The following is a 1,018,274-nucleotide window of genomic DNA, read 5'->3' as shown; positions in this document are numbered from 1 at the left end:
CACTCAAATTATTTTGTTAATGGTGCCATCTCCTGGTAGCAATTTGCCAAGCTAATCTTTGCCCCCGCAAAATTGTTAAATACTTGTACTTTTCATTTTAAGACCATAGCACTTAAGAGAGGTAACAAAATAATTTAGATTGCTTTGTCTGCTAGTTTTGTTTTTAGTAGTAAATAGGGCATTTTCAGATAAGAAACAAGCTCCTATTAAACAGTGATGCATTTTAGAAATTGCAGCATACAGACCCAGTGCTTTTTGAAAAGTTTACATCTTTTCCCACTCAAATTGTTTTCACTTCTGGCTTTCAAAAATATCAAACAATACAAAACTGAGTCAGAGTAGATGATACTCACAGACAGTGATGGATCTGCATAGCAGCACAGATCCTAAATCAGCAAATTTAGGGAAAAAGCATAGTTGAGTTGAGGGTGGGTTCATGAATGAAAAAGGAGCTGTGCACTGGAAAAGACAGGTGGTGTGGTTAAGTCAAAAAGAAATCTGTCTTCAGATTTGGAATGGGACAACTGATGTCTGAATGCCATGTTCAGAACCCTGCAAGGGCTCACTTTTCAGAAGATCTGAGAAATAAAGTGCTGTTGAATTTGGAAATACTAAGACATTGCAGTAGAACAAGTAAAATATCCAAGTAATTGACCTAATTACCTGTAATTACATGGAGGAAAAATGTTTTCCTGAACTTATATAACAATTTCTTTCACTGATACAAAAAGATTAGTAGCTTGGTATTAGGCCTCCCTTGTGGCAAATATTTTCTGGAGCTCTAATACTGTTTCTGCCACAGACATTGTTGCTACTGTGAATAAATTACTGAGCTGAGATATATCTCAATGGTTTTTTTTTTGTTTGTTTTTATAGACAGAGAGGATTTATGACAGGAGTGACAGCAGATTGTCCTTTATAAAACTTCGGTAAATATCAATAAAAAGTTTGCAAAGTATATCTATCTAGTATATAGTACATCGTATATATACTGTATACTTCATTTACAAGCAGGGATGGACATGTACTCTTCCTGCTAGTGATTTTGTTGGTCTGGATTCCATTTTGATGCAGTGTTTGTTTTTGTACACATTGCTAGCCTTGGAAACCAACACAAAACTACTCTACTCTACTCTGCACTTGAACAATGTCATCATATCCTAAAGTTTAATCATCTGTACATCTCTGTACATTCCCATGTGTGTCTCTTTGGCCAGCTGAAAGCAGTCTTGTATTTGCATTTGCAACCTATTTCTATACTTTTCCATGCTCATCCTGTTGCTATGTAATATTTTCTCAGTCTTCCCAGCTAACAAGAAGAAGGAGATACAAAACTAATCCAAACTGACCACTTCAGCAGTGCAGCTGTTTTGCCATCACATTTCAGGAGCCTGTAGCAGAAAGGCTGTGTTGGAAATAGGGTGCATTAAATAAATACATAAAGGAGCCCTACCATGGCCAGTTTGGGTAGAGCCCATACAGGAATTGTGTAAGAAGATATTATAGGGGAAGAGATCATTTCGGTTCACATATGATTCTTGATGTGCAGACAAACTGAAATGGTAGCAAGGAAAATATTACTACATGTAGTAAGAATGTGAGGGCTACAGCACTGGCTACCTTGTCAGAAGCCGACAAAGGCTGGGAAAAGAAATTTCCACAGAAATGGAAAATCTTTAGTAATTATTCAAAATTCAAACTAAAAACAACAATGAGCTATACTTGCAATCTGTTACACAGATTGACCTGCACATCTACTGGAAATAGAATATTTGCTTGGCAAATTGTATTGGTGGATATACATGAGCTACACACTGAATTATTCAGTAGAGTTGGGTATCCATTTTTTTTTGTGCTGAAGATGGACTTGAGAAACACAGAATTAGGAGGCGATTGCAATCACAATGGTGAATAATAAAGCAAACCTTCAAAGTTTTCAGAATATATGAGGCCAGATACTAAACAGCTTGAAACCAAAAGAGTAGTATGACAGAACAGGAGGACTATCTAGAAGTAAGTAGAAAGAAACCTAGAGAAGTCACTTAATAACATTGCATTTGACTTCTGTGGATATAAGTACACGAGATTCATTTTTACTTGTGTGAGAATATTTTCTCTTTGACCAAGCTTTCTAAATAAATTTCAGGATCTTAATTATATTCAAATTTTTAAACGTTTTTGTGCAAGCTAATCTTTCTATTTCATAGAGACTCTTTGCATTATATGTTAATTATCAATTAAAGGGCTAATCATTTCAGTGAGTGTACTTGAGTTATATGTTTTACTATTGTCTTGATGACTAATGTTCTTGGGGCATTCAGCACTCTTCCAAACAGTATTCTGTGCAGCATTATTTCAAAATTTGTCTGGAAGCGTTGTTCTGTAAGCACTGCTCTGTAAACTCTGCTGACGAGGAGCTACCAGAAGTGCTATATTGATTCCTAGCTGTTGGGCATCTGCTTCTATATTTAAAAAGATGTTATTGCTTTGTTATGGAAATTGAAGGCAGAGGGGAACCTTATTGTTTTAAAACACATGGTAATTAGCAGTGGCAGTGAAAACTGTGAAACATTCTGAAATCAGACTGGAAGAGACTTAGCATGAATCTTACCACAAATTATCGTATTTTCATATGTAAAATGTCATTGAAGACTGGCGCTTTACATACATCGTGTATTCCTACGGCTTTGCAAAACCGGAGTGATTAGTGATTAATTTGGAGAAAAGCCTGAGGCCTCGGTATCGATCTCAGGCGTGCAGCATCCTTGCCGGCCGGTAGGTGGCAAGGTACGCAAGCTCAGCCTGCAAGGGCTACGACGGCACTGGCATCTGCACGGCGCTGGGCTGCCCGGCAGGCTGTTGGCATTGCCAGTTTTCTCTGAGGGTGATTCCTTACTGAATAAATATATATATATATATTCTATGATTAAAATGATATACAGAATGAGGTCTTCGCTATGTTGGAAGTATGAACTCGTTAATAAGTATCTTCTACCAAAAAATAAATAAATAAATAAAATAAAAATAAAAAGGTATGAAAAGAGATGGGGAATGGAAGAAAATCACACAGTCCCTTATTTCACAGTTATCATGCAAATCAGACAAGGTCTGGTTACTGGATGGCTCAGAAAATTGGCAATATCCTGACATTTTTGTCTTTGATCACTGGTTTGAGTTTAATCTAGGATGGTAATAGTTACTCCCTTGGCTCCAATGAGATAGTTTGGTGGTTTCAGGCCAACACACAATTGTCCACATCATAAAATGATGACAGCTACTTGGCAAAACAATTTGAAGAGGGAGGCTAAGGCTTTGTTTGAACAGTGAAGTTGTGCTACTTGTGTGGATTTAGTTAAACTGATATTATTGTCTGTATCTTGTATAACTCTTTCTGTATGAATAGGGATTTAACGTCCATATCTGTAAGATGCTTTTGTGCCCATATAAGTATGTCTGCTCTAGAAGCTGTGCTGATATAATTTTATTGGTAAAAGGCTACAACTTAGCCAATAAGGGAGAAGAAACATTGAGAGAGGATTAAATAATAAATGACATGGAAATTAATAATTCTGTGACATTTAAGGCTATGGATATATGAATATGTCAATATAAAGCACAGTTGACTTGGTACATTTAGTCCATGATTTTAAATATCAGTGATAGCAGAAATATTCAGCATGAAAAATACTGTGGTATTTGTGATACTAGTTCTGCACTCTCTGCCTTACCCAATCTTCCCAGTCTGTTGTCTAGTTCTTCAGAGCCAAAGAGGGATTATCTTCATAGGCTCTCTGCTATCACAATGGAAAGATTGGTAGGCTGTCCTCTCCTTCTGTCCAAAAGGAAATGGTGGAAGTCCATGAAATGCAAAAGGAACTGGGTGGTTGCAAGGGGCTGTGGAAGGGCAAACAGAGGACAGGAAGTGCCCTTGCACCAGGCACTGGAAATTCATCCACAAGGTGCTTCCAGGGGCAGGCAAGGTCAGCATAGTTACAAGGATGGAAAAGAAAAAGAAACGTCAGTCCTAGCACAGTCACTAACTCTTCTAACCCCTTGATCAAAGAGTATATTATGTCATGCAATCATGTTTTTTTTTGTTGTTTTTTTTTTTTTTTTTTTTTCACATAGTATTCCTAAGGTTTTAAGTGATATCAGCCATCAGTGACACACTAGCCTATTTGTGCATATATCCTTATTACACTGAGCTGCAAGATGTTTTCTCAATATTCATTGAGAGCTGCTCCGCATTTTGCATGGGATTAGGCAATACACAGATGCTGTTTAATCTAACATGCTATGAAACTATATCCTTCTTTATGATAGTAATTTTGATAGAAATTATGATAGAATGTGGTCCAAAACACATGGATCTGTTATTCTTGTTATGAGGCCTTCAAGGATTGTGCATTTAGCTTGTGCACACTGTGATCTCTGAGATGGCTGTGGTTGCAGTCAGTATGTTTACAAGTTCTTTGAATGTCTAATAGATGGAGCTTATAAAAAGACTTCTTTGTACATGGATTCTAATTCCCACTTCATGCATATAGTATAGCCTGTACCTCCCACAGAACATCTCATCTAAGAATGCATGTTCTTTGGGCACATCCAAGTTGACCTGCAAGGGTGAGAAACATCACCCAGCATGCCCACCACTTCTTGGCTTTGAGTTCCAGATTACTGCTCCCAAGTCATTCATTTACTTTCTTTGTCACTTTGCCATCTACAAATAGAGTTAAATATAGAAATGTAATGAGGGGTTGACTGAGATTATTGTACATTCCTGCATATTTTTGAATGTTGTATTTTCCAAGTGTCATTAGTTCCATAAGAAAACCAAGATATAAGTCCATAAGAAAACTATGATATAAATTGAGGTAACATCTGACTGTGAAAGTAATCTTATTCTGAGGCTGCTTTTCAGAGGTTTTTGTTTTTGTTTTTGTTTTTGTTTTTTTCCTCATGTGAACTTGTTTAGGGAAGCTAGTTTATGTGTTTAAACCTGTAACCCCAGCTGTGAAGCATGAAGAGTGGAATTTGTCTAACTACTCATAGATAGGCTAATATTCTTAAATGTTTAGAAAAGGTAAAAATATTATACATCTCAGTAATTTTAGAAAGGGAAGCAGAATTCTAAATTTCTAGCAGTTTTGCTTTGTGCTCTTCAGTTTTTAGCATTGAATATTCATCCTAATCCTACAACTTCCTCTTTGAATTTCCTGAAGTGTTGTGACCTTGAAAATCAACAGTCTGTGAAATTTTTCCTTGCTGTTTTACCAGGTTCTTGAACAAGAAGGGATATTTCAAGTTTAAATATACAATCCTTTCTGATGATGCTTTCCTTGTTTAACAGGAACTCTTCCAGCTTTCCATTCATGGGTATGCATGCACATACATATGCATTTTGGGGGGTAAAGAAGCTTGTTTCAGGCCACAGTGGGGACACGCACACACACAAGACATTACCAGGCTCACAACAGTTAATCTTGAACTGGCCGATTTCCTGGATGGAATTTTGGTGTACAAACCTTCCCATTAGGATTAAGGTAATGTTGAGCTCATCCCAGGAGCATAAAAAGTACTCCTCATTAACTGCTCCTTATTTCCTTTTGAGAGATTGCAGTCGTAGTGTTTCTACTAGTAGGTCTCATTTTGCCTGTTACAGCTTTTCTGGTCTGGGACCATGAACTCAAAGCCTGCTCTGACCTTTCACAACTTTGTGCCATGAATATACTTCATTGTATATGTTTCTGTACATCCTTTTGACTGATTACAGTATAAAGCCTGTGGATATATGATACATTTTACATGAGCGTAGGGTTTTAGCTTCACTTTAATTATTGTTTTTATTAAGATTCATATTAATAACACCTGTAGTGATCATCTGTAGTGAGCACATGCAGAGGTACAATGCCCTTATCAAAAGTGTCAGGGCTAAAACCCTCAGCAGACCTTAGTTACTCACTTTACATTCTATTAAAGAACAAATCAGGAAGCCTGAGACGCCTAGAAACCCCTAAAGACTAAAGCTTGCAAGCTTCTGATTCACTTTCAAGAAATGCAATTAAAGACTCTGACAGATGAATTCTGGCAAATCCAGCTACAGTAGTTTTATACATTGCTGCCCTCACTCTCCATCATGCCCATTTTCTAGTTGTCTCCCTATGGCAGAGTCAGTAGAATGGAGCATCACAGCTTGAACTCACAATCAGGCATATTAGGTTAAACTCTAAGACAAAAATAATGCTCAGGTGCTTTTGAGTGTGAAATAAGAAAGTTGAAGCATTCTGTTTTCACTCTAAGGCCAGTAACAAGCAGCTGGGGCTAAGACACAAACATCTTAAATGGCTGCAGCTGTTTACTTGGCAAATGTGAGCCAGGTCCCTTAAGTCAATTTTTATTTTTTCTTAAGAATATGTCAGTATACTTTCCACTTATTAAATGTGGTGATCTAACTGCCTCAAAATTAACTCATGCTTTTTTATGCCTAAGTCAACAGTGGAACCAAACTGAAATACTTGCCTTCCAAAGGGTAGTTATTGGGACTTTCTGAAAAATCAGTCTCCATTAAAAGTGCAAGGGGTCATCACTGATAAGTTACTATTCATTTTGAGAGTTATATTGGTTAAAACTATTTAAGTTATATTTGGCAATGTATCATAAATTCATATTGGAAAATAGTTTTTCAAGAATAGAAATACTGCATCAGAATCTGCCAATTTTTTGTCAATCTTTGGCAGCATTCACATGCTTGCAGATTTTGGTATTTGCCTTAAAGGCACATCTTCATCATGCCTATTTTTCTTGTAGCTCCCCTGGTTGGCATTTTGACTGGCAGACATTTGCAGGATGGGGCCTCAGGCCTTCCAGACTCTCAGTAGAGCTAGACACTAGACACCCTTGGGTGTAGGACCATAAAGTATGGATTCCCAAGGAAAACATCTAATTTAATGGGACCTTTCAAAATAGTAACTTTTCAGTCTGAAGTGTAAGTAGATTTTTCTTATATTCCTATTTGTGAACAGCCGATGTTCAGGTTTGTAGATGTGCCTGGTAAGGTAGCAAAATAGTTTACAATTCTTCTATATGTGCTCCCTGTTCCTCATCTAAGCTAAGCAAAAATTCAGGAAGGAGAAAATACAGATATCAGTTCACACAGTAGACGCACACGTGCCTGGTTTGCAGCATTCACTTGCTCCAGTTGTTAGGAATAACCTGAGCAAAAACCAAGGTAAAACTCCTGGATGAACATCCCATTGGGGTGCCAAATTTTCTGTCACTAAAAGGAGCCTGATCTAACAAGATAGCTCCTCTAGATTATAATTGATTTGACTGAGCTCTTTCCTGTACAGCACATGCACAGTAAACCAAAGAACTTGAGAGCTTCAGTTCAGGTGCAGAGATTATGCAGGATGTCAACATTTTGGTAGGCCTATCTCAATAATATTGTACCATAATTAATAGTTACAGAAGTATGATCATTTTCTGTATGTTTTGTGGGCTGAAATATTATATGAGGGTATATGGTGTCTACTGATTCACTTTAAAAAAAAAAAAAAAAAGCAATAAATATTTGCACAATATGTACCTTAAAAGTGATGAAGAAAGAGGAAAGGGGGAAAAAAAGTATGATATGCCTCTAGTTTCTTTGAAAGGAGTTTCTTTTAAGAGTTTCTTTGAAATCATATTTAGGGGTTAGCCAGAATGTGTCTTAGAGTAGTAATTTATTTGCACTTTTGCTCTGCTCTATTGGCGAACATTTATTCATAACATTATTATCATAAATGCTCTGTGAGATTAAGTATACTTTTATCAGCATAGGCTTGTGCTTAGCAAACTCTTGTGCATGATAGGCATTTTTATGACAGAAGTCAGCAGATGATGGGGTTTAGTTTAAGTACTCAGTGATGTGTTTTCTTCATGAGACGTGGTACTGGTTCTACTTTTGTCACCCAACTTCTTAGAGGTGCCATTGCAATCAATACTAGTGTCAATACTCAAGAAAAGTGTTGGTATACTATTTGATATTTTTGAGAATTTAACTGTGTTGTTCAAGATTACCTTTGCTCAAGGGTTGGTGCACTAACAGTAAATAAAAATAAGCCACTAATAAAATCCTGACTCACAAGAATTAATCAACATGAAAGCAGAAATCTAAATCTTTGTTACTGGTTAACACAGAATGAGACAACAAAATTAAGTGACTTTGTGATAATTCCTTATGAACTGTCGTGGTATCAGCATCTGAACAAAGTCTATAAGATTCTGATAATTTTCTTCAATTTCCTTTTAGAAAAGTTAGTTAACATGGCTTGACTCCTGGAATAAATAAGCAAGAGTATGTAGACATTATGCAATTATTATGAAATCATGAATCCACCACTGTACCTCTAGATGAACTTGCTTTTAAACATACACATACAAATATATACACACATTCTGTCTTTTAGTGTCAGGAAATTGATAATCAGCCTGAGTCTATTTTTATGTTTATTTTACAGTTAACTTAAGATTGAGTCTGAATGAAAAATAAAACTCCACAGTGGCCAGTAATGCACAGTGTTTCAAAATCAGGGTCTTTGCATTGGGTTAATTCAAACAGGTTATGCTGATTCTGACTTGGAAAGCTAGTCAACATCTGACTGATGGTCATTTCCTGGATAATTACTTTTTTATTTTTTTATTTTTTTACATTTGTTGTCATGCACTGAGGTGAATTAGCTATATATGTTTAGTCAGTACACATAATTACACTGAAGACTGACTGAAATAGAACCCAAAACATGCCCACTCATATGTTGTTGGTTGTCTTTTATCATCATATTTGTCTTATGGCATGGTTAAGTACAGAAATGTAATTGGCCAGACTGACGAGTGCCCTCCATAATAATTATGAGCCTTTATGAAACACTTCTATTCTAAAAGCACAGTTGCATCTGGATCTAGTTTTGTCAGTCTCCTGTCACTTTGTCTAGATGTTCCCAGAAGAGAACAGACCTTCCTCTAGAACTTTCCAGAGTGCTCGCTAGCTTTGTATGGACAGCAATACAACATTTACACAAAACCAGGACTCTAACCCTTACCAGTTGTATGGCCAAGGCATAAACAGTAAGGTGGACTTTCACAATCTTCTGCAAAACTCATAAGTACACTGCTGGTCAATAGTGCCAACTGGATAATGTTGGAAATTCAGTAATTACTAAAAGTATCTTAAACAAAAATGCTGGAATTGCAGAAGGGTGATTAAACTGGCTAATAATACCGACCTGCATTGGAAGGCCTGCACCAGTATTGATTTTCCATTGCTGAAATTTTTACTCTTGATGAAAAAGGGTACTTAAGTCAATTTTAGACAAGATCTGTAAAACAGATGGGCCTATAAAGAAAAGCTCTGACTTTGTTTTGCTTTTCCCTCCTCTTCAGTAAAATAGAAAATGGATGTCCTGCTATGGTAAGACTAGTTGCTGGAAAGGAACAGATAAGAAACGATGGAATAAGCAATTAGTCTTGAGAAGCAGGATTTAAATTAGTTAGTCTTGTGGTAGTTGCTTAAGGAGTGGCTGCCAATTTGTACAGTTCACATGAGATGGTATTGTGCTTTTCTTGTATTGTCACAGAAATAAATAAATAAATAAATAAATAGTCCCAGATAGCACCTGAGAAATTTCCTCTATGGACACTAAAAATTTAACCTTTTAGTAAATTGTGAATAAAAATGTAGGCATTGCAGTATGGCAGAAAGTTCAACACATTTGAGCTCTGCCCAGCCAGAATTGTTTCAGAAAATATTACAGGGCTAGTGTTAGCAGAGAGCTTGCTTGAGGGTCCCATTGAAGTGATCAAGGATTTATGAACTTGATTTGTTATCTTTCTTTTCTAGCAGCGGGAGTAGGGCAAAAAAAATGGAGCTGAAGAAGAGATTTATAAGCCATTTTTCACACTAATTTCAATTTGTTAAATATATTTTTTTCTGGTTTGACTTAAGGTGATTTATCTTTATTTCTTCTACAGTACATAATGTCTGTCCAGCTGAGGCCCAAAATGCTTAAGAAAAAATCTGCTGGCTTTAGTCATGCTACGTATCTGGCATAAACTTCTGGGCAGAGCTCTTCTGGGAGGAAAGAATGGATTTATCCATTGATGAAAAGCTCACAACTGTAATATAAAGCCAGGATTTGATTAGTAGAGGTTCAGGGGATGTAGTTGTTAGCTCTTCGTATACTTCTGCCTCACATCCCATGCATATTTTTTTTCTGTTTTTAGTCTTCCTCTTTAATACCTGTATATTAACATTTTTGTTTGTTTGTTTGTTTGTTTGCTTTTCTGCTGGTTTTTGGTGATGGTGATGTTTGTTTGTTTGTTTCCCAGAGACAGCCAGTAGCAGAGTAATTTTCAGCTCATCGCTGTTACTCTGGCATATCAAAGTTAAGGCTAAATGGGTTACAGTTAGAAGACTATATGTAACTGTTAGAAAATGCACTGCAGAAGCAGTGCATTCTTCTAAAAACTAAATCTGCATAAATTTCACTGATACAAAATCAATGTCCTCAACTTCCCTTCCCAATTCCCACCCAAGTATGTTTCAAAACTGACGGAATTCATATTATAAAGCCATTTCAAGCAGATTCTTTAGAAAGTGTTTTAGAGGTACACAGGTTAGCTGGCAGCATTTTCCTACCTACCTCCAGATGGGTTCCTTAATGATGAACTTTAGTGAAAGCAGCCCAGAGGAGAAGGACCTGGAGGTGTTGGATGACAAGAAGCTCAACATGAGCCAGAAATGTGTGCTTGAAGCCTAGAAAGCCAACCGTATCCTGGGCTGCATCAAAAGAAGCATGGCCAGTAGGTTGAGAGAGGTGATTGCTCCTCTGCTCCTGTGAGACCCCACCTGGGGCACCCAGCACAAGAAGGACACGAATGTACTAAAACAAGTCCAGAGGAGGGCTATGAGGATGACCTAGAGGACTGGAGCACCTCTCCTGTGAAGACACACTGAGGGAGTTGGGGTTGTTCAGCTAAAAGAAAAGAAGACTGGAGAGACCTTACAGCAGCATTCCAGTACCTAAAGGAGGCTTACAGGAAAGCTGGGGAGTGACTCTTTTGTTAGGGAGTGTAGACTAGGAGGAGTAGTGGGTTTAAACTAGAAGAGTGTAGGTTTAGATCAGATATAAGGAAGAAATTCTTTACTATGAGGGTGATGAGGCACTGGAGCAGCTTGCCCAGAGAAGCTGTGGATGCCCCATCCCTGGCGTTGTTCAAGGCCAGGCTGGATGGGGCTTTGGGCAACCTGGTCTGGTGTGAGGTGTCCCTGCCCATGGCAGGGGTAGGGGTGGTGAGTTAGATGAACTTTGAGGTCCCTTCCAACCCAAACAATTCTATGGTTTTATGAATATAACTTATCCCACCTAATTCTGATGCCATTCCAGGGATATTTTAAGCAGGAAGATTACTCCAATGAACCTATTTTAACAAGACTTTTATTGAAAACATACACAAAGTCAACATGTTATTTAGGTTCTGAATGTACATATTAGAGAATATTCATATTAGAGAAGAATATTTGAATATTTTAAGAAAAAGGGAAACACAACTGGCATATACTGCAGTTTACATTACTAAGGCATTTAGGCTTAAGAGCAGGTTGTACCGTGTGTGTGTGTCTATCTATATACACAAACACACAAACACATACACGCAAGTTATCTGATTTTAAACTGTACAGTGCTATGCAATTTTTTATTTTTTTTTTTAATTTTTATGACACTAATTTTTTTTTATCCAAATAGTAGAAGTTGTTCACAGAACAGCAGTAATGATCTACTCTTCAAGAGTTTGCTTACAATTACAATACTAAAGATGCAAAAAAAAAAAATCTTCATGGGGAAGTTCTCTCTTACCAAATTGAGGCTCAAGTAAGAAAAACACTAGTTTGCAAAGGCACCGTGGAGACAGGTTTTAATACATTAAATACAACATGAATCATTCACAATAACAAGTTTAGTGTTTCTGGGAACTTTTTGTAAATACAACACAGTTGGTCACACGAAAATGTTTCTGTTGATTTGTCTTGGCAACTCAGATGCATCAACAGTGTAACAGCATAACAGCTTTGTTCCCATCTGACAGAAAATAATGGCAGTTCTGCAAGGCAAACGTTAAACCTGACCGTATGTATTTATTAAATCCACAGTGTTTTGACAGATTATAGGGGATGCAACTTAAAGGATGCTGACACGCTCACTGAGGGCTTTCATTTCTGTTTCTTCTAGCTTGGTGTTTTCATTATGGTTAGCACTTGGACTGATAAGGTGTGCTGGATACTGCAATCCATGTTCTCCTGAATACTGTTCCCATCGGGAGTCATCACTTTCATGGGTAATGTAACGTTCCTCCATTTTACATTCAAGTTCCCTTAAATCTAACCAGGTTTGATAGTCCTGAAATAAAGTAATAGTATTTGTTTTAACATTTCTAAAATAAATGGCATTCTCTTCTACTACCAATCGTATACAAAATGCTACTAAGTTGGCAATTTGAGTATCATGCATCCCTATTTCCCCAGAACAGAAAAACCATATAATCAATAAATATGAAATCTGCCTACAGAAATAGGTATCATATTAAGAGCACTGTCTGTTAAATTAATTTTATTAAACTCTGTTATAAGTATAGTATGGAGATATTACAGATTGTTTTGCAGGATGTATGAACAGTCTACAGATTTCTGTGATATGGCATGGGTGGTAAAACAATTCCTTGCACTAATCATAAGACTTACGGGGAAGAAGAAAACATCTTTAAATCAGACTTCTACATCCACATGATCAGTATAAGATAGTCAAGAAAGTTGCTCTATCTCAGTATAATGGTGCAGGATATAAATTCAGCTGGAGCTAGAAAAAATCTGCTTTTCCAAACTTAGGCAAGTAGTGGTGTGCTCATATAAATGCATACATATAAATATCAAAGCTACATTGGAACTCTGTTTTGACAGTCAATGGTAAGGTTGCAAACACATTTGGTTCTCTTTAACATGCTCTGCAACCTCTGATCTGCCCAAAGCATATCTCAAGTTCAATAATTACTTTTCTTATTCCCACCCAAAGCATCCATCTAGCTACAGTAATAAAGCCAATCCTAGCAACACAGCCTAACCTCTGCCCACAACTCTGTACCCAGTTTTATTTTTTTCTCACCCACTTTGTCATTACTTAAGAGACAACCCTGGTCACCAAACCAAAGCATCAGAAAGCCCACACCCTGTAAATGCACAAAAGACTTCACGCTTCATTTCTTGCATCTTTAGGCCCACTTCTTACACAGATTTCCTCTCAGAAACCATCTCTACCTCTCACTCCCTTGCTCCACTGTTATCTTTCCTTCACCCACAAGCTTGGGCTTTTCTGGAAGGACAACTCATCCATGGTGCTAGAGCTGCTGCTGTACTGCCTTGCCTTGGTTTACCTCCATTCACAAGGAACAAAAGTGAACGTAGAGAGGTGAAGGATGCTGTCCCATCACATGAGACAGCCAGCAGCTGTGCTGCAGGACTTAGCTCAGATCACCTTTCTGGTCCCCAGAGATCCTGACAAATGCATTCTGTAATGGTTGGTAGAGAGAACACAGTCTTGGAGGAAAAGACTAGAGGGTGACAGGAAATCTGCGAGGAAGAATGCAAGCCCAGGAGAAATGTCCCTGGGGAAGGCAGGGGTGTGGTGGGAGGTTGCAGTCCTTTTCCCCCTGTTCCAGCAGGTCACCCTCCACTTTGAGAAACATTGCTCATGTGTAAGGACCCAGGTCTTAGTTCAGATAAAGATTCCTTTGGGACTGTAGACTATGCATCTGATCTGTGCCATGCTTGTGCATGATTAGTTTCCTATGCACATATATGTATTCCTTGGAGGATCCTAGGGGTTGGAGCCTCTTTAAGGTCACTTCCAACCCAAGCCATTATATGATATGATTCTATGATATATTGGGGTAGACCCCAGGCAATTTGATAATGCAAGTTGAATGACTTTATAGACTATCTATCTCTCTATATATGTTCTTAGCAGACAAACTAAATACACTTCTTTAGTGTACTTTGAAAACATGAGAGAGTTTAGTAGTGGAATCTCATACTTCAAAAATTAATTAGAATATATACATAAATTGGTAAAGGAATATGAGGTTCTCAGGATCAGAAAACATCTCTGTGTTTGTAGATTTGCTTAGATTCTATTGCACTTAAAGATGAAAATTTTTATATGCTTAAGAGAATAAATACTCAGGAAAAAAAAAAACAAACAACATGGAGTTTGCAGCAATACCTGTAACCATGGATGGCTTAATGTTTTGTCCACACTGTAGCGCTTTCTCATTTTCACTTGCAACAAATTATTTATGAGATCGATAGCTGAAAAGGAATAATATTAGAACATATCAGTTAAAATATATTTTTTATATATAAACAGAGACAGACAGACACGATAGTAGTAAAAAGGGCAATTTTTCCTCCATGCTCCAGATTTTTCAAACTGTATTCAATGTTGATATCCCTGAAAGTAATATTTTACTAAATAGTTGCCTGCTAGCTAGTATATTGTCTACCTCTTTGTGTCCATTTGCAGGCATGTAGCAAAGACTGATGAAACTTCTCAGCTTCTGCTCAAGTGAAAAAAAAAAAACAAAAAACACCGCATGTAAGTGAGGGCTACAGTATACTTCAGGTTCTACAGCAGTTTACAGGAAACAGGTAGAGGGGTACCTTTACCAGGTAGGCTTTTCTGTGTGTTTCTGCCCCAAGAGGACGGGGTAAACTGTTTATAACTCCTGAGTACCTGACTTGCCATGCTTTTCATTCAGCCAGCGTGGAAGCAACAACTCTGTGTCCCTGACTATAGGTTTCACTACTATATCCAGGAAAATGGAAATTTGCACAACAGTCTGTTGGACATGTGCAGTAAATCTGACAGACAAAGCTATTCTTAGCAATAACTGACTGCCATTAAAGTAGCCCCAGGTCCCTGGTGATGAATATTATCTTGGAAATCAAAGCAATCGTGGGAATAAGATCAAACAAATCTCAGGAATTCTGGCAAAGAAGGCACTGCCAGAGATTCTGAGCCACACTGCTCTTGGAAGCAGATGGTCCTAATTTTGTTTTCTCTGTTGTGGACGAACAGATTTTTAGCTATCATCTCTTTTAGTGTACAATTCATGCTAAATTCTCTAACATGTTTGTTTTGTTCCCTTTCAAAATGTCTGAGAAGCAGATGTGGGATCAGAAAGCCAGTGGTCCAACAGGACCACTACTGATAGATGGCAGCACTCTGAAAACTTACTTGTTTTCCAAAACAACAGGGTTAATCTTTTTCATGGGCAACACCATTGGCAATGGGCAACTGGATTATAACTAAAGTATGAGTGTAGCTTATTTTGCTTATTTCCTTCTCAAATATTTCACCTATTTTGAAAGACAGGCATCTATGGCGTGAACTTCATAAAAGATGTCACGTGGATCTCCCTGGCTGAATTCTTTAGGCCATGTTTTTATTGTTCTTAGTGAAAACATTTCTTAAAATGATTTGAAAATCAGTTGTCATCAAAATGAATGCCAAGATGACTGCTAAGCCTCAAAAATGAGAGAACTAGGCCTTTAAGAGGCATATAACTATGCTTTAAGATACTCCTGGGATTTGCATGACAGTGACAGCCTGGAGAGCTGCCCACTTTTCCTTTTGGATAGAATGAAATAAAACACACCAAAGAATAAAAAGTTATTAACATCACAAGAAGAGGTAGGGTTTCCTCAGAGAAGGGGATAATTAGTTTATGATGTTCTTACAGGTTTGAGTAGCTTATATCAGCTCTCTGTCTAGCATTCTCATGGATTATAGGATAGATGTTCATAACCCTGGACGGGAAAGCAACAGACACTGCTCTGTAGAGGACATCAGTAGCACTTGAAATAGAGGACCAGCTTGATGCAAGCTTCTGCTGCTTTTAGGGACTGGAACCATCAGCTTATCATAATGATCCAGTTTTACTGAATGTAGAGCTTCAGATTTCTTGTTTTCTCTCTTTCCTCAAACAGTGAGACTCAGGAGGTTAACTTGAGCTCCAGCCTCAAAGTTAACACAGTTTACACAGATGATCTGCTTGTTTCACCACTGGAATATTGCTCTCTGTATAAAGTTTCTGATTGTGTGTTTCTGATTCTTCACCTAAAGTTGTTTTCTCCAGGAAAGTTTTGAATTATCACTTGTCCCTTAGTTAGCAATATAAATAAGCACAAATGCAAATGTAAGAATTATGAGAATTTATCTTCCAAACTATCATATATGATTCGATCTCTTTAATACTCTTAAGTTTTCAAATGTAAGTGAAGAATGAGATCAAACATGAGCTTCAACAGCAAAAAGCATTTGCTATTTTTACCAGAAAATCATGCAATCAAAGCAGAGCTCCTTCTCAAGCATAAGAGTGCTAAGTACCAGTTAGGAGTCAACATGCAGCTGCCACATACTGACAGCAAAAGGACAGTGCTGCGTAAAAGAAAGCAGAAGCAATACAGATAGCCAGAGTGATTAAACTGAAGGATTAAAGGATTTTCTGAGGGATCTGGAATAGTCAATTACTGAGAGAATTCTGACTTTAACTGGTGTTAGACAAATTAGAGAGGTTCAGACACTGATATGTGTCACTAGCTATAGGAAATGAGGAAAGATCCTGATTACTTCCTCCTTCAGCTTACAAAAAAAACCATGAGCTGTCCTTATAGCCACCACCTAAAATAACCTGGTCTGGCTACATCACATAAAATGTGCCTACAGTAAGACACATTTTGACTCAATATCAGAATTTGAAAAAAAAAAAAAAAAGCATATAAATAATAATTTTATGTTTACTTTACAAATTGTACTGCTTAAAAACACTGGATATAAAAATGTATAAGCTGTTAACAATCAGTTTAGACATACAACTCAAATGTGATTCACATGAGTCACTCAGGAGACCAAACTAGGCCATCATAACTTAGGAAAAAAAAAATTCAGTCTAGAAAGAAAAAGTAGTTTTGAAGAAAGTGGGGCAACTGCACTCTATTTTAAAGTACATTTTATGAAATAAAGACTGAATTTAAAAACAAACAAAAAACCAACCAACCAAACAAACAACAGGTTTTAAAATAATCCTTGTCACGCATTTTTAGAATTTTATAGTTTGACAATATTCCTCTGCAAAAACATTGTACAACATTATACACAGTTATTAATAAATGTAGAAGGTTCAGAAAGACCACCTATGGTCTGAACATCTTTTATGGAATCCAGCAGGTATTGTCAAGGAAGTAACTGGTATAAAAGTTCTAAGAGGAAAAAGTTCTAAGAGGTATAGCTTTTCCAAACACCTTTATGGGCTCCTGTTTATTTCCCCTGATTAAGGTAGGGCCACCTGAGGGCTTATCAAGTTTCAGGAGCTGCAGACTTTGCTGAACAGGATAAACCAGCCAGCTGTTCCTCCTAGCTTCCAAACAACATGACTACTCATCATTTAGATAGCTGAACATTCATCAGAATCACAAATGTTTTAAAAAACTGTAATTGTTTTTCAGTTGCATTTTATTGGAAGAACTTACTGAATCAGGAAGTTCTAAACTACTTATGTCAGTTTGTTAGTATAGCAAAAAATTAGTTATAGTAAAGACACAGCAAAAAGGTCTACATGAAGTATTAAGTTAACAAATTACAGTTTTCATAGAAATGATTGTTTTAACTCAATTAGGATGTAACACATACATTAACACAAAAGTTAGCAAAATATCTGAAAAACCCGTCTTACCTGAATTTACTATCCATTTAGTCCTATGATACAGACTTTTGCTTTTCATTTAATTTGTAAGAAACATATCACCTTAAGAGTACTACGAAAAGCAGTGCTAAATTAAAAATTATACTTGATCCAGAATTTTTAAAGTACACACATAATATCAACTACTCGAGCAGCCATCACTTGTGAAAATTTAAGCTGCAGACATTAATATAAAACTTAGGAGTTCCCAGACCCTGTATCCTTCTGAGTATAGCTCTGTTATCACTGGTATAACTTTTTCATACACTTACCCACTGCTTCCCTATTGCTGCTCAATACAGCTTTGTTGACAATGCGCACATGCAGTTATTTTGGCAAAAAATAATCTTCAGCTGGCAAAGCTTATTATTTTCTGTGAAATGGATTCAGCTGTACTATCAAAAGAAGTCCTTGGCAATTACAAGTTGCACCTCCACAACAGAGGTTAAAATACCATTTTATTCTGGCAAACACATGTAAGTATGGCCAAGACCTTAGTTTAAACAGCTAGTTAAACATTTACAGAGGTAGAGACATCTTTGAGCTATAATATGTATGTGACCTCCTTGTACTTAATACTTATTCATGTGATTTTCTCATTAATGCATGAAACAGTTTCTATTCACATATGCTGAAACAAGTCTATGTTGACACAAAGACAGCTGTAGTATTTATTTCTGACTCAAAACAAAAAAAAAAAAGTAAAAGGCACACCATGATCAAATTTAATACATGAAAGAAATTGCATTGTTTCTTCCTAAATCCTTTAATAATACAAAGTAATATGAAGCACCTAACCAGCAGTATGTACCTCACATAGCTTTATCAGGGTAGCAGTAATAGCTGCGTTGGTAGCTGATAAAAACAAACAAAAATAATTCTGAATGCAATGATTTACAAAAAAAAATCCACAGCAGAATGAAACATGCCATGAATAATCTAAAATTTGACATAGCACATTTTGGGCCCATTCAGTTCAAAAGAACAGCCACCACAGAAAAAATACATTAGGTAAAATATATTAACAAGCAGAGGTACAGCATTTTTCAGGGAATTTTGTCCTTAAATCCAATAGCATTTATTTTTTGTAACCTGCAGCTAAGTCAAAATAATCTTTTTGAAACAATGCAGATTTGGTGGACAGAAAGTTCAAAGGTGGAAACAACCAGTAACACTGTTGAAAACACACTCCATGTTTGACAGATATGAAATTTACATCTGTAAGTAAGAAATTTGCAAGAAGATTCTTCTGTATATCTAGCAAAATTCCACAGAGAGGTCTGAGCGAAGCTAAAATTCTAACATAGCAGTTCAGTGAATTCAGAAATATAAACTGGCTTGTCAATAATTGGAGCCAAAGAGAACAGAAATAGCAGATTGGACAATGGAATGCTGAATGGCTGTGACAAAACCTGTTTTAATACAGAGATTACCACAGAAATTGCCTCTACAGTAATGTCTTCCAATTCTATTTTGACATACAAATACATTCTCAGTTTTCAGGGAGTATTCTTTCAAATGAGAGAAAAAGGTGGGGAAAATGCAGCTGCTTGGTACAGATGGAAATCAGAATTCTCTAAAGAGGATTCTGTGATTGACAGATAGATAGATACAGAGGTAGACAGATAGGTAGACAGACACATTCTCTGAAGAAAAAAAAAAAAGAAAATGAAAAGCAATTGGATTTGGTGAAGTTAGAGAAGGGATTTCATGGATGAGCTTGGGAAATGATGCTCACAAAAGTTTTGAATGGATAAACGGGGAAAAAATACATTTGTCAGAGGCATAAAAGTTGAAAAGCCTTAACTTTTACAGGCTAATTTTAATGGCAGAAAAGGACAGATAAAGCCTGTTCATCCATGATCACTGTCTGTTACAGTTCTGAAGTAAATTGGCACGCACAAATTGGAGTTAATATTAATTCTCTTAGACAGTTGGATGTGGCTTTGAGCAAACCGGTCAAGTGGAAGGCCCCCATGACATTGGGGTTGGAACTAGGTGATTCTTAAGGGTCCCCCTTCCAACCCAAATTATGATTAGCCTAACTCTAAGTTCACTGTATTCTCGATTTATGCCTGTCATTACTGAGACATGTAATATAGTCTCTGTAATAAGTTACCACTTTTAAAATCCAGCTGTAATGTACAATTTATAGAGTCCATTGTTAAAGAGTGTTTGGATCCAGCATTGCCTTTTGGATGTATGAGAGTAAAGCACCAAGTAATGGAGAATAATATTTACATAAGTTTTACTTATGGTAATCATTTGCCAAATGGCTCCTAGTTTTTCAAATTCTGACAGCATAACATTTCTAAAAAGATCCTTCTCATGTGCATTAAAGATAGTATTAATTTTGTATTTCCTTTATCTTTGACAAGGACGCTCATCTAATCAAATGAAGTTTGAATTTTTTAATGAATAGCAGTGAAGCAAAATTTGGGTTGAAGGCTTCTGTGAGGGATATGGTTGTTCATTATGTGTTAAATTTCTCCTAAATATTTGCACATGCCAATTAAGTAAATAAATAGGACTAATTGCTGAGTCTTCAATGGTTTTAATTCTTACATGTAAGAGTAGCTTAAAAAGCTTTCTTTTAATTTTAAAATAATAATATAACATCATGCAAGAAAACATCTGTGTAGATCCTTCAAGACAAAAAAAAAAAAAAAGAAAGAAATAGGTTCATCAATGTTTTTTTATGGTAATTAGATACTGAGATATCTAGATAGAATATCTCTAGACAGAGATATTGTTTGAACTCAACTTGTAGTTCTAAAAGTCACTAGTAGTACTTTAGATAGAGGTCTAGATTCCCGTGCTTGTTTCTAGAGTCATCTTTAATAGACTTCATTTACCTTCTTTAAAGATGCTCATAGTAAAATATTAGCTTTTGTTTGTTTGTTTGTTTTTTACTATTAAAAATTTTTCAGGACCCTGAACAGAAATCTAGTTTCTGAAATCTTATTGGATCAGCTCCCAGCTCTCATCTCCCAGCTTTTTTTTCCCCTCACCCTTGCAGAAAGTCTCTTCTGACATTTCTCACACTGTTTTTGAAATCTCATCTGTTTGGAATTGTTCAGTATCTTCTTTATCTTCTCCACAGAAAGACTCTCAGGTTAGAGCATAAAACTGAATGAAAACCAAATTACTGGCAAAAGTAGAATATGAAAAGGACTGAAGAAGTGCTAGGGCCAAAAGAAGTACAGAAGTAAATAGATGTAACATGAATTCTAACAGCTGAGGTCCTCCACAAGATTCTATAGCAATCAAATCTGTAGGTGGCTATATGCATCCTTCAACACCTGATGAGATCTCACACTACAGGATTATGCAGTCTATACAGGCTCTGCAGGAAATGTCTACAGTTAATACTACAAAACGGAGACATTACATTATGGTACATTACTGAAATTTCAAAAAATAAATGTATCCCTGGTATGTAGAGAGAAAAACAAAATATACAAGCAAAATACTACACTGTTTTAGCATTCAAATAAAACATCCACTGACAATTATTACCTTCATGAGAAATTTCTTTCCATGGATTAGGTGGATACATGAAAGCAGCATTCTGGATTTGGTCATGTATGTCCTCATCTTCATTGAATGGGAAGGTACCACTAAGGCTTACATAAATAATAACACCCACAGACCACATATCCAGAGATCTGTTATAGCCTTTGTTTCTCAGCACTTCTGGAGCAAGGTAGGCTGGTGTTCCTACAACTGAACGCCTAAAGGATTTCTCCCCAATGATTCGAGCAAAGCCAAAATCACAAAGTTTTACCTGTTTAAAGAAAATTGCTAGAGTAAATAAGGGTTTGTTTTTATTATCAAATACATAGTTGATGTACTATTATCATGGTATAGTTGTAAAATGCATCTCTATTGCATTTTATTTATATATCCTTGCATCTCAAGGATACTTTTTTTTTAAACTTCTCTTTGAGAGGAATCCCGTTATTCCACCACAGTATTAGACTAGATTACCAAGCCATTGTATTCCTTCATGCTGTAAATAAACTGTAGTGAAAGTAATAACACAGAACTGCTTTGAATGAAAGAATTTATATTTTTGAAGGGCCTAACAGCTTAGGTTTCTGGTGAAAGTAGTAATACAAAATAATATCTATTCATTCATAGCATAAAAACACAGCAAGAAGAAAAATGGTTTTACCTGTGACTTTTTCCTGAATCAATAGTTGTCAAAAGTTAGTTCTTGATCTACCACTTTCAGTTTGTTGGGGACCTAGTTATACCCTACCTCTCAGCAAATTTCCTTGTTGGATTTCTTCACTGGGTCAGATTTTGCTGCTTTAAAATTGTTACTTACAGTCTCAATATTGTCCCTTCCTTTCAAATTATTAATATTATTTACAAAATTACAGGGAAATTAGAAAATATGTTCTTTTGACTGTAAGCAGTTGGAAGAGCTTACATATGAATTCTGCAGATTAAAGGCAACAGGAACTGACTGATGTATATACCTCTTAATGAGAAGTACAATAAGTCAGAAAGTATATTTACACCATCTGCAAGCTACCTGGCATTTAAATTCATAACATTAAAGAAGAAGCTGTTGTTCTTCGTGAACCATTCCTTAATTAAAAAAAAAAAAAAAAAAAAGTCTTTACTGTTTCTGCTTTCAAATTGTCATTTATCTGGACCAGATTAACCAACTAAGTAATTTGTGCTGTAATGGTGAGCAAATTAGAAACAAGTGCGCAAGTTGCCCTATCATACTTGAAAATCTTGTTGAATATTTTAGGTAAATGACAAAAAACAAGGATTTTTAAAAATACCCTTTTTTGGATACTCATATCTACAATTTTATGTAGTTCCTGGAACTGATACAGGCAGGTCAATAACCACTTGTTTGTTCATAAAATAATCATTGCTAGCACTTCCTAATGTGAACAATCTATCTTAACACAGGGCATTTCCTACTTGCCTGTGGAAAAGGATCAGCTGATGCCAATAATACATTTTCTGGTTTGAGGTCACAATGAACGATATTTTTGAAATGGAGATGTCTTAAAGCAACAAGGATCTGTCAAGAAAAAAAAAATCAGAAAGAATTTCAGTTTTAAATGTTGTATATTTATTTGGCTTTACATTGTTCTGACAGTAACAGTGACTAGAGAATTGAGGAATGGTGCAAAAAGAAACAATCCAACAAGACTGTACCTTTTAAAACAATGTCCACAATGTAAGAAGCAAAAATGTCAGCTATTATTTGTTGCACCTCAAGTTTTCTTAATGTTTCACTGTACAGAATACAATTGTTCCTTCTCCAAAGACCTCATATTGAAAACATTTTTAGAAAATGCATTCTAAATATTTGTTTAATCTATTGTGAAGTCTTTAACACAGAAACATTTGCAAAGTGACCTTCCAGATCTAAATTATTCACTCAAAAATTTTCACAGAAATATTCTGTGATCCAATTTAAGCATATCTTTGAGGTGATAAAGCATAAAGAGTCTTGCATGTATTTTTATGCCATTACATACATAAGAACATACAAACTGAGTATAACAGCTATACCTCCTGTCCCTATGCAAAGAGAGTACATGTATAACAGATCCTGTTCCTGTGGCTTTAACTCATTCTTTGTGTCTTGTCAGAGGCTGATACTGACTTTCCTACTGTATTAGAGCAGGTAATGGCTAGAGGCTAAAGATAAGGTAAGAAACCAAATTCTAAAGCTGATGGCAGTTTTGCCCATGAAAGCCTGAAAGCTAGAGAACCTACTATGTTCCTCTAATAAACTTCCACTGTAACAGTGGAGTTTCTTTTTCTTGCCTTAACACAAAAAACAGGCTGCTGCTATAACTCCGAGGTGGCTCACTACTCAATTGTGTATCTAAATTTAAACCAGTATGATGGCAGCCAAAGAAACAGTATGATAATATGACAACAGGAAGAACAAAACCACCACCATCAAAAAACAAAACAAAACAAAACAAAAAAAAAAAACAACAAAAAAAAACAGATCATATCGTTAACAGAAGTCATACAGGAAACCAGATTCTTTTAATCAGATCCAATCTCAGCATAGAAAAGAGGCACATAAGTGCATATCATGAACTGTAATGGGTACTGGGAAATTCAGAAGGCTCACATTTCCTTCTGCAGGTTTGCTAAATTTCCTTCTTTGACGGTTTGCTATCTGTGTTTTGCAACCCCTTCTTGTGCTTAATCCTTCAAGCATAAGAGAACCTGTAACTTGATGGCTTTCCATCCAGCAGCCAGGCAACTGCACGTTTATCTATTTCTAGGTCCTCTTAATGGTTTACTACAGATCACATAATGTACACAAAGATGTCTGTACCATCTCTGATAATATAATCCAAGCTTTCATAAATCAAAGAGGTAAATTATGTCAAAAGCAAAACATAAGAAACAGTGGTAACAATTGACCTCAAATCTCTTTCTAGGTTTATAATCAATTTCTTACCTGAGTAATTAAAAACTTTGTTATTCTCTCCGGCAATCTGCCATTTTCACTTGATAAGATCATCTCCAGCATATCTCCATGGAGTTTTTCCATAACAACAAACACTCTTTCTGGTGTCTCAAACATGCACTCCAAATTTACAACCCCAGGATGATGAAGATTCTATTAAGGGTAAATACAGCACTTGAACAACATAGATTTCCCAACTTGATTAGAAGGTTTTCTCATTACATAGCCAATCTTCAGACCCTCCTAAACCAGACAACATTTCAGTTTTTCATAACATAAACCACATGCTTCATTTTTAAGCAGCAGGCACGAAATTTCTAGGGATGGTATAAGAGAAGGGATGCACTTAAAATCACTTTAACAAACATACATTATTGTGCTTGGTGCTTTAAACTGCAGAGATAATTCCTAACATAACATTCCCAACACGTTTGGTTTTGAATATTTATGCAGATTAGGCAGTAAAAATACTAATATTTTCTGCAAAAACAGTAGTGATTACCAACTGGAATAATTATATTATCTGGTATTTCTAGTAATGTATAGAGTGACTACAGTGAAAATAATAGAAAAATACCTGTAAAATTGCAACCTCATTACGAAGTTGACTTTCCTGTTTGGTTGGAAACCTTAGTTTGTCAATTATTTTAATGGCAACATCTCTTCCTGTTTTGCGATGTTTTCCTGCATTAAAAACAAACAAACAGATCAAAACAAAAACAGAAGGCGTCCATCAATTAATGCGATTAATTCTGAAAAATGTTCCACTTTCACTTGATGGTACCAATGATCACAGCTAAATATCAATTATCACAGAATCACAGAATCACAGAATTTCTAGGTTGGAAGAGACCTCAAGATCATCGAGTCCAACCTCTGACCTAACGCTAACAGTCCCCACTAAACCATATCCCTAAGCTCTACATCTAAACGTCTTTTAAAGACTTCCAGGGATGGTGACTCCACCATTTCCCTGGGCAGCCTGTTCCAATGTCTAACAACCCTTTCGGTAAAGAAGTTCTTCCTAACATCCAACCTTTATGTACAACTATGTCCAAGTAAGTAAATCCCAGTGAAGGTATGCAGTAACTTAAATAAAAGTTTTCTGTTATTTCCCTTTTTTCTTCCCTTTGACTAGTGAATTTTTCTCTTTGTCACCTGACAAAGCTGTTGTAACACCTAAGAAACACATAAGCACATAAGAAAGTCAGCTCTGCCTTTCAACAATATAAATGTAAAGTTATCCTTCTCATATACTTTTTCTTTTTCATATACTTTTACTAAATTCTCTGCAACTGGCAGGTTACAGGCTTAATCCTTCCAGACTAGCAAATAACGAAATAGTTGATCTCCTTCAAGCATGTGAGTGTACATCTCAGGCTTATCAGGCGCCCGTAGAAATTCTTCGGAAAAGAGAAAAAAAGAGAGGAAAAAAAGATAAAAGATAATAATAAAAAAAGAAACAATTCAAACAAACTGGTAAAAAGAAAGAAAAAAAAAATCACAAAATCATGCCAAGAAAAATAGTAGCAAGAAATAATGTTTTCCTTCTTTTGTTATAGTTCTTTAAGAGAACAGGTTTCTGCGCTTCAGGGTTTGTACTACCAGAGCTCTTAATATACACTGATCCTCTACTGGCAGAAAAGTTCAAAAAAAAAAAAAAAAGACTGTCAACAATAAATGGTGTTTAATGAACACTACTTAAACACCTGTTAGCTAATTTCTGTTAGAAAGCATTTCAGAGTCCAAATACTTTCATAATTCCAGATTTTTTCTTCCTTTAGCATAACTGTACAACACACCAACACCGTACCTCCATAAACAATTCCAAACTGTCCTGATCCCAACACCTCATCTGGGAAGATTTGGTATACAGTACTGATATCCTGTTCATATAAACATAAGAAACATTAAGCATTGAGATATGGAAACAAAATTTGTATTTGATCTGCTTTTTCTAATGGGAAGCAGCATGCATTTACTACAGTACATTTCAAAACATATTATCTGCTAGAAACATTCACATGAGTTTTCTTAAAAGCAGCAATAACTGCAATTGTAATATCTTCTTTGTACGACAAAGAAGATATTACAATTTTGCGTCATCTCAGCAATGACACAAAAGGTATATTTCTCAAGGCTTGTGATAAGCCTTACTAAATTCAACAGACAGAACTTCCATGAACTAATAACATCTAGTGCTCACTTCTCCTTTAGCTAATTAACATCTTGCAAGGATAAGTAGTTAAATTCTATGTTAAGCTAAACCACACGTATGCAATTCTTGTGTCTCAAGGAAAAGGTGCCACAAAGATGACTTTTCTCAAAAGTTAACAAAGCTAATTGTTTGTTAATTTCTACAGGATAGGTGAAAAAACAGCTGATGGAAACTCCTCTCTAACATACCTCTTTGCAAAACAGATCAATGACTTCACAAGCTTAATCATACCATGTCTAGCACAAGCATTCAGAGAACACTCACCACATTTTCTTGAACTTGGCAGTTTGACACAGAAATACTGATGGAAATATCCCCTGGGGAAGAAAGTAAAATATACTTTAGATTGCTGTGCTTTTAGTTGAAACATGTAATAATAGGAAATGACATTTACATTACATCAATATCTTCTGACAGCTGTAGAAATTGGACCAATTAGGTCAGCTTGTTCATCTACCAGCTAATATAAAATTACACCAACCCACAAATATGTGACTCGAACAGCAGACTTTTGTAGTATATCGTAACGAACAGGATTATACATTTCATTACCCTTTTTTTTTTTTTAATACTAGAATCTCATATTTCGCACTGATTAGCTTACTACTTACTACATTATTCTGTTCTATTTTGGGGCTTTATACCTTATGCAAGTAACACAACAGCAACTAGTGTAAATTGCTTTTATTTAGTGCATTTCAAAGTAATCTTTTATTTCTAGTGTCACCTACAATGTACTTGATGCTATTCAGACTAAGGCCTATACTTAATTGTATTGGTATGTGTACTGTTAAAAGTAATAGACATTTCAACTGGCATAAGAGACATTAAAACAAGTAATGGAAGTAAAAATTTGCACATGTGCTTTAACACAACAAATATCAGATCCAACTTCTAAACATTCAAAGCTTAGGATGTTACCAGAACTTTTTTGAATGGCAAACCCACTAAGAAGCTCAATAAAACTGGAGAATATTTTTACTGCTACTTTACTAAACAAAGACGCCATTTTGGGGAGGGGTTCTTTGGAGCACTGATGCGTCTATCTCCTGTCTCTGCCTAGAATCCCATTCAAGCTGACTTTTCATTTTTTTTGGTCCATACCAAGATTTCAGTGTCTTTGAAACCAGTGTCCTCTTCTATAAAGCCTGTATTACACATAGAAGAAACTTACTAGTACCGATCAGTATCTTTTATGAGTAACTTCTGCTCCTTGTTATTTATCCCCTTGTCATCTCCTTAGGAATATATTGGTTTTGGAAGGGGAAATTTTGGTTTCATGGAGTCTTTTTATTGTTGTTGATTTGTCTTCAAATGTATGTGATACTTTGTACTTACATGAAAAATAACATGGACATGCCCCCCTAAAGGAAACTTGCAAGAAAGCTGGAGAGGGACTCTTTATCAGGGGTTGTAGTGACAGGGTAAGGGGTTATCTTTAAACTAAAATAGGGTAGGTTTAGATTAGATGTAAGGAAGAAATTCTTTACTATGAGGGTGGTGAGGCACTGGAACAGGTTGCCCCATCCCTGGAATTTTTGAAGACCAGGTAGGATGGAGCTTTGAGCAACCTGGTCTAGGGTCAGGTGACCCTGCCCATAGCAGGGGGCCTGGAACTGGTCTTTAAGGTCCCTTCCAACTCAAACCATTCTATGATTCTATGTGTGTTACTCAGAGCAGAAGACAGAACATTGCTACCATTCTTAGTCCCCATGAAAGCTTGTTCTAAAGGTCTCAGGTGACCTTAATTTTTGCACAGAAAAAAAAAAAAAAAAGCAGGGAGGGATAACTGCTAACTCAGAAAGAAAATTTTCAAGCTTCCCAAGAGGCAGAGACAGCTGTCAGTCCCAGTCCAGCATTTTAGGTGATTTGTTTAGCTGCACTGGACTCAAACCAGGGGTACACAGCAACTAACCTGACTGAAATGACATCCAGAATTTGACGCTATTTTATGCAGGAACCTAGTCAAGAAAGCATAGGACAGAAATGATGTGAGCTGCTGTGCCTGGAGACAGGTACAATTTGTTGTATTACTGTGTTTCTGAAGGGCTTGTTGTCTTGTTAGTATTTCACGCTGCATTAACAGCATCCAGATGTCAAGTGCTAAAGCAAGTGTATATATACTGTAACAAAAGGTCTAAACCAGCTTGTGTAGACGTATCCAAATTTGCTTTACACTGAGTAGGCTCAGTACAATTAGCAAATCAACCACAGCAGCACATACCTGGTATTGGTGAATTATTTGGTCTGTGCTGCTTTGTTATCATGTTTGGTTTACATAATCAGTCATCTTCGGTACAGAGTTACCCAAAGGTATGTAAATTGGAGACAAAGATATATTCAGTTCTTTTGGTCCTGGGTTGTTATCCATGCCTTGTTGTGCTTAGAACAGCTGTTCTTCACACAAATTCATTTCATCTCAGCATGGACAATGTTTGTGGCAGTTGTACAGATAAATGTAATGGAAAAGAGGATAACATCTATGCTGCAGTGACCTAAAGAGTGAATTGCTGCTTCTGCAGATAGCTAGAAACATAAATTACAGTCATGATGGGAAACATCTATCCGTTCCTAACTGGAGCTCAGAAAACTTCACACCTCTGCACAAAGAAGCTATCATTCATGTCAGCAACACAAATATGGATGAGACGCCATAGAAATAGAACAACTATTTGCTCACTAGCAAATCTGCACATTGTATGTTAACACAGATGACCTAGTATTACCTGGAAACACATGGATGAGAAATTGTAGCTTTTAAAATAATACACAGACAGCTGATGAGCTGATGAGCTGTGCAATATTTCTGTACAGAAGATTGAGCAATGTAATTTGTTATATGACTGTATTTATCTGAAGCAGAGAAAATAAATAAACTTACTGTGTAGGTTGGGTCCCGACCCAGCAGATGCCCCTTTAGGGATGACAGGCATCAGGGCATGCTGTATTGCCATCTCCCACATTCTTGCCACATCTAAGCCAATACCACTGGTGAGAACACTGTTATTCAGTGGAACACTTGAGAGGTTTTCTATGTTTTCTCCAACATAATAGACTATATTTGCTGTGCTTATTTCAAAACAATGAGGATTGGCTCCTTGAGGCAGTAAAGTGAAAGTTTTTGCAGGTTCCAGTGAGAAAATTTCAGACAATGGAATTTCCTAAAATGAAAAAATATATATGTATATTTATTTTCTGTGTAAAGATCATCAACACATAAAACTAAAAAATGACTAATTTATGATATTAGCTATTACTTCTAACCACATGCTTCTTGTGCAAACAAAAAGGCTCTTGTAACCTGAAACTCTTTGAAACAGAGGCCTGTTGCTGGCAAAACACCAAACATTTCTTTCCAAGACCAAACATAACTTCAATTATTTAAACTTCGCAAAGACAGGAGTGAGGTGCCATCAGAAAAGACCACCAATAGAACTCCACTAGAAAATTGAACCCTGCTTCTTTCTATATAAAATATAAAATATTTTAATATCATAAATTTCTAAATAAATTTTTATTTGCAAATAAATCTATTAAGAAAAGCAGAATAAATCTATTCTAACATTAAGACTGCAAATCCACCTTTCACATAGGCATTAACTTAATTGTTTCATCTTGAATAAGACTTAAGGACCTATTTTACTAACATATTTCTCTGAGAGGAAGCCACATGAAAGAAATATTTTGCATTATCAAAAACTACTGCAGTAGCACCTAAGGAGTTTAACTGCCTCAGGTAAAAGTACATGAGCATTAAAATAATCTTTTACAATTTGAATCACAACATTATGCCCAAAGGGCTGAATTAAAATAGTATGTACTACACCTAATTGTTTGGAAAGAATTTCTATAATGAATGACAGAATATCAGATGAGTTTCTTGGCAGAATTTGTCGCTGGCACTGAATTGTCCCTGTATAAAAACCTTACATTTCCATAGCATGTGTTTTATCCGTCATTGTTAGCTGACACCTTTTTGATCTGAGACTTGTTTGTGAAATGCAAAATAGATGTAAGTAATGAAAACAAACATAGTTCGAAGTTATACTGCTAATGTACTTTTAGTATTTATTAATTCAGCAATTCACTCTAATCATTAAACATTAGAAAAGTAGATTGAAAACCATGCCTTACCTTGTAATATTTGCTTCCAGTATCATTTTGAAAAAGTGTAATGCATTTGCTATCCAGTCTCCAGTAGTGCCGCTTCCTCTGCAATGAAAAACAGGGGGAAAATCTTTCTAAAAGTTTTCAAGAAAACTAAAGAAATGCTAATTTCTCAAAAGAATCACTTCCAAAACATTTCATTTATGTCTGAAGGGATGAATTGTAAAGGATAAAGTTTCCTGATTTTTATGATGACTTTAGACTTAAGATTTATAGGTACACCTTTTGTTGTTTTAATAATAATGTAGCTATGTTCAAGTCATCCAAGTTTTGAAAACTTAACATGTCACTTTAATGTCTGGGTTACACTACACACAATTTGCTACAGGTGTGTTTCTAAAATAATTCAACTTTTTTTTTTTATCAGTCATAACACTCTGTCTCACCTTAGAAGGCTACATATTAACACTTTGACTCTTGTTTTAGCATAAAATAACTGTTTTTTAATGATATGTTTATTTTACAAAAGCCTAATTTCACATAACAGTAAGATATCTAGGAGACTGCAGTTGGAAGATAAAGATACTTTCCAGAACCTCTACGGTGTTAAGATCTTGTTCTTTCTTCAGAATGTCTTTACATATGGCCTACATTAATGCAACTGACAGATGCAGATACTTTTTTGTGTTTTAACTGTCTCCTGGTACGATAAAGTGACTGCTTCTTACAAGCATTGCCAGTCCTCAATTATGGGAATTAGGACTTCAGGAATCACAAATAGTGTAACAATGCCTTATGTGAGTGACTTTAAATTATCAAAGTATTGTTAGGATCTGATTGAGTACTATCATATAGTATGTAGTGTAAGACAGGCCTTCCTTAACATTTCTTACCAGTGTATCTTTGCTTGTATAGTGAACCATCCAACCCTCCTTCATTACTGTGCTACTTCTCCTTTTTGTGTGCTTCACAGATTGTACCACTCGCATTAATGGAATGTTGTTGCTGGTTGAAGGGCTTAAGAATAAATCAATAAAGGCTTTTTAAAAAGAAGACAATTTTAGACAAAGAGAGAAAAAAATTGTCCAATTCAGAATGAATATATATATATATGATAACCACATTTACCATTATAGTCACTAACAGACATGACAAATTTTTTTGTCATTCCACTATCTCAAGACTACAAAGAAAAAAAACTTGTAATGCCACAATACAAGAAGGCTTACACACACAACACACATAAAATATTCTGAAAGATGAGCTAAGATGATGGGCAAATGACTAGGGCCTCAACTAGGGTGTGGGAGACATAGCTCAAGTCTGTGCTATGCATGATTCAGACCTGCACTTGATCTTGAATATATCATAACCTAAGTAAACATTGTCCATCAGATTACCACCCTGTGATCTTTCTTGGGTTCAAACACAGTGGACTTATGACAGTTTAGAGTAGAAAATGTGTCAGCTGACTAGCTGTGTATACACTGGCAGGGCATAGTAGAGACTCTGGTGGAACCTCTCAGAGAAAGAGGTTTAAGACAACAATGTTGTTGTTGAGGATTAAAGCAAAGTCCCACTGCCCTGCACTTGGGTATGCACCCTGAAAACTTCCAGTGCTCAGCACAGTAACTCAGGAAGGCATGGGAACTTGACAGTATGCCTGATAGTAAAAGCAGATAAATAGTGGAATATCTAGTTGGAGAGGTTTAAGCAGTAGCCAAGCCCATATTCCCACTTTTCTTGATGTTGGAGTTAACCATTCCAAGAGCAAAATGGATCATCTGCTTCAATCATCTGCTTTAATCCTAAACTTAAATGCTTAGTCATTTCCAGCAGAAATTCAAACTGAGATGCTGCATCCTACATGAAAGCAGAGCACTGAGAGCACATGCAGGCCCTGCTGGCAGAGCCACTGGTGCAACAATTCCAGCAAAAAAAGAGCAGAAACCCCCCAGGAAAAGAATATCTTAGGCTTCCACAACTCATCTGATTGTGAATATTTGCAGATTGACCCCCTTCACTGTAATGAATCCTGGAAATATGAAGCATTTTATGAATCCTCAGTTTCCAATCAAAATGCAAAGTGTCCTGTCTTAAAGTTTCATTAAGACTCTAATTAACATACCTTTTTGCCTAAAAATGATCAAATGAAATGCAGTCCCTGTATAACTATTCTTGTCTCTACTCTTGTCTACTTTTTGGCTTTTACAGATCCCTTAAAAATAATCCATGGACATGGAGACTACCCTTACAAATAATTTTTGGAAAGTATTACTGGAAGTACAGGGATGCCCCTCAAGTAAGGAAAACAATGTACCTTGGTCATCAATTTTTTAATTATTTATAATTCAGTATCTATATTTCAGAGAACCTTCAATGTTGTCCATTTAATATAACTTAGACAATTCAAAATTATCTGTAACACTGACTTCAAGAAATAAGCATAGACATATTCAGGTGATTCAATTTGTCTATATACATAGTATCTATGCAGATGAATATGACAGTAGGAATAACAGTTCAATGCTGTTGATAAGGGCTTTAAACTAAATGAGTTTAGCTACGTTAAGTTAAACTTAAGTTCCAGCTTTCCAAACTTTCCTTCTTTCTAAAGATACCTAAAAATGCAAACAATATACTTAGAGTCAATTATAACAGTCACTTATACAAGGTTATTAATTATTTTATTTTATTTAAGTGACCAAGTATTGCACTTCTAGTTGGGGAAAATAAAAACATTTTATTTTTTTCTCTATTGCTCATGTACAAATAAAGTTTCACAACTTAATTTTCACAAGAGAAACAAACACTTGTGTATCACAGAATCACAGAATCATCTAGGTTGGAAGAGACCTCCAAGATCATGACCTCTGACCTAACACTAATAAGTCTTCCCATAAACCATATCACTAAGCTCTAAATCTAACATCTTTTCAGTTACTACTTCAACTCAACAATAATGTTTAAGTTCTTTTTAAAATCCTAACGCATATATTCAGAAAAGTAATGTCATTGTAATTTCAGATCCATCACATATCACTAGCTCTGTCATTGTTGAAGGAGGAAGAACAGGGTCCATTTAGATTTCCCTTTGAGTCCTAGACTCAAATACATATATTAATCCTATAGTCCTATATAGTCCTAGACTCAAATATATATTTATTTATAAATAAATACAGAAGAAGATGGAAGGTTCACCTGATCATCCTGCTAGACTCATCATGATCTGGATCAGGATCCTGCATTTCTCCATTGTCACTATGGCATCCTGTCATTGATATCTCAGAATCATGAGCCATAGATTCTTCCATGTCATCTATAAAACTGCTGTTTCTTTCACTGTCATTGTCGTCACTCCCTTCTTCCATGACCACGTCAGACTCAGCCCCAGGACTAAGGAGATCTGGAATATTATATCTGAAATTAATATCTAAAAACATACAATATTCCAACTGCAACAATCTAACACTTCTCAAGCTTCCAGAAAAATCAGGTTCTCTTCGGAACTCCATTGCCTGGGCCTCTCTCTACTCAGTGTGTACTGGCAAAGCATGGTCTTTAACCAGCAGTTTAGAAAATCGCTGCAGAAAAATGGAAACACATCAAACTGGAGTATTTTCAGAAATACAACTTTTTGTTAAAAACATAAAAAAGTTAAAAAGTCAAAATCATCAGTCCTGTCAGACAGGAAACAAAGCATTATTTTTTCTGGGATGCTTACAGTGTTTCAGGACCCACTCAGTTCAAAGTAAGATGAAATCACATGGAAAACACGAAATGTTTTCACTGACAAACCTTCACCTAATTCTGTGGAGGAAGGTTTCTTGATAGACCATATTGAGGATGCCCCAAAAGAAAAAGAACAGTGAAATGGTTAGCAGAAAAATGTTTTGAACTGATGGTATTTCACTAGAATTGGAAGTGCATGACTAAAACATTTTAGTCTGAACATGTTTAGATATAAGTTACTAATGTGTGACTAAGACACATTAGACTTCATTTCTAGCTGAAACAGTCATCCAGTCATGAATGACACTTTACAGTTCTGGGCTCTCTTTTTGCTAATCCTACAGCATGGTTTTTATCTCTACTTTTAATAAACCCACAGTCAGTTAAAAATAACCTCCCACATTTAGTGTTTAATGTTAATTAATGAGACCATACTTGGAATTTTATTGCTTCAGCTCTTCCTTCACTTACTATTTTGGGGAAGATGCATCACACAGCAGATGGACAGAGTGACAGCTACTTTATTTTATTTATTAAGATGGAAATTAATGTGAACCAAATTTCTGAAAAAATAGAAATGAGATACCAGGATGAAATTGCCTCTAACAATCCTGATGACCCCATATCAGTCATTTATACACACAATTACAAGTTACACTATAGCACCATGGATACCATATTAGATACATCATTTGATTAGGAAAAGCCAAATTATATAAATTTTTAGATGTAGAGTTCCAAGGGCCTAAGTACTAATTCTGCAGAACTGCACAAAAGAAAGCTTAACACTTTCTAAAATACTGCTTGGAGTAAGTGTTCTCACCCCAAGTGGCTTTAAACAAGCTTTCCTCACTCAGCTCTTCCTCAAAGAAACCACTACTTTTCATCAGACCGTCATCAGATTCATAGGTAGGAGACAAGAAAACAAAAGCAGCATGTTACTCGTGGGGCAGACAGGGAGAGGGTAAAGAGGGTGTGTTGGAGGGATAAAGTACAGCTGCCTGAGATGAAAGGTAGGCAGCTTTTTTCTGTTTCACTAAGGACTGAAACAGAAACAAATGTAAATTTTGTTCATTTAGTTTGGCTGTCCAGAAATAAGTCTTGCCTTTCCATCTTAACACTGTTGATCAATCCTGTTTTGCACTGCTCTCAGACTGCACCTCAAATGTATGCAGTAGAAATTTTATCATTTATAAACAGACTTAGTGACTTTCTTTGACTGAAAATCTCTGTGCATACAATTATTTGCAAAGTCAAAAAATAGAGATTGGGTTGGAAAATGTATTAAAATGATTTTTTTAACCTTCTTAAGATTTCTATGGTCCATACTGTCATCAATGAATTTAACATATCTTGGTATATTTTTAGTTCTTGGATTTGAAAGTCAGTCTACATCCTTCCATAAACTTGCACTTGCACTCCTGAAGAAACAGTTACGTATGGACAGATATAAATGGCGTAAAACATGCTGTATGAGTGCCATACCAACCTTTCAGAAAATTACGCACCTTATCATGTTTCAAGTTGGGATACTTGGTATCTAAAATGTTTTTGCCTATGCTAATTGTCATTAAACAGAAAAACTTTGTAATAATATTGTCACGCACTACAAAAAAACATTAATTATCACTCCTAATTTTGTAAATTCTTTATATATTTTCAGTAAAATAGATAACTGATTTAAAGTTTGAAAAATTATATCTAATAAAGCAATATTTCATTAACCTTAGAAGCAGTTTAGGCTGACAATATGTGGTAATATGAATTAGACACTGAACAGTTTACCACACTTCTAATTCCCTTATCACATAGAAAAGTGACATTTCCAAGGCAATCAACATCTCACCTACAACCACCTTTTTTTTTCTCCAGTACCGTCTGTCAAACCTAGCCATACATTCCTATACTTGACACAAAACTGACAGCACATGTATTGGAAATTCAGCAGATAATCAAGTTTTCATTTCTAGCAACTGATAAAGGCTTTACCCCAACAGCAAGCAGTGGATTTTTATCATGGAGGGCTTTCCCAGTTCCTCCAAGTATGCATTTCCTTCTCAGGAACATTATCCTAAAACAAACATTTTTTCCCTTCCCAGATTAAAAAAAAAACAATGTGTTTGTATCTGCCAGGTAAATGCCAATGTCTAATGCACATTCCTTTTTTTTGGTTTACTTTGGCATTCTGCAGGCCATGATCACCCAGACATTTTGCTGCTGAAGCCACCTCTGTGGCACAGCTGAACCTGCCTTTCAGTGCGATATATTTTGAAGATACATGCTCCAAGTTGATGATGTATGAAACATTAATAGGGTTCCTCTCATACTTCATCTTCAATATACAATAGAAATGTCGCAGAGGAAAGGCCACTCCCAAGCAATGGAAAAACATGTCTTTGTACACGTCAGTTTTACACTTCTCTTTTATTTTGCTGGTGGCTTAAACAATGACAGAAATAATTCTTAAGGTGACTTACCTCCATTAATGGCAACTTCCCCCAGGCAGTTATTTGGCACTTTAGGAGCACAGCGCTTGTGACAGTTGAACCGACAGTCTTGCAAGAAAAAAAAAAAAAAAAAAAAAAAAAAAAAGAATACAGCAAAATTATTTCTCATTTTCGGTGCCACTATTACAATTTTTTCCTGCTATCCAACCTATAAATGTCAAGCCTTATTATTTCACTAACATAAAGTTAACTTAATGCGTCCAGAGAGCACTAGCCTGGCTGCATGCCATTTGCCAGTGGAACCAACAGCATAAACATGCCAGCAGCTTCCCTGTGGGAAAAGGAAAGCAGCACTCACAGCAATGGGCGGAGGCCTTCACTGCACTAAGTGCATGCTACGCTCATCTCAGGGAGCAAGTTGGAGACCTGTGCACTTGGCTCAAAAGCCAGAGTTGCTTTTCCAGTACAAGAAGCAGATCAGGCTACAGCATATCAACTGCAGCTCAGAAGTTTGACTATGTATCAAAGACTGAAGGCTGACAATTGAAGCAGCAGAATCCTAAGCAACAATCATAAGCCAGAAATATTTGTTTGCATTGCAAAGCAAATTCTAAACAGCTTTAAGTGGAGGGTTCCTTTAATACCTCCCTTATTTTCCAGATATTTTAACTTTACTCTACTTTTCTTTTTTTCACATCTGTAAATGGCACTTTACTAGATGTCATTTCAACTATTTTCTTTTGGCTTATGGAACACATTTTACTTAAACTAAGAGCTGTAACTTATTAACACAGCTGGAAAAGCAAAGTCAGGAAGGAAGAAATATACTAGGGATGTCTATATCCTTGTAATTATTTAACTTCAGATTGATTCAAAAACCAACTGAGGTACAACAGTGCCAAACTCTTGGCAAATATATGCATTTTTAAATCAGGTTAATATTTGCTTATGTCACTGAGATTCAAAACAAACTGAAACAGGTGATGCCTTTATACAGATTTTGCTTGAGTTAAATCACATCAGAATCACTTAAATGAAATGAATTTAACTTTGAACTTTTGCAGGGTGTTCAAGGAAGCAACACAAACTGTATTGACTCATTTTATGAAAGTTATTGCTTATTTTAATAGAGGGAAGGTGATTTTAAGGATCTGTTGATCAACAATATTTAACACTGTAGTATACAAAATGCTTTGTATTTGCGGGCACTCTCGTTGGTTAAGGTGAGCCAGTAGTCTAGGCTACAATCCAAATGTCCTGATTCACTTTGGCACCTGCTAAGGTATAGCTACATGAGACTCGAGAGCATGTAGGTAAGAATGCATTAAAAAAAATGTTCTTAAGTTCTCATATAAGCTCATCTTGTTTAATTTCCCTTAGAACTCCCTCTAAACTTTGAGTTGCTAAGACTCATGCACATTCTTCAATTCAAGCATAAAATCTTGCAGATTGAAAACAACGAAGATTGAGAATACAGTACTATGTATTAACTATTCAGCTGTCACTGCCTGTGAACACACTCTCACCAAGTGCCAAGACAATCCACACCTGAATGACAAGGATGCGAGCTACCTCAGCTATACCACAGGGTAATAATGAATAGACAATGAATAGGCATGCAGCCAGCTCCTGTAGAACAATTATTGCAATTCTGATCCTAGCTTAATCCAATATAATTGCTCATTTGCCTACACCTAGACAGTTTGGTGAAAAATTCCTGAGTATGGCTATATAGCAACTACTCAAATGCTAACTTACTAATTTTATTATGCTTAGCTTTTATGTTCCTTAAGGGAGTTTACTTACCTTTGCACTGCAAACCCTGTCTAAAAAGCCCTTTGAGAAGCTTCTTACAGTACTGGCAAACTGTTGGCCGTGTGTAAGAGTGAATGACAAAAGTGTGAGGCACTTTAACCTTGGAAAGTAAGATCTTGTCAAGCTGAATAGGTCGTCCAATGTAGGACTGTGAATTTGATCTCTTCTCTCTCCCAGTGAATGATTCTGATGGTGTCTTTTGCTGTGAAATACATAAAAAGGATATTTCAAATAATCATGATTTATTAATTGTTAAAAGAATATCATACTCACATGTGCCTCAAAAATGGTATGTCATCTGTCATAAAAAGCAATGTAATTACTTTTAAACACTAATAGAACATGCAATATACCCCTCTCTTTAAGACTGCTTTTGAAAAATTGGAACGGTATCAAACAATATTTTTGCTAACACTAGTGCCATGCATTTCACAATGTGGATGAAACAGTTCTAATTTATATTTTTAATTTAAAAACAGATTTTGATCAAAATGAAAACAGATTCATTAAAAAATTCTCAGAAAAGCATTTTGTGTTCTGATAAAAGCAAGAGGCATTTCTTTCCCTCTCTTATTTTCTGTTTTATATCAAAGCCAACTTTGAAAGGATGTACTTTTGTACAAACATTAAGAAAATTATTATCTTGATCTATGTGCATGCAGGTTTTTGATAGAAAGCAGGTTAGTATTTTCCATCACCTTTATTTATAATGTTTGTTATCACTAACCTTACCACATTCAAACCATGCACAATAGATCAGAACAGGTATTTAGATGGCACTATATAGATATGTATGAAGGGAGACACATTGTGTCGAAGGAATGGAATCAATGTAATTCCTGAAAGAAATGAGTTATCTTATTTTCTCTGCTAAATTCATTTAGATGTAAATATGGCAATTACCCCAGAAAATAACTGACCCAGAAAACTACTTTCTCCCAAGAATTGTCCTTGAGAAACAGACTACACCCACATGGAAAAGAAAAAAAAAAGTGACAAGATGCAACTTGATCATTTAAAACTTAGTATCTTCTTTCCGCCATATGCAAATAATCTTGTAACTGAAGGGTAGGAAATGAGTCATTCTCTGTTGAGCCTCCACTGTTCAAAGGTTGTATTAGCTGAAGCTAATTGGCCTAACTTGAAAAACTGTTTTTAAAACTAAGAACTATAGGAAAGCTATAGGAAATTCTGCATCTAAAGGGACTGATTGAATATTATTTCCTGGTCACCAACATATAAAAAGACATTTCTTTATGCTTCTGTCTGAGAATCTTGAAGTAAAGAGAAATTTGAAGGTCCTTTTAATGGTAGAAGAACTTAAGGAGCAATTCTAGGCTTGCCTTCATAGTGTATTTGTCATAGAAATAAATAAATAAAGAAAGAAGTTTCTTCCTTCCAAAAACTAGACAGAGTTTAAAAGACAATTCTTTTTCTTTTGGCTATGCTTCAGAACTACCTGTCTAGTATATGCAATAGACTTATTGAACATTAGAGCTTCCTTGCTAATTGATAACAATGCCAACATCACATGCTTATTCAGTGTATAAATGCAGGCCTGTCAAGTCAAGGAGAAATATGTAAAATACATTCTATGAGCCACATACATGTGATCACTGTAAACAAGTTAGTTTGCAACAAGTATAAGAAAGCATGTATCTTTTCTTTACTACAAATAAAAATGGAAAAACACAAGTACATGTTTTGATATTAAGTGTTTACTTTCAGAGTTTTAGATCTTTTGCTGTAAAGCAGCTGTGCATATGAAAAAACTAGACTCATTTTAGGATTAAAACTATTTAGTATTGATCAGTGAGTAATATCATTTGCCTAATGCTTTCAAGGCAGATTGCATTAAGTCATATGAAGGCAACGTGAACAGGGCTTTGGGAGGGAGAGGAAGGAGGAGGGAGGAAGAAGCCCAACAGGAAGGAAATGGGCCCACCTGCACAGCACAACCTACAACGCTTGGCTTGTGTAAACCACCTGCAAATGACAGCCCTCAGAATGTGTGGATGGGACAGAGCCCACAAGAAGATCTCCATCCTCTCAATATTTGTATGTAAGGACAAATAGGACAGTTTTGGTACAGACTGATCCCACTTCAGTCTTAGTGCAGTGCCATACCACTGGCAACATAAGCAGCAAGGGAATGGAAGCTGGGGGGCAGTCAACACATGGGACACTCCACACCCCAGGGTGACTGACCAGTTAGGAGGAGAACTGTGTCCTCCAATTTGTCAATGGTGAGCTTCTCCTCCCATTACTTTCCAAAACTCCTGTCAATATGCCTTAATTTTAAGTTACAGCGCTCCCAGCATCAGGCAGACGCCATAAGTTAAAATCCCTGAAAGAACAGAAAACAGGAACTACACCATTTTCACCAAAAAAGCAAGAATCTCTTGAACAGAGCACCTTCTTTTTCAACTGGTGTGCCTGGTTTGTTAGAAAGATAAATTAGTTTTTCCTGGTAGCCAGCCAGACTACTGACTCAGCAACTCTGGAAACTTCCCAGGAAATGATTGCTTAACTGGATTACACCATGGAAACTAACAGCCTGCACTGCTCCAAACACTAGGCAGTCCTTCTAACAATCATCTTAGCAAGGTAATTTTAACAGATCAGAATATTAGTTTCAAAGTTACAACAAACACAAAGGAACATATGCAGATATTTAACTCTATGGATGTCCAATCAAGCCACTGAAACTGATCATATCCAGAGACTTACATTTAATTATGCCTTAAATAATGAGAATATCAAATAGAATCCAGTGCTTGCTGATTACTCTGAGGTGAGGGGGGAAGAAGAACCTTTTCAAGAAATAAGAGGTGCCAAGCTGTTCCCCAACCAACACGGGGCATTCTACATATCCCTTACTTTTATTAGCTGATGCCTCACCCCTCAATCTTGTTCTATTTCTTCAGATTTTTGAAACGTACTCGTGGTTTATTTGCTGGGCTTTGTTAAAACCTACTAAGTACACAACTATTTGCCTACAGTAGGCAGAAGCCCACTGTCATTGTGCAGAATCATGTCATCACAGGAAGGAGACAATTCTCCACGTATCTCCTACCCTAAAAGTAAAATGCACTCAGCAGGAAATCCTGCCTGCCTGTCTTTTTACTTTGTCCAAATCTGCTGCAAAATCCAATTAAGAAACTGGAATAAATACCAGTTTTCTGCCAAAGCATTCCACTGTTGTCCACCTGGGTGAGTCCAATTGTCTTCTAGCACCACTTCTAGCACCCCTCTCAGGCACAGAAATCACAGAAATGTTGGGGAGTTTTGAAGGGACTAATGGGAAGCAATCAAGCTGACTGCAGAACTGGCCTATAGGGAGCAAAGACAAGGAACAGCCCTGTAATCCAACTGTGCAGAGCAGCCTAAACATAAAAGAGACTGCTGTTTTCCTGACTTATTTTAAAAAGTTTCAACAGTCCTACTAAAAAAAACAAACAAACAAACAAAAAAACTATTTTTGACATTTGATCACCTTTTTAAATTACGCTCATGGAAAGACATTCGAATAAGTAAACTTCACCTGAAACAAATTTTTCAAAACTATTCTCATAGAAATTCTAATTTTTTGCAGGCTCAGTATCTAAAAAGCATTGTGACATTATCCCTGTATATAACACTGAGATGGTCAACAAAAACTACACAGGTATTTCTATAATGTGTTTGCCTTAAGAAAAGAAAAAAAATGCCTAGTTTATTTATATATCTGGACAACTGAGAAAAGTGATGTGTACTATAACAAAACCAAAAAAAATTACAAGTGGCCTCACAAAGTTTCATTTTCTGTGTTGAAGTATACTTGCTGAAAAATGCATTTCCTTCCTGTATTGAAGGCAGAAGATAAAGACTTAATATGTTCGTATATAAATTTTTCACAGGAAACTACTGTCTTATGAGGTGCTGTCTATGTCACCGCAGGAACTGCTTTTGCTGCAAAGCAAATGTTGACTTTAACAAATTAAACTATGTGACTGTAATTAAGTAAATTCAAGGAAACAAATCTTCAATTAAATATACTGAAATACCACACTTAGAATGCAATCAACTGTGTTGTCTTTTGAGGCTTCTTGCACTCTTCTCTTTAACTCAAGTGTATGATTTAATTCTACAAGCATCACAGTTAGATAGTTATGGTCTGAAAAACACTTCAACATTAAATGTGTAAACACATCAAAGAACTGACTTCAGTACAAACTGTTAATATTAAAGTACCCACAGATGAAATTATTATGTATCCTGTTCCTCCTGCTCAGACATCAACACCAGCAAACAGTGGTTTGTAACCTGCCTTATTTTGTGAAGTAACAAAAAAAAAGATTATTGGGTTTCAGCAGTAGTTATCAGACTATACTAACTTTTCAGACTTGGGCATAAGGATCTTGTACCATTTCAGAAGATCCAGTGCCAACATGTGGAATAGTTCAGAGATGCTAGGAAAGTAAAATGTGTGCTGCAGGGTTTGCCTTTTTGCCTTTTTTTTTAATAATTTTAGATATGTGTGAACCCTTGTGTTAGTACTTACAAATTATGAAAAACTAACTTTGAGTGTATGTTTGCTTACGCATACCATATGCTTCTCACAAATTCCTACTGCCACAGCATTTACAAGTCCTCACTTTAAGCTGTGGAGACTTACATGAAGTCTGACAAGCTGACAACTATCAGCCCAAGCTCCCAAGGGTAGGTTCTGGACCCTGTTCAGATTCCTCAGGCTTAAAGCACTCTGCACTCAGCAGCTGGGTCTGCTCCCAGCAGTGGGTGAGCTGCCAGCACAGGAGGAGGGGGAGATGGACAAAGCTTCACTAAATCTTTAAAAGTTCAGAGCTGTCCCAAGATCTGCATGTCTTTCCTAAAAACAAAAGAGGGGATTTAAGAACAAGTGGTAGTTCTCTGAGGACAAGAACAACCTGAACCTCTAACCTCTTCCAAGCTGAAGAATCCCATAAAACTTTTCCAATGGATCACAAAAGGTTGCATTCAAAAACATCACCAACATATGGCACACATGAAATTTCAGGAAATGCATAACTTAAGCTGTTTACTATTTTTGCTTCTAGCTATTTTTCTGAAAATATGGCAAATACTAGCTGCAAAAATGATGCAATATATAACACTTCCCTACATATACAACTTTTAACTTAAAATAATTGGCTCAGTCCTCACTTAGATCTCATCTAGCTGTCATGAACTACAAAAACAACCATATTTGGGCAAATTAGCCCTTAAAAAGTTCTAATGTAGTCTGAATTAGTGACAAGAAATTCAGCCTTAGAGTATTTAATGCATAGCAGCTAGAACACTGACCTTATTCATTATTTCATGGCACAGCAGTGTAGGAATGGTAGGTCATTCCAAATTTACTTTCTGTATCCTACGTTTTAATTCAGGGTTCAACTGGACTTTGAATTTCATAGACACACAATTCTTTAAAATAAAAGGGAGCTACTTTTTTAATAGCTTTTGTTGGGTTATTTTTTACATTTAATACATTATTTTAGTTTACATAGTTGTACAAAATTCCTTTTTAAATATTTATATTTCATTGTCAGATTCATTGAGATTCTCAATTCTGTCCAGTGCACGAACTTAGAACAGTGTGGTGAATACGGCAATAAATCAATGTAAACATTATTTATTTTGCAGGCTATATTTTGCACTTTTATTAATTTAAAATTAATCTAGATTTTGTACATTAAAAAAAAAAAAACAACACACCTTACAGGAGCATTCCCCAAAATAACATAGGGACTTTTATTAAACAAATAAGCACACTGAAATTATAGAATAATATACTAATTTACATTACTATAGGACTGACAGAAACGTGCAGTGTACATGTCCTGGTTTTGGCTGGGATAGAGCTAATTTTCTTCATGTTAGCTGGTATGGTGCTGTGTTTTGGGTTTAGGATGAGAATAATGCTGACAACCTATGATTGTTTAGTTGTTGCAGACACTTTCCAGCCTCTCATCAGTACTGCCCTGCCAGCGGGAAGGCTGGGGGTGCACCAGGAGCTGGGAGGGGACAGAAGAAGGACAGCTGACAGACTGGGATCAGCCACAGGGATGTCCCATACCTTAGGGCCTCATGTGGAACAATAAACCGGGGAAGTTGGCCAGGGGGGCTGCTGCTGCGCAGGGAGTGGCTGCACATCATTTGGCTGGAAGTGAGCAATTGCATGGTGTACCACTTGTTTTGTATATTCTTTTTATTATTATTGTTGCATGCTTTCCTTCCTTTTTCTTTCCCTCATTCTTATTAAACTGTCCTTATCTCAACCAACACGTTCTTGCACTTTTCCTTTCAATTTTCTCCCCATCCCACTGCAAAGGGAGTGAGCAAACAGCTGTGTGGTGGTTAGCTGTCTGCAGGTTAAACCATGATAGTACATCACTGCAGAATAACCTGGGTTGACAAGAATAGAAATAACTGTGAGTGGTATTAATTCAGAGTTAACTTGAGTGTCTTTCTTCAAGAGGAAGTACTAATTTTGCCCCTGAGGATCTTCTATCTAATGAACTCCACTCTATCCATCAGAGAAGGACTCCTACTAATTATAGCTGGCTTAAGGCACAAAGCTGCTCTCAGCTGCAACACTCCAGGCCTTCTTTAACCCATCCCTCAAGGGCTCCTTTTTTCCAGTCCAGTGAGTTGGTGGGGGAGTTATAGGGACTGGAACTGACAAAAGGAGACATCTTCTACCTGAGTGTGGAAAAGGAAGGCTTTGTAAAGTGGGAATTTTTGACTCACTGGATTCCTTATTTTAAAGGAGCAAGAGAAAAAGACAGCTGTGTTAGGAGCTGAGAACAAGGGAAGAAAGAGAAAATGCCTATCTATAACTGAAGACAATTCCCTCCCATAGACCCTACTGTCCTACTTCTTCAAAATCACTCTTCTGTATACAGATCAGCATTCTCAAGCCACCTCTGCTTATAATAAATCTATACAGGAAGGCAACACCTGGTGCTTTGTATTCTGTCAGTGATACACAAATAGTCTTTTTAACTAAAATGAAGTAAACTATTGTGCAAAAAAAAATTCCTGATTTTCCATTAAAAAGCAATAAGTAACTCTGTAATAATCCGCTTAACTGTGCCCCATAAGACACAACATTCCTATTTTAAATGCAAAACTCAGCTAGGCTTTTTCTGAGAAATCACGGCCAATATATCTACCAAATTACCTCAACATCAAAATTCATCACTTCTAGAAGGATGAATAAAGCTTACCAAAATAATGGAAACATAAATAACATAGACATAGAATTCTGTTGTGTCATATAAATGTACTTTAAAGTAAAAACACAGAAGGTTAACATATTTTTTCCTTTTGTAAAAAGAAAAACATTTTTCTTTTTTTTTTCTTTCCCAAATAATATCTTTATGTTTTTTCTTTACTACTTTTAATTACTGTTATTTGAGGATGATCTAACACCATATGGATTGATGGATAATTTTTTAGATAGCACATAAAATAAAATTTTTATATATTAGTAAAACTCTGTTCTATATGTGTTGGTATTGTTTTGAGTATTTTGTGGAACAGCACTTCCAGGGCACACTATAATACTTAGGCACGCTAGAATAAAAATACTCGTGTTTGAGAAAAAAAATACAGTAATTTCTTTTAAAAAGATAAAATGTTTGGCCACGATAATCTATATTTCATTGCAACAAACTATTCCTCAGATTAACTAGGTAGTAATTCTAAAAAAGAAAACATTTTCACTCAGCTTTATAGCTCTTCTACAGCTGTATCTCAAATATATGTCACATGGGAAAGATGCCAAAATTTCATAGTTCCAAACTCTTTTGAAACTTACTACATTTAAAGAGCTTCTTTGGGAAATCAATACCAAAAGCCAAAGAGGACAAATTTTGACATGAAGTATGCATTAAAAATATCAAAATATTGTTCTCTCATTAAGGTAGACTTCATACTATGTGTATTTATAGCTGTAACTTAGCTGTACACTTTTTTTTGTTTATTTGTTTTGTTTGTTTTTTAATATTATTTCCAGGGAAATACAGAATCTTTGACTGTTTTTTCAAATGCAACTATATTCTGAAAAAAAGCTACCACCCTGCATTATGGTATTAGAAGTTTGCTGTTGAACACTTAAAGGTCAGGTTTGTTTAGCTTAAAAGGTCTATTTTCTACATTATTCCAGCAAATTCCCAGTGTTCTGAAAGTGAAATTAAAATTTTCTTCCCATGTATTACTACCAGTAAAGAAAGGCTGTAGTCCAACCATTATGTCACTTTCATATAAAAATATTTTAATGCCAGGGTGTTTTAGCTAATTTTACTGTTTAATATAAGCAGAATCGTGATCTTTACTTTGGAATCCCAACTTTAAAGTTTTTTATCAGACATACTCTTTCCAAAAGAAAAAAAAAATGCTCTTTAGTTCTGAAGATCACATAAGGCCATCATAATCTGAATAACTCCATGCATTATTTCACACTGATGCTGATAGTCAGTGAAGAATGCTCCTGACAGTATGGTAGGGAGTAGAGTATATTTAGTACATACCTCATAGCCAGGGCTGACAGGAGACTGAGACAGGAAGTTGGAAAGAAGAATTAAAAAAAAAAAAAAAAAAAAAAGAACAGAGAAATATGGGAAAAAAAAGACAGAAAATAATGTTACTTTAGAAGCAAGCATGGATGTGCTATTATTTTATACTTTCATTCTGTGTTATAGAATGGAATGCAAAAGAATTGCATTTGAGCTATGATAGATAAAAACACGAGTAACAAAACATTCTCCTAGTCCTACATAATTTTAACATTTCCATTTGAAGTGTTGTACACTACGAAGTCAAGAATCAAAAAAGGTTATTGCCCAGACTTTATTCTTTGGAAGTAGATTTTTAAAGCTGCATTTAACTATAGTCCTCAGTTAATTTTCAGCTCAAATGAAATGCTTTATTGGCAAATGAAGACATATCTATACCCAAGCTGAAACTGCCTGCATGTGGTGGTTCCCTAGGAAAGGATAATTAAAGTACCCTTTGAAAGATTCCACATTACCATGTCTGAAAGATTTTTCAAATGCCACAATTTCGTAAGTTAGGGCTAAACTTCTTAAGTTCCTATGTGGCATGTTTCCAGCAGCCAGACTTACAAGTTAAATTTAACAGTATGAGCTAAAGTTGGCTTCTTACTGGTTCATACATTGTCAACAAAGAAAGATTCTCAAATCATGACTCCGATAATAATTCCACCTATGAAAGGTCTCCAGAAGCTCATACTCTCTCAACTGCTCTCACACCACATAGTAAATAGGGGTAAAAATAATATTTATTTTAATCCCGTTAAAGTAACCAGCAGATCTCTGAATTCACTGGTCTCAAATAGAGACTATATTTTACTATCAGTGATTCAAGTACCATACCAATACTAATAACAATAATGAATGATAAATTTTGTGAATGAGGATGATGTCTCAGTATATTCACACAGACTGTAGAAGAATGAAACACATTCCAAAGTGCATGCTTTGATTGATACCACATTATAAACAGCCATAAAACTTATCTCATGAGTACTGCAGAAGAATGTAGTCCAAAGGACAGATCTGATATAGGAAAACTGACAAAGCTTATGCACATTCAGAAAAAAAAAAGGGGGGAAGGGGGAATTTGAACATATTCAATGCAAAAAAAAAGAAACGAAAACAAAACAAAAGACGTAGTAGTATGTGAGATCATCTGAAAATCTGGTGAATGATACTGTGACTTCCTGAAATAAAAGTGAAATTGGAAAGCTATCTATTTCATTTCCCTAGGCTTATGCCCATCCCTGCTACTTCCTTTAAATATATTTTCTTTGTGCATGCATGTGTGCGTGCACGTGCTCGCACACATGCATGTGTGATGTTCTGAATCATCAGCTTGGGTACTCTGAGGATTACAAGGTCCTAGAGAAGTAGTCTTCGGTACGTATGACACAATGTATTTATTTTAATTTTAATATTTTCAACAGATTTAAACCTTTAAACAGATTTAAAGCTTTGCAAAACAGGTATTTCATTTAAGAGTATATTAGCAACCAAGAGAGCCACATAATTAAAAGCATTTTCAAACTTAATTTTTTTATTGATATCTTGTAACTGAATTCAGTGCACATACAGAGCATATACTAGAACTCTAACCCATACAGCATTTTAAAACCAAATTCCAGACACAATTCAGAATTAGGGTCAGCCTTCCTCTAAATTTCATCTGTATTGGTCTGAATAAGTCAGCATTTTGAAACAACCTACTGAGAATTACAAATAATCTATAAAGATCTGGTGCTGCAGTTTTTGCAGAACTTAAGCACCTTACTCATTTATGCAGCTTTTCAATTAAAAATACAGATTCATAATGTTAACCATAATTTCCAAGTAGCTTTAGGCTAATGATAATCAGCAGCATAAGTACATAATTATGGCTCATAGATGGCACTGCATATAACACCAGGTCTACATCATTTGCAATAGTGTCCTTTAAGTATGTCAAGTTTAATAAGTTTAATATTCTAATTGAGAGGAAAACACGATAATTGTTGTGTGTGCTTATAAATTCTTTCCTCTCTTTCAAACCTTAAAGTTTTCAAAACTTTCACTTAGGAGTGGAGTCATTTACACACAGTGTAAATTCTTAACTATTACAGTATATTATGACCATTAATGTTAAAAAGAACAAATATTGCAAAGATTAAAAATACATATTCTAACTTATTTCAGTCGTTGCATTTAGTTCTCAGATGTCTTGTTTTCATGACAGAAAAGTACTGTATTAATGTATACACAAATATGCTGTATATGTATGTGTGCAGGTGTGTATCTTGTACATCTACATCTACACACATATGCACAGATAAGTACACACATTCCATATATACTACATTCACCACAAAGACTTGTTTAGGGAAATAAAGAAGATTTTTCTTTCTTCTGAACACTAAGAAATACGTTAAACATACAGGCTGAAGTGAATTAACTATAGCCTTGACTGTTAAAAATACTGTGTTTGATGCAGTGGTATTTGGCTCAGTATTTTGAGGCCCCTTCTTCCCTATATCATGAATTACTGGACACAATCATCTGCTGCAGAAGAAATTTAACTCCTAGTTCCAGGGAAAACATCCTCCAAGATACAGCTTCTCTCTTCACTATAGGTGGCAGTTTCAGACCTTCAACATAACCTAATTCTTCACAAAGGTAAGAGACTACTGGGAGTATCAGAAGTGACACATACCTCAATCTCACATACCTTAAGCTGGTGACCTCCCTTTTACGTCAAGATGCCTTTTCCCACAGCATAGCTTTATAATTTGCATACTACCCCCTCCTCTGTAGTCTACAACAAGCAAAAACAGATCCTATAGCACTAAATGTCATTGCTTAATAGCAACATCTGTGCCCTCCATAGCTAAGGAATTGCGTACCAGAAGGACTTCATCCGGCATACTGGGTGAAGGTTCTGCAGAAACTGTACGAACAGAGCTGAGTCCTGTTAAGGAAACATTTGACAGGCGCCTTTTCCGTACGCCACTGCAGTTGTTAGGAATTTTAAATGCACATCTCTTATGGTAATTTAGGCCACATCCTGTAAAGAGAAGTTTACAACTATTTGATTACAGTTTATTACTGGAAAGAGAAAAGAACACTTTTTATTATTATTTAGTAAATACAAATGACACATTAATTTTGACTGAACGTTTTTCCTTTACTCTGCTTGTTTAGTTCCTATATTTTACAAATTTTTAGAGAGAGTAAGTTACAAGCTCTGGAAAGCTTTTATCTATAATCAATGTTGTTTCTTTCATTTTTCAAAAATCAATGTTCTGAAAGAGCAGGAAAGTTCTGTGACAACTATTTGGGAAGTAAGGAAGTCTTTCACTGGACATAGTATATTCCATTGCATACACAGTCTGGCAGGGGTCAAATAGTTCTGGTTAAATGAGAAAAGACAGCTATTACAACTTCATATGGACTGATAGTAATTTCACTTTAATGAACTGAATTCATGTGATATAGAATTAGGAAATAGGCTCAGACTCATTGAGAAGTCAGGAGAGTTCTCTTGAACGGGAAGTGGGGAGGGAGGTGCCGGTCTCTTCTCCCTAGTAACCGATGACAGGACCCAAGGGAATAGCATAATGCTGTGTCACATTCAGAGTGGACATTAGAAAAACATACTTTGTGGTGAAGGTGTGGAACACTTTTTGTGGAACAAGATTTCCCTGACAGGTAGTTGATGCCCCATGCCTGTTTGTGTTCAAGAGGCATTTGGACAATGCCCTCATTAATAGACTTTAACTTTTAGTTAGCCCTGAAGTGATCAGGCAGCTGGACTAGATGATCTTTTAAGGTCCCTTCCAACTGGACTATTCTATTCTAAATAAAATACAGATAACCTTTCCTTAAAAATATTTATACACTATAAATATAAAATATTTATACACTTTTTTTTTTTTTTTCACATGTCCACATGATCACTATCTAGGAGACCTCAGAGGATTCAAAAAGATCAGTTCCTTAATCAGTTAGTTTATTATTACGACAGTTTGTTCTTAATGTCTCTACCAACTGTATAATTCTTTTGATACCAAGCAACTTTAAAAGTAGCACCAGAAACAACATTCATAAATGGAATGGAAGACTCCCTTCCTGAGTCTGAAAAGCCTACTTCACTGCACCTTACCTTCACATTTGAGTCCCTGACGCACAAGTCCCCACAGCATTTCTCCGCAATGGTCACAAAAGGCTGGTGCTCGATAAGAATGAACAAAAAGAGCATGGGGCCGGATTTGAAAGTCTTCAAATGTAGCAGAAGCTGAAACAACGAGATTATTCCAAAACATGGTAAAATTAGTAATGTAACTAAAACACCTTTTGGTCACTATTGTTATGCCTTTCCTTGTTGCTCATGCAGAGCAAGCTGTAAAAGTAGGTAATGTACTTTGAATTTTTTAATAGGTATATTATACATAGGTAAATATACTGTTTTTTGAACATAAAAGAATTGACTTTTCATCACACTACACAAAACACTGGAAAATAAAATGGCCTTTAAAAATATACAACAAACCTTTATGATCTTATTTTACGTAAATTCAGAACAAAGCTAATAACTTGCTGCAGCTGTATGAATTATGTTCTTTAACTTGAATAATGGATGTCTTTCTTAATACAAGGTCGTTGTTTACATTATCTGTTACTAATTGGATAACACCTAAAACCTAACCAAAGATATAAAAAGATACACAAATGTACACAGCAACACAGATAGAAAAACAGTCCAATTCTAAAGAATTCATAGAGAACAAGGAGTAAAAGGGACTAAGTGAAAGGGAACTAAGGATAGGATTTCAATAGATAGAAAAAGGAGAAAAGGTATTCATCCACTCCAAGTCTCTGGGGAGGGCTGTTCTTCACCAGTCAATAGAGTATGGATGACTATTAAAAAGATTACTGCTAAAATTAGATGACATGAAGCCTGAATAAAACAGCCAACAAACTAAAGGAAACAGAAAAAAAATGTAAAATTTAGCAGTGTTAGGCCAGGAGTTTTTTTCCACCCTCAAAGGCTTCCAATCACATAAGGACACTTGTTTGTTATTTTTCTATTTTTTTCCAGACTAAAGCTGTGAAGTTCACTGTTAATGCAACACTTGAACAAGTGTTGTAATGGCAATACTGTCCTTGGAATACCAGAAAACACATAGTAATCAGAAGGCATTTTAGATGTTTATCAGAATTCTTGTGATTTTACTTTGTTTACCTCAAGTCAACTGTCTTTTGTGTGTATACAGACAGATGATCTTCTTACAATTCTGACTGAATCAAAGAGGAATCATACATTGGATGATCAAGCACTCAAACTTTAAAATTATAATATATAAAACATATAATATATAATATATAATACACGATATATAATATATAACATATAACATAACATGTAAGATAGTTCTGTAGTTATGTAGATATATAGTAGTTTTAAAGTTTATATATACATATATAGTTTATATATAGTATACATTATATAGTATATACGTGATACTATATAGTATATATATAGTATATATAGTATTTATATATACTATATATTATATAGTATATATATACTATATATTTAGTATATAATTAATATACTAATATTACATAAAATATAAAAATATAAATTTGTTCTTTATCTGTACACATCAAAGCAAAGTACTGGCATATGAACTTTCCTATTTAATTTCATATCTAAGATATATCATAGGAACTAGGACAACAGATCCCCAGTAGGGTGTGTAGTTCGAGAATGATTAATTTCTGTGGTCTTCTAGGTCACCAGCATGCAGCTACTAGAAGAAAAAGGTGGCACATAGTCAAGCAATGTGCATCTCTATGGTCTATGCATGGTCTACTACACATGAATGGCAGCTCTGCTACTGTCCAGCAGTTGGATGAGATCAAATTATAGATTAAAATCATACTGAACCTACAACTTCTCAGGTTGCCAGGAGAAGTTGTAGATTGAACCTGGAGGTGTTCACAGTCAGGCTGGATGGGGCCTTCATCTAGTGGGCGACATCCCTGCCCACTCCATCCCTGCAGGGGGGTTGGAGTTAGATTTCTTTAAGTTACTTTCCAACCCGAGCCATTCTATGATTCTATGAAAAGCTGCACTAGAGAAGAGGAGCAAGGGAAATTTTTCAGTTCACAGACCTGCTCTAATCTTTCTGCAAAGAAAACACAGCACTAGCATTTGCACTATTTGGCTCATAGGTTAGGAGCTTGAATTCTCCTCATTGTCTCATATAGACTCATATAGCATCTGACTGGTATTTTCTGTCATCTCTTGTTCCCTTAGATGCTACCCAGGAGTCATTTTGGGTATTGGTAGTTCACACCTTCCTCTTTTCTCCTCTTGCCTGGTCTGTGACTGTGATATATACATGAAGACATGGTCTTCTGCAGTTTGGGAACTCCACTCATACAGTGCGATATAACATACCACCTTCAGCAATATGGACTCCTGAAAGCACATCACTCTGTATCTGTTTCCTTCACAGCAAGTTTGGAACCCCACACCTTTCTGTTCAAGGCTTTCTGTTCTAGCCTTTTCACAGCATACCCACTTACAGCTTTAGGAATAATACAGTGATCAACTTCTCAATTTTTTCACATAATAAAATGAGCACAGAAAACCTGTGAGTTTTCTCAAAGATAAGCGCCAAAACTAGAACAAAACGCCCCATTTAGTTCCAACACAACTGCAAAGTGTAGTTCCTTCATTTTGTTTCTCTAGTTTAAATTTGCACTTAACATAAAAATAAAAAGAGGCTCAAACCAGACAGTCATAGAGTATGTATTTCTCCTCAAGGGAGTAAAAAAACAAACAAACAAAAAAAAAAAGAAAATGAATGAATTTTTATAACATATATGTGGTTTTCAGAGATGCGAACTTTTTATTTCTAAAAACATACATACAACAATCAAAGCACTATTAAAACAGGAATTATGTTTAAAATAAAAATAGTGCAAGACTCAATCTAGCAAGGAATCTAAGTATATATATATATAATCTATATATATATTAGATATATAATCTATATCTATCTATATATTATATATATAATCTATATATATTATCTAAGTATATATATACATGCTTATACCTATTTCCTTGAATACTTATCTAAATCTATGCAAGTATTTAAATCCTATTCTGAGTAAAGGAAGTTTGTTATATTGGAAGATTGGAGAGAAACTTTATATGGATTTACTGGGTGTTTTTTCAAATAGTATGACCAGTGCAATAAAAACAAAATGAAAAAGAAAAAGCATTAACTTCAATTTAGCTTAATAATTTAGATAATGCGTTTAAAATATTTTACTCTACCTTTAATAATTAAACCGCTACTTTCTGTCAAATGCAAATACCAATACCTCTGTAGAATCTGATTTGAATTTAAAACCTTCCACAAGCAGTTTTGCCTTAGGGATTTCATCATTTGGCTCTCTTCCTGTGTCCTAAATTGAGTTCCATCTGAAGCTGTTAAGTGGATGGAAAGTGTTTTGTCATGGAGTCTTATTCTCCCTTAACTCCATTTTTATTGTACTCAACTCTTTTTTTTTTTATCCCCTCACAAAGAAATCATTTATATCCTTTTCATTAAAGCTGTAACCAAACCTTCTGGTCTCTCTGCAAATTAATTAATGTGTTATCATGGCCAATGCTCTTGTAATAAAAAACTGTTTCTACACCAAAGGCAAAAAAAAGTAATTTAGAAATGACTTTATTATACCTTTTTTTTTAGTTCATATTAGCGATAAAGGTGATACTAAATAAATACCACATTTTTAACAGTAGTACTGTAAATGCAATTGTAGGGAGACAAAATCCAAAGTAAAGAAACATCCCAAAGTGCCAAACTTGAAGTTGTTGCAGTGGCCATTATAAACACACATACGGTATTACGTACATATATTTAATTTAATTATATATATTTAATTTAATGTCTTTTGAAAGTTGAAAAGGTAACTGGGGAAAGTTCTGGGATACTTCTTACATTATGAGAAGATACCAATGGTAAAGATGAGCAGCGATGAATACGATTCTCGCTCTACGTTTTAACTGTCCTGACTGAATAACCAGAACTTTTAACTTATCATTTTATACTGAAATAATAAATTTCTCAAAAATGAAAGGCAGGGAGGATATTTATATTATTCTAAGAAAGCTTTAAATTTGGCAAGTACTGCAGAATATAGAAATGAGAAGAAAACACACCAACATATTTTTTTCTTCATTTGAACCTTTGGCAATGTTCTACTGTGTTTAAAGAAATGAAAGCATTTGGGGGTTTAAATTTAAAGGTAAAAATAGTATTTTTCTAGGCTTCAGATTTATGTATTCTCATCAGCCTCTGCAGAGAGCATTCTGTTTTCTTGCCACATGAAATGATGCTATTTCAGAGCACTATTGTGTGAAACTAGTCATACTAGTAGAAACTAGTGTTTGTTTAGAACTTGCTTTAGAAGAACTATGTTAACTAGCAAGTTACACAGATCCTTAATATGTATATAGATAATTCATATTTATTGTTCTGCCACATGGCTTCAATATGGCATAGTCAACTTTCTATGGTTAAACTTAGAAACTTATCTTTTCAGAGTATGAAACAGCAGAACTAGTAATATATGAATTACATTCTTTTAAGCTGCTTCTGTCGTTTTTCCATTTGTAACTTTTTGAAATTACATGTCTAGAAACACTTTCATATAACCACTAACAAAGTTTTAACTTTCAGAATATGCCTGTGTTATTCACTGAAAAAATAAAAGCCCTGCTGACAAAGAGGGCTTTTTACATGTACAGATATGTACATGTACATATTTTTAAACATGTACAGATATGTACATGTTTCATATTAAATGGAGACTTTCTTATTAACAAAAGAAAGCTTCTGTAATGTCAGGTTATTCTCTCACTTTGACAGAACACTGATGTTATGAAGGTAATTTTCAGGCAGTACATAAAACTGTGTACTAAAAAAAAGAATGGGCTCTAAATATTTTGGATTATTACCATTACAATTATTACCGTTATATACCGGTAATACAATTATTACCGTTATCCTGAAAGACCAACTACTCTGCAGAGAACTTTACAATATTATGTTCTTAATTGTTATGCTATTATTATATTATATTAATATCTTATTACATTAATACATTATATTATATTATTATATTACATTATTATATTACATTATATTATACTATTTTACATTAATATATCTAATAATATATTATAATATATTATAACAATATAATATATTATAATGATATAATAAATTATATGTTTTATCATTACATAAATATATAATATAATATAAATAATATTTTATTATATCATTATATTATATGCTATCATTATATATTTATTATTCATATTGTTATGCTATTAAGTCTCAGACTAACTTGTCATCATCAATTTAAGCATTCCTAGTATCACCAAAACACAGACACTGAAACTACAACAGTTTTGACAAGTCTATTTCATCAAGTCTGTTAATGACTCGGCTATTAATGGCTAGTGTTCCTTGTTCTGGGCTCAGGAGCAGATCTGTCAGTCAGCACAGCTGGAAATGAGAACAAGAAGCCATTGCAACTCACAGAGGCAAGGTTCGGCTTTCAGAAAGAGGCAAATGATTTACCAATCATTTTGAGTTCCAAGTTCAAAAGGGCTTGAACTATTAGCAAAGGCAAGATCCTGCTGTTTCAAGCAACAGGGTTTCACGTAACGGGAACTGTCGCCTAGCACCACCCCTGTCACAGCATAAGCAAACATCAACTACATGATCAATAATACCATGCAACTATGCAAAGCAGACACTCCCTTGCTACACACTTCCATTTGGAATGCCTTCAAAATAATATATCCCACTGAATTCCCACAGGTACTCTTAATCCAGTCTTTTGCTATGAGAACTGCTGACATTCACAACTTGAAAAACAAATATAATATGCCGATATACATTATTCCACTTCAAACATTTCTTAAACCATCGCAAGTAATTGCTCTGTCTAGAACTTCACTGGGCTAAGAGACAGGAGATTATGTTCTTTTTAATGTTCCCTTTTGGCAATCAATGCCAAAAAATCTAAGTTTTCAGAGTTCCACCACAGTCAGCAGAGTTATGGCAGTTCATACAAGACAAAGATTTGATCTCTGATCTCCACCTTAATATCTGGTTTAAAAATGAAACTTAACAGGACTCCAATGCATAACAGAAATTAAAACTTCCTAAAAACTAGACATATATAGATTTAGAATCACTCAGTTTATTTTAGTTTATTTTTTCTGCTCAGAGATAAGGATAGTTGGATAAGAAAAAGTTGGATGTAATATACTTCCTAGTATGTCAACATTCTAAATTTTACATTCAGGAAAATTCTTAAATACTGGTAAGGTTTTTTTTTGTTGTTTTCGTTTTTTTTTCTGTGTTTTGTTTTGTTTTGTTTTGTTTTTGTTTTTTGTTTTTTTGTTTTGTTTTTTTGTTTGTTTGTTTTGTTTTCCCTTTTCCTACCTACTATTGTTTTTATGCCAACGTTTTAGATTAAAAATAAAAAGCGGAATTATGAATGCTAACCATTGAAAGGTATTTGACTGTATTTGACTGTAGTGGTGACAATGAAGAGGGAGATAAATGTTCAGAATTTAATTTTGAGCTCTTAAGCAAAAGTCCACTACTTGCTAGCTGCAACTCGTATAAGGTGGTTGCAAATTTTTATATCATCAAGCAAAAGCGAAAATGGCACAACCTGAATCTAAAGCGACAGGAAACTGAGTCACTAAATATAAGGTTGATTACATGCTCGACTTCTGCATATGGGCTATCTAGATTGGAAACAATCTGAGCTTGGTGTTCCAGCAGAAAGAGAAGGTAGCAGAGGAAGGTCTGCAAAAAGAAGAATTGATCTCAGGAAGAAATGGACCTGGAAAGAAGAGCGTGAGTATTCTGCCTAGAAGTAAAATTCTGGAAGTAGGGCAAGATCAGGAAGATGGAGGCCATCTTCCTGATGTCCATGCATTCTGGATGGTGATGCCCAAGACTGACAGCTGCAAGCAGTGGTACAGCAGGAACCAACACAACTTTATGCCCAGTCTTCCCAGGCCAGCAGCTACCTGCCTGCTGGGAGGGGCAGTAGGGAACTAATGAACAGAAGCCTGGGAGGAGAGCCAGTGAGCAAGCCTGGGAGACATCCAAGTGAGGCAAAAGCTCTCATCTCCTTGGCTATTAAACAAACACTGGTAGCCAGATTCACTATGGGTTGCTGTGTACACGGTCTCACCCATGACTTGAGATATAAGCAATATATCCTAAGAGCTAGTAAACCATTTGGAATCATTTGTCCAATGCTAGCTCAGACTTATATGGAAAGTTTTAATAAAAAAAAATAACATTTATGAGTCAACATGCTTTATTCATCTTTACATTCTCAATTTTAAAAGTTCAATTTTAACATGCTTTTGTTTATTTGAAAATTATTCCACACTTTTAAACCTACAAACTCTACAGCACAGTAGGGTTAACATTTGAAATCTCAGCATTGGATCCTTTCTTTATGAATTTACCCATTTTTCACCCAAGTGGAAAAATATCTTAGCTCATGCATTCAGGCCATGTTAATCATAAAATTATACTACAGAGGTATTAATTTAGCACAGGAAATCAAAATGAAATAATGCACGAGTTTACTGAAGCTATTGATGCAGTGCTCAAAATGAACTCTGGCTACTGGCAAAAAGAAACAGCTGCAAATTAAAAACAAAACAAAACAAAAAACAGCCTCTTGCTCCTTTTGTATGCTTGGATTGATTTAATTTAATATCATGAAGTAATTACTATGAGTCTTTTACATCTTCATTTCCTCTGACTTGCAAAAGTGAACTTTTTTTGAAAGGCTTATGAAAAAAAAATCAAGTGATGGATTACATAGCTGCTGTCAGGACTATATATCTCAAAAAGAAGAGGTCTCCCAAAGGAATTAGTAGCACTTGTGTAATTCCTTCAAATTTGCTTCATAAAAGGTTAAGAGAATACTTGTTATACAGTGAATAAATGCTGATGGCTAAAAGTATAAATATCAGGAATCAAAAATAAAATCTTATGCTGAACTCTCCACGGAAACTCTGTGTACATTAAACTATTTTAAACTCACTTTAATGGGAACAATCTGCAAAAGTTTAGTTATCTACAAAAACTACCCTAAGAATTCATAAATATATATCATTATATAAAGAATATACTATTTTATTTTTTTGCAGAGTATCATCAGATGTCCATGAGTCCTTATGGGATGCACCTATGATTAGGGAGTTGGCAGATATCATTGCAAGGCCACTTCTGATAATCTTTGAACTCTCACAGACACTGAGAGAAATGCCAAAAAAAATGGAGGAAACCAAATGTCACTCCTATCTTCAACAAGGGCAAGAAGGAGGACTCAGCAAACTACTGGCCAGTCAGCCTCACCTTGACTCCCGATGGAGAAGTTAATCCTGTAAATCAGTTCCAGGCACATAAATGACAAGAAAGTCATGAGAAGTCAACATGGATTCACCAAGGGGAAGTCATGCCAACAAGATAAACTTCTGCAATGAAATGACTGGCTTGGTAGACAAAGAAAGGACAGTTGTCTAATTCAACTTCAGTAAGGCTTTCAACACTGTTTCCCATAATTTGCTCATAGAGAAGTTGTTGATGTCTACTGAATGAGTAGACAGTGTGGTAGATTGAAAACTGGCTGAACAGATGGGTCAAGAGGATGGCGATCAGGTGTATGATGCCTAGTTACAGACCACTAACTAGCAGTGTACCCCAGGAGTCAATATGCTCTAATGTCTGCCTGACTAACAGTCTTTCAAAGACCCGAGACCACCAGAGACAAGGAACCAAAGCATGACTGTAATTAACCATTGTGTTTTTTCATCCTTACTTTAATCTTTTCTAGGATAAGACTAAAAAAGGAAGAACCAAACTGAACCATGCTAAGTAAATAGACAATTTGCAAACAAAATATTCAAGATGACATAACCTGGAAAACAAATAAATGAAGTATTGCTATAAATTGTAGTTTTTGTTGTTGTTTTTTTTTTTTTTTTTTTTTTTTTTTTTTAACAGTTTACTACAATTCAAGAATGATTCAGATAATGGAAACATCTGCAGTACCTGGCCAGGAGATCTGGAGGTCAAAAACATAAGCACGATGTTTAGAACATAAGCAAAACATAAGCAAAACATTCAGTGCACCATCACTGCACTGAAAATTAAAGTGTTGCTACTGTCTTACTGGGCTTACCCAGGATTTCACCCATGCACAAAATTAAATGGGATTGAAATAAGCATTGGGAAATGGTGATAACAGTATTCCTCATTTGATGTTCTGTGTGTAGTCTCTGAGAGATCAACCTAAAAAGAACTATGGTAAGAGAGAAGAACTGACAAAAGAGAAAAAACACTGTAGGCATGAAAGAGCCTTACATATAAGGAGAGATTAAAAGACTGGATTTGTGTCATTTGGACAGGAAATGATTAAGAGTGTACCGGACTCAAGAAGAGGGGGAAGCCAAAACCAACAAAACTAGGAAACAAAAAACCCATGTAGTGTCATAGAAAAACCTTTTGCACCAACAAAACAAACTGAGGTGACTCTTCATGTCCTAAGAGACAGGAAAGCTCTCTAACCATCTCTTAGGCAGCAAGTCACACACTTAAGCAGGTTAACAGAAACATTCTTGAGGCCTCTTTTAGAGTGAGATAGATTTCACAGTCAGAATGACTCCAAGCTTGAGTCACACTACCATCCAGGTATAAAAACCAGCAGTTCACAACCTGTGGCAGAATCTCTTCCTCAGTTTCTGCTTCCAGTTGTTATATTCCTCAAGGGAAAAAAGGGTTGCTTGTTTGTGCTCAGATCTGCTTTAGCTACAAACCTCAGGTAGTTCCTGAAAGAAGTCAAAAAACTACCACAAAAGGCTGCAAATATAATTCACTGGAAATAAATATTAGATTGTGTATTCCCATTTGCCCTCTCAAAATATAAAACCAGCAGTCAGCCAAGGAAACTAAATTCAGTGAGTTAAGTAATGATAATGAAAGATGTATTTTTTACATAAGCTATATTTAACTTGAAACCTACTAGAGCAATGAACTATTGAGACCATGAATTCAGAAACTGAAAAAGTAGAAATATTCTCCAAACAGTACTTTTTTCCTGACATACCCAAGCAGCTCAAAATGCCCTGTTGACAGGTTAACAACACAGCTCTTCTGATGGGCATGTTATTCCAAGTGGATTACCTTTTTTAAAAAAAAAATATTATTAGACTCCCTTAGAATCATTTACAGCTAGTCTCCCTTCAAGATTTGCAACTATTGATTAAAAATACACTGATATAAATGTTTGGTCAAGCATCTACTGGCCAAAGTAATTGTTAAACAAATGTATCAAATAATAATAAAAAAATATGATTAATGATTTTTTTGTTGTTGTTCTGAGCATAAAATTGTGTTTTTCCCAACTACATGTTTTAGCTAGTGGAAATGAAGTGAAAATAAATAAATATGTATATATTGGAAATGTGCTCAAAAAAATTAGAGATAGGGACGTGAAATAGAAGTATTCTTTACAAGCCTTTGCTTAAAAAACACTTGGGTGTTTTCATTAAACAGCACACAAATAAGCTGAAAATTTATCATCTCTCAAAACCTGACATTTAAAGGTGTACAATGTAGGATGTCTGATATATTAGCTAGCAGTAGAACATCAACCTCTCATAAACAGGTACTGTCTTGAGAGAAGGATTTGTGTGTAGTTGTAGTTTCTTGCAAGGAAAATTTATCTTCTCTACCAACAGTGTTTTTTCTAAAATTTAATTTTTGATGAACACAAAAATGCATTGTTTATGATTACCAACTAATCAAGCTCTAAAATGACATCTAAAAGCTTAACGTATATAAGAAACTAGTAATTCAAAAAGGTTCCTTAAAAATGTAATGTTCATTTTCTTCCTGTGAAGAAATGAAGGCACTGCCTGCTTTACTGCAAGAAGTGTTATCAAAATCTCACAACTCTTTTTCTGTTTCTGAAATAATCATTAAATATGAAAAACATACAGAAAGACCTAAGGAAGAACAACTAGCACAGCCTGTACGAACACTAGAAGCAAAGCTGACACATTAACTGCTTCCCTATTAGTTTTTGCCTATCACATATTATTTTACTCAGTGTGTTCTATAGAGGATGCAGAAGGTAACTAGTGTAAGGAGATGATGTTGACAGGATATTATTTCTTCATCCTATTTTTACCTACTCCCTCCTGTAGCAGAAAGGAAAGAATGGTACGGCAAGATAGGAGAGGGAATTCAGAAAGATGCAGCTGATACAGAAGTATGAAACTTGAAGTCTGTATCTATTGTAATTGGTATATTGGTAATTCCTCGGATTCTACTTATAAGCCGAGGAAAAGACAATGAAGAAAAACAAACAAAGAAGCAAAAAGTCTTTTAGTTCTAAGAGCTTTAAATAGAGGCATCTGTGTGAAATTCATGACTCAAGAATGATGTACACTAGTGAACAGTAAGGGACAGAAAATCAGATCTACTTTAACCTAATCAGTAATGAGCCGTACCCACAGTATTAAGAAAAATGATGACAGCTAGAGATCATTGAAAGGGCACAGAGGAAGAATTATAAGAAATGTGACCTTGGACTGGATATTTGTATTTTCCAAAGACACCAGGGCCTTAAAATAGCCATGGAGATAGCAAAAGAACCCTGGCTTTCAATTACAAAGAAAGTCACAAACCACGACCAAGTATGTAACTACTACAAAGTGATGTGCAAAGATGTAACATCATAATATTTATCTCAAGGATTTGGCAGTCAAACTAGTATTACAATCCAGTTATATGTTGATATATGGCATTTACTATAATTGCATAGTTACCCACAGCTTTTATTCATATACAAGACAGTATAAAATATACTGAAACCAAATAAAATGTCAGCAACTAATGATCTGATGGTATATTGTCTATGTGATATTAAACCAGAAATGGCTTCTTAACAAAAGTAGTGGATCAATTCCTGCCTTTGTCAGCTCAGCAAGGGAATGTAAAAGAGCTGCTATTTGATTTTATTGCTTCAGGAATCCTGCCAACTTGAGCATGACTGCTCACAGCAAGCAGATGAAGTACATTCTGCTAATTCTCACAAGATGCTAATGTTTCATCGTCTGCCTTCCAGTGGCTGGCAAAGATCTCTTACATGCCAGTGTAATTTTGCCCCAGTAAAAATAGGCAGACTTTTTACCATCAAATTCATATTAAAACTTCAAAATTGTTTTTTTGCTCTATGTAACACGAAACAACTTGGCAAATTTACACAGCAGTTTTTAATGAACCTTCCTGAAAAAGGTATAGGATAGGACATAAATTATGCTGGCAAGAAGAAAAGTCTGAAGGCATCTAAAATAATAGTTTCCTTGCAGGACTTGAAAAACAGAGATCAAACAGAGTCAGAAGTACAGCAACTGTCACTTGCCAGCTTTTTCTATAGAGGCTGTGCTTCCATTTAAGGGAAATACAGCTCATCTGAAAAAGGTCACAAATACACAGGCAAAGTGGTGTTGGTTGCATCTATAGAGAGCTTGAAATAACTTTGATACATGCACTGCAACCCCCATTTTAGAAACAAGTTTATTCATCTACAATCCACATCTCCTTATATCTTAACTTACATTAATTAATTATTGTAAAAACTTGATACAACATTTTAACTACTTAACAACTCCAGAAAGAAAGGATCTTAAAGTCTGTACCTCTCAATAATTAATATCTTGTAATATCATTAATAAATGGCAGTTGAAATATATAATTGTTAAAGTCTACTCAGAAGAGTAGCAAAATGCTTCAATTAGGAGTAAAGCTTAAAGAACCCAGAAATCAGAGAAAGCTTATTCCATTCCATTCAAATCTAATGTATATTTTACTTTATTTTAGTGTCTGACATTTACATCCTTTATTTTATGGGTGGAACATGAATGATACCTTTCTATTGATCCCTGCTTGTCGCAGGGATGCAGCCCATCAGATCAGGTTGCCCACAGCCTTGTTCAACCTGGTCTTGAACACCTCTGGGGATGGGGCATCCACAGCTTCTCTGGGCAACCTGTTCCAGTGCCTCACCACCCCCTGAGTAAATAATTTCTTCTTAATATCTAATCTCCCCTCTGGTTTAATGGTTTAAAACCATTCCCCCTTGCCCTGTGTAAAAAGTCACTAAAATCACCTTACATGAAACTTACTTCCTTTTCTTGAGCAGACAGGAAGAGTGCATTTTAGAGAAAGAGAGTGCACAAGTTACAGCCTGTGGTTCCTCTTCCTTTCAGTGTTTCTGAATGAATGACTGCTCATTTCCATCCACCTTTGATTATAACTTTGATATAATCATTCCTGGTTTGGTCTGCTTGCTAATTTTCTGGAGTATTTTAGTCAAAAGAAATCCTTCCTACAAATAGAGCTCTACAAAATCCTTTCTACAAAGATTTTGCTCCTTTTTCAGTCTGTGATGTAATTTAACAGATAGGTAAATGGGTTCAGCGAACACATCGGTGGAGATTTCCCCAACACTTTAAGTAAGGGGCCTTCCTCTTTTGTGCATCAGGAGACTAAACGTACTTTTCTAACACTTTGAAGAAGAAATTGAATATAAAATGCATAGCAAAGAAAACATGAGCATGGCAACTGATACATCACTAATAGAATGGTATTAGTGATAATGGATAGATAATGGATAATAGTGGATTAGTGATTATTGATTAGTTCAATGCACATTCATGAGTGTAGCCTAATAAACTAACTTGGTTGAACAAACAAATTCATGGTTTTAATTCATTTCTGATATGCCCCCCATCTATTTTACAAACACTGTCAGAATCCCATACTGTTAACTGAAATAAAGCATTAGAGCAGATCATATTTTTAAAATACAGAAAACAAAAGGAAGATAACCATATATGAGGTAAAAATAAAACTGTACTTATGAGGACTTCTAATGTTCATAATGTAAAGTTCCTTTTTCTTCCTTTAATGTGTAGGTGACAGTCTGTAACTCAATATACTCTCATAATAATATCTGACATTTCACCTCCAAAATGCTAGAATCTATTCTGGCACTGAACAGCAGTTCGGCTAGCTGATCCTAACAGTCTGTGTTTATCTCCTGTGGGCCAGTCAGCAGACAGACACACACCAGTTGTTCAGTAAGTTACGTGATTCTTACACTCCACTAAAATCCCACTGGATAAAGCACCAATTGAAAATGCAGATCACAGTGTTAATTTTAAATATAAAAGCACAAGAAGTGCTGCATTCTGAGCTGATTAAATCTCACATGTTCCACCAGAAACCTCTAGCTCTTCTACAACCTGTTTCAGTTATATTATATGACATCTGCAGGTACAATTCTCTTCCTAAATTGGATTAAAGTGCTTCAGCTGCACTCTTCTCAACTACAAATTTTTCTAGGTAACTTATCTCTCTCAAGAACCTGTAATATAAGGTCTAAACCAGAATATGATTTTATTTATTATTCCTTAAACTGTTAAGAACGTAAATAGAATATGAAAAAAATAAATAAATAAAAAGAAAAAAAAATCACAGGTTGTCCAGCCCTTATAAAATACCTTGAAATTACATAAATTATTAGTAAAATTAGATAATGCATAGCATTAGGATATGAATTGATTGTATAATACCATAGTATTAGGAGTGATAGTTCAGCTTTTTCTCCACTGGCTAGTATCGACATGTGCAATAAAAAATGAATGCAGTGGATCAGTATAGCTTTTGACATCAGATATCTGCACCTCAGGGGATGTTTACCCACAGTGTGCACAGTTTCCAGCAGCAAAGCTGTGGCAGTAACATTCTATTGCCTCCTTCAGGAATGTTATTCAAAAATAATTGCCAAAATATAACTTGAATTTACTGATCTTTGGAATGTAGATTCTGTTTAGGTATGGTATTTCTAGTGTAGGCTAGAAAATACTTTGACGATCAAACATAGGAAGAGGTAGCCAGAGAGGTTGTGTACTCTTTGTGTTTGGAGACATTGAAAACCCAATGAGACAAGCCCTTTCAGCGATCTGCTCTAGTTCATCAAATGTAAACTTAAAATACATTTCATGGATTTCATGTATGTCAAATAGGATCAAGCTTCCTATTCAGAAAGCTTTGAACACAATGCTGCATGCTCTCTCTGCTGCTGAAATTCAGGTTATGACTTCCCAGAGGCAGAAAATGCTCTCTTTTTGTTTGTTCACAGGGACACACTATGTGCCCCAAAGTGAGTAACAGCAACACTCAAGAGATAGACAAATTCATTGTAGTCCTTGGACATCCCAGACTATAAATATTTTCAACTGGTGACTGTCACATGCTAAAGCGTTCTTGGTAACAGCTTCCTGGGCCTCTCTGAGGTGCTTTCTTTCCCCTAGTTCTCTGATTAACTTTTACTACAGTAATTGTCACCCTATCTTATAAAACTCAAGTTAAGTTCATGCAACACAGAATGTACTGGTATTGAAATACCCATCTAACATACCTGTGCACCAATAACAAATTTTTAAAAAATAAATGAAGATCAAATATTTTCAGACTGAAAAATAAAAGCACTGGAACTGTGAATGAAAAGATCGTTTCTCTTTTTATCAGTAGAATCTCACCATTTTGTTACTACATCTGTAATAGGAAGAATAATGAAAAACAGAATATGAAAGTCATCCATGATTTTGAGAATGCCATGACAAATAATTTCCTACTGAAAATTTTTACCAATTTCTCCAAAACAAACAATTACAGAAGACCTTTCAAAACAGGTTTCCTTTCTTGCACTGAAAATACACTGCCTAAGACTGTTTCTCACTTCCATTCTGCAAAAAGAGTTATTGCTCTCAGGTTTTTTTGGGGGAATATATTAAAGGGAGGGGAAGGGAAAGGAATCAGTGCTTTTTTGTTTGTTCTGTGTTGGTTTTGGCTCTTTTGTTTGTTTGTTTAACTTAATTTCCAAGCCACATCCTAATTTAGGTTACAATTTTAAAAGCTGTGCAGAATATATTAAATCCCAATTTGAAAAAAAAAAAAAAAAGTTTAAATATCTGAAAAAAATGTAGTTTATATTTAAATACAACTTGCAAATACTTACATCTAAATATATCTTTTAAATTTACTTGCAATCTATCTGTTCTAAGTAAATATTGCAATAAATGACTAAGACAAATGACAATTTACAAATCTATAATAGTATGAACTAAATAATAATCTAAATAAGTCATAATCTTAAAAAGATGTAATTTGACATCTTTTCCATGGGGTCTGAGCACATTCCTAATATGGACCATCAAATGTATTGGATAAACACTGTGAGTGCTTTATAGGAATATCATTACTAATGGCATCACTTTTTAATGTACTCTGTACTGGTCCAGCTCTGACGTTATTTTAAAAATAAATTCTTTTAAAAAAGAATAATTTATCAGCTTTGACAATATGAAATACTATAAATGCATGTGTTTATTTTCTTAAGAACTAGAGAACAATTTTTCTTTGTAAGGTTCAAAGAAGACTAGTTCAATTGCTCAATAAAAATATGGAAACAAAATTTGTATAGTCTTTGGGCTATACAGAATTAAGAAATGAGTATATCTTGACAATGAGTCCTAAGATTCCTCAACCCTGACTTACAAGTAAAAAAAAAAAAAAAAAGGACAAGTCCTCTTAACACCTAACAGCACCCCCAGACTTCCTTTACTTCCCAGTCACATAATTGCTGAATTACTTCAGTTAGAGTAATATGGTTACTTTATGGTTACTTTGCTGGCCAAATCCTTAAATCCATTTGTCATTTTGTTGTCTCCAAAATGTGGCCTTTCACTCATCCTACATCTCTTCTTACAACCCTTCACCTGCTAAACACCTTCAGACTATAGCTTCTGTTCCCTGGCTTTTCACCGTCTTACTGTCTCCTTGTATTTCCTAGGCCCTAAATATTTATCTTTTGTTCTGCTTTTTTCCATGCAATCATTTATATATAGTCCTTTACAAGAAGTATCCAGCACTCCTCTTGGACTGCTAGAAAATAATATATATTTACTATCCCAACTAAAATTAAAATTTTTCTCTTACTTTTCTAAATACGTGTTTGTTTGTTTTTTTTTAAACACATAAGGAATCAAAGCAGCCTGAACAGGCATTGTTATGAAAGGCTGTGAAAAAAAATACTCTATTTCCAGTAGACATTTTAGCTTTTAGCTTATATGAAGTGCCAAAAAAATCCTTTTTTAATAAAGGAAACAGGTCACTACTAGCAAGAATGGCTTTGATAATTCCTCCTCAGATAATTATGAACAAATAACGCTGCTTAATAGGCTAGCAGAAAAATTTATAGTCTATTAATTTAAATATTAAACTATTGATACATCATGCAAAATATGTTAAAACCAATTCTAATTTTTAAGCTACTCTATTAATGAAGTACATGCTAAAATGTTAATACAGATATTGCATTTTGTTGTTACTTGTTACATTTTGTTTCCACTGTGCTTCTTTGAAAAGGGTTGTACTGCCCACTGATTTACCTCTAAAAATGCAGAATACACATTTTTCAAATTGTTCATTAAAATTAACCTGTTGCTTAACTAGCAATATGAACATAGGCTGTCAAAAAGTAAGCTGTACAACAGGAAAAAAAATAATTCAAAAATTAATGTATGGCACATATGTACTCGAGAAGATTTTGATCCAGTATAGATGAAAGTTCATACATACAAAATTTCCTTTTCCTGGGACAAAACTGTGGATGTCTTCACATGCAAAAGTATGACAGTTGTCATGCTGTTAGTTCCTTTTTTTTTTTTTTTTCCTTTTAGTTACCTGACAAGACAACTTCAACTAGGTCTCCTTCTTGGATATCTGCAGCTGATTTCACCAACTGGAGAATGTTTTCAGAGGTAGGGTCATGGCGGAAGAGCAGAATTTTGTCATACATTCCATAGAAACCACATTCAGGAAACTGTAAATACAAACCCATAAGAAATTACTACATTGTAAAAATACATAACTGTAAAATACAATTAATATAATTAATTTTGAGGGCAGAGTAGATGCTTGCTCACATTAGTACCAAACTAAATATTTTTCCATACACGGCAATATTTATCATGGTATTCTAAAAATAGCTTTTCCGCAACTCAAGTAAACTCATTTGCTTTTATTTTGTTTGCAAGTAATGCGGTGTCCAATAGTAAATGAGAGAGAAATAAGTACATCCCTTACTCACTGCTGATGTCTTTTCAAAGACAAGTTCCCAAGCAACTTGATTAGATCCTTCTGGAGAAAGTGGTTGGCCTAGAGGACCTCTGGAAGTTCCAGCCAACCTACATTATTCTATGATTACGGTACTCATGGCAAAATGATGCCTGGAGGCCAGCAGAAATATTTTTCAGCTCTGCCTAAGATACAACTCTTAAGTGATAGGTCATTAGCTAATACTTATTTCTTGAGACTGAAGTGTATCACTTAAAGCCCTCATAATATTCACAACTTCATACTTAGAGAAGAAAAATGAAAAGTTACCAACAATCTTTCTTTACAAAAATCACACCCTACATAAGATTTCTTTTACAGTGTCAAAAAAGATCATTTTCAAGTGCAACAAGATATCATATAATAGGATTTTTATTTTCTGGGGTATACTTTAAAATACTGAAATATAAAACAATGTTTCCAAACTTAACCATAATAACCTGTTTCTATTCAAAGGTGTTGGAGCTTTGAAACTGTTCTATAGGAATACAGAGCAAGTCCGTGTAAGTCTAAAGTAGAAAGCATTTCAAAAAACTCTGCAGCTGTACACTGAATGTGAGATTATTATATAAGCAAAACTTTTTCACTCATTTTTGCTGCAGCATAAAAATGTGAGTTTTTACATGTTCCTAGCTTAAAAGAACCAAACTTTTGCTTTGAAAACATAGCCAAGAAACCCTTTTTATGATACAGAAAATTCAATCCAATTTTCCACTGTTGAACTACTCCATGTATTATCTGGGAGCTTTACCAACATGCAGTGAAAGAAACCCAACGATAAGCACAGAGAGAAAAAGTGACAGGTTTTGAAGGACAAATTAGTTTGAAAAGAATAAAGAATAAAACAATACATTCATTACTGATTACTAGCAGCTTCAGGATCAATCAAAGCACTCCAAGAAAGTTATGCTTCATAGCTTTAAAGCATACACTCTAAAATAGAGACAAAATAGTCATATCCCTGCTTCAAATGAAATGCATCAAAGTCTCTGAAGTCAGGTCAGTCCTATTCCAGATTAATTCTTAAGGCATGATTGTTTCAAAATCTCATTAATGTGCCAAAACTAGTTCAATAATATGCCAAATTCATGGCTTAAATGTGAAATAATTACTCTTGTTTTTAAAGAAATTTGCTTTACAAAACTTTCCAGGGGCAGACGTAATCTGAACTGCAACTACTCTCTTTGTCAATATACTCTATTATCTAGGTTAAGGTAAGCTTAGATAATAAAAAAAACAGATGATACAGGTGCTAGGAGACACCCAAGCATCTTACAAAGCTGTTCAACACCTGACCCAGCAGCACTGAGCTGAAACTAAAAGCCTGATGGAGCTGCCCAGGCCTTGTGCCATGGTGCTCAGTGGATGGAGCAGCTCTGCTTTGCACACCCCAGCACGGGAGCTGGCAGCAGGCAGACTCATGCTCCTCAGAGCATAAGAAAGTAATCACAAGGAAATTTAGTTATACCTACCTTACTACAGGATACAAGCCTGATGGATTGTATTGAGGGATTTTTTTATTATTTGGATGCAGTGTAAAATTAAAAATACCTCTCAAAATGGAAACTGCTGTCCCCTTAAAACACTGACAGAATCTTCTCATTTCACTGGATTGCAGAGATAAAACAGGCATTTCCCTCTAAATTCATTATGACTTAAATTGCTTGTTGTCTCTTTATTTTCCCACTCCATTTGCTCTTTTTATGTTATTTCAATTTGTTCTACCTATAAAAAGTATTTGTTATATTACATGTATTATCTATGTGTGTATAAACATTTTGAGGTATCACTACGTTCTGAAGAGATAAAAAATTCAATCATGATTTGTTGTTCAATCCTATACAAGAATTATCTGCTGGGTTCAAGCGAGTTTTCCCCACATGAGCTACTCTCACGCCAAGAAAGCCATTTTGATGGTGTGATTCTCCAAAGAAAACATTGTGTAAGGACCAACTGTTGCAACAGTGACAAAAATATTCCCTCAGCTAAGCTTATTCCTGCCAACAATAATGTTGATATGCACAAACAAAAGTAAACAAAAAGCCGACACATTGCTTGGTACTACAACACTATAAATAGCATTTATTTTTGCCAAATACAGAGCAAAATAGGAAATGCATACATGTCAAGCTACCTAAAAGCTAACTAGAGCTAAGCTAACTGAAAACTAACTACAAATGGTGGTATTAGACCTGAACTCCCAACACTAATAAAAAGCCATTATATTATATTTCATTATATTAGCTGCTGTAAGTGGCTATTACCAGGAATAAAATAGTCGCAGAAAACGCTATAATGTGGAAATGGAGTATTTCCTAAAGATTCAAAAACAGAAATTAACAAAAGAAACTGTGTTACATATCCACAGGCTTTGTTCGTTACTGTACTAAATCAAAGATAACTGGTACAAGAAGAAATTCTGAAAAATTAAAATATAAGCTATCCGCTGAAAATGTACCAGATTTACACTTTGCTATAAGAGCTTTTAATTTTGCCCAACCTTGCTATGCAGATGTCATTCATTATTGCTAAAAATATATTTATGTCGGTTCAGTAGACTTACAGGGGAAGCACTGTATGCATTCCCTCATTCTATATCACTGGTAAGCAGTTCAATGTGTCCTATGGGAAAACTGTTGTAAAGGTAATATTGCATATACACAGCTACTCTTCTCAGAGCAGATTATAATCTGTTAATATGCTCCTCTGTAAAAATAAATGAATAATTAAAAAAAATATTAGTTTCCATAATCCTGCCAATGACATGTCAAAAATGAATCGCTGTCAAGAAGAAATAGAAAATAAGGTGTTTAATGGGCTTAAGACTTCAAGGAAGACCTAAAGCTGCACTGAACTGACTTAATATGACTACTACTGGTCAATGTAACTATTTGTAAAACACACATAAAAGTTTGCAGGAGAGATGTTTTCAGCCATTAGTCCAAAATAGCATTCATAGAGATAAATAATTATGTCACAGTAGAGTCAAATTGATTTCAGACAGCTTGAGAAGGAGAAGTTGTAATTTAGAGATGATCTGCATTTAAAAATCAGCTTCCATGGATGGCAGAGGGTGACTGAAATTTAAGCTATCCTGAGAACACAATGTCCCTGGATTAAGCTGCAAATTATTTCCTACATGTCCACTTCAAAATGGAAAATGAAATATTAACAAGTTGCTTTTCATTATTGTTGCTTGTAGTGATCACAAACATATTACAATTCTGAATACAAAGCATTTAGTATTGAATAATGGGGATTTTAATTCTGTTTATTAGATTTTGAATTATTAATACCTACTGAATGCAGAAGCAGTGATCATTCACTGACTGTGAATGCTACTTTAGTAATACTTTAATTACATCCCCTCAAGAAATAAAATGTACATGCAAGTATTGTATAGTACCTCATGAGCTACAAATAGCCTAAAAAAAATTACTTATAAAAATTTCCAACAAAGACTTAAATGTCATTTTTCAGAATTCCCATTCTTGACTTTTCAGCGATGCTTTTCTCATATTATGCCAATAATTTCTCCTTACAAGTACTGCAATGTTACCACAATAGGAGTGTATTATTTGGGAAAAGCATAATAGTTTGTTGTTGTTTGGTTTTTGTTTTTACATGTAGCCTTAAAAACTCTTGTCTAAACAGTTACATAAAACTTATTTTATATCATATTGTAGTAGCTCTTAAGGTAAAAAACAGGAAACAACACTTGCATCTGAAATCACCCATAAGCAGCCTGAAGTCATGTGCTTCTTTCATTTCCTGATAGTATCATTTAACTTTTCTCTGACTGTGGGACTTCAAAAAAAAAAAAGCAAATATATTTTTCAGATGGAAGAAAAACCCTTTCGGTTAGCATTTTAAGTAATAATTGGATGTTGCACAGATTATGTGTACTATGGCAGCAGATTATCCATAAAACACAGTGCAAGAAGAAGCTCAACACCAACCTTTCCTCAGCACATACCAAAGTGGAAGCAATCATTGAAGTGTTTTTACCCTTAGCAACAGTAAACATCTACAGAAAATCCACCAAAAGACTTTACCAATAGGAAGTCAAATGATTATCCAAATTCCAGCTTTTAATTTAAAAAGACTTCAAGTAATACTACAAAAAATTGCAGACATTAAATTTCAATAACTAAGGCCTCACATTTTAAGTATTTGGTAATTCACATAATCCATTACATATTTCATCAGTCAATAATTTCAAAGTCATACATCCATACACATGCCAACACAGGTTGAACTATGCACTTCCATGAATATGCTGTCTTATCAATGACTGTTCTCAACACAAAGATCAAAAATAAACTCATGAAAAAAATACATGACTTAAAACTCTGTCCAACTGCTGTGACAATCAAATTGTTTTACTGTTGAAGACAGAACTTTCGAAGACCTAATATACCTAAACATTAACATATTTCCAACATGTATTAGGAAACTTTCAATACTTATAATTAAATATCTACATGGTTATTTGAATAGAGAATGTATTCAGCCTTCCTTTTTGCTGTAGTAAAGGACATTTTTAATAGAAATTAATTAAAAGGAAAGGTGAAACTGTCTAATGGAAGCAGAGCTCTCTCATCAGTTACGTTCAATAATTACAGATGTTGAAGGTTTGCACACTAGCTCAAAAGAAACCCCAAATGAAAAACTGATGAGAAATAAAGTTCTTTTGGTGGAAGAAATGTATCTGAAAATCTGGAAACAATGTACTCTAAATATCGATGCTGTTTCCAGTGTAACTACTAATGGAATCCAATAGTTGAAAAAATAGGTCACTGTGATCATTTTACTACAGTTTTGCACATTGACACATAAGGTATAGTGTCTGCTGTTTTATTCCAGGAATTACTAAGTCTTTTTATTTTTTTTTAGTCTACATTGACCTTCTTTTTTAAAACTTTTTTTTTTTTTTTAGCTATAGCCATTTTTTTCCTCTTAAATTGGTCAGATTTTCACAAATCTTCCTCTTATATAAGTACTTAGTGAATACTGTAAAACCAACAAGAACTTTGATAAAACCTGGAAGTCTCACACAGCACAAAGATAATGGTCCAGAACGCATAAGGACTGTGCACTAAACAATGTCTTCACTGCATATGGAGAAGTTGAGTCATGCTGAATGTGTGTTGACATAACCTAACTTGCTAAAACAGAAATAAAATAGTTAGGTAAACCCAACAAAAAACAAGTTTGTGGAACCTAACCTTAATGTTGAAAATAATAATAACAAAAAGTCTTACCTTGACTCATTTTTTTAAAATAAATATATTAATGATAGAATTTTTAAAACAATCATATTAACTAAACTGAAACATTCTTTGGCATTCTTAAAATAACAATGCATTGTATTTTTAGAATTCAGGATTTCCTTTCTTTACAGAGGTTGCAGCACTGTAAATACATGACACTAAAAAGCAGAAAACTTTTGGCCAAGAGATTTGCCTAAAATGTTGCCTAATTGTGGCAGTCACTGTTAGCTTCCTTAAGAAATTCAAGAGATTTTTTAAAGGCTCTATTTTTCCAACTCAAAACCATGAAACCTTGGAAGGTTTAAGAAGTATTAGAAGGGAGAGGCCCTGAGCAAGGAAAATACACTTAGGCCAGAGGCAGAAAAGATTTGAATAAAGGAAATATAGAAAGATGACACAAAGAATTACAAGAGCCTTGAGGACATTAGCAAGGAGACAGTTTTACAAGGGTTCAAGTGGTGAATGGGAAGAGCACCGTAAGTCCTTGCTTCCTTTTTGCCTCTGTGATCCCCAAAAAGGTTTGCTTCTGATTTAATCACCCAGTGAATCATAAGTTTCTAAGATTACATCCACTAAACCAGGCAGGAACCATTCTCTAGTGATGAGGCTGAGTGGCACATGGCTCGCTGCCATGAAGCTGAACTCTCTTTCCCAGAAGCAGGGAGGCTGCATACCCACTGCCTACTTGAAACAGATCCTGGGCCATGCCTGGACGCAAACCTTGTCTGGGCATCATCTGAAAGAGTGTGATTCGACACGGTTCAAACTATATCAGGATGCGTGCAATTAAACAACTGAACAGCTTACATAATTTTGGAGCAATGCCAGTGTTCTCATTTTGGTTTATTTAGAAGTACCAGTAAAACTTCAGAGAGCCATTGCCATTTGGACTTTTCCTAACATCAGTTAAGCTGCTTTACCAAATGTTTTAATGTGGACAGCATCACTCCCTATTTGCAGTATAGTTTTATTCTTCTTTTTTATTATTTTTTTTACTACAAACTTATGTTCTATAAAGTGTAAAGAGATACATGCAGCAGAGAAGTTAAGCCTTTTCCAAGTAGACTATCAGGAAGGAGCAAACTTTGTATCATTACCTGACATAAACAATATTTTAAATAACGCACACATACAAATACTTCTCTAATTCTGTTTGCTGCAGTGATTTGCTGCAGGAATCAGACTTCTTCATATATCACAGATCAAAACCAGAGTCCTTAGCCCACATGTACTGACTGGATTTGGCCCCAAACTTCCAACTTTTTTCCCCGCTGCCATCTGTGGAATTGCCAGCAGCAATGACCGCAGAGGAAAAACACAACTGAGCTCCCTCACGGAAATATCTGTGAAACAGATGAAACATGGCTCTGGAGAAACATAGAAAGACAGCTGTTTTGCAAAGAGCCTGACCTCTGAGGGACCTTTTAGTCAGCCTCTTCCAGAACAGGTTGTTCCCTGCGGTCATCCAGGGAAGGAGTTGCTTCCTTTGCATGATATTTCCAAACAAACACACTCTAATGCTACCTATGCCTCCTGCTGCTGTACGGCTGCTTGCCTTCCGCCACTCAAATTATTCACTGCCAAAAATACAGAGTACACACTGCATTACTCAAGCTACTAGTATGCAGACTTTAAAAACTCCCACTTTTCCCAATGGCAAGAAGATAAACAAAATAAGGCCTTCTTAACAGGGCATTTTTTGTCAAATCTAGATTCTTTTACTTGACAACAAACAGAAAGCTATGTGGACATATCAGAAACATGTCTCAGAAAGGTCATAAAATTTTACTTGTGTGATTGCAGTTGAAAACTTCAGTAAAATCACAATGACTGTGTAGATCCTGATGCTTGGCATTGTTGCTTTAGTGATTTTAAAAAATCTGAAGGAAAAGTTTTCTCCCTTTGCTCCTGAACTGCATCTGGGAAGTGCAAGATCTTTCATCACTCATAATATTAATTCTATATTCCAGTAAGAGCATTTGAACTGAATTTGATAGAATTGTGTTGGTGTCACTTTTAATACTAATTACTAGCTTGTTCCTTGGTCAGTTGTCCATTTTGGTTCCATTTATTAATAACTAGGATCCTTATTAATAAAAGATGAAGACACAAAATCAAGAAACAGGTTTACTGGGATCATTAACCCTATAATGAATATAATCTCTATTAAATGGGAAAGAAGGCTGAGGGTAGACATAAATAAGTTCAGCATGTGCACACATACCTAGAACCAGGGCCATGAGGGGAGTCAAAAGACAACCTCCTAGCTTAAAAAAAAAAAAAAAAGGGGGGGGGGAAATTGTCCAGAACACATAACAAACACAACTAGGACAGAAATGTCTCTAAAATATTCTTTTATGCAAATTTAGCATTTCTTTGAAGATCTGACTACAACATGCTATGTGACATTTGGGATTCATTGTCCACAACAGCCAAAAGGATTTTCATTGCCAAACCTTACCTTTTAACCACATCGGTAACTGCATGGTCTTATATTTTAAAAAGAAAAAAAAGTTACACCTTTTATGTAAAGATACCATTCATGCACGCACACGCGCACGCACACACATATATATACACTATACATATATACACTTCTAGATGAGTCACTCAGGAAGGGGCATGTTAGGTTTGTAGGACTTCTTACCTGAGAGTTTCAAAGTCAGATTGTACAGCTTTAGAAGAGCATCTTACTCAAGGGACAAGATCACTAAGGAAACCAAAACTACTGAAAGATGAATGGGATCACAAACAGATCACAACAAAGTTTGTCTTGGTGCTGGGCACTCAATAGAAACTGGACAGTTAAGAAACTTTATTTTATTCTTAAATTGTCTTGAAAGCAAAGACCTAAACTAAGATTGCGCTCTCCAAAGATCTTGCCAGGAATACTGTTTCTTAATAAAAATGCTTGTGGCTGCTGTGTTTCAATTTGCATGCACCTTTTTATAACAAGTATAGACAGCAAGGAAAATCTCTCAGGACTCTCAGGCACAGAGATTAAATCTTTAAGTCTTCTGTCATTTTTAAGTCTTAAGATGTTTAAGTCTTAATGTCTTTATGTTTAAGACGTTTAAGTCTTCTGTCACTAGGGACACTTTCACAGGACTGAAAACAGAGAGCAAACGAGGAAAATCATTCAAACAGAAGCCCATGAATAAGCCTTAAGTTTAATTTTTCATGGTTTGCACTAAACAACACAGACATTGGCAGGCTGCAAAAGGAGCTATCTTACATACACAGACATATAATGTTCAAAACAGAAAGTTGATAGCAATAGATATAAATAGAAACTTAAAAGTTGTACAAAACCACTACAAGAAGAAGATGTACAGAAATAGCACTGTCAGCTTACTTAAGGCACATTAAAAGTTTTGCTAGCAGTTTTGGAACAAAAAGAATCACACTAATTCTACCATCCCTAAATATCCATCACTTCCCTTTTTTAATTCAACATTTTGGGAAAATGCAGTATTATGCATTAATACCTTAGAATGATGAAACACTTCCTATTCTAACATCTGTTGATATGGATGCTGAAGAGGACTCCCTGAAGCTGCACACCCAATAGGCAATAGGCAAATCCAGAAAAAAATCAAAGAAAAATTTAAACAGCTGTAATGGCAAAGATTGTCTTTTGGAACAACTGAGGTGGAAAACTAATGTTGTGTGGGTTATTAAAAAGGGAAACAAAACAACCTGTAGAATTGTAGACTTCTCAAAGTAATGGAAGAAAAGATAAATAGTTCAACAAATAAAAACATAAAGGAAAATACAATAATTAGAGTACCATCTTGGCTTATGGAAAAAAACAGATAACTTCATAATTTAATGAGAAGGCTGCATAAGCAGTCCATTAACAGCAATACAAAGTCAGACTTTGCAAAATACTATGTCAGGCCTCTGAAAACACTGGATGCAAACTATTCTAATATGGGCTCTATTCTGAAAAGCAATGATGAAATTTAGCTAATGGATTGGGTAACCAAATGAACATGAACTCTCAGTAAATTGGTTATGCCATGAACTGGGGAATATCAAAAGAAGCATGCAGATTTATTACCTCTGCTTTTGGCACTGATACGACTGCAACTTGAACTCTGTATCCATACCTGACATTTAAAATTCAAAAAGCTAGGACACTTGAGAATAAGTGTGGGGAAGTGTAATCAAATAATTACAGAATTGAAAGACATGCTCTCCTGAATGTGGTAACGGGAGTTTGAACAGTTAAATTTCTAAAGAAAAGTTAGAATGTGATTTGATCTTTTTTGATAAGCATCAGTATGAGAAAGTGAAATCTGAATATCTATTGATTCATCTGCCTTGCAAAGAAACAGCAAGTTCCAATTTCTGACAGCTGATTGTATGTAGAATTAGACTACACAACAATTATTTTGCTAGTGACATTTTTTTTCTTTATTTTTGCTTCTTATTTGAAGTAGTTAAAACAAGTGCTTGCTTGAAAACAAATACAGTGGCTTTATTTCTACATTATTGGACTTCATTTCTAAAAGAGATGCTCTGTTTGAAAAGGAATTAATTCAGACAACTCCTATGGTCTTTCTTACACCAAAGCATTGGGCCAGATTACCATAATGTCATACTTTCTATGCAGCAGTCCCAGTCAAGCTAGCTGGAGAAAGCTAACACTTTTCTTGGGACTCTTTTCAGAACCACTTTTCTTTTTGTTGTTTTTGTTTGTTTGTTTGTTTTTGATCTCAGGATGAAAAAAAAAACAAACAGGTATCTAATACACCAGATAATCCTGCCACTCATTTTGGCATTGATAAGTCTTCTAATGTCTGTCTAGTACTGGGTGCCTAGAGACAGGTAACAGCACCAAAAACAGTTCCTATAAAATGTAACAGAAAAGGAAAGGCTTACAAAACTAAGATGTGTTCCGTTAGTTAGATAGTAAGGGGTTTTCACAAAGGGGATTTAAGTTAAATATTAAGAATTAAGAATAGTTTAAAACTGGCAATGACTTTTGAGGGAGGCTGTGGAATCTGGAATCTGTCATTGCAGGTTATCAGACCAGGTTAGGCAAGCAAGAATGGTGCAGTTACAGCTGACCCTCATTCACAACAGGCAGAAGGCCTTCTGGGTCTTTCTATCCATGTATCTACAACTCTTCTGAAAGACATAAGAAAAAAAAAATTACTTTCAGTTCAGAGTAAGAAAAATAAACCAAATACCAAGATTCCTACAATTTTTATGTTCCTTCCTCTAAGTCACTTTCCTGGGACTTTCCTTTCTGATTATCTAAAATTCCCATTCTAAATTCAACTAGATAAATACTCCCTTTTTTTTTTTTTATATCCTGAACTGTTGTGTGCAGCTCCTCTGTAACATTACACAGTTGCCACATTTCACAAGGGAGGTTTTTGCATCTCAGTGTGGGTGAATACACGTCCACCCCCATCCAACCAGTACTGACAGATTATTTGACAGTTTAATTTCAGTCAGACCTATCTCCCTTAAGAATATTTTTAAACATCAAGACAAAAGTTGCCTAAGGGTTTAATATGTCTGGGATATGCATCTTAGAAATAATTTAACAGATGAACAACACGCTATCATCCCTCAATTCCTACACAGGTATACCACTGCCGATAGCTAGTTGTTCTCAACTTCCAATACTTAAGTATTTAATACTTCCAATTAGAGAATTTCACACTCACTAAATCCCACTTCTCATACAATGGGATTGATGCTTGACAGAATTGCTCTCAGGAGTCAGTAAATGACTGAAACTTTTCTCAGGGTTCTGCCCCTCTGACTTTAAATAAGTTTCCCACTGTTTTTTGATGGGATTGAAACCCTCCCTATATATATATATATATGAAATTGCTTTTGTGAATACTGTTTGATTTAATCATGACTCTGAATATTTAATTTCAAGTGCTGGCTCCTGGCTTCTTGCAAAAACAGCATCACTCAGTGTATTTGAAAAAAAATCTTTTTTTTTTTCACTGTGCAGTGCTATAATCTTCAGCTAAAGAACCACAATCCAGAATTGATGCTGGAATTTTTAAAAACAAGGGGTTTTAGGGTCATTTTCTTAACAATAGTTTAAAGAAAGCCATAAAATGAAGACAAAAGTTTATGATTTTTTTCTTAAAGTTGGAGCCTAACATATAAATATTGCAGAAAGGAAACTGACAAGAAGAACAACAACAATTTTTTACTTTACAAAAAGTAAATCAGCCACTGTTTCATAGGGTAATTTCCTACAGAATACCATATTAAAAATATATTGCTTACAGCAAAGAAATTATGGCTTAATGACTTTACTAGAGAACTTTGGCACAAACCGCAATGTTTTGAAGAACATTACAAGCAAAGTTGAAATTCTTCTCCTGCCAGGGGAAAGGCAGCAGTCACGTTGAACTAAGAAAGTCTTCAGACCTTCATCTAAAATGTAAAGAAACCCTTTTCGGTTCTAGTAACAAACGAGTCATTGTAAAATAATCTCATTTATGTGAAGTCTCAGCCAGGTGGCACCCAGCCAGCTGGGGGTGAGGAGCCAGACACTTAATACAAGAAGTTCCTAGCAACCAGAGGTCTGCAGGAAGGATGAGGTTTTATTACCAGCAGCTAAATGAAGATCTAAGATATTACAATACTTTGAATTACATTTTCGTATTCCTTCTCAGTCTTCCGTGACAGATCAGAAGCAAGAAGATAGGCAGCAAGGCTCATAACCAAAGGGGGCAGGAAAAACATGTTAAATAAGTGGTTTGAACCTGTCAATCTGGAGTAAAAATATTAGGAGACAAACTTCCAGTGAAAGCAAAATTGAGAGAACAACATGGACAGCCTCATTCAATTAAACTGTTTGAATTTTCTGTGTATACATTAGACAGTCATCTTTTCTAGCAGGACCAAAAAAATATATATTTTGGTTTTGGAGTTTTTATATTGCCATTTTTTGCCTATCTTTTCTTACAAAGCATAATAAAGTTGCAAGTAAAATGACAACTAAGAGTGCAATTCATTATTTTTTTTTGGCTCAAAAATAGTGGTTAATCATTTGGCTCAGACAAAATTCATTTTTCATGTGTTGCAGAGGACCACAGGCTATCAGCACCCTGCACAAGCAGCAGAACCTGGGCTACTGCAGTATGCAGAGAACATGCCAGAGCTCAGTCCAAACCAAACTAGCCATAGCCAGGCACTTCTCTAAACCTTTTATGCATGATATCTAGCATTTCCCATGCCCAGTGTTGAACACTCAAGCAGCTCCACACACAAACATCTGCTGCTGCATACTCACTCCACACATGCCACCTAAAAGCCTTCACTACTCTCAGCTCCTGGGACCACTCATGAAGCATTGAAGAGGTCATTGTGGTCATAAAAACATTTACTGATCATTTAGAAACATAAAAATAAATATTTTCCCATGATATGTTCAACTGTGTTGATTCCCTAGAAGTGGCAGCATTCTTACTATGGCTTACAATAGTAAGCCTTGAAATAATGGATAGATGTATTATCAAGATAATGACACAGCCCTTTCACTTTATCAGATCCTGTGTAACTGCAAAGAGAAAACTTTTTCTCCTTGCAGTGTTTATAGAAGTACTTTAGAGATAATGTATTTGTGCTTCTTGAAGGGCTTCTCTTTTTTCCTCAAAGCAACAAATACTTTTACTCAACTAATGATGTGTTACCAGCAGGTGATTTCATCTCAATTATTTCTTGCCTCTAAAACCATTGAGTGTGTGAGAAAAAAAGTTATGAACATTACAAATACGCGCTAATCTGCATGCTATGCTGGTGATCCAGCATGCTATCTTGAGCTGCCAACATGTATGGCTTCAATAACAAGTAACAACATTTCAGAAGCCTAAAGCAATCACCACATAACGTTTCATGGGTTTTGTCACCCTTGATTCACTTTAAGCAATGCTCCATTACAAGGATACATTGATAATTAATTGTTACACTTCGGCAAGGTAAATAAGCACTTGAAACAGGATATAAAGCACTGCAAGACCAGTCTGACTTACATGGATTTTCAACAGAGTTAAATGACCAAGGCTGTGATTTTCAGAAGCACCTGGTAAATGCTCTTAAGCAAAAGTTAAAGCTGTGTTTTAAGAACTAGACTTTCTCAGACCATATTCATTTCTCATTGTTGTGCTGATTATTTGTAACCTGTATCACTGTAACACCTACAATGTAATAAGAAAGGTTAAAAAAAAAAGTCAAATAGAAAGGATCAAATCTATAACTGTCTGTTAATATAATGCATGCAATAGTTCCGTTCTGTACTATCAATCATATTTTCCTGACCAAAACATTCACCAGCAGCAGCATTCCCACCACTGTGTTACCTACACACAAAGGAGAAAGGAATTTTTTTCATTAGTCACCAATAAACTCCAAATACAATAAAATTAGAAGAAAAATCAAAAGGGAGAAAAAAAGAAAGCTTAATAAAGTTGAAAAAATGTCTGTATTATCACAGAGAGCCAAATCTGAATATAGAGCAAATGACTGGGGCCAGAAGCAATTTTGCATGCACAGATGTGGATTTCACATCCACAGACAGGTGCACATTCAAATTACGTGCAAGCATGCATTGTGCTTGTTGGTTTCTGACCATTCCCTCCATCCTGCCCACTGGTTCTTCTTTGGAACTATCTGATTAGAGACTACAGATCATCTTAGACCACAACCACAGACCTGTTTGTAGCAAGAACCTCTGTTTACCAGCCTACAGAAGTCTGTGAAGATAATCTTCTCCAGAAAGCCACAATACTCTCTACTCAGAAAAAGTTACATTTTAGAAAAACTGTAAGAAGTGATATTTTCTCACAATACAGCACAAAATGCAGGAATCTAGGGTGGGAATTCTATTTTTAACTACTTAAAAGATAATTTAAAGAGGAGTAGTACAAATTTCTTTGTAATTGTTTATTTTCTTGTACAGGGAATAAGACAAAGTGTTTAATGTTTTTAATGCAATGATAATACACATAACCATTCCTTGACATCAGTCAAAATTATTCCAACTCCCCAACTGGCCTACTTTGTGTTAAATCTCATCTCTTAAATAGAGACCAGTTCCTTTTTTGATCTGAAGTCTTTAGATCCAAAAATGTGAAAGAAAAACACCCCTTTGAAGTGGTTCTCTGAGAAAAAAAAAGCCTGGGCGAGGACAAATCACCAGTACCTTGGTCTGCCTTCTGGATGTGAGAAGCAAGGAGTCCATGCCAACCTTTCCAAGCCACATCAGTCTCCTCCTCTCCTCCCACTGAACTACAGCTGCGTTTGAGAAGAAATCACTTGTTTTCACCCAAAAGCCCACACAACGAAAACAATGGAATCATCTCATCCTGAAAGAAACTGGTTGTATTTATGAAAAAGATGAAGGAAAAAAAGAACAAGCTGTACTGTTAAGAGGAATTTTTAAACAGAAAGTCTTCATATTGGTATTATAAAAAAATAATTCTGCCAGTGATTACTTCTGCCAAACTGGAAAAAATCCTTCTGGTTTAAATGAAATATGCATAAATACACGGGAGTGACAAAAGACTATTTTTTTTTGCTTTCAGAGCACTATAATTTTACTTAAATGGTAGGTGTTCTTTCTAAACAGAATGGCATTTCAAAGAGACATCCAATCCTGTATTTCAAATGCAGCAGTCATCTCTGAAACACAGTCTTTAAGAAAATTTCAAAATACCAAGAAGCAAATTAGTGAAAAAAATTATCAACTGTATTTTGAATAAAAACATAATCATCAGGAAACAAATGCACCTATAGAGCCTCCCCTCTCCCTATCCGCTTTCTCCTTCCTTCAAGGTCTGCGCCTGCACAAAGATATAAGAAGCCACTAAACCACAAAGTCCCACGCCTCCCAACCACAATGGCTAAATAACTCACCAGGCATCAGCACTATGTTATATCAATGCCTTCCCTTGAGATTTGTAAACAAATAAAAAGGCGTAAAGTGGTTGCTCAAATTAAATGATCCTTTTTAAAAAATCTAGTTCATTTAGCAATTACTTATTATTTTCTGGAAAAGTTGAGTTTATGAGTTTATACTAGTTTATGTCTTTAAACTAGCATTTCTGACAGTGAGATGAATAAAGCATCAGGTCAGAGGGCTTTTTTCCCTCTAATAATAAAAATAACAAACTTGCTGTGTGGATCATTTTTACCAATTTGATTCAAATTGTTTACTCTTCACACAACTAATAGGGAGATGAATAAGGAGGGAATATAGGAATTTAAATAAGAAGAAAAGCAATGCCAGCAAATGACTGAAATGAGAGAATAGGGCACAAAATTCCTTCAACGTCATTTCCAGAATTACAGTGTAGGACCATCTAAGTCTCATACCCAGACACTAATCTAATCTCTCCTACTCCTAGAAAAAAGCTGAGGGGAGCATTTTAGACTGTCTCCCAGCCAGGGTTCTTTGCAGGGCCAGAGAGTTAAAAAAAGACTTCACATTTCGATCCACAATTATAGTACATCAAGAGCACTTCATATTCAAACACTTCTTAGTTATTACTTTTATTTAGCCATTTCACCTGTGTCATACTTGCTCTTCTACATACCAGTTGCTTCTTTTATCCGTTGCTACCTAGTAAAACAGATAATATGCCCCTTCAGCATTAAAAGACAAAAATATTATTTTTTTTTTAATAGGGTGAAAAAATCTTTTTTTCACACTACAGCGAAGATATTTGTTGCAAATATCCTTCCAGAACAGGTGAAACAGAAAAGTGGAAAATCTAATGGTGCCACAGAATTGCTCAAAAGAAAAGAAAACAATAGCCTAGAAAACAGGGCAGGCACAGAATAAATGTGAAAACAGGACAGCCATATGTATAGAATTAACCCAAAGACTTCTAGCACCTGCATCCTGATGTCTGATAAAAGCCATCTAAAACTATTCTTTCTACTACTAAGATTTTTTTTATTGTTATAAAATGCAGTGGAAAATTATGTTTCACTAGTCTGTTATTATCTAAACACTTCACACGCATGACCAATACAACTCCTAGCCTTCAATCATAAGTTATAAAATACTGATGGCAATTTATTTAGAATGGGAACTCAGATAAGAAGGAGTTGAGTACCCCTTTTCACCCTCTCTTTAATTCACCACAAACTTTTTCAAAAACAATTTTTGTACTTACAATTACTCACTAAATTAGACACTTTGTCTCATCACATCCTGCAGAAGCCATTCCACATCATTATACATGGGTTCTCTGATCTGACATGCAACAGAAGCTGTATCATAATAGGAAGTTTGGACTAGATTTCATAAGTAAATCAACAAAGATGATCTACTGGAATCAAAAGATTTGTGCTAGTTTATAGCAAAGCAGAGAGCAGATAGAGCAGATAGAAACTTCTTCAAGACACGGCCTATAATGATACAAGGTCAGATTTTAACTTTGATATTGTAATTCACAGACTTTTACCAAAAAGTACAACATCTCATTTAGTCTTAACCAAGTATAAAATGTAAGCATAACATGGATGTGTGTCCCTAAAGAAAACCCACAAACCTACACTTGAGGTTCTAGGCATATTCAACAGAGAAGAGGAATCTATTTGTGCCATGGTGCAAAGCACTGGTACAGTGCACAATCCCTATACTCCACAGTCAGTCAATAAATAAATAGGGTGGAAAGAAGGTAAAACTAATATGACGAGGGAAATATGTATTGTATCATATAGGAAGAGACTAAGCACTGTTTGGTTGACCTGACTAAATGATCCTGAAGAGAAAGAAAAGAATGATCAAAACCAAGACACAGCCCAGCAGAAGTGTGTATCAGCTGCCTAGGAACAAAGTCGGCTGCATAAAGAGGATTCTTCAGCTTCAAAGAAATTTATCTTTTGGATAGTTTTTCTAACTAAAGTCCCAGGGGCAGAATGCCAAATCTTTAAAAGTCAAGTTTGGCAAATTTATAACACAAGATGAATGACCTGTCTGTCTGCAAAAGCAGACAATAACACAGATCCTTTTCAGTCCTAGAATCGTATTTGAATGTAAAGGAAATACCAGGTCCATTCTGCTACTAATCTTACCAAAATACTGATTTATTACTAATCTGTTAATCCGTTTTATCCTCTTACAAGTAGGCATAATGAATATGCTGCAGAAGCAATGCAAAAATCTTTTGAACCAAGTCAGTATTAAAGCTGAGATTTTCCAGAGATGTTTTCACAAATTTTTTACAATCATGTTATAAATAATGTAGTAAGCATTAATTTTCACTAATGTGCAAATATTTTAATACATAGGGTAAATAAAATAATTTAAATAATACAAAGATTTTCCTCCAGAAAGTTCTTAAAGATTAACAGAAATATGAACCCAAATTCACCGATTCTATTTTCATCATCCCAGGTATTTTCTCCTACTGAGCCAAGCATTTTTTGTAACCTCTTCATGTAACATGAACACATTAACCTGTGTTACTATAATGGCTTTCTGTTGCTACCTCTCTATGTATTATTAACATTTAGTTTAGAAATTTTTATAACACACTACCTCTGTTGATGTTAACTGTCCAAGTGAGTGTTTCTGTACATGGATGATTTACTTCTGAGGTCCTGCAGTTCTTGGAGGTACACTGCCTGAATTACTCTAAAGTGACCTATCGAAAAAAAAAAAAAAAAAAAAAAAAAACACTGCTGCTGGCTAAAAGGGAAAAAATATAGTATTGCTGCAGATGTGACAATGTAATAACATAAACGGTCCTCAGCACTGCACAAGCAATGGCTATCTGTTTTCACTGAAACTGTAATACGTTTTAACAAAAGTAAGAAAAGTTCAAAACATGTTTTTCAGCTGTACTTAGCTATGGAGCCACTATTGAGCAACCACTTCTATGTTAGCCCCTGAGAAGGACTGAGGACTGGCGTGGTTTTTTTGCAAGCATATCAGAAAATGCAAAAGTTCTTCTTGCAACAGAAGTCATAGTCCAGAGTTTTAAAAATGTTCTGTCTTGTTTTTGAAATTTTTAATGAAACTGAACATAAATCTTTCATCATGCATTGTACTTCTTTTAATTGAACATTACACTTTCTTCCATTCTTCCCAAAGCCACCTTACAACAGAGCCTAACTTCACCTGCCTTCAGTATTTCTTTCCAATAAATTTTCACTGCTTTCATTGCCTTCCATACCTTCTGTGGTGCTTCAAGGAGCTTTCCGATTACCATTATCTCCTGCTTTTAATTTTACCCTCTCCTAGTCTGACAGCTTTGTGTTATGGCTTTTTCAATGTGGCTTGGGCTGGATATTGTAATTCACCATACCTATGTGCAAGCGCTACAGTATTTTTTTCTGATTAATGCTTTCTTCCTTCCTCTGCATTCTTCATAGGAGAAGTGATTTCACCTGCTTATATGCTTTTAAAATTTTTTGTTATTTTATTTATAATTGTAATAATTTATTTCACTTTAAATTGTTTATATTGAAATATTTTCACAATTTCATATCTTGTACCTCCAATAAGTCCTCTGGCAACTCCTCCCATATACTTATTAACTTTAATCTAAAAAGACTCAAAGTAAAAAACTAATACAAAGCAATTTCCTTGGAATTAAGGGCTGATAGGGCTGCCCACACTTGGTCTGACTGCCCACCCAAGAGCTGACCCCCCTTTGTCATAATTATTTGCAGAATCAGGTTTTAATTTGTTTACTTGAAAAATGGCCACACTGTTAAAAAATAATCTAGCATTTACTCTTAAAAATACAGCAATCTGCATTAATGTATCTGTCACCGTCTTCTAAGATAGTCATACCAAAGTTTTAGAAAGAGATCACAATAGCACTAACACTTCCTGCATTTACACCACAACCAATGCAAATACAAGTGCTTAATAATACCAGTGCATGGAAGCAAGCAGAATTTTGTCACAATCTTTTTCCCATTTTTAACTTCCTTATGTGAAATTCAGTTAATACTCTTTTTTAAAGTGCCTCAAGCTAGGGGTTGGAGTAGCATCACAAAGCTTTAGATTGCCTTCTAATTTAACAGTATTTGCCTGCTAAATCTGTGACAGAATACCCAATCACTTGTTGCCAGAAATTCTTTCCCATGGGAACTTCAGTTTTTAAGCAAGCAAAAGGCAAAGCAGTGATGCATTTAAGCCTAAGAAAATGAAAAAAATACCAACGCTTTAATTTCTATAGTCAAATTTCCCATTTCTCTTCTAAATTAATATGATCTCTAGGCACATCAGTGGTACAATTTAATGAATACTAGTTTTGTGTTGGCATTGGTATGTATTGGCACCACCAGGAGAAAACAACCCAAGCTGAAACCACTGTCGTGCAAGTCCTCCCTCTTCCTGTTTCCTGCTCCTCAGAACAAACTTAGTACAGCAACAAGTGAACAGAGCAATTAATACGATCCATGCATACTGTCATAGAAAGGTGTCATTATAACTAGTCAGTTAAATATCAGCAAAGAGCTTTAGGAAAAGTAAAAATCATTTATTCAGAACTTTAGCTCAGTGACTACCCACCTTTCCCTTATAGACCTAAATACCCAGCAGGTGTTCCACACACAGTTACTCTTGGCTATTCAACAGCAAACATTCCAAGCAGAATATTTGCTCTAAGTTTTAATATCACTCTCTTCAGCTCTCTCTTGAGGTTGAGAAAACATAAGTGTATGTGTGTATACATAGTGTATGCGTATATATACATATACGCATACAGCGTGCATCTGTGTTTGTATGTATGTATCTATTTATGTCTATATGCATGTATACACAATAAACTAATGCTTCATATTTGTAAGCAAAGTGAGGGACAAATTAAGGAGATTACAGTATTAAAGGGCTAATACTTTCCTTTAGTAAAACATCACACATACCGAATGTTAATTCATTACTGCACCTGAAATGTGCAGTACTGTGAAGAATTCACATTTGTTATCCAAATTAAGACAAGTGCAAGTGAAATACAAACATTTTTCCACAGAAAAGAAAATGTACCTATGAACTTTCTTCATTAGTAATCCATAACATATCAACCAAACTGTGGCTGGAATCACTATGCTAAGAGGGAAAGTAGAGTATTTAAAGACTAAGGAGCTTCGAAGACCTTAATAATCACAAATCACACATGATATTTGCACCTGATTGACCAGTACTACCACAATACTGCCTGAAAATATTTTTCCTTGTTTTGTTTCACTGACTTCACTGTATTGCACTACAGCAATACAGGACACTAAATAATGACTGTATGTATCAGTTTGCTGAGGTACTCTGTTATACTCTGTGACTACATAGATACCCAAATTTCTCTTTCTAAAGGAAAAAAAAAAAAAAAAAAAAAGGAAAGCATAAACACTCCTTGTATATTCCCAGCTTCATCCACTTACTTTCCCCAAATCCCATATTAACTATGCTTTCTATCATACATTTCTACATCCATCATTTCTCTGCCTAATCTTATCAGTGAAGACTCCTAACAACTTTCTTCACATGGAAGGCATATTTAGTTTCTAAACTTTTTATAGAAAAACACCAGACAAGACTGAGCAGAAAGTGAATTTCAGTTAGGCAGTACTCACAAACAAAATCATTATTGATGTTTATTTCAAATTTTAATATTGAAGAGAATTAATATTCTTAGATTGCAATTCTTGGAAGTTTTCATTTCTGCAGATTTGAAAAATTCAACTAAGTAAGGGATTATCTACTTCTACAGATGAGGAAACAATTGGAGAAAGGTAAGAACATGAAGTGAGTCTCCTAACCAGAACTGTCCTAGGAGAACAAGTCATCAGTTTGAACTACTGTCTTCAAACCTGGAATACACATGCTGGAGTGCCTAGCATGTGAAATGGGTTTGCCCAGTCCAACCTCCCCGAGACAGCTGCATCTCAAGACCCCATCTGCAACCTGTTATGCTGACTGATGCCTAGGTCCATTATTTCACAGGACTGCAACATAAACAAATTTCCATTCAATGAAAATGTAAATGCCAAAGACTTTGTGCAGGAAGGCTGAAACAAGTTGCCATATGAGCAGAAGGATAGAGCAGTGGCAGGGTCTTGCCTAGGAGACTTGTGCAGCCCCACTGCAACTTGCCACTTAGACATGATGAGAAGGAAGAGAGGGTAAGGGTCCTTCAACCACAGGACACTGGAGGAAAGGACTATCTCCTGTTGCTCTGTTTCTGCTGTGTGAAAGTACATCACACTGATGGCATTTCCTGTTGTCTTTTGCTTGCCACATCTTTGTAACCAAACCATCCTCTGCATTGTACAGCCCACACCTGATGCCATACCAGTGATCAGTGGGAAGAAGAAAGGCAAAGTTCTTGGAAAAGCACTGTTGTTATCTGGGAACACTATTTTGCTCATGACTCATCTACCAGCTTCCAGAGTCCACAATATCAGCCAACATCTTGTAAATCCAGTCCTTTTTCACCTGTCCCACCCACCAAAGGAACAGCCCACATAAAAACACTAAAGCTATGCTTCCACAAATACCAAACACTTACAGAGCTAGATCACCTTTATATCATACTATTACATCCATAAAACTATTCCAGCTCTAAAACCATATAAAAGCCTAAAACCATATAAAAGTCTAAGCCTATACTGTCCACAGATGCATGTCTTGTCCTTCTATAATATAGAAATAAATCACTACAGTGATTTGTGCTGCTTGACAATTACTTGAGTCATCTATTAGCTGCACCACTGAGACAAAATGAGCACACTAAGGCCTTCTGGGACCCCTTTGGAAGGCTGGACTATGCTGAGGGCATCTGATAAAGAAGGATCGCATTCATGCTGGATTTCAGTGTCACCTCTACCTATTAGCTATACTTTTCACCTGCTCTCCTAAGGGAGCTATTTTTAGTGTGGACAGTCAGTGAGAGAGGACCACAGCATGAAGCATGAAGCATGGAAAACACCAACCCAGAATTGTTCAAGTTGGAAGAGAATTTGGAAGCCCATCTAGTCCAACGTCCTGCTCAAAGTGTGATGGTATTGACACACCCTTGAATTACCACCCCTGGTCCAAAACCAATGCAATAAAACTATTACCATGCATTCAGAGGCTTTTAACATAAAAATCTAGCATCTTTTTAACATGCATTTTGTTAAGACAACGACATATTTACACAGTAACAGATCTCTAAGCCATTGTTCCATTATTAAACATTTCTGTTTGCATAGGTAGCTCTGTAATGCATTTCTTACACCTTTTAAGATTTATGTTGATGAAATAGCTTACATATCACAGCTGAAAAAAAAAAAAAAAAAAAAAACCACACAGAAAACCTTTTTAGCAACAAATTGCTAAAATATTAATGAAGCAGCACTGTGGAAAATGTTAAGTAACTTGGAAAGTTTTAATAAATATTCATATTGGACAATCCCCTGCCACAACAAAAAAAAAAGAAAAAAAAAAAAAAACCATAAATATGCTTTCAGCATAAAACAATCATTAATTTCAAGAGGTACTTAATTAGTGAGTCTGGAACAAATTTACATAAATCCTCATTACAACATACAGCACGTGTATTTCAACCTTTTAAGTAAAACTAACAGTGGGTAAATTCAAGGCTTGACCATCCTGTGTTAGCCTACAGGTAAATGCTTTATTTCCTCTTTTCTGAAGTTTGAGTCTTCTTATAGCGTATCATCTGCAAAGACTCACAATCCTTTCTGGCAAAACCAGCTACAGAGTAGCAGAAAATTGCAAGTGGATTAAACACCTTTTAACAATGCATGATGATTATTTTACTTGCAATATTCACAAAGTTCACATTTAAAAAGCTGCTGTCATGCTATGGAATTCCCAAGTGCTACTCCCTCACCCAGGATAGTTTACCACGATGGGTTTGGATTTATGGCCATGCAGCACAATGTTCAAGTTTGTATTTACTAGTGTTACTAGACAGTAAGTCACAGACATGCCCCATGTTCTAATATCTTACACATTTTATTACACAATGTTCACATTAATTTTGTGATAGGAAACCTGTGTCTTGCCTTCCCATTTCTGTACCTACTGTGGCTGCAGCATCAGGCCATTATTTCCACCTTCCCCAGTGTTTTCCCTCTTACTAGACCACTTCCAATTCATTAACAATTAGATAGAGCTGCTCCTGGCTAATTTAACATCACATGCTGCATTGTAATGCAGTTCACCAGAATAGCACCTATCTCCATAGCTTACATCATATGATGTCCACATCTTTGTCCCTGCAGGGATCCTATAGGATCCTGTCTTAGAATACTGCTACTACATTCTTCAACCAAGTATTCTACCAGGCAGTTGCTGTACTGTATTCTGAAGACAATATATGCCCATGTGATAAATACCACTAAGCTCTATTTCTCAGTTTCCAGATGCTTCATTTTGAGTTATCTTTATATTTTATGAATATCATTGGATTATTTCAGGAGGAGGCAGACTAATATTAAATGGTAGCATCTTTCCAAATGCAAACAGAGAGAAGAAGCACTAAAACCCACACCACAGATCCATATCCAGCAAAGGTCCAGCTGGGGCTAATAACAAACAGTTGGCTATATAATAAACTGCCTGTAAGTTGGCATGTAACCGAAGTTGCACTTACTTTAACTCCAGCATTGCAAGTGGCATAATGCTACACTTGTTTTGGATGCCCTTAACATATTGTTCCAAGACAACATTATTTTACATAAGACTCTTACATATGAAGTAAGAAGAACTTATTGCATTTATTACTATTTTGAAGTATATGTATTGCTAATTACTTAAATAATCCATTTATTACAACCAAGAAAAAATTTAAATTTTTATCTTTAGTGAAGAAACCTTCACCATGGGGAAAAAACAACAGTACAAAACAACTAAATATACCCACACATACACATAAAGAAAGACAGACAGACAGACAGACAGACAGAAAGAAAGAAAGAAAGAATATAAATATTTACATTTTATAAAATTGTTTGGGATTTTTTACTTGCTTCATTTTCTTCTTCTAGTGTGTCAAGACAGCAAAGCTTTAAAATAAAACCAAAGCTTTGATGAAAAGCAGGGCCCACCATGAAAAGAACAAAAAAAAAAGAAAGCCTCTGAAGGTGACTGATAATTTAGCAACATGTTCTACTTCAGTGATTAATATAAATTTTCTAACTTACTGTAAGATCTCCCTGGGTGAGTGGCTAGTTCATTGCCTGTACTTTGTCCGATTATAAACTGACTCAAAATTTTGTCATTTGTTTCCTCATAAATTTTTCCATTTCTCAACTGGCACCAAGGACAGCCCAAAATTTCATGAACTGTTTTGCCAGATTTTGTACACAAAATCCCATCTTCACTGACATAGGTTTATATTGACTTATTTTCACCTCCTGTACAGCTATGCAGATTCAGCTATAAATGTAAATGTATCTTGTGACAGTTTTACACTTTGGCAGACTGCAAATGCTGACAGATTAAAGTTGGTGTCTTTAATAAAGTAAATAAACTATATGGAATAACTCCACTACAGGAAATGGTAGTGGGTATGAATGCCCACATTAGTACTTGATGCTGAAGTTCTCTGCAGCTGAACATTCATGCCTAAAGGCTAGGTGTTGCTGCTCATCAGATTATGATTCTGTTTTACACAAAGCAGTGACATTATTTGACTTTTGCTTTTATCCCTTTTTTAGTGCCTGTACAAAGGCTCCAGTAGTTCCCTGTCAGATATGTAAAACAGACAGGGGTGGGGAGTATAAAAACTTCCATGCACCATGCACACAAGGGCAGGAAGCAGTACTAGGATCATAAGCAAGCTATTCTGGAGCAAATTATTATTTCTTTTAATGCCAAACATATCGTTAACCCATAGCTGAAGCTCTGAGATTACTCTTGCAACCTGGCAAATTTTGTATCATTTCAGATTCTAGTTAAGATTTGGACAGAAATATGTATAGCAATACACAGGAGGTAATGCAATCTCCTATGACTAACAAAGTACTACCAAAGTACTTTGTACAAAGTACAAAAGTACTATCTTTTCAATGGACTAAAAGAAAGCAAAAGAAAAACCAAACAAACAAAAAAATAACAACACAAAACGAAGAAATATGTGTATGCGTATACATATATATAAATGCCAAACATCTTTGGTGACAGTTTTGTATTATACATTTAATTAATTGCAGGGACAGTTGTATGCAACCACTTCAAGTCAGTGCTTAAATGTGGGTGTTATGGACATGTTTCACATACTTACAATTGATACCTTTAATTTTTACCTTCAGCAAATGCTGAGGAAATCCCCTAGAATTAATTGGGAGTAAGCAAATCTGCAGATGTAGAGCATGGACATGTGTAGTGTATTCAGAAATTAATTTCCTATACTTGATAATTGCAGAAATGGTTGGTCAGGCACATAGCTGTGCCTGAGGAGTGAACCATATAAGAAACTTTAGACCAGCAACTATCCAAGAAAATAACCTCAGGAAAAAAAAAAAAAAAAAAAAAAAAAAAAAAAAAAAGGAGAGTTGTGAGCACATGGGGTATAAAGGGAAGGTGAAGAATTCAGTACTTCTCAATGGTTTGCCTTCATGCCTCTTATCTCCCTCTACATCTGTTTTGTTTTGTTTTGTTTTCTAACACTTCATATAGCTTGTATCTCAGATAAAAATAAAACATTTACTGTCAGAGCTCTTTTTGTACTTCAGATATCTCTATACTAACTTAGCATTTCTTACCATCTTATTCTCATTCCTGCACAGCTCTCTTCCTTTCTGTTTCTACTTCTCAGATTTCTTTCAAACTGTTGCCCTCCTTGACCTGGTTCCTATCATTTTACCTCACTTAGTGTCTCTTGAGATCATTTTTCACCTGTTTTCCACAAAAGTCTAGGGCAGAAGAAACAGACAAGCCGCAAACATTTTTGTAACATAAGACAATTGCAAATGGTGCAGTTTTTAAACAGTTGCCAAACAATACCACTTCACTGAAACAAAAAGCAGTTTTCATAATAGAGCCACTCTACCCTAACATACACCTCTCTACAAATCGCAATTATTTTCTATACCACAAACATCTGGCTACTGCCATTTTTAAGCAAGGAATAGGAAATCTAATTTTGTTTAAAAAAATATATGGTTTAATGTTCTGAGAAAATCAGATGAGATGATATCAAATTAGAGATAAATCTACATTTGGACCAGACACTAGTCTATACACCTAGGAAAACCAGATGTGACCTGTATGAAAACATTAACTTTCTAAGAATGTCATTTTAATGTCAGTGTTCAGATAGAGATACAATTACCATCAACATTAATTCACTCCAAAAGTGAACTGGAGAGGAGGGAAGAACTGGATGAAGTCACTTTAACAGAAGACTCTGTCATTGATTTAACCAAATAAGCTCTCCAATAGAATTAGAAAGAAATCAGATTTTACTCTATTCAGCTCTATGAATTCTGAAATGTTTTCCCCTTCTGCTGCAGAAAGAATAAACCAAAGATCTTGCAGTTTTACAGTATGTACCCTTCAGCATACTTTCCTGCAGTACAATAGCCCATATTTCCTTCCCAGTGCTCAAATTACAAATTTCAATGTATTACTGTATTCCCACAATTATTCTGCATAATCATTCTTGTTGTTGGGGACAATATAATTCCTGCCTATTTTCTCTTTAAAAAATAAAGAAATAAATAAAAAATTAAATACACAAAAACAAAACACACAAAAAAACAGACACCCTCCCTCCCCCCCCCCCAAAAAAAAAACAGGCACACACACTAAAAACACCCAACAACCCACCACTCTGTCTAAATCAGTGTAAAAATATCCTTAAAAACAGATATTAGAGTGAAAAACCATCTGTCAATTATGACACAATAACAGTTTGTATTGATAACTGCAAATAACAGTTCTGCTTTTGGGTCATTTTTCACACATTTTGATGGCTTCTATCACACACACTGGCAGGCTCGAAAGTTGAAAGGTATGATAGCAAAGCTTCAGTGAAAGCAGAACCATCTTTCATTCTGCGGTTTTAGGCCCACTAGAAAAAATAATAAATCTCCACTAGGTTGCTCTACTAAGCATAAAATTGCAAACAATTTTAATCAGATCCTACTGGCCTCAAACTCATTTTAGGTACAAAAATGTTAAGCAAGTGTGAATATGAGAGAAGAGGCATGGAGTTTTGTTTTCATTGGTAACTTCATTCGTGGCTTAATTTCATTAAGAAGAAGGCTTACCTATACTGCCATCCATTTGCTAGCAAAAGGGTTGGCAAAGCAGTTCTTGAATGGAATGTAACACTAATATTACTTATTTTAACTTCAATATTAAATTTCATGGGTAAGTCAAAATGGTCATGGAACAGTTACTAGATTTTAAATTATGTTTACTGTAACATGCTGTAACAACACTGAAAACTTTATTTACATGTAAACAAAAAATGTCAGTAAGAAATCTTTCATGCTTCAAAATGGTGACACTAGCCAATAGCTAAATTTTTGTAACCAGAAAGCCTATTCATCTTGCAAATAATCATTCTTCGCAGTCTAAAATTCAAAATATGTATGTACTATATGTACTATAGTACATACATACTATAAAAAGGAAATTCTGAACTAGACACAAACTACATATAATAAATGAATAACTCGTCTTCTTCACCCACAACTCAGTATAGTAATCCCTATTTATACAAAATGGTGATACTAGTAATCAGTAATTGTGAACCAGTGCTCAAAAACAACTCAGTGAATCCAATTCTTTCATTATTTCTGATACCTCCTTGACACTATGCCCACCAGCATTTAGCTCCTATTACCACAGAAAGTGATCTACTTTTCTGGATGAAAGATTTGAATAAATAATGCAGAGTTGTTTTACACAAAGTATTCATTACACTCATGATAAAGAGCTCAGCAAGATCAAATTCAGTAACTTCAACTATTAACAGAATGGCTTTATTAGCAACATCTTCTTACCCCTGTAAATTTAAGGGTGTGATCTAATATTGTACCCTGACAGATATCTGTCCAACTTATATACCGCTCACGTAAGTGGCACTTTAATAGGAAAATAATAATCAAATCAATAATGCAATTCCTTCTGAAATTTTCAGTTTCAATGAAATAATTAATTTTAAAAATAACTGATGTTACAGCAGAACTGCTGTGACACTGACAATCCTTCAGTAAACAAGTAAGAGTGCAAATAAGATCACTTGTAGATACAGTAATGCCCTATCTCACAAAAATTACCCTGAGTAGGCAAAAGCGAGGAAAAAAAATAGCCATTACAAAATTCAGTACTGAATAGTGTTACAGTTAGATAGTTATTTTTATAGAGAATTTTGCACTATTACCTATGCAGTAATGCCATTTTTTTTTCCTTTTCTTTCAAAAGCCATTTGAACCTGAAAACACTAAGCACATTTCTCTCTCCTAACACTTGTTACAGGATTAATATGGAGCAGTGCAATACCAAATTTCTCACTGTTCTCCACGAGCAAACTTCCCAGTGTACCCTGCACACAATAATCAGAACATGCACAGTTGGAAGTCAGTGCTCAAGGCACTTCAGCAGTTTAATCAATCCATGTGCATTTTAAGTGAGTTATCTGCAACACGAATGGTGGTATATTCACAGCGGTGGTTACCATGTTATTCTAAGCAAACAATACAGAGCAAAAAATGTTTTCATATTAGGGAAATGTGAGGTATGGAAAAAATAACACAATTTATTTTTTTTTAATATTATTTACACAGTTATCAGAGGTCCACTGACACTTCATTGTCTCCAGCTTCTCCATGCATTTAAATTTTACTCGTGTTCTAGGCTGGATGGGAGGTTTTAGCCATCAAAAGCCTGTAGCTTCTATAAGTTATTAAGACATTTGGTTTAGAGGTTGATGGTACAAACTTGATATATCAGTTCCAATATCTGCAGCCATTAAAATGCTGGACTGTGAAACAAAAGGAGCATCTTAGCTTTCTAATATTACATAATCTAAATTAGAAACAGTGCACACACAAAAAAAATGCATGTTCACTTTTTTCATTTTTTTTGTTCAGAGATTTTTTTTTTTAATATTTTGTAATGTTTCAGATACCTAGGTGACAATCCTCCTAAGAAATTAATACAGGCAAAAAAATAGGAATAGGAATATTTGATAGGAATAAGAGGAATAATTTCATATTCCTATTCCTATTTCATACTAAAATCTTGCCATCAGAAAATAAAAGAACATATATAAAATTGTATGAGCAATGATAGCAAAAAATCAGCAACGATTTTAAAATCATATGATCAGTTAAATCAAATGAGCAAATAAAGCAATTTTTCCTATTTTCTTTGTCACTAGAGCAGGACAAAATTTTAATGTAATACTATTATCTGATGACTCTTTTGGGTTTACATACACTGGCTCTTTTCTGCCTATGTCTGCTCTATGACATGCAGCAAAAAAGGTCAGTAGGCAAAAAAGTGTTGGCACAAAAACAGTTAGTGCCAAGACTTTTAAGACTTACAAATCTCTTAAGAGAAGTCTATTCTCTGAAAATGAAACTGATTAATATCCTGAACCTGCTCTGTCATGTATCTTTTCTCTTTTGTTCATGTAAGTGTACACATTTGAATAATGTCTACAAAACTGAACAAATCTGGCCTAATTTTCACAATCTTCTTATTGTAATTAAAAAAAAACAAACAAACAAACAAATAAACAAAACAGCTAAAAACGGTCACCTTTGGAACCCATTATTTTTCTTGAAAAACAAAAGTCACTTCCACTAAAAACAGTGGGAAGGTACTCCAGGGAAATCTTCATCAAGGGCCTTAAAAGATCCATGAGAATGCACCCAACCAATTTTAACACCTGACCACATAGCAGTGTCCAGTCCACATTAGGACAGACAATTCTTCCTTAGAATAGCTTGAAGAACTCACTCCTACAGCCACTACAGCCATAGCTGAAAGGAGACATTTTTAAATACTGGGTCTAGAAGGCTCTGTTTCAAGGAGCTCAGTTTCAAGCTGTACTGTCAGGGATCCTGTTTGCTACATAAGTTCTTGAATTATGCAGTCAAGTCCAGTGTGCTCGATGACAGTATAGGGGATACAGCTTTGGCAATTTTCACACCAACTAGCTGCTTTTCTAGACACCCATCATTCCAGGACTGTACCTTCTTCAGAGGTCATTCAGAGCAAAGCCTAACCGAAGTAGGTTAGCCTAAATTAACCTAAATTGCGCTCTATTTAAGGCTAGCTCCTTCCCATCATTATACAAAGAGCCTAGAATATAAGTTTAAGTATCTTAGATAATGCAACCCATATCTGTATTTTCTGTTTACAAGCTACATTTTAGAATACAATTTTCAAATATGAGCAGAGGAATGCCTCCTTTCTTGGATATCTTCCAAAGCAGCTGTATAAATGTCACCTTGGGCTTATTATTTGACATAATTGACACAGTAAAATACAAGATCCTCCATCAATTTGAAGCACACGAGAACCATCATGTTCTGTAGGACCCCTCTCAATGTCTACTCTTATTCAGCAAGGCTGTAATAATGTAATGACATAATGCAGACTCTTGACCATTTATGATGAAGGAGAGGTTCCCCAAAACGTAGTTCACTAAGTCAGAAAATTAAAATATTACTGAATGATCTCTCATTCTTTTTTTTTTTTTTTTCTTCATTATTTTGTAACTTAATTGCAGTACAGATAGGTCCTACAATGAGAGTAAGGTCTGTATCACTTTGGACTGTCAGTAGTACCTTAGACAAGCCACAAAAAAGCTGGGTTTGGTTAGCTTCAACCTGTGGCTAGAACTTATTTGAACACTTTCTTGATTTCTCATTGAAGTATTTGTGCAACTTACTTATCTGGTTAGAGGCAAATGCCTTTCATCACAAAAGCCATTTAATAAACCTAACTATTACATCAAACTAAGTATTAGAAAAAGAAAAGCACACAGCTTAGAAATAAATTTGCTTCAAGCTAGCTAAATCAAGTAACACAGCAAGACACAGACCATGTAAGTATAGTTTATAAAATAAGAAAAACATTTTAATGTAACAATTTAAAATTAAAATAAACATACTTTATTTTTAAATACTTGCAATTACATGTTACAAATTATTCAATAAAAATATATTTTTGTGAAAGTTACAATTACTAAATTAAAGTAAATTAAAATACTGTTCCAATTGGCAATGAAGCAACCTATCTGCCAAAATTGTAAAATTTTGAGTATCTAAACAAACAGAAAGAAGTTCTACTTAAAATTTAACTATGTGCATTATTGTCCAAAATTTGCTAATCAGTCCTTGGTGATAACAACTTGTACTGCCCTCCTAGCTAAACAAACAAACAAAAAAGGCCTCTGATTTAGATGCTCTTTGTTGACAGAATTCACATAAAGCTTTTATTTATAGACACACACACACATATGTATATAAAATATTAATGAAGTAACAGCGTTACATGCAGACTTGCCTACTTTGTCTCTTTCACTTGTAAATACATTTTAAATTAGCTAATTGAGACAAGACATTTGCAACTGCTGTTGCTTTTTCTCCAGCTTTTATTCACAATTCAAATCTTAAAATAGCTAATCTACAGCATTCTAGGGATAATCTATGGATACTGTACTTAAAGTGCATTGTTTGAGCATCTGGAAAGCTAAAAATCTACTAATAGCCAATCCTCTAAACATATGATTAGAGAATAAAAATCTGTCTTGTATCTGTTCACATAAATGGCTTTAAACAATATATAATATATTCCAAATTGTACTTATTTCTGCTGAACATGTTTTTTTAAAAAGTGTTGATTTTACTTGTTCTTAATTGAAATCTGGCCTGGAAAAGGATATCTATCTACCTCATCAAATTAACTTACTGAAATTTTAAATTACTCCTGTCAATAAACTATTTAAGAAAAGTGATTTTTAAATATTAATTTAGTTCCTGGAGATTGCATGATATCAGTCTGTCTTGGTAACGTCTTTGTGAAACACTTGAATTAGATGCCATTTGAGAAGCCCCAAAATATTAATTTCCAAGTATTAGCCTATAGCCAAGACTACTTTTAAGCACCATTATTATTATAATAACAACACATTATGGACAGCTTGTTTTAAGGTTTGTGGTTTGTTTGTTTTGTTTTTTGTTTGTTTTTTAGAAAAAATGTATAATTTAATGTCTTATTCATTTCTATGTAACATTCCTGAAATTGTTATGAAGAATTAGGTTAACACTGGAATACAGTTGGACAGAAAATATGTTCAGAGTTCATAATGACAAGTTGACATAAATTTTATTTAAATTGTGCTCACTGGGTTAGCCTCATGAGATGCATACCTCATTTAAATGAGGACATTTGGATGACAATTGCAAGATTTGACTATGAAATGTAATGACTAAGCACTAAATTACCTAAACTTTCAAACATAATTATTCAACGTGTAAGAAAATGACGTGAGAGGATACATTAATCTACTTTAAATACAATGATAGTGTGATACAAATGATATTCAGCAAGTGCTATAAGTAATGTTCTGCAAACACTACAGACTGAACTGCTTTATGGTCTACTATTTGCTGCAGTATTTCTCAACATTCAAAAGAGTTCCTATGCACTTGATACAATTCAACCCCACCACCACTTTAGAGGGCATTTGGTGAACTCTTAAGTTAGGTACTCTAAATTGCACTGTTCTTGAGCTTATTTCCCTCCCATCCCATCTAGAAGAGCCATTACATACCTGTCCTTGGTATCCCCCCAACTCCATATTCCTCCTCCTCCCTGCCTTTGTGCGTTTCCAAACAATGTTAAGATATATTACTTTTTTTCCCAGGTGCTGCTTAATATGTAAAGTATACAGTCGTTTAAAAAATCTCAAAGTATATACAAACTATACAAGTAAAAGTAAGACAGAAAACAAACAAGAAATACTCTTCTCTAGATTTAAATCGTATTAGTGGATTATAACACCAGTAGATAATCCATTTTTAAAAATAAAAGTTTAAAATTTCACAGACCAATGTAATGCTTATACATGAATATTTTTTTTCAAATTTTCAGTTTTTCATATAGAGCTTTTTACTTTCACACTGTCAGTTCTGGCTACTCCAAAATCCTGAGGACAACCCTTCTGAAGAGATGTTCGCTTTTTTATTGAAAAATAAAAATAATAATAATAAAAAACCAGCAGCTTGCATGGTAATATCTAGAACAGAAAGTAAATTGTTTTACAAAATCCTATGCCACTTTTTTCAAATTAATATTACCATTATTTGTTCCCCCATCGACAAAGGTGGCTAAAGTAGTGCATAAAGAACATTCCTCTCACAATTATTACAATAAATATATTTAATACTTTATTCAATGACTTAATTCAACATTATACTTCTATTAACTATATTTTCTCCCAGAAGATGGTTAAAAAAAAGCCACCCCTAACTCATCTCTAAGCTGTGCATGACTCTTCTTCTTATAAGGAATCACTAGAAGAATTCTCAAAGTTCTATACAGTGTTATTGATGTTTTCATTTTTTACAATTTAATCATACCAGCCGAATTTATAAATTCTAGAGTTTCATCTGTATTGATCTGCATTTATGTCTTTGCCTTAAAAAGAGAAGAAGGGAAAAAAAAACATATGCTTCCTATAGTATTTCGGAAGTTTCATTGGATAACTCCTCGCTCTTATTAAGTAAGAGGAAAAAGATGAAAAAAGATGATCAAACAAGACAAAGGGCTTGACATGGTTTATAGTCTTTTTATTCTCCTTAAACAGAATCCTTACTGAGCTACTGTACAGAGAACCACTTATAAAATTTGTTAACAGAAACAAGAACTTGGACAGAGACATTTTATTTGTTAATTTATGGACTGATTAAAAAAATCATCACTTTCTGTAAAACAGGCAGCATCATCTGGTTATAAACAACTCATGGGCTGTGCTAACCTGTAAGGTAGCCACACAGTCTATGCTAGTACTATTAACTAATCAAAAATACTAGTTTTGCTTCTTCCAGCACTACTCAGAAAGGGAAAAAAAAAAAAAAAAAAGCAGACTAATTGGTTTCTATTTCACCTTCTCTGTGAAGTAAGAAAAGTGTTCTGCAATCTTACTAGCAAGAGAAACCCCTAAAGCACTGCAAAGAAATAAATAAAGTAAGGATATGTTACTACAGCTTGTAGTAACATGGATGTAGCAGCAGCAATGACTAGTACACAATTTCCAAGTCTACTGACAACCTCCCACTGACCTGCTTAGAGAGCTACATTTCTATGCCACTGGGATAGGTAATCTGTTAATTGTAATTATATGTATTTTAGCTTATTGCAATTTGACATTACAATATGATCTCTGAAGATATGAAAGGAATTAACTTCACATTTGAAAAAAAATAAAATTAAACCAGCCTCAGAAGGGCAGCTATAGCTTGGAAACCCTTAGAAACTCTTTTTTGTCTTTTCCTACGTATTGGGATTCCAAAACAATGGTTCTTGGCTTTCATTACACCAATTCCATATTAAAAGAAAGCACCAAGGTCCTTCTCCATCTAATCATAATTGAAGGTAGAGGGGCTACCAATACTTAAGTGTACAAACACACTTTTAAAGAAAGGATACAAAACAATTAGAAGACATGCTAACCAACTTGCTGATTGAAAGTTTGTTTGACATTTTACATAAACCAGGTGGTAAATGGAGTCAACCAATCTCTTAATTTATGACTGAACTTTCCTTCAAATTCAGTGGCAGCTGGTTATATTCCATCTGGAGATGAAGCACCTGAAACAGACATGATTTTCAAGTTGACCTGTAGTATAATTGTGGAGACCAAAGCTGCAGTTTACTTCATTTCTTTTTAAACACATAAATATGCTCGTGATTAAGGTTATCTGCTAAGAAGCTGTGAAATTAGCATATTTAGTTTCCACTGGAAACATTAATATGCAAATTTGATGAATATCAAATGAGAAAAATAATAGAGTTCACCTTTGTGTAATCAAACATTCCGGGAAAGACATTCTTTTTCTCCTCAAAAATGGAAAAAAGGAAAGACAACATACGAAAAAGGCTACCATCAGTCTGTCAATACAAGGGAAAAAAAAATAGGCGTTACTAATGATTACCTTTAATTTTGTGTTATTTTCAAATCATATTAAAAAATGTACAAAATTTGAATTCTGTGAAATGCCTTTAATTTTCATGGTAAAATCCTAAAGGAGATGAAAAAAATCAGATCAGATTTCGAGTAACAGACTCAAAATGCAGTATATTTACAAGGAAACTTGTCAGTAAATGGTATACTCAATTGTTTCTAGTCCAAATGTAGCAGAACAAGTGTTATAAGTGAAATCTAAGTTAAATACTTAGATCTTTCCACAAACACTCAGTGGACTTTTGAGATTCTCTCCAAGGTAAGGTGTGCCCATTAGTGTGCCATCCAAAAATAGACCTGCACAAAAATTACTCTGCACATTTATTCCGTGTGTTTAAGCTTAAGCAACTCAACAGACAAGTTCTTGCACTGATACATTAATTCCTTTACTTAAATTCAATAAGAGACTAGGACTCTAGGACTCCAAGGTACTTGGTTCCTTATCCTTTACTATTCCTCCCTCAAGTAAATTTACTACAGAATTCAGCTTGCTGCATACAAATGTAAAAAAGTCACACATTCTATAAATTACAGGTACAGGAAATCTTGTCCATCTCAAAAATATGTAACATGTAAAGGCTTTTCTGTAATGTTGTGCTATTGGACTTTTCCTCTTCAGCAATCTAAATGGTGAGTTGATAGGCCTTCAGCAATACCTGAAATCGATACTCAATTCACCAGTGCTTTGTTGTACAGTTACAACAGTTACAATATAATAGCTTTGCAAATTATTGAAAAACAGTGTTCCAAAACAAGTTTCCAAGGTGAATAGAGCCCAGCAAGAGCAAAAGCATACTAATGAATCACTGTTTCAAAAAAAAAAAAAAAAAAGATAAATAACTTTTGCCAAAAAAAAAAAAAAGCTGGCAATGTCATCAATATTTAAGTAATGAAACTGAAGAACATCCAAAATCCCCACTACCTCCCGCATCTTCTATCATTCATAGGGTATGAACTAAAAATACTGTTTTGCCTGACAAGCTAATACTCACCTTTCAAACTTGTGTCACTTGTTAGGGAAGAGGGGGGCTGGAGGGGGACAGGAAAGGGAGATGAAATGAAAGCAAACACTGTCGTTCATACACATGTTACTTAGCAATACACCATATGAAACTAGCAGAAATGGTGACACTAGCCCCCAGATGAATTTACATAAACACTAAACGTGCGTCACTGAAAGAGGTGTGAATGCAAAGTGTCAGGTATGTAACCTATAGCTACAATAGACACAGTAGCACACAGATATGTGTTAACATTCTAAAATCTGAACAGAAATTTCACTTCTTCCTTATAGTATAGAAATGTTTAAAGCAGTCTTTCCCTTTTGTAATTATTTGGAAGCTTACACGAACTGAAATTCATAATAATTCTCTTTTCCTGATAAGCACCATAATAAGAGGAATTCATTTTATTCCTATAACAATGATTAAATATATATCTTTAAAACATGCATTTCCCACATGCTTTGCCCTTGTGGCAATAGTTTGTTGTATACACTTTACTAATCACCTATTCATATTCTGAACAGAAATTAAGTTTTAAAGTAGTAAATACACAATCAAATGCTACCACTATTACCAGTAACACTACCACTACTTATGAGAACATTTTAGCCACTGATCTCAAAGTACAGAATCTTAGAACAAGCTAAATATACTTTTTAAAGGTGAAAAAGTAAAAGCATAGAATGATGTAATGACTCAATCACTTCTGTGAAAGTGTCAGAGTAAAACTTTGACAACAGAGACAAAATATTGTAAGTAGTAGTAAATTAATGTCATCACTTTCATACCACATTTCACACCATATATAAGTGATTCTATCTATATCAGTATGCCAAAACACAGAGATCAAAGACTTGGGGAAAAATTCCTTGTGTTTTAAAATTTGTATAAATTTTAGACACACTTCTAAATACCTTACCCATGCACATATAAAGCAAGCATTTGCATATTTCCTTCTCTAATAAAATGATTTTTTTAGAAAAGTTGAGGAAATTCCTTAAGCAGTAACAGTACATAATATATAAAATAAAAAGAAATATTTATTTTAAATAAATATGAAAGCCAAGAAAAATATCAAGAACCATCTATTTCCATTTATTGGTTTTCATATTCATAGCAATTAGTTAAACAGATGAAAATCACAAAACATGCCAGTTTGTCCTTTTTAGCAGTGGTTCCATGCTTGTAAGGCATGCACCACTAAGTATTCGGTTTGATAAGACAGACTCAGTGATTACTGGTTGTCTTTTTTTGGAAGTGGGGACAAAGAGAAAAGCATAAAAATCTTCCTGACATTCTGCCCAGTACCATTTTGAATGGAGTACTCTAAAGCAACAGTCATCCTATCACCCTCTGAGCACACACAGGGTATCCTCACCAGCCAGAAGACAAATCCTTGCAGAAGAGTAACCATATCCTTTCCTTATTTCTTTACCTAGCTGCAGTTGTCCAAGTTACTCTCCATTTCGATACCTTATTGACTGAGTTGGCAATACGCTGTAAATTTGAAATACAGTAGGATATAGAACACTGTGTAAATTGTTACATTCTAAAATTTTTCATCTTGAGCAATTTGGTCTATATTCTACACATATACTAATGAACAACTTGTAAGCAATATTTTTTTTCTAGTGTATATATTCAGGTGAACCGATTACTTCATCTGAATTTGGATGTCCCAAGAGAAGGATAATAAAATCCCAAAATATTGAGAAATGTTTCACTTACATAGAACACCTAGAGGAAATACAAAGCAAAGGGAAGACTGTATTACCAGGTTCAATATACTGAAATAATCTCAGGAAAAAACAAAAACAAACAAAAAACCACGTTACACATGGTATAATGTTGCTTTCCTATATGACAGATACTCCCAGTTGTCCAAAAACACAAAGAGAGTTTTCATGTTTGGTTCTTCTGAAAGAAAAAAAAAAGTTACAGTATATGTGAAGGAGGCTTTTATAGAGGTTATCAAAATGAAGCATTCCAACAACTGAGTATTTCAAGCTTCCTTAAAAGAATTCTGCAAAAACTATTACTCTTGTAGTATTTAATTCAGGTCCAAACAACTCAAGTCATGGTGAATTTTTGATTGATAGATGACCAAATTAAATGTTTACTTCAGTAAAGAGTTTATTGTTTGCATATGATGGATGTTTACATTATATCTTAAACAACATTTCACTTTGTAATTGAGATGGACTAAAAATACACTCAGGGATCAGTTGCAGCATAAAACTTAATTGAGAACATTTAACCATGCTGTACTTTCTGTCCATGCTCCAGCTAGCTCATACTAAATCATACTTAGGCAGACTTAGAGTAAGAAGTATCTAATACCCAGATACATATGACCATCATCTTGTCCTACCAGTAGTGTCCATCATGAAGCAGAAAATGGCTGCATTTTTCCCCCACAGGAAAACCATACACCACTGAGCAAGGCTCTCAGAGAGGATGCAAGGCAGAACTACAATCTGCCAGAACAATCCGTTTGATTGTGCCTGCCACTTACTTTATTCAGAGCAATAGTTCCCAAACCTCTAGCTTAAAGTGCAGTAGCCACTGATGAGGAAAAAAAAAAAAAAAGACAACAACATGATGGCCATTACAACAAAGGGTGCTGAGATCAATGAACAGTATATCACTTTAACGTGAAACACTGACATTCACTTGGGATGACTGTTCATCAACCTCACAAGTGCTGGGTGTCACCTTGGTCTCCAAATCTTCAGCACAATGCAGCAGTTACAAAAGGCACAGAGAACTTCTAAAGGGTTGGAAGTGCTGCTTTCCAAGGCTAGTTTCTTAAATTTGATGAGGAGAAAGCTGAGAACCACAGTAACATATGGTTAATGTCTACAACATTGTGAAGGCAAGAGGGAAGACAAATGAGAAATACTACAGATCTAACTGTGCAAAAATCAAATTAGGAGATACTTGCTCATTGCAAGCAGCAGCAGAACAAAAAAAAAAAATTCTTTATTTTTAAAGTAACATATAATGATCTTCTGGAATTTGTGGCAGGATGGAAGCAGAAGTATCCACATCAAAGAGGCAACAAATAAATAAATGGAAAACACCTCCAAAACAGTCCCCCATGTCAGAATGGATGTGACTTCTAAAAGCCCTAATTTGGAGCTGTGAGGTGCGAAATGAGTTCACAAGAGGTGCCAGGCTTGAGTTATTTGGTGAAAAGCTTCTAACTACTGCTGCTGAAGACTGGAGAACCGGGCTAGATAAACAACTGGTCTGCCTCATGAGAGTATTTTTGATGTGCTGAAGTCCTTATGCCCAAGAGACTAAGTGAAGCAAATGGAAATGTGGGAGGTAGAAAGGGGACGGATAAAAAATACTATTTTATACAATTAAAATAATAAAAAAAAGTATTTATAATGCAGGTGTGGTTGGTTTTTGTGTTTGATTTTTTTTTTTAAGTAGAAGAATGTCAGTAATGGCATGCACATTGTGTGTCCTTCATGAGGCAGGTGATTTTTCAAGCTTTCTGCCCCGTACAGAAAGTACTTGCCTCAGGGGATCCAAATTAGAGAAACTTGAAGTCCTGAACATATTTGCAGAAGGGACAACGCATTTAGTTGCCTAAAAGAAGTCAAGTTAATTGCACCATTAAATTCCAGCTCATTGGGTTGGAAGAGTGATGAATGGACTTGATGTGAGATTATGGGGTTGAATTCAATTTACTAGGCAGCTCATTAGCATTAGTTACCATATGTAATTTGTTCCCATATATAAAATGTATTTAATATATTAGTACTCTTAACTCTAATGCATACAATGTATTTTAACTTGGAGGATCTGAGTGCAAATTAAAACAAGTCCTGAATGTGAATGATTCACATAAAAATGTAAAAAATTTAAAAAATATATATGATTCAATAGCAAAATCTTTGTTCTGGCAGTGATTCTTCTCCCATACTCTTCAAGATGTGACCCATGAAAACAGGAACAGGAATTTGGATCACCTGAACTACATATACAAAACCAGTTTGACAAAACTATTTAATTACAGCACCATCTGAGAATATTTCAATATGTGAAGTGTTTACAGGTATTTTATAAACATGCAATATTTCATTACTGAATGTAATGACATGGCAAGATGCAAGATGAAAACAGAAACATTAAATATATGTCTGCTTTATTAGGTCAATTGGCAAAACTTGTAAGGAGGATTTCCAAGCCTAATAATGAAGCACACAAACATCAGTATACATAATTTCCATTCCTCTTGTATGTTTTTCAAAGTGTATTATGGATCTGAACATACACCTAGATTTTTAAGTTTGCAGAGGTTTTAAAATTCAGGAGTGCAAAAATTAAGGCTACCTGTGAAAACCCCATCTGCTCTGCAGGCACAGAGTAATTTATTTTAATACACTGATTTTTTTTTAATTAATGTTTTAATAAATATTCTTGGTTGTTTTTCTATGATACTCATTGCTATACTATATTAATCTTTCCAAAAGTCATATGAAACAAGAAATATTATTATATCTGTTCGAATGATCAGGAACCTTTGAACGAAAGGAATATTAAACAGAAAGCTGTTGTCTTTGCCCACTTTGAACTTACATGCATGTTTGTTTTGTTGTTGTTTGTTTTTTTATTTCCTCCTAAGTATTTCCCATTACTTGTGGCCAATATTTATAATGCAAAGCCAGAAATGAAGGTGGCACAGCCTCTGTGTTCCAAAATGCAAGAGGGGCTGTGGCTAGAGCCACAGACTGAATAGAATCAGAAAAGGCCTTCACAGCACAAGTTAGAGTGATGAAGGGTAGTTGAGAATATAAAGCCAGAGTAGTTTCCTCCCTCTTATTCCTTTCCTACACCCCCCAAAAATCTGTTCCACAATGTTCAATTCATCCAAAATGAAGCTCTTGGTGTAGTTGCAGCTGTGAGTTCCTATGCTACTTCAAGGCAGGTCTCAATGGTCTGAGATTGATACACAGACATTGATGGTGCAGTACTAGTGAGAAGTTACTTGACTTGCTCCACAAAACAATTTAGCAGCAGGTGTACAGATGAATACATACCCCCAAGATAGCATCCAACTTTAAAACTGTACCATTATTCCTTCTCCTTTTCCACTTTCTTGTCTCATTCATCACATAATGCTTCAAAATTTGCAACAAATGAAGACTTCCCGCTCGCAACCGACTCCTTCACTACTCAAGCCCAGTTCAACTCTGAAACTACAGACTAAGAGTTCAACTGGAGATGTATTGTCCCGGACGCACTCTAAGTTTCAGTTTAATTGAGTAGAGAGGAATGTGATACTCATCTTCTAAAGACATGTTACCCATTGAAATCATTAGAAAACAAAAAATGGGAAATGCTTTATTTTACCCATGGAACAGCTGGCATGGACTCATTGGCTTCAGATCTACTAGATGCACCACGTCAGGGTGTATGTGCGGTGAACTGTACAAACATGATTTCCTGCTCTACTATTGCAAGTGAATTCAGACGTGGCATTTAGGTGGTTCCAGATACAGTGATTGCATAGACAGTTTTACAGCTCCACCCTATTTGTGGTTTCTACTTTTGTCAAAGTCAATCTCAGGTTGTACATTTAATAGAATTTCTCAGCATTAGATTTAAAAAAAAAAAAAATTCTTAAAAAAATATAAAGCCTATATTTTTTCATTCTTGATTTCAGTCAGTATATTCCATATGCTCTTGTTCCAGAGGCTTCCTTCAAAAAACCCTGATCATTCTTCAGATTCTGGGGAAAGGTGATGGTTTGTTAGCAATGGAGCCTCTGAAAATGTGTTTCTTCCCATGGTTGTCTTGCAGCTATATGAGGACAGGCAGCAACTAGTAAAAGCTTACTCCCAAGTTGCTTGTGTTGCCTACAACTGCTTGTCTATGTACCATTTATTTTCGTCTCAGAAAGAACCACTGGTCTTCCTTGAAAAGTAACCTAAGGGTGGAAGAAACATCAGGAAAACATCAGGTTCCCCAGAAAACAGATTCCTTTTGTAGATACACAAGCTGAAGTGCCCTCAAGTGCTGGCTGACATTCAGGGAGCTATGCAAGCAGCATGCACGTGCAAGCACAGCATACAGCTGATGGAAAAACAAACACAGGACAGCCAAACATTGAGAGTGCATAGCAAATCAAAAAGTTCATGGACAACTATTTCTCCAGTCCTGGAGATCAGATCTAAATGACCACTTCCATCCGGTTTCAAGTATTTATTTTATTGTTGCTTAACTTATTTTAAGGAACGCAGGAGACTGTCCTCATCCTGACAGAAATGTAGAAAATCTGCGTCAGTTACATAGAGCAATAAGGAAGTTAGTTACCTTGTTTATAATCAGTAAAAGAATTGTTCTAAAAATAATTATGTACTTAAGACATACGGTCAAGCCACTGAAAGGTTTTGTTTTACAGCTTCAAACTGTAACTAAACTAGAGGTACAGCATTTTCTAAATCAGCCTAAACCAAATTTGCTTTCTATGCAATGAAGATTAAAATACAATATACATAAAAATTATGTGCAGCATTTTCTTACACAGTTCTTAGCATATTATTTCTGAGTTTAATTATATCTTGTATCTTTTGAGGGAATCCTCAAAAAGTATTTAGTCATGTAAAGCAAAATTACAATTTACTATTACATAATTTTTAAAAAGTTATGAGTAAAAATGCAACTGATATTCTTTTTCTATGCTCCACAGTTCGAGTTTTAAACATTTCTTGACCTAAACTGATTTAATAAAGTGAACCTTTAATTTTGTTGCATAATTTTTCTTCTACAATCCCTTCTTCATAAACACTACAATATAAACAAAACAGTAACCTACAGAAACCTACATCTAAACTAGATCTGCATTTCTGTAGTTTAAAAATTGCCCTTCTTCTCAGTTACATTAAGAAATTCCCCAAACATAATACATTCCCAGTTATTTTTCCCCATCCAACTCCCTACTTCTTCCTGTAAGTTACCTATTTCAACTGTATCAGTCACTCAACTGACTGATTTCTCCTTCCATGGCTGCACAGCTTCTGCTTCACTATTACTCCAAGGTCACAGCAAGTTGTAACTCTTTTTAATTGGAGTGAGAAAAAAAAGAAGAAAAAAAGGGTGCAATCAGAAATGATTAGAACCCTAGTTCAGATTCCCTCCACATTTCATAAGACAAAGACAGACCAAATTAGGTTTAGTATATGATGAGCAAAAGCACACCCCTTCAGCTGCAGCTCTTTTTCACAAGCACTCATGCATACTAATATCATAAAAAGGAAATGCTAGAGCTGAAGAGAACTTCAGAGTATCTTTTTTTTTTTTTTCAAACATTTACTATTATGAGAGCAAGTAACATGACACAGTCTTAAATTTACATTCCACTACTGTAACAGTAACTGTCCCATATATTGGAACATGAACTAATTTGTCCTGTTAAAGCACTGCAATTTTCTGCACAATTTTAGACATGCCAATCAAGTTGGATCAGAAGACACTGGCAAACCATTCCATCTCACTGATTTAAACCAGAAGTATTTTCCAACCTTTGAAAAGGCAACCTCACAAATACTGACAATTTAATTATTTATTTTTAACTGAAATGCAGTATCTCTTCTAATGTGCAGTATCATTGTACCTTCTGCTTTAATGCTAAACTTAACCCAACAAGACTTGCTTAAGTTGAAGACTTCATAATTAACTCCATAAAAATCATGGCTATGCTTTTCTAACTTTTGTCAGAAAATGAGGAAAATGAGACCACTCAGGATCATAGAGAGAACGATTTGACAACTTTAGGATGTAGATGTCAAGCTGTATTGTTCCCAAACCATCCCCTTGTTTACTTAACAATTCACATAGAGAATATTATTGATGGGTTAGAAGTCATCACACAAACTTCTTCATGTGGTATAGAAATCAATAGGTTACTAAAAATTACACTTTTTGATTTTGGTTAGGAAGGATCAATTTTATATATATATACACATACATACATACATACACACATACACTTACAGAAAAAAAAATATATATATAAATATATATTTTCCAGATCTACCTATGGATTTCTGCTGGTAAATCCTTATTATGCTTATGAGAGTGAAAGAGAGAGAATGAGAGAGATCTCTTTATACAGTTTGTAGAAACTACCACTGCAAAAATATGCTAAATTCACTTATTTTTATGTTTAGTTATTTTTGGTACAGACATCCCCCAGGGAAACTACAATTGATTGCTACTTGAAGCATGAAAGTTAATCTACTAATCTAGTCTTTTTGATGATCCATAGTTTCACTCACATCCATAACGTAGTGGAAACTTATGTGGACAAATGTTCACATAAATGTTCATCATCTTCATCTTTCTTAAGTTTTTAGACTTTTTTTCTTGATCAATATTTTCTTGATCAATTAGGGTTAAAACATAGCTTTTTAGTTTTCTTTTATTAAAGAGAGGGGTCAGCGAGGCCACAATGAGGGTTTATAAACTGTAACATATATTCAGTAGTAAAAATAATGCAAGATAAACAGCTCATTTATTTTCTACCAGTAACAATCTAATACGTAAGAAAGGAAAGTACATCTGTAATTTTCAAATCTTGAAGTGGAGCCAGGAAAATGGAAAACAAGAGAAAAAATCATTTTTGAAGTTATAATGCAACATAACTATATAAATACATTTAAATTCATCATTTGAATTTTTAAGACATAGTTGATGGCTCCAACATAACTACACCCGAGATGCCTTCAGATCTGTGATTCACTTGTAGCAATACATTATAAAAATGGTTGGAGAATGAATTGATTCACTGTAGGAACTTTTAACAAAAATACAGCAGAGCACAAATTTTCTAAGCTTTATGCTTTTTTACATAGTGTTCACTTACATTTCAAATATTCTTCTAGTCTCTGGATAAAATCATTACATGCAGATCACGTATTCATTCCCCCCAGAAACAGTCTGATTAATTTTTAAAGCACCATTTTGTCATTAGTTATGGATTTGACAGAAGCAAAGACAGCTGAGGCATGTTACTGTAGTTTCAGAAAGCAGTGGGTGGAAGACAAACAGTCTGAAACTCTGGGACATAAGTCAGTCTGCACACATGGAAGCAGAAATTTGAAAATAAATACAGGTAAAGCGTTAGAAAGAGATATTCACTTTTTTTTTCCCCCGAAGAAAAATATAACAAATATCCACAAAGTCAAATAACCCCTTCCAAATCATGCTCTTGCTTCTACAGCTTCTAGTTGAAATTAGTATTTGTACTATCAGTAGTAGCTCACCTACCTGGCTGTACTACAAACTGGCACATACTTGAAGATGTAGAGTAAATTCCGTGAATTTCCCTTCTTGTATTTAACTAATATTAGTTGATCATTACCTAGGAACATGGGCAACAGTTGCCAACATGCTGTTCACTTTTAGTAACACTGCTAATCAAGGAAGTCTCCAATAACCATTTAGCTTTTTCCATGCAATTGCTGCCTGCAGCCTTCCTGGTCTGACAACACTGGATCCCATTTGCATTTGGAAGCCCAGGACCCAGCTAGTACTTTGAAAACTACACAGGAATCCTTCACATCATATGTAACCCAAATAATCAAAATTTGATAGCAAATACGCTACTAGTGGAAAAACATATAAAAGTAGGCTCCCTCTTCTTTTAATCTTCTGTTCAATTTGTTATTATCATTTTATATACATTGATAAGATGATAAGCCTTCTGTTTTGCAAGCTGAGGGTGGTCAAACACTGCAACAGGCTTCAGAGAGATGGCGGATGTTCTGTGCCTGCCCACATTGAAGAGGCATTTGCATAATGCTCTCAATAATATGATTTAACTTTTGGTTGGCCCTGAAGCGGTCAGGTAGTTGGACTAGTTGACCTTTGAGGGTCCACCCAGACGAAGTATTCTATTCCAAACAGCTCCAGCTTTCTCAACCTGTCCTCAGAGGAAAGATGCTCCAGTCCCTCAATCATCTTATTGGCTCTTCACTGGATCTCTGCAGTAGCTCCAGGTCTCTCTTGTATTGAGGAGCACAGAACTGGTGTGGCCTCACCAGTACTGAACAGAGGGGAAGGATCACCTGCTTGACTTGTTGACAACACTCCTCCTAATGCAGCCCAGGAGACTACCAAGTTGTTTTGCAGTGAGGGGACATTGCTGGCTCATCACCACTTAACAATGTGAGGAGGTACTGACAAAACTCCACAGTAAAGATTAAACACACAGCAATATGTACAAAATCCTAAGGATAGAGAGATGGCTTACTCATTACAGGAGGAAAACAGTTTGGAGAGCTCACAAAACAGCTTAATACACTGTTAATATACCAGAGAATAAACTAAAGGATGTGGATATTTTAATGGGAAATTAAGACTTAATTAGCTTGTAAAATGGCTTACATGACTGTTAAAAATTAGCTGTATAAGTTTTTTTAAATAGCCGGCAGAGTAATTCAAAGCACAGAACTTTGATCTCGTAGGGATTTGTAGAAGTACAGCAGGACCCAAAAAGACACATCTAGATTAGTTGCTTGGTGTACTAAAGGTATTCTTTCAGGTAAAAATGTGCCCTGCATCCACTGTTGGGGTTACACACAATACACTGAAATACATCACTGGTACATTCTGCACAGCTTCCCCTTCAGTGGAACCAAAGCTGAACTCCTGCACAGGAGCACTTCATTTGCAAGGCACACAGAAATATCTACCCCAGAAAGAAAGAGCATCTTCTCAATGTCCTCCGAGCAGTATGCTCCCTTTGCACGCACACAAGTCTGTCTGCACAGAAGTCTGCTCTGCATAACTCACAGACACGTGATACACACCTAAGACTGACACCTGGTGCAAATTTCCCACAGGTGATAAATATGCAATGTAAACATCTACTACTAGAACTGTAACAGACTGCACAAAAAAATCCCATTTCATTTTCTTTTTGAATTATACTAGTCACACTAAGGCACAAAATTGTCCCTCAAGTTCTTAGAATGAATTGGTAAATATTTTTAGAAGGTGAAGAAAGTATTAAAAGGTTCTTCAAATTCTGAACACAACCAATACAAAGGAAAATACTGGGAATAAGAAGGTGAAAAGCTCTTTGACTAAGAGCAACCACAGCATGATAAAATTCATATTCCTCAGCAAAGACAAGAACGAGAAGAACAAAATGAAAGCAACGGTCCTGCAGACCTCAGTAATCTCAAAGTTGTAAAAGGTCTCAGAAGGAACCCAGACTGGCAGTTCATTAAAAAGTAACAAAACAGGCAGAAGAGAAGGATTATGAAAATTCTGAACTGGGCAAATCATGTGTTTTTGATTTACCTCAATCATGAAAGCTTTCAGAAGTGGAAACTTAAAGCACAAGAGACTGCATTAGTAAAAAGTGTCAACAATAACAAGTAATAATTTCACTACAATTGTAGTCTTAAAACACACAACAAAAGTTTGCCTGCTACATGTTGCGGAGATCAATGATATGAAACACGTTAAACTTTCAAATGCTTTTCTTCATCAAGCTTCATTAAAAACACCACCAGAGAACAAAGATGACTAACCCAGACCGGACAAAAAGAAATCAGAGTACTCACACTGATGTTTTCAACAAAAACCAACTCTAAAGAACTTCATCTAGTGTATTTTAAAACAATTCAAAACAATTCTGGCATTTTCAAATTGCACTTGAAAACTCATGGATGAATGCAGTAAAGGGAGGACTTGAATGAAAGCCTATTATATAAAAAATCAGGGGAAAAGAAAGGAATGTGGGAATTATAGACTGGTCAGCTAAACTTTCATCCTAATGGTATTGTCTCTTAATTATTAGGCATTCTTCAGAGCAAAATTGGTATTACTTGGCTGAAATTGTCTTAAAATGAAGACAAAACTGATTGGATAACTAGACCCATACTCAAGGAATGATTAGCACTGTCAGAAAGCACAAACATGCTGAACGTCCCGGGCACGTTCCAAAGGAGAGCCTTGTCTCAGTCCACTTCTTTATAATGATGTCATTGATTATCTGGATAATAAAAAAATCTTACAAGACTTTCATTACTATATGAAACTGAGACAGACAGCACATGCATGAGACACAGGGCTGAAATTCAAAAACATCTCAAAAAAAAAATAAAGAGAAGCAACCTGAAGAAAGGACGATGAAGTTTTACAGGCATGTGCTACTGGAGACAGGGTTTGGGAAAAGTAAGCACGGAGAACAACCAGTTAACTAACACTTTTCAGAAAAGGATTCAGGGGTTATATGCTGAATATGAATGAATGCAAAGTTTGAAAAGATCAGGAATAATGGTAGGAAAACTGATACTGCTCTAAAAACCATTTCTTGACATCTCATGCCATCTCTAAAAGAATCATTAAAGAAATAGATGCAAGCTCATGTCTGGAGGACAACTATTATGTTAGCTTATTCACATAGGCTTGTTAAACAAAGATCTTAATCCCATACTCAGTGGCAGACTGGCAAACCAAATTACACAAATGAGAATTTTTGCATGGAAACAGGTACCTCCAGAAATCTATTAAGTACCGCTTGGCAGTTCATAGCTCATAAAGTCAGATGATTCCATCTCGATTTTGGCCTTTACCTGCCAAGTATGAAAGGTTATTTGGTTAGTTCACTGAGTGGGGCTGGGGGAGCCAGGGAAGGTTATCACTGACTCTGTAATCTATTTGATTTATTCAACACATGGGCCAACTGATAAACTCTTTGTCTCTGAACATTTGTTTCCAAGTTAAAAGGAAAAATGAACATACCACCCAAACTGGCAGTGGAAAATGCTGTATATACAAAAGATCTTTACAGTTGTGATGTTTGGAGAAGTCTCTACTTCTTTGCACAGACTTGTGAAGAAAAAGCACTGCTATCACAGCAAACTTCATATGTTAAGGATTTTACAACCTGAGAAAGCAATACTTGCTGTTAAAGTGGAAGACATTGCATTGAACTTGTTAAAAAAAAAAAAAAAAAAGGCACAAATCTCTTGCACTACTGATTTGAGGTCTTGAGGTCTGCAAGACCATGATCTTGAGGTCTGCAAAAAACTCTAAGTTTGATGGTAAAAAATATACATTGGTATATATAAATGGTATGCCATTCATACCATACATTAACACAAAAAACATCCAGGAAATTTTGACTTTGGTCAGAACTTTTATTATTTAAAAATTGAAACCAAAAAACATGGTTGACTTTTTAGATTTCTTTATTTTCTGTATGCTCAAAGCTCATTTTCCACCATATAAGAAAGTTCAATTCCACACAACACCGTAAATCTCTCCTTCTCTCTCTCACCTTTCAACAGTTCCAGCTCACAGTTGCTACAGTGCATATCAGTACATACTAGGAAGACAGAAATATATTCATGCTTATATCATTCTTTTAAAATGACATTTTTCTGAGCTCATACCTAACACATCACATCACATCACTAGCCAAACCCCCTTCCCACAGGCATATTTTCTTGTGAATGCTAAAGTATTAGGAAGAAATTAGGCCTACAAGTTAAATGTTAAAGATTTTTTTTTTTAAAAAAAAGGACGGAGCACAGTCTGAGGGTCCTCCTCCCACTGGAGTTCAAGACTGTCATATAGGACATTTTTCTTGGCATCTGTCTTATCTCTTACTACATGAAAGGCATCTATCCAATGGAAGAGGCAAGTACCAACTAGCAATCATAAAAAAAAAATCTCATCTCAAAAGATGATATGTCAGCTAAAGTCATGTCCAATCTCAACATGATAGTGTGATTCTGTGATGTCTTAAAAAAAAAAAAAAAAAAGTAAAAGGATTTTTCTTAAGACTTAAAAAAAAAAAAAAGTATTTGGCATCAACACAAATGAAACTGTACTATTAAAAACATAAACTAAGCAACAAGGTGGAACTGCTAACAACAACTAAACCTTGTTGCAGCTATACCATTAGGCTAAAACTGTCATCTAGAAGTGTAGACAGACTTGTAAAAATGTAAAAAACTAAAACTGATGTCCTTACTTTTTGCATTTTTAACAAATTTCCATGAGCAAATAAAGCACAAGAAGGACAGAAATATAGTTGTGCTTATTTTTCCTTTATCAAATGAAGTTTCTAGAAAGAATTTTTAAAAGTGTCCTCTAACCATAAGAAATTGATTCTGCTGGGTCTTCTATACAGTTTTGGATGTTAGTGAAAAGTTCCAAAGCCAAATGTTCCAAAAGCAAAAGACAGCAAAGCAGCTTCATTTTCAGGCTGAGACATCTCAAATTCATTCTCTCAGTGCCAGCAGTCCCCTTTTCATTGAGCTGCTTTAAGGTAATAGACATTATGGCCAATCCATACTGCTAGGCAGGAGTGCTCCAAGTTGCACAAGGGTCATCTTAGAGCACAGCCCACATCCCCAGGCCTTCAGGACAGACAGAGAACCCCCCTGCATCTGAAGTTAGGAAGGATTACAAGTCTAGCACAGAAGAAACCAAAGCTTTTACAACCTCCATATAACATCAGCTGCAAGTTATACACTTTCAATATACACTAAAATGTTTTCCACATGCAGTTCAACCATTTTCTGCCCCTTGTTCTCTCCCTAACAACATTTAGCCAGTCTGCGTGAAGCAATATTATGCAATGCAAATTTAGGAAAATAGTAAGAAGTTACTGGCATTTTGTTTTAGCAATCTGACATAATGTAATTGCTCATCTTTATTTACGCAATATTGTTTACCTCAATCAAAATGTTTTAGAGGGTACTGTCATTAGTCATTTTGATTGACTACTCTGAAAAGTCACACTAACTTTGAAAAAACATGCACCAGCAATCTCTAGGAACCTACATTTTCTGTTTTCATTAACATAAGTGTTTTATACTAATGTAAAAGTAATGTGTGTTTTATACTAATGACCATTCAGGTAAAAGAATACAGCAACTGCAGCACATGCTTTAGACCATGTTTTTGTTATTATAAGGATTTCAAAACAAAATACATGTATATTCAGACCATAATACATTGTACACAGATAACTTGGATATGGTTTCAATTAGCTGCCCTTCACTTACTGTCCAGCTTCCCCCTCCAAAGTCATTAGGCACTTTCAGTACCTAGTTTCCAGAAAAATATCTGCTTGCATTTTTCCTTCATCTACTGAGTAAAAAAAAAAAAAAAAAAAAAAAAAGAAAGTTGCCAGTATCTCAATTACATGAATTTGCAAGAACAGAAATTGGACCTTTCACTATGAATACTCTTCTGCATGAATATTGAAAGGTTCCTTTTTCAGTATTATAGCCCTCCATCTGCCTACATTCCCATTATGTAAACCCCATTTTCCAAGCAATAAGAGAAAATGAATTCCAGAATGGAATCTAAAAGAAAAAAAAAATCCTCACTTAAACATTGTATTTCAAAAACATTTCAATTAATTTATTAGAAGAAATATAGAAGAATCCACCTAGTTAGTATTTTGCATATCTGAGTTTCCCTATGAATTTCAGTATACATGATTTTTTTCCACAATATCCACTATAGACCAAGTGTGTAAGTGTATAATGTATATACTTGTACAGTTGTCCTCATATATAAATAACACTGCACAAAATAGAAAACTACCACTTTACAAAATAAGATAATTAAAAATGAGGGGGAGTGCTCTATTGTTCTGTACACCAGCTGAAGTATCTCTCCCCAACATGAATTCTCTGCAATTTAATAACACGTGAGCTCACAGACAGCCTACCTTCAGTCAGGTTACTTGGCTTCTTATTCTACCCAGATGTTGGTCTCTAAAAAATATAAGGCCTTTGATATTCTTTGATATTTCTAGTCTTCCATCAAATGCAACTTAATCCAGACAATAGAAAAAAAGTATTTCAGAGGCGACAGAGAAATGAACATGTAAAGAGACAGAAAACCAAGATCTAGTTTCCTTCAACAGCACCCACTCTGTCTGCCCATCATTTGATCCCATTCTCTCCCTCACTGACCTTTCAGAGCAGCTGTGCCCTGTGATCAGATATCGGATACAGGAAAAATTAAACGCATACTAAGTGCTATGGGTGTACCATTCCCTTCAAAAGAGAAACCATGTTCTGAGCACCCAAACATTAACAAGCTGAGCAATTATTCTAATCGCTTATTTGTGAAATAATAAAAAAAATGAAAAATTGAAGAAAAATGAATGAGAAACTGAATCATGCTTGAATCAGATTGCTTGAAAAGATTGTCCACAGTACATATAGTTAAATGGAAGCTCTGACTTAAACGGGACAATCTTTGCTTTTGCATTTTTAAATACCAAAAATGGAAAGCAGTACAGAACACGACGGTAACCTCTGGGAACGGAATTATCTCACAAATAAAAGATTACTTATTTTTTTACTCTTTTGTTTAACTTCTTGTCCTCCTCATGTTATATTAAAACACAAGCAAGAAGATACAAATAACTTACTTAACAGCAATTTTATTTCTAGCCTTTCCCTTGAGAATTAGAAGATAAAATTTTAGAAGCATCCATACATTTGAATGAAATGACCACAATTAAGTGAAAAAACACCATTTGCCTTCCAAATAAGAAAGAAGAATGAAACGACATAATAAAATAAAGCACACAAAGCAGACTGCCACTATTTGCAGCTTAATGGAACATCAATATAAAGTAGATGAAAGACTCTGATGTGAATCTGCAAGCTATGGTCCTTGTTGTTAACACCTAAGAAATCCCAGAGGAGGAGTGAATTTATGCTAAGCAGAGAACATAAATTGTACTTAATAATAGAAGAAGCTTTTTTCAATTTTCACCACATGGAACTGCAGAATCATTGATGTTGCAAGAGACCTTGGGAAGCCAAGTCAGAGTAGGGTCAGTACTGAATTTAGATCAATTAAAAAGCTCTAAATTAGAAAACTAAAGCTGTCTAGGTCCAAAGAACTCATAAATGTATTTGTAATTATCATGAGGTTCAGACTTTGTTTTTTAAAAAACACTCTCATCCCATTGTGTATTGGTACTCATGTAAGTGACATTCAAACATTCAATGTTCATTTTTGATTGAAGCACATTGGGGAAAAAATGGAGCAATGATCATGCCACATTAATGAAAGATTTTGAGGCACTCCTATTCAAAAGATAGAAATTAGGCTTCACAAAGGGCAAGTCAAAGCTTTTCTCATTACATAATTTTTGTTGTTTTCAGAACCTCCCTTTTGTACTACTAAATAAGAAATCAGGTTTTTGACTATTAATGTTACCAGCTTTTTCCTCTAATAACAAAAAAAAAAAATAATAAAAAAAATCTTCCTAAATCAAAGGAAGCATGCAGGTTCACCATCAACACCGGATGAGAATGAGACACACCAAGTATTTTAGGAAGAGTCTTAAGGGTGTATTTCCCTCAAATCTTTTCTAGAGGCATCTCCAAACGCACATCCTAAGAAATTTTTACATATTGTTTATTTACCTCTCAAATATAGAAACAAACACTTGCAGGCTTTTTAAGCTGAATGTGTGAAGTTTTTTGCTCTTGTTTTTTGAAACAAGAAATTCTTGTTTCACTGTTTAGTCTTCAAGGGGGGGTTCCATCCTTATTCTCTTACCTAGGTTATATCCAAAAATTAAGCTTACCCAACTCAGTAAAGCTGACTTTTTTTTTTTCTTTTGTGCATCAAGCACTTATTTCTGGGTAAACCAGGATATTAAACAAAATTACGTGACCACAGTTTGGAACGTGAACTGTATGCTACATTGAATGTTACCAAAATATTAATATTCTTACATTTAAGTATTCAATTGCACATACAGTTATGTGAAATCTGTGAACGCACAGCATTTTTAAGATACATTAAACAATCAGCAGCCAAATTTTAGCTTAGACTGTATGCCCTTAGTTTACTCAATAGATGTCTATCAGTCCAGGATATTAACTTTAGATGCCTAAATTACATAGTGTGACCATTCGATAAGAACCTGTTACGAAGCATAGGAAATATGAAGAAAGGTGGGAAAAGGAACAAGAAGTTACACAAAAAAGTACTCAGTAGCTTTAGTTTTGATTTCACTTCTAAGCCTGAATGGCAAGGTAGTGTCTAAATAATGCTTCTTTTTCCTGTGGAACATCTCTGACACGTACACGTCCTCCCTGCAAAGACGGATAAATCAAGTATGTCCTCTGTCCGTTCATTTTCCAAGTGGAATAACCTTTCTTTCTTGAAAAATTACACATTGTTCCTCTTAAAAACAATCTTTGCAGCAGATGAGTGTATTATTTCATTCTATCATTGCTTCCTCTGCACAGACAACCTTCACCACTCCACGAGGACAGATAACCCAAGCAGGACCCTCCCCTACATAATACTGTCAGGTTTTGTTGTTGTTTCTAACCCGTAAGATTTGAGGTCTTTATTTCATTTTGAAAAGGCTGACGTTTTACCAACCATTGCTGCTAATCACAGTTTTCCATGAGGAACTTCTGTGCTTTTGCTGACAGCCTAGGATGAATTTATCCCAGCGCTGTCTTCAGAGATACTGCTGATAAGCTGCGGCTTTTAATGTTGAGACATCATTCCACGTGGTCTAAGATGTGGCCTTTTAATCAGCTGTCTAGTGCACCTTGACTGCAAAGTACAGATGGCAGGGACTGTATCCTGTGTAATAACAATACAGCAAATAATAAGGCTCTAATATACTAATCTAATAAAGCTACTTAGCATCAATATTAGGTATCAATACAACAAGTGTACACACACAAGCTTAAGGATTGAAAAGCACTGTTAGAAATATTTTCCAGCTGCTTTCTACCTTGTCTTTTGTATGTATATTTAACTATCAGCCTCAACTTCCCATTTTGCCCTATGCTTCCCTTTTTAAATACACCAGGTGATACAAAACAGCACGGTGACCACGCCTTAATGTACCTCCTTAATAGCTATATTCTCAAAAATCCTTATTACCTGTTACTGTCTTATAAGCACACTACTATCAGAATTTATGTTTTTCGTTTTTGAATATTCCAATCAAACAAGAGACCACAGATACAGCACAAAGAAAAAAAAAAAAAAAAAAGCAGCCTTATTAAGCCACATATAAGCTGGAACAGCTCCTTAATAAACTTTATCTGTGTCTTCAGCTGTGGCGGGGGAATGCTGCCACATTAATTTGAATATTCGTTTAATTATTGATTGTGGTGAGCTGCATACTCTCAAAACCACAGAAACATTGCAACCTTCAGGAGCCACCTCGTCTGACTTCCCACTTACAGCAGGACTATCTCCAACGCAAGGTTTTGTTTACCGAAGTCCAAAAAAGAAGGATAATGTTTCCACATTCTTTCTGGGTACCTGCTCTAGTCCTCCACTCTTTCAAACCTTAATTTGCAGTCATTGGCCTTTGTTTCACCCTCTGCCAAAAAAATTTAAAAATTTATAAAAATAACTAAAAATTATCACCTGTGTAACTCTCCTTGAAGTGCTTATGCAGTTTCCTCCAAGAACAACTTCACCACTCGGAACCCCTGAGGTACTGTGATAGTTGCCAAATAACATAAAACAAATGGAAGGAAGGAGGTGAAGGTTTACATTAGATGGTCAGTTAAACACTGGCATTAGTTGATAGGTCTGAAACTGTGTCATTCTGTGGGTAAGATTCAGACGGCATGAAAACAAAATGCATGATCAGATCATAAACATGGGTTAAAGACAGACTAGACATTGTTTCTAGGTATAGAGACAAATATTTGTTTTCCAAATTGTTTGATTTTCCCAGACTGGAAACTGTGTCAGTAAACCATACTGTCCTCCTTATCAGTTGAGTTCCCTTCATACCACACACGGTCATCCCATGGATCAACACCACTATTTAAGAAGTTTAGATCATATAAACAACCCTCTGTGGCCCACAGATTCTACAGGGTTTTCAGGACTGTTTCAGTATGAATATAGATTCTAGCCTACCATTCATAAATTGCATAAGGACATAGGTTACATACTTTTTGGAGCCTCAGATTATTGCACGCTTTTACCAGTATGGTCTACACACATACAAACAGAAATGACTAACATAACAGGATTTCTTAGGTGGTAGGAAAAAAGATAAAGCAATATAACCACTGAAGTTGCTGTTTTTAAGGATACATGTATTTTAGAGAAATTGCCTCTTAGCCAGAATGTTGCTCCCTGTCACAGCTTTTGCGACTGACAAGATGCTAACAAACGCTATTTCTAACGCTCAAGAAAAAAATATTCTCAAGGTTGACCTTTTTTTTTTAAAAAAAAAAAAAATCTTGGAAAAAACAGAACATGCTTTCAGACTGCACAGGACACGTTCAGACATGGTTCTTTTGAAGCATAGAAGATAAAGGCTTATAACTGGCAACTGTGGTCATGGCTTGCACCTTCAATTCATGTACCTCATGCTTAAAATTAAGTGGAAAGACCAAGGTTTTATGCCAACCACTAATGAAAGCCTCTAGAAGCTTCTTTATTCCTCTGAGGAAGCAGCCAAGATCCAGATTAGATGCAGTACATTCAGGTTTCCTCCTTTAAGAAAAAAAACCAGTACTGATCAAATTAATATGCGATGTTCTAGCTTTAATGTCATTGCAGTTTCTGAGCTCATTCTGACTGTGGCATAGGCGCAGACAGCTGACTGTCTCTACAAGGAGACACTATGACAATACACTATACCATGGTGCAAGAAGTGAAAGTTTACATCTTGACTAAGTTTTCCCCAGTTGAAGAAGAAAACGGAATTACAAGGAACAATCTAAAGGAAGCCACAAATTCATGGAGGAAGAGAAAGTAAAAAAACAATGTTATACACTGAAATGTATGTCTACCTTCATGAGTATGCATATATCCCTGTAATATGTTCAGATTCATTTCTGGATTATAACATAATACACTATGCTACCTTTCTAAATTTTTGCATGGTTTTCCAGCAGGTAAAACTACAGAATTTAAAAGAAAAAATGTGCCTCATGAAATAGCTGACTTGAAGCACACACTTCAAGGTTTTGTTCTTAACAAAATTTAAAAACAGATGTGTACAAATTATTTTAATCCTACACATTATTTTTTGAGTGACATGAAATTTGTCATTATTTCAGACTGTTGCGTGAATAGGAATATTTAAAAGGAAAGAAAAGTCCTAAAAAAGCAAGAGATCATACAGTGGTACTAAAAGTCCTTTACTAGAAAAAAGAAGGGTGGAAGAAAGCCTTTGAAAGAAACCTGTTTTGGTTTCCAATATCCTGGACGTTCACAGGGACTCCAAAAGCCAGAAGGATGCAAACGAAGGCAAGGTCCAGGCAGAGCACTGCCAACATTCATGCAGGATATCCATGCTCAGCCTGGTGAGGGCCCCGCCAGCCAAGAAGAGCAAGGCACTGTATCGAAAGCCTCCTCACACAACACTGTGCAGCACACTGAGCATATCAGGCACAGAAAGCCAAATCACCGCCAAAGATGATGTAAAAGGCATCTCAGAGAAGCATGGTTTTTATTCTCATGTAGCTCAAATACTTTTAGAGCTGACAAGACAGGATAGCTAAACTCTGCAGAGGTTCTGCTGGAAAGCTACGATCAAGCCTGTGTAGAAGACATTCAAGTCTGATGCTGAAAATGAAACAGGTACTGTACTGGAACACACCCTAAGGCAGATGTCAGTTCCATCCCAAAACAGACAACCTGGTATCATGCAAGAAGCACATCAGAGCTCCAAAAGACAGATTGAAAGAGCAGCTCTCCTCCAAGCAGCAAGAGCCAAATACAAGTCAAACGCCTGCACTGACCCCACTGAAGATGCCAGACAATACAGCCAAACCGCTGTATGAGGAGGATTAATCAAAAAGGCAGAAACAAGATGTTTTCCAACAAGTGCAGAGCATTTAGAAGAGATGTCTGCACAGGGTAGCTAAAATGAATTCACCCAGGCTTTGGATAAATACTTGGGATGAGATTTAATTTATATACTTAATTGCACCTGTGTAACTCTAGCTACGTTACATAATGTCAACATAAACCTGCCAGATGTCCAGCAGACACTGAAGTCAAGAAGTTAATGATGACCTACAATATGTACAAAAGTAATTAGAAAAACTACAAATAAGGCATGTACTTGTCACGGGTTGCTTGAAATAGATTATTAAAGTCTTGGTCTCGCTGTACTTAATATTATCTTATCAGCTATATTTTTTAATTACACATAGCCCTATCTTAAAAATTCCATGGATGTCCTTAAAATAATTCCTATCACTAAATAATAATAATAATAAAGCTAATGTAAATTGGCAAAAGTTTTTAATCAAAATAGATTCATATACAGGAAAACATTAAGAAACTAAAAGTAATAATATGCAGATTTCAGGAAGTCTGCTCACTTCCTTGCAGGTAACCACTGTGTAACACACGTGGTAACCATACAGCCAGATTTCTCCCAACAGGGGAAAAAAAAATTGACAAGAACAACTAGTTTTGGATGTTTATGAGGCATTTCCAGAAATTATGGAAAAATACCCATGGACAAAGTATGCACATGGACTTGGCACATACTGATGCATACTGCACAGCACAGATAACCTGCACATAAGCAGTAACTCCTCTGCATCTTCAGGATGTAGTGGGCATTCACAGGTAATCCATGTGGCTTGTGCCCAGTAAGCCTGGTATCAGACCGACCAACCGACCTCCGGTACTTCACGTTCACTGAGCACATGATACAGCGTATGCACCTCTGTCTGGAAAATGCTGCAACTTCATGAATAAATTCTGTTCTTTCTCTGGCAATTGAGCTTCATCTCATCAGCAATGAGAAGCATCTCATCTGCTTTACTCATCTTAATATTTTTTAAAATTATTATGGAAATTATGTGTTTCCTGGAGGAAGCATCATTAGGACTACCACAACAGCAACACAGAACTCCTTTTATAATTCCTTTAAAAATGAAAATGTCAACTGCTTTGGTTACAAGCCAGTGTTCTGTCCAAAGCTCCATCTTATTTCTTATTCTATGAGAATTCATTTGATAGCCTTTAATCTTTGGCAAGGAATTTCTCAAACGGTCTAGATAACTCAGTGGCATTAGACCAACTTTCCTCATCCAAATCCCTGACATGTTAGATAACAAAGTTAGCATTTTTTTTTTTTTTTTTAAAAAAAAAAAAAGGGTTTCTTTAAACAAATTCAGACTGATTCCCTTTCATCAGTTATCCTTTTCCTGGCATTTTCTCACACATTCTCCAAATGTAATTCTAATGAATCTACAAACTAACATTGCGTACACTGACTTACAGTTTCCAGGGTGGAGAATAATAAATGTAAAGTCAATAGAAGATTGAGCAGCAAACATCAAAAGTCTCACTTGAGTTTATAAGGGTGAGATTAGAAAAGTACTTTCACTTTGAAATATGTTTACATGCATAATGACAAGGCACCGCACATTCCTGAAATGAAATTAACAACTTTGTTTCTTTGCAGTCAGAAAGAAGCATTCAGTTTAGAGAAATCACAAGAAGTTGAACATTTTGTTATCAGTGTACATCAGGCAAAAATTCCTAGAGAATGTAGCTTTAACAGATAAACACGTATCTGTACTAACTGTCCCCAGACATACGAATGATGTGACTACAGCCAAACGTGTCGTGAATATACAAAATGTCTACATGTGTGTGTTGAATCAACAGCATACGAGTTCTGGTCAGAGTGGGAAAAAACCTTTCACAGTTCCTCTGTTTATCCTGAAGGGAAAAATCTTTCTTTCTTTCTATGATACTATTTATTGCGAGTCCCCAACCTGCTCCAAAGGGAATTATTTTATTACTATCAGGCCCTTGTTTATTTCAAGAGAGTTTGTAAACTTGGGGGGAAAAACAACAACAAAAACCTTCATCCATATAAACAAAATCCATATGTTTTTCATGGCTGTTTGAAACCCTTGCAGAAAAGGTTAAGAATATTTTCAAAACAATCTTCAGAAAAGCTCTTTTCTTCACTAAGACCACAGGTTTAGAGATTCTGGCTGGGTGGGGACAAAAAAAAATATATATATATATATAAAACATACACCTAAGCTTACATTTGTTTTCCTGTTTTATTTATTTCAGAATAAGTTGGATTTCCTTTATCAAGGTCAACCAGGAGCACAAACATATATGTACCTGTTCCCAAATGTAAATGTTTGATTTCAATTCTTCATAGGACAATATAAAAGCTCTTCGCTTGACATCTGACTATCCTCTTACTTTAAATACTGAATACCTTATGTGATGATGAATCTGGGTACAGTATTCCATTCGCTGTATACCACTTGAACCATCCTTTTATTTTTCTTTTTGTCCTTCCCCATTCCTGAAATGGCCTACTTTACTATTACTGTTTTTATTTGTTGTAAAGTTTCAGAACTAACCAAACCAGGGAACCATGTACAACAGTACTTTTATAAACAGTCTGAAACATGCACAGCCAATGATCAAATTTTGTTTCCATTTCAGATCAAATTGTTTTCTCTGTGTTTGTTTTAAGAGAAAACACACACAAAAACCAGAAGAATACTTATACCGGCCTAGCTGTGTCCATATTCAAACTGCCTCAAGTTTCTAAAGCTTATAAGGTAGCAACCCACAGACCATCAGCCATGCAGACCTCAAAAAAAAAAAAAAAAAAAAAAAAAAAAGAAGAAACGTTTGCTACTTTCAGCAATTTCTCTGACTTCATATGCTGAAGGCCTACAATATCTGGTCATCTGGTCTAAGGGATATATTATAAAACACGTATTTCCATGCCAAACAACTTTGTAGCACATATTTACTTAAGAAATCAAAGTTTTCAAAACTTGGCAATGCCACTACAGTAACCCAACACATTGCATGTGAGTCACCGAAGGTGACAAAGAATTTCAGCAAACAGAAAATACAAACTTTACTCTTTGTATAGTGTAGGAAATTTTATGCAAGTTCTTTTCTCTTTTGCTAATAACTTTAAATAAAAAAAAGTCTTTGATAACATGACCATTCTGGACAACTACAAATATGCTGTGCTCCTACGTCGTGTGCTTTGCCCTGGATAAGTGGCTCTATTGTGTGCAGTTAACCCAAGAAGGGCAATAATTCAAACTATTTATCTTCAGAAAACAAAGATTGTATTTTACAATATTCTCCTACTGATCCTGTGGGGGAGTCAGCCTAGAAGTCGAACACTGACACACATTTTTTATTTTATTCTCGTTTCTTGTTAGCCACATTTTTAAATGTTAAAAATTCCCTCTCGGCCGAAGAACAAGTAACCCTACATGAACAAGTCTCAAGGTTTTCACATCACTGATTCTAAGAAAGACAAACAAACACAGACTCAAAGGAACAAAATGTAATTTAGCTGTCTTTAAACAAATTTCAATGTGTTTGGATTTATGCCTGAAGCTAGCACATACCATTTCATCTTTAGAATTTCTATGAAAATTTCTATATAACTATCTCAGGGTGATAGGTACAATTTCCTCCTGAAGGAATGTGGCTTATGGATAACAGAAGAAAAACAGACTCTTTGTTCGTTCCATTTTTCAGACTATGTATTAGATAATAAATATAATTATATTCTCTACCAAAAGTAGCAAGCTGAACCTTTGTACTCCAGATGCTGTTTCAAGTCCACTAGTGTAAATGTATGCAAAAAAAAATGTTTATTTCAAAATATAAACATACATTATACATAGCAAAACCTATATTTGTGCACACATGTACAGTATATATTATTTATATATAAAACCACCATATAGATGTATCTACGTATGGTGGTTTTCTACATATTTACATACACATGCATACATCAACCCATATAAACACACACACCCTACAAATTCACACCCCACTTAAGCTTACGTATGCTCCACTATGCACGCTCTGAGAAGCTTAGGTCAATTTCATATAAATTCCACACACTAAGCACTAAGTTCACTTAGCTGATAAATCTGTGCAGAGTAAGGGTCATAAATATCTTCACTCAGGTATACCCACATTACCATGGGAGAGGCTCTCTATAAACAGATCATCTGACACTGATACTGAAGGGAAGCTGGCACAATCCTATAAATAAAGTTGCATGCAAAAGGACTGCTTAAATGTTTAACAGTATAACCACAGAGACAGAGCTGATATTAGCAGTCTAACAGGAAAGCTAAAGAGAAAAAACAAAGTCACTTCTTCTCATCTTGATACACTGCTTAAACAGTCCAGACTAAACAGTGACTTTGGGACAAAATAGGTACCTGCCAGGCACCACCTACTTACTTTACAGACCCAAGGAAACTTGGAAATAGCGTGAGATTTCACTGAGATCTCACACTATTAATGGTATTGTCTCCTGCTTAACTGTGATAAGCAAATCAATCTTTCCCGTAAGATCATGAGCAAGCAGTGCTTCAAATAAGTTCAAGGAAAGGAAAAAAAATCACGAATCTCTAACACACAGAAAGAGTTACCTCATAAAAAATACGTGGTATCTAGAAGTGTTTTTCTTTTTAAGAAGGCCCTCTCTTCCAATTTTCCCTTTCTTTGAGTCACTTTCTTCTCACCAGCCTTGCGAAAGCAGTAATTTGAGCTCTGAGAAACTGTGCCTAGAAGAAAGTTCCTCGTTCAGGTGTGTTCCACAGAAAAACAGCTAAATGATTTTCTCTTTTTTATTGTCAGTACACAAATAAAAATGTCGAACGCGTTAATGTCAGTACTTACTCAGATAAGCCTGACTCTTGGAAGAAAAGCCAACGCATTTAGTTTTCTTTAAACAATACCACATTGTTAGGAAATTAGGAAATTGTTAGGAAGTATGAAAGATTAGACTCAAGCTTACTGTAAGTCCATGAAATGAATAAACCACTCAAGCACAAATACATAAACAATGCATGCAACAATCTTGATATGTTTTCATTATTGCTAGCATAGTAACAAGCGAATGGCAAAATATTAACAGCATTTAAGTTGTGCCTGAGGTATATGACCAAGCAACAAGTTCTGGCCTAGCTCTAAAAGCAAACATGGTGGTGTTAAAAAAAAAAAAAAAAAAAAAAAGTATGTCGTTCTTCAGAATTTAATTTAGCAAAGCAGGTAACCAACCACCTCAACCAGCAACTGACACATAAAATTTAGAAGTTAAGATGTGTATTGTGTACTTTTTTTGAATATATGTAATTAGTTGCTCTTCAAAATAGGGAAAATTGACTTTTTAGTGAAGTTCAGGGGACGGGCTCTCTACAAACAAACCTAAAACTTTTAAAAATAAAATATCCTGTTTGGATTTATTTTACAGTAGTGAAAACAAAGAGGAGGAACAAAACAAACAAACAAACAAAAAAAAAAAAAAACACAACACACTTTTTCCATTGTAACTATCCAGGATATCTAGCTTTCGGTTGGTCGGGGGTTTTTTGGTTTTGTTTTCTTTTGTAACACTTCCTTCGGTCCCTCGCATGAAGAGAGTAAAACTTCAACGCGCATCGCGCCTGTTAACACAGAGAAGCGGGGAACGCCCGAGGCCAGCGGAGGCTCGGGGCAGATGCCAGCCTCCGGCCCAGAGAAGCAGCACCAAGTGCCTGCCTCCCTCCCTGCCTCCGCTCCCCGCCTCCCCCGGAGCGACCCCGCCGCAGTGTGGCGCGCCCCGGCCTCCCGCGGCGCGGCGGCCACCTGCCAGCACCGGCTCCCCGCGGCGCCGGCCTCTACCGGAGACCACGGCCCCGTCCCGCTGCTGCCCCCGCCCGGAGCGGGGAGCGGCGCGCGGGGCTGCTCGCCGCTCTGGACGCTAGGCTGTTTTTTCCTTGTTGGGGTTGGGTTGTTGTTTTCTCTTTCTTTCTTTCTCTCTTTCTGTTTTTTATTTATTTATTTTTTTTAATTTGAGTGGAAAGTCTCCTCTTCCAGCAGAGGCTGGGACGAGGCGCAAGGCGCCCTCGCAGCTGACAGGTTTGTGCCCCCCCCCCTGCCGCCGGCGGGGGGCTGTTGTGAGCCGCAGCCCCGAGCGCGGCGACAAGCGGCGCCACCGACACGGGCGCCGAGCATCCCGCCCGGCACCGGGGGCCGAGGGGGCAGAGCGGGGGCCGGGCATGGAGCCGGGCAGGCGGCGGCGGAGGAGGAGGAGACGCCGAGAAGTTGCCGCGAGTGCCCCGGAGCCGAGCCCAGCCCCGCCGGCAGAGGAAAGTTCGCAGCCACCAGCGGCGCCCGGGGGATGGCGGGCGGGGGCTCCCCTCGGGGCTCTCTCCTTACCTTCTGGTCGACGATGGAGCAAGCCATTTCCCGGACGTGGGCGAGGCTGAAGTCGCCCGAGGAGTCCTGCAGCAGCAGCACCGGCTCCCGACTCAGCCCGATCTGGAGGTGGAAGGCGACGCCACCGGCGCCGGCAGCAGCAGCCCCCGGCGGCGGCAGCGGGCTGGGCGGCCGGAGCAGCGGAGGGGCGCTCATCGGGAACTGCCCGCCGGAGGAGCCGGAGCCGGAGATGGAGCTGGAGGAGCCCGAGGAAGGAGGGCAGAGAGGCGGGCGCCGCGGCGAAAACTTTGGCGGCCGCCCCGGAGGCGCCGCTCGAGTTCCCCCGCGAAGTTTCAGGGAAGTCCCCGCCGCCTTGCCGCTCCTGGGCGAAAATGGCGGGGGGTGGGGGGCGGGGGGCCGGAGAGGATGCAGACAGGAAAAGGCGGCGAGAGAGGCGCGCAGGGCGAGGGGGGAGCCGGGCCCAGCGCCGCCACCGCCGCCGAGGTGGTGCCGCCGCTCCGGCTGCTGGCGCTGTGCGCGGCGCGGGGGCGGGACGGGCCGCGCCCTCCGCCGGGACGGGCAGAGCCGAGCCGGGTCGGGGCGAGCCCGGCCCCGCCGCCACACGGCGGCCGCGTCCCGACAGGCAGCGGGCCCCGCTCCGCAGCCCCCGCCGGCAGCCGGCGAGTGCCCCCGCGTCGCCTCGGGCCCCCGAGCCCGGGCTCCCCGCCCGCCCCCGACAGTGGGGAGCGTCCCCTGCCCCGCTCGCCCCTTCGGATAAAAGCTTAAAGCCGCCCGAGGAGCCCCTCGGGGCTCCCCCGGCGTGGAGGCAGCACGGGGGCTCTGGGGGCAGGACGGGGGCAGCATCGGGGCAGCAGAGCCCCCACAGGGCAGGAAGGGGGGACGAATTGCCCCCTCTCTTCCTTGACATCGCTCCCAGGTTCAGCTGCTGTCAGGGCTGAGGGGCTCCCTGACACCACAACCCGGGACGAGTCCTTCCTTCAGCCTTCACAGTAGGTCCCGTCCGTTTGCAGAAGTAGTACGGGTGTCAGGCAACATTTAATCTTAAAAAATATCCCTAATCTCTTGGAAGTCAGTTGTCTATGGGAACATGAGCTGTAAATATTTTAGGTACTAAAGGAGAAACTACAGCTATTCATATGGCACCTGTAAGGATGGCTGTGCCGACCGAAGGAAGGTCTGAAGGTCACAGGGGTTGATGGAATTTACCACCTGTTTCTTTTCAAACTGCTTTTCTGACCAAATGTACAGCTGCAACGTTTTTTTCATTTTGATTAGCTGTTTTTAGGACACGTTTTACTGTAGTCAGCTTATTTCCCAGCTGGCATTTGCACAGACAATACCTTACCGTCAATATTTTTGAATCCGTTTATCCTTCAGCAAATTTTCTTATTAAAATTGTTGCATTTTAATCTGTATCCTCTGCAAACTACCAAACCTGATGAAAACGTCAGCACTCTAGATTAAGATGATTACTACTTCCACTTAGTGACTTTTTCTTGTCATGTCAGGAGTTATAATCATCTTCAACCATATCCTTTGGCATTGCTGTTGAAAACCATACTTAACATTGCTGTTGCCTGGAGTATTCCTGTAGCATTGGGTCAGTTTCAGTGCAGTACTGTACCCCAGCTGTGCTGTTGACCGTTGTGACAGACTGTTTCCTAGGAGTTTTCCATGTACTGGCCATTTTCATGCTTGGATGTTTTGGGGTTTATACTCATTTATACTCTCATGTCAAAGACTGCTGAGGCATTTTGACTACAGTAAGCTTCCCATTACCCCATATCCCAGCCAGCTATGCTATACAGAAGTAGCACAGGAGGACTGTGAGATTCTTGTGTAAATCTATAGCAGGAAGAGTGTGTGAGGTCAGAATGCCATCCCCAAATGACTGTCAGAAGTTCAAATGCAAACGTAAGGCCAGAGCCATACCAGGTGGCTGGTGTGCGATTTTTCCTGAGCACTTTAGTTCCCACTTCGCAGTCCACTTCTCCACTATTGAAAGCAGCATACTCAAAGATCCCACAGCATTGCTTCATTGTCCAGGTGATCCTTGAAGGCAGTGAAGTGTCATAAGTGTCATCAACTACTACTATCAGAGTGCCTCTTCCTTACAGCTCACTGTGGAGAAAGCAGACATGGCTCTCTGATGGCAATAGGGGTGGTGAGTTGTCTGCCTCTCTCCTGGCCTTGCCATATTTAATTATGGGGTCACCTAACTGAGCATTTCACAACATGAGTCACATGATGGCATCTGCTTTCAAAGGAAAGAGTAGAAAAATGACAGCTGTACATGCACTTAGCTACTGTGCACAGCTTTTCTGCACCTCTTAAAATAACTACAGAGGAGAGGTAGTATAGTGCTGAACATCAGCCAGAGTGGGCAAGTCAACAGCATCATAACTAACATCAGAAAATCATTACAAAGTAGAAATGCTGTGAATTATATGCCCATATTTTTATTATCCATGTGAAATCTAGCAATATAGCTCTTTGGTCACTACCCACAGATCCACGTCCTCTGTGCAGACATGGTTGTGAGGTTTTCTTCAAAAGGAAAGATCATGGTGTTTGTTGAAAGTTTCAGGTTGCTGACTTGCTTGATTGGTATATCTGCCCTGTTGAGTACACCTTTGTAATCAGAGTAGAAGAGGGCAGGACTTATTCTACACTGTCAGCCAGTCATATTCAAATACTATTTATAAAGGGATTTAGTGAAATCACATGACATGATCCTGAGTACAACCTGGCCTGTTGTACTGACTGAAATGTCATCTATTTCACGCGCTTTCCAGATGGGAGAATTATTGCACTGGTGCTAGGGGAGGGGAAAGACCATCCACAACAGTCTGTTCTCTTCCCTGTGACGTGATGCTGTGTGCACACCTGGTTGACGCAATCTGTACCGGCAAAAAACTCTGGATGTTTAGATTTCACTGTGCTTGTACCAATCAACTTATCAGGATGTGAACTTACAAGGGAAAAAAAAGTTTGCATCACATGGCTACACAATTTGTGCATCTAGCTACACACAGGAAGAGGTGTAGAAAAGATTGTCGCTGTAAAATCAAATTACGAAAACCTTCCCCAGCTGCCCCCAAGGTACAGAGTACAGTACCTGTTTGTAGCATATGCTCGACAAGATGTCAGTATTTGAAATAGGATTGCTTTTATTGGACGTGTGTATCGCACAAATACCAAAATAGGATTTAATTCCAAGCTGTTTAATACTACTTCTAATTACTCTGAATTACTACAGTGTGAAGGGTGGATAGTGATCTTTGTATATCCACATAAACTGTATACTTGACCCCCCACTTACATCCCTTTCTTCAACTGTCTTCTTTCAGCATTGTATAGACAGAATTCTGTTCTATTCTTTGGGAATAAGAATCATCCCCTTTTTTTGCTTTTCTTTATCTGTGATGTAACTGGTCTGTATCTGTGATGTAACTTTTTGAACAGTGAGATATCTGTTTATCTATCTTTCTTAACACAATTATTTGGTGCATATGTTTTAATTTTTACAGCTTTTTAAAAATCTGAACCCAAACACCTAGGAAAGAATAATGCAGGATATGCCTCTGAAGAATAAGGCAGCTTCTTTGACATAGACAATGTTCTTGTTCAGGTCAAAATAGTTGACCTAAAATTAAGTCCTGATGTATTTACACAGTTGATTACTATCAGATGATTACTACTGACATTGTTAGACAAATTGTAGAATATGATATCCAGCTCTGGGATCAGTATTTTGGAAATATGTTCCTTGACAGTACATTCAATAGTATAGTGCATCTTGTCAAGGAGAAAAAAAGCAGAGCTAAAGCAGAAAATGAAGTAAAAGAAGCAATCTCTAGATGCTGGATGGAAAGTGAGATGGGAAATAAAGCTCAAATTTTAACTGTCAGAATGAATAAGTGAAGGAAGTGACAAATATTCTATTTTAATATTTTCAAATTCAGACTGAGAGTTTACTCAAGCACAAGCTTTTGGGCTCAGTACACTGGTAACTTTTTTGTTTTACAAGATCAGAGTGGAAGATAGTGGCCTTTGGCCTTCTGTTATGTTCTTAATAACATCCAAAAAAGGCAGGCAGGTTTTGTTTCCTGTGACAGCACACATGAATTCAAAGATGTAGAGATAGTCATCTTTCTTCCTCTCTTAAAATAAGTGTATCTTTTCTACCTCAGAAGGAAGGCACCATCTGTCCAGGAAGAAAGTGAGCTAGCATAAACCCTTTGTTCCTTACGTCACTTCCACTTGTTTGGCCCTGCTGTACTCCATCAGCTGTCCCAGGCTGAGCAGGAGCTCTCCTTTTATCTTCAAAAGCTTACCTCCTCAACCTGCAACAACAGATCTAATGTTAAAGGGAACAACGACTTTTTTTTTGGCTGAATCAGACTGATCCCACTTTCACATTCTACCACTGCCATGTTTCTGTTTCCAGGCCTTCCTTCATCTCACATATTCGTGGACCACACGCCTCTAGGCTTAAAGCTTTGATCAGACATCCTGCTGCTATATTTTTCCATCAGTCCAGCTTCTTGACATATTGACTTGTATCGAGAGGGTGGTCTATTAGAAGCTCAACATCTGTCCATGCTAAGTAATTGTTTTATTCCTATTTCTGCATGTCTGCAGTTGATTATTGCTGCACAAACATTCTACACTGCATGTATCTGTGTAGAAGCCCATCACATTTTTCCAGGCCATTACAATAATTTGTCAAGTTCATTCAACTTTGAATCACAAGTGCTTCTGCAGCATTTGCAGTCTGTCTGCTTTCTTTATAATCCATGACTTTAATGGAGTTCATTATTCAGGTCATAAGTAAGGGATTGAATAAACCTTTATGAAAGACAGATTCCTGTGGAAATCCATTGACCATATCTTTCATTTTGACACAATCATACTCTTTGGGTGCTATTATCCAACCAAGGAAGAGAGAGAAAAACAGACTGCTACATACAATGACATGAAATTTGGGAAGAAGTGTGGAGACTGTGATGGAAGATAAAAAGACATGAGAGTTGGAAAGGCAAATGTCACTGGATCTGGGATCATTATCATGTTAGGGGCTGAACTGATACATAGAGCTGATACCTGAAATAGTGGCCAAAATGGTTTTATAAATAAGCTCATGGGTATTCATTGGATGAGAAGAAGCAGAAGTTAGCTGTAGAACTAGAACCTTCTGATAAGCCATTTATTTCCAAGAGAAGATTATAGCATTTTAAGATCTGTATGGTTGATGTGAAAATTGTTGGTAAATCTCTCAAATTAATTTTCATTTAGGCTTGGTTGTTTGGTTGAGTTGCTTTTTTATAAAAAAAAAAAATGTTTCCAATTGGTGAAATTGCTTCAGCATTTCTAAAAGGAAAATCTTGAAGTATTATCCTCCATGTCTTTCTGCTAAATGTTTTAGATAATTAGGAAAAAACATCTAAAATACTTTAAATCAAAACTCAAATTTTCAAGATCTAAGCCAATTCAGCTTAGATTTTTTTTTTTTTTTTAAGGTATCATAAAAAAAATCAGATTTTTGAATTTTGGAGTATCTTGGACACAGAAGTTAAATCTATCTGATTTCGGCAGACAGCACTGTTTTCTGGCTATGCAAACTTATCTCTGGGCAAACTAACCATGGAAATACAAGGTAAGTTAATGTTAAAATAGGGTCTGAAAGACTGCAGTATAAAGCTCTCATGCCAAACTTCCACATACTCTGTTTCTTTTGCTTCAGCAAAAAAGTGTGCTGATTTTTTGCTGTTTTCTTTTTCTTTTTTTCCCTATGATCCGAACTGACCTAACCATACTTGAAAGATTCCATGATAGAACAGGCTCCATTTATCCCAGAGTATTCCTTGAGGATGTTTGTTATGGCTCAATGATAGAATAACTGATGCATTCAGATAAATATGAGTACATTGGCTTTGCTTGCGCATATTTGTGCAAATTGTCCTCACTAGCTCGCTGGTTCTTAGGAGCCCAGTACTTCTGGAACAAAGCAGACATTGCTGCGTAAAACTGCTCTCTCAGAGATATGCTTCCAGTTCCGAGGACACTGAAACTGCCATTGTTCCTTAAATGAAGACACAAGATAGATTTTATTCAGATTTTTTTTATTACTACTTCCTATGATTTCTGAACAGTGCATTCTATGTGAAGGACACTTTTTTGTCACTTAAATAGTGACAAAATACTGACTGTTTCACTAAGCAGTCTTCTGGATGTCACTGCAATGTATTGTTCAACAGCATTTTGGGCTGCAGTGACCTGAAATTTCTAGGTCTGAGAGTGAGACTTTGTAATAGTACATAACAGCTGCTTCCTTTTCAAAAATGATATTCACAATTATATATGATATTCACAATATATGATATTCACAATTTAGCTGGGGATAATGTTTGGTGTATTTTGATAATTTACTTTTTAACTGCACTGATAATTCTGTTAGGAAAATATGTATGTTATTGAAAACCAGTTGTATCATATTTTAATTAAATGTGTTTTTTATTATAACAAAGTTCTTGAAGTACTGTTCATTTATTAATACATGCAAACATAACCAATTTACCAAACTTTGTTCTTTTACACATCAGCAACCTGTTATATTGTTACTTAACACTAATATTTTTTGTGGCTGCAGTCCAGGCCTTTGTGTCATTTCCACTGACACTGGCGGTTCAGTAAATAACCCAGATACTGGGAATGCAAGTACTGTCCTTGCAGAATCAGGTATGTACATTGTAATTTGTGCATGATGTTGACCTGTAGGAATGGTTGTCATGCTATTTCTGTGAACAGATAGAGTACAAAGGAAGAGGTATAAGCTGCCAGCTGTCTATCAACAGTTCTCATCAATGCTTATGGGACATGTCAAAGTAGAGGACATGCAGTGTGGCCAAGGATGGCAGATTCTTACTTATGATCTAAACCACGTCTGATAGCATGGAAAGGGTACAGTTTTATAGGCAAATTTAAAATTGAGATAGAAATTTATCTAGGAGCTAGATAACTCAAAAATGACTACTGACTTTCTGCTCTGGTGTTTACAAAGATGCTAATTGAGCTTTGTCAGACTGGTTAGTCCCACTGCAACTAATATTACCATAATTTTATGTGGTTTGTTGTTTTTATCCACAAAATTTAGTGTACAATGTAATTTGAATAAATTAAACTATAGTTAACGTAATGATTGCTGCATGAATACTAGGACTATGGCCAGGTACCGGTAATATCTGGGTAGAATTATTGAGACAAAAGCTATAAAACAGTTGATAAACAGTGTTCCTCTATTCTTTTGTGTGGTTTTCCCTACTTGTAATGATTTAATGAGATAAGAGAGTAGGAACAGGGATCCCATAGGAACAGGGATCAATAGATTTCTTACCTAAATTGCCATTGATCTTTTAATGTTTATTGGAGTTGGTTACCACTGCTGCTTTGGTTTCACTGCATGAAACTGAAAAGTGAGAGCTAAGAATAGCATTGGGGGGAACCTAGTATTTTACACCAGAGGGCAGAGGTTAAAGGAAGGGAATGGTGCAGGGGAACCCAAGGAGCCTGCGGGAGAGAGAAGGGTAAAAATAAAGAGAGGGAAGATTCATAGGAAAGGAGAAGAGAGGAAAGGGTTTCCTATTCATTACTGGGAGTAATTGCATGTCACAATTTTTTACTTGAAAATGTTTGGATCTTAAAATTTAGCATTAACTCATCATTTCAGCAGGTTGGGTTTTCAAACAATTAGAACTGTACTCTCCTTTCATTTACAATCACTTCCTGCACATAAAAAAATACTTAATTGCTCCATATTTCTTTCAGTAATAAAAGCAAATACCTTTCATTTAAATTACAATTTGGTCTTAACCCAGAAAAAAAGAAGTGAAACATTTCCTTGCCATAGTAGACAAACATCTCAACATGAAGCCCTGTACAATGTGCAGCTTTGTCATCCCTGGTGATATAAACAAGGAAATTGTAAGACAGAGTAGGAAGACATTTTAAAGAGATTAACTGTGTTTGATTCTACTTAAATTTAATGGATCTTGACACAATGAAGCATGCAAAGAGAATCTTAAAAATAACTTCATTAGAATAATGTTTTTCAGGGATATAAGAGAATATAAAAATGTGAGATTAGACAAAAACAGATAGACAAACAGGAGAACATAATTATAAGTAATCTGCTCTTGATCATGCTACATATTGTTAAGAGTAAATGATTTTTAGGAAAACAAAATGACAAAAAACTGAAATTTGAAATTAAACAAAGAAAAGAGGTACATTTTTTCATCTTGTCTCTTGGAATGTTTCAAAGAAAGTTCAGTGATTCATATGTGGCTATCTTCCAACCTCAGGTGGATGACTTTCTCAAAGATGTATATTTTGCACTACAGTATTAGGTTCAGCATATCAGGTAACATTTTGGGTCTATGTTGTAAAGATAGGATAATATACTTCTCTCTGAAAGCTCTATTTTACAGGTCTATAAGGCAGATTTGTTAATTATATCTTAATTATCTCATTTCTTAATTTTATCAACCATTTTCTACTAACTTCTGAACTTGTAAAGAAAACTAGACAATTTTAAATTGTCTTGTTTGCATCAAACTATTGGAAATGTATATCTTTCTAGCCACCCATAGCCTATTTTGTTTCTTAAATGCTATGTATAAATATGTGTATTTTAATATTCCAAGTGTTGAGCCCAGTCCTTTAATTTGCTTTGTATGGGTAGCAAGAGAAGCAAAGAGTTTCACTGGATTCTTTGTGAGCACAAATAGCACAATATCATATGGGTTGACAATGCTTTGAGGATTACAACTTTGAGTGAAGGATGCAAAAAAGGAGTCTCAGAGAATGAAGATTTTTCGAAGTAATCTTAAAGTGAGACAGAGTAAAAAGTTTAATCTGAATCTGATTCCAAGAGGTGCTTTGTAAGGGTCACATAAATCATTTGTCACCCACATTTCGAGAAGTATTTTATGACACCTACATGTTTTCCAGAAAGAGAAATCCTAAAGTGACACTCACCAGCTGTAACATGCATTGATGAAAAATGTCGTGCACAGCCATGTATCTGATGCCATCACATCTCTCAAACCTCTGGTGTTCATCAGTGACCAACTCCAGCTGTATGCTGTATTCACTCCCCTACATTCCTTCCTTTCCTTCACTTTTTCCTAATATTTGTACCAGTGTTGATAGGGTATCCACAGCCTCTGCACCACAGAGACAGAGAAGAGCAGAATAAGACCGGCCATTGCTAGGCTATAAAATATACTCCAAGCTACAGAGATGCCATTGCCAAGTGAATCGAGGCAAGAGTACCATTTTGAGTATGCAGTCTATCCTCAAAGGCAAATTTGCTCTGTGTTCTTCATGTAACAGTTGCTGAAATAACTTCAATCTTCACCTAGAGGTTCATCAAATAAGGCAAAGAAGGTGAGATTGGTGAGATTCTGTGGAATACTGGGGCGCATATATACAGAAAAAGCAATGACAAAGCTTTAGCTCCTGATCCAGGCTGCTCTATTCTTACTTCTAGAGGATATCACCCTGAATTAGGCAGTTACCTTTCCACAGGTTGTAGGAGCTAGAACTTAGTGTGTGAATGTCTATGGACAATCAGAAAATATGGTCTTCAGGCTGACTAATGTCACTTGATAGTTTAATCACATCTATGTAAGAAGATGTTAGAGATGAAGAAAAGGTTGCTATACATTTCACTTTAGGATCTTACATTTCATTGTTCAATTTTAACTTGATTCTGAAAAATTTTGGTTTAAAAATTCTCCTTAGTGACTTAAAAAAAAAAAATGAAAAAAAAACTACCACCAGCCAACAGATGAGAACTGATGGTACACCTGAATCAACAAGTGCATGACTGTAAATACAGTTCTCTAATACTAAAGACACAATGAAGCACTGCTGCACTTTCAGAGAGTTGATGCTATGATCAAGAGGGGCCTGTTGCATTGACACAAGAAAATACCGTTTATTAAATGTTATTTGTTTCAAAGGGCAAACTGTAACCAATTTGGGGGTATACATCACAAAGAAAGACTTAGTTTATTCCTATATCACTGATCCTGACTAATGAGACACTACACATTTTTAAACGCTACACATTTTTTTAAATATTTTTTGTCCCCTCGTCATCGCACTGTTTTCATATTGTGATTATGGCTCAGAGTAAGGACATTTTAACATTTATAAATTTTATTTTTTTTAAATTCACTTTTCTTTATGCTCTTCTGGCCTACTTTGAAGGCAAATCTTTACTAAGGACACAAGTCAGTGGACGTTCTCTGCCTACACTGCAGATATCAGAGTAGCAATGTGTTTTAGATTTTTTTTAATTGTTCATCCCATGCTATCTGAATACCTCACTGTTTTCTAATTATTTTTTTTAATGACAGCTTTGTAGAACAGAACAGAACAGAACTATTAAAGGTCACAGAATGAAGCACAACTGTAATTCACAATACTTTGTGAAAACAAAGATGCGTGGCCTTGCTTTAAAACGGTACAAATATAATCTTTGTACTTCACAGCCTGCTGCATGGACAAATTAATTTATTTAAAGTTTATTTCATACCAGCACACTATGCTTTACAGTTGAGACAGTTTCTCATAAATTACAGAACACATTTAATAGAGCAGGGAATTGAATTAAGGTGTCCCCGGTACCATATTAATTCAGTCATCACTTGCCCCCACCTGCCTCCAGCCAAGAAAGAATAGGTATGCTCTTCTCTGAGGATGAAACTGTGCATGTCTCTGTGTGTGCACGTGCACACAAATGTTGGTGGAAAAATCCAGGTGCTTCTTTCAGTTCAGACTTGAACACAAATCATTGTGGAGAGCTCTTTATAGACATCCAGATAATTATGTTCCAAGTCTTTCCTAAATCTAATTTGTTGGAAGAAATTTGATGAAATAATATTTTTATGGAATTTCATATATTCTTCTCTTAAGACACTGAGAAGTGAAAGTCCTCACAGATGCAGAAAAGAGCAGGCATTTATGTAGAGCTTGACTCATTAAAATCCTAGGTGGTCTTGTGTGGCTGGTCTATATTAATTGCAGCAATGACAGTTGGGGTCAGGGGATCATGGAACAGCCGGTCTGTATTACTTTGACCTAATCTCAGGTGATATGGTCTAGGAAATAGTTAATTGCATTTATCAGCACTCCAGTGAGTCACATCTTTAATATTAGGGTGATCGATCTTTATACTTTGTAGATCCTTGCACCTGGTCCTCATTGTATTCTTCCTTCTTGGTATTTGCTAGAACAGTCAGTTAAGTTTCATAATTTTCACATGATTCTTTAACCAGAAATACTGTATCTTAAAGTGAACAAATGAAAATCTTACTGATAGAAAACTATACTAGATGCACATCAGAGACTGTGGAGGGAAGAGAGGGGAACAAATGGTCAGAAAATGCTTTTTGTCTGATTTCAACTGATGCCTCTTTCCTAGGGGATATCAGGTAAAGTTTTGAGCATGTTACCTTTTTAGATATTTTGCAATAGACAAAACATACAAGTGATGAACTGAAAATATCAACTATCAGTATATTTAAAGATTTGAAGTAGATTTAGAATACAGCACTTCATTAAACTGTATCAGTAGTTACTAGATTACATACATGCTTTCCAGTGAAGAATCATCTGTTTTTCCAAAAGCCAAAACAGTTCAGAATGGAATGCCAAATATTATATTCATTGCAAATATTTATGTTAAATCAAGAGGATGTGGACAGTGTGCATAAGTCAGGAAACTGAATTTTGTGTTTTTCACAGCAGCTGTCACTTAACTCCGTTGTAATCACAGTGGCATATTCTCACAGCATTGTTCTAATACAATTTTACATCTCTAAAAAGGGACTGAATGCCAGCCACTGTGAGAACCTGCATTTTGAATTTCCTGAATCTGGCATATTTGAATTTTCATTCTTAACACTAGATTAAATTAAATCTTTATGTTGAATATATGGTAAGAAGCTGGATTAAGCTCTGAATTCTGTAGTTAACACTCGCACAGTGCTTCCTGAAATAAGATCACTTACATCTTTTCTCCTGTATACCATTCATGAAGATAGATGTTCAACATTTCCTCCAGGACTCTTTGTCAAATGTTTATTCTGCCTGGGAGAAAGTTCAGCTGTTGTAACTGCAGTGTTTCCTGGCAAAGGTCTGCGCCCACTTTGCTTGTCTGAGACTGCTTCCCTTATTCCTTTCAGGAATACAATAACACATACTTGCAGGGTTAGGAATCCCAGGACATTCATGAACATTATCCTACAGATTGCTATTAGCAGAAGGGAGACAGGGATTTATAATATTTTGAAAATGTATTTTCAAAGCACTTGCTGGGTCTACAAAATTGTTTTGCTGTTTGCATTTGATGACTGTTTTTAAGTCTGTCTTCAATGTATTATAACTTTGAAAGCTCTACCTAAATATTTGAAAGGCATTTCAAAAATATTTCTAAAATATATTTTAAACTTTAAATGAATAAATTTTCACTCAATGCTTACATATCCTGATTTTTTCCCTCGGTGCTATGTATTTTAATGACAAAAATTTTCAGAGGAAATCAATAAACTTCAACAATCACAGTTGAAGTTCATGTAATATAAAATTACAATAAATTAATCCAATTAGGATTTATGTCAATTATAACACCTAAGCAAGAGGTTTAAATAGCAAATTTTAGTATCTGTATAAGCAATCATTTAAAACAAGTAAAAACAAAGTAAAAAGTAAAAACAAGTACTTGAAAAGAATCACTGGGTGATCTTGGTTAAAGAATGGATTGGAGTTAGCTGTCATCTGCTTAAAGACATTTCCACTGATAGAAAGCTTTCTGCAAAGAAAAAAAAAAGTAATTTCAAAAATTTCAGTTTATTTTTCTGAATGAATAAGAAAAAAGGGCTTTGAGGTCTTGTAAATATTTAACATTTGAAAATGGCAGGTTTTATACCAACATGTTGATTCTTTAATGAATTTCTTGTACTTATGAACATTGTACAGCTTTACTTTTGATACTAAAAAAATTCTAAAACCTTTTTTCGGTATGCAATTGGTCTTTTTTCAATCTCAGATATATTGCAAAGATCAAGGTACTCAGGGTAGCATTTATCTGGCAATTTATCCTCCTTTAGAGTCACTGCTTGATTTGTAGTGAGTTAAATGTTAGAGATACAGAAAAACAGGAAGATCCACCATGATTCCTGATTAAAGTCTGATACAAAGGTTGCATTACATCAAAAACCTTCATAATGCTGGTATAGTTTTGTCTTGGGGAAAGCAGTGGTGTTTAGGAATAAGCAGACATGATAATGAAGGCCAGTCAGTCATCTGTTTGAGAACAGGCCATTGGCACACTTAGTTCTTTATCACTCTTTATTAATTAACAGGCTGGGGACTTTTTTATTCTTCCTGTATATGACCTGACCAAAACAGGATATGAACTGTGATCTGGCCCAGTTCTGGCAGCTAATTAAAATATCAGCATTAAAATATTGATTCACATATCGTATTAGAAATATTCAACTATGTCACAGCTCAGCCTGCCTCTCACAGCCAAGATTCTAATAGAAAGAGTAGAATTTGATAGAATGCTTTATTTCAAGAATTAGCTTAATTTAAAACAAGACATGATATAACTATCCTGGAAAAAAAATGTGAATTAAATTAGTCACAGTGAGGTGAAGAAAAAATAATAGATAAATTTATTTGCAAAACCTGAATTCCAGGTTTATGTCAGAGTACTATGACCTACATGCAACCTATTAGACAATAAGGTTGTAACAAGATGATGTAACGAGAGACATACTCTTTTTTCCTTTATTTTAAAAGCAATTAATTTAAAATTTAGTCATCTTTTTAGAATTTTCTGTGTTGTAAGAAAGATTAACAGTAACTTCAGGAACAATTGGGTTAATAAAATCCATGTTATTGCACATTAAGCTAGTTTGTTTTGTTTTGGTGTTCCTTCTCTGTTGCAGGACTATAGAAAAGTCATCAAAAATCCTTTATCTGGAACACATGAATGCTCCCTGAATTTTTGTGTATGTGCAACTAGAGATCCTGTTGTCCTTTAGATCCAGATGTGTTCCATGTGTCTTAAAGCCTGAAGTATTTATAGGAGTAGAGGCTCCTATAAAAGAAGTATTTGAGGTTCCCTAAGAACTACTCAGTGGTGAGGGATATGCACCTGTGCTTGCTGTATGATCTGAATCACTGTCCAGAGCTGCTTGTCTCTCTCCATTGTCTACGCAGGGACTCTGAAATAAATATGTTCTCCAGATCTATATGCAACTTTAATTATTGTAGGAATTTGTGCCAGTAGCAAGGCTTTTAAAAAGTTTTGATAGTATTTTCAAAATGATTGTGCTAGTCCAGCCACACTCTCAAGTTCAGTGAGAGAGGGCTGCTGTATTTCAAATAATGATACTGAAAATTCCAATAAACGTCTACTTCAAGCTTTTTTCCCCTCATAGTTCAGTGACTTAATTTCCTAAGACTAATGGCTCCCACTTCCATGCATGTGTTGGTGATTAGATTTTTGGACTAAACCTCCAGAGAACAGGAAACTTGCTTTTGACATGTACAAGTAAACAAGAAGGCCTGGGCCACTCGAGAGCCCCAGAGGTGGGAACATTCCCTGCCTGTGTTTGTCGTTGAGCGAGGAGGAAAGCTGAGCAGGCCAGGCCTCGCTCCCCGTGCACGTATTCCGCATCTCGTAGCGTTTTGGTTAAAGCTGATCTTGTCTGGAGGAAAAAGATAAAAGTTACTATTCTCTGCTGACAGAACAGGTGATGAAACAAGAATGAACTGAGTATGCCAGAGGCAAGAAGGCAGTATATCTGTTTGTACAGCTTCTAAGTAAACCGAGTCAAAACCCTGACAACCATGATTTGGGGAAATTTGGGGTTTGGATCTGTTTTGTTGTTGTTGTTTTTCTGCCTAGGCTGTTTATAATACAGGACAATTTTCCAGTGCAGTCTGTAGAAGGTACACAAGAAACATGTTTTCTATTTGATTTTTTTTTTCCAGTTTTCAGGTACTTTGTATTAGTATAATGATATTTAAATAATTTCATCTGATTTTTTTTTTTTTTTTTACTGATTATTCTGCATAACAAGATATTTACACTGAACACGAAGTACACAGGATATTCAATATTCTCCTGAAGTCAGATACCCTTGTTCATCTCTTTTGCATCAATCTGTGTCATATGTTACTATGAATCCTTTTTGAGGCCTGCTGCTTTATATATCAGTGGCATATTTTTAGGATTTGCTTTCTAGGATTTTTTTTTTTTCTCTGTAGTGGTCCTGCTACAATGTAAAACTAAATAAAAATCTGCTATGGAAATTAATTCCTCAAGAATGCTCCCCAGTAGATTGTAGCAAATAAAATCAGAATATTTGTGATACAGTCACTGCTACAATGCTGCAGGAAAGGTGTAAAAAAAGTTATTGTTGTGTAGCGTTGTCCCTAAATACACATTCAGAGTTTTAGTACTAAATTGGTTTGACATATTTGGAGCATGTGACAAGAGCTTCAGAAATCTTCCACTTTCTCAACCAGCCTTCAACACTTATGAAATAAACTGACTACAGAGTGCCATGTTACAACTCCATTCTCTCTTCCCCGTCTTTTTTTTTTAACAGGAATATATTCACAGGGAATAGATTCAGGACTCTGGACTGAATCAGGCTGACAAAGTCTTGCAATAACGCTAAGTAGTGAATATTGTTTATTTTGGCCTACTTCCTGAATTCCTTTAGTCTTTCATAGCTTACCTTTTTTCTGTATTCTCAGGGAAAGATTATTTTTCCCATGTGAAAAGAAGTGACCAAAAATATGGAGGATGGCTGAAGTTAATAGTGCTACTCAGTGGTAATGAAAGATGACTATTCATCAGCATTAACCATTCTTTATTATCCTGAAATATAGTCATCCTTTTCACATTTCTATGGTGCTATTTGCCTGTCTTGCATAACATGTATGTAACGTATGCAAACTCAACTTTTTAGTCCAAAGAAGTTCCACAGTTAAAAATCCCTAAATATTAGTGACACCGTCCTTATTTCTACAGTGAAATTGACTACAGGCAAAAGACTTTAAATAGTTCAGGTTACCTATAATTACTGTCTCTGTTTTTTTATAGGAGGCTTATAACTGTAGGAAACCTCTCAACATTTTTAATAAAAATGTGTCTAAAGGTGGATGAATTAAGAGATTGTATTGCAAGTGTTTGAGAGGAAAACAGCAAAAAAAAATACTACAAAGAATGAAATGCTGCAGAATTCAAAAAACAAAAACAAAAAACAGTAACACTTGGAACATGATCCCCAAGGAACAAATAAATAAATAAAATAAATAAATAAATAAATAGATTCTTGTGAGCAGCTTTTTGTTCTGGTTGCTAACTGAGGCATGGCAACATGTGCAGGTATCTCCTATTTTATTCTTCCTCTGTTTGAAAAGAGATTTTTTTACTCTCTTGATAAATAAATAAGATTGCATTAAATAAATAGTTGGCCTCACAAGAAATTCCACTTCCTACTCAGACCAAACCAGCGCTCATGAGCCAACTTGTACTGAGTGCAGTGGCCAAAGCAAGGTAATACCACCTGCTAACAATGGAAATGGGCAGAGTACAGACAAAACACTGGAAAAGGTATGAAAAAATTTTTTTATGTGTAGCTATTGTTACCACAAGTGCTTTGTATGAACACAGTGAAGTGCAGAGCTGGTATCACCACCTCTTATTAAAATTTCCTGTTTTTTTTTTTTTTTTTTTTTTTTCAGGTTATTTTTCTATTTTCTGTTGTTTACTACTTTATTTAATTTATCCATTTGTTTGATATCCTTCATGTTTGGCACTTGCATGAGAATTTTGTACAATTTTATTTTATTTTTTAATTTAGCCAAAACTAATTGTATAACTTCTAGTAATGAAACGAGAGAAATATATTATAATGTAAAAAACTTCCTTGCTCTTTTCCTCAAAAAACTACAAATCATGTATTCACAAATTAGGTTTGACAGCTTTTTTTTTTTCATATGGAAGTCTTCCCATTGCCTTAAAATGCCAAAATTTGTTTAAGTAACAGACCTTCAGAATGCAGTTTGTACATGCTCAGTAGGTGCTTCATAATTTTCAGTGTTGATTCCATCACTGTTTGCATTTCTTGCACCTCTTATTTCAGACAAGTTTACTCTTTTGCCATCTTCACAGTGGGACACAGCAGGCAAACTGTAGAGTATGTGACAAAAGTGAGGCTTCCTCACAGGAGCTTCTCCATTGAGAGAGAGCCAATATTAGGCACTAGACTGAAAAAGTATTCATAATCATTTGTCAGTCTTTTTTTGTGATGTGAGATAATATTTCGTTTTGTGGTTTCTGCACAACATAAAAAGGAAGGTATCTCATTCAAGGCCAGCGTCTTAGAACTGGGGGTGAAGAACTGGGGAATGACTGATCATAGCACGCAAGCCTAGGAGAAGGTAGAAGGAGTCAGGTGTCTAAACTGAACTGTTGAAGACGGACAATGAAATGCTGGTAAAACAAACAAACAAACAAAACTGAATGCATAAAAAAGATTGGAACAGGATAAAAGTTTGCAGGGAAAATCAGTGGCCCTCCACTATTGTACATGTATATGCCCAGGAGCTGCAGAGAAAGATTTGACCTGACGTGGAATGTGGAGCAAGCAGCAAAATAGTCTGCCAGGTAGATTGACATGAGAAGCCAGGGAGATGAGGAAAGGAGAAGGAAAGAAAACAAAAAAGGAAAACTGATTAACACCAATACTGGTTAAAGGACATAAATGTTACCTAAGGACAAAGATAAACCATCTGGAATTTAATGAGAGGTCGTTGGAGGGATATGAGCTGCAAGCCAGGAAATGAGTGGAATAATTATGAGTGGAGCAGATCCTCCTGAGAGTCATCACGCAGCATTTGCAGGGCAAGCAGGCGATCAGGCCCAGTCAGCATGGGTTTATGAAAGGCAGATCCTGCTTGACGAACCTGATCTCCTTCTATGACAAAGTGATGCGCTGGGTGGACGAGGGAAAGGCTGTGGATGTGGTCTACCTTGACTTCAGCAAGGCTTTTGACACCGTCTCCCACAGCATTCTCCTCAAGAAACTGGCTGCTCTTGGCTTGGACTGGCGCACGCTTCGTTGGGTTAGAAACTGGCTGGATAGCCGGGCCCAAAGAGTCGTGGTGAATGGAGTCAAGTCCAGTTGGAGGCCAGTCACTAGTGGCGTCCCCCAGGGCTCGGTGCTGGGGCCAGTCCTCTTTAATATCTTCATCGATGATCTGGACGAGGGCATCAAGTGCACCCTCAGTAAGTTCGCAGATGACACCAAGTTAGGTGCGTGTGTCGATCTGCTTGAGGGTAGGAAGGCTCTGCAGGAGGATCTGGATAGGCTGCACTGATGGGCTGAGGTCAACTGCATGAAGTTCAACAAGGCCAAGTGCCGGGTCCTGCACCTGGGGCGCAATAACCCCAAGCAGAGCTACAGGCTGGGAGAGGAATGGTTGGAGAGCTGCCAGGCAGAGAAGGACCTGGGAGTATTGGTGGATAGTCAGCTGAATATGAGCCAGCAGTGTGCTCAGGTGGCCAAGAAGGCCAACGGCATCCTGGCTTGTATCAGAAACAGTGTGACCAGCAGGGCTAGGGAGGTGATCTTCCCCCTGTACTCGGCTCTGGTGAGGCCGCACCTCGAGTACTGTGTTCAGTTTTGGGCCCCTCGCTACAAGAAGGACATCGAGGTGCTTGAGTGGGTGCAGAGAAGGGCGACAAAGCTGGTGAGGGGCCTGGAGAACAAGTCTTACGAGGAGCGGCTGAGGGAACTGGGCTTGTTCAGCCTGGAGAAGAGGAGGCTCAGGGGCGACCTTATCGCTCTCTATAGGTACCTTAAAGGAGGCTGTAGCGAGGTGGGGGTTGGTCTGTTCTCCCACGTGCCTGGTGACAGGACGAGGGGGAATGGGCTAAAGTTGCACCAGGGGAGTTTTAGGTTAGATGTTAGGAAGAACTTCTTTACTGAAGGGTTGTTAGGCATTGGAACAGGCTGCCCAGGGAAGTGGTGGAGTCACCATCCCTGGAAGTCTTCAAAAGACGTTTAGATGTAGAGCTTAGGGATATGGTTTAGTGGGGACTGTTAGCGTTAGGTCAGAGGTTGGACTGGATGATCTTGAGGTCTCTTCCAACCTAGAAATTCTGTGATTCTGTGATTCTGTAATTAGCATTTGTATCGTGAGTTTGAGTAGAAAAAAAAACAAGAACAGTGAACATGCCTGTGGGATGACTCTGCCAACGTAATTCAATACTGTACAACTGTATAGTGCATGTCTAGGGACACCAACTAGAAAGCAGGTGCTAATTTGTTTTCTGCAGAAGCTGGCATAAGGCATGGGATGGAAAGCACAGAAGACAAGGTTTCAAGATGATGACCGTGGAAAACTGCCCGAACCATTGTATTTAGATGGTGATTGTACATGTCAGTTCCTGTGTGATGTTAATGATTTCCTTCAAAACACCTGTCTCAGATATTGTCACTGCGTGAAATTGTCATTTTTTGTATTAAACTTTCACCCATGACTGAAATTAAAATTTACATATATATATATATATATTCTATTCTGAACAAGTTCAGAATTTCTTGAATATGCCCAGGGGTTTGAGCTCAGTTTCATTGACAGCTTTACTGCTGTAAGCTCTGAATTTGTAAATGATTCACCGTCATTACATGGTTCTTAATTTTTCAGTGAAATGTAACAGAAAATTGAAAGTTTCTTTATGGAAAATATATATATATATCGCTTGCCTTAGAAAGAAGACAGATTTATGGAAAAAAATACGTTTCTTATTTTAAATTTCTATTTTATTTTTATCATTTGTGATTTCTATTTTATGTTGAATATTTTTCCTGATCATTCCAGTTCTCTGGGAGTGTTGTTCAGTGTGTTCTTTCTTTTCCTATTACTTTATAATTTATTTTTAGTTTTTAATATGTTTCTATTAAACATTCTTTTCATCTTTGTATGTTTTCTTTAAATTTCTTAAGTGTAAAAATGTATGCATATCGAAATAATATATTATTATTAAAAAAATCACAGATAATAGCATCTTATTGTTTTTAAGAAAATAAAAGAAATTAAGAAAATAGAGTTTTGTTGAGTTTTAAAAAATTTTAAGTACTGTACCTGCCATCTACTGGAAGTACAAGGACAGTGCACTTAAATTGTGTTAACTGTTCAGCCTGCTATAACATCCTAGTACTTTATTACTTAACCTTTTCCTATTAAAAAAATAATAATAATAATAATTAACCTGTATTATTTCGTATATAGCTTTATTAAAAGTGAAAGTCTTACAATTTAACTCAACAACTTTTCAAATCTTCAGCTTTCAACCCGAACCAGTACTAAGAATCCAGCGTAAGACCATTTCCCTGGTCTTCTACCCCATTCCACATTTGTTGGATCTGTACAACTTGTAGTTGGAGTGGTGTGTGAAATCTATATGAACAAAGAGGTTCTAGAAACTAAGTTATAGACTTCCTTTAAAAATAATAGATATGGTATTTTTTAAAAGACAACTGATATAATTAAGTTTTGTTTTTAGAATGGGGCACAGTTTTAAGGGACAGGTAAATTGTGTTAGGTCCACTTTCATCTCTTACTGACTTCTGGTTCTGGTCCCATAAACCACAGTAATTTCATTGCAGCGTGGTAACTTGGGCTGATTAAAAAACAAAGTGATATAAAACAGAGTTAGTCCATTATTATGCTGCTACTTGATTCGGGACAGTCTGACTTAGGTATTATTTGATTTTGTGTAGTAATCCAAAAGTTCTTGGCAACAGAGAGAAAAGAAATTAATGATTAGTTATGGCTGCTACGTGATGTGAATGCCTAAGTTTGCATTCAATGCAATATGCATACCACTTTGGTATGAGAAACTGTATTTTCCCTACATATTAACAGCAAAAGCTAATGTAGATTATTTGATAAACTAGATTTCATCACAGCAAACTGTGTACAGGAAGAGAAAGAAATGCATATTTACCATTTAAAAGCTAGAGCTAACCAAATCAAGGCAGGGCTAAAAGAAAAACAAAGGAAGTCAGCAGTTGTCATCAGGGAAGTATTGCTGAATTCCTAGGAGACTATTGTGGAAATAAACCTTTTCAGCCCTAAGAAAGCTCAATTACAAGATTGTAATTTTGGATACCTTTTACTATTAGATACTACTTGGCATCATTTTTAGTGTCCATTATTAGACACTCTCAGAGTATTACGTTCTGAGTAAAGTATGACTAAAACTGCTGTACTTTACTAGAACTGTTGCTAAGCAAGACATTATAATTTTTTTCTCTGTTTTCTATCAGTTTGTTAACATCTATTAGGACATATTGTCACTTCCTTAGACGAAAAGAGATTGGGCACTGAAATTCATTTTCACTTTTCAGAATTTCTTGGTTCTCAGACAGGAATTTAAAATCTGTATGTCAAAAACAGACAACCTTGGACAAGAGTTGCTTTCAGTGGAAAATATAAATGCTTTAGGCAAAGAAGCTGTTGAACTTTTGCCTTCTATTTGAACTATATATAAGCTAGTTTGATTATGGAAGGGTACAGAATGTCTGGATTCTATAAAGTTTAATTTAAAATTGATTTACTATGGTAGGTATATTATGCTGGCATTTTCCCATCTTTCTAGCTGATCAAATGTCAAGTCCACAAGAACATTTCTGGAAACTTTTTAAAGCAGAATTAAAAAAAAAAAAAAAAAAAAAAAAAAAAAAAAGAGAGAGAGAGAAAGACAGAATTCCTTTTCCTCCAAGAGATTTTACTGAAAACTTTAAATATAGGAACAGTTATTTGCTTAGCAAAAACTTATTCATTATGAATGACAAGTAGATTTTATTAGTGCCACTTACTAATAAAATACTTTTAAATAAAATACTTATTAAAATCACTTTTGAGTAAAGGCAAATTCACTTAACATGGGAGATGGAGTTGGCACCATGCTTTGGTTGGGATTCGTCTGTGCACAGCTAGACACCTAGACATCTTAAAAATTCTAAGATGCCTTTTTCAGAAATGCTTTGTACATGATTCCCTGACAACCTCTAGCTGACTGTGAGCTATTCCTGGTTTCCAAGCATTTTAATACAGGTAGACTACTAGGCTTTCGGTATGAGCTGAAAGCTTACTTTCTTTCTCTGTACATTCTGGGTAAAAGATATTTCACATAAACAGTCTACATGTTTTCTTTTTTTTTTTTTTTTTTTTTTTTCCCCCTCTCTCTTTGACTGTAGAGAAGAAAGCATTAGAGAGATGGAGGGGAAGAGTGGGGTATTTATGGATATTTTTTCCTAGATCTGCATTGCTCTAGGCCAGACATGGTTAACCATTAACAGTTTAAATTAAACACTTCATATGCATAATAAAAACCAGGTCTCTTATGTTGTTGCTGAAGCAGAATGGCTCTTTTTATTTGATATGTGCTTTGATAGTATTCCAGATTTTTTTTTTTTTTTTTGCATTTAGATAGGTTAAGTGGTGCCTGAAGGATGACTCGCAAATTATTACAAACAGCGTAGCAGATAGTCCACAGCAAAAGAGGAAACATTAAAAGATGTTTTTCTTTTTTAAGAAAAATGTCATCCAAAGTTTAGTATCCATGTGGAGCAGACATATGCTCATTCTATATTTCCCCATCAGAATTGCTCTTTTACTTTACGTCAGATAAACTTCTGTGTCTTCTGTGGTTCTGTTGGCTTCTCCACAGATGTTCATCTGCTGCCACCTGAGAGAAAAAAAATCTCACCAATTTCTACCCAATCAATTCTTCCCAAATGTTACTTTAATCTCTATGCCCTCTGAAGTTGCTTTTTTTGCATGAATTTCATCTCATCTACTATGTGAGACGTTCCAAAGCAGACAAGAGCCTTAACAGATTTTATTAGAAGAGATGCAAAACAAAATGAGAATCCATTATCTTAAAGCAGCAAGATTTATTTCTCCCAACTTAAACTAACAAACTATATGTCTGTTTTCATTTAGTGAATATTTTTTTCCCTTCCCTTCCCTTTCCCTTTCAGGTTTTCTTCTTCGATAAGTTTGGATTTAGATTCTAGGGAAAAAAAAAAAAAAAAGATTAAAAAATGCACAGTAAGAAATCAGCATTCTGTATGTATGCTGCCTCGCGTTCACACTGTAATTGTATAAATAAGATTTGCTAAGTTACCGTACCCCTGACTTTAAATAAAAGCACAATTTCTTGAGGTTGCTTTTATCGTGGAGGGAATTTTTTTTTTTAGATTTCTTTTTAATTTTGGTCATTGTCTAACAGCACTTAATAAATCAATGTTATGAATACTTAAATTAAAATGAATTAATTTTGAAGTGAAACTTAAAGTGAATGAATTTTGGGCAGGGAAACAGGACTTTCCCTTAATCATTTCAATTAGTGATAATGCACTTCTGTTGGTTTTTTCATGTTGTTTTTTGGTGGTTGTTTTTGTTTGTTTTGTATTTCTCATGGATTACATACATTAAAGTTTTGTGAGGACTCAGAGGAGCAATTGAAGCGTGATTTATTTGTCCAGCTTTCCTACTAGAAGGAACTATGCATTTTCTGGAATGTAAGATCTCAAAATTTTTATAATCTGAAATGCTTGAAAGAGCCTTAAGAGCAAACTGCTGATGTCTTGGCTACCTGCACTGCATGACCTGTTTCCTCATCCTTGACTGAATTGCTGAAGACCTAAGACTGCTTACTTGATTAAAAAAGTAAAAGAAAAATCATCTATGGAAACACCGATTTTCAAGTATTCCCTAAAGAATTAGGTTAGAAAGTCATAAATTCGTGAGAAGCTTGCGTATAACAGAAGTGAGAAATAGATCAAAGTAATTGTTACCTTAAATCAGACTTTGGCCTGTTAGTTATGCCTATAGAACAAGCATTCTGGACTGACTCCAGAAGTAAAGATTTCTTCCTGAGGGGACCAATAGGAAACGATCAGACTTTTCTTTGATGAATATACCATTCTTTCCCTTTTTGAGGCCACCCAGTCTAATGCTGGGGCTTGCATGTTTTCTGGTATGTGAAAGAAATCTGTAAGATGATAAAAAGAGGAAAAAATATTAATTCCATGTACACATTTCACCAGCTTGAGTTGATGATAAAGGATGTAAGAAAATGAATGAAACACTAAGCTATTTTTGGAACTAGCAATGACATGCTGGAACAGCTGCATTTACCTGGTTAACAAAAGGGCATAAGGAGAGAAGCAGGAAGAAGGAAGACTGGTTGTGTTTTGATTACAGCATGAAGCCTGTATACCAAAACTGAATTTTTAGATCTCCCACACTTTTTTGTGTGACTTTGAATATGGCATTTAATATTTCTTATGCTCCAGTTCTTTGCCATTCACGATGGTGGTATTTTTCCTGACTCCCAGGCATTCCTGGGGAACTTTGCAGTAAGTTCTATATAGGAATGGCAAAGCAAATTAAACAATTGCTTCAAGGCTTTAGCCAAATGAGAATTAGTGCTCTTTTGTCATACAGATTTTGTGTAAGTCTAAACTATTTTGAAAAGATAGGAATAAAAATACTGCCTGGATAATATTGTTTTGAATGAACCTTTTATTTGTCTATTCTGTAATTAATCACCATCTTAATAGGTACTCAAAATTAATATTTAATTTTAGTTGATTTATTCACTTAAGATTCATTCGTCTAGCAATGTGGGTTACTCACTATAAAAATTATCAAAAAGAAACCTAATATTTTTCTCCAAGTTGCATCTGATCTCCTAGAAAACCATTTCCTACTTTCAAGCAGCTTTCATACAGTAATAAGATTTCTTTCAGCATTAGTGTATCCAGGATAAATGACACTTTCTACCTCTGTATTTTGTTGGGGGCCTAGAAATAATGTAGACAGCTAGCATCTGTACTACACATGAGCTCTTACTGAGAATATCCCAAACAGAGTGAAAAGATCATTAATAGCCCAGATTTCAATCTTCTTTATGCAGCTCAGGTATCAAATGAGTAATTTGCTGTCCATAGCTTTGAGAAGCTCAAATATAAAAGCTACAAGAGACAGGATAATGGTATCTTTGTGATTACACTGTTTTTCTAACTACTTTCAAGGCTTTTGCTTTCAGTTCTGCCTTAACGAAAAGATAAGCCTGAAAACGAGCCAGGTCCTTATTAAAAGCATAGCATATGTCTAGAAAAAAAAAAACAAGTCTTGCTGTTCAGATTTATGTCTTTTGGCAGATTTATAAGGTGTTTCCATATAGTAGATTTGATTCCATGGACAAGTGCTGAAGGCTTTATGCTTAATTTCATAAATGTTTAAAAATTCTGATTATAAGATGTTCTTGATAATAGGATTTATTCACAGTAATTACCCTTTTCTGGACCAGTGGTGATGCTTGTACCTTTTTATAATAAACATGTTTCACAACCATAGTTGAAAGGGCCAAACAATAAGGAAAAGATGAGTTACACTCTGCATCTGTCCAAACTTTTACATACTTTTGCTCTAACTAACATACATTTTATAACCATCATTTATTCAGCCATGTGCTCTGCAGGTAATGGAGTAAGATGATGAATTCCATACATGTGCATCTTATAACTAAGTTTGTTATTAAATCTCTGCTTATAACAAGTCTTTACCAAAATGTTTTTAGATCATACTAATTAAACCAGAATCAACAGTAAGCATTTGTTTTCCAGATAGCTTTAGCTGAGAACAATACTTCAGGGGTTTATATCCCAATCATGTATACTTAGAATATCAGAAAGTACATGTGTGTTTAAGTGAAGTAATTCAAAAAGGGAGAGCATGTGAAATGTATTAATACTCTAAGGTACTGCATTTGGTTGCTTGCCATAGGGAACTGTAACACTAGCATCTTTGTAAAGGTTGTGGAAATATAGGCTCAGTCACATGGTTAAATTTTTGCTTGTGACAAAGGATACTTGAATGACATGTTAAAAAGGATATAACGTATCTTCCACTGAAGGTTTGATATAGCTCTAAATTGCTGGGTTAGTATTTTTCAGGAAATCAAAGACTGTTTTGTAGATTACTTTTTATTCTGTGAAGACCAAAGAAAAAATGCTTTTAGATATTACTGTCCTCACATTGTTACCTAAGTCACTACTTTTTTTTTTTTTTTTTTTTTTTTTCCCCATTTGGTGAACTTGTAGATGGTTTGTAGTACTGCAGATAATAGGGGTGTTTAAAATGAAAGTCAGAATCCTCCCTGGAATACCTAATTATTTTAAATAAGTCATATTTGAATCTGAGTTTTCAGATATGGATTTTCTCCTGCTGTCTTTGTTACAGTATTTCTTTCCTATTATTGTTCTCTCAATATATCTACAAATAATGTTGTAAACCTTGAACATCTTCGATATGCAATTTTTCAATCTTATTAGTTCTAGCACCACTTAGAAAAAGAATGCATGGAAAAAGCCTTCACATGCCTTTTGTTGCAAGACATTTTCAGTGTTTCAAATAAAATTCATGGAGAAATGCACAATAGAGATGGTCACTAAGGCAAAATAATTTCACCAGAACATTATTGCATTACCTCTTTGTCAAAAGCTACTATTCTTTATCATGCAACTGAAGAAAACAAATCAAAACCCTGCTCCTGTATACATTAAAAAAAAAAAAAAAAAAAGCAAAAAAAACATTTAAACATTTAAAGTATCTTTTTCAGTTTTTTGTTTGGTTGTTTGGTTGTTTTTTTGTTGTTTGTTGTTGTTTGTTGTTTTTTTTTCAATCAATAAAGAGCTACATGAAGAATGGATCACAAAGAGTGCTGGCTAACAATCATTTTTTAAGACTGGGACAAGTGCTAGATTCATAACCATACCCGTAGAATGGCTGGGGTTGGAACAGACCTTAAGGAACACAGAATCATAGCATCATTAAGGTTGGAAAAGATATCCAAGACGGTCTGGTCCAACCATCCCCTGACCACCAATATTGCCCACTAAACCATATCCAACCTTTTCTTAAACACCCCGAGGGATGGTGACACCACCACTTCCCTGGGCAACCCATTCCAATGCCTGACTACTCTTTCTGAGAAGAAACTTGTCCTAATTGCCAACCTGAACCTTCCCTGATGCAACTTGAGGCCATTCTCCGTAGCCCTATCACTAGGTATTTGTGAGAAGAGGCTGATACCCAACTCCCCACACCTTCCTTTCAGGTAGTTGTAGAGAGCTCTCCTGAGCTCTTTTCTTCTGAATAACTTTCCAGCCACTCTGCCCCAAGCCTGTAGCACTGCATGGGGTTGTTGTGGCCAAAGCGCAGGACCCAACACTTAGCCATGTTGAACCTCATCCTGTTGGCCTCTGCCCATTGATCTCTGCAGGGCCTTCCTACTCTCTGGCAGATCGACACTTCCCCCCAGCTTGGTGTCATCTGCAAACTTACTGAGGATGCACTCAATTCTCTCATCCAAATTATCAATAAAAATATTAAAGAGGGTGGGCCTCAACACCAGCCTCTGGGGAACATCACTCTTGACCAGTTGCCATCTGGATTTCACTCCATTCACCACCACTCTCTGGGCCTAGCTATCTAGACAGTTTTTAGCCTAGCAAAGAGTGTACCTGTCTAAGCCGGGCTGCCTGCTTCTCCAGGAGAATGCTGTGGGAGACCCTGTCAAAAAGGCTTTGCTCGAGTCTAGGCAGACCACATCAACAGCCTTTCCCTCATCCACCAGGCAGGTTCACCTGGCCATTGAAGGAGATGAGGTTGGTTAGGCAGAATTTACCTTTCATGAACCCATGCTGACTGGGCCTGATACCCTGGTTGTCCCACACATGTTGTGGGATTGCATTCAAGATGATCTATTCCAAATCATTCGCCAGCACTAAGGTCATGCCAACAGGCCTATAGTTCACCAGATCCTTCTTATGACTCTTCTTATAGATGGGCATCATATTAGCAAGTCTCCAGTCATCTGGGAGCTCTCTAGTTGACCAGGACCACTGATAAATGGTGGAAAGCGTCTCAGCACTTCACACCTGCCACCTTTCTCAACACCCTCAGGTGGATCCCATCTGGCCCCATGGTCCAGGTGGAGTATCAGGTCTCTAATTATTTCCACCTGAATCATAGGAGGGTTATTCTGCTCCCCATCCCAGAATCATCTAGTTGCAACCCTGCTATGGGCAGGGATGCCACTTACTAGATCAGGCTTGCTCAGGGCCTTGTCCAACCTGGTCTTGAACACCTCCAGAGATGGGGCATCCACAGTTTCTCTGGGCAATTTGCTCCAGTGAGTGAAGAATTTCCTCCTAACCTGTAATCTAAATCTCCCTTCTTTTAGTTTAAGGCCATTAATAATTCTATTTTTTTTTTTGCCCTATTATTGAATAAATCTTACCATATCAGGAAGTTATATCTAAAGCAGTGTAAACTATTCTGTATTTCTCTCTCTCACTGCTAACCCTAAACTTCTGTGTATTTAGTCTACATTGTTGAGAAAATGACATTCTTACTCTACCCTCTTCGTACACCAGTACTCTTCATTCATCACCAGTGCTCTCTGTTGGTAATAGTTTCAGTTTACAAGCCTGTGCTCCACAGTGATAGGAATCTCCAGAAAGCTCAAAGACCTGCTGACAGAAACCATGTAATATCTCAACTGAACATAGTGCTCGGTGGATGATTTCCCTGGTGTGATGCTGCAGAAGTCTACTGATTTCTCAGAAAAGAAGGTTGTTCATTCAGAAGCAACTGAAGTGCTCTGTTGAGAGAAGCAGATACCTCTGTGATTCTAAACAATGCTATCAGGGCATTTTTTTTAGTGTGTTTCCAGTTTTCTAAATGTTGGCTCTACAACTGTTATCTCAGTTATGTGAAGTGGGAAGAGAACATTAATTCTGATCATAGTGAAGACAGTGGGAACTGGGAGATTTTGCAGAAATGCAAATTATTTTGCTTAGCAAAATCAAGGTAGTTTAATAGAGGGGAGAACATTGATGGTTGCTTAGTGACAAACTATGGGCCTGAGAAGCTAAAGGTATAGTCAAGATAAATAAAGCTGAGCAGTTAATTAAAAGTGTACTCAGCAATCATAAATCAGTCTGACTGTTACAGCTACTACTACCTGTATCAGAAATAACGTAAAAGTAATCAAATACAAGGGAAAAGATAAACCAGAGAGACAGACAATAAACACCTCCTAACTGCTCTTCCTTTATTTGATATGTGAACGGTGCATAACATGTACAATTGAATGCTCCAGTCCCTTCTCCTAACAGGAGAAGTAGAAAAAAAGGAGAAAAAATGAAAATTAATAATAATAATAATAAAGTGAAGCATCACGTTTCTGATAGATATCTGTAGTAAACATTCATTTTTGTACTCTGCTTTTCAAAATTCTGTAAAAGATCAATAGCTTTAAAAACTAAATACAAAACTTTTAATTTGGTAGGGTCCTAATTTAATATAAAATTACATTTAGCAATAGAATTACTGTGGTTATTACATAGGCTTCTAAAGAATTTTAAATCTCTTGAAAAGTCTGATGTTTTTCAGGTAACACATTTCTTATTATTTGTGTCATCTGATATTCTGTAAAATCTTTGTGATTTTTCTATATTGATAACATTCTAAAGAGAGATTTTCATACCTGTATGTTACACTTATAAAGGTTCTTAATGACAAGTCTTATAAGCTCAGACTTCAACACTGAATTTATAGATCTAGAGACTTTCACCATAAAGTGAGTCAGAATGGGAATTTTGCATGGCTCCAAAAACTGAATACTCATTGATAATTTTCTTATAAACTGTATCAAATAACAGATCAGCAAAACTTCAGGAACTAAACTCATTTAACTTAATCTATTGTTTGAGGCCAGTAACAACATCTAGTAAAACAATTGATGATACATTATAAAAGTACTCACCAGAATTCATCAGGCTAATGTGTCACCTGTGCCTAGTATTGTAAAACTTATTAATAATTGTACAATCATACAGAGATTTATTCTTAGTCTTTAATAACCTGTAAATATTTTGTCATAAACACTTCATGTTTCAGTTAGAGAAATGTGCTATTTCTTTTTTAAGCAGTGCAAGTCACACAATTTACTGTGCATATTCACTGTTGAGTACAAACAATTGGATTTAAAATGAGAAATCCATGCTGATTTTGCGAATGAATTCCCTAAGATGTAAAGTCCTTTATATGTGTTGAACTAGGTCACAACCTCTAGGTCAAATGTCACTGTGAATTATAACAATTGCAATTTATGGTAAAGACTAGAGTAAGATTTGAAACCTGTCAGTACATATCATGAAGTGGAAATAAATTACAGCTTGTCATAAATGACAGATTTCTGTTAGGTGCTTCCTTTCACTTTGACTGCATCAGACCTTTATCCGCCCAGCAATTAACTTTATTCACATTAATATTCAGCAGTGTTGACAAGACTGACACAGTAAAACTCAGTTTGTATAAAAGTAAAGATAGATTGATGCAGAGTTATTATATTGTCTCATAATTCACTGTTGAGAGGAAGATCTTGATAAATGAAGAACAAAGCTATTGACTCTGGTGTTGACTTACTGTGCCAGAAAGAACTCTGATTTTCTGTTTTCTACGGTACACAATTTTTTGTTTGGAAATAAACAGTAATTTTATCTAAAGTGTTACTAGAAGTAATATTAATGCACTGGTATCATCCTGTTTATTATTTCCATATTTTCATTGGCTCCCCAGATCTTTTTTGAATGTGTAGAATAATTATGGTTACATGTAATGTCAAATAAGGCTAATCGTATATTTAAAGCAAGCTTTTAACTTCTCTGGGAAAGAAAAATGTGTGCTACTGCTGCCTTTGCTAAGGTTATTGCCACACAAAACCAAAAATTATCTTTTCAATTAAAGTGGAAAGGAAATCACTGCTAAAACCCAAAAATTTCCCCAACAGTTGCTGTATTCTTCTTATGTAATATTGCCTAACAAGAAGTAAATTTAATCATGAGAGAAAACAGGTTTGCTAATGTTAAAAAGAAGTGTTACAGATGTTGTAAAGAGATTAAACAGCTGCTCTTTCTAGGTTTATAGCATTTACTTAAACTACATTTACAAAATTGCTAATGCATGGTTGAAGCCATTAGAGAGACACAAATTTTAAAGTACAGATATAAGATTTCTCCTAGTACCATTTTACTTTTATAGTGTGTTTTTTTTTTTATGGAAAAATCAGAAAGCCCTTAATTAATCAAGCCTTATCTTAGGCACAGAGTTTGAGTTAGATAAATAAGATTTTATGTTAAAGTAGTTGACAGAGATTTCTGTACAGCTTCTCACTGAATGTGTCAATTTTACAGTACTTTCCTCAACAGGCACTCTGAAAACGATGGAAGTAATAATAATTCATACCAGCATTGCCTAGAGATTTAGTTTCTTTTACTCCCTGTTCTTTCCTATTGAATGTGCTGATGTAGGTAGAATACAAGAAGTCTGAATCTCTCATGCATGATATTCTTCTGTTACTACTTCACTACTTCAATAGAATAAGTTCAATACAGGGAAACAAGAACATGTTGGAGAAGAATTATGAGTTCTCCACAACAAGTTTTACTATGCACTAAACAAAAAGAAGAGGTAAATGTCATGGCAGAATAACTAAAACCTAGTTTATTGTTTTTTCTTGGTGTCAAAAGGTTTTCTGCAGCAAGGTCAGCTGAGAGCAATTTGGAGCTGCTCCTCCAAGAATTAACTTTGCTTTAAAATGACATTACTTCATTTTTCTGTTTCTCATTGTATGCTTATTAAATGAGGAACTGAGTTTACTGTCTGTAACTATTAGACTTAAGGTTTGTTATCCCTTAAGTGTTAATCTAGGAGTTGCAGGTTGTGCTATTCCTGTCCAAACAGGGAGTAACCTTACCTAAGTGTGGTGGTGCTTTTCAGCCTCACCTCCTCTAGGTGAAGGTATGAGAAGGTATTTGATACTAAAAGGAGAGTACTGATGGTGTCCTTCTTACATCCAGCACAAGCATGAATTCACTGATCAGAGAAGCAATCCCTTTTATCAGTCTTGTGTGTCTCAAGTGAAATTTTATTGTGGCTGATCTGTTTGTTAAATTTATTATCAATTTTATGACAATCGAAAATTTTCAGATTTCAGCCATTCACTACAAATGTTCACCAAGATGTATTATAAATTTGTCCTGAGATTGCTATGTGCAGACAAATCAGATATTTGTCTCTGGTGAGGTCTAAGGTGATTAGACTTGACCAATCTTTTTCTTTTTTTTTTTTTAAGGAGAAAACACAAACTGCATCTGTTACATGATAGCAATAAGGTATGAAGGAGTAGGCAACTTATTTTTAAATCTCCATTCAGCCTGATTTGGAGGAATAGCTTGAATATGATCGCTATGATATAGATTAATTGTCAGGCTCCTGGACATTCTTAGATGGAGCTCTCAGTCATTGCTTTTCTCTCTGTTTTCCTTTATACAGACACATATGTGTTTATTTACACACTTGAATTTCCATGGCACTGTGAACGCCTCACTGGATCATAGACTTAACTTTCTGATTTCCTCTCCTTCATCCAATGGGTTAAAACTAATGATCCAAAGTTTTACCCAGAATGCCTTATAATCTGTGTGCGTCTGTTGTTGATGGACATGAAATAACAAAAACCAGAGCAGGCTGCTTAGATACAGTGCTGTTCTCACAGCAGCTCTTTTAAATAAATTTCAAGACTAGCATATGGGGAAACAGCTATAAAAGAAGAGTACCCTAATTTGAATTTCTGTCTATCAGTTATCATGATTAAGTTTCTATGAGTATAATCCCCATACTTTTCAATTGCCATCCAGTTGTTATACCAGTAGTGCAGTCCGTATTATAATCTGAAAAGCATTGTTGGTATTCCTTAGTAGTGTGAATACTGGAGTACACAATATGCTTCTTCAAGTGTATCATCAGGAATCATTCGGTTTTCCCTAAATTCCTAAACACTAAACTTATATTTAAATATTTCCATTCCTGTTGATTGTAATACACAATGATTCTTTCACTTGTCTCAGGCTTCCAGCACCAATATACTAACATCATTTTTTTTCAGGATTTCAGTTATTTGCCATAGTTTTCAATAGTTTATTGATTCTCTTATCTGCAAGACAAGCCTTTTAGCATACTTGTATGTCTTGCAGTTTTCTTTTCTGTGTCAAGTTAACTGTGAATTAGAGAACAAGACAGAGGTCCTTGTGACTTTTTATACCTGCTGATGAACCTGCTGGTCACCTAAAGAATGACAGAGCTCTTTTCTGTGCATGTGTGATTCCCTCCTGTCAACAGCTGGATATGGCTGTTGTAAAAAGAAATCATCACTGAGATCTTACGCATTCTTCACACTCCTCCTTTATCATCAGGATATTTTTGGCTAGAATTTGTTTTCTAGTGGCAAGCTGATTAAGCTGTAACTTAGTTAAATTTCATAAACCACAAACTGGCTGCAAGCCTGGAAACACTGAAACTTTTGCCTAATTGGAATCAATTGCATCTCTATTTATACTGGATTACAATGTTATTGGCTCAATTTAGTTTGTGGGAAATAAATTGTTGACGGTTTGGCTGAGCAGCTGTAACAATGAAAAACTGAAAAAAAAAGATGTGAAGATAACAGGCACAGCCTGTTTAGCATTGCTAAAGCCATTGACATTATCATGGAAAAATGGCTTCAAGCCAAGAGAAGCTCGTTTGGACAAGATGGAAGAGAGAAATTGTGGAATGTTACTGAACGTTGCAGACTCAAAAGATATGTTTATACTATCACATTGGCACACTCCCTGTTTAATGCCAGGGTCCTAATCCACTATTGTTCAGTCTACATAGATGTTAATACGCACACAAGCTCCATTCTGGGAGGAACGAAATATTTCTCTTGAGGGGGAATCTTACACATGCAATCTCTGTAGACATAAAGGGCAGAGTATGCTGGTTTCTTAGCCTGCCAATGTGCAGCAAGGATGTAAGACATGCTAACTACCCTTAAAGCACATCTTCTCTTGTAGATATCTTATGATCTTCTTATCGGTATCAAACCTATATGCCCATTCCCTGTATGATGTTATAACAATATAACTCTGGCAGCCCCAGCAAGGAAGAATTTTAAGCAGCTTTCTCTAGGAGACAGGCTGTCTTTTTCTCTCCCTCCTCATCTTTCCATTCATCACTTGCTAGAACTCTCTTCTCCTGCAGTCCAGCAAAACTCTGCAGAAACCCTAACTTTAAAAACTCCTCACTGAGCTCAAGGCTCTGCCTCATAATTTAAGTCTGTGTACATTTGCCAGGAACTGCTGTGTCATCTTGGACATCTTTAGTAATTCTTCTTAAAGTCTGCAAAGGAAGAGATTTATCTGGGTCTAGGCAGCCAATTGTAAATTTGTGAAGTTTACACAGGGTGTTGGGTGTGGGGCATCAGCTCCATGTCCTATACATTGTTTTCTGAACTTTTCAGTGCAGTATACCATGTGTTAGCAGACACCATGTGTCACCAAACACTACCAAGATTTGGCAGACTTGTTTTAAATCCATTTTCTGATCATGGAAAGACATGATATCTGACGGTTTTAAGACTAAATTTTACTGTAAATTATAAGATTTTGTGTTACTGGCTGCCATTATGACAGAGCAAAAATTAAGGGAAGTTTTTCTCACCCAAGTTAGGATGGACTGAGGCAGCAGAGAAGGGTGCAAAGAGACAGTCTGCAGAGCATGCAAAATTAAGTGACCCATACAAAGGTGTTCTGGGAGGCTGTGTGGTTCTGTGTCCACACATAGTACGAAATCTTTCTTGAGACCTGATGCAAGGTGTGGAAAATACAGCAGGCAAGCTGTATGGATAGCTTTGAGTACAACAGTGCCAAAGGCATATGTGAGGGTCTGCCTTCCTTCTTCCAGACAGATCAAGTATCTAAATGGAGTGCAGGCCTGTCTCTAATGAAAAATGCTAGAGTTTTTGAAAAGAAGAAAAAAAAAAAAAAAAAGAGAGAGAGAGTATTATTTATCTGAGATGAATTAAACCAAGGATTTTGGACCACTGTTGAATTTAAAAAAAAAAAAAAAAAATACTTTGGCTAAAGCATCCAGCTAAGAAAGATGAGAAACACACCTAACAGGACATACTTGCTGCTCTGCTTTGCTTAATTATATATTCATTGTTGCTGAATATACCACTGGTATATTCACTGTGGTATATTCACATACTGTGGTATAATCTGAATATACCACTGTGGTATATCCAGATTTCGCAGGCCAAAACACTAAACTTAAAAAGAAACCCAGTGTTCATATTTTGAAAGTTTACTTCAAAATAAAGCATAAAGTAATGCAAACTTTTTTTGCAGACAGACTGAAGCCATGCAATGTATCAGCATTTCCCATCTGTCCTTAATCTCATTTGGATATTTAGCTTTAAAGCCTGATATGTTTTGTTAGCTACCATATTCACTGTTTTAGGAATAATTATTTTAATGCATATATTGCAGAAAGAAGTGAAACTGTTGGGAGTTATTAAGACTTTTTCATTGAAGAAAATATAGAAGGAAGGACTGAATTAGGACAGGAACAAACATGAAACGATAGGGGAAAAATAAAAGATAATAGAAGGAAAAGAAAAATAGAGAAAACTGGAACTTGTAAAATGAAGGTTCTCTCATGAATCTTGAATATGTCATAGAGGTAGTGAAAGAAGGTAACAAAACAAAAGAAAACAAAAAAACCTCTGAGTTTGAAAACTTACTTAATCACTAGTCTGTCACCCCCTGATATTAGAAAGCCTTTCACAAAGAATTGAGAGCAAACCTGAATTCATCCCCAGCTGACAGGAAACGCACTCTCCTCTTAGAAGTTTAACATTCTTGTCCTAGGCTGAAACAATAGCACTGCAAGAAGTCTTATGCTTCCCCCATACATCTTAGTGTGGTGTCCTTTGAACTCTAATTATGATTACTTAAGTACTAATGCTATTAATTGCTTCCATGCTGAAAGATGCGGCAGATGTATTTATCAAATGCTTTTATCATGTGCATCTGGACAGACCTGTCACATCTGGGAATTCCTCTCACTTGAGTAGATGTTCTAGAAAAACCTGCAGTCACATTATATATCTTTTTTTAAACAGCACTAAAGAAAGCTTAAAAAGTGAGGGGGGATTGCCTCCTGTTTATTTCTATTTTTTCTGTTTTTTTTTTTTTTTTTTTCCCCAAGAAATTCTCTCTTCTCTCTGTAAATGACTGCTGAAAATCCTAAATCCAGCCTTGGGAATAGCTCTCAAATGAATACAGCTATGTCTGTTTATCCCAATAAGAGTGTAAATACATATGTTCTCTAATCAGAAATAAATTTTCAAGGTATTAGCTTTAAGTGCAACCATTCATATACACCGTGGTTCAATAACACAGTGGTAAAATGATCAATTTTCATTGTACTTTTTTTATTGGACAAAGTTTCACAAAAGCTGGGGGGGGGGGGAGAGAGAGGAGGAGCTTTTTTTCTGTTTGGTGCGGTTTTATGTTTATTCAGTAGCATTATAGCTTCTCTTTATAAAACAGGAAAATAAAAATTGAAGAGGCAGAATTATGATAAAGGTGTGACCAAGAAATCTGAGTCTTTACTTCAAATTTCAGTTTGAACATTATTTGTTTTCAAACTCTAATGAATTTGAAACATTGCTGTTTTGAAGATGCCACCCCCCAGATCACAGCAGAAACAAGAGTACACAATCAGATAAATTACTTTTCTGTTTCTAACACCTTCTCACTAAATTGATTTAGCTTAACATAATTGAAAGCTATATTAAATAACTTATATTGATGAGTTTTCAAATTAAAAATAAACAAGTAACATGCAGTTCAAATGGCATATGTAAAGACCTACTAGATATGTTCCACACCAAACTAAATCTCTTGATTCTGCTGTTGCTTCTAGTGCCTGTGCACTTTAACAGCTAATAAGCTTGAAATGAGACATTGTTACACTAATGATTATTGCAGAAAGGAGAGATTTGGACAATGTCATGACCCCTTTCCTCATTTGTCTCCCCTTCTTCCTTCCCTCCACTTCCCTGATAAAATGTCCTGAAACTTGCTAAACCAAAATTTATATATAAAAACATATATAAGCATATAGATATTCACTGCTTGAAAAGCACATTTAAATCATGCAACTGTAGATATAAGTCAAATGTTCTCTGAACAGTTTCTTATTTATTCAAGTGAAGTCTTATCTATTCATTATGTATTTATGATTCATTTACTTCAGAGGATACTATCTTTACAGTTTCAACCATACAGCTTGTGACGGGACCACAAACAGACTCTGGTAATCCATTTACCTGAAACCCTTCAGCACATTAATTGAGCATATAGAATGTTCATATTTGTGTCTAGTAAAACTACATTTTGTTAGATCATTAGAACTAGCTTTTGAAATGGAGAAGACACATGCTGTGTGGGATCTGAAAAAAACAACAACAACAAAACACAAAACCACACACACTATACACACACACGCAGAAATCTAAAACACAGATTTCTTGGGTTCTTGGCAGAAGACCAGTATGAAATGAGCCAGGTTATCTGCTGCTGCCAAATCAACCTGAAATGCAAAAATCAAAGGTATTCCACCATTAAGAATTAGTAACAACCACAGTGGGTTAGCTAGTAAAATGTGCGGTTGGCTTTCTTAAAAAGAGAAGAGGAGTAGCTGCCAAATTTTCAACAACAGCAGCCTTCACATCTGCATATATTTGCCAATTCAGAACTTGTTAAATCAGGTATAGCTCTTCCTTGCTCTTGGTGAGTTTTGGATTGCACAGTTTAGTAACTGTTTTTTGTTGTTGTTGATGATGTTGGTTTAGTTAGTTTGTTTTTCACAAGAGAGATTTTTAAATGTAACTTAGACCTCTTTCAGATTTCAGTAAATAATAGCAATAGATGAAATACCGTTTTCCTTTTTGGCACCAGTACTAACCATTTGCATAGTTTCCTCCTCTGTGAACATAACTGGCTAGTTTTCTCAAAACATGCTCTAATTTAAAACTTTGTAATTTTTATTTTTATTTTTTTTTACAAAGAATCATAAAATCATTAAGGTTGGAAAAGACCTCCAAGATCATCTGGTACAACCATCTCCCTACCATCAATATCACCCACTAAACCGTGTCCCTAAGCACTCTGTACTTTTATGCAAAGCCCTGCTTATCCTTGTGTGTGTAGATGCTGATCCCCAAGTTTATTGGGTAGGAGCATGAGTTTTTTCCATCTAACAAAGACTAGATCTGTGTGGTTCATTGATTCTTGCCTTCAGGAAAGAGGCTCTCCTGGAGAGCAGAGCAATTGCAAGTTTAGCAAAGAACTTTCGTAAAGACTTAACTGTCACAGCAGAGAACAACATAGTAAGAAGACAGAAAATAAAGTCCTTTCTCAGACTGGTGTTAACAGGGAGACCTACTAGCTTGCAGGATGAAAATTGCAAGTAATGTTCTCATTAGTACTTTTTCTTCTTTGTTTGTTTTTCTGTAGAGTGAAGATTAATAAAGTTCAAGTCCCTCTTTTATTCCTGTCTAATTTGTCTTCTCTCCCTATTCCAGGTTCCCTAGATGGGAACATTAAACAGAGGGGCTGTAAGTAAGCAGTATCATACGGCTTTGTAACTTCTAGCCATTACGTTGAACAGATGACACCACACCATCCAGCTGTTGTCTTTTAGCGTTTCACATGCATTACAGAAGAGTTACATTTTCTGAAAATGGTCTTAAGGTGGTTTTACCCTTCTGGGCATCTGAACTCCACCACAACCACTCTCTCACTCCCCCTCAAAAGAAGAGGGAAAGAAGAAAGTATGATGGAAAGAAAAAGGCTCATGGGTTAAGATAAGGATAATTTAATTAAAGAGAAAAGAAAGAGGGGAAAAAGAAGCAAAGGTCATGTGGAAGCAAAGAGGGAAAAAAAATAATTCTCTACTGTCCATCAAAGAGTGATGTTTGGCCACATCCTGGGAAGCAGGGCCACATAGCGGTTGTTTGGGAGGAGAGAGGTCTTCATAACAGAAGACCCTCTCTCCTTCCCCTTTCCCACCTTTTACTACTGACAGTGACATCATATGGTATGGAATATCCCTTTGGTTGGTTTAGATGTCCCCTCCCCAGTTCTTGCCAACTCCCAGCCTACTGGTTTTGGTGGGTTTGGAGTCTTGATGCTGTGCCAGCATTGTTCAGCAACAGACAAAACATTGGTGTGTTCCTGATGCTGTTCTAGCTACAAGTGCAGAGCTTAGCACTATATGAGCTGCTGCAGGGAAAGTTAACTCCATCCCAATACACATTTGAGTGGTTCAAAGTCTTGCTACATAACTGCAGCATTGTGATTTGTGTTATGTGACATGTCTGTGAATCAGAAGATTCACAGCCTGGTAAATCATGTTCACTCTGCAACCAACTTCTACAGGTTTTTATTTTGTGCTTGCTTTAGCTGGGAAAAAAAAAATATATATATATATATATATAAATCTCTACAAAGCAGTAAAAAATATACTTCTGGTATATTGTATTCTTAAAGTTAAGAAAAATGAGAAAATCTTTGGAAGTTAGAATCTTTGTGGCAAAAAGTTATTATACTGCAGTTGGAGTTTGCTAGTGGGTATTTCTTTTTATTTTTATTTTTATTTTTGAGTGCTCTGCTGTACCATGCACCAAGCACAATAAAATTACTTCTATTCAATTGAATATTTGCTCTTGTCAAAGGTTAATAGTGTAGGTTCAAATTCAATCAGTGTAAGAGGCTTTAGCTTTGATAGGTTTCAAGGATACTTTCAGCCTGTCAATGGCAAAGTATGAATCTCACTTTGCCTTGAAGAAGCATTAGGAAGTTTCTAACTTCAAAGTTTTATACTTAATAAAGTTCTTTGCATTCAAAAATGTCACATCCTGACATCTATCTTTTCTCTTGTGCAAGGCATACACAATGGGAAGAATAGTTGGAGCATCAGAAACGTTGAGCTAGGATTTGAAAAATATGAGACCAAATATGAGTGCATCCATCAAAGCAAAACCTTTAAGACCAAACTGCATCCATCAAAGCAAAACCTTTAAGACCAAACTGAACACATTGGAAGCCTGATAATGAGTGTATGCTGTTACGAAAAAGCACGGTGAATTCTCTGAAGCTATACACCTAGAGTCAGTTTCGCATGTCTGCTACTGTTATCAGTCATGGATAAAAGCAGGACCTCTGACCATCACATTGTCCATGAAGCTGACACATTTGTTTAGCTTTTGTTTTACCAACTGTATATCATGATCAATACGATCCTTCTATGATTATGCATAATGGTGTGCAATAAAATGCCATATTTGCATTTGAATCCTGAACAAATTTTTTGAATCTTTAGTAGATTAAATAATAATTTGTGTGTGTGTGTGTTTTCAGGGTATATGAGAATAGTTTATTTGAGTCGCCATCTATAGCTGAACATCTTTGGAGATTTTGGCTGGGTTCAATCTACTTAAACTTAACTTCCAGATCTGAATCACAAAGACTTCGTTTTAACAGTAGTGGAAGGCAGATTAAAAGAGAAAGAAAGAGGGAGAGAGCAACTCCACTGAAGTGGAAATGCATCAAAGCATAAATAATCTGCTTTTCTGTGTAAAATGAGCAATGGAAAATGTTCAGCATCCATGTATTTGGGAAAAATATACCTTTTTTTTCTTGTAATCCTCAGGATTTACTCGATTCTTGGCAGAGCATGAAGCCTCAGTCTACATCATTATACCTTCTGGTGGCTGCAGCTGTTTTTTTGCACCTGTTCACTTTCTACAAGAGTTTCAAGTTGTGGACAGTCTTTCCGTAAGTTTTAATTAATAATGAAGGGGTTTTGTTTTGGCAGAGTCAATAACATATTTTGGATATGTATATGCTTGCAAAATATTCATTTCATTTAAAAATAATACTTTCTATTCTTCCTAAGATTTCCTAAAATATTCCTTTTATAAAGGAGGGTAAATATTGAGAAAAGACTTGCACACAAAGAGATTTAGTTATGTGAAAGCAACAAAACAAGACAAAATGTTGCAAAGTTGGCAATAGATTAATCCACAGTAAAGGCAATAAAAAGAATAAAAGAAATAAAATTTGAAGTGCCTACTGAGTTCTAAAGCAACTGTAAACACTCAGAAAAAGCTTGGGTACAATGCCAGACATTGCAGTGAAAATATTTTCTTGTATAATCTTGTTTCATGCATAAATGACGAAAAAAAAAAAAAAAGAAATAAAAAAACAATATTTGAAAGGTAATTTCAAACTTAGTCTGGTGGACAGATATCTAATTTACTGTTTCCCAAACTTCACCTCACTTCAACTTCTGCCTGTATTTTAAGCCTATACAGATGTTTTCACCTATCACTAGAAAAAAAAAAAAAAAAGATCAAAACCATGTTATCTGTAACTCTAAACAATCCTCTGTTTTAATGCTGTGTTCCCCATGCATGACAGATTCATGTGGGTGGATTTCTTGGCAGAGTTGGCATTACATGGCTATAAATCTTATCTCATCTTGGCTGTTGTTTCATGGATACATAATCAGATGATTTTTAGGATGAACTTTTAGTTCCTCCAAATAGGGACACACCTTTAGAACAATATTTTAATTGATGCTGCATGAGTATACTGTGTTAAGAAATTGCATTTATGGTATTGCATATAGATAAAGGATGATGACATTCTCAGATGTAGAAGACAGAGGGAATAAAAGAAACCTCTAGTGAGCATCCCTTTTTATCCAGCAGTCATAGGTCTGAAGTCATCATGCCTAGAGCAAATAACTTTATTCAGTGTTTGTATCCAGTGACTTTGTTAACATTGTGTGTTGTGTTTCGAGGCAAGTGCTAAGAGAGCTCTAAATGTCTGAATTGTATGTGTTAGCACTCTTAACATAGGATATTTTAAAGCTGTGACACTTTATATTAGAATGAAATCTTGCAGGTCTGACAATGGGAAACTACAGAATCTCAACCTTTTTCTTTCACGCTTCCTGCTGTCTTTATAAATATACAGAACTATGAAAAATTAAATACATGTGAATAATTGTATTTTTTAAACATTTGCATGAGATCAGTGGGAAGATTCCATTATTATTGAAAATGGGTAGGGTTTTTTTTGTTTGTTTGTTTGTTTTTGTTTTTCCTTGGCTTCTTCTCTTAGAGTACTCATACACAAAATAACAGTTTATCCATGTGAAACAGGTTCATGTGAATATGATGCTTTCTTATGTTATAGATTCCAGAAGATGGTAATAAGATAATAAAGTCTCATTTTCTTATCTGACAACATAGAAAATATTTAAGGTTTATTTTACCTTCTAGCTGAAATATAAAAACAAGGAATTATTGACAAGCAAGCTTATCGAAGGGTGCACATGCTAGAAAGGTTTGAAATTACTGGAGAATAGTTTCCTGCATGTAATTTAAGTAATTGACTGTACTTGTTACATTTCTTTTTAAATTTGAAAGTGTTTCAGTTCGTCATAAAACTTCATCCAGACATAGTATCTGTTTGATTCTATTGAAGATAACCTCTTGCTCAGCTTCTAAAATGGCATGCTGCTTATTCAGCTTAATTTTTCTTTTACACAGTATAATTTTGTTTTATCCTACCCTAGAACTTATTGGTGATAGCTGCATCCTGTGACTACAAAAACAACAATAACATTCTTTGATTCTTGCAGGCTATTTAAAAAGCTTGGGCTTTTTAAATCACAAATTCAAAAGACTAGTTTGGGTTAAAATCTGACTCAAAAAACATCCACGTTTGATTGTTCAAGGAAAGCAAAGACATACAAAATTAGAGAGTTTTTTCATACCTACAACATTATTTTGTATATCACAATTGACTACAACTCAACCCCATCAAAAGGTAAATCAGGGAACTTACCCTGAAAACAAAGTATGTATGTAAGTATTTCACTAGCTCCATAAACAAGTGCAACTGGAATCTAAAACCAAAAAGGTCAGTTTATTAGAGGTTCACTAACCTAAAATGGCAGATAAAAATATGCCAAAATATATGTCCCAAGCACAACCAGCGAACAGGCAGCATGTTAATCACAAGGAAGAGGTGTTTACATTATTAGACTTGTAAAGCATAGCCATGGTCACCTCAAGCTTTGAAGGCACAGCTCATCAATTACTGCACTAATTGTTTGTTCTGTTTGTGTCTCAGGCTAAAAGGGAAGAGTCACTGAAGCAAAAATGAGACACACAGAATTGCTACCTCAGTGACAGTTCAGTTTCAGCATCTCATTATTTGTTATTTGTTTTGTTGTGCATATGTGACTTTAAGTTGAATGTACTCATGTATACTCCCAGATGCATACTGTGCAAAGCTTGTGAAATCATTATGCACATTATTCTGCAACTCCAGGCATGAAAGCTGCTTCTTAAAGTTGTGCCAGTTTCTTTCTTAGCTTTTCTTTCCAACCCAAGTAAGAAATACCAAAGCCACTCAATTTGAGATTTGGATGTCTCTATCTAGATCTTAAATTCAGGAGTTAACATGCACATTTATAGGAGGAAAATACATCCATCTGAACAAGTGCATCTTTTGACACATCTTAGGAAACAGATTTTTTTTTAAATCATTTACTCCTATATTTCTCTTATGAAAAATACCCAACTGCAAGGTCTTAATATCAGTATTGTCCAAATGATGGTGATCTAAGGAAGTTCAGAAAGAACATACCCATTTTCAAATTTGAATTATATTTTTTGCATAACATTTGTAATATTTATTAAATCAACATCAGCTTCTACAGTAGGTGTAGATGTACACAGATACAATCTAAGATCTATCTAGTGAAATGCTCTAGTATACTCTTGTTCAGTATTCACAGAATCATAGAATTCTAAAAATGAAATATAAAATAAATAGAAATAAATCATAGAATTCAAAATTCATTTCTAAAATTTATTTCTAAATAATTTCTAAAATAAATTAGAAATCATAGAATTCAAAAATAAAAATAAAAAATCAGACTGTGTATCTGAGAGCATTGTCCAAATGCTTCTTTAACTCTGGCAGGCTCAGTGCCATGACCACTTCCCTGGGGAGCCTGTTCCAGTGCCTGACCACCCTCTTTGTGAAAAACCTTTTCCTGATATCCAGCCTGAGTATTCAAAGTATTCTGTTAGTATTCTTCCAGTATTCGAAGTTTTCTTTCCAGTGTTAGCTCTTGATCCATAATTCATAATCAAAGTGATCCAATTAATATAAATCACCAGCAGTCCTCTCACCTAATGAAAAAGTAAAGATACCAAAAAGTCCGTGGGCAGGGTATTTGCTCAGTCCTTTCTTTCTTGGGCAAACTCCTGCTGTTGTGGAACATTTCCTGATATTTAAGGAAAGTTTGCAAGTGGAAAAACTGATCTTTGTAGCTGGGGCGCTATCTTACATTAATGTTATAATAAAGAACTGTGGTCCTTCACTAGGAGTATGTTATGCTGTCGCATACCCTGTTTTTGTATGAAGCTATATTTCACTTTGAATTCTAAACTTTGTTTTTCCTCCCAAGTAACGGGGCAATTAGGTTAAGAACCTATGTGTCTATCTCACTTTAAATGATATGCAATGTAGAGACCTAAAGATTTACAGTAACTTGTGAAAGAGATCCTCCCTGCCAACCCTTCCTATCTCCACCTCCCCCCAGCAGGTAGGCCCTAGCTCTAAATTAAATGGGGCACAGAACAATTCCAATCTTGATTTACTTTACTTGATACTTTATCTCTTTCCTAGCCATAAAACAAACCCAGAAAAGATCCTTTTTTTTTTTTTGCTAGTAAACAGGAAGCTAGCTGCCTTTGTGCAGCTTTCATACAACATCACTGTTCTTCCTTGTTTACCTTTAAGCACATAATCAATGCACCTGGGTACACTAGGCTAGACATGAAAGACTAGTCACGCTCTGTAGCCAAAATTTTCAGTAGCGTTTGGGACTGGCATGGAAGTTTCCAGCAGCTAAAAGTGAGATTTTTGAGTTTTGACTGTGACAGCTTTTTTCATTATACAAATTGTCACAAGGGGACCGAGCTTTCCAAATTGAAATTGGAAATAGTTGTGCAGAGAAAGACAAATATGCCATTCCTTATTTTAAAAGTCACAAAAATGAGAGAGAAACTATGGTGATAAGGGGCTATAAGAAAGAAAATGAAGCCAGTGAAAAATCAACAATAAATAAATAAATAAATCAGGAATACTCTCTCTTTTCCTATGGATAGTAGTTTCTTTGCACTGGCCAAACTATTGGTCTTCTCTGCATTAAATAGTTACTAAATTTGCTGAAAACACTTTCCAGCTAGAAATGGGCAAGTACTAACAGTTTGGAGCAGATTTGTAAGGGCATACTTGGGCACTGATAATGCCTCCCTACTCTGAGGGAACCTTTTGGATGTTATTACTTCCTACTTATCATTTTGCTGAAGAGTTGCTAGTGAAATATTTTAAAAAATATGTATCATGCTTCAGAATTCCCCTTCAGCATATAATTCAATGAAAACACAAATGAATTAGTGGAAGACAGAAAGAAGTTTGAAGAACATTTTTGTTACTGTTTAGAATTCTAGACTATCTAATTTTTCTCAGACTATTTTGTGCCTTGTCTTCTATGACCATTTGACAAATAAAATAATGTTTCAGAGCTCTATAAATAAATAATTATTCTTGGTTTCCAACAAAATTAAAAAAAATAAAACACCCTATATAACCACGGAATCACAGGACAGTGTAGGTTGAAAGGGACCGCTGCAGGTCATCTGATCCAACCCCACTGCTCAAGGAGGGTCTCCTGGACACAGTACGCCAGGAGTGGCCTTACCAGTGCTGTCAAAGAACGGTCTTTATTCTGCCAGTAGGGCTAGAATTATATTGGTATTTGTTTGTTTGTTTGTTTGTTTGTTTCAAATGTATTTCTGCAGCATTAGAAATTAAAGAACATATGTTGACTAGCAAAATAGGTTCTGATAGGCTAGGAATCAAGATAAAGAAAGAGCACGTGCAAATCTTCAGTGTTTTTATTTTTTTTAAGATAAATTCTGAAGTTGTTATAAATCAGTCTTAAGACTTTATTAGTAACTAAAGCATGGTATGCTGAGGTCACTGTATGGATACAGCTTCACAGAGAACACAACCTTTGCAGTAAATACACTGACTTTTGCAAACTGTAAATCATCTGTGAGCCACTACTGTTCTACTAATTACAGTAAGAAGCTGTGCTCATTAGCTGTTCTCATCTGGTTCACTGCACGAGCTAAATAGTCCGTAAATGAGCCAGCAATTATTGCTGTATTACTGCTACCAGCTCTGTTCATATCAAAATATCTTCACCAAATGTTGTGCTTCTTGGTATTATCACGTTAGGAATTTCATAATCATGTTGAAGCAGGTAATTGGGAGGTTGTTCTAGGAAGATGGAGGAGTTTCTAAAACTTCTATGAATGACCGGCTGTCACAAACATGTTCACCTTATATATGACAACCTCTTAAACCAGACAACTGCATGAATACATGACTACATAAATATTGTACTTAATGAACTAAGAAAGAGAATGCACACCTAGCTATTCATCCTCATTGCTTCTAATAATAAACTTTAGTTATGTCCTATATTTAAATATGTAATTATGAATGGAAGCATTATGGATTTGGTAGTATTCATAAGCAGTTTAGTAAATTACTCACCGAAGTGTTGCTAGTAGTATATATACTGCATTTGTATAGGAGAAAATATGAACTTAATGTTGCATTCCCACCAGTGCCATCTAGAGTAAGGTTCTTCAAGCAGTGACCAATGTGCCAAATACAGCCTACATGTCCTATCCAAACATCCTGAAAATGAGTTTTCAGACAGGGAAGTGTGCTTTAGACTCAAGAGGAACAGGAACTGAAAGTGAGGGTTATGATCTTCACTTTCCTTTCCTCTACTCTTACACATTTACTGAGCTGTAAATGCTTGCCACCTCTCTTACCTCTTGGTTTTACATTCTCGTCTGTTTTCTGACTTGTTCTAATTTATGATATTTTGAAGTACCATACTCTAGAATTTATATGGAGTCTGCTTATTAAATTTGTCAAAAGTCCACCCATTTGCTCTCTCTCAATCTCCCTCTCTCTCTCTCTTTTTTTTTTTTTTAATCAGTGCAGTTCAAATTTTGCTCATTTTAATGCCTTTGTTGCTCAGAAAAATTTTGCCACCATACATAATTAGAACCTTTTCTCACATGCAAATCTTCCTGTGATGAAACGTTCAAAGAGGAAATAAATATTGATCTTAAAGATATGGCTTGTCTCTCAAAAAGTTGAAAAAGCATGTCTTAGAGGAGCAATTCCAAAACTATAACACACTTCATTAACCTTTTTAATTTGATTATTTACATAATGTGACAGCAAGACAAAATTCCTAAGTAGCAGTAGCGAAAAATCCCAAGTAGTTTTTCTGTGTATGAGATTGTGAAAGTATCTGTCCGTTAGTATGTTGAAATTGCTTTATACAACTTCAAACAGCAGAAGCACTATTAATTCAACTCAGTTGGCACACATAAATTACCATAGCTTCTTAATAATGTGTTTAATTCTGTTGGGCCAAGGATTAGGAAGCTGAGAGCATTAGCACAACAAAGAAGAGACTGTCATAAGTAACTGGGTAATTGCAGTTATATATTTTTAAAACTAGATCCAGGAATTGTAGTGTGATTTCTTAATGTGCCTTTATAGTGCATGATCAGTGATAGCTTTCCCTATCTGGAAATCAGGGACTGCCTAGCAGTGTCTGCTCTCCTGTGGCTGCTGCTCAGTAGGGGATGACAGGCATCAGGAACACTTCAGGTGTGGCATGAGACAGGATTGTTCCAAAGGACCCAGTGGTGAATGAAGAGGAAACAAGAAGAGGATCAGAACATGGTCATCTGGAAAAACATCCTGAAATTAGCTGATGGAAATGAGTATTGAAGTTTCCAGGATTCCCAATTTATTAGAACATTTATTGTCTTCTTTATGTTTTAGCACTTATCACCAAAGGAAAATCACTTATTAATGTTTGTGATAACTGCATTACTTTTAAGCATTGTTTTAACTAATATTAACTAATTTTTCCTAATATGATCATCCTGTGCTTTCAATAGAAATGTATATTATACGACTTCTGAAGCCACGGAGTCCCATTAGGAACAGAATTCTTTGCTCTCTGAATGAACTATCATGAATTAATGTATATTTTATTGGAGATTATGTTTTTCAGTTAGAAATTTTGTTATGAGTAGATCACAGTTTTCTGTAGAGAAGCACATGGTCAAAGTATTACAAAGCAGTTTTGGTTAGGAGTTCATCATATCAGGTGATTACTGTGGACGTTACACATTATTACCCCAAAATAAGTAGAAAAATACCACAAACTACCCCTAGCATCTTAAAATGAATCAAGTAGCTTGATTTTTCTTTTAAGAGAGATTTGTTGGCTTGCAGGGATGTAAAGATCGCTTTGAAAAAATTAACCTTCTTAGATGAAAAATAAACAAAACCAGAACCAATGTAGTGTTGATTTTTTTTTCTTTAAAAAAAAAAAAAGTTAATCAGAAAATCAGCCATGGCAAATGTATCATGCATCTGTCATTCTTTGAGAACTTAGGATTTCTCTATTATAGAATGAGGTACTTTGACCTTTTTGTAAAAAATGTATTTATGCTTTTAACTAACTGCTGTTCAGCAGAAAAAAAAAATACAACTAGTACATATCTATGTAAAAAGGATAACTTCAGCTAATAAGTAGCCATCATTTCTGTAACAAGCTCTTTGAATTTAACAGCCCTTATACTCATTGTTAAAGCCCAATTTTATTGGAAAAATATCTAATGTGGATGGTTCCCCCTTTTGCTGTTATTACACACAGCAACAATTCTAAGGAAGAAGGTTACAAAAACAGGGCTGCAGAAAAGCAAAAGGTCATACACTGATGTTTCATGTTGATTCTGGAGAATTATTAGCTACACAGTGACTGTCACTCTTAAAAGTACCTTCATGATTCATTTGCCAGTCACTCTGCAATTATTCCAGGTGCTGCTGGGGAAATGACTCTCAAGTTTTATAGGAGTAATCAGCACATAAATGTTGGCAAGATAAAACCTCCAACACAGACTTCAGGTGCAGCACTCAGTGCAGATGGAAACACTTCAGTTCCTTCTTAAAAGGGATGGTTATATCTTGGCTGGGGAAAAAAAAAATTGTTCTGGTGAAACCTTGGTGTTTTATCTGTCTTATCAGAAAAATGGAACAAACAGTATAACTTGAGAAACTTCATAATACACAGAAATAAAGATTTTTTTTTTTTTTTTTTCTAAAATAAGTCCTTAATTTAAGAAGCAAAAAAGAAATCAGAATAAAAGAAGTTTGGGTCTGGGGATGTGTGTATTACCTTTATTTTTATTTAAAGATGTTAAGTTGGCTGATCTTCCTCATTCTTTTTCTTCAGTAAAACAATCAGTGATGCTAACGTGGCTTAGGTCAAGGAAATACAGACAGCATCCTTTTGTTTTAGTCCTGACTTTTATGAAAGTTTCTAATTCCCTTACAAAAAGGTTTGAGTCAGTTTTCTAAGACAACAAAATAAATAAAATACAGTCTGTCAGCCTCCTTTAGAAATGAAATTGACATAAAAATATAAAAACTTTAGAGCAAGGTGTTTCCTGGGACAAAAGCACCCTGATCCAAAAGGAGGATGAAGGAGTTAATGAGTAAGCTTGTCAGAAATGTACGGTTAAATTTTTGCTTTCAAACTCTTAAAGAAAGAAACCACAGTTCGACATAAATGAAATTGTACATAAGGAAAGTATTTTTTTCACAAGATTTCTAATGAAAATGCCTGGTACCCCAAACACTGGAAATCTGGGAAAAATGTATTTTGATTCCATATGTTTCTTCTATATTTTCTGAAAGCTCCAATACATTCTCTCATGCCTGCATGATTCCTTAGGATATAGCTTCACTAGATGAATCTGATTTGGATCCTCTGATGTAGACTTTGCTTCAGTTCAGAGAACTTATAAAAAGAGAGTGCAAAGACATAAAAGTAACCTAGAAATTATGTCTTTTTCCTTCATTTTTTTTTTCTCCAAAAATCCTCAACCATCTCCATAAAAGATTTATACAGATTAACCTCATTCAGTTATGTAACTCCAGGAAACAATATAGTACTATCCCTTGAATAACATTTTAAGGCATGTCTAGACTAAAGAATCATTGGTTTGGTGTATTTTGCTTAATTGCTCATACATCCATACATATTATTTTTGGTCAGTGAGTCTTAGGATTAGTTTGGAAAAAAACTCCTCTTTCCTTTTTAAAAAGCATTTGAGTGAGTATATCTTTAAATATTTTATTGAATCATTGGATCATCCTTCTTACATATATTTCACCTCTTATAAGTGAGAGGATACATCTGTTGAGTTCTCATTCCTACACTGAAAAGGCATTTGGAACTACATGAAGTGCAATAGCATTGCCCTACTCTTATTAGAAACCACAAGGCAACATCTTGCTAATCCACAGCATCAAAGAACTTTACAGGAAAGTATTAACAAACAAATCAAAAACAGAACTGGAAAGAGTAGGACAAGTAAAGAAAGAAGGATTCTAAAATGTCTCTGTGGCATAGATAACCTGCTCCTGAAGACATATGTGCATGGCAGAAGAGAATATGAAAAAGAATCCTTGACTCTTCAGGAAATAGGAGACCTGAGGTTTCCAAGAGGACCGAAAAAAAAATAATAATTGTTTCATATTTTTCTATGGCTTTACAGCTTTGTATTGCTCATTTGTTGTCTGTCATTTGTTATCTGTGTGAAGCTAACCACTTCACCAATCATAGAAATGTATAATAACATAGAGTAGTGCTTAGAGTACTGCAATGTAGATATTCTGTGAGAGAGTACATATGATCTCCCAGACTTGTAAGTCTTGAGGCCTACGTTGCCTGTTTCTGCACTAGTATTGGTTTTGTAGCTGTGGCAGCATTTGATAAGACGTTCTGATCTTAGAAGCACACAGGATCCACAGACCACATCAGCAGCTTGAAGACTGTCCCTGCAACAGAATCCAGGAAGATTTTAACCACACACATCCATGCTTTTCAAAAACAGAAGACTGATGTAGATAAATGCATTTTGCATCTGGCTTAAAGACTTTAGAGAGGATGGCTATTCTGTCAGAATTGCAAATTTATTACCACAACATACTCGCTGTCATGGCAAAACTGTCAACGCTGTCATTGGCAGTTCTGTGGAATGCAGGTATTGTAAGATTATACACTGTGAAAAGATTTCTTGGGGACAACCTGGACAAACCTGCTTCAAGAGAGGTTAGTTTCCCATACCACTCTGTATTCTCCATCAATTAAGTACTTAAGTAAAACCTTAGTTTTTCTATGGAAAAAAAAAAAAAAAGTTTTTATATTTTCTGTTTTAAAGATGAGCACTCTGAAAGCTTTATGTGTAGCTGCTTACACAAATGTGAAACTATGAAGAATAGCCTTCCTATGTGGATTTAATGGTCTGAACACATCAATATGCCACAGCAACAAGAACCCTCTTAGAAGTCAGTTCTGTTCTCACAGCTGTGCTTATGTCCAGAGTTAGAGGACAGAGAGGAACTTTGCAGTTACAATGCAATATGCAAACAAGAAAAAAAAGAAGGTGAAGTAAACCGCAATAAAAGTCCATTATAAATGTAGTACATTAGGACTTTGAGACAATAGACTTGTGTGACTTTTACATTCCTACAAATGATATTGATTCTGAAACCAAATGGATTTACAGTACTACTCTACAATTATAAATTCTAAGAATTTCTCAACAATAACAAAAGCCACTTCTTCATTACTTTTTCATTACAGCTCTGAGAGTGAAAAAAAAAATCAGTTGGAAAAGGGTTAAGAATGAAGGGTGTCATTGCAAAAAACTTGGAAGGGTTATGAGAGTAGAAAATGGAGCTAGTGTTGATGAGGCGACACTATAAGGCTGGTTGTTAACATATGATGAAAATTGCCTTATGTGTTTAGAGGTCACATCATTAATTAATACACAGTTTAAGTGCCAAAACAGATGAAATCAAGTCAGCTTCAGGTTTTCTACACTCTGAAGGACAATCAAATTACTGTTGGTTGAATTAAACATGCCAAAACAATGACTTTGTGTAATGAAATGACATTACCTTGTCATCTTGATTTGCTCATGCAGTAGCTAGACTTAGTCATTTGGATTAAATGTATGTGGTCTTTTTTTCCTCTTTCCATTTCAGGCATGGAATACTGCTAGTGTCTTTAACTCCACTTGTCATTTTGCAGAGGTCTTCAGAGACACTAACAGTATGGGGCTGGCGTGTTCTATTTGTATGTTTTCTGAAGTACTCATCTAATATTAAACCTCTTCAGTGTTCTACCAAAAAATCAGCCCATTGTTTTTGCCTGCATATGTGTATATACTCATTTAATGACACTCGTTCTTCTAGTTCTGTCAACCACAGTTTTTTCCATGACCTCCTCAAGATCCAAGGACAAGAAAGAAAATCTGCTGACACTCAAGATGAACTTAAGAAGCTATTTATAAGCTCTCAGTTTTGCTTCTCTTCTCTTTTTTATTTTTTTTTTCTTTTTGATTTTATTTTTCCCTTCTAGCGGAGGCAAACATCATCAAAAATACAGTCACCCAGGACAAGAGAAGCTATTGCTAATTGCTGTAAATCACAAATGGTTCCCGCTATCTAGAAGGGAATGAAAGGGTGTTCAAACAATTCAAATGATTATTCTCAGTGGTGAGAACAGGTTTATCTATCAGATACAGAGACAGATATAACAGTAAGTTATTTTTCCCCTGAAGATAGTATTCTATGCTTATTTTGCCAGTCTTGGTTAGCAAAATGGTCTCTTGGATCTACATGTTCTTGTTCTGTATCTGGTTAAATCATGTGAATGGAAATATTTCAGAAGGGCAGTTTTTTAGACCAAATCACTAAAGTTTCTTATACATTTCCAGATACTTCTCATGTATTTCCATTTTACAGGAACAATTGCAAGAGTATTCTGTGGGCGTGTACCTGTGTGTGTGTGTGTGTGTGTGTGTGTGTGTACAAGAGCCATCATCAGTAGTTGTAGTCATAATATCCCTGGCCATGATCACTTCTTCATTCTGTTTTGGGAAAAGTAGATCATGTGTTAAGTACCATATTTTGGGAACTGCTTCTATAAAGATTTTATAAAAGAAGCAAATTCATTATCCACATTTTTAGTCCTAATAGGATATTTTAGTCCTGACAGGACTGATTAGTTGAGATAGGACCAATTAATTTTTATCCTGATAGGATATTTAAACATTTTAAATGCTCTACTAGGGAAGAAAGAATGACATAAATTGGGACTGAAAATGCTACCTCTGGTTTCTTTTTGAAATCTGTGGAGGGAAATATCTCCATACAAAGCTTGAAAATAAGTAACTTCTTTTTAAAAGTGTATAGAGAATAACTTCTTGATGATATTCAGCTGTGAAACAAGTTCCCTGGAAGAGACATGGACTGTAAGGCATTTTCAAAGTAACATTTTCAGAGTCACATTTTAATTTTAAAAAATTAACTATCAACTTTAAGATCTTAAGTTTCTATAATTTTTTCTTTGTGAAAACGTATTTTAAATGCATTTTTAAATTAATTTCAAACACAAGCAAGATATTCTCTATAGTTTTATGACACTGCTTCTGCCACAATCCTTCTTTTAAGGAAGTGAGAGACAGCTGATGGTCTACAGAAGGAAAGGTTTTGCATAATAGAAGTTTTTAAAAAGTAGTTCTGGTATCTAGTTGTGTTAATGTATTAAGTTATACAGAGAGAAGGAAGGAGAGGGGAAGGAAAAGGGACATACACAATGCATAAATGACTGTGTACAACTGCTTGAAAAAGACAAGATCCATTTGCCTGAATGGGGCAAAAGTATCTTTGCCAACCAGACTGGCCAACTTGGTTCACAGACCTTTAAACTAGAAATGATGGGACAGGGAGAGTGATTCAACAGTCAAGTAAGGAAACTGGGATCAGGGTGGACAACCAAAAGGCATGGAGTGATGGAAACAGAAGGGAGGTGGCAATTAGCTGTACAAATCTGAATCCATTTGAATCACAGAAAAAAGTGCCTGCAGAACAGCCTTATAAAGAAAGCTCTCAAGCCTGTGTTGGGGAATCAGCACACTTGGATACCTTTTTGAAATGCCTCTACACTAATGAAATGCCTCTACACTACATCATGGGGAACAAATAGGAGGAGTCATTACAGGGCTATAATCTCATTGGGATCATGAAGACATAGTGAGTTGGCTTCATATGACTGGAGTGGTGTGATGGAGGCTTTTTAGGAAAGACAGGCTATGAAGGCATGAGAGAGCATCTGATGTGAAAGCTGAAGACAGCATTTGCGACAGTGATAATGTAATGATGGAATTTGGGTTCCTAAAAGGAGGACAGAGTGCAAATGTGGACAACAGCTCTGGATTTTAGGAGAGCAGACTTCAACCTTTTCAGAGATCTGACCATCAAGGTCATTAATGAAGACAGATATTAAACAGTACTAGACCCGGTAGTAACACCTGAGAGACAGCACTACTGAATTGCTTCCAGCTGAACTTTGTGTCACTGATCACAACATTCTGGGCCTGGCTGATGTGCCAGTTTTCTATCTCATGGTCCTCTTACGTAACCTTTATTTTGTCTGCTTGTGTATGATGATGCTATGGGGGATAGGCTTTCATAGGCTTACTAAAGTTGAGGTAAACAGCATCAACTGCTCTCCCCCTCTTGCCCATCAATCTAGTCACCTCATGATTTTCCCTGAGAAGGGGACTGAGAAAGTCCTCCTGGAAATCGTAAGTGTCATTACAGAAGTATTCCAAGTTGGCTGTGGCTCAATCTCCACCTAGAAAATACGCTATCAGATCAATTCCCTAAGAAGGAGAATGTTGTGGATTTGTCCCACACATATGAAAGTGCTGTCTCCAAATTGCTTACAGTGATTATCAGATGACTGGATTTCTAAATTTGTATCTGTGGATGATACTGCTTTGAATGGAATCCAAGGTGTTACATTTTTCAAGTGGAAGTGATAAATAGAGTTAGCGTAGAAAGGAAGCATCTCCTAAACTAAATGGTATGAGGCACTGTGAGTTCTGAGAGAGATGGGAAACAGGCGCTTGCACTTACATTAACTTCCAACAGAAAAAATTTGTGAATTGTACTGTCAACATACTATATTTGCTGTATATTATATATACATATATATACATAATTTCTACTCTTGATCTTCTGAAACAAGTAAACACAATACAGAAGAACAATGCCACTTTCTAGTGGTAATAATATTGAGAAATGGAAAAAAAATGTTGATTAGTTGAGAAAATCAGATATTTCTGCTCACGTGAAATACAGGTAAGTCAGTTTAGACAGATAATTCAAATGAGATGCATACTGTCTTCTGTTCTGTAAAGCTAAAAATTCAGGTATATCATGAGCAAGAAAACTCCTGAGTGACACCATATGTTCATTTTGTTATAAATGGCTCAGGATTCAAATTAGGATTAAATAAAAAAATAGGATTTATTGAAAGAATATAAAGGAATAGAGGTAAGCAAACAGCGCTGGGTGCACCGGGAGTCTCCGCTCCACCAGGACGCACACCAGTTACATCAAGCAGCTGATTTTTATGCTCCTAGACTAATACATATTCATTACTACTTCTAAAAAAAATAGATTATTAAAATTAGCTTCCGGGGTGCAGTCCCTCCTACTGGAGCATGCGCAGTCTCCTCTGGGGTCTCTTCTGGGGGTCTCTAGGGGTCTTTCATGCTGAAGGCTCGTAGTCTTCCTCTCCACCTTTGTACTTACTGGGCACCATACCAAGTTTACGGAACATCTTCTTCAAGTCTTGTCTCCCAGCCGCCCTTCAGCTTCTTTCTCCTTCCTCTTTATCTCTCGGCCCCCCCTAACCAGATACCAAAGATCCACATAGTATCCCATAACAGTCACTAGTTGTTATCAGTTGTTCTGAAACTCCCAGACACACGAGTAATTAAAACATTCTTCCCCAGCCATTCACAGACACATCTATAGCAGTGTTAGAAATAGAAGTCCGGAATAACAAAAGCAAACAGGTTCATAAATTTAAGAAGTGATAAATTGACTAGAATGAGGGGGAGACTGGGACACACTGCATCTGTGGTTCAAGAATTAAATTGCCAGTGCAGGGCCCAGAGGCAGACAGGATTCAAACAGAATTGTTCTTTATGGACACGAATTGTTAAAACATTCTTCACAATTTCCTGACTGACCAAAACCAAAAATGAAATTCAGAGACTCTCAATCTCTGTGGTCTGCAAAAAGTTGCTAGAATATGGGGTTGACTACCACTCAAAACTACTTCTGTGGCACAAAACCAGTATCCCAAAGTGTGCCAGTGAAAAAAAAGAACAAATGGGAATGTTTAGGGACTCTTGTCTCTCAGAGACATCCCTTATGTATTCATTTCTGTCAAGGATGGCTTTTCATTCTGTGGAAAAAATCCCCCTTGAGCTGCTAACATCATGTTACACAGAATTACAGAATTGTCTAGGTTGGAAGAGACCTCAAGATCATCAAGTCCAACCTCTGACCTAACACTAACAAGTCCTCCACTAAACCATGTCACTAAGTTCAACATCTAAACGTCTTTTAAAGACCTCCAGGGATGATGACTCCACCACTTCCCTGGGCAGCCCATTCCAATGCCTCACAACCCTCTCAGTAAAGAAGTTCTTCCTCATATCCAACCTAAAACACCCCTGGCGCAACTTTAGCCCATTCCCCCTCGTCCTGTCACCAGGCACGTGGGAGAATAGACCAACCCCCACCTTGCTACAGCCTCTTTTAATGCACTTATAAAGAGCGATAAGGTTGCCCCTGAGCCTCCTTTTCTCCAGGCTGAACAAACCCAGCTCCCTCAGCCGCTCCTTGTAGGACCAACAGCTCCTCCAGACCCCTCACCAGCTTCGTTGCCCTTCTCTGGACTCTTTCAAGCACCTCCATGTCCTTCTTGTAGCGAGGGGCCCAAAACTGAACACAGTACTCGAGGTGCGGCCTCACCAGAGCCAAGTACAGGGGGACAATCACCTCCCTAGACCTGCTGGCCACACTGCTTCTTATGCAAACCAGGATGCCATTGGCCTTCTTGGCCACGTGAGCACACTGCTGGCTTATATTCAGCCAAATATCCACCAATACTCCTAGGTCCTTCTCTGCCAGGCAGCTTTCCAACCACTCATCTCCCAGCCTGTAGCTCTGCTTGGGGTTATTGCACCCCAGGTGCAGGACCTGGTACTTGGCCTTGTTGAACTTCATGCAGTTGACCTCAGCCCATCGGTCCAGCCTATCCAGATCCTCCTGCAGAGCCTTCGTACCCTCAAGCAGATCGACACACGCACCTAATTTGGTGTCATCTGTGAACTTACTGAGGGTGCACTCGATCCCCTCATCCAGATCATCGATAAAGATATTAAAGAGGACCAGCCCCAGTACCGAGCCCTGGGGGACGCCACTAGTGACCGGCCTCCAGCTGGATTTGGCTCCATTCACCACGACTCTTTGGGCCCAGCTATCCAGCCAGTTTTTAACCCAACGAAGCGTACGCCAGTCCAAGACATGAGCAGCCAGTTTCTTGAGGAGAATGCTGTGGGAAACGGTGTCAAAAGCCTTGCTGAAGTCAAGGCAGACCACATCCACAGCCTTTCCCTCATCCACCAAGCACGTCAGTTTGTCATAGAAGGAGATTAGGGTCGTCAAGCAGGACCTGCCTTTCAGAAACCCATGCTGACTGGGCCTGATCACCTGGTTGCCCTGTAAGTGCCGCATGATGACTCTCAAGATAATCTGCTCCATGAGCTTCCCTGGCACTGAGGTCACACTGACAGGCCGACAGTTTCCTGGGTCTGCCCTCCAGCCCTTCTTGTAGATGGGCGTCACATTTGCTAGCCACCAGTCAACTGGGACCTCCCCCGATAGCCAGGACTGTTGATAAATGATGGAAAGCAGCTTGGCCAGCTCCTCTGCCAGTTCTCCCAGTATCCTTGGGTGGATCCCATCTGGCCCCATCAACTTGCATACCTCCAAGTGCCGTAGCAGGTCGCCAACCATTTCTTGAAGGATAGTGCAGGCCACATTCTGCTCCCCATTCCCTTTCACCAGTTCAGGGTACTGGGTATCCAGAGAGCAACTGGTTTTGCCACTAAAGACTGAGGCAAAAGCATTAAGCACCTCTGCCTTTTCCTCATCTTTCATAACTAAGTTCCCCCCTGCATCCAGTAAAGGATGGAGATTCTCCTTAATCCTCCGTTTTGCATTAATGTATTTGTAAAAACATTTTTTGTTGTCTTTGACGGCAGTCGCCAGATTGAGCTCCAGATGAGCTTTGGCCTTTCTAATTTTGTCCCTTCACTGCCTCGCAACATCCTTATAGTCCTCCTCAGTGGCCTGCCCTCTTTTCTAGAGATTGTAAACCCTCTTTTTTCTCCTAAGCTCAAGCCACAATTCTCTGTTCAGCCCCACCGGTCTTCTTCCCCTCTGGCTCGTCTTTGGGCACGTGGGGACAGACCGCTCCTGTGCTATTAAGATTTCCTTCTTGAAGAGCACCCAGCCTTCCTGGACTCCTCTGCCCTTCAGAACTGCTTCCCAAGGGACTCTACCAACCAGTGTATTGAACAGTTCAAAGTCAGCCCTCTGGAAGTCCAACACAGCAGTTTTACTGTTCCCCTTCCTGGCTTCTCCAAGAATGGAGAACTCTACATTTCATGGTCACTCTGCCCAAGACAGTTTCCAACCACCACATCTCCCACCAGTCCTTCTCTGTTTGTGAAGAGAAGGTCTAGCAGGGCACCTCCCCTGGTAGGCTCACTAACCAGCTGTATCAGGAAGCTATCTTCCACGCTCTCTAGAAACCTCCTAGACTGCTTTCTCTGGGCTGTGTTGTGCTTCCAGGATATATCTGGGAACTTGAAGTCCCCCACAAGAACAAGCGCTGACGATTTCACACTTTTGTCAGCTGCCTGTAGAACGCCTCATCAGTCTCCTCACCCTGTTTTGGTGGCCTATAACAGACCCCCACCAGGATGCTTGCCTTGTTGGCCTTCCCGCTGATCCTAACCCATAGGGACTCAACCTTATCATTCCCAGCCTCAAGTTCCGCGATTTCAAAACTCTCTCTGATATAGAGAGCCACACCACCACCCCTTCCATGCCGCCTGTCCATTCTGAAGAGCCTACAGCCAGACATTGCAGCACTCCAGTCATGAGAGTGGTCCCACCACATTTCCGTGATGGCAACCAAGTCGTAGCCTGCCTGCCACACGATGGCTTCCAGCTTCTCCTGTTTGTTACCCATGCTGCATGCATTAGTGTAGACACACTTCAGTTGGGCCTTGTCTTCCAGCTTTGCCGTTGTTACCCCTTGCACAGCTCTAACAAGCCTTGTTTCAGCCCTGTCCCCTTTCTCACCTAGTTTAAAGCCCTCTCAATGAGCACCGTCAGCTCCTGGCCCAGGATCTGTTTTTCCCCTTTGAGATAGGGACCCATCTGTGGCCATCAGGCCGGGTGACGAGTAAAGCACCCCATGGTCAGAAAAAACAAAATTTCTGTGTTGGCACCAGCCTCTGAGCCACGTGTTTATCAGGTGGGCTTTCTGTGTCCTCTCTGTACCCCTCCCTGCCACCGTAGGGATGGACGAAAACACCACCTGTGCTCCCGCTCCATCCACTAACTGTCCCAGTCCCCTCAAGTCCCTTTTGATGGTCTTCAGGCTTCTCTCTTCAATGTCATCACTGCCGGCCTGGACTATTAAAAGAGGATAATAGTCAGAGGGGCGAACCAGGCTGGGAAGCTTCCTGGCAATGTCCCTGACCCTGGCCCCAGGGAGGCAGCAGACTTCCCTATGGGTAGGGTCAGGCCGACAGATAGGTCCCTCTGTTCCCCTGATAAGGGAGTCACCCACAACAATCACCCTTCTTTGTGTCTTGGTGAAGGCAGTCCTGAGGCGTGGAGTCGACTTCCTCGCCCTAGGCATCCTCCTGGGTAGACTTTCTACCTCTTCCTCAGCTACCCGCCTCTCAAGCTCCAAGGCCTCAAACCTGTTGTGCAAGGGCACCTGGGAAGGTGGGGCCAGTGGGGGGGGGCATCGCCTGCAATGTCGAGCAGGGACCTGTTTCCATTCCTCCTCAACTCCTAGGTCCCCTCCCTCTGCCCAACAGCAACAGGCAGGGGGTCCACCCCCATCTGGGGTGTCTCACCCCAGCACCTGTCCTTCAGGCCGCACAGGGGGAGTTGTTCCACAAGTCTATCTCCCGCTCACACTCCCTGATATCCCTCAATCTCTCAACCTCCTCCTTGAGTTCTGCTACGAGGCAGACCAGGTCGTCCACCTGCTCGCACCTCACGCACACAGTCTCTCTGCCCCCCGCAGGTTGTAGCAACAGGCTCAGGCACTCCCTGCACCTGGAGACCTGAACTGCCGCAGTTTTGAGCAGGCAGTCGGTCTGGGTGCGTACAGACTTCCTGGAGGGAGCGCTGTGCCTGGTGTACAGCATTGCAGCTGAGCTAGCGGTAGACCGCCATTAGAGGAGGTGTTCGTATGGGCGGGGGGGGAGCGCTCTGCCCTTCCTGCTCGCCCTGCCTGTGCGAACTGCCGCGCGAACTGCCGCACCACTCCCTCCTGACGTGCCACTCCCTGTTTGCCCGGCCTGGTCGCCGCGCTCCCTAGGGGCAGTTCATGAGGGGGCGCTGCTGGCTCTGCCTACGCCTCCTTCTCACCTCGTTCACCTCCCACGCGAGGGCTGCCGGGTCCTGGCGGCTCCTTCGAGTGGGCTCAGTGCCGGAAAAATTAGCCCTGCCTGTCTGATCCCCTGCTCCGCTGCAGAACGCGTCTGCCCTGGAGCCGATTGCCTCGGCAAGTGTATGTCAAGTCAGCATAACTTGTCAGGTAAGGGTTTCATTGCAAAAAAATGACAAAGCAGACTGCAGATTTTCAAGGAATTTTTAAAAATTCATTTCCTGATGCATGATTAAGTTGTATATGGAAGAGTGCTCACTATTAAACATCACAATGCTGAAGCTATGGACCAACATGTCACCAAGTTGTCCACATGTGACTGAGCTGTCCTTGCTATCCAAACCTCATGTGAAAACCTAAAATTGTGTTTATCCTGGTTACAGAAATCAAGTGAGAGTAAAGAAGATACCTTTACTGTTAAAACATGAAGATTTAAGGTCTTTCTAAACAGCATAATTAAAAAAAACAAAAAACAAAAAACAAAAAAAAAAAACAGTTAGTTTAAAGTATACAACCCAGAGGATAATGGATTCTGCCACAGGAAGTGGGAATAGTTGCATTCTGTCAGATACAGAGATTGGCATATTCTGCTTTTTTCAGAGTCCTTATAAAATAGCATCTGATTCTGAACCATAATTAAAGTCAGAGAGCAGAGATATTGAGCTGTTCTTTATAAATACTTGACATTTACTAGTGTATAGCTTCTCTCGTCAGGATTGCTTTCGTCAAAATGTTTGCAAGCTGTACAGGAGCAGAAACATTGAAATGCATCAACATCTAAGTGGCAGGAGACAAATAACATAAGGAACAACATGAACATTAACAAATTTAAGACATAAGCACAAAGTACAAAAAAACTTTTTCCATGTCAATCAAAAATATATAGAAATTTGTGCAAAATGAAATGCAAAAAAATCGCAAGTGAGATCAATTTAACTGAATTCAAATTTTTGAGTGGATGCTTTACCACTGCCAAAATTTAGATCTATGTGTCCTTAACACTTTTCTCGAAAAATAATATGGTCATTTATTTAATCTCAGACCTTCGGAGAGCAGGAGATGGATCCTAATCAAAAGGATAACTCCTTTGTTGTATCTCATGACTTGTCAAAAGGATTGCCAGGTTTGCTGAATAATCCAGCTTGGACCACAAATCTTATTATGTAGTCCCATGTACTGGATATGCCTCCTGGGTGTTGTTTTTTACTGTTTTATTTAAAATATATTCATCTTACCATAGAAATCATTGTTAAAATTATCACTGCTTCTGAGGCAGTAAGACTCTGAAGTAGCAGGAAAGAACTTCAGGTTTAGAATGGCAATTTTAGTGAGATATCATCGAAATATGTATCATACGGACATTGCTCTCTGATTAATTTTGCTTGTAGCATTGTTTCTGAAGTAATTTGGAAGGAAGGAAGGAAGGAAAGGAAGGAAAGGAAGGAAGGAAGGAAGGAAGGAATACAGGGAGGAAGGAATACAGGGAGGGAGGGAGGGAAAACAACTAATATATTAGAAATATTAGCTGACTTTGGTCTTCAGTTTCAGGAAATGATTTGCGTTGACATTATGCTGCTTGCATGTAAGCACTTGTACTGCCTGATCTGTTTTCTGTTTTGTTATGGAGGAAAAACCCTGCTTCTACTTTGGTAACAATGGAAAAAGTGGCATTATTCAGAATTTGCCCTTCCCTTAATTCCACTAACTCTCTCTATATAATGGAAGTCTAAAAGTATGTATAATAGCACAAGAATTCAGTGTGCCATATTAGCAGAACCGTCTTTTAAGTTTTAGGGAAATTTTATCACTTGCCTCACTCATCTATGAACAAGCGTTCTTCTCTACTGTTATGTTATACTCTTCTCATGTGTGTCTGATGTTGATGGCTCATTATTTTGTGTATGCTGTGCAAATTTATGGGTAACAATTCCATCAGGGACTGGAAGCATAAAATGAGATAAGAATTCTTATTTCCTGAGTGCAGAAAAATATTCCAAATGGGACAAATAGGAGAAGCAGCAAGAGTTAATTTTTAAACAGCCATGTTCAGGCCAGTCAGTCTCAGCTCTTATGCAAAGCATTGATGTTGTCCCCAGTTATATTTTTGTCTCTAAATCAGAGTTATGTGGATTTGATGGATGGACCATTTAGTGCTCAAGGATTTGTCTGGATGGTCGCACTCAAAGAGTTGCGGTCAATGTTTTTTAATGTCCAGGTAGAGATCAGTAACGACTGCTGTTCCTCAGGTATTGGTATTGGGACCAGCACTGCTTAACATGTTTGTCACTGACATGGACAGTGGGATCAAGTGCCCCCTCAGAAAGTTTACCAATGACACCAAACTCTGCACCACTCTGGAGAGAAGGGATGCCATGCAGCAGTAAGATGTGTTTTTGTTTGTAGATGTTTGTGAAATGATATGAATATTCTCTTAATATTTTTATCCATCCTAGGTGTGTCATTGTAGACAGTCTTACTAAAATTCAGATCAGTTTCTTCCTGAATATACTCATATCAGAAATCAATATACTAGAAAATATGTAAATCTATAATGAAATACATTCTTTCTGTGATGTGCTGGAAAGATAAGGCAGATGCAGCATCAATTTTTCTTGCTCTAGAGTGAAAACTTTGTTACCATTTGGTGTGTCATGCGAAAATTATATATACATGATGCCTGATTTTATTGCATTGTGCAACAATTGTACTGTATAGTTCTACTCACCCTTCAGCTATGTAAATCAAGGTAACAAAATCAAGTAATCTGACATGAATATCATATTATTAATAAGCTTTTGATGTCACTATTTCTCTTTTCATATATGAATAGTTCAACAAACCCACAACTCTGTTGGTATGATTCACTATAATCAACAAGGTTATGTTATGTCATAATTTTTAAGGCTGTTATTAGGTGTTAGAACATAAGGATTTCATAAGTAATGTAAACTTAGTGAATTATCAGACAAGACACAGCAAGATATGACAGAATGTGTACATAATGGAATTATTTTTTTCTCTAATCAATGACTGTTATTAATTACCTCAGTTTAGAATGTTCCTCAGATGTTTTCTCACGTAATTTTGCACAAACACAAAGAAACAGGAAGAATTTTAATTTTTCCAGGTGGAATTACTTCTTCCTAAAGTATTTGCCTTGGAAGAATAAATGATAGAATGCATTGATACTTTGGATGTATCTATTGTTTTTAAGAAAAATCACATCAAATTACACCTGAGTTACTCCAACTATGAAAATACACCCAACGTTTCTCAAGTCTCAGTCTAAGCTTTATACAGACAACTTATTTTATGGTGCCACCACCACCTGTCAGTAGTAAGAATTCATTGCATAGACTGTGAGAAAATCTTGGTAAACTACTATTTACTTACCTGCAAAGGCTACAGTCCATGATAAATATCCTGAGATGCTCAAGCAAATTTATTTAGGACCAAGTAAGGAATAAACAGGCAACCTAGAGAAAGCTGTCTGGGAAACTGGTTACACTTAATTTCTTCAGCAGTTAACTTTAAGAACAGTTTATCTGCAACTAATTGTAAGTCTATCTGGTAATGGATCCTTCTTCACTTAAATTCAGTCAGAAGAGACTGTAGACTGCATTATTTGAGTACAAAAATTGGTTTCCCAAGGAAGTAATACTGTCAGAAGAAATGCATTCAGTAAGTGCTGTCTGCAGATGGTCAACATGGATATTTGCTGATTTCTCTGAAAGACAGCAAAAAGTTGAATGGTGTAAGGTAGGAAATAATCACAATGCAAAATGGATGAAAACATTTTCTACAGTGTTTCTCCTGACATGTCACTGACATTTCTGTTAACATTCTTATGCTAATCAATGATTTATGAGACAGTGGATCCATACTTATTTGAACAATTGCTTCGTTGAGCCAATAGAATTATACATGTGTGTGTATAAATATATATATTAATTAGCTTAAGTGTAGCTCATGTCATGTTATAATAGAAAGTATCTTTCCATATTGATTGCACACAGTCAGACACATCTCTCCTGGAGGTTGCCATACTTAAGGGCATCAACACTTGATAAAAGATGTAACATGGACACAGTGTCCTGTCAGTGAGGAAGGAAACTTACACTGATGTTGTGCTGCTGCCAAAGAAAATAAGAATTATAGCTTTGGTATATGACAGCATAATGTCATGCCAAAGCTTATAGACTATTCAATACATAGGTTCTGTTGAAACTTGTGTGTTGCATATATCAACTAAACCATGGAAGAAGTGTTGATAGAGAAAATCAGTCAGTCAGTTTACTAGATGAGATTCTTTTTCTTAACAGCAAAAATAAATCTGCTTTATTTGCTTACTGATAAGTTTGATAATGTTTTGCTTGGTTCCTTATTATTATGGTTTACATTACACTTGCCTTCTGGGAGGCTTTTGTTAGAACAACATCACAAATGTAAATAACATCTTGCTACAGTAAAGCCAGGAGAACAGATGATGTATTACTGCTTAAATCAATACGGCATATATAAGTTCTGTTTTTCAAAACCTTGACTGCTCACATCTACTGACTCAAATTCAAACAATTTTATAGACTCCCACCTTCCTCTTTTTCTTAGGTAGACAGAAGGTGAAGCACAATGACAAAAAGGGCAGTCTATATCCTTTGTCAAAGAATAATTTTTACCTTTTGGAATTTCTCATCTCCACATAGCAATTGTGGAATACTCATGTTTTGTCTCTTGTTAGGCTCTTCTAGCAAAGGTGCTGCACCTACATTGCAAAAAATAGAGCATGTGAGCATCACATACTCCTTTCTCAAATAGTATCACCACAGGTATTATATAAGGCAGATTTAGTCAGATCCCTGTTATCAAGTGTTATTAAATTCAGCAGTTGCTTGAGAGTGTCTTCTAGAGAACAAACAAGATGCCAAAGGAAGTTTCTCTTGTGTTTGATTAAACAGCTTTTTTTCTAAGTGAGCTAAGTGAGCATTTTTTTTCTCATTTTTTAAAGATACTTCTATGCTCTCTACTAAGAGGTAGGGAGTATGCACTTAAATTTTTGAAGTTAACTTCGAAATTCTCCCCTGTTATTAGGTTGTTTTGATATCTGAGAGGAGAAATAAAATTTTAAGTCACAGCAACTTATATCATAAATTTTAATATTGTTAATAGGCCTTTTCCAAAGGAGGAAAAAATTCTGGCATACCTATGCAGATGGTAATGTTGGAATGGGTGGAATTCAACAGAATCCAGAGATATCTCAAATTCTAGCCTCTCTAGCATACTGTTAGTAAGTGGACATTACATTTAGCATTATTTCTTGTAATCTTGTAAGGTGCCATTTCATAGAATCATAAAATTATAGTACGGATAGAGTTGGAAGGGACTTTAAAGATCATCTAACTCTAAGCCCCCTGCCACAGGCAGGGATGCCACCCACTAGATCAGGTTGGCCAAGGCCCCATCCAGCCCGGCTTTGAACACCTCCAGGGATGGGGCATCCACAACTTCTCTTGGCAGCCTGTTCCTGTGCCTCACTACCCTTATAGTAAAGAATTTCTTCTCAGTGTCTAGTCTAAGCCTGTCCTCTTTTAGTTTAAGACCATTCCCCCTTGTCCTATCATTATCTACCCAAGTAAAGAGTCCTTCTCCATCATTTTTATAAGTTCCCTTTAAGTACTGAAAGGCTGCAATGAGGTCTCCCCGGAGCCTTCTCCTCTCCAGTCTGAACATCCCCAGCTCTCTCAGCCTTTCTTCACAGGAGAGGTGCTCCAGCCCTCTAATCATCTTTGTAGCCCTCCTCTGGACTTGCACTAAGAGATCCACATCTTTCTTGTGCTGGGAGACCCATTTAAAGGTAAATTACACATAAAATGAAAAATATAAGCCTTGCATATGCACTCAGCTGTTAGAAGTATGAAATAAATAGAGATATAAGCAAAACAATGTCTTGGTACAGTTTCTCTATCCACGTTCCTAAAACCTCCCTGTGAGATGTTATCTATAGCCTTTATTTTAAGGCCTCTCAGCTCTAACTCCTCTTATCCTCTCTAATTTTTGCTTCCTTCTTCTATAATGAAATAATGCATTACAATCTATATCAAGTTCCACTACTTGCAGATGTAAAAAAAAAAAAAAAGGAAGATAACGAATTGTCCATAGCTTCTGTCACCTCATATTTTTCTTTGATTTTATTGGGAGTTTCAATACTCCAGTATGCAGTGATGATAGAGGAGGGTGATCTACATTATTCTATTGGCCTTCCATGTTCATAAATTCAAAAGGGCTCAGTTTCCATCTGCAGCACGGAATGATTCATTGACCCAGAAATTTGTAATCATAAGCACTAGTAATAAAAAAAAGAAAGGAATTACTAAATTGGCATATATGTTCTGTAGTTAGATGTAGTGTTAGTCTTCCTTTTCTTTCTTATAACAGCAGTAAGGAACTTAAAGTTAGTTAACTGAATGTAGCCTACAGGCTGACTCCATATGACTATTTCATTTACTCTTTTTTTTCTCATAAAAATGGAACTTTTTTTTTTTACTTTGGACTACATTTTGGTTATAAATAATTTCATTCTAATTGGAAACTATCAGCTGGGACAGCTGCAGGAATCTGAATAGCAACTCGTTTCTGAGAGTCAGTGTCATTTATCGTAATTCCAGGGCTTATATTCTTTACTAAATGAAAACGGGCAACTCACATTTCACAACTATCACTCCACCTCTCTGGTAACTCAGAAAGTCATTGTTCAGTACAGAAGCACACTTTCTCAATTTCTTTCACAACTCTTTCATCTGAAGGCTTCTTAAAAAAGAAAGCTTGGATGCCAAGCAACTGAGTGACTTGTAGAAGTTCCCATAATGTTTTGGCTTTAAATGGTTGTTCACTATCCTTTAGATGGAGAACACCACACATTTTGGGAGGCTCCAATCAAAACTTTGCATCACATAGCATATCTTGTTGTTGCTAAAAGTAAGCATACATACTTTTTAGAGGTACTTGAGACATGTCTATGTCTGCTCCAGGGCTCACTCTCACTCTTACCAGTATTTTCAGTGCATGACGCTTTAGTATCACAGTAAAGTACTGTCCCAGATGCTAGAAAACCTCAGTATACACAACTAAAAATACTCCTTTAGTTTGAGGTAGTTAATTTAAAAAGTAATTTAAGTCTAAAATATAGTCTGGTAACTTTCCACTGTAGGTGATAATATAATCTAGTCCCACAGTGTATACACAAGTTCTTCTCATGCTTAAGAGAATTCCTGTGAGAAGCCAAGTTAAATGCTTTAAAAACTAGTTATTTTTTTCTCTTCAGTATGTACATGCAGCTCCTCTTTGTTGTAAAGAGTGCTATATGCAGTTATCATCAATAGAATATTAAACAACTAATATTGTTTAACAACACTCCTAATACCTCCATTTAGTATTCCTTATCTTTGCTTGCATTTACACACGTGGACACATAACTCTGGTTTCTTACAGACAGTCATTTTATGTTATTTAGACTGGCATTATTTTACAAATCTAAAGCTATTTCTGGTATAAATTAATATAATGGGTGAGGGGACAGAATGATGACAATTACCTGTGAATGAAAAGTGATATGTCTTATCACCAAATATTCACTACTTATCTTCCAAATAAGTCCAACTGGAGCATAATTAAATTTCATTAAATTTTATGTATTTCCATTAAAATAAATACCAAGGAAAAGTCACATTAAGAAAATCACTCTCTGTTGAATGGAAGATTCATATTACTGTGATATAACCCTAAGTACTGTGATTATGCTGATACAATAGTAGCTTGAGTCAATAGTGTTGTTGTTGTTTTTTTAATTTACTATTATTTTGCATAAAAATAGGAGATCCACTTACAACAGTTTCTGGGAAGTTCTAACACATAAATCTGTTAATTCTACCAGATCTTGATGTTTTTAGTCAAGGAACTCAACCAAAAGATAGCATTTCAGACATGAAAAGTTGAGGTACACACAGGCATGTGATGTCCAAGATCACACAGCAGGACAGTACCAGAAACCATAAAAAATTTTCTGAATATCTGCCTGGTTTCCTTACAGAAGACTATTAAACTATCTACCTGAATTTCTACATAATTTAATGTCTGTAGGAGGCCTTCATTCAAAAGATCCCTTTCTGTCTTTCATTTATATAAACAAAGATTTGTAGAAACCTGATTTTTGAGCTTCTTAATTCTTAAATGTTCATAACTCACCCTGTTATGAACTGTAATTCCTTTTTGTTTCTTTTTCACCTTATAAAGAACTAAATTCAGTCTGAACTTCAGTCCTTTATATTTGTCTTCCAAGATATTCTTGTCTCAGCTACTCTTGTTCAGGTGCACATACAATAATATTCAATAGCTTGCTCTTTCCCTTACTCTACCATATCCTTTCATATACACACATTTGTTGTCATGCTGCTAGTACATTTCCAGTATTCCCCTCTACCCTAATGGGTACATATAACTGCAGAATTACTGGTTACTTTTACTCCAGCTGGGTATTTGGGCACACAGATGTGTAAATAAGGTTTAGCTGTTCCTGAGATGTTCAGAGGAGAAAAGATTATTTTTCCCTCCATCCCATGCAATGTTGCTGGCTTCTGTTTGATTCCTTTGTATACGTATATGGAGTGCTTGTGTTTTTTTATTCCTTGTTCATCTCTTTCCTACACATGTATCGTAGCTTGGTGAAAGAATACAACAGAAATAATTATGTGAACATGAAAACTTCCAAATTTGACTGTTTTATTGAAACACTATTCAGTAATGTTGTATTTATAATAAAAGTGCAGAGTGTTACTCAAATAATTATTTAAATAACTTCTGCAAGAACATTACAGCTGGTTAAATAATGAATGTATATATTCAGCAGCAACTGATGAATGCAAAACTATTTTGATCATATTTGCAGACCACTGAGACAAATTGTGCCATTTGAATGCCCAGTTTGGAATCTTGAATACCATATGCAAAATAAAGCACTCATGAATATTCATAGTCCTCCATTTAGTCATTCCTGATAAAATTAATCTTAAAAATAGGGACTGCTTCATAGAGCAAAAAATTCCATATACATAGATCCATATTTCCTTTACCTGCCAGTATTTTGACTAACAATTTCTATGAACTTTTATTAGATTTAGTGCTTGCGAGTCTTAATTAGCTAATTCTAAATAAAAAGACACTTAGATGCTAATTCTATAATAAATATTATGGTGCTAGTGCTAGTTCTCTGAAAGATACACAAATTCCATATTAATTAACCCAAGACAACCTTACTTATTCAGTATCCCTGAAACTAACAAGTAGCAATAAAAATATTGTAAATCTTGGGTTCCTGCTTTTTTTGTTGTTGTTGTTTGTGTTTTGTTTTGGTTGGTTGGTTTTTAAACTTTATACTCTCTTACTGTTAGAAAGGATGTGTATGTCACTTTCAAATTGCTGTTTTTTTTTTTGGGGGGGGGGGGAGGAAGGAGGGAGAGGCTAGTAGCGAGTCTGGAAGTACATTCTTCTCACCTGGTATTCAGAAAGCAGGCTGACACTGTATTTGTTAAGAACCTTATTCTTTAAGTTTAATTTATTGTTACTTTTTTTTTTTTCTAAATGTGCAAACAGTTACAGTAGTTTTATACACAAAACCACAGGTATCATTTCTAGCTGTCAGAATTCCAGAGGCCTGCCGAGATGCTGTATCCAACTGATGTCCTGTAGTGACATCTAGTGGGAATTTGAAATCTCAGTACTTACCATTTTAAGTGATTACAGCCTTGATTTTAAAATGATGGTGCTGTGAACGCCAAAACATATGTGGAATATTTTGTCTTAAACGTAATAAAAATAAAATAAAAATAAATAAAAAGAGAAGAGGATTTTATACATATTCTCCAAAATTTTTATCTTAGGCAGCCATGTCAGCAGATGAGGTTTAGACTCATTATCCTTGAGGTGTCACCAAAGAAAAATATCAAAAAGGTTATTTAGGCTAGAGTTAACAGACAGATGGCCACCCACCTCTTTTTTGAGAGGTTTCTCTCCTGAGTCATATCCCATGTCTTCTTAATAGTATCTCTAAAAATGATTCTTAGGAGTAAAACATGGTTATTGTCATTTTCAAAAATAAAAAATATTTTCTCTCATTTATTTATATGTCACCTTTATTTTATAAATAGACAAAGCTTAGTTCTAACTCAAATCAAATTGCAATCTAAATTAATTAAATCCAGTTTAAGTCATTTTTATTGTTAACCAGTAGCCCAGATGAGTTCAGCTGTGTTTGATACTCCAATCACAAAGAATGATTCTGGATTTAGATGCCATACTTTGCTATCAGAAAATGAAAAATGAAAAGGCTTTTAAAATCCAGCAAGATAAACACAATTCCACGTCACACTAAACAGATTATTCATGTGGGAAAGAGCCTTTATTTTGCTCCATTTTCCTTACACCCTCTCTCTCCTGCTAACACAGTAAGACAATTCCTTGGAGAAAAATCTCTTTAAAACACACAAGCTACTGTAATGCAGAACAGGCTCATAGGAACACGAACGTGTAAGTCTTGCCTTTGCTTAACAAAAGAAAAACTGTTAGTGTCATGCATCATCACATCTGTAAAAACTATTTTAGCCAGTTAGCTGTGTAGCAATTTTCTAAAAATATATCTCAGCCCTCTTTCAAATGTATTCCTGAGTCTTGCACTTGGCTCTTGAGATTTGTTTGTTATTCAGCATACTTGCTGAGTGTTTATTAAATACGAAGAAACTGCCTTTTTGCTTCTGTAATAGTGTTGCAGAATGAAAAGGTTTTAATTTTTATGAACAGTTCTGTGAACAGGTATTTTTCCATGACAGACATTCAGTTGAAACTGCAGCAGGACTGGTCAAGCAGGGATTAATAACATACCTGCACAGTAGTCTACACAGTAATCTATTAACCTTTCTCAGTATTCACCATTTCAAAACCATGGGAATTACCACCCAAATTACCTGTGTCGTAATTCTGAAAATTAAATGAGTATTTTAATTCCATGACAAAACAGATTATTCTTAAATCACAAATTAACAAGAAAATATATGGAAAAGAACAAAGAGAGGAGCAAGACAACCACATAGAACAGTTTGGGTTCTGCTTCTCTGTGGTGAGGTCTTTCGACACAATCTGAAACCACAGAAAATTCACTCTCTGCAGGGGGTCACATGTCCTGTAATATCTTTGATCTACCTTGCATTTGGCTCTGACTATTATCTGAGAAAATGAATTTTACATTAAGTTATTGTTATTACTTGGAATAGATTTTAGGTGTAATAATGATGTGCATGAAATTAAAGGGTTTTTGCCATTAGAAAAGGTAAAATCAAGCAAGGAAGCCAGGAATAATGAACTCTAATTTGGAAGAGAATAGAAAACCAAATTAATTTAAGGATCAAGTACGTACTGCATCTTACCACTGCAGTAAACCCCCTGGAAAACATTTGTCAGAAATTTGAACAGATTCCCTAATTCTTTCTTGCCACCAGGGAGGATCTAGAAAGATTAGCTAAGAATGATGAAAATAATTTTGTTCAGGTTTGCACACTCAGCTTCTGTAAGTATTTGGTTTTCTAATGCATAGAATATACAGATGCAGAACCAATGAAATCTAAGAAATAGATGTGTATTCAGCACATTTCTTTGACATAGGATACATACAGAACTTTTCCTGAAGCACATTTCTATTTGTCAAATTCAGTTTAGCTCTCTTTTGATGGTATTTCCATCATTTCCCTCAGGAAATCACTCCACTGGATAATGTATCATTTTGTCAGGAGACTTTTCATACAATCAACTTAAATATTTCCTTTCTTCCTTTGTCTGATTGATTCTAGCTACCTTTAGTTACCTTTTGTATAACACTCGGCTAGCAGTATTGTGGACTGCATACTACAGTTGTTCAAGTTTATAGATTTCCACAGACTAAACGCCCTGCATATGTCAGTTCACAAGAGGGTTAAGAGTCAGAAGAGCCCTTCGTATCTTCCACTCACAGTAGTTAGAACTTTGTAGAGGTAAAAACTTCTTAATGTTTATGTTCCTCAGTAGCAGAGTGCAATACTCTGGTTTATAAGAAGGTGCACCTGCCCCACCTGCTTAACAGAAAACTGTCTGAAAGGTCTAGGATGAAACTGGAAAAATATTGCTTTCCACATATTTGGTTTTGCTGCTTTATGGTGCCACAACCTCTCTTCAGGTTTCCATATTGTGAATGTAATGTTTGGGAGAAGCCACATCAGGCATACAGAGCCTAAACCTTCAGTGAAGTTCCAGCACTACTTGTGTTCGTGTCATGGCATCACAGGAAGTCCCAGAGGCCAGAGGCCAAAAGTATACTCTCAATGTATGAAGTATTAGAGCTGACAGAGATCAAAGAGAGTAGCAAGGACAGAGGGAATCTCACTTCTATGCAGGATTTCAGTGGTTCACCAGAAAGCAGTGAAGAGATGGAGTATACCTGGGTTGCTTCTGGGTGGCAATGTTGTGCTCCTACTCAGGGTTGTGGTATCAGACTGCTCAAACTATTAATCTGTTCTCCAAAATTAGTGGATCCAAGAATATTACTCCTGGAAGCAAGTATGTTTCACTTACTGTGCATGTGGTGTAGACCTGATCTATTCAGGATATATTCAACTCACAGTATGACTTTTCTGCCTGTTTGTACTGGCCCTTCATCATATGTATGGAAATCCCATAGATCACCATCTAAACTGGTAAAACAAAATATTAAAAGCAGAAGTTTATTGCCGTAATTGGTACAACTGGCTGATTTTCTTCCTTCTTTTGTGTCTATTCTTCATGAAATGGATTGGTTTTGTATGCTTCTTTTCTTGTCAAAGATTCATTTGTGCGTATTAGTTCTGTGAAGTGACTCTTAACATATATCTCACCTGGATGGACAATTTCATCTCCAGGTTTAAGATGCATGTTACTGAATCATGAACCATAACTTTACTAGTAGTTATTTATCTTGCTTTATCTCCTACAGTGAAGTGATACCTTTTATATTTAGAAGTCATACAGATGCCCCAGGTGGTTTAAATACATTTTAGATAAAATATATTGGCTTTACCGTCCCTTTTACAACTATTTGAAAAGATGAAATGTTGTATATAAAAGAAGAGTTTTTTTGTTTTGTTTTGTTTTGTTTTGTTTTTGTTTTTGTTTTTTACACAGCAAGGCTAAAGATCCAGCATATGAATTGACGATTAGCATTTATGACTTCTAGAGATTAAACAAAAATATAAATGTCTTTTAAGATCTAAGGAATCATTTAGAAGTCTTAATAAAATGTGTCATCAGGCTCAAATTAGATTACATATAATGGGAAGCTACAGTTATGATATTTTCCGTATATATCCCAAGAAGACATGAACAGAAGTGAACAGCTGGAGAGGAAAATGAAATGTGTATTTTCTCTCGAGTACAGAAATATATTAAATTTCCATTTATCCATCTGTCTATCTATCATATAGCAATATTAGTGCCTCCAGAGTTAAAGATGGAGCATCTTTCCTGTTAGAAAGGAATATATTTTCAACCTCATATATAGAATTTCCTTAGAAAGCTGTGAAAACATTCATCATAATCAAATTTCATAAAGTATGTAAAGAACCTGGAATAGAAAAACCCAACTTCAGTATACTTAAGAACCATAAGAAACATGTTAATACTTTGGGTTTGGAACATTTTGAGACTATATTTAATTTCTAGAAAGGGTAAAATAAAACTCCTTTTGAACTTTTTTTTCTGTTTTCTTCTGTTTTTCACTGGAATGTGAAGTTACTCTTTTTTCCCTCTGCATTTGGCTATGAAAGTGAAAAAGAAAGATATTTACAGTGTTTCTACTCATAAAAGGCTTACTTTTCAGTCAACTGTGATTGAAAATAGTCATGTTTACCTTTTTTAGGATACAACTGGAAAAATAGCCAATCCTTTATCGACAACACAAAGTAAGGAGAACAGTTTTTGCCATAGTCAAGCATATGCCAAAAATCAATGTTTCCCTCTAACTGATTTCCCACAACTAATCACACACAGTAAATATCACAGGGTGTTTTCATGGAGCAAATCTATAACTGCAAATGGAAAATAATATTTTGCTTCTGGTGAATATATTCAAAACAGAATGGGGATTAAATAAGCACACATAAAACAAAGCACAAGAAAAAGCATTTTTTTCATATCTTTTTAATATATCAAATTACAGTAGTTGCATTAACTATCTGTAGGGTAGTACATGAAAATTTAAGGTTGACTTAATTGTTAAGACTTAAGTCTTCTACATAGAAAATTTAAGTAATGTTAACATTAATTTAGCTAATGACTGTTATTCAGTTAACTTTAAGTAATTGAAAATAAAATGAAGATATAAATATGGCTTGTACATCAGAACTTCTGAGTCATAGAATCATCACAGAATCATTGAATGGCTCAGGTTGAAAGGGACCCTAAAGGTTATCTAACTCTAAGCCCCCTGCCACAGGCAGGGATGCCACCCACTGGATCAGGTTGGCCAAGGCCCCATCCAGCCCGGCTTTGAACACCTCCAGGGATGGGGCATCCACAACTTCTCTTGGCAGCCTGTTCCTGTGCCTCACTACCCTTATAGTAAAGAATTTCTTCTCAGTGTCTAGTCTAAACCTATCCTCTTTTAGTTTAAGACCATTCCCCCTTGTCCTATCATTATCTACCCAAGTAAAGAGTCCTTCTCCATCATTTTTATAAGTTCCCTTTAAGTACTGCTGCAATGAGGTCTCCCCAGAGCCTTCTCCTCTCCAGTCTGAACATCCCCAGCTCTCTCAGCCTTTCTTCACAGGAGAGGTGCTCCAGCCCTCTAATCATCTTTGTAGCCCTCCTCTGGACTTGCACTAAGAGATCCACATCTTTCTTGTGCTGGGGGTCCCAAACCTGAATGCTCTACTCTAGGTGGGACCTCACAAGGGCAGAGTAGAGGGGAACAATCACCTCTCTTGACCTGCTGGCCACTCCTCTGTTGATGCAGCCCAGGATGCAGTTGGTCTTCTGGGCTGCAAGCACACACTGCTGGCTCATATTGAACCTTTCATCCACCAGAACCCCCAAGTCCTTCTCTGCACAGGGCTGTTCTCAATGAGTTCTTCTCCCAGTCTGTACTCCTGTCGGGGATTGCCCCAAACCAAATGCAGCACCTTGCACCTGGATGTGTTGAAACTAATGCTGTTCACATGGGCCTACTTCTCCAGCCTGTCCCGGTCCTTTTGGATGGCATCTCTTCCTTCTTTGTAAACAACCACACCACTCAGCTTGGTATCATCTGCAATCTTGCTGAGAGTGCATTCAATCGCATCATCTATGTCATTTATGAAGATATTGAAAAGCACTGGTCCCAAGACAGACAAAATGCATGTTAATCCCAACCAAAATTTAGGGGGGTCTAACTAGCTCAAAGAGGTGAACACAGCCATTCCACTAAGATGTGTGATATGTCATGCTCTCCCTAAGAGTGAAGATATCTATCTATACTACATTCTGAAATTTCAACATCTTTGTCACAAATGTTGATCTCCATTCGTTAGCTCTGACCTCCCCAAGTAGAGTCTTTATTGCCTGTGGGAGAATCTACAGAATGTCATCCTCAAAGTGGCACAGAGCTCCTGCTGTGCCGTCATACTACCCAAAAACAGTACATGTAAGATTGGACAATGAACCATGAAACTTCTTGTTGGCCAAAGGACAACAGGAAATTGAATCTGCCTCTCATTAAATTTTTCTACTCAGTAATGTTCATGCATGCTTGGTCATCTTGGTCATTTCTGTTCCCAAGGTCATAGCTCTAAGAATACATATGATTCTATCAGAGACAAGATTCACCCAAGCTAGTCTCCAATTTGAAATACAAAGTTTTAGATAGATGGCTTTTAATTTTTTCCTTCTTGAAGGAGAAGAAAAACACTCCTTTTCCTAATGCACCTCTGATGTCTGGAAATACAGCTGAAAACTGATACACTTGCTAGTCTCAGTCTTGCCTGAGAACAGGTAATTGTCAAGATCATGAATTGTCTGTGGCTCCCAGCTTGCCAGACTCAGCCTCTTTCAGCATTGTACTATGTCACTAAAATGTTGAAATGAAAATGGAAAAGGATAACCTAATCAGAAAAGCATTGACCCATAAACCTCTAACCTAACACATTGAAATTGAAGGAATGAGCTGGCAGGAACAGGACGTAATATGCCACACATCCCAGATCTTGGTCATGAGCAAATCAAATGAATGATGTATCGGAGCTGTGCATTGTATCATTTGCCAAATAGCAAATTAGTGGGGGAACAAAAATGATAAACCAGCCTACATTTATCTAGCCCTTTTTAGACATCAAACCAATCTCTTCATGAGAAGACACATGAACCTTGGGTTGGTAACTTCTGGACACACCAAAAGCCTTCCTTTGGTCCTCCTCACTTGTAATCTTTTTGGTTGCTACCCAATCTACTTATTGTTTCCAAGCTTCCCGTTGTAACATGATATATATGTACATGATATGTATGCCAAATATGTCACATTTGAAAAGTATTTAAAAGTGGAAAAGGAAGGGAAGAGAAGGAGAGAGGAGGGGAGGGGAGGAAACCTTGATAAGTCTGTTTTTACTGATTCATTCCTTAAAAGGATTCTCCAGTTTATGTAGTCCACATTGGTTTTGTTTCCAGATACCTTAGCAGACTATTCCTTTTTTGCTTGCTTGGTGTTCTTCTCGTATTATGACCTTTTCTTAGCTTTCTGCCTAATGAGTCCTAAGCTCAGTAGCACCTGAATTTAGCAAAAGGTTGCAGAACACTTTCTGTCAGGGAGCACCAAGGAGCTAAGGGCTAAGGAACTGGCTTTACTGTCTAGGGCCCAGTCCCATAGCACATGAGCAAGTCAAGCAGAACAGGTCCAGTAATAGTAATCAGGTCCAGCTGAAAGTCCAGACCATCAAACATATCCATAGTGATAAAGTTGCTCCAAGGTCAAGCTGGGAAGTCAAGTCAGCAAGTCACGGTCACAGTCAGGTCCAGAGACATCAGTCAGGGTCAGACACAGTGCAGCAACTGCCAGGGAGGTTCTTAATGGTGAGGCCAATCTGAGGTCAAGCTCAGAATTCATCCGTGGGCCAGGGTATGGATCATTTAGGTACCTGACCAAGCACTGGCACAGCTGCAAAAATCCTACAGTGTTGGAGTGGTGGGGACCAAGCAGGAAAATTTCATCTTAAAGCAGCTCCTAAGTGAGGGACAAGCAGGCCTTCACTGAAGCTTTTTCTAGCTTTCTTCACAACAGCTTTTATCAAAGAGCAAGCTGACCTTGAACTTACCCAGCTAAATTCCTGAAGCCAGCTTACTAACTTTCTAGAATGGAGGAGAGTGTGCTAAGGGTCCTAACACCTTATAGCACTGTAATGCTTGTTGAAGGTCCTATCTGGTAGGATGTTACTTCTTACACAGCCTGCTGGGCACACAAACACTACCTATTAGCAAGTGCACAGTAGACTGTAATAAGGTTAATGTCAGGTTCATCTGTTTAATTTTCTTTCTGGGTCTGAAATCCATGCATCTCAGACCTAGAGTCTGCTACCGAGATACCTCAATAAAGATTACATCATTTTGTCTGTTTTCTAACTAAATAAATTATGACTAAAAAAGACCAATAATGATTAAATGAATGACCGATTACCTTTTCTGGGTGGAAGATTACCTTACGTGCCCTGGGTTCTACATGACTTTTACTTGTTTCCTTTCTTCTTTCATACAATTGATACACTTCCTTTTAACAATGTACCTAGGTTTAGGTATTTAAGATTTGCCTAGAACACCTAGAGTGGATCAAATAACAGGTTTAGGAGACTGCTCCTTTGGCTAAAGTAGCAAAATGGCTTTTTAACCTCTGTGTCCTGCCTGCACATCCAGGCAATGACAATTGGCTGTTCCTGCAGCCCCTGAAGTTGAGTAACCATCAAAACCAAATATCTCTTCTAGTCCTTTAATGGTAGAAAGAGAAATCACTACTCTATATGTCTCTCATCCTAGCTCATAGCCTCAGATGTATAGTTTTATCTTTAGCATTAGGGAACTAAAATCAGTTAACACTGCTGAGAAGTCTTGAGCAGCCTCTGAGTCACTTCTGCCAACCTCTCTGAATTCTGTTCACCAAGTTCCCACTACAGTAAGCCTTTTTTTTTTTTTTTTTTTTTTTTTTTTTTTTTTTTTTTTCCCAGAAGTGTTACAGACTCCAGAGTAGAAAGGAAGAAGAAACTGCAATGATGATGTGATTCATTTGAAATAAACTTCCTCTGCTCATGCAGCCTGTTCACATCTTTCCTAACTTGGGTTCAAAATGTTTCTTCTCAAATTTTTCTTTGACTCAAGGGCCAAAAGGAAATGTCTGGAACTTCCAACTGCCCACCAGCACTGCCACCGATACCTGGGCTGCAGAATTACTGTTGGATTGCAGACACTGCTACCCACAGTAAACAAACCAGGGAATAACCAGTCCTAGTCTCAAGAGACTAGCAGAAAACTCCACTCACATCTGGAGTTGGGGCCACATTTAGCAACACTCAAGCTAAAGTGACCAGTGAGTTCCTGCATCCCAGGAGAAAGTCCCATGCCAACCATGCAGCTTCTCTAAGGAATTAACTAGCTCTTTCAGCATGTCATCTGATTTCATTCCCAGGCTTCACAGTGGGGTCCAGCTTCTACCCCAGCTGCTGTGTTGAGTCAACAAAGTGACTTCCTATATGGTGGCCTCCCACTTATTTTCATATCTTTTGCTGATACCTGTCTTCTTGTTGATATGATCATTCCTAGTAGATCCAAATATGGTCTGAATTCTGTCTGATAAAACTTACTGTTGTCTTGTTCAACACACAAAAGACAGCCACTCAAAGTTTTTCAGAGATGTAGAGCCAAGGTAATACATGACTGGAACATTTTTAACCTTTATATCTTTATGCATGGGTCCAGTCAAATACTGTGATTAACTATAAAGGAAGGTGTAAATTATGCACTGGTCATAAAGCTTTCATGAAAAGGAGAAGAGACAACCCCGCAGCTTTTCCATAAACTATAGCTGAAAAAGTAACTAGGGGAAAAAGAAAGAAAGAAAAAAAATGCTCCTCAGGTTTTCTTTATATCATATGCAGAAAAGTCAAAACAAATAAAAATGTACAATTTTTTTCCCTTTAACCGGTCACCTATAAACTACAATTTTATTTTTAATCCTCTTCTGTTTCAACAGCAGACCTATTTTTATGTAGCACTTCTGTTGGCAATTTTCCTCCAAGTGCTTTGAATGTGTTCATAATAAGAGCGTTAGTTTAGTGATTGCTGCACTAATGTGATGTAAAGAATGAAAAGAATGATTCATTTCTTATTCTAAAGCTTTAAATACAAATTAACACACACACACACACAAAAAAAAAAGCCCCTCTAATCTTCTTTTGGGGGGATTTAGATGTTACAGTATTACACAGACTACTTAAAAGCAATAAAAGAAATAACCTTAGAAAATTAAGCAAAATGAATTTTCAATTAGTTTCAGAAACCACGACAAATGCATTTTGAAATGAAAGAGTAAAATGCAACTTTGTTCAGTATAAATTGAAATTGCCTTTTGTGCTTAATATAGTTCACTTATAATTAGCTGAAGATTTTGTTCTGGTTTGAAACAAAGTTCCATCTTGAGATTACTATGTACTGTGTACACAGAACTTTTATCAAGAAAGGCTGGTGCTGCAGGGTTTGCTTTGACAGCCTTTATCATAGCTTTATAGAAATGAAAAGTGAAAGAACACAGCTGGTTTTAACAATGGGGCATGTTCAACATTAGACCAAAACACATTAGATATTGCAAAATATTGCACATTATATTTATAGCTCCATGCAAGTTTTTGAAATTCATGCTGATGCTGCTCTAATCCAGCTTCTTAGAACAATCTGTCCCCTAATGATGGAATTAGATCTCACTTTCAGAAACTTTTTAAACCAGTGGCATTAGGGTTGGATTCAGAGCACTGATAGCAAAATAATGAATTTAAGTATATTTTAAGAACAGTTTGTAGTGTAACTTGAAGGTCTCTCTCAGACTCTGAGACTATATTTGCAGTGCTCTGTTTGTCATTATGCCTTATTCTTTTTGAAAATGCCATTTTGAGAATTTGCGGCATCCAGCTGTGAGGTTATTTGAATTATGTGAATACTAAAAACATTTAGGGTGAGATTCCCAAATATACTTAAACAGCAGGTCCAACATTTAAGCTGAAAACCTCCAGAAGCTCTACTCATGGCTTCATCCTCCTTTCTTGAATCTAAATTTCATAAGTTCTGCCGAACGTACATGAAGTCATTTAAATCTCAGTATAACACCTAAACCTTCACAAATAGATCAGGCTTTTTTGTTTTTGTTTTGTTTGGGGACATGAGGCTTTTTTTTTTTTTTTTTTTTTTAAGCTACTCAGAGCACAGCACATGAAAGACAGCAGGAAAGAGTGTTCTTTTTTTCTAGCAGGCCACTGGTTACAGCCTTCACCAAATGTGTGAGAAACTGAGAATCTAATTTCACCTCTCCCTGTTTAGGAGAGAATTTCAATACAAATCTACCTTCTACAGAGTCATCCTTAATAATTAAGAGAGACAGAGAAAGAGAGGGAGAGAAAATGGCTCATTGAAGAAAGTGACTGTATGGTACTAAATAAGAAGCTCTGAAGTACATCAGTGCAAAATCTATAAATCACCAAAAATCAAATTTAAAAGATTCTGACCTATATTTTATAAACACCTGTAGTTTATAAAACTGTAAGGCTGAAGTAGAAATTAAAGACTATACCCTTCTCATGAGCCTTTCTCATGAGAAGGGTCATTTCCATTTAAGTATGAATTTGTCCCCTAAGCACTCATGGACAATAGAAATGATGGCAATCACAGATCTAGAAGATATTACAGTCTCAGAGAATAATACCATTTTCTATGTGTCCTCTGTCCTTCCCTCTCTTTTCCAGAACTTTTAGAATGCTATTAACTGTATTTGACCCATGACATGAGAGAAAAGAATTATCACTTTGCTGTTCATAAGTCTGGTCACACTCTCAAAGGTTGCTAGCTGGTCTAGGCCAAAAATACACTGAACAGTTAAACACTGGGGATGATCACATGACAGTGCCAGAACCCAAGCCATGAAATGTTTAGTTAATTAGTATAGATTTAGCTATCGTTTATGTAAGAGATAGGGCTGCTCCTGGTTTACTATAGAAGTGAAAGTATATTGATAACTATTGTAGAACATGTTGCTTTTTATGATATTAGGAAGAAAATGTAATCTGGTGCTGTGAATCAAAATCATTCTACATTGAATCATTTTGATGTCATTGTATGTGATCAAAAAAATCAGTGAAAATAATTCTGAGTGAAAAAATGAGTTTTTCAGTATTTTTGCTTATATTTGTAGGCAAGCTTTGAATCCATTATTGTGAGCTTGACAGTAAACAACAGCTGAGACTGAAATAACAAGATTAATATTTATAAATGCTATCAAATATCTTTGCCTACAGAGTGGTATACTGAATGTAATTTTAATATCAGAAGGCAATCCCATGTCATTAAGAATAAAATGATGAATATTTTCCATATATAATGAACACATTCTGTTGCTGAGATGCAGAATGTCATCTTTGTGTGCTCTAGTTTGATTCTGTTGATGTTAGCAACTCAGATGACCTGGCAGACAGTCTGGTCATTCCCTGTGAAAGTTCAGCCTTTTTAAAAGTATCAGAATTCTGCTGATACAATTGGTTTGACAAAGGATTTTTAATACTGAATTATCATATAAATATTTTAACCTATTTAACATTAACACCAGTACTTTTACTTGAGGAGTACAAAAGCTGCGTGTAAAGTTATTTAGTAGACTGTGAAGACATAAATAATGGATATTTAAAACACTTTGGGTGTCAAATCAGATATTGCCACTGTTCAGATGCTCAGGATATATTGTTGGTTACATGAAATTAATAACCATGACCTTTTTAAAAACAAAACAAAACAAAATCTATGTTAGTGGAGTTACTGAAGTAACGGTGACGTATAAAAGCTTGCAAAAAGTGTAAATCTTTCATTTCAGCATCTTCTTTCATCATAATTACTAGATCCATTCTGTAAATGAAGGGTAAGAGTATGATTTCTGTGCTTTCTTAACTCAACTGTGGGAGGCTGGGTGTTAGCAATAAAAAATATTAAACATGAGAAGGCTTGAAAGCTGAGTACTCAGCGTAATGAAGTTCTCTGGTCCATACCTACAGTCAGTCCACTTTCTGCCTTCACCATCGTGTTTTCACTTCTGTTGGTTTTCATATTCTAAAGATCATTTTGTATTGGTAGAGACATTATGCTGAACTTTTTCTAATGTTAATACTTTGTTTAGGTGTAGTACTTCGCATTTGTGGATGCAAAAATTAGAGCCCTATACATCTTTAGGATTGACTTTGCACTGACAATGTTGTTGTTCTGCATAAAAAGGAGCATCACTTACTCACCATGGGAATAAAATAATTTATTTCCCCTGACTTTTTTTTTTTTTTAAGGGGTGGTGGTCCTTAACTTACTGAACAAAACATATTGCATAATAACTTAGACTGATGGTAAAATTCTGTATGAATGGATATTGCAAAGAACTCTTCCATGGCACTTTACATCTTTGTTATATGCATCCTTTTAGAGTTTGGTTGTAGTTAAAATATCAGCCATTCAATTGTTTTAAATTATTTTTTTCTAGCTTAAGCATATTATGAAAACCAAAACAAAGTATGGGGTGGAAATACAGTTAATCACTCAAATGTCAGTGATCAGGAAATATATGTGTAAAACAGTTTGATATGGGCAGATGTGAATCTGCTGAACACAAATGTGGCATTTTTATAATAATCTCAACTGGACTGAGATTTTTCCCAAAGACCTCTCTCTCTATTTTAGGAGGTAACAGTATATGTCTGAAATGTGTCTGGATAATGACACTCTATCCTAATCACAAAAAAAAAAAAAAAAAAGTTTTTTAAGGTGTGACTGGTAGAATAGAGCGGAGCAGTAACAACAATTAAGAAGATTGACATGCAGAGAAATTGCAACAACCTTTATCATACACCAGAAAGTGCTCCTACGAGCTTCCTATCACAGAAAATGATGTGTGTGTGTATACTTCTGGTTTCCTAACGACTATGTCTACAAGTGTGGTTCGTGATTCTGAATGTGAAGACATGCCCATCAACAAAGGTTACAAAACATTGCTTCAAGTCAGCCTAGCTGTCGGATGTATGATAACATTGTCTTTTAATGATACAAGGGCATATGAAGTTTGAAGTCCAAAGCATCAGTTATGAGTCTACACAAAATATTTGAAGTGCTACTGTAGACATACTCTGTCAAGATAGCATTAATCTTTACTTGAAGTGTTTCATTATATAATTCATATTGAAAGAAATATACAAAAAAAATTAACTCATTGCAAATACAAGCACAAAAGTATTGAGATAATACAATCTAAATCATTTTTTTCAAATCAAAGATACAAAAGAAACAAAATAAATTTAAGAATGTATGACCTCCAAACAATACTCCTCCATATTAAAATAAAATATATTTATTTTATATATTATTTATTATGACAACTATATTAGAAAAAATATTGTTACATTTTGCTGGAGGTTTTTGGAACATAAAATATTTATCCGAGCAGAAATCCATGTATTTAGTGACAGTTACAGGTATATAGAATTTACCTCTATGAGAAGATGTCAGTGGTCTGTTTGTTGAATGAACCGAATTATCATTTCATTTACTGAATATTCAAGTGTATAAAAAAAGTTAATAATATATTACAAATGCATAACAGAATCCAGTAATCCTATGAAATTCTTGCTAATATTCAATCTCTCTAAATAAATAAATAAATGGACTTTGTAATGGACCTTATAAGCCAAGACAGGAGTCCAATTCATTTAGATACACACCCAAGACATGCCCTGTTGGGGTCAGACGTGTGAATTTGGCCATCCAGAATGTCATCTCCAATGACAGAAATTGGAGATAATATTTATTGAAAGCATGTAAGCCTGGCCATGTCCTACAGTCCACCCTCTTCTAGCTCCTCAGCATCCACAGTTGTTTTAGAAGTTGTTCTAGGGGATGCTAGAGAGTACATCCCTTCCTGTTTACATTAGGATTTGTTTAGGGATCTTTGTCTAGGAAAACAGACAATTATTTACTTAATTCTCTTTTGTAATAGACATTTGTATTTTGGAAAGATCTGGTATCCTTATTGAATTGAAGGTGGGAAGTTGTCCTGTTTTCGTCAGCATTGAATAAGTTCTTATCTTTGTTAACTATATACATTTACATTAGCTATATATTTATATAATATGTTACTGTATTACAGTGTGTACTACATAGTTATATATAGATAATACTAAAATAAAAAACTTAATGAGGACAAATAAATCATTCCTATTTTTATAATCTGGGTTCAGTGAATGAGTTTGTTGTCTGTGCAGCAATTTTGCACAACTGATTTGGCGATGCAGATACTTACTATTTCAGCATCAATATACAAAATACAGTAAAGACTACCAGAACAGTACATGATAACAAAAGTTATGATCTTAGTTCATTATCCTGTAGACATTGCTTTGCCTTCTGTATGAGATTAAATTTACTCAACAACAAATTTGTGCAATAGGAAGCCAGTGAACTACACACAACCAAGAAGTATTAACTTATGCTGTAAATGCATGTGGCTATAATGTAGGAAAAAGCTGGTTTTGGAAATTAAAATTCACTATGACAAGGCATAAATGATTGGTACTTGCACAGAATATTCATCATCTTTAAATTTTTGTGCAGCCATCCATTTTTTACAGAGAGAGTAAAAACAAAACAAAACAAAACAAAAAAAAGGAAGGAAAAAAAATAACCTTTGTGCTTGTGTTTATTATATTCCAATGCCTAATCTAACAATCTTGCATTTTCTGCCCCTGTGATTTTTTCTTAACTCTGCAGTGTGATCTTATGTAAACAAAGCCTCACTGAAGTCTATATTAAATTATCCAATTAGTAATTACAGAATGAATTTGATGGTATTTCAAATATGTCAGTTCTCTTCTGCTTAATTCTGTGAAGCTTATTGGTAAAACTGCATAATACAAAAATATTACTTCATGTCTCCCTCTTGTGCCTTTTTTCATTTGCATTCTAGTTTGTTGATAAAAACACTAAGTGTTATTTGTCAATCATAAGAAAGATTTTCTTACCAATTACAGTATTGTGAAACCTTCAGATTGATGGCATGGAAATATGTTTTCTCCCACCATCTCCACATTCCCTTGCAAGTGTTATATTACAATACATTGACAAACAATGCTTTAAAGGACAAGCTCACAGCCTTTGATTCTTGGGCAGTCTGTTCCTTATAGGACTACTGAATGTTGTTTAAATATATGGAAAATAGAGAAATTTAGCATAACAGAGTCTTGGTTAAGTGGCACTGCCCATACAGACCTATAAGTTTAGAACCTGTGGAAAAGATGATGGAAGGAAACCACAGGTTATTTCAGTCTTTGGTCTTTCTACTAAAAACGTCTTTGATCTGTATCTCCAAAATTTCAACAGCACATCTGGTATTAGCTGTCCTCTGTAGCACTGAAATGTGTTGTATTAAAGGATTAATCTCCATCATTTACCCTCTTGGTTTGCCTTTCTACAATAGACTCTCAGACTGACACAGATTTACTCAAACACAGAGTCGTACTGCAAAAAGAACTCAGGCTGTGTTCAGACGTATTTCTCTAGTCCTACAGAATGAGATGAGTCACTCTGTAGAAAGGCTGGCATGTACTGTTATTCTATAGGCCAGAAGTTTAATAGGCCATTTTTATTAGGTAGCCATAAACCATTATCAGAAGTTGGAGAGATAATTCTCAGAAGTTCTCAAATATTTTTTTAAGCCAGTTGAGAAAATTTTGTATTCAGGTATCTTATTGTCTATAGACAATTTTGTACGTAACATCATGAAGGTTTACAATATCACTAAACCTGAAGATATCTAAATGAAAAGAAAAACAAAACAAAAAACAAACAAACAAAAAAAGCAGCAAGCAGAGATGGTGAATATCATATCTGTGAATATTTCAGATTAAGAAGAGTTGGGTACATTTTACTTGGTTCTCACCTCAGGTTTCAATGCTTTTTTTTAATGCCTAGGTTCTTCTAGTATATGTACACTAAAGATAGGGTCGGGAGGGGGAGACTTTGGGGGAGGGAATAATCATCTGTATAATCCTTGTTATTATATCTAAAGTGATAGTTGAGGGCTAGGAGCTGAAACAATATTTTATGAAAGTATCATGTTGAAGTTTTTGCAGGTTTCAAAATATTTAAATATGTAAATTTCAATGAAGAGACTTCAGATTTTTTGATAGCCTAATGATTTTAAGCATCTCATTTCTAGTCAAACACTGACAAAAGATGTTCAGATTGCAGTGTGAGATGGTTTCTATGGTTACAGTTGTTTCCTAGCATTTTAGTGACATCTTTTGTGAGCATTGGCTGCTTCACTTATTTGTCACTAATGTATGTGTAGAACTATAGTTAATAGCCTTGGGCGGACAATTTTTTTTTCTCTGAATGGTGGTATTGTTTTTTAGCAGCATTTTTCAATAAGGTGACAATGCACTAGAATACTAATGGTATGTATGGTATTTTAAGATGTCAAGTTTTCAATAAAATGGTAATGAAAATTTTGCATTTCATTTAATAGCTAAATATTCATGAATTTTTCACAGTATGATCAAGTGAGCAAAAAAAAAAATAAAGAAACTGTATAATGTGTAATACTAAACATCATAAATTGAACTTCTTTTCATGCAATCTATTCAAGACTTTTTAATAGGTAGCTCTTTATAGATTTAAGCCAGCTGCAATAAAGATTTATAAAACTAACTGGAACTTTAAACAAATTTAAAATATTTTGATAATCTTGTTTATACAGTAGTGTGAATGAAACATACATTATGAATAATATCCTACATGTGTAGAAAAAGTGTTATGATCAAAGACTGGGCACTTAATGTCTGATAAATAAGAGTAAACAATTATATATTCAAATTCAAAGACCGTTCTAAGTCTGAAATTATTTTGTTAAAAATATTTGGATTTATTTTCATTTATTTAATCACAGTTAAAGTGTGAGTTATGATCAGCAAAGATGAAATAGGTGCAGTATTATAATTTGTCTAGCATAATGCTATCAGTTCCTCAGATTTCATTTCTACATTAGGCAGTAGGAGTTTTGCTGTTGTCTTTAACAGAAGAATTAGGTCATCAGGTGAAGTTCATGCCTATATATTGCCAGAGCCAGCAACCATATTTGCAGTGATTTATGACATGATTTCCCCCTTGAATCTGTACTTATAAGGCTCTCTTTTGCAGAAAAGTACCACTCTGCATTGGGAACTTTTTGTCAGCTAGGTCAGTATTTTAAATGTAGATTTTTACAATGCAAGAATAAAACATTATTCATCACAGCAGACGAACACTAAGCTAAGGTTTGTTTCTCCTCTTTATATGACAGATCTACCTATGGATTCAGTTAAGATCATAAGACCCTGTACTGGCAACTCCTTCACTGTAACATAACTTCAAGGCATATTTTTGCTTACCTCTAATTGTAGTTTATTTTTTAAGTATACAAAATTGCTGCTGTGTTACTTCAAGTTATTTATTCTATTTACCTTTTCCTACAAAGTTAATACAAGTTTATACATACACTATCACACCTCCCAAAAGACATGTTTAGAACACAGACATGGTTCAGAGCAATGGAAATTGTATTGTGAGTTTGTTCCTCTGTTACCACCTTGTCAGTTGGGATGGATTCAAGACCTGTATCAACATACATGAAGTAGATGGCCAGAACAACTTAGGCAAAATAAAAGCACAGGACAGATAGGTCAACTGCCTGTGCACGTAGGTGATAGAGTAATGTGCATTCTCTGCTTAAGAAAGTGCTAATGTGCGTCACTGCACAGAGCCTCCTTACATCCATGACATTGCATGACATTGTCAAGACAGCTAAAGGACCACAAAAAGCCAAATGCCTATGGTTACATGGTAATTGCTTCTGATCAAACGGTTTGCTCTACTCTACCACAATGAAAAAATCATGTAACAACTTTTTTTTTTTTTTTCCTAATATGCCTCAAAGGCAAAAGAGTAGGAAAAAAAAACACACCTTTCATCTAATTTACATCATGGCTTCCTTCCTAACCTTTGGCAAATTGTCAAATTTCTCACCTTACTGGTTTTTTTTTTTTTTTTCCTCTGGACACTTGTTTAGACAATATTTCCTGTCTCTTTTTAGGGACCTGTTATTTATTAAGATGGTTAATTGACTGAGACTTTGATTTGAGTGGTAGAATTATCCAAAGGTCTCTTGCTACTTTGCTCCTAATAGCAACTGTTTCAGGTTTAGCAGCAAAACAATTAGATAACATTTCTATCAAATATGACTGCTTGAGTGACTCAGGAATTCTAAACAGAGGAATCAAATGCAGTATGAACGGCTAGGATTGGCTATATGTGTCTTCTTCCCTATAATTTATGCGTCCTGTATACCAGCTGAAGTCACAAGAGTGGGTTATGCCAACTGAGGACACCTAATGTACCAGGGTCTTTTTATGTAACCTTCATCTGATAACTACACCTTCTAATCTCTGTAATCTTTTACAAAAATGGAGTAAGAATGCCTCTTAATGATTATGCCTGTAAGAGGAAAAAGAAAAAAAGAGAAAAAAGGAGAAAAAAAAAGAAAAACACTTCCTGCAGGCTGTGAAAAAACAGATCTTCATAAGCTACATAATATTGTATGTATGCATGTCATTCTGATTTCCTGTTTTGCACACAAAAGGAATTGACTAAACACCATAAATGCCCAAAACAAACAGTACTCGACAAGACTATTCACTGAGTGATTTGGGATTTAACATGCGTTCATCATTAATCTTTTTCTTCAAAGATCCTCTTGTTTTAAAATATGCTCTCTTCACTAGTTTTATCTAGAAGTATAGAACTCCATTATTGTTAAAACAGCTCAGCTCACTTTCAGTAACTTGAATAATGAGGAGCATGGAGGTAACTTAAAAACTAACAGTAAATGTAATTTAACTAGGATGCATGCTCATTGTACATGCATACAAGATACACACACTTTTGTTGGTAGAAGTTTAACTATAATCAGTCAATCATGTGACTAAAGTTAGTTTAAAAGAAAAGTGTTTCACATTTAAGAGTGATAAATAAGCATAAAATGCTAAAAAGAGAAATCTACCTTCTTCTAGAGGCAGCATTGTTTTGTTTTACATATAGCGACTGCTGTAATGAGCTGTAAGCTTCTATCTGCATTACAAAGCATCTTGGAAAAGAGATAGATAAAATGCTCCGTTACTGCATTAAGCATACTGTACTGTATCACTGAGCATAAAAGCAGTATCAGGTTTTTGAATGAGTAATCTTTCAGCAAGAGGTATGTTGTCAAAATGTCCCTCCAAGGATCCTCCAAGGATTTCTTATATATATGTATGTGTGTGTATTGATGGAGTGTATGCTGATAATACATTACTGGTGAACCTAAGAGTGAATTTAAATGTGTGCAATCTTTTTCTTTTTACAGTGATGGAAGTTATCTTAGGCCTTTGTAGTAGATGGTATTGACAGCACCATACTTGGGATAGCTGTTGTTGTAGTAGTTGACAGGATGTCCAGTTTGTCACTCTCAACTTATGAAATGCTGAGCACAAGCAAGATGCAGTGTTAAGGCATGACTTAATTGCTTTTCTGAATGTCTCAAACCACAGTCTGACCCTAAACTGAGGCACACTGTATACTATAGGCATCATCTAGACATGCCACAACATGACTCCTTCTAAGATATTTTTCTTCCAGGTGCTCTTTCTGGGAATACAGTAGAAGTTTAAGTGCAACTAAACAGCAGACAAGCTTCTATTATAACTGAAGAATGCCTTCTCCTGAACTTCCTACTCCTAGCTCCTATTTGGAGACAGATAAATCTTTCATGAGAATTTATATTAAAGTTTCAGATCAGACAAATTAGGTGTTTGTCTTTCAGAGGATTGACCAACACATTGTACTTATTAGAACAGCAACTGATGGTTCCCAAAAAAAAAACAAAAAAAAAACTAAGAATCCCCAACCTGATGAAGCTGCACTTTTTAGCATTCTAATCAAAAAACAGGGCTCCTTTGCTGTCCATTTTCTAGAGATAGAGTCTTACATTGTAGAAGTTACCCCCAAAGGAATAGACCAGGACATCTTATTTTTCATTCTCTTTTGTCATAGGTGCTGTGTGGAATAGTTTTCTTTGTCACCCCAAGCGTGCTATTGTATCTTCAGTCTTTTTACTGGTAATAATAAGAAAAAAGAGCTGAAGTATCCAAAGAGGAAAATTAGGTGCTGTGTCTTCATAGATTTTGCTAACGTACAACCATAACAGAGGCCATCACGGAACAGTAAGGGCTGCTGCTGCTCCCTCAGGAACAGGCAGCCAAGCACAGTAATACAGGGCAGGCTCCTCACCAGCTTTCATCAAACCCCACAGCACCCAAGCAGGGCAAGCAGTGCAGAAACAAAGAGGGCAGCTCAAGTCCAGATCGTGAGGTAAACTGACATAGTACAACGATGTCTGAGCAAACCCAAGCCCAAGCCCAAACCCAAGCCAAGGCCAAGGCCCAGGCCCAGGCCCAGCCCTGTATGCCTACAACACAGGTCAGTCAAGTAATGAAGGCACAGGCCTGAGTTTAAAATGGAGCCCATGGGCAGAAGGTGTGGGTGGAGGTACCAAGAAGCCCTTTTTGGCCTTAAGGGAGCTCTGGGAGGCTTCTTTTCTATTCTACACAGGGTGATTGTTCAGAAGGCGCCAGGTCACATGCTGGTCTTTATGTACACAAAGAATTAAGAGACCTGCCTTTAGGATAGTGTGAAAACAACCCTCAAATTAATATGACCTTAGGGAAAAGGAAATGTGATATAATCAGTACATGACTGAACATTTGGATATCCTATGTACGTGAATACCTGTATGTTCCATGTCACAAAAATTCTTGCAACCCCAAAAATAATATTAGCAGAAATACCAGTCACAGCAGTGTTAGGCATGAACAGTGTTAGGCTGTGCTATACAACATATAAAGTAAAAACTATGTTTAAAATGTCTTTCAAAATATTTTATTTTTATACCTTTTTTGTCATAACTTTGTTGCATTTTAAAAAATCTGTATATCTTTACATATTCTGGCTTTTTTTAGAGCAGCTGCACTTTTAATCTGAAGCAGTTCCTTTTCCTATTCAGCAATGTTTTCTTGTATTTTCTTAATGTTTAATGACTATAACTATTATATTACCAAAGCTGCTGGTAGACAGTTTACGGAATTTTGTAAGATGTAAATGATACCTGAGAGTATGCTAAGTGTTTAAAAAAAATTGGAGATTAGTCCAAAAAAATCTTGGATTAAACTATGGAAAATCCTGAAATCTTTCTAGAAAGTTGCCTTTCTCAAATGTGCTGCAAGTTTTGTTTCTGCCAAGGATTATTTTTACAAGGCTGCTCTCTACTAATGGAGAGGCCCTCCATGATGCTGTGCCTGCTACTGACTGCTCAGGGTTTTGTTTTTCCTATTCACTATTCATACTAGATTTCGAGTTGTTTTTGTGCCCGTGAAACTGAAGACTAACAGTCTCTGGAGCCAAGCATAGTCTCTTTGTTGGGTAGAAATAAAGCCTACAGGAGAGGATGGATGTGCTCAGCGTCCCAGCAAGTGGCTTGAGATGAAGTGATATTGGCAGGATTCAGACTGAAATTATTACAAAACATGAATGCCACATGTGCAACTGCTGCCTGGCTGTTTCTGTGCTTCTCTCCTTTTGTTAAAAAGTGCTATCTTAAAAAAATAGTAATAACCTTGATCTTGTGCCATTGCTATCTGAAAATTGCAGGGTCTTATAGATCCCAGAATGAAAGATCAAGGGGGAAAATGATTGTTCTGCCAAACATGAAGCTTTTATAATGGCAGTATTATGTATTGCTTCCACAGAACAAGCCTTCCATTTAGCTTAGCTTGTAAACTAGCTTTACCAAGAAGTTTGGTGACATGCTGTCTCCTTCCCAAAACAATCTGAGAAAACTTCATTAACAATGGTAATTATTCAGGCCTGGCAGTAATTAATAGTAGATTGGCATAATTTCAGTTTTATTCATTTCAGTTGGGTTGTGCTAATACAAAGATACATGGGATTTCCTTTAGGTTAGATAATCACACTAGATTTTGTGATATTAAACTGAAGAAAAGCACTGTCTCGAGCCAGTTACAGGCAGGCTCCCTCAAGCCTGCCAATACATCTCAATGCTAGTTGTGCTATCCCTGTTAGTCAGTCCTGGGTTTGTCAACAAGAAGTCATGCCAGCTGAGTAGTGGTTTTGTGATAAGAACAGTTGGAAATTAGTACGAGATCATTTTCACCTTAGAAAGAGTTTGAATTAAGTTTCAGAAATGAAAAGCTGGTACTTACATCATAGTCTCTTGTTCCCCTTTTATGTAATAATGTTCGGGTCTTCTACCATAACCTTTGTTATTCCAAGTATCATTCTTATTAGTATAAATTCATCATAAGCATATTAATCTCAGAGTCATGAAAGCTAAATTAAATTCTTTACTTTGCCAGAAATGTTCTAATAGTAGTGCAGATGACAGAAGATGAAAATATCTTAGTAGATATTCTTTTGTCTGAAATTAGAAGCAAGGGCATTACTGAAACCTAATTGCATTCCTTCATCCAATGAATTGTATTCAGTACTGAACTGGCATCATTCCTGAAGACCAATTGCATTCCTTAGCCCCGATACTCGTCAGTAGAAAGAACAGCTAATATTATTTCTTTGGTAATGTTACTCATTTTGGAATCAGTGCTGCCTGCATCCTTGCAAAATCTCATTTATCACCACACACTCAGGCATGACCTTCTAACACACTTTTCTAGGACAAGCCTGGTGGTTGTTATAGAAAATGCATTTCTTTGGCATCGCTCCAGAAAGCTAGGTATTTGGAACCTGGCTTCTCAGTCCAACCTGCTTAATGTCCTACTCCTTTTGTTGAATTAATATTCTTCAACAATATCATGACAAACATGACCGCTTAAGCTCTTCTGTTACTGTATTAGATTTCAGTTTCTCCACGACTTTGTGTTCTTAACCCTGATTAGCTTTTTCTTTCTGAAGATGGCTTCTCTCCTAGCACACCTTTTTTAAGTTGTGCCATCCTAACAGCCAGTAGGTGGAATCATTCTGGTGGCTTGATGGCCTTTAATACTTTTTTCCATCTCTTGGTTTATATAAAATATATGCAGTCTTGGTCTGCAGTACAGTGCTATGCAGGTACTGTACTAAGATACTGTTTATTAATGGTTAACAGAATCTGAGGAAGCTATATTTCCATAATTCTATAGCTTCATATTTTGGCTTACCACATACAACAGTCATTGCCACATACAACACTAATACAACAGTGTATTGCCTTGATTCTGAATCACCACAACTCAGGATGAGTTGTACTTCGTTAATTTTCAAATGTTGCACCATATTTAAGTAAATTGAAAATGCTTGGTTTTTTGTCCTATCTTTGGGGGTGGGGTGGGGGGGAAGGAGGGTAATGTAACAAGGGGATTACTGAGATGACCATCAGAAATCTAAAATAGCATTTTTCACCTTTATGCTTTTGAAGTGGTGAGATATATTTCAGTAATTTTAAAATCCTGTCCTTAGAATAACAAGTGTGATCATGATGACATATAAATAGGGTATTTATTAAATCATCAAATTTAATTTTTTATTTACTCTGAAGAACTATATGTCACATTTTGTCTTTTTTCCTCTAAAATTTGCAAGTTCTTTACAAGTACTTATTAAAAAAAAAAAGTAAGAACACAGTTGGGTTTTGAGCTGACGTTTGATGATGATTCTAATTTTTCTTCAACTGAGCTGTGGCCAATCTAGGCCAAATTTACAGGGATGTTTTGGAGATAAATAGTTCTGTTCATGTGTTAGACTTGCTCTGGATTAATCTTTTTTGCATATTTCAAAAAACTATGTTTAAAGAAAAAAAAATCCCAGTTTTATATTAAGGAATGTTTTAGTAATGAGAACCTTCTTTTCCTTCTTTTCCTCTAAACAATAATTTTTTTTATTTTTTTTTTTTTATAATTTTATTAGTTTAAAAATTATGCTCCAGAGGATATTGGACTCTATTACTCCTTTAGACTCCACTGGTAACCACATATTCATTCTTTGTGTTATTTTCATCTGATTCTAAGTTTTGACCATAGTTATGAACAGACAGTTTCATCTGACTCAATTACCTGTGCTATAATAAGATATTTTACATTCTAATATTGTTGTACATGTAAGAGTAGTTCCCATTTCTTTATAGTTCTTGCTGAATTTTATGTTCATGACTCTGCTTCTCTCCCTTCGGTTTTACCTCTACTGATGATACAGAAGTGATTCAGAGTCTATGACCAACATTTTTTAAATTGAAACCAAAGATCATTTACCTCATTCACACTACTAGCACAACGCAATTTCAAATTACTCTATATTTTCTATAAAGTGATTGTGAAGAGATGCTGTAGTACGTCAAATGCTTAGGCAAAAATTTTAAATGTAGTTTAACACAGGCTTTTTCAAAGTGCTTGTATTGAATAATTTTTGATTTTTGGACAAGCCATGAAAGAACTTTTTGTTATAGTAGCACATGTTTTAGATGGGTCTTATCCAGAGGGATAAGCTCATACAGGTTTTTTTACAGCTAAGGGACAAAGGGCTTTTTTGGTGTTGATATGATGCTGATTTTCACATAATAAGTCATCAGAAGAAGAGAAAGGAAAAGAAGAGAAAGGAAAAGAAAAAAGACAGGATTTGAACTAATAAAATCTGTGCTTTTCAAAGCGTCTGTAATTTCATTTCAAATGCCCCACAGACACTTTACCAAAGGACATATATTCTTGACATGATATAGCTTAGAAGTTGCAGAATCCATAGCTCTTTTTAATCATCACTTCTATTTTGTGTTTTCTGAAACTTTTTTATTTGTATGCTGTATTACAATAGACTCATGGGTTCTAAAATAATAACTTAGAAGAAAATTAAGTCCACACACATCAGAATTACAGGAACATGGGTGGAAGTTTGTCAGAGAGGTTTTGGCATAACCATGCTTGGATTTGCCCCCAAATTTGGCTGTATATGCAACTTAGATTTTGGGCCTGATTTCACAGTAGACCCTACTTTGAGCAGAGAACTGGAATAGATGACCACCAGAGATCACTTCCAACATGAATTATTTTATGATTCAGAGCATGCATGATTACTATAGAAGGAGTCATCTTCTGGCAAAACAGTCTTATAAGGATCTGTCTATTAGGAATAAAAACTAATATTAAATTTCTAGTTCTAATTTTCTAATTCTAAAATTCTAGCTCTGTGTTCAGAATTTGGGTGATACTTAAAAACTTGAGAATACAGAGTCCAGTCGTATATTGTATACAGTAGACAAGTATTATTCTTCAGGATAGCTAGGTATCTAGATTAACTCCACAGTGAAGTTCATGGAAGTTTTATCAAAATTTAGGTCAGGATTTGAACCTGTATCTGTAAAACTTTTCATATAGGGAAGCTCTGTGAAAGCTGATACATTTCCCTGGCAGAAAGAGATGTGTCTGCTTCTGCACCATAGCAGTCTATTTCTAATTTGCAATACTTTGATTTCAACCTTCTATTCTATCTTCATAGTATTTTTTTCACCTAAAAAAAAAAAAAAAAGCATGTTTTGAACATATAGCTCAATTAATTAAGCAGTCTCCAGTTTCTGTTGCTGAAAAAGTTTTTTCAGCTCAGGTAGTATGCCAGTGCTTTCTACTGATCAACTTTCAGAAGGAGTAATTTTAAGCCAAAGTGCCAAATTATGAAGCATGACAGGGCCATAACCCAGGGATAGGAACTGTGACAAGAACTCTTTTGCTATGTAAATCATCTGATTTCATTTATTTTTTGTATATTTCAGTGCACCATCTTTCAGGTGGGGTTGTGGTAAAAATGTCGTACAAAGCAGCTAGACTCTTTTTTCTTAATCTTTATTTACTGGAATAGGTAAGAGTATATGAAAGTTGCTGTAATTGTAAAGTTTTTGTCCACTTAGTAGAAGTCTATAAAAAGTCTGATATTTTCTGTAATATATTATTATTCTTCATCATGTAAATTTGTTCACAGAATACAGAATTGTCTAGGTTGGAAGAGACCTCAAGGTCATTGAGTCCAACCTCTGACCTAACACTAGCAATTCCTCCACTAAACCATATCATTAAGTTCAACATCTGAATATCTTTTAAAGATTTCCAGGGATGATGACTCCACCACTTCCCTGGGCAGCCCATTCCAATGCCTCACAACCCTCTCAGTAAAGAAGTTCTTCCTAATATCCAACCTAAAACACCCCTGGTGCAACTTTAGCCTGTTCCCCCTCGTCCTATCACCAGGCATGTGGGAGAACAGACCAACCCCCACCTCTCTACAGCCTCCTTTAATGTACTTATAAAGAGTGATAAGGTTGCCCCTGACACTCCTTTTCTCCAGGCTGAACAAACCCAGCTCCCTCAGTCACTCCTCGTAGGACTTGTTCTCCAGACCCCTCACCAGCTTCGTTGCCCTTCTCTGGACTCTTTCAAGCACCTCCATGTCCTTCTTGTAGCGAGGAGCCCAAAACTGAACACAATACTCGAGGTGCGGCCTCACCAGAGCTGAGTACAGGGGGACAATCACCTCCCTAGACCTGCTGGCCACACTGCTTCTTATGCAAGCCAGGATGCCGTCGGCCTTCTCGGCCACGTGAGCACACTGCTGGCTTATATTCAGCCAAATATCCACCAATACTCCTAGGTCCTTCTCTGCCAGGCAGCTTTCCAACCACTCATCTCCCAGCCTGTAGCTCTGCTTGGGGTTATTGCGCCCCAGGTGCAGGACCCGGCACTTGGCCTTGTTGAACTTCATACAGTTGACTTCAGCCCATTGGTCAGCCCTCCGGAAGTCCAATACAGCGGTTTTACTGTTCCTCTTCCTGACTTCTCCAAGAATGGAGAACTCTACCATTTCATGGTCACTCTGCCCAAGATGGTTTCCAACCACCACATATCCCACCAGTCCTTTTCTGTTTGTGAAGAGAAGGCCTAGCGGGGCACCTCCCCTGGTAGGCTCACTAACCAGCTGCGTCAGGAAACTGAATCTTCCACGCTCTCTAGAAACCTCCTAGACTGCTTTCTCTGGGCTGTGTTGTGCTTCCAGGATATATCTGGGAACTTGAAGTCCCCCACAAGAACAAGCGCTGACGATTTCACACTTTTGTCAGCTGCCTGTAGAACGCCTCATCAGTCTCCTCATCCTGGTTTGTTGGCCTATAACAGACCCCCACCACGATGCTTGCTTTGTTGGCCTTCCCGCTGATCCTAACCCATAGGGACTCAACCTTATCATTCCCAGCCTCAAGTTCTGCGATTTCAAAACTCTCTCTGATATCGAGAGCCACACCACCACCCCTTCCATGCTGCCTGTTCCTTCTGAAGAGCCTACAGCCAGACATTGCAGCACTCCAGTCATGAGAGTGGTCCCACCACATTTCCATGATGGCAAACAAGTCGTAGCCTGCCTGCCGCATGATGGCTTCCCTCATCCTGTTTGTTACCCATGCTGCATGCATTAGTGTAGACACACTTCAGTTGGGCCATTGCCTTCTCTCCCAGCCTTGCTATTGTTCCCCCTGGCACAGCTCTAACAAGCCTTGTTTCAGCCCTGTCCTCTTTCTCACCTAGTTTAAAGCCCTCTCAATGAGCACCACCAGCTCCTGGCCCAGGATCTGTTTTTTCCCTTTGAGATAGGGACCTATCTGCGGCCATCAGGCCAGGTGACGAGTAAAGTGCTCCATGGTCAAAAAAAACAAAATTTCTGTGTTGGCACCAGCCTCTGAGCCACGAGTTTATCAGGTGGGCTTTCTTTGTCCTCTCTGTACCCTTCCCTGCCACCGTAGGGATGGACGAAAACACCACCTATACTCCCACTCCATCCACTAACTGTCCCAGTCCCCTAAAGTCCCATTTGATGGTCTTCAGGCTTCTCTCTCCAATGTCATCACTGCCAGCCTGGACTATTAAAAGAGGATAATAGTCAGAGGGGCGAACCAGGCTGGGAAGCTTCCTGGCAATGTCCCTGATCCTGGCCCTAGGGAGGGGGCAGACTTCCCTACAGGTAGGGTCAGGCTAACAAATAGGTCCCTCTGTTCCCCTGAGAAGGGAGTCACCCACAACAATCACCCTTCTTTGTGTCTTGGTGGAGGCAGTCCTAAGGTGTGGAATCGACTTCCTCACCCTAGGCATTCTCCTGGGTAGACTTTCTACCTCTTCCTCAGCTACCGGCCTCTCAAGCTCCAGGGCCTCAAACCTGTTGCATAAGGGCACCTGGGAAGGTGGGGCCGGTAGGGGGGGCGTCACCTGCGATGTCAAGCAGGGACCTGTTTCCATTCCTCCTCAACTCCTAGGTCCCCTCCCTCTGCCCAACAGCAACAGGCAGGGGGTCCACCCCCATCTGGGGTGTCTCACCCCGGCACCTGTCCTTCAGGCCACACAGAGTCCACAAGTCTATCTCCCACTCACACTCCCTGATATCCCTCAACCTCTCGACCTCCTCCTTGAGTTCTGCCACGAGGCAGACCAGGTCGTCCACCTGCTCGCACCTCACGCACACAGTCTCTCTGCCCCCCGCAGGTGGTAGCAACAGGCTCAGGCACTCCCTGCACCTGGAGACCTGAACTGCCACAGGCAGGCAGGCAGTCTGGGTGCGTACAGACTTCCTGGAGGGAGCGCTGTGCCTGGTGTACAGCATTGCAGCTGAGCTAGCAGCGGTAGACCGCCGTTAGAGGAGGTGTTCATATGGCCGGGGGTGAACACTCTGCCCTTCCTGATCGCCCTGCCTGCACTGTCGTGCCACTCCCTTCTGACGCACCACACCCTGTTTTCTAAATGCCGCACCATGCCCTTCTGCCACGCCACGTCCTGTTTGCCCGTCCTGGTCGTCGTGCTCCCTAGGGGCAGTTTATGAGGGGGCGCTGCTGGCTCTGCCTACGCCTCCTTCTCACCTCGTTCACCTCCCTCACGAGGGCTGCCGGGTACTGGCGGCTCCTTCGAGTGGACTCGATGCCGGAAAAATTAGCCCTGCCTGTCTGATCCCCCGCTCTGCTGCAGAACACGTCTGCCCTGGAACTGATCGCCTCGGCAAGTGGACAACAGTCTTGTAACAAACTGTTGTTACAAGACTGTTCCAGAATTCATTGTTAATTCTCGTAATGCTTATTTCTCTCAAGGGGGAAAAAAAACCATTTAATCATGTATCTAAAGAAGCCGTTCAAAAATAATTTCATGGTCTGTAAAAGCACCATATTAAGGAAAAAAGGGAATAAATATTAACCAATTTGAAACTTTTTCCTTGAAAGTTGGCCTCCAGTTCTGGGAGTGTTCAGTAATTCTAACTGTTTAATAATGCAGAGAGTTGTGCTTAGAAAATTAGTATGAGTTACCATTTTTCATATTACAAAATAATTGTTTATCATATGCATAAATAATTGCTTACCATATGTTTATTCATGACAATTTATTCTTGTAATTTTGATTAAACCACACCATTAGCAGTGGAAAATATTTTTGCCAAGTGGTAGCCAGTCAGTAGAGTTTACTTCATGGATTTTTTTTTCTTTAGCTACTTGCAGATAACACACAGAAGGATATGATGATTAAAGTATTGATTGTTGATTAAAGGATTTTTTCAGATTTTTTTTCCCACTCACCTGTATGATAATGTTTTCTTTTCCCCACAGCAATGCCACACAATCAGTGTCCTGATTTTTCACCAATATCATTGTGATAAATAGAAGATGGCTGAATGCATCCATTCTAGGCCAGTCAGTAGTAAGAAATAAGGTAAGATCTGTTACCTCCACTTATTCTCTACTGTAAGAATGTTTCTTATTCAAAGGTTAATCTAAACTGTCATGCCTTATAGTCATTCAAACAGAACTTTCACAATACAATTTCATATATTACAACCTATTATGATACATAACCTGCATATGATCATATATTATAATGCGTAATCTGTAGATACAATAGTCAATGGCCTATGCTTTTTGTTTTTGTTCTGAATATTCTGATTCTTTGCTGATTTCTTCTTGCACTAAAATTAGCTTTATTTCTGTTCATTCTTTAAATACAAAATACTTTACAAAAGACTTTATTGATGTAATTACTAATTTACTTACACAACGTTGTTCTCAAAGAAATGAAAATTACATGATCCAGGTGTCACAGCTGCTTGGGCTGTTATGCAACTATTTCCTAACTTTAACTGCAGGAATTTCTGCACATCCAATGGTAAGATGTGGTCACAAAATATGATGCTAATAGTGTAAGAGCAAGATCCTGACATAATTATTCCAGTTCAAAATCCCTGATTTCTCGTTTTGCATTAAATTAAAAAATCGTTGAGATAAAATTGTGTTAAATCTTCAATTTTTCCCACAAAACAATAAAGAAGGCCATTTCTTTAAACTGTTCGATAAGGCAGTTTTGCAAAGTTTGAAATCAAGGTGAATAAGAAACTGGACTGATTCAAAGATGAATTAGATTTAGAAAATGCATAGGATTTAACTGTAGAAAAGATCTTTTTAAGTAAAAATCATACTCTTAATTGGTGATAATGTAAGACTACACTGATGACTGGAACTAAATAAGAAACAGCACATTTTCAACCCAGTAGCACAGTGCAGCAAGCTATCTAGAAAGTGATACTGCTATTACAGACTAGAAGAAATGCATTAAATGCTTTTCTCAAAGTTCATGTAACATGGATATTACACTTTTGAGACTGTTTTTCCCATAAGGCGCTGCACCAAAGAAGATACAGTGTTTTAAGGATACTCAGTCCTTTACTGTGTAAATAGTAATGAAAGTACTTCCTACATTGTGTTATTATGACAGATAACAGATGAGCCTTATTGCAGCCTAAATACTCATATATTCACATCAAAGTGTTATTTGTATTTTTGTTTGAGACAGTTGTTCAGTATTTATGTATTGCTGGTCATAAACTGTAGATTTTTAATTGATATGTTTGAGAGATTTTTAGAAATTATGACCTAAAACTGGATATTTCAGGTACTTAAATTTGAAGTCTTTTTGGTTTGCATTTTGCCTATTTAGCTGCTGATGTAAAAATTGAAAGGCAGGACTTCCTATTTTATTCTTAATTTAGAAAAACTTTGAAATGCCATCACGTTACATAATAGGAAATATTTAGAAATGCAACAAGTTGGACAGTAGGGAAGAATAGGACAGTAAACACTAGTTCCCAATAGGGTAAGACAGAAGTGGAGAAAGGAAGTGGTAGAAGAACTTGTGGCTTCCTTCAGTGCACCAATCACAGTGCACTGAGACTGTGTGAGGAATAAACTACAGTTTTTTTAGGTATCTGTGCCCAGTAAGTAAAAAATTTGGACTATTATAAGACATTCAAAAAAAAAAAATGCATCTTGCCTCTTTAGAGGCTGAAAACAAAATTAAGCGAAAAGAGTCATTTTAAGAGAAGATTATTTGTGATCTCAGCAGCTAATCTCTATTATTTTTGGCTGATTATTTGCATGTCCCAGGTCATACTGACTGAGTAAATTAATGGTATGGAGAAGAGTAAACTAATGCCTCAGGAGCTGCCATTGACAAATAGTCTTCCCAAGACTCATTTGAAAATAATATGGCCGTATACTGGCTTTGGCATAAGTAGTTGAAAAAGGATGCTGTCTTTTTTCAAACACTGGTGAAAGCAATGCAATAAAGTGAGGAAGAAGGACACAAAAATTAATGCTTTGAAAATTTTAATGTTAAGGTCTATAAATATAAATATATGTGAACACTACCCAACTGTAAGTCTTCCTAGTTGCATACTAAGAAAGATGGGAAACGGCTTATGTGCCTTGATTCAGCTTGGAATGGCAAATACTATAATGCCACATTGATAGAAATTTGGGCACTGGTGTTTGCTGTTAGGGTCCCTGAATGTGACTTGAAAGTGTATCTTTCTAATAATTTTACATATTAAGGAAATTTGTAAACTTATTGCTTTAACTTCAGTTGAACATAAAGACAAACTATGGAATGTAAAAGGAGTGGTCAATATAAAACAGAGACATGGTATTTGAGGGCAACAGTTTACAGAAATGAGTGAAAAACTTAGGTTGCTTGCTTCATGGTTTTCTTAAGCATCAATATGTTATAGATATACTTCGCATTCCTTGTTTATTTTCTCAATTCTGTATTCCAATGCCTTTTTAAATAACAGTTGTTTGTATAACTGCATATCAAAACTATAGAAATACTTTAATAGCCTGATTTATATTAAGAAATTTGAGAATAGCCCATGTAGTATCATTTAAAACATTAAAATATGAATATCTCTTTTAGAACAGTTCTTTTGCCTGAGCAAACAGTAATTTTTCTTAATCACCACACAGTCATGTGTGTTGATAATGACACTCTGAAGAACTAAGAAATCTGCAGGTTTCCACTCCATTTACCATGAATGCTAGGGTAGAAAAAATGGGGAGGACAAAATATGAGAGAGAGAGAGAGAGAGAGAGAATCGTTTTGGCTGCTGCCACTTGAATACTTGAATACTTATAAATGATTTAACTTTGCATCTGGGAATTACTTAATTGTATGTAAGACTACATATATTCAGTATTGATAATATGGTCATCAGATGTACATTAGATTCACTGTTCTACTAATTAAATTGTCCTTTTTAATCTAAACCATAAACATCTCTCAATCCCTTTCTAATGAACAAAACAGCCTGTTGGATTCTAGGTGAAAATATTCCTAAAATATGTTGTTACAGCATTGTTAAGTTGTAAACTAAGTTTCTCCAGTTTTCCTCTCCAGTTAAGTCCCCAGAGTTTAGGAATTTCCAATCTTCAAAAGCAAGCGAATTGAAAGGTATTTTAAATAGGAATTAGTAAAAAGCCCGAATTCTGCAAAACGTTGAACATATTTTTCTACCCACAATAGCCAACATAGACAGTGGTGCTGCAGGTTGGTGGACAGGATCATGTTACAAACATATGATTCATCCTTGCTATTTTTTCCATGCCACAGTTATATTACATATTAACTGCATCAGATGAAACTAAAATAGACCAGCTACATGATATTATCTGTGTCATATTTTGTAGTACAGTAGATCTAGTTTACTTTAATAAAAAAGGATAATTTATTAAAAGAAATTAAATATAAAAATATATCACCTCAATAAATCCCAGTGATCATGCACTTAAAATAATGAAATTCATACCCATATATAGAATGGTGGCTGTGTGAGCACTGTATTTCCATATAAAGCAAATTATCAGTGTGACTGAAGATTTTTTGTTGTTATTTACACAAGAATCTTTTTCTTCTTAGGCTTTCTCTTTACTCAAGAAGTGAGAAGGCAATGTAAATTCTAAGGCAGACAAAACTATGTAAAAATATACCACCAAAGAACTTTTGTCATAACTAATCAGAAACCATAGGAAATACGCTTTTATAAAACATTCCTTTGCAGCATTGTCATAATGGCTCCTAAATCTTTGAAGCCTAGTTACTATTTTGGTTTAGTGCCTGGGATTTTGTATACACTTTATTAAATCTACATGAACAAATATATAGTGGGACTCAAAATTATCAGTCTTATCATGTGAATTCCTTTTTAAATACTTAAGTAAGCATGATTAGCCCCAGCTGAGGCTCTGTCCCCAAGCTGTTTCCACTATAAAGATTCATGTTTGTTTATGTTTTTTTGTTTGTTTGTTTGTTTGTTTTTTTTTTTTTTTTGGAATAGCAGTACAAAATCTAATAGAAATTGCCTCATTTTGTTTTCAAGTCATAAGCAGTCAGAACGTTTTGAACCCTTTCTATAAGGGGAGAGAAATTATTTGATAAAGCTTGTCCATTTAGAAAGAGTTTACAAAATATATTTTGTATGAACATAGCAGGAATCAAGTAACTGGAGACAATTTATTTGCATACAGTTCTCAGCCTTTTCTCAGGATTCCTCAGATCAGAGACATTTTCACCCTTTCTTATGCCTTGAGGACACTTATTTGTCTCTTTGGAATTTTTATTGTGTTTCTCCAACTTTATTTTCCATTTCGTAGGTGATTATACACAGATACACTCACATCCACTTACTAGCACCAAACAAACTGCTTGCTCTTCAGTTTCCAAGCATTTTCATTTTTTTGTGTGTTTCTTGTTCAAAAAGAAATAGTAACAGCTTGCTACATGTATCCCGAATAAAGAGTGACTGTCAGGTTTATCATACTAATTCTCTCCCCAAAATAAAGCCTTATGTGTTGTCTGGGGAAGAACTGTTTACACCGTTATTTTAGAAACTGAGCTGAGACTATAAAGTACATTTCACATAGAATTTCTAGCCAAAATGAAATGTGTGCACTAAGGTCTGAAAGAAGTACAGTACTTAAGTCATTTTTCTCCCTTCATTGATGAGAATGTGCGAAGAATTTTAACGCACAGTCAAGGCCTGTATCAGTCTTGGAAGGAGTTGTACTCATGGTCCTCCTAATCATTTTTGTTCCCTGGTCTGGCAGAAAGATTCTCACAAAAAAAAGGGCTCACCAATAAGTCGTTATATTTGCCTATAGGTTACATCAGAGTCTGTTTAAAATGTCGCGGTAAGAAAGACAATGGAGAGTGGACATAACAAAGTGCCTTCTATTTAGATCATCATTTGTAATGTGGAGTTTCAACGCTGAGACTGCAGTTAGTCGGAAGAATTTCTGATGCTTTAACAAAAACTTTGAATGATTCAAAGGACTTGAGATCTCTAGCGTTGAAGAAATAATCATTGAATAATAAGGAAAAATTATTATTCTTCTCAGAAATATTCATACAAATCTCTGCATTTCCTGTCAGTATCTCTTGTCTAGGGCAGTGAAGTTCACAAGTGTTAACAAAAGGCATACCATTTATTTTCCATTCACTCTATGTTCCAACTCAATTTCAGGCATAATCCAGAAAAGACCAGTGATTAGCAAGAAGTTTTCTTCCTGAGAATAAGAATCAGATAGGAGAAAAACAGAGTTACTAAGCAGAAATAAAGATGAAGGAAATTATTTGTATCATCTGGGAGTCGCTATGCTGTACCAGCCGTTGTGCAAACCGTATCACATACCATGCAATTAACAATCTTCTCTGTCTAGCCACCAAGACAGGCAGACGTAACAGGCTGACCAATTTATTGTAACAGGTCTTTTTATACTAGACTGAATGCAGAAAAGACTGATTGCAGAAAAAAATTACCGAGAATGTTGCAAATGACATTAAAATATAAATGCTACATATGCTAGCATTTTCCAAGTCTTTCTTCCTGCTGAATATTGCATATCCCTTAGTATAGGGGACCCCACAGGCAGCCATAGAAGAGGATTGAGCAGGCTGTCAGAATTTCTCAGATAACACATGGATGGATAGTCCGTGGCAGATAATTTTGGCCGATTCTGTATGTGTCATATTCAGGCTGCCAAAGGCATCTGTAAAATGGCTTGCAGTGCCATTATTCATCCTTGTCCTGATAAAGAAAGAAAATAGATTTTATTATTATGTTATACATGGACTCATTCCTTAATAGACTGATTTTCATGTGTTCATAGCAGATCATTCCTGTTCGCTTACTGAAGTGGTTGTAACTCTCCCTGTTGCTTGGTACTGTAGCTGAGAGTATTATGCTTATGAACGTAACCTCACTTCTTGTGCAGTTGAGAAATAAACATGTAGAACAGTATCTGTTTAAAGCAGGACCTGAACATACTGAGTCATAGTCCAGAACAGTAACACTGAGAACTTTCTTTCTTCTGTACATACTGAAGCCTTTCTTCCCTACTTTGTGATCTGCTGAATCTACATAAACTTAAATTTATTTTCAGATCTGAAAAAAAAAAAAAAAAAAAATTCAAGACCTTCAATATATTGTGTTGATTATATCGTACTTTTTCCTCTGGCTTTTTATAGATGTAGCTTCTTGCTTTCATATCTTACTGTCAGTTACTGAAATACTAGACATGCCAACTTGTGAATGATACTTCAAAAAATTATGGTCATTAAATGTCCCGTGATTTTTTTACAAGAGCTTCAATTTTGTATAAAGGTCAGCTGGAATTTTGCTTTCCTCACACTTCTTTTGTATTTTAAATTATTCTTCATAATGTTTGGTCGGTCTTAAATTATTGTGTAGTTTACTCAGCACTTCTTGAAACTGCGCTATTTCACACCAGTGTCTGTAACTAGCAGATGAACTGATCTCTATTTTGTGTTGTATGAATGCTACCTTACCCAGCTTATAAAAGGATAGATTCCTTAGTTTCTAAAATAATAGCTATGGGATTCTTCTGCTAAGATATGGTTTGTTTTTAATGCTATTTTGAATTATGCTCTAGATAAATTAATCTGCATTCTGATCTTGTTTATATGAGTTCATATGCTCAAGCCCTTTAGAAAGAGGACATTGTGCACACTTTCAAATGTGTGACGTGTGTGAGAAGGCACAGAAGCCAAGCAACAATGAGGTAAAATGAAGAGAATAGACTTCTTAGCATTGCAAGTACCATCTGTTCTGTAGAAACGCATCCTCTGTGTTGGCATTGCCACAGTGGTATGACATGTGTTATTACTTTTAATCATACTTTGTGCTGAAGAAAAGTCTGGTTACATGACAGATTCAGAGGTTGCAGACTCCCTCAGAGCTAGTGCCTAGAAATCCAAGACTGCTGAGAGTATTCAATATTTTTGTTTCTGTAGTATAATGACCTGTGTAAAACTATGCCACTGGGGACCAAGCTACTAGGGCACATATTATTACATTTGTATATGGGATGAAAAAAGCAGACAGTACTCACATGACAAAGATGACATTTTCATTAAATTCTGGAAAAAAGAAAAAGAAAAAAAAGAAAAAAAAAAAAAAAGAGGGCTAAAGAATTTGTCATCATTTTCATAGAGTAAAATTGTGGAGTGTTACAGGATTATATTAGAAAAATGATGGAAGTTTCTCTGTCCTAACTTATTTTTTTTGCCAGTTTTACTAATAATAACCATTCTTTGTTTATCAAAACAAGGAAACAATTCATTACATAAACCAGTCCTTACCGAGACATGTGTTGTGATGTCCTTGCATGTGTAAGAAGGAAAGACTTACAGACCTAAACAATATTCCTTGTACATCATACTAATGATGTTTGCATAGTACACAAAGGAAGGTGTCTAATTCCTGTCTTATCGATAGTGGCTATCAGCTAAGGTAGAGACAAGGCATTATCCTTATACATTAAGTAGAGATACAGTCCATAACTAATACAGATTGTCTTTTTTACAGTTATTGAACTATTAATAACCACTAGTCCTGGAATCACACATTCTAGTTCTGTTTGCAACATACAACCAAATGATGTCATATTTCACTCTTGATTAGGCCCCACATTTATGTCATCAGTGACAGTGGCCTTTCAAGTATGGGGATATGTAACTTCTGGCTCTGTGTTGTCAGATGGCTGTTAATAATATATGGAGTCCAAGGTTTTCTGAGGCATTAGAAACAGCCTTTTGGTCTTGTGTTAGATTCAAACAGCATGGCATCTAGCTCATGTTATACAGTCATGATGGCCAAAACTACAGAAGCTTGGCAATTCCCTTAGGAACTCAAGTACTTTTTGGATGAAAATTAAATATCAGAGAACTGTTTTATTTGATAAAACATTTAAATCAAGTGCTGTGTTGAATATACTCCCAAAATATCTTTTCCATGGCTATTTTTCCACATAATATTTGGTAAAAGTCTGTGGAATATTTCAGTTTAAATGTTTATTTTCTTAATATTCTAATTTGACTTGACAAAAACCTTCTCAGTAGATGCATACAGTGTATTCTCTGGAGTTCTTCAGCATTTTTTAGTATTCTAGCCTATATAGAGTTAATCATAGCGTACGGTTTTAGTTTTAGAATATTGATTGCAAATGATTAATTAAAATTAGATGATGGCAGTTTTGTAATCATTATCTTTTGTTACTAGAATAACCTAATAATACTGTGTTGAGAATATATGCTCTTTTGTAGTGTTCATGAGTCACCCAGGAAAGGACATTGTTGGTTAACATTTTCATTTGGGTTATTGTCTTGCACTTTATTAAATCTCAAAAAAAAAAAAAAAAAAAAAAAAAAAAGTATGTGTAATATGTATTCTGTTCTAGTACAGTCTTTAAAGGGGTGGATGTTAGAAATGCTAAATTTTGCATGCATATTAGCGCAGATGTCAATGAACTGGTACCACTATAAAAACTATGTCAAATGTACAAAGCAAAATGTGCTCATCACAATCACTTAATATAACTGCAGACATAGCATATGCCAAGACCCCTCAAACAAGTTTTTCTTTGAAAAAGCAAAACATTCTATGTTCTTGTAATTGTGCTTTTGTTGCTCCCTTTGAATTTCCCATGAAATTTCTACCATGAAGAAAATAATAATAGAAGTTATAACACACTATTGCCCATATGATTGGTCACATCATTCTAGTGTTTCGGAGAGATAAAAGTACTAAAATCTACTGATTATTAAACAAAAAAAATATTGTTTTCTTTCACTTAGGATTCTCAGAAAGTAATGACTAATAGAGCAATATTAAAAATCTACTTATTAAAAAAAAGAACAGCAAATAAAATGTAGTTTTCTATCCTGTTTCTGAAACTATTTTCAACAGGTGCTTGGAGTTGTGAGTCTTACACAAATATCATGGTAACAATAAATGGTAACAGAGTGATTTGTCACTTTTTTTTTTTTTTTTTTGAGAAAAACATTTGCCATTCACCAAGAGTCCTCCATTACAAGACTAGTTTTAATTCTAAAGAACAGAACAGAATATGTAAATATCGCTTATGAAAAGCCTTTCTAAATATGGAGATACTCAACTGCTTCATGAACCTCTCATTTTCATTGCCTGGCTTTCAGACTAGTTCCTAAAAGGCTTAGTAGCTGAGGCTTAAATTTGTTGGAAAAATAAGTTTAATATTATATATGTGTATTATGCTGAAGACATATGTGAACACATCTGAACCTTTTTGATGGTGGCTAAATTATTGGCCTTCAGGAAGAAGGTGATGTGTTTTGATTAACTTTCTTTTACCTAGTGGTAGAGATTTATGCTTTTGGAGGTCACAGAAGCAGGTTCTAGACTTCTATCTTGCTCATGTATTGTTTAAGTACTGTTTAACTCCAAAATGGGGAATTTGTTCTTTGGACAGCAAAAAAAAAAAAAAATTCTTCCTCAATGTTTACAGAGTTTACCTTGCAATAAAAATCTGCTGATTAAGAAAAACACACAGTCCATGAAACTCTGATGGATATCTACAGGAAAAAGGTTGATAGGTTTTGATTCCTACTCAAAATGCACTGCTGCTAATCTTGGTATCAGAAGTTTCAGCTATTGACACTGGGAAGCAGGACCTCTCATCCTTTGTAATGGTCCTTGATATGATGTCAGGAAGGAAATGCTCTGGTAAACAATCCATACCTCTACACTTTCCCGTGCTCCTTTAACTGAACAATTTGCACAGAGTGCAAATATTAGATGCCCAGCTTGACCTCCCTTCCCTGAAGTCAGGCCACTACATTATGCGCTAGCTGTAGCTTTGATATGCTTCTCATAGGCTTTCCCAAAATGCATGTATTACAATTATTCAGCCCAGAGGCTGCACATCTCCCTGTGCTGTCTGTTTCCTCCAGCAGTGCTTGAAAATGTGCTATTATTGAAAGAGTTAAAAAAAATCCCCTTGGAAAAGCTAATTATTGCATGCAGATACTTCTTTGTGTGATCAAGGAGGGGACAATTTAATAGGCTCTGTAATACAACCAAGAACAAAATTGCTTTAAAGGAAGTCTCTTGTTGAGTGACAACTCTGTTGCCTGAGCCAATTAGGTCCCAATAAAGAGTGTTGAATTGGCTCCTGCTTTCTCATTAATTATGTTCTGTCACAGACATGGGGCTTGATTTAGCAATTTTGTATTACATTAAGATACTGAAAGGAATGGAACAAATGGCTCACTCTGATAATAGGCATTCTATACACGGTGTGACATTTACTATCCAGCTGTCCATAAGGCAGCCTAGCACTTCAGTTCAGGGGTTTATTTGTCATTGCTTCAAAGGGACACTCAGCTTTTCACAAAAAAGAAACAGAGAGGCTAATAGATAGGACAAAATGTACTGCTGATATGCTTTATTAGAGATAGGATGCTAGGGTTTTGCTAACAAGCTCATCCGTTGGGACTAAGCCGAGTTTGCTGTCAATCATCCTACACACAAAAGCACACTAGTTAACAAGGAGAAATGAATTACAGACACTTATTCCTGCCTGTGGGATCACAAATACACCAATCTGTGAAAGAGGCACAAACTCAGAAGACAAACTACATATTTGTCAATAACCTCCTAGAAAGAACCCTAGTAATTCTTTGAAGACCTTTGATTTAGCTTCCCTCTAAAATACATGTATAGGAAATGTTTTAGTTACCATGACATTTTTCCTTTGTTACTCGTACAATTTTTCATCACATTAAAAACACAAAACTGAGGAGGTCTGCAAATGTTGTGCTAGGTATATACACTGCTTTTTATACCAAGCCACAGGGGGCAGCTGCTGTTGTAATATTCATTAATAGCAACAGAAAATTAAATCTTACAAACTTTAGGTTCAGACTATCATACATCAATGTGTAGAGCATAATCTAAATCCCAATTTATATCTTATATAACAATTAAAGTAGCGGGATTTTTTCTAGGCTGTGCTCATTTTTTTACCCTCCATTACATATTTTCTTGGGGAATTTTGATCTATTGCTTGCATTGCACTTCAGGTCCAGATTCAAAGTGTGTAAGTGAATTTGTTTATATACCTTAGTAAATATTATGTATATATATATCTATGTGTCTGTGTGAATTTAGGCATAACTATTTGAACCTGATCTCATCTTCATGTCAAATTATTGACATTTATAGCGTAACGTGTCCAGTATTACTGACTTCATTCCAAAATCAGAATACATAGAAAACTGGGGATCTATTTTACAAAATATTAGTTGCATTTGAAAAGAAAAATAATCCAAGAACAAACTCTAGATATGAAAGAGCAAAGAGGAAGAGAAAATGAATGTGTGTTATTGCAGAAAGAATGCTAAGGTTTATTTTCTAGTCAGAAATGTTTAGTCAAAATGGCTTTGCTGGTGTGTATATAATTTTTGCCATCAATGTCTTACCTAAATCTAAGAGATGATTTCTATAGTTCTCCATGTTTGGGGGATTTTCTGCAATAATATTTTTGTGTCAGATATATGGAATCATATTTCTGAGACTTTACTATCATCCAGTGGCATTACTTATTTGGTAATACTTTATTTTACCCTATCTTGATATAGATATCCTGCAGATAATTAAAGTCCACAGTTGTCTCTTCTGATGCACGCTGTTCACCCTGAGAGATCAGAAGGGGTGGGGTAAGGATGCTCGTTCCAGAATATTGAGTACAGTCCCAAAATTACAGATCTGCAGCCATGGGGATGAGCTAATGACACCTCAGAACTGTCAGAGTTTGGTGCTCTTCCACCAAATTAAAAGGGAAAAAAGCTCTATTGAGCTTCTTTCTCCCTGTGCACTTGTTAATGCTGCAGGCTGGGAGTGTGAAGGAGTTACCTTTTAAGAAGCTGCCAGAAATGAAACTGAGACGTGCTGCTTGTTCTCGAATAATTGAGGAAAGAGCGTACAGGCTTCTCCCAGTAACCCACTCCCCTTGCTCAGGTCTGGATTAGCAGAAATGAGCTGGTTTATTGGCAGTACTGGTAAAGGAACATAGGAAGGCTTTCCCACTGGAAAAGACTGAATAACAGGGAACCTTCATGTCAGCTAACTGACTGAATGGTTCCCAGTCCCTAACAGAAGTATTAACGTCCTTTTGTAGGCAGGTGGGCAAGGCGATCTGCATTTTACAAGTTAGGTGGAAGGTTCTCAGATGAGTCAAACTACAAGCTAATTAAATCACTTTTTCCAAAGTGTAACTTTCTTCCTGAACAGATGCGAGTCTCTGCACAATACCCCCCACCAAATGCTATCCAAGAGACTCCCAAGTTTTTGTTGCATTCTGCTTCTCCTTTACAGCCCTTCAAAGTAGTCTGATATATTAATATAATAATCATTTAATACAGTGGATAAATACAGGCCAAACAAACAAAGTCCTAATCAGTTAGTTAATGCTACTTCGGACCTATATAGGGCAGCCTGAATCTGGTTGTTAATTTGTAGTATTGTCATCCTCCTGCCTTGCTTTCCCACTCATAAATTAATTACTCCACTATTTCTGTGGCAGAGATTTTGCAAACTTAGAAAGGGAAGAAAATACACTACAAAACATACTTCAGTATTGTTATCAACCTCACCTTTCCTGTCTCCAATAGTGTAGGCGGTGAGAATCATCTGTCCCCATTATCTTGTCAGGTCTCATGCTCGCCTTAATTTCAAAATGGCTGCATCTCTTCCAGGTTATAGATATTTTTAGTCCAAATTTCCATTAATTCCTTTTATTGCTATAATTGTCACCAATTTCCTTTTCTAAATAAAAATGAAGCATTAGAAATGTGTAACTTGGAAAAGGAACATATTCAGAGTCATAGTCAATTGAGATTCAATAGTTTCAAAAGCAGCTGTATTTGAAAAGGATTAACCATATACAGCTAGAGAGCTTCTGTGCAAAATAACTTGACCCAGACAGTAATTTAGGTCATACTGAATGAATTTTCAAACATTAACAAAGAAAGTAGAAGAATGAAGAGTTCTTGCCTTGGTTTCCTAGATCTTCAAATACAGTTGCATTTTGATATACAATTACTAATTATCTAGCCCAGTGAACATAGGATCTGAAGGGATCCCTTCTAAGCGAAAGGATCACAAAGAAAATTAACCCTGCTCTGAAACAGACACACAGCCTCAAGTCTAGATAATGCTAGTCTGGCATAGGTTACAAATTGGGCTCAAGGTTGCTTTTTCTTGTACAGGGAGGTAAGAAGCTCCTGAAGAACAGTTATAGTATCGGTATTCTTCCATCTACGCCTCTCAGTGAAATATAATTGTGAGAAAAACACTCATTTCCAAGATATGGTTGCAGATAAGAGTGACATAAAGCCAATTAGTAGAAATTGTCACTACCCAAGATTTCTCCACAACATACTGTTATGGGATTTACTTAGCTGGAAGAGGACAGGTAGGCTATACAATCTGATGACAAAAACAATACTTCCTGCTTTAGGAGGACAGTTTCCTTATGTTCTCCATGTAGAGAGTGTAGAGAGAGATTCTTTCAGAGGGTAACTCAGATCGAAGACTTTCTACCCAGAGAATACTCTACCATTTGTTATTTTCAAACTGGCCAAGCCCTCTTCATTCACTATGCAAGGGGACTGATGGAGACCGGCTTCCTAGTGTAGGTAATTTCAGGTACTTGAAGTGTGGCTGTGCACATATTGCACAGACAAGATATAATCTGCATGTGGAGGTGATTTATTTTAATAAGATGTATTTTATTTGAAAATATTAGCATTCTTGAAAGAAATGGACTTGCATATAAACATGTTTTCAAATACAGAAGGTTTAAAGGTTTCAGGTTTTCACGTGAATACAAGTTGAAAGGAATTATTTTAAGCACCACAAAGTATTTTAATTGTTTGGACTGCTGAGAGAAAATATATTTGGTATGTGTGGCACCGAGGTGTTACTGGGAAGAGAAATGATGAAATGATTGGTATCTGTAGTTTGGAAGAGAAGGGTAACTTTTATTCTGTGGATTTTGGATAGCTAGATAGCTTCTTGAGTGAGCTGAAAATGAGAACTGCAATGGTACATCTTTAAGTAAATACTTTCTGTTGAGTCTATGTTTACATATATGTAAATATATATATATATATAAATATTTTTCAAACTCAAGCCTATAAGTGATCCTGTAGGATCCTCATGATGATCAGAACTGAAGGGCAATAGAAGGCATGTAACTTTTCTAAGAAATGTTCCCCCATTGGCATCTGGGAATCTTTCTCCTTTGATTATCTTTGTTACTTCATTATGGAATATAGTGGTACTTCCACTTATCATCCAGGGGGAATTTTAGGCATTTGATGAAGGAAGGAACCTCAATAATAGAATCCAATTCTTTCATTGCTTCTTTTGTAGGGAGTATTTATTGTAGTAATTCTGATGTGATGACCAGTTTTACATTTACTTCTCAGGTAAAGTACAGATATAATCACAGGAGATTGAAACATGGGATATCTGTTGACTATTAACAGGAAAGAGTGAATTTTTAAAAGATTTTTAGGCTTAATCTTCCTCCAAGACAGATTTAATGATTTTTGAAGATATTTGACAGCAGTTGGGGTTTTCTTCCATATAAGTTCTTGAAATGTTCTTTCTCCCTTGAGCAATGTATTTTAGATTGCTGAGGTGTCCTAAAAACCATCAAAACAAGTGCACATTTACCTAAGAAAAGAGGGGAAAAGCAATGATATTTGGAATTTTTAAGGACGTTGCTGAGGGAATCTAGGCTTCCATTCCACATGACAGATATGTCATCTGTACAGCATAGGCTCACTGATAACATTGTTTAAAATGTGTTCTTCAATAGGGGGCTATAAAATATTACATTGTGGGGCTAGGTTGGCAGACAAAAGCCAAAATATGTTCAGTGTTGGAGAAAAAGCTGCTGTGTTTGATGGTAGATGTCAGACTGACAGGATATCCAAGCTGAGACTCTGAATTATCCAAGAAAAGTTAAGGTTTCATTTTAGTATGTAGTATTTATTCACAGTTTGGGGATAGTCATTAGAACTAGTATGTTACTAATGAGGTGATTTACGTAGTGGTGTTCTTGGAAGAGGGTGACAATAACGTTATGGATGGTGTTGACATTCCTAAAACTTTGTCAGTGATAGTTCTGTGGCTGGATACGCTCAGACTCCTTGAAGTATCCTTTGTGTTTTACATGCTCATTCTGGGGAGCATGTAAAAAAAATAGCCAGGGAGTGGAAAAAAGCGGGAAAAGCTTTTGAGGTTCTTCTTGGGACTGATGAACCACTTCCTCCAACATGAATGTGCTGAATCAATTTAAGCCATGCTACCTCAAAGGCATGTTGTTTAAATACATGTCTCAAAATGAATTGCCACATATTCAGAATATATTCCTGACTGATTAAGCACACTTCCAGTCAATTTTATGTTCACGTTTGTGGCTCTGCCTCAATTCTTCTGGACTGTAGCTTTAAAAAGTGTAATTAAAACAGTAAGTAAAATGAGTCTCCATTTTGTCTTTTATTCCAATCAATCTGATGTGTGATGATGTCTTTCATCGGGGAAATACTGAAACACACTCATAAAAAAAAAAAATAATAATAAATAAATAAATAGAAAACCACAACAATTAGTGTGCATCTTTGGAAAGAATCTGAAGATTCAGAATAAGATCTCAGTTACAAGCTTGTCTGTGAGGTTACAAGACCATCTGCAGCACTGTCACTGAACACAAGGCACAAGACCAGGAAATCCAGATATTAGCAAGATGAAATACTTAGGAACTCTGGTAAAAAACTAATTATTTTCTGTCTTCGTAAACCATAGCCACACAAGATGACATGTTGGGAACATTTGGGAACAGTTTAATCTTCAGATGTCCAGTGACTGGTAATAGCTTTCCATTTTTTGACAAATAATTGTTTTTGCTTTACAGAAGTTAAGACAAATGTTCAATGTTCCCAATGCTTTTGTAATCAAAAGTCAGTTAAACTTTGGCCTCACTAGTAGCATACTAAGTATTACTGATGAATCAGTGTCCCTAGTGTCTTGAAATTTATTTAAGTAGGATTTTGTCCTTTATCTTCAAAATAAAAGTCTGATTGGAGATGGTTTCACCTTTGTATGCTGCTATAAACTTTCTTTTCAAAATCCAAAATGATTTTACATTTATAGTGTAACTTTTTTCTATGACGGTTTCTATGCTGTATCTTCTATTACTGTTTCAGAACTACTATGACTAGAAGATATTAGATGATTGCTAAAAGCCTTTTATCCTTATTCTCCACAAGCCTGGAAAACTTAATGTAATTACAATGTAGAAATATTCTACGAATGTTATGAAACAATCCCTTAACTTTCTCTTGCATAACTGCTTTACTGTTGAGCTTAGAGATTCTAGAGAAAGGGAAATATCAAATATTTTGCTATTTCCACTGAGTTCTAGGAGGATGTGGCCAAGCATTGTAAGGCATGCTAAAATCTAAAACATATGAATGTAAATTTCTGAAATCAGCCAGATGTGAGTTATGGGCCATTACCTGTTATTAATTAACATGGCATCCAGTGATGAGCAAATAGTTGCAGTTATTTTGTTTTGGATTAAGATTCTAGTGATTGATTAGAATGTCTGTAAAAATTACATTTCTTTTCCTGTTCAATTTTTGTCTTTAATTTAATACCAATCTTGGAAAATCAAGTAGTTCTATCATGTTCAGTTTTATTATTTCAGCTTTTAAACTCAGTCAATTTATTTTAAAAGGAAACAGTAAGGATTAGCTAGAGTAAGGTATCTTTTCTTATACGTCCAAGTACTTATAAAGTTATTAAGTTATTAAATCAAACTTAAATTTAGTGCAAATGTCTTAAGTAGACAATATTGGAATGTAATATATGGAAAATGAAAGAGGTAACCCAATTGCAGCGTACCATTTGACCTGAAATGTTCTCGACAACGTTCTTAGGTTGGCTCAGCCATATTATAGAATCTCAAAGAAAATAGTAATGCATAAGAAATAGTAACTAATTACAGTTTTTGTTTATGAAGTGATTCAGTGAAACACGTTGGATTGTATATCTTTGCTACAACTAAATTATGCTAATTAGCTAATAACACATCTTCCAAATGATTTTTAAATAGCTCTGTTTAGATTCTGACTCATACAAGTAGCAAGCTGTTACTTTTTTTGCATGAGTTAGAGTGAGTGATTAAAAATGATGTGCATGACTCAAAATGAAAAGTTCAGGTTTTACATAATCATAGAAAATGTTTAGGCAGTCCAGTTGAAATTGAAAATGCAGAATGGTTGACGTTATTATAGGACTGGATAAAATTAGATTTATATTCTTTATATTTAAGTATATCAAATCATGTCCTATAGTTTTGACCTGGCATATATTCAACAAAAATTAACAAATATTATAAAACACATATTATTTTTTACACTTAAAAGGGCAAAAGAGAAAGATATAAACACCATAAAAGAGAAAGAACAAACACCATACATAAAGCTTTAGCCCATAGCTGCCTAGTGTCTAGTTATCCGGTCTTGGCAAGTTCAACTAGTTTGTTAGAAAACAGCCCACTTGCTTAAATCACTTAGGAGATACAGGAAGGAAATCAGTCAACAGCTTTGTACATTAAATTTTAATTTAAAAGCATTTGTGTTACTGTAGTTTGTAAAATTAAAAAGTGAAAGAATCCCTGCATCCACCATTCCTTAAAATGTATTCTTCAGCTTTTCCTAAACTTTGCCCAAGAATGTAAGATATAGTAGTAATATAGATCTAGAAGAATTCAAAGAACCAGAAACAATGCCAATATCTCATGCATTATAACTGGTGCTTTAGCTACTGTTTATTGAATTCCAATCAGTAATATGCTTTCCCTTTTTGTGTGGCAGTGTGCATATGAACATGTATCTCAAAATCAACCTACATAGAAATGGGAATGTAATAAACGTCACATTATATCTTCATTTTGCAAATTTGTTACTGAAGTGTAAGTAAAGGGGTCAAAAGTGCATACACAGTTAACAAGAAGGTTCACTTTCATTTTGTTCAGTCATCTGAGTGTGTTAAGTCAATACTTTTTAGGCCATCTTTCTGAGATCATCATTTCTATGTTTCACAGCACTTCACCTAGGTAGTACTCACATCAAAAATTAAATATTTCTCCTTCAAAGTCATTTTATGTTTATAAATATTGCTGAGTAATTTATTATTAGGAATTATAATTTATCATTCTTAAATATTTACACTAATTTATATGCACAGATAGAGCATACTAGTTGTCTGCACAAGATTTTCCTTTAGAGCAGGCTTGACTGAGGAACTCCATTCCTGCATGCTTTCTGAATCTCTAGCTGGGTTAAGCTCAGAAATTCTGTTGATCACTGGTTTACATTCACTGTTTAGGCTGACAGAATAGAAGCAATAAACAGTTTTTATTTAGCACCACATTACTTGCTAGTAAGTACTTATCTTATTCTGCATTCTTTTGCAGAAAAAGGACAGGACAGAAAAATATAATGATAAATTACTCCTGCTATAAATATCCTCCTAAACCTCTTTAAAGTGCCATTTGTTTTTCACTTTTTTCAAGAACTATTAAGAGTATTATAAAACTCCAAGACTCCAAAATTCCATCAAAGAACCGAGCATTTCTGGGCTTATATTTCTATAGTCAACATCGAATTTAAAATACCATGACAGTAGGACATGTCTGGATACCCTTTAAGTGGAAGTCTTTTATAAAATACGTCATTTGTGAACTCTGTTATTCATTTGATACCTGATACTGATACCTGATACTGATACTTTTTCATGGTGAGTGCACTGATACTGAAACTTTAAAAATTAATTTAAAAACCAATGTAACTAATTTCCTCTATACATTTTAATTAATGCCAGGTCAATTAGAAAGTGTAGAGAGCTAACTGTAGGTGCCAGAATCCAAGAGTCATTCTCCCCACAAGAATGTGTTACTGGGACAGAGAACCACACTCCTATTTCTCTGCTCTTCTAGATCCAATGAATTTTATATTCTTTCCTAGATGGAAACACAACTTTGGAAACATTGGAAAACATCCACTAATAAGTCTAATTTAAAAGCTAAGCTATCTTGGACTTCTGTTGTACTGCATTTAACACTGGTGTACTTTCATATTTAGGAGCCCATGGCACAATATTTCCACATTAGCTGTACAGCTTCAGCTCATGTCCTGATACTCTGCTCTAGATAGACAAATCTGCTCTGAGCATCTTAGCGGAACTTGTGGAAGCATATTTCTGGGGAACTGCCAGAGACTTTTTGGCAGCTCAGGGGAATTATGGATAGATGGAGGAACTTACCATAATTCTTTGGAAAACCTCTAAGAAGTGAACAGATACTGATAACACATGGTAGACCTTTTCTCAAGAAAAAAGCTAGATGAATGCTCTGATCTGAGCTCTTGCTCCAAACTCAGACTGAAGAGCAATAACAACACAATTGCAGTATGTCAGCAGAGGCAATCCTGGCAGTGAGTATGAGGAAGCAGACAGAAAGCTGTAGCTGGTAGGAGCTATTGCCATAGCAGTTCCCCATCTGCGGTAGGCGCTCTGCAGTACTTGCCAATGACATCACCTAAATGGAACATCTTTTTTGGACCTAAACATTGCTTACAGCCTGGTGGAATGGAATCTGTGCCTATCCTAGATATATGCATTCAAAAGGAAAGAAAAAAAGCCTTGGATACCTTTGGCTTAGTGATCTGTAACACTTCAGTGCATTGTAATCAGAGCACTAATAGTGTTGCCTGCCAGTGTCTCTGCCAGGCTGTAGAAGGTATGTGTATCTGGAAAAGCAGGAACTATTATTGATCATTCTGATACGTTTCATCTCTGATGAGCCTTTCACATTCCTGCTTGTGTAATAACAGGAAGGGGTAGCATTTGGTAGCGACACAGGTCTTTCTTTGTGGCCGTCTGGCGGACTAGTAGTCTTCATTTGCTTTCTTTCCAGACAAAATGCATAATTCTGGAACTTTAAAGGCCACTCACAACAGAAATTACTTTCTCACTTTACCGATGCTTAAGTTTGCAAGGGATGGATGGCTACAGTATTTCTCTGATTGTCAGTTTGGCACTATGGTCCAGTTACTAGTTCCATGACTGGTATAATACTGGGCTATTGTAAACTAGGTATGCTAATGAAGCATTTTGTGATCTGCTAAGAGAAAACTGATTGTCAGGGTCTAAGTAAAAATTTCTTGTGTCTGGATAATTCTTGCTGTTCAAATGTGACTTGCTTTATTATCTCCTTTCTGATAATGAAAGTAAGCTTCATTATTATATTCCAAAATGTGCATTAATTCCCTTTTGTTGTCACTTTGTTTTTGCACATTTTAGCAGCGGCTATATGTAATTTATTCCCCTGCAATGAATCCTTTTCTGGGACTTCCATATTGCTGAAGGTCAATACAAAATGAACAATGAATGTTCACTGATGCCAATACACTAATCCTCCTCAGAGGCAACAAAGATTGTGATGAAGATTGTATTCCCAGGTGTTTTCTCAGTCTCTTTCTCTTTAGAAGTGAAATGGAAACAAATGTTTATGGAACACGAGTTTTGCCATTGTACGTCAATTTACTGCTACTACTAATAATAAAACAAACAAAAAAAATAAAGAAGGGCTTTTCTGCCTTCAAGAAGGCAGAAAGCGATAACATTCTTTTTAGGATTTTGAAAATCAGAAATCATTGTCTGGATTTAAGACACTGATCAGTGATGGATGATTCTTCAGATGATTCACAGATTTATTTGGAAGTATGACTCAGATTTCAAAAATAGGATTTTAGATATCAGAGTAACTACCTAACCTCAAATTTGAAATCACATCATTTTCCACATAGGCAACGACGTAACCACTTCCTTGTTCTCCCTAGTATCATACTGAAGTTTTGCGTATATACTAATGAAATGAGAAAAACATTTTGGTTTTCTGTGAGTTTTTGTCACAGAAAAGATCTGCTTTGGAGGGAGATCTCCAGATCTACTGATTTGACTGAGCCACCTTATGTGAGAATACTCTGCAGTCCATCTGTGTGCATAAATCATTACTATTTCAAGTAAAATAAACACCTGTCCAAATCTATGGCATGAAACATACAAACCAACACATGTAAAATCATATAAATGCATTGCAACGTCTCTATCAATAACATTATTCTTGGAGCTGAAATTTGCAAAATTAATAATTATCTCTACCAGCAGTGCGAGCACTCTTTAGCGCAGTTTAAAGAATGACAGACTGTGACCCACCCCTTCAAAGAACATGACTGTCCCAGACTGATGCGCATCTACCTTCCCTAAAATAAATTGGATTTGGTCATAAAGGCTATCTTTCTCATAATTTAGTGTGGATGTTTTATCTGCTTCATCTGTTTTATCTGCTTTATCTGTTCAAGGACATATCTGCACAGCTGGTGCTTCTGCATAACAAGTTGCTCAGGGATACCACAGTATGTGCCAGAGAACCTGTTGGGCTCTTACGTGTTTAACTTCTTCATTTTCACACAGCTTTGCTCATGAGGCTTTTGTACTGATGCAGCTACAGTCACTGCAACCACAATAACTGCTACACAACCTCTAGAAATTTTGGTTTCCAGTAAAGATAGCCAGGAGAAGTAAGCAGAGAGTATATATTCTATGTGTTTATTGACTCACAGTTACAGTTTTCCCCTTTCCCAAAATGAGAGGTGATTCTCTCTTTTCTGGAGAGAGTATTCATCTTACAGAAAACAGTTGTCAATATTTCACCTATCTAGACAACAATGGTCATCAAGGTTAGAAGTTTTGTTTTATTTTCAGAAAGCCTGTGACATGAGGCTTCCAAATATCACAGCAATAGTACCAGAGGTGTCAGCTGAAGACCTTTGTAGCCAGGTCTAGACAGCAATGACACTCAAGACAACCTCAGAATTAATGATAGAGAAGATGCCATCCACTTGTTTCATGCTGATATTCCTCACTGATAGAAAATGTCAGCCTTTTATTTTGCAAAACAAGGAGGTCTCTTCTGAAACTCATGGAGAGAACAAGAACTTCTTTATTCTACTTATGACAAAATTTACTAAACACTGGAGACCTTGAAGTTTTGATCTTGGAACCGTGGAGGACTAGATCTATTCATATTTTAAGATCTAGCAAGACAGAAGCAATCCAAATTATTTACTTCTTACAATCCAAATAGCACTCCATAGTGAAAATCATAATTCATTTTTTGAGAATATCATATTTATATACATACAGTTCAGTGCATCCTTAGCGAGTTCACTGACAGTACTAAACTGGGAGGTGCTGTTGACTGTCTGGAGGGATGAGATGCTTTGCAAAGGGATCTAGATAGATTGGAGTATTGGAAAATCAGCGTTGACATGAAATTCAGCAAAGATAAATGCTGGGTTCTGCATCTGAAGTAATGCCTGACTCAGGTACAGACTGGAAAATGAGTGGCTGGAGAGCAGCTAGGCAGAAAGGGATGTGGAGGTGCTAGTTGACAGTAGGCTCAACATTAGTCGACAGTGTGTCCTATCAGCCAAGAGTGCAAACTACCTTTTGGGATGAATTATATACAGCCAGTCAAAAGAGGCAATTCTCCCACTATGTTTAGCATTGGCACAGCCTCACCTTGAATATTGTGCGTAGTTCTGGTCTCCACAATATAAAAAAGATCTCAAGATACTTAAAAGCATTGGCAGGACGCTTGGGTTGTGTAGTCTAAACAAAAGGAGGCTAAGACCTCACATATGACAAATTCCTGAGGAGGGGAAGTGGGGAGAGAGTTGCTGATCTCTTTTCCCTGGGAACCGATGACAGGAGATGATGGAACAGCACAAAGCTGCATCACAAGACATGACATTGGGAACAATTTACTGGCAGGGCGGTCAAACACTGGAACAGGCTTCCTAGAGAGGTGGTTGATGTCCCGTGCCTGTCCATGTTCAAGAGGCATTTGGACAATGCCCTTAATAACAGGCTTTAACTTTTGGTTAGCCCTGAAGAGGTCAGGCAGTTAGACCAGATGATCTTTGAAGGTCCCTTCCAGCTGAACTGTTCTATTCCAATAACAGTATCTAACAGTGTCTTTTTTTTTTTTTTTTTGACATTTTGAATGCCATTAAGGAAACCATCTTAGTAAAATATAAACAGGAGACACTATAATCCAGAAAACGTTTCATCAGATCATTATGTACTATCTTTATTCAGATTGAAATAAAATACATAGTTATTTCAACTGCACTGTTTCACAGTATGACATATCAGCAGTAATAGGGTTGCCTATTATGTTACCTAAATATTAAACACCTTGTGCTCTACAATAACAAATAAAAATAGATTTAAACAAAAAATATGTTTTTTTTTTTCCAAAAGTGAGAATATTCCATATTCTCACATTCCATAGTGAGAATAAGCAACTTCATTTCTAGCCAGTTGTTGGTCCTGCCCAACATGTCCATTTTTTTTTCCTTCCTCTGTCAGTCAGTCTTAATGTTTTTGTTCTGTCAGCTCCAGTTCTAATTTAAAATTTCTAGTTCCGGTCTCTGTGTACTGGTAAACTTGAAAATATTTGGTTTTCCTTTTTTTTTTTTTTTCCTTTCACATTTTTTTTCTAGTAGTTGGAATCTTGTTACATTTCCCAAATAATAGCTTTTACCTGAAGCAACTAAGAAATTATATGCCATTACCAACCACTGTAAAATAAGCAAGTAGAACTCTTCTAAGCAGTTCTCCTTATCCATAATATAAATTGAAATTATTGGTTAAACTTATTTTCCCAATTTCACAGTAAACATCACAATAAGCATCTGTGTTTTAGACTCACATTGATGATTAATTTTTGTGAGTATACAAGTGTTAATTGAGCCAAAAATATATTTTTCAACTGGATTTCAAAAAATAATCACTATTGGGGTATCTGAAAACATGAAACATTGCAAACCAAGCAATTCTGTATGTCAGGAGCTGTGATTATTGTATGAAAACCATACTGTTAGGTTGTTCTTTTTAAAAAACATGACATACCAAATTGCTGAAAACTGGTATTTACCACTGCAGCATTTCATTTTTACTTGTCATGTTAAATCTTGTCACTTTTTGTTATGTTGTTTCTCATCATATTGCAGTTGGATGTGACACATTCAGTTACATGACATGACTCATTGCAACCTGAGAAATCATAGATTGTTTTGGGGAAAAAAAAAAAAGTTGCTATAGAGGAAGAGACTTTCCAGAGCCTTCTTGGTGGAATGCCCAATGCTAGGCTTCATCAAAAGAAGCACGGCCAACAGGTCAAGGGAGGTGTTTCTCCCACTCTGCTCTTGCCCCTGGAGTACTGTGCTCAGCTCTGGGCCCCCAGCATAAGAAGGACATGGACCTATTTGAGTGCATCTGGAGGAGAACCACAAGGATTATCAAAGGGCTGAAACACCTCTCCTATAAAGACAGGTTGGAGAAGAGAAGATTCCAGGGAGACCTTATAGTGGTCTTCCAGTACCTAAAGGGGGTGTACAAGAAAGGAGAGGGACTTTTTATCAGGAATCGTAGTGGTAGGACAAGTGATAATGGCTTTAAACTAAAAGGGTTTAGGTTAGATATAAGGAAGATTATATCTAGATTTAGATTAGCTATAAGGAAGAAATTTGTTACCGTGAGAGTGGTGAGACACTGGAACAGGTTACGCAAAGAAGCTATGGATGCCCCATCCCTGGAGGTGTTCAAGGCCAGATTTGATGGGGCTTTGAGCAACCTGATCTAGTGGGAGGTGTCCCTGCCCATGACAGGGGGGGGTGGAACTGGGTGGTCTTTAATGTCCCTTCGAACCCAAACCATTCTATGATTCTATGAATATGTTAGTGACATGGCTTGTTTTGTCTAAGAAATAGGAAATGTGTTAGCTACCTTAAATTTCATTCTGATCTCCTACTCTAACCTATTTATTGTCATAAGTTATTTGGCTTGCCCTTTTAAAAATTATAGAGCTCATATATAGCTATATTTTCCAAATGTAAAGTGTTTATAAAATGAACATTATCTTTTGACTTTAAGGCCACAGAATCTTATAATTCCAGTACCTTTCTGTCATGCATTTAGATTCACCTATTTTTATCAGAATGTAATGATTCTTAAGAGCCAAAGTCAAGTATACTTGAGTCCTTGCTAGCAAATTTTTGTTTAACACCTCTCCCTGTTGAACTTCATGAGGTTTCTGTCAGCCTTTTTCTCCAGCCTGGCAAGGTCACTCTGGATGGCAGCACAACGCTCTAGCGTAACAGCAAGTCCTCCCAGTTTTGTGACATCAACAAACTTAGTGAGGCCACACTCTTCCCCTTCATCCAGATCATTAATGAAGTTGTTAAACAGCACTGCACAAATATTGACCCCTGGGGTACATCACTAGTTAACTGGCCTACAACTAGACTTTGCAATACTGATCACCACCCTCTGGCCATTTAACCAGTTTTCAATCCACCTCACTGTCTGCTCATCCAGACCATAATTGACCAGCATCTTTGTGAGATCTTATGAGAGACTGAGCTGAAGCCTTACTGAAGTCGAGATAGACAATATCCATTGCTCTCCCCTCACCTTCCAAGCCAGTCAAAATGACTTTCCCTTTCTGAATTCATGCTGACTACTCTCATTCACCTTCTCATCCTTCGTGTACCTGAAAATGGTTTCCAGGATTACATATTCCATCACCTTCTCAGGGATCAAGGTGTTACTGACTGGCTCAGAGTTCCCCAGTTTCTTCCTGTCCCTTTTGAAGATATGAAATATACATGTATATGTCTTTCCTCCAGTCCTCAAGCACCTCTCCCAGTCACCATGGGAGTTAAAGATTATCAAGGGTGACCTCACAATGACATCAATCAGCTCCCTCAGCTCTCAAGGGTGCATACCATCAGGGCCATGGACTTACCTATGTTCAGTCGGCTGAAGTATACCATGACCTGACTCTCTGACAACAAAGGAATGTCTCCCATGCTGCCTGGGATTTCTGGGGGTTGATCTTGCTAGGAAAGACTGAGGTGCAGAAGACATTCAGTGCCTCAGCCATTTCCACATCCCGTGTAACTAAGTCCCATTTAAGGTAGTAACAGGATTAGTTTCAATAGGAGTGTCTTTGCCCAGTAAGTCTACCTAACAGCAGCTAGGATGTGACTGATAACTTGATGCAAATGAAATATGCACAAATTGGCAATGAGCTAGGATAGTTCCAGTTACTCATTGCATGAGCAGTTACAGTCCTCTTACTTATGATCAAATAATGAAAAGACTTGAAAAGTGATTGCTGTCATTAGTTATTGCGATACTACTTGTTTTCGTATCCTGATTTGACAAAAATGTAGCAATATTAGTTTCATGAGGAAACGTCCCACAGAGAAGACATGAAGAGTAAGGGGGTCTACCATTTGTCAAGTGGGAAGGTTACTCTGGTATCAGCCATTGGCAGAAAGATTTAAGTTACACTACAGTTTCTATCCATCTGGATGCGTACAGCCTGTTTGACTAATATTTCCCTGTGAATAAATTGCAGGAAAAGGGGAACATCAGAGAGAAGATTTATGTAAGACTTGAGTGCATGGAAGATGAAAAAAAAAAAAAAAAAGTGATATGATATGGTATTCCTTCCTCAGAGGTGTCTGGATAAGTTCACTAGAACTTCTCCTGTGAAGGAAGTTGTATGATAACTTTTACTCTGATCCAAGCTGCTCAAGTAGCTAATTAAAATGCATGCCTTATTTAAAAAATATAGGGTCTGTGGTCCAAATCAGAATTTTAGAGGTTTTAGTGTTACCGCCTTGTCACTGGTAGAAAAGTCATGGTGTAGCTATGCTGGGCCCATAGAAGCATGGATGCTAACATCTGCATTTTTTTATGAATGTCAGAAGAAAGCTCCCTGCCTTCCTCTAGAATCCCCTGACACAGCACTCAAAATACAGTCTTAGAACTCTGAGCTAGAACTAAGTCACTGGAAGTTTCTGCTAAAATTATTAAATGCATTTTTACTTGTGTTCATTTGCCAAGAAAATTGTGGAGAGAATTACTTTCTGGTTTCCATGGGAACACTCTTGTAAATGTATAGGGATTCAAAATGTAAAGTAGTTGGTGAAAAACTTGTGAAAATAAAGTACGATTGCAGTTTTTTCCTTGAAAAATGTATGGGAGAATGAAAACCTCTGACAAGAAAGGAGTGAGAGCATATGATTTTCTAGACATATGGGAAACGTGTGCAAACTCAAGAGGCATGAATTATTCTTCTTGAGCAAAAAAAAAAAAAAAGGCTTAGCAGATGTTAGTGTGCAAGAACCGTGTAAACATTCTGGGGGCTTAAAGAAGGGTAATTTTAAAAATTCATCTCTAGGAATAAAGACACATGAAACTGCAAACGAAATATTATTATGAATTTCACAGGTAATAAGTATTTCATGGGTTACTGAGCCCATATCAGTAATTTCCCATTAAAGGTACTGGTCAGCAGGAATGGGGGATATACTCTACAGAGTGTTGTCATTCTTGATCATTACAAGGTACAAAGATTTTACTGTTTTAGATACATTAATCTGAGGATCAGAGCCAGCTGTTCAGGGGACAGGACAGGCTGTCAGCTGTAATTGCATCACATGACCAGAAGCACATATGCTCCTTTGAGCACTGTTGGTGGAGGAACAGATAATTAACCCTTCCAGCATCCGCCTACCTGCCATCCGTGAACTTGACTAACATTTGCCTAAGAAGTAACTAGGATGCATTTTTCTCAGAAGGAATACCATAAGTTAGACTACACAGGAGGGAGCAAAGAGGTCATTAATCTAAATGGAGATAATAAAACCCAAAAAGGAGATAATAAATAAAACCAAAATATTTGTGAAATGTACATTCTCAGTTAGTTTAAAAAACAAACAAACAAGCAAACAAAAACAGTTGCCTTCAAGTATTCTGAAGAAAATAGGCTTTAGGAATAAGAAATAGGTTTCTAGCAGAGCTAACAACCGTTAATAAAAGTTCTATCTACAACTTCTAAGGAAATATTATGTGGAACAGAGCATTTTTCAGAACATTTTAGTTTGTCTCATTAACTTCCTGCTCTACTGATGGCTCTTTCAATCTGCTTAGGTGGGAGATAAGACTCAAAATAAGGAAGAGTACTTTCTTAGGGTTCTTAGATTTAATCAGAGGTTGAGGCACATTGTGGAGTACAATTATTGTAGCATTATGGCTATTCCACTTTGGCACATTCTTCACCTGTTAAATACTTGAGCATTTTTTTAACCTTCTTTCTGCTGGATGTATTCGATATTGACAAACACTAATCTCTGAAGTAATGTCAATACAGCATAATAACTCAAAAATATTAGGCCTCTGTTGAATATGAAAACCCAGTGCATGCATTCATTAATGGAGTAAGTATGAGAAAAAGTAAGTAACTTTTCAGGTTATCAGTTTTCAGGTTCCCAGTAAACAGCACTTCTCACAAACAGATACTATAGGCATCCAGTGTATCGTTCTTAAAAGTGAAATATATGTTGTACGTATAAATAATAGCATTCCGTTAAATATAATATGAAAATTGAAACTGGTGTACCAGCATTAGATTGAGTGCTGTGCACAACACTGACATGACTATAAAGACTCCCTAAGGTTAAATTGGGCTCCTGCACTGAAATTCTAATTAGAAATATGAGTGCTCCAACTCTGCGTAAGTGCATGTGTGTTTAATTATTTTCCCTTTTTACCTTACATCTTTTATTATTCCATAGTCCTTTTCTTCCTCCTTTCTTGCTGTTTTCAAGCAACCCAATCTCCTCACTTAATCTAAGTGTAGGACTTTTCTTTAAGTTGGCATTAATTGACAAGCAGTGTTTAATTATTATTTTTCATCTCTGAAGAGACCCGATATTAACTCACCAAGGGCCCTAGACAGCATCTTAGTCCCTTGACTCATGTGGCACAGTTCTGCCATCTTCTGACATACCTATTCTCTTGTCAGCAAGACAATTACATTCCTTAGTGAAATACCAACAATACTTTGTCCATACTTTATCTCTGGGAATTTCTTACCAATTTCATAGTACACACAACATTTTTAATGGAGTATACAGTAAGTTAGCCTGTACATGAGAGATGTGTTTAGACTAGGTAGAACAGCTGTTTTCTTTATCACAATAAATGTCGCTTCAGAAACCTTGGTTTCACAAATACCTATACAGTACCTAGGCTGTCATAAGAAAATTCTGTTTAGCGTTACTGTCTGCCACCACTTCTTTCTCTTAAAAGAGTATATTTATTTCTTAAATTATTCATGCCTAATATTCATTTATTTCATTTTATTAAAGGAATATAGTGAAATAAATCTGATTTTTTTTTTTTTTTTTTTTTTTTTGTGGAATGAATCCAGTGTACATTCACTACCTGTAATAAAATTTATTCTATTCTAAAAGGTATGAATAGTGGAGGAAAAGATGCAGCACATAAATTCAATTTTGGTAAATCAATATTCCCTACAATAACTGCTTAACATTTATAATTTTCCTCTCATAGAATCAAATCTTATTCATTTAAAATCAGGACTCTCCCCAAGATTCTTAATGAAGTTCCGTTGTGCACATACACATGTACAAAAACCTTTTCAAACAGTTCACAGCATGTACAGATTTATTAGTGAAAATCAGATGGTCAGTGTGAGTCATTTGGGTTCATAATGAAATATGAAAAAGTCAAAGATACGTGGATTAGTATTGAGATTTGTGTTCATCTGCATTGAAACCATACAGAAGTGCAAGTGTATTGATGTGGACCAGGTAAAAACACGTGCAAGAGTACTGGAATAACTTCATTTTCCTTTTCTGGCCAAAGCTAAACTCTAAGGTCTAACAAATCCATTTAATTGCTGAATTGTATTCTGTCAGATGTATTTAACTTTGCTTTCTTCAGCATTGATATACCCTAGGTTTATCCAGAACTTTTATCTACCTGTAGGTTCTTTTTTTTTGGAAATACCATTTCCTAGGACAGACCTCCAAATGGAATAGCCTTTGTCTGTAGCTGTTTCTTGTGAGTCCCAATAAAAGAGAAAAAAGACAAGGCAGCCTCTCCAGCTGCAGGAAACTCATAACCTGAGCTATCCTTTGGTAAAAGGTCCCCCATTGCTTGTTCTTAACCTATTCTTGGTCTATTTTGTAAGGGAGACTATGACATGGACAAATAAGAATCCAAAAGTATTCTGCTATTCCATTCAAAAATACATAAATACTAGACATCACCAAAAAGCTGCATGCTCTCTATTCTTACATAAATAAAAGATAGCATTCGCTACCCTAAAAACACACGTACAACCCATAGAATATTTAGCAACTTAAGGCCCAACTACTGTCCTGGAAAAGTCCACAGGTATTTCATTTCAAAAGTTGCAGATGGAATACCAAAAAACAGAATTTTACTTAAGCCTAGCTGTGTGGAGGCCAGGTATTCCATAATGCCTGGAAGTAAATCCAGAAGCTTCCTTCATTGGTAGCATTTCAGTTTAAAGTATTAAAATCAGCTAGATTTACATTGGTTTGCCTAAACAGATATATCCTTTTCTTCTATTTTTTTTTCCAGGTATGACCATGAACTCCATATTCAGTGGGCTTGTATGTGATTTTGTTGCTGAAATCAGGAATTTGTTTAGGTTTGGGTCTTCCACATGCAAGTTCTCTGTGATATATGTAATTATTTTTAAAAGATATAGAGCAGACTGGTGGCAGATAATAATTCTTGGAACTTGACCCTGGTTTCATTACATTTATTTTTAGAATCTGTGACCTTTTGAAATAATATTTTTATAAGTGCAATAAGATCTTCTACTGTGTGAATTAATGTTGTACTGATGGAGCTGAGTTGATTGCACTCAGCCTTTAGCTTTATTCGCAGCAACACATTAGTTGTGAATTAGTGTGCAATAATTCGTACCCTGTTGTGTCGTAGGTCTAAATATAACATTTGTTCAGGTTTAGAAATACAACATAATGGCACTAATATTTTCAAATCAAGAAGCCCCCCTTAGTATTTTCATTTCAAATATGTTGTTCTTGCTTCCATATGCTACAATAATAACAGTTTATTAAATAGTGTCATAGATTACCAACTAGTTTCTATGCGCATACTCACTCCTTCTGTACAGACACTTTCTATAACCAAGATGTTGGGATCCAGTGACGTGCAAGGGAATCTAAGGGTCTTGGGATCTAAGGCATTGAGACAAACATGCTGTAAGGTCAGTCTACCTATTATGCTTTATTTTTGCTTTAATTATGAATCAAAAGAAAAGAATAATAAAACCAAAATGATTTGGAAAAAAAGTATCTCCATTATTTTTTAAGACAGAGAATGTGATGGACAAGCAGGCTAAATATGAGTTACAAGGAATCTTTAGACATCTAAACCTAAAATTTAGGTCTGTAGAATTCTCAAATAATCCTTCAAGTCTTCATCCTTAAGTGCTCTAGACAAGTAGATGTGGCAAGGAGACACTCCGAGTGAATTTTCTTATAGGTCTCGCTAAAATTCAGAGAAGGCAGACATTTCTCCTATCATTGTATTGCTGCCTTTTCTCTTAATGAAGGTTTCATCACACACATGCAATTAATGAGAACTGGTAACACCAAATTCTACAGAATGGCATCGTGCTTAAGGCTGAGCCAAAAGCCTCTGCTGAATTTAGGTCTGGCTTGTTTTTTTTTTGTTTTGTTTTTTGTTTGTTTGTTTGTTTGTTTTTGTAGACTACTATTCTATTCAGATTGAAAGAGTTAAGAAATTGGGAGCAAATAAAGAACCTGTGTAGACAGTGAAGTCAGGAAATCAAGGCAAGACATGCACATTATCTTGAAAACAGCATTCAAGAGCAAGCCTTGCAGTAACACAAGTGTAATGATCTAGTTTGGTTTCTAAGGCTATCCAGCAAGTAGGTTTAATAGGCAATAGGATTACATACAGTAAGCAGTACAGTAACTGATGATGACTCATTGGAAACATTTCTTAAAGTTTCCTATGCATAACATTTCAGTACACAGTCCTTTTGGAAATGATTTAAAATGAAAAGTAATATTAGGCGATTCTATTTCTAGCACCTGTTCTCTACCAGTTCTAAGAATGTTCTTGCATCAATGCTGAGCAGTAGAGCAGATGTAACAGACCAATCTGTCCTTACAGAAAAAGCTATGTATGTCCTTAATCCAAAATCCTGTGAAGCCTTTTTGCAGTGCTTGGTCATACGATTTTTTTCTATCTCATGTTTCATAGCTTCATGGTCTGAACAGCCGTCACAGTTAATTTATTTTGTAGATTACTCTCTTATCAGAGAAGCAAACCTGACTCACAGTAGCAAAACACAGTTGCCCTTGTTCTAGTAGTAGAAGCAAGCCTTATGGATTGGGCTGCACTACAACAAAGCCACAGATTTTCCACATACGAATATGCAGAAGAGTGAATGTACTGCTGTCTTATAGGTGACCATAATCTGTGCTAATTTCAGCTAATTACCATAGGGAACAAAGATCAAAGAGGATACTGTAATGTAAGCTCACAGTTTCAGTATATGTGCTGTTAATTTTCAGAAAGCTGTTTTCTAGCTAACGCTAGATTGTGCTGATAGACCTAGGTAGGGAGAAGTGATTGCAGTTGGGCCCATGCATGCTACCTTACAATTGCATTTTGTTCTGTAATTATTCTTTCCAAAGAAGGTTTGGTGCTTTTCTAATATGTCACAACAAATTTATCTGATGTCAGCTTAATTGATAGGATAAGAACAAGAACAGTTGCTAGAATTCTGCCCCCTTCCCTTCCCTTCCCTTCCCTTCCCTTCCCTTCCCTTCCCTTCCCTTCCCTTCCCTTCCCTTCCCTTCCCTTCCCTTCCCTTCCCTTCCCTTCCCTTCCCTTCCCTTCCCTTCCCTTCCCTTCCCTTCCCTTCCCTTCCCTTCCCTTCCCTTCCCTTCCCTTCCCTTCCCTTCCCTTCCCTTCCCTTCCCTTCCCTTCCCTTCCCTTCCCTTCCCTCTCCGTTTTTCTCTTTCCACTTCCCCTTTCTATTCCCTACCCTCTTCCCCCCTCCATTCTCTTCCCTTTTCATTTTTTTCCTTGAAGGTACTATCCAAAGCAGAATATGATTATGCAGCTTGCTTTATTTCTGTGAATAGCTGCTGTTGTATCTCAAAGTAGAATTTATTAGTAGGGAGTTTAAAGGGTACAAAGAGAGTTTTTGCAAATATATCACAAAGATGTATTAGGGATGCAAATCTTTCCCTAAATGAGGACAGGGTTGAAAATTGTCATCCTTTCAAGTGCTCTACTGGCTTTGATTGCAAGGTCATTGTCACCAAGGATTCACCAAGTCATTAAGATGCTGATGAAATGTAAGCAAGAAGTAGGAAAACTTGGGCTGTGTAGACCAATGGTGAGGTACTAAGTAGTTAAGTGAATTTATAGTTATTTACAAGTTCTGATGACTACTCTTTCAGAGAAGTGACTATCATAGGTAGAACCAGATCTGTCTGAAAAAAAAAGTCTTCAGAATGCATAGAAAAGAATATCTCCTCACCTGCATTTGGTCTCCATTAACCGCCTTTGCAAATCCCTACTTTGAAGTGGATTTGTTGGAAACATTAATCCTGGCACTTACTGCCAAAAAACCCAACATCATGCTAATTTACAAGAAAAATCAAATAGTAAGAGAAAAATCATTCCATTGGTAATTGAGTTATGAGCAATGAAAGGAATGTTCTCACAGGAAATTCAAATTTGATTGCTTTTTTAGCTGAATAACAAAACCAATAAAGTAAGATATTGCTGCTGATTGTATTACTACAGCTATTGTTGAGTTATTAATTAGGTACTCTAAAATTTTGCATGAAAAATTATTATCTAAATAACAACCCCTGTTACACAAAGTTCTGTAACCAAAACACATGAAAAGAAATTGTTTTTTGGTCTCATATTACCTAGTGGTGCTCCTGAAGAAGGATTTGCAGCATACCATTGTATGTAGAGATGACACTGTGATTTCCAAGAGCATGGAAATGTTATAAATATGGAAAAAAAATCAATCTAATAGGTAAAAAGCAATTTATTCATCTGGAGAGATTATTTCAAATAATACTGAATGTAAAGATCAAATAATTTTAACAGAAAGTATAGTGTGAATTTTCAGTCAATACTATTTTATCTGGTGCATGCAAAACCTAGGAGGCAATAGCACTAATTAAGGAACTAAATTCAGTAATGATACAAGGCAGATTACAGAGTACATTCTGTGCAGGTATCAATTCTATATTTAGAGCAGAGGTAGTAGGGTGATAGGCGCACTTTAATGCTAATAAGAAATGAAAGATTAGATAAGAGGAACAGACCTATTTAATTAGTTGCCATTATGGGGGATCACAGAAAGGTATCTTAATGGGTTTGCCCATCTAACTCATATTATTTGTGGAAATACTTTTCACATGTGAACACAGAAAATACGTATTGTTTTCTCCATTGAACAGTATGCTAAGGGCACAATCTTCTTTTCTTTCCTTAAACAACAGTAATAAATGCAATCCGATTGTCCTCAGGCCAGTTGCACTCTTCCAAAGTAGTGTGTGGCTGTCCTCTGGGTTGTGGTACATCTGGTGGGGGTGGTTTGAGGTTCAAAGAGAAGCTGCAGTGGTAGAGCAGTGACCGATGGGGAAGAGCAGCCTACAATAATATTATCTGTTTTCAGACTGACTGGGGGATTCCTATACATATAAGTAATAATTTCTTGCAGACTTTGAAGAATGAGGTAGGATTGGATATTGTATGGGATGGGAGGGAAAGCATGAGGATGTAATTTACAGGAGCAAGTTAATTCTGTAGCATCTTAATGATTTTCCTTTACTGCTGTTCAAAAAGCTCCTAAGAGTAGTTTTTGCTTGGCTCCTAGATAATTCGCTGCTGTCACGGTTGCTCTGCAAGCAGTAGGCCCAAAGAAAGCAATTCTCAGGAGCAGCATTATTCAAAATTTGTGTGCACATCCATATAGTATAGTAGGCAGTGTTATCCTCTTTTAGCTGTGGGGAAACAAAGAGGGAAGTTGTGATCTCCCTGAGATAATTGAAGGAGCTGAGATGATTAGAGCTGAGATGCAATTCCTTGCTCCAAGGCCTATATCCAGACCATGAGACCATTGCTGTTACATCTTTCTCCTTAACCTGTCAAACTGTGATAGTTCTCTTGGTACTTGTTTTGATACTAAACTGACACATTCAGATATCACTTCCTATGTGTGAATTCTTACTCAGTGTTTTGCGGTAATAGCGACAACATCAATATTTAAAAATAAACAAGTTGTTTAGTCTTATGTTTGTTAAATAAAAGCTTGTCCTAAAAAAAAAAAAAAAAAAAAAAAAAAAAAAAAAAACAGCTCTTAAAATTCATTACATTCTGTGAATGAATGTCTCATTAAGTACAAAATGTCATTTAAATTGGAAAATGATTACCTCCCACATTGTTACAGCTACTGCTACAAACCAACCAATTTCAATAAATCTGAGTGCTCCCATCCTACAACAATATCTGTTTTTCTCTCACTGTATTGCTCATCACTGACAATCTCTTGTCCCATTCTAGCATGCATCATGGCAGCCCAGGAATATTTAAGGTTGAAATATAGCCCAGAGGAAATATAACCACGTTGAAGTGGGCTTTCTTATGTGAGTGACATTAAAAAATAATAATAAGAAGATTCCTTTTCTCTCCCAGCTGTGCTGAGTCTTGTAAGGATGGAGTTAACTTTCTTCATAGCAGCCTATTTGGTGCTGTGTTTTGCATTTGTGGTTAAAACTGTTCTAATAACACACTAATATTTTGACTGCCCACCACAGCAAGTAGGCTCAGTGTGGGCAAGAAGTTGGGAGGGGACACAGCCAGGACATCTGACCCAAGCTGGCCAAAGAGATATTTCATACCCTATAACTTCATGCTGAGCAATAAAATCTGGGGTAAAGGAAGAAGGGGAGGCATTTGTTCTCTAAGGAGGCCATTGCTCAGAGACCAGCTGTGTATTAGTCTGCTTGTGGGAGGTGCTGAGTGATTGCCTTTGCAACAGTAGATCTTTTTCTTTCACTTAAACTTTCACTCATTAAACTGTCTTTGTCTCAGCCTACAGTGCTTTCTCACTTCTGCTCTTGCTGTTCTCTCCCCCATCCTGCTGGAGGTTGGAGTGAGCAGCTGTGTGGGTGCTTAGCTGCTGGCTGGGGTCAACCCACCACTACTGATGACATTTCCTTGGGTTCATGCATATGAATATTTTAACCCATCAGGGTGGTTTGGATGAGAGCGGGTAGAATAGCCTTAAACCTCTGTCACTAGAAACAAACACTTTGTAGTTAAGTGTAGCTGAGCTCTTAGACTTTCCACTGTATGGTAACAAATAAAAAAAAAATGGTGTACTGCATAAAGATTTGGTAGGTCTATACAAATAAAAACTTTCTTTTCTCTGAAATAAAATTTTATTTTTCCTCCAAAGATTAAGGAGGATGTTCTTTAACTATGAAATGTGATTAGTATACTTGAGATCTACCTCATGTTCAGTGAACTCTGGTTCACAAGGCAATGTCTAGGTGAAAAAGAATAGCAATGTATGAAGAAAAGACAGTAATATTGGTCAAGAGCACTGTCTAACCCCTGATTTCATATAAGTAGTAAAACAGCTTTAGAATTAGAATTACAAATATAGGGAAAAATTGGGTACATGCTCAAACAAAGCTAGTTGTGCCCACAGCCATGGTAATTACATGCCTTATTTGAGACTTCTCTATCTTGGATTCTGAATGGAATTTTGAAGCCCTCAGGAGTATTCTCAGGACAGAAGGGCTTTGGGTAGCATCAGAAATGTGCAGTAGGCACAGCTGCAGACCCCAAAGTCAATTAAGTGACAACAGCATAGAGTGAGAATAATGAATATGATTGGGGAAAAAAAAAAGAACTTAAAAAAGCCTGATGAGCACTATGTAGATTTGAGTAGCCATTAAAAGTACATAGAAACATTTCAAATTCAATAAAAATAATGCACACAATTTATTATTATGCCATTTGTAATTGTGTAGTTTAGAAAATGTTTACTTTTTAATATTTTCTTAGGCAGTATTGCTTTGGTTTAGTTCTTGTTTTAATGATTGTAGTGCTGAACCATCTAGGAGATACCACATGGGTATGAATGCTGGATGAATGTAGTCCTATGTCTGTACATAGCAAATTCGAGGTACAAGGTGTTACTATATACAAATAGTCAACATGTTTCTTGAGTTGTATTTCCCCTGTATTCGGCTCTGTATGTATATGGCTCTACTTTTATTGCTCTATATCCTTAATTTTTTAATGTAAAACATCACTTTTCATTTCTATTAGTGGAGATTTCATGTATATATCACTACTTATTTTTTCCTAAAATATGCCAGTAATATGCAGATATGTGATTCTTGCTCCAATAAGAATAGTATCTATTCTGTACCACAGAAATATTTTTTGTTTTCCCTGAGTTTTTCCAGCCACCACTTTTTTTTTTTTTTTTTTTTTGTTAAGACCTCATATTTAAAATTGATCGTCTTTCCTCCTCATTTGTGCTGATTTCTAGCAGATGGGTATGAGAGAAACCTGAAAGGGTCATATTCATATTCATTACCATTCACTTGCTTAAGGTCTAAAATGTTGCTTCCAGTGCATAAGATTACTGAGATTTTTATATTTTTTTTTGGAGGACTGGAGATGAGAGCACAATATGGCAAAAAATATCTAGAAGAATTTCTTTCACTGTTGAAAGTGATATATAGCTCAGTAAACATTTGCAAGTAAAAGTATCTCTTGAGGCTCAGTGCATGTCAGTGAACAGCTCAGTCATTTCTGCTGTATTGTTTTTTTACACGAGTAACCACAGTCCAAAGCAATTTCCGTATGACTTAGGATCTTAGGTCACAGTTCTTTGCAGCCTTGCCAGCTTTATTCAATGAGTGGGATGATTTCTGGTAGTTAAATTTAAGCTCAAATGTCAATTAAAGGACACCAGAGGAAGTCTGTGAATGAACTAGATCCATATTTTACTGAGGATAAGTCAAGTATGCCCACTTATATTGTGACTATCCAGTCTCATACAACACAGCAAGTATAGTATTTTTCAATAGAAATCTGACTTTACTTGATAGGAAGTGACAAAATACAAAAAAATGTTGTTTTTTTCTGGATATATTCAAGTTCAGTTATTCATCATTATTGTGTGTGATCAGAATGGGTATAATGCAATTGCCAGCTATCAAAAAAACTGTCAAATCTACATAGCAAATTTTTAACTGCTTAAAAATAAAATAAATAGACTGATTTGCCTCTATTCAGAGCAATCCACGATGCTCTGCAAATCGCAGATGCCACCATTGTCATGCAATATAAATCTACCTACTCTATTTCAGTTTGTTCTTACAAGCCCACTGTTTTTATAACTCAGAATATCCACACCCACACACAAGAAAGGTACCAAAAAAAAAAAAAAAACACAACTGTTCTGTGCTTCTAAAAATATACTAGATTTGTAAAAAGAGCAGCAATTTCCTTAATCAATAGCAAGGTCATAATTTTTTTTAGGAATATTTTTGTTGATGTCCTAATTCTGTAATTGTTTGATTTAATATAATTTGTCTGGATTATTTTCAAAGAGGTTGGTTTTGGGGAGAGGTCTTAAAAAAAATATATAGGTACCCATTTAGCTGGTTCCACTAGAAATATGCTTCATAGTAATAAGCTGTTTTGGAAAAGTTGAAAGACCATTGTTTGAAAACTGAACCCAACCTTTAAGTGTCAACTGTGTGTATATTTTCTGTATCAAAAGTTCAAAGAGCTCTTTCTCCTTATGAAACAATGCCTTTGATCTTCTCTTAAAATCTGGAGGTTTTTCATGCTTCATACCCAATGAGGATGGGGAGAGGGAAGAAAGATGAGGCATGATATCCCCAGTATCTGAGTGGTTCTTTTCTGTTTATCACAGGACCATACAGTTGACTAGGACAGCATCAGGAGATTGACTGGGAAAGAAAGCTATCAAAATAACTGATCAGTATTCAGAGAACTTGTGAAACAAGAGTAAGGCAACCATATGGAAATGTCATGGGACTGCGTGTCCCAAAAGACTTCCATCTCTTCCTCCTGTTCCTCCCCAGCTCACAGTCAGCTGTGATACAGTGCAGTGGTGTGCTCTTGGAACATCACTGAACAAAGCAGTATGACAGAGTTGTGAGAAGCCTCACTGCAGACTTTTCCTCCCACTTTGCATGAGAGCTACCTTTAAGCTGAGGGCTTCATCCTTGTACCTTCCTCAGATACATTGCAGGTAGGCCTGCAAGCCCCACTGTGTACTAACAGGCTTGTCTTCTTGATTTGACCTCAGCCCCACCTCATCATTACAGGTGCATCTGGCAGTCACTCACATGTTACCTGACCCTGGTTAACATCACCAGACCTGCTCTACTCTGTTTGCACAGGCACTGCAGCCCTTGTGGATGAGGTCATAGTCCTGCACCTGCATGGTTGTAAAGCCCAGCTCTCAGCTTACCTTCCCTTGCAGAGCAGCCTGCTGTTCCATCCATCATGCTGGTCTCTTTTCCTCAGGAACCAGAGACAATGGAACAGCACAAAGCTGCATCACAAGACATGACATTGGGAACAATTTACTGGCAGGGTGGTCAAACACTGGAACAGGCTTCCTAGAGAGGTGGTTGATGTCCCGTGCCTGTCCACGTTCAAGAGGCATTTGGACAATGCCCTTAATAACAGGCTTTAACTTTTGGTTAGCCCTGAAGAGGTCAGGCAGTTGGACTAGACAATCTTTGAAGGTCCCCTCTAGTTGAACTATTCTATTCCAATAACAAAGTGTCTTTTTTGACACTCTTAATAACGTTAAAATAAACTATCTCACTAAAATATATACAGGAGACACTGTAATCCAGAAAACATTTCATCGGATCACCCTGAGCTATATTCATATTACAATAAAATACATATGACATAACCTTTTCTTTTCTTTTCTTTTCTTTTCTTTTCTTTTCTTTTCTTTTCTTTTCTTTTCTTTTCTTTTCTTTTCTTTTCTTTTCTTTTCTTTTCTTTTCTTTTCTTCTATTCTGTTCTAAGTCAAGGCTAATGCTATGGGCAGAGAATAAAGTCTATGTAGAATTTGTAACTATAGTTTTGTCTACTTCATTAGGTTTAAGCCTGTAGTTCAAGAGCTCTATATTGTTATGTTTATGTATGTTTTGCAGACAGACCAAACTTTGCTCTACTTTACCATGAGCCTGCATGGCTTAGCATGGTACAGTGCTGAAGAAAATACATTTTTATTTCAATGTGATCTTATTGGCTTAAACACAAGGCAGACTTGACATGGCTGTATGGCTTTTGCCAGCAATAACAACTCACATCTGGTTAGAGTACTGTGGATGCAGTAAGCTCTGGTGTTCTGGTGAAACCCCCACGTGTAAATAAATATACATGTATATTGCTTATGGCTTGGGCTTTCTCTTATGGCCCATTTGATAGGAGACTCCACATTCCAAGCAGATGCTGATCAGGCTTCTGTTATTATTTAGCATTAGTCTCCTTTCTGAAGATTCCATTAACATGCAATGTTAATGAAGTTTCATGAAGTAGCCAGGAAAACCCATGTCAGAGAGCAGCAAGAGCAGGCTGTCCTGCAAATGCATCAGAGCCAGGAGCTGAACATAACAAGGCAGACACAGGTCTCACCGACAGGGTTCTATTTCATAGTACCCAAACAGGGAGAGCAGAGCAGGTTCAGTGACAGTAATCAGTTGTAGCCAAGAGTCCAAATCACCAATCAAGTCCCTGATGATGAGGCAGATTCAGGGTCAAACTAGAAAGCTGAATGAGAAAGTCAGGGACATGGTAAAGTCCAAAGACCATGACTTGAATCAGACACAGGGTTAGTGACTCCAAACAAGTCTGCAGAGATCAGAGGTCAAGCCGGGAAGTTAGACCAGAGGGCAGGGTTAGTGTTTGGGTGAATGGGGTTCATGGCTAGACTTAGGCGTGGCTACAGACCCACTGAGTGTAGCACAAGCAGGAATCAACAGTGAGAGCCTCAGCTTAAATCAGGGGGCCCTGCTGAGGCTTCTTTTGGGCAGAGGCTCAGCAGAGGCACCTTCCAGTTATTTCTTCATAGCATCTTGTAGCAACAAGATGGCCTTAAATGCAGAAGGATTGACCCTTGAAGACATGTACTCAGGGCCCTAACAGTCCAATTGGTATGAGATACTGCAATTCATCTCCAAGGTAATAAGTCTTTTCTACATTTTTTGTAGAAATTCAATATTTTAAGATAACAATCTAGCTATAAAAAATCTACAGGGAGACTATAGCTAACATGAGTAAAACTCACTTCTGCATAAGTTTTCTCAGAAACATTACAAAACTGTGAAAACAGAAGTTACATTTTAATCTGGGTTAATATCTCTTTAGAAAAGACATTTTTAAGGAATTAGTTTCTTGGTTTTCCTTTTGTGGTAGAGGTATAATTAATCTGCCAACAAGCAGAGTGAGAAAAAAAAGCTACTCTATGCATTTTTTTTTTTAATTTAAAAATTCCTTTTTACGAGTTTTTGTTTCTCATTTTCTGGTTGTCTTTATAATTGTCCCTCTGCCTTCTTTCTATTCTGGATGGGTATATACTTATGTGTTTAACTTTGATTTAATTATTTTTTGCTGTATGCACTTGGACTGTCTGAGCAAATTTGTGCTGGTATACATACTTTAAGTGTTGATATTGCATCAGATACCGATTCCCTCAAAACAGGCTGATGGTCCATCTGGTTCAGTATCCTGTTTCCTGTAATGGCTAGTAACAGATGCTTGACAGGAGATTGCAAGAAATCCCATACAGCCCAATTTTGATACATTTATTCATTAGGGTATTATTTTCTGAGTTGAAAGTGGGCTAATGCTTTGCAGAGTTAATATGCTTTTATTTTTAAAAAAGTTATCTTACCACATAGCAATGATCGGTCTTTATTCAAATGTGTATTCAGTCCTTTCAAATACAGAATCAGACCTTTTTTGAATTATACGAAGTGCTCACAGACAATTCTGTTATGTCCAGTCAAAATTTAATGTGGAAATATTCAGTCTTCTGGCTTTCAAACTATTTATCCAGACCACTAGTAGATCAAATTCATTTTTACAGCACATTTAATAGAGAATAATCATACAAACTGATAGATAATACACTCAAGATTAAATAAGCATATATGTGCAAATTGAACAATAGCTAACATCTGGAACACCTGGAATTTATTGAACTTAACGATCTGTTATTAAGGAACGATTAGTTATCTTTCCTCTACACACAACCAGCAATAGTACTAATATCACTAAAAGATGTAGATGAGTCATTTTCTCCATTATGATTTCTAAGTACTGATAAATTATCACATTCTAGTCATTCTGTGAACAATACAAGTAATACAAGTAGTATTGGATATAGTATTCCAGATGCCCAATTTCTTTTATGTAGAGATTTTTCTTTATTTTCACATCCCTGTGCTATACACAAACCTCCAGGTCAATGCATCTGCAGCAGTGTGCACATTAAAGATGCCAAGTAATGTGAATGCTGAACAGATGGTTTTGTGCAGGCCAGTGCTATATCTTGCCCCTGTGCAGATCTGTTTCAAAGCAAGAAGAGCTGAGACTGATCTCTTTTATTAGCATTCCTAATGCTAATGCTAATAAAATTAGCATTAATTTTAATGCTAATTAAATTTTAATTCTAATGCTAAGGGGGAAGGGGCTAAAACCAGGCACACCGGTGAAGACCTGAGGGATGGTACGCTAGAATCAGAGGGGCTGTGTGCCAGTGAGGTCCTTCGGTCAGATCCACAAGGTGCTGAGTGTAAGGAGACGCACTTGAAATGCTTTTACACAAACGCACGCAGTATGAGGAATAAAATAGATGAGCTCGAAGTCCTGGCCCAGTCCCGCAACTACGACATCATCGGCATAAGCGAAACCTGGTGGGATGAGTCCTGTGACTGGGGTGTTGCGATAGATGGTTACAGGCTCTTCAGGAGGGACAGGCAGGGTAGGCGAGGTGGTGGGGTGGCGATGTATGTGAAGCAGGGGCTGGACTGTGTGGAACTTCAGGTCGGCGATGGCAAAGTTGAGAGCCTCTGGGTAAGGATCAAGGGACGAACGAATAAAGGGGATGTCGTTGTGGGAGTCTATTACAGACCGCCTGGCCAGGACGATAGCGCCGATAAATTATTCTTTACAGAACTAAGAGAGGCCTCGAGATTAACTCCCCTTGTCCTTATGGGGGACTTCAACTTGCCGGACGTTAACTGGGAGTGCCACACGGCTGACACGAGCAGGTCCAGGAGGTTCATGAAGCACCTAGATGATAACTTCTTGGTGCAGGTGCTAACGGAGCCAACTAGGAAAGGTGCCCTCCTAGACCTGTTGCTAGAAAACAGAGAGGGTCTGGTGGGAGATGTGGTGATTGGTGGCCGCCTCGGTCATAGCGACCATGAAGTGGTTGAGTTCAAAATTTATGGTGACAGAAGGAAAAGTGCCACCAAAACCTCATCCCTAGATATGGGGAAAGCGGACTTCAGGCTGCTCAGGGAACTAGTCAGCAAGGTCCCCTGGGAAACTGCTCTTGAAGGCCTCGATGTCCACCAGTGCTGGTCACTCTTTAAGCGATGCCTCCTAGAAGCACAAGATCAGGCAATTCCAAAATATCGCAAGTCAGGCAGGCGGGGCAGGAGGCCGGCGTGGCTGACCAGGAACGTTCTAATGGAGATTAGGCGGAAACAGAGAGTGTTTCGCTACTGGAAGGAGGGCATGAAAAGAATATGAAAAATTTCCGTCATGGAAAGAATACAGGGATGCTGTTCGTGTTTGTAGGGAGAAAGTTCGTGTGGCCAAAGCACAGCTAGAGTTGAAGCTGGCTGTGTCTGTGAGAGAAAATAAAAAGGGTTTTTTTAGATATGTAAATGGAAAAAGGAGAACTAAAGAATACATAGGGCCGCTCCTTGATAGGGAAGGTCTCCTCACAGACGATGACATAGGCAAAGCAGAGACACTTAACGCCTTCTTTGCCTCAGTCTTCAATGCCGATGATGGGCTTCGGGACCCAGGGTGCCCTGAGCTGGAGGGCCGGGACGGTGGGGATGACAAACTCCCAACTGACCCTGAACGTGTGCGGGATTTGCTACTCCACCTGGATCCCTACAAGTCCATGGGTCCGGATGGGATTCATCCCCGGGTGCTGAAAGAGCTGGCGGACGTCATCGCGGAACCTCTTTCAATTATTTTTCAACGATCCTGGGAATTTGGAGAGGTCCCGGTAGACTGGAAGCTGGCAAATGTTGTGCCAATTTTCAAGAAGGGTCAGAAAGAAGACCCTAGCAATTACAGGCCTGTCAGTCTCACGTCAGTGCCTGGTAAAATCATGGAGAAGTTGGTTCTCGGACTTATTGAGGCGCACCTGGGGGACAAAGCAGTCATTGGTCCCAGCCAGCATGGGTTTGTGAAGGGTAGGTCCTGCCTAACTAACCTGATTTCCTTTTATGATAAGATCACCCGTATGGTGGACCAAGGGAAACCAGCTGATGTGATTTTTTTGGACTTCAGCAAGGCTTTTGACACGGTTTCCCATAGGATCCTACTGGACAAAATGTCCACCATACAGCTAAATAAAAACATCATACGATGGGTGAGCAATTGGCTAACGGGCAGGGCCCAAAGGGTTATGGTAAATGGGGCTGTGTCAGGCTGGCGGGCGGTCACCAGTGGGGTCCCTCAAGGCTCCATTTTAGGGCCGGTACTTTTCAATATTTTTATAAACGATCTGGATGTAGGAATAGAGGGTATTTTGAGCAAGTTTGCTGATGACACCAAACTTGGAGGAGTTGTGGACTCAAATGAGGGCGTAAAGGCCTTACAGAGGGATCTGGACAGGTTGGAGAGCTGGGCGATCACCAACCGCATGAAGTTCAATAAGAGCAAGTGCCGGGTCCTGCACCTGGGACGGGGAAACCCTGGCTGCACGTACAGACTGGGCGATGAGACGCTGGACAGCAGCCTAGAAGAGAGGGATCTGGGGGTCGTGGTAGACAGCAAGTTGAATATGAGCCAGCAGTGTGCCCTGGCAGCCAGGAGGGCCAATCGTGTCCTGGGGTGCATCAAGCACGGCATCGCTAGTAGGTCAAGGGAGGTGATTGTCCCGCTCTACTCTGCGCTGGTGCGGCCTCACCTCGAGTACTGTGTGCAGTTCTGGGCACCACAGTATAAAAAGGACATGAAACTGTTGGAAAGTGTCCAGAGGAGGGCTACGAAGATGGTGAAAGGCCTGGAGGGGAAGACGTACGAGGAATGGCTGAGGTCACTGGGCCTGTTCAGCCTGGAGAAGAGGAGGCTGAGGGGAGACCTCATCACAGTCTACAACTTCCTCGTAAGGGGGTGTCGAGAGGCAGGAGACCTTTTCTCCATTAACACTAGTGACAGGACCCGCGGGAACGGGGTTAAGCTGAGGCAGGGGAAATTTAGGCTGGACGTCAGGAGGGGGTTCTTCACAGAGAGGGTGGTTGCACACTGGAACAGGCTCCCCAGGGAAGTGGTCACTGCACCGAGCCTGTCTGAATTTAAGAAGAGATTGGACTGTGCACTTAGGCACATGGTCTGAACTTTTGGGTAGACCTGTGCAGTGTCAAGAGTTGGACTTGATGATCCTTAAGGGTCCCTTCCAACTCAGGATATTCTATGATTCTATGATTCTTTGTGTTTGTTTGTTTTGTTTTGTGTGTGTTTGTGATTATATTAGAGTTGGAACTTTTAATTATTTTGTGGGACTTGAAAGGTTCCTTTTCATGGAAAGTTCCCAGAAGTAGGTCAGGTATCACATGTGGTAACAGCTTAAAAGAGGGCACAAAGATGAGTTGCAGCAGAGGTTTTGGAAACTAAGCTGGAAGCAACCACAAAGTGTGTGGGCTTTTTGGCACTCTAAAGCCCCTAAAATACAAAGACTAAGAAAAAAGACCTTTTAGTACTGGCACTTGGCAATCTTTCTTAGTCTAACAGTATATAAACAGCAGAATTTGTTTACAATTACACAAAACATATTTCAAAACATGTATTGTTTGATACTTAAGTCAACTTTCCATTCTGTATTATCTTACATGTATAAATGAGTCTTCTAAATGAATCTTCATTTTAAACTAATAAACATATTAAAATATATGAGAATTCAAATTCAAGCAGTCAAAACTTTCAATATGGCTGGTTTCAAGGTGCCTGCAAAAACTTAATTCTTCACCATCATTCCCCTTGCATGCCTTGCATTGTAGTACGTTGCTTAATTAAAGCATCACAGACACTGTTTTTCACAGGACCCCTGTCACATTCCCTGCAGAGGATGGACAATGGTTTCTTAATGAGCATTTATTCAGAGTTTTGTTTCTGCTCATTGTTCAATGTGTGGTCCTATGCCTTTTTTGCTGTGCATTATTCAAACTTTACTTAGAAGACAGAATTCTTTAACATCCTTTCTGTGGCATTCATTACTGTGCTATCTGATTATTTCATGCAACAGTTAATTTATGTTCCTTTTGTCCTTATGACAATGAGGATGTGCTTCTCATTTTACAGGTGGGAAGTTGATACAGGCAGACAGCAAAGGGAAATTTATGTTTTAAACTAAAAGTCCCAAATATGAGAAACCCAACTTCAGTTCTGTTACGTAGAACAAATTATGTTAAGGTGCTATTGTTACTATTGCAAATTTGAGCACTTATCATTCAAGAAAATCAGACCTCCAAGAATCAAACTGATCTCCAATCTGAGATCTGCAAAGATCTTGGCTTCTTAACCCATTGCAGTAACTGACTGAAGTAGCAAACTGTCATACTCTGTAAGGATCAAGGGCATGCAAGACATAGTTAAGTCAAGAATTTTGTTAGTATGTCCTAGCAGAAGAATACTGGATTTCATTGCAGATGCTGAAAATTGTTTTTGCTTTATATTTCTGCCCATACTCTACAGACCTCACTCCTGCCCCATTCTCCAGTTCCTATGTCAGTATATTCTATATATTATAATAATAATTACTATACAGTACTGTACTATATTATATTATATTATATTATTCTTTCTTCTTATCTTTGGTTCACGGCCTGAAGAATATAATTCTCTTTAGTCACATTCATTTCCTTCAGGTGCTTTAAGCCTCTTGAGTACCAACTTCCCAAATTTCTTATCAAGTAGTTTCTCTAGTATTTCTATCTTGGTCTTTCTCATCTATGTAGTTTAGGAAATTCACTGAAAGACAAATAAAATAATGTCTATAAATTGTATCAAAATTTAACCCAATTCCTCCAATTAGTAATAGCATTTGCAGCAAAAATTCTACAGCATATCCCCAGTTTGGTGCAAGTTCAATGAAGTTCAATTGTGAAATACTAGAAATTTAGTTCTAATAACATTTCAGTCAACATGCAAGTTTTTTAGGTCTTATATAACATTGTCAAATTTGGGCAGATTTTGTAGGGGCAGCAGAAGGAGCATTACTCAACAAATGCCATCTTCTAAATGAGGAGCTCTAAAATACAAAAGCTGCATATAACAGAAGTGGATTTTTTAACCTTTTTCTTACAAAATGCTCTACTGTTCTGGCTGAAATTTAAAAAATAAAACAAAACAAAATATCCCAAGACAGACAACATGTAAAATTTTAGCTCAGATATGTAAACAATTTCAGCATTATGCAGGGAGAAATGTTATTATAATTTGAAATGTAAATAAATAATATCAATAACTAAATAATTTTGTTTGGAAAGGATATCAGGATGTTGTCTAGGTCAACCCCATGTTCCAGGCTCTGCTCTGGGTAGCTTTTTCCAATGTTTGACCACCTCTCCAGGCTGAACATGGGTCTCTCAGCCTCCACTCATCAGTCAAGTTCTGCATCCCTCCTGTCACTTTGGTGGCCCTGCATTGGACTCATTTCAGTATGTGACTGTCTTTGTTGCACTGCAGAACCCTAAGCTAGGTACAGTATTCCAGATACAGTTGCATAAGAGCGGAACAGAGAGGAATAATTATTTCCTTAACCTGCTGCATGAGCTCCATCTAATGCAGCCCAGTCTGTGGTTGACCTTCTTTGCCAGAAGGCATACTGTTGGCTCACGTTTTTTGTCTACTCTAGCCCAAAGAATTTTTTCTGTAACATTGTCTTTTATCCATTCAGCCACTGCCTTTATAGTTTCATGACATTAATTCATCTCAGACATAGGATGTTGCATTTGCAAGTGTTAAACTTCAAGAGTTTCCTGACAGACTACTCCTCTGGCCTGTCAAGCACTCTCTGAGTAACAGCCTGCTCTCCAACATATCTATTACTCCCACCAGCTTGGTGAGTTGTGTTCTGTCCTCTTATCCAGACCATTAATAAAGACACTAAAAGGTATTTTCCCTGATACCAATCCTTGATGGATACTGCTGTTAGCCAGCCATCACATGGGCTTCTTCCTGACAATCTAAGCCCTCAAAGCCTTCAGGTCCAACCATTTTTCCATAGTATGAAACATACCGCTTCTGTCTGTGGCTGTTATATGAGGTAATGAAGGAAAGAAGCAGAAATATGAGTGATCAGATGTTAGATGTTAAGATTAGCTAATGAGCCAGTTCCTTACATCCAAGGAGCATGACAAGAATTAAGTGTTAGTTTAACTGAGAGCTTAACTAAATACTTGACTGTGATTGTTATCCTTCAGACTGTCCTTTGCAGCTGTATTTGTGTCATTCACCAGCAACCCTCTCTTGTCAAGGACTAAAAAATTCATTAATTCTGACTGTGCCCCTGGACTTGGCCTTTGAAATCTTCACTTACTTTTGAAGAACCACACAACTGTGGAAACTTCAGTTCTTTAAAGATGTTGTTCAGAATTGTATCTGATGTCCTTTGGAATTCTTGCACAGCATAATCCTTTCATTACTTACTTGAACAGCCAGTTTATGAACAAATCTGCCACATAATACACAGTTTCAAGGTTATCTTTCTAGTGTCTACTTGGCAGTTATGAATCATTGATGACAGTGACCTCAGACATAGAATAATCTATCTGCACACCTTGATGAGTTAACAGCTCTTATAAAAAGGCATTTTTGTCATATAATATTGCTGTTTGGGGTTTTGTTTACCCCAGACGTTTTAAAGATTTTAAGTAAGTGGTATCCTTAGGTCAAAATACTGTCTGGTATAAAGCTCTCTTGTGGAAGCCATGATAATACAGAAGACTTCATTAACTCAAAGCAGAACACAAACACTTCAGCCCTTGATTGTACTTCCTGCTGGTTCATGCTGGATGAGCAAGTGGGAGTCCTGGACATCGCAATGTCACAACCCACGTCACATACATGATGCTGTAAGTCTGGTAGGAACCTGTTCATATCACTATCCTTGCAGTCAGTAAATGTTACAATTGCTGTCATACACGACACCACATACCAGTAGAGCAAGGACTGATCATTTTCATCTGTTCTTCCTTGTAGTTTAGTGTGCTGGTAAATTAATGTGCTTGTAAGTGTTGTATACGTATGGAATTGTGGTACTAAGAAACATTCTACCTGTTTAGGAAATATTACTGACAACGCTATATCCTTGGTAGGATCCACATCTTGCTCTCCTCTCTTATTTTTCTTAAATCTATTCATTTGGTTTAACAGAGACGTCATAAAAATCAGATCATGAATAGTAACTGTCATTAATTCACTTTATAATTGTCTAATATAATAACATAGCTCTGGCAAAAATTTCTCAGTATCTTTTTAAACTGTGTGTTGATTTAGTCTTTGCAGACTTACTGAAAAGACATGTACTCCTCTATCAGTAAATGCAGGCTAGACTGAGCCATCGGACCATTTCTGGAAAAGGATAGATGCTAACAATGCTAACCTCAAATCCCAAAACTCTGAGCTAATATCCTTGTTCCAGTATAGACTTATGCTGTGATCTTGGACAGACAGGTTTTTACTGAAGATGAATAGACTTGTTCTAAAGTTAGGAATTACTACAAGGCGACAGGAGCTTGTCTTTTTTCAGTCAATCCTACTGTGCACACCTTGCTACTGTCCATACAGGGTATTCAGGAAAAAGGATAATAATGAAGTGATAATTCTAATTTGGATAGCCAGTAAGACTTCAGAATAAATTTGGTAGAAAATAATAATTGAAGTCATGAAAGTAAATGAGAAATGAAAAACTGTTGTTGTATTTTGCTGTTGTGAGATTATACCAGAGTAATTTGAAACCCTTCTTAGATATGATAATTGAAATTTTAGGTAGGGGTGATGTAGTTTAACTTTTTTGTGTGGAAGTCAGTAAATCTTCAGTATTGTGCCTCGAGGGAAGTTATCAGTGAAAGTGAAGACAGGGATTTGTACAAGAATTTTATGGTGCATCAAAAAAAAAAAAAAAAAAAAACACACTAAAAAGGACAAAACAATTTGCACTGAAAGAATAAATAATCTAAACAGAGGTTACTAATAGCACTACTCAAACTAAATAATAGCATATTACGAGGAGTAGTATAAGTGATATTCAATTTCATAATAAACATAATGACTAATAAGACTGACAGTTTCAGCTTCATACAAGAGTTTGTGGTTGGGAATGACTGAAAAAAAAAAGTGAAAATGTGAGTGCACCAATGCAACCCTTTTCTCCCCAATTGGATGCTAAGGATATGGTTTAGAGTTTAGGGACATGGTTTAGTGGGTGATACTGGTGGTAGGGGGATGGTTGGACCAGATGATCTTGGAGGTCTTTTCCAACCTTAATGATTCTATCATTCTATACAATAGCAGACCATGTCTTGCTGAAGTTAAGGCAAATACCCACTGCTGTGTTCTTCTTCACAGGAACAGTCATTATAGACTGCAATCAGGTTGGTCAGGTATGACTTGCTCTTGATATATTTGGCTTGACTGTTCCTAATTGCATTCTTTGTGGGCCTAGACTTGACTTACAGGAGGGTTTACTCCATGATTTTCCTGGGAACTGAGATTATGTGACTGGCCCTGTAGACAAACAGAGTCTGTTTCTTGGCCAACATGAAAATAGGCATGATGTTTGCCTTTTTTTCACTCATCAGGAAACTTCTCCAAACTCCATGATGGTTCAGAGATGATAGAATAGCTTCACAATGCCAATCCCCTCAACACCCTCAGGTGGATTGCATCTGGTACTGGCTTGTCTAATTTGCTTAAGTGTCCCTAAGTCCTTCTTTCTCTGCTGCAGACAGTGTTTTGCTCCTGCAGACTGTCAGTAGGCATAGGGACCTGTGAGGCCTGAGGCAGACTTCAAAAATAAGCTAGAAAATTCCACTATTATAGTCTCTTATGATTTCTGCTTGAAGAAACACATTTTTAAGATGGAATTAGAATTATCGTATTGAGAAACCACAGATTGTGTATTACATTGAATAGAAAAATCACCTACAAGTTTGTGTTTACTAACCGCAAATCAGCAGGTAGGCTGTTGGTCCTTTTTTATCTGCTGTTACAGCATAAAAGAATAAATATAAACAGTGATTTCTTCTCTGTGTACTATATTTATATGTATTTGTATGCATTTATTCGTTATAATGTTCAATGATTTTAATACATTAAGTAATCCTTGCATATCTACATGATAAAATACTGCAGTCTTAATATTTCTATCACAAACTGATAATTGTCCTTTGTTTTACTACCTACTACCTCTATTCAAAACATGGATTCTAACAGGAGATTATGCAAGCAAAGTAAATTTATTTCTAACGCCATCTTGCAACATGAAGAATGCTCTTCCAATACTTTAGTTTGATTCCCCTTTTAGATTTCCTACTAGGTTTATAGAGTGAAAATGAAATTCATCATTTGAAAAGTAATTATAGTCTGTCACCTGCTGACCCAGCTGCAAACACGTTGGTAGACAGATATTGAGGTCAAGGCACTAGTTGTTCTGAGCAATATTTCAAAGAAAGCCGTTTTTCTGGCTGCTAAAATCTACAACCTAACAGGTGGGTGGCATGCAGTCAGTATGACAGCACTGAGTGTCATTTTTCATTATTATCTTTGTTGGAATAAAAATGTTTTCCTAACAGAAAATGTTTAGGAGGCTGCTTTTAAGCTCAGTGTTAAAATAGAGATTTGTACACTCCCATTGACACAGTTCTGAAAATAATTACTTAATTCCTCCAGCTTGTATTTAATTCTATTGTCAAATTGTGCTGCCATTACTGCTCACTAGTCTTTAGTTCCAAATGGAGATTTTGAATATATCTTTAGGATTTTTAAAGTTTTTCGGACTCTTTATGTGGATGGCAGACCTTTTTCCTTTTTTTTTTTTTTTTTTTTTTTTTTCTGTTGGGTTAAGAATTTCTTTTTTTTTTTTAATCCAGTGTTAGATTCCTTAGATTCTTCTCAGTTAATATGCTAGTAACTGACTAGCATATTAAGATACACTGCTGTTTGGCTGCCTATGTTGTTTCTCAAGCAGGAAAATAATCCTTTCATCATGTTAGGCTGAATCTGAATCTCAAAGTTCTACCCAGTAGAAATTCATTTTAAAGAAGAGCTGAAAAATTAATATATTTCTGGAAATTCAATGAATATTCAATAAAGAGAATAAATAAAACAGCAACAAAATTTATACTAAAAACATGAACAAAAACTATAATCAACAAAGCAAAGAATGAGCTATAGAATGGAAGAACATCAAACCCAGAAATATCTATATAGATAGGGACAGCACCATTTCCATAAGTTAGTACAAAACATTCTCCAAAAATTTAATGTCAGTTATTCCCTTACTGTACAAAATTTTAAGCACATTGAACATATAATGTCCAAATCTGCTCAGGCAGAAAATGAGAGAGTGAAAAGTGAAGCATTTGGCATACATAAAGCATATCTATTGTTGTCATAAGTGAAAGACATGAAAAGCAACAAGATAACATTGGGCTGACTGAACAAGGCTGACTCAAATACAGCACTATAGAGATTTCTTGTGAAAATATCTTTGACAAGAAAGTCAAAAAAAAAAAAGATAAGAAACAAACGTTCATCAATAAAATATCATCCTTTCAACGTAAAATGCTTAAAAATAGGAAAAGGTATAGATAAAAGTATGAATTCTGCTCTGCAGACACCATACTTTTATTTGTTTGTATTTTTTGTTTGTTTTTTAAGAAACTGAATATCCTATAAACTTCCTATGAGAAATTCCTCCTAGGAAAATCCAGATTACATATATCAGACTGAATTAATATACATAATTTTATTTAGTATACTTTCAGCAAATCATAAAACTGCTTGCACTACAGACATCATGTCACCTGGGAGCTGTAGTTCACCACCCCCATCCTTTCTTGCTGACATGCTTGACAGAGAGCAAAGTATTCTGAAGTTCCATCCAAGTTACCTACCATGCTATTTGTTTGATGACTACTGGGAGTAACATCACCACATGTGCATCATGAGACATCTCAACAGACCTGTAACACCTATGTGCAATTATACTGACTTAACTTGAAATGAAGCTTTCTAGTTAGTTTCAAAAAGCTGAATCTCTAGTATTTTTTTAACTGTCTGTAACCAAACTGCTTTGATTTTATATAAAATATCCCAGGAGGATCTACTGATATTTTCAACTAAATAGTTTTTACAGTCTGTGATCCTTGACATGTCATAAAGTTTAGTTCTCCAAGCATATATGTTTCTATGAGGAAGACAAAACTAATGTTATAGTCCACTTGTTAGAAAATGTAATTCAAAACAATATGAACCAAAATATCATTTTCAAAATAGAAAATATGTGTAATTGATGTATTTAGTTGGTAATGATACTGAATCTGCTTATTCCAACCGTAGTTAATTACTGCATTGTATGAAGGCTGCTGTTACAAGTTTTATAAGTTACAAGTTCGTACTGGGCTTTAGTGGCCACGCTTCATAGCAGGGGGCTACAAGGGTGGCCACTGTGAGCAGAGACTAGCAGCTGCCCCATGTCAAATCAGAGCCAGCTCCAGATGGCTCCAAAAAGGACCCACAGCTGGCGAAAGTGATGCCCGTGAGCCGGTGGCCAGTGAGCAACACTGATTGAGCCTCTGGAGGAACAGATTTAAGAAAAAAAAAAAAAAAAAAAGTGTTCAAGGACAGTTTGGATGGGTCTTTGGGCAACACCTAGTAGAAGGTGTCCCTGCCCATGGAAGAGGGGTTGGAACTAGATCATCTTTAAGGTCCCTTTCAACCCAAACCATTCTATGATTCTATGAAAATGCATGCTTCCCTATATATGCTTAGCAGAAGAAATGAGTTAATATTATTAGATATAATTGAAGTCTAATTAACATTTTGAACTTTTCAAAGGGATTTTGTAGGCCAAATGTATGTATCAGGGTTGCAAAGTAGAATGGAATTTGCCACTGCACGCAGAGAACCTTCATCATCCTTTGTGGTACCACGTACATTCTTACAGCAATGAGACATTACCTTGGTCTTAAAGTATTTCAAAATCTTTCGTTAAAATTTAAACATATCCTTGAACATGGTCTGTCCTATTACTTTTAAATTCTGGTAAGTTTTTTACTTATCATGTGTTTGTATCATTATTCATATTTCTCTATTGCATTCAATTTCATAACACCTGTGTAAATAATTATTTATATGCCTGTATAAATAGTCAGCACCTGCACATGTGAAGAGAGTTCTCATCACATATTACTAACAGCATATTTTCACTCTTGTCATTTTGGATGTAGAGCTGCATTTGTTTCGTAACGCTTTTCTTTTTACATAATAAATATTTTATTGATCCAGTTTCAACTGCAATGTAACAATGCAACACTACAGGCTGGTGGAAGAGTGGCTGGAAAGCTGCGTGGTGGAAAGGGACCAGGTATTTCTGGTCAATAGGTGGCTGAATATGAGCCAGCACTCTGCTTAGGTGGCCAAAAAGGCCAACAGCATCCTGGCTTGTATCAGGAACAGTGTGGCCAGCAGGGCCATGGAAGTGACTGTCCCCCTTTACTCAGCTCTGGTGAGGCCACACCTAGAGTACTGTGTTCAGTTTGGGGCCCTCATTACAAGAAGGACATGGAGGTGCTGGAGCACTTCCAAAGAAGGGCAACAAGGCTGGTGAAGGGTCTAGAAAACAGGTATTATGAGGAGTGGTTGAGGAAACTGGGGTTATTTAGCCTAGAGACAAGAAGGCTCAGGGCAGGCCTTATTGCTCTCTACAGCTGCCTCAGAGGAGGTTGTAGTGGGCTGGGGATCAGTCTCTTCTGCCAGGCAACAAGCAATAGGACAAGAGGAAGTGGCCTCATGTTGTACCAGGGGAGGATATATTTAGTTTGGATATTAGGAAAAAATTCTTCACTGAAAGGGTAGTTAAGCCTTGGAACAGGATGCCGAGGGAAGGAGTTGGGTCTCCATTCCTGGAGGTATTCAGAAGACGTATAGATGTGCTGCTTAAGGACATGGTTTAGTGGTGGACTTGGCAGTACTAGGTTAGTGGTTGGACATGATGATCTTAGAGGTCTTTTCCAACCTAAAAATTCTATAATTGTGATTGCAAATGAAGATGACAGGAAGGGGCTTGACTCCTCACATGATGTGGTTTCATCAGTTAATATATTATTTAAGTTTTTAGAAAAGTGCTCATATTCATATTTATTTAATATTGATATAATATTAAATATCAATATTAATATTGAGCTTTAATTGAATTAACTGTTCTTTGCAGTAAATTTATTCTTTAAAGAATATGGCTACCTTTAAAATTACTCATTCTGGCAAGCATTTTATATTTGCATGATTATTTTTATGGCATGGGAGATTAGAAATCCCAGTTGAACACAGGGCCTTGTTGGCTTTGCCTCAGAACTAAAATTTAGTAGGCTCTGGTCCCAAAAAGCTTTCAGCCTAAACAAGCAAGGTAGCCCACATGTGAGAAATCACCAGAGACATGAAGTTGCTCGGGCTCACACAGAGAAGATCAGTGGCAGAGCCAGGAGTAAAATACAGGCTTCCTGAGACTTATGTTTTCTGCTGGGTAACACCCTTGGGTAACAGTACAATGGGATTTAGTAGTAATCAGTATTGATTTAGTTTGGACTATTCATTGTAGGTCAAGCTGTAGTGCTCAGTATTGCTTTCAGTCAAATTGTGTTCAAGAGATCAGCTGTACTCAGTATGTCACTTTTATTTATTACTACACAACAGAACACATGCTTCTGTATCTCAGCTTCAAGTACCCCAAAATAATCCGTTTAAAGATACTTATTCCACTAATGCAATTATTATTTTGATGTTCAGCTATCAAGGCTTTCAGTGGGATTTATTTTAGATTCATAGACCATCATAAGCCTTTAAGTAGGAATCCCCTTTCCATAACTTAAAGGAAATTCATTTATTTTAATTAAGGCAGTCAAAAATGAAGCAAAAGCAAACATTCCTTCATCAGGGAAAAATAAATGAACAAACAAACAAAAAACTAAGCTGAGTAGCATCTGCTGTAGCCTTTCTCCACTATGCAAGCTTAAAGAGACTACAAGCCAGCACAATACAGTGTTTAGGCTTTAGTTTTCTGGAGGCAATCTGATCCAGCACTTTCTCAGAGCAGAGTCTCTGATATCCACCAGGCTACGTATGAAAATATGGATTTAGGAGGAACTTGCTATTTTAACTGCAAGGAAGCATCTAAATACTAAGCACAGTAGCCTCAAGAACATTATTAAATTTCTGGGAAAACTCTAAAGAAAATGTTGATAGACTAATGTAGGAAATTACGTCAGAGGAAGTGCTTTGCTGTCTATCCTTCACGAGACAGTGGCTATGAAACCAATGAGAAAAAGCTCTTTTATAAAACTAGTATGTTGTTTAAAGGTAGTGTGATTGGGAAAATCCAATTTGAAACCCTATAAAGGAGCTTTATGTGATGGAAAACAAAGGAATCTATCCCTTTCAACATACGTTTTATCAGCATTTTTATTACACCAGAATGAGTGAAGTTTGGTCACCCCCAAAAGTGCAATAATCTAGTTCAACCAAAATCAAAAACATAACAAAATGAAAATAACACTCCTAATTGGAAAGATTTGATGCAAAAGTCCAAGCTGACTGAAGGCATGGAGTAGGGGATTTTAGTCCAGGTAGGGACTGGTGAGAATTAGAATGCCATACAGACGGTTCTAAGAATATCTAAACTTTTTGTTTGTTTGTTTTGTACACATAATAATGAAAATGGAAGTAATGTTAGTATAGGCCTGAACATGACCCTGAGTCACCCAAATTTATGGAGTTTGAGGAAATTACAACTTTCTCCATACCTATTTGCTTTTTAACATATTTTCAACAAATATAACATTTTTTAATGAAACATTTAAGAAAACTTGTTTTTTGAAGAAAACTTAAAAAAAAAAAAAAAAGCCTAATCAGTATTCTATGTAACCATCATATTCTAACAAACTGCATGGAAACCATCTTCACAGTCGTTCAGCAAGAAGTGTCTTTTTTTATCTGCTGACATAAGATGGATTTAAACCCAAGACTTGCAGTTGCTAATTCTGGAAGAAGCAATTGATGCCTAGGTTTCCTGGATTTTGCTGCCTTAAGAGTGGTTAGGTACCTTTTGCCTTTGGAATAACTGTGGGAGGAGAGACTGTTCTGCTTTTTGTTTTCTTCTGAAAGCAAATCAAAGAAAGAAACTGGATTACTTGCTATACAGGGAGGCAGTTTTGACCTTTATAGTTTAGACTTGACATTTCTATAATGCTTCAAGTTTTTTACTTAAATAAACTTTTTAGTTTTTAATGTTGTTAGAGCATTAACATTTTGGGAGGGAGTCTATAGCACTCATGCAAATTCAACAGCATTTGCTTCAGCAAGTGTTCTTTGTGGTGCTACCCATGTGTGCACTGTTACAATATGTACACAATGATATGCATTGTGAAAGAACCTTTTTAGACTTCTTCACTTCATACTTTTTAGTTATGCAGAAGGAAACCTGGAATGAAAGAGGAAACACTGAAAGGAAATTGGATTAAACTTAATGACTTTGAGATCTGAAGCTGTGAACATTTTAAACACAGAATGAGTCATCTATATGTATGTTTAGTTTATTTATTTTCTTAATTGAATATCGTGCTGAAATAGGCAACACTTTATGGCATAGCTTAATTTATCATATTTGACTCTGATTATCATACTGATACAGTTGACTGTTAATCTAATTTTTGGTTTATAAAAGTACAGTTACCATAGAGATGTTATTTAGAATGAGATTCACTGTGAGGGATTCACAAATAGTTTTAATTTTCCAGCATATTTGAGGTCACATTAATATTTCATCAATGAACAGTCTGCGCATTAGAGAGTCATGATTTAACTGGTCATCAGTGATGAAGTGATAATATTTTCTTCACAATCTGAAAAAAAAAAAAAGTACTACTTAAAAGATAGCGTCAAATGTTAAAGACAGGGAGCAGAGTTAGAAAGAAAAATGTTTTCTTGTTTGTATTTCCTTCATTCCTTTCAGGAAGAAGAAAGCTTTTGTATCAGTAAAAGTGGATAATTGTTATTCAAGAGTATAATTAAAAACATGGACTTCCTACACACAGCTCAGCCAAAGAATTTCAGTTCAGATTCAGATTATTTAATTAGTGCTCAGTGATAGTGGGGTAAAGTTGTGATGCCCTGTATATAGCCTTGCTATCTTACATATTTTGAATAATGAAGGCATAATGATGATATGCAAATTTTGACTTTTTAATAACTACTGTGATTGTGTATCACCTAATTTGGACCACTTCTGTGTACCAATTTCTAGTAATGAAAAACTACTCTCTTGTTCCATGTGTGGTCTTATCAGAATATAAAGTAAAAGGCTAGTAGTACAATAGTCCACTGCAGTTCATAGACCTTATGGCTGAGATTCTTACGCATGACTGCCTGGAAATGAACCATAAATAACCATGGCTTGCTGAGCTAAAAACAGCACTATGCAATATCAAGCAAAATCTTATATCTGAATCTCTTGTCTGATCTCTCATTACTACTATAGACAAAGAACTGGACACACAAAGCAGAGGGAAATACTTATTTTTCTGCATGATAAAGTGAGAATGTGATTAATTTACTTAAGAGATGATTTTGAGATATTAACTCAAATCTTGCTTAGAAAGATAAGGGACAGAGCCCACTAGACTTGAATATTATGGAAGGAATAAGAACATAGATTACCAAGTAGATATAGCATTTTGTGCTTAAGACTTTGTTTTATGGATTTACTATCCTAAGTTTGTAGCTATTCATAACGAATATACTTTGAGAGGCTGTAATAAATTATTTGTGTACAATTTAACATTTGTGGTTATACGAATTTATAATGCTGTGTAATGTTTTGAATATTTATTGCCTATCTATTTTATGTTGAGCATACCGCTATACTCTCAGGGACACTTTGCAGAAGACACCTTATTTAAAGTGTTATTTCCTGAAGGAACAAGCAGAAGGATAGTTCTACACTATTACATCATTATGTAATAGTACCCATCTCTGGGCAGGTATAATGTAGCCAACCTTTTTTCCAACTAAAATCAAAGTAGAATCAGGCATGAATGTAGTAACTCAAACTACTAACATTTTAACTAACGTACTTCATACTGTTTCTTTTGACTCACAGTCACCACTGTACAGCCTTAAAATTGCAGGTACTGAATGTATATTGATCAAATGTGAACCTGGACCCAAAAGAATAGACTTCTGGGTCACATTTGCCTCAGAGAGACTGTAAAATGGTACCGTTTCTATTCATTGAGCTTATCATATACAAAACATTCTTGAAAATGGGGAAATACTTAACCTGCCTCTTGGGCAAACTGGAGTCTATTAACTGTCTATCAGTGAATCTTCATTAAATTTACCAAAATATCCTAAAGGACTCAGCCGTCATGGAATGATTGAACAAAGGAAACCAGAAGTTCCAGAAATCTGCCATTCAAATATATATATATATTTTTTATGCTGCCATCTCTAAGTATCTAAGTGCACAGCAGTATGGAAATTTGTAGTAGCAAGCAACCATGTCCAACAAAAAGATCCATCCAAAACTATTCTAGCAAAACAACACAAAAATTATCCTATCAGCCTTACAAAAATGAGGCACCAACTGTATGTGCCTCCTCTTTTGGGTTGATGAAAAAGTAAATGATATGTAACAGATGTTATTCATGTTGTTTAGGACACTGCTGTGAGCTGTTCAGATGAGATTATAAATACTTTGTGTAAATATATACAGAACAGAATAAAAAATATTTATGAAATGTGTCATAGTACCCAGTAAGATGAACAGTATTGTCACCTCAAGAAAATCAAATGTCTGTTTCAATATTTTATTTCCTTTTGTACATTAGTTTTGTCATTTTTATAATGCCACAGAGCATCACATAGAATACAAAAATTAAGTCTCTAATACAACAGTAGGAATTCTTTTTATTTTTTGAGGGTGTGGGAGTAGCAGCAGTAAGCACTGGGAAAGATTTTTTTGTTTTAAACTATAATTAGGCAGCTTGTTCAGGTCTTCAATAGGTTTGAATACATACCCGCCTTCCACTCTGCTCTCAAAAAAAAAAACAAAAAACTTTCCTTTCCTGAGTTCCCTTTTGGTGTGAGGAGTACCTTTCAAGTTATGTGACATCCTTAAATCTCTCATCATGGGTCTTCCACAGGGCCAGACACATTCAGTTCCTTTTGAGGTATCAGATGTCCTTGAACTGAATCCTGTGGGCTCAGTACAGCAAGCTGAAGAGCATTCACTTCTGGTAGCTACCAGTGGCAGTTTCACTTTTTTATCCTACAAGGATAAAATAATGGATAAAGTAATTATTTGATCCAGCCTTTGGCTCTCTTCTAACTCTGTAATTGGCATGCTGCCAAGCACGTGAAAGATCCAGAAAGGCAGCCATGGATGTCATTACTGGTTGTTGGTCACTGAGGCCTGGCACTATATTTAAATGAGGCAGTGAGGTTTTTTTGTTTGTTTGTTTGTTCCCTCTGGATGAAGACACCAGCCTTAGGCTAAAGATTTCTTTGGTCTTAGTAATAGCTTTTAATATGGTTCCATCCTGCTTGCTGACAAAGATTTCATTTATCCTGATAAAATCAGATATGTGTCACAGTTAAGTGCTCAGGGAAGCTGGTAGAATAGACCTTTCTGATATTTTCTTTGCCACAAAGTGTTTTTTTTAGTACTAATATTGTTTCTTCCTCCCCCTGTATTATCTCATAAATGTCGACATCAGCAGAAATAACTAAATAAACATATTCATTTGCAAAGTTGAAAATGTGTATGTCCTCCTATGAGGAGAGATGAGGTGACTTCCTCCATTTATCACCATGGGTTTGGTCTACCACGTTCCTGTTATCATTCCTGCAATCTTTTCTTCTTTAATTCATCTGTTACCCTCAACTATTTGCAACAAAGCTACTCAAAGTTACTTTTAGGTGCCTAGCTCTTCCTAATTTCAGGGCTGGATATTATTGAAATTATGGGTCTTCCTAGGCATTGGAGGGAAGCATCTTCCTTGAAGAAATGTTAAGTAAAAATAGTTGTTGGACACATATGTAAAAATCTGTGTCCATATTGTATTCTAACAAGCCTATTAATTTTCTCTTTCTTCCCTAAATTGTACCAGTAGTCTCATTAGAGATAGTAACCAGTGGGGAATAGCTGGTAACAATATTGTGTGATACAGCAAGCTAATAAATTTTTGTGTGTCATTTTCCCATGCATTAAAAACACATTAGAAGTTTGATCAGAAAAGTCACTGATTATATCACTTAGATTATAATTTTAGCAGAGTTCACTATGCAAAAGAGTTATTTTTTCTACCCTTTTCACTACCTTTTCTGACTAGATGTGCTTGCATATCAGATGTTTTATGTGAATCAAGTCTGTTCTCAAGGTTGGTACAAGGACCACAGAGAGTCATTAGAGCTACAAACTTGTCTACACAAAAACTACGAAATAGCAAGGAACATTTTCAACTCACATAATGGAATTCTGTGATAAGAAGTTGTCTACTCATCATCTTGACTTGCACAACCTTGCACCAAGACTATTCACATTTATTCATCAATAGGTAATGGCTTGGAGAATGTAAAGGAGGAGAAGGGGTATTTTCCAGTAATGAACTCATCCCAGTCTTCCTTTTGCCTTTACTTAAAACCAGCATTACTTTTTTAAGTATCACTCTTGTCATTTTACATGTGGAGGATGGAATCTGGGATTCCGCATGCAAGGAGCTCCACCATTGTTCAAGTCCTTCTTTTGGCTCAATTACCCATACAATTTGTACTTCACACCCATAGCACAACCATTACAATGGCTGACTTTATGTCAGTTTGGATGACTGTAGAATACACACGGGTCTACAGTGAAGAAAGTGGGAATGATACGATCAGGTTACAATTGTGCAGTCAGTCAAATTCTAGCCCAGTGGTTCTTTAGTTCAGTGATACCTGGCTGGTTATTGGTGTGTTGTTGTTTGTTTTTTGTTTTTGTGTCTGTGTGGTTTGTTTTTTTTTTAATCTTAACACTCTTAGGTATAATTTACTGAAAGAGGAAGCTAATACTGTGGCTTGCATAGGTAGCATTTTACCCTTTTAACCTTAAAAGGTTATATGAGTTTGTAACTGAGTGGGTCTTTCCTAATATTTTTTCTTGTTTGTAAGAGTTTGCGTGCTGTTTTTATAATGTTTTCATTGATGTCAAGACCTTAGTATAAAAACAAAACTAGCACTGCACTAATTTACCCCGTGGTCTCCTGTGTCTTCCTTTGCCTCTCTCCTTGAGCAACTGGCATAGCTGCAGGACTGTTTACTCCACGGCTTATTTCCCCTTTATCTTTGATGTCCCAGGATGTCAAAGGCTGTGAATTTAATATTGATTTTATAAAGTACTTTTACTGTAACATGTCAGTTAGGATTAGGCTCAACCTCGAGGAAGCTCAGGCACTGAGCTGGATTTGCACGCAACGTGGCTCTCCAGCTCTCAGACTCTTTTCCCGAGCGAATGCTTTATTTATAAGAGTGACAGTGTGCTGTGAAAGCAGGGACAGCACACAGCCCCCAGCCATCTCTGTGTCTTGTATACACAGCGTCAGTGCCCTGTGTATACATTAGGCTTGAAAATGTAAGTGGATCAGAGAGACGTATCATTTGCTGGTATGTAAACAGACAGATGAGTTTATAGATCGCATTAAACCCCAGTGGCTGTGACTAGTGGAAGAGTCTTCCTGGAGCCCCATCCCCCATCTCACTCCTCCTTATTCCTCCTTATACCATCAACACCAACACCACAAGCTGGACTCACCTCCTTTAGGGAGTAAATAAAGGCATCCTTCCAAAGGAGGCAGCATACCTGAAGAGTATCCTTGCCTTGATGTTGGTCTCTGAGCCTTTTCTTGCTCCTTTGCAATGGCAGGTGCTGCTGACAAAATGTATTTATCCACAGATTAATCTGCAAACTCTTTTCATAACTCAGTGTTGATCCTTCACTCCATTCCAAAAAAAAGTGAAAAGTTTGTTTTGATTTCTCCCCTTTTGTTCTATTTTTTCTTCTTATTTTACTTTATACATTTGCGAAAGAAGAAAAATGCAGTTGCCATATTTTGTGTCTAAAACAGTGAGGTAAGGTTTCTCCAAAGGCTGATTAAGCTGACGCTTGGAACTACACACTCAGGGGGGCAGTCACCAGTTTTCTTGTGTGTTGAGCAAATCATGCCAACTGATTACACACTGTTAATGAAAGATTAACTATTTAATGCATTAGCTTTTTGAAAGCGCATAGAACAGCTGTGCACTTGGGCTATGTCTCCCCCATTCATAGCATGGTTAATTTTCTTATAGCTCCCTAGTTGCTCTGAGCTTGCTTTCCTCCTCAGCTGGGACTTGAGCTAGGTTAGGTCTTCTGAGCACGTTGAAAATATTTCGTGTTTGGTTCATTAATAATTCCGCAAGCCTTGACTTTGAAGCCTATCTACACTTATGGCAAGACATAAATAATGAAAAAGTTATTATTCTTTATGTGCAGCAGATATTGTTGATTATTAAATGTCACTCATGTACCTGCATTATCTTTCCATTCAATGTGTTATGTTTCCTTGCCTAGATATATATGACAGTTAGAAAATGGCTTTAAGCCATTTTCACCAAAGATAAACCATGCCAATGTAAAATCTCCAGGAGTTCATAAGAATTTTGCTGAGCTGTAGTTATTCAAGAAGGAAGAAGGAATGTTAAAATTTATCATATTTTTCTCTGTTTCATATAATGTGACAGATAAACTACAGAGCAACATCTGTGATTTCAGTTGTTGCAAGGAACTGGAATCGTGTGCATACAGATAGGTACACATGTGCCCTCAAGTGTTCCTTATTTATACTGGAAATAAAACAGCATTTCTGGTAAATTTTGGCAAGCATGACTTAGGTGATAAAATCAAGGTCACATAATTTTCTCATGAATCTGCACAAACTGGTAACAGACTCAAAATGTGCAAATCTAACTCCAAAATGCTATTTCAAAAATTAGTAATATTTTACTTTGATGTCTGCACTCCCATTTCTTGTCCATGAGAAGGGCATTAAGTGGAAACAACCCCAGACAATCTTTTATATATTTCTCCCCAGGAAAAACACAAGAATATTCCCAATGTTATATGTTAAACGAAGATTTCCACCTCCATATCAGAGGATAGAATTCTGTACATATGTCAACTAAATAATCAAATGGATTCTCTGAAGCATTTTGAGAGTAGCCTGCCACTACTGTCAATGTTACTGTAAACCCATAAATATTTGATATACCTGAGAACATCACCTCTTCTGTTTCCTTTGCATTAGGTACACAATGGTGTCTGGTTTTTGTAGAACTTAGAAATGACTTTATGTCTGTCTACACAATATGATGTGATTATTTTTCAGATAAAATAGCTAGATTATTTTTCAGATAATACAGCTGATAGAAAACTTGCCTGCAGAGATTTCTGACTGTATTTAATAAAGTATGTGTGAATAATCAAGGATAATTTGTCAGGCTGTAGCAAAAGTTTCAGCTGGGGAAATTTTCATTCTTTTTTTCTGAAATTCATGCATACAAGCTAGATTGAAATATCAGCAAGGGTTTGTTTTAAAACTTAATGAAAAATCAATTATTTTGCAAACTTTTATTTTTGCATTACTAAAAGTAAAGGACGTGATTAATACATGGTAATACAATTTCAGCAAGCTTCAGTTGCCATCTTCCTAACCAGAAAAAAATAAAAATCCAAATGATAAAACTGCTAAGAACATACACTTATATTTTTTCAGTCTTTACACACACAGCATCATATTAAAGATCTGTTTTCCCTGAGCAGTGTGTTAATTGCAACACATCAGAAATGCTGGGCTTTGGAGAGTGCCTCACTCCAGAAAATTATTCATGCATATGTGCAAATCCATGAGTATCATTCATATATAGAGAGAGAATACATTTTATTTCACAGAAGTGCACACTGAAAAGATTTTTACCAGGCCTGGATGGTTGTGGATATCTTCATTTCTTTAGTATGCTAAAAAGACACAAAGAAACCAAAAAATCTTTCCTACTTTGCAGCCCAACCTGTAAACTGAAACTATGAGCTGGGGACTCTTCTGTCACAGACCAGCCAAAGACTGACAAAACTGTTAGAGCAGACTTCTAAGGTTTTATGCACCAAGTTTCTCCCCTATCCCATCCAAAAAATAAAAATAAAAAAATTACAAAATTTTTATAAAGTACAGAGATGTTAGTGCTGCTTCTTCATACAGCAGCAGAAGACAGAAAGATTAATGCTTCCTAATATCACCCAAAGATTCGGTAGTACCATCAAGAATTATTGAATAGAGCTCTCCTGATTCCCTGCTCACAACAAGCTGATTTGCTTTCATCCAATAATCCCTGACTGCTAGAAGCTATTGCAAGATAGCCTAAATTAAAGGAACCCTGAGGTAGTGTTAATTTGTGCCATAAGATCAAAGCATTCCCTATTAACCTGAGGGCTTTGTAAGTACAATAGTGGCAGAGTCACTTTTGCATTTCTTCTTGTTGCTCAGCTGAGCAGCCTAGCCACTCCTAAAAACTGGACAATCACACAGTCAAATTTATTTGCCATTAGAAAGTCTTGAATAACAGTTCATGCTAATAAAGTTCAGGCTAAGGTTGTTCATGAATTCTTTATAATATGTGGTGTGTGAAAGGTCATAGCTTGTTTCTACCTATTATTGAATGATTACAGTACTTGCTTTAAAAAAAAAAAAAAAAAAAAAAGAAAAGAAAATAGTCAATAGTTTAGTTAACTTAAAAGGGTTTCTTCTCTGAAAAATAGTACTTCCACAGAGCTGGTAGGAATGTGAGTGCTTGTAAACAGCAAAATAATGAGGTATATAAGGACAGTTAATTTGAATAGCTGCTCAAAATTTGAACATATGCTTTTGCATGGTCTTTCAAAATATTTGACCAGCTCCACCTATATACATTGCAGTAACACACAGAGATGCTTTTCAGTGTATATAACATCAACTTTTATATATTTATGCATTTTTCCCGTTAAATCGTGAATTAGCTTTGTCAGGCGTGCCACACTATTGACTTCAGGTCAGAAAAATTTGAACACAACTTCTACCCCAAAAGTACTATTTCTATATAGTTGAGCTGCTATGCTTTCTTCATCCTTTGGGGCCAAATCTTGAGTGTCAGCTCTGACTTCAGCGTTCTTATCATTTAAAAAGGCACGGAGGATGGATGAGAGCAGAGACTAGGATATGGGAGGAAAAAAAGCTCTCTATTTTTCCCCAAAAGAAACCAGACAAGCATTTTTCCTAGTGTTCCAATAACTTTGGAAATATAAGCATTGTTATGTGTTGTAAGTCTAGTGGACTAACAACAAGCTACAAAAAGCAGCATCTTATATGTATCAGCTACATGTCTGCATGTTGGCTGTCTCTCCAGTTCAAGAGTGACTCCTAAGGTAGCATCCCGCTCTCAGATCTGTTAGGACATTGTTGTCAGCTTGTGGAGGTTCTGTTAGTTGTTGCTGTTCTTGCACTCTGAGCATCTATGGGTGTAACTTTGCCCCTCTGCTTCTCAGAGCCACCCACATAAACAGCCACCTCTCTATTTCTTCACTTCTTTCTGTTTCTGTGGGTTTCCAATCTGTTTAGGCTGCAGTTTTCTCTATCCAGTCCTCATTGGGCCTGATTCTTACTTGAACTAAGATAACACTGCATGGATTTGTGAGTTTAAAGAGGACCTAACAACAAAGACCATAACCCACAACTCTGCAGGAAACAATTACAGGAAAAAATGTGAGTGTAGTCTTACTTTTCAGATAAAAGTCGTCAGGGTGAATAAGCATTCATTCATTTAGTAATTGGATTATTATTTTATTTTTATATTTTTTATATTTTCTGTTTCTAATTGCATGCTTCAATTTTGCAATTCAATGTGTAGATTTGACCTGGTAGGAGTTTGTCTTGCCTCAGAGAAAGATGATACAACAATATTTCAATATATTTTAATTGCAGTTCCATTGAAAGTTTTGCACAAAACCTCTTACCAGAACTGACAGCTTAGGACAGAACAAGCAGGACAAGCATCCGTCTCGTGCCACAGTGGAATAAGAATAAGTAGCTGTGTTCTTCACATAATGATTGTTGGTGGAACACAGTCTGGTACAGATAACTCAAAAGTGGGGTCACCTATTTTAATATAGCAGTGAATGTTTTGGTAAATTTTTTGGCTACATTCAAAATTCAGCCATAGAAAGCTGTGTGTCCTGTGACAGGGGAGAGACAGCTGTGCTGAATTGCAATGGCAGGCAACAGATTTCAACTTGCCATAACACAATAACTTCAGAAATTCCCCTTTCAGCACAAAACCAGATATCAAAATACAGGTTATATGCACCTAATATTGTCTGCAATTCTGCGTTATCAGAATTAACAGGGAATTTCTTAATACCATTTTTTTATAAAAAGTAGAGGACAGAGGAGGTTTTTTGATTTCTTTACCAATCACTCCCTCTCTTTTTGATCCTTCCACCCATTGCCATCATTACATATTCTTACCTTGCCCCACAGACATACTTCCCATACCTTACTTCTTTCTATATGCAGTAGCAGTAAGAGGCTTTAAGTGTGTGTGTCTCCATTGGGGTCCACTTCAGAAGGATTCTCAGGATGTCTTACCTTCCTGAGGACAGGAAAGAAATGTCATTTGTTTTGTGGAAGACTAAAGTTCAGACTAACATCTGAATAAGGAGACAAGAATTATATCAAAACACCCCTGAAAATATAGATAGGGCATTATTTTCAGATCCCATTGATTCCCTCACATGTCTTCTAGCCAAGTTTCATTTGGCGACTCCAGTTTTCTTGGCTTTGTACACTATGCTAAAATTAGCTACATCCTTGAAAGCCTTATTAAATGTCATTGGATATATTCAAGCATTTACATGTTTTGGTGTTTTGCCTTGTTTTGAGCAGTATAACTTAATCAGCAGTCATGAAACAACATCCAAGACAAGTACAATAATAGCCTTGTGTTCTATTTTTCATTAATTGAGATGGATCTTGCACTGCCTTCCATTGCATTTGTATTCATTTCTCTTTTTTCTACAAACAAGCACAGAAATATATTTTTAATTAGCAATGAAATTATGTATGTAATAATATCAAGCTGCTTTCATCAAACCCCACATGATGATGATAAATGTTGGTTTTATACTCAATTTGTAGTCTCTCTTATTTATGTCATGTTATATTTTTCAGGACTTGGAAGGCTAACCCCATGATCTAGCTTAAACAGATGCAAATTAGGATTATAGCCAAAATATATTCTGAACCAGGAAATGTATTACTGAGTGTTATGATAATGGCTTCTTTAATACCTTGAAAAATAAATATGCTACTTTCATTTTCAGAAATCAGTTGCAAAATGTTGTAAACTAACCAGTGTTGAGGCCTTTACTTTTTTCCAAGAAAAGTCACCATTTACTGTTAAGAAATACAATGTTTTTTTTCACATTCCCTGTCCAGGCTTCAGTTGAAAGAGTATTTTCAGTAATAACCCTGGGAGTTAACAAGAAATATTTTTCAGCTTTTTCAGATGCATCCATAATTTCTCAAACTCCCTCTATTGTATTAGTCTCTTTTGCTCTAAAGTAAGGCTGAATTATAAAACCTCATTTTGAAAATACTGACTCATTAGATGTGTGACGTGTTTTAGTTACAGCTGCATTTCTTTAAAGATTCTTGAGGATCACTCCATATTTTTACTGTTTATTCCAATTCCTACAGTAAGAGCATTCCTTCTTGGTAGGTGTGTTTCTTGAGAGCAGAAAAAAATGCTCCTTTTTTACAACCATTGTACCTCACAAGCTCTCAGCAGCAAATTGTTAAGCAATTTTGACTGGGATTGTAACCAGTGAAAGCCCAATAAGCCTTTATGGCAAACAGGATTGGCAAGAATACTGCAATAAAAGCCTTTACAATGGCTCTCTGCCATCTGACAATATTTGGTGTAGCAGTGTGGCAAGTTATGTCAGCCTTCAGAAGCTGTTTCCTGCAGAGTTGTGTTTTTATCTGTCTGTTTTCACAGAGAAGCAACCTCCTTAGTTTGGGAAAATTATGCTTCTGTAGGAAATGTTCTATTAAAGACAACAGCAAATCATTTTCAGTGATTCCATTAGCAGCCAGGCCAAAAAACAAAGCGCTGACAGATAAGTCTGTGATGAAGTTTATGCAAGTACTTACCGTTCAGTGCATAAAAGTAGCTATATGAAGTTTTTTGCACTACTTTTTAAATATCAGATTAACTATGTTATTGACAAAACATTTCATGTAATGCTTCCAAGAAAATGCATGTAGTTGGTGAAAGAACATTGTCTTTGCAAACTATCTGCTTTTCCTTCTCATTTCTTATAAAGTTCATTAAAAAGGATTCTAAATTTCAGTCAGTGATGTACTGAAGACCATTTTCACGAAAAAAAAAAAAATCCTATATAATAATACTATATGGGCTCTCTGCCTCTTTAGAGTAAAAAAAGTGTAAAACTGTAATGCAAGCTTCTGCCTGGCTGTATTAAAAATGTTTCATCACGTTTGAATCAGATTAGTGTAATTTACAGTGAAATTATTTATGGTTCTAGATAGTCATAGCACCTCAGTGGTAATACGCTACGGTAACATAGTTGTGATACTTATATGGACAGACACAGCAGTACACTGCAACAAAGAATTGAATCTTTTTTATAATAATAATAGTAGCATTACCAATTCTCTGCTGTTAATTAAGCTTGATGTCAATAAGATCATATACAGATGCCCTTTCAAGCAATACATTGTAAATACACCAACCTGCAAGTCTGTTTAGGGATGCCCAATATGCCAAAAGTATTTGGCATCAACAAAGATGTTAGCAAAGAAGAAAAATCTCTGTAGTAGTTCTTAGAAATAATTGGAAGAGGCATGTTTTGCTTTTTATTTTTTCTATACAACAGTAATTCTTAGAGTGCTGAAGAATCATGTTTAGTGATAAGAAAGGTGATAATACTGACATACCAAAAAGTAGCTAGAGGGCTGACAGAAGTTGTGTATGCCTTTATCAAAGTATCGATTCATTATTCCTTTTCTTCCTGACACAAGTCCTTTCTGATATTCAGCAGAGCAAATAAAAATTCTATGTTGTGCCAATTCACCACTTCAAATCTCTGCTGTTAATCTCACTTTAAATACAAATGGCAAAATATTTTTCAGCATTAAGATAATTTGGAGGTGGCAGTACATACATTTCAAATAACCTAAACAGAAGGCCTAAGGATGAAAAGCAGAGAGCTGACTTGAAGTTCATTCCTTCTGCCTGTTTCAGGAAAACTGACTAGTCTGTTTATTGGCTAAAGGACCATAGTATGAGCAGGAAATATGCACAAAGGATGACTTTGAAAAAACTGATTCATGTAGGGAATTAAAGTAAGCATATAACATATATTGATAACAGGCTCAGAGAAGGATTTACGCTAACTTCATGCATGTTTTAAATTCTGTGTTATTTCTTTTCTCAATATTTACACATATATATATTTACATAAAAATTGGACAATAACAAATGTCTAATGGCTGAACTTTATAAAAATAAACAACAAGATAAAATATGAGTTTGGAAAATGCTAGTGCATACAATATGTGTAAGCTGTAGATGTAAATAAAACATTTATTACAGCACTGGTAATTAGTGCAATTCCATGAGCAGAAAGGATGGAGCTGGCATAGAAATGGAGTAAAACAGAAAATGAGTTTATGTTTCTTAGCTATATGTTTCTTATCTTTCTCAGTACCATAACTGCAGAAAATGAGAACCACCATTTTACTTCTGTACAAAACAAAGGCAGTAGAAGGGTTCATGTTGAGCCATCAGAGTGTATAGAGAAATGAGTGCTAGTAGAAAGACTGGCTAGAACTCAAGTCTAATTTAAATTTGTGAATTTTAAATTTGTGAAGTTGAGTTCCAGCTCAACTGATATCTATCTTTATAGAGAGTCTAAAATACTGGATAACAGAGTAGCAGTTCAGATAAATTTCAGGTAAACGTGAGTATGAGTCACAATGTCTGGTTTACCAGGTTTACCAGATGGATAATGCATTAATGCATGTTCAAAAAAAAAAAAAAAAAAAAAAAAAGGAAAAAAAAAAGTAAGAAGTACAGGTTGGCTCAGATGGCAGGTTACTTGCTCTGAAAGGTATTGGAATAGGGTTATAATCAGACTTGTTTTATGGCTAAGAAAACTCTATTCTTCCAACACAGGTATTTGATCAGGGACCAGTCACAAATACATCTAAAGCAGCACAGACAACAGTACAGACAGTTTGGTTGAATACATCAATTATCGTATGATATCTCATTATTTCCAGTAATCATATACAAAGACAACATATATTAGCATATGGAGATAGATGTAGATGATTTTAAACACTGTTTTAGACTTTCAGCTCCCAATGAAAGTCCAACTCTGTTATTTAAAAGGTGCTATCCAAAGATGACAGTTGAAAGACTTACAGTGTAGGCTGGAAGCTTTAAGTTTCATTATGAGATGAAGTAGAGCAGTAGCCTAGGCCTCAAGTTTCCATAGTGGCATTATATTCACAAATGAAGTGGGGTGGGGATATCATAATTTTGCACATCTTTGTTATTGTATTTGTTATTGTATGTTATTCTTTTGCTTCCCAGGGCAGCTGCCTCAAAAAGGAGCAGCTCCAGAAAGAAATTTTGTATCAGACACACTTCTTTCATAATTACTGTCAGATTTTACTGCGCTCTGAAAGTCCATCATCAAACAGGATCTGCTACAATTAGACCGGACTTCTTTAGGATAACTAGCATGGTATGGTGCTGAAAAGATTTTAAACCATTAAATAGCATCAGCTAACATGATACGTCTTCTACATACTATGTGATGTGGTTGTGAACATGTATGTATGACTTCACGGTCTTTCTCAATGCTTAAAACAGGGCTCCATCCCTTTCTTCCAACTCACTTAGGTAACATCTGGGGTCAAAGGGTCCAGAATGGCATGCTTTTTAGATTGTTTTATTTATTTTTAAATGTTCTTCCAAGAGAATGAGCTTACATTTCTTCCCTCACTCATGTACATGTAACTTTCCACAGCTTAGTCAGTAAAAATTCCTTCTTGGTTTATACCGTTCTACCCTGTTACTCCTCTATGTAACACATCAAACACTTCTTCTCGAACTAACTGTTATGGCTACTTCTTGTAAAATCAATTTTTCCATGTTAGTCACCTCCTATTTTTTTAATGTCTGATATAGGCCATATCCTACAAGGTTCCGATACTTTCACTCCTTGTAATCCTTCCAGTTTCTCAGTGGTGTCATAGCACTGAGTTTGCACAACATGAGAGTGTCAAGGTTCTCTTCACCAAATTAAAAAAGAAAAAACAAAAAAAAAAAAAAAAAGGAAGGGAAAATACAGGAAACTTTCGTTATGTGAAGATTTTTTCAGACTCACCCATTTCTTAATGTCTGTACCTTTTGCACTCTCGGTACAAGAATGTAGGTTTTGTTATATTTGGCATAAAAAGGGTTATCTATGCTCTAAAAACAGAAGCGCGTTCAGTAGCTTTACGATAAAATCCTTATGTGTTTATTTACAGAGTATGACACCGTGCTAATTGTAAGTCATACATAAACCTTTGTTTCTGAGGGGCATTTCTGAAGTGGTTTTAGGGTCTTTTGCTTTAAACTCCTAAGAAGTACTCAGACAAAAAGTAAAAGAGAAAATCTGTGTCAAAAGGAAATAGTATGCATTACAGCACTAAGTAAAAAGGCAAAATGTAAATTAATATTTCGTTTTTTTCATCTGTTTTATGGAGAATTCCCACCATAGGAAAATAGGAAAAACAGACTTTTACTCTGATACTAGAAACTGCTTTTGGATTGAGATGAGTATACTGAATGGGTTAACCAGGAAAAAAAAAAAGAAAAAAAAAAAAGGACTGCTTTATAATACCTGCCATCTATGATTATTATAATCTTGCAGACAAATATAATTACAGTGTATGATGTCTGTTTATGTCTGTGAAAGCTCTGATTGTGTAGCCTTGTCTGTATTACACTGCAAAACAGCATAAACAATTACATTGTGTAGTAACTAATCCAGTGCTAATGCCCTGAGCTATGGGTGTCACTTCGAATTACAAGGATTTATGTGATACTTATATCTGCCTTTTTCTGGTGAATTTGACCACAATGCACTTAGTGTTATACTGATTTGTACAACCTAGAAGCTGATTAACAGACTGCAGAGATCAGGGGAATTACTTAAATAAGAGCACATACAATAAAGTAATAATTACTCTGGAGTTTCATTATCTGATACAGAAAGGAAAAGAGAGGCTGCAGTATCTTTGTAATCATTAAAATATTAAGTTAGGATCTATAAAATTTTAAAGACAGGGTCAATTTTACAGAATAGGTTACAGAATCAAAGAATCACAGATATGTCTAGGTTGGAAGGGACCTCAAGATCATCGAGTCCAACCTCTGACCTAACACTAACAAGTCCTCCAATGAACCATTTCGCTAAGTTCAACATCTAAATGTCTTTTAAAGACCTCCAGGGATGATGACTCCACCACTTCCCTGGGCAGCCCATTCCAATGCTTCACAACCCTCTCAGTAAAGAAGTTCTTCCTAATATCCAACCTAAAACACCCCTGGTGCAACGTTAGCCCATTCCCCCTCGTCCTGTCACCAGGCATGTGGGAGAACAGACCAACCCCCACCTCGCTACAGCCTCCTTTAATGTACTTATAAAGAGCAATAAGGTTGCCCCTGAGCCTCCTTTTCTCCAGGCTGAACAAACCCAGCTCCCTCAGTCACTCCTCGTAGGACTTGTTCTCCAGACCCCTCACCAGCTTCGTTGCCCTTCTCTGGGCTCTTTCAAGCACCTCCACGTCCTTCTTGTAGCGAGGGGCCCAAAACTGAACACAGTACTCGAGGTGCGGCCTCACCAGAGCCAAGTACAGGGGGACAATCACCTCCCTAGACCTGCTGGCCACACTGCTTCTTATGCAAGCCAGGATGCCGTTGGCCTTCTTGGCCACCTGAGCACACTGCTGGCTCATATTCAGCTGACTATCCACCAATACTCCCAGGTCCTTCTCCACTAGGCAGCTTTCCAACCACTCATCTCCCAGCCTGTAGCACTGCTTGGGGTTATTGCGCCCCAGGTGCAGGACCTGGCACTTGGCCTTGTTAAACTTCATGCAGTTGACCTCAGCCCATCGGTCCAGCCTATCCAGATCCTCCTGCAGAGCCTTCGTACCCTCGAGCAGATCAACACACGCACCTAACTTGGTGTCATCTGCGAACTTACTGAGGGTGCACTCGATCCCCTCATCCAGATCATCAACAAAGATATTAAAGAGGACCGGCCCCAGTACTGAGCCCTGGGGAACGCCACTAGTGACCGGCCTCCAGCTGAATTTGACTCCATTCACCACGACTCTTTGGGCCCGGCTATACAGCCAGTTTTTAACCCGACAAAGTGTACGCCAGTCCAAGCCACAAGCAGACAGTTTCTTGAGGAGAATGCTGTGGAAAACGGTGTCAAAAGCCTTGCTGAAGTTAAGGTAGACCACATCCACAGCTTTTCCCTCATCCACCAAGCGCATCACTTTGTCATAGAAGGAGATTAGGGTCGTCAAGCAGGACCTGCCTTTCAGAAACCCATGCTGACTGGGCCTGATCACCTGGTTGCCCTGTAAGTGCCACGTGATGACACTCAAGATAATCTCCTCCATGAGTTTCCCTGGCACTGAGGTTAAACTGACAGGCCTATAGTTCCCCAGGTCTGTCCTCCTGCCCTTCTTGTAGATGGGCGTCACATTTGCTAGCTGCCAGTCGACTAGGACCTCCCCCGATAGCCAGGACTGTTGATAAATGATGGAAAGCAGCTTGGCCAGCTCCTCTGCCAGTTCTCTCAGTATCCTTGGGTGGATCCCATCTGGCCCCATCGACTTGCGTACATCCAAGTGCCGTAGCAGGTCGCCAACCATTTCCTCACGGATAGTGAGGGTCACATCCTGCTCCCCATCCCCTTCCACCAGCTCAGGGTACTGGGTATCCAGAGAGCAACTGGTTTTGCCGCTAAAGACTGAGGCAAAGAAGGCACAAAGCACCTCCGCCTTTTCCTCATCTTTCGTAACTAAGTTCCCCCCCGCATCCAGTGAACGCTGGAGATTCTCCTTAGTCCTTCATTTTGCATTAATGTATTTGTAAAAACATTTTTTGTTGTCTTTGACAGCAGTCACCAGATTGAGCTCCAGATGAGCTTTGGCCTTTCTAATTTTGTCCCTTCACTGCCTCGCAACATCCTTATAGTCCTCCCGAGTGGTCCACCCTCTTTTCCAAAGATTGTAAACCCTCTTTTTTCTGCTAAGCTCAAGCCGCAATTCTCTGTTCAGCCAGACCGGTCTTCTTCCCCGCCGGTTCATCTTTGGGCACGTGGGGACAGACTGCTCTTGTGCCACGAAGAATTCCTTCTTGAAGAGTGCCCAGCCTTCCTGGACTCCTCTGCCCTTCAGAACCGCCTCCCAAGGGACTCTACCAACCAGTGTCCTGAACAGTTCAAAGTTGGCCCTCCGGAAGTCCAATACAGCGGTTTTACTGTTCCCCTTCCTGGCTTCTCCAGGAACGGAGAACTCTACCATTTCATGGTCACTCTGCCCAAGACAGTTTCCAACCACCACATCTCCCACCAGTCCTTCTCTGTTTGTGAAGAGAAGGTCTAGCGGGGCACCTCCCCTGGTAGGCTCACTAACCAGCTGCGTCAGGAAACTGAATCTTCCACGCTCTCTAGAAACCTCCTAGACTGCTTTCTCTGGGCTGTGTTGTGCTTCCAGGATATATCTGGGAACTTGAAGTCCCCCACAAGAACAAGCGCTGACGATTTCACGCTTTTGTCAGCTGCCTGTAGAACTCCTCATCAGTCTCCTCATCCTGGTTCAGCAGCCTATAACAGACCCCCACCAGGATGCTTGCCTTGTTGGCCTTCCCGCTGATCCTAACCCATAGGGACTCAACCTTATCATTCCCAGCCTCAAGTTCCGCGATTTCAAAACTCTCTCTGATATCGAGAGCCACACCACCACCCCTTCCATGCTGCCTGTCCCTTCTGAAGAGCCTACAGACAGACATTGCAGCACTCCAGTCATGAGAGTGGTCCCACCACATTTCCATGATGGCAAACAAGTCGTAGCCTGCCTGCCGCATGATGGCTTCCCTCATCCTGTTTGTTACCCATGCTGCATGCATTAGTGTAGACACACTTCAGTTGGGCCATTGCCTTCTCTCCCAGCCTTGCCATTGTTCCCCCTGGCACAGCTCTAACAAGCCTTGTTTCAGCCCTGTCCTCTTTCTCACCTAGTTTAAAGCCCTCTCAATGAGCACCGTCAGCTCCTGGCCCAGGATCTGTTTTCCCCTTAGAGATAGGGACCCATCTGCGGCCATCAGGCCGGGTGCCGAGTAAAGCACCCCATGGTCAGAAAAAACAAAATTTCTGTGTTGGCACCAGCCTCTGAGCCACGTGTTTATCAGGTGGGCTTTCTGTGTCCTCTCTGTACCCCTCCCTGCCATCATAGGGATGGACGAAAACACCACCTGTGCTCCTGCTCCATCCACTAACTGTCCCAGTCCCCTAAAGCCCCGTTTGATGGTCTTCAGGCTTCTCTCTTCAATGTCATCACTGCCGGCCTGGACTATTAAAAGAGGATAATAGTCAGAGGGGCGAACCAGGCTGGGAAGCTTTCTGGCAATGTCCCTGACCCTGGCCCCAGGGAGGCAGCAGACTTCCCTACGGGTAGGGTCAGGCCGACAGATAGGTCCCTCTGTTCCCCTGATAAGGGAGTCACCCACAACAATCACCCTTCTTTGTGTCTTGGTGAAGGCAGTCCTGAGGCGTGGAGTCGACTTCCTCGCCCTAGGCATCCTCCTGGGTAGACTTTCTACCTCTTCCTCAGCTACCAGTCTCTCAAGCTCCAGGGCCTCAAACCTGTTGCATAAGGGCACCTGGGAAGGTGGGGCCGGTAGGGGGGGCATCACCTGCGATGTCGAGCAGGGACCTGTTTCCATTCCTCCTCAACTCCTAGGTCCCCTCCCTCTGCCCAACGGCGACAAGGCAGGGGGTCCACCCGCGTCTGGGGTGTCTCACCCTGGCACCAGTCCTTCAGGCCACACAGGGAGTCGCTCCACAAGTCTGTCTCCCGCTCACACTGATATCCCTCAACCTCTCGACCTCCTCCTTGAGTTCTGCCACGAGGCAGACCAGGTCGTCTACTTGCTTGCACCTCGCACACAGTCTCTCTGCCCCCCGCAGGTGGTAGCAACAGGCTCAGGCACTCCCTGCACCCAGAGACCTGAACTACCGCAATTTTGAGCCAGGCAGTCAGTCTGGGTGTGTACAGACTTCCTGGAGAGCACTGTGCCTGGTGTACAGCATTGCAGCTGAGCTAGCAGCGGTAGACTGCTGTTAGAGGAGGTGTTCGTATGGGCGGGGGGGAATGCTCTGCCCTTCCTGCCTGCGCGACCTGCCGCACTAACTGCCGCGCCACTCCCTTCTGATGCGCCACGCCCTGATTCCCCGTCAAGGTCACCGCGCTCCTGGTCGCTCGTGCTCCTTAGGGGCAGCATATGAACGGCCGGGGAGGGGGCACTGCTGGCTCCGCCTACGCCTCCTTCTCACCTCGTTCACCTCCCTCGCGAGGGCTGCCGGGTCCTGGCAGCTCCTTCGAGTGGACTCGATGCCGGAAAAATTAGCCCTGCCTGTCCGATTCCCCACTCCACTGCAGAACGCATCTGCCCCAGAGCCAATCACCTCGGCAAGTACATTTAAAAGAGTATGTTATATTCAAATTCACCATAACACGTTATCAATGTGCATGTTCCATTCAAAATAAAAGCTCTTAGAGGTTGCATTGACCACATCTTTACCTTATGCTAGAGTTATGAGCGAGAGTTATGAGTGTCTCTGTCAGTAGGACCCAAATTGTAAGATATCTTTGGTTTCCCCCTTCCCAGTAGTAATCAGGTTATGGAAAAGAACAACCTAGAGAAAGCTGGCGTTACAAAAAGCAAAACCTTGGGGTTTTGGCTGCCTGGGCTCAGGGCCAGAACCAGTTGCTCATGTGCTTTTCCAAAATAGTGCAAGTTCTACACTTTCCAGGTGAGAACAGCAATAAAGTACATGGTTTGCATGTATTTTACCATTTGTACACCTGAATTCCTTCATAGCAAGCAAGGTGGTGCTACAGCATAATAATTGCAACAAGTACTATCCAAATGTTAAAAATGTCTTCCAGCCAAGGCCATTAAGATACTACTTTTTGGCTCTGCACGTGTATACGTGCCTTGTGTTTGTGTCCCTTACAGTCATAAGAGAGCCTGAATAGTTTAATACCCAGAGGATCACAGCTGTTTATTTTTGAGTACTGCAGCAGAGATTTAGCCTATAGCTGGAAGGGTGTGTTTTCATGTAGAACCAAGAAACTCAGTCCAGTAGTATGAAATACGAGTCCTCACTTTATCTATTGTGTTGCTTGCTAAAAAAAGTTTTATTTCAACATATCTGCTAGAGAAATGTTGGTCAAGTCTGTTCTGGTCAGGTCTAAGGTCTAGCTAGTAGTGGACTTCAACAGAAGCACCATTTAAACAATCACAAGCAATGTTGCATTTTCAATGACGTGCAATAGTGTGAGCTTTTGACAATGAAAGGACATGCATGATGCTACTTGAGTGTAAAAATATGTAGCAAATATGGTTATGCTTTTCTCCACAACTGGAATGATCTATTCTTTTCCACTGTTACCTCATGATACTTATGTAAAGATACATATCAACGTTAAGATTGCAGGCACAGGTGTTTTACCATAAAAGCATGCAACACTTCATGTTCTACAAATTTTAAAAAGGACTTGCCTTAGTTTGAATGTGTAAGCTGAAACATTATCTTTTAATTGAAAGAGGAATTAATTTCCTTTGTTATTATATTAGAGTATATAGCAGAACAAGGAATAAAGTTTGAGGATAGATCAATAAGCAAAATTAAAGCTTTGTTCATCATAAAGAAAAAAAACACATTTCAAATAAATGTTCTATCTTTTTACTATGAAGCTGACCTAGCACAATTTATTCCTGAGTCATACACAGAAATGTTGCTGTGCAGTGAACCATAGTAGCATGAAAGTCTGACCATTTTGCAGATTTGTGGAATCCCAGCAGGTTTTTCTTTCTAAATTTAAACTATATGTTATACTCACAAGCAGAGTCTTAAAACAGCATTAATGCTGTGATATTAGCGTTACCAGAAAAGCATTGATACTTTGAACCATTGCTGTTGCCTGGTGAGTCTGTCATTTCAAAACTTGAATGAAATCTAGGAAGTCTCTCAACATAAGTGTGTATCAAACTTTTAAAATCACCCACTAAAAATGTGGTAAATAAATAAATCATTTTTAAGATATTGGCATGTTATCTGAAAAGATCTGACTCCTTAACAAGCCCTTTTAATCACTTTAATTACCCCCACTCTAAGAATGATTGAATCTGCAGCATGTATAAAGGGGAAAGGTATTTGTTTGGTGACAGCATTGAATGTAAAGGTGATACTGTAATTGGCTACAGTTTTAGCTTTTCCATCATCACCCTCGCACATGAAGGTCTTCAGTGTCTGACAAAGTAACAGCCACTATACTGACAGTTCACTGGATCTTCAGTGTGCTGAAACTTTGCAGAAACAGTTGTGAGGAAAAAAAAATATTCTCTGAATTATGAGGCAACTACAGATTATATATAGGAAAAATTTCCACACAGTTTTGCCTATATATAATAAAACATATTCTGTATGTTTTAACATGATTATGATATTTTATTTATGTAAAGCCCCTTTTAAAACTTCCAGATGAGTGTTAACCAGCTAGTACAGTGTTTCACAAGATCTTCCTGGTACAGGAAGAAATGTTTCTTTGCTGCTAGATAAAGCAGTTAATATATATATATATATATATATATATATATTATTCCTTAGTGATAGTGTTATGTTCCAAAGGAGCAGCTACCCCAAATATTGCTGATAAATCACAGTCTTGGGGTAAGTTGTATGGTACTATTGAGGTATTTGTAATTAATCACATCCCTTTTATGTTTACTAACTTTGATGTTAATCCATGAGTAGGATGGCCTTTGGTGAATGAAATGTATTTTTACAGCTGTTTTAAAATTGATTAGATTGCAGGCACGCCTACTGAAATCACTCAACCAATTGAAGAAACCGAATGAGATTTGGATTATAGGGTTTCAGATAATACCAAGTCCCTTGTGAAAGGTATGTTATTTCTTCTCTTTGTTCTGCTTTTGGAAAAGTATAGCTGTGGGATGGTTTTTTTTCAACTGTATAGGTCACAGGAATTATAAAGATTTCCAAAGCAAAATCACAGTCTGTGTTCTGAATAAAGCTAATCCAGAGCAGAGTGGTTTGCAGAGGTGTTTAGTGTATTATATATGATCATCATTAGTGTCCTTTCAAGGACATAGAAAAAGCTCCTTTAACTATCTGTTCAAAATAATTCAAATATTTCAGCTTTGGTTATAATATAACCATAGCATTAGATAAATAAAATTCTTACAGTGAATCACACTATATGGCATATTATGCAACCGTTAAGGGTAAAACCCATTTTTTGCAAAGTGACAGAGTTGTTTCTTTACGGTAGAGGTTTAAAGGCTAGTGCTCTGTTAACCACATTCCTTAAGGTCAGTTAGTGCTAGTAAGAGCAACCGAGCCAAAGCGTTTCAGCATGCATGTCTTCATCAGCTCAAGGTATAAAAAATAGTGATGCCATAGAGAAAACAAGATGACTGCAGCTGAAGAGTCTACTGTTGAGCTTGGCATTTTTCTTTCACAAACCTTTAGGCCTACTGCTTTGGTTATCTATGGATGGTTAAGGCACAGAAGTTTATTTCAAGTCAGATTCTTTTTTGTGTTAACATCACAAGGTTTTAACCCTGTCCTCCATTACATTCTCAGAAGCAAGTTAAGATCCAGTGACAAAGTCACTATCAAATAAATTGAAAGCCCTCCCACTAACTAGAATGATATATCATTACAGCTTCCAGAAGGATCTGTCCTGTTTCAGTATTTATGTTATGGATTTGGATTATAGAATAGAAAACAGTTACCACATTTGAAGGTGACACAACTTGGGAGGAATTGCAAGCATAATGGAAAACATAATTGAATTCAGTCAGTTTTTAACGAACTGAAAAGGTGGTATTGCAAAGAGATTGCTGCTCAACAAGAACAAATGCCAAAGTTTTACATATAGGCAACAACCATCAGCTATACAGAGCATGGGAAGTATCAGGTGAGGGAGGAGTTCTGCAGAATATGATCTGAAACAGCAGATCTCATACAGTGTTTAAGGCATGTTGAATTATCCTTTTGGTCTTCTGGAAAACTCCATCCAGTCATGACGAATGATATATCAAGAGAGTTATGTGCATCCGAACAGAATACAGAAAAGAAGAACTAGAAGAGAGATCTGGAAAACACAACATATGATGAGAGGTTGGAAGAAGGTAGCTAAAGCAAAGAGAGAATGCAGCAAGGAGGGAATATTTTATTAACCCAGCCTATGTTAGATACAATGAGAAAGAATAGCCTAAAATTTCAGGAAAGAAAATTTAATCTAGACGTTGAAAACCAACATGTAAATGGAAAGTGTAATAACATATGGGTTGAGAACTGGCTGACTGGCCGAGCTCAGAGGGTGGTGATCGGCGGAGCAGAGTCTGGCTGGAGGTCTGTGACTAGCGGTGTTGCCCAGGAGTCGGTGCTGGGTCTGGTCTTGTTCAACATCTTCATCGATGACCTTGATGAGGGAATAGTGTCTGCCCTCAGCAAGTACGCCGATGACACGAAGCTAGAAGGAGTGGCTGACACGCCAGAAGGTTGTGCTGCCATTCAGCGAGACCTGGACTGGCTGGAGAGATGGGAAGGAAGAAACCAAATTGAGATTTAGTAAGAGCAAGTGTAGAGTCCTGCACCTGGGAAGGAACAACCCAAAGTATCAGTACAGGCTGGAGGACGACCTGCTGGAGAGGAGCTCTGAGGAGAAGGACCTGGGGGTCCTGGTGGACAACAGGTTGACCATGAGCCAGCACTGTGCCCTTGTGACCAAGAGGGCTAATGGGATCCTGGTGTGCATTAAAAGGAACGTGGCCAGCAGGTCAAGGGAGGTGATCCTCCCCCTCTACTCTGCCCTGGTCAGGCCTCACCTGGAGTACTGTGTCCAGTTCTGGGCTCCCCGGTACAAGAAAAACAGGGATCTCCTGGAAAGAATCCAGCAGAGGGCCACAAAGATGATACGGGGCCTGAAGCATCTTCCCTATGAAGAAAGGCTGAGAGACCTGGGTCTGTTCAGCCTGGAGAAGAGAAGACTGAGAGGGGATCTCCTCAATGTATATAAATAGCTGAGGGGTGGGGGACAGAAGAAGGTAGCCAACCTCTTCTAAGTGATTTGTGGGGATAGGACAATGGGCAATGGCTTCAAGTCAGAGCACAGGAAGTTGTGCACTGACGTGAAATAACTTCTTCACGGTGAGGGTGATGGAGCATTGGAACAGGCTGCCTGGGGAGGTTGTGGAGTCTCCTTCTCTGGAGATATTCAAGGCCTGTCTGGATGCCTAGCTGGGCAGCCTACTCTGAGGAACCTGCTTTGGCAGGGGGGTTGGACCCGATAATCTTTCGAGGTCCCTTCCAACCCCTACAGTTCTGTGATTCTGTGATATGGGTGAAGATAGTTTCAGCAGACTATAGAATCTTCTGTAGAATCATTAGTTTCAATAACTGTAAAGGCAGGATTGGTCGCTTTGTTCATCCCAAGCTCAATATCAACCCAGAGTCAGTTATTTTTACGTGGTTTTAATCAAAGATCAATGAATTGACATGGTGAATTGACAATGAATTGACACAATGAATTTTGATTTTAATCAAAAGCAAGTATTAATCCCATTTGCAGAAGTCTGATTGTCAATTTACACGTTTATATGTAACATAAATTTCAATTTATCTTCATAAATATGAAGGTGCCAATGACTGAGCATTGCTAGCAGGTGGAAAAGAGCATTTTCCTTCTTGATTTGGTAGTAATTCACCTCTGAGTATTTGAGCAGTCTATAATGGCATCTAACCATGCCCAGAAGACCCTGGCATTTTCAAAGCTGGGAAAGGAAGGCAATGGAGTGATGAAAGAAAACTTTTCACCGCTGTGTTAAAATTAAGAAAACCAGAAAGAATGGGAGGGAGGGGGATTTTGAACATGAATAGCTCTCAAAGATAATCTGCTGTAAAAATAAGTATGACGGCTCTCTGACAGATTCCTTCTCATTAATACAACATGAAGATACAGGGCTGCACATCAGCTAGAAGCCCTGAAGTATGTTTTAGCTTGACAGGGTGAGAAAAAATTTGGAACCTACTAAGTACTAGGTACAGGTATAAACATCTTTTCTGTACCTATTGTCTTAATACCTGTGTTATTTTTTGTTTGTTTGTAAATGCATACATTTATTTCACCATTGTCTCAAGCCCAGTGAATTTCACTGTTATTCTACAACGCAAGATTTATTCCATTTCCACTATGTGCTGGAACCTGTACACAGGGATAACAAAGCATTCCAGTATTTTCCAGCACATTGTTAGAGGTTTACATTGTCTCTGCTTTAACTGGAGAGTGGATAATGTAGCAGTCTGCAATGGAAAAGTTTTCATCTGTTAACAAAACAAATTGTTTGGAATGTGTCAGACCATCTTTAAATCCTTTGGTGAAGCTTTTTTGGATTAAATTTGATAAAATACAGCAGGAGTAATTCAGATACAGTTCATTCTGTTTTGCAAAAGAAGGGTAGATTGATTTTTCTATGGTCCATTCCTATTTTCCTAAGGACTATGGGTATGCCTACTGTGCAATCAAAGAAGGTGCTGCAGCATAGATAGTGACACAGATTACCTTTAATCTGGTTAACATGGACACTAAGTGCAGTGATGACAAACTTTACAGAGTTACGTAGGGTTTCTGACATCCCGGATGCATGGTCACAGGCTCCATTATTCTGATATGGCATGCTTCCCTGCTGTTTTTACCTCTGCCATCTTCTCTTTCTCTACACTCAGTGATATTTAATATATGAACCCTACTGTAGACCCAGAGATCATTTTCCATCAAATATATTGGAAACTCCGTAATACATACCTAATTTAAATGGGACACATCTTGTCCAAAGTGGGTGTCACTTTGTGTATATCAAGCATACAGACCATATCCAACTGAATTATCGCAGATTAGTAAATTTCCATGATTAGCTGTATTGTGATTGCTGTCTCTGTGAATCTTTCCTGTCTGCAGGAAGTGAAAGGAAATATGGCATAGGTTAAACTGAAATGAGAAACTGACTAATTGACTATAATATCAAGATTTACCTAGTTACTTGTAAAGGAGAACAGTTCCTTAAGGATATCCTCCTACCCCAACTAAAAAGTTACAATAAATTTGAAGAAAAATAGATCGTTTGCTAGGCCTGAGCAAATCATAGGTACTGCAGCTTATAATCATTCTTTGAATGTTGTGGTCTATGTTTTTATTTTCTGAACTATTTTAGAAATATAATTGAGAAACTAATTGATATACTTGTAAAAAATTAAAAGTCTGTCCATGTAAGAATATGGGCATTGAAAGAAATTTAAGCAGTCTTTTTATTAATAGCATACTCAATTACCATGGCTCAGCTGACATACACTTACTTCCACTGTGGTCTCTTTATTTTTAGTCCAAGGCTTTAGTTTCTTAAGCCAGACCTTTCAGCACTGAAGGAAACAACTCAATAAAACCAATTTGGATACAATACTCAGAACTGGTACTTACTGCAATATCCAGTGTTGGTGACAGGCTGTCTGGAGCCCTGCCAGTGCTGATTTAGCAGTATATGCCAGCTCAGTGAGTCAGAAACAGTTTTTACATGTGCCAGCTCAATTGTGCAAGGTTGCTCAGAAATCCCTTTCAATTTCCAGGCAGAATAATTGCTGTATTTCCAATCTACTCTCCTTCAGCGAAGGGAACAAAGGAAGGGAGAAGCATCAATAGAATGGCTTTTACTATCAAATTTGTAGCCTGCTCTGGAAGGTCACTGCTTTGAAAATATTTCTCTGTAAGTGAATATTTAGGTCATGTGATAGAGGGTGCAGCTTTCTGTCATTCAAGTATGCAAGAGAAAAAAAAACAGTAATGGAAGAGAATAAGTGCTAGGAAACAATAGCAATAAAGGCTAAAGAGTCACTTGCTTAGGAAAAAAATAGCAAAAATTTAGGAATGTACATGTGTAGTTCTATGTAAATTTAACCCACGCTTCGTATCTCAGAGAAAAGGTGAAAGATGGAAAACTAGTGTGATTTTTTTAACATTTGTAATGAAATGAACTAGTAACAGTGTAGTTGTTGGGATACTGCTTTCTTGTGAGTACAGAATGACTTTGTAGAAAATGCCAGCTTCAGTCCAATTCCCTTACAGTTCTTCTGTTCAGCTCACTATGAAATATGAAAACACCATTTTTATGAAACAAGCCAAAACAGCTATTCATCATTTGCCCAGGACACCATCATTACTGACTGGTTTCATAAAAAGCAAATTGTAATTTAGTTTTTATGGAAACCAGAACCCACCTGGAATAGGTTTATGTTGTTTGACTTAAAAACAGTAATAAAACTGGATATAAGGATAAAATCTACATTATAATAGTCACTGAAATCAGTAGCCGTCTCTTACTGAGTGCCTATGACAAGATTGGTCCAACAAAGAAAAGTTGCCTTCTACTCAAATTTCCACATAAGGAAATTACAACCTCAGTAAGAGGAACAATGTAGTTTGAATGCTCAAACCCATGCTCCCTACCCCGAAACCTAGTTACCATAGCTGGCATAGCTGATGGGTAAAGGAAATTCTTCATTCCTAGGCTTTGAATGAATAACCTACATGCTTAATAACACTTATTTTTTTCCTAGGAGATGAAGCATTTATTGCGCTCCTATATGACTCCTAATTCCAATGGGTTTCAAGAGTCAGATAACTTCCTGCTATCTTTAACCTCTAAAAATCCCTCTCAGCATTTTTGTTTCAATCTTTTTTTGCGGGCTTCCACCACTAGCTCACCTTTGCATGATATTACATGATACTTGCTTTTGTTATTACCCTGATCTTTCATTTACACAACGGTTCCTTTCCATGTTGTCTTGGTCTAGTCAAAGCAAATAGTTTTCTTAAAGATGTTACATTTAAAGAGAAAAAAAAAAAAAAGAATTCAGATAAAAGTGACAAGATAAATCAAGAAGGTAACTCTGATAAACTTTCCGTCATCAGCTTCTAACTACCTTTGGTCCAGTTGTGTCGTTTGCTGATTATCTGTGCTATGACAGCAGAGGCATCTATTTTAGCTTCCAGGATCTAGTTTGCGTATGGAATTGGGATGACCATATTCACACAGATGTGCACTGTATGGAGATCCAGCTTTCAGAACTCTGCAGTTCTAAAAGAACTGCACTGGGCGTGTCTTTTGTCTTTTTTTCCCCCTTACTATAACTTCGGTCAATGTTTTTGCAGCCTAAATCCCATAGATTACATTTGCTTGTGATATAACTTAACTCATTCTACTATATTTCACATTAACCTAGCTAGTCTACCCCATCAGTAGTTTAATCTGGTGAGGGATGTCAAAGACAACACAAAGGCCTTCTATAAGTATCCAAGTGACAAAAAGAAGACTGGGAAAATGTGAGCCTGCTGCTGAATATGGTAGGAGCATCCAAATTTCTAAAGACTTAACACCATAACTTGCCATAACTTATAATTACCATAAGGTACTTGTAATCCATATAGTCTATAATACCTTTAGAAATTCCAGGTCATGATTGTCTGAGTTGTCTTTAGAGCACAGGAGGAAACAGCTACTGTTGTTTATCATCGGGTTTTGAAACTCTATTTGTATCCGCTCATGTTAGCATGCTTAACAATTTTTCCACTGTTTTGCCCTTTAAGTAGATTCATCTGACTACTTTATTAAAAGTAAACCGTCTTCCATACCTTTAGTTCTCAGAAACATCACTTTCTCCCCCATACACACATGTACCAGTACATAGTAAAGAAAAATTAAATGTATGTACCACAATTGAAAAACAAAAAAACAAAAAACAAACAAAAAAAACTTTGCATGAACACCAATTTATTAGTACAGAAACTTTCTTGGGTGGATTGTATATTTACATTCCACCTTCAGCTTTTGTTTTGTGTTTCCTTTTATTATTATTACTCTTGTTTTTTTAAATTTCCTCAATGGTTAGAAAACAAAGGAAATATCGTATTGTTCTGAATATCATGCACTGTAAAGTAGAAGCAACTGTATGTACTTAAACAGTATATGAGTATACTTCTTTATGATGAAAATAAATACAAGTTAAGAATATGATTGATAAAATAGCAAAGTATGTGACCCCTGGTGGTAATCAGATAATCTTGCAGCTCTTCTTGTCTAGTTTCTGTGGCTCTCAGGCATCTGACTGCAAAATCTGTATAACAGGCTTAGTAAGACAAAATATATCACTGTCTTAAATTCAACGGTCAATGAAATTTGCTTTATAAATCCATTCAGAGGGAAAGCTCTTTTACACTGCTTCTCCCAAACTTTTCTAATTCATTGGTATACTATCAATATTCACCTGTGTCCCCCAATCTCATTCCCTTAGTACAGCACAAATACAGTCTAATATTTTCTCCCATTCCTAAGAAAGGCAAATCCATTGATATCCTAGGTAACTTCGCCGCCCTTGAATTTGAGTCATTGAACCAAACACTCAAAAGTTTTGGCAATGTACTTTTGTAAATTAATCTATAATGCTTAACGTTGAATTATATCATTTCTGTAGTGTCATTTTATGATATGTACTTTAAAATATGGGTAAATAAAAATAATAATAATACCAAGGATGAATCAGTTTTAGTAAAGAAAACCTGTTAGAACTCAGTAACAGCATAAAAATACACATAGTTCCTAAAACCTTATCCTCATTATCTGTCTTTATCCAGAAATCATCGGTTGTGGGTGTTCTGATAAGCTAATTATGAGCACTACATAAAATGTATAAAGTCATTTGTTGTATTCCCAATATGAATCCTATATCCAATATCAAGCAGGCTTCTGTAGCTAGGGCCTAGCTTATGCTATTCTAATCACTTGAAACACCGAAAAACAGTTTCTTCTATTTGCTTCTAGACATTATTTACCTTCTACAGTCCTCCAAAAGGAAATACTCAAGAGTTCTTAACACCTGATGAGGTGCTTATAATAATCACTTATATGATAAAATTAAAGAGATTTTTTAAATACTGACCCCACTTCCTCCTAAATATGATTCACAATAAAAACTCAAATAAAGAAATTACATTATCTTTGCTAATGGAAACAAGCCATTTTAACGTAATCATCAAGGACTATATAGGTTCGTTTTAAATTTTGGTATATTTTAAAATGTGACAAAGTCAGTGAAAGTAGGAATTGTTAAACCAACACTGGATGGGGGTTTTAACCTGTTCAGTTTGCCCTTTGTATTAAAAAACAACTGCCTGGTAAGATGCTTACAAAAACTGTAAGTCCAAAAAATGTTAGAAAATATAATATCACCTGTACCTTTAAGTAGAAAAACTGGGTAAAAGCTGAATTTGCAGTGTCCATGTAATCCGTTTTCTACAGGTTTGGTTGTTCATATAGTCACATTCTCACATTCCAAAATTTAGTTCATAACAGTAGGCACCTGAGAAAACTAGTAGGTGTCACTGCAAAATACTGCATCATGTAATGATATTGCAAGGAGAATGTCATAGTGACATATTATGCCAGACAAATTTTGATCTTGTTTGTGGTCAGGCAATCTGTACAGATCATCTACTTTGCTATGCAAATACGTAATGGGGACAGTTAGAAGAATGGAAACAAACTCCTCTTGGCAAGGCAAAAATTTTGCACAAAAGAGATCAACAATTTAGACTTCATTTGTAAATAATACATATCTTCACCCATGCATATTTGCATACTCAAAGGCTATGGGAAGGGAACACCGAACTTGAGCTTTAACAGACATAACCTGAAAGTCAAAGTAACCAGTGTGGTCTTCACCAAAAAGACTGTTAATCAGAGTCTGTCATCTTTTCAGCTACTGAACTAAATCTTATTACTGATGAAATGTCACAACACATTTATGAGTAGTTGCTAAGGAAAGCGAATGTGTTGGTCAAATGACTTTTGACATAAAATATCTATCTTTCTGCAATAGCAGCTTTGAAGTGACTGACATAATAGGGAAGGTTTGAGCAGCCCTAGATAATATGCTGGTTGGCAAATGCCATACCAGGCACAGTGTGTCTATTATGTGGTCTATGTGGGTAGCAGTTCCTTATAATATTTGTCTATGTGTGTGTAATTTTAACAAATTTTAAAAATAAATAAAGAAATAAATAAATAAGTGAGAATGTAGAATTGGTTCTGTGGTTTGATAGTGATGGATCGCTAAATTTCCAAGACAGAATGTATCTGTTTATCTCAAGATCTTGCATTTTACCTGTATATAATGTACAGCTCCTTTTGGTATTTGAAATGGTATATTTCATTAATCTAAAATAATTACTGTAAGTAAGAAGTAACTTAAAGGAAGATCAGGTCCTTCTTCTAGAATTGTTTTGACAGCTGATACAACTCATGCTGAGTTGCTTAGAAATCTAATGCTCAACTCCTGATACTTATTAAAGGTCTTTCATACTAAAGTTAAGAATTTTATTATGCATTTTGCTTTTAGGGCATGTTTACTACTTCGTTCTCTTCATTCTTTGGCAAAAACAACAAAAATTTAATTGTGGCTACTTCTCTATGTCCTTGGAAAGAAAAGTTTCCCTTGCTTATTGCAGAAATCAGAATAGAGAAATTTGATTGACTTAATAATCCTGCTTCATGGAGTAGTAGGTTTTGTTTTTGAAGATTCTTTCATTTTAATAGAAAATATATCATAACACTTAATGAACCTTAAAATATTATTTGGCAGTTAAAACACATCAGTGTATATTTATACTTTTCATCAGACTACTACTTTGTAAATGCTCATCGGTTACATGTCAATAAGGACAGAGAAATGCATTATAATTAATAAAAGACTGTTAAACTGTTCACTATATTTAAAGATTTCTTTCATTTATCATTTTCCCTGATCAGATCAAATGGAATGATTAAATCTTTTACTGCACTTGGGAGTAGACAGCATCATGAAACCTACACTGAACAGAAGATCACAGATCTTATCCTATCTTACCCAGATCCTATTCTGGCTTGCAACCGGTTTGATCTATTCTTTTCACATAATCACTCTCTTAATTTGTCTTCTTTATTAATTTCTCTGCTGGGAAGATGCATATTTATGGAAGCTCAGATATTAGTGAATCCTACCATCCCAACCTAAACATGAGATAATCATATAGCTGGAAGAAGTGGCTCAAACAGAATCTTATTAGACCTTCAGTATTCATCTTATTTGAGATTTATCTATTCTTTCTGATCACCCAACACCCCCACAGATCTTTTTGCCTTCAGTTGCTGCCTGGAGTTTTCCCATGCCTAAATCCCTTCTTGAAGTAAAATTAATTGAAGAGTGGAATAAATCCAGTAACTGAACTTGGAGGATACAAAAACATAGTCCAATGAACTTAGTATTATTCCCCAAACTAGGGAGTATGACACAAGGTGGCCTTTGTCCTGTAGAAAGAATAGATACGCAGAGTAGAGATGGGGACAAATAAAAATGAGTTCCAGAGTATGCTTGAGAGAGAGCACTGTGTTTGGAAAGCTTTGGCAATTTCTTTGTCATCTGATATCTTCTTTGAAAGATATGTTTAAAAGACATAACTATGTTATGTCACTCTTCAGAGATAAGAGCACTGAGTTTATGTAAGTGATTCTTGTATTGTCGCTTTGGGGCAACTCTCAGTTTACCACCTGAATGATTCTATGATTTACTATCTCCAAGATCATCTAGTCCAACTTCTATATTTTGGGGTGTATAAATTCAGGTATAGCTTTTTTTCTCATCATTATTTGTTATACTTACATGATGCTCTAGATATCTATATAAACACTCTTTAACTGAAAGCTACTAGAAAAATAAAAAAAGTGTAAATAGCCTTACATAGAATTGCTAGGGTTTGGATATGGAAATGTTCCCAGAAAAGTGAGTTGCTATAAAGTGTCAAACACAATGTTCTTTCCAGATTTTCCAGCAGTAGCAGTTTGGTTCTGTCCTTTCTAATGCATCTGTTTTAAGATGTTGGAGCGTATTCTCTCCCTTTTCCCCTGCTACTCAGAAAGCAAGATCCTGTTCCTACTGATTACACTAACATAGAATATTCCTACAGATCAAAAGGAAAAGAGAATCTGCTTAAAAGATTTTGCAGTCAACAAAAGATCATGAGGCTTTTAGCTATTTGCAGGCTTGCTTTGTCAGTTTGAGTAAGTGAAAGTTCAGCACTGAATATCATCATTCAGATCTCATAGCCATAAATTGGGCAAATTACTTAGAATTTGTAAATAGACATCCCTCAGATGTTTCTCAGATTTTCTGTAGAGAAACTTCATGCTTCCATTTCAGCACTCCATCCTTTACCATCCAATACTAACATCACGAAGGTTCATGAAAACAGTTCTCCTGCATCATTCCACAGTATTTTGTGTGTAGTCCACAAGATACCTTTTAATTCAGTCTGCAGTAAATCCAGAGGAAGAGGCCAGATTCTCATCTACAAATCAATAAATCACAGGACTATATGACAGGAGAAGAAAACACGTGTAACCTACTGTTTTCAGGTTGCTTAGATGTTGTGAGACTGGTGCACCAGCACCTCCCTGTTGCTGATTAGATTTTGGTGAAGTAATTTGAGTAAGGTAAAGTAATTATGTCTGTAAATCCTTGGTTAGGTAAATATGTGATAGATTGTCTGTATGAATGGTAAAATAATGCTGGTATATGACAGTAGAAAATGAGCACTCATTTATCAGTTTACAGTAGACCTAGCTACAGATATGAAAGCAATAGAATAATGTTCCTGACACAGCTGAAATTCAAGGTTTAATTTTCATGATGAAATTTGAAGCTGGTGTAAAGAATATGTTTGAAAAAATATATATTAGAATGAAGAGAATGAACACACAAGGAATTTTCAAGAAAGATGCCACCTTTATTACTCGAAAGGATATATTGCATTACATCATAATTAATGTTTTATCTGTTCAACTGAAATGTGTGAACCTTCAGGGGAAAAAATGTATAAATTTTATATTAAACTTGTATGAAATCTTTCCATATTTACCCTTAATATATTTTTTTCTTTTACAGACATATATCTGTCAAGCTCATGATTACTAAATGTGATTCTGTCACGTTTAAAAAAATGTATATGTGACAAAGATGAGATGACTGTGAACGAGGCCAATGACACTGAGCTACAGCAGGACAGAATAAAGCAGAAGGTTTGATAATGAGAGATTACACTTTCCAGCTATTCTTGAAGACCAGAGGGAGGGAATTATTTGGTTTATGCTGGCAGCAATTTCCCTAAGCCATGTGAGATGGCATACCTCAAGCTGTTGCAAATGTAGGCAGAACAACCACAGGCCATGGCTCTTGGTTGGATCTAGATTCCCTGGGGCATAGAATATATTGAAAAGGCTCCTAAATAGGGGCTGATCACTTAATTTGACTGTTTGAATGGAAGTCCCACATATTCTTCAATCACTAACACTTGTTCACAGCTCCCTTGAAGCTTAATAATCACTTCTGATTTTTTTTTTTTTTAAATTAGATTAGCTGCTCATGGTTACAGTTTTACAACTGTAACATATCAAATGTGTTAAGCAGTACTTACGCACTGTCCCCTTTTCTGGGTTCTGTAAAGCTGCAATGAACAAAGATTATTGAGTTCCTGCTGTGTTTAAGTTTCCTACAGGTCAGTTTTAATAAACTGTTTGTTTGTTCAGAAATGCACAGTAGCCACATTAATCCTCAACCCTTGAAAACTTAAAAGTTAAACCAAGCTTTCCCCAAAAAAAAACATTTGAAAACAGATATATATTAGTATTCATTTGTAGATATTTAAATAGCCCACAATTTATCCCTTTTCTGTAAGGAAATTGTGATTAATTGCAATGGTTAAAGATTGTGTTGCACATTTTTCTGAAGCGACAGTACTTATAGCCTTTTGTCCTTTATAATGTCACTGCAAGAAAAAATCATTCAAGATTTTCAGTCTTAGTGAACAAGAAACACCTTCGTCTTTATCAAAATACAAAAAAACATGTATTCTTATGTAAATTCTATGTCAGACATATAAATGACCCTTTTTGTCGTTCCTCTACAGGAGTTGATTGATTCATGCTACTCTAAAATGTACATACAAATCACAGTGCTAAGAAAATTTTCTTTTCATGATGTCAAATAATGTAAACTTTATTATAAAATACTTCACAATTACTTACATTGTATTTCAATTTAAATCCAGCCAGGTATTCTGTAAGGATAATATGCCTTAGACAGAAGAAAGGCACTTATATGGAAAAATGTACTGACTTTATCCAACTAATTATGTTTAGATAGGTAAGAATGTTAATATGTGTATGTGTGTCTGCTTGTGTGTGTATTGTACAAACCATTTGTAATTGCCATAAAGATTAGTAACCTAATTAGTTGCTACTGTATATTATTTTTAAAAGATCCAGATAGAAGATACATTGGCAAACATTCAGACCATCTTTATGCTATTACATCTAATTGTAAACATCAACACATTTAATTATCATGTAAGCATGAACAATTATGTCATTACTTTGTAAACATACATGAAAGGTTATGCATCACTGCCATATATTATAAAATATTATTAATATAATGAAAGACAACCATACTAAACTTCTTCCCCAGTCTTTTGTTAACTCATTTCAGAAAGCCACAGTAATGAGGATACTGTGTTTCTGCTTTAGAATATGGAATATCAATTCCATATAAAAAATTGATAGGTTTCTCAATTTTTCCTTTAATATTTTGTTGAAATTACTTATAAAAGATTGTAAACCCTTGACAATGTGAAGTCACGTACATTCCACACACACACAAAAAAGCACAAACAAACAAACAAAAACCTCACACTTCTTTAAAGGGGAGAAAATAATCTAGGATCATAGAAGCTTCTTTGTGCTCCTACACATAAAATACACTGATTTTAGAAAATGTTGATTAATGCATTAATATTTTAATATTCAATTTTGATTTGCACTTAAATTTGCTGAATTCTTAAACTCTGGACTGACATTCTCATGTCAGATGTTGGATGATAAATATTGTTTAAAGATTTTCTAGTATTTTAAAACTCTCACAGCATTTCACATGAAATTCTTACACCATGAATGCTTTGGAGCAGAAACCTGAATTTTGTCGACTGAGTTTTGTCCAGCCAAATACAACCAGGTTATGAACTTGTAGATACTACGGTTCATCTCATGTTAGTGGATATCACGTTCTAGTTCTTAGTAAGAACCCTTTAGAACTGGGCAATATAATTTCCTGAACATGAGGCATGTTTCAACTTAATACTGCACAACACTGAACATTAGGCATGCTTCAATTCTACCTAGCAGCTGGTAGGCCCATACGGTCTGATGAACTCCTGTTTACAAAGACTAAGTCAAATGTAAAAATTGTTAGGCACGTTAGTGTCGAACTGCATCTATTCTAATAAGCCTGCTAAGACCACAGGCTCATTAGCTACAGGGTAGCAATCTACTGACATAACTATACTATTTCCTTCTTAATTACTCCAGAATTTTTCTGTTGTGAAAAAATACCTATGAAACATGCTGTGAAAATGGCTGTAACATCAGCTGAAGGAAATAGTCAACTACTTACCAGCCAACTATTTTTCCATATATATCACCTAAGTTCTGTGCTGGTAGTTACACACAAGACACAACATGGTTACAATGCAGATAATTTTTGCTATATGTCTTCTGAAAAACAAACAAACAAAACAAAACCAAAAAAAAAAATGTACCAACTGCAAAGCAAGAATGTTAATTTTGTAAGTTAGAAACTCAGATTTCAGGAAACACAAGAACTGAGGTTAATTCAGTAAAGTCAGTTCAGTACTCATGCATAACTTTTAAGGCATAGTCCTTATTTACCTGTTCTTTGTAGAATTTTTTCACATTTGCCTAATTGAATACATTACACTATGTTCTAGGAGCATATCGAGGATAAACTGTGAAAAAGAATAAATTACCAAAAGAAAACTGATTCATCCATCATATAACTAGGACCAAAAGAAAATTGATTTATCTATCATGTAACTAGGAAAGTCTGTAGGAACAGAATATGTCTGCAAATTGTAGGTGAAGAATGAGGAATTTGAATTGTGACAGTGAGAACTGAATCTACCACAAAGTTGTAATGTGATGGTAATCGAGACACTTAAACCAAATTTCACATATGGCTCCTAATGGCTGCTAAAAATGGCCACATTTTCTGGGTACCTATTTGAGTCATCCTTGGCAGATACATAGAAGTGCCAAATGATCACAGCTGTGACTGAAATGAGTTGGATCTGTGCTTGTTATTTAAAGCGTTCTGAAAAATGAGGCCCAAACTCTTTCAAATTAGTGAACACATTAGTGTTCACTAACTATTCATGAACACACGATCATTTTAATTTCTTTCAAAACTTTAATTTCTTATATAGACTTCCTTAGTACTGACAAAATTATTTTGCAACTTCTTGTCTTTTTAATCACCTTCGTAGCTTTAGAATGGATTTTTTCATTGTTTTGTTACAGCTTTCATAGGTATAGTTCAAGGCCCAGACTCATGACTTCTGTCCTACCAAAGCATGCCTAGTGTCAAATTCAGAAATGACATTAATGCTTGCAGTGCCATTTTCAGTTGCAATAAACCAATTTAGCCTCTGAATGAATTTAGCATTGTAATGTTAGACTGACTGTAAACCTTATGTTGTTAAATGAAGTTTCAGATGGGCATAGGAGACACTACTTCCATTGCATCAGCTGGGAAGTTCACTTCCTTGACTGTTTCTGCTGTTCCTACACCCACTGGAAATGCAGAGTGTCTTCACCATTTTCAGAAACTTATAAACAGCACCATGCAAGGACATATGTTGAAGATTGAGCATACATCAAAGATTTCAATTTCTGACCTCTGGGCTACTTCCAAGCTAGCTTTCATCTGAGCTGTTTTTTTGTTTTTTTTTTTATTAATTAAATTAACTGACAGTTTATTTCCTGTGGTAACAAGATCATATTTATAGACAGGATATATTGAGATCTATTTCTTTTATGCTTTTGGTTTCTACTTTGCAACAACAGTGTTTTAGTAGGAAAACTTGGCTATTTCTAGCTAGTAGAAGAAATTAGCCTGGGAGGATCACAAAATCACAGAATGGCTGAGGTGGGAAGGGACTTCCTGAGATCATCTAGTCCCACTCCTTCCTCAAGCTGGGTGAGCTAGAGCAGGTTTCCCAGGACTGTATCCAGCCATGTGTTGATTATGTCCACAAACTGAGACTCCACAACTCTACCATACTTACATGCCTATATTCAAATTAGTTTATATTTATTTCTACATTTTGTTTCCTTCTTGAATTTCCTAAAAATTCTCCCTGCTAAATAATTACACCATTAGAACATAGCTGGGATAAATATTCATCAGCATTCATCAACCTCTAACCTACTTCTAGGACAACTGCTTTCTTAAATTGAATGCAAATTAAATACAGTACCTTCTATATATGATAAACCTAAACTAATATCAAATAATAGAAGGAGCAGATTAAAAATATGTAGGGTGAAAGTCACAATGAATTTGACCGTGAATTCAGTCCTTGTTTTTACAGCTCTTTGTCCACTATGCAGATTTAAACTATAAAGTCTGCATTTTATACTCTGAGGTGTTGATCATGTGTAATGTTAATAGATTTTATCTCTGCTGAATTCAGAAGCATTCAAGTTTTCCATTGTTAATCAGGGAATAGGTTGTTCCACCATTGCAGAAGAGATGGTGTTTATGCTCTGAGAATCAATGTTTTCTGCAATTTTGTTGAATATCATCTGTTCTTCCTGAAAATCTAACTTTTGACCACTTACAATGTGTGACCACTTATAAATTGATAATATTCTTGTTAGCATGATGGGCTTCCAGTTACTATATATTTTCAAGTCTAATATATTTTCCGAGTTGTAACTGGGGAACCTATTTGACCTCTTCTGTTATTGTTCTAGTCAGCTTTCCTGGAGGTTAACTCTTTTGTTACTGTTTACTATCTTTTCCTCCAGAACACATTAAATTTTAGTAATAAAGTATGTGTAATAAAGTATGAGATTTACTCCCTGTAAATCTCAGAATTATGGATTCTACTGAAATATTGTGAAACATATTGCAACAGTTTAGTAGAGAGATGGAGAGAAAGAAAAGATAATAAAGTCTGTAACTCACACAGGTAACCTCCATGCATACAAAATTCATCATTGCCTTTATAACCATATGTTCAAACTTTTCAGTCAGCAAGAGGACAGGGAGTGTGCATGTGTAAAGTGTAGGAGTATGCTGAGGTATGGACTTAATAATAAAGGAAGGTAAGTTTACAAACCAAAGGAAAATCTTTGATCTTGGAAGGGATTGTAGGAAAGGAGAGAGAGAATAGTACCCTGAGTGTCAAGTGATGTTTCAGTGTTGAAATGTTGGTCCTGAGTGCTAAATGATCAAAAAGGAGGAAAAGGAAATCATAGCATGAAAAGAGAGAGTATTTCTGAAGGGAAAGCTTAAGTTCTGTTCTCTCAGCTAGAGGTCTTAAGCTAATGAGCAGAAAATTATGGGAGATTCTGAATTAAGGATGTTTGAGTTGTGTTGTCAAAACTGAGCACAGAAAAAGCAAAATCATGCACAGAATTGGTGGCATGCATGTTGACATGCACATGTTGAGGACAAGACTTGAGCTAGATTTGAATGAATGAGATTGAGAGTGGAGACAGGGAAGAGGTGACACAGTGATAAAAATTTATCCCAACCTGTCCTTACTACACAGTGTCCCAGTTTTCTATTTTAGCAGTGAAAGTGAGATGAAGACTGCCCTTTTTTTTTTTTTCATTTTTTTCTTCAAATTCCTGGCCAGCTTCCTTTTCCCTGTGCCAGAATGTTTCCCTGAGAACCCCGAACACAACACCCCAGTTTTTCACTTTAAAAATATGATCAGTCTGCCAAGAGATGGAAAGAGTCTGCAGATTGCTACTGACTTACCAGTTATTTTGGCATCATTTTCCACATGACCTATCTTGGGAGATATTTTAACTCACATTATGAGTGATGCTTCCAAATGGAAACCTCTGTTTTTAATGGTTAGTTTTGCAGCACCAAGCACTCTATTGATTTTGATCTGATTTGTAGAACTAACATTTGCTCTAATGCTTTCCATATTTGTTATCTTTGCTTTCAGCTATATCAGTGTAAATATACTAGTATTCAGTTAAGTGCCTGAAGTACAATTTATTCTGAAATTTGGTTGACCATATAGTAAGGAACAATAGAGGTTCGAAACATACACCTCCTTTCTAGAAAGTGGTTAGCCTTTCAATAAGCTGAATGAATGTTTAGTGTACCTATCTGAGAAATAATTCCCGAGTTTTGGGCAAAATGATTCCAAATATCTGTCATCACAGCTAGAAATCTAGAATCTCACCAAATGTTTCTGGTTATAAATGTAGATTTTATGTTTTAAGGGTAGAAGAAGTTCATCAGAAAGGGAAATACAACCACTGATCTTTGATAGAAAAGATAAATTAGATTCTGACTTCCCAATCCCTACTTATCTGGGAGTGACTTGGGAATCCATTATATCAGCATAAGTCTAGTGGGGAGGAAACAACACAATCTGCATTCTCTTGGATTCCCAGATCTTTGCCATTCTATTGGGATGGCAGTGATTCTCTCCTTTTTTGCCAACAGAGGAAAAGGAAAAGAACTTTTCCTCATTCGTGTCAGAGAATATGTTCCACTACCATTTAAAATACAGTTTTCCCCCATAATGAGTAAGCCATAGTATTTAGCTTCAGAAAACAGCCTCTGGATGGAATGTGCAATGTGTTCCAATACAGTTTGCTTTCACATGTGCAATTTGTTTGTGACTCATGAATCCCCATCAATATGCCTTCTGTAGAAGACGTTATAAATGCCATCAATCCTTTATTTGTATTTGAATCACATGTATAAGGCACTGAGATACCAAGCAGATTTTGAGAGGTCAGCAGTTTTCATCTCTAGAACAACAAAAAAAAAATCATTTATGTGCAAGATTTTAGTGAAAAGTCAATGTGAAAGAGCAACAGAAATTCCTGACAAAGCCTCTCCCCCTCCAATCCCTCCCACTGCCTATCCTTTGCATCCTTCCTAAGTATCACCTCTCCTTTCCATCAGGACTGGCACTCAAAGATACCAGATGGCAGCCTCAAGATTGTAGCACCCTTTAATGTCTGCCCTTTACTGTCTGGCAAAAGTGTTGACATTTCTGCCTTGAATGAGAACTGAAAACATTTAAAAATATATTCAACATGAACAGTCAGTGTCTAAGATGTTGTTTACACACTGCTAATGGGCTTTGACTTTAATAGAATGATCTTAGGTCTGCAGAACGCACAGTCAGGTGTGAACTGGATATATTTTCTTCTGTTATTTCTATTACATTAGAGGAATAGCCATCCTTTTTACCCGTAAACTTAAGACCTGTGGATACTATTTCTGTCAGCAAATAAGAAGGCACTGTTGTGAGCTTTCTTGCATGCATCAGCTAAACTATGAGAATACAATTTCTTAGACTAACCCCCAGGAAACTCTTGCCTCCACCTTTGGGGAGGAGTTGTTGCATTGGTACAATCAAGGAGAGGTCAGCTTCTTAAGTTGAAGGTGCAAAAATAGCAAGTTCATGTTCTATTATACGCTTGACTCTTGACCCATTGATGGGTTATATCGCTTACTGTCACAGGTCTTTGTCTTTAGTTGTGCACTGATGTTCAGAAGGTAAATTGTATAAATGTCTCTTCATCACTGAAAGAAAATAATTTATTTGTTTGGCTAAACTGAGCACAGAAATAATGGAATGAAATGTTCATTTCTAAGAGTAAGTTTCAGGAAATCTCTGGAATTTGTTTTTCTGAAGGACTCCATATAGAGACCTGAATCCATAAGAAGACAGGTATTTTCTGTAAAAAGCTAAACGGTCTCAAGTTATAGTAGAGCATAGTTACAAGAAACTCTTGAGTATGTCACAGCTTTTGGGATGAGTGGACTGGCATGTGTAAAGAAAGCACTATACATCTCCTGCATCTAGTTCATAGCACAGTGTTATTTCTGATACCTACTGAAGCAAACTATTTACCTCCTCTTCATCTTAAGTAATTAGGTTGCTGCAAGGGAGTGATGAACATCAACTGATTTTAAGCCAATGTGTATATGTGGAGATTAGGTTTGGATTTATCATTGGTGGAAACCTGGGTGGAGATAGGAAGGAAAAGAGGACAAAATATGTAGAACACCTATTTATTTCATGGCTGTAGTTCCATGAATCTGAAATCATATGCTAATATAAATACAATGTTACTCTGATACCAGCCTGATATAACACAAGATGATGTGAGCTTTCTTTTAATGTATTTTAAATTTAATATTCAATTTTACTATGCACGATTTTCATCAGATTTAAGATTTTGCCTCAGTATATTGACATTGTGACACTGAACTGTGAGCAGGATGTGTAATACTGATAAATAACATCACAAAGGGTGCATTTCTGTAACCTATTTTTTTAATCTTGATGACATTATCAGTACTCTGAGGAGAAGAAAAAAAAACTTACGGAACATCAGTGTGCCATTACATAGCCATGTAATAATTTACAATACTAAAATTTTCATGTTATGTTAATGTTATAACTCTTTCTGTAAAGTTTTTGAGACAGCATGTCACATTTCACATCTTTGCAAAGTTTTATTTTTTGTTGTTGTTCATTTGTCCTTAAATTATTCCCAATTGTTAAAAGGCACAAATTTTCCATTAATGATATAGGTGGCCATTTAATTCTCAAATATGTGGAATAGTTCATGATATATGGGTGACAAAATATAGGACATAATTTACCACCTAATCCCTAGGATGAATATATACTGCTTCAAGATTTAGTGCAGAAGGACTACATGTGGCTGCAAAATAAATACTACTTTCTGCTTGTACACCCTGTATTTTGACAGGCCATATTGTCTTGAGATAGAACATCAGAGAAAGAATGAATAATTTAATCAGAAATAGATGAGACAAATAGTTTAAGGGACAGTACATGGATTTCCTGCTTGAAAGCTGAAGTCTGCCTGTGCTTCACATGACCAGCCAACCATTCCACTCTAAAAGCTAAGCTGGTTGCATACAGGTTTCCACACATTCATTTCTAAAGCAAGCAGATAAAACATTCAGATTGCTAGTGGATGGAATGGGTTTTCTGTGGATTTAAGGGGCACATACTTTATACTGCCCTTATGAAAAGCCTGTATGGTAATTTTAAAATTAAGATTACCTCATTGATATGAAATTTTAAAAATCTATTTTCTATTCAGCAAAAACCTGAAGACTGTAAGGTTCATTTGCATATATATAAAAAGCTATGGATTATCCTTTTGCACCCAAGCTTCTATATGAAATAATATCCCTTATGATTTATATAGAAAAATAAAATAAAGTACTAGTACCATTGTACTTCAGTAGGGATCTCCATTCTCTTCCTTAGCATCATTAAGAACTGTTGGACAGAGTTATTTTTGGATGGAACGAGCAGAATGAGAAAATCTATGTCTTAAATTAGAAAAAATCACATATATTAAGAACTAAATATGAATGGTCTCTTTTGATCACAAGAGGTGGAATAAACATGTGGGATGCAAATGGCTTATGTCAAGACATGCTGTTCCTGCATTTCTGTGCTGTTCTTTCATATTTAAAATGCTGTTTTAATTCATCTTTGCATTTGTACATGCTGAGTGATAGGGTTAAGAGAGCTAGAGTTGTTTGTACATCTAAACCCTTTTTATTGGTATTTTGGTGACATCTAGTGGTGACAAAGCTTTTAGCCAGTTTTATGTTGTATGCTGATGTAGCAGGAACATCGCTTTATGGAGAACGCTTGTAACTAGGGATGCAAAACTGGGATTTTGTAAACTGCGGAAGAAAAGGATCAGCAACAGTTCTCGCTTCTTCTTTTGCTGCCTAATCACAGGGAACAGCAAAGTTCTGGTTCTTTCAAATACAGACAATCTGATATCATGCCAATTATTTTAAGGTTTCAAAGACAGGTTCCACTGATATTGTCAAGAGCAAAACAGAAGACTGGAAGCAGGATTAGGTGATGCCATAGTGAAACCTTGCTATCTGTTCTTCAGTCTCTGCCTGCTGCTGACAAGACTAAAACATTGTGTACCAATTGTAAATGCTTGCATACCATAAAGTAATACCTGGTGCTGACAGAAAGCCACAGAAAATAGCTGTAGATGGTCTTTTAGATGAGTCTAAATGAAAGAGAACTATTCTCAGCTGCCCTGGTTGTGAATACCAAGCCAGTTTTACCTATGTGATGTGGTTGCCTTTGTTAGAATTCACATCCATACCTGTGAAATCAGTCTCCGGCCCAGTGTGTACAATAAAGTAAAAAAAGAACTCATGCTGTGAGAGTTCTCTTTTCTGTCCCCCAAAGAATTAGTGCTGAATGGAGATACTTTGGTTGAACAGCACTATTTTCTACAACAGAAACATTATATTTTTGATAAATATTTATGAGGAGTTGGCAAGGGAGGAAGAGGTTATATTTTGTTGATTAGAAAAAACAGTGATTCAAGAAATGACATTAAGATACTAGCTTTTCTGCTTTTGTTTCAATAATATGAATATGGAGAGAGAGAGAGTGTGTGAGTGTGTTTTTGAAAGAGAGAGAGAAAGAGTGTGTGAGACAGGTGGCAGTGGGGTTGCTATAGCAATTACTTGTCACTAATGATAGGAGGGTAATTACTGCAGCAAATTCCCACGTAGCTATTCAGCACACAAGTTAGACTATTTCCCATCCTAAAATATTTCTGTATTTGTAGGATTACCTTTTTCATCTGATGGCTACAGGCTACATTTCTAAAATTGACAATAGTGTAAATCTAGATTAAGTTAATTATTTATTTATTCTGTCACTGCAATCAGGATTTAGTCACCCCACTGACTTTCAAAGAGCTGGTGAAGTTCTGCCTTTTGGGGTCTACTTTTCTCAATACAAAATTTTGATTTTTCAGAATGCTTTTGGAAGGTTCAATGTCAAAAAACATATTCAGGTCACCTTCAATTTTGCATTAGAGTAATCGAGACTAGTATGTGATTGAGTCTGACTCATCACTTAATTGCACAAGATGTAAATCAGGATTTTCTGCAGTGAACTAATAAAATTAAACTATTAATAACTGTGCAAATAACTACAAATCAGCCTATGTTTGAAGGCATTGAGAGAGTCATTGAGAGAGTTTCATTGCAATGTGTTCATTAGTATATTTTTCATTTCTTCTCTTTCCACTATTTGTAGCTTAACAGTGGCTTATCACCTCATGCAAATGAGAAAAAAAATCTACATTGCATTTCATCTTTAGGCTAGCTTAGTCTGCAGTGCTTAAAACATTTCTAAAGAAATAAATATAGCTGCAACTTCTTTGCTCATATATATCATGAAGATCTATATTTTGTGTAGAGTGGTCATCACTAATAAAATGGTCACAAAAAGTACCACAAATACATGGTGTTACCTTGGCTACAGTATTTCTTAATGATTCTCTTTTCCTTAATGATTCTCTTTATCCTTTTACCTGCCTTTTACTAATGAAAACGTGGATTATGGACATTACCTTTTAATTAACTGGTGGCAAATATGCGGAATTACAAACTGCTTTAGAAAATTTATTTTTTCCCCCCAGCTGGCTGGACTGTGATGATTTGAGGGTACACACTATAATTTCTGTCTTTTCAAGAAGTTGAAATAATAGATTTCATAACTACGAGCTGGAAAGATAGCACCTATGCTCCTTAGAAGGATGTACCTGTTGTACCATAATTAACAAACGTTTGATGCACTCCAACTTAAATGTATTTCTTTCTGTCTCTCATTATAAAATTTGAAACTGTGCATCTCTGTGGTTACCGGTATTTAAGTACCTAGGCTTATTTCACTTTCCATCCTTAAGACAACTTACTGAGAAATTCATTTTTCCCTCTTTTTTTTCTCCAACATTCCAGTTTATTAATGTATGATCAAGATAAGCATTATTTGCTGTATTAATATGCCTAAAAGAAATGCTTATAAAATGTAGTTGTTTGGAGTTCTTTTTTAGTACAATTGAGTTATTTCAATTCATAGATAAAACAGGTTAATATGCTGAAAGTTAAAATCCATTTGCCAGCTGGCGACTTTGTACAGCAATTAAAATAATACTTGCTATAACAACATGAATAATTGTATGTTCAAATAAGGATTTTCAAAATTTTCTTTCCTTTGTTTATGCCTCAGGTGAACATTTTATACATAGGAAGGTTGATTTTTAATTTTCTTCTGATGTGTGAATCAGTAAATCTTATGAATCAGTTTCTCATAGAAAGCACTTGAATTCCCAAGGATTTCATAAGAAGCACTTCCCATTTTTCTCACTAAAAATATATAGCTTGATGCCAATTAAAATTCAGTGCACAGTGTACCCAGTAACCCTGATAATCAGTAAAAACATGTCAGAGAGCAAGATGGTTTCTCCAGCTGAATGGAAATCTCAACAAGCAGTTAACCTACAATAGGAAGAAACTCATTACTGGGATAGCTTGCTGCCTTACAGCACTTGAAAAGCTGATTAAAGAAATAATGACGTGAAACTATATATAATCCTGGCAAAAGCGGATGACATATTTCAGCTTGCACCAATGCTTATGTTGGCTCACAGCAAAAAATATATATTTATTGATTGGTTCCTTACGTTACATTAATGTACAAGATTACAGGAATGTCCATTATTCCTGAAAACCGACATCATTTTTGTTTGTTTCAGCTCTTTGAATCCTGATGACTTGAGTTCAAGTCCCAAACGGACTTCTGATCAGCAGGGTAGCTGATTTCTGAATAAAGAGAGAGAAAAAATGTGTAAACTTGGTGAAGTGCTCCACAAGCTCCAGCTTGCAAACCTCGCAGAGAGTGCAGCCCATCCAGCTCACAGACTCTCACCTAATACAACATGCTGTAAGTTGTGAAGAAATGTGTTTAAGTATAAATAGTCTCTACTGGCTTCAGGAAGTAAAACTGTTCCCTTAGTTTAGTCAACACATTGCTTGCTGGGGAAGCTGAGAGGCCAATGTCCTAGGCTCACCAGTGATTTCTCCCTGTAAAATGAAAGTTAGCAATAATTGTGTGTATAATATTGTCTATTAGGTGGTGCATAAAGGCTTGCATTGTATGTACATACTGTAGTTGTATAGAAAACATTACAGGGTGAGCCTGCTTTTAGCTTGATGCCTCATACAGTGGTAATTAAGGAGAACAGCCTTTTGATTTGCTACTATTTGCAGTTCTGCAGGAAAAACTGAGTTTAGGCTATCTTGTGCTGTGCATTGTTGCCATGTTTAATCTTCTGATTCGCTAGGAACAATTACATGCGACACCTATGGAGAATTTAATTGCTTAGCTCCTGCCTCTACGGCAATTGTAATTATGGTGCAGTACTATTTGAAAAAAAAAAAAAAAAAGAAAAAAGAAAAAAGTGTGGTGTTTTTTAGAACATAGCACTGAATAATACCAAGGTTAGATTTATACAACAGCATAGTTCCAAGAATTAGCTTCCAGAATTAACCCTGTGTTTCTTTTGATGAGAGGCCAGGCAAAATAAAGGTTATTGTAAATATCCTCAGTAAAGCTTTCCGTTCAAGTCTATCCAATGCATTTATCCTCCCAATATATGTGGGAGTTAGCACAGCGTCTTTTTTTCCCCTCCTTTTCCAGCTGAGGAAACTAAGGGACAGAAATGTGTTGCCTGATTTGTCTTTATGAAAAATCCAAAGGAGAACAAATTAGTATGTGAAAAAATTTGAATTTATAGCATTCCCAAGCTACTTTTACTTTTCACGGGTGTAGCTTTGAAAGAAACATAATAGGCAAAAGGCCTTTTTAAGCTCTAAAACCCAAAAATTTCTGTAAAATGAAACATAATAAATAAATGAATAAATGTTGCTGTGTACTATTCTGCTGATAATTCCTGTTGAGCAGAACCAAAGATGTCATTGTCTGAATCACTGTGCACAATCCCAACCAAAGGAGGTGGTAGGCAGGATTATCCTGTTGCATTCTGAAGGAAATTTTAAAGAGCATCCAGAGGGAATTACTGTATTAGAATTTCATTTCCTCCTTATAGAAAAAAAAAAAAAAAAAAAAAAAGAATAATCATTGCTTCATTTGCAGTAAGGCATTTTTATTTCTTTCATCACCTAGATGATTTTCAGAACCGACCTTGATGGCAATTCATTTAAAAATTAAACTCTTGTTGGGAAGTCCTCTGGAAGCTTCACAAATTTAGTGAAGCTAGCAGTCTCTTAGAAGTGGGCACAGATCAAAGTCAGTACCAGTACTCCACAAAATATAGCCTATCCTGGCTGAAATGTTTATGACACTTAATAGTAATGCTGAGCTTTATTTCTCTCAAGTAAAAACTAATTGTATAGCAGTGAAATTCACTCACAATTTTCCACAGGTTACTTGTTCACCTTCAACAGCTGCTATGGTCTCCTTTAAATGATATACAACGTGGCCAAACATGTGACCTATACATAGCAAAAAGGCAACCCACTCCTTTAGTAATTATACTGTACAAGAAATATATGTTTAAGATAACTACTAAGTTTTTCTCCTTGCAACCTATCAAACATAGATTTAGTCATGCCAGAGAAGGTATAATGCTGTAATTGCCTGTAAGAATCTTGCTAGCATTTAGACAGTGTGCTGCAAAAGTAAAGGTGCACAGATCTGCTTCTGTGATTAACCTGAGAAATTTTGTATGAGAAAAAAAAGTTACTAAGAGAAATGTGTTTTCTTCAGATAATTATTAACTTCTTTTGATACTGACATCAACAGAGCTGACAAGATCTCTTTGAAAGTCAAGATTACCTTTCTGGAAGTTTTGCATCTTTTGTCATTAAAAGAAAAAATACCTACGTTGACATTTTAAGTTTTTCTCAGGTTTCATATTAAAAAAGCAAAAGATTTGATGGAAGATCCTTTGAAGGTCACAGGGAACACATGTCATACAAGAGCCACTGTATTTTGTTCCACACTGTATATCCTTTTTTTTTTTTCTTTTCAGTCAGTAACTCTCTAAATGCATTTAGTTATGACATTAGGTAGTCATTTAACTGAATTAGCAGTTCAACATACGAACTATCCATACGTATTCTCTCCACCTTTTATTGTGTTGCAAAAAACTTCATCTGGATTGGGACATCACTGCTCAGATTTTCCACTCAACATGATCTGTGTGTTCAAAGCCAACATGATGATCTCACTTAGAATCTTCTAATATCTTCTGATATCATAAAATAGTATAGGAATTGTTTTCTAAAGACCTGTAGTTTACCACTATCTGACCAAAAAGCACTGGACAAGTTCAAGTCACTTGAAGTCTTTGTTCTTTGAATTTCTCACTTCTTAATTAAAGATATTATTAAACTATATTTGCAAATTGCTTTTTGAATTCAGTTTTAGGTTTAAAGTCACTCTTATCTTTACTGTACCTTGAAACTGTTTTCTGACTTTGTTTTCCTCCAAATTTACATATCTATCCCTCAACCAACTTCAAACTGCATCCCTTGTTTTATAATGTGAACAGTGTAAGCATAGTACAGAAGAGAAGAGACTCCAAACAGTAAATCTGAATGCACTTTTAAACATGCTTTTCCATTGCAGATATTTGCAAATGAAACTGTGATGCAGCATTTAATTCCCACGAGAAGTGCTATTCTCATTATATCTTCTGTCTGTATACAAGCTTCTGCTGTGTTACTTGTATTGCAATTTTCAGCAGGGACTCAGAAGAGAGAAAGGATAGAAACTCAGACAGAATTACTAAACTGTAACACAAAGATAATGAACTCTAATGCAACAGGACAGCAAATTAAAAGACTGGGAAGTTGTTAGCCCATGTAAAAATAGGAAGAAAAAGAGCTTTATTCCATACTTTTGAAGCATTCTTCAAAGCTCAGAGAGCCTACTAAACGAAGCAGTCCAGTTAATCTGCCCACAGCTCCTCAGTTCAGCTCTCTTTACAAAAGAAATCCAACCAGACATTTTTAAGAGCAATTATTTTTTTATGAAAAGGAAATAACTAAGACCTAGAAAGGCACATTAGGGGCTAGAAGACACACCAATCAGGAAATGGTTTAAGATCCCCATTCAGCTCAATTTGTTTTAAAGTATTTCAAGCCCCCTGAATACAGCAAATTCTACAAATAGCCAAGTGGCTGGGAGACATAGTGCATATTGCCAAACAGATTTAAATGCAAAACCGAGAGTCTTGTTTCCCAAAGCTGTGGAGGGTGATTATAACACTGTCCAGTCTTAAGGCAAAGCAAGCCCCTGTTGCTTTTATGCATTTCCCTACCAGAGTCCTAATGTTCTCCTTCTGTGCAAATATACCTACAGAAGAACCATGCAGAATCCTGGTGGTTCCAAAAGTGGCATGGATTTGGCAAAACTGATCCCTGCTTTACAGCATTATCAACCACAAGCATTCAAGCATCATACAACATTCCCTGTCCTTGGCCTTTGGATTAAAATTCTAATAATTCTAAATATTTATTTAATAACACATTTTATAGTTGTATTTAATTTTCATTTTAAAAAACTCTTGTGAAAATCTAAATATGTTATTTTTTTTCTAGAAACGTGAAACTTAGGAATTTATATTTCTATTAAAACAAATCCTCAGCCTCTCATCTATGCACATAATACTAATAGCTGAAAGACATAGAAATGCACCTTGTTTCACAGGGCTGTGATAAAATCTGAAAGTTGATCCTGTTGGATTCATAGGCTGCAGTTTAGTTTCATTGTTCCAGAAGTTTATTGGAAGTGTCAGGTAAAAGGGTACAAACCAGTTGTAACCACGGCTTTTTAAGTTAACTGGCATTCTGCAGATGTTCCAACACTTCTAATTTATGGGACTGGGGGAATTTTCTTTTTTCTGCCAAATACAAGCCATCTGAATCTCTTAGTCTGGATGGGAGCCTGGCAGAGAATTGAAAGAAATGAAGGCAATATTTCCAGATTTTTGTTGAAAAAAAGCACTACCACTCAGGAAATCAGATACTCAGCTGTGTCTGCAGGGTGTAGGAAGCTACAACATAATCCTTCAGCAGCATCAAAGAGACTTGCACAGTCCTTTGCAATACTTTCAAGACAGAATAATTTAGAATATTTCTATCAAGACTATTGATTGCAAAGCACATTTTCTTTCCACTTAACCATATTTCTGATTTTTAAGGCTTGCACAAAAATGGTGAAGTATATGGAGCTGAATAGCCAGTAAAAGTTACATACAGAATGCCTGATCAAAAACAAGTTATCTGAGACATCTCATAAGTAACTGCAACTCTTTGAAGGGTAAATTAAAACCATTTACTGAGAAATAGTATATGAAATAATATGTGTTAAATAAAAATAATAAAGGAGCATTAAAACAGAATGGGATTATAGTCAAATGGCAAAGATCAGATTGGTTTCCAAGACACAGGGAAACAACTACAATACAGTGAGGAGGTTTTCAGCATAGAAGCACTGTGTCAGATATGCAGTGAAAGCAGTCATTTCCAAGTTTCAGGACAAGTTGCACCATGTATTGCAAAATAAACCGAAGATATATTAATAAGCATGTAGCTTGACAACAAAGCTGTCATGATGACCGTGATCACGCAGAGAAAAAGCTTTCCCTTGGATCTCATAAAAATGGAATAGACAAAAGTTGTTTGCAGATTATATGTTTGTGATATTGAAAACAAATTAGCATTAAAAAAAGACTAATAATAATGATGGCCTGGTTGAAGAAAGTATGAACTATGCCTCTTTTATGTATAGGTGCATGTTGCAAATTCACAGTGGCATATTTATAGAATACTAGCTATCCCTTAGATTGTGAGACAAAAGTGCCCAAAAGCAGAACCTAAAAGTGGCTTTTCATTATCTGAAGAAAAAGGTTGGGAAAAAAAAAAATGTAGCTAACTCAGTGATCTCAAAACATTACAACACGTCGTATGTATAACACTGAAAACCTTGTGAAACAGTGGGATTACATGTAAGATTTCATAACCATTGAGACTAAGTCAAAGCTGACCATGACTGAATTCTCTACCATGTGAGTGGAATATCCATGTTTACCACAATAAAGCAAAAATATCTAAGTACAGTTATAGAATAAAAGCTTTAAGTAGGTGAATATAATTCATCTCAAAATAAGTGCTACCATTAAAGATAAGAGAATAAACCCTCGACCCCAATAGATATAGCACATTTGCAAGACATGAATGGAAACACTGAACTGTGGCAGGAATTACAGTTGCATGTAGATGAAATGTTGTATTTAATACAAAATATATATATATATTTCAACCTTTGAAAGTAGTGGTTAGATGATTCATTCAAAGGCCATGATACCTATTCTTGCAGATCTGTGTGGTCACACTCATTGCAAGTCCTGCAAGTATCACTGAAGTTTAACAAAACTAAGGTTAATACAGTTTTTCAGTTCCTTTGGGGTACTCAAAATACTACTGCCTATGTTCTTTCACTGACAAATTCTTACCTAATCAGCAAACAAACACTATGACAGAACGGAATGAATTGTTTAGATAATAAAGCCCTGGGATTCAGTATTTAAACCCTATGAACAAATGCCCAGTGATACACACAATCACTTAGCTGAAATTTTGTCTGCCTCACAGGCTGTGCTGCTAAGTGATTTTATTGGGTAGTTATTGTTATTTTTATTTCCCATTATATTTTGCTTTCATTTGCATTAAATGGTAAGCAAAATGAAGTCTCAACTTCAATATTCAATTAGGTTTATTTAGGCATTAAAATAATTGACTGTTTTATGGAATCTGGCTTCATTTGAGCTACATTCTGTATCCTTTTGTCATTATCTTTTCCTATCCTTCAAAGAATGTTTCAAGAAAAATGTTTATAAAAACCTCTTTTTGTTCTGCTAACCCTGCAAACTAAACATGTTCCATTTATTTTTAAATTAAGTGAAAATTAGCCAGGTGTGATAGATAAGCTTTCTATACACAGGTCTAAATATTGACAAAAGGAGACGTGTCACTGGAAAAATCATCAGTCTAGCAATTATCACGTTAGCATGTTAAGTGGAAAAAGATGTGAAACTTCCAAATGTGTCAATACAGATTATTTCGTTTCCACCAGCTATCAGCTATACTGTGAACATCAGTGCCTTAATGTATACTCAGCAGCAGGTCGGCATTTGCAAGCAAATACTTTAACGTAGCATGCAGACTTGCCAGATCCGTGGAAAAATTGTGTATAACCCCTTCAGAAATGAGCTGCTGAGCAAATTTCTACAGAAATTCCACACATTTCTATAGAGAAACCCAGACAATGCAGGGACAGAGATAGAAGACAGGGTTGGGAACAAAAAGTCAGCAAGGAGTGTCTTTCTCACAGAAATAGCAGGGACTTTCGGGTCCAGATCTGAGTGGACCCAAAAAAAAAGAGGAGACGGAGCTGTTCACCATATCCCTGGAGAGGAAGCAGAGGCAAAGAACAAAATGTGCTAAAAAGCTTTTTGTTAGTAGGTCCAGAAACCAGCTGTGATTTTAACAGCTGGTTCTGCCAGACTAAATCCAGCCTCCTTCTGTGCAGTTCTGGCCCTTTTACAATTTTTGGCCCAAAACTTAAACAGGATTTGTAACAGAAGAAGAAAGACTTTTCCTCACTTTCTTCCAACATCTGCTACTCATTTCTGATCCCTACATATTAAGAATTTCTCAGATAAGGAATGTATTTGTCATTTTCAAAACCCATAGCGCATTATTTGCAGGTCAGTTTAACCTTTTACATTGCTTCTGTCCATCAAAGAATTTTGCAAGAAGTTAAATTAAGATGCTTTCATCAATGAGTAGTGGGCAAAGAAGGGAGAAAGACAGAAAGATGTAGTTGAACAGGGTGTATTTAAAAATACGTGTTAGATTTACAATGTAAAAAAATCTAACCCACTCCAAGAGCACTGAATGAACTAGTATCTACACTAGGTTTGAAGTTTAAATTCTTTCTCTGGTGAATAAACAGACTGACAATTTTGTGGCATCTTGTGAGAGAATCACAATATAGTAGCTCTCAAGATACAGTATTTTGGAGGAGGAACTTACAGAAAGTACTCAACACTCTGTGACCTAATGTCATGAAATAAATCCCCTTGAGACCAATTGAAACTTTATTTCAAGGATCTAATATAATCTAAGTTGTGTTTTGTTTGTTTGTTTGTTTGCTTCTATATAAGTCTTTAAAAAACACATTTATTTTTAAAAAGATGGTGTTACATGATGTGTGCTCAAAACGTGAGCCATTTTTGGTAATGATTAATCTGATGTTTGTCAATAAAAGGTCAACAACATGAGCGGTGCCTGAAGCAAAGCCTGATGAAGTCTACAGACAGAATCCATCCAATTTCAGAGAATTTTGGTTAAACCCATTACTGAATGACTCCAGGCCACGTTATAGGGATAGTTTTTTTAAGAGTTAGAATACATGACAGTTGCATTCTGACTAAATTGCGTTCTACCTTTGCAGACTCCTCTAGGAAACATGGTAAAAGATATGTGGGATAAGGTAAACCTGATGACGCAGTTTGGTCACAGAAACCCAGTTACCATGGTGCTGCATTTATTTGTAACAGCATTCGCTGTACCATGGCCTAATAGACCTTAAAGGAAGATAAAATCTTTTCAGTTTTATTTGTATTAGTTTTTTCAGTAGAAACATCCTTATTGCATATTTTGAGCCTCTTTTCCCTCAGAAGTGCATTATGCAGACTGCTGGTGGGATAGTACAAGCATAATTCAAAACTTGAAACTACTTTTTCCAAAGAAACAAAACTGTATATGACAGTTTCTAGTAATCTGGCAGATTATTTAGATGCATTATCTTCCTATCTATTTCCTTCAATAATCTTATTGTCCTTTGACTTTTAGACAAGAACTTCCAAGCACATAAACCAGTGGCAAAATGACAACATCCAGATAAATATCACAGTTTATATACAAAATGCCTTAATGAACAGTTTTTCCTATTTTTCACTGTAAATAGTTTGCACTGTATTAAATTTAATTGCAATCAGCCTCTGGTCAGAAAAAGCCAAGACACCGTACCCATTTATTCTTTTTTCAACATTCTCAGGAGTCCAGGCTGGGAATATTCTGAAAGAAAAAAACAAGAATAAGTATTTTGAGGTAAAATTCCAAAAGTGAACGAGAAAGATATTTTAAGGTTTGCTTTATGTCTTTTTTACTTTTCCTTGGTGCTCAGCATCACACAAAATTTGGCCCCAAGTCATAGAGATTTTAGGCAATAGTTTCCCCATGTTAAATTTTAAAAGTAGTTGCCATAGCAACTGCCAGACAGAGCATATGGTGTGTCTGTTACCTCCAAGATAACAGAGCAATTTCTAAAGAATTTTCTTTACAATATGTTACGAACCTTTGTACTTTTTACAATTTTTTAGAGTGCAGTATAAGGTACTGTTGTTCCCTGACATTCTCTTCAAGTTGAATGCTCATTTTGCAACTCTCTCTTTCATATTAGGCAAATATTTTCCTCTCTTCCTTGTCTTTTTATTCTCCAATATTCAGCAAAACATGGGAAGAGGAGATGTCTATTAAGTTTTATCTGAAGATTTTATCTCATTTTGCTAGAATGTTACCTTTCTTTTTTACAGTGACAATCCAAAAGAAAAAAATATGGAAGAAGACAAAATACAGAAGACAATAGAAATCTTAGTAAAACTCCTTTAATCAATAGGTATTGGGCAGTCAGACATTTTGCAGAGCTATCCACAGTCTTCAATCTGTTGACTCCTGTATTTGCCCAACTAATCATCTCCAATGAAAAATTATTATCTGTTCAAAGTGGCCTCAAACAAGAGGAACTGAAAAATACAACCTGAAACCTGTTGTTTGCTAGTTAGTGCATTCTCCTTGAATAGCAAAGACCTATATCTTCCAAAATGACTTGGTCCTAACATGTGTTGCTCCTGAAAAGAAAAGGACAGTTTGCAAGTGGGATTGCAATACTTGCCTTGCTCCACTCAGGTGAGGAGACCCCACTCAGCAGAGCTCTCAACATTTAAGCATTGCAATGCTTACTTTGCTTTGCAGAATTAAAAGCAGCTTCATGAAATAAAGAAAATTCCTTCTTATGCCCTTTTGTGGTTGTATAGGCTGAAACAGGATTAAAAGAATAGTTACTAGGATACGTAATAATGTTCTGCTCTGTAATTCTCTGTCTCTTGAGTCCCTCATTCTGACAACTTTCTGCAGTTAAGGCACATTCTGAATAAATCTTCTAAAAAAATTAAAAAATAAAACTCCACCAAAACAGGATATATGACTCTACATTTAATTCTTCCCCTGAGGAGAAACTAAGAAAGAGAGTGAACCACTCATCATACACTTAGCTTAATGCACAACTACAAGGTGCTGACACTACCCTGATGAAGACAGAAGATAGTGCAAGTACAGAATCAAACATTTTAAAGGGCACTTGGCATGTATTTGTTGCCGTTGTTTCTTGGTTTACTTTTTATTTACTGTGGTTATTTCTAAGATAAGGAGAAATCATTCTGTAATTGGAATCACAGTACCCTCAATAAATATTTGGCCAAATGTTTTGCAAAAAAAAAAAAAAATGCTTATATTTAATTAAAAGGTTGCATGGTTCATTGCAGTGATTTACAGTAGAGATACATTTTCTAAAATCCCCATTTGCTGCTGGTGTCAGGGGAGAAAGATACCAAAGAGCATAGCTGAAGGTGCTATTTCTCAGCAAGCATAGCTTGCAGTAAGGGCTGAAATGACTGTGCTGTGGGAAAAAATAGAAAAGTTCTTTGCAGTTAAGAGGAGAAACATCATTTTTATTCCCAATAATAACATTTAAAGTTAACTAATAACCACAGTTACAGGAAAAGCAATTATAGTAACTTCAGCTTTTAGGTCCTAAATCGCATTTAACAGAAAAAGGAGGGTCATGTGTGAGTTTCAGCTCATTTTAGTCATACATTATCAATTTATTAGTCTAGGGCATTTAGGAGATGAAAATAACTCAGTGTCCTGATTGATTGGAGGATGGTAACAACAAATTACATAAATATTAAATTAATAAAAAATGTATTATTGTATTTAATGTAAAAGTCATAATAAACTGAAAATTCTGTAACATAGGAAGATATAGTTTTCATACACCATTCCTCGTTTATGCTGTAAATTATCCTCTTACACAGATCATAAATTTAGATCAATTTGGTACTCATAAATGTAAAGTTTTTTCTTAAATTGTTGTTTCGTAGGTTCTTATGGCTTAGTTTTCCTTTTAGCCCATATAAAGATAATGATTGTTTTTCTATAAAATAAATAGATCTTCTAGGAAGCACAGTATAAAATGCTCCTAACTCCCGAAAGCATCAGAATCATAAGACGATATAGACCGTTTGCAAACACTGCCTATCTCAGCATGTGTATTAACATACTATGGCAAACAGGACACAAAGTATGGTTTGGAGATTAAGTATCATGCAAGCAGTAGACAATCTTACACTGGATTGTTTGTAACACAGTAAATCACAAATGGAACAGCTGTGAACAAATTGTCTGGCAGCATAAAAGGCAATCATCATGTTAGGATGCATAAACAGATGTATAAGCTGTAAGACACATTGAATATTTCTTCCATTCTCCTAAACTTTAGAAATATCTCACCTGGAATGATGTCTGCAATTTTAAGGAGCCTATAAAAAGCCATAGAGAATTTGGGTTTTATCTATAGGAAGTCAGAGAGTCTTAGAACATCAGTCAAGACTAAAAGAACTGAAGTTGTCTAGTTTAAAAAAAAGAAAAAAGAAAAATGATCAAAGTCTTGCAATATCAGAAAGTGTGCCCCAGAAGATCTGTGACTATCCTGACCTCATGACTGAAAGGACAGGAAGTAACATGCTTCAGTTGCAGGAAGAAAGACTGAATAAAGATACTGCAGTGTTTGTATATGATGTTCATAAGGTCATCTTATCAATCTTCATTGTTTGCAGTCAGTTTTAGTTGGATGTTGGAAAACATCTGCCAAAAATGACAACAATTTATAAAGGCCTTTTCCAGCTCTATTTTTTCTACAGATGCCTGATTTTATTGCCTTACTTTCATTCTAGAGTTCTGCAAAAGTTCTCCAAGAGATGTCATGGTTGCACCTTTCCAGATCAGTTTGTTATTTAAAAGACAACAGGATTCTCTATGGCACCGACAACACAATGTCTGGCGCTGAGATCTGTCTGCATAATTGGGTATATGCACACTAACTGGCAGCTCCAGTTACCATTTCTCTCAACTGGGAGAGCAGGAAAAGAGGGAGAAGGCATCACATCACCTAGCATTGCACTGGCTTTCTAAGGTTCTGTCTTATTTTCCATAATAGGACAAGGGAGCCTGTTTCTTGTCAGGGGCAAGACGGCAGAACAAATGCTGTTCCGGAAACTCCATGGTGGAGACAAAATTGTTACCATTTCAGGTTGTCAACATTGACCTAGGACATCTCCTCAGCTGCCTCTTTCACTCATTTTCCCAGGGTTGACAGCAGCTTTTGGTTTAGACGTATGGTGTATACTAAAAGGAGGAATAATGGCAAATATATTACTTTCAGATATAGAGTGATCATCAAAGATCTACCCAAAGCTATGATGCATTAGCATCAGATTCCATCTTCAGGAAGTCCATCTGGGTGGAGGAGAGAGTTGTCATTACCTTCTGGCTTTACTACCCCACCTGCTTTTACAGTCCAGCAAGCAACTAGTTTGGGGTCAACAAGGCCACTGTGGGTATGGTTATAGCGGAGAGCTGGCTCTCTATCCACTCCTCAACAGTACAGAAGTTACTGAAAAGATTCCCATCCCATAGAGTAGTATTCTGCACAAGATTCTATTGAGAAATGATCTGCAAGGGCTAACATCCAGCAAAACCTGCCAGCTCATGGATGGCAATATGTACTTGATACTAGGGTCTCTGCAAATCCCAAAGGAACTGATCTCTCTCCTGCTTAGTCACTTCCTTCTTCTGAAACAACCTCTTTCCATTAATCCTGAGTTTTTCCAGTTCTGTTCTTAGCAATCAACCACAATCTCCATGGACACTGGCTGGCTGTACCAGCCAGCACCAGGCCACATGATGTACAACAAGAGGCTTAAAGAAATAGGTTCATTCAGTCTTAAGAAGAATAAGCAAAGGGGAGATCTTGTTGCTGTCTTCAGCTACCTACAAAAATAGGGTAAGAGGTGGTGGACACAAATTGCAATATGGTAAATTCCAATTAGGTGTTAGGAAAAATATCTGTATCATAGTCAAACAGTGGGACAGGTTTCCCAGAGAAGTTGTAGCACCACCACCACCCAAAACTCAATCAGATAAGGTTCTAAGTAACCTGTTTAAGTCAGTGTTATTTTGAGTGGGGCTAGATGATCTCAGGAGGTCTCTTCCGACCTGAATTATTTGGTGATTCTGTGATTTTATTCAACTCCAATAGAGGAAAGTGTCAGCAGGCAGTGTTTACCATTGAAGAAACTAATTGAAAATCTGAGTGAGCCTGAGAAAAAAGGTGAAAGGGTGGGATTTATCAAAAATTAGTTTGTGCCACAGAGAAGTTGGTATTGTTCCCTTTGGGATATATTTTTTCTATGTTGGCATAGAGCACATTGAATTTACTAGAGTTATTCCTCATGAAAACATAAATAACACAGAATCAACTCCTAAACATGAACATACCAAAAATAAAATAGCTGTTAAGTTTCTTTTCAGTATGGTTTATTCTATTTCAGAAAACATAGAACCCAATAAGTTATTTTCAAAGCACCTCTATAATTAAGTGTAAGTGAAGTATATCACTACAGCATATTAGTGACTCCATGTAAACATATTTTCCTCCTGAATGGTTATAAGCAGGCAAGCCATAACCTCGTTTTTAGCTTTTTTCCACATTATAAATTCATTTTTCTCTTTGCAAAATGTCACTTTCTTTCCAGCAGGTTAATCCCAGGAGGTCTGGTAACTACAATTACTCCATTTAAATATTCCACATATCTGTCAAGACTCAGAAGAATTCTGTAGTGTCAGTTTAAATATATATAATTCTAGTTAATAATCATCACTTCAAGTCTGTTATGAAAACTGTATTACTCATTCAGAGTATGTGTGATGTTGTGTACGTATGCAGCATTTGTTGCAGCATTTTCATTGATTTATTGGTTAGAAAAACAACCATACTAACTGCAAAACATCAATGACCTCATACAGAAAACAATGCTCTTCAAAGGTAAACTTGTCAATAAGTTTTTATTCTCGTTATTTAAGGAAAAAAAGCATCAGAAATTACCTAGCTTTTTGTATACAGAAAGCTGAAAATTTATATAATAATTTAAAAGCAACTCCTAGCAAAACATCTTTGATGTTTTTCATTTCTGTATTATTTTCAACTAAATCAAACCTTTTCATTTACCAGTGATCAGAACTTTCTTTTTGTCTTGGTAGGAGGTCAGAAAGTTGACAATTTTCTGTCATCTTACAAATAGTCTGAAACACTACACAGTAAAAAATAAACATCTTAATGGTTTGGAAAGTCAAATTTTAATGTTAGTCTAAAACATATCACAAAGTTTGTTTCCCTTAAGTTAGATGTCTTTATTATGTCCCTGCTTACTTAGCCTGCTAGAATAGCCTTTGTAATAAAGATAAAAGTATAACTGTTTTTACAATGAAAGTTTCAAAGTTGTAGAACATATATCCTTATGCCCAGCAAACACAACTAGTACCCATGAGTTGCATTTCAAAGCTTTTAATCTCCATGACAACCCACCTCAGATTCTTCAATAAAATGCCACTTTACATGCACACAAACATACTCATTTATGCACACCTACCATGTGTTCATAAATATCACCAGTGCTGTGGATCTTAAAATCATATATAATACCACTGATTTCTTTCTCTTTGAGAACTAGTCAGTCAGCACTCCAGCTAAAAACTTAATTTGTATCATTCTCTTTATATTAACTGTTGAATAAATAAAAGGCAAAGAGATAATATACAATGTGTTTCAAACAGATAAGGCCATACCTTGAGTTTTGGCAAGCATTAGGAGAAATACCTGACAAATAAATAAATATGAATTATTTCAAAAACCTGTATATCAATCACAAGTTGCATGGCAGAATTACTCACAGTACTTTTTCTATCTCGGAAAGGAAATGGTTGACTTATGTATTATAAGCAGAGCACTCTATAAGTTGTGTGAGGAAGGATCTAATTATTGATATGAGTCACGTATTGATGTAAATGTGGCTCACACCTAATACTAGAAAAATCACAACAAATGTTTAAAAAACTGTCCCAAGACTAAGGTTCAATTTAAGCCACTCCAGGAAATAGAGATCTGCCTACACAAAGGAAACAGATATTTGCTGCCAGTTGCCCAGTTTGTAATACTGCATTCACAAAATTCACTAATAACGGTCAGTTATCTTGCCTGATCTGTGTTTTCAGGACTAATGCCCTGGACTATCCATGCTTCCAGAGCTGTAAAACACCTGCTAGAGAGAATGTGCCAGTGCAGAATGTTGTATTTTCACAAATGGAAGAAACATTTCAGAACTAAAAGTGGGTCTGTCAAGCCTTGCCGTTGGATGACCTGAACTGGTTAGCACAGCTGCAACTCAGATCCTCCTCCAGCCAATGGCTTCAAAAGGCAGCATGCCCCTCTTACCCATAACTCTTTGAAGCATTTGCTTCAATAAATCTAGCCAACATTTCCAAATAACCTGTTTTAATAATCTCTCACATCTAAATCTACAAGACTCTACCCAATCCAAGAGATTTTATTAGGGTTACATGCACGTGTTTCAAGTACAATTTAAACCTGTTAAGCTACTCTGCAAGGTAATGGCTGATGAACTGAACAGATCTCTTTTTCCCTTCCTTCTCCCATGATATGTCAAAGGGTAGCTTAACCATCAGCATCAAATTTGGGAGAAGCACCTTTCTCCCTACATATAAAAGAAGAAAAATTCTGAAGAAGCTTTCAGTCATGGTAACAGCCTTCCCTGTGGCATCCCAGGTCACCTTCCAATTTCTTGCAAGTCTGCTCATCACAACATATTTTATCCTAATTTGTTTTGTCAGTGCAGATCACAGAATCATAGAACAGCTCAGGTAGAAAGGGATCTCTAAAGACCATCAGGTCCAACTTTCCTGGGAAAAGTGAGCCTAGATGGGGTTATCTGGCACCCTGTCCAGATCACAGAATCACAGAATTTTCTAGGTTGGAAGAGACCTCAAGGTCATCGAGTCCAACCTCCAACCTAACGCTAACAGCCCTCCACTAAACCATATCCCTAAGCTCTACATCTAAGCGTCTTTTGAAGACTTCCAAGGATGGTGACTCCACCACTTCCCTGGGCAGCCTGTTCCAGTGCCTCACAACCCTTTCAGTGAAGAAGTTCTTCCTAACATCTAGCCTAAAACTCCCCTGGCTCAACTTAAACCCATTCCCCCTCGTCCTGTCACCAGGCACGTGGGAGAACAGGCCAACCCCCACCTCGCTACAGCCTCCCTTGAGGTACCTAAAAAGAGCGATAAGGTCGCCCCTGAGCCTCCTCTTCTCCAGGCTGAACAAGCCCAGCTCCCTCAGCCGCTCCTCGTAGGACTTGTTCTCCAGGCCCCTCACCAGCTTCGTCGCCCTTCTCTGCACCCGCTCAAGCACCTCGATGTCCTTCTTGTAGCGAGGGGCCCAAAACTGAACACAGTACTCGAGGTGCGGCCTCACCAGAGCTGAGTACAGGGGGACGATCACCTCCCTAGCCCTGCTGGTCACGCTGTTCCTAATACAAGCCAGGATGCCGTTGGCCTTCTTGGCCACCTGAGCACACTGCTGGCTCATATTCAGCCGACTATCCACCATCACTCCCAGGTCCTTCTCTGCCTGGCAGCTTTCCAACCATTCCTCTCCCAGCCTGTAGCTCTGCTTGGGGTTATTGCGCCCCAGGTGCAGGACCCGGCACTTGGCCTTGTTGAACTTCATGCAGTTGACCTCAGCCCATCGGTCCAGCCTATCCAGATCCTCCTGCAGAGCTTTCCTACCCTCAAGCAGATTGACACACGCACCTAACTTGGTGTCATCTGCGAACTTACTGAGGGTGCACTCGATGCCCTCGTCCAGATCATCGATGAAGATATTAAAGAGGACCGGCCCCAGCACCGAGCCCTGGGGGACGCCACTAGTGACTGGCCTCCAACTGGACTTGGCTCCATTCACCACGACTCTTTGGGCCCGGCTATCCAGCCAGTTTCTAACCCAACGAAGCGTGCGCCAGTCCAAGCCAAGAGCAGCCAGTTTCTTGAGGAGAATGCTGTGGGAGACGGTGTCAAAAGCCTTGCTGAAGTCAAGGTAGACCACATCCACAGCCTTTCCCTCATCCACCCAGCGCGTCACTCTGTCATAGAAGGAGATCAGGTTCGTCAGGCATGACCTGCCTTTCATAAAGCCATGCTGACTGGGCCTGATCGCCTGCTTCCCCTTCAAGTGCTGCATGATGACTCTCAGGAGGATCTGCTCCATGAGCTTTCCTGGCACTGAGGTCAAACTGACAGGCCTGTAGTTTCCTGGGTCTGCCCTCCGGCCCTTCTTGTAGATGGGCGTCACGTTTGCTAGCCGCCAGTCGATTGGGACCTCCCCCGATAGCCAGGACTGTTGATAAATGATGGACAGTGGCTTGGCCAGCTCCTCTGCCAGTTCCCTCAGTACCCTTGGGTGGATCCCATCTGGCCCCATCGACTTGTGCACATCTAAGTGCCGTAGTAGGTCACCAACCAGTTCTTCATGGATAATGAGGGCCACATCCTGCTCCCCATCCCCTTCCACCAGCTCAGGGTACTGGGTATCCAGAGAACATCCGGTATTGCCGCTAAAGACTGAGGCAAAGAAGGCATTGAGCACCTCCGCCTTTTCCTCATCTCTTGTAACTAAGTTTCCCCCCGCATCCAGTAAAGGATGGAGATTCTCCTTAGTCCTCCTTTTTGTGTTGATGTATTTATAGAAACGTTTTTTGTTATCTTTAACGGCAGTAGCCAGATTGAGCTCCAGATGAGCTTTGGCCTTCCTAATTTTGTCCCTGCACAGCCTCGCTACTTCTTTAAAGTCCTCCTTAGTGGCCTGCCCACTTTTCCAAAGCTTATAAACCCTCTTTTTCCTCCTAAGATCAAGCCACAATTCTCTGTTGAGCCAGGCCGGTCTTCTTCCCCGCCAGCTCGTCTTTGGGCACGTGGGAACAGACCGTTCCTGCGCCATTAAGACTTCCCTCTTGAAGAGCGCCCAGCCTTCCTGGACCCCTCTGCCCTTCAGAACCGCCTCCCAAGGGACTCCACCAACCAGTGTCCTGAGCAGCTCAAAGTCAGCCCTCCGAAAGTCCAATACAGCGGTTTTACTGGTCCCCTTCCTGGCCTCGCCAAGAATAGTGAACTCCACCATTGCGTGGTCACTCTGCCCTAGACAGCTCCCGACGATCACGTCCTCCACCAGTCCTTCTCTGTTTGTGAAGAGAAGGTCTAGCGGGGCACCTCCCCTGGTAGGCTCACTAACCAGCTGCGTCAGGAAGCTATCTTCCACGCTCTCCAGAAACCTCCTAGACTGCTTTCTCAGGGCTGTGTTGTGCTTCCAAATCATGTAATCTGTGTTGTGCTTCCAGATCATGTAAGACATGTATGTAGCTGCCTTATTGTCAGTCTGGACGTAGAGGTGAAAAACACAGCAGAGAAAACAGTGGAACACCTCCAAGTATCTATTGTGCTAGGTATGAACAGAAATTCTCATCATTGTCTTTGTTGTCCATTCATTTCTACCATCCCTGCACTGACCTTCTCCAGAGGTCACTCCACTGTACATGTTAGAGGAATGAAGGCCTCTTCAGTGTATCACTTTTTGCATGCTATGTCAGAGGAGCTTAAGCATTTAGAAGGACTTAAGGGCATGTTGAAAAAGATAGAGTTAGAAGACCTTCTCTGCATACATGAATGACTTGGCCTTTAAAGGAATCTCAAAAGACATTATGGATTCAAGGTGGTTGGCTCACATACTGTCTGCCCCAAAAGCCTCACCCTCTTTCTATGGCTCTATCGATATTGAAGATCTATCGTGCATTCTAAAATGGCATTGCATTATATTCTAAAATAAAAATAACATGCATAAACTTCACAGATTAATACCAAATTAAGTTGTGTACAAACTTCAGTATATAAAGTCTGCAGTCCATTCCATGCAATTCATAGTAAGAATAAGTATCTTCTTCATACTGAAATAGTTCAAGTGTCAAACAAATGTTTCACTTAAAAAATAAAAAAATAAAAATAATACATCCATTTTATAACTACTACATCATGCAGTTAATTCTCAAGTCAAAAATACCATTTCTCTAGGATCCTAATGACATATATAGGGTCTATAATTAAATAAACAAAAGATACTTTACCATGTCTCAGTGTCTTGTCCCTGTAAAAATAACATGCTGTACTTCTGCAGAAATATATCTTTTTTTTTTTTTTCTGTTTATTACCTACGGAGAAAAAGTTTTAGGTATCTTTTTATGTCTTGTAGCTGTAGTCCCTAAACTATATGTAATTACTTTCAATGAAAAAAGAAAACTATAATGGGAATAGCTTTATTGTCATATTTTTACTAGTGGGTGTGAGAAGTGATTTAACTTACAGGTACTGATTATTTAATTGTATTGATATAGAGCATACAGCCTACCATGACTAGTGAATCATTCAGACTGACAAGAGGAGGTGTAAAAACTCTTCTTGCTTCTATTCTGCCACATCCTTCCATTTTACAAAGGAAAAAGCTTTATTCATAGGTGGGGGTTAGTAAGCCATTAAAGTTCTTGGTAACAGCTATGAATGCATAAAGCAAACACATCAAATCCATATGGTAAAGTTCTGAAATTAATTGGATAGTGAAACAAACTATTCTGAGAGATGACTATATCATCAGATACACAATATAGCTAACTCTGAGCCTACTTATGGTTTAAAAATAATCTTTGTAAACTTTAAAAAATTAAGCTTATATACAAATTGCTTATTCCATTTCATTTGTTAGTGTATGACCTTTACTCAACACAGTTGTTGCGTAAACCCATTTACTTGTTTAGATGTGAAAAGACACCACAAACTATTAAAGTCTTAGCTACATCATTATGTATGAAAGTAATTGTACTGTGTATTTTTTCAACCTATGGACCTGCAGCAGTAGTTGATTAAAAGAGCATGAATTTAGCCTGCAAAATAATTGTGCTTTGGACAATACTTGACCAAAAGTAATTAGCAGAATTTAGAAAAATTCTCAGTATGGCTTTCAGCAACCTGAATAGAGAAGTTATCTATAGGTAAGCTTGAATATGACTGCTTGAGTTCTACAGTCATATTATACAGGAATAATAGAGTTCAGATATTGGATTCACAACAAAGCACAGACTTTGGGCTCAAAAAAGAATAATCTGTTTCTCTTTTCTTCTTCATCAGGTTTGGTTATATTTTTCACTAAACACAAGATGAAGAAAAGTAAGAGACTAATGGATTCATAAAAACTCTTCAGTTATTTTCATTATCTCTTCTTCCTGGGGATAATTAAAAATAAAATGCATGTCATCTGGTGTCTAAATAGTTATCATTTTATATAGTTCCAGACAACAACAGATTATAGAGCTATGCTTTTCTCATCCTTTTTCCTATAATCAAATTATGTGCATCTTTCTGTGTTTTTTTTTTTATTTTTTCACTATGTAGTATGCATATCTGAAATTATCTTGTATTCTCAGCATCATTAATAATTCCTTTATTGGTATCAATTAATATTCTAAGAAGCTGGGCAAAAGTAATAACCTGAAAGCATTAACTAATGTGCCTAGTAACAGAAACATTAAGCTTAAGATTAGATTTTTCTTTCTTGTATCTTTGTTTCTTGAAGAAACAAAAAACAAAACAGCTGACTTAGAAAAGATCTAGTATTGGAAGAGCTGTGAACTAGTGATTATATTCACTAAATAGTGAAAGAGTTCCTCTTTTAAGTACTGTCACATGTTTGTTTTGCCAAAAATAAAGTGGGTTTCTTCAACAAATCACTAAAAATCTGTCTGGTATTTGTAGTTCACGAACAGCAATGTCATTGAAGGGAAATATTGTCTCCCTTTTTTGTTTGTTACAAAGGACTATCGTAATGTGTCTGACTGCAAGGCAAAAATCTCAGAAAACGGAGAAGTTGAGAATGGTTGTACATCCTGCACAACTTCGGAAGTGACATGTTAGTAATGGTCCATGGCAAAAAAAAAAAAAAAGCTGCCACATCTAGACAATTCTTTGGTAAGAACAAATTTTATTTAATGGTATAATGGTATAAAAGTGGATGGCTAGGAAGAGAATGAGACAGACTATTCTAAGTAATGTATCGTGAAAAAAAAAATAGAATTTAACTTATGATGACACTAGAAATGAAAATAGTCCAAAGATGAAATTTGCAGATCCTGAGGCAAGAATCTTTGTGCTTGTATATTTCTCGTAGTTTACTTATAACAACTGGAATTTCATCATTGTTGTTGATTTTCAAGTTGTTTTTCAGAACAATGCATAACACTATTTTTACCTAAACGTGAAATAAATGTAAAAAATATGATAATTCAACTTGTTTATCAATTTATAATTACTAAAAAGGATGAAACCACTAGAATTGAACTCACTCTTTGAAATGACAAAATTGAAGAGAATCATAAAAACAACTTAGAGACCTGAATAGGGAATTTGAGCATTGATACAGGATGTTTCAAGTCTGATAAAGAAATCTATTAAAATATTGTAATTCTGAATCAAATTATAAAAATATTTTTAGATTAAGTGAAAAAAATCAGAGAATTGTAAAGCCTAAAGAAGAACAGATAATGCAATTATAAGAAGATACAGGTGAGCTACTTAAATTATCATATTCCACTTAACAACTCAGTGATCATAATCATTTTACAACTCTATTATATCTAAAGCTGGAAGAATAATTTAGAAAATCATTAACTCCATCTAGTGGTGATTTTCCATAATTTTCACTTACAGCTATGCTTCCATAGGGAACTATATTCCAAGCTTTGATTCTAATTTGTTACACTTCAAGAAACAACAACAGGTAACAACAGCAATCCACTTGATTGGTTTATGAAAATCTTTTAGACTTTTTATAGTATTGAAGCAAATCAGGTTCAAAACCTATGCTGAAGAGTTTAAATTATATTCTAAAGGAACTCAGTTAGTAGCAATGCCAACATCTCTTCCAAGAATGGTGCTCAAAATATCTTGAAAAGAAAATCAACAGCATTTTTCATACAGTATAGCTTGGGAAACTGAGGCAAGGGAAAATTTGGCTAGTATTTGGCCACAGCAAGAATGTGGAAAAGAGCATTAGTCTCCGCAGCTGCTCTGGTCAGCCTTCAAACCACAGAGAACCATGATGAGAGAGGCCATCTTTCTCCTTGGATATCTTTGCTCAACCCAAGAACAAACTGATAGTGACTGGCACACCATAAAGCCATATGAAATGAAATGTTACTGGTACTCTCTTTCCCAAGCCATTCCATATGTTCAATTATTTCTTCCCGAAGTGGTATTCTGCATGCTGTCTTTATCAATACCCGTGGAATGACAGCATTTAAAAATAACTTGGTAGAGAACTGGGAGGGACTTGGTAGCTAAACAGTTAAAAAATGCTGGAATTTCATAGGGTACTTATCAGGCATGATCACCCAAAGAAATCATGGAAGTCCTCTTCCAAATTTTAAAGTAATGGAGATACAGAATTACTTCAGATCTTCATACATGAGCCAACTGCAAAATAGCAAGAGATCAGTCAATTGGGAAATCCTCTCTTGAATAATCATTTGGTAAAAGTAGTTTGATAGTAGTTTGTGTTTTGTTATGAGTTCCAGCTGCACTTCTTTTCTGACTCGTCATAAATAAGATGTAGATCAACACAGTAAATGCAGAATTTCAAAAAAATACTATACTTTTTGTAGCAAGTGATGCAGCAAAGAAATCTGTAAGAAACACAGCTTTATTTAATGTATGAAAAAGACCAGTACTGAACTTTTATATTTTGCTTTCTAAATTACAACCCAGACATAGTCCCCTGTGCACAGTTCTAATACATTGTGCTTACAGCTATACATCAGAACTTTCTTCTCCTATTACAATCCTACCTTAGAAAAAGGAAAAAAGCCCAACAGAAGAACAGACATTTTAATAGGAATAATTGTCCAAGTTTAAATTTTAAAACTATCAATTTTATAATATTTTTTAATTTGTAAATATTTGCTTATTTGAAAAGAATAACAGCAGTACTCTCTTGATAGAGATACAAGAAAAGAATGGATTCAAGAAAATAAATACTGTCCTGTTATTTTTAATTTTTTGTCAAGCCAATGTTAAGGCCTTAGGCAATTTGCAAAATGTGAAAAGTCTGGACAACCAAGGATTGTGTTAGTGAGTGTCAGCTCTAAATTTCTACAACAAGATAACACTTATAACATCTCAACCAAACTTATTTGTGTTCTTCGAAGAAGGTCTTCCTCTACAGAGTAGGACGACAGCAAATTAAACACAGAATGCTTATCTCAGGGTAGCACAGCTGAACTCAGATATTATAATAATTAAAACAATCAAGAATTCAGGTAATCTAGGCATTTGAGGGCTGAGAATGCAACCTCATCTTAGTGCTTGAGCAGAAATAGCAAAGAGGTTACAGGTCAAATTTACTTTCTCTGTAAATACCAAAGGAATCATCAGTAACAAATATGAAAATCAAGAATCATATTCACATGCCACTAGTGAATAATCATTCCTTGACTAGTATTAGTTCATCTGGTATTTTCCTTACATTCATCCACAACCTTCATGACAGCATTGCATAGGCCTTTCCCTCCCTAATTTTGACAAACCAAAAGAGAGAGAGAGGGGGGGGGGAATCATAATTCCCTGATATCTTCCTGCCTTTTACTTAAGTGAAATACTTAAGAGAGTTCACTGGGGCCATCACCATCTTTCTTTCACTTTTGTCAGACTCCAGAACTAAACTTGCATGCTGAAATTCCTATATTAGCATCTAAATCATTTGAAAAAAGAAAAAGTGTTTCAAAACAACAAAATTGTAACAGCATCTGGATCCTGGAACTGGGATCTTCATTCATATGTAATTCAAAGGCCTTTGTGCAGCACCAGAACAATTATGTACTCCTCCCTAAGGGTACAACACCACTTACATATGGGAATGGAACATTCACCCTGTTTCCGTTTTTTCTTGTCTGGGTCTTATGAAAACAAAGGACTTCCAGAGAGCACTGAAGGATGATCTACCATTGTCTGAGAAGCCAAAATTAGCATCTTTATTGTCACAATTAAACCCTAAAGACTTAAAAAAAAAAGTATTTTTTAAAAAATGACACCAGCTTCCTTTTTGGTGTGTGAAGCTTTGACTCTGTATCTGTAAAAATTTTGAGAGTCTTAGCTGTCTTAGTTCTGAATGATGTTCAGAGCATCAGTATCAAAGAAAAGAAAATATGATAGACTGGTTATTAGGTGAAAGGGATTTAGAGTGAACTGTAAATGATAGTCGATTGTCAATGACAATTCATGGCTGTGTTCCCATTTTTTTTCCAAAATCTGAAGCTCTTTGCCTCATTAAAGATTAGCAAAAGAATAACAAATCCTCTGCTTTTTTTCTTCTTCTTATTATTATTACTTTTTAATTAACTTCTCCATGAACTTTTAGCAGAATTAACATGCTACTCAAGTAATATGAGGGGACAGAATGTTTCTTCAAATAAAGCAAACCATCATGTAATGTACTCTTTTTGTTGACTTTCAGGTGCTTGAGAATTTTTTTCCATTGCATCCACTGACTGCTCCCTCATCTGAGTCTTCCTGGATGGCTGATGCAAACCTGATTCATGCTGTACTGAAATGGACAAGGGCACTCCTACAATCAGTTTTCTGACTTGCTTAGTTTTTACTTTATAATCATCTGACTACAGTCTACCTGAGTAAAGCACTTCCATTTTTTTTAATAGAGTCAGTTGCTTGCTTACTTCTGTTTAATTATAAAATCTTTAAGATTTTCATAATAAACCAAACAGAAAATATCATTTCTTAAAGGAACACCCCCTGCCCACCTTTAAAATAAGTATTCTGTTTCAGAAGTATTTCTCTTTAGAAAAACTATTATATGTGCTTGGATCCTGAATAAGGCATGTAAGATCACTTCTCTGTAAGGCCTGACACTGTTTTGCCCTTTAAAAAACAAGATTCATCTTACTGCTGAAAAGATATTGTGACTGGTTGTTTGCATCTTAATCAAATACTTCACAAAGTGTCATCCAGCATCACCCACAACCTGCAATTAAGGGCTCTACAAAATATTTTCTGCAAGGCAGGTATTACTGACATTTAAATATAACTTTCAAACATAAAACAAAACATAATCTATTCAAGCAAAACAGAACATTTATAACTACTGGCTAGTGTTTGTTCAGGTGGATTGGGAGATGATAAGTGCATTTGGGAAGGCGCAACCCTGGTTATACATGCAGTCTGGGGGATAAAATGCTGACAATCAGCCCCACAGAAAGGGATCTGGGGGCTCTGGTCGACAGCAAGCAGAACATCAGAGTGCCCTAGCAGCCAGGAGGGCCAAGCGTGCCTGGAGTGCATTGGGCACAGCATTTCCAGCTGGTCAAAGGAGGCGATCATCCTGCTCTGCTATGTGTTGGTGCAGCCTCACCTCAAGTACTGTATGTAGTTTTGGGTGATACAGTATAAGGACATAAAACTGTTAAGAGAGTGTCCAAAGGAGGGCTACAAAGATAGTGAAGGGTCTAGAGGGGCAGGTATATGAGGAGCAGCTGAGGTCCCTTGGTTTGTTCAGCCCAGAGCAGAGCAGGTTGAGGGGAGGCCTCATGGTGGCCTGCAGCTCCCTCACAAGGGGAGCAGAGGGGCAGGCACTGAGCTCTGCTCTCTGGGGGCAGTGACAGGACCCGAGGGAATAGCTTAGAGCTGGGACAGGGGCAGTTCAGGACGTATAACAGGAAAATGTTCTTCATCGAGAGAGTGGTTGGGCACAGGAACAAGCTCCCCAGGGCAATGGTCATGGCACCAAGCCTGGTGGAATTCAAGAAGCATTTGGACAATGCTTTCAGACACATGGTCTGATTTTTGGGTGGTCCTTTGGGCAACCTAAGAGTTGGACTTGATGATCCCTGTGGGTCCCTTCCAGCTCAGAATATTTTATGATTCTATAAGTAGAAGTTTCTCTGCCTTTTATTTACAAGATGAAAAAGGAGAATCTTCCTAAGTTTCTTTAATTTGCCACAACATTTCAATGAACAAGCGAGTTAAAAATACTTAGATACATAATCTACAACTTTTTGGTCATCGCATGTATATGTAGCACATCACAAGTGCTTTTGCAACTTCAGAAAGGGTAATAGATACAATGCATACAATCACTTTCACTTCAATATTGCAGTTATTCCCCCAGCCCCCCAGGGTTTGTCTCCCAAATGCATTTATCTTGCAGAGTGCTAGTCATGGTTCACAGTGTTCAGATATGTCAAAAGAGAAGTGCCATTTAAACTTTTAGCTCAGGGAGGAAAAATTATAAGCAATTCAGCTTATGTCCTGTTTGAAAGGTCAAGGAATGGAACAGAGTGGTATTGCATTTATATAGACACATTAAACTCCTGACCCAGAATGAACACAGCAATGCAGGCAGTATCTGAGCTCTTCTGGGTGAAACCACATGGTCTCACAGCAGGAGAAATATCACTCCTAACTACGGCAGCTTACATACCTGCTTATTATCTGAGCAACCCAGTACCAGGAGACCTGAAATTGCTGTTTTGTGAGGAAATTCCTGCTGCCAAGAATTGGTATGTTTGAGTTTAAAAGACACTGAGAACAGTCAGAAGTGATTTTAGATCAAAACATTCAAACAAGAACCAGAAAAGATAATAGAAATAGGAAAAATAAAAAGGGGGGGAGAGAAAAAAAACAAACACATACTTGTGTTTGGTAGTAAATAGTGAGCTAATACTAATGGTAATGTGAAAACAAAGGAACTAAGAGAGTCCATGATAAAAAATAAAAATAAAAATAAAACAAAAAAGGTAAGCTAGCCACGTTTCTGTTAACACCAATTTAAAAGAAAAAAAAAATAGTTTACTTTTATTAATATATGATCATACAAATGGAATATAAAATGCTGCCATCATGGTTAGGCCCTAAAAGCTTGAAAAGCTATGCCATGACTGAGCATCTCCACATGTGAGCTGGAGCTCTGGAGTATGGAGCCTACCATACTTCAGATGGTTAGAGAAGGATGCTATTATTTGTCAGAGGTTTACATAAATAAAGAAAAATGTTTGAAGCTCCATCTAAAAACAAAACAAGACAAACAAAACAACATTAAAATGTTGATTCTTTCTTTAGAGTTTTTTCTCCCTTTTGGGTAGGGCTACCTCAATGACTGATAAAGAGTGAAAGATTTTTTTTCTGACCACAATTGAAAAAATAAAAATAAACAGAACAAGTCAGCTGACTCAAAATGGAATATAGTGTATTTGGAAATTATCAGCATACAGAAAAGGAAATGAAGGCATATATTACAAAAGACAGGGGTTGTACAACAATACCACCCCCTCTGTATTCAATAAATCATTAGCTGGAACATTTATCCTGAGTGTGGGAGACTGGGGTTTAACCCCTGACTCTCAAAAGACAACATAAAAGCTCACTTCCATTGGCAGTATGCCACTTGCTTTTATATGTTAGAATAGTCAGTAAGCCAAGGAAAAGACAGGAACAACAATAAAAATTATTGAAAATGTAGATTCAAATCCACATAGGAGGATGAATTTACCCTGGACTTTTCAGGTATAAGGTGGGTGCTAGGTTATTGGACAATATGGGACTATGGGACACCCACCATACTGAGGTGCATTTAGGAAAACCAATGTAATTTGTTATTTTATTTTATTTTTTTTAACAAAGTCTCTAGTTTTTGCCCTGTTTCACATCAAGAGATGCCCTTCTTCTTTTTCAGAATTACCCACTGTAAGGACATGTGCAATACTGTTATTCTGAGGATATCTGGTTAAAAGCTATTTAATGTACAAGCTTTGGACAACTGACAGAAGTGTGCTAACCCCCAGGTATGCAAACACTACATACAGAAGAGAAGATAATAGGGATAATACCAAAGACCAGAAATCTTGGGCCACTGAAGAAACCACTCAAAGCCTTGAAGAGTTCCCACTGGAACTTTCTAACTGGTGAGGGAGAAAGAGGATTATCACAAGCCTTGGGAAAGAACAGACTTTTATAGGATATTAGGGTGCTTGTGTGATTCTGCAAAATACATTATAGTATTTAGGGAAAAGGCCAAAACTGGGGGAAGGGTGCAATGGAGGTACATTGAGAAAGACAGCTTCAAGGACGTGGGACAACAGGTAGGGGCCAGCTGTGTGTAAACAGTCATCTTGCCAAGACCTCTACCTGATCACGTCAGCCTTTTCTTATTAAATTCTGCTGGACTGTCCTGAGTAAGCTCTCTCCTCTGCATGTGCAGCTAGCAAACTTCAAACCAGGCAGCTTGCAAACACGGTAAAAGATCTGGTGCCCAGCTACTGGGCAAGCTGATATCTGGGGGCCAGATACTGCAGACTCCAGGTTTGGCAGACGAGTTACCAGGGGCAGTATAGGTCTGCACTAGGTATGGGAGAGACCACTTTGGGTGGCAGGCTAAGGTGGGCGATCTGCTAGCATGCTTTAAGTCTAATTAGCCAACAGTTAAGAACAGAGACAGGACATTTCTATTCACATTTGTGTGGCTGCAGCATGTGTGTATGTCGTGCCTGTAAAGTCCCTGTTTCTTTTGCTGTTTGTTCTACTTGTTGATTTGCTGTGGTCAACAGCGCGCACGCGTCCCATTACAGCAGCGTTCAATCGCCACAAGCGTTCGTGTAAACACCACACACAGAGCTCGAGCTGAGGAACTCCATTTTACTACAGCAAACATTGTTACCACGACTGTAACCTTGACCAGAGGCAAAACTGTTGCCATGCAAGCGAGATAGCTTTAAAAAATAATAATAATAATAAAATAATAATAAAAAAGCTGCTGTAGGGTCCCCACAAGCACCCCAGTTCCTGACGCCCCCAGCCCGGGAGCTCTCCTCAGCCGCGCCCCTCCTGGCCCCAGGGGCGGCGGGCGCGGCGCTGGGCGGAGCAGGGGAAGGCGGCGGCTTCCGCGACGCCGGCGGATGTTGGGGTTTGAATTGCCTGTCAGTTAGCGCGGGCGGCTCCGGCTCGCGGCGGCGGGTGAGTGGCGGCGGCGGCGGGCCCGGGCTCGGCCCCGCCGCCTGCGGAGGGGCGAGGGGCGGCCTGAGGGGGGCGGCGGGGCCGTGAGGCCGCCCCGCTGCGGGCGCTTGGCCGCGGGACTGAGGGAGAGGGAGAGGGCTGGGCGAACCGCGGGGAAGCCGGCCCAGCCCGGCCCGGGGGGTGAGGGGGTGAGGGGAGGCGACCCCCGGCCTGCAAGCGGCACGGGCCGTGGGGCCACAGCCGGCGGGGCCGGGCAGCCCCGGGTTGTGCCCTGGGGAGAAGGGGTACCCGAAATTCTGCCTGTTACCCCGTCCTCCTGATTAAAACAAAAGTTAAAAACACCTGAGGGCCCGGGGCAGTGAATTGCTCTAGAGCGCAACAGAGCTGCTATCGCTGCGAGGACGCTTTAGCCCGTTTAGGCAAAGAAATACATTGTTTACGCCCTGGTTTTACAAGCACCGGGTGATTACGTGTGCCTGTCTTGCAAATAGGCTAACACGGGATCGCTTTGTCCCTGCAGAACAGGTGGGTAGGTCCTGTGCATGGAGCCCCAGCGCCTGCCTTGCCGTATCCTTTGACTTGCAAATCTGGGCTCTCGTGAGCGCTTCCCCGAGGGACTGCGAGGAAGCAGGAGCAACCCGCGGGCGTGAGTAGCCAGTTTGTTTCTTTTGCTGGAGCCGGGGGAAGGGAAGGGAGGGGATTCTTTTCTTGTTTTCAGCCAAACCAGTGTTTTCTCCTCTTATGGCTCTTTGCAACATAATAACGTGAAAAACTGGTCTTGGGTGGCTTTATGTGGAATTTCTTTGTTGCACTAGGTTGTGGTAGATCCAGGATTGTGAAACTGGCAGTGGCCGTTCCTGGGAAACCCTAAGAGAAAGGAAAAAGTATATGCTGTGGTTTTTGTCTTTTCTCCCCCTGTCCCTAATTCAGCATCTTTATTTTTTATAGTTTAGAAAGGAGGAAGTTTGTTTTTGGGAAAACTGCACCCGTAATTTCACCTGACTGTTGTGTACACTGCCACAGCTTAGACTGGTTGCAGCTTTGCTTATTTTCATTTTAGATTGCTTTCTGGCAAATGTCTCATGTCACAGTATTCCATTTGCCTGTAACAAAGTACAGTACTATAGAACAGTTGTTTCATACTCAAGAGTTCCTTCAGTTCCCTTTTCATCTTTCTCACTCTGTTACAACCCTACTCCTGAAACTCCAACCGAATAGAGGCTGCAAGACTCTATTCACAAGTGCTCGCTGCAGCCTGAGGATTGTTCTTGGAGCTGTATCTGACGGTCCTCTAAACTGAACTGTAGATAGCAAAGCTCCAATAGCTCAGTCTATCAGGCTTCCCCTTTTTGGAGGTGCAATTGGCTGCCTCCCAGCACACTTGGGCAGGTATCAAGGGAATTGTTCACCTACCTGTGAGGTCAAGCATGGACTTGCAGGCAATGATCCCAGGATGCTTGTCTTCCTGATCTTATGTAAGGTGTCCTTCAGCTCCTGAGAGGAGGCAAATGAAAGATCTACAGGTTTGTACCTAAAAGGGTTGTTGTTCTTTGCACTAGAGAAAAAATAATCATCTTAGGACTGCCTTGATGAAGTGTGTGTTACCTTTTTTTACTTTTTTTTTTCCTCAAAGTTGTCAAGGAAGTACGGTGCACAGTGAAGGCTAGCTCCCTCCATATCTTATGAGTTTTTTTGATGTTGAAAATAACTACAAATGCTTTATGGATAGGCCCACACATAGAAGTCCGATGTAGCAGCTAATTTTCCAAAGAGAAAATAAAGCATATTGTTACTATTTTGAGGAAATAAATAACCAGCACTTAGTACATTCCATTAGTGCGGGTGTATTTGAATATTTGCATGCTGCTTTTTGAACTCCTATCTCTTCTGATAACAGTTGAATTCTAATATTAGTTCTTTTGTTCTTGTTCCTATTTTAAAAACTTTACTGAGTTAGAGGATTTTTCTGAATTTAAAATGAACAGTAAAAACAGTATGTAGTGGACATTCTTAATGCACTAGATGTATTTAACTCTTCACCTCCTTTTCATGATAGGCTGCTAGAAGAACTCTCTAGAATGAGTGAAAGCAATTTTGACATTCAAAGTCCACGTAAGTAAGGTTTTTTTTTTTTAATCAAAGTAAGTAAGGTTATTTTATCAAATAGCTATTTAAGTCCTAAATCTGCATATCTAATACCAATTATAAAATGCTTTAATTGGTCTGAAAGAGCAGGTGGATTTTCAGTAATCAAGTTGTATTGGAACCGCTTGTCTCAGAATGAAAAAGAAATAACTTGTAAACTTCCTTGGGTTTGTGTTTGCTGTAAGCAGAATACTTACGATCTTTTCTGCAGATGTTTTAAGAAAGTAACCTTGAAAGTTCAGCTGTCACACCTCATCCAGCTGTTCGAGATGTTCAAGAAACTTTTTTAGGCTGAAGCAGTACCTCTTTCTTCTCTCTGCTATGACTGTTCTTGGTGTTACAGTATCAAAAATACATTTTTGTATATCTATTAAGAATTGAAGGGAAGAAACTCCAGGTCTGTGTATGTCCAAGTGTGTTGGTGGGTTAGGAACCCCAGAAATGGGGAAATCCCCCAAGGTTTTAGCTGACAATAATATTAGTCTCAAGTCCTTGAATGTTTTGAAACTAGTATATATTTTTAAAGGTACTGTTAGCATGTGACTTGATAGTCATGATACCAGTAATGTTCTTCATAAATATTATCACATAGGTATACAAATAAACAGTTAAGCTGCTTCATGGATTTCAGGTGGTGAAATCTTTGTATATTATACTAAAAAAAATTTAATGTCATATATTTCACATATTTAGACATTCTTGACTGTTTAATAATTATCTGCAGATATGTTGGGAAGAACTTTTTAGTTGGAAGCAAAATCAGCTTGTGAGTTTGCTTGGGTGATAGCCCTCTTCTGAATCAGAAGGCAGGTGGAACCTGTAAAGTGTTTTTATGCTAGGGAACTAGAAAATAAACAGTACCCACTCTTACTTCTTTACTTACTGTGGAATTCAACATTTCTCAAAGAGAATTGGGTTATTTTTATTGGATCCCTTGAATTAAAAGTATTTGTGCTTAAAGATATTTAAAAAAAAAAAAAAAAAAGAACAATGCATTGGACAAGTCCTAATGCTGTAATCAGTTCTACAAGGAGTCTGCAAAGATGTCACTATATACACTTGTCCCAGCATCAATCATGTGAGCTTCAGTACCAGGTAATTTAGCTGGGTGTTAAGTTCATCTTCCAGCATCAATCCTGCTGCCCTAAGGTGGCCCCTTAGCATTTGCATTCCTGGATTGCCACAAGACAATGCTGTGGATATTCCTTATCTCATCACCAAGGAAAACTTCACTCCCTTACAGGGAGTCATTCTGTCCGACTTTACTGCTCTCAGCCAGTTTAACCCTTTTTGCAGTCAGGTCTTCTTCCCTTCCATGCCAGATCATTCTTTGGGTCATGAATTACCTTCCCTGAAAAGCGACGATTTGAATTTCCCCTTCAGTATCTACAGTCCTTTATCATGTAATCTACTTCAGGATGCATGCAATTAAAAGAGATAAGAGTTACTGCTTTACAGCTGATCCACAGTAATTCCAGTATGCTCACCGCTCCTAACCATGATGTTTTTTAGCCTGTGTTCTCTGTGGATGGACAGACAACTGTCCTGAAAAGTATGGAGAAAAAAAGACCTATGTGGAACAGAATCTCACTGTTCATTATTACTGTTTGGTAAGTACGTGATACTGATCTTGAAGTTTGTTTGTTTTTACCTGCAAAACAATAAATGCAACCAGTATTAAATAGCTGTAAGTCATCCAAAATATTTCATTGTAAAGTTTGAACTGTCAGCGTAAACTTGTAGCCTTGAAGGCTTGTTGCGTGCAGCAGATTAAATAAATCCCAACAAACCTTTAAGGTTTAAGATGAGGGGAAATGGCCACAAGTTGCACCAGTGTGATATTTATCACACTTGTAACTTTCCAAAATGCATGTTCTACTTATACTACCTTCCAAACTCTAAAGCTCAGATTTTTGCAGATGACTTAATAGGTTGGATATTAAATCCTTAAAAGATAAAGCAGAGTGGTGGAGGTTTTCTGGGGCTATGTAAAGATATTTCTTTCTTATATTAGTTTTTAGCAGATGAAAGGAATTTTAGGTCTGTTTGTGATAATATTGTTAGTCACATGTAAGGCCAAATGAAAAGGTAGAAAACAGCTTTTCTTGATGGAGCAGAACAACTAGGAAAGTGAATGCTTGTAACACTTGAGTATTATGAAGATATTAAATTACTGATTTATAAAATATTTTGAGGTTTTGTTCTAAGAAACTTCCTATGGTTGTCTTTTAGGCTTTGGTTCCTACCTCCTTAAAAACAAATGAACATGATTTTATTAAAACATTGCAAGTACTATATAACAAAAGAATTCTGGAGAAAAACTAGCTGTGCATCTTATTTCATTGCCAAATATCCCACACTTTTAAAAAAAAAAATAAAAAAAAGATCCTTAATCGGTTCTGGTATAAACCAGAATATCATGTGTATTAGACTAAAAGTATTGACAAAATTATGTGGTTAGAAAATGGTACTATATTGCAATTTTGCTTCTGAGAGAACTGTAAAATGAGATTGGAGGGAATATAAAAGGTATCAAGTTCTTTAGTTATTTAAACTCTGTGATATAACTGCTTTACTAGGCAATTGTTTACTCTGAGTTATTATCAAGCTCTTGTGACTTGCCAAGTTACTGGAATCTGTTTTTATCCAATTCTCCTCCGAAGTGAATTACTTTTGCTTTTAGGTTGCACTTCAGTACGGATACTTCCTACTGTGCTTCATTATCTCCCCAGCACAATTGTCATTCACATTAACTAAACTAATTTAATTGTATTTCCTCTGAAGCTTTATTTGATGAAAGTAATTGTTTGACAATTACCCAAGTAGTCCCTATATTTTGAAAAGGAAGATAAAATACTCTATCTTGAGCTTTAGAGTATTATGTAAAACTTTGATGTTAGGAAACTATTTTCATATTACTGATTACTGTTCCCTGTTGTCCCATATCTGATGAATATCATCTAAGTGCGTAGATGCCTTGGATCATTTTCTAATCATTATGTGCATCTATAAACAGGGTTAGATTACCTGGCCATTTGCCATATCATCAGTCTAGAATACCATCAAGTGCTTGGAAATGTAAATTACTCATGGCAGATTTCAGTGATTTTAATGTCAATGTATTTGGGGCCAGAAAGAGGCAACTCTGCTCTACTTAAAATGTTTATACGAGCTTTTTTAGACTAAATGTCCGTCTTCTATTTAAAAAATACAGTGTAGGTAATTTTAAATCTTTAGGTAGACGAATCTTTTAATACTTCTTGTTTTCATAGTTGATGTCAAGTGGTATTTGGCAGAGGGGAGAAGAAGACGAAGGTGTGGACGGATTTTTGATCACAGATATTAGAAAAGAAGTTAACAGAGCTGCAAAACTGGTAAGAATGAAGTACTTGGCCTTTGCAAGGAAAAAAGAGTAACTCTTCATTAAGCGCACACAGTGTCATCTGTGGGGTTTGTTTTATTTTCTTGTCCAATTGGCAGTGTGTTAAGCCTATTCAAGCATCTGAATCATTCCATATCAGTATCGAGTACAGTGGGTTCCTGGAAGCCCAAAGCCATAATAAAACTTGTTGAATTTTTCTGTTGTTATTATTTCCTCTGTGTGTTGCAGATTAATTAATGAGAGCAAATCATACATGCATATTGCCTCGTGGTATTATGCAGAGCCTCTAGCTGATGTGCTGTAATTTTAAAGATGCATCTGAACTATAAATACTGATAAAGTAACTTGTATTTCAGCTTACAGGTAACTGTCAACATGCGTATAAAAACAATACATAGTCAAATTCTATAAAATAAATATATATGTCTTTGAAATGTGCATAAAACACAATTAAATAGTCATTTGTACTTTAGATGTTACTATTCTTTTATTTTAAAAACATATTCTTCCCAGAAATGTAACATCTGTAAGAAAAAGGGCGCTTCAATTGGATGCGTAGCTCCCAAATGCAAGCGAAGTTACCATTTTCCTTGTGGGCTACGAAAGGAATGTATTTTCCAGTTCATGGAAGACTTCAGGTAAGTTTGGTGATTTTATTGTGTGTTTTCTCATTTCAGTTCTATTTGTACAGCAGATAGTTGTTTGTTTTTTTTATTGTGGCCACTGGAGAGGCTGTTAGATCAATGACATCTGGATTATCTGAAGGGGAAAAAAAAGTGATTTGTAGAAAACATGAAGACAAAATTTACATTGCTGAAAATTCACTTTATATGTACTAGTTATGTACTTTTAAAGAAGGAGAATGGTTGGCATTTGGCTTTATTTTCTTTGTTTGTCTACCTCCCGTGTGTTTGTGAAAATGGCAAGTAAAAATCCTTGCCTTCCTTCCCTTGGTTTGTCTTGCTTGTCTGCCAGTAGTCAAAATACACTATGTTATTTCATTGTGTTTCAAAACATAAGACTTCTAGATCTGCTTATTAGAGGTGGACTGCAGGAGAAATGGATTTAGTATCAAATACCTAATAATGGTTTTATGCTCTTTTACAAGAGCATGTTTTGACAGTGTTTTCATTCTGCCTACTGTGAGTTGAGTTTGCAGGGTGGGTGCGTTTAACTTTTAAATTAAAAACTCATGGTTTAACATGAAGTCAAGCACATGTAAAAACAATGCATTTTCAGAAAGATTTGTTCTACAGCTGCACATCCTGTCTTACTTTGAAAATGGGGTAAATTTTAGAATTCACCACGCTACCTGGACTTTGTAGAACCATTGTGCAAACTCAAAATTGATCCATTAATGTCATGGTAACATTGAAATACAGGAAGAAACTGAGGTTCTGATGACAGGAAATGTAATTTGGACCAAAATAAATATTGACAGAAATGGGGATATTATCCCTATAATTTATCAAGTATCAGTTGGCAATGTGCTTTTTCCTTACTGTTTTATTGAACTACCCTGTTAGATACATGATTTGTTTACTTCTGCCTCTTTTAGCTTGTTTCAAAGTGTTTAGTCAAAGGTATCATAGGAAATTCATTTTGCTATCTTCATTTTTTTTTTTTTGTGAGGAAGGTTCCTAAAACATTGTTTTCATAAGGGAACCTTGTGTTGTTATTTGTAGATCTTACTGTTGGGAACATAAACCAGTTCAGATCTTTCCAGATAAAGAATCTAGAGGGCCTTCACAGTGTACGATATGCCTGGATTTGGTTGAACATCTTCCACTGTACAGTGTATTGAAAAGTCCTTGTTGTAAAAATGCTTGGTTTCATCGAGAATGCTTGCAGGTAAGACAAGTTCTCCATTTCTTTTTTTTCCATGGAGATCACATTTCCATCTTAAAAAACATGGGACAATTGCTTAAAATTATGTAGAATTACTTAAGGATAATATGACACGGAAATACATTAGATTTCAAGAAAGATATCGAGGCTCTGGAGCATAGAGAAGGGCTGCGAAGCTGGTGAAGGGCCTGGAACACAAGTCCAGTGAGGAGTGGCTGAGGGAACTGGGGTTGTTTAGTCTGGAGAAGTGGAGTCTCAAGTGAGGATCAGGGGAGACCTTATTGCTCTCTACATGAGCGGTGGGGAGCTGGAGGTCAGCCTCTTCTTGCACATAACCAGCAATAGGACTAGAGGGAATGGCTTCAAGTTGTGCCAGGGGAGGTTCAGGTTCTTTCTTCTCAGAAGGAGCAGTCAGGCATTGGAATGGGTTGCCCAAAGAGGTGGTGGAGTCACTGTCCCTGGGAGTGTTTATGGAAAGGTTGGGCCTGATGCTTAAAGACATGGTTCAGTGGGTAATAGAGGTGGCTTTGGGGATGGTTGGACTTTTCCAACATTACTGATTCTATGATTTGAAGGACAATATTAAAATTGTGTTTAGGACACTAGTGTGTTACAAGAAGGGTTTTTTAAATGTTATTAATCTTTTTCCCTGCTGTTTCTGCATGTCTGACGCGCTTTCAGGCTTTGGTTCTTTTTAAGAAACGAAGCTCCACCTAGGTAGCTGCCTTCTTGTGTGCTGCCATTGTGTGCAGAATCTGAATGCTAAAAATGTCATTTGTCAATAATCAATTCCCTTTGCCTAAGTCCATAGTTGGAAAAGTTATGAGGTTCTTTTTGTAAAATCATCCTAAAGCTGGAGAATCTGACTGAAAAGAAACATTATTCTGTCACTTATGATCCTGATTCTTGCATTTGAACTGTTCAGAGTGTTAGAGGCACTTGTCCCCTAAAGGAAGAAAAAATATCATTTGCATTAAGGTCAAGTGGCATCATTATTGTCATCAGACTTAACATCCATGCCAGGATGGTGTCCATGAATTTTATGGCTATAGATGTTAAGACCTATATTGTATTCTAAGGATGCTAATAATTCAATAATTGTTTTGGTTTTCTGTTTTTTCTTTTCTCCCCTTTTTTTCCCCTGACGCAGTATCAAGCTTTGAGTGCTGGGATATTTTTCTTTAGGTGCACAGTATGTAATAACAAGGACAAATTTCAGGAAGAAATGTTGAGAATGGGCATACACATTCCAGAAAAGTAAGTAACTTTGTAAATAATCAGTTTTATACAAACCTACTTTGATACCCAGTGTAATATGAATCAAGAGAAACCCTTATGGATTTGCTTAATACCACTTTTGTAGATAGTTATGTTTAATTTCTGTGTTGCAAGATCATTACTTCACCCTAGGTTGTTTTTTTCTTTACCTCCTGGGGATGTTTAGTTGTTGCTAGAATGTTACATGATCAGAAATACAGTTATAGTAACAGACCAGCTGCCTTTTTATAGGGATGCGTCTTGGGAACTTGAAGAGAATGCATATCAAGACCTGCTGCAATGCTATCAACACTGTGACATTAGAAGATGTCTCTGCAAAGAAGGAAGAGACTATAATGAACCTGACAGGTATGACATTTTTTCCAGGAAGATCACTTGGGGATGGAAGGGGTAGTTCTAACCACTTACTGAGGCAAGGCTGTGAGCCATCCCTTTGCATGTGAATGGCAGCTAGAATATTGCTGATAGCTTGGAGAGGCTTGAGCGATCTTATAAAATGCTTTATTCTGCTCTACCATTTGCTTAATTTCTGATCAAGCTCATTTTCTGTATTGCTTTTTATTGCTTTATTTGTGAGTTTCTGAACTGTATGTTTTATTGAAATGAGTACTCAAAGTTGTCAGGCAGAACTTCTACTTTGAAGATCTGTTCATGTGGTAGGTTTTTCCCTGTAGGTGTTAACTAGGCATTGTGCAGGCCTAGCATTGCTTGGTTCATTCTTGGTGTATGTACTAATTGACTTATCCTTTAACGGTTATATCTTTTGGCTCGCAGTGTTTTAACTCCTATCAGTCATGTTCTGTTATAGTATATTTAAGCAAATCTGAATAAATATATACAAAATTCTAGCAGATATTTAAACACTATCATTAATGAAGAGAATTATTTAGAATGTGTAAAAACAATCAGATATGCTACTTTCAAGAACTCAACATTTTGGAAAGCTCAACAGTGGTTTCCGCTAAAAAAAAAAAAAAAATTTTGCTGGCTAGCAACATGAGGACAAAATACTTGCTTTAAGCTATTGATGGCAAGGCAAGGGAGCCATGCTCACTCATACTCATTTAATACAAGGTGCTAGAACATGGGTAGTTGTTTTTCTTTGTTGTATTGTGAGTACACCTTGTCTAAAGAAAGTTCCCCTTACATAGTCTTAACAAGATCAACAAATTATGCTCTGTTATTTTAGTGTCTGGATTAAATTTACTGTTGTGTTTTAATTAGTTTCATTCTTCTGTGTAATTCTAAATAAGTTTTTAATTTTAGTAAGTGGGAAATAAAGCGTTGTCAATCTTGTGGTTCCCGTGGAACTCACTTGGCCTGTTCGTCTATGAAGTCATGGGAGCAAAACTGGGAGTGCGTGGAATGCAGAAGTATCTTTGCAAAATCAGGTAATGTTAAAAATGTGATGGTGACTTCTTCAGATGGTAAACCTTAAAAAATATATATATATTTTACAGATAGCAAATTCATTAAGTTGATATCATTTCACAATGCAGGGAAATACAGCAAACAGAAAAAGCGGTCTTTGGCTACCTCTGAAAAGACAGATGGGACAACTTGTTTGCTGGAAGAGCCATCTCCAAAGTACCCTCGGCAGTCACCTGGATCTCAACACAGCTTTCTCCAGTGTGTAATTTTGTAGAAGAAAACAGATTATAATATAGAATAGTATTTAATTATGAGGAGGTGATGGATTATTGTGTAGGAGAGACTTTTTGTAGTAAATTGCAAACTGAGTAAAGTTTGACCAAAAAGTTTAGTGACTGCAGTTATCCAAGTAAGATATGAACACTGTAAATTTGCTATAGTTGTTCATATTGAGTGGCATGCAAGCCAGTTTTTAGACTGACAAAATAAGATTCTTGTAAAGGGAATATTTACCATTTAGATGTAATGTTAAGTGTACAAATGGCAAACCTTAAAGCTAAGGTTCCTTATCTGTATTTGTGCATGTTAAGTATGCTCGAAATCTAGTTTACCAACACTTTCATATAAATTGTTTTTTTTTGTGCAGTAATAAAAACTTACCAAGTCTGTAGAAATCAGTATTTTTAATTTAAATATTGTACTATTCAGGACTTCCATCTCATAGATAGGATGCAACAAAAAAAAAAAAATCCTAAAACCACTTCATAATAAAACACTGACTTTTTTCTGAAATTGTAATTCACACACTGTTGGGCTTAATTTGAATAAATATACAAATGAGTTTTGGTACTGAAACAGTGGGGAAAAGTATATTGCTACCTTCAAAAAAAAAAAAAAAAAATTAAGCTGCTCTTAAAATATCTTTTTGCTTATAGATCACCAAAGATAATATGCCAGAACAACTTATCACCCTGCTCACGCCTAGAACTTCCACCATCCAACAGAATGACAATGTCCTTATCTCCACTGATGTCAAACAGGAACTGGTCCATAAGAAAAAAGTATTTTCTTTTTTTTTTTTTTTTTTTTTTACATTGAAGAGTGATCTTAGCACATGACTTTGTACCTATTTCCTGCAGAACGTGGTGTGTGTCTGTATGTAGGTGTAGTGGCTGTGTGTGTGTGTTTATATATAGTCACTAAGATACTGGAATGAGTACACTGAAGTCATAACATGTCTTCTGATGTTTCTAAATGCTAAGGGGGCATGTTAGGAGAATACAATGATACCTACTGAGAATTTTTAGGGTGGATGGCAAGGGGATCAAAACCCAGAAACATATATTTGTCCTGGAAGAAGCGTAGCTAGACATTCTTTACAAACAAGATTTTTTTTATTCCCGTAATTCCTTTTTTCAAATTAAACATGTCCTGAATTTTCATTGCATTTGCACTATAGAAATAGTTTGTGATTTTGCTAAAATCAGATATAGTACGTTTTAATGTATAATATTCACTCTAAGGATACAAAATTCTTTGTCTTTTAAGTACTTAATTTGTGAATTCTACCTGTGTAATATGTGCTTAAAAACCCTAATGAGGGAATTAATTACCTACAGTGTACAGGGTATTTTAAAATTGTGTTGATGGCAAAGTTTAAAGAAAAAAAATGAAGAAGGGGCCTTATTTAGGCCAGTGCTGTAATTTTTTAATGGGAATTGAAATATTTTTCCTTTTCAAATATATATTGTTATTATAATGACAAAGATTTTATTTATATATATATATATATACACACACATATTAGTGAGTAGTTGTAAGAGTAACTTGGTTACAAAACGTCTCTTCAAATGCAAAAAAAAAATTCTGTGCTCTTCAATTTCTCACTTGTCTCACATTGTTCAGACATAGAATGATGTTGTGAGAATTGTTTGGCACCTCGTTGGTGTAACCAGATTGGCAAAAAAAACAAAAACAAAAACAACAACAACAACAACAAAAACTATTTGCTTTATGCTAAGGTAATTATTTCTACTCTCTTTTTTCCTAGCTATTAGATGTATTTTAACTCTGTAGTAGCAATTTATTTTAAAATTTGAAGAATCTACTCCAAATATTTTCCTGGTATAATTTAGGCAGTACTTCAATATGCTAAAGTGTTTAAGAGTTTTTGTTTCTCTTAAAAGATTTTCGGTTACTGTCTGTATAACTATTGCTCATTAAATCATAGGTTTCATCTGGAAATTCATGCAATTTTCTTTTAGGCAATTAAGAACACAAAGAAGGGAAGTTTCCAGTATACTTAAGGAGTTAAAGCAACAAATTAATACAAAAACTACAAGGCTTAACATCAATACAGAAAATATCTGGAATACTGCTTTAAAAGGATTTAGGCAGCGTAACTTCAAACCTACAAACACCATTGAAGTAAAGTTCACAAACTGCAAAAATAGATTAAAGACAGATACTTCTACTGAATCAAAACACCTTTTCTTCCAACTACTAATGGGACATCTTCAGAATTCATCATTGTTTGAGGGCTCTTCTGCAAAGAACCTGTCCCTAGATTTGCAAGGTACTTAAATACTTTGTTCAGAAATAAAGAACTATGTAACTTTAAAGGTTTTTGTCTTCAGCCAGATTGTCATTTTAAGATCAAAGCCATGAAGGTCACAAATTGTTTTTGTGGATTTTCTTGCATGCCTTTTCTAAACGTGTAACACTAAACATTTAAATTCACTGCTGTTTACTTTTTAGAATAAAGCAATACTTGGTGTAGTTGGAAATCTTTTTAACTAACGAGAAAAATACAGCATGTAATTAGACTCGGGACTCTTATTTTTGTTCCCTGCAAGTGAACAAAATTTCCTTACATTTATAGAACATTTATCTGTGAAAACATGCTCTCTAAAGACCCAAAGCTAACTTCTTTGAGTTCTTGTGCTTCAAAATTAAATGTCTTACTGGTCTTACAATTTCAAGCAACAGGAGATGACAAACCTCACTTGTTGCATCCTCTAAAGTAAGAGTGAATTACATTGAGATTTTTTATAAAAACTAAGAGGATCACAAGATGATTTTTAGGGGTATATAGTAAATACATTTTGCTTCATTTTCAGCTCTAAAAGAGAATCTGTATTTTGAAGCTGGGAAAATGATTGCAGTTTCTCTAGTTCACGGTGGTCCATCTCCTGGTTTCTTTTCCAAAATATTGTTCAATTGTCTTGTCTACGGTCCAGAGAATGTGAAGCCAAACTTGGATGATGTTGCTGATATTGATGTAGCACAAACAATAAAAAAGGTAAATAATTTCCCAATAAGTTTAGCTTTCTTCTTCAAGTCTGTATTTAGATATAAGGGCTTATTAAATGTAACCTTAGTTCAAATTAAAATACTCTCTCTTTCTCGACCCCCCACCCCCCCATGAAACATACATATATATGTAGTAAACAAATTCCTAACTTCAATCTTTGTTACAGATAAAATATTCAAGCAGTCTGTCTAGCCTACAGTCAACTATACACGAGTGCTATGATTTCCTTGCTGCTGCTGGATGTTTAAGACCTATAACAGATTTGTGTGATAAGAATATGCTGGTGAATGACTTATTGACCTACCATGTAATCAAGAGAATTATTTCACCCTTGGAAAGGTTTGTTTGGGTTTGTGAATTTTCAACGTTCCTCTTTTTTTCCATACTAAAATACAAACAATACAATATGTTGCTGAAACTTAATTTCACATGTTCATGATTATTCTCCATTTAATTGAATGAAACAATCTGTAACTTTTGGTGGATCAAGTAGTGGTTGTTGACTAGTTTGTTAGTTTAACTGGAAGAATGAAATGATTATGTATCTATTTAACTTCAGTATTTGTTGTCTAGTCTGTTCTACTACTTGGTTGTGTTCTTTTTTTTCTTACTGTAAAGAGGGGAGTTTGTCATTCTATAGTTTATAACAGTCAAAGACCTTAGCAGTAGAAAATTTCTATTGTTTTAGTTTTAATTCAGAAAAAAAAAAATCAAATTTGAGCCTTAAGTTATCAACACTTCTAAAATTTAAAATGTTTTTTAAAGCTCTAATTAGGGAGTGTGTAGCATTATGATGGTGATGATGTACACAAGTATAAATTGACCTTAAAATGTAAACACTGCATCAGTGTTCCTATGTAGTAGTGACTTCATCTAGGGAAAAGATTTGCAACTGTTGACTATATTTTGATTTGTCTCTGAACTTGTAATCTAAATTCATTTGCTCACTAAAAAGGTATTGGATGGTAGGTTTTTTTAATAGATATGTTTGGATTTATACTGAACATCTATTGTGTTACCTGTGACAAATTTTAATAGACCAAATCTCTGAGACATATGAAACACTAATTTAGAGTATGAGGATTTTTTTTTTTAATTAAAGTAACTGGAGTTCATTTAGTTACCTACTGTGTTTCTGATGCATACTTGGTCCTTTTTTCTTTTTCTTTTCTCCTCCTAGTTTTAGGCAAGGATTGAAAACTCTCGGTGTGCTAGAGAAAATGGAAATGCATCCAGTTGTATTCTCTAGCATATTTTGCCACAAACCTGAAAGACTTTCAGCAGAAACTCTCTGTGACCTATTTACAATCCATTGCTCATCGGGCGTAAAGGAAGTTGGAGGTGCTGATTTTTGGATGGGTTATTTGCAAGATGTGGAAAGTAAGTAATTCCCTCCCCCATTCCCTGTTTAAGGCATTTGAACTAAGGGGAGATTTAGGTTAGATATTAGGAGTTTTTCATTCTGAGGTTTTCACTTAGAGGCACTGGAACAGGTTGCACAGAATGCCCCATCCCTGGAGGCATTCAAGACCAGGCTGGATGCAGCCTGCTCTAGTGGTTGGTAAACCTTCCCAGAGCAGGGAGGTTGAAAACAGATGATCTTTAAGGTCCTTTTCAACCCAGGCCATTCAATGATTCTATGATTTAATTGCTGGTATACCTATAGGGTTTGGTTTTCAGAATTCACTGTGATAAATAAAAAATTTTGAGTTAACTGTCAATTCCTAATTGTCCCCATTCCCCACCTCTTTCTTAACTTCTGAAACTGCTCAATAAAACTGCTTAATAAAAACTTGAGAGCAATAATAAAAACTGAAGTGATGTAGAAAAAATATTTTAACCCCTTCTCTTTGGCTATGCTGTGAACATATTAGATTGTTTTTTTGTTTTTTTTTTTTTTTTTAAAAAAAAAAAAGGAAGATGTGGTATGTGTGGTGTCTCTTCCTGCAGAAGTATGGTCGATTTTTCTTGCTGCAGTCTTTATTCTTTGGTCATGTAACTGCACGTTCATCTATCAGGGGTTCCCTGATTTTACGATTTCCCCTATAATATGCAGTATATGTTTTATGGGTGATAAACAATGAATAATATAATCTAATTCTTTTTTTTAGGTGGTGAGTCTGTAGTGACGTTGGAGGATATTCTGTACTTTGTAACAGGTTCTTTTTCTATACCGCCTATTGGTTTTGATCCTGAACCTACTATTAAATTTCTGCGTATAGGTTATCCCATTGGAAACAGACTCCTGAATTGCTTAGAGCTTCCAATAACAAAGACATATGAGAGTTTTAAAAATAAAATGGAGCTCACTATCAGAAACACGCTCAGAGTCGAAAGAGAATGAATAGTTTTGCTACTAAACTGATTGTTGGAAACTTCAGTTTTCTCGGGGAGTATCTGCTGGCAAGGTGCTATTGGATTTTTGGATTGTGTGTTCTCTGCCTTTTCCCACTTGTCCTCCAAAGGCATGCTGAAAGTAGTAATCTTCTAAAATGAAAAACTGTTTTCAAATTATAATCTTTTTTTTTTCTTGTTGAATCACTTTTGTGGTTTGAAGTTGGTTTTATGAGCCAGCAATCTCTTGCAGAAGTAATTAAAATAGTTTGTTTTTTTTTCCTGTAGACTTAAATGAAATGTTACCAAATTGTAACATTCTAGCAGTCTCCTAGAAGTATGTTGACTGTGTTACTTACATACTTCAGCAACTTATTTCTCAAAGTCAAATCAGGTGCTTTTTTTAAGATAGCTGCTGTAGAGCTTTGTCTTAAATCACTGTGATGCAGTTCTTCAGTTTGATGTTGTTATTTTCAGTAATTGTGTTTATATTGATGATTCATTTACATTTTGGTTCTTAGGAACCTACGAAATTTAGGAAGCTTGAAGTCTTTAGGTTATTATGTTTAGAGCGTTAAAATGCAATTGAAACTTGGAGAAAACCTAGGCAAAATAATCAGGTGCAAACAAAATCTGGTTCAACTTGAGTTTCTTTTGTTTAAAAAAAAAAAATCTTTGGCATTTGCACACATTTCTGCATTCTACTGCTATATAGTAGTTTTTTACTATTTTGGCTATATGTAAAATTAAAAGCTTGGCGTAAGTCTTAAATATGCAACTATAAGTGATCTTTCAAAGTTAAATATAAAAGAGTAAGACAATGTTATTGTATTGGAAATTATATATATATAAAAAAAAAAAAGGAAGTTTCTTTCCTGCATAGAAGTCAGTATTTTCATATGAATAGTCACTAAAACTATGTTAAATTTCAGTCTACCATCAAGCCTCTTGTCAGTGTCTGACAGTTGTCTAGATTTTATTCTAACTACAACTGTTCAATTTTAGGTGCATTTTGAGTAAATCCCAACTGTGTAAAATATTTTAATTCTGCAGTATTTGTATAAGTAATGTTAAGCCATAAAAGATCAGTAGTGAAATTCCTACATAGTAACACTATGTACTAGCACTAAAGCTATGATATTGAAAGAAAATTTAAGTACAATTAAGTACAATTTAATTTTAATGTATACAGGTCTCTTTTCTGAATAACTTTTTTCCCCTTAATATCAGCTTGGTCACTTATACTGTGTCCCAAACACAGGTTATTCTAGATATGTATATAGATACATACATGTATATATCTATATTTTTTTTTACAGTTTTCAAAATACTGAAAAGTAAACATACACTTCTTTTTTTTAATCAATAAAGCATGTTTTTAATTGAAAATACAGGCAGGATTGCTTTTCTTTCAAATGTCTTGGCAAGAAAGTATAGTTAGTGTCCTGTATAAATGTGGTGGTTTAAAAATAAATCAAAATGAATCCAGGTTCTGGTTTATGGTTCATCACGTTTTCCTTTCATTAACAAATTGTATTACTAGATGCTAATTATGTAGCAGCATACTGCAATGAAGACCTGTGGAAGTGGCAGTCACTATTTGGGACTGTGCTATCAGGTTAAAGACAAAGAAGCTGATGTGTATTTAAGTTACACAGGTCATTTAACAACATGTAGGTATTTTGAAATCTTCCTTAAATTGCTACAGCATCTCTTCATTTCTTCTTGTTATACAGAACTCTATCATTGGATAATAAATGTGCACGCCCACTTGTTTTTGCATTTCAAAGTATTAAGTTAATTATTCAAAAGTTTTGTTCAATTACATCTTTTTATTAGCTACTTTGAAATAATCTCATCATAAATCCTTTGATTTGAGTTTTAAGAGTATTTTAAATTAAGGTAGGAGTAGTGGTGCTCCTCTGATTTTGAGCCAGAATTGTGGTAAAGTCCCTTTCAAAATGAACTTTAAGCTGCTAATGACCTCTTGCACAACATCATTTAGCTTTTTTATATACTAAATATTTTCTCATTCTCTTATGATCTCTTTCTCCAATAGCATGTCATAGTTTTTGAATGCCATATAGCCAATAAAGTTTTTTAGATTCTCAATTGCATTCAGAGTAATGTTACCCTTTACAAAGAAGGCAGTCTGTTGTTAATTGATTTGCGTAACAAGGACTCATGTTCATTTTTTTAAAATACAATTAATCTCCTACAGATAGAATATTATGCTTTGAAAATGAGTGGTGTACCCAGTGCACTATTTTTTTTTTTTTCATCTCTGATTAGAGGTTAATGTCATCTGTGATAAAATCCATTTGAAAACTTGAAGCAATTTCTTCAGCTGTACTGACTGACCATCAGGTTTTTAATTGATATGATAGGTCACTGAAGTGGAATACTGTTGGGTAATTTCCTTATTTTATATAAATGATAACTAGAGACACATTGAAAATTAGGCAAGTTGCTTACTTTAAGTATTTCTGCAACGCAAGAACAGTAACTGTGTGTATGCATTAGCTGTTGTATTTTCCTCTGTTTTTATAGAAGTTGCATCCTTCATAAGATTTGACAAGACCATATGAGAACTATTACAGTCCTCTTTGTGTTTGACTGGCCAAAGAACTTTCACGTAGTAGTTTCTGCATCAACTCCCCAAGCTTCCCTCAACAACTTATACATAATATAAGCTATTTCCTCAGGTGATCATTTTCTAGTAAGCAATATTAGGTTACTATTAGTGTTTTTGGCATGGTCTCTTAATATACATATAATTTTCAAAAACATACTCTATTTTATATATATGAAAGCCAAGAGATGGGAACTTTCTAACTTAATTTCATCCATGCTAACTAGAACCAGCTGTTAGCATTTTTGATGAAATATACTCATTTTTTCCTTGTGAGTATGTTTGTACTGGAAGTCTAAAGCATCATGTGCTCAGCCCTGACATTTTTCATTGACATGTTCAGTCTTGGAATTAGAAGACTTGAAAAATTTTGGAGGTATAACCGAGCAGAGCGTTAAAGTCATTAATTCACAATTGCATTCTGCATATGCATTTAAAAATTGTATTAAAAAATAATTCAAGTAGAAGGAAATGAAACTGGAGGCTACAAAATATGCTTTAAAGTTCATCTTGATTTGTGGGAATGCATTTTAAAGCTCAGATTTTACTTTTTTTTTTTTTTTTTTTTTTTTTTTACCTAAGGGACCTGTTAGTTGGATAAAATAAAATTGAGATGTAATAACTTCTGGTATGTCAATCTTAGTGTATACAGCAAATTAATAATTGTCAAAATATTAACGTTTGTAAAAACAACACAACCCTCTAATTTTGTATTGCAATAATTTTTAAAATTTATGGTAATTCGAGTATTAAACAATTATGTATAACTTTGTAAATACTTTCAGCTCTAACTCAGTTGACTGTGCCATTAGTGCCTGTAATATTGCAGCTTCAAGCAATATTATGTGAGAAGTGTAGCATCAGTGTTGAAATACTAAATTGTGGGAGATAACTGTCATGTATATGTTCAAAGTGCAATAAGGGGTTAAATTACTATTGTGTTAAATGTGATGTTCTTTACTATTTCACTTTTGTTTAATGGGTTTTAGCTTTGGAAGTGTTATTACTGTTTTCTCTACTTTTGTTAGCTTCTGTTATACACGTTTTGTATGCATCTATTGCATGTTTACCTCGCTATCTTTGTCAAAGGCTGAGGGGGGCTGTTCCTACTGCGTGTCCAGCCTGTATCGTGTGTCCTATGCCCTGTAAGGCACAGATGTTTGTACTTAAATCCTCTACCTTTTTTTTCACCTCAATAAATTACTGAAAGCTGATGCCTCTATTTGAAACACCTGCCCTTTCCACGTAGTTAATTGATTGCCTCTGTGCCACTTTGTTTCTCCGGCAGTCTTTCAGCTGCTCCTCATACACGCCCGGTGTGAGTAAAGTCACAGCACCTGCACCCCTTGCCCTTACAGCGAGGGCTGCAGGCGAGCTGAGGGGGGCAGGCCCCGGGGCTGCGAGGCACCGCCGCCCGCCCGCCCTCGGCACGGGCCCGCTGAGGCCCGGCCCCGCCTGACGGCCCCACCACGTCGCCCGGCTGCTGCGTGCGCGGCCCTGGGCGGGGCGCGGCGCCCGGCTGGCGGGGAGGAAAATGGCGGCCGGTATCCGGGAGAAGCAGACAGGTGAGCGGCTCCCTGCGGCTCCGGAGCTCGGCGCCGGCCTGCCCGTGGCGGGGAGGGGAGCGGGGGCGGCCTCACGCCGCAGCTGGGGCTCCTCCGGCGGCGTCTTCCTTTCCCTGGCGGGTCCCCGGGGCGGGATGGAGGCTTCTCGGCTCCGCCGCCCCGGCTCTCCCGTGGGCCTCCTTCCCTCCTCGCTCCCCGGAGGAGCGGGGCGCCGGGCGCCCGGCCGGAGGCAGCGGCAGGCCGGCGGGGAGCACGGGGCCCCGGGACGTGGCCGCAAGCCGCAGGTGTCGGCGCCGTGTGGTGGTGCCCGGGGGGTCTCGCTGGGCGCGGGGGGAGCTGTGGCCGGGAGCCGGGTCGTGCCACCCGTGTGGCGGCTGCCCGACTGGATGGGACAGAGATCCACGGGAAACGGCGCCTAAAGCCGCAAAAATAAATCTTCAGCTGCCGTGGTCCTGCGCGTACGGGGGCCTTGGAGCGCGTGTTGACCCCCAGCAAGTTGGGAATACGAGGCTAACAGCTCCAGCTAGCTGTACAGGTTTGCTGTGTGTGGGTAAAAGGGTTGGTTACTCCGTCTGTCCTCGCACGTTACGGTGAGTTTATAATTGGCTCTTTCATCTCTCTCGATGCTGCGTTGTGGAGCTCTGAGCCATCTGTTTGAATGTATTTCTAAAACATGAAACACGGCGCCTCTGTGTTCATGTTTATTTCCCGTGCTTGCAGAAGTTTCTGTCAGTAGTTTGAGCTGTGGTCTTGTTATCTTGATAACTGACCTGTCCTGGTGGCATAGAGGATGCTGGGTGCATTTATTTAACATGGCATATCTGAAATCAAATGCCTAAAAATTCCAACCTGTGTCTCCGACCTTAAGTTTATACTATTATCTTTCCATCTGTTCTGTACTGTAACTATACTTTCTCTAATCTTCATTCCTGTGACCACTTACTATTGATGGTGCTGTCTGATGTTCCTTTACAATCCTTTCCTTCTTTTATATATCTTTCTCATAAAGCCCAATGTCTTTTACCCTTTATCGTATGCAGTTGTACTCTTTTATTTCATGTCTCATCTTGTTACGTGATTATTTTAGTCAGTGTTTATACCTGTGTTGTATTGCATTTGGGGAGGTTATACGTGGGGAGGTGGATCAAACAACTAAAAGGTGTTCACCCAGAAGAAAAGATTTCCATCATTTGGTACTTGTGCTACCTTGTGAGTGCACCATCTGTTGTGCTTTGGTCCTGATCTGTAACCTGTTGGAGTGTGTCATAGTACATCATGGTAAAAACCTGATCCTTGCCCCATAGAGCAGTCGGCCTAAACATAAAGGAAATGCCAAATATGGAAAAGAAACCTAGAGACTTGCTGAATGTTTGTTATGATTGTCACAGCACATCAGTAGTCTGATCGTTGTCTTTTGTAGAGAGCTGATGCCAAGTTTTAATTTAAATGGCAAACTCTACAGGGAAGTTGCTTCAAATCCAGTTGTGCCCAAACGCCTAACTAACTTTATACAGAATTTCTCATACAGCTTAGATGTGGGAGATGTCACTGGCAGTGAGGGAGTGAAGGTTTCAGGAACAGTCTGTAAGCAGTTCCTGGGATTGCTCAATGGTTTAAAAAAGCAAGTATTAAGCAACATGGAAGGGTTGATTCCAGGGGGACCTCATCTGAATACTGTGCCTAATCTGTTTGTTGCTCACTGGTACAGGAGAGGTGTTCAGCAAAGACTTACCAATGTGGGCAGGCACTGGCGCGTTTACCTCATGAGGAGAGGCTGTGGGATGGGAGCTTGTTCTGCCTGAAGGCAGCTTCTGCAGGGAGCCAAGGGCAGCCTCCTAGCGCCTGATGAGGGTGCTGAGAAGATGGAGCCAGGCTCCTTGCAGCAGGGCATGGCAGGAGGGTGAGGGACAGCAGGCATGAATTGAAATGAGAGGTGTTCAAACTGGGTATGAGGAAAACTTTCCTACCATGAGTCAAACACTGAAAAAGATTGCACAGAGTGGCTATGGCACCTCCATTCTTGGAGGTTTCAAGATCTGACTGGATGATACCCTAAGCAGCCTGGGGTGGCCTCACACAGAACCTACTAGAGGGAGAGGTTGAACATCTGGGGTCCCTTCCAGCTTGAGCTGTCCTGTGATACTGTAAACCTCGTGAAACTGCCCTGCGCACTCTCACAAGCTTCATTTTGCTTAGGAGTTAGAATTTAATCAGAAAGATACTGAAACTATTTTTAAAGCAAAATGTGATAGAATATAGCCCATATAATTAAAGATAGAGATTCTTTCTTCATGCTTTGGGACTTGCTTCTTTTCTTTTTGCAGTGTCTACTGGAGCCCATAAATTCTAGTTAACATGTTATGTGTCTGTAAAAAGGTGCATAAAAACAATGTAAATATGACTTGCTGCACTAATATTTTATGTTTTCCCTCTCAAATGTTATAAAAGTCTGCTGATGTGTTTAATGGAAGTGAAATGTATCTTGAAATGTAAAGAGAGCTAAGCAGTATTCTACTTTATTTTCCAGTGGCTTTGAAACGTATGCTGAACTTCAATGTTCCTCCTGTTAAAAACAGCACAGGAGAGCCAGTATGGAAGGTAAGGACTATTTGAACTGGAATGGGAGAATTTTATATACAGAATATTCTGAAGTATATTCTCTCTGTCTTTAATTTATAAGGAATATTTTTCCTGTGTGTTATGAGTACAGAATTAAATATCAGAGTTGTTGAGAAAAATACATATTTCATATATTGGCTAATTAAATGCCTGATGACTCATTCATTCTTTAGGCAGTGTATATATAGGAGGATGTTTTTGAAATATACTTAAGTCTCACATGTTGGCAGAAACATACGTGGTACTTTACTCACAAAGTCAGAAGTCCATGAAAAAGGAAGAACTACTGGTAGCATTACATTTAGGACAAGCTGAGCTCAAGTTATTCTCATTACCTTTAAAAAGTAAAGTTGTCTCGTGAAAAATTTTTGCTACTGGAAAGCATGTATTCTGTTTCTTCATCTATTCTATTGTCTTTTTAATTATTTTTTTCCCTGTGTTTCTCCCATTTTTTCCACTCATATATAGTCAGAGAAATTCTGGTTCACAGTAACAAATTTCTGACAGCAGATCGTTGTTTGACTGACATTTTTCAGAAGGAATTGATGAATTTTTGCCAGGTTATCACTGAGTTTTTTGTTTGTTTTATCTTTGTAAGCACAAATGGAAGTCCATGATAAATTAATGATTATAACTTTTAAAGTTAGGACAGTAGTTCCTTAAGCCTGAATTCCTGTATCCATTGTTTACATCTTCATAAAAAGTTACACATCTGTTTCAGGTTCTCATCTACGACAGATTTGGCCAAGATATAATCTCACCTTTGCTGTCAGTGAAAGAGCTGAGAGATATGGGGATCACTTTGCATCTGTAAGTATTTATTTTATTTTATTTTATTTTTAGTAATTTTATGAAATATTCCCCTGAAATCATAAACAACACACTGAAAATCATTCAATGAATAACTATTAGAATAAATATTATTCACTGTTAGCAGGATTTCCTACTACATAGATGAGGACCCTGTTCAAAAAAAATCCAGTAAGGATTTTTGAGGATGTTTATACAGATCCCTCTCTTGTATATTTTTAATTATTTTTTTTTTTTGGTACAGACTGCTACAAGTGACTGTACATGATCTCTGTTTGTCTTTTTACACGTAGACTTTGTCTCATCTAGGCTAAGAAATTTAAAGTATTATTTTAAGAGATTTCCCATTTTTCTCCATATTACATGTAGTTAGTTCATCAGTGTTCTTTAGCTGTGGTAAAAGTCATGGAGGAAATTTGGAAGATGAGTTTATTTTTTTAAAAGTTTATTAACTTTGCTAAGTGAAGGCTAGAAATCAAAACACAGTTGAAGGTGTTGACTTAGCAGCAGAAATGTTAGAGAAACATGTAAGCACTTTGCCTTTCTCTGTTTTAGTTAGCAGGAAAGGCAAGTGTAATAGTATGAGTTACACAGGTGTTATGTTAAGTAATAATTGGCATACGAATGTTGTGATGCAGTTTTTTTTTTTTTTACCTTCCCCTGAATGGAATAATGTATTGTGAAGCCTTTTCTCAAACATTGAATAAATTTCAGAGACTTCTATTAACATTTTGAGCTACCAAAAATTATAAAAGTGTGATTTTTGTATTTTTTCGTGTTCTTTCTAAAATCTAAGTTCTAAGACTTAAATTCTGACTAAATTCTGAGAAATTAGAATAAGTCTTTATATAAAAATAACTTCTTTAAAATGTATAGCTTTATATAAATCAGAAGAGGAATGCACTAGAAATGTATTTTTCTTCTTTTCAGGCTTTTGCATTCAGATCGGGATCCTATTCCAGATGTTCCAGCTATTTATTTTGTTATGCCGACAGAGGAAAATATTGATAGAATGTGCCAGGTAACTTGCATGCTAAATGTTTAAAACAGGTGGATACAACAGGCTCCCTGTGGAAAAAAAAAAAAAAAAAGTGTACCGATGGTAGTGTGACTGTTCTGTATCTAGTTTTTGTATGTGTCTCAACGCTTCTGTTTATATTTCATGGATATTAGCACATCATTGTCATAAAGATATTGCCCAAATTTTTTACATGCAAAACTTCTGTTTCCCAGAAAGTAGAAGTGTAAATACGTCTTCAGAGTATTGGGAAGTGAAAAGTCCTGAGGCAGCGGGCAGAGATTGAGATACAGACAGTTCCATTTAATTGTTTAAAAAACCAAAAACTTCTGTAACGAGGATGGTCAAACACCGGAACAGATTGCCCAGAGGGTTTGTGAAGTCTCCATCATTAGAAATATTCAAAATGACTGGACCCAATCCTGAACCACCTCATCTCTTTGACTACTTTGAGTAGGAGGACTGTACTATACAATCTGTATGAACAGATAGCCAAGTACTTCAAAAAAATTTCATTTGACTATAGATAATTGGATCATCACATAGTAAATGCTTGCGTATTCTTTAATAATTAAGGCTTGTAGTAGTACTTAATCAGGAAAAGAGGTTGTGGCTTTGCTTTCTTTTAGGATCTTCGAAACCAGCTTTATGAATCTTATTATTTAAACTTTATTTCTGCCATTTCAAGAAGTAAACTGGAAGATATTGCCAATGCTGCCATAGGTGCTAATGCTGTAACTCAAGTGGCTAAGGTAAGAGAATCCTCCAGTCTCTAACATTATAGGTGCGACCATTACAGGCATTACTGCAGTCTTATATGACCACATCTGTGCCACACACAGTTTTTCTGACTGAACTGTGAACAAAATAAATGTTCAGCTAGATTCAGTGATTGGCATGGATTTACTGGGGGGGAAAAAGGGTATCTGCAGTCATCTCATTAATCCAGCTTGGTATTATACTTCATCTTAGTCAAAAGTCCAAGTGCTGCAAGTCCTTTGTACTGAATGATAAGAGTGGAAGTACAGTGGTTTCAGAGTATTCCTGATCGCATTAACTCATTGAGCGCATGCAGTGGGAATTTTAGCTACTAGCTAAACAAGAAATGCAGGATGAGTACAGTTTTTATTTTAAATATACAGTACATTACAGAGGTAGACGTTCCATACATGCACGCTGTTATTCAGTACATTGCTATACCTTTATAATTTAAAGGCTGGTGTCTGGCATGTGTTCTCGTCTTAAGTGCCTGTACCAAAATCTGTATGTTATAAGCTAATGATTTTCATATATACTTAACTACATTCACTTGTTCTCACTCCTCTTACGGAGTACTGCTGGCATGAAAGAAACTGTTGTGAAATGAAATGAAAGCTGCTAGTATTGTTTAAGCTTTAGGTCTTCAGCAGGGGTGAATTGTTGTAGCACTGTGCACTGACTTTTGTAAAGCTGTTTTCCCACTGTTCTCAGTTTATGCTATAGAAAGGTCTATTTTTTTTTTCTAAATGTACAAGTATTTTAAAGAAAAAATAGCATTTGTGAGCTATTATCTCCTAATGTGTAGCTTTTGCCCTCTTTCATCTCTCCTGTGTGAGAGCTCAGTGCTGTTTATATTGTAGTTCTTCATAAAGAAAATAACCTGTAATATTATAACATCATCCAACATTTTATTTTTTTTCTAGTGATGGTTTGCTACTAACAATTTGTCCAAAGAAATACTTGAAGTTGGACTGCTTTCTTTTAGCACTCCTCAGGCGCTCTCATATCCTGTGTTATCACTGGGTCCTTACACAGGCTTTTATAACTCATACATTGTATCTGACATTTGTTTCTTTTCATATGTAGTTCTGTAACATTCACATTTGAAAACATGTGGCAATAAATCACAAATAGGTATTTTTATACCTTACTCTGAACTGTCCTGACCATTGTTCCTTGATTTCTAGGTGTTTGATCAGTATCTCAATTTCATTACTTTAGAAGATGATATGTTTGTATTGTGTAACCAAAACAAAGAGCTCGTTTCATATCGTGGTAAGTAAAAGTTGTTCGTGTAAAAAATTCTAATGAGATGCGTAAAGTTGAAGCTTAATTTTGAAGTTCATTAACATCTGTTAATGATTTTATTTTCCTTTGATCTGCTCAGAGTTCAGGATGATCTGTTAGACATATCATTTAAAGTCATGAAGGAATCATTTCTTAGACTTCTTGGTTATAGCTGCTGATTAAAAACTGCTAATAGAGCCCATCTTTCTCAAGTTTTCAGAGGACAAAAACTAGGGGGGGAAAAAGCACCTTTAATGTTAGAGAATGATTATAACTGGCTACATAAATGACCATGATGGGAGGCTTAGTAATGTTCAGAGCATTGGAGTTCCTGTTTGAAGAAAGAGTATTAGGCAAGTAATTATTTAAAATATTTCCTAAATTCAACTAAAACAAAGGAGAGGGCATTTATGGGATGAGTCCTGAGGTAGTGCTTGACTTGAGACCTGTGATAACATTAGGTTTGATGTTTCTTTTTCGCTACTGTGTTCTTGTCAGTATTAATTATTTGATAGAAACGTATCTAAGCATTTCTTGGTTTTACTTAAATATGGGAGGGAAATCTTTTTGTTTATAGCGTGAAATGTTTTGGAAATTGGGCGTTATCCTTAATCTGGAGATGTAAGGTAAATTTATCTATTAAGAAAAAAAGGGGGGGGAGTCCATTACAGGAGGTTCTGTAAGGTTTAGAATCTTTAAATATAGATAAGAGAATTATGGTATGCAGTTAAAATTAAACAGGTAATTCTTGATGATTTTACATTTAAGAAGTGGTTTCCAAGTGGATGGCCATTCCTGTTCCATAATGTGTGTTTTTCTAGAAGAGATTTTTAGTAATACAATAATTATGAAATCCAGAAGTTAGAGTATGCATTGTTAGAGATAAAGGGGAAAATCTGTGTAAAGTTTGACCTTATAGTGAGCAATAGTTAATATTTCCCTTTTTTTTTTTTTTTTTTTTTTTAAGTAAAAGGAAAAAAGGGGAGGAAAAAGTAATGGAAGTGCTAGGGAGGGGCATTTAATAATTTGCTATCTTCAGCAACAAAAGCTGTTGGCAGTTAGCAGCCGTTAGGTAAGAAGAGAATCGCTTTCTCAGTATTAATGTCGCATGAACTTCTTTAACCCTGATTTTAACTGTTTTCCACACCATTTTAGCCATTAACAGACCAGATATAACAGACACTGAAATGGAAACTATAATGGACACTATTGTTGACAGTCTCTTCTGTTTTTTTGTTACGCTTGGTAAGTTTTCAAATTCTAGCATATTTTCAATCTGTGTTCCTTTTAGAAGAGACCCATATTCAGTATGGTAGCTAGAAGTTTACTGATTTCATATAGCTGAGTTAAGGCAGAAGTAGACATGTGACAGAAATCTTAATAATTTGCTGAGAGCTTTAATGGTCTTGCTAAAATTACTGCTCTGCATCAGTGCAAAAGAAAATAAAGGTTGTCCAACATGGGAGGTGATACGTTTAGTCTTCAATGTCAGTGGGTGAGGAATGCTGAAATGCAAAGTTTTGGTTTTATTGTAGTTTGCACTGTGGGTCAGTAGTGCTAGGAATTTGGATTTGCAGCTCAAACAAAAAAAGGGAGGGGAAAAAAACATCACACAAACCCTGCAAGGATCTAACTAAAATAACTCATAGAGTAGGCAGATATATTAAAGTTACATGTTGTGAATTTTATTGTTGCTTAGTTCATATGTTTTTCATAGTGGCAACATCTAATCTAAGTTCTCACTGAGATCAGTGAATCTGAGATAATAATCCTTCAAGAGAGTTTGGGGTCTCAGTGGGGCAGTCTGTTCAAGACAGGTTCCCTTGAACCAACTGAGTTCTTCCAAGTATTAACATGATACAAATTAAGGCCCTTTTACACAGACACTTAAACTCATGGTATTTGAATTTTCATATTTGTATAGGTTAGTGGGATACAGCAGCTAAAGATTGTGAAATCTGATCCAGTGTAAAGTGTGCTTTTGAAATTAACATTCCCCTGCAGTGAGATGTAACTGATACATAATTTTATGTTTTTTGTGGTATTACTTATTATTGTTTTCAAGTGACTTCTAATCTTCTGAAACAAAGTTTTAATGCTGCCATATGAGAGTTCATTTGACCAATTCTCAGTATGTTAGCTGTTGTTCTAGAGTACACTATGCATTTCATAAATTCATGCATGAGGTATTCACTTACTTTTGTACAACTTCATGTACAATATTTCTATGTAGTGTTCTTGGTTTCACAGGTAAAGACTGAAAAAGAAAAAAACTAATATAGAATTGGTATTGTCCACTTGAAAATTTTTATTTCAAAATGTTACTAAAAATTTGTTTTATGAAAAGTACGCTAACTTAAAATCTTAAAATTATAATGCAAGTGGAAGTCAATATATCTTTTATTAGGAGCTATTCCTATAATCAGATGCTCAAGAGGAACTGCAGCTGAAATGGTGGCAGTGGTAAGAAATGATTTTCTGAGAAAATATTGTTATAAAACTTTGCTTTTCTCAATACCACATAGAGATCTAGTAGCATTGTATCTTTTTCGTTCTGAAGGAAATAAAAATGGAAATAGATACACTGTTTTTTCTTTCTGATTTTAGTACCATGGAACTCATCTGTAGAAATTGTAAAATTATGCAATCAGCTGTTAAGAAACTTAAATCAGAATGATTTTTTTCTGTATGTCTAAGAAATTTTTCTCTATGTTACTGAGAAACACATTTTTACTGTATCAAAGTAAATTTGATCATCAAATAGGAAGGAAATTGTCAAACTAAATCACAATTAAAAATCACTACAGCGCTGTCTTTGCTAGGGATCATCACTGTGCTTCATTTCTTCCATCTTCCTCACATCTTTCTTCATTAGTGAAGCCTTAATGTTGATAACATGTAAGCATTTTGTCTGCATGCATTCATACTGGGGGTAGTCACAGTTTTTGAGATGCTTACTGTGGTAGTGACTGACAGTCCAATTTTCTGCTTCTACCTTGGTACCTCTTTGGTGCCTCCTGAAGGTATTTTTTTTGTTCATGTGTTTAGGGAAAGAGTGGTAATTGCCTGAGAGGGATATTAGTGGACATAAAGTATTACCTTCTGTGCAGTCCTGAATCTAGATAAAAATGCAGGAGGGAGAAAAAAGAAGGAAGAGATTTCTTGGGAGTCAGGTCTACTGTGCAGTTGATCTAGACTTCATGCAGCTTATAAACTACACTTACAACACTTATAAACTACAAAATCAGCACAATCGTAACATGTTGATCAGGTAAAGAAGTTTAGAAGCCATTGGTTTGTTAAAAGCTGTTTTGTGTTTTTTTGTTTTTTTTTTTTTTTTTCCCCCACAGAAATTAGATAAGAAGCTCAGAGAGAATCTAAGAGATGCCAGAAACAGTCTTTTTACAGGTGATACACTTGGAGCTGGCCAGTTCAGGTATGGTGTTAGTAATAACTATGTATTTTTATTTTTCATATTTGAGTTGTCAGAAGGATCTCATTAGGATAAGTCACCACTGTGTGGTGAGTGAAAACTATTTACAGGGATTAGATTCAAATTCTATATTAACAGAATTAGCTGTACTTCTAAGTAAGATTACCTATCTCCTTAGTATAACTGGGTTGGAAACTTGTGACAAAAAAATGTACAGTCCTAAGACAGTGAATCAAAAATCATTTAATGAAACAGACAATTTTGTTCACACTCTAAACCTAGCCCCTGCTATTATACTCAGTTTGCAGTACCAGGATGTGCAGCTGCATGTTTGAACATACCTGTTATCAATCGTTAGTCCATTAAAAAGGAGGAAATACCCATTTTCTCACTTATGAGCAGTTATAAGTTGTAGTTATGTCAAAAGCAAATGTTTTTCAGCTTATCTCTTTATCTACCTTAGGAGGACTGCATAAGGACTGACAGTTGGATAATTAGACAATTAAGAATGGTTGTCAGTATTTGAATTGTATGAGGGAGAAAACAGGGTTGGGAAAAGACTTTGCAGGTGTTTGTATGCATCTGGAATGTGTTCTCTGTCACCTGCCCTACATCTCTTTGCTGACAGATAGTTGAATACTTGACAGGCTGCCTAAGGAAAGTGTGTTATGGTAGTTCACACTGTGCATGAGACCTACTGGGAAGACTAGCTTAAGGCAATGGTTATGATCTCCTGACTGGAACTAAAACAGTCATTATGTATTTTTATCTTATTCAAAGCAGAATTTTGGTAAAAGACACACAAAGTTTGTGTGGCAAAATGAAATGAGATTGAAAACCATTAGGAGAGAGAATAGCTGTGAAATACTAGTTCCCTCATTTCCATGGGAACTGAATTGTAAGCACTGTTCTTCCTTCAGAAGGATGGCTTGTTTTTTTGATAGGATAGCATTATTACCCTCAGAAAATCAAGATACAAAGCAAAGGAAGAACCTTTACATTTAAATGTCTTCAGATCTCGAGTTTGCTTTTCAGAACGATACAGGCAGGTGACTAAGGCTCTTGAGATTAAATATCTACATAAAAATACTTTATTGCAAGGAAATCCAGAGCACGGAATTAACATGCTTTTACTCTGTTCAAATACACTGCAATTTAGCTGTCACATTTATTGTAGGATTAATTTGCTTTAGGGAAATGGATACACCAATGGCCTGTAAATTCACAGCCTTCTATCTTCACTATAATTTTTTCATGTAGCTATAAGCCCAGATATTTAGGCATGTCTGGATTTTTTCTACATAAAGTTGAGTATTGATGCAGTTACCATAATGCATCTCATGAGTTCGTAATCTTTTCTTTATGGACTTTAATACAAGCAAAGAGGAAAAATGATATGGAAAACCATTGAGAGAGGGATTTTGTATTTGAGGTATGTAATGAGGATTAAGGTCAAATATGACCCACTCAAGCAGGTTTAACACTTGTTTAGAACTCATATGTGTATCCACTCAAAAAGGTATTAGTTAATACCTAAGGCTAGTTACTGGTTGATGTTTTGACTTCTGCTTAAAATTATGCATAGTAATCTCACTTAGTACAAAATTAAATAAGCTTTTTATCATTAATAAGACAGTGGTTAATGGAATTTCTGGCACTGAACAACTCCAGATGCTTTGGGAGAAGGATGGAGGAACTCTGCAGTAGGGAATTTGGCTTTTAACTTAAAATACAATGTAGAAGGTGGCTGATCACACTCAGGATGTTATTGGAATGTTCTGAACATGTTTAAAGAAGTACTAATGCAGTGTCATCTTTTCAGCTTCCAAAGGCCCCTATTAGTCCTTGTTGACAGAAACATAGATTTAGCAACTCCTCTACATCATACTTGGACATACCAAGCTTTAGTGCATGATGTTCTGGTAAGAATAAATCTGATTTTGTTACCAAAATTTTTTCACGCAGCGTGTTATTAAACGTAGTACCAAATTTTCTCTAATTTCAAGAACTGTTTTTTGTGTTTTATTTGAAAGTTGTTTAGTTAAAAACAACTTTGAAGGTTTTTTTGAGAAGGTCTATGTAGGAATAACTTCTAAAATTGCTATAAAGTTGAAAGTTTGATATAATCAAAAGATGGGTAATTCAGCAATCCTAGATTATTCTCAAATAGTTCATGATCTTTTATGTTAACACAAAATTCCATAAATTCAATTTCTTTTATGAAAAATGCTTATAAAGAATTTTAAAAATGATTTTAGTATTATTTTGTATTTCAAAAATATCTGTTTGATTTTCTCCACAAGATGGTGTAGATGTTCAGCATAGAAGTGCCAAGTGATATGACCATACTGTGAGGAATCTAAAATAGATTTATTTTTTCAAATGAAGATAGCCTTAAAACCCTTCCATTTCCTTGTGTTTATGTTACAAAACCACTAGCAGAAATTTACTTGAATGAAAGCCAATACTATTTACCTATTTGCTATTTGTGCATTTCATACCTGGTTACAGTGTAATTAATACAATATACGAGTAAGAATAATTACTTTCTGGATGTTTTTTTTTATACCCTGGAGTTAGTCATGCAAATCATTTCAAAGCATAGCTTTGAGAAATATTTTGGTTTTATTGTCGAGGTTGTTAGAGGAAGATGTCAGATACCAAATGCACCTGTGTTGATATGATTATGTGTTTGTAGTTGGTTGTGAACTAGTCATATGTACAGTGTTGTACATATGTAAATAAAACTTGTATTGTTGCAATGAAGATTTTTTTTTTAGCAGAAATTGGACTGTTTATGACACTTTAAAATCCTATTTTATGTAATTCATTTGTTGTGAACAGTCCTTTCCTCCTCACCTAAAAGACATTTTTTACAAATAAACATCTTTTGGCCTGTTTTCTTTAGGAAAGGCCTATATGAGAAAAGTATGGTTTGCACTGTTTTTTCCAGTAACTGTTGAGCTGCCTGGAGACTGGCAAATGGATATACTACATTTTTTTTCTGAAAATCAGTGAAAAAGTAGAGAATGGAGACCCAAATTAGAATTTTACACCTGCAGATGCTATTGCATAAAGTCAACTTTTACTGTCAACACTTGTTTGTTGCCTGTGAGCCATTTAATAAGCAAATGGTTGCTGACTAGCTAGTAAATACATGCCATGCTCTGCCTATGTGCCTCTTCCTCAGCTGCTACATAGATAAAGTACCATTGGGTAGCCTCAGGCATGTGTTGGGTATAGGACTTTGGTACATCAAGATACAAAGGGATCAAAGATGTAGTGGAAACTAAGGATAACTACTGCTGCAAATATGGAGAGGTATTGGAAGAACACTAGGAGAATGATTTGAGGGTTGTTGGAAACTTACCTGTACTGCATCAAGCTTTAGTAGTCTCCCTGGAACAACTTGTTAAATGTTGCTTGTTGCTTCTCGTTTTTGACTGAGTTGATAGGATTATGAATTTGTATAATAAAATTGTAACCAAATGGCCTGTGATTCCATTAAAAGGGCAAAAGTTTAATTTAAAAAAGTCAAGTTACTCACCTTAAAGGCAAGTGTGCCAAGTTCTTTGCAGACTGAGCATAATATTCATGAAGTCACCACAGCAACCTTTGAAAAGGCCATAAATTGTAATTGAAAATGGCAATAATTACATAAAATGTACAGCCAGATAAATTGTTTTACATTTAAGCTCTCAGTTAAGATAACTGTGGAATTCTGGGGAGTGTTAAACTAAATACTAACCAAGCCACAAAATGGTGTGCTGTGTCATTTGAAATGGTGATGATGGCATCTACACATACACAGACTTGTATGCAGAGATCCCCATTTCCAACTAAAATACCCCTTGGGAGTGGTTGCAGAAAGTGGGAGGCACAGATAGAAGGCCTTTAACGGACAAAATGTGGAGGTCAAAGGAGGGGAACTGGAATCAATCATTTTGGTAAAACCTGTCACTGCCAGAACTAACTGGGAAACTCAGGTCACTGTTGAGCTAAATTGAGCCAAAACATAAATCTCACTGTAGTGAAACAAATATACATTAAAAATACCCTATTTTTTTACTGAAACTTTAAGCATGCTATGTGTAAGATGAGGTTTCTACCCATTGACTGCATGTGCTTCTTTTCAGTAGCTACTTGGTTTTGCTTATATATAGGCATGAATGATTTAGAACGAAATACTAAAAGTGTGAACTTTGCCAAGTGATAACTAGAAACATTTAAAAATTGTTTTTATTTGAAAATTTCACTTAATATGATCTACTGTAATGAACATAATAAAATGGAATTTTATTTCTGGAAAAAAATACATAATATAAGATTCTTGACAGTGTCTGTAAAGTCAACAATATAACTCCTTTTATCATTATTTGCCAAGCAAAGATCACCTCTGAAATTTTAAACGTTCCTCAAAAGGGTTAGAGTAAATTCAGCAGTAGGATACTTGCTAACCTCTGTGTTGAAAACCTGAGGGGTTATACTGTCCCTGGCTAAAGTAATGGGGGAAAGGAACAAAAGGCATACAGGAAGCAATGCGGTGACTTGGTATGTGAGCATAACTGTGTCATTTAGCTAAAAGACATAATTTATAGGTTTGTATATCTGTGGAAGAAGAAAAGATATATGGAGAAATAGCAGCTTTGTTGCAATCTGTTGTTTTGTCACACACTATTTCACTAGTGTTTAAAAAAATAAGGAAAGATCTGTGAGGGTTTATCTAAGTAATCCTCATGGCAAACATTCCCAATGCTGATGTCTTGACCTTCTTTGCAAGTTTGATACATTTGCTGTAGTTTTGTAAGTGAAATTCAGCCTTAGAAACTTCTTTTTGTATGCAACACAGAAACTTTCACTTCTGTAATGTTTTGCTGTGTGCATTTAGAGTGTTCAGCTATTGCTAAATAATTTATTTTCCATACGGAAAACAGTATGCCTCTTGGTTCAGTTTAAGAAGGTTGCTTACAAGACAAATCAGATGTCTTTGCTTGACATTTGTTGCTTTCTTTGATGGCTTTTCAGTAAGTGCAAGTAATATTTTAGTTCATACATTGCTATTATCTAGTTAATAACTTGTTTACCATCCTCTTATAAAATGTTCATAAATAGTTGTTGCTATTTTTTCTAGAAAATATTCTGGAAGATAATTGAGTATAAAAGATGGATTAAATGATTAAAAACTACCAAATAGTTAGATAAGATTCTTTCTTTTATTTTAGGATTTCCATTTGAATAGAGTTAACTTGGAAGAATCAACAGGAACAGAAAGTATTCCAGCAGGTGCTAGACCTAAGAAAAAAAATAAGAAATCCTATGATTTAACTGCATCTGATAAATTTTGGCAGAAGCATAAGGGCAGGTAAGCTTTATAGGTACAAAGGTTATATTGATTTAGACAGTTTGTGTGGTAGAACTTCCTTGGGTTGGTTTGGCTGCAAGGGCATATTGATTATATCATAGCACTGCAGATTAGGCTCAGGAATCCGAGTATGTGCCTGGAGAAGTTTTCTGTGGTCTTATGATGTTAGTATGGTGGGTTTTGTTTGTTTTTAATAGGCTCAACTATTTAAATCTAATTTGAAGTGTACAAATTAACAGGTTTGTTAGAACATTTTTGGAGCACAAAGGGCTCTGGGTTAGGAAGTGCAAAAAGAAACAGAAAAGTGTGCTGTGATGAACAAATGAACAAAACTACTCAGATGAACAAATATCTATACAAAGTTCCGTCTGCCTATAAGGCTATTGTACTTAAGGAAAGAAACATTGTGATTTACATGGCCTGTACTATGTGTTTCACTAAGTATTAAATTTTAGGGGGAGAATTTGCTACACGTAAATTCCTGTAGAAAATTTTAAGAAAAATAAAAATAGTGAGGAGGGTATAAATTCAAAGTATCCTTCATATTATGGTAATTCTATTTTAAGCTTTTTTGTAAAGATTTTTGATGATTTTTTTTTTTATGGAATGAGCATCATCCATATTCATTGTATCTGCTTTCGGCTACAGAGCATGAAAATGTTTTTATCAAAATTACATAAAAATGTTGAAAGCAGTGAGTATGTATCTTAGAAAGTTTAAGTAAACATATAGTAAGATGTCACTGCTCATGGACTTCATAATGCAGCATGATGCATGTATTGATATTTCTGTCATTTTCAAGATCATCTTGATCATATAACTTGTCTGGTTCTAGTGTTTCAGTTTGTTGATTTAATTGAGCCTAATGCAAAGTGTTGCATTAGTCCTTTTCCAGAGGTAGCTGAGTCTGTTCAACAGGAACTGGAATCCTACAGAGCCCAAGAAGATGAAGTCAAAAGACTTAAAAGTATCATGGTAAGGTTTATATTTGAGTTTTATCTAAAGCCTAATAGATGCTCAGCATACTACAGCAGTTGCAAAAAATAAAAAACATCAGTGCATGCTGAGTCTTAGGCATAATGTAAACACGTAGAGGACTGTAAGTACCATAATTCATGAGAGTTCAATTTCTTGCATGTATTGACATTACATTCATATAACTTCCATAATAACAGTAAAATACAATCCAGACTTTACTATCACTATGAGAAAACAGGTTCTGAGTGCCCTGACTGTATTTCGATGTAGTATTTTCTTGCTTACAATTATTTTCATTCCTTTTTCCAATTTGTCAAAACCAGGGTATTGAAGGGGAGGATGAAGGAGCAATAAGCATGCTTTCTGACAATACAGCTAAGCTAACATCAGCTGTTAGGTAAGTTAAAGAATAAATAAAATAATACATTATTTTTTAATTAATTGGGAACAATTTATAATTCCTTCTGTCATTTCACTTTCAATACCCTTTGAAATAAATAGTTTTAAAAATAGGCTATTCAGCTCAGTAATAAAAATTAAATGGTGGTAAAGTTAAAGACAGCACCCTTCACAAGTAGTTGTGCATGCAGTTTCCACAGCATGTGCATGTTTGGCCTCTAAACATGGCTTTGGAATGCTTCCTCAGCAATGCTGAATGATCTAAGTACAGCATAGATTTGCTTACAGACTCTGCATGGGAATCATATTCTCCTGCTTCTGTATTCATAACTGCTTTGAATGACACTAGAAGACTGAGGTTTAGACTAGTTCCCCATTGTAAACCTAAATTGTAAATTGTTTTTCATTCCACTACCGCCTTGGAGAAGGGAGGTGTTCAGTTTTCTGCCTTTCACTGAGGCCCAAATCAGAAGGTGAAAGGAAAGATACCTATCCTGATAGTAGATGAGGTGATATGTCCAATGTCCTGTAAGATCCAGCATGTGTCTGCTGCAACTCAGCAGGTTAGTTTGTATTTAATCTTTTCAGCTCTCTTCCAGAACTTCTGGAAAAGAAGAGGCTCATTGATCTTCATACAAATGTTGCAACAGCTGTTTTGGAGCACATAAAGGTAGGATTGCTCTCTGACTTGATTTTCTGTAAGATGCTTCTTGCCCGGAGCAATATATTTGACCAAATGAAGCAAGATAGGAAAGTGAGCCTTCTCAACTGTGCTACCTTTTACAGAAACCGCTGTATAACATTACTTAGTGTTGAAGGGTGAGAGGGAATGAGTTTTGAATGTCTATGCATGAAAAGTAAATACAATTTCTTTGTATTGGAATTTACTACTACACTCTTGTCTTTTTTACGATGGCCACAACCTTTACTGTGAGTTAAATTCTTTCTAAAATAAGTTTACAATGGAAGTGTTTGGTTTATTTTAGACGTGTCATGGCAAATTATGATTTGAGTCTAAGCATTCATTTTCTCTTCTGTGTCTGCACTTATCACAAGAGTACTGTTTACTGTTCACCTAATAAAAATGATATCCAGAGGTGTGGCAATGATGCAAGTTACTAAACTGGTCTTTCCAGCAGGGTCTGTGTTAGATGTGCTTTGTGCATAATCTAAACTCTTAAGAATGATGTTTGTCCTCTTTCCTGCTTAAGTCTGCTGCTCTTGTAATGACAGGAGGGATGGGCCTACACCAGCATTACTTTATATACAATTTGTCAGGCAGAAGACAGGTTTCAGAGTGGGATGTGGAATGGAAATAACATTGTTTTTGAACAACAGTGTTCTCTTGGCAACAGTCAGATGCACTTGTTCCTTCTAGATTACGTGGTAGCAACACACTTCTCCATTACCTAGAGGTAGAAGGAGTTACTTAATGTGTCCCTCTGCTGTAGCCCTTCTGTACTAGCCTTTAGGCTCCCTCCTCTGATAGGAGCCTGGTACTACAGAGCTCCCAGGGAGTGATGATCTATTTCTCCATAGATGATTCTCAATTCTTATCCTGCAAAATGTTCAGGCTCCTTACCTTCTGTAGCTGTCAAAAGCTGTCAAAGAAGTTTGTGAGACAAATGGGAATGCAGTTCCTTCAGTATGTTGATGATGCATTGTCTTTTATCAGTTTCTTTTGATTTAGAAAGAATCACTTCCTTCTCCAAATACTTAGGAACTATCTAAACTCAGGTTAATGCAGAAACACATCTTTTTTTTTTCCATTGGAATTTACCAATAGAAAAGCCTTTTCACTAATGATTGTAGAATTTCTTCCATTTCCTTTGTCCTGTCTGTTTTCTCCCCTCTTTTTACTCTTCAGTGTTACAAAAAGAATTTTTCTAATTCAAGCTGTGGAATTTTAAAATGCAGGATGAGATGTTACCTCATGTACTCCTCAGAAATATTTTCACAAAAAAACAGTATCTCAGCCAGTACTTCGTAAAGAAATTCTGATGGCACCTTGAGGCTATGGTAAAATATGTTTTATATCTGTTTGAATACAGAAACCAGATTAGGATAAGGTAATTTTTTTGACATGTGCCCAGGTCTCGAGGAGCTAGTGAGGCACCATGATTTTCTACAGGTTATTTTATTTTCACTTTTAAAATGATCTTGAAGTACCTTCAGACTTCAAAATAGATTCTTTGCATTGTCCATTATGTTTTACCTTTTTTATTACAGTAAATATTTGAGCATTTTTTCTTCTTACATGTATGAGAGTCAGTGTAAAGAATGCTATGAGACCCGCTCTAATTAGACTGAGTTTAATTTTTCTTCAGTGCTCAGTTAACATCTGCTTTCCACGCGGTCTTGGATCATTTTCTAAGACACAGCAAGAGGAAACCAGAAATTAATCACATAATCAAAGGTCCTGGCAGTTTTTTGGAAAATCTGTGTTTAGTGAAATGACGGAAAGAATGCATCACTTTCTGCACTAAATGAATCATCAACTACTTATTGTCAACACTTAGAACAAAGGCGTCCTTGTTTTGCATTGTTTTTTCTCTGAAGAAGCTGGTGGCTGAAGGATTGTACCCAACTGTTAACAATTTTAAGACTAGAACTATGGGCATCTTTCTACCTACTTTAGAGTTTCAAGTAATACATATCTTGGCATGTGTCCTACGAATGCTTAGATTACTGAAGTATGTCAAGGTATGGCATGTACACTTATGCTTTTCTAAAACAATTAAATGCAGAGAGGTGTAGGTTATCATTGCTGGAATTCTATACCTATGAATTTAAGTTGTGGATTTTAAATTATTATGTCTTAGATTACTAACTCTTGTTCAGCTTAGGATTTTGTTGAATACCTACATAACTTTCTTACCGTGTTTCTCCAGTTTTATTACTTGATCTCAAGGCCTGATACTTTGAATAACTCAATTATCAGGATGGCCTTCCCAATTATCCATTACATACCTTGTAAAAGAATTCCACTATTTTAACAGTTCTGTTTTGTCTTGCCATGTGAACAGAAAAAGTGTATGTAGTAAAATGTATACGTCACAGTGGTCCAGGCCAGTTCTCTGTAATTCAGAACTGGTAATTAAGTAAATTCCCAGGAAATTAGAGGTTTTTCTGAATTCAGCTGCAGTCACCTTTCCTTCATTGTTCTGTGGGTAGCTCGGTACAGTTCAGTCAAAGGAAAGTGGCTCCGGCTGCCACCTCCAGCCTTCTCCTAGAGCTTGTCTTTGTCCTGATAGAAGCAGGCTATAATTGCCTGACTAGCCACACTATTACTGTTGATTTCTGTGGGCTGTTACTTTTGGCTGTTTTCTGTCAGTATCTTTGAGAAATTTTTTCCAGTAATTAAAAATACTTGTATCTTGTTGTCTTCTGCATGTTCTCACTCTCTTAAAGGAAGTACCTTTGTACGGTAAAGAGGATTGAAGTCTCCTACAAAGCCTTACAAAAATGACCCTATAAGAGATTTCAGTGGATCCTGCTTCCACTTTTCTGCTTAAAAGTGAAGGAATTTTATGCCTCTTTTGGAGTCCAGCACTCAGGTGGAGATTCCCGCGTGTCTCAATATCTTACCCTAAAATAAACTTTGGCTTATTAACAGCTTATTTCTAGAGATGCTAAGTTGAAAGTTTTCACCAAAAAAAGGGGGGGGGGGGGGGGAAGCAAAAAAAAGCTAAGCTGTGGAGCTTTAACTACAATAAAGATCTTGTCCCTGAATTGAAACCAGAAAGGTCTACTGAATGGTGTTAGCGTGGAACAAGATGTCACATTAGGAAATGAAAAGCAGGAGGCAGGAAAGGAATAACTGGAAACGTAAACACATCTTGATTTTATTAGTAGTTTTTATTATTTTTCTTCACCTTGCTATCTGGCATGGCACCCGTAAGAACCTCTTCTTTGCTGTCTTGTCTAATTGGAATTGATGGTCCTAGAGCTCTTTGCCAACCTAAGTGATTCTGTGATTGGATCTCCAGGATTGTTTAGCTCTTTCTCTTAGCTTTTTCTCTTGGCATCTCTGGAAGTCTGTCACTAGGTGAGCAAAATGTCACTTACTTAAATGGAACATCTGGTTCTTACCAGCACGTCTTAGAACAGTGGGCTCTTTGGAAAGTAACTTTCTCCTTGATGTGGCATGTCTGGGAAATACCTCAAAAGCTAACTAGCAGAGTTCAAGGCTATTCAGTACTCCATGTGAAATCTTATTTGTAGTCCACCTAATTCCTAGCATACATGTGTAAGAAAAATACTGCCTTAAATAGCACCTTTGCTAGCACCCTTGGTTAGTTACCTACCGATGAAGGAGCTGAGTAGACTCACCGTATTGATCCATCTCACTAGTTCATGCTTCTGTCATATCAGCCAAAACATTGAAAATTTTATGTTGGTGCTTATCTCTGGTGTCCTTACTTTCAGCTTATAAAAGATAACTATCTCTGAGGATAACAGTTAATGCTGTGAAGTGTGCTCAAGAACTGACCACTCGCTATTTTGAGGGCAGAAGGATGTCTTTTGTTTGTCATAGTGGCTACAATTACATAGAAGGTGAATGAGGTGACAAAAAAGGAGGTGGAGCTTGACAGACATAAATGAACTGAGTTTTTTAGGATTTCCAGTCTGTTTCTTTTTCCCAAACAGTGTTAAGTTCACACCCCAAAAGTATTTGTCCAAAATTTTTAAGATGTACCATTTAAGATGTACATGTACCATTAATGTTTCTGTTTAGGCTCTAAGCGTAGTGAATATATGCAACCAGTGAGGCTTTTTTGGCTGCAGGCAGTCTGTTTTGTTTGGTAGTCTTACCCAAACAATCATGAAGTGGCACATAGCTGAGAAGAATTTTAAGCATTTTGTGCTCAAAATAAGTTAACAGCTGTAAATCTGCTCTTAAAGTATCTAATGTTTAAATTATATAATTTTATTTAAAAGTTGATCTGTAAACAAATATATTGAATTAATATATTTTATGTTGTCTAGTTTTAGATGCCATCTGTTTAAGACATATTTGTTCAGAACACCAGCTACGATAATATAGGCACTGCCAAATTCAACAATATATTTATCTTCCGAAGATGAAGTTTCCAGATTTCATGACAATCCTTTGTTTGTTGGATGCCTTTTGTCTGGGAAAAATATTTTAAGCTTAAAAGCATTGACTTTAACTCTTTATAAGGAGCTACAAATGTATTTAAATCACAGAAAGCAAGGAATGGAAAGACTAGAAAAATTGTGGTGGCTTCTTTGCAATTGTTTCTCTCCAGAAACAGTTAAGGAAACTATAACACAAACAAGAACTGTAGAGTTGTACAGTGCCGTGGAGAGGAGTCACAGAACTCGTCTGACATGCCAGATACCAAATTGCACATGAAGTAGGGACCTGGAAGGAGGCTAGTAGTTCACTTCTATTCGCTTTAAACTAGTGCACTGTGACCACTAGTAATCACTTTACCTTTCAGCAAAGTTATTATTAATGGAAGTCTTTACACAGTGTAACTACCAAAATATGGCTGTGACTGCTCTTCTAATAGAGCTCAAGGCAAATACAGATTGAAAGAACCTCCATCTCCTTTTTTGTCACCTCATACACCTTCTATGTAATCGTAGCCACTATGACACACACAAGACATCCTTCTGCCACTCAAAGTAGTGAGTGGTCAGTTTTTCAGCACGGTTCATGGTAACTGTTATCCTCAGAGAGAGTTAGCTTTTATAAGCTGCAAGTACAATCGCTACAAAGGTTTTAAATTAAGTTGCTCTTCTACAAGTAACTGCTTTTCTTGGTGTGTTCAGTACGTAGTGAATGAGAAATGGAATTGTTATGTATATAATACTGGGAAGCAAGGGGCTGCCTCCAAAAACTTCTGGCAATCAGCTTATGATATTAAAATATTCTTGTGACTTACTTTGTGTTGTCATCTGTAAGTCTTTTTTGCAAAACTGAAAGTACTCAGAATGAGTTTCCTTCTTTTTTTGTGTGTTATTTCCTTATTTGTTATCTCAGGAAAAGAAAAATAAGTTGGTTTCAAAAACAAATGAAAACCAGACTTCTAAAGTTTTTCTGTTGCTGTCATTACACCAACCACTGCACCAGGTTAGAAGGTGCCATAGTAATTTTTCATGCCTCGGCGCTATCAGGCAAAATTTCCTGAATCTGTTAACCTGAGAAAAACCCCAGTGACTCATGCTTCAATGTGGTAATACCATTTCAGTCTCCCAGTGGGTATGATCTGGAGCTGAAATACTTCCAAGGCAATGAGATGGAGATCCACTCTTGCAGTCTCTCTCTTTCGGAGCCAATGCATAGCTGACGGTGTCCAAACACCAGAATTTAGTCAGTTGCCAGACGTTAAGGTTTTGTAAGCTGAGCACTTGTAACATCTATTGTGATACTACATGGTAATTTTCAAACCTCAATAATCTGTGATGGAACATAAATTTTTTAATACACTTTAAAATGCATTTTTGTATATTCAGATTGAAAGTTCAAGATCAGACATGCAAAGCTTGGCTGTTTGTGCAGATGTGCTGTAATGCAGTCATTAGTTGAGTAGTCACGTGAGGTCTTCCATAAGCCTTTTCCCCATTAATTTAATGCAGTACCTGTGACATCCTTCTTAAATAAAAGGGGGTGGTAGGTTCACTTCCTGGTCTGCATGTGATTGATGTGATTGCAAGTGAAAAGTATGTCATAGTGTAATGAGCGGCTTCTTTTCCAGTGTTAGCCAGATAGCCTAAAGATGGAAACTTCATAATTAGTGTGAATGAGATATTTTGTACAAACCCTTTAGATTTGAACGGAAAGCTACCAACTTTTCTCTGGAATGATGCCTTACCATATTCAGGAGTTTCTTGTGTTTAGCTGCATTGAGTTAATTGTCTTGTTGATGGAGAGACTTGATGTTCAGCATAAGTTTGATATAGCATTCACTTATCTTACTACAGCATAATACTATTTATGATGGCATGTAGCTTTCAGCTACAGCAAAAGCATAGTTGAAAACAAAGCTCCTATTCCAGTTGAATATTTGCATGTCAGACCTCTTAACAAGTTGCTTAACTTGCATTTTTGCTTCTGATATGAGAACTACATAAGCATCAAGTTTCTGGAATTGATGAAGACTAGCATTAGTTATTTTTTCTGGCAATTTACTTAAAAAGAATTTTCTAAAAACGGTCTTGATAACTAAAACTATGTACCTTTTTTAAGAGGAAAGAAATATTCTTCCCAGTGTGAAGATGATAATCCTAACGCTTATTCTTAAACAGGCGAGAAAGCTGGACGTGTATTTTGAATATGAGGAGAAAATAATGAGCAAATCCACTTTGGATAAATCTCTCCTGGACATGATTTCTGACCCAGATGGTGAGTACTTTAAATCTGAACTTTGTGTCAACATTGTTAAGAGATGCAATAAGCCTATACACACTATAAAGAACGTATATGCAAGCTGTGCAAGATCTGTGAAGGAAAGAGCTTTTTACTGGTTTTAGTAGCAGTCTAGAGAATTAATTATTAGGTTGAGTAATTTCCAAAATACTGGCAACTTTTGCAGCTCCATTAAAATCCATTCCTAAACCCTTGTTTCTGAAGATCAAAAAATTTTAACTTCTGTGCTTCTCCAGTATTTACTAATATAGCATGGAATTGTGTGCTCTGAACAGTCCTGGTTCTTTAGAATCCCACTGCATGTTTTGGAATGCATCTATTGTAAAACCAGAATGGAACGGGGCATTTCATAGGATTTGGTTAGGTCAGGGAGTAGTGGTGTCGGTAGCTTTTGCTTGTGTGAGGGGGCGAGGGGGGGGAAAAGGTGGGTGTGAGAAGGTGTAGAGAAGGGAACCAAGACATAAATTGGCCACTTAGCTGGAAGACTCAGCTGAGGTTTTATATACCTTGACCCACCTGTGGCAGCATGTCCGTTTTCATTGTCTAGGAGCAGAGCGTTACAGCTGCTTCATATATGGCTCATACATAACAAAGCTTTACAGACTGGGTGATGCTCTGGTTCTCTACCATCAAGAGTCACTAGGGGCCTTTCTGTAAAGAGCTGAGATAGAATGGGTTCTTGGCTTTTTGTGGTATCATGGCATAGAGGCAGTGGCCTCACGTAACTGTCATTGCAGCCTTTTACAACCTGAAGTATGTTACAACACACTGATGGATTCCAGTGGGATCTGATAGCAGTCAGCAGGAACAAAATAACCTGAAGAAGATTGTAAAACCTAGGTTATGAACAGAGACCTGTGCGCAATAGGGAATATTGGCAAGTGTATTGGCAAACCTTAAGTTTTTAGAGACCCCAAGTCTCTGCTCTTTTCCCAGTGTGCTCTTTAAGAAAATGTTTTGTTATTGCATGCTTGTATGTATAGTCTTGTAGCTGCATACTGAACATAATATATGCTTGGAGTTTCTGTAATGATTCCGCTGGGAAGGAAGAATACATATAAAACCTGTTGATTTTTAAAAATCTTTTATTAGTGTCTGCGTTATAGAGTCAGAAGGCAGTAGAAGTCATAGATGGTTGGTGGAAGTCTGAGCTAAAGTTTTACAGATCTCATTGGATCAAGACTAGAAACTAACTTTCAGAAAATCTATAATGTCAGATATCAATCTGTAATTCAGTAGAAATCTGTTGTTACCAGGAAGTTAATTAGAATATAGACAATCTTCACTTCTATTAATCAACAATACAAAGTAGTCCTTTTCCATGTTCAGAATTAGCTGTTGGTATAATATTTTGATTTCAACTCTAATGTTTGCATGAACAGTTGATGATTATATATTAAAACAGAAATCATTATGCTTGCCAGCATATCCTACTGGATCAATTACTTTTTACATGAACTGACATTTCCTATGCATATTTAGATTGCAGTCTATATCTAATTGTTTTCCAAGCTTGATGTATCATATCAACATTTCTTTTAACAAAGATCTTGGGTTTACAGAAGAGAAAGATTGGACATCCAAGCTACAGTTTCCCTTCATAAGTTCAATATTGAGATGTTCACAGTAACTCCTTAGAATTTCATATGCTTTGCCTAGATTTAAGACATTTATATAACAAAAGGATATAAATGTAGGTAGTGTGATTATTTCAGAGTATGCTATCTTGTAAAACTGACCAGCTTCCAATTGTGTGATTTGCTGTGAGATACCAGCAGCGAACATTTGTTTTGAAGAACTAATGCCTCAAGTCTGCCAACACTTGCAGTGGTGATTTACTTGTTTGTATTATCTGTGGGATACCTGCCTTGTGGACAGTATCTGCAAAGCCCTTCAAAATAGCACTTAGAGTTGACCACTTAACAGCTTCGGTCTCCCATTTTTACTGTCGTATAGTAATTTACTACTTGTGACAATTAGCTGCCTTGCAGTGGTGGTAAAACTGAAGTTACTGGTTTTGCTTTGCTCTAATAGTCGAGCAGTAGCCCAAAAGGCTTCCAGCTAATTTTTGAATTTAAGATGAAGTTGTTCTATGTTAGGTTTGTCAAGTTTTCTTCAGCATATTTACCGCTCCCACCTTCCATGCTGTCACAGACCCTGCTGCAGGGAAAGTTAACATTCCAGCCAGACCCAGTACAAGACCATAGCTTAGAAAAAAGCAAATGCTTTACAGGCAGCTGTCCTGAGTCTTATCATTGTTTGTCATAGCTATGGTTTATATCAGCAGTATGCTTAAAGTATTTTTGCCAGAAAGAGTGGTTTTCCTAAGACTTAGTTATTTTTGTAAGAGAAAATATCACCTACTCATGTCTAAGTGAGACCTCTTAGCTTCCATGAGCACAAGCCTTCTAGGAGTTTTGTGGGCATGGGAATGCTGTTAAGTTCTAGAATGTATTGACAAAAGCTATAAACTGGCAAGTTGGCTTTTAGTTCCAATGATGCAAAGTTTTTTTTTTTTTTCAGTTCTTGATTTTCTAGCTTACTGTTTAAAACTTATTTCCTAGAAAAAGAATTGTACCAAGTCATAAATGTTCATTATGACAGTGCTTACTAAGAAGTGTAATTCTTAACTTCTGTCAAACTAAGTATATGCTCCCTTACAAACAGAAGTTGCATATTAGGCTAGGTGATCCCTGCTGTCATTATCTACAGTCCATAGTTAGGAAGAAAAAAATAAATAAATAAACTTTTTCTTCCCTACAAGTACAGAAAAGTGCACTTTTAAAATATTGAACTATACCTAAAGGTAACATGCTTTTCTAACAAAGTGTTGAATTACAACTTTGAAATGTTTGTTTTGAGAAGTTGTACTTCTGAAATCTTGCATTTAAACTATGCTTTTTACTAATAGTGATCCTGTTCAAGGAAAAAAAGTAGATGCTGTTCAAAACCTGGTATAGAAGGTTATATCTATATAATCTAAGAATGACACGGATGGTCACATCGTCATTTTGATGTGGCAGAGATGAATTTTGATTGCCATTGATAATGGTTCCCAAGAAACTGGAGCAGTGTTCCCCAAGGAATGGTGTGATGATAAGTGATTCAAGAAGTAAAATCCTTCTTGAAGACAAGTTAAAAGCTCAGCATTTGTTCCTGACCAAAGGTTCACATAAGTGCTTTTGCAGTCCTCAAGTATTTCAATACAGACAACCCTAAAGCTACATAAACAAATCGTAGAGGTAAAAAAAAAAAAAAAAAAAAAAAAAAAAAAAAGCCACGGCTTTTCTTCAGTCTTTTTCAAAGATTACTGCCATTTAATGCTTACAGTCCCCTTATAAAACAAGACATAATGTCACTAGGTAACTTAGTTGTATGTTACTTGAAGAATAGTATTTGTTACAAGCAAGCTTGGCAAGTGTAACTCAGAAACAGTGAGCCAGTCTAACCCAATTTTTAATAAAATTGCCAAATATCTTTTACTGCTGTATATGCCAAACAGGGCCATGCTTAGAAGTAACAAGTACCATCTTAACTAAAGGCTAGAATGTACAGATGTATTATTACTGAAGGGCAATTAACATAGCATAGTAACAATTTTTTTTTAATTTATTTCACTGCAGCAGGAACTCCAGAAGACAAAATGCGTCTATTTCTTATCTATTACATAAGCTCAGCTCAGGCACCTTCAGAGGTATGTCCTTTATTAAATCTTACCAATCAGGATTTTTCTGTTTTGTCTCAGCATTAAATAGGTATTTCTCCTTCTCTTTGAAGAGAAGTATGAAATGCCCAGATCAATATTACAACTTTAAGTACATTGGGTAGTGTTACCAGGTAATCTGTTCACAAAGCATTAGCTACTATTGCAAAGGATATGAATGGCTAGTGAGAAGGAAGATAATCTTTGGAAACATTTAGTCAAGAGTCCCTACAAGACCCATCTGGGCACAATTTTCATCATTCTGCTCTACTGCCCAATATAAGTAGATTTAAAAAAAAAAAAGTTAATGACTCTTTTCACCTTATCCTTGTATATTCAAAAATAATTTGGTTTGTTGACTAGCAGATACATAACGTAGAACTGTTTTTATGTCAGTATCTGACTAATTCAGGAGGCAATTTCTTAATAGTTCTTTTGAGTTTATGATGAAGTTTTTTATTGTATTGTAGAAATATGTAATAAGGAATTAATATAGATAACGAATCATTTTATGGTGAACTGCTGTACTGGCTCTATCTGGAAAAAAAATGTTAGATTAGGCAAAGAAACTACTCTTATAAATGTACAAGAACTTCTATGTAAACTTCTCTTCATTGTTATTAGTCACTGTTCCATTTTATGGAAACGAGATTTCTGTCAGGTTTTTGAAAGATGCTGATATAACAGACTGTTCTCTTAGGTCAAAGTGGACTGGTTTAATTCCACAAATACAGTTAAATTTAGAAAAAATGAAAATAGCAAAATAGCATCAAATAAAATAGCAATCATAGCAAATTGCATTTTAAGGTGTATTTTCATATTTGGTAGAGGATGGACTTTGTAATTGTTTTTTAACTTTGGTTGCCAATGCTTTACATGTAATATTTAGGTAAGGATATCTTGTATTCCACATGGAGGGAGTTAAGAATTGTGTAAATCTGTTGCACTTCTCCACTTTGTAATTTCAGATTGATCTGGAGCAGTATAAAAAAGCATTGACAGATGCAGGTTGCAATCTTGCTCCTTTGAATTACATAAAACAGTGGAAGTAAGTAACTTCATTTTTCTCCTATGTAATTGGGTAATTTTACAGAATACAGCGTTGGTATCAAAGAATTATGTATTACTTCTTATACATTGCAAATTATCCTTAAACATTTGTTCTGGCATAATGTTTTGCTGTCGTTGTTATGGTAATATATGCAAAATCTTATTTTACAATTGAACTCTGAATGTCAGAACTCTGCTGAACATGACACATATTGGTGTCCTAAATTATCCAACCCAGAAACAATGCACTGAAATCGGTGAAAAGTTGGGCTAGTTCAGACTCCATATTTAGTGATATGTTACCAGATGGCCATGCTGTCTATCAGTTGCTGTAGTTACAGATGTTATAAAAATAAATTCTCTGTATTTTAAATATAAAATCAAATTCCTTTCAGTTCTTTAACCACTGTAGCTCTAGACAAAAGGGATGCATGTAATAAACAGTTACTTTCTGAAACAGTTTGAGAAGCAAAAGTATTTTCACTTTCAAATGACCAGAGTGGAACATTCTGCAGCAGGATATGCCATGAGACGAAGCATTTGATCTCTACCCCTGCTTTCACAGGGCTTTCACCAAGATGGCTTCGGCTCCAACCAGCTATGGAAACACTACGCCAAAACCTTTGGGGTATGCTTTTGATTATTTTTTTGTAAGTCTTTGGGTTCTTTTAGCTTATTTCAGTAGTACCAAAAGCGTAATTAGTTCTGTACATGGCTCAGAATGAAATATTTCTCTATTTGTAAATAAATAAATATTTAGACACAATTACAGAACTACTTATCTCCTCTTAACAGTGCACAGGATTTATGCACAGGAAAATTGAAAGATATGTGGCTAAATCCAGAAAGTAACTTAACATAGTGATACTTGTATGCCTGCACGTTAAATATACAGGTTCTTATAGGAGAAGAATTCAGCATATTGAAATGAAGCTAAGACAGCCATAATGTTGAGCCTTATTTAATCAATGGCAGAAGATAAGAACAGCCCTGTGCATTCAAAATGAGTTCTCTCCAGGGCTTGAAGACCGGCTGGGATGAAAGAATGTGCTTCTTTTTCTTTAGGATCTCCTGGACGGGTTGTCTGTCAGATCAGTCAAAAGTGCAGTTATTTATTATCCCATACAGAATCCTCATTATTAGTAGTACTTTCAGAAATGCGCTGTGACTGTCATAAGGAGACTGTCACAGCGTGTTTAGAGAGAATGCTGATACTGTCTCACTTGGAAAAATTACTGTTTGGTAGGTGGGAAATACACTGAGCATTTCTGCTAACTCTTGTGATTAAGACACTCACTTGAAAAAAAAAAAAAACAACACTCAAATCCTTACACTACTGAAGTTTATTTTTAAAACTGTTTAGTGAAGCAGAGTAGAGAACACGACTTCTACTAATAGGTGAGGATCTAGTTATTAGATGACAGGTATATATTCCCATACAGGTGGTTGCCATGTGGTGTGAAAAAATTGAATGAATTAGTACCTAAATTGCATCAGCTTTAATGGAAATTTAATATATAAGCTATATCAAGCTTGAGAATGCAAATTAAAAAAAATAAATCTTACATATCATCTTTATTTTGTTTTTCAGTCTGTTTTCACGTGTTATGAATACAGGATCACAGTTTGTGATGGAAGGTGTGAAGAACTTGGTACTGAAGCAACAAGTAAGTTTAAAGACCAATATAAATAATAACAATAAAATTAGCCTATCAAGTAAGCATTGTGAACATTTAGAAAAACACCTTTCTTTACCTCTGTCGTACTAATAAAGTTAGTTGTACAGTAAACAACGCCATCAACCTCTGCTGTTGGATGTGTCTCGCACTTTGTGGTTTTTAGTTTTTTGGTAAGTAATGAATAATGTTTAAATTGTCTTTGAATGCCTCCATTTGTAAGGAGTTAGGTTTTAAGACTCATTTCAGCAATAAAAAAAAAAAGCAGCTGTGAAATATTTAAAATAGACTAGACCTTCATGAACATGAAAAGTCCTCTGCACCTTTGCTTAGAACATCATGTATTAAATGCAGCTGTTCCAGGATGATCGAAAGGCTCAAAGCATTCATTCTCCCTTCAGTTACAATTGAAGCATTTCCAATTTTCCACCTAAGTAACAGACAGCAACCTGAAACTTAGCTCCCACTAATAAAGACTTTGGCACTGGGGTTAGGCTTGAAGGTGGATCAGCTTCACTGTGGGAGAACAGAAAATATTTCCTGTGAAGGCTTTCTATTTGCTATAATAAAAAGACTGAAGCAGTAGATGAGTGACTACCATAGAAAGTGCAATTTTCCAAAACTGTAAAAAGAAAAGTAAATTTTCTTAGATTTGGAAGTACTATATTACTATTGAAATAGAATTAAAATGAGCAATAGAAATAATGTTTGCCAACACGATTCAAGGATATTATTTTTGCATTACAGCAAGTTAAATCCTTTCTTAGGGCATTCCAGGCAAGTGTAGCTGTCAGTTATCTCCAGCATTATATTAATTTCTCATTTTGTTTAACAGAATCTACCAGTCACACGTATATTGGACAACCTTATGGAGATGAAGTCAAACCCTGTGAGTATAATTGCCTTCACACAGAAAGAGATGGAACAAATGACATCTTTATGCTGTGATACGTAATATGCCAGAGCTATGTTTTGTTTGTGATAATAGAGTTAAATCTAGTCACAGTGTATCTCAGTAATAGAACCATTTTCATAACTATTTCATAAGATTTTTCAGCATAAAGGTAGGTTCTAAGTCATGACAATTTATTGTGTCTCAGTGGAACTTCTGTTTTGTGGGAGCAGTTCTATTCTGAGCTTCTATTACTGTTGTATTATACTGAGTTTCTGTTGCTCCTGAATTTCTAAAAGTTCTATTGTGGTCTGAAGTTTTCTTTGAATCAAAGTAATTATTTAAGAGTACAAATTCAAAAGTCAAGTAGTTGTAAATGGGCTTATTGCAGAAAATTTTGTTTTCCACAGGTTTAAAGGTTTGTTATTTAGAAGAAATTTTTTTGTTATGTAGAAGAAAATGTCAGTAGTCTTTCAGTTTGAAATGATGTTTGTTTGTTGTCAGTAAAGTCTTCTTGTTCCTGTGAGAGTGTACTGAGACTTGCCTAAGTTACTGAAGTTTTGAAATGTTTAAGTGCTTGGTGTACAGTCAAGACATTTACTAGAATTTACAAGATTTGGCTAAAAATAGCCCAAAATCTTTTCTACGTAGTTTGCAGTCAAAGCTGTCTTTTTTTTACTACGTATTTAGTTTATATTTACATATTTACTACATATTTAGACATCAGAATTGGAGAGAAAATTGTAGTAGCTCACCCTGGTTTATTTGTATACCTAGAAAGAGGTTAAGGTAAATCCCTTTGTTTTCATCATTAGAACGTTCTGGGTTAGTAACAAAAAATCTGATTTTTGCACTGTTATGCTTCACAAATGTTTTAAAAAAATATAAAAAAAATGCATGGATATTTTTAATTCTAGATGGATTTTCACGATGATGCTTAATGATTTCTGCTAGTTAACTAACACTTTTTGGCTATTCAGAGCTGGTCAGCCATTTACATCCACTGACCCATCTTTACCTCTTTAATATGGAATGCCAATATGTTAGTTAGCAATTCCCTCATCTGTGCATCCTCTTGTGAGTTAGCCAGTGCCAAGAGGTTTAATGGTAGGTTTTAATTCTGTGCTGCAGTGTTTATGACAGAAATATGGGTATGCCTGGTGAGTAACAAAACTCACCAGATTTGAAATACTCTTAGTCCACTTGCAGCTTCAGGTACTAACAATATGTAAAGAGAGATAAACAATAGTAAAACAGGAAAATGATCAATATGCAAGTAATTGTATTTTTTTTTAAACTGTACTTTATAGATAACATGTCAAGATTGTTAGGCAAAAAAATTGTCTTCTGTTAATTAACCAAGAAATTTGTGCCATTTTCAGCAGCAGAGTTGATTGTTGTTCCTTTTTGCAAGACTTGGAAAAGATGTGCAGGGCTAATTTTATCTAGTCAACCAGTAGAGGTCACTCAGAACACTTAATATGGTAATCTGAAATTAAAAACTACTGGTAACTTAGGTTACCAGTAAACTTTTACCAGGAAACCAGTTTATTTTGAGAAACTTCAAAATAAACACTACTTTTCTTGGGTTCCTAATTTAGAAATTGATTTGGAAAAGTTTACAAGTCATTTTTCCTGACTTGATATTGTCACGTTGTATTTACAGAAAACAGCCACATTTCCCCTTGGTAAATTGGAGAAAACATTGATCTTCTCACTTGAAAAAGGAGGGATTGAGATTATCTGCCTGTCTGTGACTTCATGTTACGCTAACATGTCAGTGACTAGAATTTGTGACCCAAAACAGGGAGTCCTACTTTTCAAGTCACAGGGGACCAGGCAAGCCCTAAAGAAAGATTCTCTTAACGTGTAGGAAAAGTGACAGCAACTTTCTCAGTAAGTAGGTTCCCCCTTTCAACTAACACAAGAAAGCCAGGGAGTTACCATGGAATGTTTAGGCTTGCTGTAGGATAAACCAAAATGAAATTGTACCTGTAAAAAGGCTGCATGTAGAAACACAGCATTGTGGCCTCTGCTCATCTTCAGATGTTTGAGGTCCTTTTCCACCCCCAGAATACAAAACTATGGCAAAAAGAAAGGGAGGGGATATGACACAGGAAAAAAAAAATCTCTTTTTTACATTATCTCCTTTATAGTTCATTGAACCTTACTGGCCAACCACAGCAATCAAGTTAAATGTACACACAGATAAAAGTTTTATGCAAGACAGAATATTCAGAAGTCAAGCAGGCATTACAACAAATGCAAATAATTTAAATTATATTCCCAATATAAAATACAACAAACTATATTCATTAAATGTGCAACTTACACCACTAACATTCACAAATACTGTCAGTTAAAATTTTGAATCTATTCTGAATGGTATGCTCATGCTGTGTAAAAATTGTCTGCAGTTGTCTTTAAATTGATCTTTACGTTGATTGTCCCTAGTGCTTGTTTAATCTCACAAGGCCATTTACTAGGAAGGACAAATGTCTACACCTGTGCTTTCCAAGTTCCTCAGAGCAGGAATGGATAGAGTAGTTCACAGGGGCAGTAATACCATCCTGTGATTTTTGTCTAGACTGTTTAACTACAGCTAGACTTTCTCTTGCAATACTTGTTCTGAAACATGATGACCTTAATCAGTGTGGTTTTTGTTACTGTTGTTTTTAAAATAATGACATTGATCAAAGCAGGTTTTTATTAATTGCTTTTGAAATTATGATTCATAAAGGAATGTTCTATTTATAAATCTAATAACATAGTTGTCTGGTTTTTAATCTCTATTTAGTGATACCTAACCTTAAATTTTCTGAACACACATGCAAAACATATAGTCAAATATATACAAATTTTCATCTATAGATAGTAAATTGAACAATTTACATAAAATGGTTTGATTCTTGAGTACAGACAATATTTGATGTACAAACTTTTAATACTATTATCACAAAGTCACAGAAAGAATTTAGTCAATCAATACCATATGTACATTTGTAGTGACTTGCTTATGATATATATGAAAGGAACTGTATTTTCATTAATGTCATCTCTTTCAGTGAATATGGTAACTTCTAGGCTTAGAGATATAGCATATGTTTACTTTTCGTGCATTAGAACAAAAGAGTTCTAAAACTGGGGGACTTCCTTAATTCAAACTGATCATATTAGCTTCAGCAGAAAACCAAATACAGCCTGAGTTGCAAGGATATTTCCATGGGTCTTTCTCCATTTTAATTTGAAAGCTTGAAAATCGATTTAAATAGCCTGAAATTTATTCCTGAATAAAATTCAGCCGTGTAAGGACATCTCTATACAATTGTCTGTGTTGGCAGAATAGACATTGCTTAAAGCAGAAGATTTTTGTTTTCCTGCAGCCTCGGATGATAATTATTTTTAAGTAAAAGGTTTCTGTTTACATCTCTGTTTCAGTCTGGTAATATCTCTGTGTTCCTAGTTCGCTCATTACTTCAGAGTTGCTATACCACCTTTATAAAACAGGCTGCCAAAATCATGAATGCTGGCAGACTGCAAATTCTGCTGAAATTCCCAGTGGAGTGTATAAAAGCATTTTACAGAGATTCAGTGTGAAATTAGATCTAAAGTTTTTTAAAAAGACAAACTTGAGGATAAGAGACTTATTTTATGTATTTGCAGAGGTCCTTAATCTCAAATAGATTTTCTTTGTGTGTACCAAATACCATACTACCACATGTATACTAAATATTTTGTAATATTAGAGATAGTTACGCTGTGTGAGCTCTAGTGAATTCCCCAGATAACTTGTCTACTACTGGAGATTTCTGTTCTACAGAATCATCAAAACACAGGTCTTGCATGTAAGCACCCAAATGAAAACCACTTTAGTCCTGTATGCAATTTATCCATAAATTAAACATCACAGTACCTGGATGAAAAACGTAGTATAGGAACAGATGCAAGCCACACAGTTGTCAGAAGCAGTTATTAAGAAGCTTTGTTTTTCTTATGTTAAGAGTTGGCAAAAATCCTGCTTGTTGCCAATAAAAATATTGGAAGCGTCTCAGTGTTCTGCATGAAGGAAAAAAAAAAAATAGTTTAGACAGACTTTTCAAATTCTTGTGGAACTCATTTCTTCACAAGCTTAATTTTGGTTTAATAGTAGTCATAAATCATGAAATGAAACGGTAAGTTTCATAACAGTAGCAGATTTTGATCTATCTTGTACTTAGCATTCATTGCCATAGAAGTGTTTTGGTTTATAGTATTAAATCACTAGCTGTTCTCTGGAAAATTTGAACATTTATAACCGCATGATGGTCCTCTGAAGCTGGTGACACCTTAATATTTTTTTTCTGCATGTTGCCTTTCTGTTTGTTATGCAACTGATGCACTTTTTGGAAAGTGTGTAATAGTCAATTGTAGATGAATCAGATGCAGTTCATAATTCTCTCTTGTTTTTCTGTACTGGTTCAGTTATGTACAAGTATGTAAGTAAAGTATATGTGGATGTCACAATTAATTTTGAATGATGGTATCTGCTAAATTGGGAAATTACATTGGTTTAAATGATACTTAATGTAACGTACAGAAATACATAAGCCAAAATTATTTTTTTTTTGAAACTAAAATATGCTTTTTAATAGGAGACAGATGACTACCGATATTTTGATCCCAAGATGCTACGAGGCAGTGACAGGTAAGTTTACTGTGAGTTTTGCTTGTTTCCTTCTATGCCATGAAAAGGCTAACTTAAAAAAATCATTTTTATTTTCCTTGCTGACTACATAATACTTCTAATTATTCATTCTAAGACAACACAGTTGATATTGAAGGAATTCACAACCGGAAACTGGATCAACCAGATAAATCTGTGTAACACTGCAAAAAAGACATGGAGATGATTCTTAATTTTAACATAGCTTCAAAAAATAATTTTCATCACAGCTATGAGATAACAAGCTGATTTAATTGTGGGCGTTTATTACTGGATGAATATGGATAAAGTAGATCCGGACCTGGTTTTAGTCATTTGCATTAAATAAGAATTTTATTTGTCCTGACTTCCTCTGTTCTTGAATCATGCAAACTATATTTCCAGTAGAATAAGTAGGAGGAAGCAAATTTCAGAGAATCATCTATGTTTTACTTGAAAATATTATTACAGCCTGTGTAACTTCAAAGGTAAGTAGATTTTGAAGGCATCAAAGAAAAATGTGTATTTTCTTTCATTTTAATTGCAACTTTAATTGTTTCATTCTGCTTTTGTAACATTTTTTGGAGGATTTTCCCTACCACCCTAACCGTAACTTCCTCCGTAAAAGCTCTTATTCGTAATGGTGCAGCTGTGACACGTACCTGCTGCCTGTAGTCATTTCTGAGATTTTGAAGCATTAATAAGAGTATCCGCAGGCACCACAAACTGACTGACTTATCAAGTTAACCAGGAGGTTATTCCAGGAGGCAGGGTTTGTGTCATAAACCATGCTAATGAAGATTTTGTTTTTATTCGTATGTCATTATATTTGTGTTTCTGGCTAGCAGCACTAGAATTTGAGCTTAAAAGCTCAAAAAGAAGTGTTGTCATAAAGCTCATGATTCAAACAGCAGCCTTAAAACTGATGAAGGAAAACTCCCATTTATTCGTTTGTTTCTGTAGAATGGATGATGACTTTTCAAAACAAATCGCTTAAATAAAATACTTCAGATGAATGCAGAAAGGCAATTAGTGTTCTATTTTAAATTCTTGTCTAATATTTAGTATTTCATAACCTTGTACATGATATAAAATACTTACATTTTGCATATTTCAATCAATATCTAATAAGATATACTTTTTTTTAAATAGCTCAGTTCCAAGAAACAAAAATCCATTCCAGGAGGTAAGTCATGTAGAAATTACTTTTTGGTGTTCAGGTATTAAAAAAAAATAAATTCTAAATTACTAGTCATTTTTGATGATTATGATTAAGAAAATGAGAGGTCCTGTTTGCAAGAAACACTTAGTGCTTACACAGTCCTTTGAAAAGACTTCAGCCTACCATCTAATTGCAATTAATACTAGACGTAATAAGACTAACTAACAGTGGAGGGGAAAAAAAAATAAGAAAATGCTTCTTGAGATAATTAAGAGTAATTTAGTAACACCATAATTGGGTACTCAGTAAATTAACACCCCTATTTTTATATCAGAGCTTTAGCATGTTCTCTGAATTTAAACTTCTACAGTCTTGAACAGTAATGTTGACCACTGAGTTACGTGTCAGTATTTTGAACAGTCCCTGTAATTTAAGGAAAAAAAAAAAAACAATCAGTGTTAGTGGTTGCTCCATTTTCGTTGTACACAAATGCCTGTAACTTTTAGTCTTTTTCAACATAAATGTTTCCAAATAGAAACAGCCTTATCTATTCATTACCAAGGTAACTTATTACCAAGTTTCATTGGCAAAATTTTTGCCTTGGCAATAGACAGACATCTCTGATTTCTCTTGAAATGTCTTAATTATCCTCTTGAGCAGAACTAATGATACCTCATGGTGTCGTATAGATGGTCATAGCAAAAATGACAGTAGTAACACAGAAACTACACAAAATTCATATGGTCAAACAGTTTTGCAGAATGAACGTTAACAAAAAACATGCAACTATTAAGTCTCCATATTCTGTTCATTAATTGTTCTGCTTTTAAACACAGCCCAGGAAATACCGATGGCTCTTAATGTTATTATTACTAGTAGCAAGTGGGAAAGGGAAGGACAATGAAAACGTGTTTCTTCATAACAAAAGTATTTTATTCGTTTCCCAAATTAGTTCTTAAGAATCCATGAAAATACTTTAACTGTTTTTATGGACACTAGAGACATCTCCACAGAAAAATGTAGTATCTTGAAACTATGTAAGTTTCAAGTATTTCTTAGAAATAAAATGACATCTTAGAATAAAGTGACATGTTAAAATCATTCTGCTTGCTATTCTGCATCCTAATGAAACTATTATTTCAAGTAGAGAGCTAGTGAAGTTTTATGCAGTTCTTAGTCTAAGTGTGATTGAGATGACTTGCTATATGTTTAATGATTTGGTATATAGTTTACTACTGAAATGTTAAGAATTTGACTGCATATTCTTATTGTGTGTGTTGCATTTTAGGCAATAGTGTTTGTAGTTGGAGGAGGCAACTACATTGAATATCAAAATCTTATTGACTACATAAAGGTACGTACACTTCTTTTGGTTGTGATTAACTTACTTAATCTAACTTACAGATAGAAACCAATTTGAGCAAGCTCTCTAACATTTAATATTTGGAAGATTAAATCTTACAAAATTAGCTTTTACGTTAATATTATATATACCATCTAGAGAAAAAAAATGTATCTGAGAAATTGGTAGAAAATGAGGATTGTTAATTCAGAAGAACAGTTGGTTCTGGTATTTTTGTTAATGCTGCACTTCTGAATGCAGAGGATATGCTGTCAAAGCAAAGATCATGTTGACATCATGGAATGGTTTGGGTTGGAAAGGACCTTAAAGGTCACTTAATTCCAGCCCTCCTGCCATGGGCAGGGGCACCTCCCACCAGACCAAGTTGTTCAAAGCCCCATCCAACCTGACCTTAAACACTTCCAAGGATGGGGCATCCACAACTCCTCTGGACAAAATCTACACATCAGTATCTCAGCATTTACTACTTACCTACATTTAGAGGTTTTTGCCGATGAGTTAAAGGCAACTCATTCTTGAAATGATGGATCATTTGATTGTGTGTAGATAAGATTTGATGGTGTGTAGATATGATAAGAGTTATCATATGCACAAAGAAGAAAATGTGTAACCAACTATGTAATGGTGGTGTAAGGGATTTAACATCTCTGGTTCAAGCTTGCCAGCCTAACAGAACACACACACCAAAAAACAGTGGAGGGAGAAAAGTAACCAAATCATTAGAATTCTTGCAGAGGCAGGAATTAGATGCAAGTGCTTACATTGATAAAATTTAGAATTACGAAATATATTACTTAAGAGCAGCAGCATACCATTCTTCCTGCCTGATTTTACCTTATAGTACCATGCTGGTGAGGTAACTGATTTTACTATCTTCCTGTCCTGTGGTGCATTACATTGAAGGCTTTCCTAGAAAAGAATAAATATGAAATATTAGTAACTGAAAAATACCTCTTTCATGTAACAAGCGCTTCATAATTTTCTGTTCTAGTAAATAACACAAAACAGGGAGTTAGAACTTGTGAGCTAGGCTGTTTTCCTCCTGGAGTAGCCATTTTGGAACATAGCTGGTCTGAATAGGGGAAAGGAGAGGAGAAGGAAAGTTACAGAAATTGTTTAGGTTCACCTTAGCACTTAAAATATCCTTCAAACTATTTAGAACATTCTAACTGTAGCAGAGTGCACTGTCAAACTTTTTGCTTGCTCCTTAGTTTACCCAAAGCTGTTTCAGGTGCCGTACCAATTCAAAAGACGGCCATCAACATGTGTATTTGTTACTCCTACTAAAATAAACCTGATTTTGCCAGAGACTAATATACTGCTTAGATACCTAGCTGCATACTGACATAGCTGAGGTTAGCTGTGTATGCATATACATATCTATATACAGAACTTTTACAGGATGGCAAGCTGAACACCCACTTTTTCGTATAGAAGAGGCAAGAATCTGAAGTTTCTGAGGAGTAAGAGGGCAAGCAGGAAGTGATAGGGTAAGCAGAGGGAGAGAACAGATGGAACTGAAAGCTTCAGGAATAATAGTAATGTTAGATCTTGTGGAGAATGAGAGGTCGGGCATAGGTTTTCTGTTGTTGTTGTTCTGGAATCTGTAGACAGAGATGATCATGATCTTCACGATTAGTTGTTAGAGCTGAAGTGTGCTGGACATTTCCCTGGTCAGACTGTGTACTTGATCAGTGGGATATGACCTCCCAAGGGGGAAGCCTGCCTCACCGTTATTGTCTCGTTAGACTACATGATCTAAGAGGTCTTTTCCAACCTAAATGATTCTGTGATTTTATGTAAGACCGGAATTGTACAGGAATGTGTATTTTAGAGCTGCCTGAAAGGCAACAGTCCTGTTTCACAATTCTTTCTAGTGTTTGAGTTTGTTTTATTTTTATTTTTCCTTAAAGGCTATTCATTCATATTACTGAAAACCGAATCTGTCAAAATATATCTGTCAAAACAGTTTTAGATTAAAACCTTACCTCTTCAGGCCTCGATTAAAGACTGGCCTGAAACATGGGAAGAAGTAAGCTCGAGTTCCTGCTCAGAGACAAGAATAGCTTATTACCGCAAACCACTCAAAATTAATAAAGATGAGGACTTGAACCAGGATTACCATCTCCCCTATTAGCATGTGACCACCAGCTACTGACTGTTAGAATCTGCTTCTGTGACTTTCTGCTGAAACAGCACGAGTGGCAACATATACGGAACAAAATTGTTTTGTGAGGGCTTGTATTCCTATTTTGCTCTTTAATAAGTAAGCTTTAACTTCCTGTCAGTAAAAAAATAAGTTTACGCAGATAGGCCTCCTTGTGCTGTTCTTGTCTTGCCCATTCTCCTAACTATATACATATATATAACTTTTACTGTTATATATAACTGTTTATATACTGCTTATATATATAACTATATATTTATAACCCACATATAGCAGAAAATACCAACATGAAGGTGTTTTCTGTTTTTTAAATTGCAGAAATTTGACTAATAGGGAAAAATTCAAGTTAATTTAGCAGTGAAACAGATTTCTGAAGCCTATACTTGAACTTCAAGGAACCATGGCATTATTAGCCCACCACCGGTAGTAAATCCAGTCTGAAACTGTATTACTTATACAGGTTTTCACTTCTAAAATGATGCATTATCAAACAAATACTATGAAACTGTTCACTGCAAACTAGGATTATTATGTATCCAACAGAGCTCAAAATAAATTTCACAGATAAAAAAAAATCTGCCTCAAACATCATCATAGGGAAACAAATGACAGAAGCTTTCTGGCTGTAATACAACAGAAATACACTGTTACTATTCTTACAGCAATGCCCAGTTGTTCTAGGGGATAGGGGTTGTTCTTTTTTTGTTGGAGGCAGCAGCGAGGGGGACCTTTCAGATAAGGTTATTACTTTCCCCAAGCCATTCATAGATGCATCAAAGAACTTAACATTCTGATGAGCTGAAAAGTGTATAATGCCACATTTTTCCACGTCTTTAGGCCTCAACTCTTCTTTTCCGCTTCAATTTAATTATTATTTTTTCCTGTGGTGGACCAACTAAACCTTTTTTTTTTTTTTTTTTTTTTTGACAAAATTTATTTTGTCAAGAAATAAGTTTTTGGTATGCACTTAGTTAAAGCCACTTCTGCTGCTCTGTTGAACACTCAATTTCTTCCTGACTTTTCTTTTTATTAGGGTAAACAAGGCAAACATGTCCTCTATGGCTGCAGTGAACTTTTTAATGCTACACAATTTATAAAACAGGTAGGTACCTTTGACAGCAACACCATCATAACACTGCTTACAGTAATAAATATTATTTCCATAACTTTTATTTTTATTTTTTAGATTTATAGCTCTCAATGGTTTGTTTGTTTGTTTTTTTAAATACAAAAACAAATTGCTGTGACAAATTAATGTACTTATTACTCTGTTTTCACCTGTTTGTAGTGTGGGGGTTGGAGTCATTGCTAATTTTGTTTAACTTCTTGGCCTGTATTGTCCATGTGAGTTCACAAGTAATGCAGTTGAACTCATAATAATTGCCTTAGGAATCCTAACAGGAAAAAATACAAAAAACGAAAAAACCTGTTCTTGATACTTTCCTCAAATAGCATGTCTTCCCAGGCTACTCTAGCAACCCTTACAGCTTAAGATTGCTACTCAACTATGATCTTGAAACTTTTGTCCTAAATTTTGTTATAAATTTATGAGTACTGGCATAAGGGGAACTTCAGGTTGCTCACACCTATATTAAAATCAGTCTTTTTAAAACTGTTAATAAACTTATAATTGCCATTACTTCTCTCACTCTTTCCAATATAAATGAAAAACACATATTCACAGCAATCAGCAATAATAGCCCATCAGTATGCTACCTATAGTACCCAACTGCTACCTATAGTTTTACTTTTTCCCAAAAAGAGAATAAATTGTTATTCAGACCTACATTTTGAAGAAATATATTCATTCTTGTTGCACTCAAAGGAAACGAAACAAACAGTACTATCAGCTTATAGCTCTTCAGTCAGCTTATTAGTTTCTTTGTTCTTTCAAGACCGACTGTATGTACTATTCCTTTAACACTGAAATTTAACCATATCATATGATATGAAACCCAGATCCTCTCCTGTGAAGGTACACATTAAAAATTCTGTTACTAGCATGCTTTTGGATATAAGAAATTACCAGAGGTTATCAGACAAATGTTTACTGTATGAACTGGATATTCGTTGCACTGAAAGAATAAAGTTACCAACCTGTTTTTTGTGTCTTCACATGCAGCTGTCCCAGCTTGGCCAGAAATAAGACTGAAATACTGTGACCTGGATGGCAATGTGACAAGAAGAATTCTTACAGCATTCAGATATCTTCATATCTATAATTTTGTCATTATATTAAAACCCAAAACAACTCCATTAACATAACTTTTAAAAAAGAACTGTAATTAATACCGTGTATATCAGCATTTCTGAAATAAACCTTAAAACCTGATACATTTTTGTTGAGGGTAAGTTTCATATCATTACTTTCTAACTGCAATATTAACTATGGTGTATGACAGAGCTGTCTGAAAAGCATAGCATTTTCAAGATCTCATAATTTCAGTTACAGTAAACAAAGCAATAGTTTGAAGAAAAGGTCAAGTCTGTCTTTAGGAGACGTGTTCTTGAAAGCCAGCTATCTTCATTTAACAAAACTGAAAAGGACAAAACTGCCTTTTAGGATCACAGACAAACGGCCTTAGTGCAAGAGAACTCTGGCTTCCACTTGTTATGCTTTTACTTCACTGAAGTTCTTTTAGGTCTGCTTACATTTGTGCAGGCTTTGCTTAATGATCCAAAGATGTACTTGGAAGTTACCTTCAGTACAAGTTTTTGATACAGTAATTTAGCTTTTCTTATCAGGTTACATATTTCCATTCATCTACTTGCCTACACATTCGCAAACTATAAAGCCTTCAATAATTTTCTTCTGCACTGTTGCTTTGACTGTTATGTTTGGGAAGAAACCAAGCCCTAATCACAGGGCAGCTCTTAAATACAGCTCTGTTTTTCTAAGTGCATATTTAAAATACGCTTATTAACAATTGCATTAGGTAGAGCCAGTTTAGGAGTGGGCAGTAGTTAAGAGAATCTCATAACATAATTAACTTTCACCAGTAATGAAAACTCTGAAGAGCATGTGCAAGAACTGAGAGAAGGCAACAACACCTCTTTATAGCTGTAGGTCTCTGCCTTACAGAAATGTCCTTTCTGAAAGCAGCATTGCTGCTTTCAAAAGCAATAATATGTCTTCAAAAAGAGATAAAGACGATTTCAATACTTTAAACATTCCTCTCTTTCCTCTGCAAAGTAGATGTTTGAGTTTTGGTGTATCATCAGTCTTAAAGATCTCAGTGAACATTAAAATCTCTAATTTAATACAACCTGAGGTATTACATGCTGTTTTTTTGTTACACAGTCCTTTTCCCTAAATACCTCTGTGGAACTAGGGAAGTTACAGTAGTTCTTTGTCACTAACCCTCAGTTTTCAAGTCTCAGGACTGGCAGTTCTGCCCTGGAGCCTATATTCTCATTTAAAGAAAAGCAGCACAATACTGAGTCTCAAGTACACCATACTTGTTCTCAGGAAGATGTTAGGCAGTCTAGTCTGCAGCTGTTGAAAACGAGCACATTTGTAGTCAAATATTACCAATGGCTATTTAAAAAAAGTGATTCACAGCTTGAAACAACAATCCTTCATTTTCTTTCTCAACGCTACCATTTAGAATATTTAGCTGGATATTTTGTGAATTAATGTTGTGTTTAGTGCCTCTGTTGTACAGACTTTCTAGAAAAAAATATTAAAGTAACCAAAAACATAAAAGTAACCAAAAAAAAAAACAACAAAAACAAGCAGAATGAAGAAGAGAAGCCTCTCAAGACCACTACTTGATTTAAATGTCCTTATCAGTGAAATACTCTTGTTACAAAACCAGTACAACTTCCCTATCTTCCCCAGTAAAATTTGCCAAGATCAATGACGTTTACATCAAGCTGAACAGAATGCAAGGTATCGGCTTTTTTCTTAAAACACATCAGTACTTCTGAGAATAGAAATGACCCTATCATTCAGAGTTATGAAGGGAACACTGCTATGCATACAAAGCTCGCTGACTATAGAGTTGACCTGCTCATTCAAGTATGTTTTGAATCAGTAATTTACAGGGAAAGATACCTACTTCTAGAAGACAGCCAGACACAGTAAGTAGTGTTTTGTTTTTTTCTTTTTTCTTCCCAGTGAAAAGAAGTTTTAGATAGCTCGCCTCCTGTGGCCATAATCATGCTCAGATAAGGTCTTTGAAAGCAATAACACGTAGATTCGGAGTACAACAGAAAAAGCATTACTTCCTGTGTATGGTTTTTGTTGTTGTTGTTTAAGTGTCTCCATCAGAACAAGTCACCTTTCCCATAGGAGGGATAACACAGTAGTTTGAAGGAGAAAAAGGGAGGAAACACAACAAAAAATCACATAAGCGACAACCAGAAACCCTCTGGGAGCGTCAGAATAAGAATACCGGTTTGTAGACTCAATATTTGCTATGTGATTGCGTGGCAACTTTTCCTGGGAATTGTACAACCCTTCACTAGCCATGTCACTACCTTTCTGATGCTTCTGCAGACCACAAAAAGAATCAGGTCTGTAAACCTAGCCTTGCACAGGGCAAGAAAAAATAGTGGTGTTCCCAGCTCAGTGCTCTCACGGAGTAGAGCAACTGCTAATGCCCTTACACACACTTCTCTCGGAAAAGCTGAATTTCTGCACGCTCAAGGCCCAACACGAAAACAGGTGACCCAAAAAGCTATCACCCCTGTGATTTGTAGAGCAGGTCCGTTATTTTTTGTGAGGAAAAAAAAATAAAAATATATAAATCACTCTCTTACTAGTTAGAATTAAGTTTGTCTTTTTTCCCCCTTTCCTCTCCCCCTCAATGCACGGGCGTACAAGTGATCAAAAAGCACAGTCCCTATACTGCAGGACAGGATCCAGGTCAGCCAAACAGTCAGTGGAAGCCTGATGAAAACTATAGTTTTAATAATTGGGGCAGTCAACCCTCAAACACCAAATCCGTGATGTTTTCCAAATTCTTTTTCCTCCTTTAGGTGTCATTTGTAATTTGTTCTGCTATTCTCCTGGCCTGGCCTCCCTATACACGATTTCTATCTCATCAGGATCTGGGCTCCCAGTGCCAAGCTCACCAGTACCCTAGCCAGGCTTTCTACAAAGCCTGACAGTTTTTACAAGTTCATTCATCAATACTGGCATGAGCCCTGAATTCCATAAAGGCCTTAGAAACCTGTTCCAGTGTCCCAGCAGAGACAAGGATTTAGCCCTAAAATGCTAACATTGATACCTGATCAAAGGAAACAGCCAGTTGCCTTCCTAAACCCGCAGCAATGTTTGTACATCCAAAGTTCCGGAAGCAAACCAGTGTCAGATTCAGAGGACTCTTCTGGCACAGGATGACCTTGCTTTCTGTTACCTATTTCTCATAAACACTCGTTTCGGGAATGAAAACAGTGCTAAGAAAATAAATGCAGCTCTGGCTGACTTACATACAGAGGTTTTCACAGTAAGAAATCAAGGACAAACGTCTCCATCATTTTGATGCTGCTCAACTATATTTTCCCAATGACAACAGAAAAGTTAAGTTAAATGACCTCAAAGGATATTCACTGAAAAACAACCATATTCATCTCCTTTTACTCAAAATTACCACATTAAAATAATTCCCTGTTGTTCAAGCGCTCTCACCAACTCCCCCCAAACGCAGCCCCTCTATACTCTGCATTCCCATTTTCCTGGCGCAGCAGCCACGCGCAGTGCTCCCGAATGCACGAACGGGCCCACTTCTGCAGCAGCCTCCTGAAGAAGTCTGCGAATGACCAGTCAACATTTCCAAGCCCAACTTCCCAAACATTTTTTTTTTTTCTCCTCACAATGGAGGTGAAGCTGTCTGGGAAGGGGTGGAAGCGCTGACTGCTCTTTGCAGCTGCAGCTCAGTTACCACCTTATTTCGCTGAGGACCAGCGTTGGCTGTGTCTGCAGCCCCGTGACTCCCAGAACGCCAAGCCCCAACCCTGCACAGCCTGGATCTCAGCTTTGCCGAGGTATTTTCATCCTATATCATGTTTTCTATGATAAGGAACAAGGAGGACATGTGCCATGGGCCTATGTTGCTGCCTGCTGGGTAGCTGGGGGGCTTGGCTGGTAGCAGTGAGGGCCTGGAGGGCCTAGGAACGAGCCAGCCTCAGTTCCAGAGGGGCCACCCCCTTGTCCCAGCTGAAGGCCAAGACCAGAAGGTAACTGGGATGATACCAGCAGCAGGAAGGGCTTATAGGGCTGGCAGAGCTCAAGGCTCTACGAACTTATGTGGTTCACTGAAAACCCTGGAACAGTCAGATACTAAATTCAGCATGACCATAGGCAAGGATATGTAACCAAAGGGGTTTGGGCCTGTCTCACAAAGGGATGGGAAGAATCAGGCCCTTCCCAAGACAGCAGGGGGGACTGAGCACTCAAGCAGCAGCACTGAAGAGGAAAGGGATCATAGGAGGACTGCTTGGGGCATCATGAGTCCAAGAGGGAGATTCTGTCCTAAATGCCATCGGTCAGCAAACCTACAGAGACAATGCTGCAGGCTGCCCTGATCCTTCCACGGTGGCCATGAGCAGGGGCTCCATCCCATGGGATGCTCCAAGGACAGGGGCTTCCCCCCCCTCCTCTCTCCTTCACGCAGAGCCATAAGCCTCTGGCGGCCACTTGTGACATTGAAAAATCACACCCTGCTGAGCCAGGGGTGGGACCAGGGACACGGTGGCATTCTCCACAGGACAGATCAACTACCATAAATTCACATATTCAGGCACAGCCCTAAATCGCAGGGAAAATGAATGCTGCCTACCCAAAGAGCGTTTGCAGATCTTTTGTCAGCAGAAGCTGTAAGCACAAGGATAAGACAGCTCAAATGACTGCACCGGGCTCCGATATACCGCATACTGTTAGGTTGACCCTGCTGTTCTTGCTATTTACTGGAAATCCTGGATGCAAAGGTAACACAATCTTAACCATGCCCAGGTATCAGACAGATGTTTATAGAACACTAAAATCACCTTTTGTCACAACTAACAGTCCAGATATTTTGACAGAAAGCACAAGAAAACAGGAGTTTATGCAAGTCAGCTGCTTCAGCACGTTCACGATCAGATTCTCGTATCTTCAAGAGAGACTGGTACTCCTACAGCCATATGCAGCTCCGTTTGGATCAAATCTTGACAAACAGTAAAAGACTAGCTGTCAAGAAATATCCACATGCAGTATCTTACTACTGTTTTGTGTGTTCTTTTGTTCATCCCCAAATTCATTAGAACGCACCAGAAATGTCTGTACTTTACGTAGTACAATGGCAGACATGCAATAAACATTCCCACGGGCATAAAGACAGAAGCATATTTCATAATTAAACTCAAAACATCCTTTTAGGGATCTTAATATTTTCCATATCCCAGCTGTAATTAAATGAACGTGTTGTCTTCTTTATGAAAGTACTTTTCTTGTATCTGACACTTAAAAGGTCTGACTGTATCTAAATTTAAGAAATCTTGAAATCAGTTGTTTTGAAGTGGGAGAAGAGTTTACATGATTATGTGAATTGAGATAAAATTGTTACTAATCAAATGACATCAAGTTATTGTGTTTGCTAGAAGTGAACCTGCCTTGTATGTGGATATTATGAGCCATACTTAAAATGGAATGCAATTAACTTCACATAGATTTTTTTTTTTTTAATAAATAAAAGTGTTTTTCATTACTCAGTGTTCCTTTTTCCTTTCCCCACTGCGATCAGAATTTAACTGCCTAAAAGTTCATCTGGCAGCGGAACTGTTGTTTCCAGCTTGCCTACAGATACAGTCATTTCTCAGGGGCTGGTTCATAGCAGACCTTTTTGTAGATAGTCTTTAAACTTTGCCATTTCGGAGGCAAACACTCTCGATCAAAGGATGAAAAACAAAGCGGCCACAGGAGATCGTTCTCCACTGACTACCTCCGAAGGGTCCTCTCGGGTTACGAGCTCTCAGAGCAACAAATCTTCCTTTAGTTTTTATTAACTTCTGAATTCTAGGCCTGTAGGCCTAACATTAACTGCAGAAGAACCCTGTGGAAGAGGAATACTTAATTTTATTTCACACGCTATTTCTAAGGAGAGGAGGAAGGGGAGTTGTGGAGGGAAGCTGATGTTACCACACAGCACCCAGCCCATCGGGCTGTCCCCTCTGCAGGACGGCTGCACCATGGACTGCAGAGCAGCGGGGTGTCGGTAGGAGAAATACAGGGCACGCACTCCGAGGGCAAAGATTGTGGATAAAGAACAGAACCTAGGAAGCGACAGACATTTAGCCACAGAAAAAAGAGCAAGGGAGAACGAAGCATGGCCAAGCGCATGAGCACTGTCCCTCCTCAGAGAGCAAGGAGTCAGGATGCAGGTGCAACTGGAGGAGTGGGTAAGAACGAGGGAGCCATACACATGGTAGAAAAACTGCCAAGAGGATGGAATAGCCACCATTTGAATTAGATTAGCTCTCAATTTGAGTCTCCTACAAGAAGTGAAAGAAAGTATGGGCACTCACACATTCAGTAATATCCTTGAAGGAGGAAAGTTTTTCCTGCTGCAAGAGAAAAGGGTCCTGTTCTGCTGAAATGAACTACAGGCTATTTAACAAGACTTAACAAAAAGAAAAAAGAGCATTTTAGAACAATGCATCTATTATAGCCTTGTTTTCCAGCAGATGTTTTGAGGTGACACAGAACAGCTTAGTAGCTGGGTGTTCTGTTTTAAAGACCATGCTGTGAGTCGTTCCGGAACAGAACTATTTTGGCTATACAGGGCTTTTAAATTACCATCTTTAAAGTACATTTAAGATGGTAAACTGTGTGCAGCTAAAGACATTTGTTTGAGGAGGAAGGGCAGAAGGCCAAGAAAGGTACCTCTGACGAACGGAAAATCGGCTCTATTAAATCAGAGGGCACACACAGTACTATCTTATCTGTTTTTCATACATCGCTCTGCAGCCTTAGTAAAGTAATATATTTCACTTCAATTCAAAACTAACATTTTTAGTACACAGAAGAAAAGCTTTTCCTTTGCAAAAATATTTTTGCAACAATCAGGTGTCTGAAGGCACTTCCCAAAGAACTAGCACGAAGTGAATAATGATGCTATGAACTACACTTGATCCTTAAAGATGCCTTTCATTCTGAAACGGGGCCTTCATTGAAGCAATAGCACTATTTAAAATGAAAAATTAAACAAAGTTGTTCAATATGAACTTAGTTTCATGAAGGCTGAGTTCTGGAGGCTGAGCCAGGAGGCTGACAGTGCTTATTTTGCCTGTCACTACCTGAAGCACCAGGCCAAAAAAGAGAGCCCTAGTGCTACTCTACCATCATCCTTTAGAGGATGAGCTTAAAAGAAAGCAACCTGAAACCCACTTTCGGCACAAGCAGTACTTGAGTACTCAGATGTGTGCTCTGTAACTTACAATCCAGGTATGTGTTTCTTAGGAAAATTGTTTGTGGCCAGCAGTGTTTGATACTGTAGTTCTGCCCAGAGTTAGCACGTGGAAAATACACTTACATGCTGAGGCTGAACATACAAAGCTGTGTCTTGTTCAGGCAGTTCCCCTACTACAAAAGAGGCCCATCCAGAACCTGCAGAGAGACAGTGCCTCTGCAGATGCTTAGTTTATCTCAAGCCCTGAATTAATACCATGAGTTCCTACAGCACATTGCATTTCTGATAAACAGTCTAAATATTTGAGAATAATAAACTGAGCTGAATCTACTGAAAATCTCACAAGTTACAAATGCAATGCAAGACACAGGAGAGAGAAAGTTTTCTAAAGTTCCTACGCGGGGGAGAAGCAGCCCTGATACAAACGGGACTCTGCACAGCCCTGCCTCCCCTGGCACTGCCTATGCCCCCGAGAGGTTTCTGCTCCCGTGAGCCTCTCTGGTAAGCATCCGCACTCAGCGTGCAACAAGCCGACCCTCAAGCAGTCTCTGCATTCTGCTGTTTGACTTGTCTGACACTACACAAGTGCATGAGTTGGCTGCAATTGTTAAAACCTTCCATTTTCAATGTAGTTATTTCTATCGCTAGTGAAGAAATCAGACATCATGGGGAGGGGAGGATGACGACACATGCCACAACATCACCAAAACCACCCACCCCACGCTATTGGTATTTTGTTGAACAGTTCACTAGGAAAACTTGAAGCAATATTAATAATGCAATGTAAGGCATTTAAAACTGTTTTCAATCATGTCTGTTGCGTGTCTGTACTCATCGTCACCAGGTATCACGTTCTGAAGGTTTGTAACTTAGGGCCAAAGTCGCACCTTTGCAAATTGTTTATGTCTTATTAAAATCAAAGTAGAGTTTATATAAAAACAGGTATCTAAGAACTTTTCGAAAGTGCTAATCATCACCTGAATTCTGCTGCAACTGAAGGTAGCAAAAACACAGGAAACAGCAACAGCCAGATTAGCAAGACCAAGCAATCCATCTAGACCAATACCTCCTGCAGGGTCAATACCAGCTGCTTCAGAGGGGGAAAAAAATTGCAGCAGATCACTTGTTTCCACTACAGATTTCCATCTCTCTATTGACAAATCACAACAGGTTAGCCCAAACTATCAATATTTCACATGCCATAATCAAAAACCTTATCATTACAATTACCATATTGGTGTGTTTGATCTCATTGATGCTTTGCAGATACAACATCTGTGTCCTAGCTGGCCTGACTTTTATTTTTTAATCACAGGTTTAATGTTAACAACCCAACAGTCCCTTTGAGCACTTCTTGGAAATCCCTAAGTAACATACATGTGTAAGCACACAAACGTTTTCTCCATGTAAAACCACAATGCCAACTACAGGTAGTTCAGAGCTGCATATTCACAGACACCGAGAGCTGTACTATATGTATCTCTGCACACAAAACAAGGTAGTGGGAGGTGGATACAAGATCCCAAACACCTCTCTCACTTCCTTACAGCTGAATAGAGCAGAAATTAGCCTTCTAAAAATAAATAAATAAATAAAATTCAAACTCTTCAACGATTGTTGGAAACCAAGCCAAAATGATGGCTGCCACCGCTAATAGGTCCCAGAGGTACTGCTCACCACCACCACAGAGAAGATATGTAATTTTAATGTAAGCAAATATTTATCGTCTTATTTTCTACAAAGTATAAACTGCATATGCTTTTTAATCATAGCTGTGGCATTTATCATTTCAACATTTACTGTGAAACCAAGGAGGCTAGTAAAACGATCTCACTATTAATGCTAATGGTATCACCCATTGCTAACTTGTTAATATTTTCTAGACAAATTACTTCTTTACCAAGTCCTTTTTTCAGCACTTACTTCTCTTCTCTGCTTACTCTCCATCAGGTATTTCTCACACATGGATTTTCTTTCTCACTTACAAACATCCACTAGGCATTCACTAAAATACCACTGGACATCACTAATAGCCAGAGAATTAAAAACTATTTAAACCATCTTGATAAGAAAGGAAGAACCAGGGAGAAGAAACTGAATGGTTCTGCTGAGAAATTAAAAAAAATAAATCACTATTTAATGGCAGGTGCCTCCTCTGATAAACCCTACAGATTTCATGTAGAAAATTCTCCCCTTACCCTCTAAAAATCAGCCTCCATGAATGGGAATATTTTTCACTTAAATCGTGAGTAGAATCTTAACTCTGTTCCATATAGATAGGAGCCATTTGACATGGCAATCTTAAAATAAATCCTCTGCCTTCAAGTTAGTCTTGCAAGCAAGCAGATGTAACGCCACATTTTTCTGCAACAATTCTTTGTACTGCCATTGAAAGAGATGCCCTGCGTGCTGTCAGAGGGACTAGTCTGCTCCACACTAAAATAACTTGTTTCAATGAAATTTTGATGAAGGTTAATGCACAATTGGCTTAATAGCACTTAAATCTGGAGAGCAGCAAGTGCCAGGGAAGCAAGGATTTTTGCACTTTCTGAAGCCTGAAAATCAGTAATGTACTGAAGCCATAAACGGTGGCAGGAGAAAAGACTCTTTGAATTCCCATCCCCTCTTAAATATTGGAGAGGTCAAGTGATTGACTGAAGTTCAGAAGTTATATTTTAAAACCTCCAATGGAAGGAAGCAGTCGAAGGTAAAATTTCAGTGCTAAGAACTGTTTATTTCTTGCTGACCCTCAAGTAATTCTGCTTCTCGCTCTCTGTCCATAACGCCCGCTGGGTTTTACAGGCTGCAGCCCTGGCATTCCTCAGCGCTGATGCTGCCATAAAACCCAGCGTTGTCCAAGACCCCAGTTCTCCTGGCTGTTAGTTTTGTGTGCAAAAACTTACAGCACATCCGAAAAATTTAAAGGGTGATATTAAAAATAGTGTCTAATCCAAATTAGACAATAAAGGGTTGACAGTCTAGATCGAAAAATAATAATGAAAAAAACACAGTGAAACTAATTTATTTGACATTCCTGCAGAATTTCCAGAATTTCTACATAGTACCACAAAACTTCAAGTCAGATTACTGTTACTAGCCTTGGCTTTGTTTATGAACCTTTTATGTATGTGGAAATTGTTCTAACAAAAAAGTAATTTCAACAACAATTGCTTATCAGCAAGAAGAAAGTCTACTCAACACTACTAATAGCTGCCAAAGGTAACAGATTAAGTCAATGTACTCATCTGGAAGTTCTATACCAAGCTATTTTGGAGACATGATGAGCCAAGAGAGTTAGGAAAGTGTTCAAGAGGTGAGTTAATCTTATTTTTCTGAGGCAGGAAAACTTCCCACATGCCTTTTCTAATTTGTCTCAATTTTCCAAAAATAAAATAAAGTAAGAAGGAACCCTAGCGAGAGATTATGGATGCATCAGGGAAGCTATTTTGGCCATGGTGAGATCAGTGAATGCAAGAAGTGAAAAGCCAAATTTAAACATGGAGGTAAGATCAGTTCCTACAAAGTGAATGAGGATGAAAATCAAAAGCAAATTTACTTAGAAACCTAAAATACCATTCTACAGAAATTTCTCTCTCATAGGAGGTAGAAGAGATTAATTTCCTAGTAGATAAGCAATAAGAAATATTACAAGAATTGGGTACTCTCTTCTGCCAAGAGCTTGAGTTTACAGGAAATTCATGCTAAGGAAAGAGGAGAATCAGAAGGGTGCCGTGTTTGTCAGTAAGGAAATCTATTTCTTCCTCTTCCACAGGTGCATAGACAGGGCCTCTGACCTTTTTGGTCAGTCCTGCAGATTAAGCCCAGAGTAAGTACAGAACAAATAATCCTGGAGCTGACAGAAAAGGAAAGGTAAATTCAGTGGGAAGAACAAAGCTGAGAAGAAATTGCTGTGGAGAACAAAGAGGACCAATCTGGGCACTAAGGAGCAACACGAATTGTTCAGTTAAAAGCATAAGGAAAGATCCCCTCCATAATATCTGACAAATGGGAGTTAATCATCCTTAAAATAAAGCAGAAGCATTTTGGGAATAAGACTGGGGAAAAATATTATTAGATTTTGAGCAAACGAAATATCATTCTTCAATTTCCTTTGAAATTACTGAGTAGATATTTACCACAATAAAGGAAAGGATTCTGCTCTGTTCCTGCTGGAGGACAAGTGATTGTTGAGACTGTCAGGTGAGTATTCTTCATGACTTGTTTGAATAGGATTAGTAATTTAATAAGAAGCCTGTACCAACATGATTTAAAAATTCAAACAAACTCACTGAGAAATAAGTCAAAAAATCAAATAAACAGACACCAATGAAATAAGTTTGGAGGACCACCTACATTTTTCCTGAAACCTGATATTTTTCACTGTTCATTATTTTTTTGTGGCTGCTTATTAACTTGGAGTTCTCCACATCCTAAAAACACTCTGTTTTCTATTAAAGCTTAGTGAGCACAACAGTAAGTTTTTAAATAACATGCATGTGGAACACTGCAGCCACAAACAGCCAGTGAAGCTACGTGCCATTAAAAGAGATCAGAATATAAAAAAATAACTCTATTGCAAATTGACAACAGTGAAGTTATACTCATGTAAATGCCTACACTTATCTCTCCCAGTAAGTTCAACAACCTTACAAGTAGGTCATAATATCTTTGTTTTATAGGATTATTAATAAAAAGAGGACATTAAAAAAGGGGGGTAAAGTTTAGCCTTTTCACATCGCTTCTGTTTCCAGATAAACCCTGTTGTCATTATTGTACACACCATGCAAAGTACTGTCCTTTCCCCTCCGGTTCATTCATTGTTTTTCTCCACCCTGATTTAACATCACAACCATGAAACCTGAAACAGCTTTATATAAGGTAAAACCGAAAGATTAAGAAACAGTTTTAAGACTAATTTAGAATATATAGACAGACAAAGACAAAAGTAAACTGGCACCTAGGACCTTGCTGCAACATTTGAGGAGGCCTGATGAGCTAGCCTCTCCCTTGCAATGCATCATAAAGCACAGTTTTGTAGTGCTTGTCTTGGTATATTTTAACAGCCAGCCTCCTGGATATCGCTCGCTAGTTCAGGAGCATAATTCAGCTGTTATGCACACTGTCTGCCCAACAAAAAAAGAGCTTCATCTACACAGCAGACCTCTGAAGCACCAGCTAGAAATTGTCTGAAAAATTACATATACTGATGTCAACTAAGTTCTTAGTATTTCTCCTTGTTTCAAACTTCTTGAGGGAGAAAATAAATATTTTAAAAAAATAGCTTCCAGAGATGTTATCAAGAATCAGGTGAGTTTTAGAAAAACTGGTCTCTACCAGATGTTCAAGAGACCTTGGGATTACCAAGTCTGACCCAGAGTTGACATTCAGTGTCTTGATCATTTCCAGTACACATGTATGGGCAACTAAGTGATGGGAGGGGAACACAGCAACATAATGCCCCTTGGACAATGTGCTATTTGAGCACAGAGCACCATTAAAAGGCACAGCAGCAGTATGCACAGCAATGCTTGTGTACTATTCTGTCTCCGGACACAACCTAGAAGCAGAGAATGCAGAGACATCAACCTGGAGAAAAGACTTGCACCTACGTGAACTGTACGCACTACAGCAAGTATGCAATCTTACGTTTGGAACAGAACATACACACTTGTCAAGTTTCAAATAGCCACTTCCAAGACATTAAATGCTTGTAAAATTACTCCAGTTCTCCTAAGCTCAGTTTCATTCCTCAAAACCACAAGCCTGCTGACAGGAACAGGTATCGCTTCCCATTCCACCAGCCTGCCCAAGATGACTGCCTATGGGCACCCTCAGGACTGGCTACTGCACGCAGGCCCTGCTCTGACCAGTTCCCCAGCAGCACTACCCGCTCTACCTACCTGACACAGCTGAGGCAAAGCAGCATTCTCGACATGATCTGGCAGCTCTTATCTTAGGGATTTTCTCCAGTTCCCAGGCAATTCATTCCTGACAACAGCCAACAACAGAACGGTGGGGAACGGAGCACCTTGGCCTACACGATGAGGAATACTTGCTTCCTCACATGGCTCCGGCAGTGGCTCTTACACTACACAGTCTGTACCTTTCATCTGAGCAAACCTCCTGAGATGAGGGCTGCAAAAAGCACAGGTGTGGCCCATGTAATCACACACAGAGCTGAAAATTTCTGCCTTGGGGCCTGAGTTTCTCAAAGGATGTGTCTGAACAAAGTGCAACACACCGTTGTTCCAGATATTACAAAGGACTTTCCCTTTGCTGCCCTCTACATTTATTCTCTATTCTTCCACTGCTGTATCTACTAGCTACTCAAGAGATAGCTGCTGTCAATCCTGCAAAGAAAACTTTTTTTTTTTTGGCAGGGGGTGAGGGGGGAAAATGGAGGGAGCTGACTGAGCTGAGGTGACTCAGGACAAGGATATCTGCCTTCAGTGTCTACAATTAGGGTGAGATCAGTGATCTCCCTCTCCAGGCCATCAATCACACAGAGCCCTTTGCTCTGCAGGGTGTCAGCAGCTCTGAGGGGTGCTCCACGAAGCAATCCTCACAACAGTAACCAGCTGCAACAACAGGAGGATGCAGTAAATGAGAACAAGAGTCTGGAAAACTGTTAGGCTTATTTGCTTCTATCACACTGCTGTGGTTACAAGTACAAAAGAGGGAGAAAAGTGAATGCTGGACAAGGGTTTGTTGTTAAAACGTGGAGTTATGGGCTTGCTTGTGCACTGCAGAGTGCTTCCATCAGCGCTAGAAGACTTTCCAAGAAGGGTATAAACTAATCCAAAGCACTTATTTCAGAAACTCAGAATCTGGAGCATTCTTCAGAGCACATACCAAAAACCAACTGACGTCGGGGCAACCTCTACATTAACTAGAATAGATAATTGGTGACACGGTACTCTAGAGAACCCTCCAAAAGGCAACTCACAGAGCCAAAGGTCTGAAAAGACTTTGGTTTGGATTTAATTCCTGGAACTCTGAAAACTTTGTAATTTTCATTTTTTTTCTCTCCCTCAGTCCCACTAGTCTTAGATTTCCATTATGTTATTTTCTTCTTATTCAAAGTGTAAAGTTCCCTCAATTACAGATGTTAAGTAAGTAATTTCACTGAAGGTTGCAATTGCAGTAAAATGAAACATAGCTAACAGTGTCACAGCATAACACACTCATTAATGAACAACCCTCCTCCCCAAAAACACCTCTTCACTTGAACTGCAAAATAATGATGCCCTTTAAAATATGGTCTTTGTAATGGTTTTATTTCTGTTTCAACATAATCACTTTCAAATAGGAAGCCCTTTGGAAATTCATCTTTCCATAGAATTGTCTGACAGCATTAAATCTGATGACCAGGAACCAATCTGAAGATGATACTAATTGACAAGCAGATGGTATGTCACAGATAAAGCTGCCTTGTTTCTGCAGGATCACTTACTTGCCACACGATGCAGTTCTCCTCTTTCTTATCAGTGAAGACCAACATCTGCCTGCCTCTCCTCACTCTTATCTCCAATCCGTTCAAGCGAACTCTGATATGCCAGCTCTGCTGATACCTATCTAGCTCCCAGCAGAATGTTCACTCAGGCTTTTTATTAGGAGGGATGGTTAGTTATGTCTACCAGACATACCTCAGGGTACAGTACCTCTGGTAATCATACCCAGAGAAATCTGAAAAGTGGTTTTCAAGGGTTTATAGTAAGATTTTTACATAGAGTTGAAGAGTGAAAGACATATTCTAATACCAGAAGGCATAACTGACATTGTTCATTTTGCCTTGTTCACGTAATTATGGAGAAACAGGATTTGTCTCTTTAAGACGATGTAGAGCTGAATTGCTTCGGAGGGAGCAGTAGGGGATTCTTTGTCTACAGGAACAACAGCTACCTTTAAAATGACCCTTTTTCTTCCCCACAGCCTGCTACAAAATATGGCAAGGTTCCTTCAGCAAGAATAAAGGGTGAAGAAAGTAGCTCCAGCTCTTCCTCAAGCATGCTGACTACACACCTAGGCCACACAGAAAATGCAGGATGTTCCTTTTCCCTTTACTTTACCAAGGCTTAGTCTTTCCCATCCAATTCCACAGTACACAGCTGATTAAAGATAGCTCCAACGTACTCTCTACTGCTCATTTTTCACTAGCACCTCCCATATACTTGTAAACCCTGATGTTGAAATGCTCCATTTACTTTACCAATCTATGAAACATAACAAAAGAGTTACAGATTGCATGCTAGGTAAATTTTCCAAAAGTGGTAGTTCTAATAACAATTCTTTTAATACGTTCATTTTCAAAACAACTAAAGTGTGTGTTTTGGGTCCCTTCCCAGCTTCTCTATACAGATCTAACAGCTCCATTTACACTGTCTCCTTATTTACAAGCTACCAGTTCTCCACAACATTTTTCATCACTTCTTGGGCTTGGTCTTCCCAAGTACCACAGCTTAAGAACTTCTTCCTCACACAGAAGACTCATGAATAATTCTAGCTACCACTTACTGAACAATACAAATCATCACTAGAAACAAAGCTTACATGAGAGAGTATTTCACAGAAAACTTAATTATTACTTTGACAATTAAAATCAGCAAAACAAGTGAAGTAGTGGTAAACGTTAACCTCCTAACTTTTCACTTTGCTCTTTTATTCCAGTCCTCCTTATTATCCAGCCTCCTGCCACGTTGCTCTCTCTCATCTCTTTTCTAAAGAACTTCAGTGTACTTTCTTTTTCTAAGTGTATGATTGCCAGTCTCATGAAGCAGTTTGGAGGAATCAGCATCCAAAAACTCAGACAACCTATCATAGTCACGAATTTTAGTTTCCCTCATGAGAATCATTTCATACCCAAGCTTATGGATGTAGCAAAATTCTCATTTGAACGAAAATACTTCTCCTACAGTATCCACCAGAATCAGCTTCTAATTTTTCTAAGAATCTTAGGTGATTAAAACAGAAACAGCATCAAATAATACCATAAATTTTTACTGTGTGGCCACAGAAAGAAAAAAAACAAGCATTATATTATTTCTAGGTACAAAGTTGCATTAAAATACACCTGAATAAAGAAGCTCTCATGCTTGAGTATGTGTTTTACATCTTCTACTTGAACAAAAAGTGCATTTGAAATGACTAAATATCAACAGATTTAGTACAATGCAATATAATAGAAGTAAAACAGACATCAACTTACTGTGAGGTGTTTACATCCAAATCTTTGCAACGTCCTCACATACAGTAATTCACTCAGATACAGAAAGAATTCTTTCGGAAAAAAAAAAAAAAAAGAAAAAGAAAAAAGGCATTTGAGCCACAAAACTTTAGTCTGAGAGTAAAGAATTTCACTTAGCTGAAAAGAATGGAACAAACACAAACGCTGGATCCTCAGCTGAAGTAAATTACTAGAACTTCATTTATGTCAATCCAAAGCAGCTGAGGTTGTGTGTCTTGAGACGGGTAGTCTACAGCCCCTTCTGCTAGGCAAGGATCAGCTTCTGTCTCAACATACCAGGGGTGCATGAATTGAAGCAAAAAAAAAAAAAGCTGGGGGGGGGGGAATAAATTCAACTTAGTAGAAGCAAAGGGGTGAGTAAGTCATCTCCAGGATACAGTTCTCCCTTGCTGTATCTGTAAAATAAACCTGCTATGCTCTATAGTGTGTTTCTTAGTCATGTGCTTAGGTGTACAGAGTGTGGGGGGAACAGAGCCCAACATCGGGGAAAGTGTTTCCACAGTCTTGGCTCGCTGATTGCCCAGGGAAATCAATTACAGGGCATTTTATCTTTCTCTATCCTGACACACTTCCATTTCCTTCAGCCAGAAAACAGAACAAGTGAGGGGATAGTGCACGCACTCACAGTTTGCCTGAGACACAAGCAAGATGTGGCTACAGCACACATCAGATATCAAAACTGCAGAGATTAACTCCTCTGCAGTACAGATGCTGCTATATTTTTTCACATAATAGTAAATATCTCTGTTAGCACTCAAAAAGGTGAATGTCATAGCTCTGCAAGCCATCCCACTTCAAGCGCTAGTGACCTTTCATTTTCTATTGTATTTTTAAACTAGGTTTTCTATGTCCCTATTCAGAATGCTACTCTTATGCTAAGATGCTAACATCTTATGTGGCTGTAGTGTCTCCATCAGATGGTCTCAATACAGCATGAAGACTATTAGGGATATTAACAATTATAGAAAAAAATATATAAAAAAATTGTATATATAAAATATATAAAAAATTGTTATATATATGACAATTATATGTTATTAGGGATAATAACAATTTGTGCTTTATTTCTGTTTCTTTTGTACCCAGACTTAATGTAAGACTGAGTGGAAAGCAAAACATCCTGTAATAGCTGCTTGTTTGGTGCAGTTGCATAAAAATGGTTTACAACTGAAAAATTTGAACAGTATTATAACACAACTATGAGAAGGAATCAGCTGGCATGCAATGTGCCAAGAGGCAACGCTGCTCTGAACAAGCTGGAGAAGGCTGGCACCCAGGCAGTGGCACCCAGGTGCTAACACATCCCTCAACAGGCCAGAACACAGGCTGGCCCATGAACGAGACAATAACCCTTTGGACCAGGCAGATTTTGTCCTATGGAAAAGTATACATAAACATCAATGCTACACGGTGAAGCTTAGAAAATCTTATAGCTTCCCCCAAGAAGCAGCCTTTGAGCTCAGCCTCAGAGGAAAGAACAAAGACCTGCTATCAGGGCCAGCAATGTGGCATCTGACTTGTGTACTTGTGTACTAAGGCCTGAATAACACATTGAGTAGTCTTTGCTTTTCAGTAGGTAACAGAAAAATTACTTCTCAGCTGACTATAAATAAACGGTTGTTTGATGTTTTGAGGTTTTGCCTGGTCTCTCAGTCTCTTGATACTCCCACCATGCTGGTACCGAACTCACAAATAATAACAGCAGCAACATGTACAATAACAATGTCTTACAACAACCTCACCAGATTATTATCCCTGTTTTAGACTTGAGGAAACCAAGGCATAGCGAGGTTAACTGACTTTTTTCCAAAACTAGCAAAGCCTTGATCTCCCAAAGCAGGCTGTTCAGCAGAGAGGACTGATGCAAGGGTGAGAGGCCCCTATGCTGCGGATGAGGATCCATGCAGCCTGCCCTGCCTGCAGCTCCATCTGGCCCTGTCAGAAGTCAGTTTGTCCTGATGATCTAAGAACCACCAGAACTGGTAATTTTTGGTGTTCTTGCAAATAAATCATTTCATCTCTTACTTTGTACCTCTCACCAAAGCATAAGAAATGTAATGACACATCATACTCTTAATATTTAGTAAATTATTTCTAATTACCGCAGTACAGTATGATAACTCAAGAGTTTCTCAGTAACATTTCACAAACTCTCAAGCATCATTTTTTCCAGACCACGAAGTAACAGGATGGCAGAATGTTCTGTAAACCTATATATGTATGTACATGTATGTATGTCTTCTTGTGCCAAGCCTTGTAGACATTGGGCGAAGTTCTGGCAGTTTGGCAGACACAGGGCTCTGGGACTAGTTACAAGAGGGCATTTGCATACAAGTCTCTATTTATAAATCATAAGTAGAGAAGAAGTGTCAGTGGATTTTATTTTTGAAAACGAAATATGAACATTTTTATATAAGCTGAAAAATTTAAACCTTTTCTCTTAAGTTAGAAGTTAGCTTTGATTTGGGTTTCTAGACACACAGAATGTGTCCATATTTATACTAACCTGTGCTTCCACATGTGTTCAGATAGTTTCTGTGGGCAGGAATGCAGCCTCACCTGTGTTTATTGCCTGGATTTGTGAAGTCTGAATTTGAACTAGACCCATTCTATTCTCTTCTTCTGTTTTCCCCTGGATGACTTTCATTGCTTAGCAACTCAGCTGCTACTCTGAAATCTTGAAAGTGAGCTCTCCCATTTACTTTTTAACATAACCCTTCTGAGTTGAAAGTAAAAAGGAGATTAAAAAATGAGGCAGATTTTGATATCCTTGTTCAAGATAATAATCCTTACTTCACTAGGTGTCACCAAGTTCAGCTGTAGAACAAATTTCTCACACAAGCAGAATAATGAGATCAGGATTTAGCTGTTAGCTATTTACAAGTGCATTTCAAATATAGTATATGAAGAAAATAGAAAAGAAGGAAAACATGACTAACAGACAGTTGAGGGAAGTACGTATTAGTGTGTACCTCAGAACATTAATAGCAATAACATTTCACGTTTAGTTCTTGAAAGCTAGTCAGTCATTAACCCACTTAATTATACTCAGCCTCCCATGAATGTAGACCAAAATTTCAGAAATGTTTTAACTGCACACCTGAGGAGCATGCTAAGCTTCTGCTTCTGAGAGTTTATAACAAAAATATTAAGTTCTCAGTAAAGACCAAAGTGCATCAGTGAAAACTAATTGCTTATGTTGCCATTTATTTCAATCCTATTATATCTCAACAGCATATCTGAAAAAATGTATCACAACACCTCAAATCTGACATGTACAATGCTTTTTCCCAGACAGTATTTTTATTTAAAAAAATATGAGACTGACACCTTTTAGACATGAAGGCCTTTCAGGTAAAACCAAAGTCCCACACTAAAACATGAAACAGTGAAAACCAGTGTAAATAAAAAAGCATCACAGAAAATATTTTGATGACCACACTGGTATGCAATCAGTTTTACATCATAATGATCAAATTTTGTATAAGCATCTCAGCTTCTCACTTTACAAATTACTCCCATTGTAATGTATTACTCCCAAATTGTCCCCAGGTCAAATCCTGTAAGGTTTTGTAACTCCCACAACACTCGATAGGATGACAGGTGGTCAGAAGGCTGAAAATATATCCCTGTGTAGGTGAGCACCTATTAAATGCAACGCCTACTCTTTTAGTCCCCAGGATCAGTTTCTGACTGCTCTATAGATGTAAAGAGGATGCAGCTGCTGCAGATTTGATGGTGCAGACATGAACAACCTGAAGCCAGCAGGAAGAGACACCGGAATTTCTCTTTACGCAGAACAGGTTGCATTGATGAGCCTGCTTTCAGTTCTCCAGCTGGCAAATCTGACTCTAAGGGCAATAAGCAAATGCTGTCACCTGACAAACCTGCATAAGAAATAAGAAGCTCAACGTGAAGGAGACAGCTGATACAAGCATGGCATTTTGCCTCTCTGAATCCATCTCCTGGATGTGTCTGTGAAAGACTACAACTTCTCAACAGTAGGTAAAGGGCAGGCAGTAGAAGTGGTGTGATGTTATCAGAATGATTCAGGGGAGTTTTATAAATTGAAGTTTGAGAATGAATACAGTTGTGGTCTAGAATAGAAGGCATAACCAGACCATAGGAGTATGGGATGGGGAAAAGAGCTGGAAATTATGGCAGGTCTTGGTTTATAACAGATTAATGCAAGCAGTATTTTCATGTTAAATTACTGAGTTAGCAGGGAAAAAAATAAAAGACTACATATGTTTTCATTCACAGAATGAAATGAGATGCATCTCTCTCTACTTCTTTTTCTTTGAGACTCATGCTTTTGACTCGTACAGCAGTTCCTAAATCCCTCTAGCCAGTCAGGCTGGAGGACACCCATTGCTTGCTAAGGGCCCACTCAAACTGAGTGAATTCAAGTTCCCTGTTCCCATATATTTGCAAGCTTTCCATTCCCAACCAAATGGAATATTCATAATTGTTTCCAATTTTAATACTAGGCAAATACTCTGTCATGTGATACTTGTGACATGCAAGACATAACAGTCCCAGCTCAAGAGAATAACTATTCCAAAAAACAGACCAAATTAGTATAAGTGACCAAATAAATATTCAAAAAAAAAAAAAGAGCTTATTTTTATCTAGTCCATTTTTTGATTCAGAAACAGGAAAAACATCACTGACATAAAAACTCACTCAGCTGAGATTTCAAATATCTTAAACACATCCAAAAACTTGTATTATTTTTAAAAGACATCTGCTTTAGTCATGCATTCAAATCAGAAGTGCATTTTGTGTGGGTTTATGGCAGAGTATCCTCAGTTGCTCATTTTTTTGTTTCAGATTTCTCATTTAATAAGAGAATATTCAATCAGCACAAACAATCCAATAAGTGAGTATGGAAAAGAGCGGTTCACACAATTGTAGAATTATTAATTAGGAAATATAGAGCAAAACATTCTCAGAGAAAAAAATCCAACACCAACCACCCAGCCTCTGCAGTTTTTAGTGAGTCAAGGTGAGGAAAAGGCCACCTTCCTAGAGCCCCTGATTAACATCAGCATAAAGAAGCCTCCTGCTTTCAGAAGGAATTGGATCAGAACCATATGTGCAAAGGCGTTAATGACAGCAGAGCCCATCGTGTTGTTGGGACTACCGGCACAGGACCACAACACATTGGCTTCAGCTGCTCCCTCCCACCTCCGGCTGCGTGGTCCAGCTTTTCCGCTGCGGCTTCCCGCCTTCAGTTATTCCACAACAACTGTTTGTGGGAGCACAGGATAAATGGGATCACTGAAAATAACCTTGTTTGAGAGTTATTTTTAGCCTGGATCACTTCAGATCATGTCAGCATTGCCTCACAAACCTTTGTGTGCGTGGGGTGGTGAACAGTAGTACAGGATAACAAGTTGCCAACAGAACGGTAGGGGAGAACAGAGGATCCTTTGAACTGGCTTTGCCCCTAAAGGCAGAGTATTGTGGAACTACATCCTTGTCTAACAATTGTAAGATGTATGACGCAGAGGGAATACAGGTCTTTGTGTCACTCTCAAGAAGAACAATGAAGTTCCAAAATGATGAAAAAAAACATTAAAATACTTTTCCTTTCCTTTCTTTTTGCCCGCACTTAAATGAACGCACAGAGAAGATATTTTGCAATTTTAAATAACTATTTTCCTCACTTTCTCTATCCTCTCATTGTAATTCACTGAACCAAACTTCTTCTAAATAACTCAGTCAAGGCCAAGTCAGTGTGTCTCCGTGACATTCACAAGAGAAATCTCTTTTAAGACACGGCATGGTGGCTATCTACAGCACAAGCACTTACTTCCAGTGTTAGTGATACAGTAACTTTGAGATCACTTTTTTAATGATGAACAATCGTGCCTGAATTAAAGAAAGGAAATAGCCATACAGTTAATATAAAAGCCACTTTCCATTAGGAACAGAGAGAGGCATAGCTCTAAAAAATGGGGGAGTGAAGCTTTGCTTGAGACTTGTCATTGCATATCCATCCACAGAGACTGAAGAGGTGTGTATGCACTTGCATAATAAACACTGAATAAATGCTGGAAAAAGGGAGATTTTTTTTTTTTTTTCTTAAGAAGTTCTTTCCTTTATTTATTGATAGATGAGTGCTATACCTCCTTCTCAGAAGTCACTCTTCTCCAGCTGCTATAAGGAATTTTTTGAATAAAGAGAGTTTCATAGGTCAGGGAACAGTGAGGGAAAAAGCCTCATCCTAGGAGTGGATTTTCTTTCAGCTCTTCCATGCATTTGTCAGTAATCATAAGGCCACTGACTACCTGTTTGAAGAACTACGGCCTGCAAAAAAACAGCTGCAAGAGCAAGCAGTTCAAATGGTGCTTCTGTACCTAAACAGAATGTTCATAGTAGCTATTATAATATCTATTTCTAAACATTTTTTAATGCTTTCGCAACTCCCTGAGACTGATGTGGGATTGACATTTCAGCCGCATTTTCTTGAATCCTGATTCATTGCCATGTTGCTAAAAAACTTCTGCCTTGTATATACTGTTCTACTTCAGTTATGTCAATAAATATTGACCTCCTCCGCTTACTCTTTGTAACTCCTGGTTGGACAAAAGCCTCAAGGCATTTCAGGAGAGCAGAGTAAGATCAAGGCTTCAAATTGTTAGTATGCAAAAGAAAGAACAAGTACAGACTATTCAGCCAATTATCTTTCTCCTGCCTCTTCTCTCCTACTGCATCTCACTTGTCATCTTTTTTCAACACCTCATTCTCAGCCTTTTCCATTTTCTGTTCTTTCCTCACTTGGTCTCACCCTCATTGCCAGCAGTTCACTGTTTCTCTTTCCAAATTCCTGGTGTCATCTTGTTGCCACAGCAATATCAGACATTAAAAAAAATTACATCTGCAACCAACTGCTGTTCCAGCAAAAGTTTATAGTAACAGGCCTGATCTACAATGCTAATATTTTCGGAAAATTCTGCTCCTAAAGTTTTCAATGCTAACATTTTCTCCGCATGCTATTTGGTCTCTTATCCTTAAAATAAACATGCTGGAACCCTTCTGCTAACCCATCATATTTAGCCTTGTAGTTTCCAGACTTTGTAAATACATGTCTATATATGATGTGGAGATACTCATATTTACATAAGTACTTCCTTTGGTTTCTTAGACACCCTCACAAAAAGCCTATGCACGTGTATACCCTTACATGAACAGACTACTTTCTCCAATCTGCTGTTAAATGTGTGACACCCAAAAATCTGTAGACTCATCTCTAATTTTCCTGTCTGCTCCTTAACCTTTTATCATCTGACCTATCACTAGTGCAACAGGTCATCTCACACTCTGAACTGCCGTTTCCACAATTCATATCCATGGTGGTGTGCACAAGTAGTATTTACACACAGAGGAAGTCCATGCTTTGCATCCCACCAGTTACGGAAAACAGGGTATTCACAACACACCAGAAACCCAGGGTCACCCATGGGGATGGCAGGAAACAACAAATGGGTTAACAGGCACAAGACCAGCAAAGGCACTTACTTAAGGAAGAGAGGACTGGCATCTCCTCAATCACCTTCTTCCCTGTCAGGTACCAGCCACACTGGTGAGGAGTTCCTAAGCTGAGATAAAGCCTGGTTTCCAGTTTTCACTGATGTGCATCTGAAGGAGACTGTTACTAGCATTTTGTCTTCTGTGTTTTTCCTGCAGAGGAAGCCAAAGATGATTAACTTCTAAATTATCCGATGAACTTCCAGTCCAAAATAAGGTGATGATGAACATTCCTCACAGAATATTAGCCAGCAATCTCATTTCAATCATTACAGATTCTACCTGCCAGTGGCATGCAGGTGCATCACAGCTAGTGTGTTTTCTCTGAGAGGCTTTACAGCATTGGGGGTACATATTGTATTTGAGGTATGTGGCAAAACATAGTCTAGGAGATTCACTATATAAATATTCTATTTTCTTCAACAATCTGCAAAATCACCTCTTATCACTGTTTCCTAGTGAGAAAATTAGCTCTGTCTTGCATATATACCTATGAAATTACCCCAGTTCAGATCTTGAATTTCTCATGACAGCTGAATTACAAGATTACAAATAAAAACATTAACTTTCATTAAAATTGAACTGAGAATTTTAACTAAACTAGTGGTTGATCATCATGAAAAAACAAAACAAACACAAAACAACACTTTAAAATGTATCTACTAATTATTCAAAATTAAAAGAAAGCACTATCTCTATCAAGAAAGAATAGAAGAGGGAACTCAGCAAGTGAGGACAGCTGCAGCACAATATATTTTTTGTAGCTGGGGTTGTGAGGAGAGGTTGTTTGTTTGGGTTTTTTTCACTTGAGCTTTTTTCTCCTGGAAGCATGGAAAAAAACAGTTACATGTGGCTTTGCATATGCCAGATGTGACAATGAGATCAAATCCCCTTTTGGGGAAAGAACTGCTTCACATAGTATTTGATTTTGAAAGAGCAAGGACTCACTGTCTCTAAACTTTGCCGGATACCGATAAATGCTGGCATTAGCGTGACATTTCTCTTTGAAAGTTGGAGTACAGTATTAATCCTAATAAACAGTCAAAATCTGCAACCCTTGCTAACACAGAGCAGTGCTTACTGTCACGAACTTCAGAATGACTCATATAAACATGACCACAGCTTACAGCTCCTGGGTCTTTTATTGACACTTTAATTTTCTACCTATCAGATGGAAGTGTGTTTTGTTTTTTTTTCTTTCTTACATTTGGGATATCTTTCATGCACCTAATGCATTATTAAAATCTGATGAATTACAGTATTCATAGTGGTAGCTTACACACATTTAATCAGTTAAGCTTATAGCAAATTAAGCATTAAGCTATAAGCATTTGCTAAATGACTAAATACTTCTTCATTCATGTACCACAAAGTAACATCACAAATGTATATATATATATTACTTGTGTTCTGACAACAGCTTTTCTTATGAAAACTTTTTTTTTTTTTTTTAATAATATGCACGTTTCCATTTACCATTTCTGTCAGATCAGATAGTGGCACTAAACCACCAATTTCTGGCCTGCCATAAAGTAAATGACAATCTACAACTAAAATTGTCCAAATTTCTCTGCAATGATTCTCTTTCAAACACATGGAAGAAATATTCATGTGTGATCAGTTTGTTGGTGGTCTTCTTAAAACTGTTTTCCCTAGATTTTTCATAGAAGTCCATTTCATAAATGCATTTATATTGGCCTTAAGTTCTGCAGATGTATCAGCCGACTTGTTTTTGGTCAACGCTGACCTTATCCCAGGTCTTGTGGGCCTTACTGAGGCAAAAAAAAAATGTTTATAAAACTAAGAATGGACCTCCTACTAATGTTCTTTTAAGAAATTGTAGACAATTGACTCCTTTTAAATCAGAAACATTAAAAAAGTACATTTTAAAATTCCTTTTTCTGGCAGACACGTAATTTAAATTTAACAAGTTAATGTTGATCAAACTGTTGCTTTACAAATAAAAATGTGAAGAGAATGTAAAGTCATCCTCCTTTGTAAAAGTTAAAAGACACAGATATTCACAAAAAAATTAAAAAAAATATCTCAGCAAGAAACACTTGCAATAAATCAACTTCTGAGGCATGCAGCAGTTCTTTGTGTGATACGGTGTGATATAAACACATAATCTGAACATGAAGTACTGTTCTTGGGAAAAAAATTGACAAAGCTATAATGTGCTCACCTCATTACAGAGATATCAACTGCTGCTAATAAAAGCAGATAACTTGGCGAGCCAAATGCATGGAAAAAAATGTGGGACCATCACTCCTGCCACTGACAGCTGAAAAACAAAAAGTATTTGGCTTTGTGGACAGTTCAGTCCCACAGTTGTTAACTATGGATTAATCTGTTTGCACTGATCATTGATCTTCTTGCTAAAAGAGCTTTGGGATCCAACCTTAACCAATGTTTTCAGTGGCTTACAGTTGGGCTTGGTCAAGAGCCATCACGCCAACACCGGCCTAATGGCCACATTCTGCATTTCCCTGTCAAATAGGGCTGACCAGTTTTCTTTCCAGGCCCATTTTCCAGCAGAGAAGCAAAGCAGTTTCTTCACTGCAGGCACAGTGATGGCCTCCCTCACAGATGAAGCCTGGTCCCCAAAATCCCAAATGCCATCAGCCCACGTCTGAGTGCAGCAACCCCACGGCAACACGTTCAGAAGGCCAGCTTCCTGCAGTGGGGCCTGACCTTGTTTGAAAGGAAAAGTGAAGGCAGGGACACATACCAGGGAACCTCGAGACCCTATGGTCTATCAAATTTCATCCATATTTTCCTGTCTATCATGTATTTCTTCTATCTTTACATTCATGGTTACAAGAATCAGAGTCATAGAATACCAAAGTTGGAAGGGACCCACAAGCATCAATGAGTCCAAGTCCATCGAGTCCAACAAGCCCCTTCTGACCTATATAAAGCTTCTGATAATTTGTGTGTTTGTGCTAATTGTCCTCTGTTTTGAAAAACAAATCTTCCCTCAGCAATTTATTTTTTCCAAGGTGGGAAATACTGACTGCTTCACGTACACTGAGTTTAAAAATTCAGCCTGCCTGTTCCACATGGGCATTAGAATCACCTGCGGTATCGACAGATACACGTAAAGATTTCTTACTGGACTTATTTCACAGCTATGAGCAATGCATGAAACTGCAGAAATAGCTGAGGAACTTTAAGTTTTATAAATAGTGAATTATTCAGAAAACAGAACTGTAGGGAGATGTTCTGCAAAGTAAGATTAAATCTGATAAAAAGGTTCAGATTTTCTACCCTTACCTAAAAGTAGTATCTTTAACTAAAAAACAAAAATGTCAAAATCAGATGTTTCATTTCAGAAAATAAGATTTCTTATTAATGCTTTCAAAATAAAATTACATATTCTCTACACACAATTGTATTTATTTCTTAATTGGAAGTTGATGTGGAAAAAATAATTTGGGGTCAAATGCAAATAAAATACTTCAATTTTTATTTCAGATATGAACCATTAATCTATTATTTACTCTTCTAACTATAATCAGTGTCAAAATTGTTACTATAAAAAGAAATGACAAACATCACAGTAGTAAAAGTAACAATATATAGAAATAAATATGTAATTCAGAGGTAGAAAATACTGGTAAAACTCAAGGTAATAAAAGAAGAACTTCAAATCCCATGCCACATTCACATTTTAAGAATTAACTGGTCCTCCTGCCAAGCTGAAAGACACAAGAAAATATTTCCTCTCTTTTGATATCATGATCTGAATAAGATTCTGGGAGCCAACATAGACAACAGTGTCAAAAGGGAAATAAATCTCAATAAAACCAGAAGGAATTAAAACAAAAATCCGAGAACAAAGTGTACAAGTTTAAGGCCTTTAAATACTTTTTACAGGGTATGAGTCTCAGAGACATCAAGGTAAACATTGTCATAACCCATAGTACTCTTAAGATGTTTCCCAAATGTTCTGAACTCAGTGGTCCGATTCTAGTCCTGAAAAAATATGCCATCTATATGTGAAGGAGGTACCTTCAATTTCTATTGCAAAGGGTTACAGCAACACCTGTTTTTAAGAATTCTCCTAATTTCTGCACTGATTTTTATTTCCAAATATGTTATATCTCATTCAAACTACTAATAGCTGACAGGAAAAAAGAAGTTTTTATTTTTTGTGAGAGTGAAAATACGTATTCACGATTCAGTATGCCTTTTTTAAAATAAAGGAAGCATTGTTTTTTCTATCTTTTAGTCTCTCATTTTTTTTGCAGGAGAAAGTATTTCCTCTCTTTTGATTTCATGGTCTGAATGAGTTTTTAAGATCCACTTACCAAGAGAGAATACAGTGTTAAAAGAAGGAAATAAATATCCATGAAAACAGAGGGGACTAACAGAAATCTCTAGTGGCTCACAACTACCTCTCACTTAAACATGTTTTAAAGAAATTAATTCTTCACGCTGACACTATACTGAATACTCTTTAGACAATAAATCACCTCTCTTAGTTGACTGAAACCAGCAGAGGTAGAAGCCAGCATATTGTTTGCCCCCTCCTTTCAAAGTCTAGTTCTTTGAAAGGGAAGCAGGGGAGCCCATCGGTACACCAACACGTACATCAAACTGGCTTGTTCCTCACCTGCACTTCCCAACAAAGAGCAGCCTCAAAAAAGGCAAAAGCAACATCCTGCTAGCACAGTGCAAGAAGGACTGATCATAGAGCATAAGATGTGGAAAGCTTGAAGAGGATCTTAAAAATACATAGCCTTTGTATCAAGCATTCCCCGGGAAAACAGCCTTTTGCTGCCAAAGGCAGACACAGTATTTCACCAACTGAATCAGTCCGTGTCTGTACATGGACTGGGACTGTTACACTTCAAGAAAACCATCACTTCACACATACCTTGTTAGGGGCATCTTTGCATTTGTCCTCTTAAATATGGCTGTCCTGCAGTTACCTGCCCAGACAGAGCATGTGATAAATCTCCCTAAGGAGGGGTCTGAACCATTCTAGTTTTAACTACCCTCTGTTGCAAAGGATACGCACGCCATAAGTCTTGCTTTTGGCTGATTGAAGCAGAGTGAAACGGTCTGACCAAGCACACTTTCACACGTACACAGAACCAGACACCAGATAAATCCAGACAATCCTCAAGCATCGTTCCCAGACACCACAAACTGTCCACAGGTCCTCTCCTCTGCAGGAAGAGTGGAGGCTGGCACTTGCCATTGCCTTTGGAGGAGGAAAGATGTAAGAGATTTACTGGCAGCTCTGCACCTTCCCACCCTTTCCGTATCACAGACATAGTTACTGAAGTGCTTGCGTTTTTCTCAGTGCGTAGCTTGGAGTTATGGTAAATAAGTGTTGTGGTTCGTATTTCCCATGGTACAAAAATGTATTCAAATAACTACTGAAGGGGAAAAAGAAAAAACTCAAGGGCCAGGAAAGTAATGAGGGAGAAATACAGCTCCATCTTTTGCTGGAGATGAGGAGTAACTCAACTCTAAAAAATGCAGAGACCATCATAATGCTGATTACTTAATTCTTACTGAAAGTTTGCTAAAATGTTCTAAACAATAGGTTCTAATGTGTTTTAACAACTGCTTTTCAGAAATTGCTAAGTGGCTGTCTTCAACCAGTTTTAAAGATAATGAAATAGTAAAGTTTGATTTTTTTTTCTCTCAATGAATAAACTACAGCTAGATTAGACTTTCATTACTTTATTGTATTCAAAATCCCAATGAAATGTAGAAGAGTTACAAACGATTTTTTATGACTCTGACCAAGCAATCCCTGCCTGTCAGAATGGCCAGGCAATGTTCAGCTTTGGCAACATGTACTTTTCCGGAATGGCACTCAACGTATGTTACAGAGGCTTTTTGCATGCTATGCATCTTTACAAATATTTCTAATTTCTTTATTTTTAATTTGTACATCTCAGCAATCAAGAGTAAAGGTGGCAACTGAAATTCTAACCTGGGACTTATTGTTTGTTCCATTCCGCTCCAAAAATAAAGGGTTAAAGTGGATAAACTGAATTCACTGTACCTTCATTTTTCACAATCAATAAATCTCTTTTCCATTTATGAATCATTACAAATGTGTGCATACATAAGTGTGCATGAAGGAAAGACAAAGAATTCATTTTTTAAGAATGGCTATGGGGAGGGGGGGGATGATGCCCTGGATTACTCTCAAAATGTGCAGATGACCATTACCAAAGGAAGTGGAAGGAACAGCATGTTCACCAATTGCAGAGCCAGAAATAACAGAAGCCACAGGTTCAACAACAGCCATATGACTACAGGCAGGCTCTGACTGGGCACTTCCCATTCAGGATTAACATAACGTTTATATGAAGCAGAAAAATCCACCTCACTTACTGAAAGCTATGTATTTCTCTAAGAAATGTGTGTCTCCAAGATGGGAATCAATACCTCTGGCTTCTTGATTGAACAGACAGATGAGTCCACAGACTGGAAGTGCCAGGTGCCGAAACAGGATTTGAAATGCTTGGAAGTATGTCTTGGGTCTCATCCCAAAGATCAGCATCCTCAGCTCCGACTGCAAAAGAAAGATCTGACTGTCGGTTTGCTCCTGTTCACAGTATCACTGCTGTCTAAAGTGAAACAGAAGAGTGAACATACAGCAGATGGAAGTGGGGCCCTATGCATGTCTTTATTAAAGAGTCCTCAATGTTTGCACATAAGAAAAGTTTTCAAAATGCTAGTAAAAATACATCTCCCAGCTAACAAAGGTCTTCATGATGTCCCGAGCTATGAATGAATGAAATGAATACAGTACTAAAATCCACCACAACAGACTGAGTTTGAATTTTGTCTTAAAAAGATCGTCCCTGCAGAAGAGAGCATGCTGCAGAAGCTGGGCAGAGAGCAGCTCAGTACCGATTAAGGTAAAAGGTGACTGCTCCTCTGCCCCTTTGTGAAGAGAGCACTGACAGGAGAGGAAACAGATTCACCCGGTCCCTCCTCGCAGGACGCTTCAATTACAATATAACCTTCATTGCTAATCTACAACACGTAAACTGCTGGTAGAGGAGGGTCTGCTCCCTACCAGGAACTGCTGGCTAACCGTCACACTTGAACTCTTTCAAGGAGAGACCCGTGTGTGTATCGGCTGTCTCCCTCAGTGCTCAAAATGCTAGGCTGTTGCACTGGAGGGTGCTTCTGCGCTGCTTCGGGCTGTGGTTAGAGGTACCCGCAGGAAAGCCTCCCTGGAGAGGAGGAGCTGTCCCTGCTGCAGTGCACCTGTGGGCCTCAGCCAGCCACCAGGCTCTGCCACATGTCCGTGTGGCTTGAGACCTTCTGCCTCCAAAAGGAGAAGGATGTGCAGTTCCTAGACCAGAGTCACTGCTTCTGTTTAGAGTCACTACGTTTCTCTTTAGAGTTTCTAACAGGCTATTATTATTATTATTACACTATGTTTCTCTTTAGATTTCATAACAGACTATTAATTCAGGAAAAAAAAAATAAATAAAAAATGAAAGTAACATGAAGGAATGTAACTAGAGTAATGGCATGAATTAACAAATCAAGCCCAAGGATGTCAGAAAAAAGGGCCATGTGCTGTGACTTTTGCTGTGTCCCTCTAGGGCCTTCAAATCATCTGTCTCTGCTGGCACCAGACAGCCCAGAGCTGGGCACACAGCAGTGCTCTGCCAGTATAGCACCAGTTTGCCTGTGTCACACCAACATCTGTGCCCAGGGACCTTCCTGAGGCTGCAGACTGAAACCCCGTAACACAAGCACCACTCAGTACCTCTTAAGCACAAAATTGAAAGTGACACCCAACAGCCAGTATGTAAAACATTTTGCAGGGTGAACATTTTGGGAAGAAAGTTTATAGAAAAGCATCGTAGGTCTGAAAAGAACACAGGAACAAAAGAGAAATGCAAAACCTCAGGAGATGAAGGGAACCAGCAAAAAGAAAAATGTCAAGAGGAGGGGAAGGAGGATTGCAGTGAGGGTGGGTGAATGTATTTTCCCAGTGAGTGAACTGCAAGGCCAAGTATTGTGTAGGGCTGAAAGTTTAATTAGTACCTTCTTCTGTCCTGTTTGATCTTTGCACAAAGCCTTTCTTTACACAAAGGACAGAGGGGTTTCTGTGGTGCTGTACGGGAAGGACAGCCAGTGTCTCTCAGTGCAGGCATTTCCCGTATTTCCCGGAATAAATGGGATGCCTCTCCATTTCTCCTGCTTTCCCCTCAGCCTCCAGAGGACTCCAGGGAAATCTCACCGGATCATGAAACTGCGGTGAAAGATTAACCTATGTGAGTGCAGTTCCCCTGCTCTCTTGCCCCAGACAAGACATGGCAGTCCAAGAGAAGCTAATGCCCGCTGACCCCCCAGGGCCCGGCTCGAGCTCCGGTTTTCTGCCAGCTTCATGAAGTCCAGGCAGGGAGGATTCAAGCCCCCTTCCCTCCCCGAGCTGAGAGGAGGAAGGGGGCCGAGGGACAGAAGGCATTGGAAAGAGAGCAGGGCGGTCAGGAAACGGGGAAGACTTGCTGTCAGTGCTAACCATACAGCAGGCATCGTCTATAAGACAGTGGCTTCCCAGAACATTTTCTTAAAAAAAAAAAAAAAAAAAAAAAAAAAAAGTAACAAAACTCCCTTCCTCTCTTAGCTACCACACCTCTGAGAAACCCGCAAAATGTGAACCAAGGCCAGCAGCAGAAAGGGTGAACCATTGCGGAGCTGCACCAAGTGCCGCTCGGCCTGTAGCAAGCACCTCAGGGAGAGGTGGGCTCTCGTGCCTGAGGACAGTGTTTTAGCAGCCACTGGCAACTCTTTAATTCACCACCGAAGTCTAGAGGTGATCAACCCCCTTGGGTGAGCGTCTTGAGGAGAGAGCCGACTACAAGCCAGCAGTTCCTTGACAAGCTCCTGGGAGCCAGAGAAGCAGAGAAACGCCAGCAGAAGTTCCTGACACCTGCACCAAGTGCCTTGAATGGTTTTGAACTTGATACTCCCGTAGGGGAAGAGCATGTCCTAAGTGAAGCATCGCCACCTTTATTCTGCGTGGGCAGCATAAAAATGTGTTCCTGGGACATCAAAGCTGGGGGAGGTGGGGAGGGAGATTGGGTTCTTACAGCTTCTGCACTTCATTTGAAGTAAACTGCGATTTTTATTTTTGTTTTACAAGTAACTTCCCCGGTCACATTTCCCACGCACATGCAGGACAACTCTCATGTACCTGCTTTGCAGTACACGCACAGACGCTGCATGATGTGCAGCCCCAGGTGGGCTGTGCCTGAGCCTGCTTACACCCACACATGCACTGAACTAAGCTGAAGCAGGCTCTGAAGCATCTTTTTTATTTATTGTGTGGCCGTTTTTAAGGGAAACAAACATGTTTAAATCCAAGCTAAACCCACAGACCCGCCACGACACTGGCAGCTGGGGCACTGCCTCAGTCTCCCACCTGCCTGGGGGTGCCCGGCCTGAGGCAGGAGGCGGCGGGGGCGGCACGGCGGCACCCACCCGGCCCTGCCCTGCCCTGCCCTGCCCAGCCGAGCCCTCCCAGCCCAGCCCAGCCCAGCCCGGCCGCCCCGTCCCGCCCCGGTGCCCGTGCGCCCGGGTCGGGGTTTAAAGCCGGCGCGGGGCAGCTCTGGCGGTGTCGGTGCGGGCTCCTCTCTTCTCCCCTCACCTCCCATCCCGTCCCATCCCGTCACCATGCCGCTCGCCGCCCTTCTCCTCGGTGCGTACCGCGGGTGGCGGGGCAGGCGCAGAGCCGTGCTCCGACTCTCCTCGCCCCGACCCGACCCGACCCGCTGTCCGTCTGTCTGTCTGTTCGCAGGCGCCTTCCTGCTCTGCGGCCCCGTGCGCGGGAGCGACGGCTCGGGTGAGTGTGCCGCGTGCCTCTCCTCCTCCTCTTCCTCCTCTTCCTCCCCTCCCGGGCTGCTCCGGCGGGGCACGGAGCCAGGCGAAGGGGCCGGGGGGGCGATGGCGAGGGGTGCGCGAGCGAGTGCGGCTGTGTCGGTGTGTGTGCTGGAGCCGGGCCCGCCCGGCGGCACCTGCCTCTGGCCGCGGTGCCGGCGCGGGGCTTTCAGGCGGCCGGGCGCGCTGCGGGAGCGGCTGTGAGGCGGGCGGGCGGCCCGGAGCCGGAGCCGGAGCCACCCCGGGGGCCGTAGGAGGCGGCTCGAGGAGCGCCACCGAGGGAGCGGAGCCCGGCGGAGCCCGCGGCGGGCGGTGAGGTGAGGTGAGGCGAGGTGAGTGCCTGTGCCGGCCGGCACCGCGCGGGGGCGGGGGGCAGCGCCGGCTGCTCGGGGTGGCTTCAGCCAAACGGCTGCAACAGCGCCCCGCGCCCTCCCGTGTGCCGCAGCACGGCCGGGACTTAGCCCACCAGAAATAGACAGAAATGCACAATAATGGAAAACCTACTGCTCCCTCAACTCCTTGTCTTACTTTACAGGCGCATTGCACGTCTAGTGTCAACGGCCTGTCAGGAAACACCTGGAAAGGGCTTTTAGTAATACCTGCTGCCAGGGCTGGAGGAGCCTCCGTAAGCGGAAGGTATCTGGGGCTAAATTATGTTAAGGGAATGTTGGCAAATGTGGCTTTGCTTTTGCGTTATTACTAGAAGTAGCAGCACATGTCTGCACATACAGGGTGAGCAGGTAATGTAAGATACTGCCTCTCACCGTTACCCTGAGCCCAAGTTCAGCACAACTCAGTTACTGAGCTAGAAGCTTGCAGAAACTTAAAAAAAAAAAAAAAAAAAAAAAAAAAGCTTAAATTCTGAAGTAATGAAAAGAGCATCAGTTTCCTTGGATATCTACTGTATTCAGACTCCTAACTGATCAGGGAGGTCTTATCTTTCCTTGTGCTCCCCCTGAAATACCTAAATTCAACAACTCCGGTTACCATACCCAAGGCTGTCCATATGGGTGGGTTAACACTGGCATATGACAGATCGTAAGCGAACAGAAGTTGATCAGAAAGTGCAAATCTCAGGCTGAAATAAGTAACATAGCCCTGATGCTTCCTTAGAAATTCCTCTGCTCTTGTTCATGTCAGGATATGTACTTAACGTTACATGAATTAGTGTGCAATCTATGAATGTGCTTTCCAAAATATAAGTAGATCTGTATCTACTAATATGGTTTTATTCTGGTATAGATGATACTTGTGAGAATATTCCTTGCATAAAACTATATATGTTTTTTTTGAAGCCTCAAGGTAAAAACAAATGACTCAAAATTTTCTTGCTTTGAAATAAATGAAACTAAGTACTACAAGAATCATACTTAAGAAAAAAGTAAACTGCATTTTATGACCCATAAAGCTATTTTGCTCTAGGAATCCCTGCCCTTTATTTAATAATGTACACAGATATATGTGCTTTCTTACATAAATTCTGCTTTTCCAAAGCAATGCATGAGAATATCACGGTTAGAAAAGCTCAGATTTTGTTTTTAGTTTTTATTTTTATAGTGTCTTAAGTTAGTGACTGTCAAAAACAAAGTGAAAACTCATCATAGGTGGGCATGAGAAACAGTTATTCAGAGCAAATCAGTACATGGGATGTAGCAACAAAAAGATGGGAACTGATGGGATGACTGAAAGCATGGTTGTTGGATAGAAGTTTCAGGACAGAAGTGAGTCTTCACTTTTTTTTTTTTCTTTTTTAGGTCAACAGTGAAGGAAGACATTCATCCTTACCTTTAAATATGGCTTAAATCAGGAAGAAATGCAGTCTCTTTTCTTTGTACTTTGTTTTTACAGTGTACCCTAATGTGGTGTGTTTCTGTGAGGCTTAAAAAGTGTGTGTCTGGACAGAGTGGGATTATGGTCACTTTATTACAGTTCTAAGGACTAATCTTAGGCTTGTGTTCAGAGGTCTCTACTTTCCATCACAGTCCAGACTGGGTAGGAGTCTAGGACCGACTCCTTTCCTTTAAATTGCAAGCTTATCATTCCTTCTTCTAAAAATGCATGGATTTAGATTTTAACTTTTTAATGGTGTTGATTATTGAGTTAGGTAAGTATCTAGAGAAGTATTTCAAGTGCTACAGTTCTTGTGTTCTTAAATTACAGTGACTATGAAGTAACTGCAACTTAAATTTTATAGATAGCTACTTGGCTGGTCCTGCAAGGATGAAATACCCTTGATATTTGGATATGTTAACAAAAACAACCACTCTCTAACATTTTAATAGTACTATCACATGAAATTTGGGAGAATTAATATGTAATCTGGCAAAGAATTATTCTATATGATTCAGTATGCAGTATGATTAATATACTCTCAAGTTCACACTGGATTGCTTGTGGTTTTATGGGATTTATAGAGAGCGAAATTCACTACAAAGTTGGTACCATTCGTTTTAACTTTGTTACCCAGTACATCTAATTTTTACTCTGCTTCTGACATTCCTAATGTTCATCTTGGAATAATAGCTTATAGGAAACTGTATCTGCATAGTAAAACAAAATGAAACTGCAGCTTTTTAACTAACGGCATGAGTCCTTCAGTGCATGTTACAAGCTGATGCGCCCCCCCCGCCGTTTGCTGATCTAGCTGAGGTATGACCTGTTAAAGCCCCTAGGCCCCTAGCTACCGTATGTCAGCTGTTCACACAGCAGCAACTTGCTTTTTGCTCTGAAGCCCCCCCTTTCATGGTGTAGATGAGGTTTGTAAGTTTTTAGTACATTAAAAAATCCCATGGCTGGGCTATAGTGAGCATCTGTGCTTTCATGGCTAGGGAAAACACAGCCAGATTCCACCCCCCACATCCCCTCCCCATCCTCAGTGCTATCAAAAATGTACGATGTTAGTCTGACACATGACTGTATTTAGCAAGTGCCTGCTAGTGAGAGAAATGCGGATCCCCAAGCGATAAGGAGCATGTTAATTACACATCTGATTGTATTTGTATGTACAGCCTGACAAGGAATTCACTCAGGCTAACCAACTAGAAATGGCAGGTATTACGGATTTCCTGTGGTGTCTTGCACTTCTGGAAGCTAGGAAAATGTTCCAGGGTACATGGCACAGGTGGTACTATGAGAACAGATTACTGTTACTGCTCCTTGCAAGAATTTCTCCATGGATGTCCAGCCTTCTAGCTGCTGTTTGGTCTCACCAGCTGCCACTTGGTGGATGTTTTGATTGCTGCCCAGTAATCAGCTAACAAACTTGTAGGAGTTCCCTGAAGTGATTAGGGCACTCAAATGCAAAGTAAATTGACTTTCAGCATAACACCTATAACAGCGCTTTTAACAATGAGAATAATGAGCTTTTAGGTATAAGCATGGTGATTCTGCTTGTTTTTCAGACTTTTGTTTTACGGCAAATGGATAAGACTAGGTATGGAGAGGATGTGAGTAAAACTTATTTTTAGGGTACCTGAGAATCAGAACTAGATCACTTTACAGTGATTCTTGTTACAGAATCACAGAATTTCTAGGTTGGAAGAGACCTCCAGATCATCGAGTCCAACCTCTGACCTAACACTAACAGTCCCCACTAAACCATATCCCTAAGCTCTACATCTAAACGTCTTTTAAAGACTTCCAGGGATGGTGACTCCACCACTTCCCTGGGCAGCCTGTTCCAATGCCTAGCAACCCTTTCAGTAAAGAAGTTCTTCCTAACATCTAACCTAAAACCTAGACAGCTTTCCTTATTTTGAAGGCAGGGAAAAAGTAGTACTCCCAGCTTTCTCTTTTCTCCATCTGGACTGTGTACGTACATCTAGTGCACTTAACTAACTTGTATGTGCTGACAGATAGCAGCAAAGATTTTTCAGGAAGATATGGTTAGGTAGCTTACTATAAATGCAGTATAGCACTAATGAGGATTAGCTATATTTAAATGCAAAACTACATGCATGTTCTCTAAATATCCTTGGATCTGTGCAGCAAGTGTGAACAGACACTTCACTGTGCACCTCCAGCTGTAAATGTTCTGCTTTTCAGCTCTAAAGTCAGTGGGATTAGCAGGAGGCACCAAGGCAGCATGCTCTCTTCCATCTGCTGATTAGGAACAGCATATGCTCCAAAATCATTCTTTCAAATAACAGCAGCTTATGTTAGGGTCAGTAAACACCCTAGGGTAAGAGTCAAAAGAGTGGGCAGGGAAGCAGGCAAGAAACCAATCACTAATCCCCATAATCATACACTTGTTGTGGTGTATGCATGGATTCATTAGCCAGACTGTCAGCTCTCCTCTTAATATTGTGGAAAAATTAATTTTCTGAGTGCATATAGAAAAGCTTCTTGCACCTGCTAGTGCTCAGCGATGACAACATTTACTCTTAGGAATTTCAGAATAAATACCCAGTCAGTTATGGGTTGAACTTACGATGTTGAATTAATGTTGATCAAAGCTAAAGCTCTAACCTGCTGTGCTACCAGACTGGCTGTGCTGTGCTGTGCTGTGTAGGATGGTGGTTAAGCATCCAAGACAATGACCTCTAAGTTTGCAAAAGGAAAAGTTTCAATTTGCCAGGCAGAATTGTACACTGGTGTAAATCTGTGTATGTAGGTGCATGCACATGCAAGTACAGTAACAGCTCAGAGATGACTCTCTGGAGAGCAACTCTAAAGAAAAAAGGCAGAGTTCTTCATGAGAAATGCATGTGCATAGCACAAATAAATTCCATCTCTGTGGGTGAATCTGACTGTTCTTGGCACAAGGATCATGATGATATCTGTTGCAATGAACTGATGTGAATGCTTTAATGCTACTCATATTACTGAAGTTAGGAAATGGGCACTCTGTTTTTTTGTTTGTTTTTATTTTTAAACACTGACTTCAGCAGGATTTGTTGCAGAAGCTAAGGAGATAGATGCTGTGTCAGCCTGCTTCATGAACATCCCTGGACTGAGCTTCCCAAATGACTCCTGGATGCCCCACAGCTGGAGAGCACTGTGGGGACATCTGAGGCATTCAGTTTCTGTCTCAGCGAGTGCCACCCACTCTTGTGTTCCACCTCTATGGTCTTCCCCTTGCCTTTGTCTGTGGTAAACCTGCACGTGTTGTGAACCACTGCCATTCTTTTCCACTGTAATATTTTCCTGGATATTATTTTAATGTTCAATGCTGTTTGCTCTTTTTAAAAGCTTTTCCACCCTGCCTCTCTCACAAAGCGTGTTCCTCCTTGCCATAGCTGCACATTTCTAAGTGCCAGAGATCCTTACAGACATACTGGAGCACAAGATGAGATGCTGTACCTAATTCCAAATCCAAACATCTAGATTGGGGATTGGGTACAGTAGAGAAGGTGGTTGTTTTATTTAAATAAAAGATTTTCAGGTCACAAGTTTTTCTTCTTTTTTCTCTTTTTTTTTTTTTTCCCCCTGTAGTTTCCACTGCTATCACATGCTTTACAAGAGGACTTGACCTTAGAAAGGAGACAGAAGAAGTCCTTTGCCCAGCAAACTGTCCTCTGTGGCAATTCTACGTCTTTGGGGATGGAGTTTATGCCTCCCTTTCCAGTGTCTGCGGAGCTGCCATACACAGGTAAGGCAGACGGTCGACTGTTAATCCATGTGTTAAGCAAGTTTATACAGTCTTGCTGCACTTCTGAATTTGAACCTTTTGATGACATCATAATAAAGACTTCTCTGGACTTCTGAAACCATGCTAACATAATGGGAATGCCATTAGGACAGAGCACAGCAGAACAGAATGGCTGGGTGGCTTGCAAGTTACCTGAGTTGTGCTGAAATGTTCCTGAAAACAATGAGACTAATGACATGGCAAAGTAGCAAATAGGCTTTCACTGTGAGACAACTCAAGTGTCGCTGGTAGCCATAGAAGGATGCAGTGTAAACAGTAATTAATGGGAGAATAAAAGCACACTTGCATTTTTTTTTACTTTAATTTATGAGATCTTTCCTGAAAGTGTTGAAGTCAGTTTAAGCTCCCATGCAAACACTCCTATCCATGATTTGGGTCAATGTAATCTGTAAAGTTTATTAATTGTAATCAGAGTACTATTTTTTGTCACAGAATTTCTTTTCTGACACTTCCTTGATGGGCATCAAACTTGATGACTCATAATGAGATCATCTTAATTAGACCAACAGCTAGCTGAACTCATTCCCATATCAAACGGAAAACTGAAGGCTAGGAAATATATCCAGATAACCCATGCTAAATAGATGTCAGTAGAATAGTAGTAATTCCTGAGGTGAAAGAAAACAGGCTGGCAGAAATCTTACTGAGGTTATCTGACTTTCTTTAAAATGAAGAATTACTTATTTGAAAGGTAAATCCTTTTTTGAATCAATTTTAAATAATGGAACACTAGCTAAAAGCAGCTGGAGATGATGTGATCTTTCTCAGATGCCTGTGGAAGGTAGAATGATTCCTGTCAGACTGACATTAATACTTTGAAAAAACTTTTTGGCTATTAAAGGAGGATTCTTAGCTTCATCTGTTAACTGGCTGTAAAAGATGTACTTGCTCATTTAGAACTCCTCATTGAATGATTCAGAACTGCATGTTCTAACTCTGGAGTGGACTGACACTAGCAACAGAAATTTAGGTTAGACTTGAGGAAAAAGTCTAGCAATAAGGACAGAGGAGATGGCCTGGTGTATTCAATGAACTGGACTGAACAGTACGGTTTCTAAGAAGATATCCATCTGTCTAGAAGAGCTAGAAAACTGTCATCCTAATTTGAACTGAAAGTACAAACTAGATAATCCTGTACATTTTTCCAAACTTCTTAGATTTCTGTAATTAAATATTACAACTATATTTAAAATTAAGACTTAGTCATACACACAATCCAAACTATTTGTGTCAAGAGGCTCTATTGAAACCAAAGTAAATGTAGTAAGTATGATACCTCAATACGTTAGAGACTTTTAAAAAAAAAAAAAAATGATTCATTCTATGAATCTCATGAATGGGATTTAATTGGCATTTGTGGATTACAACATAAGTTATCCTGAATCTCCTCAAACATCACCAAACTAGTGATTCTTTAAACTAGTCTTACTTAGTTTCTAGGTACATTTATATTAACTTATGCATAAACTACAGTAAAAAAAAGTCTTATTCTATTTGTGCATTCCAGATAAGACTACTGTTACCCATGCAGAAAGGCTGAAACTGTTCCATGGAACAAAGCATTTAAAAGAAATTTGAGCATAGTTATATTCTCTTCTTACTCCCAAGCAACAGGAAGAAACTCTTTCAAAATGAAGTTACAACGCTAAACTCTGCTATCAGAGTATTTCTGAATTTTAAAAACTAATTTTACACCAAAATAACTGACTAGAAGATAAAGGACAAAATAAAAAGCTTGTTTAAACAACATAAAAAAAATCGGGATTTTTTAATTTAAACTCCTAAGTAAACTAAACATAACAATGGTTTTGGTGGTAAATTTCTCAGATGCTGTAAAGGAGACTAAGGCTTAAGGTACTATGGGGTAGCTAGAAAGAACTTGGGAGATATTGGGGGGGGCAGGGAAAGAAGAGGGGAAAGTTTGTTTTTAAAACTTAAGAGTTGGTTTGAAAGATAGTTAACTGTTTCTGTGCAGTGTCTATTTAGATTTGTGTGGTCTATTTAATTATTTTTTTTTCTTTTTGAAGACCAGCTTTAAGTTAGCTGCTATTAGTCCTGTCAGCCTCTTGTGTTCAGACCAAAATTCACTATGTGACAGCATTTTCTTGGTTTTGCTGGAACTATTAGAAGCCATGATTAGTGGTCATAGTGAGTGAGGAAAAGAGATTGCTGGATGGAAGAGAGGGCATAGCTGTTTAGTTCTCAGCTAATTTCAGTACAGGCTACAGAAGCCAACTGAAACAGACAAACTACTTCTTCCTTCCAGCTCTGTGTTGCAATGGCTAAACTCCATTTCACCTTGGTGCCAAAGCAACTCCAAGAACACGTTGCTAATAGGTATTACCAACTCCTGCGATCATGGTATAACTAGATGTGTACTCTTAAGAATTTCAGAATTTTCTTCCAAGTTACTGAAACAACTCCATCTTATTTAAAACTGCGTGCCCTACATTATGCATGGTGAGTGCAGCACAGCCCTATATATATGTGTGTGTGTATATACACACACACACCCCCCTTAAGCACTGTTGAGGGCCTGTGTCACTACGATGACTGCTGCTATCTTACACAAAGCACGCTCACCCCACCACCCTCTGTTTCCAGAAGCATCATTCCTGGAAGCAGTAACTTTTTTTTTTTTTTTAAAAAACAGAAAAATGATTGTGTGAGCAGGTGTCAGTTCCTCCTTCCACACACATTCATTTGTACGTGTTGGGTCCTAATTGAAGCCTGATTCCTAAACTTGTACATACACTAAATACTGTTTATTCCTCTGAGTAGTTCCATTACTGTGATGCGATTTTTTTCTTGCAGCAATAACACTACATAGTGCATTTTAAAGAATTGAGCAGAATTCAGTTATTACTCCAGATGAATAAGCTTTCTGCCTGCTTTGGTTTGTTATATTTGGCTTTTTATCTTTTTCTGTCCTTATTTTATGTGCAATTACTCTCAGGAAACAGAATATTTGTTTAATATTTTCCTTTGTCTGGGCAGAAGAATAGAAGTTTTATTTGCCAGGGGAAGAATGGAGAACCTCCTACCAGGCTGATGCTATGTAGGCATAAAGAACTGAGTTAAATCTACCACTGAGTGATTAATTGGATTAATAATCAGAAGGGCAAATTAAGGACTAGGTTCTGAGCTTGTGCAGTTTTGTTCTAGTGCCAATTCTACTAAATGGAGACCTAACCCTATGTTGCAGTCATTAGATGCTAAATAGGCGTGCAAATTTTTTTAGAACCTTCGTAACTAGTCACAGGGTGGGAACACTTGCAATTAAACATCAAGTTCTCAGAATTCAAGTGAACAAAAGCAAATCATGGTGTTACTGAGTTGGCGACAAACTAACCACAAAGACTGGCCACTGAGCTGCCTCAGTGTTTGCTATAAGGCTATTGCCAAAACCTTGTCAGCCAGAGGGGCCGGGCTTCTGAGCAGCAGCAGCAGGCCCCCTGGGAAACTTTGATACATTGGCTGCTTCTGCTGCTGTGCCCTGTCTCTTGCCAAAAGCAACAGGAGTGCAGCAGAGACAGAAAAGCAGAAGCTAGAGGGCCAGAAGATGCTGGCACGAAACCCAGAACAGCTCCAAAGCACTGAACTGGTGGCAGGCAGGCAGCAGGATACTGCTGTTTGGAGAAGGGGAGGATGCTTCTTGAGCCATGGAGAAAGGTGAATGATGTGGAAAGAGGTGGATACATCTATTGGTAATAGAAAGGAAAGTGAGAATTTGGCTAGCTTGTCTGTTTTTAGCCCCCTGATGATAACTGTTTTCATCCAGGCATCCTGTAGGAATCACTCAGCAATGGTAATGGGGACTTCAGGTCAAAATTCTGCCGTGCTACCTGAGAGCAGACCTTGCTCTTTCTCTTTTCTCCCTTTTGGTGGGGAAAAAAAAAGAGTGGACTGGACACCCGTAGTCATATTTGATACATGTAATTATTAGCAAAAAACATACTCTGCAACATTGTGCTTCTGGACTGTAAGACCAAGTCTGCTCAGTATGTATTTCTTTCAACAGTCTATGGGCAGTAGTGCTGCCCTTGGGTTTGGGGCTTTTCCTTAGAGTAGCACATCTCTGTTCAGATCTATTTCTCTTCACTATCTATGAGGATAAATGTGAGGTGCTATTTAAATTTGCCAACATAATAATCTGATTTTAAACTGGCATTCAGGGCAACTTTACTAAAGCTTCTTTGTCTATACACTGTATAGAGTATTCTTAGATAAATTATCTCTGTATTTTGAAACTGCCATAATCTTTAAAGGTACAAGAATTAAATACATACATAAATATAACTGTAGTTCCATTTAGAAATGCAAATCACGTCAGTGGATCAGGAATGCATTTTAAGTAGTCCACAAGGAGATTCATGTGGAAACTGCCAGAGATGCCCAGAGCTCAAATTACCATAACTGTGCAAGATTTTCTAAACTCCAGCCTTGATTATTCTACTTTCATGGTGTTTTAAATCAGATGAGGCTGGGACTCTCTTCAAGCAGGAAGCCAAACAGATAGGAAAAATAAACACAGAGGCACACATTGCTGTGTTTCAATAATCTTGAAAAGGTTGTTTGTTTCCCATGCTACTGTACCTGCCCAAGTACCACGGACCATTAAGCTTTTCCTTCCATTTAGAGAAGCTCAACGTTGAACTTTGGCCCCTAAAAAAATAATATCCATTCTTGCAGCATATAAAAAGAAATCTAAAAAAGAGTTCTGATGCCTGTGACTATCACAACAACCCCTCTGCCTGCAAAAACAAACAATGGAAGTTCTCCCTCTGGGCAGCTTTTAACCCTGAAGTTTCCTAAATGTGTAAATCCAATGTCCCGTTGCGTATTGACATAATCCTCTACGTCCTGACAGTGCTAACAGGCTCAGCACGTAAGCATCAGCAAGATTTTCCAATTAGCTGTATCTTCGCTTGTCCCGCGTGACAGGCAGATCTGGCAGGCAATCTCCAAACCTGCTCATTCAGTCATGAGGTGAAACTCAACAAGAGAAAAATGTTATCAGACTTCTCTAAGAAGATTTTAGCCTCAAATCTCTTGTTTTTGGAAAACTTCCTCCACAGATTTTTCTACAAGTTTTCTTGTCACTTCTACATTTCTGAACTGACTTCTAGTATGGCATTAAGGAGTACAATAGTGTTATAATACTGAATATGACTTTATAAGATACTTTTAATCAGTAAGCTTCTTGGTATTTTTTTAAATAACCCATTAAATGTGTATTTAAGTGGTATGCTTAAACAAATGGAAATAGCTATGATCTGTTAATTATTTCTGAAGTATTCCAAATTCTGAAGCTGCAATTGTGAAAATCACAGAGCTGAACAGCATCTGTTGTTGATATACCATTTGTGAGTCTAGATGGAAACCAATCAGGAATCTTATATGGATCGAGTTATTAACTTGCATTCTATTTATTTCAGTTTTCACACTTAATTTTTGCTCCAGGTGAATGAGAAGAAGATACTTTACACTTTGTTCCTACTTTTATCAGTAATCGGATGGTTGCTGTCAGCAATGCCTGCCATTTCTGACTGCAGCCTGTGTGGTTGCTTAACACAATATCTTACGTACAAATTACTACTACAAGCAGCATTTTTCTTGTTTTCTTAGCTTTGGTTACTTTGCAGTCAAGCATAACAAATTTTGGTTTGGCAACAAATTTTCACGAATCATAATGAACTCAAATACATTTTCCTGTAGCTCTTACCTTTACTATTCTTCTGCTTCAGTCTGAGCAATTAGAATTTTAGAATTTCCTAATAATTGTTTCCTAATAAAATATCCGAGTGATGCTCCGTGGAATATTTTCTCTTAACCTTTTCAGTATCTTATAGTTTATTTTTGCCTGAACATAATCTTCTGCCTATATGGCATCAGTTTTCAGGAAGTTAGTGTCCAATATACTAATGATGGCATAATTGTATTGCATTTTCTTGTGATTAATACGTCTAATTCATCACAACTTTTTCTGTGTCTCAGAGGGGTGATCACCAACGCAGGAGGACCTGTAAAGGTACAGACTCTCCCAGGACAGGAAAGCTACCCTGCTGTAAATGCCAACGGGATCCAGTCTCAGGTGCTCACTAGATGGGCTTCATCTTTCTCAGTGACTCGTAGGTGTCTAAAAACTTACTATTTTGCAAACTGCATTTCAAATATTAATGTAGCTCTAGGAAACTTCCTCAATGCACCTGTATATAGAAACAAATGTGACTAGTATACGAAATGTAATCAAAGTTTACTTCTAACTCATTTTATCTTCACTTTTCCACAGTTTTCTTAAAATAGTACTGTTCCAGGCAGACTAGGCTACCTAGATTATACATAAAGATTATTGGAAATAGTCTAGAAAGACTATTGCAAATCCAGTATTCTTCAAGCACTCATAACTTCATCTAAATACACTGAAATACTGATATAATGATTCTATGATATAAATTAATTCTTCCAATATTTTGGCAGCTACCAAGAATGTTGCACTTGAAGCAGTGGGACGATCAGTATCAACAGCACGTCCTTCTACAGGTACAAGCTCTCTCCAACATGTCTTGTTTCACAGAACTTGTTTTTAAAGAAAACATATGTACAATATCTGCTTTGACATGTTTTGCATCAGCAAAAGGAAGACTCGTTTGTAATCAGTGAGATTGATTCTTGTTTTAGTAGTGTTCATGTAAATGAAGGAACACTTAAATTTGGAAAACTAGTAGATAATTTAACAGAAGGAAAGAGTTTGTGAGCTCATTGGATATTCATTCCAATGAAGTACCAGAGAAGACATTATGCGTTTCTTCTTGCAGAACTACGTAACTGCTAAGGGTTGTCAGAACTTATCGGAAATTTAGATGTTGTTTAGATTTCTCTGCAGAACATGCTGCCAGTAAATGGCTAGATCAGTTTTTATGGAGGCTTTTGGTATATACATATTGGACTTGGATCTTGTTTGCAAAAAGAACATTTGCTTCATTGTTTAAGTCCCAGCTTGCTTGCAAAACATTAAAATTGAACAGCAGATTGCTAACTGAGAAAGAGAAGTGGCAGCACTTGAGATGCTGAGCTACAGCAATTTCTGTATGTCTTCCCGTACATGTTCTGATATTCAGCTAGACAGGTACAAGAAAGGAAGGTTAAACAGCTTCATTTGAAAAAGAATATTCTCTAAGGAGCAAAGCAATAGCAGTGAAATTTTAATTATGACACTGATTGAAGGATGATGCAGTCCCATGCCAATTTTTATTGAGGATAGATTGCAATGTAATTCTTAGACTAAGCTCCTTCGATTTCATCTTATTGTTCTTAAATGATCCATGCTGTTTCCTTCATTGAAGGCAAAAGACCTAAGAAGCCCCTTGACAAAAAGGCTGGGAACAAAGGTAGGAACCTATAGGTTTAGCTTCTGAAAAGCAAAATTGTAACCTTTACTTTGTGCTAAGCTAGTCTAATTATTTTGGATGCTCGCAGACTGTAAAGCTGATATTGCATTTCTCGTTGATGGAAGTTACAACATTGGCCAACGTAGATTTAATCTGCAGAAAAACTTTGTTGGAAAAGTAGCAGTGATGTTGGGAATTGGAACAGAAGGGCCTCACATTGGAGTCGTACAAGCCAGGTAATAACAGATGTACACAAAATATAACTGAGTGATTAATAAGAGAAACCAAGTAATGTATCCCTGTGTATTTTGCAGAACAGTGTTTGCTCAATAATGGCAAATGAATAGCAAGAGAAAACAAACTCCAGCTTGCAGCACTGGTTTCTCTGTGCTATGCTGATATGTTCATGGGAGAAGACATGACAATTTCATCATGTGCCTTTGTGATACTTGTGTAATTTTCAATTATACCAATGCATTTAGTTTAACTTCCAACATGTTAAAAATTTACTTCTGGATATATTTTAAACTAGTATTTTCAGCTGGTTAATAAGCTTAAGAATCATCCTGTTCTTAATTTATCCACCCAGGTACATGATTCCTCATGCTAAGGATTGTGAGAACTGTTAAGTGAGGAGCATACTTCTATTTTAGTAATTAAAATGGAGAGATAAGTATACTTGAGCAAGAACAAAATGATGCAAATGCTAATTTAGCTTGCTAATGCCACAATGATATGAAAAGTCAACCACGTGGTTTATTAATGTTTTGTTTTTCCACAGTGAACATCCAAAAATTGAATTCTATCTGAAAAACTTCACTTCTGCAAAAGAGGTTTTGTTTGCCATAAAGGAATTAGGCTTCAGAGGAGGCAATTCTAATACAGGTGAGTTCATACGTCACTGAAAATAGAAATTCTGTCTTTACATAAGTAAAGACATATTTATATGTATGTATACACGTATAGTGAAATACTTATTATTCTGTTAGGTAAGAAAGTGTTTTAAATACCACATTTATCTTAGGTTCAACATTTTTCCACTAGAACACTGCCATATTTTTGGTTTCATTTTCAGAAGTCAGGGATACTTATTGTATGCTTTATATCATTTCCTGTGCTTAGAGTAATCAATTTTTCACTGATAAGTGATATTTGAGACAAATTCATATCTAAAAGGTTTAACATTTATTTCTTCTTATATGGCTAATTTAGGACTTAGAATTATCTGAGAATAAAGAGTAAGCGGTTGTGAAGGGATGTTTGCCAAATACGGAAACTGAGCTCTCCAGATATGTTGAATTTCACAAGCTAAATTTAAGTAGCTTCTCAACCTCTTCCTTCCAATTCATTTGGCAGACGCTCATGTATCTGCTTCCTAGTCTAAAACAAGACCTGTGGGGGAAAAACATTTCAGTGTATTTTTTTTTCCCCCTCAGCTTTATCAGTTTTTTAATATGATATGGGTTGCTCAAGTTTCATGAGTGCTGAAATATCCTGGGACACTATTTCACTGTTACACTGGGTTCATTCTGTAGTCATAACTAAAATCCAGGACAATTTCACATAGGAAACTGGTATGAAAATGTAATTGTATTGTTTCTTTGTGTTTTGTTTTGTTTTGCCATTCAAAACTAGGGAAAGCTTTGAAACACACCGCTCAGAAATTCTTCTCTTTGGAAAATGGAGCACGCAAAGGAATACCCAAAATCATTGTAGTGTTTCTAGATGGCTGGCCCTCAGATGATATAGAAGAAGCTGGTATAGTGGCCAGAGAATTTGGAGTCAACGTATTCATTGTATCTGTAGCAAAACCTACAACAGAGGAGCTAGGAATGGTACAAGACATTGGTTTTATTGACAAAGTAAGAGAATATCATTATTCCTTTTTCATGCATAGGTATGATTCTAAAGAATTTACTTCATGCTAGAGTCCTAAAGAACTAGTTTTTACAAATTTCATAAAATATATTCTCTCAAAACTATTAAGACTATCAAAATATCAGGACCGCAAATTTTGGGTAAGCCTTTTAGTTTCTTCTTGCTAAGTTATATGCTTCTGCTGGTTTATTTTCTTGCTAATGGGGCTGCACCGAGGTACCAAAGTGCTATCACACTTCTCCCAGTTTAGAGTCTTGGCCAAATTATAGCTGTTGGACTCTGTAATTACATTAAGATTCCTGGAAGGGGATTCCAGGAATAGGTAAGTGCATCAAAGCAATTAAACACGAGTGTGGTATCTTCTGTCCTAAAATGGCAGGATCTTTCAGGATCTGCTCTATGGAGGATTATTTTGCTATAATCCTAGGTAGTTACTTTCACTACAAGGACAGAAAAGATTGAAAAACACTTCCTAACAACTTCACATGCAAGATAATCTTGGATGAAGAGTGTTGGATCTTGCTCCATATGAGTTAGCATAGGAATTCAAACACAGGTCTCAGTCTCACAAGAGCTTTCTAAGTGCTAGTTCATTACGTAGGTTTTCATAGGGAGGCTTTAAGTGTCTAATTTCAGGAGAAAGTTCATAGCTCAGAACATGAACCTAATGAAGCACTGTTCCTCAGCATGCACAAGACAGCTTGTTTCTGATCCTAGGTAGGTCCAGCTCTCATGTACTTACAGGCACAGAAAGACATGATCTTATGTGACCGAAGCCTGCCCTCCCTTTCTGCATTTTGATCTTAGCCAGATAAGTTACCACCTTGGAGAGCTGATTTTAAATCGAATCCCCATCTCAATTACCTGCATTTTACATGTATACTATGGAAGCCATGGGAAAAAGAAATTTTACTTTGAATTACCTGAGACTGTATTTTGTACTCAACTGCATATCTGTGTCTATGATGCATTATGGATTTAAAAAAAAAAAAGTGCTTACAATGTTAGAAGGGAAAAAACAAGCACCTAACTTTCAGTGGATAGGGAAAAATGTAGAACTTTCAATCCTTTGGACATTCAGTAGCCATGACTTACTTCCTTTTCAAAAAACAACTAAAATGTCCAGTTGTTGCAGTTCTCATTAACTACATTACATTATTTGAAATTTCTGTAGGCAAGGAGGCACACTTCATTTAATTATTTAATAAACTAAGTTAGAGCTTTCACTCACCTCATCTACAGGTGTTTGTCTTTAACTTCTTCAAAAACAAACAAAAGGACACCCCCATAAAACATCGTCAGGCTCCAATTCGAAGCTGCCTTTAGAAGAAATTCCCATAGGTGTATGATTGGTATCCACAGAACTGCTGTTTCAATATTCACCTTGTGACTTTTGTTTTCAAACAGGCTGTCTGTCGAAATAATGGCTTCTTCTCTTACAACATGCCCAGCTGGTTTGGCACCACCAAATATGTAAAACCCCTTGTCCAAAAGCTGTGCTCACATGAGCAGATGCTGTGTAGTAAGACATGCTACAACTCTGTCAACATAGCCTTCTTGGTAGATGGCTCTAGCAGTGTTGGAGACAGCAACTTCCGCCTTGTGCTTGAGTTCATCAGCAACGTTGCGAAGGCTTTTGAGATCTCTGATATTGGTTCCAAAATTGCCACTGTGCAGTTCACGTATGATCAGCGCACTGAGTTCGGCTTCACAGACTACACCACAAAAGAAAAGGTCCTCTCAGCTATCCGGAGCATTCGCTACATGAGTGGTGGCACTGCTACTGGTGATGCCATTTCTTTCACAACCAGAAATGTATTTGGGCCAGTGAAGGATGGGCCTAACAAAAATTTCCTTGTTATTTTGACTGACGGTCAGTCTTACGATGATGTTAGAGGACCTGCTGCTGCTGCACAAAAAGCAGGTAAATGATTTTGTGATTAAAAGCAGCAGAAGTTGATTCATGCAGCTCCAGCAAGCAAATCAAGTATCACTGTTGTTTTAAATTAAGCAAAATATGAGTACTGAGGAACTGTTCACATCACTGATGTTCCATTCTAATGGAGAAGCTAGGTATGTAGCCATAAGTAGGCTCACTCATGGCAATTTTTTTTTTAAAAAAAAAAAGTACACCCAGTCTACTTTCCTAAACAAGGCAGAAATCAGTAGATTAAAACCAAAGAGCCATGTCGTGAAGTTCCAACTAGCGCTGGCATCCAACGGCATTATTTCTGTTCTCCATCATCATCTATGAGCGAAATAGGCAGTTTTACCAAAAAGCCTCTTGGGCTTCTGATGCTTCAAAACTCTAAGAGTACACAAAGCATCCACATTTACTTTCAAAATTGTTCTGAACACTGTTTTTTTTTGCATTTCAAGATTTACTATGTCAATCCTGGGTTCATATATACCAGTACAAAACAAGATGCTAACTCTCAGGATATCCCCTATTTCCACCAGGATTCTTCCTGAGACACCTCTTTATTAGATTTTGCCACCAAGTATCAGGAATTAATCTCTGACAGCCTGCAGGTGCAGAAATACTAATTTCTGATCTAAATCAATTCATGGTTGTAGAAGCTGATGTTTTTCTTGTAGCCATAGACAAAATGGTCTTACTTATTTTTTCTGTACTGTTGCATTGCAGGAATAACAGTCTTCTCTGTTGGTGTTGCCTGGGCACCTCTGGATGATCTGAAAGACATGGCTTCTGAACCAAGAGATTCTCACACTTTCTTCACCAGGGAGTTCACTGGACTGGAGCAGATGATTCCTGACATTATTCGAGGAATCTGTAAAGATTTTTTGGACTCTAAACAATAAAGCAAAAATCTGCTGTTGGATATTACTTTTCTGACACTAAAGATTTATGAAGCCGAAATGGTCCCTCTAAAGTGCAGGTGGTTTATTCTTACATATGCTGTCCTAGTGTAAGGGATGAAGAAGGGCTACTTCTCGTAGTCAGTAAAGGATTTGTGTGGGCTTGTTACAAATTGTACTTGATAGGGAGAAGCAGAATTTGGCCAACAGCTATTATTACTTTCAATACATTTATAGTAGCCCAAGTTTAAAGCTAAGCATATTGCACACTGCACACTTAAGGCTATCACAAAGCAGCAGAGGAAACAATACAGCTCTGACATTTTTGCTGTCACTTACTAGATGTCTTCTTACAAGGTAAACATAATATAACTTTAAATACACAGTACTACCTGTCTTCTAGAAGCCTTCTGTAGCTTATGACTCTGTGTCTTTTCAAGGAGTTCTCTTGATAGTGTGAAGTACTCTTGGTGCTTCAGTTGTCCGACATTCGTTATTGCCAGGCAGCTTAAGAAGAGGTATGACAGATTGTGGCTAAAGAGTCTGTTTTACTAGTTGAGATTTTGCTGTGGTGAATGATAGTGCCATCTGCTTAGTAAAGTTTACACCAAAAGACATGTAACTTATACCCACAGCTTTCTGTGGATCTATGTTGTTGACTTCTGGCACAGGTTTTGAAAAGTACTCACAGCACAGTATTTCTGATTGAGGATCTGGGTCCCAAGTAATACTACTGCTTCCTACACCACTAAGTCAACGGTGATATCGCTAACATCTGATAGCCTGGATTTTCTCTCTCTACTGCCTTGTACTATCTTTATTTTACAAAGTTGTTACTGGCTAGACACTTACAGACAGGAACTGTGGGCAAAGAGATTAAGTTAGACCACACACTGGGGAAGGAAAACATTCAAATTCAAATCCAAAGGCATCTCCAACCTTGAAACACAACTGGCTTATATCAGGTTACATGCTTAGGGAAGAAGAGAGCAGACAAACACGTACGAGGGATTCACTAGCTCACAGAATAACATATTTCTAACATTAATAAAGCCACTATCAAAAATGTCTGAGGTTATCTTAAGAAGAAAGTCTTCTTGAAAAGGGGCTTTAATTTGATTACATACCATGTTGATGTTTTTATGCCTACATGCAAGGGGTTAAAATGATTAAATAATTCAGAGTTTTTTCAGATACCTAGAGAGAATAATGTCGCTCAAGCACTCTTTAGAAAATTGTTTTTTGCAAGTAAGATCCGTAACAGAAAACAAAACAGCACTTTTCCTACCAATCTAGGGTTTCTTTTTTTTTCTTCTACCCCCTTCTTTTTTTGTGGTATTGATTGTAAAATTCTTAGTAGTTGTGGAGTGGCACAGAAGGGATTGTATTCATCAGGCTTTTGTTGTGTATTTTTAATAACTTATGACTGGCTATATATTACACTAAACATGAATATGAATGGCAAGGATGCCTTGTATTTTTCTATTAATTGTTATCCCTAATTTTGTTATGTGTTTATAGATAAGAGTATTTCAGCTATTGCTGTATAAATTCATATACAATATCAACTTTGTGCAACAGTTTGATTCATTTCGAATAATTTTATAGAAATTTATATATTGCAAGGAACTGAGACTGTAGGTTTCAATCTGGATCTCCGTTTCTACACCTAGACCATGGCACTTTTTACACCTCACACAAATTTTTGAACATTAATCTCTTTAAACATGAATCACTTTGTATCACATCTTTTGGCAGTGTGATGCTTTCTAGCTGGTACTTGTCTGACAAGTGCAGTACGTAGCCAAAAAAGGGTACCCAGGCTGTGACTGAAGGTCAGCACGCAGCAGGGAGCCCTTCGTGCTGCCAGACCTGAGTGCTTTCATACTGCATCCTCAAGATGAGTGCAATAAAAACAGATCTTGGAAGCTGACCTTTATTACCCTTGGTAAAACTTGTAATATTGAAACAGCAAAGAACAAGGCAAAATCCCAAGGTGAGGTCATCCTATCATTCTTAAAAGAAAATAATCGTTTTGAAGGAATTTACTTTGACTTTCAAAATCAATGCCAAGAAAGAAAAGCTGCAAGAGCACCAGCTAAAAGCCATTTACATCAAAAGCCAACAACTATATTTCTCTACAACTTCTGAAGCGACTGGGAGGTGGGGGGTTGTTGTTTGGTTTTGCACTTATAAAGTAGAACAGTTTCATCAGAACAGTATTTTCTCCCGTAAGAGTAAGCTCCCATATTAGTGTTGCCACATCCATCTTCTCTTCTAGGAAGTATGGCCCCATACAATACAAATATTCTATTTTCATCTCCTCTGTTCTGTAGAACAGAAGTGCTGACAACTTTTTATGCCTTGATTTTAGGCCACCTTTTTAATGGGGCAACTCTCAATGTTGCTACCGAGCTCCATCAAAGTCACTGCTTTAAATGCAGAGATTCTGGTTTTCACAGTACTTTCCTTCCTTTCATTGGGCTTACGGGTAAGTTAGCTCCAGAAAGCAGTAAAGCCACAAAAATCACAGAAAATTTCTCTGTCGCACGCAAGTACCATAGGAGGCCTGAGCACACTGTCAAAGAAGATCAACTTGTGTCTTTAACAAACTGTCTGGAAGCTAAAGGCTTAGATCCCCAGCCTAATGACAGCAATCCAAAGAAAATCTTACTGAGTGACTTTGGTTTGGATCTAGGACAGGAAACATAAATGATTTTCTTGAGAAACAACCAGAATGTGCCTGAAAAGCTTGTGATCAACTGTCAGCCAAATATAGACACCAAGTATACAGAAACTTCAACTGAAGAGTTTGTAATTTAAGAGTATTTTCCAGTTATGTGTGTGCGTCAACTGGAGCACACATTCTTTTACTCTCTTTGGCTTCAGCTGGAGGAAGAATAGGTCCTGAAAATTTGCAGTCTATGATAAAATCCAGAAGTTTAATCTCTGCTTTGAAGCAAACCGCCCATTTAAATTTAATCTCATTAGGATCAAAATTTCTTTTCCTTTCAAACAATCAAGCTTGGTGAGCCAAGTATCCTTGATCATAAGTCACCTTCATTACCTAAAAGGTATTTATTCCTTTATTACTCTAAAATTTATTTACATTCTTCTGTCTCCATTGCAGTGTCCTTCCTATTTTTTTTAGGACTAGAAAAAACACTAGGAGGGGCAGCTGAGCTCTAGCCATCCCTGGACAGGGCACATCGACACAGTAAGGCTTTTGCCAGTCGGTTCACTGCAAGCCAACAGCAGGCAGCACCCAAGCAGGCCTAACCTTCCTCCGAGGGCACTCTCCTGGAAGCCAGGCACTGTCGGCTCTACTCCTGCCTCAGCCTCAGGGTATCAGTGAACTTGGAGCTGAACTTCATACTGGGCCAATTCCTAGGACGCAGGCATGAGAATTCTGCACAGTTGTTTTCACTAGCGAATGCTAACAAAACTTTTCCAGCTTCCACTGAGGTCAGATACGGCCTGTACGGCTTAACAGCAATCAGAATATGGTAGAACGTAAGCAGAGGGATAAGGACTATTTTTCTGCCCTGGTGTATGTGATCAGATTACAACTATGATAAATAATTCTCTGCCAAAGAATACAAGTAAAAAAAGAAAGACAACATCCAGTCGAAAGACTGAGCAAAGACTAGCAAAGTTTAGAAAAGTAAAAATGAGAAAAAAGAAATACTTTAATACTAATTCGTCACTACTTTTAAATTATTGGTAAGTTTCCAATCAAATAAACTATACCATGAAATAGTTTTTTTTTTGTTTTTGTTTTTTTGTTTTTTGTTTTTTTTTGTTTTTTTAAATGAACACCATATTTGCTATAAATAATTACAGGAATTCCCTGATATTTGCTCTTAGGTAGCTTAACAGCATACTACTTGTTCAGAAAAGTATCAAATGGAGCCAATAGCCTTCTGCTATTAAATATTCTAGATGCAATGAAGCACAGGACTTTGTCATGTTGAGCTATGCATTTTAATTGGCACGGGGAGCAGGTCTAGAAACAAAGCTGAACTCTCTGGCGCAGTACTTTGCTAACAAATACATCAACAAAGTCTTCGCTTCCCGGTGAACTGATTTACTCAAATCTAAATACTGACCAGAACTACAAACACAATTAAAATAAAACAACCAATTGCCTCTTTGAGCAAGAATAACTGGAAAAAAAAAAAAAAAAAAGGGAAAAAAAAAAGCTCAGAGAGAATGGAGAGCATACAAACCATCGGAACAATCAGATATTTGGTAGACCACTGAGATCGCAGAAACTACTTCTGGCCTAGAAATTCTTCCGTGCAGCTACTGTCAGCCAAAGCATCTGACTAGAAAACTACATTTATTCAGGCTGGCAGAATCAGTTACCTGTTTATCAATGGCAAAATAGTCAAAGTGCTAAATCAAGAAGATAAAATCCACCTCCTGTTTCACAAACAATTACCCCAGTAATGAAGTGGTATTGAAAAATATTTGACAGGATTTCCTGTCAAATAAGACACAATGTTATTTCCTAGTAAAACAAAAAAACTCCAGGTAAGACAATCCAGGAGAAACCTTTGGCTCCAGACCACTCCAACAAGAGCACGAGGCACATGAAGCTGAGTGACGACACAGACCTCAGCGTGCTGGGACTTCTGCGGGGAGCTGACTGCGCTCTTAACACCTGCACCAACATTTGAGCTCCTGCCGACAGCGATCGCAGCAACCCACTGCTGCTTCTCGCAGGGGCCCGATGCTCACCCCAGCTGACCCACAGCCTGTGCCAGGGCTGGCAGCCACGGCCCCCTGCTGCCACACCACACGTATTTCCCAACAGGGTGGGACGGGTTTTTGTTTGCTCCCTGCTGAGATTTCAGGGAAGCAAGACATGACTTCTGCAAGACGCAAGAGCTTTTTATTCCCACTTCAATGTAAGCATAGATACAAGATGTCCCTAGTCAAGTGAGAAGCTTTTTCCTCAGAAAACCGTTCTCTTCGGAAAGAGGGAAAAGCAAAACACAACTATGCTTTCACTAAAAAGCACTGGACACCAGCAAATCCACCCATTTTGAGGTACAAAATAAAAACTGGAGGAAAGACAATTACATGAACGTAGGGAAAAAAAAAAAAAAAAAAAAAAAAAAAAAAAAAAAGCTTTAAAACAAGAAGAAAACAGGCCAGCCATCAGAAAGCTGCCCATGGCATATGGCCGCCTTGGCCAGCCACCATCCGTGAGAGAAAATGGCCGCCTGGGCCAGCCGCCATCAGGGAGGGAAAATGGCCGCCTGGGCCAGCCATCACCAACGTCCCCTCAGCTCCCAGGCACAATATGGGGTCCTTGGTACATTCACACGAACGTTACCGTCCCCACCTGCCCTCCAGGGGCACAAACACGGCGTTAGGGGGTCCGGGACCAGCGCCGAGCAGCGCCACCAGCCCTTCTCCTCCGCGCCCTCAGCCGCCCCGCGACGGCCACGGGCAGGGAGAGCAGCGGCCCTCCCGCCGAGCCTACTCACAGCTCGCCGCTGGTCCCCCGCGTCGCCGTCCTCGCTCGGGAGTCGTTAGAGCCGCCCCCGGGCTGCCTCCGCCCTAACGGGTGCGGCTGTCCCCTTGAGGACAGCCCCCGGGCACGGCCGGTGTCGCCCTTACACGTGGGCTGCGCTTCCCTCCGCAGTGCCGCCGGGCTGGGGCACGTGGCCGCACTGCCCCGCGTCCTGGGCCCGGCCTGGGGCTCGCGGCTGCCAGGCCGCTGCTGTGACGTGCTCGCCTATTTCGTCATGCACAAGTGTCTGAGAAGGGGAGTTGTAAACCCTACTCCAACCCTCTCCGACAACTGTAGGGCAAGAGCAGGAGCTGAAGATTGTACTCCAATGAGCACTGAGGTGGCTGTTGCAGCACACTACGTACAAAACAAGAATTTTATGCCAGATCAAATGCCCGAGCACTGCTCCCAGACAGGGGCAGGGGGCACTGCTTCAGGCAAACTACACTACATCAGCCGGAACAGGAGGTGTGACCTTCTGGGTCATTCATGCTCACCTCAGTTGTAACATTTGAAAACAACTGCAGGATGTTCTAGTTTTGTTTTAAAAGTTAATTAAAAAAGCACATAAATACAAAGATTACGATTAAACTAAAGCAGACAATTAAAAGGTAAAAGTCAGCTGTGTTTTCATATTATACATCTTAACTGGGAGGTTTTAAGTCATTTTCCTAGCAGGATTTAGGCAGGCTAAAGTATTTAATCTCCCTACAAAAACAGCAATTGTGCATGTGGGAAGCATTTGTCTGAGACACCTTTTATTTAAAGTGGTAGCTAGAAGAACAGAAGAGTAGTTATCAGCACTGTGAGACCAAGAAGCTTTCCACTGAGTTGAGAGTAGAAGTGCTAGAGAAGCACATAAGAACACGCCAGGACAGATGGCTATCAGTTTTCAAATAATTAACATGTGATGGGAGAGAGATGAAGTCTGTGACAATGTGTCCTCAAGCCTGCAGAGGACCACTAGAAGAAAAAACAAAACAAAGAAAAACCCTTCTATCAATTATGTCCTGGTAAAATAAATACTTTTCTTAAGATTTCTAAGTTAGGTAAGATTCTTGACCAGGACTCCTTGCACCTTGCACTTTTTCATATGTATTTCATGCTTACTTTATATAGCCAAGATGCTGGACTGCAGGAAACTTACTGCTTAGAACAGTTCCTAGAATATTTTTCCGCAAGATGAAGAGAGGAAGACTGTTATATCAACCATACCCCAAAATGTTAAATATATTGTTAAACATGCTCAGATATCTTTCAAACAAGTTTTTGTGTGTGAATCCTTTGGGTCTCACTTGCAAAAGAGAAGGAATCCTTTCAGAGAAGCAGAGGTGTTTTTCCTAAATGGAAATATTTATTTCAGCACTATCAGTTTTTCCATCACCAGCACTACAGCTCTTCTGTTCTAAAAAACAACAAAAACCAACAAATAAAGGTTTTATACTGTTATACCTCACAGTAAATAAACCTAGACTACATTAGAGATTATTGCCAATATTCAATAAATGAAGACACTCTACAGCATTTGATACACTGTGCATTAGTGAGCTAAGATGATTAAGGTTTCAATTAAGGAAAATAAGCAAATATTTGTTTTTACCATTTCAATTTTAATACAACTCAAAAAAGTAAATGTTATGCATGGCAATGTTTATTAAACAATCACATTTCATTTAAGCATTAAAATGCAGCAGTCTGGAAAAGCTGCCAGAAACAATGTTTGGCTTCAGAAAAGGCGATTATGAAATTATTTCCAATAAAATTCAAATACTCTCTTGTCTGTTGATTAGTTGAATGCTTTAGACTGTAAGGGAAAAAAAGTGCAAATCAGCTGAATGTCACTTTCAAAAGTAAAGTCTTAGTGTCCTACAAGCAGTTATTGAAAGGCCTCACCTCAAATCTTCATGATAAAGGACAGTATTATCCAATTCCTATACAATTAGTATTTACTGTAGCACATTTTAAACAATATAACATTACTACTAAAACAAAATTAATTTTGGAATATAACTACAGTATTCTGGCTACCATGGGCACCTTTTTTTCCTTTTTAAATCTAATTTGCTTGACATGAGATGGCATGAGATACTTCTGAACTTGAAACTTACATGGAACAATACAGTAAGAACCACTTATAGGAACATGTTCCAGCTAAATGTAATTTATACCTAAATGTACTATTTTTGCTTGAAAATCTAAGATTCATATTGGGGTATTCTCTTTCTGCCGATATACTTCCAGGGAAGTGACTCATTGCAGAGTTGCTAAACATTGACCTGTTGCTCAGCCTTTTACAAAGACAACTGCCCTTTTGCACATCATCTTTATTGGAGGACTTGGAAAGAAGTGGACGAAGCATAATAGATAACATTTGACATAGGGACAAATTGTAAGCATTGAAAAAAACAGCGAGGGTTTTGCTTTTACATTCAACACAGTGGTGCCACTGCAGTTGGAAATAAAACCAGAGTGCTTTCCTGGCTCCTAAATCACTTAAGATCACTTCATATACAGAGATATAAAATAAGCATACTGCTTTTGACTAAGGGCTCTAAAAATACATTAGTAATTTTTCAATTTGTTCTTGTAAAAAAGCTTTAAAAATACTGTGGAAACATGTTCTTATATGTGGGTGCTGCTGCTTGAAACAGATGTTGACATCGAGACAACTATTACAACTTTTGAAAAGCAGAGCAGCTTATAAGCATAATAAACAAATGATCATTTTGCAAAAATTTAGACCTAATTTAGTAACTTGTAGAATGACACTTTCAAACTGTGCAACACAAAATAATGTAGCCAACAGTAACATACAGGTACACCATTTAATATTTATTATATGCATTTTATATACATTATTTTTCAACAGCTGTACTTCTGCTATGTGGTACAATCTTAAAAATTTGCTGATTCATAGTTTGTAAAACAGAAACCTTACAAAACTCATCAAAACTCGCAAACTGATCAGAAAAGTTCTGTGGAAGACTAGAAAAAATACTTTATTGTATTAATCATGCATTACACAAACAAAATCTTTAGTTACACCATAAACTGAAGCACGTCTGAAAAGAAAATAAAAGCAGGGAATAACTAGTCAAAACACAGCAGATTTATGAATCTTGAATCAACTACTTTCGTATTCTATTTGAAACGCAAATAAAAATATCTTTCACTCCAAAAGTTCTGAAACAAGATTGTTTTTTTGGAATCAACTCCACTCCAGGTACTTAACCAGAGGAAAAAAAATATCTTTGTTTGCAACTTTAGAATTATGAAATGTCCCATTTTCTCATCTATTTTAGACTGTTCAAAGAGTGCCATAATAGATATACAGGGCCCTTTAACACACTACATAAAAGGCTATAAAGACCAACAAAAAGTGAAATAAATAACAATAGGCCATTAGCAAGATGGGTAATCCTTGATAAATAAACTCGTAAATACAGTAAGATGTACAAAATATCACATAGTGATAGGATGCCAAGATTAATTTTTTTTTTTTTTTAAGAGTTCATTGGGGGGTGTTAACCCCTCTGTGTTTCATTTAAACACATTTTACAGTCCTTTATTTATGAAGACAGTTATGCGATGATGAAGAATTAGCATCCTTATGCAAGGACTTAGCTGAGCTGTATTAGGCAAAAGAAGGGAAGAGTGTGGTTACACAGCAGCGGGTCAGTGAGATCTCTGTGTTTTAGGGTTCTATAATGCAGAAAAACATTATCAATACAATCTTGAGCACTGTTGTGACAGGCTAAATATATAAAAAGACTTATAAAAACTAGAATTTTATCCAAACATTTTGTGCAACTAATGCTAAAATATTTTAAGTTAAATTTCCTTTTCTTTAAAGCAAAATAAAAGTTTAGAAGGGGAATCTGTGGCATTCAACTGATAAACAGAAGATTACTAAGAGATGAAAAGAAAGCTACTCTTGGAGCTCACTTCCCCCCACAAGAGCACCACATTCCTAACCCTAAGGCAGCACACAGAGTCCAAAATAAAAGTCTTTTTTAAGATCAGACTCCACGTTTGCTTAAAGACACCTAAAGAACAGACATACGCTCAGTTCATATCCAGTCAAGGCTACAAATACTGGTTTTCTTTTTATTCTTTTTTTTTTTTTTTTTTTTTTTTTTACTTCTCCCCGCCCCCCCCAATACAGTAATTACAGTTAAATGAATGAGCCTGACATTGTTCAAGATGTGGTGACTTTTCACCAACTTATACCTGCCCCACTTAAGAGCCTTCACCCAGGCAGATCAGATGTAGTGTCTTATTGGTAACCTTATTGATGGCAGTGATGCATTCCCTCTTTTTTGTCCAAACAGACCTGCTGTTATGATGCAGGTTTGTTCTGCTGTGTCACACAAATACTTTGGCAAGGGCATCAGCTCCTGCACTGGCAATATATGCTTTTGATGGATGAAATGCTACATCATAAATTGATTCATCCAGCTTTTTCCTATGAGCTGTTATTTCTTGCACACATGTCTTGCTGTCCAAATTCCATAATCTAATGGAACAATCATGGCCTATTTGGGAAAAAAAAAGAAAAAAGGAAAAAAAAGACAATGTTACATTTTTGTCAGACACTTAAATGCATCACAAATAAAAAATCCAGAGCATAAATGAAAAATCCATAGAACATAGAGCATTAAAAGATCCTTACTTCCAGACATTAAATAGATTCCATTAGGATCTACAGCTAGACTTGTGACAGCATCCAAGTGAGCAACCATAGAATGGATCATTTTACCTAAAAGCAAAACAAACAAGTGAATTTCCTGTGAAGTACCGCTTCTTTTAAGAATAATATTCCCATTAAATGCAATATGGAATAACATGCTTATTTATATTCCAATATCTGAATGCTACAATTCTATTATAAATTATCAAGTTTCAACTACAGACTACATAAGCATATGGGTAAGCGACACACATCTCTCAAAGGCGCTCACACTATAAGCACACCTTTTATCTAGCATCTTCATTGGTAGCAATGACAAAGATGATCAAAACTGGGCAATAACCTAAATTTTAAATTTTAGTCCAGTAAATGTCCCAGAGGTTCTCTTTACACTTACCCGTTTTGTTGTCATAAAATTTGATGTGTCTATCTTCATGAGCTGTAATAGTTACAGGAAGTGTGGGATGACTTACAACCTTGTTAATATGATTACTTGATTGTACACCTGGAAACAAAAACAAGCACAAGCATATCCATCTGTCTTAAAGAAAAAAAAAGCTAAAATGAGAGTATTTTAGCATTACACTTTAGCACACTGTATTAGCTAATATTATATAAATAACACATTTGGAACAACATCAATAAATATCAATGAATAACAGCTTCTTGCTTTACAAGAGATTGACTAAGCCAAGTATATGCTAAGCCAATGTTTTTTAAGGTTAAAGCTGTACAACTGGTTCATACACATGAAAGATCCTTGAGAGAGATGGCAAACAAACTGAGGAAAGCACACCAGGGCAACGCTAACTAAGCAGAAGCAAACAAATTATAATGTATTTTTAGTAGACACCTATCATAGCTCCACATCAAAAAAGATTTACCTTGAAAACAAAAAGAAAGAATCCAAATAACCGAAGTCAGCCTAACCTACCAGATTGTCAGATATCTTTACATATTTGAGATTAAAGAAACACTGAACAGTTCAGAATCTCTTTAAGAATTTAGAATACTTTTTAGAAAGCACTTTCTGTATTTTGATATGCCAGTGCTTTAAGGACTGTTTAAGGACTTTTTTTTTTTTTTTTAAATTATATTTAAGAGTTTCTCTTCAAGCTAGGAAAAGAATTTCTCCAAGTTTTAATGTTGTTTCTCACTCTCAGTGTCAGTTTTGCACAAGCTATCTACTATATAGCTTCTGCACAGTTCTGTAACCTCTGTCGAAGTCTTTATATAAGTTAGTAATTACACTTACAGTATTAAGTAACTGAACTGGACTAATTGGATAGGAGAAGCACATACTCCCCTTGCAATATTCTTTTAGATCTCACTTCAAAGACAAGAATGACCAGAAAACTGGAGGTTTTCTTTACAAAACACTCTCATAGGTTGAAGAAAATTAAGTCTGGAATAAAGACCCTCTATTTAGACTGTCAACAGCTATATACGATTCTCAATGACGAGCTATGTCTTTGTAGCACGTTATTTGCAGCAACAGAATTTCTAATATTTAATGTTCCACAGGAGAGAGGGTTTAAGTACAACCTGTACAGACTCTACACTGAACTAATCTTCTGCTTAATTCACTTCTTCCTTACGATCTTCCATATCAAAGCTGTACGATGGAAACTAAACAATTTTACTAGACAATTCAGACAACTAAATCCAGAGAAAGCCTAACTTAAAGATCAAAAAACATTGCTTTTGCTATCTCTAACCACTTTCAAATCCTCCTAACCCACAATCAACAACCATTTCAACTGCGTTAGTTCCAAACATTTTTACGTATCTAGCCAACTTAAGACATCAAATGACATAATGCAGGTAAGGTGCATAAGCTTTGATTTGACATACAGTAAAACTTGGATAAAGGTACCTCATTCAAGATGGATATTTAATAGAAAAGAGGTTTACTTACCAGATTCTATTTGCGATGAAAGCATTACCACTGACTGGGATGTTTCTAAATCATATATGACTGTGCTGCCAGTGTTAAAAGATGCCACCATATGTGCAGGATCACAACCTATAAAGTCAACTGACGTAGGTATTCCATGCTCTAGAAAGTGAAAGAATTGTCTTTAGAAAGAAACACTTAATGTTTAAACTCTGAAGAATTTTCAAGTTTGTTCTATACTCATAGAATAACGAAGAAAACATTCCCTTTACAGTAGTGCTGCACCACCAGGATTATCTTATGAAAAGATCTTTTCCCATTAGTCCTGTTATCTAGTGTTGAAAAATAGAGACAAGCCTAGACATACCATAAACTGTCTCATGACAGATTATCAAAACCAAAATTTCACTGAAAAAAAAAAACAAAAAAACAAAAACCTTACCTTTCTCTCCATTGTAAGTGCAAATACAGGGAATTTTTTCTGGTGGGTTCCATAATCTAATAGTGCCATCTGCTGAACAAGATAGTAAGTGATTCTTTACACCACTGTAAGCGAGACCCCAGACTGCATCTGTGTGAGCAAGTAATGTGCCAGCTAGAACGTTTGGCTCTGGAAAAACAAAAGTTTAGGAATTAAATATTTCTTGTACCTCAAAGTAAATCAAATTCCACAAATATCCCATATAGTAAAAGATTAATTAACATTCTGTAAATCTGTGATCTAATAGATCTGCTGGTTGTAATCATATATCTATTCTGTAAGTATCAGTAAGAGGAAAATCTAAAGTGCCAAACATTCAGTGCAGGCATGAATTCTGAACAAACTGGAATGCATATAAAAAACTAAATTCAAGACAGGTGCTTTTGCACTTGTTTTATTCAAGTAGTTTTCTAGAATGCAAATAGATTAGATTCACAAACGAAATGGTCCACTACAGTGCATTCAATAATCAGTGCAATTAATAACATTGCCCCACTATTCAGCAGAATAGTTTGAGAAATTTTGAATGTATTCATGCAGCTAGCTAATAAACTGAGATTTTAACATTTAAATAGCTTGCTATCAGCAAATCATATTTGTAGCCTATCAACTCCTTCAGTCATTTGTTGAAATTACATATATACAACCCGTAACTGAAATTAAATCACTTAAAGTAAAAAAGAAACAGTCCTTCCCTAGGGTGGCTATAAGAAGCAAAGTAAGAATGACCATTATTATTTATCAAGAGAAGGGAATAAAAAACCAGAATCAAAATAGGTTTTATTTTGTTCTTAAATTTATTCTTAAAATAGCAGCTAGAATATTAAACAGTAGATCATTTTTCACAACTTTTGCAAACTATCTATTTTTCCAAAATGATGCACACCTGTTACCACAACCTCTCAGAGGGGCTGACTTCTTTCATTTACCATCTTAAGGATGCTCGATTGCAGCCTTTTTTTTTTTGTATAAGATGCAAAAGCACCCAACAAAATCAACTTCCCACCTTCCTGAGTTCTTTAAACACTGATGACTTTGCTGTAATATTAAAAAAAAAAAAAAAAAAAGTGTACTCTGCTGACACAGGGGAATGCTTTAAAACCCTCAAGGTACCCGAATGTCAAAACAAGATTACTTCTGATGTGGAATAAAGAAACACAACCATATTTTTTCAACAATTATAACTACTCTTAGTTTTCTGAGAATTTCCTATCAGAATAAAAAATCATTCCAAAGTCTGGAATTTTGCTGCAAAGTAGTAAAGCACGCTCCTTAAAAAATAACAGATGTAACTGATTTCTTCTTTATTATTTAGACCTCAGAAAATGGCAGTCTTTCTGCTACCATTCTACAAAGTATGTCACCAATGCAAATGAAATAACAAGCATTTACCACACACAAAAAAAAGCTGAAAAACAGAATTTAGTTAATAAATGGCAGTCACATTTCACAAAAGCTTTAGAAAACAGATTATTGTTAGGCAGAAAATTAATGTTCAAGACAATGGTTATCAGTTGTTTACCTTTTAAAAGGTACTTACCATAGGTATCATATGGGTCAACATTAGGGCTAGGCATGTTCCACCACTGGATGGTTGCATCAATACCACCACTGAAACACTGTTCTCCATTAGAACTAATTGCCAATGACAATACAGGTCCACTATTGGGAGACAGAACAAAAAGTTTACTGATACTGCCAACAGTATAAAGGTTAAAATTTTGCTATTTAAGAATAGAACAAAACAAACAAAAAGCCCCACAGTAGATTGGACTAACTAGTTACAGAAAAAAAAATGTTAATTCCAAAGAAACAGTTGTTAGAACATATATGTTTGAACAAATTATACAAACCTGTATTAAAATATTGAAGTATATATAACAAATGAACTAAACTATCAAAAACTTAACCAATTCGAGGAACGCAGTCTTATTTCAACAGAAACTACATCTGTGAAGCATGAGTTTTTACAGAGCATCCATGCCAATCTAGCAACTACTTGTGCTGACAGAGGTGGTTCCAGCCCCCTGCCATCAAAACCATTCACTTTCTCAGACAGAAACCTACGTTCCAGTAAACTGGTTCATAAAGATAATTCTAGGAGCACTTTTTGGTCAAAATTAGACTACTGCTGGTTTAACTTCTGGAATCTGTTTGCTGTGATACTAGAAAAGCACAACCTGTAACTCAAAGGAAGCAGCAACTCCGGACACATCACTACGTCAAGGTTTAACTGTCTTGTAAAACAACACCCCCAGATTAGATGGCTCATGACAGGCCATGCTCAGGTTGTTTAAGTGCAGATGAGAAACCAGAATTACGTATTTGAAGGTGGTGTAAACAGATTATTGACTAGATCCACCAACATACTCAAAAGAGTGAGGAACAAAGCTGAACTCCACGTTTAGCTGATTTTTTTTTTGTCCTAATGTTTGCAAGTGTACTTTTCATTTCTCAGACCTGTATCTGAGGACTACTATGTTAGACTATGGAAGTCTACTTTATCTAACTTCTTTACATATTAAAAAAAAAATACATTCCAAGACATACGCATTGCTCAGGCAATTTCATTGTCTTCTACAATGTCTTCTTCCCCTTGCAACTAACTACATTTGCTCCTTCCTGCCCTTTTTGGTTTATCATGGACTCTGCAAGTCATGAGACGGGCTCAGTATTAGCCTGGTTTTACAGAGCATAATTTTGTCTATCTGATGTAAAAATATAATACATTTGTAGCCTTTAAGGTGAAAAGTATTACGAATCCAGGAGATAACATTTATCAAACAGTAATTCTGTCAAACACTTACATGTGGGCCCTAAATGTGTAGATGGGTTCTACATCTAAAGAGGCACTCCTGAAAGAAGAAGAGAAGTAATTACATTAAATGAAATCTCTACTGAAAAACTTTGAAGATGTTTTAAGAGTTTTATCAGTTTCAAAGGCTTTTAAAACATGATTGATGCTTTATGAAAACCCATATACTTGCTTTTTGGCAGGAACTGTTTTCTGCAAATTCCAAAGTTTTAGAGTATGGTCCTCAGAGGCTGTAACCAGCACAGGCTCTACAGGATGAAAAGCTAATGCCCGCACTCCATCGAAATGACTGCGTAGCGTATACTTAGGGTTCCATGTCTTTCGGAAGGCATCTTTATTAGCTGGCAGCTTAAAAATGAAAAGGAGTAATTTTATGTGAGTTTAAAAATTTGTCTACTTGTGCTTTAGAAAAATATGCTATTTTTGATTCAGTTAATACATATTCAACCTTAAACATGCATTTATCTACCGATCCACCTAATATACATATACAAGTCCATCTCTGGCACGCAAAGTAGTCTGCATTTTTTTCCCCCCACTGTAACAGTTTTTGTTCCACGGTGGAAAAGAGTATAATGCTGAATATACAAACAAGCACCTCTGATTTTCAAAATTTGGTTGCAATCCTTTCATGCAATGATACCTTAATTCTTTTTCCCCGAAGAAAGATACTGGCTTCATTGCTTATAATGTTCTCCGTACTCAAGGAAGAGATTACAACTGTCAAAAGCACATTTATCACTTAAACAAAATAAAAATAAGCTTCAGGCCCCCAGTGAGTCATCTTCCTCAGATGAACAGCTTGACTGAGAACCCAACATAACTCTTGAATAATTCTGTGTACTAAGTAAGGCACGTACAGATAAATAGTTAATTCAAATCTTAAAAAACGACATCATTTTAAACATGAAATTATATAAAAATATTATTTGAAAGTCTGTAGTATATTTGAAGGCTTTAAATATATTTGTGAGGCAATAATTTAGTTAACTATGTGAAACAATACATACAACTTTTATGTTTATATGTCATGAAAATACGCCTAAAATACACCTAAAACCAGGCTAAAAAATAGGCTAAACCAATTATAACTGCTTAGTATTAATCCTCAGTACCTTGGAAAAGTTACAGTTACTGGAAGAGGTTTTCCAGTAAGAAAAAGTAATTTAGAGCTCTAAGTATAATTTATATTAACCAGAGAGTAGAGAAAACACACAAAAAACTACACCGCACTTATCCTAAACCTCCATTCAAGGAGAAACACACAAACTTCTCTCTTCCTCTTAAGTAATTATAAAGGGAGCTTAGAGAACTGACTTTAGTTAGATAACAAAAATTAGCAAATGAAAAATGAATGGAAACTAATTCTATGCTCTGCACTATGCACTATCTGTTCACCATGTATGTTTTTAAAGCAGTTTTCAATTGTAGGTCAGAATCTCTCAATAACACTAAGATGATATTAAAATCTCTCATATGTAATAAAATCTCAGTACCTTCCTTATACGTGGCAGGACTGAAAATAAGTGTCAGATCATAATGTAACATATACTAATAACTATTCTTGGACCAAATCTCCAGCCTGGACTAAATTTCCCACTACTCAAACAAAATCTGATTATATCCAATCAGAACAAATACTAAGACAATACAATTACTGTTCTGAGTTACAGATATGCAGGCATTTGCTTTTCCTATATACATATTTATATAGGCATACTTATTTATATACATATACATACATATTATATATATATATATGTGGAGGAATGGTTAAGTGAAGTAGGTCATGTGAATGTTGAGCAGCTAGGAGGTCGCGAGCTAACAAAGTATCGAACACAGCTCAAATGAGCCTGAGAAAGTACGTAAATAAGCCTGAGAAAATACGTGAATGCGGCCTGGGAAGGAATGTAAGTTCTGGGAGGTTTCAGGGAGGTTTCAGGTACAAGGACATGATATCTGTTGGTATGCTGGGAAAGTACTAACTGTGTTATTTTGGTGGGAAACTAGCTGATAGAATAGAGAAATGCACTAACCAATCATGAGCTTAGCTTTTGCAATATGTATGAGCTAATTATATTGAATTAGATAAAAGACGACTGAGCTATCCAATAAACTGAAGTTCACTGATCACTCATATTGAGCGTCTGTGTCTTCCTTCCGTCGACAACAAATGTCCTCGCAACATATATATATATATATAACATAATATATATATAATTTATATATTATATATATATATATATATATATATATATATATATATATATAAAATGCAAATGATGCCAAATTCAGATCAAGAAACAAATCTGTTTTACTAGATGTGCAACCTGGACACGTTTTTTTTTTAATACCATGTAACAAATACATTTCAAAACAAAGCTCATAACAAAGTATTTTGTTCTTAATCTTCCTTCTCCACTGCATACTGTATATCACAATATCTTTAATTGAAATTTAAGTTATTTAGAACTGTACTGCATATTACATACAACCTTCATACAGAGAATCATTTTTTTATTTCAGGGAACAGCATGGGATTCTGGAGTTCTGTATTAAACTTAATAGCTTTCAGTCAAAACAGCTTATTTACTCACCTAAGGCTAAAGTGGATGAGAAGGTGAAAAAAAAATATTTCTAGGAAACAGAGTTCCTTAGTACTCTTAATCCTCATTACATAAATACATTCATCTACCTGGCTTACTCATGCACTTGTAGAAAACTGGGGCTTACAGAAATTTAAGTATTTGTAATGTGTAATGGCTAACTTTATCATATTATAACCCAGATTAAAGAACAGACCTCAATTCTTTGAAGATCTGCACTCATAACATATTCATTTTTCTTACAGTTGTGATGAAGAGCCATTCAATAAAAGCAGGACTGAGTACACTTGTCCTTATTTCACAAGGAAAATTCAAGTCCTTTGTTGCTGTTCTTAAAATGGCTATTGCAATGGTAACTTAGTTCTCAGAAGTGCAAAGGAGTCTGCTAAAATGCAAGGTACCAAATTTACAGAACTTCCTATATTAAATATGGCTTTAAAGCCTTAACGTTTTTAAAACAGATTTCAATATCAGGCTTGTTTTAGAAAATACCATGTACACCTTCTGAGAAATCTAGTTACATAAAGAGATGATTTGGGTTTAATTCCCGTTGTCCGCATTTCCAATGAACCTTGATATCCTTACTACAACCAAGAGAACAACTAACATCTTTAAAACAGATATCCTTGTAATCTCTAAGAAAAAAAAAAGCAGTAGTCTATTTCAAAAAAAAAAAAAAAAAGAGCGTACCTCATGAAAACATAATCAAGGAACTTGGAAAAGATATTTGCTGATTACAAAGGATAAATGTGATCTATACAGTAGGGCTGGGCAAAATAGAACACTAATAATATGTGATACTGTATCAGTGTTATAAGGTATTGCAAGACAAAAGCCCCTCTGAACAGAAAGGCATGGGAACACTGCCCCATAAAGTCTTATGTCCTACTATAAATGTCAGAAGTTAAAGAAAATCAAGAGAAGACAGACTGGAGCACCATTCATCTTTAAACACTCCTTCTCCCTTTTTTCCTAAACTTCATTGGACAGGACCAAGAGGGGTCAGCTTGATCCTAGTTCCTGGATCAGTAAGTAGCCACAGAGCAAATGCTTGGAATAGTAGGGTCTGCCAGAAACAACCCCATCATCCCAACCACCCCACAAACACACATACAAGAATTCTGTCTAGCCCAGGAGACACAAAACACTAAGAACAACAGCAACAACAAAACTTAACCACAATCTCCTGAAACTTAAGAGTACAATAGAAAATAACAACAACACACGTCAACCTTACCATACAAAAAAAAACACTAAACAGATTAGAGGAACAAATCAAATTGTAAATGCCTACTTCATAATAGTTGTCCAACCTAAGCTAATAGGAATTGTTTTTGCCTTTACTTTGTTTGTATGGGAATACAAGGCAAACTCCTCATTCTGCTTTACAAACCACCAGGGAAACAAAACTGGGGGAAAAAAAAAGCACAGGGAGGGAAGCTCCTCCCCATAGTCAACAGAACCCTTACAGAACAGTAAGGAGACTTGCATCCTTCTCTGACTATCACAATGAACTACTCACCTACAGCAATTACAAAAACAAGAAAATAATACTTTTTAACTGTAGTCAGTGTCTTTTAATCTTTTAATGTTATTTTTTCTTTAATATGTTGCAGCTTAGGAGATTTCCAAATCTGGGTGATAAATGAGGACTTCTGGATTTGCAACCAAAACTACCACCATCCTGTGCAGCTATAGAATCAGAATTATATGAGTTAATTGGAATATTTGATTTAATAACATCGCTTCCTCAGGGTACAAACCAAACAGCTGCATACAGTAAATATTACTAACTATGTATTGAAACACATGACTTCAGATGACTGTACTCTTACAGTACCTGCATCTTAAATGACTAGTCTTGTGAACAATTTGTGTACTAATAGATTCCCAAACGGGAAAAAAAATCAGCTACAGTTAAAGTTCTAGATATTTAAAATTTAATCCCCATCCTGCCCACATATTCTCTCCTTTTCAAAATATGACCCTCATCAAGGAGTGCTATACAAAAGCTAGTGGAGGCCTGCTGTGGTTTTTGGGAGGGTAGGGAGGTTGTCTTTTGTGTGCGTTTTGTTTTTTTCCCACTACAATGGTTCACACCTGAGTTATTTGAGGAGTATGGAACTATTGCTAGCAAAATGCAAGTGAAACTATGAAGGAATTTTTAACCTAAAAGAACATTGTGATGGGAAGTACCATTAGTCTCTTTAGATCCAAAGCAGAACAAAGATTGCCTTATTCTTAAATAAAAGTATTAATAAAACTTCCCCATCTGTGTTATTCGATACTGCGAGTTTATCTTTTCTGACATAGGAGGAAGTCAGAAATCACCATGTGTTTTTCAGATACTCTTGTGGAAGTCCCTAAGAGCACTGTAGAGGAAGCAGAGAAAATGAATTAAAGTTACAGCCAGTCACTTCTCATTCGTATTTGGTGAATGACCTAAATTGAAGGGGAAAAACTTATTCCTATCTTTTGTGTCCTATATCTGCCAGATAATCATGAATTAGATGATCTCCCCATATACCTCCCAAACCAAGCTGTAAATCAAGAACCTCTAATGAAAAGGTTTTGATGAAAAACTTTTGAAAATCCAACTACTCTGACATACCCATCACTAAAACGGGAACACCACAACAGAAAAACCACCAACAGAAACTAAGAAGTTCAATAGTTTCATCTGAAATTCTAAACTGCTTTATATTGTCTCCCAAGCAAGTTAGTGTTCAATGAAGGATAATTTAGAAATTAATCAAAGTATTAAATGGAACACTATGTAAAAAAACCCAAACTACTCAATTTCATAATCTCCAATGGAATTTGCTACAGGTCAAAAACCTGCAGGTTAGGGTACTATTTTACCACCAGTTCTGGACATTTCAAATTTAAGCACCCTTAAAGCATGTTCAACAAAAAAGTTATCAAAACACCTTGTATTCTATATCCACTTATTCATAGATTTTATTGAAAATTTATAAAAAAGTATTTTCTACACATTGCACATGATCCTCATGCTGGTCTACAACATTTTACATCTGGAGATTTTGTTATGTAGAAAGCAAAATCCTGAGAAGAATAAGATGCAAAGAGCTGAAAATGATCTTTGATTTTAAGTTACCTTATTTCTCAGAAGTGTTATGTCATTGAAATGAAACAGACAAACTGAAGATTAATTTTTACTGGGAACAAGACAATATATGAAAATATGGGAATACTGCAAGTATTTTTAAAAAGTACTGTCATTCATTTTTATACAGTTCAATAACAGAAGGATAGATTATTAATGTTTTCATTTATGATTGAGGAAATATAACTATGCAACACCCTACAATAAGGGAGAAACGTAGGTATTAATAGCTGTAATGAAGTACTACTGTTTCTACCTATTACAAATACAGAAAGACAACTATACTAAGTAAAAGCTGTGTAGTTTAAGTATTTTCATACCCTGTAAAAAGCTATAAAGAATTTATTTCTTCACGTTGCAGGTTCTAAGATTTTAATAAAAACCCTAGTAGTGTTTTCCAATACAAACACACTATCTAACTTGAAAAGGTATACATAGTTATAGAAACAAAGTAAGGTACCTTAACAAAACCAAAAAAACACAAGACACTTTACAGTACATTATGTAAGACTTACCTGAACATTGCCCCAATCAGACAAATTTACCAGCCAATTAAAACAACATTAATTTGAGAAAACTCTACTGGTAGTAGCTTAACAAATATGGTAAAAAGAATCTCAGAACTCTTACGATAATTATAAAAACATTCCCTAAAAGTTTACATCTGAAATATATTAACGATGTATATTCTATGCTGTTAACTGTATATAAACACAAAGAGGGGAGCAAAGACATTAAATATCAATATTTGTGTTTTATGCCATGTCTCTTCAACACTCCATTACAGTGCATCACTGCCACTTCTTTACAACAAATTCATATTAAGAAGTCATCTTATGTCATAACACATCCCCCCAGTGAAAAAAAAAAGAATAAAATTAAATAAGAAGAAAATAAACAAGTCATCTTACTTAACTTGGATTTCCCAAATTACTTAACACATTCACAAGATGCTCCCTCCTCCTCCCACAGAAGTTTTTGCTACTAAAAGCTCTGTTACCATCATCTCTTAATATTCAGGGTGGGGGCAAAGGGCAGCTATTATAGATTACATTAAACTGTATAAAGAATTTTAAATAAAATTGCACTTACATCATAACTATAGTCTGCATCATTTGTTACTGTCAAGTCTGCAAGGTCTCCAAGGCCCAGTACACTTAACAAAACATCATCAGAACCCATAATAAATGACTTGCCTCCTCCAGATGGAAATGTTATTGGCTCAGCTACAAAGAACAAAACAGTTTCTTTAAGTCGCAATGTAATAATTGAATCTTCGATGAAAAACTGCATTATTCATAACTTACAGGCAAAGCAGAGTTTAAAACTGAACTTGTATGCACTACATACTACATACCAAGTAAAAAGGAGCATGACAACACGCACACATGTGCAAACACACAATAAAAACAATTCATAATCATTTCTGACATTTGATTTCAACTTACTTTACACAGACAAATTTCTGTATGTAAAAAGGTCACAAGAATGAAGTGGCTTGACTGACATCACTTTGCAAGATGAAAATTATGTCCCAGATCTCCAAATTATACTTCATTCACTATACCACGTTGTCTGCTTTCTACTCATCTGCAAATGAGTCTGTGTTTTATACTAGTCAGACATCTCTACTTGCATGACTAATACTTGTATCTCAGAAGTTAAAAGCCTCCTTCAATATCTCTTATTTTAGCTTCCAGATAAAAAAAGAAAAAGGAAACATTTGTTATTCATGAACTCCATCTTTCTTAACAGGATTTTGGATGCTAGATGTTTAAAATACGCTCAACTGGTATTTACCTTCGTTAACTCTGCCTCCCCCAAATTAATTATTAACATTTCTGTTAATTACCATTTAAAATTGAATAAATACTAGTTATTTATAACCATTCCTTCTGAACTCACATCTGAATAATAAAATTTTAAACATTCACCCATGTTCTTTACAATCTTCAACAATCCTGTATTACAACTTCTAGAATACTAACAAATACCAACTTACTGGTGAGGAACATTACTAAAGGCTTAAACACTGTTATACTTCAGCGTATTATTAAAAGTTGCTTTTAGTTATCAATATTCCTTGTTGCGCAAAAATTGGGACATTTGAAAGATAAAACACTTAAGACCAACTTCAGCAAAGTATGAACTTCAGTTGTTTTTTTTTCCAAACATCTAAAAAAAAAACAAAAACTAAATCTTATTTGACACCCTCAAAAATTAATACTCCCTGACTTTTAGATTTCACTGATTTGGAATACTGAGTTATAGTCTCACTATAATGACACTCCTCAGTTTGAATCCTCTCAGAAAAACCTTGAAGCTCACAGAAAAAGCTTCGAGCTGAAAAACATCCATAACTTTTTTTTATTATTATAGAAAGTTCCAAACAAGAGGACTAATAATCAACATATTCCTTTTTTGAACATACATCTTTATTATACTACACTGCCACTATGTGAATGGTAACCACAGCAACTGAAGGAAAGTGACTAAATTACAGGTGCCTGATATCATTGCTAGGGCAATCAGAGGTGTGCAAACAGGAGCCAGCACAGTCAGATCAGTAGATAAACTTCAGTATAGACAAAAACAGCACTTCAAGAGTAAAACAGACTCTAATACTTGGAAACTACTACACTATTAAAAACACAACCTTATTAGCACAGACAACACAAAGTGTACAATTGCATAAAAAGAGCAAACAGTATTCTGACTGTGCACAATTGTCTCTTTTCAAAAGATTCACAACCCACGCAAAGGTCTTGACTCAGATTACATTAAATTCACATCCCAAATAGCTTACAATGCCCCTCTATAAGCTTTTAATTTTTGTTAGTATTTTACTAGAAAGCTCCATTTGACAGTCTGTTCCAAACCACACACATTTTAAAAGAAATCATATTCCTACAAAATTCCAAATTATTTTCCATGGTTCCACCTAGTGTTTTATTATGGATTTTTTTTTTGTCCTTATTGTTCACTTATCCATACTTCCTAGATGAGATCAGAATTTTTAAACGGTGTTTTACTAAAAGTGTCTGAGCTGACAGGGAGATATAATATTTTTAAATGAAGCAAGAAATAAAATAACATAACAAACATTGCTTGAGTTAATTTAAACTATGAAATCCTCAAATGAATAATATTCGTCCTCCATTACTTAAGACACTAAGATATTCCTGGTTCTTCTCTGACAGAAAAAAGAAGTGTGAGGGGAAAAAAGGGATCCCAATACTTTATCTGGAATTTCCAAAACTGGCTCCCTTCCATCTTGACAAGGTCCCAGCCTCATAAATACAACTACACATTTACAAGTCAAATCTCCAAAGTCTGTACAGTAACAGAAACAAAGCTGCTGATCAGTGGGAAAAGGAAACAGGACACTCACTTGACACCTGAGGAAAATTTCCATCCCTGTTGTGATGCTGTGAGTCTTATTTGATCTTCACAACAAGTCCACATCATTTAAACTAATTCCCAAACCTGTCATACTAATACTTTGTCAGATTAATGCTGTCTGTGCTTAGCAGATCGACTTGCATGAAAAGACGCTTTATACTAAAAGTGAAGCACTATCATAGAAAATAATACTACAATAAGAGTCTATGAATAAATCAAACTTCTTTTGCATTAGAGGTGAACATCCCTTTATTTAAAACTTCAAAATTAATGGTATCCGAAATTCAGAAGTGTTTTTTTTTTCAATGTTGAATCTGCCAACACTTATAATATATAGTTAATCTTAACTATATTAAAAAATATTTGTGGAAGTGAGTTAAGACAGTCAAAAAAGGTTAAAAATATTTCAAGCTGTGTGTTTTTTTTTGTCTGTTTGTTTTTAAGTATACAGCAGAGAAGTAATACAATAGAAGATGCGTGAAGTTATAGCTATTAAAAATAAAGATTCACGCCTGGGCATACCAAAAATGATACATCAATAAATATATGCAAATGACAAAGTTAAATTATGTATCAAATGCTTTTTATTAAAAATCAGAACATTTTTCTTAGTACCATAATACGTATGTTTAACTGAGTTTGCAACCAATAAATACCAAATAAAAACGATAGTTTTGCATAAAAAGAAACTTGTACTACATGAAAAGACACAATGATTCAGTATTTGTTTCTCCTTCTAATCCTGAAGGTACCGACATCATATATAATTAAGTCAAATTCAACTAGTAGTATTTGTACAGAAGTGAACTGCTTTAATCAAGTATCTCTGTACACATTATGTTGTTGTCTACTACAAGACCTGGACATCTGATCTTGTTTTCCAGAAAGTTAACACCTACTACAGTGAAAGTTGCAGTAAGTACCAAGCAATAAGCCGTTACTACTGTTTTTCTCTCTTTTTTTTTTTTTTTTTGACAGAAAACAACCCCACAATCTATGGATGATCAAGAAGAAAAAGAATCCATGAAAATAATAATTTGCTATACAACATATTGGATGAAGTAACATGCTGCAGTTCATTCTGTTTTTCTGAAGATCTTGCAATATGGCAAAATGAAAACCCAAATTTCTTACAGCTGAAAATACAAAATTTAATTATAGCAAAAGAATTTTCTCATCATATTTAATCAGGCACTTGAGTAAAAAAAATAAATTAATTAATTAACTTTTAGAAAAGTAGAATATCTTCCTAGCAAATTAGTTCTAATAGAATCACGCTTTCTTCCCTGGCCCCCTAACCCTCACCAGGAAAAGAAGAAACAAGTGAGTTTAAACACTTCCATCTATACATGAAAATACAGTTACCAACCACTCAATAATTAACAGAACTGGAACACTTTGAGTGTAGCATAAACCTTAAGAACATAAGAACCATAAGAAACCATAAGGACATCACAGCTTGGTAATTTTCATTAGGCTACTGTGCCCCAGAAGACACATGATTGATGCGTAAAGCTGTCTGAAAAAAACCTTAACTTTTAAAACATAGCAGAATAAAAAAACTGAGGAATACCAGCACCTTATGATCATGAACTACTTAGTCCTTGTTAAAAAAAAAGACAGACCTAGAAAGACCAAACAGTAAAATTTCCACTCTACTACTCCACTTTGAAAGGTATGCAGAAACCACACATAACAGATACAATAACTAAGATACTTCTGCTACTGCTCTTAAATAGATGAGAGTTACACAGCTTGCCCTTAATGCGTTCCTCTGCACAATGTGTATGGCCTACAGACTGAGGGACCTGTAACTGCAGGGTCAACCTTCACAGAGCCAGAAGACTACTTAAAATGCCTAGTCCAAAGCATCACATTAAAGCACATAGTACCGAGAAGCCTGGTATCTCTCCACTATCTATCATACCACCTTTATAATGATACTGCAAGATACATGCACATATGTATTAGCAAGGTAAAATTTCACCAGTAGTAGGGTGTTTTTTTTTTGTTTTTTTTTTTTTTTTTTTTTTTTATTTCCTCCACCAACTGCATTCTACAGGTGAGTTTGATACTGGTGCATGTTTAAACTGTAAATGTAAACAAAGCAAAACAGGCAATAAAAAGAAAGCTGAAAGACAAACACTTAATAGTTTGAAAGAACATCCGAAAATCTCCCTGAAAATTTTCAATTTTTATGCTTGTCTGGGGACAGGAATTTGAGGTGGAGCGGGTGGGATGACAGCAGGGATTATGGAAGAACAGAAGAACCAATAAACAGCATCAGTAAAATGCAAATTGTTTTGACTTGTAGGATAAATGATACCACACCAGGATTTATGAGTCAAAGATAATCCTAAAAGAGAGAAATTTCCATTTGGTGGACTATTTTGATTTTTTTTTTTTCAGTAGAAGACAGGTAATTTACACCACATTATTCTCATCTTGAAGTTACTACAATGAAATCTACTGCTTTAGAACTAAAACCTTAAAACTGAAACTGGCAAAAAGCTGAATAACAAGATCTTGGGCTATTTAGGTTATCATTTGCCACTGACTTCCATTGCTTATGGTAATCCCAACATGGGAACTAATATTTTGTAAAGAAATGCCTAAGTATACAAAGATGCTACGTAAAATAGGACAAGATAATTTAAAAATAGTAAACAAACATTAACCTTGAAGAAAAAGAGACAAGTTAGTCTCAAAGCTTAAATAACCACTTTTAAATTTCACTTTAAAATGCAAACTGTGTATCAAGTTTTAATACTCACCTTTTCCCCCAACCAATCAATAACACCCTATTTGTACAAGGTTTTGCTAACATTGGGTCTGCAAACAGGGATTTAATAGGCTCAGAACACACGTCTGTACATAAAGTTGTTTGAAAATACTTATAAAAAAGGTCAGTTACAATAAGCCACTGGGATTCAAGCTGTAGTCTCGTAAAACCATTTGGGAAGAACTGCAAATAATAATGATGTGGCAATCTGCAACTCCGTTAAGCTTTATAGAGGGGACATATGTTACAGTGTGTGCTTTCTAGAAGAAATCCCCTGGAATATAATAAGTAGCTGAATTTTTTGTACCTTCCTCTGCTCTTGCACCTTCATGATCAGTCATTCTAGAAGAGGGTGACCTAGATTGATTAATGATTCCTGAAGGGATGTGGGGTATCTCATCATCGCCAAGATCTGCTATCATGTCGTGAAGTTTTGTCCTGTTGACTCCTGTAAATTAACGTCAGCAGCAAAAATTCATTTGATTGCTACCGCTTGACTTGACAGAAGTCTAAAAATCTATTAAACTAAGTAAACAAGAACAACTACTAATGGGACCTCATTCAAATAAACACAATGCTTTTTTTTTTCCTCCTTTGTATATTAATAAAATTGATCTTTTTGAAATCAAGAGGAATAAATGCGTTAATCTAAAACTGCATGCAAACAGTTCGAATTCACCAAATCAAAGAATAACCGCTTTGTGTTCTGCAGATCTATTTTATCATTTCCTGTAGGAGAGAAAAAACCTCAATCTTACATCCCTCGTGAGAAGCCAAACATCAAAAGAACATAATTACTAAACAAAATACATGAATTAAACATTTGCTTATAGTATTACAGAACTTTAACTGTACTAAACAATTTAACATTGAAACACAGTGCAAATAAAAAATAAGCTCACAAATGAGGGAAAAAATACAGATAAATCATAATGGGGGTGCAACAAACAATTAACTTTCCCTGCTTTTGAATGGTGTTCAAGTTATATAAAATGTTTATTAAATACAAGGCTAAGCATGCTTCCACCACTGTATGAAACTGCAGATGCATATCAAATCTACTATATAAGCATGCTACAAGAAATAAAATATAATGAATTATGTACATTAAATTCATGATGTAGGTACTAGCTAGCAACAGTATGTTATAATTAAAAAAGCTTTTTAATTAAGTTCATTTCTGCTTTCAACTTAGAGCTTTCTTGTTAAAAAGAAGTGTATCACTGAAATTTCACATAATGGTTGAAGACTCTTTTTAAAGAAAACAAATCTGCAATGATATAAGACAACCTTATAAGACAACCATATTTTAATTAATAAGGAAGTCCTTACAGGTGTTGCTGGCAGTTATATTGCAAAACATTTTAAACAAAAATAAAGACAGCATACCTACACTGACCCCTCAAAAAAACTGCTATCAAGCATATTTTTCTTCTAAGCTCACTATAATGTAAATATTGACTACATTTAAAAGGGTATATTAATACTTGAATAACTTTCTAATATATCAATTTTTGGTCACGTAAGCTTTAGGAAGCAATTTATTACACTCTGAGTTGATGAGCCTCTTAAAAAACATAAACCAAACAGAGCCTCCATTTTATAAAGTAGCAAAAGGTAACCACTACAACAAAAGATCACTTATCCAAAGCAGAACTGTATGTTGAAACACTCAAACTCTAAAACACTCCTTGAAATAGTACTTGATCATTTCAGTTGTTTAGATATCTCTTGGACAAAAATGCTTAAAATTTGTGTCATCAAAAATAAGCATCCATCAATAACTGAATACTTTGTAGATAATGCACAGAAGGATCACAGTGAAAAATACTTCTGCAAGTGGAATCACGGCAAAAACATTCCATGCATAGGCCAAGAAGGATGTTACATAACTATTCATATTAATAGTTATAAAACACACTCATTTTGCCAAACCAACTAGAACTCATACTTTTTTGTACTTTTGTTGTTTTTCTTACTTTGTTTCATGGAACATATAGTATTTCCATTAAGTCTATGAAAGCTGCTACCCAGAAGTTGTTTGAGAACAAAGATGGCTTCCAAAAGTTTCCCTTATGCAACAGAACATATTTCTTGAATGGGGAAGTTTCATTTCGCTCCCATATATTAGTGAGTCTAGAAACCTACCATCTCAGGTAATGAAATATTGGAAGTTTTCTTTCCTGGTTATAACGTTTATGTAGAATTATTTCAAATAAATCCAGAATTAAAGCAATATTATTCCCTTAAGAACAAGAGATGAATAAAGCAAGGATTAATACAAAGAGACCTGCTTGAGGAGATGGTGAAAGCTAATAAAATTTCTTGCAAAAATAATTACTAGCAGGAACACGCAACATTCCTCTAAATGCATGAACAGAAAAGATTTCATTGCAGTTAGATATGAAAGCACAAGAAGCAGCTATCAGGAGGGTGGGGGGCACCAAGTATATGTCACAGTCATTGGTCTTACCGTATCACAGACATTGATGTCCTGAAAATAACATCTTTCATGATACAACTGAAATGACCTTCCATTTTTTGCTGGCGCACAGCTACACTGCATTTTAAATCTTGATTGTGTTACTGTCCTTTTGTGTACTTCAGCTTACAGAGTTTGATGATCTATTCTATCATATCATCTAATCACTTCTTGTAGACATCAGCAGACTAAGAAGAACTGTATTTGCCCTGAAGAGCACTGATCTAAAAAGATTGCTCTGACCAAGGAGGTGAAGGAAGTCCCTCCTCACTAGTATGAAGAATATCTCCTATGCATCAACACTTTTTTCCAATAGCCACTAAACTGACGTGGTTAAGATCTCATTTCAAACGTGTACAAGTTAATTGCAGTCAGCAGGTGAGATGTTTATAAAGGACATACTTAAATCTCTCAGCGTTCTTAAAGGTCTCAACTGTACAGACTGCAGAGCTTGCTTTTGTGTCTTTTCTATTCCAGTTGCTTGTCGGACAGCAAGCTTACAACTTGGTGATCATCAGCTGATACACTTGATATTATAGAGCAATCACTAAGTTGCATGATAAAAAGTTATAACTGGTGCCCTGAACTGTCTACGTGGATATACTCTTGGCTCTCCAGAAGAAAACACACTTGTCTTTATGTTGATAAACCCAAACTATTCAGGGAAAAATGCCAAAAAATAACTTAGGAGATTTTATTCACATCCAAACTGAAGGCACCTTTATAAGTGCTCTCATCCAGAACATAAGGGCATGAGAAGATAGCCTCAAAGCGTGCTCAGAGAGAACTAACTAGCAGTAGTCCTGTTCACTCTGCTAACCACTATCTTGAGCCAGCCAGTCATTTAGTATGTCATTACTTAGGGGATTGTCAACCTTGACTTAGGTGTTCTTCAGCAAGTTAAGTCACTTCTTGTCCTCAGGCATTCACTTCAGAACGGCCCTCAATCCATCACACAGTGAAGAGAGAAAGGAGCAGCTGCCATTCAAAACTGCTACTCTGTATTTCATGCTAAAAAACTTCAATGCTCATGACTGGGAGACCACCACTGAAGACTACAGATTTCTGCTTTCTATTAAGTGTGCCTGCATACGGTTGTTGAAGTGTTCTAGATGTTACAAAGATCTTTAAGGATTAGTATGTGCTGACTCCCCATAAGCACCTATGTTCCATGCACTAAATGGCTATGTTCTAGTCTTCAGGATGAAAGACAACAATCAGTAAACAAACCTGCTACGAACAAATGCAGAACACCTAGAATCTCCTTCAGAGATCAAAAAAGGCAATCAAATATTCAGCACAAAAAAGCTGTGGTCTGACATGTCAAACAGATTAGTTCCAAGATGTTACAGTCTGAAGCTAACAGTGATCCTTCTGCATCAACCTGTGATGCAGTCAAGATGATTAAATCCAAATCATTCCATCAATACAGAACAATTAGGCTGAGGCACAAGAAGAGAGAACTGTCAAGGACCAGGAAAAGAAACAAATAAAACCAGTAAAAGGACCTCCATTTGAAGTGATCTAAACATACCATTAAAGATTGGAAAACTATTTTTCTAACTGCTAAGAGCACACTAGTCTTATCTAATTGTATCAAATTGGACATGCACCATTTCCACAATCACGTTGGGAATATTTGAGAAATGATATCTAAAAAGGAGTTAACACCTGATTTGCCTGCAAAAAAATATTTTATCCAACTTGGGCAAAAAAAGTTTAATACCTTAAATTCAGCATAATAGTGTAAAAAGTAAGACTGTAAGAAAATGCTTTTAAAGAAATCAAACCTAATTATAATAGATGAATAAGGAGTTAAGTCTAGAATATACTGTGTGTCTTTAAAAAAATTCCACAGCCTCAATAGCTAGATTTTGTTATTTTACTGATTATATTACAAAGGTAATGTAACTAAAGCTTTTTTTTTTTTTTTAATTCCTTTCATACGAAAGTAGTAATTCCATGTAATACTTTGACTACTCTGACAGATAACAAAAACAAAAAAAGAAAAAGAGCAGGAATGAAGTTATGAAGACGTGTGTGTCAGCAGTAGATGACCTAAATCATGGTGTTCCACCCAGAAGAAAGCATACGAATGCAAACTACAGAAGTATCAAAATAGATCAATCAGCTTCTGTTCCCTTATCAACCTCCACAAATAGAATGAAAGTTATCGTATACCTGGGCCAGGGCCACATAGATCCTGTCATGAATTAAGCAGTCTAAATGTATATTATGGGATAGTTACCAGATGCTGGTCCAGTAAAATCCATTAGAATGTCTGCCCTCAAAACACTGCAAGGCAACATGTCCCACCCTAAACACCTGCTTTTATTGTGTATGGAAGTTATTCTGTTCTATTACCTCAGTGATTTAAAGGTCAATTTTAAATTAGAAATTACTATAAGAATCCCACAAACCAACCTGTAAGACTACTAATATAAGATCACAGATTCCCAAAATAAAATTAAAATAAAAAACTATAAAAAAAAATAAATAAACTAAACCACAACCAAAACATTAAACAGTGATTTGTATCACCTCACAGCACTGTGACGCATAGTTGTCTCCTAATTATTTCCCTTATGCAAACATATCCAAGTTTCAAAATGACTTTAGATGAAGAAAATACTTAAGTTTTGACAGAGGAACACACATTGTCTAAAGACAATACAAGTCAAATAATAACCGATGACAACCATGTCATAATTCATGGTGCAAAATTTCGTGTGTTACTCTTTCTAGCAACTGCAGGAAAGCAGAATGAAAGAAACATGTTAACCTTTTCAGTTTTGCAATTGAACACTTCAAATGGAATAACTACTACTTAATCTAAGTGATTGTCTAACAACTTAATCAGCACTCTTGACCACTAAAACATCATTTTTTCTAGTGGGTGAGGATAATGCTCCTCTTCTAGAAGCTGTAAGAGTGCTACAAATTGGGAAAATAAAATGATTGTGAAAATTCTTAATTGCATAGCAGCCAAGAAAGTAACAAGTGCAGGAAAGAAACTTTTTATACAAGCCCAAATAATATCTACAAAACAAATAGGGAGACCTGGACATGGCTTTTTGTTCTATTTATACTCCTACAGCAACACTACTTGTCACTGTTTTAGAACTGCTCACCTTGCAGAAGCTAGAAAATGCTACCTGGTATGGTGGGTATGAAGAGGATAGAATCCAAAACATAGTTTTGAGAACTTTCACTATGAGATGATCCCAAAGAAACAAACATTTTAAGAGACATAAAAAAAATCCCCTAAATACTTTCCTGCCCATAAATCAAAGCATTTGCTGCTATTATGCAGCCACTGCATGACATAGTCTAAAATGTGGAATTTACATTCCAACAGTCTAACAGGATAAGTTCATGAATAAAAATTCAAATAAAAGGTACATTTTAATATTAATAGGGTTCTAACCTTACAAAATATTTCATGTGAACTCGATTGTTCACTTGAATGCTTATTTACATGTTAAATGAGTATTATCATCCAGATTACTAACATAAATTCTAAAAATCAAACCAAAGACTGAATAAAACTATCTTTATACTACAGCAAAAAAATATTTATGTGCACCCACCTGTATGCATGCATGAGAGTCATGCAAAACTGCTGAAAAACAACATGCACCAACTGAATTTTGTTAGAACTTAAAGTAATCTCAAATCTTAACAAATTAGAGAATTCTTTATGAAGTGTTATATTTTAATTACCACCTGATTTAGTTAGTACATATTCATGTAATTTTTATTTTTTTTTCTTCAAACACAGGCTTCATTTTTTCTTTTAACTAAATATAGCTAGAAACTATAATAATATACTTCCAAAATAAGAAACCTGCTAGCAAGGGAGCCTATCTACACTAATTTAATAACATTTTGCCCACTAATAACATTTTTGAGCTGATGGTAAAAGTTAAAAATGATTTTTAATATGTAGTTAATGTTGGAAGTCTAGTTTAACATAGTTCAAAAAGGACAGCCAGTCTGAAAACTCTTAAAGAGTAAAGAAGCATTAACTAAAACGTGTCAACTGCACAGAACAGTGAAGGACACCATAAAATAAAGATTATATAATAAACAAAGCTGCAAGAGAACTTAATCAAATTACAGGGTTTTTTTTTTTCTTCCATTCTCATCTTGCCTTAGATTGTGAAAGTAATTAGAAAACCATAAACAGCAATTATAGCTTGATTCAAGCTCATGATTAAAAAAAACCACCACAACACCCAAAATAGTAGTACATTATTTCATTTTAAGAAGTGGAGAAAGCTTAGATTTTCTTTCAGAAATCTTTCTGGAGTAGAAACACCCCCAAAATGTAAATTGTTCACTATTTCTGTTCTCCCATTACAAAGCAGTTCTCTTTTACCTACTTAAGTTTCTGTGTTCTCAAGACATTTGTCCCATCTAGTAAATGGCTGGAGATACAGGTTTCAACATTCACATTGAGCAGTTAGAAAGTTAAAGTTGGTTGCCCCCGTTACAGAAAACAATGTTTAATGGAAATAAATAAACGAAACAGAACTCATGAGGAAAAAAAAAAAAGTCTTCTATATAGATAAGCAAAAAAGCGTTGCATTACAAGATTCAGAATCTGCACTTACTCTTTACCCCTTTCTTCCCCTTTCGTTCCTTCTTGTACTGTTCCTTCAGTTTACTTATTAGTCCCTGGTCTACATCCCAAACCTCAGCAGTTGGGGACAGGTCATCTTTGTCTACATGCAGCATATTATTAAAAGAAAAAAAACAGCAATTGGCAATGCAAGCTGTTGGCGATTTACTATAATAGCTGTATAAGAGCATCAATAAAAGTTCGTAATAAATCTTTAAAGGTGCAGTCTCAGTTTAAAGTTTACAAAACACTAAATCTTGTTTCAGTTTTCCAAGGCACTGCTTAATATCAGTTATATTTTTGAAAATTGTATGTTAACTTGTTACTAAGGAGCAAACAAATTAAGCTTCATAAGTAACTTCATGTTACATACTTCAAAATACACAAAAATTAGTTGGTGCTCAGAAACAATTACTGCATCTCTACAAAGACAGTGTTAAGAAATTATTCAGCCAGTATTGAATAAGCAAATGAAAGTAATCATGCTGTATTACTCATGAAAATGCAAGCTGAGTAAGTCAGTGCCAATTTATGAAGACCACCATGCATCCTCTCGCACTCATTCTACATGCACAAGAAACCTTGATCCTACATATAACAAGGGGAACAAGCCTATAAATACAGCACTTCACATGAAGATGGATAAAATTAATTCACAAATGTGAATAAATTGCATTTAAATAAAATAAATTTAAATAAATTGCATATAAAATGCATTATAATTACTAGAAAATACCACATTCCACAGTTATTTTAGAATATTTGTCTTTTTCCATTTGACAAAATAGTTGATATTCATTTATTAATTTACATTACTTATTACCCACAAAAAGTCAAGTCTCCACCTTTCTAAAATATCTCAAACATTTCTGGAAACACTAAATGAGGAAAAGCATAAAGGTGTTTCTAAGATAGATGTAATATTTGCAGAAGGACTTTATCTAAAGAACAACCATGCATCAACCCAATTTGCCTTACACACTAGCCAAGCTTACACTCACAAAAGATATTAGACAAAATAATAAAACTAGGTTCCTCAGTTCCCAACTTCCAGTTATGCCTACAATATCAATGTCTCCATAAAACTGTAATTTTTGATATTATAGCTATTTGAATCATAGAAGTATGCAAGAGAAGCTGTATACAGGAAAGAAAAAAACAAGCATTAGGAAGCAAAACAAACTAACTGACCTTGGTTTTATAAAGTACAAATGTTTCAAGACAAAACATGACAAATAATGGGAAAATATTCTAGGATACTGATGCATCTACCAAAAGACCATCATTCAGATAGGGCAGATCAATGACAAAGAAATAGCCTTGATCAAAGAGGTAGAATACAGGACTGGCAAGAGGTGAGAAGGCAACAAGCTGAATACAACGTGGAAGTCTCTAGAACTGTGCACAAAGAACTGTGGAGAAGGAAATGGAATAATTACCTCTTATACCAAACCACAGCTACAACTACCAAACTGCAAACAGAAAGACCTCAATCTTTATGAGTACAGGGTCAAAATACTGACAGAAAAATACTGCTTATTCAGGAAATATAAGAAGTACAGAAACATGCCAGAGGATGTCCCTAAAAAAGAGGAAGGAAATCAGAAAAGCATGCAAACAAAAACAAACAAAAACACATGGGAAAAACAAAGAAAATTCAGTGGAAGAGGGAAAAAAAATCTACAGCAACATTAACAGAAGGAAAACAATTAGGCAGGTTGAAACACTGCAGAGAAGGATTTGAGAATTAAATTGAACCAGAAGCAAAACATATGTAACAAAGATGTAATGCTGTCACAAAATGCACAACATTCTGCTATGTTTTAAAAAGTGCGATGTATTAAACCAGGAATACAAATAATTCAGTGATGGTGCTGACAAAATTGAAGCAATATCCCTAGTCTGCACTACACTGAAAGTTTAGAAAATGTCTGAAGATCAAGAAAAAAAAAGTGAGTAATCAAAAAATTTAAAGGAACTGGGCTCATTCAGAGAGCAGGAAAAACTAATGTCTGCAGGCATTAATACTTCAAAACAATGTCATTGGCTACTGAAATGTAGGTCAGAAATAGAAAACTAGTTAAAATACTACCTCAGATTAATCAGCAAAGCTCTGAAATTAATTTCAAAGAAGATTCTAAGGAAAATATTAAAGTATTTCTCTCAGTAATGCCTGCATATTTCAGAACAAAGTAACATAACTAGACTCTTCCATAAATCTCCTCTAGTACTGAACTTCCTCAAATTGCCTGTGGTGGTTTTAATTCATACTAAATTGACACGAGGACTGTGCAGAAGATCCAGGATGACTACTAGTCAATACCATTTAATGGAGAAAAAATTGAAGAGGAAAAAGAAATCCTATTTTAAAAAAATGACCCAGGAGACTCTGAATTCCAGTCACTCTGCCACCCAGAATTCTGGGCACAGGCGGTAATTCTCCGAGTCATGCTCCACCAGGGAACAGAATTTCTGTGTTGCATAGAGAAAAAAAAAAAAAATCAGTGAACAAGGTAAACAAAAATCACAAGTAGGATAAAAAGACTACATGATACATAACATTTGTAATACCTGACATACTATGCAACAACACATAACATCTCTTTTATTCGTGTTTGCTCAAGGGAACAGAACTTACATATGCAGCTTTTTCTTGATACTGTTTCACCACAAAGCATTTCTAAATTTTTAATCTGGAAACATACATTCATTTTTGAATGTGCTGTATACATTAATATTTTAATATCACTTGAATTTTCTCATCTTTCAGTATTTTGAAGATGAACTGCTCCTAATAACATGTCACATTTCGTAAGATTTTACATCACAATACCTGAAAAAAACTTAAGACTCCAAGTATATTAAATGAGGTATTCATAAAAGAGAGTGTGCTCATAAGAAGCTGTATTATACGAAGAAAAAAACAACTTCCACACTCGGTGTCTGGCTGCTTTTCAGAAGTCTCTAATAGCACAAATATCAAATTTGTGATGAAAAATTTTAGCATACTTGGAGTTATTTGCAAGTAGTACTTGGATAATTAAGCTTTGAAAGTAACAATAAAGCAAGACTGGGCAATAGGTCTAGAGTCTAAACATCAGAAGTTTGATTTGCGTGTATTAAATGAATGCATAAAGAAAACATTGGTTCTTTACATTTTTATCAGAGAGCCCAAATCCTCACAAGAGTAAGAAATGATAGGGCGATGCCACTGACAGGGAAGAGTGAAACAGGAAGAAAAAAGCTGAGAATAGAAGTGAGCAACTATTCACATTCCGAAAGAGAAGAATGAATCATAACTGAAATACTAAAATTGGTGGTTGGTACAATTGTTTAGAAAGGAATGACAAGTATTTATTTCAATGAAGTTCTAATAAATGAATAAATAAATCTATGGATTAGCCTTGAGATTTCAAATAATACCAGTTTCATAGAGTTCAAAATAATTGGACAGGCTGTAATAGGGATAGGTTCAGGCAACCTATCATTTTTAGAAGGCATTTAAGTGCGACAGCACTTGAAGTGTTTTGATAGATAATAAAAACATAGTCTTTAAGTGTTTCAAATTTGCACAGTGATCTTTAAAGAAGCGACAGAATCCCAAGACCTGATAGACTGTATCATTAAGCAGCTGTTAAAGGAAATAACAGCTGTATTAAAATCACTGATATGCAGTTACAAGCAAGTCTTCTGATTCACTTAAATAGTGAGTTAGTACAAACTATAAAACTTATGGATTTTTTTAATGGGGCAAAATGTAGAATGTGTCCTTTTTAAGATGGAAGTAGGTTTATGTGCATTTCCTCCTTCCTTGCCTCAGACTTGAGGGGTTTGATAGCAACAGAATTATTGTGGTTAAACTAGTCAGAAAAAAGCTGTCACAAGTGCCCACGAACTCCTGAAATGCTCTGCCTTGCTTCCTGTGGGTTCACTTACACTATAACAAAAGACACTTCACAACTGCTCTCTGAAAAGCACTGTGGGTCAATTTGATTTTTAAATAGGTTTCTTTTATTTATTTAAAGTTTGGGACAGCAATTCAACTCCTTGAAAACAAGCTGGAAAATTTTTGTCTTGCAATGTCAGCATTTCAACTAAATTAGAACCCCAGCACTCTGGGTATCTGACTAAAAACGACAGAGATATAACAGGCTTGGAAAGCAGATACTTGGAACTGAAATGGACAAACTAGTATACTAAATTTCAGCAGTATGCTGTGACAAAATCAATAAATCTTTTCATGAATTAAGGCATCAAGTCATCTTTCCTTCTATATACAACAGCGGTGAGACTAATTCTAGAACCAGAACTTCCTGCAACATTCAATATTTAAAGGGAAGTTGCAAATTCAATCAGAACCTTTGCTTCACGGCCTACTCAGGAATCTGCCCTCTTGGCTAAATAAAAAGATGACTAAAAAACTACTCAAAAAACATAGCCTTAAAAGGGGAACAACACCAGCCAACTACAACACTTCTAAATCTAGGTAGTTATTACCAAAACGAAAGGTTAGTTTACCTGGCTTCATCTTCTAGCTAGAAATTAGAGCTTAAAAAAAAATAAATTAAAGGTGACTAACACTGATACTAATTTCCAAGACAGAACACTTACTAATCCTTGGTACCTGCATAATCCAGATTAGATGTGTCAGTATTTTGATTTCTGTATGTGTTTATATTTCACAAGTACAACAAATTCACTGTCTCAATAGCATAAAATGGTCAAATAGGAGAATCTAGTGGCACTTCTTGGCTTTACAGTTAGAGACTTAGAGCATGAAATGACAAAATTGTTTATGACAGATCAGAAACTGTCAATTCCCCATTGCAGGACAAATGTGAATGACTGTTCTTTACTAATTCTTTTTCCAACCCAAGTTTTCTCCCTCTTTCAGTTTCTTCTTTTGAAACGTGTAGGCTCTAAGAGTTCTGAAGAGTTTCTTCTGAAAGTTACTTAACTAATTTTGCTTTGTTTCACACTGAATCTGCTTAATTTTATTATGCACTCTAAATTAAAGTAAGTAAATAAAAAGTTGGGCCAGTATAAAAGGTTGTGGTTGGTTTTTGTTTGTTTTTGATTCTACTAATGGAAGTTACATTAGCAGTAACATCTAAAAAAGATCTCAGTCAAAAAATCTAAATACACCCATCTCCATTTTTGCAAGCACACCGAAGAAATTCATTTAACTTGAGAACAGAAACTTTAAAGCTCCCTATCAGAAAGAAACAAAAACTATCCAGATTTGAAAGCCAACTTAACTCAGTTATAGAAAAAAATATATATTCAGTACCCTAGTCCTCCCTATTCAAACGAGAAAATATATGTATTTGGGGGGAAATTTTCTGAAAATTAAACCAAAATGTTAAACATAACTAGAACTGAATTTCTGGCAACTGCAATAGTAAATAGATACGAAAATTTCAGCATCCAATATACTATTATATAATCACCAGTATCTGACCATCACAATCACCCACACATCCACACCACCTTAGCATAGACTGCAACACTAATATGATGTCACGAACAAGTTTTCCTTTATTTTGTACATTCTTTTGCTGGCATCTTACCCCACTCTGTTCCATCTCCTGAACTTCGGGCTTCTCCAGCTCCCTCACCATCTTCAGCTGTTACTAAAAAATCAAATTCTTTCAAAGCTTCTTCAGTATCAGGGTCATCTGTAAGGTCTGCAGCTAAACCTTCATTACCAATCTGAAAACAGATTAAAAAAACTTTGTGTTTGAACCATGAACCTTTTTCATACTCAAATATTTAACTTAGAAATTATATAGATTACTCTCACTGAAGACTTATTGCATAGGAAAACACTTTCCAACATAAAATGCAGAAAAAGATACTTAAATCTAATCAGAAGTAGAGCTGCTTACAATAAAAAAACAAAAAACAAAACAAAACAACAACAACAAAAAAAAAAACAGCACAGCCTAGTGATCATTAGAAGGGAAAAGAGCACTGACACAAAGTTCAGCAACAAACAAGTACATCCATGACTTTGTTTTTGATTTAAAAGGTCTCAACCAGAAGCTGTTGTTGATTTTCTTGCAATATTAACAGATTTCTAGAGAAGCTTTATAACTCCCTGCTAAGGCATCATTGAAACATTTTCTTTCATTCTGCAGGTAAAGAAAATTTCCATGTGAGGCTGTGTTTCTCTAAGACTTGGGCAATATACCTTTGCATAAGGACACAATATTTACAAAGGTAAACAATCTTTCAGTTATTACTTTTTAATAAAAAACAAGCTTTGTCAAGAGTCAAAGTATAACTGCACTGTCTTCATAAATGCTTTAGTGATTTACTTACTAGATTATATGTTTATCAGACTACCTACTGCCCTAGAAGAAAAAAGATTTAACCAGTATTTTGATTTATCTATTTACCAGAAGTATAAATGAATATTAAAAGTGTGTAAAACCCTTCCTGACAAGTCAAGTTAGGAGATTGAGACTTGCATCAAGCTGAGCTAACGTTTCTAGCTTTTTATGAAAAATCAACACAGCCAAAGGCACCATCATACTGTGGAATTCTCTGCTGAGCAAAACATAATAAAACTGTCAGTACAGTGGTCCTAAATCAACCTCTTTGCATAAAGAAACCCTGGTGACAGGGAGAATCTTCTAGCACAGGAATAAAAAAACATGACATACTTATAACTGTCTGGGGGAAAAAAGGAAAAAGATTTCCCTTTTTAAAAAGACATTTATGCATACAAAGCAGTATTTTAAAAAAGTATTTTACTTTATGTTTCTTATTTATCCGGTGCTTTTCTTTTCCTTCTGCAATATCTTCTATCATGTCACTCTCCTCTTCTTCATCGCTATCATCTGCATTTTCTAAGAAGTTAAATGTTTCCAGAACATCACCAGAATTCCTAGAAAAATAAAAACATGAACAGGGAGACATTTACTTGCTCGAGAGATTTTAGAACATTAGTCAGATTAAATTAAATTGCTACCTGACTTAATAGCTTCAGAATTTTAAAACAAGCACAACAATGAATTGTTGCATGGATAAGTTTATATCACTATCCAATTGTTCACTCTGCAACACTCATCGGTATCTTTCCTTAAAATAATAAATTCCAAAGTGGTATTGAAGATAAATTTATGTCGTATAACCCTATATATTTTCTACACAAGACTTAGAATCAATTTTACTTAAGTTCAAAACCATTTGTAGTCAGGCTACACTCACAGGTTTCAGAGCCTTCAGAGTCTGAAATTCAATGTGAACTGACCAGTACATTAAAATGACCATGTAGAATAAACTGTAACTTCATGCATTTCTCACCTCTTCACTTACCTTTTGATTTCCTGTCCCTTTTGTTTTGATGAAGGAGATTCACCCCCATTGAGAATCTGTTCTAAGTTCTTTGTCTCTACTGAACCATTTGTTTCTGAATTGGAGAGGCCAAGCAAAGACCTGACCCGCTGGGAGCGTACATCCAATATCGTATCTGTATAACCTACTTCCTGCAGATACCTATACACATTAACAGGAAAAAGAGCAAAGCACATTTGAAGGAAAAGGAAATAAATCAGTATCAACTCTTTCTGTAAAATGTATTATAGTGGCATTTATTTTAAAATAAACTTCTTCTCCATCCATCTCACATGGAAAAGCTCAATCTATATTGCTTAAAGGTCAAGCCTATAAACCCTGTATGACAAAATCATCTGCCCACCTCAATTACCCAGTATCAAAGAGTAAGCATATACACAGCTCATAAGACTTCAGAAAACAGTTTGAATACACCAATATTCCAACAACACTACTTACTGTCTTAGTAATTGTCTGCCTTGCTTCCAGGTCAGTTGGCTATTTTGAGGTACTGCAGGAACCTCCGTATCTTTGGTTTCTTCTGAAAGATAGTGTCATATTTAGTGGTTAGGGTTTTGTTTGTTTTTGTTTTGTTTTGTTTTTTAATTCAGCTTTTTACGAGACACCAGTGAAACTAAAAGCAAATCTTAAACCTGCATAGGGTGGCATCTATTTTAAAGCATTTTTTTTTAAATTAAAATACCTTTTTCCTCCTTAATTATTTGTTAAAGAATAAAGCAAATAATTTAACAGAATTAAATGAGTTCACAAATTCTAATCCTCTACTTGGAATAAAGGAACTGAAGAAGTATTTAACATGGACACAGAAGAAAGTCGGGCCCCAACTGACTGAAGCTAAGAAATGTTAATGAGAGAAGTGTATCTCTTCCACAAAGCTGAGAGGATTAGAAAGTGACTTGGAAAACACTAAAGCAAAATACAGTTAAAAGAGTAGAAGAATAAAAGACAAAAATGAAGTTACACATTAGCATTTGGAGAAAACATGTCAAGTTTAACACAAATTCCATGAGCCTATCAACAAAAAATTTAGAACCCACTGCACCTACTATGGCAGAGACTATAAAACATGGGACAAATTAAAGGCTTAAGAATTAATGTGACACTTCTGAAGCACACTACTAAAATACAGGCCAACAATGCCACTTTGCAGAAGACCTACATTTCAATAGAAGCCACATTCAATTCTGCTTATTAGTTAGTGCAATTATGAAAAATTCTCTATAAGCAATACTGTGAAGAGCAAAACTGTTATGATCAACTTCTTATCAGTGTCATAAAATCACAAGCACTCCAGGGTGCAAAAAGGCAAGCTAATTTTTCCTCTTAGAACATTCTCCCTTCATTTAAGGGAAAAACATAGACTCAACATTTTCCAGGACAATACAGTATTTTTTTTTCCTCATACTTTAAAAACTATCATCCTATAACAGCATCAACACCAGAAGTATTTCTAGTATTTATTCTGCACTTATGCTTTCCTTCTAAATGGATGTCACACCGGTGTAAAACATTAAATCCTTCAACAAGAGATATCTAAGAAGAGAAGCAGCAGCTGATTAAGGAATTGTGCAACCATTTAAAACTTTCTTTGATTTTCAGAGCTGTTTCAGAAAAGAAAAGAAGAAAAAAGAAAAATTTCGTTTTGATTTAGAGATAAAAATATTGACCCAACATAAAACCTTTCCAAGTATTTTCTCTATAATGTACTTGAATGGGGAAAAAATGAGTGAAAATTGCGATAAAAAAAAAAAAAAAAAAAATCTAGAACAATTTATGTAGAACAAATTATACTAAAGCAGGCTGTTGTCAGAAAAGTTACCTGATTCAAAAGTTGGCATTTTCAAGTCACCTTGGTTCAATTCTGTGCCATATTTTAATTTATGATATTTTGCCCTGGAAAAGCATGGAAATAATTAACAAATTGGCATACAATAGTTTTATCAACTCAAAATATTTTACTATTCCCTTTTAAAACAACCATGTTAACATAACACCACTAATCAAAATAAAGCTGTTGTGATCATTACAGTAACATACAATTCTAGTCTTTCAAGATTGCAATTTTGAGATAACCTTTTCACAGTTAACTCATGATTACCAGACAATATATAGGTATTTAGTATGTTCTCCAATATATGTATTTTTAGTTTTTATTAACAACAAACAAACTAAACAACAAATACCGTACATTAACTGCCACAAGAACCTTCAGAAAACCAATAGCTTCAATTATTTATCAGGGATAATTTCATCACTTGTCACAGTTAATCAATCATCCTATGATGAATGAATGTCACATTTGGGATCCCTGCCTATTTGCCACCTTCAATTTCCTTTTCAATTTTTCTCCTGCCCTGCCTTGGCACAACAGGTATTTTTCCCCCATGCTAACCTTCCTTATCACAGATTCTCTTACTGTTTTTCTCTTCTTCACTGACTTAAAGCTTTGCTTCCTATGCTGCTCAATCCACCTATGCAAGCATGCCTCGCTGCTTCTTATCTCCTGATCTCTCAGCCCTTTGATCTTTGCTTTTACATTATTTTTTAAAAATCACTTGGTGATGCTTTTCCACACAGGAATGCGTGAGACTTCCAAATCACGTTCTACGTGCAGGGTGCCTACCACGAGTCTTCAAGTCCCTTTACCTCCAAGAATATTACATGCACAGTAATATGTCTGAACTCTTTGCTTCATAAATCCCCTAAAAAAAAATCTTAAAATATCAGGAAAAAAGATCTAGATGTGAAAAAACTCTGGTAGAAAGTTATCAGCCACATTAAAAAAAAAATGTTTCTATTCACGTATAGAGAAATACAGCTATCTTTATACTTCTAAATTTAGCATTTGACTCAAGTTTTCAAAGTAAGTGAACCACATCCAGTTCCCACCAATTTTAAAGACTACTCCCAAATATGAAGACACTAAAGCTTCCTGAGAAAAGATACACACTGAAATGTGCTAGACAAAACCAAGGATTCCCAACAAATTTTCTTTTTGAATGACTGAGCAACTGCTAGATTTTTTTTTTTTTCCAAATTCAAGTTCTTCTCAAATGCTGCCTGACATAATGGATAGTATAGGAGACTTCCTTCTAAATTACGTAAGTTTCTGACAGAACTGCAGGCAATTAGGAGCAGTCTCATTAACAAACTATCAGTAGATGGCACTATTGACCCTTGGTAGCAAGAAAATCCTGCATTTCCTAGCAATTACACTGCAACTGAAAAATTGTATGGTTCCTGAAGAGGCGGTACATGAGTGACCTGAATTTGACTGACTGCCAATTAAATACAAACGCAACTTTGAATTTATTAGTTAGAACACATTTCATCCATCCACTAGTAAGGCTGTCAACACTAGGTGCTCTCTCCAAACTGAGAGACTAAGCTTTGTTCCACATTGCAATAGGGTAATGTACCACCAGGCTTTTCAGATAATGTGTACAGACTATGATCTGTGTGTCCTAGAAAGTACTGTACATGAAAATAAGAAATTTTGAAGATCAATATAGCAGAACAAATGTCTACTCCCAACTCATACCTGAAGTCAACAAAGCACTGTAATTAAAAATCCAACCTAAATTTATTCAATTCAGAGCCATTGTCAATACTATTTATGAGGAGTTGGTCCATTTTGGAGCTTCAGTTTCAAAGCACAGCTAAAATTCTGCTCTGTTCGTTACAAAAGATAATGAGGTATTTGATCTAAAAATATACCAATGACTACCCACTACAAATAAGCCAAAATATTGCTGCACATAATGAGATCAATTAAGTCTTTCACAACAGATTTGATACTCAACTTCAGTTTTATAGTAAGAAAGTCCCCTCCATATTTTCCATACAAACAAGGCTAAATCATTACGTATCTTAAAAATCACTAAAAAGCTGCATTGTTGTTCATGAGTCAGTGACATTAATCCCCACCCCACACCACACAATAATTGAATTCTCCAAGAGGCATCTTTTGAGTATTGCCTTGCTATTCTTTTAAGGCTAGGTTTCCGTGAGTGAAGAAATTAAGAGAAGAATGCCTGTAAAGTGGATTTAACTGCTTGCTGCTATTTAGCTGTTGAATTCTACCACTCAATTGCAAGGAAACAAACCAACTCAAATCCAAACACCAGCAAGTCAAAATATAGGTAGTTTTTATCATCTCCTGAAGTCTTTTCAATTTAAGCACATTACTGAAGTTTAGAGCACAGTGGCTCAGAATATGAGCCACATAAAGTCTAGCTATAACCATAGAGCACTGTAAAGACATATAGACTAGCTAGAAACACACACATACAATCATCTAGGGCATGATTTTGTTACCAAAAAATAAAAGCCACAAAGAACTGACCCTAAATATTCAAGGAAGTTGAAATAACAAGCACCATTTAACGTCTCTAAAACATTACCACACCTGTTATATACTTAAAAATAAAAAACAGAAATATCAAACTATTTTGTGAATACTACTGCATTTTATTGAACCTTACATACTTATGTCCTGTTCCATGCCCTTTGTCTGAAAAACCATGATATTCATCATGATGTGAACGAGTATTTTTTTCCAGACTCCCTATAATCTGACATTCCACTGCCTAAAACTCTCTGACAGCATTGGGGAGTTAGCATTAGAAGAGGAGGAAAAAGGCTTGGAGGGAAAATCAGGTGCAATACCAATCTCCAGTGATCTCCAGATCAGAATTTTCCAATTTATTTATTTTATTTATTTATTTTTTAATCTTGGGGCTTGTCATTAGTTGGGGTCCACCATGCAGAACACCAATGGCAAGAAAATAAAATAACCCCTATCATCTTGAACTCCTCATTCAGTGCAACAACAAAGACTAACTGTATCATTCAAGAATGACAGTGTAACAAGTTAGTATTTGTTTGCTTTCCTTAGTCAATCCATCATACCTCGGCAATTAGATCTCCTCCAACTACTGAGCATGAGTAGCAAAAAGTTACAGACAGCTTCCTCATTGCCTCCCACACATTGACCAATCAACCCTGGAGTTACAGTTCCTGTTTTTAGCAAATCTTCATGACATGTCTTTCTGGTTGGGACTTAAGCAAGGATTTTCCTCTTGAAAAGTATGCAGCATTGGCTCGTACCCAGCAACCACAAGAGCTAAAGTGAACTGTACATTTCTGTTCTGCTTCTGTTGTACACATGATTATAAATTTCTCATTCATCAGATGAATTTTGGAATGTCATGGCAAGTCAAACTATAAAGTTAGTCGCATTTCAAGGGAAAACATCAATGGGATTCCACCAATACCATTTATTTTCATATTCCGCGTTCTGTTGTATGATGCTTTCACACACTGGCTGTAATTAACTGCCTTTGATTTATCTTATTAAGTAGATAATCCCCACGACCTTAAAATGGGCATTTGCAGAAAGTCTCCCTGTGCACCATTCAAAGAGGTTATCACTGCCCAAAAAAACAAACTGTTCTCCTTCAACTGTTCAATGTTCTTTTAATGGAAGAGTGCACTGCCCACCCAATACTGCACACTTCTCATCTGTCTCGAATCCAGAGTCACTTGCACATTACCTGTATGACTTCACAATATAGCTTTTAGTCTTAATACTGGTTGGAAAGCTTGAGTTCCATTCTACCCTGAGAATAGGGCCATATAAAGTAGCTCCTTGGCACCTTATTACCTCACCCATGAACTAAAACACACAATGTGGTGGTATGACTTGCCATATAAACCCACACCATTTTCTGAAGTACACCTCTGTATTGCATGTTTCATTAAAAAGCATGTAGCCATCCTTGCCAAAACACTAACTTTTAAGAAGAGCCCAACTATTCAGTTATTTCTATGCTATAGTTAGTTATTTATAGTACTAATTCATAATGTAGAATATATTAAGGCATACTCTCAGACAACTGACTTCAAATTTTGTAGTAAATACAGCTAGGCCTCACCTAGACATTTTTTAGTTTATACTGGCAAGAATATTCTCCACAAACCAAATACACAAAAGCTGACAATTTTGTTGCCTGACCCTTAAGAAGTTTACACCATTGGATTCTGGTACTTCTTAAGAACAAGATAAAATGAGATTTAAGAATCAAGTTCACTACTGAAAGTATAGGAACATGCATGACGAGATTGTCTGCTTAGTACAAAATGAAGAACTAATTTTGGCCAACTAAGCAGTTAGCCAACAGGAGAGCTTGTAGTTCTGAAGGACATTACCCTGGGTGGACTGAATGGAGTATTTCATTACATTAGTGCTACAGAAAACGTACTGAAACTAGAAATTCTAGCATTTACCACATGATATATCAGTACTTTGATATTAAGTCAAAGTGATTTATTGATATTATCAGTACTAAATTCCAAAGGATTCTTTTCTGCCACAAAATACGGCTTTCATCATGCAACGCATACAAAACAGTTGTAAAGAACACAGAGACAGATATTTTTAATATTTTATAGTTCAATACCACTGGAGAATAGGTAAAGGCATAGTAATAAGGTGTAAGCATTTTAGGAAGAACTACTCTTACTTGGTTCGGTCTTACTTAGCATGCAATTGTTCTTTAACTCGGAAAAAGAGAATCGGTTCAATTTGAACTTGCTGGGATTAAGATACAAGAACAAACAACTTTAAAATGTGGGGAATTTCTTATAGCAGCGACTAAACTTCATCAGGAAAAAAAGAGAGACAAGAACGGTACTAGGCAATTCACTTTCAAGAGTATTTTTCAATAATTATCAAAAACTCTTAATGTAAAGGCAACCAACCATAAATACAGTGTACATAAAGTAACTATCCTTATTAGATGATTCTACAGTTTAAATAAAGTGAAGGAACCCCTCCTAGTCTGCAAAGTCTTCCAGGTCAGATAAAAACTTAAACGTGTGTACCTACCTTTCTTGTTTTAATGCATATTCTAACATTTTTATTCTTCTCACTAAATCTTTCTTCAGATTTTCTTGACCCTTTCTTTCCCCTTGTAAAAATGCTATCCGAGCCTGAAAATACAAAAAAAAAAAGAAAAAGGATAACTTATTTTATTTCATTTTGTTACCAAAACAAAACGAAGCAATCAAGTCTGGCTTGGAAGAATGGTCAAAAACATTTTTATTTTACTTTCAATGAGTCACTTTAGTTAGTCATTTCTATTTCATTAGTATTTCATTAGTATTTCTTCCCAAGAGATTCAATGTTGATTATTAATGCACAAGTATTGCTTTTTTACATTGAAATACAGTGTATTACATAGTATAGTAACTGCAGAAGAAGGCACAAACAAGAACCATTTGAAAACATTTTAATAAATGTACACATTTTTGTTGTTACTGCACTGTTAGCATCTTTTATTTTATACATTTTCTTCTGAATGCAAAGCCCTATTAAAATAGACATAGAACATACTTTTAAGCCTTTTATTTTTTAATGATAATATATAATATATATTAAACACTTCAAGAAATATAACAAATGGATATAAGAATTAAAATACAGAATTTGCAAATCAGTTCTACAGAAAGCAACTCTTCTACAAATTCAAATTCTAGTGGCTACTGAACACAGCTGAAAGTCAGAATATCATGACAGAATTGTTTTTACTATGTCATTCTATATGGAGCAGAATATATTTGAATATTTCTTGGTGTTTGTTTGTTTTTTCAAGCAAATTAACTTCCTGAAGTACAAAGAAACAACGAAGCTTCAACTTGTCTGCTAACCTAGCAGACAAGATTATACCCAGTAAAATAAACTAGCTATCTCGACCAGTGCAAAAAGTCTAGCAGAGAGCTTTAAACTAGCTGAAAAAAAAAATAAAAGGTAGTTTGTTGAGAGAAAAAAATAATCTCACTATAAAGTGAAAGAGCTTATGCTTTGCCTTTTTGGAATTCAAAACTCTAAGGAAGACCAGAAAATTTGCAATTTGAATACAAAACCAAAGAGTGAATGATATTACTAGACTGGCTATCCTTATGGGAAACCACATACTCATTTGTCCTTGTCATGACTTCCAACTGACTAAAATCATTGGGTAGCTAACTTGAAACGAGATTCAATAGTGTATTTGCTTGGAAGAAAAGAGACAACAAAAATAGAATTAAGAAGAGTAAAGAAGCAACAACATTGTGCTGCAGAGGTTAAGATCAATGACGCAATTTCATTATTATTTAAGACCTAAGAGATTTTTTTAAAGGGAGTGGCTGTACCTTTCACTGCTCTCAGTGGTTAGAGACTGTGACAGTCTAACCGAGATTACAGCATTCCTGCATTGCTCCTGTGGTATCACAGTAGAAAGTTTCACACATCAGTGCAGTCCTGATTTTAGCCCCTATTGCCTTTTACTTAATGGTAAACCCAATTAAAATGTGTTTCTTCACCTTGCACTAGCTTATAAGTTAACCAATTAAAATTTGAAAGCCTAGTGAGAACGATGCGGTTATGAGTGAGTTACAAGTTTTGTTGTGAGAACACCCTTGACTAAATACTGCCGCTTTGCAAGAAAAAGTAAAGCACCCGACAACACTGCAAGGTAATGGAGAATTAAAAATAAATGCAGACTTTATAATGACTCCTGCACAGATATTTTAAGAGAGAAGTTGGAGAAAGATCAAGAATCAGCTATTTTAAATAGCAGTCTCCCACTGGAAAGGCACGAAGGAGCTGAGCAAACCCAACAACTATACAAAATTATGTTATTTAGATTTTAAAAGCAGTGCAAAAACTGACTAATCCAACAGAAAGTTAATTGTACATAATTAGCATTTTCTTCAGAAGGCCATTTACAACCCCTAGTACCTGAGGCAGCAAATGGCCAAACAATTCCGCAAGCCCAGCCTGTTATCCTAATTTCCATTAGTCAATGATAACAAAAGCTTGTAAGTAAACAATACCCTTATACATAAATACAGAAGTCCACAAAGTGGTTATAAAAGCAATTTTATAAGGCTAGTATGTTACTTGCATATATGCTCACCACCATACTTCAAACATTAGGAAATTACTGCATACACAGACTCTTGATGAAAAAAACAGGAATAAGTACTTCACTTATCATTTAACTACAGCCACAAATGCTTTTAAGCTCTTTAACTCTAACGTAGTATTCAACTCCTTCCAAAATTCAGGTCTTCTGTAAGTGATGGTCTTCAACCCTTCCCTCAGTCACCTGTCTTTGCCTAGCATCCTGAGCATCCTGTTGGAACTATTTGACAGATCTTAGCTTAGCTGCCAGCTGCAACTGTCGGACTTTACTTCATCCTCAGTTTGCAGACCACAGAGATGAAAATAAATTAACCACGACCACACACAGAGAGAGGCATAAGCCTCCAAAATGGTCACAGCCAAACTACTTCCTTCTTCTGGAAGCACTTCTGGATACTTGGCCACAAAGAATTGAGTCTTTGTACTTATCAGATAAAACCAGCCTTATAAAAGGCTTGAATAAATCCTTAATATACAATAACATTTGTAGCAGTCTTCACAGGGTCCGAAAGGTTGAGCAGAAAGGCTGGCAAAGGAATGCTCTCCATAATCTTCGTCATTTTTGTCAGCATTAGCAGACGTCTTTTGGCACCACTTCCTATTGTTTATACACACATGTAGCTGGCCTAGGGACTCACCCCCCTTGTGACTGTCACATGGCTTAAACCTAATTGAAGCTATCTCTGCAGAAGTTAATAGTTAAATGTTTAGAAATAGAGGAAATGAATTTAGGCTTTAGGAAGATTGTTAGACATGGAGACCTTCAATATGAAACCAAGGGTAGGATTTACTGCAGGTTTGCTGTAGGTGTTGTAATAATTAACTTGTTTCCTCAGGTCTTCAATTGAGGAATGAGGGTTGTCAAAGCTATTACTAGACATTTTGCATGACGTTGAGCCCCAAGAATTAACATACAATTTCCCAACCCTGATTTCTTTGAGAAGCAGTAAATCTCAGGTTCAATAAAAAAAAAAAAAAAAAAAGAAGATGCAGTAAACAGACCCATCTCCCTCAGTTGTTGTTCTAATTTTAAGTTCCATACAAACACTGAAAAAATGCTCTCTACATAATACAGCTTTCTCAATCTTTAGACATTCCTTTCTTTTGAGAGGAATTTGATACAATTTATAGCCATTCTGGTGATTAAGGATTGACTGGCACTAACATTGGAAAGTAAAAACAGGACAGGACAATTTGATACTCCTCTTCCCTCCCTGCCTGCCAGTTACAAGAGGATTCTTTACATTGCCTTTAACCAATTTGTAAGCCCTCAGGCCGATAGTAAGAGGATCAATCCTCCTCCTGCTTGTATTTCTGTTCCCTCGACTGTGCTGACACTGCCGCTTTTGCTGCCATACATTAAGCCTAACGAGGAAATCATTCTATTTATTTTTTACTCAGTTCTGAATTACATCAGTTTCCTGATCCTACTCTGAACAGCCATGGGAGTACTTAGGCTAGCACAAGGGATGCAAACAGGATACCAAAGTACGGTCTCAGATGAGCCTAAACTGACCACAAAATCATAACTTGCATGTCCAGGTCACAAAAAACACAAAGAGGGGAGAGACAAGGCAACAGAGAAGACGAGTACGGTCTCTCCTAAATTACAAATCCAATCAAAATGGATTTTAAGAAGTGTATTAGCAAAATCATTTCTCAAGGGGGAAAAAAACATTATTTTACAGAACATGTATAAAACAATAGTTCCGTATGCAAAAACATAGCTTTCACATGGCTTTAAAAAAATCCAGTTTCGTTTAGTTACGTATGATTATTATGTGTGTTAGACTCCACTCCCCCCAATAGGAGTGTGCTTCAAATCCTTTCATTGTAAACAAGCTCAGAAGCCTCTTCTTTCAGGGCAGACTCTCCCTGTTCTACCAGACTGCTCATTTTCATATTTATGGTATTTTCCCATCTCTCTGATACCTGCTATTTTTCTACAAAAATAAGGGACACTTGATAACTCTGTGTTCCCTCTACACTTTGGCCCCTCAGCTGTAAATAAGAGTACTACCACATGAATTCGCTGCATTTTATTATTAAAGTGAATTCAGAGAGTACTTAGAAACAGAGTGGCAGATATTTTGTATTTGTGCAAGGATGCATGAAATAAAGCCTAATACTAGGCAAGGCAAAATACAAGGCTAAAAAGAAATACGGAGCAACTACTTGAATGGTATGGATCCCATGGAAAAGCACTGGCTGAGGTTAAATAACTACAGGACCTACATGTAGATATGGAAGGAGACAAGTTAGAATTCTAGCATCTAATATTAGAGACTTGGTAAACTTAGTTCTATTTTAACAGAATGCTGCATTTTGGACAAACCTGTACTAGATTTTACAGATGGAAGGGTATTCATTTTTTCAAGCAATAAACAGACAACAGTCTTTCAACAAATAAACTCCAAGATCTCAAACAGGAATACTGAAATTTTCCTTAACTATGTACAAATGAATCACTCATTTCACTGACAATCCACATCCCATGCTCCACATCCCTTACACTGTTTGATCCAAGTATACCAGAACATTTAGTTTGCCAGAGAACTTCCACATAACTTCAACTTATTCAAAAATCAGTATTTCACATCGAAGCTGACCATTGAAAAATTTGAAGAAATATTTTCTGGGAGTAAAGTGAAGATCTTGCTTTGTTTCATTTTTAAAGAAATGTGAATGGTTTTAAAACTGCTCTACATTTCACACAGCACTGCCCATAATAGCAGCGCTCATTAAAAATCCTTTTTGTTGCTCCAAACACACAGAAAAGCCTGACTTAAGGACAACTGTTTATCTTGATTAAACATATTTCTCATAGCCATTGAGAACAAGGGAGAGAAGTTATTATATTGTTTTGGGCAGGTAAAATTGCATATGCAACCTAAGGGTAATTTAATAATACATATATAGGGTTTCACAGTCTTACGGTATTAATAAATCCTGATGTACAGCACTTGAAATATCCATCTAAGAACTCAAACCTATTAAGATGTATCATGGAGAAAAAGAGGCAAGTAATCTGCATTAATTGGTAAAGCATGACTTTATGAAGAATTTATCTTGTGCTGTTGGAATAGTAACGCTTTTCTATATAATTCAGGCAACCAAACTCTAGTGGATTCACCAATCCAGGAACACACCTGGTAAGTAGGTATACTTACTTTCTAGATCAGTTGTAAACACTTAACTCTCTAGAAGAGAAGAAGAAGATTGTTTTGAAAATAAATCAACTGCATGTAAAGCAACGCCACCCGCAACGCAATGCTCACATTTTTCTAAAGCCCATTCAGAGTTCCAGAAGGAAGGAAGGAAAGGCCTGCAATATTTCTGAAAGAAACATAATACACTGAAGCAGCTTGAATATACATACCAGCGCGCACATCAATGCGTGCTTATCCTATTAGGGCATGTCACAAGGCTAAGAACAATAGTAAGATTATTTTTATTTTTTTTAGTATTTTGTTTGAATCATATAATTACACACAAAAAATTAATCTTCATTCTTAGATGTTTATTACACTGAAGATAAAGCAGAATGGTTTTGGAAAAATAAAATATACCAGTGAGGTGGAAGGCTTGACTAATAGCAGCAATATAAGACCTGACACACCTGTACAGCTATTGCTGTTCTAGTTCTCATTCACAAAAAGCAAAAGGAACATGAGAGAACAGCCTCCACCCTCAATTTTCAGCAAAGACAGTTTGAAACATCACTGCATTCAGAACATGTAAACCCTGATGCATGTAAAAGCATTAAGAAGAGCTTCTGTATACCCATATGGACCTGATGATATCTTTGTATTTTAATTAATCCTTAAACTATCTTGAAGAACAAATGGACTTTAAAGAAAGACCTTCACTACTTTAAATAAAAATTAAATAAATTTCATTTCAAATCAGACTTGATTTTGCAAATTAAAGACTCTAGTAAGATTCTTACTCTAAGGAACTGTGCAGTAAGGCAGGTGCCGGTGTTTATAGCAGGATCATACATGTTTCAAAGACATTTGAAACGTTTAAAGTTTCTGTAGAATAAAAAGGAATTGGAAAACGATTTTCTGGGGAACCTTGTCAATAATGAGTTACATATGAGGTCAGTAACTACTGTACCTACAGTAGTAATGATATGGAGATGTTTCCTAAAGGTTCCCTTTTTTATAGACCTTTTTCATTTCAGCTGATGTTCATTTCTTGATCTTCAACTGATACTTTCCTCAGACCTATCTGATCACTTTCCGATCGTTTCTCAAAAGCAAATACTAACCATCAGAAAAGTGACATCCTTGAGCAACTTTCCCACAAGAGTGCCAGATTAAAAAAAAAAAAAAAAAACGAACAAATACAGCTGATCCCAAAGAGGAATCTGTTTAGTTAATGATAATTGACAGATACAAGGGAATCTGCTCATCTGCAAGTCCCCTTTTGCCTTGCAATGGGTATAGCTGAAACCAGGATTGCAAAATCCTATCCTTCCCTGAATATATCCTTCCTAGTTTTTGCTACCACTATGTTATCTCAGATCATTTAAAGTCAAAAGCTTGCCTTTTTTTATTTTCTCCCCTACGGGACAGGTTACCATGAAGTTCCAACAGCTTCTTTGAACACCTTCCAGAAAATTTAGCTTTCCATTTCTAACCCTATTGTTAAAATTTTTGCAGATCTTCAGTATTTTTCCCACCTAGTACCACTGCTTCTTCTCTAGTTTACCCAATTCATGTATCGGTCAATTGATCAAATTTAGGAGTAGTAAATTTTATTTTGTCCCACCATATGTATCACATCGTTTGCCTCTTCAAGTTCCCTCCTTTTCTATTTTGTGGTCAAACTTTTAAGTGGCAGCTTAAAACACAGCTTAAGCGTACCTCCATTCTGTCACTGTTCCTTACTTGAGATGATTCATGCAATCATTTTTCTTGTTCAAGGATTCTTTTTATGGCCACTCTCCTAATCAATTTGATATTTAGGAATAGCAGAATAACATAAAAAAAAAAAAAAGTTGATTAAGTCCCAAGAACAGTCAAAAACCTCTAAAATTATAGATACAAACTGTTACACACAGCATTCTCCTGAAAGACTAAAATGTAACACTGTTCCACTTGAAAGACAGGTGGCCCAGAGAAAGATGCAGTGGGAAAGCAGGCAGCATGTGCATCTAGATGCACAGAAATGCTGGGAGATAAGGGGAAGAGGAGAGCACAGATAACTAAGTAACACACTATGTAGCAGCCGCACCATGCATGAAACTAACACAACGCACCAAGACTCAATGATCAAATCAATTTCAGGAAAAAATAAAGTTAACCTGGTTATCATCAACATAACATAACATACCGAACTACTAAAATGCTCCATGCCAAGGTGTCTGAACACGTCCCCACACACCAGCTCTCCTTCTCCCCACACACCTGAGAACTTCGCAGGCACTGCACTTCAACATCTTAACTCTTGTGCTACCAAGTTCGCACTTTGCTTTGTACTTGACATGCAAACCATCAAGAACATCAGCAATCCAGGCAGACCCAAGATTCCGTATTCTTTTTTTAGCTGAAAGGTATCAACAGCCGTAATTTATTATTTCTTTAATCCATTGACAATCAACGGGTATGCCTGCAGGCCCAAAATTGCCTAACCAGACAACACACTCAGAAAAGCCAAAAAAATCCCTCATTTCTACCTGCAAGTTGTTCTATCTCCACCAGTATCGAAAGTTTCACTGAGAAAACACCACCTTTCCATTCAAACATCAGATGTCATCAGTCAGACAACTAAATAGCTAACAGAAACGTAAGCAGCACTGGTATTTCTTACTGCTCACACAGCTCCTCCTCCAAGAAGGGTCCATATATCACCCTTGTAACTGCATGCTATTAGCAAGTACAATGAGCTCTTAAACATGTTTGAACAGAAACCCCAAGACTCCGAGGCAGTCATGTTTCTAATAAGAGTTACAGAAAGCTCAAGAAACAAATCAAACTCATATACATAAACTAAGCTCTTTTTGCAATTAGGTCTGTTGGAAAACATAAGCATCCTTCCTCTAGTATGTACCGCCTGAAGATCAAGTCATGTAAAATAAAACCCTACATCTATTTTCATAACTGACTTGCTTCTGGACTTTAATTCATTTCACATCAGCATTCCCAACAAATACGGATGTTAGTGCTCATACGACTTCTACAGACAAAAGTTAATAAAGAATATTAAATAGTTCTACATATCAACATATAGTCACTTTCAATAGACTAAAGAGAAGTGCAAGAACCTCAGTTACATATATTGATAGATTAAAATCAAGTCCATCAATGTCAAAAGTTAAACACAAAATACTTCCTATATTAGTCTCTAGTCAGCATCTTCACTAAACCAACCAGCAGTTCTCTGCCACCATATTTGTAATAGCACAAAAATCAGAGTTGGCTTTCGTCAACACCCAAATGCTCTCTCTGCTTTGATATCCCAGTAAAGAAAGTATTTTGAAGACATTTGGCCTCACCAAAGATGTCAGTTTATTCACAAAATGTTCTATGCAAAGTAATGCTAAAATAATCCCTATTTTCTCACTCCAGTTTTTCAAGTAATTTTCTGCCCAGACATAAAAGCTGATTCTTATAAATGCGTGTACATTAGGTGTGCATACACACATACATAAATATACAAGATTTAAAAGCAACCCCATACCATATACCCATACCACAATAATGAGAGTTTCAAAATAAACTACTGAACATGCCTGCATCTTCTCTATAAGGCACCGAGAAACAGATCCAAGGGTGCTAATGACAGGTCCACAACTTAACAAACACCCTTTGATTTTTCCAGCTTACAGTACGAACTGGTGGCAAAACACATACTCAAGCACAAAGCAACCAGAGCACCTGTAAGAGAACTTCTTCATCCAAGGTCAGAAGTGTTTTGCAAATGGGAGTCTTAGTATCTCTACTGGAAAGGTTCTTGTACATTTTCTTCTGTTTTTGACTTTCTTCTTCACATTTCTAATTTTTCAGAACCAGCTGTTAGCTACCAAGAGGTAGGTTCCACCATCCTCCAACAACCAACCAAATTTCTAAGCTATTGTACTTTGTTACAGGTTCTCCACACTGAGATCATGTTCCTACTTTAGTTAATAGAAAGTCAACTGTATTTCTTAGCAGAAATGAGCCATTAGAGTACATATAGCACTAGCTTCCTTTTCATTTAAGACAGCCATTTAATACTGTGCACATATAAGATTTTACAAAAAAGCTGTGCAGTCAACCAAAAATACACGTATAAATTCTCTCTTCCTGGAGGAAAATAATCTTTGGGCTTCCCTGACCAGAAAACTGGAGTGGGGGCACCTAGAAAAGGGCGTTCTCAAACCAAAATTGATGCAAATGTTATCAATTTTAAAAGATGAGAAGATCAATCAAAGCATTTTGACATTTAGATAGACCATACTTCAGTCAGTTACCTTTGCACCAAAGCAAAGGTTTGTCTCAAGTTTTTGTTTTTAAACAGAAAGAAATGCCATAGTTCTCTTGGTAGCTTATTCCAAGGGTCCAGGTCTTCATTTAAGTACTACGACCTAAGTTTGTGTTCTTTCCATCAAAATTAAAACCACTAGATCAAATGACAGAGTAAAACATAGCTTACTTTATGAATTCATTTATCCTACTTCTGTGACTACATAAAGTACTCATTTTTCACTTCACAGAAATTTCAGCTTGTTTCCTGATTATTCCCAAGGCTGCTCTACAAGAAAAAAGGGCAGCTACCTTTACACATAAGCCTGTAGACACTGCTCAGTGAGATAATTTTTATTTATTTTTTTTTTTTAAGGTGGAGTGCCAGTCTATTGTGTCACACTCCTTAATCCAAACTGCTTTCTATTTCAAAATTCAAAAGTATCTGAAAAAGCATTCTAAAAGCCAGGGAGGCACTTAGCGAGGCTTGCTTTCAGATTTATATTTGGTCAACCACCAAGACTGAACTCTAAATGGATCATTCCGAGATGTTACTTCTAGCCCTCGATTTTTTTTGGCCAAATTTTTAGCATTCCTTTCAAAATTACTACTAAAGAATGGGCCATTATATTGCAGTGTTGACCTTGCCAGTTCTGCACAGATCACAAGACAAAAATCACTTCCCAATTTCTATATTTACAGCTCCCATTTTTAAAAGCACAAATTATTCAGGGGTTTACTGACTTTCTTTTACTAGAAAAACTCAGAGGTCCTGGAGGAAAGCAGCTACGTGATTATTTAAGCAAAACTTCATCCTGTCCCTATCACTCGCATTTTCCACATTTTCTACATTTCTACTAAACGCATGCGCCCTACAAGCACCATCTTAAGAAGAAAAGTTACACACCTCTGACCATTTGTATCTAAAAAGATTCCTGTAAATTCATTTAAACTGCTGGACATTCTGGGCATATACGTAAGCCAGTTATAAAGCTTTCTTTCCAGCAGATACCACCACAACCAGTAAGACTAATTACACACTGATGGTAACATCAAAACACAACATTTGATAAGATTAAAAATATCCTTACTGTCAACATCATTATTCTGGTGCATTATTAAAATGAAGTTACATTGTTTAATTACTCTGCTAGTAATTAAATGCCATATTTAGAGCCTCATTAGACACCTACTACTAATAGACCTAAGAATATTAAGCTCTCTATCATAACTTGTAGTTGTAGCACAAGAGCACAAAGATCAAAACAAAGTTGTACGCTTTGTAGCGTGGCAGGTGCTTACAGTCACTGGAGTGGAAAGGGAAGGACAAATGCCAGCACGGCAAATATTCTCAAGAACGTGCACTTCCTTTTCCAAAGACAGGAACATCTATTTTTTATTTAGGAATACATAAGGGGGAAGTATAACCTGCAGCATATTGAACACAAACAAGCTAAAGGGACCTGTTTTAGTGATGAACACTCGTGCCACTGTTCATCAACCGCAGGTCAGTAACATACGTTCCCAAGGAACAGACAGAAAAAGGAAACAAAACGCTCAGCTGTCAGAGCTAGAACACGAGAAGCCCTCTCTATGCACACAAAGGAACACAATACCACAGAGCTTGAAGAGCTCAGCATCATTAAGTCGGCAGCCATGTTGGCATCACCAAATTGATAATCAAGTTAATGGAAACAGAAGTTAGGTAACAAAAGAGAGGAAGAGTTGAAATGCTTATATATAGTACATATAAAGTATAGCGTAAGGCATTTTAGGAGAGGCCTCACAAAGTTGATGAGGAATGGGTATTTTGCACCTCATAAACGTTAATCTAGCCTCATGGCACAGAGCAGTGCCAACAGTCTCTAGTTTACACCACTTATCAGCGCGGTACCGCAGCCAGCAGTCCTGCCTTCTGCCAATTCCACTGTACAAAGCTCGCTAAAGCCACAGAACAGAATGAGTCTTACAGAACTTGCAGACGTGTTTACATGCTCTCCTTGCATACTTCCAGAAGTTCTGTTTGTCTAATCAGGATCTTTGTCTTTTCCTCTCCAGGGTACCCAAAGTTTCTGTTCTGGCATCCTGGGGTTTGGTCACTACAACTTCATTCACCCAGGACCCCAAAACAAACCAAAACACATACCAACAAACACCCGTATCCTTGAAGCAAGCAAGCAATTTCAGTTTCACAACTCCAAGTGCCAAGTGTTTGAATGAGTCAAATCCATTTCCCGTTACTACTTATTCTCTACTTTTTCATAGTGTGTTATCTGAAATACAAGCAAACATACTCTAGCTACCTCGTGCTAACCTCAATAGCAAGCAAAATAAGATATGGTAGCATTCCTCTGGGAATACTTTAGAGATGAAAATTATTTCACAGAGGAACAAACCACAACTTGGAGTTACATAGTAGAACCAAGCATTCTCCAGCATATTACACTGCCCACTACTGTAAAGCCAGTTTCTGTTGTTTTTATTATTATTATTATTTTATTTTTATTTTTTATTTTAAAACGTTGTTACATGATCATCAACCTCAAATTTGATAGCAGTTAAGTATCAACCATGTTCTGGGAGAAGACAAGCCAAGGTAAGGGAGTGAGAGAAACTTTACTGCAAGTGATCCATTAAAAGAAAGGGAGCTAATGAGGAAGTTGCTCAGACATCTGGAATTTCTCAAGCTCATTCTCTATTTCAGGATCATTTCGATCAGTATTCAGAGAAACTAAGTATTTCAGAACACACAGCCAACGCATGCACATGTAACACTAACATATGCGTAAGCATGTACAATCCCTTCAAAAAAGCCAAGAACACACTCCATCCCCCAGTAACATGAAATGGAATTCAACCCAGAAAAAATATTTTCATCTTTTGTTCCTAACAACAGATTATTGCTAATCAGCTGTTTTTATTAAAAACACTATAGTGATAAAAAAATCCTACAGACTGCTTGAACTCACACTGGAGATTCAGGAGTGGTCCTGAAGAACAGCCAACTTCTTAATTAGCTCTTATACCTGTTGGAGTTACGCAGATGAAGCAGAAGGTATCATTAAACTGTATATCCTGCTGAGCCATTCCTTAGGATAATTCAAGAACAGCTGAAGTGCCAAAATCCAACTCTCAGATACACAAACAAAGCTGTTACAGGTCACACATTTGTCCTGAAGATTTGTTAAATCAGTGGAGGATCCAACTTCCCTAGCCATTCTCTTTGTCAATTAGGAAGGAGATCATTACCACCTTCTCCCAACTTCTTAAATGACAACAGGATGAAAACACGCGCCTCTATCTCAACCCTTATTTTCAGTGTGGAAGAAATTATTATAACACCAGATACTTCATAAAAAATCCTCAAAGTAAGGTTTCTCAGAGAGCCATTAAATACACATAGGAGCGATGGCAAAAACTAAGAAATAAAATACTGCACTCCCCCAGGAAGTGTTACATGCCTTATCTAAAATAAAGCTGTATCAAAAAAGAAAAACGTCACCAAAGTAACTGTTAATTAAACAACAGTTCTGTTCTCTGCTTCTGGTAGTGGTTTTATTCCAAATAATTATTTATGAAAGAGTAATCATGACACGGTAAAATAATTTTGAACCCTAGTGTGGACAGGAGGAGTGTTGCAGGAAAAACCCTACACAACTGCTATCCTGATCAGTGTCTTCATGTACATAAAGCCCATAGCCATCCACACATCATTTCTTATTCCATCTCTACATGGCTGCACAGGTAGCTCAGTGTCCTGCACTCTTTCGCTGTGTTTTGCCTGTAGGATATCACATGAAAATTATATAGAAAAGTTAAAGATGTAAATCAACTCAAAAAAAAAAAAAAAAAAAAAAGAATATTGGAAGAATTAGGCAATTGGAAGAATTAGTGAAAACCCTTTTTATGAGGAACACGCTAATCCTTTAAAGCTACAAATGGTATCTAAAATTTATAATTAACAAAACGTATTATTAATAATGTACCTACATTGGCAGGAGAAAATACGAACTCCTACTTAGCTCAAAACAGTTTGAGGAACCTCCTTACATCAAATTTGTCTAGGTATCTTTTATGGGAAACTCAGCTATATAGCAGCTGCCTTCCGATTAAAAACTGCATCTTCCCTGTGTACATTACCCACACAGGCTTTGAGCCTTCAGTAAAAGCAGGCACCTGAAGTTCTTCCAGAGGCTATCTGCCTCTAACTCATTTCACTAAAAAGCTTCTGAAAAGCCACGGTTAGGAAATCCTCAGATAAATCTAATTTCCCTCTATCCAAAATACACAGAACTCTCAATTCAGTGCTTTAAACCGCAAAAAGGGCAAATGCCACACAATATGCAGCTGTTTTCATCATTAGCTTAGAGAATGACTAATGACAGAAGTTTCTTGTTTTAACTTGATCTATGCTATTTTATACTGAAAAAAAAAAAAAAGTTTCATTATAAAGCAAAGATATTAAGCACTCCCATACTTGATCGTGCATATAAACAACACTTATTCACATAGAGGTACTTCAGCACTCCTGCTACAGCACATACCTCCATGGCCTGCATGAACAGAAGTCAGACATTTTAGCTGCATATATTATTTGCATAGCTCATGGCATTTACAAGCATTCCCAAGAAAGAATGTTCATCAATTTTTTGCAACTTATTTCACTGTATTTTCAGTTAGTGCTGTTTAACTACTAAAACAATCCTGTAAAAAAAAAAAAAAAGTTTAATTTATATTCAGAATAAGTACTGAGGTACACCTGTAAGACGCAGTGAAATAGCGGTTTATCAATTATTCATCTTTTCCAACAGCAACCCTCTCGACTGCAACCGATAGCTGCTGTATGCAGTTAGAACGCACCAAGCGTTTCGCTACTGTGGCATCTGCCTTTCCTACCTGCAACCCTACCACGTTCCATCACAATCAATGTCCCCACTATTAATCAGAGCTTGTTATTTAAGCAAAAGGCTACTGAAACTGCACTGCAGGTATATTTTATAAAACAATAACATCAAAGCTATCAGTGCTACTTTAGAGGTCAAAAGAATATAAACATGGCTACATCAGGTCAGACCAACAGCCCACCAACCACAGCATACCACTTTTAACTGTGGCCAAAAAGGCAGCTCCATGGGAATTAGTATAAAAACAGAAGAATAAACATCAGAAAATGCTGCCCAATCTCCAACTTGTAACTCAAAAGCATCCTGAACCAGAGGTACTATCTTTGAACTTAAACACCCCCAAGGATTTTTATTCTATGAATTTATCCAAACACTTTTTGACCCAAGAATATTTTAACAGCTATAGTATCCCTGCATAAAATTCCACTAATTCCAAAAATTTTCATTTTGTATCATACTTCCTAGATGTTAGCTAAGACTCAATGAATCTTTCTTCATGTTAAGAAAATAATGAAGATTCTGCAACCATCATAACTTCTTCCACTTCCAATCTATCATCATAAAAAATGTGCCTTCCAAAAGCAAGACGATGTCTATGCTATCTGAAGAATTATTCTGTCAATGTAAAGAGCAAAGTATTCCCTACATTCCCATGCCACTGCTCAAACCTGCAACAAAGCAAAACCAGACACATGCAACCAAATATTTCAGCAATTTATTATCACTACACTTCCTAAATGTTTTGAAAAAATGTTGAAACGTGGCATGCACACTGAACAGTCTCATCTAGTTCATGATATTTACACATTTGCATATGTTTACACATCTACAATCACAGGTAAAGTGCCTAATTTAGATAGTCAACTCAAGCGTGAAAGTTGCCCAGAAAAACACAGCTTTTATTGAAAGGAATGTCCTATTGGAATGTAATTATGGAATATTTATCAGGTTCTCAAAGATCATAAAACTCCTTTAATGAGCTGCTCCCCACTTCTTGGAGGAGGAGGGGGAGATACAGAAAGAAAAAGGCAGGCGTGCAAGGAAAATCTTTTTCTCCCAACCCATGTAAAGTATGTAAAATGGTAAATAAAGTGTTCTATTATGTGTTCACTAAACAGCTGAGGAAAAAAGCATCTGTAAAATTAGATAAACTAGGAACTATCACGAATGCTGTCACTTTATATAATGGAAAACATATTACCAAACATATTAGTCTTCACGCACATTTAGGTTAGAAGGATGCATGCTCAGCATACTGAAGTTGTACACACATTGTTGTGAGTACTCAAGTTTCTTAATTATTCTTCCCGATTTTAAAACATTTGGAACTAACACCTACTGTTAAGTTTCTCTCAACACATTACCATGTGATTTTGAAGTATCAGGTAGTACTCAACATCCTGTTTATCCAGTTCAGAAGATATGAAGAAATTTCATATTTCATCAACAATTGAGACCTTCATTCTGACTGACCAGATCAGCCCATATGCCCCACAAAAAAAGTAGAGTCCTACTAGTCTTCTTAGATATCTGAAAAGTTGCAAGATCATTAAGATTTCCTACAAAGCTCCTCAACACAACTTGATCTTCCTTCCCATGAGTTTCTGTAATGCATCTCCAAGTATTTTCCCACTTTTTTTTTTTTTTTTTTTTAAACTGAAACCACAGAGCCACTTACAGATTTGATAGAAAAACTGTTTCCTTTAGGAAGTAACATCCAACCACAGAGGTTTTCTATAACCCCTCTAGAGTGCATAAACATTATAGAAAACACAACCTGAATTTACCCCAGTGTAACAGCAACTAACATCAAGGTCATGACACTGACAGGGCAAAGTTACAGGTGTAATTACACAATATTGTTATATTCAGAATCATCCTTCTGTGGGATTACAGAACAGACCCAGCCTATTACTTCAAGAGATCAGTACACTACCCGTGGCTGGAGTATTTCGTCTCTACACAATAGTGAGAAAGAACTAACAAAATTAGTCTGGCAGCCACTGTTACAAGTGAAGGAGAAAGTCTACTATGGCTTAAGCACTGCAATCCTGATGTTTGGTATTTCTGTCTTTGACACTGACTTGCACACACAGATTTAGCACACAACTACACTGCTCCATTCGTGCACACAGGCAGACCAGCCACGCACCTGAACAGTTGGAAGAGACACCGTAAAAGCTATTAACATTTAAGATTGAGACTGATGTGCACGTGGACTTAAGGATGCTAGTACACAACTTCTCCAGGTCCGAAGGGCTGACATCCTTTGTCAGTGATTATGGCTGTGGTACAAACCCCAAGACAATTGAAGCAACTTGGCATTTAAATTAATTATAAACACGTATCCCAAACACAGGTAGAACAACAAATCAATAAGTTCATTATAAGATCCAAGGAAACAAATTCTTCCTGCAGATCATGCCCTCATATGCCTCCACCCAAATGCAGAGGGATCTTACTAGGGGAAGAGAAGTCTGACCATTACCTGAGCTATATGGGGAGGAAAATAGGGGAAAGGAAGGAGAAATCACTCAGAATGCCCATTACTTTTTTTATCCACAACAAAGAACTATCCTATTCTGTGGACGAGTAAGAATCATAAATTCAGAGCAGGAAAATAAAATCACAACATATTGCTAAGTCATGTAGTTTTCTTTTAGTTTTCTTTCTATACAACATCACTTGCGAAGTTATTGAGGTAACTTAAGAAGGAGCCTTTAATTACCAGCACGGAGAATGAACGTATAGAGTATTGAAAGGCTGAAAGAAGGAAGAAATTACTTGCATGGCTGAGAGTTGCACCTACGAAATCCAATTCTCATGCTTCATGCTTCCGTGTTAATTACCTACTGTCATACTACCAGATTTTTCTTCCCGTTCAACCCAGGAGGCCTCGATCACTTAAAAACCACACACAGGTACTTAGTATTCACAAATGAATGGACTTTGAAGTTTCAACGGGCAAAACTGTTGTCTGAGGTCCAAAATATTAAGGCTTCATTAGTCACAAAATAAAGCAGGACTTCACAACCTGAGTTGTAGGACTAAAAATATATACAATGTATACACACACAGAGGCCTGGTAAATACACCTCTTCCAAAAAACACTCCCAACATTTCTGTATCAGGTTTCATCACTACACAGGTTGACATTTAAAGTCCACAGGTAATGCCCTCTCTCTGCCTCCTCCCAACCTCACTTCTATCCTGGGCTTCCTGAGTTATTAAAAGCCCACCCGTGTGCATACACACTGTGTGGTAAGTACGCCTGCCGCATCCCGTGACATGATGCACACATGAGGTAGAGTGAATCAACACATATACAGCCAGGGTCAGAATTCTGACAGCACATGAAGAAATAAGCAAATGAAACAGTACAGCCATGGATGACAAACAGCAATTACAAACACAAGCAGCAGACTTGGCAGGAACACATCATAGTGTCTAAAGGCCACATGAGTTCATACCAGCACTTTTAAGTCAGATACAGTTTTCAAAGTCTTAGAACCGAGCTTTACATTTAGGGCACTGAAAGAGGTACTTAATTTTAAAGTCGCAAGCCTATATATTAAAACAAATATTTAAAGACTGTTTTGTTTGCTAATGAACACCACTAAGCTCTGTTTATTTATAAACAGAGTACAATACTACCGATACGCTACAGAAGAAATGAGAAACAGTTCATTGCTCTCCACTGAAAATGCCTGTCAATGGCTGCCACACTGATTTTAAAAACAGCCATTCTCTATGTCTAGAAATAGTAAGACCGGCAGTAACTGAAGTATATAGTGAAATATGTTTCACTTCTTTTTTGTTATTATTTTTCCCCATTATTCTATTTTAATTATAGCTGTAACAAAAAATAGTGCGAATTACATGTTTAATATAGAGCCAAGAAGTCCTGAAAGACTTGCCCAGGTTCAGATACTGCTCTCTATTCTTCAAATCTGAAAGTACATAATCAGAAACATTGGCCGCTGTTCTAGCGAGCTACTAAAAACTCTAATTACAATGCAATTTGATGGAACGCTGCTTCAAGACAGTAAACATTCACCCAATACGTAAAGCACACCAAGAAAAAGGTTATTTGGAAATAATAAAGTTTAACTGTTATTGCATAGATTTCTGTCATATGAAAAAAATGATGACTCTCACACAAACACCTCAAATTCCATGGATTTTGTAATCTGTACATAAATTAGGAATAGTTTGTGCATGGTTTTATTTTTACATGTGAACCTAATTAATAGAGGTGTCTCTTCTGTTACCAAAACCAGGTACTAATGGCGAGATCTACGCTGGAACTACAATGTCTGCTCTCTAACCTGACGCGTTGCTCAATTTTTAGCTCCCGACACAAAGTTGGTGCCGCCACGGACATCAAACTGACCAACTCCTCGCTGTTCCTCAGCAGCGGCTTCTCCCGCACGAGATCTCCCCGGAAAGGAGGAGGAAGGAAAGGGAGCGTGTGCTGGAGCTGCCTCAGCCCGGCGAGGCGCTTTCCTCCAGGAGCAGTTCCCGTCCCCGAGCCCCTTCCCTTCCCGGGCCGCCCCCCGCGCCCCGCGCAGCGCTCCGGGAGGCTGCGGCCCCCGCAGGCCGTGGCTCTCCCTAACCCGCTCCCCAGCCCGGGGAGCCCCCGAGCCGCCGTGCTGGGGCAGGGCGGCGATGGCAGCTGTCAGGGCGCTCCTCGCCCCGCCGCCGGCGCCCAGGCAGCGGCCGCCCTCGGCCGGCAGCGGGCCGGGGCCGCCTCGGGAGCCGGGAGCCCAGGCGGGCGCCATGCTACAAACCAAAATGGCTGCCCCGGGGAAGGGAGCCCCGCTCGGGCCGTGAGGGGCTGCGCCTCCGCCGGGCCCCGCCGCCGCCGCTTCCCCCGCCGGCCCCGTCGCAGGTACCGTGCCCGAGCCCGGCGCAGGGCAGCCGAGGGGCCCCGCTCCCGCCGCCCGATGGCGGCCCGCAGCCCGCAGCCCCCCGGGCCGGCCCCGGCCCCAGCCCCGGCCCCGGCCGGGAGCGCGGCGCCGCACGGAGCCCGTCCGTACCTGCAGCTCGGCCCGCTCCACCTCCCAGTGCGCCCTCTCCATCTCGAAGCGCGCCCACTCGTGCTGGATGTAGTGCAGGATCCCCGGGATGGTGTAGTGCTGCGGCCGGGACAGCTCGGCGGGGCCCGCCGCCTCCTGCCCGGCCGGGGCCGCGGGGCCCTGCGGCTGCTGCTGCTGCCCCCCTCCTCCTCCTCCTCCTCCTCCTCCGCCGCCGCCGCCGGCCCCCGCGCAGCCCCCGGCCGGCTGCAGGTTCACGCTCCCACCCGCCTGCGGCGGCGGCTGCTGCGGTCTCGGCGTGGCCGCCATCCCGCCGCCTCCTCCTCCTCCCCCGGCTCCGGGGTGCTCGTCCATTGTCTGCGGGGAGCCCTCCTCCTGCCGCTCCTCGTCCCGCGGCGGGGCCCTGCGGCGGGGGGCCGCGGAGGGGGCGAGCGGCGCTGGGCGGGGGAGGCGGGACGGCTGCGGGGAGGCGGGGGGCTGCGCCCGGCCGTGCGCGGGTGTCAGAGCAGCGCCGAGCCGCCGCCGGCCGCCATTACAGCCTGCAGCCCGCGGCCCACCCACCCGCGGCCGCCCGCCGAGGGAGGGAGGGAGGGGGAGCGGCGCGGCGCCTGCCGGGAAGCCGCTCCTCTGCCTGCCCCCCCTCCCCTGCACGCTTCCTCCTCCCGGCCGGGCAAGGCGGCGCAGCGCGCATGCGCCTGAGGGAGGTGAGCGCCGTGCGTTGGGGAATGGGGGGGGCGGGGGGAGGAAGGGGGAGCGGGCGTTGCGTCTTTCCCGCCGCTGGCGCGAGGGCGGCCGCGCGGCTCGGGGCTAACGGCCGCCATGAGGGGAGCGGCGCAGTGCAGCGCAGCGGGGCGGGGGTAACGGCCACGTCGTGCCCGGCCCCGTCCTGCAGCTCCGGGAGCCGCCTCTGGGGCTGTGCGGGCGCGTCCCGCGTGGGCCGCCTGCCCCCGTGTGCCCCCTGCCCCCCGTCTGTCTCCAACACCTGAAGCCCGCGGGGTTCAGGTCTTAGCATTCCCAGCAGTTCAGTGGTGCCCTTTGTTAGCCTCAGGAGCAGGCAGTTTTAGGTTTTAAATTTAGGGTATGTTTCCGGAAGCTGCCTAGTCCTTAAAGCCATTACAGCCATTATAGCCATGCTTTTTTTTTTTTTTTTTTGATGAACTCATCTTCGTGGTGTCTCGCTTTCTGTGTAATGTTTCCCCTCCTTGATGGGGACAGAGAGTGCATAACACCATTCAAAAGTTATTACCACACGAAGGAGGTTTTGCGAGAAATCTGGTTTATTTCATCTGGGGCGGTTGTACCTGTGATAGCCGTGCTCTGGTCAACACCATGGTACGGGTAGGGGAAACTGCCCCGGCTGTGAGATTCTGCTCTGAAACGCAGCATTTCCAAACTGCCACCAAGTCCTATCCAAAGTGACAGAAAGGCCACCCCTTTTTGAGCAAGACAGGGATTTGATTTTGCTTTTGAAAACGCATATGCGCTGTACTCATGCCATAAGAATACGGACAGCGTCCTTACTGGGACTCATTCTTGACAGAGCTGTAATTGCATTAATTACTTAAAAATAAATACTGCTTGTCTCAGTACTGGTGTTTCCTCTCTCTGCTAACCTCTCAGGTGCATGTTGCTATTTCAGTTGTTTTACCAATTTTTATCGGACTGCTCCATGAAGTCATTTCCTACAACAAATTCATCATACGTTTTTCCTTTTTCCATACAGATTACCATACTATGTAAATCCAACTCTTCAGCATTTTTTTTTCATTCTTCACTGGCAGTATCAAATCATTACCAAAAATTATGCCTTACCTCACAATCAGTTTAGCCTTTTGTTTAGCTTACAGTCTTATGAGACATTCCTTGTTGCTGAATACATGGGAGTTACTGAAATTTAATTCCGTTACTATATTCAGCCAGCATTCTGACAGCCGAACAGCAAAGGAAGACTTTTTTACTCTTTCCTTCCTCCTTGACTTCCCTAGATTAGCAAGGCTTCTTTTTTTAAAATTCCTGATCCTGAAGTGAAACACGGTGATTTACTTTAAAGCCACATAGACCAAGTTGTTTCATCTTCAGGTGAATTGTAATTTGAACAATAATAAGATCTAGAATACAAAAATGATCCCTATTACCAATAAGTACTAATGATACTACACGTGGCTTTTGTTAAAGTCTTATCCATGGTCAGAACAAAAATAGAACAAGAGTATCAAATAAATGAACTGTCTTCATTTGCTACATACCTTTTTTACAGTAAATTCATAGACAGCAAGTTCAATAGGCTAACATATACCTCAAAATATTTGTTCACCTGCTGTCACATGCTTGTAGCTCTATTATTTGACTTTTTTATTATCCTCATTGATGCTTTAATTCCAGTTTAACCCATTTTGTTCTACATTTAACACACAGATGAAATGCACTTAAAACCTCTGCATCCACAAAAACAACTTGTTTATAGAGTGGGACAATACAGTGAATTACTGGCTTATAGTTCTGACTAATGTTTATTTTATTCTTGGCAAAGGAAATCTGTAAAGATGAAGTTGTGTATTTCTTGCTTGCTATACTTAACCTCTTTCATTTTTAACTCAAAGTCATAAAATGTTGCTGAACTTTGTTACAGCATAATAGTTAAAATGCTTTTAAGTCTGTGGCCATTGACTAGAGTGGTTTTAACTTGACAGACAGAAATCTAATTTGGAATAATAACTGCTGCCCAAAGTCTCAAACTTGGGTTGTGTTTCTTTTTCTTTAATCATCTGTGTATCAGAGTATGCATGAATATTAGTGAAATCTTGGACAAAAATAAATTAAGTGCTTGTTGCTTGTAGTGGAGGAGTAATTAAAATTGTTTAAAATGTTTAATATAACTGCATGTGAAATCTGCAGGGCTGGCCACACTGGAGGTGTAAGACCTCCTTTTTATCCACAGAACAGGTATTGCAGGCTTTGCCTCTCTCAGAGGTCTCAACCAGTATCTGAAAAGATTGCATTTAGGGGTGTGACTCGTGAGCTGGGACAGCTTACGTTGAGGTGTCTCAGGCGGTTACGCTGCCTCCAGAGCTGGCACGTCCTGGAAGCAGTTCCTCCACCATCACGGTTTCTGTTTCAGCACTCTGCAGCAAGCCGAGCAGAGTTGAGCTTATTCTGAAATATGAGGCTGGAGTTACCTATACCGACAGGTGAGGAGGGTGAGCCTGCATGGGGAAGCAAAACTCAGAAGCATCTGTCCATGAGCCATGTAGTCCTTAGTCCTTCTGCCTATCTGCTGGTTCAGAACGAGCCAAAGCCATTGAGTTGTAGCTCTTCAAAGATTCCATCAGTCTACCACTGTGAGTCACAGAAGCCAATCACAATACCAGTGTTCTCTCACAGATATTCATGTGCAGGAGATAATTTAACAAGGGTGAGCTCTAACACAGCATAACACGTATCTAAATCATAGTAGCTACACTGTATGTAGTTTATGTGTGTGCCAAATTATCCACACACAAGAAACCTCGTTTAAAAGAAATGAAGGAGAGAGCTATTCAGTCGTTCAGTGAGGTGCTTGGTTTTGAAGTTTGCAATTTCAAGACATTTTATGTCTTCTCTGTGTGAAACCTTTGAGGGTTTTGTTTCTAGGGAGTCTTCATTATGTCATAGTTCCATAGGTGTTTTGTAAATCAGGTGCACGAGAAGCACTTACTGTAGGTTATTCCAGACAAAATTTGAAATGTGTGGTTGACTGTCACTCGGAAAGCTGGGCTTGACAGTCCATCAGGATGTGGGTACTTCCTTCAAGTCTTCTGCTCATAAGCCCATTTGTGATGCAGATAATTGTCCAGTGACCTGGAATGAGACTATTTGATAGAAATGAATAGGCAGCCTTCAGATAGCAGCATCTTTTCATTACTAAAATGAGCAAAATAATGGCAGTGACATGAAAGGCTTGCATCACGTCACCAATTCTCTTGAACTATTTGATTCTGTATGCAAAAAAAGCATAGTAATTCATGTTGGATTTGTGTGCATATGCAAGCATACGTGAAGGAAACTGCATGAGAACGCACAGAAAAGCATGTAGGAGCTGTACCAGAAGACACAGAACTGTCTTTGTGAGTAGAATACTCATAACTGATCACAGAAAGTAGTTTCTGACATACTTGGAACTAGAAGGAGTGGGAGATTCCTCACCCATCAACATGCACAGGTGTGTTTTTGTTTTATTACACTTCACAGACCTCTTTACATCTTACATATGCAAAACATTTTAACATGTTTTCTGCATCTGAAAGATAAGATGAAAGAAGAAATAAACTGAGAGAAACAAAACAGTAATTTCCTGTTTTTGCCTAAACTGTACAAGAACATGTTTTTATTTCTACACAGGTGAATTTTAAAAATAATTATTTTTAAAGAAAATAAAAATAACAAGATATTTTTAACACTGGAGTTACTCTCAAAGCCAGATTCCACAGCTGTACTTGCACGCTTTATGTAATGTATGGATATATTTATTTTTACATGTAAATCATATAGAAAATTTATTCCAGTATTTCTGCACAAAATCATGTGCTTGTAGTGTCATTTGTGTGAGAAACATTTACAGGTAAAATTTTGGAAGCTGTCTTTGAGGCTCACAGGAAAAATACAGCAACAACTAGCGATACTAGCAGACCTCTCCTCTGCAGCTGTTAATCACCTACTGTAATACTGCGAATGATGACTGTGTCATAAATTACGGGTGACACCTTTGAGTACTGCTATGGTTCTACCACTGTTAGAGCATAATTCGTTTTTTTTTTTTTTATATCGATTCTGGATGAGAGCATTTGTGAGGATTTAAGAAATAATAATTTGAGTCTGAAGTATTTTAATATGTAAAACAATCCAGGGCACTTGAAATAATACACAGATACATTAGTCCTAACACCAGCATTAACCAGATTAACCATGTAGAAAGATTAGGTTAATAAAGGAGTAATTAGGATTAGGGGCCAATCCTGCAGTAGGATCCATGCGTATCAGTTCTTCAGAGTCTTCTGTTATATATCGTGCACTGGTAACTCAAAATACAACAGCTCTTTTAATGTTCCTGAGGTGGTTTTAGCATCCTTCTTTCCTCTAGTCTCACCTCAGTATCTGCAGCACTGTAAAGCCTCAGGTTTTTACCCTCTGGGGAAGGAACCGCGTGGCCGAGGTGCTTGCCAGCAACAGGCCTCGTGCAGCACCTGCACCCTGGTGCTCCGCAGCTCCGTTCGTGCCCAGGGGATTCAAATAGCCTGGAGACAGCTTGCCCAAAGCGAAGGGCTCTGCCTTTATAATTCAGCAGTACCAGACAGAAAGAAGCAACATAAAACTAAGAAAAAAGAAAAACTGCGTATGTCTTTATCATGGTCTGTTTAGCTGGGACAGACATGTTTTGCCGCTGGTAGGAACAACATGCCTTTTGGCCCCTAGTGCCCAACCTTGCTTGTTTTTCATTAAAACAATGGGCAGCATTTCTTAGATCGCTCCTCTTTCACACCATAACCCTTTATTCTTTAGCATTCAGTCTTTCTTTTGGTCCTGTGTCTCATCTGGAAGGACTCATCTATTGTTATCCTTACTTGATACATCTCATCGCATTGCACCTCTGTAACTTCAAGCAGCAGTACAAAGTGGAACAGGGGGGAAAAATAAGAGCCATATGTGAAATGCAGAAGAGATTACATAGATAGGTACTTTCTCATTTCATCATAAATGTCAGCCTGAGCTGCTGTCTCGCAGGGAAGATCCCTTAATACATTTCCATCTGGGCCTTTTTTGTCTTAATTGCCTCATTTGTTCTTTCTCAGAGAACCACTTCCACTCCTTCAAGAGCCCAGAGCCCAGCGGACAAGCTGTGTACACCACAGCAGCATTTATTAACGTTCTTACTCTTCCGTCTGAGGGAATCAACAAAAAGGCACTTTCTTCTTGACATAAAGACTTCACTGTGTCTGCTGGAGGTGAGAAAACAGACTGTCAGGGCTGCAAACAGACTCTATTGTCATTTGTATTGATTCTGGACTCCTGTTCCCTGGAGGTGTCCTACAGACAAGAGCAGATCAAAGAGGAATTTACAGAATAAGAGGGATAAAAGCTTTCTTGCATATGTAGGATAATGCAAAGGAAGAGCTCTCCCTGCTAACTGATACATCCTCTGGTATTTTCCTTCATTTGAAGGACTTGTGAAGATTTAAGGGAGAAAAAACGGTCCCACTCGTCCTTTTCAAATGTCTTACCTGTTTGGAAGACAATAAAGGAAAGAAGAGGATTAAAGAATTCACTACTGATATTAACTCCCAATTAAGGCTATATTTTTGTCTAATGGCAGCATGTCTGTTAGAAAACAATCCAGTCAAAAGGTCCTGTTTTTTTTCTGAGGGTTTCTTTAAAGTAGTAAAACTCCTCCCGGGCTGCTTTTCTGAAATAGGTCTGTTGAACCTGCATATCTGTTGCAGGAATTTTTCCTTTTATTGTTGACTGTATTTTGTGGATCTGGTTTATGATTTCTTTGCTCCCACGTCTAATTTTAAAACAATTTAAATTATGCGGTAGTTTCACAAGGGTAAGAAACGCCCCTACAATATCTTCTAATCACTTACCAGGTCTAATAGTGAAGATGCGTTTAGTATAGGAATCTGGATTTCTTTGCGTAGTAAGTAAACCACAGCATGCTGCGGAGAATGAGATCGCTTTCTTCAGATAGCAGTGATGATAACAGAGGTGGCTTTTCTTTCAGGAAATAACTAGGTGACCAATACTAATGAGAAGCAAGCAATAATTAATGGTAGCACGATATACTGGGATTCCTTGTATCACTATCATGTAAGATTTAGATGGTATCACCCCTAAATATAGCCAGTTTGTTTAGGTTGCCAGTAATATGAGGCAGCACCTATGCAGCATGCCTTGTTATAAAAAATCAGTAGATAGCTAAATACCTATGAAGCTGCTGACTCAGAGATCAATGCTGATTTTTGCATTTTTCCCTTCTGCCCTTCTACACTGTTAAGATATACTTTTTTTTTTTTTTTTTTTTTAAACAAGGAGCTACACTATATTATTCTGTGGATTCCTGCTAAAAGTTTGCCCTTTCCTGCAGGAACTCTGGGATCTTAGGAGAAAATATTTGCATTTTATTTTATTTTATTTTATTTTACCTTGGTAAAGCACCAGGCAAGGAGCAAGTTTTCAAAATTGGAATAAAGAAATAGCTTTTGCAGTATTTGCTGTGTTGCCAGTGTATAAACTTCAAGAACGTATGGGCCAATAAGTCTGTGATCCAAACAGAGTCAGATGGAAAACATTACAGTGACTGTTTTCTGGTATTAAAGAAAAAAAAAAACAACAACACAGAATTTATGCATTATGGAGTTTACCTTTTTTTGCATGCTTTCAAAATATGAGAAAAAAATATATATACATATTTATTTTTTTTGGTATAGCAAGCAGATTCTGTTTTTTGACAGCCTTTTTCAATTGTACCCTGTATGTGGCAGATTTATATTCTACATTTTTATTTCAGTGGCATTATGTGGATTAATACTTATTTAGATTAAGATTAAGCTGTAATTAACATGAACAGATTTCTCCTTAGAAATTTCTCCTAAGACCCACACTTAGTTTTCATTACATGTAGAAGCTACCTTTAGCTTCAATATGGGAAAGCAGATTGGAAAGAGTGGATTGCAGCAGCTCCTGGTCCAGACCAAGATACATGCTGATAACCAGATATTTGGGAGGCTTAAAGGCTTTAATTCTGTGCTAGAGAAGTAGCCATGTACATCCCTTTGTCTTCTCTCCCTTCAATCTGATGTCAGGAAGGTATAAATTAAGTTTTTAAATAATAGCTAACAAAACCAACCAACCAACAACAACAAAAAAAAAAAAACAACACCAACAAACTGTCCAATTTTGCTTTTTTCAGCTGCATTAATTTTATGATTTGTTATTGGACAAATTTCTCATAATGTTTCCAAACCAGTTAGCATGCAAGAAAATGTTGAGTAGATTGAGAAAATGTTGAGAAGTAGAAGAAGAAATTGTGTACTCCTGGAATTCCCAAAATTCTACAAAGCAATTAAATTGCCTGATAATGGAGAAGCTTTGATACTTTGTGATTATTTGTATAGAAAAAAAAAATGGAGTATTACTCTTGGAGTATGTGCCGAAGATTAGAGGTTTGTTTTTATTTCCTGTGTTCTTTATTTTGGAAATAAACTTATATATGTGCAAATATGGGCTGGCCAACTTCTGGAAAGTCTTTTATAACTCCTATGTATATTTTTTTTTTTTCCCTCACAGAAATACTTTTAATTGCTGCATTGACAATTCAGATCTACCACTGAGATCAACAAAAAAGCAATGATAAAGTTTTTTCTTATGGTGAACAAACAAGGCCAAACGAGGCTCTCTAGGTATTATGAGCATGTAGACATTCATAAACGGACAATGCTGGAAGCTGAAGTAATCAAAAACTGTCTCTCCCGTTCAAAGGATCAAGTAAGTTTTTGTACATTTTTTGTTAAATGTTTTATTGTATTAATGTTGCACATCTTTCAGGTAAATAATTCTAGAAAAAAATCAGTTTCCATTGCAGGTCATTATTTCATTTGCACCCATGAAGAAAAAAGTTGTTTCTAGATTATGTGTTCTTTCAGATTAACTATTATTCTGTATTGAATAGATGTTTTTTTTTCTGAGGCTTACAATGATTTTGGACTGTTCTCTATCACTGTGATGAAGATTCTTCCTGTTTGTTTGAAGAAGCTCAGAAGTCCAGGAAGAATTTATTTTCTCCTGTTATTGCTTGGCTAGTAGTGATCAATAGATAGACATCAGTTTTCTTTGCTGAGAAGATAGTAGGTGTATCATTGACAGCTCCAAGTTAAAAAACAAAAACAAACAAAAAAAAAACTTGCCAGAGAGGATTTTAAGTTGTGATACCTAAACTAACTATCTAAAACAGAAGTGTTTTTTTTTTTGTTTTTGTTTTGTTTTGTTTTAAACACATTTTTTTCAGCCTTCATAGGCCTGAAATGCTTCTTAGGCATTTTTATTAAAAAAAAAAGTTCACAACTTGTTCATGAAAGTCAGAAAACTCACATGGTGGAAGTTTGTTAGATGACAGTTGAGATCTTATGCCTCACAAAAGAGAGCCACTGGTTCTTCAAGAAAAGTACCAAACTTAGGAAAAAATTTCAAGCACATTGACTTGATTTTGAGGAGGAATGTGTGACTTGAAATATCAATGAGGTATTTCGGTTTGTGTTCTGAAGTCACCTTCTTTTTCATTAGTTACATGTGTGTTGGAACAGTGGCCCTACCCTATTTAGTTCTAGAAAGCCTCAGAAAAAATCCTAGTCCCTATAATTTACTCCAGTTCATGGAATTGGCAGTGGCTAAAGAAATTAACTTGTGCAAGAGCATCTCTGAACAGAAACTTCACCAAAAGAATTAACAGTATGCTGCCATTTCAAGAACTGAGCAAAACATTACTTAAAAAAGGTGACGTGTAAAGCGGTGTATAATAGCACCATCTACTGGCTCCCTGTCCTATGGTGAACTACATGCGTCTTTCTCCAGTGTCTGGACTTCTGATACTCCTAATATTTATAATAAGAATATTGATCATTGTTAAATATGAAAGTGACCTTCAGTTTGTCTCTTTTGGAAGTGCTTCTAATTGAAAACATAGGAAAAATATCGACTGTCCTTCAATTCTAACCCTGAACAAACCATTTCAGTTGACCTACATAAAAAGTGGCACCGTGTTTTCTGTCAGTAGATGAAAGGTTTCATGTAAAAGTTACCATACCTTCTTTCAAGTCAAAATTACTTGATCGACCTTGCGAAATCCATTGTTTTTTGTGGGTCTTATGTAAGTGAAAGCTTAGTAATGTCACGATTAAATGGCAACTACTATGTTTGACTAATTTTGGTTTTGCCTAGTGCTCTTTCATTGAGTATAAGGACTTTAAGCTGGTATACCGGCAGTATGCAGCCCTCTTCGTTGTCGTTGGAATCAATGAGACAGAGGTAAGAAATTATATTCACTCTTGAGATATAGGCTTGTATTAATCACAGGCAAGAAGTCGAATCGTTTTCCAGTATGGAATTTTGCAATGTCTATTAGAGAATTTCAAGTAGTCATTGCAAAAAGAAAAAAAGTATACAAGGAAAACACCTCTGTTTGACTTCAATCTCTAGCAATAGCCTGAAATATTATCATGAGACATTCTGTATGAGCTTTATACTGATTCTGCTTTCTAAACTTATGTTTGATTAAACATAAATTTTTAGGGTGAGGTTTCTCAGTAAATGTCAGCATTACAGCCAGATCAGTGGTCTTCTGTGTAGTGAATTCCTAACTGCGCGCTGTTTTTTATCCTCCTTGACCAAAGAAAAAAATCCACATGTCAGATGCCAATTTATTTTACTTTTTAAACAAAAGTGAAAAAAAAGGTATCTGACTGAAAGTGGATAAGTACTGTTACTTAATATGCCTTTAAGGTTCAGTCAGCCCTCATGTGTAATAAATTACATTGAGTAATTTATATTAATTTAAAACTTTCTCCTGGAGACCTTAATGGGGTGGTGTGGAAGGTAGCTGCTGACTACAGTGGTGTCTTCAAGGGTTATAACTGCAAGCAATTCAGGGCACATTCTTTTGGCTTCACTGTACCACAAAAAAAAATCCATCAATACTGCTGCAGCACAGTGTCTCTGTACTGCAGTGGGCAGGTGTGACTTCAGCATGGCTAGGCATAGTGCAGCTGCCTGTATTTGTCTAGGTGATGTGGGGGATGGCAGCAGCCCAAGCAAGACAAATCCATTTGGTTCTGCAGTGCTTACTCAGGTGGCTGCCCTGGCCTGGCCCGAAGCTTAGGAGCCTGAGCACTTGCCTGCTCTTGGTTGCTCAGCGAGACGTAACCACGCCTCCTCTTGCTACAACAGACAGTCTGTGCACTTTATTGTAGTACTTCCTGTCATATTCTAGTTGGTTTTCATAAATCACAAGCTGATATAACACTAAGAATACTACCGTTGTTTCTATCTGTTCATTTAACATTCATTCGTTTTTAATTTAATTTCAGAATGAAATGGCAGTATATGAACTAATTCATAATTTTGTGGAGGTTTTGGACAAATACTTCAGCAGAGTGGTGAGTGAGACATTGAATCTGTTACAAAATATTTCTTCTCTTTTAAAGTTCTAGTGAATTATAGGTAATAAATCAAAGTTGGTTTATATTAATGTAGATTTTTGAAGACTTTAGCATATTATCACTATAAAAAAAAAAAGTTGATTTTTCAGAGTAGTAAAAGCATGCATGGGTTATAAATCATCAGACAAGGAATACCAGAAATAGTTTTGGTAGAAAAGCATGTTTTTATATGCTTATACTCAGGGGTTTCTCTAGGTCATCTACTCTCAAAATAGCCACTGGCATTCTATGTTTTAAAGAAATATGAGTTTTTTCTTCTCGTTTTTTTTAATGTTCTTAGTATAATGTTCCCAAAATACTTAATTCATCATAAAGTAAGTATAAGCATTAAACAGGGAGCTGACAACACTCTCACTGAACAAGATTAGAGGGACAGAGCAAACAAAACCTCAACAACCAGCCTGTACTTGTGCTCCCCATATTGTTGTTGTGCAACAGTGGTTATCTGATGTAACAGCTATTGTAAAGACAGTCACTTTGCTGAGGATTTGAAGATGGAGGTAGCTCCAGTTAAAATGACACTTTCCCTTTTGGTAGAAGAGGTTTTGTTAGTTTTTACAAAACTGGAAAATGCAGCATTATAATGCTGGGTAGAACATGTGCAATTTAATGCAGGATTTGAAATAATCTGGTTATAAACAAATTCATCTCAAATAGTACTTGGGCACAATTTTAGTTTGGCTATACTGAGGTGTGTTAGATACCCATCTCACAAAAGAGGACTGGATAGTTTCCTCTATTGTCCATCAGTTTGAAGGTATTACGTTGGTAAATACAGATGCAAGCAAGCAGTATGCAGTGTTTATAATGTTGGTTCCCTAGCACCACAGCAGACATGGCAGAACTTCCTGTGTGAATTCAAGGACGTGCTTGTGAGAGTCTTCTAAACTCCTCACTGTTTAGATGCCTGACAAATGCTTTAGGATATTATTTCAACTACTGCTGTACCAGCCTTTTAAAACTCATGGTACTGAGTAAATCACTTTCTTACTGTATGAAGTTCAGAATGTATTTCTTAAAATTGTTACGACTGCAGTCTCAACCTGAGCAGTAATAACCAGGAGTGGAGTCTGATCCCTGCAGCACAGGAACACACAGTAGAATTTAAATCTTATTTAACTAACTGAGGTAATAGTTGCCAACCACTTCCCAAATTTTATTTTCTTTACTTAGGCAGAGCAAAAATAGATTTAGTTCTTATATGTGTATATCATTTCTTGACCACATATATCACACAACCACTGATATTGTTAGAAATTTGCTGAATTCATCCTAAAAGATTTTGGTATTTCTCCTAGCATATAAGTTTTAAAACTAGGGGAAGTAAAAAGTGGGGTAGTTGAAATCTCATGCCATTCCATGGTTCTATTTTTAATAGGCTGTAACAGTAAATGGCAGAACATTGGAGAGGGTTATAATTCTAGCTGGAGTTTCTGACAGAAACCACAGGACAAAAAAGTATATGTTTGTACTATTATGGATTGATGTTTAGGATTTGCAGAATTTTAGAAGAATCCCAAATTATGATGATGACAATGGAAACAAAACTCTGGGAAAGGAAAGAACATCTGTCCTGCTCTAGAATGACATTTTGTCATCTATTATTTTTAGGTTTGTGAGCTTTAAACATTCTCACATACTCTATTTTTATCTAATGGAGCTTACAGAGCTTGAATTTCCTAATAGAATTAGGGGGAAGCTTTCAAAGTTGCAAGTGAGATACTGTTCTGAGTCCCCTTCACTTTTGTAACAGCTACCTAGGAAGAACTCCACTTACTATTTAGACTAGATCCTCCAATGTTTTCCACTCTTTTTTAATATGAAGGAAGTTCAAACTGATCAGACTCTTAAAATATAGTTTTTGTGAGGCATAAAAATTCCCAGCTGAAGGATGGCAAGGTCACTTGGTGAAGACTTGTCACCTTAGACCATATAAGTAGTCGTACTTCTGTCAGTGGGAACTCTGCCTAAAATTCCAGGGCTAGACTGTGAATGGAATCCATGTCAGCAAGTACAATAAAATCCCTCAGTTGCAGATAAAAACGTTCTGTGGGAACAGACATCTTCCTTTCAGCAGAGACTGGAGAAGTTCTACCCTAACTGTGCAGGATCTGAGGCTGTGATTAATTGTTTCTAAATTTAGCCATTTAACAGCCACCCAAGTTAGATGTTCGGTCATCCTGTGCTCCCATTACAGGGAGTGGAGACAAACAAGTATCTCTAGAAAGTGAGTCATGTCTCAAGTGTGCTGAGTCAACTGGGGAAGATACCCATCTTTTCTGGCTGCAGAGAGACCACACAGGCTTCTCAGCCAGACACGTCAGTTAAATGAATAAAATGATGTTATAACTTGAGGCCAAGACTGCAGGAAGAATGGTGTTATTGGAGCTGGAGCAGTAGTTAGAAGTGGTAGGGGTCCAAAGCTTAAGCTTCTCTCCCCCAGTAGATCCTGCCACAGCTACCACAGCCATGCATATACATTGTCTACATTTTTCTGTTGAAACGATGTGCAACTTACTTGGTTTTAACTGTTTTATGGAACAGAATCATAGAATTCATTCCGGCTGGAAAAGATGTGCATCTAGTCCAACCTTTCACCTAGTACTGAAGTCCGCCACTAAACCATGCTGCTGGGTTCTAAACCTACATGTTTCTCAAAGACCCTCAGGGATGGTGACCCAACCACTGCCCTGGGCAGCCTAGGCCGCGCAATCCTTTCAGTAAAGAAATTTCTCCTAACATCCGACCTAAACCTCCCCTGGCACAACTTGAGGCCATTTCCCCTTGTCTTATCACTTGGTACTCAGGAGAAAAGCCTGATCCCCACCTTGCTACAATCTCCTTTAAGGTAATTGTCAGGTACAATAAGATCTCCCCTGAGCCTTCTCTTCTCCAAGCTAAACAACCCCAACCCCCTCAGCTGCTCCTCATATGAATTGTAAACTTGAAGTTAACACCTTGTCTTTGAGGAAGAGAGAATATAGGGCTGGAGATACCATGATTAGAGGTGCTGTTTCTCTACGCAGTCATTGAGATAGCAGTGCATATATTCCAATCATTGATAGAGGTGACCTTGTTTTTTCCAAGTGCAAATTTCAGAACGCTAGCTTTTGTAACAGGGGTAGGTAACATATCAAAAGCAGTTTCTGTTCTGTCCGGAACCGAAATGTGAGTCATCCTAGACATTTCATTCTATTTTGAAGACTTCATCATCTAGTAGGATTATGTAATGTTTAATGACTGAGATGAAAGATCAAACTGTAACTAATGGTTGTGTTTTGTTTTTTTCTTTCAGAGTGAATTAGATGTATCCTTTTTAGTGTCAGAAAGACATTTATCTCTCTTTTTCGTGACTGTTTTACCTCATACTTTCCTCAGAGTGCTGGCTAAAACAGTCAAGACAATGCACAGGTTTCACAAATTTTGCATATAAAATAACAACATTTTGGTATCTGTATGAAAGCATGAGTGACATTCATGATTCTCCTAGTTAAATTTTCAGTCATCAAGGTAAGCATCATACCAGTTAAAGAAAGTCATGGAGAGCTTGCTTCAAGAGAACTAAGTAACAACACCTAGACATGAAAATATGTATTCATGGGGGAACTTTCAGGCTGAACTACAGATTACTTCTGGGTTTTATTTTAAGTTTACTTAAATAGATACTGACACGAGCTACAAATAATAAGTGAATGTTACAGCTGTGCCTTCAGCCAAATAACAGAACAGTAGCATCATTGTAAGATTAGATTTGTACTATGATCTTTCTTTATCGAAGTCTAGGTGAGTTTTACTATCTATATCAATGTAAAGAGAGAAGGACCTTAGAGGGAAAAAGTTAGGGTACCACGCCTTGCCACAGATACTATAGATACCTAAATTTGTTTTCCTTATGGATCCATTTGCTCGTGTATGATTTGCAGGGTATTTGCTTAAAATATAATCAATGCTGAACTAAAACCAAATACAAACATACACTAAATAGTAAAATACTGTCATTCTGGAATGAATTTAAGAATTAGTAATATATGAAGAACAGAAAAATGCCGTAATTTTTCTTGTAATTGTTGTCACTTCTTTATAGAAGAAAACAAAAGGAAATAATTTATTTTTACTTTATCAAGTATTTGAATGATTAGCTACGTGCTGGAACTCTCTCTTACTTACTGAACTTAAATCTATATCTGTATATATACTGCAATTCCTTCCTGAAATTCACAAAACATTGTGGTACTAATATAACTCTCCTGGATTCACCTGGGTTAGAAAAGCGCAATAATGAAAATTCAGCATGAAGGAACTCTTTAGGTCTCTGATCATATCACTACATTTGTTTGTATTCAGTTATAGTTAAGGATCAGAATTAATGTTTACTTTGTGAGAACTTTGCAGAATTAGAGACTAACCCATCATACTCAGCAATTAAACAAAAATAGTTCTGTATGTCTCCATAGGGTATACTTGGAGTATGCATATACCTGACTCTTTTTAATCATGGATTATTTTGAGTACTGATGATTCTGAATTCTGCCTGCCTCTGGTCATTGTTTTCATTCTAAGATACATTTTCTGTAGTTATATACCTACAGTTATCACCAGTAGCTCAATTAATAGCTGAGAAAAGCTGTTGCATGTTCAGCAAGCTTCTGCATACAATGCTGGTTTGCACTGTTTAGAGAACCTGTGGCACTATATGCTAACACTAACACTTGCAACTGGTGCAATACTGTGTCTGAATGACTCCTATAACACAGACAGCTTCTGCATGGCTCTCATCTGCATGAGGTAATGAATAATAAGTATTTGGAAAATAAAAGGGTACGTTACTATTTATCTTTCTATTAAATACCAGCCTGAGAGAAAGTCCTCAAATCTTAGCTGTGCAAATACTGGAAAAGCTGATGCCTCGTATGTGTCTCCTCGGTATGTACGACATATGCATGATGTACAGTTGTTTTTTTTTCATTCAAAAGTGCATTTTTATATGTTATACATTTCAGGAACTGTTCTAAAATAAAATATTTTACTTACATCTATATATATACAAAATTTTTCTCTCAGGGAAAAAAAAAATCATAAATTGAGAAGATATATAAAATAGTTCAAGTGAAGTGAGATATCCTCAACGTTTAAGTGTAAAGCAGAGGTATAGTGATGAAGTGGGCTCTTCAGAACTTATTTCTGACAATAGCTTGAATAGCAGATAAATGGGCCCAGAAGAACAATATAAGATCTGAACTATACACATCTTACACAGATGTTAATGCAGTGTAAACAACAATCCATCTATACACCTTTCAGAGCACGTAAGATAATATGGGGTTAAACCATGGGGTTAACATGGGGTTAAACCATTTCCCTTGCCAACTAGCCTTAGCTAACTCTTACATTTAATACAATTTGCTGATGGAGGAAGTACAGTCTAAATGTCTGTAATGGCAAACATGAAGTAGTATTTACAAAATCCTTGTATACTGTGTGTCTGGCTGGAAATGGTCATTATTTACCATCTCTGTGTTTTTATTTTTGTGTACATATCCATGTGAAGTTTCTTTGAAAAGTAACATTAGCTATTCTATATAAAAAAAAGTGTTTACTACCATGAACAATAATAGGAAGCTAAATGAAATCCAAAAACATGAGCATAATCACCCATGCACAGAGCAAATCCCAGTTAAAGGCTGTCACTGTCGTACAGCTGAAATGTTCTTCACTAAGCAACATTTATGTGGATTCTTAAAACTTTCCTAAGCTTAGTACATTACCCCAGTATTCATGGCACTGCAGCTCCTGTTAACATGGGGCTCCAGCTTCGTTTAGGTCCAAACTCACCAGTTCACCCAAGGCACCTGGATCTTAATTTGTGTAAGGGCCCAAGCCTGGGGCCAGCCTTCAGGAGGGGGACCTAGGACACAAGACAGGGAACAGATTCAATTTGAATCCTGCCCAGCAGGACTCATACCTAATAATTGTATGTACATACGATATATGCCTGTGTGATGCTAAACAATGCATGAACAACTGAAAAGTTATCTCATGCATACAGAAACAAACAGTGGTTAGCTACTAGCCGGTTCAGTGACTACCTCTAGAGTAGCTGTGTTTTTACAGGAGCTTTTGTGTGAATTATGTGTCATTGTATGATGTCTGTTTTAATTCTGGGATTAAATCAGTCACATACTTGAGGGTACCTAAGATAGAAGCATATAACATCACTAGTGTTTTTATGTTTTAGGGCATTTTTTTGGTTTGCATCTGTGTGCTTGCACATGTGCATGAATGCAAGGGTGTGGGTTTTTTTGTTCTGTTTTGTTTTAAAGAATAATGTTGTAAGGACAGTCAAGTAAACACGTAATGTAATTGTCCTAGTGGTGCTGGCTTCCCAGTGTGTTAATATTGCTAGGCAAGCCTCACTTTTGTGTGTGAAATAAGTGGGTGGAATTCTACGTGGCTCTAAAACTGCAGCTTGGGTAGTGCAGGAGCTACTTTCTTGGTGTGATGATGACAGACTATAAAAATGAAAGTGGTATCACAGAAGCTTTGTAGGGAACAATGTGCTGGTAAGCCTGGGAGTTTTTAAAATTACAGAAAGTTGACTTTTCGGTTCCTTGAACTGGTGAAGCAAACCTTACTTGAAGATGTTAACATATGGAAGAAACAGTTACTTACATTCTCCTTGTGGGAGGAGGAAGGCAGGGTTCTCTAGAACCAAGTATTTCAAGAATGTTGTCTTGATCCAAAAAACCTTTACATTCCATTTCAACGAGCTGCTGCTTCTAGGATAGATAAAATGCTTTGATACAGGAAATACTTCATGCGAATTAAGTAGTAGTAAGAAAACTGAATGATGAATTTATAATAAGAGAATTTATAAGGATATATTTCAGATTATCAGAATAAATCAGAATATGCAGTACTTCTTGATCCTATTTTAAAAAACAAAACAAAAAAACAAAACACCCTTCAACCAACCTTTAGTTGGAAATGAATGACCAGGATGGAAATCAAAGTTCTGTAACGTTGTATATTCAGTAGCAAACCACCTGCCACATAAGTACTCATGCTGTAATCTACAAAGATTGTGTTTGTGCTCCTGGGTGTGTTACTTGATCACAAGGTGTTGGCTGTACTTCATCATTTCTTAAACGTGTACACACCCTGAATTACTTGCCTGGAATATCCTAAGATACCTTAAAGTGTCTCTATATGAAGCAGTTATTTATCACGTGTAACGCTTGAATGTGCCTCTTTCCTTTCATTCCCTCCTCATTGCCTTCTCTCCCACTTCACTATCCACCTATGTGTTGTTTCAGGGAAGGAGACACAGGACTGTGTCACATCTACCTCCTTTTAGTATTTAAGTGCCATAAAACATAAAGACGCTTCATGAGACTAGAAAGTACCATTAGGGTCTTAATACACTTTAAACTACAGATGCACAGGTTAATAAATATTTTCTTCTTCATACTTGGTTAAATTGTTTGTTGGCCTCTACACAAATCTAGTGCAAGTGTGGGCAGCCAGGATTCTTACAGGAAACAAGACCTTAAATGGAAGCTCAGGGTGGTGTATATGTACACACCGTATAAAGCTCTTCCTGTTGCCAGTTGCTCAAACTGGCTTGTTCTGCTGTTTTTCAGCTGGGTGTGGATTTATGACTTCAGGACTTTAAACCCTGAATATTAGGGTCACTTGCCAAACCAGTGACAGGTGGGGAGGATGAGTGTTGCTGAGACTCAGAGATAGACATCCCTGGCTGGGCAGGGCAGGCAGACTTGAATGGCAAAACAGTGTTTGTACAACAAGATGTAAGAGTAGAGAAGAGTCACAAGACTTACGGGAAGGGAAATAAGCCAAGATTGCTGACTGTGCAAGTCTGACGGTTTGCCAAGAACTGCATGGTAAAGTGAGGTGGGAACAGAAATGAAAAAGGAAGCCAGGATGTTTGGCTGAGGGGAGGGCATAAGCACTCTCGCTCCTCTGTTGGAATTGCAGTACCGTGAATCACTTGGGTTGGTAGACTGCAAAAGCAAAAAACCAGCAGGAGTCAGTTTGATTGCTTGTTGAAACTTGAACGGAATGTTATCTAACTTCGTGAGCAGATCCTCTGGCACTGTGTAGAGCAGGGTCATGGTTGATCTAAAAATGAATAGAAGAACTCTCATCCTAGAAGTTCACATTACTGTAATAAGGAAACCATAACTTCTCAGAATAAAGTATTTGTGTAAAGACCTGTTTTTCTATTGAAAAGTAGAATAGAGGAGGAAAATGTTCTTAAGTCCTTAATCAGCCAATGTAAAACAACTGCTTTTGTCTCTGGAACCACAGAAACTGAGAGTGTTAAAGCTTTGAGGACAGTACTGTTCCTCAGAATTGAAAGACTTAAGCCTGATATTTAGAAGCAGCATAGGCCTATGATCAAATTCAGAAGGAGGTCTGGTATGTAAAATACAACCTAAAATTAAATTAGGTGCTTCAGTTTAGCAAATTGGAAACTATCTTATGAACCATGAGCATCGACTGCAATAGTTTCTCCTCCTCACTTAAGAGGTATAGTTATTATTAAGTGGTTATTATTACAATTACTAAGTGGTGTAGTTATTTTGGGGGCTGAATTCTGATATTACACATAACATAGACACAGTGCTTGTGGTCAAGCAGAATGCACTCTTTAGAGCAGCTCTACAGTTGCTTACTGTGCTGCCCAAGCATGCAGTAGCACTGAGTTCAGCCCAGAGGAACCTAACAGCCTGCTAGCTGCAGTCTCACCAACTTGCATCTACAAATCCACCCTACAATTCAGCCAAAACAAGTTCAAGTCTTCCCATCTTTTAGAACAGTGGTCACAAACAGGGCTGATGAGACCATGCTTTATTGTATGCAACAGGAACTGTCACCAAGACAGGGACAAAAGCTTAAGCTTCTCTCATCACTGAGATGATGAGATGTCAGCACTGAGATGACAGCATTGTACACAAGATTTTATAGAACAGCCTTAAGTAGAAAGCAGCAGATGCAATTGCTATGATCTCAGCTAAGCTTGGCTACTGAGGAACGTGGGTTTGGAATTCCCCAGGCTGAGGGAGGACAGCCTGCAGCCTCTAGGGTTCTTAACCAAAGACGAGCAGCATCTTTACCGTGTTGTTTTGAAAGACAGCCAGTCATTTCATCTGAAGTAATGACTTGGGCTTCTGTATCTGAGAGAAACACCTACAGCAAAATCCCTCTCTGCACTCTTAAGTACTGGCTTCAGCATCAGTTGTCTGTAAGCGGTGAGTTACTGACGGGTCTAGCTCTCACCATTCGTTGCAGAGGAAGGAGCTCCTCAACCTGAATGAGGTGCCTTCCCTTCTCAAAGAGAAGCTAATAACACAGACACTGGCATGTTCAATGCTACATAACTAAAATCCTTTTCTTGAATGTGGATCTTAGGCTGCTGACTTTCGTGAGGTTTCATGGTTGCAATACTGGTTATGACTGGTGTTTACCACCTAGCCAAAACAAATACATACAAATATCAGGCTCCTGAGCTGCTGTCACATACAGGTGACCTTCCACTGTTCGTGCAGTTTGGAGCAGTAATGCCTTAAAACACTGCAGTTAAATCTCCTAGAACTCATGAGACAGAGCAGCCCTCTGAATGCCCAAGTTTAAAAAATGATTCAGATTATCTTCCTTGAGGTGAATGTTAGATTGTAACCATCTTTCAGAGTGTCTATTTAACTAGGAATCATTTATTTGCTTTTACTCCTGTGACTTATTACTAGAGTAGTGCATCGACTTTTAATGTCAGCAAGGTCCTCTTATGAAGTTATTCTCAAGCAGATCAAGTAAATAGCATCAGCAACCTAGGCTAAAATAGATTATACTTGAGAATCCAATTTTTAAGAATTTGACTGAAAATGACTTTGGTTAGAAAAAATGCAGAATACCAGTATCTTTACATTCAAGGCCTTTTTCCTTTGGAAAACATTTCATATTCAAGGAATAGATGGTACTCAGGCACACAGTAAAACTAAGCACCTACATATCTAAGTTCAGGTTTACCTTTCTTTTACTTCTCTGTGGTCATCTTCCAAGATGTAACACTTGGTGCTTTGACTTCTCTAGTACAAACTTCTGACATCTCTGTGGCCATGAAAAGGTGCCAGTTGTACTGACTCCTTAGTTCTAGGAAAACAAACAGCACGTAACTAGAATAAATTAATACCTACTTTGTTTAAGGCTTAATCAAAGAGAAAGACTAAGATGCCTAAGATTTTTCTCTAAGTTTATCTTCATGTTGTTTGAAATAAGCTTAACTCGTAACATTTCTAGATCATGTTCAATTTGGATAGAGTGCACATCATTTTGGACGAAATGGTGCTAAATGGCTGCATCGTGGAAACAAACCGAAACAGAATCCTTGCCCCTTTGTTTGTGCTCGACAAAGTGGCAGAGAGCTAGGAAGATGCCAGACTGACTAAAGCATTTAAAGAAAGATGGTGAAATCATCAAGATCATACCAACACATCATTTTCTGATTTTGTAAGAGCAACTCATGCAATGTTCAAATTACTTGGAAGATATTTCCTGCTTCTCCTGTGCCCTACAAACCTAATGGGAAGACAGCTACTGTAAAGCAGAGCCTTCATTTTCAGATGCAGCAGAAGCCCTTTAAGAACAGAAAAATGTTTCTCAGCATTTTGTTTTAAATGTAAACTTACATGTGACTGTCTAGGTATCCCTTTGAATCATCTATCCTTCTAGCTGACCTAGAAGACAGAAGATATGGAAATATAATTTCAAACAGTTTCAATGCCTCCTTTAAGCAGCAACATTGTATTTTTTTTTTCATACAAACATATTGTAAATTAAAGTTCTGTAACTTCTATGATTAGGTTCAACATTCATCAAAAAGCTGGTCTCCTCTTCCATGGAGAGGCTCTTCTTCTGGATACAAAAAAAATGTAAATAACAGAAGTAGAGACGTTTTTAAGATTCCTGCATACCATGTAAGTTGTAACTAGAAGTTATACTTAAATTATATTAATAAAATAATTTAAATCCGAGTTTGATTCAATTTTATACATACTTGCTTCATAAATTACAGAAAATCTATTTCATTTTGGCACACCAGTGTATTTTTTTTCTTTGTCTGTGCATCACAAAAGACAGACAACCAGAAATGCGCATGCTTCTCAGGACTGCGTAAGTACCAAATCCAGCCTTCCTTCTGTAGTAGGAGGACATAGCTACAGGAACTTTTATTCACAAGGCATTCAAAACGCTGTTTCATCTCCGTGTGTTACATTCCTTAAGTCACTGGAGAGTTAGCAATCTGAAATGACTTTCATTTACCTTTCTAGAATGAAGGTATCTGGCTCCTCCTTCATAAACTCCAATGCTCAGCATAACTTGACATCGAAAGAGCATGTGATGTGTGGGCATTATGGTTGAAAGCACGCTAACAGTCACTCCTAAACTGCACCTAGAAACCAGAGCGTAACAAGTACCGGGTGAAGTGTGGTGTGGTAGAATAGTCTACAGCTTCCAATCTCCCACTTCTCTTCCTGCCCGCAAGCAAACCTTGGTGTCCTGAAAAGTGAGCGGCATCCCAACTTTTGGCCTGAAGACACCATCAAGTGTAGGCATTTCTTGTGAATTACCACACAACCTCAGACTTACAATCAAGGACGTTAAATATGCTGATCTCTGATCACAAATAACAAAGTACTAACTGATCACAATGCAGAACCCATTGGACCTGTATCTCAGCAGGTTGACGATGCAAATAACTTGTTTTCCTTCCCAATACAGGACAATGCTGAACAGTTAAATACATACACAAACACATTACAAGATTATTTCCTTTAATCAACAATGAAAATATTTCACAATGAAAGCAGAAAACCCACAAGGTATCCCTAAAGAACTCTCTAATTGGAAGAGAAAGGGTGCTGGGTTCATCAGGTTCATGAAATCCTAATTCCAACACCCACTCCTCAGGCCACTTCCCTCTCCCGCTGTTGCTGACCCCAGGTCAGGCTGGAGTCAGAGCACTGCCTCCAGACCACCTGGGGTGCCTATACTGGTAACCAGCTTTTCTGGATGAGGTAGCTTTAAATAACGCCACATGTAGCACAAGTTCACGCCAGATCTGGAGCAGGCACTACATTTATGCAACCATTGGGCTGAAGCACAACAGTCACAGGAGTGCGGGGAATGGAGACTCCCCTTCAATTATGCATTGTGGAAATTTCAACAAAGATGCCTGTAAAGTCCTATAAATATCAGGCTATGAAAAGAAATCTGGCATCTCCCCGATTTGTATTTGAGGCAGACTATTTTGGCAAGGCTCTCCCCAGCCATGGTCCAAGCAAAAGCTATTACCAAAGAGAACTGGCACAGAACAAAGCTTGCCACACAGATTCAACTAAAATACTATTTTTGCCTTTTTTTTTTTTTTTTTTTTTTTTGAAAACAACTACTTAAATATCTTTAAAGACACATATACATCAAAAGCTTACTTGCTTTGTCTTACCATGAGCCATTTTCCACCAATAAATATCCCACCACATGACAAGCCCAAGACAGGCAATGCATCTCAAGTAAGGCTGAATCAGCTGCAACGTGTGACCCAGTTTTCACTCCAATGTAATAAAGAATGAAAACCTCAGGCCACGTGGACCCTCTGAAAAGCACAAGCACCAAAATCTGCCACATGCAAGGTTACCACTGCCAGACTACTTCTTAAGAAGTTGCTCTAAATAATTTTGAAGGAGTTGAGTACAGAGGCAAGTTAGAGAGAGCAATTATTGCCATGTAATTCTTTTAAATCTTGAAAAAAGTGAGAGAGACTGTTCAGAAAACATACATAGTCTCAATAACATAAGAAATATTAATGAATTATTCAGAGGCGACAACTTTATATGTTGCAAACATTTTAATGATTACTGTTGAGCTTACACATGGGGTGTTTTGTTGTTTTTAAACTTCAAACTGCAACAAGTTAAATAAATGTTTATAATATACAAAGAAAATACAACCAAAAGTAAAACTTGCTTTAAGTGTGCCTTGCACTAGGAACCAGTGTTTTTTGTAATAGCTTTATTGTTGAGCTGCACAAACACACTTAAGGATTTGATCTTTATAGCAGGGCATTTGAGAAATCAAAATATATTCCCACTTGAAAGAAAAAAAAAAGGTTGTGCATGATTATATGCAAAAACCCACTAAAATACTCCAATAGTGCAGGCACCATTAAAAAAGAAAAAGCTGGAGATGCCCATTAACTCTAAGTTTTAAGGAAGCAAGTTTCTGACCAGTTAGCTTAAAGCCAGCAAAACAGGGATCAGTGACGGCAACTGTAGTGTACAAGGTATTAAATGACAAACTTTACACAAATACACTGTTAGAAATTTGTATCAGTGAACACTGAAAATCTGATGATCTGTTCTTTGGAACAGTCAAACAGAACCACCTTAATTTCCAGTTGTGCAAGCCCTTGAAGCATCACACAGTGTTCTGTGCCAATTTCTTGCTGGCTGTGTAGTTACAAGGATTTGTTTTGTCATTAGCAGCTAACAAACTTATTCCACATGTTCCTAAAGCCTCACAGGTGAAAAAAGGCAAGTCTCGTCAGAGCACAGCGTGGAGATCATATTTTTTGCACACAAACACAAGAGGCTTCGCTAGTATCAAAAAACACTTCCTCGTGTCCCGTATTGCAGTCAGCAACTCAGTTGAGATGGAAGCCTTTCTCCATGGTAGCAGCCAGCAGACGCTCCCTCATGATCTCCTCAGAAGAATACTCAGGCAACTTCAGGTAATGGACACACGTATTCACAGATGGATAACTTGCATCTGTAGCATCAACCTGAGATAAAGGAACAACAATTGATACTGCACTTCTTCACAATACTTCCTTTAGAAGTTAAAAGCTTAAGGTCCTTTAAATTTATGACATGTATGTAACACCAACGAGCCACAAAACAGTGGCATCAGGAAATCTACAGACCAACTTACCAATTTATCTTTTTTATGTATATGAAAACCTTTGTAATCAATTATGATGTCACAGAACAGATCTGAAACAGAAGCTAGTACTGAAAACTCAGCACAGTGGTACGAATTAGAAAAGGAAGGAAAAATAGTATTTTTTCTTAATGTAGCGAGGACTACATTCAAAAGCCAGAATGGTTGGTTTGAGAGGTAACCTGCAGAACCCATACCTTGCGTACAACGGTGAGCCGGGGATGTAGGTTTGCCAGTCCTCCTGGCGGGAGTGTTGAGCAGCCAGTGGTGAACTGGAGGAAAGCCTTTCTTTCATCTGAAGACATACCACACAGAACTCTCACAAACCGAAGGAATCCGGGGCTTAAAATAAATTAAAAAAATCAGTTAAGATGGCAATTCCATGGTAAGTTGCTTTTTTTGTAAAGCACCTTTAGTAAAATCTAAGTAGTCACTGTAAGCCTCCAGTGCCTGTTCAGTAGTAGTAAGATAAGAACAGAACCACCACAAAGCATGTAAAAATACTTCTTTAATCTCCTTGCTGAACATTACACAGAAAAATGCAGGTAGGTAAATTTTCTTCATACTTATTCTCAAGTGTTATTTGGGTATTTTCTCTAAGAAGCGTTAGAGAAGTAGACAGAACTCAGACCTATCCTAAGAAGACTGACTAATCATAAGACCTTTCATGCACCACTTCCATTTATGTATAATTTCATTTCTATCCTGCTGAAGACCATCACACAGAAAAATAGAAAAAATGTAACAGACTAGAACAGAACTTCACAGAATCCTCCAGATACCACTGCTTTCATCTATACCAGCCCAAGGAACAAGCAGGAGGATGGGGTACGTATGAAGAAAGCACTGCTTGCCACAACATGCCCTCAGGTATCAGGAACCACATCTCAGCTGCATCTTTGTATGCAGGGCAGGGTAAGTAGAAGAATCCCTCTGCACAGCATCTTGGACTGACTAGAATCCTTCGCATCATACTTACACTAACACAGTTCCAAAAGTAATTTGTACTTCACAGCTAGCTACCAAACATGACAAGAAGCAGGAGAAAAATAAAAAAATAATAAAAAAACACCTGAACTAACAAACTACCAAGACCACTTCCCAATAGGCAATCCCAAGTATATTTTTTGCCCACAGTACATTTTTTGTTTTAACTACACTTGAAGAGAAAAATAAGAAAAAAGACAAATACCAAGAATACCCAATTGAAGTTGTAACTACCACCACAGACAGAAGTCAAAACCCTGAAGTGCTACTTCTTAGTAGCTTGTATGAGTTAGCTGCCCTTCTACTTTGACTAGGTTTTGACATTTTAATACTTCCTTTTTTTTTTTTAAAAAAAAAAAAAAAAAAAAAATCCTCTCATCACAAAGACCCTAAGTACCTTCTGTCTGTTGCAACGTATATAACTATTTCATATAGGTATGGCAATTAGTTGGGGTTAATACTGGCTGAAGAGCAATTTGGCTTTTTCCATCTAAGAAACGTTCTGGACATTTTTGCACATCATGCGTCTTTTAGCTACTATTTTTAAATCACTTAGACTGCAATTACCTGTCTCGTGTATATCCCAGCTTAGGTTCCGTATAATTGATGATATCCTCTGCTGCCCAAGAAGGCGACTGATTTCCACAAAGAATCATCTGAACTTCTTCGTGGCTGAAGGAACTCAGCTTCTCCATTGGGAAGACTCTATTGAAGCCATCTTTAATTTATACAAGACACAGTTATACATGCAAGTCAAAAGAATGTTTATAAAAATAACATAAGCATTTCAATTGTACTTCAATCAAATCAGAATCAACCAACAATTTCTTAATCAATGAACAAAGAATCTCTTCAAGGTTAACAATGGCATAAGTAATGCAATGCTATGAAGTGCATCTCTTACCTGCTACATCCTTAATTTAAAAGTTTGTGTTTCAAAGCCATTCTAAGCTAGTACTTTAAACCAGGATACCCAGAACACCGCTGATTCCACCTAAATACACACATATATTCTGCCATAATGAAAATTACCTCGGAATGCCTCCATCTGTTTCTGTATACCAGTATGCATACAGAAGTCAAACATGAGATCTACGTACTCCTCTGCATTATCCATTGTGACAGTCTGCAAAAACAACACAAATACCATAAGACTTCATTCTGCATTAGAATTACTGCTGAGATTTCTGAAGGTAGGTTCTTTCCTTACCTCATCTTCACCACCTGGTTTCAGATCCACAGCTGTAAACCCATATACTTTGGACGAAGGGCAAAACTGAAAATTTAAACTTCAAAACAGGAAGACAGTTACTAACTGGAAGCAAGTTTGCTACTGCTTTTACAAATACACCAGATTTATGAACTACAACCTTCCTTTCCCCTCTACTTCCAAACACTGTTTGTGGATCATTTAGTACATATCTGAATAGTCACACCATGGTAGCAAACTACAGTCAGTGACGCACTATGCAAACAGTGGTTCATGTCTACGCTATGCATGTGTGTATTCACCCATGGCTTATTTGGTTTTGAATACTACCAAAAACATCTTACAGTTTGGCATTGTTAATCAGCTTCAAAACTGTGAACTCAATTAAACTGCTCAAGTAGTCTCAAATAACTCTTTATATGAATTCCCGACAGTAACAGTTACAGGGCCACTTAACATATTAGACATTTGGGCCCTTCAACAGTGCTACTTGCATTCTTTCTCGTGTCACCCATAAGTCAGCAAGGCCATAAGCAATTACTGAACCTTAACTATGCAATCCCTGTGGCACAAGATGATTTTAATAAGTAATATTAATGGTAGAAGAACCAGCGTTTCAAAAGAAATAATTCAGAACTACAAAAGATAACATCCCTATCCACATTCACACCGGTATTTTTTTGTTTCTTTAACATTTACTGACCTTTAGCAAATCTTCTGCTTAACATAGTCTCCAAACACTGCACTGTGTGTCTATTAACACAATCCCAAATTTCAGAATTGCCCAAATTTCTCAATCTGTCCTCTTTAAAACTCCTCAGAAGACTTAATTAATGTCAACAGTTGCAATAACAAACCTACTGATTCACATATTTGTAAAGATCTTCACAGATATTTGGGTGTTTCTACAGTCATTATGACATCACAGTGCAGCCACATTTAAGTTGAAATAATAAAAAAGAACAATGAATGAGAAGGAAAAACTCTCAAAGTACGGAATAAGAATATACCTACTCAGAGCAAGCTGGATTTTGCTGCACCTCTAATGATTGCACCTTTCCCCAACAATACTATTTAAAACAAATAAATCTTCATTTTTAATTAAACATGGTAACGTTGGTAACATTTGCATGTAATACAACACTGTTTGCATATTTATAAATTCAAGAATTCTTACCCTAAATCCTCTATGCTAAGTGGGGGTCCAGAACCTGATGGGTTCTTCAGCATTAATTCCTGTAGCTTTGTATTTTTTTCATCTTCTGACAGACTTTTGTTGCTTAAAATTTGACGCCTTTTAATTGCAAGGTCCTTAATTTCTTTTAGAAACCTAGCTCTATGTGGATTTATTAATTCAAAGTCTTCCCATGTTAAAATTCCATTAAACCACGCAGGAGGTTTAGGTTTTGGTGGATCAAGAATAAATTCCGATTTGGAGTCTTCTTCCAGACTGCCCACTGACAAGGAATCATGCCCTTCTTCCGTGGAAGCCTCTGACTGACTTTCAGTACAGTGCAAGTCTCTGTCACCCCGTGATTCATATATCAACTTACTCATGTTACTTTTAATGTCTCCCATACACATGAGTTTAAAAAAAGGCTTAGAAATGGGTAAATCCACAAGTCTGTTGTCCTGAATGCATTTAGCCAAGAAAATTCCAAGGAAATGAAAGAGTTTTGTTATTCTTTCAAGTTCATCACTGTCTTGTGGGAATGGTGCTGTGAAGAGTCCACATGATCGCTGTACATAGTAGCCAGGGGGTTTTAATCCACCACCAATATCAACCTGATTTAAGAGATGGGAGAAAAAAAAAGATAACATTGTTAAGGGTGAATTTAATTTTACAATTGTGCTGTTTAATTTATTATACTGTACTTCTATATTAAAAAGAAAACAGGTGAGAAAGACAGCTGTGGAACATTGTGGTCATTCTTGACCATGGAGAGCAGCTGCTCACTGACCATGTGTTCTTCCCTTCCTGCCCATCTAGCTCATTTTTCTTTTACAGAAGTTTTGTACACTAACAGTTAAAAATGCAAACATATATATACCTGCCGAGACTCATCATCTGGAAAATCATCATCACAAAGCCAAGCTCCCAAATCTGTCCGCTGAAATTCTGCTGCTACCAATGCATAAAATTCCAAGGTAGGACCCAGGCCTGTTCCTTCCTCACCTAAAAATTCAACCTATTAAAAACATAAGGAACGTTAATAATAAAAGAAAATTCTAATGAAAAGATCAATGTTGGTTATGCAACAGGATATTCCATATACTGGAATTAGAAATAGCTACCTAACCTCACTCTGCTAGGCAGATATGCTTTACCTCTAGAACAGATTTTCTGTCTGCATGAATCTGCATGACATTTTCTGCCCATTCCATCAGGGAATCACCTCGCGGAACTTTCACTCTTTCGTGCTTCAGGCGTCCAACTCTGAATTCTCCTGGATCATCACGTCGCACTGTGCTTGTTGTCCTTGTCCTTTCAACGGTGGCTTCACGTCTGTTCTGTAGCCAGACAATCGCTCTAGAAAAATAAAACACAACACAAAACAGATGTTTAAAACTTGGATGTCTACCAATGTTACGGCAAAATTTACTCGCATACTTAAAGAAACATAGAACCAAAGGCGAAGTATAGTGTTATTTTATATGTGAACGACTAAGTTATAAAAACTGGTAACGGTATAAAAAAGTATAAAAAAGTCAACTTAAAAAAATCCACCATGTTACTACTGTTATAGGGATTATGAGGGTGCTTTGTCCCTCTCCAAAAGACCTGCATCAATCAAGCAAGAACAGCTGCCTCTAGTAACAGTACTTACATGAAATCAAAGTTCAAAATTCTCATACATATTGTCATCCATGCAGCAATAATCTACCGCCTGTTGGCTGTTTTGTCTGACTAAGCTAAGTAAAAATAAATGAAGGAATAATCATCAAACCACTGTACTAAATAAAAAAATAGAAGATACGTGCTTTGGTGTATGTTTTCAGAAAACAATTCACAGCTATTAGGAAAGCTTTTTTATTTTTGTTTCTTAGTACGTTATGTAATAGACTGCAACCCAGTTGAATTATCTATTGCCCAATACAGCCACCTAGCTAGAGTCACACAATCAAGTGTTCAGTTAAGAAGCTAAAAAAAAAAAAATAATAATAAATCAAACTTCTTCAAAGGAAAACGCCTGGAGAACATCAAACAGAAGACAGGCTGCTACTCATCATGAACTTCTAACACAATGAACAAGAAATGTTTCAAGCGCCTGAAAGTTCTGAAGTTTCCCAGCATCTTCCCTTTTTTCCTGCCTACCTACCTACAATGCTTCGTATTTGGAATCTTGTTCCAGTAACATCCTCCTGTGAATTACTAATTCAAAAAGGTATTAAAAAAAAAAAAAAAAAGCAGTCTGACAGGTGTTTTTTCCTGTTTTTGTTTTTGTTTGTTTACCTTGATGCTCCAAATGCTGTGCATGTGAAGTACAACTGTCTGGTTTCAAATGGAATTAAGAAAGGACACTTGCTTGTTAGCTGCTCGCACCAGTCTGGCAAAGCTCCACTTGCTAGTGCCAAGGGTTCCTGTATTTTAAAAGAAGAAAGAAAAAAAATAAAAATTGTTTTTAATATTACACTCAGATTGTCCTAACAAGTTTGTAACTAAGTAAATAGACACCCAATATGCCCATGCCAGGTTTCCACCTGTATTTGAGCAAGTTTCTAGCAAGTTTCTTCCTTCTCAGCAATCATCACTTTTTTTTTTTTCTTTCAAACACTCTGAACAAGAAGTTCAAGTTTCTAGTACTTGCGAGCGGACACAGTATGCTTTGGCACATACATTAAGAACTGTACTAAATCTCTAGGATACATACTAACACTATGGGTCTACCATTATCTGGAGAGAATTACTTCTGAGTTTTGCCCAAAAGTGATTAAATACCTCTTCAATACTGGAAAACACCAAAAGAAATTCAGTGGTAATAAAGATAAGCTATAGGGAAATATTACCATAGTCCTTTCTAAAATACAAGTGTAACAAAAAATACTGCAGAAATTATTACTACAATGATATTTGTGTGTCTAAACAGTCTTCAAAAGAACATGAAAAACTGAACTTTTTTTTTTAAATTAACAATTAGGGGAACTTAACTGTAACAAAAGAACCTCAAAAAGTACAAAGAAGAACTGAGCAAGTTGAGGATATTTATCTTTAAATCTTTATTAAAGAAAACCTATTAAAAAACCTACTACCTGAAGAAAAACCCTACCTAGTGAAGAACTACCTCTTTAATCTTTTTTTTAGTGCATCTGACTGATACCAAGTTTTCTAAATGTCTTTTTTAAAGCTCTGAATCTGTACACATTGGAATCCTTGTGATCTCTGATACAGTTAGTTGCATTTGTCACATCAGCAAGCAGACACATAAATACACTACATACAGCAATGTTTGGTGCAGAAGTAAAAGGAAAAATATGGTTCTGTAAGTGGAGCCTATCTGACCACAGTTCCAAAGAAATCTGCTCATTCCCAACAAGCGTAATAAATAGTAACAAACTATTCTGGTTTCTTGACAAGTTTCAGACTACATAAAGGAAGCAGACTAGTTTACTTAAAGGGCTGACATCTTAAATCTGTCATTTTAAAAAGAATAGCATTTAAAGAGTATCTAATAGCAAGAAGCTAAACTATGCATTATTTTGTAGTTAAATTCCAAAGTCAAACCTGTTTTGTGGTAAACCTCATCTTTCAAATAGGTCCCAAATCTGTTCTATTTTATTGCAATACAAGAACATTTTAACAGTATAGAGGGTAAATTTAACAGTATAGAGGTAAATTTTGTAAAGCACACAGAAAAATGCATTTATAGCTTAGAACAAAACGAGAAAAACAAACAAAACAGTAACTGCCACTGTTTTCAGTAAATTTCATTTGCATAACTCCATATCCCCAAACCTTACCCGAGGGTGCATGTGCATGGAAGACACGACACCAAACAACTCCCTTGGAATCCTCCCCCCACCCTCTACTCAGGGACTGGAGGTTACAGGATTGCAGCAATAACTTCATGATGACATTTACTCAGTTATCGCATATCATAATAATACTCCTGTTCCATTTGGGATTTTCAATTTTAAAACTTCAGGTTTTTGCTAGTGGACAAAGAGCTGCTGTTAATTAAACCAGGAAAATTTGCAATTGTGATGGTGAGTTTCAGGAAGTTTGACACCTATGGAGTCCATATGCAAGTCTATAGACCAAAGCAAATACTTGGTAGTGTCTCATTAAGTCCCCTCATTATTCTGTATCCACCAGCTCATTAGAATGAATATTGAAGTTTGAGTCAGATTAAGTTGACTATATGTCAACCAAGATAGTCTAGGTAGTGCCTAATGCAAATAAAAACGTTTACAGTAAACTGGTGAGAACTTTCCTTAACCTGCAGAGGATTTTACAGTTAGTTAGACAAACTAGATCATACAAACTTCACATATATCAAGGCCTATGTTGGGGAACATAACTGCTGTCACTTAAAAACAACTGTCTCAATTAGGATAAAAAAAATTATTCTCCATAACTATACCATTCCTCAGTGTGTCTTTATTCAGACTAGTCCATTCTTAGAGCATTTACTCATTCAAAATATAAGGAAATATATACTGCATGAAACAATTCAGAAGTCAAAATGGCAAAAAAGCTAATAATTCCAAACAGTCAAAGTAAGGAAGAGTCTTAAAAACAATATTATCCATACAGACTATGCATAATATGATACCTCAATCTGCTGCAGAATCTTTGTAGTAATTTTTTTGCTTGTGAATTCATCTGGTGGAAAGTTAAACTGAGGATGCTCATCTCCTTCTGAAATGCAAAGAAAAAGTTTTCCCTTACTTTGTGTCCATTAGAACATTTAAGAAACCCTGCTATTTAATGCACATACCTTCTTGAGCAGTTCGTGCTGTGTAAGGGTCACTGGCAACTATATACAAAATGCGAAGTAACTGCAGAACATCTTCTACTCCACAGGAGTTCTGCCCACTGCCAGCTTTTGCCTGAGGTTGCTCCTTTGCCAAACTAAGGATATCAGAATTTTGAAGAGTAGAAATGGCTCCCTGGCTTAATCCAGATTTTGATCCATGTTCACAAAAATCCTGTGGGAAAAAATAAATAAATAAATGAAAACTGCATGTCACAGTCGTTATGACTATGTGCTCCAAGTCAATGATTTAAAAAAATCAGAATGGTTGCTGTGTTTAACCTGAATATTTAGTTCAGTTGTAGATAGCTCAAATCATGATTCAAATGCACTAACACAACTATATTTAACATTTAAAAAACAAACAAACAAAAAAAACAAACAGTAAAAACTAAACTTGATATTGTGAACTTTCAAGTTTGCTATCTACATTATACCCTCTCCCCCCCACCCCTTTACAAGCACCTTTAAAGCTGCAAAAATAAAAGCATACAGCCAAACATAATAATATTTAAAAACAAAACAAAACAAAAACAAAAAAAAAAAAAACTTGGATGCAGACATATACCTTGTATGCAGCTATGAGCTGGGAACAATTTCTGTTTTTCCTAATACTTTTATTAGTGCCGGTTAATTTCCAGTGGCGCAGGAAAGCTGAGTCTGCATTCTTCTGCAGGTAGGTTATCAAGTCATTCTTTGGTAATTCATCAGTGCCAAGGTACTGCTCCACATGCTCTACTGACCAGCAACCCTACAACAGGAACCAACAAATGTTGGTTTTTCCTGATTGTAAAGTCTTAAAGATTACACATGCATTACATACTATAAGGAAACATGCATTAACAAATACACTCACTCATATCCTTTAGCTAATTGAAAACTGTTAGTTTTTTTAATGTAGCTTTTCAAAAACTGCGATAATTCTTGTTTTGCTTTTGTTTAAACAGCCATAACAACATACACAAAGGCATAAAAGCAAGTCTTACCATTTTTCCATTTTCTTTCTCTTTATCAGAATCCTTCATTTCTCTGTACATGATCCTAGATATTAAAACAAGGAGTTAATATTTCATACTCACAGCATGTTCTCTAAATTCTGAAGTGACACATTGAGATGTTAGACATCAATGACATTGAGGTAACAGTGTAAAAAAGCAGGAACAGCTGATATTCACTTTACAGAACATCTGGTATACCCTGATACAGCAAAGCTCTTAAATGTGTATATAATTTTCATGCTCTGTATAAATTAAATGCTTTTCAAGATAACTGTTTCTTTAAGTGAGGTTTGAGTAATCAAACCGTCTTTATTGTGCAGATTTCCCAACCCTGCTTTAGAATCTGTATTACACATGCACCAACTCTTTGAAAGTTTCCATTTCTACAGTCATTTGCTGTTTATGAACTTGGGAGATACATGCATTTACAACTATTTCTAGTGCTTTTTGACTAAAAGATAGTTTAGTTACAGAACACTTTTGGACACAAGGCAACTAGCTAGCTGTAACACAGAAGCACTGAAAAAATCTGAAGTACAAAGTTAAAAAACTGCAACCACAATACTGAAGTTCTTGTTTTTTGTACATGTTCATTTTCTGATATGACAGAAATTATGTTGGTATAGTAAATGGATTCCACACACACAACAATATCGCCTTGTAATTTCTGTCTATTACTGTAAAGCAAGTAAGGCCAAGTGAGGGTAGAGAGAGCAGTTGAAGCTAGGAAGAGACCTAGTCCAATACCCCTGCTCAAAGCAACATCACCTGGAGCAGCTTGCTTAGGTTGGTGTTGAGTATCTCCAGGGAGCATGACTCTACAACCTCTCTGGACAATTTGTTTCAGTGTTCAATCTCCCTCGCAATTAGAATTATTTCTCTGATTATGTGGAATTTTCTGTACTTCAATTTGTGCTGATGTCTTCTTCTTTCACTTGTCACAACAAAGAGAACTCTTGCTAAATCTTTCTCAGTTCCTCTCATCAGGTATCCACACATACTGACAAGATCCCACAAGCCTTTCTTCCCCCAGGCAGTCCAAGATCTCTCAGACTCTTCCCATGACAAATGCTACAGGCCCTTAAATCATCCTACCTGCTCTTTGCTAAACTTACTCCTGGTCCCAAGTCTCTTGTACTAGGGCATCCAGTACTGGCCACAGCATTTCAAATGCCTCTCACCAGTGCTGAGTAGAGGGGAAAGATCATTTTCTTCAAACTGTTGGCAGTGCTCTTCCTAATGAAGCCTAGGATGCTGCTGACCTTCTTTGCTGCAACAGTGCATAGTTAGCTCATGTTCCGTTTGATGTCTACCAAGACCCTCTGTCAAGCTGCCTTCCAGCCTGTACCAATGCATGCAGTTATTCTTCCCCAGCTGCTGGACTTTTCCCTCTGTGCAACTTCCTGAGGTTCCTGTCTCCCCAGAGGTCCATTGGAGTCGCAGCACAACCGGCAGGTGTATCAGTGACTCCTCCCAGTTCGTCACCTAGGAGCTGGCTGAGGGTTTACTCTGTCCCATCATACAGTTCATTAATGAACTGAACCGAGTAGTGACCTCTGGGGTACACCATTAATGACCCATCTCTAGCTGGACTTCATGCTGATGATTGCAACCCTGGCAGTTCAGGCAGTTCTCTGACCACCTCACTGTCTAGTCCAATCAATTTGTTCATGAGGATGTTATGGGAGAAACTGTCAAAAATCCTTACTAAAGCCAAAGAAAATGACATTCTCTGCCCTCCCCTCATACACTGAGCTAGCCATCTCATTGTAGAAAGCGATCAGGTTGGTTAAGCATGATTTCCATTTCATAAAGCCTTAAAACCTTTTTGTCCTTCATTCTTTGAAAATGGTTTCCAGCACTGTTTGCTCCATCACCTTTCCAGAGATGAAGGAAAGGGTAACCAGTCTGTAGTTCCTCAGCTCCTTGCCTGTCCAGGGAATAGTTGTGACATTTGCTTTCTTCTGGCCCTAAGAAATCTCTCACAATTTTTCAAAAATACAATCAAGGACCTTTCAAAAGCAGCCTGCTCCTTCAGCACTTGTGGGTGAATGCCCATCAGTTCACATGGACTTGTATGCCCTGCTTCTTTAAATACTTCCTAACCTGTTGCCCTTTATGCCCCTTGCCAGATTCAACTTCAGATCAACTTTGGCTTTCCTTACCCCATACAAACATGCTCTATGTCTCTATATTTCTCCTGAGTCACTTGACCCTTCTAACATCATTTGAATGCTTCCTTTTTATGTTGTGAATTCTGTTGGGAGTTCCTTCATCCATGCATGGTCTCTTACTGCCTCTGCTTGAACTGCCACACACTGGGACAGACTGGTCTTGAGTACAGAAGAAATTAGCCAGTTCTCCTGGGACCCTTCTTTTCTCTCTAGGACTTTATGCCCGTGGGATTCTTCCAAGCAGATCCCTGAACAGGCTATGTTCTGCTGTCTTGGTCAACTGCTTGACTTTTTAAATATTATGAACAAATCACAGTTGAACTTTAGAGGTTATGACTTTTTATGTTTTGAAGTAGTCAAAGCACTAGCTTTAAAACCAATACAAACATTCTAACAAAAATACAAGAAAAAATAATTCTAGCATTGTTTTCTGCAAAGGAGGAAAACAGGTTAAAATGGTTTTATACCTGTTTCCTAATCAGTCACACAGTGTTCTCTTTAAAGAATAACAAACTTGTGAGCTTACGTGTATGTTGGCTCCCAAATACGTCTAAGTTTGTCAGATTTCACATTGCCATTACAGGAAAGCTGTAACAATTTCTGTACATAGTAAAAGATGGTAGATCGGAAGTTTGTTAGGGGCAGTTCTACTTCTCGAGTTGTTCCAAGACCTGAAACTTTCAACGTAAGTGCTAAACGTGGTGAAGGCATGCACTCAACCTCTTCCAACAGTTCTGAATGAGGGGTACCTGCGCATGAAAAATTGAGATGTTAATACAAAACACATAAAGCATGGCAAGTTGGCTTAAACATTAATGAAGTGGTTCAATAAGAAAGTGTAGAGATTTCCTGCACACCTACCAGTGAGACTATGCTGAGTTAAAACTACAAGCTATAACTAAGTACTATAATTATAACACTTCTCTACGTGAGAAAAGCTAACAGCAGTTTTTGGAATCCATGTTGATCCTTACGTCTTGGTTACATCCTCTTTAATATTATACAGCACATGGATTCTTCTTTGCTTACGCAAAGCAAATCCATGTGCTTCCTATTACATTTACACCTGTCTGGTCACCAAAATCAACAATGGTTCACTTCTACATAAACCTAAACTATGTATTCCTTTCTTTGTGAATACTGATTGCACCTACAGAGTTGAACAAGAATCAGCTAAGGAACAAGATCATGTGCTATGCTGCTGGTCATACAGACTGCTCAGTTACTCTATTACTTTTTCCCTCACCATATTTTTGGATTGCTTCAACAAATCCTTTCTGATCAAAGCTATTCTGGGCAGCTCAACGCACAAATTATTCCCTGTAGGTAGAACCAGACATAGCAAGAGATCTAATCGCCAATCTGAGTTAAATTCATGAGTACGGATGTTTTATACAGCACTTAGTTTACTTCTCCCTCAATAGTGCTTGGACATGCAAAGGCAAATGAAACTCTCATTGAAACAAAGAAAAGCCACACAAACACAAAAGCATGTTGTATTGGTTAACAGTGATAGGATCCCTGAAGCCTAACAGGACCTTAACAGTAAGTCTCTGGATCAGATGTCATAAATATGTCTTGGCAGCATACCTGGTGGAGGGATTTCTAGATCAGTTGTTTGTTGAACATTAGTACGACCAGGTCTTGGGTCAAAAGCAGGAACCAAAGCAGAAAACTGTCGTTTCAATACATAATCATCATCCCATGTTCTTCTACGTCCTCCTTTGGTTTCATACTCCTCTTCTTCCTTAATAAAAAAAGCGGGGGAGAGGGATGTATTTTTATTTTAGGTTCTTTAACAAAGAATCATTTCATCCAAAATTTACATGTGCATCGTGGAATACAGCAGATACAGCAGTAACAAACAAAAGCTGACACAAAAGATATCAAAGCTGGTACTTAACAAGTGTTAGTTCCATTTAGTTGGTCAAGCAGGAATCAAAAGAATTAAGCAAAACTGCCAATGAAGAAAGAGAAACCAGCATTAGCGGGCTAAAATTAGAATAGGCATCTTTACAACTTCTGGAAAGAAGGAAAATTTCCTTGAAGCACCAAAATGGCATAGGGAAATGCATAGTAGTACAGACGAGCAGACTTGGTGTAGATACTTGGTGCATTCTACAAAATTTGGAATATCAAAGATTCAAACAAATCAGTGGAGTTAAAATAAATGCAGTAACGTTTCTGAAACCAATTAACTTTTTTTTAAAAAGTATATACCTATATTGATATATAACGTACATACATTTATTTAATCCAGAGATGAAATTAAATACCAAAGTACTGGAATTATTATTTTGGGAAGTAATTAACAAGCCTTTGCAAGTATTAATTGCTTATGACTTTTCCAAAACAGGCCTTGAATCTGTTCAGCTCCTTACTGAGGTAGAATTGCATAGTGTATGAGAGGGAACAGTACTGGAACCCAAGAAAGGAAAATGTGCTTTTGCAGATCTGATTCTTGTTGTGTAATCTACTTCTTCCCATGAAAAACAACAGGAGGTTCATTTAACCGTTTCTGAAAAGTGATCAGCAACCTGCAAACTGTGGTTATTAATTACATTGCAGCAAAATAGTATAAATAAATAATTCTGTGTATTTCTAACTTTGTATCTTTGTGCAGAAAGTGAAATACTTAGTGGTGCACTTGAGTTTCTATTGAAAGCATATTCACAGTAGGTTCAAATGTTTAATGTTTTGGTTAACATGCCTAAAATCTGAGCATATAACAGCAAGAGATAGTCTCTACAATTCCATAAATTAATGTTTACACTTATGTAATAAATATTAAACTGACATTTGTGCAGTCTTCTATTTTTCCTCTTAGGCCTTGCAACATACATTTGGATCACTTCAGTGGTGGTAGAAGTCCAACCATTCATTATGGCACGTATTCATCGTACCACAGAAGAACCAAGTGAAGAGCCAGAATTCACGATAGCATATGCAAGACCCATGGGACTAACTCGCTGTTTTTCTCTGTCTTTCCCTTCCAGATATTCTACTGGCATACATAATTTATTACCGGCCTACAGTTAAACACATCCCAGCACTGCATCACTAAAAAACTTAGCAGCCTGCCCACAAAGTCACACCAATTCATCAGCTGGTGACATGGGGAGCCATCATTTTTGTCTGTCAAGTTTTTTCCAGGTTGCTTTTAAGATGTTAGTTCTGGCCTATAAAGTCTCAGGGCATGCTGATGTTCAAAAACCTTTTTCTCTGGTAGAAATGTTGAAAGTGGCACAATTAGTCACATTTGGACAAGAAAGGAGAGCTAACTGGGCAGAGCCTTATCTGGTGAAACCTTGCAATTTTGTAGCACCAATTTGAACAGATAAGAAAATAGCTTTGTTAATACTCAAAATATATGTTAGAATTGGGAAAAGACAAAATGAATGATAATCTTCTAAAAGATGCGTTCTTCTTGCAGTTCCAGAGAAGTGTAACAGGATTTTAACTTTGGCATATTGTTTGAAGTCTTAATTGACAGATACTCAGAATTACAGTCACAGATTGGCTAAGGCTGGAAGACACCTCTAGAGGTCACGGGGTCCTACCTCCTGCTCAAGCAGGGACACCTAAAGCAAGTTTCCCAGGTCCATGTTCATCTACACGCTTTCGAAAAACTTGAAGGAGGGAGAGAGACTTTACCACCTCTCTGCACAACCTATTCCAGTGATCCGTCACCTCTACAGTAAAGAAGTGCCTCCTGAAGCACTTCTCCAAACCAGTAGTCCTAAATCTAAAATGCATTTCTGTTTTAATTAGAATCATAAAATGGTCTGGGTTGGAAGGGACCTTAAAGGTCATCTAGTTCAGAATCCGTAGTGCCAAAAAAAAAAAAAAAAAGAGTTTTAATGCATCTGTTAGCACAGATAATTAAGTTAAATAGCTATACTGTACCATAACTTCCTCATATTCTTGATCTTCTTGGTTATCATCTTCATTTTCATCGTCTTCTTCATCTGGTTCAGGTAGATCCTCATCATCATCCAACTCTGCCAACAGAGTACTAGCTCGGCAGCTATCAAGAAAATCTATAATACATATATACACACACATTTATATATTTACATATGGAAAAAAAAGACATGGATCTCTTTTAAAGCCAATTTTTGAAAATTAAAAAACAGAAGCACTGAGAATAGTGAGAAAACCACTCTCACAAACAAGAAAGAGAACTAAAAATAGTACTGATATAGTATATCTAATGAAAGTAGCACATAATATTGCGTAATTAAGATTGATCAGCAAGTGATCAGTTCTTCATTTGTCAAACACGTTATGATTACATTTATGTTAAGTTTTGAAAGAACGCAAAAACTGGTACACAAATTAATATTGTCTGATTCTATATTTAACTGTTTTAAAAGAAGGTTAGTGATCAAATTTTTGCTACAAGTGTGCAGCTTAGACTTCAAATTGCAACATAAGGGACATTTAAAATATGTATGTAAGAGCAACATCTGTAAAGATTTAGTTGCAAATGAATTTCTGTAACAAAAAGGTGAAGCCAGTTATGAAGTTCAATTTCACCCACATAGTACTAAGACTTAATCCCCACCCCTCACCCCCCAAAAAACAAAAACAAAAACAAAAAAAAAAAAAACACAGAGAAGTTCACATTAATCCAAGATGGACTATGATAGAAATGAATTTTTGAAATTTTACATTTTTCTATACACACAGAAACTGTTTAAGCACCCTTTGAATTGTTGTCAAGACCCCAATAGAAACTCTAGAGTAACTCACAAAACTATTTGTTCAGTTGTTTATATTTTAAGACTTGTCACCCAATCAAAATATCAAGTGGCACTTAAAAAAAAAATAAATGGACATGGCACATGGAGTTGGCTGATTAAGATATGTACAAGTGGCTCAATTCCAATGCCCAGATAACAATTTTGAAAGACTTTATAAACAACAAATTATAGCACATCCAATCATTTTTAAAAAAAAAACAATTCAAGTATTTCTTCTTTCAAGACTATCTCTCAATCCAGTTTGCCTCACATTAGGAAATATTTTCCTATATCTAGTCCTGTTTTTTCTTGACTTCATTTCATCAACTTAATTCCTAGATATTATCACTCAGCCTAGTTAACTACAATCTTTCACAGCATTCGTAACTCCCAAATAACTTCCATCTTTATGTCTGTATCTAGCATATAGTGCCCACATAACTTTGCATTTTGTTTCCAAAATTCTCTTCTTCATGTCAATTTACTTTGTGTTCTTTGCAACTTGTTGCAGCTACTATGGTCTTGAGACACCTGGAAACTCACATACAATTTTAAGTGTATAGTGTATCTAATGGTTGGTGATTTTCAATCAAAGAGTACTACAAGGTACCTCAGACTGAGCATGTAGTATGCTCAGTGAGAAAACTCTACTTTTAGAGGCTCGTATGTAAACTACATTAAAAATAAAATGATTTGATTAAGGAAAAGATCAAGCGCCCAAATAAACTATGCCATAAATAATCATCATGTGGGATAGAAATTGCTGAACTACAAGGACATAAAAACATAAGGAAAAATTACTTTGTTAACATTATTTTACTTGAGTACTACTTCACAGAACTAGGAACATATAAATAGTTCAATTTTCAAATACTTATCAGTAAATGAACTACTACATGAAAAAAAAAAACAAACAACAACAACAAAAAGGAAAAAATGAAAAATCATTAACGGGAAGTCTGCTTATGTTCATTTAAAATGAAACTTACCATATAAAGAATATTCTGCCTCCTGACCTGTATCGCTCTCACTAGATGTTGATGTTAGGCTAGTAGTTAGAGTATTACTAAGCGACTGACCAACAGATAAAACTGTAGTTGCTGTAGCTACATTGCTGCTGCTAGTAACACTGGATGTAGACATGGTCACTGTTGATGTGGTACCAGTTGTAGTCAGATTAGGAAAACTTTGGGCACCCATAAGAGGAGAAGCTATAGATAAAGATATGGTAAGATAAAATAAATGATTTGATGACTTGAAGAGCACAATTTACATGCACGAGTCCTGTGTTGAAAAATATATTTCGTGTTGAAAAATTATCTGAAGGGTTATTTTACAATAAAGATTTACAAACTAAAGGGGAAGGGATTCCCAGAGCGAAATTGCACACTACAATGCAGACGCCCACACCTGAGCATATTCCCTTGTGTACATTTAAAACAAATAAAAGCATTAAATAAATCCCCAACCCCCCACTGTAAATTTGAAATTACTTCATTTCAATATCTGAAAAGTATTTCTGATATCTGTTACTTCAATACTGTGGCTGTCTTTAAGCTTAAAATTTAGTTTAACCTCTAACATAAATATAATTAAAATTAAACAAGGAAAACAACATAACCATATATAAACAAATTAAAAACAGAACATAAGACAATTTTGAAACCTTGTCTGCATTTTCCTTAAAGTTCTTAAAGCAACTCCTACTTGCTATCTTTCACATAACTAGTAATGCACATATTCATGATGTACTGGCAGTACTGTGAAAACCAAAATTTAAGAACCTAAATTGGATGACTTATACGAAGTAATTTTCAGAATAAGCTAGTGACAACTGCGAGGTTACCTTACTGAACATTCAAATAGAACACAGAAAATGCATTCTCGTCAACAACTGAAACAAAACTGAATTCCCTGTAAACTCAATGGAAAGAATTTCAGGTCCTGTACCTATCTGAAACTGTACAAATTAAGCCTATATACGATTAATTACATATTTACACCCCAATGTTACAAACATTTTGTCACAAACTTATCTTCAAACACAGACTGTTAATCACATATTTGCATATGAAAATTTGAGGGGTCATCTATACTTAAATGTAATCATTATATTTTTCAATCTACTTTTTCTAAAATTTATCAAATGAGAGTTTTACAGTTTTAAAAGTAAACATTTTCATTATTACAGCTTATATAACCTGATGTATTGTTTTTTTAAAAATAATATAAAAATAAAATAGAAGTCTGAATGTCATACTATTGATGTCTGCAAGAATTACTACCCTTGCAGGAGGACACAGCACAAAACAGAACCGTTCCCCTGAGTGCATTTGGTAACTTTTTGAGAAAAAAGAGATGCCACTGTTCTGGTTTTGCATTTGTGTGTCAGATAGTGTTGTTGTCATTTTGATATTTTTCCCCCACCCCCGCTAGGAACTTAAATATATAAATAGAAATACAAAAATGCAGACTCAAATCCACGAAAGAGTTCTAGTCAGGTATAATACTTGGTTTTTTGTTTTGTTTTTTTTTTCTGTGCAGGGGAGAAGAGAGTGAAATTTAATTAGTTAGTATGCCATATGCCCATCTCTATAAACAAAGAAAGTGTGGAATATTTCCAATCCAAAGGGACTTTCTTTGTTGTTTAAGAATTTAGTAATCACTTACTCAATATACATATCTTCCACCCACTTTAATAACAGTAAACTCTTTGCTCTTATACTAAAGAGACACAGGAAAAGCCATCAGGTGTAAGTATTTCATTTGCTCAGATCTCAAGAACAAACAGAAGCTGGCTACCTTAGACACCATATAAATCCTGCCAAATACTGATGTTTTCAATGTAACCACTAGAGCAAGTCCAAAGAGACTTAAATTACTACTCATGATTTCAGACAGGTTGTTTTTTGTTTGTTTGCTTTTCGCTTATTTTTTGTTGTTGTTTTAACCGAAGGTTTTTACAATGTACTGCTCTAATTTTGGTGAGATCGCTCAAATTTAGAATCTCATCTCTTTTTGGGACACAAATCCTCACAGTTTCTTTTTGTGTAAAATTAAATTTATCCCGTATGTGGGAATTCTAAACACAACAAATACAAATTTTTAATTTATTTCCTATTTTAATGCTGTATGATTTCAAACATGCTTGAAATATGGCAAATACGTTGGTAAAGTATCCCATATTCTTCAAAGACCTTCTCTCCCCAACACAAAGCTACTTCAGAACTAGAGGCACTGAGTATCTGTCTAAAGGGATCAATTACTGGAAATCTTCTGTTTGGTATTTTATTTACATTAATAAAAATATATCCCCATCAAAAAAAAAGAAAAAAAAAAAAAAAGAAAATGCCCACTAGGATCATTTTAAAAACTGCAAAAAGCAAACAACACACCTTCAAGTAAAAAGCACAGAAGTCTTAGAAAAATATAAAAGCTTAACAGAAAAACTGACTGTTTCCTTCTGGTATATTAGGGTAATTTTACAATTTTACTTTTTCTAACTTGTCATGAAGTACTGAGCTCCAAGCACTGAACTACACGCCTAACACAAAGGTGGTTGAGCAACATCTCAGATGGGAGTGTTGTGAAAATTTGGAAGAGCAAACTCACAACAAGCAGGTTTATAGCTTACCTGCTAACACCTTGATCCCACATATAATCCAAGAATACACAAAGGTTGAAGCATGTACATAATCCCACTTAAAACAATGTTAGCTACAAACTTCCATAAAATTAGCATGCCTAAATGACTTGCTAAACCTAAAGCTTAATGACAACGTCATTGGAAAACATACACAGAACTGGGTTACTCAGCCTGCTAGAATACAGGGAAATGTTAAAATGTCACCATACTGCAGTTTACTTTTTCTTTCTACTCTGCTCTTACCTCCTAAAGCTCAGACAGAGAATTTGCAGTATGAACAATATGCATTTCCCAAGCAAAACAAGAACATATCAGAAGCAGGCAGACAGAAAGTGTGCGAATTCTGCACAGAACAGATCAGAGAGCAAGAGTATCCCACCTTAGCTGCCGCTGCTAGTCTTCAATCCTCTCAAATTAAACTATACTCTCTTTCTTCCTAAACACATAATAAACATCAAATCTACATCATTTCCATTTGATGGGTACCACAGTGTAATCTGACATCAAAGGGGCACGTAATGCTTCATAGTTTCCATGAACTCTGTGAGCTGTTCACCAGTTCTGTAAGTGCCCATAAAAGCAAGGCTGCTCTAAGAGCATTGCTCTGTTAGGCCAACAAAAGCCAAACTTCTTTAAGTCTAAAGAAAACCAAAGAAATAACAAAAGTTTCAACTAAAAATAAATACAGCTTTTACTTACTTGCAGTACTCATGACATTTCTTCCCAAAGTGTTAGTATTGTTATCACTGCTACTTCGGCTTAAATTCATGTTGTTGGTGGCATTGGTACGTGCTATGGTTGCCACTCTTCGTACAAAAGACTCCAGACTTGAAGTTTCTCGAGATGATAAGTTAGGAACACTTGCGCTGGAGCTCATCGGTGCCCCGGCAGCCAACAAGGAACTGACTGAAAGTCTGTTACTCGCTGAAGAGCTTAGAGGTCGTTGGGAAGCTGCTTCTTTATTAGTCAGTTCGGAAACGGAACTAACATCAGGAGAGCTGACACTAACAATTCCCATGGATATAGCACTGGACTCCCCAGGAGTACGTATTGAATTATCAGGACCTAACTTCCTTTCTGCATTTTCATTTCCCATGTCCGCTGTTAAGGTACTGGTGCTTGCACTGGAAGATGACCCTACTTCAGCCTGAGGCACGTTATCAGCGGAAGACAGAACAACAATTGGTTCATGGACGTCAGTGCCTGAAACTATATTCTGCTCCATTACACTTTCTGATCTCCGCTCCATTTTGGTCGAACCCAAGCTGATGTCGCTGCTACTGGCCACGCTACACACAGAACTGCTGCTTCCTTTTCTACTTGAGGAGCCTGCAGCAGCAGTCGTCTTGTCTGGACAGTTGTTTTTCACCAAGCTGCTCCATGACTGCGTTGTGCCTGAAACAGTGGATGAAACAGGTTTGGGTGATGCCGCTGAATCAGGGTCGTACCCTGGTGCAAGCTTGAGGTCAAACTTTCCTTCTGCGCCCATACGGTAAGAGTTAGAGCCACCAGCATCCCAGGTGACATCAATCCAGCCTGGAAAGGGACAGGAGTTTGTGAGATCCAGCAGAAAGCAGACAGGAGCGTGTCAGACAGTAGCTCCACAATGTGGGATCAGCTTCTCATAAGGGCTGCGTGTCCAAATTAATAAAATCAGTAAGTAACTCCTAATGCCAATTAAGGAGTGTTTAAACAATTTGGTAATGTAGAAGTGCTGTTAAAATTATGGCAGCAAGTACAGTCAGCTTCTACCTTCAGAGTCCCCAAACCCAGCCAAAAGCCAAGTTTGCTTCAGAACGAACCTGACCTACTAGGATCTCTCCAAAAGTTATGATGATTCTCTAAACATCCGAAATGTATATTACAACATATCATCGTAACTTCATTAATACCTGACAAGAAACTACAATTCCTCTACGGACATTTTATGTTTTAATCTGTTCAATGCTTGTAAACGGGCATATCTACACTACAGAACGCATTTTATGAATTTCAGTTTGGGATTATTTTTGTCCTATATAGTGCAAGAATGAGTGTACTCATAGCCAGCTTTTTGTTTCAATAATTTACACAGACTCAAATGTTACTTATTCGCAGGAAAATTCTTACAAGTAAGGACTACTTCATGTAAGATTTCAGGGTCAAAAGAAGAATATGTTGCATGGAAATTTGAAGTGTTATACTAGGATCAGAGCAGCACTGAAAAAAAAGATGCTACTCATCTTTAATTTCTTTATTAAATTATGTTCCAATATTTTGTAAGTTAAATGTAATAAACCTGCAATGATGAGGATAACATGCAAAATTTAGCAAACTAGGACAGAAACGGGGACAAAAAATTTTAATGCTTGTCTGATATTTTACTAGTCTGATATACCACAGAGTCATCTTAAAAGCTTCTTTCTAGTTTTTCTTATTGCATGTTAACTGTACCAAATTTTGTGTCACTATTTCAATCGATACACACTTTCTTTAAAAACAAAATCCCTAAAGCTCAGTCAGCTCCTGAAACCTCTGACAACAATTCAAAACAAGATGTCAGGTCCAGAGGCACATACACGTTTTTCTTTAACAAAACAGAATGGAGCTCATTTGAAGTAAAATAGATATGTTTTTAGCACTGTCAGGTGCACTTTTACCTTATAACTATCCAAAAGTCATCACTTTAGACTGAAACAGAAGATCACAGGCAATTTGCTGTTTAGAAGTATCACTCTGGAGGAAGAGCATTTTAAAACTCATAAAGTTTTCAGTAGACATCTCATCCCCACATGAGCGGGCTTATATCATATTATTATGGTATGATTTTACTTCATCTTCATGAGTTTTATCTGAATAGCTTCGTGCCACTAAATCTCTGAAAAGTGATGCAAGTCTGAATTTTTTACCTTTCTACATTTTATTTGACTTTCTGAATGGACACAAAAAAGAAAGAGGTAAACTCCATACAGAAACAGTATGATTTTTACCCTTTGAGTATCTGGACAGGGTGTTTTGAAAAAGCAGAATTAAATTACTGTTCTTGTTTTGTGTAGTTTCTTCAACTACAATATTAATTACAAACAGTTCAAAGCTTGCACAATTTTGTAAATATACATTATGTACTTGGAGTCTTGATGCTGCATTGTTGTGGCCCCGAAACAACACAAGATGTGTTTGAGCTTTGAATAGCCACAGAAAAGCCAATGGGATGCCATTTTCTATTTTCAAGACAACTGTGGCAGGAGTAAGAGTCTACTGATCACTTATCACACTTTGTAGTCATCACTTGACACATGAACCTCAATTTCACCTTTACTTAATAGGAAAGATTTACTGGAATATAGGAACAAAAACACTGATTTAATAGACTACTCACCAATAATACTTAACGTCTTAAAAGTGAGAGTGTATCTATGGATACTCTTGCATCTGGTAAGAACAATACATGGAGATGATGGGACAATTCCCTACAAGCTATTCTGAATGGCTTAAAAAAGATGAAAAGTTGCAAAACATTTTAGATCATCATACTTTGGACACTTCTCCCTTTTTAAGAGCCAAGAACTAATAATCTGGCTAGGAGTGACTGAAGATGCTTCAGAAACAAAGCCAGTCTTATGTACACCTAAATAGGGGTGGGCAGCAGAGGGAACTGAGAAAGCATGTTCAGCTAATAAGATTATCAGCTCTTCTGGAGCCTCTTTAATACCTCAGCCTCCTGAGCACTGAATTCCGTGGCTGCTGCTGGTTTTGATTTTGCTCCCTAAGTCATATTACTTTTCACTGTTTTTAAAATAGCAACTTGATCCCAATGAAGCTAGCGAGGTAGGAAAGGTACAGGACACAACAAAAGTCAAGAAAAATATTGCAAATGCTAAGCTAGAAGAAATGAAGAATGTAATTATAGATGTTGCAGGCCCAAAGCTTAATTAATCAGTTTGCATCAACCAACCTGGAATATTTTTAATTCTTCATAATGAATGTCAAAATAACAATTTGGTATTTTAATTAAGCAAAGCTCGGAAAATGTTTTATTTACAACAAGATTTTTTTTCCATGCATTGAAATGGAATTTCACAAATGGACCACAATGATTACAGATTTTGAGTTCCTTCTCTCCAGGGTACTGAAATTTCTATCAGCTTCTTCAAGAAACTACAGAAGGAATAGTGTAATATGACCAATTTTACATTTAGATTGAAATAAAACATAAAATACTCATACTATAGAGTTTTTCAAATTCAAGCAATTTGTGCTCACCATTATGCAATTCTCCTGTAACAGTGCCTTCACCCTGTGGGCTTCCATCCTGGTCTCTCCATTTCCAATCAATTCCTCTGATTACACGAGCTCCTGGAACCATGTATTTCAAAACCTGAGAACGGACCAGACGTCGCTGTCTTCGCAGATTGGCTTCAGCTTCTTTAGCAGCTTTTCCTACAAGAAACGTAAATTGAAATTGGAAGACTGAAAAATGCAGCAATATTGATTAGGGAATAAATCTGAGCTTGTTTTTAAGCATGCTCCAAGGCAAAAGTCAACGTGTTTTTTCCACACTCATTTTTATAGGTCACGTTTGTTAGGATTTTAAGAGAACAAGCAGGACATACACGTTCTTTTTCTTACCCAACTGATCTTCACATACTCCATTCACAGTGCCATAAAGTTCAAATCCAGACAGGGAGAGGTAGTGTGTTTGCCCACTGGCATTCTTTCCCATCTGTTTTATTCGAACATGTCTCCAACCTTGTTTCTCATCCTTTGGAGGATCTAAAGGCCATGTTGCTGTAGACCTTCAAATTTGTTTCAAAGAGGTATTGTTGGGGAGAAGAGGAGAGAGAAAAAAAAAAAAAAAAACACACAAACAAAACACACAAAACCAGAACACTTTAGTACCAAAAACAAACCATGACAGCAATCATTTATGGTTAAAATCAGAAAACTGCCAAGAACATGAGAAATACAAAACCTAGCAACATTACAGACAAATTCTGGATGAGTGCTGGTGTTACTATTTTCTCCAAAAAAAATAAAAATAAAATGCAAATTTAAGATGATAGAAAATCACAAATATTATTACGTGAACCAAGAAGAGAACTTATGAATCACTTATTTTCCAGTCCACCCTTAATCATCTGTGCCACCTACCCCCTTTTTACATAATTATTTATTATAGCTATGGCATACGTTAATTTAGTCTACAGCCAAGTATATATTCAACTTAGCTCAATTTTATAAAAGCTGGTAAAATACACTGACATACCCTGGTTCGTTGAGACTACAGTCATCAACATGAGTATACAAAGTAGTCCAGTTCTGTCCATCCTTAGATACCTGGAAAACCCAATTTCTGAGAGCAGATCGTCCATAACCTCGAGCATGGCGTAATGTGTAAGCTGATGGTATAACCCAAAGGCCAAGATCTATGGCAAACCAAGCATTCTTATCATCATTAGTATGACAATTGAGAGCTGAACTGTCACGGCTTAGGATGTCTTCTAAACGGCCATAAGGCAGATTTCTTCCTTCTGAGGATGTAACCACTACTAACCCATAGGCTGCTGGATTTACCCACTCATATGCAGTTCTATATTAAAAAGAGAAATGTACTGTTCAATTATTACTTACATTAAAAAACAGGTATCAGTAACATTTGACAATTTACTGCAAGTTATTGATTACAGCTGAGTTTATTACAAACTGAAGCAATTAATATCATCTGAGATAATTAGATAACTTTAGAGAAATTCCAAAAATGTTACTTCACTACAGCAGTTAACAAAAGACCCAACCCTTCCCACCCCTTCATTTCTTCAGCAAGAATACAAACAAATTCTCAATCCAACTTCAGAGAAACGTATTTTTGTATTAGTTAAGCAGAGCAAAAAAAATATAATTCTATTGATAACCAGTAAAAGCAAACTCCCATTCTTAAAAAAAAAACCAACAGAATTGATTATCAATTCTCATTTTTTTCCCCTCTGCATATAGTTTACTAAATTTTAATTCAAAATATTTAGCTTTGAAAAAAACTCACTTGGCATTTGTCCCAATCCAGTAAATGATTCCATTTTCATCAAAATCGTGTTGATGCCTGAATACAAATGTTTGGCCTTCACGTAGTTTTCGTACAAAAACAAATGAAGCCCTATCAAAGTCGTACCATTGCTTTGCTACCTACACATGAATGAAGAAAAAAAATTAGTGATACAGAATGCAACCTTTCCTCGTGAACCGCACATGGTATGTTGCTCACCATTTTCAGAAGATACTGTTCCAGAGATTCAACAGTTGCCAACGGCTCCATCTTTAGCATTCTGCCAGTTCGATCTATTAATGATGTCTCCCCTGAAGCACGTTCCAAACGAAACCTCAACCGTCTTGTCAGTATCTGAAAGAGTACCTAAATGTTAATATAGGCTTTTCTGTTTACATTTTGTAGATTAAGAAAAGCAATGCTTCACTAAAACAGTTTCAGCTCCTCATCAATTTTTGTGTGCAATTTAAACAAGCACTCTATTCTAATTTAAGGCTTTTAAACTGTTCCCTTATTGCTCCGTTTTTTCAGCTAACTCAACAATTCTTCGGTGACAATCAACATAAACCAGTTACACATTCAAGTGAATACTTCCATATTTCATGTTTTTATAGCTTTTTTTTTTTTTTTTTTTTTTCTATTTTTACTAAGACCTATAATAATAACATAGGGGCTCAATATCCAATGGCAGCAGTGTTTTTGCAACTTCCTACAACCATCTTCTGATATTTAACATCAAAATAAAAAACACAAACATTCAGGTTAGGTATTAGAAGAAATAAATGCCAAGAAGTTTGTTCTTTAGCTAATTCTATCCAATTTACAAGAATGCATTTCATACAGATTTAACACACGTAACTTTTCCTGAAATTCATACAAAACATTTGTTTTTTTTATCACAGAGTATTATATACTGTTATCACTGTACCTGAAGATTATATGTAGATCCTGGTGTATCATACAAGTGGAGAGGTAGACGTTCAATAGATTCTAACACTGCTATCAATTTCCGAATTAATGCAACTGCTGGACGACTGTGAAAGTGAACAGTCACTATGTTACCACACAAGGAGGAATAAACAAAATCTACAGTATCTCAGAGAATACTACCCAGCTATAGTAAAAAGCCTAACATGTTAAGCATGTTCCTTTGTCTTTTTTTTTTTTTAAACATACATTACCACATCACAAACATAGGTGTTTTTTAACCTACCTCTCATCATCTTCATTTTCACTGAATGCTGTTTTGAAAACATTTATTCTCTCTACTAGTTGACTACAGTCTTGTTTCACATCTAAATCGATGTTCTAAGAAGAAAAAATATATATATATATATTACTTCTGATACAGCACAGCATATTCATTCTTTACATTGGCAAAAATATCTGTTTGGGCTCACTGAATTTGCTATTTAAAGTCTTTATATCAAAAGCTACATTATATCAGCCGTTATAACTGACTAGACTTTTAATATCATATTTGAATTAAAATAATTTATTGTGATAGTATATATTCAATGGGTCAGATCACTTAGTGTTGCAAGTCTGTCTAGTTTTCAAGACAGAAAAAAGCCATATCTGTAATAGATTTATTTATTTTTAATTAAGACTTATGCCTACATTTTCTTTCAAAAGTTTTTCTTTAGGAGACTTACATTCTGTAAACTCACATTATTTAAAACTGTAAGCAATGATTGAACTAAGCCACTACTGCACATTTCATACGGAGAAATAGTATTCTCATCCTTCAAAAGCACAATTAAGTTTTCCAAAGCAGTCTTCATTAAATCTCTCCAAGTGTTTTCTCCTTCAATACACTGAAAGACAAAAAGACAATTATGATGAAACAAGCTAATAGTATCTTTCAAATGAACATGTGAAAAAAGTGTCCCAGTGAAGCATGTAACTAGGAACTGTATGCATAAAAAAACCTCACAGTTCAGATAGATATATTGTGACTATTTTACATGACGTAGCACAGTCTGAATATTGCTACATGATTTCCACTAACATCATATGCTAAAAATTACAGTAGGTACACATACCTGTCTGTTTGTATGAAGTTCCCATGCAGACTCTAACTGTGTTGCTATGTTCCTCAGTGTTACAACTACTCCTCGAGGCATGCTTTCAACAGCTTTAAAATGATCATCGTATAAATCTCTTGCCATAGTGCGTACCTACAAAAGGATTTTCATAATCACAAGTCATATGTTACTGTAATATGAGATCACTATTGCTACTATTTAAGACTCTAGACACTTGGTTTTCTTTTTTGTTTGTGTTTTTAAAAGTCCAGGGTAGACAAAAATAGGTAAGAACAGAAATCTATCATACAACGTACATCATAAGATGCGCAAAGGCTAAATAAGAAGCAAAGATGAAAGGTTAAAAGCAGAGAGGAAAATAAAAGGAAATAAACAGTCTTACACAAATTTACAGAAACTAAGCTGATCATCATACATTAAGTTATAGTGCAAAGGTAGCAGAAAAGAGAGTTCTCAGTCTACAAATCTTCAGCACTGTATAAGTGTTCTGGTAATATTTTAGAGGTAAGAGTAATCATTTTTTAAAAATATGGTTTATGAAAGCGATTTACATTCCCTAAACCAAATCCCATTAAGTCGTCTTTAAGTGACCTTATTCTAAAAACTTTTTTATTATGCTGTTGCACGTGGACCAAAGCAAGGTAAGGTCTGTACATGAAAGACAGAAGAATAAAAATGCATTCTTTTCAGATGCTAAAATTCACGAGACCTGAATGTTACTGTTACAATAGCAACAACCAAGATATTTTATTTATTCCTAGGGCAGCAAGTTTAATATTCATAATGTACGACTAAAACACAGATGTTATTTACATGGGTTATTAGTGACCTACTCATAACATTTCTAACAACGATTACCAAAGCATTAGAAACATTCAAACCAACTACAAAGCTTCCATCAATTCAAAATGATAACTAGAACAGGTAATGAATGAATTATGAACCATGTATGCCGGTAACTTAGGACAGGGTTCACCAAAGACAGGTATGTTGATCATTATGCCTTTTCTTTCTTTGCATTAAAAAAAAAAAACAAAACACACACACAAAAAAAACAACCAGGTATCTACTGGATTACACAAACATATGCCAGTAAAAAGGATTGGATTTTCTTCTGTTTTTAAAAGAAAATCTGTTTTCATTTAAAAGAGCATGGAGTCTAAGACTTCAGGACAAAACCATCCGCCTTAGAAGTGCTTTAAGTCAGGTTTTCCCCTTTAAACTTGGCGTTAAATTGCGTGCAGCTGAAATTAGAGAAGATCTTAATCCTCTAAAAGGAAATTATATCACATATAACATATGCAAGTTGAAAAATAAAACAAGCTATATTAAACTCTAAGTATAAAATTCACACATGCTCACCAACCTTCTGCTTTGTCTTCTCCAGTTTAGATTTTAGCTTTCTTCCTCTCTTACCAGTCCAGCCAGTCACAAATTCTGACCCTGCAATGTATTTTTTATTTTTTTTTTTAGAGAAGTCAGAATTTCCCACAAGTATGAAAACCAACCAACCAAAACCTAACTTATCTACACTTGCTCCTACCTGTTCATTACACATACCTACATACTTACCCAAAGAGGTTTCAGCTGTAAATGAATGCTTTGTTCCTCTGTTAGACTCAAACACAAAGCCTGGGAGATCTTCTTTCAGTATTGTAGCTTGCTGACCATCAGAATTATGGATAGCAATTTCTCCTTCTTTCAGACAGGTGAGTGACCAGTTTCCCACAGTAAGTTTAGTTGGCCCTGGTGCTGACAAAATTGGCTGACTTGTGGTAGATGGTTTTACTTGGCTTCTCGCTCTTTGCAACTTCTCAAGGAATTCACTCCTACTTTCTATTTAAAAACAAACATACATATTTTTTTCTAACAATTGATTCCACCATCACATATCTCAAGCAATTATATTTTTTTGCATGAGCAAAACAACTGAGTACATTCAATGCAAAATTAAGTTTGAAATTAAGGGTTTTTAAGTACCCTGAACTTCTTCCCAGTCTATGTACTTCAACAGTGATATATTCCACAATCTCATCAATATGGACTATGGAACTCTTCCTAAATGATGCTACTGACAGATGTGTTAATTCATTTTCACAGTTATAATAGATCAAAGAAATCAATGACAAAACTTCACATTTGTAAAAACAAGTTCTCATTATTGCCAGCATGAACTACTTGTGTTTTAGAAATAGTAAATTAAATGAATTCTCCAACAGGAAAACAGCAATCAAATTCGTAGTTTACAGCAGGTGAGGAAAAGATGATTAAGCCATATTACAAAATGGGGAAAAAAAATCACAGAACTTTAGAGTATCATGATCAGTATGTCGTAAAAGGAATTTGTTCAGATTAACTGTCACTAAGGCAACAGAAAATAATATTTTAAGTTATATTAAAACTTTCATTCGTCTTTTTTGCAGAACTTTTGCATTCACCTCAGAGAAAGTTAGAAAGCCACATTTATGTAACTTACCAGTTACATTATGCTAAATCAGGCTATAATATAGATGCTTGTATTCCTTTTTTAGTAATTACAAAAATTTTCAAGACAGATATATCTGAGAGAAACATGAAATAAATCTAATGGCACCACAAAATATTTATATGGAGATATCACTTAATTGATGATAAACAGGCTCACATCCTACATTTTGGATATGTAGGTAATCTACCTTTAAACTATTCTAAACAACTCAATTTCAATTAAATTATTTTTTAAATACTGTAGTGATTACAAGACTACATGCTACATTCAAGCTACTATTTAAGATTACTCCAGAATATTTAATGAGTTTGTATTTTAGAAAAATCTTTATAGGTTATTGATTTTTTAATTTTGTCTCAACTTTAAGGATAAAAATTGATACCGATTTTATTAATATAACATTTGTAGTCTGTGCACATGCAAAATTGCTGTTTTCTTTTTGCTGCAATGTCTTACACTCTAGGTTTTTTTTAAGTCTGTCAGCTTAACTACTATACAATACTTTAAAAAAAATAAACAACATTTTCCATATGCAAAATAAATATGCTCTGCTGAGGCATAACATTCTTTATTGTTTAAAAAAATCACAGAAGCCAGGGAGGTTTGTAAAAACAATCTTGAAAATTTGTATGAGAAATGAAAATTCTGTTAATGAATCACTTCCAAATTTCCATAATTACATTTTTTACCTATTTATTATGCAACACATTGCACCGAAAGTGCAACAATTTAACATGGTTGGAAACAATTTCAGGCTCCCTTAGATAGAATTTTGAAACTCATGTAAAGAATTACCATTGAATTTCAATTTTTGCATTGAATTTTTTTATCCCTAAGATTTCAAACAAACAAGTATTAAGCTAATGAGGAGATGGGTGAGGACAGACCTTCAATGTTCAGGGTATATATATGTCCCCACATCCCCTCCAGCCTTCATCATGCAATACACACCAACAAATTCCATTAGTCAACCCTCTATATTCTTGCCAGTCATGAAGTTACTAAAAAGTATACCATGAGATTAATCAGCAATGATTTAAGACAGCAGAACATATAGTATAGTTCAGGACTTAAAAACAAAGATACTATTCTGAATCTATCTGTGTAGTATTTTTAGTTAAATATTAACAAATACTAGTTTCATATCTCAAGTGAAAGAGAGGCTGCTGCACATGCTTAAGAGCTAGCTAATGGTTAAACTTCAGGCAAACTACATTGCAATGTCAGCATTCTTAGTAGATGTCTGTTTGACAAAAAAAATTTAAAAGCCTGATTTAATCCAGTTTAGCACCCTCCCTTCCATAATATCCATGGTAGATCCCAAGTTTTTTGGCAAGGTATCTATTTGGTCATATATACAAAAAATACATAGGAAGAAAAACATTAACTTAAATCGATAATCTGACTAATCTTCACACCAAATTCATCTGAGTAGTCCCATTCAACGCATCTTCTACAAAAACAGGAAGAACCCATCCCATCATATGGGAGGAAGCAAGCAGAATTGGCTTTCAAGGGCCATGATGATTTAAGAAACTAACCACATGGATTTCCTTAAAATTACATTGTATGATAAACAAGTATATCAACATAGAAACTGTTTGGCTTGCTTAAAGAATGCAAGAATACACTTTTGGGGAAAAAAAGAAATAAAAATTTCAAAGTGGCTTCCAATTGTGTTACAGTCCAAAAACACACCATAACACAATTCGTCTTCATGCTTCAAAATTCACAAATAATGTCATTAGCACTTCATTTCTATCCTGAATCATAATATGTTCTGTTATTTCACTCAATGGCTTGTTGAAAACAAAAATATTGCAAAGCGTTTTATGCCTGCTGGTTCATAAATGTATGAACTGTTGCAAAAAAGATAAAACGATAAAGGAGGGTTGTTTCTGCACCCAGAACAAGTTGTGTATTCTGCACAGAAATTTAAAAAACAAACACAAAAACTGTACGCTGCCAGTGCATGAGGTCCGTTCCCTTATCCTCCCTCCAACAAACAATTAAGACACTGTAATCTGTTTCCCAGTCTTGATGAGAAACTTTCCATTACTTTGTCTTCAAACACATGCAACTTCATTCTGCTAGCTAGAAGCAAACAACAAATTGCCATTTCAACCTGCTTTTCTTGGGACGGCCACTACAAAGTGCTTTTAATGACGGGGGTGAAAAAATTAGGTATGCATGGAGAAGATTCAAAACAAAACAAAGTTAATACACTTTCACTGGCAAGATGTTTACTTAACACAATTCACCCAAGTCAAGTTATAGTCACATGCTATCTGATGAAAAGCATCACAATTAACTGACCACCTTCCACCTGTTTACATCCTTTACTATTTAGTAAGCCAATTCCTGCAAAACAAAATAGCTCCAATCAAATTATATAAACAAACAGTAGTCTCAAAAATTAACTTGGATTTTAACTGAGAAGAAATACTACCTGAACTATCGGATCCTCCTTCGGGGCTTCCGCTGGAATACATTGTGGCCAGTTTCCCATCCAAGATAAATCTGAACCATCCATTACTACCATTAGACAGCTCCAGGGCTGCAGCATCACTCCAGATATACAGGCAGTCCCTGCCCCTAATGATTGACCAGTCTCTCCAGTGATATGGTTTACCCTGTTGAAGTTCTTTAGCATCCTCCTGTGGTTCATCCTCCTGTAATAAAATTATATTTAATCACAAAACACACACACACAAAAACAACACGTAAAACCAAAACAGAACACACAAATCTTGAAAAGAATTGAAGCAGAAAATAAATTACTCAAGCCAAAAAGGTATAGGAACTAAGCTTTTCTGTCTGTAAAATCCATCTTTAAAAGTTTTCATTAACAGAATAAGATACTTTGAAAAGATTTCTTTTCAAGTAGATTTACTCCATAACAACAGCCTACTGACAGAGATATATATCCCACCTCTCTTCAAAACTCATATTGTGAGAACAAAATGGTTAAGGCTGGAAGAGCCCACTAAAAGTCATCTTGTTCAACTCCCTTGCCACCTAGGACCAGTTGTCCAAAACCATGTCCAGACAGCTCTTAAATACCTAAGCAAACACTAAAAAAAAAAAACACAAAGCAAACCAAAAACTTAGGGCATAACTACAAATCTTAATTAAATGGATAAGAAAATTATCTGAGCTGTCCATAACTTACTGTTGGAAATAAGCAAATAACTTCAATGCGCCCTTAAGCTTTTCATCACATAGAAAATTATTTTTGTTTTTATGTTTTCATTACAATCCATAACAAGGCTTAAAACCACCTGCAATTACTTGATACATGCACATTGAAAGAGATGCACTGCATTCAGAAAGGATTAATTTCGTTTAGTACTCATGTTCAAACTACAAGACAAAGACAGCAGTCAAGAGGTTTTGACACCAAGTAAATACAAATACGAAAACTCAACAGATAAGGTGCTAATGGGATAATAAGTTACAAAACAATAATGACAACAATAAAAACAATTAAAAAAGTGCATACAATAAGCATTAAATTAATAACCTATCTAGCTACCTTCCCCTGTACATTTTCATAATATAAACAATTATATTACAAGTGCTGGTTTTACAAGAACAAATAAAGTTAGCAATTCTGCACTTACTTTCTCAGGTTTAGATTCCTCTTCATTCTCATCATCAGATGAAGGCCCCGCCAAAGTTGACACTTTACTAATTACACCAAGTCTAGCCAGTTGGTCTAGAAAAAGATCACCACCTTTATCCACCAAATCCCTTATGATCTGCAAGGCTAGCAAATGGCCATCATCATCGTCCTGTCATAAATTGGGATAGAAAGGAAACAGTGAGTGAGATCTCTACTTAAAAATATCTGAACATCATAGCCGGTTATAGATGGATGCCATAAACAACACTTTAAGGTTAGCTATTAATAAGCATGTGGAGTCAATAAGTATAATCCCATTTTTACAGTGGTTTCACTAGGACCAAAAAAATAAATAAATAAAATGAAAAAGTTATTTCTTCCTACCTCTTGATCAAGAACTGTAGCTGTTATTTCAACCAGTATTGTGGGCAGATTGTGGCCAGCATCAGAGTCACAAACCTCCTTCAGTAACGCCTCAGAACAAAAATGTATCATTTTTCTAATGAGAGCAAGACTTGCTTTCCTTTAAAACAGACCACAAGAAAAGGTTCTTACCAAGTAGTAAGCAAACGGTAATCAAAGCAACAAAGAAGTTCAAGATAAAAATAGCTTTTGCACTACATTTATGCATGCTTACAGAAATAATTTTTTGAAATGAATTCCAGTTCTGGTTGCCAGATAGTAAATCTCAGATTAATTCCAAGAATCCACCTACAGATTTGTTAGATTCTACATGACAGTCTATTGTATTTTTGTCTCCTTCACCCTTCCCCAGTCAAACCAATTCCACATTCTCTCTTTATCCATACTTAGTGATGGCAATTCACTTCTGCACACTTCATCTGCCTCCCAGGTACCATCTCAGCCTTACATCTGTCGCATACTTCCAGCATTTTGGTTAGATCTCTTGAGTTTTGAAGTCTAAAAAAAGTCTTTTTTAAAGTCTATAAAACCATACAATTTTCTATATTAAAAAGTAAAATTAGTATGGAATCTGGTTACTTGTGTATGATGAAAACAGAATTTATTTTTGAGTGACTTTTAAATACATGATTTACCAGATTAAAAAAGAAAACTCTAAAATACTGACAGCTACTACTTTTCACATCTTCAACAGAAGTTAGTCTTACAGAAACGGTTAACAGCATTTCTTTTTTCTTTTAGTTAAAATGGCCAAGTTTAAGCTGCCCAAAAGTACTACACCCATACACTGAGAATACAAGAGATTAAGCAAATGTTATGTTTGTATAATGTAAAAGGCTGAGAGGTTCTGGTCAGACAGTTTATCAGAAATCTTATGCCACCCACAGTATTCCTTTTAAGTAACAAATTAGATCACATTTCTAATTCTCTCAATAAGGGGCATCTTCTTCAGTTGATAAACATTTAAGCTGACAAGAAGTCTTCCAAAACCTTCTGAAATAGCTTTTCCCAGTCTCTCTCATTTTCCCATTAATATATCTTGATACTATTTCATTAGCTTTCCTCTCCATGATAGCAGCTACGAACAGCTGTGACCAAATACACATGATCCACAGTGCCAAGTGCTACAAGAACATAGTATTTTTCCATCATGCTTCAGCAGTCAAGAGCATGCTTCTCTCTCCCACTTCAGCTAACCATATTTCTTCCAAGACACTCTTTCCCCAGAAAGGTGATAACAAAAAAAAAAAAAACAGCAACAAAAACTACTTAAAATATTAAGCAAAAATAAGACTCAACATTTTTCAAACCACCACTTCTACTCAAACTGATATATGTTTACAAGTCACTTGCATTACTTTTAAATGCTTTACATTTTTTTTTTTTTTTACTGGAAAAAAAATCGACATTAGCTTTTTTTATCAGAACATTACGAACTGAAAAATATGCAGGGAAATTGACAGTCACGCCTATTACCTTATTGAAGGCAACATAGTTTGTTGAAATGTTTGTGCAAACACAGGCAATAATCTTTTCAAGTATATGGGTGCCATTTCTGGATCTCCTTTGGGTTCATTACATTCCTCCTCATCCTTGTTTGCATCTTTCTTCTTCTTCTCATCTCCTTTGTTAACAGGACACATCCAGTCCCCTAGAAAACAAACAAAAAAGAAACACCATTCAAACAAAAGAAAGAAGGTTTCCTTACTAACATCTAGGCAACTGAACATAAATACACATTCCTAAGATGTGAAATCTACATGTGCACAACTTGGTTACCGAACAACTTTTTTAAACAAAGTACCACCAAAGACCACTCATAGAAAAGCTCAAATTCCTTAACAAAAATTGAATATGAACAGACAGCTAGCTACCTGTGGCTCCAGTGCTACAAGAGCCTCACGAACAGGTAAAGAGCAGCTTCCATGTAGAAAGGAAGGATGCCAGAGAAGCTACCAAGGCTGACATCCTCCGAACCCACAGCAAAATCCCAGTCTAGCCCCATTCCACAGCTGAAGACCAGGACCACTGGCACTGCTCATGTCCACTCAGCAGTTTCTTCTGTAATCCCCCAGCCCTTAAGAACATGTAAAATATGGAAGTTTTTATATGTAATCTGAAGGCTAAGGAAGGCTGGTCATAAAATACTGTATTTTTTTCATGATTCTTAATAGAGTAAAATTCTAATAATTGAATTGCTTTATATTTGCATTTCTCAGAATTAAAAACTGCTCTCACCTGGAGACTGAAGAATAGCTACTACTTCACTGTGACCCCTTTCACGAGCTTTGTCTAAAGGAGTTTTCCCATCTTCATCTCTCAAATCAGGGTTTGCACCATGTCGCAAGAGAGTCTGAGAACAAATATTTTCAAAAATTAAACAACATTAAGATTCCTTCTTCCAAAGAAGTACATGTTTTTCCCTATGTCCTTCCTACACTAGCATGCAAAGGTAAAACATTACGTGTAGAAAGTTGGAACACAATATGCTTTTTATATCTGTGAAGTTAATAGTAAACTTTAATTCACATTACTGACCTATCATAACCAATATTTTGTATTGCAATAACCACTGTAAAGAACATGTAAATATTGGACAGAGCACAAAGACTTTTCTGCCAGAACAAGGCAGAAATTCAGTATGTAAGGCTATTAATTTAGTATGTTACAATGTCAATTTAAATCATACCTTTGCTACCTGAGGTCTTCCAAAACATGCTGCATAATGTAATGAGGATGACCTCTGTCCTCTGTTAACATCAGCACCTCTTTCACAGAGAAATTCTACCTGTTAAACAAGAAAAAGGAAACTAGTTTTTCCATATGTCTTTATATAAACATCCTAAACTCATAAAATTGTGTAAAATTAATTTACCATTTCCTGAGTTCCAAAAGCTGAGGCCCAGTTTAAAAGAGTTTGTCCTACATCATCCATAAAATTTACTTCAAAAGCTGAAAGATACAATTAAATAAAAATAATTAAAGTTCCCAGAATTAAACATTAAGCTTCAGCAGTGTTAAGTAAATTGCAGGTCTTAAAAAAAAAAAAAAAAAAAAAAAAAAAAAAAGGAATTAACCACCTTCAATAAAAGCATTTATACCTTTAACTACAATCCAAAAAAAAAGTTATTACTAACAAACACTGTTCAACCAGGTAACTTGTATAGAAAGAATTTTAAGGTAGCACCTTAAAAAATTAAAAAAATAATTTAATTTAAAAAAATAAAATTTAAGTTATGACACCATAGATACCTTATTTAGCTTTTTCTTTTTCAGAGAATTCTCCCTTACCTCCTGTGTCAATAGCATCTATTAGTGCATCAGTGTCCTTACTGCGAATGCAGTCTATCAGCTGCCGATGCGAACGTTCCCCAGAACTATCCAGCCTTCGCAATCCTGGGATTCTGCCTGTAGATCCAGCACTGGATTTTGGCAGGGCTTTTCTCCCTTCGAATAGTAGCACCAAAAGAAGATCTACTAACCGCATGGTATCCAGTACACATCTCTCATCACCCTGCAACGCACTTTCTATAGAATCTGGAAGTTCAGATCTTAGGAGATCCTGGAAATAATTAAAAGTCTGAACAATAAAAAATATACAGGGCTTTAGAAAACACTATCAGAACTGGGTTTCATTTCCATATGAAATGTTTCCTTTTTTTCCCCTCTTAATAAATAAATAACCTATATGTATATATATTTTTTCATAATCAATAGATCTATATATCTATATATAAAATAACAACAAAATCTTGTATATATTAAAATACATGAAGAAAAAAAAATTAAAAAGAATAAAAAACTGTAGCATAAAATGATTTCTTACATGTGTTACTACTGGAGAGCCTCTACACAGGGTTGACAACAGGCTTACAATAGTTGACACCTGATTACTTAATTTAGAGTCTGCAGCTGTAGATGGTGCTCCAGTGCTACTCCGGCCAGGTTTGCAAGCTGAAGATGGTCCTGATACTGTCCCACCAGCAGCTGCCATGCGAGATAACAACTCCTCAGTTAACCCATGCTTAGCTAAGGGGGCTGGGTCAACTCCACGACGTGTGAATCTGTCAGCTAATGAAGCAAAACATCTCAGAGCTCCATCTGAAACCTACAGAAGAAGTGCAAGTGAAAAGATGAAACATCTGTTACTTAAGGTGAGAAGATGCTAACAGGATATTCACAAAACTACAAGACACAGAAGGAACTCATTTCTCCAGGTTTCCTTCAAAGTAAATGAACAGAGACAGCTTAAACAAACAAACAAAAAAAAACCTAACAGCTCAAAGTCAGAACCCAACAGCATTCTGAAAAACTCAGTGAAGGACTGTATTGCTGTTTTTAACGTTTCTCTCATCCATACCACGCGTTACACTAGAAGTGTCTCCTCATAGTATCAGGAGGGTTGCACATGTACATCAAGGTGAGCTGGCAATCTACCTTCCTAAACATGAGGTAGCAAACCAGACTAACCCCAAGAAAAGATGTAATGAAAACTACAAATACCTATTCCTTACCAAGGTCTGAATTACTACGGTACTTATCCCTAGAATGTCATCTACTTCCAGTGCAGCCAATTTTCAAAAATGATTGTCAGCTGTCACATACCTGAAAACTGTTACTTATCAATACACATACCAAGATTTGAGTATTATTAGCTACTCAGACAGACTTTGTTAAGTTAAAAGGCATAAACCTTTGTTTGCAAGGACTTGGAAAAAAAAAAAAAAAGATTCTCTTGAATAAAAGCACTACATGGTAAACTTCTGGCACAGTCCCTGCATGCCAAACATTCTGATTTATCAGTACTCTTGTAAAAGAGATTTTTTCTTTAACTTACAGTGGTGACTATTTGTGTCCTCTGACATTTTGCTCCCATTCTTTGACAAGATGAGGTATGAGCAGTTCTATCAGTCTTTATGTAAACCATAGATACTTTACTAATTGTTACCAGAACTGCTCTGTCAGAAATACATAAGAATGTTTCAGCTTATTTAGCACACTACATAGGTTAACAAAGCTAAATAGTACTGTGGAAGGTATTTACTTTTCTTCTCACAAACCATGAGCTAAGTAGAAATGTTAAAAAAACAAAACAAAACAAAACACAACAAATGCAGATAAGCTGTTCTCAGGGCCACGTTCATCTGGTTTGAACTCTTCCCTCAAGTGATATTACTAGCTGGCTACCCTCAGAAAGGGACCAAATCCAGGAGTGTAAAACAAGAAAAAAAATAAAAAAGAAATACTGGTCAAATCCAAAATAACCATCAACATTTGTCAAAAATCCTGAGGCATCCTTCACACACAACATACGTTTCTCAAGGATACAGCTACAGATTCATTTACTATGATCTGGGTTACTCCAACCTTAAGCAAACTTCTCTTGAAGCCTAACTGCTGAAAGACTACCTTATTGAAAGTTCGAATTCCTGTTCAGATCTCCAACAGTCCCAGTAATAGCTTTGTTAAAGCATCTTAAATTGGGAAACAGATAGAGACTACAGACTTATGGTCTAAATTTCAGGGTTAGCTTGCCTCAGATGATAAGTGCATTAATGAAGTAATATAATGGATAAAAACCAAGGTGACTTGTTCTCAGATGGCTGGTGTGATAGCCCCCTGCCAAGTGGTTCTTTCAAAAAGATCTGAAAACACATCAAAAACATAGCTCACTGGCAAATATGACAAATATGACACGCTTAATAAACCAAACTAAGGAGTATGGGTGGCATGGAGTCAGGAATGGGGACAGAGGTGGGGGAAAAATTTGGACAGAGAATGGCATTGACAAGAAACCTGGCAAGGATGCAGCAAGGATTTGGCTAAATAGCTATTTGCAAAGCATTAGTACGACAAGCACAAAGGGATTCTGCTAATAGGAAGTTAATTACTTTAAGTTCCTAGACTTTAAAAGGTATACATAACCTTTGGTTTATAAAACTGCAGTAAAGAAGTGGTGTTACAGTAGTACTGTCTGTCAGTGTAATATTTTAGCATCAACTATGACTGTTTTTATTGTTTCTCTTAGGCAACAAAAAAAGTTGAGTTTTGTCTTTTACTTATGCTCAATTTAGTAGTGACTGAGGTGCAGACATAAAACAATAATTAATTCTGGAAGTATTTCAAAAAACACTGAAAAATTTGCAGGACATTTTTCAATGAACTTTTCAGAGGCTGAATAAGATCACATTCACACAACAGCACTTGCAGTCAAACACTAAGCAGCATTTTTATTCTCTTGTCATCACAACTGTACAAAAAGACTACCACAATATTCAAATATAACAACTGTTTTGTGAACATAGTTGTGGAGACTGTACAAAACTACCTAGCCATTCATTTATTAAATGTTATGGATGTTAAATTCATAGTTTGAGCCAACTATTTTATTACCTGATGGTCTTCATGTTTTAATAAACTAGACAGCGATTCCACACAGATCTCCAATGAAGAATCCTGAGGCTCCATTTTGCCACAGAGCCTGGAGACTACAGCCATAGCAGAATGCAAAGTATCTTTATGAACAAGGTGTCCGCTGTCACGGATGAATGTCAGAACACAATTCAACCCCCCAGCTTCAAACACAGCTCCTGACTCACGGGTACAGATTAATTCTAACACCTAAAATGAAATGAAATTTAATTATAACAAAGTACACATAAAAATTAAGTTATTTGTTTATATCCATCTACAGAACTAGTTAAATAACAAAACAGTAACAACAACAACAACAAAAAAACACCACAAAACACCTCTCTTCCTCAACACCCCTAAGGGGATGAAATCTCTGGTAGACTAACAGTTTTCTTCTTAAATACAGGAGCAAATACAAGAAAATCCCTCAATAGCATGGTTTTAACAGTCAGTCATGGCAAACAGCTAGATAATAACTAGCACCTTTTCCTGGGAGAATGAAGTCTTCAGACCAAAAATAACTGAGAGCTTTGAAACTTCCATGAATCCTATTACTTCAGTGAGGTACTTGAAAGAACAGTATAAATAGGAAACTTAGGTGTAAATTCTGAGGCAATAGTAATCAGGGAATAAAACTACATGCTACCACACAGGCACGAGTTATACTATACGTAAAAGATTTTGAGGGTCTTGGAAATTCTTCTGAATACTTCAAAAGGCTGCATTGGAGCTATGACCAGCAAATAATTTCTTAAATAAGGTAAATTATCTGTATCTGGATTGATGCCTCGTTCCCTTTTTAGCATGAAATTAGCCCTCAGAATTCTAGTCATGGAGACAAACAGGAAAACTTTCTTCTAGTACTTTTAGTTTCTATATAGAGAGCAATATCTAGCTAGTTGTATTTTTAAAGGAATTTCAGCTTTGAAAAGCACGAGACTGAACGTAAAGATTGAAAACATAGTTGACACATAAATTTTAACATACTGGGCATGGTTTTGCTTCACATTTTTATAATATATAGGATTAGAATATGAGTAAGTTCTTCTGGAATTGCAAGTTTTCCAGCTCCTTCTTATAAAAGAGAAGATTCTGCAGAACACATACCTTAACGCACTGCTCAGCCAAATCTCTGCTGGTTCTGTTGTTAAGTTCAACAACTACTAAACGATTACAAAGTGCCTTGATAGCTCCATCAACTCCCACAATCCTACGGGTGCATTCTGCTGATACGTCCAGATAATACGTTATGGCACGAGCTGTTACTTCTAATACATTGTCGGGAGCACTTTCATCAAGAAAAATTTTGCACAGCGCTGGTAAAAAAGTTCGAGGAGGGCATCTGCAAAAAACAAAAATCATTACCACACTGTACAAGTTCCTCTACGTTAAAATATTTCATACTCATTCACATTAACAGATTTATAGTTGGTCTGGAGCATTTAATTAGAAAGCAGGCATCTCATACGCACCGCAAAATTCAAATAAGTAATCTAAAAAGGTCACAGAATCACAGAATTGTAGGGGTTGGAAGGGACCCCAAGAGATCATCGGGTCCAACCCCAAGATGCTGTATTAGGGGAGAAACCAAACAGAATAAAAATATTCTTGAAATTTTGCAATCACGTTGGGAAAAAAATATCCTCTTGAAAAGTCATTTTAGGGCTTCCTTCTCACTTCACCCATCAGAATGTATTTTCTTCTAAACAGAGCTTCAATGTTCGTAACGATAGATAGCTACTTATCCATGAAATATTATGTTCAATAACAGAGACTAAAGATCTTGGTTTTGCTACGTAATTTAACTCCGAGGGGCCCTTCTTCCCACTGTTTTAAACATGCTCACTTCCCTTCTTATCCTATTTCATTTTCTCTCTTTTCCCCAACCTCATGGAGAACATCGTCAATTTAGCTTGCTGTACTACATTTTCTCTTCATATCCATGCCTTGTTAGCCTCTGGCTCTCCTCCTTTCCTTACTGTTAGCCTCATTTCCATATACAGAAAGGATGGCCAAGATCATCCCTGTAGCTCCATAACAACCTAAGCAAGCTGCAACAGTCCTCCTTCCATCCCTTTGACACAATAGGATGCAAACCATAGTGGATAGTCACCGTAATGCTTATCACAGCTGTGGTTAAGACTGATCAGGACCAAAAGTTCTGTGATATACTTTAAGACAGAAGAGGTATACTTTAAGACAATTTATTTTGAAACAGCACACAACCATTTAGCAATGAAAAACCTTATGTAATGATTGTTCACTACAGTGGTAGAAGACTTCCAAGGTAGAGGTGAGGAATTAAGTGAAGGAGATACATGCCATGACAGCATTTAAAATAACTCAGTACCTCGTTCATTCCTAGATGTAGAAAAAGATGTAGAAAAAGACCGAAAATAAATCTCGAGGCAAATATTGCAACTTTTCCTTAAATTAAGATCTTGGTCTGGAAAAGGAGGCCCAAACTTTTATAAAACCAAAGAGAGAGAACAAAAACAGTAGTATGCCTTTTGGTCTGGAGGACAGGTGACGTACTCACTGATTAATCATTCAGTAGACCAACCCAGAGGTCACCCCATATTCTGCCCGGTATGTGCGGTGATTCACACACAAGGGCACAAAATCCTGGGAGAGCAACATGCTAAGACTTCCCTTGAAAATCTGGCCATGCTATATAAAGTAATCAAATAATCCTGCCTGACAAATAAATGCAGTGCCCAATGATCCTTCCTGATATGAATAAGCGAAGCTTTGATAAAGGTAAATCTACTTTTATTAGTCTGTACAGCATATAATCCCAGTTGTTCTAAGATTACTTGCTACTCAACTCCACACTGTAGAAAAGTTAGCCTTGTAAATGCATTTTCAAGACATTAGACACTTAAAAAAAATAAATCTGAAATTTATTAGGTACCTGCCATACAGTCAGATAAGAAGCATCATGTCAGAATGTAAAATTTAAATCAAGACAGTGCTACCTGTTCTCATCTTTTCTACTGGGTCTCTTACCCTTTACATTTTACGCAGCAACTTATCGCTAAAACATTGCTATAAGCAGTATTCTTCAAACAGTATGGTGTGAGAAAATATCTACCAACAAACAAATCTTACAAAACAAACAAAAAACATGACAAGTTGAAGATAAGGAGCTCCACAGTCCACTATAATGATAGCAAGTAGCAGTAAACCATTGTTCTTGGATTTCCAAAGATAGCAGCAGAAAAAGCGCCTCTGGTTTTTCACAAAGAATTAAAAGTAACAAATAAAAAATCTTTAAGCATTTTATGTATTTATGATACAACAGTTTATAAAAAGACAGCACAAATGCAACTTAGTTTTTATTTTAAAATGAAAATCTAAAAGTCTGGAAGAACTCCAGTCCTGTCTCTAAAGCAGCTGTTCTTGAGAACCGGCACATATTGCACAACACTGACCAAGTTACTCAGTGCCTACCATTTATATCCAATTCTTTGCCAGTACATAGAACTTTGCCAGTTCTATGATCTATGATTCTACTGAAAGGGCAGTGCATTGTGATTGTATCAGCAATGTTTTTCTTGTAAGAGCACAGCTCACTGGCAAAAACATATGCTTTTTTGTTTGTTTGTTTTTGTTTTATTTTGTTGGTTTTTTTTAATGACTTTTTGCCAGAACAGCTAGCCAAATTAGTCAGGAACCATGTTTTTTAGATTGGGAGGCAAATAACTAACAACCTCATCTTGCTGTTAGTGCATTTGTTTTCTGACATTTCCAGTCCTCCAATAAGGCAACCAAGTTGTATCAGGAGCTTTCAGGAAAAAACTGTAGCTTTGTTCAATACTTAGCCTGTAGAAATTACTTGGTTCATAAAAGAAAAAGCTGCTCAGACTTAAAATTTGTTGACTACACTTATACATGTTGAATTCCTGTAAGAGCAGCAATAATGCTAAGAACATAAAGTTCTTATATATATATAAGGGATAGATAGATAGATAGATATCCCTTCTAAAAACAGCAACTGATCTAATTTTAACAAGAGCTTTCACAGAGAAGACCTCCAAGCGACTTCAAGCTCTGAGCTCTGTGTACCTGGCCTTCCTTTTACCAGGTCCATATCATTTTTTAGTTTTGTTTGTTGGATACTGCTAGCAAGTGGAAGTTGCGAACTAGGCTACATCACGTAGAAGAGGCAGCAGAAACATTTTAGAAAAAGACAACAATGAAAGATGAAAATAAAAAAGAAGCAAAAATAAAAGCAATGCTGAAGTTTTCATTTAACTGCTAAGAAATCATCTTCTTTTCCCTCCCTTTTCCTGCAGCACATCAAGAAGCAATTCACACAAAATCAAACTTGAAACTAAAACAGAACGAAACATGCTGGCTTTGTTGCATGAAATTTTACACACTATCTATTCCAGTACATGTCAACGTAGTGCAAAACAATCATTTGTAATGCATATTACCTTTAAATGATTTCCTCCCCCCCCCCCCTTTTTTTTAAATTAATTCATTCCAATGCAGACCTCATTAAGTAGTTTTAAACATCGGGTGCCTAACAGTGCAGAGCCCAGCATTCTAACCGAACGCTCTGGACAAAACTGCAAACTAAGGTACCAAATCACATAATCTGTGTGCAACAGAAACATCTGTTCTCAGAAAGCTAAATCCAGGATGGTTCATGTCAATGCAGTCAGTCATACAAAGGATGAAAATAAAGAGAAAAGAAAGCTCTGTCCTTGTTACAGCTCACACAATCTTCAAAGTAAACAAAGTACAAACTTCATTGTACTCAGACATTATCTGGAACATGGCAAAAATGAAGCCAGAAGTTTTGTCTCAGTCTGCAACACAACAAATCCACATTTTTTCTCCCTCCTTTGGCACAGAAAACGTAGTTACCATTATCTTTCCCCTTCTCTCTCTCTCAACTTAAACAATTTTGGTTAAGCTCTACACAGCACAGTAAGACAAATGAAGCTATTCCTGAAGTCACACCAGGCAATAAAATGCACGCGGCAGTCCGAACTATTTCAGAGGAAGGCATAACAGAATCAGGCTTTATCAGTCCCGAGCCTCTGCCAGTGAAACTGTTGTGAGTAGTTTTATTGCCGTTATATAAACACAGCCCTAGGAATCTGTTTTATACAGCTACTGTTTTGTTTTGTTTTTTTTTTTTTTTTTGTTTTTTTTTTTAAAAGGAGGTCATAGCTGGCAAGAGATCAAGCATATTTTTTCAAGCCCAAAACATGATGGCAACAATAACAATGACTTTGAAAATAAATTCAAGTCATCAACCATATTCTCAGATACCAAATACAAAGCAGTCTACAATGTACCAATGGATGGAATGGAATAAATGGAACTAAATACATTTATTATCAAGCAGAGTGTGCAAGGTTCTTCACTACTTGCTTACAACAGCTCCTCTGATCTGCTACAAGCTTTTTATAATTCTGTCAAAACATAATCATCAGGTTAGGTGTTCAGTTTTGAGATATGTCTTCAAGAAGCCTTGTCCAAGCCTTGTCAAATAGCCTTTCACTCTAGGGTCTTAAGAGTTTGAGACAAGACAAAAGGTCCATTAGTATGTGAACTATTTCCTAGGATTTAAACAATATTCTGACTGTGCAGAACACGATGAATAAGAAAGGAAGTTTCCGTGTTGAACTAAGCCAGACAAGCGAGTAGGAGGAGCTTGCTGTGCACAGATGTAATTAATTGACTGCCTTTTGTTACCACCATCACATAAGCAAGCTGGCAGGAATGTGTACACATGCACTCATACTCTGCATGTTTTGAATGCTGCTTTCTTCCCCCTACAGTCTTGTGATCTTCAGACACTTCAGATCAACTGAGCCTCACCCATTCAAGTTCAGAAGCTCTGAACTTCTCTCCTCACTGCCCAGTCTTCTCATAATCTGTTGCCTGTGACACACAAGCCATAATATTTGCTGTGTTACAGCATCCGAGCCTTCTTGTCCCAGATCAGGATGTTATTGTACTAAGCACAGTGCAAACAACAGACTCCAGCCTTGTAAAACTAAAACCTAGCTGTACAATAGGACAGATACAGACAGATATCTCAGCAGTTTTGAGAGCTGTGATTCACTGATCAGCATATCATATCTTGGCATTGGATTTCCTTATTTCATTTCCTTACATCTTCTTAAAGCATTACCACCAGTTTATTGTCACCAGCAGCATTTCTGCTATTCCAATAGAGAGGCTCCAAGGAGGCTTGTCTTTATTCCAGTTTCTCCAAAAGATACCAAAAGAGTGAGTTGTGCTGCTGTCATTCAGCCCACAGTTGCTACCTAAATCATAATTCTGTACAAGCACGCAGAACGAGCAGACAGGAAACCGCCCTGCTTGGCTCTACGGCGAGCACTAACACTCCCACCAAGACCCACAACCCACAGCCAGGTGCTACTCCTCTTATGGACGGTTGCAAAAGAGCTCAGCTAGCTTTGAGCTTGGTTCTGAAACAAAGATACACCTGCTGCCAAAGTATTTCGCCCAGGCTTGGAAGATCAGGTAGCATCAAGAGCAACTGCTCTATAAAAGGCGAGTAAATTTATTACTCAACTAGACAAACCAGGCTGACTGCTGCAGAGATTTAAAAAGGGATTAACACACCTGTGAAACGTCCTCCTGGAGGGGACACCAAGCAAACTTCAATGTTCTGTAGAATTAACGCTGCTGTGGTTGTTTCCTGGGGAAAGCCACATGCAAGTGCCCCACTAGATAAGAATAGCTACTTACCCAGGCACACCCCATGCAGCTTATTTCAGACTCTTTTTGCCTGCTGAAGTCCACTCCGGCCTTCGCAGCCGCTCCAGCTACTGCTGGCCAAGGAGCTGGAAGTACTGGTTGTGACACGCACCCAGCACCTAGGTGGTTTTGGTCCCTAACAGCACAGAAGGGCGTACCAACACATCCCCAGTGCTGTGTGACTTCTCCAACAGGTGGGTAGAACAATTACAGCTTAAAATTACACAGCTGTCACATTTTGAAGATGTTTGCTCATTGTAGGTTTGGTGTGGAGAACCGTGTTACAAACAGAAGTACACAGCTCAGCATTACAGTCCTCACCCACTAATCCCCAAATCTGCACTAAGCTACCTCAAGCGTTCCTCCTGGTTGCAGCTACGAGTATCTGCCCTGCGTGTCTAAGGGATGAGAATGTGTCTGCGTGATGGTGCCAGAGGAAGGACTGGAAGGCGAAAAAGGGAGCACCAGCACTCGATGGGAGACCTGCAACACTGGCCTGTCCATACCAGGGGCACACAAGTGTGCACCTCCATGCTGCGCCACTGGGAGGTTCTGTGCACTGCCACTGGACTCCTGGAAGGAAGGGGAAGTCCTGTCCTTCCTAGCAGATGGTCTGTCGGCCTCCGAGTCCTTCAGTTTTCACTTGATCCAGTCTTGAGTAAAGACACCTTGCTACTGAAGTGTAAGTGGAAGCAGCACAGGGAGGAGAAATCCACTGCACACCTGGCAACATTTCTAGCAACCAGCTCCTGACAGGATTTTCTAACAAACAGCCATTTTTTGTTTGTTTTAAATAATGAAAATGAAGCACCAGGTACATAAATACACTTAACACCAGTAGGAACCAAACAGTGAGTCAGACAAGCCATGATGTACGTCAGGCCTAAAGTCCAGGACAAACCCCTGGTGGCCTCCTTAGGCAGGCCGCTGCAGATGAAAGGGATGTAACACCGTACCAAATAGCTGCTCCAAAGATTAGGAGCCATCAACAACTCAGCCCCTAGTGCTGTTCCAACCAAGACGATGCTCAGAACTCAAGTGTCCTTTGAGAGGTAGTGGAGCAACGCATCCAGGGGTGTCTGTGCCACAGTGGCCACAGGCTGGATTCACCTTCAAAAAGCACAGGAAAAGTAACAGGGCTGCTCAAATGCTCAACAGAAGAGAGGCTGAGGGCATAACTGCTGCACTAGATGAACTGATGGGACAGGACAGCACCCAGCATCCAACTTACACTACCCTTCCATCTACAATACTTTCGATATCTAAGAGAAAAGAACACAAAAACTCCTTTCATCACTGTAGGCCTAAATTCCTAGTGAGGAGAAAAAAACAAACAAAACAAGCTCATCATTTCTAATCTTAAGGCATCCCAGTATCACAACTGGTTTCACCATGTTGCTTCTATCTAAGCTGTATAATAACTAGCAAAAGGTATCTCAGGAAAATAAATAAATAAATATATATATATATATATATAAATAAATATATATATATATATGAGAAGAAATAAAAATAAATTGTTACTGAATACTCGAAGTTGAAAAAAAAACACTCTGTTCACAATGGGCTATTTGCAATGGAACAAACGAAACCATAGCAGTGAGTTGGTTTCAATATAGAAAAAAATCTATTTTGTAATAGTTTTTATTCTTTCAAACTAGAAAATAATGCCTAATTTGAGCCAATAGGTAGCTTTAAAGTTCAGATTATCTATGCACTTCTTCTAAACAAATATGAAAACTGAGGAAGAATCTTTAGAACCCTAGGTTTTCATTTCCAGGAGTGCCACACTGGACGCTTCCTTCAAAGAGGGAAGTTTCTTTAGGAGTGATTACAAACGAGGACCAGTCATTACGTAATGAGTTATGCTCTGTGACCACTACTACAGCTCTTACCAGGTACCCCCAGTCTCCTTTCTGGTTGTCCACCCAACTTTATTCCTCTGCTCCCAGGATAAGAGCTTCTGCTACTAACTTACAAGTCTCCCACCCACCAGGTTTCAAAGAACTTTACAGGAAGACTCTTTAATAAAAGATAAATTAATAAAAAATAAGTTAAAAGTACTATTCAGTATCAATATTTTCCCTTTATATCCTATTCCATTAAGATTACAGTATTAGAGCATTCTCTGTTCCCTGTATATCATGAAGAGATCTAAACCATATCTCGAAGTGCTGATTCTATGTAATTTAGTATATATAAAGAAATTTCACTTTCAGTACCAAAATGAGCTTGAAGTCCAAAATATACAAATTCTTCAATACACATTCTTCCTCTACAGCAAATGCAGTTGATCTAAAACATTTTCTAAACTTCACAAGGCTAGGGAAATTTAGCTATGTAATTATTATGCTGCAGCATAACCCCGTATGTCGACACACATATGTCTGAATCTCCATGTCCTCTTTCAGGAACAGGAGCACCTCCAGGGATGCAGACTTCTCACACCACCAGAGCAGTAGGCTCCTGCCGGCGCTAAGCCCTTCAACGCGAACGAAGTGACTCAGCTGATTTTGCAGCATGCCTGTGTACAAAGATACCACGGAAGTAAAAATAGGCACCGTAAACTCATCTCTGTAATTACTTTTCGTGTTTTATATGTACTCAAAAGCCTTGCCTAAAACAGCAACAACATTGTTTAAACCCAGCAGTAGTCTTCAAGCTACCAAAAAAAGAAAAAAATAAGGAAGAAACCAAGGCACTTCATGCCCCAAATGGTTAACTCCGCTCCTCCCAGCACTCCCTGTCATGTGGCAGAACCTTTGGCTGCGGGCGCCAGGGCCCAGCCTTGTGACTTGTGGCACAAAACCAACCTCAGCTGCCTGCCAGTGCTCCCTGCATACCATCTGCTCAGACCCGCTACAAGTGCAAAAATAAGGTATTGTATATGGCTACACAGTTTTAATAATCCTTTGCTGTATTTAAGTGTTTGATAAATGAAAACACTGCATGCAAACCTCATTAGTAACTTCCTTTTAAAAAACACACCAGTTAAATATACCACTTGTTTGACAACGTGTCGCACAACTTCAGTTGCAAAGAACATACATCTTGCACGTTGGTTTGTTCTTCAAGCAGTGGTAATTCTGACCTATTTTTGTTTAATGACTCTTTTCCTTTCTGCGGCTCTTCCTATGGGCGGAAATCTCAGATCTCTGGCTTTCCCCCACTGTTTCTTTTACTGAAACTTCGTTTTGTTTCCACGTATCAACCAAAACCCACAGAAGAGTAATCAAGATCACCCGTAAGAGAACTGCCTGCACACCTTCACTGCCCGCACGTATTCCTCTGGGCCCATTTCTGATACATACTTGGCATTGTTTTCTTATAGCGCTGTCACAGAAGCAATAAATCCCAGAAAACTTTCACATTTCAGACTTTAGAAACACCAAGCTATGATTAGAACTTATAATTATAAAATACTTTTTCTCTACTCTTAACTGCAATCAGGCCAGTAAAGCTAGAGTTAACAGCTCCATCCAGTATCTATTCCTGCAGAAACTCCATATTAATATAAATTAAATTAATTTAGGATTCAAATCTGACATTTAGAAACACTTTCAAACTTCCTTTTATGGCTAAATAAAGAACAGCTCAGCTGCAGCATCTCTCAAGCCTCCTGTATTCTGGCATGCTTTTTGCTAATTTTGTGCAGGTGTTGGCAAACACGCAGGTATTCCCACAAACTCAGTGTATCGTTTTGGCCTCCTGGTTCTCCCATATAGAAGGGGTGTGAACACAAGAACAGGAAGACAAAAAAAAAAAAAAAAAAAGAAATATCATGTAGAAATATTATGTAGAAAATTATGAGAAAGCATCAACTGGACATTGCATTTCCAACCTTCTGACTTTCTTCAGTAAAGCCAAGTGGAACAATTTCATTTAATAAGCAAACACACAAATCAGCGAGGCCGAGGTGATGCCAGCTTTCGAAGAGACAACATGCTGTCAGTCAGATCTTACCTTCACGGTAAGGACTAGCTTTTACGAGTTGCACAGGCAGCAGAAGATGCTCTCTCACAACACAAAGTAGCGAGTACCTTGCAGTGTACCATTACAAAAAAAGACAGCCACCACCACCACCGTAGTTAAACAAGTACACCTCTGTGCGTACTTCAGCACTGGTATGACAGACAGCTGTACCCTGTTCTGAGAGCTTGCTGTTAGGGGGAACGCATTTAAATATTCTACGACACATTCAATCAATATCAACCGGGTAAGGTGAAAAAAAAGCTACAAGAAGACAGCTTCCACAAGGTAAATTCTCAAGGAATAGCTTTGCTCTAGAATGTGTTGGGTTATATTTTGCATTTTTCAGTATCTCGTGAAAGACATGCCATGCCTCAGGGTACTAATCCGTTCTGTAAATATTTTGCTGAAACGTGGTCCACCCTGGCTGAATAAATTCAAGAATTTACAGATACTTCTACGTGGTTTTCACTGGGAGCAATCTCAACTGCGCAAACAGATAACAGCTCAAGTACACATTTCATTTGTAAATATTTCAAAATGAAATGAGCAATTAAAGCATAATTTTCTGAATGTGCCTAAATATGGACATCTCCCTGCTGGCTTCTGATGGATTTCCAGGTACTCAAAAGGAGAACTGACTTAAACTAAAACTGCACTCAAATAATTTTGAAGTGTGCATCTATCACAAAAAATAAAAAAAAGCACAAAGTTCCTCATTTTCCTACAGTTTTTAAACAGATGCTGTATTCACACAAAACTCAAAAGCCAAGCATGCTAAGCCTGAAGTAACGCCATTAATATGAACTATTTAAATTGAAATCAAAAGAAAAAGTAATGAACTTCACAGTGCCACAGAGAACTGAAATAGCTAGTCAGGGCTAACCGGGGTGATTTTGCGTTGTGTCCATTAGAAACCTTTCCCATTAAGCGCTCTCCAAGTAGCCTTGTGAAAGTTACCAACTCACAGGCAGATTTTAGTCCTTGAGTATTGGATCCAGGTGATATTTGCATACAGCCAGTCTTACACAAGAAATCTTCCATTTCCCCATTATCAACCTTCTGAAAACCCATGTAGGCCATGCCTCGTAAGTACCCTCTTCAGAAGAGGCCAATATTGAAAATAATTTACTAGTACAGTCATCCAAGAAAGGATGTCATCTATTTCAAAGTGGTCTCATCCAATCTATTAGGACATGGAAACCTTTAAGACAGTAAGTTATTGCATTTTTTAAAATTCTGCACCCATCTCCTGTGCAGTGGCTGCAAGAACAGATCACTTTAATTTTACCTCTCACACAAAAAAGCAGAACAAAAAGATGATACACTCAAATATGACAGTAATGATACTTTAAGGGGGAAAAACAGAAAAACTGGCAGACTGATAAATAACAGCAAAGACACTGTGATGAGTTATACAGAATTGTCAGGACTACTCAGGGGCACAGGCTCACTTCAACAAAATGTCTTTACAACACATTCAAATGCCACGTTTCTGACCTCAGTCTGGGTAACACATCAAGCCATACCTAAAAAGTGAGCAACCATATCCTGAAAGCAGCTCTGAAGGTAAGTAACCAAGACCAGGCTTCCACAACTTCTTGGAAACATCTAACTAAATGCTGGATAACTGCTAATGGTAAGAAACAGGTACTAACATAGACAGCACAGATGAAGCCAAGACCGGAAAATATTTCTAAAAAGTTTTGGAAATTGAAGAGCTGGAGAGGGGGAGTAAGATCAAGAGCTGACTAGACCCGTGTGTGCTAGTACATTCCCCGTAGCAACGGTTCCGACTGGTAACCCCAGAGGAAGAGGAGCACCAGCAACCCCTCACAGATCGCAGAAGCCCGGCCAATTCACATAGAAAAGGACAAGCAAAGTTCAGCAACAAAGGCAAGTGGCCAGTAGATGAGATAGTGAAACAGGGGGGTAAGCTCTTTGACCCGATGCATTTAAAATGAGGTAGGATGCCTTTTGAAGAGTGTTAAGTACGTGGTATGCCTCTGTCAAACGAAACACTCGATTCAGGAACAACCAGGTAAAATACAGGGGCCTGTGACATGACAGAGGATGTCTATTTGGATGACCTAATCTTCCCTTCTGGCATCTGTAACCATTAAGATTCTCAAAATGACTAGACAAGGCCAATTAATCTCCATAATACCTGTGACTATGAGGCCATAATTCCCATTTTACAAAAAGAGAACAGAAAGAGGTTTGGGCGTTAAAACCCTTTACCATTGCAAAAACAAAAGAGAAAAACCCAAACCAACCAACAGCAAAACCCAGACAGAATTAAAAGTCAGAAATAATTCTAAACATTAAGCTGTAACACGCTAGCTCCCTGCAAAATACTGCACATCCCCTGCTGTGCCTGTGCTTTCCATCTCAGAAGGGCAATCTGCGGGGTGCTAGAGATTCCACCACATTCACATCCACCCGCAGAGCGAATAACTCCAGCACCAGCATTTCGCTGCTGCCACATCCTCTGAGGAAGGCAAAAAGTTACCAGGAACCACACAATTCTTGCCATTGTGAAGCTCACAAAATTACATTTATTGCGAGATACAGCCGCATCAGCCCAAACTAGTAATTCACTAACATACACTTCACAAGGTTTAAGCAATGGACACTGGCACTCTATAGTTGACAGCAATGCTTGTCTCCATGCACTGATGGTTGCACTCCAGGAGAGGAAGAAAAACAAAACACACACATGAGAATGGGCTGACTGAAAACAAACAAAACCAGGCAAACCTGTAGCGGACATACATCATGAGTGATTTTTCAATCCACCTTAATACGGCTGATCGGTATGAGCTGCCCTCTCAGCCTGTTACTTTTATCATGACTGCTAAATCTGTTAAAGGGCACGTCACCGCTTTCTGAATTGCAAAAATGCTTGTAAAGTCAACACAAACATTAAAATAGGCCTGAAAACCAGCACTTCAGATTCCTATTCCTGTCTCTACAAGGAAATTGCTTTTCTGTCTGCATGCAGTTCTGATTTACTGGAGCTATACATCTGCTTACTAAACAAAACTAGCACAAAGAATACTCAGCTCTTCTCCCATTTTGGAATTCTCTCCCCACTATGAAATACCAACCAAATTTGTTTTGTTTCTTTTTGGGGGGTTATGTTTCAAGCAAGCTAAAGTGAAATCATGATGAAGAAGCCTGTAGTTTTAGGCGATGAGGCTGAGGTAAAGATGAACTTTTCCACAGTATTTTACTACAGTCTCACTAGCACATATCAAAATAATCTGGTTCACTAGAACTTCGTCTTACACTTAAGACGTGTTAGCATGACATGGCTGAGAGACACCTTTTCTCTAGTGAATATATACCTCAGTGAAGAACAGAGTTTAATGTAAGCTAAGTTAAAATAAATATATTTCACCTTAAAAACTAAACTGAAAGGATTTCTACTTTATACGTTAGAACCCTCAATTTTAATCCTTTGTGTAATTTTTGTTTATGTTTGTAAAATAGGCTGACAACTCTTGATACTTCATTGATGCCCCCATCTGTTAATGCTAAATATACGGAGATGTCTTCGGGCAGTGCCAAAACAGAAATTTCATCTGTTCAGTGTAGAAAAGGTTTTACTCAGGTTTCACTGTTTGTTATATCACTGCCTTGTTTTACAAGCTTTCATCAAAATTATAGAAAAAAATTAAATAACATCTTTCTTGATGAATACTTTTACTCTTGCATACAAAGATAGTAGCAGCACAAAGCCCAGATCTGAAGAGATCCCATTTTATTTTGCCCAAATAAAGTGAAAAAAACAGAGAGAGAAAAAGACAAGTTCACACACGTGGAGAAGGCCTCTATTAACAGTGTGAGACTGCAGCTAACAGTCTCTACAGGTCTTGGAAATTACCTTTAACAATTCAAACATTAAAACGCCCTTTCAGTAATTCTTATAAAAAATGAATATTTAAAACTCCTGTTAAAGTTGACTTAATAGCATATGGTTTAACTACAGTTTGGGACTAACACTTATAACCATGGTGAGTTTCTCAATTGCTTAGCAGAGCCGTTTCCATTCACTCATGAAGTTTCTGCAGTTCACACTACTGGCTGGTGCTGCTGTTAAAATGTTAGCCATTCTTCATGCTAAGTGACTAACAGTGGCTGTGACTCATTATCACCAGAAGATGAATATGCCACCAATTTTTTTAATGCTAATACATGAGTAACACTAAAAATAAGTTAATCAGATGTAATTTGTAAATGTGGGGAAAAGTAAAGAAACGTCAATTATTTGGCACCATTATCTGTTACTGGCTGCACACCCTCCAATCTGTTGTGATAGTGCTCGAACACTGAACAAACCACAGCATCACGCATCCAGGGCTAATTCCTTTTTTCTAACTTGGTCAGAAAAGACATTCAATATCCATTACTTTTGTACAGAGAAATCAAGTTTTAGAATATCCCATTTCATTGACAATGCTTGCAAAGAAACCCCATTACTTCACTGCAATAACGCAGTATTAGATTGCAAATCCATCTTTTCTCTTCTTTATATTTTATTTATGTAAGTTTGTGATTGTTCCTTGGTAAGCGAGACTGTGTATAATGCTACATAAAAGACACTGGTGAAATCATCTAGAAACAGTGCTGTGCTTCCAATGAAAAGGCGTAACATTCATGGCAATATTTTTCATGTGTCTGTTTCATAGCTTTGCCAGTCCTCACCATATGCAGCTTTTAATCACCAGATGTACCTGAGTAAAATTATGAGCTTTTTCTTTGCTAATGTCATAAGAGCAAAGCATTTCATATGTAAAAGATGACTAATAATTAGTAAGTCACTCCCATTGATCCCTGAAGAAACATGACTTTTTATTCTCCAACAAATTAACTATTTCAAAATTCCACCTTCCATCTCTGAGTTGCTGAATTCCACAGATTAGAGGTTTTCTTAAAGTTTTCTTAATCAAAATCATTAATAGCACTAAACAGTTCAAAGATCTTAAAAAAACATCTGCATGGCATACAAAACTCTGGGAATGCTCTCTCTGCTTCACAGAACAAAAAACATTGTAACGCCTTTTTAAAGACTGCTTTTCTTATCACCAGAAAAATACGTCTGCGTTATAAATCTTACATCCAGTGAAAGCATTTTCAAAATTAGTTCCTGAAAAAATGTGTTTGGCACCACTGCTGTCAAATGCTAAGTCTCCTATTTAGACAAGCCATAACTCCTTTAAAAAACATTACTGAAAAGCAACTTTAAAATCTTATATGGGCTTATTTTAGTTACACTCTCTCAACACATGACAATGTTGGGTTCTTGAACTCATTTGGAAAAGATCGAGATGATGTCTTGAAAAGAGTTTTTATTTCTTACAACGAGCTTCAAAATAAATTCACCTTGAAATGTAGGCTGTGACACAATCCACTGGAAAGTTCTCCACTGAAAAGTGGATAGCTTGCTCCACTTCTCCCTTATTTCCATTTCCATCTCCAGTGCTTATCAGTCACCTCTACACTCCGCTTTAATGCAATGTAACAGCAGAGAACTACCCACCTTCTTCGGTACATTTAAAGCGTAGCTTGCTCTTTTAGCAAGTTAGAGGCATCTAGTAAGCCCTGACACTGGCATGAAGCAAGTATGTTGCTGAGAGGAATTAAAATGGTGAGTGATGGTAAATGGAAAGCTGTAGCTCTTCCTTTGGAAGCGATGAGCTACCGTGTTAGCTCACCAAATACCATGGAACCATATATCCAGGGTCTTAACAGTGCCGATTAAAAGTAGCAGTTTGAACTTTACTATGAAAATGACACTAACAGGCATGAAACCTTACTAACTTTTTCCCAATTTACATTTTATTCTCTTCCTTTTTTTGTTCGAGGGAAACTTATATCAGCAAAAAAGATCAACAACTTAGAGGGCCAGTAAAATTAAATTATACTAAGATTCAAAACTAAAAATGCCAAATGGCATTTTAAATGTTTCTTCTTTCAGACATCAAAACTAATTTTAAACCACAACACTGCAATAATGGAGCATTCATTATATATCCTTTGAAAAAAAGCAATTGGACTATTGAATTCATTTATTTTGAGATTAAAGTCTGTTCCAAATAAAATGCACAAACCCCACAACTGTTTTATATTTTAAAAGTTGACATTTTGTTCTTGATTTCCAAATACACAAAAGATATCCTTACAAATGCTTATTCCCAAACTTCTACTTCTGTTCACCATGGAACATAAACAAGTAGAAAGTTCACTTCAAAAGACCAGAAGAAAATCATTCTTAACTACCAGACTTTTTTATAGAGGCAAATTAATTTGTCACTAAATTAGCTTTCCCAAGGCTGGAAACAGAGTGCTTTATCAGTATCAGTGCTACAAGGGACAGATAGAGAAGTCAAACGCTAGAAGCCTTTTGTCTCTTTCAATTCCAAAATTTTACTCGTAAACTCTTCAAGGCCAAGGTCAACCAATTTCATATTCTAAAGCAGTGTACAAAACTTTGATCGCTGTTAAGCAACTGTTAGAAATCCTAGCTTTAGAGATGTATTAATTTTACACTTCTTGAAATAAAGGCAGTCACGAACAATAAATGACTTTTAGGAGAGAAGCCTGTGAAGTGTTGTCTTCTTCAGGGCTAAGCTCTCCAACAGTTACCTTCCTAAATGCTCCTAAACCCACACTCCTATGAAGCAGGATAGATCAAAAAGGCACTAGCCGTATCACAAGATGCAAAAGAAAGGAAAGTGAGACTAATGGAGAAAAGATGGAAGAGAGATGCAAGAGGATCCAAATATGAAATGGGGAGGAGGAAAAAAATAATCACAGTTTAAGAGTTATTAGATTGAGGCTCAGATAAAGAGAATGGAAAGCATTAAAAAACCAGCAAACAAACAAACATTCCCTTAGCTGCTACTAAGTTTTAAAACCTTGACTGTTTACAGTGTTGCTACCTCCCTTCTCTACTACTCTTGGGCCTCACAGGAAGTAGTGTAACAAATGCACAGCAACACCATTAAGTAACAGAAGTGGTTACATCAGCATTTTCTGCTGTGAGAAATGCAACTGAGAGCAAGGATGGATAGGAGGTGTGCAAGTGAGCTGAAAAAGAGGGTGGCACAAAGAGCAACGTTCTTCAAAGAATGGGCAAACTACTTTCATGAAGGGTGAAAGATATCTGTGACATTTTCAGATTTGCAGAGCTCAGGAAACTACCATATCTTGAGGAAAAGTGTTGCCAGAGTATAGATGCTTAAATTTGTATAAGCAATCGTTATTGTCTTAACATTAAAAAAAAAAAAAAAAGCTTTTACTCTACCAGAAAGAAAAAAAAAGAACACCTTCCGGATCGCAATTCTGAATACGTCTTTAAATTCAACAGCCAAATCATGCATCAGAAGAGGCACAGCAAACCCCTCTCATGACACTACATTTTTAACTAGAAAGCAGCACTTCACACCACATCAGCACATTTCAGTGATACATACTCAAATTTGGTCCTCAAAAACGTTTTCGAACCTGAAAGCTTCTCATGTTAAGAACATCAAATTTTTATGAATATTGAATGTTAAGAATGCTTAGTTTTATATACACCTACCCAGAGAGGAAAATAACATTCCATACAGAAAGACAAAATAACTTACGTCTCAAAACAGCGATCCACGTTGTCTGACATCAGAAGTAGCATGCAGAGCTGTTCCAGCGCTATTAGCTGCATATCCCTTTCATCTCCCTGCCCCATCTGCAGCCATTCCAGCAACGTGTCTGGGTCCACATCTGCCATGGTGTTTTGTTTTGTTTTGTTTTTTAAAAAAAGGAAAAAAGCCGCCTCTGCTTAAATTTAAAAGTACCAAAAATATCCTTTAATTGTTCAAGCCAGACAAACTCGAGTACAATTAATGTCTCTCTTCAGCCAGCCTCAGGCCTTCGCAGTTTTCACCTGGAAAAAATAAAATAAAAAATCTTCAGTCTTAGATTTGCTCCCCTCTAAAATGTATAGCATATTTCCAGGCTGCCATTAAGAAAAATTCTATGTATTTGACCAGCAATTATTTTTTTCAAGCTTTATACATGAGTAATCAACAATAAGTTTGTTCTACTTTATTAGAAATAAATTTCAAGTTCCAGTTGACAATTAAGCAAGACTTAAATCCTACTTTATTTATAGGATAACTCAAAATTTAAAATGTAAGTAGAAAAATTGTGCCTAACCCTTCTGTATGTTCTCACAGCTAATATAAAGACAAGTGGTGTTGACGCGCCTATCCCCTTCCTCTTAATATCACGTCATAATAAAATGTGCTCAACTTTCTGAAAGATGAACTATCTGTTCATTCAAGTAAACATAGAAGGATATCAAAAGTCTCATTTAAAATAAAAATCCACAATACAAAAAAAAATTAGATGCACAACTAAAGACAAAGAATCTTTGCGAAACTTTTATGAATCCTTTAATCCTTTTAAATTGCATTACAACACAAGGAGAAGAAACTTTTTAAGTCAAAGAAGAAAAAAGGCCAATTTCAGGATCACTTCTATTTTCAAAACTTTTAAAGAAAAATATGTTGTAATTTGTAACTTTTTTAAAAATGCAGTGAATAATTAAAATAATTCATGTACATATAAGGGAAACAACATTATTTGTTGGCCCAGTGCCACAGTTGTACATGCAAGCTAAAGACCAAAAATGTCCCTTAAAAATGCTAGCAGACATTTTTGATCTACGTGGTTACTTTTCACTTTGTGTTTCACTAACAAACAGTCATGTTTGCCTCCCATGCCTAAGAACACAGCAAACATGGCCACTTTCGTATAAAAATTAGAACAAAGGTTACAAATCAACCTATCCAAATTAAACACATGAGGAAAAAGCAAAACAAAACTAACACAGCTTATAAAAAAAAAAAAAAAGAGAGAGAGAGAGAATTAGTTTACCAAAGTCACTGGCTAAATACAAAATGCTGGATAGGATCCTCACAAATTTGGGAGGAAGGGGAGAACAAGGGGGAAGGATCTCGGTCCGGACAAAGTCTGCCGCCTTGTTTACTTGCTGCTAATGAGTTAATAGTTAAAAAATAACTCCATCAAGGGCACATGAGGATTTACAAAAGTGAATCAGAAATTGGTATGACATGGAAAATGCTCCCTGAGTTAGCAGCGCTGTTTTGTCATACGTGAAAACCCCAAGACACGAGAAAATAAAAGTATGACAAACAGGACTTGGTACAATTCGCCAGCAGAAGACATTACAGATCCCCCGCCGCCTGCCTGCCTGCCACCACCTTCGCTTTGTTACCGCCGCGGTCCCGGCAGCTCGCAAGCTGGCGTTCCGAGGGGCGCTCTCCGTGCCTGGAACAATGCCCCCGGCCCCGCGGGCTGCTGGCAGGCCACGCTCCCGGCCCAGCCTCACTTCAGGCCGCAGGAGCAGCCCGCGCGGTGGCTGCCGCACGTCTCCCTGACGCGATTAAACGATTAACTCCAAGGCGGGGGGGGGAGAGCAGCGAAGAAAGGGGGCAGGAGACAGGGGGAACACTACCCACCGAGGCGGCGGGAAGCGGGCCAAGTTCGGCAGGGGCACCTGCTGTTCCCCCCGCCGCCCCTGAGGCGCCCGGGGCGGAGGGGAACGAGCAGCCGACAGGGAGCCGGGCCGGGCCGGGAGAGAGGCCCCGGGTGCCCGCCCCAGAAGCGGGGCCAGGCCGCGGCGGGGCCTGCGCTGGGCCAGGCGGGCCGGGGCCGGACGAGGGGGGGCTTCCCGCGGCCTGCCCGGCGCGGCCCGCAGCCCTCCCGCCGCCCCTCGCAGCCGGGCTCACTCCGGGCCCCGCCGCCCCCCCCCCGGCCCGGGGCCTCCCGCCCCGCTCCCTCCCGGCCCCGCCGCCGGGCTCGAGTTGCCGTCGAGCCGCGGGCCTGGCGGGGTGACCCGGCCCGGCGCCCCCCCCACCTCCCGGCCCCGCCGCTCACCTCGGCCTCCCGGAGCCCCTTCGCCCTCCTCAGCGCCGCGGGGAGGTGGGGGGACAGGCGAGGCGGCGGCAGCCCGAGCCCCGGCGCAGGCGGCAGGCAGCGGCATCCATGGCGCTCCGCCCGGCTCGGCAGCGGGGGAGGAGGGCGAAGGCGGCCGCGCCGCGGCCCCGGGGGAGGAGCTGGAGCCGGAGCCGGAGCCAGAGCCGGGGCCGGGGCCGGGGCCGGCCGCGCCGCTGGGGGCGCTGCGGGAGCGGGCCCGGCCCCGCCGAGGCCTCCTGGCTGGGCCGCCCCCCGCCGGGCTGCTCCCGGGCACGGCCGCCCCCCGCCGCCAGGAGCGGGAGCCGGGGCCCCGCGGGGCTGCCAGCGGCGTGCCCGCGCTCGGCCAAGGCCCGCAGGCCCGCCTGGCCTTTCCCTGCCGCACAGGGATTGTTTGGTTTCCCCCCCCAGCACCTCTTCTCTGTTTCCCAGTTGCAGAACATTTTCATCCGTGCCATTTTTTTTTTCGTTAATTTCGTTAACTTCATAAAAACTTACTGTTAGGCTGCTGCCGCACAGGGCCGGCTCTCCAAAACACTCGGGTCCACATCCAGCGCCTCCATTACAAGTGGCAACGAGGAGTGGGGTTAAGCGTGGCAGTAATGGTCCTTCAGAGCACAAGTTGCGACTTGCCCTTGTCTTGTAGTGAATTTCAGCTATGCTGTTGGGTTGTGGCTCTTCTTGAGGTGGAAGATCCCCCGCGACACGTGCTGCGAAGAGGTACACGGCTATTTTGCATATTTTCAGGAAACGAAACAAACTGCCATGTACCTGAAATGAAGGAGTGAAACTGTGAAGGATCTATAAAATAATTTCCTTCACTGTAGGCTCACATGTTTTTCCTGAGGAATTTAAGCCTATTAATATAAGTACAGTAAATAAGATTATTGTACATTCGAATGTCACTCCTACCTACATCATAGACATTTCCTGTAATTAGACTAAAACTACACATTGAACAAAAAGGCAATAGCAGTCATGCTTGTTTAAAACTTGCCAAACACAGACATTTTTATTGTTTGGTGTTGTAATAACACCTTTAGAAAGTTTTATCTTCCGTGCTATCATTTTTTCTCAGTACAAGAAACAATAGTTCCTTTGTCTCCGTCTCTGATTTCTAAGACAGCTTAGCCTTTGTGTCTTACTGCATTATGCCTCTCTTAACTGGCACTTGCACCAGTCCTGCTGAGATTTACAACTATATCCTTTATATATGTTTGTCCTTCAGAGGTGAACAGGACTTAAATGCTTAAAGTTAAGGACGTGAGGCACTGGGAAGACTGAGTCTGCAGTCTTTAAATTTAGAAGCTTGATCTTCTTTCACTTTCACTGGTACAGAAACAGCAGCAGAATTAGGCCAAACTTATGAGAACCGCATCTTTTGTGTGACCTTACTACTCCTGTCACATGATAATTTGCTTTTTATTGTAAAGAAGATAGGTTTCAATTAAAGCAAAGTTGTAAATTTCTACTGAAGACCACAATCAAGTATTACTTTTTAATTGTAAACACTGAAAACTTTAACAGTAAACACATGCTTCACTCTTGCACTGAAAATTGTGTGAAACTTGCAAAACCAACTACAGTTCACCACACATGTACAATATATGTATTACTCATCAGTTAAAAAATGACCTAAATTCTAATACCAGCTGACACACACATGTACGACCTTGGCCAAATCCCTTAATCACTGCATGTCTGTTTCCTCATTTATAAAAAAAATAAATACAAATAAAAAATCCAACAACCCACAAGATAGTAATGCTGGAGTCAGAAAGGTCTTAACATTTATGGAACACTGAGTTGCTTAGGCATGTTACTATATTAAGTCTTAAATAATACTACAAAAGAAAATTCCTTATTATGACTACACTTGAGCAGACCACATATAAATGACTGAGGATACTTTCGTGAAATGGTAACTAGGTCACAGAGGGTCAACATATATTGACCTTTGTAGAGCAAGACGGTGGCTAATGACCAGCATTTTTGCTGTGAACTTACCTGAAAATTAAAAATTCATCAAAAAGACTGTCAGTACAATTACTGTCATAATATTATATTATGAACACATGAACCACAGAGAAGTATGTCATGGAAGGGTAGTGAGGATTGGGAACTGGAGAGTTTCAGATGCAGAAAGCTCCTGAGAAATGTGACAGAGCTCAGCTCACGCTTTGACAGATACTCTGCAAGAAGACATAGTGGCTGTTCTCAAAAGGTTTTGATTCCATGTGAAAAGAAGTCATGTTTGGCTAGGATTTGCTCCAACATTCTCAGGAGAGATTTTTTTTTTTTCCTCCACATACTTAAAGCTTGAAGAAAAATAACATTTATTACTACTTTTTTGGCTGGTGTTGTCTACATAGATTTAGCTGATGGCAGAAGGAAAAGTAAAGTAAGAAATAAAGTTGACGTAATGGTGTGATAGTAAGGATTGTAAACTTCAGTTAGAGTTAGAACTGATTGGTCTTTTGTTATAGAAAATACAAAATCCTTGCCAAAATCAAACTGAAGTACACCTACAATTTAAACAAAACAAGATATCTTGGGTTCCTTTACATATTTTTAATTGATATGGAAGCTAGGACCTAGTGTTATTTCTGGTTCTGTTAGCCTTACTGCCCAACTGTGTGCATATGCCAAGTTGATGGTTCCAAAAATATCGCTCTTCTGGAGTAAATAGATCAGAGTGTGACATAAACAGACCCTGAACACCTCCACAAATTTAATTGAGTAGTTTATGCTAAAGGCCAGCTTTGTGCCCTGCCAAACAAAACAGTTAGGTTATTCACAGATTATTTATCCTTTTGCTTTAAGTTTTTTTTTCCTCAGCCACCCACACAATGATGTAGTAGGAAACACTGAAAGGTCCTACTCCTCCAGAAATAAAATGTGATTTCCATACACACTTTATGTTCTTGACAAATGTTATACTTTTAAAGAAAAAGTTAATAAATGTTGACTACACATTTCAAAGCACCGAGTTCAGATGTTACAAAGGACAGAAACTTCTTTGTTGTGTCAAGCAAGGTTTAGTTTTACATAATTTTGTTATTTAAACTTCACTTCTTAATCATGTTGTGAAAAAGATTGTTCCCAAGATTATTTGCCTCCCTCCCCCCCATGAGTAAAATGCAATTGGCGATGGCTTTTTGTTTTAATCTTGCTATATTGCCATGTTCTCAGCCACTTCGCTGTTGCACAAGTCCAGCGAGCACAAACACAGTGTCAGCATCTTGACTTTCCAAACCTCAGTGCCAACTTCTGAAAGCATGGCAATCACAGAACAATTATCTGCCAGCTGTAGAGCGCGGTGTGTTTACTTTGTGCAGTCTTATGCAATCTGCTGCAACGAGCACCATGTGAGAGGTTGCCTGGTTGGTCGTTCAAGTGTTGCAATTACACATGTTGATGTGGTGAGCATATTACTAATGTTGACGTGATAAATGTATGAGTGACATGCGGGTGTTTATGGAGGCACCCAGCTGAGTCATTGCTCGTTTTGTTAGACTCTTCCTCAGTAAAGCTTCGACTTCCTGGAAGGTTTCTTATCCTCAGAACCAAGGGAACAAATATGTGTACGTACAGAAGAACGTGGCTTTCAAAAAGTTGCAGATATTCCAGTATTACCTTTTCTTTCTTTATGAAATAGTAGTTCAAAAACATATAAATTATAGTGCTGTTTCCTAAATTAACTCACCTATATGGATTTTTTGTTGCTTTGTCTGTTTTTTTTTTCTATAGATTCACTTTTTTGGTGTTCAAGTTTAGGGAGTAAGAAGTGGATAATCTTTATATCACTTTTTTATATCACCTTTTGCCTCAGTTTACCCTCAGCTATATTACTTATGTGGACATACAATAGGAAGGAACCCCTTATCACAGCCTGCCTCACTCATGTCCCTCATACCTCTGATTGCCAAAGGGAAAGTGAGGCAGAAATTAGACATTGGTTATCTATCATAGGCGGTAACTGTACCCAGTCCACCAGTAACATACGCAATGGCCATTAGTCTAAATCCAAGACAAGTGCAAGGGAAGCTCAGCACCTCAGATCAGAGTATTTCTCAAGGTTCCTAGTGGCACACACCAGGTTATAACATTCTCTGATTCTCTGATTATCACATTCTGTGATTATATCATTTCTATGACTCATGATTCTGTGATTCGGAACCAGAAAACTGAGAGTTGAGTTTTGTTTCTCCTAGTTTTACTCCCCTGCTGTGTGAGTAAAACATACAAGTAATCCCAACCAAGAATTTGATGTGGCTCCCAAAGTACAAATGAAGTATTATAAATCAATTTCAATGTTCTTTGCTGATGAGGCGATGTACAATAAGAATAAGGTATTTTAATCATCAAACAAATGTTTCATATCTGTGGATTAATAGCCCGTGGTTACTTACAGTTGTATTGGAAAGTGTAATTTTTACTGACTTAAAAGCTTATTAATGCCTTTTACTGTTCTTGTAATGAAATGATGCCCTATTCACCACCACTGTAAAATGTCTTAGCACGCAAAAAGGAAAAAAAAAATCTGAAACTTCTAAAACCTGAATTACTGGATTAGTTGCTAACTGGTAAGTGCTACATTCTTCATTCAGACTGGGAAAAATTAACTCAATATTATGTTGGAACATGTCAATGTTCAATGTTAGCACTGGCCTATGGCACTTGAGACAGAATGAAAAAAAAAAATTACTGCTTACTAATGAAATACTAAAACTTGCTTGCCCTATTGGTGGGCCCTAGGGAAAAATGAGAAAGTTCTGTAGGTTGGTAATGGTGTATTCTTTTGGAAAGATAATCTGTGTACTCTAAGTTCAATTAAACTTTGGACTGTTTGGTTTATAGGAAAGCTGCCATTCATGCAACTTGAATTCTTGTCAGAAGTGATGAAATGACCTTATTCAGAATTGTGTTAGAAAGATTAAACAAGGGGGGTGGGAACTGGGTGGTCCTTAAGGGTCCCTTGCAACCCAAACTGTTCTATGGTTTTATGAACTTTGACAGGGCCAGGTTTTCTTCTTTGCCAGCTGTGAGTGAATGCAGCAAATGATGCTGGGGGTCTCTCTCCTATTTTCTTTACTTTGGACTTCCTTTGCTGGTCTCTCATTTTTTCTGAACTTCCTTAATGCAAAGATTTTTAAAAAGAGAGAAAGAAACAAACAACAACAACAAACAAACTCAGAGACCTGAAATTCATTCTATTATGTGGAATGGCAAACTAGAATATAAGGAAAAGGATTAAAAAACACAACCCTTCTCAAGACATAAATAATAATAATAACAATAATAATAATAATATGTTCCTGTATAGAGAAAAAAAAAAAAAAAAAAAAAAAGAAAAAAAAAAAGAAGGAGCATATTTTGAATGAGAAAGCTTTTACATCTCAGGTGTGTTTATACCAGGTCTGTATTGGCTTAAACAGCACGTGCAGCAGAAGGAAAAAGTGGACATACTGCAGTGAAGACTCAAAGATGTTTCCCATTCTAACTACGTTTCAAACTGTGACCTGAGCCAATTAAAGAGAACATTTTTGGTCTGATAGTAGAGAGCTTTGTGGCGGAGCTGCAGGTCTGTAGGAAAATTCATACATAAGCAGTCATAAGAGAAAATTAGTGTTGATATCAAATTATTCTCCTAAGAGCTTTCACTTACTTATCTAGCACAACTTAAGCATAATGAAGATGGAAAGTATACTTACTTGTTAAGACATATAATGCATGGTTACTGATCTACCGCTTACAAGTTTCATCACCCATGTTTTACCTCCTTAGGAATTCAAAGACCCACATGATGAGTGAGTGAGTCGCACACGGTAAATGATTCATACCCATTTTTCTTTTTGTACCCTACCTTTTGGCAACCAATTGACTCACACCAGAAAGATGGGATTTCAGTGAGCAGGACACAAAGTTATTCCAGCTACTGCACAGAATTTTGCATTTCAGTTCTTGTGTACTCAGCACCAATACCCCAAAAAGGAAGCTAGATATAAAGTGGTTCTGATCCGATGTCTGCCCCAAGTTTCTGTGACTAAGCTTTTTCTGTCAGTGTCCTTTTTTCACTAATTCTTAGCTATTTATGGTCAGACACCAGCATTGTTTCATTAGGCAAGCATTTTGTGCATGCTTTTACTGTTGTTTCTATGTAATTAATTATATTTTTATTCTGTAAAACATTAGCTCATTGGGATCTTGTCGTTCATATAAATTTCTCTGTAAACACTGATCTCAGTGGACACAGGTAACTTATTAAAATGACTGTATATTGTGTGTCTGAGCCTGCATCAAAGCAAGAATGTACTCTACCCAGCTTCTACACAGAGTGCCAGCCTTAAAAGCAGCAGGCCAAATTATTTTGTAAAGAAATGCTGTTCTACTGAAGTCAGTAAGACCTTCCCAGTTTGACCCAGCCCACAATTTAGCTCAAAGACTAGCACCTATTAAAAAAGTTTAGCTGAACCTAGTTTCCAGAAATATCAAGTTTTTAAAAAGATTCTTATCTGGCTTGATGTTTTAAGATGAAACTCTCTGGAGCACTTAAACTCAACATTTTGGTTCTAGCCTATCTCCAACAAAAGATTTGTTCACCAGAGGTTGTGTTATATGATAGCTCTTTAATCAAGAATATGGCTTTTCATCAATCATTTGAGGAACAGCAAATTACAAATTTAAAGAGTACAAAGAGTTGACAGTAATTTTGTAGAATTTCTGCTTGTATTTCAAGAAGAAAAACATTTAGATTGCCCCTTGCAATCTAGTCTTAGGGAGCATGAAGCAGAGTTATTCTGACAGAGAAATGTTACCTGCTTACAAGGTGTCTTCATACTGTGTCTCGTTTATGATGTCAGCGGTTACTGTTGTTAGAAGCATTTGTCTACCTCATTTTTGCACTAGTTTTTCATGTATGTAATTACAGCTGCTTGACTACAATGACTGGTCTATGTCCTAGTCCCGGTTCTGACCCTGATGGCAGAAGGAATAGCCTGGAGCTGCTCAGTCTTATGCTACTGATTCCTGGGTATTTGCTAGTGGAGAATCAGTGTCACTGGTGGAAATGTTTAATATCATAATGATCAATAGGCCTCAACTAAGATTTAAGCCTTCCTGCACATGTGCGACAAAAGAAGTTTCCACCCCAGATAGAAAATTTAGTGAAAGGATACAAAAGGGATCATGGGGCATTATTGTCCATACTGATAAGCCATTCAGTAGTTTAATTCTGAAGTCCCAAACCCCGACTTCTACATGTTAGTGGTCTCCCGACTACATTGAACTAACTCTTCACCTTGTGCAAAGGAAGCCAAGAGGAAACAAGAAGCTAATCTGCATCTGCATTCCATACAGAGCATGGATGGATGTAAGCCAGCCTGCATCTCCCAGCCCAGGCATGATTCACCAAGACAATGAGGATATACCCAGAGGGAAAGATTCAGTCCCTGCACTGGGAAGAAGGGGAGCACAGCTAGGAAGGAGCTAGCCTTTCCAGCTTTACACCAAGTCAGAGCTTCTTTCCCTATTGGGAAACATAGATAAAAAATCAAAGCCAGATTCCAATCCAGTCTCACAGGCAGGGCTGGTGCCTCTGCTTAGTAAGGTTGCTCAACGTTTAATATTATTAGTAATTCTATGGGAAAGCAATAAGCAATGTTCTGAAAAAAGACCTGATTACTGGACATGGAAGTGATATACAAATATACTTGCAGGTTATCTCAAGCAGGTAGACTCAGAAAGCAGCCTTAAGACAGATATTTAGAGGTAAATTGCACCTTCCATCACAGTGTAGTATCCCACTGATATGTGAAATTCAAGAATAATTCTGTAGGTGTTTGTACATGTAACTGTGGGCAGAAGTTAGCCCATAAGCACATTTGAAAGTCAGAGTTTTCTTCTCATGGTGATAGGCGAGGAAGATGAGACTTCTGTATTCAGAGTCAGGCAATTCATGTATACTTCAGCAAGAACTATGCTGTAGCAACAGGATATCCTGTTTTAAATAATAAAGATAATGACAGACTTCAAGATTGTAGCCCCATCTTCTTTTCGTCTTCATCTCAATTAACAATGACAGTAAGAAACAGGATCCTGGAACTGAACCCTCCTCAAACATTTAGAATTTTCAAGCATCAAAACATCCATAACTGTAAAGTGATACCCAACGTTCTCTATCCTTTAAGCAGGATGTCTGACTCTTTACTATCTTCTTCCAGTAGTACTCCATACCTATCATGCGATTATTTGCTCTAACACAGCAGTTTTAAACACCTTGAATGCCTGCTTCAGTTATGCAACAAAATATGGAAAACAGTTTGTACACTTATCAACTACAATCTGCAAATGACACTTGACCACTTTTGGGGACATTCCAAAACCAGAGGATTGGAAAATGCTGGCACTGTTACAACACATCCTACATGCAGGATGTCTCAAAGTAGTTCATTAGGACTGTACAGTGAAGTACATTGCATGTTTATCTTCAAAATATTGGACATCCTAGGTTAGTATGTGGTTGTTAACTCCTGAAATGCCTGAATTCTATATAAGGTGGTGCTGACTCTGCTAATTTGGAGTTGGTTAATTCCCCACCCCCTTCTATAGCAGATTTAACAGCTTTCTTCCACGAGCAGAAGCCAAAGCAGCGCTCTTATGTGCTGACACTTCCTCTTAGCTCAGTGATGCCTGCCGTGTTACTCTATTATAGTATGGTCAAATCACAAGTGGGAACTGAAAGCAAACCTATTAATTAATAGTAAAAGCAGTTCTGTCTATACAAGTTGTTATTTATAAAAAATAAAAAAATAAAAATAGAATGGCAGACTATAAAATCATGAAAACTTTGGACCCAACACTGATATATCTTGGACTACTGACTGTGAAATATGTAGCTTTGTGTTGAACAAGTGGGCATTGAGGATTTTCTTTATCTGATGGCCTTAAAGACAGTTATAGGTAATACTGGCAAATGGGATTAAATGTTTGGACAAATTGTATTGGTAGAAATTATGTAAATCAAAACGATACTTTTAGTATTGTTCCACAGTGGTGTTACTGGGTTTCCTTTCAGGCAATCTCTGTTGGTAGACCTATTTGGCACAGTCACTCTTAAGAGCAATCCTGACTGATAAAACATATTTTCTCCCAGGCCCTTCTACCTCAGATGTGGAGCATTTCTGGGATTGTAGCAACACCTACTGCACCACACCCTTGAAAGAGCTTTGCAAATACCCCACACCAAGAAATCCAACTCTCTTTTTGGAGTAGAGTTTCCACAGAAGTTTAAAAGATTTTTTTAAGTAAACACATCTGCAATGCCTTAAGGAGTTCTCCAAAGTGATAAACTATATGGAGAAAATAATTCCTTGGATTTTCCATCCTTGAAACAAACCTTTCCCTCATCATCCTTCAAATGACAGACACATCCTACACGTAAACTTCTTTCGTTAAGATCGGGCAGAACTGATAGGAAGAAGGCAGGACCATCAAAGTACTTCCTCTGTCTCAAAGGCACACTTAAGTACAAGTTTCATCTGCCACCAAACCCACGGGCTTCTGCTCCCTCTCGTCTAGGGGCAGGATAATCACTCAGTTATTCCATACAGTACCTGCAGGCCTGGGAGTAGCAGTGCAGGCTGTATTTACCTGATAGGTTGTTGCAAATGCGTCTCCAAAAATCTAAACCACTTCAATACCGATGATATAACATTTCTGGAAATTATCCCCCTCTGCTATTTCTTTCAGGAACTCTGCATGTCTAAATCCAATCTGCTGTACGTTCAACATTTGCCTTTGCAGTCTGTCCAATCTTCTTTCCTCCCTTCCTCCCTTTTTCATTCCAAACTAGTGTTTACATGCAAAGTAACTTGAAGTTCCAGAAAATTCCCATATTTTAATTTAAGGTTTAGCTACCAAAACGTTTGAATTTCATTTAAATCATGCTGAAGTGTTCCTCAGGCTGTCATTTTCAGCTTTCAAGACCACTAGATCAAAATGCTCTTTGTAGGATAATCTAATGCTCTGCCTCATGGCAAAGTTCAGATCAGCCCCTTTCAGCTTGGAAACCAAGCAATATCAGTGACTAATCTGGTACAACAAATACCTGAGAAAATGTTTAAAATATGAGTTATTATAACTTCCATTTCATGAAAGTATCTCATCTTCTGCACATCAGTCTTTTTGATTCTATTTGGAACATGAAATGGAGTAGAGTGATTTTAGACCTGAAGCAACCCAGGAAAAAATGCTCTTAGTGTGCACTTAGTGTGCGTGAGCACTTCACGTATCAGTATATAGTGATATATTATATTAGTGATATATTATATATTATATAGTATATATTATATCAGAAATGTGGCAATTGAGTGTCATGTGTAGCACCTTAATACAATTTATTTTACCAGCGTTTCCTTTTACAAAAGAGACACCCACCTGAAATAGCTGCCATCACTCACTGAGTGACTGGTGAGAACAGATCCAGCTGTGACTTTACTTAGAGAGAAAGCCAGATAAAGTCACAAAGCATCAGAGTGCCCTTCTGTACAGTAGGTATGTCCTCTGCTTTCTTTTCACGTTCTCCTTTCATTGCTGATTTTGTGGGCTGTACATGTAATAGGTTTTTGTACCTGGCTAATTTTGCAGTATTGTTCCTTGTTTTACTGCTTCTATTATTTCCCTGTTTTACAAGTAATCTTATCAAATTGCTATTAGTTTTTTGGAAATTATGTTTTTGTTCTCAGAATACTTATTTACCATTCTAGTGGTCTGGTCAGTGGGAGTCAACATCACTGAATCTTAGCTCAGCTAACAGAATAATCTTGGATTTATAAATAAGAAAACAAACGTAAAAGCTCAGCCATTCTACTCTGGAAAGGTTTTGTTATCAGGGTCAATTTGCTGATGTTGGTGTGACTATCAATGAATCCAGAGGCTTTGATTTCTAGAGAGCATTTGCTACTAAGCAACTGGAGCACTTCTTAACCAGATAACTTGTGCAACAACTATTTTCTTTGCATTACAACAGTCCCTATGGCCTTGATATATTTCTATAAGAAGTGATACAGCTGTCACTTTCCCAATAATTTAGACCCTTTCAGATGGAGGGGAAGCATGCAAGAGCACAGCAATGCTCAGTCTTCACAAAATGTGTTTTCTTACACCTCTGTGATTTGTTTCTATTTCCTCTCTCTCCCAAAAAAGGGGAACATGCACATTTATTTGTGCTTTTGAAAATCAGTTCCCCTCTTAGGCCCTAGTTTGTGCAGACTGTGTTATCAGCAGCTTAAATTTCTTCAGAACAGGGGAGTAAGAAGAAGCTATAATTAAAGACTAAAGGTATTTACCCTCTCTTCCCTGCCCTGAAGGAACTGAGCTGCTGCCAGCAATTAGACAGCTGGCAGTTCCCCAGGGATTACAGTAAGCAGGAACTAGTAAGTGCACTCAGTTCTCATCTACCTGCCCTAGAAAAGCTTATTTGCCACTGAACAATGACAAGCACTTCACAACACTCTTTGAATTCTTTCTAGTCTTTTAAAACCATCTGAAAAGGCCTTAATTTTTCAAAGAATTTCTTAGGCTAAAGTCCTCATTTAAGAAGAGTGGCAAAAATTTTGCAACATGCAACTCCTCCATAAGTAATTTCAAAACCTTTTAATGAAAACATCAAGTGTGTGTGCATGGATGTTGTAACCAATACTCAAAACAGAAGACAATGAAAACTAGAGTTAGCGTCTGCTGTTGCAGTTGATTAGTTACATGCTTTTCAAACTTGTCTTCATACTTCGCATACTATTATATATTTATATATATACATATATATATATATTTTTTTTTTTTGTGGAACAGGCACTGCTTTCCAATGAAGTTTCTGTCATTGCTCTGGTGGTTGTCATGGTTTGCTTTGAGACCAGAAAGAATATGATTGATTTGAGTCTGCTTTGCATATTTGGTTAACAAGTATAGATCCCTGGTATTACATGCAAGTAACTTTACATTACTTCTTACAATAAAGTAACTGACTTACATCATCCTGTGCTGCACATTATGAAGTATTCTGTTTTGATTTTCGTGGCTGGTTGGAAGTCTCTTTGTTTCCTGATTATGAATAATGGACACTACAAAACAGAATAAACAGAGCTAATAAATCAGAAAATTATGGGAATGTTACAAATCTGAGTAGGTTCACATGTAAAATATTTATAGGATTCCAGTCAACTATTAAGCTATGAAAGAGCCGAGACTAGTAAGCATTGAGATTCTGGGATTTAGTCTGGTTCATCACATCACACACTCTGGTGAGCGCTCTCATCAGTAATGTGAGTCACCAGAAAAAAAAAAAAAAAAAAAAGAACAGGTGAAGTCATACAATCATATTAGTGTGAGAGCACAAATATCTTTGTGGCAACTTAAACAAACCTGGGGGGTAAACTAGCTCTTGCCATAAAGAATCCCCTAGCCTAGCCCTAAGAATGCTCTCCTGTTCTGGCATAGTGGGTGAAACTAGGATACGTGGGACTGATTGTCAGAATGCAAGTGAATGCCCGTGTGACAGTCATTGCTGAGAATTTAAGTAAGTGTCTTTTTCTAAGAATTGGCAGGAGAGTTTCTGACATACTGCTGCATTGGCAATTGGGTGACGTGACAGTTTATCTTGCATAAGCCATTTTGAAGGAATGAATCTACTAGGCAACTGATTCAACTACAATTTCTTCTTTCTCTCACTATACATGCCATAGTAGCATGTATTGTTATCTTTTGTTCTGATCCCCGCTTTCTTCCTCTGTCCTATCCTTTAGCATTCATTTGATTTGAAAAATAGTCCCTCAACAACATTGTTGCTTCCTCTGCAGCCTTTGTAGTTGCTCCTTCCCTGCTGCTTTTCCCAATGGCCTGCTTCGTCTTCACAGAAATCTCTCTTGCCTCACTTGTCCGGAGCATGTTGCACTCCAGCACTTGTACTGAGCAGAAGTCGCTCTGCAAACCACAGCTGGGTGTTGGCTAACTGAAGGTAAGGAACATCGCCAAAGAAGATCTGAATTTTATGTGGTTCTGGGATACTAGCATGAACAAAAAACTTTCTGAAATGCTTACTTGTTTGCTCAGTTCTTGCACTTATTATAAGTACATTAGATACAGAAAAGGTAAACAAGATTCACTTGTTTGGGGGCATTATTTGTAGTTTAGGTACAGCTTTACAAACCTAGAGTCAGAGAGAATCCCCTACAGCTGATACACAGTCCCTTACAGTTGACATACTCATTATCTCCTGAAGGAGAAAAACATGGCACCAGAAACCATTCTTCAAGTTAATGTCTGGAACAAGCCAGTGAACAATACGGTTTTGAAACCTGACCATTGGCTGTGAAGTTCACTCAGCCAAGCCATCCTACAGCCTAGGAAACCCCTTCCCAAAGGCAGCAGCAGGCACTTTAAGAGCTGGTGTGTCTCCTCTCACTTATGGATCAAAGACTTTCTGGCCAACTTATAGAATGGAAAAAATTCTCACATAAGTACACAAAGGTGGTCTGTTATACACAGAAGTGTTGTAGCCATACCGTTCATTTCACTCTTGACAAACAAGTTCCTGTTTCCTTTTCAGTTTTCTGCTCTCAGATTAGTCTTCCCTGCCTGCTTCAAAAGTCGCTCTGCTCTATAGTCAGCAAATCCAACATCATTTCCACTTCTGTTTTGGGTAGCAAAGCTTCAGGAGTTGTTACAAATTACTGTTTATCCTAAATCATTTCAGTTCGTGGTTTGGCATGTTGTTGGAAATGCACAAAACTGAGCAGGACCCTGAGTGGATAAGTGTGCATGCAGCAACAGGTTTAAACTACTGCTCTGAAGGGCAGAAAGGAGAGACAGAGCCATACCTGCATTATGGCAAAGATAGCTTTGTGAGTAGGTTCATAAAGAAACCTACCAGAAAGGTAGGCAATTACCCACCTGGGTAAAAGGGTATTCACTCAGCTTGCCCAGGTTCAGTTGCCTTCAGATGCAGAGGATGACTTTGGTAGTTCATACCAAGCTTACTGATTATCTTTCTTCTTTGCACCTACAGGGTGCATGCATGGCCTTTATGCCATGGCTCCAGATTTACGTGGGAAAATCAGGACTGCAAATCTTTGAAGCCCTGAGGGTCTGTATGTATCTATACCTACTGTATGTTTTAGAGGGAGCCTAAAACTAAAGATTACTTGCGGCTCAAACCAAAAATTACACATTCTTGAGTTTCTTTCCAATCAGCTTGAAAGTTCTTGTTTTACAAAAATGAAGTGTTCCCAGATTTGTTGGCCTCGGAGTGGAACTAGGAGGAATATGGAATGAACAGCCAGTGTACCCTCCCTCCAACCATGATCATGTCATTTGACTCCCCGACAATTAAACACTTCACCACTTGACAAGTCACATCTGGCTTTTCTGCAGACCAACACAGGCTTAAACTAAGCCAACTGAGTGAGTTTTTTTCCATGTTCCTCTAGTTGCATTCAAGGAAAACATAAATGTTAAACAATAGCATTGTTTAGCCAGTTATACATCAGGCAGAGCTGTTCACAGTAACAGAACCAAAATAGATACAGCTTGAGCAAGATGGCCATTTTAAAATCATGGCTGCAGTGGTAAACAAAGTAGATAAGCACATTTGTTTGCTGCTGCAAGGAAGTAGCAAGCTGTAACTAGATCATATTTTGTCTCAGATTCAATGTGAAAAAAAAAAACATTTACTTGCATTTTTGCTATTACTTCTCTTCATCTTCCAGTGCCATCCTTGCTCACTTGATAAATATACTTGATGATGAAGTATCATAAAAGAAAGCCTGACTTCTCCTACAGGATTTTTTTTTATTTTTTATTTCTCTAACTGCATTTCAGGTAAATTTGGTGGCAAAAGCTTCAGCTCATTATCCTTGTGTCTTTGTTTCCTGTAAAACATGAGTACAGCTGTTACAATATTTTTTCCTTGGTGTTTACAACAAACCTTACATGAGAGAAGACTAAGAGCATTTGCCTTCATAATGATAGGAAGTATTTTTAAACTACACAATATTTCTATTTTTAGGTATTAGACAAAATTGTTTCCAGAATCTCTGAGGCCTGTACTGCCACAGAAAACATGTCTCATACAAAACCTTTTTTATTTTTTAAAAAAAATTCAGAATACTGAGAACTGAGTAAAAATATGTATAAAAATATCATAATCAAAATATTATCAAGAGAAAGCTATAACATAAGAAATATTTCCCAAATGTAGCAACTGGGCATCTCAGCAAGTACATTGCATTTCATTGGCAGTGAGATAATTTACATGAATTTTAATACTTGAATATTAACATTGGTTTGAAAAAATCCAGTTTTAGGCTAGACAATTCATTAAATGTGCCAGCTTAAAATAGGATTTTTTTGTAATCTTTTCCATTACTAAATTTAACTTTTTACCAAGTTTCAGAAATACACTCTTCTCATCTGCAAACTTCTTTAAGTATATAAACAATGGGCTTTTCTGTTATAAGTGGACAAATCAGCACATATAATAATATGCATATGGAGAGCATGCTCTGCTGTCTGGTAGTCATCATCTCAAGTTGTTTTTTCATGTGAGTGCTGCCACTCGCTAAGCAGCTAGAGTGCAGGCACAGAGGAAGGAGATCGGATGCCACATCGTGCTCTCTACACTGATTCAGTGTACTTCAGATACACTGATTCAGTACTTCAGATCACTAGGACTATAGCAGTGGGAATAAGACCATTGAGCAAAGTTCACGTTCAGCTACAGCACAAGTGAATTTGAGTTAATCTACCACAGATTACTTAAGGGGAGGGGGTTGGAAGTCTGCTTTTGTTTTGGACTGTTCCTCAGAAAAAATCTTTAGGCCTCCTTTTGCTATATTTAGATTTCACTTCCCCTTTCATTGTTACATGCAATAAACCATTTATTCTCCAGAGAATGTCTCAGGGAAAAAAAAAAATTACAACTGTACATCAAAAACCAAAAGAACCACCACAAAACATTTTGGAGTGACCGGTAGCACAGCACTGGCATTTTTAGGGTCTCCTTGCACAGACAACATAATGCATCTTTTTACTTCAATTCTATATAATTCACTTTCAGTGTTAAATGTCTAAAACATGTAAGGGACAGATCAAGCGTGTAAAAGCTGGTCAGACATGCTTTTTATGTGTGGCTATACGCCACTGTCATTAAGCAGCTTGAGCAGTATACATGCAAATGAACTGGGTGTTACATACTTGAGCTAATTGGAGTGCTGTGTGAAATGCCATCTTCTCTCAGCACCATCCTGAGCTGCTGCAGAGGTGTGTACAAGTCTCAGTTAAAATACAGTTTAGCTTGATTTTACTGGCTGTTTTTAAGCATGAGCGGTTACAACCCAAGAACAATTTCCTTATGGCCTAATTTTAAGAGCAACTTTATCAGGCAAAACGTCAGATAAGGCACATGGGTTACCTGTGCAAAAAGCAGTTTCTAGCAATCCCTACAGCATCAGGGCATTTGTGCAGTAGCCAAGCAGCACTGCTTTCAGGACGTAAGGGTGTGACTCTTCCTTGGTCCTTTGACACCACGGTGCAGAGAAATAGGAAATTTGTCTACCTTGCTGTATGTTGTTTTATTTAAAAACTGAACAAACAGTGTTGATGTTCTAAGGATTTTTTCCCTTCCTCACTTGCCTTGCTTGGAGTATTATTGGCCAAATTTTCCAATGAAAGAAAATATAGGAAGTTCATTAGTAAATCGAAAAGGCATTGACTGATTTCAATCGCTATTGGTTAGGAAAATATGTAGTTTTAGGAGAAAGTTTCTGACTTACCATATACTGATAAAATAACTACATTTCAGGAAGCTGAAAAAAAGGTTTATACCTATCAGTGAGCTTAGGGATGAAGCTTGAGAGGACAGTGTCATCACAGTGACCCTTCACATGTAATGCCTGCCACTGCTATGTTTTCAACTTCACTTCACTCAACTTTAAATTGAAATGCCATAGATCTCCTGATCCCTGCTAAGTAGTATTACTACTGATAAATTGGCAAACTACCCTAAGTCACTCCACACCGAGTGGACCAACTTGCATTGTTACTGTTGTACCAGTTCTGGAAAAATAATTTCATTTGGAAATTCTGCTCATTAACTGACTTTTATTAACAAGAAATGATTATGCTTCCTGTGCATTTGGTAATCCAATTTTATGGTGATGCATGTATCACTTCACTGATGCTCCTCTCAGCCTGAAGGTGACTGCTGCCCTGGGGAACATACCAGATCAGAGTCCGGGCAGTTCTCATCTAAACAAGGCCATTAGAAGTGTTGCCTATTCAGCTGCAACATCACAGACATGTATCAAACTGAAAACAACCACATCCCAACTGGGCCAAACTTGTGGATGCTTTTGGCTAATTCTGTTTTGTTGCAGTGAACAGGAAGTTGTCTGCAAGTAATTACTGCATAGCACATATATTGTATTCTATGATGTACCCCTATTTATATATATTCTTAACATTGGACATAAGCAGGAACTTTTGTTTCACAAAAACATTTGAACAATGTTTTAAACAATGTTTAAAACAATGAGTAAAAACATACAAAGTAAACATGCATGCTGGCCACATGCTTCATTGCACAGAAAATTTACTGGAAGTTTACTGGTGCTTACAGAACTATGGCAAGGAAAACAATCAGCAAGGAGGCATGGGGCACACAAAGCTGTACTGGTACAAGTTAGATTTTGTTTTATGGCTAAACATATGCTTGGCTCTTTATTTATGGCTAAACGTATGAGCTTGAATGCCAAGCAATGCCTAAAAAAGAAGAGTAAAAAGTAGAATTACAAGCCAAAACTATTCTTGCTTATTTTTTCAGGAAAAAAAAAAATTCAAGTTCCTTGTAAATAGACAAGACCGCATCAAAGATATCTAATATAAAAATATTTTGTATTTTGGGTAATTGAAACAAGATTCTTCTATGATCCATTTATAGAATCTTAAATGAGTAGATTTATTCATGTGAACATGCAACTTGTTTTAAACGCACATAATAAAGCACAACTCAGGGCAGATGTATTTTTACTGTCTATGTGGATAAATTATCTGGATGGATGAAGCTCATGCATATATCCTAATTTACAGAAGATGTTAGGAATTAGCAACGGTTCTCTCCACTCAATCTTGTTTTATTTTTTCTGCATTTCGAACACAGATATGTTGAACCTGGAACTTTTCCACACATGGCCACAAGACTTGACCAAGAAACATCAAAGCACATAGTTATGGTGCTTTTCAGTCTAAGTTCGATATCAGCTACTGTCATGAGGTACCTTAAAAATTCAGGACTAAGCTCTTCTGAACTTTCATCAATGGCCTTCTAACAGCTTTGCTTGGTGCTCTTGCAACTTGACTTTATTTCTTAAAAGCAAATAAGATTTCATCAGATTACATTAACAATATAAAAAAAATAGTAAAAAAGAAAGAGATGACTGCTGTTTTTACATATTACTCAAATAAAAAAAATAACCACATATTCCTCTTGTAGCAGCTAATTTTCCCAGCAATGCATTTGGCCACTTTGTTAGTAAACAGGACACTAGAGTCATTTAAAAGTTTCAAGTCTTCAAGTTTAATCAGAACCTATGATTTTCCAGAAGTGGCCTAGGAACAGAAGAATCAAACAAACAAATGTACTCAGTCAGCTTTGAAAGGAAAAATAGGAAGATCAAGAACTGACTGAAGAAATCAAGATCAGTAACTGCCAAATTTAACATTACTCCCTTGTGGCACATCCAGCAATAACTGCAGATTTGACTGCAGTGAAGGAGCGGAACAAAATGTCTGGCTCTCCAGGGAAAGATGGAAGGTATCTAAACCATCTTCTCATAGTTCATACATCTCAGCATTTGACACAAAACTGGTATGTACATATATATAAAGTGTATCTCCCTGATCCTACTTATTTACCGTTGTACTATGCAGAATAGAAGACGACCTGCCATGTCAAGTCATAGACCTTGGTGCATCTGGCTCGGACATTTCTCACTAGTTTCCTCGCAGCAGCATACAAACATTTCTTTCTGTTACTGAAGTCCTTTGAGTTCCTCTGCTACTGGGTGAAATAAGTAAGACAAATCTTAAGTGAAGAAAATTAGCTTTATTTATGTAAATTAGAAAAATGAATTGTTAGAACTTTGGTCAAATGGTTAATTATGTACAATTTACAATTATATTTATATACAAAACTTTTAATAAAATACAGTACATCACGCTTTTCCTGAGTCACAGTGTGTTTCTCAGTTCTCTCTTTTTTTTTCTTAAAGTAATTAGAATCTAGAAGGAAACACTATCCTCAGTTTGAGTGTTTGGTTTAGACAATACTGGTATTAAGAAAAGTCAATACTATATATAGAAAATACCTTATAGCCATTGCAATTTTAATAGTTATTTTTCTATATTAAAATATGTTCCTTAATAAAAATGTTAATTAAATATTCCTTATTGTGAGTTTGTTGTACTTTATTTGACACAAGACAAGCTGACTTCAGATACGCCCATCCCTCAGTGCAGAGATATATAGACTTAGGTGAGTTGCATGTGGGTAACTGATCATCTAAAGATCAGGAGACAGACATCCAGATAGAACAGATGTCTGAATTGAGGCACAGTGTATTAAATTTGCTGTCCTATTATGGACAAGATATGTAAGCTTCAGTTGCCTGGCTAGCATAATACAAAATTAACACAAGTATACATCCTGAAAAGTGAGACTATGTCAAGCAGCAAGGCACCAAGCCTGCAAATACTTACATACATATGCGTAACAGTCCCACTATGTAAAGCACTATTGAGCCCTCAGTGAAGAAGCACTGTAAAGCTGTATTTAACAGCATTTGTTAAATCTTGGCCAGCTCAACAAGTTATTAGGATTAAAGCTTTCAGTATTACCTTTACTGAGTTGAGTTTTTTGAGATCAACAATAATTTATTGTAAGGCCTACAAGGATATTTAATCTGTTTACTTAATGCAGTATGTTAAATTAGTAATTAAGATGGATTACCACCTGCAAGTAAATTTATATCCCAGCTAAATCCAAAAAACAATTAGGGTGACTTATTTTCGACAAACATTGACTTAAAACAAAGTTAATTTTACTTTATGGCTAAGTGTGGGCTGCTCCTAAATATACCTATGGTGAAGTTTACTATACTTTTTTAATATAGGCATGTGCATTTCTGATATTTTAGTCCAAAATAATCAAAAAATACAAATTAAATGACCTCTGATTGATCTATTCATAGCGCTTGGAGATGTTTAAGAAGTCTGTTTAACAGGAAGTTATCTAGAGATTTGTTCTCTCTTAAAAACTTGCTATAATTTTTCAATGCAAACCAAATGATGTGATCAACTCACAGACCTCCTCTGAAAGAAATTAAAGGGGATATTTTTTGCTGTTAATATCAAAGTGCAAATATTAGACTTTAAAGAAAATTGGTCTTTAGCTGAATGCTTGAACTTTTCCCAGGATTTTTTGCATGTTTAGCAGTCTTCACTTTGATGCTTTCTTGATTGCCTTTTACAGCAGATTCAAGCCTCGCTTTCATAGTTGGAGAAGACGACATTAATTTTTTAAAAACTGAAGAGTACTGTGGACCGATCTGCATCAGATTTTGCAAGGCAAACTCATGTAGATTTTTTGTTGCATTTGTAGCAGAACCCAGGGCATTTTCATCCAAAAGAAATGAAATAAGAATGGGAAGAAGGCAGGCCACCAAATGAGCACCTATAAACACAGAAAACAGTACTTACACATACACTTTTTATAAACAGCTTAACATTTTAGTTAAAAGAATTTCTCATGATTCAAGTCAACATCTAACACAACTCATAAAACAGCAAGCGTTATTTAAACCATACAGAAAAACAAACCATCATTGTAACAATTTTGGTGGCAATTATTGTTCAGGACCAGTTCTACAGTCATCATTTTGTTTTAATCTATTACCTGTGGCAACTTTAAGCCTGTGCAATGCTTTGGATACTAGTAATGGAAGTAACTTACGGTGTTCTTCCTCAGCAGTAGCTATAAGAGCTGTTAACACCTTGATTCCCTCCTGAATAACTTGAAGTTCAGCAGCATTTTCAGGTTTTGCTTTTTCTGTTTCCTGCAATTTCCTCACAATGGATGGTGCTAAAGAATGAATATAAGGATATGACACGGTTTTGTTTGGATGCTGAAAGATGGAGTGCAGCAGCTGGTAGCATTTACACTGTACCTGAAGGGAAAATCAAAGTTGCAGTTACAAAGTGTTATACAAGTCAGACTGTTTTAAAACTCAAAGCTTGTCAGATAAAATTTCAGGGAGGGCGAAAAATCTGCCTCACAGCTCAAAAATTCATCAAGTTGCAGGACGCTAATGCATAATAATTGATAGGAGCATTATAACTTCTAACCAAATTATTAACAGAAACTAGATCATGCTTCCTATTTCCAGAGTCCTACATCTTCCTAGATTTTTGGGTAAAGGAAAAAATATCATTTATGTGTTAAGACAGTGTGTTACTATTGTTTTGAAAATAATCTGTATTTTGCTGACCAAGAATACATGCTTCAAATGTAAGTATTACTTCTGTGAAACTGTAGGTACAAACTTAGCAGGTGTCAAAAGGTGCAAATAGCTTACTGTGTGTGTCACTGGAGGTCAGTAGGACTGAAACTGTGAAGTGCCTACAGAACTTCTGAAAGTCTCAGATACCTAAAACACTTACAACTTGCAAATGCATACTACCATTATTTTCCTGAAGTCCCATTCAGCATTCCTGAATATGATTTGTCATATTCAACTTTTCCTGCTTTGGCAGGGAGGTTGGACCCGAAGATCTCAAGGTCCCTTCCAACCCCTACAATTCTGTGATTCCCAAGTTTACTATTGGGGAAAACCATGTTGACAATACTAAAAAAGCGTCAATATATAAAAAAAAGTAGTTTTCTAACAGCTGAGTTAGCTGTCCAGTTAAAGGTAACTTAGTTTAATCTGTAGTTACTACATGAGGATGTCCAGAGAAGGAGCAAGAGAACAGTTAACAGTGAATTCTCATATTAGTAGAACATAAAATTTAATGCATTTTCAGAGCCGGACTTTCAGAGTGAGTGTGTCCCCAGCCTTTAGAAAAGCCATTTGCATTTGCACTAATAATAAATAAAATTTGTGATTTTATTTTCTTGCTATGCTCTTTTAGATGAAGAAAAGTAACAAATGAACTGTAGCGCTACATTCTAAAGTATGTGTATACAAACATTTATAAGGAGGTCAGAACAAAGCATTAATCTAGTTCAATACCCTGCCTCCAGCAGTGACCTAGAGATGATGCTTATGATACGGTATAAATTATGTAGTGATACTTCCTCAACATACTCCTCCAGCTTCTAAAGACCTACAGCTGCAGTATTTCCTGACCAAAAGGGGTAGTATCTACGCATTTACAACAAAATGACTAATAAAATGAAACAGGTGCCTAAAGAACTATGCAATTGTATCATGTACTTATCAGTGTGTAAAGCTCTGAGTCTGAAACAAAAAATGAAAATCATAGGAATGCATAGGAATGCAGAACTGTATTCAGAATAAATAAGTGATAAAATGCACTGCTGGACAAGTTTTCGCTAACTCGTTCAAACTATTTTAAAATACAACAGATATCCTGCAGAGCAGATTTAATTGGAGTCGACACAAGAAGTAACTGAAGAGAAAATAAACAAAAACATATTTAATATGCTATTGATATTCTCACAAATTCACCAGTACTTACAAAAGGATCTTTTGAGTCAAGTGTTATTTTGAACTTCTCAATACAACGCTTTTGAAGGCACTCTATGGTAGTAACTTCTGGACTGCTGGACAAAATAAATACTGTAATAGCAGTAAGCAGGCTAACTTCGTCACATTGTTGTTGAAGACCATCTACTATCAATAAAGCAAACACACTGTTAGATTTGCATTATATAGTAATTCTGTGAATTCAAATGTTACAAAGAGATGGAAGAGAAATGTCTACGTGTCTCTAGGAGTCTTTTTACATATGCATGACAAACTGATGCACTGATAAGGGCTTTTACTGTAATAAAAGCCAAGGCCAAAATGGGAATTCAGGAGTGGTCATATGCATATTTAGGTATACCAGCATACTTTATTTCATTTTTTCTTTGAATAAGGTGCAATAATTATCTTTGCAAAGCTGGTATGATATGTTAGGGTACAACAATCTTTTTTTTGGCAATTATATAAAATCTGCATTAAGAACTTACATCCTTCTGGCATGATTGAGACCATTGTTTCCACAAATAAATAAATAAAACAGATGAAAGTTCCAGTAACAAACTACAGCGTTGAGATTAAATGGAAGGAATGACAAAAGTCATACAAAATTGGGAAGCTGAAGAAACAGTACACAGAACACTAACATTAAGAAGTTATTTTTCTTGAACTATTATTTTATTCCCTTTGCTGTCAATACAGACACTAGCTCTTCATAAAGAAATTATGTGCAGAACTGTTTTTATGCTCATTTACACTGAAGTTACAGCTCCTGTTCATTTCACCACGCTGTGTACCATTGTGGCATTACGTAATACAGGAGTAAGGCTGCAATCCCATGCTTATCCTTTACAGATTTTGACTTCTCATATGAACTGTAGACACAGCATTGCACTATAGTCTCAGCAGTACTTAGTTGTTGTTGAATTAGTTGGTTACCAAGTTCTTAGTGTTTATTTATTTAAGACATGCAGAAATTTAGTCTAACAGAACCAACCAACCTTCCAAAATTTTTTTTACTTTATAAAAAACACAAACTAAAGCGTGCTCACCTTGATCCCAACAGTCAAGCACTGTGACCAAAGCGCTGCGCAGAAGATCAGTCCATGCAGTCCGACTCTTCTCTGCTCGAGCCATTGGAGAAGACAAAAGTCCTTTAAGAGCTTGCAGAGATGCAGTAACTGTCAAAGGTAACTGGCCATCTTGCGGTTTCACTGCAGTTTCTTTAAGCACTCCAATAATTAGGTACAATATAGTAGGCAGAACTGAAACACTTCCTGTAGAACAAGGCAAATTAATTTTACAGAAGTTAAAAAAAGGGACCTTTGGTATTTAAAAATATGAAGAACTTTTCTTGGATTCTCTTATCTATCTAGGGTCAACTAGGTCACTACCTGAACCTGCTTGGCAGGGGATTTGGACCAGATGATCTCCAGAGATCCCTGCTATCGTTAACCATTCTGTGATTAACAAGTGGTAATTCCAAAACTGGTAGGAGGTAAAATTTCTCTCAAATGATGTGTAATTAGTCAAGGATCTCATTGCTCTAAGAAGTCACTGAAAATCAAGAATCTACCAAGATGAATAGAAAGAGGTTCTCAGGTTAAAAACAGGTAACAGGAATTCCTAGAATTAAAATAGCAAAGTCTAACAATAATTTTGGAAGAGAGGAGACCTCTCCTCCTCTTTAAGAAGAGAAGTAAGGTGTCCCACAGCCTACTGAACAATCACCTCTCACTGACAATCTGGCAGTTGACATTCTGGAATAAGGACCTGTTAAAATAACTTAAAAATAATTTTTAAAACCTTTAATTATATGAATTGACCTTTGGACATGCTTCCTTTTCCAATCTTATCCAACTGACTGTATAATCAAGCTTAAGTTTTTTAGTCACCTGACTTAAATGCTAAGTTCCTTGGTGTAAACATCCCATCTGCTCCAATCCTGGAAGCTGTTTGCTTGTGGAGTAACTTAAATGGTTAAAGACAAAAAGTACTACAGAGCCCAAAGAAAATTCACAACTATTTTTCTTAAAATATAGCTGCCCTCAGAAGTAAATGATGCTATGTCAGTTTCTTTTTGCTTTGAACTGACTAATAACGGGCTACAGAAAGAAATCATATCATCACCCTAAAACAAATAGCAAGAACTATTATGCAATAGTTAACAGTTGTACAATATTCCCAAAGAAGAAACCTGTCAAAGAGCACAAAGGTAAGAAAAGGAGTTTCCAGAAGTAGTAAAAGCAAAAATTTGCAAAGGAGTAATAAATACGTAAGGTATGAAAAGAGGAGTAGGGCAGAAATGTCTTATCAGGGTGGCTGAAACAGCACTGAAATATCATACACATGAGCATGGTATTGTTGGGGAAACAATCTTCACCTCTTAAAGTGTGGTGTGCATCCAAGATGAATCATGGGGTGAAAGTCAGCTCATCTGAGGAATCTGTCATAAATCCTTAACAGCAGGTTGCTAATGTTTAAATGATGGCTTTAAGTGAAAGCTAACACGACACATTTCCCTTTTAAAATTAATTTATGTTTGCATTATAAGTTCTGGAATAGAAGATTGAAGTAGGATAGAAGCATGTAGCTATTGTATACTTCTCTCACAAAATGAACCTATTAATTGCACTGCTACATGTGGGAGGAAAAGAAAAACTGCTCTTTCAGTTGCTTCAGTAACTTTTGTTATCTGACTGTCAAAAAAAAAAAAAAAAAGAGGACAGGAAATTGTCACAGGCAAATCACAGAGCTTGCTGCCAGATTTATCCAGCTGAGAAAATTAGGTAGTAACAAGGGTGCTCAGAAGAACCCAATACTCTTTCATTTAATTTTTCCTTGTGATGAAATAGCATACCTTCAGGAGAGCAGATGGCAGGAACATCAGAGAGAATAACTAATGCTGCTGATACCAGTCTACTTCCATCTTCTGACAATAACAGATGTTTTCCTGATTGAACTGCAGGGCTACAAGTTAATTTAGGGTTGAGCTGGGGAAGCTGTCTGACAAGAATACAAACACATAGCTCTAGTGTTGCGAAGACTAATGATTTCCCAGGCACCAGTCCTCCTGTATCTTTGCCTTCTCCAAATTCTGGTAACGTTTCCTTTTCTGCAGCACCATCATCAACTACAACAAAAAGAAGAAATATAGCAGAAATCTGCAGACTGTACCTTGTTTCCAAGAAGTTTACCTCTTAAGACTGTTTCATCACCAAATGACCATCTCAACACCTACATGTATGTGCATATGTATTCCAGCTTCTACTGGCAAACATCCATCCCTCTGAAAAAGCAATCTGTGCACTGATTGTGAAAAGGCAAAAGCATGCGCAGTATTTAGACTTCAAACATGCAGAGGTACCATGCCAATACAATGTCATTTTGTTGTTTTTCTCTTTTTTTTTTTTTCCCTATTAGGAAAAGAACTTTAGGGAGTTACAATCAAAGAAGCTAGTGCTGTCTGGCTTTTAACAGCTGTGTGTGCCAAGTTTCTCTGTTGTTCTACTGCAATTGATCCCACCTTTCCAGTAAGATTTCTCCCTCCCTGTCACCACACAAGGGTATCCAAACTGCAGTTTTCCTCCTCACTTCATGCTCTCTAGTCACCTCCAAAGTCACCTACTGTCTATCATACCACCCCAATTTCTTAAGTCAGGCACCTGAACTGACTTATGTGAACCAGGATTAGTCATTAACTGAAAAGCTTTAATTAAAAGACGCATGTTGGATGCATCACCTTCAAGAATTCCATCTTGCAAAAAGAACTGCCTTAACTCTGTCAATATGTATTCAGCATCTTGTGCATTACTGTACCTTCTGCACTTCTCCGCTTTTCCTTCACATGTTCCTGAGCTGCAAAAAGAATCAGCCGAACAACTTCAAGGGCAGCAAGCTGAATATCAGGTGATTCTCTGGTCAGTATTAGGCGATGCAAAACATTGAGCAGCTCTACACCCAGCTCCTACAGTAAGAAAAATGTGCAATATACTCACATTTTGATGCAGAAATCTTAGAAATAGTGTCTCCCAAACAAATGGTTAATACTGGTTAAAGCCAACAGTATTACTCTTAGTAATCTCACTAAGGAACACAGCAGTACTATTGATACAATCACAGGACTTGGCTTTATATTAAAAGACCTACCTCCTAGCTCCCAGCAGGAGGGACCCTGCTCAATTCTCCCCCCAAAACCAGTAATCACAATAATTTAGAGATAAAGCACTTAAAACTATTGAAAAAAAAAAAAAAAAAACAAAAAAGTAATCTTCTTGCTTTTTAACTCTTGAATATAGGAATACTACAGTGAATTGGGCCTTTTGCTATCCCTGCTACAGTATGCACATTCCTTTGGAGAAAGCAACAATAGTCAACAGAAGTTAGGCATGTTCACAGGCATTATCACTTTAGCTGTGTTAGACAACTGTGTGGTACACAGGATAGTATAAGCTTAATTTAAAGATTTTTTTTTTTTCCAATACCACTTATTTTGTCCAGTTTCCTTTTATCAACTTCAATATTCAAAACAGCATTAATTGCACTGTTCCTTGACAGAATAAGATAATGTGTTGTCCTGCGAGTATTCATTCTGAGAGCAGGAAATGAAGGAAAAACTAAATAGAGAATCCAAACAACAAAAATGGGGTATCTCTTCTAAAGGAAAAAGTAAAGAATATCTAGAACATGTTTTTCTCTTCTTCCCCATTGTTGAGAAATCCTGTAATAGAGGTTTTTCTGTATGATTCCCATCCTTTCCCATAAACCAAGATCAGGAGCGTTAACAAGATGACATTTGCTATCCTCTGTTCTTTACAGGCACTATTTGGAACACCAGTTCTAGCCCAGACTCTCTCCCTAACCCGTCTTCCTTGTATGCCAAGGAAACCATTCTTGCTGAAATCCCTCGTGACCTTGTTTTCACCACATTGTTTCTAGAGACACAATGTCATTGCTCTCTGAATTGCTAGTCTTTCCACCACAATCAGTGATGTTCCTTGAAATTATCTTCTTAATTTTCTGGAATTCTGTCTTTACCTGGCTCTCATCCTACTTAGTTGATTATTCCTTCCTGACAAAATCTGCTCAAGTTTTCTGCCCCTCCCCAGCTTCTACAGGTTCAATGTTCTGCTTTTTCTCTCCTCCCTCCCTCTACAAAGAAGGACCTTGATAAAGCCTATAATTTACTTACTGCTTTTGTGTTGAAGATTCTTGGATATACAATACAGAGCAGAGATACTGTTTTAACTAAAATTATGCATTATATCTGGCTTTTCTGTAAATATGTCAAGCTCAAAATGAGAAAAAGAACTCTTGCTGCTTAACTCCTTGTGAAAACTTCCTTAATTTTTGGGATGGCACCTGCTCCTGGTCTGTCTGTCAGTCTTACAATCTGGATGTAATCTTTGACTCTAATTTACACTTAGGCCCTTATACACGGTGTTTTGTCTTACAGATGATATGCAGAAATAATCTACTAAGATGTTACTTTTGCAATCTTCAGAAATAAAACTTCAGTCTCCGTATCTAACATCTCATACCACTATTGATCCAGCAGCTTTTTTCCTTCAGTCTTAAGAAATACAGTCATGACTAGTTTACAAATCCATCAAGTCCCTACGGAATAGAGTTGTCTACATGATAAGAAGCTTTTTACTGAATCCCTGATTTTTTTTTTCCTGGAAATTAGCTTGGGGCTCTGATCATTAAGACGTTACCTGATCACCTCCTATTTTAGACCTTGGCCATGGGACATCAAAGAGTGCCTGTAGGGCATGTAAGCAGGCAATAATGTTCTCCATTGCTGCATCCAATCGAGGAGAGCAGAGAAATTCCACACTAATTCCTGTACAGATAAGAAGTAATATATAAATATTCTTAAGAAATGTAATAAGTGCTTTTTAAAAAGTGATTTTGTCAAATAAAAAGTAATCTAATAGTTTGCTGAGCAGACAGATATTTGTATTTTTTATTAAGTGAATTGATCTCCTATTGTTTATGTTTTAGTGAAAGAACTCTACTTCCCCAAAAACAATAAAAGTTCTTGAAGTCCTAGGCAATTTAAGATGTGATTATAACTGTCCTGTAACAAATAACAATAAATAAATTAGAGCAATTTCCAAGTAAAACACTGAGGTCTGATGAACAGGCAGACAATTCTATGAGTCATAACGAATACACAGAAGAGTATTTGCTTAATTAAATTGATTTATGTAACAGAGGAAAATAACAGACAGATTAATAATAGTTCACAAACTCCAAGGCTGATAGTTTTTCTTCTTATTTTACAGAAATGCTAAAGATTACAGCTACCATAACTGGATCATCACCTACAAATAGATTACACTAGGCCTAAGCTTGCAACTCCTAGACCAGATAAAATCAAATAACTTTTTTTCTGAGGTTTCAGGACTTTTCAGAGGACGTATTGTGACAATGGAGATGAAATACACACAAACTGTGATCCATATTCTCAACCCAGTTGTACAGCTGTAATTCCAAAACACGTGATGACTTGGGAAACTGATCAATGTATGTATAAGAACAGCTGTGATACAGAAAATGTTTATGTTTCAAGTTTTATCTATTAAAAAAATACTTTCGGTGTTACAGAATCAAGACGGAACACGCACTAACCCATAATAAGATGAAATCTGTCAGTATTCACATCCTCAGGAGATTTCACTGATGGCCTGGTAGAAGAATCTTGACACATTGTAGTTGGGGTGACAGGTCTAGAGAGATTAGTAACTCCTTCATCTGGATCAACAACAATGAAACCTGTGGTAGTAAGCCACAATGCTGTAGCATAAAGTATTAGTGCCCAGGAGTTGTAGTAATGAGGTCTGGCGTTTTCAATTGTCTCCGCTGTATAAAATGCACCACCTACAAAAAGAGAAGTTACAGTTTCAAGGATATCATTTATTTTCATCTATAATAATTCCTCTTTCATAGGAAACTGGCATTCTTCTTATTGAAATGATATTTACCATATTTTATATGATTTATTATTATTTTTTAAGTGTGGAATATTAAAATTTAGGTTAACGACGACAATTCATTTTGATTTATTTTGATAGAATCCAATACAATTACCTTTTCCTTCTTTCAACCATAAAAATATCCAACTAACAATACTGAACAAACTGCTTTTCACATCACTGAACCTTCTAAAAAGCAATCTATGTTTAGATAGGTACACAAGTATGCATATTCTCTATAGAATTCCATCTCACTGAAATCTAACACAAGTCACCTAGGACATTAATGACATGTACTTACAAGTGAGCTATAAAAATACAATTTATTTGCCTTCTTACCTTCAGCAGGTAGTTGTGATGCATATTCTGAAGGCAAAATTAAGAGAGCAAAATCCTGAAGTGCAGCAAGCCAGAGTTTGCTTAGAGTTCCAAGATCTGCCTGTACTAAGTCCAGAAGCCCACTGGCTGAAGATGATGTATCTCTGTAGCTTTCTTCCACAGACTTTGTATTTTTTAAAGAGTGATTTTGTGCATCACTTGCATTTTTTTGCTTTTCAACTGCAACTATGTAAACCTGTTATATATTTGAAAAGACATTTACAAATATTAACACTTGGAAAACTACTGTAATCACCACAGCCTATTGAGCAAGCATAAGGTTTACTACAATCTTTTCCTGCTTCAAGTCCAGTAGACTTGGATGACTTGATTACAAAAATTTATCCCCACTTTATTTTGTAGTAGTTTTTCATATCCAAGATCTAGCAGAAATTATTAACAGTTTACTTTGGAGACTTCTAGTGACTGGAACAATCTACAAATTTCAGTTCTAAAATCTGTACTTCACATTTCATCTGAATTTCGTCTCAGTTTCTGACCAGTGAAAGGATTATTGATGTATGCCATTAAAAAACTTTTATCCACATAATCATTTTAAATTGATCATAGCACACCTTATCTTTTCTTGAATAGATTGAATACATTGATCTACTTAAGTCTTTCAGTGTAGGCTTATTTTCATTTTCTTTATTCCTACTTGTTGGCTTTTCTCTGATGGCTTTCCTATTTTGCCAGTATTATTTCTCCAGTATAGACACCAGAAGTTGGTATGTGTTTCTACAAATGGTCATGTAAATGTCATCTCGTCTGCTTTCTTCAACACACCTGCCTGATTATATACAGAAATACCATACAGAATTACTGCATGATGTGATCGTATTTGGCTGGTTATCTATTCACAGCACCAAGTTCATTGTCAGTGCTTTCTAAGACGTCTTCTATAGGTTAGCTACATTGCTCACATTTTCTAAATATCTAATTTTGCATATACACGTATTAAAACATGCAATCATGTGAGCTGAATTAAAGGCAGTTAGCCAAGGCAGTACTGAACTTACACTGTTGAAAGAACTACCTGTAAGAAATTAAATGCCAATAAGCAATGAGAAAAACGATAGCTGTTTAAAATGGCTATGTTCAGTGGGCCATCCGCATAACCATTTATACCTTGCTCATTTAAACTGAATAGTGAAACATCAGAAAGTAAGAATTCTGACTCTATGAAATATGAATAATATACTGCAGCAATTTAACAATCAGTGCTATTGTCCAAGTTTACCAAGCATATCATTGATCACATGTATTTTCAATGTGGGTAGGGCTGGTGTTCATGTACTATTTAGAGGTAACAAATCATAGTAAAGAATGAAAAACTTCTGTTTAATGAAACATGTAAGAAATTTCTGAAACCACTCTGTGAAAGGTTCCAATTCACCTACCAGAAATCAAGACTATTGTCATGGAGCTGTTACACTAACCTCTGCCCAAGCCTTAAGCACAGCCAGTATCTCCATCGTTGAGGTACTTTCATTATATTGTTGACCTTGTGCTTCTTTCCCAGCTTGCACTTTGACCAAAGAGGATACAAGCAACTGGTGAACTCGTCGAAGGTCATTAGGATCACTTACTACACCACTTGCTATCCAGGCACTGCATACCTAGAGTTGTAAAACAGTTAGTTAGAGACAAGAGCCAAACACCACTACATACTCTATTTTTCCATCTGTAAAATGATGTAAAAGAGATTTAATTTCTATTAAGACATAATTACTCTCAGATAATAATCAATGTTAAATGGTATTACAGTTCAGTATACATAAGTAACAAAAGCCAAAAACATTAAGAAGGATGTCATAAACAACCAAAGTTTCAACTGCTACAAAGTTTCTCAAAAGATTTTCAAGTGCATAAAATCTGTGGGATTTTATGTCATGTTACACAGGGGTAACACAGGTGACATTATTTTGTGTGCATTGAGAATTTGAGACTAGATGATGTATTATTTCCTTTTTCTTGTGTGATGTACCAAGCAAAAAAAGATATTCACAGGGGCTATTATCAAGGACTTCTGACATTCAACACTTGCCTGACATGCTTTTGCTGTGACATCCGGAGGAGTTTCAGGAGCAAAGGCAGGCCTAAGGGCTGCTCCAACCTAAAGAAGAGTTATACAACATAGAGTACACAGTTAGCAATTAAGTAAATAATTACTTTCTATAACTAGGCTTTGTTGTAGTTTTCCCTTATAAAGCATAGTTTCCTTTTCATTTTTCAGAATTCTGTGGTGGGGTTCAAGCAGAGGGAGACCACAGCAGCCATACTTTTGTGTTTGTTTTGCTTACACAGAAGACATGGTTCTCTTTGAAACAGGTCTTCAAAGAGGTTTCTGTTCTTTGCAGTCTAAAATTGAAATAGAAACTTCTACCTTCCCGACCTCTGGATGTGATGAGTAGCTTTCAAAAGCAAAAGCTATGTTCCAAACTGTGGAAGACTTACAAGAACACCTAATAAGTGACATTTTGTTACTCAGAAAGAATACAATTCTAAGGAAACAAACAGCTGAAGTTGGGCAACTTTGGTAAGTGAAAGAAGGGGAGAACACAAACCCCATTTACCTAAAAAGGAATACACCAATACATACTTAGAAGGCTACAGAGATTTCACCTACTGTCATTGTTGAAAGCTATTTTTCCCTAAAGGCTAACAAAAATTTCACTTGTTGATTTAGGTGATATCTTTAAATTCAAACTTAGCCAGATACAATTTGGGGTGAAACTGCAACATGTAGTAGAGGATATATATCATAACCAGTGCAATGGCACCATCCTCACTGAGACTGTCAGCCTCTACAGTAATGAAATATCTACCTGTCATTTTTAGGATCTTTTTCGATCAGGTGAATGAAGCCCCTACAGAAAGATTACAGTGATGATGGTTTACATCATTTTAAGGACATACTGAAAGGGTTCTGTTTTGAATTGACGCTGAAGATCCAAGTATCACCATGTGATTTTGTTATATGCCAAATGACCGATCAAAAGCAATTTTTACAACAGGTCTGCTGAAGATAAATACACTTCACTGATGATGCGTCTCAGCACAATAAAGGTACAGGAATTATGACTGTCCATCTTAAGTTCATGAAAATAAGTGAAAAGTATTTGGTTTTAGTGACAGATAACGACCATTTGTTAAGACCCCGTAAAACTTACACTTCATTTAATGAACTCGCAGACAAGACTTCAGGAAACCGCAACTTAAATCTGGAAAAACGCATTCTTCTCTACTTCTCTACTTCTGGTTATTATTATGGAAAACATTTGACAAAATAAATTTTAATGGCTTCACATCTCTTCAACTTCTGTGAAACAGTTGATTAGAAGCTCTAAGCATAGTATCAGCAGAAACACTTTAAGGGTAATGAAGCTTAAAAGGACAATTATTAGATCTACTTGTAACTTGCTTGATGATTTTGGATTGCAAGGAAATTATTTTTCCCAATGGTAGCTCCTGACTAACTCTAGGCAATCCTCCTTTCCACAGAGTGCCAACAGAAGAATATTGTTAGGTTGTTTTCTGTTTATTGTTATCGAATAGGGTAGAAGGAAAAAGCTGAAACTTAAAAAATGTTAGCCCTAAAACATCATACACTGACTGAAAAGATGCCTTCTAGATAAATTAAGATAAAAATATATGAGTAATAGTTTTGTTAACAAACTGAAACCCGGCTACAGCACTACCTACCACCAAAAGCAAATTCCTTTAACTCTACACTTTTCTAACTTATTAACAGTGGTGCTTACATTGGCTTGATATTGTTCCAGAATGACATGACCTGGAAACTCTGGTTCTGGAACAGCTGCAAACTTCCGAACAACAATTAGCAACGTTTGAAGCCCAGAAAGACGAAGCTGATCACTGTGATCTGTGGCAGCCATAAAAGCCATACGGATCAAGTCAGCTAAATGCAGTACCAAAAAGTCATCTAAGAACAGAAAAAAAAATAGTTTTATTGAATTTAGATATAGACATATTTTATAACATTGCTCCCAACATTTTCAAAATGCGTATTTCACATTCTACAACACATCAAGGATTCACTCAAGGCAGTTAACATATACAACAATCTTACTTGGACATCTTATGCTAGCTGATCTAGCCAACTTTCCATTTGAATGTAAAAATGTACTTAGAATAAAGCATAAATATCTTCATGTATGATGCCCATTTTCTAAAAAAAGAAGCAAAACAAACCTCTAAATAAACACAGGCAGGTACTGAAAACTGACACTGCATTTTTATTAGTAAAATTAAGGAAAGAAACTGGCAAATTAAGGAAAGAAAAATGTGGATATTTCTTTTGGTAATACTCCCAGATAACCTAACTGTGTTGTTGTAGGCTGGTGCCAGCTATCACTTCTGATTGCCAATTCTAAGGCAGAAACAATTGTTCCATACACATCACCATCCTACAAGCAGGAAAATATGTGTAGATGTTGCAGTGATATGCCAATATTTTGACTAATTAAAGTTGCTCTACACCTTAATCAATATAGGCTTCAAATCAGAGTAATTAGATGTTTCAGTGATTACAAACAACATATTTATGATAGATTTCATTAAGATGCAAAAAGCTAACACTTATTTTAGTGTTAGCTTTCTGTAAAATTCTTTCAGTGCTTAAGACGTACCTCTTGAATCACGTTGTTTTCTTTCCTGAGCCAAGGTTATGTCAAAGTGTGCACTGCCTGCATTTTCACACTGGTTTATAATTTTACAAACACACTCTGCAGCAAAAACTCTGGTAGACCATCGTGGATTACTGAAGGGATGAAACCTCTCATCACTTTCAGACGTTAATATAGATGCATCATCCACTTTAGCAGTTTCTTCTTCTTGAGTGGTATCTATTGAAGCTACTGTATTGAAATCTGTTAGGACACAGGGGAAACAAAGTGAAACGTACTTTTTTTTTTTTGGAGGACATATAAGAAAATCTCTTCAAAAGTTCATCTCTATCCTTCAACTTGCTGTGACTCCCATTCAACCTCAGTGTATTAAAGTCAATGCTAGATCTAGAAACAAAGTGCAACAAAACTGTTTGCAGTGACACATCACAAGTCACTGCCTTTCCAAATCCAAAAATCCAAAATCAAACCAGTTTTCTTTTTGCATCATAAGATGAGACTGTAAGAGAGAGAGAAGGGGAAAGAGAAATCCTTTTGCAATACTCAACCTAGTAATAAATTCTATTAGCCTAGGAGATTCATTAATGATATAATAGGTCTGCATCATTCCTATCATCCATAGAAAAGATAGTCCGAATATTTTTCTTGTAGGTATTTACACTGGATCCACAAGCTCAAATGTACTCCATACTTCCTTTCCTGGTATGCCAGTAACTTAACATTAGGGTAGTAAAACAGCCAGAATATGAACAGCCAATACATACTATATGCTTACAGAAACCTCTTCAGTAGCCAAAGCGCAATCAGAAAAAGTCTTATTTGTTGTGAAAAAAGTAAGTTAAAGGGTTCACTATTTCAGTATGGAAGATGAGGTACACTTCATGAACATCAAACATTCAAGAAGCAGTAACAATTCTTCAGTAACAGAATGTAATGTTACGGACTTTATTTTCATTGTGTTCTCTACTAGAGTCTCCTAGTACTTACCAGCAGAGGCAGCAAGAACATCTTTACAAAGCTTCAGCCAAAAAGAGAGCTTTTCAACTGCCATTGAAGTAAGCATATGACTCAGAGTTTCTTTGATATCTTGGCGCAATCTTTGATCCAATTCTTTGTCCAGCAAGCCCAGCAATGCCCCCTCCAGGCCTATTTCTCTGATGTTAATATCTACTAAGAACAAAGTCTGTGAGATGAATGCTATATATCATAAAACTAATTGCCACAGAAACACCACTGGAGGTTGCACACTGAGTAGCATGTAGACAACAAGTATCTAGTACTCAAATACTTTTGAAATAATAATACATATTGCTTTAATGCCATGTTTAAGATATCTGGGTTAAAAACAACAACAACAAAAAATACACTTGGAACTTTTACAGATAATACTACCGATAGGAAAAGAGTTACTGCAGGGAAATAAAATAATCCCACTCGGAATTTCACAACACTACTATCACCATAGCATCTGAGCTCTGAAAAAAAATTTGTCTTTGGCTATCTGATTCCTCACACTAAAACATAAGGTAACTCTAAAATAATCTTTTACATTGAAAACAGAAGTTGAAATAATTCACCAGCACAACTCAAAAAGACAAACACAGAACTTTTTTTCAAAAATCAGCATTTTTACAGAATGGCTATAATCCATCTTCTGAAAAATTTCAGATGAGCTTGAATTAAAATACTAAGTGACATAATTTATTACCACCATACCTGTACAGAAGGGTATATAAGGATGAGCTAGTGATCATTTTCAGACCTTTTAGAAGGAAAGAGGGCTCCATACACTCAGGACATGAAAATTCTAGGGATCCTAGCTAATCATTACTTAGCTAATTCTCTGAAGAGGTCAACAGGAACTTTCTTCAGCATATTTTACATACCTTCCTTCAATGACTGACTTAATTTAAGAGGAGATTTATATGGGAAAGTAGAAGTAAGTATGAAAATACATGTAAGATGCAGGTCTATGAAGCTATAGACTTGGGTTTCTCTAGAAGTGCATCTGCATTTTTTTTAGTTTAGTGACCTTTACTATCTAGAGTATATGAAAAGCAATAATATCTTTGTAAAATATTAGTATTTTACCACTAAGAAAGGTTTGATGCTTCCAAAATTTTATACTATATAGAAAACTGAAGTAGAAAATTTTGGGAGGTTAAAGACTTCAACAAGAACATAGCAACGTTTTCATACTCATAGTGGAGTGTGTTTAGAATTCATTCTTTGATCTCAGAACTTCAATGCTTACCTGGAGTGAAATCTTCTCTGCTCTCTTTAACTAGTGCAACAGCATATTCTGATACTTCAGCAGCTTCTCTTTGTACAAGCTGACGTAGGCAAGCTACTACTGCACGTCTCAATAACAAATATGAGCTACAGAGATTCACCTGAAACGTGCAAAAAGAAACAGTAAGATGGCTAACAAGCCTTTATAAGGTTGCTAATTTCTGAATTATTCCATAATTGCAGTTATGAAAATCTGTGAAGTCAGTAAGCATGAAATTAATGCTAATTTTTCTCAGCTTTTTTTTCTTTATTTTTAACTACAAATAAAAAGGTTTCGCAACTCCTATAATCAGTTTTAGCATATCAATGCTTTTAATATTTTCTCACTAAAAGTAATTTACAAGACTGGTTTTGGGCCAGATCCAATTCTCACCAGTGTCAGTAGAAAGGCCCCATTAACTTCAATGACAGCTGAATTGTGGTCTCAATGCATAAGGCTATTCTTTGCCTACAGAGTATATGTAATGGACTTGAAAACTCAGTGCAAGAGAAACATACTCAAATCATCGTTGTTACATGTAAATAGGGAGATACCAATGTAATCAAAAGGGTGAGACAGTCAACCAGGCTTTAGTAAATCAATTCCATGCATAAAAGGAAGTTTATAAGAAAGGTCAAGCAACACTGCTACAATTTCTTTCCAAAAAATTATTATACTGTCAGATTACATCGTACTGTTTTGGAGGAGGTGAGAGGAAGGGAGAGAGTTACTGGTAAATGTATCACACTAAGACAAATCAGCTCTGCCGAGCAGTTTCCAGCAAAAACTTTATGGTGTCATCATATTTTAGCATCACCAAAACGGTGTATTTTTTTTTTTTTTTTTTTAATACTGAAAAACATATGATAGATTCACTATCACAGGAACAAGCAAAACCACTCGAAAAGGGGAAAAAAAAACAACACCACAAAACAAAAGGAAACAAACAAAGAAACCCCCACCAAACCAATTGCCTCAAGTTTCTTTGTCAGAGCATTTTGATTTTTAATTTGCTTGACTTCAGTTTTAAGAACATTCTGAAGGGGATCCCAAAGAAAAATGAACCACATGCATGGTCAGGCAGGACAGCTACACCAATATTTATGGAAATTCTAATTTAAGGTTACGTTATCATCAAAACAGTTATCCGTTGCAAGTAAGCAATTGTGTACCCTTTGGTGCACAAAGGAGCTGATCCTTTAACTAAAATAGACAGAGCTAGTGTCTGCTGCAGGGAAACCTCGCGGTAAGGTCATGCTCCTTATTTGTCGGCAAGAGGTGAATGTATGTTTATCAAAATAACTAATCTTTTATCAGTTAATTAATGTAGTTAAAAATAACAACTTAAGAACACAAAGAATAAGTGATAAAAATTCTCAGCTTTGTTATGTTAGTAAAACTAAGCAGCATCTTCTGAATTTTTGTACATGCACATGAATCTATGATATGTGGAATCATATATTCAATGCACACATGGATATACTCTCTACATTATTCTTCTAAAAGAAAAGCAACCTGACTTAGTATTTCTGCAACATACTTCAATTGAAACTTCACAAACAAAAAATGAGGCTTTTAATGCAACATTTATGCAAGCAAGCTACACATTCTGTTGCAAGTTGGACGTGCATAAACTGCATGCTCATTTTTAATAGGGGAAAAAAAAGAAAGGATCTGATTCAAGCTACGGGACGAGGCAAGATGCACATTTCTCATCTCTCTCATTTTCCCGTGTTCTCAGTTGGGGACAAAACTAAACAAGAGACACAAAAATGCAAGCACCACAGACAAACTTAAATGAACAAATATTTCCCTTTCTGTACTGGACATGGTAAGGTTAAAATGATACCTAACTAAGCACATAAATGAAATGTGTGCGCCTTCTGCAGGTTAGGAAGGGTCTGGTTAGGATGGCAATCAAATGTCACTTGACATGCTAAAAGAAATTACATTAAAATGGTTAAGAGGAAGAGACAAAACATGAAATAAAAACAACACTGCAAACTGCTAAAGTTCAGGATTAACAAGGCACAGGGACCTACCAACACAGAATTATCCAACAAGATTTCCTGCACAAAAACAAATGACAAACCAGTCAAGACAAAACCAAAAATATAAATAATCACAGTGATACCAACCATACAAGGAGACCACTACATGAAAATTCAGTATATATTAAAGTTCAGAATGTTATCTCAAACGTACCAGAAAATATATTTTAGTTTATCTTATATTTTATGAACAAAGTTAAATCACAAGCCAGCTGCCCTTAAAATTAGTACTTAAATAGTACCAAGACAGCATCATAGAATATTTGTTGACATTGTATGCTCATTTTGTTGCAAAGTGTCTTCAATGTCTTGCAGCTGAAAACTGGAGTGTTCACTGCATCATATGCTTCCACAGACAAACTCCCTAGAAGGCTGTACTTACAGAAGTTAACCTTAGAGCTAATGTTAGACATGATTCAAAGATATGATTTATATTCTGCCGGAGCCAAAAATTTAACTGACAAGATATGCACCTGTTAGATGCCAAAACCAGTGCAAAAGATCCAGCTGACAAACAAGAAGCCTTCAAGAAGCTGGAGAAGGAAAGCTAGATGAAGACATGCATGTGTACACAGTAAAATAACTAACTAATGAAATAAATGAATAAAGAACCGAACTCATGAACCTGTTGCCCAAGTCATGTTTTGTTAGTTCTAGCATAATGGTCTAAATTCTGTGGGGACCTGAGCCCATGTTATCCTCTAGTGGATGGAGGAGGTACTTTGCAGCTGCAATTGTGTTAACGTGACTAATGCTACATTTATAAATAAATAAATAAATACAAAGAGAATGTCTAATTCAGAACTTAATAAGTTTGAAGACAAATTTTCTGCAAACCTTGGAGGAGCAGGGTAGAAAGGAAAGTTCAAAGATCGCTTCTCTGACAACAGATTCTTTGCCTCTCTGTTTTTCTGCCTTAAATAACGAGTGCAGTGATGAACATCCACAGTATCTGATGCTCAACTTTTATACTTTACTTCTGCTTAAGACTTCAAAATGCCTTGCAAAGGAGGAGTGTCACACTTTGGTTACCACATATAAAAAGTTAAACTGATGGACAATGACTTGCTGAAAGTCATCCTGCATGCCAAGTACAGTCAAGGGCAGATCTTAGGGCCAACCAATGGCTTCCTCTGCTTCCCTGCTGAGATGGTGAGGTAGACGTTGGAAACTATGTGGATGCATGGTGCATTTTATAAATACATGTACGACTGCTTGTGCAACTATCTTCTCACTGAACTGCAAAGCACACATTCAAATCATCCCCGTTTATGACACTCACGAGTGACATATTGACATGTCCTGAATACCAGCAACACCAGCCTTAATTCTTTAAGAACTTCTTTACCATGAGTAAAGTTGTAAGGCCCCTGACTTTGGTGGATTCCGCTTCTGTGAAGCTCATTAGAATTTCTGAGGGTGAAGACAATGTGTGTACAGATGCACAACCACATACACCAAAGCCATCAAGTACACATCTTAATTTAGTAATTATTACTTTAAAGTTTATAAGGTACTTTGTGAAATACTTGAGATAATTCCTAGAAATAATAGAAATTTTATAACATCATACAGACAAAGATTTCATCGTAACAACCTATTTATTCATAGCTACTTGGTATTAGTTAGACATACATGTATCATACTGCACATGAAAGCAGACTGTAAACTCCATGGACTTTCAAATGATCCCAAATCCTAAACACATCCTCTGTGCAAGAGTGACTCACTTGACTTGTTTCAACTCTATCAGTGTAAGAAAAATAGTGCTTTGCCCAGAGAACAGAAAATTGTAGCTGATGCATGCTAGAAGAAAGAGCACTTCAGATTACTTCCAGCTCTGCAACTAGTATATATATGCCTATGACAATATGAATCTGAAAGAGTTTGTCCTTCAATTTTTCCTGGCTCCCACAGGCATCTTTGTAGACAAATGGAATGAAGATAAATGGAAGGTATCTAAACTTGATACAAAGCCAATATATGGTCAGAATTGATATACAAGCATTACCCAGGGGAAGATGTAAATAAGAGCTGTGTTAAGATAGACAACACAGACTTAAAATAAACACACACACACACTTTGTCTTTATTTTGTTCTACTCTGATTTATGGGGAGACTAGACAGAGTTTTACTTAAAAACAAACAACAAAACCCTAACCCCTAAAAAGACACAAAGGCTAGTAACTACCAGAAAATTCTTGTTATTTTCTTGATAGAACTAAGTATCTGGGAGCTACTCAAAGACAGAGGTACTCTGGAAAAACAAACAAAAAGCAGCAAGCAAAAGAACCCACCTCTTTGTCAAACAGGGTTGAAAAATGTTTTTTTCTTAAGACCTCATTTCAGACTATTACTTACGTAAGTGTCAGAAAATTTTATACTGGCTACCAAGATGTTAGTACTCTAAATCATTACTACTGAAGACATTACAAAACATAGAAATCTACAATTTTTCACCGTCATGGAAAAAAAAAAAAAAACAACAACAAACAAAACCCATCCTCAACAGTTAGTATACACACTGGTTTTTGTTTCTTCTCCCTTCCCCCTCCCCCCCCCCCTTTTTTTTTTTTTCCATTTTTATTCCTTTACCTAAGACTGAAATACAACTGATGAAAAATTTTGGCCAGTTAAAATAGCTGGTAAAATCCAGCAAAAGATTGTAATGGATAGTACGTTCTAACAGACAACTGGCCTGATTAAGAGCAGCAGAACACACTTTCAAGCAGTTCATAAGGACAAGATTTTTTTACAGTGTGCTCTCTTATAAAGGGGAAGCAGAAACAGAGAAAATAACCAGAAACATAGAGAATACTTGCCTAAAAGAACACCCTACCACCACATAATGATCACTTACACTGGTTAAAGAACCATCTGAATTTTTTAAGCATCTCTGAACATGATATTTTAAAATACAACTAGTATTGTATTGATATAGACTAGTAAACATATACTCACACATAGGCAGCTTACAAGGCTAGACAAGTTGACATGACGTGGAGCAAACATGTGAAGCTGCTGAAGACAAGAGATGGCTTGAGCCTGAACAAGGCAGTCAGGATTATCTTGCATCACTGCACAGCCCAGGAGACAGGAAGTTCTTAAGGCTGAAACTGTCACACTGCTGCCTATATTCAGAAGAAAATACTGTAGCTTGTTTGTTCTTTGAAAACACCAACTTTTCTTTCAAAAGATAACCCATCTTTTCCCCAAGCTACCCGTAACTCTCATCCTCTTGAAGAATACTGTGTGTATCTGTTATACTCTGATAACAATGAATCTTATTGCTCTGTGGAAATTTCAGTGTTCAGGTAAGTAAAATTCGATGTATCATTTTAGGTAGCCGAATTTTATGTGCCTGCATCACAGCTAAGACAGACTGGCACCAAAGTTTTTATGATGTAATACCTTATGTTTTCATGCTACATGTAAGAATTATCAGCCCAATGCAAGGCTTGGAGAACCATTTCAAACTAAAGAAAAGATGTCAAAAAGAAACACTGTTTTTGGAAAACCAGCAGCCATGTCAACTTGATGGCATAAACTCATGGTCCATGAAATGCTGCTGAATTACAACAATGAAAAAACTTCACAGATGCTTATTTGCTTATTAAATTTTAATTGCACATTGAAACAGTGTTTCATAATTTTGATGCTTAAACCAAGAAAGACTGGCAATATTGTATAACCCATACCTTGCAACTCAGGGCCCAGTGTGGTAATCAGTGCATTTAAACAGCGACCAAGGCTTTGGTGAACTTCAGTGTAGGTAGGAGGCACAGTCAACAACAACATCAGAATGAGAGATAAGGTAGGTTCCACGTGCACATGATACAAGGGGCCAGCTAAATCTACTATCAATGACAAAGAGTGTAGTGCCCATGCCTGTAAAATAAAAGAAGCAACCATGTTATGCCTATAGGACAGAATAAACTTAACATCTTTTAAAAATTGATAGTGCAAAGAAATTCAATTTGTGTGATAATGAAGTTGTCCTTCTAGGCTCCCAAGGGACAAACCGAAGTGTTTTAGAAAGCACTTTTGAGAACCAGGTGCTTAGTAAGCCACTTTGAATATTTCATGAGGAACTTTGTTCTGCAATTAAAGAATTGTTTTAAAAAATATCATTCTTCATTTCTAAAAAATAAATTAATGGCAGGTTAAATTAATGTTATTATTCCTCACACACATTGTTTGCAAAATGTCTTATAGTCCCATGTGCAAGAACAACAGAACTACCAAAAATATTACAAGAGTGACTAAAACATGGTTTGTTTTTAATCTTGATTATTTTGCACCAATAGCCACATCTGTTTCATGCCAGCATACAGTGCTTCTCTAAGTAAAGATAATGTAGATAAGGCTTAAAATAATTCTTTAACTGGGATTTAGATGATCACATGCAATACAATCAATGTTTCTTAAAGCTATTTTATTAGATAGTTTTAGACAGGAATAATCTTCTAAACATCTTGCTTTATTCAAGGAACTATCTTGACCAAGTTCTATAATATTCAAGCTACAAATCCATCATTTACTATGTAATCCTTTATGGAAAAATGCTATGAAGCATACATCATAGCAGAGACCAAAACTGACAAGAACAGAAAAAACAGGTACCATCTCAAGGTCAAGATAGAAGTAAAGATGAAATTAATCAATTCCTAAAACACTTCATCCTGTTTTTGAAGCCAGCATATTTTAGCCTTATGATCCTCACTGATCATTCAAAAAGAACCTCTTGTATCTCATCATAGCTCTTTCTTGGAAGGTAGATTTTGAGCATGGGCTAACAGCTTTCATTGCTGCTCCAGCCATCACCTGCGAGTTATATGTAACAGATTGTGAAGTGTTATTCTTACATGAAAAAAAACTTACACTTTAAAATATAAATAAATTAATTTGTAACAGAACGTTTTTAGATAAGTGTACCTGTACATCAGGAGAAGTACTATCCTGAGATAAGGTATAAAGGATTCCAACGCATGCATTCAGGTGCTGAGTAGAACCTATTCCTCCTAAGTACCTATACAGACATCCCAGAGCCAAAGAATGGCCTGTTCTTGATACCACATCTCTAGCAGATTTTAGCCTAGTAATTATAAGAAAAGAAAGCTGTTAGTTTGATCTCTAAGACTGATGTTATGCAATACGCACATCTACAAATGGAAAGTGTAAAACATAATCAGCCAAGTCTTTTATTAGACATTGTTATATTGCAGAAATTTTAAGTTTACCATCTATCACCTGGAAGTAGCAAAAATATTTCTAGATATACTTAAAGAATGTCATTAGAACAGCAGCCCATCTAATTCATTTGACAGTCTACGTGCTTACTTAGGCCATTATCTTAAATAGTAAAACTATTTAAGAGCTGTATGTAGAAACAAGGCAATGCTTTTTCCTGTTAATTTCTCAAGTAACATCAAATTTAAAAAGACATACAGATTTTGTGCGTATTCTTTTAATTATCATAATACCGGGACCGGATATATTTCAAGTGTTTTTAAAAACTTAACGAGTAATTTACTGTATTTTTTTTGAACTTACTTGTCAAAACTAACTTGTGCTAATCCTGCAGCGAAGGCACTATCAGAAACCACCTGTGCCAACCTGGCCCAACACTCTGCAGCAGCACACCTTAGAAGGGGATTATTGCTTTCCAAGGCACCCATTACCAATGTAAGAGCAGACCTTTTAACTTCTTCTGGACCTAAACTTCCCTTGCAGTTGGCCAAGTGCTAAAAATAGACAGTAAATATATTAAACTTCAACGCAGTACAGTAATCAAATGTGTTTTTCTGTCAGTCATGAAAAAAAATTCAAAATCTGCAGAAGGAGTTGGATTTTATTCCCCTCTCATCTGAGGAGTTCCTTAATTTTTATTTGCTGTTTGAGAGTTAGAAGTCTAACTCCACATAAGCAAGCATCATACCATACTATCAACATTCTGATTTTTAAAAATAACGGATAAACTGTAGAAGAACACAATAAACCAACACCCCAGCAAAAAATTCAAGAAACATCAAGAAGGAAAATAGTGACAACAGAATAATGACAAATGAAATCAAAAAATCCCAGTCCAAAATAATAAAAAAAAAAGAATATGAGCAAAAACTAAAGCAGTTGAATTGCATACTAAATGTGCCAGAAATACTAACACTATATAATGAGAGGTCTTGCCTATTATGAAAACATTTTGTCTTATTTTGAAGAAAATCTAAGGAAATAATGACAACTGCACATGAATAGAGGAAAACACATATAAAGCAACAGGGAAAAGCAAAAAACAGCTGATAGCAATGAGATGATGTTTACTCCTCTTTACTTGTCTTTATCCCTACAGTATGAAATATGAAAAACAGTGATAAAAACAGAAATGATGCTAACAGAATTTTTCCATCTATTTCCTACTGGAATTACACTAGTATGGATTGTAATATGCTATAGTGTACTAAAAAAGTTTTTTTTTATCACCCTTTAATGTCAAAAACGGAAAAAAATAACTGTGACTATTCAGTACTTCAGGAATATGACACTACAAATATTGCCACAGAAAACAGTAGGGGGTAATTTTTACCTATATGATTAGTCAAAATAACTTCTACAAAGACCCATTTGAACCAAGGCAACATTTTGTGTTGGGAAAGTGAAAGAAACAATGGAGAGAAACAAAGATTTACCTTCAAGGAAGTAGAAAAGGCTGACACAACGTTTAATTGTACTGTTTGTTGCCGTGATCCTTTTGTTTGTTTTATGGAATTCAACAACTGTTCTAACACCTGGAGCCTTAAACAAAATGAGAAAAAAACTCACAGTAAGAAGTGAAGGAAAATCAATCTGTCTTTTTACTTTATAACACATATCAAAGCCTATATTGTATAGAGAAAGAGTTAGAACAAATATTTTAAGTCTCAAGCCTTTTCCTTCAACTGGCATCCTATTACTTTTTTTTTTTTTTTTTTAAATATTCCCTATCACATGATCATACTCTAAGATCATGAGCTTTTTACTTTTGTTCCCTTATAGCTTATATATTTGCATATAATTGCTGATATTTAAGTAACATAAGACATACTATTAAAAGGTACTGTATATGGGAATGGTATATTTTGCCTTATAATTGAGAAAGGATGAGTCAAAAAAAAAAAAAAAGTCTAGTTATATGCAGCAAATAATACAGGTATTGAGAAATGGGTGAAGAACAACCAGCAACCTGATGACAGGAGAGGGTAAAAAGCCCAGACAAACTGAGGGGAGGGGGAAAGTAGTTACGCATGAGAGAATGAAGATGGAAATAAGAAAAACATAATATGAAACACATAATATTAAGCATGGGGCAATTTTCCTGGCAGGTATGCATGCATAAAAACAACTGCCTTGGGATTACACTAAACAAAACTCCATACAGTGACAGAGTAGCCAATCTAAGCAGTGAAGACATCAAGACTCAGAACTCACATGCTGAACACTCATCCTTTACAGGAAATTACAAAACCATCTTCATGTACAGGGATTGTGATTTGAGGATTAACTACAACTGGCTTTAAAAACACCAAGGTATGTTTAATTAAAAAATAATTTATTTGCTGTGATGCTACATTCAAGAAAATTACCAACAGCATGATGAATAAGTACCAGCATGCAAAAATGTTGATGAATTTCATGCCTCTGCAATTGGTATGCTTATGTGGCAATCAAAATGCCATGTGGGCAGTGGGAAGACATATACAGACACACAAAACCCAAGAGAATTATCTCATTCCTTTCAGCCTTCTTGTACCTTTACAGAACTGTATGAAGACACATAAACTTGTTTCTCTCCATTTGTTTTTTATGCAGAATGAGGCAGTGAAAGGGTTAATTTTTGCTGTGACTTATTACCTTTTCCCCTATTTTGTTTCAAAATGTTCAGTAATTGGGTATTGTACTATAATAATTGTGTAATTTTTTTTTTTTTTTATTGTTCGGGCTTTGAAAACAAAAGCAGTATTTTTCTCGGTCAACAGAATTTATTATGACGACAGTAAACTCTTACTGGATGTGCCTTTGTATTGTAAGCAACTTTAAACAGAAAGTCTAACCATTTTCTAGTCTGATTAATGTTAGTCAAATAGTTGACAAAATTCACTCATTGAAAATTCACTAATTTTTTCAGATACTTCTTTGGTATTCAATCTCAAGCACACTGACCATCTTTTAGCATCTCCCCAATTCCTCAATAGTTGAAATTACTACTTTACCTGTGAGTTTCTGCTATATGGGAAAAAATAACTCCAAAAAGACGAGTTGCTGCACTGACAACAGACAATACAGGAGGTAGTGGTTTAGGTATTGAATCACGCTTTACAACTTTCTCATATATTGAGTAAGGGTCATACTCCAGGCTGCCTCCAGCTATGCTGTTACCTAAAACGAGCTGCAAGATACAAGTAACCAAGTCATAACCAGCACTGACCTAAATAATTCGAACTGAATGAAAACACAGTGCCACCCGTATATTAGGACAAGAAATACCTGCTCTTCAATAAATCGGTGGTCAGTCTCTTGCAGTAAGGGACCAAGTAAAAGGAGATCATCTTCATGACAAAGGGATGGAAGCAAGAATGTGGAGGCATCGATCTGGCTATCTGGTATAGTTAAGTCTGCAACCAACTCTTTCAGGACAGCACAGAAGCTTCCTTCAAATGAAAGAAAAAATATTCAAAAAAATCAGTTAATTACTTGCCATGTGCAACTTTATGAGCAAGAACATATTTATACTGAAATAGCAATATCCATCTCACATTTTTCTGAAGTTCCCAAGTAGTTAACTGGAGAACACTCTTCTCGCTACAGAGAAAACAACAGAGCACTACTTAAGGTAAACAAACCCTACATACAGTGATCTAGAAGACGAAAAACAGAAACCTTTATCTTTACAGAAGGCATAATGCCACTAGTTAGGTACATTTACAGTTAAAATAGAGGCTAAAAGGCACTTAGAAAGACAGACATATTTCTACCACAAATATGCTGAAAATTAGTGCTGTGGAATGTGTTACATAACCAGGCAGGAATACTTGGACTTGGCAAGCAGAAGCCATTTAAAACATGCATAAGGTTGGTAACTAACCAAAAGCTACAGACTGTACTCCACTATTCCAGGAGTTTGCACTCCTACAAAGCAAACCGTGTGGAATTTACTCTGCATTACATTATGATAGTTTAGACTAGTAATTAAAACTTTCATATATTTTTGTGTCTAAAAATTCAGCCAAGACTGTACATTATTATACTTTAAAAAAACAACATCAGGCATTCAGAGTCAGACTACTTCAGATTTTTTTAAACCATCCCCACACTGAAAGAACCTTTTCTGCTGCTAAACCATATCTGCTGAGAAAGGCCTCATGTATTTGATAAATAGTACTGAAAACCACTGCAGAATTGATCTTAAAAGTGTATACATACTCTTCATACAAGTGTTACATATGACTTTTAAGATTGCAAAATCAAGGTGTAGCAATTTAGTAAATGTCATCACTGTAAGAGGCTTAAGTCCACACATCCAGCCCTTGGCATTCAGTTTTCTTGTTAGATGTTCACACCATTACTCTGTATCACTAAAGTTGCTTATACTTTGTCAACACACAGAAGCTCCAAAAAGCACAACACCACAGTTGCCACCACTTCTCTCTATCCTGCTTCTGATTAGCCTCTGACTAAAAAGCAAGTATGTCATTTTTTTCCAAAATGCTCAACTCAAATCTCAATTTTTAAATGATAGCACTGTCAAATATATTCCAAGACGCAGATAACTGTGTGTCAAAGGGACAGAAAATCAGCCTTAAAAAACAACAACAAAAAACCCCACCAAATTAAGAACAACCAGAAACTGCTCTTTCATGAGTTGTTATGTATCACAATAGAGTAAAGCAAAAGTGAAAAATCTCTTTTCTAAGAAAACAGTTTTCCAAATCAAATTTAATGGTGATACTCCGCATTTTTTAACAGAGTTATTCTAACGAAGTAAACATCTATTTTAGTTCCAGCCACTTAACCATTCTCATCGTGCCAAATAATACTATCCCAGCATAAAATGGATCCAAATTTTGAGCCAGAATGCTGTTCTAGCATTGTAACCATTCATCTCATCCTATTAAGGAAGAGAAATGAATGCTTGCATTCCATTTTATGGTTTAGACAGGAGAACATAACAAGCACGAAAAGCTGAAGAATGTAAAGAACCCTTATGAGCCATATGATAAAAAGTTATTAATTTCAGATCACAGAAAACAGAAGCAAAACTAATAAACAAATTTCAAACTACCTGTGTGAAACTCATATTGAACATAATAATTAAAAACTGAATACTAATTCACAAGAAAGCAATGTTTTAGCCTTAAAAACATAAGCACATTATCATCCAAAACTAACAACACATGAAAGTGATCTAGAATGAGAATCATCACCTTCGAAACAAGAACACCTTTTTCCATCCTGACAAATGCGTATTTTCTATCTTCTACATTGCAATGTTTTAACCCTTTGCACATGACCAAAGAAAGCAACTAAAACATTAAGTGTTTTTCATTGCTGTTCAAATTACCCTAATATATTCTCATGTCTGTCAATTGTTAAAATAATGTAAATAATCAGGTTCTACTCTTGCACACTCACAGTAAGCCTTCAAAACTCCACTGTTTGATCTTACTGGTGACTGGAAGCATCAACAGAAAAACATCATTGATGAGGAAAGAGCAGGAAAGAACCAAAAAAACCCTAAACCAGCCCTAGTATAACAGACCTCAGAAATCTGAAGGTTTGAGTTCAGAAATAGGCTTAGATCTATGATTACAAACTGTTTCCAAACATTTCTTTGGTTGGATATTTCATTTTGTTCCACATTTTTGTTTATTTGTTTTTAGATCCACACTGTTTGCAAATAATTGGACTTAAAACTCAAGTTATATGCGGCCCTCCTCAACAAAAAGAAACACTTTCAGGTTTCTAGCCTCTGGCTAACTGCCTGGATCTAAGAAAGTGAAAATTAAAGAAATAAAACAGGTGAATGCTTCTTGTTCAGTGCATCACTCTGAGCCATGCAAAACGTGCCAGGTTGTGCAACACTACTATTTGTCCTTGTGATAATAACTAACATTAGACATAGAAGAAAGCATCCAGAGTTCCATAATCATATCGTTTTCTCAATCATATTTTTAAAAATATATATTTTTTTAATTTGCTGTTTCTCCATGAAACTGTCATACTAGAAATACTATGGAAAAGAGGTATTTCTTATAATCTTTTCCTTTAAAAGTTTTTTAGCATTTCTAAATGACACTTACATAATTAAAATAAAATATAGCTTGAAAATAAGCTCTTGAATCTATCTTTTTCCATTCTTTCCTCAGTCCCACATAGCTGTATTACAAATGGGTGAACAACTCAGACACTGTATGTGTCAAACTAGTGTTTTGATTCTAGATGCTATTTACAAAGCTTTCAGCAGCGTGCCAACTTACTTATAACCAATCTTTTAAACTTCCTTTTTCTTATTGGTTCTAGATTGCAACACCCTCAGCTAGGATGCTGCTTTCTCCCAAGACTCAGATGTTATGCATCAGACCGTAAAATACTATTTTTCAATAGTTAGACTATGCAAAAGTCCCAAGCAAACCAAGAAACTGTCAAACCTGCCCAACCTCAAACACCTGCATTCTATAAAATTTTGTCCCCTGTAATGAAAGAAGAAAAGAAAGAACTTGCTTTGAGGGATGGAGGTGATATTTCAAGCTTTTAAGCTTCAATTCACCCATTAGTATTACATGTGATGTATAGCGAGTGTTATATTCAGACCTGAGACACGACAATGACTAAGACAGAAAAATCAGTGATTTATCCTTATGAGGATTCCTTTAGCAGTTACCACTAGATGGAGCAGATTATTTGAGTAAGCATTTCCTCCATGACACAGAGGACACAACTAACTCAATGGCTTGCTGGCCCATATGGGCCCATAATAAATATGGCCTGGCCCCATATGGGCTGGGTTGTATTTATTTCAGTCTATAAAGTATTGTGTGGCAAGCTACTCACATGACAATTTAAAAACTACAAAAATAACGTTTTAGTTGATCTGGTAGTAGCTATGGTATTAGATTAGATTTTAAATATGGCAAGTTATATTCTGCTAAAGAACAGTGAGTCTGTTCCCAGATTCTGTTTACATATTTCTTTAAATACATTTTTAAAATAAGCAATAAGGATAAGATTAATATATCTGTTATACATAAGTCTTCTTGAGGCAATTACTCTCTCCATCTTTAGAGATCTTCAAAAGCCATCTGCACATGGTCCTGTGCAAGCTGCTCTGGGTGTCCCTGCTTGAGCAAGGGGGTTGGATCAGATAACCTCTACTGGTCCCTGCCAGCCTTACCCATTAAAAATAGCAAGGCTGTCTATCTTCAAGTTTCAACTAAAAGTATCACACAAGTCTGTATTTCTAGTAGAAGATGGAAAAAAGGAAGAAAGTGAACACCAGCTTTTCAAAATCACTGTGACTTCACTACAATTTCATCAAATACAAACAGATGGACTAAATTTGTTAGAAAAGTTGAGACTAAATTTTGCTAGCTGAAAATATGTTGACTAAAAATTTAAAAATAAGACCATGACATTTTTAAACAGATTTTTTTTGTAAGAAAAGTACTTACCTTCATATGTTTTTGGAGGCAATACTGCCAGTAATTCATAAAGTTTATGTCTGTAAACTGTTGATGATGTTTTTAAGGAATTTCCATATGACTTACATATTGAAGAAAGCCTTAAAATACAAAAAGCATATTAAGACATTTTAAAGAATTTAAGGATTATGCATTACTGGTTTCATTTGTATTAGACTCTACTGAATACTTCTAAAATCTATACATCTTGTAGGTACAGTTTTGATTTGCACTAGCAATAGCAGAAGGCAAACTATTTATTTCACATCCTCTGGCAGAACCTCTTGGTGGTCCATTCCCAGTCATTCCTTTTATTTAATACTCGAGAAATAAATTAGGTTTTCTATTGCCTTTGGTTTTACCTATATTTATTACCGTTAACTTTTTTTTTGTGCATATATGTTCTGTGAGTTAGAATTTAGAGCCCAAACTCATTAAATCACTACTTAGTCTGAAGTAGTTCAAAATACTACTTAGTCTGCAAAAGTTCAAAAATTACAAAACCCTTTACAGCTTTTTTGTCAATTTATTAAAATTTTGTCCCCGGGTTTTCTTGAACTTAGCTTTTTTTTTTTATTAAGAATGACCACAGATACACACAAATGTTTATGTTCAATAAAAAAAAGAGCAGAATAAAGGCATTAAATTAACAAAAGCATACAATAATTTCTTCCCTTAGTTTCTTTATGTAATACTTCAATACTTAAGACGTTATTATGCCAGCTAAAGCCTTCAGCTATACAGCTAAATCCTATACTCTACCTTCTGTTCTTTTGAAAAGAAAGTTCTTAACGTGCACTAAATCAATTACAAGTGAATTGTTCTGTAGCTTTTCAGAATCAGAATCTCATTTAACAGTTTGATACACTTACTGTGTCAATAAATCAACAGCACTTGGGAGAGGAGGAAGAAGTCTCTGAACGACTTCATCCGTAAGAAGACCAGCACAGTGGGAAACAAAGCTTTTGATAGCTAAAAAAAGGAATTGGAATTCAACTTAATTAAAGTGAGATATATAGAAAAAAATCACATAATTACCTCACTTAAAATTTAAAAATGGAAGAAAGAATGAGAAAAAAAAGCGTTTTGACGAATAATTTAAGAAACTGATAAAATCATAAGTGAAAAAATTACATTCACAGATGCATTGTTTTGGTGTCTCAGCTTGAATATTTGTACTTTGACGTATAGTTGCATACATGAATGCAAGCATTTTTCTGCTATGAATTGAGTTATTGAATACAACTCAACTTCATGATAACTCCATGACAATTATAATAAAACAGAAAGAAAAAAAAATGGGAAAAGGATGATGATCAGACTACCTACTGCTTATATTGTTAGTTTTTGCTCTAAGTTTAGCTTTATTACTGGAGTTTAAGAAGCAACTTATATGTAAACTTAATTATTTTTCACTGTTTACAGAAAATTAAACTTGAATTAATATTCAAGACAATATACTGCATAAAAGCTTAAAATATTCTTGAAAATATACAGCATAAAAGGCATACTTCCAAAATAAACAAATATTTAAAGGTTATTTTTTCAGGTTACTTCTAAAATGAAATTACTGTTGAATTCCACGCTTTCTGACATATTTTAATAGTGAGAGAATGGTGATCTCTGCAGCTCACATCTCTCCTATGCAAAGGTCTCTTTAATACTTCAGAGTACATGACTGCAACACGTTAAGTATCTGAAGAGCAGTGAAGTGGTCTTTTGAAAACAGGAATTCCCAACATTTCACAATGAAATGCTCTCACAAATTTGTTTGACTGATTCACCAAGCCTATTTTGCTTACAGTAACTCAAATATTAGGTAACAGATCTGTTATTTACTAAACACAGTAGACTATACAAGCAACAGAAAATATCCTGGTTTGTGTCCTCAGATGCTACTGTGATATGCATGTTAAGCAGCTTCAACAAGAGAATCCTTCCTGATACCACCTACTGCTTGGAAATAACCAATTTTAAGAACAAGAGGAAAAATCCTCTTCCATAACATATTGTTTTAATTTATTTATTTATTTTTTATTTTGCAATAATGAAACACATGTATATAGATTCACATAGGTAAATCACATAGGTAAATATATATACACACCCACAAGCTTGTAATGTTGGAGAATGAATACAATCTCTACCACCCAGTGAAAAAAATCAATATGAAGTATCTTTGTTCTTTCAGATGGAAAACCAAACTACCAGCCCAACTATAAAGGCAGCACATCCCACTTACCACAGAGAGCACCAGCACGGCCTTCCAGTGTTACTTGCCATGTAAAAGAATCTCCTCGTGTCTTCTCTGTTTCTAGGTCTTTGGGGGATGATGGAAAGACGCACTTCCACAGTAATAGCATTCGTGGCAGATGGTGCTGGACAACTGCAGGACCTGTAGGTATTGACAGCTTTCATACCAATGTGAAGACCCATAAAGTCTTATTATGTGAAGACCCATAAAGTCTCATATTCCCTTTTTGTATGTTCACCAAATCACAGCCGCAAAAAGATCTTTATGCTACTTTCCTAGCCTACTCACATATCTTCGGTCAAATGTTCCCTTGGTATTCCATTTTCATACATGACTACATAGCCACTGATACACTTACTAGTAAGCCACCAAGTCAGCTACAGCCTCTGCCTTACTAAGCACAGACCCTGGAGATCACCAGCACAGAAGAGATACAATGCAATAGCAACATGCAGAAAAGCAAACATTTGTTATAGTTTAATGTACTGTAGTAATGTACTTGTAGTACAAGAGAAAACTGAGAGCCACTGGGCTGAATTAATAGCTGAAAACATAAAAAGTTTAATATATGAACAAAGCTGTCAACACACATTCTTCATTAGTAGTTTAATATTAGAGTCAATAATCCGACCAGTAATACTTATCAGAAAGTTCATTAGTATTTCAAGTATCTGACAAGAGGGAAATATGCTCTTCTTATTCATTTTGTGCTGGGACAAATCTTGAAATAAATACTTAAATCAATAAATAATCACTGTAAATTTTCGTAACCACAAGGACATTTGGTTAGACTGACATGGAAATTTTACTTCCCATATTTAATTAATAGCGGTCCCAACCAGTCAATATTTTTTAGACATGATTTCCAATGACCTAATAGTGAATTTTAAAGTAATGGCATTTTTATTTCAGAAAATTTTCCTACATATTTACATTGTTACTTTAGAATTATTTTGCAGTGGTAAGTGAAATTAAACATTGGAAGAAATAAACTCAGAGACAGAACACTGAACAGATTAATTTAGCTTAAGTAAAATGTACTAAGCCATTTACCTAACGTCATGAGGGCAGCTATCAACAGCCATCCAGCCTGTGTTCGCTGCACTGAAATGCGACTGTTCTGAGAAGCAGAACACAACAACTCTTCTGCTACAGTCATGATTACCTTCAAAATTAAAGAGAAAAACAGAGCATCAGCATCTTAGTAACTAATTGAAATGCTTATTTAACTGTATTTGCTATTTCATTGTCCCCAAATACAATGTCATCTTTCTCTCAGGCTATGGCAAAAAACTGAGGCTTATAAATGCGCAATAACAGACTTCAGTACTAGTCTAGTATGGCTTCAATAGTTGCTGTGGGGTACCAGCTACGTTACTTAGCTTCTTCTCCTTTTACCAATAGTAAAACAAGAGCTGATAATTCTCTTTAATCCTTACCATACATATTACTGTGAGTTCTGATACTCTATTTATACCATTATATAGAAAAAGGATAACATAAGACCTATCAATTACAGCTCAGAAGTCTCAAGAGGAGTAAAAGATCTTTTTATCCTTTTTTTAGCATAAATCCTACAATTCTCATTGACAGTTGAGAAATCAACAAATAGTATGATTAAATAAGCAAGTTCAAAGTGTATGCTAAGGCATAATTCAATCCTGTCTGATCTTCTCCACAATAATTGCATGTGCCTACTGATGTGCTACATGCGAAGTGACGATCTTCACTTGCTACCAAAGCACAAACTACCTAGAATTTACAGGGAAGAACATAGAGGGTGCAAATTGGACAATGGCTACAGATGACTAAAACTTTTAAGAGCATTCTCCAAATCGCTGGCTTGACATTGTGTTTCACATACAGATTTCTTAACTGTTCAAAAGTATTTTTTTTCGTATCATATTATAATTGATTGCAACAACAAATTGCTTGCAAATTACCATTACAAATAAGTGCCATTATCAACAATATCATGACAAGCCTCAGTGAAGACAACATCCTTACATAATTTCTTTGCACACTTCCAAAACCATGAAAGTTTGCATAAGAGTTAGCTTCAAGAAAATTTCAAGTTTGTGATCTTAGAAAACTTCATTAAACATTAATAGACTGTAAAGTATTTTCAAAATTCCATAATACTATCAGTTGTTTGCAAATGAATAAATTCATTTTGATAGATTTCTGATTAAGGTTTAAAGTATTTGATTCTAAAATTTAAAAACTACTTGGTATATTCTAAGTATCTGATAAACATCCTAGAAAGGATTTCACTGAATCATTTCTGACAATTTTTCTATCCATGTACTAGCAGAAATGTTTCATTTTCAAAAGATTTTTTGAAGTACACGCACTAGTATGGAATGTTACATATAAAACCACTACTTATTGTCTTGCTTTGAATAGGTTCCACCTGCAACTCTAACCACGCTCTCAAAGGAAAAAGTATTAATATAAAACAGCTTCTGTCCAGGTCAATACTGTCTACACTTGATATTTCCTTTTCAGAACTGCTCTGTTTAACACTGGTCTCTTTCAGTTCCTCAGAAGAGGAGTTAGTTGGGAAACTGGCAGTGTTCCTAGGAAAGAATGGAAAAGGGCTTTTGTCAACTCTTCTGTTCTCCCCCCTGCCAGCTTAGTACAGAATACAGTGTTTCTCCCACACTTTTCTTTGCCCTCCCATACCTCCTCCTGGCTCTATTTCATCCTATTCTATTACTCTAAAAGAAATCTTTGTAAAGAATTAAGTTTCTCAGTCAAATAGATATTTTAGCTCTGTTTAGGTGTATAGTATTTGAATGGCCCTTTTCTATACAAGTAGCCAAACAACAGTCATTTTGTTCTCTCCCCGTGGTCTTAGAGACAATCATCAGAAACAGTTTTTAAAAGCTAAGAACTTTTTTTCCCCTTAACAACATGAATTATTCCATCAGCATTTGGTAAATTGAATGAGAACTGAACCTAGTAATGTCTGTTGAGGAGTGGAGTCGAACTGCTAGTGCTCAGTAACAGTGAAAAGGTGGTCCTGAATCACTGGTAAGGGTGATTTTTGCTAATATCCTAAAGCACTCCTTTCATTTTACAGTGATGTGATAACATCAAAACCCACAATCCTTTTGACAAGGCGCGCCTCTTCTGAAAAAATCCTTTTCACAGCCAATGGACGTAAGGGAGAAAGTAAGTTTCTACATTTTGCAGAGAATGTACTGCTATTCGTTTTGCACTATGTTTTTTCCAACTTGGAATAACCCTATAGATGAAGTGCTCATTGAGATGGTAACAGCTTCTTCCAACCGGCATTTCTCTACCAAGATACCCAGAAAACTTCAAAGCACAGTATATCCTACTGCTTTGGCACAATCTGTGGTTGAGTGGATTTCTTCTCAGGACATTTATTTCTAACATCACAGCGTGCAGTAGATTTTTATCTATACTTCTTTATTTATCATTTTTATGAAAAGAAAAATCTCTTCATTTGGCAAAGCTTGACATATTTCAGCAGTTCACCAGTCTAGCATTTTCTCACCATTAACACTGCTGTGAAGCTTGTGGGAAAGCGACAAAATGTCAGCTTTCTAATTTAAGCCAAACTGGCCCAGCATTACAGAAGCTGTAATGTTGCTGGGAATAGTATAGTTTGAAATTCTGAAAAACTTAACTCTACTCGAAAATGGTTTCGCTAAGTAAACCTTTCTTTAGGATGTTAAATTTAAGTCCTCACAAACTCTATCCCAAAACAGGTAGTGGTACATAAAAAACTTCCCCATTAGAAAAAAAAATGAGTCTGAATGGTTAATAAAGTCACTAATGATGTTTCCCAAAAAATTCTAAATCCTGACACATTTGAGAAAAGCACTTGTTTATTTGAAATCCCCTTCTCGAGGAAAGAAGATGTCACAACATTATCTCATTTTTTATGGTCATGTGATAAAGAATACATGCAAATACTGCGACAAAAGACATCAAATAACTGTCTAGAAGTAAAGTATTCAGACCATACCTTCCCTTTTCCATGTGGAATTCCTAAAGGACAGTGTTTTACTGCACCCAACAAAGCAGCAACAGCAAAACTGTAGCCAGTTACTGCTTCCGGGGAAGACTTCAATGCACTCAGACGTTCAATGCAACGATCCAAGAGTAGGGACACATAGGAGGGCAATGCTACTGCAATACAGCGTAAACACCATGCTGCTGTTAGTCTAACTGAAATGCTGGGATGAAGGATGACAGAAATTACTGCTTCCAGAACTCCTGAAAAATACAATGCATAAACACGTTTAAGAAGTTGGCAAGCAGGTGGTGCCTAAGATGATGTTAACCAGCAAAAAACACATACAGGAAACTGGTGAACAAGCTAGCATCTAATTTCTGTACTTTTCTTTTAAAAGTACTATCAATTTTTATTATGAACTACTTTTTTTTTTTTTTTAAGTATTGTAGCATTTAAATTTGATGACAAGTTACCCCAAATGAAAAGAGGATGAAGAAAAACACCAAAACCTAAAATATGATGTCATTGTTCATCAACATGAATATAAAATGTCTGTAAGTATTCTCAAGCAATCAGATATCCAAGCAGTGAAAACAGATGTCCACACGAACCTACCCAGAAAATAAAACAAACAAAATAAAACAAAAAAACACTCTCAGTGCAGCTAAAATAAAACAATTAAGGTAGATGAAGACACTCAGCTTGATCTAAATAGTGCAGTGTAAATACAACCCTTAATGAAGTTTATTTTGATACTGATCTTTTTTTTTTTTCTTTTTTTTTCTTTTTTTTTTTTTTTAATTTTATTTAGTGTACTATCACAGGCAGAAGATGATATAATTCTCTTAAGGTAATGCCTGAAGATTTCATATGGCATGCAGTAAGTCAACTTGCCCTTTCTTTTTCGCTTAGTAGAAGAAAGCAAAAAAGGACAGAATTAAGGAGGTCCCATTAAGGAGTCTGCATGCCAGAAGAAAGGTTGATATAGCCAATGCCACAAGAAGGATCCCAACAGATTGTTAAGAATTAACAGTCTAGCCATAAGCAATCAGAGAAGATCAGCGAACAAGGGAATATATTTTGTACTCTGGTACATGAATAATTCAGGGCATATACCTGTACTGGAATCTTGTAGTAACGGTGCTGCTGTAGTTCCTAAACCATGGATGAGACTTCCAAGTTCCTGAAGTGCGCACACAAGTACATGCTGACTTGCTGTTACATCTGCGTTCGTAATTCGTGTCTCCAAGTTACTGTCACTTATTGCAGCATCTGATAACAATACATGAAGAACCCCATGAAATTGCTACCACAAATGAAACAAAGAGATAGGATAACGGAATTTGATATGGTAATTTGTCTGTATTACTAATTGAGCTTCTATCATTAGCATTTTTATCACTGACCAACCTGGTTTTATACAGGTTTACTTTCACTGAGACCAATACATTTCTATTACTCAAATGGGTAGTGTAACACATCTGTGAGGGCAGCGGGGTAGACAAAATGGAAACAAAAAAAATTGCTGATTTGAACATGATTTGCAACAGCACACTATTCTCAGCCTTCCTGAAGATAACTTGAAAAGGTCATGGTTTGACAAGGAATGGATATAACCTGACAGATTTTACTATATAGTATGAAAAAGTAACAGGAAGAAAAGACAGAAAGAGCACGAGTGAACATGTAAAGATGTACAATGGAGGGGAGAGAGAGAGAATAATAAAGGGAAAAATAGAGAAAAATTAAATTTAAAAAATTGTTTTCTGGTGTTTATTATTTTTATATGTTCATCTGAGATATAAATGATGTCAGTTTAGACACTTAACATTTAGATATTTATCTAGGATACAATATGCAACTGTATAGCATTCTTTTTCTCTCCCCACCCCAAGGTGGATGATGGTGGGAGATCAGCAGTTTGGAAGCCTTGTACAAGACCTTAACGTGCAAAAAATCTGTTTTCTCCAGGATAAATGCTTATTTTGTCATAACAAACCATCAGTAGTGCCACCTTTACTGAACAGGAAAGCAGAATCTTGCTAGATATATTGTAACTGCCAGTTTCACTTATTTTACAATACGTTTTTTATTATATTATTACGTTTGTAATTGAGTCAAGTGATTTTGCCAGGGAAAAAGTATTTTTTTTTTAATGTTTACGCTTTCGTTTACACGCATGCACAAACACACACGAACCAATAAAAAAGTACCCCATCAAAAGCCCTCTACATTAGTATGGTAATAAGCCAGCACTATATAGTTTGTTTCTGCCGTCTGGATTAGGAAATTGGACAATCATTTAAATTAAACAAACAAACAAACAAACAAAAAAAAAAAACAAAAAAAAAAAAAAAAAAAAAACAGAAGCCCAAATGGATAATCTTGTTAGACCCATACCCACAACTTTCTTCAGTTTCCAGATGGCCTGACAAATCTCCTTGGCAGCTGCAATTTGAGCTTTTTCCCCAAGAAGGCCTCCTACTGTAGCTCGAAGGATAAACGAAACGCAGCGGCGACAGCCGATAGCATCCATCTGACTCTGAATAGCCTTAGGGTGAGACTGAGAAACAAGATCTAAAATATGGGAAAGGAAGGCAGAGAAGTTCCTTTCAAGCCATTGTCCTCCTAATGCAGAGGCAAATACCACATATGCCTGGAAAAGATTTGAAAAGAAGCCATATTTCAGAGCATTGTCATCTGGAAAACTTCTGTCAGCTATCCCACATACATCATCATTTTTATCTCTGCACATTGCCAGAAGTATAACGTCACTGAACTGAGATGACTTATACATGTCCATAAATCATGCACGTTCTCACCTGCATGTAGCTGCACATTTTTTTTTATCTGTTTATATAATTTAAATTACTCTCAAAACTGTGCTAGCAATATTGCAGCTTAGTTTGACTGTAAGTTAATTCACAGTGCTTGCCCATTTTATTTAATTCCAGGGTGTGAGAAATGGCAGTTTACTCTGCACAGGCACTTGTTATGTAAAACATTGTGTTTGGTCTCACTGAACAACAGCTTCCAGCTATTTAACATTCTGCACATGGAACACAAATTTAATGTATGAATGCATTTTAAGAACTACTATGTTACAATACTATAACCCATAACCCTGAGAGAATTTTGTTATTATAGACTTGGAATTAGGGACTATTCGCAGCCCCCAAGTACTGCTCTTCATCTCAATGAATTTTAATTGTTTGCCTTGCAATGAAGGTACCATAAAAAGAGTATGGATGTCACAACAAAGGGAAAGAATGCAGAGTCACTTCACAAATCTAATCACCACAAGACCATTTCTTTTGCCACATAATACACTCCTTTACAATTCTCTGCCATGGGCATGTGTTGGAATTTTTTAATGAATTAATGTGCTACCACCAAGAAAAGCGAGTAACATAAAATGAGAATATGCAAATGAACATACAGAAGTCCTTATAACACAGTTCACAAATACTACCCCATCAACAAACTTCTGTGTTTACCTCATACATACTTTGTCTCATGCCTAACACTAACAACTACATGATTCATGTAAAATAAAGTGAAGCACTATAGATGGAGAAACTGTACTAGATGATCCTGTTCGCATCTAGCATCTAATAGCTCTTGACAAATACTACTTAGGCTTAATAATGCACCAGTACATTACCCCTGTTTTACAGATTTGAAAACTGAAGAATTTAACACAATAGACTTGTGAAGAGTCATTCTGCCATGGCTACATCTTGAACTACATCTTGAACCTGCCTGCATATTTGAACAATACAAAGTCTTCTTACATATGTAAAAAGTCATCTTCAGTATTTTTCTTATTTTTTTTTAATTTATAACAAGCTGTAATTCACATAACAATTAATACATTTTATAAATGCAAGCATTTTCTACTTACAGGCATTGGTATACACACAATTTCAAATTTTTCTGATAGAAACATCACGCTGATCAAACTGTGATGGTAAAGTTACAGTGTAGCACCAATACTATTGTACTAACAGAAGTGCATGAAAAAAGAAGATAATCTTTTTCAAAAAAACCCACCACTGCAAGTAGTCAAAACACTGAAATCAAACACCTATTCCTGGAAAACTAATAAACCACTGTGTACGTAGAATACCCTAGGAGTCTGGCATGCATTTTCTAGGCAAATAGCTGACAATATATTATTTTTTTCCCCAGCATTTCTGTCATTCTGCCAGAAGTTAATGTTCCCACCCAGCATGAGCTGCACGTAGAAGACAATTTGCAAGCACCTTCTAGCTGCCTCAATGCTAAGTCTGGCAACTTATATCACTAATTCAAGCTAATTTACAAATGATTTTTGCACTGCAGAAGTAAAAAGGCAATTAAAAATCCCCTTACTGGCAAAGGGCACACATATCATATGCCTGTGGGGACTGTAGCATTAAAACAATCACTACTGTTCGATATGTTTATGTTCAGCATGACCTTTAGTCTTGATTCACAGGTTTAACATTTGAATATCTAGGTTTTCACATATATATGCTGTTTAAACACACATTAAGCATACATTTACTGCAAGAGGCCAAGCACATTTTATCTGGAAAAAAAAATAAAAAAAAAATTACATTGTTTTTACCAGCACGCACTGGTAAAAACTTCAGCCTTTCTCAGTTAATAAGATTCTATCCCCGGAACACAACAAACCAATCAGCAGATACTTGCTTTTTGTCACTACATTCTGCTTCCCCTACTTTTCAAGCACTTATTATTCAAAGCAAACACATTCTTTCAGAAGGGGACTAAGAATGTTTGCATAGAGAAGGAAATCATTCCAAGTTGAAATAACTTGGAATTCTCTTAACTTCCTCCTCTAATTTTTAGGCATAAGGTTTAACAGTTTAAATCTAAAAAAAAAATAAATAAATATTTAAAATACTTATTTATATCACTTAATTGAAATTTTTATCTCTTTAAGATTTAATTAGTGTTACATACTTCATTTTGAAAATTTCAAACCATTAGATAAACAATAAGCAACACCAGATTTCTTTTTCTTTCAGACCTAACTGAAGATGTAAATCCTAATTGTAAATTATATACATTTTGTCACAGAAACAAACCGGATGACATAAGAAATATATGAAAGTAAAACAGTTGTTAGAGGAACATTTGGCAATCTCATCACATTATAAATAATGTAATACAAACCTGAGTGACTCCAACTCTAACATCTCTGCTGACCGAGCTGGTCCCTTTCAACATATCACCACTGGCTCGTAGGAAGCCACTACTTCCACGCAGAAATCCAGTTCCTAAAAGCTCCATCACTTCTTCCAAAGAGATCCTGCGGAAGTTATGCTTGGTGGATGCTAAAAGAGAGATGTAAATGTTTAGAGGAACAGTTCTGTAAAGTTTACATATATTTCAGAAGGAAAACTTCAGCTCCAATCATTTTAGGAAAAAATAAAAGCACCAGTTTCCACAACCAAAGTCAAATATTATTGAAACACAATACATGCATATATAATAATTATATATTTATATATACACACACACACACACAGATGTACCTCCCTCAGTATCTACCATTAGATCTAAGCCTCCCCTGTCTGCACAGCCAATGCCTACCACCCTAAGCTCCATGAAAGCTCGAACTTTTGGATACCTTACTACTGAAGATGACTCAATTCCAGACCTCAGACAGGGCAGATTACCTTTCTGCTGTGCTTAGCCAGATATGGATATAGCAACTGGTTCTTTTAGAAACAAAAACCTTCTCACCTTAGTATAAAACAAACTCTCCAAAATAATGAGATTAATGAAGTACTTTTACAATGTTCTAGAAAAGTATTTATTTCCTATTATGTTATTTCCTGAAAGTTTATATAAAACCTATCCTGAGACTTGCGCATGCCAACTTCACACAATTACCGCACAGTATACAAACTAAGTGACCTAAATTTTTCACTACATTTTTCATTGTTTTTCAAGTATTTGGATGAGAAAAAGAATGAGAGGACTTAAGCTGCTAATATCTCAAAAACAACAACAAAAACCAGCACCAATAGGTTATCAGATACAAAACCAGAAATTTCATAACTAAGCACTTCCTCATGTCTTGCTCCCTCCTCTTCTCTCCCAGCTCACTTGAGCTCCAACCCAGCTTCAGCCTCACTTAGCTCTAACTTGTTTTAACCTAGTGCTTCCATACTAAAAATAACCAATTAAACAGTTGGGCGAGCTTCTTGTATTACTGAAGTGCTACATTACTGTTACGTAACTACATCGCTTACAGAGAGTAAAGAAAAAAAGTCTATATAGAGGTCAGAGATTTTTTTCTATTTCTAATGGTAAAATACAAGAGATAATTGTTCTCTGTAACATCATAATTCTCTCCCAAAAGATTTTTAGAAAAACACCTTTAGAAATCAAGACTTTAGAGTCTCTAATGGTTGTACACAGCCTTTAAGCCCCAAATAGGACTTAATGACAAAATTTTGTCATTTGGTGCTTACTGTATTGATGCCTTTAAAAGCAGAATCACACTCACGTGAACTCTGCATCACGTTATGTTTCACTTAGATTACAGTTCTGCATTTAGTTTTGGGCTCCTAAGACTGGACTAAAAACTTCCAGTTTGAATGACAAATATTTGAGATCTTTTCAATTTGTGCCAGGATGTTTCAGTCTGTCAGCCAAAACTGTTACAAGCTCTATTAACAGAACTGCATGGTCATTTCTGCTTCAGATCATGTTTGTAGTACTATACAATCCAGATATAGCATTGACGATTTTGGAAAAACAGCTTGAAAAGATATCCTCAACTCCTTTGTTTGACAGGCAGATACTCCCTCACATCTTAGTGGCTTTTACAGTGCTAAAATTAATCTTTCCTTTAAATTCCTGAGGTTACTGAATTCTCCACATACAATAATAATCTTGTAACAGAGGAAACTAGTTTTACCAAATATTTTTCCTTGTTGACCACTTCATGAACTGCTATTGAGTGTGTGTACATATATATATAAAAAGTAAAAAAACTATAAAAGCATAACACTACATGAGAAGAAACATTACAAAAAAAAAAAAAGACCAAAGTACAAATATGAAGAGCCAGATGAAGTTTACATTGTGATTTCACTTTAGGTTTCAGAACTTCAGAGTTTCTGATCAATTTTTTATTTATTTTATTTTGTTTACAGATGAGGAATCAGCAAACAAAGTACATACTTCACCTGGTGTCTGCTTAGATGTTAAAGCTCTAGCCAAAATTGTGCCTAAAAGTTTTGAAACTGCTAACCGTACATCATAATTGGAACCTTCAAAGGATTTAAAACACAAGGTCACAACACTATCCAGATCTGTACTCCACATAAATACTGCTTCATTCTGAAGTTCAAGAAGACACTAGACAAAAAAAAAAAAAAAAAAAAGGAAATAAAAATGCTTAACATTTTGATGTGGAAAAGCACTCAGTACAGATTTTAGCTTGCAAGACAAGAGTTCTCCCTAAAATAAGCACGGTACTTCACATTAACAAATACTTGATTTTTTTTTTCTGCCAAGACAATGTCAAAGAAATATAGACATACAAACGAAGCATTTACTGCTCTGTTTGTCATCCACTAAAACATAATTTTATTTAGGGAGCATACTAAATAGGGAGTTATTAGCACACTTTACCTTTGCAGCAGCACAGCGGACTGCCATAGATCGATCTGTCAAACATGATCGGGCAGCTTTGTAAATATCTCTATGACAGGGGATGGCAGCAGCTCCTAAACCCTTCAATATATTTTGTAAACTAAGCATTATTTCATAACGACCTTGAGACTGAAAAATTAAAAAGAAGAAATGTTAGATTTCTGTAATCCTGTGCTTCTTGGAAATTAAAAAATGGTCATCACTGATATAGGTAAACAATGGTCTGAGTCCTTTTTATTTATTTATTTATTTCTTACTGTTAGAGATCTGTTCAGGCTGAGATGAGTTAAAGAGCAAACTTGTTCTATAGCACTATAACCAAGTGAACATAAAAGTTCTACATTCTGTGGAAAAATACAGGCAGTTTAATACTTGAAATATGAAGTACAAGCTGGAGCAAAAACATTCTCATTAGTAAAGGCAACTAAATTTTCTAGATTATCAAGTTCTTTCATGAAAGCAGAATGAGAATAACTACACACTATCATTTTATGGTCATAATCCATTAGTAACTCTTCAGAATTTAGACTTTCATTTTTATACTATAACTTTCCACATTTCTTTCCATTTCATACATTGGTATCATGCAATTTCTCATACTCATTGGTCCATCTACCAACAGCAAACATCCCATTATTTTTCCATTCATTTTTAAACATGCCATTCCAATACCTCTGCATTCTTCATTGCTTTAAGCACATTCCCAACGGTGTCAGTAAAACTGTTTCCCAAAATTCTTCCCAATTTTTTGTATAAATAGCCCAAGCATACCACCGCAGCACTAAAACAAAAGCAAATCCAAAAACGCGTGAAAATGGATGCAACAACAGATGAACGGGATTAAGAAGACTAACGTAATCAATGGGCAAATAACAAAATAACTAAATACAATGTTCCAAAAGTGTAAGCAGATTATCAAAAGGAAAAAAAAAGAAGTGGTCTGAGTGGGGCGCACATTCACACTCCAGGAGAACTGAACATACAGGGGCTAAGAAGATAACTTGAATAACAAATTATGGTAATACAAACCTCCAATAAATTTTACAATTGACATACATTTTTCATATACGCCTTTAAGCCTTACAAGTGAATTTCTAACAAAGAATGCCCTGCATCCTGCAGTCTATGTCACTGCGCTACAACAGATACTGACAGAAGTAGACATGGATTGGTTTATTTACAACATGATGGTCAGGAGTAGACTGCAAACGGTCTAATACTTAAAATTCTGGCATATGTGTATAACAACACATAATGAGGAAACAGAAGTCTAAGCCCATGTTCTTTTCACTATATACGGGTGCTGAGCTTAGTTTCCAGGTGAAATACTTGACAACTGGAGTCTGCGTGCTCTGTGTGCTTATTGGAGTTTCCTTTAGCAGAAGCAAAAAGTGCTAAATTTTGAGGAAAAAAAGGAAATAGAAAGAGTTGCTTAATTAAAGAATGCTTTCCTTTAAATGATTAAGGCACACAGTTTGGTTTTGTACTGATGTATTTATAACTAAACAATTTTACGATGAATACAAGGAAAAAATAAATGGTATCTTTACTCAGCTTTCTGCTCTTTGGTCAGACTTCCTAAATATGCAGTGACACTGCAGAGGATCACCTTCAGGAAAACTGTATTCTCCTGATGCCCCAATTGAATTCGAGTGTTACATAAGCAGTTTTAAAATCCCATACTGAACACATTCTTAATTAGGAAAATGAATTGAATATTAACTGTAACTCCTTAAAACAACAAAGCACAGTAAGAAAAATAGAATATTTAATAAACACAGATAAAAAGAAATATCCCCAGGACTACCTGACTACATCATGGAATGACCTGGAAACACTCTCATGTGGTTGGTAGTACCACCATCTACTGATGGTAGGATCCATCTGCGTTAAATAGTAATGTTTGGCAACAACTTGGCAATGTTTGTTGACAAGTATCATCTAGTCAACTAAAGATGAGAATCAACCTATTTCTGTACATCAATATTTAACTTGCTATGAAAGCTGGAAGCATGGAATTTAGAAAGCTCTTCTGACTGCCTCGTAGAATCGTAACTCTAGTTGTCTGATTTTTTTTTTTTTTCCACAAATGTTTCTAGCAACTATGAAAGTTTTCTAACCAACCAAATGCTTTTAAAATACTGACAATTTAAAGAAACCCTAGTGGATATTTTTAAAACTTTGTAATTTAAAGTAAAATAGTAAGCTGTAGTCATATTAAATGACCTATTTGTCTGACCTGATGCAGAACTGACATCACACTCTGCTTTACATGAGCACCACATTCTTTTAAACATGCCTGCCTAAAATATTTCTATCTTCCACCCATATTAAAGAAGAAAAATGATAAATTATGAGAGGAAAAGAAAATCACTAGAAAATCTACTTAAAGGAATCTCCAGGTGAATCAACATACACTAACAAAGACTGCTACCAGACAACATGGGAATGTATGCTAAATGACAAGGACAGATGGCAAGCAAAGACACAACTTTAATCAAGATTAAAAAATAATAAAATAAAATAAAATAAAAAATAAAAGTCTTCCCTCACTGAACTCCAAGTAGTCCCTTTACTTACAGCACAAGATGAAAGCTTTTATTCAATAGAGTTCTGCAGTTTCAATTATTTTTCTGTAGCTTTTTGTCTCACTGCTACTACTATAAGAAATCTTTTTCATGCCCATTTTAAAGTAAGTCATGTTTTACCAGTGCTTTTTTCTCCACATTCACTCTCCTCACCAATCATGTCCATCAGGATTCTGAACACTGCCTCTTCTCTCTTTCTCTCCTAGCTACTTTTCTGCGTTCTGTCTCTGGTTCTCCCTTGTTTCTGTCTTTGTCATTTCTGCCTTGCTGCCACCTTTAACTTAAATTTACTTGACTACAATCAAAGATACATAATATTTCACACATGAAGGCTAATCATAATATTTCTGTACCTTAAGGTTTGCTTTCACATCCTGCAAGAGCAGTTCATGTTGCCTCTGTTCTGTTGGCTTAACTTTATACATTTAGAAACACCTGAAATGTTTGTAAATAGCTAACTACATCCAATTTAACTTTGATTAAGAAATTTGCTCAATAACTGTATTTTGTACCTGGAGTTGTATTCATCTGCTTTATTGCTCTTCTCAGCCTTCTTCTTGTTTTTAGAACACCTGCCCACTCACACTCTGTTATCCATTGCTGCTATTCTCTCTGGCCTGATTTTCAATTGTCTGGATGGAGATCACCAACTGTCTTCTATCCTTTTCGTTCCTGCTGCACATATACAACATTTAATACTACCACATCTTTTCTTTCATTATCTATCCTGTGGCAGTGAACTCAGATTTATCATGTCAGGTAAATTCTTTTCTTTTATTAATGTTAAAATAAGCTATGTATTAAAAGCTTTCTTCATCTCTTTTGTAAAAAGCAGCGTTTATCTGACTTGCTGTAAAGCATGGTTTCCTCCATATAGCAACATGTATTGCAAGCTGTCTGTCTCCTCACTCAACAAAACCATAAACCATCCTTACTTTACCTTATTACCTTAAAGCATGCTGTGGTCATTTATAGTTTTAAATAACAGCACATGTATACAGATTTAGCATGTCTACATTCCTAAATAAATTAATTCAGCTTAGCTTTCAAATCACTCAAGGTGTTTCCTTCCAGTGGATGCAGTAAATACTAAACATCTCGGTAGGTCAAATTTTGCTCTAACATATTCAGTCTATGCTGAGTCCTATCAGCCACCAAATTACCATTTTGTTCAATGCTTCAAAAGTAATGTGATTTGAATGAGTTTTGATGTGATTGATTTTTACACTGTATTTATGCAAATCATGAAAATAAACTTTTAAATAAGGATGAAAAATCCATTTTTCATTAAACTCTTATGAGTTTATGAACTCACAGGTGATTTATGTTATAAAGTACTGACCTGAGTTTATTCATAACATGCAGTTGCACTTAACCAGAACTTTCCAGTGAAGACACATACAGGGATAAATAAAACGCTACACAAATACTTAACCATTCACAACTTTGTCCTGAAGACAGTGTATATTAAATGACCAATTATTACAATGCTTAGTAATTTTAATTTGCTTTCACGTTTCAGATGAAGTCAGTTCCTCTTTGTAGTACTCAGCCTTAAGTTCAGAGACTTCTAGAGGAAAAAAAATTTACCTGGGTACACCCACAATAATGATTTTTAATCAGGGAGCCTCCCAAATTCTGTGTGTCATACAGTAAAATGCCTGTAGCGACCAACTGGAAGAAATGAGGGAGCACACACTCCCCTAACACTCCTCTCTCATCATGTACATCTATCTCTGTTGTTATTGTTTGGGGTTAAAAGAAAAATACTTACAGTTTTGTAGGCAGATAACTTGGTGAATCATCTTTACTCCGAATGAGTTCATTGCATTTTTCAATTGTTTGGTAAACAGAGAAAGTGTCTCCAGTGCTATAAAGTACAGCTAAATTTTTGGCAACTAGTCGCCTAGTAGGAGGTCCTGGTGCATTGTTTAATAAAGAAGTCAATTGTTCAACCAGCTTCTTCTGGTTTTCCCTAATATCAGCCTGGAAATAAAATCAGCAACCAGTTAACTTTAAGTTAAATGTAAAGGTTAAGAGATTAATTAATGCAAATTCTCTTTACTTTTCGATTATTACTATTCTAATACTATGACATTCTTGGTTAAAAATTAACATTTCTTTGCACCTTTCTACATAGCTTTTCTTAGAAAAGCTATCTCAAAAATAAGAATATTTGTCGGAACACAATTTTCTAGTAGCATTTCAAGGGCATTTTCCCTATGGCAATTGGAATCATTGCTAAATTTTGCTAAAATAAAATTGCCATTTTTTGCTTCTTTTATGTTTTCTTTTAAAGGAAAACAACACAAGGTAATTCAAGGTAATTAAAGTAATAAAGAACTTTACCAGAGTTTCAAGAAGTTGAGCATTATTTCTTAAAATAATCAAGTACTTTAGTCTTAGCTCAACTTTTTTTTCCAAATTCCCCTTAAAAATAGATGGAGGCTGACAATGTATTCTATTTAAATTATTTGTGTTAAAATATCTAGCTCTTAAATAACATTATCTATATTGTTTTACTCTTACCTACTCACATACCCTACTTAATATACACAACACAATGAAACAAACAATTGAAGAGCTGGCTTGACCTCATATGATTTGATTAGGAAAAGAAAAACAAAGGGAAAGATGTTAAATTCCTGCTTGCTAGAGAGATATCAAATAATTGTGCCACTGTAGATGGAAGTATGACTGTTCTTACTCATCACAGTGTTGCAAAACCTTGCATTAATAACCCAAGTTTTTTGTATGGTTGGTTTTTATTTTAAAAAGAACACTTATTTCCCAAATTTGTTTTGTTGCACAAATCTCTCACTTGAAGGCTTGAGGAAGCTGCTGCTATCACTGAATGTACTTTCATTATGTGTAAGTAAAAGATATCAAGCAAAGGAAATGGAATACTTCTGTTTGATTTTTGAAAGAAAATAAGGAACAAGCAGAGAAAAATAGCTCTATAACACGCTCTTCTTCTCAAGTGTCATTATACTTACTCTGCTAGTCACTGGTAAAAGTTTTTCCAAAAACCGTAACCATTCAAAAATGAACTCCGATTTTTGATATTCACCAAGCTGGTTATACTCTTCTTCATTGAGTAGTAAGCTGTGAGCTAACTCCATTCCTTGAAATTTTCCTCAAATCTCTCCTCAAAAACCACAGAATAAAAACACAACAATAAACTACCAGAACTGGCTTAATCACTCAGGTTTTCTTCTCCATTAACAGCTGATGTCAGAAGTTTGAACACCTAAACAGGAAAATGTTTTTAGATATCAGCAATTATATAATCAAAAACTATTTTTGAAAGGAAAAATTAATATTTCAAATAACACATCAGAGGGGTTCTTACTGAACTACTATTTTTAATTCACTGTGCTTTGGATTAAGTGAGGTTTTCTAGCATATGCTCAAGCATATACTTGAAAATAATGATCAGCTGGCCCCAAACACAAAGAATTTTATTATCTCAAATAAGTGCAGCAGTGGGAGCAACCCACACCTAAGAACATGTTAATTATGTCCACAAATACCAATGTTAGCATCATATTCAAAGACTTTATCTATTCGCAATGCCAAGCAAGGTATAAAGAAAAAAAAACACTGTAGTACTCCCCCCCTTTTCTTTTTAAGAAAGTGAAAAATTGATATTTCAAGAACAAATCCCATTGAAGTTGCTAGATTTTTTACTTATCTCAGACTATTTTAGTAATTCCTGCATTGCGGGTAGTAACAGCTAGAAGCAAATCAAGATGAAAAATACTTTAATGATACCTTTCTCCTCTCCCCCATCTAAATGCCACGTAGCCTCAAACTACAAAATACAGTATTCTGTAGGCTTTGTAAACAAAAATAGCCAAGGAGATTCTGTTAAAATGTTAACCATATTGTAAAATCCCAAACAAATTATCCTTTCCAGAGGTCACTGAGACTGCTGAACACACATTTTTCCCTATGCATTAACAATATTATAGTGTAAAATGATCTATCAAACAGTCAGTGGGCAATACAAAGCAGCGCTAAATAATTCAGTACCCAGGTTTACATCACAGACACTGCAGAAGGTTATCTTTACTACCTTCTACACATTTGTATACAAAATTCGCTCACAAAGGAAACTAGCACATCTATTTTCCTGCAATGAACTTGGATTTTTAATTTGCCTGAAATAACAGGCAACATGCTATAAAACAAGTACAGATAAATGTACATAATCTGTAGGATTATGTATTCACTGAACATTTGAGCAGAGTTTCCCGACTGCTCAGCACAGGAATCACAAGTGCAGGTCACACAGCATCCTCTTTCCTCATCCACTACCTAGCACACCTCTAAATCAAACTACTACACCAATAACTGTTTCAACATGCGTGCAGAAATGAAAACTACAATTCAGCTTTCTTCCCCCAGCTGAAAAGATCATGGATCGTTGTCAGACACTGGCCCTTGACTTACCTAGCAGATAATTCCTTCTCATTGTAAAAAAAAGGTTCTCCGTTAAAGGATGTCAAGAACTCCTTCCTAGAAAAGGAAACAAAAGATCAGCTTTGAAAAGCACATGAGATATAAGCGTCTGTTCTACAGGAAACAACAATTCCAAGACTTGCATACTGACAATTTTTATTTAATGGCTCACCAAAAGACGCCGAAATGGAGCTCCACAAATATTAACTCATCATATTTTACATCTGAAGTTGGCAGACCTACTATATCACCATAGAATTTGATTAAGTTCACTACTGAAACCACCTATTTCTGTTTTGCTAACTAATTTGAAAACACACAAAAAAGTAAGTTCATAGTAGAAAATATTTGTGGTGTCATGCTCAAAGATAACATTTCTTTTTAAACCTTATCTAACTTGAATTTAGTCTGGCAGGACACAAAACAGAGGTTGCATGCTATTTTAAAAGTAATTACTTATCAATCAGTCTTGAAAATTGAAAACAATTTCAAATTACTTGGAAATTCACATGTGACTTAAACTTCATTCCTATAAGTCTTTATTTCTAGTATTTATAAAGGCCAAAGATTTCCCATTCATTATTTCCATCTTCAGTGGTAGTTAGGGAACAGCTGGTGCTGTATGGCTAAAGCACAAATTCAATGATCGCTAACATTATCAGTGTTTACTTCTTTCTCCGTACAACAGTTTACCCTCGTTAGATATTGCACAGCGAAGTTAACAGCTAAACAAGCCCACAAAGGAAAGTAGCTGCAGGTTTGCAGCACTGCTCAGAGCTGTCCTAACCACCCATCCAGTGTGGCAAGGCCAGACCACACCAGGCTGTAACATCAGGAGGGCAGGCAGCAGACCAAAGGACTAGGGTCTTGTTACAGAAAGACCTCTTAAGGCACCTTTCACCTGGGACAAGCCTATATTCTGTCAACTCTCCCGCTCACAACTCATGCTGTCAACTTACAGGAAGTATTCTGTTAATAGCAGTCAAAGATAGAAGTTTGTATTGTTCTGCTGAACTTACTCTGAATTTTATTTTTTTTTTTGTTAGGATTTGCATAATCTAAATTATGGAAAAATGTTGTAGTGTAGTTGCCGATCCTTGTAATGAATGCCTGCTAACATAGCTAGAAATGCTCTCATTTCTCAAAGGAAAGACTGTTATCACTTCTGAATTACAGAGGCTGATTGTTCATTATGCAAGACTTGGTTTTGCAGAAGCTGAGCTCTGCCAGTGCAGCAGATGATCGCAGACCTGACTTCTCCCATTGTGGCCAACAAGCAAACTTGGCTTCCACAAAGCTAGGCACAAAACTGTGTACTCCCCACTCCCTTCAAAAAAGCCCATCTTAAACCTACTGAAACACCCATTAGAGAATGGTAAGCCTGCACACCAGCCTCAAAAGGAATAGCAACACCACCACCAAAAGGAAACAGCCATACAGCCTTCTGAGAACCCAGGTGAGAAGGAAGGCAATCACATTTCTCCCACAAAACAGCGGTTTTGCAATCACACTGGAGGACAGTGCAGAAAGCATGGTTCTTACGGGACTATGCAAAACAGAAAATAAGCACAGAATGTGGAGAAAAGCTGGGATTAATTCACACTAAATATAACCTTGTTATGCACACAAGATGTTACTAGGCGATACCTAAGTGCAGAAGGAAACCTCACACCTCAATGCGTACACCCAACACGGGTGCAACTCTGCTCTGACTAGAAGAAAGGTGAAGCCGTGGGGTGGGCCAGGCCACAACGAGGAACGACCGAGTGCTGCACCAGCCAGGGCTGGCGCTCCTTCCTTGAACATCCTCACACACCAGTGAACTGAGGCAAATACAATTTATGAATGTGAAGATGCAGCCACAGTCACACGAAACCTGTTTTAAAATGCTGAGTTATTTGATAGTCCCTTGGCATTCTTCTTTCCCCCTGACGTTATGATTTTGATCTTTCTCAATCTGAAACAGAAATCTGAAAAAAATAAATGTGAAGTTTCATTGAATAAAATGCCATGCCATCAACAAAAATTAAAAGAGACCTAAATGGATGATAAAACAAAAACATGGATCTCCATTTCCCAGCTGGTATGATATGCAATACTTTTTTTATTTAGATTAAAAAAAAAAAAAAAAAAAAAAAAAAAAAAAAAAAGTAGTAAGATTCACTTTCCCACCAGTGCTACAAGAGCAAATCAAATAAACATCCCAATTTCCCCCGCCATGAACTAGGTTCATTTTATTTCATGCATTAACTATGCTACAAAACTGTCACAAAGATGAACTGGACAAAGCAGAAGTTGCTCCTACTCAGTACTGATTTATTTTTTTTCATTTGCTAACTAGCAATTTGGCAAGCAGGATTTTGTTTAAGACTGACAGAAGACAGCTTGCAAGAGCTTTGAAGATGCTCTACATGGAATGTTTCCTGTAAATTTAAAGGAATATAGGGCAAATCAAGCATTAAAGGGTAAAGCAACCGAGTTTCAAAAGATCCTAATGAACTACATCAAAGAGAAAAAAGGGACTTTCAGTCCTCAAAAAAGGAGGAAAAAAAAAAGATGACCAAACAAGTGTAAGACCCATCTGAACAGCTTCCTTTAGCAACTGGCTTTAAAATATGAGAGCCAACAGGTCACCACCCATTACAAAGTTATAACAAAGACACCGAGCTGAAATTCAAACTTGATTTATTATGTGTATCAAGCTTGTTCTGAGATAGCTGACCTCATGTTTTAAAGGCTGAGGGAAGCAGTCCACAGACAACAGTACTCCTTCCACATGCAAGTCTAAGACGAATGAACTGCAAATGAAAAATTATGAACAGTAATGACAACGTAATGAACTTTTCCCCTTCCTTCCAACCCATAGTATATTTTGTTTCTGTGTAAAAACAAACAAACAAACAAAAAAGAGTCTGGAATAAAACAGACTCCTAACCAACCTCTCCCCCCAAAAAATAAATTTTTAATTATAAACCATCATTTCAAGGAAGACCAGCAACAGTAATGGAACCTACCACACAGATTGAGCATGTATGTTCAAATTTTTCTTAAAATTTCTTACATTTGACCTAAAATTGTTAAAGATGCTTGTCTCTCTTCGCCAAGAACAAGTTCTCCTCTACCAGAAATCAGACTAACCTGACCTATCCGTGCACAATACTTGGATAGGGACCTAGTGTCCTATATGATGTAGTGAAGAAAACTAAGTACTGTGTAACTCATCTTACTAATTTAAATTTTTCTGTTTCACAGGTATTATAATAATTCTGCACTACATCCAATACAAAACCAAGATCATGAACCCATGCATTCACTTTTGTCTCTAACACTCGTCTTGCAGAGAAGAAGGACGCAATCCTACTAAGAAATGCGCACCGCTACTTATCATCAGCAATGACTAATAGTAACAAGTGAGTAACGGTATGAGCAAGAGTAAAAAATAACCAGTAATAATTACCAGTATTTTCAGAACCAGCTGCCACTGGGCCAACTATGCTATCAGTGTCATATTCATCACACTACTGGAAAAACAGATGAAGCACACTCATGAGCTTCAAGTTGTCCTCACTGCGATGCAAGTGGTATTTTAACTGACTTAATGGTTTGGGGTTTTTTGCCCCCCTTCGAAGGGGAACTGTATTATCATCTGTCTAACAAGCAAACCAATGTATTTAACAGAGTCTTCCAGCCTGACACATTTAGTTATGGTCATTAACAGTTCAGATCAATTTTACTCCTGCAGCACTGTTTTAAAAGTTTAATGGGATGATCGTTACCCGTGCAGCCGAGCTGACCGTATGACAAGACAATCGATGCTTAAGCTTATCGGGAGTACTTGCACACAGCTGTTTAGGCTGTCTTCAAAACAAACACAACTTCTACCCAACTCCCCCAGGTTTATTTCCGACAAGTGAACCTCAGAGGATGTTTCTTTTTGCTGCCTGGGCCAAAACCCACCTTGATGCACCAGCCAAATTCAGCTATTAATGAATGAAAAATGGCCCAAAGAGAAAGTCCAGTAGTTACAGTGGACTTTTTATGCCAATAAGCAGGCACTGAGGTGTGATGAAGGCAAAGAGTGCAGGACCAACCTCACAGTAACTCCAAAGGTGGTCTGATTGCCCAGGGAACGAGCGATGCAGTTATTTTCAGCTCTAACTTAGCTAGGAGTCACACCACACAGAAATCGTCTAACCAAAACAACCAACAGTGATAGAATTGTAATAGCTTGATAAGAATAAACCCAATCCTTTCGGGGCCAGAAACTAAAATCCCAGCCCATATCATGTTAGGCTTTAAATGCTGAAAATACTACCCAAGTGGGAATATCCAACTGCTACATAAAGATATTTATGATTACTTGAAAGAGAGAGCTGTCGTAGTTTACTTACTGACTTACAGACTATTACTGACAAACACCCAGAAGCTGCCTCACAAATCTTCAGAAAGAAAAGCTAAAGTATCAATATAGATCTGTTAGTACCCAATCTCCTTTGCGTAGCATCATCCTCAGCATCATTTTGTGCCTTTCTCCAGGCCCACAAGCCCTACAGTTTTCACTCCACCGTGAAGAGATGGCAGGTGCCTGCTGTGCCCCAGCACACATTCACCTCTCCATACACATTTTATGTTCAGCAGGGCTAATCATTCTTGTCCTCTCACTCAACAGAAGAAAAGTTAAGAATTTCAGGCACCCTCTCACTGCTTGCTTTCATATAACTTCAAAGAAAACACAGAAACAAGCTGAGGGCATTTCAGCCCCAAAAGCACTGGTACTCCCAACCGATTATACCTGTAACAGGAGAACTACAAAGTGGTTATGAAACAAGAGCCTAGTTTGTAGCACACACACACGCTTGAATTAAGCAGTCATCAGTCTCATCAGTGTGGATGGCATCAGACTTGATAGATTTTCATTCAAAATTAATATCCTGCCATGAGAAAGCAGGATTCTTGCACTCGTTGCAAAATATTTTGCAATGTCAGACAAAGATATTTTGCAAAGGTATTCTGCAAGGATATTTTAGAATGCCCTGTTATATTGGTCAGCAGTAGGAACTGTGAAGCCAAGCATACAGAAGTTATGACTAACAGAGACGTTCAACAGCAGTTCACAAGAAAAGTCTAAAAGACATTTCAAAAGCACACCCCAGAGCACACAGAAAAAGAATACTAGGCCACAAAGGAGGCCCAATATTTTAGGATTTTTAAATCAAGCAGAACTGTAAATATTATCATCAGATTTTAAGTGCACTACCACATGAAAGATGCGTGCCAGAAATTAAATCTCACAGCTGAGTACTCATAACGCACACTCAGTGTTATGAAGGGATTCAATTCCACTCACAAATCAAGTTTTCTTCCTTCTAAAATAAAAATATGTATGTCCTTGCATCACATGATTATCTAAAATAGCAATAATAATAATAATAAAACAATGAAGAATCTTACCAATGAGTTGGGCAAACAGCAAAAAGATATAGCAGATCATTACACAACCATCCGTTTTTTCCTCTAATTACTGCTGAAAATTTCAGACTGGAACAACCGCCAGTCATGTTGTAAGCAATTATTCAGCTTAGAAACATGATGCCAACATCAGAGATGCTGAAACAAGATGTCTCTCTTTCAGGCTCACCGGGTAACTGTTCTGGAAGAAGCGATTTGCCCCAGGAAAACTATGTATCTATCCTATCAGTGAATATTTGGCAGCATTTACATAGGTACTTAAAGTTGTAATTCAAGTGCATCTTCCTACATTGCACATTCCATGCAGATTTTCCTGTTTTCACAGCACATTTGATACTGTGCTAAAGAACAAATACCACACAGCCCAAACGGCACCTTTGGTGATTCTTAACTACTTTCAACCATGTTGCAAAAGAAAAAGGCTGTGTTTTGATGTTTTGTGAACGAAGATGCTCACACAAAGTACTTGTTTACTCCCATAGGCACAGATCCAAACTAGTGGCTCTCTAGCAAAATTCTTATCAAATGCTCTTGATTTCCAAATTTCAGAGGCCTCACCCACTACCTCAATAAGCAGTAAAGCTTACATGCAGTAAAAAAATAACTGAAATTTATCAGAATCCTTGTTTTGGGCTTGCTGTTTCAAAAAATATTCACACAAGGAATGTGACCACCCACAACCCTCATACATACCAGTGACATCGATAAGAATCACAACACAATATGCATTTGCTGAAGTGTGAAAGAAAGGACAAGACAATGTCTTCTGGGAATGCTGAATAATTTCTGTGAAGTTTTGAGGACAAAGCTTGATACAATGAGTGGAAAAAAAAAATACCCTGGAAAATGTGCCTGGAAATACAATCACCCTTTTAGCAATGCAAAGTATTCAAGACATTTTGAAGACAAGGCAAACACTCATTCACCATGTTAAAATGTACTTAGCATTTGCTTCCATGTTTATTATAATCACTTCAATCTCTATCTCCACCTGACAAGAACCAGTCCAGGAAACAAGATAGGAGAGCTCCGTTCACTTATTGAGAAATGGAAACCTGCCATTTCCTGAGCTCTGCAGCAGGCTCTGTGACCCACTCTTTCCCCAGCACCCACACCTACACCCACACTAGTTGGGTTCATTGCTGAAAGTTTAAGTCAAAAGCTAAACTTGCTCCACTACAAGGACATTAACATTACTTACTTTTCATGCAACCTTGCAAACTGCATCTAAATAATTAATAAATGCTTCTAATAGTTTGAAATAAAACCCTGTATCATATCTGGCAAAGTTGACTCTGACAGAGTGAGTTCAAAAGATTTATTTTCACCCAAAACTGCTTAACCTCCAAAAAGCAGTAACTAACTTCAGTCAGTATAACAACGCATACAATGTGTTGGTTTTCTTTAGTGACAGGTTAGAAAACCGGTGCGACAGCAAGACAAGTGCATAAAAACCAGAAAAGCATAAACAGTGACGCAAATCCTATAAATAACTTCAGTACATCTGAACATGGCTTTATTCTTGACAATGTTGTAGATGATGTTGTTTATCGAATACAGCTAAAATACATCAACCTGAATATACTGACATGTTTTTCTCTCACATTGAGGGAAGTTTTGTGATATTAAATTCTTTGTTAAGCGTTTATATTGGCTTACAGTAGGTAAAGGTTGATTTTAGCTACCAGTTTTCCACTCAGGTTAATGCTGAGTCCAGTCTAGCTTGGCACTAAATTAAACCACAGGAAATTTTTGCTAAACATGTCCTGAAACCCTGGAAAAGTATATTTATTTTTCCTGAAGATCATTATGGCCATCACAGTACTAGGTTATTTAGTGCCATGACTAGCCCTCCACTGCACGGAGATACACTGACATACAAATTGAGCAGCAGAAGCCCTCACAGGTGCAGGCTCTGCAGGAGCCGTGTTGGACAGAGCAGGGGCTGCCATCAGGGCAGAAGTCACGGACAGGCAGCACTGCGATAGCTCATTCCCCAGATACTTTAAATGACTGCTCCTCAAGGAAAACTCCCAAATCAGCTCAGAAAAAAGTGTAACTGCATAGAGATTTCGTGCTTTTTCAGTTTGCAGCGTTGACACAGTTCATGTCCTTTTTAAAGTCCTGCTTCCTTAAGAACAGCCAGAACTGCAATGGTAAGAACTAAATAGCACAAACATGCCTGAAAAGTATCATTGTATGAAGGTGTTTCTAACCTGCTGCTTCATCAGGAAGTTCCTCATTTTATAAGAGATGATATCCTGCATTGACCAATGAAGTTTTTTACAGTCTGGGATACAAAGCCAATCAATAACTCCGGTATTATACTGGCAATATCACCAACCCTGTGTTCAAGAATCAAGGACAGTTTTCAGTTTCTCACTAGACTCATTGTAACATTAAACTGCCCTCCCCCCCCCCCCCCCCCCCCCCTTCATTGTGTCAAACCATCAGGAAAAGGAAAGAAGAAAAAAAGCAAAAAGCTTCCTTCAGTACACAAGCAGAAATACTGTCATCCGCGTCTCAACTGTTATTTCACACCTGAGTTCAGAATACTCTCTGCCCCCCCAAATCACACCATGCAGCACGACACCAACACACACGAGGCAGCCCGACTACTACTGAGGATGGAAACAATATCGCTGGCACGTAAGATTAAAATAAAAGCTCGATGGAATTTACAGTGACAGCTACAAGCATTGAACCTCATAAATATTAACCCAAACTTATATATAATTATATAAATACACATTACAAACAGTGACTTAGAACTCCTAAAAACATCAAAGCTTGTGTCTAGAAGCACCGAGCTGAACTCATCTTTTTGCCCCCTCCTCTCTCATTCCCCACGCAGCTCTGCCAGTAAGCCTTACCAATGCTTTAAATAAAGGTAAGGTGCCGGTTTCTCTTTCCCTCGTTCCTCCCTGCCACACTCGTGCACCTGTACAGGTTTCACTTCTCCACACGCGTTTATCTGCCGGCTATGCTGTGCAGACACGCTGGTTGTCCCACCTGGACAGCCAAAGACCCCAAAACGCCAGCAACCGCATTCCGCCCAGCTTCCAACCCCGCTGCCCTACTCCCAACCCGCTCTAGATTAAACTCATTTTTAGCAGAGCGAGGCAGCCCCTCGAGCCCTGCAGCTCTCCGCGGGGCAGCGCCCAACCCCTCAGGGCCGCCCCGCGCACCCGCAGCCTCACCTCCTCGGCCCCTCCTCGCAACCCCGGCCGGAGCTGCAGCGACGCGGCGGCCCCCCCAGCCCAGACCCCAGAGGCTGACAGCCTTCCTCCTCCTCCTCCTCCTCTTCCTCCCTCGCAGCCGGGGGCGGCCTCCCACCGGCGGCAGGCTGCAGGGGAGCTTCCCACCGGCAGGCCTCGGCCAGCCCCAGCCCCCGCCGCCCCCTCGGCGTTTGTGCCCGGCCCGCCCCGCCACCGCCCCGCTTCTCCCTCCCGCAGCCCCCGGCGGTGAAGGCTCGCCCCGCGGCCCCGCTGCCGGTACCTGGGCGCAGGGCCCGCCGCCTGCCTCCCGCGGCCTGCCCGCGGGGCTCGGCTCGGCTCCGCACGCCGAGGGAGGGCGGAGGGGGGCGGCCGGGGCCGGCGGGAGGGAGGCGCCGTCGCCGCCGCCTCGCAGGGCGGCGCAATCGGGGCCGGAGCCATCGAGCTCCGGGGCCCGGCCGAGAGGGCGGGAGGAGCCCGGGTCCCTCAGGTAAAGCGGTCGGACCCCGACCGAGGCGATGTGGAGGGGATAAAGATAGCACCGTCCTCACCCCTGAACAGGCAATGGCGATTTTATTGCCGTGTTTATTGATTGAGGATAGCTGCCTCACAGAGCTGTGGGGATCTGTTGGTCCTATTGAGATTTACAGCTGGTTCTGGTCAGCATCTGTTGCGCTGCTGATGCTGGCTTCATGGCGAGGGCTGGGGCCCCTTCGCACTACACCAGCACAGTAATGACATGCAGTTTATAGATTTGATCATTTATCAGGCCTAACACATGCGAAAGTCACAATTACACTCGGGTTTCACCAATATACATTTGAACCCAGATCAAGAGCAGATCCCGTCACCAAGTCATTCTGCATCTTAATGAGGAGGTGAGACAGACTTGTGGGTTTCTCCCCTGTTGTGCTCTTCTGAGCAGCTATGCCAACTGAAGAACGTTGCTATATCATAGGGAATTACCTTCACCCTTGAAAATTTTCATAAGTGAGTTCACTGGTGACCTGAACTTTTCTGTTTAGGGAATGTTCTTTTCTGAACTCTGTCTTCGAAGTTGGAAGTCTGTCATACTAAAAGGAAGGCATATCTCAACCATTTTTAGTTAAATAATAATTTTATTATGTTTTTTTTTGTAGTTGATGCCCAGCAGTGTCAAGATATTTATTTCTATATATACATTATATATATATATATATATATATATATATATATATTGCATTCCACTAGCGACCTTGTAGAGCAAACCAGCAGACAGACCTGAGGTCTAGTTTCTGCTGCCAACAAGTTAGTTTGGTGGTAATAAGATTTTCTGGTTTTAATTCCACAACTTCAGCTGCTGTTACAAAGCTGATGAAGAAAATAATGCCTTCTGTAATGAAAGACTTTTCAGCTGGATAACAAATCTTAGCGATGATCTTTTATCATATTATTCTCCCACTACAGCATTAGTTAAACTGAGGAAGGAAAGCTAAGATTCCTTTCAACAAACTAGGTTCTCTGGGGCTATCTTCTTTGAAGTGGTGCAAACCACTGTGGGGAGGGCATAATGCCTGGGATACATGAGTGTAGGAGTCAAAATTGTGTCTAGCCCTTATGTAAGCTCAAAAGTTCATCTTCAAATAGATTCAGGGAGTAGAGTTTCCATACAGTGTAATCCTATATGAACATGTGCGTCCAATCATGCACATTGTACCACTAAGGAGTATTTCAAAACGTGTTCTCACAGAACTTCCTGGTTATATTCTGCTGCAGCCACCAGCCTGCATTTCCGTATTTGGACACTGGTTTCATTTTTGCCGAATTGCCTGTGGTGAAGAAACAGGAGCACTGATGCAGCGACCTTTTGCAATAAATTTCTGCCAATGTATGTGGTAATGAAGAGTATGCGAATGTCTCATACCTCAAGTAGGAAACTATTTCCATAGTATATTTCACAGATATCAACTCTACAAACTCCTGCTGGTGTAAAGGTGTTCACCCCTAGTATTGGAAATAATATATACCCCCAGAAAAGAGTTATTTGCTCAGTTAACCTCATTTTGATGAGAAGATGAGTTGCTGCTGCTCAACATAAAGCGATCTGCCATTTCACTTGTGAGAAAGGTCAAGTAAACAATTTCTATTCAAAGACCGTTGGTGGTATGACATATTCAGAAAACTCCAGAAAAACAAAAGGTACTCTCTGATGTTCCTGAGGTAACAGAAGGGTCTGGGAGTGCTTGTGAAGGGCTGATTATGTGTAGATCATAAACAAAAAAGAACCCATCTAGAATAATTTTTAGAAGATTATTGCTGTTACTATTTCTGCTATTATTTATTCTGTTGCGGTGACAAGCAGAGACTCGCTCAAGACTAGCATCTCATAATGCTAAATGTTACATAAGCATAGGACAAGAAAAAGCATCACTCAGTGAGAAATAATGTTGCTCAGTTCTTCCCAAGAATCATCTCTTCCAGACCCCAATATGTGTGATATCAGCTCTAAGAAATGCTGTTATAATGCCAAACTGACACAAATCAGTTGGAATAATGAGGAACAGTGATGCAGGGTTCTCCTTCCAGATCAGCTCTGGATACAGCAGCTTTAAGATTGCTTTGTGCCAGCAGTACTTTATGAGGATAACAATCTCCATGTATTGGTTTTGTAGCTAACCTTGATTATTTAATATGATTTTTCCTCCCTAAATTGGTCAACAACAGTGTTAACCATGCACTGATTCAAATTAGCATCTCCATCAGCAGTAATGCATGTTGTTTTTATCTTTACCCTTTTCAACCTGAAATTAAAATAAATAAATAAATAATATATTGTTATGCGTTTGTAATATTCTGTTCTAAAACAGGCAAAAATAGGATAATTAAATGTATTCACCATGTATTAATTCATTTCTCCCTTTCTCCGTTAGTCCTGACTGAGCTTCAATAGCAAATTAGTTAATAAAATAAGCAACTGGCAAATAATTGCAATGCACAAAACTGATTAGTTTTCTCATTAGTTAATCTATTTTGGTAAAGTGGGTTGAAAGATTTAGAGCATGAATCAGTTCTGCCAGACAAATTTCAGTCATAGTAGAAAATCTATGCAGTCACACATGCCTCTAAGCAAAATATTTTATTTCTTATAGCTTTATAATCCTGGGTGACTACAGCGACAGAAAAGAATGTATTCCTTCGAATTCAGTGGGACTGTGCAAGCGTGAGTAACAATCACTGGACCAGGAGCCTAATTTAAAGCAGATGAAACATTGCCATGTAATTACATAGCAAACAAAACCAAGTTACATTACATTTTAAAGTCTGCAAGAAAGAATGTAATTATAAGATAATACATATATTTTTACTTTATTTTTGAAATAAGAAATTATACAATGTACCTATTTAAGTACAGAAGCAGACTATTAAGGTTTGATCCTGCGAACAGTTACACCATCTGCAACAGGCAATTAACATTTGGCTTTAATCTGAATAAAAATACTAATGTGCCTCTGAGCATTGTAACATGCACAGTTCTAGAACTGCTGTAGCCATTAGTATCCACAATTGTCTGTTATTGCTCTCTTAGTTGAGACAGTAACTACTTAAGTGCTTTAAATCCCCATATTGAAACACTTACTTCCCTAAAGTAGAGGTCTTCTGAAGGTACATAGTCAAACTGTATTGGATTTTTTTTTCACAAAGCCTTACTTATGAATCCTTGTATTTTTAAAGATTGAATATTTAAAATAATATATGGTTTTATTTAATGCTTAAATACTTCCAGACTTCTTTTTGTTCCCAGCATAGTCACTGTTTGTACTATCACAAAATACAAGGTCTGAATTCCTGTCAAGCAATTACACAATCCTGGTGTTATTCTTAATCCTAGAATGTAAATAAAAGTAATATGCAGGCCTAGAAAATATAAGATACTGCTACCAAAATGGAAGTGTGAAATAAGGAAGGGAGATGTGTCCTATCAAAACCATGGCACATAAATCTCAAATAGTTCAACACATGAATAAAAGATCAGTCTTCATTGGTAAAAATGAATAATATATTTATTTATTTATGTAAATTTTAAATACTGAAGAATGCTGGATAAAGTGTTCTGACAAGAATTAGCTGCACATTAATAAGATCCAAACACGGTTTGCCAACTGATTATTAAGACCTCCCAAAGACCTTTTGCTTTCACTGTTAATCTAGAAACCATGTTGCAACCTCTCTTCTAATGGAGTACATCTAAACAGCCTGAGTTCTGCACTCGCATTTTAATACATATTGACGTAATAGGGCACATACTGCAGCACTTACACAAACAAATACAATTAAAGTGAATAGAAAGCAATCTTAAATTCACAATAACAAGACATACAGAAACATATATGTTTCATATATATATGAACAACATATACATATATATAAGTTAGATCAGTGTGATAGGAAAACCATTTTTTTGCATTTCCATGCTCGGTAGGTCGTTTCTATTTTAGAAACAGTATAGAGTTGTTTGTAGTGATACCACACAGTTCACTGAGGTACTCCTGTGGATGTTAGCTCAGGACACATTTATAAGGCAGAGGCTAAGGCCAATTTGTGTAGCTCCAACAAAAATGAAGAGATGTGAGTGCATGCTGCATTCCAGTGCAACAACAGGAACTGAGGTGATTTTTTGCATTTAGTGTAAGAGGCATAAAGCAGTGTTTTTAAACATTTTTTCCTTGTTTTCACTCTGTCTTATAGATGGAAAAAGTGGAGCAGAAAATTGCTTTGCCCAAAGCCACACACTGGCAATAATTGAACCAGTAGACAGCTCTGGTTTAAGAAGAAAATGCACAATACAGTCACATAGTCTCAGTAATAACAATGCACTTAAAATTGTTATACACGTGCTACCTAGGATCTACCTGGTGTTACACATATGCTTTCACCACTCGTGTGGTTCTCAAGACTGATGGCTTCCAGGAGGAGATGAGTGTGCAGTGAACCATGAGCATCCAGAGCGTTGTGCCACAGGACTGAGAACTTGGTGTTTATGGTTTCTTCTTTCTCTCCTTTTTCCTCTTTTGGATTAACCTGGGTTTGTTTTTATAAGCTTTCAAATTAGGTTTTTGCCATCCAACATTATGGGTCAGTCAGGTTCTTTTAGGGATCCTTAGTAGAGTGAAGCCTGGCCACAGGGTTGAGGTTATAATTATAATTTATAATTACAAAAGTAGCAATCAGCATAGCTTATTGTTACTTACATTTGTTATCGATTAGCATAGCTTATTGTTACAAAGAATTTCTAGTAATTAGTTTAACTTTCTTATCTAGAATTTTTAGCCACCCTGACTTTTTAATCACATGGACCCTCTGCAGATTGGGTTAAATTCTTAATAAACTCGCGATGCAGTAGTCATAATCTAGACTCAGAATTCAGCTAAAATAACGCGAGTCATTTACTCAGTTCTCAGAAGAAGCAGATGATGCTGGAGACATCCCTGACCACCAGGGGATCACAGGTTTTGCAGTCCCACAGCAGTTCCAGTCCAAGTCCCGCTTGAGACTTGCAGCTTCTTGGTTTTATAGGCAGCATCTCACGTGCTGTAATGCTTCTCTGTTCTGTAACGGGTGTCATCACATCCTGGTGACAACACTGGTGGGCAACTGCTCTTATCACAATGCCAAAATAGAAGGGGAGGAAGCAGGGGTATTAGGTGACCAGTCTGCTTACATATAATGGCTATTTGCCTTATGAAATGGCGTTGGTTATGCAAATCCTATTACCAGGTGTCTAGAGCAGGGGGTACCTGTCACAGTTTTACACCTTCCTTTTTCTTCACTGGCTTGCAACTACATATAGTGCATTTATTTATGTTAGATACGTGTTCTGATCTTGTCTGTACCCCTAAATTAGTTTTGTCCAGCTCCAGGTCTGCATTTTTTTAATTGCCATTTGGCAAGTTGTTTATAGCCTTAGCATCTCTGGTGCCAGTCTTTGCCACATCCATCTTAGCATCCATGCATGTACATCCCCACACTGCAAATGATGTTTTCACTTCTCAAGGTCGCTGCTATCCTAACAGGCCTTTATTACTCTACAATTTAACATTTTGCTAGAGTCATAAATATATAATTCTACACAGAATAGCTTGCTATTAATAGCTATATAAAAACTGAGGTTATTACCATATGAAGCAAAGTAAAACAAATTAACCATAGTCTCCTGTCATTAGAAAAATTGTTACAGAAAAATCAAGTAAAACCAAAGCTCCAAGATCAGCGAATTCAGGAAAAATAAGGGTGATAAACCTCCATCCAGAGGTTCTGTAAAATCAGGACTAAGCTTATGGACTGTTAGTAGCAATAGCAATACTGTATTACTGGGCTACATGGTCTCATAGAGGCCCCAGTAACACACAGATTGCAGAAACAGGAAATTAAGCTAGCTATTGCACCAAATTCAGAGATTTTCAAAAACTATGCTTTCAAGTGTGGATGGACATCTCCACAGTCATTCTGTTTTCTAGAGCAAAGTTGGTCAGTTAATACTAGGAGAAGAGATTCATGGACACTTGCTTAAAGCAGGTAAAATGCTAAAGATTCCCAGATTATACAAAGAAAATGAAGGGTCTGTTTAATTTTACTAAATACAGATGTTTATTACCTTGCAATTCTGGACTAGTATTTTTACGTTGCATACTGTGTGTAACAGTAGAGGTAAGGATTTCCACAAAGGGCACAGGAAGGAAGCAGGAATAGTGCTGACTCAAAAACAAACTACTGCAACCTCAACTCATTAGTTTTGTAAGAGCAGTCCATAGTCCATGCATGCTCAGCTCACACAATCTGGGTGTGCACACTGCAAACAAGGTCATAAAAACCTGGCAGCACAGTTCCTGATGAACTGGGAGGCCACGCTAGAATAGCATAACGACTACTCCTTTCACGGCTTATTTTGAGGAAGTGTTAAACATCTTACAGAATAAATATTCTCCAAGTGAAGAACAGGATAGTTATTTGAGCTTTTGCCTAGTCATAGAATAAAGACTGTTTAAAGAAGTGTGCCATGTCATCTGTTTAACGTGTATATTCATGTCAGAAAGTAATGAGCATTTGGCTTTGAAAAAATAATTTTAATCAATTTCTTCATCAGTATGGTCTATCTTGTTCAGAAACGGCTTCTTTCAGTAAATGGAGTGTGAATCAATAGTAGATATAAATAAAGCAGTACAAAGGGCACATCATTCAACAAGCTGCCAATTGTTGTTGCAGAAGATGGCAGAAATCAGTATCCCAAGATGGATACACTAAATCAGAAACCGGCAGATAATACATAAAGACGCCACCTTTTAACAGAAACTCAGGATTTCTCTTGTCTCCTAAGAACTACTGAAATACACATCAAATTTCATGTGTTTTATATGAGACATCAGTCCAAGATGGAGTTTGGTCTGAAGTCTGTTTTTCACTAAACATTTGCAAGCTCACCCCTCTTAGAAATTGCTCTTGAAATATAGAGAATGAATTTTCAGGCTGCCAAAGACCTTCTGGAGCCAATAAAAAAAACATCTGCAGGCTTTGTATTATACTTCAAAGGATCAATTATTGAGATACACCAAATAACTGCAATTCCTGTAAAGTAAATAGTGGTGTTAGTCAGCAATTTTTAGGATTTGGCCCACAACAGAAAGAGGAATAAAAACAGTTCTCTCAAACAGACAAATACCATAAAGAATTTGTATTAGTTATTCATATCAGGACAATCTTATTTAAATGCCTCTAAGAAGAATTTATAATACAATTCGTATTGTGTCTGTCATAAGTGTTAATTATTAATGAATAAATACGTAATCTGGGACCTAGCTAATATTTCCAGCCCATTTATGTGAATAGATGTTTTCAGCTGTGAGAATACCTAGTGCCAGGAACTGAACATCCTTAAGTATTTCGGAATTGCTAACTGTACATCTCACATTAATCTGAAAAATCCTATTACTCTTGTATCAAAACTATGAGCTTTATATCTGTTCAGAGAATGTCCTTCTCTTAGTATAGCTTGAGCTTGCAGATTACACCTTCAGTTATGTTTTATTAAAAATAAGGATAAGGCCAAAATATTTGTAAATACTGATCCACGATGCACAAACAGGCATGCACACTAAGCATGAGGTTTTACATCTTTTCCAGAATAAGTTATTTTTTAAATTGGAATTCTGGATAATTGCTGTAAACAATATAGATGTCTGATTTCACTTTGAAACTTTTTAAATTACTGACTTAAAAAAATGTGATGCAGCAGCAAAGGAGAAACTCAGGTTAAATGCACTTGAATCAGTTTTGAACTTGCCACATGTTAATGTAACCATTTTGTTCTCACTGCCTTGTGACACAGAATTTGCCATTGCTATCTTAATGCCATCTGTTAATAATGTTCATTACAATACTGCATAAGGGGTCAGCTGGGACTAAGACCCCAAATGGGCTAGCACAGTGTATATAAGAAATACAAGCTTGTCTCTGCCTCAGATTCAGTATGTAAAAAGGTGAAAGGAAATAGCACAGGCAGAAAGAACAATGAGATGATGGCATACGCTGTAACATTTTTATTTTTGTCTTCGTTTTAAAATTCCAGTCCTTTTCCTGAGGCTCTCTTATGAAAGAATTGAATAGACAACAAGATGAAGGTAACAAGGACACAGAACAAGTTATAGCAAGCAGCCCTTCAAAAGCACATCTGAGGACATTCAGAGTACAAACTTTCAGAAAGCAATTCAGTGGTACTGCCCTGACTTTAGTTTCTGCATGTGCCTCACTCTTTCTTACTGCCAGGTCTGTACAGGCTGTCTTATTCAGTCCTATGTTTAGTCCTAGTGCTACCTGAAAGTCCTGCCTCTGCATGTGCTGGATGGGAGGGGGTAGCCTTTGATATTTAGTAGCTACTATCTGAAAAGCTAAAAATTCAGTGAATTTGTGCTTTCACTATCTTTGTGAACTAGAAAGCATTTCTCTCTTATAGATGGAAAGCAGGAAGGCAATAATTAAGTGTCTGACTCAGGAAACTGGGTAACAAATAATTACAGCTACAGCATTCTTTCTTTTTAATCCATAAGCTTCACTTCCTCAAGTGTACTTTACCACAGCGAATACAGTAATATTTTGTCGTTATTTTGAAGTAACAAATGTATGCACGACCTTACTAGTAAAATTTCTTCCAAAAAAAAAAAAGCAAAAAAAACTTCCAAATGAGACATTTTCATTGGATCAATCTTAAAAATTATTTTAACAATACTTCAGATGAGTATATAGATAAAACACATGCTCGTTATTGCAAAGCAGTCTAAGGCATCCTTCTATTTAATGGGATTAGTAACATCAGCACAGATGAGTCAGTGCCCTTCTTACAGTGTATCTCCCAAACCATTTAACTACATTAATACTTCGAAATAAAAAAAGACAACAGTTACAGCCAGTACTGTATCCAGGATATCATTTATTTTTTTCAGAATTCAACCAAATGAGTGTAAGGTCCATTTGTATCCAGTTTTAACACCTGTCTGTTCCCATATGTGCCATACTTGACAAGAACACCTGCCTCCATGCATTTGGCATTGGCAGCCAGTTCCTTTTCACATAAAGTCACAAATTGAGAATAAAGTTCCAGCCCTTTTTCTTTTTCTATGTTTGCATGGTACTGCATCTTTCTTCCCTTCAGTTTACCACCCAGGGTAGCCTGTGGTATGATGAGCACGTTGCCTGGTAAGTCAAGGAGAGATACGTACTCTCCACTTTCATTTTCACTTAATTTAACATTCAACAGCGTGTTGACTGCAAATAAAAATAAAACAAAAATTAGTGGAACTAAAGTAAATTAACCTGGACCTAATATACCAATAAAACAAGATTTAAGATTCGTCAAGATACCAAAAGATAGGACAAATGATTGAAGTAAAAGAAGCTAAGAGAACAGAAACATGAACAATCGAAAAATACTATTAACCAGCTAAGATGTCAGAGTATTGTGAAGAATACAAAGGACATTTATATGAATATAATACATCTAAAGAGTTATTTCAGGGGGACAGTGGCTGACTGTCTGAAATCATATAGTTTTTTATAGTTGGAGCTCCCCAAAGGAGCCCGGGATCCAATCAGTGACCCTAAATTAGTTGTGTGGTAGTCAGGAAACATTTACAAAACTCTATACATGGTAGGAGATAAGACCATCTTCGGTGCACTCTGGAGGTGTTTCTGTCCTGACTTTCTTTTCATTCTGGATGGAGTCGTTTGCAGCAGGATCCAACACCTAACTGATACTGCTGAAGCCCCAGGCTCAGCATTTTGGTCTCATGTGGACTGAGCGCTCTTCAGCCTTCCACTTGGAGACCTGCAGCTGTCAGCTTGTCTTTTGAGAGAGGAGGCAGGCAGGAAGGTCAAAGATGCAATTTAATCCATAAACTGCAATGTGCAAACTTGTAGACAGACTTGTTGCATTTACTAGCATCATATTTTCCAGTGTTTCTACAACAAATCAAATAAATCCGCCTAAGTGTCCTCCAACTCTAAAACCTGTGAGGTTTAGTCATCTCATGAAAGTCTAAATGACAACAAAAAACTCACTTAAACAGTTTCAAAACATACTAAGAAAAAATATGCCATAAGCAGACACTTAAGGAGGATGGTGGGAGATGAATCTCCTAATAGGAAACAGAACTTTTCTTTTTCTGGCCTCTTTCAGCTGCCACACAGCTGAAAAGGTGATTATTCTCAAGTATCACCCACAAGAAACTCTCACAAGCAAAAAATCAATTTTCATATCATGCTGCTTTAAATACAGTCAAAGGTTTCAACTTAGTTTAGCATCACAGAAAGACTATGCCCTTGAACACCAAGAGCTGCTCTCAGCATTTTCAATAGCACCTGTGCTTGCACACTGCCAGATCTTTCTGCTGGTCCCAGCATGTGGCTTGAAATAGACTATTGTTACATGACCTTTTGTGAAACTACCACTATCAGCAAGCCACAAAAAGGGACATTTTTATGTGGAACATGCATCATCACTGGATTCTCCAGGTGATCCAGTGCTACTGATGGAAGAAAAGAGGGTGAAGAAATGAAATAAAAGTAAAAAAAAAAAAATTGAAAACAAAAAAACAAGTCAAAACTACATTGAATGAAGGCAGACAAAAATCACGACCATTTGACCTTATTCACAGCATCATCTCCACTTGAATGTAAACGTTAAAGTGCATGCAGAGAAGACAGAAAGAATACAGATATTGCTGTTATCACTTGTGAACCAGAAGACTGCACTTGAAAGACTAACAGGGTATGTAGTATCTCTGAAATGAGATGGGAAGGACAGTTTAGTTATCCACCCAACTCCCTCTGCTGGCCATACTTTTAAATATCCTGCACATACCCTGAGATAAAAATTAAAATACCTCTTAAATCAAGCCGTGAATTACTTGAAAACATTCTTCTCTAAGTTCAGTTCTGTCCTGGACTGAAGCTGTTGCCTGATACATGTAATATGTAAAACAGTAGGTGTTGCACTTTCTGTTATCATTCTGTATGAATTAATTTTCTAACAGGTTGATCATGAGTAGGCAGACGGAAAAAGAGATACAGGCAACTGTCAAATGAAATATGACCAAACAAGCTGTTCTTTCAGCCAGCTGATTGATTTGGAGTGATGCTATTTGATGGCTTTTTGACTTCTAGTCTAAACAGTTGCTGCCTTCTCTGCCTCCATCACTTAATTCTTTTTCAAGCAATAGAAGAATTTATAAAGGTTGTATCATACCAATTTTTGGAACAAGATCTTGATCAGCACCTTTGAAGAAGCATATGTAGATAACAAGCCCTCTCTGGATCTATGAAAGATTACAGAAAAATATATCAGTGTCTCTCATTGCCCACCACACAGGCTTATCATTAAATCCAGTACAAAAAATTACAAGACCACATAACAAAGTTCCCAAAAGCAGTCTTAGTTACTTCCTGCAGCTTCAGACATCAAGTTTACAGGCTTATGGAAGCTTATGAAGTGCATGCTGATTATCTGCACAACACTGCTACACACAATTAAGCCAATTCATTAGCTCCATGTGAAGCCAAGTTTAGTTAGAATCTAGCATATACAGTATTACTGTACACAAGGTCACAAATTAGAGTATTTAAATACAGAACAGGAAATAATTTAAGCTTTTTATCTATTAAGCATACAGATAAAATATTTTTGCGTATGAATTCTATTTCCAAATATGAAATATGATAAATACCATGGGATTTGTCATTGAACTCTATTATATTTTGATGTTAAAACTAATCCAGTACAGGATAATTCTGACAAAACACAAAGTCTTTTAATTAGATTTAAATATGATTACTGATTTAAATATGATGACCAACAATTATGAAGCTGTTCAGAACATTATAAAGTTACCAAAAATATAATTTATCAGTTTGGGTGAAATCTTTTTGATGAAATGGGACCTTTCCCCTAATTTGTACAAAGGATATGCCACATCTTTAGAATTCAAAGAGATCAGTTTTAGGAACTAGCTATTTGAGGAAGGAATTAGGTCTGTACTGAGGAGAAAATGTAAGACAATTCCTTGGTAGCTTTTTTACTCCCTGGTTTAATTCACAAAGAATACATGTGCCAACCTGTGCTTTATTAAAATAAATGACAGGCTCTGCAGCCAACTGCAATGCTGTGTCATGACCAAGTATATGTGAAAGGTTTAAGCTCTTAGGGAAAAAACAAACAAACAAACAAGCAAACAAACAAAAAACCAGAAGGCATACAATATCCACATCCACACAATATCAAAAAAAAAAAAAAAACAAAAAAAACCACCCACCCAACCCTCTCTCCACTGCTTTGTCAAGAATAAGTATTCTTACCTTCCTATTAGAAGGAAAATAAATGTCAGGTTATAGTAACTAAGAAATACTACCTAAGAGATACTAACTAGATTGGGGCATGAAGAATTCATTACTGTCAACGTTATCAAAGCAAAAAATATAAGAAATATGAGGAGTTTCTTAAAAATGAAAAAGAAAATAAAAAGAAAAATCAACACTTTCTCTTCCTTTTTATTTACTCTCTTTTCTTTGAAAGATAAAGGTTTTTGGTAAGTAAAACTATACACATGAGGTTTATCCTTTTGTTCGTGTGGAGATTGAACAAAATGCTCAAGGCAATGACTGATGAGAGCTATGCCTTCTTAACTATTTTTCTAGTTGCTAACTTCTGGAAAAAGAGAATATTCTTTGTAGCTGAAATGTCACACACAGAGATTCTCTCGAAAGCTATAAATGGCTCCTTTCAAAACTCATTTCGACTACTGCAGAATATTATACAGCTTTCCATTCCCAAATGATTGCCATATTTCATAAACACTGTAAGAAATTTGATGGCCTGAACCTCAAATGGCATTTCAAACTCTCTCTTCAAATTAAGGAGAGAAATACAGGCTGCCAAAGGTTAGATAGTCTTATATGTTTAGCTAAATATTAGTTCCAGAAACAGACTACCATCAAGATATTAATAAAGAATAATAATGCACACATACCTACTAATAAAAAATTCTTTATGAAGTAGGTAAAATACATTTACATTGCATATATCTTACCACTGAATTAGAAATAAGTGACTAAGCTACACTGCACACCTCACAGATTATTCTATTTCTGAGATTTGTGATAGTTTCTGTTCAGTTTCACATATGGAAGTAACAATATTCTGCAAGAAGCTCATTTAAAAAGACAAAAAGGTAAATAAAGTGACATTTAGAAGTCCTACGGCCAGATAGCTAGAAACATTAATTACTTTTCATCCTCTCTCATGATTTGCTGCCTGATTTTGAATATACTTTTTATCACAAATTGAGACACATTGGTTTCAGTGTCTCACAGCAATTAGACAGGAGATTGTATTTCTATTGCATGTTTATGATTTCTAGAACACTTTGCAACCATGTTACAGTTGAAATTTATGGTTTAAACTGTGATTGTAAACTGTGGTTGAACATTATTTTCAACACGTTCAACTGCATTTCAACTTCCTGTTATATATATATATATATATAAAATTATTTAATTTTACTTGACTGAGTAGATGTAAAACTGCATGCGATTTCAAGAGCTAACCTAACATTAATGCATGTCAGTCCTCAGATCTTACACCAATGGTTCAGATGTCCTAAGACATCTAAGACATGTTGCCAGTTAAGGAACAGGTACAGGTAAAGCTTTTGAACCAATACAAAACCATTGCCAATGCTGAAGGTAACAATGCTGTTCCCTAATGAAGCCTAGCTGACAGCTCTTCAAAGCTATATTTAACTCCGTTAAAGTCAAGCAAAACACAAATTACAAGGTTACAAATACAACATGCTGATAAGCAAACAACCACTACAAAGAACTTACATAGTGACAGGCAGGCAGTTGGGCAGGGAAATTGTGCTGTGTGGATTTGCTGTTATCAGTAAAATGCCTACTTAAATAAACCAGCCAAGCAAGTGACTCTGCAGCACAGGCATTTACAATACAACTGTCCCAAGTAATCATCAGACCAGGCAACCTGCCTCAGGAAGGGCTGAAGTACCCAGCCCCTACAGCCATCCATCCAGCCTCAGCAACTTCCAAACGTCCTTTTTAGCTCTTTGGAAGGATCAACAAGTAACTAAGGCCTCCCCCTGGCCCTCCTGTTTTTTGCAACATTCACCTGTTTTTTGCAAGATTTCATTAGCAAAACATAAATATATTCTGCAAAATGTCATCTCAACGTGCTTTTCAGCAAAATGTAATGCAATTGATAATGAAAACAGAGGTGCTTTGCAATCCACAGAAAGCCAGTTTGCAAAACTAACTTACGTGAATTATTCTTTGACATTTCTGTTTCAAGTTGAGTTGCTATCTGTTGAGAAGCTTTATTCACATTTCATCCATTCTGCTGCATCAAAGAGAGATTGCATAATCTACCACGGGCTGCAGAACAACCTGCACCTGGTATTTTGCACCGTTTGGTATCTTAACCGGAAGACAAACCAGGGAAATAAGATAAGGGCGGGATGGTTTCATTGCAGTAAGTGTAGGTACTTACACTCTTTAGCTGAATATTCATTTTACATTTCTTTTCTCCCACAGTTGTGGAATGCTCCAAATCTCATCTCATTCTTCTCCTGTGTTTAGAAGGGAAGTTCATTTTCTTTCCTCCAAAGTATTTTTCTGTATACATAAACATTTAACTGATCCTATCTCACCAACATTTCTCCATAAACAAGGCATCCTGTCTCTGGTAATCATCAGCAGGTCAGAAAAATACAATCATGAAAATATAATGAAGAGCAATACAGATATAATGTACACACCTAGCCTTCTTCCAGGTAAAGAACATTCACTCTAAAGTTCCTAAATTACCTGCAGGGGTCTTTTAAAGCTCAGAAGCTATTCAAAGCCACCTACCTAATGTGCTATTTATAGTACATGAGAAGTTTCTCAAGGTCAGGACCTACTTTTAGGTTGTTACAGGTCACTAAGCATACACTGGTTTACATAAATTATAGTTTACAAGGTGCGTATTTCTTTATTTTGGCACTTGTGCACATATATGGAGAGTAGCATTATCCTACAAGAAAGTGTGAGAAACAATTCCCTTTAATGACCTCTAAAGAAGTCATACTGAAGGAACCATGAAGTTTCCATAGCTCTTGTTACATCAGATTTCTCTTTAAAAGCTGGGAAAGATTCATAAGTACCAATGACAAATATTATTAAATTTCATGTCTAAAAAATACCTGCAGCTCACGCTGGCCAAATCTCATGCACATTCCTTCACTGTGGTTACTTTTTTCAACTCTGTTACTTTCCCAATGATTTTGGTTAAGACATTTAAAACTTCAAGTAGGAGATATAAACAGCATAAATCTGTTTAAATTATGCTGCTAAATTACTGCCTCATAACAGTTTTATTCATGATATATAAAAAAACAACAAAACATATGCCTCTATTTGGACAGCTGGAAAGACAACAAGCACAATGACTTTTCTGCTTTTACCTACAAGATCTACAATTATTTCCAAGATTAGCAAACAAGAAATAGGGTATTTCTAAAGTTAATTTACGCTGTGCTGAGCAATCTTCACTATATTCCTTAAACTGAGAGGCTAATAAGGCCTTCAACCAAACACGGCATCTGTGAGATGACACATATTTTCTTCAAGCAAAAGTTCTGGCTTTCCAGACCGGACTGTACAAAGTAGGTCAAAGATCCATCATCCTTTTCTGAACCAGGAGAGAAACATTTCAAGAACTATGTGCAAGTCATACAGTGGAAAGCCCTAAGGACAGAAATTTTGTATTTCAACTCTCTTCAGGTTTGTTGAATGAACTCATACGCCCTTTAAACATACTACAATCTTTACCTTAAAAAAGATATATATGAATTGCTACATTTAGCCTCTTCTGTTGTAGTAGTCTTTAAGAAAGACAAAAGACCAAGCTAAAAAAACAGAAAGGCTAAATAATTGAGACCTATATAAATAATTTATTCTAGTGTAGGTAATGCATAAACAGCGACAACAGCAGGACACATGCCCAGTGCCAGCCTTCATGCTTTGGTAAATAGCCTGGCCACTCCGTATGCTGCCTAGCCCTAGGAGTCTAGAGGCCTACCTACCTTCCCCAACATATGACCATGGGAAGAAAAGGGGAAAAGTACAGTGTTTCCCGTGAGCTTCATTTTTGGTTACTGGTCTGGAAAAATTAAAATAAAAATCCAAACAACTGCTACTGCAGTCACATTGCTCTACCTGGCCTTTCTTCTTTAAGTGCACAGTATCACACAATTAATGAGGTACAAACTCAGAGGCAGTTTTAGATCTTTTGTTGCAAAAGCTATTTTGCTATCAAAATTATATTGATGCACTATTTATTTCATAAAACTACTCATATTATGAATTTAAAAACCACTTTTTGCCTGAAATAAACAAAAATATAGACATCTCTCTGAAAAGAGATACACACCCACAAAATCTTCCGTTATCCTATTGTTAAAATTAAGCCTTTTTCTTTTTTTTTTTTTTTTTTGCCTGATTTTTCTTGGCCTGGGTGGTGAAGGGAGAAGAGAGAGGTTTGAGGAACGACCACTGCTGCAGAGAAGACAGTGGAACTGAAAAGCCACCAGGCACCTTGCTGTAGGAGGAGGTCATGGGCCAGAAACAGTCAGCTCCATAGCAGACCCACTGCAGGACACACCTGAGCCCACCTCTGTGAGAATGTATTTAAGAAAGGGCAGAAAATGCAAGCGAGGGAACACAAACAACACAGGAGTAGGAGGTGCTCCGTGATGGAGCAGTATGAGAAACTGTCTCGCCATGCTGTCAGCCCATGCTGTCTCGCCCCTTGTGAAGGGACTGAGCATAACCTGTGCTGACAACACGTGGGTAGGAGAAGACCCAGCAGCGGAGACTGGGTGAGGTGTGTGAAGTCAAATTTAGCCTGCAAAACACAGAGGGATGTCCTCCTGTGTGTCTAGATGTTCATCTTTTTCTCCTTCCAATACCCAAACTACTAAGTAAGTACTTGATAATTACCAAATTACCAAGCTAAATCCGTTTTGCCTATGACAGCAACTAGTAAGCATTCCCCCCCCTATTCTAGAAAACCATAAAGGCTAAATGGTTGAATGGTTTCCTCCTAGAAAACCCGCTAGTTTTCACAGAATCACAGAATTGTCTAGATTGGCAGTTAGCAAACAGTTAGCTTCTGACACGCAGTTAGCTTCTGACGCGCCACGCCCTGTTCGCTAACGGCCGTGCCACACCCTTCCGATGAGCCAAACCCTGTTTGCTAACTGTCACACCACACCCTTCTGATACGCCATGCTGTTTGCTAACTGCTGCGCCACACCCTGTTTGTTGTCTGCCACACCACGCCCTTCTGACGTGCCACACCCTGTTTGCTAACTCCCACGCCACACCCTTTTGACAGGCCATGCCCTGTTTTCTAACTGCTGTGCCATGCCCTTCTGATGGGCCACACCCTGTTTGCTAACTGACACACCACACCCTTCTGATGTGCCACACCATTTGCTAACGGCCGCGCCACACACAGTTTGCTAATGGCCACGCCACGCCCTTCTGACAGGCCACACCCTGTTTGCTATCTGCCATGCCACACCCTTCTGATGCACCACACCCTGTTTTCTGCCATGCCACGCCCTTCTGTCCTGCCATGCTGTTTGCTATCTGCCGCGCCACACCCTGTTTGCTGTCTGCCACACCATGCCTTCTGCCGTGCCACGCCCTGTTTGCTATCTGCCATGCCACACCCTTCTGACATGCCACGCCCTGTTTTCTGACGCGCAACACCCTTCTGATGTGCCACACCCTGTTTGCTAACTGCCGCGCCACGCCCTGTTTGCTGTCTGCTGCACTACTCCCTTCTGATGGGCCCTGCCCTGTTTGCTAACTGCTGTGCCACACCCTTCTGACATGCCACGCCCTGTTTGCTATCTGCCATGCCACGCCCTTCTGATGCGCCACACCCTGTTTGCTAACTGCCGCGCCACACACTTCTGATGCGCCATGCCATTCTGATGTGCCACGCCCTGTTTGCTAACGGCAGCGCCACGCCCTTCTGACGCGTGACACCCTGTTTGCTAACTGCGGTGCCACACCCTTCTGCTGGGCCACGCCCTGTTTTCTAACTGCCGCACCACAGCCTTCTGACACGCCACGCCCTGTTTGCTATCTGCCATGCCACAGAATCACAGAATTTCTAGGTTGGAAGAGACCTCAAGATCATCGAGTCCAACCTCTGACCTAACACAAACAGTCCCCACTAAACCATATCCCTAAGCTCTACATCTAAACGTCTTTTGAAGACTTCCAGGGATGGTGACTCCACCACTTCCCTGGGCAGCCTGTTCCAGTGCCTCACAACCCTTTCAGTGAAGAAGTTCTTCCTAACATCTAGCCTAAAACTCCCCTGGCTCAACTTAAGCCCATTCCCCCTCGTCCTGTCACCAGGCACGTGGGAGAACAGGCCAACCCCCACCTCGCTACAGCCTCCCTTGAGGTACCTAAAAAGAGCGATAAGGTCACCCCTGAGCCTCCTCTTCTCCAGGCTGAACAAGCCCAGCTCCCTCAGCCGCTCCTCGTAGGACTTGTTCTCCAGACCCCTCACCAGCTTCGTCGCCCTTCTCTGCACCCGCTCGAGCACCTCGATGTCCTTCTTGTAGCGAGGGGCCCAAAACTGAACACAGCACTCGAGGTGCGGCCTCACCAGAGCCGAGTACAGGGGGACGATCACCTCCCTAGCCCTGCTGGTCACGCTGTTCCTAATACAAGCCAGGATGCCGTTGGCCTTCTTGGCCACCTGAGCACACTGCTGGCTCATATTCAGCCGACTATCAACCATCACTCCCAGGTCCTTCTCTGCCTGGCAGCTTTCCAACCATTCCTCTCCCAGCCTGTAGCTCTGCTTGGGGTTATTGCGCCCCAGGTGCAGGACCCGGCACTTGGCCTTGTTAAACTTCATGCAGTTGACCTCAGCCCATCGGTCCAGCCTATCCAGATCCTCCTGCAGAGCTTTCCTACCCTCAAGCAGATCGACACACGCACCTAACTTCTGACGCGCCACGCCCTGTTTTCTAACTGCCATGCAACGCCCTTCTGACAGGTCACGCCCTGTTTGCTAATGGCCACGCCACGCCCTTCTGATGTGCCACACCCTTTGCTAACAGCCTTACCTCTCCGTTTGCTACCTGCCGCACTACGCCCTTCTGACGCACCACGCCCTTCTGACTTGCCATGCCATTTGCTAACTGCCGCACCACACCCTGTTTGCGGCACCACGGCTTTCAGACTGGCCACGCCCCGTTTGCTAACGGCCGCGCCACGCCCTGTTCGCTAACTGCCGCGCCACTCCCTTCTGACGCGCCACGCCCTGTTTGCCCGTCCTGGTCTCCCCGCTCCTGGTGTCTCGCACTCCCTAGGGGCAGTTCATGACCGGCCGGGGAGGGGGCGCTGCTGGCTCCGCCTACGCCTCCTTCTCACCTCGTTCCCCTCCCTCGCGAGGGCTGCCGGGTCCTGGCGGCTCCCTCGAGTGGTCTCGGTGCCGGAAGAATTAGGCCTGCCTGTCCGATGCCCCGCTCCGCTGCAGAACGCGTCTGCCCCGGAGCCGCTCGCCTCGCTGCCTTCCTCCCTCCTTGGGCCAGGGAGCTCCCGTAGGGGTGCCGTAGGGCCACGTGTCGCCCAGGGCTCGCTTACACCCCAGAACCTCTCTGAGGGATGAATTTCCGCAGAAACAGCCCACAGGTTTTGAAGACGAAGACAGAAAGCCAACCTCGTGAGGCTGCAGGGCAGTTACCACGGGGATTGCACATCTGACTGACCGCGGCTGGCGAGGAGAAGCGGCACCGAGAGCTGCCCTGCGCCTGGAGCGCCCCCTCCACAGCCGGCCTCACCCTCTCGCCCTGCCGGCCGGCGGCCGGGGGAAGAAGGGCCGAGCCCTGAGCCCTGCGAGCCCATTACCTCCACCCACTCGGCCTCGGAGCCGTTCTCGGGTGGCCGCACCTGCAGCCGAGCGGACAGGCACTGCTGCAGCACGGCTCGGGCCAGCACCGGCCGCGCCGCCGCCATCTCGGGCCCGGCGTCCCCCGGCGAAAGGCGGCCGGCGGCGGAGCGCCGCGGGAGGGCGGGGGCGGCCCGGGGGCCGGGCGAGGAGCCGGGGCTGGGCGGCGGCGGGCCCCGGCAGCGGCGGCTCCGTTCCTTTTCCGGGTGAGCGACGCCTGGGCCCTGCCGCAGGCCGAAGGCGGCTGCCGCCCGCCGCCCCGCGGGCTCCTCGGGCTGCTCGTTCGCGTACACGCGAGGAAGCAGCGTGGGCATTGCTAAAAATTGCGGAGAGGGTCAGTGAGAGCTCTGCCCTTTGCAAAAGGGAAAGTGAGGCTTGTGGGTTGTCAGCGCTCTCTAAAGAGGGGACAGGTAGCGAGGATGCAAGGGTACAGCTTCAGAACCAAGTATTGCGGCTCGTGCCTAACAGTGCCCTACAGCTCGCAGGAAGCTGCGTGTTGTTTTGTTTTGTTTGAGTGGATGAGAAATAAAATCTGCTTATCTTGTGGGGGAACGTGGCGTGGCATGCTTGGGGTAAGACTAGCATGCTGTGTAGTTTCCGCATGAGAACGAAAGACCATGGATGACTGGTCTAAATACTGCTTGTCACTCCTTCAAAAACAAGTAGTGTTTATTTGAGTTGATTGAGGTCCCACGCTGGAGCTCTGTTTTTCAGCAATGCTGTTTCAGAGCAGAGGAAACAAAAAAAAACACAGTAGTACAAAAGGGGGCTGTGTAGGTAGGGTCCAGAATTAGGACCCAAAGAAAAATGCATAATTCTGAAATGAGCATCCACAACAAATTAGAAAAGCTAAGGTATTGCAACTGCTTTTTCTACTATTCTTCAGATTTCTGGCTACATATTGTGACATTCACTGAACAGCTGCTAAATCAGAAGTTCTGCCTTCCTCCCCTACGTGAATCCTGACACACACAGGTTTCGAATAACCCCAGCTCCAGCAAAGTCAGGACAGACTGATGCAGGATGCAGTTCCTCGGAATTCATTTTAAGACTGAAGATTTTATTTTCAAAATATGGTTATTTATTTATTTATTTTAAGGTAAAACCTAGTAACATCAGTAAGAAACTGAATTTTATTACCTGGCCTCAATCATCCAGTAAATTATTGCAGTTAACTTGCACAGCAAGGGGCAATGTGCACTCATTAAATAGCCATTGTTACACATAGGGGTATATTCAACTAATGTTATTTTAAAATAATGTTCTCTTTTGCATTAGGGTTCTTTGAGGTTGCTTGTTCTAAAGCAAACCTTTATGAAAGAAGAGGAAATCTCGCTAGGTGGTTAGTGGATAAACTAGCTCATTTTTGCTAGCTGTAGGGTATTGTTAAGTATGAGCTATTTTTATTTAAACTCAGCTAATTTTATTTAAAATGCCTTCTGTTCATTTACTCTAAAGCTGTTTCCCCAGACTCATTAAGGAGAACTTAATGAGGTAGAAAACCATTTAAAATGATTTTTTTCATATATATTTGTGATATAAATTGATTGCTATGGAAAATAGATATTATTACAGTCTATGAGCAAATTATATAAGAAGAATATAAAGGGATATTAAGATACAAGGATATTAATTGTTCTTTGCTGTGATACCATTATTTATGCCAGGCTTTGATGCAGAACATTTATTCATATGTAAGTTTTGAAAAATATGCTTGTGAACCAGTGCATAGAAAAATAGTATGCCATCATTGTTTGTGTAATTCTTTATCTAATAATCACAGAATTGTCTAGGTTGGAAGACCTCAAGATCATCAAGTCCAACCTCTGACCTAACACTAAGAAGTCCTCCACTAAACCATATTGCTAAGTTCAACATCTAAACATCTTTTAAAGACCTCCAGGGATGGTGGCTCCACCACTTCCCTGGGCAGCCCATTCCAATGCCTCACAACCCTCTCAGTAAAAAAGTTCTTCCTAAAGGCTTCCCTCCTCCTGTTTCTTACCCATGCTGCATGCATTAGTGTAGATGCACTTCAGTTGGGCCATTGCCTTCTCTTCCAGCCTTGCCATTGTTCCCTCTAGCACAGCTCTAACAAGCCTTGTTTCAGCCCCATCCCCCTTCTCACCTAGTTTAAATCCCTCCCAATGAGCCCCGCCAGCTCCTGGCCCAGGATCTGTTTTCCCCTTAGAGATAGGGACCCGTCTGAGGCCATCAGGCCGGGTGACAAGTACAGCACCCCATGGTCAGAAAAAAAAAAAAACAAAAAAAAAAAACAAAATTTCTGTGTTGGCACCAGCCTCTGAGCCACGTGTTTATCAGGTGGGCTTTCTGTGTCCTCTCTGTACCCCTCCCTGCCATCGTAGGGATGGACAAAAACACCACCTGTGCTCCCACTCCATCCACTAACTGTCCCAGTCCCCTAAAGTCCTGTTTGATGGTCTTCAGGCTTCTCTCTCCAATGTCATCACTGCCAGCCTGGACTATTAAAAGAGGATAATAGTCAGAGGGGTGAACCAGGTTGGGAAGTTTTCTGGCAATGTCCCTGACCCTGGCCCCAGGGAGGGGGCAGACTTCCCTAGGGGTAGGGTCAGGCTGACAAATAGGTCCCTCTGTTCCCCTGAGAAGGGAGTCGCCCACAACAATCACCCTTCTTTGTGTCTTGGTGGAGGCAGTCCAGAGGCGTGGAGTCGACTTCCTCACCCTAGGCATCCTCCTGGGTAGACTTTCTACCTCTTCCTCAGCTACCCGCCTCTCAAGCTCCAGGGCCTCAAACCTGTTGTGCAAGAGCACCTGGGAAGGTGGGGCCGGTAGGGGGGGGGGATCGCCTGTGATGTCGAGCAGGGACCTGTTTCCATTCCTCCTCAACTCCTAGGTCCCCTCCCTCTGACCGACGGCGACATGGCAGGGGGTCCACCCCCATCTGGGGTATCTCACCCCGGCACCTGTCCTTCAGGCCACACAGGGAGTCGCTCCACAAGTCTGTCTCCCGCTCACACTGATATCCCTCAACCTCTCGACCTCCTCCTTGAGTTCTGCCACGAGGCAGACCAGGTCATCCACCTGCTCGCACCTCATGCACACAGTCTCTCTGCCCCCCGCAGGTGGTAGCAACAGGCTCAGGCACTCCCTGCAGCCGGAGACCTGAACTACCGCAGTTTTGAGTCAGGGTGTGAACAGACTTCCTGGAGGGAGCGCTGTGCCTGGTGTACAGCATTGCAGCTGAGCTAGCGGTAGTCCGCCGTTAGAGGAGGTGTTCGTATGGGCGGGGGGGGAGCGCTCTGCCCTTCCTGCTCGCCCTGCCTGCGCGAACTGCCACGCGAACTGCCGCGCCACTCCCTTCTGACGCGCCACGCCCTGTTTGCCCGTCCTGGTCTCCCCGCTCCTGGTGTCTCGCGCTCCCTAGGGGCAGTTCATGACCGGCCGGGGAGGGGGCGCTGCTGGCTCCGCCTACGCCTCGTTCTCGCCTCGTTCCCCTCCCTCGCGAGGGCTGCCGGGTCCTGGCGGCTCCCGCGAGCGAGCTCGGTGCTGGACAAATTAACCCTGCCTGTCCGATGCCCCGCTCCGCTGCAGAACGCGTCTGCCCCAGAGCCGATCGCTTCAGCAAGTGGTGAAAAACAAATTAATTTTGTTGTAACACGTCTTGCGTTTCTTGAATCGTGTTGGGCCATAGTTAGGTGGAAGATCTCGTTTGTAAACCAGAGTGGGGTAAAAATATATTGGCTAAATTTTGAAGTTTGGATTACATTCGGATTATTATTATTATTATTATTATTATTATTATTTTTTACAGAAACAAACATTTGGACATCTAGAGAATATATCAGTTATTATATCAAAGACATTTTCATGCATTTTTTTTAAATTGATAGCAGTCCCAATGTATTCATTGTATACTGTGTACTTTCTGTACCTGCAGCAGAGAAGTATGTATTTTGAGACTGGCTGTATCCAGAAGACATTTCTTATTTTCACATCAGTTCTGTTCAAGAGGGGCAGATGGCAGTACGAACCATTTATCACAAACTTCAGTGGACATGCATTTTTCCTTATCCTTAGTGTTAATGGTCATGCATATTTCATGTGCATTTAATGGAATGTCTTATTTTGTGAAGAGAGGGGGTGGTGCTGCGAGCTCTGCCTTTGCTGGTACTCAGGTTTCTCCTGTTTATCAGAGGATGAAATGCTTGAGGTCTTTCAGGACCAAAATGATCTCAAATTGTCTTGTATTCTTCCCTAGGGATGATTTTTTTTGTTAGTAATAACTTTGGTGTTATATGCCACTTGGCAGTGGCAGTAGCTGACTGGAACTTTGAAGAGACGAGATGCGTCTTAGAAGTTGTTCCTCTCTCTATGGTGTTTGAAACCCTAATCAAAGGTTTTTCAAGCAGCTATCACATCAACAGAGTGCCCCTAGGTAGTGTCATCTGTCTTGAAGAGAAACTATATAAAGCTGCAGCCTGGCACTTAGATAGCAAAGATACAAAATAGGTTATATCTTGGTAGAATTGTCTCTTGTGGGACAGACATAGCTGAAAGGGCACAGAGTGTCAAGGGAAGAATTATATTTAAATGTTCCATTTTATCCATTGTCCAGTGTGGAACTCTCTCTTCGCACGTGTACAGAGAGGAAGGGAAAAAAAAAAAAGAAAAAAAAAAAGAAGAGAAGTAACAGGGCATGCATAAGGAAAGAAAGAGTACTTACTTAAATCACTTAGAAACATTTAGTAAGGAATCACAGGTGGATGCTTCTACTGCTGTGAATGTTGAGACAGAACTGATGGATTCTGCTGTGACAGGTAGTAGAGGTTGCTGTTAGAAGACTCTTTCATCATCACAGATGACCAGGAAAGTGAAATTTGCAGCAGTTAAATGGCAAATCTTCATCACATGAGATACAGAATATAATATAAAACAATTTGTAAAGTGAGATTATTGTTTAAAGTATATTTTTGCTTGCTTACCATGATTACCTAAAGGAAGTAGGAATGCTATTAATCATGGTTTCTTTCTCTACATGTGCCATGCATATTCATTTGCCTGTGATATTTAACTATTGTACTTTTACTTGTTTGGGTGTCTACTGCACCAAACATTTGTCTCTGCATGACTGACAGACATTAATTTTAAAAGGACTTCTGTTGATTCCACTGAAGCAGGATACAGAGCAGTGGGAGTAGCCTACTTACGGTATGTACAATGCGGTCTAATTTTAACACCTTCTACTGGTTAAAAGTAGTACAGTATTTCTTATTTTTTTCACAGAACTAAGCTGATCTAATAAGATACCTGTCCTGAACCTGTGTTGTACAGAGCCAACCCTGGGTTTTAACAAAGCCCTCTCAATTCTGGAATTCAAAGAGATATTGTATGGAGCTACCCAACTGGCTCTGGAAGGAGTCGCTCAAAGGTGAGCAGTTTTCTGCTCTGGTTTAGGAATGGTAGAGACTGATTCCTGCGGGCATATTCATGTGTCTTTGCACTTGCTCTCCCACTCCCTGAACTTGGTATCCGGGTTCTGCTTAGCATGAGTGCATGGAAACAACTTGGATGTAGGACAGTAATTGAATCAATGAGCCCTTCCACAGTGGCAGAGACACCTCCAGCAGTGCTGAAGAAATAAGCATCTACCCAGCCATGAAAAGCTAGCTCTGCAATCACAAGGCCCAGACCAACTGGGAGGAGTAGAAGTGCTGAAAAAGAGTCTGCAACTGTGCAGGCCATTAGTTATCAATGAGCAAGCTCAGTATTTCCACTCAGGCCATCTGGGATTGGTATAGCTCAGCTTCAGTTTCTTGTGCCCCGTATGGAAATCCTTGCCATGTAGGTCCTGCAATTTTTATGTCCTACATTCAGGACTGGTTCAGTGCAGACCCCAGGTGACTCCAAGTGTTTGTACTGTGCTCCACAGCCCCTTTGTTATTGGTCCACATTATCACAGAATCAGAGAATTTCTAGGTTGGAAGAGACCTCAAGATCATCGAGTCCAACCTCTGACCTAACACTAACAAGTCCTCCACTAAACCATATCACTGAGCTCTACATCTAAATGTCTTTTAAAGACCTCCGGGGATGATGACTCCACCACTTCCCTTGGCAGCCTGTTCCAATGCCTCACAACCCTTTCGGTAATCTTCCTAACATCCAACCTAAAACTCCCCTGGTGCAACTTTAGCCCATTCTCTCTCGTCCTGTCACCAGGCACATGGGAGAACAGACCAACCCCCATCTCGCTACAGCCTCCTTTAAGGAACCTGTAGAGAGCAATAAGGTCGCCCCTGAGTCTCCTTTTCTCCAGGCTGAAATTATGCTGGATACCATCCTGGATACCATCCTCTAGCTGTGCCATTTGAAGGAATTAAAATCTGTTCCCTTACAAGATGCTGCTATGTTACTTCTCTTCATCTCATAAATACTTTTGCAATAGCAATTACTACTAGAGAGGTGCATTTGAATACCATAATACCAAAAATAATACAATTTCTTTCATTTTCAGTGAGAGTTTGGTGGTAGTTTGAGGACATTCCTATGGACAAAAATATATGAACATCTTTTAGGAGCTGGAACTTGAATTTTGCATATTGTCAATGGATGCCATATATAAAATTACCAGAGTATTGGCATAAAACCTTATGTTATTATTAAAAAAAATGGGTGAATTGAGACATGGCTCTTTTTACTCCTTTGACTAACACTGTGAAAGGTGATTTATTATTCTCTATATACCTGAAGGACTCCTTGCCTCCAGTTACTATTGAGTGTGCTGGCATAATCAGGCTGTATGTCTTTTTTTTTTTTTTTTTTTGCATTCATATGTATGACATTCAAATAATACTCTTACCACAGCTTCAGGCCAAAAGCTTTTTCTCCTTGAGCCACAGCTCCTATCATTTTTTCTCCTCAGGCATACTGATCCTTAGCTAGTCAGGAAAGCATGCACACAAATGATAGGTCATTAGGAAATTCTCTGAATAACAAACCTCTGAAGTCATCCCAAGTGGTATTTGCCATGCATTATGATAAAAACTGGGAAGTCTGAGGAGGCACTAATTATATGCTTGGTCTGTCATTTATCAGTCGCTGAAGCTGTTGTTTCCAGAACACAACAACCTCTTTTTCAGCATCATTCAACAAGATTGCCAAAGCTCAGTAAGCCAAGCAAGGCTGACAAATTTCGGCATTTAATTCTCTTCAGTGGAAAATCATTGCATTACAAAACAGGTATCTCTTTTTGCCATAACATGGCATTACATGGAGATACAGTAATGTTGGTCTACAGACTTGTATTAAAATTGTATTTTGGAAACTCATTCCATTAAAAGAGAACAAAAGGCAGGTGTAGTAACTGTACAACTTTCATCTAAAATCAGCCTTTCATTTTTAATGATTTGTCTCAGTTAATGCAATACTGTATATAATTCTTTCATGATTTTAACCAACATAAGTAGCAGGTGATGTTGTTTCCCCTCAGGTCTTGTGGAAAAATAAAAGGAGATAAATAATAGAAGACTGTAAATTCTAATGAATATTCATTGAGTCAAATAAGATAATAGACCATGTGTCAAGAAATAATGTGGCTTCCTGCTATGAATTCCAGTGTGGCTTAACATATTTCAAAGACCTTCCAGTGTCAAGAATTGTTTTTTAATATTTAATTTTCACACTTCCTTAAAGCATAGATTTTTCAATGCATGTTTCTGAACTCATTGGGGGTGAGATGATTTCTTTACTATTTGATACCTCAGAAGCACTGCAATGATGAAAAGGACATTTTTCATATAATCTTTGATTTTTTTAAGCTGCCAAAGGGTCCCACTTTCTTTCTTTTACAATGGATGCTAAATAGCTGCTACAGAGTGGAAGGAAAACACTTTATCTTCAATATTTGATGTTTTAATAGGAGGAAAAAAATGGTATTTGGTATAATTTTTTTCTAAAAGAGCTTTTAATTTCACAGATAATTTTTGGAACTGCTGGAGGCTTATATATATATGAATAACAGGGTAAAACAATTAGTCTGTAACTTGGGATATTTTAACATCAATTAAAGATATTTAATCTTTACCTGGATACTCTGTTGCCTGTAGGGCAAAAAATAATTGTTTCTTCATAGTGCCAATCTGAGTGAGATTCATGTCCAGATTAAAGCAACTTCATTTTGGTGCTCACAAATAAATTGTAGTGCAAATATGAGGTGTTTTAGCTCCTGTCACAGAAAAAGCATCTAATTCACTCTGAGGCTTAGAGGAGGACTCAGCTCACGTTCAGGTAAATCTCTAGGCTACATCTAGAAGTTCATCAATAGCGGGAAATATTCTCAGACACTGTGACTCATCTTTGCTTTTCCTGTCACACTTTTGGCCAGGGTTAACTCACTGCTGGAAAATTTCTGCTCCCAATTTAGCAATTAAGGTTGGCCAGAGCCCATCTTCAAGAGGCCGGTTGCATGATGCCATGCTGCTTTGGACAGTGGGATAATTTTTATAAGATGAACATGGGATTTCTGAGCTGGCTGGCATCGGTGGCAGAGAACAATCCCAGGCACATTTAATTTAGCACTGTAGATGTAGCTACGGTCATCAGTCAGCTGAAAAGTTCTCTAAATACCATCAACTACATAAATAGATGCTTATGCTTAGACAACTATTTCAATTGTCTTCATACCTGTCTTTACAAGTCTTAAACTGAATCTCTCCGTCAGTGATTTCAGTAGTTTGGTGAGAGTGGCAGTATGTCTGGGAGCTCAGAGCTGAAAGCATTTTTACCCCCATGTGGGGATGTGTAAGGGTGCAGAAGTAGAGGGCACAAGTTGCTGAGCCAGGACTGTATCAGCTTTTAAACTGTGTGTGGAATGGATCACTGGGCAATACCTCCCCATGCAATCTGCCTGTTCTATACAGCACTGCTGGTACCCGGGAGGCAATTTTGAGGCGCTGATATTTGACATGTTGAGAGGTAGTAGTAACTGAGGGTCAGAATGGAGCGTGAGGGATATTTGACGCTTTTTTTCCATGAAGTCAGAGCATCTTTGATACAGTTGTTTGGTACTTCTGACGCATTTTGTCTATTATGCTTTATCAGTCCTGTCTGTCCAAAATAAGTATGCAGCATGAATCAGAAGAGCCCTTTGGGGAAAGGATTATGTTTCCCAAGCCATTTGAAATGCACAGGTACCTGATTTTGTCTTGATTCTGACTGGCCTTTGGATACTGTCAGAGCACCAGCATGAAGTAATGGGAAAAATACCAAGGAGAGAGAAAGTGACTTATTATAAAAAAGTAATAAAAATCCATATTACATTCTGTTTACCTTGTAAAGCTTTATTTAACTTTTGTCATAAAAAACATGCTGTGCTTTTTGGCAACAATAGCAAAGTTTGAGTTACGCAGAGCAGACTGTCAAAAACTGTATTGCTCCCCTTCAAGTACAAGCATCTGAAGAGTGAAATACAATTGCTTGTCAGTACATGGCAACATTACAGGAGCTGAAAGGTAAATAAAACAAAATCTGGCTGAGGCCATAGATAAGGTCTAGGCTGACAGAACTTACTACTTTCACTTGGAGTTTGGGCTTTCTCAACAATAGCACTGCATGACATGGCTTTGCTTCATCTCCCTGATGCATTTTGTCCTTTGCTGCCTGTGTGGGGAAGAAGCTAATCTTCCCTTAGGGGGAGCAGAGCAAAAAGCCTTGAGTAGCAGTCCTGAAGGTCTGAGAAATCCAACGAGTTTTGTGTGGAACTGAGAAGTTACTGAATGGGCCAGAAGTTCAAGCACTGGAGCAATTGTATATGGATAGTTGGAGCTGTCCTGATGATGAAAATATCTCAAGCCATTTTGCTCTGAGTTGGTCTTGCAGGGTGGTAGCAAATGCAAAACTGCCTTGTTGCTACTGGTATAGGCATGTGTTCATTGGGTTATCACCTGAAACTAGTTTGGCTTCTTCCCTCACCACTATTAATTGGATGGTCCAGACATCATTGCTCTGAGCAGCTAAAAATAACATTCAGTTTCAAGAATAGATGGATTAATATTCATTTCTTTTTCTCTCATTCTCTCTAGAATATAGTGCCAAGCCCTCTTATATAAACTTTTTTATACCTGTACGTTTGCGTATGTGTGTTATTAGCCATTACAGAACCTTTAAAAGTTTGTTGGTTAGTTTTATAATAGGATTTTAATTCCCTTGATAATCACAGCAGCCTTTATCTTCACTATTCTACTCCTGGTCTAAATTCATCTTCAGTATGGGAGATCAGAAGTAGGTATACAGGATTTCACATGGAATTTCACCATGTCTAGTTCAACTGAATCAACAGCATCCTGTCTGTAGGAGAAACAATATTTCTTCAATGTTCTTCAATACAAGAGCAAAGAGGAAAGATGTTCTGTTCCGAAAGGTCAGATTGCATAATGTAATTCAAAAGATAGTATTAGAGGATATTGCCTGATACATTTTGAAAGCAATGCAGATAAATGAAGTCTAAGTACTGTAATGGACAGAATGTTAAATGTGTGAAAGGGACAGTGATAGCATCTGTAATAACAGACATTTTAGTGGTCTGCATGCTCTAGCATTGGATCCATATATAGGTATTACGGGACATTAAAAAGTAAAATGTTTAGTTTAATATCTAGTAAAACTCCTGATAATTAGCACTAGAAAACTATCATGCAGAATAAATGTGAATATGTACCTAATTAAAGTGCCTAAGTAAGAAAAATACAATTATACAACTGACCTTGCTATCCTTTAAATGCCAGTTATCCATGGCTACGGGTATGACCATGACTCAGTAGGTGACAGAGCAAGACAGAGATCAGGCAGAACAGCTGAAGCCAACGAAACCTCCTTTCTCTAATGGCTTTCATAAGTTCTAAGTGTGAGCTAATATGCCAAGCACTGAATTCAATAATCACTTAGTGTCAAAACAATTTTGTATTTTCTATCAATAGTCCCTCTATTTCCTGTAATACTGTTCCATTTCCTCATTCCAAAGCTTGATTAAATCGGTATTTTAAAGGGTACAGTGCAGTCCTTTAGTGGCAGTAATTAGAAGAATATAAATTAAATTTATTTCTGTGAGAGTTGATTTTAGACCTTACTTTCAAGATCCATAGGCCAGGAGCTTTCATGATTGATTCACTAGAAAATTGCCTATGTCTGAGTCCATTACAACAAGAGACCTACTTTGTTGTAGGAAACTGAACCAAGTCCCTCTTCTTCGTGCCCTGGGAGCTGGGATGGAAAAGAAATCAAAAATATATTTTGTGAACTGAGAGGAACTTGCTTCTTGTAAATGTTAAACTTCAAAGGTGCTTTGGTTTAGGCTGTATTTTCCTTGGTCTAAGCTTGCTATACAGGAGAAAATAGGCAAGTTATGCCTATCTTAACTGTCTATGCAAGGAATGTCAGCTCTGTTCTGCCTAAAGAAACCTGCTGTTTGGCATTAGAAGATGTTAGCATAATTAAAAATCTGAGGAACTATCTATCTTTTATTTTTTTATTTATTTTTTCTTTTTTAATTTTAAATTATGGATAAATAATAGTAACACTTGAGCACAGAAGATTAGAGATCAGAAACTTTAGATTATTTTCAGGGACCTGCCTCTGGCTGAATGCAAAACCATGAAGAAGAATTGCTTTCCTTCGCGGTTGTGGATTAATGAGAGAAACAGGTATTCCAAGGATCAGCTGCTCTGCCTTCACAGTTGTGGAGTGCCTCATATTTTTACATGTAGTGCTTCAAAACCATGTAAAAAACATTCTTGGAGCACATTTATTTTCAGTTGAGATTGGCCTCTGTACACTGAAACAATCTGGAACAGGCTGCTACTGGCATAATTGTGTAACTGGTCTATATACACCCAAAGTACATTGGTACCCTTTTGAAACGTCTTGCACTGCTATGTACTGGGAATGATGAGATAAGTATTTAATGGTCACAGAGCAAAACTGAATCAAACCAATTCACTTTGGAACATGAGCCAGATTTTAAAAATAATTAGTAAATACAAAACCCACTAAAAATTGATGTAATTTCTCAATTAGCCTCATTGTTCAAATTGGATTAATTTGCTCTATAAAACTAATTTAAGCTCTGTGTTCTGATGTTAACAGAAATACTTCCTGTAAAACACAAGTTTATGATTGAGAAAATGAATGAAGAGCAGAATTAAAATGATTTCAGAAACTGAAATTGTGCCTGAATGCCATTAAGACTCAGTGAGAGCAGAGGTGTCAAGTGGTTTACTGAAACTTGAGGGTAGTGAACATTTTAACTCTTATTTGCGTATGATGCCTAATACAAAAGGACTCCTTCTATCACTTCAACTGCAATTTATTGGCACTACTGAAAAAAGGAAGGAAAGGAGGGAAGGAAGGCAAGGGAGGACAAAGAAAGAAAGGGTGGAAAGGGGAAGGGAAGGGAGGGGAAAGGGCAAAGTGTCAGCTTTCCTTCAATGTTTGTAAAACATGGCAAAGAATAGGAAAACCTTTTGAAGAAAAAGTCATCAAAGCCTTTGTTTTCCTCTTTAAGTATGGAAATATCATTCGAGATAGTTACATTCATGCAAGGAATATATACACCTAAGAAAAAATTATGTGCTTTTGTTACTGAAGGGTGTGTTCAACAAATCTCTTAATTTTCTGCACTGCTTGCTCAAGGCTGGAAAAATTGCTGTAACATCAGCCGTACTTCCACTGCAATGTAGCTGTTACTATAGTGCACAATATTAACCTGAAGAACTTGATGAATGACTTCAGAAAAATGTAGCCATAATTTAAATAAGGTTTTCATAGAATTTCACAGAATTTTTTTCTAGGTTGGAAGAGACCTCAAGGTCATCGAGTCCAACCTCCAACCTAACGCTAACAGCCCTCCACTAAACCATATCCCTAAGCTCTACATCTAAGCGTCTTTTGAAGACTTCCAGGGATGGTGACTCCACCACTTCCCTGGGCAGCCTGTTCCAATGCCTCACAACCCTTTCTGTAAAGAAGTTCTTCCTAACATCTAACCTAAAACTCCCCTGGCTCAACTTAAGCCCATTCCCCCTCGTCCTGTCACCAGGCACGTGGGAGAACAGACCAACCCCCACCTCTCTACAGCCTCCTTTAAGGTATCTGTAAAGAGCAATAAGGTCACCCCTGAGCCTCCTCTTCTCCAGAGCTTCATCTCCTCTTGACTGTGAAGGACTGCACTGATTACGATGTCCAAAAGTAATACACAAACTAAATTGGGCTCAATTGTGGCAGACTTTCTTCCTCATTTTGCAAAACAGGACTAAAGCAGAGAACTTAATTTCTTTTTCAGTTAAAAGTTTGGCAAAGCATTCACATACAATCAAACTAGTTTTGTGGTCTTATATTTACTAGAAATACTAATGCACATGATAAAGAAAAATAATAAATTCTTACTGTTTCTTCTATGATTTCATTGTGCTTGTCAGTATGTTGCAGTTTCAAGTATTACTATATATTATGAACAAAACATTGCTTCTTAAATAAGGTACTATTCCATATATTACCACGGGTAAATCTCACTTTTTTACACAGATATTTGAAATCAGAATCTGTTTAAATCCCTTGGGTGAAATTAACTTTGCAGGGAGTGAGTGTAACTGTCTCCATGTCAGTTGCAGGCCCTGATACCGAAGAAGATGGAAAAAGTGAAATTCTAATGAAAAAAATAGGGGAAATAGCATGAGAGACAAGGACTCTCCTCAAACATACCAAGCCAACACTGGATGAGGTCGTGTGGTTTGGTATCAAGTAAATTAGGAAAAAGTAAATTAGCAAAAAAGTTTCTTTAACTTGCATGAGGAGCAGAGCAAAGATCAAGGAAAGAACTCACATTGGTAGTTGTTTCATCTTTTTTTTTTTTTTTCTTTTTTTCTTTTAAAGCTTGCCTGTTGCCATCACCCCACAGGGGAATGATAGAGTCTGAGAATGACACGAGGGCAGCTGTAGCTTGAAATGGTTACTTACGCTTACTTAAGGAACAGAATATCAATTTGCATAAAAAAATAAATACTGTGTTTTTCATTTTGTTGAACTATTGAAAAATCCAATATAGAATTTTGGAAAAATACAGAGATTGTTTGTAGTTTCCATAAAGACTCATGTCTGGCAGTAAGATCTTTGTTAATTTTTGGTTGCATCTTCCTGGACTCATATTTTAGCACTGTATGTGAACTGTAATGGATGATGTCACACAAGCACCATTACTTTCAAGTGTTAAAATTTAAATAGAAAGCCCAAAGCAATTATGGTATTTTGGAGATGCCTTCTTTATTTCAGAGCAAATTTAATCTCTTTCTCATAGCCATTTCTTCATTACGTATTCAAGATAACATGCTGCCATATTAGCTCCTGTATTATTGCTAAAGCAGTGCTAAAAGAAAAGCAAGATATTGAAAACCGTTCTTTCTTAGGTGGCAGTTTGGAAAACTCTTTCAGCATACTTTTCTAAAAATCAATTTTATTTTGTGCTCGATCAGAGTTTTCAAAAGGAAAAAGAAAAAAAAGAAGTGAGGATTGCTGCAGTTGGTGTTAGTTATTCTCAGAACCAAAGAGTATACTATGGATTTTTTGCTCTTTTTTTTTTTTTTTTTCCTTAGTACAGACTTTGTAAGGATGGATAGGTAAACTGGATGCCTGCCAGTGATCCTGCACTGATGATTTCATTTCTGCGGCATGTGTAGTATTTTGCACTTTAACACTGCCTCTAACCACCCACGGTAGGAAAAATAACTATGGATATTTCTTGCATGGAACAAGGTAATGTGGTTTCCCAGGGCAGTGAAGAAAAGGCCCTTGAGGTAGATCTTTAATATAGTTTCAAAATTAAGTGGCTCATTGGTTTTCAGTATCCTTTTGCATTTTGATTTGGCACTAGGGTGAATTATTGGGAAACAATTTGACCTCTTCAAGTATGTGTGCTAGCTAAGCAAAATATGCTCAAATGGTTACAGCAAAAATGAAAGGCTGAATGAGAAGCACTTAAAGGATAGCAAAAATTGTATTTTTATCATTGTAATTTTTCTCTGGCTGCTGAGCACTGGAAGAAGCCTTTGAAAATGGTGGCTTTTAGCAAAATGCCTGATTAGTACTTTTAATAATACAAGCCAAAAAAAATATTAAATGAGTGATGAAAATTCTGCCTGGTATGAAAGGGAGGCGGTGTTTCTTATAATAACATTTTAACCTGATGCAAGATCCCCTGATCTGTTACATGGTACAAGAGATACCAACAAAGGACACTATCTACACTGTATTTTACCTTTGAGAACTAATGGCCTGAAACTGACAAGGTTGGAATTACTTCTGTACTACCATCTAGATGAATAAGGACGATTCATGGAATCGTTGAGAAGAAATTGCATCAAACCCTTCACGTTGCCTTCTACAACATGGTTCTGAGCCTTGATGACAGGAGAGAAGCAGCTGATGCTGCTCATCTTAAAGCTTTAAACGAATCTCCCGTGATGTAAGGAACAGAAATGTGGTATTGGCGAAAGCTGGAGGATAGGTATGTGCTGGTTGGAAAACTAAAACCCTAAGGAGAACAATTAGCAGTGCTTCTGAATTAGTATTACAAAGACAAGTAAGTGGTACCAGTCCTGGCTACATGTCTATTTGTTCTTTTAACTAACGACACAAATGCTTAGCTGGAACATAGTTATTGTATTTGATGATGATGATGGAAACCATGGAGGGACCAAGAGGTCTTGGCCAGCCAGCCACTTTGGAGATGAAGATCGGACTTGGAAAAACTACTGACAAACTGTAGAAACGCCGTAGGTGTAAAAAGAAAAAAACAAACCAAATACTCCCCCAAAAAACCCAACCCCTCCGTGGCGGCCGCAGCAGCCAGCCGGGGCTCCCCGGCTCGGCCCAGCCAGGCCGAGGCGATTTTTTCTTCCGTGCCGTTTGTAACCACGGCGGGCTGTCAGCGGGGACCGGCCGGGACCCCCCTAAGGGGTTCATCCCGTCCCGGGAGGGCTGTGAGAAGGCCTCGGTGGGGAGGCGGCCATGCCGGGCCGTGTCGGGCGCTGGGGGCGGGCCGAGGCGCGGCGCGGCGGCGCCATCTCAGCGCGCCCGGCGGGGAGGCGGCAGCAGCAGCCCCATGGCCGCTGCCTGGTGCCGGGCGGTGCGCGCTGCCCGCGTCCCCTGCCGCGGGGCTTGCGCCGCTTCGTCCTCCGGCTCCGCGGTGAGTGAAGCGGGAGCTCCACGCCCAGCGGCTCAGCCTGGGGTGCGGGTCCGCCTGCCTTCGGGGCGCCTCCGGGGCTCGGAGTGCCCTGCCGCGCTGCCCGGCACGCTGGGGAGTGGGGCTGGGGGAGACCCGCTGGGCGCTGCCGTGAAGCCCTGGCTGGCGCAAGCTGGGGGCTGCCGCGGCGTAGGGGGGCTCCTGGAGCGAGGGGGGAATATGGGGCGGTGCCCCTACATCGGAGCACGCGGGCAGCAAGCGGGGTGGTGTGGAGCCGCCGGCACATCCCCAGCTGCTCCCGTCTGTTCCCCTTCTGTGCTGCCAGCCCTGCGCGGTGTGCTGGCGGTGCTGCTAGGGGAAAGGCTGCTGGGTCCCGGCCCGGGGGCTCTCGTTTTCGTGACCTTGTGCTGAAAATGCAGGTGGCTTCTGGCCGCCGGGTGTGCTGCAGGTGGCGGAGTAACAGCTCGTGCAAGCAGGTGCGTGGGTCATGGTTTTGGTTGTGGGGATACTCAGGGAAATGCTGATTGCGCTGAGGACCTCGAAAATCAAGTAATCTGAACCTGATTTTCAAAAGCCTCCAAATTATTGAACAGGGTTTTGGTTTAGTTTGCTGTGAGCCTTGATTTATTTATTTATTTATTAAGGTTTAAGTTCAACCACACTTAATGGTTTCCAAACAAAGTGCCCTCTGGGGTTGCTTTAAAATAGGCCAGGTAGTTTCAAGCCAGCCTGGCTGTGAACCAGGCTCCTTTAGGGAGAGTCTGTACACAAGAAGTTTTTTTGCACCAGTACTGAAATTATCTCGGAGCACAGGTTGGTTCATGCTTGTTAACTTTCTCCACGAAAACTGCAGGTTTGATACCGCAGCTGCAGCACTCTGGTGCATATATGTGTCCTTGTTTTCTTTTTTATTAGTCCTCAAGCTCCAGGGATGAGGTGCTACAAGACAAACGTGCCCAGATCCTGTCGCGAGGGCTGCCAAAGCAAAAGCCCATAGAAGGAGTTAAGCAGGTGCTGGTTGTGGCTTCTGGAAAAGGGGGAGTTGGGAAATCAACAGCAGCAGGTAAGATTTTTCTTCTTTTTGTGCAGTCTGTTGTGTTTTTATTGTTTTGTAATAGATGTATAAATATTTATATGCTAATGTGTCTTTTGAATTGCGTTCAGCTGGCAGCAATAAAACCTGACAGATCACTAAGCTTTATTTCAGTGCCTCAAAGAAATGTGCTTTGATACTCTCCCTCTTCCCCTCTACCCCCACGTGGTATTATGTAAGTAACACTGAAGCTTTTTGTTGCAAAAAACATAGGTTTTCTTGTTTGTTTGTTTTTTAATACTTTATAATATTTCCCAAGGAGTATTTAGGCAGTGGTGTAATCTTCTAATTAAATCCCACTAACAGCCCTCAACCTCTGTGAAGTCTCATTGCAGCCTTTGAAAATCCATACAGGTACAGAGGTCTTCAATTTAGGAACTGTTCGTGCCAAGTGGGTGCCAATTGAGCAGGCAGCTTTGAAATAATGTACTTGTAACAGTGCAGTGCTGTCCTGGGACAGGCTGCTTTTTTGACATAAGAGTAAGCTGAGGTGGAGGGAATTACACGCTGGTGTAGTGGTACTGTTCCTCCTTCGCTAGCAGACTAGGTGTACCTGCACAGTGCTCCACTGTGTTGCTATAGACATTAGGGGATATCAATATGCTAGTATTTAGAAGATTTAAGTATCAGGTCACTGTCCAGTCTTCTCAACTACTTGTGAAGACTTCTCATAACAAGAGATGAAACAGTAGTGATAAACCATGCAAAGTGATAAGAACCTGTTGGGTCATGTTGAACTCCTGACTTCTCTCATCTTTGCTCTTAGGCTTTGAATTCAAGTTTTCCTAATTGTAGGTTCCTAAGTCATAGAACAAGATGGTACATGGGTTACTAGTGTTGTATAAATTTGCCTGAAATTCAACGAAGGTGACACTGAAGGTAACATAAAAGATCTCTAAAGTTTTATGAACTTGTTTAAAAACAAATTTACTCTGATTGTGAAAGGAGAGTCATCCTTCAGTTGCGTGTTGTCTACTTGCACAGTCTTCTGTTCATCTCCATTTGCTGTGAATTACACATTGATGTAATTCTTAATTTCTCATTTTGTAGTTTGTACTTCAGCCCTGCTTGAATAGGACTGGCTGGCTAATAAATTCTAGAACATACAAATATGTTACCCATAGTGAAAGCAACTGTACTTAAGGGAAATACATGTGGAAGTATTGAATGCATTTTTTCCTATACATAGGATGCACATTTAATATCCTATACCTAGGATACATGTGTCTGTATGTATATAGTGTACACGTTCCTGTATGAAGACATTCAAAACAGTCGATGCTTCTGTTACCTAATGATGTAAGGTTGATGGTTATAATTTGTTGGTGGGTTCTATCAGGTTAATGAAAATACTGAATAGCTATTTGTATGTCAACAGATTGACAAACTGAACGTAATCTGAACAATACATTATCCCCCTCACTTTTACAAACAAATGTGCTGATTTAAGTTCCACTAACTGGTTTCTGTATGTAGTTTGTACATGTGTTTGTAATCTGTATTTGATTTCTACATAAAGTACAACAGGTGTAAAAACCCTTAAAGAGCTGGGAGTTCTTATCCATTCATTTAAAAATAAAGTAGGATTCAACAGACATTAAATAAGAGAGCTAAGTGATAATTCAAATGTTAGTTAATGTTAAATGTTAACCTATTGTTAATGAATGCATTTATTTATAGTACTGAGAAGAAAGAGGAATCTAGAGTCGTCTTAAAAATAAGAAAGCCTTAAATGGTTCAGATGAGCAATTGAAGATCAAGTAACATGTATGGGGAAAAAAGTAATAGAGGCTTATGGGGAATGTGCTCGGTGACAACTCTGCTGACACAGTTTGAGAGCAAGAGTTGAAAAAGGAAGGAGGGTGGTAATTAGAGGTGGTATACACCTCTTAATTTCTAAAACACCACATAAAGTATTGTCAGCCTTATCTGCATCCCTCTGAAACAATGTCAAGGCTGTTCATATTCCTTTCCCTCTATGGGTTTGTGTTTCAGTTGTTCCAGATCTCCCTGTCAAGATGAGCGGTTATGTATTAGGGTCAGGTTTGTCAGGGGCATTCTTCAATCGATCATTGTGTTTCTTTTGAGTAATTCTTTTTGCCTGTCACATACAGCTTTAGTATTACATTCTTTGTTGCTTTTTGTGCTTTTGAAATCAATGGAGTCACTGATTAAAAGAAGAAATTGTTTTATAGAAAGAAGTATTTTTCAGTCTGTGTTTAGATGCTTTTGGTTGTTTTGGTAATCTTTGTCGAGTAAGAGGTTTTTTGTTTGCTTGATTTCTGTCTTTCCTCTATTTGTACTTCCTGTCAAGTTCCCCTCTTTTACCAGTGTTCTGCTAGATTTCCTCAATCCAACTGAAGCTTTCAATTTCTTTTTCCTTTTCTTTTCTGCTCCCTCTTTATACATAACTCTAAGTTGAGAGCATGGTAGAAAATTCATCTTGTCATGTGAAGAGTTCAAAGTGTAGGCTTGAAAGAGTAGAAGCTTCTTATTTACTGAAACTTGTGTTGTTTTCAACTGTGGAAGTGGGGGAAAAATGGCTGGAATAAATAATAAAAGAATAATAAAAACAAAATAAAGCAGATAAATAAAAACTGTGGAAAAATAATTTTTACAGTTATTTCTTTGAACAGCAGGATTAACAACTATTGATACTTTGTTTTGAACTTTGAGACACATCCAGCAAAGGCTACTGGGATGAGATTTTTCATTATTGTTCAGGAGAACTGATAAAGCCAATGCGTTGCCAAATGTAATTTCTTTTTTCCTCTTGTATGTTTTTATTCTGCAGGCAGGATATACTGTTGTTGAAACTCACCCTTTCAAGGTAGAGATCAAAATCCCCATCTATTTATCTGAGCAATGTGGACGCAAATGTGTGCTTTGGCAAGCAGGTTGATAACATTTGTTCTCTCTTGCAGGACCAACATGTTTTCTGGTAGTGGACCTTCTTTACAAGTTAAGATATTTTGGTGACTAGGGAGATCTAACTATTTCAAAATTAACTTTCAGAAGGAGTTCATCTGAGTTATGTTATTGATGATGTAGCTTAACTGTGCCACAAATGTGGATGCATTCCCATGGCTCCGTATATGTCTGATCTTGGGCCAAGCACTTTTATTGGTGGTGTTAGCTCAATATTCAGTGAATTCAACTGTGGTGCTTCTATGGCCAGTGGGGGGTTTGGAAGTTAAAAAGTCCAAACTAATAAACGATCCTAGACTTGCACTGACATCAAGAAGACTAACTTAGAATCTCCTTATGTGTCTTTCTGGATACTGGTTGGCTTGTGTAGGATGGGCAGAGACTGCTTGCGTTGTGCTATGAAGTTTTGGGGTGGTGGGAGGAAGTACTGGACTTCTTGAATGTATATGTTCTACTGCCCTGCAGTCCTGATTACATTGGGATTTCATTGTGAGGGCCCATGTAAACATTTAGGGTTGGGTTAGGGTCCTGTGCTGCATTTCTAAACCCTCTGGGAACTGATGGTAATACAAAGACAATTGAATGCAAGAATTAGCTGGGATTCGAAAGGGTACCTTGTGTCCAGCCAGATATCCATCTAATAAATTCAGACTTTCCCACTGTATTATTTTCACTGACTTCCTTCTATTTGTTTAGTAGTCAAATACCCTTTATTGAAGAAGCATTGTGGATCATACTTTAATTTTATACGTGGTAATTCTATGTAGACAAGAAGGTAGACATATGAAGCTGTCCAAGTTTTGGATGAGATAATTGCTTTCATATTGGCTGGACCAGTGATGTATTGTGGATTTAGGAGAAAGATAATTCTGATGATGCACAATAGGTTAGCTGTTGCAGAGCTGTGCTCACACATCGCCAAGGACTTTGCAGCCTCTCACTGGTACTGCCCTGCCAGCGGAGAGGCTGGGGGAGCCCCAGGAGCTGGGAGGGCACAGAGCCAGCACAGCTGACCCAGACTGGCTGCAGGGATGTCCCACACCTTATGGCCTTGTGATGAGTAGTAAAACTGGGGGAGTTGGCTGGGGAGGCTGCAGCTTCTTGGGGTCTGGCTGGACATCATTTGGTAGGTGGTGAGCGATTGCACTGTGCATCACTTGTTTTGTATATGTATTTTTATTATTACTATTATTTAATTTCCCTTCCTATTTTGTCCTATTAAACCGTCTTTATCTTATCCCAGGAGTTTTACCTTTTTCCCTTGTTTCTGTCCACCATCCCACTCAGTTTGGTGCTTAGCTGCCTGCTGGGTTAAACAACAACACAAGTCATAGACTTATGAAGACAGTATGTGGAGTAACTTGCTGCTTCCTTTGTGCCTCTTCAAACATGAATTGCAGTTGTGTTATTTATTTAATCATTGGTTTGCATGTTTATTGTCTTAGCTGTGATTTGTAGATCAGTCTCCAAGGTTCAGAAGATAAATTCTCTCTGCTTGGTTCAGGCGATAGTTAATCAAGCATCTACTTAAATTGCAGGCTGAAGAATAAAATCCCTATTGCTTTATCAGTTTAGGAGTGAACAGAGCATGTGTGTGCCTTACAGAGAGCTGTATAATCTTCCTTACTAACCTCCTTGCTATTTTGCTTAAAGAAATTTACCTCTTTCCATACTGCATTCTTTAAGCTGGGAGTGTTTCCACAGTTTGTTCTCAGTAACCTCATGCTCTTCCAGTAGAAGAGGCTGGCTGCAGCTTATCTTTCTTAAAATTCTCTGTCATCTGAGATACAACAACATGTAAAGAAGGAAAAAAAACTTACATGCAAAAGTTTTTTTTTGTTTTAAACATGTTACTGTTTGGAGTATAATGCCTACTGTTTGGTTATATTGATGTTTCTAGGAGATCTTCCAAAAGGTAGTTGAAGCTGGTGAACCATTAAAAGGTGCTATTTCTTCTATGTGCTTTCTAGTTACAGGAGTTAAATATTGATTGAAATGCTTTAAACAGAGCTGTAAACAAACTGTTGGATTTGTTAATTGCTTCATCCTGTTACTCTGTTTCTTTAGTTGCTACAGGTGCTTTCAGGGTAGATGAGACTATTTTCTGACATACTAATCGAGCAAAAAGCATACATTGCACCTTCTTCGAGAAAATTTTCAATTTCTCATGATATATCAAAATGGAAAAAGGGTATAAGTGTATTTCTGGCCAGAGTAGTTTAATAGTTTAGGTCAATGCTTATTTAATCTCTATCTTAAAAAAAAAAAAAAAAAAGTTAACTAGAGACCATGGTGAGGTTAGCTATGGTAGAATCATTTTTATTGTTATGGTAGTGTCTAGTTCCAAGAGTCAACAGTGATTTTTCTTAACGTTATCCTTTGGCAAAATGCTTAGATTATAATTTAATCTCAGTGTCCTGTAGAAATTTAGAGTTTGTAGGTTTTTGCAGGTTAGTGTGAGGTCGTTAGCAAGCATGGATTGAAATGTGAATGCTGCTGCCATTGAAACTAGTAATGCTGCAGAGGTGTAAGAAGCTAAAAATCAAGATGATGAATGTGATTATTAAGCAAGTGTGATTTATCTTTGTTTTCTCTTGTTAGAAACCACAACAATATCAATATTTAGAAAGTAAATTCTCTTGTACTTAATATTTTTTTTCTTCTTTTTCTTGCAGTAAATATAGCCCTTGCCCTAGCAGCAAATGATTCGGTAGGTGAAGATCTAATTATCTGCCTTAATGTTAAACAAGTGTGTAAGTCATAAATAAAATGGTTACTGCTGGGGGCAGTCACATACATAAAATCTAAGTATTTATTCTGGCAGTTAATTTCTTTATTTGTTTTTATGGACTTCTGAGTTTATGTAAACTTGTTTATATTGTACAGCATGATGAACGACTCGGCTCTCATCCTTCTTTGGGTTGGGTTTCGCTGTGCACTTTCCACTGTGTCTCTCTGATTTCAACTGCAATTCTCCAAGGATGTGTAGATGTACTAGAGGATGTTTGTGCAGGTTGGAGATCCATAATAAATAAATTCTATCACTTCAAAGTACTGACTTGGAAAAAATGAGTAATTGTTGGGTGGTGTCCAAAGCATTATTTGTAGCTGTACAGATTTACTTTTTCAGGAGAAATTCATGTATAAAAATACTTGAAATATAAAGGGCTAAGGGGGGGGAAGGAGCTGTATGTCTTTCCTGAAGCTTGGAAATCCATTTTTTATGTAACAAAATATCATTGCCCAGTTTGGTATTGCAAAACCCAAAATGTTAATTAGACTGAATATAAACAGCGGGACCTATTTAATGTTAAAAAACAAGGCATCTTCATTACATTCACCTGGTGCTTCCATTGTGTACATTGATATATAAGTAAACTTCGAAGCAAGTTTTTTCATGATTTCCTATGGAAGGGTATATAAAACAAATTTTTTACTCATAAAGTATGAATCCCCAAATAGCTAGTAAATACAAAATAAAAGTGTAGCCTTTAGAAGAGTATTCCACAAAGGTTTTCAGTGAAGCTTTTAATGTATGATGAAAGTTCAGATTTATTGATAATCTTACGCAAGGGCCAAGAAAACTAAGTGAGGAAGCACCTCATTCAGATGAGATATTACTATTTAGGAATACATAGTAAGCATGGCTTTGGAATCTTGTCACAGTCAACTTTAACAGGGAGTTACTTGTTTGAATTCTCAAATGACACTTGGAAAGTGCTTCATAGTTGATGTTGTGTAACATAGAAAATATTTACAAAGTGATATAAAACAAGGTATTCACAAGTACTTTGACCTGGTAAATGTAGCATCCTTTTCTTCTTGCGTTGTAAAAGATGAGTAAAATAAAACAGGTAGGAGTGAAGTTTGCATGCATTCTGCACACTTCCTGTAACAATTTGTAAAAGGTTTTTTAAAGATTTCCATAAAATCAATCATACTTGATAAGAAGTGTTAAAGCTGTTATATGAAATGTGTGCTGTTTGTAATGGCAACTGATCTTGATATTTCACAGTTTTTAATTCCATGTTTTAAATAGGCTGCTGGAGTAATTTGATTTTGGAGAAAAATCTGTCATCTTGAAAAGCAAAACTGCTTGAATGGTTCCTTCTAATTAACTTTAAAACATGGCATTTGCTGTAATACTTTTCCAAAATAAATGTGATTCTGCGAGGAGTTTTGTGCTGTGGCATGGTCACTGAGTAGCTCCATGGAAACCATGTCTACTAATTGCACATAACTGTCGGTACCGGCTAAGATACTTGTAAAGCATGTAAATAAGAGACCATAGCCAAACAATTGAAGAGGTTGTTACTGGAGTTATTAGGCAATTCAGGGCTGAGAATAATTATAAATGAAACTGAGCCAAGAGAGTTAGGTTATAAAATGCACTAGACACTTCTGACGTTAAGATTATGTGGTGGTGTGAAATTGGAGGCCAGAGTCTGGTGGATGATAAGCAATGAAAAGCAGATGAAAGTGTTGTGACTTGCATGAACTGATGGCTACAATCTAACAAGGTGCTGCTCTTCATTTGTCTCTTCATTTGTTCTTCATTGATGTAGTTACGAGATGTAAAACATGAAAGTAAGTTGAAGTGAAGGAACTCAATTCTTGTTTGTTTGTTCATGCACGGGTATCTGTTTTTTATATAAAATGATGGCATACATGTTTGTGTTCAACCTTTGGGCTTGAATTTGCTGGTGTTTTCATTTGTTAGCTCCCATTGATCTCAATTCAGTAGTTTTGTGAGTTAAAAATTGAAATGAGTATCTCTGGGACCTTGATCCAGGCTGGGATTGCTCACTGCTCTCAGCTGTAGGGCTCCCACTAATGTTCAGTTTTGTTACAGTGAAATAAATAAGGAGGCTGTTTTCCAGAGTTCACTGGTGCCTCCTGCTGAAGTTTATAGTGAATTTCTTTGACCTCAGATATGCAGCAGTGGCCTCTTCATTTTATTGTTAATAACTAATGATTGTGCATTGCCTTCCTGTGGTTTTCTTTCCCTTTATTACTGTCCTAAGTTCACCTGTTTCTTAGGAGATGGTAGTGAGTGTGGTAGTAGATCAGGCCTTCAGCAGCAGCCTCCCGCAACTTCATGACAGTGCTTATGTCTCTTATAAGCAAAATACAGATTTATAGAAACTGATGCTTGAGCGTGATGTATCGTTTAAGGCAAAAAAGAAAGGACTTGAGTAGAAAGGTCACCATGACGATAAAGGTTTGTGGTTTGATTCCTTCATTAAATACAGTCTTTCTCTGTTACAAATTCAATGTTTAGATTTTCAAAGTAACTATTATATTGGACCTAAATGACTTTAAAAATACATTGTCTTCTGATCTTTCAAGTGTTATTCTTCTAAGATTATACAGGTCACAGGCTACTGAGAACAATTGTTTCTGGGGAGGGAGATCTGTGGAAGATGCTTTCAGAGGAGATTGGATTAGAGTAGATTCTTGCTGCTTTTAGTAACAGCTTTGACACCTTATTGTTGTTTGATAGTGTCATAAGTTGGAAACAGATTAACAATCAAAGCCTGAAGGAATTTCTTGTCTTCTTGATAAAAGAAAGCTTCCTTCCATCGTCTCTTGAAAGTCTGGTTTATACAGCTTGAAAAAAAAAAAAAAAAGGAACTATTGTTTCTATAAATAAGTAGCTGATTTTTTTTTTTTTTTTTTAACATGGAAGCTTTTTCAGGTATTACAATGGTAGTCCAAAGTATTAAGGAGTCGACAGAGCCTTGGCTGTTGTCATTGGCACTGTTTGTTGGCAGAGCCAGGATTAGAATTCAGGAGCTGGAGTCCTGCATGCTGATGCTCAGGCTGCTTGGCACATTTTTACCCGTATGGTTTCGGAGTAAATAACTCTGAGACAGGATTTCATTTAGATACCTAGATACCATGTCCAAGTAGTGTGTGTTGGGGATTTTTTTTTTTTTTTTCCCTTTTTGATGCAAGGCCAAGAAGATGAGCAGGGCAGCATCTTAACACTTTCTGGATTGTTAGACTGTGGTGCCCTGGGTTACCTGTTGTGGATGGATTGGTTAAGATTTGTGTAAACTCTTGTGCCTGTACCAAGATCTATAAATCATACAGTTTTTATTTTTATGTTAAGAAATAACTAAAGTTTTGCTCCTGTGTCCTATTTTTAATTGCTTCCTTAGTTTGGTGGCAGATTTTTCCATTCTTTTGATGTACCAGCAGTCATTCGTGCTCTCATAGGAGCACTTGAGGAGAATTTTTGGGTTTTGTGCCAGGACAAATCATATTCAGACTAGAATGACTATTTATGAAGGCTGCCTGGCCAGAGACGATTTATTATAGTAGAAACAAGTTGAATTAATAGATGCCAGCAATAATAGGATAGAGATTGCTTGTTTATGAACAGAGTATTTTAGTGAGCAAACACCAGCTGTGCATGACTAAGGATGGCACAAATCCAGTTGGGAGGCTGCATGCTTGTGCTGTCACTGCGAGGCAAGTTCCCTTGTCAGATTTCTTCTGACTCTCTTTTTCTTTCCAAGAAGATGTATGTTTTTCACTATAGGGTGAAATGTTTTTTGTGTTGTGAAGGACAGAGCAGCAAGCAGTAAAATCACATGGAATGGATCAGCAGGTAAGTGTAAGCAAATGGCTTCTGCCCAGAGCAGTTAGGGCAGGTGATGAGTGGCAAACATCACTTTAATGCATTGTAGCCCAGCCCTGGGTTACGGGTTACAGGACTGGATTAGGACCAAAATGTGGAATGCCCCCAGGCCTCTTCCTCATGCGGCCATTAGGCCGTTATGTGTGGGCCTGCAATGGCCCAGGATCCCCCTGGCTGCTGAGCAACATAGCGGGGTGGCAGCCTGGGCCGATGGCAGTGGGGCAGGGGCTTCAAACTGTGGCTGTGAGAAGGGTCTTCATGGGAAAAGCTTCTGGGATAATAAAATGGTGTCCAAACATGAATCAAACAACACACATTGATTTTGAAATGGCTCAAAAGCAGGGAGGGGGAGAAAGTCTAGAATTTAGAGGACAATGGGCTTCATCATTGAGTAATTGCAGCTGGAAGGAAAGCTTTTGACCTGTTTTGTCTTCCTCCTATGCACCCTTCCTAATTGTTTCGGTTTGATTTCTAGGCATCTTTTAAGGCAGCCTTTGTTGCTTGGAGAATCGGGAGGCTTTAATTGCTACAGATAGGTGTTCAGGCTAATTTCTTAATGCTGAAAAGTGCTGATAAAGGTGGAGATGGCAGTGAGAATTGATTGGGGTTATCTGGTAGTGACAGCTCAGTTTCTGGATCAGCTGAGAAAACGAGAGAATAAAGCTTGAAAAATTTGACTGTTTTCAAATTTTAAAAAAATAGTAAAAGTTGTCTCAGACATGCAGTTCTTAAAACGTTTTATTTTAATCAAATTACTATACTTAATTTGGACAAAAAAGTCTTTTGAAGAATATACATCACAAGGTGGAGTGTGTTTACCACAACCATCTGGCATGCTGGGAGTGCAATGAGGCACCTCCTCAGGGATGTGGTAGCGTTTGGGATACTGTTGTGCATTTTTAACCATTATTTTAAAAATGGTGCTCTATGAAGTGTTTTTTTCCCCCAATCAGATATAAGATGTGTAAGGCCAAATGAAATTGAATTACTGGTACCTGATGATAGAGAAATACGAGTAGGAGCTACTGCAAGCTGTTGTAGGAAAAAAATGCCAGAGAAGTTCTGTACCTGACAGGAAGCTAGAAGATCTTCATATGAAGGAAAAAGGGCTTTTAAACCAGCAGAAGAATGGGTATTGAAAGCAAGTTTGCATTTCTGGGACAGATAATGACAAAATTGTAGTTGGACTTTATTGGCTTTAATCCAATTTACAGCTAGGCACATAAGTAGTGTTCAGCTGAAAGAGCTGGAGAATCAGGGATTAAAAGATGGCTATTCAATGTGTCAGTATGTCAAATGGTGAATCCAGGGCCTATCCTGGTTTTAAGTTCCCTTTTGTCCTATATGCTGCTGCTTGCAGTTTGGGATTAGCTTTAATTCTATAACCACATTAGAAGGGTAAATTGAGAGTCACTGGTTGAGGATTAAGAACACCAGCATTAAAAATAGCTGGCACCATCACTTAGCAAAGCTGGAGTTGTTTGAAATAGGCTGCAGCTGCTGAATGTTGGGACTGCTGCGGGTGCACAGAATCGTTCCCACGCAGTACAACGGCAGCTCATTAACCTGTGTCTCCATCCTTTCCAGGCTGAACACCAGGGAGTTCTGCTGGTCTGCAGGGTTTACTTCAAAGTAAAGTATCATCTACTCAAATCCAGTGGGGATGCATGTGTATTACCAAGTATGGAAAAGATATCTCATAACTGATGAGCAAAAGTGAAATTAATGCTGTTTAAGAGTCTCTGGATGTTTAGCAGTAATGTAGGCTATGTTGATTAACAGCTATTTATAGCAGATCTTTGTGAGCTGATCTTCTTTTTCCCCTTCATTGGCATAAAGTCTTTTATCAGGCTTGTTCCTCAATAAAGCAGTTGGTGACTTTGAAGAAATCAATGCATATCACTAGATTCTTCTCTAACACAAAATTATGTGTGGAAGACTGATCTGTGATGCATGAATGGAACTGGTTGCATTTGGTTAAAAAAAAAAAAAAATCTGTTACTGGAAAATCTAATTGATTTCATAGTTCATATTACCTGAAAGATTTATGTAGGAGTTTTGTTTGTTGTTAAATGAAGAATATGAGAGTAAGCAACTCTTCAGTGTAAGCTAAAATAGTTTATAGGAGGAGGGATACATCACTGGTATGTACCTACATCTATACAAGGACCATGTATGGTAAAAGTCACCTGCATAAGAGAACAAACATAACAATTGAGTGATTTTGTATCTGCATACAGAAAAGCAAAGGAGGCAAAATTTACTTCTTCTGGAAGACCTTCTTGTGCCACTATACAGAGGGGCTAATTTCTAATACGGCCTTCAGCAAGTGCTTTTTGTGTTAAAGGATTTAACTCAACAATGTCCAGAGCTTTAAACCAGTTTATTTAGGATAAAGTAGTAATGCAAATCTTTATCACTCACAAGTCAGTGTCCAAGTGCAAAGGCTAAATTGAATTTTAATTATGTCGGCAATCTTGCTGGGGACAAGAAGCAGATGGAAAGACTCTTTTTAATAAAGGTAAAATATGCCTGTAAATTGCATGCTGCACAGTATGAAGCTGTAAGACTCTCAGTGATATATGCAAGAATATCTTTATCTATTGATGGAGCAGTTAGCTTTCTTATAAATACAGAATCTGTGCCTAATGACTGAAAACCTTGTTTTCATTTCTTAATGTAGATAAAACAAGTTGATAAATTAGAACAAAAACTCGAGAAAATTTGAACTGGGGTAAGAAATGCAGTGATGGTATAGATCTTGTGCTGAATGTTTGTCAGACATCTTCAGGGAGGTCTAATTGGGAAGATGAGTATCTTGTTGGGAAGATTAATGTCAGTGAAGTAAATATGGTGACATAGTCAATGATGTAAAAGCAGAAGATGAAGGTGAGCTGTAGTTCTTTACCACAGTCCTTTACTCTATTTCTTTTTTTTTTGCTATCTTGATCTGACCCATGATCTGATGAGACCTGAAATATTGGTGCCAGCTTTCAGGAAAGAACAAATCCTAGTAGTACTTAGCCTATGCTAGAGATCATTAAACTAGAAAGGGAAAAAACCTTAGAAGTACTGATAAGAAGCTGTATGTTACCATACAGTGTTTAAATATACTTTTTGCTGAATATACCAGGAGATTAGTTCTGTGTTTGTATGTGGCAAGAAAATACATATATTTTTTTAAATGTTGTGTTCTTACTGGCTGATGTAACAAATTTAACTATGAAGAGTTTCTATAATTCTGCCTGTGTTCAGTATATTTTTTCTAAGTAGCTGGCCGTATGTCAGAGACTTAAAGTGCATGATTAAAACATATGGGAATGGTTACACTGTCAGTTTTATCTTCAGAGCTTAAACTGTTTTAAATGTGCAGGTAGGTAACAAAACATAAAGGTCTCTAAGAGGTATTTTCTGAAGTGTGGTGAACTTAAAGATTGAGTCAGCCTTTCTCCAAAGCTGGGCAGGTGGGAGGGAATGGGCAGTGGTGAACTTCAGAACAGCGGTTCTCAACCTGGTTATGGCTATGCCAGCTGGAGAGGGGAAATGTTACTTGTTAATAGAGCAGGAAAGAAATACTTCTATAAGCAGAAAATAGAGCTGCAAGAAGAAAATGGTGGAGATGTAATACCTGCCTCCTTTTCCTGCAGAATGGTTTAAATCATGTGTTTAGATAAAACTTCAGTCAGCGTGGGAAGTAGCTTGTATTGGTAGTTCAATTGACAGCTTCATGTAGTAGCATCCAGCTGCATTCCAAATTTCCTTGAGGAATTTAAAGCATTGTGTAAATGCTGAAAGAGATGATCTGGACCTGTCTTAGAAGGTAGACGCCATAATGCTTTTCTGAGATAATTAAACCTTGAAAATAGGGGTGGTAGTGGTATTCTAGGGATACTTACATGCTGCAGATGAAGTGATGTTGGAGGGCAACAAAACCCAAAACCTTAGCTTATTGGGCCAATGCTTTCTTCTAAGCTGCTACTTTTAGATAATGTGAACTTTTTTTTTTTATGTAACATGTGGGATTGCTCAGTGAGGAAAAACCTACTATAGGCTATCTTTAGTGATGATCTGCAAGTGATTTAAAGAAGAATTTCCAGAAGAACTTTCTTCTGTCAGTCTGTGGAAAGCGCCCTGCTTTCAGGAACACTCCTGCCTGCATTATCATGAGCTGTAGAAACTGGAGAATCTGTGAATTCCTCTTCTTTGAAGATGAGTTTTGTTGAGCTATATCCAAGAACGAAAGTAGTATATCTCGGAGACAGGCATTATGCCTGCTTTTGAGGAACTGCATGGACTTTTTTTTTTTTTTTTTTTTTTTGAGAACTGTCAGGTTTGCTTTGTTAGGTTGAAACAAGGTCAGCTTTGTAATTTGGCATAGTAGCTGTATTTGCAAAGTTCTCCTAGATAATTGAGGGATTTTTTTATTCCAGTGTATGTCTTTTTAATTTCAGGAAACTTAGTACATTAGTAGACAGACATGATTTCTGTCCTGCAGACTCCCAGGAATAAATAGCTGGTGGTGGTGAAGATCTGCCTATGCACAGGAGGTCACAAAGTCAATCTAATTAATTTAGTTTTTCCTAAATCTTCATTCCCTTCAGGCTGAAGACAGAATTGTAGTGAGGAGTAAGGCTGTTGCGGGTAGTCAGTGGGTATTGATGATCCTTGTTAGGGTTGGAGGGGAACCCTCAAAAAGTTGAAGGAAAGAATGTCAGTCAGGTTTAAAACACTATGTAGGTTTTTCTGCAAATATTTACTTTAATTTGAGATGTAATTAGGTGGCACAGCCCTTAGATGATGTTTTGATGGGTTCGATTAGTTGCTGACAAAGATAAAGGGACTGAGTCATGAATCTTGCTAATCTTTTAAAATATGCGTTTTGTACAAGAACAAAGAAGCCCTAATATTCTTTTTGATGTCTTTGAAATCCAACCTAAAATGGGTCTTTTCAATCTTTCTAAAATTGCGGCTTTCATACAGTAGGCAAGAGGTAGAATAATTTGTCAAAATAATTCCTGCACTTTGTTGTAATAGCTTTCACAGAATGTTATAAAGTAAGAAGCATTAAAAATCTGTATGAAATAATCCATTTAATTATGTATGCTTTGCTGTGTGTAATAACAAGTATATTGAATAACTAAACCCAAATTAAATTGTTGTGTTTTTTTTTTTGTGGTGAAGTTTATTTCTTTATTAAATACATTATAGATCACATAAAGTATTTTTTTACTTCTCAGCTATAAAACTGAAGATACATTTGACTTACATTAGGTAAATTTGACACATTAAATTGATCAGCTGTTAAGGGTGTCTTAAGGGTTCACTATCAACTGTTTAAATAAAAGATAAGTAGAAAACCTCTGCTAAATCCTATTTCTTTTCTAGTAAATAGGGTCAGATTTGCTTCTCAGGTGTCTGCTTTTATGAGATAGTTAATTGAAATTTAGATCTATTTAGTAGTAGGGGCTGGAACTAGTTTTTTAATCCAGGTGTATTTTTGCTTTAAAAAACAAACTGAATAAACTGATGCAGAGGAATGTACTTGTTTAGACATCCTCTTCAAGGGTAAGGATGCTGTGGACCTGCATTAAAAGCCTCTTAAAGCTCTTCTAACCACACGCTTAATATTTATTACTGAGCCTTTATCTTTCTCTCCATCTTTCCCATCAAAGTCATGATAACAAAATGGCTTAATGTGATACTGAACTATGAAATCTTTATTCAAAAAATGGATCGCACACTTTGAAACATTAATAGTGAAAGTGTGACTCAGCATTGTTGGAAAAGCTCCCGTTGCCTTATTAACCTTTCGAACAAGCCCTTAAACATATTTGCTTGCAATTATGCAAAATGTTGAATACAGTTAACTTTTTATATTTGAGAAGCTCGATGTTCAGCTCTTAAGAGCTTGTTCTTTATTACTTAGTTTACAGAACTTGATAATTGGTAGCTTGTCTTGCCATCTGTAGGAAAAATATTTTAATTTTCACCAAATGTGTGCATGTACTTTTTAAAAAAAAAAAAAAAAAGATATGAATCTTGAAAGTCTAGACTGCATAGCTGAAATAACTTTTGTTTGAAGTTTATTGCGTAGTGTACCATATGTGTTTAAATAAACCCATATTTTTAGCATTCCTTTGTGTAAATGCATTTGATTAAAGTGTTATACCTGCTTAATTGCCTTCGTAGACTTGCGTTTTGATGTTTTGATGCCTGCCAAAGTTTACTATGGCCTCTTAAAGATAAATACATCTTACTGTTTTCACATTCCTTATACAGTCACTAACTACATTCCAATCTCAATATATATTTATGAACATTGATAGTTGTTTTTTTTTACGATGAAATTTGATACCCTTAAAAATTCCTCTGTAAAGGTACATTGAATAGAGAGAATGTTGCTTATAGCGTTCTTTAATATAATGGTCTGTGGTCTTCATGGTAAGTCAGAAAATGTGTGCAAGTGAGGATTTGAGAATCTAGATTTTGTGACCTCTGGTAAAACATGTAGAAATACTAACTTTCATACATCAACTGCAAAATAGACAAAGGAAATGGTGATAATTTATGTTGGAAGTCAAGATTTATTTATTTTTTTTTTCCTGTGGGCAGTTTAAGGTTTTGCTTACAAAGGAAGAAAGACGTTTTGACAAATACTTTTTCTTTGGTCCTTACACAGAAAAAAGAAGTTGGCTTGCTTGATGCAGACATATACGGGCCTTCAATTCCAAAGATGATGAACCTTAAAGGAAACCCAGAATTAACACCAAGTAAGTGTGAAGTGATTTTTATGTTGTTGTTTCATTGTTCAGGAATGAGCATAGATGTGCCTCCTTGGTGTGGCATGGAAGGGGGTGCAAACAGAAGATGTAAATGCAGTGTATTCATTTCTTAAATTTTTGTTAATGAGATAGCTGTACAAACTAGATTTGAAAGCAACGAGCGTACTTGTGGTCTTTGTTCATGTCGGTCCACAGGCTTTGAGGTTTTCATGGATTATTACTGAAAAGACTGGAAAAGGTAACCAGGAAAGAAAGGATATTGTCAGTGGGTTTAGACTTGCAGACAGTGAGATTCTGATCCCATTGTAGAACATATTTTTGTTTTTGTTTGTTATGTCAGAACAGTAGTCTGGGGATGGGGGTGTTGGGGAGGGAGACTAACCTAGGAAATAAGAGAGACCATTACAGTAGTTAGTACAATGTCTTTTCAAAATGTCATTGAAATGGTTGCCTTTGATATCTCTCTCTCCAGCCAAATACTCAGGGCCACTTGATTCTTTTTTTTTCTTTAATCTGGAATTGTGAGTTTAGAAAAAACAGTCATGGTGAGTACCAGAAGTAGACGAAACTACTGATTTTACTTCTGTTGGGAAGGATTCTGGTGTGAGGAAAAGCAAATTCAGGCAGGAGAGTTTAGGGAGAAGTAAGGAAGACAAAGTAGAAAGGTTACATTAAGTCTGTTCACCTTTCAGAAACATAACTTCCACTTTGGCCAAATGGGAGTGGAATTGAAGAACAGCTTTATCCCGCTAACCTCTGAGATGATAGGGTTTTAGTGCTTTGTTTTGCTCCTCTGAAAAATTTAGATGCAGTAAATTTAGGATTACTGTCTGTCTCCTTCTGTTTCCACCCTTTAGTCCAGAGAAAGAAGTAGTAATGTATTTCTATACACAGATGCACTGCAGGTGGATGAGAAGATGTATGCTTGTACAGGTGACGATCCATTTGAGTACTTTTCAAGTACCTAGCTTACAAATGTAGAAATCATTTAGATACTTTCACAGAGGGAAAGAGATTACTTGGTTTTATTTGTCGGGCTTCTGATCTAGTTTTTGAAGGTGAAAGCTAACTCCATTGTGTAATAAATAACTGAATCTTTTCACATATCATCAGTACATTTTGACTTCCTGATACTACCTGATTTGACTTCCTTGCATTCTCGTGTAATTTGGGACCTGCTGAAAGTGTGTCATATAAGCTCTGTTCTCCTGTAAAATATAAATAAGTGCATATATATGTGTGTGTATATATATATATATGTATGTATGTATTTGAAATGCATTATGTGATATGAGCACAAAGGACTATGTTGCAATGTCTTCTTTATCTCTTGTTTTCCTTTTTATATGATATTAGGTTATATATTGTTAACAGATGTTACTTTTTCCTTTCTAAAGATGATCATGTAAAAGGTTACTTCTCCATCTTTTTTCCTCACTGCTAGAAAATTGGCTGGTTAGCTTTGAAATTCTTACAAATCTAGCCATGTATTTTATGAACTCATACCAAATTTAAATCTATATCACAAATAAAGAGGAAGTTGCCCAGTCTATTTCATATGGTCGTAACATCTTATTTGCTAAGAATGCAAGGACTTAAAACATATACATTTAGGTATTAGGACAGATCAATGTTGTGATATATAAACTTTGTAGTCTGCAGATACTTTGAGGATACAGCTGAAAATTAACTGTACGCTTTTGTCTTGGCATGTTTGCTGTGCTGTGAAAAACACAGCATTCAGTGTAACAGAAATTGGAGGATTTCCCTGAATTGAAATTGCTTCTGTTGGCCTGTAAACACATTTTGATTGCAAACATATATTCTTTCTGTCTCTATATGGAATGTACAAGGAAATAATACCAGGATTTAAGAACATGCTTCATTTTTAAGCGACAGCAAATGGATTAGCGTATTTCAAAAGCGTGACATACAACACAAGTCTACTGAGAAAATGATGTAACAATTCAGTATGAATGGTTAAGGGGTGCAATTTCTATTTCAGGAATTCTGTTTACTTTTCAGTGCAGTATAACCGTGGAGTTGATGAAGCTGTGGAGTAGCAACAATGAAAGTATTGACATCAAGATGATTTGGTTGTGAAAATAGGATACTGAAAGGCATAGGAAACTTTAATTGTAAACATCAATGTAAACATCAAACTTTATTCTAGTGAGTAGCAATGATAGGATATGCTTGCAAGAAAAGATCAATTGTAGGGGTGTGCGTGTATGTACTTATTTTTCTATCTACATTTATGTATATATTACAAGTATATATGTGACCCTTTTGATGAAGTTTAGCCTGGTTTTCTAATTTCTTATTAGATCATTTAATTATCTTTATTTTCAAGAATAAAACTCTGAACAATTCTTGTTTCGTAGACTATGACAGAAAACAGTTCTACACATTAAAGATCTGTATTAACAATGTTAACTTTATCAGTAAGTCAATTAAAAACATTTTAGTAGCATGGCAGTCAACAATTGTGTTTAAAGACTATTTCTGTCCACAACATGAGACCTGGTTGTGAAAATGATGAGTAGCAGCCTTCATTGTTACTGAATCTCTACAGTAGTTCTAGGAGGTTCTGATCACTCTTGCACTCAGATTCCTAATTATTTTTCCCCTCACATGTAGTAGTCAAAGAGGGATTAGGGATGCTTGGCACCATACAAAATAAATCTGCAGCAATTATTACATTTGAATAGAGAATGTTATAGTCGCACTACAATTGAAATGTGGAGTTTGTCTAAGTTCATCAAGTTCCAACCCCCCTGCGCTGGGCAGGGACACCTCCCACCAGACCATGTTGCTCAAAGCCCCATCCAGCCTGGCCTTGAACACTGTCAGGGATGGGGCATCCACAGCTTCTGCAGGCAGCCTGTTCCAGTGCCCAAAAGAATTTCTTTGTATATATAATCTAAATCTACCCTCTTCTAGTTTAAAGCCATTACCCCTTGTTCTACCATTATACTCTCTAACAAGAAGTCCCTCCTCAGCTTTCCTGCAGGCCCTCTGTAGGCACTGGAAGGCTGCTGTAAAGTCTCCCTGTAGCCTTCTTCAGGCTGAACAATCCCAACTCCCTCAGCCTGTCTTCATAGGAGAGGTGCTCCAGCCCCTTTATCTTCTTTGTGGCTCTCCTCTGGGTTCTTTACAACAGGTCCATGTCCTTGTTATGCTGGGGACCCTAGAGCTGAACTCAGTACTCCAGGTGGGGTCTCACAAGAGCAGAGGGGTAGAATGCCTTCCCTCACCCTGCTGGCCATGTGTCTTTTGATGCAGCCCAGGATATGGTTGGCTTTCTGGTCTGCAAGCACACATTATCAGCTCATGTTGAGCTTCTCTTCCAGCAACACCCCCAGGTCCTTCTCCTCAGGGCTGCTCTCAATCCATTCTCTGTGTAGCCTGTATTTGTGTTTGGGATTATCCTGGCACAGATGCAGGACTGTGAACTTGAGCTTGTTGAACCTCGTGAGATTTGCACAGGCCCACCTCTCAAGCCTGACCACGTCCCTGTAGACGGCATCTCTTCCCTCCAGTGTGTTGACTGCACTGCACATATCGATGTCATTGGCAAACTTGCTGAGGGTGCAGTGACCCTTCCCAAGACCGAGATATTACGAGTGCATTCCAGGAACCTCCTGGCTTGCCTATGCCTTGTTGCACTGTCCCTTCAATGGATGTCAGGGTGGTTGAAGTCCCCCATGGGGAACATGGGCTTGTTAACATGTCGCTCTCCTGTCTGTCCATGGAGGGTCTCATCCACTTGGGCTTCCCGGTCAAGTGTCCTGTAGCAGGCTCTCTCTGTAATGTCCCTGCCCTCTATTTAATCCTGACCCATAAGCTCTTGGTTGGCTCCTCAGCCATCCCCAGGCAGAACTCTGTGCACTCCAGGTGATTGTTGACAGAGAGGGTGATGAATTCAGTTCAAAATGAATTAGGAATTCCCAGGGAGGAGAGAGTCTGTATAAATGAAAGGTACTCCACTACCTTAATCTTGCAGACTTGAGTACGTTGGAGAAAGTCTGCTAGCATTTAATAGGGTATCATTTGAATTACTTGTAATTCATCAAGGTCAGGGAAATCCTGGTTAATAAGTTCATGACTGAATTTAATTAGTTAATAGAGGATTATGTAACTATGGGATAAATACTAACATCAGCTACAGTATATACACAGATCAACATTTCTAACACAAGTAATGAACACATTACTTCTACTTTTTCCCCAAATAGGGTACTTGAAAGCTGTTTTCTGGCTTAGTGGACTGCAAAAGTTGTTTTCTTTTTTTACTCTGCCGTTTAAACTACCTGGCAGAAAGTAAAAGCTGTCATACAGCTGCAAGGATATTGTCCTTTTGCTGGATAAATGTAACATTTTTTCACTTAAATGATTGTGAAGATTGTGGTGGACTTCTTTATTTATGGCAGTTGAGTGCTCTTTTAATATTTTGAAGCTTTGCTATTCTGTGATGCTTTCAGTATCCTTTTTATTTCTTAGTTAAGTAGTATATTGAAAAGATCACTAGTAGATGTGTTTTCAAACTTTGGAATTGAGAAGTAATTCCTGAGAGAATGAAAGCAGTGGGTGTGTTGCAGCCCTGCTGAAGCTAATAATACTACAGGAGCTACAGAAATGCAATTACTGATAAAATTCTAAAATCAGGAATAGATATTTGCATTTTTTTTTTCCCTGGGATACATTTATGTATCTACTGCTCTTCAGTTTAATATCAGAATTTCTAACAGAAAGGGATGATTTAAAATACGCTCTGTAGTTGCTGTTTAAAGATGTCTACGTGAAATAGTCATCAAGGGATCTGGGGATCCATTTTGGGGTTATTTTCCCTAGTTAGGTAATGGTATATTGATAGGGTAGTTGTTCAGGTAACCCTGAAGTTCCCCAGTTATATGTGAGAGATGAATTTTAAAGACAGAATTTGTATTCACCACCTTTATGCTTTACCAGTGGAACTTTGTCATGATTAATTCAAATAAAAACTAAATTTGATTGTCTCAAAAAAGGCATTTTGTTATTGCTACTGCCTCTTGATTTGTGTTAAATAGTGCGTAGTTTAATGTTTTGCGTTACTGATTCTATGTTGAAAGTAGTCTGAAGTGAATGCTGGTCTTTTACTGCTGGTGTGGTCTTCTCACAGTTTATGTAGGTGGCTGAAGGAGAATAGTCACACGTCAGATTTGTTGGGCTACAAAGACATGCAGTTCTATTTCTGAAGATCTCAAGTCAGGGCCAGACCCTCTTTGGGTTTATCAGGGGACTTTGTTAGAATGGGACTTTTTTTTTCCCAAGTACATTCAACATCCCTATTTTTTTTAATCTAATTTTTCACTTCAGCAGACAAACTTCACATCCTCTCTGATTCTCGTACCTGTTTGTTGTCCTTAGGCTGGCAAGTTTAGTCTGCCCTTTTAACTTGCTCTCCTTTAGCTATTGCTAAAAAGCATATGCTATTTGCACCATCCTTATTCATGATATTTAATTGGAGACTAAGCAGACATGTCTGGGCTGCAAAAACTGTTTGTGTTGATTCCATTACAGAAGAGGGTCAGCTGCAGTCAGTGGCATTGCTTATTGAAAATCCATGCACTGGTGAGAAGACTGGTTTGAGGTCAATGTCTTTCCTTATTATCCCAAAAAGCCATCTGATATTCTCAGGCAACCATGCATTGAGAATAGACTGTTTACGTTATGCAAAAATGGTAAACTCTGGCCTAGTATAAAAATATCTTTCTGTTTGAGAGGCTAATTCAAGTAGCTATTACAATGAAAACAAAAAAGTGAGAAAACACAGCAATGCTGTACAGGTATTTCAGCCTACATTAAGTAAAATAATTTTAAATGAAAACAAAAGAAAGGTGTGGTGATGGGAAATGGGCTTTCTTAGGATCATCCCAAGCAGTTCTGCAGTGGCTCACTGCCCAAGTACCTGGTTATTTTTTTGGCTTCTAGGATACTTTTTCTTGGTGGTGTTCTTGTTTCCTATTCAGGACTGGTAAGTTCCAAAAGTTCCAGCTGCAGCCACTGGCATTATAGGTACACAGGCACTTTGAAAATCTGTTTCAAATAGTCTTGAACACAAAATAGTAATTCAGAATGTTGTAATTAGTTGTATTTCTATTTTGGAGGCTCTTTCGTGTGTCATGAGGTAGCTGAAAATGAGAAGAATATTTAAATGTTAAATTATTTATTCTGGACCTTGACTATTGCCCTCAAACCTGTAACAGTTAACCTTGAACTTGATTCATTTGGAAATTTTTGATGTCACTTATGGAAGAAAAATGGTGACCTTTACTTGGGGGAAAGGAAGTAGAGAAGGAGTATAATGGCAATCTGATCAAGAAGTGAAAAGGAATTAAAAATATTTTGGGGATGAGTATGGAAAAAGGACTGTTTTAACTACAATAAAGGCGTCTATTGCTGTTGAATCTTTATTTTTAAATTTCTTTTTCTTCTTTCCTTTAAGTGGATTTTATGTTTGGCCAAAAAAAAAACCAAAAAACCAACAGCTAACTTTCTCTTAAAATACTCTCTTCTGGTTTCACTAGATATTTTGAAATCACATATCTAGATAGTAATCATACCATATTGGGTTAGATTTATAGTTTTGAAAGACTTAAGACTGCCTGTGTAGTTTGAGATGACACCAACCCTGCAAGGGATTGTTTATAAGCATGTATTTGTTAGCTGCTGTTTAAAAAGTAAGAAAAAACAATTAGTGTAGTTAACTTGTTAAGATTTATTTTTTCATTATTGAACAATTCATACTTAAAATTAAAAAAAAAAAAAAAGTAAGATGATAAGGTAGGGAACATAGTGTGTAGTAATTAAATTTTTTACTGAGAGCAGCCCTTTTGGATAAGGGGCAAATGAAATTTCACTAAATGCTATTGCAACAAATTACTGAAACACAACGAGAAGCAAATACATGTCAACATGTCAGGTACTTGAAAGCAGAGTATATTACTCTTCATATTGTAAATCCTGTCATGTGGTAATTATAAATGTTTTGATATGGATTATGACTAGCACAATATTACAACGTTTACTATTCAAGATGTGAATGGTTCATCAGGTTCAACTTTTATACAAATTGGAACCAAATTGCAAAATGGTTTTATTATAATAAAATGGTAAACATGCATTTAATTGTATGTATGTAAACAACAAAAAAAAAGATTCATTTTCCTTTTTGTACACTGAACACATTTATTTACCTGTTTGCTTATTTCAGAGGAATACATGTAAATGTTTCCATCCCTCTTATCTGTAAGAAGTATAATTAAAGAACTGTAACTAATTCTGAACTTTCTCGGTATTTTCATCTAGCAGTTTCACTTTCATGCTTTATCTCTGTGGTTTTCTTGCTGTATCCCTTCTCCACAGTATAACTGAGTGCTTGTTCAGGAGAAAGAATAAAACTGAATACATCAAAAATAGAAAAATATATTTTAATCCTTTCCCTATAGTGACAGGAGGCTAAAAGTGACAAAGTTTAAAAGCTAACATTTCTTTCCCTTGATTTAGTTGATAGTCATAAGTCTTGTAAAGAATCCTGAGCTTCATTTTACAAATGGTGAAATAGGAATAAAATCACAAAAAGATGTATGGAGGCGATTCATGAGAAATGCAGAGGGGAATATTTAATACACAAAGAACACTTTATTTGTTTGTCTTAAATGGAGAGTTAACAAGTTTACTGTAGTTTTCATCTGTCATTAGCATCCAGCAGCTTCAACAGTTATTAAAATTACATATAATCATTTGAACAGTTTACTTCCTTCTGTTTTCATTGACACTTTCTTTTTTTTTGTCTTGATTACAGTATATAGCCTAAAAAGGCTGAACTGACTCAGATATATTGAGTTCCATGTTTTTTCTTGGAAAGCAGTGGATGCCCCTGGTTAACTGCAGGGTTTTGTTGAAGTTAGATCTTAAACTGAAGGGAGTGCATGGGGAATGTCTGTCCCTTGGGTTCGTGGTACTCTGTCGTGTCTGTTGTCCTGTGTTACATGACTGACTTGGGCAATCCTCCTTTCACAGCAGCATCCGAAGCAAGGCTGTGCTTCACATAACTTGCCTGATAAATACTCATAAAATACTGATAAAAACTAGTCCTGTGCTTTTATTCCAAACCTAACAAGCTAATGATGCTTAAAAACATAACAAAGATATGACTAAATCCTTGTGCTGTTTGCTTTTGCCAGGCTTAATTTGGATGTATAATCTTCCAGTAAGCAATTAGACCTTTTGCTTTTGGGTAGGACTCATCTCACAGCTGCAAACCCACTCTGGTAATGAAAAGCCTCTCACAGAGCCTTGTTGCCTCTGCAGTCTGCCGGCAGGAAAAAAGTAGTGAAAACCTAATGGGAATGCTAGGCCAACTAAATATGAGAAGCAAATCTTTTGGAAAAAGCCATGTTTCTTTGTGCATTTATTTCTTGAACTTGAATTGTGTTGCCAGTATTGAATAATGTTCTTCGAGTCTCTGTGGTGGTTTACTTTGGTTTAAGCATTTGTGATGCCTCCATGGCTAGATAACACTGTTAGCACAGGGCGTAATGGGAAATCGCAGCCTTCCGCTTTCAAGCTTAAAATACAAATTGCAATACATTTGAGGCAGTCCTTCAAATAAATTTGTAGCAGTGTGAAATCAAACTTGAAGTCTCAATTAGTCTGTCACTTGCCATAGAATATTCTGGGCTTCTGGTGTAAGCAGTTAAAATGATGCTTGTGACTCTGACCAACCTTGTGGTGACAGCAGCCTGCCTCTCTGAGGTGGCTTGGTGGCTGCTCTGTCATGTGATGCTTGGGCCCGGCTGCTCCGTGCTGCTTGCCCCCCTCCCCTGCACCTCGCTTTCCTCTCACATCACCATGCTGTGGGTGGAATTAAGTTGCCTTTCCATGGGAAACTTGCACCATTCTTAACATGCTGAAGCTACCCCTTCAGAAAGTATGGCTCACCTGTACCCTCAGTGAAAGCCTCTGCACACCTCTTAGCTCCCAAAGGCATCTGGGGTGGTGTGAGACAATTCTATTGACACCAGCAAAGCCCACTGTTTTGTTAGTCTGTTTCCTTTCCTGTCCTATGTCCCCTTTTTCCACAGCTTAAAGATGATTATTTTCTACGAACCTACTGAAGTTATCTACTTTTTTATTTTTTATTTTTATTTTCTCTTGTTTGTTAGAAATCTGTGTTCAACCCTGCCTTGTCTGGAGCCTTCCAGTCCTTCACTGGAACTTGGATCCTCCCATTAGAGGCTTCTGATCTTGAGAGCTGACTGTCAAACTAGACTGCAAATAACGTCCTTATACTTCTGCATAGCAACAGCCATATGAAAATTACTGTTTGCTCTGATTAACAGAAAGTTTTGTGTAAGTTGGAGCCCTAACTTAGATTGATAGAATATTCCGTAGTCACTGCAGCATGAAATTGTATACAATTGAAAAGCAGATGATGCAAAAAGTTGTTCAGATTTTACAAGTGACCATGCTGAAAATCTGTTTCAGCTTGTCTATATGTATGGCACGTTAATTGAGTTTGTCTCAGATGATTTTGTTTAATGTACTGGAATCCACAGCATATTCTGCACTGTCTTATTCATTCTCTGACTAGCGTGGTGGCAAAGTGCTTTGTCGTGCCATACATCTTCTGTGTTTGAGGCAGTGAGACATGGCTGAGATGTGAGGAGGAGTAAAAATGGCAATTTGTCATGAAAATCTCAGCTAATGATGAGCTGTATAAACAGCAGCAGAACCTTTAGCTTTGTTGTGCGCTGTGAAGAAGTACCAGCTTGCTGAAACTTCAATAATTGTATGCCGAGGAGTTGCTGCATGGATTTTTATTTTAATAAAATACAATGGAAGATGAAGGAATACTTAAAGTTATGAGCTATTTAGAAATAGAAATATACTTTTAAATATATTTCTAAAGCTGCTGTTTTAATGCTTAAATGTGAGATGTTAAAATGCCATTCAGAGACTGAGGTATTACAGACAAGATGTGTGATTTCTTTTCCTACTTCTTTCTGTTGTATACCGATTACGCCTAGGTTAGCTGCTTTTATTTTAATTCTTTCAGTTTCAAGGGAAAATAAGCAACATCAGCTATAAAACTGAATGTTTATCAGTTGTCATTACATGCTTTCTAACGTTGGAGATTAGTGGAACCATGGCTCTATGCTGCCTTTGGGAAGGATGCAGCACAGGTCTCCAAATCTGCAGGAATCTTGAATAATCTGTAGCACAGATTTCACAATCTCTCATCCATAAAATGAGATACTACCTCCCTGCATGGATGTTACAGAAATAACATCCATGTAATAAGCTGCCTTTATTTTTCTTAAGCAGTGTGATGCCTCTTAATGAGGTATAGTGTAACATCAAAACCTTCTGGAATAATGGTCTACACTTGCCTGATGAGATGAGACTGAAAGGAAGCTTCTGCTTGCTCTAGTGCTTCAGTCAACAGATTTGAAACAAAACCAACAGTTGAAATGTCCATGCCTATAGGCCTCATAGCTATGTACTTTGATGGTAACCACAGGTTAGCACAGCACAAACGGCTATGCCAGGCTTTCTAGAGAAAAAGAACTCAGTTCCTTAGGGTGATCTGCATGGCTTGGCATTTGGGGAAAAAAAAATAATTCAAACCCCAAAGCATACCTCTTACCAAATGCAGAAGATCCATCCTAATGCCTTCAACATCATTCTTCCCCCAGGGAGTAACAACCCAGTCCTCAGACCAATCCTAGAACACTTTTAATCAGCCATCTGCTGAACTGCTCTAATGAGCTTGCACACGTTTGCTTTTTCCAGTGCCCTACCAGAAAAGGCATTTTATTGGTAGTTTGTTGGTGCTCTATTGATCTTATTGATCTGGGTTTGCACATTGACTGAAAACAAAGAACCCTTTAATTTAGAGCCATTGAGCTTGCTTACAGTTTGCAAACAAGGAAACTGATCTTTTAACACAGATGGCATAGTAGGGCTGTGTCTATTACAATTTTAAGAAATTAGATTTATTTTATTTTCTCTTGGTTTTCTGAAGCTGTATAGTAGGCATCTCATCTGATAACAGAGAAGGAAGTGTTAACTGTACTCTGAAAGAAATAGGAAATAGAGATGTTACTGAGAACTCATTTCGCTTAATCTTCTTTACATGTTATGCTTTAGAAAATCTTTGTGAGACCCAGGGTGAAGGAGGAAGAATGCCTGTTGCTTTTGATGAGACAAGGGTGATTACCAGAGCCCACTGAAGCACTTTAGGTTTCAGATAGTCGTAAGAATGCTTTTTAGCAGTAGGCAGGCAGTGGGGTGCTTTGCGGTATTTTGTATTACTTTGAGAATATGCAGAATGTTATAGCCAGAATATACAGCAGGTTGGGAATTGTTCTTGTGCAGTATGTAAACTTGATTAAGTTTTACTCTTCTGAGCAGTTTATAGCCCTTGGTATTAACCAAGATATAAGATCCAGTTTTGATAAAAATGAATCTCTACTGTTGAGAAGTAAACAATGCATGCGTTTTAGCAACAGAGATTCCTTTGCTTACTCTGTAAATCAGTGTTTGTGTACCCACAGCAACTCTCCTGTTACCCACTGAGGAGAAGGATGAAGCTGTGTCTGTTTTGTGAGGCTAGTGTGTTGCACCTGTGCTATGTACAGCAGAAACTGTGCAGGTAGTGGATCTGAGATTGTCTCAGATGTTTGACTGACATATTAAAGCACCTGGATTGAACTGAGAAGTTGCATGATATTTTGGTGAAGTTTCTTATGTTTTCAGACGTTCTGCAGCTTTTCCTTTCTTATCTTCCAGTTCCTCATCCTCACATACTGAGCAGTCAAGAATTGGTTCTCCCTCATCCTTTTTTTTTAAATTGTTCCTATTTAATGGTAAAGATGAAGCAGACCTTGATGCTGCAATAATATATACTGTTGCTGATGCTTTTTTCACAGAATCACAGAATCACAGAATTTTCTAGGTTGGAAGAGACCTCAAGGTCATCGAGTCCAACCTCCAACCTAACGCTAACAGCCCTCCACTAAACCATATCCCTAAGCTGTACATCTAAGCGTCTTTTGAAGACTTCCAGGGATGGTGACTCCACCACTTCCCTGGGCAGCCTGTTCCAATGCCTCACAACCCTTTCTGTAAAGAAGTTCTTTCTAACATCTAACCTAAAACTCCCCTGGCTCAACTTAAGCCCATTCCCCCTCGTCCTGTCACCACGCACGTGGGAGAACAGGCCAACCCCCACCTCTCTACAGCCTCCTTTAAGGTATCTGTAAAGAGCAATAAGGTCACCCCTGAGCCTCCTCTTCTCCAGGCTGAACAAGCCCAGCTCCCTCAGCCGCTCCTCGTAGGACTTGTTCTCCAGGCCCCTCACCAGCTTCGTCGCCCTTCTCTGCACCCGCTCAAGCACCTCGATGTCCTTCTTGTAGCGAGGGGCCCAAAACTGAACACAGTACTCGAGGTGCGGCCTCACCAGAGCTGAGTACAGGGGGACGATCACCTCCCTAGCCCTGCTGGTCACGCTGTTCCTAATACAAGCCAGGATGCCGTTGGCCTTCTTGGCCACCTGAGCACACTGCTGGCTCATATTCAGCCGACTGTCCACCATCACTCCCAGGTCCTTCTCTGCCTGGCAGCTTTCCAACCATTCCTCTCCCAGCCTGTAGCTCTGCTTGGGGTTATTGCGCCCCAGGTGCAGGACCCGGCACTTGGCCTTGTTAAACTTCATGCAGTTGACCTCAGCCCATCGGTCCAGCCTATCCAGATCCTCCTGCAGAGCTTTCCTACCCTCAAGCAGATCGACACACGCACCTAACTTGGTGTCATCTGCGAACTTACTGAGGGTGCACTCGATGCCCTCGTCCAGATCATCGATGAAGATATTAAAGAGGACCGGCCCCAGCACCGAGCCCTGGGGGACGCCACTAGTGACTGGCCTCCAACTGGACTTGGCTCCATTCACCACGACTCTTTGGGCCCGGCTATCCAGCCAGTTTCTAACCCAACGAAGCGTGCGCCAGTCCAAGCCAAGAGCAGCCAGTTTCTTGAGGAGAATGCTGTGGGAGACGGTGTCAAAAGCCTTGCTGAAGTCAAGGTAGACCACATCCACAGCCTTTCCCTCATCCACCCAGCGCGTCACTCTGTCATAGAAGGAGATCAGGTTCGTCAGGCATGACCTGCCTTTCATAAAGCCATGCTGACTGGGCCTGATCGCCTGCTTCCCCTGCAAGTGCTGCATGATGACTCTCAGGAGGATCTGCTCCATGAGCTTTCCTGGCACTGAGGTCAAACTGACAGGCCTGTAGTTTCCTGGGTCTGCCCTCCGGCCCTTCTTATAGATGGGCGTCACGTTTGCTAGCCGCCAGTCGATTGGGACCTCCCCCGATAGCCAGGACTGTTGATAAATGATGGACAGTGGCTTGGCCAGCTCCTCTGCCAGTTCCCTCAGTACCCTTGGGTGGATCCCATCTGGCCCCATCGACTTGTGCACATCTAAGTGCCGTAGTAGGTCACCAACCAGTTCTTCATGGATAATGAGGGCCACATCCTGCTCCCCATCCCCTTCCACCAGCTCAGGGTACTGGGTATCCAGAGAACATCCGGTATTGCCGCTAAAGACTGAGGCAAAGAAGGCATTGAGCACCTCCGCCTTTTCCTCATCTCTTGTAACTAAGTTTCCCCCCGCATCCAGTAAAGGATGGAGATTCTCCTTAGTCCTCCTTCTTGTGTTGATGTATTTATAGAAACGTTTTACAACCTTTTTGTAGGTAAATATGAAAGCAATCTTTTTTCTCAAGACTGTTAACAGGATTGTAATTTGTGGCAGTATGTATGTTTACAAGGACACCAAAGCAGTGCATAAAGGAGTCTCTAGGCTCAAGTTCAAATGTCATCAACATCTTCATAGCCAAGCAATCTTGCAGCGGGAAGAAGTAAGCCTGAGTACTAGAAATATGGGTAGACAGTATAATGCTACCAAAACTCAGCCCTGACTGCAAACTGAACAGAACTACACAAGTGTATTGAGCTAGCTCAGTGAATCAGTCCAAGCCCTTCTCTTCTTGAGTAACAGCACAGTAGTCATGCAAGTGATTTGTTTAGTTTGTTTTTGTCTTTTTGATTTGTAAACCAAAATACTGTGAATACAAAAACCATACCTAATTTATTTTTGACCATATTTCTACAGAATTACATGGCTTGATTGCCTGCTTACTTTTCATTGCTTGAAAGCTTTCATCTGTATGTTTTAGCTGTTTAATTTGAATGCTCCTGGGTGTTGCTTTGTCTGAATTTGGAGTTCAGCTTTGAATGCACAGCATTTTACCCACATTGTTTTGATTTTGCTATATATATATTTACTTTAGATGCATCAAAGGTTTCTGTCAAAATATGTATTGTAATATAATTTTTATGGCTTACTGTTCTTGCAGTTTTCTGCTAGTTCCTGCCTGTACATGCTCTTAAAATAAACTGGATAGGCTCAAATAAAATTCATTTTGTTCTTCTGTGTGTGTGTCTGAGCACGTGTGCCATTTTGAGTTAAGGTGGGAATTGAGATGGCAGAGAGTATAAAGAAAGAGGAGGTTTTGGCTTTTGGAGAGTTTTGCTCTGTATGCACTGATGTTACCTTTTTATTTGTTTACTTTCTGCTGCCTCACCACCTTGCCAGCAGAACAACTGCAATATTTCTCCACTTATCTTCTTGACACGGGAAAGCATAGGAGTATGGAACATGACAAGGACATAACTTTTGTAATGTCCAAATAAACATATATTGTTCCTACAGAAATGTTTCTAAGTCCTGCAGACTTCCTCTAGGACTTCTTATCTAGAGCTGTTACCAGCATGTAGTGGTGGCTTTATTTTGTACCTCTCATCTGGGGTTCAAAGCAAACAGTAGAAAGAGGAATAAGAGGAATTCCCTGAAATGTGGTGTTTTAAAGGGAATGGTCCTCTGATTTGTAAGATTAATTGGTAGCGCAGTTAATAAATAAATAAAATCTCAGAGCTTTTTAGGACTTTGCTTTTGTTTTGATAAAAATGACTCAGCAGTTATCTAAGTATTGCAGAAGTAGAAGGTGGACAAATAGGTGATCTGTGCCTTGTAGCCAAGGGGATTTTTTATAAGCTGGTGAAGTCTGGGTTTCAGCAGCACAGAGTGATAATATGGGCAAATACACAGTTATTCTGGCAAGACCTCAGTGATCCCAGTTGTTGCAAACTAAGACAAAGTGGAGCTAGGGTCTCAGGTAGAATAGACAAAGGTTTACACGTATGTAAACTGAAGGAATGAGAGGGGGGAAATAAACAAATACTGCTGGGAGGGAGGGAAAACTGCTCTGAAAAGGAAACCATTGTCTAAACTTATTTCTTCTTCAAAAAAACAAAAACACCCTTCCAAAAAAAAACTTGTTTGCTTTTGTTTTAGAAAATCTAATGAGGCCCCTTAAGAACTATGGAATCGCATGGTGAGCATGTTTCAATTCAAATCAAGTTTCTTTACAGATATACTTGGTATCGTGCTGGAAAGCTAACCTTGTGCTGTGTTGTTTCAGCATGTCCATGGGCTTCTTGATAGACGAGACTGCCCCGGTTGTGTGGAGAGGACTCATGGTCATGTCGGCTGTTGAGAAATTGTTGAGACAAGTAAGGATTTATATCTAACTGATACGTGATTAACCATAACATTGTTTCAAAGTAGCAGTGAAAATTTTTGTGTCTTGATCTTTTATATGGACTTGTGTTGCTATCAGACTTCTGAAACATGTTTTGTGCACTAAGGAATCATTTTCTCGGTGTCAGTAACTTAATAGAAAGGTTTTCACTGGAGAACCAAATGGCACAAATCTTCCTGTGGACACTTGACAAGAGTCATGGACCTAACTGCCATTTGTGGCCTTGCTTACTTAATGAAAGCTTCACAGCAGGCAAACTGCAAGCAATATGCATTTGAAACAATAATCCCTGGAGCTTATCTCAAATGAACTAATAAGATTGGTGGTACAGAACTCATACAATGTTGTCACTGGTCTTTTGATTTGCAATTTTCTGGCCTTTTGGAACTGATGTTTGTAAAGAAAAGTAGAAAAAAATGTTTTTGTTTTTTTTTTTTAATTTTACTTGCTGTGCATTTCAAGTATTTATTACAACTTATGATCATGACTTCCACTTATGTTCAGTTACCTTATGACCATTCTGAGAATAAGAGAATTTTATTTTCTTTCCAGGTAAGAGAAAAAGTTGAAGCTTACTGTGTTTATCTATTCTCTTTATGTAGTCATTGTTCTGTGTGTTTGATGAGTGGATCACCACGTTTTAATGCATTTTTGTGTATTTTTAAAGAATATTTTGCAAATGTCTAAGAATTTGAATGTATAGGTGTCTGTGCTTATCTACAGCTGCATTCCTGTATGTGCTTGTTTATTCAGCAGCACTAAGCATTCTTGGATGGCATTTGACAGGTACATGAAAATCATGAAATACTATCCCTGCGTAATGCAGATAAATCGTTGGTTAATAAAACTGCTGGCATATGGAAGCCGGGCAGCTTCTTTATTTCTTGACAGATCGTTTTTTCCTTCTTCGTGCGAGTAGATCTGTGAAGTGCTAATGAGACAAACAGCTGAAAAAATGCATTAAGTGCATTAAAGTTCTGTGTTTAAACTTGGACGTGACCCATATTGTTCATGGCTGACATCTATTCCAGAGATCTGATGTATACAGCTTGGAGATCACTAGGTTTTTGTATGTGTTCTGTAAATACTTCCAAAACTTATGCTCCCTTAATGACTGAGAAGGAGGTGTGTTTGTTTGTTTTTTTTTCTTCCTTTTCCCTAGCCTGTTTCCAGTGAATTCTTCTCTGTTTCTAACAGACTTTAGAATAGTGGCAAATGTTGCTCTAGTCAGAAAGGACACGTGTGCCAAAATTTAAGGGAGAACCTCTTTGTCTAGACTTGACATTTAAAACTAAGAGGTATCCATGCCAATTGCTGTGGAAGGCTGTTCTGCCCTCTTCGTGTGTCACATTGTGTTGGCCCGGCTGACAAAGACTAGAGCCTAAAACCTCAAAGACAGAGCTGAAGTTAGCACCTGCTGCATTCAAATACTCAGCCCTGGGAGACTGAAGCCTTTTGGCAGGCACTGCAGTGCTACTACTTCAGTCGGAGGTATCCCCAGATGGGAAACGTGTGCCAGCTTCCTCATGGAGGGTGTTGATGGTGCTGTGTAATGAGCTCACTGCTCCCTAGCAGCCAGTGAAGTGGTTACGTGCTGCCCGACTGCAACAGGAACAAGGCAGAGAGTCCATTAATGCTCAGGGCATCAGTGATTTCGCTGACAATGGAACCTACCTTCTGAAAGAGGAAGACCTAATAGCTACATTTCTTCTCTCCTGCAGCATCTTTGCCTCTATTTGATGACCAGGGTTTGCTTAAATCTGCGCTGGAAAGAGTTGTTTGCGTCTTCTCCCAAGAAGAAAGAAACTCCTAGCTGACAAGAAAAAACAGTGGGTTCTTTCAGATGAACAGGTGGTCTTTAGAAAACGTCTGACAAATTATCCAGACTTACACATGCTGCTTTGGTTTTAAAAACTGTAATATCTCCCTTCTGACACAGCTAACCCATGCTTGAGATTGACTAGTAACGAATGTCAGAGCCTAGGACAACTGAATGAGAGAGGACCACAGCATGTGATAAATATCATTCTGTTTGTGTTGAAAATGGTTTTGTGATCTCTTGGGTCTTCTGAAACTGTTTCCTCTTTTCTCTTTATCTGCTCTGGTTGTTTGGCTATTACCAATTGTTTGATAGGATAAAATTGCTTGCAAGAATAAAATGATTCTGCTTCTAAATTTCTAAGGCAGTGTTCTTAAGAAATAGCTGCTTTACCTCTATAGCTACATGTAAACTATCTAAATTAGCTCCCTAATCTAGATTTATAGTCTATAACTTTAATGTAAGGACATTTTTGCACTCAGAGAAGCTAACAAATATTAAGTTCTTAAAATAATTAAGTCAGCCAGGTAGAAAACACCTGATGGAACTGATTGTGTCAGAAGTTCCCAGGCTTTCACATGAAAAACACTGTTAGTATTTCATAGTGGTGTTTACTGTTAGGTCTTGGTGGCTTTATTGTGTATGTTGTTCTAAGAGGTTTTGTATTTGCTCTGTAAATAAGTGTGTTTTTTTTTTTCTTTCTTTACAAAAGAACCAGTTTTTCAGAGTTGTTCATTCTTCAAATACTCCAGTAAAACACTGGAGGGTCTAGTTTCCCAACTTATTAATGTTGACTTGTTGACTCATTAACTTGTTAACTCTTAATCAGTCTGTGCCTGTAATTAGTATTTAAACGCTTCTTTTACTCTTGCAGTTTATCAAATCTCAGGAATTGTTTGTCTGGAAAATACATTTTGTTAAATGTATACACTCTGTGGCTCCTTGTGCACTTTGTGCAGGTAGGATATCCTACTCAAGTATTGAAAGAGCTTTGCAAACATCACTTTTCATAATACATCTATAGTTTTGTTCCTCTCATTCACCTTGCCTAATTCATCCTTGGTGGATGAATGGCTTTTCAGTGCTGCTCCCTTTCAGTTAAACATCTCTAGTTTACATGCATTGAAATTACAGTGGCCAGTTGTCATGGGCCATATGATCTGAGGTTTAGTTGTGGCTGAGAAATGACTTTTGTTAACATAATGAGATGTACGTTAGGCCTGTTTACGTTGCAGAATGATCATTCCTCTTATCCAGACTTTACTCATTTCCCAGCAACAGTTGTTTTCATATAAAAACTCATCCACCTTTGTTAACACTTCCTTTGAATTTTGGTAGCCTATAGGTGAGGTAGAACAGAGTATTTTTTGGTTTACTTAAAATTTTGAAAGGATAGTTCTGAAATCTTTTCTGTAAAAACACCATTAAAGCCCATGCAGAGAAGTTTTGATAGTTCTCCATTGTCATCTGTGGCACTGGGCTTTTCCTATTTGCTTTCCACTTAACATACACTTCAGAAGCTGCCTCCTCTTCTTTATAGTTCCGTTCAGTGCTCACTTCTTTACTGTTTGTGTCTCCTGACCCAGTGCTATGATTCAGACTAAGAGTTCCTCAAAATGCATTGTCTTGGTGTATTTGCTGTGGAAATGAGTCCTGGTGAACCTTAGGCTAAATATAGTAAAGATTCTGATTTTTTTAAATTATTTTTCTATGAATGTTACCTAAAATCTGTGCCTGAATAGTGATGTTGCTGAGAAGCTTTGAAGTAAATGTCAAATAGACAGCTGAGAACCTTGGAAGAGCACCTATAAGAAAAAGGGGTGGGAGGGTGGGGGAAGGCAAGCAAAACTTTCTGTAGTCTGGTTTAAACTGCTACTGCAACAAGGATTTTATGTGGTCATTACCGCTGTATTATAGATGCTGTACTGTAAGTTTTCTAACACCATTTCCACTTCTGTCTGTTGTGGTTTAACCCAGCAGGCAACCAAGTACCACACTGCCACTTGCTTGCTCTCCCCAGGTGAGATGGAGAGAACTGAAAAGATAAAGGTGTGAGAACTCATGGGCTGAGATAATGACAGCTCACTAGGTAAGGCAAAAGCCATGCATGCAAACAAGGCAAAACAAGGAATTCATTCATTGCCTCCTGTTGGCAAGCAGGTGTTCAGCCACTTCCAGGAAAGCAGGACTTGTCACACAACGATTGCTTGGGAAGATTAATGTCATCACTTTGAATGTCCGCCTTTCCTCCTCCTCTCCCCCAGCTGTTATTGCTGATCATGATGCCCCGTGGTATGGGACATCCATTTGGTTGCTCTCGTCAGCTGTCCTGGCAGTGTCCCCTCCGAGCCTCTGGTGTGCCCCCAGCCTCCTCGCTGGCAGGGCAGCACAAGGAGCAGAAGAGTCCTTGGCTCTGTGTAAGCACTGCTCTGCGACAGCTAAAACACTGCTGTGTTATCGCCACTATTTTCATCAAAAATCCCAAACCCAGCATCATCCAAGTCTCTACGAATAAAGTTAGCTCTAACTCAACTAAAACCATAACACAGCCTGAGAACATCTTGACAGTTCACCAGCAAAGGAGCAAATAGAAGAGTGTAGATATGATTCTGAACTAATCTAGGCTCCGCAAAGTTGTTTGCTGTACATCCTAGAATATATTGTGGCAATTGTTTTGCCAAAAGGCTGGCACAAGGGAAGTGGCATTGCATTTGACCACCAGTTTAATAGTTACTGTAGTCACAGCAGTAATACAAGTGAAGGGGATTTTTTTGTTTAGAGTATATAAATTTTAATGTAAAGGACAGTACATGCTGGTTGCTCACATCCTAACAGATGTGGAATAACAATTCATCAGGTTGAAATACAAGTACAGAGTGGGCTACAGGTATAAAGTACATATTTCAGCATGTAGTGTTCTCCTATATTTATCAATAAAATTGTGTCACTATGAGAAGCACACAATAGGGATTATAGGTGTGAGCAGTTCTGTTAAGTGCAACCAGTCCACTTGGAACTAGCCCAAAGAAGCTGCTCTCTTTTCAAGGCAGGGATCTCTGGCTGATTAACATCCTTAACAGGATTTCTTACATTGACATGGCATTTTAACCTATGTTTTGCAGACTAGCCAGATCTTACCTGGCAAGACTCCTGTATTTCTTCCTTATCCTGCTCCTCTGGAGCAGCAAGAACATCTTGTGTACTGGCAGCCTCCTTGGTATAGTATGGTTAAAAATCTAACATTCAGAACTGCTGAAGGTGTTGTGAGCTGTAAATGTTCCTTAAATGTGCCTGAGAAGGGTGAACACATTTTTCCTAGAAAGACAACAAAGTTCTCTGGAGTGGCTTAATGCTAAATTTATCTAATCTCCATTTCTTCCTTGCTCCTTTTAGCAACAGTTTAGTGCCTTTGTTTTACAAGAGGTACATTTTGAAAGAAAATTAAATGAACTTTCACTGGAAGGGATATAATTGGAACGGAAATAATACAGAGAAGCTAGTAGAAAGCAAATGATATAAGCCTTCTAATGCAGAGCACTTGCACATGAACAAAAGGAAATGGGACCTTGCACTTTGAAGCATGGACAGACTTTATCCCCTAAAAATGTGTTGAAAGAACATAAATTCAGCAAAGGAAATTACCAAATGATTTTTTTTTTAACCTAAAGCAGGTTAGAGCTGTAGCTTTAAGATTCATTCTCGTCCTTTAAAAAAAACCTGAACTCAGTTTATGTGATAATTATAGTTGTATGTTCTGGCTGGAGGTGGAGGTTTTGTGTGCCACTTTCCTTTTGAAGTTCCTCTCTACTAAGAGCAGAGCTGATTTGAAATCAGCACTTAACAGAGGTAATGGTGGTAGTATTTTTATAGCATTGTGTGTGTGTGTGTATATGTATATGCATCTGGAACTTTTTTTTTTGTAGCATAATGCTTAATGTCTTCTGCAGATATATGCACAATTGCTTAACACCTGATCGTACATGCTACCTTACTTGCATCTTCTGCAAAGAGCCATCAAAGTGGTAAGGGGTCTGAAGCATGTAATAAGAGATACTGTAAATACTGGATATATTTGATTTTGAGAAAGTTAAGAGGACATCTGAGCTGTTGTCTTTAGCTACCTAACTGATATATACAGAGAAGATGGAGGTAGTTGCTTCCTGTATGTGCAAAGTGAAGATTTCCTAGAGAGATTACAGATTCTCTCTTTTGGAAGATACTCAGAACTCAGTTGGACAAGGTTCTGAGCAGCCTGCTCCCAGTTGGTCCTGCTCTGTGCAGAAGGATGAACCAGAAAACATCTTGAGGTCCATTCCAACCTAAATTGTTCTGTGAATCTATGATTAATTCTGAAGTAGACGTCCTGCTGCTTATTTGACTAGCAGCATATATAATTTATCTGCAGCTCAGAGAAGAGAAGAAGGTTATGCCTTTGAAAGAGAAGACTGAATGCTTTAGCCAGTGATCAAAACCTAAAATGGAATGCAGGTGTCTCTCTTGTGTGAGTGTCCTAATCACAAAGCTAAACAGACGTGCTTGCAAGACATCTTGTGTCTTGCTCAAATGAATATATAATTAAGTCTTTCAGTCAAACGAGCAAGTTTCAATATAATGAATGAGAGCATATTTTCCACAGTAGCACTTAAAGCCATTTGGCCACTTGACAGGTGCTACATCAGATCCCCATAGGCAGAGACAAAATATTCAAACCCAAATAATCTTTGTCTTGAATGAGCATTCTAAATATGAACTAGGAAAAAAAAGTTTAATCACTTATATGGTAATATCATTGGGGGCTTGCTGTAGGTTGAAATTATTAGTAGCGTGGTGGGGAAAAAATGTCTTTTTCGGATAAAATTAGTGAGAGTATGGGTGGATGAGAGGGATTCAGCAGAGAATGACACGTCTTGGGTCAGGAGAAAGGCAACAATAACAAGTTGATGGCTCTGATTTTTTGCAGCTATATTTCAAATGAATTGAAAGGATCCCCAGAATAGTAGTAGTGAGTCAATGATGAAAATTATTCTTATTGTAAATGTAAAGAGCAACTGGAGGGAAAAAAAAAAAAAAAAAGCACTGCAGTAAAGCAAGAAGCAAAAAGATATTTTTGGATTGTGGTTTTTAACACTCTTTGGTTTTGGAAGGGCATACCGTCAAGAGATTTCCCTTGAAGACATTTAACTTCCATTACGGTGGTAGATTCTAGAGACAGGAAAAGGTTGAGGTGCTGCGGTGGGGAGTTGTAGCAGGGGTGATCGGGAGGTTCAGTAGTGATCAGTAGTAATCATATTCTTGCCTTATAATATACATTTAAACAGTCTGTACGGTTGTCTTTATCAATAGATGTGCATGAACTGTATGCTAAAGGCAGATAATTAATATTTTTCTCTGTATTTTGTTTCTGCAGCATTTTGCAGTTGAATATTTCAAAACAATTCAGTGTCGAAATTAGTAAAAATTTTCATTTATCTGGTCTGCAAATAATTGAGAAACTGAAGCATATAGTCTGTAGCAGGCTATTTACAGTTTATGTTTCAAAAAGCTAAACAAAGCTGTGTTTATATTATGAGCTACTAAGATGTGTTTATATTCTGCAGTGCATAATTTTAAAATATGGTAGTCTCACCAGGTGTCACTACATGTAAAAAAAAAAAAAAATGTTGCCAGCATTTTAACGTTTTTTTTTTTTAAGTATGTCTTCTCTTCTAATTTTCTATTTTGGGTTATCTTAGCCTGAGGTGAGCATAGAGATTGTTAGGCCAGGCCAGAGGCTGTTATTTTGTGATTTTGGGGGGGGCGGGAGGGAGGGTTAAAAAAGTTGAGATACCACTGTTCTTCAGAGCATGAAGAATGGTTGCATCTTGAGGCAGTTCAGTTGCTTTTCTGTTTTTATTTTTGTGATCCAAAGTACAAAAAGATCCAGACACTTCTTCATTATATAGAGGATCATTGTATCAATGTATTTGTTTTATTTAGAAAGGTCGAGATCTGCCATTGAGATACATTGAAAAGGGGAGCAGAACTCAGTAGTAGCAGTGACCAAACTTTGCAGTAAGGTCTGCTTTGAAATACTCCTAAGGGTGCACGTAATTGGCCTGTATCTGCAGCTGGCAGGCAACAGACGGTAACTGAATGCGTGTGAGATTTTTCCTTAAGTGTTTCACGAGCTTTCATTTAAAAGCAGGGAAGGTCAAGAGGCACATGCCTTATCACCAAATGTAAGGAACCTGTTTGGGGGTAGGATAAGATGCCCTCTCATACCTTATAAAGGAGTTTTGGGAGGTGGGGAAGCCTATCCTGATTTTAGTTCAATTCATTTTGCTGTGACTAAAGGACAAATAGCCTAACTTCTTCTCATCCAAAGCCCACTGAAACCAGTGGGCTTGAAACTGATTTCTATGAGCTTTAGTTTGGGGCATTGATGTTTAGAAAAGCCCGTTAGAAGAATTCTTTGTGTAATCATAGCAAATTTGCTAAAATACTAATAATGGTCTTGAAGGGCCCTGTATATTCAGAGAGAACTGCCTAAACCAGTCCCAAGAAGTGTGTGCATATTGCAAGGGCAGTGCAATACTTCCTGGAGATGAGAAGCTAAACACAGACTGAGGGATGTCCTGCAGCCCATGCAGTGGAAGACAGCAGAACGTCCCTCCTGCCACCCCCAGCCCTCTGAGGTCCTCACACCCAGAGCATTCCTGCTGCCACCCTGTGCCGTATCCCTTTGCCTCCAGTGCTCCTTTGTGTTTTGGGAAAGGTGTGATTGAACGAATATAGGCTTGATTCTTTTGTTCCAGCTGAAGCTACAAAACCCGTTTTGTTGCTTTTCTTCCCTTAATGAAGGAAGTAGGATCTATACAGATCCCTGGTGCTTTATTGGCTTGCGTTAGCAGTTGATATGAAAAAGGATTATAGTCTGTGAAAGGAATTGACAATCATAAAAAGAAGTGTTAGAAAAGCCAGAAGAAAACAAAAACATTAGCCAGCAACATAGTGCTGAACTGGAAGCATTTGCAGTAAATGTATTTTAACTGTCTTTGAGGATTAAAAAAAAACAAAAAAACAACTGAGTGAGAATGTATTTACAGCAAACATTTCTTGGCCTGGCTCCTCAGCTGTCATGGTTATGACTGTGCAGCTACTGCTGCTGTGGGAACGGGCTGTGAGAGTGTTTTCTTTGCTCTGCTTCCAGTAGTCTCATCTCCAGCACAGATTACACAGGTATGCATGTGTCTGCCCTCCTTTGCATAAAATAAAACAAATGCAAAACACACAACTGTGTTTCTGGGTTTGACTAGACAGGAAGAAACGGCAGAGCTCATGGTTGTTCAAAATGGCTGCCTTAGGGCTAGAACTGGTGTGCGTATGTATATATGTATGTAATTCCTTCAGCTTTAAAAGAAACTGTCATGAGGTTTAAGAGTTGGCATCATCTGTCTGTAGCAAAGTTCGGAACATTGTGTCCAAAATGGCATCCAGCTTTGTTCTGTGAGAGAAGAGGCGGCGATGTAAGGATGTTCTCAAGTGTTTGCTAAACTGGAGTACTGGTGGTAGAAGAACTGGGAAAAAAGAAAAGAAAATAAATCATTACTCAAAATTTCCAGAATTGATGTGACACTTCTCAAAATATTGAGTGTTGTAGGTAGCTATTGCCACTCTATCACCTTCTTTTCCAATGATAAGGAAGTCTTTTCTTTCCGGCCGTAGTTCAAATGAAAAAGGGACATGGGTATTGCTCTGCTGAACGTTGCAGGTAGGTAGGTGCCCTGCCTGCCAGAATGGAATTGGAAAGTCAAAGCCTAGAAGAAAGCCCTCCCAGTGTTGCTGAGAGGTTACTTCAGACTTTTTGCCACTGCCTCAATAAAATAGGTACAGTATCTTTAAAGTGCTGAAGTTTAGAGCTTGATGGGGAGTAAGTGAAATTTAATGGTGCAAGTCAAATTCGTAGGGTCACGGGCTGGAAATGAGCAATCCTGAAATTGCCGAGCAAGAATGCTATTAGGAAAAGCCTATGGGATGTGTCTCACTTTGTTTCTGTCCTGGATTTCAGCACGTAATTGTAGCCTGGATTAGACAGCTCTGTGGAGCTGAGATTTAGAGCCAAAACTGAGTATCTTCTGTAAGGTGCCAAGACCTTTCTCTTGGTTTAACTTGACAGGCTTATTCTATGTTCAGAATAATAGCCTGGGAAGGGAATCATTCAGCCAGGACAAGAGAGCTGTGAGTTCAGTTTCTTTCTCAGTTTTACATTTAAACCTGTATTTCCCATTTCCCAAGAGGGTGCCATGAAGGTGCATAAAGCAGTCAAAACCTTCTGCTATACCATTTACTCTACGAACAGGGATGTGCAATTTCTGGGACCAAAACTAGCAGCATAGCCAGCGCTATGCAGGAAATTGTTAGTCCAATGTTTCAGCTTTCCAGGTGAATTCTTCAGCTACCAAGTTTATATAAAGGGTTATGGTTGCTTGTGTGACTCCTGTGTTCCTTGTACACTAGCTGAAATAAATGACACCTGCTTGAGAAAATGAAACTCATATCTTCCACTTCTTGTATGGGTTCTCTCATGCAGCTAATTACGATATCAAAAGCCACAATTACAGCAGCAGAACCACAGGCTTCTGGCATGTGCGTTCACTTTAAAACGGCTGTGAGTGCTCAGCTTTGTGTTGAATTCGGTGTTATCACTGACAGGTGCATTTTGAGCATGCCTGCTAGATTGGTCCTGTAAGACTTGATTCTTACTCACAAAGGTATGTGTAATTAATGGACCCCAAATGGTCTTCTGGTTGACACTTAAAATTGTAGAATCATAGAATTATTTATGTTGGAAAAGACCTCTAAGATCGTCTAGTCCAACCTTTAACCTAGCACTGCCAAGTCCACTGTTAAACCATATTACTAAGCTCTATATCTACATGTTTTCTGAAGACCTCCAGGGATGTTGACTCAACTACTTCCCTGGGCGGCCTAGTCCAATACTTCACAACCCTTTTGATGAAGAATTTTTTCTTTTTCCTAGTATCCAATCAGAATCTTCCATGGTGCACCTTAAGGCCTTTTCCTCTTGTCTTATCACTTAGTGCACAGCGGGATTTTGATATTTGCAGCAAAAGAATTTTCACTATCTGTGCGTTTTGTGATGAAAATGTGTAGTTTTGTCTCAAGCATCCAGGTTACTGTGGGTTACAGGCACCTGACTTTAACCTAATTCATAGCTTATGAGTTGCTGCGAATCAGATGAGTTACTTTTGAGGTGGTTTTGGGTGCTGCTGCCTTAATGCTTGGGTCCAATATGTTGTCCTTGCACCACTAAAACTGTGCTGCAGAAGTAAGTTGAAATAATTATGGATGAAGGGCAGACAGTGTTTGTGCCTCAGCTGGCTCTCCTCAATGCTCCTGGCAAATATTAGCTATGACAGGAAAGGTAAAGAAATTCTGAAGTACAGAGATCATTATCATAATTATCAGAAATGACACAATCAAAGTTCCACACTCCTTTTACAAACTTCCTTTCCTAGGGCTGCAGTTCAAATTACAGCTAAAATACTTGGACATTGATATTTTCTACTAGCAAGCGATGCTTTGCCTGAGGACAGCAATAAATTTTTAGCGGTGATTGCCAAATTATCTTTTGATTATTAGCAAGCTGTTTTGTCAGTTTGGACTTTGTTGTGCCAAGTCAAGTAAAGAGCCTCCTGACACCTGGCAGTAAATAACACACCACACATGCACACAAATTGAGGAGATGCATGCGGGTGTAAAAGAGGAAGGAGTCAGTCTGTCCGCTGCGGTGCTTCCTTCTGCTGGAGCTGCGTTCACTTCTTGAGCAGTCAAAATCTTTAGGAGAGGTTTTAGGTTTGCTTCTGAACGTGTATGTGGAACTTGCCAAGGCTGCTTCTTAGACGTGTTATTTTTTTCATTTTTAGACATTTTTCATATTTCTGTTCAAAACAAAAGTGGACTGTCTTCCCCATCATAGCAACACTATTACATTGTTCAGCATTAGTCACTCAATTTCACTTAGCAAATGAAATATCAATGTCACTATATACACAAGTCTTAATTTGATATCAGTATAGTTTTTTTAATATTTTAAATTACACATTTTTTTTAAATGAACTGACTTGCAGTGTGACCATTGAAAACTGAGACACTGATCCCTTCACTCACAACATCCTCCCATATCTCTTTTGCTCCCAGAAAATAGCTGTGGATACCCAAGAATGGCAGCAGTTTTTGTACCTATGTTCTTTGGAGAAACTGACCATTTCTCACATGCTAAATGATTGACACAAATATGAAATAAATGTGCTGAAGGCACCAGAGATTAATGCCTTTTTTATCCCTGACCAAAAAAACCCAGTGCTTCTCTGTACTATTTATGAAGTTCCAATAGATGGTTCTGCTTTTACACTGCTTTAGTCTATCAACAGTGTCTTTCAAAAGAAAAAATTGTTATTAGCAGAATGATGCCTTTCATGTACACTTCTTTCACTGTGTAGTTAGTGGGTGCCCATTTTAAGTATGTTTTTTTGCTAGGTATAAACAGTTTTCTCTGTGTATCAACGATGAAGTAAGAATTGTAGCCAAACGCCAGGATAAAAATGAAAATATGAAACCTGTCCTGTTCTTGGCAGTAATCACTGAATGTCCCTAAAATTCAAGGTTTCAGCACCTTCAGCAAAGTAGTTTAATTAGTTTTAGAATACAAGTAACACTTTTAATTTATTGTTGCAGATTTATAACTGAGGGCACCAGTGAATGCAAAAGCTTGGTTCTGCAAGCATAGCAATTATTTTGGCAATCTTTATACAATGCTGTCATATATTTGTTGTCTAATCCATAGTAAATGCTTTTGCTACTCTAACAGTAAGACATTCAGCACATCTTTAATTGTGGGAATGTTGTGCGTGCAATTGCAAAAGTGTGTAATTCTTAAATTGATTTTTGTTTTTACATACTGTCTGTATTTTAACGTGCTTTCTGTGTTTCGCTCTCTGGAAGAACAGTCCATATATAGTTGTTCTTGTTCCTTTGCAGCCAATGTAAAGCCAGTTCTTTTAACAGAAAACTTGTATCTATCAGCTTCAGAGTCTACAGATAGTCCCTGGTCAAGAGTTCCAGTGAATCAGTTCTGCTTCCTCTTGCACGTGCTCTCACTTGCACTCCTCTTTCACTCTCTCTCATCTTCTGGAGTCTTGCTGTGGAAGCGAAGGATACTATATATTATGTGGCCTTGTTGTGACATCTTGTTTCTTGTTGGATATATTCATTATTGTGCTCCAGGTAACTCAAGCGGACTCTCCAATGCTGGTTTCATTAGCAAGGGCAGACTATTTTGAATTCAGTGACTGTGGAGGATATGCATCTTAATTTTAAGTACATCAAGTTTGGACAATGGGGTTTTATCAGTGTTGGTGGAAAACAGATTATTGTAAAATACATGTATATAACATTTTATTATTGGAAAATTAATGTTTCACGTTAAGGCTACTTACTCTGAGATTGGATAACATCTCACCAGACAGGAAAACCAGTCCTGTATTGAGACTTTCTGTGTCTGGCCTCAGTTCAGTGGTCTACATCTAATTGATTCTATTCCAGTTTTTATATTGCACTGTTTATGGTAGTATTGGAGGGTTTTCTTCAGCAGCATTTTAAATGATTTGAACAGTATTTGTCATGTTATTTTCTTCTGTTATCCTTTTCCTGAAGGTCTTAGACTTGCCTCTGAAGAATGCTTCTGTACTGTTGTGGTTTTAATTAAATTAAATGCATTAATGTACTTAAGAAACAGAATTTTCTGACTTGTTAAATTTAATGTTTAAGTACTAATTTAAAATGAGTGTCTCAATGACACTGATGCCTGTATTAGTCTGTTAGTACCCCAGTAATGAATTTATGAATTTTCTTATTGTACCAGGATATGAATTGAAGTTTAAGGAAGTTAAATGACTTGCAGAGAGAATTAGGAACATTCCTTTCCATTGTATAGCTTAAGCACTTGACTTTAAACTATACATCAGCTTTTAATATCATTAGAGTAATACTGGCAAGAGTATATATAAAGGATGAGTTTAATAAGTTTCTCCCTTTCGGTAGTTGTTACCAACGCTAGTACTATTTCCATCTGTTGTTGTTGTAGGGAATATCTGAACCAGACAGCATACATAAATTTTATGAGCTTAACAGGAATCCTGATAACACTGCCTTAAGAATGTTTTCTTGACTTTGGGACTGATAGCTAGATGATGCACATGTCCCTGTGTACTAATAAGGAGAGCTCAAAGAGACTTTGTAGCTTAGGTGATGTCTGTAAAGCATTTGCATCAACCTGGTTGTTAATTGAATTAGATGATGTGATGCTAGCCCAGTTTATTCTGGTTTGTTAAGGTTTATGTTACTTTATTTTTTTTGTTTAACTTCATTGCTAAAAGGCATACGAATTGAAACTTGTCTCATTCCATGTTTCTTTTCTAGACGTTGCTGTTGAGAAGCTGAACTACAGACAATTCTGTGTCATAGAACAGGAAGAAAAGATGGTATATATATTTCTGAAAAAAATTTCCTGCAAATCATGTAGTACAGACTGTGGGTCAAGGACAGAGAGCAGCAGATGAATTATCAGTCTCAAGACTGAGTGCATAATACAGTTTGTTTCTCAAACTGTCTCCTTTTAGGGAACAAGTGCTTCCCTGGGAAATAGGAGTCTCAACTCACAAAGGCTCTTTCACAGCAGTAACTCAAATCTAGTGGGAGATTTTGTTAGATATGATAGTGTTGATTCCATCTCCATTAATCATTCTGGGGATGCATAGAGACACTCCTTCTCACTTGTCCCCAGTGACCAGCCTCAGACTCTTGAGGACGTGTCAGGCTGGTCCACATCTCTGTGCCCTCTCTTATGCCACTAAGGCTGACATGGCACTGGTAGGGTTTCCTGAAGTCGAGGAGGAGCCTGGTGTCAAGTGCCTATCCTCAGTCTCCTGGAGTACCCTCTGCAGAATAGCCACTTCATACTTGTTTTTTGGGAGTTGCTTCATTTTGTAGGTTATATAGGACAGAAATTTCAGGCAACTGCATCATATTTTTCATTTGCCTTCAGATTTCTATATTATTAAAAGCCATCGGGAGGAGGAGGCCAGTTTCTGTTTCAGTGGTTGAATTGAACAGGACTCTGATTTCCTTCCTAGGTACTTAAAGTTACTCTTAGTCTGTATTTGGAAAGAAGAGGACAATCTCCTTCACTTTATGGAAATCTGAGGAGTAAACTGTTCAGATGCTTCACCTCAATTTTTCTGTATACTCTGGCAAAATAGGCTGCTCAGAAATACCTCAGAGGGTATTTGAGCTATTGCAATACTGGATTGTTGGTCTTCAAGATTGGTTAAACATCACAGGACAAGTCAAAGGGGCAATGCTCTTTGTTCAGAAAGTGTCAAGTTGTATTAAGTACTATGGAATACTCTGCTATGGCGTAAGCCATTATTTCACTGTTGAGAGAGTTACTGGAGGGGATAAGCGTCTTCTGTTCTACGCCTGGGAAATGCTCCTTTCTTTAGTTTATCAAATATTTTTGAGAATAAATATTAATTAACATATCATAAGTTTAATTATACTATTCCTTAAAAATCTTCTTTCTTTTATCATGAAGCCAGTTCTTCTAATTTCCACTGTCTATACATGTTTAATCAGCATCTTTAAGTAAATTTTCAAGGAATTACTTTTTAATGTTTGCTTCATCTTGTATTAAGAGATTTTTATGCATGTGAACAGTTGTAGGCGTATGCATACTAAATTTGCAACAAAATTTCTTACCTTTAGTATGTTCAGCTGTTTGCCTGTCCTAAATCACATGCATACCCAACACAGTAGTTAGGAGGGGGGGTCAGGCAGGAACAGCCCTTAAGCTGTCTGTGACATAGCTCTTGTACTTTGCTGATACTGGTGTTCAGAGCTTGGCTGGCTGCTGCCAAGTCTGCACCTGCAGTGCTGCTTGATTGAAACTCTGCATGTATTCCTCTTAGTGAGAACAAATAAATAATATCTTCTGTTATTTACCAAACACCAGGATTACTTCAGAACCACAAGTAGCAATCCCTCTTCTGTGCTAATGTTCTGTCACTTCTACCTCGTGCACAGAGGATTCTCAGGCTTCATTCCTCAACAGAAATGCCATCTTTTTTTTCTCCATGCTCTATCTCAGGTTTAATTTGCTATATGGAGCCCTTACTTAAAATGCATATCTGGTATTTTGATTATGAATTGTCACATAAACAGAGTGATTGATTAAAGTAATTTACATAGGAGCATTCATGGTATTTCTGAGCAAGGGAAAATACACAGAAGCACATGGCACTTAATTACATTGCTTAACAATAAATGTCAAGTTAAATCTTTTTAAAAAAAGATGAATGCTATACTTAAGCGAAGTGCAATTATATTTCTATGGTTTGAAATGTTTTACGCACTGTATATGTTAGAGAGGCAAAGATATTAACACTTCTGTACATGCAGAGGTGCTGACAGATTACAGATGCTTCGAGGCAGGCTTTTGTAACTGCCGTCAGTTCAGTGCTTGCAAAGGGAACTCCTCTAATGTGCTGTTAATCTGAGCTCATTTACTTGTATGCAGTGGCATTTGCATACAGGCACACTTCTTAGAACTGATTGAGAACATGAAGACTAGTGGTCCTGATTTGGTAAATTGTTGCGTATAAACAGGATTTGCATTCAAATTAGTGTTTTATGTCACAGCCTGATTATACATCCCATTTTAATAATGTTGAAAGAATGGCAATAGTAGATTTCAGAAAGCTACTTCTCTGATTATATGTTCCAATTTTAAGTTAATTAAAAATGTCTCTTCCCCCTTTTTTTCCTCCTCTGCTGATATTTAGTAACACCTGAAATTTTTTCCCTCATTAAATAATGTGTGCAGTTCTATAACAAATAGAACCTTCCAAATTATATTCAATGATGTGTTAAATAAAAGCCTGTTGTACTGGTTATGTACTGCTGTGGGAGGATAATGAAGAAGCAACTGACCTCCACAGTGTTCATCATCCTCTAATTTTGTTCTATTTTGCAGCAAGTAGGAGTCTACAGAGTGCAATGTGGTGAGTTGGAGAGCTCTCCAACCTGAGTCTGAGCAGGTCCATGTGGTTACAGGCCACTGTTCACTCCTGGGCAAAAGCGCTAGCTCAGTTCTTTGTAACAGTTATATCGATGTCCTTGTGGTGCAACTTAGAGTCTCAGAGGTCTTAGATCTGTTTGTACCCTAGATTAGAAATAGAGAGGAAGAAAGAATAAAATTATGAGGATTTAAAAAATGTTATTTTTAATAAGGAGCAGTTTTCCAATCCAGTTTGCCATCTGCCTTCCAAAAATTGTGCTGGCACAACTCTGAGGTGTGTGGAAAATAATTTTCATGTATATTTAACACTTGCACACCTAGGTGTCTTCCTTGTGTTTTTGAACTGATGTGAGAAGAGCTTGTCTTTCTGCTACTATGCACAGCAGCAAAACATCCTTTCTGCTACTGCTGTGTTGGTGTACCTTCTATGTTATACAATGAGACTATTTATTTGATGAAGTCTAAGTTTTTCAATCCATGAATTTGAAGAAAATACATAAAATAAGGTGGTTTCAGTGCCATAAATTAAGTAAAGTGTTATAATATAATTGCACTACATGTTAACAGAGTATTTTTTCTGTTGCCTAGCAATGAGATGTACAATGGGGTTCACCATGTGCTTGAGATTCCCTGATTAACTTCTGTTTTCAGAGTTTTGTAATTTTAACACAAATCATTACTCGTAGCACAACACAGAATATTCTTGTTTGTTAGGGAGTCACTTATTTAAGGAAGCTTGAGGCAGAAAGCTCTGGTACCTTCAGATTTCTGTACTCCTCTTCCATACGTGGTAAATTTTGGAAGTAACTTACCAAGCAGCAGTTGTTTTGTGCATTTTTCTACTGGTAAGCTTTACATTAAAGTGTACTTTTACTTGAAGATGAGCGTCTGAGCAGTACTGGCATGGGTATGGGTGTTTTGGTTGGGGAACTGTGATGTGTGCCAGGTAGAAGCTTCACATGGAGCTTGATGAAGGAGGCTAGTGATTGAAGAACCTGATATCTGGAAAAGTGAAGAAATGCCACAGCATGGTCCCAGAAGGACACCACAAGAAGAGCTAATATACGGTCAGGGCCAGCAACTACATATGAAACTAGAAAGCTGAAACTAGAAAGCTTTTAGCTATGGGAAAAAGAGCTATTTTTCGTTCCAGTCACCCATAGTAAGAATGGGTTTTGGATTATTTTGCAGTACTCTGTGAGGTGGTGGTGGTGCTTCAAGTTAAGCTCATGCAGTAAAAGCCTGGAGACTACTCAGTATCCCAAGCTTTTCAACAACCATAACTGTTTTGTGTAGACTTAAGTAGCTGGAAACTCAATCAGAATGATACAAGTGGCATACTGCTCATCAATATATTTTAGGGTTGCATCTTGCTGAAAGGCAGAAGGCAAAAAAATAGTTAATTCGTAGTTTATGTAGAAGCATTTAAGGAAGGAGAACGTGGTTACTGGACTTGTAAATTTGGATTTAACAAAAGGTGTCAGGATCGTACTTTATAAAGACACAGGGGAAAATAAATGCATTTTGTTATCCTTTTTATAGCATAAAATCCGCTGTACGTTTGTGTTCCAAAATGGTTGTGATTATTATGAGAGATTTATTCCTGCATATTTAGATTTCTATGTATGTAGATGTTTTTAGTTACAAATCTTTAAGGAATTTGTCTTTACTCCTGTTGTAAACTATTGCTAGCTACTCTATTGCTAGCATCTATATCAGCATCTATATCATTTACCTTTCAATTTGTCACCTTTATAATGGTTAATTTTTAATTAAGAAATTTAATACATAAATTTAAATTTCACACCTTTAAGTGAGCAGAGTTAATTTTCACTGGAAAAGGAGGCATCTGCAAGCGTTGGCACTTATCTTGTTTTGCAATTAGGCAGGATTAGTTATGAAAAATGTAGTAATTTTTTTTAAGGATAAACTGGATTCTCTATTCCACGCTTAAGTTTCAGTATGTACATTTTGCACATAAGTGAGACTTATATATAACCCCTCCAGGGTTGTATAGTCTTAATATGATTATGAATGCTAATTATTTAAGAAATCTGTTTGGCATATGTTGTTTCATTGACACGATATCGACATTATAAAATAGAGATTGATAATGTAAAAAAGTGAAGTGTAATTTTTGCTGTGGTTAACATGAGCAGCATTTTCTGTCTAGCTAGACTGCCTTAGGTACCATTCAGTCTCCTGCAGCTTTTATTTAGGAAGAGAGAAAAGGGAGGTGTGCCTGAGATGAATTCAGGCACACCTGAATTCAGGTACACCTGAAGACATCTAATTTAGATGTCTTAAGTCAGAATTTGTAAATAACCTTCCCCATCCTCTTTTTCCTGTAATTGCTCCAAAATCTTGCATCTTCATCAGTCTGCCCTGAACCATTGCTTTTCTCCCTGGAGTACTACATTGATTAGTGGTCTGGATTTAACATCACTTGTGCTTCCCCAGCACATCGTCATCTGTACAAGGACTGAATGAAAATGAATGAACGTTCCCTTGACAAAGTCTAACACTCCAGAACAGTAACTGTGGACAAGCAAAAAGAAGTTGGTTGTTTTTGCTGTTCCAGTGACACTGAGGGAAGGAATAAGATAAAAGAGAAGGTGAAATCTCATTCTTGCTTGGCATTTTCCTTTTGAGAGCAGCTCAGAGACTACATCTGTAGTCTGAATCAGAAACATAGAATCACATTGTCTGTGTGGAGAGAAATGTGTGGGGAGATATTTTTGCATTGTCACTATTTTTAATGGTTTTGATTTCTAAAACTCATGTACTGCAGAGGCAGAAGACCTCATATCATTATCGCTGCCTAGAAAAAGTACACTGGTATATGCCTGCACCATGTCAGAGTTGAATTAAGGGTCTCCCAAAGCTTAGTTAAACCACTGGGAAATGTTTAGGCAAATCATGGCTTGACTGTACGTTACGTGGAATAGTACTATTTCCTTTCCCTGTGATAGGGAAGCTGCACCACTCGACAGCCTCCAGCTCATGGAGAGCCTGTGTTGCAGTATGTGGTGCTCCAGGAAGAGTAATTTAGCTCACCTGGAAGTCTGTGCCTGGCCAAGAACAAATAATTACAGAATTTCCAGATTTGAGCCTAGTATCTTCAATGGTCACTCTCATTTGATGCCTAGCGACTGGTAAACTTGTTTTATTCTATGATGTTTTATATACACTGTAGGTCTGCATAATTATGCCCAGTGATTTTCATTTAACAAATTTGTTTTTTCCAGCAGCCATTTTTCCTGATAAAAAATCAGTACCAGCGGTTCTCCATGCATGAATAACTTGACAACAACAAACCAGGAAAGGATTACTAAAGAGATTATATATAGGTTTCAAAGAATTGATAAGTAGCAAGCAAAATTGGTCTAAAATTGATGGAAACAGTTCCAAAGCAGTATTTGTTACACAACAAGCAGCATTTTACTCAAGTTTTATGTAACACCTGCTTCTAAACTGTGATTAAGCAACTGTGAAGTAAAAGGCTTAAGTTGTTAATTTCCTTTTTGGGGGAAATGGGGAGGGAGGTGAAGAGTTCTGTAAGGATTATATTCAGAAAGGTATGTGCATAGTTTTGAGTGATCAGGAAAGATTGGATGTTTTTAGTGGGGACTGTTAGCGTTAGGTCAGAGGTTGGACTCGATGATCTTGAGGTCTCTTCCAACCTAGAAAATTCTGTGATTCTGTGATTCTGTGATTTTCTAAGAAATGTTTTGATCTTTTACTGGTAGTCTGGCTAAGAGGGTCTCTGAGTATCATTCTTCCAAGATGTCCTTGGTTTACGTGTTCTACGTAATGTGTTGTTATTTCAATCCTTGTTTCTTGTGAAGTGCTTTAAGTAAAAACACTTCAAATGTCCAAAATACGTTTTTATTCTTTTCTTCTAGGTTGACTGGGGTCAGCTGGACTATTTAGTAATAGATATGCCACCTGGGACTGGAGATGTACAGCTGTCAGTCTCACAAAATATTCCAGTTGCAGGTATGTGTATTCTTTGAGTGTTTATGAGATTTGAAGTTAGTTTGGTGGCATTAGATAAGTCTTTTTTTTTAAGAATACCAATCAAAAATTCTTTTAATTGCCTTTCAAGACAATTCTTTTGTCTACACACTGATTAGCAACTCTGTCAGTAGTGTAGTGGTGAGAAATGCTATCAGCGATTTTTCTACTTGTCTGCATTAAGATTGTGTTGCTTTCTTTTAAGGGAAGTTTCAAAAATACCCAGAAGTCAAGTATATCAGTATGCTGGAAAGAAAGGCAGCTATGCCAAAAATTGTTAAGGCTAATAGTAGAAAGTATTTTCTTTGTCTCTACCTACTACATACTAATGCTCATACAATAAAATAGTTGGTCTTCATGGTTGCTTTCTAATTAGAAGCTGACAATGCTGTTAATGCACAGCATTTATTCGGTTAAACCATGCAGCGCTGTACTGCACTAATGCATTCTTTTTTTCTCATGTTGTGAATTTGACTTTTTTATAGGGGATTTAAACATTGACAAATCAGTCTTGAGGTATGTAGGTTGCCCTCTAATCCCATTGGCTTAAGCAGGAGTTAGAAATACTGCTTCTGAAAGGATACTTAGGATCTCGTGAGATCTAATAGATTGTAATGGTTTGACCTGTCTGACATACTTCCAACAGAAGCAATTGTCAACAGGCAGTGTAATGAATATTAGGAACTGAGTGATAAAGAGACAAAGCAATCCTTACGGTTCCAGGACTAATTCAAGAGTTGCTGCAGATCTTTACCAGGAGGGTAGTGCAGCGCTGGAACTTCTTATCCAAAGAGTTTGTGGGATCTCCATCCTTGGAAAGTCCCCAGATTCCACTAGAGGAAGCCATGTCTAGCCCTCTCTAGTGCTGCCAGTAGATGACCTCCAGAGACCTTTTCCAAACAGATTTATTAAATAATCAGTGGAACTGTTTGCTCCACTGCTTTGTGATAATAGATAAATGTGTTGATACAAAAAGAACACCTTTTGAGCAACGTTCACTGCTCTCATTTTTTTTCCGGAGTGCAGACTGGCTCACATGTGCAGGCAGCTGCTGGCTCTCTCTGGTACTCTGTTGTCTGTGCTTTGGTGATTGTAATGCACTGAAGTTGAGGCACCAAACCTTAAATTTGTAGAACTATTTCACTTGAATGTAAAGCTTTTAACAGGCTGCCAAGTAACAAATAAAAGATTGTGTATCTCTACAAGTTCACTGAGTATGATAAAAAAAGGGTTAATTACACACATAGGTAAAAAGATTGGTGGGAGTTGCAGGTGTGCCCGTGAGTAAATGCACTAGAGCTAACAGATTTTGAGACACAGACCCTGGTTTCGCAGCAAATCATCACTGCTGTTATGGCATAGTGAACACTACAGGAGTGAAGTGAGTCATTTTAAAATCAGGCGGCACCTAGTATCTTTACTGTGTAAGGGGCTGTCTTACATGATAAAGACAGTTATCCATGTATCTACAAGACAAAATGTCTGAAAAAGTTAAATTTAGGGTTAAATCTGTGCAGTGGCATCTCATAAACTTCCATGATGTCAAGTTTAGAAAAACATAAATCTTCTGACATTTATATGAAGCCCAAATATTAGGGTACATGCTAATTCATTGGCAATGCTTTTGACTCAGAATTGTTAATAATCACAGAGGGTTCATTCCGCTGTCTGTAATTGTGGTGAGTGGTGGAAGGTTTAAAAAAAAAAGTCAGGTTTAATGATTTTTTTCCTGTAAGAAGTACGAGTCTTTTACTGCCTTTGCTTATCTGTGACCTCAAACATACAGTAAAAAGAAAACCATGATTCATACCCATTTTCTTAAATAATCATAGAATATCCCAAATTGTAAGGGACCCACAAGGATCATCGAGTCCTACTCCTGGCACTGGTATTAAGTGTTGATAGCATATGTGAGTAGCAGAGCAGGATGGTCTTTTGTTACCAGGTTTTGAAGCAATGAGGTATAGCGTGACAGTGGTGTGGAAGTTTTTGGTATGGTAGAATTTCACGTTAAATCTTAGACATAAAGGTAGAAAAAATATGAAATTCAAGAGGTACGTATTATGGGTTCCTTTAAAGTATGATGGGTGTTGATAATTGCTGTTCACTACAGTACACCTAAATTTCTGTTATATATGATTGTCAGAAGCATGTGGCTTTCACACTTGCTGAATCGTATTTTGAGGCAAGTCAAGATAGACAAGACATTGATTTAAAGGAAAGAAAACCACCAACAATACAGATACAGATTCTCTTCATATGCCCTAATGGAATAAATTCCTTTCCTATGTCTCTTTATAGACTTGACTATGGCATTTTTTGTATAAGCGTGGGCTTCTACAACTTCCTAGCTGAAGACTGCGTTTTGAATTGAATTCTGAAATCACTTCATCAGTACTATAGTTGCTCAGTTCCATTTATTACTTCACCAATCCTAACTTCATAAAATTAGAATGATACCATCACTTTACATTTGCCTTCCACATGAGTTGGTGTAGTAGAGCATGTTAGCTAAGGTCAAAACTCATTGTAAAAACAAATGTTTTGTGCTTTTGAAGAAGACGAATGTAACAGACAAGGAGTGATTAAGATTTATAATTCCCTGTGTTATTTCTGACTCAACGAATTTCAGCAATTTATAGAGTTTCCTCTGCTGTCTGTTTTATTTTTGGTTCTCATTGGAAGAGCTTGTTTTTGTGTATTACAACTTTAACTGTGCTTTATTCTTTCACTCTTGTTAATTGGTTGCCGTCTATTCAACCGTCCTTAGCCTTGTTTAGCATACCTTTATTTTCTTCAGCCTTGTTGCTTTCAAGGATACAGAAAACGATGTCACAAATATCAATGATGGTGTCCTTGGAACAGCCTATAGAATTCTGCTGTGTTTTTTTTTTTTTTTTTTTCAATGGGCTCCACTGTTGTTTGCAATTCACGTTTCTAAGCTGTGTGGTGTCTTTATTTATTTATTTATTACAGAATGTATTTGGTGTTCTGCCATTCTGCTGCTTCTCCGTTTTTCTTGTTCTTTAGTTTTTCCTTTGAGGATGCCTTGGACGGTCATGGTATTAGTAGCATAATTTCTTTCCTCAGAAACAGCATGTATATATCCCAGTTAAGTACATTTGGAAGTGCATTATCTAGTTTGCATGAAGTTGTCCTTTGATTTGCATGCATGTGTATGTGAGATATAGTATTTACATTACATTTTCATTATTTATCTGTGGCTTCCTAGGGATAGACAGTGTAGAAAAGTTTTATTTTGTCTCTAAATAAATGTACAGAACCTGCATTAATATTTTTGCCAATTGCCCTACAAATTTTTCTGTGAGTCTGAGAAAGAGCACTGGCAAATGTGTTTTGTTTGGGGAGGGTTGCTCAAATGTGACATGAAAAACTGTAGCATTGCAACATTTGACAATGAGAGGGACTGTTAGGATGTGTGAAAGGGTATTGGTTTTTAGAGTAATTTTTTCACCTGCATCACAGCTACCATAATTTCCTAGAGTCATGAAAAGATTAGAGCAATATGCAATGGATAAAAGCAACACAACAAAATCTGTCACTTAATTCTGATCAGAACATCAGCCTCACACAACTTGATTTGAAGTGGCAGTTTTGTGTATGTATTTTCATTCTGTAAAAGATGATGACCAAGGTTACTACAGTGACTGTTATTTTTATTATTCATAGCTACCCTTCCTAGGAGAAGTCTTATTTAACATATTATTCATTAATCACCTGTAACTTTTACATGTTTGCAGTCATTCTTCAACTAACTAGCAGATGAGAAATTATATGACAGCTTGAAAATGGGATATATATTTTTCTTCCACCACTACTCCTTTCTTTAGATACTTTCCAAATAAAAATTCTGGGTCAGTCAAGAGAAAAAGGCTTTGTTTATGGTATGTTGCTACTTACTTTTTCTTTAGTTCTACTTTTTTATTTCTATTTTTTCAATTTTTGTGTCCAAGATACCCAGAAGCAGGCTTTATCACGTCTTCAGCATGCATGGGAAAGTTTGAAACTTCCTTACACATTTTTCAGCATTTAATATGTAGGAGTGTTCAGATGACATTGTGATGTTTAGTATCAAAATGTCTTATATTTTGTGTGAACTAATGATATTATGGAGAAAAAGGTCTGTGATTCCTTTACATTACCTGTTTGCTGAATTGAGAAATCTAAGCATGTACATTCTTTCGTTCAGATAAAGGAGCCATAAATCCAGTGAATAAATAATAAATCCAGTGAATAGAAGCTGGAGAATGAGCTTTCCTAGACATAAGGAGAGAAGCTCCTCATTCTCTCTCATTAGAAAGTTGATTCTGACCCCCAGGACCGAAGGCTGTCTTGATAGCAGAAACTGCATGGGTAGGAGAAAGTGCCTGCCTCTTGGAGAGTGTCCTGACACCCTGTTAGCACAAGCACTTCTTAGAGAAGCTAAATTGTGGAGACTGTTAACTATGTTAGGCTGCCTGTCACCCTTTCGTTATTAACATTAAAGTGAAGTTAGCATTAGTAAAATGCGACAGCTTGACAGCTGTATAGGCTGACACTCTGTCCCAGTTGACAGAACTGGCTCCAGGTTAATAATGGAATTGTCATTTCATTTTCTAAACTTTGTCATATCACTCTCTTCTCTGGACATCAAGATGCCATGATGGTGAAAACCATTGGAAGTACACACCTGTCCAGTGGGAAGTGGACTGAGACAAATAATTACACATCTTACTGAACAGTCTCTTAATAATTACAATGATGACATTTGGACTGAACTGCATAAATAGATGTAAATGTAAAAGGTTTTGTTTTATTTCAGTGCACTTAAATTTCCCATCTTTGGGAAGTAACAGTTCTGGTTTTTGCCTTTTTTTCCTCTTCTATTCCCCCTTCCCCTCCCCACAAAGCATATTATTATAATAAGCTTATAATAATAAGCTTTAAAAAGGCTGTTACTGAAAATCAGGAAAGACCATTAGTCAAGATGAGCAAAGTGAAAACAATGTATATGCTATTTATGTGTTTTGTCAAGTTCCATAAAAGCAGAAGTGTTGTCATTGCTAGCCATACAGGGAATTACTTTCATCACCTTTTAGATTTAAAGCCAACACAGTGCACAGATCCTACCTTCTTTTTGTTGCCTTATTCCACAAATTAAGTAATTTTTCCTAAGGGCCTTAACTTTCAGCAATATGTGGATCTTAATTATCTCCTGAATGTCTTTTGCAGATAACGGCTGAAATACTTACCAAAGGAGTTTCTGTTACTTCAAATACATATTTTCAAAGAATTGTAATTAATAATTCTTTTTTTGACAACACTGTTTTGATAGATAGGTTTAAATGAAAACAAAAAGCTTATTTCTGTCTGTACTGATTAAGCTTTAAAAGTCATAGCAGTATTTTCTCTATTCAGATATGTTAATTGAGGAGAAAAGAGTAGAAGAATACTACCAACTTGAAGAAAGTTGGCATTTTTAAATTCTGAAACACTTTATTGCATGCTACATACCGAACTAGTAAGCCAAACGCTATTTATTCAATTATATGTCAATGCCACACATCTCGTGTTGTAGACAACTGTAGATGATAGCAGTGTGTGTACCACTGTGGTAGCTTAACACTGATGGCCAAGTAAACTCCATCACACCACGCTCTTACTTGCCCTCCTCAAAGGAAGAGGGGGAGAAAATAGGATGAAAAGGGGCTCAAGGGTTGAGATAAGGACAAGGAGATCACTCACCAATTGTCATCATGGGCAAAACAGGCTCAGCATAGGGAGAGTAGGCTTGTAGTAGGCTAGGTCAGTGAGAAACTAAAAGGAAACAGAAAGCATCCCTACCGACCCTCTTGTATGTCTTCTTCCCGAGTGGTGCTGGGGAATGGGGGTTGCAGTCAGTCTGTGATGTTTCGTCTCCACTGCTCCTTCACGGTCACTCTCTGCCCCTGCTCCATGTGGGGTCCCTCCCATGGGATGCTGTCCTTCTCAAACTGAGCCTGCGGGGGCTGCCCACAGAAAGCAGCTCTTCAAGCACTGCTCCCACATGGCTCCATCCCACAGGGTCCATCCATCCCCCAGGAGCAAACTGCTCCAGCACGGGTCCCCCACAGGTGGGCAGCAGCTCCCCCCCAGACCCCCTTGCTCCTGCGTGGGCTCCTCTCCACGGGCTGCAGCTCCGGCCCGGGGCCTGCTCCTGCGGGGGCTCTCCATGGGCCACAGCCTCCTCCAGGCCACATCCACCTGCTCCACTGGAGGCTCCTCCATGGGCTGCAGTGTGGATATCTGCCCCATGGAGCTGCTTAGCTGAACTGGATCCTGCTTAACATCTAATAATGTACAAAACCAGCAAGATCCAGTTAAGAAGCACTGAAAACGAAGAGGAAAAAAAAGAAAGAATTCCACATAATTTTAAAAAAGAAAATGACTTTGTTTTCTTTTTTAAATTTTCCACGGTGTTGGTATGGAAAAAGACTGTGATTTCTGAGATAAAGATGTCTTCTTAAATTAACTGAAATCACAAAGTAGGTAGGTATGGCAGCATTCTTTTGTCTTTTCTGAAGAGAAATGATCAAAAAAACCCAACCCTAACCAATGCAACCATACGAGTTGCATGTAGCATATGCTTTGATTGTAGGTATATCTGTATTCTGTCAGTGCTCTTTGTATAAGTGTCTGTTTGCCCCTGGTTGAATATCTCTTACTTTGATGGAAATCACAGTTGCAAGGCATCTGATCTTTCCTTTTAGTTTAACAATGATTTACAATGTTTTTCTCTGTTTCTGAGCTAGCTTTTTTCTTTTATGGAGGTTGTGCATTGTTAGTATCTACAGTAAATTTTTGAAGATATTTTATGGAAGCTGTCTGAGTTTTTTTTTTAAGGTAAATTTTACTTGATCTATTTTTGAATTGCAAATATTTTTAACATTAGATTTTTATACTTTTTTCAGATAGCTGTGGAGATTTATTATTTCTTTCATGCTATATTCTGGTATTTTAAATAACTGCATGAAAGGAAAAGCAAATAGGTTTAGGACAGATTAACAACAACAACCAACCATTAGTCATAACATTAGGATTTTTTTAAATTGTCAGTTGCATTTGTCCAGCTATTTGTATGTTTAAATAGTGTTTTTTCCTTTGCCAGAAAAGCTGTAGTTGACAAATGAAAATCATCATCAAGGTTATCTTAGCTTTGGATGGTCTTAGCAGTTAATCATGAAGTGCCTAACCCAGTAGACTGTACATTTAATTTAGAGACCAAAATGCAGTATGAGTTACATGTTAATGGCTCAAACTGTTTTAGTATTACTTTAAACTTAACTCTTGGCTCGTGGATATTTAACGGATTTCCTGTCCAAGCTGAAGTGAGATCATGTTCAGTGCAAGTTCTTTGAATTTTATTATTCTTTAAAAAATAGTTTCTAGGTATTGAGGAAAAAAGCTGTGATGTACACAGGCTTTGAAAACTGAGGTTCTCAGAGGTCTGGCAATAGTGGCTGAGTGTATGTTAAGCAGCACATTTGCTGTAATTGCTTCTTTTTTTTCCAGACCATTCTGAATAGGAAGAATAAACAAGCATAGAGTTCAGCTGACAATTACAAAGGATAATAAAAATCCATGTGAATAATGGTACTGCATTCACCCTCACCTCTGGGGAAAAAAGTTAAAAACAAGTTTGTGGACATGATTGAAGTATTTTGTGTTGTGTAGTTTTGTTGTTGGTTTTGTTTTTTGGAATAGGAGCACTCTTTTCCCTAGCTCTCTTTTGATTGGCACCTCTCAGAAATTGTGAGAGTTTTTTTAAAAATCATATTAATTGTCAAAAGAGAATATTTGGACATTGCTCTTGCCTAGTATAATGTGCACTGTAATTTGGATGTAAGCGGCAAAAGGCCTTGAAGGCAGGAGGTGCAATGGAGTAAAGCAGAAAAATGCTAATTCAGACAGCCAAAGAAAAGTGCAATGTGGCAATGTGTCCATGAGGGAGTAACTTCTTATTTTAGGCATGTATTTTGTAACTAATGCTTGTTCACAGATGCTACTACAAATATTTTCAGTGCTCTAACAGTTTACCAAGTAAATGTTATGTATTGGATGACCCGTGTATTGTTTACCACTACCAAAATCAGCATCTTCTTTATGGCTTTCTCCATGTGATCTAGTGCAAAATGGATGTTACAATACTTACTGGCCAGTTGGTTGAGGGCAATTGAACTGCAGGATGACAGCTTTGTCCAGCTACTGATACTCCTTTGCTCAGTTTTTACAGATGAAGTTCCTGTCAATAAGAGTATAGGATTCTCCCTGAGCTTGCTGTAAAATTCATGTCCTCTTTTCATGTGGGCAGGGTGGTAGCGCCTCAGTCTCTGATTACCGGCTAGTTTGTGGGCAGAAGAGGATGTGTGGCTGTTGGGAACATACACCATCTGAGCAGCTGTTCAGACTCCTCCAGGAAGGTAAGAAGCAGGCTGGAGATGGGACACAGCCAGGATCCAGACTTTAGGACAATTCTGCGCTATGATATGAATTTTAAGGATTCCTTAAAGGAAAGTCAGACTAAGGATTCTTTCGGGTTACCAGTTGCAATGAGACGTGTCACACATAACATAAAGGAACTTCTTTATGAGGTTCATCCAAGGAGATGGCAAGTTTTTAATGTTAGTGCAACTTTAAGCATCACCAACTGAAATTCTGTAATTCTAGCAAAGATGAACAATAGCTCATTCTGCATCTTCAAGTGCAAGCTATCCTGTAATTGCAAGCATATTTTATGAAATAACAAGAAATTGCACAGAACCTGAGCAGGTCTCTGAAGATCCATAGTGGAGATGATTCTGGTTCATTAGGCTATTTATAACTTGAAAGTCTTGCCTGGAAGTTTGAAATTGATGCAATGGAAGAGGTAGCAAAAGCTACAAAAAGCATGGTAATGTGGTCAGATCAGGCCATTGGCAGCTGCGTTGAGGTCTGAATGTGGTTCCCTGCAAGTGTTCAATGCCTGCCTATCAGCAGGCGCAATTACTAGAAAAATGCAGTATGTCTTTGTGTCTTTTTCTTCCTGAACTCTATTTGTCAGTCTTTCTGGTCTGTTACTTTTCACTCCACAGTTTTCTGGGTGACATTATTTATTAAGTTAGTAAGAATCGAGGTGATATAATCCAGTCATTAATCTAATATTGGCAAGGGCAGGTTGCATTCTTAGTCATCTGTCTGGATGAGATGCACGTAGCTTAGTTATGAAGTCTGCCTTTGTAGATATCAGAGCGGGAAAAAAAAAAGGATTATGTTAAAGAGTGAATCTTTTCATCCTAAGGTCGATCTTGTAAACTGAGTTTATCAGCTGTTTTTTTAGACTTGCCTGTTTTTCTTCACTGGCTTGAAAGAGAGCCTAAGAGATTTGCTTAGGTACAAATTAACTGTATCTAAGGCTTGGGGAGATTGCACCTTGTGTCTTGTAACCCAAAATGTCTAATGCAGACCTTAGTGATACAGGTGAATGTAGGTGATGTTTTCTCTACGCAGAAATTAAAGGTTTTTGCAGTATTTCTCATTTCCTAAGCACCAGTCCACCAGTAGGGTGAGTAACAGTGCACCATGCGAGCACACCTTTCTTTTGCTGGGGATTAAGCACCTGGGGTTTTAAGAAGAAGGGCAAACATGAGGCTGCTGTTAGTTCTGTCTCTCTATTTTGCATGCTAAGTATTAAAAATATAGTTAGCATAGTTTCTATTAATGCAAAGTGCCTCAGCTCTTTGATTGAAATACAGTGAAGTTACAAGAAGAAATGAAATGCATGAATAAGATGTGCCAGTTAAACCTAAATGTGCTTGTTGGATGCGTATGTTCAAGGCATAGAAATTATTCTTCTGCACACAACTGTGAAGATAGAATTTACACTATATTTTAATGTGCGATGTGATAACATTATAGTTTCTGGAACTTCTCTGTTCAATTTGTCAGCTTTAGTTTGCATTATTTAGACAGGCTTGTGTAAACATTGCATGTATTGCTTCAAGAGTCATGCTGCGTGCATGAATTCAGTCGTATTTCATTACTTTATTGATCAAAATAACTCTACTGTTTGATATTCCTATTAACCATGTAGAGCCAAAACAGCAAAGAAGGTGTGTGCTGTGTTCTTTCTTGCCTGTCATTTGAATTGCTTTCTGAATTAAGTATGCAAACTTATTCAGCAAAGGGGAACACTGAGGCAAGTCTCATTTGCCACATTCTGTTGCTAGTTGAGGAAATAATGCTGCTAATAATTTGAATTCCTGAACTTCAGGTTGGGTTTGCTGGGCTACCAGTTGTACCAAAGAGACAGAAAATGCACTTAATTTAAAGAATGTTGTTATAAGTCAGTACAAGCTCACTGTGAATAAATTTAGTCTGGAAATCAAAAAAAGGTTTCTGACCGTAAAGGTTCTGGATCTTCTCCATAATAAACTTCGCAATCTGCAATTACTTTTAATAAGATTTGGACAGGTTTCCTATAGATACCAGCATTAGGAGTGGACTGGAGCCAATGACCTTTGAAGTCCCTTCCAGTCCTGTGGTTTTGTGCCTGAGTTTCAGTTTGTTTGCAAGGAAATAATCACTCACCAAACAGGTATTTCATAAATAGGTCAAAAGGCTCATCAGATTCTGCAAGTCAGTAAATCACTGGTAACTGTTTGTAATATATTTTTTTGAACTTATTTTCGTGTTTCTAGGTTATTTTAAGGATTTAATTTTCACTGAACTATGTATGAATAGAATTTAAGGTAGGAGCTCCTGAAGAACTGTAGTGTACTGCTTTTCTTTTCCAAATTAGCATGTTCAGAATTGAATCAGATTTACTTCTAATTAAAAAGTAAATTGAATCAATAATTGAATATGGAACTTAGCTTCATTTTGATGAAAGTTGGTGGGTAGTACTTCCTTGAGACCACCTTTAATTTACATTTTACTTCAAGAAATGTAAATGAGGAGATGTCCTGGATCTTCTATGTTGATGTGAAGTAAATCACTTAATGAAGATACTGTTAACCAGTTTGGGCCCCAGGGAAGTGCTTTAGAACCAGAAGACAAATCCTAATGAAATTACAGTAATTTTAAATAGCCTTCTTTACACTGCTTATGAAAGTGTCAGATGCTTAACTAACATGACTAGTCTGATTAGTGCATACTGTGCTCTGCTTTCTTAAGCCATTGTGCATACAGTCTAAGTGAAGTTTTTTTTTATTGCTGCTGTTACAGTTACCTCTGTGGTTATCAGAGGCAGCACCTGTGGTCTCGCTTCTTTTTCTAAGAAGCACTGTCCTCAGTGTCAGTAGAAGGATGTGATACCAAATTTCAGTATTCTCACAAACAGGAGCAACAAAAGTAACTTTAAAAAAATTTACTAGAGGGAAATAATGTAGTGGTTTTGTTCCGTAATCCAGTTCAGAACAAAAATTAAAATAGTAGAGAGAGACCTATTACACCCTCAGCACTGGCTTCTTGGTTATGTTGCCTTTCATTCTGTGGAAAAAGCCATCCAAGTTATCCACAAGCTTAGTTTTAACTCACATGTGACAGAAGTTGAAATTTTTGTACAGGGAGTTTGTGTTCAAGGCAGCCTAAACTCTGCAAAATACCATTGAATCTTTTCATCTCTTGAGATTTTCCCTTTGGGTAAGGTTCTCTAGCAACAGGTTATTAGCGTAAAACAAAACAAAACAAAACCTTTCCCAAATAAGCTGTTTATGGTTATATTGGATGTTTGCATTGTGCCTAGTTTGATTTGTTTAAAAAAAATTGTTGGACCAGAAAATGGTCAGTTAAGTTCTGCTGACTGAATGTTAACTTCTCCATGAAGATATACAGAATGCTAACTGAGCCAATATCTTTTTTTAAAAAAAAGCAGAAACAAAACCTGCCATGTGAAACAACTACTGTGTATGTGTGAACACATAAGACACAAATTCTAGTTTTCTAGTTTTGTTTGAAGAGACAGCTATGATAAGCACTTTGTCTAAGTATTGGAAGATCTTTATTGAGCCTAAATATGTAGGGTGCACGCATTTTGTGGAATTAACCCTGTATTTCAGCATTGTCTGTGAAGTGTAACCCCACACTTCATTGGAATGACTGGCTAAGGTGTTGTAGATGTAACTGGAAGCGTTCTATGTTATTCTTTGCTGTGTCATTGAAAGCAGGTCAACTTGGGAAAACCAGCAAATTATTTGGATGCCAGAGTTTTAGAGAACAATAGGGAAATTGCATTTGCTTAGTACATTACATATGCTGTTCAGTTTTTGGACTTGTGTCTAATATTATGTAAGGCAGAGATTGGCAGCTTTTCAGGAGCGAGGTGCCAGATTGTATTTTTCTTTTGCAAATTAGAGGTTAAGCACACTGGTGGAAAACATTCACATGTGCTGTCAGGCAATGTTTGGAAACGGCTGACTGTCACGCAGATGAGATGCCACCATGCAGCACATGGCTTGCACAGGGCTGTGGTGAGGGGCAAGGCTGCCTGTCCCACTGCTCCAAACTGGGAGGCCTCTTAGGGACATCAAAGCTCCCAGTATGCAGTCCCAGGTGATGACTAGGGAAATCTATACGTGTCTTCCTTTGACAGGTACACCAAAGGGTGGCAACTGCAGGCCCATGTGTCTGAAATTATATATCGTAATTGCTTTCAGCGTGAAGGTGGGCACAAATTTCTTCTGTGAGGTTAGTGTGATACAACTTAGCAGAGATATTTTTATAACATACTTAGGAGACTGGCTGATCACTGTAAAACCAGAACTAATCAATTGCTCACTAATGTGATGCTTTATAACCCATTTTTTAAAAATAGGGATGGATATGAGCATATTATTGATGCAAGTGTTAAGAAAACAATATTTGAAGCCCCTGAGCATATGCAAAAAGATGCAGACACAGCTCTTTGTGAAGTGATAAGGAATATTTTAACGGCAATATTGGTTTTGCAGGCTGTGTTAGTCATGAAATGATGTAACATAGTAATGTGTAGACTTCCTATGTTCTTACCTCTAACAAAGAGCTCTATCTGTTCTGAGTAGTTAATAATTCTTAGGAGCCCTAATTATCAGGGAACTTGGGGTCATGCCTGACTGGTGAGCAATAGGGCGCTATTTTTCCCCAAACATTATGCAAGTGTGTATGCATCGGTCTATTTTAGAATCATTCATACAGCCACGATCATGTTAGACTTCCTTGGTGCTGTGCCTGGAATAACTGGTTTCAAGTTTGTGCCTGCCAGTTGTGGTATCCGAAAGCCCAGCAGGTTCAGAAAGAAAGAAGCTAATGGCAGATAGCTGCCTCTTGCTTTTAGTGCAAGGCTTAAGGTTAAATCAAAAGCTTTCAGATGGCATGGAACAGTTACTGTGTACATATTTCCAGAATATCACCATTGCAAATTGTGAGCGTGTGGACCATGTTATCGTCTGTTTGTGGTCATATAGCAACTAGAGCCATTTTCTCATTTAGAAAATATAAATGTGTTCTAAGTAGATATTTTCATCTTATATTTTTCTAAGTTATTTTTATCACTCTGCATTATATTTCAGTTGTTTTTATCACTGCATAATAAAGAAACTGTAATTTTATTTCTTAAAAAGTATTGAACAGCCAAAATATTTAGTGGTTATGAAGCATAATATAAACTTCAATGATGTTTCATGTTTTCTTTTCCCAGGAGCTGTGATCATCTCCACTCCACAAGATGTGGCTTTACTGGATGCACGCAAGGGAGCTGAAATGTTTAGAAAAGTCCATGTACCTGTAAGCATCTATATTAAAAATACCTATAGATTTTTTTAAAAACGTGGAAAATTTCCATATGCTGTAATAGGTGAACAATCTATTCACGAATCATTTTAATCTCATAAATTCTTGTTTGGGGGAAAAAATAAATTAGAATCTGCCTTATATCTGAATCAGAAGTTTACTTTAACAGAAGGGAAAGAAGAATTTTGTCAGAATTAGGTGGTAATAGTATTTAATTTCTTTTACAACAGTTTTTTAATCACCTGGAATATGTCAGACAGCTAACCAGACAGAGATGATTTATAAAGCCATCTGTGTTTTCCAAATACATTGTCTTACTATATCCTCAATATATGTTCTCTTCATCTCTGTGTTAGAGCTCAAATTTGAAATTTCTTGAGATGTGGAAAAAAACACCTTCATTTTAAGAAGGAAATTTAAGATTTTGGGAAGATATGTGCATACCTAATTGTCACTTTGCCTTTTGAAAGGCTTTGTGACTGTTACACCAGCAAGTCCATCTTTGTTGCTTTGTTTCTCATTAGGCTTAGAGTTAATGTGGTAGCTTGCTTGTTTGGGAAATGAAATGTTTAAAACTATCCCCAATATTCATGTGGATTGAAATGGAGGGAAAATGAGGAAATATTAGAAAGGTAACAAATTTGACTTGATTTCTTGTTTTTTTAATATTCTGGAAGTTTTCACTGATAATTGTGTTTTTTCACTGAACTGGTTTGAATTAATATTTTAGATCTAAATTGAAGAACTACAAAAAATGATTTGAAAGAATGTAAGAAGCATATATTTTTGTTTATTATTCTTATATTAATTTTTAAAAATAAGCTACTAATTAAACGGATTTTCTAGGTAAAAATTTGATTAAATTGCTGTAAGGTCTTGACAGTGTTACAAGTTGCTAAGTAACTGAATGTTATACTCTGGAGTATGTTCACGAAGAGACTCATTTTTCATTTGAAATGTGCATTTGATGAGAAAATACAAACTGAAATGCTTCCCTATTTTAAATAGCAAAGAAAAAAAAGCCATTTACTGTACTTAATTTAAAAAAAAATGTATATTTTATGGCTTATCTGTGTGAAGGTCACTTCTACTGTCTATTAAGAAAGGGAAATTTCTTGAGTGGCTAGTGCATTCTTTAAGTTTTTAAAAAAGCAACAGAAATCGTGAGGAGACTGCTTTGCCTTTTTTGTTTTAATTTACAGGATAGATTATCAAAAGAAATAAATAGATAAATTCCTTATAATTAACTATTCATGAAGTATCTTTGCACCAAAATGAAAGCAGCATTTATTGTTTGCTATTAAAAAAAAATACATGCATACATATATATAGATACAGATATACATGTAGATATGACAGAAGAAAAGCATATGAAATGCTTTGTTTTGATTTTGTTCGGATTTGCTAAAATCATGCAAGATGATCTTCCTCATATAAAATCGTATTCAATTTAGTACTTCACTGAATTTTCCTTCCTGTAAGAAATTATCCAGATTTCTTTCTAAGTCAGTTTTCTTCAGTGCTCCTTGAAGAGAATGGCTTCCACAAAATCATGTGTTCTATGACCAACTTGGCTGCTGTTTATTTGACTGCTGGTAGATAGGATTTTAAGTATCTGTTTAGATTTGATGGAGTCCTCAGATCTGTCTTACTCGAATGATAAGCCACAGCAAAGCAGTTGTGCCAGATGCTGAGTTTGAATGCTCTCAAGCCAGTCATCTGTTGTTATTTGGTGCTTTACTTTTTTTCTCACCTTGTATGTGCATCAGTGTAGATGTCTCATTTACCTCAGTGTTAAAGCAGATCCTGCTTATGTATTACATTTAGTTTTAAGTCTAAAATAATAATTTCAAACCTGGGGTTTTCATCAAAGAGGTGAAATATGTGGGTCCATATTAAAATTGTGTGTCCTAATCATGCAGTTGACTCAGTAAAAAAATCTGATCTTTAAAATCTTTTTTTTTTTTTTAAAAAAAAAAAAAAGCAATTGCAGAGAGTCTACTTTCCAAAGAAGTTGAGAGTCTGCTAAGCTGTGAGTCATTGAGTGTGCTTGCTTCTATTCCATAAACCGGAGTCTCCCTTGTGCACATAGGCATCTATACACCACCTTCCCATCACTGCTTCAGTCATTAGTTACCAGAGCCTCACATTACATCCATACAGTATTACCAAAGTAAAGTCACAGTTGTTAGCGTTGTTTGTCCCGTACTGAATTAAAATTAAATGACAGAAGGATTTAATTGAAATCTGTCATTGAGAGTCAGCATGGGAGCCAGGATTACAGTGCAGGTCTTACTTTAAGTCTTAGGATGTAGTCATTAGAGGAAGAGTCCCATCTCTTTCAAAGTGCAGTGTACCAGGCAAGGCAGGACGTGGCGAAGTGATACTGGCTACTGTCACCACGAACTCTCAAGACTTTGTCCCATTATGTGAGTTTAGCTGTCATTTTAATAGATCCTAGAGGCTTTCTCTGGGCTGTTGACAGAGAAAATGAAAAAACCCACATTAGTAACTTGGAGTATTTAGGAAAAAATTGCCTGTTTTCACATTCTGAAATTGAGTTCAGTTGGGTAGGGTTTATGATAAAAGCATATCCCTGAAAGCAAATGAGAAGGCTTTAATTAAATCTGCAACTTTCCTCGTAGCTTCCTTGAGTTGGAAGGATTCATTGTGGATTTCCCAGGTTTCAAAGAAACTGTGTAAATACAGCTATGTATTTCCTTCTAAGATGTATAAAAAGTTGTTTAATTAGATACGTACTTGTTGGTATTTTTGTAGCTTACAGTACCTAGCCAAGATTATGGCTTCATATAGGGAGCTGCAGTTAGAACTAAAAATTTCTTGTCAGAAGAAAAAAACTAGGAAGACAGAAATATGAATGTGCATGTTCACTTGAAGCACTAAAACATCAAGTGACGTACTTCCATAGGAAGTCTATGGCAAACTGGAATTGTAACCCTCACCACTTCAGTTCAAGTCAGACTGGAGTCAGACCTCACCGCCAGCTGTTCTTAAAGTACAGGGAATGACTTAGGTGGGTTTCTCAGGCATTCTTTCTTTGTATAGAGAGAGCAGTTATATGTGGATTTGGGCACGATTTGTAGTTTAACCAAAAGGTTAGTTGAACGTAAGGAATAAGTAAGCATTCAGAAACAGCGCGTATGCAGGTCATTGATAATGAAAAGTAAGTTGCCTCTTACTTCTTGATGGATGTCTTTTCACAATTCAGAAAAATAATTTGACCAAATGAAGTTCAGTATTGTGACTGTCTTGTATTCTGGCACCATAGGCTAGCTCCTGTACTGTGGAGCATCTAGTCATAGTTTTCATGTCGTTACTGAGCCAAGTTTGCAGGGAAATGCTCAGGAAGAGGAACTCTCTATGGATAAGAATCAGACTCGTAGGTACCTATGGGATAGTCTGTGCAAACAGTCAGAGCTGCTTTGAAGCTTTTCCAGATGTATTATTTGAGCAGGGAAATTAGTTATTACTCACTTTATTAGCAAGACCAATTACTTTGTCTGTAGATTTAAAAGCTCTGAAAACAATAGTGATATCTCTTCTTTCTCTAAATGTCTGCAGAAATATGCTTGTTAAAAATAGACTTCAGCACTAAAGGTGTGTGTGTTTGGACAGATTGTGTATCAAATTGGGTATTTATAATTGGCAACTAATATTCCAAAAATCTATTCCTATGCCAGAAGAACAATTTATACATCAGTAATCACTGTACATGCACTGCTCACTGGTTGGATGACAGATAGGAATAAAGCTGAGAAAGTAAAAGTGACTGTGTAATGCTGAAATGTCATTTGCTTTTAGAGAGATTTGTTGGAATGGAAACAAAAAAGGACATTGAATAAGACCTCTAAAACTGATTTAGCATTGGGGATACAGTTGTATCTCCGTATTTGTGGTAACTGTGGCAGAAAGACTTCTTCAGTTATTAGGTTATCTCAACTAACAAAAGAGCTGAAATATTTCTAAGCTATTTGCAAAACAATAGTAGACTACATGACTTTGATTATGAATTCACTGTATCATACGTGTTGTACAACTACATTGAGGAGAACAAAATGTTCAAAACCCAAGACATCTGGATGTGGATGAATTCATTTAGAGCATAAATATTAAGATCTTTTTTTCCTTTGTTCTGCAGATAATGGCTTCCCTGTATCATAGTTAAAACGCTGTTTTTCTTTCATCAAATAATGTTCCCTCCAGTGTTCTCCAGTTTGTCAACACAGTGAAAATTCCATGACCTTAATTTAAGGAGAGCAGGATGAATGCCTCCTCAGAGGTCAACAGGAAGAAGACTGTGGCTGTACACCCTTGTTACACCTTTGTGCCATGTACTCACACTTAGTATGCCATAAGTCATATTAGTTTAAGAACTGGATGAAAAAAAATATCTGTGGTGATGTACCAGCAAGTAGAAATTTGTTCCTCTTGCTTCTCTAGCAGTCCCTGGGAGACAGTGGGAAATGAGGAAACTGTATTGTTAAATTCAAAGTAGGTAATCTCTCTTTTTTTAAGTGTATATATATATATATATATATAATTTTTTTTTTTACTGTTCCTTAAAATGTTCCTTGCTGTAAACCCTTTGAGAGCTTTACATAAATAAAGGAAAACATAGAAGTTGGTATGAAACACGTAACAGTGGTACGTGTAGCTTAAAAAAAAAAAAAAAGGTATTGCCTTTTGATCAGTTTTAACTTTGATATATGGAAATTTTTAAGATATTGTAAATAACATGCCTTTACTTGCAGTGCTACCTCCATATTCTTTTAGTTAAGTCTTTATTTTCACTTCTGGTGCCAAAAGTTGTACGGCCACTGTTAATTGATTAACTTAAGACTTGTTGCTTACATTGAACCAACATCCTTTTAGATATGTTTCATTGCCACAGAGGATACATTACTATCCTAATAACTTTGCCAAAGTACAGAACTAGAATGTTCTGGGAAATTTTAGAAAGCACAGAATACCACAAGGTATATAGCAGCTTTTCTGTACTTTAAAATATAATCATATTTTTACAACTCAGCTATAATGTATGTGACATACTTAAGTAGCATAAAGATTGTGAGATGAAATTGAGTAGCATGGAACCTCTTAAAGCAAATCTTTTGTTGATTAGCAAAGAGGTAGAAATTTTCAAGTGTTTTTGTGCTCTTGTCATCACTTTTGAGAAATTCTGCTCTACTTCAGTGAACAGTCTTGTTTACTAGGTGAATAAACTACGATCAATTTTATCATTAGCATTATTGTACATTGTGAAAGAAGATACTTTTGTGCCTGATCTGGCCAATTTTCAGGACATATTTTGCATGTATACTGTTGAACACCTGGCACCAGCAGAAAGGTACCTAATACATGTGTATTAGATTTTTATGCTGTAGTTTTGCAACTTTCTTTCACATAATTATTTCTGTTGTTTGACCTTTAAAATGTTTCCTTCTCTACAGAAGAATAGCAAATCTGGTTCTTTTTGTAAATATTTCCCTAAAGGATAATTTACGAAAAAATCTTGAAAGCATGTCTGATTGTCATTTCTTGTAATGGTATGTTTTTATTTTGCTCCTTGAAATTGCAAATTACAAAGCTATAAAACAGTACCTGAAAACTCTTCCAGTATTCAGAGTTCAGGAAATATAATATACATCTCCTCGTCTGGGAGGGGGACCTCTTAGATCTGTTCAAGAGGTACTACTCTTGACAAAGAAGCTATAATATTTGAGAGATATAATTACAGAAAATTTTAAATAATGTACAAATGATAGCAAAACTGAGACAGTAAAAGCTGATAATGATTTGTTGATTCTGTGTTGATCATCTCTTCTTTGTTGTCAGCGATGAGTAACAACTGATGCTTGAATCCCAGGTTTCAACATTACTTCTTTTTAATTCAACAGGTTTTAGGACTAGTACAAAATATGAGTGTTTTCCAGTGTCCCAAATGTAAACATGAGACACATATTTTTGGAGCTGATGGTGTAAGAGATCTAGCAAAAACCCTTGGATTGGATGTTCTAGGTAAGGATGTAGAAAAAGCTTTTTAATGGCATGAACTGAACTACAGAACTGCACAACTCTAAATTACTGTATATTCACGTTCAAATGGAATAGAATTAAAAGTCTAAGTAGATGAATGTCCCTGTTGTTTCATGCTCTGATTCTTATCAGGATCATTCTTGTTAATGGGATATGGACTGGATATGCAAATTCTTGAATTGCATCTTAAATCTCATTTGAATTACAAACAATACAGAACATGGATTATTTTGGTAATGATGTCTATATTACCTGAAATTCATTGTTATAATTATGCTATGCTATCCTGTAAAATTTAGACCTTAGAACTCTGTTTGATAATGCCAGTAGAAGTTTCCTTATTTATTTAATTTAAATGAATTGTGTGTGTGAAATAAATATGTTAATTGAAATTCAGTTCATTGGAATAGTTTCTATAGTTAATATAATAGTTTCTATAGCTGATATGAAGATACCTTTACTCTAGCATGGAAGCAAACACACTAATGATTATATTTAAGTGTTGAGATGAAAAGAATGTGCTGAATTGCAAAATGTTGTTTCAAAAGAAAATTTATGTTTAAAACAGAAATTGTCCATGATTAAATCATCTGGCGTGCATATAAGCTAAAATATACATCGATCAAAATGTATGTTGCTGCTTTAAAAAGGCATATTTCAACCTGTGCTTTCAGTATAAAAAAAAAAAAAAAACACACAGCGTAATTAAGTTGGTAAATGGGATAATTGCATGTGTTAATGATGTGTTTCCATGTATTACTATAATTATCTCAACGATTTTCCATAGCTAATTCATTAAAAGAACCAGGAAGCTCACTTAGATCAACACAAAAACATCAAGGTGTGACACAAACTTAAGATAACACAGCAACATATAATTAAAAGACATGCATTTGGGCTATCTTTTAGTCTTATGAATATATAATGAGCTGCGATCAGAGCCCAAGGGGACTTCTACAGCCTTGGGTTATGTGGATGGATGCAAATGTTCTGCAAGAAGTTGAGTCAAACATGCATTTAGATACACAGGCACAGATGATGTACTGTGTTGTTGGTCTCGTAAATGTTTTTCTTTTATTCCCTAACAAGGCAGAACCTATTGTAATAGTGATTAATAAGGAGAGGTGTGAGAGATTGCAGGTTTAGCAGGGGATGGTCAAAACATATGAAAAAAAAATAGTGAAATTTCCCTTAGTCTAGCCTTTCAATGACAGTTTGAAGATTAAGAAAAATGCCCCACGGGTTAAATTTAGAATCACAATACTTGATCTGATTAGTATGCTCATACTTCCAAGGGTGACCATTGCACAGCAATACCATATGATATTATAAAAATTTCTGTTTACAGATTATATGTTAATCCATCCCAAATGGTAATTTTATCCTACTGCTATTGAATTGCACCCAAAAGCTTTGAGAGATTTTATCCATCTATAAATTTATTTGGCTTATGTTTTGCTGTTCTCTTTGTTCAGTTCAGGACCTAGTCATCTTAGAAGATCTAAGTTCTTAGTTTCATTAGTACCCAACAAAGTCTGCAAGCTAACAGTGTGCAGGATAGAAAAGTATTTTCCTATTTGCTCACGCTCTGCTGCCTTTGATTGAAAACTTCTTTTATTTTTGTTTGACAGAAGACAATTGGGAGTCACCAGTCACCTTCAGAGTGTAGTTCAATATTTCAAGTATTTTTAATTGCCTTTTCTTTTTTATTCTTCCCTATAGGAAAGAGTGAGTCTCTGAGAAAGACTTTGCATTGCTAATTTCTCTCTCTGTCTCAGAAACTCCCATTTTCTTTTTTTTTTTTTATTTGAGTTACCAGAACTATGACCAGAAAGTTAAGCAAATTTACATACTGCGAAGATACTGAGTACTATACACACCGTAGAATCACAGAATGGTTTAGGTTAGAAGGGACCTTAAAGACCATCCAGTTCGAATCCCCCTGCCATGGGCAGGACACCTCCCACCAGATCAGGTTGCCAGAAGCCCCATCCAGCCTGGCCTTGAACACCTTTGGGGATGGGGCATCCACAGCTTTTCTGGGCAGCCTGTTCCAGCGCCTCATCACTCTTTGAGTAAAGAATTTCTTTATTGCATTTGATCTAAATCTACCCACTTTTAGTTTAAAGCCAATCCCCTTTTTCCTATCCCTACACCCCCTGACAGAGTTCCTGTAGGCCCCCTGTAGCAGCCTTCTGTTGCCTGTAAGGTCTTCCCAGAGCCTTCTTTTCTCCAGGCTGAACAACCCCAGCTCCCTCAGCCTGTCTTTGTAGGAGGGGTGCCTCAGCCTTTTGATCATCTTCAACACCCTCCTCTGGATTCATTCTAATACATCCATGTCCTTCTTGTGCTGCAGGTCTCAGAGCTGAATGGGGTACTCCAGGTGGGCTCTCACAAGAGCAGAGTAGAAGGGGAGGATCACCTCCTTCAACCTGCTGGCCATGCTTATTTTGATGCAGCCCAGCGTACGGTTGGCTTTCTGGGCTGCGAGTGCATGTGGCTGGCTCATGTTGAGCTCATTCAGCAACACCACAGGTCCTTCTCCTCAGGGCAGCTCTAAATCCATTCTCTGCTCAGCCTGTATTGGTGTTTAGGATTAGATTATCCTGGCCCTGATGCAGGACCCTGCACTTGGCCTTGTTGAACCTCATGAGGATCGCACAGGCCTTCCTCTCAAGCCAGTCCATGTCCCTCTGGATGGCATCCCTTCTCTTCACCGTGTCGACCGCACTACACATCTTGATGTCATTGGCAAACTTGCTGAGGCTGCACTCTTTCCCACTGTTCATATCACCAACAAAGATGTTAAACTGCACCAGTCCCAATACTGACCCCTGAGAAACACAACTCGTTTGTGTCCCACGCTTGGACATTGAGCTTTTGACTGCAAGTCTTTGATTCAGCTCTTAATTCCTTACCCATCAAGTGGTCCAGCAATCAAGTCCATGTCTCTCTGATTTAGAGACAAGGATATCGTGTGGTACAATGTCAACTGCTTTGCACAAGCCCATGTAGATGATGTCAGTTGCTTGTTGTAGAAGGCCACCAAATTTGTCAAGCACAATCTTCCATGGTGTACTTACAAAGTTTTTCAACATTCTCCTCATAGAAGCAGCAACGGCTCTTTTTTTTTTTTTTTTTTCCTGAGCACTTACACTTTCTTATGCTTTCTTTGCAGTCTAAAGTATCATCAGAAAAAAATATTACATTGATAACTTCCCATCATGTCCTATAGTGGAGAACAGTATAAAACCTTCATCTTCCTCAAATCCTTATCAGCCAAACTTATGCACAGATTTTGTCTTTTTGCTTCTGCTTCATGTATCATGTTTTGATTTTTTTAATTGGGTTTGCCTTTTGCTTTGTCTTCTGCATTGCACTTTTGCCCATACATGTCCTATTATGCTCATGTTGTGCAAGCAAATCTTTGCAAGCATTGGGAAGATAAGTTGCTGTTTTGTAATAGAATAAGTTTTTTTGTAATTGTCTGAGATTGTTATTAAACTGACAGTGAAGAAGTATTTTTTCCGCTAATAAAACGTCCTTGGGGAAAAAAGTGAATGTTGTGTCTACACAAAATAATGGTAAGACCTAAGCTGTGGGAGATTTACAAAGTTACTCTTATTCTGTTAACAAAAACATTTAGGGTTACAGGAAATTTTAAAGGACTCCCTTGTTTTTGTTTTGTTTTATTTTATTTTATTTTTTTATTTTAATGAGTGGACAGACTTTCTGCCTAAAGAAATTCATTCAGGACTGGGAAAAAAAGAAACAATTAAATTTGAAGGAAATGAATAATAATAATAATCATAAGAAACTGAATTTCTTCAAGCATTCAGCTCAGTAATCATGGAGCCATGTTTTTGGTCTGCTATTTATTTGGTTTTCATTTATTTTTGTGCTTGCTTTAAATCTTAACTAGATTTGTTACTTCAAAGTCTGTTTTTATACAATTTTTCTGACTATGTTGTTTCTTCTGACTATGTTGTTTCTTCTGACTATATTGAACTTCAGTAATCTATACTGGCTTGGTGTAGATTAAGTCAACTTTGCTAAATGTATGAATTAAATTGATGGATCTTCTGAGATGCACTCAAAATTGAACTAAGCATAGGCCGTTTTGTCCACACCCATCTGTGATGTAAAATGCTGCCGTATCTTTCTTTAAAAGAAAGTTGGTCTTCAATTTACCTCATAATTATCTGTTACGGTAATGAACTAAATATGGGAACTTCATGTTTTCTTTAGTGCTAAAAAACTGTATTTCAGGAAGTATGTTCCAGAATGGACCAGGGTTACTAATTGTTTCTCCTTTAGAACATTCCTTTCCCCTGTGACAGCTCCCTGCTTGTTAGAAAGAATACAAAGATGATTTCTGTTGGAAAGAAAAAGGAACTGAATAGCTGCCTACCTTTTAATTGGATCTAGGGCCTAATAGGAACATTAACAAATGTTGTTATTTGGAAATTAAGTATTTAAATAAGTCTTTGAATAGTGATTAAAATCTTAAAAATGCATTGAAAAGAATATACAGTGAGGAGATAAGCTGAACAGTAAGTTGCATGAGTATTTGCATGAGAGAAGCAAACTTCTGTGTGTACTCGGAATAGTTTGTGCATCTCAGTTTGTCTTTTTCTGTGTGTTTAAGAAACAATAAATAAAAAAAACACCTTTCATCATTTATTTCAAAGCCTAGTCCTTCCTATTCAGAGAAAGAAAAATCCAAAATAGGTTTGGTCTTAATCATGGATATATTAATCATGGATATATAGAAACGTCTTTGCAGCCAATTTTCATTTTAAATGCTAATTTGTTGGTATTAAGTAATTCAAAGAATATCCTGAATTGGAATTTTATTTCAAGTCACTTTAGGGCTATTTTAACGAAACATTTAAGATGTATTGTCTTCACTTACATGTATCTTGGTGTCTTTAATACAGGAGACATTCCACTGCATGTTAATATACGGGAGACTTGTGATTCAGGGCAGCCTGTTGTGATCTCACAACCTCAGAGTGATGCCGTAAGTTTGGTGCACTGTACTTAAAATAACAAAGCAACCCCCTTCCCACCCTCCCTATTCCTTTCCCCCTTGTGCCCCTCCCTCTCCCCCCCCCAAAAAAAAAAAAAAAAAAGTAAACGGGGAGCACTTCTCATTATTGCTATTTGAAAACAAACATGTCTGAATGTAACTTAGAAAAATGCAATTCTGTAAGAGATTTTTGTCATTAAGCAACTTCGGCCTTTGTTTTGGAATGCTGGTCATGGGTTCTGCATGTGCATGTGTTTTTGCTTAATTAGTCCAAATCATTCAATATAGCAAAGATTTGATCCAGATTCTGGCATGCTAAGAGGAGGAAGGTCAGTGTCAAGCCACATGAGACCTTGCAGCTAATGTAGGTCCTCTGAAACTGTCGGTTGAGCCTTTGGTAGCGGACCCTGGAAACTGTCAAAGGATCCTATCAAAAGATTATTGGAACAAAACCCGTGTGTTGTCAGTACCTGGATTGTTTTCAGCTGAAAGTGAAGGAATTTGCATACAAGATGAAATGGATTTTTCTGTGCATTTACCATAACATTTTATTGCCAAAGGAAAATGTGGGTTGTTGAGGTGGTAGGAGTCAAATATGCAAGTCTCTGAGGAAAAGCAGTTGCACATATGAAATTTCATTAACACTTACAGAGTAAGATTTTTCTGGTTAGTATTTTTTCTTGCCTCTCTACTCGATTTTGTCCACCTTGCTCTGTAGGGTAGAGTGTTGTCTGTCACATTGTGTTGTCACAGTGCATAGCATGATGCAGCATCACTACTCACTGCTGCTTAGACGTTACCAATAAAAAAAATAAATTGATTAATAATGATAATAGATAGTAGAATGTGTTAGAGATAAGCTAAAAAGTACATATAACCTTTCTAATACCATGATTGCTAGATACATGCCGAAATAACTTTTCCTTACTAAATAAAAAAAAATAAAAAAATGGGGGTTTGCCAGGGGCGTATAATCCAGTATCATTAACATACTAATCAGGATTCTGGAGAAATAGTGACTTAGATTGTAGCACCTTATTTTTTTCTTTCTTTGTTTTCTTTTTTTCTTTTTTTCTTTTTTTTTTTTTGTTTGTTAGAGAAGCAGCAGCTGTTTGTTTCTAATTGATATTTTTGTAGTCTTCGGCAAGACCTGTGCTGATCCTCTGCGGAATAACGTAGTGATCTTGAGTCCAGATCTTGTGAAAGGAATCATTCCAATCAATACTGTAGTTTCTATCTGTGAATTTTGATTGAAACTGCTAAGGTTTGAATAGATGTATAGCTTAGGTCAAAGTTGAAGCAAAACAGCTGAGCAAACCAAGATGGAAGGCTCACAGCTCACAGTATCTGAAATCTATATTAACCAAAAGTCTGTAGCCTGCAGGAGTCTGAGCCTACATACACTCAAACGTGTAGGACAGCATTCTGAAAATTAAGAAAGACAAGAGAGTCTGTAGGGTTGCCATCTGTTCCTTCTTGGACTATGTTCTTGGTAATGAAAGGAGGGGTTATAAGCACCATTTGTGGCAATTAAGTTAAATATGAAGAGGAATAAAGATTGACAAATATGTGTGACTCTGGGGAAAACTTTTAATATTCTTCTCTGCCATTGTGTCTGTGAGATAATCATTCTCCTCAGAGAATGAGGTTTGTTTTTTTTTTTTTTTAGACTTTACTAATCTCTACAGAATGAAAAAGAATTTCCCTTTATTCCTGGTTTGTTTCTCATTATACATACAGAAAGTGATTGTTGTCCTCTTATATTTTAAAAGAAAAATGAAATTCTTATCACATAACTGGTGGTGGGAGAGGTTGTGTAAGGTCAGATTCTAATCTTTAATACATGACACCCATCACCATGTTTCTCAAATAAAGTAAAATTGTGGCTATTCATGCATGAACAATCATAGTTTTTCAGATAGAGAACAATGTGCACTGAGCTGCTGAAATTATCTCTGCTCTTGTCCCTTAAATTTACAGATTTTTGTATACAAAATTCTGTGCTGTCTTTGTTAGAACACACTTAAAAATGAAATGCAGTCTCACAGAACTGAAATAATACTTGGCTGATTCAGAGAGTGGGGAATAAGGATGATGATTGACTTCTCAGGAACCAGCATGCAGTCACACCTTCTAAGCTTCATCAAGATTGGAATGAAGGGTTTTTCTTAAATGTTGTTTAATACTTTTTTTTGCTTACATGCATGCCACAGGGTTCACCTTCTTTTGCTGATATGTAAAAGCATAGCTGTCACTCTACACTAGGATTTTAAAATGTATAAGCAAACTTGGTTAGATACTTTGCTTTAAAGCCTCGTTTGCTTAGATGCAGCTGATAGAAAAGGGAAACTAGCAGGAAAATTGCTAACAGCCGAAATAAACCTTCCATAAAAAAAAATAAAATTATGTGTAGAAGTGTGGATGTATGCACTTCCAAAGTTCTCCATCAAAAGGCACATAATTCCTGAGATGCATCTTCTTGTGGAAAGGGTTGCCTGTATAGCTAAAGGGTGTCAGGGTTTAATGGCTGAAGTTCTATTTTGGTAAAGCTTGAGTCTCCAAGGGATAATGTCCCCAAGGAGAAATAAACAATGCTGGTAAAATGATTTTTTCCTTTGTATAACATTGTTTATGCTTGTGTTTCTGACAGCTTAGTTGTTTAAATTACGGCTTTTTTTTAAGTCTTTATTGATAAAACTTTTTTTTTTTTTTTATCTGCTGCACAAGTGCGCTGTGAAAATTGAATATTGCTGTACTCACATATTAGCCTAAATAACAGGGACTAGTCCAACAGAAAGATAGCAGGCAGACAGCAGCAATTGGTAGTGATCTAAGATCCTCTACAAGAAGCTAATCATTTCTTAGTTTAATCAACAGCAAGGACTTACCAGGCCCTTCTGGAAATAATTGAGAGTCTTGGGAGCATTTCCCTCCTCCCTCAAGCTGTGGAGGTGGGTTGGCTCTCTTTGTTGTTTGCTCACCCAAACATATGTGAGAGTCTCTAAGCAGCAGAGGCTAGTAAAAGAAAATGATGAACGCTGCTAAAATGGGAAAGGTAGAATAGGGAAAACAGAAGAGGAATCACTGAAACCAGGTGGGAATTGTTAGTGCTCAGATGTAGCTGATCACCAAAAGGAATCAGCAGCAAAATTGGGGTTTGAAAGAGGCATTCTGAAACTTGCAGGTAAGAGGGCAGAAGCACAGTGAGAGATGCAGAACGTGATTAATTCCCATGGAGTTATTTGTCCGCTACATTAATCACTAAAATCCGCAGCGAACTCTCCATCAGTACTGAGGAAAATGTAAGTAGAAGTTTAAGTGCTCTTCCACCTGTGAACACAAAACTCAGAGAGGTGTGGGTACGGTGGTTGTCTTGTGAGCTCTTCCGGGCTGAAACTCTTGGGTATATCCCAGGCTTGATGGCCCAGTGGTTTGCTACTAATACCTTGCTAGAAGAGACAGGGAAACTGTGAAGGAATGCCACTGAACACGAAAATCCCATCTATCCCAAGGTTAAAGAAGCAACTCAAGTAAATTCAAAGTACATTTGCTCTACCAGTGTAACCATTCACCTTCTAAAAGCTGGGGAGTCTTGCTCAAATAGGCATTTCAGGGAGGAGATGTGTTGGAGGCTGAGACAAGTAGGAGGCACATTTTCTCATCTTGGCTTGGGAATGAGATGATTTAAAAAAAAAAAAAAAAAAAGTGGAGAGATGATACACCTCTAAGATTCAGGAGGATAATACATCCGAGACAGCAGAGAAGTAATAACAGAATGAAGTTTAGATTTCACCTTCTTTCTTATTCTGTTATTTAAGAAATGGTGAGCCCTCATGGCAGAAATATAAGGAGGATAACTGCTTTTGGAAAAAAAAATAAATCAGGAAACATGTAACGGTCAGCCAGTTCCTTAGTGCTTTCTTGCTGCAAACAGGGCAAACTTTGAGTTCAACCTCTTGTTCTGTAAAAATCAAGTAGATTGTATTGGAAAAGTATGGGAACAAACGGAGAGAACCAGTAATAGGTTAGGGTATCAGAACCCCAAATTGCATAGCCATTTGTAGATATGCACAAATTTATTTCCGGTTTGAGGAATTTGACTTGGGTGGGAGAAAAATCGAACTTGACCTGGAGCAAGAAAACCCAGATTTGTTGCTGGAAATCATGCTTAATGTCATCCTATCCAGCTTATCATGAAGACCAGTGTATGGTACAAAACACACACACACGGGGGGATGTTCTGTTATTGTTTAGTTCACTACGTGAAATGTGTTCAGGTGCTCTTGAAAATTTCACTCATTGTGACTTTTTAAAGGTTGGACTAGATGATCATCTAAGAGGTCTTTTCCAACCTAAAGGATTCTATGATTCTGTGATATCTTGGTGAAGGAATGTGCTGACTGTAAAATCCACAGGGCTCTTTAAGGGGAGACAGAAAGCCCAGTCAGGTGGAAAGAAGGAGCACTAGGCATAAGCAGTCTGACAGAGGAAAGTAAGTCTGGTTTAAAAATCCCTTTTCAATTAAATTAGAAATGTTACAGGCCTTAGTGTGGTCCGAAGGGACAGATGGAATTCATATTCAGAAACGCTTTTTTGTAAAATTCTTTGTAAGGGTGAAGTGTGGGTAGGGTAAAAATGTACAAGCTTTTAAAGCTTTGCAAGAAACGGTTGGAAAAAAAATTGAAATAGTGGTAGGGAATAATGTTTGCTGTTGTTTAGCTGTCATCAATAATTCCATTTAAAAAGTGGTCTCTCCAGGGTGTGGTATCTTTTGAAAGAAAAGCAAACCCTGAAGTAGAGACTGCATGATATGATTTATAACATGCCTTACCATCAAGGCTTCCTCTGAATGATCACAGTAACACTTGGCATGTGTAGGTCTGAATCCTTTGTTCAAGCTGTAGATAGCACAATGCATCATCAAACCCTCATTTACACTTCATTCTGCTGCAGAAAATGCTGAGTGTTAGGATAGTCTGCTTGAAGGATGCTACTGTATTGCATTTGAATTGCACTATTCTACTTAACCATGTTTTCTGGGCAGGATGTCTTTTTAGATATACATAAAAGCACCTGAGTGATGTACACATACAATGGCACCTTGAGGCTAGCAGTGTTTCCTGGCTGAGGCTCTATCAGAGGAAGGCTTGGCTTTTGCAGCTACTTATATATAGGATTACAGGAAATTTCCATGTCCTGTGAGTACTAAGGCTTTTTTTAGGTACTATCAGGAAGCATCCACTTTACTTAACCATCTTCTACATCGTAATTATTGTAATTTATGGATCAACTTTTATAATTTCATTAAGTTTCCTTTCTGGGCTGAGGCTTCCCTGAAGTGTGGCAGAAGTTGCCAATTCATGCCAAGAAGACTGTTACAGAGCTACCCAGAGGAAGACAGAGTAGGAAAGATCCTGTACTTACAGCAATCAAGAATTTGTCTGGGTGACATAAAGTTATCTGAAGTTGGAAGCTCATTTAAACCAGTGTTTATCATCATAGCTCAGAAGGCACTAAAAGCATACCATGGTGAAATACAGACATCAGGGGGCAGCTCCAGACATGCACTGAAGGTTGGGGTTGTGTCAAAGTCACAAGCAATTTCCATGAACACTAAAAATCCGAAAATCCGATTAAAAGAGAGTTTCATTGTTTGTTTGTTTGTTTGTTTGTTTTCTATGCTATCACCTAACATTGCTTTCATGTGGGTGGTAGCCAAGTCTAGTGTTTGTCCTTATGATGGCCGCTATTTGACTGGTTGCTTGTTGCCCATGATTGTTAGTTTTCTTTAGTAATGAATAAAGTACAAGTCCCTAAGACTTTAGTTGTGCAGACTTAAATATTATATCCTTCTCTATAGGTTCAGTAGCATTCAATATTCTAGACAGTCAGGACTTGCATAAAATATCCCTTTCAACTTGGGATATGGTAAGACTGTGAATTTTTTGGGTGGTCCTTTCCAGGTGTTGGATCCTTGTGGGTCCCTTCCAATTTGGGATAATCTGTGATTTTCCTTTGGATTGCTAAAACAGATTAATAGCCATTTTAGTAGTCTTGGAGTTCTTTAGTAGAAGTTAGAAAGCATGTCACTAAGTGGATTTATGCTCCTTGGTGTCCTTGGCCCTCAAGCAAGTGATGGGATCAGTATGCTTTTTCTGAGTTGCTGGTATGCGGTGGTTTGGGGGAAGGCAAATGTGATACCAGCTCTTACCTGTTTTCGTTTTCCTGAGGGGTTAATGGTATTCAGTAGTTGTGCATCCCTCTTATTAGACACTGGCAGCCTCTGCAGCGAGCTGTTTGCGACCTGAGATCTGTACTTCAGTAAAAATGAACCGCAAGGCAAATTAGTAGGTCAAGCCAAGCCAATCCACATGAACAGGGCAGAGTCAGCTATAAGCTGTAAGCTCATTTTGCAGTTGTCTTAGGAGTGATGCACACATGCCTCATGGGTAAGAGTTTGAAGGAGAATTAAATGCTGTAACTGAAAGGCTCACATTTTTCTAGGGTTACTATATGACTTAATTAGATGGGGTAATAAAAAGATTACTTGCAGTTTAAAGCCAGTCCATGTCTCTTATTCCATACCAGAGCAATTAATCAAGATGTTCTGATTGTGTCAGCTAAGTAGGACTCATAGGTCCTTTTTCTGACAAAGTTTATTACAAGTTCTCCAATTCGTACCTCAAGATCTGTGCTTCATCAGTGGTGCCCTCTTGGTCCTAAGATTTGTTATTTAAGGAACGCTGCAGTCTTTTCTGACAGTGTTTGTACTAGTTTTCGAGAGGTGAAAAGTCTTTCATGTGGCCATTATCTAGTTCTGTTGACTCTGAACATCACCTTCCATCTCTGTCTGCCCTTACCGCTGTTGCTCTCAGACCCCACCTGGGCAGCATTTGTAACAAAAAATGTGGTTTGTTTTTAGAGCATTCTGTCTCGTGTGCACTTATTCATCCTCTGAAAACAGGGAGAATGTTTTGTTTGCAGCTAACTGATATGTTATTAGTAAATATAAACAGTCCATCTGAAAAAAAAGCTTTCAGAAAGAGCCTTGTAAACCACTCCTTTAGAGTTTCCAAATCATGAAGGGAAACACTGATCTGTAAAACTCACTTTGATTTTATAAAAATGAAAATGGTTTTCAGTCATGAGTAAGAACTTGTCCTTTACAGTTTCTTTTGTCTTTCCAACCGAAAAGGAATAAAAGTCATTCTCCATTTTCAGTTGCAATCCCTCTTCTTTTCTTAGTAATGATGGAGGATAAAACTGAACTGAATGGGCTCTAGTACCTGTGTACAGATGCCACATTGAATAGACTGAGAGTAGGAGAAAAGGCTCAATACATATAGAGTTGTGTTTGTTTAATGAAAGGTGCATTGAGTTACTGAGATTCCCTCTAGACCTTTCGTGTCTGCTGATGTATGTTGCTGCTGAGAGACTGGCCCTCACTCATAGTTGAGTGACTTGTTGAAAGGCTCGAAACAGTTGATTTTCTCAAAGACTGGTTACTGGTGGAGACCTTGTAAGGAAATGAGAGACTGTTCTGTTCAACTTATAAAGTAGGTATCTAGGAGAAAAAAAAAAAATAAAAAAAAATAAAAGCTGCTTAAACAGCTGCTTAGGGTGCATAGGAGGTTAAGAGACTGCTGGTAATATTTGGACTAGGTAACACTAGCATGCCGGCTGCAAAGAGTTGAAACTAGCCTCCTGTTACTAAACGACAGCTCAGATAAATGGCAAATGAAAGTTAGTGTACATAAATGTGAAATCATTGCCCAGACACTCGTGAATATTGTTGGGGCGGGGGGCACATGGAAATGTTATTTATTGAGATCTTGACAGGGAACACGTAGGGAATCAAATCTCCCAAGTGGGATATCTGTTTGCTGTCTGGATGGTTATGGAAGTTTCTCTTACAAGGGCTCTTGTCAATCAGTAGTGTCTTAGCTGCCTCAAGTGAGACTCCCTGGACCCCTGTTCAGCTCAGTTTTCACAGTGGAGCCAGTCCATGATCCTGAATGAGTACTCCAGCATATGTGTGATCCATAGCTGTTGATTATCTGTGCACAAAACATCTCTAATCTTAACTGCGTACAAAACCACTGTCCCTGCAGCTGCAAGAACAATTTCTGCTGTGTATTTACAGTTATCTATGTGCCATTTGGTCAACTCTGGAGCAGAAACTGCCTGGGTAGTCTCTGAAAGTGGCTGGGTTTTGCATTCATGTTGTTAATTAACTCATTGAAACTTATGAATTGATCTGTGCAAAGGGGCAACTGCCTGCAGGACTTTTCAGTGTAGTCCAAAATTCCCACCTGGAGAACTCCTACACTAATCAGTGTAAATACTTATGTGCAAATGCAGTTTGATTTCAGTCAGTCACCTTTTTTGAAGTTGATCTGTTGTTCCAGATTGATCCATTATCTCATCTGTGCAGGTGGGCTAGCTGGGGACTTGGTAGACTCCCCAGGAGATTAATAACTAAGTGTACTGGGTGTTGCATGTGGGCACAACTGTATTACCCAAATGCACTGCAATAATACCTATAGGACTAGTTTGGATTTTCCTATACTGTGGAATGAAATCTTTTTGTTCTGTTCTTCATAAAATAAAACCCACTGTTTACTCTCATTTCTCACTAATTTTTTTTTCAGCTACGTGTTATTGTGATCATTGGTCCCTGGGCATTTGGCCTATCATAATGTAGTGCAGAATAAAAATATTGCAAGATTTTAGATGCAGTTCTTTTAAAGCTAATATCTTTTTTTTTATTATTTTTATATAAGTGACCGAGATTTTCTATTGTGTCTTTTTGTGAGTGACCCTACAGTGCCACAGCTGTTCTTCGTAAGTGGCCTGGTGGACCGGAATGATTTACCATAGAAATTGAAGGAAATATAAGTGTAGAGAATGTAGCAGAATTAAACAGCAAGGGATATTACAATGAGCAAATATTTACAGCCCACCTGACTTGTAGCTGCGGTGTTCTCTTTGTAGTGCAGTGTCTATTCCTTGCTTCTCAGGTCATCTGTTCTATTACATGCACAATCTTTATGAGGTCTTGCAGATTATAACAGCACAGGTCTCTTGGGAATAATTATGCTTCCTTTTATTCTCTGGAATGAATTAGTGTGATCTAAATAGCCGTGAGGGGTATAGGTTGTAGATTTTTAAGCATATGTGATGTTCACAAAGTAAATGAAGAAATAGTGATATCTAATTTTTTTAATTGGTGCTATTTAACAATGAATAAAGGACTAACTAGGACAGAATAATTCCCTTGTAGATATTTTGTCAATTTATGTACTAAGAAATGTAAAAGCTACTCTGGAACAAGAGCCATCTTATCTGTGATACAAAAGGCTGAGCAGAATTCTGTTCCTCAGAATCCCTTATAAAGAATCTCCAGTTATAGATGTGCTGCCTGGATTTAGCCCTGCCTTATAAGCGTGCAAGCTGACACAGGGCTTAATGGTTTTAAGGAAGCCTCTTACATGTAGTTTGTGAGAGTCCTAAAATAGAGCATTATGGAGTAAGCCTGTGGAGGAAATACACATGAATGGTACTAGTCTTCTGTAGTTTTCTGAGTCTGTTCTAACCATAATCACCATACTATTAGAACTGCATTTTAATTTCTTTAACGATAAGTATCAAGAGAGGTTACAAGAGAATAAAACTATCTAAAACACACTGAACTTTAGAATGGGAAATACTGCTGTTTGGCCAGATGTCAGAATGCATTATAATTCTTACTTAAAGTAAGTCTTAGCTTTGTCATTGTACAGCTAGAGGATACAACGCTGATCACAGCTTAAATCTTATGACTTACAGATATGGATTACACACTTGACTTTGATGCAACTGCTTGCATGAATAACTTGTGTGTCCAGAGCATTTCAGGATTAAGGCCTTCACTTCGTCTGCTGTGCGTTTAATCTGTTATCTGCATGTAGATGGTGTCTGCGTTCCTTACAATCTCAGAAAATTACTTGGTTTAGTCTTAGGAGTATATGAGCACTGAGGCTGGGAGTGCCAGAAAAGCAAACTGACAGGCAAGGAGAGAAGCTTAGAAGAGAGAAGATGTGCTGGGACCTTCTCGTCCTGCCCCTCAAGCTCTGCCCTCATATATTTGTCAGTTTATTTGCTGTATTAAAGGCTCGTTGGGACTGCAAGGTCTAACTTGAGGTTACAGTCATCTACAAGTTCTGCACAAGGGAGGCAGGGGAGAGCAGCGCAGTAGGGAATATTCTGGTGATTTCTTCTAGTTATTTAAGAAGGAAGAACTTCCCCATTTAGGGAAGGCTGTCAACATGGGCTGCAAATGCAGGCTGATTTGAGAAGGTGAAGTGGTGCCTTGGTTACAACGTAATGGAGTAGAAGCAGGCTGAACAGTCGAAGTTTTGTTTTACTTTACAACCACAAAGGCACAAGTTCAAATTACAGATAAGGTATAAATTTGTAACAATGAAAGCCATCTCTGAGCAGTGTAGATGATATGCATATACATACACATTTAACACACAGAAGAGACTGTTTTACTTGAAAATCTTTATATCAAGGTCAAAGACCTTTCTAAAACTTATGTTCTGTTTTGACTGTGAGTTAGTGAGCTTGATAAAGAAATTACTGGGTTTTCGTTTTGTAGTTTGTTTCGTTTTGTAGTTTTGTAGTTGTGTTAAAGGCAGTTGCTTTATGTATCTTTTGGCATTGCATTTTTGAATATTCAATGTTAGCCCAATCACGGTCCCAGCCACGTCATTTTTCAGAGGTGATAGAAGTAAGCTTGAATTGTGTCATTCCTGATAGTCTTAGGGTTTTGTCTTCTGCCCTCCAACTTAGAGCATCCTGCCAAGTGCCACAGGTTGATGTGAGAGTGAGCTTTTGTAGGGATACTATAGGGATACTAGTATTGCAGAATTAGTTCTTTCCAATACCCACTTTAGCCTCTTGGAATGATGTCCTTTTTTTTTTTTTTTTTTTTTTTTTTAAAATCCTTAATGACTTAATTCTCTTATTTTTTTTTATTGGATTTTTTTCCCAATTCTCTATCTCAATCCTGTGTACAGTTCATCTCAGTCTTTGAGGTGAGGGGAGTTTATAACTAATAGGACCTGTGGGACTGGAGTTTCCTTCCATCTCAGCACCTCTCCTCTGGAAGAATATTGATTATTTGCTGTTTAAGACAGATTGTTCAGTCAAGCTCTAAGAATAATACTAAAGTGTTGTACCCCCAGTATTTTAAATAATGCTTGTACTTACTTTATGTATTAGAATATAACTTTCCTGAACACAAAACTAGCTGAATAGAACACATTTATTATAACATTTTTCTTTTCCTTTGAATGTGTGAGAAAATGTATACTTAACAAGACGTATTGCTTTATACAGAAAATGAAAGGTTCTAAGTATATGTTTCTGTTTTTACAGGCTAAAGCATATATAAAGATAGCTATGGAAATCGTAAGACGACTGCAAGTACCTCCAGCTTGAAGTGTTTATCACAAACTAACCACCAAAGCGATCTTCTGGTGTGACTAACAAGAGTCCTGCTACTTAATTCTGTGGACACCAGTCTTTATGAGAAACCTTTTCTGGGAATTAATTTATCAGAGTTTAAATTATGGTTGTGATATTTATAGGTTTGCAAATCATTATTTGGCCATGTCCAAATGGACTTAAGTATGCAAAAGATGATAGACAATATGTAACTGCTGGATTGTAACGTCATCGAGCAAGAAGGGATAAAGTACATCTTTCTGATGAGCCCTGTTCTAAGGTCAGGAATGGAAAACAGCCTCTCCAGCCAAGCAGAATGATGAGAAGGATGTCAAGATATAAGACCTACTTAAAAAGTGACATTTGCAATGCTATAATTTCTGTAAATTTTTGTTGAGCTTTTTACTTGCTTAACCACCAAGCTGACCTTAACCTATGCAAAATTTTAAGTAGAAAATTCAGTTATGTAATTGCAGTACATGTGTGCATTCATCTTTAAACAAATAAAAGATAGATCTGCATATATTCTGAAGAATTCTTATGATGGATCATGAAAAAATTCATTCGTTATTGGATAATGTTCGATCATGAGGTAATTCAGTTTACTGGGTAATGGATGACATGACCCTTAGGCTTATTTCTTGACTGCTTTGCATTATAATAGACACAGACAGAAGACAAGGTAACTGAGGTCTTTGCTGAAAATGCCAGAGCTCAGTTTGCCAGGGGATGCAAACATTCAAGATACATTAAATTCACGATTGCATATTCCTCTTACAGTGCAGCAACTTGGAATTTAAGTGTAAAGATACAGCAAAGAAATCTTTGGTCATCAAACTGCACGGCCTTCTGGTTTCCTTTTTTTATTGCCTTACATTCTGTGATCTTTATTTTTGTGTTGGTGTGTTGAAGTAAAAGAATATGCCTTCAGGGAATGAGTTCCCATTCACAGTCAGATGTTTGAGCTGACATTTAGGCTTTTTCATCTACACAGTAAAGTATAAGCATCCTAAACATACATCTTAACCAGACTGGGAGCTTAACCATACTAAGGAGTTCTGCTATTGATCTCTGTGGGACCAAGATTTTTCCCTGTAGTCCAAATAATTATTCATACATTTTGAATTAGTTGTTTTTCCTTACTGAAGTGATACAAGATAAAAAGTTGGTATCCATTTACATTAGGAACATTAAAATCATATTACCTGGAATTTAGATGGGAAAGGTAGGACTAAATTATGGGTTGAATTTCAAACTTAGTTGATTTTGCAAATACCGAAGTTATGTACTCCTAAGCTATATTTTATTTTATTTTTTCTTCAAGTCTGTTTCTATACATGTACACGTACATGAGCCTTCCCTCCTATGCACTGTCCCATGAGATCACATATTGGTGTTTTGTTTTTTCAGTCACGTTAGCCCAAACCTCTAGAGTTGTTGCAAATATTCAGATCCTTTCAGTTGTTGAATAGATTTGACAAAAATTAAAGGTTTGTTCTTTATTTTATTGTTAACATTGTTTTTTAATGATTTTTTTTTTCTGTACATATTTATTTTTGCTTTAGCTATTGTAATAGTTGATATGTCAACAAGTAATCCTATGGTGGCTTTGGAATAGTAGAATGAAAATTTTTCAGTGGGAAAAATGGGAAAAAGATCATCTTCTGAACCTCACTCTAAAAAAGTTCGTGTCTCTGACACCCAGTTTATGTTGAGTGTGGGTGAACAATGCCTACGCAGATACAAGGTTGGTTGTTTTTCCTTTATCTTGGTATTTCTTGGGTAGTTAATGGTTGAAATTTGCTTTAAATGTCCCTTTTAACTCATTTTTACTTTTTCTCCTCCTTTAATGAAGTTTTGTCTTTGCTGTGTTGAATTTTTCACCTGTAGAATTATTTTAATGCATTTTTATCAGTGAAAGGGGTTATGATTAAATATGATCATAATTCACTTCTAGCCCAATCTGAAAATTCATGTTGAACATTTTTTGGAAGGATTGCACAATATAACAGGTGAAAGGTGATTTATTGATTAGAAATTGTTGGTCACTTAAAATATATTTAATTGTACAAAGGACCATCAGAGTTAATAGGACATTTTTGCATTTAAGGGTAACAGTGTTCAAACCAAATTTAAAATAAGAATGTATTTGCTTTACTTTCCCCATTCTCATGGGTGAAAAAGCATGTTTTCCAGTCCTGCTCCTGCAAAGGAATTGAAGGCTATTGACAGGATGTTATTGCTACTTACTGTTACAGAAACACATATTTGGTAATTACGAAGTGCACTGTTAAATATTAATGACTTCTCATCTTATGCTAGATCATAAAATCTCTGATACTCATTATTGGATTGGAGGGTGCATCAGTTGGAGGCTGAGCAGGAGACACTGACATTTAACCATACGTTTATAAATACAGGTCATAGCCTTGACACACAGTGGTGTTTGCTCTTTTCGGCTCCAATGTTTTACTTTCATCTCTGTGATATTTCCTACTGTACTGCTACATTTTTTGTTTTGGTGAAAGTACTAATCCTGACAATAGGACCCATCTTTCCTAAACTGCATGGTTAGGTGCTCTTTGCTCAGGAGCAGTGGAGGCTGTTTTGCAAAATTACTGTGATCATGAGTTAACCAGCACAGAATTACACAGGTCTTCAGTGCTTTAAATTGCAATTACACACTGCAGATCTCCTGGAGAGGTATGGGGACACAGGGGGCCGTCTGTCCCTGCCGCCTCCTCTGTGTGCAAGGTTCCCCAGGCTGCCTTGCAGCACTGCCCTAGCTGTGTGAGGGGGCTGCAGTTGGTTATTTTTCGTTCAATACACGGCCCTTTGGGTAGCAAACACAGTTGTTTGCTGATAATTCCTGTTGTTTCTTGGGTGGTGGAGCCTATAGGCTGTCTCTTAACAGAGCGCATTTCCTGGCTTTCAGAAATTACACTTTTCCTCAAGTTGAAGCTCAAAGCATATATAAAACTGTTCGGTGAAGTGTTTTGCTATTAAATTTTCAGATTGCTGTGAGCTGTTCAGCCACGAAGCCTATGGTTTGTGCATTCCTGCATGTGTTGCATTTCTCCTCAGAATACCAACAACACTTTTTAATTGTTCTTTGAAGTTATGAGAGGAAGGTAGTTTACAAATCAATTTTTTCCTCATTCAATTTGAGTTCAAACTACAATGCATTTCAGCTGCTGTGATTGATAATTATGGGGATGAAATTAGGAAGAGAAGCAGCTTATCTTCAGTGTAGTAACAAAACAAAAAGTAATTCTGAACTGGCTTCAAATTAGACTCACTTGGATCCAGTACAGCAGGTGATTTCCCCCATAATATCCTTCCCTGAGTGAGTATGGTTTCTGTCTGGACCTACTCCAACTCCTTGTTGGGTTTTCCTGCTGGTGCTGCTGTTGACACTGGTTAGAGCAGGCTTTGGTCTGATGGTCAGCTTCGTTCTGGTTGTTACTGGGCCCCGTACTGTACACTGCAGGCTGCAACCAAGGGGGAGATACAAGGGAAGAAAGAAAATTGTCATGCCAGTGGTTACATCTCCAGGTTCCCAGAAGACCCTTCCTTACTAATACTGGGCCTGCCAGGGTGAGAATACGTGTGGGAGAGAAGCGGCAGGAGAACAACAAAGGAGAAGCCTCTGTTGCTTAGGTGAAAGATTATAGAGCAGAATCGATTCGCAAAGGCACCTCTGATGCTGTGCAACAAGATAAAGGGGATTTAGGTGCTCCAGCCGTGCAGGGCTTCTGTAATAGCAACCACAGCCCTAGGACTGGCATGTGAGCCCCAGACTTGATGTCTTGGGTACTCCTTTAACAAAGGGAGCCTGGCACTGCTCTGTCTCTCCAGGTGTCCTTGGTGTGGGTGGGATCTCTATGCTTACAATTCCACACAGATTGCACTGAGGGCACAAAGACATGTCTCGTGCCTGGCTTTGGCTGGGCAGATTCAAATCCATTGCTTCTGAACTTAGTATAGCTCCTCAGGCATCCGACTTAGTCTCGCTAAGGACAAGCAAGAAACATGCATCACTTCCGATAAAACCATACTGCTTGTGGAAGAAATAAGGAACTCGGTCCTAATCACAGCTGACACTTTTATCTTAATGACTTGGGCTGGACTCTGATCCTTGCTCGCAGCATTGCTGATGAATTTTACTGAATCAGTCTGTGAACAACACACCCAGCCAGTCGTTAGGGTGACGTCTGGCTCTACAGATGCTCACAGGCCGGAGGAAAGGCGGTGAGGTTCCGCTTTTGGTTTTGGTACCTGTGCACCAGCTGAGCTTACAGCCATGTCTGGGCCCCTGTTGCCATTGCTCGTATCTAGCAGGAGTGCTTCCTGCTGGAGATGGGTACACAGAGCAGCTCCTGCTTAAGGATGCGTGACAGTAAGATGAATCAGAATTGCTGATTTAATTTCAGAACTGGCTTATAATGAGAAGAGTTATTCCTCGTAATGAGGATTATTTTTTATTTTGGCAGCATATCAGCCAAGTCACCAGCATGTCAGAAACTTATCAGGGAAACAAAGCAAAAGAAAAAAAATGATTCAAAAAGTAACTTTTAGCTGAAGTTTAAAGACTTTTTTTTTTTTTTTTTTTTTTTTTACTTTTTTTTTTTTGTGAGTTCTGTTTTACATTATAAAGACATTAAGTCTGAAAGAAAGTATATACAAAGGTCTGTATTTTTCCATTATCTTTGCATATGCAGTGACTCTTTCTCGTCAGCGTGAAGAGGACAGGCATGGTTTGTCATTCCTCAAGCACCTATTGCTCTGTTTCTCTGTTTATATGAGTCTGGATCTGAATACCCACTTTAATCAATGCAAATAAATGGCTTCTCCTAGGGACTACGTGAGCCTTCAAACAAGCTAATGGGGAGAACATCTGTTGTCCTTTAATATTGTTTGGAGGACTTGCAGATTTATTTGAAGTGCTTTCACTCGTACCACTGGGATTTTCTAAAACGTGTTATTTCCTGTGGTCCAGGGGTTGTTTCATCTTTTCCAAGAGACAGACAGAAGACTTCTCACACTTGCCTACCCAACGTATGCTTCCTGCTACTAAATAGAGGTCTATTTTGAGAATACAACCTTCATATTATTTTTGATAGTGTTACTTTGTTTATAATAACCTTTTATAACCTTTTTTTTTTTTTTTTTTTCATGGCATTAGACTACTTTCCCCCTTTTCCTTTAAAGGATTTCCTTTTCAAATTAACATTGAAGAAATACTATAACATAATTTTAAGGCCCAGCTTGTCCTCTATTTGGTTGAAATAAAGCAAGAGAAACTTATTAAACCAAGCTTACACGCTGCAGATATGGAGTGTTCCTCTGGCATGTAAATGTTACAAACATTTTTACATTAAGTGAAACAGTTAAAATCAACCAAAGTTGAAGAGCCTGAACACTTTCCTGCTCCGCAGTGAGCGTTTTGACAGGGATGTGAGACCTGTTTCGTAGGGTGTTCAGACAGGCCGGGCTGAGCTGCGTTGTTTTATCTGCTGGATCAGGAAGTGTCTGCACACCTCCTTCTGAGGAGGGATTTCCATACAAACAGCCTTTGTCTCTGCTACCTTGAGGCCTCTAATTAATTACATTCTAGATTGAGCCAGGGAAGATTTGGGTTCACACTCACCACTTCCTCTTGCCAGATAATGGGACCCAATGGCTATTTTGTAGAGTTCCTCTTTAAAATGAGCATTAAAAGGCTGGGAAAAGGTGCCATGTAAGCATCTAGGCTTTGAAAACTCAGTCTAATAAACCTGTGTTTATTTGTGAGTGTCAGCACTGCTGCCACCTCTTTTGTAAAGCCTCGCTATCCTAAGCTTTTAGAAAACCTGTGAATTTGTGGCTTGTTTGCGCTTTTAAATCAATGCATGTTTTACAGACGCATTCCTTATTTAACATAGATACTGCTGTTTCACTTCTGGCTTAATTTCTCTACAGTGTAAATAAAACTTTTTTTGAAGCAGATTTCCTTCACTATTAATAACACATCGAGACAGCTCTTACTCTACAGAAAGAAGTGATGGCACTGAATGCAGAAGATGCTGAATTCCATCTTCCCTATTGGGTTAATGTAGGAAATCACTGTCTGTGTATGCTGTTGGTTTTGTTACACTGATGGGAAATATATCCTCACTAATAGAGAATGAAACTGCTGATGAAGTGCCTTTTAATATTAAGAAGTGGTAGTTCCTGAATGTTGAAAACAATACACATCAGAGTACTTTATTTAAAGTATTCCTATTTTACACTTTCTAAAGTTCACCTTTTAAGTCAGACAAGTGTAGTAATGAAGACATTTGGACAAACTGCTGGTGCCGTGGATTGCTTTCCAGTCCTGAGCAGTTCTGCTGTGTTCACACAGAACGACTCACACATCGGTGTCTGTGTACAGGATGTGCACATGAGTTTGCAATAGTGGATGATAAGGGGGAAAAGTGATGAAGTGCCAGTATTCGCCTGGAATGACCTAATGCCAGGAAGTAATAGGAGTTGGTTTAGCACAGCAAAAATACACGCAGAATTAAGTTTTTAGTGAAGGCAGATGGGTCAGGGCAAAGCAGGGGATGCCTTATTAGCTTGCAGATGTGACTGGCGTATGAAAGGAAATCTTTATACTGTCAGAAGAAAAAAAAAAAAGAAAAAAAAAAAGAGAGAAAGTACCTGTTCTACTTCTGATAGAAATGTGCAGATAGAGAATATGTGACCTGGAATGCCTGGCACCCCAGGGACTACTGATCCTGGTGCTTCAGAAATGTGGCAGGACACAATAATCGGATCACTGCAGGTCATGGGGAATCCTCATCTGTGGCACTACTTCTTCATGGTAATGAAGCTATAGAAATGTGTATTTATTTACAAGGCAATAGTTAAAACAACAACATTTACCATAAAATGTTACTTAAGAAATTAGACCAAAATAAATTAACCTGAAATTTCTTCTATTCCGATCCATTTTTTGGCAGCACTATGCAAAGTGTTTCTTGTTTCCTTTTCAGCAGTTTACTGCTGTTGGTTGTTAAGATAAAAATAAATAAATTATGTACAGGGTCTCCTAGGGAGGATTGCATGCTTTGAGGTGACATTGTATAATATTCTTCCAAATAAAATGATGAACAGTAGGGTTGTTCCCTATTTTCTGTTTTGTGTTGGGGACCTGCAATAAGAAAAGATCCCCACTGACTGTCATTTTGGGTAGTTGGGTGGAACTCCTCTAACCAGTAGCTGGTCATATCTTGACAGTACAAACACATGACCCTTACAAAGCTCTCTTTTTTCTTTTTTTTTTCCCCCCTTCATGAATGTCTTCATTAACCTTATCTTCCTTGGCATGGGAACAATATCAAACTGGCAGATAAAATGCAAAGGGCACATGAGAGGCGTGAGTTAATTGTCACAGCCAAGGATAGAAAACCTATCTACAGAGCCCAGCCACTAGTGCAGTGTGTGCGGGCACCGATACCGCGGGAGCCAGCAGCACGGAAGTGGTGCCACTGAGGTTTCACCTTAGGTGGCTCCCGGCTCATTCTGTGATTTCATCTGGAGAAAGTTACACCCTACTGTGGCAGCATTAAACCTTTAGACTTCATGTTCCTATTTCCCTCACACAGGAAATGACTCACTCAAGTATTTATTCTTCGTGTTGTGATCTATTCTTCCCCGAAAACTAGGAATCTGTTTACTTTCTGATGTATCAGTGCTTCTTATCAGACTATAGTGCCTATATCTGTGTGCCAGGATTGGCACTGGTCGCTATTTATTAGTAGTTTGTGGGTAGTGTGTCTGCGGGAGCCCAGAGGCTGTGTAACACTTCAGAGCCCTGCTTTCCCCTTGCACCTGACAGGTGTCGTGGCCTGTGATCACTGCTTTGGTTTGCTTCCCACTGAAGTAGTATGCTTCGTTACTTGTAGGTAGTGTTTTGTGGGGCCCTGCATTTGGAAGTGTTACCACTGCCCACAAGAGCTGCAGGTCAAAGGCTGCACCAAGAACAGTGCTGACCCCCTAGCCATGACACCTTCGCCTCGTAACTCTGGTGCTTTGGGAAGAGCCTGCTCGGGCACAGGGAGGGGGTAGAAATGGCAGTGCCATCTGCCCGGTGTGGTCTTGAAGGGCTCCTTAGGGCCCTAGGCACCCAGATAAGTGAGGGTCAATAACAGCGTATGAGGAAGTAGCCTTCCATGCTGTCTTCAAATGTGAAATTGGAAGGGAGGACCTGGAATCTCTGTGCTGTTTTCTGGCTTTTTCACAAGGAAGAGCCCTCCTTTGAAGTGGTGTAAACTATGGGTTTTAAGTTGCATGGTGTTGGTAAACTGTGTCTTTATAAAAAGATAAGTGGGTCCCTGTGCACATTTTATCTATACCTATGGCTATGTGTTATTTTTCAGTTAGCTTGAATATGCCCTAATATTCTTGTGTCATCATACCATGGTTGCCTGCTGACACACTAACCACTGATAATTTCAGTGCTATTGCTTGCTGCACCATTTTGTAAAGTAGGTAATTATTTTGCAGTACCTCTTCTGCTTTTCATTGGGGCTCTACAACAAGTTAAAAATAAAACTAAATGTGATTTGTTTATTAGCTAATTGTATATTTTCAGAAAACCTTTTTCTTAATTCTAATGTCTATTAATCAAACAATACCTATGAGAAATGTCTTCCCATTTTGCTCTGCTTAATTGTCCACATTCTTTTGAAAGAGTGTATTATTCATAATCTCTAAAAAGAACTTCTCTTTTAAAGAAGTGATAGCGTTAACATGTTCAACTGAAAACCAAGACTCAAAACTGCTGGCAGTACAGTTTTATAGTTTCTGATGAGGCACATGAAATGCATATTTTCTGTGACCTGTGCTCTTGAGCTGAGTACCACTGAAATGCAAAATAGTAGAGTCTGGTATTCATGGAAGTGAGGAAGTTGTAAACATAAATGCAAAGAGGGTAATTTGTTGTTTGCATTATAGCAGAGAGATGGTAAGAAGTTGCCTGCATTTCAAAGCCAAGCGATAAGAGTGGTGATCTCACTGCAAACTAGAAATGTTATGACTTCTAATCTCTGATTGTAAACAAGAATTCATTTCGCTCCTGTGATGTGTTGTGGAGAACCAGATCATGGTCTCTGTAGGTGGCCGGTTACTGCTTGACAAGTCACATGGCAGTGAAGTTTCCTAGCAATTAAGGCCTTCCTCTTTGAGCAGATTATTGCATTTTAAGATCTATTGATTGGCATTTCTGTATACAAACAATTTTATTCAACTGCTGAAATTGCTTTAAATCCCATTCCTGAATGTTGACATGCAGGAATTTTGTCCCGTAAGACATCTATCTGAGTCTCTAATTTGACAGGTGGTCCAAAATAATTGACTGACCTCCAATTTGAGGGGCACACTTTTGCTTATGCATGGGAAGGCATAAATTATAAGGTGGCACTGATTCACCATCTTGTGTAGGAGACCTCATCTGGGCTCACTTCAAGCTCAGCTTCTCATAAGGGAGTTTTGAGCACTGGCGCACTTTTAACAAGCTACAGTGGAAGATAATCTTGTGCAGCAGGGACTCTGCAAGAGCAGAAATACTGTCAAGGCTAATTCATCCTGGAGCGTATATTAGCTGCTCATTACCAGTGTTTGTCATTATGTTTTTTCAGCTGTTGTTTTGATGTAAGCACAGTCAAGTGATCTGACAGCAGTAAATCGCACTGCTTTTAGAGGGCTAGGTGCAGTTAAGTGTATTCCTGGCTATTAGGAGTCATCTGCAGTCTAGCATCTCCAGGGCTCAGCGAGGGGCTGAGCATGGGGAACCCCATCTCCTGGAGCCTGCAGGGAGGGCACGGCCCAGCCCTGCTGCTTCGCAACTGGAGTCCACCCTTAACTCCCTCTGGATTCGAAGTCAAGGTCAGGCTTTGCAGATGGCTTTTAGATCGTGAACAGCACTGCCTGCCTGTTCCTTGGGACTGGTTAGAAATGTGTGCGTCAGATGTGTAAGATATGGAGGAGGAGGATGGTGACAGTTCTCTATTTATTTATTTATTTATTTATTTATTTATTGACAGTTCAGCATCAGAGTAAAGTCACGGCTCTAAACTTTTCAGCAGCTCTGCACAAACATTTTTGTGGCATTATGACTACCGTTTCCCAATCCTTGTGCTCCATCAACAAAGTTGTTTGTTTCATTAAGTGGCTGTACAAGAATGAACACATAGCTGTTCGTCTCATGATTATCTAATTATCTTTGATACAAATTAAGAGGATTAAAAATTCAGATTATATTTGTCAGAAATTTGCTGAACTGTTTCTTTGCAATTTATCACAAATGTAAACTGCATCTGCAGAGAGGCAGATATGAGAAAAATAAGCACTTATCTCCCTTTATTTCATAAAAATTTTCCCCTCCATAAGCCAGTGACTTTCTTTTCCTTGACTTTTCTTTTGTCTTTCATAATTTAGAAAGTAGAACTTCCCTGCTTCTTACCATTTTCTGCTTTCTTTAGACAACCGGATTATTCAACTGGGAACATTGAGCCAGGTCTTACAAGCTCTAAATAGCAAGAGACTTTGGAGCCAGCAGCAACGTTTGGGGGAAGACTTCAGAATGTGCTAACCCCAGCAGTACATTCATTTGAGATAGATGCAGTTATTTATCTCTTTACCAGAAAATGCCCTTTTTTCCTTGGCTATCTCCTCACAAAAATACCAAGAAACTTAAGTTCCTTATTTGTTTCACATTCAGTGCTGCTCCATGCAATATTTTAATTTTTTTTTTTTTTTTTTCAAGACATTATTGTTCTAAAATATGCATACATTTTTCTTTACCTTATCAAAACAGAACTGGTAACATTGAGGCTTCAATTTTCAAAACTGAGTGAATTGTAACTTTATTTCATAAGGACTGCTATGCCCAATTTTTGTATGTTGTTATTGGTCATTATTAAAGTTATTTCTGTGCTTCCTATTATGTGCATGAATTTGAAATGCTATGACAAAAATAAGTAGGTGTGCAATTGATTTAGATCTCTTGCTAAATATTTAATGATAGGATATATACCAGATATAATTGCTTCTAAATTAAACTGTAATTGATTGTGACTGCTTTTGTAATGTTCTCTTCTAAAAGCACATTATTTATATTTCAGGATATGCTGTAATTTACGTTTATAACAATGTTATTTTGATCTAGTTTATGCTAATACTGAGATTTAAAGAAAGACAGGGCGGTGGGAGGTGGGTGGAGAAATCCTCCTCTCCCTTTTTAAAGCACAATAGGGGTGGCTAGGTAAAGTAACACGTGGGTAAGAAATCAGCCTTGCAACCTCTGCTCTTTGTGTCTTGTTTGAGATGGCTTGATCTGATGCCCCTGGAGTCTTCTCCTGAAATCTACAAACCAGATAGATTTGTCACAACTGTTATCAGTAGTGGCAAAGAAAATTCTCGCTATGCCTTGTTAGATGTCATCTGAAAAATCCACTTTATGTTATATTGCTGAAATAAAATACAAGGAGATGGCATACATCACAGCTTGGATTATGTAGCTGTCGCCAGGAGGAGGAAACTTGGACTTTAGCCCAATTTTGTAGTGTTACGAAAACATACAGGGGGAATGGAATGACTTCTGTCTCTAACACAACTACCTTAAACTGCACTTAGTACAAAGATACCATTTTCATTTGCATCTAAAATGCTTGATGCCTGCATACCTGGAAGGTATAATATTTCTGCAGAAAATACCCACATACTCCAATTTGGCATACAAAAGAATGCCTGCTCCAGGGAACAAACAGGTCTGAACTAACTGAATGCCTATGAAGAGATGTAAACCCTACTATCAAAATTATTCAGAAGCTTGTACACTTCAGATTCCTCCGTGTCTATAATTTCAGTATACATTCACCAGTAAGGCATTTGTGTAGCTACTTTTATATAAAGACACAACATTGGTAGATTTGTGTATGTATTGTGCCTAATAATGCTCCCCCTAAAACCGGTATGCTTTCATAGTTGCTTTATGTCTTCACCTGGCTGTAAATACCCAAGGTAACTGGCAGTAACGAAGCATTGCTGCTGGCGCTGCCTGCACCAGTGTGCAGTGGAAGTTGCTGCTGCGCCTCCCTTTCAGTAACCCTGAGTTTGTTCTATGGAACAAAATGTACTTCCTAAAGAGCTGTAAGATAAGCGATATCTTCAGTTGTTGTGCTAAAATAACCAAACGAAGGCCCTACCTCAACACTTCTGAAGAATTTGATTTTTTCCTGTTCCTTTAGTTCAGAGCACTATTCTTTTCTCCTCATCACCATCCTGATGGTATCTTCCTGAGTGATTGCTCAGTTACTTTTTCTGCTCTACCAGAGATAATAAGAGAAGGAAAAAGTTTGTGATTTATTATTGCTTTTACAGAACAATTAAAATACTTTTCCTATTAAAATAGTATTATTTATATTGGATTAAGCTGGCTAGATATGACTCATGGAAGAATGGAAATGCTTTTTTTTTTTTTAATGGAAGTTCACTATCATTTGATTTGAAAAATAGAGAGTGGAAATCACTTCTAAAGAGGAAAGGTCCTCTTCAGCATGTAAAAACAAAGACTGCCTGCCATTCTTTAAGAACAATAGTTAACTACCCATCACATGTATTTCCAAGTCACTTGGCACAGGCTATTTTCCCCATGCAAACAAACATCTAAAAATACTTCTGCTTCTGCTCATTAGCATAAACACCTTCAACAACACATTGAAAGTGACTTCTACATCTGGTTGCCTTGTAATTTATTAATAAGCACATGCTGTTTAATAAATTATTTTTTTTTTTTTTGTAAAAAGCATTAAGAATTTATGTTTGGGAAATTGTTTTTATTTTTATTTTATTTTTTTCTTTTTAGACAGGTAGTTGGGTGTTAGTAGTTGGGTGTTTTTTTTTTTCTCTTTGTATCTGCTGTAGATATCTATATTTTCTGTCAGTATACCTGGTACTGCACAAAAGAGGAAGCTTTGCAAAGGTCAAAGAGAACATACTTTCATGACAATGAGACAGAGAAATGCAGAACAGGGAACCCAGCCCTGGGAGGTCATACTGATTGTGAATAATTTAAAGAAGCAAAATCTGTGCTCAGTTTTGCCTCATGATTTTGCACTGGAATGGTGGCCTTAGTCTGCAACAGTCCAGCCGTCAAGGTTTTTCTTCTAGTTGTTACTGATTTTATTTTAGATCTGGTTAATTGGAGTTAACTCTTACCATTTGGATTTGTGTTTCAGGGTTGCTTCCTTGGGGCTTGGAGCTTTGATAAGCTAGTTACAATCTCTGTTTCCAAGATGCTTTTATGTGTATCTCTGTAGATGCACGGCATACCTCCTAGAGAAATTATAATGATTATCAAGCTGGTACAGCCTGTATATGGCCTGTCAGGGTGTCTGGACATTCATTGAGTATTGATTTTCCTGCACTATGTGAATTAATGAAAAATTTTAAATCCGGAAGTCTCTTACTGACATACTGCTTTAAACAATACTGTAGAGAGAGCATTATCAAAACAGGAATCTGAGTGATTGACAAAGGAGTCGGCTGTGTGAGTGCTTGGTGCCTTTGCAGAGCTGGAACAATTAAAGCTGAGCAAGAAATGACAGGAAAGTGCAAAATGGCTTTTTATCCAAATTGAAACCAGATGATCTAAGAAACCAAGAGGTTCCTCTCCTGTGACAGCTTTCAAATAGCTCTCACGGACTTCAGCTGGCACCACCTGATGCTATAAAGAGAGAATTGTGTCATTGCTGGCCTTTTCTGGCTTTATTTCCAGGGGAAAAAAGAGGTTGGAGTGGCTGAAATAAAGTCAGCGTACATTTTCAAAAAGGTTAGTATTTTAAAACACCTGTTATGTATTTCTTGATGTGACCTCCACTTGTAGGCAAACAAAAGTGAAGGTGAGAACAGACAGCCAAGAGCTAATATTGACTCAGTGATCCCAAGTTCAGTACTGCCAAACCTGAATTTGCAAGCCATCAGGCTGCACAAAACTCATGATCTGCTTAGGGAGGGTAATAAATAAATAAAAAAAATAAAAGGTTTTTTTTTTTTTTTTTTTTTTTTTAATTTGCCTACTTTTTTATTGAGGTTGTATTCACGAATTTCTCTCTGCAACTGTGGAGACTAGAACCTTGCTATTTTGTTTTAATGAATACTAAACTCCCAGAGTTGCAGTATACAGGAGAAAAAAATAGGAGTATTTTAATTTAACTGTAAAGTTGGCAAAATTGCATGTTGTGGAAATGCAGGGCAACAACCCATTGCTATTAAATTATTGGTTAGATACTGACAAAAAGGATTTGTTTTCTGCAGCCCTATTTTAATGCAGTTGCTGTGGCCATTGGCTGAATAAGGCTGTAATCAATGAAAGGCTAATCAATGAAAGAGGAAATCCTGTGACAGCAAACAGACTGGCTGCAGTGCAACAAACTATAAATATCAAGTGAAATACGATCTCAAAGAGAGTGACTCTTTGAAGGGGTTCACATCTCCTGAGTTAGCTAGACCAAAGTGAAAAAATGGGGAACTCTGCTGAATGTGTACACTCTCATCCCTGTTAACATCATACAGACACAGAAAATTACCCTTCTGGAATGCCATCCTTTACCGTAAACTTCATATTTACTTTTGGGGAAGGCCCAAATCTGTCCTAATGGGTGCAGGTGCTGCAGCAGTAGCAGGCAGCAGCAGGGTGCTGGCTGGGTGGTTCAGTGCACGGCACCTAACCTCCTCCAGCACCTCGGTGAAATGGCTACTGCAGGCTGCGTGCAGTATGTGAACGGCTGTAATTCCTGCTCCTTTGTACTGAGCAGACCACTACCAACAACACTGACACTGAAGTAAGCTGTATTTCTGATGCACCAAGTGAGCTGGCTGGGAACCTTCTGTAAAAATAATGTTTCAAATAAATATATTAAATAAATAAATATTGACTGAATAAAACCCAGCTAATTTTCATACTAATTTAAATTTCTCTTCTTTCTTTCTGCCTCCTGTCCTCCCCTCCCTCCTACTGCCTTTTCCCTTTTGTTCCTTCAGTTACCAGTACTGCAGTCTTCCTATGCCTACGGCATCTCTCAGTCCCAGCTTTGCTTCCTTCCTGACTGGCATCAGGTGTTCAGAGATGCGGGAGTTACTTTGTATGGCTTACACACAACCTCTATATCTACCTTTTCTTTTTTTAGCTATGTAATTACTTTTTTTTTTTTTTTTTTTTAACTCAAAGTATTTACAAACCCAAGCTCTCTACTTTTGTTTCCCCAGCCTTGGGCTGTGCTTCTGCTGGGCTTGTAAATATTTTAAATCAAAAGCTTCTCATTTAATTACGTATTAAGAAATTCTGCTGAGCTTTTCCCCTTCTCTTACAATCGTTCATCTTGATAATGCTCCTAATGTCCTCGTATTCAGGCAATATCTCCAATGTGCATAAGAAACCTGAAAGGTGAAGGGGAGACTGATTCTTATGAATTCACTTTTTTGACTTTTTGTTCAGGGTTTTTCTTCACACGAACTGCTTTCCTATTTGTACTTCCTCAATTCCTTCTTCCTTGGTCTGCTAGCACAAAGAGCTCCTCAGTAACAACAGCCTTTGTGTGTGGTAAAGGGCAAAGAGGTGAGATACTTCCGTCCAGGCTGGAGGGAGAGAGATGAAAAAAGGACACACAAGGAAGCATTTTCACAGCATGGACACTAATAACTGGTGCCTGCTAAACACTTACAGGTCGGTTCTTCTGGCCAACTGTCTTGATTACAGTTGCCAAGTCAGTCAGTATGTTTTCTCTATAAACTTAGAGGTATGACCCAAAGAGGCTCCTGTGGCAAACGACAGGTTTTACAGTTGACAATCAGATAGATTCCTGCTCTGTTTATACTGTCAGTCTCTTGCCCTGAAATCCCAGAGTTGCTGACTGCTCACCCAGACTAGGAAGTCCCAGTTTCTCAAAGGACCAGCCACTTTCCATTCTCATTAGACGTCGGTGTGCCTAGTTTTGACCATACTTGTGACATATCAGTCCCTGGATGCTCCTTAATCACAGCATCCCCAGGGTTTCTGGGGATTTTGTAACCATTTTGTACATAAAGGATATTTGAAACACTGATAAGATCAGCAAGCAAAAGCTGCTTGGGAAACCAGGAGAACCACTCACTCCATATCTGTGAGGAGCAGTGCTTCTCCCTTCCCCAGCTCTCTTGCATGTTTCAGCTGGGGTAACCGACCTCTGGTATTTTCAATCAGATCCACAGCTGCCAAAAGCAGTGACCTAGAGTTGTGGTAGCTTTGAGGCTGAAGTGGTTGTTGTGAGACTGGGTTGTGATGCTCCCAGAAGTGGTGGAGAGAGAGGAAGAGATGTAGAGAATAATGTCTGATAATTAATTAATTAATTTATTTATTTATTTTCCCCAACTTCTACTGACTTCCAGTGACTGCTGAATGTCAATGCTTTTCCCTTTGGGTCTGAAGGACTATTGTGGGCATTCAGGAAGTGGGTTACTTGGCTCCAGATTCTGGATGTCTTTATTGCAGAGGAGAAGTGGAGAAGTCAGACATGGTCTCTTCACTCTACTGTCCTTTAATAAACCATAATCTGCTTTGGAAGCTTGTTTCCATATGCTAATAAAATAGAATTGCAGTTCTGAAAAATGTCAATATCAGCACAGTAAACAGACCTTTAGCATGCAAAAAAGAGATGTTCATAACCTCTTACACTCTAGTAATCACTGCTGTTAATTAATAAGTCTCCGTTATCTCTAAGTTGAAGTAATACTGCGAGCTACTTGTGCTTGCTGCTTAGCTTTATTTTATCATCCAGCCATTTGTCTCAACAATGACTAACCTAGATGCCAAGTCCATATGCAAATATGTTCCCCTGCTCTTAGGGGACTGTTAGTTAGCAAGCTGCCCATTTAATTCTGAACACGTGGGAGCTGCTGTGTAGTGTGAATATGATGGCCCAGCAGACTTGTTTCAGCGCCAAAAAGCTTCACAATCAGACATAATTTTTCAGTGTCACATTACCTTTCAGAGAACTCTCCTGACATGTACAGCCTTTTGTTTTCTTCTCTCTGAACCATCATTAGGTGCTCAGAGATCCAGGAAGTGAAAGCTACCCTGAGAGCTGGGAGTCCTTTACATGGCTTGCACGCAGTCTCCCCTCTCTTCCAACTCTGAGGTGGAAATGACCAGGAAAGCATTCACTTGTCACATTTTCACCATTCCCTTTAGTTTTACAATGGCCTCTGAACTTGGATTTTGGAGGGTTATACAGCTAAAGTAAGACACACACACACACAAAAAAAGAAAAAGAAAAAGGAAAAAAAAAAAAAACAACAACGAATTCTTTAGTTAGGGTACCAGTATCATTTGGTATCTAACAGTATAATGCCAGGTGTGATACCCTAACACACCATACAACACACTATCCCTATGACCCCAATTTACAGTGGGGTGTAACCAAGGAGTTTCAGCCTGATCAGGGACAAGCTGCACATACCACTACATCAAGCTATAAGTGCCTTCAGGCCGCTTGGGTGGGAGGACAAAAGCAGTTGTGTCTCCCACTGAGGTGTCAGAGAGCTCACCAGACTGGAAACACCAAATCAATGTATTTTACAGGCTCTTATCTGGTCTCTCTTCCCTCAGCACAGCTCACTCTTCAGGCTGCTGTGGGCAGTTCAGTGATAACAGCAGGCTCCCCAGGGTCCGTGGCTATTGTGGGGCAAATGGAGCTGAGTATCTTTACAAGAAGCAGAAGGTGAACAGATATTAAATAATAAAGTAAAAGGTAAGAATAGGGCACGGTGCTGTCATTGCTTGTATTAAATCATGCCATTGATTTAATCTTTGTTCTGTTTTGCCTGTCCCATTTTTATGGATTATATTATTGGCTCAATATATATTAGATACTACTGTAGCATTGCACTGACATAGCTTTGCCTACCTTTCCGTGGGGCTCTACAGCAGGGAAACTGGCAGGAGCTTTGCTTCTCTTCAGCATTCATGCCCATCTTTATGTGTTTTGTCATTCGCTGAGGATGGAGCAGTACCCACTTAGTGCTGTGCTCTGGTCAGCCAGGATGAGGTCTGTTAAAACAAAATAAAAAAAGGCATTTTTTTTTCCTTCCTGTGGGGCTAAGCCACATTCTGAGGCTTGAGCTTCAGCAGGGTAGTGAATGGGACTTGGTATTTTAAAACTAGACAGAGTGCGCAGCCCTTTCACAGTTCGTGGTATCATGGATGGTTGCACATTGTGCTCCTAGCAGTTTATTAGTCTGACGTTTCACTTGCTTTCACATTTTTGAATGGAGAGTTCTGCATCTCCAACAGGCTAGGGAAGCCCCAGAAACAAACGTAGTATTATGTATGATTGGAAACTTTGGGTCAGATCTTTTTCTTTTGAAAAGTGCTTATTTATTGAAACTGAGTTGTGCGGAGACATTGATTTTGGGTTTTTTCCTCCCTTCCTTCCTTCCTTCCTTCCTTCCTTCCTTCCTTCCTTCCTTCCTTCCTTCCTTCCTTCCTTCCTTCCTTCCTTCCTTCCTTCCTTCCTTCCTTCCTTCCTTCCTTCCTTCCTTCCTTCCTTCCTTCCTTCCTTCCTTCCTTCCTATCTCCTGTAGATTATGTTTTTATATAACCCCAATTTTAGTTGGTATGAATTGAAGTGCAAAACAAAAACAAGAGATAAAAAAAGAAAAAAAAAAAGAAAAAAAAAAAAAGGAAAAAAAAAGAATGATACATTTTATTTTACTGGACTTTAATGATGTTTTGTGGGAATTTCCCATTCTTTCACTTCACTTTGGAATTAAACATTTTTGGCAACATCAGCAGTTCATGCAAGAGTGTGGCAGCAGTGACCAACTTTTGCTGACAAAATGCAGAAAGGATGCCTGGCTCATGGAAACAAAATGCAGGAGCCTTGCTGGCTAGTCTTGGTTTTGGAAAGTCTGATGGGAGACATCCAGTAACTTTCTTGTTTATCAATTGCATCTCCTCTGCAAAAAGGAGAGGAAACAAACAGAGTCTCCAGGCAAAGAAAGCAGAAGAGGGGAAAGGGAAAAAATAAAGGAGAAAAGGAGTTAATCAAGTTTGTACAACAAAATGGTAGTAAAATTAGTGACAACTTTTTAAAATAAATAAATTAATTGTGAGCAAGTTCAGGTGAATGAGCAACATGTGACTCAGTGCTGCTTTAAACATGCTGAAAGAAAAGAGGGGGTAGCTATGATTAAGAGGCTACAGGAAATGAAATTACAGAGAAAAGTGTGGGAAAAAAAATGAAGTAAGATTATTTTTGAGTAATTTTGTGGAAACTAACAGTGGGTCTGGGTATGAGATGCTATTCTTTGTGTACTGAGAAGGCAGCAAGTGCCCTGACTTTTGGTAGATTTTCCTGTCTACATTTAGGGTGTGGTATTGCCGTAAGTCTGATTGTAGGAACGGTCTATACTGTTTTCTACAGTTTTAACTTACCTGGCCACCATGGATGTCACAGAGCAGGAGTGTCATACAATTATTCTTTAATTACATGATTAGTTAATAGGGTTCCTATTAAACACCATGTAACTACACCAAGATTACTATGTAATTACCTTTAGTAGATCTAAATCTAATTAACATATAACCTGTATTCTTGCCTTTTGGTTCTGAAGGCTATAATCTTGTAATGATATGGTACTCACTGTGTTGTTATCCTGCCACTACATGCTAATTTCCATGTAGTTAAATGCACAGTAGTTTTCATACAAGTAATATTTGTGCACTGTTATCAGTTGTCCTATAAACTTGTGCCCCTGTTGGCTTTGACAATGACTTAAACCAATTACATTTTCAAATTGCCTTTGTGAAATGCTTTTGTTATATCCCTTACTTGCTGCTGTGTTGTAAACTCAGCTGGATGTGAACTGTAAAAACAATCATGAGCTAGGCGGCTTGATTAGTTTCATTCATTTCCTTTATGGCACCAAATCTAGTGCAAAATGAACACATCCACACCATTGATGTTTACAGCTCATTCATGGCTAGCAATGGGTTCTGGGTAGTAAATTCTGCAGGTAATGCACCATCTCAATGATCATAACAAAATGATGTGTACTTTGTATACTTAAAACTAAGGGTCTCTGTCCAGCTAAGGAGTTTTAGCAGAGGTAAACTTTTTCTGCATGTTGTTTCTCTTTTAAAACTCAATTAAAATACTCGTTTGAAATACTGGTGCAAGCAAAGCTAGCTTGGTTTAAAAACAGAGTCTAGGTCATATCTTTTACTAGACGAATAAAAATATTTTAAAAGTGTTGGTTCTATCTTTGCACATATATAAGAGCAAATTAACTGTGTTTGTTGTGCAGTGTACATTTTGCTATCCAGTTTCTAACACAGAGCTCCATTATAGTTTCCAGCTGGGATAGGACAGCAAAAATGACAACTATAAATATAGTTGGTTTTATTTTTGTGATGGGTTGTTGATTTCAGTTTTTGATTTTGTTTGTTTGTTAATTTTATTTTGTCCACTCCTGCTTCCTTTACTGTCGTTTTCCGTGGCAGAATAAAACTAAACATTTTTCCTTGGCCAAGAGCTGAGCAAACATAAATTGTACTTGGCCTGTATAGGACACAGTATTTCACATCTTATAAATCTGTGTCACTTTATACAGGAATGGTGTGAACTACAGCTGTTCCTCCTTCAGCTTTGAAACTTACCCAGTAATTTGCTATTAAAATGAACAGTGTTTTTCAGGGATTGCCTCTTAGCTACAATAATAATTTCTGCACTGATAATTTTTACTGTGCGTAGCATGTGATTTTAGAAGCTAATGCCAGTTATTAGGATATCGGTATGTACATTGTCAGTGGCTTTTTGCAATAGCTCTCCACGTCATCAGTCTTCATGAGTAGTGCCAATAAAGACAGAGTTTGGTCAATTAGACAGCAGCAATATTTCCATTGGATCATTTAAAACATTAACAAGAGGAGGAAAAGTTTCAGGTTAGTAACTGGGGGGAGGGCAGTTGTCTTGCTATTTTTACTTGATGTATTGTTTGCAAGCAGGAGTTTGGATGTACAATGAAGCTATGCCTGAAGTCCCAGGAGTTACATGTGTATCTTATCCACCAGCAGGACTTCCACGACTCTCCACATAATGCAGTGTGAATCATTCTTGGGCACAAGCTTCTCATAATTTCAAATCATGGAGCCATTTCAAACATTACAGATTTTTTTATTTTATTTTATGAAGATGTCTCTCTCTGGAGACCCACAGGCCATTCCAGAAAGAAGAATGGGACTGTAGGGACTGCCTGAAAGCTTCCCCCACCCTTCCCAGACTCAGGCCCCCACATCAGCCCAGAGAGCCTGCAGCAGGGCCGGGCTCCAGCTCCCCACAGCCCTGCCCTGCCTGGCCATGGGTCCCACTGACCCCAGCCCACCCGTCTGCCCATGTTCTGGCCTGGCCCAGTTCCCAGGAAGGTGCCCCCTGGTCCCCTGCTCCTGGCTGCCAGGCCCTGCCCTGAGCAACCTGCACGGGGAGCACCCACTGCTCCTGATGCCCTGACCACAGGCAGCATCTGTCCCTAAAGGATCCTAACAGCAACAAAGAGCTGGAAAAGCACCTGTGGAGCCTGTGTTTCTGTAGCTTTGTAAAGGATGATTAATGCAATCAGAAGAGAGAAGAAAGCTTTGGTATTTTTTACATAGCAGGGATTTTTTTGGCCACTGCAGACTCATGAAGATTGTAATGCCATTGTGGGGGCTCTCTTCTCTCTAAGTCCCCCTGACTTCCTCTTTTGTTTGGCAGGAGCCAAAATCAGGGCCTTCATTGAGCCATGGGGGACCCATGACAGACTTGTCCATGAGGGTTTCCACAAGTGTCCCCCAGACCATGCAGGCTGACGACAGGCTAGTGCTAGTGCTCATGGATGGATCAGGAGGGACAATTTGCCAACATGCACACAGCAATGTGCATCCAGACTTGATGTGATGTTTGCCCAGTATGTCTTCTGTATAGAGGCAGCCAGCATGAGTCTGAGGTATGTGAACTTTGTGGTTTATCAATCTCTTGTTACACCCATCCACCCACTTCTAGGAAACAGTACTTGATGTTGCGATTTGCCACAAATGTAGTGATTTGCTGCCTGCACCTGTGTCTGGTCTCCCACCATGCTGTCTTACCTTCTTCCCCTTGTAACCTCCTGGTCTGGGCCCTCTCCAGCTGAACTGTCTGGTTCATGTCTGTCTTCCCACAGACCAGTGGCTACCCAACACCTAGCTACTGCTTCCCCACCTTCTGCAACACTCCCAATATGTATTACAGGTTTCTCAGAACCTAACGTAACCTAGAATATACAAATCTAATCTAATCTTAAAAAAAAAAAATGCTCTATTGTTCCCTCCCTTTGCACAGATGGTCTTCTAAGCCCAAGGACAGGGTGACTGTGAAGGCGTTGGCATTTTTAGTGCGCTGGGTAAGCCTTGTTGGCAAGGTGGATAGGTTGTGGTCTGGGTCTGTTTAACTTAACTCCTCTGTACCTCAAATTGTTTATGCCCTGTTAGCAGTCTGTTGTCTGCAGGTGTAACAAATATACTTTACTTTCCCTCCTTCAGGCTGCTGATGAAAGTACTCAGTAGGAGCAGACCCAGGCAGCCACCTGCAGATTGTTGCAGATCTCACTCCCAATCTCTCTATCTTTCATTTTGGCAGTGAAATTCTGATGTTTTTGAGTATGTAGTTTGTTTCCAGCTAGTTCTGCACACATCATTGAAAAGTTTAATCTAGACTATATTTCCCCAGTCTGTTTGTGACAATGTCGTGCAAGAGAGTGTCAAAAGCCTTAATAAGTCAAGATATATGACGTGCACTTCTTCCTTTCTATCTGCAATGTCTGTTTCTTTGTCAGAGAAGGAAATTACAATAGTTTGACATGACTTGTTCTTGGCAAATCCATTATTGGCTTTTACTCATCCCCCCCCCTCCCTTTTTTCTTCTAGGTTCTTAGATGTAGCTTGTTTATTTAGTTCACAGTTTTTCCAATAAAAGTGTTTTCACTTCAGAAGCCTTCTCTGATTTTCTTCTTAGTTACATCAGTTAGCTTAATAAAATCCATTCTCTCTCCCTATTAACCATTTCTGACCTATATTTCTACACATATGAGCTACAAAACTCTGCTGCTGCTGGTTTTTCCCCATGAATTAAAATTACAGAAGCTGGTCTGAAATTTCCTAGCTTATCCATTCACCTCTTTTAGATAAGAGCATGATACTGCTCTGTTTTCCTTTTCTCGGACCTCACCACTTGCTATCCATGAGCTCCAAGGAAAACAGTTAATTAACTCTTAATGCTCTTGACCTTATTTCACCTCCTTCTTTAAGTACTCTGTGATGAAAACAGTGTGGTCAGGTGAAGTGGAAATGTCTTCTAATGTCCTTTTTTTCTCTTCTAGGCAGAAATATTAAACCATGAGTTGCTGGTTCTACTGGTGCTAGCAAACTGAATGCAACTGAAGGGATTAGATGCTTTGACCTTTTTCAGATATTCTACTGATGGCTTCCTCTGTGTAGGAAACCAATTCTTTTCTTGGTCTTCTTTTTGCTAATAACCTATTTTTAGAAATACACTGTTGTTGCCATGGATGTTTCTTCCTAATTGTATTTCATTCACTGCTTTTCTGATTTTGTCCCTGCCTTTATTTTATATCTATTCTTCTGTGGCCTATTTTCCACATTCAGTATGTTCCCCTCTTAGGCTGTGGGCAGTGAAGGGGTTGTGCTATAGAGGCTGATAAATAGAGATGAGTATGACCTTGTACTTAAATGTTCTGAATGTTTAATAAATATGTGAGATGCATATGTATAAAAACGTGTAGCAATTCAGATGTGCAAGTAGGCACAGGTTCAGCGGAACTAGAGTTACAAAAAGTCTTCCTGAGTCATGTGTGATCTTTACAATGAAGTGGTTGTTGTTTGCAACAGACAATGTCCAGCTTTGTTGTATGTTGTTATTTTGGATTGATGGTGTGATTTATCATTTCAAAGCAGCTCTAGGAACTGAGATGAGGCAGCAGCACTGGAGAACAGAAGATTCTATTGGCTTACAGGAAAGCTGCAGGATCAACTTTGAGGCATCTTTTATCTCTCAGCTTGTATCAGCCTTCATTTTCCTCTGTCATTTTTCTCTGTCTCACATTTCCACTTTTCTCACTTCATCTATCTTGAGGTGTCACAAAACTTTGGAAGCCCATGTGGAAGCTGGAAAGCCCAGCATATCATAGGCAAAGGGAGGGAGTTAGCAGATGCTCCCCACTGCAGTGCCAGTTAGTGGGCTGTGCATGTGCCAGTGCCTCTGAGGTTACTGTGGTGGTACTGGGACCACTGGCTGAGCTTTCTTGTTAGCAGAGAACTGGCTGCTGCCTTAATGATGCAGCCCTGCAATGTCCTCCTGGACACTGTGACTCAAAGAAGGAGCACAGCAGGACCGTGTGTAATGCCTGAATCTGGGATGCCTGCACTAGTCTTAGGGAAGCAAATGAGGAGAGGAGCTTTGGTAGTCCAGCCCTGCCTGACCTTGTTGCTTATGCTTATTTTAAATCTCTAAAGGTGACAAACCTCTGGATGCTAGCACCATTGCAAAAAGGGGGCAGAGATCCTTTACCTGTGAATGTTCTGATTTCTGCTTTGAAATAAAAGGTCGATAATGGAGCTATTTTCATCTGGGGTGCTTGGCTGAAATTTGAAAATCTAATGTCTGATGAGAGGGTGAATGCAGCACTGCCCATCTTTGTGATCTACTAAATAACTTACGGGATTCTTTGTGCAGCTTGCACTGACATTGAACCACATCTTAGTGAAGAAGCTTTGTGTGTCTCACGATGAGATCAATGTTGTTTGGGGCAGACTCAGTGCTAACTGTCAAGTTCAGTTCAAGATGTTTTCTGCTGTCTGCTTTTGCCTTGTGTGCCAGTTATAGTTTTCTTTTGTACACAAAATCTGGCAGCCTGGAATCTGTCCTCCCTCCCTTCCTCCCTTCTTTCCTTCCTTCCTTTTGTTGGAGAAATCCTTGTGACTTGAGTTATGATGATTCTGGTGATTCCAGCATTAAATGATGAGTATAGACATGGTTGCCTAGACTCTTAAATGCAAGTGGAGGCAAATCCGTGGCATATAGTAACTTTGAATCTGGAGGCTCTTTCTGGGGTTGTATATGGGGATGTTAAAAGAACGACTTCCCAAAAACAGAAGGTTAGGAACAGTGACAGTAAGAATGAGTAGAGTTCACTTTTCATCAGAATGTGGAACTGTCTGTGGCATAAAAGCTTAATTTCTTTAAACGTCTGTTCTCACAAGAGCTCCAGCACTTTGTTCTGAATGGAGATATGAAAACATCCTAAAAGAGCAATAGCACCAATAGCACTTGCATTTTACTTGTGTCTTAACTGGAGCTGTGAGGTGACCTCTTGACCATGTGCTGGTTGGTGATGAAGCTTAAGGAATATTCTGGGTCACAGTTTTTCTTCTCTGTACGAGCAGAGACATTTTGCAGTGTCACTCTGACAGGTTCAAATGATAACAGAAATACTGAGGGCAGAATCTCTATTTTCATTTTTTATTAGTACTGCTCCCAGATCTCAGACATTCATATGGGACAAGATACCTTGGTTTACCTCCTTCTGGGTTGGGTGCTGTGATGTTGATAAAGTAGCAACAGTGTTTTTGAATAGCATTGAGTAGAATTGTCTCAAAGACAAAGTTGTGTAGCATTTTAATTTAGTTTGGAATTGTTTATTCATCTATAATATATATTTTTTTGTCTTCTGTTTTATGTTTGTCTCTTAACATTTTTCTCTTAGGACATCTCTTCTACCCTTGTCTCTGAATCTCAATTGTGAGCAAAATACAGTTATCTGGCAACAGCTGTGTGCATGAAGAACTTTGCTGAGGAGCTGCTCTGCCATTTTTCAAACATTTTCTGTTCTTTCTTTCACAGTGACTCAGTAGGCACAAAATCACCCTGAGCACTACGATCTTTTTAAGCTATACTGTTATTTTGCCACACTTGAAATAAACATGCATAAATTGTTTAGAAATTTCTGTTAGCTATGTGTTTAAATAATTTCCTCCAATAACTCACTTGAATATTCACCCTGCAGATGTTAAAAATGTAGGTGTCAATATCATCTGCTTTTGCTGTTCCCTCCAATCTTATTATGGAAGTATTATTATGCCATGATAATTTACAAGCTACATAATTTAAGTGAGTATAACCCTTCCAACTATATATCTTTTACTTCCTGGATTACTACAGAAATAACTTCTGGGGAAAAAAATGGTGAGCCCTACCAAAGAAAAAATGAAGTAGACATAAATACCAAATAAATAATATGGTACTTGGACCTTTCAAACCAAATTTGACAGAAGACTGTTATGAAATGTACTCTGACTGATATATATATATATTCATGGACAACATAAGACTGCTGCAACAGAAAAAATATGCACTATTTGTGAACTGCTCATATTTTAGATCTAGATAGCATTAGAATTCACCTCAATCTGCTATCATACAAAGCTATTACTGAAACAAACAATCACTAGAGCCATTATTACATTTTCATATATCTGGCACAATGCTTGAAGAAGTACAGACATAGTATAATGCATTTCTCTAAGCTGTAATAGGATGAACATATTTCTTACCAGCCTTTCTCATTGGTATTTCACTGCCTGGGTATCCTGAAACCTCTACAGTGTCTCAAACAGATCCCAAGGCAATTATTTCTCTCATTTAAGCAAAATAAATTTAAGTTTTCATTCAACTTCCTAGCTACATGAAACTAGTTATGTACCCTTAGGTTTTTGCTTATAAATCTTCCAAGGGTCATGTCCTCAGTGTGAGCTAGCACTTATAGAGCCAAACTCAGAGTTCCTCAATAAATTTGAATTAATGTCTGAGTCTTTGTTGTTTCTCTAGTGTGCATTTGATAAAAACTAAGATAGTGCCCTACTGACAATATTAAGGCTTCAATTTCAAGATGAGACGTGGACTGTTTCTTCTTGTGACTCTGCTACATTAAGTCTGCAAGACTGGACGATCGTGCTTTGTATTGATGATATCCCTCACATAACAAAGCTAAGAAAACTGGCCAGAACTGTATTCATGCTTTCCCAAATATCATTAAATAGAAATCATATTTACATGAGAATAAGACATGACAAAAGGCAGAAAAAGTGTCAGATTAACAAACCAAAAGACATACCTGTTTTCATGAAGGTGCAATGGGAGTTTGGGATTCTTAAGTAATTTCCAAATGCAGAGTTTAGCAGAATTCAAGATATAAATTAAACATAAAAATGGATTTCAAGTACGGAGTTATTATAATGCCCATAATGAACAAAGTGTTCATTCTTTGGAAAGAATATTAAATCTTTGTGCTTCTGTATTCTGGACTGTCTTAACAGTTTGGGTGAAAATCATGTCCTTTTTCTTTACCTGTCAAAATGCTAGGTGTTTAATCTAAGCTAATCTTTAAACATTCTCTGTAGTATCAGGGGAGAAGGAAAGACAAGAAGCTGTTTCTTTGACATTTTAAGGCTCTGGTTCTGCAATGAGCTCTGTATTTATCTGCACCAGACCAATACTTCATCAGGTGCAGACAGCAGGAGCTCCACTGATCATGCAGAGCTTAGATAAGTAATGCCATCAGTGGGAGAGGATGGTTGTGCTCAGTACTGCGGGCCAGGGCAGGTACAGAATCAAACCACACAAAGCTCCTGTAGGACTGGGACATGAATATGATCTATGCTGATTACTTTTCTAATATCATCTGTGTCTAGACAGATGAGTACGCTCTTGTTAGCTGATGAGTTGTGTTAATGGCAGTGGTAGGAATGTGTCTTCAGACAACCATTTACTTCCTCTGAGAACTGCATTTATGATGTTTCACGAAGACTGTACACAATTCAATAGATGCTGAAAAGCCTCTGAATGTTTCTCATAGTCTCGATGTTTTATTTTAAATAGCATGTCATTTACAAGAATCCCAAAGACAGATAGCTTTCTCTGCTAGCTTGCAGTCACTCTGCAATTATATGGAACAGACGTTGAAATGATGATGGTGGCATCTCACTGCTACATTTTGCTGCTGCTATGATCTAATGTATTTCAGCAACAAGCAATTCTCCCTACATTTGTATTCATCAGATGTAGACATTAACACACTGTCACTTCTATCAGCTATTCTCAGTTTTTTTTTCAAACATGAAAAATGTTTTTTAATCCAGAAAAAAAGTGCCACTATATTGCTGTAACTGGAAACGTGGAGGTTACCCTATGCAAAGGTAGAATGATGCGTTCCCATTTAAAATCTTAGCCTGATTGTTAAGATATTTATACAGACATTTATGCAGCCAAGGGTGCCGGGCCAAGTTTCGCAGGCAGTATGCTTAGCGTGTGTTGTTCTCCATAAGCATCTGCTTCTGACAAAAACGTGCAGCTGAGATGCACACTGACATTTGTTTAGTTTATTGATGATGGCTTAAAAACACCTTTTGAGGTTCTGGCCATCTTTGATCAGATTGAAAAAGGAATGAAAAAAAAAACATACATATATATATATATACCAGCTTTGATTCACAGATAGCATCACATGAGTGCTACTGGAAGTAATCTCTGGGAGGTTGCAGTATTCCCTAAATACGCTGTATCTCCCTGTGGGACTTGTGCTTGTTTATTTCACAGTGATATCACTTATCCTTAGAGAAGTTCACAGTTCACAGCACATTCTGTATCTCCTTTTTTAATCTCTATAAAAGTCTGTCAGGCTGGTTATTATAATGGAACAAAACACGGAGTTCTAGAAAACAAAGAAATGGTGTTTGCTTGGTTTTCATCCCTGTGGTTGTAAATCAAGAGGACAAAGAAATATTGAGAAAGCATGACACTAAAAACATAAGTAAAGACCAGAACAGAGAATTTTCTAGGGGTGATTTTGATATTAATACACATGGAGAGACCTGAAAAAACAGGGGCAGTTTGTTCTACCTATCTATACATTTCTCCCTATATATCAGGTTTGCAAACATTGATGGCTTCATATTGCATAGAAAGTTCTTTTCACACTTCCTTCTGGTTGAAGATTTCATTTCTTGTACATCTCTAAAAATACACGGAATGATTAAAAAAAAATCTGGATGCAGCAATTTACCACCATGCTGGGACTTCCTCTGCATATGCTCAGTGTTTTAAAACTGCATCAGCAATGAAAAACTGCACACGCAGCGTTTATTACTGGCCTGCACTAACTCCTCAGTCAGCAGGCAAAACTTACCACCAGATTTTTTTCCCTCTTTTAGTTTGTACCAACTCTGCACCTTTGTGCACTCTACGCAGCTGAACAGTCTTCAAGATCAAAGCCTCATGACTGAGCACAATCTTGTTCCTGGCATGTCATGCCAGGCCCTTTTCTGTGTAAGTGCTTTGATGCAGCAGCAGCAGTCAGGAAAAATACAAACCAAGAACAAACGGAGAGAGGAAGGAGGCAATGCAATGCTTTCTCACGTCTCTAGGCTTCTGCATTAAAGATAATATGAGCAACCCTCCCTGGTCTGGCTAAGTTTATCTTCATTATCTCTGTTTTCTTTAGTTGCTGTTTCTATCAGTCATACCTCGAGACCTCATTCTCATGTTTCTTTTAAGTACCAGTGGAAACATACAGGCAAAGAACAAGACTATTTCCAGCTGTTTGCTGTGTAGGAAGGACAGCATGCTCATCAATTCACCCAAACTTGCACCTGGCCATCAGCAAATGGAAATGTTCTGCAGTATATTGTGCAAAACCACCAGCTTGGGAGGTCTGCAAGAACGATGTTTCCCTTCTGTGGAGCTCTTCTTTGCCTAGGAGTTGCTATCCTCAGTGGTGGATGCTCAGATCTGAGACTCCTAGGGGACCCTTACTTTGCTCTGTACTGCCAGAGGAGGCTGTGACATGGGACCAAGAGTGGGAATCACTGGTGAAGCAACTCAGAGGGAACTCAAAGACTTGTGAAAATGCAGGTAGGCATGGCTTCCAAAGTGAAAGCTATTGTGCACACATTAAAAAACAGAGACCTTAGTGAATACCCCAGGAATTCAGTAATGTCAAAAAACATGGGGAAAAGAGTAGAGCCAACTTCGAAGTAAGTGAGAGGTGATACAAGGAAGTACAATGAGAATAATTTCTATTTTAGGTGCAGCTTGCAGAAGGAGCCCGACAAAGGCTTTCTCCTTTTTTCCTCCTGAAAATTGCTGTTGGAGCAGTAAGACTGCTAACACAACGGCTAGTGGTTACACCAAAATACCACATTCCTGCAGACACTATCTTTCAACCTCCAAAGTGTGGCAGGCCTGTGGACTTGAAAGTCTCCTCTCCACAAAGACGACAGAGATGAATGATGGCAAAGAGAGGAACGCTTTCCATTAGCGCCAGGGAACAGGCCTGAAGGTAAAACCTAGGAATCTGTTTGTGCAGCTGCAGCAGCAGCAGCTGAGATGTAAGACAGTGCAGGAGGAGACATAATTGCCAGGTTTCACAGTAGTGCTGCAACTTCAGCTCGTGGGCCCCGCTGCGACCTGGGGTGTTGTGAGGAGGCAGGCTTTAGCTGCAGACAGCTGAACCCTAGGAAGTTGTACGGGAGCTTCACAGCCCATGTCTTTGGCCTGTCAAGCACATTTTTCTATCCAAATTCTGCAGGTGAAAAGGCACTGATTTAAACTTGAAGAATAATAACTTGATATTGAGCAGATTTATGATCTCTCTGTGCCTTCAGCCTTTGCCTAGGGGAAAGCCCTATTAAGTTCATTAAAAATTTGCATAAACTGAGATTTTCGGAATGAATAAGAATGAGGATTAATATCGCTTTTCTGTGTTTATTTATAGCAGCACTTTATATACTAGATGGGTAACAAACTCTTGAAGATAGTGAGGAGCTCGCTCTACAAAAACAAAAACTGGATTGTACTTACAGGGCCATACAATGAGCAAAACACTACAAAACAGCTACTTCACTTCAAAGATTTCTTCAGTACCTGCTTCTACTGGCCTGTCTGTACAGATCTACCAGCTGGTGACCAGTATGTTGACAGCCAGTGAGGAAAACTGAGATTTTCTTTTTTAATTGGATTGATGCTTTCTTTACTTTATCATGAATTACTCTAAATAGCTGATATTGCACAGTTTACCTAGACTCACGGATGCCCTACTGTAAATACATATTTTTCTTATTGTTGCCTTCTTATCTCTTATTTCTTTAGGTTTGCTATAATTACTTAATGTATCTGCTCTTAATTACCAAATTAACTACGAGCAAATTACTTACTTTTATTTTTACTTTTTTTTTTTCTTTTTTCCATTTTTTTTTTTTTTTTTTTCCCATGATCTAGAAACCAGCGTATGATTGGGAGAGTGGTTCTCTAGCATGGTTGCTTACTTCCATTTCCCTACCAGCTTCAATTTTATCAATAAAAATACCTTTGATGTCTCCTTTGCTAAACAAGCAGTAAAATCCTCCTCTGAATCACAGGTCATGTTACCGGGTGTGGGCAATGCCAGGCTTCTACTTATGATTTCTTTATATTAATACAACCGTTGTGTTGTCATATCAACAGGAATAAGTGTTGATAACAGATAGAGGATTGGTTAAATTCCACGAGTGACTGTAATATTTGTGCTTTTAGAGGTGTTGCCTGTAGTAATTTCACTTAAATTTCCTAGCAGCTTTCCAGCTTCAGTTATTGGCTGCCATCACTTGTGTAGAAAGGCTGGAATTCAGTCAAATAGTATGAAGGGGATCCAAGTACCCTGTGTCTATTATTTTCTCAGTTAAAGCTTTTTCACAGTTTGACATACCAGTTCTTCAAACACTGACCCAGTAGCAGGACTTAGTACTTGCATCAGCATTTAGGAAAACAACAACAACAACAAAAATAAAATAATAATAAAAATCCTTGATGTGTTGTCATTAGAAGATCTAAGCTGATACATGTTATATTCTCTATGAGCAGTCTGCATCAGGTGATTTTTAAAGTACTGTATTTTCATTGTTAATTATCAGTAGATCATTAGAAAAAGCTGGCATCCTTCAGGATATCACATTAACCATTTCTTAGATGAGCACGTTTCTAATTGGAAGCCATGTTAATGAATTGATTAAAGGCAATCAAATCAACCCATTTCAAACTTTACGAGACTTGTAAACAGTGATCTGAATAGCACCTACTGAATGTGGATCATCATTAAGCATCTTCATCCTGTGTTATGAAAAGTTAGGGTAGTTTTCCCTCCTGCCTTTCATGGAAGCAGGCTGGAACATGTTATTCTGCCCACAGTGAAGTCAGCATCAACACTGGCAGACTCTGCGTTCATTGCAGGAACATAATTGTCAACAGTTTAACATCTGAGAAAGCTGAACAGGGAAACACCATGTTCTTCTCTGCTATAAATAATAATAAAAAGCAATAGAAAAATATTTTTTATGTTAACATATTTTGATTCAGGAGAAACACTCACAAATGTGTTTTGGCTAAAGATTATAAATGTGTAGCATAAGCACTTTTTAAATTGTCTACAATTGTGCAATATATATATACACATTATTTTATTAACTTGGATCAGGTGTAGCTTGTTGTATACAAGTGAAGTGATTTGTGAACCAAAACCAAGACTGTTTTCCTAGAGACAACACTCTTAGATACCACCAAGTAGGTAAGACTTACATTTATTATCATTATTAAAAAAATAATTATAGTATTTATACAAATATTTATATCCTGATTTAAACTCATACTTTAAAATAACAATGAATGTATGTTTAATGAAAGAATGTACGTAATGATGTAGAGCCAGAGAGACTTTTCTTAATTTCCTTAAAACTATCTCCTAGATTAAAGCTTGTCTTTTGGTTAAGGGCAAAGATGAAGAAGGTAAAGCCAAAACTCTAATCCAGATTGCCTCTCAGAACAATCCTTTACATGCCTATTTTTCTTTTTCTATTCTCCTTCTGTTTACAGCAGGTAAGGGAAAGAATAATAAGTATTAGACATTTTCCCCATGAGGGAATGAATGTCACTATATAACTCAGCAGGGTCTGGGAATTCTGCCTTTCTAGAATTCCAGAAGTTTGGAAATGTAGCTCAGAAATTATGAGAATTAAATATGGAACAAAAGTGATGAGCAGCAAATGTGATCCACAGAAAATGTCCATTTCCTTAATGAATTGTTTCAGTCCCACTATCAGCGAAGGAATGCATTAACTGCACAGGCTGTAATAGAAACAAGAGAAACTTCTTTTTTTAGTGGTGCACACAGCTGCCAAACGTTTTATCACAGACATTCCCCACAAGTTGTGTATATCCTGCATGCTTGGGCTTTCTTATCGCACAACATCGCAGTCTGTATTGCGCTACATACTGCTCAGCTGCTTCCCTTTTGTAGGGGCTCATATATTGCATGCTTTGCCTTGTGTGAGGATGAGGTTAACAGTCTTTTAGTTGCTGCCTGATATGCTGCTACATCTCCTAACTTTTCGGTGTAGTTAGTTGCATTTGTTCTTACTGAGCATACTAGTTGTACTTAGTCACCCTGTTTAGCTGGGACAAGCACATGATCCCCCTGACTGTACATCTTTGCTCAGTGCTCTCCATGAAAGCCAAACACAATCAGAAAAGGCTTGCTGTTCCGCTTCTTCAGTTATACCACCCCATTTCTTCTGTGTTATCCCTTTCCAAAGCTCTATATTCTTAATTTTTCCAGAATGTTTTTTCTATGTGCATTCAGACTTTGGTCACTCTCCTTCCTCAGGCATTGTTCTCTCTCTTGGCTTTATCTTCTGTCTTCCCCTTATGTTCCTGATACACCCTAAATAATTCAAGGTACACTTTATCAGACCCACTGCTGTATGCTGTGACAATAAGGAAATACAAGCATATAAGACATATTCCCTCTGTGCACATTTTAAATGCACACATGCAAAAGGTAGAATATGCTCTTCCCTCTTAAATATTGGTGAGGAACAGTGAGCTGAGAAAATGGTGATAAAGGTTCTCTGGAAAAGTGACTAGGATTGGGTCCTGAGGTTTTCGTTTTCTCTAGGGATTTATATAGTGCACTGCAGTGATGTTGCCACCTAGCATAATCCTTTGCACCACAGCTGAAGGAGAATGTTCCAAAGCAGAATCCAAGTTTCTCCTTCATGCACACTAATGTTGTTTTATCTATTGACGTTCATCTGAGAGATAACCCAGGGGATAAAATGAAGTGTGTGCAGAGGTCCATCTTCCTTCAGTGCTGCAAAAAGCTTGTTTTTTTTCAGAACTGGAGGTCCATCTCTGGGCATACATTGCCTAGACCTTTACTTTATTGGTGCACTTTGTTTTGCTTTCTATTCTTACAATCTTTCAGGCTTTCCTGGAAATAGTGCCTGGAAACCTTTCCCTTCTGGACACTGCTCCTACCCTCCCCCACAGTATCAGCACATCAACCCTGCCAGCTCCAGCTTTAAGAATGCAATGTTCTTGGAAGTTGACAAGAACATAATTTGTAGTGGCATTTCATTGACATACCCTGCACCCCAAGGGTCAGGGTAGCAGCCTGCAACAATGTGGCCTACAGAAAAGCTAGTAAGTTACTTTGCAAAATCAGTAGTGCGCGAATAGCCAACCACTCTCCTCCCTCTTGCTTCTGCTCTGTCTCCAAAACATGGAGTTCCCATCTGTCAGTGTTCCTCTAGGGCACCTTGTTTCTCCATGTAATCTTGCCCACCATTCTCTTTGGCAAGGCTCACCAGAGGTCTCTTACACCATTAGGGCAACTTGAGGTGGACAAGATCTCCCTTATTTTATTCACACTCGTCATTCTTTGAAGAAATCTCTGGGCATCCCTTTTCATAAGGGAAAACTTGTTGAGCAAGCAGCAGGTAGCTGTCATGTACATGCCTTGCCTGGAGGTTAGAGAATTAGCTCAGTAGAGCCTGAGATGTGAAATTCAATACAATTTGACTGCCTAAACCCATCCTATTTCTTTTAAAATCCTAACCTTCACTTGTGACATATTTTATTTTTTTATGCTAGTTAATCACCTGGACAAGGGCCTTTCAAAGACGTTATTTTGGGAAACCTAAGAGGCTCTGTCTCTAGGCCTGGGATTAGGGCTGTGGCATAGTGAGCCTTTTAAACCCTCTCATCCATCCTGGTCACCTTTTAAAAAACACAGCCTGACCAACACATGGTTAAAAGAGAAACCCAAGCCCAGGGACCAGCTTTTGTTTCCAAATCTTCAGGGCATGCTGTAATGACTGCAGCTACATCAGAGTGGTTGTGGGTGCTTGAAATCTCAGCTAACAGTCCTGGCTTTGAGCTGAAGAGCAGGATGGGTTTATTGCGTTAGTGCTCCTAACCTCTTTCAGTGCAAACAGATTAGTTTAGACTGTACTGGTAATGGCTTAGCTTGGTTGTGCAATATAGTGATGGTTTTCATGCTTTCATATTCTGCTTCTCATCACATTGAAGCAGCAGGAATTTACTGCTGGGAGCAGCTGTGACATATTTCTTTCTTAAACTGCTACAGCTGTTTCCCAAGCAAACTGAGGAGCTTGGCACTGACACCCCTGTACTTTTCCACTCATACAGCCTTTGAAGAGGAAGGTCAGACTCTGTTAATAAGCCTCTAGACCTCTGAAAGCTGAGGGACTTCCTTGCCCATTAGAGAAAAGGCATCCTGGCCTGAGCAAATGGTCTTGCTGTGTGAATGAACAACAGGTGTACTGTTAGGCTCTGGTCTCAGTCCCAGGTCTTAAATACCAACACGCAATCCAGAATCACTTCTGGCTTAAGTCACTTGACATTAAGTCTTCTTGCCCTATCACTATGACAGAGACTGAGCAGCTTTTAGTGGTAAAGCCAGCTCTGGAAAATGAGCACAGACTGCGCAAGTACCAGGAAAATTATGGAGCTTGCCCCTAGAGCAATTGCAGCCATCACCATAGCTGAAAGATTGCTGTTGTAGCCTTGCAGAGGCAATGCAGCAGTCATGAGCAGGTTTACGTCTATAGGATTCAAGTCTTACTCCTAAAATCTGTACTCAGCATAGATTGTACAGGAGATTTTGCTGCTCTGGATTGCCTGTAGCTCCCTGGAACTCCCCAGGAAAGCACAGGGCAATGGGGCGGTGTGGAGACAGCCAGGCAGGACACTGGTAATGTTAGCACAACAGCTCTGTATGTGCTATAGAGAAATATTCTGCCTTTTCATCTGAATGATTGATTCTCTCTGTCACCCCTTCTAACCCTAGAGAGGCAAAACAATCCAGAAGAGAGACTGAATTGCTGAGCATTTGTTGAAAATAAGAGTGAAGCTAATAATTACTTCAAACTCAGCTTAGGAGTAAATAGTAGTAATCAAATGAGATGGGGATAGAATAGAGTCCTGTGCCTATAAAGGGACAATATGAAAAGAATAACAGGGGCTTTATACCATCATCATAATCAAACTGAATGAGTGCACATTAGCCATCACATTGATGTTAATAAGAAGTGAAATCTTTTTTTTTTTTTTTTTTTTTTTTTTCTGTATGTAGATTAACTAACAAGTAAATCCCATGCATTAGTAATAGTGGAAATGCTTTGTTTAAGCCAAAGAAATCAGAAACCGTAGCTCTCTACCACCCATCCTCATGAAGAAACTCAGCAGCAAAGGCTTTTCAGCCAGCATGGAGCAAGGCTGCACGCAGGGCAGATCTCAGCATCGTCCAGCCCTCCAGCAGCATTCAGAGGCTGACGCAGCAGCCAGCTGCCCATCCAGCTCTCCCAAGGCTTGGCAAGGCCGCCAGGGTCACCACAATGCGAAACCCCAGCAAGTTGTTCTGCAGTCACTTGGGAAGTGTGGGTTACAGTAGCAGGGAAGGCAGATCTCTGCAAGAGGAGCTACAAGTATTTGAGCCCACAGGGGTGTAAATCTCTCTCTCTCCAGTTAGTGGCTGCTCTAACTGCTTTGGGACAGCAGCCAGCTGGATATTGCATAGCTGTACTCCTGTCAGGGCCTGGGTGCTAGGCCTCTTTCCAAAGCCTGGCAATTAAACCAGGAAAACATTCAGCTGGGGGATAATTTAAAACTTTAACTGTAGTGCTAACCAGAACAGGAAATGCCATCGTTTAACAGCATTGGCAATGGCCGGTCGCTGCTGCTCACCCTGCAACAAAGGGAGAAGCGTGGAACAAAGTGTAATGCTGGGCATAAATCTCTGCCCCCCGTGAAACAAGATGCACTCTTGTAGATGTTTTACTGGGTAATTTCAGCCTAATTGTAAAGAAAGAGAAACCAAGAGGCCTCTCTACCATTCCCCCAGACAAGTGGTCACCCATCTGATGAGCACTTGCAGGGGCTCACTGAGCTCTCGTGCAGGGTCCTGCCAGCCAGCAGCTGGAATAGGATTGCCACCCACTAGTTATCTGACAGGAGGTGCACTGCTCAGGGCAAGGACAAGGAGAGAGGAGGTGTTTGGAGAAGAATCTCTGTCATGACATGTCAGCCTGAAGGAGCAGCAGAGATGGGCTGTGCTCACTGAAGTGAACCAACTGCCCATGGCTGTTGCTCGTTTTTGACAGGGTTTCAATGCAATGTTTTAGCATGCTGGTAAACGTCAGACTGTAGGTGAATCTGTTCATTTCTGATGGATTCTCCTGGCTTGTGAAGAAGCATGGAGTGGTTGTCAAGTGTCTGTATGCGTGTAGTCCAAGGAAGACCTGATGAACTTTGCTTTGAACACTGCTCTGCTATGAAGCAGTACTGGTATCCCTACGGGAGCAAAGGCTGCAGCCCAGGTCTTCCCTGGATGTGTTCTTACTGAGAATATTATATTTTTCTTTAAGCTCTTTGCTCTAATGAATATTTAACTGTTTTATCCAGACTGTTTCATTCAATCTCCTCTAGCAGCAGGCAGTGGCAGTGCTAAATGGCCAGGGAAGGTTTTGAGAAGGAAGGAGGTAGTGTTGGTAGCAGCTGTACAAAAACATAGCTGGAAGCTACTCCTGCTTTCTCAGAATATATATATTTTTTTCTTTTCCCCTCTGTTTTCTGTTCCCTCCTCAATCTACTGTTTCAGCAGAGCTTGACGTGTATAGTGTGTGGTGGAAGGAAGAGGGAAAAGCAAGGGAGAGCTCTTGCCCTTGCCCTCGCTGCTCTGAATTACTAACTGCTCACTGAAGCTCAGACAGGTTTGGAGTGCTGGGGGCCTGCCACACTCTGAGTGGTTTTATGCCTAGTTTTGCAAGACAGGAGTCATGTGACATGGGCATTGCTGTCTAGAAGAGGATGTAACTGTGAATGTTTATGGCAGTCTAGAAGGCAGCAGCACAATCCATGAGCACTCAAGCTCCAGCCCTTGTGCTTGTATTTCTTGCTGGGAAGGCTAGGCTGTTCCCTGGTCTGTCAACCAGTGTCTGTGAATGCCATTCTGAAGCATCTATTTCTCTCTGTGAAACATATGAAACTGTGGGCTCAGGAACAGGACTCACTAGGCAGCCAGATGTCTAAAAGTTATGCCTTACAAGGTTGAATCTAATTCGCCTTTAGCAATTAAGCCCTTAGGTATTTCTTTTATACAGTACTGTTTACAATTCAGCAAGTACGATTAACTCGTGTCTCAGTATCTATAGATAAATAATGCTTTCTATTTGCTTAAATCCCTCTACAAGGGCTTGCCTGTTTGAGACTTCATCAATAAGGCTGGCAGGGTGACTGCTGTATGTTCCTAATCCTTTAACCATTTGTTTACAAACAATAGTTGGGTGTCTGTGCTGTTCAAATTGGTCAATAATAGGAGAAGTTAACAAAGGGCACATAGAACAGGATTCAGTTTTGACTGTTTATTTTTCAATCTCTAAGAAAATGAGCAATAATTCCTGTTTTTCAGGAATTTATATGCCTTAGTGTTTGTTGCCAGTTCCTTAGCATTCTTTTTTGAGAGACTTGCAGTGGGCACTGTCAGAGTCTGAGTTGGAGAGACTGAGGTGAGACGAAAACATCTGTTCTGTACTTGGGGATATCTTGAGTGGAAAAATCTTGCAAACTTGATTTAACATCACTAATGTGATTTTAGTTTTAAAGCAGTCTGTATAGGTAGTTCTCATTTGTGCACTCTCACTCCCACACCTCAGCGAGCAGGCCAGGTTCAGCCTAACTGCATTTTGTAAGGCAACTCGCAGCACAGATTTGAGCACCTTCTGTCACACAGCACATACCTATATGTCTATGCAAGTCAGGATTCCAGCCATTTAAAACAGATATTGGACTGCACTGTCTGATATCAGTAGTATATTTAAACTGCAGTTAAATTAGATTAAATCATCATTCATATACACGCTTTTCTGTCACATCTTAGTGGTAACTATCAATTTAGTAAAATTTGGTTAAATGCACATAAAAATCATCTTATCCTGAAGGAAAATAGTAGCGGAAACCAGTGGTTTTCAAAAATAGCTTGATTTTGTTTGATAGCTATTTGGAGTACCAAGTTTTAATAGATATGAGCATTGTCTCTGTGGGAAGATGCCTGAGAGCATGTTCAAAGGTACAGGTTTAAAAAACAAAATAATACACAAAGCCACACAGTAGTACCTTAAATTTAATAGCCTATAATATTCTTTACTGAGACTCTGTAAATGCAATAACTGTTGCTACATGCTTTTTGGTTATTTTTCTGGAATACTGTAGTGTTTTTATAAGATTGTTTAGACAGATGTTCTTCCTTTTTTGTACAAGAACTATTTGCTCTTTTGAGGCTTAGAGATATTCCTTCTGATGTTGAATTGACATCTGGTCTCTGTGGCAGGATGTTTGCAGGTAGAATTGCCATGGAAATGCAGCCATTGAATGATTTAAGTACACGAAGTTTTAGAATTGTGGCAGACAATACATTTAGAAAAACATAAATCCTGACCTGTATTAAACGTACCTCCTAGTGAGTGTGAGGATTTAGGGAATTTTAAGATCAGCTTTTCTCTTAGAGGTTTCTGCTGCATCTTGAAAGCGCAAGGACAGATTAATCTGATTATGAATATGACAGTTCTTGAGAATCTCAATGCTTATATAGTGATTTTCCTCTGAGAGACTCAAGTCACAGACTAATTGGAGAGTCCCTGAATCAGAGGGAGCAGTATTAGATACCAATACTTACAGATGCCTGGTCGTGAGACTGCTCTCTCACGGCTGGTCAGTCCCTTTGCAGGGATGGATGAGCATGGGAGAGGTCACAGCAGTGCTTGTCCTCACTGCCCTGTTCCGCCGGGATGTCGCAGCAGGATAAAGGGTCAGACTTTCATCGCTTCAAAGAACACTTTTGTATTCAAATCAGTCAGCATCAACAAATACTGAGCTGATTATCTGCGGTATCTATTGACCATTAATTACACTGTTTTCACCCTTTCTTCTTCAGATATTCAAAGTTTTACACTACAGAACCTGTGTCTTTCCAAAATGCTGAGTTCCCATGCTCTTGTCCAGAATATCCACAAGAATATCCACAGGAATACCCATTCCGGTTGTGTCACGCTCACTGTGCACACATTCAGTGTCAGACTGAGCATGTTCAGTTTTCATCCACTCCAACCAGAATACCAGCCACCCAGAAAGATAGCCAAAGCCTTCCTCTTACATCCAGGATGACTGGACAGACACGTCCAGAGTAACTTGGACACACAGCAGCCAAGCAAAGATCATTCTGTGAAAAAAGCAACGTGGTTTCCTTGAGCTGTTCAAACGTCTTTACATGGACTGCCTGCAGTCAGAGAAGAGAAATTATGCTGTGCTTTTCTGTAAAGACTGGTGCTACCATTCTTTCACAGCAAATAAAGCTACTGCCTGTCTTGTATCTCACATTCCAGCAGAAGAGGAGATCCCTTTAGCTGGTATGGGAGGGCCAGTTCCACCTAGACCAGGTGCAAAGTAGCCTCAGTCCCCTCAGATGGCTGTTGCATAAGGTATAAAGTCTGTTGCAATCATTTGTCTTTCCTTTTAGTGATTATGAGTTCCTATTCAAGTTTTCTCAATTCAGGAGCAAATGAAAGATGTGAATGAACCTTTGCTGCCAGTAGAAGAGGACAAAGGAAATGTAGTGTTGAATTACCCAATGTGTAATGGCAAATGCTGTCAGAAAAATACGGTGTCTGTCTGTTGTAACCTAAGAATCTGCCTAGGTCTGGTGCAAGAACAGGGTGTTTGATAAGCAGCTCTGTGTTTACAGATTTCCTGGCTGAGCAAAATTAAACCCTTTACCTGTGTGTGCTGCTGAGTTTATCTTTGACAGGATAGTTTCCTGCAGAATTCCTGTTCTTACTGGTTTTACTGGTGTTTGTCATTCTCAGTTTGAATGTATAACTGGGTAGCAGGCTGTCTTCCTATTTCAAAATGCTGAATGCTAATAGAAGATGAGACTACTCATTAATGAGTTTTGTATTCACTGGATAGTTTTCACTGTGGAACCTCATTATTTCAAGTCATATAGATGTCCTCTAATAGGAATTATTATACTGAATCCTATTTCTTTCATGTGAATTTCCATAGGTGCACCATTTTAGGGCACTATTTTGGGTATGAGACAATTGAAATGAAAGAGTGCTATTCAAATTCAGTGCTTCTTAAGGACAGAGAATCCCTTTTCAAATTGTTCCTAGTCAATCAGCTAAAAGCCTCTTTTTTTTTTTTATTATTTTTTTTTCCTAATTTAATGGTGGCTCCAAAGAGTTAAATACATTCCTCTGGAGCAATGCCACTGAGACAGATTAGATATTCCAAGCAGAAGCAGGTTCATTGTGTAGTTTGCACATGTGAGACAGTATTATTCATGGTGATTTTATCAAGAAAAGATACTGAACTTCTCAGAAAATAGTATGTATTGGGCAAAGTCGTGCAATTCTCATTCATGCTTGTGAACATTTGCACAAATAGACCCATTGACTTTCCAATGAAAGTGTTTCATTATGATCATTCCTATTACAGTGATCATTATGTGATTTGAAATAATAAAGCACCACAGCCTCATTGACTTCAGTGACACTACTTGGTCCACCAGCATGAGTAAGGGCTGTGCAATGTAGCTAAGAAGATCTTAATAACAAAACCTCTGTTACCAAGTTAAATATAAGCCCCACCACAGCCCTGCCATGGAATAGTCACAAAACTGAGCGGGTGCACCATTACTCGCCCACACTCATCCCCCTCCAGTTTTTCTTTCGGAACAAAACCAGCTGTAACTAGAGGCTGAGTTTTGCAAACTGAAAAGAGCTTGTAGCAAAAAGAACAAAGGTGCTAGTGTGCAGAAGCCACCCTGCAAAGAATGTTGGCAGGGGACGAAGCCAGACCCTTCCACTACTGTAACCTTAGACTATCATTTGTTGATGTTGATGTATTCCTAATAAGTGAGGAAAAGAGAACACAAGAGAAAGGGAGATGGAGAACTTAAGACCTTCTGGAGACTAAGCTTTTCACATTTTTATGGAGCCTGGCAAGGTAGAAAGAACTCTTTATAGAGTGATAATAGCATACACTGCACAATTTACCCTTATGGGTAAGTGCCATAATTCGTAGCCTTTTTGTTTTACAGAAGTGAAACCAGTAAAGCAAAAATGCTCTGTCGGTCAAGCCCAAAGTGCAGACAAGTATGGAATCATGGCTCCAGTTCCTGAGGGAGCTGCTGCTTCCTCACTGAGTGAGCTGTTTAGCTAACAGATGAAGTGGTGTGATCTGGAGCACAGCAGAGCATTACTTCAGTGTGAAAATGCTTTGGAGTTTGGGCTTTCCTTGCATACTAGGAAGGAGTCTCAGTAAACAGAAAACACAATTTTAGTAGTAATACTCCTGTCTAGGGAGGCAGAACCTGATGGATGGATTAGTCTATGCTCTTGGGTTGAAGTGTTGTGGTTTTTTTTCTTTTTACTATAGCAAAAGAAAGAAAAAAAAATCTCTTAGACATCCTCTAATGCATGAAGAAACCAAACAAAGATCCATAAGGAGTCATTTTCTACCTGAGGATCTCTAACCAGCTCAGAAGTATGCAGTGTCTTTATGTCCATTTGGCAAACAAATTGAGACAGAGAGGAGTTGTGGCAAAGCACCAGCACCCACAATTTGCTGTCTCATTCTCTCTTCCACCAGAACATAGCATTAAAAGGAGTTTTCTATGTGGGTTTTACAGTAGCCTTTGACTTCGAATGGATGAGGTGGAAATCACAGCTGCAGTGAAGTCAACAGCAATTTTGTCCCTCGCTGTAGTGTCCCAGTTAAGTAGCAGATATTGTAAAAATATTTCACAGCCATCAACTCTGTATGAATTATCAGCAGCTGTCAGTTTTTTATGCTGAAAGATAAAGGCCAATAAAAGCCATGGTATCTTTTTAAGTTATAATGCTATAAGGATGAAAAATTCAGTCCATTCCAAGGGTTAAACCCAAGCTTCTTCTCTAAAGTTTCTATGGCAACTAGATGCAATCTATAGTGATATTGTAGTTAATGAAATGTTTCTTCCAGACCAACAGGGCAACATGTAGCATTCGGTAATGAGGGATGTCTTTGGGGAAAGAACAGTGGCATCAAAGCTGCCTTCTAGCAAACTATATTGCATGCTAAAAGCCTGGGGTAAAGTGTGTCCTGACATCCAAATTCCCTTCTGTTTATTCATAGTGCTTCCTTCATGTCTACTCTGATGAAAAGAAACTCTGGTAATAAGAACATTAACTGAGAAGGAAGAGAGTAAGGAAAGAAAAAATATATGATCACTTTTGGTAATGCTACTGAAATTCAGTCTATCATTTTTAATTGTCATAATCTTTTTGTGAAGAAGCTTGTAGATATTTTTGCTTGAAAGAGATTTAATTTTCATTATAAATGGAATAGCTAAATGTGGACATTTTATGTCAACATAATGTATTATATCTGTATATACGTGTATGAATCATATTGCTATAGATTAAGTCTCTCTGCTCATCTTAACTTCTCAGAATCTGCAAGCTTTGCTAGACTCAATGCAAAACCCAAAACACAATTTCAGCCTAGATTCATCCCATCAGATAAAAGACAAAGATAAAAGATTAAGTCTGTGCAGGTGTGTATCTGAGAGACGGAGGTAGCAATTCAGGCACAGCATTCTGCACCTGAGTAGTGACACAAACTCCCCTGGTGCCCCTGGTCCCTTATGGCAGGATCCTCTGCTGCCTGTTCCTTCCCTGTGTGCTGGGGAAGAGTCCTTCCCCTGATGCAGGGGTCAGAGGCAATGCTTAGGAACTCTATGGTGGCTTTTTTCCATGCACGAGAAGGTCTCTTCCTGCCTCTGCTCTGGGGCAAGACTGCTTAGTCACCTTTCTGAAGCTGTAGACTTGCTTACAGGCTTGCAAAAAATCTCACAAATAAGTAGGTAAATATAACCACAGCTCTCTTACTTTGGGTGTCCCGGTTTAAGATGCTGGCCATTGGATTTCTATAAATCCTTTCCCCACACACAGGCCTTGGAGAACTGTATTAATAAGCAATCCATCCATGCCTAATGGATATGTCCCGTCTGTCTTCAGTGGCACATGAATGCAAGTGCATTTTCCTACCTGCTCTCATAGCATGAGAGAAAGTAGGAAAATATTCTCTCCCTGGTTAAAAAGAAAAACAGATGAGAGCTTTAATTTGCTGGGATGAAAATTTGTTGTTTTGTATGAATATGCTGTGTTTATGTTGGGAGAGATACACGCTGTACGTACTGTGCTGTAGTAGTACTGCTATTGTAGCTATGACAGCCTAAGGACATAATAAATAAATATATAAATAAAGCAAGCAAACAGGGCCTCCAGCACACAAATTCTACTTCAAGGCTTGGAAACTGGCTCAGATGCTAAACCGCTGGTCTGCTTCTTCCAGTGCTGTCAACTGATCTAGTAAGAATAAGCACACTTTTTCTTTCCACTCGCTTGGCCTTGCTTTCAGATACGTGTGCAGAAAAAGAGAACAAAACAGGTTACATTTAATAACAATTCTTAACCTGGAAAATGAAATGGATGGATTATATCGGCTAAAGGGTTTCAGAAATGTACTGAATAAAGACTTCAGAGCTTGGCCTTAGGGCTATGAGGAGCAGGTTTGTGCTTGGTGCTCCCACCAAAAGGCAGACCTGAACCAGGCAGAGGGGCTGCAGATGCTGTGCCATGATTTCTTAGCCATGAGGTAGATGCTTCTGTTCTGTTTCTGCGTAAGCATTGCTGTACAGTGAGAAGATGATGTCCTTTTAGCTGGACCTGTCAGGGGTTACCAGCTTTGTAGGGTTGTCTCCATCTGGTATTAGACACTTTGATTTAGGCATCTCCATTTGAGGATTTTTAATAAATCTAGTTTTAAGTGTACAAAATGTAAAAGAAACCCTCATGGCTGTACCCCTGTCTCTGTACCATTAAAATACAGTGGAAGATAATAAAAATATCTTTTGTGGAGTGCTGGATAAAAAGCAGTGTCTCTTTAGACAAAATTAGCAAATTTTTATTTTTATTTTACATTCTTTTTCTTGGAACAGCATTAACAGCCTTAGGAAATGAAGAACTAGGTACCTTAAAATGTCCTTGTGAACTTTATACAGCCACTTAAAATGAAGCACAGTAGTAATTTATTTCCAAAAGGTTGAACTTAGTAAAATAAATAAATAAATAATGTCAGTTAGTGAGGATTTCCTTCTTCTTAGCTAGGTTATAATAAACTGTATAATGTGTTTAATGCTTGGTCTCTGCTAGGCCTTGTGCACTCTGTCTCTCCTGTTGCTCTCATGTTCTCCTCTCTCCACTGACTACCAAATACACTAACAATTAAAGCATTTATATCTGAATTGGTGTTAGATCCAGAAACTTTATTTTGGCGCACAAGGATGATATTTGCCATTGTTTTAACAGCTGCATAAGAAAATATTCACCAGCATTAAGCAAAACCAGTGTTTTCAGCTTTCTCTTTATTTTGGAAACTGTCTGGGTCACTAAGGTTAAAACAAAATGGTGCAAGCAGTAGTTGATATGCTGGAGAACAGGATTTGTTGTTAAAAATGCTTTATATTAGTAATAGTCTTCACTTGAGTTAGATAGTATGCTGATGGAAGAGTTGAACACATCTTCCCCAAGGCTGTTCTAAAACTGTATTTTTCCAGCCTTCAGTTGTGTCAAATACAACATCTCAATACAGATCTTTATCTGCTGTTATTTGTCTGAGGTTCAGATTAGTATTTCTGTTTGAGATTTCACCTCTGTAAAACAAAACAAAACAGAGCACTGAATACAGTCCATCAGGATCACAATGAAAACTTGTGTCATCAAAATCTCAATGTGCAGTTCACAGGAAATCAGAGCCAGTAGAGCATTTTAGCAGGATAGATAGTCATTTTGGTGTCAGGGTGTTGCGTGTGTCAGTATGGCAGCTGTTGTGCTATGAAAAGTTCTCTGTGCATAGAGCCCAGGCACAAATAAAGCTGACCTAGAACCATGCTAAGATTGCTGTGGCCAAAGAAGCGAGGCTCTCCTTCATGAATAAGTCAACTTTGAGTTGAGTATTTGTTTTGTGGTAGTAGAGATTTCATGCAAATTTCATTTGGTAATTAGCCCATAAATGTTTGCTTTTTCCAAAACAGTCTCAGAGTAATTACTGTATATGAGCTGTATATTCAGTTATCAGGTGAATTATGTATTTCAACAACAGAAAAAATTTTCTTTGAGATGGATTATGACTTGACTTCGCCATGAAAAGTGTTAGGAAGCTGAAGATGCTGAATATGGGCATCCAGAACAGCTCAGGCTATTGACTTAGGCTGGCGAGACCCTGTCCTCTCCCACCCTGCATGGATCCTGGTGCTCATGTGCCTGCATTAGTGAAACGTATTGTTTTCAATGGGAAAGGACCTGGAAAACCATGGAATTAGAAGGCTTCTGCACCTTTGCACACTAGATAAATCCAGGTATGTGGACGTATGTGTGCAGCTTTTGCTTGCCTTGCTTACTCAGTGCCTCCAAGGTCTCTTACAGTAACTTGGCTGGTACAGAGCTACAAAAAATAGCCTTGTTGATTGGAATTCAATCCAATCTTCCTTGGTATTTGACACTGTACAGATAGAAGATAGTCAATAGAAAATTCCTTGTTCAGTGTCTGCCCTTTCCTGTTCTTCACAAGACATTTTAGGACTATGGCTAAAGAAAAGTATCTTACAGCACAAAGAGGCAGGAATGGTACCACAAAGCAGCACTCACACAATCCCTGCCCCTTCTGTGCCATAGGAAAAGTATTGCATACTGACTGCAGTTTGTGATGTCCCATATTGTTAGTAGAAGTGACCTGTCCATACTCTTTCATTATTAATGTTTTTCCTGACTGAGCTGAAAGATTATGGACTTCATGATTTTTTTCAGCACATCATTCTCATCTCAGTGAATCAACCACTATAACACTGTTAAAACTTATCATTTATCAAATGGGCACAGGACCAAATTCAGATCTAGTGTAAATGGATACAGAAAGATTACTGTACAGATTTTCTGGGTCACTCTGCTTGTCTTTTGGCAGTATAATGCTTCTTGTGAGCTGAGCCAATTGTGGTTGGCATTGCAGCTCTAACAACATGAGATATTAGTGTATATTTTTTTACCACTGCACCTACAAACTCAGTGTACAGCAGCTTTGATGAATATGATTGCAGAAATCCTGAGATGCCTGTAAGAGCACTGTAAGCACTATGATGGAGAAGGATTTTCTTCAAAATACTGCAGATGAAGTGTATATACAGGGAACTAAATTTGGGTCCTGAGCTTTACTGCTTGTTCACTAAACCAGAAGAGTTTGTGTGAGTTTTACATAGAGGACATGTTTGTATTTAAAAAAGGACACTGAAATATGTCTTGGAGGCAGAAGCATAGGGCCATGAAAACCAAATATAACGATGCTTCTCAGACACAGGGAGTCCTGTCATGATAGAAGGCCAGTTGAGGAAGGAGGCAAAGATGATTAAAATGAATAAATTGCAGCTAGGGAGCAGGCCCTCTCTTCCTCCTTACATGCTGCTCAGTCACCGTAGGTATGAAGGTCAAGGCTCTTCAGTATTCCTCTGCCTGTACTCAGTGCTGTAGCTAACAGTTTGTTTTACATGAGGAATTCTTTACTTCCCCAAATAAATAAAACTGTCTGTATTAGCTTTGTCCATCAAAAAGAACATGCACAGATTTGTGCAGATCTTGACCCTACAGGAAGCTGTAAAGATTTTCATTTTTTTATCTGTCATACTCACTGAGTAGAAGATTTAATAAAATGAATTTAGATAGTGCCAGTTCCTGTAATTTAAGGAAACAATTCATTATCAGTACTACGAAACTACAGGTATGCTTTCTATAATCCTTCCCCTGGAAAGACCACAGTGTGATGGCCTTCCTAATACCTGGGGGTGAAGGAGAAACTTCATCTTGTCTTCCAGGGTTGTTTTATATTAGTTCCTTATATTTATATAAGTTTATATTTATATTCCTTATATTAGTTTATATAGTTTTATAATAGCTCCTTTCTTCGGAAGCTTTCTGTAGTTTTTTTTTGTTTGTTTTCTAATCCTATTCCAAAGCAGGCATTGCACCAGAGCCGGCCCAAATGGGTAAGTAATTGAGATTACTTATATGCATATTATGCAAACTGCATATTTAATGGCTATCCTCGTCAGCAGATAAAAGACCTCCAGCAGGTCCATGTGCTCTGATGGGCCTATCTCTTGCAAACCAGGCCTGGAGGCGCACCAGGCTGCGAGCTGGCACTTACTGTCATGGACTGAAGCAAAACTCCGTGAGAAGCTAAAGGCCTTGTACAATGCTGTGCAAACACACAGCTGGCTGAAAGGTAGGAGAGAGGTGACGTGACAGGAGCAAGTAGATTGCTCCTGCTGCCTTCAACATGTGTTTGTGGTTTGAGTGTTATGTTCCTTGAACCACGCGGTGCCTGGGGCAGCAAAAAGGGGTTTTCAGCCTCCACTGAGGTGCAAATTCCCTGCGTGGGAAGCGAGCTGGGGTGTTGTGTACCCCTGCCCTGCCATCGGCAGGTCACACCAAACAGCTGAGACCCTGAGCAGGGGGCGGTAGGAACGTGGCTGTAGTTGAGGTGCCCTTCCCTGATTATGCTGAGAGCCACCACAGCCTCAGGGGTGCCACGCACCCCGGACAGAGCACTGCCTGCATTAACCATGGCATCCCTTGCTTGGCCCCAGGACTGGAACCAATTACTGTGGTCATCCTGTCATTTTATTGTGTGAAACTATACTACTTGGTGTGCACAGATACAAACTTTTTTTCTTGAATATTCTTCTGCCACCCGTAATGTCACTAGGTGACCTAATTCCTTCATTCACACACATTTATTTTTAGTGAATGTCAGATAAAATAAGAGCACGATTGTGCGGCAAAGAGCAAATCAACTGTATGAACTTCTCTCCTAGATGTGAACAGTCTGTGGGGAAGTTAATGTCAATTTGTAATTACAACATCACAATATTTGATTGTATTCTTTTTGCATTTCAGATACAAGGGAGGTACTACTGTCTACTCTTAAATACGTTAAATAAATACAAATATATAGAAAATTACTTTTGAAATATGTGATTAAAGTGTAAAACAGCTTAAAATAAAGTTGCTACTCACCTATAGAGGAGAAAAAGAGACATTAATTCATATAATTTGGCACTTAATTGTCATAAATGTTATTTAAAGAGTCTAATTATAATCATGCATATCTAAGTAAATACCTGGAGATAATTTAGCATTCGTAAACTTCTTTATGCTAATACATTTATATATTCTAATATAATACATACATATTTTGTGTGCATATAAATCTCTCTATATATAGCTCTGTACTTATACCACATACGTGCAATGTCCATCAACAGGGAGTCATTTATTGTATGTTTATATCTATTGTAGATTGTTCTATAACAGTAAGTCTTCTTTTCCTTCCTCTTTGTACATACCAGGCATGGTAAATATTAGACTTTTTCAGCCTTGAGTCCAAATATGCTATTTAAAAATAAAATTCCTTTCAGTTTCTTTACATGTAAAACAAAAGCAATACATACATATATATATATATATACACATGTACACACACACATATTTTTAACTACAGCATTCATAATGATATGGTGAGGCTGAACACCTTTCTGGGTGCAGGGAAGAAGACTCCAAAGAAGTGAAAAGCGAAAGTTGGCCTCAAATATTTCCTGTATATAAACTTTTTGCTGGTAGAAATTATTCAGTGTAAACAAATTTCAATTTGAAAAGAATAGAAAAAAGAAACACTTAACTAATAATAGCAATGGAGTAGGAAGATAAATTACTTGAAATTGAATAATAGATAAGCTAGTTATTAAAATATATATATATATTTTCTATCAGGAATCTAACTGTTAGTTCCAAACAATATTTGCTATATTAGTTCCAGGTTTCCTACATGTCTGTGCCAATCACCATCTAACCAGTGATACACTGTTAAGATTTTCTAATGTTAAATCCCAAGCTTTGATTTGTGCCAAGAGCACCTGCTGTATTCCAGCAGAACAGTGTGACTGGACCCCCGGCTCCCATGAAGCTGCTCTCCCCAAAACCTCACAGAGTTTCCACCCAGGTCTGAACTCTGTGGCTTTGCTCTGTCAGTCTGGGCATAGCTTTTGCTGTCCAAATGACAACGCTTGATTCTCTTCATTGTGTTTGCCATGAATTTTCCATTGAGAGTAGATATGGAGATGGCAGGGAGAGCAGATTAGCTGTGTCAATGGAGAAATAGATGCAGTGTAAATAGTGGGATCAAATTACAGATACCTTTCCTTTTTTGGGGGGGAATGATATTTTGTGCACTGGATTAGTAGCAGCAAAATATTCAAATTTACCTAATAGATTTCTGGGGCCCAGCTTTAAGAATTTTCTGTGCTAAACTTTGCATTGCTCATGAGGAAAACAATCAAAATCATGTCTGAAACAGAGCTATGTGAAAATAGCCTTGAGTACTCATTTCTTAATGCCCACTTGTACTCAATTAACTATAGCAACTTCTGCTTCATGTTACTTGCCATCTGCTGGTCCTCAATTAGACTGTCCCCTGGGAACTGGGCTGCAAGGATCTGCCCTGGCTGGTGCCTGCTTATGGCCATGCTTGGTCCTCGAGGCTCCTGTGAGAGTGCTCAATGCTGCAAGGTTTGCTCAGCCCAGCTCTTAGTGGCTCTCCAGAGGGACCAAGTGGATGGAGTGGGCTCAGAGTGGTTGGCAGAGAACAGTTTTCTCAGTGGAGGCAGCACCTGTGCCAGTCTCCCCTGGGGTATGATGCAGCAAAGAGGGTGGGAGTCCATGTCTGTACGTCTGATGGGAGCTGGGGCAGGACTGCATGCTCTGTCACACTTCACTGACTTGCCACTCCTAAGAGCTTTTATGTGCTATGTGTTAGAGCAGGTCCTTTATCAACCTAAATCATGGCCATTGTTTTTTAATAGCTTCATCTGCTGCTCAGCTGAGTGGAATTCGGATACAAAGAAGAATTGAATCCCTTTGCTTTATGAGGGGAAATTATCTTAAAATGCCTCTAAAAATATTGTAAGGAAATATTCCTTTGGAAGGCCTCTCAGAGCTTGTTAATTCTCAAGAAGTGCAAGTAGAGGGATACTTGAGGAAATGTTGCCATTTGGGGAGTGCTGTCCCTCTGGAATTTAGTTGGCCTGGTCCTTCAGATGTTTCCTTTCAAAACCAAACTAACACTTCAGCAGCCCACAAGAGATTCCTCAGGCTGGACTCATTGCTTAAGCAATAATTTAAAGCTAAAATAACCAAGCAAAGTTTAAAGTTATGTGTCTGAATTCTATGGAGAAGATTGACATTTTTTTTCTGCTCTGAACAGCAGTGCAGTTTATTATTGCCAGTGGTCAGTATGATTACGATAACATGAAAATGCTTGTAGGAAGTAACTGAGGAAGTGACCATTTATACTGTTGCTGTTCAAAAGTCTAGAGCATATGGTTATTTATTTATACACTGCAACAATTATTTTGTAAACATGCAGTACATTCTTGGAGAGAAACGAACCAGTATCTCTCAGCAGGGAAGAGGGAACCCACTTCTCTGTCCCACCCAGCAAACGTGGCCAGCCATTGTTCTGGGCTGTGCTTTCTGTTATCACGCAGGGGATCTCAGCCTGTGCTAAACACGGTCTCTGGAAGCCACATTCTTGTGTCAGATGACATCATCTGTGCTCAGATGAGAAAGCTAAACTGAAGCAGGTGAAGTGTCCTGTTTTTGAGCCAGTGTCCATCTTAAAAAGCAAGTGTGAGAAATCAAGTGAACAAAATGGTACTAAAGAGGAATTGTTATTAAAAGGGTACAAATTCCATCAAGCATCAACAGCACTGAGTTCAGTAAATAGAAAGGTCATCTTTCTGTCTCTCCCTCCCTCCCAACTGCAGCATGACTCAGAAGAATAAACAATTGAATAGGTTTTGTTAAACACCAGCATGCAGATTTGCCTGGGCTTTTTATTACTTGAAATTTCTCTCCATTCTCTCTTTGTACCACAAACAACAAAATAAATTCTTAAAAATGCAACTCTAGAAGCAATAATCTTTTGCATATGTGTAACAATTAAGCATCCTGAGTTCTGAAAAATCTCAGCCACGTATCATTTTATTAAACTGACTGTCCCCCTGCTTCAACAGGATTGTAGAAATTGCAGATGAGATGGAAAAAAGAGAAGTGAAAGGAGCAACTGAAGGGAGTGGATTTCTGCATGGATCTAGGGGTCAGAAGTGCATACACAGCAGGTGCGCATGTGCTTTAGAGATAACTGTACCAGCCATAATGGTTGTGATAGTCTGAACTGCAGAGGAATAACAGGAGAGCTGGACACCTCTGGAACTTCACCTAAACCACCATATTTGGGCTGTCTCTCTCTGCAGGGCAGGCTTCTTTCCAAATGTTTTGTGCCCTCTAGGGCAGACGAAAAAATCTATTCCTTGTGACCTTTTTAAAAAAATCTGTAAGTAAAGTTTGCAGTAGATGATATTTGTATGCAGGGATTAGCTCTTGGTTTCTTTACTTGGTACCTTAGGGGTATATTTTTAAAGCACTACACAGAATTTCAGTCTCACTCGTCAACTTCTATTGACTTTAAACCTCATGAGTCACTTTTACAATATATCCTAGAGGGTTTCTGTCTTACAGAGTTTTTTTTTTTTTTTTGATTTCTTTGCTTTTGGGGGGTTATTTCTGAATTTAGGGTTAATTCAAATGGGAAGTAGTTTTTCAGAAGAATTTCTTTGTATGTGGGCTTAGAGATGTTCTGCTTTCAGCCCTTCATACTGTTACTTTCTCTTCTGTTTTTCTTTGTGGGAAAAAAAAAAAAATTAGTATCTGCAATTCCTTCTGTTTATTTGCCTTATGCATGTAAGCAATGGCTGTATTACCTCAAAGACACCATGCATGGCCCCCTTGTGAATGCTGTTGTAACTTAACTATAACTGTGAAAGTATGTACTCAGCAAGATCCATAGTATCATAACAGCTACGCACTATAATAAATAATAAATAATAAAACCTAGCAAAACACTTATAAATGACTTCCATTGCAGAGTAACTATTTTATTATTTCTTTAGGAAAAAAAATCCCAACTGATTTTCCATATCAAATATTTCAGTGAATCATGTGATGCGATAAAACTATGTGAAAATGATACGCTGTTCTGTAGCAGCTGGATGTACATCTAATCTGCTGTGTGGTAATCTGTTAAAATGCCCAGACTGGTGGATCGGCCATTATGTGTGGTTCTCACACAGAAGCTATGTCAAGGAAATTCATATGGGTGAGAGATTTTATTTGTCCATAGAATGGATTTATCCCAATTCCCTTTGTTACTCCTGCAACAATACTAAATAGATAGTGTTAAGAAGGAGAGCTCAATGAGTAAGAGGTTTGTGTTCAGCTAAATACTGATGGCAGCTAGAGTTATCCTTACCTGGTAGCACCAGGTGGGCTAAAAGGGGTGGCAAACAGACAGCCTCACGTAGTTTCCTCTGTGCTGGAGAAACCTCTGCCTGTGCTAGCCACCTTTGCTAGGCAGTGCCATCATGTTCATCTGGGTAAAGCATCAAACAAGCGTTGACAAAAGAGTATTTCCCCTGTAATGTTTGGCAGGAAATAAACAGCTGGAGTAACTTGTCAGTAAATTCTTATTTCCTCAATAACATGCTGATAACAATGAGAAGAGGAAGGAAAAAACAAACATGCCTGCTATAGTTGACATAATAGGCTAGTTTCTCCTCTCATGATAGGATCATATAAATATGGCGATAAATGCTACCATTACCAATGGGTATTTGGTTTGCAAGACAGCAAAAATTCCGGCTTTTAAAAAACATTTTCTAATTTGCCATGAAACATCAGCTGGTCTTCCACTTTTCTGGTGTCTATTTCAATGGATAAGAAGTTGCTCCAGGATTTGTAAACATATTGAAAACACTGATGTTGTATCAGTGAAATTCTTACTGCACTTCGGCAGAGAAATTGCACTCTGTCTTAGTGCTTGTAGTTTAAGCTAGAACTAGTTTTAACTAGAACTATGGCACATATGATATTGTTGTACATCATTAGCAATAGTATCAGTTTCATTAGAAGACATACTTTCTCTAGATTTGCCAACCACTTCTCACTTGGTTTCGAATCAGATGCTTTACAGAACTACAGTTAGTGTAGGTGTACTGCATTTCCTGTGGCTAGAGAGTTGGTTATCTTAATAAAGGAAAAGATTTTGTTAGCCTTTAGGTGAAGTAAACTCCTGTTATTTTCCGTTCCATTTTCACTGTGTCTTCAGACCTGACTTTTTCCTCTTTAAAACTCTTTCTAAAGCTTTACATTTTGTTCAGATCAGTCTAATGGGCTTGCAGTGGCCCTGACTACTACTCTTTCTCCTTCCCTGCTGCCTCACATGTAGCTACGACCCATGTGATTGTCATATTACTTGGTACTATTCCATTTGATAAGTTTATTACTAATACTTGCCATCAGACCCACAATTTTCTGTGCCCCTCCTTTTCAAATTCAGGCAAGGAGATGACATAGCCCTTCATACCTGGAGATTTGTTTCAACTTCAAGACAAGTTCAAGAAGCTTTATTTTCATATCCTTTCTCCAACCCATACCTCTTTAAATTTTGGAAAGAATCTGTATACTCTTAAACAACTACCAATTCCTTCCTTAATAACGAAACTAATTTTATATTTCCCTGTTTTTCAGTTGTATAGACTAAAGGACATTGTTTTCATTTCCTCTGAAAGGTCCAACCCCTCTTTACTACTGATAGTGTTGATTCTATTCTTACACCTCCTTGCACCTCCTTTCAGTAATGTTTCTGAGAGTTTTCCTACCATTTTCTGCTTTAGTGTATCAATTCAATGTAATGACATTGCAGCCTTCCTGAAGAAACATCGTTCTGAGCTTTTTGCCTGGCTGACTTAACTGGTCCCCTTACTTCCTTAAAGTTTCTCATTTTAAGTCAGGAACTTCAATGTTATGTGTGCTGCAGCTCTCACAGTAACAGTAGTGTAGTTGACACCTCCATGACAGCTTCGAATTAGGTTATTCATGGGCTGCTCTAACTGAAGGGGTTTGGTTTGCCCAGGTTAACTTACTCTAGGTGGGTTTTGCAGCCTGCCCCAAGCTCCAGGCTACTTTCCTTTATCTCCAGCTATTGCCTAAGCTTATTACAGTCTGTTGAATTACAGCCTATGCTTTTTGTTTGTTCTTCCATTCCATTTAAATGGCATCAGCTTCAGATCATTTAATTCAAAGTTATTTCCTACAACACATTCTTTTATAAATGTTCCCACTACTAACAGAACAAAGCTTAAAATAGAATTGTCTATTTATTTTTTTTTAACAACTATTTGATGAAAATATCTGTTGGTTATTGTATCAGGGAATAGCTGGCCTCTGAATTATTAGTGGCATTTCTCTCAATCCTTATGCTTGGAAAGCTAATGTCACTTACAATTTGTCTCTTTCCAGAACCACAAGTTTCTCTTTATGTACGCAGGATCTCTTCTAAATAGTGCTTGGTCAAAGGGAGACTGGCTTGGACTAGATCTCATTTTGTCACTTGTTCCCAGGCAATAGCCTCTGTTTTGGCTGCTTCTTTTTCTAGCATCTGAATACTTGGCTGAGTTTGCTCTTAAATATCTTCGTTTCTCTGTGATGGAAAAGTTACATCACTTGTTCCCGATCCAAGAAGAAACAATAGATGGCTATTTCTTGGGTGGGCTTTCCTCTCCACTTTGGTACCCTAGCATTATCTCTCATTATAGAATCAACCCTGACTCTGATGAGCTAATTTCCTTTTGCATCCCTTCTAACTGGTAACAAATGTCAGCAACATTTCTCTACATACCTGGCAGAGATGCTAGCTGTGACAGTGGCTGCTGGTAGTTGAGAAAAATTGTTATTGACTCGTAGTTGAGAGGCACTTCAGAGATGTTCTCTTAGGTATCAGGAAGCTGAAGCATGGCAAAGCAAGCTAGGGAAAGTTCCCTCCAGGTCACAGAATAAACCCCATCCTTTTTCCAATGCACCGTTTGTCCACCCATGACCCTTCAGTGAAAATCAGAAGAAAAAAGGGATTCTTAACAAAGTCATGCTGTATTTATGGAATTCAGTTTGCTTATTTATTTATTTATTTTGTATTCTCAAAATTTTTACTAAAAGAGTGGAAAATTGGTGTCTAGAAGCAAAATTGGAGAAAATTCAAAGCACAAATTTAGAAGTTTTCCTTGCATATTCATGTAGAATAAATATTCCACATCTTGTCACTGTGTGTCCAGGATATTTTCTGCCTGAATTCACAGACAGTTTGTGGGTTAGTTTCAGAAAATGTAGTGGACCATCAACCACTCTGTTTAAATAAATGTCAGAATATTAAGAGGAACTGTACAACACAAGGATTTGGGTTCATATTATTTTTATTTAAATATCTGTGAGAATGATAGCAAGTTCTATCACTCCTTCTGAAACATCTTAAAAAAAAAAAAAAAAAAAAAAAAAACACAGGGCAAATAAACTTCACTAGTTAGAAACTTTCTGTGTAGGATTTGATAAGGAGGAGGGGGAGTGTTTTTGTGCATCTTTCTCACTCATAATGTGCTTCCACTTGAATGTGAGGCTTCAATCGCTCCACTTAAATTGCAGATCAACCCTCACCATAATCACCATTTTCATTTAAAAACAAAGTTTCTATTATTGGTATTGATATAAAAAGTTGTCCATTCAGAAAATCTAAACCTTCATAAAAATGTTTATTTTCAAAGTTAATACAAGCCATTTTCGTGAATGTTGGGCACTATCTCTGAATCCATGTGTTGATTCCTTTTTCCTTTTCATAAGAAAAATAAAAGAGGAGTGTAGGTGAAAGAAGGAGAGGCAGAAAGTTGAGAAACCTCTGCTTTGTAGATTGCCAATAGTTTTCTGAAGAGGTTGCTGGTGCCCAAGGAGGTTGTAGAAAAGTTTAACCTCCGCAGTCAACAAAATATTTCAGCGATTTCTAATCTCAAAGAGAAACCCTTTCAAATTAGTTGCTTTTTTCTATTACAAAACCTGCAGCTGGCTCTTCAGCGTGCTTTGCCTGATATATTACGGTAATCAGTTTCCTTATTTTTGCTAGGCAGCAACCACTCCTTCAAAACCCCTACCTAATTGAGTGCACTATTTTCGGGTGTTTTGTCTTGCAGCTGGGAAGCCAGACTTTTTGTCAGTAATTTGCAGTCTCTGCTTATGAATGAAACAACTTCGTAGCTTCCTCAAGCTGGGCTTTTGGAAGCTATTTATCAAAGCATTTTTCATAGTTCAAGGCAGAAGCCTCCACTGCGGAAGTAATGAAAAACATTTGGTAACTAATGGAATTTGTTGATAGTACTTTTTCTGTTTTTAATCACAGAGGTGGTCTCCCACTGGGAGTTTCCCCCGTTACATAAATCTTCCTTAGAGGAGACATTTCATGTCTCTCTCTCATAAGACATCTTGGATTCTCTAGATTCTTTCTGGAAAGGTCTTTCTTTCCCTGCGACTTGCTTTTTTTTTCTTGTTTCTTTTTTTTTTTTTTTTCTGTAAAAACTATAAAATTTCAATATTTTTAGAAATTTAAATTATCATCTTTTGTTTCCTGTCTTCTCCAAGGCATTAATTTTCTTGGAATTTTACGATTTCTGTTAGTAAGGTTTAGTTCTTAGCCTTGCCTGCCCTTTTGCCTTTCAAAAATATTGCTGTGCCCTTTTCTCTCTACCACAAACTGGCTGAGACAGATTTTCTCAAGCCCTCTCTATTTCCAATTTAGGCAAGCCACCAGGCTGCACCACTAACTCTTCCTCAGTTACGATTGTTTAACCAAAATGATGTATTTTCTTATTCAGCTATGTCCCTGCTCCCCTCTAGAGAAGCACTGCTACTCGTGATTGCAGGGATGGCTGCACAACACTATGAGGTGTCAATTTTTCCCTCACCAGCCATGAATGCACCTAATCACAGCCTTCAGTTTGATTATGAGAGCTAGGATGAAGACTGGCTGAAGGTGGAGGACACATGTAATGCATGGCTATTTCTGTTCACAGACACTGGCGACAGTGGGTAATATGGTCTTTCTTGGTAAGGAATGACCATTTCAAGTCTTTGGTTGGCTCTCTCCTGCTTTGGCAGATGCCCAGGACTGATGGGTACAGAAAAGGCAGGCATGTTTCTGCTGAGGTATGGGACTAGAGCACCAAGGAATCACCTCCACTGCAGAAGTCCTACATGAGGGCTTTGCCACAGATCACTGCAGGCATGAAGAAGGACACTAATTCTAGAGCCAATGCTGTCGCCATATGCAGCAGTACAGGACTCGTTGCATATTGAATAGTTAGGAGTTCAGTAGACTGAAGACTGAAGGAGGAGATCTCTTTAGACTATTGAAAAATTGGAGGTGTTAGAGATCTAACCAGAGCCAATAAAAGTCAAACTACTTTGTCTTCCTTTTTTCTTAATGTCTTACCTGTCTCTTACCAAAATTTGACATTTTAAAGGGAAATAATGACCTCTTCTTCTGACTCTGGGAGCATGGTATTTGCTAGACTACTGGGGCCACAGAAAGCAGGCAGTTACATACTGGTTTGCCTTCTACTTGGATCTTTGCTTACCTCCAACTGGTAAATAATGGTCCAAGAAATCATTCTTGTGGTATTTATAACCTCTTTTGTAGAAATGAAAGGTGTCTTTTGTATCACAAGTGCAACAGAATGTAGAGCATTCTCAAAGGTTCTTGACTTTGGTAAAAAGACCTTTGCCCAGGAGACAGCCTAATCTTTTAAACTTCCTAACAATGAGCCCCCATTTTTTTTTTTTTTTAATTATTTTTTTTTAGCTAATCCATCTTTGCCTGCTGGCATAATACTACTCTTGATAATGAGCCTGTCGTCACATCAAGTTAAAATGTATCACTACAATTAATTTCTTTAAAATATATTGTTCAGAGGATAATGAGAACTAAACTCAATTTTAAAGCTGATCAGGCAGTGCAAGACAAGAATCTAATGCCTTTCATGAAAACTGACAGACTTTTACTTCAAAACCAACTATACTTCATTAAAACTGTGATAAAAGCCTGCAAAGTAGAGTTGAGATATTGCAGCTGTGAGTTCTCCAAAGTAAGAGAAGAATTCTTATATTGTTTCAGTATGACACAATGTGTATATAATGGATTAACTCTATTTCCAGACACATTTGGAATTGAAGTATTGATTTTCTTCCTTTCTGTTCATGTAACTAATGGAATTTAAAGCCAGACCCAGCAATGGATTTGGGTACCTTAGGTGGAATTTAGGTGGAATTTAGATGCATAGTTCCAACATTTTAGTGCTGAAAACCTCCACCTCAATTGCCAACTGATCCTAAAGATACAAGAATTCTTATCTTTGTTTTAAGGCTTACTGGGCATTTTTTGTACGAGCTTCAGTCTGTCTCAGTTCTGTGCCCGTATCTTAACAAAATCACAAACTAGAGAGTAGATGCTTGTCTTCTGAGGGTCTTGAGGTTGTAGGTATTTCTGGAATGCATTTTTATATTTCTGACCTCTCTAAAAATAAATAAGTGATAGTCACCACTTTCTGTTAAATCACGAGATGAAGTATGTCTCTTCTCCTTTATAGTACCAGAGTGACTAGGGCATTGAGGTACTCTTAGAGATCCAGACTTGGTCCCTTCCTCTTCAATACTTGAGAAAATCAAACAGTGTTCTCAATGCATGGCATCTTCTGAATGGGGAAAAATTAAGAACTGAAGAGGAGTAGGAAAATAATTAAAGATTTCACTGAACTAAGGAGAAAAAACATAGGAGGTGGCAGATCTCTGTGACTAGGAAGTGAAAATAAACCTCATAGATGGTAGTGAGGTAAATTCTGCTTCCACACATAGTTTTTAATGTTTAATGTAAAACACTATTTTATATTATCCAAAAATATTTTTGCCAAAGAAATGGATTCAAAGCAAATTGATTTTAGTAATACGGTGTTATTGTCAGAAGTGCTGATATTTTTTTAAAATTAGTTTTTATTAATGGCAAAGATGCAATAAAATTTCAAACCAATACAAGAAACATAGAATGTGGTGCATCTATCATGTGTTCATAGGTTGAAGCAATAGTCTGCCAGTTAAACTCTAGGGCAAGTAGTAATACCAGAAAAGTGACAATCTCATCTGTATGTCACGGAAATTGTGAATCAGGCAATGGTTGAAACCCACTATCCTTTCAACAAATAAGCAGCTCAAATGCATTAAAATTCTACGTATAGTATTTTTATTAATAAATGTAGGGAGAGGTGTCTTACAGTTTAACACATAGAAGTTACAATTACTTAGTAATTATTTCCTGTACATAATCATTCCAAGGACTAGCATCTTCAGCTCAGCAGCCTTGCGGAGAATGGGTGAACAGCTCTGGGTGAACACTCAAACACACCTACAGCATGACATTATGGAAAAAGCTGGCTTACTGATATTTCAACATGTAATTATGTGGCTGTTCCTGTGAAATACAGTGAAACCAACTTGTCAGGCATGGAGGAGGTCTATACAGGGGGTGGCATTACATCTGGGAATCAAGATGATTTTAAATAGGTTTTGTTCATCAGAAATGCATATAGTGTGAGGATGATGAGGACTTGGCTGCTAGATGCCAAAATGGACTGCTGAGACATCCTGAATGATGTGGAAAAATAAAATGGGAAATAATTAATGAGGCTGTCTCACAGTAAAAAGAGGAACTTGATGAAATTAGGTCTTAGAACAAATAAGAAGTAGTTCTGCAATTGTGTGAATTCAGTTGTGGAACGGTAGATGTTGTCTAACCCAAAAAGGATTGGAATAGTCTATGAAAAATGAGTCTTCTTAACATGACAATATAGCTTCAACATGTAGTTAAGGAAGCTCTTCTCTTCCTGAACTAGGGAAGTTTCATTCAACTTGCTTTTGTATTTTGTCTTTTTGTATTTTGTATTTTTGTATTTTGCTACTTGATACATATTTCTCCGGTTGAGAGAAGGCTGGCAACATGAAAATTGTTGCTGAAGGAACCATGGTAACAACTTCCTTGAACAAAAAAATATTGCAAAAATGGCTTATAAAAAACTGTGAAAATGAAAATAGAGACCCTCTACAATCTTCCTCCTCAGCCCAATCAAAATCTGTGAAAACTTTCCAAGTCTTAAACTTGGAAATAGCAGAACTGCCTGTTTCCAGAGATGTTACCTGCAACAGGCTTATAGTTCTTGTAAGGCCTGCTGCAATGCTTTAGGAGTATTGTGAGACAGCCTGCAAATTAAGTAGTTGTGAGCCTTTTGTGGGAAAAGTGTGAAGAAGTTGTGGGGAGAGAAGCTTCCTTACTGGTCCGTGGTGAGAATTTTGATAACATCAATTCTACCTAATCTTAAAGCCAGAAAGTTTTTTGGTGCAGCATTGAGAAGAAATGTTCATTTACAAAAATAAATGAATTCCTTAGAATCTTTTTTTTTTTTTTTTTCCTTCTTCTTCTTTTTTTTTTTTTTCTACTGCAAAACATGGGAAGCATTAAAAATAGCACTCTCAATGCTAAAATGTGTCTGCTTCTTCTGAATACAAACATTTTCATATAGGTCTAGCCAGAATCAGGAAACCCTCTGAAGCTATGGATTTAGTGATTGGTTTGTGGTATTAAAAAAATACTGAAAATACTACTGAATTCATTGCCTGATCTGCCAGTAAGCACTATCTGAACAAAAACATTATTTGCTTTTGTGAATTGTGTGTACTATTGGTTGTCTTTCCAGTAGATGTGCAAAGCTATAGAAAAAAAAAAAAAAAAATATATATATATATATATAAAACTTGGCCCTGTAGGTCATATTCTGAGTTTCTGAGTGAATGAGCTTTTAGAAGTGGAAGTTTTGGTAATTTAAATTTACAGCAACCCAATCTGAATTTCAGGATCATACTTGTTAAAATTTCACCATGACAGACTCCAGATGGCTTAGCTAGTGTAGATGTAGAATTATTATGTGTGGTAGTATGGTCACTACTAATAATGAATAGAACTCCTCTGTCTCTCTCTTCAGAAGATCCTTCCTTGATGCTGAAAACATGCAGTGTCTCTGCCTTGAAGGAATTAAGTCATAGGAAAATACTCCCTGGACTTTTGAAACTATCCCTTTTAGTCTTTTTCAATATTGCAATTTTTCCACTGTAATTGAGATAACATTTTTTTCTTGTTTATAGTTAGGTCTTTTAAGAGTTCCATCGATTTTCTGTCTTCATGTTTGCCTTTAAACACAAAAGGCTCAGGGTCTGAGACCCTCTGATCATGATTTGGTAAGAATTAAATCTGAAGTTAATCCTGTCCAGTGGATCTATTCTGCAGTAGATAACCTTGATTCCTGTGATTATTACGGCTGGGTGATAATAAATATGTATACTAGTTTTGTATCTCTTTGTACAGAGAAATTTTCTCTTGTTTTATGAGAGCCCAATACTGCAAGCTGCTAGACACTCCTGGGGAAAGTAAGGGAGGATACTCAGCATTTTCTGTTGGTCAGTTGGAATATTTGAGACCTTTATGCATTTTGAGCTTTTTGTAATCTCCGTGAGGTGTATGCTTAAAGCTGCCAATGCACAAAACTTACCTGTCTTTCATGAAATTTCAGCAATAAAGTAGTTCTCAGAAAATATCCTGAACCGTTGACATGAAAGGTAACATCTGTCTAATTTCCTCCGCAGCCACTTCAGTGAAATGGGAAAGTATTCCTGATGAAACACAAGTGATACCACTATAAAATTCACCTTAGTTACCCTGCCTCAACTTTGGAATTGCTTGTTTTGAATGACCATTGCAGACATTCTTGCTCAGTTGCATTTTTTCAGCTCACTTAAATCCATGTGTGTAATGTAATGTAGAAAAGTGGTGGAACTCCAGTTAATGAAGCCAATATCTTGGGCTAACCTGACCCTCTCTTTCTTCAGCTACAGACACTTTTTAAGAATTGAAAGGCACGATAACAATACTGCTTTTTAAAACATTCATGTTGAATTATTCATTACATTTTAATAGAGGATAATCATATGCAACAGGTGTTTTTCCTCTGGCTTGTTGCATTGCAGCATAACTAGCCTCCAGTTATTGGCCTCAGGGAAAGAAGCAGTAGAACAAATTAGCCTTATTTTAAAATAATTACTGCAATCCTACAGTGCCTGTCAGTTGTTATTTTGCTGTTTTATGTCAATGTACAGTACATGTAGAAATAGCACTCTGAAACCGGGAGAAAAAATAGAACCTATGAAATTAAATTTGAGAAAATAGCTTGTGGATTTAGTAAATACGATTCCAGCAGAAGTGAAGGGCCCCTTCCATACATTGTATTAAAATCTTTCTGAGCAGAGAAATAATGAACAGCTAGCATGACGATAAAAGGAATACAGATTATTATAATTTTGCTCCAAATAATTTCTAGGATATAAGAACGTATTTGGAGGCTTCATTTTGTGGCTTTTACATCACAGCACTTAAATAAGATTAAGTTAATTTAAACAGGATTAAGTCAAATTTCAATAGGAATTGAAAGCATGCTTTAACCAGTCTGATTCTTTCACATTTCTAAAATACAATGGCAGTTAATAGGACATTAGTGTGATACCTAAATGATAATTACTTACCTATATAAAAGTAACTGATGCAGCACCTTTCCTTCTGCCGGGTCCTGGAAATTAACAAAGGGGAGATCCAGCTCGTTCCCTCATCAAACACACATGCACTTATAACAGAGTCTGTGGGTCTTTGGAAAGCATAGGAAGGAATCTCTCTGAATTTAGGCCTCTGTAAAATTTACAGAAAACTCATATACAGGCTCTCCACTGGATGTGTCATTTTGGAGCAAGGCTTCAAGATCAAAACTGTGCCTGTGCATGGTCACCACTTGAACTGACGCTTCCACCCACTGCTCAGGCTCCAGGCCTAAATACTCTCTGTCAGATGCCTACTCAGGAAGATACTGCTTGCTTCAACAGAGACTGGTACCACCACTATTTCTGCAACACACGTAGATGCATTAAGAAGGTGTAGTTCTGATACCCAGCTCCGACCCTCCGGAGGGTAAGCCACCCACACCCAACAGCAACCACCTGAGACAACCTCTGAACAACGCAGTGCAGTTCTTAGCATTGGTTTAGCCCAGGGAATTAAGGGGCATAGTTTTTTTCAGGTGTGACAAATTAACTCGGAGAAAGCTTAGGACACACGCTATTGAAAAGTTGTTGTGCTCTGTGTATTTTTTCAGTCTCTCCCAGGCCAACTTATTAGCAGGAGTGACACCAAAGGAGGTCTGCTCCACTGCAATGCATTGCCTTTAAGAGGTGCATGCAGCTTTCCTTGAGCTGGTGCACTGTGAGGTAGAATTGTTCCCTGTCGTGAAAGTAGACTCAGAATATGGAAAAATTATTCCTCTATCCTCAGTTCTACCCAGTGGAATTTAAAGACAAATGAAGAAATGGTTTGAGATTAAATTTAAGGTTATTAGACTTAGGTAAATATATAGACCGTTAAGAGATCTTCGGCAACCATAAAAATGATATAAATGTTTTTGTTATGGTTTATTCTTGTAACCTCAAAGCTGATAATCTTGTAATAACCTACATCTCTGCAGAGTTAGAAACCCAAGGACAATTCACTTGTGCTACTGCATGAGACTGGGAAGATTTTTTTTTACTTTAACACGTGGACATAAATTGTTTATAATTTTCACATTGCCCCTCACAGAAAATTATTTTCAGAGCACATAGTGCTATCCAAAAAGGTAAAGGGGAGATAAAATCAAAATTTCAGATGTGGATAGTATTATGAATAAGAGAATATTTGTAGAGAAGATTTGTTGGCCAATACCCTTAAGAAAAGTGATTTTGAACTATAAATATTAGGGAGGAACACTATTCTCCATAGCTCTTTTCATAATCTGCAGCATTTTCAGTATTGTTTCATTACGTGATGACTGCATGATATATCAGCATGTAGGTAAATGATAACCAATACAACACACTTGTTCTACTTGTTTTAAATTCATGTCTTTTGCTATTTGGTACAGTCGGCATGCTAACTTTTTTGAAAAAAGTAAAGGTACTCCAGTTAGCTTTCTACACACTTATAGACAATTAAGAGGAAATAATGTAGTCCTTGCATTTATTCAGAAATAATAACAATAAAAAGCATTTAAAATGATAATGAAAGCTGGCAAGTAATCAAATTTTATAATTTTGTACATTTATTCTTAAAATTATTCACTAGTCTTGTTTTAGTGAAATATATAGACAATGAAGAGTAGAAAATAGACTTCACAGTTCAATTAAAGATAAAATAGAAGACACTTTAAAGGTTTTCCTTTCTATTCCACTTCTATTGCTGTATCTGTCCTTCTCAATTTCAGAGGGAAGCAGGAAGTCAAGTCATTTCAGCTGTAATAAAAAGGCACTTCCAACATGTGCATTCCCATTTCTCTCTCTTAGCTCCATGTGAACATTTATTTCCCTTTCCTTCAGCCAGCAAGGAGACACGCTGTGGGCCTGATTCTCATCTTTTTGCAGTTACTTTCTCCAAAGTAACTGCATACATGCCCATCAGTGGTGTTATTTTGAGCTATCTGAACTGTCACAGAAATCAGAATCCAACCCTACAACCCTGCTAGGAGGTGGAACAGCTAAGTAGGAGCAGGCATGCACAAAATTCATAACAGCTGGCCCTTTTCTCTTGCTATTTGCCTCTTTTGGAAGCTTCACAGTTTGTCCTGATAACTTGTGCCACCAGGAGTGGGAATCATGTACTTATTCCAAAATGACGATTCAGTAGAAGAAAGCAACATTGTTTTTTTCACCAAAATTAATAGATGACCAGCTTAGATCCTGATGCTCAGTTTCTTTTGAATTGCATTACTATGGGCTACTTTTTTTTTTTTTTTTTTTTTTTTTTTCTGTCAAGTAAGACAAAATTTCTGGGGCAATGCAATTTCGAATTACAGAAGAGATTTGATTTGCTAATGTCTCTTACTGTTCTAATGGTGGATGTTTAAAAGTTATTTAGATGAAATATCAGCCTAAGTGAAGTTTGTTACAGTAGATCTTCCAGTGGTAGGTCAAGATTTGATAGATCTAGCCTGCATTTTCATTACAGACTTTAAAAGACATCTGCCTGTTCCAGGACTCCTTATCTAATACTGTGTAAGTGTACAGACTGACTACAGGAGGCCTCTGGAGAGATGGACCTCAATTTAAATTTTTTTGCCTCTGTTAGAAACAACGTAATTGAGGTGCTGTGAGAAATCTGGATCCTAGTGGGATACTTAAAATGCTCAGCAGGTGTAGGTATTTAAAAGCTCAGTAGGAGGTGCCTATGTGCATCTTCAGTTATAAAAAGATTTGAAGGAAACATTTTCCATGTTTAAAAAATGCCAATTTTCAAAATAGAATGTAGACTCCTAGAGCAATGTTTGAATTCATAAATTTTACTCTGTAGCCATTTTCCATGGTTTTGATGTATTGCATCTATCAGTTACTAATTAATTTAATGAATATATTGAATTAGAAATTCTTCTAAACTCAAAATCTAAGCCGTGATACTGTCCCACAAGAACTGTTTTTTTTCTCACCTGTACAGGGGTCTTATTTTAATCTTTTACAAGGTGCATCTGTGGAAGGAGCAAGCACACAGCTATTCAGCCAGTATCTAATGGTGACCAGTGGCTTCTGATTGCCAGTGACAGTAATTATTACCCATCAGGGTCACCAGAAGGTATGGGCACACCATCTTCTGCTTGTGTTTCAGCTTTTTTTTTTTTTCTTTTTTTTTTTTTTTTTCTTTTGGGTGGGGTGGAGGGTGCCTGAAGCAGCCATTGGCAGAGTATGTGAGCTGTGTGCCTTACTAGAGAGGATGGTGCGTGCCTGTCACCATCATCATTTGCAATAATTAGCAGAATCCTAAGAAGTACAAGCAACCTGGGAAGCTTGATTGCACCATGCATCAAGGAGAGGACTGCTCAACAATTTGCAAGTCTTTTTAAATTAAAACACCCACAATCAACCAAAAAATTACTTTAGATGGAGTTTTGTGTTCTGTGTGTTTGGTCAGGCCTACCAAACCCTAGGTTAACAAAGTAAATGAAGGTGATTTGACAAGGATTGTCATTTTAAGAGAGAAATCAAACAAAATAAATCAAATGGATCACTGATGAAATTAACTTACACATATTTAAGCTAAGCTTTGATTTGATCATGCTCAGCATTTCTGGTCCATTATGATTATAGGGTCTGATTTGCCAGCTCTTTATTCTTGATTTTTGCTAAAGAAGGAGGTATGCCATATGTTTCAGACCTTCTGTTTTAACTTAATGCTAAATTAACCTTAAATTATGGGTTGGATCTCATTACATTTCTGATTCCCGAAATTAAAAGTGTGTCTGAGAAGCAGAAATAGAGGTCGGGGAGAGAGAAAGAGTATGCAAGGGGGAGAGTGAGCAGGGAGCAACATACTGCTCAAATGTCTCTAGTAAGAACAGTTTCTAGTGGTGGGAAGTAGTATGTTACAATGCTGTCCTTAATTATATATATTTTTTAATTTGTGAATGTTTGCCAGAGATTATTATCATACTATTTCTCATCAGAGCCAGAGTTCTAGTTTATCAAAGTGTCAGCATAAGGACTAACACTAGGGCAAGTTCACTGCAATATGGTCAGGCTGCAAGCTCTGTCCCATCAACACACTCACTAGAATGAAACTTATGTCTGTAGCTAAAAACATTTTGTAGAAATTACTTGAAAACAAGGGACAGATTTTACAGGGATTTAACCCTAAATACTTTAGTGTGGTGTCTATGGTTACATTTTTCAAAAACATCAGCACCCCTGGCACTGTTATTTTACCTGTAAGTATGCATACGAGCACTTTGAGAATTCGTAGTCATTCGTCTCATTATTTGAGAATTCATTTTCTTTCCTGTGTTATTGTATGCCTGATATTACAAAGTGCATGGCATTTCTTAGTTGAAGGGGCTCACAGGACAGGGAGGTGCTACACTCCACATTTGTCTCCAGATCTTTTCCTTAGACCCTGCCTTCACAGTCCCAAGGAGAACTCCATCAGGATTCATTACAGTTCCTCTGCTCCATTTTTCAATTGTTCTGATCATCAAGAAATTAATCACAAATATTAGAGACTTTCTAATTATGATGCATACAGCAAATATGAGTATGCATGGTCACTCTTTTTAGAAATTTAATTCATTTAACAATAATTGAAAGAAATGCAGAACATTGTACCATTTTCCCTACCCCATCCCCCACAGTTACTCTGCACCTATAAACTTGGGATATTCCTTAGCCCAAATCTTGGTTATATTTGAGCTTTAAAAACTCTCAGGCTATTTTCAATCTTTTATATGTTCAGTGTATTCATGAACATAGAAATGCAAAGTTCATGGCTCAAACAGTGTTGGGAACAAAAGGGAGGCAGCAAGATGAGGGGCTGAAAATACCAATGAACTGACATTCATCATTGTATCAATGGCAGCACTGAGCTGTACGGACACCTGCAGTGAACTCCTTGGCAGTCTAACACTGAATGAGCACAACAGACGGCCATTACAGAAAGAGTTTGTAGTTTGTAGTGCTTTTTTACAGATTCCAACTCTCACTTTGCAGCTCTGAATCACAGTAACATTCCCATTTACGTCATTTAGCCTTGCAGAATAAAGCTAAACGAGTCATTTTGGACTGTAATTCCCACAACTCTAAAAGCACCATTAATACAAGCAATCTCATGGACTTCTCCTGGTACCAAATCTTCCCAAACCTTGCTATAGGTTACAGAATCACAGAACAGCTGAGTCTGGCAGGGACCTCTGGAGGCCACCTGGTCCAGCCCCCTGCTCAGGCAGGGCCACCCAGAGCAGGGTGCACAGGACCACTTCCAGGTGGCTTTTGGAGATCTCCAAGGAGGAGACTCCACAGCCTCTCTGGGCAGCCTGTGCCAATGCTCCAGCACCCATGCAATAACAAAGTGCTTCTTGGTGATCAGACAGGATCCCTTGTGTTCCAGTTTGTGCCCATTGTCTCATGTCCTGGCACCACTGAAAAGAGCCTGGGTGCCTCTTCTTTGCCATCCTCCCTTCAGGTATTTGTACACATTGATGAGACCCTCCCTGAGCCTCCTCTTCTCTAGTCCCAGCCCTCTCAGCCTCTCCTTACAGGAGAGGTGCTTCAGTCTCTTGAATATCTTCGTAGCCCTCTGTAGGACTCTTTTCAGTATGTCTAAGTCTCTGTTGTACTGGGTGGCCCAGAACTGGACACAGTACTCCAGATAACAGCCTCATGAATGCTGACTAGATGGGAAGGATCACCTCTCTTGACCTGCTGGTGATACTTTGCCTAAGGCAGCCAAAAATGTCATTAGCTTTCTTAGTGGCAAGGGCCTATTGCTGGCTCACATTCAACTTGCATCCACCAGTACCCCCAGCTCCTCTTCTGTAGAGCTGCTGCCCAGCTGGGTGGCCCCCAGCATGGTGCCTGGGGTTGTTCCTCCCCCAGTCCCAGCAGGACACCTTCCTTCTTGTTGAACTCCATGTGGTTCCTGTCAGCCCAGCTCACCAGCCTGCCAAGGCTGCTCCAGATGGCAGCACGGCCTCTGGTGGGGCAGCCACTCCCTCAGTTTGCTGTCTGCATATTCTCTGAGGGTGCCCTCTACCCCATCCTTCACGTCCTTAATGAAGGTGTTAAACAGGCTGGACCCAGTACTGACCCCCCGGGTGACTAAGCAAAACTTTATCTATGTCTATGAATTGTTTGTTTATATCAGCAAAGTTTTTACTTTCGGCATTTTTTCCTCAACATTTGATTAGTGGAACTGAAGTAAGCATTTCCTAGGATGGCAAATAAACACATTTACAGATCTTGGACTCTCTGCCTGGACGTTATAGTGAAAGACACACTGGAAACTTGTGGATGGATGAGTGGATACTGTTCTGTGTGAAGCACTGTGTTGGAACTCATGTCCTGGGCCTGAAGTGCTTATGCAGATAAAGCAGTGTCCATTGGAAGGCTGTAGGAGCTTTGCCCAGGCAAAAGGTGATGGAATGGTCCCAAAGGGCAGCCATCTGCAGGGGACCTCATGGGTTAAGGTCACTGCTGACTTTCTATGGGAGAGGGATCAAGGATCTTCCAGCAGGAGTACTTTCCTGTGACAAGTCTTTGAAGGGGTTTAATTATAGAGATCTAAAGTATTTTTGTTTAATAAAATACAGCCCACCTATGTTTAAAAGAATTCTATATTTCCTGCCACTGAAGGGATGCAACCATTAATTCTAAAAATTTTTTTTACATTTTTTTTTCTCCTATGGCTCTGGAGACTATCAAATCTCTCCTGTTACTTATTTTTCTTCCTTTTAGAAGCATCTTTAAAATGCTCAGTGTTCACTGGTATTTTCTTCAGAGCAAAGACTTTTCTGAGGAGACAATCAAATGGCAAAATGCTGCATGATCCAAAATTGTTAGTTTTAAAAGGAAAGCATTTCCCTCTTTTTGAAAGTTTTTGAATTATTACCAGCTCTTTTCTGTATCAGCTATTACAAGAACTATTCGGCATAACCAAAAATTAAGAAAAGAAAAAAAGCTAGTTATGGAATGAAACTCCCTGAAAATAAGATAATGCAAAAATAACAATGAAAATATGTTCTTCTACCAAGTCTGTGCTCTAATTTGAATTTTACTTTGTTCTCTGAGGCTGTGAGCAGACTTTTATTGCTAGATGAGATGTTTTGTCCGAGATTTGAACAATACAGCATGATACTGGACTCAAAAGTGAATGTAAAAGATTGAATGCTCACCTATGGCTCACCTATGTAATTAGTGCCTGCAGGACAGTAGCATCTTGGTGACAGGATGAGGGGGAATGGGCTAAAGTTGCGCCAGGGGAGTTTTAGGTTAGATGTTAGGAAGAAATTCTTTACCGAAAGGGTTGTTAGACACTGGAACAGGCTGCCCAGGGAAGTGGTGGAGTCACCATCCCTGGAAGTCTTTAAAAGACGTTTAGATGTAGAGCTTAGGGATATGGTTTAGTGGGGATTGTTAGCGTTAGGTAGAGGTTGGACTTGATGATCTTGAGGTCTCTTCCAACCTAGAAATTCTGTGATTCTGCGATTCTGTGATTCTGTGATCTTGCACTGAGTGATGTATATGTAGGTGAGGCCATGTTGAAAGAAGATGTACTTGAATGTGACATTTTTTGCAGCTAGCATTGCTTTTTAGGAGAATTCATAGGGCTAAGGATAGGGTAAAAATATGTTTTGAGTAAGTATATGTAGCATCAAATTCACTGATTCACTATCTAGGTTTCAATGGACTGTGAAAACTTCAGCTTAGCTGGAAAATTCTGTTTACCATCTTATTTATTAGGACTTGCCTGCAAAAGGCAGGTTTACTTGAGCTTTGTCCAAGGATGAGAATTCGGCTTTAAATAGACTTCATTTCCGTAATAAAAACTTCTGCTGAATAATTCTAAGTCTGATTTTACGGCTGTGTGAATATGTTTCTGTTATTTCTCAACTGAGCAGCTTTACTAAAGCTCTGCCATTTCACTCCTGGTCGTTTTGAACGTACATGATTTCATTCTGGGGGGATGTTGTAGAACTATGCTTTGAAAACATACTGTAAATCCATCGTGCAGTCAGCCTAACTGCCCCGTCAGCACAGGGTGCAGCCTCCTTATACACAAAGCGGTTTACCTGCAGTCAGAGGCTAAAAAAAGGCAGCCCTGCTTTCTTTGCCTCTCTGTCCCATGTGTTTCCACTTTGCCTCTAGGACAAAGTCAAGGCTGAGACGTGACTAAATTCAGTTCACCAGTCTGACTGAAAACTTCGTCTTGCTTTGGAGTGACTGAGTAGGCTGAACGTAAGAAAAATGTGGGGCAGACCCCAGTCTGCTCAGTTTAAGTGTGGTACAAACCAGCAGTTCAATAGCGGCTCTTTACTCTTGATACTCACTATATCCATAGCAGCAGGTTTTGAGCTGATCTGGGTTTGAACTCTGAATCTTCCCTACCTGTGCCGGACCTGTCCCTCTTGACAAGACAGCATAGGGGCCATATGGGAGTTTTGGCTTGAGCCTTGGGCCTGTTTGACAGCACTGTCACGCTCATCTGAGTACTAGGACTTACAGCGGGTTTCGTGAGGCCAGACTGAAATGTGTGCCGTCACACGAGAAGGGGCTGGGCAATGCAGGCAGCAGTGGAGTACCAAGGGCACTGCGTTCCCAGTGCAATTTCAGTGGGCTGCTTGTAGCAGTAAGGGAGGGAGCGAGCCCCACAACCCTCTGCTGGTGTTTGCTAACTGTCTATGAGCTGTATATACCTGTAGTATACCCACAACAGTGTCCCACAGTACCACAAGTATATATATTTATGCAATTAGAAGACAGTCATCTGCCTGAAGGACCTCTTAATTATTTTTAGACCTTTTCCCTAAAATGAAGTAAAATTGGTGTAAATGGAATCGTCTGGAATCTCTGGAAACCTAACCTATCCTCTGCTGTAAATTTATATATAATTTGAATATTTGGATTGTGCATACAATGGCAGCCTAGCTGGGGGGGGGGGGATGGTGTTTAGAATTTAATAAGAGGTATAACAGAAAAAATGTTGATATGAAAAATAAAAGCTTTGTGTTTATGTAGAGGAGAAAATGAGAATTATGAGAACTTATATTAAATTAGGTAACTGGAAATATGAATCATTTTTACCATCAGTAGAAAAATACTTGTTGGAAGTCAGTGAAGCTGGTTAGCAGGGTAATTTGTCTGAGTATTACTGAATGAGAAACAGAAATAAGATACAGCTTTTTTTTCTTAAAAAAAAAAAAAAAAAAAAAAAAAAAAAAAGAGCAAGTAACTGTGCAGTTGCTTCTTTATCATTCATAGTATGGAATGCATATTAGTCATCTTAAATGCTGTGCTGGGGGAGTAGACACTTTAAAAGCTTTCTTCCTCTTCTGGAAGCATCTTGGAAAATGAGCATAGAAGGAAATCCCTAGAGAATAATAACTATCATGTATATAAGAACATCCTATTGACTGACTAATTGGAAGGATACTGAAAAAATTCCCAGGGGAAATGATCTAGAGCTCTATGACTTTTACAGTCAATACTTAGAGCAACTAATTTTTCTTTTAATATCAAAGAAATACATTTAAATTGAAAATACTGTGTACCAAGCTTCCTAATCTGACAATGGTTCAAGACCAACCAGTGACAGTGAAGAAAATGATAAAATTAAGCACGTGATAGAAAGGAAAAAAAAATCCTGTAATGAAAACATGGCTGTAAGTTCAAAGCTGCTTACTGCTGACACATGTGAGAGTTTATTTCAGTAGGAAAAGAATCAAATGCTATATTTGACAATAAAATGATTGCCTTAGAAGAAAGAAAATGAATGCCTCACTTCTACAATGCCTTGTCCGAAGAACTGGTCTCTCTTCTGCATTTCATTTTCATGCCACCTTCTATTACAACAAAAGTACTGTATTGTGAAGCTGCAAATACAATGTCATTAAAGAAGGGCATGTAAGCAGAAGCTGGTAAGGCTTCTCTATTCAGAATAGAAAACATGGGAAAACCCATGAGCCTTTCAGGGGAGGTATAGGGAACAAGGAGAGGAGCAGGTCAATGAATCCAGCATTTCACATTTCTGGAGGATTCCTGCATCAGCCTTTCCCTATATCTCATTTAGGTTCTGGTATCTCACCTATTCATCTCCCCTCTCTGTCTGTCAAATTTCTTTCTCTCCAGTGAAGCCAAATTCAAGGAAATTTCAAGATCATCTTCAAGAATTTACCGTGTCAACTTCCAGCTATTTAGAGCTATCCTATAAAAAGTACTAGTCTTTGTTATAAAACTTTTATGTGAATATTACAATATCTGCAGGGAAAAAAAAAAAAAGAAGAAGAAAAAAAAAACATACTTTAATTGTTACTAAATAGAGTCTCATAGAGCTGAACCAAATAAGCTAATTTCAATGCCTAAAAAAAAAATTTATTTTATTTTTTTTTTAATGATGAACTGCAGTTTTGGTAAAAACTAATACAGATGAACTTGAAAAGTGTACTCTAAAAGTGTACTTGAAAAGTGTACTTGGAAAGTTTGTACTCTATTTTTCACAATTTTGAAGTCCTATTTGTAGCACAAGTTATAAGTTTGTTTTCAGAGTCTTTGCAGTGACAATATCTTACACACTATGAACTGATAAGCCAGGAAAGCAAAAATGAGTTTATAAATTCAGTAGGCTGTACCTGCCTGCAAGTAATAAATACAAAAGAATATTCAGTTTTGCAATACATTAGACATAGCACATACCCTTTGTACCCTTCCCAGGGAGCATATACTGTATATGCTATGAAAGATTTACATGGATTGGTTTCACGTAGTATCATGGTTTTCTCGATGTTATGTTTTTGATAGCTTGTATATATAACTTTAACATGGGTTAGAAGTTTGTTTTCATCTGGAGCTCTGCTACAGCTCTGCCTATCATATAAACACGGAATTAGCATGGCTCTCTTCAAACTCCATACACTTATCCTGTAAGTCTTTCTAGCTCAGACTATGATTGAACAGCATTCTGCTATAAGATCCTGTGTTATTTCACTTCATCCTAACATTTCTTTCCCCTTGTCAGCTCTTTCTGGCAAATACAAATGATTTGCATGGTGAGGAATGGGGAGGGGAAATGTGAAATAAGCTGTCCTTCTCCTGTCAGGCCCGCTAACTTCCGAGTCCCATGCTTACGTCCAGAATCTAATGTGTTTGAACAAGGGTCAACAGGCATATGGAAAGTGACAGACAAGCAGGTTTGACCTGAAGGTGTGGTCAAAGTTATTTTTTTCTTTTCAGAGGCATTTTTTTTTTTTTTTCAGAGTTCATCTGTTCTGTCAAACTAGAGAATGCTGGATTTCATTTGGGAGTCTGAGCCCCCTGTAACCTACCTTACCCAGGTGCTGATATCTGCTGGAGTGCACCCTGGGCTCCCTTTCTAAGGCAGCCTGTGACATGCAGAGGCACTGCATGTCATATGCAGATGTATCCCAACATTGCCTACAAACAGGGCAACATATCAGTGAGTGCAGCTCACTTGGAAGTCTTGATGGCTCCTTAAATCCTACCTTCTCCTCACACCTTGTACACACTCACCTTTCTCAGGTACACATTGTAAAAAGCCATGTAGTCCCCCTATGTGGCACCATAGCAACAGCAAAGCACCAAGGAGCAACCTGAGCTCAGGAAGGATTCAGACACTCATCAGAATAAACAGAGATGAGCAAGGATTTATCACTGCTCTGGCAAGGAGGCTGTCTGACAGGAGTGTGTTCTGAACAGACAGAGCTGCCCTAGGCTGGCTGCTCACAAAGCAAGAGCTGTGCTTTAAGTTCAGAGAAAGTATGTCCACATCCATGACACTAAGCTTTACAGGCAAAATGTCTCCAAAATCCAGTAGACTTATTGGTAGCTGTTTTCTCCTCCTCTTCCATTCCTGAGGAGCTGAAATCGGGCCACATGCACCAGCTAGACAACAGGAGAGGAGCTGGGTTGTGGTATGTTTGTACAGGTATTAACGTCTTGGGAGTGGGGAGCAACGGTTGTGTAGGTAAAGGGACACCACTCTCCACAGATTTGGGTCATCTGATAATGATGGGCAAGTACCAGCTGGACAAAGACATAGGCAAAGACATAGTGCTCTTGAGGTGGAAAGGAACCTCTCAGAAGTGACTCACCCCTTCTCTATCCATCTTCTCGCCCCTTTTCCTGGGCAAAGCGGAGTTCTGGGCTGCTCCTGCACTGGGTGACTCTCCGTGTTGGGGACAAGCCTTGGTGGGTGTAGTCAGATGGCTGCCAACCCCACCCGGCAGTGAGCTGCACCACAGCCAGCTCTGCAGTGCTAGAAGGCATTTTGTTCCCAGGGGACATAAACCTTCCCAGGCTGCCGGTGACATGTGCAGAAAACCCTCCTTCCCCCTTCTATGCCAGCATGGATTAGCTGCCATGGCAGCATTTTCAAGTTGGTCTACACAGTTACTGAATGCAAACACGCCATTCAGATTGGTAAACAATTACCTGGCAGGACTCTGTTATGATTACATGGCATGATCTGGCCATGATCAGGCACTCCCCACCCTAACTAGACATCCTCTCAGGCACTTGCCCCTCCTTCTGGCCCCTGCTTGAGTCATGGGCTTGTTGAGGCACACGTTAGCACCCCTCCCGGGGAGCTCTCTGCGCAGGGCCCTGGTCATGTTCTGGTTACTCCATCTTCTCACTGACAGCTCTCTAGCAGGCCTGAGTACGGCTCTGTGCAGTATCTGATGACCCTAGGAAGGAGAAGGGATTCCTGGCGACCCACTGGGACAGTAGGATGCGGTGGTGACTGCTAATTGCCTCCTGTGGAAGTGATCCTAGGCAAAGGGACAACAGCAGGGCTATGTGCCAGGTTTGTGTTAGGGCCATGTCCCATCCATTTGTCTCCCAGCTCCCTGTGCCCTCAGGCTCTTGGTGAAGCACTCCATTGGTACGACTCACCAAGGTAGGTCCTGAGAATAAGGAAGTTGAGGAAGGCAGAGCTGTTTGTAGCTCACTAGGAGCACCTGAACCATAGCCCAAGGACCACAGCTCTGCAGGGGAGGTGGGTAACTTGCCACACTGCATCTGGAGAGGGCCATGCTTGGCACTGGGTTAGTACCATGTGTGGCTTCGCCCTTCCTCATCCAGGCACTGTCCTGGCTAAACAGAGACTTCTGGCAACGACAGTGCTGGGTGGTTGCTCTTAGCTCCTCTCACCTATGCCTGGCACTCCAGAAAAGTGAGACTGGTTTGGACTGTACCCAAAGCCTGGTCTGCAGTCAGAGGCAGGCCTGGGCACGGGGCAGGGTCTGCAAATTGGTATGTGCATCTGGGAGCAGTCAGCAGAGAGAGAATGGGCACAGCCAGAGTAGTCACTTTAATTAAATACCCTGTATCTATAAATCGTCTGATTTTAGAGCATATTAAACTGAAATTAAACTTGCAATATATTGTTACACAAGCATATTCTGTTTCCTTTATGTCCCATTATAACTGTGTGATTAATATATTCAAAAGTATACATTACAGTGCCACAATAATGAACAGAGCTAAATGAATATAAATATCTGCAGTAAAATAAGTGAAGTCCTGTGGTGCAGTGGTAATGTTAGTCATTTTTGCATGAATAAATGAAGGTACAGTGTGAAATTTCATAACTGCTGTGAACCAAAGCCTCCATCCTGCATGGAGGGTCTAATTTTTGCAGGACTAGTCTGTACTAAGTAGTATTTGTTGCTACTAATTTAATGCTAAGTCACGGAATAAACCCTTTTGTACTTCTATGATTCCTTATCTCTACTGTATTCAGTTTTCATTCTTCTATGGAAATGAAAGATTGAGATTTAATTCTGACAGAATCAATTCTGGATCTAAAAATCAACAGAGAAGCACCTGCTGTAGGCTCTTACAACAAGTGACTCAGCACTTGTGGCCTAGTGCTGAGAATCCTCTGATGCTGAATTTTATTGGGCAGATTCATCGATTTTTAAAGCTGGGGAGAACAGTACTATTTGCCCTCAGGTCTTTCATAGCACAGACCATAACTTTAACTGAATTGAGAGAATTTTTCATGAATGATAAAATCTTGATTGGTACGTATAGTTTAGTAAGATACTCTGGAGATTAAATATTATTTTATTTAAATATCTGCACCTTATTTCTCTTCCCATTTATCTGTTTTGATCATTTTCAGCCACTGTATCTCTTACTTAAGCTGGCAAGTGGGGGAGTATCTGTTTCAATAGATGCAGGATAATAAGTCATCCAAAACCCCACAAATGTTTTAGTCAGTGCAGAAATTCTGCATAAAATATAAAGGGAAGTTCATGTTGGGATAATATAGGTTGTTTTTTCATTAAAAATAAGGGTATTTGGGGTTAATTCATTATGTGTTATCTTTAAAAATATTTCTTCAACTGGTTATATAAACTCTTTTAAGCATTTTTTTTTTTTTTAACTGTTCTCAGTTTCTCGTTGGAAGTACTACTTGGAAAAAAAAAAGACTAAAACCTTAATTTCAAAAATGCCATAACAAAAATATTAAAGCAATGCTGAAAGTCATTTAGCTAATACTGAAATGAAATATTCTTATATCTTTAAAGTTCTCCATATTTCTAATGATATTATTTCTTTTTTTAAGATACATTTGTCACCTTGTACTGAAATTTATAATTTTATTGGTTCTTCTGAAATACTGTTTCACATCAAAGGAATTGATTAATGAAATAAAAAAATCAGTGACCAATAACCATTATTCTCTTGACTACTAAACTGACACCTTCATTACCCAATCTTCTCCACTGCAAATACATGCAGAGCTGACAGTAAGTCAACTCTTATGTATGTTTCTGAAGCACATTAGAGAAGTACAGAGTAAGACAGGCTTTCCAAACTTTTCCCCAAGCATACAACTCTTTCCAAAGTTGTTCAGATTTAAAATGCAAATTCTCAGAGTACTTTCCAGTACTTCTATTACCAAAGAAAAGCTCAGAAGTCACAGTAATGTTATCAAATGGATTGATACTCATAAAATTGGAGAATCATGTAGCTTGTAAGGGATCTCCAGATCTTGTCTGGAACAACAGATAACTGACGGCAATCCCCTGCCTGCATGAAGATTACTTTAAGCCATTGCTTATATTCACATGTTATCTGCCATGAACTTTGAGCCTTTGTCTGAGTCACTTCATGCCAGGTAAGCAAGTGACAGCTTAAAAAAAAAAAAAATCTAAGGCTGTCGGTCTTTCAGATGAAATTTCTACATCTTCCTGGTATATCCCCACTTCATTTTAAAATGGTGTAAAACAACTCAAATGTATTTCTAAATGTGCTGTTGAGGGTTCCTTCAGCATGAAGGAATCCTGAGATGCCTCAAAGGCAGCTTTGTGCCTCTCTTTGCTGTTCCTGCCACAAGGACTTGTCAAGATTAGTTAGGGGGTGGAAAACTAAAACATGGTCATTCACTCCATGATTGGTGACTGGTTGGGAGAGCTGTAGTTTGTCTGCTTTAACAGAAGAATTATAGGCTGTGTTGGGGCTTGCTTTGACCTCAGGCAGCTTCTGGAAGAAGAGGAAGCCATTGGTTGCTGCCTTCAGGGGTGCCTGGAACAAAGCCAGGGATTCTCCTTGCAAACCTTTATATCCCCTTTAATCCAGGCTTAGCAAACTGCAGAATCCAACCTGAGGAATGCTGCTGTGATGGTAGGTCAGGAATAGAGCCCTACTGCCAGGCCATGGGAGCTTCAGAAACAAACAAAAAAAATGTTTGGACATAAAAATGCAAAGGGAATTAATGTAAGTTGCCTGCATCTCATGTGAAGTGCTCTCCAAAGCAGCTACTGAGCATTCTGTACTGCCTGAAGGTTTTAAGAGTTCTTGGCTAAAACTGTAAGTAGGAGCAAAAAAGGTCACAAATTTCTATGAGACAGCTGAAAAGTCCTCATCCACACATTCTTCTAGGAATCTGGAGACAGTAAAAACCATTTCTTACTATTTATCTTGCTGATTATTGGGAGGGGATGTTAAATCCCTGGGCTAACTACTTTTTTTGACAATTAAAAGGACATTGTCCTACTTTGGGTTCAAATAAGATTTTAGTTAAAAGTGTTTTGTTCTTTTTGGTTAGTGTACTTCTGTGCTTCTGTCTTCAGCAGGTTATACTTGAGCCAGTTTTTTTTTTTTTTTTTTTTTTTTTTCTCCTCTTTCAGACATTCAGTATTTCTATTTTTGAAAATAAAGTTGCGAAAACTGTGTCAATGTCAAATACTGGGTAAAAACTGACACAGGTGATGGTTTCAGAATGTGGTTTTGCAGGCTTGTATAATTTTTGAAAGTGATTAAAAACAAGAATAGAAATTCCTTTCCTGATTCTTTTTTTTTTTTTTTTTTTTTTTTAAAGTAGGTTTTCTTTGTTCTGCATAGATCCTTGAAGACCTTAAGCAATCCTGCTACAAACCTAATTTTATCAGCATTTTAAAAGAAACGCTTGTAGAAAATTTTCATTTAAAAAGTTGTTTGGACTACTTTGGGACATAGCTTTATTTTACTCATCTACAGTATTACCTGATCTCTTAAAATGAGGATATAATTTTGCCAAATTTGGCTAAATGTTATGACAGCATTGGTCAGGTGCAAGGTGATGGCTGATAATACTCCTAAAATACTCAATATGTCACATGAAGTCATTACTCCTCTGTAACATATGGGTCAGTTTAGGAACCTGATAAAAGTCCTGGTCCTAAACTCTGGATTTGACAAACAGAGGCTTTTAACCTATATAATGACCAGTGAAACTACTGTTTTTATTTTCAGGAAAACATGAGTTTAAATCTCAGCAAGAGCAGGTACCGTTACATTGCATTACTTTGTGGTGACTTTCCTTAATATCACTTCTGTACATTCTGCTCACTCTGTCAATATATTAAAGGGAGGAGAACACACAAGAGAAATAAATAGCCACAGGACACTTACTGTATATGGAGGGACTGAAGAAACATTTAGGGTTGAGTAGTTCTTCTACCTGATTCATCAAAATGTACCATAGAAAAAATTAGTATTTTTAAAGTTTATTGAAAGTGACGTCAGCTCACTTAAAATATTTAATTTGGGGGAGAAGAACGACATTTTGAACAGCAGAACTACCTAACCCTCATTTTTAAATCCCTGATTACATTTTCAGCAAGAGGAAATATTCCTGAAAATGAACACTTTGACCTGTGTTTGGGTAATTTTCAATATGACGTGTCACATATCAGGATGGCTTACTCATCGGGATTACATACCATTTTTAGAGTTGGGGAAGCCCTAGTGAGTTTTTGTACCACTTCGCAGTCAGGCTGCATCTTAATCTGTTTCCCTCTTTGTATGACAAGCCTGGATTTAATTCTTCAGCCTTATGAAGTATGTATTGGAGGACTTTAGTTAGAAAACAGGGAAGAGAGTTAAACAGTTCATGTTTCAAAGCAATAAATTGAAAATTGAATATCCATATAGGTAGCACTCTATTCATAGTTCAAACAGTCAAGGAGTCTGAATGGAGTGAAAATGCTCAATTAGATTACAGCATAAAAATAAAGAGATAGTCTGAACTGAGTAAAACTACTGACATTTACATTAAAATGTAAAAGGCTATAAGTACAGTCTATATGTTATTGAAATGCCTCAAGATTATCATACTTAAAAAAAAAAAAAAAAGTTCTGGGAGATTTAGTCAAAATCCACTTTTATGAGAAGGAATGAGATGACTAGGCTATTTCTTAAATTACCAAGAAATAAGGAGAAACCATATCTGACACAGGGCAACATATAGCAATCATTTGACAGATTACATTTAAATAAGATAAACTAGAATGTTACTGACTTAATTTCTCAATCTACAGTTGAATCTTGTAATTTTGGAAATGAAAACAATTGGTAGTGATTTGCTGTTTGATTTGCTACTGTTACATTAAGCATACAATTCTTCTGCAATTTATGAAAACTGAAATAGAGCAAGTTGTTTTCAGAGTAATCTTACTTTAGCTGTAAGAGCAAATGAAAGAGAACTTAATAACCACTCAGTGGAAAAACAAAACAAAACAACACAAAAACACAAAAAGACTTATGGTAAAGCTATATGCAAAGGAATCAATTTTCCTATAATCTCATAGATAATGAAACACATGCACTTATAAATCACTGCAAATTATTTTAAAGTGAATTCATTACTAGCTTTGCTTCATTCAGGTTGTCTAGTCGGGATTGTTTGAGAAATTAACAACATAATCTATAGTTTACAGCTACTATACTGAAATTAAACCAGATATAGTAGACACCTTCCTTTTTAGAAAATGAAAACTGCATCCTTTTGGATTCTACAGGCCTATCTGCAGACTGTATACTTAATACACACTTAGTCTACTTACTGTAGACTTAATATACATATGGAAACTCAAATCATTCAGCTGTAAATGGCTATCTTAGTAAAGCCACTTTATATTATTATCTACCTATCTAGTCAGTAAGTGCCTACCTGGAATTTAAGAGCCTTCCAGAAAACAAAAGTATGGAAAAAAATAATGATGACTTTTACTTCGTTTAACGTCTTATGGTAAATGGGGCTGTGTCAGGCTGGCGGGCGGTCACCAGTGGGGTCCCTCAAGGCTCCATTTTAGGGCCGGTACTTTTCAATATTTTTATAAACGATCTGGATGTAGGAATAGAAGGTATTTTGAGCAAGTTTGCTGATGACACCAAACTTGGAGGAGTTGTGGACTCAAATGAGGGCGTAAAGGCCTTACAGAGGGATCTGGACAGGTTGGAGAGCTGGGCGATCACCAACCGCATGAAGTTCAATAAGAGCAAGTGCCGGGTCCTGCACCTGGGATGGGGAAACCCTGGCTGCATGTACAGACTGGGCGATGAGACGCTGGAGAGCAGCCTAGAAGAGAGGGATCTGGGGGTCGTGGTAGACAGCAAGTTGAATATGAGCCAGCAGTGTGCCCTGGCAGCCAGGAGGGCCAATCGTGTCCTGGGGTGCATCAAGCACGGCATCGCTAGTAGGTCAAGGGAGGTGATTGTCCCGCTCTACTCTGCGCTGGTGCGGCCTCACCTCGAGTACTGTGTGCAGTTCTGGGCACCACAGTATAAAAAGGGCATGAAACTGTTGGAAAGTGTCCAGAGGAGGGCTACGAAGATGGTGAAAGGCCTTGAGGGGAAGACGTACGAGGAACGGCTGAGGTCACTGGGCCTGTTCAGCCTGGAGAAGAGGAGGCTGAGGGGAGACCTCATCACAGTCTACAACTTCCTCGTAAGGGGGTGTCGAGAGGCGGGAGACCTTTTCTCCATTAACACTAGTGACAGGACCCACGGGAACGGGGTTAAGCTGAGGCAGGGGAAATTTAGGCTGGATGTCAGGAGGGGGTTCTTCACAGAGAGGGTGGTTGCACACTGGAACAGGCTGCCCAGGGAAGTGGTCACTGCACCGAGCCTGTCTGAATTTAAGAAGAGATTGGACTGTGCACTTAGGCACATGGTCTGAACTTTTGGGTAGACCTGTGCGGTGTCAGGAGTTGGACTTGATGATCCTTAAGGGTCCCTTCCAACTCAGGATATTCTATGATTCTATGATTCTATATCCTCTTATCTGTTATACAAGGAGAAGCTGTGACCCTGTGATCACTGAAGTATATGCTGAACTTTACAAACTTCACTTCAAACTTGGCTCAAGAGACCTACCAATGTGTTTAAAATTAATGCATACAGGGATGCTCAGACTATTATCTTAAAGAAAAGTAATGACAGCAAGAGCACCAAGCATATTTCTGATGGTTTCCAGGCATTTTACAGATATTAAATTAATGAAGCCTAACAATAACCTAAGAGAGATGATACTGTAATTTGTTTGTGGATCTGAGCTGTAAATCTGAGCTGTAAAAATGAAGAGCTAGTTACAGTAAAAGGCATTAGCACCTATAAATTTGGTGCCACAACATAAAACTTGAAGGCACATGGTGTTACAAATGGGATTCAAAACCAGATGAGATGCTCAATGTCCTCTTAGAAATTCCTGCAGACTTGCTATTCAAAAAAAACATCTGGTGAATGGAGAGTGATGAAAAGATGCCCAATGGAAGCCAGGGAAGCCACCTTAGAAGACAGATAGGCAACTATACCTCCTAGTTCACAGATCTAAGCAATGTTGATTTGCTTTTTCTGAAGTACAGCAGAAAGTGATCTAGGAAAACAAGAAAGTGTGTATTTTCAGTGTTGTCTTCAGCTTTTCTCATCAAATGGAGAGTACTCAGACTTGTATCATTTACTTCCAATCAAAGATCCAAACCACAAGGGAAGAGGCACAGCTGAAGAGTTTCCCTTGGAGCTTTCTCTTGCAGCTGTGTCACTGGGCAGAAGGGAAAGAAGGACTCCTGTGACTACTAAGAGAGTAAAAAGAGCCACACTCTACCCCAGGACTTAGGGTACTGGCTGCAAGGGAGGATGCCGAAATTCTGATCTTCCCATCCATCCCACATTAGACAATCACTGGAGAAAATAAAAAGAAATGAACTCAAGTATTGAGCTGGATCTCTATTCCAAGTTCCCGTAAACCTAAGGGAATGCACTGGCCAGTATGATACAGTGATCTAAAAGCAGGTTGACTGGGATTTTCTGCATAAGTTTGTGTCCTGTTTTAGATAAATGCATCATTATTTTTTTTAATTTGGCCCTAAGCGATTTGTTGATTCCACATAGCAATTAAATGGTGAAACAAGCACATGCTTCTCTACCATGACCAGCAACTCCAACTCCTGCAGAGCGTCCTTGAAACACATTTTAAAGCCCAAGGCAGATTTGAGCAACTTGTGTGATGTACAAAGGTTTGGCAAATGGCAGAGGATCTGGCTGCTTCTCCTGAGAAAAAGGCTTTTTTTTTTTTTTTTTTTTTTTTTTGACAGCTGACAGAAGACTTGAATTTGTTCATTGTCTGGCCTGCATGTCCCAGTCTAAGGTGGGGAAAGTGTGTAAGTATATGGGTAAGAGTTCTTTCTGTATCTGTATTCTTGACATAGGTTTGGCTCAGCTCTGCAGGGGATTATTTGCCACTCACTGCTTGCATCTTATTATATTAATGAATCATATACATGCATGATGGGAGAAATCTGGATCCTAGCGGAGTTATTGGCAAACATCCCACTGACTAAACAGGAGACTGAGTTGAACCCAGTGCAGAATAAGGATATGGACGGATTCCTGGGGGGTGTTTCTCAGGAAAAAATGAGAAATCTTAAACAAGGCATCCATTAGCTACCCCATCAGTCCCTTAAGTGTTCCAGGTAATGCATTTAACTGGAGATAGAAATGAACTGTTACTTTTATTGTTTGGATGAAACTAAAATGACTTAAAAAGTAAAAATAAATGTTTGTTTTTAAAGCAAAGGGCAAAATCAACTAGTCAGCTTTCCAAATGCAATCTACGTGATTAATGTGTCTCAAAATACAGACATTTCTATAAAATATTAATTACTTCAGTTCTGGACTGTATTAAATTACACTTAGCAGTGTTGAAATTCCTTCCCTATCTTTTATGAGTAAATATTTCTTTATTTTTTTTGATCATGGAGACCACTTCCTGTGTAATTTTACTCTTTTTGCTAAAAAACTGACTTGTATGCCAGATACAATAGAAGTCCAAGGAGCCTCCTAGGAGCAGAGATGACTTCTGTGAGCAGGAATCTGTGGAATGTGCTTATTTTTGCTTATAGCTCTCATGTCCAAACTTTCAGACACATGGATGTTGAAGATTGACTTTTCTTTTAGATTTTATTTTTTAATAGCAACATAGCATCATTGTAGCTTCTCTAATTTAAATGGCTTACATAGGCAAATCCATATGACAGTTATAAAGTAATAGAGCTCAAATGCTTGATCTACCTCAAAATACCCAGAATGCATTTAATTTTATGTTTTACCAAGAAGAAAAATTCCCCTAATTGCAAAAGTAATTTGGTGCCATAATAGCTGTGAGATGTAATAGGGTTTATAGTCTATAAATACTTCTGTTACTTAACAAGATTATTTTCTGTTTTCCTTTCAGTCTTATTACAGATGAAACTTCGTATAGAAAGACTAGATTATAAGATAACAAAATGGGAATAATGATAGCTACTGTTTATTAAACACCAGATTTTCTCTTATTCATGTGTTCAAAGATAGAGAGGAGTGCCACACCTCTTTCATGTGCACAACAGATTCACTGTCAGAAAGGAAGAAGTTGGCAGATTCATGAATAATGCTGAAGGAGGAGAGCAGCTGTTTAGTAACAAAACAGTCTTAGTAGCGCCTTTCAGCCACTTGCTGTACCATTTGACATGGTGCTTGCTGAGTGTGTGTGCGTGTGTGTTTGTAACTGGAAAGGCGAGATGTAGAAAAAAAGATCACAGTGGCAGCACTGATTATCATATTAACGAAGTAAATATATCATTTTTTGGTAAGAGGAAAGTAGTTTAAGGTTTTAATTATGGAAGGAGAGAACCACCTGAAAGGAACCTTTCATCTGGCTCTTTTTAAACTTCCTTTTGTCAGCACAAAGTACCTACAGAAGGTATTGTGCCACTGCTGCTGCTCCTGGAACACCCAGTCAGGTAAATCACGGCGTTAGGACAGCCAGTGGAAATTTTGCCATTCATACCACCTGGATAAAAATTTTACTCTATGACTTTTCTCAACTTTACTAATATTTAAAAAAAAAAATCACACACACACAAAAAAAACCACCACCACCACCAAAAAACTATGCAACCTGAAATGACAGTGTAAAAATTACCACGGAAGAAAGAATGGGAATTAAAAAAATTAACAAGGAAAAATCCACAGCTGATAAAATGGCAAGGAGTGATTTTTAGGCACCAAATGAGAAAAATATCCATGTTGTTATCTATTGGTTTCCATAAATGTATGTGCATGTAAGTTGTTCCTACTCAGAAGAGTAATTCCCTTGACTACAGTCTGTAAAGTCTATGTATAGAGAATGGGAAGAAAAGGCATGTTATCCCAAATTCATACCACTGGGCAAAAGGAGAGAACTGCATATCTATTCAAGTCAATTAGCATCTATTATGAAAACACGGCTGTTCTGCATTCTTCACACAGGCTAAAGAGCCTCATATACTTCTGGTGTAAAAAACACAACACGTGCAGGAACAGTAGGTTTATAGAGGCTGTATTCCATAGTTGTATTTGTGTGCAGTTGCCCAGGACTACAAAACACATTCTTCAAACCAAGGATTTAAAGATCCCAAGGTCTGCTGTTGTTTTGTTTTGTTTTTCCCCCAAATATGGGCTGTTATATTTTATGGCAGAAATTATCTTAGAAAAAAAAAAAAAAAAGAAACAGAGGTGCACAACATAATATCAAAAACTCCATTACATTAATGAATCTAGTTTTGCAATTAAATGTGTTCATATGAAACCCATTAAATCATCTTGCAATGACAACAAAAGATCTTTTTCCTGTTTATTGTAGGTGTATAATAACTTGGGTTTTTATTTTGGTACGCCTTTTAAGACACGTTTGCTCAACTGACGGTGTTCATGCATATGTGTTTTAAAGTGTGATTTGGATGTAAAGTATTTGGCACAGGAATATGGAACCCATTTCAGAGTCACAGTTCAGAATTCAAGATTTAGGAACAAATGTTTCTTAATGTTTGGTTAAATTACTTTCAGCTCAAATGGCCCAAATTCTTTTAATGTAGTCTGAGCTGACTACATGCTGGATTCATACTACTGGACAAAAGGAGAGAACTGTGTGTCTCTTGAAGGCAATTAGCATCTATTAGGAAAATACAGCTGTTTTGTGTTCTTCACACAGAAAAATGAGCCATATACACTTTGGGTGAAAAAGTGTTACACATATGCACAAACAATAGATTTCCAGAGGATGTATTATTTCATAGCTGCATTTGTTTGCCTTTGCCCAGGATTCTAATACGTATACAAAAAAAAAGGCTATTCAGTTTCTCTAACCTTTAACACAAAGTCTGGCAATCCTTTCCATTATACTTCTTTCTTAGTTCTTCCTCTAAGACCAGGTGAGGGAGGAAACAAAGAGTTGTAGCCCTATAATTGCAATTTGTCTTGAAATTATTGCAGCCTACAATCAACTTATTGGTAATTGGTGAGCATTCTTTATTTCTGTCAGATTTGCTGTTCAAGATGATTTCTAAATAAAAGTAAAAATAAGTAAAATATCTTCATAAAGATAGCCCCAATAGTAGATTTATATATATAATGTAATCAATGGTGTGATGGTTTCCTCATTGAAACCTCTGTTGGTAAAATGAACCTTCCCCCTTCTCCTGTGACATATGCTGCCTTTAAATTTAATCAGATGCTTGTAATTGGGATAAAACAGCTCTTCTTGTGACACTAAAAAACTGTGGTGTCTGTCAACTTTTTATTAGAGAAGGAAAGGTGCTTGCCCTATAAAGAAGACTGCTTTGAAGCATAATGTTTAGTACTGTTTCTTTAGAAACAATATTTTAGGATGTTTTTCTTGTAACATCTAAACTGTTAATATCTGATAGTACATCAGCGTGGTTATTGAAATCACCTTGATATGTTTGCAATTTGACCAGTAATATTGTAGTCAAATGAGGAGATATATTATTCATGCTTTGTTAGGTCAGCTGAACACATTTCAGCCCTACTGTGTTTGCAATCATCTTGACTAGTGTCACAATATTTTCCATCACCTCTCCAAAGGCACATTTAGCACCTTTTTTTTTCCCCTTTTACAAAAAGAAATTCTCAATCATAGCTTTAAAGCAAACAGGCAACTGAAATCCACCCATTTCTTCAAGCTCTATAATCCCTAAGGCACCTGAAACAAAAACATATTGATATTAATTATCTAGCAGAAAGCAACCAAGAAAATCTTATTCCCAACTCTCTCTTCTTTCTTTACTCCTACACCCAATGTGCCTCTAAACAGAAAACCTGAGTAGTGTGAAACCACACAGGGAGACACGATGATAGCACAAGCAAGCCTCCCTTATACCCAGAGTCCCCAGGACTCTTTTGTGTATCTTCTCCTCACAGCCCTCTCCTTGTTCACCTGTGATAAGGGTAATCTCTTCTCAGCAGCTCCCAGTGCTTCACTCACTGATTTTTTCAATGAGCAAGCAACAGGAGAGGTGTTGTTCACAAAGATCTGCCCTCTTTTCCCTCCCTTCATCAGGCGAACATCTGTATCAAAATGAGGCATCCAGTCCTGCGTGGGTGACAGCAGAAGCCCCTGCCGGCTGGAGAGGATGCCATGGGCATGCCTGTTGCAAGCCTCTGGTGAGGGCTGTGGGGTGCTGTGGGTGCTCCGCTGAGGGCAAGGCTTCTGTGGGGCGGAGCTGGAGGAGCCAGCAGCTGGCAGCGGGAGGTAAAATTACCTCATTATAAGTGAAGTCCCAAACGGAAGCAATTGGCTATTTCCTTCCCAATGCTGACCTGGGCAACAGCTCTCCTGAGTGTTTAGGTTTCACTTGTGAATACCAAAGTGCTAAACTTACCCCGGAAGGTTTTTGTTTGTTTGTTTTGGTTTGTTTTATTTTTTCCCCTAATTTAAAACATAAGGTGTGTCTGGCTAATTTTTATTTTATTTTTTTTCAGTTAACATTTAGGCATAGGACTGGATTCTAGGTCTTTGTGCACTCGCTCTTCCCCCTGCTCTGTTGCATCTTTCTGTGTTCTGGGTCGTCCTGGACCTCAGGAGTTGTAGACTCTGTATTGCAGTGTGAAAAGTAGTTTGGCTTAGAAAAAAGGCAAGGGGTCATGGCACAAAGAGCTGATTATGTGAATGTGGTACCTGCCGTTGCATTATTGGTGTGTGACATAAATGTTTTGATTCCCCAGTCTAACTCAAATCTTGGGACAGCTTCCTTTGTATGGCAGATGCCAGTTCATTCTTTCACAATGATTTCTTGTGCATTCCTCAGGAGTACAGGCAGACAGGAAAAAGAGCTTTCTTGTATAACACGCTCTGCTGGATGTCCCTCTGCAAACTACTTACTTTTTTGCCCCTGCAAAGTGAGAATTTTCCTGGTAGCACATAGGAATATGATTATATACCACAGTGTTGGTCCACAGGAGTGATCTGGATGACAAGAATGTGATCTGTAGGCACTTAAAAGATGAGGACAAAAAAAAAAACCCTTGCTAATCAGTAGCAGAAGTACTGACCACACTCAGTTCCCTTTCCTACGGTTTGTCTACACACTGCCAACTATAAGGCAACATAATCTAAAATAATGAATTTTGTAGGAAAATAAAAGTTTGGATCCTGATTTTCTTACAGACGTGAAAGAATTATGGTTCTGTCAGTCTCAGTTACTCAAACCATAGTGCAGCTATGCAACAAGAAAACAGTACAGAATTTTGTGAGTATACATAGAATAATTGTGACGCAGAAATCATTAAACTAAATGATGATTTTAGTAAACACTGATGCATGTAGCCAACTAGTATAATGTAGTGCATTGACGTATTCAAATACTTACTTCCTTTTGGTTTTCAGTAGATAAATATCATTATGCTGCACATAAAGTCAATAAAAACTTTAGGGAAGAGAATCTTTCTTAGTTTATTTCCAAAATAATTGACTTGTAGAAACCAAAACAGTGGTCTATGGTTAACTGATTGTTTATTAATAGCAGTGAAGTGAAGAATCCTTTAGAGAAAGAGTACTTCAGGAAAAAATTGCTTGATTTTGCATAATTGAGGTTCAGGGTAATGACTGATTATGCTCCTGACTTTCCTTTTGAAATAGCAGATCATCAAAATGAGTCAAAAATGGTGAACAGTGTAGTAATACATTTAGAAATGAATAAAAGATTTGCTTTAAACAATAAAAATAAAGAAAGTCGAGGATAGAGTCAAAGAAAATAGTACAGAAAGTTCTACCTGCTGTTAGGCAGGTGCACTGATGACCAGGGAACCACTAACGTCGGTGAGAAGCTTTCCCCTTAACACTGTGGAATTATGCAGTGATGGGGCACTCTTAGTAAGTGAATGCGTTTATCTAAATGACCTGTATTAGAAACTAAACATTTTTTCCTTAGTAGTTTGAGATGAAAGGGTAAGCATTTACACTAATATTTTGACTTCTCTTCCTGTGTACAAATGCTCGTACTTGCAACACAATGAATTAACATGAGTGTAAGCAGTACAACACTTTCAAAGCATGTGAAGATTTTCTCACAGAGAAGGTGCTGTAACACAGATTCTTCAACTGTATGCAAAACAGTGTCTTTTCCTTGAAGTAAAACAGACCTGGCAATTCTGTTGTTTAATGAAAGATGTTGGGGAAAAGGTCTGAAAAGCAGCTTGTGGTAAAATAATTTGTACAGACTTCGTGTTCTACAACCAACAACAGCACATTGATTTTTGGTTGTGAACACCACTGAGATTACACAACTTGCAAGTGCAAAGCAAGCCCTGATCGGAGAACAAGGGCGATTAAGGAAATGCTATACTCTTGAGAAGTGCCTGCATTGCTGAATTGATTTGTGGTTTGAAATCCCCAAATTCTAGAAGCATGGGGAAAAAGAGAATCAGCTCTTTTCTCGTTTGGCCCTGCTCAGTGTAAGAGACAGAAGCAGTGTGGGAAAGGGTGGATTGCTGCTGCTGCTGTTGTTTTTTTTTTATTCCTAAGGTCATGTTGACCAAGAAAACAGACAGAAGAAAATGATACATTCTTTGCTCACCTTGCACAGGTGTTTAGATGCTTACTTTTTTGTGTTTATAATCAGCCCTTGCACTATTACAGTTCCTAAGTGGAAGTCAAATAACAACAATAGTTACAAATAACAAATATTGTATATCATTAATGACTTTTTTTTTTCTGAGTTTCTCAAGGTTTACTAAAACATTTATCTAAAATGTCTTTCTGTATAACCAACAAAACACTAACCTATCTAAATTAATAAACAGATTTCCTTATAATATTTTATACCTTCTCTAAGTTGTGAGGTCCCCTGTGTTATTTCACATTCAAAAAGTCTTTGACCAAGTTGTTTTCATGCTTCTTACTGCTTCATTAGTGAAATGAAACTTTAAGCAGCTCTATAGCTCTGATTATTATGATCTCATAAGGGCATAACACTACCTGTATGTATTCTATTTTGTTATGGATTTTCAATTCCCTCACCAGTGTCCCTGTGAAATTTTATAAACCTTGCATGTCTCCTTAATATGGCTCTGAAATGGGCTGTGTGTGTATCGCCGCCCAACAGTTAACATTAAACTGTAATGCTTATAAATTTCATAGAATCTAAGAAAAATAGTGTGTCATAAATCTGCTTATAACCCTGCTTGCTGGTTCACTGGCCATAATTCTTGACTTTTAGTAGCTTTATCCAAAATCAAAGGGTTTAATAAGCTCTGCAAAATCACAGCAAGCTGCCTGATGTAGCCTGCCAGAACTTTGCATGATTCCTGGAAGGCAACTAGCAAATGGAGTTTCTGCACATCAGTTTCCTCTTATTGCGGTGATCTGAAGTGAGCAGATCTATATGAAAATCTCTTTCTGGCTTTACATCTATTATATTGAATTTTTAGGCAATATTTAGGGTCAGAGGCAGAAGAATCAGCCAATCTAATTCTGCCTGGAAACCTGTTCCTTTCGTTCACCAAGGACCACTTTTGAAGCTGCTGCTGTGTCTGCTGGGGACTAACATAATAAGAAGCAACTTGTGCCTTCTGCTTTTCACCCTGTGTCTGTGAAGAGAGTACCTCTGTCATGAAGAGTACCTCTGCCTTCCCTGTAACAAAGGGTATTTCCTTCCCCTTCTAACTGAAGCAATCTGCACCAGCCTTCTGTGCTTCAGGTTTGAGCTTGACGGGAAAGGCTTCCTTTCTATTCCCAAGCTCATGTCCAGCTTCATTACACTTTATATATATATATATACACACATATATATACATACATGTGTATATATATATATATATATATGTATATATATATATATATACCTATGTAAGCCTACTTGCTTTGTCTGAGGTTTTTAGTTTTAGCTCACTTCAGTTGTCAAATCAGGTTTGAAATAAGCAATAGAATCAATCCCTGCATGAAGTCTTCTACATGACAGAACTTTAAGAATATTTTTCATATTAACTGCTTAAGAAAATTAATGCAGAGTTTCAGAATTATAAGTCTCATTCCCTAAAACTTCTATTTCATTGAAATAAGAAATCCAAAAGATTTTTTAAACTAGATATGAATATCAATATAAAGCTTTATTTCTGGTAATCTGAGATGGGATTTTCATGCCCTGACTTGTATGTATAAGGTGTAGTTTGAACAAAAATAAATACAAGAAACTCTCAAAATAAGGCAATTCAAATTGGAATTAACTTACGATTTTAGGCTTGTTTAGCTTGCCTTTTGTTTTTAAAGAAGACGTGACTACAGAAACTCTTTCGCAGACATTCCAATTACAGTGTCAAAGAATTTTCTATCTCGTTAGTGAGGACATAACTAAGAAAATATCTCTAGAAATATTCTCCTATAAGGCAGTGTCTATGTAAGGCTGTTTGTTCAAATTTAACACCACAGGGTTTTGCTAGTTAGAATTTTCTCAAAAAAACAAGTTTACAGACAACATGTCTTAAGATAGGGCCTGAATTTTTAACCTGTTCATTTAACTTCTTAATTTTCATGTGTAAAACTGTGAAATGTGCGTGCACCATATAAAAACGCACAGAACAAATCACGCAGTGATCAAATATTATTGTTACAAGTAACATGTTCAAAACTTTGAATGTGGCATGGGTAAGTAGCATGTTAATTTGTTCTTTTGTATGTATTCATGAAAAGGATGTATACATCCCTTGTGCCCCATGTCTCTACCGCTCCGTGCAGAGAGCCAGCTCTGGTGGCACCACAAACCCGCGCTGGCTACTTCAAACTGCCGTCGTGTGAATGCTCCACAAGCATTGATTATGACCCAGGAAAGCCCTGTGAGGTGGGAGACGGATGTGACCTTCCGTTAGCCATCAGCAAACTGGCGGCATGTGGAGATTAAGGTGAAATATGGCAAGTTGGACTCCAGAAGTTTCCAGGTGCCCGGTGTCATCTGTGAACCACTAGGCTATGGCCACCTTCCGAGCCATCTACCTCCGCAGGCCTCAGAGCCTGCTCATGGTGCCAGACCTTTATTAAGGCAAAAAAAGAGACAGAAGTGGTATGTTGTGTTTTATTTGCTAAGCCTGGAAATCACAGTGAAAAGCGCCAAGCAGCCTGGCAAGGGGGACGCAAGGCTGGCGGCGGGGCCCTTTGGCGTTCTCGTCTCCTCCCCACCGGGCAGCTGAGGACTGGGGCCGGCCCCGGCCCCTTCGGGGATGTTTTAAACTCCGTCGATCTGCCCCCATCGCTACCCTGAGCACCGAGCCCCGGCTCGCTGCGGGCACGCTTCGGGGCGGCCACAAGCCCGTACGCGCCTCCGCGGCGCCTCGGCCTAGCAGCGCGGGCGGCGGCGGGCCTAGAACCCGCGACCCCCGGAGCCCCGTCCCCTCCCCGCGCCACCCATGCGGCCGCCGGCACCAGGAGTGGGGTCGCCCGGCGCGCGTGCCCGCACGGGGAGGGGAGGGGAGGCGTAGGGGGGGAGCGTCGGGCGCGCGGCCGGCTTCCCGGTGCCTCCAGCGGCAGCAGGAAGAGGCGCTGCCCCGCGCACGCGCAGCTGGCCGGGCGGGCGGGCGGGAGCGCGCGCGCTGAAGCCGCGGCGGCGGCGGGCGGGCGGGAGGGGAGAGGAGAGGGGAGGGGGGAGGGGAGGGAAGGGAAGCTGCTGAGGTAAAGTTAGGGGGAGCGAGAGGCGCCGTCAGGCAGCCGGCAGCCGGGGAGGCTTCGGCGGCCGCCATTACTGAGCCGTAGGGCGCCGGGGAAGGGAGCAGCGGGGAGGCGGGACGGGGGCTGCGGGCTGCGGCGGCGGGCCGGGGAGCGGAGCCGAGCCAGCCCCGCGGGGACGGGGCCGGGGCCGGGGCTGGGGCTGGGGGAGCCGCCGGCGTGGAGAGAGCGTCCCGGGCATGCTGCCGCCGCCGCCGCCGCCGCGGAGGAGCCGGATCCCGGCGGCCAGAGGTGAGGGCAGGGGCCGGCGGCCCCAAGCCGGCTGCGGGGGAAGGGGGCGGCCCGGCCCGGCACGGCCCGGCGCGGAGGGGCTGCGGGCTGCGGCCGAGGCCCGGCCGAGCGGGGAGCGCGCAGGGCAGGGCAGGGCAGGGAGCGGGGCGGCCGGCCCCGGCCAGGTGCTGGAGGCCTGGGCCGTGGGAGGGTCCGAGCCTGCCGTGCGCGGCTGCCAGCTGGCCGCGGCTCCCCGGGGAGGGAGGGAGGGAGGGAGGCAGGAAGGGAGCTCCCCGCTCCTCTCCTCTTCCTTCCTCATTCCCTCCTTCCCTTACTCCTCCGGCTTCCTCCCCTCTCCCATTCCCGCTGCCCGTCTCCTCCTCCCCCCCCCCCTTTTCTCCTTTCTCCGTACTTCTTTCCCTCCTCGCCGCCCCCTTCTACTCGCTGCTCCTGCTTCTCCAGTGAATCTGAACAGTTGTCAGTTCTCCTCCTCCTTCCTTTCACCTTCAGATATCGCTCGACGCTAAATTTAAGAAAACTTCGCTCGCCTAATGATGTGTGTGCGTTTCTGTTTTTCCACCAGGTGGATTTTAAGCCTTTGAAATAGGGTAGCCAGTTGCAGTGTTGCAGCTCTCATGCGTTTTGAATCGCTTCAACCAGCATAACCTTTAGACTCTCTCCACCCAAGGAAAGCACCACAGATAGAACGCCATAGTGTTGAAAATATAGGACGTAAGGAGTATAAAGCACTATTTTCCTTAAAAATAGACTGTTTGTTCAGAGAAGGAGGACATACTCGTCACCTTCCCCCCCCAGAATCCACCCCACCCTGGCTCTGTAGCCCCCTTTTGCCCTCTCCTGTATCGCTTTTGATAGCAGTGTGGAATATTTCCTTAATAAGTAGGAGGGGAACGTTTTAAATCTAGACCAAAATAGGCCTGTGGGGGTATATGTGTATTCTTTAGTTCAGTGTCATGCGGATAAGTGGAGGATTTCTTTTTTTCTTAATCAAGATCTTTGACAGAAATTTAAAAACTCTACACTGCAGAGTAAAGGCAGTAAAGAGATAACTGCATTTGCTGGTCAATTGAACGTCCATTTTAAACCTGTGCACTGGAGCCAGTTACAGCATTGATACTTGTACACTTAGTTCATAAATGAATGAGGAATTAGTAGGCTGCATTTTTCTGTGCTGTCTTACCTTCCTGAGGTTCTTCAGTATGATAGCTGTTTTCAGCAGTGACATCAGTGACCAGAGTTACATGTTTTCTCAGGAAAAAAAAAAACACGTTTGTATTTCAAACTTGCAGTATGTATCTAAAACTAGGGTGTTGCAAATAGTCATCCAGGTGTGTTTTTATGAGGGTTTACCTTCTTTTGTTCCTTCTTTGAAAATTATTTTCAAGAAGTGTTACAATCTTTTTATAGTATTCTACTGGAACTCAGTGTTACTAGAGCTCTGAAAGCATGATGTCAATATAGTAAGATAGTAGATTTGTTTTTTTTAAAGGGTCTATGGCACTTACAGTAGCAGAAATTGTTTAAGCATTTGTTACATTATCACTAGCTTGGTGTATTTTGTAACAAGTTATTTTAAAGCTTGGAAAATACTGAACTTAAATAGTATGCTTTTTTTTTTTTTTTAAAGTATCCCCATAGGAAGTGGCTGCCAGTGTTGTGTCGTCGCACTCCCCCCACCCCTCAAAATAAAAATAATTGCAACCAAATGCCTGCTGCTTACCGATATTGGACTTTATTTTAGGTAAGGCATTGCATGTGTAACATAATCCAATTAAATACCTCATGCTCAGACGGAATTGTTTTTAAAATCCTATATTTAGCACTAGCAATCAAATGCTGCACATTTTTGAGGTTCAAGATAAACTGTGTTTTCCTGAAGCTATAGGTGCTTTTCCTTGTTCAAACTTTGTAGGAAAGAAATGTGCAGATCATAATAACAGATTGTTCTGTATAAGTTTGGGAATTGTTATTTGAGTAGATGGTACAAAACTAATTCTACTTTTGTTTGATAAAGATTTAATATCTCTATAGAGAGAGATTGACAGAACCTTAAGACAGAAGATAAATCCCATGTGCTGGCATCCTTCGAGAATAATTTGCATGAAACTTTAAAACACTCCACATCATTGTTTTTGGTAGGCTAACATGTGGTGTGTCCTTAAAATTACGCATGTCAGGCATGCTTCAGGGATGATACTGTCTGACCTTTACTGAAAGAATGGAAGTTTGTGAAGCCAAATGTTCGGTATTAGGTACTGCTGGCAGAGTCACGTTGGTTCGCAGACTGAAAGCATTACATCCATAAATGACGTACCTACGAGAGTAAAACCTGAGCTGTGTGTGCTTACTGCGTGGTCGTGAAAGGCTGCTGCTGCTCAGGGGAGCCTGCGTTGGTCGGGAAGAGTTTCCCGTGCTGGCGAGAACTCCTGGGGCTTGCCTGAGCCGCACGGCCGCTAGGGGGCTTTGTAGGCATGGCTATCCTGGGATAGGCGCACCAAGCCCGGGCAGGCTCACTTCATTTGGCTGGCCATTTTAAATGCACGGTTAAAGTAAGCAACGCATTATTTGACCTAAGATTCCCGTTGTTTTGAAAGCGTTTAGCCACGCTTAGAAGAAAAAAAAAAAAAAGTTTAGTTTCAGGTAGTTCCAACAACACTGAGAATTGTGTGTGAGCACTGCCAAGATTTTTTCCTTGTTTCTGTGTTAGTAATAACTTAAAGGAGGCACAGTACTTTTGTTTTTTTCTCTGAGAATTCCTAGGCTAGAAGTCGGTGTAACTGAGGTGGAACATTGTTGTTTTTCCATTGGATTAAAAAAAAAAAATTAGTGAGGGTATTAATTTTACAGATTATTGTTTGAACCTTGTCATCACTTCCTTAAATCTGTGGATTTTAGTGGGATATTTAAAGAAAATTGAGCTCAACATTTCTGGCAGGAAAAACTGAAGGAATTGCAGTGAAGTTATTTTGAATTCAGGTATTAACTGTGCTTTTTAAAATCATTAACACCTACCAGAAACTGAATTAATCAGTTGGTGGCTATTTCTGCACATTGCATTTTATGGTAAATTAGAGTTGTTTCTTTGGTTTTCAGTTACAGTTCCCACATGTTCTTGCAATGCTCTGTCAGCTGACACACTAGCACTGCAGAGGAATGTTTGCATTTTTAAAAACGTGAAACTAATACCTACATGCACAGCTTTAGAAACGTGTACGGTTTTTACATTGTAGTATTAGCTCATGTAAGTTAGCTAATTATTAGGCAAAATATTATTTTCTACTTGCACATGGCTTTTTATTTGCTGATTTCACGAACAACTTAAAACAGAAGAGTCCTCATTTTGCATAGGTAGGACTTAGGCATCTGACTTGTACAAGGTCAAACACCAAGTTCCTGTTTGAATGAAGTTTCTAAACTAAGGGTGTCAGTACCTAGATTCTGTACAGCGGTTCCCCATTAAGCAAAATAACACAAAATGATCCAGATGTGTGGATCAGTGAAATTTTATCAAGCCGACCTCTGCCAAGATTTTAACTCCTCTTTGCAGCAGATGGATTTTAGCCCCATTTCTCTGCTTATCTTGTTCCATTCTTCCTCATCTGCCTCATTTTCTTTCTTTTTCTATCAGTTCTGTCTTGGATTCCCTTTGTAAGATTTCTTCCTTTCGTGCTTTTGTGTTCTTCCTGAATAACTTAGTGCAGGCTACCTGATCAGGTTATTTACAGAGAAACTGCTGTGAACACTATGTGTGTCTTCAGTAGCTTTTCCCGTGGAAAAAGGATTATGAGTCTATTTTTTCTGTAAACTTGTACTATTTACTTTGCTGTTGAAAGCTTTGAACCTGCATCGAATGCTCTCAGATATTCAGAAATCTGTAGATAAGTCACTTGAGAGGCCTAAGTTCAGACTTGTGCAGTGATGATTATTTGAGCTTCTGAAGTTTACCTGTGTATTATACCTTGATCTAATTTGTGCAGTTTGTTTTGTTTGCTTTTTTTTTTTTTTTTCCTAACAGCAGCAATGCTAATAGGTGCCCCTGGAATATTGGATTCCAGCTGAGGAGTGCCGTTCTCTTTTGAATTTAGAAATAAAAGCCTTGATTTAATTCTGGGTAATACACCAGAGGTCTTCAAAGTATTGTTATTAATAGGAGAAATTTATTAAACGTGGTAAGATCTTTGAACTTCTGTTTTTAAACCCAGTTTTGCATTGACTTTTTAATATGAAGTTGAGCAGTCAGTTTTTCTCTTTTATAAACTGATTACTTTCCTTTTGTATACAAAGGAGTATCTAGTACCTGACTTCTTTAAGGATGGCAGGTGAATGTCATGGTAACTAAGTCTGAGATGAATACCAGACCAGTTGGGGTAATCTATTCTCATCTTCCACTTACCTAGCAGGACCAATCACCCTGCTGTTAAAACTCTGTTCTTTTGTCAGTCTGTGGTGCTACTGAAGACACTTCAGGTCATCCCTTGTTACCATGCCGTTAATTGCTTGAGCTTATTTCCTGATGTGCAGTCTGATTTTTTTTTTTTGGACTGGTACTTGCAGAATTTTACCAAGGAGCATTGACTTTACCCTTATTTTTAAATCAGATTTCATGTACAGGTAATTAGTGAAGATTACTGGTACTTGTGAGAGCACAACTACTGGCCTGGTAGTGAAGATAACGGGGCATCGTGAGAGATCAGGGCCTCAACAGACTTTGGTGAACTACGATTGTTGGTGAGATCATATTGGTGTACTCTGGACCTGATTTAGTTTGTAAAAAGGATTGTTTTGAAGATATTCTTTTATGCTTGTTAGAGTAAAAAAAGATACTTGGAGGAAAATACTGAATGTGAAGTAACACAGCTACCTTAAGCTACATCAACATTGTTATTAGCTCTTTAAGTGCCAATAGTTGAATTGTTGTTCTGCTGTGTTTTGGGTAGATAGGTCTTGGGAGTTCGGATACCCTACTAAATATTTTCTAATCCTAAATTTCGTTTCTCAAAGTGTGAAACGAGGGCTGCATCGGTATGAAAAGTTTGTCAGTAGTAACCTGAATCTAAACCTGTAGCTTTCTTGAAGACACAGTCCTTAGTATTTGAAAGTGGTATGCATTCAAAACTGATCTACAGGCTATTTCCGTGACATTTAATGTGTTTGAATTGACTTTGTGATCCACAGTGGAGTTTGCAGGAATTTTCTCTCAGTGTATTCACACATCCTGCAAAGCAGACTAGGCTGGGATGGCCCTTCTCTTCATGTGTGCTTTTTTGTTATTTTCTGCTTGGCAACCTAATTTACAAACACTATCACAGAACTGTGATGACTGAAACTAACCCTGACAAGTAGTGGTCCCTAACTGTTGCCTCTACTCAAAATTAGTGAGTTGGAGGATTGCAGGGAAACACTTTTTCCTTCCCCTGTCAGTGTTGTTTTCAGCTTCTTGGTTTGCTGTGGGAATGAGCAGTTCTCCTGCCACGTTTGTGCTTCGGTATTAGGTCTGCAGACGGTAAACATTTTTAGGTTCAGCGACCAATTTCAGAAGGAATTCAGAAGTAGTCCAAGTATTTGTGTGTAAGTGATTTCCTTGCCTATGGACCCATCTGCAGCTTCCTGTGCAGCTGCAATCACCGAATAGTGATAGGTGATGGTATTTTAGTATTTATTAGCTGCTGATAATATGATATCCTGTGCTAAAGTTTAGAATTCTGCTCAAAAGACTTTGAGAGACTTAATAGAAAATAAATGGCACCAGTGACTGTAGCAGGTCATGTGGTGCCTGTTTTTAAAGAGCTTTCTCCTGTGGCAGAGTGTGTGGTGCCCACTGGGGCTGGTGCCCCCAGCTGCCTGCATGCGGGCAGGGACACTTCTCCCCCTGGCAGCCCGACAGCTCCGCCAGGTGCCCAGGCAGCCCCTCCGCTGTTCCTGGCTCCTGTGGGTGCAGGGCAGTGCCACACACAGCTGGGAGGGCACGGCAGGGATGTGGCTTGACTCCTCTATTCTCTTCGGCGTGACGGAGGCTAGCCTTAAAGCAGGGCCAGGCTTAGCTCAGGACTGCTGGCATGCTAGCTAGTCACTGTGATGTCTGGTACCACGAGCTGAGAGCTACAGGACCGATGTGGCGTTGGTATCCTGCTTATCGCTTGCTTTGTCCAAAAGGATTACTAAAGCTTAAATTTTTTTCCATTACCTATATTATTTCCAAAGCAAAGTAGAATTCCAAAGAATATAATTGTAATGAACCCCCAAAAAATTAAACAAGAAAAAGCTTTGCCGTACTTTCCTGATGTTACGTTTAGCACGTTTCCAGCATGGTGCTGCATCTCGTTTAAAAATGATCGCTTTCCTTAGTTAAAAGTGGTGTAAATCATGCTCCAGTCCAAGTGCCTCAAGTTTCTTTCCTTTTCTTTATGATATTATGTGCAGCACTGACCCAGCACTCAGTCTGGTTTTGTGTGGTTGCAAACTGAAGAAGTTCCATGGAAGAGACCCAATTTTGCTTACTTTATAGCAGCAGCCATGCAGTAAAATCTATGCATACCAGGGTTATACTAATAAATTAGTATCCTAGTTGAGAATACAACATATTCCAGTAAAGTTACGTTTTCAATTTCTGATTTGTCACAGTCAATGAGATCATTAACTTTAGAAATGCTTTCTTTCTTTTTTTTTTTTTTTTTTTTTTCTAGGTAAAAGGGTTTTGAGATACTCAGTAATTTTTTTAGTAATAAAACTTAGATACATATCTTGGGGCATACATTCACTTTATGTATTCTGCAGTTACTGGCTGTACTGACTTAATCTTGCAAAACTATATTTGAAATATTTTAAAAGTTCCAAATTCTGTCAGTAATTAGTGATTTTTGTATCTCATATTTTGTGTGTTATCTGAGACACTGTATTCACTTTTCAGAAGAGGCTTCTGCAGCCTAGGAGTTGTTAAAATATCAAGCTGAACTTATGAAATCACAGGTCCTTAGGAAGAGTTATGTCCTCTGTCTGTTCCAAGTACTAATAGCTGCGTTTAGAGAATTTAAACCCTCTAGGTTTAGAGGAAGATCCAGCTTGGGCTCTGACTTCTGAATTAGGTTTATAGTTTTAAAATGAGGGAAACAATTATCATGCACAGGTTAAGAGTTGTACCTTTTCTGATTGCTGCTCCTGCTTTCATTATTTTGAAATTGCTAATGAATCTTACTTTTGTTTTCAGATCCCTCAGGGAAGGACTTACTGAAGGACACAGTTTAAATGTGTGACATCACTGCAGAAAGATCACAGCAGGATAATCATCTTGCTTTGCACCTTGTTTTCCTAAGGGTAAGTTTGGGCTTTAGGTCTTCATAATCTTGTGTTTAAGGGGGAGGGTAGGTGAATAAATACCAGGTGATATGCTGTATTTTCTTAAAACTACACTGGGAAATCTAAAAGCCTGTAGAGATGAGATCCTATGGCAAGATTATCGAAGGTCAGATTCTTCCTGCAGTGAAGTCATACACTTTGTGTTCCATAGTTGGTCAAAATCCTTCTACATGTAGAAGTGCACTATTATTTTCAATTCAAAGACTGAAGTAACTTGGAGAAAACAAACAGCCCCTCCTTTGAATCTGTAACAAGGAAAAAGCTGGGGGGAGGGGACTCGGAGTATTTTCATTTTGTTATACTGGATTAGTCAGATTGAAAGATTGAAGTAATGTAATGAAAGTACCTTATTGTGCATTTCCTGTGTGTATGTTTCAAAATTGTACAGTGCATTTAAATTAGTAGTATACCAAAAAGAAGAATCTTCCATTTAGGCAGCAATTCAATAATGATTACATATTAAATATGAAGTGATTATAATGTTAGATTTTTATCAAGTTTATTACTTAATTAAAATAGATCTCATTCTATGACTTTGCTTTGTCAGTGCAAAATAGAATATTATTTTTTTTAGAAGAGCTAGTTTTAAATATGTAAAGTGATTCAGCTTCCACTGTTTTGAGAATCTTCCATGTCAGAAATTCTATGAGAGGGTAGAGTGTTTGTTTTTGCATTGTAAGTGTCCCGTTTCACCTTACTCTTTTTACTTTGTCTCTTAAAAATGTATTGATTGGTTAAAACATTTATTGCTAGAGAAGGAAGAACCTTTGCTATGTGAGGATGTAGGGTATCTGAAAGTATTGATTGCTTCTTGTAAACTAGTTGCAAATAGACAGTGTCTTCCTGATTAAATGAAATAATACTGTGAATGAAGATTTTTGTGTTCTAGTTTAGTCCACATCAAATCTGTATTGTGCTGTGGTAAATGGAAAACATTTTATAGCACAAATGGTGACTGAACTTCTCATTCTAATAGATTGAATGATGCTACTATGATGAGCTTTGCTTTGGAAACAAAACACTGGGTTTATTTGTAGTAATATAAACACGGCTTTTACTAAGTATTTTTGTTTCCAGAGCCATCTTCTATTAGCTCTGAATTCTCTGTTTTACGGATATAAAAATATACTGGAAGAAGTAAAAAAAAAAAAAAAAAAAAAAAAAAAAAAAAAAAACAAACAAACAAAAAAAAACCTAAACAGTCTAAAATAAGTTCTTTCTGTATGTCTTTGTGTAAATGGATTTAAAACAAACAAAAATTACTAAAAAGCATCATGTTTCACTTCTTGCAATATGAAAGCTGTTCAGTATAAAAATTTTTATTTTCCCTTTCATTTTGCAATGAAATTCATGCTTCGTTTAAAATAAATAGTTAAAAAGGTGTTTTTCTTCACTGTTTCCATACCTGAAAGCTTTTTTTTTTTTTTTTTACATATATTTATTTCTATATTGTGGTCAATGAACTTTGTTACAGAGTTTGTTACATAAAGACTATGCTTTTGATCAGAAGTTCAGATTTCTATTTGTGGGTGTTAGGCTGGAAGTTGGAAAACTGTTGACCAGGCATTGATTCTTTATAGCCAAGGTATTGAAAGTCCACTTTCTATTACAGCGTGATACAAATATTTCTCTTATTACTGCATGCCATCAAGCTCAGGTATGTTTTAATGTTTGCAACTCAGTATTGAGGTAGATTTTGAGAACCTTTTGGGTGGCAGGTCATGGAATATCATGAGTTGGAAAGGACCCACCAGGATGGAGTCCAGCTCATGGCTCCACACAGGACTTTTTTTTCTTACCGAAGAAAGGTACTACAGTACCACTCTCAACAAATTGTTGATAAGAACGAGAAAAGTAGTATTATCAACATATGTTCACAATAGTTAGGGTTGGAAGGGACCTCTGGAGGTTAGCTGGTTCAGTGCCCCTGCTGAAGCAGGAAGACCCAGATTGAGTTGCCCAGGATCGAGTGCAGACAGCTTCTGAATATCTCCAGTGAGGGAGGCTCAGCATTCTCTCTGAGCAGCCTGTTCCAGTGCTCAGTCACCTGCACTTCTTCTAGAACTGCACGAAGTTCTGTCAGCCCTTCCCTGCACCTTATCGAGGTCTCTGTGGAAGGCAGCGCAGCCCTCTGGTGTATCAGCCAATCCTCCCAGCTGCGTCATCGGCAAACTTGCTGAGCGTGCGCTCCACCCCATCATCTAAGTCATAAAGGAAGATGTTGAACAGTATTACACTGAATATTAACCCCATGTGTACACCTCCAGTTAGTGGCCCTAATCATAGTCTGCTGAGTCTGGCCATTCAGCTATTCATTTTTTATGGTTTGAGAGTAGTGCAATTGTTTCTAAAATAGTAAATGTCTTTCCATTTGCATACTGCAAATGTATGCAAACAGTATCTTCTGATTAAAAGATGAATGGTACTTGTTACAGCAGATGTCAGCTTCAGTCAAACTTCTGGAACCTTGTAATAATTTTGTGGAAGTTTGTGTGTAGGTAGAGTTTCTTTTAACAGCTATTCTACGTTTTTGTTTTTGCTAGAGACAGAAGGACTGAGTGACTTGTAATTTTAAAAACCTCAGAGTTAAGTCTTTGTTTTTCTGTATTAGTATCTGTATACCAATGTTCGTACTTAGTACAATTCAGGTTAGAAACTTCTCCTTAAAAACAATTTACTGTTGGTATACAAATGAAGTAGTTTACTTTTGCAGAATAGCTACCAGCTGAGTCCCATTGTCAACTTCCTGGTTTTACAGCTTATTTTAAACATTTCTTTACTGAAACCTCAAACCAAACCTTTAAATGCACACAAAAGTAACGTGATTCGTGCAGGTAAGCCTGCTATTCAGTGGAAGTATGAACATGAATAGAAGTACGTGTGCGTGAATATTTGGTTGGGTTTAGAGTTGTATTTATATTGTTGTATTTATACTTGGTGAGAACCAGCTACTGTAAAATTTCACTTGCCCCTCATCCCAAGTAATAAGATGAATTCTGAAAAAACAACAAATGCTTTTTGGTGCTCCTAAGTTAGGAAAGAAAACAGTAATTTGTACTTTTCAGATGTATGCTGATCACCTATCCAAACAGATGAACCGTTATTGATCTATGTCTAAAAACTGTTCACTTTTAAATCTATGATATAAAAACGTTAATGTGAGTTAATGCTGAGTTCAAGGTCACATTTAAATTAGTTGTGGAATTTTCATATACAGAGAAAACCATTTGAGAGTAAGGAAGTAACAGTGCTTTATTTTTTTTTTCCTCTTATGAATTATAGAAGGGAAATACCTTCAGCCTTTAACTTTTCTCCTCTTTTTTTTTTTTCTTTAGGAAGATGATCTTCCTTGTCCTGAGTATTTGAAGTTCTCTCAATGACGAGCTGAAGCAAGAACAACTGAAAGCTCTTTCTGAAACCCTGGATATACAATTTCAAACTTGTAGGAACATTTCCAGAATGAAAACCACATACAGTTACCTTGATAATTGCAGAAGGATGAGAGGAAAGTTATGATGGCAAAAAACAAAGAGCCACGTCCCCCATCTTATGCTGTTAGTGTTGTTGGACTGTCTGGAACTGAAAAGGATAAAGGTAACTGTGGAGTTGGAAAATCGTGTTTGTGCAATAGATTCGTTCGCTCAAAAGCAGATGAATACTATCCTGAGCATACCTCTGTGCTTAGCACAATTGACTTTGGAGGAAGAGTTGTTAACAATGATCACTTTTTGTACTGGGGTGACGTAACACAAAGCGGTGAGGATGGAATTGAGTGCCGAATTCATGTTATTGAACAGACTGAGTTCATTGATGATCAGACTTTCTTGCCTCATCGGAGTACGAACTTACAACCCTATATAAAACGTGCAGCTGCCTCCAAACTGCAGTCAGCAGAAAAACTAATGTATATTTGCACAGATCAGCTGGGCTTGGAGCAAGACTTTGAGCAAAAACAAATGCCTGAAGGGAAATTAAGCATAGATGGTTTTTTACTGTGCATTGATGTAAGCCAAGGATGCAATAGGAAGTTCGATGATCAACTTAAATTTGTGAATAATCTCTACATTCAGCTATCAAAGTCTAAGAAACCTATAATAATAGCAGCAACAAAATGTGATGAATGTGTGGATCACTATCTACGAGAAGTTCAGGCGTTTGCTTCAAATAAGAAAAACCTTGTGGTAGTGGAAACATCAGCAAGATTCAATGTCAACGTTGAAACTTGTTTTACTGCACTGGTACAAATGATGGATAAAACTCGTGGTAAACCTAAAATCATCCCCTATTTGGATGCCTATAAAACACAAAGACAGCTAGTTGTTACAGCAACAGACAAGTTTGAAAAACTTGTCCAAACTGTGAGAGACTATCATGCCACTTGGAAAACTGTTAGTAATAAACTGAAAAACCACCCTGATTATGAAGAGTACATAAATTTGGAAGGAACAAAAAAGGCCAAAAATACATTTTCAAAACACATAGAGCAGCTTAAACAGGAGCATATTAGAAAAAGAAAAGAAGAATATATTAATGCATTGCCAAGAGCTCTTAATACTCTTCTGTCAAATCTTGATGAGATTGAACATTTGGGCTGGTCAGAAGCCTTGAAGTTAATAGAGAAAAGGCCTGATTTCCACTCCTGTTTTGTAGTGCTTGAAAAAACACCTTGGGATGAAACTGACCATATAGACAAAGTGAATGACAGAAGGATTCCATTTGATCTTCTCACCACACTAGAGGCAGAAAAGGTTTATCAAAACCACGTGCAGCATCTTATATCTGAAAAAAGGAGGGTGGAAATGAAGGAGAAATTCAAAAAAACTCTTGAGAAAATCCAGTTCATTTCACCTGGACAGCCATGGGAAGAAGTTATATGTTTTGTAATGGAGGACGAGGCATTCAAATATATCACTGATGCAGATAGCAAGGAAGTGTATGGTAGGCATCAGAGGGAGATTGTGGAAAAAGCCAAAGAGGAGTTTCAGGAAATGCTTTTTGAACATTCAGAGCTGTTTTATGACCTGGATCTTAATGCAACGCCAAGTTCAGATAAAATGAGTGAAATTCATGCAGTTTTGAGTGAAGAGCCTAGATACAAAGCTTTACAGAAACTTGCACCTGACAGAGAATCTCTTCTGCTTAAACACATAGGATTTGTTTATCACCCAACTAAAGAAACTTGTCTCAGTGGCCAAAATTGCATGGACATTAAAGTAGAGCAGCTACTTGCCAACAGCCTTCTGCAGCTAGATCATGGCCGTTCAAATTTATACCACGATAGTGCCAACATAGATAAGGTTAATCTTTTCATTTTGGGCAAAGATGGCCTTGCACAAGAATTAGCAAATGAAATTCGGACACAATCCACTGATGATGAATATGCATTAGATGGAAAAATATATGAATTAGATCTTAGGCCTGTTGATGCAAAATCCCCATACCTGTTGACTCAGTTGTGGACCTCTACCTTCAAACCACATGGTTGTTTCTGTGTGTTTAACTCCATTGAATCTCTGAATTTTATTGGGGATTGCATTGCAAAAATAAGGGCTGAAGCATCTCAGATAAGGAGAGACAAGTATATGGCTAATCTTCCATTTACGTTGATCCTGGCTAATCAGAGGGACAGTGTTAGCAAGAATCTGCCTATTCTGAGACATCAGGGACAGCAGCTGGCTAACAAATTGCAGTGTCCTTTTGTAGATGTGCCTGCTGGTACATATCCACGTAAATTTAATGAGACCCAAATAAAACAAGCTCTGAGGGGAGTACTGGAAGCAGTTAAACACCACTTTGATGTTGTAAGTCCTGTTCCTACCATTAAAGATCTGTCAGAGGCTGACTTAAGAATTGTGATGTGTGCCATGTGTGGTGATCCATTCAGTGTGGATCTCATTCTGTCACCCTTCCTTGACTCTCACTCCTGTAGTGCTGCTCAGGCTGGCCAGAACAATTCTTTGATGCTTGATAAAATAATAGGTGAAAAGAGGCGCCGCATACAAATCACTATATTATCGTACCACTCCTCGATTGGTGTAAGGAAAGATGAACTCGTTCACGGATATATACTGGTCTATTCCGCAAAGCGGAAGGCATCCATGGGAATGCTTCGTGCGTTTCTTTCTGAAGTTCAGGATACGATTCCTGTCCAGTTAGTGGCTGTTACAGACAGCCAGGCAGACTTTTTTGAGAATGAAGCAATCAAGGAACTCATGACTGAAGGAGAGCACATAGCAACAGAGATTACTGCGAAGTTTACAGCTCTGTATTCATTATCTCAGTATCATCGTCAAACTGAGGTCTTCACGTTGTTCTTCAGCGATGTGTTAGAGAAGAAAAACATGATTGAAAGTTCTTATATGTCAGACAGCACAAGGGAAACAACACACACAAGTGAAGATGTTTTTTCAAGATCTCCCAGAGGAAGTTCCCTTGACTATAACTATCCAGATTCAGAGGATGATGCTGAGGGACCACCGCCTTACAGTCCAATTGGTGATGATGTGAGGTTACTCCCGACGCCCAGTGAGCGTTCAAAATACCGACTGGACTTGGAAGGAAATGAGTATCCTATCCACAGTACGCCTCTCAATTGTCACGACCACGAACGCAACCATAAAGTGCCTCCTCCAATAAAACCGAAACCCCTTGTTCCAAGAACAAATGTGAAAAAACTGGATCCTAACCTCCTAAAAACAATTGAGGCAGGTATTGGTAAAAATCCCAGGAAACAACCTTCTCGGGTGCCTGCAGCACCACCAGAAGATATAGACCAATCTGACAACTACGCCGAACCTATTGACACGATTTTCAAACATAAAGGCTTTACAGATGATACCTATGCAGTTCCAGATGACAGTCAGAACCGTGTTATTAAAGTTCGAAATTCAATTGTTATAAATGCCCAGGGTGATGAAGAAAATGGGTTTTCTGACAGAATGTCTAAAAGTCACGGGGAGAGAAGACCTTCAAAGTACAAATACAAGTCTAAGACACTGTTCAGCAAAGCTAAGTCTTACTACAGGAGAACGCATTCGGATGCAAGTGATGACGAGGCTTTTACCACCTCTAAAACTAAAAGAAAAGGAAGGCATCGTGGAAGTGAAGAAGACCCGCTGCTTTCACCTGTTGAAACATGGAAGGGTGGCATAGATAATCCTGCTATCACATCAGATCAAGAATTGGATGATAAAAAAATGAAAAAGAAAACTCACAAAGGAAAAGAAGATAAGAAGGTAAGTTGACTGATTTGTGATAAGACATGGCTCAGTAAACCATCTGTGTGCGTCCGTATGTATAGATAATTTTTCCCCACTTCTAGTGCATTGTGAGAAGGGAAGAGTTAAAACATGCAAGAGTTGCACCTTATTTTGAAATGGTTTATTTAAAATTTCAATGTAGCACTGCTTCATTTTGTCCAAGATTTCTATGTGGCTTGATCAGAACCCGCAGACTTGAGGGAACAAGGTGGATTGTCTGCCTAAGTTTCAGCTCTTTTCTGTATGTACATATGCAGTTTCACTTCCTTCTGTATGAGTAAGTAGAGGCAGAATTTGGTCCAAATATGTTGCCTTATTAATCATGACATTTATTTAAAAAAAAAAAAAAAAAAGTGCTTTATAAGTTCCTGGGTAGAACTGGTTCTTTCAGTTCTTGCAGGTCTGGCTGTTGGAATGAAGTTAAGGGCTGGTGAATGAAAGGAGTGGTTTCTTTTTAATTCTCAGTTGTCTACCAGGAACCTGTAACTCTAAAACAAGAGCATGAAAAGGAAACTTTGTATAGTGCTTGCTTACTTACTGCTGCATTTTCCTAGTGTGGGCAAGCAAATAATCAATTTGGAAGCTGTGCTACCTGTACAGTTCTCTGTTCAAACAAAGGGAACAAAATGCCTGCCTAGTATGGCTTTCTACATAATGATTTGATATTCTGCTTGAAAAATGACTATTTTGTTTTGATCTTTATGCTTGATATTCACATATTTTAGGTAGTGTCATGATGTAGGTACTGGATGTATATTCTTTATAGTTCAGATTCTAAATTTCGGCAAGCAGTCATTGTCTTTTGCATGTAGACCCCATTTAATATTCAATTGGGAATTTTCCTGGTCAGTTACATATTTTCTTTCTTGTATGATGATAAGTTGACATCTTAATATTGTCATTTGTAGTGTTTTAAAAACTTTCCTGATATCTGACAGTACTGGAATAGTATTTAGAAAAAAGTTCTGCTCAAACAGAATACAGAGTTAAATTTTACTAATGGATTAAACTCTGAATTTCTATTCTTGGGATGCAGCTGTGATTTGAATTACACATGACCGATTTAAAGGGCACTAAATTTTCTTAAGGCTTCCTAGCAAGCATAAATAATGATGTCTTGTGGTTATAAAATCATATGGTTAAAAATACTTTGAAGTTATTCTTTCTGGAAAGCATTTTTTTAAAAAACAATAATTTATATACTTTTGATTGAAATGATCTTGCCATGTTGACATTGAAATATAGTGTTCATAATCTTCCTACTGTCTCAGCTGTGTTGAGTTGACAGAGAATCCCTCTTGAGTTGGATATTTATGTTTAAATTGTGTAGACCGGGTATCAGAGGATCTTCTCTTCCTGGCATTGTGTCAGCAACCCCCCTGCTGTCATTACCAAAGCCTCTGCTGTTGCTTTAGGCTGTCCGGGGCAGCTGGAGTCCAAGTTCCAGGCTGTTCTGATTTTTTTGTAGTGGGTAAGGCTCTTGAGGAGTGCAAGAGTAGTTTTGATTTTTTTCTGAAATACCTCTTGCTTTTTTCCTGCACTTGCAAATTGTGGTGCAGGGCTGTTGCTCTCAAATTAGTGAAAGTCTCTAATAGCAGAAGTACAAATTATTGTAATGATGGAGAAAGTAAATATATCTTGGTAGCTAAAATGCTCATAAGTATTCCAAGTCTAGGATTGTTGAATGCTTGGTGCTTTTAATAAGTAGCATCTTTTGCATATGTTGTTTCAACTGGCATTTTGTTGGAGTAGTTGCAGTTTATTGTAATTTGTAAGCAATATACTGTTTTTTCAAAAACCTGTTTTTTTTGCAAGAGATGCACAATTTTATTAATTTTGCAACTTACCATATTTTCATGTGTTGTATTAAATGAGTATCTAGCAGTCTTTAACGACAATACCTGAAGAATTAGTTAGATGATATTTTTACTTTTTAATGTTATATAGCCCATGTGAGGGATATTAGGGTACCACTATTTACGGATTACGTGCTGATTTTTTTGAGAATTTCAACCCCATGAATGTGAAAGACATGGTTAAAAATCTGTACTACTTCCTGAATGCTTCTTAAGTCCTTACTGTTACTTTCTTTAAACTATTTGACTGTATGTAATGGTAACACAAGATACAAGTGTGGCTATTCTTGCCATAAATATCGTGATCATAAAATACAAATACCTTATAAACATATTATTTTTTAACAAAACCTCAACTAATTAAGTCTGAGGTCCTCATTGTCAAAGATTACAACTGGATGGATAGGAAGGAGGAAATGAGTTTTGACAAACAATAGGAAAAACAACTGTGTTTTTTTACCAGCCGTAGTTTGACTGATCTGTTAACTAGAATCACAGTCATGCATGGAATATTCTGATTTGGAAGGGACCCACAAGAATCACTGAGTCTAACTCCTGGTTGGTTCAGCCCCTCATCCCCCAGTCTGCACATATAGCCAGGGCTGCTCCAGAGCTTTGAGGTGCCTGTTTTTTGCCACTGTTTGTTAAGATGAGTGAGTTTTCCCTTATGTCTACGTGCTTTTTCTGTTTAATTATTTTTTCCCTTACCATTGATCAGAAACCTGTGACAGGCTAAGCACAGAGTACAATGTTCCATGCAACTTTGCTTCAGCTCTTTCCACCTGCCTAGTTAGACCTTTCCACCTGAGATGCATACCTGTACTCGTTTGTCCCTCTCTTTTTCAAAAAGTACAAATAGCAACTTAATGCAGGTACTTTGCTGGGTTAGAATCTTTAATGCTGTAATACCGAGGTGTAGTACCGGAGTAGTATGTGTTGGTCAACACCAATCTCCTGAGCAGCAGCAGCCTTCTACAGTAAATTAATTGTGGTCATTTAACTTGATGAGTATGAAGGTATGGTGCAAGAGAGAAAATTTCAAGACATGAAAGGGAAGTGGCCATTCCTAGAGGGTAAGGATCTTGCTGGAGTAAGCCGCCATATACCGCAGACAGAAGGAACCCCTTCATGGGTGCAAGAATCCTAAACTGCAGTTGTTGGGCAGTTGATGCATTGATATCATAAATATATAAGGCCTAAACCTCGGTGCTCCTTGGGTCTCATGGTTCCCAACCATGTTCTTCTCATGTGTAAACAAGTTTGGCTGAAACAATATATTTTTTGCTTTATCAATATTTGACATTTTATCAATATTATCAATCAATTATTATTAATTTGTCAATTACATCATTGAAAATAATTAGTTTGACCCTAGTCTTAATTTAGCACTTCTTTGTACAGCAGAAAGCCTGTGTGGTATGGAAATCTGTAGCCATTCACTGTAGCTGCAATTAATACTCTTATTAATTATCTTTATTGTGGAGTTCATGAGTATTAAAAATTTACTCATCTCATTTAGAGCTCTTATCCTTGTGACCCCTTTAAGATATGTTTGGTGCCTAATTTAGGCTGTGCTCTTTTTTCCCCTCTCATAAAGTATATTTGTTTTGTTTTCCTCCCCAACATATCAAGAACAACAAATATTTTGAGTCAATTTTTGCAAATGGAAAGGCAAATCCTCATCTTGAAATAAATTCTGCAGGCTTCTTGCCTTATTACATGGTAAAAAATTGTTTGCAGATATTAATTTTTCAGTTAATATATTTACTTATTTTTACTTTATAATTTATAATGTTTATATTTTCTACTATATATTTTTATATTATTTATACTTTTCTACTTCTCCCTTTACAGATTATGACGATTTTCTGACATACCATTGTTAAATGGTATTAAATCTGTTAAGGTGTTACAATTTGTTTTCTTTAAATAATAGTCAATAGTTCTATTATTCAAGGACAGGTCATGTTTTTGTTTATTTTTTTCCTTTAATTTTTGTATGTCTGGAGTTTCCAACTGTATTGCTTAACTAAATCTGAAAAACAGCACTTAAAAATTTCTGCCCTGTAAACTTGTTTGCAAGCAAGATTGAACAAAGATGACGGCGAATTACTTTCTTTCCATTTCACCCCCACACTGAGGTGATTAAGATGCATTTTACTTCAAATTCATCTGAAAACTTGTCTTAATATTTCAGCAAGAAAAATCCAATAGCACCTAGATGAATTCTCACCTTTCTCTAATGATATAAGTAGTACGGGTTTGACATCTGGTTTCCACGTTTAAACATCTTAGCTCTCGTTACAATGTCAAACCTATATGAAATTTGTTAAAACCATTACTGGAAAGTGTCAGGAACTGTCTATCTGTTGATCTCTGTTTTGGTCAGACTGTGGTAAACTTGTGACCAAGAGGAGATGGACTTAAATTTTTGTTCAACTGTTTTAGTGTAAATTCAGTGGTTGATGTAGCAAATTGCTGCTTACTACAGACTGGAAAGCATAAAGAAAATTTTATTTTTTCCCCACTTTGATTACGAGAATTGAAGTCTGTGCTTTCAATTTTCATCTATTCAAATCTAACGCTGTGCAAATGCATGTTTGGAGCCATGTGCCGTCTTGAGCCTCTGCAGTTAAAACTTGGTATAACAAACTGAAACTCCAAAAATGGCACAAGGGGAAGAAAGAGGGCATGCTGGGGACCATCATCTGCATTATTCATGTGTTGTATAGCTTCCGAGGAGCTAGCCATGAATTAGAGATTACAAATACTTCATTAAGCCTATAAAATGAATGCTGCTCATGGTACCTGGTTTTATGAACTATTTTAATAGTTCTGAAAATATTGACTCTGCCCTCCATGACCCTAGGGCTGACTGCAAATGAAGCAGGCAGAAAATTTCCTTTGTATTAAAAGTAGCAGCCAAGTGTGGGAGGTAGAAGAGAAGCGGCTGAATTTCCCCGTGGATAAACAAATGACGAAGGGAGTTCTGGTGGGAAGGAAGTGGGAGGGGAAAAAAGAAGAGTCCCTCTTGAGCAGAGAGGACTTGCTAGAATAAGTAGCCCTTCAATGAAAGGGGTTTGATAGATAGGTTTGCGCAGTTTTTCTAAGTTAATTTTGAAAAGCAATATTTCAGTGCAGTGTACTCACAGCTGGCTGACATCTCCAACTAGTTTCTCTAAAGAATGGGCACCACTTAGCTGGTTCCCTGCTACCTACAGTCAATAGGGTTAATCTTGAGTATATTTTAAATCTGTATTTTCATGTTTTTATGCTTTTTATAAAAATAGTTGTAACTTTGAAATTAAGGATTGGATACCGTGTGGTGCTAGAATAAATGTTTTCACGTTTAGCTTGTTAGGAGGACTTCAGCTAGCCTTTTGGAAAACACTTGTTCCTGTGATTAAACTAGTAATTAAAGCAGTATTGCAGGTAAATGCTTTTGGTATCAGCAACCTGAGGAAAGCTTGGGGTTCTCAGGGTTGGCATGCTTTCTTGCCAAAACGTGAGGATCAGCTTGGGGTTTGGCATTAACCTCTGTTAGGGAATGAAGAATAGTTGTCCTGGGAAGCCTTTGGCAGGATGCAAGTGGTAGGACCCATGGTGGAGACAGTGAAAAACTCCATATTAGCACATCAATAAATTATTTAAAAAAAAAAAATATCAAATTTATATGAAAACTGAGGATTTCAGCTTCATGGTGTTTTAATTACTGACACGAAATGGTGACAAATGGAAACAGTGGTCTGAGCGTTTTGCTAGGATTAGCTAACAAGCTTCTGTGCTGCTTGTTGTCTGCTCTGGCTTGGTACCTGCTAGTTCTTTTTTATTATGATTTAGGAGAAGTGTGCAAAACAGTTTTTGTACCTAGAGTAGTGCTCGCTGTTTGCAGTATTAGGTGACTGCTGTATCGTGGTGAGTAGGTGTATTTGGCTGAAATGTCTATGGAACTAAAAATAACTGACAAAATCCTCATCTTGCCAGCAAAATCTAAAAATGTTAGAAACGATGCAACTTTTGGGGGAAGATTTTACCCACTCACATCTACCAAAAGACAAGGAAATCATAAGAGATTTTAATGCATGTGACAGGAAAGAAAAGAAGTTGATACATAATGGGAAATAGCTGATAAATTTGTTATTGTACCTTTATGTGTGCCTTATGAAATCCTGATTTCGTGTTTATGGAACAGCCCCCCAACAACCGTTTTTCCTACTCTCTGTGTTTAGATCAGCTGAAAAGAACTCCAGGTTATGGAATTCTTTTTTATTTGTCTTGTTCTTCTATTTTGTCCTAGTTTTATTTAAATTCTTTTGACAAATTCTCACTTCCCATATTGGAGATGAAACTGATTGTTTCAGGTAGTTTCTCTAAGAAACCTTTACGCTTTTTTGAGTGTGTGTAATACCATAGTGCAAGTCTTAGGTTCTTAAACCCATTCTCCTAAACACAGGGCATTTATTAGCAAAAGCAGCCTTTATTCCAGCTTGAGAATATTTGAGTATATATTTGAGATATTTGGTATTTCATACTACATCCAGATATACACAGGTAATATTCAATACGTTTATCATAGAAATTCTGTAACATCCCAGTTTATTACTTCATTAACCAAATAGCTTTCTACTCTAACCAAATTTGTTAATGTTATGCTAATATTATGTCTTTATCAAAGAGAGTCGGCCTTTTTAAACCTGCTGAGTCTGAAATACATAGCCGGAGTATTGGTGATACTCCATTTATTCTAAGGTGGTGGGGATGTTGCACTGACCACCTTGAAAGAGCAGTAATTGCAGCTTTTATTTGCCACCTTTATTGTGTTAATGCCAGCATCTCTAAAATTATCTTACATTCAACATTTGACAGGGGTGTTTGCTGAGTTTTACATATTCTTTAGCTTTAACTTGGCCCTTTCAGTGTCTTCTCATCAGAAATGTGTATAGTTGTTGCCTAAATAAATAATATTTTACCACTAAGGAGAAAACAGCCAATGAACTGGGTTGTGTGCTGGAGACTTAAAAGCAGGGGCCTGTGGCAGCGAGAAGGAAAGAAGAAAAGGCTGTTTCTGATCTGAAGGCAAATATGCTGGATGAACCAGCGGTATTTTATCCAAGATGAATAGAAGTTAGGCAAAGAGTTGACAGTTGGAAAAAATGCTTTCAGATGTCTGCTTTAACCATGGAAGTTTATCCTGCAGTTTTATCTAACCTTTAAAAATAAAAAAAATAAAAAGATCAACTAATGTAAAACTGGGGAGCAACAAATTGCTGGAGAGCAGTTTTTTTCTAATACTTTGAAGAATTTGCTGATAAATGTTCCCTTCTTCTAAACTATTAAGTGTTGCACCTTTTGTAGGAATCCCAAATTTGAAAGATAATCCTCAGTTTTTGTTAGTCTTTTGTTACCGTGTTCAATCACAGGTACTCTGCTACCAATTTCAAGGAGCAGAAACTGTCCTAGAAACATTCCACATGAAAAGCCTGGCCCCTTAATTAGGCTCCTTAATTGAAGGGCTGTGATTAACAACAGGTCTTGTTAGCAGTTGTTCCAGAGGTTCCACAGTGCTGCAGGGTGATGGAGACATATTGAAGCTGGAGTTTCCATCTTCTCCCATAGAGCTGTACTCAAAGCCATTACTTGTTGACTAGAGCAAGTCAACAATGAGTATATGCCTTCCTAACCTGAAGTTACAGGTAGCCTATAAGGCCTGAATAAAGAAATTTGATGGTGAAGAAAATAAAAATTGAAAAGTCTAGAGGTTAACCCATTCTTCTGCACAAAGAGGTTGAAATCCAAGACTTTTCTGAGTGTCAGGTCTAGAAACTAAACGGTGGTGTGTTTTGTCTTAATAGTGAGATGTCTTCTTATAAATTCCGAAATACTGCCAACTTGGTTATTAGCTCTGTGTTTTGTGCATTTTGTTATTCTTCACTCAACATACAGTATAAGTCAGAGCTTTTATGTGAAAACACAATGGCTTGTACTGTTTTTACAGTGCATAAACTTAATAGAATGCTTGGTTTGATTATGATGATGATGTTCATTCAGTTACCACATTTAGTTGCCACTCTAAAGCCAATTGACTGGCCAATTTACATGGCCATCTCTGAATATTTTCATCAGCATTCAGAGATGAAATGTGGTATCTGCTACAATATATCTCCAAAGTGGTTTTATTAGGTCAGCAGTGAAAAATGTCTCTTGGGGAAGGTTGGAGGTAGTTGTGGAGAAAAGAAAGAAAACTTGATATGAAAATTGCTCTGCAAGATTTGGCTGAGTGCAGATATCCTTTTCACTAAAATCCTGTGCCTGCAACTAAGCAGTCATATTTAATATTAGTGCCTGCAACTCTTGATCTGAGATTTATTGCTGTTCGTTCTGCATCATCATGTTTCTAGAATAGTTGCAATATAAAGATTGCTTAGTCTCTTTGACAGGCATGCAGAAGACAGTCTCTCGTGATAGGAAACATCATACTGTTATTCTACATATTTCAATAGAATTATGGTTAAATTGTACTTCATGTGGATTCTTCTGTGAAGGGTGCTGAAAGTTAATATTTGCGATGCAAAAATGACCAAATGTTTTAGAAATTAGGTACTGTTTCTCTAGTGTATGCTATTTTAAAAATACATTTGTACTCAGGTTGCTATGGAGGGATTTGATTTTCTAATGGATGTGTGATCTGTTTGTTTTTACTAAGTGGTTGCAATATGAATTACAATGTTACTTGAATGTTACTTAATTAATACTTAAATAATTCTGTTTTGTTGTAGCAGAAAAAGAAAGCTAAGGCATTCAATCCTCCAATCCGTAGAAACTGGGAAAGTAATTACTTTGGGATGCCCCTGCAGGACCTGGTTACACTGGAGAAACCCATACCTCTGTTTGTTGAAAAATGTGTGCAATTCATTGAAGACACAGGTAAGACAGGAAACTTACTGGAGGAAAGACTTCCCACTTGCATACCGAGCAATGCCTCTCACTTCCTGTTTTAAAGCACTTTTAGAATCCTATCCCAGAAATAAATAACTTCATTGTGGGTAAAGTAAGTTTTAAAAATAGTCTGTTTTCTAAATTATATGCTTAATACGTGTTTGTCTTATTTATTTGCACGAGTATTTCACAGGTTATTGAGAAACATTTGAAGTTTAATGTTTCCTGTAATTTAAAAAAAAAAAAAAAAGACTTCAGTTTGTAATATCCAATGACTTTTAACCTAGCAGCGTTCCATTCTGCATGTCTCACTTTTGCCGCAGTATGTTATGTAACACACTGAAAAGCTCTGAAATCTACTTCTACCAGTTGCAGAAATTAGATACTTGATATGGTTTGTTAAGTCAACTCACTTTTATTTATTTATTTTGCGGGTTAACCTGTACTTGCACTTTAACTTGTTACGAAGAAAGCTTTACTTTCTAAATCTATGTATTTCTGCATTAGCAATACTAAGCAATTTATTTAATTTCCAAATTTCCAGCTTATTGTACAATATTAATGCGTCTTTGCACTAAGGTGAAATTTCAGCTTTTTTTCATCTTTTTAAGTGCCTTCCTGGTCATGTGTTTGAGCCCTCTTGCTTTCATCCTCTTTACTGGGGGGCCATGAGGCGAATAAAATGATATTAACTGGTCCAACATAAGATTACATTTTGGAGAAGGAATTTTTTCTGAAGCTTGGGTATTATCTCTGGTTAAGTTTTGTTTTTTCTGTTCTGTTTTTAAAAGTGGAGAGCACTAATTTTCACTTTGTGAGAAGCTCTTGCTAGCTCTGAAGTTTCATAAATGCTAATTGACTACATTTGAAGCAAGTGAAGGCATAAGGTTGAACAATTGGTGGTGAAACACAAGCAGGAACATCCCTTGGATGCCTGCTGTTGGATGTTGAGAGCAGAGTGAAACAGTACCTGTTGTCTACGTTTCCTTCGTTCTGTGATACAATTTTAGCTGTAAGATGACAGTAACTTTGAGCAAGAATAAAACTGAAGAATTTCCTTTCTGAAATTCAATTTTATTGCCATGTATGAGAACAGTAAGCATTTCCAAAAGGTTTACTACAGGCAGTAAGCCTGATGGCTGTTTCTGTCAACTTCTGTAGTGCATTATTACAATAATAATAATAAAAAAAATAGGTGAAACCTCAGGCAGTGACCTTTTGGGAGTCAAAGATGTAAGTGTATCTGTCTTTAACCTTTACCTCCTATTGATTCTTTGCCTGCAGGTAAGAGCGGTATTTTCATCCCTCTTACTTTCTCCTCCTCACCTGGAAAAAGAATGGGGAAGGAGAAAGAAGAGGAGGAGTAATATATAATAGATGATCTATACCACTCTAATTTGCTTGCTGTTGTATGCAGCAAAAATATAGTGCAAGTCATGGTCTGAATTTATGTTCTTTAAAAATGGCTACATACACCTACTATATACAGCTATTTAGAACAGACGTTTTGCCAGTAGTGTCTTGGTAGAAAAAATAACTTGTAAAAAAAAAAAAAAAAGTCTTTAGAATCCATAAGTAATATCTTAAATTTGAGCACATGTAACTTTGTAAGAACACTTTCAAACCCCAAAATTGTACATCTGGATCTAAAGAAAGTTCCTTTTTCTTGGAAGTATTATTGTCTGTTATCTGTTGACTTTGTGGGAGACCTTTAAGAGAAAATCTAGTATTTCTCTGAACGGATCATTTTTACCAGCTTGTGGAGTGAGAGAGAGATATAATGGAGAGTAAACATGAATAGTCATCGTTTTTCATCATAATCATTAGATAACTGAAGCATCCAGTAGATCTAACACTTTTTGTCTCCTCTAATGACCTGTCTTTGAAGGATAAGGTGTTTAGTTAAGCTGCTGGTGGGTTCAGAATGTGTGGGGCTCCTCAGAAGGTGGTGGCTGGGGAGGTATTGCTTGTATGCTGGTTCTCCTGATCTGCTGCTGTGCAGGTACTGAAAACTGGAGGATTTTAATTCTGGCCGTATGTGTAAGCAGCACAAACCTTGAGCCATCTGTGTGCTTTGTGTGTGACTGTGAAGACTGTTGTCCTGCTGTTTCTGTTAATCATTTGGAAAAGATGGAACAAAGCCTCTACTTTTGATCTGAATTAGTTTTTTCTTCTCCTAGTTTGGATTCTGTATAAGTTTTGGTTGTTCTTTACAGCTCCCTTACTTGGGTGTGTGAGTCTTATTGCTGATGTGTGTTATTTTTATATTAGGTTAATATTCTGTAGAAATCTGATGAGATTCAAACCATGTGTTCTAGTTTTCATGCAGCCTCCTCCTTTGATAGAACCTATTTTTGCCTTCTTCGAGAGAAGCATGCTACAAGGGAAATAAAATTTTCACTTGCCTTGCCTTCAAGTCCTCTGCTGAAATAGACTCCCATCATCAACTTTGGTACTATCTTGTAGAAAATCCCATGAAAACGGTTTTGGAGATGATCAGTCTGCAGAAGGCAAGTCAAGATCTATTAGCTGCAGCCTGGAGTCCAGAACAGTACCAGCTCCATTTGATAAAGCTATCATATCAGCTGCTTGCCCCTGGGGAGTCCTCCAATGCTTCAGCTTTCTCTTAGCAAGTCAGCCTGATGTTAGTACTGACTGACTCATCAGACATACCCGTGTTTACTATCATCATCTTTCTTTTTAATCAAGATCTGTAGTCTTCTCCAACTCTGCTTGAATGAAGCTAATCAGTATATTTGTTTTATGGAGGACAGATTTGTTTAGCTTCCCTTTAAGGTACTTAGAACCATAGAAGTTAATGGAGTTCGGCTCCTTCCCTTTATATTATCGCATGTAATTTGCACTGTGGCTGAATTAATTTTTTATTTTTATTTTTTTTAAGAAGATACAGCTAACTTTAAATTGAAGGGCTAATCTAAAATTTTCATGTTTCCTCTCCTTGCCTCATGAAATTATAGAAGATGCTTTAGACCCACTTTTCAGAATTGTGACTGAGGCTAAAAAGTACCCAGTGTAAAATGCAGTTTTCCCTGTTTTGCTCTGGATCCTCAGATAAGATCAGAAACTGTTCTTGAAGATTCTTACTCAACTTAAACTGTAAAGAATTGACAGCATGTAGAAAATGCCAATGGATTTTTCTGTTTTATCGTGGTGCTTTGGAATATCCTCACATTTAAAAACATGAGTGTTTATCAGTGGAAGAGGAATAATTTGGACAAATGGAAGTAAATCCAGGAGGTGAAAATTCTACCCTTTTCTAACTCAACAAGTTTTTTGTCGGAAGGTGCCATAAGAATCCTGTCAGGATAAAGCTAGATCTGCTGAGAATCGCTTACTTTCAGGTATACGTTTGTAGATACATACGCATGAAGGTACTTTCTGTGTGTTCCTGTTTTGGTTGATATTTTCCAGCAGGAATTTTTTGTTCTAGACTGATTTTGCTTTATGGAGTCAAATAATTTCTGCTTTTCAAAGATGATCAAGGGCTCAAATTTCTTTGGAAACTTTCCTTGATAGCACTAAAGGTAGAAACTGAGGGAGTAAAGTGTTCAGTGCTTTAGCAGATCTAAACCTAGTAAGTAATAAGCATGTATCAGAACCCCCAGTTTGGCAGCAGTGTGTACTGTTGTTGCTAATACCACAAAGCAGGGATAGCCCATAATATTTTGCTTTGTCAGCACCTATTGATTTAAAAAATTACCATATCATGTAAGATTATCTTAAATTTAATAATACTGATGAAAATGTGCCTAAATACTATAAAAAAAACTCTATGTGGGTATTCATATGTTGTCCATGATTATAGGCAAATGTTTCCTCTATCCAAGCCTTTCATTTTTGAATTCATTATAATTATAGCAGGATGAGTAATCTTTGGTTGGTTGTCAGAGCTCGCTCTTGTTGATTCATTGAATGAGATGATTGAAAATAATTTTACCTTTCAGGTAAGTAACTTGATAATGGTGAATTATCAACCTTTCCACTAAACATCTTGGTACAAAGATACATGTTCAGGAAAATTTACTTTTCTGGTAAAGATATTATAGTCTTACCTGTAACCTTTTACAGACTATGTAAGTACTTTTATAATCACTGGTGGTATTGTGTAGTGCATAACCTGCTGATGTTTGTATGCTTTTACCTCTGTCACCTTAAATCACTATGTAACTTGCTTTTAAGGGCAGCTGCTGAAATTGACTTTTTGACATTAGTAGTTATTTTCAGCTGTAGGCTTCTAAACAGAGGTTTGAGGATACAGTTCTTGCGCGTTTGTTGCTTTCTCCTGATGGAATGAATAGAAGGTCATTTTGGTACATCACTTAAAATATGTAGTAGTGTTCTGCAAACCAGATTTATGGAAATGCTCACAGCGGGGAAGCAGAGCTAGCCTCAAAACTAGAGCTGCTTCTCTACAACTATGTAGACCATTACGTTTTTTAATACATTCTTGTTTTTTCTTTGTATAGGCAGCAGAGATCAGATAATTTTTGAAGCTCAACTGTACGTTAACTATATTAATAGCATGAATTCTGTGATTGTGCATTTCTCTTTAAGAATTGCCATGTGAAGAGTAAGAAGTATATTTTTTCAGAGTTCTCTAGTATTACATGAATTTTGCATAGCTACCCAGACTCAGAAGTAGTCAATTTGGTTTGAAAGAGAGGAAAACAGGTTTCTGAAGGCTAATTAAATCCTTATTTTCAACAAAAGTAATTTTTTCTGTCTCAATGTTGTTGGTATGATTGAATTTTATAATTGCAAAACAAGGTAAAGATACCTATTGAATGTTAATTCTGTTCTAAACTTTAAGTGTAAAAAGTGTTTATTGCAAGTTCATAGAGTATTTTGATGTAGTTAACGTAGTGACATTTTTATGCTGTTTTATATGCTGCCAATTTATTTTCAAGTTCTGTTTATCTGTTACCAAACACCTACAGTTGTTGATTATTTTTAGCTTTCCCAGCTAAATTTTTTTTAGTAATTTTGGCTAAACCTATTCATGCTAACTACTCATATATATGAGTATATAATATATGAGCTTTTAAAATATTTAAATATTCCTTTAATTTGCTTTTTGGATTTTTTGTTGGCGTACGTTTTTAAACAATAGGTGAAAAGCTTGATACAAATGACATTTCAAGTCTGTTTACCAAGTAAGGAGGCATAAAACTAATATTATGAATACTAGCACAGTTTGCCATTTAATAAATTCAGTGCTTGACTTCATGCAACTGGTAAGTGCAGCTGGACAGGATCTGGGGGGTTCTGGTGATAGACAGACCAAGCACGAGTCAGTAGTGCATCCTGCTAACAAAGGCAGCTGAGGATGTAATGGACTGACCCAACAGAAGGGTAGGCAGTAACTTGAAGTAATTGTGCTTCTTTTCTCAGGACTTATTAAAATTCATCTGAAATACTACAAGAAAGATGTAGACAAACTTGAGAGAGTCTAGCAGAAAGAGGGTCAGGGTCTGGAGCTCATGACTTGTGAGGAAAGGTAATGGGAACTGGATTGGCACAGTTTGGAGGGAGAAAGGCTAAGGAAAGTAGCGCTCTCATACCTGTGAGGAGATAGCTGAGGTGATGGAGCCAAGCTAAACACTGATGTGCATAGCAGGAGAACTAGAAACAATAATCATTAAAATTGGAGGTTCCTACTGGATGGGAGAAAAATCTTATTCTGAGGTTTATTGAAACACTGGTACATGTTACTGCAAGTGTTGGTGGGCACTCTGTTCTTGGAGGTATTCAAGATCAGATTAGACAAAGACCTACACAGCTTAATCTGAATTCAGCATTGACCCTTGTTTGAGCAGGAGGTTGGAGTAATGACCTCCTGAGGTGCTTTCCAACCAGAGCAGTTCTGTGATGACTTCAATTTGGGCATCGCAACTTTGGAATTAATCAGCAGGGAGGAAATTCTGTCGAAACGCAAGAGGAGGGGAAAACAGGCATCAGTTGTTTCTTCTGAAGGAAGACTGACTACCAGACGGATGGAGGGAGGAGCACACGTGTTAATTTATTAGTGTGTGAGAATCATTAAAAGCTGTAAACAAATATGTTTTGAAATATTCATAAACACATGTTGTGCACTTGAGCTGTATTGCTAATTAAGGTATCTCTTCAAAGGAAACATCATGGGAATTATGTAAAGAATTCCTAAACAATGCAGACAAGACCACGATGTCAGTACTTCTGGTTAGCTGCTACTCTTATTCCCCTACCTTCCTCCGTGCCCAGTGACCAAACAAAATTACAGTATCTTCAGATCTGGTCCATTTTTAATGAAGTAAAGAATGTGCCTGTTTGCTTTGGCAAGCACAGAAAAAGTGAATTGCTTTTTATCGTGTCATTTTAATTGAAGTTGTTTTTTGTTTTGTAAATGAACTGGCCGTGAAGTATGAGATGGAGTAGTAGTTCATAAACTGGTTGAGAGCTTGTTTAATAGTTGGTTAATGAAGACTGTAGAACTGTTAATTCAGCATTGGATGAGAACTTCCTATTTTTGAGTCTTCCTGAAAGTACTGCTTATTTTCTTCATACTGATTCCTTTTATTGAACATTTCAATAATTTATATATTATTGCAAAAATCAGTCAAACGTTTCTGGTGCTGTTTTTGAGTGTGTGAATTGAAAGTTGTGATTCTTTAAATGCCAGTGTTTCTGTGCACAGATTAGGAACATTTTAAATGTATTTATATAATTTAATTTAGTGTCAGGCTTTTCTTACTTGAAAAGAATTCGCATTCTTTGCTCTGTAGGTACCTACATTCTTGTACATCAAAATTACCGGTCTGGCTCAGTCAGGTGGAGGTTCCCTGAGTCCTGCGTAGTCTGGCTGGCATAGTGGTTGAGAAGTGGTACATTAGGTCAATCTGTGGAGTAAAATTATGGGCTGGTAGAGATCACAAAATTTACAGAGGTAACTCTGAGAATGATCATCTTGGCTGCTGTAGTAGCAAATGACTCCTGAAAAATTCAGTTGGTCACTGTAGGGGAAGGAATTAGACTGGGGAGAAACAGGCGTGCTGTGATGAGATGGCACGCGTTCAAAACGGAGGCAGTACAATGAGAGTGAGAACCTGGCTGCAGATGCCAAGTTGGCAGCTACTGTGTGACTCTTAGTCAGGCTAAATATTAGTATAGCTGTTGTCACTCCGCAGAAGGCTTTAAAATCATCAGAGAAGCTGTCTGAAAACATCTACTCTCAATACGTGGTGTCAAACAAGCAAAAAGAACTGAAAGAATTAAAGAGAACGTATGGCGAAAAACGATCCTATAGTGTAATTCCACGTTACACACGCAGCTTCAATAGGGCTTGCAGTTTGGATCAATCTGCTTTAGAGTAGAAAAGAATTTGGAAAAGATACTGCACAGGACAGTAATGGTGGCTTTTGATGTAAGAACAACTAAACAGATCAGCTTAGAAAATTTCTGAGGAAGGGAAATTGCAAAATAAAAAACAAAACAAAATAAACAAAAAAAAACCATAGTTTTGACAGAGTAGAGAGCTCACTGCTTGTTAACACAACAAAAAAGCTTTAGGAAAACTTCAGATACTGAGCATAAAACCAGTATGTTTTCATGCTCTACCTTACTGAATTCTGAAAGAGCTCTCTGCCATGAGTTGTTGTAAAGACCACAATAAATGACTTAAAGGGATTTTAGCTGAATTAGGGGAGGATAAAAACTCAAATGGCGATTGCAAGTCCTTATGCAAAAGCATTCGTAGGAAGATGGGAGGATGTACCACAGAAAACTTACTCATTTCTTCTCCTGCTGCTCCTACCTCTTCCCTCAAGTATGTCCTGCGTGCTGGTGTGGAAATAGGATATTGTGCTGGGCAGGCCTTGGTCTGCCTTGTTCCTGAGGTTAATGTGGTCATGAGCTGTCAAGTTTAGATGGGTAAACTGCAATGTTATACTTGAAGATCTTGATGTAACAAACATTACAGAGACCTGGTTGGTTAATAAAACAACAGCAAACCCAACAAAAAATATAAACTTGAAACATTACTTAAATCACATCATCGAACTTCTAAGTTCGTGTACATGTATGTACACAAACAGATTAAACTTTTTTCTGCGTGTGCCTTAAAAGAACAGCATACTAACAGCTCATCAACTGTTTCATGAGGTGTTATTTTCTAGAATATAAAAGCAGGAAAAATTATTTTTGTATGAGGAATGTAAGAGACAAATTTAGTGAGCATAATCCAGAATTGCAGCACTCAGCTGCTGTTCTTGGAAGAAGATGCCTAAAGTTAGTAGGCATCTCCTGAAAATTTTCAGAAGTGCTGTGTTAGCTTTTATGGTATCTCAGAGCTGTAGTGGTCTGAGCAAAGAGGTGTCTACTGTGTGGTGAAATAGGGGAAAAAAAACAAAAACACCAGATACTACCATAGAGCATCTCTGTCTCCACAGCAGCCCAGTCCAAGTATTGAAGGTTTAAGCTCTCTTACTAAACAGCGACTGAATCAGACTTTACAGAAAATGCTGTTGCAGCAGATTCATTTCCCTTTGTGCAGAAAGAAATGGAATGGTAGTTGGATAAAGCACAGAATACCCTGGGGCTGTGGGGGATCTAACTGAGAGTTCTCCTGTACTAAACGATCCTAGCTTGTTCTTACCTACCAGTGATTTTTTATTTTTTTTTAAATTTTATTCCTTTATTTACAACTTCAGCAAGAGGAATACAAAATTTTTCTGTGACAGCATTTGGGGCGCATTTTTGAAGGCAGGTTTGAAACCCCTCCAGCTGTGGAAATCATTGAATCCCAAATTTTGCCCTGTGCCACCAATTTTTATCTCCTGCTGCTTTTTGAGGAAAGCAGCATATAGTGCTTTGTTTTTTTTTTTTGAAAGGACAGTTTTGGTAAATACTTAAAAGAAAAGATTCTTGGCAATATGGATTTGGAAAGCTAAATGGAAGGTTTTTTGAAGAAGAAATACTCAAAAGTTACAAAGGTAGTCTTGATGGGGCCAGTAAAGAAATGTGTGTGCGGCATGAAGAGGGAGAAACGGAGTTATAAGAGTGATAATTGCCAAATGGATTAATGCAACTTTCCCAGCTGTATGAAGTAGTTACGTGTATTCTGTACTTGCAGCGTGTGAGCAGGATTTCTTGTGTTTGCTGGTAATCAACATGCTCTGAGACTGAGGTATGACTGAGGAGTTGCTGTATTGACTTGATGGTGGAAAATGCATTCAGTTACTGGGCTGTGATGGTAAAGAGCCAAGAAACTTTTATAGAGCTCTAAAAGTTTGTTGTTGTTGTTGTTTTTTAAATAAAAGCATGTAGTGCTATGGAGATGTAGCATATAGATAATTTTGTAACTGTAAAGATGAAGAACTGTGGACTATGAACTGGTTGTTGTCCTTAATGATTTCCAAATTGCCAAAGAAAAAGATTACAGGTGGCTGTGATTAGCAGTCTGGATGCTTCCGTTTAGCGAGTAGCTGTGGGCAGAACAGATAGCAATGTGATAGGATGCATAATCAATGGGGTGGAGCGAGCGATCATGAGTGTGTGTCTGTGTTTGTGTTCATAATGAAGGTGTGGATCTGTATTGTAATGTTATTTACCTAGGGTGGCAGCTAGAAATATGATAACTCAGTAACACATAGTAAGGCAAGGTAATAATGAGCAGCCTGGAGAACCTCTGCTTCCTAACACTTTGCTCCCCTCCTGACTTACACTAAATGGAGTAGTGTAATCAAAAAACAATTGGTATTTTCCTGTTTTGATAACAATTACAGTGATATAGTACTACCATGTAACTTCTTAGGCACTTGGATTTATGTTCCTACCTATGGCTTCTGAATAAATAATTATGACTGGCTCTGTTTTGCTCTGTAGTACATAACCTTGTTTTATATCTGTTTTTTCCCTCCTTCTAAGGATTGTGTACTGAAGGCCTGTACCGTGTCAGTGGTAATAAAACAGATCAAGACAACATTCAGAAACAGTTTGATCAAGGTAATGCCCAAATTTATTATTTAAAGCCAAAACAACTTGAATTCACCATGGATTTATAAGATAGTGCAGTCACTGTAAATGAGTTACATGTTCAATCTGCTTTCTCTAGTACTGAGTGCTTAATGCTCTGGTAGGTTGTACTGATACAGTTCAAGTTGTAATTACTGAAGCTGTGTGTAAACTAAGGATGAGATAAAATCAGTTTTAACTGGCTACAAGATTCTAAGTGCTGCTTGTGGAATTTCTAGGTGCTATTCTAGCTGTATAAATGAGTTTAACTGCAGTCTAAAGTGCTCACCATTCCTAGGCATTAAAGCATTGACTTCCTTCCCACACGCCCCCCGAATGTAGAACTTTTTGATAATTATTTTATTGAAAGCCCTCTGAATAATATGGATTAACTTGATATAATATGGATTAACTTGATAACATGGATTAAATCTTGATAATGAATTTGTAATACCACCTTCCTCATGCTGGAATGTACTGGAATATGATCAGTGAATAATGCTGTTCATCTGGGTGTATTGAGAAGGGTCAGCATTATTTTTTCTTTCTGCTTTTTCATTTAATCAAAGTTGATCCTTCAAAAAGAAAAAAAAAAACATATTTTAAGAGTCCTCTTGGATATGAGTCATGAAATTAAATCTGTGTGAAATAGATGAAAAAATTCCTCCTAGATGATAAGGAGAATAAATATATATTTTCTTTAATGCCTCATTTTATACTATTTCAGATAATCTAAATATAACGCTAGACGTCACTATATTAAATGATGTTTCAGGTGGAGTGGACTTTTGAAAAATTTTTAAATTACCTAGCATGACTTTTACAGTGAATCTAGTAGTAGGTTATATGGCAATGTAGAATCACTGTGTTGTTATTGCATGTGTTATTGTCCTTGCTTAAAAGGCTTTGTGATCTTGTTAGTGTGTCTACATGAACTCTGCAAATTGTGCCAGTTTTTAACAAAATTTGGGGAAATAGATTTTAAAACTCATTCTTGGGCAAAATGAATTATCAGAAAATAGTTAATGTCAAATAAAAGTGCATTTAGATCCACACAGAGTTAGACAACTTTATTTTCTGATCTGCTTTCTTAATACTGTCAGACTTGTTAAATTTGATTTCATGTGTGTCAAAGTGATGGTATCTTACCCACTGATTCACCTTGTCGTGCGTTTTTGACAAATATTTGGCAACATTTTCATTTCCAGCATTTTCAATAAGTTCTTGCTTTCATAAAATGCCACGAAGGATAGCTGTAGGTTTTACTTACAGTGCTGTTTAATTTTGTCTTACAGATCATGATATCAGTCTAGAGTCTATGGAAGTGACAGTTAATGCTGTGGCTGGGGCTCTTAAAGCCTTTTTTGCAGATTTGCCAGATCCATTAATTCCTTACTCTTTACATCAGGAGTTGTTAGAAACATCAAGTAAGTAATAATCTTGTTTTGATTTTATTTTTACAAATTGATTGTCCTTATTGCTATTTTTAGTTCATTGTACTTGGAAGGGTTACCTGCATTGATTTTTATCTTGACTTTTTAATTGCTTAGATGTACCCAATTCTTGTTAACATTCTTTCAAAGTAATTGGACTATATGATGAAGTAAACTTGTTACATTAGATTTTTCTAAATAAGTTGTGGCCTATTATTTCTAGTTTACCTAGGAAATTTAATTGGAAGAATCTCCTTTTTTTAATTCTGTATTTGTTCTGCATATGATGAAAACTCTTGGAAATCTAATGTAGTTAGGTATGTAGTTGTTAAGCAGGTGTGTACGTGGGGGAAACGCCCCTCAATTCATCATGGCTTCCATTCAAAGAAGTCTGTAGAAATCTGACATATATATGGAATATTATGGTAAATCTGAGATTTTTTTTAAATTCTTCTTGAACTCTGTGTAAGATGAAATGGTTAACCATGTTTACAAATGCTTTAAAAGTTTTAAGTGAAAATATGACTAAATTGTTCCCTTTCCTTAAAGAGGGAACATCTCTCTTGGGATCATTTCTGGGTGCCAGCAAGCTGTTTTAGAAAAGCAGTGCTATTCATTTTTGCAGCATACAGCTGTGATATCCAATATTCTTAATGCTTTTTGTTCAAAATGTGAAAATATCAGTGTAAACCTAAGGCTTGGGCCTGGACTTCATTTAAGTATATTCCCTTAGAAATTTTATATTTTTGTATGACATCTCTAAGCACTTATTTTTGATGTTTTTGCTGTACTTTTCAGGCAAATCCCTTATTTACTATGTTTCTGGTGAGGTTTTATTTTTTTCTTGATTAGTTAAACTTCAGTCAAAACATGCACTAGCTTAGAATGTGTGATATAGGTGGTCTCACTGTTTTCCAATGCAATTGGAAAAAGTAGGAAAAAGAGAGCAACACTATTCAGAATTTCTTTCTAAATGTATGAGAAAATGTCATTTGTTTCTATAGAGATCCTGGATAGGACAGAACGACTGCATGAATTAAAGGAAATTGTGAAGAAGTTCCACCCGGTTAACTACGATGTCTTCAAATATGTGATAACGCATCTAAACAGGTTTAGTATTTTCTACTAATTTTTTTAATTTGTAACACTCGAAAAATAGATGTATTAGTAACTGTTAATTGCTGTATATCACAAGAAAGCTGAAAGAACAAATTTGCACAACTGTTGCAGATCTCATTTCTCAGGAAGTAGCTACTAATGTTAGAGGCTGATATAGGTTCGAAGGAACATGGAGGTCATCATGGTCAGCTTCAATCAGCATCTAAAATGTAGCACTAAAAACACCCACTGAATGACTAAAATGTAGAACAAAGCTATAAGTATGGTAAATTGCTTACATTCATATCCTAAATCTTGCCTCTTACAAGGAAATGTAATGGCTTTCTTTAAAAAAAATAAAATACTAAAATAGTCTTAATACTTCTAGATGTATACTATCTGATCTGACCCTTGAAGTGTACACCCTGCAAGTGTACAATATGCAGTCATAAAATGTAAAAAGACTATCTTTTTCTTATTCATCTAAAACAGTGGATTCTCTGAAATCCACTAAATCAGATTAACTATGTTATTAAGAGTTATGAGGAGAGACTGAAGGAACTGCAGTTCTCTAGTCTGGAGAAGAGGAGGTTGAGTGGAGACCTGATCTCTGTCCACAGTTATCTGAAAGGAGGTTGCACCAAGGAGGGTGTCCTCTCTTTTCTCAGGTGGCAAGTGAGTAGGATGTGAGCCAATGGCCTCAAGTTGCGCCGGGGAGGTTTAAACTTGGATATTGGGCAGAATTTCTTAATGGAATGGGTGGGTAGGCTTTGGAACAGACTGCCCAGGGAGGTGGTGAAGACCCCATCCCTTGACATATTTGAGATACGTGGACGTGGCACGCAGAGACATGGTTTAGCGGTAGATTTCTAGTGTTAAGTGGATGGCTGGACTTGATGATCCTAAAGGTCGTTTCCAACCTACAATTTTATTTTCATTGAGTATATGAGAAGCTTTGAAATTTAGGCACCTACTTTACACTTCTCTCAGTCACAACTATATTTCTAAAGCTTTATGAAGTTACTCATTTTCCTTTGCAAGGGAATGTATCTATTTTTTCATTGCAGTTTTGCCAAATAAAAATTCTGTTTTCTAGCTCTAAAATAGATAGTCATAATTAGAATTTTTCTATGTGTTTTTATATTGCATACTTGAAAGATGTTCTGAGGTAAAAATGAAACATCACGTATTTGACACAGTTACTAGATAAGTCACTTGAAATGTTTCAGTAGTTCTTAATGGACCAGATAGAAACTCGCATGTCACTTGAATTCAGTGAAATAGTGTCAGTCCTGCAATTGTCAGAATTCATCAGCTGGTCATCTGTTTGCATAGCACAGCTGAGTGTACCAAAAGTCTAATTGCAGTGTCAAGTACCCAGATTGCTGCGGGTTAAAGAGCTAAACGCAATTGTAAAAAATGCTGAAAAGGTTCTAATGCATGCACATACACAGATGACTGAAATAAATTCATCACAGAACTTACCGGAGAACAGTAGTGATGTATATTGGCCTTTGCTCTCCAGTCCGTTCTCATCCTCCTAAAGATGAGTGACATACATACAGGTTGCTAGTAACCAAATAATGTTTTCTTAAGTACGAGAGGCTGTCATTTTTCTCATTTGCAGTGGCAGGTAAGTGCCATTCAGCAAGAGAACTGCCTAAGCATAAGCAGTTGCATATATATGGAGGTAAATACAGGATCTTAAAATAAACTCAGACCTTTTCTTGTAACTGAATTCTTTATAGACTATATTTATTTTTAAGAAATTAACAAGTGGAGAATTATTGCTAGTATATAATAGAAATTGAAATGTGTTTTTTGGATGAATTTCTCATTAAATGAGCTAAAACACTCCAAAACACTTCTCTACATGACTGAAGAGTTCTCTTTACAAACTGCTATTTTCACTGTTTAGTTTTTATTTCACATGTCAGCAGAGTGAGAAATGTGCTATTGTTATATAGTTAAGTGTGAGTGGTTGGTGATTGATACTATTTTGGTATGTCCACAAACATAGGACTTTGTTATTGAAACAAAGAATGCAAGTACTGTCCCGATGACTTTGCTCTAGACATAAAAGACCATGAGAATGCAGTAAATAGCAGCGAGGAGATGAATATTTCTTCAGTGTGATAAGTACCTTTCATAGTATGCTAGCTGTCTAATTGTGGTTGATTAATAGTAAGTAGAAGTGAGTTTTAAAGACTTTGTTGAAACAGGATGGTGTTGTATTGACACTGGCTTTAATTTTTTCTTCTATAATGGCTCCCTTTATATGTAAGAGTTAATATGGCACAGTGTGCTTCTGAGGACTATGAAAAACATGGTTGCACAGCTTTTGAAGTCTGATCACAGGTATACAGGGTATACAGCCTGAAGAGCTGGGAGTGGACAAAGATGGTAGGGTCAAGAGAAGTGGCAAGGTTGAAATACAGACTCTTCATTTTCATTTTGAATGATTATAAAAGAAGATAAAAAGACATTTGTTAAGCACTCACAAGAAGATTCTGAAGTAGTATGGGGAAAGTATGGTAGGAGTTGCAATATTTATAAAATAAAAGTAATATGAATATTGCTTTTACTCAGGAATGGTATCCCAATATCCTTTGGACCAGGTTTATTAAAAACAGGTCGAGAGGCAGTATTTGTGTACTCTCACACAATTTGGAATAAGTAATGCGCGTGCTAAAATACAAGTCTATCCTTTATAATTACCACTATACATGCATTGTAAATGAGTGAAAATATTTTTTATAGCCATAATTGTAGTGTTTACTATGGTTTTCACAGCTTTTCAATCTATGGACTACAGCCAGCTGTCAGAAATTTTTGCAGTCTGCTCTTGCTGATCATCAAAATAGTCACTGACAAGTTACTAAAGTTTTTTTTCCTGTCTATTTCTGCACGACAACTGTGTCTCAGTTGCCTTTGTCTTGTCTACCTTAATACAAGAATTGTATTCCCAGTAGAATAGCATACTTGTTTGGCAGGTTTATTAACACCAGATGTTTCATGCAACTCTCACTAGTAACTTCTAGATGAAACTGTGATGTTACTTAGAGCGCAGGGTATTTTAGTTTAGTTTACATATCTTCTGCCCAAGAAGAGTCTTATGTCAGAAGCAACCAAACCATCATGCTTACAAGTATTTTGGAATTCATCAGGCTCTGTTTCTCTCCTGTAGTTCATACAGCACCAACCTAGGAAAATTGATTCAGTGAATCCATTCATTGCAGAGAGGTAGAATTTCCAAACCTGGGCTCATTCTTTTTCTGAACGTCCTGTCATCAAAACCATGTTTACAAAGTTCGTAGAATCATTTAGATTAGAAAAGGCCTTCAAGATCATCAAGCCCAACCATTGGTTTGAGAGCAAGAGCCCATAAGAGTAATCTAGTACTTGTGTTGCATCTTGAAATTCTTTTGTTTCAATGTCTCAACGTGTTTACCTTTTTTGGGAACCTGTATTTTCTTCTTCCTTAGTGTCAGTTCTTTCCAAAGTGAACTGTTTTCCAAATGCAGTTCCCCAGCCTGTAAGAGACATTTTGTTAAAAGACTTTTGAGTTCGGAGTATTTTTTGGTGGTGGTGGTGGTTTTTGTTGTTGTTGGTTTTTTGGTTTTTGTGGTATCAAACCATTTGAGTAGATTCTGTAGATTTAGTAGATTAATTTGACCTAGAAATATATTACTTTGTAAACTTCATACATATTTCATGGAATTTTATGTAATTCATAGAACAGTAACTAACTCACCAGGAGAAGTTGCTTTTTCTTGAGGTGTGATAATGATAGACTAAGGAACTGATCTCTGTGGCACTCAGATTGATCCCTGCTTAAAGAATTGTTTATTTTTTAAACTATCTTGGTTTATATAGATTGTCTTGACATTTAATAATGTTCTTTAATTCCAGTGTTTATGATACTAGTCTGATGTGTAAACTTGTACATTAATTGGCAGTTCAGGCATGGTCAAAACCTGTCAGTTCTTCCTTATATCATTACCACAATCTCCCTTTCAGTTGTTCCTGTGAAGTTCTGGAAATCTGGAACTGAGGTTGAATTTACTTATTAATTGGAAAAACATAAGAACAAAGTAAACCAAACAAACAAACAAAATTAGTTTGCTAGGGTAGTGTTGTGCTGTTCTGCTCAACAGATTGGCTCACAGAGGGGTGTGACAGGTGCCAAACCTAACGAGCATAAGCAGAGAAGCCTGTACGCTGCACGTGGCAGGGAGAGACAATAAGGAAAAAATTCCTTCTTTTGTTGGAGCTGGACAGTATTCAGTTAATTCTGGTTCATGGAACTCTCCCCCACGTCTTTTATTGGCAAATCTGCAGTTTCATAGGGAATGGATTTTTTTTCCTAAAATTATATTGGCTGATATTAGGTAAAATGTCTTCTAATTTTTTTTTTATTGCTTCACTCTGCACTTTTAAGAGCTTTAATATTTTATATATTTAAAATATTTTTATTATTTTAAAGCTCAAATGCTGCTTTGTTTAGAAGCTTCTGTGCAAAATGTGTATGGAATAATATTAATAGTTTTGCTGATAAAATACTTGCAAAAATACTTCCAGGTGATTTGTTTTTCTTTTCCCCTACTAGTTAATAATAAGATACTTATTAACTTCGTGATCAGAGTTCAGTTACAGTTGCAGTAGCTGCTGCTGGCATGTTAAGTAGATATCCTGGCTCAGCCTAATTCAGCATCTTGTGAAACACAGCAAGTGACTACAAGAAGAGAATGAGCATAGAAATAATAAGTTAGCTCATTTGTGCTTGCTTTAATAAGCAGCAGATGAGTGAACCGAGTCTGATTAGACATTGCTTTGGAAGAATGCTGCAGTAATCACAGGAGTTGCAGTGCTACTTGCTTACATCAGAGAAACAAAATAGAGATTTTGGTTCGGTGTGACTGTGGTAAGTCATAGTATTAGGAACGTTAAATACAAAAAGAAATAGAATGGGAGAAAGAGAATTACAGCAGAATCGCCATTCCAAGGGACGAGTCTGTAATAGAGGAAAAGGTCCAAGTTGCAAGTTAGTAAGGAGAGAGTGCTAAAGCTGAATATTGAGCCTGTTCCTTCTGCTTCTTTTGTACAATCTTAGGAGGCTTCTGAGTGCATGTATACAGTGACAAAAATTGGCATGGTAACAAAATTGGATAAAAAAACCCTTTTTTTTCTTCAAGGTTGTGATTGAATAAACAGTAATAGCCATTTTTATAAATAAGTTCTATACAACTGTATACAAGTACACAATTGCTGCAATTTAATTGTTTTTACGTGCTGAACGTTTGAATATCCACAGTCATTAAAGCAATCCATCCCTTTCCTTTTATTATTCCTGAAAGGTTGTTGAAACCCGTTACCAGGGAGCTTCCATTTTGCATTAAAAAGTAATTTAGATACTCATTTCAAGTCTTCTGTTTGTACTTTTTTTTCATATTAACTAGCAATAATGCAATAAGAGGACCTAGCTTGACAAAGGCTACTAGTCTTCCTCAAAATGAGTTGGACTGGGGCACCTGCTCCAACCAATTTGCACTGATGTGTTCTTTACAGCTGAGGCAAATTCTTTTGCGGGCCAGCATGAAAAAAAAATGAATAGATGTGCTGTAATCAACACTTGGTATTACTGGTTGTGCATTTTCTTAACATACAATCTAATGTGATCCCCTTTTCTTTGAGTATCGTAAATGATGGTCAATATATGGCTGTACTGCAGTAAGAAGCGGGTTCTGACATTCTTCTCCTAGACAATCTGCTTGACTTTATAACACATGTAAGCCTGTGGCTGGTGGAGGAATTTGTAGTTTATTATCGTCACTTCAAAATGTTGGTGTGTGTTTAAATACTTGTGGTTTGATTGCATACAATTTTTAATTAACTTCTGTGCATGTCATTCTCATTTCAGGGTTAGCCAGCAATATAAAACCAACTTTATGACTGCCGATAACCTGTCAATTTGTTTCTGGCCTACTTTGATGAGACCTGATTTTGAAAACAGAGAGTTCCTTTCTACCACGAAAATCCACCAGTCGGTTATAGAGACCTTCATCCAACAGTGTCAGTTTTTCTTTTACAACGGAGAGATCGTAGAAACACCGAACCCAGTGGCGTGTCAGCCACCGCCTTCCAACACAGTGCAGATGGTGGAGCCCATGGTACCTCTTCAGTTGCCGCCACCCCTGCAGCCTCAGCTGATACAGCCACAACTACCAGCAGACCCTCTTGGTATTATATAGATAGGAGATGATTGCAGGCAGCCTGGCACTGGACAGTAAAGAAAAGCTATAGACATGCATGTTTCAGGATACAGTAATGTACTTCATATTTATGACAAAAATTCTCATCCAGCTGATTGGACATCTTTTTGTTCTATCCCGTACTGTGTTCCTCATTTGTACACGCTGCAGATAAGAACTATGTGGTAAGCATGACTGGAGAGGTTTAATTTTTAAAAGCAAAAATAGCTATAAAGTACAAAGCTGCTGCTGCATGATACTTTATTGCAATCACTATATCATTCCTGTGACAATTTGTCACAATATATTGTGAATAAAATTTTTTCTATAGAAATTTAATGATTAAAAAATTACATTTATGAAACATTCAATGCTTACAGCCTGCTTTATGGCTGTTTTTGTTATTTAACATGCTATTTTTGGCAATTTTATTCACATTCAAGCGTTCTGTGTAAACAAATAAAGCCCAGCTATAGTTTATTTTGTAATCTCCTGGCTACTTATGTGACGGTAGGCTTAGGATGGTTTATGGAAGAATGCAAAATGCACTGTTGAGAATTTTACAATCCCTCACCTTCCATCTTTACTTGTAAGTAAACCTGTGGACAGTTTGTTAAGGGTGGGTGAACTTGCTTATTATTTCTTACAGCACAATACCAAGGACATGCTTGTTGTAAAAGTGAATTTCAAATACTGTACAAAAGTTTTGATGTTGCCTACTTATTTCTTTATGTTCCATTCCTGAACTAAACATTTTGTAAAACTCAATTCTGTAAACAACTGCATGTTTGAAAGATCATTGATGGTCTTGTAAACTTAATCTAATATATTTTAGATATTTTAATTTTTCCCACTTGGGAATACATGTAGTGTTTAGAAAATAGTTCATGACATTTTCATATAAGGTTATATAACTTTTCATACATAAACATGAACTTTGTTGTAGTAAAATTCTCTAAACCAAACAATGTTTTAATCTAGGACTTCAATTAATCTATTCTTTAAATCTATTTTTATGTGACCCTTTAAAGATATAAAAAAAAAAAAATGCATTGCTAATACATGGCAATAAATACTTTGGGTACTGACGATTAACTTCTTTGGAGTGTGTATATATATAAAATCACAAACTTGTATTCTTTTTTTTTTTTTTTCCTGTGGTATGTTGTACTAAAAATTGAATGACTGATTTTTGTTTTTGCACCATTTTTTTTAATGATCTCTTTTTTCATTTATTTTCATTTTACATTGGTACCAATTTTGCTGTAAAAGAATGCTGCTTAATTTAAATAGATCTTTTGGTTAAATATTTTGTTAGTGGTTAAAAAAAATAGAAGGTTACAAATTGTAGCAAAGGAGAGACCATAGATGATCACTATTGTGATACTTCATAGCAGCTTTTTTTCTTCCATGCTCCAAATACGCCTTTTTAGGTTTGCAAAGACGACAAGAGTTTTGGCTCGTTCAGCTGCTAGAATGTTCTGTGTAGTTTTTTTTAAAAAGCTTTATGATGGTCACTGTTGTAATCTTCACTTATAACAAGATTTAAGATCGTCTTGTATGTATTATAGTAAATAGATGATTTTGAGACTTAAGGCTCTTAAGAGTTTGACTTGCTCCATTTTCATAAAATAAAAATTGCCTTTCCCTCCCACTTATGTCCTAGGTATTGTACTTCTAATTATGACTTGGAATATCATTCTAGATTACTATGATACCATAACTCGGCTGCTGTTTTAAGTTACATGTATATTATAAATTATCTTGATATTGTGTTATATTCTTGCAATTATCTTTTCTAAGAAAACATAAAAAAAAAAGAAAAGTCAACCCTATTCCTATTGCAAAGCACACAGGAATTAATAGTACAATAAAGTCTGTCCTGTAAATTGTAGTATTCTTAACTTGTTCTACTTTACATCTGTTGTCTATATAGCTTTTATTTATAGTTGTCAGTCTAACATTGGCATGTTTAGCAAAGCAAATGAGACTACAAGAGTTTTATAAACTATTTCTAGGTTGCTAAAGAATTTATTTTTCTACTATATATGGTATAGACAAAGCATCACCTGTACAGGAAACAAGGCTATTTCTAATAGAAGTAAGCTTAAAAATAAATGCCAGTCATATCCATATTTAAAAGTTGTATACATAAAGTATCTTCGGTCTTTGTAATGTGAATTACATTTTGAACTTTCTATAAAGTCCAAGGTGTTTGCCATAATATTTATCTAATCTTTGAATACTAATTATTAGAGTAATTGACATTCCATTTCATGAGCTTTCACACTGAACTCACCATCAGTAACATTCTTCTTGTGTATGTTATGGCTAAATCAGGTATTTTATGGTTTGCTAAAAACTAACACATCTGGCCAAATACGAGAGTGTTATTGCATTTACCAGATAAAAACATTGGAAGAAAAATAGTAAGAAAGCACAGCGTGTGACTCTTGGCTGTCACTTGGCAGAGTTCCTGCATAGGATTTGCATTATGCAAGTGTTGTATGCAGGAATGTGGATGTGTGTGTGTATGCACTTGGAGGTGTGTGTGTTTATGTACACAGGCACATGTGTACAGACTTGCTTGCACATACACCCACAAAGTAAAGCTTCTAAAGGATACTAGGAAATTAGACCATCGTTACTAAAGTATACAATAGAGCTTTCTCCATTATTTTTGGTAGTGCTATAAAATGAGGAAGCATGTCGTTATATGCAAACTCCTCATACGCTGGGTCATGTAGTCCCTTCTAGTTTTAATGGAAATAAAAACAATAATAACTCTATTTTTAAAATGTGAGCATTTTTACAGTAATATCTATCTTGATAAAAATACATATGTATATTATTTTCAGTTGAGCATCTCAGTGACACTTTATGGAGTACTTTGTCTCTTTTTATGTAATTTTGGTATAGGCATTCTGCAGTGTGATGTTTTTCAATGTTTTACCAATTTTCAAGACCCACTCGAGTTACAAAAGCACCATTTTAAGAAATGGTTAACAGATTGTTTTAGAATTCCTTACCCTTCATGATCTTGTGGAATTTTAACATATATAGTGTAAATAGATCGCAGATGTCAACTGATGTGAAAAGAAACTTCTTCTGTTGTATGTTTTCTCCATTATTTGAATACTGGTTGCTAGAAAGTTTTAGATATGTTTATTTTTAGTTGCTGGCATTTAGCTTCTAATATTTATGATAAATACGGAAAACGAATCAATTAGAGATGAAAAATTTGGCCTTAGCTTCCATGCTTATTTCATTTTTTTTCAGTAATTGTGATGCTGTTTGTCAACTGAAAAAGTTACATATATATAAAATTTTTAAAGGTAAAATTTTGTTCTTTGTTTATAATGTAATCCTTTGTTGCTACATCAACACAATACTGCAGTGGACTAAATATCAGTAAAGCTTATTCTGTATAAAAGATGCAATGAATAAAATACTAAGATGCTTACTGTGTATAATGTTCAGTTTAGTTGCCTACTAAATTTTTGAAGGCAAAAGCACCCTGTTTTCTCTCACATACACAGAGAAATTTAGCCATAAATCTTGTTGCTAAACTGAGTGCATCGAATGCTTAAGGAATTTCTGGGGGAGGGAGGGAGGGAGATGGGGTGGGGAAGGCACGAGTCTCTCTTTTTGGATCTCTTGTACTTCTTTTAAACTGCATAAATGTGTAAGCATTTTGCACACAATGTGAACTGAATGGTGTACCCCATTCTGTATGTGATGTACCCCTCTGCCAGGGTGGAGACATGCAGACCTCCCAAGTGATCAGATGGAGAGTGTTCTGTTTTTCTGTTCAATGCACAGTAAATTCTGTGGTTCTTACATTTTGCACTTGATTGAGCTGCTCAGCAAGAAAGGCTGTGATTATGGAAATCATTTTTTTCCGATCTCTACCATGCTAGAGGAATGGTCAAAAAATAAAAAGGCTCTTTTTGAAATTGTTTCCTATAGAATTTCTAAGCCTGCAGGAAAAACTGCACCTTGAGGCAAGCTTTAACTTCTCAGCATTTCATATCGTTGGTTGTAATTCTCCTCTTAACTGTATGGGATAAATCCAACTGGATAAAAAACAAAGGAAAAAACTTGCAAGTTGTACTGCTTTAAGTTCATGCAATACCTACGCTTAGTTTGTTTCTTCGAAGTGTCTTTTGAGTACCATGAGTAACACAGAAGTAACTGCAAAACTGCCTGCCAGCCTTCAAATATGAACAGTGTTCAGGTTTTTTTGTGAATCTTAACACCCTCAGATACTGGAAGGTTTTAATCTCTAATAGGATTCATTTTACGTGTAACTCAGTGTGAGGTTCTCAGTTAGATTGCTGTATCCAAAGACATTATCTCAGCTGAATATGCAGCGTAATGCCGTGGTGGGGCTGTACAACAGACCCCAATCTTCTGATGTACAGCTGTCCTAGAGAACCAACGCGTGAAATAAGTCTTCATTTGTGCCATTTCTTTTTCCTTCAAGTGATGTGTAGGGTTTCCATGGAATCAGAAGGGATGAATTTGATCTCTCATCATAGCTAGCGAAAGTAACCACTTTTTTTTTATTATTATTATTATTGACAGTTCTTCCCCACAGATGTGAATGGTGCATGTTGGAGCCGTTACCCATGTGTTTATCTACCTGTTAGATGCAGTGTGTGGGGGGGGGGCTGGTGGTTGTGGTGCTGAATTAAATGTTACTGGTGCCTAGCCAACGTGCTGGTGCTCTTATGGATTTAACATACCTGAGTACAACAATAATAACTTGTCCCTTTTTATCATTTTTGATTTAGAAAATAGAGAATTAAATACTGTTGCTGAATGCCTACAGTGCAGTAACTTGTGTTTTTTTTTTTTTCCAGTCTCTGAGTATGATGGTAACGAAAGGCCCTTGTTCCTTGCAAGCTGTTGAATTAAGAGAAAATGGGAAGGGAGTCTCGTGGTATTTCCAGCCAAGACTGCGTGGTATTTTTAGGTAGTGTCTGTATTTGATCTCTAGGAAACTGCACATGGATATTTGAGATGCAAAACTATGCAAATCTTGTCGTGTTAACGCTTGCCCTGGCTCTCTCTGTGAGCTTTACCTGTCATTAACGGTGACTTGTCACAGGCACGGAGCAAGCAAGGTGGTTGAGGAGCATTCCTGGGATGGCCTTGTCACTGCTTCAGGGGCACACAGACCTGCTCAAGGAGTACCTCTGCCTGCTCATGTGAGCAACTGCTTTGAATAGTGTGGCTGCAGCTTATATTTTCCCCTGAATTATGGTATCACAAGCCGTCTTCTTTTGCTTCACAAATGAAGAGCTGAAGGGACAGCAAATGGGCTATCCTGCAGTTCTCTCAGCTGTGCTACTGCTGAGAATTGTCAGGAGCTCCTAAATTGCTCTTGCAGGGTTTTACTTAATTATATTTAGAAAATGTATGGGATGATGAGTTTTCAGTTGAAGTTGGTTAGTAAGTTGACACTGAGTGCAGAAAATTGGTGAAGCATCTGCAGAACAGGACAAGTTGCCATGGAATTATAGGTGGTGCGACCTGCCTCTGCAGTGACCACACTTACCTGGTCCTACTGACCCCATGGCAGTGCTGGGAACACAGAAGGGATCAAGAAACCTACTGGGAAAAAAAAAAGTCTTGAATAACTGCTTCTTACAATATTTCACATATCAGAATTGCCTGTGGTTCATTACTGAAATGTGTATGTGTACACAGATATGTTTTTTTTAATTTAATAAAGAAGTAGATGTTGATAACAGTGGTTCAGGTGGCCAGTCTGCTGCAGATAATTGCTTACAATTCAGATATTAGGCTCTGAAAACTGAATATAAACAGGTGTATCTAATTTTGTTATCCTCTCTGTGAGTTGTCTAGCTCTAACTGGTCTACATGTAATTTTGTCATCCTGTATGGTCATGTAAATAATCCTGATCCTATGTCCTTTATTTAACTGTGCTAGAGATGAAAAGTTTCTTTATCATTTCACAGATGACTTTCATAATGGCTTCTTTTCTCTCTCTCTTTACTTACTGTCAAAACGTACAGTTTATAACACAATAATAACATTTGTCTCCTGTACAACACTCTGGTTCCACGTAAGGTTTATAAACGCTTGTTGATATCCCTGTATCCCCTTTGGTCTGTGCATGTTTGTGTGCACTCCTCTGTGATTTTGGCTCTGCAGGACCCAGAGCAACGTGACTCTTGCCCACATGTGGAGATGCGCATTGCTGGGAGGTGGATATCACTGTCATCCTTTTCCAGTCCTAACGTGTTTAGTGAAAGAGTATTTAGGAGACAGTTTAAAATGGACGAGGGATAAATGTTATGAATTCTTAGCATGTCAGCGATGCTTGCCTGCACTGGGTTCCATTTCTGTGCTACAGGTTTGCTTTTAGGGAGTTTTCATGCCTTCAAGCAACAGTGTAAAGGGAGGAGGAGGTGGGAACAGTCCGTTCCTCTGATGTCCTCTCTAACCTCACCTCAGGGGCCAGTGTTGCTCTTGGAGAGCTCAGGGCCCAGGTTCTGTATGTTTCATGAGGAGTTTTGTCCCCCCCAACGAGTGTCATGGATTAGCATGTGGCTGTCAACCAAAATCAGTACAAGTGAAACGGGGGTATACATAACAGCTTTAATTCATTCATTGGTATCCCCGTTTCTGAAGCATGTTGCCCTGAGAGTCATCTGTTGTTGCTGTTTTCTGACATAAAATAGTCTTGATTGGCATTGCCACCATGATCTGCAGTTCTAAGCCATCTTTCCATCCCTTCGGAGCTGGCTGGATTTATGTAGCAGGATACAAGGCTTCCCTGGCCGGAGGTGCTTCTAGAGAAGTAGATGTCAAACTGTTCTCCTTAGGCTTGTACTTGGTGCTGTCAAGTATTATTTTGTTTCCTGTTGTCTTTTCTAAGAGGGCAGCTCATAAGAAAAATGAGGGCTGTTCTAGTATCTGCCAGGGATGTATTTCTGTAGCATGATAGTGATGCCGTGCAGTAAATACCCAGGTCACTGAATGAGGATGTGAAAGTGGCACATAGAGACATGAATCCTGCTGGAATCATTTGGAAGACTATCCATGGCAGAGTAAGTGATTTGTGGAATTATTCTCTCAACCATGACTGTTCTTCCTCTTGGAAGGAAACTAATGCTTTTTTTCTTTAGGAGGCAGGTGAACTGGTGTGCACGTAATGTGATTGTCAAAGCTGAGCGCTGACCCAGCGAGGAAATGAGCAAGCAGTTTGACACGAGAGACACCCTAAAAGACTCTGCAGGCATCGATGCCCACATCCTAGTATTCAAAGTATGGGGAGGAACTAGTTGCTTCTGGTTTTCTCTGAGGCCACGTGCTTTTCATAAGCAGAGGGGCAAGGTCTCACAGCCCCCTTTGGACTTTGACCATTGCCACACTTCCAGTATTTCAATTACTGGCTGCTGTGAAGGTGTTTTTGAGCTACTGCTCTGTATATAAGTTGAGTTTGATTTCCTGAGATATTTTTTTTTCTTTCCATTTACTTATTCCCCACCCCAGAGACCAGGAGAGCTGCTCAGCTAGAGTTTCCTCAACACGAATCAAGAGATGGTGCTGCAGGGCATTCTCATTTGGGAGTACTTGGCTTTAGATCTCACCTCTCCTCCTTTGCACTACAAGAATGTAGGTTTGTTAACTTCTGGGCTTGATATGAAACCTATTTTTTTTCTCCCTAAATTTTCTGAGGAGGAGTGGTCTAAGGTGAATGTCTGCAAGCAATTATTTATCTTTGTGCGTTAATTTATGGGACAGGTGCCCAGAGTCCAAGGATGGCTAATCTTGAGAAATTTAAAGAAAAAAATTGCTTACAACTTCTAGGAACATGCTCTCCCCACCCTTCTGATGTACTAATTAAGGAAGCTTTTAGCTATTCTTGCACTGAACTATAGTAAAAAGTATGTTCTGAACTTGTTGGGAGGTGGGGTAAATGTCTATGCTGAATTGTCCTGAAAGGGGAGGGTGGTAGGGGAAAAAAGAAACAAACAAAAAATAAAACAGTAATAAAACCCAAGCAATTGTTCTTTTTGCAGGTAAACATTGCCCATATGGCTACCTGCTGAAGTGAATTTTCAACTAAATTGGAGGAAAATATTTTCATGTGTATTTTTCCCTTCTAGTGTATTCAGTATTTTTTCTGTTTTCTGTATTTTTATATTACAAGGATATATTCCAACCATTTCTAGCATGGCAGTGGTCTTCATCACCACCAGTTCATGCTTGATGAGGAGGCCGAGCAGATGCTGAAGACAGTTTGCACCTCGCTTTCCATGTAAGAACCAAGAGCTGTAACATAAACACCTGCTTAAGGGAACTTCTGGTTTCATATTGGATAAGTGACTTTCCTACCCTGACAAAGATTCTCAGAAATATACTTGTTTTAGCCAGAACTGCGATCTAGACAGTTTAATTAAAAACAAAATGAAGAAAAAAAAAATAATAATAGAAAAAAACAACCCACACCCTAATGTGCATTTTTAATGTTGGATTGGAAACAACATTTTACTTGTTCCTTGGATGAAAACAAGTAATGGCAATTCAGTATTCAAAGAACGTTTTAGAATTAGCTAAGTAGTCCTCTGGAAACATCAGTGAGGCATCCACATTGAAGAGAACCTTTTATTGATAGTTTTTCTAATGGCATCGCAGTTTTCTGACTAACAAACAGATTCTTTCTTATGGTTTTGCCTAAGTATATTATACATGATGGCACACTGAGGCTATTTTTAAACAACTACAATTTTTTTCAGTAGTTTCAAACACTCTTGTGCAGAGATACCTGATTATAGGAGACCCTGGATTACTCATTATTCTGGTGGTGAGTAAAAGGGATTTAGATGTCTTATTAAGGTCATATTAAAGCAGACAGCTGACGTTGTTCCTTATTAAGGAACAACTGGGATGACCTTTTTTTGCCAGACCTGGCAGAGGTTTCTCTTCAGCTGTGACTGGCTGCTGTACCTGCAACGCCCGGAGCACTGTGTACAGAGCAGGGCCCTGTCTGCGAGTAGCTCTACACAGAGAGGTGCAATAGGCAAAGCACGTAAGTCATGTCTTCTCTTTGTTCTTACCAAAAACCCGACTACTAGAATGACCTTCATAGCCTGTGCTTTATAGTTTTATAATCTGGCAGAGTATAAATGCCACATTTTCTACCCTACTTCTCAGAAATACGTAGCTGACCTGTGCTGATGCATTTGCTATATTCTCTTTTCTGACATATGCCACGCTCCCTTTAAAAGAGAAGATCTCTACACAGGCACAAGTCATACTAACTCACCGTAATGGCTGTATTAGCTCAAACTAGCAGGTATTTTGGTGAGAGTTTATCTGATAAAAGTTAGACCAAGTCCTATGTTACTGTTTGGATACTTCTCTCCTTCATCTTAAAAGTGAAACCAAAGCTCCCCTTAGATGAAAATGTTGTACAGCCTGCTTTGGTCAAGGTTCAATTGGCAAGGAAGGAATTATCATTTTTGTTTGCTAGTGAAGTCCCCACAGGTAGCTTCTTCTTGATGGGCGGAAATCTTACATATGTGCATGTACACACAGTTACGAAATGGCTTTCTGACACTATGTAGTTTCCTCTACTTATTAATCTATAATTTCTGTGTCCCCAAATGTCTCATATTCCACTATATATAGCACAACATACTGAGTTTTCTACGTTGTGTTGGAAACCAAAACTCAAATGTTCTGTAAGCACATGAATTTTTAGTCTAGGTCTGCTGTCTGAAGAACCTCCGTGTTTTATTTATGTATTTGGTATTCAGGAAGCAGGGGACAAACTTGAGGTGAGTGATTTTACTTCTGAAAAATGTGGGAGTTTGTGAATCAGGAATCAGCCCTATTCTGTATCGGTGGCAGGCATGGAAGAAAGAGGATCAAGTACATGCATGAGATCCTCAGGTGAACGTGCACTGAGCAGAAAAGAAAGAAGTCCCATTTCCTTTTGCCTCTGAAAAACAGTTGTTTTATAAATAGGTATGAAAATGCACAAGCATGAATAGACCAGTGTTTTCAAATCTAGAGATCTGATTTCATCCTTTCCTTTGTTAAAAGAACTGAAAATTATATTCTTAGCAAGCTTACTACTAAAAATCCTTCAGTCCTTCATACTTCCCCAAATGATAAGGGTAGCCAAGAGCAAGGAATGACCTTGCCTGACTCCTGTCACCCACTGGTCTGCTGTATACCAGCTTGCCAATGTCTCATAGCCAAACCTTGCAAGGTTTGGGGACAAGAAACTTTTCATGCTACTTGGCATCTGGCATTATCCTTTTGGTGGTGCTTCTGGGGGCCACACCAGGACAATACAACAACATGAACAACAAAAGCTTGCCAATATATGTAGAATAGCTCAGAAAAAAGTATATATATATATATTTTTTTAAAAAAGTATAACTATTGTATACCCATTTTGTGAGATTTTATTGGGCAGCCCTGCAATAACTTTTCCAGTAGCACCGTAACAACTTTCTGTGCCACTATATAAAATATTTTCCTCATGTTTTCCAGAAAGAACAAGCATACAGTAGAAACTGCATTTAGAATTGAGAAGTATTATAATAATTCTACCTTCACTCGTTACTTAATTCTTTGTGGTGATCCCTTGGAAGTGCTTTCACTTTTCTCCTTATGTGACAACCTACTTTCTTTCTATGTTTTCTCTTGGTCAGTGGTAGACCTTCATGGCCATGTAGTGTTTGTTTTCTGCTAACAAGTTTCTGGAAGTTGTGCAGACTATGAAGACTGATTTACAAACATATAGTCTTTTTAAAAATAATAATAGCAATTGTATAACATTGAGAATAATAATAAAAAGTCATAAAATAGGGAGCCTTATATGGAAATGGGTAAGAATTAGAATTAATGCAGATATCTTAAAAGAGGAAAGTTTAGTTTTTAAGTAAGATGAAGATCCATTTCAAGATGCAAAATCAAACTACTTTAGAGGAGAATGGACGCAAGTATCACCATAAGGGTTCTAGCTCAAGATATGCAAGTGGGTCTATTTCACTTGTGTCTATAATTGGCTACGTTTCTTTATTTAAATTGTACTGGTTTAATCAATGCAAACGCTCATTAGGTTTTAAGAGTTACATGGATGTTGAGACACAGCAACTCACAATCCATAAGAGGTACTATAGGTACAAAAGTCACCTTAGAATATATGAATGTAGACCTTGAACACCCTTGTTTCTCCGATGGAAATTTCTCTACACTTTTCTTCAAAACCTGTGAGGTAGATTCCACAGGTTTGTCCATGTCTTATTTTAGTGGTTCAGTATCCTTATGGGGAAAAGAAGTTTTTCCTGGTAACCAAACTAAATCTCCTTTACTGCAAGATAAACTCATTTATTCTAGTTCTATTGCAGGTGGACACAGTGAATATTTATCACTGTCAGCTTTATGGTGACCTTTAGATGCTGAAAGACTGCTGCATCCTATTTCTTTCTCACAGCTTTCCACAACTGTCTTTTTTTTGTTTGTCAAAGTAACATGTTCCTGTAAGCTTTTTTTACAGGTTATGTTTATAAGCCTTTTTGTGGCTTGTCTTTTACAGCACTATAAGTTAATGTTGACAGTCCAAACTGGGCAGTCCTGACCACTCTTACTAGCACAGAGTACAGCAGTACAATATCTTTCGCGTCCCGTAGATAATGTGTAAGGCTGAATAGCCCTGAAGCTTATATTCCAAAAACCCTCTTTTTTAATACTTTATTTTACTTTTTACCAGCATACGCTTTATAAATGGTATCTTTCAAAGAGGGGGATTGATTTTACCTGAAGCTCAGGAGAGCCGGGTTCTCCTCTTGCACTGCTCCATGCACATTGCCGCACAGGACACTGGCACCGTGGGGTCCATTTGGTTCTGGGCACCTTCCCAGTACGTGCCTGAGTGCCTGGGAGATCATGCTGGTGTGGGACTTCTGTGATTCCACCTTTCAAAGAAGCCAAGAGACAGGAGTTTTTATTATTTGTCAGTCCTGAGATACCAGCTATTAAATCATGCTGCAATTCTGTGATCCAGCGCTGTCATTGAGAAGGATGATAGAGAAAACACAAAAGAGACAGTCAGCCTTGGATAAAAGCAAAGGCAGCCTTTCAAAATGGTTACTGAATTAAGTGGTTGCAAATAGAAGATGTGGCTCTTCTTAAAGCACAGATACTTAATTCAGATATGTTCTTTTCCATCATGGATGTCTTGCTTTAAAAATATTAAATTGCTTTACTTAGTGAAAATTCTAGAATTAATGTTTTTTCTTTAGAGGATGCTTCTCACATTCAAGAGAAATAATTAGGTGACGTAAGTTAAATGTCTTCGCTTCTGTAATACTTTGGTGTATTCACAATGTTAAAATGCTTCCTATTTCTTAGCATACCTAGTTCATGTTTTATAACTCCTCATTTCTATCAATTTTAGAATAAGGATTTTCTTGCAGCATTTTTAGCTTTGTCTGCAAAGAGATATGTGCTGTTGTATAAACAATGCAAATATTTTTGGCACTGAATCCCATAATAAAGATCTCATTTAGTACATGCTAATTGAAGATTTAATGCCATGTTTCCATAAGGTTTGTTGACTATTAAATTTATGGCTCCCTTCATCAGTTTCAGGGCTAGATAAAAGCAACAATAAGAAAACAACAACAACAACAACAAAAACAACTTTAATTTCTAAAAGAAATACCGTGGTCTGAAAATCTGTGATTTGGCTTTTTAAATGCACAGCTGTGCTCCTTTCATTTTCTCACTTTCTTTACATTCACAGGAAGCTAAATCCATGGCACTGCAGCCTAGCATGTGCCTTCTCGTTGCAATTCTCAGCGATGTGGCCATTCATCAGGGTGTGCTGATCTGGGACTGCGGTACCAGTGTCCCTTGTGTCAGCTTTTGCTGATGACACTGCATGCCAAAACCAGGAAGCAGCCATTTCTTAAATGGCAAAGCAACCAACTTGCAGTACATCTATTGAAGGTAATAACTTGATAGGATTGCTTTAAGAAAAATATCCTTTTAAGAACCATATTTCTGTAATGTTCTTGATACTTTATAGATAAAGCTGTGCATACATGCTATACCATGCATTTTGTGTCATTCTAGAAATGCCATATGTGTAATGGTTTAATTAACAAAAGGTTGGGATAACCATAGGACCCGTTATTTGTGAAGCCACTGCTGAAAGCAATAGTACATGCACAACATAATGTGTATATATATAATTTTTATAGGTTAGATTTGGTTTTCCCCAACTTGAAGGTGCCTCTATTGTTGAGGTACTAGCACAAGATGAATTTGTCCTCTTTCTACCTCAGTTATGTCATCAGTATTCAGCTGAGGTGCTGTTTGGGTATGGCTGGGAACTAAGAAGCACGTGTTAGCGTGCTCCCAGTGAAGACAGGGTAAGGTGCTGTGTGGCACTGGATTTGCACATCGTAACTTTCATCAATGAAATCAATAACTCCAGCTTGTAAATGATAATTTTTTTTTTGTTGTTTTCCTTTGGAGTCCCTGCAAATTCCTTAGTATGCTCAAGTATTTATCCTTGTTACTCTCTCACCACCAAGAAGCTGCCACCTTTAAACTCTGATAAGCTTCTTGATGACTCACAGTCAGTGTTGTTTGCTCTTCCCTATAAATGTGCAAAATAAGCTGGGAAGTTCTTGAAGCACTTTCTGAGACTGTTACATTTGTAAATTCTTCTCACTGATATAAATCTTTTGTACAGCATCCACTACCAACAGCTTCAGTTCTGTCTGAAGTGTATGTTGGAGTGATCTGCATATTTTCTCTTCAGTATCTGAACACCTGCCTCCTTTCTCTCCCTCCCTTTGGTTCAGGTTTTGGGAAGGGAACAAGTGCCAAGTGCCCATGCCACTGTTCTGCCCTTGCTTTCCCCAGATCTCCCCCAGCCGCATCGCTCCCCTCAATGTTCGCTCATATTTTATTTCGCTATTTCAGTTTCTTCTCTCACAGATGGATTAGCTTGTATTTTGCCTGGCTGAAAAATCTCTATTCTGCCAATATTGTAACCTTTCTGCATCTCAGTCACGGTTCAGGAGATGTATTATCACCTCAGATTTTGACCAACACACTACTCTGTTCTTGAAATGCTGTTTTCAATTAATCAATATCGCTGTTAAACAAAATGGGGCTAATATGCATCTTTGGGATGTGACATTGGGATAAAGGCTTCAGCTTGATGTTCTGTCATTCATTGCTATCCTTCGTTTATGATTGTACAGACAATTTTCATTTCTGTAACTTGTGCAGATAGCCCAGCCTTCAGTTAGAATCTCTGGAGTAATTGTATTGAATGTTTTATAAAAATTTCAATAGAGGGTATTTATAGCATTCCCTTCATCTATGATGATCATTTGCACAGAAGAAAGTTACACGTGGCATCATCTCAGATTTGTTATTGATCAATTCTGTCTCCCACTGCGGCCAATTTCTGTGCAGCCTACGCTACAGAGCCCTGTTTTTTCCCCTTCCACCACCACCAAACCCAATAAAACACTGGATTAGATGGAAATTTATGAATCATTTTGGTGGGGGGCTCATTTTTTGAGTCTTATATTTCTTTGGTTACATTTCATTTTTAATGAGACTTCAGTTTTTGTGAGGTTCTGTTTAGCTACTCTAGACTGTCTAGAATTTAGTTAATTCATTCAGTTTTATGGAAGGATGGGTAATAGCCTTGCTCACATTAAAATATTTTTTTTCCATTAACATAAGTAGGCAAAGCATTATCTCTGAAAGTAGACAGCACTGTTCATAGCGTTCTCGGCGTGGTATCATTTCTTACTCTTTTCCTGAAACTATGCACAAGACGTCATCCAGATTTATCCTCTCCCAAGTTTTGCCCTGTTGTGTGTCTTAGATGTGCACGTATGACTCAAGCTGAGAGTTCATTTTTTGACTGTAAGGAGAACCAGAGAATTAAGTATTTTCATATCTCTAAATTAGTTCCTCTTCTTTGTCAACTAAAAAAAATATCTTTCCTTGAGTCTGTTCATGGTCAGAAAATAAGCATGTGTAGGAGCTGGGACATAAAACAGAATTCATGTATATTCCTCTGTTTGCTGTTATCTCTGGGTGTCCTTACTGTGCCTAGAGTTCCTTGCCTGCGTTGTGAAGAAAGCGGCTTCTCTTCTATCAGTGGCTGACACATATTGTGGTTGACTCACTACTGCCACGTTAAATTATTATCTTTATGAAAACAAATGTTAAGCTGCCATTGCTACTGTTTCTTTATTCTGTCAGCAATGCAACCGAGGCAAATGCTTCACTAAAATATCTCTGGCTCTTTTGTACGCTGTGTTGAGTAATGACTCTGTTGTAAACACTGACTATCCCTGTTTAATAGAATACATAAAAATAATAATCTTCACCATGAGCTAGCCTTTGGAAAGAGCTTTTTTCTCTAGAAAAAAAAAAAAAAAGTGCTGTGAGACATACATTTAAGTTTACTGTTGAACCTTAGTGCCCAGCAAATACATAGGCATGGGAATATAAAGACTTAATGCATCAGGCCTGCATGATGGACAGGCTACTCTGTACATTACATCTCTTTTAACTAGTCATGAATCGTATTATGGCGAGAGTAATGGTTGTGTGTGCTAGAGGCTAATCTCTTGAATAGGAAAGCTATTTGTTTTATTATTCTTAAGGTTCTTACATTGCAGGAACCTGCTGCGATTCAGAAGTGTAAGGAGACAGGCTGATGACAGTAAATATTGTAAAAAGCTGTTTATAAAGAAAATAAACTGATGTGTCTTAGCACATTATTTCCATTTAGAAGATTTCCAGTGTTGCCTAAGTGCAATTCACCAGGGATAATTGATATTAATACTGAGTTTTGTTTTTGTTGGTGCAGACATTGCTACTGCTGTTTGGTGTCTATGCATACACATATTACTATATGTTGAAAAGATTTGAATGTTTTGACTTCCAATGTGTTAAAATATTTAACATTAAAAAAATACCAAGTCACTGCCACTCTTTCTTTCTGTCCCTGCTCTAGAGTGTTATGCACATAAATATCAATCGACACAAAGATTCAAAGCTTAGTTTTGACCAGAGGGATTAAAGCAACCCACACCATCACTGGAGGTAGGACACAAAAGTTCAAAACATCTCAAAAGGAGACTGGATCTGGACACAACTCTTCTGTGTCTTAAATGAATGTTGCAACCAATTAACTATAAGATGAAAGTGAAAAACCACCACATGACCTCTTGGTTATGTTTCACGAACAATGGTTGTTGGAGACTCCAAATTCCAGGAACAGGCTCAAGACCAGGTAAATACAATCACTTGGTTTAGTCCATATCTCTTCTACCAATGTTGTGGATTTTGTAGATGCACCTTTAATTTATCATTTTCCCCCACACAACATACAGGATGTCTGAATGCCAGTTAAAGGCTGTGCATTGTACTGGACTAAAAATTGGTGCTCCAAAATCCAGCTGTGGATCTAACCTGATTTACTTCAGGCCTCTGAAAATAAGCTGGAAAGACTTACATGGGAAAGCTTTCACAGTAACTTCTCCAAGTTTCCTGCCCTGCCCCATCCGCATGTCGGAGTTGTTTATGATTCAGGGGCTTATGCTTTAGGCTAAAACATAGCATTTTACAGAGAACTATCACTCATTTCCATGTGCCTTAAAACCGTGTTGTAATACAGCCCTTTGGGAGCTGTTTCACAAACGGTTTGAAAATCCATGCAGTGGAGATGGAGAGATGTAAGCCTGTCTCGTCCCAAGGTAATACATTCTGGATGGTTAATCAAATCCTTCTGTTAAAGCAGCAATTGCAGTGACTGACTTCTTTTTTGTTCTTGGAGCACGTTTGGAAAACTGTTGGTTAAAAGACTTAAAAGATTGTTAAAAGATGTTCCTCTTAGAGAGGACTGGGTGCTTTGATGCAAACCTATTGTCTAACAAGCAGCCCGTTCTGGTCTGTTCACAGCACTAGGAGAGGTGGAATGCAGGGAAACTTCTTTTTACTGTCTGTTCAGTTGTCATCTGGAAAAAGCAGTTTGTACATGCTGACATGTCGGTACAACATTGGGGTATGTATTTTATATTTCTTCAAAAGTTATTTTATTGCTTTTGTCTTGGTTCTGTGACATGAAACAGGTACAAAGCAGGAGATAAAGGTAGAGGCTGAGAGACAGCAGTGCTTGGGTAACTGCTTTTCTCGCTGCATGCTGATACAGCCGTCTTTACTTCTCATTTATATTTGGTACATTGGCTTTACCTTTATTCATACTTTTTTTGCTTTGTTCACCTTTATGTGGTTCTCTTTTTTGGGTAATTACTCTGCTTTATTGTTCTTCTGTGCACAATTCCACTGCAGCTATATTTATGAAAGGGAGTTTAGTCAAACAAACCAGCTTAGCCTGTGCTCCATGGGGACTTATTAAAGTTCTTGTTATTCTTACTATTCATGTTAATGCTTTGAATTTTAATTACATTCACATGCAGATAAATAGTACATGTTCTTTATACTTGTAAAGCAGGTTCTATGAATCCTGTAAAAATCACTTCTGTTTCATCTACTATTTGTTTTATAAGATTTTCAAAGGGAGCAAATTCCTCAGCATTTGGTGTGTTAAAATTCCCACTGAAGTACTTGGTCATTTCTATCTGTGCTAGATTTAACTTTTTACAGTGTTTGGTAGATAACTTTAAGCTTCTACCATATGCACACACCAGGTCCATGTTCAGTTGCATCACTCCGTTTGTAGAAGGTGAATGTCGCTCCTTTGATCCCTTGTATTTTAAACACACACACACACACACATCTGCATGAAGAGCTTGAGCAATGATAGACCAAGCCAAGCAAATATTGAGGCACTATGCTTGACAAAAATAATAATGCAATCATCAAGACCTAGGTAAGGTTTCACTGAACCACGGAATCAAGCAAAGAACTCTCTAATGGAGTTAACAGAGTGGTGTGGGTGTATCAGAGTGAGAAGAATGCTCTTCTCCCAAATAGCCTCAGGAAACAGGACCATTAGCAGAAGCTGGTTGAGAAGCAGCTTCATTTTTCAGTATTTTCTGAAAGATGATTTTCCTCTTCTATAGATTACACGGCTACGGACTGCCCCATTAATTTCTGTATGCACAGCTAATTCAAGTTCAGGAACATTTAAATCTTGCTTCATAAGACACACAGCAATGGGCTATGTTATGAGCTGCAGTATTTTTTCATTGAAAAAAAAAAATCTGTTTCTTGACACCTACGATAGTGCTAAGAAACCATACCAAAAAACAAACAAACAAACAAAAAAAACCACTTAATATCAAAAGTGATTTGGATGTTAAATAAATGATTCCATCTGTAAAATAAGCCACAAAACATTTAGTCCTTGAGTTTTGTTGTTTGGAATGCCTATATAGTTGTGGATTAGGAGGGAGCTTTAAAAGATTTAAAAGATAAAATCCCATAGAAGAAATTTAAGCAGTAGTAGTTTTTCATTTTTGTTTTGGTTTTCCCCTCAGAGAGAACATATCTACCTCTGACAAAGGTTCTGAAAAGTTTAATGATGTTTGTGCTTTGTGCCTTGACTTTGATAGACAAAGCTGTATATATTCTTTCTTCCCCCAACACAGGCTTATTTCAGATAGTAGCTGGAATGGTGTTCAAAGGCAAAAATAAATAACTTAAGTTTTCCTTGGGCTTCAATAGCAAACCAAGTTTTCCTTAAAGTGAAGAAATTTCAGCTTCTGTAGCAGTGTAATCTCTATTTAGTTGTCTAGAATGTTTGCAGGAAAAAGAATGGCTTAAATTGCTTAAATTCCTAATGATTCAAAAACCATGCCATTCTGAATAATTTAGTCTTCTACATCTACAACAGTAGGTGAGGCAAAGATCTTTTTAACTTGTTTGCAGTGGTGAAATGAAAACTTCAACTAAAATGTTTTTGTAAAAAAAGAAAAAAATGACAAAAAAAAAAAAAGAAAAAAAAAGAAACACAAGTCTTGGCTTTCACTGAAGTGTCTTATCCATTTTACTTTGGTTTACAATGGACTGTTGGTGCTCAGATGAATAGTCACTATATCATAACTCTTGTAACAAGGCTAACAGGAGTTCAAGCATTCATCATATTAAAAACTCTAGAGACAGGAAGGCAGCTCATACACTTTAATATGCTCTGGATTGGTGCCCTGATTTGAAATACTCCCATAATGTCTTTTACATATATTTTGGATTGGCTGTGTTCAAAGTAATGGTATGCAAGTTATGTTAGTTAACAATGACTTTGAATATACGCAGTGATTTCCATCCAAAGATCCCAAGGCACTTCATTGCATAATTTCCTTATAACCTTCCTGAAAATACAGTTTAGATTTTAATCCTATATCAAGAAAAATAGTAACCCCTCCTAGAGAGGGTTGCTGGCATTTTGTATTATTTCTTTATTCTCTCGTATGTATTTAGTTTATCTGCTTTGGAGGAGGAGTGCTATAGAGCCAAGCAGAATTACAGCCGGGATGAATTTTGCTGGGTACTAGCAACCACTGTGTGTGCCATTTAAATTATTTATGTGCTCCTTTGGGAGACTTTCTTCACTCCTGTCAATCAGAAAAGGAAAAAAAAAAAAAAAAAAAAAAAAAAAGAAAACAGATAATGAATACCTTGTGATTCTCTCTTCAGCAGGATGGGAGAAAGGGTACAAAGGAGTCTTCAGGTATTTCTTGCTTTCTCTTGCTATCTCTGACTTCCTAAGAGTCTTAGTGATTGGTAGCTCAACAGCTTTGCATAATGATTAAATTTTCAGCTATTACGTGGTGAGATTCCACATCCTCAGGTTCATTTATGAGGTCTCCATGAAAATAATTGTGTACAGAAGAAAACAAAAAGACTATCAGTACCAAAGACCACTGTGGTGGCCCCATGATGCTGGCAGCCAGCCGAGCTGCCAGTGGGTGCAGGTGGCTCTCTCTGTGCTGGCTCTTTCCAACTCTGAGCCCAGACGGAGGGCAGCACAGCTCTGTGCTGACCTGTGCTGGCCCCTTATGGGGCTGCAGCCATCTTCCAAATGCCCCAACAGCCACAACTCTTGCACATCTCCACCGCTGCTCCTGTGGGTGCCCTGGTAAGCCACGACTTTTGCTCTTAATCCATCCTGGCCATTTTTTCTGCTTTGGAAAGGGCAATGAGGTAGAGGGAGAATGTTAAATCCTGTTATTCCAAACCTGAGACAGCATCTTGGCTCTGCTTAACATGAAGCAGACCAAAAGCCCTACCCTGCAGTATCTCCCTTTTTACCCAGACTGGCTTTGGTTGTTGCCTGTGTGTATGTTTGCAGGGTTTGTTTTCTTTGCAGTGGCATTATTCATAACTAAAACTCTCTTTTCCTCCAACTCTTGACCCCAACCAGAGCTGGCTGTGATTTAATCCTTTCCCTCTCTGGCAGCTCCTGCACTTGGCTCCTGGCACAGGGCTGTGGCAGGACTTGGACTCCAGCAGCCCTAGCACTGCTTCCAGCTCTTGTCCTTTGGACTGAGGAGTATCCTCATTCCAGCTTGCTTCTCATGTAATGTGTTTCATTATTGCTTCCACATTATGATGAAGAAATAATATTCAGACTGGCTTTTTTTGCACAGACAGATGGCAAATAACTGAGCCTAATGAGGAGAATAAGTTGGAGCATGGTGGTAGTGTCAAAGGGGGGATTACTGGAAGTCTGTCTTGTACAAGCTGAGAATCCAACAAACATAAATTGTAGCCAAAGTATATTGCTGGGTGGTTTTCTTATTCAATTTGTTTCACATTGCCTCTTAGCCAAAATTTTTGCAACTGTCCTCATTACCAAAAGGTAAATCGGTGCCGTTCATATGTAGTTATGTGTCCACGGGGGAGGTGGGGGGGGAGTTTTAAAATTCCATTTTTGTGTTTTTTTTTTTTTTTCCTAGCTCTATCCATATGCATGTTTTAGTATTTCCCTTCCCAGATCTCAGATTTTCTCCTTCTTTTTCTCCGAAGCAATAGGACTTGAATCAAATCTTTTATTTTTTGTCATTCATGTTGTGTGCAGAAAATGTTTGGCAAGTGTTGCTGTGCCTGAGGATTGCTCTGACTGACTGGTGAACTGAGAACACTTAATTGCACTTTGCTGCCTCTGTCTGTTCTTGGGAGATTATGGTTCTGCATGCATCCCCAAGCCTGGCAGTTGGCCTAATTTAGGTTTAGGACCTATTGTATCTGGAGGTATTCAGGGCTGGCATTTGGCCAGGCCTGTTTTAATTGCAGCTTCTCTCAGGCTCCTTCCTGGAGTTTTGCTTTTCTCTCTGCCCTACTCTTCAGCTGTGTGGCTGGAGAGGGCGTAGAAGAGCAAGGCGTTCACAAAGGGGTGAATCTGGGAAGGCGTGCACGGGCGGGCTCCTTTGCTGCAGATAAGCCATCCATGGATTCCCTCCCTCTGGCCATCCATCCAGGCGAAGCCTTTGGCACTTGGTGCTTCCAGGGTTTTTGGACTGTAGATGGTAATGGGAGTGAGCTCAAGGAGATGATAAGGAAGATGTAGTTGTCACCTCATGTGTCCTCTGAACCTGCAATCCTTGCCCTTCAAAAAGGTTTTTGTTTGCAAGATTACAGCCTGAGGTCAGGCCTAGGTTCCTGAGTGGCCTGTTGAAATCAGGCCCTGCCTCTTACTTAAACGTGTCTTTGTCGGAGGATGAGTCTTGATTAGATTATTTGTCAAAGGTGAATTTGCTATTTTTTAGATTTGCAGTATGCAATTGCTGCAGCAGACAATTGAAACTTAGTAAAAGAAATGTGATTGTGTGTTTTAACCTCTTCAGAAATTAGTATGTGAAAGCAAAATAAAAATCATGGTGGTGAGTAACTTCTTTACTTTCATGTTATCCTCCCTATTTCACTTGCCATCTAACTGTATTTTCTCTTCCATTTGCCTTTTATGTCAAGAGGGAAAGGAATCCTTCCGGTAACTGAGCTGTGGCCTTGCAGAGAGGTTGGGTACAGAGTGATGCAGGAGCATATAGTTCAGTAGGAAACTTGACCACCATTGTCCCCTATCTTTTACTCCAGCTGTAAAACTTATTTTGATTCCATCCAGATCTGGTGGTACCACTCTTACTTCATTGCTACCACATTTTATCTCCCACTTACAATTGAAATGTGAAGCTTAAATCGTCACATACAGGGGAATGAATTAGGTGAGTTTCAGAGGAAACTGGTGAATCCTCTTTCACACACACACACGCATTCAAAGGCAGAAAAGTTGGCAAGATATTTTAGAAAGAATTTGCAGTAGGTGAAATGTTCCAATATTTCTCTCTTTCCTGGAAAAGGTTTAGTAAATGATCTCAAAACAATCCATCCTGCATCCTACTGCTGTTTTACTTGCAAGACTGGTGGCACATCTGGGACAAGGCTGGGAAGAGGTTTGTTTCCAGAAGGGAGCACTATTATAGGAACTGTTCATTTTTCACCCCTTTTTTATTCCTTCTTATCTGAACTGTTCTGCAGCATAACACAGGTGCTCCCAAGCACCTCTTCCTGATGTAAGCATTGAGTAGTATTGCCAGCAAAAGAAAGTGATCTCAGAGAAAAATCTTTGGTTGACGGGTAATGTTAGTGGGTAAAAGCAGGGGAACAATTTCTGCCTATAATAAACATTGCAATCAGGTCTCCTGCCAGAGATGAGAATACAATTGACTTATCCATTGAAGTCAACAAGATTTTTGCAGAAAAATTGCTTAGGAAGAATAATGTTGGGATAACGTTGCTCACAGCATCTGCTGTGATGATACTGGGAAATTTGGTAGGATGACTAGTTAATACGGATGACTGACTTTCCTGATCCCAAATCTGATTTGTGGTGATCAAATTCAGCTGCATCTTATATTGCCATTGAAGGGTTTTAAAAACTTAAACACTGAAAAATACAAAACCAGAGCCCATGAAACTTAATGATCACCTCTGATTTGGCCAGAAAAAAATGCTGTGATCAATCCATAAAAGCAGCTTTCTTCTTGAAAGCTCCCATACCTTGTATAACCTGCCAGCCTTTTGTAACCTGTCCCTGCTCTCCAGAAAACACAAGCTGTAAGGCTGTCTCACCCTTCCCTGAATTTTTATTCTCAACATCATCCGTACAGTGTCTGTTCATCCCATCAGAATACAGATAAGATTTCTGCGTTTCTGAACAGGATGTTGCAGCTGAGCTTCCTAAGTCAGTTAGAAATGCTAATCAGCAAAGTCTCCTCGCTCCACGTTGTACGAGTTACCTTATCCTGTACAAGTTTTCACAGAGGCCTGTGATGTTTACATGAATGGGACACATGATAATTCAAGGAGATAGAAAAAGAACTCAAATGTTCCTACTGCTGTCCTTATCTCTTGGATTTGCAAGACTTATTTCTTATTTCTCACTTATTTCTTCTTTCTCTTCTGTTTCCACAGTATGGAGCTTGGCACTTTTTTGCCTTCATGTTTTGCTTGGTTCTTCTTTTTGCCCCCTGCTTGGTGTGGCAGTCTAATTTCACCTCTCCCTTGCTGAACATATGCAACGTTTTGTAAATTCTTGTTCTTTTGGGGCTGTCTCAACACCCCCCTTTCATTCACTTCTTTTTTCTGGTAGACATATAATTCACACATGGAATCTCTGCCTCAGCCACAATATTTTCCATCTTTTTATACCGTTCTATTTTTAAAGCCTTTAAATTTATTACACTGAATTAATGAATCTTTGAATTAATTTGTTCTGAACCAGACAGCACTATTTAAGAGTCTTACCAACATCGATTTGCAACAGTAAAAAATGAAAAAACAAAAAATGCCAAACTGTATTTCTGAGAAATCTGATGTTTCAAATTTTCAGGAGGTAAATCAAGAGTTTCTTTACTGCAAGAGGGTAGTTAGTCATTCCATTGTCTGTTTTCTGGTTTTACAAAGGCTTTTTAAGGTGGAAATCTCTGAACTAATCAATGGAACAATCCTGCACTATGCAGGAAATGTCGTCTTGACCTTCTAGACCCCTGGAAGTGGTTATTCTGAAACATGAGGATTAATATTTCCTGCATTCTTGTAGCTGTGTTTTACAACTTGTTATATCACAAGATTGCAACAGATGTCTGAAAGATTGGTATTATTTATCTCATGACTGTGAGTACATATAATACTTTCTAGCAGTAACAGCTCAAAAAAAGAGCAAAATTGAGAGAAAGTTTCTGCTTGCCTCTGTTAAACAAAGAGCATTCTCTTATCTTCTGTACGTGTATGATTTCATTATATCCTTGCATGACTCTTTAATTTTGTCTTCATATTGAAGTACCATCCTCTTTGTTTTTTTTGCTCATATTTTTTTTCTTTTTTTTTCCTGTTTTTAAAGAGATGCCAGAACTGAATTCTCCGCCTTTTCAATGTGAACTAGAGTATCAGTTTAAATTTATTACAAATTTTGAAATATACATGAGCTCTTAAAGTACTCATTAATTCTAGCTAGCCAAGGCTAGTATTTATTTAGACAGATCAGTTAGGATACAGAAAAGATAGAATGAAATGGTGTGCCATAAGAGAAAGGATAACTTTTTTTTTTTTTTTTTTTTTAAATAGGATAAGTTGTTTAATGTTTAGTATCATACCAATTATTCATTGTCCTTACCTGTTTGTCAGCAGTCTTGGACTATGCCTGTACAATCCTCAGAAATCAATAAATAAAGAAAGGCATTTTCCTTTGCATGAGTAGACATTGTCTTCCCCCACCCAGAGGTGCAGCTGAGGGGAATTAGAAAGTCATCACTGGCCATGTACTGGAAGTCATCTGAGAATCAACTCCACTTCATTTTGGGTGCCAGGCAGACATCCTTCATTCTTACTGCCAAATACACAGAGAGATCATTCTAACAAATAGGATGTAACCAGTCCTCATTTATTTGTCTGCTTTCCTAGACCCAGTGTGTAATGTGATATTGATGCCAGAACTCTCCAAAATTCAAATACTGTATTATTCACTTCAAAGTAAGAAGTACTCTTTGGTCAGAGCTCCACTTTCCAAGGTCCATTAAAGCAGACTGTCCATAGCACAAAAAGATAAATAGCCCATAGCTGCCAGAAAGAGAAAACGAGGAAGAGATGAGCAAATATCTCCCTCTTCTTCTCTTTAGAGAAAAACAAAACACAGAAACAGAGTTATCTTAACCAAAGGAAAGGGTATCTGCTTCAGCTAGCGCTGACTGTTAATGAATGAGATGTTTAAATAACCAACAGGTCTTTATTAAAAAAAAAAAAAAAAAAAAAAAAAAAAAAAAAAAGCCTGATGGGAAGTTAAGCCTTATTATGAATACATACATAAAACTGGAGAATGTGGCAGAGGGGCTGAATAACAATTTGGATTCAGGACTAAAGACAGAAACAGAGCAGGCCAGAAAAGGAAATTCCATCCCATGAAAACTCTCACTGGGAGGAGCTTTCCAGACAAACTCCAGTTTGAAGCTCTCTGGAAATGAATGTTTGCCTCCAGATTACTTGCTGGCAAGGTTCCTGTCAATTTTGCTCTCTGAGCTATACTGACAAGATATTGGAGACTGACAGCCTGGCCTTTGTTTTCCCCAGGCCTCCCTTTCCTTCCCTGTTGCTGTTTATGTAGCTGGGTCTGGTATGCTTAATCCCATAAGAGATTTTTTTTTCCTTGATGCATATACAGCATATGGGAACCATGCCCATCTTTGATGTAGAAAAATTCCTAGTGTCACCTTTATTTATGTCTACAAAGTTCCTTGTCCAATAGGTTTAACTACCTCCCATGTGTGCCCTGTAGAAATGGAAATTTTAAACACTAGAAGTTCGATATTTTTACTTATATGCAATTTTTTTAATAAACTCATGCTTGTTCAACTCAAAATCATTTTATTTGGCCAGTCTCTTTTCTTTTCCCTTACTGAAAGAGGGTGACGATTTGGTTATAGAGTCCGTAAAAATAACTGTGTCATCCTGTGATAAACAAGTCCTTAGTGGTGTTAGTACAATTTGTTTTAAAATTGTTGTCAAAATTTGTATGAGACAAATTATGTTTTGAATATGGCAATTATGTTTTGAAGAAATTTCAGTGCTGTCTGTTCGCCTCTGGACCTATACCGCAGCCTCGCTTTCTTCTTTCTTTTACATCTAGCATGTCATTAATGAAGAAGGCTGTCAAACACTTTATCTTTTCCTGTTTGCCTGGACAGCATTTCAGTTACCATGTTCCATTCAGTATTATTGCTTCACTGTGTGCCTGCTTTACAGAGGACATCTGCTTTTGTGATCCTCAATAATAGACCAGTTTCTTCTGATTTGCTTTCCAGGATCTTTTAAATTAATATAAGGATTTTTTTTTTTTTTTTTTTTTTACTGCCCACACTTATTTCTTTAGTCCTCATTAGTCCTTCACTTACTTCTTTAGTTCTCGTCTGCTCTGCCAGTCTCAAGGCCAAAAGGCTGTTTCTCCAGATTCTTATGTAGCGTCGACTCTTCTTCATAAAAACATGTTTTTGTGCCTTGTTCTTCTTAGGGATTAAGAAAAAATAACCCTGGATGCAGTCATCTGTGTTATTTGTCTATTCAGTTTCCTTGTCAAAAACTTGAAAATTTTTACAAAATTAAAATTTTTCCCTCAGGAAATTATGATCTGAAAAAAAGTTTACTTGTCACTTCTTCCCTCCCTGTACCCAATTCTGCTCTAAAATCTGTCTACATGCACTAGGGCCTACCTATTAAAGTCTAATTATCGGCAATCAGAGTAGGATTTGTTTTCAAGCAAGTGTTATGTGATTCATCTTTCTTAGACCAACTTACAGCACTTTCTTCATAACCCTTGATTAGTCTTTGCCTGTTAATATTAATTGGATCCTTAAACATCCTGTACCATCAAGGATTATCATGCTTCATTAGTATTGTTGTTTGAACTGAATGCCAAGAAAGCGTTTGGTCACAATGAATTGCAATATCTATATTTTTAGAAACATTTGAATTTGCTGCCTCACTTACTAAAAGGATCAAGACTCTATCTCATTAAGGCACAACTAAAGTTCAAGTTATTAACAGATTTCAGATGCTTTTCCTGTGAAGGATGAGACCATAAGATTAGAGTCAGGACATTTTTGTGTAATATATTTAGTTTCTTATGGTTTCCTTAGATTGCCGGTAAATTAGCGCATATATGTTATTGGGTATCAATAAGCAATAAGCATTATCTACTGCAAGTGCAAGGGAATTAGACCACATATGGCAGCTATTTATTAGCACTTCAAACTTCTAATTACTGTGCTAACTACTGATTATTAATAAGGCTAGGAGTCCTTGTGTACACTGCTGTCTGATACACTGATGATGGGGGGGAGGGCACACTGCATACAAGGATCTGCTTTTTCCCTGAAATAAACACAACCAAACTTCTTTATGAAAATGGTAGCTTTGCATACTCTGAAACAATTTGCTGAAAGGTAGCTCTCTGAATGGCTATCCATTATTTGAATTATTCTGCATTTGAAGCAATAGCAAGCAAATTTGGACCAGTCTTAAGAAACATCACCAGGCTTTCCGGTTTGGACAGTTCGGTTTGTTTATCTGGAACAACAGTACATATAGAAATGTGGTGATAGCCCAGACTTCCATGTGACAGACTTGCCATTTTCGAAAAGTCCATGGCAAGCCCTGGCATACCATCATCTGTGTGTGGTGGGTGCATGATAAGATTATCCTAACCTGTGGCTGCAGCTGGCTTACTAGAGACCTCTGATTTCCAAGACCTGCTGATGTTGTGGTCTAGCACAGTGGGGGAGTTTTGAAAGGGGAAGCGTGGCAAATGCTTCTCTCCTCCTCTCCCAACAAAGTTACTCTGATTGCTACCTCTACTATTTCATACATCTATTTTTAAAAGGTTGTCCTAATCAAAAATCAGCAATGTACAGTACAACCACTGTGTGCAAGTTTCTTCCTGTTCACCAGCTGTGTCCTAATGTAAGGATCATTTGTGGTAGTTCCACATCCTCCTCCTCCTCCCATCTGGGAACCCAGTACCTAGCTCTTCTTCACCCCTCATTCCTTGTTCCTATCTCAACCCTGCTTTTGCCTCTCCCTTATCGCTTTCTTGTCATACTCAACTTCAGCAGTACTACGTGTAACCCTGTAAGCCGTATGTATCGAAATTAAAATGTTGACCTGTCTCTTGCTTGGACCTGAAATTTCCAAGCTGTTTGGCAAACAGCTTAATCTTAACATGACTATAAACAGCCCTCCTCCCAGCCCCTGTACTTTTAGGTCTGCCCCTACCACAGGGGGTCTTGGTCCACTAGGAAGCTACATAAAAGGCATGATGATACTAGTAATGCTAACTAGTACATTGTTAATTTTTCATTTCCATATTCTGAAGTTTTAGGGTCTTAGACAATCAAACAGGGACATCATGAAGTGTTACATCATTTGGATATAAAATGGTTAGAACTAACTCTTGTGAAGGCTGAGTGCTTTCAGTTCATCTAGCTGAATCTCTTACAGAAGGTAAACTTCACAGTGCAAAGCTAGGTATAACTCTGAAGTAATAAGTCAGCATAGAAGAAAGACATAACCAGTGAAAAGTATCAGCCTGACTCTCTTACAAAAATTATGCCAGAGAGAGAAGAGCATTGGAAATGTTTGACAGAAGCAACAGAAGGGAAGGAAATTCAAAGGAACTTACGTGATTTAGGACCATAAGATTTATATACAGTTTTATGTAGGCATTCATAGGACAGACAGGGACTTGGAATTAATAAAATTACCTTTAAAAGGTTAGCTGCTGAATTTGTCAATGGAAATTTAGGTGTTCTATTCACCTGTCTTTACAAGCCTGAGGAATAAATATAATTAGCCATTAGTCTTGCTTCTGCTATGGATTTAGGAGTCTCATTGATACCAAAATGTGACTTCAATTGCTTGGCTACTTCAAAATGTTAAAAAGTGTTACTCAGTATTTCAGTAGGAAATGCAGGCAGACCAAAGAGAGCATAAGTTGACAGTGGTTGGGGATGGTGAGTTAAGACTCTCGATCAAAAGCAAATAAATCCTGATGCAATATGAGGAAAACGTAATGGATGATCACATCAAGTTTGATATATGGTTTATATATATCAACGGGGAGCTGAAGCCATTTACTTTCAATGCTGGGTCTTTGTCTTGTACAGTGACAGTCATCATAAGGCATAACTTACTCTGCCATGAGGGCTTCCCCCATGTGGCAGGTGTAGGCTCTGCAGGGACTTAACCTAACCAGAAGTCAGTAACGTGCAGAACAAGCCCCGTGTGATGTCAGTAGTGCATGCTCTTTTGTCTATTCACCAGCAGTGTCCTAACGTGCAGGATCACTTGTGGTAGTTCCACAGCCTCCTCCTCCCATCTTTTGCATGGCTTTCCCCACAGACAGTCAGAGGCTTGTCCCAGGGATATGGCTGGGGAATGGCACTGGTTTGAACCAGAGCAAAAGGTTAAATGCGTGGACACTTACTGTGTACCAGCTAAGTCATAGCAACACTTTGTGTATGTGCTCTTATCCAGAAAAGCTGTTAGGTAATTAGATTTAGCCCATTTTCATTGAAATTCATTAGTACAAGCTGCTATATAGACTAATTAGCCCTGCTTGTTAGTCAGACTAATACTGCACTGATGTGTCTGTCTTGTTTTGGTACTTGAATGAATGCTTTTGGAGGCAGCTTGGGTAGGTCCCTTCAGGTTTGACTTAACGTGATGTACACATACCCCTGCCACACCATTTAACAGCACTGTGCTAGGCCAGCCTGGACATGGAGCAAGAGCAGGCAGTTGTAGGTACTCCGCGAGGTCAGGTCAGAATTGATCCAGATTAGCCCAAACGTAATGTTAGCAAACAGCTAGGTATATTACAAAGCACAATATGTAACTTGGGAATATCTAGGAGGTAGCTGAAACACATTGTGAGACTTCTTTTTCCTTGCTAAATAAAATCAACATTTTTGCAGCTGGGATGTATATGCAGTTGTCTCTTTACTTTACTAAAAGTAGCCTTCAGCAAAATGGCTTAAAATCTTGAAAACGCATTAAAGACATTAAAGTAGTGGGAAGTGTATTTTCTTCTTTTATAGGTATATCTTTTGGTCAGTGCTTTAATGCAATGATTGATGAAAATGTTGTCTATGGCTGACATCTGGGATTATTAATGGATGTAGAATCAAATTTCTTTGACGTTAGAGGAAAAGGGTGATCTGTGTCTCTCTAGATAAAATGTTCAAATGGGAATGGACCTTCAGATTAATTTTAGGTATTACATTTTAAACCTGTCAGGCTAATAAACGATGCTTATTGCTCCTGTTGCTGACGTCTGTATAACACACGAAAATGTGTAACTTGGTAGTGGATAAGAACAAGAGTTCTGAATTCTATAGCTAAAACCAGAAGCTTTGACATGTGCAAAATTTTAACTGAAGCCAGAAGGGCATTGAATAAGAAGCAGACAAGTTCAGAAGGTTGTGCTTTACTCTGCGATTGTTACATTTTACAGCACTCCACGAGTTAAAAGTAGAGCACTGCACAAGGCTGCTTTTGTGAGAAGCCAATTCAAGGATTTTTAATGCTGTAAGACAAAGGGTTCCCTTAGCTAAAAATAATCTTTTTTTTTTTTTTTTTTTTTTTTCCCTCCTGCTCCTAAGCTTCTTCCTCCACGGAGCAGATTCATTATGCTGCGGGTACGCGCACAGTGCATTGCAGGAGTTGCTGAGATTTATGACGTCATGGCTCTAAGCCTTCCTCTTCTGCCACAAGATCTGCGCTCGGAGCTGGTGCCCTTTGTGTCTCGCTGAAACGCCACTTTCATGTACTAATGTTCTTTTTACCTGTGTAGAAAACAGCATTTGCCATTCTAGGTCAGTAAATTTGCAAAGGGAAAGCACGGCTAAAGAAAGTGGGCTTTTCATAGTAAGACAAAGCTTTGAATCGATTTTAGGGCTTGCTAATCAAACAAAACAAAATACACACCTCATCAAGATTTTACACGGTTCACTTGTCAGGCAGAAGTGTGCCTGGAATCCATTTCCAGCAGAGGTCAAAGATCACAAGTGCTCAGGCAGCCAAGGGAATGATTCCCCTGTGACACTTTTGCTGTGTTTTGATGAAAGTGAAAGCCATGTGGTACATGGATGAAAAAGCAAACAGATTTTTTTTTTTTCCCTGTGGCAGCACCAAATTTTGAAGCTAAGCACAGCAGGTAGGAAGAGTCTAATATTTGAAAAGCACTGGTACATCAAGACACCAAAGCAGTTTATGTCTGTCTTTTTAACCCCTTGCTACATTTCTTATACAAGTCTGTGTTTTTAAGAATCACAACAGTGTTTTGTTTTGTTTTGTTTTTCTTTCTCCTAGGGTCCTGGGTACTTCTCTTAATTAATCCCTCACTCGGAATGGGAGAATTATGTGTATATGTAACACATGGGAGGTCATAGCACAAGTGATATGTATAATATCTTAATAAAAGTAATATACTTCCCCAGTAGAAATGACCATGTTAACTTAAATATGGGACTAATATACATAGTAATATTACCTAAGGATGGGGCTAAAAGCCAAGTTTATAATTCATTTACTAAGGCTTTTTCAGCTGTGCCAGAAATAATATCTTGTTAATTTGTTTTGTTATACAGTTATATTCTCCTGACAGAATATTTCCTTTCCATGGATTGCACCCCTCCTGCTTTCTACTCCTATGACTGTTATATAGTGTTGATTCTATTGTATTGCCACTTTTTGAGGGTCATTTAATGCAAATGCTTCTGTCTGTTATATATGCAGCTTGTTTATTATGCATTTTACTGGAGCTTGATGAACATGTAATTTTTATAAGATAATAAATAATAATACTGCAAAAGCCACCTCAGAAAAAAAAAATATATCAAGGGATTTTATGACTCAGGGGATCAGTAATGGAATACAGAGTTTTTCACCTCTAGGGCACTGATTCAAATATAACCTAGGTCATTAGTGAGTAAAAATCATTATGAGCAGCTGTTCAGTGACCTACAGAATGTGAAATGAGTTTGTGGTCTCAATACAATTTCTACTACATGTGTACACAGATAACAGAATAATCACAGTGAAAGTTGGCCTCCTTTTTGGCATTCTCACCGGAGAAACTAAAATCTAAGCAGATGCATGAAGTGACTAAATGGCTCTCACATTTGTGAGTATGAAAAGCATTTGACTGATACAAGGAAGGACAGAAATCCTACTGACAGCATGTTTAAGAAAATGTACAGCTGACAGTTATTGATTGAAAATCCTCTCTCCTCTAATAAGGATGGATTCCCTTTCAAGTGACTGCTGCTGTGGACATCAGAAGGTCTTGAATTAGGCCTGTAGTGATTTCAT

At 37.4% G+C, this 1,018,274-nt stretch overlaps 12 protein-coding genes and 10 long non-coding RNA genes across 92 annotated transcripts; 13 read left to right on the top strand and 9 right to left on the bottom strand.

The window, feature by feature from the left end:
- Window positions 1–11,456: 11,456 nt before the first annotated feature.
- PRKD1 (protein kinase D1) lies at window positions 11,457–135,214 on the bottom strand. Of its 2 annotated transcripts, XM_084521242.1 has the most exons (19): window positions 134,232–135,214; window positions 69,132–69,270; window positions 51,335–51,466; window positions 50,076–50,236; window positions 47,173–47,196; window positions 38,609–38,819; window positions 36,833–36,910; window positions 33,825–34,029; window positions 31,517–31,640; window positions 30,651–30,728; window positions 29,398–29,677; window positions 26,781–26,833; window positions 26,112–26,184; window positions 24,876–24,982; window positions 24,290–24,451; window positions 22,781–22,879; window positions 21,349–21,616; window positions 14,310–14,395; window positions 11,457–12,434 (listed from the first exon to the last, which is right to left on the bottom strand). In XM_084521242.1, exons 1-19 carry the CDS (start codon window positions 135,072–135,074, stop codon window positions 12,216–12,218), a joined length of 3,342 nt encoding a protein of 1,113 aa, XP_084377368.1. In that variant the 5' UTR covers window positions 135,075–135,214; the 3' UTR covers window positions 11,457–12,215. The 2 variants fall into 2 exon arrangements, with proteins under 2 accessions (XP_084377368.1, XP_084377369.1); XM_084521243.1 differs by lacking the exon at window positions 47,173–47,196.
- Window positions 48,292–60,264, top strand: LOC311437673. The gene is made up of 2 exons (XR_014693633.1): window positions 48,292–48,579; window positions 59,462–60,264. It is a non-coding gene; the product is annotated as an uncharacterized lncRNA (long non-coding RNA).
- A 4,546-nt stretch (window positions 135,215–139,760) lies between the features above and the next one.
- Window positions 139,761–185,870, top strand: LOC311437672. The gene is made up of 4 exons (XR_014693632.1): window positions 139,761–139,890; window positions 140,884–140,972; window positions 175,092–175,216; window positions 182,167–185,870. It is a non-coding gene; the product is annotated as an uncharacterized lncRNA (long non-coding RNA).
- A 9,382-nt stretch (window positions 185,871–195,252) lies between these two features.
- On the top strand, window positions 195,253–342,934 carry LOC311437671. Of its 2 annotated transcripts, XR_014693630.1 has the most exons (6): window positions 195,253–195,434; window positions 235,369–235,471; window positions 316,479–316,575; window positions 328,723–328,856; window positions 329,885–329,979; window positions 341,535–342,934. It is a non-coding gene; the product is annotated as an uncharacterized lncRNA (long non-coding RNA). The 2 variants fall into 2 exon arrangements; XR_014693631.1 differs by lacking the exons at window positions 195,253–195,434; window positions 235,369–235,471 and adding an exon at window positions 276,648–276,836.
- Window positions 342,935–345,722: 2,788 nt separating this feature from the next.
- On the bottom strand, window positions 345,723–356,591 carry LOC311437816. The gene is made up of 3 exons (XR_014693730.1): window positions 355,897–356,591; window positions 349,903–349,950; window positions 345,723–345,751 (listed from the first exon to the last, which is right to left on the bottom strand). It is a non-coding gene; the product is annotated as an uncharacterized lncRNA (long non-coding RNA).
- A 12,455-nt stretch (window positions 356,592–369,046) lies between these two features.
- G2E3 (G2/M-phase specific E3 ubiquitin protein ligase) lies at window positions 369,047–389,916 on the top strand. 3 transcript variants are annotated; one of them, XM_084521244.1, is made up of 17 exons: window positions 369,047–369,068; window positions 370,757–370,882; window positions 372,293–372,348; window positions 373,894–373,991; window positions 375,654–375,755; window positions 376,277–376,401; window positions 377,449–377,614; window positions 378,762–378,868; window positions 379,121–379,237; window positions 380,156–380,280; window positions 380,389–380,518; window positions 381,196–381,321; window positions 382,525–382,835; window positions 383,380–383,561; window positions 383,740–383,912; window positions 384,754–384,953; window positions 385,685–389,916. In XM_084521244.1, exons 3-17 carry the CDS (start codon window positions 372,315–372,317, stop codon window positions 385,915–385,917), a joined length of 2,229 nt encoding a protein of 742 aa, XP_084377370.1. In that variant the 5' UTR covers window positions 369,047–369,068; window positions 370,757–370,882; window positions 372,293–372,314; the 3' UTR covers window positions 385,918–389,916. The 3 variants fall into 3 exon arrangements, with proteins under 3 accessions (XP_084377370.1, XP_084377371.1, XP_084377372.1); XM_084521245.1 differs by lacking the exon at window positions 369,047–369,068 and adding an exon at window positions 370,171–370,236; XM_084521246.1 differs by lacking the exon at window positions 369,047–369,068 and having other exon boundaries at window positions 370,477–370,882.
- A 97-nt stretch (window positions 389,917–390,013) lies between these two features.
- On the top strand, window positions 390,014–433,194 carry SCFD1 (sec1 family domain containing 1). Of its 2 annotated transcripts, none has more exons than XM_084521247.1 (25): window positions 390,014–390,104; window positions 392,632–392,702; window positions 393,445–393,533; window positions 394,464–394,554; window positions 395,181–395,303; window positions 396,498–396,585; window positions 397,753–397,842; window positions 399,005–399,060; window positions 399,948–400,033; window positions 401,853–401,952; window positions 405,253–405,392; window positions 406,277–406,367; window positions 406,694–406,767; window positions 407,358–407,439; window positions 414,048–414,144; window positions 417,792–417,862; window positions 418,840–418,919; window positions 419,487–419,549; window positions 420,513–420,588; window positions 421,433–421,486; window positions 426,121–426,173; window positions 427,323–427,356; window positions 428,621–428,686; window positions 431,896–431,964; window positions 432,985–433,194. In XM_084521247.1, exons 1-25 carry the CDS (start codon window positions 390,074–390,076, stop codon window positions 433,006–433,008), a joined length of 1,899 nt encoding a protein of 632 aa, XP_084377373.1. In that variant the 5' UTR covers window positions 390,014–390,073; the 3' UTR covers window positions 433,009–433,194. The 2 variants fall into 2 exon arrangements, with proteins under 2 accessions (XP_084377373.1, XP_084377374.1); XM_084521248.1 differs by lacking the exon at window positions 390,014–390,104 and adding an exon at window positions 390,548–390,694.
- On the bottom strand, window positions 419,556–490,615 carry LOC311437669. Of its 14 annotated transcripts, XR_014693617.1 has the most exons (9): window positions 490,148–490,615; window positions 463,452–463,578; window positions 457,026–457,187; window positions 432,960–433,025; window positions 430,684–430,741; window positions 429,530–429,604; window positions 425,403–425,545; window positions 423,482–423,571; window positions 420,247–421,219 (listed from the first exon to the last, which is right to left on the bottom strand). It is a non-coding gene; the product is annotated as an uncharacterized lncRNA (long non-coding RNA). The 14 variants fall into 14 exon arrangements; XR_014693616.1 differs by lacking the exon at window positions 430,684–430,741 and having other exon boundaries at window positions 463,398–463,578; XR_014693618.1 differs by lacking the exon at window positions 430,684–430,741.
- On the top strand, window positions 466,586–485,320 carry COCH (cochlin). Of its 2 annotated transcripts, XM_084521249.1 has the most exons (11): window positions 466,586–466,731; window positions 466,831–466,875; window positions 472,344–472,500; window positions 478,558–478,691; window positions 479,041–479,103; window positions 479,907–479,951; window positions 480,040–480,187; window positions 480,733–480,836; window positions 481,587–481,813; window positions 483,237–483,753; window positions 484,477–485,320. In XM_084521249.1, the coding sequence occupies exons 1-11, from the start codon at window positions 466,707–466,709 to the stop codon at window positions 484,650–484,652; spliced, it is 1,641 nt and encodes a 546-aa protein (XP_084377375.1). In that variant the 5' UTR covers window positions 466,586–466,706; the 3' UTR covers window positions 484,653–485,320. The 2 variants fall into 2 exon arrangements, with proteins under 2 accessions (XP_084377375.1, XP_084377376.1); XM_084521250.1 differs by lacking the exon at window positions 479,907–479,951.
- Window positions 467,358–469,491, top strand: LOC311437678. Its single transcript, XR_014693636.1, has 2 exons — window positions 467,358–467,546; window positions 468,665–469,491. It is a non-coding gene; the product is annotated as an uncharacterized lncRNA (long non-coding RNA).
- Window positions 490,616–492,984: 2,369 nt separating the features above from the next.
- On the bottom strand, window positions 492,985–553,323 carry STRN3 (striatin 3). 4 transcript variants are annotated; one of them, XM_084521227.1, is made up of 18 exons: window positions 552,807–553,323; window positions 533,331–533,434; window positions 528,261–528,334; window positions 526,880–526,961; window positions 526,403–526,582; window positions 525,839–525,971; window positions 524,650–524,791; window positions 519,072–519,182; window positions 512,281–512,421; window positions 506,882–507,015; window positions 500,229–500,404; window positions 500,049–500,096; window positions 498,782–498,903; window positions 497,203–497,370; window positions 496,782–496,922; window positions 495,261–495,368; window positions 494,846–494,932; window positions 492,985–494,708 (listed from the first exon to the last, which is right to left on the bottom strand). In XM_084521227.1, the coding sequence occupies exons 1-18, from the start codon at window positions 553,155–553,157 to the stop codon at window positions 494,539–494,541; spliced, it is 2,472 nt and encodes an 823-aa protein (XP_084377353.1). In that variant the 5' UTR covers window positions 553,158–553,323; the 3' UTR covers window positions 492,985–494,538. The 4 variants fall into 4 exon arrangements, with proteins under 4 accessions (XP_084377353.1, XP_084377355.1, XP_084377354.1 ...); XM_084521229.1 differs by lacking the exon at window positions 512,281–512,421 and having other exon boundaries at window positions 552,807–553,321; XM_084521228.1 differs by lacking the exon at window positions 519,072–519,182 and having other exon boundaries at window positions 552,807–553,321.
- AP4S1 (adaptor related protein complex 4 subunit sigma 1) lies at window positions 552,417–575,097 on the top strand. 9 transcript variants are annotated; one of them, XM_084521234.1, is made up of 7 exons: window positions 552,418–552,658; window positions 558,629–558,781; window positions 561,123–561,320; window positions 562,770–562,856; window positions 563,915–563,983; window positions 567,342–567,353; window positions 574,364–575,097. In XM_084521234.1, the coding sequence occupies exons 3-7, from the start codon at window positions 561,183–561,185 to the stop codon at window positions 574,490–574,492; spliced, it is 435 nt and encodes a 144-aa protein (XP_084377360.1). In that variant the 5' UTR covers window positions 552,418–552,658; window positions 558,629–558,781; window positions 561,123–561,182; the 3' UTR covers window positions 574,493–575,097. The 9 variants fall into 9 exon arrangements, with proteins under 9 accessions (XP_084377363.1, XP_084377360.1, XP_084377364.1 ...); XM_084521235.1 differs by lacking the exon at window positions 552,418–552,658 and adding an exon at window positions 553,493–553,507; XM_084521236.1 differs by lacking the exon at window positions 552,418–552,658 and adding an exon at window positions 555,916–555,991.
- Window positions 555,565–574,355, bottom strand: LOC311437663 (uncharacterized protein). 2 transcript variants are annotated; one of them, XM_084521241.1, is made up of 5 exons: window positions 574,094–574,355; window positions 571,885–572,185; window positions 570,716–570,822; window positions 569,812–569,951; window positions 558,794–560,093 (listed from the first exon to the last, which is right to left on the bottom strand). In XM_084521241.1, exons 2-4 carry the CDS (start codon window positions 572,176–572,178, stop codon window positions 569,939–569,941), a joined length of 414 nt encoding a protein of 137 aa, XP_084377367.1. In that variant the 5' UTR covers window positions 572,179–572,185; window positions 574,094–574,355; the 3' UTR covers window positions 558,794–560,093; window positions 569,812–569,938. The 2 variants fall into 2 exon arrangements, 1 of the variants encoding a protein (XP_084377367.1); XR_014693613.1 differs by adding an exon at window positions 555,565–556,651 and having other exon boundaries at window positions 559,421–559,578; window positions 569,812–574,355.
- A 1,855-nt stretch (window positions 575,098–576,952) lies between the features above and the next one.
- HECTD1 (HECT domain E3 ubiquitin protein ligase 1) lies at window positions 576,953–640,242 on the bottom strand. 11 transcript variants are annotated; one of them, XM_084521188.1, is made up of 42 exons: window positions 640,019–640,242; window positions 637,171–637,466; window positions 619,922–620,156; window positions 618,794–619,021; window positions 616,227–616,508; window positions 615,692–615,980; window positions 615,276–615,352; window positions 615,090–615,188; window positions 614,639–614,753; window positions 613,877–614,051; window positions 612,362–612,500; window positions 611,976–612,146; window positions 610,802–611,024; window positions 607,437–607,700; window positions 607,231–607,307; window positions 605,862–605,996; window positions 605,472–605,633; window positions 605,030–605,124; window positions 604,745–604,850; window positions 604,036–604,170; window positions 603,817–603,956; window positions 603,043–603,366; window positions 602,406–602,572; window positions 602,040–602,216; window positions 598,497–599,333; window positions 595,141–595,362; window positions 593,313–593,446; window positions 590,997–591,153; window positions 589,933–590,155; window positions 587,221–587,275; window positions 586,803–586,985; window positions 586,199–586,409; window positions 586,034–586,119; window positions 583,714–583,841; window positions 582,588–582,789; window positions 582,311–582,448; window positions 581,437–582,044; window positions 580,260–580,338; window positions 580,082–580,175; window positions 579,617–579,767; window positions 578,260–578,404; window positions 576,953–577,904 (listed from the first exon to the last, which is right to left on the bottom strand). In XM_084521188.1, exons 2-42 carry the CDS (start codon window positions 637,308–637,310, stop codon window positions 577,767–577,769), a joined length of 7,746 nt encoding a protein of 2,581 aa, XP_084377314.1. In that variant the 5' UTR covers window positions 637,311–637,466; window positions 640,019–640,242; the 3' UTR covers window positions 576,953–577,766. The 11 variants fall into 11 exon arrangements, with proteins under 11 accessions (XP_084377314.1, XP_084377311.1, XP_084377319.1 ...); XM_084521185.1 differs by lacking the exon at window positions 640,019–640,242 and adding an exon at window positions 639,485–639,647; XM_084521193.1 differs by lacking the exon at window positions 640,019–640,242 and adding an exon at window positions 639,485–639,646 and having other exon boundaries at window positions 598,497–599,192.
- On the top strand, window positions 640,166–659,763 carry LOC311437658. Its single transcript, XR_014693611.1, has 3 exons — window positions 640,166–640,240; window positions 652,375–652,532; window positions 657,732–659,763. It is a non-coding gene; the product is annotated as an uncharacterized lncRNA (long non-coding RNA).
- Window positions 658,657–721,389, bottom strand: HEATR5A (HEAT repeat containing 5A). 12 transcript variants are annotated; one of them, XM_084521196.1, is made up of 38 exons: window positions 721,320–721,389; window positions 712,344–712,409; window positions 710,885–711,138; window positions 709,663–709,874; window positions 705,973–706,081; window positions 705,280–705,429; window positions 704,832–705,003; window positions 702,805–702,965; window positions 700,021–700,276; window positions 698,737–698,892; window positions 697,630–697,880; window positions 694,683–694,794; window positions 693,618–693,770; window positions 692,248–692,347; window positions 691,367–691,476; window positions 687,186–687,349; window positions 686,912–687,087; window positions 685,352–685,457; window positions 684,219–684,409; window positions 683,601–683,760; window positions 682,364–682,553; window positions 681,627–681,796; window positions 678,656–678,682; window positions 676,596–676,734; window positions 675,329–675,511; window positions 674,345–674,584; window positions 673,457–673,638; window positions 671,740–671,808; window positions 671,132–671,311; window positions 669,654–669,888; window positions 668,971–669,219; window positions 668,052–668,179; window positions 666,154–666,301; window positions 665,195–665,467; window positions 663,387–663,611; window positions 662,330–662,484; window positions 660,582–660,795; window positions 658,657–660,302 (listed from the first exon to the last, which is right to left on the bottom strand). In XM_084521196.1, exons 3-38 carry the CDS (start codon window positions 711,008–711,010, stop codon window positions 660,001–660,003), a joined length of 6,174 nt encoding a protein of 2,057 aa, XP_084377322.1. In that variant the 5' UTR covers window positions 711,011–711,138; window positions 712,344–712,409; window positions 721,320–721,389; the 3' UTR covers window positions 658,657–660,000. The 12 variants fall into 12 exon arrangements, with proteins under 12 accessions (XP_084377322.1, XP_084377329.1, XP_084377328.1 ...); XM_084521203.1 differs by having other exon boundaries at window positions 662,330–662,481; XM_084521202.1 differs by having other exon boundaries at window positions 675,329–675,508.
- A 1,991-nt stretch (window positions 721,390–723,380) lies between these two features.
- LOC311437659 lies at window positions 723,381–726,422 on the top strand. The gene is made up of 3 exons (XR_014693612.1): window positions 723,381–723,683; window positions 724,165–724,235; window positions 725,762–726,422. It is a non-coding gene; the product is annotated as an uncharacterized lncRNA (long non-coding RNA).
- Window positions 726,423–730,473: 4,051 nt separating this feature from the next.
- DTD2 (D-aminoacyl-tRNA deacylase 2) lies at window positions 730,474–743,775 on the bottom strand. 2 transcript variants are annotated; one of them, XM_084521226.1, is made up of 3 exons: window positions 741,593–743,775; window positions 732,807–732,876; window positions 730,474–730,828 (listed from the first exon to the last, which is right to left on the bottom strand). In XM_084521226.1, the coding sequence occupies exons 1-3, from the start codon at window positions 741,902–741,904 to the stop codon at window positions 730,503–730,505; spliced, it is 708 nt and encodes a 235-aa protein (XP_084377352.1). In that variant the 5' UTR covers window positions 741,905–743,775; the 3' UTR covers window positions 730,474–730,502. The 2 variants fall into 2 exon arrangements, with proteins under 2 accessions (XP_084377352.1, XP_084377351.1); XM_084521225.1 differs by having other exon boundaries at window positions 741,551–743,572.
- A 1,112-nt stretch (window positions 743,776–744,887) lies between these two features.
- NUBPL (NUBP iron-sulfur cluster assembly factor, mitochondrial) lies at window positions 744,888–848,820 on the top strand. 16 transcript variants are annotated; one of them, XM_084521224.1, is made up of 14 exons: window positions 744,888–745,200; window positions 746,708–746,780; window positions 746,856–747,000; window positions 758,716–758,863; window positions 761,688–761,723; window positions 764,497–764,531; window positions 775,147–775,237; window positions 790,713–790,752; window positions 790,840–790,930; window positions 811,820–811,913; window positions 825,622–825,707; window positions 831,632–831,752; window positions 836,711–836,793; window positions 848,227–848,820. In XM_084521224.1, exons 7-14 carry the CDS (start codon window positions 775,201–775,203, stop codon window positions 848,287–848,289), a joined length of 615 nt encoding a protein of 204 aa, XP_084377350.1. In that variant the 5' UTR covers window positions 744,888–745,200; window positions 746,708–746,780; window positions 746,856–747,000; window positions 758,716–758,863; window positions 761,688–761,723; window positions 764,497–764,531; window positions 775,147–775,200; the 3' UTR covers window positions 848,290–848,820. The 16 variants fall into 16 exon arrangements, with proteins under 16 accessions (XP_084377350.1, XP_084377347.1, XP_084377345.1 ...); XM_084521221.1 differs by lacking the exon at window positions 761,688–761,723 and having other exon boundaries at window positions 746,724–746,780; XM_084521219.1 differs by lacking the exon at window positions 761,688–761,723 and having other exon boundaries at window positions 746,904–747,000.
- A 32,178-nt stretch (window positions 848,821–880,998) lies between these two features.
- LOC311438439 lies at window positions 880,999–889,609 on the top strand. Its single transcript, XR_014694099.1, has 2 exons — window positions 880,999–881,043; window positions 888,766–889,609. It is a non-coding gene; the product is annotated as an uncharacterized lncRNA (long non-coding RNA).
- Window positions 889,610–942,297: 52,688 nt separating this feature from the next.
- On the bottom strand, window positions 942,298–944,366 carry LOC311437585. Its single transcript, XR_014693561.1, has 2 exons — window positions 944,053–944,366; window positions 942,298–942,740 (listed from the first exon to the last, which is right to left on the bottom strand). It is a non-coding gene; the product is annotated as an uncharacterized lncRNA (long non-coding RNA).
- On the top strand, window positions 943,505–989,325 carry ARHGAP5 (Rho GTPase activating protein 5). 3 transcript variants are annotated; one of them, XM_084521009.1, is made up of 9 exons: window positions 943,505–943,661; window positions 945,289–945,402; window positions 950,866–950,972; window positions 954,350–958,249; window positions 966,909–967,053; window positions 976,987–977,064; window positions 978,369–978,500; window positions 979,511–979,616; window positions 985,525–989,325. In XM_084521009.1, the coding sequence occupies exons 4-9, from the start codon at window positions 954,527–954,529 to the stop codon at window positions 985,853–985,855; spliced, it is 4,515 nt and encodes a 1,504-aa protein (XP_084377135.1). In that variant the 5' UTR covers window positions 943,505–943,661; window positions 945,289–945,402; window positions 950,866–950,972; window positions 954,350–954,526; the 3' UTR covers window positions 985,856–989,325. The 3 variants fall into 3 exon arrangements, with proteins under 3 accessions (XP_084377135.1, XP_084377133.1, XP_084377134.1); XM_084521007.1 differs by having other exon boundaries at window positions 966,906–967,053; XM_084521008.1 differs by lacking the exon at window positions 945,289–945,402 and having other exon boundaries at window positions 943,525–943,661; window positions 966,906–967,053.
- Window positions 989,326–1,018,274: the final 28,949 nt, after the last annotated feature.

The sequence above is a fragment of the Aythya ferina genome (genome assembly GCF_964211825.1).
Source record: "Aythya ferina genome assembly, chromosome: 5".
Lineage (NCBI taxonomy): Eukaryota > Metazoa > Chordata > Aves > Anseriformes > Anatidae > Aythya > Aythya ferina.
This window is presented reverse-complemented; position numbering and strand designations above follow the sequence as displayed.

Coding starts and splice junctions, on each gene's coding strand:
- PRKD1 (XM_084521242.1), bottom strand. CDS start 135,074: ATGCTGCCCCCGTCCTGCCCCCAGAGCCCCCGTGCTGCCTCCACGCCG. Junction 30,729..31,516: donor ATACAAGCAAAGATACACTG/GTAAGAAATGTT, acceptor TTTTCATTGCAG/AGGAAGCGGCACTACTGGAG. Junction 22,880..24,289: donor CAAAGTTTTTAATTACTCAG/GTAAGAAATTGA, acceptor TTTTCTTGACAG/ATCCTTGTTGCTTTAAGACA.
- G2E3 (XM_084521244.1), top strand. CDS start 372,315: ATGAGTGAAAGCAATTTTGACATTCAAAGTCCAC. Junction 372,349..373,893: donor TTTTGACATTCAAAGTCCAC/GTAAGTAAGGTT, acceptor GATGTTTTTTAG/CCTGTGTTCTCTGTGGATGG. Junction 376,402..377,448: donor CAGTTCATGGAAGACTTCAG/GTAAGTTTGGTG, acceptor TGTTATTTGTAG/ATCTTACTGTTGGGAACATA.
- SCFD1 (XM_084521247.1), top strand. CDS start 390,074: ATGGCGGCCGGTATCCGGGAGAAGCAGACAG. Junction 406,368..406,693: donor AAAGACTTAAAAGTATCATG/GTAAGGTTTATA, acceptor TGTCAAAACCAG/GGTATTGAAGGGGAGGATGA. Junction 407,440..414,047: donor CTGTTTTGGAGCACATAAAG/GTAGGATTGCTC, acceptor ATTCTTAAACAG/GCGAGAAAGCTGGACGTGTA.
- COCH (XM_084521249.1), top strand. CDS start 466,707: ATGCCGCTCGCCGCCCTTCTCCTCG. Junction 466,732..466,830: donor GCTCGCCGCCCTTCTCCTCG/GTGCGTACCGCG, acceptor GTCTGTTCGCAG/GCGCCTTCCTGCTCTGCGGC. Junction 472,501..478,557: donor TGCGGAGCTGCCATACACAG/GTAAGGCAGACG, acceptor TCTGTGTCTCAG/AGGGGTGATCACCAACGCAG.
- STRN3 (XM_084521227.1), bottom strand. CDS start 553,157: ATGGACGAGCACCCCGGAGCCGGGGGAGGAGGAGGAGGCGGCGGGATG. Junction 507,016..512,280: donor AGGTGCAAGAGCAGAGGAAG/GTACAAAAAATT, acceptor TGTTCTTTGTAG/CTGAGCCAATAACATTTCCA. Junction 496,923..497,202: donor CACTTACAATGGAGAGAAAG/GTAAGGTTTTTG, acceptor TTCACTTTCTAG/AGCATGGAATACCTACGTCA.
- AP4S1 (XM_084521237.1), top strand. CDS start 561,183: ATGATAAAGTTTTTTCTTATGGTGAACAAACAAGGCCAAACGAGGCTC. Junction 561,321..562,769: donor TCTCCCGTTCAAAGGATCAA/GTAAGTTTTTGT, acceptor GGTTTTGCCTAG/TGCTCTTTCATTGAGTATAA. Junction 562,857..563,914: donor TTGGAATCAATGAGACAGAG/GTAAGAAATTAT, acceptor ATTTAATTTCAG/AATGAAATGGCAGTATATGA.
- LOC311437663 (XM_084521241.1), bottom strand. CDS start 572,178: ATGACCCTGCTCTACACAGTGCCAGAGGATCTGCTCACGAAGTTAGAT. Junction 570,823..571,884: donor CTTGGCTTATTTCCCTTCCC/GTAAGTCTTGTG, acceptor TATCTATCCTAG/AAGCAGCAGCTCGTTGAAAT.
- HECTD1 (XM_084521188.1), bottom strand. CDS start 637,310: ATGGCAGATGTGGACCCAGACACGTTGCTGGAATGGCTGCAGATGGGG. Junction 620,157..637,170: donor GTGGATCGCTGTTTTGAGAC/GTAAGTTATTTT, acceptor TGTTTTTTGCAG/ATGCCCTCCTCGAACTTTTT. Junction 604,851..605,029: donor GAAAATGAAGATGATGAGAG/GTAGGTTAAAAA, acceptor TCACTTTCACAG/TCGTCCAGCAGTTGCATTAA.
- HEATR5A (XM_084521196.1), bottom strand. CDS start 711,010: ATGGAGTTAGCTCACAGCTTACTACTCAATGAAGAAGAGTATAACCAG. Junction 702,966..704,831: donor AACATCTAAGCAGACACCAG/GTGAAGTATGTA, acceptor TCTCTCTTTTAG/CATCCACCAAGCATAACTTC. Junction 676,735..678,655: donor TGTTGGATAATTCTGTGTTG/GTAGGTCCCTGT, acceptor TGCACGTTTCAG/GTGAATCTCTGTAGCTCATA.
- DTD2 (XM_084521225.1), bottom strand. CDS start 741,904: ATGCCCACGCTGCTTCCTCGCGTGTACGCGAACGAGCAGCCCGAGGAG. Junction 732,877..741,550: donor CCGAGGCCGAGTGGGTGGAG/GTAATGGGCTCG, acceptor AATCTTTCATAG/ATCCAGAGAGGGCTTGTTAT. Junction 730,829..732,806: donor AGATCTTGTTCCAAAAATTG/GTATGATACAAC, acceptor TTTTATTTGCAG/TCAACACGCTGTTGAATGTT.
- NUBPL (XM_084521217.1), top strand. CDS start 757,720: ATGGCCGCTGCCTGGTGCCGGGCGGTGCGCGCTGCCCGCGTCCCCTGC. Junction 775,238..790,712: donor AAACCCAGAATTAACACCAA/GTAAGTGTGAAG, acceptor CTTTTGTTTTAG/AAAATCTAATGAGGCCCCTT. Junction 790,931..811,819: donor TTGAGAAATTGTTGAGACAA/GTAAGGATTTAT, acceptor CTTTTCTTCTAG/GTTGACTGGGGTCAGCTGGA.
- ARHGAP5 (XM_084521007.1), top strand. CDS start 954,527: ATGATGGCAAAAAACAAAGAGCCACGTCCCCCATCTTATGCTGTTAGT. Junction 978,501..979,510: donor GGAGTTGTTAGAAACATCAA/GTAAGTAATAAT, acceptor TTGTTTCTATAG/AGATCCTGGATAGGACAGAA. Junction 979,617..985,524: donor GTGATAACGCATCTAAACAG/GTTTAGTATTTT, acceptor TTCTCATTTCAG/GGTTAGCCAGCAATATAAAA.